General features: G+C 34.4%; 31 protein-coding genes and 1 long non-coding RNA gene across 50 annotated transcripts in view; 14 read left to right on the top strand and 18 right to left on the bottom strand.

Moving 5' to 3' along the window:
• The first annotated feature begins 4,707 nt into the window (after positions 1-4,707).
• On the top strand, positions 4,708-9,369 carry LOC111057688. Its single transcript, XM_022345143.2, has 3 exons — positions 4,708-4,888; positions 5,758-5,913; positions 8,927-9,369. Exons 1-3 carry the CDS (start codon positions 4,852-4,854, stop codon positions 9,073-9,075), a joined length of 342 nt encoding a protein of 113 aa, XP_022200835.1. The 5' UTR covers positions 4,708-4,851; the 3' UTR covers positions 9,076-9,369.
• A 4,208-nt stretch (positions 9,370-13,577) lies between these two features.
• On the top strand, positions 13,578-20,741 carry LOC111057690 (extracellular protease inhibitor 10). Of its 2 annotated transcripts, XR_005571071.1 has the most exons (5): positions 13,578-13,880; positions 14,509-14,661; positions 16,897-17,817; positions 18,740-18,907; positions 19,640-20,741. XR_005571071.1 is itself a non-coding variant. In XM_022345146.2 (4 exons), the coding sequence occupies exons 2-4, from the start codon at positions 17,781-17,783 to the stop codon at positions 19,723-19,725; spliced, it is 291 nt and encodes a 96-aa protein (XP_022200838.2). In that variant the 5' UTR covers positions 13,608-13,880; positions 16,897-17,780; the 3' UTR covers positions 19,726-20,741. The 2 variants fall into 2 exon arrangements, 1 of the variants encoding a protein (XP_022200838.2); XM_022345146.2 differs by lacking the exon at positions 14,509-14,661 and having other exon boundaries at positions 13,608-13,880.
• A 23,476-nt stretch (positions 20,742-44,217) lies between these two features.
• On the top strand, positions 44,218-49,984 carry LOC120350866. Its single transcript, XM_039425916.1, has 5 exons — positions 44,218-44,281; positions 45,600-45,756; positions 46,592-46,837; positions 47,430-47,532; positions 49,890-49,984. The coding sequence occupies exons 2-5, from the start codon at positions 45,681-45,683 to the stop codon at positions 49,927-49,929; spliced, it is 465 nt and encodes a 154-aa protein (XP_039281850.1). The 5' UTR covers positions 44,218-44,281; positions 45,600-45,680; the 3' UTR covers positions 49,930-49,984.
• A 48,662-nt stretch (positions 49,985-98,646) lies between these two features.
• LOC120350865 lies at positions 98,647-123,601 on the top strand. 2 transcript variants are annotated; one of them, XM_039425915.1, is made up of 4 exons: positions 98,647-98,703; positions 99,385-99,499; positions 119,450-119,557; positions 120,082-123,601. In XM_039425915.1, exon 4 carries the CDS (start codon positions 120,364-120,366, stop codon positions 121,321-121,323), a length of 960 nt encoding a protein of 319 aa, XP_039281849.1. In that variant the 5' UTR covers positions 98,647-98,703; positions 99,385-99,499; positions 119,450-119,557; positions 120,082-120,363; the 3' UTR covers positions 121,324-123,601. The 2 variants fall into 2 exon arrangements, 1 of the variants encoding a protein (XP_039281849.1); XR_005571070.1 differs by lacking the exons at positions 119,450-119,557; positions 120,082-123,601 and adding an exon at positions 102,546-102,759.
• Positions 123,602-148,083: 24,482 nt separating this feature from the next.
• LOC111046450 lies at positions 148,084-151,919 on the top strand. The gene is made up of 3 exons (XM_022332006.2): positions 148,084-148,221; positions 150,717-151,019; positions 151,796-151,919. Exons 1-3 carry the CDS (start codon positions 148,197-148,199, stop codon positions 151,831-151,833), a joined length of 366 nt encoding a protein of 121 aa, XP_022187698.1. The 5' UTR covers positions 148,084-148,196; the 3' UTR covers positions 151,834-151,919.
• Positions 151,920-165,556: 13,637 nt separating this feature from the next.
• Positions 165,557-169,958, bottom strand: LOC120350863. The gene is made up of 3 exons (XM_039425912.1): positions 169,833-169,958; positions 166,464-166,766; positions 165,557-165,674 (listed from the first exon to the last, which is right to left on the bottom strand). The coding sequence occupies exons 1-3, from the start codon at positions 169,855-169,857 to the stop codon at positions 165,637-165,639; spliced, it is 366 nt and encodes a 121-aa protein (XP_039281846.1). The 5' UTR covers positions 169,858-169,958; the 3' UTR covers positions 165,557-165,636.
• Positions 169,959-171,382: 1,424 nt separating this feature from the next.
• Positions 171,383-180,356, bottom strand: LOC120350862. The gene is made up of 4 exons (XM_039425911.1): positions 180,137-180,356; positions 174,991-175,408; positions 173,377-173,479; positions 171,383-171,831 (listed from the first exon to the last, which is right to left on the bottom strand). Exons 2-4 carry the CDS (start codon positions 175,385-175,387, stop codon positions 171,741-171,743), a joined length of 591 nt encoding a protein of 196 aa, XP_039281845.1. The 5' UTR covers positions 175,388-175,408; positions 180,137-180,356; the 3' UTR covers positions 171,383-171,740.
• A 2,972-nt stretch (positions 180,357-183,328) lies between these two features.
• LOC120350864 (turripeptide Lol9.1-like) lies at positions 183,329-186,654 on the top strand. The gene is made up of 3 exons (XM_039425913.1): positions 183,329-183,426; positions 185,060-185,212; positions 186,490-186,654. The coding sequence occupies exons 1-3, from the start codon at positions 183,390-183,392 to the stop codon at positions 186,582-186,584; spliced, it is 285 nt and encodes a 94-aa protein (XP_039281847.1). The 5' UTR covers positions 183,329-183,389; the 3' UTR covers positions 186,585-186,654.
• Positions 186,655-187,598: 944 nt separating this feature from the next.
• Positions 187,599-213,384, top strand: LOC111055921. The gene is made up of 2 exons (XM_022343324.2): positions 187,599-187,804; positions 212,951-213,384. The coding sequence occupies exons 1-2, from the start codon at positions 187,799-187,801 to the stop codon at positions 213,275-213,277; spliced, it is 333 nt and encodes a 110-aa protein (XP_022199016.2). The 5' UTR covers positions 187,599-187,798; the 3' UTR covers positions 213,278-213,384.
• Positions 213,385-215,161: 1,777 nt separating this feature from the next.
• LOC111055825 lies at positions 215,162-291,193 on the bottom strand. The gene is made up of 3 exons (XM_022343156.2): positions 290,391-291,193; positions 222,300-222,394; positions 215,162-217,674 (listed from the first exon to the last, which is right to left on the bottom strand). Exons 1-3 carry the CDS (start codon positions 290,530-290,532, stop codon positions 216,610-216,612), a joined length of 1,302 nt encoding a protein of 433 aa, XP_022198848.2. The 5' UTR covers positions 290,533-291,193; the 3' UTR covers positions 215,162-216,609.
• Positions 270,575-272,701, bottom strand: LOC120350860. The gene is made up of 2 exons (XM_039425910.1): positions 272,150-272,701; positions 270,575-271,115 (listed from the first exon to the last, which is right to left on the bottom strand). The coding sequence occupies exons 1-2, from the start codon at positions 272,472-272,474 to the stop codon at positions 271,108-271,110; spliced, it is 333 nt and encodes a 110-aa protein (XP_039281844.1). The 5' UTR covers positions 272,475-272,701; the 3' UTR covers positions 270,575-271,107.
• An 8,002-nt stretch (positions 291,194-299,195) lies between the features above and the next one.
• On the top strand, positions 299,196-302,732 carry LOC111062179. The gene is made up of 2 exons (XM_022349909.2): positions 299,196-299,705; positions 300,580-302,732. The coding sequence occupies exon 2, from the start codon at positions 300,708-300,710 to the stop codon at positions 302,148-302,150; it is 1,443 nt and encodes a 480-aa protein (XP_022205601.2). The 5' UTR covers positions 299,196-299,705; positions 300,580-300,707; the 3' UTR covers positions 302,151-302,732.
• A 1,221-nt stretch (positions 302,733-303,953) lies between these two features.
• On the bottom strand, positions 303,954-312,815 carry LOC111062280. 4 transcript variants are annotated; one of them, XM_039425907.1, is made up of 7 exons: positions 311,702-312,810; positions 311,075-311,246; positions 308,617-309,440; positions 307,723-307,822; positions 306,912-307,013; positions 306,332-306,487; positions 303,954-304,825 (listed from the first exon to the last, which is right to left on the bottom strand). In XM_039425907.1, exons 3-7 carry the CDS (start codon positions 309,432-309,434, stop codon positions 304,751-304,753), a joined length of 1,251 nt encoding a protein of 416 aa, XP_039281841.1. In that variant the 5' UTR covers positions 309,435-309,440; positions 311,075-311,246; positions 311,702-312,810; the 3' UTR covers positions 303,954-304,750. The 4 variants fall into 4 exon arrangements, with proteins under 4 accessions (XP_039281841.1, XP_039281843.1, XP_022205702.1 ...); XM_039425909.1 differs by having other exon boundaries at positions 308,617-309,437; XM_022350010.2 differs by lacking the exon at positions 311,075-311,246 and having other exon boundaries at positions 311,702-312,815.
• Positions 312,816-313,610: 795 nt separating this feature from the next.
• Positions 313,611-342,602, bottom strand: LOC111056100 (translation initiation factor IF-2, mitochondrial). Of its 2 annotated transcripts, XM_022343528.2 has the most exons (15): positions 342,392-342,602; positions 340,469-340,652; positions 339,455-339,569; positions 338,010-338,199; positions 337,138-337,298; positions 335,496-335,669; positions 334,498-334,547; positions 332,856-333,070; positions 328,832-329,042; positions 327,076-327,180; positions 319,083-319,209; positions 316,990-317,127; positions 315,316-315,480; positions 314,376-314,516; positions 313,611-313,868 (listed from the first exon to the last, which is right to left on the bottom strand). In XM_022343528.2, the coding sequence occupies exons 1-15, from the start codon at positions 342,439-342,441 to the stop codon at positions 313,696-313,698; spliced, it is 2,199 nt and encodes a 732-aa protein (XP_022199220.1). In that variant the 5' UTR covers positions 342,442-342,602; the 3' UTR covers positions 313,611-313,695. The 2 variants fall into 2 exon arrangements, with proteins under 2 accessions (XP_022199220.1, XP_039281839.1); XM_039425905.1 differs by lacking the exon at positions 339,455-339,569 and having other exon boundaries at positions 342,392-342,581.
• A 2,276-nt stretch (positions 342,603-344,878) lies between these two features.
• LOC111056256 (transcription factor kayak) lies at positions 344,879-372,075 on the bottom strand. The gene is made up of 5 exons (XM_039427028.1): positions 371,707-372,075; positions 350,842-351,028; positions 349,576-349,775; positions 347,867-348,160; positions 344,879-347,311 (listed from the first exon to the last, which is right to left on the bottom strand). Exons 1-5 carry the CDS (start codon positions 371,824-371,826, stop codon positions 347,018-347,020), a joined length of 1,095 nt encoding a protein of 364 aa, XP_039282962.1. The 5' UTR covers positions 371,827-372,075; the 3' UTR covers positions 344,879-347,017.
• Positions 372,076-378,019: 5,944 nt separating this feature from the next.
• Positions 378,020-384,311, bottom strand: LOC111062382 (probable glucosamine 6-phosphate N-acetyltransferase). The gene is made up of 6 exons (XM_022350108.2): positions 383,980-384,311; positions 383,183-383,333; positions 382,216-382,278; positions 380,247-380,377; positions 379,076-379,137; positions 378,020-378,220 (listed from the first exon to the last, which is right to left on the bottom strand). Exons 1-6 carry the CDS (start codon positions 383,989-383,991, stop codon positions 378,067-378,069), a joined length of 573 nt encoding a protein of 190 aa, XP_022205800.1. The 5' UTR covers positions 383,992-384,311; the 3' UTR covers positions 378,020-378,066.
• A 1,146-nt stretch (positions 384,312-385,457) lies between these two features.
• On the top strand, positions 385,458-391,433 carry LOC111061201 (ADP-ribosylation factor-like protein 16). Its single transcript, XM_022348917.2, has 4 exons — positions 385,458-385,630; positions 388,839-389,055; positions 389,196-389,316; positions 391,080-391,433. The coding sequence occupies exons 1-4, from the start codon at positions 385,612-385,614 to the stop codon at positions 391,275-391,277; spliced, it is 555 nt and encodes a 184-aa protein (XP_022204609.2). The 5' UTR covers positions 385,458-385,611; the 3' UTR covers positions 391,278-391,433.
• Positions 391,434-394,668: 3,235 nt separating this feature from the next.
• LOC111056529 (sodium/calcium exchanger 1) lies at positions 394,669-681,673 on the bottom strand. 2 transcript variants are annotated; one of them, XM_039425901.1, is made up of 8 exons: positions 679,969-681,673; positions 417,157-417,245; positions 416,128-416,267; positions 415,193-415,295; positions 414,617-414,733; positions 411,383-411,541; positions 402,513-402,684; positions 394,669-400,764 (listed from the first exon to the last, which is right to left on the bottom strand). In XM_039425901.1, the coding sequence occupies exons 1-8, from the start codon at positions 681,525-681,527 to the stop codon at positions 400,563-400,565; spliced, it is 2,541 nt and encodes an 846-aa protein (XP_039281835.1). In that variant the 5' UTR covers positions 681,528-681,673; the 3' UTR covers positions 394,669-400,562. The 2 variants fall into 2 exon arrangements, with proteins under 2 accessions (XP_039281835.1, XP_039281836.1); XM_039425902.1 differs by lacking the exon at positions 411,383-411,541 and adding an exon at positions 406,643-406,801.
• LOC120350859 lies at positions 510,573-511,230 on the bottom strand. Its single transcript, XM_039425904.1, has 2 exons — positions 510,956-511,230; positions 510,573-510,758 (listed from the first exon to the last, which is right to left on the bottom strand). Exons 1-2 carry the CDS (start codon positions 511,178-511,180, stop codon positions 510,579-510,581), a joined length of 405 nt encoding a protein of 134 aa, XP_039281838.1. The 5' UTR covers positions 511,181-511,230; the 3' UTR covers positions 510,573-510,578.
• An 8,588-nt stretch (positions 681,674-690,261) lies between the features above and the next one.
• LOC111056829 (WASH complex subunit 1) lies at positions 690,262-707,652 on the top strand. Of its 2 annotated transcripts, none has more exons than XM_022344236.2 (9): positions 690,262-690,501; positions 692,444-692,698; positions 693,605-693,736; positions 695,216-695,364; positions 696,519-696,748; positions 698,252-698,625; positions 702,836-702,973; positions 704,352-704,423; positions 706,748-707,652. In XM_022344236.2, the coding sequence occupies exons 2-9, from the start codon at positions 692,462-692,464 to the stop codon at positions 706,862-706,864; spliced, it is 1,449 nt and encodes a 482-aa protein (XP_022199928.2). In that variant the 5' UTR covers positions 690,262-690,501; positions 692,444-692,461; the 3' UTR covers positions 706,865-707,652. The 2 variants fall into 2 exon arrangements, with proteins under 2 accessions (XP_022199928.2, XP_022199929.2); XM_022344237.2 differs by having other exon boundaries at positions 690,274-690,506.
• Positions 707,653-707,904: 252 nt separating this feature from the next.
• Positions 707,905-720,944, bottom strand: LOC111056828. Its single transcript, XM_022344235.2, has 5 exons — positions 720,805-720,944; positions 709,866-709,988; positions 709,181-709,315; positions 708,472-708,521; positions 707,905-707,938 (listed from the first exon to the last, which is right to left on the bottom strand). Exons 1-5 carry the CDS (start codon positions 720,900-720,902, stop codon positions 707,907-707,909), a joined length of 438 nt encoding a protein of 145 aa, XP_022199927.2. The 5' UTR covers positions 720,903-720,944; the 3' UTR covers positions 707,905-707,906.
• Positions 720,945-722,712: 1,768 nt separating this feature from the next.
• On the bottom strand, positions 722,713-728,161 carry LOC111063512 (myosin-9-like). The gene is made up of 5 exons (XM_039425900.1): positions 727,733-728,161; positions 727,389-727,511; positions 725,726-725,990; positions 724,431-724,667; positions 722,713-722,906 (listed from the first exon to the last, which is right to left on the bottom strand). Exons 1-5 carry the CDS (start codon positions 727,808-727,810, stop codon positions 722,713-722,715), a joined length of 897 nt encoding a protein of 298 aa, XP_039281834.1. The 5' UTR covers positions 727,811-728,161.
• Positions 728,162-731,935: 3,774 nt separating this feature from the next.
• On the top strand, positions 731,936-742,227 carry LOC111062855. 2 transcript variants are annotated; one of them, XM_039425899.1, is made up of 4 exons: positions 731,993-732,466; positions 736,915-737,122; positions 738,238-738,492; positions 740,560-742,227. In XM_039425899.1, the coding sequence occupies exons 2-4, from the start codon at positions 737,120-737,122 to the stop codon at positions 740,734-740,736; spliced, it is 435 nt and encodes a 144-aa protein (XP_039281833.1). In that variant the 5' UTR covers positions 731,993-732,466; positions 736,915-737,119; the 3' UTR covers positions 740,737-742,227. The 2 variants fall into 2 exon arrangements, with proteins under 2 accessions (XP_039281831.1, XP_039281833.1); XM_039425897.1 differs by lacking the exon at positions 736,915-737,122 and having other exon boundaries at positions 731,936-732,466.
• A 1,584-nt stretch (positions 742,228-743,811) lies between these two features.
• LOC111063859 (acidic amino acid decarboxylase GADL1) lies at positions 743,812-763,031 on the bottom strand. The gene is made up of 10 exons (XM_039425896.1): positions 762,513-763,031; positions 762,202-762,389; positions 760,493-760,599; positions 758,246-758,361; positions 756,867-757,118; positions 754,605-754,669; positions 753,939-754,017; positions 748,103-748,302; positions 745,995-746,142; positions 743,812-745,269 (listed from the first exon to the last, which is right to left on the bottom strand). The coding sequence occupies exons 1-10, from the start codon at positions 762,645-762,647 to the stop codon at positions 745,087-745,089; spliced, it is 1,473 nt and encodes a 490-aa protein (XP_039281830.1). The 5' UTR covers positions 762,648-763,031; the 3' UTR covers positions 743,812-745,086.
• Positions 763,032-766,098: 3,067 nt separating this feature from the next.
• LOC111063697 (general transcription and DNA repair factor IIH helicase subunit XPB) lies at positions 766,099-794,229 on the bottom strand. Its single transcript, XM_039425894.1, is given in 16 exon segments — positions 766,099-767,710; positions 767,713-767,784; positions 768,316-768,399; positions 770,225-770,485; positions 772,013-772,238; positions 773,433-773,685; positions 774,699-774,850; positions 775,690-775,834; positions 778,025-778,229; positions 779,818-780,000; positions 786,597-786,767; positions 787,555-787,704; positions 788,951-789,061; positions 790,327-790,460; positions 790,824-790,898; positions 794,070-794,229. Coding segments are annotated over 16 exon segments (2,382 nt in total). The 5' UTR covers positions 794,101-794,229; the 3' UTR covers positions 766,099-767,581.
• A 31-nt stretch (positions 794,230-794,260) lies between these two features.
• LOC111063254 lies at positions 794,261-858,078 on the top strand. 2 transcript variants are annotated; one of them, XM_039425893.1, is made up of 17 exons: positions 794,261-794,552; positions 795,137-795,276; positions 797,624-797,879; positions 827,984-828,209; positions 829,532-829,768; positions 830,910-831,035; positions 831,352-831,554; positions 832,034-832,157; positions 833,404-833,513; positions 841,819-841,934; positions 844,842-845,006; positions 846,596-846,836; positions 849,449-850,625; positions 851,638-851,772; positions 852,720-852,910; positions 854,099-854,225; positions 856,798-858,078. In XM_039425893.1, the coding sequence occupies exons 1-17, from the start codon at positions 794,545-794,547 to the stop codon at positions 856,927-856,929; spliced, it is 3,714 nt and encodes a 1,237-aa protein (XP_039281827.1). In that variant the 5' UTR covers positions 794,261-794,544; the 3' UTR covers positions 856,930-858,078. The 2 variants fall into 2 exon arrangements, with proteins under 2 accessions (XP_039281827.1, XP_039281826.1); XM_039425892.1 differs by lacking the exon at positions 794,261-794,552 and adding an exon at positions 794,728-794,988.
• LOC111063367 lies at positions 803,626-812,831 on the bottom strand. Its single transcript, XM_039425895.1, has 7 exons — positions 812,523-812,831; positions 811,192-811,351; positions 810,176-810,259; positions 808,724-808,953; positions 807,030-807,215; positions 805,717-805,932; positions 803,626-804,651 (listed from the first exon to the last, which is right to left on the bottom strand). Exons 1-7 carry the CDS (start codon positions 812,796-812,798, stop codon positions 804,517-804,519), a joined length of 1,287 nt encoding a protein of 428 aa, XP_039281829.1. The 5' UTR covers positions 812,799-812,831; the 3' UTR covers positions 803,626-804,516.
• LOC120350858 lies at positions 819,883-825,232 on the bottom strand. The gene is made up of 3 exons (XR_005571069.1): positions 825,004-825,232; positions 823,621-823,710; positions 819,883-821,463 (listed from the first exon to the last, which is right to left on the bottom strand). It is a non-coding gene; the product is annotated as an uncharacterized LOC120350858 (long non-coding RNA).
• Positions 858,079-859,367: 1,289 nt separating the features above from the next.
• LOC111061636 (exocyst complex component 4) lies at positions 859,368-913,139 on the top strand. The gene is made up of 17 exons (XM_039425888.1): positions 859,368-859,548; positions 861,135-861,296; positions 867,431-867,600; positions 870,467-870,623; positions 871,601-871,848; positions 876,421-876,544; positions 877,303-877,608; positions 878,596-878,753; positions 879,574-879,658; positions 879,830-879,954; positions 886,225-886,402; positions 898,839-899,065; positions 899,893-900,208; positions 901,915-902,079; positions 903,462-903,653; positions 906,665-906,871; positions 910,409-913,139. The coding sequence occupies exons 1-17, from the start codon at positions 859,489-859,491 to the stop codon at positions 910,586-910,588; spliced, it is 3,060 nt and encodes a 1,019-aa protein (XP_039281822.1). The 5' UTR covers positions 859,368-859,488; the 3' UTR covers positions 910,589-913,139.
• LOC111062971 (transmembrane protein 68-like) lies at positions 864,483-866,466 on the bottom strand. Its single transcript, XM_039425891.1, has one exon. The coding sequence runs from the start codon at positions 865,496-865,498 to the stop codon at positions 864,554-864,556; it is 945 nt and encodes a 314-aa protein (XP_039281825.1). The 5' UTR covers positions 865,499-866,466; the 3' UTR covers positions 864,483-864,553.
• A 3,088-nt stretch (positions 913,140-916,227) lies between the features above and the next one.
• On the bottom strand, positions 916,228-946,370 carry LOC111052518 (WD repeat-containing protein 37). 7 transcript variants are annotated; one of them, XR_005571067.1, is made up of 13 exons: positions 946,159-946,370; positions 942,394-942,618; positions 939,200-939,270; positions 937,928-938,050; positions 936,123-936,311; positions 931,976-932,148; positions 929,658-929,738; positions 927,573-927,738; positions 925,880-926,018; positions 925,593-925,665; positions 922,267-922,452; positions 918,869-919,142; positions 916,228-918,812 (listed from the first exon to the last, which is right to left on the bottom strand). XR_005571067.1 is itself a non-coding variant. In XM_039425883.1 (12 exons), exons 2-12 carry the CDS (start codon positions 942,600-942,602, stop codon positions 918,996-918,998), a joined length of 1,557 nt encoding a protein of 518 aa, XP_039281817.1. In that variant the 5' UTR covers positions 942,603-942,618; positions 946,159-946,370; the 3' UTR covers positions 916,228-918,995. The 7 variants fall into 7 exon arrangements, 5 of the variants coding, with proteins under 5 accessions (XP_039281817.1, XP_039281820.1, XP_039281818.1 ...); XR_005571068.1 differs by having other exon boundaries at positions 946,164-946,370; XM_039425883.1 differs by having other exon boundaries at positions 916,228-919,142.
• The window catches only part of LOC111052517 (ubiquitin carboxyl-terminal hydrolase 4), a 56,312-nt gene continuing 51,964 nt past the window's right edge, over positions 945,653-950,000 (top strand). Inside the window, exon 1 of one of the 3 annotated variants that reach the window (XM_022339227.2) lies at positions 945,653-945,932. In XM_022339227.2, the coding sequence (XP_022194919.2) occupies positions 945,862-945,932 (71 nt within the window). In that variant the 5' untranslated portion in view covers positions 945,653-945,861. Of the gene's footprint in view, positions 945,933-947,721; positions 948,005-950,000 lie in introns of those variants that run through there. The other 2 variants (XM_039425882.1, XM_039425880.1) reach the window with 2 other exon arrangements.

Raw genomic sequence — 950,000 nt, 5'->3', positions numbered from 1 at the left:
TGAGTCTACATTGACGAACGGTACTATTTAATTTAATTACATAATTTATTGTTTAGATTATTAACAAATAAATATTAAATAGAAGCGATCTTGCTAGATCTATTCCTCTTTGTATAAACAACTAATCAGAGGACAATGAAAGGGATACCAGAATTTGAATTGTTAAGATACAACACAGGGTGTCGAAATCTTTATTGTTATGATTTATTTATTATTGCCATTCACCTACACTGTTGGAATTGGATTACATGTATATTTTAATGTATTTATTTGTCTTGTAAGTCAGGGAATTGAATGTAAACAAAGGAACTATTTTTCCTTACAGTTGTGTTGTGAGTGATGTTGTGGTACTTTTCCATAATGAAAACACAAATTTGAAATTGTCAACCACTTTTTATTATTATAAATTATTATAATATATACAGAACCAGGTTTCGTGGCTTTACCAGCCACATCTTCAGCTGTTTGTTTAAGAACTATTTTTCATAAAAATATGACGTGTGCACTACGTCACTAAGCTACAACCATTAGCAATTTTCTTATGCAAATTAGAAACATAGAGATTCAAAGAATTGTAAGCTCAATTCGAGGAAGAAGACTTCTTCTCCAGCACTGACCTTGCCCTAGTCACATGTTCTTAGTAAACTTGCATTTTGTTGTAAAATTTAACGTAAATTGTTTGTGTTTCATAATTGTTAATTGTAAAGTTCCTTTTGTCTGTAAAAATAATCATTAACGTTAAATACCCGATTGAATCTACATGAATCGCCGAGTAATATACCAGCAACACGTTCTACTTGGAGGCCAGAAAATCCAGCACATGGCAGAAGAATGATTATTTGCGAACCAAGGAAAAAGGAAAACTTTTTCAGAGTCGCGTGAGTTATTCTTCTTGTAAATAAATTGGGGCCCATCTACGATTCATAAGCGATATAAATTCTCGAGAAAATCAATGGTCATGACCAGATTTCTATCAGGGAGAATTCAATGTTAATCTACATCATAATAATCATTATTAAGTTGAATTAATTTATAATCTGTTTATCGATCAAGCTACTACAAAGCAGAACTCACAACCCTGTAACTATCATTTTATTATATTATTTTCTTTTGATTTATAAATAATTATTAAATTATAAATTGCACATTAGATTATATTCTGTACTCGAACCTCTTTTTAGAAATTATATTTATTCAATAAAGTACTCATTATTAATTCTGATAGCAGTGAGAGACACAATCATACATGGATTTGTGATCTATATCTTTGTTCAGGTTGCATTGGCTCTTTATCAGAACAACAAACAGGTTATTGTTTTAAGATTGCTTTATTTGAGCTCATTACATTTGAAATATTCCAATCCCAAATCTGGGATAACCTACAAATTTCTCGGCCCATATAAGAGATCAAGGTGTGTTTATCAGTATAAGCCGTTGACTCTGACCAAATAAAAAATCTCTTTATCTGTTGCCTTGTATGTGACACGCACAAAATTTATCTCAGTAACCTCAGTAATTATTACAGCTTACACATTATTTTTCTCAGAATATTTTATATGGTTATCCTCTTCAGGGTTCCATAATATCTATTCAAAATCAGAATCAGGTAATCTTAAGTCATACAGACATAACCTCAATCCCTTGGACGAAATTCGTCCAAATTCAGAAATGAATAAATTCTCAGTTTTAATATCACACGGAGGGGCATATATTCATGTACCCATAAAAGTGAGAACCTTCATACATTTATCCATTTTTTGTGTTGTCCATGCTCTCCCTGGAGCAGAATGTCACAACGTTCAAGATAACTTATTTAGTTGCTTCAAAGATTCTAAACAAACTTGATGGTGAAGAGGAGAATATGTCAACCAAAAATCTTCAATCATTGTATTTGGAGACTCTGATTACGCTTGGGAATCGCATTGGATGTCGACTTATTGTTCCTGCATATCCTCAGGAAGTGTATCAACTCTGACTGAAGTGTTTCTTGTTGAATTGCGTAATTGAAGCGTGCTCGTGAATATCAAGTAATTTAATTGTGGCATCCTAATTTTGATTGCAAAATTTGCGGGTCATTTTCATTTGTAGGCTATTCCTCACTTCATATAAATAATAGTGTTGAGATTAAACCTTTAGCACCAAGTTTTTCTCTTTCCTATTCTTATGAAACATCAACATAATTTATTATATGGTGTGATCACGGAAACAATTCCATGTAGAGTATTAACCAGACTGTGTTCGTCTTTTCGGTCCCAAAATTTCATAGTTTATTCAAAGTTTTGAATTTTCCAATTATTTGTAATTAATTCAATTTAGAAGTATTTTTTTTAATTTAATAATGATTTTTGTGTGTAAGTATTGTAAATTGAGTGAGTAATTGAAGAATTTTGAAGTAACATAACCTCTAGCTACATTATTATTTCGACTGTGTTGTATAATTTAGAATAATTTTGGAACCGTTTTGGGCGTAAGTTAGCCTGTGGTACTTTTCTGTAAGTTGTATAATTCTGAATAATTGAATAAATAAAAAAATAAAAACCACACATTCACTGAGACTCGAGATACCACTGGTGTTCAAATAATCACACCTGGCGTGCACTGGGTAACACTCCACTGATAAGCGTAGTCCAGAGTATATCCATAAGACGCTTTTCACAAAAGGTCTATCTCTATAGCCTATATATATATATATATATATATATATATACATTTTCTTCAAATCAAATTTCATTAATTCTTGCAACTCATCAGTGGAATATCAGTTACCGGTAATAAGATTTTTATCATTCATTGAATATATCATAACTTATTATATTATAATGAATAAATCCAATTTGGGCGGTAAGAAGTGAACAATTATTTCGGTATAGACTTTCACATCAAACTCTGACGTATCCTCTTTCAACTCTGTCTTTTATCCATAATTGATTTTTCGAAGCAATAGGATGAATAAATTGTTCTATTTGAACTGATTTTAAAATCCTTACACTCTATTTTATCCCATACTACCTTACGCCAGCTAAAACCTTTCAAATAATTATCATCAATGAATTATTATGGATAATTCGTGATAACTTCAACTGAGTGAACCCACGTTAAGAGATTTTCAACATCCTCTCCGTCAACTTCATCATCCAAATTCTCACTCGCATCAACTCAACTGGGTAACAGGTTGTTCATTAAAAACTCCCTGGACATAATATCCAGCTTCAATCTCCAAATATTGGAAACTTTTTGCAGGATAAAGTTCATAGGAAAAGAACATATATGCTATTACTGCATGTTTGAGCGAGAATAATTTTGACCCCGCTAGCACCTGGCGTGACCAAATGATCACAACAGTAAACAAAATCATTCAGCAATTGGCTGATTAGATATTTCCTGTCACCTTGCTGTTGAATGCTGAGAATAGCATAATTATTGGATGCCAATTACATCGTTATATAGTTGAATAAATGGAAAGATATTGATTCTACAATAAAACTTTAGTCAGCCGTATACCGTCCACACCTGATGCGTAATTCAACATCAATTTCATAATACATGAAATACTTCTTTCATAATGTTATGACATGCAAACCGACTATGAAAAATCTGGTGCGGGACACACACTACTTTCCTTGCCATTATGTTGCTTCATTTTATTTTACTCTGGAACAATAGATGAGGCTTATCCGACATGTATTCAAGAACATTTTTAGAAGTTGAGGTAGGAACGGCTGCAAATCCAAATATAGACATCATAATATTATTATAATATGAGATTAGGATTATGGATAGGGGTGGGGAGAAGCTACTAAGTTTTATAGTTCATAATAATTCTAGTATTATTCGAAGTGTTTCGATATTTTAACCACTTTAAAGGTCTCAGGTGGCTTTGAAACTGTATTTTTCAAAAGAAATACTCCTATTACCAGGGAGGATGTGCAAAGATAGTAGAAAAACACGTTTTTCACGACACCAAGAGGCCTCAAAACCTAGATGAAAACCAATCATGGAATTAGGGTACCTTCATGGTTTTGTGGAATCAACACTTCCCCCACCTACGGTAGTAGGGCAAGGAAAGTAGAATTTATAAAGCTCCCAGCATTCTAAGCAAATTATTTTGATGCTGTAGCATGTGATCATAATGTGATCACACCAGGCACAAAGAGTGCTGGATTAAGTGAAATACTGTCAAGATCAAGGAACAGGTCATTTTATAGTTCCAATATTCACTATCTTTTCCCCCTTAATGACTAATGATGTGTTTGATAGTTGAATAGCAAACTGAGTAAGTTGATTAAATGTTTTGACAAAGTTTCCATCAGTATCATTGATAATAATATCAATAATAAGTTGAACAATGCTCAATTCAACACTTCCTGCTGCCATCACTGATGATCGCATTATAACAAATATAACTGCTTTTGTTAGAACATGATTCAATGAATGTGAGAGCAATGATTTGGTGCCAATTTGGAGAGCAGAACTCAAACAGAGTTGTTAATATTATGAAGTGACAAGAGTTTTGAAGTTGTTATCAATAGAAACAATAGCAAATTATGAGTCCCGTCAATGTACAAGTCACAGCTAAAGTTGAAAATGTTTTTGTTTGTGTCTCCTGAACATTTTTATGTCATCAACCAATACATAGGCCTACATTGATATTTCAAAGTTGATATTCCAAATGATAAAATAATGAAATTATTTTTCAAACATTGTAGAAGAAAATAACAATCATTGATTATAAAAGCACATTTGAACTGAGCTTCATCACTTGCAAGGTGTGTGTATTCAGTGGACTATTGAACAAAGTGAGAGGTTTAGTACAGGGCATTCAGCGGATTTGGATTCCAGTGAAGCAACATCATGTTTGTGTCACGTGTTTTCATTGCTCTAGCAAGCTGTAAGTAAATTGAAAGTTTTTTCAAATGCATATCAAGGATTGATCCAACATTCTATTGGAATCAATATCGCAATGGCTGTATAATATCTTATTCCAAGTTAATGAGTTCCCCATTCATTCTGATCAATTTCCAATAATCTTTCTTCCTATAAGTTCTATTGATATTATATTGCATATTATTATATGGTGGAACGTGATCAACATTTCAAAGTCAGTTTCCGATAAAAATTGGTTCGCTATCTTGCCTGTCATTAGACAAAGCATATAACTCCATCCCATGATGAACTACCAGAATATTTATTTACCTTAATATTATAGACATTCATTATCGAATCAAGTTAAAATATATATTTTCTTGATGAATAGAATGAATTCAGGAAAGATTTGATCATTATTAATAAGAATTATTATTTATAAGCATGGCTTTTATTGGTACTAGAAATAACATTTCAAATGTTCTGCTTCGTAGTAATACCCATTACCCAATACTATGTTATATATTTTATACTCAAAACATCCCATATTAAACAATTGTTAAAAAATTTTTGTGTGGGTGGAAGTTTTATCATTGTGAATTATCACTTTCACCTCCTGATTGCAATTTTTTATTCATTGATATCAATATTATTAATCGGATGTAACTGGTTGGCTTGAATCACATCCATCCGCCTACTATAGAAGTCGAAAGAAGAGGAAAAATGGCTCTCCATTTTTAAGTAAGCTCTACTATGAAATCCACCGACTTTATAATGTGGATATCACCATTTATTATTGACAGCGTCTCACAACACAACGATTCCGCGACGGCACGACACTCAGAGTGTTTGTTCAATCAACCAGTCAGTTCAAAATAACTTATTTGTTTGCAGTGATCCTGTGCTTCTACAAAGCGGAAGCAGGAGAAAAAATATGTCTATTGGGTTGCCCGCCTATTCATGATCCAATATGTGCTTGGAACGGAAAGATTTACCAAACTTTCGACAACATATGTCTGATGGAATATGAAAACTGCATACACGACAATTGTAAGTACTGCTACTAACTGGAACATTATAAAAATATTATTTTATATCGTATTCATCAGTCAACTCAAGTCTACACACATTGACTTTGAGCATAAACATAAAGCTCGGCCTGAGTGTATTTCACAGCTCATGAATTGGATTCCAGATCGTTAGACTCAATTCATTAATCTTTGAGATTTTTTATAATAGTGAGATTCTCTTTGAAATGCCAGCATTTATTCTTGTATTGGCCTTCCGCACTCCCGACCACACACCAACACACAAGAAAATGTTTAATGAATTTACAATTTTGAGGATGAACTAGCAAGTAACCCGTGCTCAGCAAGAGTCTAGAAACTATACCTAATGGAATCTTGAAGATTCAAAATAGGCCTATAACAGCCCTTTGTGAATTTAGAATTTCATATGCAAATTTTCAGGATAATCAGTCCAGTAGTTCAGACGTGATGATGCGTCATGAGCCTAAGCTGGGCAGCCGAAAAACTATGTATAAAATTATCAAAAACAGAATTCTGTCTCTGAGATCATTATAGTTAAAATCACACTGAATATATTTTTGTATATGTATATCTGTTGAGGACATTTGAAATTGTATTCATTCGCTCATTGACTGCCAGATGGCAGGGGAGTTTCTATAATTTTATAATAACTATTACTCATCAATTTATCGTTCCAGGCACTGGATAGTTTGCCAGTCAGTGTGAATTCAGCTTTTGTATAGCTAGCACTCCCTGTCGAGGCTTCAAGATTCAGGAAATTCGTCCTGAATCTGCTTAAATATTGGTGTCATTTAATATCATAGGAAATTCGGCCTATACATTTATTCGTGTACATAAATTACATTTTCGTTTTACGTGAAAAGTTACTCACGTTAATAGTCAAGTCATAGTGTTATATATCCAGACAGTAAACTTCATCACAAAAACGGGAAAACAGCAAGGAACCAACTTTAATAGTCGCACTTTCGGTTTGCATAATTTCACCTATCTTTTCCTCTCATCTATCCTATCCAACTATCCACCTTTTACCTCAAATAGAAGTAGGCAAACAATTTGATTTATGACATATTGGATTTGGGATTTGGTGAGTACCTTTTCTGATTTTCTATGCGTTGTATGTATTTGGTTTTTTCTGAATGGATATTATTCAGCACAAAGATTTGATTCGCTCTATATAGTCCACTTCAGAGCATTTGAAACTTTTAGCTTGTAATATTTAAATTTAAAGAACCAGTATTCACGTACCAATATCTTCACCATTACAATTCAATTTCAAATTGTTTATGAGAATGATTTCAAATTAATTCATTCTGGAAGGGTTCCTCACAAATAGCGCACATCCTGGAAGTTTCTAGAACTTCTCTCCAGTAATGTAGATTTGAATAGGATGAACATGGTGGTCCTTCTACACATATGTCTATCAATTATTCAACCACAATCGACCGCTGAATAAATACGTCAACCGTTTCTCTCAGTGGTTTTCGTAATTTTCAACCAACATTTCAACACTCTCGTAATTTTTAACTAATATTCCAACACATTCTTAAACAAGCAAGGTTGAATTAAACAGACTTTCATGCATCCAACCGCAGGAGATTATGTTAACTTTATAATCATTGCTCATAATTTGTTTCTTATCCATAGATTTGCTTCACAGATAGCAACAGGTGATAGGAGCTTGACGGGAACTGAAGCAACTCTGGTTCTCTTGTTACTTGCTAGTCTCATTGCTATCACCTCACTACGAACAACTCATTCAACTTTGAAATTTGTGAAGTTTGTATTCAAGCTACCAAACTCATAAACATAACATGGGAAGTTGATAAGTAGTGACGAAAAGTTACTGGCGACCAGTGATTCTCATTACGGAACGTCACTTTTCACCAATTTTCATTTGGCAACCATCTATTAAAATGGTAATTGATGCAGAGTGACGTGATGACGAGTACTGACCGCCAGTATAATATATTCCCATCTCCACATTACCTGTCTGATAGCCTTTACACATTGCTGTTACTAGTTGCTCTCTGCATGTAGGTAGAATAACTATTGTACAATATCGAGCAGGTGGAGCCCACGCTCCGCAAGGGTCTGTGAAAACGCAAATAGAAAAAAATACAGTTTCACAATTATTACATACTGAGAATGGAAAGTATTTATTGATACTCGTACTTTCATTCATATACAATGGAACTTATCAACTTCTCAACTCTAGAAATTCATAATAGGGGAATAAATTGAGAAATAGAATAAATTAATATGCATCATTAAAAAAATTTCGTGGATAATCTTCATTGGAGTTGAAAATTTTTAGAAAAAAACTTTTGTGGCTGCGTTCGAACCTTCAATTTTATTCTCAATCTCCCACTGGCGAACAAGATTCATCTTATGACAGTGGTTTTTTTTCACTTACCATCTATTATTGAATTTTTTTGTCATTATGAAATTTATTCGATTTCTGTGAATGTATTTAGGAGTGTGAAATAAACTTGAATTTGAAAAAGTACCATGCGTTGCCTCTAGACCACGAGACCAACGGTTATTAGAGACTGTTTTATTCTACTTTTATCTTACTATGATTGTGTATACGTTTTATTACAGATTGTATCACAAATCAAATGTAACTGTGGTACATTGAATTGAATAAATGTATTATTGAAAGACCTATTACCATCCTCAGTATATGCCGAATCTTCATGCAACATTTCAAGTTGTCAGCTTAGTAGCTCAGACGTGATGATGCATTGAACGTGAATTTCGTATCCTGTACAATTATAAGACGATGATTCCACTCCTCATGTCAATAAAATAGTGGAATATCATTTTTTAGCTATTCAGACTATCAGATTACCTGAATTATTCTATAGTTTAATAAAGAATGTTAGTATTTATCAGCATAGGAACTGATCTTGACTCTCATGGAATAGCCTGACATTTTCTTCACTGACATAAATATTTTTTCTATTCTTTGATTATATTTGTGATAAATATGATTTGCATTTTTTGATTAACAGGTTTCAGTAAATCCTATAATGGAAAGTGCTACACTCCACCGCGACCATATCCACCCTATTACCTTCCATACTATCCACCCTACAACCCTCCATACTATCCCCATCGTCCTCACTACCCCCCATATCATCCTAAGAAGCCTTTCTACTAGCAACTGGGATTTGGAATGTGGAATATGGGAATCCAAGAACACTTCACAATGATTGGACCTGATGATTATTTGTTTCTGATGTTGAAATGATAGTATAATCACTACGTATTTCTAGTTCTATTTGGGCTCGTCTCGACTTGTAGACAGAGAGAAAAACACTTCATTGTAACATTTTTAGAAGTATCAACTTCATTATTCTTCAATTAATCTCTAAATTGAAGAATTCCAGTTTTATAAAGTCATTAATGTTTGTTGACTATTGTGATCAATAAAAGAATGAGACAGTAATACCTACTTCTGTGTTGTTATTTGATCATTATGCATAATATATTAGGAAAAACGCGCTGATCCTCACTTATGGATGAAGTTTCCACTGTCAGGATACCTAATTAAAAATATCAATGTTTCTTACTCAATCAATGCTGACATCTTCAAGAGTATTTTGTACAAAGACATTTTACAACTGAAAAAATACTTTCACATTTTTAATTTTCATTGCCAATGCAGTGGAATATATATTCGTTGCTCTAAATTGTTTATTGCTTACTTCTCACTCTACTGAAACCTTATCTTGTGAGAATCTCACAAGAATTAAACAGTCATTCACTTGATTTTGTGCTCGTGTCAGCGGGATAAATACGTGTGAAGAATGATTACGTGTCAAATGGATTGAATCATTGCACTGTATCTTGTGAGATCTGCAAATGAAAAATGTGTAGCTCTTCTATTAATTCGTGATAATTATAATAATATTTCTGAACTATAATATGGCTGGATTGAACAGTTTCGGATATATGGGACAGTATCAATGTATAATAGGATGTGAATTCTTTTTTGATGAAATGGTACTTACTCCAAATTCACAGAGGCTTATGATATTACACAATTGTTTTGAGAGTGAAATAAGAAATTCAATCATGCAATTTCTAAAGGATGTCGAAGCGAATGATGAGTTTGAATTCTCTCCCAATTTGAACAATCGAGCTCCAAATGATAAGATTGTGAATAAAACTCTGATAAATCGATACATTATCACAACACTGTTTTTGGAAAATTTAGAACTATCAATATTGAATATATCAGTGAATTCATGGAAAACACCGGTTCTCAAGTTTTTCAAAATACGAATCAACTTTCATTTATAGAGAGATCAGCATCCAGTGCTGTAAAAAAGTAGTACGTGAATATTGTTTTATTAAAATTGTGTAAACATATAGGCCTGATATGATACTGAAAGAATTCAGGTGAGTGAAGAGTAATTAGCCCAGATCCAAAAAAAGTTCAGAATTAAGAAAAATTGGTCAAGATGATTATTGTACAACTACAATAATAACAAAACATCAAATAATCATTTGGTTTCCAAGAATTCTATGGAATGATGAGTAATGAAGATAGTATCCAACATTCACTTTCTGACTGAATGAAATCCAGCATTTTTATTCAGACTAAAAAAGCTTAAATGAAAGGAGAACTTGATTTTAATAATTAAAAAGCTTTTTTCTGCAATTCAACCAAGAAAGATCCAAGATATTCTCACAAAACAATGCTCCACTTAGGCTAGTTACACACACATCGATTTTTGGACGAACGATGTTTTGCCGTTCTTATAAATTCTATCAGATTAAACAGATGTCAAACAGATGATGTTTATCATGTCAAGTTCTGTTCAATCTCGTAGAATTCATGATGACGGCAAAAAATTGTACGTCCAGAAACCGATGTGTGAGTAACTGACCTTACACTTCGCATTTTATCAGTTTTTTTTTGATAAAAATTAATATCATTATAATTCTTGACAAGCTTTCAACCGTCCTATAAAAGTCTTTCAGAGTAGGTTCTCCTCTATTTACCGATAGGTTCTCTTCCCATGGGTGAGAACTGAGGCTCTCACTGAGTAGGTTCTCATCCCAATATATATTTCTAAGAACTCTTGTCTGAATTATATTGCCTCACCTTTTTTGAGATCATATCAATAACATATCATGAGCCTTATTGGCAGAGAGATGCTCTCGGAAGGTTCATTCATACATGACTCTTCTATGTGAATCAATGACATGACAATGTTTTATTTGTAGTTAGTCAAGTACGGTTCTAGTGATTTGATAAATTCAACCAATCACATTCTCATCAATCAGGAAGCGTTTCCAGTTTCTCGACAATGGCCAACATAGGTCGATTGAAAGAAAGTGGAACAAATCACAAGTTAAGCAGTGAACAAGTGAATTGGAAACAAAAAATGACAACACTTACACTACGTACTCACCACTCCAACATCATTACATGGGGTGTTGAAATCACAATCAATACAGGTATAGTACCTGTATAGTATTAGTTTCAATAGATCTATGAAATAGAAAAATAGAAGCGACGTTAATAAAGTATAATCACAACCAACTATCATTAAGTTTCATTTTTGATATTTCAACGAAGAACATTATTCAACATAGAAAACTATTATGTGACCTGTGAGGTACAGCGCACAGGACTATTTCGTGACTACAGTTGCAAGCCAGTTGCATGCGCAAGTGTTTTGCAACCGTGAAAGTGGAACGGAGAGACGCAAACGACGCAATTAATTTTGACCAGTCTCAAACTAGTCCCAAACCAGTTGCATACAACCGTGGTCCCGTGTTTACAGTTGCGTTGCAGACTTCAATTTTGTAAGAGATCAAATAAAGGGAATAGACGCAACTGATTTACAACCGATCTTTCACCATTACACCCGTGTGCAAACTAAAGTTTCGTATCAGTTCCAAACTGGTTACAGACGTGACTGGCTAGCAACTGTATATTATGGACTGTGGATGAACTAGTTAATGTATGTTTGAAGAATATAGCTTTTATTATAGCGAATTGTCGTTGTAATTCAACGAATGTTTTTAATTGGGTCATTTTCCATCTCATTTCAAGAAAGCAAAAATAGTTCATCTATTCAAATCAGGTGACAGAAGGGCTCCCAAAAATATCTCCCTATCAGTTTGATAAGCAATTTGTCTAAAATATTTTAAAAACTTATAAAACAACGATTGATAAATATGATGAATAAACCTTATGAGCCTCATGAACCTTATCAACCTTATAACCTTGATAAATATAACTTTTTAGCTGAGAATGAATTCGATTTCCAAGAGGGCAAATCGAGTGAGGATGCTATCACAAATTTGGTTCGGATAATGACAGATAACTTACAGAACAACTAAAAAACCATAGCAGTATTTCTGGATTTAGCAGAAGCCTATGATACCATCCCCTTCAGGTCCCTTCTGAATAAGTTGGAAAATATAGGTTTTCGAAGAACTGATCAAAACTGATTTGAAAGCTACTTGCAAAATAGATCTCAGGTACTCACTCTAAATGAAAAAATAATTTTCATGACATTAACTGGATTTGGCCTTCCCCAGGTAACAGTTTTCCCACCCATATTATTTCTGATATGCATTAATGATCTCTTAAAAATAAATATCAACAACTGTACCACTATATCTTTTGCAGATGATGGTTTTCACCGGACCGGACCAGTCGCAGGTGGAGCGATTGACGAAATCGTGTCTGGCTATTGTGAAATCATGGCTGGATCAACATTCATTGACTCTGAATGCAAAGAAAAGCGTTTACTTGGCCCTCTCACCCTCAGCGAGATCAGCCCTTCGGGAAGGGTCACATACGGGTATTAAAATTCACTCCCCTGACTGCGCATATTATGTATATCAACGGGAGAGGCACGGGGACTGTGGTTGCAGCTCGTTAGAAAAAGTGGATGTAATAGTATACCCAGGCGTAATGTTCGACTGTCATCTGAAGTGAAATGCTCACATTGATAGTTTGTGCAGAAGATTGATACATGTCGTATATAAATTTCATGAATTGAGCGATCTCGGAGATGCGAATATGGTGAAATTGGTGTACTTGGCATTTATGCTCAATCAATTCTTCAGTATGGAATCATACAGTATGAGATCAGGGTGTGGGGTAGTGCCTTGGATGCGCACATGAACAAGATACTGGTATTGCAGTCGACATGAGTTCTACAAAGGATGGAATCATTCAACAATATGTGTGTGAAATGTAATTTTATGATGATCGTGATGTAAATTATTTTGTTGTATCTTCTCAAATCGTACCACATTCGAATAATTCATGTTCCTTTCCAGAGAAAAATTATAATTGTGATGATATCAAATTTGTGAATATTATTTATGATATTAGAGACCAAGTTAGTTATTGTACAATGTATCTCACATTCGAGAGTGAATGTATAACACTCTGGATCATGTGTATTGAAACAAAGGAGACAAAGAATCCAATTATAGAACGTTTTGAAAATTTTAAAAGAAACATTCTTATCGACGTTAATAACACTCATGTACTTGTTATGTTTGAGAAGATGATAACAGTCAAACCACTTTAGTGCAATAAATCTGACCGTATTTTGAAAATATTGTTATGTTTTTAAAAACTTTCATGAAAAATGGTTGGAGTAGTACAAAATGAAAAACAAATTCATTGAGCAAATTATTTCAAGAGCAGATGACTGATCGTTGAGTTTACTCACTATCTAATGCGGTAATATCCTAGAAGGAATAATATTGATACTTTGATTGTTATAGTGGAAAAACTCCAACAAACTCCAAGCTCCAGTGAGCATGAATGACTCTATGAACTATTTGGATTTTTTACACACTTAGAAGAGTACACTGTTGAACTAGTGGAGTTTTATTTCAGAGCAAAGAAGTGCTTCAGGGAATTTGTATTCGAATAGAGCAACAAAATGTATTCCACACGTGTTTTTATCGCTCTAGCCAGTCGTAAGTGAATCTATTTCATCAATATTAATTCCATTCATTTTATGGTGAAAAATGTTCATTATTATACTTCTCTTTCATTGAATGATACTGCCCTCAGAACACTGATGTGACGATATCAGATGTATCCAACATTCAATTTCTTCCTCCCTATTTGCTATTTTACACTAGCTGCTGATTATAAACGTTATGTGCTGATTTTCTTTGCAATATCAATAATGATATTCAGTAATAATCATTATCATTCTACAATGTTTTTGAAAGGAAGCAATAATCATTCTCCATTATCAAAATTTGTATCGCTCAAGTTATAATTATAAGGATACAGCGGAAAATATTTCTTTTATAATATTTTTCAATAATTTTTGCGATTTTTTGTTCCATTGTCTAAATTAATATTCCTTACATACTGTGACTACTCTCCCTCTCATATAATTTTTGCTTGTGGTATTCATTTTCATTGAATAGATTTCAAATCTTCATCTTATTCCAATTTGATTTCAATACCATTCGTGTTTCAGTCGTTCTTTGTTTCTATTCATTGGAAGGTATTGAAATTGCATTAAGTTATAGCCTGTTCGAAGATTCATCTGAAGATATTTATGGCTTGTCTTGACTTTTCTATTTCCAGTCATCTTGTACTTATATTCAACGGAAGGTAACGAAGACTGTGATTTAGCTTGTCCGAAGATCTATACGCCAGTTTGTACTACAAACGGGAAGGCAATCCATACATTTGCTAATGAATGCTTGATGAACGCTGAAAATTGTGTGAAAGGAGAATGTGAGTATGCAGAATTAGATGATGCCCACTGATATGAATATGCATGAATTATTAGATTCTTTCATAAGAGTAAGTATTCCACACATTTATTGGGCCCTATTGAAATCTAATTATCGTATGATGCCTGTTATTGTTCATAGTCCAAATAATACTTTTTCATCTCTCTCAACAAAACTCTGCCATGATACTACAATAGTAATGATAAAGAGGGATAAATGATAATAGGATACGATAAAAATTACCGTTAGTTTCACTTTATTAGTTCAACTTCTTTGCTGAACAGAAAATGATAGTATTGGTTCGCTTGAGAGTTTTCATACATTCGCAAAATGGTGTTGTTTTTCTGTCTATCATAGCAGAAATTCATTCGAAAACATGACTTTGGATACTATCATTTGAGTCGCAAGTCCAACTTGAAGATTGGTTTGAAGACAAAGTTTCATCTGAATAGATTTTTCCTACTTTAAGGAGAACAGTATTTGGATGTAGTCGAAGAGAATACAAAGACAATAGGAATACACGATCAACATCCCATTCTCTTTGATGAAGGAAAGCTGACTCTGTATTATTGGTACTTGAAGTATATTCAAATATATCCAGTCTCTTCCTTGGATGGAAAGGTGTGACCACATATTATACGTTCACCAATAAATGTAAGCCCTCTTACCAGTTAAAAATATTATTATAATACTATTATACTTTTGGATGGAGTGAGTAACGATATTCGCTCCGTGAATTGGACACAAATGTTATGAAGTGGAACATAACACATTTCTGGATTGAATCAAATTTCGGGGGAGGAACAGTTTTAGGCTGCGCCTGTTGTTTCATCCCCAATTTTTTTGATGAATAATTGTTTATCTAGAATCAATGAATGAATATCTAATGATTGGGAATAATACGATTATTTGTGGTTTTGAATAGTTTCTAAATATTGCTATTAAAATGTCGTTCGACAGAATAACTTACGCATCCAATGTGAGCATTTCTTAGGCTCATCTGTGTTGAACATCAATCTTGTTTTATTAGAACATGTGGTCGCATATTTCTTATTGGAATCGCAAATCTATTAGAATCACAAACTCCTTATTAGAAGAAATATGTGGTCGCAGTCACAATAATAGGGGTATTCACGATCTTTGGCATACCCAGCTAAGGCTCATATGCACCATCTCAGTTTAAAAGGGGATAAATCAGCTGATCATTTGAATATGGAATGTAATACATTAGAATCAGAGCGATCATTTCAACAAGTAATGGTACAAGTCGTGGTTCAACTTTTAAAGTAGATGGTGCATATAGCCCAGATGAATCGAGAATACGAGGTTTTTGGGCCACTCTGTATCTAGTACTAGGGAATTTCGCATCCAGAAATTGGTTGTGGGCTTCTCTTATGTATCCAAATAGTATACTGAAAAATCAGAACTACAACATTTATTGCAAGCAAACTCCTTCCTTCATGTATGTTTCGAAATCTGGAGTAGAGGGCAAGACCATATTAGTCATTTTTTCTGGCTCCAACCCTGTCTGCCAATCGGAGAGCTTCCTGCCCTGACGACTCTAAAAATGACGTCTCAAAAACGCCTTATATGGTCTGGCCCTAGTTGATCGTGGCGTTGGCGGGCAAAAGTTGAAATAAACCAACTGTGTATGCCTGAATGCTGTATTCCTGATTATGAAATTAGGGTGAGGCCATATAAAGCGATTTTCAGGCGTTTTCAGAGTCAGCAGGACAGGAAAGCTCTCCGATTGGCTGATTGGGTCATCACCTGAAAAAAAGCTTTATATTATGGTCTCGTCCTAATTTTATAATGAGGGATACAGCAGTGGCTTATGCGCAGTTGGCTTAGTCTACTCAAAATAAAGGCTCTTGACTGAAATCGCGAATAGCCAATAGCTGACAAAGACTCAACTTGTTGATCAATCTTTTTTGCTTTGAATTGTAGTGTCTTGATGTACGAGCGGTAAATGATTCCAGGGAATAGTTATGAGTCCGTGACTGCATATGAGCTATAGTCTCCTATAATAGGAGATTTGTTTAATATCAGTGATTACTGATATAAGACTAGATGAGGATTTTATAGATTACTCATTTCAGTAGATTTTCCATGTTTTATTCGCGAGATAACAGAACAAGTGACTGATGAATATTGTGAATTTCTTGTTTGAAATGTATATTTACTGCATAGTTTGGCTTATTTCTCAATAACTAATGTCATATTTTCTTATTGACAGGTTGGACAATATTGTTCGAAGGTGACTGCTGTGCTGGAAAGACGCCATACAATCCTCCAACACAATATTATCCCACTTACCGCTGGTTCAAGAAATGAAAATTAGAGATAAATTACTGAAAAATGGAGAGTTGTATCTCATCATCCAAACCAGTGCGAATAAAATCGAATCAGTTTCACCCGTTCTCACCATTCATATCATGTCTCCATTAAACTCCTTCCTGTTCTTTTGTCTGACAAAGAAGTGAATGTTTGAAGAAGAAAATTTCATGAATAAAAATTCGAGAATAGTGGTAGTAGTGTTTTCTCCCTGATTCGATTTGAATTACTTTGTAAGTTATCTCTTATTAATATTGATAACCATGGTGAACTGTCGGTGACAACTAACTAAGGTGAAATACTGTATATTGATTTAGTGAATAGTCTGAACCTCTAAACTAATGAGGACCTATCAAATTATGTTATATTCTCTGCTATAATTATTTTGTCTTTTTGAAATTAGTTCTCATCGATGATGTGACTTCAACTATATTTTGTGAAATATAATTAGCAAAATCAATTACTGAGTTCCCAAATACGAGTGATGGAAAATTTCTTGCTATTTACTTAATTGGATTACCTCATGTCCTATGATTGGATTTCTTGGAAATACTAGAACAAATCTGAAAAGATAAGTTGTTTCTAAAATACAGTGATAGCATTCATCGAGAAAATTTAGTATTTAAGGAGCTAGGTTGAATGTGATTCTTTATTTCGACACATAAATGAAAATTCGAGATTATAGTTTTGTGCAGATCATCTAGAAGTTCCAAATAACGCTTTCGTAGAAAAGAAAAGGAAATTTCTTAATCGCTCATTTTCCTTCATTTCAAGGTATTTGTAGGAATGCTTACCATTCGTTTGATTGCTGTACTCACTTGCTGTAAGTAATAGTCCAATATTTCAACGATATTTTGTACAATATTATAAATTTATTAGATTGAAATGTTATTAGGTCTATATGAATAAATTATACTTCAGGTTTCTGAGATCGGAACGATTCAATGTTTTTTATGTTAGAATTGCAAAAGAATATATATTATAATTATTCACAAAAGTTCCCAAATACTTTTGATTATAATCAAATGGTTCTAATGACTTCAGAGCTAAGATGATTCTTATCATTTCGTGACATATAATATTAATCAAATATCAATTTATACTTCTTTCAATAGTTCTTATAATTATTGATTCAAGAACACTATCCTGATGACTGTACTCAGTATTTAATACTCACTCTCTAGCACTATATTCATACTTGATTTTGTTTTTATACTGAACATATTTTTAATTTTTTTTCAAATAGATTTCTTATAAATTATTCAATGAATCCTGTTATTAAATTGTTTCTCACAGCTGGAGCTCAAATACTCCGCCTACAATGGGGGTGTCTTTTTCGGCCAATAAAAACGTTCCATTTCATACTAATCATGTCGATAAACCTAGCTCAGTTCACACTTCATATTCTGCTACTAGTGTAGAGTGGTGGAGAAGGCCTAGATTTTACTGAGTAGACTTCAGCACATAATCACCAAACATCATCAAATAATAAAAAAAATATTACAATCTATTTCGGACCAAAACGATCATTACTTCTTCTCGATGTTTGAGCTCCCATTTGAATAGCTAAACTCAACTCATCGTACTAGAAACTAGAGTCATTCAAATGAACTCACTTTGGTAAACTAATGATGATGTAGATAGCGGAAGTAGTTTTCAAAGAATGTTTTGATTGAAATTGTTGCAATAATTTCAAGACGTTTTACTCAACTTTATTCTAACTCTCGAATTATTTTGTTCCACAGTACTAGCAAGTTTTTACACAGTGGTAAGTCAACGGGATTGGGAACGTGATACTTGTGATTTCGGATGCACAGACTCACCTCAACCGATTTGTGCCACAAATGGTTTCGACATCAGAACATTTCGCAATCACTGCATCATGACAACCGTGAATTGCCAGACAAATCAACGTGAGTATTTCCAATTGATTCATCTATTTATCTAAAGTATTAATTGATTATTTAGACCTGTCTGTATCCACAAGAATGGGTAATTATATCGATTACTATTTGTTTATTTGAAAACTTCTTCCGCTAGCTACATCATCATTACTTTTCGGTTTCAAAATGTTATAGTTTTTTTCAAAGTTTAGAATCTTTCAATTAATTGTGATTGATTTAATTTAATTTAGAAGTATTCTTTTAATTTGAAAATGATTTTTTTGTGTTTTGGATTGTAAATAGAGTGTTTAATTGATGAATGTTGGGTGACACATAACCTACATTTGGACTGTTGTATGAATTGGAATTGGAACCGTTTTGGGCTTATAAGCCTGTGGTACTGTTCTGTTAGTTGTGTAACTCTGAATGATTAAATAAATGAATGAAAATAAAAGTTACCGATAATAAATAATTGGAAATACTTCATTATTCTTATACAACAGATTTATCCAATTGATTCAACATTCTCTGATTTCAATTGAATTGAGACACAATTACTATCATACAACATTTATCTTGTTATAATATATGAGCTAGTAGAGTTTCAGAAGATAATTCATATTCAATCAGCACATTATCTCAGTTGAATTTCAAAATACTTTTGTTCAACCAACCTTATATTTTTGCAATGATCTCTTTCAAAAGTTGACATACGACTGTGCAATACTTTCTATTGATTATTAATTTCTCTCTGATTGACAGGTTGGCGAAAAATACGTGATAGACCATGTTGTCCCCCTGGGAATCCAGCATCATACCTTGACGATGATTTTGAATATAATTATTGATAGAAACATATTATAGAATGCTGAAAATAGAGAAAATTTATGCTGGATTTTACAATATTCGAAAGTGAATGAATCAATCACATAAATTGTATATTGTATTTTATTGAATTGAAACACAATGCACATTAATTATATTATATCGAATGAAACATTTGATTAGAATGAATAGCTCACTCTGATTATCTTACAGATCCATGATCACTCTTGATGATACAGAAAAGCTTTGGATCAAATTGATTTGTTTTTATTTTATACTGGAATATCATAGAACAGCTGGATCGTCAGGACCGTCATCTTTTGGTTCATTCTTCCAACCTTTAAAAAAACAGATGAATGCTGATCAAAATTATAAATAATTACAAGATCATTGATCGAAAAAGAATGAAGAGCAGTACCTAATTATTGATATTCACTATTCACCAGAGTGAGATTCAGCATTCAGCATACTTTTTAGATAAGATCAGTGCTTCCCATTCAACCAATGTGAGACGGCTCCAGGGCAGTTTCTCGGAGGGGCCATTTATGAAAAATAAATAAATAGTATTCCTATTAAAACCTCCACCCACTAACTTCATAACGTTTTTATCATTGAAAATTAACTATCGCATAATTCAGCTTCAAACTCTCAAATTTATATGAATGAAGATGAATGAGATACAACTGAGCTTCTGTGTATGTCAGAGAAGCTTTCTTTTCTCAATGGACTTTTTTATAAAATTCATCTCAAATTGAGAATATCATCTTTCCCGAACTTGAATTTCATGCAGTCTTGGAAATGCCATCATGAATGAGTGAAATGAATCCATTAAATCCATTAATCCATTAGTTTCTGGATGAGTAGATCATTGATTTTGTCTCTACTTATTAAAGTATACTGATTGAAATGTTAGCAATAATGTTGCAAATATTGACCTGGAATACGTGATCAATAATAAGAACAAGGTGTTCAAAAAAAACCTTTCAAGTGTGGAATGAAGTCAAAAATAAAGAAGGCGTGCGGACTTTGTAAATTTGCATTATGAAAGAATGTGAGAAATTCATTGAACCTTATGCTCCCTGTAACTGTTTCTTAATAAGCCAATTGTTTCTAACTCTGACATTGATTTATTTAAAGCTTCATACAGAAATCGTCGAAGTTTCATTCTTGGGTTGAAAGATGACTCCACACCTCTTGAGATGGGCAAATCATGTCTGTTATTTGATTGAGAATAGTTCTTAAACACATCAAAATAATAAATGAGATTCTGTTTCAACAAACAAAAAAAATCAGGACTCAAGAGGAGGTCATGGCACTAATATTTCAGGGAAATTAGAATTTGGTAGGACTCTTAAACAGAGAAATGAATAGAATACATTTCCTATAAAGTTTACTGTGAAAGGTATTTTTTCATTTTAGAAGATAGATCAAATTCATTGGAATTTGAGTCCATCAGAATACAGTAGTTACGAAGATCTCAGAAAAAAGCAAAAGAGAATCAGAGCTCAAGGGGGGAATTGAATATTGAATTTCATGTCAGATCTTAAATTATATGATAGATGTTGGATTCTGTGTAAGAAGTGTAGATTTGCAAGTGAAAAGTACTTACAATTGCCAGACTCGCAATTACGACGCATCACGTGACCCTCAATTGAGAGAAGTGTAATGTCCTTGATGAAATTGGACAGAGAGAGAAGTTCCTGAACTTGTGACTCGTCACTGAAATGTCGGTTTTCTGCTGTGTGGTTACATAATACCCCTGTAACAATATTCAACATCTAACATCTATATTATTTATTATTCAAAATGATATAATCTAAAATCTATAAAAACCTGGCAGATTTTACATTGACATCCATTGCAATCAACACACAACATGTGAACATCGATGAATTCCATTAATTTTCTTTATAAATCTCAGAATATCACTCTATTCTACAAAATGTAGGACATATTGAAAATTATGTGATGGATTAGCAGCCAGAGTTTCAACGATTCCCAATTTATGAGTAAGTGAAATGTTTGTTTTCAGCTGTAGGGGTTGAAAAATCATATTAAAACATTGAGTTGATAAGATCATGATGGAAATAATAAATCGAATACGAATTAGTGCAGACTGTTAGCAGGTTCGTGAACTGGAGAATCATTGACCAAATTTCAGAAATATACTGTGAGGTTTCATATTTTCCCTGTAACATTGCATTGGAGATATTTTTTTTCCTTTCAACGAGCGTTAGCGAGATCTGACTTTTGACTTACTGAAGACCAAAGTCGTTGTCCGTCCGTTTATATGTTCTACAATAACTTGAAAAAGAATTGATCAATCAGCTTCAAATTTTAAACTCGTATTCTTTGAACGTTTTTAGAGGTCAAGTTTGTTAAACAACAAAATTGACTCACTCCTTCGTTCTTCTTTGTTCAGGATAGTGAAAATAACATTGAAAGTGCATAAGAAAAAAATGTGGTGTGATTTATCATTTAGTCAGCTGAAGAATTCATTGATTGCAATTACAACAGTATTCCCATTCATTCATTCATAACATCAGCTGAGGCTATTTGGAAGCTATCACACAGACAGATGTTCATGTGCTGACACATGATTTCAGCTGGTTGATATACAACATAATTTACAACTTTTACTTTAACAGACTGATACGGGTTGAGAATAAAATTTGCGTTATTAATTTTCACTTGGAGCTCTGTATCGAAATCATGTACTGTATCATAAATTTGGATTCATAAGGGGGACAAATATGTTGAAGTGACAGTGAAATTTTTCATTTCAAATAAAAACACACTGCCAAATTAATCTTGTAAAAACATATTTAGCTGTTTAACATTTTTTTACCAACTCTGTAGCCTATAATTAGAAGTTGTTGGTTTCAAAGATCACAATACAACAGTTCTCGAGCGAGTTCTCTAACCCAGGGGGTCACTGGTTCAATTTATAATTGGAATTATAATGTGATGTAGACTGAAAGCAGTTATAATAGAGTTTACAGTTTGTCAATATCAAGGACTGGAGATTCTTCATTGGAATGTATGTTTTTCGAACCAAAAGACAGTGTCTGGTTCATGAATTCATGATATCCAAGCAATGATCGGATTTGGAGTATTGAATTGAAGAAATTGGTAATTGAAGCGATGTAGCTCAGATTGAATGGTTTGCTAGCATAGCGATACACAAACAAATGTATTTCTCCTGCTGTATAGTTGCATGGTATCCCAGTAACAATCGAACTATGGCCATTTTGAATGGGTAAGTGATAAATAATTGCACTAATATTGATATAGTCAAAATAAAATGTTATCAAAAATTTCGAGTTGTCAGCTCCAGGAATAAAATAAATTCAAGAGAAAATAATAATTGAGTTATTGGATAAAATAAAATTATCACAAATATCAGAAAGCCAATTGCTTACAGTGGACTAAGCACTTGGAATTATCACTTCCCACTTTTATTAAGAATACAGGTTCTTCCAATATGAATAGGCTAAGCAAAAGGCCTACTTCTGCATTCCATTTTCGTTCAAAATCAATGGATTATCATCCTATAACAAACATAGGAAGTTGGTTCATAAAAATAACGAGTTAGAAATAATACATAGAATATTATAATCCATTAAATTACAGAAAATAACGGATATTGAATAAAACTTACAAAAGACAAATACTGAAGCGAACATCACACGAAAGGAAGCCATTTCCAAACCTCTCACGAACTAAAAAAGCAAAAATCTCGTAAAATTGAACAAAATCTAATAAACTGATCCAGTAATTGATACTGTAATTACTGAACTGTACTTAAGCTCCAATCGTCAGTGTTATTTATTAGCTTTTTCGAGCATTACGTCATTGATTGTACATAGTAATATGACAGATATTTTCCTGAAATTTCATTTTTTATCAAAAATCTTAAGAAAATAGATATAATTTATTGACTGTATGATTTACAGTACTTGAGTTACTCAATTTTGGTATTCACAGAGATGTCAAGGGATTTTAAACTAGACATTACATTTAATATTAACAAGAGTAAATATGTCAATAGTTGTTACGTAATTGTTTTTGATAATGTTTTATTCTCTTGCACGCTATTCCCCAAGAAAAATGACAACAAAATTATCAGTCAGTTGACTTTTCCTGTTTTCAAGCAGTTGTCAACAAATCAGTATAAGAAATTGGCTTATCAAGTCAACTCAATAAGTAAGCTAAATTAAGTTAACTTAATAAGCTCAATTTATTATTTCCTATTGATTCACAATTAATTAGACAAGTTAGAATCGTCTTAAAATTAGATTCTGCGCAAATTTCCTTTTTCATACCATTACTGACTATAATAATTGAGAATGAAGATAGTATTTAAATACCACAAACAACAGTAATCCCAGTACAGTTGTGAAGTAGCAAGTAACTGATCCGTCTGTTTCTGAATTTCAACTCGCCTTCATCAAAGAACTCGAGAAAATGGCTTCTATACGTGTATTGTTTGCTTCAGTCTTCGTCTTCTGTAAGTTCTTCTTAACGTAATCTAAAATTATTCACCAATTTTAGCATATTATCTTCATTGATCACTCTTTAGGCTTTAAACACTGATCTTTCTCGTCATTGTTTTGGTTTGTTCCAAATAAAAATGACACTAATGTTACAATACAGCCAATGCGCAATGACAGTCAGATTGGTCTAGTGGTTAGGAGAGTTAAAAACTTCAGTCTGTTAGCACCGACTGGATTTTCGGTCCGAGACCCTCTGGTGGCAAAGACGTCCAATAATCTCATTCACTCACAAACTTTCTATTACCCACGCACAGAAAAAGGACTTATGTGGGCATCATCTGCAGTAAAAACACAATCTTAGTACCTTGTTTTGTTTCTCGGAGGCTTTTTTCAATTCACGTAAATAATCTAGAAAACACAGTGAAAATACTACTGTAGGCTAGTAGCCTACTTGCAATTTGAATATCACTTTATCCACTCTTTCCACTCAGATATTTCACTTATTTTGTTACTTCACTTATATTTTCTTATTCTCCATTCAGTGCAGGAGGCTGCGAAGACATTCAAAGCTTATAGATAGATCTTGACCAATATAATACCCGTATGATAATATTGGTGAGCTTTATCAAACTCTTAACCTATCACCATTGATTTGTAATGCTGAATTCATAAGAGTAGGTCTATCACATGAATATTGCAATAAGAAAATAAGTTTCTTGGACTTTGTGTAGTAATACTTGGTTCTCTTCATCAAATTAATTGAAGTTATTTTGTATGATCAACAGTTGCTTTTCTACAACGAATGATGTGATATTCGCATCGTAATATCTGTATCATTTACCAAATTCGATTATTATGAAGAGTTCTGTGCTGATTTCTCTTCTTCTATCCTTCACAGGATATTTTCACTACGTATATGGATTGAGGATGAATGAATGTGTTCTGTCACTTTCATTCATCTAATATTTATTTGTGTCATTGTTTCTTATTATTCATGAATGTTGATTAGAGATTTTATACAAAAAGCTTGAAGATATTTGAGATTCATACATAAAGATTTGATTATCAATTCTATTCCTTCTCCCGCATTTTGAAACAAACTGGGTACTGGGTTCGATTCCCAGGCTGACAAATAATTTTTGAATAGTAGCGCTCATCGAATTTCCATCTAGCTGTTTACCCTGTTGTCAATATTTGCAGGAGCAGTAGTCTTCAGGGTGAATTAAAGCATTTAATTTGGATTTTCGTTTGATAATAATTAATTCATTAGCATTTGAATAATTGCAATAACTCAGTAATTTCCATCTGTAGACTGGCTGGCCGCTAATAGCTTCGTATAAAATGAGCACTGCCAATTCAGGCATGAAATGACAATCCAGAGATCGTCAGTTTGGTGCGAGGGTAAGCATTCCTGACCGGCAATTAGGAGGTATAGGATTCGATTCCCGGGCTGACAAATAATTTTTGAATAGTAGCGCTCATCGAATTTCCATCTAGCTGTTTACCCTGTGTCAATATTTGCAGTAGCAGAAGTCTTCGGGGTGAATTACAACATTTAATTTGGATTTTCGTTTAATTATAATAATAATAATAATAATAATAGTAATAATAATAATAATAATAATAATAATAATTTCCGCAGCAAACTTGATAGGGTTCTAAAAGGAAAACTATCTGCAAAGAATTGCATCAAGGTTGTGAATATTTGGGTGATCCCAGCATTGACCTACACCTTTGGTATTCTGAAGTGGTCAGATACTCGATTGGAGCAGATTGATAGGTATGTCAGGACAAGGATGACTAAATTCAGGATGCATCATCCACGTGCCTCAGTTGCTCAATTGTACCTACCAAGGAGTATGGGAGGTCGCGGTGTGATGAGGGTATCAAGGTTGTGTGTAAGTCAGGAAACGAAGTTAAGATCTTACTTCCAGAATGCTGATTCAGATTTGTTTGTGGAGGTATGCCAGCTAGATCATGGTTACACAGCCCTTGATTTAAGAAACCGAAGAAGGAGCGAGCTGCTATCTGCTCAAGTCCTAAAAGAAGAATGGAGGACAAGAAAGTTACATGGACGGTTTGATGGGCACCTTAATTCAGAGCCAATAAGTCAAGAGCTGTCTTGTATATGGCTGACAGTGGAAAGTTGTTTCCAGAGACTGAGGGGTTTGTACAGGCGATTCAAGATCAAGTGATAGCAACAAATGCTTATAGGAGGCATGTAATGGGAGACAGGACCATAAGTGACAAATGCAGGATGTTTGCCAGTGCAGTAGAAAGTATCCAACATATCAGTGCTCAGTGCTAGCCCCAAGAGAGTATATGTTGCGCCATAACAATGTGGAAAAAATTGTGAACTTGGAGCTGCAGATCAAGTTTGGGAATATTGCAGAGGTCCCCCCCTTACAATAACTATCAGCCTCCTCCTCTGGTTGAGTTCAATCAGGCGAGTAGTACACAACAAGCCTGACATCCTAGTATTGGATCAGCTGGAGAAGAGAGCTTATATAATTGATATCGCTTTACCTTCAGATGAGAATGCTGAGAAGACCAGAGGCGAGAAAATCAGAAAATACCAAGAGTTATCATTTGAGCTGAAGGAAATGTATGGGCTGGATACAGTGAGAGTACTTCCAATTGTGATAACAGTCAATGCCCGATACACAAGTCGGTTGTGGAAATTTGTCGAAGTATTGACTTGGTAGACGAGGTGCTGAAGAGAATGCGAAAATCTGTCCTCCTTGTCACTGCACGTATTCTGCGTAAGTTCATTAAATAGTCATACAGTGTTATAAAGATGAAAGGAAGGTTGCATTAAAGTGCCCCTTCTTTAAAAATATATCCGCAAGAGCGTGCTTATAAGAGGAATAATAATAATAAATTCATTAGCATTTGAATAATTGCAATATCTCAGTAATTTCCATCCGTTAAATATGTTTGTTACAGGGGTTCTATGTCACCACACTGCAGAGAACATGAGTCTAGTTGACTCATCAGTTCAGAAACTGATTCCAGGACCTAACACCAAAAACTTCATTGTAGCATTCTCCATTGAGGGCCAAATAATGCGTGCAAATTGTGATGGAGGGGAATGTGAGTAACGCTCTTCTCACTTGGATTATGACATCAAAATAGTTTTTTCCATAGCGCTATTCTATGAGCGATTATTAAACTTTCCCTCTTTCATGAGTCTCAATTAATCCATTGAAAACTACGAGAAAATTCAATGACGGATTCTGCGAAACCATACGCTTCCAGCAGGTGCCATTTCAGGACTATCATTTTACTCTATTAGAATGATAGAAACATGAGTTCCATTTCTCTTTTAATGATTTAACGTAACGTCAATATGTTCATTTTTCAAATAGACTTCATCAACAACATTCTGGATTAACAACGGGAACTATTGGCTCTTTCATTTTCATTTCTTTCTGTGAGAATCTTCAGAGAATAATGGATCTCACTGCAAATCGAATGCCTTAGTCATGAAAATTCGGGTTTATTGGAACATCTGACAGTTTGTAATATCCGCATACACTGAACAAACATTGTTTGTTGTATTAAGGCCATGTATTGAATGCATTCAATACTTGTATAAAGTGTGTATGTACTTTTGATTGATGTTTTCATTTCATCAAAAACAGCAATACTATTCTCATCTGTAATACTATCCTATTCAATCCAAAGCATCCCCATATTTGTATGACAGAGATAGAACAAAGAGGTACAATAATATTGTACTCCTGAACAAGAATTGTAATCAATAAATTGATCAATCAATACTCCTAAAATATCATTAAACACGCATACCATTTTCAAACATAATAATTTTTATTCACTTCTTGTGAAATCATTTGGTAAGAATCACTCGTATTTCAATTCATTATGTATTGTGTATTCTGTTTCACAGGCTGGAAGAAGATATCGTTGGAGAAAGATGCTCCTGTTGAATGATATTGAATTTGTGAACCACTTTTCACTTAGAAGCATCATTTTCATGAAATGAAAATCTGTTTCTCTACTGAATCAAATGTTTTTGATTGAATAAAATCTATTGAATTGTTCTCATTCATGTTGATTCAACAACATTCCTCTGTTTCATAATATTATTCTCTCGCAATCACCCAATCTCCTCTCTACCATGTAGTTTTCCATCTCCTCCTCACTCCTCCACCAAGTGTCAGTCATCACCAGTTAACTATAATTTATTATGTCTCAGAGATCACCTCATTCGTTGCATAAACAAAGATCAGAACCTCCGAGTCATAGCACGTCTTCTAAATGAATTTGATATCAATTTCGCAAAAGTAAACAGATCCAGAGAGCCCCGTCACCTCTTAACTCCTCATCGCCCCCCCCTAAACCCCTTTCCAGATACCTCCACAACATCTAGGCCTCTTCTTCTGTCTAACCCACTACTTAATACCAACCCATCTCTTCCATACCCAAACCTACAAACTACTCCTTCCTCTCCTCCACCACCTACTTCTCCTTCTTATCCTGCACATCCCTTTCCTCTTCCTGCGTTCCCTACACCTCGTCCTCCTCATCCACCTTCTCTTCCTTCTCCTACTCATCCACTTCTCCTCCTCCAACTCTTCCTCCTCTTCCTCCTTCTCCATCTCCATCCACCCGCACTTCTCTACCTCCTTCTAGACCCACTACTACGCTTACTCCTACCCATGCTCCTTTTTCTCCTCCTTTTTCTCCACCTCCTTTTTTCCTCCTCCATTTCTTCTTTTTCTTATATCACTCCTCTCCCTCCACCTCTTCTAACTCCTCCTCCACATCCTCCCACCCATACTCCTCTACCCCTTTTTTACTCTTTCCACTTATTCTTCACCTCCTCTCAACCATACTTCTCTACATCCTTCTACCCCTCCTACTCTGCTTACTCCTCCAGCCCCTTCTCCTCCTCCTTCTTTTCTTCTCTCTTATATTACTCCTCCCTCTTCTAGTCTTTCAAATTCACCTCCTTCACCTCCTCCCACCCATTCGCCACCACCTCTTTCTACTCTTCCTACTCATCCTCCTCATCAACCTCGAACACACTTTTTTTCATTCACAAGAACCCCTGATCCAGTTAATCCTTATAGTAAACTCCCCTTCCCATCCAATTCTCTTCATGGAGAGGTGTGCTAAACAAGTCTCACCTCTTGGAGGCCGCCCTATCACCCACCTGATACTCCTTGAAGGGGAGCAATTCCAAGGTACACCTCATGGACACCCCCCTCTCAAAAACGACCTGTCAACTTTGAAGCTCATCTCGCACCGTGTTTACATACTGTTTTGACGGTAGCCATCTTGGAAATAATGATTTAGCAAAGGATGGAACTCGTCTCACCTCATCCTGCAACGACTTTGATTGATGGTTTCCAGGAACTATCCTAGTGAGAGGCTATGTCGTCAAATTTGGTGGAGGCTACTGGAGTAAGGTTTAGCAGTTATATCTTGATTCTTCTAATAAATTTCATTCATCGTTTTATCCGCAATCAAATAAAAAACATACAGAATTGTACTCAAGAAGAGAGGATACAAAGCTAGATGTTTCAGCTGTACTTAAATCCTTCAAATATCACAATCGAATTGAAGAAGAAGTTTGTATCGGAATTACTCTATACAAGAAAAGTCTTTTGAAGTTATTACAGGAATTCATGAAGAAGAAATACGTTTAGCCTACGCTATATATAAAGTTTTCGAGAATCTGAATGAATATTGATGATGAAACTCATTGCATCTCAATGAGAAAATTATTCATATAATGCCTGAGCCAAATAGATACTTGAATGTATTTTTTTGAAAATTCCTCTCATTTTCTCTCATCCTTCCTATTTCCCCCCATCTTCTTCCTAGGAAGAACCATGAATAATTCTGGTATTGATGATAAAAAAGGAAAATGATGATAGTTTTGAAAGGCCACAGAGATTTTCTTCATAAGATGATTATTCTCATATATAGCCTACCATAATTGAACTAGTTTTAATGTTCTCTTCCATATTTTATAATAGTAGAATCATTAGTAGTTCCATAAGATCTTCTACGATACTACGCCATACACTTCCATTTTATTGAGTTCAGGATTGGCTGTACTTGAACAAATACAATCAAACCAAAATGTTCGTACAGTATGAGGACATTGAAAGCATAAAAAGAATCATGATACTACTACGGTATTTTAATAGATTACTATGGGCACTTTGAAAGCATAACCCTACAAAATCATAACATTGGAACTTCGGAAGAATATCTATGATAGTATACAATAAGACAATACTATCATATGAAGATTACAATTATGATTGTATACAATGATACAATTAGTGTATCGAGTATTGTTGAACAAAAGAAGATACTCATTACAAGAGCAAAATACGCAATTTGTTTGAATTATTCACGGTACAATAGAGGAAGAGTATCTAGGAAAAGCTTTTCTTATTGTTCAATTTTGTTGTAGGGAAAGAATGCGAAGCGTCTTGATTGCCGGCAACTACAAGATTCTAATCAAGATTCTACTTGAAAAATAGAAGTTTTAAGTGCAGCAACTTGATAGGAAAAGCGGCAGTCGGAAAAAGTTTTCATCGTGAGTTTCATTTCAAACTATCAGCATTGGTTTTATGGGAAGCATTAGTATAGTGGATGCTGACAGTTTAAAGTGAATCTCGCTATCATAATTATTATTGTAGTTTGCGTTGTAAGTCTTTGTGGTAACTTTTTGTACGGGGGAAAAAGTTGTGACGCGGTCGAAAGTCGACGAAGGAAGAAAAGAAAAATAGGAAAGCAAAGAAGAAAGATGTAGAAGGAGAAGAATGAATATGAGGAGGAGAGTGGAAAAGGAGTGGGAAGAGGATTCTTTAGAAGTTCCAGTAATAGGAGTGAGTGAGTGATTTGTAGTGGAAGAGGAGACAATTCTTATTACAGTAGCTTGAAAAAGAGTGAGATGAAGAGGTATTAGAAACAGAAATTACCTTGTCTGAATGGAACAATTGAGTTAAGAGTTTGAGGATTGATCTATAATCATCATTCATTTATTCATACAGATTTAAATCATAGAATTCAACTCAACGTTTCATCTACCATATTCTTCTAAACGAAGTTTTGACTTATCAACGAGAGTGGAAAGTTAAAAAAATTCAAAGTTTCAAAAAAATATCTAGATTAAAGAGAAGAAGAAAACAAGAACAAGAAGAAGTGAAAAAGAAGAAGAAGAAGGGGAAGAAGAAGAAAAAGAAGAAGAAGAGAAAGATGAAGAAGAAAAAGGAGAAGAGGAAAAGAAGAAGAAAAACAGGAAGGAGAAGAAGATGGATGAGATCACACTTGGTTAGAGTCCATCATCATCCAGTAGCTATGATGGCCATTTGAATGCACCAAATCGAATCTGGCAACTTTATTCAACTTTCGTGTCACGTTCGTTCATCCCCCCTCCCACACTTTGCTACCATTTTGTTCGTATTCCATTGCCCCCTCTGGATATATTCCCGAGGCTTCCAAAACTTTTCGGGCCCCGAAAAGGCAAACGCACCATCAAAAGTACGTGAATCACAACTTTTTCCTTTACACTTTCGCCCCTCGCAAAAGTTGCAACTAAGCAACGATCACGCTCTGATGTATCGACTCTCACCCGCTTCTCTTCTTCAACTTTCATTCTGTTTTCTCTATATTTTTCTTCTTTTTCCTCCTAAAAATGATGTCCACAAAAGGCTTGTGCGTGGGTAATGGAGAGGTGATCAAGAGAGGCAAGTTTTGGTGGGTTCCCAACCTCAGGATCACTGTACTTTACTCATTTACAGCTACTGCTCCACAATAGAATGCTCAGCTTTAATTTGTTTTATTGTTTGGATTGATATTATCAGATGAATATCTCTCGTTGATCATAAGAAAGATAATACGGGTGATCCGCACACCAAGGACGTTTCTTGCCTTGGACAATGCTATTATAGTCGTTAATCTTGGTTGGTCAATCAATCACCAATGATATGCCTCAATTGAAAGTGTGTACCAAGCTGCTTCATGTTCAAGATTTTATTCTACTAAATATGATGTAACAATCGGAAATCTTTTCTCGCATTTTCAATAAATAAGTGATTGTGACTACCTCAAGTCATTGTCTTCAAATCAGACAAAATAAACAATATATAAATTTATATTTATATTTATATATAATACTATTGTTTTCATACTTGAATATATTCAATCCAATTTTTATCAAATTCAATTAAGTTTGAAATCTTAGCTTGAAAGTAAATTCATATTGATTAATTATTTTCATTCATTGTCAATTGAAGGCCTATAACCATCGTCAATAAATGCCGAATCTTTGCGTAGAATTTTTCAAAAATTGTGTAAAATTCAAAACAGATTTGTCTTTAGTAGTTCTATCTTTTGTCTTGGTATAGTACGGCATATATAGTTTCATCGTTTCAATTCGAATCCAAGCACTGTGATGAACTATCAAAAAGAATTGATAGATCAAGTATCATTGTTTTGTATCTTATCTGTTCCCCTAGCTAGATAGAACGGAAATAAATTAATACATAACATGCAGAGAAATAAAAAGAGAATATCAAGCAAGTGTGAAATTGTCAGCTTGAGAGTACAGGCAATACATGGGACAGGGAAGTATGTGGCAATTAATAATTGACCAGCTGGGGGTATTGTTAGATAATCCTGTAAAATATCGTGGCACGATACTAACGTATCCTACATAACACCACAGGCTTAATGTAGGGCCAAAGCGGCCTCCATACACCGCCATTTGAATATACTGCCAATTTTTTTCGGGATTTGGCGGGTTCATTAAAAAATTGGGCCAATTTTCGACAAAATTAGGCACTGGAAATCTGTATTCTGTGATTATTGTTCGATTGCTGTGTTTTAGCAAAATTTGAAATCCATTCAAATTAAAAGTGAAATAAAAGTTGTATGATATGTGTTTGTTCATGATTATTTGTGTGGATCTTACGATTATATTTATATGATTCACTTTGAATAACATACATTCATAAGAATGAGAACAAGAACTAGAGAGAGAAAAACATGAGCTGGTGAAGAAGAAGAGAAAGGGAGACAAGTCATGGGAGAAGAAAAAGAGGAATGGTGAGGAATTAGTTGTGAAGAAAATAAATAGGAAAACTCAAACAAAAACTAAGTACAAGAGCGTGCAAATTGCTGGCCTGCCTCAAACACTCACTCGCTCTCTTTCTCACTCTGTCTCTGTCCCACTCAACTCTCCCTACTACTATATCATATCACTCTCTCTCTCATCCTATCAGTCTTTCTTCCACACCATCACTCTCTCATCATATTCCTCTCACTCTCTCTCACTCACTCACTCACTCAATCACTCTCTCTCTCTCTCTCTCTCTCTCTCTCTTCCACGTTCGTCCTGCAGTAAGAACTACCTGCTGCCTCTTCCGCTGTTTTCCGCTGCAAACTTCTCAACTTTTCAACGACAAGTTTTAATTTCACACAAGCAAAGAATTTGTCGCTGACGACAAAAATCTTCCAATTAAAAAAGTTGTATTCGCCTTTCGTCTTCCGGAAATTATTTGACACGCGTCTTTTGAGCTCCCATCACTGTGATTGCTGGCCTTCGTTTGTTTTTTTAATAATTACTGTCATGTTCTGATCAAAGAAAGCAATAACAACAAATTGGTGATTTTTTTTGTGAGAGAGAATGGTTGAGGAGCGAAATGTTCGTGAATATTGCTGTGAAAAGTTTAGGTACTTCAAAGCTCATCCTGAGACTCCTTCTTCTTATAAGTTTTGTTTTTGTTTTTAATAATAAGTTTCTTTCCTTCAATTATTGGTATCATTGATGATGATATTTGAAAATTAGCAATCAAATGTGCATCTTGAAAGACTAATGATACTCTGGTAAATTGACGTCAGCTTAATAAAAATTTGATCACAGTTACTATATAGAAACACATATGGTAACTGTGATTTTTATAAGCCTCGCATACAATTCTTCCATTCTCATTTGGAGAGAATTATGTTAATATAAACTTAAGTTCACGTTAGGTATAACTTTTTACGTTAAGTGCCATCTCTAGGAAGGCTGTTCAAAAAGTGTAGTACTAGGTAAATTTAACTGATGAGATGGGGAATGGAGTAAAAAAGCATGCTGGCTCACAAACATCGGTCTTCATAGCTCTACTCTCTCTCAATCGATGCGCTCTCTCACACATCAGTCTTCTCTTTCTAGAGAAAGAAGTTCATTACTTCAGTAGCACCACTATCACAATTGACACGCGCACTCACTCTCACATCAGTCTTCTCTTCCTAGAAAAGTCCATTATTATTATTATCATACACTGCATTGTCTACTCATTCTGCGGCTGTTCTAACATGACTGATCTGCTTTTCAGTAGCCTGGCTATAGATGGTATTCTATTGCTTCAACAGTGTTATCAAAGAACACTTCATTTGACTTCTTCTAAATCGACATACAAGTGCATTAATATATGAGTGCACTATCCATATATATATATATATATATATAATATATATATATATATAAATCAGTGAGTCACTCACTAACTGACTCACTCACTCACAGAACTAAAAATTACCGGAACAAAAACGTTCAAATTTGGTAGGTATGTTCAGTTGGCCCTTTAGAGGCGCACTAAGAGATCTTTTGGCGATATTTTAACTCTAAGGGTGGTTTTTAAGGGTTTAAAGTTCGTATTTTAGCATGTATATTCTTCTTATTCCAATATCTTAAAATTATAATTGAAATGTCCATACCATATGTTAATATAGAACTATAATCTAGAGAGTGTACCTCTTCGAAACAGCTGTTGTTCTGGTAACTGAATTGAAAATTTTGTCAGATTGGCATTAAGTTGAGTTGACTTTGTTAGGTTGGCACCAAGTTGAAGATTGAAATGCATTTATCCAGGACCTCCTAAATACCAATTTATCCAGTACCTCCTAAATACCTATTTAGGAGGTCCTGAAAATTGATTGGGTACTGCTACTTCAATCAGAGCCATTCCTGGGAATATTATATTTCTACTAGCCGTCAGGCTCGCTTCGCTCGCCATATCCGTCTAGCCAGGGGGCTCCGCCCCCTGGACCCCCGACTGGATTGTCCAAGGATGAGATCAGCAGGCGAGCGAGCATTTTTATCATATGTTAGGACGATCCAGTCGGGGGTACAAACCAAATGTCTTGCTAATCTGATATGGCGAGCGAAGCGAGCCTGACGACCAGTATTATATAGATACAGTAAGTGCTGAAGGCTCTTAATAAAATGGTTCATGCATAGACAAATGAAAATCATGATTCTTCATTCTTGATATTTAAATTTATATTTATTTTGATTCTAGATAGGAATTAATTTTTCCAGTAATAATATTGTTTGGAGTACAGGATCAAATATTTCAATGAATTTATGTATATTATCAGGGAAAATCACAAACAAAAAATGATTTCAATAATATAATAAATCAAATCAAATCAAATTGGTTTTTATTATCCATGATAACATGAAACAGCTGTTATATAGCTAAGGTGAACGTTATATTTTTGAGCTCAAAATTTAAGTGGTTTTATTCTTTATTTTGTGAATTTAACGTTTTTTTCATGTTTTTACAAAAGTTTTACTATCAATCTATCAAAATTTTAAATTGTTTGTTTTATTCTAATCTATACTCTCAGATTGTGATTTGGTGTAGAAAATTGAAATGGACATAACCTATGTCTAATATTTGCACTATTTGAAACTAAATTAGGAAATTGAAAAAATATTGGGCAATAACCTTTTTTTTCTTTCCCGATCATTATATTGTTTGTGCTAATCTGATAAATAAATAAATAATTACAGGGCACAAAAAATCAAATCATACAACAACGCTACATATTATAACGCTACAATGATTCATAAGCATAGTTTTATTCAGAAGCAAAGTACTTGTGACTGTATTAGCACGATTCAGAACTGGGCTAATATACGGTAGCAAATATTACGAGAAGTACCTAATTCCTGATTCACCAAAACAAGTGCAGATCACTATGTACAACGGCCTGTAAACAACTGAACAATGGACAGTTGATAACTGTCTATTTTTCTATTTTATAAACAATCGAATTCATTTCTGGTCAATTATGAATTTAATAGAATCTACCGCGCTGGCGCCAGCAGGCACCTAAACCCAAAAAAAGTTATTATTCATATAAGCATAATTTTATTCAGAAGCGAAGTATTTGTGATTCTGCACGATTCAGAAAACATTCCAAACAAGAAGATCGTCAGTTGTTACAATATTGATCCTATTGGAAACCCCCCTCACTACAATTACAAGGACGCAGTCTGCGCAATCTCCCCCCCCCCAACGTTACCACTCCTGGACAATAACAATGTCTACTTTCTTCAAAGAAAGTAAATGTAAATGAAAAAAAAAGTGAACAGAGAATTGGCTTATCTTGGAAATCTTGCAGTATACTAAAGGTATTTTTTTATTGCAGAAATTTTCGTTGAAGCATGAACTATTATTCATTCATATTATCCAATAAGTTACTTTTTCTCGAGAATTTACGAATGATTGGTTGCTTTCTAATTACAGTATAAGAAAAAAACATGTAAAACTTGATCTCTCCAAAACTAAATTTTTCCCGGGTAGTATCATGTAAATTTCTTGGGTTGAATTTGAATTGCCATGCATGGCCGAACATGGATAATGAAGAATTCGATGAGAGAAGAATGAACCATGTCTCCAAAATAGCTGTACAAATAGAATATAGTACAGATTTCATGTGATATTGAAATGAAATGGGAATAAATAATAATATGGATGTCAAACTTCTGTATAAGCATATAGAATAATAGAGCATATATGAATATAGTATATAACATAAAACACAATAGCGCAGACAAGAAGACGGGCAATATCTCATTGAACAAAGACAATCAATTGTTTCGACGACCGAAAACCAGTTTTCCAGTTCTCCTGTGTGAGTGTTTGTACTCACAATCATAGCAGTTGGGACTGTGTTAGTGAGTTCGACCACACTTTTTCGAAAGGCTAGTAGGGAATTGATGCTTTCTCGATTGAGAGTACTTTGCAGGTACTTCGTTCTAGCGTGTTTCGGACGCTATTTTCCAACCGATAATCGTGAAAATGGTACCAAATTGTTCAGAAAGATTTGGACATCTGGCGCCGTACCGCCAAATTCCAATTTTCCAACTATAAAATGACTTTAAAATTCGATGAACTTGGAGAAAATTTGGCAAAGTTTGACGTTCAATAGGAAAAAATTGATAAGTGATATCAAAATTTGGCGGTACGGCGCCAGATGTCCAAATCTTTCTGAACAATTTGGTACCATTTTCATGATTATCGGTTGGAAAATAGCGTCCGAAACACGCTAGAACGAAGTGCCTGTTTCAGCCCTTTTTTCCGAATTATAACATTGCTCTTAAGCTGAGTTAATGTTAAGTTATGTATTTTGATTACTGGCCTAATATGAGAAGGAACGACGTACGATATCAATTGAGTGAATATGATAAAAATAGGTACAGTCTACTGTTTGTAATAATTGATTTTTTGATATTGATATCTGAAATTTCATATTTCATTAGAGCTAACGCTCGTAATTGGTCGCATGCCCGTTAACACACCACTTAATGGCCGTTTTTACTCTTACCGATTTTTGCCTACATTTACTCTCCACACCCAGGATGTCCTCGAATTGGCTGATAATCAGCTGTTGGCGAGAGTTAGCCAATCGGAGGCCATTCTGCATGTCGTGACTTGAACTTCGTGGTGCACAACGGAAGAATTTCATTTCAAAATAGTTGATGTTTAAGAAAACATTATTACCATGTTCAAGATGACAATATATTGCAATGAATTGAGACATATTCATCTTACCATTGCAGTCTCACTAAAATATAGCAATTGATATCCCACTTCACAAAAATATGGCCGTAAGCTGGAAGTATTTCACATTTTTATATTTCTCCAGATCCGCGTAACGTAACGGCGGACGGATACAATATTTTCGAGTGTCAGTTGGTAGGAGGGAGAGGATTGAGGGTTATGCTTAACCCTCGTTTTTGGTAAATTGCATTTTTGGGAGTTGAGCTTTCCTGCCTATACAAAGTGGCCTGAGTAGCCTGGGGCCTAAACAAATATTTTATTTTCCCCCGGCCCCGTCACTCTGGCTGTATCTTGACATGATACGAGTCCCACTAGGAGTGGAGTAGAATGCTAAAGTAGAAGAGTGAAGAGGGGTTGGATGAGCAGGAGAAGGAGGAGTAGGAGGGAAATGGTGATGGTGATGAGGAGGGGCGAGAAGGAGGAGGAGGTGGGATGAAAGGAACACGATGATGAGGGAGAGGTGAAGAAGTTGGAGCTGGATGAGGATGAGGAGAAGGAGTAGTTCGGAGGAGTAGTAACTAAACTTGTTTAGATAAGGTTGCATGCGTGACTTGATTTTCCAGAATCTACAAGACTCTATCGTGCAGACTATTCAGTGAGGGTAGTATGTTATTATTTCGCAAAAAAAAATAACTTTTCAATGTTGCCACGTATTTTGTCAGGGGATTGATTCATACAGAAATCAAACAATATTGACCGGGAGAGAGAAATATGCACTGTGAAAGTAGGCGAAACTGTTCTTTTAAATTCGCATAGATTGCAGTTTTAAATGCAGCAATAGAAATAGGATTGGAAGAATTCTGGAAGGAATTGGAATCTGATGAATTCATTGTAGCCATTCTGATGAATTCAATGAGTTCTGAATTATGGATCATGTCTTCACCTACAAAACAGATTCTTGACAACACAAATTTAAACAGTGTACGACTTAAATTTGGAATCTAGATTAACAAACACCTGACCTGAAAACACTGGAAAATATTCTCTACGTTAAAAATTATTATGATTGCTGAACTTCGTAGTACTAGTTCATCGCCAACTTTTGTAGAAAACTTGAACGTTCTAGTTCGTGGCTAGCATAAATATTTAGAGAGAGAGAGAGTTGATCGTCAGAGTGTTGTGCAAATGTCCTGGGAAGCATTACTTAGACCGCGAGCGACAAAAGACAGTTGAGCAGTGAGCACTGTTTTCAGAATAATAATGTTCCAGTTGACAAGAAAAAATTTGGGGAGAGACGTACTATTCTGAGAAAATGTTTGAAAGTTGTATGAAAGTTGGGTGTATACTGTTGTCATAATGCTTTTGAAAGATTGACGATGTAATGTTGGGAATTACTTGTAGAAATTATATTCTTTTCTATCCACATCATGGTATTTGAGAGAAAATCCACGGGATTTTCTCATAGTAGTGCTTGAATAAACTTCATTATGAGGGTGACTACACGTGTTTATTGAATTGATAATCATGTTTCAAATCCAAAGTTATTCAACTAGAGTTATTAAGTAAATTATGACAGCCACCACATGACACTCATGTGGATGGTAATAATTATTAACTAATTTATGACCAAAGTGTTTTGTGGTCCACCACCTCCCACCGCCATGCTACTTCAAATTTTGGATGTACGATAAAAACTCGAACGAACTTTTATCGTACGTGCAAATCGATGTGTATGAAGACGCCGCCTTGGTCACATGTGCCACTGCCTTCATGGCCACTAGACGGCTGTCGCGTATTAGATTGAACCAGAGTTTCACTTTTTGTGTAGTTGAGAAGTTGAGATTGTGGTAATATTATTCATATTGAATGAAAAAGACTAAGAACTTGTCAAAAAACAACACATAAACCATTGTTTATCAGAGATTGACAATGGTGTAATAACCGAAACCGGTCTTTCTAAGTATCAATAATATGTGGTTTTTTGACAATTTCTTAGTCTTTTTCATTCAATATGAACCAGAGTTCTTTATTAGTGTATATTACAATATATACCGGATTGTTCACTAATTCACATTAATAAAATTATTTATAATTACTCAAAGAATTTTCAAAGTATGAAAAATTATTTAATGATAATAGAAATTGAATGCAATTTGAATAACGATAATATGATATTTTAATTTAACTAGAATCGGCGATGTTTTAACAAATAATTGTCGATCTTATGGAAAGGATGAATGGAAAAATATCCTTTCCGTCAACACACAACCTGGACAAGGAATAAGAGACAAACATTACACAGCATTCGTACGGTAAAGTTTGATAATCGAAGGACACATTCATTTCTTTGCGCCACTATTGGAATTTCCAACGTTATTTCATTTTTTTATCGATTAAATTGTATTGTGTAACATATTTGTGTTGTGTAATATATCTAGATTTTACTTATTTTGTGGGATATTTTTATTAGGTTTGTTATGTTGAATGTTCGAGCAATTCAAGTAGTGTATAGAAAGAAGTGTTGTATTCTATTGAGCAACTAAGCAATGTTGTGTTGGATTGTAACCATGGCATCAGATATCAATCAGTCAGTAGTTGATTCAATTATAGGTCTTTATAAAATATTCATGATTTATTCATTCTTCAAATTGAATGTATGTAATGTCATTATGATTTTTGGTACATTCTTATCCAGTGTCATTACTGTAAAGCTGTATTTTCTCGCCTCACATATGTAGGGTGATTTGCCAAATCATGTAGTGCTGTATTTAAATGCCTCACGTTGGGCCGGCAAATCATGTGGTGCGTTTTTTAACGGCTTCACACATGTAGGGTGAATCTTGTACTGAATCAATGGTGTAGGGGCTATAAATTTTGCAATTGCGTGTGTGGACGCTGAGTGTACACCAGACTGATTGATTCACTACAAGATTCAATACAATTGTCGGAATCGCGGGAGGCCTAAACGCTCGCTCACCCTTGATTCTTCTAATGACAGATTGTATAATGATGAAATTTTTATAAGTAGTGTAGCGGACGCTAAACACTGAATACGGATACCTTAAAATTATTACCTGTGAAGAATGAGCATACAAAATCATACAGGTCGAGCAAAAATCCCAATGTAGATAATTTACGGGACTGCGTCTCTAATAAGTTCTGAAGGATTAAAATACGGTATTTGGACCAAATATCGTTCAGAATATACTTCGAGAACAGAGTCTTGTCGGGTTTTAAGCTCTATTGTAGGAATTTATATGATCTCTGGCTGCATCTGCTGTACTATTGATGTGTTCGCTCCTAAGTCGAGGTCGGTAACAGATAAAAGCTGATATATGAGCAGGTAAGGATAAAGAATAAATATCTCGATCTGACCCCACTCGCTACATCCACTTAGACCTGTTCCAATATCCAGCTTAATTCAATTATTTCAATGATCGTATTCGATCGGTTCTTGATGATATAGAATGTATCAGACACAATAATTGACAGGCTTAAGAAATAATCGAACTCAGAAAACGAATTAACAAAACTGGAATATATTATAATAAAATATATGATCTCACAGTGCAGATTCAGAATATAATTTACAGATTGAAAGTAATTTAACATTAACAAAATGATTAGCAAATTTCTTGTACTTGCATGATACCATGCGTGATTCAACAGAATTTTACAATTGATAAAATTGAACAGTTTTGAAAAAATAGTGAAAAAATGAATTATAAAATATTTTTAAAATGCTCGGGGTCGTGGTTCTGGCAGCGGAGGATAGCTAATCAAACTACAAATTCTTAGAAATTCTATATGGATAAATTCTAGGCTCTTAAATGCTAAAGCGCTTGTCGGCGTGGCCAATAATTTAACGAAGAAAATTTTATGTTTTTCTGCACTGAAATATTTTCGAAGCGTAGATTGGGGCCCCTTTAAACTTATAACTCACGTGAAATTCCTTGGCGGTCGTGGTTTTCTTCTTTAGATCAAAATCGTTTGATCGGCAGCAGGTCCAGGCTTCGATTTCAGCACGTGGGGAATTTTAATTTAATATTTCCTTCACCAAATTAATTAAGGGATGATTTAACTTTAAACTTTTAAATTTATCGATTGATGGAAATAAATTTACAAATAACAGATATATTGGCCTAAAATACTGGCTCACAAATAAAACATATAAAATCGAACAAGAATTTTTTACGAATAGGTCTTGGTAACTATAAAGAGATCTGAACGGTGAGGATTTCAAAAGGGAAGTGCTGTCTTTTTCTCTAAGCTTCTTGGCTAGACCTTTCTTCTGAGAATCTCGATGTAATAATTTGCATGAAAATTTGCCATTGGTAGAATGATTGTGACGTAGACATGACGTCAGTGGCAAGCAAGAGAATATAATTCCTTTAATTACAATAATAATTCAATTTATGTAATTCTTAAAACTGCTTAATCTTCTAGACATAGTTCCTCTCATACAATGTACATGTGCTAGTGTATATGATAAGGCGGGTTTGTTGTCTGATAGTAGATTAACATGTGTTGCTTTCAAACGATCACCTTTTTGGTGCTATTTTTATGCACTATGATTGGCTTAGGCTTGCCAAAGAGATTTAATTACCATGTGGTTCAGTTGAAGTAACCATTAATAAATTAATAATCTTATACAATTTTTATTATGTCTGAGACTGTTATAATTAATTTCTGCAGTTTTACCAATAATATAATTTCATGCTATGACCTAGTTAGTTACAATAAGACTTGACATATAATATAATTTCTTAAGTAATAAATAATTTCAACGATAATACATACATTTTATTTTTTTATTCGAAATTCTTGGTCCTTTATTGATAGTTTTATAATTTTTAGGAATGATATTATACCTTGCATGAAACCAGCATGACATTTGACAATACTTTGAATCAGTCAGCTGCGTTCGAACTGTTTTAAAAACATCTGATCGATAGTAAACAAAGTGTAACCTCAAAATCAATGAGCAATTCATAAATAATTCGTACAGTTACTGATAAGTAAGCTTTATCGCTCGGTCGCTAACTATTCCTTTAGCAAATTCTTTCATTTTAAAAGGTAATCACAATTTTTCTCTCTTCTCATGAGATCTATTTGAAAGATTCATCACACAAAAGCCCCCAGGATATTTTAAATAGGTAATTGGGAGACGAGTCGAAACAATGACTATTTGAAAAATCTGATATTGTGATGAATACACTATTTCATCTCCTTACTTCTACGAAAACTCAACACTTAACACTAAAAACGATATATCGTGCACTTTTGGCTACGAGAAAATAAATAATTGATTGTTCCTTCCATTGGATACAATCGAAATACAATAATTAATGAGGTCTCTTTGGATCCTTCATTAAAACAACTCCACAACTTCCATTCACGGGTGGCTTATGAGCAGACCCATAACTATAACAAATATACAAAATTTCACATATTATCCTCTTAAGATTCAAACAGTATTTGCAACAAATATAGATTTTCATCATTTTTCATGGTTATTACAGGTTTCAACTCTTTGTTCTGGCTTTTACATAAATTGGGTGAGAGTGTGATTTAACTTCGGTGACTTGACAATTGTCTACCGTTTGACTCGAGCAATTCCTTTTTTACGCTTAGTACGTTGTGTACAAACAGGGTTACACTTGAAGTGATTTTTTGATTTTTATCAATGCTGGTTACAAATATTATGCTTTCAAGATTATATTTATCAATTTGAATTACAATTCATGATCTTTTGATGCAACAATAATAAATTTTCACATTTGAAGGTAAGAATTTCATTTTCTTTTAAGCTTTTTAGAGATACATTTATATAACATAGAACATGCACATTTCGTGCAATTTAACATAAATATATATTTTTGGTTGCGTTTTTTACTTATAATTTCACATTAAATAATAGGTTACATTAATTAATAACGATATTGCTTCGATTCCATTAAAATTGACTCTATGATCTCGCACACATTGATTGGTGTGACGAAGAATATTATCGAACAGGCTTTGACTCCGAATAGATTTTTCTATCGATTCTGTATTTCGAGGTTAGATTTACACATTTTTTCAAATAAACTTTGTTTATTTTCTTTCCTCCTATTCACTACTAACTTCATGTTATTTCTAATTTTTAATTATTTTCTGTGGATAATATAATTCTTGTTTCTGTTTTTCAGTTGTGCAGATGATACCAGGCGATTGTTTCGGTGATGACTCTGACACGAGGTGGATGGCTTGATCAGGTTGGTAAATTTTTAGGGTTGTTTTCAGTTTTATTTTCTTGACTTAAAGTTGATTTCAATTTCTTCTTTTGAAGTGAATTGTTGTTTATTAGATGGGTTGAAATTGTTTATTGGTTAGGCTCTTCTGTAGGGTTTTACATTAATTACGTTTTCCCACCAGTGATTATTGGCGTTCTCGGAATCCTGAATCTTGACGGTGTTGTGTTGTGAAACGTCGGTCACTCGATGTGGTCCTGTGTAAAGATGGAAGAATTTTTTGGTTAACTTGCCTAGGGCATCTGAAGATTTATGTGCTTTTACCAATACTTCATCTCCGACTTCATATTTGAATTTCTTTGTAGCCTTATCATGGTATTTTTTCCTTTGTTGTGCGGATTTGTCTAACCTATTTCGAACCAATTGGTATAGGTTTGGGTTAGGTTTATCATGATTTGGAAACTTGATTAAGCTCTGAATAAATGATTCGTTTCTTGTGCCAAATATAATTTCGTGGGGAGTGTACCCGGTACTGTCACTTACACAGTTATTAATGCAGTGTTCTAGGAACGGTACATATTTGACCCATTGTTGATGACGGTGACTGCTATATGCCCTCATAAATCTTGAAATCTCTTTCATTCTTCTTTCCACTGGGTTTGCGCTGGGAGTGTATGCCGAGACTCTTGATGTTTTAATACCGGCTTGCTCTAAAACTTGTTTCCACTTGGCACTGCAAAAATAGGTTGCGTTGTCTGACAATATGCGCTGTGATTTACCAACTTCATTGGTCCATCTTTCGGTGATGCATCTGGCTAGTTTTTACCAGTGATTTTACCAATAGGGAAGAACATTGTATACTTTGAGAACAAGCAGGTTAAGACAAAAATGAAGCATTTTTGGTGCATAGACTGAGGTAGTGGCCCATAGATGTCAGCCGATATTAATTCAAGTGGTTGGGAGGGCAAGATAGGTATCATTTCTCCTGCTATGTGAAAACGGTTATGCTTTGTTTTTTGACAGATGTCGCAGGCTCTTATTAACTGTGTAACCTTTTTGTTCAACCCTTTGAAGTAACAACACGTTTTCAGGGCATGTATTGTTTTCTTTATACCAAAGTGACCAATTCGTTCATGTGTTTCCAAAATTACGTCCTTTTCCAGGGTGTGTGGTATGACAAGATGCCAAAAATCAGAGTTTTTATTAGCCTTATAAAATAAATGGTCGTTGAAGACAGTGTAGCGTTGTAGATACTGGTGCTCTTCTACTGGAGGGTTGGATAATTTGCGAACGAGATCTGTGATTTTGTTGTCCATTGATTGTGCGCTTTTAAATTTTTCAGATGTGAGGAGTTCGGTGTGCAGGAGCGGCGATATATTGAAGGGTAACGGCACTGGTTGATCTTCGGCTACATAGCATTGGAATGTCGTTTCATTGGCATAGGTGTCACTTCCTTCTCTGGACAAGAAATCAGCAGTTTGATTTCGTTTACCTGGCAGGTGAGTGAGTTCTAGATCAAATTCTTGCAACAACAGAAACCATCTAGACAGTCGGTTGTTGGTTAACTTGGCTGTTTTGAAGAAAGTCAGGGCCTTATGGTCGGTGTTAACAAAAATCTTTTGGCCTAACAACAACGTTCTATATTTCTTGCATACTTCGACAATGCTTAGTAGTTCTTTTTCCGTGACTGTGTACTTCTTCTGGGCTGCATTCATAGTTTTGCTAAAAAATGCTATGACTCCTTTTTCTCCTTTCTCATCATATTGAAAAATTTCCGCACCTAAGGCGTAATCCGATGCGTCAACATTTATATGAAAAGGTTGGTTGAGATTTGGATGGTTCAATATAACAGCTTTCAAAAAAGCCTCCTTCAACTGGTTGAAAATCTCATCTTCCTTGAGCCCCCATGTCCATGGTTCAGAGGATGATAAAACATGACTCAGTTGTGCCGTATAATGAGACATCTGTTTGTTAAAGCGACGATAGAATTGTAGGAAACCAATAAAACGTTGAAGCTGTTTACGACTTGATGGAGATGGAAAGTTTTTTATAGCTGCTAATTTGTCAATGTCCTGCATGATACCTTTATCAGTTATGATGTGCCCGAGGTATTTGACTTTCTTGGCAAAAAATTCACATTTTGATAATTTTAATTTCATACCACATTTTATTAGTCTACCGAATACTACATCAAGGTGTTGAATATGCTCTGCCACACTCTGTGATGAAATAATTGCATCATCAACGTAAAGAGCACAAAAATCTGAAATGTCTTCACCAATTGATTGTCTTAGGCAGCATATAAATATAGCCATTGCATTTCTGATCCCAAAGGCAAGTCGGGTAAACCTGAGATTTCGGCCGTTGAAGAGGAAGGACAGGTAATCCCGAGACTCTTCTGCCACTTGTACCTGCCAGTATCCGGCGCTGAGGTCGACGGTGGAGTATATGGTCCTGCCATGGAACGTCTGCAACACCTGATCGATCTGGGCGGGAGCTTCACGGTCGTCGTCGAGAATCATGTTCAGCTGGCGGGTGTCGAGACAGAGTCGGGTGGAGCCGTCCTTCTTCGAAACGCAGGTAATAGGCAAACTATAATGCGATGTGGATGGTTCGATAATGCCTAGTCTTTCCATCCTATCTATTTCGGCAGCTGCTGCTTGACGGTGCGCAAAAGGGATGGAATAAGATTTTCTATAATACGACTCATGTGGTTTGACCTCCAATTTGCACTGAAAATGATTTGCCAATCCCGGCTGTTCTGAAAATACTGCACGGTTTTTCATGAACATTTCTTTCATGGATTGTTTGATTGCGAGCCCCCATTCAGAATTGTTATCAATCTCATTCAGTAACTTTTCCATCAGAATGTCAGTATCATCTGGTGTTTCATTTTCCAAGCTGTAGTCATCCACTGAATCATGACTCATCATCTCACTCTCTTCACTTTCTCTGTATTGCACCTTGTATTCTCTTTCAGGAATATAGTCTTCAATCATGTGATATCTCACTACTTTTACATCTCCCGCATTGGCCTTTAATACTATCTGAGTATTGATACTAGTCCGGTTGCTATTGTCGATTAATTGCAGTTCGAGATTTTTGAAATTCATGTTTGAGTTATAATGGGCTAAGAAATCAGCACCAATAATAATGTGTGGTCCATTTGCAGGCAATACCAGGAAGGAGTATGGGAAGCACTTTCCTTCGACTTGGATCTCCAGGAGGCATTGTTTAGATATTCGGAGGCGACGTCCTGGTGTGACACCTGATAGGTAGGTTGAGGTTAATGGTAATGTGGCTATTTCTGTTATGTTTTTCAGGCGGGAATATGAGTCATTCTGGATTAGACTGACTTGTGATCCAGTATCTATGAGGGCTTTGAATTGTAGGCTGGCTATTTGTATGGTTATATAGGTTTGAAAATGTTCATGTATTTCTTGAATGCTGGAGTTTTCTTCTTCTAGCAAGGTTTCTCTGATGTTATTATATAGCGCGGTAAGACATGTAGATTCTTTTCCTGTATCTGGATCGGTAAGGTTGTCTAGATTTTCCATTTTATTCGTTTTTGTAGGTTGGGTAGGCTTGAATCGTATAGAGCGGCAACGACGGTAGATTCCTCTGAGTTTCAGTTTCTTGCCTTGGACTATTTTGACTGGCGGGAGTGGCGGATCAGTATTTTTAATTGGCGGTTGTTCTACTGCTAATTGATTATCATTTCTCTCCGTGCGTAGACAGGTGATGGGCGACTGTGGCGGGTGATTTCCATATAGTCAGGTTTTCTGCGGCGTTGAGGACCCTTGTGTTTTCTCGGCCATATCCGATTTTCTTCCATGGTTCTCGTTGGGCGTCGTTTGATGCTGATTTGCGTTCGCATTTCCCATCCGGTTATAGTTGTTGTTCCTGCTATGCGCGGCGTTGTTGGAGTATTGGTTACGGTGTTGGTTTATGCGGTCTCGTCCGTCATGATAGTATGCGTTTCTCCGGTTTGTATCAAACTGCTGGTTGTGGTTCTGGAAATTCCTCCTATTTTCTGGTTGGTTTTCTTTATTTAGTCGCTGTTGAAAATTCGTGTTGCGGTCCTGGTTATTTGCAGAATTAAAGGGACGACGGGCGTTAGAAAAGGGAGAAGTATTTTGTTGGGGTGGGGGATCTTGATGCAGATGCTCTTGTCGCACAATGAAGTTGTAATCATCGCGATGTACTGCTTGGATTTCATGGAGATGATTTTCCAGTTCTTTGATGGTCTTAACATGACTAGTCGCTAGTGCCATCTGTACTGGGTAAGGCAGCTTCCGAATAATAATCTGAGTAAGTGCTAACTCGGTGAAAGGTGTATCCAGTTGTGAATTTTGGTATCTGATGTTTGATACGAAGGCGGTGCAGGTCTGGCCACTTCGAGGTGAATATTTGCAGGATACAATATCAGATAGTATGACTCGCTGTCGATCTTGTCCCCAATATTGTTCCAGGAAGGCATCTATGAATTCGGATAAGCTATTAAATTCGGCGGCGCGTCCGTGAAGGAAAAGTAAGGGTTCTCCGGACAACAGAGTGAATAATTTGAATTTCCATATGGGCCAGGGTGTGGGGGTAAGTTCTTGAACAGATCTCAGTTGTTCGACGAAGGGTTTTGGGGGCATAGACGCTGAGGTGTCATCAAAATGTCCTAGGTTTTGAAAAATTGTGGTGGTGTTGTACGACTCTGAGGGCGATGACAGTTCTAGGTTGGCCCGAGAGTGACTTATGCGGGTTTCCATCTGAGTGATTTGGGTATCCGTCTGCTCAAATCTTTTCCGGACCTCGGCATCAACACTCTTCCTTTGCTCGGCGGCAGTATCACATCGTCTATGCAGGTCGCTGTATTGTATAGTCAAGCTGTCCACCTGAGAGCTGATAGTAGTTTGCTTTTCACTCAGGGTGCTAACATGGCTCTTCAAGTTTGTTATATTGGTCGCAAGTGGTTCGAGTTGCCCCTCGACTCGCTGGATAATATCTTCATGTTCCTTTTGGCATGCGGAGATGTGTTCATTGACTTTGGCCTGCACGCTCTGCGTTATCTGCTCTCCTGCTTTGGTGCAATGCTGTTTGGCTTGATCAACTACTTTCTCTTTCAGAGTATCCATCTCTACGCGTATGTGTTCTTTTAAGGTGACCTCGACGTTGATTACCTTTGTATGCATATCTTGTGATATCTGATCCAATCGGTTATTTGTTTCTACAATGGATTTATCCAGACGCTCAGTTAATTTTTTGATGGTTTTATCTGTGTCACGGAATGCTCCATCCATCCGCTGACTCAACTTCTCCAAACCCTGTTCATTTACCTTCTTTGCTTCTTGAACTTCCTTTTTTAACTCTTCCTTTGCTTGTTTGTTATCTTCCTTTAATTGTTTGTTGTCTTCCTTTAATTCTTCCTTTGTTTGGTCGCTTTTTTCATTTAAGTTGTTTATTGCTTCCTTTGTTTGTTCGCTTTTTTCATTTAAGTTGTTTATTGCTTCCTTTGTTTGTTCGCTTTTTTCATTTAAGTTGTTTATTGCTTCCTTTGTTTGTTTGTTGTCTTCTTTTAATTCTTCTTTTGTTTGGTCATTTTTTTATTTAAATCGTCCATCATCTGGTTTATCGCTTTCAGGAGGGTGTCCGTATCCGTGCGGGAGCGGGCGTACATCTAACGGTCATCTGCTGTTTTTCATCCGAGCAACGGTGCGAGAATGGGAGTTCCTGTTTCTGGGTGATAATCGACATATTGATAATCATGTTTCAATCCAAAGTTATTCAACTAGAGTTATTAAGTAATTATGACAGCCACCACATGACACTCATGTGTGGTAATAATTATTAACTAATTTATGACCAAGAGTGTTTGGTGGTCCACACCTCCCACCGCCATGCACTTCAATTTTGGATGTACGATAAAAACTCGAACGAACTTTTATCGTACGTGCAAATCGATGTGTATGAAGACGCCGCCTTGGTCACATGTGCCACTGCCTTCAGGCCCTAGACGGCTGTCTCGTATAGATTGAACCAGAGTTTCACTTTTTGTGTAATTGAGAAGTTTGAGAGTGTGGTAATGATTTTCATATTGAATGAAAAAGACTAAGAAATTGTCAAAAACAACACATAAACCATTGTTTATCAAGATTGACAATGGTGTAATAACCGAAACCGGTCTTTCTAAGTATCAATAATATGTGGTTTTTGACAATTTCTTAGTCTTTTTCATTCAATATGACCAGAGTTTTTATTAGTGTATATTACATATATACGGATTGTTCATAATTCACATTAATACAATTATTTATAATTACTCAAATAATTTCAAAGTATAAAATTATTAATGATATAGAACTTGAATGCAATTTGAATAACTATACTTGATATTTTTAATTACTAAATCGGCGATGTTTTAACAATAATTGTCGATCTTATGGAAAGGATGAATGGAAAACATTCCTTACCGTCAAAAACCTGGACAGGAATAGAGACAAACATTCACAGCATTCTTACGTTAAAAGTTGATAATCGAGGACACATTCTTTCTTTGCGCCCACTATGGAATTTCCAACTTATTTCATTTTTTATGATTAAATTGTATGTATACCATATTTGTGTTGTGTAATAATCTAGATTTTACTTATTTTGTGGGATATTTTATTTGAGTTTGTATGTTGATGTTCGAGCATTCAAGTATGTATAGAAAGACGTGTTGTTTCTATTGAGAACTCAGCAATGTTGTGTTTGGATTGAACCATGGCATCAGATATCAATCAGTCAGTAGTTGAATCAATTATAGGTCTTTATAAAATATTCTGATTTTTCATTCTTCAAATTGAATGTATGTTGTCATTAGATTTTTTGGTACATCTTATCCGTGTCATTACGTAAAGCTGTATTTTTCTCGCTCACATATGTAGGGTGATTGCCAAATCATGTAGTGCTGTATTTAATGCCTCACGTTGGCCGGCAAATCATGTGGTGCGTTTTTTAACGGCTTCACACATGTAGGGTGAATCTTGTACTGAATCAATGGTGTAGGGGCTATAAATTTTGCAATTGCGTGTGTGGACGCTGAGTGTACACCAGACTGATTGATTCACTACAAGATTCAATACAATTGTCGGAATCGCGGGAGGCCTAAACGCTCGCTCACCCTTGATTCTTCTAATGACAGATTGTATAATGATGAAATTTTTATAAGTAGTGTAGCGGACGCTAAACACTGAATACGGATACCTTAAAATTATTACCTGTGAAGAATGAGCATACAAAATCATACAGGTCGAGCAAAAATCCCAATGTAGATAATTTACGGGACTGCGTCTCTAATAAGTTCTGAAGGATTAAAATACGGTATTTGGACCAAATATCGTTCAGAATATACTTCGAGAACAGAGTCTTGTCGGTTTTAAGCTCTATTGTAGGAATTTATATGATCTCTGGCTGCATCTGCTGTACAATTGATGTGTTCGCTCCTAAGTCGAGGTCGGTAACAGATAAAAGCTGATATATGAGCAGGTAAGGATAAAGAATAAATATCTCGATCTGACCCCACTCGCTACATCCACTTAGACCTGTTCCAATATCCAGCTTAATTCATTATTTCAATGATCGTATTCGATCGGTTCTTGATGATATAGAACGTATCAGACACAATAATTGACAGGCTTAAGAAATAATCGAACTCAGAAAACGAATTAACAAAACTGGAATATATTATAATAAAATATATGATCTCACAGTGCAGGTTCAGAATTAATTTACAGATTGAAAGTAATTTAACATTAACAAAATGATTAGCAATTTCTTGTACTTGCATGATACCATGCGTGATTCAACAGAATTTTACAATTGATAAAATTGAACAGTTTTGAAAAAATAGTGAAAAAATGAATTATAAAATATTTTTAAAATGCTCGGGGTCGTGGTTCTGGCAGCGGAGGATAGCTAATCAACTACAAATTCTTAGAAATTCTATATGGATAAATTCTAGGCTCTTAAATGCTAAAGCGCTTGTCGGCGTGGCCAATAATTTAACGAAGAAAATTTTTGTTTTTCTGCACTGAAATATTTTCGAAGCGTAGATTGGGGCCCCTTAAACTTATAACTCACGTGAAATTCCTTGGCGGTCGTGGTTTTCTTCTTTAGATCAAAATCGTTTGATCGGCAGCAGGTCCAGGCTTCGATTTCAGCACGTGGGGAATTTTAATTTAATATTTCCTTCACCAAATTAATTAAGGGATGATTTAACTTTAAACTTTTAAATTTATCGATTGATGGAAATAAATTTACAAATAACAATATTGGGCCTAAAATACTGGCTCACAAATAAAACATATAAAATCGAACAAGAATTTTTACGAATAGGTCTTGTAACTATAAAGAGATCTGAACGGTGAGGATTTCAAAAGGGAAGTGCTGTCTTTTTCTCTAAGCTTCTTGGCTAGACCTTTCTTCTGAGAATCTCGATGTAATAATTTGCATGAAAATTGCCATTGGTAGAACGATTGTGACGTAGACATGACGTCAGTGGCAAGCAGAGAATATAATTCCTTAATTACAATAATAATTCAATTTATGTAATTCTTAAAACTGCTTAATCTTCTAGACATAGTTCCTCTCATACAATGTACATGTGCTAGCGTATATGATAAGGCGGGTTTGTTGTCTGATAGTAGATTAACATGTGTTGCTTTCAAACGATCACCTTTTTGGTGCTATTTTTATGCACTATGATTGGCTTAGGCTTGCCAAAGAGATTTAATTACCATGTGGTTCAGTTGAAGTAACCATTAATAAAATAAATCTTATACAATTTTATTAGGTCTGAGACTGTTATAATTAATTTCTGCAGTTTTACCAATAATAATTTCATGCTATGACCTAGTTAGTTACAATAAGACTTGACATATAATATAATTTCTTAAGTAATAAATAATTTCAACGATAATACATACATTTTATTTTTTTTTCGAAATTCTTGGTCCTTTATTGATAGTTTTATAATTTTTAGGAATATATTATACCTTGCATGAAAACCGGCATGACATTTGACAATACTTTGAATCAGTCAGCTGCGTTCGAACTGTTTTAAAACATCTGATCGATAGTAAACAAGTGTAACCTCAAAATCAATGAGCAATTCATAAATAATTCGTGCTTTATTTGCAGAATAATTATAATTTTATTGAATAATTTTCTAGAAAATATTCGGTACAGAACGGTACTCTTATCTAATATACAGTTACTGATAAGTAAGCTTTATCGCTCGGTCGCTAACTATTCCTTTAGCAAATTCTTTCATTTTAAAAGGTAATCACAATTTTTCTCTCTTCTCATGAGATCTATTTGAAAGATTCATCACATTACCTATATCAAGTGTTGAGTATTTTGTTGATTCAATCTAATCTATTGCGTTATTTTTTATTGTATTGCATTATATTGTATTGTATTGTAATGCATTGTATTGTATTGACTGAGTTGAGTAGTATTGTAGGCTCTTGACGTGATCTGAATCACCTTAGAATCATCTATGTTCTATTGTAATTCAGCTCTCTGGAATAATTTTTTTTTCGCAGAACAACTCAAACATCACTTTGAGAACTCTCTCTATGTTTAACATCATAGAGTCTTGTGCACACCATTGCGAATCGCATGACGGCGACGGGAGGTGGAGAACTTGCAAGCTGTGATTAAATGTAGGAAATAATAGCATTGGTGTGCACACACGAGGCTTCATCTGATGATTCATTCAAGATTAATATACAAACTCTCCACTCCAATTCAGTACCCAACTAATGCAAAACCTATTCCTATTCCTATACAACAAGTCCATTATCACACAATAACTGAACCTTGACCATGCCATTTGAGGCATCCAACTTTAGTTTCGAACTGATTGTTATGAGTTGATAATGTCATTATACTTGTGGCTACGGTCCGATTTCGCTCAATAAGAGAGTTCCTCTCTGCTGATTGCTTCCTTAGTTTCAGTCCTTGGGGATCCTTGAACTAGATTGTGTATCGATGTGCATCAGTAACTCTGAGGACTGAGGAATCAGAGGCCTATCTTTGTTACCACCATTCTTTCTACGTACTTTGGTTCCGACCAGTTTTTCTATGAAGATGTCTAAAGATCGTGGGGTGATAGAATGAATATTACTTCCCAAACTTTACCATGTGATAAAATGAAAATTTTCTGGAATATTATGGAATATTATTATCATAGAATGTTTCAAATAAAACTTCCTATCCGAGCTCCCACAGGTCATGTAATTTTCAAAACTGAAATTTCATATTGGAAAAGCGAATCAAATGAATATTCTTTGAAAGAAATATGCATTCTCCTGTTCTTTAACCTTTTCTCTTACTCTGCTAATTCTCTCGATATCTTCTACATCAGATTCTTCTTCTTTCTCATTCTCATTCTCATTCAAAAATGGCGTAACTGTTGGAAGTCAAATAAATAAATAGCTTATACCTTATTTCTCTGTTATCTAGACTCGTTTCGCATCATCTATCCTAAATTCTAAAGCTTCCGGATCTTTACGGTGTTCAATATTTCTTTAGATTAGTCAATCCGACCGATATTTTCAGCATTCTGCAGTATAACTCTGGGCCAAGAGTCTCTACCCTTTCTCATCATAGGATAAACGATCTATTTATAGTTTATTCTATGCTCTCATCCAATGTTCATGTCTCTTTAATGTGATAAAAATTCTGTATTCCATTTCGATTAATGGGAATAGAAGGACAGGAGAATAAATAATGATGAAGAAGAAAATGAGAAGCGAAGGAGACGAATAAGAAGACGGCGACGAAGAAGAAGAAGAAGAAGAAAAGAAGAAGAAGAAGAAGAAGAAGAAGAAGAAGAAGAAGAAGAAGAAGAAGAAGAAGAAGAAGAAGAAAAGGAGACAAAGAGTTTGACAGAAAAAGGAAAGACAATCGAAGACCTTTGGAAAGCATCAACTCATTCATTAGCCATCTTCAGACAATGAATAATTTATCAATCTTTTACTGCCTGGTTCCCTTCTTTTATCACCCCTATTCAATTCGCTAATGATAAAGAGCAATCAGTTGAATCGAATTCCTATTGTGTTATGTTTTATTGGATTCAGATTGGAAGATATTGTGATTTTCCATCATGTTATTCACTTTCAACTGTCAGCATTTGTTAGATTGAAAGCAAGGAACGTTGACAGACCAAAAGTAAATACACTTTTGATCAGATTAAGAGGGTGAAGGATGATTGATATCAATTTTGTTGTTCAATAGTTCAGGATATTGATGGAAATGAGAGATTTTATTGTCGGAGAATAACAATGAGAACATTAATAATTCATCTCCAAGATACTCAATAAAATCGAAACTGATAACAATAAAACCAATTATACGATTATAAAGACTGAAGTAGAAATATCTTCATCATCTTACATACAAGGATTAGGCTATTGCCTGTTCCAGCTTGCAAAAAGCTTGTAGTTTGAATTTGAGTTCATTGTTTAATCTTATTGAAGAGATATTGAGGAATATTGAGGTGAAATCAAAACGATATTGTCAGTTCCACATGATTTTTTTGAGCCAAACTTGAGTTTCAATGCTCAAAATTTTAAACTTGAATTTGGCTCAAGTGAATTATGTGAAACTGACAATATCGTTTTTATTTTACCTTATTATATTTAATGCATAATATATAGTTTATATTTCATATTTAATACATAACACTATTATAATGCATAGATTTGTTACTGCCCCACCACTCAGGGAGAAAGTAGAAATATTATTATCAATTTTCAATAATATCCATTCACATTTCATTTCATCTAATTTCACATTACTTCATCACATCACAATGTTACATTTATACATTCAAATCTCGAAAAAATAATCCATGATCAAATTCCCTCAGGAATATCTTTCTCTAATTCTCATTTCGAATTCAGAGAATTCGAAACATTCTGAAGAATGACAACAAGATTTCTCAACCAATGATTTTTTCGTCAATGCTCAATCAACGGACAGTATTCTATTGAATGCTTCGTTGCTAGCAAACGATGGAGCAGAAATATTCAACATATTTTTTCTCCAAGCACTTACATCTCTTTTGCACCTTGATGATACGCACTAAACTTAATTTGCACCCTGATGAGTAATAATGTATTACTTTGAAAAAATAATTTATTCTTACAGCATTTAAAAGATATCCATGAATCAGAGTGCGCAAAGTCTTCAAAAGCTCTTCAAAGATGTTCATTTACTTTACTTTACTTTACTTTTCTTGTTCGTCACAATTACTGAACTGCATCAAGGGAGCAACGATCCCGCAATATATGACACGTCAAAGTTTAATCTAATATCTACCATCCCTCCTATTTCCACACTACAGATCCCACATAACATACATCAATCAAACACTATTCAACAAGGAAGTCTGCTAACCTGTACGGACACAATACAATAAGGAATTCCCTGAGTGTTTTTTTGAACTCCTTCAAGCCATCAATTTCTCTTATGTGAGATGGGATTGAATTGAATATTTTCATTCCCATATAAAACGGGCCACTCTCCAGCAGGCTTAGTCTGTGATGTGGGTAAACAAAACCTCTAAATCGTGTATTATGGGGATGACTCACCTGGTTCTCCTCATACATTCGTCTATTTTTAAAAACGAAGATTGCTAAATCTAATATATAAATAGCAGGAGCCGTCAGCAATCTCTTTTCTTTAAAATAAGGTCTACAAGAGCGCATTGTATTAATCTTATAAATTATCCTAATGGCTTTCTTCTGCAGTATGAATATTCCATTATTCTCTATACTTTTTCCCCAAAAAATAACTCCATTTCTCATAACTGACAGAAAATAAGCATGATATACAAAAAGAACAGTTTTTTCACTCGCTACTCTAGCCATTACTCTTAATGCAAACAAGGCTCTATTCAATTTACCAGTGACATGATAAATATGAAGCTTCCACTTCGAATCACTCTCCATCATCAGACCCAAGAATGTCGTGGAATCAGAAGTTTCAACTCTACTTTGAGTATTCAAGTTCATTTCTCACCGGCCCAGTTTGCATTATCATCATGAGTTGAAAATATCTGGCATATTATAATAATCATACAGCTCTCCGTTCTTTTGATAGTATCAAATCAAAACAACTCATTCTCTTCATCCTTCTATAAGACTTAATGAATATTTAAACACTAAAGATGGTCATTGAGTTACTAGACCTATTACATGGTACGTTTTGTATCGTGTAAAGACAAATGAGACGATGATTAGCCAGGGGTGGATGCACCCCCCCTGAAATTATGAAAAATTCAGCTGCCACCCCCTTTGATTCGGAGACCCAAGAAATGGCGCCTGTAGCCATTCTCAATTCCCCGAAATTCGATTTAGAGCCTCCCCTTTAGAATTTTCATGTCAGTGTCCAAACCCCTCTACCCCTTGGGTACCTCGCGTCAAGTGAAGAATGGATTTTGTCACTTAACTGAGTTTTGTCGGGACTTGATGTTACTGCTCTGTTCTGTTGATGCTGGATAAATTGAATGGATTGAATTTAAAGTGAATGGTTAAATTTGACAAGCAAGAAGCGCTTCAAGCTGTGACTTCATTTAGCTATGTTTTTATGATACAGAGTGTAGAAAATGAACACAAATATTCATAATAGTACAAACTCATATTCCTTCCTATTTTCAAATTTCAATTAGAAATTTTCATGAGACCTCCTAATAAACAAGGTTTACACTTCAACTTTTTGCATCCACTTATATTCATATTTTCCCCATCTACTGAACTCCTACTGGAGTGAGCTTTTTGTAAATACTCATTACTGCATCAAATGAGCAAGTATTGATGCACTTCAGCATAAGGTCAAGTGATTTCATATTGTGCACATGATTTGCATAGCATTTTGAGATTCCACAATATCAACAAACATGGATTATTCTCCCGACAGAATTTTCAGGACGTTTGATTTTTCACAATATTAACCTACCGAACCCCCTACAAATAATACCAACATTTTCACACTCTTTGACTTTCAGTTGGAATTTTCCACAAAATCGCCAACAAACAGATTTTCTCCACAAAATGGCGTCGAGATTTTCCCCAACGTGTACAGGTGCTTACCTTACATCTGTTGCTTGCTTAGAGGAGAAAAGCTAGCCGTGAAAAGGCTGCACTCACATTTTCCCAGAACGTGACAAGCGTGATGCCGGGATTTTCCAGTCGTGATGTCAAGCTTTTCCAGCCGTGACGTCACGCGCGCTGCATTTTCACAGCGTCACGTTGCCAAAGTGGTAGTGTGAAGTTTTTCCGTTACGCCAAACACTCGAGCATGCTCGTCGAATATATTCGAATGCAGTTTTCCGAGCGTAACCGTTAGGCGAGTAAAGTTTTTGGCTCAATGTCATTGGTGGTAATGTGTGACCTCTTACGGACAAAACTTTTCAATAGCACACACGTTTCAAATCATACAAAATCATATGAAAGCTGAGGGATCTGAAAAATATATAGGTGGAGAGAGATATCATTATGAAGCATGTAAATGGGAAATATTCGAGATTATACGATGCTTTATTTAAGTAGAGTGTTTGGAAATATGGAGCTACATGGAGATACATATAGATATCACTGTATTCCACTAGATAATACAAAGTGAGATTATACAAGAGAATACATAGTAAGAAAATATTTTCGAATAGTTTTCAAAATCATAGAATGAAAAGAAATTATAGGTCTCGAGCAAGCAGCTGTATTGCTATCGCTAGATACGATGTCAACAAACTCGAGATTAGATAATAACGGTTCTCCAGGCTACAGTTTGAACAGCCAAATGAAAAGAAAATATTATTGCTATTTATTTAATAATATAAAATAATAATATTTGAGGTTAGGTTCTTTGGTACTTACTAGTCGGCGACCTAAATAATTGGTCGAGCTGTATAAATTGAGAATGAGCCAGACACCTGTGGCAAATTTAGTTGCATACAAATAGCATTCGCTTAAACTAGAATCAGAGGGTTGGTAACAAGCATGGCATGTCAATGTAAAAGAAAAAGCGTTTTAGAAAATACAAAAATATCTATTATGTCATACAAGCATGAACAAAATGTATAAAATAAATAAAAATATTAAGGAAATGGGATGTACCTTTACTCAGCGCATGAATACATTTGTAATTTTAGGATACGCCAATCAGAATACAGTAATTGATTGGCGGTAAAAGCGAATTAATTCAAAATATACATATATTTATTATATAAACAGTAAGAAATTGTAAACTATGCAGTACCCAGATTCATGTAGCAAATACAAACTAAATATTTAAAACAATAATATTCGCTATTAATTTATGCGGTAATTTAGCAGATTAGCATTGACTATATTTTGACAGTTTTGAATCACATTATTGCGTAGTAGTGAGGCTAGGAGAGCACCAATCAGAGTGGATATTTAAATTATATGCAAATTCAAAAATACGGAAGTATGGTTGTGAAAAGAATAGGGTAGGTCTAAGCCCACTTGCTTGCTAGAGGTCACCGGGAACAGCCACCAATTTATAGAGCACAAGACTAGATCCCTTTTTAATATTTGCACATTTTAGTATCCAACTTTAATATCTAGAAATTAATTATATAAGACTCAGTGAAGTTGTATTATAACAGGAGTCATTAATATTAAACAATCCCCTAGAAGAAAACGACAGCAGCCCACCAGGAAGGCCTAGGACATCGAAACTAATCTGGAGCGCCATCAAAATTGTGAATTTCGACACGTGAGTTTATTTGAGAGGGCCCTCAGTGCTTCGAATTATCATAATCTATAAAAGCTAGCTCGTCGAGAGGTTGTTTAAATTTTAAATATTGTCATTGTCAATTTAATTATTTAATATTGTCACCTGGTCATATGGGACATATATATGAATCATTTTATCTTATATTGATCAGGATTTTAGAGTTTTAAATTGGAAAAGTTTAATGAACAGTGTTTTTTTCTTTCAACAATCTTTGTCATCGACAGAAAGATTGTTTATTTCATTTGTTGTCAAAATTAATGTAGCTTCTCTTTTGTTTTTAATAACAAACGTGCCGCTTGTGCGACTGATAAAAATTTGTACTTGAAATGGCTTTCATGTTTGGCATTGACTGAGTTATATTTAATACCCAAAATTTTACTTTTGGTCGGAGTGTGAGCTTGTTCGATAGGACTGAAAGTTAAGTCCGGCTGATCCAGTCAAAAAGGCTAGATTTCGGTTCGTTTAATAGTACAGTTATTCTGTCACAGATCGGGCAGTATAAAAATAATTGTATTGTTAAGGGAGACGGGTTCTGAGCCTATTCATCGGTTCAGAAAATATTTGTTCTTTTAAAATACTAAAGTCGCGAAATACCAGTGGATGCCAAAGTGGGAAGCTATTTCAAAAAGGTAGGTGACTACTGAATCATTGTATTTAAATTTTCATAGCCAAAAACATTGAATCATCATTAGCAGCAAGCGAGTGTTTTCCCCATTAATTCATATCAAATATTGTTTTATAATCAAATTAATCTTGTTTTGTTCAAATGAATATAGGTTAAAGATTCATTAATTGTAGTTCTAGTTATTCTGTTCTTTTCTTGTTATCATAGTTTTTTCCCCTTTCATATTTGGTGTAGGCACATCGTGCTTACATATTTGGTGAAGGCAAACTGTCTAGGAGAAGGTAACTCTGAACAAATCCCTGGTCCTCCAGGTTCGGGGTTGGGCGAAGTGTTAACTGCTCTTCACCGTAAAAACTCATTGTTACGAAACCTACACAGCAGCCTCGGACGGATCGGATTTCAGGAAAAACAAAACGGCAAGCAAAAAAACGTAATGATTTGGTATTTGGAACATGGAATGTGAGGACAATGTTGAGAGCAGGAAAAATGAATGAAATTGCTGAAGAAATATTGAAATATAAGTTTGATTTGGTTGCATTGCAAGAGGTGAGATGGAAAGGCCAAGGAAGAATTGATAAAAGCAACTACTCTGTCATGTATAGTGGTCCAGAGCAACGAACTGGGATGTTCGGAACAGGGTTCATTGTGGCTAAGAAATTGAGAGGAGCCCTGATGGAGTTCGAAGCATTAAATGAGAGAATGTGTCGAGTACGCCTTAAGGGAAAATTCAGAAATGTTTCTGTCCTTTCAGTCCATGCTCCCACGAACGAGAAAAATATTGCTGGAAAAGAAGTATTCGATGAACAATTGGAAGAAGTATGTGCTGAAATATCTAAATATGATCAATTGATCGTTATGGGAGATTTCAATGCCCAGATTGGAAAGGAGAGTTACTTACATGCATGTACTAACTCATGTGCTAACTAACATGCATGTACTTACATACATTACATATACTCTGCATGAAAAAACAAATGAGAATGGGTTTCTTCTTGGTCAGTTTACCATCAGAAATGACATGCAAATTAGGAGCACTCAATTCCCGCATAAGAGATTCATCTTGGAACTTGGAAATCACCAGATGCAACAACAATCAATCAGATTGATCACGTGATAGTTGACTCCCGTAATGCATCATCAATCATTGATGTAAGAAGCTGTAGGGGACCTAACTGTGACTCTGACCATTTCATTTTGAAGGTAGTAGTGAGACAGAGGCTGTCAATGGCAGGTAAACAAAAGGTTATGCCTATAAGATGGGATGTTGGAAGGCTAAAGAGTGAAAGAGTCCGTGGTGAATACCTCAGATTAATACAGGAAAAAACTTTGAGATCTTCAGAAACAGATGGTGTTGAAGAAGTATGGACAAAGCTAGCCAATGGCCTGAAGGAAGCAGCAAATGAAGCAATTGGTCAGAAAAGATGGAAAAGGAATGGGGATGGTACGATAATGAGTGCAGGGAAGCAATTAGAGAGAAGAATGAAGCTCGAATGATACAACGAGAAACAAGAAGAAATTATGAAGATTACAAGAAAAGAACAGAATAACTAGAACTTCAATTAATGAATCTTTAACCTATATACATTTGAACAAAACAAGATTAATTTGATTATGAAACAATATTTGATTTGAATTAATGGGGAGAACACTCGCTTGCTGCTCATGATGATTCAATGTTTTTGGCTATGAAAATTTAAATACAATGATTCAGTAGTCACCTACCTTTTTGAAATAGCTTCCCACTTTGGCATCCACTGGTATTTCGCGACTTTAGTATTTTAAAAGAATAAATATTTTCTGAACCGATGAATAGGCTCAGAACCCGTCTCCCTTAACAATACAATTATTTTTATACTGCCCGATCTGTGACAGAATAACAACTGTACTATTGAACGAACCGAAATCTAGCCTTTTTCACTGGATCAGCTGGACTTCACTTTCAGTCCTATCGAACGAGCTCACACTCCGACCAAAAGTAAAATTCTGGGTATTGAATAATATAACTCAGTCAATGCCAAACATGGAAGCCATTTCAAGTACGGTACATATTTTTATCAGTCGCACAAGCGGCACGTTTGTTATTAAAAACAAAAGAGAAGCAAAATTAATTTTGACAACAAATGAAATAAACAATCTTTCTGTCGATGACAAAGATTGTTCAAAGACAAAAACACTGTTAAAAGACTAAAACTCTAAAATCCTATGAGATAAATATATGATTCATATATGTGTCCCATATGACCAGGTGACAATATTAAAAAGTAATATTAAAACTTGCGCAATTATAACGTAAAGGGAATATTTTTTAAGAAACGTTTATGAGATTACTATTTAAATATGCACAGTGGGAATATCTATTAATATTTGATTTATTGTAATTACACGCTCACTTATATATTTTCATCAGTAATTTATTAGATTTTTTACAAAGCTCACGTTCATAAGATAAATTGATTTATCTAATTTCCACCAGAGGCCGAACCTAAGCCCTGAGAGATATGTATTTATATATTCTGAGATTTATATCTTATATTTAATTTTTTATATTAATTTGGAAAGAAGATTTATAAAGTTTTATTCGACAAGCAACAGTGTAGTATACCAGAAACCAGATGTTATGCAAAACAGATGACATAAATCAGTTATAATATTTAATAGTTTGTTGATTGGAATTCACTCTATCCTACATGTTTTAATAGAGATTACACACGTTGAGTATTAATCTTTGAGACTTATTTATTTCTAATATTCTACATGGCCCAGTCAGTAAATAAAAATCACAGCAAATGTCAACCATTCGACGGAACAATCGAAGATTGGATATATTGGCACGAAAGGTTCAATATTTTCCTACGAAATGGAAACATCAAAAACGAAGAAAAAAAACGAGACTTACTACTTGAGAATCTGGGACCGCAACCATTCAAGATAGTTTTCGATTCTATGCATCCGACCCCCATAAACAACATTGGATTTAATGATGCGATAGAAGTCTTAAACAAATACTACACGAAACCACAAGCACCTCTATCCCAGAGAGTTTGTTTTTCTCGACGATTCCGGAATGAAGGTGAGACCATAACTCAATTTGAACTAGATTTTAAGGTTTCTCGCAGGAAATTGTAATTTTTGTGATAACCTGGATGAACGTTTGTTGAAAGTTGGCAACTTGAGTTATTGAGAATGCATGCATCAACACAAACAACTTTTACAAAAATAGTAGAATCAGCAAAATTGCTAGAAACCGTTAACCTTCAACAGCAAGAAATTAAAAACAGTTCTACAAATTGGAATAGAGTAAAAATTTCTGATAAACATCAGGCAATGGAATCTAACCCTCAAAAGTACAATGAAAAATATGAAAAGAAATCGACTCTAAAATAGAAAAAAAATACACATTGTCTCCGTTGTGGAAACCGGCGACATTCTGATGGTGTCATGTGCACTGCAAATAACAAATTTTGTAAAGCTTGCGGAGGTAAGAACCATTTTGCTAGAGCATGTCTAAAAGTAGGGAACGCTACAATTGTAAAAGACAAACAGATAAATCAGGTCCGCGAAAATTTATCAATAGAAGATGACAACCTGTCACTTTCCGATATTGAACATATAAGAACTCTGGAAAAAGGCTGTAAAGTAATTGTGAACGTTAAACTCAACAACAACACAGTGAAAATGCTGATGATCCAGGTGCTGCTTACAGCGTTATTAACGAGAAATTATGGAAAAAAATTGGATGTCCCATTTTAAAACCAACAAGAAACCTCACGGCATACACAGGGATTGACATTGAAACACTTGGAGAAACACATATAAATGTCAATGCTTTTGGTGACTCCAGGAAATTACCAGTAATTGTTATAAAGAAAGATGACATACCTTTGTTTGGACTTAATTGGGTCCTCAAATTCAATCTACCCTTACCTCCCGGTGCTGAAATATGCTCAGTAAAAAAAAACGATAAGCTCTCCACAAAAAAAAAACTCAGTTTTGGTAAATAAAATAATCACAGATTTTTCTGATGTTTTCAATCCAAATCTGGGAACAATAAAGAACTGCTAGGTACTTTTCCACATGTCAAAAAATGCCATACCAATAGTTGCAAAACCACGTCCAGTTCCGTTTTCCTTAAGAAAAGCAGTAGAAATGGAACTACAACGTTTAGTAGACAGTAATGTACTATCACCTGTAAACACAAGTGAAGAACCTATCACATGATCCTCACCAATAGTTATTGTGGTAAAACCTACAGGAGCAGTCCGGATATGTGCTGATTTTAAAACCACCATAAACAAGTTATAAGTCCAGACAACTATCCCCTACCTAGGTTTGAAGAAATCACTTCAAAACTTACAGGAGGAAAGAATTCACAATTATTGATTTGAAGGATGCATATCTACAAATGGAAGTTGATACTTCTGTACAAAAGTATCTCACTATTTCTACTCATAAAGGATTTTTCAGATATTCACGCCTTCCTTTTGGGATAAAAATAGCAACAGCAGCTTTTCAGTGTAAAATGGATTAAATCTTGGCTGGTTTGGAAGGCGTTGCATGTCTTTTAGACGATGTAATAATAACAGCTCCCACAAGAGAAGAACATATAAACAGAGTCAGGGAAGTGTTAAAACGTTTTGAAAACAATGGACTTAGAGTACAAACCACAAAATGTAAATGGTTTGAGAAATCAGTAAACTATTTGGGACACAGAATAGATCAAACAGGTATACACCACACAACTGAACACATCAAAGCCGTAGAAGATATGCCATCACCGAGAAATGTCAAAGAACTAAGATCCTTCTTGGGATCAATCAACTACTTCAGTAAATTTGTTCCACATTTACAATCACTGTGCGTTCGGTTACACAAATTACTTAAAAAAGGAGCAAATTGGCACTGGGATAAAAAAGCATGAACAAATCGCTACAAAATTAAGACATTTATTAACAACATCAGATACTTTAGCTCATTATGATGAATCACTTCCTCTAATTCTTGCCACAGACGCAAGTGAAGTCGGATTAGGTGCAGCTCTTTTTCACAGATATACTGATGGTACTGAATTTTGTTAGCATCAAGACGACTTGACAAAGCTGAAAAACGGTACAGTGTGATTGAAAAAGAGGCATTAGGTTTAATTTTCGGAGTAACACGTTTCGAACAGTTCCTCTATGGCAGACACTTTGAGATTCGTACTGATCATAAAGCTTTAGTGAATGTTTTCGGTGAAAATGACTCTATTCCAAAAGTTGTTTCCAACCGTATTGATAGATGGGCTTTAATTTTGAGCTCATATGACTACTCAATAAATTATCACAGAGGTGCAGATAATGCAACGGCGGATATGCTATCAAGGTTTCCTTTGGAAAATGTATTGAAGTCAAAAAACGAAAAGTTAGGAGAAAACAATAGAGCACATCTTTTCCACCTTCGATTTCAAGATATACCATTATCAACAAAGAGCTTACAAGAAACAACAAAACATGACACAACACTTGCAAAAGTTACAAACTATCTCCGAAGTGGTTGGACAACAGATACAAATGTAAACAAAGAACTACTACCATATTACAATAAACGAGAAGAACTATCGAAAATGGCATACTCCTCTGGTCGGGTCGTTTAGTCATACCCACAAGATTAAGAACAAAAGTACTACAAATTCTTCATGAAGGTCATCCAGGAATTGTAGCAATGAAAGGAAAAACACGATTCCAAGTATGGTGGCCTGGACTGGACAAAGATTTAGAGGAACATGTAAAACACTGCACCGCATGTCAAGAAAACAGAAACAGAGATGTTGAGATGCCACTTTTCTCATGGACTCTTCCAACAGAAGTGTGGTCTAGAATCCACATAGATTTCGCAGGACCATTTTTAGGGAAAATGTGGTTAGTCGTTGTAGATGCTAGATCGAAATGGCTCGAAGTAATACCCATGTCAACAACCACAACAAAATCCACGATCAATATATTACAAGATCTATTTTCTAAATTTGGCTACCCAAGAATAATTGTAAGTGACAACGGTCCTCAACTGACTTCGTATGAATTCCAAAATTTCTGCAAAGAACTGAACATAAAACATGCACGTATCACCCCATATCACCCAAAAAGCAATGGATTGGTGGAGCGTTGTGTACGAACGTTCAAAGAACGTATGGGAATTTCAAAAGGAAGTACTGGCACCTTACAAGAAAAACTAAATAAATTTTTATTCGCTCATAGAACATCCCAAGAGAGCAACGGGAAAAACACCTGCTTTTATGATGTTCGGTCGCGAGTTACGCTGCAAAATAGATCTATTACTACCAGATGTTAACGACAGAGTAGACGAAGAGTTAGTTAGACAAGGGAACAGCAAGCCGAGAGTCAACGCAAGTGTGGAGAGCTGTAGTGGAGGCGGCCAAAGCTCATATTGGGCTGTAGTGCTGAAAAAAAAAAAAAAAAAAACAAGCGGCACGTTTGTTATTAAAAACAAAAGAGAAGCAACATTAATTTTGACAACAAATGAAATAAACAATCTTTCTGTCGATGACAAAGATTGTTGAAAGACAAAAACACTGTTCATTAAACTTTTCCAATTTAAAACTCTAAAATCCTATGAGATAAATATATGATTCATATATATGTCCCATATGACCAGGTGACAATATTAAAAAGTAATATTAAAACTTGCGCAAGTATAACGTAAAAGGAATATCTTTTAAGAAACGTTTATAAGATTACTATTTAAATATGCACAGAGGGAATATCTATTAATATTTGATTTATTGTAATTACACGCTCACTTATATATTTTCATCAGTAATTTATTAGATTTTTTACAAAGCTCACGTTCATAAGATAAATTGATTTATCTAATTTCCACCAGAGGCCGAACCTAAGCCCTGAGAGATATATATTTATATATTCTGAGATTTATATTTTATATTTAATTTTTTATATTAATTTGGAAAGAAGATTTATAAAGTTTTATTTGACAAGCAACAGCAAGTCGATAACTGAGCTGTATGATTTGAAAGTATATATTTGCTGATTAAAGAAGCACGTGGTAATAATTCGTGCTAAGAAACAAAGTCGTGAGCTATCTGTGATATTTGTGATATATAGGCCTATTTATTCTCATATTATTTTTATATTTGTTGCTCTATATTTTTTATTTATTGCTCGTTGAATTTTCCATGTAATTATATGTTTTCATGTTTATTGAATGGTGTACCCTCCATTTAATACCCTATCTCCATGCATGACCAATCTTGTTATATTCTATTTTATTGTTACTGTTGACATATTATTATTAAAATTATCAACCAACTGTATTCTTCACCGAATAAGTTGGATCAATCAGCGATATACAGCAGTGATTGTTAAATCTTTGGAAATAATACGTTCCCAAGATTTACTTAAATTATCCAGTACCAGCACATCTGATTTGAAGAAACTCAAAGGTCATAGTATTAAGTTGCAGCAACAATATAAATCAATAGAATTTATAAGGTATTCTGATAGAGTATCGCCTTTGATTCCGCTCGGTATCATCTTACATTGCTGACCACTTTGTCAGATGGTGGCGAGTGGCATTGATGTCGATACCATATTGTCTAGTACAAGAATCAGAGCCCTTATATCTCTATCTACCTCTCCTGCATCTATATTTGTGGAGTCAACTGTAAACTGTTAAAGCGGCCGACGTTTGCAGCCAGCAAAAGCAGAGAATTGTTAGAGCTCCTAGGAGAGCTGGTAAGAAACTGGTGCTATTTGTCTTTCAGGAGTCACAAAAAATACTTTATATATTCAAAAATCTTCGCTCTACCGACTGCGGCCAAGCAGGGCACACGTTATAGAAAAAATAACGTTACAACATGATGATTGAATGTTACATAAATGAATAAATATGTATATAAGGCAGATTTGGATACATTTGAATTTGTATTTTTTGAGTACATGTAATCAAAGTACAAGTATATTATGAAAGTATTTGAATTTATTACAAATCACAAGCATATGAGGCAAGTGAAATCCGAAAATACTGCATATCTGAAAAAACGTGTGAGATTCAGTCATAGGGAAAGGAAGTAGAGTGTCCTACACTATTGTGAGAAGTCAAGTATTTTTGAAATCTATTGATGAGTTTTTGGTTTAAATGGTCGGATAAAAGATGAGAGTTGAAAGATTGAGATTTGAGTACTAACAAGGTATCAACTTGTTGTGAAACTTGTTGTGGAAGCTTCAATTGAAATTTGTGTGTATCAATTTCGAGTATAAACTACGTGCAGTTTCTCGGTATTTATTCTAACTGTGAGTATTTAATGATATTCGCATGTGTTGTATGCATAGATTTTGAGAGCAGAGGTCAAGTCGGTGAATACAGTTGTTTTGGAAATTTGAATTGAATTCCGTGTTATCCTAACTGATTATATTATTGAGCGAGCAATTTCTGTATATATTTTTATATTTGGTTACTTTAATATCTGGTTATCTGAATATACATGTTCAACGGATCTCGAAAACGGCTCTAACGATTTTCATGAAATTTGGAACATAGTAGGTTTATTTTTGTGTAGTTGAAAAGTTGATATTGTGTTAATTATCCATATTAAATGAAAAACACAAGGAAATTGTCAAAAGGTTTTCCATTTAATAGTAGGTTCATGATATAAAAATTCGATTGCACTAGGTCTCATCCTTGGGAAAACTCGCTGAACGACATTAAAAGGATAATTCATCCTTGGCTGAAACAGCTGAGACTTTCGTCGTCTGTGGATAGTAAAAAGTGAGTGAGTTATTCTGTGGAAAATCAAAATATCGCATCCCCGAAATTCATAAGCTGACGTATAGCCATCTGTAAAATATAAACACGATCATTTTAGAAAATTGTGTTCGGTTTATCAATGAATCCTATACTATTAAACGAGCAATTTCTGTTTCTATGTTTAGATGTTTTTATATTTATATGTGACCGGATCTCAAAAACGGCTCCAATGATTCTCACGGAATTTGGAACAAGATAGGTTTATGATATGAAAATTCGATTCGACTAGGTCTCAACCCTGGGATAACTCGATGAAGGACATTGAAAGGATAAATACGTCCTTAGAAAAAAAGCTGGATATTTTGTCGTCTGTCGATGAAAGAGAGTGAACAAGTGCATGTGTGGGATCATTCAGCTGATCTCAAGAGAAGAAAAATTCAGATAGAAAAACTTATTTTCGTTTATTTCTCTTCTTTTTAGGAAACATGTTTACTTCTGAAAGTCCAGAATAGTAACTAGGTGTATCATTTTAGTAACCTATATCATGTTAGTGTAGAATGGTACATAGTAAATTAACAAATATTGTATCAAACATAGTATATCATTCTAAATCGAATTCATAGTGTATATCTATTTGTAATTGATCATGTGTTTGTTTTTTGAGATGTGAATAAATTGTTATTTTGATGAGTGATAGTAGCTTAACCCAGATTTTGATTTGGACTGTAGTATAAATTTGAAAAAGGACAGTTTTAGGCATAAGCCTGTTGTGCCTCTTCGGATAGTAAAAAAGTGAGCGAGCGAGTGAGAATGTGAAAAATCTATATATCGCATCCCCGAAATTCATACAATGACATAAATAGCCAGCTGTGAAATATAAACATAATAATTTTAGAGAATTGCATTCTGTTTATCAATAAATAAAAATAACGAGCGAAGCTTGGTGCCCCGATATTCCTATACTATTAAATGAGCAATAATTTATGTTTATATGTTTGTATTTCACCGGATCTCCAAAACGGCTCTAAAAACGATTCTCACGAAATTCAGAACATTGTAGGTTTATGATATAAAAATTCGATTGCACTAGGTCTAATCCCTAGGAAAACTCACTGAAAGACATCAAAAGGATAATTATTTTTCATCCCTGGAAAAACAGCTGATAATATTATTTCGTCGTCTATTAATGATGGAAGTGAGTGAGCGAGTTCATGTGTGTGGGACTGTGTCAAAATTATGACTCAGCTGTTAAACTTTTGTAATCATTCAATCAGGTACTCAATGGCGGTTGCAAAAGAGCAACTGTATGAACTATGAATACTATTATAATTATTTCTTCTTTCGTAATAAATTTTTTATGCTTTTGTACTCTAGAGCGAAGCTCGGTCCCCGATATTTGGTTTTGAATTGAGGATGTTCAATCTCGCAGTATGTACCTAATTCCTATCATCCTCTTCCCAACAAGGAAATGTGAGAATCTATCATTCATTTAATCTTTCATTTCATGTAATTCTTGAAACAAAAATTATCATCTATCAACAGTTCATTGAATAAGTTTCAGGTTATAAATTAATTTATCTCTCAAATATTGTTCATTGTACTAAATTCCAGTGTTAAATTTATTTTCTAATATTCATAACATACTAACAGGTAACCCGTGCTTTGCACCGGGGAAAATTTTGTGTTGCAAAATGCAATCTCCTATTCTCGGGAAATAAAAAAAATATAATAATTATTTATTATTTGTCAAGATTACCTGGCGATTCTTTATAAGGGTTGAAATTTTTTTTTTTTGTCAGCGAAAAAAAAATATTTTGATTTTTCTTGATTCCGCAACCTTCCATTAATGAATGACTCGTGCTACCAATTACGTCACGGAATCACTTGGAGAAAGCTCTGTTTGGTTTATGTTCATCGATGCTTGAAATTTGAATCACTAATTAGATAACTCTGTTTCAATTATTAAATCAGAATTGATACCTTGATAAGAATATTGAAATACGCCAATAACTATCGTCGATAAAATCAGAATCTTAATGTAAAATTGCAAGTTAAACAGATCATCAGTTCATGAGTGGTGGTGTCTGAATCGTGTATTTCCTATCTCATACATAATAAGCCAATTCCTTTCTTCATACAGTGATATAATCGTATAATATAAATAAAAAAAATATATATATATATATATATATATATATAATATTAGGTTATGACAAAATAATTGATTCTATGTTAATTGGATAGTTGAGAGGAGTTCATAGATTATTAAGAGGAAAGTACAAAACAGGAGAGAAAGGGTTTGGAAATGTGGACAGTGGTAGTATTGGAAGTGTAGACATGAATGAAGAGGAAAATCACTATATTATTTGTGGCACTTGAGAGAAAACACTTTAAAGTTTTATAATATAAATATAAACAGGATACACATGACACGGATGGAAAAAAACACTTAAAAACTTACATTTAAACGAGAATTTTCGGGGACTGGGCCCCCTTTGTCAATCAACCAGGAAGTGAAGTGCCAGGAAGGTGCAGATTTGAACATTCTAACGGTCGTGACCACAGAGACGCGGTAGAGATGTTGTGTAGACCATAGAGCACAGACGAACGGAGGCGCACTGATTGAAGGAGCATTATGGGATCAGTTGGTGGGCTATGAAGAGTTATTTCAAGCGGGAGATTTCAAAATTTCAGTGGGTTATGGATAAGGAAAGGTGTAGATTATGAATTGATAGAAACGAGGAGATTTAAAATTAGAAATCCGAAATGAAGTACAATAAAACTAGAAAATGAAATTATAGAATTGAATTGAATTGGAATTAAATTTATTTTTATTTTTATTTTTATTCTATTGAAAATTTGTTATAAATCTGATAGCTGTGAAATTTCTTTAAAATGATGAAATTTATTTCAATTTGATTGGAAAGTTGGTGTAGAGTTGATAGTTATGGTACTATTGCTGTCTGTTAAGACCAGGACTGGAAGCAGCTCCAAGCACCCGAATAAAAGCCAATTCTTTCGTCTTGACATCTATGGAGGGGGCTGTAGGAGGGAGAGTGGCAAGGACTTTGACTTTGAAGCATTGGTCAAAATTCTTGTTGTGCTCAGAGCCATGGGTGGGGATGGGTAGGAAAGTATTATTTTTAAAGGGAGCCTTGTGATTGTTGATCCGGAGGTTTAGGGCAGTGGTGGTTTCACCTATGTAGAAGGCAGGACAGAAGTTGCAGGAAAGGAGGTAGATGCAATTTTTGGAGATGCAATTACTGGATTGATGGATTTGATAGGTGTAGTTGGTGATAGGACTGGTGAAGTAAATGGAAGGATCAGTGATAGGGCAGGTTTTACAGCGGGGGCGTTTGCAGGGTAGGGTACCAGGTGGAGTTGGGATTTCATCAGCGGTGAGTGATTGGTTTTTATTAAAAATTCTTTTGAGGTTGGGAGGCTACTTGTAAATGAGGGCGGGTGGTTGCTGGAAAAGGTGTTTAGTAGAGAGATTGGAGGAGATGTCATGGAACAGATCTCTAAGGACAGGCTTGAGGTTTTTGATTCCAGGGAACTAGGTAGTACAGAGCTTTGGAGTTTGTGGGATTTGGGAATTTTTTGTGGTTGGATTAGTGTCTGTTTTGGAGGAGATTTGTTTCTGTAACAACCTTCCAGGATAGTTACATTTCAGGAGGGATTGGTGGAGTTTTTTGAGGTACTGGTCAAGGTGTTGGGGATCACTGAAAATTTTTTGGCCTTGGATTGAGAGGGAACGTGGGAGGATCTTTTGATGTGGTGAAACCGATATCCTGGTGACAAATGATTTTGTCGGAGAAGGCTTAGTTGTTGAAATTGTGCTAGGCCCTGAGGTCTGCGGATTTTTTATCTGATCAATAATGTGATCCTAATTCTAGTGGTTTAAGGGTCTTGGAATTGAAAACATAGATATGCGGTTGACTAACTGCTCTTATAATAATGAGAATAATATAGAGAATATTACAAAATACATCTTTACATGGATAATAGAATAATCAATCTGTCTTTAAGAGACCGAATACACATGTCTTTAAGAGACCAAGAACAATACGTCTTTAAGAGACTAAATTTACGGGGCACATCTGATATTGTAGTGGGGATATCAAGTACTTATCTAAGATCTGTCGTCCTCGAGTCCGGTGTCCAAAGGGTGATGGATGAGGGTGAAGGGTGATGGCCTCCAGGCATCGGGCTAGTGGCGTCAGATCGAAGATCGTCTCTCAGCCCCGCACGGCAAGGTCAAATGTCCGATATCACCGGCCATCTCGGTCGGCGAATTCGTAAGCCCTCGCTCGACAGCAAGGCATATTTACAGCACGATCCTCGGATGATTCAAAAATACACACTCACCCTTAAATGGGTTTTCAGCTGTCACTAATCCATATCCTACAATAATAATAAAGTGCAGCAGTCAACCGCTCTGAATGGAAATTAACTATGCCATTAATAATTTAATAAACGGATTAGCGATTTCAAAACTGATGGGATAAATTATTCCCAATAATATAATTTTAGTCTCCAGGAGAGAATAAAAAACTGTCTGGAAAAGACATTATTCAATCAGGCCAATAAATAATTAAGTTCAGAAAACATGTCTGTACTCTACAGAAGATAAAAGCGGTCTCTTGTTCAGGTCTCCAAGTCGACCGAATCAGGCTCAAAAATAGGTATCAGGGCTGGCAATACTATCCAAAAGAAAATTACCAATTTACAAAGGACGTGGTGAGGACGACAATAATTTCCCTCAATAGAACGAGAAAGGAATACAACTAACAAAGACAGAATACCGGAAAATTCCCTCAATCAAAGTAGAAGACTCAGCAATAGAATGGACGTTCAACTGATTTTTTATGATGATTTTGCATTTACAACAATTATAAGTACTCTAGGAAAACTTTTGAAAACAATAGAGGAAATATCAGAATTTAATTACGTAATGTGCGGAATGACATCATGAAATTACTCTGATACCGTGAGAAAATCACACCGTTAATCCAGCACTCTAATAAAATTTTATCTTGGAAAAGTTATAATTTCAAAAAAAAAAAAAATTCGGCACGGTGGTAGGGATGGCAACTCTCAAAGTGTAGGAACTGTTGAGTGTGGGTGGATTTGGTGAAAGTATTGGTGGATAAGGCATTGGAGTTGGAAAGGATTACATTGACATCTAGGTAGTTGATGGAGGATTCAGAGATATTCCATTCCAGGTGAAGGAGACAGAGTAGTTGGAGTTGAGTTGATTGAGGAAGTGGGAGAGGGTATAATGTCCATAAGGACATATGAGGTATATATCTTCAATGAAACGGAGCCATATCAGGGGGGATAGGTTTTGTTTAGAAACGAAATCCTGTTCGAGGAGGCTCATGAACAGGTTTGCATAGGATGGTGCCATCCTGTTGCCCATGGCTGTACCCTGAGTCTGAAGATAATATTTATCTCCAAACCTGAAGGCATTGCTTGTAAGCACCAGTTTTGCAAGGTTTTCTAGGAAGGTTGTTGAAGGGGTGGAGGGTGTGGGACGTGAGGAGAGGAGATGCTCAAGGGATTTCAAGCCTTCAGAATGAGGGATGGATGTGTAGAGGGAGGCCACATCAATGGTAACAAGAAGGAGTTGTTGATCAGTTGGAAAGGTTGTGTTTCTTAGGATATCTATGAAGTGGAAGGAGTCTTTGAGATGAGAGGGTAGGGAGGCAACAATGGGTTGGAGGTGAAAATCAACAAGGGCAGAGATTCGTTCTGTTGGGCTATTTATGCTTGAAACAATGGGATGACCAGGATTGTCTTCTTTATGGATTTTTGGAAGGAGATGAAAGTGTGGTGTGTTGGGAGAGTCTGGCGAAAGGATGTTGATGTCTGAGTCCGAGAGGCCTTTCAGATACAGACCGTATTGCATCAGAGATTTGGAGACTTTCTTTTGGATTTGTGGAGTGGGGTCAGAAGGCAGGAGTTGATACTGTTTGGGATTGGTGAGTTGCAGTTGGCTTCTTTGATGTAATCAGTGGTGTTCGGTAAGACTATGGTCAGAGCAAAGGTCTTTGATGGATTTGAACTCTTAAGGTGTGAGGTTGGGGGTTGAAGCAAAAGAGAGACCCTGGTTGAGGACTGATTTATCTCTAGGTGAAAGGTTTCTTGAGGATAGGTTGAGGACAGTGGGATTTTCAACGTTTTCTTGATGGAATGAAGGTGATGTAGGTTGTTGGGGCAAACGTGTGGTTAAGGAGGAGGGAATGTGGCAGGGTGGTGGTGGGTTCAAGAGCGAGGCAAGGCTGGGTTTGTCACTGATGAGGAGGGGGGGGTTGAGAATTTTGGAATGATGTATTTCAAGAGGCAGGTTATTTTGGAAGTGGGTTTCTACAGGGAAGAAAGTTTTTCAAGGTGAGAGTTTCTGTTTTTCTCTAGAGCACAATCTGATTTTTTGAGGATCTCATCACAAATATTGGAAAGGGAAGGATCATTGTGGAGTTTAATCAGTTTGATGAAAGACAGAAGTTGGCCAAGATGGGAGTTGACAGATAGAGTATACTGTTCATGAACAATATCAAGAAACTGCAGTGAAATCTGATGTTGGAATTTGAATAAAGGTGGGTGGAATTGGGGAGAAAGATCAGATAGTGGGAGTTGTATTGATAAACCATTTGGAGGTATTCGAAGAAGTTTGCAGGTGGAGAGGAATTCAACATGACCAATGTATTTGGAGAGTTTTTTGGAATGGAAATGAATTTGAAGGTGCTGATTGGAGGAGCATTAAGGGAACAGTTGGTGGTCCATGATAGGTTATTTCAAGCGGGAGTTTTCAAATTTGAGTGGGTTATGGATGAGGAAAGGTGTAGATTATGAATTGATAGAGAAGAGGAGATTTAAAATTAGAAATCCGAAATGAAGTAGAATAAAATTAGAAAATGGAATTATAGAATTGAATTGGAATTACATTTTTTCTTATTTTTATTTTAATTCTTATTTCTATTGAAACTTTATTATATATTTGATAGCTGTGAAATTTCTCATATATGATGAAATTCATTCCAATTTAATTGGAAAGTTGGTGTAGAGTTGATAGTTATGGTACTATTGCTGTCTGTTAAGACCAGGACTGGAAGCAGCTCCAAGCACCCGAATAAAAGCCAATTCTTGCGTCTTGACATCTATGGAGGGGGCTGTGGGAGGGAGAGTGGCAAGGACTTTGACTTTGAAGCATTGGTCAAAGTTCTTGTTGTGCTCAGAGCCATGGGTGGGGATGGGTAGGAAAGTATTATTTTTAAAGGAAGCCCTGTGATTGTTGATCCGGAGGTTTAGGGCAGTGGTGGTTTCACCTATGTAGAAGGCAGGACAGAAGTTGCAGGAAAGGAGGTAGATGCAATTTTTGGAGATGCAATTACTGGATTGATGGATTTGATGGGTGTAGTTGGTGATAGGACTGGTAAAGGGAATGGAAGGATCAGTGATAGGGCAGGTTTTACAGCGTGGGTGGTTGCAGGGTAGGGTACCAGGTGGAGTTGGGATTTCATCAGCGGTGAGTGATTGGTTTTATATAAGTTTCTATAACAATAGAGAGAGAGAAAGAGAGAGAGAGAGAGAGAGATTGATTGATTGATTATATGCCTTTATTAGGGCGGAGTTAGGACTCCTGATTCTCTCTACCACACAACCCTTTACAATAGAATAAAAATTCACATAAGAAAACAGAACAAATAGATTACATATTATGTAATAAGATTACATAAGATTAATATAAGTAGATAGAACTCTCAATCAGAATACAATTACATATAACAAAAGAGATTTCTAAACTTAATTTAGAATACAATTGGAAACAATATTTCATATTCCACTAGATAAAACATGCAGGAAAACCTATCAGAAATGAAGAAATTGAGATTCAATCAAGTTGCCAATCACTCTGTGCCGTGCTATGAATTTAGAAAGTTAATTTGGAATTTAGATTTTAGAAGCACACACAATATAACTTAATAAAAGGGATGCTTGATAAACATACCTAGTCCAAGAGAACGGGAATCCAGAAATGACAAGAGAGACAACGAAATAGAGAAAAGATATCAAATATATTGTCACCTCTTACAGTTGAATTCAACAGTTAATAGAACAAAATGAAGTTACATCATGAAAACTGAAACTAGAATAACTAAATTTAGAAAATTATCTCCGATATAGCTAATTTGATAGTATCCCACTCTGTCTGCTGCTTTACATTGAAAACATCTTAGATTGAATCATGAGAAGCTTGAAGGACTCTAATTTCAGAGAGAAGAATTGAAAGTTATCATAGATATTTCTCAAAAGTTAATCATAAATAACAATAAATATTTTAAAAGAAAGATCAGCATAAAATTCAGAAAAAAATTTAGAATATTTCAGAACACACTTGGAAAATTTAAAAACACAATCAAATGTTAATAATATCTTTTCTGTATATTTATAATTATTATGAAAGCAGCAAAGACAAAATATTCCTAAAAAATCACATCACGAAATTCTACCTTGGAAAACTATTCAGCACGTTTTAATTGATTAAATTGTTCACGTTTCACCCTCCCTTTTTGAAAGCCTAGTCACTAAAACCCATTCTGCCACATCCGGAATTCCTGGGATGTTTGTTTAATTTGGAAAAAGTTGTTACCTCAAAGCTGTTTCTTTAATTTGAATCTAGGCTTGGTGATTGAGCTCTACAGACGTCCAGATGGACAGGAGACAGCATACCTCAAGCTTGTAGGACTGCCATCGATTCAGAGGCATCTCAGTGATTTGAAGAAAAATGTTCAAGAGACATTCATGGACCCATATATTGATGGTCCCGTACATTGATGGACCCGTACTTTGACCGCTTTGGTAGCGGTTATAGGAGGAAAATTTCCATTGTAAGGTGACAAATTTGATATCCTCTCTTCTTAATTAAAGCATTTACTGAGGCGGAAAAAACTAAAACATGCTATTGGAACACATGGTTCCACAGCCAAATACTAAAAAGCCTAAAGCTGGCATAAAAGTAAAGATTAACACAAAATATTGAGACTACATTATTTAGTTCTGCTAGCAACAATGGACAGACGCTGAATGAAGCCCACGGTACGCTTGCCTGGTCTAGGAGCTGTGTGATCGTCCATACTAGATAGGAACCTAACCAACGTTAACTGTGATTGGCAGTTACCATTTTATTGAAAATATTCATCACAATTTCTGCCAATAGAATGGACCAGTACAACCATAATTTAAGATACATTCTCCCACCAAGTGACAGCTATTTTCCAAATTCCTAACCAAATAAGGCATGATTGATAATCAATCTGACACAAATTCCTTGCCTTATAAGGTCATGAACCAGACTGATGCTCCAGGAAAATTGTTGATCTTCTTAGTACTATAACTTCTACGCACACACTAACAAAGTCAACACAACACAACGCAGAAAAGCAAAGCAGCGAAATTAATTGTTATACAGAACTGACTTCTCATGATAATTTGCATAATCCTCATCATTTACAATTGGAACAATGAATATTGTTACAACTCACACATGTACACAAAACAACTCTAAAAACAAAAATTTTACAAAGTATAATAATTATCATAAAACAATATAAGATGAAATATTTTGTATCTGTAGTTGCATAAAAGGTAAAATGAGTTAAATTTATGTAGATTAATACAATGTAAATAGACAATAAAAATAAAGCTGAACAGGACCCAAGCCCAATCTGTGCCACCAGATCCCAGCCAATTCAATACTGCCACGCCAAACAGAGCTTGATCGCCAATACTCTTCACAGTTGGAGGCAACAGATTTCAGATCCGGCAAGCTGATACATGGAATAATTTATTATAAATAGATGTTTTATGGTTTGGAATAACCAATAGTTGGGAGCCCTGCCTGGTATCTCTCACACTACAATTCCCAATAAAAACAAATTTATGAGCTGAATAACCTGGGGTTTTTACATGCAACAGGTCATGAAGCAGCATCAGAATGTGATACTCCCTCATTTGCTTGAGCTTTGGTACATGACTGTAGTTGCTGGAAAAATGGGGTGATGTGATCATCTCTTCTTTGATTGAAGATGAACCGGATGCAATAGTTCTGAGCCCTCTGCAGTCGCTCAGACAAGGCCACAGTCATGTCATTGATCACAATGTTACCGTAAGAGAAGTATGGGAAAATCAATGACTTAACCAGCATCACTTTCACATGAAGTGGAATGAAGTCACTAACCTTCTTAAGCGAGTGGATACCTGCAAATACCTTATTACAGGTGATGTTGATTTGTGTCGTCCAATCAAGTGTTTTGTCTATTGTCAATCCCAGATTTGTAACAAAGTCACTGTAATTTTTGTTTTATTCTGATGTATGGTCCATTATCAAAGTTGAAACCTCGGCGAGTCATGAGTTTAGTGTAGCCAATAATTATTGCCTTGGATTTCGTTTCGTTTATTCTAAGTCCATGTTTCACAGTCCAGTCCGTAAGAGTCTCAAGTTCACTATTCATATTGTCATCTAAAGTAAAGCAGTAAAGTCATTCAAGTCAAAGTGGATGTACAATTGCAGGTCATCGGCATTTTTATATATATATATATTATATATATATATATATATATATATATATATATATATATATATTGTGACGACTCGTTCCAGTGGCTACTTGAAAAAACTAATTCTTTAAATCATACTATGAAAATCAAGGCAGAGGCAGCAAGCAAATTCGAAATATAATGGTTAACAACGTTACCGCTAACTGATAACAATATCAAATTGAATCAGTCTCTTCCAGTAAACCAATTGAGTTCATATTATTTATTCTTTTAATTTGTGAAATTATTATATTAAAATCACATCTATAGGTTAAGGGAATGTTGTGGTAAACCTAACCTAAAACGTTCAAACGCTTAGAACACCAATATAGAGTCGAGATCGTTCATACCTGCTTATTGTATAATATAATGTGATGGCATGTTTATTTATGAATTATTATTTTTCGTTATTGTGTAGGAAAAAAGGAATCTATAATGGTAAGCTAATCAAAATTATAAGCACAATAAATGAGTATATTTTTGAAAAAACAAATTATAAAAAAGATATAGTATTCTGATGTACAATAATAGCAAAAGTTGCAAATACTCTTTGTATGTAAGTCTACATTGACAAACGGTACTATTCAATTTAATTATATTTATTGTTTGGATTATCAACAAATAAATATTAAATAGAAGCGATCTTGCTAGATTTATTCCTCTTTGCACGAACAACAAATCAGAGGATAAAGAAAGGGATACCAAAATTTGAATTGTTGAGATGCAACACAGAATGTCGAGATCTCTGTTATTGTAATTTTATGTATTATTATTAATTCACCTACACTGTTGGAATTGAACTGTATTTTGAAATGATTGAATTATATTTATGTTTTAATGTATTTATTCGTCTTGCAAGTCAGGGAATTGAATGTAAACAAAGGAACCATTTTTCATAAAAATATGACGTGTGCATTACGTCACTCAGCTACAACCAATAGCAATCGTCCTATGCAAATTAGAAACAAAGAGATTCATTGAATTGTGAATTGAATTCGGAGGAAGAAGATTTTTGGCTGTTCTAGCAATGACCTTGCCCTAGTCACACGTTTTGAGTAAACTTACATTGTTGTTGAGAAATTTTATGTAAATTATTTTTAACTGTTTATTTGTGAATTTAAATGTTAATTGTAAAGTTCCTTTTGTTTGTGGAGATAATAATTAACGTAAAATACCCGATTGAATCTACATGAATCGCAGAGTAATATACCAGCACACGTTCTACTTGGAGGCCAGAAAATCCAGCACATGGCAGAAGAATAATTATTTGCGAACCAAGGAAAAAGGAAAACAGAGTCGCGTGAGTGTTCTTCTAGTAAATATATTGGGGCCCCATCTACGATTCATGAGTGATATAAATTCTAGTGAAAATTAATGGTCATGACCAGATTGTGATCAGGGGAAATCCAACGTTAATCTACATTATAATAATCATCATCAAATCAGCAGATCTGCTTATCTTGAAAATTGTCAATATATTGAAATAACTGAGCATATCTTCCAGTTCGTTTCTTTTAAGAGGCACAATCATACATGGATTTGTGATCTATATATTTGTTCGGGTTGCATTGGCTCTTTATCAGAACAACAACCAGGTAATAATTTTAAGATCGCTTTATTTAAGCTCAATATTATTGGAACACTCCAATCCTACATCTGGGATAAACTACAGATTTCTCAACCAATTAAATAAATTCTCAGGTCTGATATTACACAGAGGGGCATATATTCATGTACCCGTCAAAGTGAGCACTTTCATAAATTTATCTATTTTTTGTGTGGTCCATGCCCTCCCTGGAGCTAGGTCTGTCACAATATATATATATATATATATATATATATATATATATATTGTGACATCTTAAAATTATTGAGACCATAAAATAAAATAAATCTAAGTAATAGAAGATATTATTATTGTCAGAGGCTAGGAAGAGTATCAAATGTACTGTTACCTGATAGCAATGAAGATTACCGTACACTTATCAACAGCTGTGACTGAGATAAGAGCACTGTTATATACGGCAAATTTTGGAAAAATTATTTATTGAAAATTATAATTTATTGCAAATAATTTGTAAATTTTTTATAGTCAACCATCAAATTTGGAGGTTACAACTTTGTTTATGTTAGTGAACAGCTGTTTTGAATGTAGTCAAGAAATTAGTCAAAATGAATTGTTTGTACTGCTGAACTTACGTTTCAAAACGATGATAATAATTACTTCTAGAAACCAATAATTATTGTGATAAGGATAAGAGTTTCAAAATGAAAATATAATTATTATTGTTAAAATAATTTATTAATGGAAATATACAACAGGTTAGATATTATAAAAGCAAGCATGGTCATGATACAAGCATTATCATTGATAAGAATTATTATAATATTCATTTTCTTTCATTTATTAATGTAATAATAAGAATCTCTTGTATGAAATATTAATATTGTATAATAATTATTATAGAATCAACCTCATGGACTAAAGTAAAAATCTCTGTAGGCCAATCATAGGTCAGAAAAATGACACCAAAAAGGGATGATATTCTATTTTTGTTATCAGCAACTAGAAAAGGCCTTATCATATGCGGTAACACATAGTATGTTAAATAAGGAGAAATATGAAGAGAATTTAATTACTAATAAAAGGCAGATAATTTAAGTTTATTTATTGTAAAGCAAGAACTATTCTCTTACTCATCTCTGACATGATGTATACGTCATACTATTTCCACCAATAGCAAAATTCTATGCAAATTAAGTAAGACGGAACTGCTCAGCAAGAGTTTTTCGAGAAGAGAGACACGACTTCCCTTTCAACGCCTTCACTGTAAAGACCTTGTTCTAAAAGTTACCATTTTTCTAGTGAGATTCTTATTTGTTAAATTTATGTAATTTAAATGTTAGCCTATATCTGAGGCAATATTATTCGTTATATTTGTAAAATTATTCTATCAATTGATTACTTCCATGAATCTAAATTTTATTATTCATTTTGTATTAGTGAAGGAAATAATTAATTTATAAAGAAAATCTCCCATGTGCTGAAGATTGAAGTTGGGACGAACCATCGAATCGAAATTAATTCAAAGAAACTACCATACCAAGAAGGATCACGTGAGTTTTCTTTTTATTTTTTGGGGTCCCACCCTTCGCTTCGAAAAGTACAAAAATTACTTCCATTTCACTTCGCTAAATAAACTGTCCACGTCGAAAAGCGCTATTAAGATAAGTGTACTGAATTATAATTGTAAGTTTTGTGGTCGTTTAACTGTCCTAATCTGCCTGAACCACGACCCTGATTAAATTTCACATATTGTAATATTTTCTAGTTAAATCATTTGGAATTATAATTTATCTTTAAGAATTTTTAAACTTTCTAAAAAGAACGTGCATGATAGCCCAGCATCATAGCACCAATTCAAATAAGCCTGTCAGCAGAAAATGATTCAAAACCTGTTTATCAAATCTTGAAACTGTACTGTTTATTAATTATTATTACTGCTCATTATATTTCGAATTCAATACTTCACTTCCTGAATTCGATTTTTTCTTTAGCCCTTCAGATTTTGTGTTTGGCACGTTTGTACTTGTTAAACACCGATCAAAAAACGATCATTGGAATAGTTGATCCAAATTTGGTTCAAGGAACAGATCTAAGTGGAGGTATTAAGTGGGGTCAGATCCAGATCATGCGTTCTCTGTCATAACCTGCTAATATGTCAGCTTCTATCTGTGCCCTTCATCGACTTAGGAATAAAAGTTCCTACCACAGAGCAGAAACAGTTCCTGCGTAAAGAATCATATAATAGAGCCTGAAACTTGGAAAGATTCTGTCCGCGAAGTATCTTCCGAACGGCATTTGGTATATCAAACCTAGCCTAGACCGTCGGAATTTATTAGTGGCGCAATCCCGCAAATTATATGCACCAAATTCCTTGCTCGACATGTTTGATTTTGTGCACTGTCCACAGTACAGGTAATAATTTAAGGTCTCTGAATCTGGTGTCTAGCAATTGCTACACTACGACGTATACTTGCAAAGAATATTATTCTCATAGAGATAGTCATTGAACAGATCAAGGGTGTGCAGGAGTTTGTGCCTCCCGCGATTTGGACTATAAAATAAAATCCTATATTGAATCTCTCGGTCTGGTGTTCAGTAGAATTCATACACATACTCATAAATTTGAGATTAAAACACCGAGGGTTCAGTGTAAGATTTTATACATGTGTGACGGCATTTGAATGGGCCGCCCCACAATATATATATATATATATATATATATATATAAAGAGAGAGAGAGAGAGAGATAGAGAGAGAGAAAGAGCGAGAGGGAGCATAGTACTATTACATTGTCTACCTCTTGAACAAATTTAGTGATTCTTCACTTCATACCATGAAACATTCATAGAATACATGAATTGTGGATTATTATAAACTTGAATCCACCTAAATTCATGGTAATCTACATAAATGAAGAAATTCAATTAAATGTTATTTTCTCACTCATTCTTTCTCATTCCCTTCTCTCCACTCAGTTTCTCGGCAACTGATACCATTATCTTGGCGGCGTGAAATTGGCAATTACCGCAAGCAAAATTGAAAGAAAGGCAGGAATAGGCGTGGCAACTAATCGTGTCATTACTCTTGAGGTGAACTTTTGCTGTTTGCGCCATCCATTTCGCAAGCCTCAGTTGAAAGTGACGGATAACATTATGTCTGATCTCAAATTAGAATCATTTTGGTGTCAGGCAGGTTTTGAAGGAGCATCAATTCTGATAATTTTATTTGTAGAAGATTTAAAGAAGACCTAAATTGGATTGAACAATTCATTATTGCTATTAAATTCTCAAGAAGGTATTGACAAAAGCGGATCAATTGTTACGAACGGCACAGTACTTGAATGTTCCCACTCATTGACATAAAGTGAAATCATATCTCTTTTTTCGCAAGATCTGCAACTCAGAGTCGCTCCTCTGAAATTTCATATCATAAGAATACATACCTACAAACGTTAAAAATTCCGAATGTTCAAATTGCAATTTTATTCAAATAGAGGGATATCTATTTGAAGTTCACTTGGAATGCGTTCTCTTCTACTGTAAAATGTAGTATTGGTCATCATTTCAAATACATTTTTCATTTATGGTAGTTTATTGAGAAACGTTGTATCTTTTTGGCACAATAGTGGTGAGTTTTTATCTGTTTCTCACCTACTTCTAATTTATGATGTTAGATTTTATAGTGTGAAATTTGACGACATTTTCGAAGAGCGTTTTTGGATAGGAACCAATGACAGATAACAGAATGTAATTGTAACTCCAGAAATCTGTTCAATCATTTCAATGAGAACTTTCTATCTCTATTCAATTGGAATAAAATAAACTTAGGCTGATCAAATATCTTGAAAAAGACAGTGCTGCCAATTTGAGCAAGCTAACTTTACAAGAAGTATAGAAGCTCACTCTCCCGCCGAACAGCAAGTGTTACCAACTCGTTGCTGCCAATGTAAATTTTACCATGGTATTTGGAGAGGATACCCAGCTTCATACAAATAGCGTTAGGCAAGTTACAGTGTGCAAATATAGGAAACACTCTGACTCTTTAGAAGCTGAACCAGTGGAAATACATGTGGCAGTCAGTTGGAGTTTTAGGCAATGAGAGAAAGAAAGAGAAAATGAGAGAGAACAATTTGTGGGAGTGGTAGGAGGAACAGAAAAGGGAGAGGAAGAATGAGAGGACGAAAACTGTTGAGTGGAAGAAGGAATAAAAAGAGAGAGAAAAAGAATGCAAGAAAGCAGGTGGAGCAGAAGGAAAATGGGCGGTAGGAAAAGGGGAGGGAAGATGATAGATAGTAATGGAGAAGGTAAAACAGGAAAATTATAAAAGTCGGTCATAAAAAAAATGAAAGATAAAAAGCCGTGAAGAAGAAATTTGAGTTGAGGATGAGAAGGGAAAGCAAGAAGTCAAACAAATGAGAGTAAGTATTGAGGAACGGGAAGCGAGAAGGAATAAGAAGAAGAAGGAGTGGAAGAGGTGGTTGAAGAGAAAGTAGGGATAGAAGGGGAATTAGAGGAAGAAGAAACAGTAGGCTATTAAAAACAGTAACATCGATATTTCGACGAGCTTCTTCTTCTCTTTTATATTCTCTTCTTCCTTCTCCTTCACCTTGTCGTCTACTAAACTTTCTAATCATCTTCGTCCCCTTCTTTTCTTCATTTGTATTTCTTCGTTCTCTCTCTCATCTTCCATGTTTTTCTTCACTTTTCTCATCCTTTTATTTCCCATCCTCTGATTTTCCCGTCTTTCTCCTGTTTCCCATTTCCATTTCGCTTTCCTTTACATATTACATATCTTCTGGTAGAACAAACTATTCAAATGCCTGTACCCCAACTTGTGAGCCTGTGTAGCAATATGTAACGATATATTATCGCTATATACAGTACAACGCTACATTTGCTTCAAAAGTACAAAAGTGAATGCTTCAACGCGTAGGCAGAGTATAGTGAGATTCTCTTCGAATTGTCAGCATTGTTTGGAAGGAAAGCTTCGATAATATCAATGAGGAGTACTAACAGTTCAAATTGAAACTCACTACAGACATTTTGTGTTGAAATTCACGGCCAAATTACACACTCACTCAGAGACTGGCCAACTTTTCTCGCGTGCTTACATTTCGGTCCGTATAAAATTATAGTACGTTAGGTCTGTTCCGCCCTACTCCTTTCATCAAACAGCGAAAATAAGTTTGAAGCTACTAACTTCCAGTGGCGTAACGTACACCCTCGCTACCACCGTGGCGCGGGGGGCCCGGGCTAGGGCCTGGATAATATGTAGGCTAATATAGGTTTTCTGAAAAAATAAAATTACCCGGTCTAGGAAGCCCGGGTTAGGGCCCGAAATGATAATTATATACTGCATACTTTAAAGATGAACATTAAATAATCATGGAAGTAACTTTTGATAAAAAAGCAGAAGTTTTATTGTGGAAAATGACAGGTTTCATTCATTGTGTAAGAAGACAACTGAAAGGTAGGCCACTATTTTTTTACATTTTTTTTCAAATCAAGAAAATAAATAATATTATCGATCGAGCTCTAATTTAAAACCTTGAAAAATTTAAACTTCTCACTAAAACCTGAAACTTGAACTTCTTTAAGAGTGCGAACATGTGAGAAAATAGACATGTGAAAGAAAAAACCGAGGTGCCACTGTACCCAGAAAGTAGTGATTGCAGAACTTGGAGGCTTGTTGGAGACACCAAATCAAAGGTTTTATAAATTAATAACTCTATTATTTCAATAATTCATGAATCTTAAGACTAGATACTACTTACTAACTCTAGTTCTAGCTCTAAAGGTTGGATTCTATATTTGTAGCTTAAAACATAATTCTTGACTTGAATTGTAGAATTCAATCGAGAACAAGTTTTATTTTTTCAACTAAGCTATGTAATTCACTCATGAAAGATGTACGTTCACATTAGAGTTCAATGCTTGGTATTAAGTGAGAAAGGGGCTGGAGAAAGGTGGTACGATTTTAGGAGAGGGGCCCGGAATTTTTTTGCGGGTGGGCCCGGTTTGGAAACGTTACGCCACTGCTAACTTCCTCAGATAATACTGTATTTGTATCTGTAATTGTATATGTATCATCATCTGTATCGATTTTGGAATCTCTATCTGTATCAGTCCATTAGTATGTACTGCATAATTATGTTGATTGTATACAATTTATAGTAATGATAGAAACCATTGATGTCGAACAGATTTTCCAATAGAAATATCATGAGAACTAATAAATGAAGAGAACACACAAGAAAGCATTCAAAATATAGACATGAATACAAAAAACATATAAGCTACAATTATTTACAAAGTTCTAATAAAATATGTTGATTATTTGCTGATCAAAGAAAATGTGGCCCCCACTATATATGATATGAATGTGTTATATTGTGTCATATGTGAGGGAGGAGGAGTCATTATGATGCTAATTATTAATGAACTAGCCGTCAGGCTCGCTTCGCTCGCCATATCCGTCTAGCCAGGGGGCTCCGCCCCCTGGACTCCCAAGATCAATGGATCGTCCAAGAATCAGATCACTCTCGCTTCGCTCGCCTGCATTTTTCATTTGAGCATTTTATCATATGTTAGGACAATCCAGTCGGGGGTCCAGACTAAACGGATATGGCGAGCGAAGCGAGCCTGACGGCTAGTAATATAATATTCCCAGGATTGAAGTAGCAGTGCCCAATTAATTTTTTCCGCGATAAATGCATTTAAATTTTCAAGTTGGTGCCAACCTAACAAAGTCAACTCAACTTAATGCCAACCTGACAAAATTAATAATTTAGTTGCCAGTTAACAATTGTTTCGAATAGGTACTCTATCTAGATTATAATTCTATAGTAACATATGATATGGAAATTTATTGAAAATTAAGAGATTGGGAGAAGAAGAATATACATGCTAAAAGACGAAATTTAAACCCTTAAAAACAACCCTTAGAGTTAAAATATTGCCAAAAGATTTCTTAGTGCGCCTCTAAAGGGCCAACTGAACATACCCACCAAATTTGAACGTTTTTGGTCCAGTAAATTTTTAGTTCTGCGAGTGAGTGAGTGAGTGAGTGAGTGAGTCAGTCAGTCAGTCAGTCAGTGAGTGCCATTTCGCTTTTATATATATAGAAGAAGAAGATAATCATACGTTATAATGAGTAAATGAATGGATAATGGGAAAGTATTAGTTCCGGTGGTTTAGATCGCTCTACAAACTGTTTGCATATTCCAATGAAAAATACACTTGGTACCTCATATTGAACTCTCAATATTCATTCTGAAATTCATGAGCACAGTCAGAGTCTCTATATTTCCACAATGTTCAGTTTAAGAATGTTTTTCTTCATTGAAACTTTTTCCAACAGGACAACCGTTTTCAAATGAACCTCTCGTTTTATCACATAAATGAACAATAAATGAAAACATGAAAAAAATTATCAATGAAATAATATGGATTGAAAACTTGCATTATTTGGAGAAGTAAACTTTGTATAGTAGTTAACTTATAACATCACTATTTCATATTTTAAACTCTTTGTGTGGTATGAAAATATCAGGGTATCAGTGTGTGACATAAATTTCACAATTTCCAAACTCAGTGAGGATTTCAAGATACAATACTTGATTATACAATTCAGATTATAATTCAATATCCGAATATTCAAATTAAGATACAATACTAAATACACATCAATCGCAAATCAAATCAAATTAATTCACTCGAAATTCATACAAAATATTAACAAAAGTATAACACGACGAGTTACAAGTAAACAAGATCTACTCACAAAAAGTACAGTATGTTACTGGACTTTGTCCGCGAATAGAAGTCAGGTGTTATAAGTAAGATTATTTAATTTACTAGCCGTCAGGCTCGCTTCGCTCGCCATATCCGTCTAGCCAGGGGCTCCGCCCCCTGGACCCCCGACTGGATCGTCCAAGAATGAGATCAGCAGGCTCGCTTCGCTCGCCTGCATTTTTCATTTGAGCATGCTTCAATCCATCAGAAAGTCAAAGTACTTTCTCGCTCGATTCAATCACTGATTAAATTCAATTATTTAGTGCAGGGTGGAAAACTTCGTTAGGATATTATGAGAATTATTGTACTTCACTCTACTCTACTTTAACGAACTCTCATGATATGAATAACCTGAGGGTGTTCTTCAATGTTAAACCATCTCAAGTACTCAATTTAAAATGTTTTATCTAACATACAAAGGCTAAGAGTCCCCCAGCTCAATGCTGTATTATCTGCTCAATGGCAGGGGTATCATTGGTGCCACCCAACTCTTTGTAGCTCTAAATTTGTCATGTTAATTCTTCACTGTAGATATGCCGTTCAGATGGACGGCATAATATAAATGTGTGATCAGCAAACTCTATCATTTTTCAAGAACTTCCTTGTAAACCACATTCCTAGTTTTCCCTTCTGGCTGAAGGATGAACAAACTTCCAGGTGAACTCACTCGTGAGCAAGCAACATATAACTGGCCATGAGAAAAACAGTCAGTACTCAAGTCCACTCCAGCTACTTTCAAACTCTGTCCTTGTGCTTTATTGATGGTCATTGCATAGCACAATTTCACAGGAAATTGTAAGCGTTTGAACTGAAAGCTGTATTCTGTTGGGATGAGGGGAATCCTTGGTATGTATACTGTTTCTCCCTGATTGGCTTCAGTAATTATTTTTGCTTCAATCACATGTTTTTTCAGAGAAATAATTTGAAGCCTGGTCCAATTACACAGCTTTGGTGGGTTTAAATTACGTAAAAGCATGATTGGTGTTCCAACTTTCAGGGTGAGGTTGTGTGGTGAAAACCTGGTGGATCAAGGGTATTCAAGAATTCAACTGGGTAATGCACAGCATCCTCAATTTCAATCACAGAATCAACAGATTCATATCTCATGACTGCTGTTGAGAGCTTTTCTAATAGGAAATTGTTTATGGAATTCGCTAACTCATTGGTAGGAGTGAGTATGGCTCTTTCCCTCAACCATGAAGCACAATCCCTTTGAGAATTTTCAATATCTGGTTATATTTTGCTTGTCAAACTCATAAGATCTTCTACCACTTGACAAAGACCACTGGGAATCCTTATTCTCCCTTCTTCCTCCAAAAGCATTCCATTTCCTATTTTCAACAATTTTTTAGAGAACTCTTCTGCTTTCATTTCATTTTTCAGATGCACACGCATATTTACTTTCAGTGATAGAGTTTCCACTTGTGGCCATAAATAGGAAGACTTCAAACATGCCTTCATTTCATCAGCACGGGTTCCTCTAGGTATAACTGGCAAAGTCTGTCCAAAGTCACCTGCTAAAAGTAGTGTGACTCCACCCATCAGTCGGTTCTGGCCCCTTATATCTCGTAGTGTTCTATCAAGAGCCTCAAATCCTCCTCTATGAGCCATTGTACACTCATCCCAAACAATAAGTTGGGCTTCTTGAAGTACCTTTGCCATTTCACTTTGCTTTGAAATGTTACACAGTGAGGTCTCTGTATAGCTGAGGGGTAATTTGAATGCTGAGTGGGCTGTTTTCCCTCCGTCAAGCAAAGTTGCTGCGATTCCTGATGAAGCTACTGCTATAGCAATTTTCTTTTTGCTCCTGATTGTGGATAGCAATAGGTTTATCAAGAATGTTTTGCCAGTGCCACCAGGAGCATCTAGGAAGAAGAGATTCCCATAGTTGGAATCAATGCTGATCAAGATTCTGTTATATGCTTCTTTTTGTTCCATATTTAAATTTAGAACATTCAATTTGACTGCTTGATTTAGTTTAGTAGAATCATATGATAGCTCACTCTGATATCTACAATTAACAACTACTCCTGGGTCACGTTGAGGCATTGGAAGTCCATAATCAGAAATTCCTTTTCCTGACATGAAACTAACTATGTCTTCGAGAAGAATTAGACATTGGTTACTAACAGAATCTGGTTGCACTTCTCCAAAATCCTTAATCATTTTAAATTTTATATCTTCTGCAAGGCTATCTTGATATTTTTCATATAATGGCTTTGGATTGCTTACTTGACAGAAAACCAGAATAATAGCGAAAAGTTCACGAATTTTTGATGATGTTTTGAAAATGGAGGCTTCCTCCAAAGTGTAGTCCCAGTGAGCATCATCCTCTAACAAACCAAGGGCTTTACAGGCCATCTGAAATGTTGATTGGACTTCTCCATTCACAGTCTTCAAAGCAATAAATGATGTGGGTCCATGAACCTGGTGCAATAGGAGACGTAGATAATAGCATTCAGAATTGCCAGGATGAACTGTATATACTCTGCCTAAAGTATGATCTCTCTTCACCCCTGGATATCCTTCTACACTAACTCCCTGTTTCCTCCTAGAGAACTTGTTCCCCTTCCAAATATAATAAGCTGGAACTTCATTATACTTAAGAGTCCTTGCAAAGTTGTCACTATTGCACAATTCAAAAAAACCAAGGAGAGTTGTTTTTGGTGGGTTAATTACTCTATCCATGACATTATTTTCATCAAAGTAAACTCTTTGACCATTTTCAAGATGTACAGCAAGTTGCATTACAGGAGGGTATCTTTCATGGATAGGAAAGCAAAGAATGCGCCAAGCTGCCTCAGAGCTACTAATATATCGCCCTGCTTCATATTTTGTCACCTCATCCATATCTTCAATTGTGAAAACTGCTTGATCTGATCCTTTGTTAACATATTTACAGATATATTTGATGGATTTAACTGAATTGCAGAACTCAACATTTATGTGTGCACAGAAGGTGCGAGATAGAATGGGACTGTAAGGAACTACCCAACGATTGTCAATAATATTTCCATTGATATTTACAGTGAATCCGCCATCTGAGCAAGATCGCCTTCGATATAGTGGGTAGCTATCCTCTCCAGTTTGAGTTTCCTTTAAAAATGGTCGAGGATATTTTTTGGTGCAAACTCCACCTCCACCCAGCATACATGGTGACTTACTGTTCAGTGAACCACATGGACCATGGATCATGGTAGTCTTAATAATTTCATACAAAATTGGATCTGTGTCAGGATTTGGTATTTCAGCTACTATTACATTGTCAATTGACTCTGGCTTAATCTTATTTTCTAGCCACAAAAGTATATGAATGTGGGGAAGACCGCGTTTCTGCCACTCTACTGAGTACATGTAACACCTAGGAGATCCAAAAATGCAAGCTTTGGTCAGTAGCTTCATCATTTGCTTAACTTTAATGTGGAATACCCTTGTTACAATATCGTGTCTGTCATGAGCTCTCTGTCCCTCTCTCAAGTGTTCTTGAATCTCCAACCATTTTGGATTGCCAAAATGACGAACATAAGTCATGGCATCTTGAGTTCTCTCATGCATGTAGCGTGGACCCCCTGTAAAAGATGATGGCAACACTGTCATCTTGCCAATTTCTGAAACTTCACAGTCTCTTCGTGTCATTGCATCCTTAAGGTGTACATATTCTTCACTTCTCAACTTCTTCTGGTTGTTGCGAATCCAATTTAACCTTTCAGTTTCAATCTTAGCATACATATCAACCAAAAATTGATTGAAGAGTTGACGAAACAAAACCACACAACATTCATCGCCATCACGCTCCATTATTCTGTAACTGTAGAAATTAGCTGCAGAGACTGTCTTTCTGAGAGGATTCTTGGTCTTGGGGTCACATTGAGGTATGTTAATAGAGTAGCCATCTTCTCCATTACAGAACATGAGAGGATACTGTAGAGTATCATATGCACGGTGATTTTTCCAAATTGTTCATTTATATGTTAGCCAGATAACCTGATAAAGGAAAGCCCATTGCCAAACCTTCCTTTTGTTTGTAATTTTTCTCATTGAATTTGAAATAATTTTGATCTACACATACTGTTGTCAATGCTATTAGATCTTCTATTTCATCATTATTTATATTATTATCTATCAAATTTTGTTTCTAATTGTTTCATCTGTTGGAATACTAGTGTACATGATGTTGGTTACATCAAATGATAGGAAAATAGCATCAGTTGGAATTTTCATATCTTTAATTTTTTGAACCAAATGATATGTGTTTTTTATGCTATGGTTTACTCCCATTATTGTCTTTTGAGGTAGAATTTTATTCAAATATTTGCAAACTTCATATGCAGGAGCATTACGATAATTTACTACTGGCCTTATTGGTATTCCAAACCTTATGTATTTTTGGTTGGCCTCTAAACATTGGAGATAAAGGGTTTATCATCTTCATTTTAAATTGTTCTGCTCTGGAGATTGATTTACATTTAGATATGATATTATTTATATTTTTACTATATTCAAGAAGTGGATCTTTTGTTAAATTTTCAAATTTGTTATCTCCAATGAATTTCTCTACTTTATCATTATAATTTTCAACAGCCTTCCTGTGCACTTCTGGGTGGGACTCATTATAATTTTCAACAGCCTTCCTGTGCACTTCTGGGTGGGAATCATTATACTTTTCAACAGCCTTCCTATGCACTTCTGGGTGGGACTCATTATACTTTTCAACAGCCTTCCTGTGCACTTCTGGGTGGGACTCATTATACTTTTCAACAGCCTTCCTGTGCACTTCTGGGTGGGACTCATTATACTGTTCAACAGCCTTCCTGTTCACTTCTGGATTTGACTTCGTATATTTTTCAACAGCCTTCCTGTTCACTTCTGGATTTGACTTCGTATATTTTTCAACAGCCTTCCTGTTCACTTCTGGATTAGACTTCGTATATTTTTCAACAGCCTTCCTGTTCACTTCTGGATTTGACTTCCTATATTTGTCATTGGATACTCTATTCTTCTTCCTTAAAATGCTATTTGTGAACCGCTTTCTGCGTTTCTTTCCCCTTGAACTTGAAGAGCTTGTTACAGAGAGAGCAACAGACTCATCTGAACTTGTAAGATCAATATGTTTATGTGTTTCAACCTCAGAGATCTCAAGAGTGATATTAGGTGGTCGAGAATAGGTTGGTGGAGAGGTATCAGGTTGTTGTGATGGATTATCAAGAGGTATGAGAACATCAAAATGACCATTCATTAAGTCTCCAGTAAACCTGAGTCTTTTTGTTTCTTCATCGGCGTCTCCAAATCTTTGCAGTAACACTTTATTATGGTACACTTCAAATGTAAAAGGAAATATCTCAGAGGCAGCCATTATTTCACAAGTAGTACCATATGTGTCAGCCTTGGACATGTGGGCCAGGTATTCCGGCTTTGTCCTGTATGTATCACCAGATGGTTTCATGGTGAATGGCTCAAACCGACGCCAATCATTTGATATATGTTGCACAATCTGGTATCGAACCTGGTTACTTTGTGCATCAGTGCTATACATCAGGTAAGATAGGGAAGAGAATAAACATGCACCATCACCCCTGATCGAAATAACTTTATGACACACCTCTTCACCACCAATAACAATTTCCTCCATTTTCAAGATTTGTAACAACTAAAAATGTATTACTCAAATGTAGGTTGATGTCAAATGTGAAAAATAATAAAACCGAGTTTAGTTTAAATTCCGATAATAAACCGTATTTAATTCACTTTTTCTATAAATTTACTTTCTCTACACTAAATTGAAATGGCTACTATTCAATGGAAATTAGTATAATACCTGAAGTATAGCTGCAGCACTATTCAAAGCACGCTACCTTATCAGTATGAGATTATGTAATTAGATTAAAAGATTAAATGAGTTTCAAGAGTATGGTATACCAGTAATATAGCAAAGTACAGTATAGTTGTACTTTATAGTATAGTCCAGTACAGTTATGACACAATACTGATTTTTATAGTATAGTACAGTGTACAACAGTGTTCAATAAAACAAAATTGAGATTTATACAGCTCACCCAACAGGCATTAACACAGATCACAGCTCACAATCGACAATACTCACTAACTCACAATTCAAAAGCTCACTAAAAATACAAAAACAACCAGCAAAAATAACTGTCTTATCGTTTGACGCTGGATTATTATGTCTCGTCATGATATTCATGAAGTAACCATGACATTTTTTATCTCACAATAAATAGATGATTAGAATGCAAAAGCCTATTTCGATCAGGTGGAATGATCGGTGAATAAATTATTTTCTACATCGTGAGAAAAATATTAAAATATAAAAAATTAAAATTAATTGATTATTAAGATTACGAAATTAAATTAATTAAGATTATTAAAAATTGAAGATTGAAAAATTATAAAAAAAAATTAATGAAGAAAAAATCAGACGGACCTGTGTAACAAATTTGAACATTATTTCTATATCAATCTGTAAAAATTGACAGTTATTAGACAGCTCTTTAAAAACACCTGTTACTATATCGGCGTATCTCTGGCAAAAAAAAAATTCTTCCACTTCAGCTGAACCTGTATACTAATATTTTTTTATATGTTTCCATCAAAATTATTGAAAAAGTTGAAAAAACGCAAAAAAGCTGAGAAAAACGTTGGGAAAAAGCTGATTTGGGGCGTATCTTTGATGGAATATTAAAGTCACCGCATCACAAAATTTTTAGACCCTAGCTAAACCTCTATACCAAATATGAACATCTTCTGTCTATTACTTGATGAAAGAACTGAGAAAGCGCAAAAATAAACACTAATTTTGGGCGTATCTTTAACGTTATTGCAAATTCCTTCCAACACAACATTATTAAATTTATAATAATATACAAAATAGCTGAGCTTCTGTACTAAATTTGAACATTTTCTGTTCATTTGTTCTTGATAAAGCTGAGAGAACTCTAAAAAACGATGGAAAAATGCAGATTTTGATCATATCTTTGGAATTTTTTCAAATCTGTTCTTAGTGCGTCTCTAAAGGGCCAACTAAACATACCTACGAAATTTGAAATTTTATGTCATATTTTTATCATATGTTAGGACGATCCAGTCGGGGGTCCAGACTCGGGGGCCCGTCAGGCTGAACGAATATGGCGAGCGAAGCGAGCCTGACGGCTATTTCCAGGAATAGCTCTGATTGAAGTAGCAGTGCCCAATCAATTTTTCCGCAATAAATGCATTTTAATCTTCAACTTGGTGCCAACCTAACAAAGTCAACTCAATTTAATGCCAACCTGACAAAATCATTAATTTAGGTACCAGTTAACAACTGTTCAAAGAGGTACTCTCTCTAGATAATAGTTCTATATCACATATGGTATGGACATTTTCAATTATGATTGAGAGATTGGAATAAGAAGAATATACATGCTAAAAGACGAACTTTAAACCCTTAAAAACCACCCTTAGAGTTAAAATATCGCCAAAAGATTTCTTAGTGCGCCTCTAAAGGGCCAACTGAACATACCTACCAAATTTGAACGTTTTTGGTCCGGTGGATTTTTAGTTCTGCGAGTGAGTGAGTGAGTGAGTGAGTGAGTGAGTGAGTGGGTGAGTGAGTGAGTGAGTGAGTCAGTCAGTCAGTCAGTCAGTCAGTCAGTGAGTGCCATTTCGCTTTTATATAAATAGATAACTTGATATAGTTGAAGATTTAGTAGGTCTAGGAAAAAGAGTTGAGAAGAAGAAAGATTTAGAAATTCAAGTATGATGATGTAATGAAGATGAAATGAAGATGATTGAGTGCAAGCTCGCACATATATACAAAACAAAGATTTTTAGTATCATTTACTATTATAAATTTTATCCATTTGTAGAAAAGAGAGAAAATACCTATCAATCTATGGAGAAATAATACCTATTTAAATAAATTAAATATTAAAATAAATGAATAAATATTTATTATATATAAATAATTTTTTTATAAATAAATATTTCATTTAATATTCTATATAAATTTTTATAAATAATTACTATTTAAATAAAATTATTTTAATAATTAAAATATCAATCAATTCCATAGTGTAGTAAAATTCAACAGAAAGACAGTGTTTTTAGTAACATCATCGAGACAAGAATGTACACCCAGAATAAATTGATGGAATATTTAGTAGTTAATACAAGGTTGACTTGTCTATCTCTTTCCTGTATAGGGCTACTTTTAATATAAATATAAAGAAAATAAAAATCTCAGTACCCTTTTTGAAATATTTTATCACAACATGTTTCGGACATTTATGCCATTTTCAAGTGATATGAAGTAAATAAATAAATACTACTGGAAGATTCTTATTTTGATCATATGTTAGTGTATTCATATGTTTTTATGAACTAGGACTGTGAATTTCAGGTTTAAATTTTCATGATTCTATCAAAAATGGGGTTATTGGTGTCTAAATGGATTAAGTTTATTATTTTATCTCTGTTTAATTTTGCTGCTTTATAAATATGAAATTCTTCTTTGACATTCAGTTTTTGACTTTTATTACCATAATTGAGTATTTTCATATTGGAATTTATATCTGTAAAATTATGGCCTGAATCTATTAAGTGTCAGAGAATGCCAACTTTTGTGTATAATTTTTAGATTTTAGTTCTTGTATATGTTCTCGAAACCTGATATGGAATTTCTACCCATTTGTCCGATATAGATTTGTCACAATCACTACATTTAAGTTCATAGATTCCAGATTTTTTAAACTTATCTTGCTGTACATTTAAATTTGACTTTTTTTTATCAGTTCAAATTTTCATAAAAATCAATAATCTCCACCTGAAATTAATATCAAATATTTTAATAACAGTAACATTGTCAATAATTTTGAAATTGCCACCATTACTATGGTATCGAATGAAAATATCAATATATTATCAATAATATTGATACTGTGAAATGGAAATATCAATGTCTTAACAATCAATATATCAAACTAGTTCTAACTTCTTTCCCGGGGAAAACTGTTTTATTGCATTCAAAAATGTAGAAATCAGGATTGTATTCTACTTTTACTTATTAAAACTATGTAATTCGAATAACGCATTTCCAAACAAAGATGTAGATGACATTTGAGAATATGAATAGTCGATAATTATTATTTATTGATGTATTGATAATATTATATCGACATTTTGGGTCTATCGATAGAATGATCATGATGACATGATGCACAACCTCAATTAATTTTGCAAAGGACCAACAGTTTTTCGAATGAGTTTCATAGTCTGTAATTTTTGTGATTTTATCCAGGAAATATAGGTAATTCGAGTGATTTTGTTCTTATTGATGTACCGTATAATGAAAGAATAAATTTATTATAGGTCTAAATACTTATATATTTAAATGATAATCTTCTCGAAAGACTATTACAGGCCACGCATAACATAACCTTATAACACAACACTGAATACTGTATTATTTAAGGCATAACTTAATAATAATAATAAGAGAAAAGCCTCTTGAATTTATCATTGCTGGAAATGAGATGATTATTATTCTAGGCAGACACATCCCAGGGTTATATGCTGGTACATATAAATTTAAATGTGTAACAAAACTTTTTATTTAGCCTAGCCTAAGTAATTGAGGTCACCACAAACAAATCTACACTCATGTTATTATAATGAACTTAATATCAATAATATATGACTGTGGATTGATAGATTAAAATTTATTTAGTTGTTTTCTGGACCGGCAGGCTTTATTTAAACTTTTTCCAGCAAGCAATTGATTCACTTATTTATATTAACAGCTTTATATCTTATTCCAATTTGAAAAAACTATCGGTGTATTCCTCTCATTTTAGCAATATATATTTTATATAATAAGAAAGAGTGAGACTGTGTGTTTGCAACATGTGTGTTTTTCCAATTTTCTAGTCAAAAAATATTATTTGAAATATGTCTAATTATAAGTAAACTTTTATTTCATCTCTAATAGGAGCTGTGGTGATGAAATTTTCCAACACAAAAGAAAAAGACATATAGAAGCTGTACAGTAATCAAATACTGGCTGAAGTCTCCAAAAACTCGGTTTACCAGCAAAGAGAATCTAAGTAAGTCTCATTTTGATTAATTTAAAACAGAATATAAAGTCAAACAATTTTTTTCTATGGGTGATGTCCACATGAGCTCTAGGCTTGTGCTAATCATTATAAGTTAGTAATCATACCGGGTGAGTCATATGTAAGGGAACCTTTCAATAAATTAGAGACTGTTGAAGATATAATACTGTAGCTTTCAGGATATGTTACTGGTCAAATACTCTAACTCTTGACGTATGGTACAACTGAATTTCAACCCCTTCATAAGGGGTTGACTAGGTTCAGAATGTATAATATGGTGACTCAAAGAGTTTTAACTGGAATATTTTCAATGTAAACGCCTATTGTGTGGTACATTATTTTAAAGGGCTTTTTAAAACAAGAAACATAACATCAATTAAAATGTACTATGAAACTTGAATCCAAAACGATGGCTGATTGAAGTTACAGTTTGTAAAGAAATGAGGGGTTATAACTCAAATATTTTTAATGTAAACACCCATTGTGTGATACATCATTATAAAGGCCTTTTTAAAACTAGAAAGATGACATCAATAAAAATCTATGATACTTTTATCCAAAATGGCGGCTGATTGAATTTTATCAATTATTTCCTTTAAAAACCAAAACTTCAATCAGCCGCCATTTTGGATAAAAGTATCATAGAAGATTTTTATTGATTTCATCTTTCTCGTTTTGAGAAGGCTTTTGAGATAATACACAATGGGTATTTACATTCAAAATCTTTGATTTACAACCCCCAAGTCACCCCCTTATGAGGAGTTGAAATTCAGTTGTATGTCAAAAGGTGGGGTATTCGACCAATAACTTATCCTGAAAGTTACAGTATTATATCTACAACAGTCTCCAACTTATTGAAGGGTTGAAGACTGTGATGTTTTGAAAATAAATTCAATTTTAATATGAGTTATTGTTGTTTCGCCATTTTATTAAAGCAAAAATCTCCCTATTGGCCATCCAGACATTTATGTTTTTTTCCCATTGGTGATGCAAAGCTAATACAAGCAAATGGCTGATACAAAGTCCAACAGCTGAAAAAAGAAGCTTACATGAAACATTTTTGAAATTTGTCAGCTGTTCAATGATTACAAATGAAAATGAGCTTTCTTTTTGTAATTATAGTGTCCAGCTGTTAGATTGCATATATCACTACTTACTAGTGAAAATCCATTTGTCTGAATAGGACTTTATAGTTGAGTTTAATTTTTATTCAGTTTTGTGTAAAATTATTGTAAAGTTGGGGTAGAGAATTTACTTCACATTATATTGTGGTTATTCAAAAGTTTTATAAGATTTATAGTTTTTTAATGTAAAAATAAAGATTTGGAAAGGTTATTTATTCAGAATAATTCACTTCTCCATCTTTTCACGATAAAATATTGTAAAAATGTATTTTAAAAACGTTATTTTCATGTGAATTTTTGGAAATTTTCATGCGAAAGAAATAACCAAATGTTAGACAAAAAATGTAGAAAAAACCGTTTTATTCATGTTCTTTTCTGAGAGTTCAGTTGTCACAAAGTAAAATTGTGACGAGAAAATAGTTAATAATATTATTGAAAGACGCTCAGCTATCAGCAAAGCTAGCCGACCGCGGAGATAAGGAAGGTACCGATGGCGCACCATCTTCCGCGCATCGAGACGATTTCCACCGCCTCTGGCGGCGGCACAACTCCATCCCCTCCACTTTGGGGGAGTATTTAAACGCTGGACGAGCTCCAGATCACAGCATTCCGCTCACAACCTTCCTGCTCCTTGTACAGCGGCCCGTTGGCTGCCGTACGTCCCTGACCTTCCATTCCCCCAGGGCACAGCGGACCGTTGTCTGCCGTCCCTGTCCTCCTTCTCCCCAGGGCACAGCGGACCGTTGTCTGCCGTCCCTATTCTTCCTTCTCCCTGGGGCACAGCGGACCGTTGTCTGCCGTCCCTGTCCTCCCATCTCCCTAGGGCACAGCGGACCGTTGTCTGCCGTCCCTATTCTTCCTTCTCCCCAGGGCACAGTGGACCGTTGTCTGCCGTCCCTATTCTTCCATCTCCTTAGGGCACAGCGGACCGTTGTCTGCCGTCTCTGTCCTCCCATCTCCCTAGGGCACAGTGGACCGTTGTCTGCCGTCCCTGTCCTCCCATCTCCCTGGGGCACAGCGGACCGTTGTCTGCCGTCCCTGTCCTCCCATTTCCCCAGGGCACAGCGGACCGTTGTCTGCCGTCCCTATCTTTCCATCTCCCCAGGGCACAGCGGACCGTTGTCTGCCGTCCCTATTCTTTCCATCCCCTCAGGGCACAGCGGACCGTTGTCTGCCGTCCCTATTCTTCCTTCTCCCCAGGGCACAGCGGACCGTTGTCTGCCGTCCCTATTCTTCCTTCTCCCCAGGGCACAGCGGACCGTTGTCTGCCGTCCCTATCCTGTCTGTCCTTCCTCTTCCTACTTCACTGGAGCGGAACCGAGGCCGTAAGGTCAATACTAAATTACATCAAAGTGGTGTCATCAGAGAAGAGAGCGACCTTCACGCCATCAGAAGCACCAGGAGGTGCTGTTCACGCCAGCTGAGGCACAAAGAAGAAGGAAGAGGAACTTCGACTTGCCTCCTTTCCCCAGCCACATTACGACTGAGCGAAGTCATCCAGGAGCAACACCTGGGTATCAATCACCCACCTCTGAAGCTACTCAGGGTGTTCGTGATACAGTATAACGTGAAAATGTAGAAACAAAAAAACGTTATTTTCAAGTTTCAGTTTCACGTACTTTTCACTTGAAAAGTTGGAACATTTACACTTTTTTTCATGTGAAAAAATGTGATTTTCTCGACTTTTCCACCAGAATATGACATTATGATGTAAAACTGTGAGGACATAATTTTCACGTGAAAAAAACGGTCTTGTGTTATCTTGGACTTTCCTTCCAGAAGAGGGAGAGTCATGCATATTTAAATACATTTTTAGGTTATTAAATAAATTTGCTAGCAGATTAATTCAGGAAATAAAATCCTTATTTTCTAATCTGTAAAGATTGTATACTTTGAACTGTTATTTGTTCTAGAAATGTTCAAACACCGGATCCTGGAGAAAAATCTGAATGCTACAAAAATTGAGATTGAATTGAGGTGCAGTAACATGAACCAGTATGTAGCTCAAAAAATTGCTACTTTGAACAGGAAGAGATCAAAGTATTCTGGAGCACAACAATAAGGACCTTTCTTAATAGATAAATGACATGCATATGAGTTATTTTAATAAACAAACTTCTCACATTATTTATGTCTTAACTATTTACATCCCTTAATTTTTCATCAATATGTCAATAGACATCTATTCACTGAATCCAATTCACTTATATTAATTATAGATAATTAAACAGGTATACTCTCTTGTCTGATGCCAGTTGCAGTTGGGTTAAAATATTATAATCCTTGCAAATGTTATCTTCATCCTAAGCTGCTCTCCCAGATTTAAAAGAGGATTTTTTCTATAAAGGAGACAGGCTGCTTATAGATGGCTATTGATCTGTATTCATATCAATACAGCTGGTCATGTATTGATATCCATGGCTACCTATTGATGTGTATTTATATCATTAGGTATTTGGGCCAATACATATCCATGGAAATGTATTGATGTGTATTGATATCAATACAGCTGGTTATGTATTGATATCCATGGATATCTATTGATTTGTATTGATATCAATAGGTATTTGGGCCAATACACATCAATACATATCCATGGAAATGTATTGATGTGTATTGATATCAATACAGCTGGTTATGTATTGATATCCATGGATACCTATTGATGTGTATTGGCCAAAATACATATTGATATCAATACATTTTTTTATTGATCTCTATTGATCACTTCCACTAGGGATGGTTGCTATTTATAGGTTAACATGTAAATTTGTGTTACTTTGAACTTAGTTTATTTTGAAAACAATAGTGACCGCCGTTTGATTTTTGTAATTTTGTGCTCAAAATAACATACTAAATCGATCCCAACCAAAAATTTTATGACAGGTATGTTGGCACTGTACGTGCACTTTAGCTAATATGTTCTTTATTCCCTACATTTCTTTGATTATTTTGAGTTCTATTCTGTATTAATTTTCCTTTTTGTTTGTAAATCATTCTATCAATAGTTTTGGTATTATATCCATTTGTTATTGCCATATATTTTATTATTATAGTATAACAACATATGTTTTTAATTTGTTATTACTGTTACTAAGTCTCCAAACAAACTCATTCCAATTTGAAACCTGTATAGTTCAAGTTATCAAAAACCTTTCTTAAGGTATTAAATACTTATGTCGTGTTCACTCTCATTCCTATTACAATTTTAATAACTTGATATTGTAAAATGAATACGATACTGAAGCCAGACAAGTTTAGTGTGGATTCAAACTTATCAACTGCAAGCAAGGAATGGACACATTGGCACAAAACTTTTCAGAACTTAATTACCAGTATCGCACCACAATCATCAGACTCTGAAAAGCTCAAAACACTTATCAACTTCATCACTCCAGATATTTATGAGTACATAAGCGAAAGTGGTACGTATAATGATGCTATATCTACTTCAAGGAGAATCTATGTAAAACCTGTAAATTGAATATTTTCAAGACATAAACTATCTGCACGTCAACAACATCCTGATGAGACTATTGATCAATATCTTCATGCCTTAAAACTATTAAGTAAGGATTGTGAGTTTAAAGCTGTGACAGCTGAGAGAAATAGGGATGATTATATTCGTGACTCATTTATTGCTGGAATGAAGTCTCCTACAATTCGCCAGCGTTTACTAGAGAATGTTGCATTAACACTAGAAGAGGCATATAGTCAAGCCAGATCCCTGGAACTTGCATAATATGCACAATCATTAGCTTTCCAATCTTCATCCCAATTGAATGCAACTTCTTCCCAAAATACTAAGCAAGCAATCAGAAAACTGTTTATTAGCTGCTGCTAATGAAAAATGCTATTTTTGTGGTAATCTGAGACATCCTCGGGTCAGCTGCCCAGCTAAAAATTCAATTTGTCATAATTGTGGAAAACAGGGGCACTTTGCTAAGGTCTGCAGGTCGAGTAAATTACAAACCAAACAATCAAAAAAATCGAAAGATATTATGATCTCTATTGACCTAGCAGCTTCGCCCGGAGGATTGACAGAGAGTACAGTACAAGCCCCAGTTAATGGAAAATCTGTCTCTGCTTTGATAGATACAGAGAGTTCTCTGAGTTTTATAAACAATTCTACTGCTCTTAACCTAGGTCTTCCTATATAAGACCAGGCAGGGGTACTGTATCAATGGCGACTACATCAATCACATCCAATATAACAGGAGAATGCTTAGTGATCTTGTTATTCTTGATCACTGTTACAAACAAGCAAATCTTTCGGTCTTACCAGAGCTTTGTGCGGATATAATTGTTGGACATGATATTTTGAAAGACCATGAAAGTATTAAAGTAGTTCTTGGTGGAAAAAAGCCGCAGTTAACCGTATGCAGCGTGGCAGCCTCAACTGTAGAACTGGTGTCATTGTTTTCTAATTAAAAACCGGAATGTAAACCAATTTTGCAATCAAATATCATCGACACAGTATGGATGATTTGAAGTTTATTGAAAATGAAGTAAGTAAAATGCTTAAATACGATGTTATAGAGCCCAGCATTTCTCCATGGAGAGCTCAAGCGTTAGTGGTTACAAATGAAAATCATAGAAAAAGAATGGTCATTGATTACTCCAAAACTATAAATCGTTTTACATTACTGGATGCTTACCCACTACCAAGAATCGATGATATTGTAAAGAAAGTTGCAAATTATGAGTTTTTCAGTACTATCGACTTGAAAAGTGCATACCACCAAATTACGATAAGGAAAGAAGAAAAGCACTACACAGCATTTGAGGCATGTGGTCAACTCTACCAGTTAAACGCATTCCGTTTGGGGTCACTAATGGAGTGGCAGTGTTCCAACGTGTGATTGACCAAGTTATACGGTCTGAACAGCTACAAGACACTTATGCTTACCTTGATGATGTTACAATCTGTGGCAAAACACAGGAGCAACACGATATAAACTTGAAAAAGTTTATCAATGCTGCTAACAAATACAACCTAACTATCAATAATGAGAAGTCTTCATTTTCACTGAAATCAATCAACTTGTTGAGCTATCATATATCTAACAAACTATCAAGCCTGACCCCAGCCGATTGGAACCACTGAAAATTTACCTCCGCCTAGAGACACTGCATCGCTGAGGAGGACCCTTGGTATGTTTTCACATTATGCATCACTAATACTACTCTTGCCCGTGATTCCTCTTGCCCGTACTGCATTTCCCTTGTCCAAAGCAGTGTTACAATCGTTTGAAACTATAAAAAGTGAGATAATGGGATCCGTAGTAAGCTGCATTGACCCTGAAGCAAAATTCATTGTGGAAACTGATGCATCTGAGAGCACCATTGCTGCTACTTTGACTCAATCAAACCGTCCAGTTGCATTCTTCTCAAGGATACTTTCACCAGCAGAACAAAGACATCCAAGTGTTGAGAAAGAAGCACAAGCCATTGTAGAAGCACTGCGAAAATGGCGTCACTACTTGGTTGCCAAAAATTTCAAGCTAATTACTGATCAGAGGTCGGTAGCTTTTATGTTTGATAACAACCGTCATGGTAAAGTGAAAAATGAAAAGATAATGAGGTGGAAACTGGAACTGTCTTGTTTTCATTATGATATTGTATATAGACCTGGCAAAGATAATATGGCTGCTGATGCTCTGTCTAGAGTATGTTTTTCAATCCAAAATCAGGAAAATCTATTAGTTGATTTACATGAGTCTCTATGCCACCCTGGCATAACACGGTTGTACCACTGGGTTCGGAGTAAAAACTTACCCTACTCAATTGATGAAATCAGACGCATAACAAACTCCTGCAAAGTGTGTGCTGCTGTCAAGCCCAAATTCTTCAAACACAAAGGTACTCTGATTAAAGCCACTTCTGCATTTGAACGGCTAAATATCGATTTCAAAGGCCCTCAGTCTTCATCAAGTCGAAATCGTTATTTATTGGTAATAGTAGATGAGTTTTCACGGTTCCCTTTTGCTTTCCCATGTCCAGACATGTCATCATCTACAGTCAAATCAAAACTGAAAACCCTGTTTTCTACGTTCGGGGTTCCTAGTTACATACATTCAGACAGAGGAACATCATTTATGAGTCAAGACTTGAAAAATTACCTAAACTTGCATGGAATTGCAACTAGCTCTAGCAGAACCACTGCTTACAACCCAGCAGGTAATGGACAGGTTGAAAGATATAATGGTATTCTATGGAAAACGATTGAGCTAGCATTAAAATCACTTAATTTAGAAATAAATCGATAAGAGTCAGTTTTAGAAGATGCTCTTAGCTCAACAAGAACATTACTTTGCACAGCCACAAATCAAACTCCTCATGAGCGTATGTTCTTACACCCACGTAGATCTGGAAACAATGGTGTTTTAGCTCCTTCTTGGCTTCTCAATTCCGGCCCTGTCTATTTAAAAAAATTCAATCGAACATCTAAATATGAGCCACTTGTTGAAGAGGTCGAACTTCTACATGGAAATGCTGAGTATGCACATGTAAAGCTACCTGATGGAAGAGAAACCACAGTATCAACACGTCATCTTGCTCCAGTTGGAGAGTACGAAAACAGAGATCACGAAGAACAAACCGATTCTGAAAATGATGGAAATTCTCAATTACCAACTTCCGAACTTGAACCTGAACTTGAATACTTCCATAATCCTCAAGCAACCCAAACCCAAGAAAACGAAACTAGTACTACTGCCGAGAGCTTACAACCTAGACAACAGACTACTGGACGAGAAAGCCAAAATACATATCCAAGAAGAAGTTTTAGAAATAGAAGACTTCCTAATTATTTGAATGACTACATTCATTAACTCTTTGGGGGGAAGAATGCAGTATAACAACATATGTTTTGAATTTGTTATTACTGTTACTAAGTCTCCAAACAAACTCATTCCAATTCGAAACCTGTATAGCTCAAGTTATTAAAAACCTTTCTTAAGGTATTAAATACTTATGTCGTGTTTACTCTCATTCCTATTACAATTATTTTCTTCTCTTTTCTGTAATATTATCTTTTGACATGGGAATATTTTATTAGCCTGTATATCATTGAATTGAAAGTTGAAATTTTTTGTTGCCAAGGATGATTTAAATCTCTAGGAATTATACAATCTGTATGTGTGGTTTTCTATAAATTCTAAAATAATGTTTGTTATATTTCATACTAATTGTTAAATCAAGAAAAATTATTTCATGTTCTTGAGCTTCCATCGTAAATTTTATAGAAGGTGATATTGAATTTAAATATTTGCAAACTTCATATGCAGGAGCATTACGATAATTTACTACTGGCCTTATTGGTATTCCAAACCTTATGTATTTTTGGTTGGCCTCTAAACATTGGAGATAAAGGGTTTATCATCTTCATTTTAAATTGTTCTGCTCTGGAGATTGATTTACATTTAGATATGATATTATTTATATTTTTACTATATTCAAGAAGTGGATCTTTTGTTAAATTTTCAAATTTGTTATCTCCAATGAATTTCTCTACTTTATCATTATAATCTGTTTGTTTTATGATAGCTGTAGTAATTCCTTTGTCTGCTTTTGTGATAATGGCATCCTCATTCTTCAATTTGTTCGAAATGGATTCCACCAGTTCCATATCTTCCTTGGATCTTTCAAAAATTTTATTTTTACTCATATTATTTCCTTTTTCAATTGCATTTATGAAATTTGTTCTCAAAACGTTTTGATCCTCTCTCTCTCTTTCTTTCTTATAGACGTTTCCACTTCCATCAGTTGTTCTTTCATGACATACACTTTGTTATCTAAATTTATATTATATTTTAATGCTTTTGAAATAAATTATTCTCTTTTCCAGTGAAGCCAATATTTGTAAGGTTCTTCACTTTATCATATGATTTATACTCTTCAATTTCATTGTAGTAGTTATTATCAGTATTTTTCTTTTGTTTTTGGATCAGCAAGCTAATTTTCTTTGTTTGTGTGAGTTTTTTCTTTTCAATGATAGGCTTAATCCACGTTTCAATATAGATTTTGAATTCTTCTATTGATTCGGCATGGAAATGATTCTCTATCTGCTCTTTTATTATCTGATTCTTTTTGTTTAATCTTTTCAATTTTGAATATAAATAATTTATCTCCTCTTTAATCCAAATTTGTTGTGCAGTTTTCATGGTTTTTGTAGCAGCTCTTGATTTAGACTTTGTGAAAATATGTACATAACTAGGAATAATACTATTTCTCAAACAAGTTTTGTTAAATAAAATATCTTCTCTTACCTTTCTTATTTTTAATTGTGTATATTTCCATTTATGGACGGTTTGGTTGGTATGCCATCTTATTGGTCTCTTTCCTGTATAGGGCTACTTGTAATATAAATATAAAGAAAATAAAAATCTTAGTACCCTTTTTTTGAAATATTTTATCACAACATGTTTCGGACATTTATGCCATTTTCAAGTGATATGAAGTAAATAAATAAATACTAGCCTAACAATCAGTTGAGTAGTTTGCCGTGTTACAACAGAAATTTCAACATCATTGTTATATACTGAAACAGATCTGTTACCACTTAATTCCTTAATTGGTAAAATAAAGACAGAACCTTCAGAACATAAGTTTGTCTCAGTGGTAAAATATTCAGTGCTTTGAAAATTGGAAATGTATGTGGCCTCCTATTAAGCTATTAACTCCCTGTATAATCCTTATTGAAGACTCCTGTAGCACTACAAGCTTTTTATAATGAGAAACAAAAGTGGATGCCCAACAGGAAATTCCGTATACAAGCTTAGAATGAAAAAATGCATAGTACATAATCCGTAGAAAATGTTTAGGGAAAAACTGCTTCAAGTGATAAAATCGTCTTATCAAGAATCTCATCAATACATCTTTATTTTCTTTATGTGGGAGTCCCGAGTTAATCTATAATCAAGAATCAAACCCAAGTATTTTATTGTATCAGATTGATTTATCTAGTCACAGCTACATGACACACTATTACTACCAACTTTATGATATTTTAGAGAAACTGGAAAACTGAAAGGGGAAATTTATATATTTAGTTTTAGATGCACTTAGTGCTAATTTATTATATTGGAACCAACAACACAAGACATTAAGATTCAGCTGCATCATTTTTTGCAATTTTATCTCACTGTCAGAAGAATATGCTAACGCAGTATCATCTGCAAAAGAAGTTAAATAGCCTTGAAAGTTATGGGAAAAGAGATCATTTAAGTAAATCAGGAAAAGGATCGGACCCAATACCGATCCCTCAGGTACACCACAAGTGATCAAAGCCAAATCTCCAATGGAGGCATATTGTCTACGATTAGGCTATACAGGTATGACTCGATACATCTAAAGACACCCCCCGGATACCAGATTCATGCAATTCTGCGTAAAAGAATGCAATGATCCACCGTATCACCCCGCAAAATAGCCAATGTAGCCATCAATATTAAACGGAAACGTGTCATCAAGTGGCTGAAACCACGTCTCAGTCAATATTATTAGGTCAGGTTTCAATTTCCAACAATATGAGCAATAAATGCATCAAAATTTTTATCAAGGCTGCGAATATTTTGGTGAATTATCAATAGATTATCGGCATCAGTCACAAAGCACGAGTTTATCTCGCTAATGTCAATTAAATATTTACATTCTTCCATAATTTATAGATCCAAATGAACTTAAAATGAATAATAGAAATGGGCTCCGAAGAAAATTGTTCACATGTACCAACAATAGGTCCATACTAGTTACATCATTCACATCACAAGCACTAAGATTAAAACAGATGAAGAAATATGTAAGGAAACTTATATGAGTGAAGAAAGAACAGGGAATGGAATAGAAAAGATGAAAGCATCACAATATGATTAAATTCATTGACAAGAAGTAATACGCTTATTAAAGGGATCCAACGTCAATGAGACTCATATAAAAAGAAATAAATATAAGATAAATTGATGAATATATAAATAATAATTATTATCAGCAATGTGCTCCGACAATTGAGAAAGTACTATTACAAATTAAAAATATAATCTAGAATCTTCGTAATGCCAAAAAAATTGCTTTGATACTTTCAAAAAGTAGTGAAAAAATACAACAAAATAAAAGAGTCTCGTCGACATGTCTTCTCAAATCGCTCTTGAACTAACCAAAAAATATCAATATCTCAGAGCAATATTCTTCAGAAGCTAGTGATTATTGGAGCATCGAAGATATACTATGAATCTGCTATAAAGCTGCTCGTGTTGTTCAACTATGAATTTTTCAATTTGGTTATTCTTGATGTGGGAAAAACAGATTAACAAGCGTTTATATGTGGTGATTCTATACCAGAATTCTTAAACTGTTATTCTATACACTGCTTCCGAGGCTGTGGGAAGTCGGAGAGTATTTTGGAGAAGGAGGTTAGGATCAAGATACAATAGTTTCTATTGTAAGATTCACTTCAAGCCATCAGAATTCCACACAAATAGCTCCAATCCTCCCCATTCAAGCGATTCTGACAGTTTGGAATGAATCGCGCAACCAGGACTATTTGAATATCTCGGATAACATTTTCGTACAATTAAATGCGGAGCCGGCTGGCTTAACCACCACTATTCTGCTAAATTTACAACAGGCCATAGTGAGATTCCCTTGATACTGTCAGTATCCCTTGAAGGATGATATCGATGTTCTCCATTCAACCTATCCTGAACTTTGCAGGTTACAGTGAGATTCATTCTAAACTGTCGGCATAGTATAATATTATTATCGCTTCTTATTCAACCAATGCTGATAGTCTGACTTGTAGCAAGCTCTGACTCGATTTTCATTCCACTGATGCCTCACAGATTTGGTTAGGGCAGTCTATCCTATAATACAAGTAGCTTTGCCGACCCTTATCATCGTATCCTGTATCTCAGAACAGTTTAGCTGAAGCAGTTCAAATTGGCTATTAGGCTGTCTAAATCTCTCTTAATCTATATGAGCTATTTGAATAATCGTCAACTATATTGACATTTATCGTGGATGAATGGATAAGACAGCATATGATTATATTGTTACTTGGATTAATAAAAAATTCTAATCTAGTATAATTTATTAGAAATACAAATCTCAGTACCCTTTTTGAATTATTTTATCACAACATGTTTCGGACATGCTAATCATTCTATTCTATGACAACATGAAGTAATCAAAATGAGGTAGGTCTTTATTAATATGAGTTATGGAAATTGAAACTCATAGAATCCTGAAATCATCTATTAGATAATTTTATCTATGATCTATCAGAATGATTCTGCTGAAGAATGATCCATTGGACTATTCATAGGTGAAGCTGAAGTTCTTCCATCAAACCGGTCAGGAATACTCTCCAGGAAAGCAATTAGAAGGTACTGAGTTCGATTCCCGGGCTGACAAAATTTTTGAATAGTAGCGCTCATCGGATTTCCATCTAGCTGTTTACCCTGTTGTCAATATTTTCAGTAGCATAAGTCTTCGGGGTGAATAACAGCATTTAATTTGAAGTTTTGTTTAATAATAATAGTTTATTAAATATATGTACCATGAATAATAGTATATAATATGTATTATAGGTAGGTTGGTGTGAATGGATAGTCTGAGTTAAAATAATTGAGTTTGAAATTCAAATATTATTCCATCCACAAATGGAACCATATCCATGATTCGATTTTCTTCGTACTCATACTTATTGAGAAACAGGAATCTAGTAGATATTATAGATATTTTGGAGAAGGCTTCTTGAATGGATCGGTGTAATCATTCTTATTGTTATTTGAATACGTATGTCCATTGTAAAAGTGATGGCTATATGTATTGAACATTTAGAGTTTTCCCTATTGCAATATTCTCCATTATTTGGACAATAATGCGAGGATACAAATCCATCATCCCATGACAGACTTTTATCTCTGTCAATCCACATTAGCTCCAAGCTTATATGGTAATGATTCGCTATGATGATTTTCAGTTCACTAACATTTCTGCTCAAAATTGTATTGTGAGATTCACTTTTAACTGTCAGCATCGTTTTTTTAATAACATTTATGCTTTCCTTTCAATCAATGCTGAGAGTTTGAAGTGGATATCATCAAAGTAGATTCTTGAAAAATGAGTTCCTCGAATCAAATCCTATGGAGTTTTTAGTCAATCAACGAATATTCTATCGAACTCAATTGAATACACACCAAATCCGGTGATCAATACATCACCAATACATTTCAACCCGGTATCACTTATGGTTTGTTAATGAGCACTGAAGCAGACACGATAAAAAAACTTCCTTGAGCTTTCCTGATACAAAACTAAAATTTCACCTTGAGTAGACTTCAGCTAATTCATAGGTTATTCCGTAGATGTACGATACCTGACCTTTTAAAGCTCAAATACTCCAACTCAACACTTCTATATAGTGAGATACTCAACTGTCCAACTAAACTCTCTTATCTGTCATCATTGGTAGTAAGGGAAGCATCTATGTCAATTACGGGGAATGCTGAAAGTAATACGTGAATCTGACTATAGTTTCCGCATGCTGCAACTAATGACTGGTTCAAAAATTTGCAGCGTCAAGTAATTTTGCGGTTGAGATAATTGCAGGCATTGGCCGTCAAACTGAGCAACTTTGTTTTGTTGCTTTCAAGCATGAAGTTGTAGCGGCTTAGCATAAGCCCCGCCAACGGCAGGACTTAGCGCTTTATTCGAATTTCGGCGGAGTTGAGAGTTGCTGCTTGCTCGTTACGCCAAGAATTTTCTTGTAGCTGCCCGGCTTTTGAATTATCATTTTCGGGACTATTAAAGTACCTTCCGCTCTTGCTAAGAGTTTATCTCTCATTTTCTCTCCCTGTCTTCCAGGCTTGCTTCTCTTTGAATACCTGCTACTAGTTTCGTTTTAAATACAGGATACTCTTCCTTATCTCCCCCATCACAGAATTTTCATTATACTATTTCTGAAACTGAAATCAACTTCCATATAAGCAGACAAAATAAAATACATTGTAGAGTCAAAAGAAATTTGTAAAATATGAGAAGAATGGAGAAGGTTGAGATTTCAAGTTCTAAGATTTTAATATTCTGAAGTCCAAACCAATGAGTATCTAGACTCTTTTAACAAATTCAAATGAAATCGTGACTCAAATGAACATTCGAATTCCTCTTCAATTGAGTATTTCCAATCATAGTCTACAGGAATAAAATGGAAAAAAGCTTTAGAAAAAGAATTATTCATGCACAGAGATTCATGGGAGTATTATATCGTTGAAAGCATGATTTTTATCATTCAGAAAGAATTTCTAGACCTGTTAACCTATTGTGAATGTTCGGTAATCTATTTCTTATTAAGTTGAATGTTTTTTGTCAGGAGGAATTGGTAGCCGTACGTTACTGAATCGATATACACAAGACAGTGCGAGATGAATAAGCTTGAGCTGTGTAAAATTTTGCATGGATTCCGGTCGTCTTATGAATATAGAATGTCTTTCACCATTGAACATTAAATTTAATGATAATAATTGTGATGGGAAAAGTTCAAGTTTGTATAACCTCAATGACACATTTCAAGCTTATTCTTCAATAATCTTCTTAACTGGAAAACTAAATTTCCGTTCCATAAATAAAATTAGAAATTGGATAATAGGACTAAAAATTCACCCAATAATTGAGACCCTTCGTGGAATTGATTGGATGAGAAACATTGATGTCATTTATTGGGAATGCTGTCTTTATATTTGGAGTGAACTGAGTTTTAGCTGGGCAATATAAATGCTCATAATTTGAGACTTGCAGAGGATGTCTTTAGTGCCAGTCTTCAGAACTCTAACCAATAGAGGTGGAAGTACAGTCAGACCAGCATTAAATTGTACTCGTGATATGATTGGTTGTCGCGTGCTAAGCCCTACTGAAACTAGTCACGCCTCCGGCCAATCATAAGTATCAGGGCGGAATGTATACTCCATATTTTTCCAGAGTGTGCATTTCCATTCGGGTTGAGTCTTTTCATATTGTGATATTGTGACATAATCACAACTAACTTAACTCATTGTAGACTTATTATTTACTTCAAACTGAATTTGAATGACAGTGGCTACCTCTCAATATTTTGGTGTCTTATTTGACTTTTCTCACTCAGGGCAGTCAAACGAATATGAATAGTCCTATCAGAGCCTATTGAAATCATTTTTTTACTGACTGTTTTGTGTAAATCTACTCTCAGATAAACTGAAACGATCTCCTGGTGACAAATGATTTTGTCAGAGAAGGCTTAGTTGTTGAAATTGTGCTAGACCCTGAGATCTGCGGATTTTTATCTGATCAATAATGTGATCCTAATTCTAGTGGTTCGAGGGTTTTGGAATTAAAAACATAGATATGCGGTTGACTGACTGCTCTTGTAATAATGAGAATAATATAGAGAATATTACAAAATACATCTTCACATGGATAATCTAATAAGCAATCTGTCTTTAAGAGACCGAATACACATGTCTTTAAGAGACCAAATACAATATGTCTTTAAGAGACCGAATGCACATGTCTTTAAGAGACCAAATACAATATGTCTTTAAGAGACCAAATTTACGGGGCACATCTGATATTGTAGTGGGGGTATCAAGTACTTATCTAAGATCTGTCGTCCTCGAGTCCGGTGTCCAAAGGGTGATGGATGAGGATGAAGGGTTATGGCCTCCAGGCATCGGGCTAGTGGCGTCAGATCGAAGATCGACTTTCAGCCCCGTACGGCAAGGTCAGATGTCCGATATCACCGGCCATCTGGGTCGGCGAATTCGTCAGCCCTCGTTCGACAGCAAGGCATATTTACAGCACGATCCTCGAATGAGTATTCAAGAATACACACACACACAAAAAAAAACCTGCAACACAAGTCACAACTACTTAGTAATGCTAGAATAAATAACATACTAAATATTGTATTCAATGAATGATTTCTCAAGAAATCATCTAATGAATACAATACATACAATTTACATTAAATATAGAATTAGAGGAATATTCTAGGTTTTAATTGTAGAATTTGAAATCTATAATGAATGGGATTATGAAAAGAAATTACTAGTTAAAAGAATGATGAACAATTACAGAGTTACAGTTGATGTACAACCAGTGAGTATTCCAAACTTTACTCACAATTACAAAATTCCAGAGATATAAATGACTGTATCAATAAAAAAATAGGAATATACTCCATTTAGTATAGCTTTCTTGTACATTAGGATATCGTATACATCTCAGATGTAAGACTACAAAATTGAGTGAAAAATTAATTAAATCAATTGAATAATTGTTAAATCAGGGGTTGTTACCTGATACATCAAAATAAAGACAATACTATAAAATATTCATTACTCACCCTTAAATGGGTTTTCGACTTCCACTAATCCATAGCCTACAATAATAATAAAGTGCAGCAGTCAACCGCTCTGAATGGAAATTAACTATGCCATTAATAATTTAATAAAAGGATTAGCGATTTCAAAACTGATGGGATAAATGATTCCCAATAATATAATTTTAGTCTCCGAGAGAGAATAAAAAACTGTCTGGAAAAGACATTATTGAATCAGGTCAATAAAAAATTAAGCTCAGAAAACATGTCTGTACTCTACAGAAGATAAAAGCGGTCTCCTGTTCAGGTCTCCAAGTCGACCGAATCAGGCTCAAAAATAGGTATCAGGGCTGGCAATATTATGCATTAGAAAATACCAAATTACAAAGGACGTGGTGGGAACGACAATAATTTCCCTCAATAGAACGAGAAAGGAATACAACTAACAAAGACAGAATACAGGAAAATTCCCTCAGTCAGAGTAGAAGACTCAGCAATAGAATGGACGTTCAACTGATTTTTCATGATGATTTTGCGTTTACAACAATTCTAAATACTCTAGGAAAACGTTGGAAAACAATAGAGGAAATATGAGGATTTAATTACGTAATGCGCAGAATGACATCATAAAACTACTCCCCGATACCGTGAGAAAATCACAACGTTAATCCAGCACTCTAATAAAATTTTATCTTGGAAAAGTTATAATTTCGAAAAAATAAATAAAATTTGGCACAAAACAAACAAATTAGCTGTTATTCATAGAATCAACCAGAATCATAATTCTCAGTTTATAGATGAATTGTAAAAGTTGAACTATGATGGTCAACATTGTATCCGTCTACAAAGTACTTTGATAATCTCGTATAATCAATTTTATCTTGATGAACGATTACCTAAAGCTAACGCTATAGTTGTATAGCGCTATATTTCATAACCCTACATAGAGCTATTTAGTAACCCACATAGTAACTATTTCATAGTTACATACAGCTATATTTCATTACTATATGCTTCTTATTAGCATTGGATATGGCGAATGAGTGATCAAAATTGTGTTCTATCTTGAATCAAGTATCACCAAGGTTTGGCAAAAGGAAGGAGAAGGATTGGAGAGGGAGTGGATCGCTGGTTTATAGAAAGAGAAATGAATAAAAAAATATAGAATAGAATGTCTGTCCTTATTTTTGACCTGGGAGGGCGAAGTTAGGGTACAGTCGGCCCTCTCTTACACTTGACCCTTCAATACAATAATGAATTTTCATTCAACAAGCAATACTCAATAAAATAAAATAAAAAAAACAATATTTTAAATTAAAAAAATAAGTGATATAGTAGAATAAACACAAAAGAAGAGCATTCTTGATATGTCAAATAACAGAGATCTGTTAGGAAATAAATAAAAATGACAGTGATAATAGAATATGGAGAATGATAGAGAAAGAGAGAGACTCTTTGGAGGAAAGAAGAAGGATTGAGAGACAGATGATGATGATGAGAGGAAGCGGAGGATGATGAGTAAGAGAAGTAGAAGTATGGAGAAAAGAAGGTGGCATGATGAAAGAGAGTAGGAAGCAGTTGATGAGTGAAATCAAGCCTAGAAGAATGTGAGAGGAATAAAACGATGGGGTGATTGGGAGGTAGAGGAGTAGGTGAGAGAGGAGAATGTGAGGAGAGAGGAGAATGTGAGGAGAGAGGAGAAGGTGACGCGGGTAAGAGGAAGAGAGAGGAATTGATGTAAATGGAGAAGAAGCAAGTGCAGTTTAGTGAACTGTTGGAGCAGATTGATTTTCATTAATTAATATTGTGCAGTAAGAGTTTTATAAAATTTTCATTCCATTGTGTTTTGTGCCGTTGAGTAGAAAAGTTTCTAGTTAAGCCCGTCTACAGTCGATTTAATCCTTTAAACTTCAGGCCTACTTAATGCAGCGCGCCAACTGCTAAATCGAAATAAGTTCTGGAAAGTAGTTGACGGTTGAACATCAACGAAACGTAACTGCTGCTCATTGAGAATTTCAACTAGATAATATACAAACCTAATAAAATAGGTCCTCCAGTCAATATTCAACCATTGTGTTGTTATTCATAACTTTTGTTCAATAAAAAAAAGTTAATTGAATCTAAATTCAACCTCTATGAAAATTCAATCAGATTTCGACCATTATTTCTATATTTTTTCAAATCAATGTCATAATACGTTCAATTTCTGTGACCAAATACTGTTACAATTTTTTTTAATTTCCGGCGTTCTATTGCAAATCGTATTTTTTCAACAGTGTTTATCACCTACGAGCTACTTCATTTCTCCATTTCTTTAAGGAAACGACTGACGATGGGCTAGTTGAGGAAACTTTGGACCAACTATAAGAAGAAACGAATGACTAGTTAAAAACCAGAGAACCGTTGAATAACTAGTTATTTGATGTAACATCCATTCCTAGCATGAAAGCCTGAAGCTGCAGGCTATTAAAAGCAGTATTCAAGTACAGGCGGCTTAATAGGAGTTTCCCGGACTTTGCAGACTCATTGAACGAGCATCACCCACCAGCAGAAAACTATCTGAATTAGTGAGAATGTGATCCGAAAACCAATAAAGTGATAAGTAATTTGCGAAAAATCACAAGCCTTGAACGGTTGATCAAATAAGAGTTTAAGCCCCGCACACACATATCGATTTTTGTTCGTACGATATTTGGCCGTCCTTATGAATTCTATCAGATTGAACGGAACTTGACAAACATCATCTGTTCAATCTAAAAAGAATAAACATCATATGTTTATAGTTATTTGTATATTTAGAGTGAAAAGTACTGTTTTTTCTCTCTGAGGGAAAAGTTTGAAGAACAATTTTCCTGAGGGAGAAAAAACATTTTTCACTCGTGATATACAGAACATTTTTCCTCCACCTACATTTCTATAAGAACTGCAAATAAAATAATTCTTAAAAACGTACGTGACCAAACAATGTGTTACAACATAATCTAAAAAGTAAACAGAAACAGCTGGCTTGTAATCACAGTTCACCGCCGACAGCGCTATTTGTCGACAAAAGTTGTAACAACAATGGCTGCCACAACTACAGCTATGATAAGTTCCCGTTTCAAATTTGATTAGTTAATGAGGAATATTCGTTGGCTGGTATTTTGAATAACATGGAATGAAAAAGAATTATACATTCTTTTAGTATACCTAGTGATATGAAGTTTGTAATAATTTTAGCATACAAACATAAATTGCTATTGATAAAATGTCTGGTTGAGGTATTGAATTTAGTTGGTTTAATGACTACTCTATATGCTTCCTCATCTGAGCTTAGACCTTCTAACCTATTTCAAATGTACGTTTTTAAAATAGAGATGCTTCCCATGTTATTTAAATGGAGTCACTTTCAGGCTTTAGGGAGTTTTCCTGTTTTTCCTCCCGACAGCGAAAAAGTGACACTTTGGTAATATTATGTTCCAGGGCAGGAGGTGGAGGAAAATACAATTACTATTAGAGAGTCCCTGGGTTGAAGAGCTCGCTCATGAACTGTTGTATTGATCTCTGAGATCCGCAACTTGTAATATTATGGTGAGTTGGTGAGAATTATTATGGAAAAAGCTAAATATTACAATCTTTTACAAGTATGATGATAACTTCAGTAGTAGGTTTCATTAGAATCCTATTACAATGGAAAAAAAACTTTCTGTCGCTTCAAAACTTTTGTCCGCTATCTTGGGTCCGTCATATGGATCCAACTTCATTTGGAATCCAGCTTCATTTTGAATATAACTTTAATTTTTCAAATGGCGAGGTGGTCATGTGATACAAGATTCCAATACAGAATTTCAAAGGAAATTTAATGACGAAACCCGCACATCGATATCTCAAACCGTTTCAATGATCTAAACATTTGAAGGTACTATTAAATTATACAAAAATGAAATGATTGAGTACGGTACTTATACATTGAATAATAGTAACTTTTAGTTGAAGTTAGCAGACGTTCTGTCTACTAAATTTGGCTTATACTACCATTTCAACACTTTGAACATAAAATTGTGATAGCAATACTGCTATCACAAGTAGTATTATTAATTGCGTGTATGTTACAGACAGGCAGACAGACGTTAACGGAAGAGAGTTAATATGGAAATTATATCAGAGTATACCAGTATCAGAGTAGCTGTCGTTGAGGAAAGACCTTTCGAATTCACGCTCTGTTATCGTAACGCGCTTATCTCTGCTATGCAATAGTTCTATTTTCTTGCTTTGCCTCTTGTTCAGTTATTCCTACCTTGATTCTATTCGTGCACTCTTCTCCATTGCCTACCGGTTTCTCTCATTCGTTCTCTTTTACACAGAATATTCGTGATTTGTCATATATATACCTAAATATGAGTGCTTGCGAGGAGTGTAAATTATCTGTGAATCGCTCGGCTAAGGATGAAGTTGTATGCACTGAGTGTAATTCTATATTTCATGGAAGATGTACTGGTGGTGGAAGGGACCTTAGTGAGGCTGAACTCGATCTAATGTCAACGCGGGTATGTATGAACTGTACATCAAAGCTTCGAGCTCCAAGAAACAGTAGTTCGGATACACCAGTAAAACGTGTAGTTAATGTAAGTGATTTACAGTCGCCAATAACAGTTGATTTTTTGAAAAAAACTATACTTGCACTGAGAGAGGAGATTGCTGAAGGTCAGGCAAAGCTTCAGCAATCGCTGCAGTCCTGCTTGGACAAGCTGACTTCCAATATGGAAATACTGACCAAACAAAGTGAAATCATTAAGACGCAGGAAAAAATCAATTCGGCTCTACAGGGTGACAATCTACAGTTGAAGAAGAGTGTCGAACTTTTGACTGATAGATTGGACGCACTCGAGCAGTACGATCGAAAAAATACGCTCGAGATCCGTGGAGTGCCATTCTCTGAATATGAAAACGTTCGCGACTTGGTGATAGCGACGTGTAGGGCTGTTGGAGTGGACGTAGGAGCCGAAGCGTTCGACGTCTGTCACCGGCTGAAGGCAAGCGCGGCGCAGCCGACGCCAGCAATAGTCGCCAAGTTTGTGCGTCGCGATGTCGCTCATCAGGTGCTCAGAGGAAAGAAGCAGGTGAGGAGACTGTCATCTCGTGTATTCGGCTTACCAGGTGAGGAACAGCCAGTTTACATAAACGGGTCACTAACATTGGTACGAAGAAAGATGTTGTCTCAGGCAAAGAAACTTCAAAGGGAGCGAGGTTACAAGTATGTTTGGGTTGATTGGGCTGGGAATGTGAAAATTCGTCCTGTGGATAAAGGAAGGGTATTTACAGATGAACTGCAGACTTTCATGGCCGAGTGTGCCTAGTACTAAGTTCCAAGTGTTTTTATAAGACCATTTTCAATTTATGTAAAAAGCTGAATCATTTTGTTTATTTTTTGCATTCTCGGAATGGAGAGTTTTTTCTATAGATTGTTTCTCATATATGTATTCTTGTGAATTGTTATACTGAAGTGTATGCAGGGAGAATGAGGGATTGCTTGAGGATTGATTGGGAATCATGATTAATTTTTATGATAATATTGTTCACTATCTATCATTCAGGTTTCAATAATGGATTTTCAATTCAAATTTACCCTTTCTTGGCATATATTTCGGTTTAAATCGCAACTAAAATCATTGAATCCTAATTTTAATAGCATTCAATCGTATAATTTAATTTTTATTCCTGTTGAATTTAATCAATGCTGAAGTTTTTTTTTTTATTTATTGCAATGCTACAGTACACTATACACTATATCCAGAAAAAGGACGATGGAGTGAGTAAGTCAATTATGTTTTCCAACGAACTAGGTCATGTAAAAACTCATGTAAAAAAGGTTCGAAGAATATTCGTGATCAAAATTTGAAGCTGATTGATCAATTCTCTCTAAAGTTCTTATCGAACATAAGAACAGACAGAGAACAACTTTGAGCTCTAGTAAGTCAAAATTGAGAGCTTCGCTAACGCTCGTTCAATAAGGATGGAAAAATACCGTACGAACAAAAATCAATATGTGTGTGTGTGTAGCTAGCCTCAGCTGTAGTGCGGACAAAGATATTATATTTCTTTGCGCTCTATAACATTTTTTAAATCGATTATAATACAGTCTGTACTAGTATTGATTTACATTGTTATTCATACATTCTCATAGAATATTCTAATGTTATTCGATTTATTATATTTCACTTTTTTGTGTGAGGGAATTTCCTGATAGTATTTCTTATTGGAATATCTTCCATTTTATTGTAATTGTAATTATTTGAGTGAACAAATAAAATTTTGAAATGGAATTGAATATGACATAATAAAGTTAATATGATCATTCTTGAATTGGAACGAACAACGAAACCTAGCTGATAAATGAGAATTTGCATTAAGATCAGTGGTAGATACTGTGACATTGAAGAAATAGAAGATATTATTATTGTCAATGGCTAGGAAGAATATCAAACGTACTGTTACTTGAAAGCAATAAAGATTACTTATCAACAGGTGAGACTGAGATAAGAGCACTGTTCCTACGGCATATTTTTGGAAGATTTATTTATTGGAAATTATTATTGGAAATCACATTAGTGAACAGCTGTTTTGAATGCAGTCAAGAAATTGGATAAAATGAATTCTCTTTACTACTGACCTTACGTTTCAAAACGATTATATAATTACTTATAAAACCAATGATTATTGTAAAAAAGATAAGAGTTTCAACAATAAAAAATATATTTTCTATTGTTGAAGTAATTTATTAATGGAAATGTACAACATGTTAAATTATTATGAAAGCGAGCAAGATCATGATACAAGCATTATCACTGATAAGAATAGTAATATTCATTTTTTTTGTGTTTGTAATAAGAATCTTCTGTATGAAATGTTAATATTATATAATAATTATAGAATCAACCGCATGGACTGATGTAAAAATCTCTGTAACCCGTTCAGGCCAATCATAGGTCAGAGAAATAACACCAAAAAGGGATGAAATTCAAACATGATATTCTATTTTTGTTATCAGCAACTAGAAAAGTCTCATCACAAGCGGTAACACATTGTATGTTATATAAGGGGAAATATGAAGAAAATTTATTTACTCTTAAAGGCAGATAAGTTAAGTTTATTTATTGTAAAACAAGAACTATTCTCTTACGCATCTCTGACGTAATGAATACGTCATACTAGTTCACCAATAGCAAAATTTCTATGCAAATTAAGTAAGACGGAACAACTCAGCCAAAAGTTTTGAAAAGACACTACTTCCCTTTTAATGCCTTCACCATAAAGACCTTTATTCTAAAAAGTTACCATTTTCTAGTGAGATTCTTGTTCGTTCAATTCATGTATTTTAATTGTTAGCCTATACTCGAGGGGATATTATTTGTTATATTTGTAAATTATTCTATCAATTGATCACTTCCATAAATCTGAATTTTAATTGTTCATTATTTATTTGGTGAAGGAAATAATTAATTTCAAAAATCCCCATGTGCTGAAGACTGAAGTTTAGACGAGCCATCGATTATAAATTAATTTAAAGAAACTACTACGCCAAGAAGGATCACGTGAGTTCTCTTCTTATCTTATGGGGCCCCACCCTTCGCTTCGTTTTCTGTGGTCGTTTAACTGTCCTTATCTGCCTGAACCACGACCTCGATTAAGTTTCATATATTGTAATATTTTTTGGTTAAATCATTTAGAATTTCAATTTATCTATAAGAATTTTTAGACTTTGTAAAAAGAACGTGCATGATAGCCAAGCATCATAGCACAAATTCAATTAAGTCTTTCGACATTGAATTATTCAAAACCTGTTTATAAAATCTTGAAACTGCAATGTTCATCAATTATTATTATTATTGCTCATTATATTTCAAATTTTAAACTCTATTTCCTGAGTTCGATTATTTATTTAGCCCTTCAGATTTTGTGTTTGGCACGTTTGTACTTGTTAAGCACCGACCAAAGACGATCATTAAAATATTGATCCAAATCTGGATAAAGGAACAAATCTAAGTGGAGATATTGAGTGCGGTCAGATCGAGATCATTATGTTCTCTGTCCCTACCTGCTAATATATCGGCTTTTATCTGTGCCCAACTTCAACAGTACTTAGGAATAAATTTCCTACTACAGAGCAGAAGCAGCTGTAGTGTAAAAATCACACAATAGAGCCTAAAACTCGAGAAGATTCTGTCCTCGAAATATCTTCTGAACGGAATTTGGTTTATCGAACCTATCCTAGACCTTCAAAATTTATTAGAGGCACAATCCCGCAAATTATATGCATCGAGGTTTTTGCTCGACCTGTTTGATTTTATATACTGTCTTCAACACAGGTAATAATTTAAGGTCACTGAATCTAGTGTCTAGCGATTGCTACATTACAACATACATTTGAAAAAAATATTATTCTCACACAATCAGACATTGAACAAATCAAGGGTGTGCAAGAGTTTATGCCTCCTGCGATTTGGACGATTGTATTAAATCTTGTACTGACTCTCTCAATCTGGTGTTCTATAGTGTTCATTCACAAACTTATAAGTTCGAGGTTATAACACCGAGGACTCAGTATAAGATTTTTACATGTGTGACGTCTCCATCTGTGGCACTGCTCGAATAAAAAATCAGGACAATACATAGAGACCAAAGTTAGTAGACAAAGTTAGTTCTGTCTACTAACTTTGCATAGAGACTACTCTGAAAGGAAGATATTTAAAATACAATCCATCCATACCTTGTCTGAAAGAATTACAACAATTCTTTTTTTTTTTTGAATAGGGTTCTATATCTGTTCTAGACAGTATTTGGAATTCAATGGAATGGAGATTATGAAAATAATCTTCAATTGGAAGTCTTGAAAATGGTTCAAAATATTCGAAAAATGTTGAGGTAAATGAATAAAATGCAAAAGGGTGATCTGATTTTTATTGAATTCTATCGTTTCTAGTAGCCTTGAATAAGGAAAGTTGCTTAGTACTTCACTTAAGTTCCTCATCAACACAATCTCATGATTCTCTTGTAGTTCAACATCTCCATTATAGACTGTGATGAGAAGTGACGGAACATTGAAATCCATAATGAGGAGCAGAGAACTATTTCATGAGAATAGCAATAGAATGAGAAATCATGAATGTTCAATTAACTTGAATATCTTCAGCCCTTTGAGGTGGGCTCACTAGTTGGATTTTCTCATTCCTCAATTCAGTACATTCCATTCCTTTACAGTGCACCAAACATACAACTCTCAATACCTCTCTGCTTCTCCAATCATTCGAACCAGACCATACTATATCTCCATTATTTTAATCGATTTAATCAACCTCACTCACATCTCTAGCACTCATATAACTTGTTGCGTACTAGCTTCTTTCATCTTAATACACATAGACATATCGTATTTATCTCAATTCTAGTTCAAATACGCTCTCAATCTCCCTATAGTGAGATTAACTTAAAACTGCCAATATTCTTTATAAATAATCAATCATCACACAACAGCATTTTCAACCGTACACTTGATTGCATCATATCATTATAATATAACCTTCTCTCACATCCCACCTGCAGTACACAATATACTGACAATCACAATTCACAATATGGTCACAATCACTATACCAGTTCAGAATATGCTCACAATTACAATATCAGTTCACAATAGATGCACATCTGCAATGTCTTTGCTCTGCTCCTTGGTTTTCCAATTATTATCACTGTTACAATATTCTCACCACTGCTCGTTCAACCCAAGGTTTGATGTGTATATACATATAACAAACACACCAAAGCTTGCTTTCAACCTACCTATATAGCACAACACCCGTTGGTTACGTGATTACGAGTTAGATTCACATAAAACTGGCAGCATATCCTACAGGTATCCTCAATGCTTCTCATTCGAGTGATGCTGACAGTTTCAGAGTGAATCTCATTATAGCATGTTATATATACATACATAATCCCTTATGTACAAATAGTTATACTACAATACAGGTTGCCTCGTTGTTACTGTACTACGGAAATTAATTTGTGTGCGGTAAACCCCTTCAGGGTGGGATTGTGGAGGAAGGGGGCAGGTTCACCTTTAAAACACCCTCTTATCGAGAACGGGTGGTGTAGTAAAGGGGGAGACTGTTCACCCCGATTTCTAGAGAGGAATCCCCCCTCAGAGCACGATTTGTTAATAATTAAACGACGCGAGCTCATTAGGGTACCATACTGGGATAGTACGTGCTGTGAGATTCATTTTGAACCGTCAGCATTGGTTAAATTGGGTGCGTTGGTGTAATTTACAATGAACGCTGACAGTTCGGAATGTATCTCACTATAAAGCACTGTACAGAAACAGTAATAAATGCGGTTGTAATAATATTGTTCACACTGCGGTTGTTCAATATTATTTTATTAGGTCTGATGTCCTATCACTCCATCAGAGTCGTTGAATGAACCACTGTTCTACAATATAGTTTTGATCTTTGATTGTTTCCTGTTATTTGTTTTCAGACAACCAGAGTTTCCTATGCTTGGCTAGAGTAGTTTTAAATCAAGTTTGGGTCCTAATACGGTATATCCTTCGATATAATAATATATAAGAAAAAGTATTCACTGATTTTGTACAGAACTACGATGATAATTGTTATCAATTATACATTGTCACGACTAGCTCAATATTTCCTTGGAAAATCATGATTATGGAGAAGGAAAATGGAAATTAAAAAAAAGAAAAACTAGCCTCACCAAACACATTAGTGGAAATCTTGGAAAATCTTTATCAATAACGCAATTTCGAAAGAAATTAATTATCACTCTATAAAAACAAACTATCTGGATTATTATTTGAGAGCTTAATTATATTTTACTAATTTATTTTATCAAATATTCAAAGTAAAGTAGTTCAAGGTAGAGGAAGCCTAACCTCCAACACTTGCATACCATTCCGGAAAAGTAATTAATCATTGTAAAACTTCTATTTCTATATTAACAGAAGTTGCAGAGCACTATTTTGTAATGAGATCAAGCTCATAAATCTCACTTTGTAACATCTTAAATATCTAAAAGTGATCTGAAAAACTTTGAAGACCACGTGAAAAATCACAATTTTCAAACACTTATATTTCTAAAAATACAGAAATTCTTACAAAACAAATTACCACACATGAAAGAAGGAATTTTGGTGTACATTACCTGTAAATTTCAAATTCCTAAGCTCCAAAAAAGTGTATTTGTAGTTTTTTGTGTTCGAGACATGTTGAGTGGAGCTTGACTCTAGCAGCCTGCACATCCTTTTGTTTAAATAAAATAAAAATCTGCTCTCTGTTAGTTTCTGTGGGAATATTTTAATCTAACTTAAAATTTGTAATACTGAACTGAATTATTGTGATGGAGATTCAAAACTTAAAATGTTTATGAACTCCAAAAGCTAGTCAAAATGGCGACACACTATAAATAGCTGTGGAGACGTCAGCTCGAGACAGTCAGCAGCCAAATTTCTGAATCTCCAGACTATTCATGTCATAAGTGTTTTCTGTGTGCCAATGTAGACAATATCCGGTGAGTCGCCTCAAAGTTATCTCAAAGTCATTTCAAAGTATTCTCAAGTTTATTCAATTTTACAAAGAATTTTTTATATCTAGACCATTCATGATTCTTTTTATCAAATCAGTTCTAGAGCGATTATAAATTTTTCTATACAGATTTAATTCTGTATCATTATAATTTTGAATTCATTCAGTTTTACTCAGAAACTTTTGCAATATTAAAACTACCTACGAAGATAAGTGAAATATATAAGATGAACTGTATAATATTGTGCTGATAGATCACACATTGTAGAATTAATAATCCGTTCAATCAATTTTTTGTCAATAGCCAAGATAATTGAATAATTCACTCTATGTAGCTCACAGTTTATTATTTAAAATTTTCAAGATTTTATAGACCGGATTAGGAGTGCTTGTTAATTTGTTGAATAACTGTTGCCCTGTCATAAATCGCACTGAAGCTGCCAAAAAAACTTTGCAGTGTGCTTGGGCTGAGAGGCGAGACGGACAACGGACAACGAGCACATCAAACAACGATGAAGAGGACCGCTGCGTGCTGAATCGGACGGAGCCTACACGGGGACCAGGACGACGCTGCAAGACTGGACCAACTCCGCCGCTGAGGGCATCACCGGCAACCACGGCCAAAAGACGACCTCTTTGCTGAAGCCGATCGCTCAAACAAACCAGGTCATTTTGATAAAATATCCATAGTAAATTGAGAAATTCACAAGAACACCCTTGGAAAGAACATCCAATTAATTTCTTGAAGGCTTGAAAGAGCAATAAATTATCAAACTTATTCAAAACATCCACAACCTGGTTATAAAATTGAATTAAAACGTTGATCAGAATCTCTAAAAGGATTTTTTTTCCATACGGGTTATCGATCTTGAAGATAGGAGTCGTCGAAATAATCTCATCTTCAAGGGGCTCAAATATAATGTGAAAACGTTCAACCCTTTATCGGTGGTGAAAAACTTTTGTGCTGACTATTTGGGATCACGAAAGGATATATGGATAAACCGAGCTCATCCCCTAGGAGCTGCAAAGGACAATGGTCCTATAATAGCACACTTTCCCGATGACTCTGATGTGTTCCATATTCTAAAAAATGCTAAAAAACTGAAAGGTACTGGGTATTATGTGCACAAAGACTTCTCTTTCGAAACAAGAAAATCTAGGGCTAAACTATTCGCGATGAGAAAGGAGATAATTAAAATACGTCCACAAGAAAAAGTATTCGTAAATCATGATCGAATTACCATAGGGAATGTGACTTTCGGAATCGAGGAAACCGGGCGTTTGAAAATTGGCAACCGGAGCGGAGAGGAAAGACTGCGGGAAATCCTAGGCGATCACACGGACACTGTACTCGCGGCGATGAGGGATACCAACGAAGGACATAATAATGAAACTAACAGTGATGAAGTTAATTGAGCCAAAGCCGTCAGTCAGGCAGAAAGAGAGTGTAGTGAATTAGATATATTGGTTTACAATGTAGCTGGGCTGAGGGGTAAGTCTATTCAGGATATATTTAATTTTCTTAGAAAGTATGAGTGTTTCATTCTGTTGGAAACCTTTGTAGAGGAAGGTAACCATGTATATTTTGAAAAGTATTTAGAGGGATATAATTTTGTTTGGGAATTTGCAACGAGGGATTCACAATTTGGTAGAGCAAAAAAGGGGCAATTAATAGCTATTAAGAGCAGGAAAGAAGATATTGTTAGATTAGAAAATATAAATGGAAGAAACTTAGTTGTTCTGATAGAGAAAAACATTACCATTGTTCCAGTTTATTTAAGTGGAGGCTTACAAGGAGAGTGGGAGTTGGATTTTTGTGCTCTGTATGACTTCATATCTACTCTAGATAACACAAGTAGTTTGATTCTTGCCGGAGATTTGAATGGGAGAGTGGGAACTTGTCAGAATCTGCCGCAAGAAGTATTACTAGATCACGCAACTATATTTCATGAAAGAAACTCAAAAGATAACGTTCTTAATATTAAAGGGAAGAAAATAATAGAATTATGTGAAGAATATAATATGATAATTTTGAATGGTAGGAATATAGGTGATTTACTGGGAGAGTTTACGTTTATAAATAATAATGGGGCATCAGTGATAGATTTGTGTTGCGTGAGTCTAGAATGTTTGAATGCAATAGAAGAGTTTAAAGTTATACCAGCGAGTTACTCGGATCATTTGCCAATATGTATTAAATTTTTGTGTAATAGTTATAAGGAGAATGAAGATAGATTAATACCAATCGCCCCAAAAGTATCCTTAAAATGTCTTGATGATAGTATTTTTATGGAAAAGCTAGTGAGTAAGTGTAGAGAAGTCATTTCTCTCCCAGATAATATCGATGAGACCAGTAATGTATTAAAATATCTTATATACGATGCAGCTAACTTTAAGTGTGAACCAAAACCGGGCAGGAAAAAATTTAAAAATAATGATTGGTATGATAGAGAATGTGAAAATAAAAGAATACAAATGTTTTCGCTCCTAAATTTGTTTCGAAAAAATAATTCAAGTCAGGTAAGAAACGAATATGCTAATGTAAGGAAAGAGTATAAGGCTCTCTGTAAAAGTAAGAAGGGAAAATATTGGGAGGACGTAAAAAACAAGGTTGGTACAGTTAAGGATTCGAAAATGTTTTGGGAGATGGTTAGAAAATTTAAAGGATATAACGCAACACAAGCAGCACACATAAGTGCAGAAGAATGGATAGGTCACTTCAAGCAATTATACACACCTTTGAGAGTTAGCGGTTCAACGATATATGCAGAGCCCTTACATAACAATGATATGCTGGATAGGGTGATCAGTATGGAGGAAGTCAACTCATCATTAAGAAAATTAAAAAATGGAAAAGCTCCGGGTGAAGATAGAATCCCCGCTGAATTCTATAAAAGAGCCCCTTTAGAATTTAAAGAGTTAATGTGTAAATTTTTAATGAAGTTTACAATAAAGGAGTATGTCCGGTAGCTTTTAAAAAATCAATAATATTTCCCCTGCATAAGAAAGGAGACCCTAAAGACCCAAATAATTATAGGGCTATTTCATTTGTGAACTCAATGTACAAAGCTTACGTAGGTATCCTCTTGAAAAGGTTAGAAGAATGGGTGAAATTAAGGAACATTATTGCGGAGAACCAAGCAGGTTTCAGGGCGGGGTACTCATCCATAGATAACATATTTGTATTACAGAGTTTAATTAAGTATTATACAAACGTGAGACATAAGAAAGTTTATTGTTTTTTTGTTGATTTCAAGGCCGCGTACGACTTTATAGATAGGGATGCTCTCGTGTATAAACTATTAGAGATAGGAGTTTCAAATAAATTTGTCCGCATGATCAAAGCCTTATATGAAGATACGTCCTCAGTTATATGGTGTGATAAGGGCGTAACAGAAGATATCAGGCTTGTAAGCGGATTAAAACAGGGTTGTTTGGTATCCCCAATTTTATTCAATCTTTTCACATATGATATCTGTGAGAGTTTAGGCGGAGGCTTGATGGTAGGAGAATCAAAAATAAATTCACTTTTATATGCGGATGATTTAGTTCTCTTAGCTGATAACGTAAATGTAATGCAGAGTATGATCAACAGGCTGGAGCAATATTGCAACCGATGGAACTTAGTTTTGAACAGGGAAAAATCCAAAATGATAGTGTTTAGGAGGGGTGGTAGATTGAGTAGAAGTGAGAGATGCATTACGGTGGGGAAGCTATTGAAGTAGTAAATGAATATAAATATTAAGGAATTACGCTTACACCCACCTTGTCACTAGCAACACATTTTGCGAGTAAATTGACGGCAGCGAGGTATGGTATCAATAGTTTATGGCGTAAGCTAATTGGTAATGATGAGGTCCCAGTATCTACGAAATGGAAATTTTTCGAAGCAGTTAGCAAGTCAACAATCACATATGCAGGGCAGGTTTGGGGATGTCAAGAGAGGGAGGATATAGAACGTTTCAATAGGTTTTTTATTAAAAGATTGTACGGTATACCAAAGAATACTCCCAACTACATAGTATATTTAGAAAGTGGTAGAGATGTTATGTGGCTTCAAACATTGAAAATGAATTACAAATACATATTAAAAACTCTTGCACAGCCGGATTCTAGATTTACGAAGAGAGTATCAATATTACTGACGCAGAAGAAGAGTGGTTGGTATAAAGATTGGAGAAAATTATTTTATGAATTTAATGAAGAGTGGGTAGATCCCATGAACCAACCAGATCTTGGGGAAGAGGATGCGAAAAGATTGTGGGCAGGATACGTAATAAATTTCAAGGTTTATGGTGGGACAGGGCAGCAACTTCTCAGTTTCATCAAATTTACTTTAATTTAGGAAGGAATGGATTGCAATCAGGTTATATAAATGACAATAATAAAAGAAGAATGATCAGCATTATTTTTAGGGCGAGGGGAGCATTATTGCCATTGAATTTTAGAGTGGATCGTGGAGAAAATAGTTACATATGTTCTTTATGCAACAGTGGTGAGGTGGAAGACACCTATCATTTTATTGGAAGATGTAAAGCCTTATCGGAATTCCGAGTAAAATGGTTCGGCTGCTCGGCTATGACTAATGAAATGGTACATGAGTATTTGAATGGCGAGAATTGGAAATGCTTAATAGGTTTTTTGACATCAGCACAGAAATATAGAGATTTTCTTGTAAGGGAATTTAATTTTTAAAGATAAAATTAGACTTGGTTTACATAATATTATCGATTTATCTATGTTAAATATCGGTTTATTTATATTTATAGTAAGTATAAGATTAATCTTCTGTAGCTATTAACTTTTATGATATGATTGTATAGGTAAAATTTTCCTTGTCTTTTCTTTTTCTATGGCCCTATGGTAGGAGATAATGATGCTTCATATGTAATTCAAGTTTTTTCTCAGTGTAATATATTTGATAAGTTATGTAATTTACAATACATATGTGTACATTTACATTTTATACATGTGTAATTTAGGTTCAATTTGAGTTGCCATACATTGGATTTATTCATTCATTTATTCTCTTGTTATTGTTCATTGAGTAACTTACCATGTCAGATATTCTATTTTAAATTTATTTCATAGTGCTGGCAAATGATCCGAGGAATGCTTTTTCAGTTGTTGCTGAAATTATTATCGAATAATGAATGATGTTCTTCAAAAGTGTAGTGATAATATTAGTTTAGGACAGATAAGGATGAAGCTGCTGGGGGTTGCTTTTGGTCTTCGATAACAGTTTTGGTTTACGTTTGTTGTTTCATCAATTATATTAAGAAGTAGAATCCGAATTTTTTTGGGAGAATTTTCTATCAAGATTAGATAGTAGAAACTACTCAACTCTGGCTGACGGCTTCGGCTAAGCTTATCGAATTTGAGCTAATAATACAATTTTTTATTTGTTGTTCTGTTACACTAGTGACATTACTGATTACTTGTGACATGTATCTTTTGTTTCCTGAAATAAATTCGTTTATCTATCTATCTATCTATCTATCTATCTAGTAACTCCCAACATGATCCTTAGCATTGCTCTCATACTAGTTCTCATTTTCCTGATAATTTTTCCTGTGAGAGTCCATGTTTCACAGCCATACAACATAACTGGGATTATACACATCTGAAGTAATTTTCGCTTATTTTCCATAATAACCGTGGAACGAAAAAGGTGATTAAATCTTTTAAACATTGACCATCCCAACGCAATTCTTCTTGTGATTTCTCCCCATTGACCGTCTTTTCCAATTCTTTGCCCTAAATATATGAAGCTGTTGACATTTTCGATAATTCTTCCTTGGTTCAAATCAATTACTTCATCTGCTTGACAATTGAAACTCATAACCTTGATTTTTCAAAATTTACTTTAAGGCCTATTTGTTTTGTTTCTTCCATCATCTCCTTTAACATATCCTTAACTTCACTTGCACTTCTTCCTATAAGAACAATATCATCGGCAAATTTCAAGCAGTTCAACCTCTCCCCATTGATATCTATGCCTCTATCTTGCCAGTCTAAATTTTTGAAGGTTGTTTCTAAAACGGCATTAAATATTTTTGCAGATGGAACATCACCTTGTCTTAATCCTCTTTTCACACGTATCTCTTTACTCTCTCCTCTTACTGAACATTCTAATTTCATATTCTCATATATATATTTAAAAATTTGTAAATATTCATCTTCAACACCAAGTCCAGCTAACGTATTCATAATAGCGTTGGTTGTTACACTATCGAATGCTTTTTCAAAGTCGATGAATAGTAGGACCATTTGGAAATTGTATTCCCTCGCCTTTCGTATCAATTCCAGCAGTACTAAGATATTGTCTAGTGTAGAGAAATTTTTCTTGAATCCGGTCTGATCGTTCTGTGTTGCGGCATCTAAATTTCTTCCTATTCTGTATGTTATTATTGCAATGAAGACTTTGTAAATTGTACAGAGGAGACTTATTGGGCGATAGTTCTTTACTTCTTTTCTGTCTCCCTTTTTATACAGTAGTATTAGGTTAGCCTTCAACCATAAATCAGGAACTTTTCTATTTTTTAGACATATATTAAACAACTTGACTAGTATACTGGTTACAGCTCTTCCTCCCGCTTTTATTTCTTCATTTGTAACTCTGTCCGGTCCTCCGCTTTTCCTTCTTTTAATTTGCTTATTACTCTCTCCACTTCACTTTCCAGGATTGGAAGGCTATTTTCTACTTGACCTGCATCCAGCTGTTCCTCTCTCTTTCCACTGCACTCTGCTGATGTGTCTGTTTCAGGCCCCTGTATACTATATAATTTTCATAGAATTACAGATTGTCCTGAGAATACCTTCCACTTCTCTCTCTTCCTCGCCAGTCTCATTTTTCATCGAGATCATTATATTGGTGCCTAGCTGTTGTCTTCTCAATGTTTGTTTAATACTTCCTCTTGATTTAATTGTGTCTTCTAATCCTTAGTTTTCTTGAGCGCTGTCCATTGTTTCCATTTTCGCCTTATTAATTTAGAAATTTCAGTGAATTCAATTCTATCCCTATCAGACGTTTTCAGTCTTCTCCTTTTTGCCAAAAGTCTGATTATCTCTCTTGGAGTTGAACGTCTTCTGTTTCCTTCTCTGTCGTTCAAGGTATCACTTGTACTTTTAATAGTAGCAGATAGTTTACTTGATATGTCTTCCATATCGGAGCATTCAGTATTCATTCCATGAGCTAGGTTTTTTCCAATTTCTCTTCAAATGATTTCATTTTAGTGCTTCTGAACTCAGTCTCGTGCGGACTTTTTTGTTGATCTTCTTCTCTCTTCTATTTTTATAATCATCTTAATTGGTCTATGGTCACTTCCTATGTTAACATCATTCTCTACGTCCACATCTTGTACAATGAGTTTTTTGTCTGTTATGAAGAAGTCAATCTCATTTTTGTTTCTCCATCCGGACTCATCCAAGTCCACTTTCTTGTTTCATTTTTCTGGAAGAAGGAGTTCATCAAATACATATTTTCCCTTCAACAAATTCAACAAGCCTATCTCCTCTTTCATTTCTTTCACCAAATCCGTAGTTTCCAACACATTTTCACGACTAGCTCAATATTTCCTTGGAAAATCATGATTATGGAGAAGGAAAATGGAAATTAAAAAAAAGAAAAACTAGCCTCACCAAACACATTAGTGGAAATCTTGGAAAATCTTTATCAATAACGCAATTTCGAAAGAAATTAATTATCACTTTATAAAAAAAAACTATCTGGATTATTATTTGAGAGCTTAATTATATTTTACTAATTTATTTTATCAAATATTCAAAGTAAAGTAGTTCAAGGTAGAGGAAGCCTAACCTCCAACACTTGCATACCATTCCGGAAAAGTAATTAATCATTGTAAAACTTCTATTTCTATATTAACAGAAGTTGCAGAGCACTATTTTGTAATGAGATCAAGCTCATAAATCTCACTTTGTAACATCCTTAATATCTAAAAGTGATCTGAAAAACTTTGAAGACCACGTGAGAAATCACAATTTTCAAACACTTATATTTCTAAAAATACAGAAATTCTTACAAAACAAATTACCACACATGGAAGAAGGAATTTTGGTGTACATTACCTGTAAATTTCAAATTCCTAAGCTCCAAAAAAGTGTATTTGTAGTTTTTTGTGTTCGAGACATGTTGAGTGGAGCTTGACTCTAGCAGCCTGCACATCCTTTTGTTTAAATAAAATAAAAATCTGCTCTCTGTTAGTTTCTGTGGGAATATTTTAATCTAACTTAAAATTTGTAATACTGAACTGAATTATTGTGATGGAGATTCAAAACTTAAAATGTTTATGAACTCCAAAAGCTGGTCAAAATGGCGACACACTATAAATAGCTGTGGAGACGTCAGCTCGAGACAGTCAGCAGCCAAATTTCTGAATCTCCAGAATATTCATGTCATAAGTGTTTTCTGTGTGCCAATGTAGACAATATCCGGTGAGTCGCCTCAAAGTTATCTCAAAGTCATTTCAAAGTATTCTCAAGTTTATTCAATTATACAAAGAATTTTTTATATCTAGACCATTCATGATTCTTTTTATCAAATCAGTTCTAGAGCGATTATAAATTTTTCTATACAGATTTAATTCTGTATCATTATAATTTTGAATTCATTCAGTTTTACTGAGAAACTTTTGCAATATTTAAACTACCTACGAAGATAAGTGAAATATATAAGATGAGCTGTATAATTTTGTGCTGATAGATCACACATTGTAGAATTAATAATCCGTTCAATCAATTTTTTGTCAATAGCCAAGATAATTGAATAATTCACTCTATTTAGCTCACAGTTTATTATTTAAAATTTTCAAGATTTTATAGACCGGATTAGGAGTGCTTGTTAATTTGTTGAATAACTGTTGCCCTGTCATAAATCGCACTGAAGCTGCCAAAAAAAACTTTGCAGTGTGCTTGGGCTGAGAGGCGAGACGGACAACGGACAACGAGCACATCAAACAACGATGAAGAGGACCGCTGCGTGCTGAATCGGACGGAGCCTACACGGGGACCAGGACGACGCTGCAAGACTGGACCAACTCCGCCGCTGAGGGCATCACCGGCAACCACGGCCAAAAGACGACCTCTTTGCTGAAGCCGATCGCTCAAACAAACCAGGTCATTTTGATAAAATATCCATAGTAAATTGAGAAATTCACAAGAACACCCTTGGAAAGAACATCCAATTAATTTCTTGAAGGCTTGAAAGAGCAATAAATTATCAAACTTATTCAAAACATCCACAACCTGGTTATAAAATTGAATTAAAACGTTGATCAGAATCTCTAAAAGGATTTTTTTTCCATAGATTATAAGTGACTCTATGAGAGGCTATCTTCTTGGCTCGAAAATTCTTCATCTATGACCCACAAACGTGGGCAATTTTTGACAACATATAGTGAATGAAATTATAGTATAATGATAAGAAGCTTGATTTATGAGAATCCAGAGGTCACATTAATGAACGGATTTCTCAACAAAACTTAACGTAGAAATTGAATATTCTGATTGTAGTTTTAAACAAATTCAGTCTGTTTGTTTGAAGAAAATCAGTTTGAAAGCTCTTTCTCATACATATATCGAAAGAATGTGGGTCTATATTTGGATCCAACCAGTATTTTGAACTACTATATTTTATTGATTTTTCAATTTGAAATAGGGATAATATCCAGAACTAGTGGTGTGTGACAAAAAAGTTTCTAGTTAATCGAATTGAAATGAAAATTTATCTATTACAGAAGTGAACAATCTGCAGTTAGTAGGATCAAGCAGTATGAATAATTGGAGAAATAATGAGATACAGAATTATAAGAGTAGCCTACTTTGTACCTACTAACAGAACATCAGCGGCAACTTGAGGTCGGAGTCGCATTGTCAAGTGCTGCTAACTTGAACTTATCTTTCCACTTTTTGCTGTTACATGATATTTGTTATTCCAACGACCAACGCAAATGGTGAGGGAAGGAGACGGAAAATATCTATCTAATATTCTGGTAGTGTTGTGGGAAAGAATACGGTACAAATACATACTATAAAAGTAGAAAATCAATTCTCTTCTGCACTACCAAAATGTGTAAAACCTTGTTAAATAACAGTGAAAAGTAGAGTGACACTCTCTTCTCACAATATGAACCCTTCATTCATAATATAGAGAACAACAAAGAACGAAAAATTCGAAAAGAAAACAACACCGTTCAATGAGAACAAAAGTCAGAGGAAATCTTAGAGGAGATAAGATATTAAATTCATCAAATATTGGAAAATTCCTAATTTGAAGAATACATCAAAGTAATGGCGAGAAATGTTTCAAATATTGAGAGCCTGTTAACCCTTTTATAATCTTTGTTATGATTTATGTATACATCTTCAATGTAGAATGAATATATTACTAAATTCTCATGGATGAAACATCAGACATGCTACTCAGTTCTAGGATTCAGAGCAAAATTCTAAATTCTTTGAAAAACTCTTCTCTGAAACAGGTCACCATAAAACTCCACCAAAAAAGACTGTAGCTACAGTAAGAGTAACTAAGGTCAGTAAGACCAGCACGTCCAGAAACTTATGTGTGAGTGGGCTGGTGGAGAGGAAGTGGTGGGGGTGAATTAGAGACCACAAGAGGGGTGGAGAGAGTGGCGAAGGGTGAATTAGAGAACAGCGACCTGTTCTGAATACCGAATTACATCTGGATAAGAGGACCTCTAGCTCCAACTCTGTGTTCTGCGTGATGTTCTGTGGAGGTGGAAGGACCACACAACTTGCAAGAAAAGCTTTCAAGTTGCTAGAGTAGAAAGTAGCAGCTGACAATGTGTCAGACTTACTGTTGAGTTGAAGAAGGTTAGGTGGAGAAGGATGATAATGAGGAGAAGGAGAAGTGGGTAAGGAAGAATTTAGACAGTGAAGTAAAAGAGGAGAAGGAGGTGTTGGAAGAGAAGATGGAGAAAAAGGAGGGAAAGAGAAAGGTGAAGAAGGAGGTGATGATAGAATTGGAAGAATAGGAGTGACAACTGGTAGGAGGAGTAGGTGAAGAAGGATGATGAGGGGGGAGAGATGAAATAGGAGGTGATGTGGAAGGATGAGGGGATAGAAGGATGACTGAAGTATAGAATCAAGATGAAAGGAGTACGAAACAAAAAAGTATAATGGAAAGGATAGAAGGGGAATAAAGGGATGGATGTCTATTTGAAAATGGAAAATTGAGAATTAGGAGAGAGATGAGGAGGTATACAAAGTAGGTTGATGAGGGAATTGAGAAAGTAAGAAACTACATGAATGAAAACCAAAGCTGTAAGGGGGAGAGGAAAAGTTGGAAGAATAAACTGATAGGCATAAAAGCAGGAGAGAAGAGACAGATATAACTGAGAGAGAAAAATCACAGAGTACAGAAGAAGAGAGACATATCACATAATGATATTGCCACAATATTATTACTATTATTACTATTATTATTATTATTATTATTATTATTATTATTATTATTATCATTATGATTCCTATTTCCACAATGAAGCACCGAATGTGAGATAAAAACTAAGGATACTACTTGTACTATTTCTCTCCCAAATTTAGATAATATTTTATAAGTCCGAAATGAGGTTATGATTCCTCCTCTGAAATTCAGCCCTTTTCCACTCAGATATATATTTTCATCGTGAATATAATATATTATCTAAAATTCACTATGAAAAAATACCTCTTATATTCATCGATACATTCTCATATTTGATAGTTCGATATATTCCTTCATAGCCAACAAACGATTTGACAACAGTGCGGATTTGGAGAATGATGGAGCTTCGTCTCATGACGAAGCAGTTCGTCATGAAAGTCAGCAACTGTATGTCAGCTGCTGACTTTATGACATAAATTTCACTTTAGTGATCAAGGATGAAATGATTATGACTATTCAGGTAATAAAAATATAGTGATCATTCAAATTTATCAAGAGGTGAATCAGGAAAAGACAAAAAAGAATAGATTCTATGTAACAAGAAGAAGCAGAAAATAAGAAAATTTGAATATTTGAAATAATGTGGTAATGGAGGAACGAGAAAATGTGAAGAGATGGGAAATTTGGAACAATATTTTGTTGTATGGTGGTAAAGAGAAGGAGTTTGTGAGGTGGATTTGGGGTGAGGACAGTTTGAAGACTAGCAACTTCAGCAACTTTGACAGAACAGCGGCAACTTGAGGTTGGAGTCGCATTGTCAAGTGCTGCTCACTTGAACTTATCTTTCCACTTTTCGCTGTCACATGATATTTGTTATTCCAACGACCAACGCAAATAGTGAGGGAAGGAGACGGACAATGCTGAAGAGAGAGAAAAAATCTTGGAATTTTAAGAGAAGGAGAATAAGAAGTATTAGGAAAGCAGAACAAAAAATAATAAAAACAATTAGAAGAAGAAGAAGAAAAACAACAACAACAAAATCAACAACAACACTAACAACAAGAGCAACAATAAGAAGAAGGAGGGGGAAAAGTAGAAGACATATTGATATAAGTAGAAAGGGACAGTGGAAAAAAGAAGCAGCAACAGAAGTCAGCTATTACTATAACTAAAAATATCACGCATAATGTATAATATGAGGAGGAAATGGAAAGGACGAAACAGGAAGAAGATAAATTTAATAATCTCAAAGGTGAAGAAAATGGTGAAAAAGGTGATGATGAAGAAAATGAGGCAATGAAAGGTACAATAACTTTTTAAAAATTATCGTGAATTAGGAGAATGTGAAGCGTAATGAGGATGAAGTAAATGAGGTGCGGGAGGGAAATGAGTTATAGAAATGAGAAGAAAAGAGAAAAATAGTAGAGATGGAAATATTCTAAAAGTAGAAGAAAACGTGAAAGAAGAGAAGAGGGAAGAAAGTTTCCAACACGAGGAACGAAAAGGGAGAACTAGAAGATGAAGTATGGCAAGAATATGAGAAACATCGGAAATGAGAAATAAGTGGGAGGTTGTGAAGAATGGACTTAATCAGAGAGATGAATGGAGGCGAATTGTTGAGGAGGCCAAGGTCCACGCAGGGCTGTAGCGCTTCGTAAGTGAGTAAAGTGAAGAATGAACAGCTCCAAATAGAATAAGAGCTCCAAATATTCAAGAGTTGAAATGTGAACTATATTATTGTTCAATAAAAACTATTAAGATCTCAATTCAGAGGGAGGAAATAAGAGTAGGAAAGGAGAGTGAGGAAAAATAAAATGTAGAAGAAGAGCAAGGAGTAAGAAAAAATAAAAAAAATAACGAGTATATGATAAGAGGAAGAGGAAGAGCAAGAAGGGAAGAAATAAGAGGGAGAAGAAGAAAAAGCGTGTCCTAAATGACTGTCACCTCATAACTTTGAAATAATAACTAGGTACTCAACCAACTAAGTTCTACTGTAATCACTGTTCAAGTTGGCATTAGATTCACTTCAGTTTGTCAGTATTCCTCATAAGCAGCATTATCGCTTCCCATTCTACAAATGGTGACAGTTCGAAATGCACCTTACACTTGGCACCACTTGTTAACAGTAGTTCTAAGCCATCAAGTCTGCAGTCTGCACATTAATATTCTGATAAGGTCAACCTCAAAATTAAATCAACTAGCTCAACTCACTTTGAACTGTAGTCAGTTGATGAAGTTCAGTTAGTTGATGGTTGACAGTCATGACCTACTTAAGTTACGAAGCTGATAATATCTGTAAAAATGTATGTCACAACTCATGTGTTATAATATGGGTCACAAAATGTACCCTATTCTATTTTCATCAAATATTCATAGCAGATGTAATACGGAACAGATAAACTACCAACAATTGCTGATGGTATCAGTCATACCAATTGAATTTTTTGTTATGGGAAATTACAAGAATATACAATTGAAATAATTATGTACTTATTATTCAATTGGTACATATTCTAGTCTTAGTAGTCTTAGACTACTGAGACTATGCCTTAGTCTTATGCTTTATAGTCTCTCTCTATATTATTTGCAATGTATTATATTTGAAACTGTGATTGTGATTTTGGTTTGAATATTAATAAAATGCATTATCTATCTATATCCAGAACAGATGAATTATTCATCAGCTGTCTATTCACTTAAATGTTTGGAATAGTCACAATATTATCCGAAGATATGTGAGAGGATATATTTTAAAATTGATGTGATGATGATATACTTTTAAAACAAATCTAATTCTCTCCTCAATAGAATATTGTTACAAAAGTAACAGTGTTACAAGTACATGTCATGTCAGAGATCCTGATATGTTCAAATTATTCATGTGCAGTTGAAGATCTCTGAAATCAGACCATTCAATGAACAATGGCTAATCTCATATGTTATTCTATCCATGATGATGGTATCCTTTAAAACCTTCTAGACGTGACCCTTTTTCTTCTGATGTTGGTCGTGACCCTGGGTCCCAGAGACCCACTTCTTTCATATATAATATTTCAGTATATTTCAAGATATAATGTTATTCTATGATTCTTATATGTCCAAGGGTTATTGATGAACGCAACGAGCACTTATGTGAAGCAGAAATCGATCTTTATTATAATTATAAAAATACATTTATGAAACCTTGCATTTTTAGGGTAGCGAAAAGTAACGTTTGGTTACTATTCTATATAAAGTGAACAAAAAGTTATAGTGATAAATACTATGATGGATCTAACATGCAACAGACTAGAAAGATGGGGTGAAAATTGGTAGGTCATAGTTCACTCTTAGGGTAGTTTTTACCCCACCCTCAAGTTCATGTTGCACAATCTTTGCACAACTTATGAAATTATAGTGATGAATACTATTATAAATCCTAAAACCTACATGAAAGACTACTAGAAATCATGAAAAATATAAAAGGTCTTATCAAGTTCACTCTTAGGGGAGGTTCAGTATCCCAGGATCACATAAATTTCATTGGTTCCACTATCATTCTACTTGGAGTCAGTATTCTTATCTTGAACTAATGTCATTGAAATAGAGATCTAGAAGTCAATTTGTTCATTCTTCGAAGTCTCTGTTCAAAATGTACATGTTGACTGTTCGAATCCAATCACTAGTGTAAAAAAATGTGCATTTGAAAAAAATGAAAAAAGTTACGTTAGTCGTGATCCCTGGGTCCCAGGGACCCAAAAGCGTCATTCCACAAAAACAACAATTCATAGAGCACTAACACTCTACATCAAGTTTATGTGTCTACTGACATGATTCTACTTGGGTCTCAATAGACAGTGAAGCAAACGGAAGCAAAATTATAAATAAAATAAAAATTGCCCGGGTCCCTGGGACCCAGGGTCACGACTAAAAGAAATCTAATTCTCTTCTCAATAGAATAATAATGTTATAAGTACATGTCACGTCAGAGATCCTGATAATAATGTTCAAATTATTAATGTGCAATTGATTGAAGAACTCTGTAATCAGAGCATTCACTGCACAATGCCTGAAAAATGTAATATTTATTTCTCGATTTTTTATCAACATGACTTCAATCGCTCTTTTTTCCATCCCCTATACGCTTCTACCTTCGTGATTCCTTTTGTCTGTGTTGAACTTTTCTGATCTGCCTTAATCGGTATTTCATCCTCTAGTTCAAAAACAAAGATTATCCATTCCCTCTTTGTCAATGTCAGAATATTCTGTTGAACAATCAAATTTTTTCTCAACACCAATTGAAAAATAGTGGATTTTTTCTTCCTTTTGTGTTGAATTCTCAGGTTTGAGGTTTGGATTTTGATTGAAATTTCACTAGAACTTTGGAGAAATGTCATTGGTGGAACACAGAAAAAATCTTTCTTTCCAATTTCACATGGGGATGCGAATTTATGATCAGCCAATATTATTGCAAACCCCGTTCTTTCATTCGTTTGCAAGTTCAATTTTACGTTTTGTTTCTATATCAACCCACTAAATAACCAGATTCTCTCACAATAATACTGACAATACGAAAAGTTGTATACTACAGATGATATACACATTCATATTAAAATTTGTCTATTCTCAAAACCATATAATCACGTTTTCCGATAATTTATTGTATTGAGTCATTATGATATTACTCAGTGACTTCCACAGAGGTTGGATATGTTCAATCTCAGAAATGATGTATCTAGAGGGCAATTTATTGTAAGTGTGGAGGAATACATCGCACAGAGAATTGATAGTGCTTTACAATTGTTTTTAATTTCCCTGGGAAATTTTGATTTCGTGAAGTATCAGGTTTTGCAAATAGACGACTTAGATACAACATTAGCATACACTCTAAGAATTTAGTAGTTCATTATACCAGAGTGCAAGATACAACGACTTTTTTTGCCACTGTCTGATGCAATTTATTTTTGAGCAGGTCGAAAGATATAATTCTACTGAGATACAGTGCTTGTGATACAATTTATTGTCTCATTTACCAGCAGGCAACTCACAAAGTTGCAGCAGACAGTTTAAATGGTTCTCAGTTGCAGACTTACCGGGTCCTGCTTATTTTTTCGCTCATCAAATCAGATTTCTGCCTTTTACTGAAGGAGGTGTGGAGAGGAGGGTATGTGAAGGGGGAGGGGGAAGAAAAGAGAGCTTATTACTTCTTTGAGAAGCAAGGAACCACGGCGAATAATGGACAAAGTATTAATCTTGATAAAAAAGAGCTTGAAATGAGTACTGAGCGAGCCACTTGCCGATATTAATAATGAAGACGGGTGAATTTTTTTGCAATTCAAGAAGAGTTTGTGCGTCAGTTGAGTTTGAATTGCTGTGGGGAGGGGGCGATAGGTTACGACCCCTTCAGAGGGTAGGAGTGGTAAGGAGGTTTGCTTGTTAGAGAGAGAAGAGATGACTGAGTGAGGGAGGGAGGTAAGTCCAATTTTCAGAGAGATTGGACAGATCATTAGCGGTCTTTTGGCAGGCAAACGCTTCCAGTGGTCGCTTGCGTCTCATTGCATTTAAACGAGCTGAGCTGACGAGGAGGAGGAGGAGGAGAAGATGGCGAGGAAGAAGAAGAGGAAGAGGTCAGAAGTGGAGGAGAAGGTGAAGGAGAAGGTGAAGGAGAAAGAAAAGTGCTTTTGAGTGCTCCTGGAATAATCGAGTGAAGGAATAAGACGAATTTGAAGCTGCAAGGTGAATTAGAAAAGGTGGAAGAGAACAAGTGGTAGATGCAGAAGAAGAAGAAGGAAGAGAAGAAAAAAGAGAATAGATAGGAGAAGCAAGCCGGATAACAAACACATGGAGAATAAGCTTCAATAAGATTAGAATGAATGGAGGAAAATGTATAGAAATGGAGGAGGACCTTCTTGGTTAAAGAATAAAATAACTTATATTGTCTGTGAAATTTTTTGAGCAAAATGTATTTTATTATTACACGCTTCCAATTTGTCAGTGACTATGAAAAGGATTAACGATTTTCACGGAATGGAATGGACGGAGATACAATGGAGATGTGATGAAGAGAAATGTGCTTTGAAGATGGAAGCCAACAAAAAAGGGAAATCAGAGTGATTTGAAATGGATGTGATTGCAAAAGGAACAAGAGTAAAGGAAGAAAAACAATACAAATAGTAAAAATATATTAGACTATCTATGATTATCTAGTAACGTTGATGATATTGGGAAGATTGATTACAAATGGTGATTGGGATGGAAAGAATAACTAAAGTGATTATGTAGATGAACAAATTTAGGATTGATAACAAAAGATAAGTCTAAATTTATACAGATTAACATCAATATTGGACATAAATCCCTCCAATCAAAGACAAAAGACTTGCGGAATGAATGTGGATGAGGAGGAAAGAGAAGAAAATATTGTAAATAGAGAAAACTGGGAGAAGATAGCAGAAATTTACGTTGAAAAGGCAAACACATTTCAAAGCACTGGTCGCTCATCATAAGAGATAAAGATAGATGTACAAGAGAGGGAGCTGGATTAATAGGCTATATTCTACAAGGAAGAAAGACAGATTTAAAAGAGAGGAAGATAACTGAATACATTCTGAAACGTCACGTTTTCCAATGCGACATCTGAAAAGGCCTCCATACATCACCATAACACACTAATAAACATCATACACGGCAGTCAACTCATTTGAGCTCAAATTAGTCCACTGAGGCATAACCTGGCGATAGAGCCACACACATTTTCACTCATCATACGGAATGATGATGAATTTCCATAAAGGAGTCACATGATTCTCAACTGAAATTACCTTCTATGATATAAAATGGTTACCCTTATGAATGAAGAGACTTGTATATTATGAATGAAGATAAAGATAAATTGAGAGAAAATTTAATTTCTGCTCAAGCGGGAACTGAAAGTCTCTCTAGTGTTGAAACTGTTTCTCGAATTTTGGAATTTGTAGATTTTGTAAAGACTAGTGAGGAGTTGACGTATTATTAGCCTACATACTGTAGAGTAGGTGACTTATTAACTTAATGAATGTATTTGATTTATAACATGCTTGCATTAAGCCTACTGACTATTCATGAATAAGTCAATATACGAAAAGAATAGTAAAATTCATAAATCCAGTAGCATCTAACCAACGTGAAATTACGTCATCCCTGAATCTTCTGTTTGCTCAATGATTCTACTGACATTAATTTCGTTAAGCTGCGTTCACACCGGAGTTAATAACACGAGCTATTAACAAAAAGTTATTAACTTGACTGAATCGTCAAAAATTTCTCTTGACAAAAGTTAATAATTCATGTTTCTAACATAAAATTCCTTGTTATGAACAAGATCTTGTTATCAATATAATTGACTTCCATATGATTCCATTTAACGAGAGTATTTCTATGATATAACAGCCGGAATAAAACGCAAAGAATTGTATTCAAATTACTTTAAATTGAAATATGTGTGATCATTAAAATAATGATCTTCATCTGATCTAATGTAAATAAATTATAATGCGTTTACACCAGAGTTTGAAACAAAAGTTCTCAACATAAGTTAATAACATTTTCTTTTGGCTGCTAGTTTTGTTATCAACAAAAGTTAATAACTTTTAGTCTGCAGCTGTAGTTATTAGGGAACAGCTGTAGTTGTCGGGTAGGGATGCTGGGCGAGGGGATAGCGGAGAAGATAGTAACCTGTTATTAACAAAAGTTAATACCATAAAAGAGGCTTTTGTTATTAACATAACACATTTCCTCTGATCTTTACCGACTCTCGATGGATAACATAAATATTGTTGATAACAAGGAATTTGCTGTTAAAAACACGAGTTATTAACTTTTGTTAAGAGAAATTTTAATCGATTCAGTCAAGTTGGCAACTTTTCATTAATAACTCATGTTATCAACTCTGATGTAAACGCAACTTAACATGATGTTATTGACTTTTGTAATTAACATCAGTTGATAACAAAAATGTTAAAAACTTGTGTTATTAACTCCGGTATAAACGCAGCTTTAGATGACATTATTTTACGCCGGTAGAATTTGATCGGACTCGTGCTCTGACCGAACATCTAGCATACTACAATTAGGCATACACAAGCCGTATCCACACTGAACAAATGTTCGACATTCATGTTCGGCAAACATGTTTGTTGAGGAGCTCAGGGACAAACATTTTAAAAAGTTTGTACAATCATTGTTTGCCAAACAAAAAATGACTGTTTTTCCAAACATTTTCAGTATTCACAGCTGTAAAACATAAAACCTTCCCACTACAAATATTTTGTTTGGTGACGCGTCCACACTGGCCACGGGAAAACATTGTTTGTCAAACATAATAAAATTTGCCAAAACTTTTTCAACAAACATTTTTGTCGAACATTTGTTCAGTTGGACTCAGCTGAGGTAAATCATACATCTCAGTACCCTTTTGAATTATTTTATCACAGCATGTGAACTTGGCAAACTAAAAACTTGATAAACAAAAAACTTGGGATATTGAAAACTTGACTTACTGAAGACTTCATAAACTAAGATCTTGACGAATTGAAAACTTAACATACTGAAAACACAACTTACTGAAAGCTTTATAAACTGAAAACTTGACGAATTTAAAACCTGATAAAATGAAAACATGACGTACTGGAAACTTGATAAACTGAAAACTTGAACATTCTCAAACTCTTCTGAAATCCAGAACATTCATTACTGAACCTTTGGTAGTACACTGTGTTTGAACATACTACTCCATAAAAAAATTTCAGTATTAATCCTGGAACTTGGAAACGAGGTAATGGCCTTATTTTGCTCTAATTCCTCCTGATTCACGTGTGTGATAGGCCAAGGCGCATGACAATGAAAAACAATAAATCAAGATATGTCATTACAGTGGAACTAGGATCAAAGCAATTTTAATGTCAAAATATTTGCATGCGGGTTAATGCATTATTAATCCTGTACTGGAAATCGCACTTATTAATGTAGAGGAAATGTATGATAATTATAGGTTTCAATCTTTTTGATAGCTGGAATAGTTGATTGAATGAAAAGTTCAATTGGAATAGTCTTATCTGTGGAATGGTTCATTTGATCGAATATTCTAGATTCACTAAATATTGTATAAAAGGTGCGAAGGAAGCTCGAACGTTATCATTCGCTCCAGCTAGCTCAAGTATTCAAGTCAACTATAACCTATAGCTTCCAGCTTTTCATCAATATTGTAGAAATGGAGTCTTTCAAGAAAACTCTGGGTAAGCCACTTCGACTATATTATTATTATAATTTATTGTTCACTCACTACAAAATATACATTACATTTCTTGGACACATGGTTCGGAACTTACTTGTTTATTTCAAGTTTCTCAACACATCATATTATTTCATTTTTGAACATGACAACTTCCATTGAATCAAAAATACATTTGACTCAGTACTACTGGAAAGCTCACCTCGACACATTGGGATGAATTTTGATAAGAATACTATGCCACTTGGAACTGAGAATTTTCTGATTTTCTCCAATTAAAATTTATTCAGCAGATTTTCGGAAAGAATATCCAAAACCAAGTTTCAAATACAATTTGAGATGTCTACTTGTTTGAGAATATTTTATATCATACTATTCCTATTCATTTTGTACATTAGGCTATTCTATGATTATTTTTCCACTTCATTCCACTTTCAAAGTGAATAAATCTATTATTTAGCTTGAGGAGTATGATGGCTACAGTCTCTTAACTCTACTCTTCAGTGAATTCTATCTAAAATGTATTTTGTAACCGAAGATATAGTAATAGCTTTATATACTGTAATCAATATACAAAGAAGAAGGCGCTTCACTTTACTCCGAATAGTTCTATAGTTCTTAGTTCAATAGTTATATAGTTCTTAGTTCAATAGTTCTATAGTTCTTTACTACGAGCTATCACCGGACAGCACTCTTTTTCGACCTGCACCCTGGAGTCGCTTAGATAATTTTGCACTTCGGCCTTTTGCACTACAGACTATTAAAGTTCTTAATTCTATACTTCTTTAATTTTATAGTTGAATAATTGTATAGTTCTATAGATCTTTACTCCGTGCTATAGCCAAACAGTAATCTTAATTATTTTGACCTTCATCCTGCAGTCACTTGGGTGATTATTTGTACTCCAGCCTTACAGGCTGTACGTACACCTTACAGCCTCTAGCAGGAAATAATACAACTAGAATTACAAATAATACAGACTTGAGCTGCTAGAATGCGCCGTCTATCTGAGACAATTTGCAGTACAACACTGGTATTTGAACACGGTGTCCTTCTGTGTGGCATCAACTTCGTTATGATATTCACAACCTTGTTTCCTCACGGCTATTGAACCAAACCTTACAACAAAGAGGATAAAAATTTAAAATTTCAAATGCATTTTCCACTTCTCTATCATTACAGCTTTCAGTCTGAAATTATATCTGTTGCGTATTGTAGAGCAACTTTCTTATGTAATCGTTATCATTTACAACATGTCAGTTCGTAACTAGCAGTCCAGCTAGTCGAAAGAGCTTTTCAAAGGAGTATATATTTACTACAATTCACTATACTCAATAATAGGCTATATTTTTGAATAAATGAATATTTGTTGATGGAATCTCCCAGTACGATTTCTCAACTATGATTAATATACTATTGTATTAACTATGTTCAGAAGATTCCTCACTTCCCTAGCTTCACTTATCACAACATTTACTAATAATTAATCAATTTTCACAGTAATTTTGTGATATACTGCATTCACAATTTATTTACACTGTATTCTATTCTTTTGACACACTGGTCAGTATTCCCATTTCAGGAAATAACAGTTACTAATATGGAATACTGAGTTCCTCATTTTCTACCCATCTTACATATTTCTCAAGTACACTCAAATCACCTCCACTTTATTCACTTGAATATAGTTCTCATACTTCGTTAAATACAATATCGGGGACCGAGCTTCGCTCTGGAGTACAAAAGCATAAGAAAATTATTGTGAAAGAAGAAATTATAATAACATTCATAGTTCATACAGAAATGTTCTATCTAATCACAGTAAATTGAGATTAATTCCCAGAGGAACGCAAAAATTCCCCTCTCACAGGCCCGGTTGCACAAAAGCTGGTTAAATTCTAATCCTGATTAATTTCACGTGAGCCAAATCAGAGAAGACCATTTGAAAAAGATGGATCTACTGGAATCAATGAGGATTGAAAATAAACCGGCTTTTTTGCTACCGGCACTGAGTACCTGATTGAATGATTACTTAAGTTCAACAGCTGAGTCATAATTTTAACACAGTCCCACACACATGAGCTCGCTCACTCACTTCTATCATCAACAGACGACGAAATAATTAGCTGTTTTAGCCGTTTTTCCAGGGATGAATGATAATTATCCTTTAATGTCCTTCAGCGAGTTTTCCTAGGGATGAGACCTAGTGCAATCGAATTTTTATATTATAAACCTACTTTTTTCTGAATTTCGTGTGAATCGTTAGAGCCGTTTTCCAGATCCGGTGAAATAGAAACATATAAACATATAAACAGAAATTGCTTGTTTAATAGTATAGGATTGAATGTTGCGTCCATGTTGTTCCTTCCATAATCTGTTCAATATTACATGACAACTATTATCATTGTGAAATAATCAACTTTATACAATAACATTTCAAACACGATTCAAACACGATTGTTTCTACAAAAATAATTCGAAATATAATTAAATTCACAGCCGCCCTCCTCCTGGTCTCACTGCTAGCAGCAGCGACCGCCTTCCCACGCGCTGACCCGCCTCCAGCCGGAGGGGACTCAGGATCATCCGGATCCTCAGGATCATCCTCCTCATCAGGATCCTCAGGAGGATCAGGAGGCGAGTGCAGCCAGAAGAAGGTGTGCACAGGCTCGCTGGCCAAGATCGACATCAATGCCAGGATTGGCACCGGAATCTGTCTGCTCGACTCACTCACCAAGAAGCTGCTCTTCTTCAAGAACCGCTGTGCCAGCAAAGTGGCTCAGTGCAGCAACAAGTCCACCAGTCAGTATACGAACACACCAACACACTTCTAGAAAATCATAATTTTGTTCTTTGGAGTAGGCTGATCCAATATTAAAAGTGTCTCATCCAAAGATTAACTTTGGAGACATCATGCAAATTGCCCTCACAAGTTGCATCTGATCAAGTTATTGGTTGGGTACTCGCTCGAGAATTAAAGATTGTTCTGGAATTTCATACTATGGAAGAGTAGGTTTCTCCAATGATATAAGAGCCATATGCAAAATCCACGTTTAACGCTAAACCACGTTTACTTGTAGAGAAGGTTGCATTTATCATAATGTGCTTAATAAGTATGTGGCTGAAAAGACAATTCTCTGTTTAAACCGAGTATCTGCATACGGGCATAAGTGTTTCATTCAAAGATGAACTTTGAAGGCATCATTCGACTGAAATTCAGAATTTCAAAGTTCAATTCCATTCTAAGCTCAAAACAAAGCCACCTAGGTATAATCCTCAACCATAATTGTATAATAAGTAATAGTCATGTAGGATGATCATCTCATCAAATCACCCTTAAATTATCCAACGAACAAGTACTGTAGAAATGTCATGTACAGTACGTATCATATGCAATAAAAACATTTTGATGATGAATATTAAAGATATCTTCACTTTGTTCCCTTTCAGACTACTCAGAGGTTTCCATTCCGAGATGCGGGTCGAATCATGGCTAGAATAAAAGTGACGCACTAAACAATATTATCATAATCATGCAGTGACAAATATTAATACTCGATCGTTTTGTTTTCTTGCAGAATACACTGAAGTCGACAGCAACAAGTGTGGAGCATGATATGGATATCAAGAAAAAATAATAAAGGAATGGAGAAATTAATGTGATGTGGAAATAAAAATGAATAAAAGCGTTTGAAAACTATAGCCTACAGTTGTTTGTGTTTGAATTAATTCATGATGAGTGCCCATAGTGACTATTAGTCAAAAGTATATCACAATAATAATTATATCAATTCTATATTCCAACAAGTACTGTGATTATTCATGCACTACTAGTAATACTATAATTATTTAACAATGACTAGCATCCACTTCAGATAAATAATTTGTTACTAGAGTCCGAGAGATATCACTTTCAACACGGCTCTTTCTCGAAGACAGAGATGCTCGATGCTGTTACCTTCACCAATCACTGCCACTACCTAACAGCATTCTCCCTACTATTGTGTCAGCATCCAATTGTAAGCAGCTTGCTATACTCTTCTCCACTTTTCTGTTCATGCTATCAGCTGTGGAGGGTGAAATCAGTTTCCCCTCTTCATGTTGAAAGTAATATCTCTTGCACTATAGTTTTACCGAATATTATAATAAATTCATTCCCATACCACATAACACATTTATTTTTGTTCTTTATTTACAATATTTCTTTATTCATACACAACAACACCCTTTGGAATATCATAGTTTGTTCTAGATTCGATACTTTAGAGTAGGCTGATCCATTGATAAAAGTGTCTCATCCAAAGATGAACTTTGGCGACATCATTTAAATTGCACTTACAAGTTAATCTGGTTGGTTCCCAGTCCAGGAGCAAGTCTAGCAGTGTTTTAACATTTGTCGAGGCGATTGGTTTCTAGTTCATTATTTTCGAGACAATAATTTCCGTTTCTACTGTGAGATTTTCTCTAACTAGAAATATGAATGAATAGTTATAAAATTTCAATTTGAAATGGACACTCACTAATTTAAAGCTTCCAGAATCATGTAAATGATTCAACCTCTTGAAAAAAATTGCTTTCATCCGGAGTGTACGAGACTGAAAAACAACAAAAATCTTCGTAAGTTAGGTCAACGTAAGGCGACCTGGAAGTGCGAGGATTGTATCATGACCAAAAAAGAAAGCTTGAATGACTCTAGTGATTCCAGTGAAAATACCGAGGACACTGTTAAAGCATTAAAATGATTTATCGACGGTAAGATCAAGGAATTTAAAAAAGAAATCGCTACTCTGACTAACACAATAAGTAATATGAAACTAACCATGGATGAGCTTAGAGTAGAAAATAAAACAATTAAAGAGAACTGTGAACAATTGAAAACAGAAAATAATAAGTACCGGCTTGAAATAAATGAGTTGAATCAAAGATCGCGCATAGACAATATTGAAATTTCGGGTGTTCCTGTGACCAAGAATGAAAACTTCTACAGTATACTAAATAACATTGCAACCATTTCGGACATTCCATTCAAAGGCGAGGATCTGTCTATTGCTCACAGGGTACCGACCAGGAATAAATCTATCAAACCAATAATATGCAAATTTGTATCGAGATCTTCAAAACTTAGATGGTTGGCTGCAGCAAAAGGAAGAGGTAACCTGCTAACTACAACTTCACTTGACGCTCGTCTCTCACCAGACAACATAATATATATCAATGAACATTTGACCAGAGTGAATAAAATGCTGTTGGGAAAAGCCAAATCATTGAAAAGAGACAAAAAAATTGCTTTCGCATGGGTTAGGGAAGGCAAAGTTTTTATTCGAAAAACTCCAGAATCTCTAGCGATAAGAGTTGTAAAAGATGAGGATCTCGAGATATTTAACAATATTTAATCAGTAGTTGCATTTTTTATTGTACATAATATACATGATAGGAATCTCATACATAAAGTATTGTTTATTTGATCTTAGTTCTTTCAGTATAAACATACATAGAGAATACCTGTATAATTTTATTAATATTAGTTGATAGGAGTCTACAGGTAAGACTCGATTTGTTTATTAGTTTCATTTTTCATTTGATAATTTAATTTAATTTTTACTTACTTATTGATTTTTTTTCCTCACTTTTATTAAATGCCATTTGCAGATGAATTAGATGAAATTGATTTTGAATGCTATGATACAATTGAAATAGATAACTTTTTTGATTATGAACCAAGACAATATGCACTAACTTCATCATTATTCTTAAGAATGTATTGCATATGAATATACGAAGTATAAACAAAAATTTCGATCAACTGCTTTGCTACCTGAAGGAAAGCAGAGTCCGATTTCAATTTATTGTTTTAACTGAAACATGGATTACTGATGACCAATTTTGAAATTATAATATAGAAGGTTATCAGACGGTTTCAAAGTGTGGTAGATATACTAGAAGTGATGGAATATGTGTGTTTGTGGATAGAAATATTGAATTTTATATATCAGAAGATATTATTATAGGTTACTCAACTTCAATGTTTATTGATTTCAAGGTAGACAGTAAGAATTATACTCTAATATCCATCTATCGTTCTCCTTCTTTAAACGTTTTTGATTTTATAAATAGTTTAGATGCAGCATTGACCAATTTTGATACGGATAGAAATGTAATAATTATTGTTGGAGATATGAATTTAAACATATTGGAGGTTGGAAATGTGTCAAGTGAATATCTTAGCGTTATGCATCTAAATGGATTTAAATCTTTTGTAAATAAGCCTACGAGAGAGTTGGATGAGAGTAGTACCTTTGACTATAGAGAGAATATAGATGTTCTTTGAGAACATCTTTGAGAACATAGAAATTCTTTCTATAGTCAAAGGTAGTACTTGTATTGACCACATATTTTTCAAAAATTGTAACACTAATACTGGTGATATAATTGGTACAGTCTTGAAAACTTCTATTACCGATCACTACTGTACATCCATACACATAGGGCATAATAAATTGGGAAATAACAATAATAGTGCATTTTATAAAACAAAATCAATAATAAATTATACAAATCTTCCTTCTTTTCTTGAAAATGAGACTTGGAGCAACATTCTTCTATCTAACTGTAATAATGTGAATATCTTAGCTGAAAATTTTATAAAAACATTGAATGGTCACATTACAAATAGCACAAAAAAAATTAATAAAAGTCATAGGAAAACGCAGTTGAAATCATGGATGACTGATGGAATCTTGAGTTGTATAAGAAAACGAGATAAGATGCACGGTAAACTAATAAAAGAACCTTTCAATAACAGACTGAAAGAAGAATACAAGAATTATAGGAACAAGTTAAATTAATTAATCAAACAGACAAAAATAAATTACTTTGATGGCAAGTTTGATGAGGTCAAGGGAAATAATGAAAAAACATGGCATTACATTAGATAAATGATTGGTGTTAAAAACGAACGTAGGGAACCAAACTTTTAGAGCCAGAAGTACTGAATTCACATTTCGCTAATGTGGGTCATAAATATTGTCACGTGGTATTTTAGCACCACAAAATATTTTTGAAACGAACTAGTGAACTTTAATAGAATTATAAAATGGAAAAGAAAGATAACCTAGTCAAAGAACTACTCAAGTAAAATCGAATGTTGTTAGTGATAAAAGAGTAATCGTATTATCTAAAATGATAAGAAAAAACATGCATAATTGTAATTCAACAATAATGAGGATCCATTGGCAGAATTAAAAATTATAAAGCGGCTTATTTATTATTGGCAGATCATAAAAAATAAAAGTTTGCATGTACATTTGAGGTTAGAATTATTTGTTTACACTTTTAAATGAATCAATCGATCTAGAATAAATCGATAGTTAACAAATCAGCTGATTGTTCGATCAACCAGTACAAGTTGAATTATAAAGTTTACTCACAAAAGATGTATTATATATACTGAGGAAGATTCATGTGAATAAATAGGGACAACTATTATTGCTGCATAAATATTTATTACAATCTAAAAAAGTACAAAAATCAAGAGAATACAAAACTCGTATAAAAAATTAAATATAAGTTACATGATAGCATCGTATATCGCGATTTATTTATTAGAATAGTTTAAGACAATCACTCCATATATTTATATAAAAAACTTTTATTCATTTTTCTATTATAAAGTTGAAGGAACCCTGAATCTGAAGCAACCAATTGTATTGAGTTTGTTGAATTAAAAGCCAATCAGAAAGAAGCTTACAAATCGTTCAAGGAAGAGATAAAATTTTTCTGAAAACCATCTTCTTCTGGCTTGTGATCTCGTTCTGAAAGGATGCACATGGAAATTAGGGTTCTTTCTTCCTTTAAATTTTAAAAATTATCAAGCCAATTCTTTTTTTAAATGTGAACTATTTGTAATTAATGTTTATTTATCTGTGAACTCAGTGTTGTTGAAGAGTTCGTAATTGTAATCAATTCCCATAAATATATCTGTTATAGCCGAGACAAAAAGGACCTGCATAATTAATTATTGGAAATAATTAATTCATTCTACGAGACCGTCAAGAACATCAATAATGTGAGTGTTAGATCAAATGAGCTCGTTTTATAAAGGCCTCTTATTAGAGTTGGGGAATTAGACAAAGCGCTTTATAAATTAATTTAAGTCAAGGAAAATTCACAACGTGTTGAATACTATCATATAGTCTATAAGAACATTCCATGAATTTATTGATTTATATATGAGGCTTACTTCCATGCACGGCACGAACTCATAAAAAACCCTGAGATTTTTTTTTTAAATATTAATTTGATAATTATTATTTGCTAATTGATCAAAGCATGTCCTATTAAATCTACAAACCGAACAGGTTTTAAATTGTAGAATTCTGAATTGACTGAAAGTCCAAGTATCAGTATTAAATACAAATTTATAAATTTTAAAACTCACAATAATTGTGAATGCCAGTAAACCTTGTGATAATTATTCAAATATTAGAAAAGAATTTATTTAAAGAAATTTATAGATATAAGAATATTTTATATATATTGTTTTATGGGAATATATTTTGTGTTTCATGTCAGCATACAAAATCATAGAAGTTTATTTTATCCTAATTCATCTCGTGATATACAGTTTGAGCTGTCTTAGTACCAAGAAAAAATATTCGGCAGCATATCAAATTATTGAATCAATTAATATCGATCTTATTAAGAGCAATCAGTACTTATCATCCTTTGATGATAGTCATACTAGTCTGCCAGAAAAAATATATTGATAATTATATCAATAAGGTTCCAGTTATATCATATAAGGATCCAGAGAGCTTCAAGAACTGGCGTTGTAAGTTCTAAGGAATTTCAGAAGGATAAATTGGTGAATACCTGTTTTCATGCCAAGCGTTTTAAGGATCAACTAGAAAAAACTATAGTTGGTCTTCATTATTCTCAATTGGATACATGGTTACTGGTAATCAGTCATCAACTGTCTTTTGATTTCCTTATTGGTATTCTTCAAGAACTTCATAGAAGCAGTGGTAAGAATTATTAATCACCAGTCATTGAACCTTGTGGTGATTAAATATATTTGGAAAATTCATCTATCTACCACTGAGCTAGAGCTGCGGTTTGAACCCAGCAATTTTGTGAGCCGGACGGCCTTAATTTTTTGTGAATTTATTCGCAAAATAGGGACTTTAGCAACCGCCCTTATAAACATCAAGAACACCATATCATCTATAAAGGATTTACAATTTACCACATCACAATATGCAGATAAAATATTGAATGAAAATGGCCCGAATGCTGCTATAATCATCCCTCCTCCGCTATCAGAACCTCCAAGAAACAGTTTTTTTATTCATCCAACAAATATAATTGAAATAGAACAAATAATATCTACTCTTGGTTATAACTCTTCACCCGGATATGACGGAATAACAGGAACTTGTCTTAAAAAAATCTCCAACTTCATTGTACATCCTCTAGAATTCATATTTAACAAATGCTTCATTAATGGTGTATTCCCGGAAATTTCCAGAATTGCTGTGATTAAACCAATTCCCAAATCTGGTGATCTGTCGAAACCTGAGAACTACCGACCTATTAGTCTTCTTACTAATATTTAAAAATTAATTGAAAAAATACTAAAAATGAGGCTTTTAAACTTTCTAAATAAAAATAATTTTATAGAGAAATTTCAGTATGGATTCCAGGCGGGAAAATCAACAACAAATGCAATTCTTCACTCAACTGGAATTATAAGCAGTAATTTCAATGATAATAAAAAAACAATATCAGTGTTTTTGGATCTTGCAAAAGCATTCCATACCATTCCACACATAATATTGTTAAATAAATTAGAAAATTGTGGTGTTAGAGGTGCAGCAAAGAAACTTTTTGCTTCATACCTCGCGAACAGGAAGCAGATACATTAATATTCTAGTGTTTATATTGCATATTGTTTCTTCTGGTACTAATTGAATTGTCTTAGACATCCATCCTAATTACTTTTAAGATTTTTGAACTCTCTTCCAGAGCTCAAGCATTAGCTTTCCTGGAAAAGCCCATTATTTCAATATTAAAATAAAAGAAAACATTCGTTGAATATGTTTTTAAATTAGTTAAGATTATAATTATTTATAACATTATAAGAATGTTTTTGTTTCACTTGTTTGTAAAAAAAGAATGGCAATAAATTGATTTGATATTGATATTGATATTTTTCCAATCTCTTCATTCAGGCATGTTGACGCAATAAACAACATTATAATCTTGATGACGCAGTGACAAATTTTAATACTTGATCATTTTGTTTTCTTTCAGAATACACTGAAGTCGATAGCAACAAATGTGGAGCATAATAAGAATATCAAGACCAGAATAAAATCATGGAAATCAGAAAATGTGATATATTGATAGAAAATAGATAAAATTTCTCAAAATTTATTTCTTCTTACTATTCTAAATGTATATGAAGAGAAATCATTCTCCAAAGAGAAATCAATAGTATGTAGAAACTCAATACATGAAAAACAAACTCAAAAGTCAAATGACGTGATGAAAGAAAACAGTTCGATTATATATTTTCTGAGTCACGAGGAATAACTTGAAATTGCAGCCACGTAATGGCCACCAAGTGTCGGCGTGATTCAACCATCTATAGCTGATAAATGGATCAACTGTGAAATTAAGTTCCTCATTGAATTTTATTCCTACCAGGATTTATTAAATATTCAATCCTATATCCTATATTGCATAGTATCTGTTTTTGAAAACACTTCACTTATATGGACTACTTTTGTACAAATTAATAAAAACAATATAAAAACTTGAAAGTACCCTCTATTATTAAAAACTTTGAAATATTTAACGACTAGTTTCGAACTTGAAAATGACCTACAAGTCAACTATTACAATTTTTTATATTGTATCTATCAATCTGTTTTTGTTATTATTTGCTATCAACTTGAATCTGGGTTGGAAGCATGGACACTAAATAGGGAATGTGAGACCAGACTTCAAGCATTTGAAATGTGGAGCTACCGGCGGATACTCCGTATATCGTGGACAGATAGAGTCACGAAAGTAGAAGTTCTCAGAAGAATGGGTAAGCAACTAGATATTGTGCGTGACATTAAAATACGAAAGTTGACTTACCTTGGACACATTATGAGAGGACCCAAGTACATGATTCTGCACCTCATAATCCAAGGAAAATAGTTGGTAAGCGCTCGGTGGGACGCAGGAGAATGTCTTGGTTGAGAAACCTGAGGGAAGCGTTTAATTGCACAACCAATGACCTATTTAGAGCGGCTGTGAACAAGGTAAAAATCGCCATGATGATTGCCAACCTCCGAAATGGAGACGGTACTTAGAGAAGAAGAAGCTATCAACTTGGATACAATAATTGACAAAAGATGTGCTGAAAGGGACTTTTCTACACTGTGGAAGCTCTTCTATTTTATTGGAAATATACAGAGTATTATTATTCTATTATCAATTCTATATCAAATACCATTGAATTTGAATATTGATGCTCTGTTTAACCAAGCTCAGTGGAGACATTTGAACATGATCGAAAATGTGAACTGGAATATGATAGTACCAATCGTCATAGAATTCATACTTCTTTAAGGCACTCTTTGTGAACCGTGAAGCCCCGCACACACACATCGATTTTCGTTCGTACGATATTTTGCCGTTGTTATGAATTCTATCAGATTAAACGGAACTTGACAAACATCATCCGTTTGAAATCATCTGTTCAATCTAATAGAATTTATAAGGACGGCAAAATATCGTACAAAAACCGATGTGTGTGTGTGCGGGGCCATGTTCTTCTAACTTAACTTTGAATTGACCAAGTTCAAACGTCTTGACTGAGTTTGGTGACACAGCTCAGTCTGGAATACTAGTATTTTATTTTCTATAGTGAGATCAACCTCGAAATGTACACATTGGTTGACATTGATGTTTTGGTAAAAGAATTAATGTTATCCACGAGGAATTCTGACTGTATTTTGAGTGATTCTTAGTAAGTATAGTATCATAGATCACTATAAAAAATATGTATAAAAAATAGATCATACATCACACTTTCATCATTGTAGTTATTGTGTATGGGGTAACTTTAAGGCCATTCCACACAGCACGTGGCGTGCGTGGCTAGCCACATGCCAATTCACACCGCCACGACTGTTGCGATGCTATACCGACCACGTTTCCCGTCAGTATGCAGGAAGATGTCAACTCCGACGGTCCCGTGGTGTGAATCTGGATTTTCTTGTGGCTTACCTTGGTTTGATGACTCCAGCAGCAGCAGTAGTAGTGATAATGAGCTGGTTTTATTGTATTCGGTGACAGCACGGGACCAGTGGGTACATCCAATCAATAAAAAAAGGAAGACCTATGGCGAATTCCATCATTTAATGCGCGACCTTGAGGCTGACAATGATAGTATACGTTCTATACGATAGTATACGTCTAGTATACGTTCTGCGCATGCTCGGACCAAAACGTGGCCGGTCACGTTTGAAAAGATCGCTCAGAGAGGTGTGCATGTCGCTGGTGTACGGTAGCCACGCGTGGCTAGTATAGCAAGCGTTGCCGCGTGGCCGTGGCTGCTATGTGAATTGCTTCATTTGATTAGCTGGGAAGCGATGTTTTGAAAAGTAGCTAGCGTGCGTCCAGCCACGCACGCCACGTGCTGTGTGGAATGGCCTTTATACAGTAACTGTATTCACTCATATTATATTATCATAATTATATTTGTTCAAATCATACACTATTCACATATGATATTTAACATCATAGTATTATAGATATCTAGGTATCAATCACATTGATATGTCATCTCCTCAGTTATGGAAAAAACCAAGCAGCATTATCATATAACACTCTAAATTGACAGTGACATTTTTCGGAAAAATAATGGCCAATAACGGAGTTTTGACTGATCTATCATCAAACAGTCAATTATTCGCTATTGCTACAATAACAGCGATTGAAAACAGAAACCCCCTCTTCAACCACCAGTACTCCCTCCACGGAAGAAATGAAAAGGTTATCTATTGCATCTTCCATGGAAATCTCTCACAACGTCTAAAGGAGTGTTTCGATAAAGACGGATGCCATTTTACAGATGTCAATTTCTGTATATGAACAATTTTCTCTTTGATTATGTAATATGGGGAATATTAAGAGGTTTGAATTGTAGTATTCAGTGCCTTTCTTCAAGGTTGTTGAACTGATCAAAATTGAACTAAATTTTTCCAATATGAACTCTAGTAAACCTTGTTTTTGATTGTTAAAGAATGTATTCATATACCAAGTAAGCACCTAAATTTTGCATCGACATAAAAGATTTGCTAACTTGCTTCTTATTCATCCAAATTACTGCAGTCTTCTAGCATTTACATAGTCATAGTCAAATCTTGGATTTCGTAATGAAATTAATGCAATGTATTTGAACTGTGCGACCCCACGACGTTTTAACCTGAAATTAGGCCGGGCGCTACACGTGTTTTCTTGAAAATTGGGAAATTTGAGTGGAAGAGCGAGCAGTTCGAAACGAGTCGTCACCGCGAGAAGATGTAGTCATAGAACTTGTCTCGGCTTCTAAACTAGGCTTCGGCCTATTTAGAGGGAAAATATTATTATTTTTATTTTTGTATGAATTGAAAGCATGTAGTTTGGAAAATAATAACATAGTTAAAATTTAAACGTGAGTGATTGTGAGTGCCGATCTATTTGTTAAATTTTCGATTCCATGGTGAGTGCCAAAATTATTTCATTGAGCTCGAATAGATTGACCAGACAATCTGACCGAGACCCTAAATTTTCTGTAGAGTGAGTTAGCAAATTCTTGTCTGAATATCAATTATGAATCGTTGCGATAAAGTCGTAATTTGAGAAATATTCTTTGAAATTAATTTTTTTTAATATTGTAATTTTGAAACAAGTAATTGCATAAATAGCCGGATTGGTTACAGTAAAGATTATAATTCGATGTAACAGAATTTCAAACTTGACAGATAATTCTATGTTTGAATGCAACTAATAAATCAATGTCAGTAGCATTTATACAACATCTTCTATTTTATGTTCCTGGCTCGTGATAAGCTACTTAGTTGCCGAAACAGGTGTTGTTAATAGTGGAGTTCTTGGCATTTGCATGAACGAATCCATCCAAAGCTCCCAACCGTGGATTCAAATAGTTTAAACAGGTTAATAGTTGAGTACAGATTTTTAAAGCAATTATTATATATTTTTTCTTTGTTATAAAATGGGGTGCTAACAAAGTACCCCTGGCCTCCCACCGTTACAAATGATATCAAGTGTGGGGTAGTGTTTAACACCTCCACCCGTTACAATGATGTCAGGTGTGGGTATTGGTTATATAGATATCTCCAACCCATTACAATGGTGTCATGTGTGTGGGGTTTGTCTGCAAAAATTCGAGTTCCGGACAACTCGAAGACAGAACTTCCTGGGGGATTTTCTCTCTTGTCGGTTATTTTTCCTAAATTCGTATCACTGGGGGTGAACAAGTTATCCTTGGTTTTGAAACCTGTAAGGGATCTTAAGTTTGTACTACAAACAGTTAAGTGGGAAATTCAACTAGGCTCTTATAGCGGATTATTTTTGAGTACTTAATTTATAAGTCTCGACTCTGTCGCTTCACGACGTTTAAGTTTAATACGGGAAGTGGGAATCGGTTCATCATTCTCCATATCAGTATCCACGTCGATTCAGGTAATTGTATGTCAGGACTGGTAGTCCATATGTTTTCCTTCTCTGTAGTGAGGTGGCCATCAATTAAAAGGGTAATTTTTCTCAATTTAATTTTTATTCTTGTGGGGAAATCCCTGTCCTTTCTGAGAATAGTTTTCTCGATTAATTTTTGTCCTTGCAGAGGAATTATTATCATTTATAGTAAATTTTCCTTGCTTAGTTTTCATACTATAGAGTATGTATTTCAACTGTATTTTAACTTTGTTTAGCAGTTTCTGACTTGCTTTAAATCCTAGTAGGAAAATTCCAATCCTTTCCCCCAGAGAAGTCAGGTGCAGCTTGAGTTCGTCCTGGTCGAAGTCACAGACTGCGACGCTTCCAGCTCTCAGGTCCAGCTTGAGAACGTCCTTGTCGAAGTCACAGACTGCGACGTCCTTTCTCTTTCTTTCTCTTCATTTTTCCAATTCTAAAATTTTTCCAGCTCTCAGGTACAGCTTGAGAACTTCCTTGTCGAAGTCCTAGATTGCGACATCCTTTCTGTTTTCTTCTCTTAATTCTTCCTGTGCTAAAATCCTTCCTGATCTCAGTTGCAGATTCGAGATCGTCCTAGTCGCGGGTTTTCAGACCCGCGAATCCTTTATAAAATTCTTAGAAACCTGTCTTCTTCAATAGCAAATATTATTTGCTGGTTTTCCCTGTGGAAAATTCACAAAATTTCCCGTGATCTCAGTTGCAAATTAGAGATCGATTTTGTGGTAGTCCTTAGACTGGTTATTGCTTGGAAAAGCCCATTAAAATCTTTTTCTGAATTAGGAGTCACTGACTCGATATTTTCCTTGTGGAAAATCCTGGAAAAATCCTTTCCTAGCCTGACAACGACAGACTGTTGTCTTCCCGATATTATTCTACAGACTATGTCTGTGAAAATTTTTTTCTATCCTCTCATAATAGTCGACATACTGACCATTAATTTAAAAGCGTTTCGGACGATTGAGAGTGATTTCCATTCCCTTAAGGGCTGTTACAGATTAGCCCTTAATAACCGTCGCGCAGTCACTAGACTGGCGCGGAAATCCTGTTTAGCAGTTTCAGAATTGCTGAAAATCCTTTCGCAGCTGCAGGCTCGCGATTCAGAAATCCTACACATAAAAACCTGTATTCTAAACCTTAAATATCCCGTATTGAAAATGCATACCCTGTATTTAGCTAGCAGGTTCAGCTTGCTGAGAGCTAGAGCGCAATTCTCAGATTGCGGATTATTGAGCAGATATTTATTTGCTGTAGAGAATAATAATCTTATTATTGATTCTCTGTACCGTATACCCTATACCTTATACCTCAGACCTGTACCCTATTCTCTATAGCTTACACCCTATTTAACGATATCTTAAATACCACTAACAACTCCATAGTTCCGCCATACCGTTACTCCATAGCCCTCACCTTAAACCCCATAGAAACCCGTAGACCTCCGGGCTTGCAGGTACAGCTTGCTCGCCGTCAATTTGCAGTTGGCTCAGATTGCGTACTACCTTTATAAATAGAATTATTTGTAGGAATCTGATAGTCAGATCTGTCTCATCGTAAAGGGTTATCTTAATCTCCCTTTACACCCAACCTGTATTCTAATAGCCGAGGGCCGAATCGGCCAGCAACGGCACAGACAAGTACTCTTCCCCTGGAATTAAAAATCTCGCGAAAGAAATTGATTGATTGATTGATTGATTGAGTACTTTATTTATGTAGATTACAATATATACTGGCTTATACACTTATATACAATAGCTTACAATACAGCAAAGTTATAGATGAATTTACATAATATAGACTAAGAAAATAACTATTGAACTGTATATGATATGAAAAAGCAATTTGTAATATAATAACTATAGATAATAATCATATTGTTATGCATCTACATAAATTGGCGGAGCTTTGGACATATCAATGTCCATTCTTTGGGAAGAATATTAAAAATATCCTCCCCACTAACTCTCAGAGGGTAGAGAGTTACTAACTCTCAGAGAGAGAAACAGAGGGTAAAGAATCAGGATAGAGGGAGAAGTGTAGGTCCAGTAACTCCACCTGTCAGTAAGGCTACTGACCCCGACCCATATCCGACTGTAGCTAGTCCGCGTTGTAGCAATACTTCGCAATTATTAGGTAACCTAGATGGTGGAATAGGGTATCCTAATAAACAATAGTGCAAGAGATATTACTTTCAACATGAAAAGGGGAAACTGATTTTTCCCTCCACAACTGATAGCATGAGCAGAAAAGTGGAGAAGAGTAAAGCAAGCTGCCCACAATTGAATGCTGACATAATAGTAGGGAGAATGCTGTTAGGTAGTGGCAGTGATTGGTGAAGGAAACAGCATCGAGCATCTCTGTCTTCGAGAAAGAGCCGTGATAAAAGTAATATCTCTTGGACTTTAGTAATAAATTATATATCTAAAGAAAATGCTGGTCATTGTTAAATGATTATCGTATTACTAGTAGTGCATGAATAATCACAGTACTTGTTGGAATCTAGAACTGATATAATCATTGTAAAATACTTTTGACTAATAGTCACTATGGGCACTCATCATTAATTAATTCAAACACAAACAACTGTGTAGTTTTCAAACGCTTTTATTCATTTTTATTTTCACATCACATTTCTTCATTTCTATATTGTTTTGTCTCGATATCCATATTATGCTCCACACTTGTTGCTGTCGACTTCAGTGTATTCTGCAAGAAAACAAAACGATCGAGTATTAAAATTTGTCACTGCATGATTATGATAATATTGTTTACTGCGTCATTTTTATTCTAGACATAATTCGACCCACATCTCTGAGTGGCAACCTCTGTGTAGTCTGAAAGGGAACAAAGTGAAGATATCTTTAATATTCATCATCAAAATGTTTTTATTGCAGATGATGCGAACATGAGCTTTGCGAACATGAGCTTTCTACAGTACTTGTACGTTGGATAATTCGAGGGTGATTTGATGAGATGATCATCCTACATAACTATTACTTATTATACAATTATGGTTGAGGATTATTTTATACCTAGGTGGTTTGGTTTTTGAGCTTAGAATGAAATTGAACTTTGAAATTCTGAATTTCAGTCGAATGATGCCTTCAAAGTTCATCTTTGAATGAAACACATATGCCCATATGCAGATACTCGGTTTAAACAGAGAAATGTCCTTTTGAACCACATATTAAACACATTATGATAAATGCAACCTTCTCTACAAGTAAACGTGTTTTAGCGTTGAACGTGGATTTTGCATATGGCTCTTATATCATTGGAGAAACCCACTCTTCCATAGTATGAAATTCCAGAACAAACTATAATTCTCGAGCAAGTACCCAACCAATAACTTGATCAGATGCAACTTGTGAGGGCAATTTGCATGATGTCTCCAAAGTTCATCTTTGGATGAGACACTTTTAATAATGGATCAGCCTACTCCAAAGAACAAAATTATGATTTTCTAGAAGTGTGTTGGTGTGTTCGTATACTGACTGGTGGACTTGTTGCTGCACTGAGCCACTTTGCTGGCGCAGCGGTTCTTGAAGAAGAGCAGCTTCTTGGTGAGCGAGTCGAGCAGACAGATTCCAGTGCCAATCCTGGCATTGATGTCGATCTTGGCCAGCGAGCCTGTGCACACCTTCTTCTGGCTGCACTCGCCTCCTGATCCTCCTGAGGATCCTGATGAGGAGGATGATCCTGAGGATCCGGATGATCCTGAGTCCCCTCCGGCTGGTGGCGGGTCAGCGCGTGGGAAGGCGGTCACTGCTGCTAGCAGAGAGACTAGGAGGAGAGCGGCTGGGGAAGAATGATTTTTTGAAGGGCTTTTGTAAGAAATTCGATTTCAAAGGATAATAGTTAGCAAGATGATTATGGCAATACTAGACAGATATGAATTAATAGAATGAAGTTGTGAAGAATAAAAATAATATGAGAATAAGAGAGATAGAGATAACAAGGCTGTTCTTGCTATATACAGTATTTTACATTGATTTTGGGCCTTCAATTTTTTGTCGTCCTTATAATTTCTAACAGATTGAATGGAACTTGACGGATACACACTCACGTCAAATGTTTGTCAAGTTATGTTCATTATAATAAAATTCATGAGGACGGCAAAAAATCGAGCGACCAACAATCGATTTGTGAGTGGATAGACTAAAGCTAGTATTATTACACACACATCGATTTTTGAACATTCAATTTTTCGCTGTACTCATGAATTCTACCAGATCAAACGGAACTTGACGAGCATCATCTGTTTAATCTACTAGTAGCTCTGTGAACAGTAGACCTCGCGCAATTTTAAACCACAGCCTCCTCTTATACTGTCCATTAGAGTGAATCCTGTCTGTATGACGTGTCGGCAAGATATCGGTGTGGAAAGGTTATCAAAAATGCTAACATCAAATGCCAATCTTCTTCTTCAAGGCGCAACAACAGATTAGCCCGAGTTGAAAGCAGAGAAAGGTCGAGAGTACTATGTTACTTTCAGGTATCAGGGCAACAGAAGTTGGCTGAAGAATCAACTTACGCGATCTCTGGTGGCTTTCAAACAAATTCATTCAAAGATTATTTCCAAATTTAATTTTATTGCATGCAAATAATTTATAGTCCACTCGACAGCTGATTTATGATTATTGATTCTATAGTATGATTTTTACGGTAATATTTTGGGCTCGAAGGAGACTCCTTTTCCTTTTGTATTATGCTTAAAATGCAAAATTCCGAAAATCTTATACAATAGCCCCATACACGTCGACGCGAAATTAAAAAAGGAACATACCTGTCAAATTTCATGAAAATCTATTAATTGGTTTCGCCGTAAATGCGGAACATAAATATAAACATATGAACATGAAGAGAAAAAATGCAAAACCGTCGACTTGAATCTTGAATCTTACTCTGTTGTATATCCATACTTTTTCACTATTAAAATTAAACTTGAATTTTAAAAAACTTTTGAAGTGAAAATGCACTTACTTTTTGTATAGTGACGATCGTTTCGACCTGTTGTTGGTCATCATCAGACTGTCTGGTGAGATCAATGTTGTTTTTCACTGCAGTATGATTATGAAAAGTTATGTTGTCTCTTATGGTGGTATCTAGTAGTTTGGCTAGTTTGTGGGCAGGTGCTGTTGTGTGATTGATCAGTGGTCTTATTGGTACATCTTGTTTGTGTATTTTTGGGAGGGCGTTGAGTCTGGGTGCTTGTGGGTTGATTTGTTTGAGAAACTTTTTCTGGTTGTTTGGGATTATGTGCTTGGTTTGGTTGATGGCATCTTTTATTTTTGTTTGATATGTGTGAGTTGGGTCAGTTGAGAGTTTGACTATGTTATTGTCATTGATGAATTTGTCTACTTTCTGGTCTATGTCTGTTTTATGCATTATAACTGTGATGTTGCCTTTGTCAGCATTAGTGATGACTAGGTTGTGTTGTTTCTGCTTGTTTTTTATGCTTTTCAATATCATGTGTTCTGGGTTGTTTTTTTCTGAGGGCTTGAAATTGTTTCTGTTTCTTGTTATGTCCTGTCTCAAGTATTCTTGGTCAGGTAGGGTAGTGTTTTGTATTGCAGTCTCTGTGTCTATTATGGTATTGAATAATTGGAATTTTGAATTAGGATTGTTTGTTTTGATGTTGTGTTTCAATCCTTTGTCTAGTAATTTCATTTCTGTTTCTGTGAATTCTATTTCAGTGTTGTTGATTGTTCTTTTGTGAAAATTATGTGTGGATGTTACAGTTGGGTTCTGGGTATTCATAAGTTGAGTTAGTTTAAGGTTGTGTTTGGCTTTCAACTTGTTTTTCATAGAATCTATAATTTCTTGATTGTGAGATAATATTTCATTAAATTCTAAATGGTGTAGTTCTGAGCTCAGTTTTAAATGAAGATGGTATGCTTTCTGGTTGAGGTTATCTTTCTGTTTGTACAAATGTTGAATGCTGTTTTTAATGTACAGTTTCTGAGCTTGTTTTTTAGTTTTTTGAGCAGGGGAGTTTTGATTTTTTATACTGATTTTTGCATAGTTGGGAATAATGTTATTGTGTAAACAAAACTGGTTGAATGATATGGAAAGGGATGTTTTCATAACCTTGATATGAGTGTTCCTGTATGCATGGATCCATTTTCTCCTCTCGGCGTGATTACTCTGTTGTATATCCATACTTTTTCACTATTAAAATTAAACTTGAATTTTAAAAAACTTTTGAAGTGAAAATGCACTTACTTTTTGTATAGTGACGATCGTTTCGACCTGTTGTTGGTCATCATCAGACTGTCTGATGATGACCAACAACAGGTCGAAACGATCGTCACTATACAAAAAGTAAGTGCATTTTCACTTCAAAAGTTTTTTAAAATTCAAGTTTAACTTGAATCTTAGTCCTCACTTCGCTTGGTCAAATAAAATTTATAAGGAGTGCAGAATCGTACGTCCAAAAATCGATTTGTGTGTAACTGACCACTACAATTTCAAGATTTCCTCGTGGCTGAATCATCTATTGCTTCCTATATATACATAGCCATACAGCTAGCATCTATAGCTATATATAACAGAAAGACCAGTAGGTGATAAGATAGTTTGAATAATGATTATTGATAGAAATGCAGGTATTTTGATAAATGCTTTATGGAAATACTGGACATTTTTGGATGAATGGGTAATGAGATGAACTCATCACTAGAATATTCTTATTCTAGAGTAATAAAAATGAATACAGTGTAATAATGGCATTTTGCAACAGTAATGGAATGGTGAAATGTGTGAAGCATGATAAAAAATTAACTAACTTTAGTAAATGAATGGAATATTTTAGTAAGACAAACACTACAGGTATTGAAAATTATAACTTTGAAGTTTACTCACTGATAGTTCTGGTAGAGAAGGCCATTGTATTGAAATGGATGAAGTTGTTTTCCAACAAGAGAAATGGAGCTCCCAAAGGCTACTGATGGTTTGAAGGACCATCCTACGCATTTTTATACAAAACCAGCCTCAATTGGAGTTTATCTATCGTGAATATTCTCTAATTGAAAGGAAATCGAAACCTGCAATTATTTTTCAGCATGTGCCAGATATCCAATGAAATTCTAGATAACATAAGAAGGATTCAAACGTCCACAGATAAGACTTGTGAGTACGCTTTCATATCATGACAAGTTAATAGTTCGGTTAATTTTAGATACCCCAAAACTGACATTTCTATTGAACTATTACTGGATTTTGAGGAATGAACATCCTACTGTTCGCTAGATTCGCTGTTCCCAATTCATCCAATTTCCAGTTTCAATTCAATTTTATCAAGTCATACTCTTCCTACCATGCTGTCCGTTCTTTAGTTATGGAACATGGTGGGATATACGATTCAATTTCCAAATTTCAAAATCTAACTTCGCAATATGTTTGCACATTCATGATCTTGAACCTGCTTGAACCAACCGGAATATAATTATGTATTCTTCACTGTAACTGTAAGTTCAACTATAATCAATTTCTCCTATTTTCCATCACATTTGCTACTTTTTCAGTAGGCCCTATCATTAAAGGAACAATCTATTATCTCTTCACTGAACACATTGTATTATCATGTATTTATCTATTCATACAAAAATGTGTGAAAGCAACAGATCGGTGATCCATTTTGCTTCCATTAAAACAATGATTCACGTAGAAATACTACGGGTACGTATTTTCAAGTAACTAACTTGCATCTTTTTCAACATTTTATCCTGTACTGTCTAATGGAAAATAAACTTCTTCAATGTTGTTTTCTATCACGAACTGCTTATTATTGAATCACTTTTTGCTATTAGAAAAAACGACTAGCAGTCAGATATTTTACAATAAATGAATTAATCACTCACTTTGACAACGAGATCTGAGTGATTAATTCATTTATTGTAAAATATCTGACTGCTAGTCGTTTTTTCTAATAGCAAAAAAAAATAAACATTTTACCAACATACTATTAGTATGAGATTCTCCAGAAGTTATTCAATTATTTTCATCTCCTATCTTCACTTTTCTCATAAATTTTTATTTTTTACAAGAATATTATGAAATTGTAAATATTTTTCATATAGTTGGATAATGTGGGAAGTATAGATACTGAAGTCGAAAAATATTTTTTGGATTTTTATACTCAATCGGCACACACATACAAAATAAATAGATAACTTATGAAAAAACTAATAATAATGATAAAGGAGATAGCAATCATTTCAACAAAAACCCGATTGAAGATAACAGGTCATTTTTTACAAGACAGTATAAAGCTTATAAATAAAAAATGAATACGGTGAATGGAAAAATTCCAATGTGTTTTCATTTATCACTTTCTATCATCGAGAAATTAGGAATTAATAGACCTCCATGAATATTTTTCTGAGAAGATGAATCCGTTCGTTGTTTTTTTTAATGAAGCTTAAAGCAGGAAACTTAAAAAAAGTGTAGCCTACCATGATTTTCAAAAATTTCTAACAATATTCTGTAGTTTTGTAATTGTAAAGCTATGGGTGGTCTTTTCTAGTTTGAATAGCCTACATTAAAATGTGGCTAGGCCTACATGTTAAATATTCTGTGAGGTTCGTTGAAACAATATAAATCTCACTCAAGAATTGAGAAAAAGACTTATTGAGAATATTTCTTTCATTTTTTCAGCCTATTAAGATAATGTGATAATTGAATTAGATATTATCTGTTGATTTGCGTAATCATGATATGAATTATCGATCAGAACTGTTCCCATAACAATTATAATTTCAATAGTTAATGTCACTCTCCATGCGTTGATTTGTTTCCTCTCTGTTTAGGTGTTGATGGTAATGTGGATTTTGATGATTGACGGGTCGACTCCAACGAAACACTGTAAATAGATGAGTAGCGTTATTAGTCTCAATAATAATTCCCAATGATCATACTGTATCAATTATTATCATTATTTTATTCATTATCGTTGAAATATTACTATGTACTGTTTGTAACTATCACTATAATTGGAAAGTTCAATGCTAATAGCTCACACGGTCATCCTATCTACAGAAAAAAATTATGTTCATTTTTTTAATTGAGTCAGTCAAATCATATTTGAATATTGCTCTTCCATTACTTCGATAGGATGGATCAGTTAGACCCGAGACAGTCATAGAACAACTTTCAAATGAAAATGAAGATGTTAACTTCATATAAAGTCATATCATTTGAAATTTTCTTTTATTACTCCAATAGTCTTGATCAGGCTAGCCTACATCACTAAATCTCAATATTCCATTTTTTTTTTCATTGTTCATTTTTTTAATTGAGTCAGTCAAATCATATTTGAATATTGCTCTTCCATTACTTCGATAGGATAGATCAGTTAGACCCGAGACAGTCATAGAACAACTTTCAAATGAAAAGGAAGATGTTAACTTCATATAAAGTCATATCATTTGAAATTTTCTTTCATTACTCCAATAGTCTTGATCAGGCTAGCCTACATCACTAAATCTCAATATTCCATTTTTTTTTTTTTTTTTTTGCTGAAGGTGATGCCCATGAGCTCTAGGCTTGTGTGTGGATAATGCGCCAGATGATAATAATAGATGAATGAACTTTCAGTTTTAAGTGCATACCGAACCACCGGGATGCAACTTCACAACTCATGAATCATATTCAGAGGAGTTGGCTCCAACGGTAACCCTTTCAAAGGGTAACCCTCCGTAAACAAAGCCGTAGTGCATTCGTGTGACGTCAACACAGGTAGGGCTCCTACACCAATAAAAACACTAGCTGATATAGATCAGTTGAAATCAACGAATTTTTATTGGTGTAGGAACCCTACCTGCTCTGACGTCACACGAATGCACAACGGCTTTGTTTATGGAAGTAGTGGTAGCAGGCGCATGATCCTTGAATTATCTATGCGATAGCTTATCAGCGTGACCACTAAGTCAAACCGCTCCCTACAATAAATTAAAAAATATTGAAAGATGACTTACTGTTTATCAATGATAAAAAAATTATAATTTTATCAGGAATTCACAATATTCTCATTTTTCAATTGGAGTTTTCATGGGTGATTTAATATGATGACATGAATGTGATATTCCAATCATTTTCCAGACTAATATAGCTCAGAATGTTTGTTTTTCTCACTCAAATAATATTTCATTTGTCTGCCTTACCTGATAAATAGAATTAATCGATATTACCAATTCCCAATTGCACAGTATAAGTGTGCTAGAGGAGACTTTCCTAATCCAGAACCTAAACAATAATTTTTCCGCATAATTAAAGTTTAGGAAATATCATTCATGTTATCAAGCAGTGGAATTTACAGTTTCAAAAGCCTTAGTCTCGTACAAAAAGCAAATTTTATTTGTTGGAAACTATATGATTGTCAAAAGCGTGTATTTGCACTAAGGCCTACCTTGATAATGTTTGCCACATATAGCATGATAAGTCACCGTCACGGCAGACCTTTGGTTCACGGGTGATGGCTTCGATTATCAAATGTCTTCCTTCTTCAGCAGCTGTCAAACAAAAATATGTTTTAAATTTAAATCAATACCATAAACATGAAAACAATCGAATACTGAATACCATTTTTTCCACAATAACACATTATTTTTCCTTTCGTGATTATTGATTCCATCTATATAATGCATAGTATTTGGTAATATTGAGCAAGTATCATTGTTGCCTCATAGAGTAAAAAGAAGTTAATTTTATTTTTCTCAAAATGAAATATGACAACATCATGTCACGTATTCTTATGTCAAAGGCTCTAGAAATGATCAGGCGCGACATGAAAATTCTGACACCAGATCTGAGCTAGCCAGCTGTGTGAAGGTGATTATTGGAGCCTGATTGACATAAAAGTGAAATTTGTAGCATGTACATGAACACCCTATATCATGAGATATCTTCTCATGCTATCTTTCCTACATGCTTATTAATAGACAGTACTAACAACTGTTCAAAATTCTGTCATCACAGCTTACTTGTTAATTGAGTGACGATAAACTTTTTTGTTGAGGATGATGCCCACATGAGCTCCACGCTTGTGCGTGGGTAATGAGGCGGATGATGATGGGAGAATACTTCAACTGCAGCTCAAGGTCGATTCAGAACCACCATCAAGTGATTTCTTAACTCTATATTTAGAGGAGTCAGTTCTTGAACTAGTCATCCATCAACAATAATGGGAGTGGAAGGTGCATGTATCATAACTTATCTTATCGATAGCTTATCAGCGCAACCACAGATCCAATCGCTCCCCGATAGCTTAAGATCTGATTAAGATTAAAACGGGTAGATTTCTTTCTATCCCTGTATAGGTACTTATACAAGGCTATTATCGTCGTATAGTCATATCTATTTAAGTCTTATTTAATGTGTTACCTTTGCTCAGTAAAGCTCTATCTATTTAAAGATCATTACGTATGGAATGATTCATTCGCAAGCTAGCTAGTAGATACAGTAATCCTTTGTATGTTTGTCCTATTTGTGCCTCAAGACACCTATCTCAAAAAAAGTTTCTTGATATCCTATCTTCTCATATTATAAAGTCCCCCATTTATCGATTCATCAATTTATTCTATTTCTATTACCCAATCTCATGCTTGAAGTTTTATCTAGGACAGCACTCAGCAAACAAAAGTTGGAAAAATCCCATTATTCCAGAAAATTACCTCCTTTAGACCTAATCGGTTCTGGGATGTAAACAAACATGCACGTACAAAAATGAAGCAAGACCGCTCACAGTAGGTACGAGATACACCCAACATCTTTGCCAAACTGAATATTGAATTATATCACAGTACCTGATTTAGTGTAAATATGTAAGCATTATGAACTGGCATTTACGAGTCTAACAATAAAAAGCGAATCTTATAACTCACATAAACGCAAATTTTATGTTATTGTTGTATCTCCTCTCTATGAATTGACTGTATAGAAATACATTTTATAGAAATGTATCATTTCTATAAATAAATTATCTAGACTACTTCTAGGAGAAAATTTTGTTTGGAAAACTCACCAGGTGTAGTAGTACTGGTGGTAGTGATTGGTTTCTCCTCCAACTTGGGCAGAAACAGCAGCAAACAGATGACCGCAATGAACTTGACAATCATCTTGAAGATGAGAAACTTGAGAATGACCTTGAGAACGGTGGCAATCGTCAGTCCAATGGGAATCAGGGAGCTGACGTCATAGTTCTTGAGGCTGAACTGCGCATGAGCGGGACTTAGCTGAGCGCTGATTGGCAGATAGGCGCTGCCGGGTCCACTAGCCGCTGAAGGAGATGTGAAGGAATCGCTGCCGGGAGCGTAAACGACGCCCGGTGGAAGCGAGCCCTGTGATTGGGCGAGGGCGTCCAGGTAGGAGTCAGCTGCTGTGCCGACAGCCAATAGGGTGGCGAGGCGGAGTGTGTGCATACTGGGCAGTAAATTTCAAATCTGAAATTCACAATAATTGTTAAACTTCTTAGCCACAGAAAAGTGATAGTTTCAATTTGAGTAAGATCTGTCCAACTTTAGAGTACATTGTTGTTTGAAAATAATGGAAACTTTGGTTAGTATGAAACAGTTTAATTACTTTTCTCACTCACCTCGTTATAACCACTCTGAATATTTATTCATGTATGGATAGAGCAAACAATATGTGATATTACTCAGCAAATTCTTCAAGCCTCAACTCCTGGTGGGCAACTGGCTTGAGCCATATGGCCCATATCCCATAAGGAGAGGACAAGTGTTATACACTACGACATAATGAGACTGTCACAAATAATGAATTCCACGCTTTCACAGTTGATATAGTATAGGCGAGCTGCTGAAAAGTAATTCTCAATATTCCAATGAATGAATAGTTTCCAAAGAAGACTAAATAGCTTTCAAAATTTTCCGACATAAGAAAATGTCAGAAAATTTTAATATAAGCTCAATGGTTGATTTTTTAATTTTCAATTCATTAGTATAATTCAATTTGAGAAATGAGATTTAAAACTTGTAAATTTACGGCGCATTCTTCTTATTTCATGGACAGAAAGGGTGAAGAACTCTAGGTATTGGAACAAATTGGGACGACAGTGGAGGTTGTTCGCTGTACTGTATTAAGAGTCAGAAGCTTAGGTATTTTGGACATGTGATGCGCAATGAAAAGTACAGATTCCTGCTGTTGATTGTAAAGGGCAAGATTGAAGGAAGCCACCGGCCTGGAAGAAGGAAAACCCCTGGTTAAAGAACCCGAGAGAGTGGTTCAACATGGATTCGACATATCTGTTCCGAGCTGCAGTCAATAGAATCCAGATTGCATTGATGATGCAATGTCTGTTGCGGGCCGGCATATAGAAGAAGAAGAAGAAGAAACTTCTATGGGCTACATTTTTGTTTAATTTCACGTTTTTGATGAAAATATTATAAAGGGGGCAAAATGCAGGTATTGCTTCCCCGGAGAGATTAATTAGCACAGTGAAGCCTCTGGCGGAGTATCGGAGTTTTCCAGTGGGGGAACAGACTATGGGAAACAGGGTAGCAGACTACTGCTACCTGCTGCAGACTACTACTACTTCCAGATTTCACTGGAAGTAGCAGACATGTGGAATATCCCACACTGTGAGATGTGAGATCCATGGATGGGTAACACTTCCGTCTCTGGTAGTAGCATCATATTATTATAACAAATAACCCCCCCCCACCACCTTGGCCACTTTATCCGAAACGCTAGCGTCCCTTTTTGTGCCCCTGCTCCGTGGACGTGCAAACGCCCAGCTCGGAGACGTAAGTTATAAAATTGGGCCTACGAGTATTTTTCCAAGCTTGTAGAAAAAGTGGTAAGCCTGAGACGATTTTCATGTTTCATACGACAAACTATTCCAAATTGAAAAATTCAACTTTTTATCTATTGCATCCTCTCCAGTGGACCTTCAAGTATCATTTGTACATTTCCTGTCTGTGTTTAAGAACACTCTTCCACTCTGTTCATTCTTTCTATTCAATATTCACCATCTTGATGTCTTTTGTCTTAAGGCTCCCCCAGAAGGGAGAGGGATTCTTCTTGAGAGGAATGAAAAACACTTCCAAGAAAAATACTACTAATATTATTTAATACAATCATTATCAATGTCTCACAGCTATGAAAAGTCTATGATTGGTATTGAATGAAATTGATTCGAAAACAACAGGTTCAGTATTATCCAACAGATTAGACTGAATTCAGGAACTGGATTGGGGATAAAGCTGACATTTTTATCAAGCAACAAACGATATAATAGGATGTAATACGATTAAGGATAGGATAATATTGTTCGGTTGAAATTATCAAAAATATTTCACCATTTTTCCTAATCCTTACTGGTTGGACTCCCGCCGGTATGCTCCGGCATTCATCCTAGCTATTTACAGATAACTCATAAAAATAAATGAGAATAGGAACATGAATGACCGTTCAAGTGTGGAGAGCGACTTGGCAGGCGTTTGATTGTGATTTCAATCCTTATCGAGATTTTAGAACCATGTCAATGTGCCAATCAGTATAAAACAATGCTGCAATTGCTGTTCATGATCATCAGACAATCAAACTTTCAACGGTGAATTTCTAATTGAAAGTATGTGAGTTATCCTCCACGTTTATTATCTCGACATTTTGTTCTCAATTTATTCAACGCGTAAATAGCTTCTCAGTTTGAGCTGAAATTTATTTTTATCATTAGTATATTCATACTGCAATTATATAAATATAGCCTATATATTTTTTTCATATTTTACTTTCAATTCCAAACTACACAGTATGTTTAAGTATCATGATTTCCTTGATTCAAACAAGTGTATTCTAACTGTCTGGTTTAGTTCGACTCCTCCCTGCACACGGACAAGTCATCCACGCAGGGAGTATATTCTTTATATTTATTATTGTTATCGTACACTATTATTTCATAAATATGTCTTTTTTAATGAATAAATTAATTTGAATTTGATTTGAGTTTAATACTCATATGAATTATAACATTTATAACTCATAATAAACAATTCTGTACTCTGGTTATCTATCTATATTCCAAGAAATGTGTTATTTTCAGGCCTTATATTTTTTCCATGAAAAAATGTTATTACAGTAGAATATCCAATTATTAGAGTTCCGACCATCCGAACCGTTTTTAGGAAAAAGTACGTGAAATTTCCCGCTAATGCCCTTGAATTTAAGATATGTTCAATATAAAAGCATCAACATTCTTTTTATAAGCCAAGTATAATTTTATTTATACTGTAAAGTATTTTACCGGTTGAAATTGGACTGAATCAGGCTATTTATAGCTAATCTGATGACATGTCTTCTTAATTTCCCGTTTTTTGTATTCGTTTGAAACCGAATGGGGTCCGGTCTAAATTAATTCAGATACTCGCAGTTCTACTGCTGTATCCTATACATAATATGAGCAACTTCTGTTTATATGTTTAGAAGTTTAGGTGTTTAGATGTTTTTATGTTTGTGTTTCACCGGATCTCGAAAACGGCTCTAACGATTCTCACGAAAAGATTCGATTGCACTAGGTCTCATCCCTGGGAAAACTCGCTGAAGGACATTAAAAGGATAAATAAAAGATCATTAAAGGATTACATATTCATCCTTGGAAAAACAGCTGATAATAATTATTTCGTCGTCTGTTATGGTGATGGAAGTGAGTGAGCGAGTTCATGTGTGTGGGACTGTGTCAAAATTATGACTCAGCTGTTGAACTTTTGTAATCATTCAATCAGGTACTTAGTGCCGGTTGCAAAAAAAACGGGTTATTTTCAATCCTGATTAATACCAGTAGATCCATCTTTTTTAAATGGTCTTCTCTGATTTGGTTCACGTGAAGTTAATCAGGATTAAAATTTAACCGGCTTTTGTGCAACTGGGCCTTTGTGAGGGAAATTCTTGCATTCCTCTGGGAATTAATCTCAATTTACTGTTATTAGATAGAACATTTCTGTATGAATGTTATTATCATTTCTTCTTTCGTAATAAATGTTTTATGCTTTTGTACTCAGAGCGAAGCTCGGCCCCCGATATTTCATATTATTTGATTAATAAACAATCAAACATGAATATGAGTAATATGAGTATACCTTGAAAAGTGAAAATAAATGAATTTATTAGTTATACTTCATTTGTAATGTAAGGAATTTAACTTAATCATGATTTCCTTCAGAATACAAAATAGAGTAAGCCACATGAACTGAATGAGAGGGTCAAGTTCCCCAAAAATTGCTTATATGTAGAAATTCAAGAAGAATATTCAAACTCTTTTCAATTTCTGGAAATGTTCATATAGTTGCTATGATATGATAAATAATGTATGATATAGCCTACTATAATATGAAAAAATCTCTAATATTTATAATTATAATAGTACAGGTAATACTGTTTAAGTGATTATATAGAGAGTATATTCTTTCTCATACATTCAGTAGCTTACAGTGATAAAATTCATCAATAATTATTTATCATTAATCGCAAAAGTCAGAAATTCACAAGAATCAAATCAACATTATATATATATATATATATATATATATATATATATATATTATATATATATATATATATACCTGTAATTTTGACTTGAAATAAAGCTTTCAAATGTGAATATAGCACTTTTTGTATGAGTATAAACAATTTTCAAACCAAAACAGGCACTGATCAACATAATATAGACTATTGAAGAGCTCTATTGAGTAAAATTTTTTGTTAACATCAAATTAAAATACCTCTGAAAATAAAGAAACAAATAAAATAAGCTGAAGTAAAATATTCACTAAACTATGATATTAATTTTATGATCTATCGTCTAATAGTTGATAAATCTTTTTTTTTTTGACTAGTGGGACCTTGAACATAAAAAATCTTGGAATTGGGGTAGGCCTAACCTAATTTATTTTTTAAATGGGCTACTTTCCTTACCTATATCAGTGGGTAGGGCAAAAAAAGTAAAACTATCAAATGGATGAATAATGGAAAGTTCAGTATTTATAGTAATTATCGTAATAAACCGAATAACAGTCTCATCTCATGGACTTTGACTTCTAAAGTCTTCTAGACTTGGAAAAATTGCCTAGGTCCTAATCGCTAGGATAAGGGAATCAAACATTTTAAAAATCAAATTCATCAAACATGTATTATTATGATACTATAGTACTCACCCTCAGTAAGCTGTTCAATACACTCTCAGAAACACACAAGTCAAACTTCACAGTTCAGAGTCACAAAGTTTTTGAAAAGCTTCTAGGTGCTCCTGCCGTGGTGTACCGTTTCGAAAGTGCTTAGCAGATGAAATGAAGTCCGGCGAAACTTAGCAACTGTGACAGTAGGCTAGGAGTCCACACTACTTGACCGAAACAAAGCACGTGATATAAAGCACAATTGAGCGTATCACACACATTGATATTCAAAACATACATGGAAGTGACCGTTACACTATAGTGACGAGATTCAATTTAAAAACTCAGCATTGTTTGGATGGGAAGTATTGGTGTTATTTTTGAGAATTGCTGATAGTTTGAGGTGAATCTTTACACCCGTCCATATGCTTCCGAGTGTACAAAGATGTATATCTGTATAGATTGTGCCAAATCCTTATCTAGTTTTTAGGTGATAGATGTAGATACTACATGATTTTTGTATAAGTGATACTGCAGATTAAGACACTATATCTAGGTATTTATATTGTTTTTCATCGAGACCCATCTCGGTACCGTTAATGAAGAAATGAATGTTCGCTAGTTTTGTACATCATAAATATTATTTTCCAAATTGTAGCAGCTGGAAGATGATAAGGAATAAGGTTGTAGTTGAGTGAAGTGGATATTGTTGATACTAAGTCGCTTGTCAGGCTACTATATAGTCGAAAGTCTTCGTGATTAATATCTATTACCATATCTAGTATCCTTGTTTCAGAATTTAGCAATCATTCTCACATTTGATAGATGACAGTTTTAATGAAATAATTATGAAGTGCACCAGATCACAAAGCTTAAACTCTCAGATTATCACTTACTAGCAGGCTTTGAATTATTGATGAAAAATTAGAAATGGAGAAGAGTATAGAGAGTTCAGTAACTGGATTGACTATTCAACATGCAATGTGGGTGAGACCGATATCAGGAAAGTGAATAATTACCTTGATAAAAAAGTTACTTATGATGCATGAAAAATGTTTCTTATCATGCAAATCAGAGTAGATCGGGGCTAGTGAAGTGTTTCTTATACGCTATGAAAAATGAGAGAAAACGTTGCGTTCAAACTAGGCCTTGTAGTGCTTTCATTCAAAAATTTGGACAATTAGAATTCGGCCAACGCTCATCTTTGCAGAGTCGTGGGAAAACTTTCTTCGTGCTTGGGTTCAAAAACCATAAAGCCATGAATTATTTAATATAAGTAGAGTAAACTAGCGTACGTTAGAAAACCAAAATTCGAACAGCTATAATTTCAACACAAATTGAGAATTTTGTTAATACCTTCTTCCACAATGATTGCCTTATCTTACACTATCAATCTTGAAAATAACAACTGAATTGATTATAAATTTAACTTTCTATTTTAAATACAATTTTTTCGGGTGTGTCCCAACGTGGATTTATCATAAGCGTTGGGACACACATTGCTCTGGCTGGGACAGTGAAACGCAATATTCATTTTTCCAGTCGATTTTTTATTTGTAGAAAAAACATACATGAAACAACATCTTAATATAAAAATGGTCATATAGAAACATTTATAGGAATATTCGTGCATAGGATAATTAGATTTTTCACAAAAAAGTTTAATAGAATAGTTCACCGAATGTTTTTAGAGGAATAAGTGCAGTTGGGCCTATGTGCATCTAATAACGAATTTCACCTCTCAGTTTTATATTGGAAGAAATGTTTTTTGCCATGAAGTTCCCTTTTCAACTTATGGGGAGAATGGCACTGCACCAATTTATTGACCTTTACAATTTTGATATTACCGACTCTCACTACTGTTACAGTTGGATTGAATAAATAACTGGATCTTAATTTAATCATTATAGAGAATTTACCTTAATAATCCTTTTATTCGGATGATATTAATCCAAAAGTTTAATAATTCAGTTGGAGATTGAATGGTATGTCACTGAATACTCTATTTTCATGTTTCTAATACGTCCTCAAATAGTATAGTGCTCCTTACTATAATACTGTTATAATTATAATATGAAAATGTACTATAATACTTGAATGCTTTCCTACTCCTGATAACAGAAGAGAACTCAACTTGGTTAGAAATAATACTAGTTTGCTATATAGCGGTACTGATCAAGTATCTTCCAATTTTTTCAACTACGTTATCATCAGAATTTTCCATTTTTCAAAGCTGGAATTGCATCGTGATTTACTCACTTCCATATTCCGATGTATTAGAAGGCCTACGGTACTAGCAATCATTACAAATCATCATTTATTGGATTTCCTTAGTATACTAGGCTATCGCATAATATTTTTAAATAGCTTTCCCGAATATCCATTCAATATAGTAGGTACAGTATCATTTCTATTTACTTATCAATTCATTTGCATATCAGGGTTAACTAGTCAAAGGGGAGTTCTTTATTATAAAATAGCCAGCATATCTGTTGTGTTATCCTCAACACTCATTTTGAATTCAGTGAATCTCTTCTCAACTGATTTTTCTTTCTATAATTTCTTTGTATTGTTTACATTAAAGATTGAATTAATGTATAATTTGAATTCTCTTTTTTATGTACGATTAATTTTTGAAATTGTTGATATTTTAAAATTTTCTTATTCTTCTTATAAGAAGAAAAAATTATTATCTGGCAACAATATTTTAGAATGATGTTTCAAATTTTGTTCTTGTAGCACAGTAACCTAATACAGCAGTATCACGTTATAGCATGTGAATACTTATTTTTCTGTTACTTTTGTTGTAACATTTGGCTCCTGCGCTTAGACTGTTGCTTTTACCTTTGTTTAAGAATCAGTTAATTGTTTTAGAATTGTTATTTTTTTACTTTCTATTTATTATAGCCTACTACTTGTTTATTTATTCATAGATACTAGTAGAATGTATCGTAATAACTTTAAATATTGTAAAATAGAAAGAATAAATTTGATTAAATTTCAAATTGAATCCACATAGAATCATCTTATAGGTATTGAGTCATTTATTCATTTATGATGTATCCAATTGCGTAGTAGGCTACCAAAGCTCAATCTCAGAACTCAATTTTTATTTTGATCTAATCATAGAACTTGGTCAAATATTTCTAGAAGGAAAATTTGCTAAATTTTCAAACTAATTAATGAGGTAACCAATCGCATTTTGATTATACGCATTAGCACTATCACTTATATCTCTATATATAATACATTCAGAGCCACACTAATTTACCAGAGATAGAATAACTTCTTCAAGATGAACAGTTTTTCGCTGATAGCTCTTTTCCTTCTGGGTGAGTATTCTGTGCATTTATTCTAAATTTGAAATATTTTCATTTTTTTTCAAATTCCTCTCAATTTTTAAAGCATTATTTATGCAATATTTCAATACTAATTGAAATTCTTTGGATTTGATTCTCATCAGAAATGAAACCGATATCGTTGGCTTTGGAAAGTAAGGGAGATTAATGATTTACTTCTACAATCTCAATGTGGCCCAATGGAGCATGCTTTTTCATCATTAAATAAAAGTGATTCATTGTCTTTTTGAAAAAATCAGGATCCTCATGACTATACTCTCTGGATATAGGTATGATTTTAATGTGAGGAAATAATTTGTTTCAAATACTAATACTATAGAATAAAAAAATCTTAAGAATAAAACTGTATAATTTTCCTCTACTAATACGGTATATTCACTAATCCCTCCTACACCCCCCACAAGACAAAAAAAAAACATAATTCCATTTTATCAATATACCGTATCACTCAATATTCTTCCACCAAGTATGTCTGTTTAGTCATAAATATCATAATAAGAAATACCTTCATTTGCAGAAATAGACTATTTGAAACACATCAAGATATGCATCATAATATTACTATATATCGTACTATTTTAATATAACTTTAAAGTGAAAAAACACTCACATTCTTTGGTATGGCTGTGCAATACCAGCACGAAACGGTCGTCGCCACACCAAAGAATGTGAGTGTTTTTTCACTTTAAAGTTTTATTGAAATAGTACGATAGTACGGTAATAATAATGGTGAAAACAAGATGGATAACCAACAACGGACGTGATAATAGTAGGCGTTTAACGTGCAGAATCGTGATCAGGGCCTTTATAAATTCAGGAACATTAGGTACATATTATTTTTTCATACATTTTCAATAATATAACAATATTCAAGGTTTACAAAATGATACCTCACTATATAATATATGTGTCGAGGTTATCATCAAATTAATACAAATTTATGCTACAACAGATAATAAAAAAAATCTAAGACTATATCTATTACTTTAAGCATCACCTAGCACAATGATACCAAACCGAGGTAGCCTACTATTTTCTACCTATAGATAACCTTATTTAAAAAAAATACTACTTAAATCTAAATCCTACTTACTATTAGTTCCTCACTACTTTGTATCCCAATACTGAATAACCAATGTCTAATTTTTCTTTTGAAGCTATTGAAATTTTCCTCTCCTTCGATTTCTAATGGTACTCTATTAGATATTGTTGCCCTAAATATCCTAGTGATCTGAAATGCTGTATTCATTCAAATGCTGTATTCATTCTTGGTACTTCTTGGTTGTAACGTTCTCTTATTCTAGTATTATGGCTATGATTTATGATATGGTTCCTATTTTTATGTTTTTCATAAACCCTAATAACAACAATATATACAATTGCCTAACGCTGAGTACTCTATTTTCTATAAATAATAAATTCTACTTTGCAACTTACACAAGTCAATATAATAAGAAAAAATTTCAGGTATGGTAGGCCTACATTGTTTGATATAAATGTCTTCATTTTGCTTGAAATAACAAATTTGTATATTCTCCACATTTTTCATCGGCCTATTCATTTGTAATATTGATAAAATAATACATTAATGTTTATGTTGCTATAGGCCTTATGGCAGTATGTATCAGTGGGCAGTATGGGTCAGTGCACTGTCGCGTGGGGTGTGCGTGCGCCAGTGACTATGTGCCTCAGTGTGGTAGTGACCGCAGGACCTATGACAACGAGTGCAAGCTCAGGTGTCAGCAGTGCTTTATACCAGGTATGCAAATGCAATTCATTCATCATATTCGCTATGATAATTCATCACGCTACTTGATTTCATATTAATAATCTATTTCACAGTACCCTTCTTTAAAAAAGTTTCTTATATGAAAAACACGTTTAAAAAAAAGTTTTTTAAAGAAGGGTAATATTAAATTATCTTTTAACTAAGAAATCAAGTAGCCCGGATGAAATACGTTATTATTTTATATCAAATTTGTTGAATAGGAATTGAAGTTTTGGTATTTCTCCATGATTCAAAAACACAGTTTTATTTTTCCACTTCCACATTCAGCATATTCGTGTACGAATGATCTGTATACAAATCTAATAAATGTAGTAGTGACAATAATGGAACTGTATTTTTAATCATCTGATTCATTTTTTCTTAGAATGAATCAATTGTGTTACCACATTCAATTACATGGTACACATTGAGAGTTATTATATTGATAATAATTGTACATTTGTTCATTGTACAGTATATTGAACATTTTCACATATTACATGTTCATGTAAATAGTGATAACAATAATGAAACTTTGGAGCAATTCTCCTATCTCAAATATCTTGTATAATCATGATGAAGATACTGGCAACTAGATGCATAGGTTTTAACAGATCTGTGAAACGATCCATCAATATCGAAATAGCAGCACTTCCAAGGAAACCAAGATAAAGTTTTACAGTGAGATTTTGCGGCACCTACACTAATGTATTAAGGAAGTGAAATGGAACATAGATGAGATGCAAGCATCAAAGATGAAGTTCCTCCGCAAAACATATGGATGTATCAAGGAAGATCGCGAAGAACAAATAAATGATGGGCATGTTCAATTCTAAACTAGCAAGGAGTAGGCTACGTAACATGTGACAGTGGTAGGTTGAATCGGTAGGCTTACCTGTTATACAACAGAGAGATACTGGATGACAATGAGATGAAAACCAAAAATTATAAAAAGGCGAACAAATTCACATAGACTAATTGATAAAATTTGTTGAATAAGAATTGATATTGTGGATTTTTTTTCATAATTGGGAAACACATTCATGAATGTGGATGTGGCAAGAATTAAACTGTGTTTTCCAATTACAAAATTCAATTATTGATCATTTAACAAAATATGATAGGTACCTTGTAAGCATCACTCCAGTGCTAGTCAATGAACATTATTTTTATCATTGAAAGACACGATTAAGTGATTGTAGATTGAGGAAAAAAATAATATGTTTGATAAAAATCATCAATAATTTATTATTTGTTGTGATTTCCAGGTTTGGTGAGATTGTTCGAAGGTCGTTGTGAAGATCGTCTTCTCCTAGCTCCAGCTGCTCCTCTCATTCCTCTCGTCTACTACCCATCCAAATAATTAACAATATATACCAGAAAACAATTGGAAAATATATTATGTTGGCAACCAATAAAATTGAGATCTCATATTCTGTGTTATTTGGCTAACACATATTGACTTGATTATTGATAACAAGGACTGGAATAATTATTTAAGATAAAAAAGGTGATAATTGGAGGAGAAACTTGAAAAAATGGCAACCAATAAAATTGTCTTTCAAATAGCTTATAATGCCTGATACAAATATAATAGCATATTCTAATTTAATATGTATCATAATATGTTGTATGGAATTTGGGGTGTATATTATTCTGTCATACGGTATTATTCAGTAAAATAAATGATCAAATTGAGTTTTTCATCCTTCAAATAGCGTTTATACGCCTACTAGTATAATGCTATATTTGAAGCAATTTCAATTGAGATTTGACAATTGACAAAATCCTTTCAAAATATTGCAGTTTTTAATAACTCTTGCCAATAAATTAAATTAATTTGCTTTATAAAATTGATCTAAGTTGAAAATAATATCAATTTTAGGACTTGAACCAATTTTTAATTTCAATTGACATGTGCAATACTGCTGACAAAATCCTTCCAAAATATAACTGCGATTTTCAATCACTTTGAAAGATATATTTCATTTGTTTTATAAGATCGATTTCAGTTTCAAATAATATTTACTTTAGATCTTGAACCAGTTTTCAATTCCAAAAAGCATGTTCAAACCTTATATATTCTTATTTCAATTCAGTTTCAATTTATTTTATTAAATTTTAATGCACAATATATTTTTGAAAAATCATTTGAAAGTGAATAATGATTTAATCCCTTTAAATAAATTGGCGTTAACATCAAAACCTTATTGGTTTGTGCTGGCGACGAGTAGCAATACAGTTAATAAATAGAATTATTCCACTAATAGAACAATGTAGGCTACCGAAATAAGAAAAAGTGACTGTTAAAAGGTACAGTAATTAAACTTTGACAGAGGTAGGGGAATATGATGCATAGAACTGAAAATATGACAGCAATGCAAACAATATTGAGTATTGGAATGAACAAATAACTTCACAGAAATTCAATTAGCACTTTTCGAGTGTCACTCAATAACATTACAGAGAATTGGCGTGTATTGCTTCTAGGAATATTCTAGCAGAATAGTATTCTATCTAGTTTGAGATTGAAACTTCCAGCTTTCTGATTTGAAAATTTGCATCTTGAATCTCATCATGTCTGTAAGTAAACTCTTTAATAATATTTACAGTTTGTAGGTACGGATGCGAATTTTTAAAAACTCAACGTTAACGTTATAATTAGATTGAAAATGGATAGTATTAAAATAAAATAAAAAAAAATGCTCTAAAAAGTCTATGGACATTAATGATAGCATCATTTGGAAAATGCATGCGAAGGAAAAAAGAGATTTCTGCACATATCCTAATCAAGAATATCTGAAATAATATAGACAACGTGTGGGATTCATCTGAGGTCTTTCTTTGTCTTGCTAGCGTAAGCTGACTAGTGTACCTCCTCTATAGGAGGTACATTATCGTATCTGTAGACTTTAAACAACATCAGTAGGTCTATTGGGCTTGATGCTGGTCCATGATGATTACAATTGTAATAAACATAACGGTAATAAAAAGTAATTATATATGAAATGAAAATTCAATTAGTCACTTCAGTTAATTTATATTTTAATTCAGTTTGTTTTTCAAACATTATCCAAAAATATTTTTTGAATCGAATAGTTTGCAATATAACTGAAAAAGTGCTTCAGCCTGAAGCTTATTTAGAAATTATAGGTCATTGATGATTGTTGTATTTTTCTTTTGCCTGTTTATTTGTGTTCTTCGACATCCCTTAGTTCTGGAATAGGTACTTCTGAATACTTCAATATTGTAAACAGAAAATCAAATAATGTTACAGTACTTTCGTAACTGATGTATAGGCCTACCTATTCTCTTGATACTAAAACTAGTAGTTCTGTGAACAGTAGACCTCGCGCAGTTATGGACCGCAGCCTCCTCTTATACTGTCCATCAGAGTAATTCCTGTCTGTATGTCGTGTCGGCGAGATATCGGTGTGAAAACGGCTAATGGCTGTTGGGGTTGGTGTATCAAAAATGCTAACATCAAAAGCTAATCTCCTTCAAGACATACTGGCAACAGGACAGCCCAAGTTCAAAGCTGAGATGGTTCCAGATATACTATATGCTATTTTAGTTATTAATTGCATGCGTTATTGCACGCAATCAATAGTTTAAAATTTTAACATGAGTATAATTTTGTGGATTTAAGTGAAATTTTTAATATTTTTTGTGATTGTGAAGGAAGATTTTGGTTTGTATTTATATTTTGAAATTAATTAATCTGATAAATCCGAAAATATTGTAGTACATACATTATTTGGACTCAAAATAGGTAAGAAGTTCGCCGGGCCAGCTAGTAGTCTATAAAAATTGTATTCAATGAGGCATGCAATGAGGCATGCAATTTATAGTCTACACAGTGTCACGTTACTTTTGATGGAATAACGCTTAGCCTCCTGCTTGGCGTCAATCGGTAGAGCATGAGAGTTAGTTTAATAACTATAAAATCTGGTCGTGGTTTTCTAGGGTATAATCTCACTAAAATCTTAATAGGCTCAGACAGGAGCTTTTGCAATAATATAATACTGATAATTTATAAAAAAATATATATATAAATATAACTTATATCCTATGGTATTGAGGAATAAAATGAATGGTACACCATGAAAAATTTGATACATATATTAAACAAATAATCTCAAAATTAGATCAAAGAAAAAATATATAGAGCAACAAAATATACAATGAAACAAGAAACGAAATCAAATAAAATATCACAGATCAATACTATTTTCTAGTTCTATAGCACGAAACTTTACCATGTGCTTTCACTTCATTGATCATATGCATTTATCTGCATGTAGCTTTGACATCAACTTGCTGTTGCTTGTCGATTTGGACGATCCTACTTATATATATTAACTTCCCAAATCAGAGCATGATAAATTGACAAATCAATAATTAAATATATATTAATTTCTACAGTTTCCAATAAATATATATTATATATATATATATATATATATATATATATATATCTCAGGGTGCAAGATTCGGCACCTGATGGAAATAGATAGATCAATTTATCTAATGAACCAGAGCTACATTATATTATCACAAATTACATTATAAAATCAATGATCATGTGAACATTTGTATTATTAGCTTAGAACTTAATATTATTTTAATTGGTGTATCCTTTGATATATAAATTGGCTCGTTTCTATTCAATAAAATATTTCTTATACCATTTTTAAGACTTGCGCAAGTATATTTATTAATTTCTTAATTTTTAAAACCTTTTCGACGAGCTAGCTTTTATTTCTTATTTCATTCGAAGCGCTGAGGGCGCCCTATTATTATTTCAACTATTTTTCACTCACGTGCTGGATTTCTATAAGTTGCTGATGGCAATCCGAATTCCTGGTAGTCCTGGATATTTGGTGGCCGAAGTCGTCTCTTCCAAGAGATTAAAAAACATTTAAATGACTTTTGCTTTACCACAGCATCACAAAGTCTTATAAAAAATTAATAATTTGATTTAACTTTAAGTCATTAAAAAGGTACAGTAAAAGATATTGTGCTCTACAAATTTTGGTGACATTCCATGGTAGTGGTTGGCAGGCAAGTGGGCAAGTTCTACTTTTCTTTTCACAATTTTCATTTCTGACTTGCAAATTTGCATAAAATTTAAATATTTCGTTACTACGCCATTCAAGGCTCAAATAGTTCGTGCCAATCTATTAAATTATTACTTATGTCACCCAGCTGACATTATATCTGTCTTCGGGCCATATCCAAAACATAAACTGAACAACAATAATTCATAAACTCTTATCATTTATAGAAATATACACAAATATATCTGAATCAGCTCACTATTACCGCCCATCAATTGCTACCATTTGATTGGTTCATGCAAATTTGTATAGTATACATGTGCCTATGAACCTCCTACTTCCTTAATACATTAATTTATTTTTATCTGGGTTTTTAGTACATTTTTTACATGCAATATAATTTTCTAATGATTATAGGTTGTTTCTCACTTTACAACAATTAGCCATGTGCATTTTTGGTTCCTCTAGTTGCATACCATTTAATTACAATAAATTTCTGCCAAGGTGTCTGGCTAGATTCTACATTATGCGACTCAATCGATCATTATGTCGCCGATCAATAGATGTTTTACGCCTAACCTCAAACTTTCAATACTTTATATAATATTATATAAGTAGCAAATTATTTCCATTTCTATTCGGCCATTATAAATTTAGCCATGATACCTGATATTATCTAATCTTTAAAAACGTTATCGCATTTGGCGATATTAGCCTATTATTCCACTTAGACCTTTAAATTTCTTTCAAGTAGGGATTTTTATTCACCCTTCAGAATTTGATTCGTTACAATGCTGATTTTTTACCAAGCTACATTGAGATATCGAATTGCATGCTTCATGGCAGCTGATTTATGATGGATAATTATATAGTCTGATTTTCACTTTCCTTGCCCTATTACCATAGGTAAGGAAAGTATTGCTTTCCAAAAAAAATTAAGGTACCCCAATTTCTAAATTTCTATACGTTTGAAGGTCCCCTGAGTCCAAAAAACTGGTTTTTGGGTATTGGTCTGTATGTGTGTGTGTGTGTGTGTGTGTGTGTGTGTGTGTGTATGAGTGTATGTGCATCTGTGTACACGATATCTCATCTCCCAATTAATGGAATGACTTGAAATTTGGAACTTAAGGTATTTTTACTATAAGGATCCGACACAAACAATTTCGATTGAATGCAATTCAAGATGGTGGCTAAAATGGCGAAAGTGCTGTCAAAAACAGGGTTTTTTGTGATTTACTCGGAAACGGCTCCAATGATTTTGATCAAATTCATACCTAAAATAGTCATTGATAAGCTCTATCAACTGCTACAAGTCCCATAATATCTGTAAAAATTTCAGAAGCTCCGCCCAATCAATGCAGATAGAATCCCAATTATCAGGCTTCAGATACTATTGAAACAAAAAAAATCAAGTGGAGTAGATTGAGCATGAAAATCTCTACAATTAATGTTCAGTAACATTTCCACCTAAAATTGAAAATAAGCTTTAAATTCGAGAAAATGTGATTATTCAATTGCAAATTATTGTTGATTCTATCAAATCATTTACTATGAAGAGATAGCAGACCTCATGTGTGTCTCCAGCGTTATTACCCTGTCACCAGCTGGCTCAAATCACTGAATAGTAGACTTGAGATGCGCGGGAACACTAGCGTCAGGTGATCAATTTTCATAACGGCAAGGAAAGTTGTGTGAGTGCGCCACACCAGATTTTTACTCTAATATTGGCGTATGAAGGAGGCTCCTTTTTCCTTTTATATTATCATTGAAATGCAATTTTCCAAAAACCTTGTATATATGTCGTCTTCAAAATGAAACATAACTGTCAAATTTCATGAAAATCTATTACTGCGTTATGCTGTAAATGTGCAACATATAACATTTGAACATTTAAACATTTAAACGTCTGAACATATGAACATTTAAACATTTGAACATTCAAACATTTAAACATTTGAACATTTAAACATTTAAACATTCAAACATTTAACATTTAAACATTTAAACATTTAAACATTTAAACATTTAAACATTTAAACATTTAAACATTTAAAAATTTAAAAATTTAAACATTAAACATTAAACATTTAAACATTTAAACATTTAAACATTTAAACATTTAAACATTTAACATTTAAACATTTAAACATTTAAACATTTAAACATTTAACATTAAACATTTAAACATTTAAACATTTAACATTTAACATTTAAACATTTAAACATTTAAACATTTAACATTTAAACATTTAAACATTTAAACATTTAACATTTAAACATTTAACATTTAAACATTTAAACATTTGAACATTTAAACATTTGAACATTTTGCCGTGCTACCAATTTATTCTAAATAGGTTGGATAACATTTCTCACCTATTAACCTAAAGGAAGTTTTCGGCTCCAAAATGGTAGATTCTTGATAAATTATGAATGGATCTATTGCTTATGAATAAGAAATCCAGTTTTCAGAGCAAATCAACTTATAATCTTCATAAGAATTTTGGCAATATACAACACAAATCCACAAAACAATACCTTACACACTTAAACATCTAGTATCATTACAAGCTAAAATACTTATCCATTTATATAGTTGGAAACAATGGCTATAGGCTTGTAGACACACAAATCAAATTATACAAACTTAGAACACCATAAAACTGTTCAAATCTCAAATTAAAACATTATAAATTTCAATTAAACAGAAAAATATTCAGAGAGCACAAAACACTTTCCATAACCAGCCATCATTTTTTAGAGAGAGCTAACAAGTACAGAGCAAAGCCACACCTCAAACCAGTGTCGACGTTATGAACACGTCATTGATATTAAATTCCAAAAAATTATAAATTACAAGTTTAGAATTTACATTTTACATTTGTTCTCAATAAAACTTTATTTTGAAACTGTTATTTTAAATTTATATATCCTCTATATTTATAATGATCTGTTAATTCTGTTAACTCTGTTTCGGTGATTCCATGGAATGTGCAACACAATTATTTACAATAAATTCTCAGTTAAAAGTTGTCCACATATCGATTACTCTGATATTTACTATCAAGTTTTATAGATCTCGAATTGAAGATTCGATTTTAATCAAGAAAAAATGTAATATTACAAATACCCCCCTCTTGACATAAAAAATTTTACTGTATGAGAATTTAAAGAAAAAAAATTACATTGAAACAAATGGAAATTGTTGAAATTAAATTCGAGAACAGTAACAATTTTTTCTATAAAAAACATTACATGTCAACTATAATTGAAAATTATCATAAAAATTCATCAATAGCATTTGTTATACATTTCCAAACAATATTTCAAAGTATAGAATATCAAAATTACTTTTGATTTAGCTTTATAATTTAAGAAAATATCTCAACAGAAAGTTTAATATATATAAAGAATAGTTTTTGAAATTGCACATAAATTTAATAGATAGAAAAATTCAATTTTTTATTGCATGAAAATTTAGTATGTTGAACAAAAAAAAAAATTTTTTTATGAGTTGATGAATTGTTACATTTAATTTTCACATAAAATTTCAATAAATCAAAAAATGTTCATTTCTTTCACTATTGACGCGGTTGATTTTATCGAAGCAAATTTTGAAAAACAGTCCATTAAGGCACTCAGTATGAATTTCAGTTAAGTGTGACTCCAGTGTGATGACATCAGTGTTGGGCTGATCCGAATACTTGTAGTGTTGGGCTGATGCTTGTAGTCGACTGATGCATACCAAACTCGATACAGGTGACATCTCAGTTAGCATTGCCTCATGCTTGTAGTAGACAGCTGCATACCAAACTCAATACAGGTGACATCTCAGTCAGCATTGCCTCATGCTTGTAGTAGACGGCTGCATACCAAACTCGATACAGGTGACATGTCAGTTAGCATTGCCTCATGCTTGTAGTAGACGGCTGCATACCAAACCCAATACAGGTGACATCTCAGTTAGCATTGCCTCATGCTTGTAGTAGACGGCTGCATACCAAACTCGATACAGGTGACATGTCAGTTAGCATTGCCTCATGCTTGTAGTAGATGGCTGCATACCAAACTTGATACAGGTGACATCTCAGTTAGCATTGCCTCATGCTTGTAGTAGACGGCTGCATACCAAACTTTATACAGAGTCACGTAAATTTTGTATCATATAATTATACAATGTGCATTTCAGGCTTGAAATGACAATGTAATTTGTTTTTTTGGAAAAGAGATAGACGCTGCATACAGCACCAACTTAGGTAAGGATTAATTTAGGTAAGGTTTGGCTTTTTGATATTTTTAGCTTTCAAGGTTTAGAGTTCTGCATACAGGAATAATTTAGGAGAGGATTTTTTGAATCAATTTCTTTCATGATACTGTGACTGTTATTCTGAATTCAAAGTTGCGAACGTGAACATGGATGGCAATTACCTCCAGGTAATGTGGTAGTGTTGAAGTTTGAGTTACATGGTTAGCAATAGGCGTTGGCATTGTCATTGGCATATGCATTGGTGTCGGCATTAGCGTTGGCATTGTTGTAGGCATTGGCATCAACATTGGCGCAGGCATTGGCATTGGCATTGTCGTAGGCATTGGCTTCGACATTGGCGCAGACATTGGTGTAGACATCAGTGTAGATATCAGCGTAGTTGTTGATTTATCCAAAGCTTTTGATTGTTTGAACCATAGAATATTATTGGAAATACTAAAAACTGTAGGTGTGAATGGTATAGAACTAAAATGGTTTGAATCATATCTCATAGGTAGAAACCAGTGTGTTGAGCTTACCAAGGTGGATGGGAATGAAATAGTAAAAATTAAATCTCAAAAACTGGAGGTCCAGGCTGGAGTACCTCAAGGCTCAATTCTGGGTCCCTTACTGTTTCTGTTGTATGTGAACCAATTACCAAAAGAGTTAAAAGATCACAGAGCTCTGTTGTTTGCTGATGACACATCGCTTATCTTTAACAATTATTTATTAGATAGTCTAGAAATAAATGCTATTACTGGAGTACAGTCAATTGTCCAATTCTTGAAGCAAAGGCAATTAACAATAAATAGTAAGAAATGTCAATTCCTACAATTCAAAAGTAAATATAATTCAGTAGAGGATAGAGAAATAAATGTGTTTGTAGAGGAAAATGAATTAGACCAAGAAGAGAAAGTAGCATTCTTGGGAATTTTATTGGACAGGAAATTAACATGGCATCCTTACATTGAGAGGATATGTAATAAGATATCATCTGGGGTATTTGTCCTGCGGCAGCTTGCTAGGCTGAATGATAAAAAACTACTGTTAACTGCTTACCATGGACTTATACTATCTCATATTAGGTATGCTATTTTAGTATGGGGTAATTCATCTCAACAAAATATGGACAGGGTGTTTAAGATTCAAAAGAAGGCACTCAGATGTATAGAGAAAGTGAATAGGTTAGACTCTTGTAGGCCTTTATTTAAAAAGCTTGGTCTATTAACTGTGCCATCTTTGTATGTATATGAAGTTGTAATGCATGTGAAAACGAGTGGTGTGATCCAGAATTCAGATGTTCATGAGTATAATACGCGAAACAGAGCAGATTATCATATAATGGGTCACAATAGTAGGTTATTTGAACAAAAACCAGATTATATTGGTAGGAAATTTTATAACAAGCTACCTCAAATCTTGAAAAGTAATGATGATTTGAAGATTTTCAAAAAACAAATAAAAAAATATTTAGTTGATAGAGCTTTTTATAGTGTACAAGAATTCCTTTCAAACCTAAACTAGGTTGAACTACTTAGTGTTAGAATTATTATGTAATAACATGACTTGTCTTATACTCCATGACTGGAGTCTTTAGGACGTAATCTTAAAAAAAAAAAAAAAAAAAAAGTTATTGGTGTAGATATTGGCGTTGGCATTGGTGTAGATATTAGCGTAGATATTGGCGTAGATATTCAATTAATGAGTCACACTAGTTCGAAAATCACCCAAATGTTCTTAACACTCTTCATGGCGTTCACTTGTTGTTGATTTCGAGATTCACGTGATAATTATTTTGATGTTAATGTCCACGCTGTACCTGCTATTTTAAAATGCTTATAAACTAAAAAGAAAATTTTGATTAGGCTACCAATACAATCTAATACACATGAAAATTATTTCCAAGTATATAATCAATATAAAAATGAAATTTTTTAACATCTTATTATACAGTCAGCAATACATAAATTGTGAAATTTCCTCAAACTCTATAGAGATATCAATTACAAAATTTTAATAAAAAAAATAATTTCATTTCCATTCATTCACTGTTCAAATAACAAAATTTAATCCATTCTTCAAAATTTAGAACATAAACAAATACATGTTACATAAATTTCATAACACCCTGTATCATTATCAAAATTGTAAAAAAACATCAGATCATCACAACAAAAATAGTTTCAATACATATTCCAATAATTTCAGACAATTGGTCTTCTATTCACAATCATTTCATAATACAATATATCTGCATTTCATTATCATTTAGTATAACATTTCAATTATAGCATTTCACATTTATGATTTATCATTCAGGGTTTCAAAATTATTTATGTAGACAAATTTATAAATTTTCATTTCAATTTTTTGTTCAAATATTGTATAAAAAGCAAAATATTTAATATTATTAATCATCGTTTATCGGATACTATAGTTTATTTCGATTTTTCAATGTTCTAAACACAAACTACATTTCATGACAAAACTTTACTAACAATCATTAAACAAGAAATCATTCAAAACATCAATAATATTTTGCTTCAAAGGCAATCAATATTCATAAGTAATCATCTGCATCTATGGCAATCAACATACGTAATCTGCATCTATGGCAATCAACATAAGTAATCAACACAAAAAATATTATCTCATTACTGCCTCTCTAAGTCATAACCTCTGTTATTCCTTCTTTAGGCAATAATGGGTTTCCATCTCAAAAAACAATCACATACCTGCAAAATTCTAATCAACAAACCCCACTAAAAATTATTTATACACTCCAGCATCCATTTCAAACGATAATCAATCATATCAAAATTTATAGAACAGTTTTTTTTTTTAATTTAGAAAAAGACATCAATTACAAAAACTTTAGAGAAATTTTAACCTTTAACTCATTTCAATTAATAATATGACAAGACGTTTTTATTTAATGAAAACATTATTATTCAAGTTAACTTTCATTTATATTGAACATCTCATATATATGGCGACGCAATTCATTAATACTTTCAAATTTTGAAGTTTTATTATTATAACAAAAGAATTTATACATAAGATTAAATTTCAGCATGTTCTAAATTGAACCATTTATTTTTTAATAATTTCAGAATTTGAAGGCTGTATAATAAGTACAAACCATTTCAAGATTACAATACAAAGATGATCAAGATGGATAATGGGTAAATAAGTCCCTAAAAAATACAAATAAGAGAAAAAGAAAATTGGGTAAATAAATTTCCTAAATAATACAAGGAAGAGAAAGATTAATTAGAGCCTATCCTACATGTCAGTATTATACTAAACTTTCATAAGCAGGGGTGCCCACAAGGGGGGGCATGGCGCAATTTGCGCCATCACATTTTGGGGGGGGCAAGATTTTTTATATTTTATGTCAACATTTTGAATCATGGCTAAAAAATCAAGGTATTAAATAGAGATATCCTAATGTACCGTAGTTAATTTTAATACTTTTTCCCACCTTTACAATGTTATATTTTCCTAAGGAATATGAAGCATAAAAAATACAATTGATAATATTTTGTATGCAGGAATCTTAGTAATTTTAAGCCTATGAGTTTGAAGGTAAATCTTTCACAAAAATAAATAATAACTTCATCATCCACTATTATTCTGATTTCCTTTGCTTAATTTCAATTTTTAATGGTCCTGTGTTTGAGTTTCCTTGCTGTTGCAACCTAATTTTCTTAAAAGCACAATGACAAGTTAAATTGTAAAGACATTTTATTTCAATCTAATAATTATTTTAATTTCGAATGAGTTTCATGATGATATTAATGTCTCTGGAATGGGAATGCAATTATAAACAACATCGCAAACTCTAGTGAATTTAACAGAAGAAAAAACTTCTCTTGTCAAAAATTTGTGAAAAATATCGAATATATAATGAAGCCAATTTCAATCTTTCAAATTTACACCCTATTTACCACACAGTAATCAAGTAATTATTGTAATGCTTCATTAATTTTTTTCTGTTTTGTATAATAGTACAGTCAAATTGTCGTTTTTCAGGAAACAGCCCAAAAGAATCGCGACGGTTCTATATGTATTTTGGGGCACTGAATTCTAATCTGAAATTCGCTGACACACCAGAAGGCGGCTTCACCACCAAAACTCCCAAAAAACCCCAAAATTTCAGACTTTTTTCAAGTTTTCCATTTAATCTTGAGAACCTTTAACTTTTCGAGAAAAAGCATTCCCTAAAATATTAAAGATAATAAAATTTTCAATGAATTGAGTGGTCGCGCAGGACTCTACGATTTTTGATTCCGTAGCAAAGAGTTTTCAAAAAAGGGGTATTTTTTAAGGGGTTTTCAAAATTATGCAAACCTACCAATTCTAGCCTAAAACAACTAGGATCTTTTTCTAGTCATGATAGAAATTCATGTCCTACAGCCAAAATTCAAATTCTCATTATAATACCTCTTCATGGCCTTCCTAACAAAAAAGAAACATTTCGGCTGAAATCACCTCACGAGGGTTATATTATATGAGAATCTCTCGTTAGATTTCAGTATTTCCTAGTGGGGGCACACATAGGGATACGTCCAGGATCAAAACTTTAATCACTTATAACTTTTGACTGAATGATCACATCTCCTCGTACTACAGCTCGTTCATATCAGCTCGTCATGGCGGTTGAAAATCATGTATCATATCACTAAAATTTGTTTAAAAAATAGGAAATTTCTCCTTTAGTGTATTTCAGCCCATATTTCAATGCATAGAAAAATGACCGATTTCTATATTCAAAACGGTGTGTCTCGGTAACTCAAAATGATACTTGGTCTTGATTTGAAGAAAAGAATCTCCTCTTTTATGTGGGGTGAATGATTTTTGTAAAAATATAATCGTGAAGTAAGATACGTTTGTTTCTAAAAATCAAGAGATTTGCGATATTTTTTTTCATTTTCACAGTCTCGACAGTTTTTCGATATAAACAGTAATGCAAAATCAATTTAAGGCAACTCAGCTTATAGAGCATGAAATGCTCTCTCATTTAAGACCAATCGCAAGTTTCTATCATGTATTGTACTCATTTTAGAGACTCTTTAATAACAGTAAAATCGCAAGAAAATGAGGAAAATGAGGAAATGGAGATCATTATTCAATTGGCTGTAACTTTTGAACGGTATTGGGAACAGGAGTATAATTCATGGGAGTGAAAAGAGGAGAAAATTCATCACAACCTCGACTACTTTTTGGATTTTTTATCTGAAGTGTACCACAAGATACGCAACGTTGCATATGCGAGACTGTGAAAATGGGGGAAATATCACAAATTTCTCGCACATGCAAAGTTGCGTATCTTGTGGAACACTTCAGATAAAAAATCCAAAAAGTAGTCCTGCGCGACCACTCAATTCATTGGAAATTTTATTATCTTTAATATTATATAGAGAATGCTTTTTCTCGAAAAATTCAAGGTTCTCGAGATTAAATGGAAAACTTAAAAAAAGTCCAAAATTTTGGGGGTGAAGTCACCCTCCGGCGTGTCAGCAGATTTCAGATTAGAATTCAGCGCCCCAAAATACATATAGAACCATCGAAAAAAATTCTTTCGGGGCTGTTTCCTGAAAAACGACCATTGACTGGACTATAAGTTGTTATCCTATTATATTAAGCGAGCAATTTCTGTATATCTGTTTATATTTTTATATCTGGCTATCTGGTTATCTTGTTAAATGGTTATTTATGTACAACGGGTCTCGGAAACAGCTCTTACGATTTTCAAGAAATTCGGAATATAGTGGGTTTATGATATCAAAATTCGATTGCACTAGGTCTCATCCCTGAGAAAACTCCCTGAGGGACATGAAAAGGATAATTAATTCATCCTTGGAAAAACAGATGATGATTTCGTCGTCTGTCGATAACAGAAGATGCGTGTGCCTGTGTGGGAGATCAGCTGTGTAATCAATAATATTAGCTTACCGTATCTCGCGAGAAATCTAGAAATTTTAATTGACTCGATCAAAATACAGTAATCTGATTTGTTGACATGAGATGGTATATATCATAATATTCAAAGTTAATCATTATTTTACAGTTCTAAGTGACTAGTGAGTGTTATATTGTCATTCAATTTGGTATGTAAACAATCTAAATTAGAAGTTAGAAATTGAATTAGAAATTTTAATTGACTCGATCAAAATACAGTAATCTGATTTGTTGACATGAGATGGTATATATATCATAATATTCAAAGTTAATCATTATTTTACAGTTCTAAGTGATTAGTGAGTGTTATATTGTCATTCAATTTGGTATGTAAACAATCTAAATTAGAAGTTTCATGTTTTCAAATATTTGGACTGAAAATTTCACTTGAATTCAAGTGTATGAAACATAATCTACTTTTTGGAATATTAAATATTCCAGCTATAAATTTTATAGTGCATAAATCAAAATTCGGGGAAGAAACAGTTTTGGGCTGTACCTGTTAGTCCTTCCTCAATCATTTTAAAGAATTGAGTTCTGTTTATCAATGAATAAATAACGAGCAAAGCTCGGTGCCCCGATATTTGATATTAATAGATAGAATTTACAAAATGTACTTGTTCAGATGATATCTTTATTCCAAAAAACAAACCATTTGAAGATACATTTTGTTCGACTTGTGTTATTTACTCTTGTAATGTTAAAAAGTAAATACTACCAACAACGCAACATCAGTGACAACCTGTTCCAATTTATGATAAATATCGGGGCACCGAGCTCCGCTCTGGAGTAGCCTACCTACAAAAGCATATAAAATTATTACGGAAGAAGAAATTATAATAAATATTCATAGCTCATACAGGAAGGTTCTATCTAATCACAGTGGATTGAGATTAATTCCTAGAGGAATGCAAAAAATTCTCTCACAAAAGCATGTTAAATTTTAAACCTGATTAATTTCACGTGAACCAAATTACAGAAGACCATCTCAAACAGATAGCTTATCTGATTGGTTCTACTAGAATTAATCAGGATAAAAATTTAACCGGCTTTTGTACAACTGCCACTAAGTACCTGATTGAATTAGGTACAAAAATTCAACAGCTGAGTCATAATTTTGTCTCACACACATGCAATGTCCTTCAGCAAGTTTCCCCAGGGATGGGACCTAGTGCAATCGAATTTTTATATTATAGCCTAAATCTACTATGTTCTGAATTTCGTGAGAATCGTTACATCCGTTTTCGAGATCCGGTGAAAGAGAAACATTCAAACATCTAAACAGAAATTGCTCGTTTAATAGTATAGGATTTAGAATACCTTAACTTGCCGACATGATATATTGTATGAATAAAATCGTTCCAAATTTGTATGAATGTTTAGGTACCAAAATTGCTATGCAATATTCTTCTGCTATAAAGAATTATCAATGATATTATTATTCAACTTTTTATAAGTAACCTTAACATTTAAAAAGCGAAGCCTCCCTTACTCATATCTTTTAATATCCTATTAAAATATTTGTCATGTAGTTTTTCCTGATGTAATGTAGTACTTTCTAGTCCTCCCGAACAAGAACGGATGCACTGCTAGTCTCAAAAATAATATCAAAAAGATACTTCATTTCTATTTTAAAAGAGATAAGAAACGATGGTATATATTTTTGCAATATTATGAAAACAGAAAGAATTCCTCACAAGACCAAAGGTAAATAATGTCCTTTGGAAGATTAGAATGTAAGATCTGAATTTTATTGCCATACACTGACTAATGTTGAAAACTAAAGGGTTGGAAATTGGGGTAATTTGGGGGGGGGCATTACACTTGGGTTGGGGGGGCATGCGCCATTGCCCTTAGGGGGGCTGGGCACCCCTGTAATCATAAGGAAGTATATTTAATAAAAATATACTTCTATGGAATTTTGTAGATTCCAAGTATGACTCTAATTTGTTATAACTGTGAGCTATCACTCCCACAAAAACAACTGGTGAAGGAAAAATTATTTTGACTATTGTGACTGGGTGGAGAGTTCCTAGATGTCTGTAAGGCAATGTGATAGCAGACTCTAGTATCGGACCACAAAAACAAAAGTATGCAAAAGTTTTTACAAACATTTGATGTTGCAGTCTTAAGGTTTTTATATCAAAAACAAGTAGGTCAGATAATCGAGTCCAGCCATATGTGGTTCACGCTCACACCTCTAAAAGAATCACACCTACTTGTCTACCAAAAATCCAAAGTATTGGACAGCAAAAAAATATATAAAATGCAAAATGGGTTAAAAGCCCAGAAGAAAACTATAACCTAATTACATATGGCTTATGGCACGATATGCAATGAAAGATGAGAAAATGGGACATAATTTGCTCTGAAAAACCTAGTTACCTGACAAAAAATAGACATAATTAAAATATGTAATACATGATGAAAAAATATACCGCAAGCAAACAATTATTTACACTACAATAGATAGATTTTAGAAAAGTTAAGTTTTATCAAAAATTTAAAGATTAGGAAAATAAGCTACTAATTCAACTTCCAAAATTATTTCAGAAAAAATACAAATTTAAATGACTATGGACAAGATTGGTTAAGATATGCATCATAGAAGAAATTTACTGAACATTACACAAAGACAGGAAAGAATCGAAATTTGAAACGATTAAGGGCCAAGAAAAATAGGCTACAGGAAAGAAAAAAGACACAATTATGGACTCTTACCATACACTGTGTAGCGATTATGCTATTCTGAATCCCGGCATAACACAGGATTCCTAATCATAACATAGTGCCGGGGAATACCCTTTCATCATGTGATTCACTGTCATCATCTTGTAAGTAAGCAACTTGAAACAACCTTTGAATACTAACACATCAATGGTGACTTTGTGCTTTGTTTTCTTCAAGAACATGATTTTATTCATGGGTTCATTTGTTTCAACAAAGCCATTTTGCTTACAAAAGCCAGTCATGTTCACTAGATAATGCTTTGCATACACTTTTTCAATTTTCAATTGAAATTTGAATTCATCAACTTGATACAAAGCAAGATTCATTTTGTTTACATTGTTCCTAACCTCTACAGAAACCTGTCTCATGTAAACATTCACTCTATTTACTGTTTTCCTAACTTTCAATTTGGCAATACTACTTTCTTTACTGTTGACTTTCAATAAAGATAACTCCCTACCTACTACATTACTCAATTCTACTATCTCACTAGGATTTACTTTTTCAATAACAGTAACTAGGCCTACATTATCTGAAACTTGAAATAATTGATCTTGTATCTTAACACTACTATCATCCTGCTTCGATTTGCTTTCATCTTCATGATTATCTATCAATGTTTCATGTGTATCTTTTAATAGGAGGTTTATACTAACCTGCTCTAGTCTTATACTAGTACATTCTTGCTTTATATCATCAAACCTAGCACTTTGATCTTGTTTCAAATTATCAATCTTAGCATTTTGCTCATCAATCTTAGCATTTTGCTCATCAAACCTAGCATTTTGTTCATCAAACCTAGCATTTTGTCTATCAAACATTTGTGTTAAGAACGCTATAAGATTTAGATCATTTTTAGCTCCTACCATACTTGTTCCATTTGATATTTCTACTACTTCCTCAGGAATTGTTACATTTGAAACGTTTTCACTTACAGCTACACACTATCGTTTGAGTCATTGTTTAAGGTTAGGTCTAAATCTTGAGATTCTTCATCTAAGTTTTGAATGTTTTCACTGAATAAAACTTCATTATTTTTATTGTTCTCCATCTTGCTACTGCGTAATAAGTATTTACTCATTAGAACCTGAACTTTCTCGAACCGATTTCCCACTCAGCAGCATCTCCCATTCACAATCTATCAAGATATCTATCCTACCAATAATTTTTTTATAACCAGGGATATATTTTGAAGTTTGAGTCCCACACCAGGGCATACCATTTGTCATGCTACCATTTTATCCTAAATAAAGATGGATAGCATTTCTCACCTATTAACCTAAAGGAAGTTTTCGGCTCCAAAATGGTAGATTCTTGATAAATTATGAATGGATCTATTGCTTATGAATAAGAAATCCAGTTTTCAGAGCAAATCAACTTATAATCTTCATAAGAATTTTGGCAATATACAACACAAATCCACAAAACAATACCTTACACACTTAAACATCTAGTATCATTACAAGCTAAAATACTTATCCATTTATATAGTTGGAAACAATGGCTATAGGCTTGTAGACACAAACAAATTATACAAACTTAGAACACCATAAAACTGTTCAAATCTCAAATTAAAACATTATAAATTTCAATTAAAAAGAAAAATATTCAGAGAGCACAAAACACTTTCCATAACCAGCCATCATTTTTTAGAGAGAGCTAAAAAGTACAGAGCAAAGCCACACCTCAAACCAGTGACGACGTTATGAACACGTCATTGATATTAAAATTCCAAAAAATTATAAATTGCAACTTTAGAATTTACATTTTACATTTGTTCTCAATAGAACTTTATTTTGAAACTGTTATTTTAAATTTATATATCCTCTATATTTATAATGATCTGTTAATTCTGTTAACTCTGTTTCGGTGATTCCATGGAATGTGCAACACAATTATTTACGATAAATTCTCAGTTAAAAGTTGTCCGCATATCGATTACTCTGATATTTACTATCAAGTTTTATAGATCTCGAATTGAAGATTCGATTTTAATCGAGAAAAAATGTAATATTACAATTTAAACATTTAAACATTTGAACAATTAAACATTTAAACATTTGAACATTTAAACATTTAAACATTTAAACATTTAAACATTTGAACATTTAAACATTTAAACATTCAAACATTTGAACATTTAAACATTTAAACATTTAAACATTTAAACATTTAAACATTTAAACATTTAAACATTCAAACATTTAAACATTTAAACATTTAACATTTAAACATTTAAACATTAAACATTTAAACATTTAAACATTTAAACATTTAAACATTAAACATTCAAACATTTAAACATTTAAACATTAAACATTTAAACATTTAAACATTTAAACATTTAAACATTTAAACATTTAAACATTTAAACATTTAAACATTAAACATTTAAACATTTAACATTTAAACATTTAAACATTTAAACATTTAAACATTTAAACATTTAAACATTTAAACATTTAAACATTTAAACATTTAAACATTTAAACATTTAAACATTTAAACATTTAAACATTTAAACATTTAAACATTTAAACATTTAAACATTTAAACATTTAAACATTTAAACATTTAAACATTTAAAATTTAAACATTTAAACATTTAAACATTTAAACATTTAACATTTAAACATTTAACATTTAAACATTTAAACATTTAAACATTTAAACATTTAAACATTTAAACATTTGAACATTTAAACATTTAAACATTTAAACATTTAAACATTTAAACATTTAAACATTTTAAACATTTAAACATTTAAACATTTAAACATTTAAACATTTAAACATTTTAAACATTTAAACATTTAAACATTTAAACATTTAAACATTTAAACATTTTAAACATTTAAACATTTAAACATTTAAACATTTAAACATTTAAACATTTAAACATTTAAACATTTAAACATTTAAACATTAAACATTTAAACATTTAAACATTTAAACATTTAAACATTTAACATTTAAACATTTAAACATTTAAACATTTAAACATTTAAACATTTAACATTCAAACATTTAAACATTTAAACATTTAAACATTTAAACATTTAAACATTTAAACATTTAAACATTTAAACATTTAAACATTTAAACATTAAACATTTAAACATTTAAACATTTAAACATTTAAACATTTAACATTTAAACATTTAAACATTTAAACATTTAAACATTTAAACATTTAAACATTTAAACATTTAAACATTTAAACATTTAAACATTTAAACATTTAAACATTTAAACATTTAAACATTTAAACATTTAAACATTTAAACATTTGAACATTTAAACATTTAAACATTTAAACATTTAAACATTAAACATTTAAACATTTAAACATTTAAACATTTAAACATTTAAACATTTAAACATTTAAACATTTAAACATTTAAACATTTAAACATTTAACATTTAAACATTTAAACATTAAACATTTAAACATTTAAACATTTAAACATTTAACATTTAAACATTTAAACATTTAAACATTTAAACATTTAAACATTTAAACATTTAAACATTTGAACATTTCAACATTTCAACATTTTAACATTTCAACATTTTAACATTTCAACTTTTAAACATTTTAACATTTCAACTTTTAAACATTTTAACATTTAAACATTTAAACATTTTAAACATTTAAACATTTAAACATTTTAACATTTGAACATTAAGAGAAATTCTAAACCGTCGACTTGAATCTTAGACCTCACTTCGCTCGGTCAATTACAATTATCTAAACTAGCCTGGAGTTTGCTGTTGTATAGTGGAGGTGGTAGAATAGAAACTACTCAGAATTTTCATAATCATAATATGATTCTATATTAATCATTATATTTCTAATATAAATATATTATATTTATTTCATTTACTCGATTATTTTTGAGGAATCAGTTGAGTTGCTACAACATTATCAATATCTACTCAACATGTGACAAACATAAATACCTATCTTTATTAAGCAATAAATTCTGGAAAAACTAATACCTAATTTTGATTGGTAGACGTTTTTCAATCAAAACAGCTCACTATATATATATATATATCAATAATGGAGCAGCAACAAGAACTGAATAGTTTCTCAAATTTTCTTTAGTAAATAAGAGACTGTGTCAATTCCAAGTCATTTCGTTTGACTAGGTACTATACTCTATCTAGGATAGGGTTTTCTATTATTGGAAAAACCCTCGAAATAATTTAATCGTGTGTTTGTGTGATTCAATGAAGGTTGAAATTTCTAAAACCTTTAGAGGATTTTCCAATAACTTTGTACGATACTACAGTACATTGAATTGGAATGAATTTGTATAATTTAAACAACGTTATAATTTGTATGATTACGTTCTATATGCTTAGCCGGCAATATATTAATCAAATAATGTATTACGGTATCACAATTGTTATGAGGTATAGATAGGTTTCGATTAAAACTTGTCTCAAATTATATAATTATTGATTTTGTCTTGACTATGTCGTTAATGCGTTTATTCAACAATAATGATTATAACTTTTTCAATTATTAAGAAGCAAAAAGTGGCCTTTTACTCCATCATACAACAATTGAAACGTGGATCAATCTCATTGGCTGTTGTAAAAATTACAATTTCGATACAAAAGTTTTCGAAGTTAATATTATTCAATGTGACAAAATTGAATCACAATATTCGACTTCTCGATTGAGGTGGATCAGTTATTCCGTTACTATTTTTGACACTACGGTTGTGCTGCAGATTATCTGGGTCTAATAAAGTTATGTCGGTACCGACAGTGTTTTTAGATAACTACAGGCTTAACTATTACCTTGGATACCATATCTGGAATACAATGTATTGTAGGTAGGCCTTCCTCGCTTTACGGTATGGCAATAAATTTCAAATGCTGATTAATATAATTTGGATTTTCGTTTGATGATTGGGAATAAATAGAACCTTTGCTTGCTTTATTATTCTATATAAGTACAGAGTTGGTGAAAATTATGGAAACAAGTTAACTTACATTTTTTTGAACGGGAAATTTGACAATGGATAAGATTGAGGATTCTATTCGAATTAAAAAACAAAACAATTCTCTGTCACTTTTAAATATTGGTCCGCCATCTTGAAACTGCCATATTGAATTTAACTTCATTATCTTTTAAATGGGAAGGTGGTATATGATACATGATCTCGAAACAGAATTTCAAGAGAAAATCAATGGTTATATAACCAAGGTACCTAGAATATGTATTCTAGATACATTGGTTATTACCACACAATGATATCTCAGAAATTTTCAAAATTATTCACATTAATGATAGGCCTACTAATAAATCATACAAAAATGAACGAAATAAGTACATAGAAAATCTAAACATTTTCAAATTTCGCTTTTTTAAGTGTTAGTATAAGTTTTAGTATATTTCGAGATCCATTGAACATGAATAACCATATAAACAGATATAAAAATAAAAATATATGAACAGATATACAGAAATTGCTCGCTTAATATAATAGGATTTACATTGATTAGAGATAGGCTACCAATAAACAGATGTAATAGCCTATTTATGAGTAGGCTACCTAGCCTATACATTAAAAATCTGACAGATCAAGCTTTTCCAAGCGAAATATACTCATATAGTAGAAGTATACTCACTAATAAAGTAACCTTTACTCACATATATTTAACACTTTGAAAAGCTAGGTATAACACTTTAACGCTTGGAAAAGCTTGATCTGTCAGATTTTTACTTCCCTTGCCCTATTACCATAGGTAAGGAAAGTATTGCTTTCCGAAAAAATTAAGGTACCCCAATTTCTAAATTTCTATACGTTTCAAGGTCCCCTCAGTCCAAAAAACTGGTTTTTGGGTATTGGTCTGTATGTGTGTGTGTGTGTGTGTGTGTGTGTGTGTGGTGTGTGGTGTGTGTGTGTGTGTGTGGTGTGTGTGTGTGTGTGTTGTGTGTGTGTGTGTGTGTGTGTGTATGAGTGTATGTGCGTCTGTGTACACGATATCTCATCTCCCAATTAACGGAATGACTTGAAATTTGGAACGTAAGGTCCTTACAATATGAGGATCCGACACCAACAATTTCGATCGAATGCGATTCAAGATGGCGGCTTAAATGGCGAAAATGTTGTCAAAAACAGGGTTTTTCGCGATTTTCTCGAAAACGGCTCCAACGATTTTGATTAAAGTTATACCTGAAATAGTCATCGATAAGCTCTATCAACTGCTACAAGTCCCATATCTGTAAAAATTTCAGGAGTTCCGCCCCATCTATGCAAAGTTTGATTTTAGATTCTTAATTATCAAGCTTCAGATACAATTTAAACAAAAAAATTCTTGTGGAATAGATTGAGCATGAGAATCTCTACAATTAATGTTCATTAACATTTTCACCTGAAATTAAAAATAAACTCGAAAGTCGTGAAAATGTGATTATCCAATTGCAAACTATTGGCAACTGTTGATTCTATTAAATGATTCACTATGAAGAGATAGCAGACCTCGTGTGTCTCCAGCGTTATTACCCTGTCACCTAATCTTTGAATAGTAGACTTGAGATGCGCGGGAACACTACCGTAGCGTCAGGTGATCAATTTTCATAACGGCAAGGAGAGTTGTGTGAGTGCGCCACACCAGATTTTTAATGTAGGCTAGGTAGCCTACTCATAAATAGGCTATTACATCTGTTTATTGGTAGCCTATCTTTAATTAATGTAAATCCTATTATATTAAGCGAGCAATTTCTGTATATCTGTTTAAATATTTTTATTTTTATATCTGGTTATATGGTTATTTATGTTCAATGGATCTCGAAATCGGCTCTGACGATTTTCACGAAATTTGAAATATAGTAGGTTTATGATATAAAAATTCGATTGCACTAAGTCTCATGTCTGGGAAAACCCGCTGAAGGACAATTCATCCTTGGAAAAACAGATGATGAGTTCGTCGTCTGTCGATAACAGAAGATGCGTGTGCCTGTGTGGGAGTAGATCAGCTGTGTAATCAATTAGCTTACCAAATCTCGCGATAAATCTAGAAATTTTAATTGACTCGATCAAATAAAATAATCTGATTTGATGACATGAGATGGTATATATAATAATATTCAGAGTTAATCATTATTTTACATTTCTAAGTGATTAGTGAGTGTTATTTTGTTACCTATTCAATTTGGTATGTAAACAATCTAAATTAGAACGTTTATGTTTTCAAATATTTGGACTGAAAATTTGACCTGAATAAATTCAAGTGTATGGAACATAACTCACTTTTTGGAATATTTATAGTGGATAAATCAAAATTCGGGGAAGAAACAGTTTTGGCCTGTGCCTGTTAGTCCTTCCCCAATCATTTTAAAGAATTGAGTTCTGTTTATCAATAAATAAAAATAACGAGCGAAGCTTGGTGCCCCGATATTAGCTTTAATATGAATAGCTTTGAAATGGTTTGAGATATCCATGTGCGGTTTTTCCATTCATTTTCTCTTGAAATTCTTTATCTTGATCATGTGTCATACATATGCCGCCATCTTGGAACCGCCATATTGAATTCAACTTCATTCTCTCTTAAATGGCAAAGGTGGTACATATTATATATGATACAACATGATCTCGAAACATAATTTCAAGAGAAAATCAAATGGTTATAACCAAGATATACCTAGAATACAATGTATTCTCCACCTTCTCGTATTTTTAAAATATAATTATAGTACTTTATGGAATTAATAAAATAATAGAATAAGAATAGGCTACGAATTATAATAATTTAATTATAGTTTAATTTGTATTCTTATTCTATTATCTTATTAATTCCAAATGGTACTATAGTTCTATTTAATAAATACAAGAAAGTAGCCATGAATTCATAAATTTAACCACCTTCTCATTTGAAAAAAATGAAGTTGGATTCAATCAGGACCTCCTAAATACCTATCTAAGAGGTCCAGATTCAATATGTCGATTCCAAGATGGCGGACCCTTATAAAGAAATATTGAGCTTTTTCCATTATTCTTTAACCAACCGTTCATAATTATAAAATATGTAACATAAAATGTCGATCATCTTAATTTTCTTAAATAAATCTTTACTATCATTCAACTCTATGTACATAGTCAACAATTACATCAAACTGTTGAGAGATTTGTTCAATAATTTTTGCTCCTACAATTTTTGCACAGTTCAACCTGTTTTCGCCGTTTCTGATAATGATCATCTGCATGATGGTGATGATGACGATGATTCATCCAATTGATGGAACTGATGATGATGATGATGATGATGATCCTAGTGGTGTTCGTATTGTCCATAGGATTATATAGATCGGAAGTCTATTTATATGTAAAATTCTCTAAAAGAGAAAATTTATTGCTGTTAAAAAATCGTTGGGAATGAAGATTAAAATTCTGCAGTAACATGACAAACATGATTTATTGTTATTCAATTGGCAATAATCATTATTTTCATTCCATGGAGGTCTGGAGTGCTCTTCATGCAGCTGAGGATGAGGTTTGTTAGTAGCTAATACTTTTACCAGGAGCTGTACCGGTACGGTTGTAGAATGGGGACAACTTTCAATAACTGCTTAGACCTATCCATTCAGATGAATAGGTGAATCAGTTTTCAATATTATTATATAAATATATGATAATAATGCTCAACTTCGAGCCAGTAAGGCAAGTGAGGCAAGTGAGACCCAGGCCGTCCAAGGAAAAGATGGGCTGATATGAGGTTCGGAACAGGCAGAGATTCCTAAACCCTGAAAGGAAGAAGAAGAAAAAGAAGATATATAATGTTATACACGTTAAGGTGCGTACAGACTTTCGCGCTGCACGACACATAAACGGAACGCGAGCAGTACGCAAGATGATCGCAGGTCGCACGATCTCGGTTCGCGCGAAAAAACTGGTCAATCTTCCGCCGACAACAATGGAACACGTGGTGTGCTCGCGCTCTGATCACGATCGCTGTACTTAGCGAATCCTTGTTCGTGAAGCTCATATATAAGTCTTCCACAGCTTAAAACCTAATAACTATTATGTTGTCAACAACCTGAAAGACATCTGATACTGCAAAAATATATTATAATTCCACAGGTTCTTTGAAACATATTCCAGAATTTGTTTTCAACTAAAAGTTGAATAATTAATTCTACAATTACTTATTGTTGAAAAACAACAATAATTTGTAATTCATAAAAAATTAACATTATACATCAACATCTTACTCGATCACATTGAACTTGAATGCGGTATTTGTTTTAATTTGTGACAGTAATCTGTTCAGTATTTTTTCAATAAAACACCTCACATAATAATGTTTTCATTGAATCTGGATGGGCTTATAATATTATTAACCATACTCATCTATGGACTTTTTGCCTGTTGTTCTCCCCCAATCATAGCTCTAGTAGAATTAGTAGTATTTTTCCCATGAATAAGTAGGCATCTGCTCTATGCTCCGCCAATTATTCAGTTTATAATATTTTTGGTAAATTCATGTAAAACTTTACTGTAGAGGCTATTGTAAGTTATTATTTATATGCGTGTATAAGTCAGTATATTATATTGAGATTATGCATATGAGTGAAGTACTTAATTAATCTATCAATCAATCGATCATATTGTATATAATTCACGCTTGTATCAGAAATTGAAGAATTAGATACAGTACATTGTAAACTACATGAATGAATTAATCTGATTCAATGTCTTCCATTCACAGATCCATTTCTTTTGGTCATTGTTTGTTCTTGTTCTCGTTCTCAACTTCCTTCCTGCATTTACTTCTGATTACTACCGGAATCTCCAGGATGAACCAGAATGGAAGGAAGAGGAGGCAAGATCACAACAACCAAGAGAGAATCAAAATAATAGAAATGAAATGGAAACTACAATTAAAGAGCCAGTAAAAATCAAACAGAGTCAGCAACCAAGAACAAGAAAAACTGGGAATGGAAGAATCAGTAAAGAGCCGGTTAACACTTATGAAAATACTGAATTTGATGATTATTCGAATATGGGTCAAGAATCTCTTCATTTCTGTTGTTGAATTTGTGGTTTTGTATGCCTAAACGGAAATTCACAGATATAAATTTAACATTTACTTGAATTAAACAAAATCAATAAACTTTGTGTTTTAACTTTTGAGACACCCCATTTCGTCCAATATTCACGTAGACTGAAGTATTTTAAAATTATTACTTGTTTCAGCACAACTGTATCAATAATTAATGATTATCACATCGAAATGAACGTAAAAATGGTTCAAGAATAGGATCCATATTGTACGAATTTGTAGGCTATTACAACTTCTTAAAATGCCCAATATCAGTAGTATTCTGAAGTTGTGTTAGTTGGATAACTGAAATTGGATAAGATAATTACCGTGTTAGGTTATCATGATGAATAATAATAATTGATGTGTGATAATGATTTGAAATATCATGAAGTTAAATCTATCTACTGTAGAGAAAGGAAGTTACGGTTCGACAATACTCGAAATTAAGAAAAGTCTATGAAAATTTTCACTCTGATAAGTCACTAGGCAGTCTGATTACATATACGAGACGACATATTATTGAAAAATGTGGTTGGTTTGATTTCGAATGAATAAGTACGACTTGTTGAAACTTATGAATTAAATAGGCCTGGTTCACAATATTGGAACAAATCATTTCAAGAATTTACAAGGGATTCTCTAGGCTACTGATTTTTCCTTTACCGGTATTATTATGTTTATCAATAAGGCTAATGAGAGTTTGACAATAATTTCTCAGACAGTTCCAAATTGCATTGCTGAGGTAACATAATTATGGAGAGGAATGATGAGTAGTTTCATTATATTTCTTTCATATACCTCCTGTCAGTATAGTTTCTAATGGTTTTCCACTGTATAAAATTTTTACCTAGGCCTTTATACTGATTCGAATAGACTAAAGCTTTGCTGTGAAACATTCAACATTTGGAAGGAAAATAGGGGATGAAGTCCCTGTTTTACTACTCTGGATGCTAAATTAAATATAAAATAGCATACATTATCCTATAGCTTCTATAAAGGAATTTTCTGAAGCAATATGGATTAATGTCTCATTAATCAGATTCATGGAGTGTTTATACAAAAAATTCACGAATGACATAAATTATAAGTAATTTATGAATCCAAGGATTCGGGTTTGATCCAAGTGTTTTTCTTCATAAAATAGTCCATGGCGTTATTGCCATGAGCTCTCTGAGAAGTCATTAACTAGCTATATTCAATTATTGATGACTATTAAAGAGCAAAAATGATAATATAACATGGCTTTCAGAAACTGACTTGTGTTGAATCACACGAATGTTATGCAATAGAATATAATCAACAGTACAGTAAAAGTGATCCACATATACACTTGAAATTAATAAAAACAATAAAAAAACTTGTAGTACCCTTTTATTAAAAAAAATAAATTTTATTAAAAATGAAATCTTAGTAAAATTTACATTTTTACATTTTAACTGTTGAAAATTTCCTATGGTCGAAACTAGTCGTTATAATATTTTAAAGTTTCAAATTAAAGAGTACTTCCTTAAAGAAACTTATGCTATTGTTTCTCTATGGTACTACAAGTTTTTATCAATTTGAATAGAGTAGCCCATATAAGTGAAGTGATTCTAGATACACTTCAACATTGAGAGTTGTTGCAGAATATTTGACAATAATTCAACTCACAATTATAATAATTATATAAAAAAACATAGGACGAAATTAATTTATGAATTTTGCATATACGGTACTTATTATAAAATGCTTTCACTCGATGAGTAAAATGTTTGTTTATTTGTGATTTATTTTATAAACGGAAGATGGTGTGAACACTGAAACTAGTTGTTATAATTTGTATTCTTAATCTATTAATATCGTGGCACCGCGATTCGTTCATTATTGATAAATAGAACAAATTTTCTACGAGTACAAATGAACTGGTAACATTGCCTGGAAGGGAAATTTATTCTCGATGTAAAGATATTCGAATACATTTTATTTGTAGATGAGTGAATAGGCCTAAAAATAAGAATTGACTTCTCAGGAACTAAAACAGGTTTACGTGAAACAGCTCATCTATTAATTAATTAATAAACAAACTGGTAACTCCTGATCTCTTAATATTATGTTTGCTATTTAAAATTTTCCAATTCTCAATTCTCTATTTCGCTATTTCTATTTCTCTATTTCGAATTGAATCACTAATCATGTTTACCGAAAGTGGATGAACGGATTAGAGAGCACTCTATATAAGTAGATCTATTTTTGTGTTATTCCCATTAAATTGAAGCGTTCAACTTGGATGATTGTGTTGCAAAAATATTGCCGGATCTGCAACAATGATTTGCTAGTACCGTATTTTATATTTCTTCCAATATTGCAATTTCTGTCAAAAAGTTTGTTATTATAAAATTATCTTCCTGAATTGTTCCTTAATTTCACAGAATATTTTGACTAGTAATATTTTGAATTTCATAAAAATTTATCACTTATTACTTCTGGAGAATACATTTTTGTGGTAACTTTATTTCTACCAAACTACAGGCTACAGCTGGCAGAAGTTTATTTAGGAGGAATTTATCAAAGTTGTCAAGTGGGTACTGCATATTTAATAAGAATTCTACTATATAAGCATATTTTCAACACTACTTCAATCAATTAAAGTTGAACTCAATTTTTTAGTTGACCTATAATAAGGTAGGTAACTTATTTTCCTCCTGATAAATAATACTTTCATCATTCTCATTCATTGCCCATCCAATATTCTAATATTAGAATCAAGCGTGCACTCATCAAAATCTATAAAATGCATAGTAATACATTTTTAGTCACTGTTTTTCGTATTTCTTCCAATGCTCTCAAGCAGCTATAAAAATCTCACTGACAAATTTATTAATCTTCGGTCACATTTTTTGAAGTGGAACTCTGCTTTGCAAAGAATTTTCTGAGAAGGAAGAAATTACTATGATTGATTGTTATGAGAATGTTCACCCATTGGTATACTTCAAATAATGTGTAAATATTCACATAACAACCAGAACCAATAGTCGGTGTTTTCTTCCTGCTGAGAATACTCATTTTTATGAATAATTTTAAGAGCTTCCCGATAATATCAGTAAAAAAATCAGTGACTTCAAAGTTATTTCTAAACATTTTATCCTAACTAGCGCATCAGTTCATTAGTATTTTGAAATACTGGATTACTAGTTCACTAGTTCACTAGTATAACATATCTATTTCACTGGTAGGATACTCACAGTCTCTGAAACTAGTCAATATCATCGAAAATATCAACTGCTTCACATATCAAGCACAATTTTTGAACAGAATATCTCACTTTTGATTCAAAAACTCCCCACTCAGCTCAGAGCCAAAAGAGGGTCATATATATCTTTCGGTGAGACAGTACTTTTTACCGCTGCTCTATCCTGTTTTTCCTCCAATTTCTTCTTATAGATGTGAAGTTTCAACTTACGTTTCGAAAACTTTTTAGGAGTTTGATGTTGAGATGGCTGAGAGATAGCAGTGTCCAGTAAGGAGAGCTGCTCTATGATATTTCTGGGTCGTTGTAGTGAGGGTTGGGAGACAGCGGTGTCTAGTAGTGAGAGCTGTTCTATGATATTTCTGGGTGGTTGCTGTGCTGGTGGGTGGGACACTGTGGTGTCCAGTAGAGTGAGCTGCTCCATGATATTTCTGGGTCGTTGCTGAGGTGTGTTGTTATTTGTGAGCGTTTTAGACCCACCATCCTCATAATCTACATCTTCGTCGACCATTTTCGGTTTGGGGAGTTGTTCATCGTTGGTAGCGTTCTGTCGCGCGTAAACTACGTAGTACTGTGAGTAGGACGACTTTGTAGGTGTACTGATATCAGCAAAATCCCGAAAATTTGCGAAAAAATCGTCTCCCTGTTGACGGTAATTAGGTTGGGGGTTGCGGGGGTAGAACGAGGGTCTTCCGTGACCGTTGTTTCCCCCGTGAAAATATGGGGAGTACAAATCGTCCGACAATAACTCATCCCTTTCCCCCGCGAAAAACGTCCCCCCACGTAACACCCCAAAGTTTCCTGACCCCAAAACATTGGTACTACTCTCAGATTCAGCTACAGCGTGGGGATATGATAAATCCCGGAACCCCCCGGGGTAACTAGGGCGTTGACTGAACGCTGACTCCTGGTTGTAGAAGGAGGGCCGGGAGTGCCCCAGGGGCGGCGGGGAGAAGAGTGGCGCAAACGAGGGGAAGAAGTGTTGCGCCTTGGGATGTTGATCGTCTTCTGTTGCTCCATCCTTTGTTTCGTCGTCTTCTTCTTCGTCTCCCTCTTCGTGGTGGTAGCTTTCGTCACTGGATCGCCTCAGTCGTTGCAGGGGTGGGGGTGCGTCTTCCTGGTCATGGTCTTCGGGCTGCAGCTGTTCGATGCTCACCTGGTCCTGCAAACAAAATAAATAATTTTATATAATGTGCACTGAGATTTCTCCTCCATCCAATATTCCATAACTAAATGACAAATTGAGAAAAAAAAATAGAACTGACAGCATCTATGAAGAATAAATGCTATAGTGAGGTTCACGTTATTATGTCAATGGGAAAGATATGTCGATTCTCTGCCTTGCTACTTTCTTACATAAAATATAGCTGATACCTGTATATTTCATGTTCATTTTGGTTGAAAATAATCAATTATATTCCATTCACCAGGAAAATATACTCCCCAATGATTCAGTTATGAATTATTGTTTACTAATTATATTTCTACATTGTTGAGAAACAATCTGGCAAATATGCAGAGCTAGGAAAGAATAGCGCTAACTGCTTTGTCAAATGATGTACAAGTATAGCCAGAACAATGTTTATGAAATGCTGTCAGTGTAACATTAACCTCACTATGTATAATAGATGAATACTAGAATCGTAATGACTGGTTGTTTGTATCGGTCCCATAGTGAAATTCATTGAACTGCCAGCATTCCTCACACATGACATGAATGCTTCATATTCAATCAATGCAGTTCAATTGAATCGCACTATAAGTAAGATATCAAGCTTGTTCTCCGCTAACCATGTGAATTTAAAATAGTTCATAAATACAACCCTACTGGAAGCTGTTTTATTTTACTTCAATTATAATACTATTTATTTGCTCACTTCTTATTGAGTCATTGAGTGTGTGAACTCTGAAATTTAAAGTGGCCTAATCTTGAGAATGTGGATAATTTGTACTCCGTTCAAATTAACTTCGGACTTGGGATGGACATTCGCAGCAGAGAAGTCATACAGCGGCAGGGATGCAACGGAAGATATGTTGCCGTTGTGTACCGGCCAGCGTTCTCTAATTTCCAGTGAGTATTCAAGCGCTCATGTTAAAATTAGGAAGTTTCCTCTCTGCAATCACAGACTCGACTGGCTCTATTCGACAAATTGACAACTACGTTTCCACCTATGACTCAATTCATCACTGCAATTGGCTGATCTCCCTCCATTTCTCTGCGCCGCAAATTCCTCCAAAACTGAAGAAAATTTGCACGGTATACGGTAGTTATTTGAGAGAATGTATAGAATGGAATAGTCGAACAAGAATGGGTAGACTATCCATAGATGGCTCTTCTCCAGTTTCCCAGACAGTTTAGACATATATTCTAGAATCTTCTATTTGAATTTCTATTTAATACGTCAAATTTAATATTCTCGATCAATCAAATTCGAGGAGCCATTTTGTTGTGGTACTCATTCAAGTTCATGATATAGACTCATTGATTTTTTTCATAACGACACCATTTTGAGAACATATTCCATATTCCAATTGAATTCAAAAGTCACTCCAATGTTACAAAAGCAGTAAACAGTAATGTAATACAATACAGGAGCAATCAATGCACTGTGAAAATTGATGTTAAATTAATACAATCAAATCGCAACATAATGTCCATTATGTTCATGACGAAATAATAGTTTGTATCATGTAATGTTACAATAATGGAATGAGTGTACTTGTCATGTCAAAATTGTTATCCTGTAACCACTAATGAACGTTGTAATGATGAGAATTATTGCATTAATCTTAGCAAAATTATAATGTTTTGTAATATACAAACTAATGATAATTATCCAGCAAAAACGCCGAGAATTTGCAATACGACTGATTTCTCTGTATTCTAGTACACATTGAAATCAATCCTTTTTCTCATTCTCTCACTATGTTCCCTCTTATTCATTACTCATACACTCTTTTCCACTTTCCCCTTCCTTCTCCTCTACTTTATCCTCTCCTTTCAGTTCATGACTCTAGATATCTTCATCTTTCTCTATCTCTTGACTATTGCATTCACCGTGTTTCCTATGTTGTAAAGTTTCAGCCATGAATGAGAAGGTGAAGAGAAAGGAAAATTAATTCGGATCTCCGTTCTACCAAAAGCAACAATCAAATTGAACGCAAAACGCAAGTTTGGTGACAACGTAACGCTGGGTGAGTCTCTGTGAGACACAAGAATGACTTCACACGCACACACAGGTGACATTCCATCATGAATATTATTGATGATTTTTACTGCTTTGGGTGATGCCAACATGAACTCCAGAAGAATTGTAAGCTACGTGGAGAATGAAATAAAAATTATGTTGATTCTAGATTATGGAAGCAGGATGAATATGGTTGTAAACATCAAACTCATTCCAGATGACATATTATTTCATGAAATTTTGGAAATATCAAGCTTGATGTTTGCTTTTGGTAAAGGAACAGGGAACACCTTCAATTCAAAAGGAGTACAAACCATAATCAATGTGAATTAATTTGAACACTTTATGAACACTTTCATAACGATATAGAAGTCGCAATTTCACGTTATAGTGAAAACTACACACCCAGAAGTCCAGTGTCTAATAGTCTTATTCCCCAGCTCTTGAGACCAGCTCAATAAACTGACGGTTCTACACGCTTCAAAATATTTTCCAGTGGTTCGGAAGCCACTTGAAACCTCAAGTCTATTCATTCTCCATTATCACCTCTTTAATCACCAATTCACTAGGCTTGTCTCATGTGGACATCGTTCTCAGAAGCCTTTCATGCCATATAGTTTCCATTGAATGCTAGGAAACATGTTCTCTATGTTCTCTGAGCACGATGCTCATATATGAGCTACAGACTCGTGCGTGGCTATTGGGGGGATGAGTTGAGATGATCATTTTCGCTCCACAGTATGTTTCAGTTGTGTTGCAAAACACAGTGTGTTTTGAGTAATGGGAATTTGGGAAGTGTTAATATAGCCTTCACAAGTAGGTTTCAAAAATAGAAAATGAACAATCTTGTTGAATTCATATGGGTAGTTATCAAATTCTTAGTAGACAATCACTGATACTGATCATCATCATCATCATCATCAATCATGTTAACATCATCCATCATTATCATTCTTACAAACCTGCGTACCAACTATTTGCACCCAGCCAGAGATTGTCAGTGCGCCTGCGTGTTAAACAACAATTACTCGAAATATACGGCTACAGCGGTAGATCACTGGCTGACTGAATGAGTGACTGCTCCCTTTAATTGGGCAGCTGTAATCGTTAATTGTCGGCAACAAGTGAATGCGGCTGTTGTCTCGAGATTGGGTGAAAGTACCACCAGGCCTTAGTTAACCGACACTTTTATTATTGGGTCGTAGTCATGCAATTTGTCGTAGTCATGAGATTTGGTAAAGTGAGACTTTATACCACATTGCTCCAGATCCTCATCCTTTCGTTTATCAGCAACTGTATTGTTGGAGTAATAGTTTCAGGTCTGATAAGTGGTTAGTAAGTTGAATAAGTGTTAGCTGAGTGGTATGTTAACACAGTGATAAGGTCCCGTTCACACGATGCGATTGCATGGATAGATAGATGAATAGGATGCCTTTATTTCAACCTAGAAGGAGAAGTTAGGGCACAGTCGGCCCTTTCTCTCACTTAACTGCACAATTGTGATGCATATTGAAATACAACAACATAGGTCGATAGGGAAGGCTTGATAGGCCTACCTAGGTTGGGTATGATAAGGTTGAGCCAATTGATAGACTACTGAACAATCAACTGAACAATAAAATTGTATTATTTATTTTCGACCATCGTCGCGTGTGAGGATTGTTGATAGGCTAGTAAAAATGTCACTCAACAAAAATGTATTATGCTACGTTTGAATAATGATATTCCATCTACTGTCAACTGATCTATCGACTATCAACTAGATTTCCCAGTATACTAGATTTATAAACTTTAAAATAGAGATAAGCTCCATGTTTCATATGGAAATAATAATTCTCTCTAGATGAGGACTTCATTCTGAGATGAGGATTGTAAGACACATCTCTCCAATAATTCTCTGACTGAACCTGAATAGTTATATCTCCTGATACTTTAAAATGTGAGCTACCATTTTTGTAGTCGTATTTCTTCTTCTTATTCTTCTTACAAACAAGGATTATGCTGTAACCTGTTTCGACTCACATTTAGCCAGTTATTCGAATAAACATAAAAAATCGTATTATTGCCACCTCCTGCGAAGCTTTAGTCATAAATGTGAGTAATGAATGTAAGCTGCAATGTAGTCTCACGGGACTGATATACTCTACCGTTTAGTTTACCTACATTGCCATTTTTCAGTCAATGAACATGAAAATTGTATGAGATTGTTCGTGGATATTTGAGAAATGGCGCGTGAGTGATAATGATGATGTCAGATTGATGATTAGCTCATGATTAGATGTTGATGAGTTGCATACATATTGGGTTTTATACATAAAACTGTACGGTTTAGTTGCAAACCATGATGGAAGTTCAATTGTGAGAAAATCTGGTCTCAATTCCACAACCTTCCAACCTACGAGTACATTACGACTATTATCTAAAATTAACTATTTGACACCAACTCACAAGTCAAAGCGAACATGAGAGAGTTAGCATAACCTCCATCACAAATTGTAGTGAATATAATATAATATCTTTGAATACTCCCTGATTATTGGATTTAAATTGATAATAATAATAATAATAACAGTATTATTTTCAATAGAAATAGCATCACCGGTAGTTGAGCATCGGGCCGTATCGCTGCGCTGTAGCTCCTCTGAATAGCACGTGTGTAATGGTGGGGTGGACTCAACCTTGGACCATCCTCTCCTAGAACAGAATAGAAATTGAAGAATTAGATAAAATGTAGTTCAGAAATTTAAAGATTAATGAACAATGAAAATATTAGTAGAGATCAAATTATTGAGAATCCGGTCCCACAATCTATTGTCATAGAATGAAAGAATAGAATATAGAATCTTATAGTTCCTAACTATGAAACTTAGTATAATTTCCCTCTGCTATTGTCAGAAAACTTTCAGTGAAAACTTGATTACAAATAATACATTCAAAGAATCACTAGCATCCTTTATGAACAGTGCGCTTAGAAAGTATTTTCTGAAAGAAATTGCAATAAAGTAATTATTTGGATGTTTAACATTAAAAGAAGTTTCAGATGAAGATATAAGTATGTTTTAGAAGAGATCATCAATTCTTGAGATCGAGATATTGGAGCAGTACAGCAGCATTACAGATAAGCATTACAGCAGATGTAGGGTCATACTCAGATATCATCTTCTTACAAGGATTAGGCTCTATTGGCCTGTACCGGCATCCATTTCTTTCTTGGTCATCCTATGCCTCGCTTTCCTTTGGGTTTTACTCCCATGCTGATATTGTAAGCCTATTGGATGGTATTCTAAATAAATGAGTAGACCAATTTTCCCGACATTTCTTCAGAATATCCAATAGCGGTTCTACATTCAATTCAGCTCTTATGTTGACATTCCTTATTTTATCCAGTCTACTACAACCTTTGACCGCTCGTGAAAATCTCATTTCAGCAGCTTGTATACGAGATTCAGTCGTCTGTTTAAAACCCATGCCGTATGCTATTAACGGTATTGTCATTGTTCAGTAGAGCTTCAGCTGGGTATCTTATATCGTTCGCCTTCCTAAAGCTCGTCTTATAAGTTAGTGCCACAGACCACACTAAATCTCGCTACTTTTTCACCATCTTATCGAATGAAATGCGGCATCCCAAGTAGCTGAAGTCTCTCACTTGATCTAATGCTTGGTTGTCTATCAAGGTTTTCGATCTGACTGGCCACTTTCCTCTGAATGCCATTATCTTGGATTTTTGAAGTGAGATTCTCATGCCGAAGTCCGACCCAATTAGCATATAGCAAAAAGCATATTGTAGTTCATCTTGTATTCAGATATTGGAGACATAATTGGAGTTTGGATGAAAGATTGGAAATTAAAAAGAGAAGAAAGTTTTTCCCCAGGAAACTGGGAGATACACAGATCTTTGGTAATTGGCCCAATAATGCCACAATTATTATTATTAACATAGAAGAATGATGCATATTTCTCTGAGTCTCTTCATTTTATGTATTGGAAATGGAGTTTTATAAAAGATAATATCTCAAAACGAACTTATTTCATTGTATTGAAATAATTGTACGTTGTTGAGGTGATCAATAACCCTTATTAAAGTAGAATTTTGTAAGAATTCTCATTACGAAATAATTCTATTACAAGAGAGTGTACTGATTCTATTAATAGAAAGTTATTCAAGGATGGAATGAGGATGAAGTATTTATGGCTTGATAACACTGTTTCAAGTGCTTTATACATTTTATTTTTATTGGTCCAAAGGTAATCAAGGAAGCAGTATAAAAGTAGGCATCGTTGATGCTCTTCATATTTTGCCTCCTTTTCTTCTTCACATTCTCTTTTTCTCTCTTTTTCTTTTTCTTCCTCTTTTCTAGCCTTCTGTTAGGCTTCTCTCAGTCTCAGTTACCAAATGTTGATCATAAAACACTCCTGAGTCAGTCAGTTAGTCCAGAAAAGCTTTCTTTTTTCCATCAGCTCAACAATCGATGAATTTTATTTCACCACCAATTACCGGCTTATTCTCTCCACAGAGAATGTTATGCAATTTGGAAATGAGGAAGCACTACTCAGCCACAGCGGGGAAAATGGATGGTGGAAATGAATAAATCTGCTATAGTTGGATTTACTCCAAAATGTTAGCATTCCTCATGGATAATATCAATGCCTTTCATTCAACCAGTGCTGCCACTTTGCAATATTAATAATTCTACTTGTTTCTTAATGATTTGTGGATACAGTCGATAAGCTCGGTATGTAATTTGTGGTATGAATCAAACTTATTGTTCCCTTAAATGATGGAGAGTCTAACGTCATCACAAATTTACAGCACATTCAATGTTCCAATTAGACATCTGTAACAGAGCTCATCATGGTTTATCTCGACCATTTCATGAAAGTTTTAATGGCTTCTATGTTTTATAGCTGCACTACATACTATCAGTGTATGAGTTTTTTGTCCATAAGATTTTGAAGTTGTATAAAATGTATTTCTCGTTGTAATCACTTCTCTGTTCAGAAGCTCGCCTCACAATACTTTGTTGTTAAGTGTGTATACCGTACGCTTTACCAGCAAAATAAATATCAAATCTACTTTAGACTGTACTGGATATCAATAGGACAAGAAGTATTATGCCACAGTACTTGCACTTCCATGAAATATTACAGTGATATTATTTTTCCATGAATTTTGAATGAGGAATGTAACAGTTGTTCATGAAATAATTTCTACTTTGGAGCTGAGAAGAATGTAACATTGTTGTCCACCAAAATTAGATATTTTCAATGTTGTTCTACAACATGACATGGCTCATTTCATACGTTTCCTGGAGATTTTTATCTCTTCAAATGCAGTTATAGTGCAAATTTTACAGAAATAAAACTAGGCTACAATTTTTATCTAAGTTTTTTTTTTTCAATGAATAATATGCTCTCAAATTATAGTCTTTGAAAAATTGGTTCAAAACGTGTCTCCAAGTTATATACTGTCAATAACTTGAATTATGGAAAATATTTTCAGGCTGTAAAGTGGACAACTACTCAACTCAGAGCTATACAGAGCTATACTCAGGGATCTACACAACTCAGAGCTATTTTGAAACAGAAATGCTTAGCCATGGATGAATTCAACAGAAATGTTACTGTAATTTCAGATAGTGGACATGACCTAGAGTTTTTTGAATTGACAATACTTCAATCTGTTATCCCTGCTCCAATTTTATAATCAATACTGTCTGCTCCAATCATCAATAATCAATCAATTGATATTTATCAATTAATCAACTATAATCACAATCCCATCATAATGTATACTGATCATCATGACAGGATGCAAACAACAAAATATATTTTATATTGATGCATATGGATAGAATATGATTATCATCCTACACGACATTGGTCAAAACTGGTTCATCCGACCGTCGATTCCCCATCGACCAATGAGATATCGTTATAATCGTTGAAGACTATTGGGTAGGATATGAAGTTGAACATGGCATAAACAACTGATTCAAATTTCATTACTCTTATCATTTCGGCTCGACTAACAACAGTTACACTTCCAGAAACACCTACTCTTTAAGGGTGAGATTCACTTCAGCATTATTGTTGAATGACTAACATACCAAGCATTGATAATAATTAAAATCCATAACGAAAAACAAAATCTATTTCCATCTGTTGAGAAGCAATGATGCTGTTCAGAAGGATTGCTGTAAGTTGATGTAAGTTAATATAACATAGTATTTACCTTACCTTTCACCTTATACGCGGGTAAATACTACATAGTATTTCCAAATTAAATAATAATTTACCGTAATGGTATGATATAATAACAAACCTCAAGCGTAACAATAATAGGTAACAATTGAATGTACATGATCTCAGAGCGATCAACGTAAAGTGAAAATTTACTTTTAGAGTGAACTCAGAGCGATTACCTGGTAACTATAGTGCTATTCCCACTTGAAAGTGTCAGCATTCCTTATAAGTAACACCAATTCTCCCCACACAACCAATGCTGACAGTGTTAGGTGAATCCATCTTGAGGTGTTTATGGTGTGAGTAAAACATGTTAATGTGTTCATTGTTTTCATAATCCACATCCGGAGAAATTCTAGTAAGGTTCACTGTATACTGTCAGCAGTTGTTGAATTAGAAACATTGATGCCACTTATAAGGAATGCTGACAGAAAGTGGATCTCATTACAGTATACACCATACAGGAACAAGGATATGCGCTGTCTGAAGAATAACCATTATAAACTGCTCGCTTCTATAGCGATTAACTGTGGTCATTCCTTTCAAGTGATGTTAATGTCACTTAATGCTTTCCATTTAACTCATTTTGACACTATGAAGTGGATCTCACTGAAGTCACAACACCGTGGGAGCTGAGCTGGTACTTCCTTCATGCCTACTTGATGGGATTATGACCACATTAGAGACTCTAGATCACACTGTAGTAAGATTCACTTGAAACTGTCAGCATTGGTTGAATGGGACGCACTAATAGAAGAAGCATTTTTATAGAGAATGCAGACAGTTTAAAGTTGAGGGATGAGAAATTCGTTTATTGTGATATAATTATGATTCAGCGACTATCATCACAATAATTACTTCTATTTACTTCAATTAGAGGCAACTTGTCTGTGATTTTTTGCGGGATTAAATATTATATAATATATATTATTCGAATGTGTTATATATTATTTGAATTTGTTCCACTATATTATTTGAATGTGGTGTGGTATTGGAAGTCCACCAGTTCACATTGAATACATTTTCCTACTCTAGTTAAAGAATATATCCCCATAGAATTGTCTGTAGAATTGAAGTAGTCAGTGAAATGCAATGTTATGACTGCTTATTCAGAAGAGTGAAATAATGTTGTATTTGAATGAACTAAAAGCTAAGAATAAACTATGATCACTATGAACAGCTAAGAATGAACAATGCTGTTGTACCTTGTGCTGCATAGTTTTCCAGATTCCCCAAAAACAAACGTTTTCGATATTTGAGAGTTGTAAAATTATATTGTGTTGTTTTTTGAAAAACGGAAGTCATATAATTCTCACAATAACCTTTCTCAGTTATGAACTAAGCTCTCAAAATAAATTATTCGTGCAAACACGTCAATGATACTTTTTTAATTCACTATAATATGGAATGGATTTATAGATACCGTGAGTATGGAATACTATTGATTACTTATAATATGTAGCTCATTTTTGAAATAGCATGACAGAATTCTGATTCTGATTCTTTACTAATCGATATAAGAAATAAAAAATGTTAACTTAATAAGAACTTTGAAAATGAATGAGGTCATGAGCTAACAACCCACAACAAAAAAATATAGCCTGACTTTTTTAGTTATAATCGTACATGTTTTGTAATATCGTATGAGTATGAATAATAAACTATACATCTCTTTTTAATACTATGGAGGTATTTGACCTCGTCGCATGCTCATTTTTTGCATAACATCTAGGGTATACTATTCTCATAAGGCTCCAAGACCCAGGGTAGCTAATAATAAAGATAGCAGCTGGGTTCAACCATGTTAAGTTGTTGGGCAATTCACTGTACAAGTAGAATGTTTTCAAATTAACAAAGATATATGAAAGCTTTTGGACCACTGGCAAATTTTCTCGGTTTGTAAAGCTCACCGTATTTAGAAGATCTTCTGCATTACGTGGTCAACCCACCCACAGCTATTAGAATACAATATCCAAATTGATAAGCTTTTACAAATTACATGATTCTCGAATTCCCCATTACATAAGTATTGTTATGTAAACTTATTATTTTGAGGAGCTATTGGGAATCCAACTGGTTTGTCGTTTTGTCGTTGTTAACGCATGTACCGTGAAAAATAGGAATTGTTGTTTTTCGAGATGGAATCGGACAACTGTGGAGAAGATTACATGATTGCTGAATGCTTAAATTGAATCGATTATCATTCAGAAAATGAGTTGTCATCCACACGTCTATTGATAAGTTAATATATTATCAGTGGTCCTCAACTGTGATGTATTTTTTAGAAATTGAGTTGTCATTTCATTTTCAACTGGCGTATACAATATTCAAACGTCTCATAACACAAACCACAAACCAAGAACAAGAAACAGTCCTCTTGTCTCAGTCAATAGATTATTTTTAAAGGAAGAAAAATAATTTCTTTTTCATGTCTGTGATTATACTGTCAAAGAAAACATTCTGTTTCAATTATAAAAGAAGGATGCAGTTTTTCTGATGATGAGCTATAGCCTACTTACACTACAGAGAATGAAAATATAAAATATGAGGTTGAAAATCCATTATTTAGAGGATTCTCGGACTGATTCACGTCTTCTTGTTGTTGAAGAGAAGCACATCATGTGAGAGCACCAATTTTGTACATTGATAACGTACGTTATCATTGATAACGATGAATGATATTCTTATAAAATGTGAGCACGAATATGATCCGAGAGTACACTACCTACTAAAAATATGAGACTCACTAAACAAATATCACACCCAACTGTCTTCGTTTATTCAGGTGACTAGCCAATAAATCACTTGAAACTTTCACAATATCAATCACTTGTTCAGAGGAAAGAAAACAACAATGCATCGTGTAATTCATTTTTACAATAATTTACAGAGGTACATTTGGATTACATAACGTGCATACTGCAATGGGATGATATGTAATATATCCTGAACGAATGTAATAGGAATGTTGACTCCTTAGAATAACATTTGAATATTCACATTATTTTACAACTGAGAATATTATATAACAAGGCATACAGATGGAATAACTGTGTATGTAGGATATTGTGGGATGATTGTTGAGAGCGTTTAGATGGTTGAGAGTATGATATATATTAACGAGGGTGAGGTTTGGTAAGATAAATAAGTAGAATGTATAAGAGGAAGGGAATGAGGAACAGGAGGTTTCAGAAGGAAAGGGGGAGAAGAAATATTAAAAAGGAGGAGAGAATATGGAAGAAAGGAGCAGGACGTAAGTGGTGAGAATAAGTAAGAGACATTTAGAAAGAGGTATTGATAGAAGAAGTGGAGGATGATGAGGACGAGGAACGATGATGGAAAGAGAATGCGAGATAAGAAAAGATGAAGGAGATTAGTGAAAAATGGAACAAGGAGCATAAAGAAGAAATGGTGATGACGGAGGAGCTGGAGAAATAAAAGTAGAATTTGACAAATGAAAGTGGAGAGGAAAGTAGAAGAAAATGTTAGAGGAGAAGAAGAAGACGAATAAGAAGAGATTGAGGAGAAGTAGAAAGTTAAAATCTTATTTTCAAAGTAGAATGTTTAAGAGAATGAAAGAAGCTGATGAAGCTCAGAGAAAATATCTTGAAACAAATCTCATAGAAATAGAATGAAGATGGTACGAAAAAGTAGGAAGGAAGGAAGGGATGCAGAAGAATAAATGTGGAAAATTGAAAAAGAAATAAGTTACCGGAAGATTAATTGATTGATTGATTTTCATTATGACGTGCAAGGTATCGATTGACCCATCGCACTAGACAACAGTACAATACAAAACAAATAAACAGGAGAAGGGAGAAGAGAAGAAATTGAGAAAAAACGAAGAAGATCAAACAAAAGACTGAGAATAATGATTAAAACATTGGAAAGAGAGGATCTGATGAACACTACACTTTCATGAGAAAGTGGATGTAGAATGCGAAAGAAGAAGAAGAAGAACCGATGGTTGGCATAATAATTCCAACATAACAATATTGTATTCCAAATGCCATGAATTATGTCACAAGTACAATAGGCAGAGGACATTCCTATACAATATTTCACCAATGGAAATTTCTAATCTTATGCAGATAATGATACTGCACAGTCTTCAACACAGGACAAGGAAGAGGCTAGAGGCAGGATTCTAAATAATAGTGTACCCAAAGTATAGTAAATACTAGCCTTCAGTGTACACAATAAACAAAATATCGATGATATTAATATGGGGGTCTGGGTGTGATAAGATGGGAATCACGATTATCTTTGATCATTCTTCGAGCCTCCTCCTATTCTTCCGCATCAACTATCTTGCTTCTCATTTCTTCTTGTTAAATTATTGTACACTTCACAATTTCTTCTCATACCTCATTCTTTCTATCAAACTCCGTGTACTTTCATTCATTCCCTTTATTTTGTATTCGTCTCCACTTTTCTTCATTTTCATCCCCACTCTTGCCTTGTCATTCTTTTGTCACTCGATTCTTCTTCACATCACCTCATTTTATTCTGCTGCTTACTATGATGTTACCACCTATTTTCTTCCTGATACTCTCATCCAATATGTTTTCACTGTATTTCTCTCTAGCCTTTAACACACATTCGCGTTCGTTTTCTTATTCTTTGTTTACTTTTGATAATATTATCCTTGTTGTATTTCCTTTTCTGCTTCTCATTCTTCTTCTTCTTCTTCTTCTTCTTCTTCTCTTCTTCTTCTTCTTCTTCTTCTTCTTCTTCCTCTTCTTCTTCTTCTCTTCTTCTCCTTCTTCTTCTCTTCTTCTTCTACTTCTTCTCTTCCCAAACTTTCTCTGTTTTTTCTTCTTTTATACTCTCATTTCACTACTACATTATTATTTTGATTTTTGTCCCTCTTCTTTTCCTTACCATCTTCTCCTTCCCCTTCTTCATGCTTATTTCCCTTCTTCTCCTTTACCAACTCTCCACTAATTTCCTCGTCCTATTTGACTTTTACCTCATTATCTCCTTTATTTTCCCCTTAATTTCTTCCTCCATTCTCTTTTATTTCTCTTTTTCCTATACCTCCTCTTTCTTCGATCATTCTTCCTCTGCTCATCTTCTCCTCAATCTCACTTCTCTCTCATCATCACTTTCTCTCCTCATTCTCTCAACCCCTCCTCATCCGTCCACTCTTCATTTACTCCTCCTGTTTCTTCGATCAAGGACAGACTTTAATATTTACTAGAGGAGGAAAATACTTTAAATGGGATCACTTAACGCTGATGTAAACCATGTTCGAGTAAGCGCCGTTCGACTAAACTCATTACCACAGAACCCAGTTTGACTAGACGAAATTTGACTAAACCCAGTTTGACTAAACGCAGAACCACTCTACAGCAGACGCAGTATTCCAACAATGCGACTTTAATGTATGCAATGCGTTATACTATACGCAATACATGTCGAATACCTGGGTGTAGTTGGATTACGAACGTACGACCTTTGGCATTGATTTGTATCGTTTCCTTGTTCCGTAATGACTGCCCGGGTCGTGGGTCTTGGTATGACTGTGTCTGTGTGTGTTTTGCATAAATTAAGGCTAAGACTTGTTGAGTTCGGTATGGGTGAGGTAAGCTGCACTTGTGGCATCGAAACTTTCTTTTCTAATGATACTCCCAACCAAAGATGGTATCGATGGGGTTCTCGCTCTTGCTTGCTTCTCTTCGTCTTCTCAACTCTGATGTTTCTCATTCAACCAATACTGACATTTAAACGTGAATCTCACTATAGTCGTGCTCAATAATTTCAATTGGCTTGGAAAATTAGTTTCCTTGAATCGCAATTTTTGTTTTAGTCAATGCAATCAATATACGTACAGTACATCAATATAAGCAATCAAATATATATTATACTAGCCGTCAGGCTCGCTTCGCTCGCCATATCCGTCTTGCCAGGGGGCTCCGCCCCCTGGACCCCCGACTGGATCGTCCACAAATGAGATCAGCGGGCTCGCTTCGCTCGCCTGCATGTAGACCTCAGCGGATCCTCTGTACCGAATTCTGGACCCCCGACTGGATTGTCCAAAAATGAGATCAGCGGGCTCGCTTCGCTCGCTTGCATGTAGACCTCAGCAGAACCTCTGTACCGAGTTTGAACGTATTACGTCAATTTGATCTCGAAAAACACCTATTACTATATCGGCGTATCTTTGGCGAACAAAATTCTTCCACCTGTGTACTGAATTTTTTTAAATATATTTCCATCAATTATTGAAAAAGGTGAGGAAACGCAGAAAAGCTGAGGAAACGCTTATTTGGGCTAACTGGATAAATTGGTATTTAGGAGGACTTGGATAATAATGCATTTCAATCTTCAACTTGGTGCCAACCTAACAAACTCAACTCTACTTAATGCCAACCTGACAATTTTTTTAATTTAGTTACCAGAACAACTGTTACTCTCTCTAGATTATAATTCTATATTAACATATGGTATGGACATTTCAGTTATAATTTTAAGATATTGGAATAAGAAGAATATACATGCTAAAATAACTTTAAACCCTTAAAAACCACCCTTAGAGTTAAAATATCGCCAAAAGATTTCTTAGTGCGCCTCTAAAGGGCAAACTGAACATAATTACCAAATTTGAACGTTTTTGGTCCTGTAGATTTCTAGTTCTGCGAGTGAGTGAGTGAGTGAGTCAGTCAGTGAGTGAATGCCATTTCGCTTTTATATATATAGATAGAAGAATATAGAAAAGACATACTTTTAGTAAAGAGGCCCTCACTCCGTCTAATAAAGGTTTTCTTCATTTCGTTCCATTCCAATCAACCAATGCTGAGGGTTGCAATGTTTAGAAGTGCACCTTACACTATGTACAAAGAATCTACTTATATTCAACGATTTAGCTTAACATTCTAAAGTGGGTCAACAGAAAAATTCCATACATCGAGCAGAAAAATCGATTATGACATTTTCTATGCGACCTGTTTCAGACATATTCACGCTTCATAAATGCTCCACATCGATTAAAACCAGGCCGGCCACAATTTATTGTAAAAATTCACCACTCACAATACATTATTTACAATATTACTGTATATACACAGTACTGTATATACAGGCGGACACTACTATCACATATAGAAACCTAATTGTGTCTTTAAAAGCCTAGGTAACCGCAGGCTATACTTTGTCAAGAATCCATTGTTGTCTATCCATTTTTTTTCATCAATTTTTATGTGGAGTGGTCTTTGTTGTCATGTAACGTGAAGGAGAATGCGGTTTGGAAATATAAATATCACACGTACATACATAGGGCACACTATATACATACATTGGTTGAAGAGTACCTGCGATTGCACGTTTGGGAATGTATATATATATATATATATATATATATATATATATATATATATATATATATATATATATATATATTATGTTATATATATATATCCAACACGTACAATAAATGAATAGCAGCACCACATACTTTGTGTACAGATATATTACATAGTGGTTGAGGAGTATCCTATAGAAATGCCTTGTAAAAAACATAAGTGCATCCCATTCAATCAATGCTGACAGTTTTAAATGATTATCACTACAGCTAAGTGAGCCGTTTTGTAATAATAGGCTTGCGGTTCTATGAGTGACTATTGTCACTATTGTTCAGTGACGAACAATATTGTCTGCGATGACCGTGGCAATATTTTGTCACTCAATGATAGGATGGATGAAGAACAATAGTGCGCAATTTATGTTTGTGGGTTAGTGTGTGGAAATTGATTCTTTTGTTGGTGGGTTTTGTGTGTTGGTATTGATACTCTCGTCTAAGGATCAGCCGTTTCTAGTGATTATTTATCTATGATATTCTTGATTGAACTTAAAAAAATAGAATGAATGACCTTAGAGTAGAGAAATAGCGATAGAATAGAGAAACAGAAAAAGAATTTCATTTCTCCATGATCAAAGTTTCCGAAGCTCAATATTACTGTGAACCCTCAATTGGAATAATTTTTGGAATAGTTTTAGTTTTGTACTTGCAGTAGATTTTCATTGAGCAGTAGAATGGATGAGAACCTCTATGATAAAACCTCCCTGAGAACTTTTTAGATCAGGAAAAGCTGGAAACTCACTAGAGCCAGACTAGAGTTTCATGAAGAAGCGGAAGTGTGATCTTGCAAGAACACTCACATGGGTGCATTGAGCTGATGCATAGACCAATAATTAAATAATCAGATAATTACTCTGGTCTAATTAGACATAATTAATAACGCAGGTAGTCATGCGGAAACTCTACGGAGCAATGAGAATGTAACAGAATTAAAATGAGAAGGAAAAGAAGAAGTGGTACAAGACTCATGCGGAAGGTCGACTGTATTTTCCCAGACGGTGAGATGTTCCACTGAGATGAGATGAGATTAACGTGTGCTTCTATTCTATTCTTTTGTCAGACTGGGATCTAGGCCTACCTGTTAATTGGCTGAGAACCGTGGCTATTCATTCATGGAATCCCCAAATTTAATGCTGTTTAATGAGTGTTATCACTAATTACAATCAAAGTGCGATTGGTAGCACATTCATATTTCCTTGAAAGGACTTGAATATACTATTTGAACATTGATATTAAGCAGAGCAAGATGATTAAAATTGACTGATGGTCAATATGACAACAGAAGAATCCAATAAAATTAAATAGTCTTGATGTGTCGTCATGCTGCAGAACAAATACAATGATGCTATCTTACGTTGATTAAACTTAATTCGATTTCCGTGCAACTGACCCTAATGTTCCTTGCAACTGACCAGTACAACACTATGCTCACTAATGTTAAAACTTGATTGTAGTGGAGGCTATTCTATGATAGTTTCTGTGGAATTTCATTTGACATTGATAGAAAATAATTGACTGATATTTAATTTTCAAGGACAATTGCATTCAATAAAATACTGTCGTTAATAAACTAATACCGTGCCCGAGAAACTATTCCAACTGTCAATCTTACCAAATCTAATAGCAAAAGAGGTTCAGTAGCGGGTCAAAAAAATTAAAATTATTCAAATTTTGAGACGCATTCAAGACTACGGATCTATTAATGATATTTCCCATAATATATTTCTCATATAACATAGCTTCACGTCTAATCTTTGGACAAATACGCTAACGACTACGATGTTATAGTAACTAATATCAGATGGTAATTTAATAGCTCATTTCTCCAATTCGTATGCAGAATGCAATCAATATCAATTCAACACATAGTAAATTATTGCACATTATGATTAACTTGACCATGTTTCAAGCACATTGGCAATATTAGTAACTCATCGATCAATATTATGCAACAACATTGATCGTGTATGCACTGTATGAGGAGAACACTAGAAAGGCGTGCACTTAACAATTAAATGTTCATTGGCTGAATCTTTATGAATGATTTCATCATGAATGATTATACAATACAAGAATGTCAATAACTCATCGCTTCCTCCCAACGTTGACTGAACGGAAGTAGTGGATACCATGTGCAAGTTGGCAGTTAGAAACTACGGAAAAGAATAACAAAGACGAAGATGAAGAAGATAATAAAGAAGAAACAAGACGAAAAGAGAAGGAGGAGATGATGGAGGAAAAGCAGAGGTAGAAAAAGAAGAAGAAGAGAAAGAAGAAGAATGAGATGGCAGCAACTGTAGCAAGGTAAGTAGGTACATGACGATTGGAATATTAAGTGGTGAAAGTAGTAGTTTCAAGAACATTATAACAACTTAAGCCTCCCCAGTTACATGTACTATAAAAACAATAGTATTGTACATTAGTACTGTGCTAACTATTATTAAAATGCTGTATATCACTGAGAAGTATTTTCTTAGTATTCACATTTACTGCTCAATCAAATTACTAAGAATGTTTTCGAATGTCTGTCCATTTGTGAACTATGCACTTGAGAATCACAACCCATTTACTTCTCGTTTCAATTTGTTTGGAATGATAATGTCAGATGCCGAATAAGTTCATGTAAGCAATGATAGCATTTTATCATAACATGAGTTAATAAGCTCTCATGTCACAAATAATTTATTAATTTATTCTCGATTGAGACTGTAACGAGTTTTGTTTACTAATGGTGTGGAACGAGGAGTATTGAAAAGAATAATTGGTTTCCAACCAATCTCTTTTCAAGAGCAGCGCCAATTCGATACATCTCACTGTACATATATCCCATAATTTTATTTTTCAAACTGAATCTGATCAAGTGCAACTTTTATTATTCATTACCAGTATGTGAGCAACTGTTCTGTTTATTCGTTTCCAAATTGAAGGTTAATGTTGAAGGAAACTATTATTTTCTAAAGCCTATGTCTATTGCTCACAATTATGAATCAAATAGTGTTTCTTAATTTCTATTCTTGATCTACGATCACACATTATATGTGATACAGTATGTGATGAGATTACATTAGTATTTTTTCTTCAGGGCTATTCTTAAATATGAATAAAAATTAGAAATCCAAGTACTCTTTTGAAATTGTTCATCCACGACTTGTTTCGGCTATATAATGTCATTATCAAAACTTGATATATTGAACAATTTTAAAAGGGTACTTGGATTTCTAATTTTCATTCACATTAGTATGTATGGTTGCATTTATATCAATGTTCTTCATTCCGGGTTGAAACCAACAGCTAATCTATCTCTGTTTAAACCGAGATGGTTCCATTTAAATGACAGCTCAAAATAGTTTCCACATCTAAACAATATCTACATGCTACTCACTATCGAACTTCAATTGACAACAATTTATTTCAACGTTTTTCACAAGAAAGAACACTAAATCAATCTCCTACAGAACCCTAAGTCAGTATCAAAATCAAAAACCACATATCATAATCTAGCCTCATGTTCATTCATCATAAAACTGGAGAAATTCAAGTTACTACCGAAACATTACACCACTCACGATGAAAGTACAGTGGATAACAATTTCAAAGCCAGAAATGATAGTCACTCCGCCTTCAACGTAATGATCTACGTCCGAGTCTCCACATAAAGATAATAAGATAGACCATTTTAATAGTCGGTTCATTCTCTCGGAAGCCGCATTATGATAATTGCGTCCACTCGGCTACCTGTATCCTAGGAAATCGATGGGTAGGAAGAAGAATAAAAGTGAAAGAAAAAGTAGAGGGAGGAAAAGAAGAATAAAAAACGGGAAATAAAAGATTCAAAGAAACTTTCCATTATAGTTCCCAATACATTCACAATCATAGGTAATTTTTGAAATGGTCGAAGTATTTGTAAGGCCGCTGATGAGTGATGAGTGACTCGATAAATAATAACATTTTGACACACATGACATTTTGTTGATACTCATGTCGAAGTTAAAATCATTCAAAGTACTTTATTACTTTCCTTGCCTTATTACCATAGGTAAGGAAAGTATTGCTTTCCGAAAAAAATTAAGGTACCCCAATTTGTAAATTTCTATAAGTTTCGAGGTCTCCTGAGTCCAAAAAAGTGGTTTTTGGGTATTGGTCTGTATGTGTGTGTGTGTGTGTGTGTGTGTGTGTGTATATGAGTGTATGTGCGTCTGTGTACACGATATCTCATCTCCCAATTAACGAAATGACTTGAAATTTGGAACTTAAGGTCCTTCCCCTATAAGGAATCCGACACGAACAATTCCGATCAAATGCGATTCAAGATGACGGCTAAAATGGCGAAAATGTTGTCAAAAACAGGGGTTTTCGCGATTTTCTCGAAAATGGCTCCAACGATTTTGATCAAATTCATACATAAAATAGTCATTGTTAAGCTCTATCAACTGCCACAAGTCCCATATCTGTGAAAATTTCAGGAGCTCCACCGCATATAGGTAAAGTTCGATTTTAGATTCCCAAGTATCAGGCTTCAGATACAATTCAAACAAAAAATTCTAAATGGAAAAGATTGAGCATGAAAATATCTATAATTAATGTTCAGTAACACTTTCACCTAAAATCTAAAATAAGCTCGAAATTCGAGAAAATGTTATTATTTCAATTGCAAACTGTTGATTCTATTTAATCATTCACTATGAAGAGATAGCAGACCTCATGTGTCTCCAGCGTTATAGTCCTGTCACCAGCTGGCTTAGATCTTTGAATAGTAGACTTGAGATCCTCGGGAACACTAGCGTCAGGTGATCAATTTTCATAACGGCAAGGAAAGTTGTGTAAGTGCGTCACACCAGATTTTTTGGAGTTGGCTACAGAAAAAGAATAGAATAGAATAGAATGACTACCTTTATTTTATACCTGGGAGGGCGAAGTTAGGGCGCAGTCCGCCCTCTCTTACACTTAAGCCTCCAATACAATACTAAATTATAATTTAACAAGCAATACTCAGTAAAAAAAAATAAAACAAAACGATATTTTAAATGAAAAAAGTAAAAAAAGATGATTATAATAATAATAATAAGTAGAATAGTTGAATAAACTTAGAAGTAGAGCATTCTTAAAATGTAAAACAACAAAGATCTGTTGGGAAATAAATACAACATCTACGACGGATCGAAGGAGCAAAAAGAGCAATATGGCTACAAACCTTATAAGGAGGATGATAAAATAAGGAAATTGATAAATACTTCTAGCATGAAATAAATTTTGAGAGAGAGAAAGAGTATTTTTTATATGTCTTTAGAGTTCACTTTTAAAGGCAGAGAGAAAGGAAAATATGAGATGAGATAAGTGTTCTTTAATCATGTATGTTACAATATATAACTACATAAATCGGCGATGTATCAACAAATATTATTGTCGACTCTCTAAAAAAATACAAAATAGTAGCCTCCCCATTAGCACACGACCGGAAAAGAGAGAGAGAGGGTGTATGAGAGGGATAATATGAGTGTGCGTATGAGGAACGCTTCTTATTTGAGTAGAATTCAGGTACAACAGGCTCATACCGAATTACCCAATCTAATTATCAATATTCTTAGCTGCCTTGCAACAAACAGAAATCATTCTGAGAGTGCATTCAATTGTCAAGTTTCTAACATGACAGAAGGTCAAGGCCAATGTTGGAAGAAATGCCTCTAGATTCCAATGTGATGTCAGTAATTATTACGTAACTTGAACTTGATGCAAGAAATACAATCTATTAATTGGTAAGAACTTTGGTTAGTACATTGGTTCATGATATGGATTAAAAGATCTTATGTGATAAAACTCAATATTTGAGAATAAAATCTTCATATATTCATAATCCATATATAAAGGGTTTGGTTTGTTTTTAAATTTCTTAGATGAAAGTAAAATAATTGAAGTAAGTTGATAGACCTGTATAATGCAAAAGCTCACTTTTTATCACCTTCCGAAACTTACCCTCTTACGACTGACTTACGTCTCTTCCAATCATAATTAAGAGGTATGTCATCGAGTACCCCCAGTGTTGAACTTTATTTAACGGAGATTACCGTAGCTCAAGTTGAAAGTTCGAATTATGTGGAGATCGAATTGTGGTTTATCTATATTCATGTTATATTCTGTAATATATGAACAGATAAATAAGAAATAGATCATTGTGATGCATGAATTGGTGGGAAATATAGTATGTAGAATAGACCTATAGGTATATAGTATTGAATCAATTGTTGTTTGTAATTTGATTGATCCACTGTTTGACAAAGGGAAAATAAATAATTACGAACAATAATAGAATAAAATAATAATTATTTATCCACAAATTATTTGAAACTGGCCTTGAATAAGATAACTCGACTACAGTTTTAAAAATAAGCCTGGTTGCCTGGAAAAATGTGTAAAATGTCACTCAAAAGCCCCTAAAATACAATCATCAATAATAATGTCAATTTCCTGTATACCAAAAATGAGATCTTCAAATAATTACATGTCGTTCACCTGTGTCGAGTCAATTACTTTCAAATAATTAAATGTCAAAAAGTAATTCAATACAAATAGTCTAAAGTGTCACTCAACTGTCAAAATTGATTAGTTTATTCCACCACTGTAATTGGAGAATAGTTGGAAAAGATTCATTCTCAGTAGCCTATTATATGTCTGTATATGATAAAGAGAAGGTAACATTCAGTGGAAATGAATTTCTGAAATTATTTGGACTCTTGGAATTGGAAAATCAATTTCAAATCGACTATTTAATTGTTATTCAATTCACTTCAAGCTACAGTATCGCAAATTATAGTGAAATGGGTACAATATTTCATTCACCAGCAAGAATAAGTAGTCTCGATCACTCTACAAACTACATATTATGAAACTACAAAAAACTTCCAACCAGTTAGTCCTGCCATCTGCAAGAAGAGCTGAGAAACACACATTGTGCATTATTGACCAATCAGGAGTGTGAAGGAGGTGCTTGAAGATATAAGAAAGTTATTGAACATCAACTCTGCCCAGTAGCTACCACAGCCTACTGGCAGAACTTAGAAATGCACATACAAGCTTGTTGACCAATTAGGAGAGAGTGGGTGGAGCTTGAAATATAGGGTGATGTACCCAGTACTTACTGCCATCTACCATATACCATCGCTTTTTTATATTGCTTTGGTTGAAGTATAGTGTGTCCCCCGTTTTATATTTTATAATTGGAATATCAATGAACTTCTCATCAGAGTATAATAAGAACAACTACGGTAAACAATGATCAAAATATAAATCCAATTATGAGGATAGTAATCAGAAAAATTGTTTTGTATCTATTTCAGTTTGGAATAATAACTATCATTTCTGAGAAAAATATATCCAAATATATTTTACTGGTACTAAAATATCAATACTTTACCGATTATGAGAGATTAGTTTTGATCAAAATTTCTTAATTAGGTGCCAAACCATAACTAAATCATGTTGATGCTCATTTGATTTTATTATTGTGACAGTAAGTTAGTACAGCTGGTCGAAGCAGTCAAACTTTCATTTCAACAGGAGTACCGAGAACACGTTACTTAACCAATATACTTATATGCTATTAGTTTAGAAGATAATCTCTGGGTCGAGTATTTATCATGAGTATCTTGTCGGGTTTTAAGCTCTATTGTAGGAAATTATATGATCTCCGGCTGCATCTGCTGTACGGTTGATGTATTCGCTCCTAAGTCGAGGTTGGTAACAGATAAAAGCTGATATATGAGCAGGTAAGGACAGAGAATAAATATCTCGATCTGACCCCACACACTACATCCACTTAGACCTGTTCCAATATCCAGCTTAATTCAATTATTTCAATGATCGTATTCGATCGGTTCTTGATAATATAGAACGTGTCAGACACAATAATTGACAGGCTTAAGGAGCATGTCTAGGAAGGCTGTTCAAAAAGTGTAGTACTAGGTAAATTTAACTGATGAGATGGGTAGCGGTGTGAAAAAGCATGCTGGCCCACAAACATCGGTCTTCATAGCTCTACTCTCTCTCAATCGATGCGCTCTCTCACACATCAGTCTTCTCTTTCTAGAGAAAGAAGTTCATTACTTCAGTAGCACCACTATCACAATTGACACGCGCACTCACTCTCACATCAGTCTTCTCTTCCTAGAAAAGTCCATTATTATTATTATTATTATTATTGACGTGACAACGTCTTATAAATTGGTTTGCCGGGTGACACTTCAAGAAACTGCGTTACGTTCCCACGTTATGCGCTCACAATGAGAGCGAGTGAGAGCGTTCGTTTCGGTTCACGGTCGTCTGGAAAGAGCACGAATAGGAGCAGTGGCGAGCAACCAGCAGCGACCCGAAGCATTCACCTGGAGAGAGAGTGAAACGGAGCAATCTCCTGCGACAGCGCCACTACTTAGTGAATAGGTTATGTGAATAAGTATAAGTGAATAGGTATAAATGTAAGTATAATAGGTATAAGTTATGTTGTAGTAATCACAATGTTGTGGTAGTTTTCAATCACAAAAGTAGTATAAATTGTTTCTCAGCCAATAATAATTTGTTTAACTTGAAAAAATGAGCGCGACTTGCTATGTAAAAAATTGAATCGAGCACAGTTAGCCCGCCTAAGAGCGAGAGAGATAGAGTGATTTTGTTGAGGATGTGTGAAGGTAAAAATAAAATTTGTTAATATGAAATTCAGTGCGAATTCTTTGTATAAATTAATGTTTTAAATATAATTCTTTGTATAAATAAATGTTTCAAATTGTTACTATTATTTCATCCTTCTTCCTACTATAGGAATGAATATTCACATTAAAATTATTTTACTACTCAAAGTCGTTGTCACGTAAAACTTTCGCCCGTATACCAACTTTACAGGCAACCATGCAATTTTTATTATTATACACTGCATTGTCTACTCATTCTGCGGCTGTTCTAACATGACTGATCTGCTTTTGAGTAGCCTGGCTATAGATTGTATTCTATTGCTTCAACAGTGTTATCAAAGAACACTTCATTTGACTAATTCTTCTAAATCGACATACAAGTTCATTAATATATGAGTGCACTATCCATATATATAAAAGCGAAATGGCACTCACTGACTGACTTACTCACTCACTCACTCACTCACTCACTCGCAGAACTAAAAATCTACCGGACCAAAAACGTTCAAATTTGGTAGGTATGTTCAGTTGGCCCTTTAGAGGCTCACTAAGAAATCTATTGGCGATATTTTAACTCTAAGGGTGGTTTTTAAGGGTTTAAAGTTCGAATTTTAGCATGTATATTCTTCTTATTCCAATATCTTAAAATTATAATTGAAATGTCCATACCATATGTTAATATAGAACTATAATCTAGAGAGAGTACCTATTCGAAACAGTTCTGTGGGTAGATGACACAAGCTGATTTGTAAACTTTTCAGGAGAGCAATTTGAAAGTTTGGCATAGCTGCAAAAATTATCTATCATATTTTTTCTTACCCATTTTACACTAATATAATCAGCTGATCATTGACTATTTGAATATAAAATATCAAGGAATAAAACATTTATTTAAATAGAGGATTGAATTATAATAGCCTACCAGTACATACACTTATCAAATTTTGCCATCTTTTGATAATTGGATTATAATACAAACCGGTAGAAGAGTGTTGAGATATACTTATCAATATTTGTCAACTTGGGGTTTGGAAGAAAATGCTCTATCAGGCTTGAGAAAGGCCTATATCTCAGCTATTTGAAGAGATACAACATATTTAGTTACTAGCAGGTAACCCGTGCTTCGCAAGGGTCTTTCTTAAAACTTGACGTAATGAAATCTAGAAGAATTCAAAATAGGCCTATGTACAGTGAGTCAGTCATTCTATCAGGGCTCGAATAATTTTGAAATTTTAATTAAATAAAACTGGAAGAATATAATTTCTTCATCTAAATAACAACACCTTCATTGAAAGACCTGCATGCATTTTCATATTGCCGATACAGCATTGATGAAACTGTAGACGTTTATTTAGCATTTGTCTCAAGAATTGTTCTAGCTGAAAATTTATAATCCATGCCACGTGTAGGCCTAAACATTGCATCAGGAAAACGAAGTTTCAAAACTATGTTTTTCAGGTAGAAAGCAATATAGAAAGAGATGTACCTTTTTTAATTTCGACCATATGATTTGGTGATTTTTTAATGAAATCGAATGTACCATTAATGAAATTTAAACTTTAATTCTGAAAAATCTAAAAAGAAAATTAAAATTTGGGCTTCCAGGTGCACGAGATTGATACTTTTAGAATCTATGTGCAAAATTTGGAAATCTAAATCATTCCCGTTTTTCCGGTATGCAATCCACAAGTTGACATGTTTTGATGCGAACAAACGAACACATGAACAAACACAACCCTACTCTCTCTTATTATATAGATAGTACCATCTTATAGATCTAATTTTTCTGAACACAACCATATGCATAACTCAATATGTTCAAAAATGTGACTTATCAACTTGTGTCATCTACCCACAGAGTTGTTCTGGTAACTAAATTAAAAATTTGTCACATTTGGCATTAAGTTGAGTTGACTTTGTTAGGTTGGCACCAAGTTTAAGATTGAAATGCATTTATCCAGGACCTCCTAAATACCAATTTATCCAGTACCTCCTAAATACCTATTTAGGAGGTCCTGATTTATCGCGGAAAAATTGATTAGGTACTGCTACTTCAATCAGAGCTATTCCTGGGAATATTATATTACTACTAGCCGTCAGGCTCGCTTCGCTCGCCATATCCGTCTAGCCCTGGACCCCCGACTGGATTGTCCAAGAATGAGATCAGCAGGCTCGCTTCGCTTGCCTGCATTTTTCATTTGAGCATTTTTATCATATGTTACGACGATCCAGTCGGGGGTACAGACTAAATGTCTGGCTAAACGGATATGGCGAGCGAAGCGAGCCTGACGACCAGTATTATATAGATACAGTAAGTGCTGAAGGCTGTTAATAAAATGGTTCATGCATAGACAAATAAAAATCATGATTCTTCATTCTTGAGATTTAAATAGATTTATTTTGATTCTAGATAGGAATTAATTTTTCCAGTAATATATTGTTTGGAGTACATGATCAAATATTTCAATGTATTTATGTATATTATCAGGGAAAATCACAAACAAAAATGATTCCAATAATATAATAAATCAAATCAAATTGGTTTTATTATCCATGATAACATGAAACAGCTGTTATATAGCTAAGGTGAACGTTATATTTTCGAGCTCAAAATTAAAGTGGTTTTATTCTCTTTATTTTAAATTCTTTGAGAATTCAATTTTTTTTTTACAAAAGTTTTACTATCAATCTATCAAAATTTAAAATTGTTTGTTTTATTCTAATCTATACTCTCAGATTGTGATTTGGTGTAGAAAATTGAAATGGACATAACCTATGTATAATATTTGCACAATTTGAAACTGAATTAGGAAATTGAAAAAGTTTTGGGCAATAGCCTGTTTTTTCTTTCCCGATCATTATATTGTTTGTGGTAATCTAATAAATAAATAAATAATTAACAGGGCACAAAAATTCAAATCATACAACAACGCTAAATATTATAACGCTACAATGATTGATAAGCATAGTTTTATTCAGAAGCAAAGTACTTGTGACTGTATTAGCACGATTCAGAACTGGGCTAATATACGGTAGCAAATATACGAGGAGTACCTAATTCCTGATTCACCAAAACAAGTGCAGATCACCATGTACAACGGCCTGTAAACAACTGAACAATGGACAGTTGATAACTGTCTATTTTTATATTTTATAAACAATCGAATTCATTTCTGGTCAATTATGAATTTAATAGCATCTACCGCGCAGGCGCCAGCAGGCGCCTAAACCCAAAAAAATTATGATTCGTATAAGCATAATTTTATTCAGAAGCAAAGTATTTGTGATTCTGCACGATTCAGAAAACATTCCAAAGTAGAAGATCGTCAGTCGTTACAATATTGACCCTATTGGAAACCCCCCTCACTACAATGACAAGGACGCAGTCTGCGCAATCTCCCCCCCCCCCAACGTTACCACTCCTGGACAATGACAATGTACAGTGTCATACTGTACATTAGTTTTTGCATTTCACCTTTCTTCCAATTGAATACTTGTACCCTATTACTACTTCAAAGAAAGTAAATGTAAATGAAAAAAGTGAACAGAGAATTGGCTTATCTTGGAAATCTTGCAGTATACTAAGTATTTTTTTATTGCAGAAATTTTCGTTGAAGCATGAACTATCATTCATTCATATTATCCAATAACTTACTTTTTCTCGAGAATTTAGGAATGATTGGTTGTTTTCTAATTACAGTATAAGAAAAAACATGTAAAACTTGATCTCTCCAAAACTAAATTTTTCCCGGGTAGTATCATGTAAAGTTCTTGGGTTGAATTTGAATTGCCATGCATGGCCCAACATGGATAATAAAGAATTCGATGAGAGAAGAATGAACCATGTCTCCAAAATAGCTGTACAAATAGAATATAGTACAGATTTCATGTGATATTGAAATGAAATGGGAATAAATAATAATATGGATGTCAAACTACTGTATAAGCATATAGAATAATAGAGCATATTATATGAATATAGTATATAACATAAAACACAATAGCGCAGACAAGAAGACGGGCAATATCTCATTGAACAAAAACAATCAATTGTTTCGACAACCGAAAACCAGTTTTCCGGTTCTCCGGTGTGAGTGTGTGTACTCACAATCATAGCAGTTGGGACTGTGTTAGTGAGTTCGACCACACTTTTTCGAAAGGCTAGTAGGGAATTGAAGCTTTCTCGATATAGAGTTCTTTGCAGGTACTTCGTTCTAGCGTGTTTCGGACGCTATTTTCCAACCGATAATCATGAAAATGGTACCAAATTGTTCAGAAAGATTTGGACATCTGGCGCCGTACCGCCAAATTTTGATATCACTTATCAATTTTTTCCTATTGAACGTCAAACTTTGCCAAATTTTCTCCAAGTTCATCGAATTTTAAAGTCATTTTATAGTTGGAAAATGGCATTTGGCGGTACGGCGCCAGATGTCCAAATCTTTCTGAACAATTTGGTACCATTTTCATGATTATCGGTTGGAAAATAGCGTCCGAAACACGCTAGAACGAAGTGCCTGTTTCAGCCCTTTTTCCGAATTATAACATTGCTCTTAAGAAATAATCGAACTCAGAAGACGAATTAACAAAATTGAAATATAATATAATAAAATATACGATTTGACAGTGCAGATTCAGAGCTTGATTTACAGATTGATAATAATTTAACATTAACAAAATAATTAGAAATTTTCTTGTACTTACATGACACCATGCATGATTCGACAGAATTTTATGATTGATAAATTTAACAGTTTTATGAAAATTAGAAAAAATGAATTATAAGAGATTTTTAAAATAGCTCGGGGTCGTGGTTCTGGCAGCGGAGGATAGTTAATCAACTACAAGTTCTTACAAATTCTAAACTAAATAAATTCTAGGATCTTAATAATTAATAAGCGCTTGTCGGCGTGGCCAATAATTTAACGAAGATAAAATTTATATTTTCTGCACTGTAATATTTTTCGAAGCGTAGATTGGGGCCCCTTTAAATTTTAAATGAAACTCCTTGGCGGTCGTGGTTTTCTTCTTTAGATCAAATTCGTTTGATCGGCGGCGGTCCAGGCTTCGGTCTCAGCATGTGTGGAATTTTAATTCAATATCTCCTTCACCAAATTAATTAAGGGATAATTGAACTTTAAACTCTTGACTTATCGATTGATGAAAATAAATTTACAAATAACAATTAGAATAGCCGAAAATATTGGCTCACAGATAAAACATATAAAATCGAACAAAAAATTTTACAAATAGGTCTTGGTAACTTTAACGAGGTCTTACTGGTGAGGATTTCAAAAGGGAAGGGTCTGTCTTCTTTTAAGCTTCTTGGCTAGAACCTTTTCTCTGAGAATCTCTGTGTAATTAATTTGCATGAAAATTTGCCATTGGTATGATGATTATGACGTAGGCATGACGTCAGTGGCAAGCAGTTAAATGTAATTCCTTTAATTACAGTAATAATCCAATTTGTATAATTCTTAAAACTGCTTAATTTTCTAGACATAGTTCCTCTTATACAGTGTACATGCACTAGCATATATGATAAGGCAGGTTTGTTGCCTGATAACAGATTAACATATGATGTTTTCTAACGATCACCCTTTTGGTGCTGTTTCTATGCAATATGATTGGCTTAGACCTGCCAAAGAGATTCATACACCATGTGGTTCAGTTGAAATAATAATTCATAATTTAATATTCTTATACAATTCTTATTATGTTCGAAACTGTTATAATTAATTTCTGCTGCTCTTATCAATAATATAATGTTCATGCTATGACCTAGTTAGTTACAATAATGCTTGATATTAAAATACAATTTCTTAAATAATAAATAATTTCGAACAATAATAAAATAAAATAATAATTATTTATCCACAAATTATTTGAAACTGGCCTTGAATAAGATAACTCGACTACAGTTTTAAAAATAAGCCTGGTTGCCTGGAAAATTATGTAAAATGTCACTCAAAAGCCCCTAAAATACAATCATCAATAATAATGTCAATTTCCTGTATACCAAAAATGCGATCTTTAAATAATTAAATGTCGTTCACCTGTGTCGAGTCAATTACTTTCAAATAATTAAATGTCAAAAAGTAATTCAATACAAATAGTCTAAAGTGTCACTCGACTGTCAAAATTGATTAGTTTATTCCACCACTGTAATTGGAGAATAGTTGGAAAAGATTCATTCTCAGTACTCAGTATTATATGTCTGTATATGATAAAGAGAAGGTAACATTCAGTGGAAATGAATTTCTGAAATTATTTGGACTCTTGGAATTGGAAAATCAATTTCAAATCGACTATTTAATTGTTATTCAATTCACTTCAAGCTACAGTATCGCAAATTATAGTGAAATGTGTACAATATTTCATTCACCAGCAAGAATAAGTAGTCTCGATCACTCTACAAACTACATATTATGAAACTACAAAAAACTTCCAACCAGTTAGTCCTGCCATCTGCAAGAAGAGCTGAGAAACACACATTGTGCATTATTGACCAATCAGGAGTGTGAAGGAGGTGCTTGAAGATATAAGAAAGTTATTGAACATCAACTCTGCCCAGTAGCTACCACAGCCTACTGGCAGAACTTAGAAATGCACATACAAGCTTGTTGACCAATTAGGAGAGAGTGGGTGGAGCTTGAAATATAGGGTGATGTACCCAGTACTTACTGCCATCTACCATATACCATCGCTTTGTTATATTGCTTTGGTTGAAGTATAGTGTGTCCCCCGTTTTATATTTTATAATTGGAATATCAATGAACTTCTTATCAGAGTATAATAAGAACAACTACGGTAAACAATGATAAAAATATAAATCCAATTATGAGGATAGTAATCAGAAAAATTGTTTTGTATCTATTTCAGTTTGGAAGAATAACTATCATTTCTGAGAAAAATATATCCAAATATATTTTACTGGTACTAAAATATCAATACTTTACCGATTATGAGAGATTAGTTTTGATCAAAATTTCTTAATTAGGTGCCAAACCATAACTAAATCATGTTGATGCTCATTTGATTTTATTATTGTGACAGTAAGTTAGTACAGCTGGTCGAAGCAGTCAAACTTTCATTTCAACAGGAGTACCGAGAACACGTTACTCAACCAATATACTTATATGCTATTAGTTTAGAAGATAATCTCTGGGTCGAGTATTTATCAATGAGTATCTTTTAGTGCGATGTATTATTGTTTGATAGAACCTAGTAAGCTCATGATTGTGTGAAAGAAGTATTCACCCTACTTCAACTAATTTTCAAACACATATCACTAATCAAAAACTAGTTCCAATAGTAATTAAACCCCCCATCAAATTCAATACCAACGGAAGTAGAACCACAACCTTCTTAATCGTGTCTTCCTGTTTTAATTCGCTTATTATGCAAATATTGTTCGATGAATGAAGAATGAATCACGTGCTAAGCCTGCTTTCACTCAGTAGCTCTTTCTCTCTCACTTTCTTTCTCACCTTCTCACACACACACTCTCTCTCTCTATATCTCTCTCTCTCTCACTCTCTCACCTCAACTAAAACACACACTCACGCGAGCTGATCAAAACATTGCCAGGAAGAGACCACGGTACACAGAAATCCATACATTGTATATCTATATATTTGTTTAACAGATATACAGAGATTAATACAAAGTATATCTATGTTATTCAGGCATAGACCACTGGTATACAGGTTACAGAAATCTCCGCCGTGTATATATCTATGTATTCGAATGAAGATGTACAGTGATGTATAGCCAGAATATCTATATAGCCGTGGAAGAGACCAGTTTTCACGGACTTGGCATCACCAGCTGATAGTGAACCCACTGTCAATAAATATTCCCTTCTTTCTCCATCATTATCTTTCACCTCTCTCCTACTTTCTCTCTCATCCCCTCACATACTCTCTCTCTTTTCACATACTCTTCTCTCTCTTTTATCTTCTCTAATTCGTTCCTTATTGGTTGTTGCATCAGTTTTCTTCTTCTTTGTCTTATCGTGCTCTACCTCGTCGTAATAATTCCTGAAGTGAGATTCACTAAATCTGTCAGCATTGATAGAATGGGAAATGCTGCTGCTTTTTTATGGGGCGTGCTGACAGTGAAGAGAATCTCACTCAAGTGCTTTCATGCTTCCTGGTTGGCAACTTTTCAACAATTCACGAATTTGATTATTTTTTTTCGATTTATTGTTACAGTGATTGATGGGTATCGCACTAATTACAGTGGTAAAAGTGGAGAAAGGAATTTGCAGAACATGAATTAATTCCTAAAAAGGCAACGTATTGTAGTACGTATAGGAAATAGTAAGGAGAGTGAATGTTTCAAGAGAGGGATTGTTAGAGTTGCGAGGGCGCTGTTGGTGTTAATATGATAGAGGCTTGATATAATTTTTAAAAAAGAAAAATGTAAAAAAAATGTTTTCCATCAATAACTCCAAACTCCAAATCATGGCCTCAGCTTATGGAAAGATAAAGATAGTAGACAACTGTCTACTAACGTTGATGGAAAGATACATTTTCAAGATGTTCGATGTTTTGAACGGGTAGTATTATAGTCCACTAGACAGCTGATTTATGATGAATAATTCTATAGTCTGATTTTTACGGTAATATTGGTGTCCGAAGGAAACTCATTCTCCTTTTGTATTATCCTTAAAATGCAAAATTTTAAAAAACCTTGAGTATACGTCGACGCGAAATTCAAAAAGGAACATACCATTCAAATTTCATGAAATTTTGCTGCATTTCGCTGTAAATGCGCAACATATATACATATATATGTAATTTATAAATAAACATATAAGCATTTCAACATAAAGAGAAATGCAAAACCGTCGACTTGAATCTTAGACCTTACTTCGCTCGGTCAAATATATAGAAGTCAAGATCAAATTATTATAAAGTACACTTGGAAATGTGAATTATTAGCTACTGCTCTAAGCTAGAATAAGATTAGAGGATTTAAAATAAAAAGACTAAGAAATTAGAGAATTGAGGACAAATTAGAGGATTTGTACAGGCCAGTGATAGACATGATCGATCAACCAACTACCAATCATTTGGCTCAGTTTAGCTCACTATTAGACTACAATACCTATATTACTCGTATACCGCTATTCCGCTGATCAGTGTTCAAGGTTTAAAACTTACTGGAAAAGATAGACAATGTTGTAACAACAGAGACTAGTTTCTCATTTTCTATAATGAATGTATGTGACATCTTTATTCAACATTTTTCATTCAATGCCTCATATTATTTATATCTTCCATTTGATATCTTCCACAACATCACCCTCACTACAATTCAGAAAGCAAATTGAATTGATTGAATGTAACCTTATTACTTGGTACAAGCAGGCCTATGTGAACGAGGAGTTGGTCAATAAATATGAGCTTGTACTTTACGGATATAAGAGCTATTTTTAATATGCCAATCTTTTTTCACAACTTTTTAAGAACAACTAATATACAAAAAATATACTAATATACAAACAACTAATTTCATCCACAAATAACATGTTTTACGATTCTTCCTTCCTTGGTTGTCAAACAAGTTTTTTTGAGGAACCAGGAAGCTATGTCACAAGTTCAAAACTTTCATCCGCCATTTCACTAGAAATATGAGACTTCCAATCCGCTAAACCGAGATTCACTTTTAATTGTCAGCATTCCTCATAAATGGCATCAATCCTTCTTTATCAAACAACGCTGACACTGAAAACCCAAAGAGCGGTTCACTTGAAAATGTCAGCATTGATTGAATGGAAAGCCTTGATGTTATTTATGCGGAAAGGTGACAGTTTAGAGTGAACCTCACAACAGGCTACTAGCGTATCGTATGACAGGTCCAGTTATTAGTGACATAATTTGGCATCATAATAACAGCCGGTGACACTTGGCTGTGGCTGGTCAGCCTTGTCATTCCTGATTCTTGACAGTGCGATATCAGGTAAAGAATTTCAAGAATTATCATCATTTCAATCATTTATTGCATGGATTAAATTATTATTGGTCAATCAAAGTAGAGGAAGAACTTCATGAATGATAAACAATTTAATCGTTTGCATGGTCGACATTAATATATAATTTCATAGACAAAAACCAATATTAAAGTATAGTGATAATAGGATTCAATGAATGATAATAGTTATGCTCTATCCAATAAATAAGATGAATTATATTGCCAGGGAAAAAATCATTATTTAATAGTCAAATCAATATCATGAGTTAGCCTTATCAGAGGGAATATTCCATGAATTGGAAAAATGTTAATCGATTGCATTGCTTGGATTGAATTATTTCGCAATAGAGTATTAATGTCATTCATTGTCTGACGTCATTTAAAAGAATCATGATTCGTATTGAATTGATTGGATCGTGGGAAAAGATCATTATGAACATGAATGATAACAAAAAGTCGTGTCTTTTTATGTAGAAGCTGGAGAGTTTCATGAGACGTTCTATCACTTCAAGAATAAACACCAGTTTTTTAGTCCATTGACTGGATTGTTTGGGACTAATTATAAAGGTTTTATAACTTGTATAATGAAATCATGATCCATACAAAGTTGATGGAGGAGAAAAGTGGAAAGAGGACAGATCATCCTAGAGATGATTGGAAAGTTTTGATGAAAATTATAGGCCTATATGAATACAATAATTATAATGAGAGCATTGGTGTAAGTTCTCCTACCACGGAATGGAGAACAATATTTTTCCTTTAAATAAGTCTTTCCTTTTTTTGTGCTTCGACTCAACATGCCAGCTTGTAACTGAACTTGTTATTCATCTCCTGTGTTCATATTGCTAAATAACGTATCAGTTTGGAATATGTGTAGGCTATAACACTCACTCATTCACTGTTTCTCAATAGAAAGTACATAGTTTTTACGAAACTCCATTAAATTCAAGGTCAAAAGCAATACGAGCCGAAAACTGAAAAACGTCAACTGCCTAGATTTTGAAATACATCATGAATAATATTTCCATTTGAACTGTACGCGTGACTTCCAAAGTCATTCTTGCAATCCAAGCGATGATTGCTCATCTTCTAAAAATCCAGGTTATCTTTTCCTGTCGAGTTCTTCGTAGTCATAAATATAATACAGTATACTGCACAGCTGAATTGTATTTGTATAGTTATAGAGGGATCTCGTACAGAAGTTCTGTATAATATCCTCTAAGAATAGTTAGTTCATGAGTTGGTGTTGAGTTTATCGAATGAACTGTAGCATAAATAAGAACCACAACCAGAACAAACATTTGTAGTACACTAGTGTCTATTTAGGTGTAGTGATTCTGTAAATCTGAACGTATGGCTCAATGGGATCAGAGATGAACGCAATAACCTTGTTTATAAAATATAGTTTTTTTCAAAATAAAGTTTATAAAATATAAAATATAGTTTTCGTTTCACTAGGATTGAATAAACGAATAATGTGAAGTATAGAATATACAGATATATCGAGCAGCGTATTGATTTTAATGCTATCTATATTGTGGGAGGAAGTAGTATCATAACCACCTCTATAGTATACAACAGCTTCTCATCTCAATACGTAGCGAGTACGAGAGGAAAATATAAAGAAAGAGGAGCAGAAGAAGAAGAAGAAGAAGAAGAGAGTGGTAATGAAGAGCTGGTGGAACAACTTATTTCGTAACAGCGTGTAGTGAATTTGTATTTTGTTCAGGCCAACTCATAAAGACTCATTAATACTTTTGACTGAACTGGCATTGTCACTGAGCCAGGATTAATGCGTTCAAAGAAGAGATGATTAACAAGTGATTTAATCTATTCTCATCCAATAAAGAATAAACATGTGAATGAGAACAAATTGGTCAGTAAGATTTAAAATAAGATATTTCATTATACCGAATGTTAACTTAATTATTATTATTGAATCTAATTTTATTCACAGTAAGTGTATATTACTTATCATTCTTCTTGTATTCATACTCCATTAATTCATCATTTCTCTCTCACTCGATGCATGATTTGTTTTCAAGCTCTCAATCCTCTTCAATTTATTTTATCATTCTTCATCAATACAAAACATTATTTCAACATGCATCACCCAACGCATCAATCATTGATCCAACGCATCAATATCTGCTTCTATTCTTCATTATCTGTAACTTAGCATTCCAAGTTATACTCGCTCCGCTTTCCTGAAAAGGATTTTCTTCTCTAGCCTCCGAAAGGGCTTTTTTAAGTTCCTCTCAGCACTTGATCTAGAAACGTTTTCCGCTTTGGAGATTTCTAGAGGAATTCAAACATTTTTTATCATCTTCAGTTGGCCTATAATTTTGACGAAATTCATAAGTCCTCTGAATGGGAGAAGGCTCATACATACAAAACATACGAAATTTTTGCAAGGATTCAGGTGACAGTCAGATCTAGTGCAAGAAGGGCTTTCCTCATATTACCAAACATATTTCCTGAACAGGTTCTAAAACTGAAATTAAAAATAAAGAGATCATAAACAAGCAGAAGCCCTTAGTCAATTGAGCAAAATGTATATCAAAGTCAAAGTGAGCAGTTAGTCAATTATTATAGAATGTTTCTTCGTCACTTACTGGAAAACGAAATAATACTGATTCACGAACCCGTTTCCGAAAATGATGTTATTCTCCTGTAATATTGTTAATAACAATAAAATCAGACCACTTTCAGTCAATCTAGTCTAACAATAAATAGACAGTTCTACACAATAATCACAAGCTCTAAACGTCCTTTGGCTATTTATTCATTATAAATACCAGGCAACCTCCTTCTTGTGTGGTTCGATATCCGAAGTAGACAGCTTGTCTATTGCAAGAGGAAGATAGAATTTTAGATCAATAGAGAGGAAACTAGTGATATAGTTATGGAAAAGCCATGCAAGGATAAGGAACTGAAACAGGGAAGAGAAAAATAAGTTGGTGAGTGAGTAGGATTGATGAAATTGAACCTAAAATAAGTTTATTGAGAGGTTAACGAAATTGATGTTGAGCAGAATAATACTAGAGATGATAAAATATACATAGAGAAAGAGAAAAAACTCAGATGAATAGAGAGAAGGAAATGCCATGTATTTGAATAAAAATAGGAGGATGTGAAATTAGAGAAGAAACCGAAAAAAAGTAGGAGAGAGAGATAAGTAAGTGTGAACATGGACCATGAAAAGAAGGTGGTAAAGGTCTAATTTTGTTTCTAAATATGATTATGATAATACTCTAATAGAACTCTTATTCATTCAAGTTCACACACTGATAAAAGCCATACATTCTTATACAGTTCTCAACATTTTCTTTATAGCTTATATTTCTGAGTTCTTTGATGCATTTTGTTCAACAGTCTTGAGAAATATAGATGACCTTGACAAACCTGAAGGTCATTTCTATTCCTTTTTTCAAACACGTGGCCTAGTTTCAGAGTTCGATTCCTGGCTGGATTTTACTCTATTAACTAACCATGGGTACCCACTATTCCATGCCCTACTACTTCATGATAATCTGGAGTATCTACTTTACTGAAGTGATAGTATTTTCAATTGTACCTTAAAGAAGTTTGTTTCGAAATTTCCAACACTTTAGTCACAACTGAGTAGCTTTTTCAACTCATTGCTTGACCAATTTTAGAAGCTTTGATCTTTTGAAGTTCTTGCTTGTCATGCTCTTCCCCTCATCATTGGAGAAGTATAGAAGCTCTTGGTATACTTCATTAAATAATATAACGTTCTATGCTACTTGAAATGAATATTCCTCTTGAATAATTTTCTCTCCGTACTGAGTTTGAACCAGATTTCATTTTCCTTCCACTCTTGGACATAAATCGACCAGCTATAACAGGTAGACGGTAGCCAATAAGTCTGACAGCATTTGAAAGTTGCTGATGACTCCATTTATGAAAGTAAAACTGACATGAGTGAGATGACCATAATTCTTCATTTCTTACAGCTTCATTCACTCGAGTAAAGTAGCTAGTGAAGTAAGTAGGGTAAAGGATGGCTATAATTCATACAGCTTCGATTACTTAAGTTAAATTACTGCTGCAGTTAATAGAGTGTGAGATGTAAGATGATCATAATTTAATCTCTTACAGCTCAATAAGTTGAATAAAGTAACTGTCAAAGTAAGTAGGGTATAAGATCATAATTCTTCATCTGTTACAGCTTCAACCCAGGTACCTGGAATACATCTATTCTAGGTACATTGGCTTCATCCATTTGAGTGAAGTAAGTGCACATGTGAGTGTATCATAGGTTCAGTTTCCCGGTTCTGAGATAAAACAACTGTAACTTCTATTATACTGATATTCATTCATATATTTATAGATACAATTTCATTCTCAACTATAAACTGATTGGGAAAGGAACAACAGGCTTAAAGCCCAAAACTATTCCTTTCCCAAATTTGGATAGGAATTGCCTGACAATTGGTTATGTTTATCATTTCATAATTTTTGTCCAATTTTATTGTACAACAATAGAGGTGTTGGCAGCTTCGTAATCGACAACTCTTCATGTCGTGCAACATCCATAAAGGGTAAATGTATTTGAAAAATTGAAAATGACTATCAAGTTCCTAATTATCCCCAAAGGATGAATATAAATAGATCGAAATATAGAGTCACTTGAAGTATGCGTATAAGCCTACATAGATAGTATAATAATGAGACCCCATACACCAGTCAAATGTCGATGAACAGCGTTCAACTATATAGGCTATCCTGTGAAAATTCTTTGTTGTGTGCTTGAACCATTCCACATGAATCCTGGACTAACCACATCTGAACGAATATGTCTAACAAACGTATTAGAACAAACCTCACTGTATGAAATAATAATTCATTTGGCAATTGTACAAACAAATTTTGAAAATAGGAAATATAACTGGTGTAAAAAAACCTACGAGTACACAATACATGTATAACGTATATCAGTCTAAATGAAGCTTCTTAGGTAATCTAGTGGACTCTTTCCCATGAAGATTTTGATTCACAATAGGAAATGATCAGATTTTATTTATTTACAATGCAAATGACACTAATGTAATAACATTGAAAGATACAATAATAAGATAGTCCTTGTGCTATTTTTCTTCCAAATTTATAGGTGAAAAAGTCCGAAATAAGGTTAGAATTTCACGTGTACAATTTTGATAAAATTTTAGTCCAAAACAAAAATAAAAACTATAAATTTTGAATTTAGATGGCTTGAATTAATAAATCAATTAGAAATATTCCACTCAATTACCACTTGTAACGAATAATATTGAGTTATTTAAGAAAATTTGGAACCATTTAAGCAACACAAACTTGTAAACACTAAAGCTCAGCTGATTATTGAATCAATCGAATAATTGAAAGTTTGGTATTAGTTTCATTGCTTTACTATCAAAATCACAGAACAAATGTCGTTTTTCCTGCTCAGGGCTTGTCTAGTATATCTACCATACTATAAATTATATCGCTGTACAATGGAGAGTGCAGTGTTGCCTATTACCCTGTATATACAGTAAATTACACAGACCAAGTGACCAATGCGGTCTGACCATGCACGCAATGTGGCAACCTGGCAACAATCTATTCTCTAGCTCATTATTACTCTCAGCTTTCAGCTTCAAGTGGCTGGCTTAAGGTGCTGGCTTTGATCAGCTTAAAATTCACTTTCTCCTACAGAACTTGGTTCTGCCAGTTGAACTCCACATTGTGCTCAGTGGACGAGATCTAATGCAATTGTAATTATTATTATCCAAACCGGCAGTGCGCACGCACGCACAACATGTTTTGGAAGAGTGTATTCCTCTTATTGTTGAGATTCCAAATGCAGACCCTACCCTAGAGGTCAATATGTCCCATTAATTCAATTATTAATATACTGTATGCCCATTCCATTGAATGAAGAATTTGAATCTGTGTGAGAAGTGAAAGATAAATAATTCGAATAATTGGAAGGAGGGAGAGGATAGAGAGCAAAGGAAGATTTAGAAGAGTGGAGAAGAACCAGAAAGGATGGAAATAATAGTGATGTGAGGAAACAGAGAAGAGTAATGCTACAAAAAGGAGTAGGAAATATGTTGAAGGAGGGTAATGAAATAAATATTTTTTGAGCAGAACTGAAATTAATGAACATTATAGAGAATAGGAGAAGTGGGTGTATATGAAGGGTAGTTGATTGATTGATTGATTAACAAATTCATTAAATCACATTATTTATGCAGATTACAATATATACAACATGATAAAGATGCTTGCACCAAGATGCGACGCATCCAACATATTTGTAGAACCATACATAGTGCCTCTCAAGAATAGTGCCAGCAAAAAAACAAGGATGAAGTTCTATAGAACAATTGCGGCTTCCACACTACTGTATGGAAGTGAAACTTGAGTACTATCTAAGCGTGATGAAAGCAGATTGCAAGCATCTGAAATGAGATTTCTGCGTAGAACATATGGGTGCAGTAGAGAAGACCGTTTCAGAAACATAGATATCAGAGCTCAGCTGAATATTTTTGCAATAAAAGATGAAATATATGGGAGTAGGAATGATTGTTTCCAACATGAGAATAGAATGAGTAGAGACCTGATTCCTAAGCAGTCCTTATTGTCCCAACCAGTTGGGAAACGAGATAGAGGACGTCCAAGAAAAAGATGGTCCGATTATAGAGACTATATGGTACAGAACAGGCAATGATGCCTTAACTGTGAAAGGAAGAAGAAGAAGACAATATATACATGCTCACATGTAATAATTAAATAGCTTACAACAAAGCACACTTTCCATGAAACATAAAAGCAAGTGAGAATTCGAGATTATGAAACAACAAAAGAAAAAATGAAATACTATGATATAGTAGACCTATTGTTTTTTCATCGAGATAGAATTCTAGAGAAGAAGGGGGAGCGAATGATAAGAGAAAATAAGAATATAGACGATAATCTTGAAGTGTCGAACAGGAATAAAAAGGGGAAGCGAATGATAAGAGAAAATAAGAATATAGACGATAATCTTGAAGTGTCGAACAGGAATCAAAAGGGGAATGGCTAGAGCAAAAAAAATAAGACGATGAATAATAAGAATTGGAAATAATATAATAGAATAGTAGAATGAGAAAATGGATTTGTAGTAATTATTGAAAAACAAGGAGCAGTGGATAACCTTGGATGGAAATTCTAGGGTTCTGAGATGAAGAGAATACCTACACCTCAAGTGGTAGGAAATATGCAGCAGACATGAGAAAATTGACCTATTTAGAGGGAGAAAATAAGCGATGTTGATGAAGACGAAAGTTACGCAGAAAAAAGGGTGAGGTTGTGAAGAGGGCGAAAAATAATGAGAATTAATATTATGGTGGTGATCGTATGGAAGAAGAAAAGAAAGAAAGCGGAAACGATGAATGAAAGGATGAAGGAAGAAAAGAAGAGAATGGAGACAGAAGAGATAAAACAAGGAATTGGAACAAGGTAGAAGAAGAATTTTGATAATCTTTCAAGGTTTTGCTAATCTTGGATAATAATAAAACTGTAACAGTTCTAATTCCCCCCACCAATAAGAGATTGTATGGTAACTTATAACCACACTTCCCAAGCAAAAGGTAATAGTTTCTTTCATCTACTCCTGTTTCGCGAAGTAAAGTTTCGAAGCATTGGTGCGTACTTATTATTTATAATGCGTAGCATTACGAAGAATACTACTTTATTAATACGTAATAACGACGTCTGATGAGCGTATTTAGGGCGTCACGGGGTTTCCGTTAACCAAAACACCATATCAACGAAACTGACCAATTAGACAGATTCAGCACGGCTGTAGTGAGATTAGCTTCCAACAGTCAGCATTAGTAAAATGGGGAGTGTCGAAGTTATTATCAAGAAATTCTGACAGTTTAAAGTGAATTTAACCAGTGCTGCATTCATCTTATTTCTTATCTGATTAACAAGGAAAGTTGTGGCCTCTGCCAAGCTGCTTCTTATTTTCTAATCTGACTGGATCCTTATGTAATCCTTATGGATCCTTAGAAGGTGAAATGGCAGGCAAGGATCTCCAATATTTATTGTACAACACACGGTACCGTTACATCAATAGTGTTTATAGACCATTAAATAATATTGTTTTGGCGTTAGTTATGTGGGTGTTGATAATTTTCTAGTCAAAACAGTAATTAATAAATTATGAGCGGGGAATGGAATCTCAAACTGTGATTAACAAGTTTCATTACAGCTTTTGAATAAAATTATCCACATTAACTATTTCTTCGATGATACTTGTCTTACTATTTTGATCTATTCACTATTTTGCAATGTGTATATTATAGTGTTGACAGCTTGTGAAGGAGGAGATTTATGGAAACTAGAATCAATATTAATTCTGAATATCAATTGTCAAGATTCAATTCAATTTTTTACATTCAAGACAACAGAACGTAGTTGATTTTTTGTTTGATAATATTATTTTTATGACCGTTCATTCTTGTTTTCCATTTCAAAAACTTACTTGCATTGTTCAAACGTTCAAAACTTTTAAAACAATGGAGTTTTAAAAGTTATTGAATTCTTCTAGATTCTTCTCTCAATATAGTGTGTATTCTCTATAAAAGTAGAAGGAAAATTCTGGGGAATATTAGAAGAATTTTGAATTGTTGCAAGGGTTTTTGAAGACATCGTTTCTAAAATGTTGTGTTGATAAAAATCAAGGTATAGTTTCATTTCTTAGCTACATTTTATGATCTGGGATTTTTAAAATCAAAATTCAAGGAGAGATTCATTGTTTCATTCAAATGTTTCATTCCTGAGCTATATTCAACAATAGGATTTCTCAAAATCAAAATTTAAGGAGAGATCCTATCGATTGAGTTAAAGTAGCTGGGAAATTAGATCAACAGAAAAACTTTTGAATAATTATTAAAGCCGAATAATTATTGAATTAGAATAACAGAAGATACGTTTTCAAAAGTAGAACGAAATGTGAATTCGATTTCCTCAACAAAACATTCAATTTACGTACCTCTTTAGCTCTTACCAGATTCACTATTATACAATGATATTATAATTATTACGATCATCTTCAATGTTTTAATATCTCACCACAAATTTGCGGTTGATGTTATCACGTAACAATAATTAGTTCATAGCACTACTACTGATACTACAACTTCTTTCTCTTCATTATCTTCTTCTTCTCCTCCATTTTCTTCTTCTTCACCATCTCTTCTACAGATGAAATATCTTGACTATGACTGTGTTCTTTTTATAAACTGCTCTACCTACCGTACCCACGGTATATGGAAGAAGAAAAAGTAAAAACCGTGTACCTACCTATCTCATGCACGAGAAGGAGGTTACAAAGTCCATTTCTCAAAGATTGGATGGACCCCCCATTAGTACCCCAGGAAAAAGACTCATGTCAGTTGATAGAGCTAATAAATAACTATACAGGGTATGGATTTGAAAAAAATCGTTAGAGCCGTTTTTGAGAAAATCGTGAAAACATGGTTTTTTTGTAACTGTCATTTTTCTCAAGAATATTACGGAGCTCCTGCAATTTTCTCAGAAATGAGACGCATGTCAGTTGATAGGGCTTATAAATAGCTATCCATGGTAAAAATTTGAAGAAAATCGTTAGAGCCGTTTTCGAGAAAACCGTGAAAAACATGGCTTTTTAGTCATTATCCGCCATTTTTCTCAAGAATATTACGGAGCTCCTGGAATTTTCTCAGAAATGAGACTCATGCCAGTTAATAGGGCTTATGAATAGCTATCCATGGTATAAATTTGAAGAAAATCGTTGTAGCTGTTTTCGAGAAAACCGTGAAAAACATGGTTTTTTTAGTCATTTCCCGCCATTTTTCTCAAGAATATTACGGAGCTCCTGAAATTTTCCCTGAAATGAGACTTATGCCAGTTGATAGGGCTTATAAATAGCTATCCATGATATAAATTTGAAGAAAATCGTTAGAGCCATTTTCGAGAAAAACGTGAAAAACATGGTTTTTTAGTAATTATCCGCCATTTTTTCTGCCATCTTGAATTGAATTCTATTGAATTTCTTATTGTCGGGTCCTCATGGTATAAGGACCTTGAGTTTAAAATTTCAAGTCGATCGGTTAATTAGGAATGGAGTTATCGTGTTCACAGACATACACACATACACACACACACACATACACACACACACACACATACACACACACACACATACACACACACAGACCAATACCCAAAAATCATGTTTTTAGACTCAGGGGACCTTGAAACGTATAGAAAACTTGAAATTGGGGTACCTTAATTTTTTTTGGAAAGCAATACTCTCCTTACCTATGGTAGTAGGGCAAGGAAAGTAATAAGGTACCCTGATTTCAAGTTTTCTATACGTTTCAAGTCCCCCTGAGTCCAAAAACATGATTTTTGGATGTTGGTCTGTGTGTGTGTATGTGTGTGTGTGTGTGTGTATGTGTGTGTGTGTGTGTGTATGTGTGTGTGTGTGTGTGTGTGTGTGTATGTGTGTATGTCTGTGAACACGATAACTCCATTCCTAATCAACCGATTGACTTGAAATTTCAAACTTAAGGTCCTTATACCATGAGGATCCGACAATAAGAAATTCAATAAAATTCAATTCAAGATGGCGGAAAAAATGGCGGATAATTACTAAAAACCATGCTTTTCACGTTTTTCTCGAAAACGGCTCTAACGATTTTCTTCAAATTCATACCATGGATAGCTATTTATAAGCCCTATCAACTGGCATGAGTCTCATTACTGGGAAAATTTCAGGAGCTCTGTAATATTCTTGAGAAAAATGGCGGATAATGACGAAAAAACCATGTTTTTCACGGTTTTCTCGAAAACGGCTCTAACGATGTTCTTCAAATTTATACCATGGATAGCTATTTATAAGCCCTATCAACTGGCATGAGTCTCATTTCTGGGATAATTTCAGGAGCTCTGTAATATTCTTGAGAAAAATGGCGGATAATGACGAAAAAACCATGTTTTTCACGGTTTTCTCGAAAACGGCTTTAACGATTTTCCTTCAAATTCATATCATAGATAGCTATCTATAAGCCCTATCAACTGGCATGAGTCTCATTTCCGGGGAAATTTCAGGAGCTCCGTAATATTATTGAGAAAAACGGCGGATAATGACTAAAAACCATGTTTTTCACGATTTTCTCAAAAACGGCTCTAACGATTTTTTTCAAATTCATACCCTGTATAGTTATTTATCAGATCTATCAACTGGCATGAGTCTTTTTCCTGGGAAACTAATGGGGGGTCCACCCTATCCTTAAGAAATGGACTTTGTAACCTCCATCTCGTGCATGAGGTAGGTAGGTAGGTAGAGCAGTTTATAAAAAGTACACAGTCATAGTCAAGATAATTCATCTGTAGAACAGCTGTTTTGACGACTTTAAAAAAATTAGGACTAAAAAAATCATCGAGTTTCATACAATTTACACAAAGAAAAAGGACTCTGGAAACAATAAATAATTATATATATACATATACAGAAGTCTGATCATAGTTTCAAATATGAGCAAGGAAAGTTGTGTGAGTGTACCACACCAGATTTTTCTGATTGTTTTCCGAGTGTATTATCACACAGCATTGTAGTCGAGTCGTGCTGCCATTTACGAAGATCGGGATTATAACAATACCGTTTGCTTGAGTCATCGCGGCAGTTATGCCATACATCGTTCAGTGTGGATTTGGCGCCAAATGCTCAGGCGTGCCAACCGCCAGTGAGTGAAATTGGCGCGAAACATCGCTATTGGTGTCCAATTGTGGTATCAGTATCTGTCAGTGGTATCGCCACTGGATTGGGAACAGCAGAAGCTGACAACAAAAGTTCTATTTTGTGCAACGCTGGTGGTTGGTTATATAGGTGGCCTGGGCAGAAGAATATTGCGTTATCTTCTTCACCTTTTCCTTCACCACTTCTTATCCACCGCCTTTCCTCCTCATCTATTCCTCTCAAACAACATTTTCTTCTTCTCCTTCTTCCCCTCCTGTCTTTCCTTCTACTCCTAATATTCCACTCACTTCGCAACTCCTTCCTCCTCCTTTGTTGGTTATTGTCATCTTCTTGCTCTCCTCTTTCTCCTCCTCCTTACATCTTCCCATTTCCCAGTCTACTCCTCTCCTGTCTTTATTTTGGTATTCTTCTCTAGCCTTTTCGATCTATTTCCTATTTTTACATTTCCTTCAGTCACCAACTTCTTTCCCTCCTCTTTTTTCCTTCTCATTGGTCCTTCTTCTTCTACTTTTTATTATATTTCTTTTTGCTCATCTTTATCTTGTACTCTTGATCTTGTATTCATGTTCTTGATCTTCTTCTTGTTCTTGTACTTCTTGTTTTTGTTATTCTTCTCCTTCTTCTTTTGCACTTACTTCTTTTTCTTTCCCTTTCTCTTCTTCTTTTTCTTCGTCTTCTTCTTCTTCCTCTTCTTCTTTTCCTCTTCCTTTTTCTCTTCTCCTTCTTTTTCTCTTCATTTTTCGTCTTCTTCTTCCTTTTTCTTCTTCTTTTTTTTTTCTTCTTCTTCTCCTGCTCTTACTTCTTTTTCTTTATCTCTCTCTTCTTTTTCTTTATCTCTCTCTTCTTCTTCTTCTTCTTCTTCTTCTTCTTCATCTTCTTCCCCTTCTCCATCATCTTCGTTTATCTCGAATTGTAGCGTCGTCCATCGTGCTCTTCTCACGTTCTGTGACGGTAGGTAGTTGCGACTCCATTTTTAGTGGGTCAAACGTGTCCACCGTGTAACACCGCGTTCAGCTGATCTTCACTCCGAATCGTTTACAACAATTTAATAGTAATAATCTTTCACTTAGGCTGCCCACAGTATCTATCCAACGTTGGTTGAATGGGAGGCATCGATGCTATTTATCAGAAGTGCTGACGGTGTGCAGTGAATCTTAGCACAGCTACCTTCTCTCTTACTGCATCACCCAATTCGGGAACATTACCCCGTAGTCCTGATCACCTCATACTTTCATAATCCATGTGTTCCATTTTAGCTTTGTAGACTACCTACTTCTCTTCTTACCATGTTCTTTTCAAATATTCAATTCGATTTTACTTGTTCCTCTTCTTCTTATCTTTGATTAAATTTATCGGATACATTCATAACTCTCTCAAATTATGTTCCTCGCATTATTATATTGTTAATTATAGAAAAAAGGATCTCGAAGAAAATGACAAAGCCCAATCTGTTTCAAATTTTTGGAAACATAAAATTTAAAGATAATTGATGCAATTTTAATATATATTTTTTTATTATTATTGTTTTTTCACATGGGACCTGTGTATGTAATGATTGCTTGCTTGTTTGGAGATGGAAAGTAAGTATTATATTGTTGTTAATATTATATCAATTTTATTACAAATTAAATTTATTATTTCCTCATTTGTTTCTTTCTCAGTTATATTCCAACGGGTTCTGCATATTTGACGCCTAATGAGATGGACTACCTAAATAAATTCGTGAATGAATCTGTCAATATCGATTAATCATTGTCAAAATTCAGAATCAATAAGTTCAAAAAACTATTCTTAAAGTGCATAATTTATTCGCACGTTGATTTTGATAATAACAGAAAAAAGTGAAGACAATATGAAAAGTTAGAAAAGTTTTTGATGAGACAATTGTAAACAATATATTACGAAACATACAATACAAGAGTTCAAGTATATGAGAACAGACACACTTGGGAATAATGAATAGTGAGAGCCTTGTAAACAGTATGTTCAACATGTGGCCTACCGCTTCACACAGAAGCTGTACATTGTTCATGAAAGTATTCAAGTTAGTGGAGATACAAACGACGATTTAAAAAACAAACATTGTCGAAATAATAGCTGGAAAAAGCCTTGACAAAAAGCGGCACAATATTATCTGCAGGTGTTTCCATAGAAGGGCTTCTAAACTCGGTGAAGGACAAGATATTATTTTATACGAGGCCTGATGCTTCTGTTTTGATTGAAGTCATCAATTGAGACAGAAGATTGAAGACAAATTGGTACATCATGTTCCGCATTATGATGTTGTGTGCTATTGTTTGATGGCTGGAGAACAAAGGTTGGGAAGGAACAACAAGGCTGAAGAGCAACAAAAGAAGAGGAGGAAATAGAAATAGGAAATAAGGAAATGTGGTTGAGATGAGATGTCTTATAACTTGAGACATAGGAAGAAGGAAAAGGTTTAAAGGAGGAGTAGATTTGGAAGTGAGGAAAGAGATATAAAGGAGGGAGGAAAAAAGACAATAGAAAGGGTATGAAAGAAAAAAGGGAGTGAGATAAAAGAATAAGAAAGAGAAAAAGAGACAAGGGATTATAAAAAGCTGAGGAATGGAGGAAACATGATAGAGGAGGATAAGGCGGGCAAAGTTAAAGTAGACCGATAGAAAAATCGAAGAATAAAAAAATTGAATTGAATGAGAAAATCAAGAATGGATTTGAAGAAGGAGTGGCAAGACAAAGAGTAGAAGCTCTGAAGACGATGGAATGAGAAAACAACGAAGAAGAGCTAAGAGAAGATCAGAAGAGTTAAGGAGAAATGAGTAGGAAAGGAGAAATAAAGTAGAAGAAAAAACCGAGAACATTGAAAAAGGAGAAGATATTGAGAAGATAATATTCATGATCAAATGAAGAAAAAGCTGATAAAACATTCCCACGAATGCATTGCATTTAGTTACCGGTTACCGGTTATTGATAGTCAACGGTTAATATCCCATAATGTTTAACGGTTAAACATCAATGAAGATTGATAAATGTTCCGAAGAAAAACATGGCTAGTAAAACAGAGGTGAGCTGTTAATCAAAATCCAATTTCAATGTAGAAAAATACCAAGAATGGAGAAAAATAACGAATACTGTACCACATGGAAAAGGACGAAGTAAGAAGGAGAAGCAGAAGGATTGACAAGGTACATCCGGTGACTGGCGTATGATCTGACCTCTCGAAAAATAGAATTATTATCCTTATTACTGCGGTTAGGTATTGTCATTGAATCTGGCATTCGCCTCATGAATGATGTATATAAGATGAGAATTGAAATATCTTGACAGTGTCGAACATTAATGTTAGCCTTGAGGTACCGGTGCATCAGGTCTATCAGCCTATTATTACAAAGAGTTGCTCCGCTACCGAAATTTAATGTTCCATTGCAACCCAATGGAACTCAAATAAAATAAATCCAAACTCCACATTGATGCTTCTTTATGGTTTATGAAGGAACATTATTATAATATTATATTACAATATGAATCGACATTTTGAGGGAATTCGAATTCCAAACAAAGTTCTGCTTTTAGATGTGCACTCGGATACGTTACCCAATTACACGCTAGTCTAGATCTAACCGACGTAGAATAGTTTAATGATGTCACCTAACAAAGGAAATACCAGGAAAACTAATGAACAATTTGGACAACAATGCAATGACAACATTTCACGGTAGTTGAATTCAATGCAAGTACGTCAATAAAATTCAAATGCGTCGAGAATTTTTATGAATGAAATGTTTAAATATGTATCAATCTCAACAAGTACCTGTTCGTGTTATCGTATTTTTTCCGAGTGAGATGTGCAAATGAGCTCCAGGCTTGTGTGTTATTGATGGGAAGGATGATAACGGTTAAGTGAACGCTTCGGCTAAGTCGAAATAGCTTCGAGTCAGTTCGGCTTCGGAACCTCGGGGAAGCGATTTTTCAACAGAAAAAATTATATTTAGCAGGGTCAGCGTCTCAGATAGTCACCTATTATGAAAAGATAACGATATTAAATCGTTTAATGGGAGTGGTAGGCTCATGTCTCTTGAATTATCCAAGCGATAAGATACTATTGCGACCACAAAAGAGACCATTTTACTTTTGTTACACAAACTATGAAAAACGTGTGATTTATTTTCCATGACTAGAGGAGAGTCTCTAAAGACAATAATTGTCTTGTTAATTATTAACGTCTGCAGCGCTAACACTATATCTCCATTAGGGGTACATGATATTTTTGAATTATTGTGAAAACTCCACGATACAGTATCTTTTATCAGGATCGTGATCTTCGTCTGGAATGCACATGAACTTGTAAATGGACATTCACGATTGGAACCTTCCCTATTGCTTCAATCACGAGAGGAACGAAATTTATGTACCTGGCACTTTTGTGGATGGCATTTCAATAGAATGGTCTCTATAAGGACTGTAGATGCTAGCTAATTAAAGCTTTTATGGTATTTGCTATTTGTGGTAGAGAGCTTGAGTGGACTTTCAAGAACTTTACAAGGACAAGTCGAACATTTAGATCGAGTCATCATGATTGAATAAATTAAGTGGCAGAGGAATTAATACATTGGATACACAATAGAGAATGTACTGTATTTGTAGAGTATACAGGAATGAATAGTGGATAATTTACATGCAACTCACTTCTGGATTATGTTCTTATGAAGGATAGAATAATTGGACTCACTGAGCGACTGAATAAAATTTCTTTAAAAAATAATGATTCATGATCATCGATCGTAATCTTCATTAAACTCTAATGATAAATAAAAATTATTAGTTGTATTATCATGAGGAGTCTGTGAAAGCCGGTTTTGTGAGAAAGATGAAAAGATTTTATAAGAAAGATTTGGATGACATACACTTAATGAAAATTCATCCACACACCAGCTTAGTGGTGTATAGTGAACTAAATCAAGTAATTCATTCATATATGTCTAGTGGTTTGTTTATTATATCATAATATATACTAATAAATTCAAATCTTGAGTTCAGTTGCACGAAAATTCGACTAAAGTGAACTACATTAGAATGACATCATCGTAAAAACATCAGATTCGTTATTGGTTGTCCTTGCATTGAATCCGTTAGATTACATCATTTCAAGGTGCATTTTCGTTTGTGCGTAAATTTCCGCAGTCGACGACAAGCATTGTTGACATTCATATTGTCCTAATTTCAAGTGTGCTAAAACAGCTGATCAAATAACTTTTCATTATTTGTCTTATTAGAAAGTCCTATTCCACCCTCTAGGTTTTCTAATAATTGCGAAGTATTGCTACGACGCGGACTAGCTACAGCCGGGTATGGGTCGGGGTCGGTGACCGTATTGACTGGTGGAGATACTGGACCTACACTTCTCCCCCTGTCCTGATTCTTTACCCTCTGTCTTTGGCGGGAGGTATTTTAATTTGAAGGGAAGTGTGTGTGCCCGTGCCGTTGTTGGCCGATTCGGCCCTCGGCTCTTGGAATTCAGGTTGGGTGTTAGGGAGAATTGAGGTAACCTTAACCAAGGATACGGATCCGGATATCAGATCCCCACAAATAATTATATTTGTAAAGGTAGTACGCAATCTGAACCAACTGCGAGTTGACGGCGAGCAAAGCTGTACCTGCAAGCCCGGAATAAAGGTTGTAGGTGGAGGAACTCGGGATGGAGTTTAACAAGGAATGATATAGAATTTTTGTTACGGTTTTCGCAATCTGAGACTGCGGGCTGTCGGTGTGCAGACTGAACCTGCGTACCCGGTATTAGATCAATATGATTGGAGAGGTGTAAGTGATATAAGGTACAGGATATGGTATACCGAGTTTGAGTTATAGGGAATATTTTATCGGGCCTGGGGAATGGAGATTCGTTAATAGGATTGTTCCTTCCTGTAACTAATGGGGTTTGGTTAAATAACTCGCGATCTGTGAATCGCGATATAGATCTCAGCAAGCTGAACCTGCTAGCTAAATACAGTATATCAATTACAATTTTATGATAACTAAAGCTCAACGGATGAGGTTTCGGGTGTCGGATTTCTGAATCGCGAGCCTGTAGCTGCGAAGGATTTTCAGCAATTCTGAAACTGCTAAACAGGATTTCCGCGCTAATCTGATGACAGCGCGCCGGTTATTAAGGGCCAATCTGTAACTGCCCTTAAGGGTATGGGAATCACTCTATAGTATGAAAATTAATAAGGAAAACACACCCCTAAAAACTGAGATTACCTTATTACAGAAGAGGAAATGCACACAAGTGACCAGTCCTAACATACAGTTACCTGAATCACTGCAGAACTAAATACGGAGAATAGCAAACAAATTCCCGCACTAAACTTAAACGTCGTGAAGCGACAGAGTCGAGACTTAAGAATTAAGCCCTCAAAAATAATTTGCTTAAAAGCCTAGCTAAATTCCCCACTCAACTGTTTGTAGCTCAAACTTGAGATCCCTTACAGGTTTCAAAACCAAGAATAATTCGTTCACCCCCAGTGATACGAATTCGGGAAAAAAATAGCTGACAAGAAAGAAAAACCCACAAGGGAATTCTAACTCCGAGTTGTTCGGAACTCGACCTACAATATTCTACGTTAGCACAAGATAGAATAATAATTAGTGTCGGTAACGTCGTAAGGAGAGGAGATTCGCGACCCGATCTCACGCTCAACCACCGAACAACTGACTCTCTCCCAGGTCTCCTGAAGCCACACCGGGTCGCTGAAAGTTAGGAGGCCGGGGGAAAAGGGGCTTGCTGACCAATGGGAGTCTGAAAAGACGATCACGCCACTAGTCATGTGACAGGGTTTGAATCCACTAGTGCTGATGATAAGGGTGCAGCTAATGACGACACTGATACTAATTACTACACTAATTCAGGCCGGTAAACAATATTTCTATTCCAGAAATTTCATGAAGAGCGATACTGGCCCGACTCGGTAGCCGCTTATCGTTTAGATGATACGAATGCTGCTAATTTAAAGGGGGTTGACGGCGATAGTGATAATGTATACACAACTACAAATCTAACAAAATATATCTGGCAGACGATCCTATTCCTATTCTAAAATAGAATAATTTCGCTAATTTTATGCTGGACGACGGCTCTCTATCCGTCACAAAAATTCACTTTGTGACACCCCACTCCTACTAAGGAGGGGGGGGGATTGGCGTTGAAGGTACAAGGCGACGTCGGGAATACCGGGTATAACCACACCACATCCGAATTGTCCCATGAAGTTCAACCAACAAAGAAAGGAAAGTCAAGTCCAGGGGAATAGTACGTCATATCCGGGAAAAAATAAATTTGGAAATAGAGAGTCGACGTCAACGGTATCTTACTCTAAAGAAATGGACATGAGTTTTAAGATTATGGTGAGGACGGCATAGAGCTATAAATCTGAAATTCCTATGTATCTGGCAGCAGCAGCTGTAATAAAGAAAAATATTTAAAAGGAAATTTCGACGACTGTACTGAATATAAAAGAACGGAGCAAAGAAAGGAAAATAACAACAATAATCTTCTTCCAAAAAAAAAACTAACCTCCTAATTAATACCTCATTGAAAACAATATGAGATCAATGTCGCACTCTCATCCACTTCCACTTGCCGTCGGGACCGAGCACTTTAAACCTAGGACGGCCGGCCCGTCGCTTACGAGCACCTGGCTTATTGTAAGGTTTGTACAAAATGCGGGATCTGTCGAAAATCGGGGGATCCAGGTTCCTGGAAGTAGACGGTGTCGCTGCTGAAATAGCCGACGCGGGGGCAGATGACTCTATATCCATCGTGGTGACCTCCGCGGCTGCTCCAGTGATCGATGATACTGATTCCATGTCCTCCGCCGGAATCCTTCTATGGTTAGTCGAGACTTCGTGTATCAGTTGAAACGGTACGGGGGGAATAGCCTCGGGAACACGGGCTATGGGTAGAGAGGAAGAAGAGAAGGGATGTGATGCGGGCGGGGAAGAAGTGGTCGAAGATGAAGAAGATGACGATGTGGAGGAGGTACACTGCTGGTGTCTGTCCACCCGAACAAACTCATTGACTTCTACTGTTGTTGAGTCGTCTTCCGGATCAGCTAGTAGCTCGTCCTCGTTCTCGGTTGGGACAGGGGATACCACTTCAGGATACGGAAATGTCAGGGAAGAGTCTGTCGAACCGACAGGTGGATATACATTGACAGCAGAACAAAAGGAGGAAAATTCCGAAATATCTAGTTCTGGAATACTCTGACCGATCTCCGACACCACTTCAGATAACGGTGTTGACAGGGCATATGGCAAGTCGTGCAAATGTCTATTCAAATGGAAAATAATGTATAACACAGCATCGGAATAAGAGAGTGAATCGCGATAAAACGGATGGAATCGGAAGTGAAATGCTGGAGCTGAAACCAAATTTTTCAACATGGAATGATCATGAATAAGCCACAAAATACGAGCCCTAAGCGTCGTATCAGCTATCCGACAAGGGTCGAAGAGTAATACAGATGAGTCGGACCGGTTCACAAGAGCGACCACCACCCCACCCATGATTTCAATAGGAATCGCCCACTGCGCTTCAGTAGATATACGGCACAAAGCGCCGCGGCGCTCTCTCACTGACATGTTCCAATGTCGCACCTTCAAACTACGGAACAACACACCATCCTCCCTACTTTTCACATTACGTGAACGCACTTCAGCGATGGATAAAAAGCGATCAAGTAGACCAAGACGAGGCGCCATACTGCTAAGAGAGTCGAAGCACTACTGAAGCAATAGAAAGACGACTAGATGGGCTTATACAAAAATATTCAGGTAACGACAGTGTAGAAAGACAAGATTATCATTATCGGGAACGCGATAAAAGCAACCCTACAATAAACAGATAACAAAAATATCCTGAAAGAAAAGGTTCGAACGTCTTATGCGATGCGACGAGAGAAGGAGCAAGAAACCAGTGAACCAACCCTGTCGCGGCATCTAACGGGAACGTAATAACTAGTTGAATGAAGTGCTGCCCCCGCACCTTGCGCCGTCTAAGGCTAGTATAGGCAACCCGCACTTCACTCCACCAACGCAATTTGCGTTCGCCTGTTCTTCAGAGCTAGATTCCCCCTCCTCCTCCTCTACACATGGGGGTAACAACTTAATGTCTTTCACATGAACAGTCACAGATTTATTCTCTGCTACTTTAACCTTCACTACTGTAGGACTCAATATCTCAACCACCTCCCAGGGGCCTGAGAACTTTGGAGCGAGTTTCGCGGCGAACTGGTCAACTCCCGAAGATAAATAATGTTCTCTCTTATATATCAACTGACCTGGGGATAACTTAACATCTCGCCTCCGAAGATTATAATAACGGCTAGCATCCCTATATGCTTTATCCAAATTATCCACTACAATTTTCCTGGTTTGAATTAATACCTTAATATTTTTCTGTAGCGTGGCCTGACTACTTTCAAAACCCTGCGTACGTGGATCGTCTTGAGACTCGAATGCGGACTCACCTGGAGCCCTCAATTCCCTACCGAAGTTGAGATAAGCTGGAGTATATTGGGTGCCTTGATGAATAGTTGTATTCATCGCAAAACAAAATTCTCTTAAATATCGGTCCCAATCCGAGTGGTTCTCTCCTACAAAGATTTGTATCATAGTTTTGAGTACACGGTTCACTCTCTCAGTAGGATTACAACTAGGAGAATATGGGGGGGTGAAAAACACATTCACGCCATTATCCTCACAATACGAGCGAAAATACTTGCTAGTGTATTGGGTTCCATTGTCACAAATGAGCATCCTAGGTGCTCCATACCGTGTGACAATCAATTCACGGAAAGCTTTCGTGACTCCTGCGCTATCTGCCTTAGATAGGGCGGCCACTTCCGTCCACTTAGTGAACTGATCTTGAAACACGACTATGTTACGGTGTCCTAACTTGGAACGGGGTAACGGGCCGACTAAGTCAGTACTGACAGTCTCCCAAGGGTGAAACAATTTACGGGGATTTTTCATGCGACCATATGGGGTCCTCTGTTCTACCTTAATCTTAATGCAGTCATCACACCTCCGTACATAGTTGGCAACATCATTAAACAATCCAGGCCAATAATATAGGCGCGCTATCTTGTCATATGTACGATATATGCCAAAGTGACCCGCGGTAGGAGCATTATGATTTTGTTGTAAAACTTCAGAGCGACAGCTCACTGGGACACAAAGCTTCCACCCCTCAGCACTCTGCTCTTCCTGGAGCCGCCTCCTAGGCCAAATATGTCTATACAACAACCCATCTCTAACTGTATAGTCGGGGAATTTCTCGGGGTCTGCAATCAGTAATGATTTAATTTTCTTTACCCAGCTATCGTCGTTCTCTCGACCAATAGCGATAGGGGCCACCCCACCCTCAGAGTTCGTTTCTCCCGAAGTGAGCTCCTCCTTACAGGGGGTGCGTGAGAGTACATCTGGGACTATGTTGAACTTCCCTTTCCTATATTTTATTTTCAAATTATATTGTTGCATTCCATTACCCATCGTGCTAAACGACCAGTGGGATGGGGAATGGCATGCAACCACTTCAAGGACTGATGGTCGGTAATCACAGTAATTTCGTAACCTTCCACATATGACTTAAATTTTCTCAGGGCATATATCACAGCTAGACACTCTTTCTCGGTTGTGGTATATCGGACTTCGGGACCTCTTAAACCCCTACTCGCATAAGCAATAACTTTCTCCTCACCATTAATCTCCTGAGTCAAGACAGCTCCCAACCTTCGTCGGAGGCATCGGTCTGAATCACAAAGGGCAACTCAAAATGAGGGTAGGTTAATACTGGGGCACAGGTTAAAGCATCTTTGATTTTCTGAAATGCCGTTTCCTCCTCTTCTCCCCACTGCCAATTCACCTTCAATTTTAACAAACGATGTAACGGATTTGCTAGCTCTGAAAAATTAGGGACGAACCTACGGTACCAGGAGGCTAACCCTAGGAAGCTCCTGAGAGATTTAACACGCTGCGGGGTAGGGAAATCTCTAACAGCCCTAATCGTTTCCGGGTCGGTACGGAGGCCTTGCTCTGTCACAATATGACCTAAGTATTTCAGCTCAGATTTCAGAAAATTGCACTTATCTTTATTTATAATTAGACCTGCGTCTCTTAACCTCTGGAAAACCTCTGCGAGATGTTCTCTATGGGATTCAAGAGTCTCCCCTAATACTACCACATCGTCTAAGTACGCGAACGCATACGGTTCAAGTTTAGGCCCTATCACCTGATCTAGCAAACGTTGAAAGGTAGCTCCAGCTGAGTGTAAGCCGAAAGGCATCACTTTAAATTGAAATAGACCTCTGCCCGGCACTATGAAAGCAGTCAATTCTTTACTCTCCTCATCTAACGGAACTTGCCAATAACCACTCTTCAGATCAATAGTAGATATATACTTAGCATCGCGAAGCCTGTCTAAAATACCAGTCATATTTGGGAGGGGGTAAGCATCTCTATGAGTCACAGAATTAAGTTTACGAAAATCAATACAAAACCTTATTTTCCCATTCGATTTTTTTACTAATACGATAGGAGAACTCCATGAGCTACAGCTGGGTTCTATGACTCCCTGTTCAAGCATTGTATCGACTTCCTCATCGATCACTTTTTGCATGATAGGGTTCCTGGGATAGGGACGAAGTCTGAAGGGTTCAACTCCTTCCTGGAGTTTTATTTTATGTTTCAAGATATGGGTCCGTCCTGGGAGTGAAGAGAATTTCCGGATTTCTTCTTCCAGAAAATTATCGAATTTCTCCTGCTCAGAGACAACTGATAACCTACCTTCCCCTTCCCTACTCCGTAATCGGACTCCCTGGGGTTGCATTTCTAACACAGCTCCCATCTTACGCAGATTTTCCACTCCTAAAATCATACGAGGTTCAATATCTGGGACAACTGACACTTGCCACTTATACTCCTTGCCACATACAGTGACCGGCAAAGTGGTCTCTCCTTCTATTTTAAGACGTTTCGCGATCTCACTAGAAACGTATGACTTTTGAGATGAGGTATCTATAGCGGCATTCAGGTCCACCCCCTCTACTCCTACGTACATGTACACCCCGTTATCTCCGACCTTCCTACTTGGTCTAACGGCAGCTACAGTCGACACCTTAGAAGTATTCGCTGAACTCTTACTACCACGTATAGCTCCCACTATCTCTGGTTCCCATTCTACTCTATTATGTCTCATATTGATAGTTAAATTATGCTGAATCATAAATGACACTCCTAGCAACACGTCAGGCTTAAGGCCTTCCATCACTACAGCCTGGAAAGAAACAGAAATATTTTCTATTTTCAATTGGGTAAAAACTTTTATCGAGAGGAGAGCAGACTTCCCATCGGCGAGTATCGCTTTATGTGTGCAGTTTTCTTTTTTCACTGACCCCTCACGTTCTAATGCTCTCAGAACTTGTGTACTGATGTAGGATTTTTCTGATCCTGTATCAATCAAAGCGACAAATTTCTGGTTCGCCAAACTCACATCAATGAAAGTCCGTGTATCTCCTGACACGGTTCTGGGGCTTAAAATCTTTGTTGAATGGATTACTGAATTTCCCGACGATCTTTTACTCTGGGACTTACAGTTACACTGATCATGATTTTTCCCACATTCCTTACACTTAGAAAGCTCGGGGCAAGTTGACCTCCAATGTCCTGTCTTTTTACAATTCCAGCACACAGGACCCTGACTAGTACTACTCTCTTCTATCACTTTAGCCTCCCGTGGTTTAGTAGTTGCCTTAGCTGAATTTTCTCCCTGTTTATTGTCCTCGATTTTAGCATTCCGTGAGGACAACCTAGAGTGTTTTTCCTCAGCACGGATTGCCTCATATTCCCTAGTTATATCTAACAGTTGGTCTATGTTTTGGGCTCCTACACTTCGGACATGTAATTTATATCTGGGTAATAAATTCTGATACACCCTCTGATATATCCTATCCCCGTCGTAACTTCCTAATCTCCTCATTAAAGTGAGTAGGGCTTCGGCATACTCATCAGCCGGTTCGCCCTCCCTCTGCTTCCTTGCAATGATTTGACTTTCAAGATCGTCACTATAAGTATGGGGATAGTATCGGAGTTTAAACGCCTCTACAAAGTCAGCCCACGTCCTCCACTGGGAGCGACGATTCCGCATCCAGAGTAGGGCCCCTCTCTCCATCAGCTCTGGTAGGGCTATAAGAGATTGTTCCCCGGATATCCCATATGCGCACTGAAGTTCAGTGAGCCTCTCGATAAAACTGGGAGCATCTGATACACCATCAAAACGTAAATTCCAACTTCTTACCTTATCACATACAGCGCCCTGACTATACGTGCCTGAAGAGCGGTGTGGTGCCGGCTCTATACCTGTTGGTCGATTCACTCTGTTGTGGAGGGACGGCTCGGAGTAGACACGGCTTGTGCCTGGGATAGCATCGTCCCGGCGAGTCTGAGAGGTCGCAGCGGTCCGGGACCGATGGTGTTCAACCATCCTCCTCCTCAGCTCCGTCAGAGTCCCCACTGCCGACAGGCCAAGACTCTCCAGGTAGCTGACCGCTTCCTCCTTACTCAGCCGGTACACCCACGACACTCGAGGGTCGGTTTCTCGCTCCGTGGTGTCTGTCTCGTGATCTCCCTGGTCCTCCTCGTACTCTTGGAGTGTAGACTCCTCTCCCCGTTCCGACATCGTGCACTGGGGTTTACTTAACCTTTGCTCACGATCTACTTGGGCGCCAGACGTCTTAGCCTCACGTTGGGAGACGTCAGTTTTATTAGAATGACCTATTCCACCCTCTAGGTTTTCTAATAATTGCGAAGTATTGCTACGACGCGGACTAGCTACAGCCGGGTATGGGTCGGGGTCGGTGACCGTATTGACTGGTGGAGATACTGGACCTACACTTCTCCCCCTGTCCTGATTCTTTACCCTCTGTCTTTGGCGGGAGGTATTTAATTTGAAGGGAAGTGTGTGTGCCCGTGCCGTTGTTGGCCGATTCGGCCCTCGGCTCTTGGAATTCAGGTTGGGTGTTAGGGAGAATTGAGGTAACCTTAACCAAGGATACGGATCCGGATATCAGATCCCCACAAATAATTATATTTGTAAAGGTAGTACGCAATCTGAACCAACTGCGAGTTGACGGCGAGCAAAGCTGTACCTGCAAGCCCGGAATAAAGGTTGTAGGTGGAGGAACTCGGGATGGAGTTTAACAAGGAATGATATAGAATTTTTGTTACGGTTTTCGCAATCTGAGACTGCGGGCTGTCGGTGTGCAGACTGAACCTGCGTACCCGGTATTAGATCAATATGATTGGAGAGGTGTAAGTGATATAAGGTACAGGATATGGTATACCGAGTTTGAGTTATAGGGAATATTTTATCGGGCCTGGGGAATGGAGATTCGTTAATAGGATTGTTCCTTCCTGTAACTAATGGGGTTTGGTTAAATAACTCGCGATCTGTGAATCGCGATATAGATCTCAGCAAGCTGAACCTGCTAGCTAAATACAGTATATCAATTACAATTTTATGATAACTAAAGCTCAACGGATGAGGTTTCGGGTGTCGGATTTCTGAATCGCGAGCCTGTAGCTGCGAAGGATTTTCAGCAATTCTGAAACTGCTAAACAGGATTTCCGCGCTAATCTGATGACAGCGCGCCGGTTATTAAGGGCCAATCTGTAACTGCCCTTAAGGGTATGGGAATCACTCTATAGTATGAAAATTAATAAGGAAAACACACCCCTAAAAACTGAGATTACCTTATTACAGAAGAGGAAATGCACACAAGTGACCAGTCCTAACATACAGTTACCTGAATCACTGCAGAACTAAATACGGAGAATAGCAAACAAATTCCCGCACTAAACTTAAACGTCGTGAAGCGACAGAGTCGAGACTTAAGAATTAAGCCCTCAAAAATAATTTGCTTAAAAGCCTAGCTAAATTTCCCCACTCAACTGTTTGTAGCTCAAACTTGAGATCCCTTACAGGTTTCAAAACCAAGAATAATTCGTTCACCCCCAGTGATACGAATTCGGGAAAAAAATAGCTGACAAGAAAGAAAAACCCACAAGGGAATTCTAACTCCGAGTTGTTCGGAACTCGACCTACAATATTCTACGTTAGCACAAGATAGAATAATAATTAGTGTCGGTAACGTCGTAAGGAGAGGAGATTCGCGACCCGATCTCACGCTCAACCACCGAACAACTGACTCTCTCCCAGGTCTCCTGAAGCCACACCGGGTCGCTGAAAGTTAGGAGGCCGGGGGAAAAGGGGCTTGCTGACCAATGGGAGTCTGAAAAGACGATCACGCCACTAGTCATGTGACAGGGTTTGAATCCACTAGTGCTGATGATAAGGGTGCAGCTAATGACGACACTGATACTAATTACTACACTAATTCAGGCCGGTAAACAATATTTCTATTCCAGAAATTTCATGAAGAGCGATACTGGCCCGACTCGGTAGCCGCTTATCGTTTAGATGATACGAATGCTGCTAATTTAAAGGGGTTGACGGCGATAGTGATAATGTATACACAACTACAAATCTAACAAAATATATCTGGCAGACGATCCTATTCCTATTCTAAAATAGAATAATTTCGCTAATTTTATGCTGGACGACGGCTCTCTATCCGTCACAAAAATTCACTTTGTGACAGTCTATATTATTAAAGAATTAAACATTTCTAATGATATCAACATATTTCCATTTGAAATTATAAAAAAGTATAAGCTCAAACTGCCCCATTAAAACATAATCTTTTAGGTTATTTAGACACATTGAAATCTACTCAATCTGAGATCCTCACCCTGTCGTGATCGACGACGGCATTTACGCATAAAGGAAAAACCAGCTTTATTGGATTCCCGTGAAACTGTCAGCTGTATTGACAATTTTCAATGCAACTTTTATCAACTTTGCATTAAATTCTATTCCAAACCCACACCTATATTTTATGTATCCTGCTGTTTATAGAATTTGCTTACACTATACCCCCACATATATTTTCAATATCCTGTACTATCAATATCAATTTCACAAGGTACTATCATTAGCAGTTGTGTATTCAGTATAGCAAGATCAATAGATTGACGGATTGATAATTCCAAGACAGAATGGCTTCAGTGTAGAAAAATCAATAAATAAATTGATTGATGAATAAATAAATCCAAGACAGCCAAGGTTATTAGACCAGGAGCAAGGATATGCTTTTACATTTCCCGTATTGCACCAATTATTTCAGATTAGGTATCACAATCACAACCTACTCAACAATGCAAGATCACGTGTCTGGTACGCGCATGCGCACGTGTGCACGTGCAGTTGACACGAGACATAAAGCGCGCGGAATTCGAATAAAAGAAAAAACAGTGAGGTGAGAGCGAGTGCAAGGTGAACGGGACCCCGCCTCTAATGCATGTTTCGTATATTTATATATACTTGCTATATACCTGATCTGTCTGGCAAGTAATAACGGGAGCACTTCAAGTACTTGCTCTTTTCTTCATGTTCTTGTTCTTCTTTTTCTTCTTGGGAATTTATTACCATGTTCTTTCTCCTTGCTAGTTATTCTTGATTTTCACTCTAATCCTTTGTACCTTATTATTTTACTATTTGCTTGAACTAATTTTCATTCTTCATTGACTCCTCATTTCTTTCTTTTTAAATTTATTCACTTTCCTACTTCTTTTCATAATAGTGCAACTGCACTATAATAATTCTGCTACTGACTGATCCCAGTTCTTGCTCTTTATGTACAGCGTTCTTTCTCTTGCTGTGTTCATTCTTCAATATTTCTATATCCTTTGTTTTTGTTTGCTCATTCACTTCTTGATCTGTTCTTTTATTTATAAATAAGAACATATCATTTTTCATAAAATATTTTACCTATTGCAGTTTTTCTCTTCGCAATCTATTCTTTTAGTTTTAAATGAGAAAATATTGTTTGACATGAAATGTTAAAATCTTTTACCAACTGCAGTTTTTTTCGTGAATTGCCATGAAGCTTTTTATCTTTTGGTTTATTGATATGTGAGCTCCTCTACTTGCTTCTTCTCCAATATTCCTCTGATTGGCTAGTAATGATGGCAGAGAACTTCAAATATCTAAAGTGCTCTTTTAAGGAACTTCATTGAAAATGAAAATGTATAAGCCATCTTTTCTATTGATACTTCTAAAACCTTCACTTTTTATTGCATATAACAATATTAGCTCAATTCGACATCTGATCTCCTACTGGATATTTGAATTGGATTCATTATCCTTATCCTTTTTTACAATAATATCAAATTTTCTCCCTTCATTACTTGTACATCTGCTGTACATCCCTCTCAATCGTATCTTTATCAGGACCTCATGCACATCATCCACATCATCACAATCATCCCTTCTCTTCTCCGAACTTGAAGTGGGATGAAGAAGAACATGTACATTGTACAATGCTCACAGATCGAGGAATCTATTAACATTATCCGCTCAATTGCCATTCTCTCACTGGCAAAATGATCATGAATAATCAAGTAGGCTTGCTACAACAATGAATGCTGTTTTGTAATTTCAAATTCCAAAGAGATTGTGTAGCATCATGGAGAAAAAGAATGCATATTTCAAATTCGTATGCTCTTTGGTAGCAATCGTTGTTGCAATTTCGAATTTCGAAGAGATTGTAGCCACACGATTTCTAGAATACATAAATGTATATAATGATTTGTTTGTAACTAAGATGAAAAATGGAGTCGCAACTACCTACCGTCACAGAACGTGAGAAGAGCACGATGGACGCTACACTACAATTCGAGATAACCGAAGAAGATGGAGAAGGGGAAGAAGAAGAAGAAGAAGAAGGAGAAGAAGAAGAAGAAGAAGAAGAGAAGAAGAAGAAGAAGAAGAAGAAGAAGAAGATGATGATGATGATGATGATGATGATGAAGATGATGAAGAAGAATAGCAAGATTCAAACATATGGACAAGCAATTATGATAAGTTTATCACCTAATTATCAAGTGTTACAAAGATCTCAAGATATTCTATAACCTGTACATTCTTTACTCTATGGGTCGATAGATTCTATAAAACTACTACACTCTATACATTCTCAGTAAGTACAGAAGAAACTATTTTGCAATCTATCTTCCAACTAGAGAATCATAAATGCGCAGTACGGTGCATTGTAACATATGGGACGAGCAAGCATGACCTTTCTATCTCTTGATTATGTATTTTTTATCGTTATTAGTCACTCGAGTTCTTGGCACAATACACCCGAAGTTCAATTTTTAACCTCGGTTCGTCTGCGTCTACCTTTCACCTTTCACCACACTTAACGGGGTTCCATCACGAATATGAATACTATGATGAAATATTGGATAAAAGGACTTGTCACAAGCACTTGTATTTATTGATAACGAGAGAAACTATTTACGTTTATCACACGCTCATCACTCGCTAGGAAACTAAAATCTCGAAACGACTTTCTGCAGCCGACGGCTTCGATAAGTTTTATTCTCAGTCTATATCTACAGAACTATAATATTTCAACTATGAAAAGCGAGATACCTATTATAGAATAGGTAAAAATTACTTTGATAGCGTGAGATAGATTGGACAGTATTTCCCACCTACATACAGCAGTATAGATGGAGCAATATGATTGGTAGTTGATTCTACAAGGTTGAAGGTTGTCATTGGTCAAGACAAGACACGCCCATTGTGGGTGGAGCATTCATACTATCGTTCTGATTGGTACTTGCTATAAGGCTAATCTAATAGATTCATATGAAAGAGAAAAGTTAGATCAACGAGCTCAGAAAGGGAAATTGTCCATTGTTGCAAAAGGGTATCCAGCTATTATAGATTACTCTTTCCATTTTCATCTGACTATTTTGATAGTAAGAGATGAATTCTACTGAGAGGATCTCCCTAGAAGAGAGGTTATAACTGAGAAATAGCCACCAATATTTAATTCTATTATCTATGGAGAATTTACAATATATGGAACTTTTGAAAGGAAGAAAACCAGCAGCGACTTCTAACTTCAATGCTCACATCATTTTTCAAAACCAGTTCTCGTGAATGAGACATAATTCGCCAGCTGTAAATGGGTTTTGGATGAATGAAAAAGTGAGTTTGGCGAACAAAAAAATCACTTTGTTTCAAAACTGTGTACAAACTACGAATTTGCAACCAGTTATACACTTGTCGGCCACCGAATCTCAAGTGCGCTATTACGATAGGTATTATGGAAAGTAACTTTCTATTCTAAAGGTCATTCTTTCTGAGGCCAGGCGGCTTTAAAAGTTCTATTCTCAGCCTATATCTACAGAACAATATTTCAACTATAGGTATAGTGGGTTGTGTAAAAGACCTGCAAAAACCATATTATATTCAGTGGCATTGTTTTACAGTAGGCTACAATATTTTTATAGTAGCCTATATAGGTATAGTGAATTGTGTTAAATAGCTGCAAACTTAGTATTCTGGTGACATTATTGACATTATTATTGCCGTATAGATTTAGGACCTCAAACCACTAGTGACAGTATATTAAGTTGATACTTTCAATGACAAATCGATATATGAGTATATAGTCCAGCACCTGTGGAAGCAACATACTTTATTTTTATGATATAGGAATTCAATTTTCTATAATGGAATTGGAATAGATATAATAGTATACTCTGAAGGCCTCATCCATAACACTATATAGTATGCGTGAAAGAACTGCAATAATCGTTTTATTCCAGTGACAGTATTATTACAATAGCACCCGTAAACTCCCAATCACAATATAATTACTGATACAGTTAGATAACAAGTTAGTATTGCTGAAGACCTTGGTATGGTAGCATACACTTATAAAATTTGTTGTGGGATATTTATTATAGAACTTGCGAAAATCTCATTCATTACTATTATGAAATTATTATATTTGTTTTAGATTGCATATTTGTATTTGAATATAGGGCCTACTAAAGTAAAAACTTTCACCGCACAGATTAGAGATTGTATTTTAGAAGGACATTGGTAAGATAAAATAAACCTTTTGGTAAAATTAATAGCTATGCGTATGTAATGCAGTCTAATAATATTTATTTATTTATTGGATAGAGCAAATTATTGTGATACAGTAGTGGAGTTGAGAAATACAATAATTTGAGAATGATATATGAAGTAAGTGAAGTATATAAAAGTATATAGAGCCAGTCAGGCATTGTTAGCAGTATTACATGGCTGAAATTTAAGGACCAGGCTACATGTCCCAATTTCGTACAATTACTTTGTTGTTATGAGACGAACAATATCATGATCGATGATTCTTAAAATTGCAAAACGTAAGATTGTCTTTGGAGTTTGGACAATGACTAATTAAGTAATGGGTCGTTTATAGATTAATGGAGAAAGGATTGAGTGGAGGGGGTGATTGAAGTATAGGTATAGAGTAGACAATATAAGAATATTAGAAATACGTTTGAAATTAAGATAGAAACTTCAACTACGTAAAAGAGATAAGATAGAGTATAACTACGGAATAAAGATGGTAAATGATATGTTGTGTGAATAATACAATGGGGGAGGTGAGTTGGGGCTGTAGAAAAACATGGAAAGTTCGAAGAAGGAACAATAAATTCAAATTATGATTAGTGTATGAGTTATTGAAACTATATTTCATTGAGACATATTATGTATTTCCACAGCATGTAGCTGTTCACTTTGAAGTCCAAACCATTATATGTAATTAATTTGCCTCACACCACGATACATTTAAATCAATTTCAAAGCATATATAGGTCAATTATAAGAGTTATTGTGACTGGTACATTCACTATTGTAATTTATTATATTGATATTACATTCCAGTTGCAATAAACAGACAATAGTACCATTATGCACGCAATCGTTACAAATTAGCTGGTAGACATAATTCAAGCACATTGAAGAAGTAAAATGTTGAGTAGATCATGAAGAAAACTTTGAACGAGAGAATAATGAGGACAAGAAGTGATGGAAAGTGTAAGAAAAGAAAAAGTGATTGATCAAAGAAATAGGAGGATGAGAAAGAAGAGAAGGAGGAGGAGAATTGGGAGAAGAAGGCGGAGCAATATTAACTATTGGTAGTATAGTTAGTGCAGTAGTTGAGTAGTTGTAGTGTAGATATAGAAGTTTTCTACAATAATTCAGATTCAAAACAGGGCTTAGAGTTTATTATAGACAGAGGACAAATACAAAATCCACCGAGATCAACCAAATTGAGTTTCAAATGCGAACTTTTTAGGGTTCACATCAGATGATATCATCCATCATAAAATCCATAATATAAGAAGCCAAAGTCCAAAGAGAACAGGTAGTAATCGATAAAGAACAAATCATTGCATGAGAGAGCATTAAATTCCATTGATCACACTACATTATGTATTCTAGTTCTAGTCTACCGGTTCTACTTAGCTTCCTAGTGTAATTCTAATGTAGGTGATAGGAGAATATAACTGGATTGTCATGTACTGCTGTATTAATATTGTAACTGTTAATTGATATTATTGCCTTCATTGTGCAGTCTATTGATATTGACTGGAATATTATTACTGTTGCATACTGTTTCATAGTAACCTTGATCCGATCGATTGTTATTTTTTTCTTAAGTACATTCTGGGTCTTTGATAGGTAGCAGCGGAGAAAACTTATAAGATTGTTTTATTCTATGGTAGCGGCCAAACTATTTAATGTTTGTGGTTCAAGGTTTAATTTTTAAGAAACTATGTAAGCTATTTTGAATAATTGGAGTAGATTATGCAATTCACATATCCACTGTAGTTTTATTTATTTTATGAAGGTATGAATCCTCTTACGAACTCTGCTTCCCTTTTGGAGTCCAGTAGTTTAATACCCTTCATACTACTCTACAATATTACCTACCTTTGTCAAATCGATTTGAATCTGATTTGTAAATTATGATTCTCTTCTCTTGTGTATTAACTATCTACAAGTTTTTATTTCGTTTTCACTTTGTAATGTTCTCTAGTTGGCTCAGCTCTCAATCGGATTTAAATCTTGTGATTCTTATATTGTACTGTATTTGGAAGATACGATATTCCATCAGAATTATCAAGAAGAATACTCAAATTAGTAAAGAGGATAACTTATACTTCATAAGTTGCCCGACCAATAGGTACTTTATTTATAGCATGTTTATCTCTTCGTAGGAGTAATTTCAGATTTATCTCAGTCCAGTTTCTCTTCTTTTTTAGGCGTGTTTTCTCTACTCCTCCAAACTTTCCCAAAATTGAAATATATATTTTATACTAGGAGGTTAACCCGTGCTCTGCAAGGTTCTAATTTAAAACTTGATGAACTGAAAACTTGATCTACTGAAGTCTTGAAGAATTTAAAAAAGGCCTATAACCATCCTCGGTAAATTGAGAATCTATATGAGAATTTCCAAGTTAATCAGTCCAGTATTTCAGACGTGATGATGCGTCATTCTTGAATAATTTCCTATCCCGTACATGTATAAGCCAATTCTTTCCTTTATCATTTTATAGATTATGTAAGAATTCTGTCATCGTCTGCTGTACTCTCTCGTCATTGCTTCCATCATTCTATAAACATATTTCAAATAAGCCTAATAAAGCGTTGGCACTTGAAAAGCATGTTATTTATTTATTTTATTCGAATACAAGCATAAATCATGTAAAATGATTGTAGAAGACAACAGTCTAACCCCTTTCTCAAATGTTTATTAGGAAAAGTTTTCAAAAAATAGGTACTTTAAAACAATATTATTTCACCTACGGTACTAAAAATGGGATTTTGAATGTACCTTATTACTAAAAATCATAACTGATCTCAAGTATTTAGAATGAATACCGCATTCCAGTATAATAGAATCAATTGCAGTAGAATCAATTTCACAATGTGTTAACAGTTTACAGCAGGAAAAAGCCTCACGCTACAGTTTGTTAGGACAGTTAGTAGGCATGACAATGATAGTTAGTTTATAGTTTACGGATATTTAATGTCTCCATACTCGTCTGTCTGCCACATTCGGATAATAACCAGTTATTTCACTGCATAGCAAATAAAATAGAAATACAGGACGGCTTTAAACTTGAGTGATAGGTAGAACCGTTTTCAGTGACAGGAGATTCACTTAAAACTGTCAGCATATCTTATTAAAAACATCAATCATCTTCATTCAACTAATACTGACAGTTTGAAGTGGACTTCGCTATACAGGTAGCATAACAGGTGATCATAACAGGTGATCTAGTTATATAGCTATCAGTTATAGTATGTTATATAGTTATGTTCAATGAGAGAATTCATTGTGTAACTCACAAACTGAATTCTTTCTGCAGTGGCGTGCAGTGTTAAAGACATTGAACTATATCTTTGTTGCATTTATAAAGATAACATAATTTTGGAAAAATACTTTATTCATTTCTACTATATGTAGCCTATTTTGTATTGTAGTGGAAGAAGGGTGTCCACCCACCCCCTCTCCAAGCCCGAGGACTCACCCCATTTCCTCAAATATTTCATCCTCCCTACTATATTATCATGATAAAATTAAAAAATTCACAAATAAGATGAGGTTTCTAGAAGATAGAAGGTGAATTCATTACATCATTTTTTCATTACAAAATCAACCTGTAACTTCAAAGACCAAGTACCTTACTGTACACTGATCAGATTCAAATGATAAAGTTTACAGCGCAAAAAGCAGGTCCATTACTCAATATCAAGGCATTTATCATCAACTTTCAGCAGAACTTTCATTATGAAATGATATTATGCTACAAGTTGGCCAGTCGCAGTTGGTATGTTATTTGACACTAAGCTTTCTACATTTCCACAACTCTTATCATTGAATCGACTGAGTAGGTAATATTAGATGTGAATCAGTGAGTTTTCAGCATCATCTTCAAAAATTACGAAAGGAGAAGAAATTTCTGCAATGAAGAAACCAAATGTAAATTCCTACCGTATTTGGTTCTGGAGGCCGAATTTTACTGCAAAGTATTTTTAAATTTTGTATTTGGTTCCAGAAGTAGGCCTACTTCTATCAATATACTGCCCACTGAATGTTGTTACAGGAAAATCCGAAATTACAGTATTTGTAAGTATATAAGCGATCGGGAAAAAATCATAATATAGACATATATGTAGCAGAAATATGTGAAGAGAAATACATAAATTCACACTTGTAAACTCAAATTAATGAGCCAAAGTATGGCCTCGAAGAAAACAGTATCCATGAAATATAAAAACGTCTATACTGGCTTAATTGACAGTTTTCAGGAATACTCAATACTGTATACCTTTTACAGAACTGTTATCACTGAGACGGTACTCGAGTAAAATCCAAAAGTTTTTTTTTAATTCAATTAACATGGAACGGTACCAAAATACAGAGAGGTTAATAAGGTGAAAATATAAAAGAGAGAGAGTAGGGAGAATATTATTGAGAAGACATCAGAAGGAAAAAAAGAGAAGGCAAAAGGAAACATGGAATAATTGAATGAATCGGAAAAATTAATAGGATTACATAAAAAAATACTTGGAAGAAGACAGAAGGAGAAAAAGAAGAAAGAAAAGATGAGTGAGCAGTGAGAGTTAGGATAAAAAGAATATAATGTTGAGAAAAAGAGTAGAACATTGACTAAGACAGTACAAGAAGACAAGGGAAATAGAACGAAATAAATCAGAATTGAAGTAAGAATAGGACGAAGAAAGAACAAAAGAGAAGAGAAGCAAAGAGAGGAGAAGAGACAGATGCCGAAGAAGAAGAAGATCATGTACCGATGATACCTACTCTGAGATTATCAAAATTAATAATACGGAAATGATTGATAAGCCGTTACTAATCATCAGCGATGACTAATGAATTTATTTCAATTATTGTAATCTACTCTGTGCTCTGTGGAGAATAATCTAGAAACTGTCTAGGGTCAATTAATTTCTTATCGATTGCGTTTTTCACGGTTTGATACGGAGTGACAAGCAAATAAAATAAAAATCAAGGTCACTCGAGGCAATTGAATGAACTATCCTATTAAGGATAGGATTTTTACTATCCTATTAAATTCTTTTTATAATCAATAGGCTGCATGTTTCGAATGTTGTACAATATCAACAAATGCAAATTTTGTCTCTGATTCTCGTTTTAATACTGTAGTGTACTATATTTATTTATTTATTTATTAGAACAGTCACAAACACGATATTTGGAAAGAGAAACAGGCAATTGCTCAAAACTTCTTCAATTCCTTGATTTTGGCACATAAATAGTCCAAAGTGAGGTTGAGTTTAAAATTTCTGTTTTCACCAATGATTAACACTCAGAGATATGACTGATGAATTTTGAATTTCGAAGGGTTGATAAGAGCCGGAAATAACCCTAAACAATCCGAAAGTTTCAATAATATTGAAATAAACTTGAAAATTTTGAGCAGAAAAATTAAAACTACTATCACTGCAACTATCAACTATAGTCAGGGGTGCACACAGGGGGATGGGTGGAGAAAATAATTCTCTAGCATAGAGACTGACGACCTTTTTGCGAGGGCGCCATATCTATGTTGGGGAGGGGGCTTGTACTAAAATTTTAAATATTGAGGGGACTATCTTCACAGTACTAATGCTATATGCAATAGCTACCATACTACTAATGTATTAAGTCACTTTTGTTGACAGACCTATATAATAATATTGTAACAAAAATATTATAAAAATACTATAAAATACTTCTTCGACTTTGAAGCTATTCTCAAAGTGATACCAAAAAGGCTAAGTGACTAAGATAATAAAATACTCAATTATTTCAAACTGAGGTAGGCTATAGCACGGTATTTAGATGAAAACGGTAGTGGTCATGAAATGTGTGCGCAGTGGCCAGCCAGCTAGATTGCGTCATCGCCACTAACCGAGGTTTCTAACACCTATTGGCGTCATGAAACTTATTTGTTAAAAACATATGATTGGATATAAAATGACGTCAGCTACACCAGAAATTTAGGAAAAACATGCGCGTGACACCTACCGTCTTCTTCTATATAATACCGTGGGCTATAGAATACTGTTCTATTGTTCGTATGATGATAGATGCTAGAGATAAAAATAGTGAAGATAAGGACTAAAAATCTTCATGTTTCGTATTTTGTTATAGATATTATAGACTTCGAACCTATGCAGCATATTATTAGTAGATTCATTCTGGAATTTTCAGAGAAACCGAAAGATATGTCAATAAACTACTCATATTTTCAACGTCATCTAATACGGTAGCCCATTAAAAAGTAATGATGAGATCACATAGATAATATTGTAATTGATACCAACAGACTATTTTATATCATGTTAAGGAAGATTAAGAAAAAGAATGATCCTCAAGATCATTGTAACATCATTAGTGAACATTACGAAGAACATGATAATACTGGTGCATAACATCTAAGGTCAAGGAAGAATATTTACATTCTTTATAGCTTTATTTGCATTCTTATGATGGTGGATTATTCACCCAAATTTCTAAATAATTACTCTCAATTTTCCATTAAAATACTTTTCAATTTCAATACTTTTGAATGAGATAGGATGATAGAGTGAATTATTCATCCACTCACCTTGCTCTTGTGATAGCTGACCATCAACTGAAGAAACCAGAAGAAATGTCAATAAACTACTTATAAACACAAATTGTGATACACAATTCACTTTTTTATAATTCCTTTTTTGTCTGCTACACATTTCCACAGTTCTTGTCATTTTATAACAATAATGTTCCAATTATATTGTTACTGGATTGAATTATATTCAGAATTACTATCACTAATGGTCCTTGATAATTGTTAGTGGTGATATCTTCTCGGCGATTTTAATTACATGAGAGCCCAGGAAATTAGATTAGATCTCTATGACAACAAATTTTTCCCAAAAAATCAATACTCTCACAAAATTTGCAGGTAGAAGGTTCCCTCACACTTGAACAATAGGGTATTTATTGCAAACCATTCCTGAAAATGTATTATTCCTCACGGATTGAATATCAATGAATTAAATGTTTATTCAATAATACAATTCACTATAGGGATTCAATTTAGAAATAATTATTATTAATAAAAGATTGATAGAATCCGAACAAATAATCTTCCTGTCAATGAAGCTCTCTCCCAACACCAGAAGGTTGAAGTTTGCCCTCACACCCTTAAAAAAGTTGCAACAGTCACTACTCTGGAATTATTCATGAATAATTCTAGTCCCACGATTATTTTTTGGAGGAAATTGAGCGAAAAACGACACTGTAGCCGGCTCCGCTGCTGCTACACGCACTGCACCATTCACCTTAGCGCTGCCACCGCTAAAATCACACTGACTCCAGTTCCAGTGGCGACTGCCAAGAGCTCCAACTCACAGCTGAGAACTGAGAGAGTTTGTTCTTCCTTACCACTCTCACATCACCTCCACCACTAAATCCCACTTGTTGCTACCTTTCACTGTGTACAAGTTTATCAGTCTCACCTTTATTGAAGTTTCGTTCTATTTGTTCTTCCTCCTGATCTCAGGTCTATGTTTTATTTATTAACAAAATATCCTGTTCCTAGTCATGCATACATGAATATGAGTTTGATTATAAGAAGTCAACATCAATAATCGATAATATAATTCTTTATTCTTTATTTATTCTTTTACAATGAAGCACAGATCGGGAGAGAAAAACTTGGAATACATTTTACTATTTCTCTCCAAAATTTAGGTAACATTAAAATTCCGAAATGAGGTTATGTCTTCTAAATTTCTACAAAATGTTCAGTCCAAGAATATTTATACAAACCATTCTTTTGAATTAAGATGTTGTTTTTACATTTTGAATTTTTAGATTCATGATATAATTATAATGAAATAAAGAATTGGCTCACGTACGGGATAGGAAATTCACGAATGACGTGCCATCATCTCTGAACTAATTAACTGGAAATTTTGCATATAGATTCTTAATTTACCGAGGATGGTTATAGGCCTATTTTGAATTCTTCAAGATTACAGTATTCTTCAAGATTTATCAGTTGGTCAAGTTTTTAATTTGACCCTTGTGTAGCACGGGTTACCTACTAGTATTATATATATAGAGATAGACAATGGAATGAGTGGCTAGCAGAGGACTTTCAATGGAACAAATTGATTTATAATTGTTTACAATTTGAGCTTACAATTTAGATATTTCCTCTTCTGGCTATCCTACTTCTTTCCCTTCTTCTATTATTCTCCTTCTCATCCTATTACTCTATCTATTTATCTATTCGCATGGACACAACAGGTCCAACAACCCCTTATATGTCTCCTTTACAAATACAACAACACAAGATCATAATAAAATGAAAAAATAAGCAATGAAAACTTACAATATTTGCAAATATTATTGAAATGAAATTCATAGAGATAATATTATTTATTGTGCTCTTCTTATTCCATTGCTTCATGAATACTAAATTCGAGTGTGATCATTTCCCACCTTTATTCATCATTCTCTTTCTCTTAATCATCATCTTCTTGTTCTTCTTTTCCCTCCTTATCACCCTTCTTTTCCTTGCTCCTTCTTCCCTTGTCCTCCTTATTATTTATCTCTCTCTCTCGGGCTTCTTCCCACCACGTTTTGGTCGCTTTTGTTCAACTCCTCTCTTCTCCTTTAATTTTATTCATTCTAATTATTTCTCTTTACTCTCACTCTTATGGTTGAGTGCTGAAGGGGAGGTTATCCTCGATACCCTCTCTGAGAATGGACTTCTAAAGGTCCAAACTTCACCGTTTCATGTGGAAGCATTACAATAGTAATTCCAAAAGGATCTCTCTGCCGATAAAAGCCATACCATAACAATAGATAAAAATAAAAATTACAGTAGCACCTCAACTTTCGCTAAATTTCATCATTTTTCTTGCTCAAAATTATTGTAGAACTTTACTTTGATATGATCCATCATGTTATTTTACTGCTACTGGTATTTATTTTTAACACTAGAACGAAAGTTGAATTTTGTTTTGTTAAACACATGAATAAAGGAATCTGAATATGAATTCTATCCTTTTCCTGCTTCTTCTCTTGACTCGTTTATTTTTTTCCTTTCCACAATAACTCTTGTTCGAAAAATGTCTAGTATTTTTTACAAGCTTCATATGAAAAAAATGTCTATGACTAAGTTTCTATCTATCATACTAATAATACGTATTACTAATATAACAGAGAATCAGCCTACAGAAGGAGATGAACATATCAATAATAACACGGGTTTGTTAATTTAAGCTGAACAAAACCTTGCATTGCATAAGGCAACATAACACTGCTATCAAAACGAGGTTCTTAATCTAATTCTAATGACGGTATTATAATGTAGACTAATGCAAGTTATCGTGAGATGTCAATGTAAAGCCATTTTGTAGCGTCTACTTAGTCACGTTTATTCATCTCAAAATGTTCAAATTCACTTCTATTATTTGTGAACTCATCAACAGTGGGTATTCCCAACAGACCAATTCTCATCAACCACATCACATTTCATGAAATTTATGACAAAGTCGTGGTCACGTTTCTGTTATAGAAATTTCTGGCCGGCTATAATAATTTTAGTTGCATCAATTCAAATTGAAATTCGTGATTTGTCAAATAGGTTACTCTGTTGGATTGTAATCTACAAATTGATTCTGCATTTCTTCTTGTGTTATTTGTTCGATAACCTTGTTGTTAAATACGGTACGGCACCTTCTATCTTTAAATACCTGCTTCTTGAAATTCATTTTGATAAAACTCTATTGGAAAGAAGCATTTGTAGAGGAATTAATTTCACGATTTTGAAAATTGGAAGCCTCTCCTGCCGTTCACCAACTCCACAGTTCTTGATTCATAAATGAACTTTTACTGATGAAAACACAGATTTTTATGTATGAGGCTATTATAGACTAGGCACCGGTATGCAACAAGAATGGAGCGTTTTGCAGTAGAAAATAGAAATAGAACCTCGCTATCTACAAATATGATATTTCTAATAACCAAATTAGAAATATAAATCAATCCATAAATTATTCAACCATGGTATGCATTCAAATGTTCCAGGTAAACCATGAAATAAATTTCAATCAACATGAAAAAAACAGAAATATTGACATGTGCCTATCATTATTATTCGTTCATATTTCATGAGACTGCATTGCCTGTTTGTTTTTCCTGAATTTCAGACTACTTTACCTCTTCGTAAAAAATCGTTTTTCTACAAATAAAATACAGATTCCATTAATTACAGATTATTGTTGACTACCACTCATTCTAGCAAAAGCAAACTATTCAACAAAGTTTTAACCTCATTAATTTTCAGTACCTATAAATATAGCTAAGTTGAGAATAAATTCAATGGAGTGTGATATAAACTAATCCAAGTATTAAATGCTTGATATTCAGATATAGAAAGATTTAATATTACACTTTATTTTAGACGAGCAGGTGACACCTGTGTTCTGAAAGGGTTTTTATAAGCAAAAATAAATAAAAATGAAGTTCTATAGTTCAATTTAGTTATCAAAAGTATCAGTAACTGTAATGATTTTCAATAGGAAAACTATTTGATTGAGCTTTAATCTCACGTAAACTTCATATCCAAAGATCAATGAATTAGTTTTGATTGTTGATAAATAAAATTAAAATTAGGCATATAACCGTTCTCGGTAAATTATGAATTTTCATGTAAAATTTCAAGTTAATTATCCCGCACAGCCAATCCATTATAATATAGTAGCCTAAAGAAGAAGAAAATTTCAAACAATAATAGAAACCAGTTGGTACCACAGTATCGTCCACCATAAAAATCACTAAGCTGAGAATAAATTTGAAGAAATTCAAGCAACTAACAATGACTAGGCTGATAAGAACTGAACTCAGATGCTCAACTTTGTCATCTCAACTTGCACTGAGGAATTGTGGAATAGTGGAATAATGGAATGGTAGAGTGAAAGATAAATGGTAGATGGTAGAATGGTGAAGTAAAACTGTTCATGCACATAATTATTGCAACTTTACCAATATCATGCGGCTCTACGAATATTGCGTTCTTTACATATATTATGTAGGGGTATCCATATTTTCCTATTGAAGAATACAGATATACAAGTCGTAAGTAATATTGCGTTCAGTGCAAGGTAGCCTATATCTATCTAATGGAAACTACAAATATACAAATTGGTAAGTTATTTGCAGAATTGTCTTGAACTCATTAGCAAGTACTGCAAAAAGCGAAAGTAGGCTACTGATTGAAATAGGCGGCTACCTTTTAAAGTAAATTAAAGAAGGAAAGAGAGAGAGTGAGGATTGCGAAGAAGGGGAGGTAGTGGGAGAGGAGAACTACAAAAAAGAAAGGAAGGTAAAAAAATGTGCTCGACATTCAAAAGTGAGTGCACTAATTGTTGGAGTGGCACGACACGGCTCACAGGCTAACGACCAAGTCAATGTTGAAATTTTAATTTTCTGATAATTTATTGATTGCAGAGCGGCTGGAAGAGTTTTTTCATTGTCTGCGTTATTTTTGTGTGCTCAACTAAGTGATTGATTCACTCGAACGGGCCGGCGCACTCAGACTCACTATTGCCACACATTAAATGAATCTTATCATCGATTATCAGTGCTATTACTAATCAGCTATTGGGACATGGTTTGCCTGTTGTCTGACATTTCAATTACTACACAATAAGGGAAATGGGAATTTTATGAAGAGAATAATGAGTTTCGAACTTTGAGTAAATCTGCAATATTATTGTTGAGAAAATCAAGGATATAATATAATTGATATAAATAGTCTACTTGAAATAGATGGTGAATAGTGTATTGAGAGAGTGATAATTTTTTTGAGATGATAAACTCTTAGGATACTTAAATTGATTATATATTTCTGAGGTTTGTGCCTCAAAACATATTGAGAGTTAAGTTATAATTGTATTGAGAGGATAGTAAGTCTCTCTATAGATGCACTAAAAAATTTTACAGTCTAAGTATTAATAATGATTGTAGGCTATTGAAAAAAATTGTTTATTGAGTTTAAAATGATGATTATTGTACACTGAGAGAATGATGGATCTCATACTGGGACTGAGAGTGATAATCTCAAAAAAGAATACTGAGAAAATAATAAAATTATGTAGACGTATATCATAGAATATTAAAATATTGTACAGATGAGTGTGCAAATGAATATTCTAATCATTATTTATATAGTGTAAATACATTATATATTTTAAGTACCGAGTGATGCGTGGTATAGTGGATAGAGTGCTGTCGTATCAGCCTTCACAGATCCTGGGTTCAAACCCACTAAACACCAGAAGTTTTTAACCAGGTCACTGCCGTATTATCGGATGGTCACATTCAATTGTCGGTCCCGGATGAATTATGACAGTCTTAAAGGCTCATTGACGGTTCAAATTGATTATTTTGGCGAGGTGGGACCTTCCCGCAAGGGGCTCCCCACCAACTAAAACTATACGAATTTACTTTCCACTTGAATTTATGAATATTTCTATGTGAAATAATTTTATAATTAAGATGATAATACCAAAAAATCTGGTGTGGTACACTCACACAACTTTCCTTGCTCATATTTGAAACTACGATCAGACTTCTGTATATGTGTATATATAATTATTTTCAAAGTACTTTTTCTTTGTGTGAATTGTGAAATTCGATGATTTTTTTAGTTGTCATTTTTTTAAAGTCGTCAAAACAGCTGTTCTACAGATGAAATATCTCGACTATGTGTTCTTTTTATGAACTGCGCTACCTACTGCTGGGTAACCTACCTCATGCACGAGGAGGAGGTTACTAAGTCCATTTTCCAAGGATGGGGTGGACCCCCCATTGGTTTCCCAGAAAGGAGACTCATGCCAGTTGATAGAGCTGATAAATAACTATACAGGGTATGAATTTGAAAAAAATCGGTCAAGTTATTTTTGAGAAAATCGTGAAAAACATGGTTTTTAGTAATTATCCGCCATTTTTCTCAAGAATATTACGGAGCTCCTGAAATTTTCCCAGAGATGAGACTTATGCCAGTTGATAGGGCTCATAAATAGCTATCCATGGTATAAATTTAAAGAGAATCGTTAGAGCCGTTTTTGAGAAACCCGTGAAAAACATGGTTTTTTAGTCATTATCAGCCATTTTTCTCAAGAATATTACGGAGCTCCTGAAATTTTCCCAGAAATGAGACTTATGCCAGTTGATAGGGCTTATAAATAGCTATCCATGGTATAAATTTGAAGAAAATCGTTAGAGCCGTTTTCGAGAAAACCGTGAAAAACATGGATTTTTAGTCATTATCCGCCATTTTTCTCAAGAATATTACGGAGCTCCTGAAATTTTCCCAGAAATTAGACTCATGTCAGTTGATAGGGCTTATAAATAGCTATCCATGGTATAAATTTGAAGAAAATCGTTAGAGCCGTTTTTGAGAAAAACGTGAAAAACATGGTTTTTAGTAATTATCCGCCATTTTTTCCGCCATCTTGAATTGGATTTTATTGAATTTCTCATTGTCGGATCCTCATGGTATAAGGACCATAAATTTAAAATTTCAAGTCAATCGGTTAATTAGGAATGGAGTAATCGTGTTCACAGACATGCACACATACACACACACAGACCTACACCCAAAAATCATTTTTTTGGACTCAGGGGACCTTGAAACGTATAGAAAACATGAAATTAAGGTACCTTAATTTTTTTGGAAAGCAATACTTTCCTTACTTATGGGTAATAGGGCAAGGAAAGTAAAAAAGCAAAGCAACAGATATTCGCCTTGTCTCTGATAACACCGATACAGCATATTTAATGAAACAGGATTTATGAGTCTGTCAAGTTTCAAGATCTATTTCCATTAATGTTTATTAGTAGTAAAATTGATTTTTTGACAAATTTAGTTTTTTAATAGCCCGCCTATTCTCACGGATGGATATACGGATATTATAGTACGTACCAAGGCCATTTCAATAGAATTACCAGTAGGCCTGAATGATAGACAAGGATCATTCAACTTCAGCAAGTTCAATAAGAAAAAATACATCCGGGAATAATTCACTCATTGAACATAATGTTTATTCTATTATTCATCACACTTTTGTGAATGAACTTCAAGTAGTTAATTGAGAATATTCAAAATAGAATGAGTATACCGTTTAATTCTAATGTAGATCATATTAATAGTGAATGTAGTGTATACTTCGTTCAAATTAACTTCCAACTTGGGATGGACATGCGCAGAAGAAAAGGCACATACAGCGGTAGGGATACAGGGATGTATCGGCCAGCGTTCTCTAATTTCCAGTGAGTATTGAAGCGCTCATGTTAAACTTAGGAAGTTCCCTCGACTGGCTCTATTCGACAAATTGACAACTACGCTTCCACCTATGACTCAATCTATCACTGCAATTGGCTGATCTCCCTCCATTTCCCTGCGCCGCAAATTCCTCCAAGTCTGAAGAAGATTTACACGAAGTATAGTGGAACACATACTCTGTTGTTTTTTATTATCGTACTTCGAGGCTGAGAATATGAAATAAACTACAATTCAAAGTTTTTTAAAGATTCAAATTCAAATTCAAATTCAAATTCAAATTGTTTTATTCATAAAATATTACATATTCACAAAATATAAAAGTGTTATAAATTACATGAATAAATTCTCCCTGCCTGGATGATTTTATTTAGATAGGATTGAACTACACCATAATCAAACTCTTGCGCCTACTGCGTGCTAGAGGCTATTTAACAACCCCTCCCTCAGCTGAAAGACCTACAAAAAAGGCCAGGAGTGGAACTCACATAGGTCATGAGGACTAATCAGTCTTAAGAGACTGCTAAGCCTCACACTGGATTGCGAGAGACTAGGGGCAAGAAGAAGGGCTCTGTTAGCTGCAAGCAACCAGGTGATGAATGGGATGATAGTATAGGCAAAAACTCTTGATCTTGTGAAGGACACAGGTATTGGTTTGCCCAACTAACGTACTTGGGAACACAATAAGCTCCGGTTGACTTATGGGGTTCTTTCAACCTTTTTATCCTTGAATCCCTCCCTTCAAACATAACATCCCTGGATAGAGCCACTGGCACGGACTACATAGTTGCTCAAACCCTAGACTGAAAACTGTTATTAGGCTAATTTCTAATAAATTCATTTAGAGCCAAGAATAGCGGTAGGTCTACCTATAACCTATAGACCTAAAGGTCTTAAGCTCACACCAAAATTATTAGCAGAATGTTTATTTCTCCGTCCTCGAAGATTCTATTAGATTGAATATAACTTATCATACACATGATGATCATATGTGTTTGTCAGGTTCCGTTCAATCTGATAGAATTTATAAGGACAAAAAAAATAGATATTTTGTTAATAACTTTGGTGTAAATAACGCAGCTTAACTATCTATTTTGGTTTGAATCCAACTTTGCTTTGAATTTCATATTGTTGTGGCTTTGGCACTACTAGTAATGAACTTATTGGAGTTTTTATAGGCCAAAAGATAGGAAAACCTGGGGGCCCCAGGACGTTGCGCCGGTTTGCCTCAATGTAGCTACGCCACCGCCTAGAAAATGATCAAGTTAACTAATATTTTAGCAATCTTGACAGAGATAAGTGTATTCAAACTTTTCTAGTTATGGTAGTCATGCCAACCCCATTTTTCAGTGATTTATTTAGTTCCATGTTGAGCTTGTACAAGATATGTATAAGCTTACTAGGAATTGAAAAGGCAAAATAATATCGTATCTACTGTACTTTTAGCAAAATTACACAATAGAAAATTTTATTAGTGGGATATTGTATTATTACTGAGCACAAAATATTTTTTTCAAAGTTATCAACCAGATCGATTGATTGAGCAAGACAAACATTAATGTTTCTGTGCCTTTGCTGGTGAGATGTTTTTATTTCATTTTATGCCTTATTCCATAGTAATATCAAATAATAAAAAGACTTTGTTCTTTTTTGTTAGTAGTAATTTTATTTTGCTCTGTGAAAATCATAAGTTTGTTTTTTTCCTTTTCTCTTATTATATATATTTTTTAGTTTTAAATTACAGTATTTTATTATACTCAAGAGAAGGAACTTGTACTATAATATGTTGTATTTGTTTTGATGCAAAATAAAAATTATTTGGTTTGATTTGATTTGAATATCATAGGTACCACAAAAGTTCACTCAGAAGTTTGTTGTCAGAATAATACTAATACTTATATGCTATTAAACATATTATTATGTTATTCAACATGTAGGCCTAAGTGTAACATAAGTTTAGTATCCTCATGATAATTTTTCATTAATTTATGAATACTGTATCACTATTGACATTATTGGTTTCAAGGTCAAGAAACTCAAACATGAAAATTTAAAGTGTCGTCAACTACAGAATTTTATTATTTTTGTAAATATTTTTTTAGAAATAAATAGAATTCAAAATTTTTATAACAATAGGACAGTTGCAATTTCTCATCTTATTAGGAAAAACTATACGTAGTAGTTTAAAATTTAATTAATATGATCTGATTTTTTCAGCTTGGTCTATTTTCTAAAAGTAGGTACCGTACTGTAATAAATTTGTTTGTACTAAATAATTGAATAGACTTTTCTATTCGTTTTTTTTTCTAAAAAAACCAGAATATCCATTTGTGAACGTAATATTTCAATGTATTAATATTAGCCTAACCAACTTATTATAATATCATTTATTGATTTTATAAATTTAAATTTGACTATAACAAAGCTATAACGTTGAATTCCTTGTTCACAGATTAATGACAATGATCTGATAAAATATTAATGTAAAATAATTGTTATTGTCAAGCCTGACCCAGAAAAACAATTTAACAAAATCAAATTCATTACCATACCTCAATTGAAAAGAAGAAAATTGAAGTCATGTTGAAAAAGTTTAACTCTAATCGCTTTGCAGGTGAATTTAGTCTAGCAATAAGTGCAAAGAAACTGCTGGAGTCTAGAGAATGCAATCTTGATTTGTCTGGAGTATATTCTGTTTCAATCAGTGAACGATGTGATGATAGTAAAGTTAAATCTATAATGAATGCTTTAATGGATTCTCAAGTTAGAAGACTGGGATTATATAGATGCAATTTTTCAAATGAAGGAGCAAAGGTTTTAGCCAAAGATCTTCATTTAACAAATATTGCTATTCTGATCATCGACCATAACAACATCGACGGAAAAGATGCCACATACCTCTCTGATATTGTAAAACATACCAGATTAATATATCTTGATATCTCTTGGAATAATTTAGGTGATGAAGGTATGAAATATATTGCTGAAGGTTTGAAAAATAGTGAAGTTATTACTCTGTATGTAGGAAATAATGGTATCAGAAGTGATGGAATAAAATATTTGGCGGATGTTCTACCAAGTACCAATATCACTTATCTGGATCTCAATCAACATTATAATTGTACTGGCAACTTCAATGAGATAGGAGATGAAGGAGTTGAATGTCTATTTAAACAACTACAATATTCCAATGTCTCTTTTCTCAATTTAGAAAGCACCGGAATAACTAGCTATGGTGTGAAATGTTTATCAGAGCATTTGGAAAATACTTGTATAACTTCCCTTTTTCTGAAATTTAATGACCTGGATGATAATGCAACACAGTATTTGAGGGCAATCCTACCAAAAACTCTAATAACTTATATTACATACCCATATATTGATGAGATCACTCGTAGATATATGAATGAGTTCAACAGTATTCATTATCCATCACCAAATAAAACTAAAGAATCCAAGGTGAAATCCATTTTTCTTAAAATGGTAGCGCAAAACACCCAGACCCATGATTTGGAATTTATCATTCCTGAGATAATAGGAGATATAGATTTAGACGAATATGTCTACATAATAAAAGCATTGAGTGAAAAACCCATGTTAAGAGGGTATATTTTTGATTTGATCAGAGAGAACAATTGCAACCACTACCCTCAAATAATCAAGAAAGTCAACGAGTTTGTAACATCAATCCAAAAGAAATCAATTGAATTTATTGAGAAAATATTGCCAACTTTGATGGAATCCACAAGAAACAACTTCGTGAATATTGTGAGAGAATTTGAAAATGCAAATTTGAATGAAGTTGTGCAGCATCTACTTTTGCATAGGGTTTTGTTCTATGTGGATGAGGATGCAGAAATTCTGCATCCATTCATCTACAAGATGTTGAGTAAATATGAGATGCCATTGTATAATGAGCGAATCGAACCTAATAAAAAGGAGAAAATCATTGCTTTCTTCCAGATTCATAGGGAAATCGAGAGTGCAAACGAAATAATTGAATTATTAAAATCAAAATCTTGAGAAGCGATTGAAAAGGCCTACTACGTTTATTTTCTGATATTGGTAATTCTCTCACAGTTCTTTGTTAATTTATACATTATCAAATAGAAAGTGGAAATAGGCTATCCTAGTCAAATGAAGCCACATGTTTCTAGTATAATGGTCATGATTGTTGAGTTGAAGTTAAAATACCTTAAACTAAAACTATGAAGAGCAACCTGGAAAGCTAATTACTAATTTATTTCTATCAACTGTTCATTGATAAAGATTTATGTTGTTTGTGACTTTCATATTCTCTATAATTATATTATTATAAATGTTTCAATGTCAGACTATACTTGAATGACACATCATTCGATAATGATACTTTGTATTGGAAATCAACAATATCAAGCTCTGGTTCTGGTAGATTCGGTCTACCGTGTTAGTCCCGTTTTAGTCTGGGACTAAATTAGAGCAAGACTGAAAATCGAGTTTATGTGCCGCGGCGTAGACTGACTGAACCTGAATATATATTATTCTTGATGAATATGAACATTATTTCTAGACATTATTATATCTGTATATGATTAATAATAATAATAATAAAATAATTATGAATAACGATGTTTTCAATTCAATCAAGTACTCAATCATTGCATTTGTGCGGGTTCCATTTATTTTCTCTTAAAATTCTGTACTGTATGGAATTCATAAATCACATGACACCTTTCCATTTAAAAAAATAAGTTTGATTCAAAATAAAAATGGTGGATCAGAATTTCAAAACCACAGAAAAGTAGTTCTCTCAATTTAAATAGGATGACCAATCAAACCTATGGTCAAATTATCCTTTTAACAGAAATATTGAGCAGCTGCCAAGCATAGGCTACGCATCACTTAGTATAATTATTACCTAGCCTTAGGTTTTTATTACCACCTAGGTTCTAGGTAATAAAACATATAGTACAGAATTTGTCTAGCTTTAGATTTAATTATTATTATTTATTTTCTGTTACTGTATCTTTATTTCGTGTCATAGTTTTAGCATTAGATTACACATACAGGATCTCAAAAATAGGCTATATTTACTTATTTTCTTCTAGGCCTACATGATATTATTTTGTAAAATTGATTGTTGATTAATTGAGAAATTTTGTCTCATCGGCCTACAGAGATGAGGTAAAAGTATGGCAAACTCATGTACACCCATTATTCACGGTTTCCAATTCTCTTCATAAATTATATTGATCTCCCTCATCTAAACATTCAGCTATATTATACAACAATAGCCAATTCACTATAACTAGAATGCGTCAGCATTTTAGTGTTGTACTATAGGCAATAGGCCCTACCTTCCACGGTCCTCAGCGAGTGAGCAGGGACCGCATTGGGACTGTGGTGCGCAGGCGCAGTTCGATATCAACCGCTGTGACAGCAGATAAATTAATAAAAATCGCAATAAATTTTAAACTAACGTACACACAATTGGAAGCAAACACACCTAATCAGCATTTCAAACTGCAGGCCTATATTTTCTATTCCGTCAATCAATCACCCATGATATACGGGTAAAGGTGCTATTCAATCTCCATAAAATAATCAAAATAACAGGCTGGTAATGTCACTTCAAATGACAATAATTAACGTTCCATAGACGTGCGACTCGAATGTTCAAGTGTCATCAGCACTCCTAATATATAATGTCAATGCTTCTCATTCAACCGATGCTGAGTTTCTGACAGTTTAGAGTGAATCTCACTACTGTAAGCTACTCATTACAATCATCATAATTTGCGGAAGCAGTAAGCCTTTACATGTCAGCCCGTATAAATATTTGCATACTTCATGCAGGTCTTGTTGAAGAGTATATTTCGAATATATGTCTGGATAGAATATGGATTATGTAGGAACAATCATCAATGAGAGAAACATATTTATTGAATCAATTTCTCTATAATGAGATCCAAGATTCATAGGACAGCATATTATGTACCGTAGTCAGTTTTCCTTTTCCACCGTCTTCAATAATAAATAGGTGGATAAGATAATAGTTTTGATTCAAGTCATCTGCTCGGTATATGTTATAATATTAATTGTCTACATAAGTTTATATTACCAGGCTATCAATTCACCAGCAAACAAGTTGACAACGTTACGGAGTTGAAAAAGAATAGAGCTATCTGCTTTGTCCCATGATAGACTATTGACATAATTAATGAATGTTGTGTATTGAATGTTTGAAGCTCGTAGTTTAAGAAAATCAGCTCACAATTTTATATCACAACTCTCTAGTACGGTATACAATGTAGTTTGTATTTTTCAAAGATGTGGAGATCCATTATAGAACTATCCAAGATAATATTAGAAAACAGCAGTATCATTATTCTAATTATATTACCTAACACTGATAGGTCGCCTTCAGCAATACAGTACATCCTTGGGATATGAAATAGGTCTTGGTACATATGCAAATAATGAAAAATATAGTTGACTTTAGAAGTGGTAAAGTTTGAAATTGGCAAAATGAAATTATTCCACTGCTGTTCTGATACCTTCATCTGAACAAACTTTATATTTTCAAATCTTTAAAGATTCTGATACGAGTAATTGGTAGGTGGTAGGATGAAATAGTAGCTTGTTCACAAAATCATTTGGTTTGAGTTCACTGCCATGGTGTAGAAGAAATTTCCAAATGTGAATGATGCTTTCAGTATCTGTGAATAGAAAGAGTTTTTATCTTTTATGTTTCAATAATAGTGTAAGAGAGGAAATGGACCATATGTCCATATCCATCATCATTCATCAAACTCTAGTATTTACACACATAGCCTACATCAAGTCAATGCATGATATTACTGACAATTATTATTTGCACATTTTATTTCCAAATAAAATCCAAAAATAAAGTATTCTGTGTATTCAATATAATCAATCAGTGTTGATGCCAATAGCTAACAGATAGATTGATGCTAGTTCTATCTACAAATTTATTATGCTATATTATTCCTTGTTATATTGTTCAATGCCAGTGGGCTACTACCAGAGACAAGAAATATAGGTTATCTAGCTTTGATAAAAATATAGGTTATCTAAATAACCTAATACCTTAAATATAGGTTATTAGACTTATGCTTATCCTTTATCTATGCTTCTACTTTACTAGAATAACATTTCAAAAATTGTTTTTTATTAATCAATCTTATAAGTTTTTGATACTATATACAAGTAGCATTTTATTCATACTTTTGGGAAGAAGGAGATCTTTACGTCAATGTTCAACTTTGCTCCATCTATATTTAAAGCATCATATAGTTAATAAAATCAGTATATTTCATTACAATATCAAGGATAGGATACGTCCCATGAAGTAGGCCTATATTGAACAGGCCCATATGCACCATCTTTTGCATTTAAGGCTGTGCAAAGGCTAAAAATAAACTTTCTACTGGTGATATTTTCAAAAGTTTTTCGATTTTTATATCATCAAGCTATCAAAATGAAAAAGTTTTCTCAGGAAAACATATTTTTCCGATCATTACTTTTTGAGATATGAGCGCCTAAAGTTTAAATTTTTGGGACAGAACATTTCGAATCCGGTAAGAGATAAATCCATGAGAATTAGAGAATAAATTCTTCATGGTATTGTTGATTGAATAAAACATTTTTTTGAAAATATAAATTTATGACAAAGTTATTCAATTCACCAAAAATAACAACTGAAAGTTATTTTCGGTCATTTTTAGTAAATTGAATAACTTTCTCAGAAATATTGATACCGTATTTTCAGAAAATTTTTGTTTTATTCAATCAACAATACCATGAAGAATTCATCCTCCAAAACTCATAGATTTATCTCTTACCGAATTTGAAAGGTTCTGTCCCAAAAGTTTAAACTTTAGGCGCTATCATCTCAAAAAGTAATGATCGGAAAAAAATTGTTTTCCTGAGAAAACTTTTTCATTTTGATAGGTTGATAATACACAAATCGAAAAACTTTGAAAAATATCACCAGTAGAAAGTTAATTTTCAGCCTTTGCACAGCCTTAACTTAGATGGTGTGTCCGCCTAAGATTATTACACATTAGACTTATTGTAGCCTACTATTTATCATCTACCATGAGTCACCAGAAGCACTAGATAAAGACACATGAAAAAGACTACAGTTTCTACTTTTGAGTTACAATAAGAATGAATTTCAAAATTTCGTAAATTTTACTCACATTTTTCAAAGTTTCATAGTTGAGAACGTAGATACCGTATGGTTTCATTTGTATATCAGTATTGGCGAACCCGATCATAATATGCAGAGAGCTCTTGAACCACTTTGGCTTGTCGGTCCAAGCAACTTCAGAAAGGCACCGGCGAAATATGTCGTTCTGCAAAAATATGATTCAATAAAACATGACACAACTAAAATGAAATTTATCAAACATGTCGAAAATTAATAAAATTGATAGTATACTAAAACGATAGCATAGATTTAATCTATCATTTATTATCAAGAAACTAATAACAAATTCCACAGATAGGTGGTCCCAAATATAATTGATAGCAAAAAAGGAGAGTAAGTAGATTGAACCAGAAATGAGTGGATACAATAAAGAATTGCAGCTAGGAATCTTGAATACTCGAAGATTTTTCAACACGTCAACTTCGAATAATATAAAAAATGACAGGCTTTATTGCAGTTTCTTACAATAATTAAACAAAAACATTTAGCAACTTACAAATCAATGAATTGTACTGTATGTGACAAAGGGACAGAGAAATCACAAATTATTTAAAATTTCTATTGATTACCTGATTGATGATTCTCTGGCCAATGCCATAAATTAGAAGCAGGAGTAAGTTTGCTGAGAGAGTCGTTATAGCAAACATCACTTTTGTTTTCAGATCGACTGCCTGCAAAATCCCATCAGTCAATATATATTTGATTAATCCAATAAGACATGATGATACCGTATTCGAATGAAATTATTGAATACTAGCAGGTAACCCGTGCTTCGCAAGGGTCTAATATTAAAAATTTCACAAACTGCGAATACTTGACCTACTGAAATCTTGAAGAATTTAAAACAGTGCCGGGTGCTCTAGCCATCCTCGGTAAATCAAGAATCTACATGCAAAAATTATAGTAAATCAGTCCAGTAGTTTAGACGTGGTGATACGTCATTCGTGAATTTCCTATCCCGTACGTGTATAAGCCAATTATTTCCTTCTATTATAGATGATTGATAGTTGAATAGAATTTGGTCAATTGAAATTGCCTAAATCTAACATACAAATTAAGAATAATTTGATTCATATGAATTCATCGTGTAAGTACTCTAAGCTATTATAGTTAATTCTATAAAACATTCATATTCTTCAATATTATAAATATTATAGAGCTAAATACGTTCATTTTAATTTTATTCCACTCATTTTTCGTCAAAATTCATACAATTCATCCAATCCTATTAGGTACTATTCAGTACCGTATCTTTCTTGCAGTGTTTAAACCGATTTCAATTTACAGAAAAAGTAATATTACAAAAATCCTCCTACAGTATCATTCTTATGTAAGTATATCATATCAAATAAAAATCACATCAAATAAAAGTAGAATTACCTTTAACATGATAAAAATGCTTAATACGCTGTCGACACATACAATAAAGCTCAAGCTGAATATCCCATAGGTACAACTCTCTGCGCATTCCTTAAAGTTCCTGACAAAATTCAATAAAAGAGATTATTCAATAATTGTTTTTCATAAAATATTTATATTCCTACCGTATGTAGAAGAAATATGTAAGAATACTTTAATTATTAAGAAAATCTAATAAATCAATGTGTTGTCAAGACTGTCTTCATTTTCATTATTATTCCTCAGCTAATACAGTATTAATCCAGTGTGTTTGAATGCACTGGTTTGAAAGTGGAATTGAATGTAGAACATTATTTGTACCGTATTCAAATACAGAGTTTGGATCCAAAATCCATCTTCCTTCCATTAAAACTTTATTTCTCATACAAAACTGAAAAAACACATTTTATTGATGGGAATTAATGAGAAATTGTATTTGTTGGAACGTTAATGATATTAATAGTTCAACATTTTATTGTATGGTGGATTTGGAAATGAAATTTACAAAAACGCGAATGTTTATAAGGTTCACTTGTAAGATCGAGGTCTAGTACCCATGAGTTATAAATGCATAACTTATAAATTATTTGAATTTAAACGTAGCTCATATAACAATGTCTTGCATATCCAAGTGTATACGTGTATATTTAGTTGTATATTTATAAACAATCATTAGTATTACCCTTTTGCCTAAATAGATTCTTGCAATATAAAATGAAAAGCAGGCTAGGTACCTTTAAAATTCACGAGTCATTGTAAGGTATTATTGCGTAGCTATTGTATGCATATTATAGTAGACAAATCCTATTAATAATTATAGTTTTTTTTCATAAAATTGCAAAAAATCAATATCAATATTTCAATTTTTCAGCCCACCTGTTGAGTTTCTGATGACACCGCACAATACGGCCCATATCTCCTCTAAGGTCTTGCTTTTCTCTGCAATTATCCCCTCTATACACTTGTATATCACTCTCATCTGCAACACTCTGATCATCAACATAATCTTCATCATCAGGAAAATCATCCACCATATCCCTCAATAGCATATTGATCGTCTCAAAGTCAGCAATCACACGTTCAATGGCTAAGCATGTTGATACTTGCAGACAAAACCCTTCCATACCCATGATTAATAACAGTATTGCATGTAGGGTATAGATCAGAAGAAAAAACGTGTAGTTATCATACCCTTCCGGACACCAGTACACAAAAGGGGTAGGCCAGTCTTGGGTTTCATCGTTTGTATCTTCTGTGAGTTGCACCACCAGGTTTCTACTTAATATCCCTAAGAAAATAATAATTATAATCTTCAAAAACCCTTCACAAATCCCTCTCATATCGTCCCGTTTATTGTTGTAATAGTTTTCCAGCCTCCTCCATTTTTCATCTCTGCCATTAAGTTCATTTTCCGAAACCAGAAAATCGCTTTCAATCAGTTCCACCAATTTTAAAGGTTTTGAAGGCTTCAAACCTCGAATAGCGATCCAGGAAAATACGATGATGAGTAGTAGGTTTTCTTTGAGAGCGGTTAACAGTTTTTCCTGGCTGAGTTTTTCGTGGAAGATGACCAAACCGCTGTTGATTGAGCCCAGAGCGCCGATTATCATTATAGTGATAAAGGGAAGAGAATTTAGTGGTCTGTCATAGTGGACCAGGTTCATGAACTTTCGTAGCAGCAGAGTAGTTTCCATATCCTCCTGAAAACGTTAATAATTGTAGATACTGTAAGCCTATTAGGGATAGTACTCAAGAAATTCATTATTTCATTTCACCATAAACATATTACTTTATTATTATGTGAGAAATATAATGCCTATCTATTATGTAAAATGTAGCTTTATTCTTTCATTGGAAAGAGTTACCAGTAATTCTAGAGTTGAGAAATTTATTTTCTAAGTCATTTATTGAATCTAATGCACCATTTAATCTTTATTAAATCTATAGTTTCAATAAACTAATAAACTTACTTACTAATAAACGAATAACTTGGAAATTACAAAATTAATTTACTTCTAATATGCACAATCAGTTATACAATATGGTATACGGGCTTGGGGTGGGGCTTTGGATACACATTTCAAAAAGCTATTCATAATTCAAAAATATATAATTTAGAAACTATGCTAGGCAAGCCCAGACGTTATCCCACCTGTGATCTATTCAATGATTTTAAAGTGTTAACCGTTCGACAGCTCTACATAAAAAGCCTAATATTTTACATAAAAAACAATAAACATAAATTTAATAAGCGTGTAACCGGTTCCAACTTGAACTTACGCCCTACTAGAGACATATTTCAGCAAAATAGAATGGACTTAAATGTGAGTAGAAGACAATTTTCTTACGTCTCTCAGAGGCTGATAAATTTAATCCCGACTAAATTCATAGAAAATATGAGCGGTAGCAGAAAGCTCAGGAATGAAATTGAGGAAAGGATATGTGGGATTGACATTGAGGAGGAAATATTCTAGAGGCCAACTAATCCTTTCTTTAGAATATCATACATTTCTCGTTGCTCTTTTTTCCCATCTTTCCAAGACGCTTGTCACTGTTTTTGATTTTACTTAGACTTTCTTCATTTTTTCCCCACGTAAATCGGTTTTATTGAATTAATAGTATTTTTCTCCTTCAGTATTTCCTTGTAGTATTTTTAAAAATTTGGACTAAATTTAACTTTTGCCTTTATTTGTTACTTTACTGATGCTCAATTTGACTGGTTTTAGACTCAATTGTTAAAAATTTGACTGGTGACAGAGGTTTATTTATTTATTCATTTTTTATTTATTCTTTTTATGTTTTATAATTATTGTATAGATGTTTAGGTAATTCAGGAAATTATATTTTATTTGTTTTTTCAGGTTTTATTATTATTTCTTTTTGGTTTTTTACTATTGCTCTAATTCTGTTTGTGTGAAATTGCAAAAAGACTTTTTTTTTTTTTTTAGTTACGAAAATCAATTGACTGTCTCGTTCATATTATTATGTACAATAACAATAGGGTAGAACTTCAACCACAGCTGTTAAGCTACTGAAGTTCTTTTCTTTTTTTTCCTTCATGATACTGTTTCTTTATAATAACTGCAGTGTAAAAATATTTGTAAAATATGTCAGTGTTGTGAATAAATTTCAATTTCAATGGTCCATTAGAATAATGCCCTGGAAACCAAGCCTGAGGACAGTATCCTTTTATTTTACAATTTAAATAAAATGTTGATGATTAATTTACATTTAAAAGATATTTTGAAGTATTCGGAATCTTTAAAAAATAATGGAAAATTTCAATCTTTGGAAGTGATTTTAGAATTTATTATTTTAATGCAAAATATCTCACCTTCTCAATAGATGGACACGATAGCTTTAGTACAGCATCCTGATCTCATTGTTCCAATTACTTATTCAACCTTCCCCCAAGAGGTCTCCTTCAAGAAAGAACCCAACTTTCTACAATCCAATTTCCAGCTGATGAAAATATCACCCAAATCGACTCATCATTATTTGCAGGCCTAAAATTATTCACAATAATCAAAAACAAAAAATCATCTTGTTTTCTCTCTGCAATTATTTACACTGAATATAGACTCATAATTTTGCAAATTGTCGCCACTGAGAAATAACAATTCGGTAGTGAATTGTTGAGAGCAATTACTTATTGAACGAGTGTCTAGTATATAATTATATAGATTGAGAAAGCTTTTTTAGTTTGAGAAAGGGTGATAGCAATCTCTAACTGCAGCTATTATGCTATAAGATGGCTTTTAGGTTTTCTAGGGTCGTAATAATATTTATTAACTAAGTATTTCTAGTTCTAGTCTACATTCTAAGTTAATTGTTTCATGTATGAAGACAACCTTTGCATTTTGTTCACAACGGGCTTTTCCACTATCAACATTCTTCATGCAATATTTATATATTAAGCTGAAAGTAAGTACGAAGTACCTATGAATGATTGAGTACTTACCTCCAATAGGCTGGTCTGGTCGTTGAAACACGCAAAACGCATTTCTAGAGTTTATGCATTGTTGCCCATAAATATTATAATATTTATTCAAGTGTATTTAAAATAATATAGATCTATTGAATAATACAGCACAATTTTAGAATGAGTGCGAATTTATCAATAGTGTTGTTATGAGAATAGATTTCAAGTTTAAAATGATGATCCTAAATTTTTTTGTTTTTCTACATTTTTTCCCCCCGCTTACTCTTCAATTGACCTTCTAATACTTCAAAGGATTAAACCCATACTTGAATACATCCATCGTTTGACTGACTGATAATGCAGCACATTCTACTTCTATATGTGGCTTCAAGGGCATGTTTTTCACAAGTAGGTGCCTATTAATAATGTATTATTCTTCCATATTTGAGAATTGTAATGATTTAAACAATTTGAATTTTTTATCAATATTGAATAAGAGTTTGATGTAACTAAGTAGAAAATGTAAATACAACAAAATGTAGGTAGGCTACACACTGCAATGTGTAATCAGATTGCTCTTTCATTAAAAATTGTGTGTGCATGTCTGTAACGAACAACAATCGAATTTCCATCTAGTTGTTTACCTTTTGTCAATATTTGCAGTAGCAGAAGTGTTCGGGGTGATTTACAGCTTTTAATTTGGATTTTCGATTAATGATAATTATTAACAATCGAAATTGGCTACATCGAAATTCGTACGGTAATTGATCAAGAAATATTCATCTTTATTTGCATCATTCCTCTCTTTATTGCACTCTCACGTAAATGCATTATACAAATTATAATACAACCCATATAGATGCTATAGTACATGTGAGGTTCACTTCAAACTGCCAGTATTGGGCGAATGGGGAGCATTGATGTTATTCATAAGAAACGCGCACAGTTTCAGGTGAATGTTATTATAAATTTGTAACATCCCACAACACATCTCACTGATAACCGCAAAATATGGGCATAATCAGCGGGAAGAATACTTATTTGAAGTAAGGTTCAATTGACGTAAATGTACAACCAATAAGTATGAGCTAAGGCTATTGATCAAATTAATAAAATGATTATTATTTGAAGTAAGGTAGAGTCTAGGCCTACCACCATAAAAATCGAAGAAGGATGAAATAGTTATTTGTATATCTAGAGTGAAAAGTACGACTTTTTCTCCCTGTGGGAAAAAGTTTGAAGCCCGAGGCGAAGCCGAGGGCAGCTATTTTCCTGAGGGAGAAAAAGTATTTTTCGCTCGTGATGTACACAACATTTTTCCTCCATCTACATTTTTTTATATAAACTGCAAATAAAATCATTCTAATAACTTACATATTGGTGACAATGATTCCCAACAACATAACCTAAATCTAAAACCTAAAAACCGGTCGTCTGATTGGCACTGCCGATTGCGCTATCTATTGGCAAAAGTTGTAACAATTATATCAGCTGAGCAGCTACCAAAAATGGCTGACTCCAGATCACGCGGTTCAGATTTGGATTGCAGATCAAAAATATTTGTTGGCTGGTATTTTGAATAGAATAAAATATTTTAAAAATTGTATAAATTTTTATCGTCTACTAATATTAAGAATATAATAATTATCATACAAACATATATTTCATGAGTTAATCAAATTTCTGGTTGTGGTATTGAATTCAGTTGGCTCAATGACAGACACCTCTATTATGCTTTCTCATCTGAGCTTAGACCTTCTAACCTATTACAATGTAAGTTTCAAAATAGAGATTCTCCCCATGTTATTTAAATGGAGTCACTTTTACTCCCTAGGGAGTTTTTCTGTTTTTTACTACCGAGAGCAAAAAAGTGACACTTTAGTATTAGGTTTCAGGGAGTAAAGTAAGTACTTTAGACAGTAGGTGGAGGAAAAAATCATTTGTGAACTAGTTTTGAAAACGATTTATTGCTTATAACAAAATAATGAGCATTTAATACTACAGTAGCCTAATTATTAATAATTCATAAATCACTAGAAACCTGGGTCCCAGTCGGTGGTCTGGGATTTCTTCTCTTTTTCGTAGCAAATGATGACGTCACCCGGTTCCACAATAACGCTGGTGTCAGCAAAGCGCAGACCGCAGTCCACGTTCGTTTTGATCTTTTCCACTTCGTCTTTCATGTGACGCATTGACTCTAGTTTACCTATTACGAGGAAGAGAAATCTTAAAAATGAAATGGAAAGTATTCATCTATTAAGAATCAACTCTAATTTTTCTAAAAAAAAAAGATTAAGTTGGCCACTTACGATAGAACATGCCTGATACACATGACGTCATACATTGTTGTGTCATCACAGCGAAAGGCTTCGAGCAATATATATTGAGGTTATGTTCTTGTTTCTCCGATTTCTTGTTGTTTAATTTTTCTTCGTTGCTCTTTTTGAGGTTAAATTATGTTTTTTTTTAACATTATAAATTGTAATTTACCAGTGGTTTATTTATTGTTATTGGTTGTTTATTTTATGCTAGAAGCCTCTCGTTGATGACAAAACATGCAAGATGAAACATGTTTATGTGCACGTTTCAAGTACCGTTATTGGCCACCTAAAATGAGAAATATCAATCTGATAACGTAGGTATAGAACTCACTTTTACAAAAGTGCAGTATTTTATGTAATGCATCAAATTGAATAGATTGATGATAGCTTACCGTCATGAACAGTTGTGTCGTTCCTGACAACCTTGAACAGAGCTGATTTCCTAAGTTCACCAGTGTAGCAAAGACAGCCTGCTACGGGAACCTTCTTCCTGTTTTCTGTGATTATGAACTGTTGCTGCACTCGAGCCTCACCTATCAAATGTATATTTCAGAAATGTTAGATTATTAAATTGAAGAATGAATTAGTCGTCAAATTTAAAGATTATAATAACTATTTGATATATGATTAAAATGAATGTAGATATAGGAAATGTTTTTCAAGACAGCTTATGCAGATAGTCTATAAAAAGTTTCAAGGAATTGCGTGGATAATCCTAAAATGAAGTCCAGCTGTACAAATGAACGGATCCAATAACGTTATTTTACAGCGGTTAATTTAATTATTGAATTCTCGTGCGAGTAACCCATTCTGTATGATGCTGGGTTGCACCATTCGAGATCAATTTTAATATAGGTTTAGCACAACGTGTGTGATTAGCTAATTGAAGATTGAAAGCCACTACAACCAGCATTGAACCTGGTTAATAATTACATTGTTATCAATACATTTGACAGCTTTTTCCAGGCAGAGTATGCAGAGATAGCCAAATACAAATTCAAGTCGTTTCACAGCCTAAAGGTATAGCTTTTAATAGCCTCATTTTTTCAATTTCAATTCTTTTCGATAAGAATCAGAAGCATATTGATCAAGCCTGTTATTCTATTATACTTTTCATTGTGGATTGCATAGTTTTTATTCTACTCAATTCGACCATATAGCTGTGTCAAAGGTATTATTAAATCAGAGAGTAATTAATAAAGAAAAACAAATAAATAATCAGATATTAATCAATATTTAAATAATCACGACTAACATACACAAAAAACTATTCTTACAATCAAAAATGGTTGTTTTTCATGTTTTTAAAAGAAAAAAACGTGGTATACAAACCTAAAATGTTTTCAACGTCAATGGGTGGCAAAACTTTATTTATTTCAGTTTTCAAATCATCAATCAGACTGTAGATAACATTGAACGAATGTATTCGAACGTTCTTCTCTTCGGCTAAAGCTTTGGCATCATCAAGAACTCCCACATTGAAAGCGTATATTATACCTGAGAAATAAATATGCAGATTAGTGGTTTCACATTGGTGATTGGGTGATATCTTAGCATTGTTATGATGAGAAAAAATATAATTAGTCAAGTTCAGATTCAGCTTAAATCAAGTTTGGTCTGTAGCATTTGGACTGCCATGTCGATATAAAGTGATAAATCATTATTGAAGCTAAACTCTGAACAAAATAAGTTCACTTGAGCATTCATTCGATCGAATATCATCAGTGTTGCCAGACTAGGTGAAATTGAGTTGACTTTCTTATGCAAGAGATGCAAGCCCATGAATCCGCATGTTCACCCACGTATTTCAAAGTAGTATTTTGATGATATTCAAGTGCTAAACTATAGTAAGAAACTATTGATTTGATATACAATGTTTAATAATATAAAGAGTGAGTCATAATTATGTATGGGAACCCTTCAATAAATTGGAGACTGTTGTGGATATAACTCTGTCACTTACAGGATTAGTTATTGGTCAAATACTCTACCTTTTGCCGTACAACTGAATTTCAACCCCTCATAAAGAGGGTTAAGATGGGGGTTGTAACTCGAATATTTTAAATGTAAACACCCATTGTGTGGTACATAATATTGAAGGCCTTTTGGAATCAAGAAAGATGACATCGAAAAAAATGTTCTATGATACTTGTATCCAAAATAGCGGCTGATTGAAGTTTTTTAAAAAATGAGAAATTTTTAAGAAATGAGGGGTTGTAACTAAAATATTTCAAATGTTAACACCTATTGTGTGGTACAACATTTTTAAGGCTTTTATAAAACAAGAAAGATGAAATCAATAAAAATGTTTTATGACACTTTTATCTAAAATGGCGGCTAATTGTAGTTTTAGTTTTTACATAAATGTTAATCGAAATAAGTTCGATCAGCCGCCATTTTTTTATACAAGTATCATAGAACATTTTTATCGATGTCATCTTTCTTGTTTTAAAAAGTCTTTGAAATGATGTATCACACAATGGGTGTTTACATTTGAAATATTCGAGTTAAAACCCCAAAGTCACCCCCTTATGAGGGGTTAAAATTCAGTTGAACGTCAAAAGGTAGAGTATTTGACCAATAACTTATCCTGAAAGTTACAGTATTATATCTACAACAGTCTCCAACTTATTGAAGGGTTCCCATACATATGACTCACTCTGTATGTATATCTCAAATTATTTTACCTATCTGAAAAATATTCAAAGCGACAACACTGTATCGGCTAAGCATTTTTTGTCTCACTATCAACAAAAGTCTCACGAACAATAATAATTATGATTCCATAATTTAAATAAGATTTACAATTTTTGAAAACTTGTAGTGAAAAGTGTTCATTGATTACTACAAGTAACAACGTTTTGCTATGTTGTACTGTCGTCCTCAGACTTACTCCTACAGTTTTCGGAAATTGTGTATAATATTCTACAGTGGGGAGAAGAAATAGATTACCAACAATATAGGTTTAAACTAGCAAAAACCAGAGGATGAAGTTTATGAAATTACCATTGAAAGGTTCGGCCACTGTAACATCGTAGAGTGAGACTTGGCCCACATCAAAGTGAGCCACATCCAGTTTACACAAATCACTCTTGTAGGTCATCAACACATCAAGGATTGCCTCCACTGACCCATCAACGTCACCTATAAACAAACACAATTAACTACAAAACACAAAAACTCAATTACAATAAAGTGCGTACAGACTTACGCGCTGTGTTCGTGAACAAGGATTCCATAATTGAAGTGATCGAGATCAGAGCGCGAGCTTACCACGTGTTCCATTGATGTCGGCGGGAGCTTGGGTAGTTCGTTGCGCACGAACCGGAATCGTCCGACCCGCGATCATATTGATTACTTCTCGCGTTTCGTTTGTGCATTACGCAGCGACAGGGCCGGTGACATGGCCGCATTATCGAATATACTTTTTTAATCACATACAAGCATACTGTATAAATATAAAGAAAATAAATAAAAATCTCAGTACCCTTTTTTAAAATATTTTATCACGACATGTTTCGGTCATTTATGCCATTTTCAAGTGATATGAATTAAAGTTGTTTAAATTTATTTATATTACAAGTAGCCCTATACAGGAAAGAGATAAGCATTCTGTATTTTTTTACAAATTATCAAGAATGCATTAGATACACCTGTTTCACCCTTCAAGCTATCTAATAATTGCGATGCATTGCTGCAAAGCGGACTAGGTTCAGTTGGGTATGGGTCGGGGCTAATCGGTGGGGATACCGACCCTACAGATCTCCTACTATCCTGCTCTAACGGCTCTAACGATTTTCACGAAATTCAGAACACAGTAGGTTTATAATATAAAAATTCGATTGCATTAGGTCTCATCCCTGTGCAAACTCGCTGAAGGGCATAAAAAGGATAATTATTATTCATCCTTGGAAAAAACAGCTGATAATAATTATTTCGTCGTCTGTTGATGGATGAAGTGAGTGAGCGAGTTCATGTGTGTGGGACTGTGTCAAGATTATGACTCAGCTGTTGAACTTTTGTAATCATCTAATAAGGTACTTAGTGCCGGTTGCAAAAAAGCCGGGTTATTTTTAATCCTGATTGATTCCAGTAGAACCATCTTTTTCAAATGGTCTTCTCTGATTTGGTTCACGTGAAATTAATAAGGATTGAAATTTAACCTGCTTTTGTGCAACCGGACCTTTGTGAGGGAAACTTTTGCATTCCTCTGGGAATTAATCTAAATTCACTGTGATTAGATAGAACATTTCTGTATGAACTATGAATATTATTATAATTTATTCTTTCGTAATAAATTGTTTATGCTTTTGTACTCCAGAGCGAAGTTCGGTCCCCGATATCATATAAAGTTATCTGATCCCTCAACAAATTATTATCCGGAAGGTAGTACGCAATCTGGCAACTGCGTATTGTCGGCGAGCAAGATCTACCTGCAGGCCTGGAAAGAGGTTTTACAGGTAGGTAAGAGGTAAGAGATATAGGGTGAAGGCACATGTGATTTAATACGGATAATAAATCCCTACAACAAATTTATGTTTGAAATCTGACAACTGCGAGTCGATGGTGAGCTAGGTGGACCTGCAAGCCCGGTACAAGGTTTACTGGGTATGTGAGTTGTAAAGTATATAGGGTGTAGGGTAAAGGGTATAGGGTAAAGGGTAAAGAGTAAAGGATATAGGGTAAAGGGTACAGGGTGTTTTAAATGATGAGAATAATGATGATGATCGGGTTAGCAGAAGCACCATGCTCGTTCCCTGAAAGAAAGAAATACATTCAACTGCTATCCTACATAACAACTCTCCTGCCGTCACAAAGTTCACTTTGTGACAACACCAACGACAATATCCAAAACTGAAAGGAATGATGCATCGAAAATGTCAAAGAACATTGAAATTTGTTACCATGGTAAGACTAGACTATGAAGAGATTAATAATTTGAATCTACAAGTAGAGAGTACAACATACTAGGTACAGCTTAGAACAGCTGTACAACATCTTAGTACATACAACATAGTACAGCTTGTAACCGATTAGGAAAAAAATTTCACCATATCTGATAGCAGAGTCAATTTATTATTTTTATAAAATAGACTTACCTTTTATGATGATGGTGAGCTGAGGATCAGTGCTGGACAAATCAGGTGCCTTCTCTCTCATTAGTCCACGCCTGCGATAGGTTCTGTAGCCTGCGCTCCTTCTCTCAAGCATCTTCGCTCTGTGAGTCTGCAACATCGAAAAAATAAATCAATTTCTTTCACACAAATAATTTTTGTCGCACATAGTTGTAGGAAATGATGTAAACAGTTTCATTCATTGTTACACTAGCAGGTAACCCGTGCTCCGCAAGGGTCTAATTGAAAACTTGACCAACTGAAATCTTGGAGAATTAGAAATAGGCCTATAACCATCCTCGGTAAATTTAGAAGCTATGTGCAAAATTTCAAAGTAATTAGTACAGTAGTTCAGACTCGATGATGCGTCATTCGTGAATTTCCTAACCCGTACGTGTTACGGTAAGCCAATTCTTTCCTTTATTACATCATAGATTATTTATTTATTCGTTTTTATAGCTTTCATTAGCAGATAAATCCTTTCAGACGTTCTGCCTCGCCGTATTACACAATCTCACGTCCTATATACAAGTTTATGGGTTATAAATATACATATTGTAATATTACATTTTTCTTCTCACATTTAAATCGAATCTTCAATTCGAGATCTATGGAACTTTATAGTAAATGTCAGAGTTATCAATAGACGGACAAATTTTTTGACGGAGAATTTATTATCGTAAATGTTTGTTGCATTGTTCCATAATGTCACCGAGGTAGGGTTAACAAATTACTAAATAAATCGTTTATTTGAATGGAATATATGTATAAAAATATAAAATAACATTTTCAAATTAAAGTTTTATTGAGAACAGATGTAGAATGTGAATTCTAAATTTATAAGTTATAATTTTGTGTTGACGTGTCTGTAAAGATCGATATTGAAGAGGGCGTTGTCTTTCGTGACTGGCAATTTTGTCTTTTTCCTGTTGGACCTTCTTCTGAAACTAATGGCTGGCGGTTGCTTGTATAATTTTGTGCTCTGAGTTATTGTCTGTTTAAATGAATTTATTAATGTTTTAGATTGAAGTTTATATAAATTTTTGTGCAAAATTCGCTATTAGTGTAGTAAAGCCAATAGCCACTGTGTTTCAACTGTAAACTAGATAAGTATTTTAGTTCGTAGTCACTTGAAATCATTAAGCTTATAAGTTATTGTTCGTTTTATAATTCTGTGTTTTTGCCAAAATTTTCATCTGAAGATTATAAGTTAATTTGCTCTGAAAACTGGATTTCTCATTCATAGGCAATAGATCCATTCACAGTTTATCAAGTATCTATTTTATTGGAGCCGACAACTTTCCTTAGTGTGACAGGTGTTATATGCTATTCCAACCGTTTAAGGAAAAATTGGTAGCACGGCAAATGGTACGCCCTGTGGTGGGACAGAATTACAAAATAAATATGTCCCAAATGGTACACTATGAAATCCCTGGTTATAGAAATTATTAGTAGATAGATATCTTGATAGATTATGAATGGTTTGTTGCTGAGTGGGAAATCAGTTCAAGAGAGATCAAGTCCTAATGAATATATTATCTGTGCAGACTAGCAAAATGGCATACAATATGAAAAATATTAAAATTGATGATGAGTTAATAGCTGCCTTAACACAACTGTTTGATAAGCAAGATGCTAAGTTAGACCAAATGTTTAAAAATCAAAATGCTAGATTTGATGAGTTAAATGCTAAATTTGATAAGCAAAATGCTAAGTTAGACCAAATGTTTAAAAATCAAAATGCTAGGTTTGATGATATGAAGCAAGAATGTACTAGCATTAGACTAGAGCAGGTTAGTATAAACCTTCTATTGAAAAGTGCACATGAAACATTGAAAGATGAAGATGAAGATGAAAACAAATTGAAGCAGGATGATAGTAGTGTTAAGTTACAAGATCAACTCATTCAAGTTTCTGAAAATGTAGGCCTAGTTACTGTTGTTGGAAAAGTCAACCATAGTGAGACAGTAGAATTGAGTAAAGAAGTAGGTAGGGAGTTGTCTTCACTGAAAGTCAACTATCATGAAAGTAATATTGCTACATTGAAGGTTAGGAAAACTATGAACAAAGTGAATGATTACATGAGACAGGTTTCTGTAGAGGTTAGGAATAATGTGAACAAAATGAATGTTGCTTTGAGTCAAGTTGATGAATTCAACTTTCAACTGAGAATTGAAAAGGTGTATGCTATGCATTCTCAAGTGAACATGACTAACTTTTGTAGGCAAAACTGCTTGGTTGAAACTAATGAACCCATGAATAAAATCATGCTATTGAAGAAAACAAAGCACAAAGTCACGATTGATGTATTAGTATTCAAAGGTTGTTTCAAGTTGCTTATTTACAAGATGATGACAATGAATCACATGATGAAAGGGTATTCCCCAACACACAATGATTAGGAATCCTGTGTTATGCCGGGATTCAGAATAGCATAATCGCTACACAGTGTATGGTAAGAGTCCATAATTGTGTCTTTTTTCTTTCCTGTAGCCTATTTTCTTGGCCCTTAATCTTTTCAATTTTCGATTCTTTCCTGTCTTTGTGTAATATTCAGTAAATTTCTTCTATGATGCATATCTTAACCAATCTTGTCCATAGTCATTTAAATTTGTATTTTTTCTGAAATAATATTAGAAGTTGAAATAGTAGCTTATTTTCCTAATCTTTAAATTGTTGATAAAACTTAACTTTTCTAGAATCTATCCACTGTAGTGTAAAGAATTGTGTGCTTGTGATATATTTTTTCATCATGTATCACTTATGTGAAGTGTATCAATTTTGTGTGTATTGTTTTAGGGAATTTATTTACCCAATTTTCTTTTCCTTTTGTTTGTATTTTTTAGGGAACTTATTTACCCAGTATTTCATCTTGATCATCTTTGTATTATAATCTTGAAATGTTTATACTTATTATACAGTCTTTAAATTTTAAATTATTTTAAAAAATAATTGGTTTAATTTAAAACGTTGTGTTATATTATCAATTGAAATGAGTTAAAGGCTAAAATTTTTCTAAAGTGTTTTGTAATTGATTTTTTTTTTTAAATTTTAAAACTGTTTGTTCTATAAATTTTGATATGATTGATTATCGTTTGAAATGGATGCTGGAGTGTATGTAGAATTTTTAGTGGGGTTTGTTGATTAGAATTTTGCTGGTATGTGATTGTTTTTTGAGATGGAAACCCATTATTGCCTAAAGAAGGAATAACAGAGGTTATGACTTAGAGAGGCAGTAATGAGATAATATTTTTTGTGTTGATTACTTATGTTGATTGCCATAGATGCAAAATTAATGATTAATAATGTTGATTGCCATAGATGCAAAATGATGATTACTTATGAATATTGTTTGCCTTTGAAGCAGAATATTATTGATGTTTTGAATGGTTTCTTGTTTAATGATTGATAGTAAAGTTTTGTCATGAAATGTAGTTTGTGTTTAGAACATTGAAGAGTCGAAATAAACTATAGTATCCAACAAACGATGATTAATAATATTAAATAATTTGCTTTTTATACAATTTTTGAACAAAATTAAAACTAAATAATTTTGAAACCCTGAATGATAAATCATAAATGTGAAATGAACATGCTATAAATGAAATGTTATATTAAATAATAATGAAATGCAAATATATTATGAAATGATTGAATAGAAGACCAAATGTCTGAAATTATTGAAATATGTATTGAAATTAAATTTTTGTTGTGTTGTTATGATGTTTGTTTTTTACAATTTTGATAATGATACAGGGTGTTATGAAATTATATTTCTATTTTGAAGAATGGATTAAAATGTTGATATTTGAACAGTGAATAGATGAAAATGAATGATTTTTTTTAAATTTATCATTGATATGTCCATATTTCACAATTTATGTATTGCTGACTGTATAATAAGATGTTAACAAATTTCAATTTCATAGATACTTAAAATAATTTTTATGTGTATTAGATTGTATTGATAGCCTAATCAAGTTTTTCTTCTTAGTTTATAAGCATTTTAAGATAACAGGTACAGCACAGACATTAACATTGAAATAGTTATCATGTGAATCTCGAAATCAGTAACAAGTGAACGCCATGAAGAGTGTTAAGAACATTTGGGTGATTTTCGAACTAGTGTGACATATCTACGCCAAAATCAACGTTGCGGCCTACACCAATAACTACGCCAAAATCTACGCCGATGCCTGTGCTGATGCCAACGCCAATAACTACGCCGATGCCTGCGCCGAAGCCAATATCTGCGCCAATGCTGATGCCAAAATCTGCGCCAATGCTGATGCCAAAATCTGCGCCAATGCTGATGCCAACAACAAAAATCAATGCCAATATCTGCGCCAATGCTGATGCCAAAATCTGCGCCAATGCTGATGCCAAAATCTGCGCCAATGCTGATGCCAAAATCTGCGCCAATGCTGATGCCAACAACAAAAATCAATGCCAATGCCTGCGCCAATGCCAATAGCTACGCCAATGCCAAAATCTGCGCCAATGCCAATAGCTACGCCAATGCCAAAATCTGCGCCAATGCTGATGCCAACACCAAAATCAACGCCGATGCCTGTGCTGATGTCAATAGCTACGCCAATGCCAATAGCTACGCCAATGCCAATGCCTGCGCCAATGCCAATGCCTGCGCCAATGCCAATGCCTGCGCCAATGCCAATATCAACGCCGATGCCAAAGCCGACACCAAAGCATACGCAAATAGCAATGCCAATGCTTATTGCTGACTCTGTATCTCAAACTTCAACACTACTGCATTACCTGGAGGTAATTGCCATCCATGTTCACATTCACAACTTTGAATTCAGAAGAACAGTCACAGTATCATGAAAGAATTGATTCAAAAAATCCTCTCCTAAATTATTCCTGTATGCAGAACTCTAAACCTTGAAAGCTGAAAATATCAAAAAACCAAACCTTACCTAAATTAATCCTCACCTAAATTAATCCTGTATGCAGCGTCTATCTCTTTTCCAAAAAACAAATTACATTGTCATTTCAAGCCTGAAATGTACATTGTATAATTACAAATATGATACAAAATTTATGTGACTCTGTATTGAATTTGGAATGCAGCCGTCTACTACAAACATGAAGCAATGCTAACTGAGATGTCACCTGTATCGAGTTTGGTATGCAGCAGTCGACTACAAGTATCAGCCCAACACTACGTGCATCCAGATCAGCCCAACACTAACGTCATCACACTGGAGTCACACTAAACTGAAAATCATACTGAGTGCCTTAACGGACTGTTTTCCAAAATGTGCATCAATAAAATCAACCGCGTCAATAGTGAAAGAAATGAACATTTTTTGATTTATTGAAATTTTATGTGAAAATTAAATGTAACAATTCATCAATTCATTTAAAAAAAAAAATAATAATAATAAATTTTTTATTCAACATACTAAATTTTTTTTATGCAATAAAAATTAAATTTTTCTATCTATTAATTTATGTGCAATTTCAAAAAACTATTCTTTACATATTAAACTTTCTGTTGAGATATTTTTCTTTAAATTATAAAGCTAAATCAAAAGTAATATTGATATTCTATATTTTGAGATATTGTTTGGAAACATATAACAAACGCTATTGATGAATTTTTATAATAATTTTCAATATTTTTGGATGACATGTAATGTTTTTCTAGAAAAAATTGTTACTGTTCTCAATTTAAATTTCAACAATTTTCATTAGGGTCAATGTAAATTTTTTCTTTAAATTTTCAAACAGTAAAATTTTTTTATGTCAAGAGGGGGGTATTTGTAATATTACATTTTTCTTCTCACATTTAAATCGAATCTTCAATTCGAGATCTATGGAACTTTATAGTAAATGTCAGAGTTATCAATAGACGGACAAATTTTTTGACGGAGAATTTATTATCGTAAATGTTTGTTGCATTGTTCCATAATGTCACCGAGGTAGGGTTAACAAATTACTAAATAAATCGTTTATTTGAATAGAATATATGTATAAAAATTAAAATAACATTTTCAAATTAAAGTTTTATTGAGAACAGATGTAGAATGTGAATTCTAAATTTATAAGTTATAATTTTGTGTTGACGTGTCTGTAAAGATCGATATTGAAGAGGGCGTTGTCTTTCGTGACTGGCAATTTTGTCTTTTTCCTGTTGGACCTTCTTCTGAAACTAATGGCTGGCTGTTGCTTGTATAATTTTGTGCTCTGAGTTATTGTCTGTTTAAATGAATTTATTAATGTTTTAGATTGAAGTTTATATAAATTTTTGTGCAAAATTCGCTATTAGTGTAGTAAAGCCAATAGCCACTGTGTTTCAACTGTAAACTAGATAAGTATTTTAGTTCGTAGTTACTTGAAATCATTAAGCTTATAAGTTATTGTTCGTTTTATAATTCTGTGTTTTTGCCAAAATTTTCATCTGAAGATTATAAGTTAATTTGCTCTGAAAACTGGATTTCTCATTCATAGGCAATAGATCCATTCACAGTTTATCAAGTATCTATTTTATTGGAGCCGACAACTTTCCTTAGTGTGACAGGTGTTATATGCTATTCCAACCGTTTAAGGAAAAATTGGTAGCACGGCAATATTGAATTAAAGTGTCATCGCTAGAAAGTAGTTTTATCGCTGTACATTAAGTTGCATTGTACTGGACGCATTTTGAAATTAAAAAATGCCACTGAATTAAGAAAAAATCTAGAGAAATGAGGATGCCATGTAAAGAAACTTCAATAAAACATATTTGATCTATATATTCTGCCCTGAAATTGATCAGTTCCGACCTAAAAACACTGACACCAGACCTGAGCCAGCCAGGTCACTCGATATTATTATTATTAACTATAGACCGATCTCCTTTTTACTTCATTTTTCATGTTTTTTGTTTTTGTATTTTTGTTGTATTATTTGATATTCAAATATTGTATATTTTATTGTTTATACTTTTTTTGTATCTGTTTTTCTACTGTTATCTTTCTTGTAAAACTGGTGTTATACCGTTGGAAGTTGAATGAATAAATAAATATATTTGGGAATATTCTCATCAAAAACAATCTTTTACTTTCCTTACCCTATTACCATAAGTAATAGCCTATTACCATAGGTAAGGAAAGTATTGCTTTCCGAAAAAAAATAAGGTACCCCAATTTCTAAATTTCTATACGTTTCAAGATCCCCTGAGTGCAAAAAAGTGTTTTTGGGTATTGGTCTCTGTGTGTGTGTTGTGTGTGTGTGTGTGTGTGTGTGTGTGTGTGTGTGTGTGTGTGTGTTGTGTGTGTGTGTACACGATATCTCATCTCCCCAATTAACGGAATGACTTGAAATTTGGAACTTGAGGTCCTTACAATATAAGGATCCGACACGAACAATTTCGATCAAATGCAATTAAATATGGCGGCTAAAATGGCAAAATTGTTGCCAAAAACAGGGGTTTTCGCGATTTTCTCGAAAACGGCTCCAACGATTTTGATCAAATTCATACCTAGAATAGTTATTGATAGGCTCTATCAACTGTCACAAGTTCCATATCTGTAAAAATTTCAGGAGCTCCGCCTCATCTATGCAAAGTTTGATTTTAGTTCCCCAATTATCAGGCTTCAGATACAATTGAAACAAAAAAAATCAAGTGGAAAAGATTGAGCATGAAAATCTCTACAATTAATGTCCAGTAACATTTTCACCTAAAATTGAAAATAAGCTCGAAATTCGAGAAAATGTGATTATTCAATAGCAAATTGTTTGCAACTGTCGATTCTATTAAATCATTCACTATGAAGAGATAGCAGACCTCGTGTGTCTCCAGCGTATTGTCCTGTCACCAGCTGGCTCAGATCTTTAAATAGTAGACTTGAGATGCGCGTGGACACTAGCGTCAGGGGATCAATTTTCATAACGGCAAGGAAAGTTGTGTGAGTGAGCCACACCAGATTTTTCAACTAAATTTTTTTCCACTGAATAAATTTAGTAGACTTACCATCTGGTGTTCTTCATTTTTCTTGTTGATTTCCTCTGAATCTTTTTCAGCCTTTTCAATCAGATTTTGAGCCTCTCGCCATTCCACTACTTCTTTGGCTCTTTTCTGAAATTCGAAAATACCAGATGAAATATAATTAAAATATTATTCTAACTCTTATTCTTCCTGTTATTGTTACTCTTATCTTATGCAAAGATTTAAGAGAATAAGGCTGACTACTAATGGTAGAACATGCAAGATACACACATATACAGTCATACATTATTGTGTCATCACAGAGAAAGACTTCAAGCAAAATTTTTTTATGTTAAGTTTTTGTATTTTCGATTTTTTTGTTAATTTTTATTTGCTGCTCTATTTGAGGCTAAATTATTTTTCTATTATTATAATTTGTAACTCCAGTGTGTTCTCTAACTGATTACGAGGTGTGTTTTTCGAGGCAACAAGCCGTATTGGCTGTGATTTTGTCATTTGCAGCTTTAATATAATAAAGATTCACCAGTGGTTTATTATTATTGGTTGTTCATTTAATGCAAGAAACCTCTCGCTGATGACATGATACACATGTGTGTGAGTGCATGATAAACATGTCCTACCGTTAGTGGCCATTTGTGGAGAAGTAAAGAACATAATATTCAGGTTGGTGAAGAATTTGAAGAGAAGGAGAAGATTTAAAAGAAGAACAAGGAGTTAAAGAAGACGAAGGATAATGGAGGAGATTCAGTATGAGATGGAGAGGGTGGAGAATATTGTAACCAATTTTAATTGATTACCAAATATAGTAACTGAACAACGCGGGGTAACTTTTGAGGGATTAACAAAATACGGAGGACCGAGGAAAAATACATAAAATGCGGATTGACTTACTTATGCGGTTGAAACGTTGCGGGTTTAACGATGACTGGGGTCTCACTCCCGCTCTGCAGGGAGAAAGCACCCTTCTCCTCCTCCTCGGAGATAGACAGAGCTAGGTAGAGAGAGAGAGAGAGGGGGGAAACTAGAAGCGATAAGACGCACTGTACTGTTTGCGTTCTAACCAGTAACCAATTATTATAGAACTATTGAACTAGGAGGTAGGCAAACACAAGCTCCGCAAAAGTCTAATTAAAAACTTGACCTACTAGAATTTTGAAGTATTTAAAATAGGACTATAACCACCCTTGGTAAATTGAGGATCTAGCCTATATGGACAATTTAAAGTTGATAAATTGAGTAGATTAGACGTGATGATGTGTCATTCGTTGATTTCCTATCCCGTACGTGTATAAGCCAACTCTATCCTTTATTATATAACTAGCAGGTAACCCGTGCTCCGCAAGGGTCAAATTAGAACTTGACTTACTGAAAACTTGAAGAATTAAAATTGGTCTAAAAATATCTTCGGTGAATTATGAATCAATACATAAATGACAGTTTTATTATCAATCAATCTATATCTGAAATTGTTTGTTTTATTCTGATTAGGCTAATAGTTTCAGATTGATAATTTGGTGTAGAAATTGAAATGGACATAACCTTCATAATATTTGGACGATTTGAGACAAAATTTGGAATTTTCGGGCAATAACCTATTCTTTTCCGAATATTGTATTGTTTACTATATCCAATAAATAAATTTACAAAATTTCCAGTTAATCAGTCCAATAGTTGAGACGTGATGATGCGTCATTAGTGCATTTCCTATTCCGTACATGTTCAAGCCGATTCTTTCCTTCATTATAGTATAGATTATTGAATGATTGTAACCAATAATGACCTCAGTGTCGACCTCGAGCACAATCTCGCCAGCGTTGGGCACTTGTCGCCAGCCGGTGACCTCTGCAGGGGTGGCGGGGGGCGCCCCTTCTCTGCGCATACGCACCTGTCGTTCATCTGTGAGTGTGCGTACGCGCGCCCACGCCTCCCCCGCGACCACTACGGCGCCTTCCCGCAGCGTGCCGCGTTGCACTAGCACCGTCGCTATTTTACTGCAGAACACAGAACAATGAATTGAACAGTGAGAAATCAGAAATAAAACAGCAAGACTGGGAGCTAAGTAACAGACCCCATTACCACAATATGTTTTTATTTATTTATAACAAATCATATAAATATGATTGGGAAGGAACAACAGGCTTGGCCCAAAACTATTCCATTCCCAAATTTTGATTACATGTCCAAAAAATAGGTTATGTTTGTTCTGTAAGAAGTTCAAGGTCAACTTTCGTCCAAAAATAAATATGAGATGCCAATTTTAAATTTAGAAAAATTAAAACACCAAATTATAGTTAAATATTACACTTAATTATCACTGCACATTGTATTAATTAAGTTATTTTATGAATTTTGAAGCCAAAAATACACACAAATTCTCACTATTTACAGTGTATAGCCAAAATGAATTTGATTTTTCAGATTATGAATGTATTTTTACGGTTAATTTAACTTGTAAGATAAACAGGAGAAATTAATTGATCAGTGAGAAATGAAAAGATAGGACTGGGAGCTGAATAAGAGACCCCAGTACCAAGAAGTGTTACTATAGTAAATAGTGAACTGTGAACTTATACTTATTCTATTATGTATGCTTTGTATAAATGTACATTGTATGCTTGTATTTTGTTGGAAACAAATAAATTCAATTCAATTCACAATAGTCCAACTGAATTAAATTTTTCAGTTTATAAATTCATTTTTATGGGACATTCAATACTTGTAAGATTGCGATTTTGAAATAATGGAAGTTGAGCACTACAGTAAAATAATATCCTGACACATAGTTTATTCTATTGTATACGAGTAAAATGAGATAAAATGGACCAATGGCAGGCGTTCATGCCCTTGGCCAATAGCAGTACTCGCCTACTAGTATAAATTCTGCTGCTCTTGTATTTAGTTTTAGTTTATCAGTGATTGACAATGGTGTAACAACCGAACCCGGTCTTTCTAAGTATCAATAACTCTGTGGTTTTTGACAATTTTTTAGTATTTTTATTTAATTTAAGATAAAATGGAATTTGAAATACACGTTGTTCCCAAAAAGTGCAACCACAATATTGTAATGATACAGTAGCAGTAGCATATTTTTATTTCAATCTATAAGTTATATTTAATTTATGCTAAGTATTTCAATTAGAATAATTTACATTGTATTGTAAAGAAGTGAATTCGTTTCGGAGGATAGGGCTGTAAATCACGGATGGTTATCTCTAAGCTGCCTACAAGATGTAGATGCTACGCGCATCCTATACGCAGGGTGGTAAGCCGGCCGGCGGTAGCGGCGCAGCTCTCGCCAACTTGGCTTCATCCAGCCACCAACTATAAAAGCCGTAGAAAGCACCATTCCGCTGCCACTCCTTATCTTCCTTGGGCTAGCGAGACCTCCTGTCAGCGACCCCTTACCTTCCTTGAAGCAGAAACTCTGAAAATAGGACAACCTCGACACTGGTACAACGAGGGCCTATAAGAAGAGTGGTCAGCCCCGGGGCAGGCCAGCAAACAGCCCGGCCCAAACAAATCTAGAGGCTGGATCCTGCCCTACCAGTTTACTAAGAGAGGAGGACGTTACAACTTCCTTCCTTGCCCCAACCACATCAAGACTGAGCGAGGTTGATCAAGAGAAATACCCGAACATCAATCAGACCACTCAGACGATAGTAAGAGTGTACCTAATAGAATTGGATTTAAAACAATATTCTTTTGAAGCAGAATTCGAAAATATTATCAATAAATTCCCTCGAGAACTGAAAGAATTTTTAAGCAATTCTGACAAGGCCCAATATATCCTATGTGACAAAGCTGCATCGGCACATTCAATACATTCAGTAATAAAGGCTTACAAGTCAGTATCAATTCCACACAATCTGGCAACGACGATATTTAGTTGGCTGGTGGCTCAATTCCAACTCATTTTATTCACAGTATAGTTCATTTAAAGATACGCACAGATATACGTTCATAAGCTTACGAACAAGCAACGTTGCCTATGTAAGCTGTTCCTTCTATTATTTAATCAATGGTACAAGTATAATGTAGGCTATTTATATTTCAAGTAAACACACTGCATATAAACTCTATTATAAGGAGATGTTTGTTGTGTATACTAAGGAAATGAACTATTTGATTGATTCATATTGACACATCTAGTCACAATGGCTTGTATAACTAGTAGTTCTGTGAACAGTAGACCTCACGCAGTTTTCTCATCCACAAGTATCTGGTGTCACCTTTTCACCGGCTTCTCCAGACATATGTGTAATTCATGGAATGAGAATAATCCACTTGTAAGCTGATTGATTATGAATATTTCAATGAGATAGTCTGAGAGATAAATCTATTTTAGATAAGAGACTTGGATAAGATATAAGAGAGATAGTCTGATTATAGTCCAGGCAACGAATGCTCAAAAAAGATATAGAGGGAAAAGTTTGGAACACAATTTTTGACCCCGCAGCTCTTTTAAGGATAGTAAGGGGGTAAACATATCAAAAGTCCTCACACCTACCCCCTGTGCTAAGGGGGTGGGGGTTTGAAACCATATATATATATATTTTTTTTTTGCATAAACTCGAACAATATGCGTCTTTCGGAAATTTTTCTCGAATACAAAATTGAAGCTTACAAATTAGCCTACAAGTTTCATCCATAACATTTTTCCATATCTGTCATAGTTTTCTAGATATGAGCACTTGAATGTGTCACAATTTGAATAGAAACCCTTCCAGCTCCGAGTTTTTCATATTTTCGGCCTTATAACTTTTTAACGATTGATTGAAAAAATCCGTGCTAATCATGAGCTCATAGAGCATCATATTATCTTCAATTTTATGTATTATTCCATTATATTACTCATCTCCCTACGATTGGTGCAGCCGTTATAGTGTTGAGTGTCAAATCTTCAGTTCAACAACAATAGATCAATTATTGACAGGGAAATTAAGAGGTAACGTTTGGAACACAATATTTGTCTTCGCAGCTTTGTTTGGACAACTTAGAAGGTAAATGGATGAAACTTGTAGGCTAATTTGTATGCTTCAATTTTGTATTCAAGAAAAATTTCCGAAAGACGCATATTGTTCGAGATATATGCAAAAAACAAAATATAGTACTTTCAAACCACCCCCATCCCCTTAGCACAGGGGGTAGGGGTGAGGACTTTATGTTTACCCACTAACTGTCCTTATAAGAGCTGCGGGGTCAAAAATTGTGTTCCGAACTTTTCCCTCCATAATCTTTCGTTGACTGGACTATTAATCCTATCTTCAGAGTAGATGATATTATAGTGATATCGGAGTATGGAGAAAATTCATTTTCCTTTCATATTATCCTTAAAATGCAAAATTTCAAAAAACCTTGTGTATACATCGACGCGCAGTTAAAAAAGGAATGTTCCTGCCAAATCTCATAGAATTCTATCAACTCGTTTGGCCGTAAATGCGTCACATACATATATATATATATATACAGACAGACGAAAGAAAATCCGAGTTAAAACATAGACCGATATCAACTCATTTTATTCACAATGTATTCCATTTATAGTTTAGATATAGTTTTAGTCATATTGGCTTGAGAAAGATACAATCTCTCACAATTTGTAACGCCGATATTTGGTTAGCTAGTGACCATTGGTCCAATTATTTGGTCCCATTTAATTTATTCAAAGAATAATTTATCTTCCAATCCAATCTATCATGCTGGAGTATTCAATGAGGTTTCACAAGATGGCAAATCATCTACTGATTAACTGAAGAACTTCAATGTTTGAAACCATAGAGCAATCATTCTATTGTAGAGCTCACCCTTTCTTAGCGTCATTCCTGGACTCGATGACAACCCCCTCGCAGCGCCCGGTGGGGTCGGCCTTCAGCTGCATGACCTCGGCCTGAATCAAGATGGCGTCGATCAGCTGATCGAGGTTGGTGCCCTTCAAGGCCGAAATGGGCACCGCTTGCACGTCACCCCCCGCCTCCTCCAGCTCAAGGCCACGCTGCAGCAGCATGCGTTTCGTGCGATCCTGGCGGCCAAAAAGGTAAAAGTGACTTAACACTATATCTCACTGATATTATTCTGAATTTGGGATGCAAATATTAGAGGGTTCACCTGTTTTTCCTCCACCAATATCATTTTAATGATGTGATTTTGTAAAAATTTACAAATGAATAAACTTATAGATTAATAAGTGAATAAACTAGAGTAATTTATTATACAGATTGGGATTGTACTTTATTCATTCATTTATTACATCAAGTACATAAAAATTGCGGAAAACAAGAAATAAATGAATAGATAAATTTTTATTGTCATTACGCAACATTGACAATAGACAAAGTCAAAACTAATACTAGACAAAATACAAGTCAGAAGGATATAATTTAATGTGATTGGAAATATATACGGTATACATATATAAACACAAGCATAATGACTAACGACATAATGACTAATTACATAACGACTAACTACACCTAAAGTAAATCCAGTAGAATTCAATCAATATTCATCACTATACAAACACAGTACCAAACAAGGGCCAATCAAAATGGTTAAAACAAGAAAGAAAAGCTTTAAGCAATCAACGAATCAAATATCAATAATCATATCTGAAGCCAAGAACTCTTGTATAGAACACAAAGATGTTTTCACTAACCAGTTCAAGTTTCATTTTAAATCTATCTATGGACTCATTTATTAAGCTTGGATGTAACTTATTATATACAACAATTGGGCTAAGCCCAAAACTCTTCTTATTCTAATAATTTATACAACAAAGTCTAAAAATATAGATAATTATCAGTCACATTTGATAAATGAGCAATAATTGAACTTTAGGTATCTTCAACTTTGAATTTGAAAAAAAGGAATCAAAAATATGAATTATTGTGGATACGGACTCTGTAGTCTGTAGTGTAATAGAGTCTATCAATCAGCTAGCCCTTGTATACTTGGTTTACGGGAGGAATTATCTTATTGTACTTTGTTGTAAAATACAAACCATTGATCCTCAGAAGGATTTCAAAAAATCTCTGTTGCTATTGGGAAAAGGCGTTCAGAATTTTATGGAGATTTTAAAAACCTCAAACGCATCATTTGGACTAAAGAAGTTTGGAAAGATATTGCATGTAACTTAAACTGACTCCTGTCTTGAAACTTCCTTCAACGAAGTTCAAGACGTCTTATCTTAGTCCAACTGAATAAACTACTAGATACCAGCTGAATAATGTAATGGAATAAATTTACAAACTATCACAAATCGAACCTTACCACTGGAATGGTATTGCATATAAAGTAAGCAGTTAAGTATGAGGCAAAAAATGGAATGAGTGGTACTAAGTGGTCCAATGAAGGGAAGAAAGTTCAAGAATGATCAAGTTCGGTACTGCATGCATGAGTATGAAGGAGACTACAAATGATAGGGTAATCATTTAAACTGTATATACCTACTATATCAGCTTGTGGCTTATCTATTTTGTTGATCGCTATCACGATGGGCACTGAAACAAAAAATAAGATGGATAAATTACATAAATAAGATAAATCGAAAAAAATCTCAAGAAATGAAATGAATAGAGATGACTTACAAGAATGAAAATTGAGAGAGTTCTTAGTTCAGACTCAAGGCTTTTGGCGAGTGTAAATTTGAAACAAATATTCTTGTAACCTTTTTACAAATTAAGTTCTATTATTTTTGAAATACACATCCACATCTTTGTCCTTTATGAGACGATACAAGTTATCGTCGCATATATCCAGTGATAGAAAACAATCATCGAAGTGAAACAATACTGTTACATAGCCAATCGAAACTCAAATTTCTGACAAGCGGCCAACGTCAAATTTGACAAAAGTCAAGAAAAATTAAAAAGTAAAACATTAATATAAAATACTTTATATTATGATAGGGTGAACACAATATTATGACAAAGGCTCTGACTAAAGCTATTAATAAAGCTGGAGAACAACAGTAAAAATGCTGCGCATTGTGTACAACCTTCAGTTAGTGTGAATTTTTGAATAAATTTCGATTTAATCCTTGTATTAACTCAAGTTTATCAATTTCAGTTTAATCCTTGAATTACTTCTAGTTAATTCTGCAATTAACCTTGAATTGAATTAATATTGAGTTAATTAACTATAAATCCTTCAATTAGGTCTTTCTCAGAGGTTGTATGATTTTAAATGATCAACCAAATTGAATTATTCATTTATACAGGGCTAATTGATAGTTTTTATAGAATCACTAGTAACCTTTGAAAAAATGTGAGTATGGTGGTGTCTTGAAAAAAGGATAGTAGTGATTCTATAAGAATAAGGAATTGAAATACAAATCAGTTTATGAAGCTGAAGATAATCCTGGAATTGACCTCGAATAGCCTTTACCTAGGTCTATAGAAAGATCTCTTTTAGGTCTCTCTTTCTACAGACCTATGCCTAATACCTACCGTTAGCCTCCCTTGCCATCCGGATCGACTCGTCGGTCTGTTCCATGACTCCATCATCAGCTGCCACGACTAGAACAACCACGTCTGTCACTGAAGCACCACGCATGCGCATAGTCGAAAACGCAGCGTGACCCGGCGTGTCCAGAAACGTGATCTTCTTGTCGTTGACTGTCACTGCAAAATAATCAAATACATGAAAGTGAATCGCAAATCAAATTAAACAAAATACATAGGACCTTTGTTGATTTAATGTTTTATTTTTTGTAAATTTATACTGGTGACCTCAGAAGTGAATTAATACGCAGACTCAAATCTCAATAAATAAATAAATGCAAGTTATGATGTTGTGGAATTAAACCTCATAACCTTATTCGTTTTTCGAAACTTGTATTCATCAAAGATTGGAAGAAAGACAGTTTTGGGCTATACCTGTTGTCTTCTTCCAATCATATTATTGAACATAATATAATTATTTGTGATTGTCAATAAATGAAATGTATTAATGGATAAAGATTGAAAGATTTTATAGTTAATATTATATAACTATAATAAATTGTTGTATAGTTTATGTAAGGTATCAATAAATTAATCAAAATTTCTATGTTATATGCAGTGATAATTAAGTGTGATATTTAACTATAATTTGGTGTTTCAATTCTTCTAAAATACAAAATTTCTAGCTCATTATATAATTTTAGACGAGAATTTAACTTGAACTTTACAGTAGAAACATAACCTATATTTTTGGACATGTTATTAATTATCAAAATTTAGGAACGGAATAGTTTTGGGCCAAGCCTGTTGTTCTTTCCCAGTCATATTTATATGATTTGTGATTGCAAATAAACTAGTAGTTCTGCGAACAGTAGACCTCGCTCATGAATAAAACTTTAAAATTGATGAGAAGGGCCATTATGAAAGTACAGTATATTGTGATTTAATGGAAAGCGGTTTCAATGTTATGGCTTGTTATGCTATGCAGAATGTTAAATGCTCACAACTCGGTTTCCGATCTCATAGACTCATACTAAAATGAAAAACAAAAGATAATAGTTTTCCAGAAACTATTCATATATGAATCAAAGAAATTTCGAGTTGAAAAGGGGAAAAAATGTGCAGTCAAGTGAGAAGAGAAGGTTTCTACAATTAATAAATACAGCACATTTTAAGAGCGGCACAGGTTCTATTTAAAAATTACTTAAATTACTTGTTTTTCACTTATATTTATTTTGGGCAAGATTCACTCTTAACGTATTGTAAATACAATGATCTTTCATATTAAAAAGAATAAAAATTGCGCTAAATAAAAGGCGCTAGATACGAAGAAGTAATTTTTTGGAAGGAGGTTGGTCTGTGGTTTTTCAAATTACAAAAAAACCGGAGGTCTTATCAAAAATCGTCACACATACGTTTCTGCGCCTTGTTTCAAAGAACTTGTATACCAAATTTTATCAAAATCGGTCAATAACTGCGACTGTAACTGCGGTACAAACAAACAAACAGACAAAAGCCGATCGAGTCGAAACTAAGACCTCAGCTTTGCTTCGGTCAATAAATATATTTCATACAAATAGAGCTGCTATCCAGGTTTATGTAAGTGATGTTGGATTGAGGAATGAGAGATTTTTGTTAATGAACTCACCTAAAAAAGCACCGATATGCTGAGTTATACCTCCAAATTCGTTTTGAACAACATTAGTGTTTCTCAATTTATCTAGCAACGTCGTTTTCCCATGATCCACATGACCCATGACAGTAACCACCGGCCATCTTGCAACTAGGCACTTCGGGTCTGGCGGAGGTCTGGAAACGTTCACAAAAACTATACCGTATTTATAATACCTTTCGAGAGAACTTCTGATTCTTATTTTATTTATTTAGAGTATCTTATTTTGCAATAGAAGAATTATTTCAAGTTATACAGTACAATGTATGTTCTTAGTGTCGAAAATGTATTTTTCTTCTTCTTTATGCAATAGTGATTGTATAATGTTTCGTTTCGTTGCTAATAAAGATTATTATTATTTAAAATGAATAAAGGAAGAACAATGTATTTAGTATCCAAGTACGCGAAATTTGGAACGTTTGAACGCTCTCTTTGTACACATACCCTAAGTTGGTGTGATTCAGCTTTAGGCCTTGATAAATTACCTACGCAGCGCTTTACAGTAATACTCCTGTCAATTATGACTTCTTCTCAGTTTGTGCAATTCAACAAACTCAGATAGTGAGTACATAAGCTATATGCTATGTGACTATGCTATTTGAGTAGGTTGATATGGAGAATGAAGTTATGCTAAAATGATTGTAGTAATTGCTGTAGTAATAATGATAATGCTGTAGTAATTTAAAACCCAACTTGGGTTTTCTTGGGACTCCATTCTAACAAATATCTCATCAGTAATATAATTAATATAATAAATAGTATAATAATTATTATAACTTAAAGTTAGGTACTGATCGATAGTAACGTTAAATGAATCTTGATTTTACAAAAATATCATCGACACTCACTGTCTGACAATATCTTTATTAGATTTCTCCTCATCTTTGGCACGATTTTTGATATCTTTTGGAACCAACATCCACCGGTAATCCAGTTGTTTGATTACCATTTGCAATGTGGCGAAATTGTCGAATTTCGATGATGGCTTATTGTACATTGCTGTGTTGGGCACGAATGTCATCAACTCTTGTAAGTTATCTGAAATTGAAATTATATCATAATAGATATTTTATAAATAGGAGTATGATGCGAGCAGCAGAATACAAGGATATACTATCTATGCATAGTGCTTCTATCAAGAATAGAACAGAAAAAAACAGTAAGCTAAAACACATACTTTGTACTACGTTTGGCAAACAATATTATCAATCCAGAGTAAGGGATCGTCAAGAGCTAAATTTAATTGTTGCAGACCTCCATCGAATCTGGTTAGTGGGCATGACTCCATCGTCTGTACCTCCCCACACTCACAGAGAGAAGAATCTTCAAAGCCCCACCTGTGCATACTTCTCTGGCATCTCCCCTGCCCAGTCCTGAACCTATTCAACCTTAACCAGAGGTGCCGTGGTAAATCAAAGCCATTTGCACGCAGTGTGGGATCAATGACTATTTCTCACTGATGACAAATTCTAGGCTGCTAAACACTGTCAGCATAAATCTGTTGAATAAATAGAAGTATTTCAAATAAACAACATAATGAGTATTTTGTGAATGGAAGTATTTTAAATGAACAAAACGTATTTTGATATCGTTGTTTTAATATCATTGCATTGAATTATCAAATTTATTCACTGATGAATTATTCTGCGAATGTATTGTTTGTGTCGTGTGCTTTCTCGATGGCTTTATTTCTATTTGCTTTCTCGGCTGGCTTCAAGTTTTATTTTATTTTTTATACTGGAAAAATAGTATCAAGTTGATGAATTTATCTGCTTTCAGCCAAGCCATTAAAATACTTTAAAAATTGAATAGAAAAAAATAAGAATACAAAATAAATTGAATGTCTTGTACTGGGGCCAGTTAATTTAATTTTGCAATCGAATAAGGATATAGTGCTACCAGACAAAAGGGTCGTTTTGTAAATTTATTTAATTACACTTCTGGTACATTTAATTAAGATTTATTTATTCAAATCACGTACATTGAGAAACTCAAACAATGAATGAATGATACGATTAATGTGATTGTCGCCTAATACTTGCATAAATATCTCCTCCTCACCTATTAATAAAGTAAAGTGAAAAGATGAAAATGTACACATGGAAAATAATCCCATGTAGCGGATATTCTTAGGGGTACTATCTTGGGTACTGATATCTGAGCATCGTCAAGAAACTAAAATCATGAGGTTATGAAAAACATTATAAATACTCAATAAGAAGATGATGTAAATGTCATCTACGATACTGGAACCAAGACAATTACAATGAATAATTCAATAAATTTAAATCACCTAGTGTCATTTCGAGAGATTCAGCCAAGTCGCTAACAGTCATTCCAAGCCATATTGGGATGACACGTTTTTTCTTGTGATTCGAGTCAGGAAGAGCTAAGTCTCTTTTCTGTTTCTGGAATCAAAAGTTATATAGAAATATTCTTAGAAAATATAAAATCATGATTGGTGCAACATTAGATGGAAAAAGTGTTTATAAACTTCAAATGTTACAAACTCATGTTCCAGATCTATTCTTACAATAAATTTAATTAATAATGAACTGGTCCTGTGTAGCACACTACGCTGCTTGCTTTTTGAAATCATTTGTGGACGACTATTACTAAAACCGAATCGTTTGTCAATGATTCCATAGTTTCAAACAATGAGTATAGCATTAAATCAAGTAGATATTCAACGACAAAAAGTATTTGTACAAATCAAATTGTAAAACTATCTCATGAAACTTTCGTGCTTGGAGAAATGTTGGTTTTTGCCCAACCTAGTGCTGAAAACGCTAAGTTTAAAATGAAAATACTTTTTTGAAAAATAATTAAAACTAGCAAATAAAGAAGGTTTTTTTTGTGAACACATTGCATCTAAATTGACTTAATATCATTAATACAATGATCATTACTTTTGGTTTTAATGAGAGATAGACCTGCGAATTATAATTATCCCAACCTGGGCAAGATACATTTTCCGGGGCTTTCCCGTGTTTCGGATGGACATATTAACGTTATAAGAGTAACCGTCGGTCCTGACTGCGAAGAAACAGCCAAGTCAGAGGCATGGAATTAATGAGGGGTGTCCAAAAGATATTAGGCAGCCAGGTCACACCATATAAGTATCATTTTATACACATATCTGTTTAGTGCGAGGATGATTGATAAGATGATCAAATGTCCACACCCACCGGCGGGATTCAAACCCCCTATAGGTAGCGCTAGTAGCCTGAAGGGTGTAACTCCTTAGTCGGCACGGTTCACCTGGCCGAGATCAGAAATTTATAACTGAGAAATAAAGTGATCTTACCTTTTCTTCGCGCGTCTTCTTCTTCTTGTACAGATTACTAGAAAGGTATAAATGTCTGCACTGGCACACATACTTGGAAGACTGGTTTCTCAATCTGTGATCAATGAACTCTCCAGAACGTATTCTACTATCGCTTGTAGTATAAATGGTCTTCGAGAAGGATTCCGATATAACTAGTAAGCTCCTTGAAAAAAAATAGATACAGTGTTTTATCGTCAATGTTTTGCAATTGATTTCAACAAAAATAGAATGGAAAAATGATAAAATCTTAGTACATACAATGAAAACGATTAGGTCCGTATTACATCAGGGCTTCAGACTCAGCCACTAATCCTATTGCCTCAGCTTGCTTTAAACACGGCCATCACTCTGACTCTCTCACTGGCGACCCAGCACGGTGACCAAATGTGATACGGGCCTTAGGATATGTTCACATTGGACATTGGATGTACTTATGTGCAAATGCACGCTAGACCATGCATGACAAGCGCTCAGATGAGAAACAAAATCTGGAAAGTGCCATAGAAACACGTTATGACGTGTATGTAGCAGCTCAAACTGAACGCCACCAGCAAGTGCACGCGTTCAGTGTGTTTCCAAGGCATTTTCCAGATTTTGTCTCTCATCTACGCTCTTAGTCATGCATGGTCTAGCGTGCACTTGCATATAATGTCGTGCATCCAATGTAATACCCCACGATTTCAGCTACAAACGCTTATTCAACTCTTAACATGGGTCACCCTTATTGGTCACCATTGGGTCGCCAAGGAGCAATTTTATTAATGCAAGTTCAGACATGATTGGTGGTCGGGCTTTCGACCCGAGTTAGCCACCCGCCAAAATCTGGCATAGTGAGTGAATACACTCTAATGTAATAAGCGCAATACGAACTTATACCCGCAATTACCTTGACAACACTTGGCGACCAACTGGTGAACGTGACTAATACCTTATACCATACAATAAAACAACCTGGTGTAAGTTTTCTCTGCTTATACCTGCTTATTCATCTATTACCCACACTTGTAGAATCAATGGCCTCATGTTATGAATAAAATACAAAAGCGAATTAAAAACACTACTTGATCAAGACAGCAGTGATCGAATTCAAATAAAAAATTGATTATCTTCAAGGCCTTGCTCTTCAACTTAATTGCACTTGGCCAAATAGCATTTGAGACTGGTCATCATTCAGAAATTTTTGGATACCGTATCTTAACAAGCCATGACACTCAGGAAACCTGTCACAAACTCTCTCGAGCACGCTGAGGTCCAACTGCTTTACCCCTGCAGGGTAGCTTAGTTCTGAACTCCTGTGTCATACCCGCAATTTCTGGAGGCGCACCTGTGGAAGTTAAACAGCTGACAATGCCTAGTGTTGTGGTGATTTACATCAGTCCGAGTTAACGAAGTCTATTGGTTTTTCTTGACGTACCTACATAAGGCGAAAAAGCAGCAAGTGGTTGACTACTGTTGAAATACCCAGCCTAGCAAAAATTGGCTTGCAATGAGAAAGATGTTTGCTTGCAATAACTTGTATCATGCACCTTCAGTATGTCCACAACCATGGCTGAATGACCCCACATGAGGTTATGTTCGATTTGTGTATTATGAGATGTAAATAAATAAGTAGACCGTAGGAGATACATTCTGATAGCCTAATGCGATAAGAGCCTTAATATGTATTAATCTTTGCTATTACTTGATCTTATATCTAATTGAAGCTTTCTCTTGTGTAATCCCTTCAGTCAGATATTACATGATCCCCTTTGATACGGTAGTTTACATATACATTTCGCAATCAAACAGCTTAGCCTATTGGCTATAGCTATAGACTCAACAGATTTAAATTTATTAGAATATAATAATATAGTAATAAGCTTGATGTTTAAGCGATTTGACATGTTAAATGAAACTGCCTACCTTTGAAGCGAGGAATTAGCTCGGAATAAAAGTCTGGAGCTTTTGATCATTTTATATCACTGGAACATGAAAGATCTATAACATCAGTGAAACTCAAAAACTATAACTAAACTTGAAAGTCTTGAAAAACAAAAAGTTGAGAACCATGAACCATGGAATGGAACTTGCAGGAATAGAGGTTAGAATTTTCATTCAACGGTTTAAGCTAAGTACCCACAGATGTTTGCCTCAGGTGAGGCATGCGGCTATAGGCGTGCGTTTGCTCGTCAATACGCTGTGCGCCAAGACATACAGATAGTGGAGGAAGATAGGAGAACAACGTTGCCAATCCTCACTGTCTTGTCAATGCATTCTTGATTCTTAACGGTAGCTGATACAGGTTTATACATGTAATATTAATTGTTCATTCTTGTTTGAAAAGATCGATTATATTTTACTAAGCAAGGAATTATATTTTCCAATAACTTTATAATGAATTTTTATAATTAAGATAAAATATTTTATTAATTATTAATTCTACATTGTTAAAATCCGGCAACAGAACAAAGCGAGAGGAAGATAGCGCTATACACTTTGCTGAATGATGGACAAGGATAGCAATACCTTTGCCTATCAAACACTGCCATAATGATGTGGACCTCACTATAGAATATTTTCTTTATTATTCAACAGCAAAACAAAACTTTATGCAGTTGAAAATCGTCACTAAAATTAATATTTATACAAATTATGAATGAGAAGTCAAAAAGTAAATAAAAAATGAAATATCAATATAACATATTTTGAGTCAATATCGCATTTTATAATAGGACATAGCCCAGTCAATCAAGACAAAAAACAGGGTTTTGCGCAAAAAATTAGGGGAAAGCTGAATTTTTGCAGGTTGTTAGTACATATATAGTACCTAGCCTGGAACCGAAGAGTCCTCAACGGTACCAAGCTTGGATCCAGGGAGGGGGTGTGATCGGCCCAAAACTTTTCGAAAAGAGGTGTTTGAAAAACCACAGTTACTACTGTGATAAAATAACTATCACGACCGTGTCCTCAAATTCATATAAAAATGAAGCCCTCGGATGCTTTTTCTGATAAAAAACTTCAACAATTTACTGGGAGGGGGGAATCGAACGTGGGATTCTGAAATGTCCACCTAGTCTGCACAATGTGAGTTTTTCCTTGTTAGATACCATTTACCTAAATACTATCACCAACAGGTTTATTCAGGAAAACTATTACCTATCAAAAATGTTTTTTCTGTTCTCAATGCAAACCACTTCGGAAGCCCTTATTGATGATGGAGAATAAAATTTGGTCTCAAATTGTAGACCAGGACCAGGAGTTCTCCTTTCATGTGCATTAAATTAGTTAGGTAAGTATAAAGAAGCCTAGGATTCACAAAAAATTATCCTCTCTCAAGATTCTGGATAAAGACAAATTTGAGCTTACAGGGTTTATAAGGGATAACATTCCCAAAAAATCAATTCAAATTTGTTTTCAATCACTCTGTTTAATTCAAAAACGGTTTAAACTCTAGAGAGAGGATAAATTACTTGAAACCTTGGGCTTCTTTTTAAACTTACCTGACTAATAATTTCAAAACTATTTATTCTTAATTTAATTTAATGCGCGTGAAAGGAGAACTTCTAGTCCACAATTTGAGATCAGATTCAATTCTATATCATCATCAATGGCTTTGAGGTGGATTGCATTGAGAACAGAAAAAACACTTTTAATAGTTTATTCTTTTTTATTCTATGGTAGAACGTTTTCTATCACATTGAAATGATTATATTGATTAAGGTCCGTTTGCACAGTCGAAGCTTGAACTGAATTTGATCAGTTGGTGGCTTGAACTAAGAATAAACTACCTACCTACATTATAAAAAACGAGACTTGATATTAATTAAACCCTTAATTACAACGATCGGTCTTTCAGACCGCGAGAGATTTCTATTGACCTGTTGTCATATATTTATATAAACATGACTAGTTTTGAACACTTGGAACAATTTTTTTTGAAGATTACAAATCAAATCATAATTATAATAAATATACTATGATTGGGATAAAGATCATTCAATTTTAAAGGGGATGAGTTGTTTATTTTTTAGAAATAGAAAAAGACTATTAATTGAGTGGGCAAACACATAGTTCAGATTAAAACCATCATGTTACAAATACTTGAGTATTTCATAAGTTTTTTAAAAAGCGGTCTCTGAAACCGCTTGTAGTAGTATGGGCATATAGCTAGCACTTTGTAGCAATTAGGGGTTAATCCAGTTGAAAATGAAATTTAGTTTAAACTCGCACTGTGCAAACAGCACTAGAATGATATCCATTGAAGCATTTACACTGGAGCTCAGATAATACTTAAATATGTATGGGCTAGGTAATATGATATAATATCTAAATCCCATGACATTTTCATAGAAATTTCAAGAGGAAAACAGAAGGATTAGTAGGGTTTTAATATTTAAAAAATCAACAGAGTTTAAAAGTAGTTACAAAATACTGAACGATTTAATTTTCTTTCAAAAATACACTTGAATGAGTCACATATCAATCAATTCCTTCCAAATAGATTAATTTGACACATTATTTTTATAAAAATCTCATAATTTAATATAAAAGTTGAATTATTAATTGGTGTGTGGTACAAATTATAGGCTATTGAGCAGTACATACGCTTAGAATAGGCCAATATTGGTGTGCTGCTGCTATTCAAGTATTGCCTAATATCATACGAAAGTAAAAAATAAGATAACTATCGAAACATCAATGAAATAATAATATTAGTTCATAGTAACAATGAAAATAATAAGTATTCGATTCATGCATTACAAAATTACATCCATAAGTTGAGTACGGATAGACATGTATGGAACAATTATTACAAACGTTGTAATTTAAATTTATTTTAATGGATTCAAACACTTGAAATTTATTTAGATTGATTTAATAATGTTTTTGAAATCAATTTATTATACAGAGAAATCTTCCAAGTGCACTTTGGTTGAATACTATAAATTATTGATTACAAATAAATGATGTTCAAAAATTTCTCATAAAAAAGAATCTTTAGGTTCGGAAGCAACCTAAATATATGAACGGGCAAATGTACGTCTTCTATACTATTATACACTTTGTTGCATTCACAGAAATACATAATATATAAAATATTTCACCATATATTAATTTTCTTATATATTCTTACGTTTAGCTATTAATTATGATCACAGATAAATTGAGAAATTTTCAACTCTTCAATATAAGATTATTATAAATACAATTTACAATAAATAGAATTAGTTATACATATACATTTTCAACACTACAAAAAATAAAACTACGAAATACTAAAATACGTATATAAAATCTATTTGGATTTGAAATAATATGCCAAATTATTGCTGATTGAAATTTCAATAATCCATTTATCAATAAATGATCAATTGGACAGCTATCAACGATGAATAAAATTTAAAGTCAAGTTGAATTAAAAACTTATAAGTCGGTTTTTTTCACAAAAACCCGATGTATTGCTTGTAATTTTATTGCTTCAGGACTAGTCAAGTGATGTTAATGGTATTTCTAGTTTTCTGAGCAGCAATCTACTAGTTTCAACAGAAAATTAAATACATTACTAAAAATTACAATTAGTATTGCTAATATTTCAATATTGCTCATTCATAGTTATTATTCTAAATGAAAGTTATCTGAGCAATTGACATCTGATCATTGTTTGATTATGTGATTTAATAATGCATACTAATACTCAAGGTTTCTAAATACAGTTTTAATTTTTACGAATATAAAATTATACTTTCAAAATGCGCTTTAAAACAATATATTCCGCTTTTATATAGAAATAATATTGGCCTATTAATCCACTTTCGAGTACGACTGAACTCAAATGAACTTTATTAGTCTAATATCAAGTGGAACTATAGGATACGCAAACACAAATACATTTTTTTTGTTGTTGATACTCGATGCTATTATCCAAACAAAAAACATCGTTGATCCTGCACAATTGATCCAGCCTACTTTGGAGCATTTCACTGCAAAAGAGCTCTGGTTTGGCATAGTAGCCATAGCAACTGCGATCTTCGGCAGTATTCTATCTAAATATTTTCAATTGGAACGGTACTAAAATATTCCTCTGTTTCTTCTACAACCTTTTACTATGCAGATGATTGAGCTATTTTGGTCTATCACGCATGTATATCAAGATAATTAAACTGCTCTGTATGAAAGTATTGCTGATGAATCCTATAACCAAGAAGTAGCTACAAAATAAATGAAAGTAAAAAGTATTCAACGATTTTGAATACATCGAGGATGGTTGTAGGCATATTTAAATTTATAAATATTACTTTATATACCAAGCTAACCAGAGCGTTTTAGTTTTGAAATGCACCTTACATGATAACAACAGTTTTATTACTGTTCAACAGTACAACAGTTACTGTGATGGCACAAAGTGATCTTCAGCCCTGTCCACAGCAAGCTCATTTCTATTTTTGCCGACTCGGAGGCCAGTCTCCAAGGCCCATTCACAACTAACCCTCTTTCTCTGTGGCCGATGGCAGCTCAATTCACAGCTAGCGCTCTTCCCCTGAGCCCGATTCACAGCGACACAAGTTCGGCGCTGACCGAAACAGGACTCTGCAGATCAGCCGCCTGACTGCGCTGCTGGGAGGAGCAGGAGGGGGCGAGGGGGGCCGAAACGGGGGTGAGGCCGGTGCCCCCCTCCATCAGCGAGTCGAAGTTGAAGTTGACCCCCGACGTGGGCGTCGAAATGGGCACAGCCTCCTTGGGGCGGCCGAAGTTGGGCACAACTGGCAGGCTGGTAGGTCGCGGTCTGGGGGGGCCCGGCTGCTGGGGTGCCGGCATTTGGTGGCGGCCTGCTGGCATTTCCTGCTGAAACAACAATATAATCATTAATTTGGTTTGCAAGTGGCAGTAAATTGATACATAAATCACAATCAGCGAGATGCATAGCTTTGAATATAGAAATTTACAATTTTTTCGTATATGACAAATTTCAGATTCGAATTCAGCGCCCCAAAATGAAGTGGAGAAAACATAACCTGTTTCCTGGACTATTATTACCTATATTCATAAATATATTTTCCTGAATATTCATAATATTTCATATGATTTGAATACATATTATCGACATATCCAAATTCCCCTTCCGTGGGTGGTAAATTGGACGAATAATAATAATAATATTCCTATATTCCAGAATATTTCATGACCTATTTTCTGGAACAGTTTTGAGCTGTGCCTCTTGATCCTCCACCAAATTCTGTTGAATAATAATTTTGTATTATTGAATCAATAAAAGAATAAAATACATTCATATAAAACCGAAGAAAAATTTCTTTCGGGGATCTTTCCTGAAAAATAACTATCTGACTGGACTATTGTATTTGTGCAAGATTAAATAAATAACAATTAGCAAATACATACCTGTCTAAGAACAGCAGGCAACTCGTGTCTGCCAGCCGGCATACTCTGTCTGGCAGCAGTAACAGCAGCTGACATCTCGTGCCTGATAGCAGCAGCAGCTGACATCTCGTGCCTGACAGCAGTAGCAGCGACCATGTCCAGTTTGGGCTTGACATCGACGGGCGACCCGGCGTTCAGCAGTCGGCACACCGGCTCGTGTGTCTTCAGCAGAAGCTCCAGCTCCTCCTTCTCCTGTTGCAGCTGATGGATTTCGCTCTGCAAATTCATTTTCTTCGATTCGAGGTCTTCGGTTTCCTATACAACAACGACAAACAATGTTTATCTATTAGAACACAAAGTACCCTTTATTTGAAATATTAAAAGTAGCCCATGCTAGTCAATTGATTTTAATGTTCATTTAATATATTTCATTTGTTGATTCAAGATACAAAATTATTATTCATTAAAATAGTTCGGGAAGGCACAACCCAAAACTGATCATCCCCCTGATTTTTATTCATATATAGTCAGTCCTTTCTGTAAAAATTGGAAAATCAATGTACCGGTTTTTCAACTTTATTAAGAAGAAATAAATTGAAAAGTACGACGCAATTGAGCGTCTTATACCTACTAAGCTAAAATAATGAATGTGGATCATGTAAAAATAATAGTAGTATGGTTAAGTACAGATAGAATACATAATGCAATTTACGTACTCATTCAACTAAGAATAAACCTTTTAAAATGTTTTTGGCAGATAATTTAATATAGAGTTATGAGTGTGAATTGTACATCGCAACAGGAATACCTTTCCTAATCTAGGAGCAATTCAAATTGAATCACTTATGATAAAACGTTTCATCTATTCATGATAAATCGTCTCATACACTCATTCTTTTATCAAAATAGTATGTTGACATGAAAATGATAAGACCGTCTTGTCTTTTATCAACGAATTACATGACTAACAGCAACTGAATGAATCATCATAAAATTCTACAAAAACTGATAAATTAATCGCATTTTTATTGTACTGCGACACACGAATAATCAACGTTTCTATAGTTGGTTCCATTTTAAACTGACAGCATTTGTCGAATCAGAAGCTGTCATGTTATCTATAAGAAAAGCTGACAGTTTGAAGGGAATCTCACTATAGCATAATTTCAGTATGCAATAGCGCAAATAAAGATGAGCTCATAGTAAATGACAGAGACACACATAATAAGCGATAAGTCAGGAAGTAATGAGTCATCCGTCTTTTGTTAAAAAATGCAAGGTGTCATAGAAAAAAATCCAATTGTTTTTGTGCGCATGTAATCAATGAGAAAAGAGTGATGTATTCATAGAATTTATGTCATTTTACAGTTGTCTATGTGATTTAATAGAGAATAAACTTAATGAGAAATTCAATGTTGTTATAATAGTATTATTAGAAGAATGGAAATTGATTATATCTTCTTTCGAACAATTGAAATAATTCAAGCCAAGTTTTAGTCCATCTACTGGACAATGAAATCTGGAAAGGCTATTAATCATGAATCATGCACTGATATATGATAAATCATGTTTATAACATTATAAATGATATCCATAAGTTCAACATTTAAAAAATCTTTAAAAATATAGTGCAGCAACATTTACTATCAAGGAGAAAAATGAGTAGGTACTTTAGTCCCTAGATGTAGCCTACAAAGAACTAATTTATTATTTGACAAGTTGCAACTAACCGAATTATCCCTGTTGGGCCGGCGACCCCCGACATTCTTGCGGGTGGAGGGTGGAGGGGTGGTGGTGGGGGTGTTGACCGACGATGACGTGATGTTGCGCAACATTTGCGTGTTTGCGGGTGCGGGTGCGTCGGTCACTAGTGTAGTGGTGCCTCCTTGCCAGCTCTTCGTATCGACCAGGTTCATGAAAACGCTGCTACCTGCACATACGAAACAAATATTGAACTAACTCACACTAAATGCGAAGGTGACATATAACCTAGCTATATTTGGACTGTTGTATGAATTAGAATTGGAACCGTTTTGGGCTTCAGCCTGTGGTACTTTTCTAGAAGTTGTGTAATTCTGATGGAATGAATGAATAAATAACTCTTATTGTAAACAATAAGAACAATATCAAGAATGGTAAACGAGTTGAACAGTTATTACAGAGAATAAAACGGCATGGAATTGTCACAGCATCTAATTGAACTGAACAGTTAACTGAAGATTGATAGCAGTGTAATGACCGGAAACGTTTTTGATATATAACTTGTTGAGGGACTGGGATTAATATTGTTACATTATTACTAATCCCTAGTGAACTGTCTATACTCTATAGTGATATTCACGTTAAAAAGTCAGCACATGATTAACTTCTTGTCTGTCATCAGACAACGCAGGTAGCTCTATCTTTTTCTACCTCCTTACCGTTGCCAAATTGCTTGTAGACTGTATAGAAATATGATGAACTACAGTACCAAAATACAGTATCCAAGAATAAATTTATCTTGATCATAATTTTACAGGTGAACCATTACTTAATATTTTCGTCCAATGTTTTAAAATGGACTTACAATTTCAGTAAATGTGTTCCAAGTGAAACATCAAACTACAATACCAGTAAGATTAATAGATGTACGTTATTTTGTTCTGTTCACGTTCACTGTCAATGTTTGTATAGGATGTATTTTTTGGGACCCCTCTTATTACACCTCAATTAAATCATGAAAAGATATATTTTCTTGGTGAATATAATACTGTATAGTTGAGTTAATCATTATTAAAAAAATCAATAAATATCAAAATCATTAATAATTATTATAATCATTATCAAAAATCAACTGATATAATAAATAAGATTACCATAATAACTTGAATCACAGCTATCTACTATAGAAGGCGATGTAAAATTGTTAACACAGTCTTCCTATAATTTGTACTGACTTCATAACTTAGATCTCACTAGATAGAACTAGAATAAAGCATTAACATCACATAGCATACCTTGTGTGCTGAGCGGCGGCTGTATGACGGGTGGCATGAACCCGGCCTGATGGGGGTCGCCCTCACCAACCCCCTGCAGCAGTGCCCCCCCTTGCAGCTCCAGGAAGGTCTGCTCAATGTTGCGCAGCGTCGTCGGTGTTATCGTGGGGGTGGTTCGGGTGGGGATGCCGCAGTTTAGGCCGTCCAACTGTCGGCAAAACACAAAAGAAAAAGGTTAAAATTGTGATGAAATAGAAATAAAACATAACATAGAATAATACATTTTAATAAAAACAATATAAGAATCTCAAAGTACCCTTCACTTTTTAGAAACTTTAAAAAAGTTCAAAAACTAGTTTCGACCCTAACTTAGGTCAGTTGAAATTTCAACTTGAAAATGACCTAAGTTAGGGTCGAAACTAATTGTTGAACTTTTTTAAAGCTTTTAAAAAATAAAGGGTACTTCAAGATTTTTATATTGTTTTTATTAATTTGTTAAAAAGTAGCCCTTGTGAGTGAAGTGTTTTTTAATAATACTTTTTAATTACACAGAAAAAAATCAATAATGTAATGAACAATTATGTAGAAATGAAAAACAAGTAGGAGCATCATCATACATGATGGATAAATCTACAAAAATAACTACTAATACAAGTTTATATGGAAGATTCCTTGATTCCATGGCAATACCTGAAATCATCAACACTTTTGACAAGTATTTGTCGAAATAGTTACAAATTTACAAACTGCTATTCAAATTTACTAGTTTATAAGTTTACACGTGCCTCAATTTTGAAAAATTTTAAAGGTGAAAATGATGGATGTAAAAGGCATTTAATCTCACGAATGGGATAGGAGACACATAGGTACTGTAATAAATTATTTCCCAAGAATTTGTCAATCCTTGTTATTCACATATTATCATGGTATTGTATTATTAGTCTGTCATTTACTTGAATAACTGATATAATTAAATGGATGTAGATCCATAAATAAATAATAGTCAATTAAATCTTTCAAACCCCACTTAACAATAATTATTTAAAACTCACACAGGAAAAAATTTCAACAATTTTCAACTTGACAACCTACAAGAATGCCGACTATCTTCCCAAGACGTGCAAGTGATATGTATTTAGTACACTACTGCAAGAGGAGAATAATAAAACAATGACGAGTACAGAGTCAAGAGCATAAGAAGAGGCCTAGGTTAGGTTGGCTCCGGTTAAACTCTCTCATTCACTCTCCTCTCACACTCACTGTTTCTCACTCTCTCGCGATACACAAACGGAAATGCCGCTGCACGATTTGAAAGAGACCGCGCGCCTCAGGTATGAGTCATCGCCTGTTTAGCTCTTGACACGGACCTACAACCGATGACGCAATAGCCATGCTTTCAGCGAAATCCACTGATAAATGTACATTTTCCTCGCTCCCACACATTGTCAAACTGGTGCACTACAATATTTGCCGGGTATTTAAAGTTAGGAGTCGGTTTCTAGCCTAATCCAAACCAAGTTTCGTAAGCCATTATTAGAATTTGACAATTAAATTAGAATTATATGATGCCGGGCATTGTCTTTAAAAAAACTATGAATATCTTGTACAGGCTACATCAGAGGTATGATTCATAAATTTATTAATTTTGAATAGAATATTTGGAGAAACTTATGAATCTTGTATAGACAACTCAAAGTCAGGGAAATGATTGATATAGAATTTATTAATTTTAAATTGATGAGAGTCAATAAAATAGTTTAGATTTAAATTGGAGGAACAATATAGGACAGTAAATTTAGCTTTACTTTTTGTGAACTTTGAATTGTATTAGGCTACATAGCTACTGGAATTATTGAAGTGAATTCAATGCTACATCAAATTAAAATTCTGAAATTGAATTGAAATTCATATAAGGATCTATTCATGAAAGTTTGGAAGTCTTGTAAAACAGGAACAGTAATATGAGACAGTAGTAGACAGCAGTATAGGCCTAAGTACACACTGGTCAAAAAGATATACGACAATAATCCATCAAATTAAAACTGTAGTTATTTTTCTGATATTATATCTAACTCAAATCTACAACCACAAAAAGTTTTGTCCATTTGAAACTTACTTGATTGTAGAACATCTTTGTGACTTTTCAATTATTTGACGTAAGTAACAGAATACTTCACAAAACTAACAGAAAGTATAAATCCAATGTTGTATTTTGTTTCAGGAGGGCTTTCATGTGCAATTTAGAAAACCTTTAGAGAAGGAAAAGGACTTCCATACTCTAGACAAATAGAATTACCGCTTAGCTCGCAGTACTATGTACATGTCTGGTCTGTAGGAAGGCCTTTTTCCAATACAACATGACTACTGAATTTTTAAAAGATTGGACTCAATACCATAAATGCAGGATGAATACTTAATAAATACTGGATGAAGATCATCTTTGGCAACAAACAATACAGCTACACCCCATAATGCTACATCCTGAACAATAGGTAAGTAAAAACAAAAACTTGTAGAAACAACTTGAGACTGCACAGTGACTTCCCCGGCACCCTGCACAACACTTTTTGAAGGGCAGTAAGAAACGAGACCCCTTCAATCGATACCATCACTGAGACAGTTGTTACTATGAGGGTGGACTGACCTACGGAGTGGGGGGAAGGTATACACACCCCCTCACAGCGTAGGAGGGTAATTCCAAAATCAATAGTACCACAAGTACAGTGAACCTAGGTCTAGACCCTCTGTCTCCATTTGACATGGCAGCTGACATGCGAGGAAATTAATGAGTAAAAAGAGGCGGACATTTTGAATTAGGATGATAATGCTTGAAACAACAGATAAAAACAAAAACCTTCCACACTTATTGTAGAGTTGGAGTGTCGTTTATATAATTGTATGGAGATCAAATGTGTTGGAATTAATAGAAGGTAGCATGTTTCTTTCAGTGTGATACCCAAATAAGCTGACATATTTGTGCGTGGGTTGATAAAAAACCACATACTTGGCGGGATTTAAACCGTCGACTGTTATCATCAGTTAATCGAATATCTTTACCTAACTGAGTCTTGAAGTATTTATGCATGTGGTATAAGCAGTGCTTGAAATGGCACAATTATATGTTTTCCATTTCAATTTTAAAACACCGGAAACTACCTCTTCAATTGACACTTGAGACAGGTAAATAGCATCAACGCATCATGAGTAGGGAGTCATTTGAGGATGTATTTCAAAACTAGAAGACAAGAAATAACAAAAATAATCTCTATGATAGTATCTAGTATCTATTTTCCTTACTGTTGAATCAAAATTATTATTGAATATATCAATTCTATCAAATTCTATTCTACTGGTGAGCCAATAGTTATAATTATTCAGCCGAAATAATGGTCAATATTCCCGTAGACATGAAACTACATCATTCACACATTAAATTATTAATTACGACGTCTGAAATGTAAAATATTCGATTATGTGATTTTTAATCAGTGACTCATTTCCTTCATCATTTTTAGCTACCAATGTCGTGACTGTAATAATATAGGCTATGGTCAAATTCATAAATAATATTATTTAAAATTTATTGAAGATAGGTCTACAATTTTCACCAAAACAGGTATTTGAAGAGTGTCCATAATATCAACAAGGTAATCTACAAGCTGTAATAAACAAATACTGTCTCTACAAAAACACCAATTTCCACATAGTGTTTCAATAACAGCCATTAATATTTATGAATAGATAAAAACTAAAAATGGTAGAGCTTGATATATCCAATATCAGAACGGGAAAATTGTAATTACAGTACGATTAATTATAGAATTATTAAATTTTACAAAATTTACAACAAACGTTATGTTTCTATTGAAACAGGTTGACTGTATTTGAAATTGTGTCGGCGGTTGACTGAATCGGTATTCTGAATATTATATTGTAGATAAAACCACAATACCATTAAAATATACTGAATTGTAGATAAATTCAAATTCTTAGAGTAAGGTAAACTAAGTTTGATCGTTTTAAACAAGAAAACACAACAATTTTCAAAGCGAACCACAATTTAAACACACAAATCCAGGCATCACACGAGCATAGATGGTTTCAAAACAATACGATCAACAGAAATATAGATCCAAGACCACAACACCACCGTAATAATAACTCAGTTTGAATGATCTACATAAAATACTAGAAAAACTCAACAATTACCTGTGAAATCTACACCTAGAGCACACGTACACCCGGAAGTAACACAGAACAACGATGTCCCAATCGGAACAAAGAAAGAACTAGAACACAGCACAAGTGAGGTGAATATTGCACAAGTTGAGGCAACAAGTGGTCCACGCTTCCTCACCGACTGACAACTGATAACTGACAACACTTGCAGGAAAATCGAAGGAAACGCGCAAGTCAACTGACAACAACTTCAAATACTTCGCTCAGTTGCACTCCAGCTGGGAGTTCCCCACTTTGTGACGTCATTGGTAACCTTCCCCCCTCACCAATGACCCCCCTCGAGATAACAAAGCTACTCCCCCCTCGACCATAAGTTCGGTGAGATTCATTTCAAACTGTCAGCATTGGTTGGAAGTAAAGTATTGGTGCTATTTATGAGGAATGCTGACCGTTGAAGTGAAGTGAATTACTATACAACTACTCGTCCCTTCCAAACCCATCGCCTCTTTCTCTTATTATTTCTCTTTCTCTCACTCCCTCTCTCACTTCTTCTCTCTCTTTCTTACAGACACTTTCTCACTCACTCTCTCTCTCTCTCTCAATCTATATATCTCAACACAAATCATCAGTAGGAGCGAAAACATTGCGTGGAAATGCGGAAAATCCTACTATACTGAGATTCATTTTAAACTGTCAGTATTTGTATAACGAATAAGTGATGTCAACGCTTAACATTCAACATTCACTATACTACTTCCATTATCTGTCTGTTGTATTATTTGTGAGAGTTTTTTGATGTTCTACTGTAGAGCACAGATCATGTAAATGAGATTGGTTGGATGGATTTATTGTTTTAAATGTCGTACAGTTTTTTTTCTTGTTCTAAACGGTTTAAAAGTTCTAAAAAGTGATATTGAGCTTATTTATGTTCTATTGTCTATCAATTCTTGTGTTTTTATATTTCAAACGAATTGCTTGGATGAAATTAATGCATTTTTTCATTGATTTTTTTAGAAAATTGATGGAGAGAGACTGTTGATTCGTAAGATGAAAAATTATCAAAGACAAAATGACTATTTAATTTACCAATTTCAGTTCAGTTAGATAAAAATTGTTTTGAAGATGATGATTTTATAATGTGAACTCTATAATTAACTTGATTTTTTCCCCAAAATCGAACTATAGATAGTTCAACATGTAAGGAAGGAACCAAGTACAGTTATTGAAATTGTAGATGCACATGCTATTGGAATTGAATTAAAACCTACGAGCTCCATTCTTGCAATTTCAATCGAATCTCTGTTAAAATCCATTCAAGTGTTAATTTCAATATGAACTGAAGTGAGATAAGCTCACATGTCATTGTAATAACACGTCAACCAAATAATTCAATGGAATTCTATCATTGGATCACTTCCTTCCTTCTCTTGAATCCTTCAATCTTTTATCATTTCTCAAAAATGAAAACAGTTCAAATTTAAATAAACTGAAATCAAAGCCAATATCAAAAGTTGAGAATAGCTTGCTTTAATGTTATTGATGAATAGTTGATAGTTGAACAAAATAGTTGATACCAAGGTACCTAGAATACATGTTGTATTCTAGCACAGAATACAGCATTATAGTAGTACATTGATACAATATTATAGTAGTTTTCTCTGATTCTAGGTACATTGGTTGATACGTATTATTCTAGTTCTTCATGCTGAAATAATAAACACAGAATTGAACACACCACATTGAACACAGAACATGATGTCTTCTTGAATCCAGCAACCCGCCGGTTATTGACAAAATTACCAATAAATTGCAATGATATCAGAATAAATCAAATTCAGATATAAAACCAACCTTGATTAACTTCAGTTTTGAACGGGTTTACCAGTGTTTAGTGGAATAAATGGCCAACAGGCTTTGAAGCTCATCAATATTGTTACATAAATACTGCAAACTCGTTTGTCCATTGCCTAACAACAAAATGGCGAACGGGAATCCCCAACCAATAGCAGACGAGCCAAGAGGTTCTGGGTTTTCCGAAGGATGTTCCCGATTCTTGCATCTAAAAATAGTTCCTAGATTCTAGCAGATTTCCTAGCAACCTGAGAGCTTCCTCTTCCTAGACGATACTCTTCAGATATAGTTCAGTATACAGATTGATGATATACCTACAGTGAAATTCATTTTCAAGTCAGCTTTCTTCCTTCTCATAAGTAGCATCAATACTTCCAATTCAAACAATGCTGATATTGCAGAGTGGATATCACTATACGAATATTATCAGCTACACATCATTACATGTATCATAATCGATTATGCATCACCTATGATGCATTAAAACAAAACCGAAATACAAATTCAAGACCCGTTTCATTAGCATCACTTGCTTTGATACACTTTATTATATTTGCAATGATACAAACACGATACACTTTGACAAGTGCTAATTCAGATTCGAACCACTTGTCTATTGAAGAGTGGTCGACCTTGAATCACATACGATTCGCAATAGAACAGTGTTTTGACCTTTATGAAGTATCTTTAAATAATAATTGAGCAATGAGAAGAAATTCAAGCGTGGAAACTGGTCTAGAAATTTTTCTCAGTAAATTAACTCAAGTTATTAGAATCTGAACTGAATTATTGTATCAACTCTTCAAATTCACTGAACGCTGCTAGTTGAAGAATCAATTTGCTGTTTTTTACTTGAAATGTTATTGCTATGTCGTTAAAAACATGTTCAAATTGATTTATGAATTACTGTAGTTGGAGAGTGCTGCTAGTCACAAGATGATAATTATTAAGCATATTGTTCTTGACAGCTCGGCTTTCTTCAGTCGATTGATGATGCTGATTGTTTTGATGATTGACTGAATGCAGTATTGTTGATAGGAGATTTGATCAACGATCACATTGATTGGACATGTGATGCAAACAATGAAATAAACTTTTGTATTGATGATTGGTTAAGATAGTTGAGATAATCTAGACAATTGGCATAAAGTTATTTTCAAGAATGATCGACACTGAGATAAGAACGAGAGATATATATTAGGAAGATTCAAAGCAATTAAACGTGTGCAAAGTATAATGATGTAGCTGAGCTCCACGAAGATGGTGCACCCAAGGAATGTATTCTATAATACAATCTATTGATAGATACATGGGTATGATCAGTTGCCATTTATCTATTCGACTCTCACCATACACGTGTTCAAGTTACTGTACACGTGTCCATGGATTTCGTGTAGAAGAAGACTAAACCTATGATATTTTTTGAAAAATCAAGATTTGAACTATTCTCGGAGATGATACCGAAGGAAGGGACGGTAGGGGTGGGTGGAAAGAATTATTGATAATGAAGTGGGGAGGAGGGGTGAATGGTATACGTATGGGAACAATAAAAGTACCTGGAAAGCGAGAACAATAACTTTCCTAGGGAACAGGTTGCATTGAAAACATAAACAACTATCAACCCATGTCAACAGTGAACAATCAGGGCATCATGCCAACAGTCGGGACTCTAGTTATCTTTTGAAATACATCAATAATTTCAAACAAAAACACAGATGAATAACCATAGACATAACATTTAGCATTGAAAGAATCTAATTTGAAACTGAGGAATGAATATAGAGTGATTTAAAATCCAAATAACAGAAATATCAAGGGATGCCCCTCTCCCCCACTCACCATAACTTCATGAACTTGCAAAGAAAAAACCAGCTACAGTGAGATCCACTTCAAACTGACAGCATCAGTTGAATAAAAAGCATTGTTGATATTTATAAAGAATAATGACAGCTTGAAGTGAATCTCACCAACTTTGATTTCATCAATACAAGACAATAAAAATTGAAATTAAAATCAACTTAAAAAAACTTTTTTAATGCATAGTATTGGCGACCTGACTATAGACAAACTGAACAAATACATCTGACTAACGAAATACAACAGCTAACTCAAGTGTGAAAGTTTAAAATAACAACTTGCCATAAGCGATTTGGTGCGTGCGTAGGCTGAATCCGTGTACATTGTAGCAAATTGGTAGTCTTCCTTCTCGTAGCTATTTCCTCCAACCAATGGCACTAATTGAGACATAGAGAACTAAAACTGGAACAACTATCACTGGCACAAAACTCCAAAAGCACCAAACTTTGTGTGATTTTCAAACTTCGACAACACACCTTCTCGCGAGAGCTAATAGACAGAAATGCGCTTCATGATGACAAGGTGTTGGTAGACTAGAGGTGTCTCCCACCAGCTGCTTCACAACAGGATGCTCAGTTGCCTTGATACACAAGAATGTGAAAGTGATACGTGAGGACGCGTTTGATACAGAAGTCTGTGTCGCTGTTTTGTTGACCTATGGTGATAGTTTCACTACTTCCAAGCAATAAAACTTGAGACACAGTGAACTCGGAAATGTTGATAAGTCGAGTGTAGAGTGTTTAACCTAAAGCCCTACACTTCGATGAATCTATGTTACGTTGAGCATAGAAGACCACCTGTGGGAGTTGACACATTTGCAGTTCCCAATGTGTGAATACCCTATACCTAACCAATGGTATCATTTTTCCACTCAGCAAAACATGCATTATTCAGAGGGAAGCAGGGCTTTAAACCGTAGTAACTTACTTTTATAGAATAATGGGGTTTATAGGAAGCAAAAAATACCAATGTTACTTTGTGATAAAATTTTCTGATGATGTTGAGTCCTGAATGAGATCGGTAATCTACAAGAATTTGAATTATTAATTTTGAAATTTCACAAAATTGAACCGGAGAGTAGATAAAGAACATCAAGTTATAGGTGGCTCACTAGACTCAAGTGGATGTCCATCATATAAAACTTGACTTGACTGAGGTATGATGTTGACAATGAAAGAATCTTCAGTCATGCTCATTCAAGTTTGAATGAAGAATTAAAAGATTATGGTTACCATATACTTGCTTTATCGAGTGATGAATATCCTTGCAGACATTTTAGGATAGAATATTAAACTTTGGAGTTTCAAACTGAACGTGACAATAGGTCTATATGAGGTTAACATGGAAGAATCCTAGAAACTATCTACTTCTATAGACCAGAAAATTATGTACTTTTTTCGGAATTGGAAAGATAATGGTTTTCAGTGCATTGTCATAGTAAAATGAGATGGACATGGGGCCTAATCTCCCTTTGAAACAAAATGTAGGGAAGTTTAGCATTGAATATAGGCGCTTGTGTTATTTGTTACATCCCTCAATCATGTGATTGATCATTTTTTCTTGATTAACTAATATCAATCTCTAATAAACTTAAACTGAATCGGAAAGAATATTCACGTTTAGCATGTGTTACATAATATTTTATGCTTTTTCAGATTCAGTTAGAGTTAGACTAATTAGTTGAAAACGGCATAAGAGCTAAAGCTGGTTCTCATTAGAATACAAAATAATACAAAGTAGGGGGTTATACGGTATACAAATGTAACTAAAAAAAGGGAGGACTCTCCATCAACCCTCAGTATTGACCACATACATTTATAATCACATCTTTATGATAAAATCACCACATTAATACAAATTCCACTAAACCAGCGTTCATTCAACTTTTCTCATGATTGTGTACAAATACCTATGACTCATCACACACTACTCCAACATGATACACAACAACTTGACACGCGTATCAAGGGAGCTTCCTTCCGGCAACAAATCGGTCGGCGCCAGCGAAGGTCACCGGGCTGACGTCATCTGAGCAATGACGTCATTCGCCTATTATTTGCGCCAAGGCGTGAAAGTTCTTCCAGGAACTCCCTATTGCCCCAGACCAGAACCAGAGAGACCAACAAACCGTGGGTTGAGAATGGATGGTAGGTGCGCTACGCTCGCTTGATAAAGTGAGATTCACTTCAACCTGTCAGCCATGGGATATGGGATAATATGTTGTTGGTGTTATTTTTATAAGAAATGTCGACAGTGAATAGAAATTAGAAACATACAATTCACTCAACTTGAAGCATATTGAAGCCTACTTCAGATAAAAATGAATATGTTATGGAAGTTGGACAGAACTTTTCGATTGCAAGTGCACTTATTCAACAATAGACATTAGGTTATCCTAAGCTCTATATAATAATTATAGCCTATACAATACTAAGACCTGGTATGGGAATAGAAATAAATTTAAGGAAGAGATGGTGAAGTAACACGTCAAATGAGAAAATAAACAATAAAAAATGCGACTCAATAGAATTTCTGCAGTACAAAGACAATGGAAGTAGTAGAGGCGAATCAAAAGAGAAGCAAGGACATACAGAAGAAAAAGAATAATAGAGAAAAGATAAGGGAATAGGACAAACAAAATATATTTGAAAATATTGGGAGAATGAAAAGAATACTAGGAAAAAAGTGGAGAGCAAGAATAAACATGAAAAAAGAAGAAGAATAGAAGGACAAGGAGAAAGAAGTAGAAGATTGAAAGCAAAGGAGGGCTATAGGAACACAGATTGAAGTTTCTACAAAGAAATTACCTCCTGAATACAAACAAAATAGAAGAAAACTGGAAAGGAATATTTAGAGTGAAACACAAGATGTAAATAATAATAATAATAATATCGAGTGACCTGGCTGACTCATGTCTGGTGTCAGAATTTTCAGGTCAAGATGTGAAAAATACAAAGATACTAAAAAAAATCCAAGGAAGTTTTAAGATAAAGCAGTCAAAAAATATTTAACTTATATATTCCATTTCACAGAACTGATAAAAGTAGAGGCATTAGGTCTAATAATAACATCGTTCGAATACAGATATGTGAGTAAGGGAGAAGAGAAAAATATGAAGAATAAATTTGAAATAGCAGAATAACGTAAAAATTATAATGATAATTAGCAGAACAGTACAGGTGTGTACTATACATTTACGCGAATCTCCCACCAATTCAAAACTACTTTTTCGATCAATGAATTTTTTATCAATGAACAGAAAACTAGGCTCCGCCACTTTACTAGAGAGTTCCACGAACTACTGTCTCTCCTGGAACTCAAATGCCTCTCGAAACTCTTTCAACAGAAATGTCCGATTGTCTCTCGGAATTCGTCGGTTTTTCAGTCAATTACCGTTTCCCCTACATTATAATCCAGTCAGCCGTTATAAATAACCGGCTTTCCATTGATAAGCAACGATGACTCATCCACACCGTACGCAAAGCCAAACAAAAACAAGTTATACTTGGAAGGTTGGAAATTTGCTAGGAAAGGACTAGAAACTCTAGATAATATTATTCAATCTTCACATTTTTTATGGTACTCTGAGTTCAATGTTACCTGAGAATTTTATTATAGAACTCTGAGTTCAATGTTATCTACCAGGGAATTTCAGAATAAATCTATATTGAGTTGAAACTTGTCAAACTTCACACATTATATAGAACTGATATTTCAATGTTATCTGGTAGTCTAAGAATTTTAGATTTAATGTAGACAACGTAATTATGTTTAAATTGCATACATTATTTTTAGAACTCAGAGTTTGATGTTATCTGGATCTGGCTACCTGGGAATTTCAATATAGATCTAAATTGAGATAAATGTTCACACATTATTTATAGAACTCTGAGGTCAATGTTATCTAATTTAAGTGAAATAGAAGCGACATTGTCAGTTCCACACTGGCAGTGCAGTACACTGTCACTGTACACTGTACAGTTTAATGCAGTGAATTGTGGAACTGACAATGTCGCTTTTATTTCACCTTAGTTATTCCACATTATCTCTGTACATGGTGTAAATTTTATCTAATTGACTTGAAACTTTATAGTGAATCTTTATTGGTTTCAAACTTCTCACATAATTTATAGAAATCTGAGTTCATTGTTATCTTTTTACCTGGGTATTTTTGAGTAAATCTAGGGTGAAGGAGAACTATAGAATTCTGGTTTCAATGCTATCATATGAGGAAATTTTGAACGACCTCTACAGTGAAACTGGAATTTAAAGATATTTGAACTGTGTGATGAAATGTGTTATCACGTATCACAATATTCCGTCATAGAATAACTATTTATTTATATACAAGGTAAATTCATTTAATATAACAATTTACGTAAAGGGAAGCTTGGAGATTATTGGAGGAGTAACATAGAGATTTTATGGAATAATTATTTATAGATTTACAATTTTCATTTTATAAAATACAAAAATGGATGATGAGGAGAAGAGATGGTTGAGGAAGTATAATGAGAAAGCTGCTTGAATTAATTCCAATTCACAATCACTTTAAGTATTTTCTTCAAATCAGTATAACGAATTCACTTTTTTTGTTCTCTCTTAATAATAATATAAGATTATCTTTGCAAAGTTGATAACAACCACTAATGCTGTAATATTGGAGAAATTTCCATGATGAACTCTATAAGTTGGAGTTTCAATGAGTGCAAGTTTTGATTGTACTGTATTTTGAAAAAAGTAAAATAGTGGTGAATAACCCTAGTGGAAGTGATCAATAGAGATCAATAAAAAAAATGTATTAATATCAATAGGTAGGCTATTTGGGCCAATACACATCAATTAGATATCCATGGATACCTATTGATGTGTATTAATATCAATAGGTATTTGGGCCAATAAACACTATTGATGTGTATTGGCCCAAATACCTATTGATATCAATACATTTTTTTTATTAATCTCTATTGATCACTTCCACTAGGGAAATGTTTTCACTAATGTTTGTATTGTTGTTAGAATGAAAAATCACCAAATTTAAAACAAATTTGAACAAAACGCCCCGAGATATTCACATTATACTAGATCAGGGTTCTTACAAGAAATGCAAAAACTTGAATAATCTATACTATAATAAAGGAAAGAACTGGCTTATACACGTATGGGATAGGAAAATCATGTTTGATGCATCATCACGTCTGAACTACTGGACTGATTAAATTGAAATTTTGCATAAATATTATTAATTAACCGAGGAGGCCTATTTTATATTTCCCAAGATTTCATTACGTCATGTTTTCAGTTTGTAAAGTTATCAAATCAACCATTGCGGGCGGAGCACGGGTTACCTGCTAGTAGACAATAAAAAGAGCCTTGGGAAAAATGACCTGATACAAATATTTTTACAACTGAACAATCAATAAAAATAGAATAAAAATGTAGCTGAAACCTTACCACTGAGCTGAACAATGAATCAGAGCAAGAGGATGGAGGTATAAAAATTTCCAACATTTCAACAGCGCGACAAAAAAGCAACAATACAGCATTGAATATTTCCCAACATTTATCAACTATCCACGTGGTCTTTGCTTTCTTTGTTTACACGAGAAACAAAGGAGAAACAACAGTAAAGAAAGGAAAATAAAGAAGAAACCAAAGATAGGGGGAGGGGGTTATATCCATTGGACGTGCTTTATCTTATTTTCCATTAATAGATAAACTACTTTTCAATAATTTATAGTACGATGCACTTCATACTGTCAGCATTGTTTGAATGGGGAGCATTCATGCTATTTATAAGGAATGCTGACAGTATGAAATGAGTCTCAGTACAGACGATTTCATTTCTATAGAGATGCAATGCTAGACTGAGGACAATTATTATTATTATTATCACAACAATACAGAAAACTACTGTAGACTTAAAAACCTATTTTCTTATCTCATGCTATAGATAAAATGTGTACATAAAGTGTGACACCGTAGTGTAGCTTACTATGTGTATAAGGCCCAATACAAAGGCTTAGATAATATTTAGGACAATCTATTTTGGTTTTGTTCAATTTAAACATGGAATTGTGTGAGTGATTTCAAGTTTGCTAAAGATCAAACCAACAATCAAGAAAGAGAAGGATTAGAAGAGTGAAGAGTTATACACAGAGAAAGGAGGAACGAGTAGAGGAATAGAAATTGTGATGATTAAGATATAATTTCAGAGATAGAAGTATAAGCAAAATGTGAAGATGTAGAAGACATATTAATAGAAAAACAGAAGATCTATAAAAAGTGAAGATGGCAGAGTTTAAAACAGCAATATTATGAAGGAAGAATAGTGATAGTAGATGAGAGACGAAATATATTAGCCTAATTATTTGTCGAGAAAATAGATATAGCGAACAAATGATTCTATAAAATTATGGGGGCCTTTTTCTAATTTATATTATGTGTGAGATTGAGATAATATATGTATTAGAATTTGAAGATCAATAATTTTCATAATTTTACTACATACATTAAATCCATTATTCTAATACAGCAACACTAGTAAAAGCAAAAATACTGCTACATTACAGAAGACAGTAGGTCAATCGTTTGTTCGATTTGACCTTGAAAGCAGCTGATAAGACTGAACAAAGACTGTTCCTTCTTTATTGTTCTAAACAGAAGGAAAATAAAGCTCAGCTATCAAATGAACTTCTGTTCTGCATTGCAGAAAAAGAATATCAATGGTTCTTATGGGAGTGTTCACACATTTAAAATGAAAATTAGTGAAATTTTCATAAGAACCAATGATTAATTGATTCTGCCAGCAAAGCAGGCATTTATTTGGAAAGCAGAGATGGCATTGGTTTGCTCTCAGATAATATCAACTCTCAACAGTTTGAGAGTTTGATATTTTTGTTCCTTCAATTAATATAAACCCTGCTTGTCAATATTAAAAATTTTTCTAAATCGAGAATCAAATAGAGCAGAAACCAACCAAAGTAAGTTCCTTATACAATTTAAATATGTATAGAGTAGATAACAATAGATAAGATCAGCTTGCAACCAAACCAGCGAAGTCCTTCCTAAAAGGGCCTTCCACTTCCTTGCCAATCCTGGAAAGGCGAAATTCAAACACAGCCTGCCCTCTCCAGAGAGTATAAATTTATATTCTTTACTCTCTAGTATAATTTTACATTCTTTACTTCCTAGTCCTCTCTAGATAGTATTATATTTATCCGTTTCTAAAATTATAGAGCCGATTGGCCAATATTTAGAGAGTAATTGAGTCATTGAAGATAATACAAAAATAGAATGATACCACAAATGATCCCATCGTATCAAAAAAAGTAGAAGGATAATACGAGATTGGAATAAACTCCTCTCTTTCAGTATGGGAAAAATATATAACATTCCATACACCCTACTATGCTAATTGAAAATATGTTTATCTCAATATTCACTTACTTGTTTAACGCTACTATCTTGTATTAACATAAGCATTAAAAATCAAAGTAGCCTACCATTTATTTTTCCAAATCAAAGAATAATTCATTTTCATTTTAATCTCAATATAATTATCCTATACACAAGTAAATAGGGGAAAATTGTGAAATAGCTATTCTATACAAAATTGTTCTGATAGATTACTCTTTGCAATGCTCTTGATTTCCAGACTACTTTAAAGGAAATGAACCAACGCAATATTTATATGATAAAGTTTTTAACATAGCCTACAAACTAGAAATAACAGTAAGTTTTCCTTGTAGCAAAAAAAAACTATTATTAATGATAATATTTAAAGCAGAAGCGAGAGATACTGGGATTCCATTTTTGAGTTTATCTCAAAAAACAACGAAATTAATTATTTATCACTTCCATGGATATGGTTTGATTTCTTCTAGAATATAGTTCTAAATGATTATGAATTAAAAGAAATAGGAATTCATGTTTTCAATGTTATTTGATAAAAATAATTTACTCTGATAATTATGGATAAACTGTCTAATTAAGCAAAGATAAAAGCCAAAAGAGACGCTGTTTCGCCTCAATGTTATTGGGAAGCAATATAATAATTATTCTTAATGAATCATCTAATTAAAAATATGAAAATTGATAGCAGAATGTGCATCTCTTCTATGTGTATAACAAGCAAAAACTTATATTAACAATTAGGCGTTATATTCCAACATTCACCCATGAAATCAATTCAAATTCAAATCGATTAAAAATAATCAAGGTTTACTAGTGATTTTTAAACGGAAATTATTCAGTCTGGAGTCTGAACTCATTGAGACTGACTAATTATTCAAAACAATAACCTTTAAATTAATAATATAAGAAGAAGCATTGTTGTGAATGTTTCCAACTGCAAGAGCAATACAAGGGATTTTTAAGTACAAGTGACTGGCAGTTGATAATATCAAATTGCATCAGTTATAAATTTAAGAGTGACATTCGACAGACATTTTTGCTGAGATATAGAGTAAAGATACAGTTTAATTATGATATTGGATTAGATATCTAGTCAAGATTATTTGTCTCGGGTTGAGATATTCATATAAAAACTGTTTTTAATAGACTCAGGTATTGGCCAAAATGTATTACATTCTGCATAGAAAACAGTAGGCCTACTAAGCAAATTATCACAGGATTTATGCAGAATTCACACCCAGTTTTCAAAATTTCATTTTAGATACAATGAGAACTTTCTTTTTGAATTAGGAACTAGCTAGAACGATTTCCGAACCGTGAAACGAATTCCCGTGAATAGCGGCGCCAGACGATTCAAGAGATGAAAGAAAAATATAATATAAAAAGAGAGAAGAAGATGAACAGAAATTCGTGGAAGCGGCAAAACAAGAAAATAAAAACGGCGGAAGAGACAGGAAACGGGCCGCATAATTCCACGAAACTCACTCAAGAAGAAGTAGAAGAAGAGATGGATGAGGAGAAGGAGAGGAAGAAGACGGGATTTCCGAATGGCGTGTTAAAAGAGTGCCCTGTTCAAAGTGGGTCATCACCTTTAGTGAGATTCAACTCACTATCAGCATTGGTTGAATAATAAGCCTTCATGATATTTATAAGGAATGCTGTCAGTTTGAAGTGAATCTCACTGTATCACCTTTGGCTAAAGACAGTTTTTTCTTATCTGTATTTCGCAAAATTCTAGGTACTATAAAGACAAAACAACTACTGTATAGCAATTGGTTTTTGGAATTTTCACAGCTTCCAGGTACGAAGAATAAAAAGTGGCAACTGCGACAGATTGAAAAACATGTACTGTGAAATGGTTTTCAACTTTTAGAAATTCAAATTGATTCCAGTAAGGTAGATAACAGAAAAATATTATTACCTAAGATATAGTGGGAACTTTGAGCATAAACCCGGTCTGGAGCTTCAATAGCTGTCCAGTTCTTTATTGGATATTTTTTAAATTCACTGTGGAGATGAAAAAACTGTTATGCCTCTGTTTTGTTAAAGAATATATCAACCAAGCTAGCCGATGAATGAGTTATTCATTGCAATTCTGATCATTGCAATAAATCATGCTATACCAGCACCCATCGATAAGATAAGCATTTGGAAAAATGCAATTTCTCATCATCTATTTTCTTTAGATTTTATAAAATTATAGAAAGATTAAGCCACTTAAGGCTCAACTCACACTTACGCGACTCAGGTCAAGAAGAGACTCGACTCTAGTCGAGAACATGTTTTCAAATGGTGACACTCAGAACAGTCGATTCTAGTCTCCGCGACGTTACCATATAAAACACATGCTCTTGACTAGAGTCGAGTCTCTTCTCGATCTGAGTCGCGTAAGTGTGAGTTGAGCCTAAAATATAAAGATTATTGACGAGAGGGAAGTCTGCTTGCAATGCAAATGGAAATACAGTACCTTCAACACCCAGCTGAGCAAACTGCTACATTTGGACAAGAATGTGACATGACAGTTATGGACAATGTTACATAGGTCATCTATGATTTGTTTGGAATATTATTTTATTCAATAAAATAAAAGCAAGCCTAATAACCAAACAGCTTGATATTTTTATGGAGTAGAATAAAATCTACAAAAAATCTTTTTGAGGAAAAAATCGATAACAGCTCATTAGCAAAGTATTCAAAATGTCATGAAAACCAACCAATCTAGTAATCACTCAAGTATATTTTCGCTTGGTTTGAAGGAATTTAAGAACAACGATCTTTCCCTCAATGGATTTAATCACAAGGAACTCAAAAGCACTCAGAAGATACTCAATATGAACAACAGAAAAATATTGGACTAACAGAGCTCAAATATGAGAATAACCAAAGACAAATAATGTGAGAAACACTTGGCCAAATATTGGAATAATTGAGGATCTTCAATCATTAATCAATGTAGAAACTATATTCTTGTAATTTTGTAAATAAAAATGATAAGCATAGCCTATATAAATGGAGAAAGATATAATTCATCAGAAGTGGAGAATCGCAGTCACAAATTATCAAGCATGATATTATTCAAAAGATTTTACAATACTAAAAAGTCTACATAAAATTTGAAAATTGTTGAGTATCAAAAAAATCTAGGAGTGCATGATGAGTTTCACATCAATATAGTCTGTAATAAATTATAAATCAAACATGATAAATATGCACAATACTAACCGACAATAAATAAATGAGATGTGACAAGGTTCATAAAATAAATAAGTGTGCATGATACATAAATTATTAGGAGATAAGAAAAATCAACAAATTGATGTGGGAAATCCACAATTTAAAGCAGATAGCATTCAGTGGCAACAAATTGATAGTAAATAAAAATAACGATGAAGCGTTGGAAAAATGTAGATTTTAAATAGACACATTTGCAGTGTGAGGAGAGCATTTTGGTCGTTTGCCAATCAGACAGTTTGCTAAAATAGATTCCTCCAACTTGCCGGACTCCACTGGTTTCTGCCAAATTACAAACAAACTTTGCTCTCGAATTTTCAACTGATTGCGATTTCTGAGACCACTGCAGATTACAGTTTTAAAGAGCTATCTAACTGTTTGTGTAATGGTGAAAGCAACTCGATATCTTTCCCTAAGATGAAAATGTGATTTTCAATAAATTAGAGATAAAAAATACTCAAGAGATGGTCACTTTTGTCCATTCTTCATTTGATTAGATTTCAACCGACTAAAGTTCACTACAGAGTAGAGTTTTTAAGAAGAATTTGGATTATTTGTTGAACGATAGATATCTTCTTATAATACGAAATTGTCTTTCAAATTTTCATTAAATTTTTGCTTTTGCAACTGATCAGATTACAATACAGAACAGAGTTTGATAGAAGAATTTGAGTTATTTGTGCAATGGAAAATGCAACGAGATAGCTTTTTGTGATATTGAATGTCACCACTACGGGCACATCCATTTAGAAACCAAGTGACTTCTAAGATTCAAGATTCATTTAAACTTCTAGTTGGAAACTCTAGTTTCTAGAACCGTAGAAAATCTACTCTTTCAGAAGCGCTCAATTTAGGCTACTAATGGACATGATTATTTTTTACAAAAGATGTGATGATTCCCATAAAAGCGCTAGGTTTGTGCATGCTTGGTTATGGAAGGGATGATTAGCCTATAGGCCTAATGATGATGATGAGAGAGGATTTTTTATCATAGGAGCATGATTATTTTTAGGATAACCAATTAACTGTTATCAGTCATCAGAATGAAGAAGGCGAATTTGAACAATTAATTCACAGAGCTAATTTATTACATAACGAAAACCATAAATACAGTTGATTGAAAGGTGACTAAAAATCGATCAATCCAGGAAAATTAGTATGGTAAAACAATTTCCTAAAAGAGGATAAGCAGATCCTAATAGGCCAGTTGGTACCCGGATACCACTGATGTCCCAGTGTGTTATACACAATACATATGGACATCACTTGTGGCTCCTTGGTATCCCACTGGTTGAGCCTGAGCCCGGGATACGGGCCTTGCAGAATAATTACTGGCAACCATTGGTCATGGCTGTGGACAACTGTCGTCCAAGCAAACGTAGTTTGCAGCACGGAGCTGTATGTCCAATGACATTTCAAAATAACGATAGGATCACGTTGCTTAATCTATAAAAAAATAAATCATTACGGTATGCTATTTCTCTCATTCAATTAGTTCACACGATCTCTGGATTCTGTGAAATCTTGCATCAGTGTACTTAATAAGAGCAATGCTGCAAACTAAGGTTTAAACAGACTATATTGCAATATCGAGTTATCAGCTCAAATATAAATTAAATATATTTTAGATATCTATATATGGATTTAATGAACAAACGTTTAGTAAGTCATATCCAATGCACAAATACATATGAAAATTAGCATAGCGTTTTTTCTCAAACAATGTAGGTATTTAATAAGTTTGTTACGAAGGCCACCTGTGATCCTACCTAGCCTAACAACAATTACGTCTGTATAATATTTAGCATAATTATCTACAGCTGTATAAAGTTTAGTTGATTTGCCAAGTAATACCGTATTTACATTTTTATCACAAATATTGTGAGAGGAAATGGTTAATGCCAAGCTTGGGATACAGCCAGCACTTGTTACAAACCACTAGGCATAGTTGGTGCTAAACTTAGTCCTAAAAGAAAACTATGCTCCTTCTAATTTCTTGACCAAAATATTTTAGAAAAATTGTTATATTTTTGTATTTAAATACGTTTCTTGAAACATAATTATCAGCTTGTGAATCACAGCAAGAAAATGGAGATTGAAAAATGCAAGCTTTCCAACTTGAAAAAAATAACTTACAGGCCGCAATTACAAATAATTTATGTCAGAAATAAGGAAAGATTCCTATTTCCAAGGAATAATATCATAATTGGATAAAAAAAAGGTTTACTCACAATAAAATTTTACACGTAATCTAAACATTTCAATCATATTTTTAAATTTCTAACCAAATTTCTAGGTTAGGTATTACAAACTGTAAACAATTCACTTTTTAGGTTATAATTTTGTACTTACACACAGGCTGTTTGGAGTCGAAATTTGCAGATCGCCACTGGTATTCGTTAAAAAATCGGTTGGACAAATGGATAGTTTCTCCATCTGTCTTTTTTTAGCGTTCGTCGAATTCGAAAACATGTCGTTCACAGTAGATCTATTTTGTAATCGAGTAATAAACACTATGGTCACCCAACTCTGTCAATGCACTTTCCTTTGAAAATCAATTGAAACTAGTGTGATTATGCTGTTCCGATAAAACATTTCAACGTGAACCCAAACCCTGTGACATAACATTCAATACCCGATTTCAAAAGACTACTGTAGTTTATTTTTACGATTAGTAAAGATCGGTCAAGTCATGAGTGACCTGCAGACCTGGTCAATGACGTCACGATTCTAACGAAGCTAGCCGAGTTTCAACGAACTGAGATCGTAGTTCTCCGAATAAGGTGATGAGTCATCCTACGTTAATTAAATAGACGGAAGTTAGATCCTACACAAACACTACATGCCAGCACCAAACCAAAATACAATAATACTTTGTTATTGACTATTGTTTTCAATTATTTGAAACAATATTCAAGAAAATAGTACGAGTTCATGAGTACGTTTTTTGTAAGGACAAACAAAAATGCAAAATAATACTTACTGAGGATCTACCTTTTTTATTCTTATGGTAATAATTGTCAAGTAACGGACGCTCGATTGCGGTTGGATGGGTGCAATATATATTTTTAATTTTCTGAATTATTTATAATTTAGTTTATTCAGTAACATAGAACTAAAGGTTTTTGTTTAGATAAGAAGTGAGGTTTGTAACCTAAAAAAATCAATACGGTACGGTACCAGAGTTTTTGATGTACCGTAGGCTACCACCTAGATATTCAGAGAAAATCGATATTTTCAAGGGGGAAAAGTGCCAATTCTTTAGTGAATTACCTACAAGTCATTGATAAATACAGGAAATAAATATTGAAAATTAGAACACCAATAAATCGTACCGGTATTCAATTGAATAGTATGCATAATTTTTATAGTAGGCCCTATAAATTAGACACATTAATTTATTTAATGTACGGTAAGGTATTGTACTTTGGGCCTATGAATGATGAGTGGGATAAGCCTAATATTATACATAATATAAATCACTATAAATAATATAATATTTAACGTTTTTTTCCACAAAATTATTATTTAATACAAGTGACAACAGTAGGCTATTTTGTTCTGTTATTTTTTATATTGGTCTTTCTGATTCTGAATCTAGTTTGAAACAATTTGTTCTTTTGCTTAGGCTTATATTTTTAATATCTCAAAATTTTCTCCAGAACTACATAGTGTAACAGCATTATTTCCTTATTATGTAGTTATCGGAACTGTAGCCGTATAGTAGGAACAGCATAGGCCTACTGTATCTAATACTGCAACTTGATATTAGTCTTTTCATTTTCATTTTTAATTGTCAAGGATATTATCGATTGGAACGTTAGTTTCCATTTCTGTAAGGATTATTTATATCTAATTATTGTTGATAATAGAATTATGAAAAATAGTAGCCTACTGTACCTACATACAGTATTTTATATATTAGAATAAAGGCTCTTGGTGGTTAAACAATTGAAATCCCAATTCTTCGTTGCAATTACTTTTGAGAAAAATACAATCAATAAATAGATGGTGAATGAAAAATAATTTTTGAACAATGTTATTGTTCTCAATCCAAGCGCGCATAGATTGTAGAGAAATAACTTATATACAGCAGGCTACGGTACTTTAATAGTACCTAGCACAGTTATCTTGTCTACGGAATAAATTGAATTTTGAGTGGCAGCACACATCAATAATGTACGGTACGGTATTCTAGCAGCACGAATTTTGGGAATTATTATAGAGTTCAAATGTTTTTTTTTTTTTGGAAAATCCACAATTAATAAAAAAGAGATCAATGTATGTGTTTACTGGTGATAAACTATGGAAGACGTTTTTATTTCATCAGTTTCTTATCAAAATTCATAATAGGCTTGCACCATTTATTCTTTCTATTTTATACATTTTTTTAAATATTCAACGAAATGGAATTTGGATCTCATTTTAGGCTTATCTCACTTGAACTTCACAAATTCATGTACCGGTAGTATTTGAATAGCGTATGGCATTTTGGCACATTTACCTCTCAAATAAGCATTATATGTGCTTAATTATAATAATTGATTGTCGTTGAATTAAACAATTCAAAATATAAAACTATGCACATGGAAAGAAACAGTAGTTTTATTAACATAATATTAAAAGATAAAACTAGTCATTACAAAGCTATGTCCAAATCAGCCAGCCACTCAAGAGCTGCTGGTGCAGCATTTACAAAATCCTCAACAGCATGGGGATACAACCTGACAGGACAGACCTCAGCAAAATGTTTCAAAGTTTGTTTTTGCGCTCCACAGTCACATTCAGATGATGAAATGATCCCCCAGTTATGTAGACTGTCCCCACATACACCATGTCTTGTTTGCACCCTGTTTAATACTTTCCAAAGGTGACGGGGAAGGCTGAAACCTTCTGGCTCTCTATTTGGCTTGATAAGTCGTGCCAATTTGTCAGGTGCTTTCAAATTCCAAGCAGAATTCCACTCTGAGTCCATGTTGAAATTGGTTCCGACCAGGTACTTTGCAGATGTCAATGGAGGCCTTCTAGATCTAAGGCGACCTATTTCTGAGTCGGGAAGGTCTTCATGAATTGGTAGCATTGGTTGGATTATCAGGAATATTTTTGAACTCCTTTTTGAAACAGGGCATTTTTCCTCCGTAAGGGAGGTGGAGCAATGTTGCTCAATATTGGAAGCAAATTTACAGGATTTGACTTACTACACCCAGTAATCACTTACTATATGAGCTATTGATCCACACAGGTGCAAAGTATTCTGCTACAGAATAAACAAGAGACAGAGTGGAGCACCGCAGGGTATGGCTGAGGCACCCCACGTAGAACCACACAATTTTTTGAATAATGTTATTGCGGGTTTGAATTATTCTCTTTGAGGTGGTCTCCAGGTGTGTTTTGAAAGACAGTGTTCTATCCAGTGTAATGCCTAGATATTTGGGGACATTTTGTTGCTGGAGAAGTACATTATTGAAATGAACGTGGAGTTTCCTATAATTAGCTATTTTATTATTTAGGTGAAATGAGCTGACTTCTGTTTTCTTCAGGTTTGGAATAAGCCTCCATCTATGGAAGTATTCCCCCATCTTCTTCAGGTCTTCAAAGAGCACTTTCTCAGTTCTTAGTGAAAATTTTTATGCTGAGCTGCAAGGGACATTATAATAAGCATACAGAGTGGATGAAAAGTCCGAGAACGGCTTAAGGTTGTGCAAAGGCTAATAATGAACTTTCTACTCGTGATATTTTTCAAAGTTTTTCGATTTGTATATCATCAAGCTATCAAAATGAAAAAGTTTACTCAGGAAAACATTTTTTTTTCTGATCATTACTTTTTGAGATATGAGCGCCTGAAGTTTGAATTTTTGGGACAGAACATTTCAAATTCCGTTAGAGATAAATCCATGAGATTAAGAAGATAGATTCTTCATGGTATTGTTGATCTAGTAAAACAAAAATTTTCTGAAAAAATCATTTTTTAATATACTTATTCAATTTATTATTATTACTTATTCAAATTTTTGTTTTACTAGATCAACAATACCATAAAGAATCCATCCTCTAAATCTCATGGATTTATCTCTTACCGAATTTGAAATGTTCTGTCCCAAAAATTCAAACTTCAGGCGCTCATATCTCAAAAAGTAATGATGGAAAAAAATGTTTTCCCAAGAAAACTTTCTCATTTTGATAGCTTGATTATATACTAATCGAAAAACTTTGAAAAATATCTCGAGTAGAAAGTTTATTTTTAGCCTTAGCACAGCCTTAATATCTCATACACAAAGGTAATTTGATGGTGGGTGTGTTTGGGGATCCTACTCAAATTGAAAATACTACTTTACTATAACTTCAAAAATCTGGTCCGCCATATTAAATGCAACTTTATTTTTTCAAACACGAAGGTAGTCATGCGATACATGATTTCGATACGAAATTTCAAGAAATAATGAATGGTGAAAACCGCACATCGATATCTCAAACCGTTCAGAAGATATTCGCATTATATATTGTGCGTATCAGAAATTAAATACATAAGTGGTATTGATTAATAATGTGAATATCTTCTGAACGGTTTGAGATAGCGATATGTGGTTTTCACCATTAATTTTTTCTTGAAATTTCGTATCGAAATCATGTATCGCATGATCACCTTCTTATTTAAAAAAATAAAGTTGTTTTAAATATGGCGGATCCAAGATGGCAGACCAGATTTTTGAAGTCATAATGAAGTAGTATTTTCAATTTCAGTAGGATCCCCAATCACACCCACCGTCAAATAAACTTTGTGCATGAGATATTAAGCCGTTCTCGGACTTTTCACCCACTCTGTATATGAACTTTTTAGAACATATGATAGGCAAGTCTACTGTGCATAAATTGAAAAGACTTGGAGCAAGGACTGAACCCTGTGGAAGACCATTATTGAGTTTTTTCTGGTTGCTGATCTTATTACCTAGAATCACTTCAAATTTCCTAACAGGAAGCATTACCAATGAGGCTTATAATAGTTTGACATAGGATGACCTGTATCAGGTCATCTATTCATGAATTTATGGTTACTGTTCTGAGAATCGCTGACTTTTTGAAAATGCATTTCAATTGTAAGTCAATGGAACTTTTGGGTAACTTTCAGCCACCAAATGTGGTAAACTCAATTAATTTCGTGCAGAAACTGGAAATATAATATTGGACACCATTTTATGATCCTGCTGACACATTCTTAGAATCACAATTTAATTTAAAAAAACTTATTATTTATTCTAGTATCTATTGATATGAAATGATGAATGGTATAGGTTATAGCATATATTTAAGGAATATATCAGTGTAATAATTTCATAGCAGAATACAGATAGGGTAAGAAACAGAGAGGAAGTACCTAGTTGGTCATATCTATTTGCTCAGATAAATGACGTAGCTACTCTCGGTACTTCCATTCAAAAGATGCCTGCTTGAAATCAACTCCAGTTAGTGACATTTGAGGGCATTCGGTTTTGTAATTTCCCGATAGTTCGGAAGCCACCTAATTTGGTTCATTAATCTCCTAATTTATCTATAATTTTGCTGTATTGTAAGCTATTGTATATAAGTGTATAAGCCAGTATATATTGTAATCTACATAAATAAAGTACTCAACCAATCAACCGTCATCAATCCCTTATTTCACACAAGCTAATGACTCTCAGGTCATCATTTCCAGCAAGAACTTTTTTTTCTGTGATACTGCAACAAATTTATCGGTACAATATAGTCTACATTATTCAATTTATTTTTCGTAATCATAGTTTATATTGGTACTGTCAATGTGAATAACAACTCACTCCAATTCACAGTTCCAAGTCACGAATTTTTGAGGCATGATTTGAGTACGGTATTGAAATTGGAAGAATAATGAAGAAAGAATTACGAGGATTTCGGCTCATATTATACAATTGAAATCAGTATGTAATATACATGTTTGTTAATGCAGATGGCTGCCATTAAGCTGCAGCAATTTCAACCACTTTCTCGCAACTGAACCATTTATAGCAGGAATGCCCTGGCTCTTGATGCAATGCCCTGTGATAATTCTCGGGCCCCAGTGTTGTCCCTTGTGTGAAAATGTCCATAAAAACCAAGAGCGACACCACATAAAGCGTTTTTTCAGGCATTTTCAGACGAGTCAGTGCAGGGAGCTCTCCGATTGGCTGATTGGGTTGGCGTTCAGGAACCAGCTGATAATTCAGCGTGCTTTCCATTCACCATGCTTATATTTATACCTTATGTTATTTATACCTAATTGCTTCACAGCACACACTGTATGAATGTAGTATCATAATATACCTATTATTATCTTCCGTATCTTTCATTGTATTACCATTTATTTTTCATTTCTTACATGTTCATTTTGTTGGTAAATAGTAGTGAAGATTGATTTGGGCGTAATGCCTGTAGCCTTCCTTGACATTGTAAATAAATGATCAGCAAATCAGAGAGCTTTATGAGCTGACTCGTCTGAAAACGCATGAAAAAAGCTTCGAGTGGCTTGGCCCCAATACCTCGCGACTTGCTGGGACACTTGGTGTTTCACTGGTGACCTAACTTAATGTAGTAGAGATACTAGCCTGAAATAAATTCAAATATAAAAATCTGGAATGAAAAAGGTAGGGACTAAAATAAGAAATAACTATGCAAAGAAACAATTTTTATCAATTTTGTGTATATATTTTATACCTTCCACTAGTTTTTCAACCTCATTTGCAAGAAGTTAGCGTTGTTGGGTTCTTGAACGAAATTCAATTTCGAGTAATATGGGATCATGGCGTCTTTGCAGTCCAAACTAACTTTGTAGCAGCCCAATTTTTCAGCCAGGATTGACAGTGTTGCTATCAACCTGGAAAGGAAACAAAATCGATTAAGACATCTATCTATACATTTTGAGAAATTGAAGACATACACATCAAAGTCAATCAAAAAACTTTCTCAAAGGCTATAAAATATTCATAGTATTTTAACAGAACATCATCTGACAAAAAATATATTCTGAAAAATTGCAATCCACCTTAGTAACATACTGCAATGATGCAATCAAAGAGATGTAAATTGTAATTGTTATAGTGTTTGATGTGAATTTTCTTGTATGTGTAGAGTAACACTTTGTGAATTCAATCAAGATGAGAAATAAATTTGAATTTTCAAAATAAATTTTTTACATATAGATGATAATATAAATCATATATAATGAGAAATAAATTTGAATTTTCAAAAAAAATTATTCACATCTAGATGATATAAAGCATATCAGTTTCAAAACATACTATCAAAATAGAAAGCAGCTTAGCCTTCCTACTTGAAACTCACAAAATTGAGCTATTTTATCCCATGTAATTGACGACTTTGAATGATTTCTTCTAGTATAGATTTAAAAGAATGATTTCAAAACATTCAAATTATAATTATAGGTAGATGTTTGTCTATCTCTATCAGAAAAGTATAGATAATCTTCACTCTTCAATCTTGAAAAACTTGATATAGAGACTTGCGCACACAGAGAATTGTTGTCAAGCTGGACGACCGTTGATTTTGAACATTTAACCATGACTTGAAATCATCCCTCTCGTTGTCATCCCGTGTGACGGCGACAATTCATACCGGTGTGCGCAAGGCTTTAAACTTGAAACTCAATTTTCCGAAAGGAAATAATATTAAAATAAAAATTTTCAATGATTATTCACTATTGTCCACTCACAATTGTCCCAGCTTGAGCCCTCGGTACTTTTCCATTATCACAATATCTTCGATTCTTCCTCTCTAGGAAAAAACAAACAATCAATTGTTATAATAAAAAAATTGATAGTAAGATGACAAAAAACAGTACAAATTGATATAAAAATGAATAGTGGTACATAAGTTACTATAGTAGAATACTAGAACAGTGAAGTAAATCGAGAACAATACTTTGCCACACAGAAATAAAATTTATAAAGCTTAATAAAGTGCTCCTTCCTAACCAATCTCATGAAAAGCAACGCTCATATTCAATGAATAAATATCATTTTCCTTACAAATATTATTATCAAATCTACTGTTTCATGATCAAGTTCAGTTCGAACTATACATACGGTACCCTATTTATAAAGCTTAATAAAGTGATCCTTCCTAACCAATCTCATGAAAAGCAACGCTCATATTCAATGAATAAATATCATTTTCCTTACAAATATTATTATCAAATCTACTGTTTCATGATCAAGTTCAGTTCGAACTATACATACGGTACCCTATTTATAAAGCTTAATAAAGTGATCCTTCCTAACCATCTCATGAAAAGCAACGCTCATATTCAATGAATAAATATCATTTTCCTTACAAATATTATTATCAAATCTACTGTTTCATGATCAAGTTCAGTTCGAACTATACATACGGTACCCTTCTAAAACTGTTAGATTTCTGGAGGCCTGAATCCTCTCCATGTGCACACAGCCATAGCTTCAGTGGTGCCACAAATGTTTTCTTCCTGAGAATTCCATTACAACCATTTTTATGCTTGAATGAATTCGCATTGTTTCAAAAAATACAATAAATTTTAGGTTGTTGTTCTCCTTCATGATAACTAGCAGGTAACCCGTGCTTCGCAAGGGTCTATTTTAAAACTTGACGTAATGAAATCTAGAAGAATTGAAAATAGGCCTATAAGAATCATCGGTTAATTAAAAATTTATATGCAATGTTTCAAGTAAATCAGTCCAGTAGTTCAGATGAAGAAATGTGATATGATATTCTATTCAATACATATAGCAATTTCTAATTTGATGATTTTGATTTTAGATCATTTTCCTTGCTTTGCTTTACGGCAACAAAGAGTTCTATTTAAAACTAATGAGTTTCCAATAAATCGTGATGAACTTGTCACTTACAGCTGCACAACTATGGATGAATTTGTGTTCTATGAGCAAAGTGCCCGTTCCAACCACATCCCATGTCTCCCTATCCTGAATAACGGTGATGTAATAGGTATTGGGACACGCCTTTATCTTGTCGAACTGATCTGCAACAGATAACACCAAATAAATTACACCAGCCATCATTCTTCAAATTCTTAATTATATTTATTGGAGTATTCATAACTATAGATCTTGCATAAATTAGAGGAATAATGTATTTTAGTTGACCGAGCGAAGTGAGGTCTAAGATTCAAGTCGACGGTTTGGCATTTCTCTTAATGTTTAAATGTTGCGCATTTACGGCGAAACGCGGTAATAGATTTTGATGAAATTTGACATGTATGTTCCTTTTTTAATTGCACGTCGACGTATATACAAGGTTTTTGGAGATTTTGCATTTCAAGGATAATATAAAAGGAAGAAGGAGCCTCCTTCTACACCAATATTAGAGTAACAATCAGACTATAGAATTATTCATCATAAAAATCAGTTTACAAGTGATTACAAAGATGTGTGGAGAAGCCAGTCTATTGCTGTATTTCCATAAGGTCTATAGTTTCAATCAGGTACTTGTGGATGAGAATACTGCGTGAGGTCTACTGTTCACAAAACTACTAGTGATATTCACTTCCACAACTCAACATTGATTGAATGGGAAACTTGAATAATTTAATAACGGCGTTGATAATTTAAGAAATAACACTATGGGTCTGGTTGCACATACACATAATGAATTTAATTGCGGTTTAATGACGTCATGGAAATGTAGTCAAAGTTACTTCTTTCTGACAATGATTTAAATGGATTACGTCATTTAAACAAGGTACAATTAAATAGAAGAGCGTGCAACAGGGTAATAGTCTACGTGATGATTTTAGTACACCTTTGAAAGAGATTGAAAATTTGCAACACTTTACAAACAGAATTGATAAAATGAGATATTATATCGATAATAAATTTATAATTAAGTAAAACAGTGAACTGATTTATGTACAACATAAATAACTAAGTTGATTATTGGATTGGTAGTGAAAAATCCTCCCGACTATTAGAAACTCTTGGCGATTAGCCACCTTGACACAGAGTTCTAGAACACAGAGTTCTGGGCGCTTCTAACTGAGTTTAGAATTTTTACGATACGATACAAATGACAGTGATGGTAGATAAAATAATAAGGTAGTCCTTGTGCTATTCTTCTTCCAAATTTATAGGTGATGACACAGTCCAATTGGAGAAAGGGTAGAATAGAATTATAGATTCTTTTTATTGCGGATGATGCCCACATGAGCTTTCAGCTTGTGCATGGGTAATGGAACGTGCGAGGGTGATTTTGATGAGATTATCAAACGTCCATGCCTACGGGCGTGAATTATAGAATTCAGTTTATAATCAGAATAAGAGTTGGGTAGCCAGTCGAACATTCTTACTGCTAGCACTATTAAGTCCTTCACTATTGATAAGGGACAAGGCTATACATCCAAGTTTACCCTTCCTCGAGATCCATGAGAGTGCACGTGCTCCCTTCTTGTAGATGTTCAGAATATTTTTCTGACATAGTATAGGAGAGATGATAGTAAAAAACTTTGTGGACGCCCAGACGTTGGTGAACCACTTGTTAGCCTCAGAGAGAGGATTTTGATTGCGCTTTGAATTTAGTATCAATGATGGTTATATCATATGCAAAAAGCAAGCTAGAGCTATCCTGGCGCAGATCATCAATATACTGTATAGCTATGACTAAACACTTGAAAATGACATGAAAGTCGAGACATAAATTATTCGTCTACAATTTAATAAGTGTCGAGTTCCACTCACAGTACCGTATTTACATTGCAATGATAATCACAATGTATGTACAATGTAAGTCCCTGCTGTTAAAGTGATATTCTATACTTTCAAGGAAATTCAATACAATTTAATGTAAATCAATATTAATACTTACCATTGAATTGCTTCACTGATACATCCCCAACAGTTGTCAGTTTACTCAAAAGCTCCAAGTAACCTGAAAAAATATCCTTTATAACTCTCTACCTCTATCAATAACAACCATGTACTGCATTTGCATATTTAGGCTACCTATACATTTAGGAATATATATCAATCAAATGTCTTAATTTTCAATGAAGATGTTCATCTTGACTTAGTAATAAGGATGAGGTTAAACAGGCAGCAAACTGCCGCAGATTTAGTATGATCTCTGCCACAGATCTTGATCATAATCATGTGTTACGTAGTGCTTTTTATTATGGCGCCATCAATCCCACAAGTACGTGCAAAGGATGAAGGAGAAGGTAGAATGCCGCGCCAATATGAGCTAAGTGAAATAGAATGTGTGAGAGCCAGCCGCAATGTAAATAGACGAACTCTTTACATATAGTTGGTTGAATCGACAATTTTGGTCTGCCGCTGCAATTTGCTGATGAATTGATACGGCAGTTTTCTGCCCGTCTAAGACCCATACTATACGAGCGCAAACGTCACTTTATTCTGCGCGTCTACTAATTGAATTGCCTCTAGAGCACGCCTATTCCGCTCATACATGTGTTTTCCTGTGGGGTGTAGGGTGTATACTGTTTCACATAGGAGGCCATGCATCCCGTGAACGAGCGGGAAAATCGTCTATTCCGTTTGTATAGTTTGGGACTTGACGGACCCTAAAAGACGTATTTCAGAGTTTCGCACCAGATATTTGACAATAAGGTATAATTGAACTAAACATAAAAATTACAATGACTTTGTTGTATGACGTGTTATTTATCATATCAAGTTCTATAAAAGTGGACAATTGAAAAAGCTACTAGATGATGTACAAAAATTGAAGGAGTTCACGTAATGTAATACAATTAAACAAAGTATCTTAAACTTGAGAATACGTTTATAAGATAGGGTAGTTTATGTAAATTTACCATGTTCGAAGTCACATTTTCTCATAGGTCGAATGAGAAGATGATCCGGAACAATATTTGGCCCAACATCAAGTGAAAACTTGGATTTGTACTTTGAAATATCAAGTGTCTTCAGCAGCTCAGGCTTGTAGCTGTATTCAAAAGTACACACCTGTTTAAAATCAAAACAGAAATAATATTTGTACTACTTTTTATCCTTAATGATTTCATTACAATCTTTCTTTGTGAATTAAATTCATATCATATATTCATGTTATATGATAGAGCAGTTGTATACAGTAAATCGTAAGTTAATGCAGAAATTTGAGAAAAGCATGAGACTTGAAGTTAACTTAATTGCCCAAAAAAATATATATGAATTTAATTCACAAAGAAAGATTGTAATGAAATCATTAAGGATAAAAAGTAGTACAAATGAATTTATAAATTGCATAATTTGCTATCCATAATCTGTTACTATAAACAAATCAGACTAAAATGATTGTCAAACAAAACACATAACCTAACTTATTTAGCAACCGGTATTTTAGCAAATAATTTTGCAAATTTCAAAGGTGTGGAGAAATTATATTTGCAGACTATTTTTTCTAAAAATTTAAACAATATTTTGATTCAACTTATTATTTATGACATTATAAATTACGGATCTCAGCATTATAAAATGAACATAATTCTTGATATTTTTGCAACACACAAATTATGCTAAACAGAATATTTGTTAATCAGTTATGGGTCTATCAGCTTATTTTTCAAGTACATACTTCATTTGTATAGAATTATTTTGCCAGAATACTCACATCGTCACCCATGATATTTGATCCCAAAAACAAATATTACACAAATAATTCAACCGTTTTCAGGAACAACAAAGTCAAGAATGGCAAGAATATGGCTGGCAACGTATTGGAAATTGACACGTTTACAAGTCAAAGGTATTTTTAAAAAATATCGCCCAAGGCTTTCAAAATACATCTAGACCACTTTCACTTTCAGCCACAAATCAGACCTTGTATTTTTATTATAATCCAACATCAAACCATGTTATTGGAATAGAAACTAGAATATATTCCACACACACTGACACAGATAAACACAACAGCAGACTACACTACACTTTCACATCACAGCCAACATGATAGAAAGCGTTTTTGATGGAAAAAATAAATGAATATGATTCAAATTAAAAGCTTAATTCAACTGGATTGGAATTATAAAAATGTTAATCAATGTTGTAAGACGTTATTTACAATAATTTTATGGCAATATGATTGATATATTTATTATACTATAGAAAACAAATAAAATGTTTATGAAGCCCTGCATTTCACCGCTAAGTTTAAATGGAAGCTCTTTCTTGTTCTGCTTGAGAATAAACTAGGTTTCTTAAAAAATGATTATAGTTTTTGCCATTTACTGTCTGAATATGGTTGAATTAATCAGAAACATATGTTTATTCTGATAAATTTGAATCCAAAGAGTGTAATTAACAGACCTGAATTATTTTAATAAAACTACGAAATAATAATATTGTAGATAAAACTCTCATATAAGTTATATTCACAATCCATTTTAACTCACTTTATCTTGATTCTGCTGATTCTTACAAAATATTGAGAGTTTATGAAGCTTGAGAAACAAATTCAACAAGTTGGCATCTGTTAGGAAACATTTTTCTGATTTTTCATTGTTTCATGCACAGTTTCCATAGGAACGTCAGCTACTAAGCTTGTTCAATAGAACGTCTATGTTGCCTAGCAACAATATTCTCTCACCAATATCATTGTAGTGACTTGTGCTTACATTATTATCATAAAAAAATTTATACTTCATTCATTTCTAAAACGTTATCAATTGGAATAAACAGTGTGTATAGTTTTAAATAATATTCCCTTCAAAATGGAATGTTGATTATAATCAATAATATTATAATAGTACCACATTTTTAAACAAAAAATTAGATTTTACTCCTAGAATCAAAGATGCTTGAAAAAGCAGTGACTAAATTGGAATTATAGCATTCATAGTGAAAAGATGTCTTGGTGTTATCTAGATATAATAATACATTGACACAAAATAATACTGTTAATAAGAGAACAAACTATAAAAAAAGTATTATAAATGAAGGAATAAAGTATTTGAGTGAAATATGTGTAGCCTACCAATCATAAGGATAATCATTGACAATGATAGGCTACCAATATGATATCATGAAAAGATACTGGAATATCACGGAATAAAATAAATGCTATCGGAAGATAATTATTGAAACTTTTTCAAATTTGAAATATTATTCACTAACTGATCTTTCAAGTGATCTATCCAATCTACAGAATTATGATAAATTATTTCCAAAGCTCTCAAATGAATTTAGTGCTCAATATTTTTATCGATATTTGGTGGAATAAGTAGGTGAATAATTGTAATGAAAAATGTCACAAACTGATCCCAGTAAGTACTCAACTATAATATCTTCCAGTTTATAAAACCTACTAATAAAATTTATTCAATAAGATCATTTTCATGGTAGGCTACCTGCAATCGAGAATATGCATGAATAGTAATTATATAGAACTCTCAATTTGAAATTTCAATTATTCAAGCTGATTGATTGATTGAGTACTTTATTTATGTAGATTACAATATACTGGCTTATACACTTAATATATACAATAGGTTACAATACAGCAAAATTATAGATGAATTTACATAATATAGACTAAGAAAATAATTATTGAACTGTATATGATATGAAAAAGTAATTTGTAATATAATAATTATAGATAATAATTATATTGTTATGCATCTACATAAATTGGCGGAGCTTTGGACATATCAATGTCCATTCTTCGGAAAGAATATTAAAAATATCCTCCCCACTAACTCTCTACCAAAACGTTAATTTAATTAAACTAAGGATTTATTTATTAACCATTATGCTGAAAGAGACATTTGAAACAAAAAATAATATGACACATTGTCACAAACTGCAAAGTTCAACAACTTCTTGGTAGCCTCTATAAAGATAAAGAATATTCTTTATTCCAAAAATACAGTAAGTACACAAATGATGAATAATATAAAATATAAAATACGAATAATTATGTACTTAAATTAAGTTTCCATATTATAGGTTATGGAATGAGTCTACATTGGCACTGTGGCCTGTGCGTAGACTCGAGTTGAAATTTCAAGTAGGTATAGTGAATCCTTATGAAGGGGGAGAAGAAAGAGAGGCAAAATTAATTCAATTTATGAGGGTAATTTCATTCAAATGAATGTCATAGTTTTGTATCGCAGAAAGTCATTCTGTATTGTAAAGTCCGTCTGTATCGTATATAGCCAGTCTGTATCGTATAGAGTCAGTCAGTATTGGTATAGAGTCAGTAAAAGTCATGTTAATTTTGCAGTCAGGTGAGTCCGCCGCCCGCCAAGACCAGCCACAGTCTCCTCCTCACTTATTTCAAACAACCACTATTTCAATCTTTTTTTGAAAATTGGAAGACTTACTGCTGAAAAAATGTTATTTTGCGGAAATAAATCTTTTATAATTACGATATATTACTTGAGATAGGAAGAAGCAATATGTTGTTGAGAAGGATCTTGTCAGCTGGATAGATCTGATCCCAACTGTGGCTGCATATCTCGTGTTGTGAGAATGTAGAGATGGTATTAAAATTGAACCAAAATGTTTATAAACATGAGTGAATAAATCCTTTATGTATAATTTTTTCAAGGGTAGAACTCTAATTTCCTGAAATAATAAAGATGAGGGGTATCTTCGACATTTACGAAAGCCAGCTTTAAGGATTGCTTTTTGAATAATTTCTAGTCTTCTTAGATGGGTGCGGTAGGCTGCTCCCCATGCTAAGATGCCATATGAGAGGCAAGACTGTACAAAGGCAAAATAAGCTACTTTAAGTTCGTTAAAATTGAGAATTTCTCCAAGCTGCCTGAATGCAAATATATATTTACGTAAGGTTTTCAATTGGAAGTCAATATGTTGTATCCACTTAAGTCTGGAATCAAAAATGACGCCGAGATACTTATATGAGAAAACTTGTTCAATACTTCGACATCTGCACGAATTATTTAAAAAGTCATTACAATAATTATGAATTTTAAGATCCTCTAGATTGTAATCAGTTGTATGGGTTAATGCAATTGGCATGAACTTGGTTTTAGATATATTTAGTGATAATATATTTTGATCAAGCCATTTTTTAACAATAAGTAGATCAGATAAAGCTCTGTTTTTGGTTTCAAGCCAAGTGCTTCCCTGAACAAGTATTAAAGTATCATCAGCGAAAAGGAAAATTTCGCCATTCAAAGTTAACCGAGAGATATTATTAATATAAATTGAAAAAAGTATTGGGCCCAGGTACTTCCCTGAACAACCCCAAAATTGATTGGTAGCTTCTCTCCCTCTGCCCCACATATAGATACATATTGCTGTCTGTTTGTAAGGTAGCTGGAAAACCAGTCAATTGCCTTACCCACAATTCCTATTGCTCTCAATTTATCAATCAACTTATCTCTGTCAACACTATCGAAGGCTTTTTTGAGATCAAGAAATATCATCAAAGCCTTCATATCACCTGACACAGCACTATGCAAAGCTTTGTTCACATCAAACATCACATCAGAAACACATCTGTCACTACTAAAGCCATATTGCCGGTCTGTAATAATGTTATTCAATGTTAAGTAAGCAACAAGTTGCTCCTTGGCAATTTTCTCTAGAATTTTGGAGAAAACTATCAGTAGAGAAATCGGTCTGTAATTATTTTTATCTGAAAAACAGCCTGTTTTATAAAGTGGAAAAACTTTGGCAATCTTATAGATATCAGGAAAAACTCCGTTTGTCTAACTCAGATTTATTATATGAAGGAGAGGTTCAAGGATTCTATGGATATTATCTTTAAGAAGGCAGGCCGAGATCCGGTCGTAACCAGGCGCCGAACCACCTCTTAGTGCGGTCACACACCTTAACACGTCCCGCTCAGAAACAGGATGAAACACAAATTCTGTGTCTACAACATAGTCAGTATCATTCACTATCAGAGCACCACCTGAATCGATCGAACGAGCTAGATTCTCTCCTACTGCAGCAAAAAAAATGTTGAAATCATTTGCTACATCTCTGCAGACAGTGACATTTGAAACAAAAAATAATGTGACACATTGTCACAAACTGCAAAGTTCAACAACTTCTTGGTAGCCTCTATAATGACTTTATCCAGCTATTTGTTTTTGTGATTCAGTAAAATATATTCATTCGTATGTATGTTTGAATTGTGATAGATATTTGAATTGTTACTGACTTTATATTGTAAAATTGTTTGTTCTCCCCAAAACTGTATTTTGTATTCTTGAAACGCTGTATTATTTATGACGTGTTGACCATGCATTTTTAAAAGTGTCCTATATCAATAAAGAAATTTCTATTCTATTCAAAGTGGTAGAAATCATTCATTGCAGTAATGTACTTGAATAGTTGGATACATGTACAGTTTATTTTTTTGTGTGCTTGTGTTTTATGTACCGTACTAAAGTATTATTATGGTAAATAATGATGATGATATAGTTTGTTTTAATTCAAATGTAAAACGATTAATTTCCACAAATTTTTGCTAGATTTTTATCTTCCACTTGACAGACAAACTACAAGCCACCGTTCTCTGCCTGGGTCCGCCTGGCTCCGGCAAAACTCTCCTGCTGAAGAAGCTGCAATCCGGCAACAGTGTAGACGAAACATCCAGCTCTGTGGCTACGGTCGGCATAGACCTCATCACACTGCGCTACCAGGAGAACCAGAAGAACAAGGCAATAGTTATCAGGGAGATCGGAGGCCTTATGGCACCCATATGGAACAGGTAAACAACTATATAAACCCTATAATTCTATCCCAAACCGTACAAATGCTTCAAACTGCTTGCACGCAGAACAATAATTTCCATATTTATGTTTTTCATATGTGTGCAAGAATATATTTATTCCAATTGTGTTTGAACAGGTACTACGATGGAATCAACAAGGTGATGTTTGTGATTGACACCAGTAATTTATGTCAGATCTCCGCGGCTGGCGTACTGTTTTATACTATCTTGGCTGAGCCGTTGCTTCAAAAAATCAAGGTGATTATTATGCTTCAAGGATTCTAAGCAAGTAACTAATATGGAAAACTAGCTTACCCGGCGAACTTCGTACCGCAAAAAGTCAATGTATCTCATGTCACACTTGACTTTATTTGGTGAATCATGAAATTTATCTGACAATCAATATTTTTATTTACATCTCAATACGTACTTCCTATGTGCTAAGTCATGCAGCATTTATTATTCCGAAAACATATTCTCCTCAATCAATTGGTAGTAATATCTATCAGTAAAGTGTTGAATTAAAGAAAAATAGATAGATTAAATCAGTGTTTCAAAGATGAATATAATGTTTTCATAGTTGTTGATTGTCAATAGATGGTCCAGGAAATATGCGATGTACGATGAATTACACAGAATTCCATATTCTTTCCATCTTCCATTTTAGGATGAATATAAGCTAAGCTAAATTAAAAAAAAAAAATATTCTGTCATTCTTCAGTAATTACGGTAATGAATGGAATATGAACAACTCTCTTCCATGAGGTGAATAATTTTCCCAACATTTTCCAGTTTCTCAATGATATAGGGGAGTGATAATTATTTGTATAGGTCTACTACACTAACTTCAACTCCAAACTACCGTTTCAATACCAGTACACAATTTATCACAGGGTGACGTGTCTATCATACAGCTGGTAACTTTAGATGCTAAATCATACTATCACAATATGATCTTGTATCATGATCATCTTTCCGTTGTTCGGTAGCCGCTCGGCCGAAAATTTCGAAAACATAGGTCTGTAAAATGGATTAATAAATAACTATTATTAGCCCCCCTATTGAAATTTCTGATCAGAAACCATACCTAATATTCACATAACATATTCCCAAAGTTTCATGCCGTTCTGTCAAGTAGTTTTCGAGTCTATAGGGAACAAACAAACAGACATCCATTTTTATATATATATATAGATGATGAGCTGCTGATAGCTTAAAGTCAGATTTATTTTTTCCACTATGTAGATTATTTTTTAAGTAGTTATTTGAGAGATGATTGATATTTGAAATCATAGAGAGGAGAAGCTCATCAAAACATCGATATGTGTTTTTATTGCTGCTACTTCCCACAGTTTTTTTGCTGTGACGTACTTTCTATTGACGCCACTCTTCTCACTTGCACAGCAAGGATAGCTGCACTGATGCTGTACTATTATTTGCTAATATTGTTATTGAGAGGAGAGTTCCATCATATCATATTATTTGTGTGAGATGTGAATGCTGTAGGTAAATATTGACTCATAACTAGGTATAAAATCATATCATAATAAAGTATATCAATTATATAAAGTGGGATTAATTTTTGGGTAGAAGCTCTTATAGAATTTCTCAAACTTGAATTTCTTCTCATAATATTGTTGTCTGTATGAATTTTTCAATAAATTTACTCTAATGAACGAGTAGTTCATGGTTGAACAATATATTCAACTCTATGGTTGAACAATATATTGACGCTTTTGAGTTCGATTACTTCCATTCAATATACAGGTCAATCGTCAGAACTGAATCTTCATTCACTGATAGAATATTCAATTTTCATCAAACCTAAGTAGGTTTGACAACTGGGTACTTATTAGTTGTACAACTAATGATATGCGATGCTTTGAACAATTGAAAGCAGACTTTTATTTGTATCAATGAAATCATTCCAGGAGAATAGATAATGTATTGCATTTTGTTTGCATTCAGATTGTTGGTAATGCATTTATATATTGTATTCAATAAATTTGAATAATTTTCAGATACTGATGGTGTTGACGAAAATGGACGTGTCCTACAGGCAGATGAGAAACGAGGCGTTGCTGATGCTGCAGTCAAAACGACTCAGGAAGGAGGCGCAGCAATCCATCACTGTTGTGGAGGCCAGTGCTGTAGATGGAGAGGGCACCGAGATGATCCTCGACTGGCTCAAGAATAAGGAGATCAACACCAAGTTGTAGAGAATTCCAGAATGGGAAACGAAACAGAACCATCTATAGTCAGTACAAATTTACTTCAGACTTGGAGGAATATGCAGCGCAAAGAAATGGAGGGAGATCAGCCAATTACAGTGATTAATAGAGTCATAGGTAGAAGCGCAGTTGCCAATTTGTCAGTCGTTTGACTGCTTTCAGACAGGAAACTTCGCATGTGTAGCATGAACTTATGAACAGTCACTAGAAGTTGGAGAACGCTGGCCGCTTCAAAACGGCAACATCGCGCCTCTGCATCCCTCCCGCTGTATGCTTTCTCTGCTGCGCATGTCCATCCCAAGTAAGAAAGTGATTCTGTACAAATTATAGAGAATAATACCATACAGAAAAGAAAGCACAAGAAGATATCCCATGGTATAGGGCGTTTATATGTTCCAATTTTCACTCAAGCAAGCTGATAGACCTAGTAGTTGTGTGTGACGATGGTATTCTATCATAATGTGGCGTTCTTTCACTCTCATCTCAACAACACAGTTATAATAGGAAGTAGTTGACAGTAATCGGCTTGAGCTAACAAAATATTGGCTTGAAATTTGGAACATAAGGTACGCCTATACCATGGGATATCTTCTTATGCTTTTTTTCTATGATAATGCACTGAATTTGTAATATGCATATAAGCTATATGCATCTGTAACTTTCTCTTTTTTCTCCTGTATTAGCTATTATTTTTGGGAAATAAATTCCATTACAATATACATTTTATTCCAATAATTAATTATTAATATATTGTGAAACATTATGAAAAACATCAATATAGGAGAAACAGAGTATGGTAAACATATAATTTGAATACGGTACTGAAATAGAAACACACTAATTCTGTCGTAGCTTCCAGTCAAAACTTTAGTTTGACTAAAATTTGAATTAACTCAGCCTATACTTTGATTCAATCTGCTTAGCCCGCCCTACTGAGGGCTACCACTCAGGCCAAGCAAGTCTCAATAATTCTCAAGCAGTTTAAATCAGAGCACCGTTGATGATGATGATGTGATGAGCATTGAGAGTTTTGTGTTAATAACACCAGGTAGAGAAGGAAACATTATATTGTGTTTTTATTTTTCATTACTGAGCAATTCTTAACATATCTGACAACAGTGATCGATTTTTTGGAAAAATAAAATTTTGGCTGATTGTGCCGTCATGATCTTATGCATGAATAAAAAGAGGGGAGATAAAATCAAAAAATCAAAAAAATAGTTTATTTATCCTTAATATTAATAACAAAAAAGATGAAAACTTAGAAATTAGAAATACATTATAATAATAATACATGGTATTGAACTAAATAATACAATAAAAATAAGGAAGGTCCCCGCAAGGTTATAAAACCTGTGCGCAGAGGCCGAGTGTTTGAAAAATCGAGATATTTTGAATTTTCAGGAGGAGAAAGATGAAATAAATTAATTCAGTGAAAGGAAACAATAAAAAAACTGAAAGGTAAATCACTAAATTTGAAAAGAAACTCACTAAACTTAAAAAGAAACTAAAAACCAAGAAGAAAGAGTACCGCAAGAAGGATAAAGGGAAGTAAGAAAGGATAGGGGAGAAGGCAGAGGGAGACCTAATAGAATTAAGTTTTGTTTCTCAAGATGAATATTGGAGAGAATAAGAGAAAATTTGCTTGGCTTTGGCAGCCGCTATTTAAATTATTATGTCATTCGAAGCCAACCACTCATTTATATCTCTTACCAGCTTTTTACAGTACTCAACTTATTGGTTATGGATTGACAAGGGATTTTATTTATGAGTTTTGATATTACAATGTATGAGAACTGTCTTCTGCAGATAGATAAATTAGTGTCAGCAACCTGAAAAGTGATGGATGAGGGACGAAGATTATATGTAGATTCACGCAAATTGAATAGATCTTTATGTTTGTTCATATAAGTTATAATTTTAATATACAACTGCCTTACAGTTAGAGCCTTGAATAAAAAAAAATTTTTACTCGGATAGCGTCTTGGCTTTCCTAGTATGGCTTTGATTAGGGTTTTTTGAATGACAACAGTTTTATCTATATGATTAGAATAAGATCCACCCCAAATTCTAATCCCCAGATAAGATTGTATATAGGCAAAATATATAAGCTTTGAAACCTCTTTGTCACTAGCTTGGCTAATTACGAAACTTACTCATCCAATGTTTGAGTTTATTACAAGTAGTGCTTATGTGGACATTCCATCTTAAATGTTGGTCAACCATTATGCCAAGATATAAAGACATGTTGTTGTCTTTTCAACTTGGAGCATGAGCAATTAGTCAAATCTGAATTTGGGCAATCTGATTTATGCATAATTATGTTGTCTAGAGCATGTGGCAGACCAGCAGCAGTTGGTGAAAATGCCATGAAGTTACTTTTATTTATATTTAAGGTCAAGAATGTTCATCAAGCCATAAATATTTATTAATTTATTTATTCATCCATTGATAATAATAATTTAAATTAATAATAATGATGGTGAAACAGTTTTGGTTTGATTTCAAACCACTTGCAAAATGCATTTTGAACTTTCTGTTAGCAGAGAGCTATCCTCCAGCAGACAGACACCCTTCCAATAATGGGAGAACTGTGCTCATAATCTGATTTGTGCGATTGGATGGTCCTGCATGTGAGTACAACCACTTCACAAATGAAGCCACAAAAAATCCTGTAAAAAAGTCATGTTGAGAATAATAGTGTTTCGCAAAACAGCCTTTAGTGCTTTAAACATAATCATCTGAATAGCATTCGTAGAGAAACAAACAAATTTTGACATCGTTTTCCATCGAAGTGGATGAAACTCGATAGATTCTTCAATAGTTTTTCAATAATACTACAAAATATTATATTCGAAAAGCATTAATACAAAAACTCATGATGGACCAAGATAATACATAAACGGCATGCTCTTCTATATGCTATACAGAGTGTCTGATGAGTTACTCCCTATTATTATACAGCTATAATTTCTTTATCTATGAACCAATTTTGTTAGATAGAGCACTCCTTGAGGTTGTGTTTAACATCAATTTTCATTTGTTTCAGTTTAGAAATGCTCCCTCTCTTGACTGTGGAAGAACGAGCCAAAATAGCAGCTCGTTATGAGGTCTGGGGAACTGTGTGGTGCAAGTACAAAGGTGGTGGAGGACTGAACGAGGGATCCACGGTCAACACTGGATGCAATAACTGTTTAAAAATTCCCATTCCAAATTACTAACAACAGGGAGTGTCTGTTCATAAAGGAATATTATAGCTGTATGAAAATAGATCAGACACCCTGTAGAATGCTATAGCTGTCATCTTCTTTAATTATTGCATTCTCAAGCAAAATCATTTGAAAGATTATTTCTTTAACTCTCAATGAACAAGGCAGTCTGTTCTTCAATAAATTCAATAAATTTATTTTCAAAATATGCATTAAAATAAACTCTTACAATGAAAATATAATATTTATGTACAATTTCACCTATTTAATAAAAATTTGAAACGTAGTTCTATAATTATAGAATCCAATTGAAATACAACGGTATATTATTGTATACTGATAGGTAATGTTTTCTATTTACACCAAAATACATTGAGATAATGGTTATGAGTTTTACATGGCATGTCTTATTATACTCATTCAACAATTCAATTTCATAATAATTCATAAACGATTTTGCAGTTATTAATGGCGAATTTTAATGGCAATTTTACAGTTATCAAGCGATTATAATTGTACCTATATAAAAATACATTATCGCTCATGATGTTCGAAGGCAGTGTATTTTATCCAAATACATTACGATTCTAGCGTTTGAAACGAATTAAATTACGTTGACTATATTTATTTTGTAGTAAATATATTTACAAAGCTATAGTAATAAATTTGTTGAAACAAAGTCTATTATATATAAACAATCATCGTATATATAATATGTATTGTTATTTCAACTTCAAATTTTCTACTATTCTCGACTTGGAGTGCCTCAATATGAGGTAGAAGAAAATATATATAATCAACAACTTACCATCTATTCATATAAATATCCTGACACAAAACATATTAATTTGTCTACCAGAAACTGACCTATAGTTTAATTTATTGATCATTTATGTTTTGGGGAAATCTATCCTAGAAAATTTCTTTCCTTTGTTGTTGAATACTTCGTTGTCATTACGGACATTTTTGTGTTTCATAAATTCTTAATTTTATTATACTTTTTCAAAATCGCAATAGTTTGTTGAAGTCAATAGAATTCAAGATTATATTTTGACTAGGAAGTAGATGATATGGAATAGTGATATAGTTTCATTATATACCATAAGGTTTCAAATTGAAATTGAATTTTATAGATTTCAAATTGAACATAGAACATTATAGAGAAGAAAAAGGCTTTCCAGAAAGATATATAATTATATAGATTATAGTGCTTCAATAACAAGATATTTAGAAGATAGGAATTCTTTGGAACAATTACGGTATGTAGAATATATTTTATAGTGTACATGTATACGGTTTTACTAAGGGATATAGTTCTAAACAAGTTTTCTTTTCTAAATTACTTATTCATTTTACAGGTATAGATAAATAAACAGTTTTCTAATATTATGTTGTATCAAATTGTGACTAACCTCTCAAGTTTAATCATGAATTGTATTCATTTGGTCGCATTTATGATCAGCGTATTGTTCATATAGTATAATGTAATAAGTAACTTTGGGATGATCATTCTAGTGTGGATACTAGATACCAATCTCCTTTTAAATGGAAACATAGGAAATACTAATCAAGGACATAAGAATATTATTCCATTCTCAATTTTATAAGGTAGGAACCTATCAATGGGCTAGCTTTTTCAATAAATTTTATTAAATTTTAGAGCAGTTTACAGAAAAAAGTGGATATAGATTTTAGGTAGCAGGAGCATGACTGAATAAATTGTTCTAGTTTTATGAAGGAATTGAAGTATTATCTTGAAACCTTGCAATGGAATATGTATGTTTGATAATAATAGATGATGTTTATAAGTGATTGGAGTCTTGATTCTTCTCATGGTTGTTCATCATCAGTTTCCAGTTAAACTATTTTTCAGTTCAAGGTTTAAGCTATCATTTCAAATTTTCAGTTGTAAGTATCACTTCCAAATTCAAATTAAGTGAAATATCAGGCTTTTAGTTCTATTCAGGTCTACAATATTAAAGTCTGAGTATTTTGAGACTGTAAGAGATGAACGACTGCAATAATTACCATCTCTTGATTTTTAATTATCCAAAATAGAGGAAAAAATCAATTCATACAAGTACGGTAATCAATCATTATTCTTGTGGAAAAATGAATTTTATATCAATCAACATAGCCTACATCATTAGATATTAATAAATTTATCAATGTTGTTCAAATTTTATTCAAAAATTCAAAAACTTCTAGTAAAATGATGTCTACCTCACCTACATTTAATGATAATTATGAAAACGATGATTGATAATAATTGCTTCTAAATAATTACAAATTTCAATATTTAAAGCTTAGACTCCAAATTCCGTCCCATATAGTCATTACAAAACACTTCTTGGAGGAAGAAAATTTATGGCACACTTAGGGGAGTAATTTAAAATAATATCATATAAGTACATTTCAAATAACAACAGAAACTCATGAAGGAAACAAAATTTTTTAAACAATTCATTCCCCAACTGTATGCAGTTGCTATCTAAGAAAGAAATAATGTCAGGTATAAAAAGTGTTGGTCCACAAACATGCACTTCACATATGTATGAACCGAGATGATACTTTGTCCAATAGATTCCACTAACTACAGTAATATTATAATATTATTAGCTTGAAAAGCATAGGTATGAATGTTTTTCTCTCATTCTAAAGGAAGAACAATAATTCGCATGATCTATAATCTAAGCTGGAGAAACAAAGCATCACAGTAGAATATTTTATTATAATTTTGTCTAATTTATTTTTTCACAATTATTGATCAATAAACAATAGTCGAGTGATCGAGAAATGAAGCGATACTTCACAGAATTGATGTTGAACGTAAATTTCAAATATTTTGTTCGGTTTTTGTGTACATTGCTTACAAGAAAGCAAGTAGCTTATTATAAGAGGATACCGGTATGTTATGAGAGGCTCGAATTCCGAGTTGATCTAAATGGAGACCTCATCAATTGTCTGTCAATCACCATGGATAGCATACTACTTATTATGATTGGACGTACATGTATTATTTATAATAATTGTACATAGGCTACTTAAGTTGAACGAGACATGAATTTTATTTTATATACTCACAAATTTGAATGGAAAAATAATGAGTAACTCCCAAAAACACTATTCTACTGGCCACATTAGCGAAATACAAAAAATACTTGATTGGGAGACTTCATTTACTAAAGGGAAGACTTTGGATTTTACAAACGCTTTCTTTGAAAAACACACCTGCAAATCCAAAACTGAACAAGATCCATAGAGTATAGAAAAGAAAATAGAGTTCAAAATACTCGAAAATTCAATTATTTATTTAAAAAATTGAATCATCAATCATTTTTTTGAACTCAAGTTCTTAAACACCTTCATAATTTAATAACGATGTGAAAACTTCCACCTACGGTACTAATTTAACTGTACTCACTTTAGATTCTATCAACAATTGACAAAGAAATAATTTAAATCTCAAATTATAATTGATTTAATTATTTTGGAGTTATGCTTCATCTCATTCTATATTCTATGGATGGAACTGATCAAAAAGTGGAACGAGTTTGAATCATTTATTAATCTATCAGGGAAGGAAGGCATTCTTTCTCTCAACATAACCATTCATCAATCATACAACAACACATCACAATTGGGCGCTATGTTCATATATTTGAGAGACAAATTTGGGGAAACCCGTTGTCTCCATTGTGAATGAATAAATTGATAAATATTTATTACAGAGGGGTTTCACAACATTTCTTAAATCAAGTCAGGCTGTATATTATCAGACGGTATGGTTTGGTCAGTTGAATTTGATTTTTTAAATAAATTTTGCTTTGATTTATTGATATTCTAATACATATTTTTTTATTAAAGGGACAATTGAAATTTTCAAATCCTTCAGCTCGATCTGGGTTGACAAGAGAACAATATGATTTTTTGTCATTATGATTAAATATTATTTTCTGACTTAGTAATATCATTGAACTCAATTTTTAAAGAAGATCTAAAAACTGGATGAGAAAACAAATTATTCTTGAGTTTGAAGGAGCATATAATATGAATAGATCTATTTTCTCAACATTACACCTACTCTATTACCAAAAAAAAGAATGAGAATGATGTAAGTTAGACATCATATTCTGCAGAGAACTGAAAATTTTCCAAAAAACTACACTGTTTACTGAATTAAGGGTTTCGAGTCAATTCGATACCACATAGCCTCTCTGAAATATGTTTTTGACAAATTGATTGCCCATCAAAAGAATGATCGCTACTATTTGGCAAACTAGTGATTAGTCCGAACAAATGGGAAGTCGGACACATGAGAAGTCGGACAAATGGTGAGCACTCAAAAATTGCTCAACAACCTGGAGTGTTTGGTAATAAGGTTGATCAACCACTTAATAAATCAAGTTAGTTGCTCAACTCTCAATTCAACAAGTCGAATAAACGTTAAATCAACTATTTAGTCAACATTCACTCATTTCAATCACTCAACATCCATCACAACATTTAATTTCTATTCAAAACAACATTTCTAACAAAATTAAATTAATACAATTACAGTAGCACACACTTGTAACTGTTCACACTAGTCTGAACACAAAAGGCGTACTGGCTGGCTGTTTTTCAGCTGCTGATTTAGCTGTTTTTCTCGATCATTCAGCTGTATTTCTCAACGGTTTAGCGCTCCTTTACACGACGGTTCAGATGTTTTCAGCTGCTTTTCTCATCAATTCAGATTTCAAGTATTTTTCAGCTATTGTGTGTTGTTCATATACTGAGGTGTGATGTCCTAGCTGCATTATATAGGCATTGCCTTTTTAGCAGCTCATAACACAAAAACTACAAGAATTCTTACACTGTGATCTAATTCATGGTAATATCAAATCATCAGGTTGCATGAAGGTTAGTACTTCTTTATTAGAGGTCACTTCTCTTTGAAAAGAGATCAATAATGCTGGAGAAGAATATGAGAAGATTTGAAGTTGTCTCAACCACATATCAATTGGAATGGAGAGAAACTAGTTTTGGTTGTTATAGCTTTACCAATCCCCGGTAGGACTTACACTGACTAGTCGATTACGTTTTACAAATGATTAGTGAAAAGACTTAGATTGGAAAAGATCCCTTCAAGAGATTTATAAGCTGACTAGAATAGGCTTCTACACTCTCTACTACAGGTTTTGGTGAATGTATGTAACAACCAAATTTAGGTTCTCGTTACTCAAAAACAAAAAAATAAATATATGATAATGTCAACTTTGAGCCACTAAAGTGGGATTGTACTACCATGCTATCTTCTCTACTACATGAGCTTTTGAGAATTTTTTCACAAATTGGAGATTCAAATCCGACAACTGTGTTCAAACTTATAAAATTTTGACTGTTATATGCCTAGAAGATTGTAGACCATCTCAAATACACAAATTAACAAGACACCTTCACTTATATTATTTTCTCAATAATTGAGATATTTCCGTTGCCAATAGCACTTCAGAATTCAGCTGTTCCTATCATGAATAAGTCACTCGTCATCTCTCTCACAATAAATATATTCCCCAGCTATCTCAACTATTCAGTAGTTTCTCAGAAACTCAACAACATTCTATGAGTTAAAACTTTTTATTGTATGTTAATAACATGTCATTCAACACTTTTTTCAAACTTTCAACTGTTTCAATCAATATTTCAAGAGTTATCTCATATTCAGCTGTTTTTCAACACTTTCCTCAACCTAGTCAGCTCTTTTCCTTGACAATTCAACCTTTTCTCACAAATTTAGTCTGTTTCATAGTTTTATTTGATCCATCACTTTTCTCACACTCTCAGCTGTTCTTATCATTCAACATTTTCCTCAACCTACTCAGCTGTTTTCCTTGACAATTCAACACTTTTTTTTCACAAGTTTAGCTTGTTTTCATCACTTTTCTCACACTGTTCTTTCTATTAACATGCAGCTTGCCTCACACTCACAGCTTTCTCATCGCATATTCAGCTGTCATCACAATTATTTCTCAGCTGCTTTTCCCGACAATCCAGCCATTTCCTCGCTAGACTCGCCACCCGCTTAGAAGGTGATGACGTGGTAGGCTTCGAGGGTGCTGAGCACGATGTAGATGAGCCAGAGGCCGAAAAAGAGCATCGACGTGATGTACTTGTAGTTGCGAGGGCCGCCCAGCTCCCCGCCCACGAACTTGGACCGCCGCACCAGCAGGATGATAATCGCCACCACCGCCTCTGTGCAGAACAGCGTCACTGAGAACGCCAGGCTGTAACAGGCACAATTTCCACAAAATATATTAGAATAAGTCACTATATATAGTACTATATTCAGCAGGTGAATGCTTATAATTCTCATGTTTCTTACTATTTACATTTTACATTTCCGGTAGCCTGTATTATATTTACATGTTATGTTCTATGTATTTTTGAAAATCTTGTGTCAGATATTTTTAGTGATTCTCTAAATTATTTTCATCATCTCTTATTTGTGCCTCAAAAATTTGGCGCCCTGGGCAAATGCCTGGTCTGCCCAATTTATAGCCCGGGGCCTGGGATATCCTGAGTGTTGCAGCAGATTGGTGCAACCTTAGAGAGAAGTTAACGTAAGAAGATATCCCATAGAAGAATATATATCATATGCAGACAGACGGACAAAAAAACATACAGACGTGAGCAGAGGACATAATTACACAGACAGAAGTCTGTCAGCGTTGCAACAATCAAATGCCTGGGAAGGGATTTCTCCTCCGTCTGTCCGCATACCATACGTCCGTCTGTTGCTGTATGCGTTTGCTTTAAATGCTACAAGAGATGAGAGATGAGAGGGATGCCACTTGAATGCAGATCGAACGAGAAAAGTAGAGAAAACTGAGGAGAGGAGAACAAAGAGGAAGAATTTGAGAAGTGGAGAGAAGATCCTTCATTAATCAGCGGTTAATTTTTTAAGGCATATAGGCTACGTGCCACCGGGCTTGAGTGTTGGTGTAAATGGCGCAAACTTGGAGAGAAGTTAGCGTAAGAAGATATCCCAGTATGGTATAGGTAATTTGTGTTCCAAATTTCAAGCCGATTTTTCGTTAACACTCAACCCGATTACTATCGACTACTATCTATTATTGCTGGTTTGACCGGGTGAGAATGCAGGAACGGCACAGTATGAGAGACTACCAGCGTCACAAAGTTCTACGAGAAAGAACTACTAGGACTATCGGCTTGAGTTAACAGTGAAATTTGGAACATGGCTATACCATGTGATACGGTATCTTCTTACGTTATTTATTCTCTCAGGTTGCATCCATCTACTCTAACACTCAGGCCCGGTTCAACATACGTCTTCAAAAATTAACTACTGATTGATGAAAGATTTCTTATCCTTCACTCCACTTTTCTTATTTTTCCAGTTCGTCTCTCTCCACTCCTTAATTTTCTTCACTTCTCTCGTTCGTAATGCATTCAAGTGGCATCCCTCTCATCTCTCGTGGCATTCATAGATACCTACACATACGACCGAGAGTCAGAGCCCAAATGTTATGTTGTAGTATTTCACCATTCAATAATGAATATCAACACAGATAAATGTTGTCAACTACTTCCTAAATTAAATATTATAACATTGATATATCATGACATTAACAGGTTTTGTCGCCTAATCAGTCACATATTCAGCTGTACAGCTCAACTACTGCCAGTTACACATCGATTTTTTGCCGTCCTTGTAAAATCTACCAAATTGAACGGATCTTGGCAAAACCATGAACACATCATCTGTTTGCCAAGTTATGCTCAATCCAATGAAGCTAGGTACATTGTTTCATCTATATATCAATTATTAGAATTCATAAGGACGGCGAAAATCGTGCGTCCGAAAATCGATGAGAGTGTAACTAAAGACTACAACAACACAGCTGAAGATTTATTATTTAGGCTGTATTCTATATTATTATGTATTTGAGATTGAATTGTTCAATTACAGTATTGAGGAAAGAAAAATCCTATCCAATTCAATATTACTCACTTTCCGGGGCTGACTAGGAACTGGTTGCCATGGAAGGAATGGTAGATGGCGGCTATGGACCAGGCGACGCCTATGCCCAGGAACACATTCACCGCATTACTGCCAGTCACGTTGCCCACTGAGTTGTCAGCTGTGTTGTCCTGTATGGCCGCCACTTTGCTCGCGAATGTGTCTGAAAGAGACAAATACGCACACAAAAGAAGGGATTAGATTGTGGCATAGGAAATGATAAGATATCACAAAACACTTGAACTGTAGGTGGCATGTAATAGGATTTTGTGAAATAAATTTCAAAAAAGTTCAAAGCCGTGCTGAGCAGCGGAAAAGTTCAATTGATTCTTATGGAAGTGTTCACACATTGATAGACTGCAAATGTGTGAATACTTTCATAAGAATCAATGGTAGTTTCACAACTTTGCTGCTCATCACCATAGAGAAAAGAATATACTACTTCTACTCGTCATGATAACATAGAAAAAGAATTCTACTATTCGTTTGACTCTGCTATCACATTGCCCACTGAACTTTCGAATGTGTTATCCTGGTTATCGTAGTCTCTAGAAGAGAGGAAAAACACAAGAAAAAGGGGATTAGATTGGGGTATCATTGGCCTAAGTAATACCATGAAATACTTGAAATCTCTTATAAGGTCATAGAGAAATTGGAAAAAAATCCATTCCAGAGATTTCACTTGAAAAAGATATAATTTCCAGTGCATTTAAGACAAATCATAGGAGATTTGTAATATTTAGTATCATATACGATTTATAGTGTCTTATTTCTTTAGGGCTACTTTTAATATAAATCTCAGTATCCTTTTAAATTATTCCGTCACAACATGTTATCACTTATTATTATGTCATCACTTGAAAATTGCATCAGGCCTAATGTCTGAAACATGTTGTGACAAAATAATTTGAAAGGGTACTGAGATTCATATTTTTATTCACTATTTATAGTATATCACATGCACTGTTGAAAAACAAATTTCATAAAATATGTTATTACAATGATTTGATATGGCGGTACTATAGTTGAATTTACAGTACCGTACCAATTAACAGTTCAACATTGATTTGAAACAATTAGCACTAATAGATCTGGGAATGAAGTTGTTATAGGAAGGTGATGGATATACGGTAGTTGGGAAAGAAAGTTGTAATAGGAAGGTGGTCATTTGGTAGTTGGGGTGGTAGTGTAGGATGTTTTCCAAGAAAGTTGACTGAAGAGTGGTTGAGAAAGTAAATTTTTGTTACCGTATTGATTCATACAGTTTTAGACGTTCCAATCATCACAACATATAACCAAGCAAAATTCATACAATTAGGCTACACCTTGTGAGATACAGAAATAGTTAATAGATACAAAGGTGAAGATGATGCCTCTAATACTCCTTTCCCAGATTTAAATTATGAGTTCAAAAATGGTTGAGTCATAGCATTACAATCGACAAAGAAGTATTTTAATGTATTATCCATCTTAATATTATTGCTCGTTAAATGATTATATCTGGTATCCGCATTTGTATTATTATTTTATAATAAATTATTTATCATATTGCTCGTTAAAAATTAAGAAGCCACACTAAAACCTCCACTCAAGCCAAAATACTGACCTCATCCTGGGAGCTATTTACAGTGCCTAGAGGCTAGCGTTACCTGGCAAACTGGTTCCCATGGCAACAAGTGTGATGGCTGTGACGCTGTCTATCATGCCGACGCTGCAGCCGAAGTGGGAGGCGACGTCACCAATGATCGCCGTCAGGATGCCAATCCACATTATCGAAAACCAAAAGCACGCCCATCCGTTGCAGATGGCTACAAAAAGCCACATCATCAACTAATCCAATCATACACTTGTAACATACCCTAAAAGTATATCCTATCCTCTTACTAAAGAGGTGTAGAGCTACCGTGAGATTCATGTTATTGGAAATAACGTCATATTTTCTTAACATTTCCACGTCAGGGTAAATGATAGCCCAGGCCAGCATAATAGTGGACACGTTTCGTTTTCCACCGCCTTCTATAGCTGCTGAGATTCAAGTCATCCCTGTTACAGCTGTATAAAGTGCAATATAAAAGCTGGATTGCCACGTATCCGTAACAAAGTGACCTGCACATGAAAATATAGTTTCCATGAGTTCTGATTGAACTACTTCCACTCAGCACGGCCGAACAAGTAAGAATAGTCCCAATTAGAACTTATAGGATTAATATATTCTCACTGCATGGTCACTTTTACCATCACTCAAATATGTGAGAATCAAGCTTGATGCTTTTACATATATTGGCAATTGGCTACTTATAATTTTTCATTCATTAGTCAATTCAAGGTGGCGTCAATTTATAAAAATTGTTGCCAATTTTAAATGCATAACTGTTTATAAGATACATGAATTTATATTCATATAGCACTTTCATATAATTTAATTGGATAAACAATATTTTTTTATTATTAATCAATCATTATTATTAATTAATGTGAGAATTGATGATCAATAATTGATAGAATAAACGTTTGCCTACAATACAGAGAAATATTTTAATTGATATTCATTCATTATTCGTTTCCATGTGTCACTTTTCTATTGTTCCATAACAGATAATTTCCTCAAAAATTTACTTGGAATCGTGTAAGAAAATCTATTTAAATACCGTCCGTACAAAACTCAAGGGTTTGATCTGAAAGACTTTGTTTATCAAAGTTTTCTCAATGTTTTCTCAATGACTGACTCGAAGATGGTTAGCCGAGACGACCTCCAATCTGCTAGCGTTACCTGATCGTGGGTTCGAATCTCGCTGGTAGGGATGAAAGTGAAAAACTATCATCATCCTATCTATCACCGGAAAAGTGTCACCATCACACTCACCTGTACTTGCTTCTGTTCTACGTAGAATATGACACATGGAAACGTTACAGATACAGTAATCGATATAACAAATAGCTAATATAGAATAATTAACATAGTAACACAGATTTGGAGATAGAAAACAGTTGAAGAGAAAGAAACGCACACAGAAAAGCGTGAAACGGAATACAGGAAATATAAACACTCTTTTGAGCTACTTCACTCACAATAACACTTCAAACAAACAAACACTTCAAACCCAAAAACTGGGAACAGAAAATTATCACACAGAACAGTTAAACACAAATCATGATAACAAAAGTCACAACACACGAGGTTGTTAGGTAAATTACAAGCACACAAAAAATAAGTTCTGAGAAACGAGCCACTTCACAAATTCACAAAAATAATAAGAAATTGGATTGAATTGTTTAAATGCTAGAATAATCATGAGACATACAGATTTTCCACAAGTTTCACAGAGCTTGTTCAGCATGAAAATATAATCTGCTATGTGATTGATATTATTGTGTAAAGATAGTAGGCTACCGTATGAGATCTCTCTATGGTTATTATCTCATACAACAGTATTCAATATTCGGAAAAAATGCCTGAAATTTGTAAGGCAAGTTCTATATAAATGGCAGGAGGTTACTGTATAATGTACGGTACCGTACCAATTAACAGTTCAACATTGATTTGAAACAATTAGCACTAATAGATCTGGGAATGAAGTTGTTATAGGAAGGTGATGGATATACGGTAGTTGGGAAAGAAAGTTGTAATAGGAAGGTGGTCATTTGGTAGTTGGGGTGGTAGTGTAGGATGTTTTCCAAGAAAGTTGACTGACTGAAGAGTGGTTGAGAAAGTAAATTTTTGTTATTGATTCATACAGTTTTAGACGTTCCAATCATCACAACATATAACCAAGCAAAATTCATACAATTAGGCTACACCTTGTGAGATACAGAAATAGTTAATAGATACAAAGGTGAAGATGATGCCTCTAATACTCCTTTCCCAGATTTAAATTATGAGTTCGAAAATGGTTGAGTCATAGCATTACAATCGACAAAGAAGTATTTTAATGTATTATCCATCTTGATATTATTGCTCGTTAAATGATTATATCTGGTATCCGCATTTGTATTATTATTTTATAATAAATTAATTATCATATTGCTCGTTAAAAATAAGAAGCCACACTAAAACCTCCACTCAAGCCAAAATACTGACCTCATCCTGGGAGCTATTTACAGTGCCTAGAGGCTAGCGTTACCTGGCAAACTGGTTCCCATGGCAACAAGTGTGATGGCCGTGACGCTGTCTATCATGCCGACGCTGCAGCCGAAGTGGGAGGCGACGTCACCAATGATCGCCGTCAGGATGCCGATCCACATTATCGAAAACCAAAAGCACGCCCATCCGTTGCAGATGGCTACAAAAAGCCACATCATCAACTAATCCAATCATACACTTCTAACATACCCTAAAAGTATATCCTATCCTCTTACTAAAGAGGTGTAGAGCTACCGTGAGATTCATGTTATTGGAAATAACGTCATATTTTCTTAACATTTCCACGTCAGAGTAAATGATAGCCCAGGCCAGCATAATAGTGGACACGTTTCGTTTTCCACCGCCTTCTATAGCTGCTGAGATTCAAGTCATCCCTGTTACAGCTGTATAAAGTGCAATATAAAAGCTGGATTGCCACGTATCCGTAACAAAGTGACCTGCACATGAAAATATAGTTTCCATGAGTTCTGATTGAACTACTTCCACTCAGCACGGCCGAACAAGTAAGAATAGTCACGATTAGAACTTATAGGATTAATATATTCTCACTGCATGGTCACTTTTACCATCACTCAAATATGTGAGAATCAAGCTTGATACTTTTATATTGGCCATTGGCTACTTATACATTTTCATCCATTAGTCAATTCAAGGTGGCGTCAATTTATAAACATTGTTGCCGTTTTTATATGTATCGTATAACTGTTTATAAGATTAATGAATTTATATTCATATATAACACTTTCATATAATTTAATTGGATAAACAATATTTTTTTAAATTATTAATCAATCATTATATTATTAATAAATGTGAGAATTGATAATCAATAATTGATAGAATAAACGTTTGCCTACAATACAGAGAAATATTTTAATTGATATTCATTCATTATTCGTTTCCATGTGTCACTTTTCTATTGTTCCATAACAGATAACTTCCTCAAAAATTTACTTGAAATCGTGTAAGAAAATCTATTTAAATACCGTCCATACAAAACTCAAGGGTTCGATCTGATAGACTTTGTTTATCAAAGTTTTCTCAATGACTGACTCGAAGATGGTTATAGCCGAGACGACGTTCAGTCTGCTAGCGTTACCTGATCGTAGGTTCGAATCTCGCTGGTAGGGATGAAAGTGAAAAACTATCATCATCTCATCTATCACCGGAAAAGTGTCACCATCACACTCACCTGTACTTGCTTCTGTTCTACGTAGAATATGACACATGGAAACGTTACAGATACAGTAATCGATATAACAAATAGCTAATATAGAATAATTAACATAGAAACACAGATTTGGAGATAGAAAACAGTTGAAGAGAAAGAAACGCACACAGAAAAGCGTGAAACGGAATACAGGAAATATAAACACTCTTTTGAGCTACTTCACTCGCAATAACACTTCAAACCCAAAAACTGGGAACAGAAAATTATCACACAGAACAGTTAAACACAAATCATAATAACAAAAGTCACAACACACGAGGTTGTTAGGTAAATTACAAGCACACAAAAAATAAGTTCTGAGAAACGAGCCACTTCACAAATTCACAAAAATAATAAGAAATTGGATTGAATTGTTTAAATGCTAGAATAATCATGAGACATACAGATTTTCCACAAGTTTCACAGAGCTTGTTCAGCATGAAAATATAATCTGCTATGTGATTGATATTATTGTGTAAAGATAGTACCGTATGAGATCTCTCTATGGTTATTATCTCATACAACAGTATTCAATATTCGGAAAAAATGCCTGAAATTTGTATGGCAAGTTCTATATAAATGGCAGGAGGTTACTGTATAATGTACGGTACCGTACATTGTATATTGTCGATCTTCCTATAAGAATAAACTAAATTTGTTCAAAACGTAGTTCTACCCACTTAAAAACACGAATAGAAAACAATAAAATTTGATTACATATATACATTTGGAATATTGTGATTCGTACATCGAACAAAACCTAGATGGTGGAATATCGTGAGCTTAAACAATTTGGAAAGAATTATTTATTTTACAGAGTTAATAGATGTGCTGTTGAATAAGTATTGATCTTTACAGAAATACATTTTACAAAATACCTCAAGTAGGCAAGTCTGTGCTTCAGAGCCACCAATTCTACTATATTCTTACTCATTTATTGAAGAAAAGTGCTGAATAACTTTATACAAAAAAAATATAAATCAAATAGATTCTATACAAGATTTAAAACATTTTAAAAACAGTGGAATATATATTGACATTGAATATGCCAGGCTACAATTTATAGGAATTCATGCCAGCAGACTACAATTTTTTGAGATCTTGATAATTAATTGCTGTGAATTCATCTAGATATCGTTAGCTCAAAATGAAATTGAATTTCGAACTGATTTAGTACAATGTGCAGACTATTAGCTTTGAATATCGAGTTTTCACTCAAAAAAATTTTTTTACAACATTTTTCCTGGCTCATATACTCTGTACTGTAATAGATTCACAAATAAAATTATAATCCATTCACATCATATTTGATAGTCTCAATATTTCTCCAGATCATACATAAAACATCGACTATCTGTTATAAATTCTAATTTTATTGTATAAGTTGGACCTCATTTTTCTACCTGAATACCTTAGGCTAAATGATATGACGTAATTGACATAATAAATTATCTCAGAATCTCTCTCCCAAGTTGGAGCTATATTATATGATACAATGATTTACAAAATTATATATTTAAGTACCTGACTGTCATAGTTATTAACTTGAAATAGGCTAATACAAGATTATGAAAGTTGAAGTATGCCTAGAGTTTGCTAGAGCTATACTCCTCTTCTCTAAATTACATATTTTACCAATACAATGATAGTAGGTACTTAATTACATAGTACAAAGAATACGGTGCTTGACACAGTTTCATGGAAGAAAATCAAGGATGTGAAATACAATCATAGTATTCAATATGTTTTATAGCCATAAAATATACTTTATGAATAAAATTAATTCTATGTACATAAGAAATTTGTAAAAATAATAGTTATTGTTTACTACATGAATGATAAGTATTTTTTGCTACCAGCAACACTCTAATATTTTACAATATATATTTTTTGTATGCTTGATGATATGTTGTGATGTATGATGTTATATTCCAATACTGTACATTTGAAGTCATTCCTCAGAGAGGTCAACTTCTCTTATAGAAGTCACTCATATTGATTCCATGATAAGAAGTAATGATTATTCATGAATGTGAGTCCCAAAAATGACATTCGCATAATTTCTTACACCTGTATAATAAATTTAACAAGTGTTGGAGTGCAGATGAAATTTAAGATTTGGCTGATGAAGTGATGGTTCTAGAAGTGCGTGACATAATCGCATAATTTCTCACATATTTCCTTTATTATACATTTGATCAGTGCAGGTCATTTTGTCATTACAAAATGACGTAGTGATGTTTCTAGAAGTGTGCGACATGTCATAAATAGACACGGTTGATGATGACATGAGAAGAGGTAGTGGAAGATTAGGTAGAAAAGGGTGAAAACGAGGCAAAGGGAATAGGATCGGATGGTTGAGAATAGGAATAGTTATGTAATGGTTCAACTAACAATTATTAATATCTGAGTGCAGTTACTTGACTGTAATGTCATATTCTTCTTCAGTGAGAACATACAACATAGATATTACTATTCCTCGTTCTATAGAAATTATGATCTCTTCGATAGATTTATAGAAATCTTCATGAAAAGGTCAATGTGTTATTAAATACCGTTAGTTGATTCCATAATAGCTTCCTCCCTTTTTGTTGAGGCCGGAATTCTAATAACTTCGCTGAAGTTGCCATTCTACTTCAATTATTGTTGATCATATTATCAATAAATTAATTTGAAAAACAATTTCTCACTTCTACAATGAAATGTCTACTAAGCCTACATGTTTTGTGGATCCTATAATAGAATGCATATTTCAAGACACTGTCTCGTATTCAGCGTGAAGCTTTTACATGAAAGTGTTCAACCGTATTTTAATGTCGTGTTTTATTCTAAAACTATATAAGGGAATAAAGCCAGTTACATACATACGGTATAGAATTTTGGGCTTTCATTTTTTACGTCTTCATGAGATCTACTAGATTAAACGGAACTGACAAACATTAGAACACATCATAAGTTTGACAAGTTATGTTCAATCTAATAGACTTCATAAGGACGACGGAAAATCAATTTGCGTGTAATTAGACTAGGGTGTGTGCATACAGAGAGCGATCAGGCGTTTCGAGTTTCAGCCATCTTGGAAGGATATTATAGATCTATATATCTATATATTTTTCCAAGACCGCTCTGACCGCTGACCGCTTTCTGTGTGCACATACTCTCTCTCATACAGGATCAATAGAATGAGTATTTCAAGACATCGGATTCCATATGCTGCATGGAATCTTCAGAGATTTGAAAGGGCTAATCCATATTTCACATTTTATGTTTTCCTTAAACAATCCAGCTTTTTTTCAAGTGAAAACCAATCAATAATCAATATACGAGGATTTAACTCTCTCTCTCTCTCTCTCTCTCTCTCTGGGTACATTCAGAGAAGTCTAATCTGAAAAACTTCCTCCAATCGTATAAGACTTCTCTGACAGTAGGCTACCCAGATTGTTTTATTCTACGGTACAGTCAAGTAACGCACCCACCCACCCGGTGTTGTACGGGTGACCGTGGACCCACCTGGTACACTGGTGCCGAGAGCCACAAAGGTGATGGCGGTGACAGAGTCCCTGACCCCCACGGTGCACCCGAAGTGCGAGGCCAGGTCTCCGATGAACGCAGTCAGCACGCCGATCCACATTATCGACAACACAAAGCACAAGTAGCCTGACCAAATATCTGTACAACAACATTCACACACATGACCAACGTTAATCGATTAGTGAAGTACTATCCTACCGTCAATAATTATTGCAAGTTCACTATTGGTTATTTCACAAAGTGAAAGGGATTCTCCTTCTCTGTGGTTATTCCCAGATGTTGATTGCGTTTGATAATATTTTTGGTAGGCTATCATGAGTAAAATACTATTCTTCAATTGATATAAAATAGAGTGATTCAACTATTTTGATAATATTGGTGCCATGAAAAAGATACTATTCTTATATAAAATAGAGTGATCCATATGGTGCAAAATTTGATGAAGACTATATAAATCAAATGGAGCATGCGCTAGTTTTCAAGCTCAACATCAATGCCTACTTGAAGTGAGGAGTGAGGAATATTCATACGAACAGCTCACAAAGAGCAACAGAAACAATGAGTAGCCTACCTATAACAACAATGATTTACAAATATATGATACACAGTATCTAGAAGATATGTTTCTCTGGCTAGACAATAGATAAATAATTAGTCAGAGTTTCACAGCTACTCTTAAAAATTCACAATTTATTATTATTTCAGTATGTAGCTCAAGTTATGTTGTGAACTATCTAACATTATTTTTTATCGTTTGGATAATCCCAAGCGTGAGGAGGACCACGACGGCTGAATAAGATAAGCCTAATGAATTATATCAATACCGTATATAAGGTATTTTACTTTTGATTTCTTTTCAATGTTTCATCTATTATGAAGTGAGAATAGTGCTTTATTAACATTGCTTGGAACAAGATCTACGGTAATTGATATTTATAATACAAATATCTTACAGTCAATACTCACAGCTTATAAGATAAGATAAGATATTCATTGACAATTGTTACAAGGCTGTTGCCTATGGTAACATTTACAGCTTATAATAGCACAATAGAAGCATAGAAAAGCTTCATAGGCTACTAATTTTTCTCAATGAATTATTATTTTGAAAAATAATTATTCAGGTAATTTACCTATAGTGCTTGAAATAGGAAAAGGTTTTCTTGTTTTCAAACTAATGACATTATGACATGCGATATAATAATTACTATGAGTTTAATGATAATGTGCTCTTATGCATAACCCAACATACAATGACAGGCTACTAATTGAAGCTTAACTTGATTCACAGGCTTAAAGCTAAACATCTACGGTACTTAAATTTATGAAACTAATAAGCCTTAATGCTAGCAGAACATCAACAGTGACAAATAATATTGATGGCTCTGTCTAAAATAGTCATGCATTAATATTTCCAAGCTTGATTTGTCTTGAAAAAATATACGCTCATTCATGATTCGGTGCTTCATGAAATTTGTTTCTCATTATTGCTCATGAATTGTTTTTACATTACATTATTGATACCATATTATGCCTACAGCTTATGAATCAAAGTTATATGATTTTGAAACAAGTTTGAAACGAACTACTTGATTTTAATCACTAGAGTGAGAAGTATTGATGGCTCTTTTGGGAAATGTTCATGCAATTGTGTTTTTTATCATCATCATTCATATATATTGCAGGATTTGTGTGAATAAGTCCAAGTGATTAAATACAGTGATAAATAATATGAGTAAAGGAATAAACGATGCTTGGAAAATGTTTAATTAGTGGCTCTGTGATTGGTTCATTAATAGGTACTTCCCAAAAGAATGATTCAAGCCTATAACCAAATACACTTGAAGAATACCGTATCAATATGATTTCTCCTATTTATCATGATGCAAATCATCCTTTATACAATATATATACTAATAATAAAATCTGATCAATACTGATCGGAACCGGTAAGCGTAAAACATAATAGAAGCTTATGCATTAGCTTGAGTTTCTGGGAGTTGTCTGAAGCCAAATACCTCAACTAAACCCTATTTCGACCCAAACCCTCAAAAAACTCAAGTATGAACTTAATCAACTGATGTTACTGTATTAAAGCAGATTTAGTCTTCTTGTGGATTCGAATTCAAATTATTTTATATTATGTAATTTCTAAACATAAGTTTTCAAACATTCTAGGCTGAAGCTCTGTTTCTTCCAATCTAAGATATAGCAAGCTGTAGTCCAATATATTGCGGTACAAAGTTTCTGATTATAATCAATAAAAAATTGGTTATAAGTCAGAATAGGCAATAAAATTTATGAAAGTGCAAAAACGTACAATGAAATCCATGCAGGCTTCTGCAGCTCAAATCTACTTGTATCAGCGAATAAAGTTTAAATAAATAAAGCGTGTAAAGTGCAAAAATTAATTGAGAAAGTCAAGATAGTAAATTAATCCCAAAAGCAAAAAGCAAAAGCAACAAAAGTCCAAGCAGAAAGTAATTTCAAAAAATCTCAGAAGTAAACAAAATTATAAGTGGGCCTATATTATTTTTGTTATGAGTAGAAGCATTCAAACCACTAGATTATGGAATTTTAAATATAGCAGTAAAAGTTATGTATAGAGGTAAGTTGAGAAAAGTATATGAAAAATACAGTAAGAAATGAAAGAAATAGACGAAAGTAAAGAAAGAAGTTGTTGTCATCCATGAATTGCTACCTATTTAAACGAATAAAGTATAGTGATATCTTTTGTACAAATTATGAAACACAATATAAAAACCTTGTAGTACCCTTTATTATTGAAAACCTTAAAGTTTTAAACTTCAAACTAGTAGTTTTTAACTTTACTGTTGTTGAAATATTTTAAAGTTTTCAATAATAAAGGGTACTACAAGGTTTTTATATTGTGTTTATTAATTAGTACAGAAAGCCTAAATATCTTATATTTCAAATTAATCATTCAGTTAACAAAGTTTATATGGATAATTTTGAAATAAGAACGTAAGTTTTCATTTTTGAGTTCAAGACTTCATTAATGCAGTTTTTTATTGAGTTTCCACTTTTAATTATAATGAAAAAGATAAATATAAATTCAAAAATAGACTGGATGGAAATTGTGAAGAGTTTGATATCTCTATAGCATTTGAATAAATACAAAAATATTACAAATAAAATGTGAAAATTGTAGAAATGAGGATGAATTTGATACAGATAAGAGTTTGTACATACCTGTGGGTGGCACTGACGCAAATAATACTTTCCAAAATACAGAAAGAACGTGCATCACATAATCAAAGACAGAGGGTTCACTAGGTTCATCACCCTCTCCTTCTTCATCATCTCCTCCTGGAATTTTAATTTACAAAGAAATTATTCACGGTATACATGATAAAAGATTCACTGTTAGATGTAATTATAACATTCAAAGCTTAATTATCCTAATAAGCACAATACGCTTTTTTGCTGAGGTCGATACTAGCACTTATTGCATCTATTATTGATCCAGATGAGCAGATGACGATGTGATTGTACGAGTTCGAATGTGTGTTTGAAACTTGATGAAATGGTAGCTTAATAATAAATATAGTTATATAAATAGAATTTGAGTATTTCAATCTTGCTTTGTGCTTCTTTATAAAATACTACATGGAAGGCTGTACAACGTCTTCGTTACACTTTTCTCTCCAAGATGTCACTGAAAAGGTTTATAAATTTGAACCTACTAATGCTAGTGATATTAATTTTGTCTAATTTTTATAAAAAATCAAATGATTAGAATAGATTAATATTTTGGTTTGAACAGACCTGCATTTACTCTTACTGCTTCCGTGAACTGTTCTTTCCACGATGTCGTTGAAACGGTTAGCGCTGAAGATCCACTCTTCTCTATCAACTTATCAACTGTGTTCTGAAATTAAAGTGACAAGATATAAGTACTCACATGAAAAGCTCACAATATGTTCAGGTCTGATCCTTATGTAGCAGTAGTTATTCTATTCTTTTCATGTGCATGATAGATTTAATTTCTTATGAAAGTTGAGGAATCAATTACCTAATACACTGATACTACTTATCAACAGTGCTCTAGGTGAAACTTAAAGTTAATGTTATTGGATAAGACTCATAATAAACTATTAAACTATATTTCATAGGCATACTTCCCATTTGCTTAATATTATACGATTTGCAAGATACTTCTAATTTCTTCTAAAATTTGAGGTACCAACTACCAAGGATCTTGTAGGCCTACACTGGAATTCAACAATTGGGTGATCATCTTACTAACAAAACAAAAACGTCAAAACGTTTTTATAATCATGTAAAATCCTGTCTACTCGAGTGGAATTCTTCAATCTTCAGACTTGAAAAACAGCACTCAGAATTGGAATATATTATGTACGTAAATTTTGGTAGGAATACGTTATACTTCTTCTGATATTAAGATATCATAAGGATCATAGGTCGCTGTAGAATGGAAATAGGGCGCAGTCCCTTGGACTGCGTGATGGAATTACAGAACATGGTCAGTGGTTAAACAACGCTGCTGTTTTGAGCTTCATAGTACTGTACCGTAGGTACATTGGATTATAGATTATTGCTTACTTTTTCATTTATGGGCATACGATACCTACGTATCCACCGAACGATATCTACTGAGTAATAAAACATAGCAGAAAATGGAATCATCGATTTCTTGAGATAGATTGATAATAATTCAAAATATCAATTTTACTACTTGCCTTGAATTCGTCACTTTCCCTAATGTTGACCTGAATCTTATAGAGAGTGCCTAGTTTAGGCCGCCCTTCTAGTGCTACTTTCTCGTCTAATGTTAATTCGTCTGGTGATTTTTTCAGTAAGTCTTCGTTTGGTGTTGATCCTGGAACAAAGATTAATGTAGCCTTATTGAAAAAAAACTCCAACAATTAAGCTAAATCATCAGAATATCCTTTTATTAAATCAAATCTTGATTAATCAGTTCAAACTACAAAAATAATGAAACAATTCAGCTATAGCGGATTGACGCAAAGGAAATTATAATAACTTTATTCCAGCAAGGAATAACTACAAAATACTTGTATTGCAAGTACATAAATGATTTCTTAAAATTTTTTAAGCAAGTTGCAATTATTCAATGAGTTCAACCTTCGTAAAATAGCATCATCTGAAGAATCAAATGTCATGAATTGTCAATGAAAGTTTCTGACATCAATGGTTAAATTCAAGTGGATTTTCCAAGGGAACATTCCCTCATAATTCACAATCAGTTAAATGAAATCTTTAGCATTAATTCGTCAGCTTGGAAATGATTGTTTATTAATATATTGAAGCACCCTTCTCTGAAGGGTACTCTGAAGGGTCTCTGAAGTATCCTTCTCTGTGTTCTCTGAATTCCCTTTGTGGGAATTTTATGTGTGTCAAGTCGTGGTACACTCAACATTTTCAAAATGTATTCATCTTTAAAATCTTCAATTAAGAAATAACTCAGTAGCCGTTTACTTAAACTCATTATTAAGTACCTCACTTGGCGATAGTCAAATTTCAACTGAACGATTGTATAATAATCGCATCAGTTACAATGTCCAACGATTATAGCCTAACTATGATCGTCCACCGATTAAAATTTCAAATTTTAGAAATTTGATAGATTTCCATAATTTAATCAGTTATTATAAGATATTAATAATAAGTTATATACTTCATTGCTAGAGACAATCGAACTAATCATTAATTTATTGAATTAGATAAATTTCATAGATAAATCTCACCAGCTTCCTCAGGAGGACCCAACTGTACGTAGAATGACACGTTCTTCTCGTAGCAATGCTCAGGAATCAGGTCGATGGGTATCGTCTTTCTGAAAAAATAACAAAAATATCAATCCACACTCCAGAGAATTAGTAGAAAATTTTGAATAAAAAATACAGTACAAGAAGGAAGATTCATCGAGAGGATAGATCATGGAGGATAAACTCTAAGACAATACAATGAATAAGGAATAAAAACAAAATGGTAGACAGAAAAACAGAAATACAAAAAAAAAACAGATCAGAGAATGAGATCGACCGACCAACCACGAAAGAGACACCATAATCGGTATTGAGTTGAAAATTATTTCTCTTTCACAGGAGCTCACTTCTTGGGAGCAAATAAATCTGAAAATAAGATAGGAAATGCCTTTCTTCACTTGGAATTCATAAGCTTAGCACTTTGCAATTTTATTCTCAATTCTTTTTTATACTATTAATATTTTTCCACCTCATTGATTAATTTTATTTCACCTAACTGATTAATCATAAATCAGGATTTACCCACACTCTCATTGAAAAATCAACCGTCAGAGTAGATTTTCTTTTATAATAGTAGTTTACAAATTCAAGAAGATTTCTAATCCATACAGCTCGTTATCGTAGCACGTACTTTCTGAGTAGAAACTTCTCTGTTAATGGTAGCTTAACATTTAGTTGAAAATTCAACAAGCTTGTTCATTCATAAAAACTCGTTATCGTGAATTAACCCCAACTTATCGTCTACAAACTTATATGAGTTTTATCCACTCAAGTTATATTTGGGAAATATTATTATCCTATACTATTAAACGAGCAATTTCTGTTTGTATGTTTATATGTTTATAATGTTTAGATGTTTAGATGTTTAGATGTTTAGATGTTTAGATGTTTAGATATTTATATGTTTGTATTTCACCGGATCTCGAAAACGGCTCTAACGATTCTCACGAAATTCAGAACATAGTAGGTTTATAATATAAAAATTCGATTGCACTAGGTCTCATCCCTGGGAAAACTCGATGAAGGACATTAGAAGGATATTATTATTGATCCTTAGAAAAACAGCTGATAATAATTATTTCGTCGTCTGTTGATGATGGAAGTGAGTGAGCGAGTTCATGTGTGTGGGACTGTGTCAAAATATTATGACTCAGCTGTTGAACTTTTGTAATCATTCAATCAGGTACTTAGTGCAGGTTGCAAAAAAGCAGGGTTATTTTCAATCCTGATTAATTCCAGTAGATCCATCTTTTTGGAATGGTCTTCTCTGATTTGGTTCACGCGAAATTAATCAGGATTAAAATTTAACCGGCTTTTGTGCAACCGGGCCTTTGTGAGGGAAATTGTTGCATTCCTCTGGGAATTAATCTCAATTTACTGTGATTGGATAGAACATTTCTGTATGAACTATGAATGCCATTATAATTCCTTCTTTCGTAATAAATTGTTATGCTTTTGTACTCCACAGCGAAGCTCGGTCCCCGATATTTATTTATTATACTCCACATGCTTTTGCATACGCGTACCGTACTCACATTCCTGGAATACCTATATCACCGTATTTCATATAGTAAGAAATAAGTCCTGAAAATATAAAGGTCCTCGTGGCATAAGATCTCTAGCAAAATTCCAGCTAAAGCAAGATGTCACCTTTTATTAAGAGGATTCAAGTCTCTTATCTTATCAGTGAGAATTTTTACCTCTCAGATTTGATGAGTAGTACTTCATGAGTAGTAAAACGCGTTGACTTGGGTTGAATTAGACGCTTTTCTTCTTCAACCTCATCTTCTTTCCTCTATTATTCTTCCTTTTAATCCCCATTCTCACAAACCCACTCCTTCTATTTCGATTTTTCTCCTTCTATTGTACAAACCCTTCAAGGGACACTCTATTTCCCTTATTTTTCTCCTTCTTCTCTCCATCTTCTGCTTCTCGTTCTCCTTCTTCTTCTTCTTCTTCTTCTTTTCTCCTGCTTCTCCGCCATCGACTCCTTCTCCTTCTTCTTCTCCTCCTCCACCTCCAACTGCTTTTCCTCCTCCTCCTTCTCCTTTTCCTCCTCCTCCTCCTCCTCCTCATCATCCTCCTCCTCCTTCACTTCCTCCCTCTCCTTCTCATCCTCATCCTGCTCCTCCAACTACTCCTCTTTCTCCTTTTTTCTGCTTTCTTCTTACTTCTACTTTTCCTCCCTATCTTCGTGTTCTCACTTCCTTCTTTCTCTTTCTCTACTTGCTCACTTACAATATTCTTCCTTCCTTTCTTCCACGCACCCTACAATAAGTGTCTCCGAACATTTCAAGTTGGTATCAAGTGCGCACATTTTGAAGCTTAGCAATAATTGTGCCTAGCTACCAGCAAAGTGTTGAGTCGTTACTGTTTTATAGGGTCGACCTTCAACTTCACAACTTTGTTTCTGCCTTCTTCTTATCTCTTATTTTCTCCTACTTCTCCTTTCACTTCTTCTTCTTCTCCTTTTTTTTCTTCCTTCATTTTCAGCCTCAAGTGGCTGATTCGATAATCAAATCTCAAATACATAATGCAACATAATTATTGAACTCATTATTACTAACAATTTAGACATAATATTTTTTATCCATTTATACATTGATAGATACAATATCATTCTCAACTATGAATGATTGGGAAAGGCCCAAGACTGCTTCTTTCCCAATTTTGGATAGTAACTATAATCATATAGTTACTGTACATTATATTAATATCAATAGTCAATTACAGAATTAATATTCTGTATCCCTGCGCTGAAAATTCATGAAAAACATGATCAAATACTCACATATCTCAAGGATGGCAAGGGAAACTAAAATTCGAATACACAAAGCTAAGCGAGGCTTCCGGTAATGAATGAGCTTAAATATATTCTATACAAAATACGATATACAATAGTATCATATTCATGAATGGGGGATGCAATGGATTATTGAATGGAAAGAACCAGAAATAGAAAGATGTAAGGTGTTGAAGTGAAACAACAATATCACTGAGTAAACATCCCATTCAACTATTTCTGGGACTTTCCCTCGCAGAAAGGTCAGAGTTCAGCGTTTATATTGCCCAAAGCTTAATCCTATAAACAAAGCTGCTCTAGTTAGAACCACTTCGAACTGTCAGCATTGGTTAAATGGAAAGAGTTTATGTTGTAGTATATAGAGTGAATCTGACTATAGAGAGAATGCGCGTTGAAATAAGAATTTATGATTTAAATAACAAAAATGAGACTTTTTGACTTCCTAAAAAATAGGGAAACTTTCATGGTTTTCCTTCCAAAAACGGAAAATGAAAATGTTTAATATGCGTGAATTCACCACGGATTTTAGCAGTTTTTTCAAGCATACATTTTCCTTGTGAATTCCAGTTGGTATTACTTGGAATTGTGCAAAAAAGTTTGAAGACTATTCAACATACATGAATTTATTCACAAGCTTTAAAACTATTGGTGATTCAAGTAGGATTCAAACTCGTTTGGGCAAGTAAGAAGATTTGAGTGTAGTGAATAAAGCAATCCTTTGTTTTTATGGTTATTGAATTCTACACGTGGAGCTTAATTTCAATCTAACACTATATGGACGTTGTGCTGAAAAAGAGGGAGGTGCTCAAAACATAACGTGTATGTCGATAAGAAGATTTACGAGGGGAATGTTTTGGGAGAGAAAATATTGCATCATCTGTAGTTTTCAGTTCAACACGTTTCAGAGAAATTCAGGTGAAGTTGAGTAATCATATCTGAAATTATTCCAGCGTGAATTCATTTTCCTACTTGATGAAGAGAGCATGTTTGAAAAAAATGAAATTGTATAGCTAATGTGATCTATTATAGCTTATGTTATTCTCTGTTTTTCATCGTTTCCATATGAATATTCTTGGGGGAAAAATATAATCTGTATTGTATATTGCCGTTTTGTAACTGTCTAATAAACTATAGAATAGAATAGAAACGCTATTTGTCACAAAAACAATAACAATAACAATAACTGCAAGTTGTTTCAACCACTTACATAATGAAAATTCGAGAAACTAATCTATTTGAAACGACATTACCAGTTGGCTGAAATCTTAAACATGGAACAGCAGAGTAGGCCTAAGTACTGTGACCTAATCCATAATATAATTGGTAGTTGGCAGATTAAGGAAGTGGAAGGCTGTCATTGGTTGAGACAATATACGTCACATGTGGGCGGAGCTCCCACACTCAGCTGAGCTACGTCCCAGCCAATGGTAACAACTCACCCAAATAGCTCTCCCAAGAACAAACTATCAATCATGTGGCTTCATTTATGATATAAATTTTGCTGCTATATCTTTGATATCCCAGAGATCTATAGAGTAATAGATCAAAAGAGTGTTGAAACCGGTATTAGTTTCATGTATTTTTGATAGAGCATTGTTAATAGAGCATTGGCTGTGACAATTTCAAGTAGACTAAATCAATTCATAATCAACTTGGATATCACCTTCAATACAACTGAACAACAAAGGTTACGGCTGTAATAGTATTCTTCTTAGCATACATTTTAGTAGATATACTAGATAAAAATGTTCAAGATAACTAACACTAACACTTGTTACGTCACAATTTCTCACTTTCAAACTATTCTAAGGAAAACTTGACTTGTCTCACTTTAAAATAGCACTAAATATTCTATATAATAGGACAGTAGTTCTAGTGGAGTAACATACGAAAATGGCAGTATTTTTTATTTCTTTTTTCACTGTATTAGTGCTATACTGTAGCAGATAATACCTGTTTGTTTATCATTGGTGTTTATAGCTATTTTCCACTTGCTTTGTACATTTTCTTGCAGAAATAGAGCCAAATTCATGAACAGCTCTGTTCCTCTTTAGGAAAATTTTTCATGAAATATCAAAGTTGTAGCCTATTCATATTATTTATATTAGTACTGATTGCATATTGTTATGACAAATAAATCTTATCTTATCTTATCTTTTGTAAAGCCCTTATTGAAACACTCTGTACTGTTTTGATGAGCCTGATTCTCATATCATGGAGCTATGTGTAGGTATTAGGATTGATAATGATGAATTATTATTGTATACTATTTTATATAAATAGTATATCATATAATATTGTATTATATTATATTATAGGCTACCTACAGCTTTAGGTGAGTTACAAACCACCAAAAAGCGATTACTCCAATTGCATGCCTTGCCTTCTGAAGACTGTCACCACTATTTTGAGATTATCGTGAACTATTTATGGCTAAGACGACCCACTGTCTCAGTGATTACCCCCACACCAAATTGTCTTATCGATTTTAAGCTAAAAGTTCAGCACAAAAATGAACCGTCATTACATTAGCTGGAGACTTGAATTATGTAGCATTGACTCTACTACGGAGAAAATAAATTGTGGACCAAAAATCATCACAGATTGTATTATCTATTACAAATATATTATCTATTATATTGTACTATGAGAACGAATGAGAGACTTGAATTCATACTATCATAGAGATTATTGCATTAAAAATAGCTTGTATTGAATATGTAAGACTTTTTCTCTTAGTAGGCCTAATAAGTCTCTCAACGATCTAACGTGATTTTATGAATATGCTTTATTTTTTTAGTTAGACAAACTTTATCAATGCATTTTAATAGATAATCTTTCCATAGAAAACTATTCAATCTTTGAGCAACTTCTTTGAAAAACTTTCCAAAAATCCAGAACCTGACCTGTTGTGATTCACTCCATGAAACATCACAAAAGATGTAAGAGATTGAGAAAAAAAATAAATGAATTCCTTTCCAATAAGAATCGATGTTGGAAAATTTTCATTTTCAGATTCAGTTTGATGCGCCGCTATTGGACTTCAACTGAACATTCAACAGAGATAGAAAATCAGATTGGAAGTGATGGTGGAAATGTTCAATTCTAAGTGAGACTGATGGAGAATTGGAGAAAATGTGTTCTAGAGAATGGATGGTGAGAAAGACAAACAAATATAGTAATTGAAGATATGAAAAATCAAAGAAGATTGGGAGAGAATCGTAGAGACAAAGAGAATTGAAGAGCTGAAAAACAAAGATCATTTCGAATGAATTAGAATAATTAAAGGAGACAAAGAGAATTGGAGAGAGATAGTTCAAGTGGAAGTTCATGAGGAATCATGGGAAAAAAAGAGCTGAAGAATGATCGCTATAAAGCAAATTACGCACGGTATCATCACTTTTTTCAGCATTTTTCGCTTTTTGTGTGTTTCTCGCTTTTTTCTGCTGACAAACGCAACAAAGTGTTGACGACATTATCCTCACAACAATGGTGACTCGGAAAAAACAGGGATCACGGAATTGAGCATGGGCGAGTGCAACAGTGCAACCAGTGACTACTGACTGCCACTCTGGTAGTGTTGTGTAGGAATGAAACGGGGATCGCGGATTTGGGGTTCAGGGCGGGAGAATATAAATATTATACGGCAGAATCGACAGAGCGTAGATCTGGAACAAATTATTATTTACATTGTGGAATCCATTAAGCGCTACGCTACTGTTGACTGTGGGAATCTGAATAAACCGTACTCATATTCAACGACATCAGACAGACATGCTACGTAACGTTTCAGACAAAATAGTACCCATCTATGTGATGTGAATGAGTGTTTTCACATCTAACGACATCACTCAGACACTTTGGTGACGTATTAGCATAGATGAAGGATAAGCGTAATCTATATTTCTTGTCTCTGGTATTAGACAAAATGATATTTACAATGTGATTTGAATGAGTGTTTCCACATTTAACGACACCAGTCAGACACGTAACGTTTCGCTTCATACAGAATAGTATTCTACAATGTAAATCGAATGAGTACATTCACATCATCTATCAGCTTAGGACACAGACGCAGCAGAGCAGGGGAAGGGCATGCAAATTGAAATATTTTAATTGACCTATAATGTTCAATTTAATTGCTAATGATGCACTTTGCATGTATGCCTAATTTTCCGGATTTGTCATGTCACGTGTCTCCAAGTGTCTGTGGGCAGAAGGGACGTAGCATTCATGCAACGTTAACGTATCATGTTCGCTACAGAGATGTATAACTAAATTACGGTTCACTCTAGAATAACGTAATTTTACGTAACGTTTCAACAATAATTGGTGTTCAAAATAGAGTTTGATGAATGAATGACGGTTAGGCCTACGCTTGAATAATGTTACGTTAAAGTATTAAGTTACGTTACGTTGATCTATGATGTTATTAACAGAGAATCTCTTTGTAGACTTGAATACCGGTTCACCTAGAAAAAACGTTAACGTTGAATCTCATCTTGTCTATCATCAATCTATTGTCTATTATGCGAATATTTCACCCCACACTTAAACAGACAATATTGTGCCTATTACAGTATGTTTCGACACTGTGAATGTTACAGTCATCACTGAAACATATAAATTGTATAGTTCTGTTCCAGTTATACTCAGATGCTATAACTGCTAATTTTGTTAATGCTAATAATAATATTATGGACCCTACTCAATATCTTAAAATAATCTTGACTACGTTATGTTACAGTTATGTTTTATATCTCTGTGGATGTTATACAATGCTCTCTGTAGCAGGCAATAATTTAGTATGTCTCTAACGTCAAATTTATGTTCAAACTCTGCGAACATTACGGTTCTATCTCAAATCCCGAGTGTTTGGTGTCATGAACAGATGAAAACTCTTTGCTACTTAGCTTGACAAGTTGACATTAATGCTTCTGTTTGCAAAAAACATTCCATCTCCAACTAAGTGCAGACGCGAAAAATTCATTGTACGAAATCGTTCAAAATTCATACCAGCACTTTAAATCTTCAAACCTCCATTTGAAATAATGATAATACCGCTCCCAAGATGCTTTATGTATATATGATCTAATATAATATAATATTTTTATATAATCCAATATAATATTTTTATCACATTTACTATACGTAGAATAATAATGACAACTGAAGCTTCAATCACCCAAAGTAGAATTTGAATTGAGACTTGTTTCCAACGTGAATAGATTCATTATGATAAGATTGATTGTTTCCAATTTATTCGATTCCAGCTATTTGTTTCTATAATCTCTTGTATTGACTTCTAACTATCAGCGTAGATTGAATGGTAATCGTTGATGTTATTTGCAATGATTGCTGAATGATACATCCAATCATCGCTGTTCATGGAAGATGAGCATTGATATGTTTTTACTTTAACAATTACAAAAAATAGCTTGGAAACAAGATCACCTTATTCAAATTGTAAATAAATTAATGTTATAGGCGTTAGATATATCAATCAACTCGCATGTTCACAGTGATATCGTAGATTTGTAGAAGTTTTCCCAATGATAGAAACAAAAATGGAGTTTTTTGACAAGGAACTGAAAGCTATTCATACAAGCATGGACTTGAATCTATTCATATTATTCATTTATTTTATCATGTCAAATGAGAGAGAATCAAGCTATACTTAGAACTAATTTTCTGCTGGGTAGCCTATTTTCTTGCTAGATTATATTTATTTTCTCACTATTATAATGAAGAATATTTATTGCATTCATTGCTGATTATATTTCGAAACAAAAATTTCAGAGAATATTATCATGGAGAATTCCTCAGAGCATTAGGCTCAAGCCCAGATCCGTCTGCAACAAACGACTTTCTGAATCATTGATTCAATGAATCAAACAAGAAGCTTTCCGGGTTATGGGATGAGGAAGGATAAAGAACGGAATAGAAAGGATGAGCGCCAACAAAGGACGAAGGAGAGTGTGAACACAAAAGAAGTGAATCGCAAAAGATTTATTGCTTCCGCCGAGGCAGGATGAATGAATTGCAAAAATAATCGAACCAGATTCTCCCATGCGGTTCAATGAGCAAAAATATTACTTTTGAACTTTCGTGAATTGTATTCAACAGTTCACAACGATAATAATGATTGAAAATTTGCATCAGATTTTGTTGATTCTGGACAGAGTTTGAAATTCCTCAAATTAAAAGGAAGTAGCATTTCATGAATTTATTGTATTTTCAACTCCATCAAATTGAAAATAACTGATTGAATCTTCTTTTTATCGGACTTATTAGACTTTTTTCGATCAGGACTATGTTCAAGTTTTCTAAAATAAAGAAAGAATCTTAATTTAGAGCTTACATAAATACATTGTATTTTAGAGTTCACAAGTAGCAACAATAGTATCAATTGCACTTTCCTAGTAGACTTTTTTAAATTGAGAGTGATTCTGATTTGTCAAATCATAAGAAGATTGAACATCAAATGTCCAAATTACCTATTAATCTCCATTGTACCAATACTTTCTCATGTCTGAGTTGAATAAGAAATAGTACAAATCTATTACCCCATTGTATGGATCATTTGATTATTTGTATTATAATAATAATCTATTCGACCAAAAACAAACATTGTACAAACAAATTGAAATAAAATAACATAACTGGTGTAGCAAACACCCACGCATGCACCAAAATGTTTATTATTATAGTCTAAATGAAGCCCCAAAGGTAATCCTCCTGTGTGGGGCCCTTCTTCGTATGTTTAATCACAATAGAAAATGATCAAACAAGAGATAGAAAAAAAATGAAAGAAGGAATATATTGAGTCTTACATTAATAGTATACAATATCTTAAAAAACAACAAAATTTCAAGAAAGAATCAAGAGAAAAAAATGAAACTAAAATAATAAATCATATTGCAATTTAAACAGTTCTCCGTGCGGGCAGCACATTAAAAATGATAATTATCGATTCTTCAGTCAACAGATGAAGCCATGCAAAATATAAGTGCTATGACACAATATAATTACATAAATAATTCAATTTCCCAACCATACAAAAACTAAATCAAACATGAAAAAAATTAAAATTCGAGCATGAAAACCTTCATAAGAACAACTGTGTATCATCAATCACAACAATGATTTTTTTTAATCTGGCCTTTACCATTTGGCTATATTGACAATCCTGTAAGTCAGGTTGCAAGGCATTGTAAAGCTTACCACCTACATACCTGAAAAATCTTTTGTTATGCTCAAGCCTAGGTCTATGTAATTGAACTCTATATATAGCGAACATTATAATCCGCGATATGGGTTTGTGTTGTCAATTGACTTTTATTTTTGAAAGTTTCCAAAACTGATTTGAACAAAAATGAATATGTGACTGGTAATACAGTCAGGGGTGGTGTACAGGGATCTGAACAGGGGTAGCGAGTGTTCGATCCTATCAGTTGATTAATAATCTGATAATACTTTTCTTATCTCCATGTTTATTATTGATCTAAGTTGATTCTAAATTTAAATCATCCTGTTTGGTTCAAAGGTTTATTTATCTATTTCAACGGGCCTGGCCAATTAAACTCAATTGCATAGGAAATTGAAAGAACTGAATTAGAAAACCTTATGTATCCTAGTGGAGAATAGTGTCCTTCAATAGACAAAGACTATAATCATTGAACTGTAACTTCTTTTTGAATTATGGATCTTTAGGAGAAGTTTCCAACCATAGCATAATCACATTTTAAACAGAAATTGGATTTAATTAATGACTGGTCATATCATCAGTGGATCGCTAGGAAATGGAAACATAACCTGAAAGGTAATGTTTTAAAGTTGAAAAGGTGGGTTAAGGGGTTGAGTTCTGCTTTTAATAGTTTCACTATCTTGTATAGCCGTTCATACTGGTTTTTCTTTCAAAATAACTGTCAAGCGACTGACAAAATGTGTCCCAGTTAATACATTCTTCATCAGACGAAAATTATTTATTTCTCCAATAAAATGAGTTCAACGATAAATTCTAGCGTCTGCAAGGTCCTTTACTTTTACTTATTTTACACCCTCCTATTATATCACAGACTTTTACCAAAGCCTACACATTATCACCAAAACATTATCTCAAGATGCGAATGAGATGATCTTATTACTTTATATTACTGAACGAGGAGAAAGCTTTATTCAGCATTGATTGAATGGGAAGTATTGGTGTTATTTATGAATAATGATGACAGTTTTGAGTGAATCTCACTGTAGAAAGTTTGAAAGCTGAGCTCATTTGAACCGTTGCGACAAAATCATAGTTGTTGAAAGCCGGGGGCAAACAGATGGGGCGAACATCGGACGGCCGTTGCCAGTATGCAAATGAGTTTTGTTATGTCGAGTCGTAAACATGAAGAGTTGTAAAATTACAAAACATTATAACTGGATTCGTCTGTTTTAACTGCTTATTCGCTTGCTGTCTCCAGATCGCATGCGAGGGGAACGCACGTGAGGTGAGGAAAGATAAAGAAGAGGAAGAAAGAGGAGAAGGAAAGAAATGAGAGAAGGAGAAAGAGGTGAAGATGGGGCAAGGAGAAGTGGTGGATGTGAAGGAGGAAGAAAATGAAGAGCAAAGGGGACGGTATAAAAGTATGAGCTATGAGAAGTGGAAAAAGACGATGAAAGAAAAACAGATGAAGAAAAATTGTGAGGAGAAGGACATGATAGATAATAAAAAGGAGAAGGGAGGAGGATGAGGAGGAGGAGAAGAATTGAGATGAGAAAGAGGAGGATGGAAAAAAGGATGAAGAAACGATAAGGAATGAGAAAATATGAGAAAAGAGAAGAAGGAAATGTGGGATATGTAGATAGGAAAGAACATTGAAAGATCCACGAAGAAAAGGATGAGATAGGATGAGTTGACAATAAGATAAAAGAGTATGCCAAAGGTGAATGAGTATTTTTAATGAAGGAAGGAGAAGGGAAAAGCAAATGAAATAAAGCAAAAGTAGTTTGGTGTGCGGGAAAGATGAAAGACTAAAAAAAAAATATGATGGATGACTTGCAGGGGAAGGAAGGATACAATAGAAGAGGACTTGAAATGAGAGTGTAGAGGAGTTGTTGGAGGAAGAAAGAGAAAGATTTAGAAGAAAAATAAGAAGAATGAGTGGAAACGAAGAAAAAATACAAAACGAAGATGAAGAAGAAAAAGTGGAAACTTAGCTCAGTTAGGTCAGATTAGGCCAGTGGGATCAGCTCAAGATTAGTCTAAGCTTCAACTTTCTTTTTATTCCCGTGTTCCCCTCATTCTTCGTTTTGACACAATTTTCCAACCCCTCTCTCTCTTATGTTCCTCTCCTTCTCCGCTTCCCACCATTTCCCCTTGTCATCTTTCTATTGTTCTTCAATTCATGCTCAGGTCACAGCCTGCCTGCAAAAAGTCAACATCGTTGTAGAAAAAAGACGAAAAGAGGAAAAAGGAACACGACAGCTGCAAGGAAAGCCCATAGAATGGTACAGCAGGTTGAAATTGGAGTTGTAAAATTGAAATTCTGCCTTCTGGGCGATTTCTTATGGCGTTTTGCTACGTTTTTTCATAAGTTGACTCATTTTATAGGCGCTTTTGTCAGATTTAATCAGCCTTCTGGAATAATTCATATCATTTTCATAACTACTGAGAGTTGTTGTTCCAATAGAATGCTAGGAAAATACATTCAGAAAATATCATTTTCCTATTTGGATTTCAAACTATACTACTCGTGAATTAACATGTGTTATGGTTGTCAATTATGATGGAGAATTTCATCATTTTGTATCAATGATTTTAAGAACTGGGAAAATAACTGGAAATGGGGAAGTTATGAAGTATTGGAACAAAACATAATATGGAAAGAATGGCAAAGATATTTCAAATTCACAATAGAGGACAATCTAGTTCATTATTCAATTTTCACAAAATATCAACCGAAGAATAATTGAACGACATAAAGTTATGCAATTTGAATAACAATAAAATTATTATTATTATTGTTTTGTTTCTAAATTAATAATCAACGTTTAAACACAAAACAGAAATCTTCGGAAATGATCGTTGAAACTATCCTTTCCATGAATACTAATACTCCAACAAACCTCTCTATCTCTTTCTCTTTCCGTCCTATATCAAATCTCTTTGGCTTTACTTATATCTGAGAAATAAATCGATCCATTCATCAATTTATCCAATCTCCAGCAGAATGAGAAAGAAAAAGATCCAGGAAGAAAATAGTGGGACGGGTGAGTGCAAAAGAGGGAGATAGTCTATGTATAAACTTTTATTATGAATAAAACAACACAAGAAACAACATAAGAGACAAAAATAACAGAGAAAACTGATAATATAACGGAATAATAGCTTGAAAAAACAAAAACAAACAATATTCAATACTATTTACCTAGGTTGCTATGGTAACCTGGTTAAGTTCAAAGTGGAATGGAAACTTCAAGAAAAATCAATAAATATTGAATAAAACTTACAAAATTCACTTAAAATAGTGTCCTTGTGTCTTTAGATAACTGAATCAACAAGAAATGAGCAACAGTTACGAATTCAACAAATTATTATTCTACAACCAGTCATTATTACACTTTTTGAATTTTCATTCTCCCCAACTCAATAATTTATAATATCTATTTTCAATATCTCACCCCCTTTCTGCGCACCTCTCACTCTCACTCTATCTTCTCTCTTCTCCCTTACTCATCTTATTCGGTCATCATTCAACCTCTGAGAAGCAACAAGAGAACCAAGCTGGGCGCTTGTAAGATTGATAGTTTTGCTCTTGACACTGACGGAGACCAAGAAGGAAGAAGAAGAAGAAGTAGAAGAGAAGGAAGAAGAAGAAGAAGATAAATAAAAATAAGAAGATGAATGAGGAGGAGAAAAATACCAAAAAGAGGAAGAAAAGTGAGAAGGCCTGCCCTATGTTTGATCCCTTTAAAAAGGCTACAAATCGCATTTCCCTTCCTGTTACAAATTGCGAGTTGCTTTGTGGTCTGCTAACCAAAACCGTGGATTGATTGCTTTCGTATTCTCGCCGTTTTTCACTGACTGCATTTCCATCTCATTCAATGATTGATTCCTCCTGTGCAGTTTCTCAGACTAATACGAGCAGTATGGAAATAGCTAATAGAAATCTGTTCAGTTTGTTTATGTGTAATCGTAATGAAACTGTAACCTGCAGAGAAATTATGATCAACTTGTGTTGCGTTGAGGAAGTGAAGAAGAATACAATAAAGTTGACGGGAAAGGAAAAAAATATGAGCAAGTTGAAGCAATAGTGAAAAAAGAAGAGATTGCAGGGGAAAGAGATGCGAAAGATGATGATCAAGCTGAAGAGAAAGAAGGAGAAGTTGAACAAAAAGAAGAATGAGAAGAAGAAGAAGACAAAGAAGAAGAAAGAGAAGAAGAAAAAGATGTAAAAGAAGAAGAAGATGTGAAAAAAGAAGAAGATGTAAAAGAAGAAGAAGAAAAGAGAATGAGCTTCTTGAGATCGGAAGAGGCCTGAGGGAACAGCTGAAGATCAATATGATATATTGGATTACATACGAGTAGCTTAATCGAGAAAGCAGTTAATTACTGAGGGTGATGCCCACATTAAGTCAAGGCTTGTTCGTGGGTAATGGGACAGATGATGGTGATGAGAAATGAATGAAGTTGATGGAAGATAAGAGATATTGGTGAGCTCCGAACAATCGGAAAGGGATTTTTAGACTCATAAAAATAATATTCAGAGAAATCGGTTCTACAAGTGGTCACCCTTCCAATGGGAGGAACAGGTGCATGAATCCCAACTTATCTAGCATAACATACTATAACATACTTAACATACTATTACCTAAAATTCCTTTAATTTGTTTATGATAATGGATAATGTAGAAAAATATCAAGGATTCGATAATACAGATTGGAATGAATTATAAATTGCATTTGTCCAAATGCTAATTGATGAATAATCATTATGAAACAAAAATCCCAATTGAATGCTGCAGATCACCCAGCAGACTTCTGCTACTGCAAATATTGACAACAGGGTTAACAGCTAGATGGAAATTCGATGAGCGCTACTATACAAAAACTATTTGTCAGCCCGGGAAGGGTTATATTATATTTTTACATAATTATGATATGATAATAGGTAATGAACAAATATATTATGATGGAACATTATGTGGAGTTAATTAGCAAGTACCATTAATTGATCATCAGTGCCGCAACCGGTTCCGTGCAAATATTCTCTCTATAAGTTCTAATGGGAATATTTGTTCCTGAACGAACGGGTTGTATGGAAATAGTCCGACTATAGAAAATAGTATCATCATTTGGTTTATATTATCCTATCCTTCACTACTTTCGCGGTCCACATTGAAGCGGTCCTTTCCAAAGCCTCACACAAAGCCTTCGAACCCAGTCGGTGATCAAACAGAAAGCAACCCACATTTGAATACCGACAGATCCATATCTCTTTCACTAAATAAAACGCGCGTTTCTTTGTGAATATAAGCGCGCGCGATAAAGCGACCATCATTTTCGTTCTCAGAGTGAAAAAATTGCCGCTTTTGCGAGCGCCCTCAGGCAGAAAACGGCCTCAACGCATGCGCAGTACTTTCTGTTTACGCGTTGTAGGGTTTCCGCTTTCTATATGATTCCGCGTTGTCATGGCAACCTTATCGGGATGCTGTTGCGGGGAGAGGGATTCGAATATCAGAGGAAAGATATAAGTTAGATATGAGTTTGTGAGTATAGGAGATGGTATTTGGAAGAAGAGAATACCTTGGAGTGGAAAAGAGAGAGAGAGAGAGAGAGAGAGAGAGAGTGATCAACTTCTATACTAAGAGATAAGAATTAGATTTTAAAAAAGAATTGGCTAGAGGATATTACGGATGGAGGAGCTTGTTAAAGCAGTGATAATGACTGAAATCGTTAATATTTTCTTAATAAGATGATTGACATTGGAATAGATTCCATGAGTGTATTGACATAATTATTATTATTAATGTATTTTGCTATCAATGTAATAGTTTGAATACCCAAAACAGGTCGTGTCATAGAAGAAAATGAGAAGGGTACTAGTGATTATATGTGATGAATTTCAAACATTGAATTGCATCAAAATTATCACGATAATTATATTTTTGAGATTCCGCTTCAAGAGTTGTATTTCAGAAAAATGAGAGATTTTACAAGTTCATCTATAAAAACCATTTCACCCAAAGAGTTATAATAAGAGAAACAGCTGATATTTGAACGTTCTTGTAAATTATTATAAATCACATTCTACGTATGTAATAAATTGTAATGAACATCACATGAGATGATGATTATTGCATTTTATCGTAAGAATTGATATCAATTATGTCCCTTAATACTATTTTCCTTTCACTAGATAATGCAGGATCATGAAAACATCCTTCATAAAGATCTCTGATGAATAAACAGCTAATACTGAAGTGGGACTGTAGAGCTTCATCTTGTTCGAATGGAAGCAGAGGCATGCAATCCAGTGATTTGGGATCCATTCAGGAATTGGATCCATTGCAATCCATCCATGGAAATTGCTTTTCTATTGATTAATATGAATATCATTGGCAGGAGAGTATAGAGTCTGCTATTATGAATGCTGGCTAATGCTGCGTACATCTGACTGGGATGAATGATGGAAAGATTATCTCTCTCACAGCTCGCGCCTCTCTCACACTCTCTCTCTTTATCTTCTTCAGGGTTGTGTGGCAGAGAGGACCTGGAGTCCTAACTCCGCCCTCAAAAAAGTAAATAAATCTCTCTGTCTCTTTCTCTCTGATTCCCTCTCTACCACTTTTTTTATTTTCACCCGTGTCTTTTTTATATTCGTGAGCTATTCTCCACTTCTCTTCTCATTCAACAGTCAGTTTTCATCCATAATCTATATAATTATATTCATAGATTATATCTTTGCTTACTCCTCACGTATGTTCCTTCAAGTATCTTTCTCAATAATATTATGTCAGTTTTCTCCTCTCTATCTAATTCAGTTTTTATCACTCCCTGTGTTATCATGGAAACATTGATACTTGCCTTATTCTTCTCCTTCTCTTCCCCCTTTTCCTTTCCCTCACCGTCCTTTTTACTCACTTTCTTCTTCTTCACTTCTTCGTCTTATTTTTCTCTCTTCTTCTATCACTTTTCACTTAGTAGTTCTCCAAGTTCATATCACTTTCCATCTCTTTCTACCTCTTTCTCCGCCATCACACTTCGATAGACGCCCTAACGACTGTATTGCGATTCAGTCGTTGAATAGATGCCTACACCCACGAGATGACCTATACTATACTGTGTCTCGCAATTGAATGCTTTTCTATAGGAAACAGATTTGCCATTGGAACTGTCTGTTGTCATCTTTGATCTGTTGATTCTCTATTGGGAATAGATTTGCAATTGAATCTGCTGCTGCCTGCTCAAACAGATCCCATGCCTTTACAGCAAACAGATCCCATGATATCCCATTCAAAGCATACGTGAATATTTTCCTCATCTTCCATGCAGTTAAGTGACGTAGAGAGATAAAATATGCTTTTTGTGTATTTGAGAAATTGATATTGTGGTAATTAAGTTTATTTATGTTAAATGAAAAGACTAATAAATTGGCAAAAACCACAAATTTTATTGATACTTAGAAAGACCGGTTCCGGTTATTACACCATTGTCAATCTCCGATAAAGTATAAACTCCAGATAATAAACCAGATAGAATATGGTTTAATATGGTTGCTTGGTTGGAATACTCTAAACCTTTCTTTTATTCTATGATATATTGTTGTGATGAGATCCATTGGATGAATCATTGAGCTCATTCTTGATAACGATGTACATGAAAAAAAATCCACAACAATATTAAATTCCCAGGTTGCACTACCACTTTACGGCAATAACGCAACTGGAGACAAAACTTTCCATTATTCCTGCTATTGATCAAAGTAGACTTCTCACATATAATGAAGTCAAACAATCAAATTGGAATTCGGACGTGTAAATTATATTGGAGCAAAATGGCATCTTGATACTTATCGATTTGAAATCAGATCACGTTAAATTCATTGTCTATATTCATCAACTCATTTACTCTCTCTCTCTCTACACTGCATTATTCTTCCTCTTTTATAAGTTCGTTCTTCCGCTCTCCTTCCATTTTGATACTAGTACAGTGAGTACATTATATACTTTCTCTCTACATTGCATTATTCTTTCTCTTTTATAAATGTTCGATCTCCCCGCTCTCCTTTCATCTTGATACTGGTTTGCACCAGTTTCTTCCTCTTATGAAAAAATCAGTTAAATATCTCTGTATTTTTCTTTTCTTATTTCATTCCCGCCTTTCAGTTCTCTTCATTTTTGCAAAAAAGATTTAGTTAGGTGTCAACGATATCTCCAGGATGCATTTATAAAATTTCAGATGTTTTTTTTTCTATGCAATCTGACTGCAGTCAAACACTTCAGTTGATGAATGGTTGAATTATTCTAACTTGAAGTTGATAGAGGTGTATCAATAGAACGACTCCTAGGCAGCCAAATCACTCAGAATTCACAGCGGTCTCGAACACGAAGTTCAAGGTCTCGAGAACGATTAATTGTTTAGTTCTGCAAGACCGCATCACTAGTTGCCCGCCCAGACACACACTGCATTCGAATTGAATGTCAATTTGTTCCGACCCGCATCCAACCAGCTAACCTCACATCCAAGCATCCACGCATTCAACCCAACATCTAGCGAGACATGGACTGATTTCCGATTAGATCCGCTAGGAATTCATTCAGCACTTTGAAATGCTGCAGTGGGTTCACCACAACTATTTGTGGTTGTCTCTCAAGTGATCAACAATCTAGAATTGGATAAGAGACCAGCAGGAATGTTGTGATTAACTCAGAGCTTCACTAGAGGGGATTGGAAGCTCATGTGAAATTTCTAGGAACTATAAATCAATGTTTGTCGGGCTGGATCTGGTGTATCACCTGGATTCTCGTCGAGCTCCAATTTTCAACACTGACTTGGCTCACATATGTGAGGAGATGTATAGGAGCTATAGGAGCTTCAAATCAACGTTTACTGGAATGTATTTGAACTACTTGCTGAGAAGATTGTCATATGTTTCAATGACTCTCATCTCTATGAGGATTTCCAACTCGAGATTATAAAAAATGATGTAGATTATACTCAAGGTCAATAGTACTATTGAAATATCCTAGGAACATTATCACTCACTTTATCACTAAATGACATGTTCAACTATAGAAACGTTTACCATCAGTTCTCCAATCAAACTATGATTAAAATAGAAAACAAACTCACAATTCTCCAGTTTCCATCGTCAACTTCCAGTCATGCTTGATAACCGTTACCACATCAGTATAGGAGCAGGAAACAATTAAAGTTGGAGAACTATCCCCAACCCAAATTCTATCTCGGAATTTTCCTCCCTCTATATCTTCTCTCTTCTTCTATCCTCATACTCTTATCCCAAACTCCCCCTTAAACAATATCTATCACCCTCTTTCATTCGATCTCACACTTATACTCATCCACTATCCTCATATGATCCCTCTTCTTCCATCTTCCTCTAAACCATGGTAGTTTTTCCTCGTATATCAACCCAATCAATCTCATCTCAACCCAATCCATACCAAAACTCGATAGGCCTTCAATGTTAAGCTTACGCGGCTTTTCCAATCTAATTGAGGCTGTATTGACTTCACTCGAATATACAACATAATAATTATATACTGTGGATATTTGAGATGGCTACATATCACTTTCACCTATTGAAATCATGTACAGTATCTCTACTACCTATTCGAATGTATGTGAAATTCATGTTAATCATTGAAGCACATATATAAACTGAGAAACGTATGAGGTCATATTTCTTCTTCTTCTTCTTTCCCTTCTTCTTCTCCTAAGAAAAAAAGTGAGGATGGGAACTTGAGGAAGAACAATATCAACAGAAGAATTAATTTACTATGGGGAGTGGAGAGTGTGAAATGAAAACAGGGATAATATTAAGAATAATTGAATAGATTCTCTAAGATGAAGAACCCAGCAAGACCTAATCGCTCTAACCACATTGTAGGTCACTTGTTTTATATTCAGAAGATGCTACATTTTTATAGTTTGCCACGCTTAATTGGCATTTGAATATCCCGCCCTTGTCATGTACTGTACAGAGTGGCTGGAAGAGGGTTCACTACTTGATGTAGAATCGATAACTGGGAAGCGTTCGATCAGTTATCCATTATAACCATTCTTGTCTCTCTTCAGATAATGAATTGATGTTGATCGATAGAGGAAATGTGCTTTGGAAATTCAAATTCTGTTCATGTTACGTGGTGCATAAGTAGTGATGTTTCGCTCCCACGTCAGTGGAGTTTGAGATACAAATTAACAATACTCATCATTTTTACAAATATCATTTATCAAGAATAATTATAGAAATGATAGATTAGGAGAGAACAAAATAAGATTAACATTGACCCACCCCTCTCTCGAATTTACATTGAATGACAAAGTTAGAAAATAGGTACAAATGCATAGTATGGTGTTGTGAGAGTTATCGTCATCTATTTTCTTCCTAGGCATCTAAGCATCACAAATCACTGTGTTGAAAGACTTGACTCGGATATTGAGTCTGGACTATTCAAAACTACCTCATGAATAGAAGTTCCCAACATGTATGTTTTGTTCTTCTTCTGAATTAGAGATTTGCACATTTCCAGTTCATGATGTTCTAACATGCGCTGGCTCTTTCCCAAATTGTAATAAGAAATGAATATCTGAAAAATCTTCGCTTTAGGCGAATAAATATTTCTTATATAATCTGATATAATCATCTATTATTGCTTATAATCTGATCGAACCATCATTTTAGGCAGTAGCTACTACATGAAAAGATAAAGAAAGAATAAGAATTTAATTGAGTTTTCAACTAATAATTTTTTGCAGGTTTTCTGAATGATTCAGAATTGCATTTGATCGCTATCTCAACCTAACTGTATTCTAGGTCTATTCCATGCTCATCCAATCATTCACTCAGGACTTACAATAAACTGCATCGATTGATCAGATCCGTTATCAATGACTGACTGGCTCCTTGTATTGTGATCGTATAAAGGAAGTAGCGTGATTTCGTATGCATTGGATTCGAGGCAACAAAGCTTTCGACTTCAGATACTGAGAAGAAGGCACGAGAAGAAGATAAAAAAGAAGAAAGATAAGAAAAAAGGAGAAGACAACAAAGCTTTCAAGTGAAGTAGCTTTTGTGACGAATCATCGGATTTCAACAGAAAAGATCCTAAATCCACTTAAAATAAGTAATAGTCTCAAGAGTTCCCAACGTAATCGTATCGGAAGGAGTCTTTTAATAGAAATTATTCCTCTCATACTCCATCATAGATGTGTGATGCGTCATACTATATGGCAAATAAATTTCAAATTTCAAATATGGTACTAAATACTAAACATATTATATTAATGTATATACTTGTACTTTTCAATGCCAGTGAATGCCATTTTTTCCAGGTGTGATGCCCAAATGAGCTTCTGGCTTGAACTTGAGTAATAGCATAGAAAAATAAACAACATTCTTCGTTCCTTTACTGGCCACAACACTCTCCATGTTACCACAGAATACAAATATAGCATATTATAGAAGTTTTCTCTGATGTTACTTTACTCCGCAGTAATAGGAAGCATGAGAATGAGAGATGACTGCACCTACGACTTCAGGTGGGCTGCGAACCATGAATTCCAAGAAAATTAATTATGATTTCAATATTTGAACATGAAATGCAAAACGATAATAGAATAGTAATGTAAATGCATGAAAAGGCTTGCATGAAACTTGAGACTAGTTTTTTTCCTGTTAGAAAAGCATACTTGTATGATCATACATCTTTTACTTTGAGGAGCATGGAATACATTACTTGACGATCTTAATTTGAGACAAAATAAGGTTATAATGTAACTGCATGGAACAATTATGTTGAAACGTAAAAATTTCCGTTTATGTTCAAAAATATTTTTTTTGTAACATATGTCTTCATTCACACCTGTTCATCATTACAATGGTAAATAAGAAAGACTGACGAGTCAAATTACAGAAGAGTAACCACAGTGTGACAAAATATATCAGAGAGAAGGAGAGAGCCTGTTAGTTAGTGAAGAGGATGACAGAGGCAGCAGAAACAACGAGAGAGACCGATAGAATTAGTACCAAACGATAAATTCTACAAAAGGTCAAATGGTCTGTAACGTTATTTACCTGCCTGTGAGTTAGTTGGCCCTTAAAAAAGGCAAGCCCTTTCCGACTAAAGCTAGATCAGCACTCCATACTGCTCTATAAGGGCTTCGGCCCTTTCACAGTTAAATCCGTTATAAATTGTGGCAGAGGGCAATTAATTTGAATCGTTACCGCGCTCTCACCTCACACACGTTGTCATTGATAGGCAGCGCTACTGGTGGTCACATTCGGAACTAAACAATCAGGATCATAATCATCATCTCACCTTTACCAGTGAAGCTTATGTGGGCATCAACTAGCCTACATGATTATTATATTTAAAATAATCATATTACTCAATTTCAACCTTCTTGCACTGGAATGTCGTTCTCCTTTTTCCTTATACTCCCTTCTTTACCTTTTTCTCTCCTCCCCCCATTCACATCCTTTTCCACCTCCTATCACCACATCTCTCCATTTTCCAGATACCCTACTCCTCCTCTTCCTATTGTTCTTGTCTCTATTCCCAGTCAGCATCGTCCTCCTCCTCTATCTGCTTCTCCTACTTTTATTTATCTGCTTCTTTTCCTCCTCTTTTTCTCACTTTCCTTCATTTACTCTTAATTCTTATCATACTCCACCCTCATATTTCTGCATTTTCTATTCACCTTCCAGTTCCTCATTCTCCTTTTTTTCTTCCTTATCTTCTCCTCAGTTTTATCATTTTCCTTTCTCATCTTTGCCTTCTTCTATGTTTCCTCATTCTCTGTCTTTTCATTCGTCTCCTGTTCCTCCTTTTTCTCCTCTTCCTCTCTTCTTTCTCCATCTTCTCTTTCTTTCTCTCTTGCATCCTACATGTGTTTTCTCCATCTTCACGTTAGCAAAATTTATGAAATCATTGAGAATAAAATACATTGTTCCCTGAACTCGAACGGAAAGCTCACTAACGTTTCAAACCCATCAAACAAACATCGCCATAATCTGAGAATATTATTGAGATCAAGATCATAATGATCATCATCATCATTGTAATTCCTAAGAATGAGCAAAGGATTCTAATAGCATTAAGAAATGACAGAATATAATTAAGACTGGACAAAAAACGGTGAACGGAGTTTGAGTCGGGTTTCAACTTTGCCAATTCGTGCGATTGTCGATTAATGAGTGTGATTAGTGAATGAGGAGATGTGATAAAACTGGGGGGTTTGAGCGCAGCGGTCGTTTCTCAAAGATTAAGGGGTATCCGATGGTTTCCACTCGGACAAATCTTCAATTAATGGGCTCTGAATCGTAGAAAAATGTGTTTCAATAGAGTTTAAGTTGGTGGAAATATGCTACTGTAACACTTAGCGAACCTCACCAGATAACGAAGTATAAGGGTATATTTTCTTCTTGATTATAATTACCCGAAGAGCCTTTGATTTATGCGTGTGTTACGGGAAAGATAACGATAGATCAATAGGATTTGGATGAGCTAGTTTTGAACATAAAAACTGATGGAAAACTCTCGCTGCTTTATGCTGGCTACGGTTTTGAAATTTATTCAGTCTCGAGAGAGTTCAATTATTGGATATTCTCAGTATTATTTATCGAGAGTTTCTCCTCTGTTATTATTGAATAACAATGAATTGTGAGTTAGATTGGAATAGACAAAAAGTTAAATTTGAATTCGTCTCAGCTGTAGTGGAAATGCTCTGCCCACTATGGGCGTGACTTGTATGGATCAATGACAGACAGCCTTTTACCATGTGAAGTCAACTAATTACGAACTACTAATCATATCCAACCACATCAACTATCAATCAGCTTTCACCATCTTCATTCTGCTGATCCCTATTCAAGGTTTCAGTTGACTGAGGATGGATGATGATGATAGAACAATAGAAGCCAGTTCATGGATTGGGAAGAATTGTGGTAGTGACAAATAAACTGTTCTAAAAGGTTGTTTTGTTCATAATGGATTTTCATCACAATATAAACTTCACTTCAACAGGAAAAAACAATGTAAATTGGTTCAATAAGCTATAGCTTGTGAAATTACGTGAACATTTTTCAAATAATAGTGGTTTGGATGTAATATTTCTGTTTTCTATCCAGTTTCTCAACCGTAAAAATCAAAAATTCTCAGTTTCTGTTGTTTTGGAATCATAACCTCATTTCGAACTTTTAAAGTATTATCTAAGTTTAGGAGAGAAATAGTACAAGGAGTAGCCTTAGTTTTCATCTCCCAGTCAGTGCTTTATTGTGAAAATGAAAATAATAAATGAATATATTGTAAAGAAAGTATTAACTTTGGATTATTAAACATGGGGATAGCAGAATACTCTAATACTAGAAGGACTGAAAATGGTACAATTCTGTTGATGAAAAATACTGAAAGGGAAGATTCGACAGGCATTCCCCCAAAATTGATTCAGTTCATAATTTAAAATGAACAGTCCCAGAATATATTGTGTCATGCTAATCTCACTTTTAAACTTTCATGAAAACCAACAGAGAAATATAAGATTCAATTGAGTAAACAAGTGAAATTAATTATTTAAATATTCTGAATTCAGGATTGAATCGATTCCCACATTTGATTCCACATAAGTTATCACTGAAGTTCTGTGTGGATCGACCTAGTCTTACTTCATAGAAAGTAAAGAGGAGTGAGTAAAGGATCAATCTAGGGAAGTGAGTCAACTCCTAAAACACTTTGCTAGTAACTACTCACTCAACTCCAACCTAACTATAGACCAAAACTGACAAGTCCGAACATTGTATAACTGAAAAACTTCAACCTCATTAATCATGTCAAATCTTCTTATCAAACCTAACCTCAATCCGAACACCCAGCTCCATTAGAACACCAACTATTTTCTACAATCCCAAACTTCTTCTACGTCACAAACAGTCTGATTGAAACATAGTGTTCATGATGATCGAGAAACATGGGAAAAAGTAGAGAAACAAGGTGGAGGGACGAGAGAGAGAGAGGATGATTGAGCGTGAGTGAGAGATAATTATCGCGAGACATGATTGGCGCGTACTTTTACAGCCAGTTTCTTTGGTGGAGAAGTAGGAATCTCGTTTGTCACTGTCCCCTGCACTCGGAAATTTGCTTCTTTTTGCTTCAGTCGATCGTTTCTTGTCTCTTCAGGCATCGATTCTGGCTCACTACAATCTGTCATGACAATCAGGCTCTTTATGAATCTCTCTCAGCCTCTGTGAAAGTGGAATTTTTTCACCATACGATTCCGGTGGAGTCTTCCTGATTGTATACTGTGATTTGACATTGTTGCACTGAAGCTGAATGTGAATTTGAGGCACTAATGATGGAAGATAATTTCTTTTGTATCAGGAATGGCGTTCTCTCAATTATGAATAAGTAGACTCCAGAGTCTATGAAGTCTGAACCATCAATTTATTGAAATGACGAGAGATACCGTCACTTATTACAACCACTGACACTGAAGACTACACCAATGTCAAACTATTTTTTCTGATTATCTCAATCTTAATTGAGGTTGTGTGGCAGAGAGGACCTGGCGACCTAATTCCGCTCTTTATAAAGGCGAAGAATCAATCAATCAATCAATCAATTGATGAATCGATTGTTGAATTGATAATGTTGTAACTGACAGAAATCATTGATCATGAAAACTATTGGAGTTCGCATCAATAGTTACCATGATGCTGGTTGGAAATTGGCCAATCTTCCAATCAAAACAGTGAATAACTTATTTGAGGATAAGAGAGCATAATGCTATAGTTTGGAAAAATATCATCAAATCAATGATAAAGCCTCATGCACACCACTGAGATTTGTATGAATCTTCTTAGCACTTGTTACAACCACTAACACTGAAGACTACACCAATATCAGGTAAGGGTTCTTCCTGATTGTCTCTATCTTAATCTCAATTAGGGTTGTGTGGCAGAGAGGACCTGGCGTCCTAACTCTAATTTTTATTAAGATATGATTATCAATTGATAAATCTTATTGATAATGTTGTAACTAACAGAAATTATTGATCATGAAAAATTTTGGAGTTAGCATCAACGGTTACAATGATGCTGGTTGGAAATTGGCCTAACTCTGCTCTTCATAAAGGTAATAAATAAATCAATCAATCAATCTTATTGATAATGTTGTAACTAACAGAAATCATTTATCATAAAAAGTATTGGAGTTCGCGTTAATGGTTACAATGATGCTGGTTGGAAATTGGCCTAGCTCTGCTCTTCATAAAGGTAATAAATCAATCAATCAATCAATCAATCAATCAATCAATCAATCAATCAATCTTATTGATAATGTTGTAACTAACAGAAATCATTTATCATAAAAAGTATTGGAGTTCGCGTTAATGGTTACAATAATGCTGGTTGGGAATTGGTCAATCTTCCAATCAAAACAGTGAATAGCTTCTTCGAAGATGAGAGGGAATAATGTCATCGTTTGGGAGAATATAATTCAACCATGATAACACCAATGATGTGCGTTATGCACACCACTGCTATTTGCATGACGGCGACTATTTCTACCATTTATAGCCACCAGCTATGAATTCTCTCGCTCCCTCCCATCGCCATCATGTGAATGGCAGTGGTGTGCCAAGGTCAGTGTTATAATCAAACACTGAGCTAATCGATGAGGAGAAAAGGAGAAAATTTCACTGTTTTGAAAATTTTTGATTGCAAACAAATTTCAGTCGGAATAATCATGCACAAAAATTAATAATTGGAGAATTGAAAAAGGATGATCATCTGAACCATACATGGAATAATCATACATGGAAAGAAATAATGAATTGGAGAATTGAAAAACGATGATCATCTGAACCATACATGGAATAATCATACAGGGAAAGAAATAATGAAAGTGGAAAAAAAATTATCCTCTCCACCATACATGGAATTATTCCTGAAACAAAAGTTATTATCATAGCATTGTTGGAGCTCGTAGGAACAATGCGTTGGACTTTCGGAATTGTCCAGCAATTTAAGGCCACGATGACGTGAAATAATTGTTGTTCATTAACCGCTTTTGAGCGAGTCGGAGGTGAAGCGTTGTCCACTTGAGCGGACTTGAAAGCGCTTCATTCGCCTCGACTCCGTTCATTTGGAAACTAAAACGTTCGCTTTCCTGAACTCTGTTCCCTGCCAAAGTGATTTAGAGTCTTGTCTATTGTTTGTCATAAACGAATTCAAGTACCTAATCTTTGAGTTCCGTAATTCCTGTTTAACCCCATTTACTGTTTAAGGCTCCTATACTCTATCAAACTGTCCAAGTCAAATGTCTTTTTAAATTTTCTATGTGCTTTGTCTCTACGTCCCATCATCTTAAGTATGTCTTCAGTCATCCACGGTACTCGTCGTTTTCTATTAATCCTCCTTGTCACATAAGGTGCATGTTTGTCATACAAAGTCAAAGTCCAATTCTCGAAAGTCTTGACCATGTCATCAACTGAGGGTAATGCTTCAATTTGATGCCATGGAGTCTGAGCCACATCAGTCAGGAAGGCGGCTTCATCAAAGTTTTTGAGGTCTCTATAAGTGATAATTTTCTGTTCTGGCTTGGGTATCTTATGGGAAAGTACACAGTAGATCAAATCATGTCTAGAAATAGCTGGGACTGAGATTTGGCCTGCTTGAACAACCTCATTGGGATCACTAACAATGAGAAGGTCAATGAGTGTGTCTGATTCATTAGTATGATGAGTTGAATCGAGAGGTAAAATAGTCATGTTTAGGCATTGGAAAATTGTAGTCAGTTGAAAGTAGTCAAAGTTACGATTTGTCATGTTCAAGTCGGTGTTCATATCCCCCATAACTAGTATACGGTTATAACAAGGCATAAGAGAAAGCAAGGCATTTTCGAAATCTGTGAAATGACCTATTTTTGGTGGGCGATAACAGATACCAACGAGTAATTTATCAGTACTAGATAAGGATAATTCAAGTAGCATAAACTCTGGTCTGGAACAATACTCTTGTTTAGATGTGATTAAAACTTTTGTTTTGATACCTTCTTTCACATAAATTGCTACACCCCCACAAGCTTTATTTAATCTATCATTCCGGAAAAGATTATATCCAGGCAATGCAACAAAATTTGATGAAATACTAGGCTTCAAAAATGATTCGGAAATTCCGATTATATTGAAGTCCTGAAAACGGAAGATTGCTCTGAGTTCATCAATGTGGCAACTGAGGGATTGTACGTTAAGGTGAGCAGCCTTGAAAAGTTTTTTGAAAGAGTGGAGCTTATTTGCTAGAAACATACCTGCGTCATTATTACTATTATTGAAATAATCATACCTACTTGAGGGCGAGCGAGCTGACGTGTCAGTGAGAGGCATCATGGAAGCAGCAGACCAATCGTGAACCGACCTCAGAACGACACATGACGGGGAAAATGGGGATGAAACTGATAAAACTTAACCTAAATGAAAAAGTCTCTTGATTCGAGTGCATTCAGCATGCCTTGACAGTTCGGCTCCCTTCACTATTTAAAGCACTAGTTCAAAAAAAATTCACTAAACACAATAAGATGTAGATGTGTGGAGTTCCGGTGATGAATAATCCTAATGGTGAATAAGATGAAGATTGAGGAAGAACTGGTAGTGGGAGATCTGGTCCAAGTGGAGATAGAGCGAGTAGGTATCCAGTAGTGGGAGAGTGATAAAGAGAGAGAGAGGATGATTGAGCGTGAGTGAGAGATAATTATCACGATTGGCGCGTACTTTTACAGCCAGTTTCTTTGGTGGAGAAGTAGGAATCTCGTTTGTCACTGTCCCCTGCACTCGGAAATTTGCTTCTTTTTGCTTCAGTCGATCGTTTCTTGTCTCTTCAGGCATCGATTCTGGCTCACTGCAATCTGTCATGACTATCAGGCTCTTTATGAATCTCTCTCAGCCTCTGTGAAAGTGGAATTTTTCCACCATACGATTCCGGTGGAGTCTTCCTGATTGTATACTGTGATTTGACATTTTTTCACTGAAGCTGAATGTGAATTTGAGGCACTAATGATGGAAGATGATTTCTTTTGTATCAGGAATGGCGTTCTCTAAATTATGAATAAGTAGACTCCAGAGTCTATGAAGTCTGAACCATCAATTTATTGAAATGACGAGAGATACCGTCACTTATTACAACCACTAACACTGAAGACTACACCAATGTCAAACTATTTTTTCTGATTATCTCAATCTTAATTGAGGTTGTGTGGCAGAGAGGACCTGGCGACCTAATTCCGCTCTTTATAAAGGCGAAGAATCAATCAATCAATCAACCAATTGATGAATCGATTGTTGAATTGATAATGTTGTAACTGACAGAAATCATTGATCATGAAAACTATTGGAGTTCGCATCAATAGTTACCATGATTCTGGTTGGAAATTGGCCAATCTTCCAATCAAAACAGTGAATAACTTATTTGAGGATAAGAGAGCATAATGCTATAGTTTGGAAAAATATCATCAAATCAATGATAAAGCCTCATGCACACCACTGAGATTTGTATGAATCTTCTTAGCACTTGTTACAACCACTAACACTGAAGACTACACCAATATCAGGTAAGGGTTCTTCCTGATTGTCTCTATCTTAATCTCAATCAGGGTTGTGTGGCAGAGAGGACCTGGCGTCCTAACTCTAATTTTTATTAAGGCAATAAATCAATCGATAAATCTTATTGATAATGTAACTAACAGAAATTATTGATCATGAAAAATTTTGGAGTTAGCATCAACGGTTACAATGATGCTGGTTGGAAATTGGCCTAACTCTGCTCTTCATAAAGGTAATAAATAAATCAATCAATCAATCTTATTGATAATGTTGTAACTAACAGAAATCATTTATCATAAAAAATACTGTATTTCTCGTTAATGGTTACAATGATGCTGGTTGGAAATTGGCCTAGCTCTGCTCTTCATAAAGGTAATAAATCAATCAATCAATCAATCAATCTTATTGATAATGTTGTAACTAACAGAAATCATTTATCATAAAAAGTATTGGAGTTCGCGTTAATGGTTACCATGATGCTGGTTGGAAATTGGCCAATCTTCCAATCAAAACAGTGAACTCATTTGAAGATAAGAGAGCATAATGCTATAGTTTGGAAAAAATATCATCAAATCAATGATAAAGCCTCATGCACACCACTGCGATTTGTATGAATCTTCTTAACACTTGTTACAACCACTAACACTGAAGACTACACCAATATCAGGTAAGGGTTCTTCCTGATTGTCTCTATCTTAATCTCAATTAGGGTTGTGTGGCAGAGAGGACCTGGCGTCCTAACTATGATTTTTATAAAGGCAATAAATCAATCGATAAATCTTATTGATAATGTTGTAACTAACAGAAATTATTGATCATGAAAAATATTGGAGTTAGCATCAACGGTTACAATGATGCTGGTTGGAAATTGGCCCAACTCTGCTCTTCATGAAGGTAATCAATAAATCAATCAATCAATCTTATTGATAATGTTGTAACTAACAGAAATCATTTATCATAAAAAATACTGTATTTCGCGTTAATGGTTACAATGATGCTGGTTGGAAATTGGCCTAGCTCTGCTCTTCATAAAGGTAATAAATCAATCAATCAATCAATCAATCTTATTGATAATGTTGTAACTAACAGAAATCATTTATCATAAAAAGTATTGGAGTTCGCGTTAATGGTTACAATAATGCTGGTTGGGAATTGGTCAATCTTCCAATCAAAACAGTGAATAGCTTCTTCGAAGATGAGAGGGAATAATGTCATCGTGATAACACCAATGATGTGCGTTATGCACACCACTGCTATTTGCATGACGGCGACTATTTCTACCATTTATAGCCACCAGCTATGAATTCTCTCGCTCCCTCCCATCGCCATCATGTGAATGGCAGTGGTGTGCCAAGGTCAGTGTTATAATCAAACACTGAGCTAATCGATGAGGAGAAAAGGAGAAAATTTCACTGTTTTGAAAATTTTTGATTGCAAACAAATTTCAGTCGGAATAATCATGCACAAAAATTAATAATTGGAGAATTGAAAAAGGATGATCATCTGAACCATACATGGAATAATCATACATGGAAAGAAATAATGAATTGGAGAATTGAAAAACGATGATCATCTGAACCATACATGGAATAATCATACAGGGAAAGAAATAATGAAAGTGGAAAAAAATTATCCTCTCCACCATACATGGAATTATTCCTGAAACAAAAGTTATTATCATAGCATTGTTGGAGCTCGTAGGAACAATGCGTTGGACTTTCGGAATTGTCCAGCAATTTAAGGCCACGATGACGTGAAATAATTGTTGTTCATTAACCGCTTTTGAGCGAGTCGGAGGTGAAGCGTTGTCCACTTGAGCGGACTTGAAAGCGCTTCATTCGCCTCGACTCCGTTCATTTGGAAACTAAAACGTTCGCTTTCCTGAACTCTGTTCCTCTGCTGCCCTAACTCTCGATTCAAACGCTCCCACTAATGACTATTGTCGGTGCTTGAGAGTCAGCTATCTTCTTTTCTGACGAACTTAAAGTTAGGATCTTGAGGTTAGAATTTGAAAAAAAAAAACTAGAAACATCATTACAATAATCGTGTGGAAATCGAGTAAAGGTTGAAGACGTTGTTCCTTCACTTAGAACAATGCAGCCAGAACATGTTTTGATCAATTTCAGTTAATGAATTTTTTCGACTTAAAATCATGAGTAGATCAAATACTCAACTCTACAAAACCTCCAGACTGTCTATTTTGAATTTAGATTCAAAGCAGTTTTGGGCGAATGCTTGTTGTTTTACCGGAATTGTATGTAGCCTATTGTCTTCCTGATTCAGTTCTAATCAAAAGAATGAAAAAAGTTTTTAGCCAGGTCACTCCCGAGTTGTTGAATGTGCACGTTAAAGTGTCGGTCCCGGCTGAAGTAGGACACTCGAAAGTCCCATTGACGGCTCAAATCATAATATATTTCAGTGAGGTGAGACATTCCCGCAAGAGGCTTCCTATCAACAAAAAGCCATACGGATTTACTTCTGGTTCTAATAGAAATTTGAGATGTTGTTTCTAGTATTCAATATGCAGTACTGTATGTAGCTTGTTCAATTGAACGGATTTATAACGATAAAAATAACAAATGAAGTTTTCACTCATCATATGATAATTCTGGAGCATATCAGTGAACAATATAGAATGTATTGAATGATCAGTGTCGCATGATGAATGGGATGCTTCTCTATACAAGCTCCACAGCACCTTAGCAATATAATTATCAATCTATTCAATGAGCCTGAAGTGAGTCCATCACATCTAGTCATGGCAATTGTACATGATTAAAAGGTCTTTCAAGTCCTGAACACGCTTTTTTTATTCTTATTGAGAATATGAACTCAGACATTATATTTTTATGGAATAATTACTAGTATCTTTATTTATTTATTTATTAATAATTTACAATCATCTTAAGGACAAAGAAACAGACTACAGTCCAAAACTTCTTTTCATCCCAATTTCATAAAATAAATTGTCCAAATAAAGGTTATGTGTGACTTTCCAATTCTCCACCAATTTCCACATTGAAACGAAACACAAACACTTGAATCAACATTTTCGAAGACACAACAGGTTTTAGCCAATTAATCAGATATATTTGATGCAAGTGAATCAGATAACATTGATGTGTTTCAGTTCCATCAAAAACTGCTTGAGATTGATGATGATTTCATTATGCAGCACAAAACTTGCCATGTTTTGAACAAATCCAACAACAAACACCTCACTTCACGAACGTGCCTTCTTGTACAACGAGGAATTGCACAGTTGTAAAAGTTGTTGTACAAGTGTCTGACCAGCGGGGAGGCAATGAATGAGACTCAACAAAGCGCTTACCCTCTCCGGGGAGTCTCCACCCCTCTCTCCCACCCAGGGGTCTGTGCCCCCCCCCCCAACACCTCAACACCACACGAGGGGGGTAAGGGTAAACCAACCCTTCACCCACCACAAGGGACCAGAGCTGACCAGCTCATCGTAGCAGCTCTAGAAGGGCTTCTAAGTCAATGCTAATTCCTTTAGGGCCACTCTACACTATCCGGCTACTACACTATGCCACTAAGTTAGTCGACTTTTTCTCCCACACTGAGATTCTCTTCACACTGTCAGTATTGGATGAATGGTAAGATATTGGGGTTCTCTATAAGCAATGCTGACAGTCTAAAGTGCATTCAACAATGATGAGATTCACTTTTTACTGTCAGCATAAGTTGGTATGAGAAGCATTGGTGTTATATATTAGGAATACTGACAGTTGAAAATGGATCCCCTAGAAGTCGGATTGAGTTTCCATGGAGCGGCTCTTGTCTGACCGCAATCGAGTTTTCTACCAATTTTTCTTGAAATCTCTAAGAAAGAGAGAGAGAGAGGGAGTGAGGACGGGGAAAAGAGAGAAAAGTTGAAGTAGGAGAAGAGATGAGAAAGAAAGTAAGAGAGAAGTTTCGCGAAGACGAAATCTGGGGATGCAAAAAGTATATGCTGCACAATGAAATACATATTAGGGCCCTGTTGCATGATAAAATACAAACTAATGATACCAGTAGTAGGCCGGTTATGAGAATAGGAAGGACTATTATAGGATAGGACTATTGATAAGCTTGTATTATTTTATCATGCAACCGGTTCTGGAAGGTTTTTTATAGTCACTACTACCCTTCATTCTCTCATTCTCTCCCTTCATTCATACTTTTAAATAATATCGAATTGTAATTGGGATATGTTACATATTTAGAATATTTGTTCAGTTGCTGTTAACAATTCATTTGAACACTATTTCTCGATAATAGCATAATTTTCCGAAACAGATCGTGCATTCAGCATTCTGAAGGAATGAAAAGAATAGTAATTATATAAAAAAAACTATCAAGTAGCCCCAATAAAATAAATAAAACACATATTAATTGATTGACTGTACCAGACTCCCTCATACTTTGTGAATGAAACTTTGCTTGAACCACAACGAAAAAAATGGAGGAGTGCAAGGCATAATTCGTCATATTCATGAAGCCCATGGCCCCGACTAAAATTGTACTATTCTAGCCATATATTTATCACCTTACAACATTATGGCTTGGATAATACCACAAGGAAGAATGAACGAATTCTCATTGGAGTATGTTGTGAGCACAAAGTTCAATATACTATTGAACATACAATACACTATAAAAAATACAAGTAAGTGTCCATTAAGACGTAATTGTGTTAGGACTGGCGTCAAGTCAGAGTCTACAGAATTAGGAAACAACCAAGATTCATTGTACTAAGAAATAGCGTAGGAAATGCCTCATAAAAATGAAAATTTAATTGCGCAAGCTAAGCGTCTCCTAAATCCCTTACAAACCAACTGAGCTCCTCAGTTCATGCATTATTTATAAAAGCCTCCTACCCCATCACCTCATCATTCTCCTTCACCTCCTTCTTATCATTCATCTTCTTCTTCTTTTTTTTTTCTTCTTCTTCTTTTTCTTGTTCTTCTTCTTCTTCTTCTTCTTCCTCCAATTCTTCTTCTTTAATTTTACTTTTCTTGCCTCCTTCTTCCAAAACTCGGTTGAATTGTGGCTCTATAGAGAGGCTGAGCAGTAATGAGTAGGATTTAAAGATTGTACGGGAGCGGTGGAGGAGATTCGAGTAATAATGGAACATTGAAGTTCAGGAATAAATCTGTTTAGAATGTTCTGTGGATGCTCTTTGGGTTTGTTGATCAATGTGTTGTGAAAATTAAGGGAATTGATAATTTAGGTTGGGAGCAACCCTCATTGGTATTTTTTTGCATTAATTGAACTCTAGTAGTTTTGTCTAGCAATCCTTCAATATTATGTAACTTTGGTACTTGAAATTCAACTGGGAATTATTCCGTGCATGAAATGCAGTATATTAAATAGCCAGTTACAACACAGATGACAAACAGATGAAATACTCAAGAATCAACAATATTTGAAACTAAAATGAGATTCAAGTTCATTATCCAACAAGAAGATAACGTGAACGTCAATAGTTTCAACTGAATTCTTCTTCGTGAATTGTTTACTAAAACTCTTCCTCAAAGTCATATCATCAAAATACGAAGTCTATCATCAAACTATTTTATACTGGGAACATCTTGCTTCCCATACATCCAAACAGTGTTAAAACATCTAATCCCGACAAGTTTCCAACAAAACTCCCTCAAGTTACATAACTAGCCTAATTCTCAACAGTTGCTCCACAAATACTTCCAACATGCAATTGCCTCGAGGGATTTCAGTTTCATCTGTCGCCCGCCGCCTGTCAAAAGTCGGCAACTAAATTACTACCACTCTTGTGATTGTTCCACTCACATTCATACAGTTTGTGAACAGCTTTAAACTTCATGGGAGTTCACTGTTCAAAAGAAAACTTTATTAATTTGACAGCTTGTAAACATTGTCAGAAATTGTTTAGATTTCCTTGTTTGAGTCATGTCATCGAATTAAGGCGGGTCCTACATGTCAGTATCAGTGAACGTGGTTCAGTTAGAATAAGATTCGCATAAGTTCTATTTGGACAATTCATACTCGCCAGGCCGGACTAAGCGGAAGCATCCCCACATTCATGGGAACTATATTTTCCAGACCGGTCACTACTTCTGAAATTGATATGTGGGAATCTGCCTTTAGTTAGAGTACTTATTCTTTTCAATTCAAAGTATCAAAATATCTAAAAGAAAATATTTTTAAGCTATTAATTTTGTTTTTGAAATGTAGTGGATATAGGAGAAGGAGTTGGAGAGTGGAAGAGTTGAAGACCAAATTAGCTGAGTAGAAGATTATATTTTGACTGAAAATAATTCATAATGATGATTATCTCAAATCATAATTTTGCATTAATAATAAAACCATAGTAAATTTTACTCACGAATAAATAAAAATGAAATGATTAATGAATCGATGAATAGTGACAGTCTCATGAGATATGATAATTTGAGATGAATACTTCTAAAATTTTGTAATTTTGTTAACTTTATTATTGTTATTATTTTGTGATTGTAGAAATGTCTGTAAATTATTTGACAAAAAAATCAATATGAGATTCATCCAAATTTTTCAATTGAATTTATTATGAGGGCTACTTTGACTGCTGATGATAATCCTAAAGATGATTTATTTACAAGGATGATATCTCAATCTCCCTCTCAAGAAAATCATGTCTTATTTCAAAAGTCTCCAAAAATACCAATTAGAAGAGCTCCTTAAGATTCGATTAGGAAGTTCTCAGTACTCAGTGACAGCAATCTATTATTATTCTCACGAATCATATCATCTGAAATCTCGGAATAACAATAATCCCTGCAAAACAGAAATCAGTTTACGAACAACGTTTCCTAGTTTCCAAATTCTCTCACCTTATTGGCCAACTGCTATAGGTGATATATTAATTATTAATACTGTCGCTAGATTGTAGCACATTGTAGCTGAGTGCCTTTCCATTTCAGATCCATTAAACAAGCTCCAAGTTTTTGAAACACCACTCACTCTGTCCCAGTTCTGTCAGTCAAATATTATGAGTGATGTACTTCTAGATAATGTCGATGAATGTCAGCGAGTTCAGAGTTCTATACATAATTCCAAACATAATTCTATATAATAATCAATGCAGATTATAGGTTTCAGTTTTAAGTTATACAATTTAATTACAATTACAATTTTAATCGTCACTTCATAAGAGCTGATTCTCCCAATATGATTAAGAACATGAAACCGTGATACTTGAAAGTAGAAACGTGTTCTCAATACACTGTTCTGAACGAGATGGATAATAACTGTGAGAGGAGAATCAAAACTAAATTAATCTACTTTTAAAAAATCAGATGGATCAGTTTCTCCTCTCCTGCCTGGAACCCAACTGAAGCTTTTTAGAATCTCATCTTACAATACTCTACACATTGAAACTGTACCGTACCTACTCCAGTCTTTTCATTCGATAATTAAGATTACAGTGTTCCAGCCAAACATTTTAAAAATTTATGGTCAAATCTCATGTATACAAAAATACATTACAACCCAAGAATATAGTACAATACAATTAAGTTGTATATACAATGCAGAAATACAATACAATTCGAAACTAATCGAGTGTGTAATCGAGAGTAATTGAGTGTGTAATATAATTATTCGGATCGAGTGTGTAATTATTCTAACAATCCAACTCACACAATTTTCAACTTTATCCGTTATGATCTTGAAGTTTGAGAATAAATAAAACTTGACCTACTAACTTGACGGGCCCCTCCCTATCAACTTTATCAACCTTCAACTTCATCACATGTCGCTTCAGAAGTTGATAGCAGGAATTACTTTACACTGGCCTTCTTCAACAGAATCTACATATGCAAATACATGCTCAAATAGCCAGCCCAATGCTAATTTACATTTTAAATTCAACTTGAAACTAATAAGCTCATGCTGCACGGTATTGTGGGGCTCTGACCAGCATAGAATGTCTTTGTGAATAATCATTATTCTTATCGTAGTTGTGAATGGATCTAGTAATTATTCATGATACAAACTCTCATTGCAGGGGAGATAACCAGGGGTTTTCATAGAGAAAATTTTTCGGAGTTGATGATTCAATTATAAATTTGAATGGATTGATTGAAAATGTGATGCATATTATCAAACAGTAATATCAATCAATATTTTCAATGAATTTTACAATCATTCATGCTGAAAGACAAATTGAAACTTTGATAGTAATTGACAATTCTTCAAAATATGATAGTTATCCAAATTGCAAGATGGTTGGAAGTGTTCGAAGTGAGTCATAGAAAGAAAAAGCAGTAAGATACATATTAATAACCATAGCATCAGTTGATGAGAAGGGAAATGCGCGTGTTCGTGGCGTATACGTCTGTACTTACCTGAAAAAACTATATAGTCTAGATAAGACAGACAACAGAAATCACCATACACATCAAATAGTACAGTATTTACAGCATTCGATTCTGATTTTCGTTTAATAATAAATCATAGTTCAGTATCGAGTGATTCGAACTGTTATAGGAAATAGAATCAATATTGAAACGTCTATGCAGAAACTCACTTCAAATTAGCAGCATTAATCATAATACGGATGCCTCCTTCTCAACAAATGCTGACACCTAAGAATGAAATTCACTCTACAAATTAGATTTATTTTTGATGAATTGAACACTGAAAAATAGGTCGAGTTTTTGGCAATAAACTTGGCAATACCATTGAATATCATAAGTAGAATGGCAATGAATGAGATTGAGGATTAAGTAGAGCTAAATTATTGCAGTAATGGAAAAATTCAAATTGTAATGCAGTAGTAGTGAAAGTAGTTGAATACTGAAGTATTTGATTGTAGTAATATACTCGTAAAACATGCTCACTGCATTATAAGGTCATTCTGGCAAAATAATTAGAATTATAATGCAAAACGAATTGCTGCAATATGCTAATAGGAAGAGAATTAAGTTGCGGTTGAGTTCAGTTCATTAAAGTTGAATTCTCGTTTATGTACTGTAGAAAGTGATATTAGTTATTTCTCACCATGAGATTTCAATTACCAGTTTCATTTTGTAGTACATTATCCGTTAAATTTGTTCAATATTCTGCCTCAAGATCAAGATTGTAGCTTAAACATTCAGCCACTGAAATCGTGCATTGTTCATGGCAATAAAGATTTAAAATTTGATTAGTTAACCAACTAACAATCATATGATTTTTTCAGACAATCATTATAAAATTTCTTTACAGAACGTTCATTTTTTCACACGTCAATAAACTTGAGAATAGATACTTGGTCCCAAATTAATACTTTCTTGTGACGATTCAGAATCGTTTAAACAGGAATTATATTTAGCATTCAACTCAATAGGTTTTTTTATATATCTAGCCTCGTCCATTGCATTCTAGCTTAACAATCATTGCATACAGTCCTTCGATAATGATCTAATATTATAATTTATAATGTATAATAAAACGTTGTCCAAATGAAAATAATAGTTTACATAAAACTAAACTTTCTAATCATGTTCAGTGATATTTTATAGTATCATTCTATTTATTGAAGTTGCATGTAAGAATAAAATAAACAGAATATAATAACGTTTGTCCTATCCATCGATGGTTAAGCGGGAAGAGGGGGCTCTAATTGCATCAACTTCACCCACATCACTTATATTATTGGAACGTGTAAATGAGAAGGTTTATCTACCTATCATAGTGGTATTCACTTGATATTGTCAGCATTCCTCATTAATCGGTCACTTTCAGATTGAAGTGAATATCAATGATTTTATTAAAAAATAATATTTCTGTCTAATCTGTACTGCGGGGTTGCATACTTGATTCCTAACTTTTTGATTGGTCCAACATTCCAGGGATTGTTAGGTTTTGTACAAGAGTGTCCGGCGGGTTGCCTAAATTGCGCCTGATCGTGAAATAGATTGACTGAGTTCATTTCTATAACTTTATCATTCATCTGTATTGATGATCCATTTATTTGTTTGAAGTCAATGGCCCATATGAATAAAACCAGAGCAAATGCTCATGAGCAAGAGCATGGAGCATAAGGTTTTGCTCATGAGCAAAAGGTAGAAGCAAAAGCATTTGCACATTTTTATATGAATAAGCTTTACCTTATACTCTTACCTTATGCTCCTGAACTCTGGAGCAAATGCTCACGTATTTTCAAGATTTTTCATCAGCTGATTCGCTTTTGTAGCCTTACTTTGTTTTTTAGCTCACGGAAGCGCTAAATATGCAAACAGGGGGCACCGCTTGTGTTTGCGTCGTCTGCTCTGTTTTCTATTTATGAATAGAGTTTTAGGTTAGTTAAGTTTAGAATTTTGAAATAATAGCGTGAAAAAATTTCATCTCTATAATAATCTTCAGCATATTCTTATAATATCAATAACCTTCTTATAATCGTCTACACTCTCATCTTCTTAAATGCCTATTTCCTATTTTGTGATGGCTATCTTTATATCTTTTGTATTTATTCTTTTGTAAGGATACTGGTGATATATATCATGGTTGAATCTAAGAAGAGTTTTATAGTTCTCAACTATTGGTTGTGATCGTATCTGGTATAGTTTTCTCTTCCTCATACGAATTGAGCCATTTTTCTATGAGCAAAAGGTGATAAGCTGCTCCAGACTGGACTCACCTTTCTTGAAGCATTTGCTTCAAAAGTTGAGCAAATGCTCTAGTTTATTCATACAATTTCGAGCAAAATCTTTTACTTTTGAGCAAATGTTCAAACTATTTTTTTGATGAGCATGAGCAAAAGGTCTTGTTCACGTTTATTCATAGAAAATGAAGCAAATGCTCCATATTTTAGAAATATAAGCAAATGCTCAACCTTATTCATAAGACCCATTGTTTCTTGAAGTCTTGTTTTGTTCGTATGAGTTGCGGGATGATTGTGGGAATGACCAATGACCGACAAATAACTGTATAAAATTTAAATCATTGGACTCTAACGAGTTCACTTCAAAGTTATATGTCTGGATAGGGAATTGTAAATAATATTTATTATTCTGGATAGAAATTATCAAAATACCATCATTGAAATATCATTATTGAATTTCACTATCATTATATGGAAAAAGGAATGAAAGAAGAAAATATTGAACCGAATATCAAAATATGTCAATGTTTTTCCAAATCTTGTTTTGAAATCAAAATAATATATCAAATATTGAGAGATTATCAGATGATAAATGATACACTGGGATACAAGATGATAAACTGGTAACAGATTCCCTCAAAACAATGCAATAATATATTTGATCTCCAACAAGATAATAAACCATCAACATCACATTTAGAAAAGCCAATCATACAACAGGAAGCATTCAAATGACTGTTATTAAAGCCAATCAGAATAGAATCGATAATATTATCTACTCAAACTACATTGAATCCGATTGTCATTTCCAGTTTTTGCTATTCTATCTCTAGTCAACAAAACAATATAAATGAAACAGGAGCTAATTAGTGAGATATGCTTCAGCAATGTGACCTGTTGAGTGGGATTAACTTTCAACTGTCACCATTCCTCATAAATCACACCAACTCATCCCATTCAATTAATGCTGCTGAATTTGAGTGAATATTGTCAATACAGCATTTGTAATTAGCGAGAACTCTCTGGCTTTGATCATAATACATTCTCAGTTATTATACTGCCATAGATACACGTCCACATAGGCACTGCAAACACTCTTCACCTACGATACTGTATCGTTTGTAATGTTTGTATTGCTATAAATTATTCCAGCAATCATGCCATTGCATTGCCATATTATCTCAGTAATTGTGGCATACTTCATAGTTGTAGTGATGCATCCTTCAAAATATTTTACAGATAAAACTATCAAGACCTCTGTATTATGATACCAATATTATGAATGGTTCATGTGATCGATTCGATAAACTTCAATGCTGTAGTATAGGCCTCGAATTTCCAATGAACACTATCAACAACTCTTTATTATGCTGCATATTATATGCTATAGCATATGGTTATATAAATGCAATGCCATACCCATGAAATATTGTATTTCATAGCATGTATAATATCGCATATTTCTCTTTGAGAGTTATGGGCGAGTTGTATTCTTCCTATATGAGAAGAGTATTTACAGAACCGTCGCCGTAGAATACCGTGGGTTTCATTGTTTTAATAATATTTCTGAAAAAACTGAAGATTCAATAAAAATAGAATTATATTCCAAACTTTGTTAAATGTTTCTAGAAGCATAAATACTTTGTTAATAATCTTTTCAAGCTGTTTCATCCTGCATTGTATATCACATTCTATACTTTTGCCTTCTAATGTATCATTTGAATAAAAAAACTCAGTTTAAAAAGCTTTTCAGGAGTTTTTGAAAGCTTGGATGACTGCATGATTACATCAATTCATGATCCTATTAAATTTATCCTACACATTTTCAGGGAGTTGAGACTTGTTAAAACGTCTAGTTTGATCAAGAAGAACAAACAAAAAATCCTGTATAATACTTTTCAATTCCCAAATATAAAAATTCTTACTCGCTAGTAATTATTGGCGATATATGGGAATTCTGTTGTTGAAAACATTGTGGAAACGAAATAAGGGATGATCAGATTAGTGTCCAGAAAATCATACACAAAAGATCTTTTGTTCGGAATTCGAAACATCAGGGACATTATTTTCGTTAAACAATAAAGTACCATGAGAATCTGACAAAAACAATATTGATAATTAATTCCAATACATGGAAAATTCTACCTTATTCAAATAGAGCTTATTGCAATGCTTTGGAACAATGTTAATGATGATTAACATACCGATGACTATGGGAATGATAAGGTTTCAATGTTTTAGAATTATGTTGAATTATGACTGCAATGATGTCGTTTTTCAGATGATGATGATGATGATGATGATAATATGTTACCATATTCATGTCAGATAATGACCATCTCATTGAAAATATCAAACAAAGCCACCTACCAAAAAGTAGTAATATGGTAATAATATAGACGATACCGCTACAAACAATAACCAATATCAGATGTCTTGAGTTTGGTTCCATGACCATAATACACCAAATATCGAACTGGAATAGATGTTGTTTATTTCCGTCATGAAAGTTCAATATTATCGTCATAATAAAAACACGGTTATCAACGGTTCTTGATGTTGTCATGATAATAACAAGACGGTTCTTAACTATTTGTCATTCGATTTATGATTGGGGTAGTTTTTCCAAGAGAGTGATTCAATCTTATACGGTATATTGCTTTTGAGTGCGATATGATCCAATACTATATAAACAGATCGTATTAAACACACTATTCAACATACCATCAATAATTATGACATACTCTGGATTCGAGCCATAAGATAGATTCTTCGTAATGCAAAAAGGAGACAAGGAAAGATATCAAGAATGAGAGAAGAGAGTAGAGGAGAGAGAAGAGAGAAAAGAGAGAAAAGAAGAGGAAAAAGAGTAATTTAAAGAAAAGCTATATAAATATGATGAGGTGATTGATTAATTGATTGATGAAGTGGTTTTTTATGCAGATTACATAATATACCGCCTCGTATAAATAGCTCACAATAAGGTGGAGAGTGAGAGAGAAGAGGAAGATAAAATGAAGAAATATCGAAGTGAAAATGGAAAATTTAGGATTGTTGAAGAGAAAATAGAACATGTTATAATATGATAATATATGGAGTGTGAAAAAGGTAAAATAAAGGAAGAGGGGAAGAAAATGGATAAGAAACATGAGAAAGTGAGGGAAGAGGAGGAGAAGAAGAAGAAGAAGAAGAAAGAGATGGAGAATTGTTGGTTTGAAACTGGATTAGCCAAGTCGACTGTGGATTACCCGTCGACTCTCGATATTGGGTTTCGTGTCGGCATTCGGACTGCAGAGACCACGAAACTGAGATGAAGGAGGAAAGGAATAAGAAGATGAATAAAGAGGAAGATAGAAAGAGAAAAGACGATTAATCGATTAGGGCTAACTTGTTTTGGCAGGCGGGATAGATTCAGTGGTCGCACTACTTGTTGAAGGCACAGCGGGATATCAATCCTACTTGTTCCAAAACCATCCCTACATAATGCAACCGAAGATAGATTTTCTAGTGGATGTGGGGATGAATTTCTGTATCTTTAGTGATATGAGAGAATAATTTCTGTTGCTCCAGTTATAAGGTTCTAGAATGAGAGTTGTAGAGTATTGCGATGTTTCAAAAAATTCACTTAATTTTAATAAAAAGTATTATTTTACAGGAGCATGCTTCCGTGTGTGCTCAAGAAAGCATGCACCTTTGAAATAATAATTTTTAATAGAATGAAGTGTATTTTTTGACGACATTTCAATTTCTCTTCAACCATGGATAAATTCCACAACATCAATATTCACCCCACAAACGTTATCTAGAATAAAAGTTTTCTAGAAAATATCAAAGCCAAATAACGAAACGAAATATGGATTTCCCAGTGGATGTGAAAATGAATGAAAATATCAAACTTGCAGTTTTGATTCATTGTCACCTAGGATAAGATGCAAGAATGAGGTGAAATCCTATACAATTGAACGGTGGAGAATGTACTAGTTGACGCCACAATAATAAGAGTCCTATTGTGATGACGTAATAATCCCCTTTTGATCTATTTTCAAACTTTAACTCCACAGCTGGAAATGTTAAATATGAAACAAAAGAACTCATATTATCAAAACTTGAATAAGTCTTCAAGGAATTCAGATGGAATACGTAAACATAGAAGAATATAAAAGTGTAGAATCCGTATAACAGTAGAAACAAATAAGAGCTTGTATCAAAATTCAAATGAGTTTTCTGAATTTATTATGAATTCAAATACTGTGAATCTTTCACGAAACTGTTGAGTGAATTTGGGTGTAATCCATTGTATTCCTTTTGGTTCTAGATCCAATATTGCTGTATTTTATCCATTTCAGAGTTTTTTTTAACATTTCTTTACATCATAACTCAAGATTTTGGTCTCAAATTCTGTCAACTGGCAATATTTGTTACCTACCACGCTATGCTTCTGGGGCAACTTGACAGGTGAAGTTTCAAGCACCATTCTTACAATTGAAACCTAACTGGACATCATAGATGAGAGCTATTCAATAGAAATGTTCATACTTTGTGAATAACTTGACTTCTCAACCAAGTTCAGTAACAATAGTATTCAAAACTTCCAGTAATTCAACTTGGGAGATGACGATTCAATCAAGTCTAGATCATTCCACTTTTACTCTGCCATCCATTGCTTTAATTTGATCTCTTTCTATTCCAAACTCCGTTGAACTGGCTTCGATTGAGGTCCCTTGAATTCCAAAATATCAAGAGTCAATTGCATATTATTTCAACAATCAATAAAAACAATATAAACTTTTAGTACCCTTTATTAAAAACTTTAAAATATTATAAGTTTTTAATAGAGGGTACTACAAGTTTTTATATTCTTCTTATTAATTTGAACAAAAGTAGCCCATATGAGTGAAATGATATTATTCCAACAATCTTACAACCTGACTCATGAGTCATTGAAACGAGCCCAAAGTTGATAGACTCGTACATCGTGACCCACAAATGAAGCCTTACTGATCCCAAACTATATTGACAATCACTTGAAGCTTTCAGCAGTAGTTAAGCTGCGAGAAATGATATTATCTATTAAGGCAAGCTGACAGTTGAAAGTGAATTTCCTTTAAGACTTGAGTCGATACATCGAAATTAGGCGCACTAGTGAATGTTGACCCTGGCTTTTCAGCCTAGCAAAACAGAATGGTACCTCTGTGTGTCAGACACCAGTGTGTCACAAAGCACTCAACTTTGTTAGGTTGGCAACACCGCTGATGACCCAACTCTCGTTCAGGTCGCCCATCCAACAAGAGTGTTGACTCAACGTATCAAGTTCGTACTGTGAATAGTCTCTAATCAGGTACAGAGGTAGGAGGCAGTCACTTGAGATACATACGAAGTTAGGCTCTATGGGGTGAATCTATAAAAAGATTTAGCTTATACTGTCAACATTCCTTATACATTCAACAAGTACTGACAGTTTGAAGTGCATCTCACTACAGGAGGAGAAGCAAAATTTTGTTCTCAAAACATTGAAAGTGCGCTCTCTGAGATACGCTCGCGGAAAGGAAGCTGAGTTAACGCTCTCAAAAGCTGAAGTGGAGGATTTTGAAAACACATTTAGACTACGCTTCGAATATGTTTTATTCGTGAACGTATGTCACGTTAGTGAGAACTGAGTAGTGACACATGATTTTTTTTCGCAATAGAAGACTTCATGAGTCTGGTTACTGTTTTAGAACAGAAACTCAAATTAATAGTATCCAATCATCAAATATCGAATTTCAATGTCAAATTTCTATTAGAATGTTATGATCAGTATAATCCATTCCATAGATCCCATCAAAGTTATTATTATGATTATCATCAATTACCCATTCATCCCATTGAAAGCGTTTCTATAGAATGTCAAATGTCAGTTTGACAGAGTAGGAATGATTAGATCGGGATTTTCCATCATACTTTTCCCTCAGGCTCTTTGCTCATAAACTCAAGTTTTTGATTAGTTTTTCTGTCGCCATTTTGAGGGAGAGTGAGAGTTACATCCAAATTGAGAAAATTTCACCAACTTGTCGATTCTGGAAGTCGAAACTATACTTATGTTCAACTTGTATGCAGTGTGAGCACTCCCAACTATTCCAAAACACGATTTCGTGCGTTTTAATAAAAATGTGATAATTTCCGCACGAAAACACATCCAGTGTAAGCCTGGTCTAACACTTTCGAGAAGTTAGCTAGAGTGAGTCACTCAAACTGTCAGTATTCTCAATCAATAGTGTCAAAGCTTCCCGTTCAACCATTGCTGATGTTATGAGGTGGATCTCGCTATAGGAGGACTTCCAGACCACTCAAGAACTCAATCTAGATTGGTGTGGTTGGAAAATTAGCCTACGTGGCTACGTGTTTGGGAAGTCAAGTTGAGTGGTGTAAAACAGGACGGTGAAGTTATAGTTATGTGAGGTACAGTTCATTCATAGATAGATATTATTATCATACGATGGATGAAATCTATATTTGAAAAATATAGAAGGTATAGATAAATGTTCAAATATATGTACTGGGTTTTAGAATAGTTTAGAATGCCTAAATTCTTGCTCGTTCATGTGGGCTATGAGAATGCATCACGGCCAATGGTCGTGAAGCAATGCGGTGCTATGATAAGACTGACAAACGAGTGGCCTCATGATACAATAACATAGATTCTGAGACGTTGACCATATTTGGTCCACTGAGATAACATGAATATTGTGATCATATACAAACTTACACTTACAAACGAACATATACAGCTTTCAAAACTTGGAAGCTACATATTATATTCAATTATAGAAAGATTCTACTCAGCAGAAGTAGTACCAATATATTTAGAATCTGAAGAATGAATTGTTTACTCACAAAATAACCGGACAATATTCAACAGAAAGTACCTGAAACAAAAGGAAAATAATTATTAGAAAGTTTGAACCAACTTTGCAGTCTTGATAGTGACTAGACATTTCAAATTAATTTGATTTGATGATTATATTGTTGATGGGATCTCGATTTCTATATTCACAATCCGAGTTTTCATACACATTTTTGCAGTCGTAAGAGGTGATATTTTGCTAGATATCAAAGATGAACGGAATAAAGCAAAGTTTTGGTTATTCAACGCTACTCACACATCGCTGTTGTTTATTCGAACGTCTCAGCTGTAGTGGGGATTCTCCGCCCACGTTGGCTTGTCTCAGCCAATGACAGCCTTTCATTCGACACCAATATCATACCTGATAGGCCAGCCAACTACCAAACATAATATGATTTCATCTGAGTTCATAATATGCTGCTCTCTGTTCAATATGAAAGTTTTTGAGTTTATGTGACTAAGGAGTTTCAAGAGAATGTTTAAATCAGAAAGATGCCTATTTAAAAAAACATGAATTACCTTTTTATACATTAAATGTTTATACAGTAATGTATAAACATCTTATTTCATTGTGATCCTGTATGTACTCTTTTGCCCGATTCTCTTAATCCACTTTTTATATATAAAATTGATTTTGTTCTACGTTAAAATTCATATGCAAATATGGCAATATTGATAGATTGCTTGTTTATATTTTGTCATATTTTATTTGGTTCAACGTGAAAATTCATGCATGACTCCTTTGTAAATACGGCAATATTGGTAGCTTGCTGTCGAGTTGACAAGAGATTTACATGTTAAGAGCCACTTGATCGCGCAACTCAATTGCATGTCATCCTGTGTGACACTTGTGTTATGAAGAGGAATCACTTGACAACAGACAGGAATCCCCAGAGTATCCGATGATGAGTTAATGGCAACTTTGAGTATTCCGTCAATACGGTGGTTCGACTTTATTGAGCCAATTCTGCTTGTGACGTTATAATATGAGAACAATGCTTTGTGATTGATTTTCACTTGATACCTTGAGTTGTATCTCGAGAGTTCTTGAAACCCCCTGTAGAGAGATTGGAGTTGAAACGTCTAATTCTAGTAGAAACTGGAGTTTGAAGGTATAATGCGGTTATGGTATATAAATATTTTCAAAATACATCTCTAATCTCAGTGCTGAATCGTTACTGGCTAATTTGGTACTATATTATCTAGCTCTCTTGTATTCAATATTCTTGGTACTAGTTTAGTACTCAATTTCAAGCAGATATGTCAAAATTCTAAGATATACATGGATGAGTTCAGAAGCAATAGTATTTATTACTTGTATCATAATTACACCATTCATTCTCTCTGAAACTCCTTATTTGTCCAAATCAAAACATTTTTTTCAGGAGACAAAAATAACCTTCCAATAATAGTTCATTTCCCATGAAGAAACTTTGATACTTTGTAGATAACTTTGTTCAGGCGCAAACCGGATGTAAATTGACAACGTATGAAGGCCTAGATGGTTATCATCATTTTGGAAAATTCCTTCAATCTAATTCATTCGAATTAATAAGCAGAGCTCAAGCAGCAGAGATGCGTTTTCTTCGAAGTGTGTAAGGTTGCACAAAGTTAGACAGATTCCGCAACGATGACATTAGAAATGAATTAGGAATATCATTTTCAGCTGCACAACTTGAAATAAACAGATTGAACTGGAAAAAACATGTGGAAAGGATGCCAGATACTAGGATTCCGAAGGCTGTAATGAAATATAGACCCTACGGTGTAAGGGATATTGGCAGACCTCTAAAAAGATGGTAAGATGGATAGTTATATCTTTTGAAACCGGAACAGGTGTGTACGCCTAATCCTGGAAAGAAGAAAAAGACGATTAATAAGTTGTAGGTTAGGAACAGTAGTGGGTTAACGATAAGGACAAAAATAGGTCAAAAAAGATTTTCCCGGGAAATCCCGTCTTCAATTATAGCAGTTACAACCAAGTAGATGGTGAATGAGTTTGTAATTTAGGAAGACGACGAGAGTCAAATGAAATTGGATGGGAGAAATTGAATAGAAAAGCCCAAATTGGAAAGAGAGTAATGAAATCCCGATAACAGAGGAATCATTTCGGGAGAAATTACAGAAAATGTGATAATAATGAAGTTAAAGAGAAGTCTGTGATTCGAAAAATGGAAAAGAATAGATGGCTGTGGTTCTGTAACTGATATGGTTGTGAAGGATAGAAATTATAGGACGGGAAATTGAAGAGAGAGGTGATGATGAGAGGTGGATAGAGTGGAAGAGAGACAAGAATGGAAAGAAAAAGGATTAATTTGGTAGTGGAGAAATACCTCGTTACATTTAAGAAACCATCGTTCCTACGCCTAATGGCTTTTCGGGGTTGAATGCAGGAAGACAACCTGAAGAAAGAAGACATGAGAATGTGAGGGAGAGAAGATGGTTGTGAGAGGTAACGTCATTCTCATTTTCCCCATTTCGTTCTCTTCCCACGTCTGACTTTTTTATCTTTTTTCAACCCATACTACTTCTCCTGCTTCTCTCTTTTATTTTACACTTTATTTCATTCTCTCCTCTCATTATAATCCATTCATTCTCTCCAACTTCCTATCTTATTATCCCACTACTTCTGATTTTCAAATCATAGTACTTCTGCTTCTCTCTTTCATTTTACACTTTATTTCATTCACTCCTCAAACTATTATCCATTCATTCTCTTCAACTCCTTATCTTATTATCCTCCTTTTTATCCCAATCCTCTTTGTTCCATCACCCTCAAAAATCTCAAATTTTCTCCTATTTCATTACCTCCTTCTTTTCTCCGTTATCAATGCGCCTTCATTCAATTCTTCTGTACTTTCTCTTCTAGTTATGCTCTCTCTTTTCCTTTTTCCCTTTAACATCTCTCATTCTCTCTTATTTTTCGCCTTCTTTACTTAATTCATCTATTTCATTGCCTTATTTCCTTATTATCCCTCCTTCCCTGGTTTTCCACTTTCTAATGTTTCTTCTCTTCTCTTCCTAGTTCCTACTCCTCCCCCTATGATTCTTGAGCTTTTCCCTTCTCAGGGTGATTCTTTTCAATTACTTTTCATTCTTGCTGCACTAATATTTTTTCTTGCCCATTTTGACTTTTCATAGTAGGCGCTTATCACACTTCACATTCTTATTCTATTTTTCATTCATTTTATCCTTTTTTCACTTCCACTTCTCTCCATTCTACTTCCATCCATTGATTCAACATAATTTTCATTTTTCTACCCTCATACCCTTATCCCGTTCTCACTTCCATTATAATTTCCTCAAACCCTTTCTACATACCATTCCCTTTTTCATCAAATTTTATGTTTCCTTCATCAAAAGCCGAAATATCAAAAGATCATCGCTTCCTCGTTCATAATAGTGATGATCATAATAATAATAATAATAATTCACTAATGGTATATGGGCGCACCACGATCCCATTCGTTTAATGCCCTGTTAATTCCAATGGACGGATCTTTCCGGGTAGATTCTCATGAAAGAGTTCTACCACTCTCAGTGAAAGGAAGAGAAGAGCAAAGAATCAGTAGGATGTAAGGAAGAAGATGATGAGGAGGAAGAAGTAGTAGAAGAAGAAGAAGATGAAAGAGGTTGTGAGAAAAAGGGATTAACACACTAGAACTCTGAAGCTAAAGGACTTTTCTTATGAACAGACTCTACTGAAATATTGTGCCCCAAGCCGATGAAGCAGTCATTCACATTCTCCTTTATTTTTGAAGCCTACTCCTCTTCACCATTCCCCTCCTCCTCCACCATCACTACTCCTCTATATCATCTCTCTGCTCTTCATTCTCTCGCTCTTCTTTCCGTTCTTGTCAATTTCTTCCTCCTCCTCTTTAACTCCTTTTTTCGACTCTTATCCTTTGTTTTTCCCCTCAAATTTGATAGGTCTCCACATTCCTTTTCTTCTTCCATTCTCCATTTCGAAACGCTTCTAGAATATTCCACTTTCCTCCTCTCTGTTACTCTCTCTTCTTCTACCTCGTCTACTTCATCCTCTTGTTCTTCCTGTATTCCTACTGATTGTTTTTTTTAATTCCCATCCTCATACTTCTCCCACCATCCAGTCTCATCCCATATTCTACTTCTTCCCTGTTTTCTCTCCAACATCATCCCATTTACACTTTGTTTGCCTCTCCTTATTCTCTATATATACCTTCTCACTCACGTAAGTATTCCCTTCATCTTCCGACGCTCCTATCTTTCTCCATCTTGTTCTCACTCGTACACTTCTACACCCAACCCTGTATTCCTTAATATTCCTCCTATTTTGTTTTCCCTTTCTTCCTCTTCTCTCTTATCGTCTACTCTATGTTTTATGTTTGCCCTTTTCTTGTTATAAAATCCCTCTTTACATCTTATTTCCAATTCCTTCTTTTTCTTCCCCTCTATTTCATCTTCTGCATCCCTTCCCTCACCTTCTCCTTCCTCATTTCTTCTTCTTTTAATCCATCTCCTTCGTTTCCCTTTTTTCGCCTTTACAGACATGTTTAATTCATGCCAGGAATGGAAGGATTCCAGCACTTCACTCTGGCAATGTAATCTCTTCGCATCGCTTCTAGATTTAGACCTGCTTTTAATCAACATTGAGTGAAACTTTTTCTAGTCTCAAATGCGAGGGATGTTGGAAGAAATTGGACGAGTGATGTAAAGAGAAGGAGATCCACGATTCAAGACGACTCTGTAGAAGACAGTACATTGAAGAAGGATTTCACCCATAAATGATGCCCAAACACTAGGCAAGACTATTCTATGAGACCTATGGCGATAACATGATATTTCTTTCTACTATTATAATCTATTTTTACTATGACATCTATATTCACTATGATATCTATCTATCTTTACTATGATATCTATCTTTATTCGATGGTACATTCAAACAAGGAATAGTTACCCACGTCCTGATTATGACAAACCTCTTATATCATCATCCGCAATGTCTGCTTTGTGTTATTATCATCATACAGAAAAGATAACATAAGTGCTATCTTGTGCTATCGTTTTCCATTATAACATTCACACAATTCTCTTATAAAGTCAATTCGAATTTAAGTTCACTTGTGCAACACAGTAAGGTGCGTACATACTTATGCGCCACGAACACGCGCATTTAGTTTTTTATCCTCAACTTTAGCTAATGAAAAGTGAAGTGCGTGTTCAGCTAGGTATTGGCTAATGCTAGTTCCACTTAAATCATGGAATACGGAAAATAGGTCTTAATAAGTAATGCCGGTGAGTGTAGGGCAAAGGAAAAAAGGAAAAACTTTTCCTGTTATCTATTAGCGACTAAAAAATTTTTTTCTCGTTTTAAATTTAAATTATAATTTCTTTTTTTTTCTTTTCTTTTTCGTACTGATTGTTACGGATCAAGTTATTTTTATGTCAAGGATAGAGGATTTGTATGCGTTACTGGATGATTATAATGGAGAGACAAATGAGATAGAGGATTACCTGAATTATTCAATTGAAACTCATTCTACTTTTTTCAATTTCTTCAATTTGTTTGCATCTAATATCAGAAGCTTGAATAGAAACCACAATGAACTTTGCTACATACTTGATAACATGAAAACAAAATTTAATGTTCTTATCTTATCAGAAACTTGGATAACGCAAGAAATGCCTTTTAGCTGTAGCATGGATGGCTACAAAGCAATAAATAAACCTGGTTCCTTGAATAAATGTGATGGAATTTGTATTTATGTTAGAGAAGATATCTCATTTCAAGTCATTGATTGTAAAATAGATGAATCAAATTGTTTAGGTCTGGATTTAAAAATAGATAACACGTTGTTACGTATAGTTGGAATTTATAGATCACCTAATAGTAACGTAAATGATTTCTTAATTAGCTTGGAAGAGTTTGTGAAAATATTCCTCACTGCATAGATGTATGTATAGCAGGAGATATAAACATAGACATTAATAAAGAAAATAAATTTGTTCAAGACTATTTGAGTATATTAAATGGTAACGGATTTGAGATGATCATAAATGGTAGTCCCAGGGGACAGAGTTGTTTGGATCACATATTTTTTAAAAGAGTTAACAATAAATTTCGACGTAATATTGGTAATATACTTAAGACTACAATTACAGATCATTTCTCTGTTTCAATTCATTTGGGATACAATAATGCAATAAAGTCTAATAAAAAAGAGAATGAGAAAATTATAACCAAAAAAATAGACTACAAGATCTTAAATGAACAACTTTTAAATGAAAACTGGTCTTGGTTATACAATAGTCGATTTGTTGATGATTTGAACATCGACGAACTTACTGATAGTTTTGTGTCAAAATTATTTCATTACATAGAATCCTCATCTACAGAAAAACATCTCTCGTAAAAAGAAACCTCTGAAACCATGGATAATACCTGGTCTTATTAATTCAATTTTAAAAAGATACATAATTTATAAAAAATTAAAAAAAGATCCATCAAATCTCACATTAAAGGAAGAGTTTAAAAGGTACAGAAACACATTAAACATGGCATTGGAAACAGCTAAAACAAACTACTACAAAAATAAAATATCTGAATGTGGTAGTGATAAAAAAAAACTCTGGAAACTCATAAACCAGGCGATAGATATTGATAAAGATAATAACAAGGAAATTAAAATTGACGCTGCTAGTCTAAATAATTATTTTGCAACAGTAGGTAGAACGAATGCTCAACTCATAACATGCAATTCCAGTTTAAAACATTATGAGATTGATGAAAATCACAGACCACCTGTGCACTCTTTTTTCCTGAAACCAATTACCTCTTGCGAAGTTGAAATTATGATAAAGCAACTAAAAAGCAACTCTAGTCCTGGAGAAGATAACATCAGTAGTTTAACACTGAAAAACATAGCTCATCTTATTTCTAAACCAATATCATTTATTTTTAATATGTGCTTCGTCACAGGAATATTTCCAAGGAATTTAAAATAGCCATAATTAAACCACTATTTAAACAAGGTGATCCCTGTGTACCTAGTAATTACAGACCAATAAGTCTATTAAGTAATCTCTCAAAAATCCTGGAAAAATTGATAAAAGTTCGTTTATTGGATTATTTAAATGTACATAATATTATCAATAAATTCCAATTCGGATTTCAGGCAAAGAAAAGTACAGAAGACGCATTAATACAATTTACAAATTACATAACAGAAAAACTTAATGATGGTAAGAAAGTCATGGCAGTCTTCTTAGATTTGGCAAAAGCTTTCGACACTGTGCCACATGATAGTCTTCTGGATAAACTAGCTAAATATGGAATAAGAGGTTTGCCTCTAAAGTTATTCATGAGCTATCTCTGTGACCGATCACAGATGTTAACTCTTGGGAAACAGTCAAGTAAAAATAATTAAGTAATTATGGCCTACCTCAAGGTACAGTTTTGTCGCCCATACTTTTTTTGTTGTATGTGAACGAAATGTTGAATATCAAATTGAAAAACGGTAAAGTATATTCATTTGCTGATGACACTGCAGTCATTTTTTCAGATGACAGTTGGCAGAAAGCATTTTTGAATTCAGAACATGATATGTTTTTAATAAAGAATTGGCTTGACCAACATACACTTAGTCTGAATCTTAGTAAGTCTAAATATATAACTTTTTCAGCAAATGCAGTTGGCAAACCTCCCACATTTTTAAAATTAAAACTTCATACTAAATGTGATCAGATAGTCACTGGAGTTCATAGTCTTACAATGCTTCCTGATTGCGGCTGTCCTACCTTTGAAAATGTAGTATCCATAAAATATTTGGGTGTTATTGTTGATGAAAGCTTCAGATGGAATCATCACATAAATTTTATCAATAAAAAATTAAAATTCATTAACTATAAGTTTTATAAAATCAATAGAATATTGGATAGAGAGCAAATAAAAACAGTCTATTATGCTTTAGTTGAGTCCATTTTAAGATATGGGATTGCAATATGGGGAGGAACTTATGACACACACCTGAATAATCTATTTATAACCCAAAAGGCTGTAATTAAAACCATAATTCGCAAACCCAGAGACTATCCCACCCAGCAAGTCTTCAGGGATTTCCATGTTATGACCTTAAGACAAATATATCTGAAAATATTAATAAAATACATAAATAATTATAAAGATAACTTTGAAGAGGCTGATAGGCCGACTTACTCACTCAGACCAAATAGTACAAGAAAATTCAAAATTTTTCATAGTAGTCTAAGTTTGTTGTGTAGACAGCTTATGCACATTAGCACAAAATTCATCAATTTAGTACCGCCTTTATTTCTGACACATCATAAAGGGAATGGTCTAAACGAATGGATTTGTATGAATTTTTTTCATGAATTGAGTTTCATTTGAATTGACATTTTCATTGAATAGCCTAGCAAGTTCATAATCATCTTGATCTCTTCTTTCTCTTGTATTTTTTTCTCTCATTCATGTTCTCCTTTCTTATTTCATTTATTTTTTTTTTCTGCTCCGGTTTGTTTCATTTGTATAAATTAGATCAACTAAATCAATAACTATATTATTAGGGTTAGAATAAAGACTCCCACCAGCGAGCAAGTTTTACTTTTGCTGGTGGTGCCATGGCGAATATTGTTTTGTTAAGGAAAAAATGTATTCTTATTCATAATAATCACTTGTTAAGAAAATTTTAACGAAATTGTATTTTGTTTTTTATGGCAATAAAAATTTGATTTGATTTGATTTGATTTGAGTTACCTTGAAAAGTGGCCATTCCTGCACTGATTACAGAACGCAAAGAATCACTTTTCCGCTCTAGTGCGGGAAAATTTTTTTCTACACTCCAGATTTGCAACATGGCAACACAGAATAGTTGGTGGGTTATATGGAGGATTAGTGCACGAAAACAAAAATTGAGTTGGTAACAATGACTGTGGTTAGATTTAGATAGGAATCATTTCAATGGCTACCCTACATTTATGATAAAATCCCAATCTAGAAATCCAAATCAAGAATAATGTTCATCTAAATCATAATTAAATAATCATCGTTTACGAATTCTCATCATTTAATAATAAATAATAGTTCTTTTCTATTGATAATTATTATTTCAACTGCAAGCAATGAGAAAAGTAGCAAATATACATTATAAATTCGAATTTTGAGGTTAAATGATTACCTTTCGATATCCATATAAATAAAAAAAACATGAGAATACAATAAATATTCTCTGTTGTCTATGTTATTTTTATAAATATTTTTCAGTTTACTTTGAGCATTTTTCCCGGTAATTTGAGCAAAAGTCTAAATTTCTGAATCCTGTTTCTGTAGTTTTTAGCTGGATGAAACAAACTTAGTAAAGATTCTTCCCGCTAGGTCGCGCGCTTGTCGGTTCAGCCATCTTGCAGCCATGGCAATAAGCTGTTGGCGTGTATTTTGAATGTGAATTTTTTGATCTATCTGTATTTTTTATGATTCTTGAATGAATAAAAATGAGAACTTTGGCTGAGAATTTTCAACTTCAATTGGATTATTAATTTTTAAATGAATTAAGGTTGTTATTAATAACAGCATCACACACACACAAACATTTGATGGATTTCAGCCATCATTTTACCCATAATTACCCACTTTTCATATTCAATGGTAACTGTAGGAAAAATTTAAATTTAATTTAAATACGTGCGTAAAGTTCCTCTGCTGCACTCAAGAAGCCATTCCACCCTCGCCTACGGATTGGGCGTAAACGTTTCTTTCGGTGCAGCAAACTGTCACTTTGCGCACTAGTTGCACAAATAACTATTTCTAGTCTCATGTAATTGAAAATTCAGCATTACAGAAGATCCCAAGACTTATCCCAAGAACAGTTACCTAGTTTCCTATTAGTCGGAAATGCTCACTCCCAAAATGGCGTCCAAAACCAATGAAATTGCGTGGATTGTAATACAGCAAATGGCTGATTCTGTTGTAATTGGTTGGCATTATTTGATAACCTCCCATGAAACAAACATTCAGTATAACATTCTATTCGATTGTCATTAATGGGAATATACAATCAAGAAATGTTGGAAATGGTCGACGTTCGTAATTCATTCACTAACTGTATCTATATAATGATATAGTATATCAGCTTATTGAAAGATTCTAAATTTGTTTAGAAGAATAGAGCTGAAGATGAAACAGGAAGTGAAGGAGTGGATAATAAAGAATGAAGTTGGGGAATAAAAAATGAAGAAGAGAATCAAGTGAAGAGTGAATATGTAGAGTAATGCTTAGAATGGTGTGGAGAGTGAAATAAATTATATGAAAGTTATAAATAGAATGGAGATGAGAGAAATAAGTGGAGCATATTTAAGTATGAAGAGTGAAGAATTGCATAAAGAGACGAGTAAAGAATACTGTAAAACAGCTGATATCGATCGAGAACCAACTTTTTTCATTTCCCTTCTCTCAGTCATTCTCAGCTGTAAATTGGGTTGTTACCTTCAAGAGTCACGTTTCAAAGCACTTCAACTCTGGGGGTTAGTGATGTCCATTCTCTTACACCCTCTCTTACTCTCACACTCGATCACTATTTCTTTCTCTTTTTACCCTCCCACCAGCATGTTCTCTCTTCTCTATGTCATTGTATTATCATCTTTCCTCTGTTTCACACGTAAATCTTGTCTCTCTCTCATATCTAATCTAATCTAATCTAATTCTCTTCTATTGTCCCTTTCTTCTCTTCATCCGTCCTCCTCTCACATCTCTCTCCTCCCATTATTATCATTTTATCGTTCTTTTCTTACCTACACGTGCATTTGAACTCACTGCTCATATTACACCCTGCCAATTGAAATCTCTCACACGGGTTCTGTCTCAATCTAGACCTTCACACTAGACCTTCTCTACCCACTCAACCAAAATTAAAATTATTTTCTAAAAAATATAATTTTTTCTTCTTCTGTACTTATTTCCAGTAAAATTTTTTCTTCTTCTGTAGTTTTTCCAGGTTTCACGATACTTCTTCATCTTTTTTCATTTCAATCTTTTTTCTCATTCAAGTTAAACCAATTTATATTCATTCTCATGTTAATCATTGTATACAAGACAAATATTCACATCATTCCTCGACCCAATTTCCTCAATATAATTGTACAAAAACACCCACCTCTGTACTGGCATCAAAATTGTCCACATAATGAACCAATTGGAAACTCTGGCTCTGATTTTTTTCGCTTTGAAATTGTTCTGTTCAGAATTTGAATTTGTTTTGCACTATCCACTTCTCCTATTCATAATTACTCAAAACTCTGGGGTGTAGTGATGGTCATTCTCTCACACCCTCTCTTCCTCTCACACTCTATCACTATTTCATACTTTCTCTTACCCTAAGAAATCACAGACAATATACATATAAAGGTCCAAACTTCACTGTTCCATGTGGAAACATTACAGTAATACCTCGATATTCGCATATTTCATCATTTGTCACCTTCCTTGCCCTATCACCATAGGTAAGGAAAGTATTGCTTATCGAAAAAATTAAGGTACTCAAATTTCTGAACCTCAAGGTCCTCTGAGTCCAAAGAAGTAGTTTTTGGGTATTGGTCTGTATGTATGTGCCCCATAATGAAAAAGTTTGATTTGTTTAATTAGATTCCTAATTATCAGGCTTCAGATACAATTTAAACAAAAAATTTCGAGTGGAAAAGATTGGACATGAAAATCTCTACAATTTATGTTCAGTAACATTTTCATCTAGAATTGAGAATAAGCTCGAAAATTCGAGAAAATGTGATTATCCAATATTGCAAACTGTTTATTCTATTAAATGATTCACTATGAAGAGATAGCAGACCTCGTATGTCTCTAGCGTTATTGTCCTGTCACCAGCTGGCTCAGATCTTGGAATAGTAGACTTGAGATGCGCGTGAACAAGATAGCGTCAGTTGATCAATTTTCATAAAGGCAAGGAAAGTTGTGTGAGTGCGTCACACCAGATATTATTTGCTCAATATTATTGTCGAACTGCTATTGTGAACCCTCCCACTCAAACCTTCCCTCTTCTCTCTAAGTCATTGTCTTATCATATTTGCTCTGATTTCCCTAAAGATCAACTAGGATAATCCACAATCTCTTACCAGATCTAGGACGAATTGTCACAACTATCTCTAAAGCATGTCTGAGAAGTCAGTTCTCATTTCAACTACCTACTGGCAGTTAGGCCTACAGAGAGTCAAGTGGTAGTGTCCTCCACTTGATATGGAACAAAGGGAGCAAGTGTGACTCTGGCGCTGCTATTGTTCTCAGAACAGCCACTCCACTGCACATATCGCATCCACTTGAAGTCAATGTCAACACAATTACTGTTGTTACCGAAACACCCTTGTATTCGCTGTTAATACAGTTTGTTGTTGATAACATCCTTGTCACATAAAGCGTGATTGGGTTCGGGATATGTGCTGTATTTGTTGTTCTGTTAATTTATAAAACATGACCGAGATTTATTGGTAGAAGAAGAAGAAGAAGAAGAAGAAGAAGAAGAAGAAGAAGAAGAAGAAAACGGGGGTACAGATTCGAAAATCGAATGATGAGGGGTGGAGAAGGGGAGGATGAGAGTGAGAGGGAGGTAAGAATGAGACATAACAGAGAGGGAAGAAGAAAATGTTTGGAAGTGAGAATGGACAATTTAGAAGGAGCAGATGAAGAAGAAAATCTTAGAAAATGAGAAGAGAGTCAGAGATAAACCAATTCTCTTACACCCTCTCTTACTCTCACACTCGATCACTATTTCTTTCTCTTTTTACCCTCCCACCAGCATGTTCTCTCTTCTCTATATCATCTTTCCTCTGTTTCACACGTAAATCTTGTCTCTCTCTCATATCTAATCTAATCTAATCTAATTCTCTTCTATTGTCCCTTTCTTCTCTTCATCCGTCCTCCTCTCACATCTCTCTCCTCCCATTATTATCATTTTATCGTTCTTTTCTTACCTACACGTGCATTTGAACTCACTGCTCATATTACACCCTGCCAATTGAAATCTCTCACACGGGTTCTGTCTCAATCTAGACCTTCACACTAGACCTTCTCTACCCACTCAACCAAAATTAAAATTATTTTCTAAAAAAATATAATTTTTTCTTCTTCTGTACTTTTTTCCAGTAAAATTTTTCTTCTTCTGTACTTTTTCCAGGTTTCACGATACTTCTTCATCTTTTTTCATTTCAATCTTTTTTCTCATTCAAGTTAAACCAATTTATATTCATTCTCATGTTAATCATTGTATACAAGACAAATATTCACATCATTCCTCGACCCAATTTCCTCAATACAATTGTACAAAAACACCCTCCTTTGTACTGGCATAAAAATTGTCCACATGAACCAATTGGAAACTCTGGCTCTGATTTGTTTCGCTTTGAAATTGTTCTGTTCAGAATTTGAATTTGTTTTGCACTATCCACTTATCCTACTCATAATTACTCAAAACTCTGGGGTGTAGTGATGGTCATTCTCTCACACCCTCTCTTCCTCTCACACTCTATCACTATTTCTTACTTTCTCTTACCCTAAGAAATCACAGACAATATACATATAAAGGTCCAAACTTCACTGTTCCATGTGAAAACATTACAGTAATACCTCGATATTCGCATATTTCATCATTTGTCACCTTCCTTGCCCTATCACCATAGGTAAGGAAAGTATTGCTTATCGAAAAAATTAAGGTACTCAAATTTCTGAACCTCAAGGTCCTCTGAGTCCAAAGAAGTAGTTTTTGGGTATTGGTCTGTATGTATGTGCCCCATAATGAAAAGTTTGATTTGTTTAATTAGATTCCTAATTATCAGGCTTCAGATACAATTTAAACAAAAAATTTCGAGTGGAAAAGATTGGACATGAAAATCTCTACAATTTATGTTCAGTAACATTTTCATCTAGAATTGAGAATAAGCTCGAAATTCGAGAAAATGTGATTATCCAATATTGCAAACTGTTTATTCTATTAAATGATTCACTATGAAGAGATAGCAGACCTCGTATGTCTCTAGCGTTATTGTCCTGTCACCAGCTGGCTCAGATCTTGTAATAGTAGACTTGAGATGCGCATGAACAAGATAGCGTCAGTTGATCAATTTCCATAACGGCTAGGAAAATTTTGTGAGTGCGCCACACCAGATTTTATTTGCTCAATATTATTGTCGAACTGCTATTGTGAACCCTCCCACTCACACCTTCCCTCTTCTCTCTAAGTCATTGTCTTATTATATTTGCTCTGATTTCCCTAAAGATCAACTAGGATAATCCACAAACTCTCACCAGATCTAGAACGAATTGTCACAACTATCTCTAAAGCATCTCTGAGAAGTTAGTCCTCGTTTCAACTACCAACTGGCAGTTAGTGAGTCAAGTGGTAGTGTCCTCCACTTAATATGGAACAAAGGGAGCAAGTGTGACTCTGGCGCTGCTATTGTTCTCAGAGCAGCCACTCCACTGCACATATCGCATCCACTTGAAGTCAATGTCAACACAATTACTGTTGTAACTGACACACCCTTGTATTCGCTGTTAATACAGTTTGTTGTTGATAACACCCTTGTTACATAAAGCGTGATTGGGTTCGGGATATGTGTTGTATTTGTTGTTCTGTTAATTTATAAAGCATGACCGAGATTTATTGGTAGAAGAAGAAGAAGAAGAAGAAGAAGAAGAAGAAGAAGAAGAAGAAGAAAACGGGGGTACAGATTCGAAAATCGAATGATGAGGGGTGGAGAAGGGGAGTGATGAGAGTGAGAGGGAGGTAAGAATGAGACATAACAGAGAGGAAAGAAGAAAATGTGTGGAAGTGAGAATGGACAATTTAGGAGGAGCAGATGAAGAAGAAAATCATAGAAAATGAGAAGAGAGTCAAAGATAAACCAATTGAGAACAGTGGCAGTCCGAATCAATAAATAAAAATCCTTTTTCACAGGCTACGTCAGACCTCCAACAAAATAAAGGAAGGTAATACCGGAGGAGCCGAATGAAGATGTAAGAAACTACCTCATATAAAGTGGGTGAGGATGACTAGATAGATTCCAAGGAAATAACTGGTAAAGGAAAGAGGGAGGAGTTAGTTGGTTAAGATGAGAGAAAGAGGAGGGTCAGAATAAGAATGAGTAGTAGTGGTAGAAAAATGAGAAGAAGAGCTAAAATAGAATAGGAGAGGAAGAAGAAGAAAAAGAAGAAGAAGAGGGAGAAATAGAAGTAGGAGAAGAATGATCAGAACAAAAAAAAAAAGAATAATAAATAAAAGAAAGAGAAGGTGATGAAGGAGAAGAAAAAGATTGGGCTGATGATAGAATGGTATGAGGCGGTGGTGAAAACTGAAATAAGGAGCATGAGGAGGAGTAGGTGATTAAAATCAAATCAAATCAAATCAAATTTATTTGCCATAATATCGAAAATACAAATCAAAATAGACAATACAAAGTTTTACACATTAATATAAACAATTTCTATAAGTACATAAAAATAAACTTTGATAATAAAACTTATTATATAGGCGCTGCCTGCAAAACCTCTAAGGTTTGTGTGCTGGCAGCGAGTATCAATAACAAAATACAACACTAACAAATTCATTGAAGTGAAAAAGAAAAAAAGAAATGAACTTGGACCTAATTATTTAAAAAAAGTTGTTAAAAGTACTTCATATGTGTATAAAATGAGCTATGTTTATTGATTTGATCCAGTCTGCTATTTTTTTATATTAGTTTTTGTTGTCTTACCTGTAATTAGGTTCGATGGTATTAAATTGATCAACCTATTGCTTATGTATGTGAATTGTCTCCGGCATACAGTAAGGTCAGTTCTGTTAATTTGGAAATTGGATTGCATTCGAGAATTATAAATTTTGATTTGTGGTGTGAATAGGTTTCTGTTTTTAATTATATAAAGTATAATATTTTTCACATAAAGTTGTTTAACTGTTAAGACTGGGAATTCTGTAAAAATGAGATGTGTGGGGTATCGTCTGGGTCGACCAAGGGCAGCTTTTATTATATGTCTCTGAATCAAGGAAATTTTGTTGAAATGTGTGTCCAATGCTCCACCCCAAACCCTAATCCCATACTGAAATACAGACTGAGCATAAGCGAAATATATTAATCTCAAAATAGATAAGTCTCCCAGACCGTTCAATCTGTAAAACTTGTGGATAATATGTTTCAATTTTTGACAAGTCTTATTTATGTGCGTATTCCATTTTAGTTGAGAATCTAATATCACACCCAAGTACTTGGTCTCTCTCACTCTCTCTAATGATTGACATGCACAGTCTCCACCTCCCTCCTGTAAGCCTTCACTATGGTTATAATGATAGGCGCAGCAGTCTGAGTGAATTTTTATTCCGTTACGAAATATGTCTGCAGGTATGGACCTTTCAGATGGTGAGAAAATCATGAAAACACTTTTTCTTATATTTAAAGTTAGAGTGTGGTGATCTAGCCACATCTTAACTTGGGCCAGACCAGATTCTGCCAAACTCCTGACCTCTCGCCAGTTAGATGCTGTAAATATTAGGGCTGTATCATCAGCAAAGGATATTGCATGACAACCATTCATTTGGATCCTCAAAGGTCATTAATAAAGATCAAAAATAAAATCGGGAGATTACATCATATTCATAAATGAATAACATAAATACACAGAATCTACTCCCATGTACACATCCTACCCACAAAGGGAGACACGAGTGTGAAAATTGCCAGATGCCAGATGGTGTGCTTCTAATTTGCTCAGCCATTAAGGGGTGTTGGGATGATTGTGGAAGTGGGGGGGGGGTGTTGTGCCCCCAATGTGGTGTCTCGATTGTGGTGGGGAGGTGGGAAGGTGGGGATTACTTGGATGATGCAGCGGATCTCATCTCATTCTTGGTATTGCTTGGTAACATATGTTATGACTCCTCTGGGTACACCTATTACTAACTATTATCATGCTATCCAGTTCCCTCATGTACCAGTTTTCAAGTTAAGAACAGCTTGAATTCGATTATTTGAACTCATACTTATTTATGTTTGGAAATGTATTAAGTTTTCTTCCCCTTAAACATAATGGGCCATATGAATAAAGTTGAGCATTTGCTTATACTTCTAAAATATGGAGCATTTGCTTCATTTTCTATGAATAAACGTGAGTAAAACCTTTTGCTCATGCTCATCAAAAAAATAGTTTGAGCATTTGCTCAAGATTAAAAGCTTATACTCAAAACTGTATGAATAGACTAGAGCATTTGCTCAACATTTGAAGCAAATGCTTCAAAAAAGGTGAGTCTAGTCTAGAGCAGCTCATCACCTTTTACTCATAGTGAAATGGCTCAACTAATTCGTATGAGGAAGAGGAAACTATACCAGATACGATCACAACCAATAGTTGAGAACTATAAAACCCTTTTTAGATTCAACCATGATATATATCACCATAATCCCTACAAAATAATACATACAAAAGATAGCTACCTGATACAAAGATAGCCATCACAAAATAGGAAATAGGCATTTAAGAAGATGAGAGTGTAGACGATTATAAGAAGGCAATTGATATTATAAGAATATGCTGAAGATTAGTAAAGAGATGACATTTTTCACGCCATTAGCTTATTTCAAAATTCTAAACTCAACTAACCTAAAACTCTATTCATAAATAGAAAACAGAGCAGACGACGCAAACACAAGCGGTGCCCTCTGTTTGCATATTTAGCGCTTCGAGTTCAGTATTCTCTTCTACAATACTCTGGTATCTTTTCAATATACAGGTCTTTTTACTAGTCTTACTTTTACATTACTCGTAGACATTTTAATATTTCCATCTACAGCTAATCTTCCACTACATACTTTATTCCTTTTTCGTCTTCGTTACCAAATAACCATAACCTCACCTCTACTCTTGTATCTCTAGAAACTCCTCACTTACCTCTAATTTTCGGCCTTGGTACCTGAAAATATATCTATTCATGAATGAACCAGTTAGCTTTTGATAGAAAACGATACCTTGAAAATTATATCTGTGAACAAATATATGAAGAAAGAATATACGATCGATTAATACTGTGACTCTTCGAGGTACTTAGATCGCTTGATATGGCTGAACTTTCGCAAATTTTGTGAATTTCCGTACTTAATCCTTCACTTTCCGATCTACCACTTCATTAGACCGTTCTCCCTGTAGAGGCGCAACTTTTGTCAACTTGAAATAATTGAAAGGCAGATGCCTGGCCAACTTACAAGCCGAGAAGTCTTTCTTCCAAACGAAAGTTTAGATGAAGCGGCTCTCAGTCATTAGGGTGTCTCTATTTTCCTGTTCTTCTCCTCTTTCTACTCTTCTTGTTATTCTTCTCCTTCTTCGTAACCTCATTCTTTTTCTCTTTTCTATTATCCTCCTTCTCCTTCTTTTACACCTTCTCCTCCTTCGCCCTCTTCTCCTCCTTCTCCTTCTTCTTCTCCTTCCCCTCCTTCTACTCCTTCACCTCCTCCTCCTCCTACTACTCCTTCTCCCTCTTCTCCTCCTTCTCCTTCTTTTACACCTTCTCCTCCTTCGCCCTCTTCTCCTCCTTCTCCTTCTTTTACACCTTCTCCTCCTTCGCCCTCTTCTCCTCCTTCTCCTTCTTTTACACCTTCTCCTCCTTCGCCCTCTTCTCCTCCTTCTCCTTCTTCTTCTCCTTCCCCTCCTTCTACTCCTTCACCTCCTCCTCCTCCTACTACTCCTTCTCCCTCTTCTCCTCCTTCTCCTTCTTCTTCTCCTTCCCCTCCTTCTACTCCTTCACCTCCTCCTCCTCCTACTACTCCTTCTCCCTCTTCTCCTCCTTCTCCTTCTTTTACACCTTCTCCTCCTTCGCCCTCTTCTCCTCCTTCTCCTTCTTTTACACCTTCTCCTCCTTCGCCCTCTTCTCCTCCTTCTCCTTCTTCTTCTCCTTCCCCTCCTTCTACTCCTTCACCTCCTCCTCCTCCTACTACTCCTTCTCCCTCTTCTCCTCCTTCTCCTTCTTTTGGAAGGCCATATTCTGACAGTGTAACTTTACTAGAACCAAGAGTCTGGATTCTTTTACTCAAATAGCTTTTAAATAGCTTCAACACTGGTCCACGGAAACCTATTCTCTCTAATTTGTTCAGAAGGGTATTGTGTGGAATGGTATCATAGGCCTTAGCCAAGTCCAGATACACTGACAATGTTTTTTTATTATTCTGGAAATTATCGGTCACTATTCTAACCAGTTCAGTCATAGCGTCTTCAGTGGATTTACCCTCCTGGAAACCGTACTGATTACCAGCTATAAATTGATATTTTTCTAGATATTTTATAATTCGTACTTTAATTATTTTCTCGAATATTTTAGATAGGTTACTAATAAGACTTATGGGACGGTAGTTCTCAGGAGCTTTTTTGGCACCTGATTTATACAGAGGGATTATTTTTGCAATTTTGAAATGAGATGGAAAATGGCCTAATTCAAAACATTTGTTGAATATTATCGACAAGGGCTTCGCTTTGTATTCTGATATATTTTTTAAGCATATATTTCCTAGTCCATCCACCCCAGGAGAAGAATTAGTTTTTAAATCTTTAATAGTAAGCAATACCTCATCAGAGCTCGTTGGGTACATAAAAAATGAATTTGGAGTGTTAGTCGCATCACAATGTGAATTCTGTGAATGTACCAACTGCAATGTATCCCCAGTATCAATCCTCTCCGCATAAGTTCTTCCTACCTCAGAGAAATATTTATTCAGCGTTTCCGGATCGATGTCAGGTGGTTTATACACACGTTTTCTGTCTAAAATTTCCTCAATACATTCCCATGTCTTCTTACTATTACCTTTGGAAAGCGATATTTTATTTCTATAATAATCGAATATAGTTTGTTTTATAAGTTTATTTAATGTATTTCTGTATGTTTTGTATTTATTCCGCAGTTGTTGATTGAACGGTTGACTATTTAATTTTTTATGTATTTTGTCTCTTTCCCTAATAGATCTAATAAGTCCTGGAGTGATCCAGTTTTTAGAGGTCTATTCCTGTTTTTAATTTTTATTTGATCAGTGGAAGATTTTATGTAGCTAACTAGTTTACTGTAAAAATTATCAACTTTATCATCTAAATTTACATTGATTTCATTGAAGCAAGTTTCAGTTTCCCAGCTTTCCCCCTTCAACTTATCAATCAATTTCATGTAGTTAATTTTCTCAGTAAAGATCTCTCCACTCTTCTCTAAAACTGTGATTGGATTTCCCAAATGAAAAGTTGTACAAAAATGGTCCGTTATGCAGGTTTTCTGTATAGAGCTCAGTACATAACTCTCTCCAAAATGAACATTTTTCCAGAATATATGATCTATACATGTTTTTGTGTGATCTGAAATACGAGTAGGCTTATTTATCAGGGATTGCAGACCATGCATTTGCAGAAGACTGCTATATTCAGTTGATAAATTACTGTTACTTAAAATATCAATGTTTAAGTCTCCAATAAGAAGAACATTTTCGTTTTTATGAATATTAGACATATTCACATCTAAGTCATTTAGAAAAGTTTCTATGTTTGAGGATGGAGATCTGTACACTGCCAATAATGTGATAGGGTGACTAAAAGCTACTAATCTAATCGCAATAATATCTGCAGCCGAATTTTCAAAGTTAAGATAATGAACATCAAACGATTCTTTCACAAAAATACATAATCCATTACTATTATTCAGTTGCCCTGGCTTATCAATAACTGTATAGCCATCTATGCTATAATCAAAATTCTTATCTTTTGTCATCCAAGTTTCCGTTAGAATTATTATATCGTACTTTATTGTACAATTTTGCAAAATATAAATAAACTCATCAAAATCCTATTGATACTTCTAATATTCATATGTATAATATTTAAAAAATCAACAGTATCTGTTATTTCACCATCTATACTAGAACGAAAATCAAAACTAATAATATCATCATTCTCTATCGTATCAAAGCATTCCAAATTTATTACTTCATCGAAATTATATTGAGTATTCATTATTGAATTGAATGGAATTTAAAAAATTATGTCCTGTAATGGTTGTTATATTCATGCTTAAAGTTTATGTTATCTTGCTCAAGTCCTTCTCGTCTCGAATATGTAGCACTTGTCCTCCCTCGACCTTCCTTAACAATATCTTGCCGTCCCTGATCCAGACAAATTTGTATCCCTTGGTGGAGGCTTGTTGTTTGGCCTTTTTGAAGAGCTCCAGGAAGAAAGGTGGCAGGTGGTCGTGAGCCACAATACGCCCAGCTGGCAGCTTTTTGTTCACAACACTGGTCGAGATACCCGGACCAGATTTATCTTTACTAGCCATTTTTTTAAAGCCATTAAGCCATGCTAATTTGTCCTGCCGCTTAATGAACTTGTAGACGATGGGTTTTACTGCGCCCTGCACCCTACCAGGCATCCTATGAGCTATGCTCAAGCAGTCCTTAGATTTCATCGAGCTCCCCAAAATATTAGATATTTGGTCAAACACTTTGAACACAGATTCATTCTTCGATTCCGGAACTCCAGACAGAATCAAGTTGTCTTTACGTGTATACCGCTGAAGTTCAGCCATTTCATTTTTAATTAACGTATTTTCACTTTTTACCTCAGCGATTTCACGTTTGAGAGATTCTACTTCACTCTTCTGAGATGTTAAATCCTTCTTGAAACTATCAAATTCATTAGACAGAAAGTCCACGGACACTATTAATTCGGATATTTCTTTTCTAACAGGAGCAAGTTCAGTTTGAATAAGTTTTGCTATTTCGGTTGTTAACAGATCTTTGACAGTAGCTGCGATGCGCTGTAAGTCCAAAGGGGAAAGACAGTCAGAAGTGGGGGTGGCTACGGCTGATCCCCCCGACCTCTTCACCTTATCACTATCAGCCTCAGAATTACCCCTCCCCTCCGAACTGTGCAGGCTTCTTCTTCTTTCACGAGTGCAAACATCACATTTCCACTTTGTTTCTGATGATTCTCGGAATAGTAGACTTGAGATGGGCATGAATATAGCGTCAGGTGATCAATTTCCATAACGGCAAGGAAAGTTGTGTGAGTGCGCCACACCAGATTTTATTTGCTCAATATTATTTCCAAACTGCTATTGTGAACCTTCCCACTCTACCTTCCCTCTTCTCTCTAAGTCATTGTCTTATCATATTTGCTCTGATTTCCCCAAAGATCAACTAGGATAATCCACAAACTCTTACTAGATCTAGGACGAATTGTCACAACTATCTCTAAAGCATCTCTGAGAAGTCAGTCCTCGTTTCAACTACCAACTGGCAGTTAGTGAGTCAAGTAGTAGTGTCCTCCACTTGATATGGAACAAAGGGAGCAAGTGTGACTCTGGCGCTGCTATTGTTCTCAGAGCAGCCACTCCACTGCACATATCGCATCCACTTGTAGTCAATGTCAACACAATTACTGTTGTTACCGACACACCCTTGTATTCGCTGTTAATACAGTTTGTTGTTGATAACATCCTTGTCACATAAAGCGTGATTGGGTTAGGGGTATGTGCTGTATTTGTATTTGTTGTTCTGTTAATTTATAAAGCATGACCGAGATTTATTGGTAGAAGAAGAAGAAGAAGAAGAAGAAGAAAACGGGGGTACAGATTCGAAAATCGAATGATGAGGGGTGGTGAAGGGGAGGATGAGAGTGAGAGGGAGGTAAGAATGAGACATAACAGAGAGGAAAAAAGAAAATGTGTGGAAGTGAGAATGGACAATTTAGGAGGAGCAGATGAAGAAGAAAATCATAGAAAATGAGAAGAGAGTCAAAGATAAACCAATTGAGAACAGTGGCAGTCCGAATCAATAAATAAAATTTTTTTTCACAGGCTACGTCAGACCTCCAAGAAAATAAAGGAAGGTAATATTGGAGGAGCCGAGTGAAGATGTAAGAAACCACCTCATATAAAGTGGGTGAGGATGAGTAGATTCCAAGGAAATAGCTGTTGAAAGAAAAGAGGGAGGAAGTAGTTGGTTTAGATGAGAGAAAGAGGAGGGTCAGAATAAGAATGAGCAGTAATAGTAGAAAAAGGGGAAGAAGAGCTAAAATAGAAGAGAAGAAGAAGAAGAAGAAGAAAAAAAAAGAAGAAGAAGAAGAAGAAAAAGAAGAAAAAGAAGAAGAAGAAGAGGGAGAAATAGAAGGAGGAGAAGAATGATCAAAACAAAAAAAAAAGAATAATGAATGAAAGAAAGAGAAGGTGATGAAGAAGAAGAAAAAGATTTGGCTGATGATAGAATGGTATGAGGTGGTAGTGAAAACTGAAATAAGGAGCATGAGGAGGAGGGAGGAGTAGGTGGTGAAAGATTAAAATGGCAAAATAAAGAAGAACAAGGTAGAAAAAAAGGGGGACTTATAATAATATTCAAATATGATTGAACCTAATTTTAAATATCTTCAATTATAATCAGGAGATTACATCATATTCATAAATGAATAACATAAATACACAGAATCTACTCCCATGTACACATCCTTCCCACAAATGGAGACACGAGTGTGAAAATTGCCAGATGCCAGATGGTGTGCTTCTAATTTGCTCAGCCATTAAGGGGTGTTGGGATGATTGTGGAAGTGGAGGGGGGAGGGGTGTTGTGCCGCAATGTGGTGTCTCGATTGTGGTGGGGGGGAGGTGGGGATTACTTGGATGATGCAGCGGATCTCATCTCATTCTTGGTATTGCTTGGTAACATATGTTATATGACTCCTCAGGGTACACCTATTACTAACTACTAACTATTATCATGCTATTCAGTTCCCTAATGTACCAGTTTTCAAGTTAAGAACAGCTTGAATTCGATTATTTGAACTCATACTTATTTATGTTTGGAAATGTATTAAGTTTTCTTCCCCTTAAACATAATGTCTCAAGTTTACTTTTTATCTTGTTCCTCTCCTCTTTGTAAGCTTTTCTTCTACTTCTCTCCTCCTTTTCCTCTCTCTTTTTATCCTTCTTCTTCACCCACTAAACCTGATGACCCATATTATTCTATCATTTTGTAACCTTGCTGTCTGTCCACCTTCTTGTGTTTATCTAGCATTCTTTCAATCATTCCTCCTCCACAACTTTCTCAATGAGTTCAGTATTCTCTTCTACAATACTCTGGTATCTTTTCAATATACAGGTCTTTTTACTAGTCTTACTTTTACATTACTCGTAGACATTTTAATATTTCCATCTACAGCTAATCTTCCACTACATACTTTATTCCTTTTTCGTCTTCGTTACCAAATAACCTCAACCTTACCTCTACTCTTGTATCTCTAGAAACTCCTCACTTACCTCTAATTTTTGGCCTTGGTACCTGAAAATATATCTATTCATGAATGAACTAGTTACCTTTTGATAGAAAACGATACCTTGAGAATTATATCTGTGAACAAATACATGAAGAAAGAATAAACGATCGGTTAATACTGTGACTCTTCGAAGTACCTAGATCGCTTGATATGGCTGAACTTTCGCAAATTTTGTGAATTTCCGTACTCAATCCTTCACTTTCCGATCTACCACTTCATTAGACCGTTCTCCCTGTAGAGGCGCAACTTTTGTCAACTTGAAATAATTGAAAGGCAGATGCCTGGCCAACTTACAAACCGAGAAGTCTTTCTTCCAAACGAAAGTTTAGATGAAGCGGCTCTCAGTCATTAGGGTGTCTCTACTTTCCTGTTCTTCTCCTCTTCCTACTCCTTCTTATTATTCTTCTCCTTCTTCTTAACCTCATTCTTTTTCTCTTTTCTATTATCCTCCTTCTCCTTCTTTTACTCCTTCTCCTCCTTCACCCTCTTCTTCTTCTCCTTCTTCTTCTCCTTCCCCTCCTTCTACTCCATCACCTCCTCCTCCTCCTTCTACTTCTTCTCCCTCTTCTCCTCCTTCTCCTCTTTTTCCCCCTTCTCCACCATCACCTCCTTCTCCTCCTCTTCCTCTTTCTCCTCACTTATTCTTTTTATTATCCATCATGTTCTTCTCCTTCTTCTCCATCTTTTCTTACTTATCATTCTCCCACTTTTCCTTCATCTCCTCTCTTCTTCCACCTCTAACTTTGCTCCTTATCCTTTGTTTTCTCATATTTTCTCTCCTTCATTACTTCGCCTACTCTTGCCAAAGATAGAGGCAGGCCACCAAATGAGATAGCTTCTGTGAGTGAGAATTGAAAGGAAGTGTTGAATTGAAAGTGCAAAGAGCCAGCCAGCCAGCCAACCGGAGCAATATAAACTTCCTAGGGCACACTTCCAAAATCGCTAATTGCTTGCTCCACTGACTATAGGACTTCTGCACTATAGGACTTTTAGGTCTCATCTTAGCTTAGACCTGTCTATGGAGAATGGGTCTCATTCTGGGTCTCTCGGTCCCCATTGGAAATGTAAGTATTCATGAGATAGAGTTTTTAGAAGTGTTCCTATTCATGCTCAATGTTAAGGAACCGAGCGTCCAAAAGTATCATGATAAAACCCTTGAAATTTCATTGTCATATTTGATTTCATATTTCTATAATAAGCTGTAATGGATTATGAGTTCTATGATTATGCGAGCATGCCCGCTGTTTCAATTCATTGAATTTAATTCCAGAAGTACTAGTGAACATGATATAGGTATATATATTTCATTCGTACTCCAACTTATTTGTAGAATATTTGTTGATATATTGGAACCAATAATGGATGATGACACTAGAGTGTGGTCAATATCACTTTTTATTCCGAGTAATGGAATGCAGCTGCTTTACCGGTCACATTTCTAACAGTACTTGAAAAACGAATTATTCACGTTTTTTCAGGTGTCACAATATCTTTTTACTTCCCTTGCCCTATTACCATAGGTAAGGAAAGTATTGCTTTCCTAAAAAAATTAAGGTACCCCGATTTCTTCATTTCCATACGTTTCAAGGTCCCCTGAGTCCAAAAAAGTGGATTTGGATATTGGTCTGTGTGTGTGTGTGTGTGTGTGTTGTGTGTGTGTGTGTGTGTGTGTGTGTGTGTGTGTGTGTGTGTTGTGTGTGTGTGTGTGTGTGGTGTGTGGTGTGTGTGTGTGTGTGTGTGTGTGTGTGTGTGTGTGTGTGTGTGTGTGTGTGTGTTGTGTGTGTGTGTGTGTGTGTGTGTGTGTGTGTGGTGTGTGTGTGTGTGTGTGTGTGTGTGTGTGTGTGTGTGTATGAGCGTATGTGCGTCTGTTTACACGATATCTTATGTCCCAATTAACGGAATGACTTGAAATTCGGAACCTTAGGTTCTTACAGTATAAGGATCCGACACGAACAATTTCGATCAAATGCAGTTCAAGATGGCGGCTAAAATGGCGGAAATGTTGTCAAAAACAGGGTTTTTCGTGATTTTCTCGAGAACGGCTCCAACGATTTTGATCGGATTCATACCTGGAAAAGTCATTGATAAGCTCTATCTACTGCCATAAGTCCCATATCTGTAAAAATTCCAGGAGCACCGCCCCATCTATGCAAAGTTTGATTTTAGATTCCCAATTATCAGGCTTCAGATACAATTTAAACAAATAAATTTGAGTGGAAAAGATTCAGCATATAAATCTCTACAATCTATGTTCAGTAATATTTTCACCTGAAATTTAAAATAAGCTCGAAATGCGAGAAAATAAGATTATTCAATTGCAAACTGTTGGCAACTGTTGATTCTATTAATCATTCACTATGAAGAGATAGCAGACTTCGTGTGTCTGCAGCGCTATTGTCCTGTCACCAGCTGTCTCAGATCTTAGAATAGTAGATCCGATATGCTTGGGAACACTTGCGTCAGTTGATCAATTTTCATAACGGCAAGGAAAGTTGTGTGAGTGCGCCACACCAGATTTTTATATTTCACTATTAGAAATATGAGAGAAATGTTAAATGTGGAGAGTTTGGAAACCTCTGGAAATAAGACAAAGGAAGAGCAGGGAGAAGATTAGAGAAAGTGAGAAAATTGAACAACAATAGCTCCAAGTTGAAGATCTGAGTTCAAAGTTGAGTTGCTGAAGGTGATAAGATGAGAATGGAGGTGATTGCAAACTTCAACGCACTTGACTAAGTTCAAAGTCTGGCTGCTCTGTCATCAATGGAGCGGCAAACTTACCAACTTGTGAAGTGGTCTTAATTATAATTCTAACTTCTGAATGGATCGGCACTGACTTGGGTTTGATTCAGTATTGGAAATGGATTACTGTCATTAACAGGAGTGGGAATTTGACAGCTTGACGGTATTGAATATAATCGAATCAATGAATGAGATAGATTGAAATATTCAAAGAAGAATAAGGTTTTCATTGACAAGCTAGGAGAATGAAACAATGATAATTCAATCAGTTATTGAAGTTTCCTATCTCGAGTGAAATTTGACTTCTGTCAGTTTATTCATCTTACAATATTCAAAAAAAGGAAATGGAATCGGAATATTCTATTCATTTTAATCATATGCGTGGTTGAGTTGAGTGGTCAAGTGAATTTTTTTTTTCTCTGTGATGTAACTCATGTCAGAGAACATTCATTGAACACGAAAAAAATCGTTACAATATGGAAAAAAGTCCTTTATATACTTGCATTAATTACCTTAAACTATCGTGTAGCATCCCACTATAGAGTCTATGTGTCGGGATGCATTAATTATTGGCCGAACTTCGCCAAGTCATCAAAGAAGAAAGATATTTCGTTCCGATGAGACATTGCACTTACAACGGATCTTTGAAGTGTGAATCAAATTACAGAGAAAATTATTATTATTGAACCAAAAATCCAAAGTTAAACGTTGTAAATTACCCTGAAGACTTCTGCTACTGCAAATACTGACAACAGGGTCGACAGCTAGATGGAACTTTGATGGGAGACACTATTCAAAAATTATTCATCAACCCAGAAATCGAACCCGGTACCTCCGAATTGCTTAGGATTTGCTGGTAACTTTGAATTTTCGTTTAATAATATTTATTGATCGATTAGCATTTGAATAAATTCAATTCCTCATCAATATTTCAATCTGATTACCGAGAAGATTTCAATACAAAATGAAATGGCTTCCAAGTATCAGGTGTCTAATTAACTGTCCTTCAATCCTCAGGACAGTGCAATTGTTGCCATATTTGTCATCTTTTGAGCTCCCACTTTTTAGCTGTATTCCTTGAATCTTGATTCTACAAACCTAATAATGGGCTCGCTTCGCTCACTTGCATATTTCATTTGAGCATTTTTATCATATGTTAGGACGATCCAGTCGGGGTCCAGACTAAACGTCTGGCTAAACGGATATGGCGAGCGAAACGAGCCTGACGGCTAGTAATATAATATTCCCAGGAATAGCTCTGATTGAAGTAGCAATGCCCAATCATTTTTTCCGCGATAATTGCATTTCAATCTTCAACTTGGTGCCAACCTAACAAAGTCAATTCAACTTAATGCCAACCTGACAAAATTATTAATTTATTTACCAGTTAACAACTTTTTCGAAGAGGTACTCTCTCTAGATTATAGTTCTATATTAACATATGGTATGGACATTTTTCAATTATAATAAATAAGAGAATAAGAAGAATATACATGCTAAAAGACGAACTTTAAGCCCTTAGAAACCACCCTTAGAGTTGAAATATTGCCAAAAGATTTCTTAGTGCGCCTCTAAAGGGCCAACTGAACGTACCTACCAAATTTGAACGTTTTTGGTCCGGTAGATTTTTAGTTCTGCGAGTGAGTGAGTGAGTGAGTGAGTGAGTGAGTCAGTCAGTCAGTCAGTCAGTGAGTGAGTGCCATTTCGCTTTTATATAATATATAATATATTATATATTATATATTATATATTATATAGATGTGCTCAATGACTATAGCTTGAGAAAATGTTCAACCTACTATGGGCGTGTCATATCTTAGCTTACGGCAGATATGGATGGTAAAACATCTAACAATAATAAGGCTCCATTCACACTATTCTGATGCTTGATGTTTGACCTTCCAGTTCATTAGAAATTAATATAGGTGTGGCAAACGAAGCAAGTTTCTGAATTTCTTGAGATGTACGTGGTTGTGATCAATGTTTCTGGAATTCTAGTTACATTGATTGTGATTATTTCTAGGCGTTTGCGTTCTACTTAGTCCATGATTTTGTGATCTCACAATTCTGTTCAATAAAACTCAAGTGCATGTTATCTCAACCTCGTTTCGATTGCGTAGATGAGAGTTATATTCTGTGGACGAATAGTAGTGAAAAACTGAGAATAGATATTACATCATCTTGGGAATGATACTCTTTATATGGACTTATAATAACTCAATAGAGTTATAATGTAGAGGAAATATAAGAAGAGGGAAATAATAAATAAAAGGCATTGGAGAAGAAGAGAAATTTCGAGCGGACTCAATAGTTATCAGGACAACTGATAGATAGCATGTTAGCCCCCATGATAGGGGTGGCAGACTTGAGCCCAGCGAAAGGGTAGGGTAACAAGAATGCTGCTCACGTTCCACGAAAAACGGGGCCAGTTTGGGAGTCTTTTAGGGGTTTTCGGGGTTGATTGAAGGTGAGGAGGGGTAGTTAGGAGGGTGTTCTAGTGGAGGAGACGAGGGAGAGTCAGTTTCGAAACAGAGAAAATTCTCGTCGTATCACAACTTGAAGAGTCAATCGATGCTTGGGAGTCGGCTCTCATGAACTAGTGAAATTCACTTAACTCTGTCAGCATTGGTTGAATGGGAAGCATCGATGTTGGTTGTGCGAAATGCTGACAGTTAAAAGTGAATCTCATCATAGTACTTCTGGAAAAAGGCGCTCAATCTTTCAGAACAGGCTCTGAAATGTGTATGAAAGGATCTTCAGTTGATCTATATAGCGTTTCATACTTGATGTTCCCACTTTTTTCGAATTTTTCACATGAACTGCCGCTGGTTGATGAGATATAATATGTCTGAAACTTTCAATATGATTTATAGAAATGCCGGAATTGGAGAGAATCGTCTATTTGTCTGTAATTAACTTCTGCTTTTCCTCAGTCTTTGAATTTCTATCATGCGCTATTACTAGACGATGTTATCCTATGATACGTTTGAAACTGGTTTCTGGAATATGTGATAGGCATGATGGATATCTATAGAGGAATTTCATATTTCTATGATTATCATTGTCTCCATAGCTTAATCATTCAATCATCTTTCTAGATAAAGTCTATACAGGTATCCTTGATTTCTTCATATTCTAAAATAGTTGATGCTCATAAGTAACTATAGCATTATCCTCAGTTGATCTATAGAGCTAGCATCTATTGATTGTTTTGAACTAACATCTAATGATAAGAGAGAGATCACTATATCTTCGAATTCAACTATCAGAGGTATTTGTAAGTCATGCTTAATCATAAAATTAGGGGGAAAACTACTTTCTATGTTCATGAAAAATTATGTAACATACCTACTCTGGATAGACAAGAATGCTCCTCTGTGGAACCTGGTTGGAAATTTGAGGATTAAAGATGTCAAAAGTAAAATACTGGAAGGCCTATGAGGCGCTATCATCTATACGTATATGCATGCATTGACGCTTGACCCCAATAATTTGTGAATAGAATGTTATCATGTCTTCCAGTTGGTGTAGCAAGATCAATGGAGGCTTTCAGCCCATACAATATGGTGTTTTCGAACATTACTGTGACTTATCCTGTCTTATTTACAAAAAAATCAAGATATGCTTTGAGATTATAATAAATGTTGATAGAAACCAAATGATTCTTATATAATGAGTTTCGTGGTTAAGTGGTAGAGTAAACATTACTGTCCAAATGAAAAAGTCATTTTATTCTATTACCTCAATGGATAATCTTTTCAAAGTCTGCCAGAATCACTGAATCTCAATCAAGCTCAATAAAAGCAGAAAACAAGCTCATAAGGTGGTGGATGAATCCATCTTATCTTGTATACCATAAATAGAACTAGTTGAACACTAGAACAAAAATAGAAAATTGAAGACTCTCTCATAAGAAATAACATTTATATAACTTGAATTGAAAGGCTGATCACTGAGCAGTGTTGTGATATCTCGAAGGATATTGGTGAGGAAACCTCACTATTTTCCACAATATCTGAGGTGACTGACAAGTGTTGTGATTATTTCTCATACTCTCTTTATACGAGATTGCAACTATTCAATTTGAACCAAGCTGAATACAACATGGCGGAATACAAAAGGAGTGGGTGATAAGATCATCTACTCCCTACATTTCTTCTAATGAACACACTCGTCCATTACTTGCCCAACACACTGTAGACAAGATTAATTTATCCGACAGAATCCTAGATAGAGTGACAGATATTAGTGATGGGATATCATTCGAAACCATTGTATACAAGATGGCATCCATTCCACATACTCGACGAGTGCTGGGAAATCTCAGGAGATGGTGGTGCAATCACTATCACAGAGTACATTGACGTCATACGGGAAAACTGTAATTAGACGAGATGGAAAGCGCTTTTCCAAGGATCGGTTTTCCATCAGGGAGCAAATGCCTGCAGCTAGCATTCCCCGCTTTTCCTTATTTTGCTCACATACCCTTGCAATCCATCCATTCATGAGTCGGAGAGTCGCGCTGCAATTTTTATAAAGAGCTGTGCTTGTGAGGATCAGTCGGCACAAAAGAGATGTGAAATGATATCTCCACTTACGGATAACAGGAAGAGGAGAAGAGTGATAGGGAGGAGGAGGAGAGGATGTGGAAGAGAAGGAAGAAGAAGGATCAGGTGGAGGAGGAAAAAAGATCAGGAAGAGGTGGAAGATTAAGAGGTGGAGCAGGAGGAGTAGAAGGGAAAGAAAAAGGATTAAGATTCAGATCCCTTTATTCATTCGTTTAACAAAACAGAATTCATCGTATAATAACATGATGAGTCATATACAGACTGAAGAGTTTTACAATAATATTGAGCGAAGAGAAATGATGTAATATGAGAATTTGTAAAGTATTACTGTAATGTTTTCACATGAAACGGTGAAGTTTGGACTTTTAGGTTCCATTCTTAGAAAAGGAGAAGGGGAAGAAGATTGAAGAGAAGGTAAGGATAGAGAATATGATTGTAATGGGAGAGAAGCTGAGAAGATAGGAGGAGGAGGAGGATGACGAGAAAAAGATTTCATTGACAGGGAGTCCAAGTCTTTGTTCACGAAAAATGAAAAGAGAAGGAGGCGATGATGGAGGAATCAAATATTACATAGAAGAAGATGATAGAATGTATTTAAGAGAATGACGAGAAGTTAAAGAAGAAGATTCAGGAAAGAGAAGTGTACGGAGAGCAAGAGAACTGAAAAGGAAAAGAAGGAGAGGAGCTTTGTGGTTCACTCAGATATCAACAGAATAATGGAGTCACATGTTCAAGTCAGAGATATCAGCTTACGATTTTGATTAACGATTCAGACCCATAATTCCTCAAATTTCCCCTTCTATCCTCAAATTTCGTAGTCAAGACTCTATGAATTTGTGGATGTTTATCAAACAAGATTCTTGTTTGGTGAATACGATGACAGCCTCGTATTTTCTCTCAAATAGATTGAATAGACATTCATCATATCACAGCATCATATCATCTTATCTCAACATAGGCCTACATTCATTGAATGAACTCGTCATATAGCTCAAGTGAATAATATCAATCATTATTTGATTATGAAAATCAGTTGTATGTATGATGAGAAATGATTGGAAAACACAAAACTTTGTAGAAGAGACATGCAATAATTAGTCTATTGAATTTATTTCCCAAAATGCAATAGCTAATCATCAAAGTTACCGTACAAGTACCATCATCTACTCACACACATGTTTCATGAACGATATTTTGATAATTTGAAAAAACATACAAATAAACCTTCCATAATTCAAATTCACTTTGCAATCATCCGATTATATTATTCTTATTGTTTTAATTTAGTTTGGGCTCTGATTCTTCGTATTGGATGATTCAATGTTGCATTTGAAATCGTGGAAGTTCACTGCTAAAAACAAAGCTCTTATCAGCAACCTTATACCATGAAAACAATAATCCTCAAACATCTAAAGCTCTCAGAGCTGCTTCTCGAGAAAGGATGACTTGTGTCGTCTTTCCTAGTTGCAAATAACATAGATCCAACACGAGTAGAATATTATTTATATACATATTTATAATATATATGAGGAATATTTGTGCGTGTCGTAAGGCGGACCTACACTTGCGTGTCTTACGCACTGTGCACATTGTACAAGGCACCGAACTTAATACAAACAAACTTTATCACCACAGTAATATAAATACACAGCAATATAAACATAGTATATGTTTAATATACTAGCTAATATATGTTTAATAACACAGCAATATATATATAGAAAATTATATACTTCGAATAAGAAGTATGAGATATTTGTATTGTGTACAATGCTGTACATAGCTGTGTACATTAGTGATAAACCTTCACACCATTCCGAATAATTTCTTCTTCATCTTGATCTTCTTCTTCTTCTTCTTCTTCTTCTTCTTCTTCTTCTTCTTCTCTTCTTCTTCTTCTTCTTCTTCTTCTTCTTCTTCTTCTTCTTCTTCTTCTTTCGCCACCGTGAGAATCGTAAGTTAATCCAGCACTCTAATAAAAATTACCTTGGAGAAGTAATAATTAATAAAGAGAAGTATAATTTTGAAAAAAAAATTTCGGCACAATGGCGGATAATGACTAAAAAGCCATGTTTTTCACAGTTTTCTCGAAAACGGCTCTAATGATTTTCTTCAAATTCATACCCTAGATAGCTATTTATAAGCCCTATCAACTGACATGAGTCTCATTTCTGGGAAAATCGCAGGAGCTCCGTAATATTCTTGAGAAAAATGGATTTTGATGAATTTCTATCACGATTTTCTCAAAAATTACAAGACCGATTTATTTCAAATTCATACCCTGTATAGTTATTTATCAGCTCTATCAACCCCATCCTTGAGAAATGGACTTTGTAACCTCCTTCTCGCGCATGAGGTAGGTGTAGGTAGAGCAGTTTATTCAAATGAACACAACATAGTCGAGATGCTAATTTCATCCGTAGAACAGCTGTTTCTATGACTTTTAAAAAGTCATAAATTTCACAATTTACACAAACAAAAATGTACTCTGAAAACAATAATAATATACAATAGTATGATCGTAGTTTTAAATGTAGCCGCCAATCGTCATAGTGTTATTCCTCCAAATTATTTTCGTTTAAGAATAAGGCTTACAGTTCAATGAGCAAGGAAAGTTGTGTGAGTGTACCACCAGATTTTTTAAACTAATATGACTACTCCATTCATCCAGTTATTGGAAGATAACTTATAATTATGTAGATTTTATTTTATCCTTCCTGTTTCTTATAGACATACCTTTATCTTCTCTTCCTTTTCCTCTCCCTTTCTTCTTCCATCTTTCCTCACACTTTCTCCTACTCTTCCACTCTCATCTTCCAGTCTCATTCTTCTCTTGAATTCATCAGTTGTAGTTGATACCATTTCCTCTTTTCCCCCTCCACTCTCACACCATCATTCTAGTCGTCTTCCCCTCCACCTCACTTTCCCTACTTCTTCAACCCTTCATTATCTGAAGACGACAGCAATGTATGTCTGAAACTCTTGCACTAACTTGAGCCATAATATTTCATTCGATTAAGCCAACAAAACTTGGCTCGCGTTGTGGGCCTATTGGCTGAGCTTCATATTCATGGTAGAGAGGGGAAATTGGGTAATAAGGCACAGGCAAACCTTCATTTCTAATAGCAAACAGGCTCACTAATGGCTCATAAAATGAGGGAATTGTTATGCACGAGACTATTCCTGTGTCTTGTTATTTTCTTTATCTCTTTTGTAGTTCAAAAAGTGGGATTCGAAATTTGTTCAATGATATCTCTAATGTTTTTGAAGGTTGGTCTAAAATGTTGTGATAGTTTTGCATTTAATATTGTTAATAGCCATCCATCCGTATGTCACCAATCATTCCAATTGGTTGTCACCAACAACCAATGATTACATTTCTATAATTCACTATTAAGAATATAATAAAATATATCATTACATAAATACAGTTTAGGCTGGCGGATAGCAGTTGGTTGGATGATTGAAGTAGATTGTTTGAAACTGAAAAGGGTATCCAGTGGCGTTATCCTTGAAAAACAACATCAACTTTAATTCAACAATATGTTGAACATTACTTTTCACCTACTGATAGTCTAATACATAATAGCAAACTGTTACTCTATAACTACTATGATATCTAGAATTTTGTAACGCTGTAAATCTTAAACGGACGGGAGCATGTTCAAAATTGCTGAATTAGAATAATTTCTTTTCATTCGGGGTGAATCCTACTTCATCGGAGTTAGAACAAAGATACAAACATGACACCAGACATGACAATAACACAGAAACACAGAACACGCGCTGAGGGAAAGCACAGAGTATAAAGGAGGGAGAAGGAATGAGTGCGAAAGAGAAGGTTAGAGAGAGAAGATAGAGAATCGATGATTCGCGAACGGCTTATAATTGTGAGGGTTGATTTATAACAGCGAAGGGATCTTGTACACATTTGACAGGCTACCGCTACGTGATACGAATCTGCACAAGATCTCTCCGTTATGTCTCGATTGTGTGTGAGAGCTTCCATTGAGCCGCATGCATTTGTAATGCTGGAGACGCTGGATTGGTGTGTGAGGGCTCGAGTTTGAAGGCATGTGGCATTCTCAAGCTGGAGACACTGTGTCTCTATTAGAACGATCCCATACAAAGGCATGATATTCTCGAACCGACAACACAGTGTTTGTGTTGTGTGGATACATCTATACAAATGTCTCTGCTGAGAATCTGGTGACGCAGTTTTTGTGTGAGAGCTCTCGTTTGAACGCATGCTATCTCCAATCTCTAGCAGCAGTTTCTGTGTGAAGTCTACAATAGAAACCCACCCTATTCTAAAATCATCGAAGCGCTATTTGTTTGAGATTAGTGGTCTATATTTGGATAATTCCATTGTGACATGTTAATCTAAGATCCATCTAAATTTGTATGTGACAATGTCAAACTCATGCCATTACAAAACCTGCCACAATGAGTGTAAATGCTCTCATATGAATGCATGTCAATCTGAAACTTAACTCAAATATTCCGTGAGGACTACCATACAAACGCATAAATCGTCAGTGTGAGAACTAACATTCCAACGCATGCGAATCTTAGGAACAACTTGAATCTTAACTCTGAAATCCAACTTAAAATGCAATGTATGTGTGAATGCTCGTATATAAACCTATGACATAGGTTCACATTGTAAATCAGATTCATGAAAGTCAACACAAATCGTTAGTGTGGAGACAACCATATTAGCCTAGGCTTCTTTTGAAACAGATCACGAAGAGTCTATGTGTGAAGGTTGTCATACAAACGCATGCTATTCAAAAACGTGTCACACAGTGTCTGTGTGTGAAGGCCTCCGTAAAAAAGCAAGCATTTGTCACACAAAAATCGACGCGTGATTAATCGTGTGTATGAGCCCGCGTACGTTGGAAGTGGCGTAAACAGATAACTCAATTCTCTCTATTTTCCCTCTCTCCTTCATACCTCACTCTCTCTCTCTCTTTCGAACTTTCGGAGCAGAAAAATTATTTCGATTTTTTTTTTGTCAACAACCGGGCGTGTTAACAGGTCCCTTCATCCATTATCCAATCAGAAGTGCTGATGAACTTTGTCGAAAATTATCAACGATCTGAAAAGACTAATTGATTTTACTTGTATTCGGCAGATGGAATAAATTGATTGAGAATGATTGTTGAATTTGTTGAGTGCCGTAGTTTTAATCTGATTGACCTGTTCCAATTAATTCGGTTGGAGCGAGGTTTTGTCATTGCTAACTGTAACAGGGTTCAGTTTGGATAAAATGTTTTTCTTACTTCCAAAATTGTAGTCTCTGTAATGGATGTTCAAATGTCCGATCTGTTCGAATGTACTGTCTTTAAATGTATTGACTCATTTAGCAAACGCATAACATTAATGTCGTAAGGAAAACATATTATTCACGTTTAACTGTATAATTTTTATTGATAACTTTATGACAGTATTCAATAATTTTGAGTATCCTTTACATAAATTTGTAAACATATGTAAACATATGTGATTATCACACATCACATATCACATATTTACATATAAATTTACATATTTATCCGACTGATTCAGCTATACATTGCTTTTTTGGTGGAAGATTGATACCTTCAATACGATAGATATCTGTTAACAGTGGGAGTGCAGCCTTAGGCTTGTGCGTTAGCAATAATGAGCAGTGATGGGAGGGGAATTGACCCAACATTTTAAGTGGCTTCAGATATTATAATCGAATTCAGAATACAAATCAAATTGTAATCGTATTCGATTTAAAATTCAGCTAATCTTCTTAATCATTTGAAGGGGAAACCCCAAACGCGAAATTGAACTCAGGTTTTTAATTAAATTCATGAAAGAAGCTGCGTTCAGCAAACAACGAATGCCTATAAATATTTCAGTTACAGATATTGGAGAATTCAAAAGTATGCTAATCGATATTCACTCGAGTAACCCTTCAAATTAACTTTTCAGGCAATCTTACAAGTCGGCATATTATGGGGATATTTCGGGATAAGTGCCAAGATGTAATTAGGAGTTCAAGAAGTGAGGATAAGGAAAAACGAGAGTACAGATTCGAAAATCGAATGATGAGGGGTGGAGAAGGGGAGTTATGAGAGTGAAAAATAAACTAGGAGGAGAAGTGTGAGAGGGAAGGAAGAATGAAAGATAAGGAAGAGGAAAGAAGAAACTGTGTGAAAGTGAGAATAGGCAATTTAGGAGAAGCAGATGAAGAATAAAATGATAAAAAACGAGAAGAGATGTCAAAGATAAACCAATTGAGAACAGTAACAGTCTGAATCAATAAATTAATATGAATCTAATTTTTTCACAACCTACGTCAGACCTCCAACAAAATAAAGGAAGGTGATGTTGGAGGAGCCAAATGAAGATGTAAGAAACTACCTCATAATAAAGTGGTGAGGATGAGTAGAATCTAAAGAGATAACTGTTGAAAAAAAAGAAGAATGAAGTAGTTGGTTAAGTTGAGAGAAAGAGAAGGATCAGAATAAGGATGAGTAGTAATAGTAGAAAAAGGAGAAGCAGAGCTAAAATAGAAGAGAAGATGATAAATAATTGAAAGGAGAAGAAGAAGAAGGAGAAGAAGAAGAAGAAGAAGAAGAAGAAGAATAAGAAGAAGAAGAAGAAGAAGAAGAAGAAGAAGAAGAAGAAGAAGAAGAAGAAGAAGAAGAAGAAGAAGAAGGAGAAGAAGAAGGAAAAGAAAAAGAAAAAGAAGAAGAAGAAAAGAAGAAGAAGAAGGGGAAGTGGAAGAGAAAAAGAAACAGTAGACACTAAGAATACAGCAACACGAGGGAAAAGGAGACTACGGGATTAATACAGATAGTAAACGTAGAAATAACATTGAGAAAGCACCGGAGGTGGAGAAGGAAAATAATAAGAAACAGTAGATACTAAGAAGACAACAGCAAGAGCCTAGAATGAAGAAGTTTGCTTTTACTCTCTTAGGAAGACTACAGCTAGTGGAAGAAGGTAAAGAAGAAACAACAAGGAGAGAGAGGGGAGGAAGAAACATGAATACAAAGAGAAACAAGGTACAAAGTGAGACAGTAGTCTACAAATTGAACACAGAGAAGCCGAGTAGTCTTTCGAAAACTAATTTCATTTTATGGCCTGGCAACGCATAGCTATGGTAACTCCTATCCACTCTGTACTATACATTGATAACAGAACACCGATTTGCTGCGCTGCTAAATGAGTGAGTCGTAACGCAGACTAACTTCATATCGCTTCTCAAAATTTCGACCCACAGCCCCTAAAATGTCTCCCCGGATCCCCAAAATGCCTTCCCCTGTCAACAAAATTTCTCCCTCTTATTCTCTTCCTTCTTTATCATACATCCTTCACGCATTCCTTCTAACCTTCCTCTCTCTCCTTCTCAACCTCGAGTTTTCCCCTCCCCCAACCCAAATTTTCTCCCCCCTGAGTCCGCAAACCTCTCTCCCCTCAATCTATCGTATCCCAACCGAAACAAACTTTGCGTACTAATTTGCATGCCGCAACGGTAGAACAATATGCTGCGGCGCAAATTGATCAACATCATCACCATCATAGACTCGTCAATCCATTTGGCCTAATTAGCGTGCACACTTTGATAATTACTTGTTAATTGATCGCGGATCACCCGCCTGACAGACTGTAATTAAAGCTGCAGATGATGCGTGGTGACAGCTTGTAGGTGGTGCGACAATGTTCAGCGATATTAGTATTCTAGTTTTGTCTTGACTGTATCAACTTTAAGAGTATATTATGCAGAATGTGGGTCACTTGCTTAGTTGTTATGGAGATCGATTTTGTTAAAATAGACACAAGAAAAAGTGATAAGAACAAGTTTCGGTGAGGAAAAACGTACAGTACTTTCTTAGGAAGTCAGTATATTCTAAAATATTATTCAAATCTTATTATTGTATCATAATTATCTCGTATCTCACTGTTATTCGTGAACAATCGTCGAAGTCTTGTTGAAATTCATTTAGCTTTAACAAGATAGACAAAGCATGGGAGTTGAACTGAATTATTGTTTAGTCTGAAATGTGAATAGCATGAACATCGAATGTATCAAATCATTATAAATGCAACCACATCAGCGTTGAACTCAAATAAATAAGCCATAAGTACTTCATGTCACGTGGATCAAGAAACGGGATCAGGAAATGTGAGGAATTTATGTTATTGAAACTAATTTTTTCGGTTCAAACAAAACAATAGAAATTTTTGTACTATCGACAAAATATCATAATTTCCAGTATTAGTTATACCATTCTCCTGCACTTTCTTGAAAACGATTCACGTTTCCTGATATTGACGGTCAGTCAAATATATAATAACACAGACGTCAAACGATCTTTCGAATGAACAACTACAAGTAAAAGGTAGAGAACATGAATTTAACACAACGGAACAGTTTGAAATTTATTGAGCCAAAATCCTTGATGAAAATAACATATAAAATGGAGAAATCAACTTTAAATCAAACTTTTTGACTTTATAATAAAACCACATGTTCTTCCTAACCAAGAAAACATTTCCGATCGCCACTGTTGAAAATGAACACTTGCCGTTCGAAAGTACTCCAGTCAGTAATAAGTATAAGTGAACAAATTTGCTTATTTAGACTGCATGCCATGTAACATACATCAAAAAAGTGTGTGAGGCTACACAGAGTCGGTGAAAAGTCCGAGAACGGCTAAATATCTCATACACAACAGTTATTTGTATATCTAGAGTGAAAAGTACGACTTTTTCTCCCTGAGGGAAAAGTTTGAAGCCCGAGGCGAAGCCGAGGGCAACAATTTTCCTGAGGGAGAAAAAGTATTTTTCACTCGTGATGTACACAACATTTTTCCTCCATCTACATTTTTTTATAGAAACTGCAAATAAAATCATTTTAATAACTTACGTATTGGTGACAATGTTTCCTAACAACATAACCTAAAATCTAAAACCTGAAAACTGGCCGTCTGATTGGCACTGCCGGTTGCGCTATCTACCGGCTAAAGTTGTAACTTTAAATTATATCAGCTGGGTGTTTACCAAAAATGGCTGACTCCAGATCACGCGGTTCAGATTTGAATAAATTGCAGATCAAAAATATTTATTGGCTGGTATTTTGAATAGAATAAGATATTTTAAAAATTGTATAAATTTTTATCGTCTACTAATATTAAGAATATAATATCATACAAACATATATTTCATGAGTTGATCAAATTTCTGGTTGTGGTATTGAATTCAGTTGACTCAATAACAGACACCTCTTTATGCTTTCTCATCTGAGCTTAGACCTTCTAACCTATTATAATGTAAGTTTTTAAAATAGAGATGCTTCCCATGTTATTTAAATGGAGTCACTTTTACTCCCTAGGGAGTTTTTCTGTTTTTTACTACCGAGAGCGAAAAAGTGACACTTTAGTATTATGTTTCAGGGAGTAAAGTAAGTACTTTAGCCAGTAGATGGAGGAAAAGGTAATTTGACCTTTACCAAAGGTACCAAATATACCAAAGGTATATATACCAGAGGTATATATACCAGAGGTATATATACCAGAGGTATATATACCAAAGGTATATGTTGACGGTGGGTGTGGTTGGGGATCCTATTTAAATTAAAAATACTACTTTACTATGACTTTAAAAATCTGGTCCGCCATCTTGGATCCGCCATATTGAATGCAACTTTATTTTTTTAAATAGGAAGGTGGTCATGCGATACATGATTTCGATACGGAATTTCAAGAAAAAACGAATGGTGAAAACCGCACATCGATATCTCAAACCGTTTAGAAGATATTCACATTATCAATCAATATTATTCAAAGCAGAAAAGGGAGAGAAAAAACCGAGAACGGCTTAATATCTCATACACGAAGGTGATTCGATGGTGGGTGTGATTGGGGATCCTACTGGAATTGAAATACTACTTTACTATGACTTTACAAATCTGGTCCGCCATCTTGGATCCGCCATTTTGAATGCAACTTTATTTTTTCAAATGGGAAGGTTATCATACGATACATGATTTCAAGACAAAATAAATGGCGAAAACCGCACATCGATATCTTGAACCGTTAAGAAGATATTCACATTAATAATGATCAATACCATGCACATCAGAAATGAATAATACATAAGTGGTATTTTTTGATTAATAATAATATGAATATCTTCTAACCAGTTTGAGATATCGATGTGCGGTTTTCACCATTTATTTTTCCTTAAAATTCCGTATCGAAATCATGTATTGTATGACCACCTTCCTATTCGAAGAAATATAGTTTCATTCAAAATGGCGGACCAGATTTTTAAAGTTAGAGTAAAGTAGTTTTTTTCAATTTGAATAGGATCCTCAATCACACTCACCGTCAAATGACCTTTATGTATGAGATATTAAGCCGTTCTCGGACTTTTCACCCACTCTGTATAAAAAAAATACATTAAGCGTGTAGGCTACTTCCATATAATATATATGATTATAACTAGTATGAACACTACATTCTTGAAAATCAATCATCAGTCCTTATGCTTATCTTTCATGAGGAGACATAAGGTTTTATCTACAATAGACTCGTAAGAGAAGTTACAGCACAGTACGTATTACTGATGTTTCTACTGGTGCAAATAATCCAAGATTAATGTAACACGAATTCTGTGGTGTCAATCTATTTCGAATGTTGAGCAAATAAATAACAAATGACAAGCAGCGGTGGCTCATGCCGAATACGGCATCAATGTCACGATTGCCATTCATCTTGTGCGTATTTGGCAAGACAGCTTCCCAGTTTCCCAACTGTCAAGAAAACGTTTCAACCTTCTATTCACTTCCCCACACCATTTCTATGGCTTATTCCTTCATCTTTCTTCTCAATTGTATATTCTCCTTAGAATCCATTCTATTTGTTCATATGCTGTAACCTATTCTCATGAGTTTTTGTGATTGGAGATCAACTATTGTTGATGATGCCAAGGCTTATATGTTACAGAGTAATATGAGCTAGCCCATAACTACTTTGTTTGAAAGTTTTTAATATATAAAATAAAGACATCTAATCTTGTTAACTAGATAGCTATGGGCAGAAGGAATATTCTATATTGATTATGCTGATCTAGAGTTTAATTGAATTTTCAATTAATTGTAATTTATGAATTTATTCTTTCATATAGTGGATTTTTATTCAAGACCAGTAGAAATAAACAGTTTAGTTTTTAAATAGCTATGAAGATTTCATTGATTGAATACTAAAAACCATTGTGCAAGAAAGTTTGAAATCATAATCATACTTTAAAGAGTATTCTGCATTTAAATTGCGTATTTGATTAAATTTAGATTTTGGATTATATTCGAGGAGAATTATTAAATTACAATGAGTAGATACTGCATAAAGTGTCAAAGCAACGGAACATCTTGAGATTATAATTCATTCGAAATGCTCTACTGTAATTTAGTGACCCAGTTTGGACGAGTCTTGATAAACTTATAGTTCATACTGGAGAGTTATAATTAGGAAATTATACTGACATTTCATACTAATCACTTTGATATATTATTATTGAACAGGAGCTCCACAAGCTTCGCAAGTAATTTTTGGAGGACTAAAATCAATCTTTCACCGGTTTTTATCTTACTAATTTTTAGGAACATCAACTCTAAAATTCAAACGGATGAACTTCAAACCCCTTTCCTCAAAAACTTCCGCACAATTTCCTTCTTTCTAGCATTGATTATAATCATAATTTTCCACAAAATCGAGTTCCAAGAACTAACTCCAGTTGCAGAAGATTCATAAATCTGTATGAATCATAAAGATTCATATATCTGTAGTGATATTCTCTACAAACTGACAGAATTCTCTATTAACAATATTACAGCTTTCCATCCAGCTAGTGGTGACAGTGAATGTTATTATAGCACTTGCAAAACAAGTTGAGAAGTCTTAGGACTGTTGCACTATTTGTCAGTTTTAATCCTGTTATCAGCTGGTTGCAGCACTCTTAAGCTGGCCACTGACGAGCGTTCCAAACGGCGTGGCGCGGCGCGATGTCACTCCATCTGGAACGATCCAAATCCGTAAATATTTTGTGGGTCAATTCACGAGCACTCCATTCCATCACTCCAGTAGTTGATTGTTTGTGATCAAGTATGGACGAGGAACTTCTCCTGATTTCAACAGCTGTATGTTTGTACGTAAAAAGAAAAAAACCCAAACGGAAATGGGTGAAACGTTTATTTTCGAATAGGCGGAATCACACGCATCTGAATTTATTTCAAGATCTTAGTGTCGAACCTTCGGACTGGAAGAATTATTTGCGTATGGATGAAGATACCTACAACCATACTTCGTTTGGTAACACCGATGATTACAAAGAAAGATACAGTCATGAGACAGTGCATTACTCCCCAAGAGAGGTTGGCTGCAACTCTACGTTTCTTGGCCACCGGGATGAACTATGAAGAGCTGAAGTTCATCACAGCGATATCACCGCAGAGATTGGGAGTAATTATTCCTGAAACCTGCGTCGCGATCCTGAAGAGCTTGAGGGCCTATTTGAAGGTAAGTTGATAGCATTATTTAGTTATTTATCTGACATATCAACAATTTTATTGCTTTATATGTCACCTTAAGACAATAATAAACCAGTGTGGCACTTTTTGAAAATTCTATATATTCTTTATACTGTTAAATAAAGATAATAAACCATTTAAAAACTTCTGTTAAATATATATCATGTTAACTTTTGTACTGTAAACTTTTTTGTATATCGTAAATTTATGATCTTTGACATGACATTATATTTCCATCACGTAAATTGTTGCTATCGGTAGATTTTAGGTAAATTCATTATACAAATAATAACTTCTGTAACTAAATATTTAGTAAGCAATGGTTATGTTTTTTTTTTAAATTTTCTTTCCAATTAATAATCCAAGTTAACAGTTGTTTTATATTTTCACAATAACAACAAATTCTCAGTATTATATGATTTACAAGGTGTTATCTGATAATTTGTATTAAGAGCCCAAAAACGCCTGTTAGTAAAGAAATTTTGATTGCCATATAAAGGGTTAGAATGCTAACCTACCTATAATTAAAACTATTGTTATAGAAGTAGATTTTTAACAATAGAAAAAAAAACACAATTTAAGAAAAAAAGAAAAATTTTATTACACTTCAGAAACAACAAACAAACTCAAGTCTATTTCATCATACATTCAGTCATTATCATTGACGGAGTTCATAGCATCATACAATGCATTGTGTAGGAGTTGGGTGGTTTCACCTCTGAGTGATGGATCAGAAGAAATAGGCTGTGACGTAGAGGGTGAGGGTTGTGAGGTAGAGGGTTGGGACATGACGTTGACGTAGTCGGTAACAATACGTGATGTTATGTTTAGGTTTTTCATATCTCCCTGAAATATGCAGTCAGAGATGAGTTTTGGCAAATTGGTACCATTTCGGGAGGCATGTAGCGCAGTTTTTTCCGCAACATGTTCTCCGAACGATGAAATTTTTCTTTCGGAAGGCGTTTCTCTGGTGGTTGGTCCATACGTTTTGAAATTTTGTCGAGAACTTGATCAGCTTTTGTACGTGGTCTTTTAAAATTATTGCTTACAGGTGTTTGTGGCCGTGAAGATGATGATGAGGTCTGAGATGGGTTTCTGCTGGATCATCAACATCAGTCTGAAATGATATAATACCAATGTTATTGTAATTTTATGCACATACCTAATTAATAAAACTATGAATGTATTTACTGCTAATAATGAAAATAATCTTTTCTTTCAGACCCCAGATAGCCAACAAAGCTGGAAGGCTGTAGCAGAGGGATTCGAGGAAAAATGGAATTTTCCACATTGCCTCGGTGCTGTTGACGGGAAGCATATAAGAATTTCACCACCGCAGGGAAGTGGTTCTTTCTTCTGGAATTATAAGCATTTCATAGTGTGGTGTTGATGGCATGTGCCAATGCCGATTATGAGTTTATTTGGTGTGAGGTCGGAACTAATGGTAGGATTTCAGATGGAGGAGCTATCAAAAATACAGAGTTTTATAATGACCTGATCTCTGGAAATTTGAATACTCCTCCTCCAGAACCAGTGAATGGGTCATTATTTGGACTTCCGTATGTATTTGTTGGAGATGAGGCTTTTTCTCTTCGACCTGACTTCATGAAACCATTCAATGTCAAGACTTTAACCGCCGAGAGACGCATTTTCAATTACAGACTGTCTAGGGCCCGAAGGGTAGTAGAGAATGCATTTGGAATACTCTCAAATCGTTTTAGAATTTTACACACCAGCATCAACTTGAGTTTGGACAAGATCGACATAGTAGTACTCACTTGCTGCATACTTCACAATTTCTTCGCAGAAATTGTGCATCATACCTGTCAGATGAGGAGCTATCAGAGCAGTCTACTTTTGACACAAGGTTGATACCTTGGAAAATACAAGTCGAAATGTAACCAGCCAAGCAAAGTTAGTGAGGGAAATGTACGTACAATACTTTAACGGTGAGGGAGCAGTCGACTGGCAAGATGAACTTGTCGGGGTGTAGGTGAAACATGACTGCATTGTGCTCTTTTATATAGCATCTTACTTGTCTCTTTTTGTGAGTTTGAAAATACACTTGTGAAAATGACACTGTTAATCTGTATTCATTCTTACCTCGTCATATTCAAAAGGCATGTCATCTAGTACAGATGCAATGGTTGTGGATGGCCTTGGAAATTCTTGGTCCTCCAGGAATTGTAATCTGTCGAAGTACCACAGTTTTGGTATGTGAACGTCATCAGCTCCAGTACCCGACCTCTGAGATGCTCGAACCTGTATTGTAGTAATGAAAACAATTTTATAGTCTTTTTTCCAAAAAAAACAACGAATTTTATTTTGTATATTCATTAAAACTATTGGGTAATTTTGTAATTATAAAATGCTAATAGGCCTAACCAACAACTCTAGTAGCGACTCTAGTTACAGATAAACAAACGATAAAACACAGAAATACTTGATAATCAACTAACCTTATTCATTTCCTTCCGAAATGAGCCTCTCATCGAGTTGAGCTTCTTAGTAACTACATCTTTTGTAGCTGTGGGATCAACAGTTTTAAAAAATTCAAGGATCATCTCCAGAGCAGCGTTCCTTTTTACCTTGTCATGGTAGCCAGGGTCTGTTATTTTCCACAAACAGGTATGATCCCTGTACATCTCGATCACAGAGATTACAAAATCCCGGTTCGAACTCATGACAACATAACAACACAAGAACAAAACAACAATCAAAACAAGAGCAAACAGCAATCTATCCTTCCAAGTCAACAGTCTGCAGTGTTGCTAGTCCAACATTTCCCAATTACCCCCGCCAGAGCAAAAATTACCCGCATTTCGTCAAATTACCCTCAACAAACTAAAAATTCCTAATCAACAAAAAATTCCCTATTCAACCAAGAATTCCCGTCGTTCCGTCGTTCCAGCATGCCATCGGATTCCCCATTCACGAGGAGTTGGAGTGACGTAGGTTTGGCGTGGCGCGATGGATTTTCAACTGGTTGGAATTCCATCGAGCCTCGTCGCTCCACCAAAATACGAGCGCGATTCACCATTCACGTCGTTCCAATGGCACGCTACCGTGCCATTTGGCTTGTTGGAACGCTCGTCAGTGGCCAGCTTAACTCGCTCACTCCACCTCTTTCAATAGTAGGTATTACAGTCTTTCTGCCTCACACATAATGCTAGATTGTCTGGCATGCAGTTAAGCCGTTCATTGAGTAGGCCTACTGTAGTGGGCCATACTTAACAATTCAACCCATACTCCTAGTATTAATTACTCCTACTACTCGACTACTTACATCTGTATTGTTGGCTTAAATACTCAATATGCTCTCAAAATTGTCTAACATTATCATTTGGAGAGCGATGTAATCTTCCATCTCTAGTATGCTATAGGCTACGTCCTTTATAATAAAATTAGATATAACAGAAATTATTATTGTTGATGATATTATTTTTGTCATGATGAGGTGAAAAAGTAATTACACAAATACTGCCAAATCCACTATTTGAATAATTATTTTTTCCTACAGATACCTTGAAAAGTGACCATTTCTGCACTGATTCCAGAACGCAAAGAATCACTTTTCCGCACTAGTGCGCAAAGTGAGTACTCTGCGTACTCCAGATTTGCAGCATGACAACGCAAAATAGCTAGTAGGTTATATGGAGCACCAGTGCAGGAAAATCAAAATCAAGTTGATAATACTCATAGTGAGGCCCACGTTATAATGGCAGTGGAGAACAGCGTTGCCTTGCCATTATGTACCTTGATTATAGTCATTTCAATGCTTACATAAGATATGTAGTAAATAGATTGTAGTAAATAATTGCCCTTCAAGCAATCAGATAAATTTTTGATTGAATTACTAATCATTATAATTCTATTATTATTATTCAATTTTAAATAAATTAAGGTTTTTATTAATAATAAAATTACAAAGAAAAACATTTGATGGATTTCAGGGAATTTTACCCATAATTACCAACTTTTCATATTCAATGGTAACTGTAGAAAAAATTTAATGTGAAATACGTGCGCAAAGTTCGTTTGCTGCACTCAAGAAATCATAAATCCGCACTCGCCTATGGCTCGTGCGTAAACGTTTCTTTCGGTGCAGCAAACTGTCACTTTGCGCACTAGTTGCACAAATAACTATTTCATCTCACCATGGAGAAGTTCCACAATATTTGAAAACAGTTTACACTGTTTACACTGAAAATAGTGTAAATTTATGTTATGTTTTGGAGTTGAAGAAGATTTGGGCGGTGGCCTGTCGCTCTTCTATTGATATTATAGAGGAATCAAGCGAATAAATAATTTGAAACTTTGGTAGAGAGTGTAATGTTTGGAAGATTAAGTTTGATAGCGGCCAAAATGGATCAAGATATTGAGCTGCTGAGCTCTCACTTCCCGTTGGTTCAGAACCTACCAAAAATTCTAGATTCCTTTATTTTTCATTGGTCACGCTAAAGCCGAGAGATTAGTTGGGCATCATTCTCAGCAAGTTGAATTGTACTGACGAAAAAGAGAAAGAGGAGAAGATGGTGAAGAAGGGAAATATAGAGAATTCAAAACAGAGGAAATAGAAAAAGAGGTTAGAAAAAGAAGAGAAAAGTAATGACAAATCACAAAGTAGTAATAAGTTATGTCGGTTTTTATCAGTAGTCTGCTTTATCATTGATGATGGATATTAAGTTGAATTTGAGTTGGAAAAATGAGAGAATAGAGACTACAGTGATGTGAAAAAGAAAAAGTTTTGTTTTGTTTTGAGTGTTTTGTTTGAAAGCTTTTCGTGTTTTGTTTTAAGGTTATTTTCTCCGATTTTGATATGCAATTCAATAATCAATTTATAATTGATAATGAGTGATAGAAGAAGACCTAAAAAACCACGAACTGTATTCAAGAAAAGAAGAAATGTTAAGAATAAAAAAGTGTTGAAGAGATGTATTGTGAGATGGAATTTATAGTAAACTAGTTATAGTAAAAGCCATACGAATTTACTTTTTCTATAGTGAACTTTGTTTTCAATAGAGTATCTACGTGTGATAAGAGTATGTGGATGTCTAGACTGTGTGATACGAAATGAGTAGATACTGCTCTGAGAGAAAGGGACGACAGAGATAGTGAGTGAGGGATGTGTCATGTAATTCCATCAAATAACCTGTTAGTGAGGGATGCACAGCAACGAATAAGTGACAAAAAGAAATACAGCAAAAAAGAAGGTGAAGGAAAGCGAATCCTCATTTCATTTTGAAATCCTCTATCCGATATACCTTCGCTCCATTTCTTAGTGCTCACTAGATCAGTGCGTTAATTTGTCTCTTTCTCTATTTTCAACATTTGATTTACTCCCCTAAATTCTGTCTCTTTCCTCATTTTAGTTTTTCTTCACTATTTTCTACATCAACATTAACGAATACAAGAGAGGGAAGCATCAAAAGAAGAATATACAACGAAATATATACCTTGAGCATACTTCTTGTTCCTGTGAAACTATTTATGCTGATTATTATTCTTATTCTTATTTTTATTCTTATCCTTATTCTACCATTTTCTCATTCGTTTTCAGTTCTTCTCCTTATTCTTCTCTTTTCTCCTATCCTTTAAAACGTTCAATCCCAACAAAATATATAAACAACAAAAGCAATCGTATCTTTCCTCTTGGCAATCCTTCTCATACTCCTTTTCTTCTTATCCCTCTTACTCGTTCTCCTCTTCCTCCTTCTCCACCACCTCCTATTCTTCACTCTCCCCCTCGCCCCTATTGCGCTTTCAACCAATCCATCTATCCACCGACAACACCCTCCTCCTTTTTCCTTCCCTCTCAACCGCCTTTCAAAAAGGAAAGGATCACAACTTGTTGGTTACTCTGGCCTTGGGACAGATTTGGTGAAATCTGTTTGAGCGAAACTTTTCATCGGTTTGTTTAGTATTGGTGGATGGGGAATCTGATTGCAAAGTTACAAGCATGAGCTGCTCAAATACTGAGGAGTATTCATGAGTGGATTCTCGCCGACTTGCAACGTTATTGATTTGTTCCGCATCTCTCTATTCCTTTCTTTAGTTTCTCGTTCTCTTTCATTCCTCACTAATCAAGGGTTGTTCAAACTCTCAGACAAATCTGCCATCAGACAAATCGTAATGAGCGAATTGTAGCATATCAAAGCTGCATTAGATGCGTTTTGGAATCGCCAAACCAAAACCAATTCGTATAATAAAAATATATTGGTCTGTAACTATATAATCATAATAATTGATCAATTAATATTTTACTAAAATATATAAACCATATATATATATATATGGATTTCATTTTATTTTAATAATATTGATAATTGGTGTAATATTCGATCATAAACTGTCCTGGGTTCCACGCATTCAGGGAGTTAAAAAGAGGCTCAAAAAACTCATTTACGCCATTTGCAGCTTGGAGGGGTGCTGACTGTGGGTCAGTGTAGGACGGTTTACTTTGCCAACGTGCAGTCGTTGCTCCAGTATGGTGTGTCCTGGCGTGGGGGGGGAGTCTCGGCCGCCGCGCTGCATCCACTAGCTGTCACACAGAGATCACTCATCAAGATAATTCTAGATAAAAATATCCGATTTCCTACTGAACAACTCTACACCGAATTTCCTGTTCTTGACATAAGACAAATCCACATTAAAACTCTTCTTATTTTTATCAAATCGTACAGAACAGAAATTTCTACACAGCTACACCATAATTACCCAACTAGACATATGTTGAATTTTGGATTCAATAAACCTAATGCTACCTTTACATCGGTCGATAAAAACCCACTTCGTATTACTCACCTACTTCATCGCAATCTTCCAAACACAATAAAAGAGGCTGAGGGATGCAGTGTTGCTAACTACGAAAATAAGATAGTCACATGGTTGCTTGGTATTGGTCGGGAGGCATCAGAAGCCCTCATAAACTCGCATTATATGTGGATCCTGATTCAAACTCTGTTAATCTGGTACTATCAGTGATGCAGCACTCTGAACATTATAATAAGTCATTTAAAAACTTCAGGAGATAGGTACATCAACATAATACTATAGTAATCTTTTAATAAAAAAACCCACGACATCATGCTCAGTTTATTAAAGGAAAACTCTTGATGATTTATATTTATTTTACATATTAGTGGTCTGAACATTTTGCGAAGTGGAGAGCTACAAGACTTAACCTATTTCGGACTATGTGTAACCATATCTAAATTGGGGAGAGGAATAGCACAAGGTTACCTTATTTTTCCTCTCCCTATCATTTATATGATGTATACTTATTATATCAATCAATAAAGAATTTCAATCAATCAATAAAGAATTTCCTTTATATAATATATTTCCAATATTGTAATAGTTAAGTGAGAATAATATTAAGGCAGAGTTCTGCAGGATCTTTTATATACAGTTATTATAGATAGGAATTCTTCCTATTTTTTTGGTGGAAATAATTTGAATTGAATTGAATCTGTGGTATTTGACGGTGAGTTTGAAACGTGGTGACAACTGTTCCTGGTCATGCTTCAGAAGTAGGGAGTTTGACGACAATTTGAGCATCCGAACTGACCTTTATTCAAGATTCAAGATTCAAGATTCGTTTTATTAACCATCAGGCTACAATTATAGCATTAGGCAAGTCATAATACATACTTTTAAAAAGTAGTCTACACACAATTGAACAGAAAATCGATACAAATTGAACAGATAAAGCATATCTACATTACATAAAATACATTCAATTCAGGTATTCAGGTATTCCTCAAGTGAGTAAAAGGCGTTATTTTTCAGATAACTATATACAAATTTTCTTAAATTTGTTTGGAGGCAGATTCCTGGTTATTTGAGGCAGTTTATTATACAATATGCACTGTTGGAAAGTATGGCTTCTCATTGTTTTAGTGAGTCTTATTTGTGGTGCTACAATGTTCCTACTGTTCCTGGTATTATATGCATGGTAATCTTCATGAATGGAAAATTTTTCTGAGTTTTTCTTGACGTGAATTAAATTTGAATAAATGAAGAGAGATGGGAGGGTTAGTATACCCAAATTAGGGAAATGTGGCCTGCATGAATCTCGCTGTGTTAGTCCTAGGATAGCTCTAAGAGCCTTTTTCTGCCATAAGAACACTGTTTTAGCATGAACGGAATTACCCCATAGACGCACACCATAACTCAAATGTGAGTGGAAAAGCCCAAAATAGGTCAATATGAGTGTATCCAAATTCACGCAGCCTCTCAGTTTTCTCAATAAATAGACTATACGAGATAATTTTTTTGAAAGGTGCTCAATATGTGTGTCCCAGTTCAGCTTATAGTCCATATAAAGTCCAAGAAGTTTGACCGGTTTAATCAGGCCATTACTCAACTTGTCTTTGAGGGAGAAAAACAATATCTCAGTTTTATCCTCATTCAATTTCAGTCCATTGGCCACATACCACGTCCTGGCCGTAGACAGAGCTCACCTGATTTCTGAAATATATGAGAACGTTATTCAATGAATATTGGAACAATCTGAACATCTAGTTTCATTCAATTCAGCATAAATTTCAAAATAAGTTGAATATTCAAGATTATAGTAACAATATAAGATTATGTAAGTAAGGTTATATAAGATGCTGATATAAGATGATTCTCATTTTTACCATGTTTTGCGAATGCCTGAGAAACGAGTTCTGAAACAGCTTGTAATGCGTATTTTAAAAAAGAGAAAATGTGGCAAGTATGTTGATGAACTAAAACAGGATCTTCAAGAAATGGGCTTGGAAGTTAAGGATACCATCGATAAAGTGAAAATAAACAATTCACTTGAAACGCACATATTCAATTTGCCAAAAATGCACAGGGAGATTGTAATCACTGATGCAGAAAGACGACAACGATCCGAGAGAATGAAGAAATATTGTGCCAATCGAAAAGCCAGACAGCTTCTGAACCAAGGACGATTCTAGTTGATTGACTCAAGTGGCCCAATGTGGCCAAAAAAGATTATGATAATTTAATATGATTACAATATAAGTGGTAACGCCATCTATCATCAAGATTGGTAACCAACAAACTCATTTCTTACAGCTCGCTTGTGATTGGCTAGAAACATGGCTAGTTTGGGCAGGGCTAAGTAGCGACGACCAATCGGAAGGCTATAAGTATTACAGGCTGTCTGACTGTAATCACCAACCTTTCTTCTGATTGGCTGCAGCTCTACAAGTTTATTCCATGAAGACATTCCTATTTCGACATTTGGAATGCTTATATAGTATTTCGCTATCAGTATCAATTAAATGACTTTCACTCACAATTTGATCAATCATCATACTGTGATTAATAAAGAAATATTGAGATTAAATTTGAATAAGGAATCATCAAGATTAGAATTGAACATTATAAAAAGCAGAGATGAGAGTAATTAAATTCGCAACTAACACATAATTTTTATCGTGTATAACATGAGTCTGTAAGGAATGAGATTATTTGCAATTTTGACAATCATTCAATCACTGTTGATTATTGGAAAATGAATAATATTATAGATTATTCATGAAAAATATTCACCAATCCATAGATTTATTTTAAAATATTTATTTCTAAAAGTTTTTAAGTATTATTCCAATGTCAAAATCATCAAATAATCAATGAACATGCTCCTCCATGATATAGGTGGCTTTATTACAACAAATGTTGATATTGTTTACAAGATATGTGATTAATCATAACCTTGTTGTATTCAAATAATATTCCTGATAATTACGTTACTTGCATTGAATACTTTACTACGGGTGAGTTATTTAAAACACATCCACTAAAGTAAGAGATCCGCTCTAGGTGGGTTATAATGATATTTAGAGGATTTGACTAATAAAGTCATTATCCTTTGGCAGTTGAGTTTGATAGGATTGACTGGCCCAGAGCTGTTCTTAAACCTATTTGTATTAGCTCTGAAACCGAATCTCACAGGTAGTCGAATCGCGCTGTTCCGACTTCCGAGTCCAGTATTCAAGGGAGGAGATAAACGAGGTTAGGCCATCAGTGTCACATGAGACAGTCAGTACTCCTCACAAAGTAACAGCAATGCTTTCCATGCAATCAATGCTGACAAAATGAGAAGAATTGCACCACAATGTCACTCCACTTTCCCACGTTATTCTGCCCGGTTTTCCTTCTTTTCTCCCATCTCGGACAATCCATTACTGTCAAGTCACATGGTCTCGGACTTCTCGTGCTGGTAGTGGAGGAGAGAGAGTGACGTCATCAATGAGAATGATCAAAACATTATAGAGATAGAGGACAAGTAACTGGATGAAATTAATGCAGTAGGAGGAGTATGATATTTGGTAGAGGGGTCATTGGAAGTGGTGACGGAAATGATTAATTTTTTAGACAAAAAATGAACGTTTTGCTATATACTAGCGTTATGTAACATGAGAGTCAAAGCCAGGTCTTTATTAAATTCTGTTATAGTTGCGGCAATTCTCCAAAACAATGTTATTACTTATTGATACAGTTCTATAATTTGTGAAGTTAAGCTTTTTTCAATGACTCATTCTAATCAAAGTTAAAAGTGAGGGGAGAAATTCTGTGTGGTTCCATCCATTCAATTTTTATGATTAATCAAAATAATATTGTGACACTTTGAACGTCTTTATTATGAAGCTCCAATTACTATCTCCGATTACAACTCTCAATCAGAATAACTCTGATCAATTAAACAATATTAAAATCCGGGTGGATATCATTTGAAATGCTATTTATATTCAGTAATGATTGGCAGAATTGAGCCATGTGAATCATGAATGAATAGATTGAGTCATAAATTTATCTATGATTGAACGCAGAGCAATCAAAAAAATATTCCAAACAATATAAAGAAACAAACAATATCTACTTATTTGAAATAATGACAAATTTTAAATAATTGAGAAGGGAAGAAAATAAATTAACTTGAAAATAATATATATAACAATGAGAGTAAGAGAGAGAAAGAGTGTAAAGATTGAAAAATACGAATTCTGTCACAAACTGAAAAATTTCAATTGAGAATTCTATGTGATGAGATTGATTGAGAACAAACTCTAGATTCATGTCTAGATGAGCATTCTATGAATAATCAAGAATGATCTACATTATCCTTTTAATCTCATAAACTTGATTCCAGTTTCATTGGAACAGCTTCAGTAGAGCTACGTCATGAAAAGTCATGAATTAGATAGTCCATAAAATTTAAAACGCATTTCCTTCTACAACGCTCCCACGTTTCCCACTCCATCAAACTGTCTCATCTCTTCTCTATCACTCCAACTCTCTCTCTCTCCCTCTTCCTCTCTCTCACTCTCATTGTTATATATATTATTTTCAATTACAGATGGAATTAAATAGAGAATGCATTTATTCAAATGCTAATTAATATATAATTATTATTTAACGAAAATCCTAAAGAATTGCTGTAAATAACCCCGAAGACTTCTGCTACTATTCTCTATTTAATTCCATCTGTAACTGGTTGCCGCTATGGCTTCGTATAAAATGAGCGCTGCTATCCAGAGATTGTCAGTTTGGTGTAAGGTTAAGCATTCCTGACTGGCAATTGGGAGGTACCGGGTTCGATTCCCGGGCTGGCAACTGATTTTTGGATAGTAGTTCTCATCGAATTTCCATCTAGCTGTTAACCCTGTTGTCAATGTCTGCAGTAGCAGAAGTCTTCGGGGTGATTTACAGCATTTCTTTAGGATTTTCGTTAAATAATAATTATATATTAATTAGCATTATTTTGAATAAATGCATTCTCTATTTAATTCCATCTGTAACTGGTTGGCCGCTATGGCTTCGTATAAAATGAGCGCTGCTATCCAGAGATTGTCAGTTTGGTATAAGGGTAAGCATTCCTGACTGGCAATTGGGAGGTACCGGGTTCGATTCCCGGGCTGGCAACTAATTTTTGGATAGTAGTTCTCATCGAATTTCCATCTAGCTGTTAACCCTGTTGTCAATGTCTGCAGTAGCAGAAGTCTTCGGGGTGATTTACAGCATTTCTTTAGGATTTTCGTTGAATAATAATTATATTATTTTCTTCCCTTTCCAATTATTTAAAATTTGTTATTATTTTAAATAAGTACATATTGCTTGTGTCTTTATATTGTTTGGAATATTTTTTCTTCATCATATTATTTGTATTTTTTGTATTGTTATCATGTGTAATAGATAGTTAAGTGTAAGAGAGAGCCGACTGCGCCCTAACTTCGTTCTCTAGGAAAAATAGAGGCAGTCATTCAATTCTACTCTTCTTGATCACTCTAACTCACTCTCTCACCTCTCCGTATCACTCTAACTCTCTCACACACACACTCTTTCGCAGTAGTAACTCTGAGAGAGCAATGAGGCGACAAGTAAGATAAATAGGTGGTGAATTTGCAGCCGCCACGACTTATCTCGTTATTCTTTCGGGTCCCATGCACCAAATCTGACAGCTCTATTCATTGTCAAGCGGTCGTCTCCTGTTCACTGTCTCAAATAAACGAGTTTTCTCGTCGTTTATCTTGTTCCAGAATGCTGGTGAACTGAACAACGTCCACCAAACCACAATTTACCCGAACCAACGTTTAGTCACTGAAAGAGTTCATGATGTGAGAACATGTATAGTATAAACCCATAGGTACCCGAATATAATATAAAACCATGTATATATATAGTATGAACTTGATTATTTTTTTCCATGATTTCATAGATCCTATTAGAAGACTAATAAGCTTTTATTTATTATGGATGAGTTTCATGTTTCGAGTCACAAAATACTCATGGAATTATCAAGGTGTCCATGGAAAATTAGAGCTGTATTTTTGCCATTATTAAATTAGCTTATCGATATAAGTGGATAATTTCCTTTCATAACTTATTTTCAAAGAACGCAGAATCAACATCGTTGAAATGCCAGGCAATGAGAGTGTAGTAACGAAATAACAAAATGTTTTTGTGGAAATAAAGGAAGGGTGAATCGCCTTTATTCTCACAAAAAGACATAATCGAAATAATCGGGAGAGGAGAAAATAAGATAACCTTGATCTATTTCTCTCTTGAATTTTGATAAGATTACATTGGATACTTATTACTCAACCAATCTTAAACAATCCAATGAGAGAGTACCAACTTTGTCGTCATGACAACAGCCAATGGAAAGTTAGTGAAAGATTTTTTTCTTGTTGAAGGTGATGCTCCCATGAGCTCTAGGCTTGTGCGTGGATGGGCGGATGATAATCAGATATTAGTTGACCTACAGTTTAAGGTGAGTTCTGAACCACCGGGGAGCAATTATTCAAACTTATAACCTATATTCAGAAGAGTTAACTCAAATGATGACCCTTCCAATGGAAATAGCCAGAGCATGATTCTTATCTTACTCACTTAAGCTATAGCTTGTTAGCGTGACCAATGAGTGAAAACGCTTCCCAACAATCAATCCAATTCAACCAGCCAATAAGAGAGTGGCAATATGGTATTCATGACAACATTTGATTGTACATGAGTAGGTGTCTCAGAAAGGATTCAGCATATCACAAGCTCACTAATGAGGAAGTACAGATTTCATAGTCATGACAACAGTCAATATAAGAAAGCGGATCCAATAATCTAGTTAATCTAGCAGCTTATCAATGAGATGATGCAAATTATTTGAATCAATACGGCTCGCATCCAAAGAAAATTTCAAGCTATGTGGAAGTAAATTCATCATAACTCTTCATATTTTCATTTTGTATCTGTTTGTAACTGTATTGTTTGTGTGCATGTGACTAATAGAAATTTTCTATTCTATTATTTTATATAGTTAACTGCGTGTGCATCTATTTTGTTTTCTCACCAGTTTATGTGAGCTTCGAACCCAATAAAAACGGTGAAAACGTAGAGAAGTCTCAAATATTCAGACATTTTATAGCTTGAATAACTAGACTGGCATGTTGTGAAGATCGATTTAATGCTTTCAACAGCGGTTATACGGTTTGATGTCTCAACATTATAGCCTACTCTTTCGGATAGCTTACTTTTTAGTATCTCCACTCATCGCGAAAATCGCTTAGTACTCATATTTTCTTACTACCATCGTTCTCATGTATCTAGGTCTCTCTTCTATCCTATTATCTTACATCTTTCTCATTTTTCTCCGTTGGAATAAGCGAGCATATGTGATCTTCATAAATAAAATAAATATTATATAAAAAAATAAATCTAATATAATAGTTCTGCTCATATCGGTCAACACTTCATTCTCATTCTATTCTTTCTTGAGTTCCCTCTTAATCACCCCTTAGTGAAATATTTCAAATTTCCATCACGTTTGACATTTCCTCCTCATTTTGCTTTCCTGATTCTTATCATCCCAATTACATTTTCCCTCTCATTCTCCCGTAGCATAGTCTCACTCTTCCACCAGATTTATACTTTATTCTTCCCCTCTCTAAAAAATGCTTTTTGATTTAATCTAAACAAGTCTCTCTCCCATGAAGTTTATTCTTTATTCTTCTTCAATCTGAACCCCTCTCCAAAAAAGTTTTTTGATTGAATCTTAACAAACCCTCTCCCATCTCTTTCGTTTCTACACACCTCCCCTCCACCACACCTCATTCCTTATCACTTTTTCTTTCTCTCATGCCGTTGTCACCTTCAGTTTGTCTCAATCTTTCTCCTTGATCTCTTTACCTCTTCTCTCTCTTACAACCCTCTCTCAGGAAACTTGAATATTGCCTACCTTTTTCAAGAGCCTCTTAAACCTGTGATGATAAAATTTACTAAAGATCAATAATACCACCACTATGGAGGCGCATGAAGGAGGTAAGACGTTTTACCGATACGTTTAAAATGTGCTTTATGACTCAATCATTCCGTTGCTACGCGCGAGCACGCATATGTGTGCGTATGCGAGTCAGTTTGAGCGTTGCCATAGCAACGTGATTGTTGCCTTCTCTGCTCATGATGCTGTCAGATTGTTGACTGAACACGAGCCTACAGCCAGATTCAGATTACAGTGTCAGCATCCCATATGGATAACACCAACGCTTATCATCCAACCGATGCTGACAGTGGGTCGGAATGGGGTCAACATGTGCGGATCAGAGCTCTCAAATTATTATCATCGAAAGTTTGTCGTTTCGAATGTCAAATGCATGCTGCGATTTGCTTTGAATAGGATTTGGTCGGATTTGCACGGAAAGTAACTCATTTGGAGAGTATTTCACAAATCAATTATTGTACAACGTTGCTTAACTCCGTTGTTTGAAATTTTGATATGAAAGTGGATATGAGATCCAACATTTCTGTGTAGTTGAACAGAAAATAAACAAAATCTTTCTCTTCTAGAATTAAACTAGCTAGACTCTTCATTGACTCTTCAGCTCTCCAATTTAGTTCGCTTAGAATTGATTCAGGATTCAAAGCTTTTCCCAGAGAGTATCATGAGTACACAATATCCAAACATACTCAACATAAAATTATTGAATATTTTGGTACAAATTTATGTAATATCATAGCGTTATGAATACTCTTTAATGACATCATGAAGTAATCTATGTTTATAAACTCAAATATCCTTCGGAATTTTGAAATGTGTTACTATGAACTCAATGAATTCAATTCTGGAATTGTGAAACCTTAATTCCGATGAGCAAATATCATATTTCATTCTTGACAATTCAAAGTGTAATGCTATTCGAAAAATGAGCTCAATTTCTCAAGCTCAAATATTTGATATTTTAATACTCTGAGATATTCTACTTGCAGTGGAAGTTTAATCTTTTATTCAGTTTTCTAAAGAGTCTTAATTAAAAAAAAATCAATTGTGATAAGTGAGAGATTGTACTTTAACAAATCATCATTACCTTAGAGATGTTGTTCTAAGTTCTGATACAAAATATCTGCAACTTGCAGCAAAGAATTGAGTACACTGATGAAAGAGTTACTAGAGAATGAAAGTTTGAGGGTAAAGGAAGCATAGGAAAAGGAAAATTCAATGATGTGTGCAACATATTTAAATACAATTTTGCTGGTGACACCTGCTTTCGAGCGAGCAAATGAGTTCTCGATTTGTGAAAGATTTTGTGGTTGGGTGAAAACTTGTTCATGCTATTGGAGAAATCACTCTCCACAAAGTCTCGGAAAAAATGTTGGAAACTTGTGGGTTCTCAAAAGATTGTTGCGAATGCTGGAAGTGGTGGATCCCTGTGCCTTTTTACACAACTTCTTTCTATTTCTTTCCAACTTCAGTTTTCTTCCTTTTTGGCATTTTCTTTCTCATCTCTTTGGCAACTTTTTCCATCTATTTTTCCTCAGTTGTTTTATATCTTATACTCATCCTTTTAGGTTCATTTTCTGTCGTTTTACTTCCGTATCACACGACTTTAAATCATCTTTCCTTCTTCTTGTAGATTCTATTATTCCTCAGTATTATATTTTCAATACGATCCAAAGCTTCATTCTTCATTCATTTTCCAGTGGAACAAATGAGCTGTTGACGAACGTTGTTATTCTGCCACCATTTTAATGTCTCCTCTATCTGATCACACATTTTTGTGGGAGGGAGAAAATAAATAGTTACGAAGAAGTAAACTAAATGGAGAACATTGAGGTGAATAAATGAAATTTAATCCAACTCAAATTCACACTCACCATATTTCCTATATTAGCTGTATCAAGAAATAAGAAATACTGGAACTAACACAGATAGTGTGGTACAGATAAGGGTTAGTAAAGGAGTGAGTGTTGGTAGTTGGGAACCGATGATTTATAGTTGGAGTCAGCTGTGTTCGATGCTTGGCACTTTGGCAGTTGGTCGGATATAATCGCTAAAAGAGAACACCACAAATATGCAAAATGACATCCACACTGATTTATGCATCATCATTTTCCATTTTCCCACCTGCTAGGACTACTGGCCATTTCAGTCTTTCTCTTCCTTTCACATTTGTTCTCCCTCCCTTCCTCTTATTTCTCACTCTCTCCTTTTGTTCTTCCTCTTATCTTATTGTTCCTTTTGAACTCTTTGTTTCTCTCTTCTGACCTCATCTCCTTGTCAGCTCCATGCTATGCTTTATCTATACGTTTCCTTTTTTCTCAAACCATACCTTACCGAGTACCGAATCTCATCTTCCCTTCTCATGGTCGTCTCTGCTGCTCCTATTGTATCCTCATCCTTATTCCACATAATTTGTACCATTGTCATCATCTTAGTTTCATCACCCTCCGGAACCTACTTCACCTATTTTTCTTCTCGTTTCTTTCCTTCTGTGACCCGTCACACTTAGTTTATCCTATAATCGATTTTTTTCTCGTTCAGTGTACAACCTTATTCCTTCTCATTTAGCGTTATTCTATGCTTCACATGCTGTTCTCATTTTTCTAGAAATTTCCCCACCTCTTCTAGTGCGATATTCAAATATTTTCTCCTCTGCTATTTCCTTTTCCATTGATTCGCTCGTGTCACTTCCTCCACTCTTTGTCCACCTTATCCTGCTTCCTTTAATTTCCCCATCCCAGCCGAAGAATAGCATATCTCATATTTTCCTTTATTACACTTAAAGCTGCATTCCCTACTTTTTTCTTTATAATTTACTTTCTCATTCAAATATCCCTTTCCTCCTCACACTTTGCACCTTACTGTCCTTCTTCAGCCCCGTTCTCCTCCGTATTCTCGGTCTCACGAACTGCAGACTCCTTTTTCTCACCATTTTTGTAGTGTTCTTATCTTTTCTGCAGCTTCTCTCAATGGAATAGCAACCAGACAACATGTCAGATAAGTTGGGGACATCGCCTCTCTTGAGAGAGTCTACATCCCATATTATGCAAGATAGCGGTTGTTTTTTCTATCCTTTAGTTCTCTGTAGCGAGGGTAATACCATAACATAAATTCACAAATCCAAGTTTCTCTTACAGCATGACAATTTCGAAATGAGAAACGATAGATCGCATTCCCATTCTGAAATCACATAGACGAGTTTAAAAAAGAACTCAGCCATTAACTATAAAAGTTGAATTTCATCAGAGACAAATGATGTAAAATCTGTAATCTTAAATAACTTTACTTTATGGTTTCATTGACCATATTCTTACAAAAAAGCATTTTCAAACATTTTTGTTCCTAAGTAACCAATAACAATAATAAATCACACAGGGATCGATTATTACATCAAGAAACAATATTGGAAGGATCATAGAAGCTGCCCTTGCTTGGAAGCCAAAGGGGATTCGACTAAGAAATTCATTGAAAATAATTCATGAATAGGCCCTTAGTGGCAAACCTACAATAGCTAAAGACTATCCTTCTTGAGACTTTGAACTAGACTTCAGTTGATCCATCGAAAGAAGGACCAACAATAACAGAACGTTTGCGCTTGTGTGTGTATAAAAGTGGTCACATATAGCCAAATTTTAATTTCTGGACTCGTAAATACCAGTTCACACTGAATCAAGTACTAAGATACAGTGCTTATTGAGTTCAGTCAATGACAAAGATGTTGGGGTAGCTACTGTGGATCGGTTTTGCTGCTACAGGATCCACTCTCACAAGTGCATATTTTGCTTTCATCATATCTCGGCACCCAGAACCGATTATATAGATAGAAACTCGTGATAAGTTTAGTGGAATATCTATTGGAGTGTCTTGTAACTTCAATTTTCAATTTATTGAAAAATGGATTCTATTATGAATAAGGTCAATGCAATCACCTACAATGGAAACCTCAACAACTAATATTTACTCGGAACACCATTCCATCTACACTTCATTCATTTCTAGCTGTAGTCAATTCCTTCAAACATTCAAAATTCTATTCCACAGATTCCAATTGTGGTGGACAAGTATCAACGAAAGGTAATTGACAAACAAACAATAGAAATTCAATTGGTTCACATACTCGTACACCAAACCAATCTACAACTCATGATTCAGATAGCAGCTGGAAGCAACAGCAATTCAATCAGTGTTGCTACCCTATCATTGCGAATGGAGCTGTGACTCCACAATCAGAATATGCAGTACGAGAATGCAATATAGAATACAATATTGGAGTAGGCTACTAGACTGTCATTACATGATCTTCGCTATATTCCCTACAAACTGTCACCAACCCATGATGCCCATAACATCAACACTCCTCATTCAGCCAATGCTCACAGTTCTATGTGAATCCTACTATACCACAGTATATTTGATAACACTATTAGCTCTGTGAACAGTAGACCTCACGCAGTTTCCTCATCCACAAGTATCTGATATCACCTGTTCTAGTTGATACAGTTGAATTACAATTCACAGTTGAATCATAATTTACTCTTAAAAACTGTTATTCGTTTTCTCCAATATCAAAAACTCAATTATGTTAATAAACGTTTGAATTTGTATCCCATATGATAATTTATCCAGTTCCGTGATAATCTTTCCATCTAATAGAAATATTTCTCAACTATTTTAAAATTATTTTTCTCAATCGAAAATAATATATTGAATGAAAAAGACTAAGAAATTGTCAAAAAACCACTGATTTATTGATAATTAGAAAGACCTGTTTCATTCAATAAGAATAATTACCACAATATCAACTTCTCAACTACACAAAAAAAAGAAAAGAATAATATAATTTCTTCAGCATTTATGAACTGCAGCAATCCATTTAATCATTTTTCATGTCATTTTTGATCACTTATTAATTTTTTTTCAAATCTTAGAATATTGATACTGATGAGCACGCATCATAAGAAATATTGAAACCCTACCTTATAGAAATAGACACAGCCAGACATCTCTATAATGCATGCAATGAATAATCCACTTGTCAGCTGATTGATTTTGAATAATTCTACAGTCTGATTAATCCTATCTTCAAAATAGATCATATATATGGTGATATTAGAGTATGGAGGAGTTCCTTTTCTGTTCATATTATCCTTAAAATGCAAAATTTCAAAAACTCTTATGTATACATCGACGCGCAGTTGAAAAAGGAATATTCCTGCGAAAACTCATCGAATTTTATCAACGCGTTTGGCTGTAACCGCGTTAAAGAATCCGAGTTGAAACATAGACCTCTCTACGTTCGGTCAACTATACAGTGCAAATTATGATAGATATGTATTATATATATATGTGCGTACTGTGATAGAGTGTAGTACTTTCACAAAATATTCTGGATGAATACTGTAATTCCTGATAATGACAAGGAAGAGTATTATCTCACCAATATAGTGAGTAAGCACATAGAGTAATTACCAGAAACACTCTTCCACAACCAGCGGAATGATGAGAGATTTCAATTATTCTATAATCCCAATGAAAGTAGAATGATTATTATACGTGAATTCAAATTCCTTCCAACTGTTTACCCTGTTGTCAATATTTGAAGTCTTCGGAGTGGTTTATAGCATTCCATTTGGATTTTCGTTTAATAATCATGATAAATACTCAGCAGAAGACAACCTTCTAGGAGTTCTTTTTGACGACTTCTTCTAGACGTTCTGTTTATAGCCCCAGATAAAATATCACTTAAATTGGATTTTCAAGCACTGCGGTTATTCATTGGGAACTCAGATTTGAATGTTACCGTCAGTGCTACCGCTTACTGATAACGTACACTATTATCAGTTTCAAATTTATAATTTATCATTAGTTCGCTTCCAAATGAATTATCACGAATTTCTATGGATGCATTAATATTGAGTTGATTGTAAGTTATGGAATTATCAAGTTTTATCTTATCAAATTACTTCACTCTCATCAATAAAATAGTGTGTTAGCTCACCTCATGAAGTTTCACCTTATTGTCAGTTGTTTCAGCATAATGGAAGCACTTACCTGTAACACACAAAATTAACAGAGAATTATCACCAGTGTGATGCAAAATTAAATGTTCTGTGAAATTCTCTTTGTGACAATGAACAGAATGAAGCAAATTGGGTTTTAGTAATCGCGTACTGAGAAGTGAATTACAAGCTGGCCTACAATAATGCTATCATGGATAAACTTACTGCTTTAGTTACTCTATGCTAGAGCAAATAGGCAAGGGCTAGAACTCACGCAATGAATCCCAGTAGCTGCATATGCTGTATAATTGTATTTTGTATAGATCTGACTATTTCGAGTAGCCACCTTATCATTATCATTCAATTCTTATCCAATCTCGCTTATGATGAGTATGTATTTGAAGATTGAAAAGAATAACACATATTTTATCAGTACTTCAGTTTTATTGAATAATCATAGTTCATTCAATATAATCATATCTTTCACAACTTATCATCATAATCTTACATTTTATTCATTGGAATTTGTTCACTTCATTATTTTGGAATTTCAACTATTTCCAATAATATTTAAACTTTTCAAATTTTTTCAGTTAATCTTCGAATTACATCTTGACTGTTATATTTGACGATGAGATTTTTCCGAAGAACCTATGGGTGCTGCCGAGAAGATCATTTGAGAAATACTGAGATGAGAAAACAACTTAATGTATTATCTATAAATGAAAAGATATCTCAGAGTAGGTTTAGATGGTACCAACATGTGAATAGGATGGAGGAAGACAGATTATCAAAATTGGTGCTCAACTACCAGCCAGTAGGCAAGGAAGACCGAGGTCGTCCAAGGAAGAGATGGGCAGATATGAGGTTCGGAACAGTCAGAGATGCCTAAACCCTGAAAGGTAGAAAAAGAAGAAGATGAATTTTCTCTTATAATATCCTGATTGCTCATTTCTAGGTTATACTCCAGTTATTATCTTTGTTGTTGATCAATATTTTATCTCGAAGCTGTAGTTAGAATGCTCCACCCATTGTAGATGTGTCAGTCAGTCACAGCAGACTGCAACATCTATTGGTCAGTCAACTACCGATCAAAAGGCCACATTTACACAGTAGGCTACTTACCTTGTTCATGGACGTTTAATCTATCAGTTTACCAGAGATTGGATACTGTGTGGCAAGCGATATTAAAGTTTCATGTTTTGATAAATCCAGTGTTTGGAACACATTCAATAATTGTTTTTCCATTGATAGTTCCTCAAAAAGAAATAATGCCGGAAAATAAAAATAATCAGGATTGGTGGACCTGTCAAATAGTCACTTTATCTTCCAATCAATTCAATATCAGACGAGTTAAATTTTTACCATTGTAATAATATTAGTTTTTAGCTACTCAATACACATAGTTCAGGCCTCGTCTTGAATTTTAGATAACTCTGGAAACACACATAAAATTCCAGAAGGTGAAAATTACATCAAATTTTTCTGTCTAGCGGGGATCCTTTGCAGAGTATGAATCAAGTTAAATATAAGGAAACTCTACTCTTTTCAATATCTCAAATTATGGGAAAATTCAAAACTTTGAAAGTGTTTCATCTGACATACCGCGTCTGACTGCTGTCTGTAGATGTAAATGGAAAGCCAATGACGTATATTACACAAATATTTCTTCTAATAAGCCGTCTGTTACACAAGTTGGCAAATAGAACTTGTTGAGAGCTGTAAACGTTCAAACGTGCCTAGTGGGATCCAATTCCAACTCTCATCATTAGCTGAATGAAAAGCATTGGTATAATGTTCACGGAATTCTGACAATTCAAGGTGAATCTCACTGTAATTCCACAGTGCAAACACAAGAGGAAATTTTTCTGCCAACAAGAGCACAATTCTGATGGTTTCAAACAGACATTTTTTTATTTTTTGGGAGGAAAGATACTAACAAGCAAATAACTCGTTTGCTTGTGTACGCTGACTACAGTTTGCGTTTCTGGTCGGCTTTCTTGGAAACGGAAGGGATATTTTGTAGGAGAGACTTTTTTGTAGCGAATGATGCGAAAAAAGAATCGTGGAGAGAAGTGTGAAGAGAGGAGAAGATCATACTGTTTTCTTGCAAAAGGAGGAAGAAGCTCTGTATGTTTTGACGACGAATGATGCGAAAAGATAATAAAGATAAAGAGAGAAGATGATTGGAGAGAAAAGTGAAAGGAAAATGAGAAACTAAGGAAAGATGATGAATGAAGAGGTATGGAGAGACATGAAGAGGGAAGAAGAGGGCAGAATAGGAGATAAGAGGAAAAGAGAGTGTGGAAGAAAGCAAAATCAAAAAGAAAAGAGTAGAGAATGGAGAGGATCTTTAGCTGAGAAAGTATTATATTTTTCACACCTATTGTACTTTTTCTTCTTCTGCTTATCTTGTAGCTTATACACATCATTATCAAATAATTAAAATTCATATTTTCAATATATATTTTGAAAAAGTAAACAAAAGCTATCTAGACCTAGACATAAGAGAACAGTGAATGAACGCGTGTCTAATGCTCGTAATAACACTCTTCCTGTTCACATTCACTCCCTCACTCTCTCTCAATTCAACCTCTTTCCCATCCAACACACCTTTTTCATTCATCACCACACTTTTCCTTGCTTCATAAACACCCTTCAAAATAAAAAAATCCTCCGGTCAGAAAACTCCAGTTGTGCTTTTCATTGCAAATATCAAACAGCACGTATTTGAGCAAGGAGATAATTGCCAAGGAAAACAATGCTAATAAGTCAAGAGTTAGAAGAAGACTAATATTTTTTGAAAAATATTTTTCTTCCTTCCAGTTCCCTTGCTTTCTGCTCATGTAATCCAATGAGATAAGAGGAAAAAATTCTTTTCTATACTGATGAATAAGGGGAAAATTTATTTTAATGGAATTTATTGTTAGAACAAGGATATAATTTCGTTATCATTTTTCTTGTTCTCTGCTAATGTAGCCCAATCAAATGAGAGGAAAAAATTAGTTTTATTCCAGCATTGATAGCATTGTGAGAACAATAATCCTTTCACATATATGTGACAGTTAAACAACTTCTGGTATCTTTATTTATAAAATCTCTGATCAAATGATTTCTTGTAGTTGAAAGCTTTGAACTAATAATTGAAAAATCATTAACTGCTCGTTGAGTCCGAGTTTTCCTACTCAATTTATACATCAAGCGACTCGTTGCGCTCAGTTAAGTAATAAAATACTTATTTTGCTCATAAGGCTCTAAGATTGGTTTATGATGGGTCTGGTGAACTTCAGGATGGAAACTTTCAATACAGAGATAACCATATCAAAAACTGAAAGTTATATCCAGCTATCTGTAAATAAACTGATGATTCGTTATTACACAGAAGAGCCATCTAACTCATAAAAAAACTTCTTCAACGAATTTTCGACACTGGAAGACTTTTAATAATTATTACTTGAGCCACCAGCACAGTTAAGATATTGTGGTGCGGTATTTGATTCGCCTCACATATGTAGAGAGATTTGCCAAATCATGTAGTGCTGTATCTAAATGCCTCACGTTGGGCCGGCAAATCATGTGGTGCGTTTTTTTAACGGCTTCACACATGTAGAGTGAATCTTGTACTGAGTCAATGGTGTAGCGGCTATAAATTTTGTAATTGCGTGCGTGGACGCGGAATGCACACCAGACTGATTGATTCACTACAAGATTCAATACAATTGTCGGAATCGCGGGAGGCCTAAACGCTCGCTCACCCTTGATTCTTCTAATGACAAATTGTATAGTGATGAAATTTTTATAAGCAGTGTAGCAATCGCTAAACACTGAAGACGGATACCTTAAAATTATTACCTGTGAAGAATGAGCATACAAAATCATACAGGTCGAGCAAAAATCCCGATGTAGATAATTTACGGGACTGCGTCTCTAATAAGTTCTGAAGGATTAAAATACGGTATTTGGACCAAATATCGTTCAGAATATATTTCGAGAACAGAGTCTTGTCGGGTTTTAAGCTCTATTGTAGGAATTTATATGATCTATGGCTGCCACTGTTGTACAATTGATGTGTTCGCTCCTAAGTCGAGGTAGGTAACAGATAAAAGCTGATATATGAGCAGGTAAGGACAAAGAATAAATATCTCGATCTGACCCCACTCGCTACATCCACTTTGACCTGTTCCAGCATCCAGCTTAATTCAATTATTCCAATGATTGCATTCGATCGGTTCTTGATGATGATAGAACGTATCAGACACAATAATTGACAGGCTTAAGAAATAATCGAACTCAGAAAGCGAATTAACAAAACTGAAATATATTACAATAAAATAGGTAATCATACAGTGCAGGTTCAGAATTTGATTTACAGGTTGATAATAATTTAGCATTAATAGAATAGTTAAAAATTTTCTTGTGCTTGCATGATACCATGCGTGATTCAACAGAATTTTACAATTGATAAAATTTAACAGTTTGAAAAAATAGTGAAAAATGAATTATAAAAATATTTTTGAAAAATGCTCGGGGTCGTGGTTCAGGCAGCGGAGGATAGTTAATCAACTACAAATTCTTATAAATTAAATATGAATAAATTCTAGGCTCTTAAATGCTAAAGCGCTTGTCGGCGTGGCCAATAATTTAACGAAGAAAAAATTTATGTTTCTGCACTGAAATATTTTCGAAGCGTAGATTGGGGCCCCTTTTAAAACTTATAACTCACGTGAATTTCCTTGGCGGTCGTGGTTTTCTTCTTTAGATCAAAAATCGTTTGATCGGCGGCAATCCAGGCTTCGGTTTCAGCACGTGGGGAATTTTAGTTTAAAATATCTCCTTCACCGAATTAATTAAGGGATAATTTACTTTAAACTTTTAAATTTATCGATTGATGAAAACAGAAATTACGAATAACAAATAAATTGGCCTAAAATATCGGCTCACAAATAGAACATTTAAAATCGAACAAGAAATTTTCACAAATAGGTCTTTGGTAACTATAAAAAAAGATCTGCACGGTGAGGATTTCAAAAGGAAGTGCTGTCTTTTTTCTCTAAGCTTCTTGGCTAGACCTTGCTTCTCAGAATCTCGATGTAATAATTTGCATAAAAATTTGCCATTGGTAGAACGCTTGTGACGTAAACATGACGTCAGTGGCAAGCAGTAGAATACAATTCCTTTAATTACAATAATAATTTAATTTATGTAATTCTTAAAACTGCTTAATCTTCTGGACATAGTTCCTCTCATACAATGTACATGTGCTGGCGTAAATGATAAGGCAGGGTTGGTGTCTGATAATAGATTAACATGTGTTGCTTTCAAACGATCACCTTCTTGGTGCTATTTCTATGCACTATGATTGGCTTAGGCTGGCCAAAGAGATTTAATTACCATGTGGTTCAGTTGAATTAAATCGTTAATGAATTAATACTCTTGTACAATTTTTATTAGGTTTGAGATTATTATAATTAATTTCTGCCATTTTATCAATAATATAATTTCATGCTATGACCTATTTAGTTACAATAAGACCTGACATATAATATAATTTCTTAATAATAAATAATTTCAACGATAACACATACATTTATTTATTTTTTTTTTATTTGAAATTCTTGATCCTTTATTGATAGTTTTATAATTTTTAGAGATGGTATTATATCTTACGTGAAGCCAGCGTGACATTTGACAATACTTTGAATCAGTCAGCTGCGTTCGAACTGTTTTAAAAACATCTGATCGATGGTAAACAAAGTGTAACCTCAAAATCAATGAGCAATTCGTAAATAATTTGTGCTTTATTTGCAAAATAATTATAATTTTATTGAATAATTTTTCTAGAAAATATTCGGTACAGAACGGTACTCTTATCTAATATACAGTTATTGATAAGTAAGCTTTATCGCTCGGTCGCTAACTATTCCTTTAGCAAATTCTTTCATTTTAAAAGGTAATCACAATTTTCTCTCTTCTCATGAGATCTATTTGAAAGATTCATCACACAAAAGCCCCCAGGATATTTTAAATAGGTAATTGGGAGACGAGTCGAAACAATGACTATTTGAAAAATCCGATATTGTGATGAATACACTATTTCATCTCCTTACTTCTACGAAAACTCAACACTTAACACTAAAAACAATATATCGTGCACTTTTGGCTACGAGAAAATAAATAATTGATTGTTCCTTCCATTGGATACAATCGAAATACAATAATTAATGAGGTCTCTTTGGATCCTTCATTAAAACAACTCCACAACTTCCATTCACGGGTGGCTTATGAGCAGACCCATAACTATAACAAATATACAAGATTTCACATATTACTTCTTAAGATTTGAACAGTATTTGCAACAAATATAGATTTTCATCATTTTTTCATGGTTATTACAAGTTTCGACTCTTTATTCTGGCTTTTACATAAATTGGGTGAGAGTGTGATTTTACTTCGGTGACTTGACAATCGTCTACCGTTTGACTCGAGCAATTTCTTATTTGCGCTTAGTACGTTGCGTACAAACAGGGTTACACTTGAAATGGCTTTCTTGATTTTTATCAATGTTGGTTACAAATATTAAGTCTTACATTTATCAATTTGAATTTCAATTCATGATCTTTTGATGCAACAGTAATAAATTTCACATTTGAAGGTAAGAATTTCATTTTCTTTGGAGTTTTTTAGAGATACATTCATATAACACAGAACATGCGCATTTCGTGCAAATTAACATGAATATATATTTTTGGTTGCGTTTTTTTTTTTTTATTTATAATTCCACATTAAATAACAGGTTACAATAATTAAATAACGATATTGCTTTGATTCTATACATTGACTCTAGGATTTCGCACACATTGGTTGGTGGGACGAAGAAAATTATCGAACAGGCTTTGGTTCTGAATAGATTTTTTCTATCGATTCTGTATTTCGAGGTTAGATTTACATATTTTTTCAAATAAACTTTGTTTATTTTCTTTCCTCCTATTCACTACTAATTTCGTGTTATTTCTAATTTATAATTATTTTCTGTGTATAATATAATTCTTGTTTCTATTTTTCAGTTGTGCAGATGATACCAGGCGATTGTTTCGGTGATGATTGTAACATGAGGCAGATGGCTTGATTAGGTTGGTAAATTCTTAAAGTTGTTTCGTAGTTTTATTTCCTTCTGTTATTAAAGTTTATAATAATTTCTTCATTTGAAGTGGATTGTTGTTTATTAGATGAGATGCGGCGAAGTTTAGGTTATGTTGATTATGATTAGGCTGCAGTAAAAAGATGCCAGTATGCAAGGATATGATTTGATGGGTAGGCTGTGACTATGAAGAAGTTTGATAGCTGATGTACTTCACAAATGTAGCTTCCAATTGATTAAAAGATTATTATTTCCTCAAGCCCCCATCTAAATTTGATTTCTCTATTGTTCCAAGTTTCCATTCCAATTTGCAACTATCCGTTTTATCAAACTTGGTTTAAAACGAATGTGCCGGCGGTGTAAATCACTTCTTACATACGTGTTTCCTCTTTGTCGGCCGGTAACATGCAGTTTAATCTTTTTAAACCTTACATGCCGGTGGTGTCTCTGTGTTTTTCCGAATAATATTTTTCTTTCCTGCATGCTGGTGTAAGGTCTGTTTGATTTTAACCGGACATGACTGCGGTGGTTGTAGATCCTTCTTAATATTGTTTTCCTTTTTTCTTGAATGCTAGTAGAAAGCTTGATGTAAGATTTTAACCTAATATGATGGCGGTTGTTGTAGGTTCTTCTAGATATTCTTCTTCTTTCTTGAATTGTTTTGCGGCTTGTGTGTAGTCTTGACTTTATGCGGATTTTAATTGTTCTAATGTTGTTTTCTGATTGTTTTTGATTGATACTGATTTGATGTGTTGCAGGTGCTGTCCTTGGTGGATGGGAGATACGTGTGGTCGGCGGTCCGGGCTGCTCTTCCACTCGGCGGGCAACGTCCTTGGACTCCTGGTGTCCGGTGCACGGTGGTACGGGCTGTCCTTCTACCTGATGGATGTCGTCCTCGGCCTGGCAGGTGATGTCGTCCAGCTCTTCTTGGCATTCTGCGGTCGGTGGTATGGGCAGTCCCTCTACGCCATGAATGACGTCCTCAGCTTGGCGGGTGGTGTCGTCCGGCTCCTCTCGGCGTTCTGCGGGGTGCGGTGCGACCTCAGTCTTGACATTCTCGGTGGGTTGGTTTTCCATACATGTGTCACGTTCGCTTGCCTGTTTTATGACCTCTCCTTCGAGTATGTTTGCTTTCGCATGTATGGGCTCGATCATTGGTCCAATATTGATTCTAATTGTCTGACTTTTCTCCTCGATTTGCTGTCCTAACATCCTGCTTCTTTCCGCTGCTTCCTTCAACTGTTGATCCAGTTTCTCAAAACCTTGTTCACTTGTTTTCCTCCACTGTTGGATTTCCTTCTTTAATTCTTCATTTGCTTGTTTGTTTTCTTTAATTATCTCTTCTCTTGCTTGTTTGTTTTCTTTAATTATTTCTTCTATTGCTTGTTTGTTTTCTTTAATTATTTCTTCTCTTGCTTGTTTGACCTTAACCTCCTTTTCGAGTATGTTTATTTCCGCGTGCGTGGGCTCAGTCTCTGGTCCAATACTGATTTCCTTTGCATGACATTTCTCTTCACTCTGCCGTGTTAACATCCTGCTTTTCTCTACTGCTTCCTTCCACCTTTGTTCCGGTTTTTTAGAACCTTGTTTACCTGTTTTCCGCATCTGTCGGGCTTCTTCAATTAGTTCGTCAATTGCTTGTCTGTTTCCTTCATATGCGTTGTTTAATGCTTCCAGGATGATGCTCATCTCTAGCACAGGAAGGGTGGGTATGTGGTCCTCAGTCGGCGGCAATGGTTCTATGATATGAGATGCGGGCGTCCGGACCTCTGGAACGGCAATGCATGGGCGTTTATCCCGCGCGACATCTTCCGTCCTTGAAGTCGCCGATGTGGGTTCCAGGATGCGGTGTGGTACTTCCATAATTTATTGGATGATGTAAAGGTGCAAGTGCGTTGAAACGACCGCCAATATGTGGGGTTATGTGCAAGATTACAAATGAATGACCACAAGTTGAAATAGTGTAAAAAATTCGTTGAAGTGAAGGAATACAAAAGTGTGCTTCAATAATATGTTCAGTGATGAAATGAATCAAAGTAGCAATATCGTTAACGTAAAATGATAACAACATAAAGGATACACAATGGACACTTATGCGGTGATACAGGTACGCCTCTTATAATTTATTATTGCTATTATTATAAATATTTTACTCTTACAATTTCTTGCCGCAATTCTATATATAGGGCTAGTATTCTTTGCAAAATTTTATATAAAAGCAGTGATACTCTGCTTGAATTATTCCGCAATATATCCGTGATTTAATTAAAAAATGTAAATAACTTCAATCCTCTTTTCTGTAAATTTTATAAATTGTTTCAATATAGACCTAATATTCTTCAAATAATAGCACCTTTCTTATGGTATTTCTTAAACCTATGACTTATGATATGACCAATTTTCGAATAACACAATAATAAAATTCTGAGTTCGATTTTTTCTCTAAAAATTCATCAATCGATTAATTTCTTTTCCGTTCAAAAATTGGGTATGGTACTTCTTGTTATTTTATATAACAGTGAACAGTCAATATTAAATTCGAAAAAATTCACAACCATGAATTTTTCACAAATTTTCCCGTTGTCAGCGCTATAGTATACTGAGCAACTAAATAATCCTCGTAGTCGATTATCCACCTCTTCAATGCCCCACGTTGGGCGCCAAATCATGTGGTGCGGTATTTGACTCGCCTCACATATGTAGAGAGATTTGCCAAATCATGTAGTGCTGTATCTAAATGCCTCACGTTGGGCCGGCAAATCATGTGGTGCGTTTTTTAACGGCTTCACACATGTAGAGTGAATCTTGTACTGAGTCAATGGTGTAGCGGCTATAAATTTTGTAATTGCGTGCGTGGACGCGGAATGCACACCAGACTGATTGATTCACTACAAGATTCAATACAATTGTCGGAATCGCGGGAGGCCTAAACGCTCGCTCACCCTTGATTCTTCTAATGACAAATTGTATAGTGATGAAATTTTTATAAGCAGTGTAGCAATCGCTAAACACTGGAGACGGATACCTTAAAATTATTACCTGTGAAGAATGAGCATACAAAATCATACAGGTCGAGCAAAAATCCCGATGTAGATAATTTACGGGACTGCGTCTCTAATAAGTTCTGAAGGATTAAAATACGGTATTAGGACCAAATATCGTTCAGAATATATTTCGAGAACAGAGTCTTGTCGGGTTTTAAGCTCTATTGTAGGAATTTATATGATCTATGGCTGCCACTGCTGTACAATTGATGTGTTCGCTCCTAAGTCGAGGTAGGTAACAGATAAAAGCTGATATATGAGCAGGTAAGGACAAAGAATAAATATCTCGATCTGACCCCACTCGCTACATCCACTTAGACCTGTTCCAGCATCCAGCTTAATTCAATTATTCCAATGATCGCATTCGATCGGTTCTTGATGATGATAGAACGTATCAGACACAATAATTGACAGGCTTAAGAAATAATCGAACTCAGAAAGCGAATTAACAAAACTGAAATATATTACAATAAAATAGGTAATCATACAGTGCAGGTTCAGAATTTGATTTACAGGTTGATAATAATTTAGCATTAATAGAATAGTTAAAAATTTTCTTGTGCTTGCATGATACCATGCGTGATTCAACAGAATTTTACAATTGATAAAATTTAACAGTTTGAAAAAATAGTGAAAAATGAATTATAAAAAATATTTTTGAAAAATGCTCGGGGTCGTGGTTCAGGCAGCGGAGGATAGTTAATCAACTACAAATTCTTATAAATTAAATATGAATAAATTCTAGGCTCTTAAATGCTAAAGCGCTTGTCGGCGTGGCCAATAATTTAACGAAGAAAAAATTTATGTTTCTGCACTGAAATATTTTTTCGAAGCGTAGATTGGGGCCCCTTTTAAAACTTATAACTCACGTGAATTTCCTTGGCGGTCGTGGTTTTCTTCTTTAGATCAAAAATCGTTTGATCGGCGGCAATCCAGGCTTCGGTTTCAGCACGTGGGGAATTTTAGTTTAAAATATCTCCTTCACCGAATTAATTAAGGGATAATTTACTTTAAACTTTTAAATTTTATCGATTGATGAAAACAGAAATTTACGAATAACAAATAAATTGGCCTAAAATATCGGCTCACAAATAGAACATTTAAAATCGAACAAGAAATTTTCACAAATAGGTCTTTGGTAACTATAAAAAAAGATCTGCACGGTGAGGATTTCAAAAAGGAAGTGCTGTCTTTTTTCTCTAAGCTTCTTGGCTAGACCTTGCTTCTCAGAATCTCGATGTAATAATTTGCATAAAAATTTGCCATTGGTAGAACGCTTGTGACGTAAACATGACGTCAGTGGCAAGCAGTAGAATACAATTCCTTTAATTACAATAATAATTTAATTTATGTAATTCTTAAAACTGCTTAATCTTCTGGACATAGTTCCTCTCATACAATGTACATGTGCTGGCGTAAATGATAAGGCAGGGTTGGTGTCTGATAATAGATTAACATGTGTTGCTTTCAAACGATCACCTTCTTGGTGCTATTTCTATGCACTATGATTGGCTTAGGCTGGCCAAAGAGATTTAATTACCATGTGGTTCAGTTGAATTAAATCGTTAATGAATTAATACTCTTGTACAATTTTTATTAGGTTTGAGATTATTATAATTAATTTCTGCCATTTTATCAATAATATAATTTCATGCCATGACCTATTTAGTTACAATAAGACCTGACATATAATATAATTTCTTAAATAATAAATAATTTCAACGATAACACATACATTTTATTTTTTTTTTTTTATTTGAAATTCTTGATCCTTTATTGATAGTTTTATAATTTTTAGAGATGGTATTATATCTTACGTGAAGCCAGCGTGACATTTGACAATACTTTGAATCAGTCAGCTGCGTTCGAACTGTTTTAAAAACATCTGATCGATGGTAAACAAAGTGTAACCTCAAAATCAATGAGCAATTCGTAAATAATTTGTGCTTTATTTGCAAAATAATTATAATTTTATTGAATAATTTTTCTAGAAAATATTCGGTACAGAACGGTACTCTTATCTAATATACAGTTATTGATAAGTAAGCTTTATCTCTCGGTCGCTAACTATTCCTTTAGCAAATTCTTTCATTTTAAAAGGTAATCACAATTTTCTCTCTTCTCATGAGATCTATTTGAAAGATTCATCACAATATTCAGGAGAGACTTTGATGAAGTGAAAGTCAGAGAAAGTGAAAGGGGAAGAGAGTGAGAGACGGATGGGAAATGAGTTGTGATGGAGAAAATATTGATAACTTCTATGTGTAATGACGAAGAAGATGAAGAATCAGGAGAATAACAAATGATAACGAAGAAGTAACAAGAGTGGAAAGTAAGATTAAGTGAAGAGTCAGCATACTAAGTATAGTTACTTCTAATCCTCAACTAAGTTTGGTGGAATAAAACTGATAACTTTTCAAGGTGAAGTTAATGGTGCCAATAATTCTACCTATTCAAATACAGTTAATCTGAATCTTGCATTCGGAGCAGAATAAGGTACCCTTATTACTTTCCTTGCCCTACTACCAGAGGTAAGGAAAGTATTGCTTTCCAAAAAAAAGCAATGTGTGTGTGTGTGTGTGTGTGTGTGTGGTGTGTGTGTGTGTGTGTGTGTGTGTGTATATGTGTGTATGTCTGTGAACAAGATAACTCCATTCCTGATTAACCGATTGACTTGAAATTTTAAACTCAAGGTCCTTATACCATGAGGATCCGACAATAACAAATTCAATAAAATTCAATCCAAGATGGCGGAAAAATGGCGGATAATTACTAAAAAAAACATGTTTTTCACGGTTTTCTCGAAAACGGGTCTAACGATTTTCTTCAAATTTATATCATGGATATGAATAAGGTAGCTATTCATAAGCCCTATCAACTGACATGAGTCTCATTTCTGAGAAAATTGCGGGAGCTCCGTTATATTATTGAGAAAAATGGCGGATAATCACTAAAAAACCATGTTTTTCACGGTTTTCTGAAAAACGGCTCTAACGATTTCTTCAAATTCATACCATGGATAGCCATTTATAAGCACTATCAACTGACATGAGTCTCATTCCTGGGAAAATTGCAGGAGCTCCGTAATATTCTTGAAAAAAATGGCGGATAATTACTAAAACACCATGTTTTTCATGGTTTTCTCGAAAATGACTTGACTGATTTTTTTCAAATTTATACCCTGTATAGTTATTTATCAGCTCTATTAACTGGCATGTTTCCTTTTCCTGGTCTCCTTCTTGTGGGAAACAAATGGGGGGTCCACCCCATCCCTGAGATTCTCAGGGTGAGAAATAGACTTTGTCGTGCATGAGGTAGGTAGGTAGAGCAGTTCATAAAAAGAATACATAGTCGAGATATTTCATCTGTAGAACAGCTGTTTTCAGGACTTTTGAAAAATATCATCGAATTTCACAATATTTACACAAAGGAAAAAGTACTCTGAAAACAATTATAAATACACATATACAGTAGTCTGATCGTAGTTTCAAATATGTTGCTGCCAATCGTCATAATGTTATTCTCCTAAATATTATTCTCCTTTCAGAATGGGGCTTACAGTTCAATGAGCAAGGAAAGTTGTGTGGGTGTACCACACCAGATTTTATAATTATGAAGCCATATGATTGGTGTGAAGCTGACCTATCAAGTTAAACTGGAACACTATCATGAATGCTTCTCTAGCAATGGGCGTGTCTTATCTCGACCAATGATGACCTTTCAACTTGAAAGGGCAGTCACATTCATATAGTTTTATTTGAAAGGTATTTTTCTGCTGCTCGTTATTGGAGAGTTTTGTTAACTGGAAACTGATTCATATAACAACTAAAACAAGTTTCTCGTATCTTTAAATTTCAAATGAATGAGTAATGGTTGTAAAAACTCCATCCTCCAACACTGCACTGAAATTCAAAATTGTTTGCATAAACTATAGAAATATAAACTACCAAAATATTTCATCTCAATCAAGAGAATTTTTTTTCAAATCATGGAATAATAAATATTTTTTGCAAATAGATATATTTTAGATGAGATTTATCATCAATAAAACCAAAATCAACACAGATCAGATATACGGGGATGGATTGAATTACTGCTATTTAATACAGAAGAAGGTGGAAAAGAAAAAGTAGTTACTTCTTGTAATTTCCATTGATTTTGAAAGGATGGATCTTACTCTATACATATAGAATAGCTACCACAATATTATATTTTTTCACATAGCAATACCAATTACTACGATGCAACGACATACATCTCATAATAACTGTTTTGAAAGACAATAATAACTGCCAAAAATAATATGAAAGTACTCTTCCCTTCAGGAATAGTTCCTCAAGACATCGGAACTTTTTATGCAGTAGCAACAATTTACTTCATGATTTGAATATCTGACAATTGACAATAGGAGAGACTAGTAGCTTCAAGCTTCAGTCAGTAATATCTTAAATACTTCTATAGTCAGATATTGTGTTGGCTTGTACATTGTCTTATCTAGGATCAATTCGAAATGGAATTTGAAATTAGATGCTAGCATATGATAATACCAGTACGAATCAGATACACCACGATTTGAGAAAACCAATTATTATTCAGAAACGATAATAATAGACCTTATCATCTCCAGAGTAATAATTACAGAAACCACCCTTCTACAAACGACCAGGAAAATTAGAACGAAAGCAGATCCGGGCTCTTGAAGCTCCAAGTATTGTGAGACGGTAATTAGCCACTTAATTTTGGTTTCCTCATTCCAAACAGATGACCAAGGGGAAACTTCACTGCCAAAAGAGAGAAGGAAAACCGCAGTACAATAACAGAGGTTGTGTGAGACGAGAAGAGATAAAGAAAGAGAGAAAAAAGGAGAAGAAAAAAATATGATGATGGAGAAGAAGAAGGAGAAGAAGAAGGAGAAGGAGGAGAAGAAGAAGAAGAAGGAGAAGAAGAAGAGAAGAAGAAGAAGAAGAAGAGAAAATATAATAGGAAGAAATAGGAGAAGAAGGCGAGTAAGAATGACGAGATGTGGGAGAGTAAGAAAATGAGAAGAAGAGAGAAACGAGAAAAGAGAAAGTGGAGTGAGTTTCCGGAAGAATAATAATGATTCCCCACAGAGAGAAGAGTTTTCATCACCTCAGGAAAAATTCCGGAAAACTGATGTGCTTAATACGAGATGCTGACAGCACAAAGCTGCTCCACTTGGCCTCCTGAGATTCGCCAACGAAAGAAAGTAGAAAGAGAGAGGTGCGAAGACAAAAAGAAGGAGAGAAGGCGTACAATGACTACAGAACGGAAATAAAAATATTCCCACTTCTGGAGTTCACAGTTTCCATACTGAAAAAAAAGTTGTGATGAAGAAGAAGAATAAGATGAATAAAAGGAGAAGAAGAAGGAGAAGCAGATGAAGATGAAGAAAAAAAAGAAAAGTTTAGGGGAAGGGAAGGAGGGAGAAAAGGAGAAGAAAGAGAATAATGAATAAGAAGAAGATCTTTTTCATCAACTTCACGGAAACTTTTCAAATTGAAAAAGCAATGAAATGATTTCGCACTCATCAGACCAAATTCTTCCGCAATCTCTAAATGATCATCGCGGTTGTGATTGCTCTAACTGATGAAGGGGTAACCTAAAATAATAACTTCGTTTTCCTATATCAAACTTGAATCTTTCTCGCTCCATCTGTTCACTCGTTTGGCGCTCATTCTGTATTTTGTCCTTCACTTTCTGATCATTTTACAGCATCTGCTTTCTATGCATGAAAGTTATAAATGCTTTTCTATGTTATTTCATTCCAAGTTCACATACGGAACAGTTAGAGGAAGGTGTACCGTACTTCAAATGTATCTGATGACAGCAATAATTCGGTAAATTAATAGTCTTTGAGTCGTTCAGGAACTTGAACTCAATATAATAGCGGCGTTGACGTTCAGTTAGATTCAGTTAATGGGATGAATACTGTAGATTCTGTAGTTCGTTTTACGTTGATAAAGGCTATCGTTAGCATGTATGTTGATGGTGAAGGAATAATTTCTGATAAAGAGTTACAGATATAGTCTACAAACTCTTATTTTTTATCACATTTCATATCAATAAAATCAATATTATCAATAAAATGAAATTATGAAATTAATAGAATAAGAATACAAATTATAACTTCTAGTTTCGGTGATCACACTGTAACATTAAATTGATTGATCAGTGGTATCCATTATTTGTAATAAATGATTGGTGACCTGTTTGTAAAGTAATAAAAGGGGGCGATCCACCAGTTCCCAGACGGGAACACTGTAAATTGTTGTTGCGTAGCATTTGATGGTAGAGCAAAAGCAGTTTGTTTTTTTTTTTACTATTCAACTAGATTTTTTTTGGAATTTGAAAGGAAAACATTTTTATTAGGAGTCAGATTTATTTTATTGAAATGAAGAAATTTCTGTGAGATTAAATGTGAATTTTAACATATTTTTTGGTTTTATAAGATTAGTTATGCTACAACTATTCTAATACAGAACAATTAAGGAAGGTTATGATTTTTTGAGCATTCAATCAATTAAAAAAAAAAACTTGTTGCCAATGATTTTACAAAACGTTAGACAGAATGTGTTGGACAGATTATTGTGTTTCTTATTTAAACAAGTTATATGACAGTTTAAAAAGCATTATTCATTCATAATTTATTTGGAATTTCTAAAATCAAAACAATATGGAAAAAATAAAATGAATGTGAAACGATACCGTTATACAGTTGATGTCCATCCTAAGTTGCCATGGGGATGTCCAGCCACGGGTCAGCTCGGTCTGTCTCAGGAGGTAGGCGATGAAAAAGTGTGTGAAATTATACATAAAGAAAAGTGGAAAGCTTTTTCCACTAGCTAGCTGGAGGGGAGACTAGAATGCTAGCCCCACTTCTACCTCTCCTCAGCGTTTTTAGTCTGTCAGCCAAAACTGTCTGATCAGCTTTTAGTTTTTAAAGTTGGAAAAAAATATTTCTCTTCAGAAGGAACTGATGTTTGGGAGTATGTCAAACATTGTGGTTCATGACATCCCCCCCTCCACTGTGACAACCGACCCTGGCTGTCCATTCTTGACTCAATGGGCTTGCTACAAAATGTTTTTACTTTAAAAAATAATTATCAAACTCTTTGAGGTTCCCTTCAGGAACTGTGACAAAGACAATAATTATCAAGTATGGTTTAAAATTATTTCCTAAAATATACAGTATATATAGTAGAAATATCCTCAACCACATATGTTAACCTTATACAGTGTAATTCATTTTATAATATATTAAATGGCTAAAAACAAATTTCCATTGATCCCTAAGTCTAATAGCTCTAATAAGTGACAAGAATCATACAATAATATTTTTAAGTATCCGGAACTTTTTTTAATCTCCTATTAATCCAAGAAAATTTGTCTAGTAATCCTAAAACTCTAACCTTTCTTTAAGTTCCCCTAATAGGTCTATCTACTCAATTCCCCTATGAAATTATTTCATCTATTTACCCTAATTAAAACTGTATTAAATTCATTGAACATCAATTTACCATTTACCCTTATTAAAAACTGTAACATAAAGTCACTTATTTTTAATAGATGACGTTCTATGCAACAATTGACCTTTTGAGGAATAAAAGATAATTATTAAATATTCAGAGTAGAACTTCCTAAAATATATAACATTGATACCAATTGAGTAAACTTATTATACATTTCCCATAACCTATGTAGTAATAGTTCTTGTAATAACAATTGACTACATGATAAAGAGAATTTATTTCCCATTTTCAATAGGTGAAAAGGTCTTATTTATTTTAATTGGAAATTATTCATTGTAATATTCATCTTGGTAGTCCAAAAGATTACATCTAATCTTTGCTTATTTACAATAATAAAATTGAAAATGATTCTATACTAATAAATTCCATTAGAATTCATGATTAATGCAGTGTTGATGATATACTAATAAGTTTCATTAATTATTGAAATTCAATAATATTTTACACGAAATATTTATCTTTAATTACAATCTTCCTATCAGATAATTATTGAGTAAAAACATTTTATGATAAAAAATGAAAAATATATATTAGTGAATGGACTAATATTTGATCAATTATGTATAGAATAATATTCGATAATACAACTTTAAATTAAACTTCATTACATATATAATAATAGTTCCTAAAAAAATATTTATTCTTGATAAATAAACATGTCAATGTATTGTGTGTACATAAAAAACAAGAGTAGTCTAACATACATATAAGTACACATTTATAGTACAAATAAATATGTAATAAATCAATCAAATGAGACAAAAATCCTACAATAATATTTTTAAGTATCCGGAACTTTTTTTAATCTCCTATTAATCCAAGAAAATTTGTCTAGTAATCCTAAAACTCTAACCTTTCTTTAAGTTCCCCTAATAGGTCTATCTACTCAATTCCCCTATGAAATCATTTCATCTATTTACCCTCATTAAAACTGTATTAAATTGATTGAACATCAATTTACCATTTACCCTTATTAAAAACTGTAACATAAAGTCACTTATTTTTAATAGATGACGTTCTATGCAACAATTGACCTTTTGAGGAATAAAAGATAATTATTAAATATTCAGAGTAGAACTTCCTAAAATATATAACATTGATACCAATTGAGTAAACTTATTATACATTTCCCATAACCTATGTAGTAATAGTTCTTGTAATAACAATTGACTACATGATAAAGAGAATTTATTTCCCATTTTCAATAGGTGAAAAGGTCTTATTTATTTTAATTGGAAATTATTCATTGTAATATTCATCTTGGTAGTCCAAAAGATTACATCTAATCTTTGCTTATTTACAATAATAAAATTGAAAAATGATTCTATACTAATAAATTCCATTAGAATTCATGATTAATGCAGTGTTGATGATATACTAATAAGTTTCATTAATTATTGAAATTCAATAATAATAATTTTTTTTTCAATAATTATGATAATAGTAATCAATAATATCGATTGATAATAATAATGAAAATTCAATAATATTTTACACGAAATATTTATCTTTAATTACAATCTTCCTATCAGATAATTATTGAGTAAAAACATTTTATGATAAAAAATGAAAAATATATATTAGTGAATGGACTAATATTGATCAATTATGTATAGAATAATATTCGATAATACAACTTTAAATTAAACTTCATTACATATATAATAATAGTTCCTAAAAAAATATTTATTCTTGATAAATAAACATGTCAATGTATTGTGTGTACATAAAAAACAAGAGTAGTCTAACATACATATAAGTACACATTTATAGTACAAATAAATATGTAATAAATCAATCAAATGAGACAAAAATCCTTAACAATTTTTATTAAAAATGAAAAAAGCGATTTTATTTTAATTAATCAATCTTGTGGTGTCGATTGTGAAAACTATACATAATTTCAATCCTTCAACTCCACCATTTGAATGGCGGGCTTCTGTTGAGATTTTTGGATAATCAGTAGCATGTGAATCTTCAGTAACAAGTATAATAATGCCAAAGTGATTATTCCTAACCAAGCATAAATAAAATAGAATGCCATGGAAGTGGAATTAAAAATATCATGCCAACTGTTTGGTAGTGTTACTTTTTCGAATAAATCTGGAGCTATATAAGTTTAAGTTTATTTGTTTTTAATTGTTAAGTTTTAAGTTTAGTTTATTTGTTTTTTTCTATTCAAGTTCATTTGTTTTTAATTGATTGCATCAAATAAATTATACAAATGGACTTTGATGGCAACTCCCAAAATAGAATTTTTCTCGGGAGTGTCTTCTCAATAGAATAATTATTTCTAGTAGTAATGTTGTGTTTGTAATGAATGCTTATTGAGAAATAAAATTATTATTAAATAAATTATTATATTATTATGAATAAACAGAGTTGGTACAGTAACATTCCAGTCATCTTTTAAAATAGCTGAGAAATTATCAAAATGCGGATTGTTATGCGGCTGGAAGGAACCTATTTTTAGTGATTTAATATTTAGTCAGTGAAGAGGTAAAAAATGTTGGATTTTGGGAATGATTGGTGCACGGGAGTCACAAGGAAAGGTTGTTCTAATTAATGTCTTATTTTTGTACTGTAGCTCACAGCTGCACGGGATAGATATATGTAGAGTTCCTGGAAGATTTGTAGATAATATGTGATCTGCCCTTTCTTCACATTTGATTGTGGTTACTGGCTGGTTGTTTGTTACATAGAACTCTGTCGGCGATACTTCTGTAATCTCAATATTATCTTTGCTGCTTGTGCAGGAGAACACACAAAACTGTTGTAGCTGCTGAAGAGTTGATGACGCTACTAAATGTTTCTGTACACTTTGATGATAATTTTCCCGAATGTTGTTGTCTAGGTAGATAGCAAAGCGTTGTTGTTTGTACTGGACAAAGCTCCAATTGCTTCCCAGTTAGAACTTGAATTGTGTCTTCGCTTTCCGCTATTATCATTTCATCTCTGGGTAGCCAACATGATTGATTTTTCCAGAATAGCGGGGTTGGAATGTATTTAAATAATGTGAAGTTAGATGTTTTTGTTATGAATGGAACTTTCAGTGTGATTGTCACATCCTCCTCTGTTATTTTACATGTCGTTATTGGTAGGTGGTAGAACTGATGATAATCTTCTATGTTAACTGCTATACGTTGATTTGTTGAATCCATATTCCTTTGTAAGAGGTCTTTCTTCAACAATTCAGGTTTGATGACGTTTGAAGGGAGTAATTTCTGTTGACACCTCTCTTTAATTGATGTGATGAAATTTCGATGAGTAGAGGTGGAAAGTGTAGCTGATTATTAGATTGTAGAGTGATTCATCTGCTTCTAATTTGGAACTCATTTTGTTTTGGAGTTGAAGATATGCTGTGTGGAACTGGTTGGAGATGTCTTTAGTGAAGGAGTTCAATTCCGCCGTCACTTTGATTAAATCTTGGTGGTCCTCTCTCATAATACTTTTGAATGCGTTGAGGTGGTCTGTCAGGTGCTGTTCGTTGAATTCAAGTCCATGAAGCTCCCCGTCTGTTGCGGTACCGCAGCAAAAGTGCAAGAAGTTTCCTATTGCATCAATGGACCTTGTAGAACGATTAGATTGTGTATTTGATAATGTCTGTGGTTTATTGGTGTAGAGAGGGTAGTCCAGGTGCTCATGTTTGATGATGTCATTTGTTGAATTATATAATTGCTCTATAATATTTGCGATAGAGCAATCAGCGTATAAACATTTCGGTAGAAAGACTTTATCTGCTTGAAGTAGAGTCATCTGCGCCGTTGGAAAGTTCATTTTGTAGCTGAGTGGCACAGAAGCTTGATAAACGTGTACATGAGGGATTGGTTGGAGAATAACTCCTGAAAACACCTTGACAGCTGCCGTTTCCATGAACAATAATTATCAAAGACATTAGGGAAAGGGTATGAGGAAACATGACTGAGCCATGGGGTCTGGCTTCTCCAAGTTGATAATAAGCTATTTATTATAAGTTTATATTGATTGTTTGTTCTGCATCTAGAATTACTATTTATTTTTAATTCAATTTAATTAATTTATTATTGTTATTGAAGATTCGCCACTGTAATTTGAAACATATATACAGCCATAATATATTTTTTCTAATTTAAAATTTGTCCTATTTGATGGGTTTCTAAAAATTAATTTCTACCTGGAAAGATTCTTATGTAACATACGCTAGCTAATTCCAATAGTGAAATTCACTATCACTCATCAATACATTCATATATTAATGATTATTCACTCATTATTACTTGCATATAAATAATAATTATTATTATATACAAAAAATGTCCAGTCAATAATCATGAATATACCAATCAATGTTTAAAAAAATTAAATATAACTTAATAAAATTGACTTACAATATTTAGGCTAAGATAAAACATAAAAAGAAAGATAAAAATGAAATAAATTAATACTTATACTAAATTCACTTGTGTGATTGTTGCGTTGACCGCTCGTTCACCGGCCCGCCACTCACTGGGAAATGCTTGCCGTAACTTACAGTGTAATTTATTTTTCTAACCTGACGATGGTGTTGTCAAACCTTGTGGTTCATGACATCACCATCGTCAGGTTAAAAAAATAAATTTATACTTAATAATTAAAAAAAATCATTTATAATTCTATTTTATAAATACAAGAAAGAAGCCCTGAATTCATACATTGATTGAAATCAATGATTGAACAATTAATGATTAAAATCAAATAATTTATTTTCAAACCAGTATTGTTTATTATAGACATGGGAAATCGCAGTTGAACTGTGAATTCCCTTCCCAATGATTTTATCACATTTATTTGTGCTTGTATATTTGAAAAACAAGCCTGTACCAATTATTTTAGATATAGAGGAAGAGAAATATTTGCCAATCAGTTTGTAGAATGAAAGCCAGCGACAAAAACCCGTCAATCTATTTGCGGTCTGTGTGTGTATGTGTCCGATTTTTTATCGTTTGTAACAACAATAAATTGATGGCTAAGTGTTGCCTGTTGCTCGATCAGGTTTGAAGATTTGGCAGCGAGATCAAGAGCAGAGCAGAGCAGGGCAGAGGCAGAGGCAGACATAATTTGGCTTTGTTTCCCCGACCAGACAGCCTTGACCTACATTTCAAAAGCGTCGTGCTTTCAAAAAACGCGCACTGAAAGAATCCTCTTAAAATTCCCCTATCTCTCATTTCTATTGTCTTTCTTCTTGACTTTTCACGTTCTTCTGATTTCTCTCACTCACACTCACTCTATCTCTTCACTTTTCTCACTCGTTCCCTTGTTCTTCTTCATTCAACCCAGTTCTTAACGTTTTTGTTGTTGAATCTCTGAGAAATCTTCTTGAATTTTCAAGTTCTTCTTCTTTCTCGCTTTCCCTTACACCCCATCTCCAAATTCCGTTCCTTTTCCCCGTTCTTTCTCTTTTCGCGTGACTTCTTTATCTATGTCACCTCTTCCTCGTTAAATACTCGCTGAGGAACAATGATAACCGTTGAGCCTGATATTTTTTCATCTATGAGTAGGGAGATTCCTGTCATCTTTTTCTGTGTCATTTGGTCAAGTTGAAGAGATGTATATTCTCAGCGATCTCTCTACTTTTCTCAGAAATCATGAGAGTATATGCAGAGAGAATAGAATACTCTCTGCAATGAGAGATTAGTATATACTGAGATATTATATATGATCATATATACTGGGAGATCAAGTTCTATCCTCTTTGAGTATATGCTACATCACAGATTCTTACTGATTCAACGTGATATCTTATTAGCGTCCCATCATGTTCATATCGTTGAAGAATACATATACTATAAATGCACAATAGTTAGGTTAACGAAGAATATAATATATAAAAAAGATATTAAAATGGCAACATAAATTTAAAATTGTCAACCACTTTTAAAAATTAATGTTTTCATTGTCGAAAAGTACCACAACATCACTCACAACACAACTGTAAAGATATGAAAAGCCAGTTATTAGTACACCTGATCAGAATAACTAAGAGCACTTATTATTAAGAATACTCCAGAATATGAAGTACATGAGAATACAATACATTATTTCACAGTCTATTTTACTTCGGACTCCATTCTAAGGGTACGAAATACTCTACTAAATGTAGATTTGAGCTCGCTATCGACCTTATAATATCCTTATCTATTTTATCAATAACAACGAATTATAGTTATTGTATAGCTGCTCTATGGAAACTGTAGTGGCATCGATCTTCACCGCGACTCTTTCGTTCTGTTCGCACTCTAAGATGGCACTTCGTATGAAGTGACATTTCATTTTGTGAGTTATTCTCGTATACAATGAAGACTTTTTTGGTGAATATTTTTCTGATCTCGACATTTCACATATTCTTTGTTATCTTTCTCCGTCATACCTATCCAATAATTTACTATTATTCGATCAATTTTTCCACTGCTACACGACTTATCATATTTCCAACTTATTGTATGATCCTTTTGGAACAAGAATTTGAATATTTCTATTTGGAGCGAAAGTGATGCTGTGATTGATTTCAGTAGAATAATAATGTATTATACTTAATTGTACAGTATATGAATATGATCTTGTCATCAATGTGAAAAAGACAAAACTCATGATTACTAATGAAAACAACATAAATGGATGAAATCTATATGTTAATCAAGCACCAGTGGAAAGAGTGAAGAAGTATAGATACCTGGGAACCATCATAAATGAAGAATGGGGTATTACTGAGGAAATACAATAAAGAATAGGAAGGCCAGATCAGCTTTCAATAGAATGGGCTCCATCTTCAAGAGCAATAATTTTCCCTAGAAACAAGGATAAAAAATTCTCAGGTGTTATGTGTTTCCAGTCCTATTTTATATGGTGCAGAGTCCTGGACTCTGAATGAGGCCATTAGTGAAAAACTTGTTTCATTTGATATGTGGGCATACAGAAGGATTCTGAGGATACCGTTGACTGATCACATAACAAACATCGAGCTTCTAAGGAAAATGGGGAAAGACATAGAGATAATCTCCACCATCAAATGCAAAAATGTCCAGTATCTGGGACATGTGATGAGAAACGACGTAAGATATGCTCTATTACGGGTGGTTCTCAAAGGAAAGATTTTTGGAAAGAGGTGCCCAGGTAGTTGAGGAATTTCTTAGCTGAACAGCATCCTATCCTAGTGTGGAAAAAGCTCTATAGAAATATTTCGTATTTCTGTAGATGAAGTAAAAATCGTCATGTTGATCGGCCACGTTCGTAGCAGACAGGCACAATAAGAAGAAAATTCTTAATTGTATGTAATTTTTTTTACATTTCACTAATCATCTCTTCCAAGTCTTCTCTTTTGATTCTCTCGTTCTCTCTCTCTAAATCTTCTACCCTCACAATATCTCTCTCACTCTCATCATGTGTGGAAACTGGTCGTAGCCTTCCGAAAATAGGAGGCAATTTTGTAAATAGTGAGACCTCTTCAAGGCCCCGCACTTTACGATAGACGCTAAAAAAAGAAGAATTGGTCGAGTTCCACTTTTAGCTCGCGTTATTCGCTCAGACAATCAAACATCATCACCTGTTACTACTTTTCTGGCATGCAACAAGGAATTCTTCCATCTTTTCATAGAAATTCGGTCATTTTTAGATTTCTTGTTTGAGTGGGCACTAAAGACTTCAATATTTTGTACCGAGTTCATAAGCTTATTTAAAATTCTATTGAAGAATGATGTAGGTTATAGCATATAGCATATTTATTTAAATACTATGAAGGATTCCTGGAATTGGTTAATGTCATAAAAAACTATCAATACTTTCAATGATGTATTCGGATCAATAAGAAGTTTATCTTAAGTGCATTTGAGAATTATAATTCGAGAAATATTTGATAATTTCAACTCGATCAATAAGGCTCAAAGTATGATGTTGATGGAACTATACAGTATGAGTTCTAAGAAATACATCAAGAACTACTCTTCAAAAGAAAACAATATTTACAGAGAAGAAGTGAGAGGAATAGAGGGGAATATAATAGGAATAGAAGGGGAATAGAAGGAATATGAGGTGCAAGGAGTTAGATGTGAATGATTCTACAACAAATTGGGAGAGGATCAGAATGAATGATATGAGGAGAGAGACAATTGATAAAAGATATGTAGGCTAATATAAAAGACAATGAATGAGGAAGGAGATATGAATAAAAGTATGAGGGAAGAGACAAATGAAGAGTTTATGACGAGTTGAGAGAGAAGAGAAGTATTCTAAATTGAGAACAATGATTAGAGGTGAACGAATCTTCCACAGAGAAGAAGTAAGAGGAGTGAGTGAGTATTCCTTCTACTTTGTGCAATATTGAAGATGATAAAATGGGAATTTCATTGGTAAACAATTGTGATTTCCCTTCCAAAACTCAAAAGTCACCAAAATGATAGGAAAATCTATAGAACGAATTGGAATTTTGTTACAAAAGTCACCAAAATGATAGGAAAATCAATAGAACGAATTGGAATTTTGAAGCAAGCTTGTTCCGGTTATCTTACCTGTTCGGGATTGAGGATATTGAAGAAATAGAAGGAGTAGAGAATAATACTGTATTAAAATGGTGGACCAGAGGAAGGGGTGAGGATACCACAAAACGCGATGCGAGGATAAAAATAATGAAATTTATCAATGAATCTAAATACCTTGATATTGTTCCTTGTCACCATATGTAGTTGAAGCGTTGGTTCGTTGGTGTGGCCACACGTAGCGTCGATGATAAATGTCTTGAAGCACTTTTCGGTATTTCACTATTTGCGGTAAAAGGTCGGAAATGAGGTGGAACAATATTGCGGGAAGGATTGAGGTATGAGTTACGGTTTGTCACGGCCGGTATAATAATTTATCATAATAATAATTAGATGAGGTTTTTCAAAATACTGGTAATAATAAGAGGTTATAACGAGAGTGGTTTAAACGAGAGCGGTTTAGAAGTTTTTCTTGACGGTCACTTGCTACGAATGCCAGACCAGGGACGCTTCCACTGAACGCATGCGCTAGATTACAAAGCGTAACTGCGTAACCACAAGTAACTAACTGAGGGCTGGTGGCAAATTACAAATTAGCTTAGGACTCTCAAGCTACAATAAAATGATAATACTAAATACGAAACATTACCACTTTCATCTCTTCTAAGCTGAAAGATTAAAAGCGAGTAGCAGAATAAATACTGTAATTGAAGACATGAAATTGGCAGTTGGTTGACCAATCAAAAACTACATTGGCCGATACAAGATAGTCTGAAATCTCCCTCCAAAATTGGCGTGTCCTGTATCAGCCAATGACAGACTCTCACTTTGATAAGTAATCAAACTACCAATCTGCATTCACAGTATACATATTGCTTGTTCATGTTTGGAACCCTACAGTTTTTCAGGGATATAGTCCAGAAAGATTGAGATGGTCTCAGTCTTTACAACCTAGTCAGTAGAATATAATTATATCAAGAAATATATAGAATTTTCAATATGAATTATGGCACTTTCAATTTAATTTTTATACAGAATATCAGTGAGATATGGTAAGATTCACTTCAAAGTTTCAAGCACTCCCTATGAATACAGTTTCATTCCTTCCTATTCAAGCAATGCTAACAGTTTCAAGTGAATAGCTTTCAATTCTCACAGCCTTCGAACCTCAACCCATCACATTATGACCTTCCTACTTCAAAAATTTCAATCCTCATTCAACCTTGAAAGCAAAACCCGATTACACCTGGATTTAATCCGATCGTAGTCCCCGCTTCTAACCAATCAACCCCACAAAGATAATGAAATAACTTTCAAAACGTCGACTCCAGCAAATTCAATTAACTGCACAACTGACAACTGCTCCTTCCTGCCTGGAATTCTCCAAAATTGCTGTCTTCCTTCCATTCCTGTTGGTTGGAGAACTGCGCTGCAAGCTTAATGCGATAATATGAGCTCACCTTGAATCAAAATTGGGATTTTGATTTTTATTTTTTTTAATTATCAAGAGATGATTGTAATAACTCTTCCGAAAAGGAAGAGCTCATTATCGAATAATTTTATATTTCTTTGTAGAATTATATTCTGAGATGATTTCGAGAACTTACAGTGAACTTTTATAGTAAACAAACATGAACTTTCTACTATTTATAACGTTAAATATTCATTCATGAACTTATTATGACTTATAATACTTCTCATGCAAGTTATGATAATTCTGTAAGGGGGATTACCTTTAACCAAATTCATATCATTGAAACTAATACATAAGGTTTTTGTCTGTAAGCATAGCCTAATTTTATTTATTAGAGAATATTCACTATTCAAAGACAGATTCCTACAACTTTAGTCTTCCAATACTGCCAAGCTTTACAGCAGATAAACATTGTCCTATATTTAACTCATATCAATTATTGCTTAACATTTATGGGATACGATCAACACCAGTTCCATAGAAATCTGACTTGTCAGCAGATGTAACCGAGCGGAAATTTTAGCCGTTTTACGGTGACCGTACGGTCATTTTACGGTCGCCGTACGGTCCTTTTACGGCCACACTACGGACCAATGTGAACAGTGTGTACAACCAGGCTCCATCAAATTTACGACTGGTCCAAAGATATTATTGCGATTGGCAGTGGAATTGCGAAGTCCAGGTCCGGCTCGCGTTGGTCGAAAGGCATTTTCGGTGTCATAGCCTGTATTCTTTGTGGCTATAAGCAGCACTCCTTATGATTCACATCAATGCTTCCCATTCAACGAATGCTGACATTTTGAAGTAAATCTCACTATAGCAGGTTTTCACATCAGCGTTTATGACGTTTCTGGGAAACATATGTCTTTTCTTTCTTATTTTTTTTCACTTTCCTTTCCCTTGAAATTTGGAACTTAAGGTCCTTCCCCTATAAGGATCCGATACGAACAATTTCGACCAAATACAATTCAAGATGGCGGCTAAAATGGCGAAAATGTTGTCAAAAACAGGGTTTTTCGCAATTTTCTCGGAAACGGCTCCAACGATTTTTATCAAATTTATACCTAGAATAGTTATTGATAAGCTCTATCAACTGCCACAAGTCCCATATCTGTAAAAATTTCAGTAGCTCCGCCCCATCCTTGCAAAGTTTGATTCTAGTTTTCCAATTATCAGGCTTCAGATACAATTTAAACAAAAAAATTCAAGTGGAAAAGATCGAGCATGAAAATCTCTACAATTAATATCTTGTAAAATTTCACCTAAAATTGAAAAAAGATCGAAATTCGAGGAAATGTGATTATTCAATTGTAAACTGTTTGCAACTGTTGACTCTATTGAATAATTCACTAAGAAGATATAGCAGGCCTCGTGTGTCTCCAGCGTATTGGCGTGTCACCAGCTGGCTCAGATCTTGAAATATTAGACTTGAGATGCGCGTGAACACTAGCGTCAGGGGATCAATTTTCATAACGGCAAGGAAAGTTGTGTGAGTGCACCACAACAGATTTTTTGTCTAGCCTTTATCTTCTCCCCTTTTTTTACCCTTGTGGTTCCTTTTCAAGTTCTCATTCATTTCAAGTACAATATCGGGGAACCTAGCTTTGCTCTGGAGTACAAAAGCATAGAACATTTTATAAGGAAAGAGGAAATTATAATATATTTAGTTTATATTTAGAATGATATACTATGTTTGCTACAATATTTGTTAATATACTATGTACCATTCTACACTAATAGCATCAAGTCTCATCACTTTATAAACAAAAAACTAAACATGCAAGGGCTACGAGCCCCCCAGCAGATGAGTTTATCTGCTAAAAAGTTTTAGAATTGGAGGATTAAAAGGAAATTCAACTTTTTTGATGAATTTGGAGACATTGCGAAATAGTATATTTCGCACCTAGGGCCGAAAATGAGATATTTCCGGCTCGAAATCGGTTTTTAAGTCCGAGGCCGTAGGCCGAGGACTAGAAAAGATTGAGAGCCGGAAAAACATTTTTGCCCATGGTGCGAACGCTATTTTTCGCCACACCAAAAAAAACTTCCCAATATATAAGAAATTAAAAAATAAATAAAATTCAAACAGCCTATTTTGATAGTTTGAATCTTGGTTATGACAACTTTCACTGTCAATTAATTTCAATATTACTAATTAATAATTTACAATAGTGACAATATTTTTATACTATTAATATTTCGAATAATTGTTTGAATTTTTATAGCTCGCGCCTTGCGCCTGGTGCAATATCTCATGGATAGATGGATGAATAGAATTTTCATTAAAAAAATTAATATAATTACATATTTCACAGTTTTGTCTCAAAATATATCTAAAAAATTGATTGAAATTTAAATTACGGTAACTAATATAAAAAATAGCTAATAAAAGTCGAAATTCATCGACAAAAAAAAATGTCACTGACCGAGGTTCGAACCTAGATCATGTTTGTAATTCACTGAGCTTAGAGCTTTTGAGTACACGCCTTTACACTCTCGGCCATTGCTCCTTTTGATCGAACTGGCCTGTAAGTCAGGTAACGTATGTAGGCTACTATAATATAGTGTAGCCTATAGCGGCAAACTTTAAGCCGGTTTGCCGGCATTTTCACAACAAAATATTGCTCTGAAAATAGTTAAATCATAGAGAAAACATTCGAAGATTCAATCTTGAGTGGGCCTAATGTTTTCTCTATATGGTTTGATATTGAAGAAAAATTATCTAAAAGTTTTAATAATGAATTACGGAAAAATTACTAGGAATTTTTTAGTCAAGGCTGAGTTTCACCAGTAGGCTTACCTTAAACTTTAGATCTCTGCTGTATTTTCCTATTATTATTGTTGATTGTATTGCATTAAGAAGTGGAATTCGATAATAAAAAAGAAACAATTATTACTCTACCTCACTTTTAAATATTGATACAATTATTGTACTTTGATTTCAAATTCGATTCTTCACTTTTAAAGACTTGCGATACGTACCTTTCTGACAATGGACAATGTAGCCAACATTATATTGTTGAGGCTATGGAGATATATCATCGTATTCTATTGTTGATATCAAAAACACAATAATAAATATTAAATTATGAAACAGTAATTTATAAAATATATTATTATAGACATAATACCGCGATTCACGATACATAATTATATAGATTATTACAGTCATTATGAGATTATCTCTCTATGATTTTTGTGAGTTCGGACACAATCAGCTGTTATTCAAGGTCATTTTACAGCCCTAGGGCTGTAAAGTTTTACCGGCCTGGTCGGAAAACAATCACTTTCGGCCTCCATTTGACGCACGTAAACCAGCTCATTACATCCAAGTGTGGCGAAAATATGTTTTCGCCCCACTTGGATGTAATGAGCTGGTTTTCATGCGTCATATGGAGGCCGAAAATGATTGTTTTCTGACCAGGCCGGTAAAAGTTTTACGGCCCTACGGCTGTAAAATAACCTTGAAGTCAGCTGATTCTGATTTGATGTGAACGTGTTTACAAAATGGTTTATGAAATGGAATCAGTTTATGCTTCTAGAATTGAATAAGTATTCTGCAATAAGATACTATCATTTTATTTGGATGAATGAAAAACAGATAAGATATATACCGTATTATAAACTATTCAAATTCGATTTTCAGAGTAGAATAGAGCTTCTAACCTAAACTCCCGAAGTCGACGACAACAAGCATTGTTGGCATCCAGATTGGCCAAATTCCAAGTGTGCTAAAACAGCTGATCAAAAAACTTTTCATTATTTGTGTTTATTATTCAAGAATCAAAAAATTTATAATAATATATTCTTATTGTCATTTGGAAGAATAAAAAGTATAAATTCAACCTCTTACATAATTGAACATAATCTTTCAGGTTATTTAAACAGATCAGAATAAAAATTAAAAATACTTGGACAATTTCCTGATATTCAGATTACCTCAGATTTGCTTCCACTTTTGCTTTCGGAAGTGCTTATAATAGACAATTATTCTAATATATATATTGTTTATTTTTCTGTTTGGCGAAAAATAACGTTAACACCATGGGCAAAAATGTTTTTCCGGCTCTCAATCTTTTCTTTGAAAACCGATTTCGAGCCAGAAAAGTCTCATTTTCGGCCCTAGGTGCGAAATATACTATTTTATTTTGAATACGATTATTTTTGATCAAATTATGAATAATTTTACCTTTCAAACCCTTAAGGTCTCTTCATCTTTTAGGTCGTTTCATATTTTACAGCTAGCTATACGTCAGCTTATGAACTTCGGGGATGAGATATTTTGATTTTCCACAGACGCACTCGCTCACATCACTTTTATTATCCACAGACGACGAAAGTCCCAGCTGTTTTTCAAAGGATGAATTATCCTTCTAATGTCGTTCAGCGAGTTTTCCTAGGGATGAGACCTAGTACAATCGATTTCTTATATCATAAACCTACTATGTTCCAAATTTCGCGAGAATCGTTAGAGCTGTTTTCGAGATCCGGTGACATACAGACATGTAAACAGAGATAAAAAAAAAGATAAAAGCAAAGATTTAAACATGTGAACAGAAATCGCTCGGTTAATAGTATAGGATTTTCAATTTACTAAAAACAAGATGCACATGAAAATAGTAGTGCAGATATTAAACGGTGGTTGATGGAGAAAGACCGAGATCTAGCAAACAGTAGCCCTGGGAGAGGGTGTTATTTCATTGTAATGAGATGAGAACGCATCTTTCCACTTTTTCATTTATAAATATGACTCATTGAACTAAGAAACCATTTTTTCCAGTTATCATCTATCCAGTTTGGTTCAGTAGCACTATAAATGAGCAATAAACTAAAACTTGAGATAAAAAAGTGATTCTATCAACATGATTCGTATCAAAATTATTATCGAATCAAGCTTTCAATAATATTTCAAAACTAACAAAGTTCATTCACTGGAGAAATCCATCATCGTTTATCTAATTTGTGAAAAAGTGGCCAAACCCTATACTGATAACGACTACAACTTGATTACAACTTGATTACTTGATCACCTGAGGTGATACATTACATTGATCTATCTGCTAATTCCAAAATTTCTAATAACTTACTGTTAATCCAACAATTCAAATGAAAAAATAATCGAATTACATTTGAACAGGAATGCTAACGATGAGTTTATATTGAGTAATAATGATAAACAATTCGGTGAATGACAAATATTGTTATTTCACATAGAATGTAAAGTCATGAGATCACAAGATCTTGCATTCCTTCTACACTCTTTTTCCCTGTATCACCTTCTTGGAGATAATCGTCTTCAACACACCCACATGGATGCATCACGTTCGATTTATGTGTCACGTTTACACGTTCACGAGTGCGTCACGTATGTCTTCGTCACGTGATGATGGAGGTGTGTGCGAGGCGATTGAAACCCACACCACTTCACTCAGAGACACTGTAAAAGCTGAATTGTGATGGTTCTCACTGTAATACCTCACATTCTATACATATTATAGATAAATACGAAAAACATAGATGAGTTTCAAACCACCAGGAGAAGATCTTGAGGTCCATATATTGTCGGTTGATCTATCAAGCTTCAATCATTTAGAAAAATGTATCATCAATCTTATCTCACTCACCTCTTGCTCACTTTCTCTTAGTCACAATTCATAGCAGCATGCCTCTTCTTTCTCTTCTCCTCATACCTCTTTCTTCTTCCTTCTTCAAATCCTTCATACACTACCCTCAGAAATTAAGTTAGTAGTTATTTACAGCTGCACAAAGCTCAAGGCTTTTTTTCTCAAGGGAATACAGTGTCGCATCAAATCGCGTACAATGTATCTGTTGTTTCTCCTCTACTTCTACTTCTTCTTCTTCTTCTTCTTCTTCTTCTTCTTCTTCTTCTTCTTCTTCTTCTTCTTCTTCTTCTTCTTCTTCTTCTTCTTCATATTCTTCTTCTTCTTCTTCCTCCTTCTTTTCTCCTTGTACACCCTCATCGTTTTTCCTCCTCATTTCTCTTTGTCTCAATTATATCCTACCAACAAATTTCATCCAATAATAAACTTCGGATTGTTATTGATTTACTCTTTCAGTTTTCTGCTCCACCTTCTCTTCACACGATAAATAAAAATGCTGCAGGCCAATTCAGAGCTCTTCGATACGATAACTTCTAATATAGCTTTCGGAATTAACTTTTCCGGAATAAGTTTTCACTAAACGAATTATTATTGATCCATACTCGTATTAAGTATAGTTTATTTTTAAATCGTGAACTTGATAGTTATTCAACGTCTTCATTAACTTGTCGAATCTACCTCATTAGCTTGTCTTAGCTTTTTTTAGTAATAATTGCAATATTTTTTTGTATGAGTTTCATCCAGTATGGTGCTCACCAAGGATTAATATTTTCATTAGAATGAACTCATCTGAAAAAAATATATAGTTTATCTAACAAATCCTCTAAGATTCCGTGTGATCAAAATTCTACTCCATCTTATTCTCCTATGTGATGAACTCAGTAAAACAGACACATGAGTTACTAAAGAGAATACTAAAGATTTTCCACATAATATTTCCATCAAATTTTCAAAAAACTAATATAAAGATTTTCTATTTCAACATTGAAAATTTAATGTTAAAAGTTGTTAAAAAAAATTAATTGTTAAACAGTTCAAAATTTAGTATTATTTCATCCTCAATTTGAATCACAAAACGCTCACCATATTTTTCAAATTTGCTATCAAAGCTAGACTCTCACAAGCTACGACCACAATCTCACTGAAAAATGTATTAATATTCCGGATCAAAGATTCCTGACATTCTGCACCCGTAATAAAGGAGTGAATATTGCTCCGAAGGAACGGGTAGCGGTTGAAAATACAGTCGTACTCGGATTTGTCCTGCCATAACTCAAAAAGCAATATTGAGTGCCAACCGCTTCTCTGTTGTCTCACTGAGTCAAATACAGATATACGAATGGAGATTTTCTTCTGTTGAGTTCAAACATACATAGATATACTATAGGAATAGATATCTGAAACCTAGAAATACTCATGTGAATTCCTTTGTTCATGGATGGCTATACATAGTTATAAAATGAAAGTACGTATCCGTCTGTGTGAAATAGAGATATATGTATGAAGATATCCTTGTTTTTTAAAGGGTAAACATAGTTATAATAAAAATATGTATCCGTATAATATAGTTGGTGCTGAATTCTCATGCTTTTTGCAAAGGGTGACGCCGAGCTGAGATGGAAACCGCGGATATTGGCTGAATACGAAAGAGGAAATAGAGAGGAGAAGAATGAGTGGAGGAAAGGAAGGCAGAGAGTAAATGTGAAAGTCTGCGATTGTATGGGGGAAAAAGAGAAAAAGGATGTTACTGAGAAGAGAGTCTGAGCAATGGGAATAATAATAAAAAAAGATTTGAAGAAGCATTTTGGAAAAGAAAGTAAGATCAGAGAAGGAAAGGTGGCAGATCCGCTACAGTGAGATTCACCTCAATGTGTCATCATTGATTGAATGGGAAGCACTGGTGTTATTGGGAAGTTATGCTGACAGCTTGAGGTGAATCAGACTATTATAGATATCATTTCCAAATTCAGGAGAGAACAGCTGGAAAAGGATAAAATAAGATGAAAAAGATGTGGAGAATCTATTAATAAATCATAATTGAAATTAACATGTTACACAAGAAGAGAAGATAAGATTAAAAATATGTGGAGAATCTATTAATTCCAATTGAAATTTACAAGTCACACCAGGAGAGAAAAAGATGGAAATTGAAGGGGAAGACTTGTCACAACCATTCATTGTAATATTTAGAATCTAGTTTCGGTTGCTACGCCAATATCAATCTCTGATGAACTGGAAGTTTAAGCAGTGTGGATTTATTCATATACTGTTAGTTTGTTGAATAATCAAGGTTACAGACTTCTAGTAGAAAATTTGGTAGATAGTAGAGGAGATATGAATGAAAACAAAAAAAATATTTTAGAACTATACTTGATTAAATTTTGTCTGAATTCTATTTTTTCAAAAGATTGAATCATAAATAGGATGATAACAACTAATAGAAATAGCTTGGATGAGAAAAGTATGCAGAAAATAAAGGAAAGTTAGGAACTTGATATAGTTGATGGGATTGAGAGCAATATGGGTTCAAAAAATTATAAAAATATTACTTTATCAATAGATTGATTGATTATTTGTCTTTATTCAATCAATCAATCTATTGATCAATTGAAAGTTCCTTACTTTCCTTTACTTTATCAATAGAGAGATAGCAATAAAGAAATATTGCAGAGAAGATTGGGTATATAGGAGAAAGACAAGGAGAAGCATGATGGAAGTTATTTAGATAAACAGACAACAAGGGAGAAGAATACTGGAAGAATCATAATACTCTATTGAAAATAAAGGAATGAACCAGAGCACAATAGAGATTACCGCTATTCTGATCTTGAATTCTCTGCTTCTCTCAAGAATCAAGTATTGGTAGGGGAAGAAGAGGCACTGTTGTTATAGGAGGAAAACAAGTGAAGATATGAAAAGGTAAACGAAAGAGATGACATTCATACTCAATCTTGTCTTCTCTTGCTTTATGCGAGACGACATGTTTGACTTGTGGAATTTGAATTGAATAAAAAGATAGTGGCTTTATCAAGAGTGCTTTGGAAGCTGGTATATTCTGCAATAAAATATATGAGTCATATAATATTTATTCTGTGAAGAAAGACTTTGTATGAACACATCCATTGCTGAACAGTAATGAGTATGGAAAAATTTGCTCTCTTCTTTATGATCGATATCACATCTATCGATCTATCAAAACTTTATTCTATTAGGCTTCTGCAAAACTATCAGTGTGGCCTTGTGTCACTTTATTCAAAATTTATTTAATATTTCAAGGGTGTACAGGAAGGTAATTTTCTAGAATATTCCGAAAGATTAGCACAGTGGTTCTCAGATTAAGTTTCTAAGAAGAGTGACTTCCAGTATAGATAATTCTAAAGTTTCCTGTTGTTATTGTAGTTAGCAAACAGAAGGTAGGATCAAACTCTGAAGCTCAGAGTTGGCTGGATGCCTTTCGTGAGACAATGAGGAGCTCATCTTCATGAAAGCTTCCTTTATTCGTTCTCTCTTCTTCATCTTCTTTTTCTTCTTTACTTCTCACCTCTGATTCCTGCTTCTTTCCATTCATGTTCTTCTATTCATGCTTTTTCTATTCGTTCTGGGATCATTGGCATTGGCAGTATGTTTTTGTCAGTTGGAAGCAGTAACAAAACAATGTGTCTCAGTTATTGTCACGTTTCTGTAATAGCACCTATCAAAATGAATGTCCATGGCTCCAAAAATCCAATGAGATTCACGAGTTTTTAAAATCCGCGAAAGTCGCTCTACAATCTACTGAATTCGAACTGGTCTTGTAATACCAAGAAGGTTATCATATACAGAATAAAGGTTATCATAATAATATGTAGAATGTAGAAGTCTATTTATCCTTAACTCCTTCATGGTGATGCTGGTTTTGTTCTTTTTCCTAGGTCATCATGGGGAGGATATTTTTAATATTATTTCCGAAGAATGGACATTGATATGTCCAAAGCTCCGCCAATTTATATAGATGCATAACAATTTAATTATTATCTATAGTTATTATATTACAAATTGCTTTTTCATATCATATACAGTTCAATAATTATTTTCTTAGTCTATACTATGTAAATTCATCTATAATTTTGCTGTTTTGTAAGCTATTGTATATAAGTGTATAAGCCAGTATATATTGTAATCTACATAAATAAAGTACTCAATCAATCAATCAATGTTCTAGCTCTTTATTTTCTTTCTCCTGATCTTCAGCTCACATTCAGCAATAACTGTACAGAAGATAATATAAATCAGTTGAAATATCGAACTTAAAGATACCGTTTAAATGAAAAATTATTATTTATAAATCTTTCTCCTTTTCTTCTGTTTTTTTTCTCTTTCTCCTTCATTTACCCTCAATTGAACAGAGTAGCCAACTCGAAAAATAAATTACTCCGTTCTTAGTGAGAGCGTCAAACACTTATGAACCTTCCTCGTATTCTCTTCATTACTTGATATTTGCATTATCATACTTCAACTCCATTCCACTTTACACTTTTCCACATACTACTACTACTGCTAATACTACTAATTTACAATCCAAATAAAGGCTACAGTAATTGACCGAGTGAAGTGGGGTCTAAGATTCAAGTCGACGGTTTGGCATTTCTCTTAATGTTTAAATGTTTGAATGTTTAAATGTTTAAATGTTTGAATGTTTATATGTTGCGCATTTACGGCGAAACGCGGTAATAGATTTAAATGGAATTCGACAGGTATGTTCCTTTTTTAATTGCGCGTCGACGTATATACAAGGTTTTTGGGAATTTTGCATTTCAAGGATAATATAAAAGGAGAAAGTAGCCTCCTTCATACGCCAATATTAGAGTAAATATTGAGACTATATATTAATTATTCATCATAAATCAGCTGACAAGTGATTACACAGATGTGTGGAGAAGCCAGTCTATTGCTGTATTTCCATGAGGTCTATAGTTTCAATCAGGTACTTGTGAATGAGAATACTGCGTGAGGTCTACTGTTCACAGAACTACTAGTTAATAATTTATATTGAATCGCTCCCGAGCCGCTAATTTCGATTGATTTCTATACTGTGTTTTGTAGACTGTGATTATCTTGTTTTTGTTTTAGCCCTTCTCATTTTGTTCTGATTTGAATACAAAGTGTGATGAGCCGACGTCTGAATGAAGTCTATAATATCAATCCCTATCATAATTTATTTATTTACACATTATGGGTTGTTGAATACATTGCGAGTTTTATGCATTTATTTTTGAGCATGAAAGCTATGACCAAACATAGTTTTGGGGATCTACGAGTATGCATGTATAGATGTGTGTCTACAGACTTGAGCACCACGAACACGGGCATTCCATTATTCATCATCTGATGCTAAGCTTATTTCATCTTTTGTATTTGTACAGTAACAGTAAGAAACAGTTATAATAAGCTTAGCATCGCTGATGAAATGCGCGTGGTCGTGGCACGTAAGGCTGTACGCACCTAATGAAGTCTTGCTAGAGATGTGTGCTCAAGCGCACAACATAGCCTGAGCAATGATGGCCCCAGGGCAAGGCAAAGGAGCTTGCTGAAGGACAGCAAATAGAAGGCGTTGAGTCTGAAAGGACGGAAGCAGCGAGAAGAGGCTTCTACAGTGAAATTCACTTTAAACTGTCAGGATCGTTTGAATGGGAAGCATTGATGTTATTCAGCACAGGGAAGGCTCAAAGTGAATTTCACCACGAAAACTTCTCTGGTTAGATTGAATTTAAACTACCAGTATTCCTGGTATTCCTTATCAATGCAGTTATAAATTCAAACATTGCTGACTGTTAGTAGAGGATCTCCCTGAAGGATAGAGTGTCCAGTTTGTGAACTGCATTCGCAAACAAAAGTACCGATAAAGGGCTCAAGGGCCAAGGACTTCAGTGGCTAGCCCTTTGTTGGGAAAGGGATGAGGAAATAGAGGAAGGAAGTATGAGAGAGAGTGAGAGGAAGTGAAATAGAAAGGGAGAGAAAGCGGATTGGTTTGGTGAAGTCTCATGGACCAATGTCCAGTGTCACAAGTTTGTAGTCAGACACTATTAAATGTCTTTTAGTGCCGGAAGGATGGCAAGAATGAGAATGAGGTTGAGAAGAAGAAGTAGAAGGAGAAGAAGAAGTAGGAGTAGAAGTAGAAGAAGAAGAAGAAGAAGAAGAAGAAGAAGAAGAAGAAGAAGAAGAAGAAGAAGAAGAAAAAAAGGAAGAAGAAGAAAAAGATTGATTGATTGAGTACTTCATTTATGTAGATTTATGAAGAAGAAGAAAAGAAGAATAAGATAAGGAGAAGAAGAACAAAAAAATCAGCTACAACAACAGTAAAAACAAAAAGGAGAGTAAAAATCTTATTTCAAATTCAAATCAAGATTTATTTCCACAAAGTAGGTACAAACATTCAACTATACTATACAAATGCAATGCATCACAATCAATTCAAAATAAAAAACATTTCTTACTAAAAAAAAATAAATTTAACAATAATAGTATAAATACTTCTATTTCTCACTAGTAAGAGTTATAATGCACAATAACAGTGAATGGATTGAGGATTATCATCACATTGTTATTCAACACTTCAGATAGCATAAGCTTGGTGGAAATCTACTGTACAATATAGCAGTTGAACTGATGAGCACGAATAATAAACCAACTAATGAACTGGAATAATAATAGTTGGAAAAACTAAATATTCTTGTTATCCTATGATTCCATAAAATTATTTGAATAAGTCTGCTGAAAGTTGGCTGAAGTTCAAGGGGGAAACTCGAAGAAAGACGGAGAACTAGAAGAAGAATGAAGAGTAACGAGAAAATGAAGAACAATAGCTTCACCAAGAACAAGGGGCTAAGGATAGATAGATTTCCACCTGATAATACAGAGAGCTGTGAGTAGAGGCTTTGGAGATCGTGAATTTTCGCAGTTTCCATAGATTATATATCAACACGGGTGGACTACTATAATCCCTCTAGCCTGCATCACAGCAGCCATGTTTTTATCAGCTGTTAAAGGTTCATCCTTATTCGTGTGCCCAAGTGCCCTAATACAAAACACCACTAAAGTGTGGTTCACTTTAAACCATCAGCATTGGTGAGATGGGGAGCATTGGTGTTATCTGCTAGGAACGCTGATACGCTGATGAGTATCTCCTCCTTAATGCTCTCCAATGTTTGATTCCGGCTTTGAAGGTGAGTTGGTGAGCTTCAAGCTCCAAGACATTTTTCTGAGTTGTGTCGTGACCTTCTAAATGTCACGATGGCCTAAGGCCCAATCCTCCTTCAAACTGGGAGTAGAACAATAATAATATTATTCTATTCAATCATATGGATAAATAGATCATATATGCAGTAGATAAATTCATTAATATCACAACTAACCTCTACACTAATTTTATTGAAGTGGGACATCAGACCAAACCCGAGAGGTTTCGGTTCCTTTTCTTGAATTCTATATATAACTTGACAGTGAAATTCAAATTCCATGAATTATAGAATATCTTCCGTCAATATCTTCAATACAATGAGTCTAGTCAAGATCAACAGGAACACATTATCGTTATAACATAAAAAATTGAAAAATCAACTTAGTTGAGAAATATGATAATATTTACAATATTTAAGTCCAATTCTGAATTAATTGTTGTAGTTTACGATATTGCAATGAATGTTACAATAAATAATAATAATAATAATAATAATAATAATAATAATAATAATATAATAATAATAATAATAATAATAATAATAATAATAATAATAATAATAATTTCAATTTCAATTTCAATTTATTTCATTTAAAGTTACATAGTATCATATACATACAGTGTTTTGTTGCTCCTCTAGCTTAGAGCTAATTGAGGAGTATTCAAATTTTATACTACATCATAATAGTTATACATTCTATAAATAGGTACTACAAATGAAAATTTTTATAAAGTGTTCAATAAACTAAATTGAAAGTCTATTATAGTTTTTATCTGGGATTTGATATTAAAGTTCTAATTTCTACCACTTGAATCACAACATTAGTCACTCTATATCCTACTAAATCGGTAATCAACGTTGCAGACATTATTGTCTCCTGCATTTAGGTGGCTGTGAACAGCTGACTAGCTGAACCAACATGCACATCAACAATATTACAACACACACACAGTCATAGAATACAAAAACATAACCTATCCTTCAAAAAAACATTTATTATACTACAAACTGTAATAATTATACACTCTCTTAATCATTTTCAACTGCTTCTAAAGCACTTTTTTGTTTACAATATTAAAAATATTCTTATTTATTTATTCATCCATAGTTTTTTCTTTTCCATTTCCCATTGTACAGTGCAGTTTATTATTGTCTACTATGTGCAAACTAACCTATCTACTAACTAACCTATTAGAATATTAACAATAATCTTCAACATATCTTTCCATTCAAACAATTCCTATAAAATAATTCTTAAGTTTAGTTTTTATTTCATTTCTTTGTAAATTTTTCAATTCTGGTGGCAAATCGTTCAACAGGTAAGGGATTCTGTATTTTAATAGGTTCTTACCATAATTATTATTATAACGCTGTGCTCTAAATAGCCTATTTCTCAAACCATAACTTATTTCGTTTATTTCCCTTAATTCATCTTCAAAATAATGTCTGGACAAATCAGTGTATTTTGCGAGAGATTCTGGTGTCATAATACCCAATATTCCAAGCTCGACTCCATTAAATAATGTATTTGCTACTCTTCTAACTACATCATACAACGGCTGTCTCAAATACACTGGTGCTAAACTATGAATTGTAATACCATAGAATATTATACTTTGAATCATAGAGAAATAGATAATTCTTTTAATATTTATTGGAAAACAGTGGCTAATTCTAGAGCATTTGTATAAAGCGGCTTTCATAATTCGCAGCATCCTATTATTGTGTGAATTGAATTTCATGTCTGCATCAAAAAAAACTCCTAGATGCTTAATATTCTCACTGAATTCCAAATGCTGACACCCGCATGTGTTTCTCAAATTATTATATCTTAGACATTCTACTTTATGGCAAATTAATTTATAATTGTACAAACCTACGTTAATTCTAGGATTTCTAAATATAATTACCTTTGTTTTCTGTGAATTTATCTTGATACCGTTGTTGAAAAAATATTTATTAGCCAAATTGAGATCCTCTTGCATGTATCTTATGCCCATTATTAGATCAGTGTGTGTCATATATAGCAGGTTGTCATCCGCATACTGCAGCACCTTACTTTTGAAACTGAGACTAGCTAGATCGTTTACATACAGATTAAATAGAACAGGAGACAAAATGCTGCCCTGAATAAGTCCACAGGTTTGATTATAATCGGTACTAATATATTCACCTATACTAACATGTATTTTTCTATTTTCAAAATAGTTTTCAAACAAGTTGAATAGCTTTCCACGAATACCTATTCTATTGATTTTTTGTAACATAATTTCATAATTAACCAAATCATATGCTTTTGTCAAATCTGTTGCAACAGTTATGACAAATTTATTGTCATTTAAAGCTCCAAATATATTTTCTGTTAGTTTTTCTAATAAATCTATTGTTGATTTTTTTGGAATAAACCCATATTGAGCATCATTTATTATGTTCTGATTGATCAGGTATTGATTCAATTGCATACAGATGAAATGTTCTAGAATTTTCATAATTACTGAGATTGATCCTATTGGCCTATAAGAACCTACATTTTTCTTTGCTCCATTCTTGAAAATTGGTCTGAGATGTGTTATTTTTAGACGCTGAGGTATTTTTCCTGTTTCAATTATCCTATTAATCAAATGCATCAGGATCAGCTTTAGATAGAAAATGTTATTTATTATATCTTTTGGCCTAATTTTGTCAGGTCCTGCAGATGATCTATTGTTTAGTTTGTTAATGATACTATAAAGTTGATGTTCTTTCATTTTTTTAAAATTCATACTCATCCTATCCCCTATTGTATAGTTACCTTCTTTTAAATGTGGTATTATATCAAAGTGTTGCCCGTTCATTTCTGTTGTAATTTCTTCTATTTTTTCTTTAAAGCTGTTTTTAAATTTCTCTGTTTGGTTCATAATTTGATGATCTTCATTGATATTGAAATTTAACTTAATTGATTCCTTTAGAGACGGCCTATTCTTCTTATTTATAAAATGATTGATGATTTCCCAAATTTTCTTAGTATTGTTGGAGTTATCATTGAAAGCCCTATAATAATATTTCCTTTTCTCATTACGAATCATGTCTGTTAACTTATTTCGTATGTTTCTAAACTGATTTCTCAAATCCACATTATGTTTATCTCTTTTAACCATTTGCCATAAATAGTTCTTTCTCTCTATCATCAGCTTAATTCTATCATTGAACCAGGAATTATGTAGTTGCTTAGTTTTTTGATTAACCTTTATGACACTTTTAGCATATATATTTTCGAACCTTCTGACTATATCATTATAAATATCTGATGGTTCTCTTAAGTCTAGAATCGGCCACCAATTTTCAGTTTGAATCAATTCATTTACTCTCCCCGTTAAAATGACACTTTTATATTCATTTTCCATAGTCTGGTGTGTACCATCTGTACATGTTTCTAACAATTTAATCCCTGTCCAGTAATGGTCTGCAATTTTGCTTTCAATCAAAAATGAAATATAAGAGTTGTTAGGATCTAACTTTACATTGACATGATCTAGGCATGATGATACAACTGTGTTACCATATGTTTCCTCTCTAGTTGGCTTTTGTATAGTATTGTATAAACCATAAGAGTAGAGTACACTTATATAATTATTCGAACCATACATATCTGACAGGTAACATATATTTATATCTCCTACCATGATAATATTTTTTTCTTGACTCATTCTTTCTGATGTTAAAAGTCTCTCTAATTCTTCATTAAATAAATTCACATTTTGATTAGGTGGTCTATAAATAGCTATGATTATTATTGTCGTATTTCTATCACAAAACTTAAAAGATATTAATTCAGCAGAAACAAAATCTATTTCATTTTTCTCAACTTTAATACCTGCTTTGTAAAAAATTCCCAATCCGCCTCCCCCTCTCCCATCGGACCTACATTTAAATAGACTTGTAAAACCCTGAATTCCATACAAATTTGTTTCTTCACTATTAATATTAATTTCGCTAAGCACAAGAATATCTATTTCATTGATTATACTGTTAGTTTCAGCTCTCAATGTATCCCAATTTTTTCTGAGTGATCTAATATTGGTGCATAAAATATTTAATTCATTCACTGTCTTGTTCTTCTTCAAAAATTCTTTGGACTGATCCAAGTCTTGAAATACTCTGAAATCCCTGTCGTTATTCAAATCTTCTTCATTTAATTGAAAAATTTTGATTTCTAGAAAGTTTTATGGTTATATTTTTATTTATACCTATAATATTATTGTTTGGTAGATTTATTAGGGAGAAAAGATAGTAACTTACCTTATTGAGCTACTAATCAAATTGTAAATGTAATATCCTGGCCTTGAGAACTTTTAATTATCTTTATATTATTTTTTCTAAATCTTCAAACCTTATTATTTTTATTGCTCTAGCTGTCTCATCTTTTTTAATCATTATTCTGTCCCCATTCATCCACAGAAATTTGTATTTCTTTGTGATTTTCATTTCCTTCACTTTTTTGAATAAATTGTTGAAATAGGGGGTAAGATGGTCATTGAAGTAAATTGATTTGACTGTCTTGGTCTCGTTGAACATGGACGTGGTAGGTCTAATCGCCCTGGCCTTTTTAACTATCATATCCCTCACTGATCGAGAGCTCAGCTGTAGGATAGTTGGGCTTTCTGCATTCTTCGACGGCAGGCGATGAGTAGTTATGTCTTCTCTTCTCAGTTCAATATCCATCTTCTTCATAAGCGTGAGTATTTTCTCTTTCAGATCCTCATTCCTCGAAAACGGAATACTGGATATGATGATGTTTCTGCTTCTTCCATACTGTCGCTCACATTCCAAGTCCACTCTTAAGTCATCAATATCGTTTTTTAAGATTTCTGTCTTCTTTTTAAGGTTTTTTATTTCTTCTAAAACCCCCCCAATTTTCTCTTCAATTCCGGTGAACAGCTTCTTCATTTCCTCCATTTTCTTCACCATCACTGCTTCATGGTCACTGAGCATCTTCTCCACTAGGCGTTTCAGCATCAAATGTGTCCCATCGGTGAGTTCTTCTTCAGTACTGTTTTTCCTTGGTCTTGCTGCACCCCTACATTGAGGACACTCCCATTCTGCTTTTTTTTGGGCACTTTTCGCCTTCCATGTTGACTTAGATACCCCCGAACAGTGAAAGTGATATTCCAATTGACACTTACCACAAGCCACACAATCGTTATCAATCGGCAAAGCCTTATCGCAGACTGAACAATCCATATTTAATCTATTGATAATATTTCACTGAATAACAGTTAAATTCTAAGATTGTTGGTTAAAGTTTTTGTTTTCCTAACCTCACTTTTTCGAAATCTAGGCTTACCGACTTCAAAGTTCCCGTGACTCGTAGCAAATATTATTTACACAATAATTATCAAGTTCTCTGCCAAAAAATAACTTAAAACATTATTATTTTTCCTTCAACTTTTATACTGAAGCACTTATTTCTCACTTGCTTATTCTCACGTGATTATAATAATCACTGCCTTCGTAATAATGATAATAATAATAATAATAATAATAATAATAATAATAATAATAATAATAATAATAATGACCAAAGCGAAGCTGAGGTCTTACTTTCGACTCATCGGCTTTTGTCTGTTTGTTTGTTTGTTTATACCGCAGTTACCGTCGCAGTTATTGTCCGATTTGGATAAAATTTGGTATGCAAGTTCTTTGAAACAAGGCGCAGAAACGTATGTGTAACGATTTTTGGTAAGACCTCCAGTTTTTTTGTAATATTTAAAAAATCGAAGATACAGCAACTCATGTTCCTACTTTTTCGCAAACAGTGTCTCTAGCACTTTCAATGGAGAAAATAATAGATGACATGGCTAAATCTTCACAATATACTGTATTTACTGGCCCTTCTCATTTGATTGAGAGTTGTATTCATGACCGAGGTCTACTGTTCGCAGAACTACTAGTAATAATAATAATAATAATATCGTGTGACCTGGCTGGCTCAGTTCTGGTGTCAGAGTTTTCAGGTCGCAACTGATCAATTTCAGGGCCCTGACATGACCTAACGACTGCTTTTCAGGCAGCCGGGACCGACGGCTTAACGTGTCCATCCGAAACACGGGAGTGGCCCGAGATAAATAATAATAGCGCTTTGTACGCTGTACAGTCACGGTCGAAGGTCAAGGCACAGATTTTTTGTTCATTTAGTCTATGGTCACAGTCAATGTGTATGGCACAGTCAAGCTACAAGGCAACCTAGTAGCAGTGCTAGTATTCCCTATGAAATCAGGAAATGATAGAGATAAAGATAAATTGTAGAGGTAAATAAAATAATGATGAATAAATTATAGTAGATAATAGAAATATTGTACCTAGGAACAATTCTGTGACAGTGAATACTGTTCAACAATGATGCCATGTCCACTAACTGTATTATGACCATTCAGATGCTTCACGCTTGCTGCTCTCTTGTTCTTTGTCTTCTTCTCTCTCTAAATCTCCTTCACTACTTGCTGAGTTCATGAGAATCTATCGATGGCAAAAAGCCCTCTCTTCTGTTAAGTAAATAAACCCCACGGTGACGTGACAACACAACACCACTCGTCTGTGATTTCCGTTCCAAGTCTCTTCCTTCTCTTCTTCTTCCTCCAAATTTCCCATCTTCTCTTTCTCCATCAGTACTTCTTATTCTTATTTTCCCCCCTTTTCTTCTTCTCCGCCACCCACCTCTCTTTCCTCTCCTACACCAATCAGGCTTCAAATCAAACACAAACACAATTTCTTGTTAGCTTCCTTTCCTCATCAAAATCCCTTACCTACGCTGGAAGACTGGAGTATCCACCAACCAACTCCCAATATATACTTCTTTGTCTTACTCGCTAAATCACTGAAATCTCTTAAATTTCAGCAAACTGTATCACATTCTCTGAGAAATAATATATCAAAGTTTAGGCACGATGAATTGTTAATTTTATGAAGTCTCCCTTACTCTTGGAGAAATAATCCATTCAAACACATATTAACAAGTGAAGATGAAGTAACAAGTAATTATTGCATAATCTTTAAAGAAAAAACATTGAATAAAATTTCTGGAGACTATGATAAACTCTCATCCACAGAATTTACAGAAATTACTAAGTCGTTCCATTCAACAATATTTTAATAGCTATTTACGTCACGAGAATGGCAAGTGACAGTTTGCAGGGCCGAGCATTATGCTTTTAGTCGAGGCGTTGGACCTTTAAATTCCATGCGAGCCCTGCAAGAGGCATTCATGGCTATGAAACGTGCAATATCTACCATCAACAATCTATACTATGGTATATCTTCTTATACTATCTTTTCACTTAGATTTGATTTGATATTTGATTTCTCTGTGATAATAGGTAAATTATTGGACAACAACAAAATTTCTGAATACGTAACTGAATCATCGCTCATGTTCAAGATATCAAAAACTTATTATTAGAATCAGCTGATCAGACTTCTTATTGGCGAAGGTAGCGCACGACGAAAAAACTGTAAGGACCAGGGTACCTCTAGTCGAGCACAATAATTATTATTCTCATTTGAAATACATGGAAACTGAAAGTGATCGGAAAGTGACCACTTTCGGGTCGGATTTCACGACTGACTTTGACTTTTCCGGGCTCAAATTGAGATCAGCGGCTCTTTTTACACTAAACGTGAAACGATATTTTTCCAACCTAGAAACTGTCCGGAAATTTTACGTTTTTTGTGCAGTTTAGCGAAAACATTTTTCCTCAATGGGCATCAGTGAATCAAAATGTGATTTTCACATTTTTTGATAATAATTACCTCCTACAATGATTATGATTATAATAATCATTTGTCAGGGGCACAATAACACAGAGGCAAGATAATGATTATTTTGATCACACAATATCTGATAAACACATCACTCAATCTGTCTGTGAAGTGCTGTGTCTGACACGTTACTTGCCGGTCTGATGTCGGTTCATGTGAATGAGACCTCAGTGGGGTACACCTGTAGTGAGAATCACTTCAAACTGTCAGCACTGATAGAAAGGCAATTAATACGGAATGCTGACAGGTTGAGCTGAATCCCACCAATCTCATGAATACCATCATGCATAGCCGTCCATCAAACGATGTCAGTTCAAAGCTCATTGCGATAGTTTCATGGCCCACTACTGTAAACTAACCGAGCCCCCCTATGTGCTTTGGTTATTGGGTTCACTTCAAACTATCAGCATCAGTTCAATGAGAAGCATTGATGCTGTTCATCAGCAGTGCTGACTGCTTGGAATAACTCTCATTTCACTTCAAAGTTACAGCATTATTTGAGCGGGAATCAGTGATGTTATTCACAAGGAATGCTGAGCGTTTTAAAGTGGATTTCACCAAAACCGGTGATTATAAACAGACCGCCGATTATAACCGACAGTTTATATAACCCCGGGTTTGTATAACCCCGCAGTGACAGCGGCAGGCTGTTAACCACAACAAACCCCCAGGGCTGACAACTCAATCTACAAGCAAGATTGCCAACCTGATAGCGATAATAACACCGTCAACACTGCAATTAGGTCGAGAGATTGGTGGAGAAATTTGGCTGGTCATATGAGGTATATGGATTTGACTAGAATGACTGAACCAAAATTGGTGTACAATAACTCTTGAAGGAAATTAAACAGTCTTCACCTCAAATACGATATACTTTATATTTTTTGCATACGAAAATCTGAATCAGCTGCAATTAGTTCACATTCAGTAATATCACTCTGTAAACTAGCCCGACAAAATAATTTCAATTGAAGTTTTTTAATAGCGAATTTCTGAGATAAATCATATCAAAAAGTCCCGAGGTTTCAGAACGATAACTGCTTTCACTAACTAGAAGTTACTACAGTTAATTTATGTCAATGAGAATTGTTTCAACAGAAGTAAAATAATTGTAATCGTATTTGAGAATGCAACAGAATGAGTGAGTAATACAAGTTGTCTGAGTAATCGATATAAGAGAACAGTTCTCTCTTTTAGTCTAGTAGGTCTTCTTCTTAGCTGCCAGTTTATTCTAGGTCTAAGCAGCACGTGTCTCGGCATGTGAACTTCCTTCGCAAAACCCTATGTTGCGAAATTATTCCTGCAGTTTTTGTTATGTAATTCGATACAATGTTATTCCTATAATCTTGGGATGAAAATAGATTTGGATAGAATACATACTGAGATAATAGATTAGTATTGAGTGTCCAGAGACATGATGGTTAAGTGGAGGACAGACGGCAATTATTATTGTTGAATCCTCAATGAATCGGCTTCTCTACACTAACTACAATCTCTTATTCATTGAACCATGATATTTCAACATGGAAAGTTTTGTTGTATCAACTGGTCCTACCTTTTGTGTGGTAGAGAAGGTGATCTGATAGATATCCGAAAAAAATTAATTGACTCAAAATTCAGCCACTTATTTATTAAATAATTTGTTGTAACAATTTCAAATCGTTTCAATCAAATTCATGTTTGTTTGAAAACTATTTTCTTCAATTCACTCGAAGAGGTGTCAACTAGCTGTAAAAAAGGAAAAATCCAATATTTGATTCATAGTTCTTGTGAGTATCGGTTCGCGAAAAACAGAAAATCGAAACACTTCGAGAGAATACGGAGAAATATGGAACTAACCGGAGATTGAATGAATGTATGGCAGTAGCGAGTATGAATCCTGAGTGAAAACCATCATTGGAAGTGACGCTCCAGTAGGCTGGTAGGCTTCATGTGGTGCTCTCACTCTGGTTATGAAGTCCACAACATGGATTCTGCATTTCCTCAATGATATTGGATACTAGGCAACAAGGTGGACTTTTCTTTAGTCGTGTTCAATTATGGAGTTTTGCATTGCAGCTCACACAAACTTGATGTGTTGATTTTTTTGCTCGCCGTATTATTATTGTGGAGTGCAACAGTGTTATCATGATCTAATATGAACTCAATAATGTGGCCCAAGTGTTCTCATGAGTACAGGCTAGAGTTGCATAATAACATAGAGAAACGATAGCATAAGTAGATATCCCATGGTATAGGGCGTTTATGTCGCAACTTTTACTGTTATCCCAAGCCGATAGTTCACGTAGTTCTTTCCTATGCAGCTGTGTGATGCTGGTAGTCTCTCAAATTGTGCCGTTCATACACTATCGCCCCAACAAAACAGTGAAAATTGACAATAGTCGACAGTAATCGGCTTGAGATAACAGTAGAAGTTGCGACATAGATTCCCTATACCATGGGATATCTACATACGCTATTTTTTCTCTATGATAATAGATGTAACTACTATTGTACCATTCAACTTGAATCGAGAATCTACATATCAATAGATATTTTCATTTTTGTAACACATCATTAGAAAGTTTTATTAGATTTGTTTATCAATTCATTGGATTATTACATCAAGTATCAAGGTTGATACTAGTGAAAAGTATGTTATACTAAATTGATTGGGATATTATTGATAAGAGATGAATTATCGATCCCGTGAGATAGGTCATGCTTGTAACATACTTGCTAGCCTACCTTTTCATACTTGAATCATTAAGCTTTTTGATTTTGAAGTAATAACCACCGTAACATAGAAGTATCAATGTTTGTGTTGCTTCGTTGAGAGATCAATATTGCTTGAAGAGTGACTTTAACTGAAGTGTCAAATGGAATATCAATTTACTGAATATGATAATGCTCATAACAAAAACAAAATTATTATATATCATGAGGAGATATCCCCTCAAATTCTTCCAAATTCCTAATATCAACTTAATTGTTTTTCATTGGACAATAATTATTATTCTCGTATTTGATTTCTAGGAGGAAATTTGAGTTAAATTTAATTTTACCCCATGCTATGCTAAGCATCTATCTTATCATACCAATAGTTAATTTTATATTTAAAATATTTGAGACCTTCTTAGAACCTATGTTTTCTGTACGGTGAAGTATAGACTAACTACATAATAACATTTTAAATACTTAATATCTTCACAAATTACTCTTTATGATGCGCTTTCAATTATTGCTGGGATCAAAACTAATCACATATCAATTCCAATCTTGGCGGGGTTTCAACTAATCACTGTAAGCCAACTCCAGCAACAGCCTACGCCATTCTTCCCTCAGGACCCCAGGTGCTACATCCCGGTTACAAATCGATAGCAATCGAGTAGCCTAACGGCATTAGTCGGTCCATTTGACACCATTCTGACACTCACTGTCACTCATTCATGAAATATAACCGGGAAGGCCAGTTTCCGCCACTGAACACCCCATAGTCACATTCACAATCTAATGTCAGCATTCCTTGCATAAAGCATTAATGCTTCCCATTCAACCTATGCTGACAATTTATAGTGAATTCAGGTTCATTTCAAACTGTCAGCATTCCTTTTAATCAGCACTAATGGTTCTCATTCAACCAGTTCTGACAATTTAAGGTGAATGTCACCATAATGTAAGTCATATTCAACAGCTGAAGCTGATTCGAGCTGAATATCGGAGATATGGAATGAATTTATGCCTGTCGCTGTCACCTGTCTGTTGGCTTCCTTTATGGCATCATTCATCACAGTTACTCATTAACGTTGTTTGATGAATTTTGAGCGATTTTGATCAAACAGATCATGAGTGTGACTGTGTGACTGTGCGACGAAATTTATTTTCATTCGTTGATAACTACAATGTTGTATTTTTCCAAATTGTAGCATTTAATTATCATGATTCGTGTAGTTGGATTGCTATGCACCTCATGAATGGATTTTCAGCATATTGATGAAACGGTTTATGCATCTCACATTTTTTCCTAATAGTCGATTATGGATTCTACAATTCATATGAATAAATAAGCTTTTTTCAAATCTTTCTAATTGCATAAGTAATTTATTATCATGAAGATCTTTCACTATTCATGAGATCATCATCCACACTGCAATCGGTTGACTCATGACACACTACCTCTGTAAACAAATGGACAACATGTTTACGGAGGTTGTGAATGAATCGTTTGATGAATTCAAAACTATTCTGATAAAGCATTTAAAGCAATTATATGTTTTAAATCATTAGAGCACCTTATTAACATTGATTGGTGAATTCAAGTGAAGCAACATAACCTACTTTTTTGACATATTCTATCAAAATTCGGAAAAGGTGACAGTTTTGGGCTAGGGCTGTTGGTTCTTTTCTGATAATTCAGATGATTTGTTCATCAGGAAATGTAAGATAAATAAATAGAAGGTTCATGCATTTATTGACGTAATCGTATTGATTAGATGATTGTTCAAATTTTTTACAAGCGAGCTATCATAGGAATCTTCCAAATGATAAGATTTCATCAACTTGATTCTTGTTCATGGACTTATTTATTTATGCAGTTGATTAAATTGGGTTGATGAAGTTCAAGCGAAATTGGTTCCATGAGACTTCTGTCTCAGAAAACTCAAAATTGGTCTCAACAGAATTAATCAAAATCAACGACAAATCAAATCAATCAAGTTTTAACGTTGAGACCTTATTTTACATGAACAAATCACCTAGTGAGCTGGAACGAGAGATATTAAGATTTCTATCTAGAGATAAAAGCAGCAAGAGAAAATCTCCTATCTCATACAAAATTAGTGGGAGAACTGAGATCTTAATTCACGCTTGTAAACAAGCAATTCATGAACATTTCAACAAGATCTTCTCTTTATGCTTGGAATGAGACTTTTGTCTTCAGCATTGATAGGGGAGCTACAGAACGCATTATCACGTATAAAACCAATACTAGTCATGTATTCTATTCGATTACACTCCATAGCATATAGCAATACATACTTCCATTATATGACGCTATTATACACAGTATATGAATATAATACGAATATTTGGGTAAGTATAGCAATAAAATATCAATAGTGATATTATGTAGAACAAGGATCTTGTACAGCAACTCTGAATTCTTATGGCAATACTTGAATAAATATGAATATGAAAGATATATATGAATGTATTGAAATAGAACTACAAGATCTATATCATATAGAGCAGAGACTCAGATACAATAGATATAGCTTGATAATACAAGCAATACTTTGCTTGACAAGGCAGCCAGACAAATTCGATTATTCTAGAATAATCTAGATTTGGAGCTGAACTGGGATTGTGAAGAATCTAAACATAGATTTGGGCCAATCAAACAGCGGCCTGACCGAAATAGCCAAATAGCAAAAGTGCCAGCTGAGACCGACTGATAAAAAATGCCCAGTCTATTACAATTGACACCGTCATTGTTCTAACATCACAAAAGTCTCTGATCAAAAGATTCGCGTTAGAAAATATGAACTCATCAAATTCTCCATTGGTTACTCATACATTCATCATTTTGATTGATGGGAGGATGCATATTTGTGTCATCTTTGTATCTTCCATGTAATTGAATCCATAGAAATTCTTAAAATACTATAGTTTTGATCAATTATTAATATATCATATCTCTCATTGAATAGAGTCTATAGAAATTCTCAACCAGATAGTATACTCCTCATCTATTAATTCCATGGTTTACATGATTCAGTTCTCCGACATTATCACACTACAACAGTAAACACTAATTCCTTCATTACAATCTTATTACAACTTTGATGAGCTATAATATAATGTGGGAAAGAATTGGATTATGCACGTATGGGATAGGAAATTCACGAATGCTTGCTTCATCACGTCTGAACTACTAAACTGATTGACTTGAAATTCTGTACATCGATTTTTAATCTACCGAGGATTATAGGCCTGTTCTGAATTCTTCAAGATTTCAGTAGGTCAAGTTTTCAGTTTTACCAGCTAGTTCATTATTTGGAAACATCAGATCTATCATCCATTCAAAGACCTCTGCAAAATTAATGGCAACCATTGAAAACGTTATATTGATTTGATTTACTTGTATCCTACGCCGAAACAAACGTTAGTATTGGAGTATAATTATGATGGGTCAATTTTCTTGTGTTCTGAAACGAATAATGTCAGATCAAAAATGAAAAATCGAAAGTGGAAATGGATGTTTCCATCTGTGTTGTTTTTCTGCCAAAACCGCTTGGACAAACGTTGTAAATAAGTATCAAATGAGGCAGGACGATGTACAAAGTATCAGTAATAATTTATGTGGTATTGTAATTCGACATATTGCAAAAACTCAAGTTAGTGGGGACTTTAGCTGTAAAGACTCACGGTTGTTGAAATAATAATTTGATGGAAATTACTGAGATATTGCAATTATTCAAATGCTAATAATTGATAATGATTATCCAAATAAAATGCTGTAAATCAACCCGAAGACTTATGCCACTGAAAATTTTGAAAACAGGTTAAACAGTTTTGGATTTTTAATTTCGTTTAATAATAATTGATAATTTGATATTATCTTACAATTTTCATGATCAGTTTAATCATCTTCCGACACATATTTGTCTGTTGTTTGTTTTTTGTAATGACAATAAACGATTTTGATTGATTGATTGATTGATTTGGTTTTTGCATTGAATTCCTTATTGTTGCATTAGTAATTTTATAATGCTGAATTCAATAATTATTATTGAATTCAGCATTATTCATATAATATTGTAAGAGTTTCACAACAATAATTTTATTATTAACTCTTATAATATTATCTTCTTTCACCGAAATTGAAGATTTGCGTAAACCGTGAATTATATCAAACCTAGCAAGATCAGAAATTTATTATTAAATCAATATCGACATCCAACAACAGGCTTCCATAGTGATTCTCACTTTCAACTAGCAGGATCAGTTGAATGAGAAGCTTTGATATTGTATAGGGAATTTCTTATTGACCATGAAATGTAAATCTCACTATGGATACTTGAAATCATTTGACAATAAGCAAAAGTAACAATTTAATCGGATTTTGACGTCAATTTCAGCATTACTGCTAACTGTGTCAAAAGATAGAGACAATTCAGTTCTCAGCTCAACTAGGACCATGCGTCATCAGCTATCGGTGGTTGCGGGGCGAAGAGGAGGGAGCTTGACCACGCTTACGTCAAAGCGAAACGAGGAAAAAAGCGGGAATGAAGAACAGGACAAGAAAAATATAAAAGAACAGGAGACCAAACTGTCTAGTGTGAGCACAAATTACGTAGGTGAGAGCTGAGGTAAAAATAAACCCAAGTTTTACGAGAATGGCTGGTCACCGAGATCTGAGCTAAAATGGAATGAAACTAACTTCCAAGTTCAAAATTTATCATGTTATTCGAAAAAATTATCATGAGATTACATTTTAATGCGTTCACTCCATTCAATATCCATTATTACATTGTGTTGTCTGTAATAATTATAATATGTACTGTATTATCATCATCTTTTCCTGTACTATATTAAGCGTAATAAATTTAAAAAAATCTCAACTGATGGATGGGCAAGCATATTAATAATGCAATTCAAAATTCGAATTATTTCCATGATTGATTGAATACAAAGAACAAAGTACATTATTACTTTATTATATAAGTAGACACCCCGTTTGGATGATTTGTCCTTTAATTGTTGTTCAATAATTACAGTTGAATACATCATTTCATTCATTACCCATAATTATTAAATTTTAATTTGGTATGAAAATTTGACATAAAGGAGAGAAAATATATACTACACAAAACTTCTCCTAATCTTTGATTTTGGCGAGTTTTAATATGTCTATATTTTTACGCATGTTCACTCTGTAGACATAGTTTTATTGAAACCAGACTCAACAATTATTATCTTCACTTTAAAAAAGGAGATGAACATTTGTAATTTAAAAAATAAACAATTATCTTCAATTGATATGCAAGAGTGACAAACTCATACAAACTTTTATCATTTATGATGTAAAACTTTGAAAATGAGACTGCTATCAATATAAACAAAAACGTTGAAAACCAAGAATGTATAGATGTGAAAACTTAGTTTTTGCTGAAGATGTTGCTCACCTGAGCTCTGGGCTTGTACATTGGAATAAGAGGTGAATAATATGATGATTAGTGATTGGACCTACTTTTTAGGTGGGTTCCAAACCCTCAGTGACTCAATTGAATTAATTTGTCAATCAGTAAGTGGAACTGTTCACCCTGTGCCTCCATGGCTTTAGTAATAAATATTTTCATTAATAAAGATTGAACGAATAGGAAATAGGATTCCAACTTGAATAGCACTCTTACAGTTTTGAATTTCGTTTATAATCTGAATCAGTAAATAATCAAAAAGCTAGTTTCAGTTTCGGTTTCCAGCTACTGGAAAACGCAACTCAAACACCAACATGACACTGGATTGGGCTACTTATACAAGGTGAAGGTAATTGAGAGACAACTAATTTCAAAATTATCTCCAACTGCTAACTCTATCATTCTGTCTCTCTCTCTATTTACCTCTCTTTCTCCTGGTCATCTCATTCTCTCTCTACCTCTCTACCTCCTGACCACCTCATTCTCTCTACTCGCTACACTCTTTCGTTCTCTCTCGTTTTTACTCCCTCCCACGTAATCTCCTTCGGCAGCTGACTAAAAATAGTTGCAAGAGTGAAAACCAGACGAGTCAAGGTCTTCAGCCCACTCAACCTGATTTGTCATCAGTGTGAAATGTTTTAGCACGAATTTAGCAAATCAAATGGTTATGTGAAGATTTAATTGTGTCTGGTCGCATTCGGTTTGTATTAACACGTTTCACATCACATTTTTCACCTCTAGAAAACTCAAATAATGCTTGAATTGTGATTTCGAGTTAATAGTAAATTGTAATTCCAGAAACGTTTATCGTCTTCAATTTCAACGCACGGTTGCACAAAGTTCTATTGTATTTGAACCTTGATTGAATGATATGAGACTCAATAAGAGTAGCGAATGACGTCTTTAATCAGCTGTTAATCACGGTAATATTTCAAAAAAATTGTGTAAGCGGCCCTTTGAGAGTTCAAATTAGGAGGAATTAATTCATGAATCACAGTTATTATCTTTCTATATGAATGAATATAGTAGTTAAATTTTCTTCAACTAAATTTTCTCTTCAAAGAATAACTGCAAGCATTCCCCAAATATCAACATTGCTACTTCTTCTTATTTAACCAATGTTGATGGTAGTATGAGAATTACGCCCAATATTTTTCACATCCCCACATTATCGCAGTTGAACATCTTCTAAACCCAACAACATATTCTACCTAGATCTCGACAGAAACATTTTGATTGAATCATCATTTCCCTCTTCTCTTCAAATCCCACACACAACGGTATCATATCATTTAATCACATCGCAAATCAATAGATTGGATTCAATATCACAGCCTAATTTATTGCCCATCGATGCATATCTCGGCGCCAAAATTAAATTCGTTTAATACGGAAATAGGATTTGTAATTATTTCTGCCTGGCGGGAGTTGTTCGTCCAACCCCTCACCATCACCATTATATCCGTTCTATTATTTCGGACCGTATTGCGTGGGAGGGGAGAGGACTTCGTTGGCTGCCTTTTTCATTCGAAGGTGGTAGAGCTCACACATTTTATTCATAGGAAAATTCCCTATAATAATTATTAGGAATTTATATTCTTTGATCAGTTTACAGGGAAAAAAGTTGAAACAGTGGACCAATGAAACATAGTGAAAAATAATGAAGAATAATTGATAAACAGAGAGAGAAGAAGGTGAAGATGAGGAAGAAGCATAACATTTTGAAGAGAAAAATTATGATGATTGCCTAACACAAGAAAAAAGAGAAGAATGGTCAGCAGAAAAAAATAAGTGGGAGGTTGTGGTAGAGAGAGAAAGAAATGTGATTGAAGGAGGAGCAGAAGATGATGCTCTCAAAAAAAGGAGGAAGAGTACAAGTAGAAAGGGAATGAAAGAGAAATAATATAACGAAGAAAATCTTGAAGTGGAACCGATCCAAACAGAAAGGGGAGGAGTGGAATATTATGAATGCGAAGGGGAACAATCATATGGATTTGGGAAGAAAAGCTGGGAATCTGAAAAATTGAGATAGAGAATTGACGGAAAAAACACGAAAGCGATTTTGATTGGTGAAAGTGAGTTAAGGGAATAATGAGGGATGGAGAATGAGAAGAGGAGGAAAAGTAGATAGGCAGAGGTGATGGAAAAGAAGAAGTGGTGAAAAAGAAGAAAAAATACTGCAACGGAGAGGTAAAAAAAAGAGGTACAAGTTGAGGAAGAAGAAGAATAATAAATAGGATAAGTCAAAAAGTATAAGTGGAAAAAGATGAATTAGGCGAGCGGGGTGAGAAAGAGGAAGGGGAAGAAGGAAAGGGGGTGGAAACCTCTGTTTTGAGAGGGCTATCACGTGACCATCTCATCCACCGTGCGGCGTCAAATTTAATAAATTACCGACGCCAAACGTTTCGCGAGCCGTTTCGAATAAATTATTTCCCGCTTTTCGACGTTTGCAGCGTCCGATGATGAAAATTCAAACGGGAAAGCCGGGAAAATCTACTAATCGCGAGATATCCGGGGCGAGGAATGTTGATTTGGTGTCCGGACGTGTGGTGGCTCTCGCGTCGGAATGATTTTCCGGAGCGGGAAATTTAAAAAAGGGCACGATTGTCGTTGTTAGCCTTCTAACAAGGGTTGATTGTTTGCGAGAGGGGGGCATTTCGGGGTATTCCTAGTGCTGTTGGCACCTGGTGCCTCTGATAAATGAATGTGATGGTGATGAACGGGGTGATATATTGTTTGTGAATGGGATTTGGGGAGCAGTTTATTGCATATAATTTACTATACAGTAAAAGTGTCACTATGTAATTCAAAGGGAACAAATTGGATCAGACATTATGACATAGCTAACTAGAAATAAATTAAATATGATATACAACATTACTGAAAAAAAACTGACATCGATCTGAAATATAACTTAGCTTCTTGTTTTAATAATGTACTTCCAACTTGAATTTTTCATTTTTGAACAGAAAAAGAGTTGTACACTGTCCATTATGACGATTATGAGATAAAAGTGTCCCAGTAAATCATGAGATATAAAAGGGAATATATTTATTATGTCTAAAATAATATATTATCTACTCCTCTTATTCATTTGGTATCTTTTTCATTGAGTGCTCTTTAGTGAAAGAGCGGTTTACACTCAACGGTATATTCTGATTATCAAACGATAAAAGTGTCCCAGTAAATCAGTACAGTTGAATGAATCCAGCTTCAACCAGACTTGAAAAACCTTTTAAAATTATTAGTTCCAAAATTTTCTAAAAATACTCACTCGAATACTGTCAGAATTATATAAGCTTGACGTGTCTCATATTTATACTGAATTATAATAAGCTACAATGTTAGCTTGAACCCGCCGTACCTTAAACTAAAATATTGTCTGATCTGGCAATAATCTGTATAATAGTGAGCATGATATTGTGTTGGATATCCGTGATGGATGAAACAGCTTGGTTGTCATCCATTTAGACTATTTATTGGAAAAGTGATAAGCCAACTTAGTTTGTTCCACGATCAAGCATTTATAGGAACATCACAAAATTATAAAACAAGAGGCATTATTATTCATAATGGAGCATGTGATGTACCCAATGATTGTACAGCCCCTAAATTATAAATTAGATTATTTATAGACCGTTATGCGAGCAAAATAAATTCACCGGGAAAGAATCACAATCTTATCTAAGGCAGATAAACGACAGTTATCTGACCTATAAAGGCTGAAACTAATAAATCAGTAATTATATATCTTTCAGAAACTTATTAACTAAAATACCATATGTATTTGTGATGTTTATTGTTTTGATCGGTAATTCAATATTTGGAGGTTAGAATTGAATCAATACATAACCTTAAACAGACCAAAGCTAACTTGTCAACAACTAGCCAATTGAGAAGGCAGTTTATTGTTCGTAACAACGATATAATAGTAATTTATTCACCGTTCATATTGTAATTTCTATGCCGAATGGGCCTAAATATTTATTTATGAGCTGTCATGAAGTTATATTTATTATAGAGACGTAATACGTGTTAGTTTATATGTAGCGATTGGGGATTGACATTCCAACACATAAAAACAATGTAAACAAAAGATATATATATATATATATATATATATATATATATATATATATATATATATATATATTTATTATTATTATCATTACAAGCATGTGTATTGTTATATATATTCATAATTCTACTTTATTTTATAAAATTACGTCTATGTTCTACAAATCATTGGCTAGGTACTTTCAAAGTTCACAAAATTAGCGCCAGCACAAGTTCTTTTGAATAGTTAAACCTATTTCGTTATTTAACAAATGTATATCGTAATGGATGAAATTATATTATTTATTTTATATTTTTATGGAACCTAATAATAATTTAGAACAACTTACAATAAAGAATTTCACTCATTTAAAAGCTTTAAAGTTGGATACATTCCCACCACCCATTTGGCGTATTGGTTACGTCACAGGATCTGACCAATCCCGAATTAGTATGTGAATTTGGCGAGATTTATTTCTAAGAAAAAGCTCAGGTGAAAATTAGAAGAAGAGGACTCGTGGCCATTTTTCGGAAATCACCAGTGGGATACAGACCTGGTCCACATACTTAATTTTTTAAAAGCTTTAATTCCTGTTTTAATGTATTTTAATCTTTGTTCTTTCTGTTTTAAAAGTTGTTCTAAAGTTTCTATAATAATCTGTGATATTAATTTTTGCGATTTCATTTAAATAAACCCTAAAATTATAATAGTGAGGTCTGTTCGACGTTTTCACCATACGTGAAGGATCTAGAACGATATATTCTACAGCCGAATATATTTCGAATACAAAAATGGAAACAAAAGTCTGCGTAAGTTGTTCGAACATATAAAAGGGGATCCACGCTAATCTACGAAAATTATACAGCGTGTAAATTTGTCAATTTGGGAAAAGTCATGACTATAGATTTAAGGGTATCAAGTTATCATAAATGATTTTTATTTCAATAAGTCAATTTTAATATTCACGCTGTACTTAGCCGAAAGGTCTATTTCCTTAGGCGAAACCCAACCCTGAAATATTTTTATCTATTCATTTACTCTATTTTTTAATTATAATTTTGTATTAACCTACTCGGCCTATCTAATTTGGTATGTCTTATGACCCTTTCCAAGGGCTATCACCCATCTCAATTTAATCAATTAGAAATTATTAAATTTTCATACAGTATCTATCATTGTACGAATCAAATGTACAAATACTTCTCAATCAACAAATTGCTGAATGTAAACCAATTTGGTTTCAGACCTGACTGTTCAACTGCAATGGCCGTTGAAAAACTAGTCAACTTCATCCTGGATGAGTTTGAAAAGAGAATGGTTGTAGGGGGGAAAATGCTAGACTTGAGTAAGGCTTTCGACATTATACCACATAATATTCTCTGTAGGAAGCTTGAATACTATGGGGTCAGAAACAAAGAGCTTAAATTGATCGAAGACTACCTTAGCAATAGATATCAAATTGTTAAACTTAATGATGAAGGATCTGAAGCAAAGAAAGTATTGGCTGGAGTGCCGCAAGGTTCAGTCCTTGGACCTTTTCTGTTTTTGGTCTTTGTTAATGATTTTAATGATAATGTACCTTGTTTTTCTGTGCTATATGCTGATGACACCACCATTCTTAGTGCCAACAAGAGTGTAGACAATGTGGTGGACAGTTTAGATGCATCAATTGCAAGTTGTAAAGAGTGGTATAGTGCGAATTGCATGGTTCTCAATGAGGGAAAGACAGAAAATATAATTTTCACACTTAGAAATAACTTAAGCGATATCCACCAAACATGTATGAAACCTGTCAAACTATTAGGCATTGTATTGGATAGTAAATTAAGCTGGTGTAGTCACATTGAGCACTTATGCAAAAAGCTATCAAGAGTCATTTTTCTCTTAAGAAAACTAAAATCCTGCGTTAGTTGTGATACTTTGATTCTTACTTATTATGGTTTGTTCCACTCGCAACTAAACTATGGTCTTAGACTTTGGGGTAATAGTAGTGAGGTGAAAAAAGCATTTGTATGGCAAAAAGAGCTATTCGTTGTATTGCTGGTTTGAAGAGTCAGGAAACATGTAGGAACAGCTTCATAGATTTGAATATAATGACCCTTCCATCTATGTATATCTATGTCAATTTAATATATGTAAAAAAAATATGAAATTTTTCCATAGACATAGCCATCAACATGAGTATCAGACCAGACACCGAGAAAACCTAGTAACTCCAAGTATCAGGCTACACAAGTCACACAGAAGTCACAAGTATCAGCAATATATTTTGTTCAATAAACTACCTCAATCAATCAGGAACCTGCCATATAAAGTATTTGCGCTTACTGTATCATACTGGCTGAAAAAACAAGCATTTTATTCAATTGAAGAATTTCTCGCCCATGACTTGAGATGTTTGACGTACCGGTATGGTTGATGTATCAGCAATAGTTTTTAATAGATGTTTTCTGATTTATACTTTAAGTATGTTTTTATGTTTGTAATTTATATTTCAACATGCATACATGTTAATTATGTTTCTTGCATACTTAATGTTTATGACTATTTGACAGCTTATTGAATAATATGCTCATTTTAATTAATTCTTCTTGACTCGACTGTAATATAAGTCTTAATTAGATTAGTGACTACGTCCTATTGTACGCTAGTATAAGATAAACTTGTACTGTACTTAATGGCGAATAAAAAATCTTGAATCTTGAATCTTGAATCATTTGAAGATTCAAATTTGCTATCATTTAATATTCACTCATTATCAGTTGGAAACTATATTTTGTATAATCTGTTCATCTGTCTATTCAATCTTTTGCTATTTGAGAATCTTTTCCACAATATATTTATATTATCTTTTTACTGCTCTGGATTTATTTCATTACACCTCCAAGTTCGTTCTTTCTCAACTGACACATATCGATCGTGCAAGACACGACCTGCTTTACAGTAGTCAGATATTATTGAGTATCATACTCATTATTAGAACATTATTTCACTTTTTGTGTAGTTTCATTCAAGAACATTATTTCTTCTGGTGGTAGATGGTAGTCGATATTCATATCAAATAATAAAACATTTTATTGGATATATCCTCCCTAATCAAGTAAGGTCGACTGCCATCAACCTACCGCATCGAGGTGTATTGGATCCAGCATTAACAACCAGTTAATGCCACAAGGAGAGGTAAAAGGTTGCATAGACAGCATCATAATTAAACTCGGTACTCGAAGTATTTACTATTTTGGTTTGGCACTTTGCAATATTATAACCTATAGTATTTATCAGAGACCCGGTTCGCATGGATTTGCCATTTTGTCTGTTGTCTTGTGCGTTCTAATATCTCTTCCAACTGTAACACAGGTACTAGAATCTAAGTATACTGGTTATTATTTGGAGAGTGAACTCACTGAGAAGTTTGAATCTCTGTCTAATCCTAGCGACAGCATTGATCATAATAGGCAGATTAAAACTGAACTGCATTTTATTACTGAATTGGATTTGATTTTAATTTACCACATTCCCACCTACAGTGTTAATTTAGAAATTTACAGTCCCTACTTCGGCTACCTTTGTAGATCGCCAACCTATCAATTTAGCTAATTACTTTTTCAAATCAATCTTGTCTATATACCGTTCACTCTACCTAGATCCTCGGAGCTCAGTGCCATCCATCCTTTGGCAAGACCTTAGACCAGTTATAGAATAGACACGGCTCATTGTATATTCATACCCTACTGAAAGTCGACGAAGCCAACATCTACAGCCAAATCCACCCATCTTGACGTCACAGCAGTGACGTCACGCATCGTAAAGAAATAATTATAGAAAACTTTTTTGAGTTTGTTGTGTAAGTGTTTGTGGTGTTTAACTTACATTGTTGTTGAACAATGCATTGTTGTTAGCTTGGTTGTGACGTCAAGGTGGGTGGATTTTGCAGTAGATGTTGGCTTCAGAGGCTAGACTTCCTAGCGTGTCTATTCTATAACTGGTCTAAGGGCAAGACAGATGAAAATCAACCCAACCTATAACTACGAAGCACAGTTTCCTAACCTCAAATTTTCCAACTGTTTATTTGGTTTTTTTAATTCAATTACCCCGATTACTATAATTCATTTAGTGCATATTCATGCCCCTCCACGGAGCAGTATGTGACACATGCCGACACAACGTGGGGAATTAAACACTGAGAAACAGTACTCATGGTTCATGATTATGATTTTGGTTTTTTGTTTAATGACTCCAAGTTTATAATTATCCATTTTTGGTGTGCCCTCCAGAGCTTTATAGTGTTATATTTTGCTTCTTTTATGTACTTCAGTTTAATGATATATATATATATATACACCAAAAATGGATAATTATAACTTGGAGTCATTAAACAAAAAACCAAAATCATAATCATGAACCATGAGTACTGTTTCTCAGTGTTTAATTCCCCACGTTGTGTCGGCATGTGTCACATACTATATATATATATATATATATATATATATATTATATATATATATATATTAACTGTAGTAGTTTCTAAACCTCAAAATGAAACACGACTCCATCTTTCCATCTTGACAATTTATCAAAATTCATTTCGAATAATAAAATTGTGGTAAAATTCCAAAATACTGTACAAATCAACTATGTTTCTTTATTCGTTTTATGTTTTGTAAAAATGTTTGTTGCATTTTCGAAAAATCTCCTAATTATTGGTGAAGCAAATTCATAAAAATAGTTTTATTCATTATTGATCATATCAGTAAATTACACACACCACTATAAAGCGGCTCTACAAGCTTACAAGTTGACAAGAACAGTACAATAATGAAAGAACTGTTATATTTTATAGAAATCCATAACAGGTTGATTCACATTCTGATATGATAATCATATGTCATAAATCAGTTGTTTGAATTATTCTAAATCATCAGAAAGTTTGTTATTTTATCTCAGTTTATTTTAGTCAATAAAAGCCATTATTATAGCTCTTCAATGGTCTCTATTTATTACAATTTTATTGACTAAAATAAGTACCGGTAATCAAAATGCCAAAGAGGAAAACCCGGGATCGAAATAATGTTGAATCTCCATCACGGAATCAGGATAAGCCTACCGAATTATCTCGAAATGAACCCGTTGATACATCTTTCAACTCGGAATTAATTGGGAAAATTCTCAAACCAAAATGTCTAACTGTGGATCCAGATTCTCCTAGTGCACCAATGGAATGGAGACACTGGAAAAGAATGCTGGATGCCTACTTGAAAGGAAACTATTACACTGAAGATACGAAATTGGATATCCTAGTTACCTTGCTGTCAGCTGAAAATTACAAATTGATAATAGATTGTACTACATTCGAGGAAAGTATCTCCATCCTTGAAGGCATATTTATCAAGAAGAAAAGCGAAATCTTTACAAGGTACCTTCTCTCTATAAGAAAGCAAAAACAAAGTGAGTCCATCGATAATTTTTTCCTAAAACTGAAAGAACTCAGCCTAGAATGTAATTTTACAGCGATCTCTGCTACAGAGAATCGAGAGGAGCACATAAAAGAAGCATTGATTGCAGGTTTATATTCATCCGAAATCCGCCAACGAATTTTAGAAAGCCCAGATATGTCTTTGCATGAAACTCTAAATCGTGCAAGAGCTTTTGAGTCTGCAAAAGATCAATCACAATGCTACAATGAATCTAATCCTCCATTTATGCTTAATGCTTGCAAAGATACAGAAAATGCATCAAATCTAATTCCTAATCAAAAAGACACTTCAGACTCCTCATTATCAGCTGTTAGTATTAGTGGACAAGCATGCTTTTTTTGTGGCAACAAAAAACATTCTCGACTATTTTGCCCAGCTAAAAACGAATTCTGCAAGAAGTGTGGTAAGAAGGGACACTTTGCTCGGGTATGTAACTCAAAATCTTCCGTATTAGAGAAAAAAAGAGAGTTTAGTAATTCTATATTACTAACACCTTCAGTCCAAGCCGAAAAATGTCTTTCAAAGGTTATTATTCCTATTACCATAAACGGAACTGAAAGTCAAGCACTGATCGATACTGGAGCAACTGGCAACTTTATTGACGATACCTATGCAAAAAAACTGAATTTAGAAGTTATACCAGAGATAGGAAAAGTAACTTTAGGCTCAAAACGCTTCACACCACAAATCCGAGGCAAAGTTAACGTGAATTTAACAGTTCAGGGAGAAAGTTATACAAATACAACCTTAATGCTTATGCAAAACCTCTGTGAAAATATTATTCTTGGGCACGAATTTATGAACAATTTCTCCAGTATAGAAATACCATTTGGAGGTAATAAGCCACCTCTTACTATTTGCGGAATAACTCAAGCAAAAATTCCTCCTTGCTCCCTTTTTCAACATCTAAAACCCAATTGTCAACCAATTACAACCAAATCTCGCAAATTATCAAAATATGATGAAGATTTCATTTCCAATGAAATTCAACAATTACTGGAAGATGGCATCATAGAAGAAAGCCACACACCTTGGCGTGCCCAAGCATCTGTTGTTAAACCCGATAACCGAAAAAAAGGATGGTCATAGATTATTCTAGAACTATAAACAAATTCACTGAATTGGACGCCTATCCCATTCCAAATATGGAAGATTTAGTTCGCAAAGTAGCTCAGTATTCCTGGTATAGTACTGTAGATCTGAAATCCGCATATCACCAAGTACCAATCTTACTTGAAGAAAGGCAATACACAGGATTTGAAGCATGTGGGAAACTTTATCAGTTCTGTCGTATTCCTTTTGGTGTCACTAATGGTGTTTCAGCTTTTCAAAGAGTAATTGATTCACTCATACAAAAAGAGAAATTATTTGATACCTATGCTTATTTAGATGACGTCATAATTTGTGGAAATTCAAAAGAAGAACATGACACTAATCTTGAACGGTTTCTTGCAGCAGCTTCAAATAACTCACTTACTATAAACAAGGAGAAGAGTAAATTCTGTCAAAAGGAGATACGTTTCCTAGGATTTTTAGTTGGAAACAAATCATTACGTGGCGCCTTGAGTTATCTCAATACACCTATGAAATCATTTACCGACCTGGAAAAGAGAACATAACTGCTGACGCTCTTTCTCGAGCATGTGTGATGATGGGATGTATCACATCAAAACAAGACTTGATAAAATATCATCAAGACCTCTGCCACCCCGGCATCACAAGATTTTTTCACTGGACTAAAGCTCATAACCTTCCATACTCGGTAGATGACATCAGAGAAGTCTGCATGGAATGCAAGATCTGCTCAGAGCTGAAGCCAAGATTCAACTGTTTCAAAGGAAAATTGATAAAAGCAACTCGGCCTTTTGAAAGGATCAACATTGACTTCAAAGGACCCCTGCCATCATCAACTAGAAACAAGTACATCCTCACTATTGTGGATGAATATTCGAGATTTCCCTTTGCCTATCCCTGTCGAGACATGTCATCAGAAACAGTAATTCAAAATCTCAATGACTTATTCACCACATACGGCTATCCTTCATACATACACACTGATAGAGGGACCAGTTTTCTATCAAAAGATGTCAAAGATTACTTAATGTCCAAGGGTGTAGCTACCAGTTCCACAACACCTTACAACCCTCAAGGTAATGGACAGGTGGAACGCTACAATGGAATAATTTGGAAGACAATCCGTTTAGCCCTACGGTCCAGGAACATGGATACTTCTCACTGGGAAAAGGTACTCTTAGAATCACTAAGCAGCATTCGCTCGCTTCTCTGCACGACCATCAATTGCACACCTCACGAGCGAATGTTTATTCATCCTCGTAATCCCACGTCTATGACAAACTTGCCATCCTGGCTGATCAACGCCAAGGAGGCATGGATGAAGACCTTTGTAAGACGCAGTAAGCATGATCCTGAAGTTGAAAAGGTAGAAATTATTCATTTGAACCCTCATGTCGCTCAAGTAAGACTTTTGATGGAAAAGAAGTTTCTGTCAACATTCGTAGATTGGCCCCGGTAGGTTCCACCACTGGGAGGGAAGAATGATATGATAGTCATATGTCATAAATCAATTGTTTGAATTATTCTAAATCATCAGAAAGTTTGTTATTTTATATCAGTTTATTTTAGTCAATAAAAGCCATTATTCTAGCTCTTCAATGGTCTCTATTTATTACACATTCCAACAATGTAGTCCTATTCTGTTTCATAGGAGAATTTTTTATTCAAATATTTCATACTTTGAAACTTTCAGTTGAATTATTTATTTAGGTTGTTTAATACAATGGGAAACTACCTCATTATCAACTCCACTACAACACAGAAGATTATAATATCCATTCAGCACACCCAATAAACGCACTCTTGACTTAACATCCTAATTCGAGGATATCCTCACCTACACCCGAACCCATACCTGTTCAAAACATTCCATACCTATCATGCAATTCACTCGATTCTGTCAGCATTCCTTGTAACCAATACCTACTGCTTTTTATCCAACCAACCCTGCCAGTTTAAAGTGAATCTCAGTGAAGCGATAAGCTTACATAGTCAACCCTCGTCTAATAAATAATGGACGATAGTGAATTCTCGAGCAATTGGCGAGCATAAATCTGACGCCACAAAGCAGTGTTGGCGAAGTTAGGGCGAGGAAGGCCCTCCCTAACAAGAATGCACCTGCACAATACACATTCGATTAAGTTATGACTTGAACTTTGAGCTAAGCCGTGCCTTTATACCCGGCTAACTCAACAATGTAGTTCGCGATACGCCAAATCTCACGTAGGCTGATAAGCTAGTCAAAGCATTGCTTCCCGTTAAGGTGAGGGACTATATCTGTATGGTATTATATTTATACGATTCTATGTACAGGAGAATGTGTTGGATTTGAGATGTTCAGGTTAGATAGCAATATGAACAATGACTGCATAGAACTATGAATGGAGTAAGTTGCAAGAATATAAGGAAGTAAAACTGTATCTATACGCTATCATATCTACTTGAAATCGTATATCTCACAGAATATGTTGTACATGGAATTATGTAATGTGGATTGCAACTTGAACTCATTGTAGGTCTATTTTGTGTAGCTGATAATGTAGTATTAAGAATGACTTGCAAGAAGCCATTGAAATACGAGAAAGCTAGAAATATTCAATAGGTGGGAATCTAAAAGAAAACATCCATGAAGAATAAAATTGATACAATTTTTATATTTTTATTTTTTAATAATGCCCACATAATGCCCTGTACGAAGGTGATTGATTATATGATCGAATGTCCATGCCTACCGGCAGGACTCTAACCCACGAGCCATACTTAAAGTTGTAACGTCCTAGACCACTACACCAACCTGCCTGGCAACCGTTGATCTGTTATTTTTCTGTTTTCTGTTATTGTACATTTTCAAAATAACATTTATTCCATAAGGTAAGTAGCCTTTTGTGTTAGTAGACTAGGAACTATATTATGTGTAGCTGAAATTGTAAATTCTAGAATGTAATTGCTGAAAAGTGTGATCAAATTAATGATAATAAATTTAAACGTAATGGAGAGTTAGTTTCAAACAAGGAAAATCTGAATCTCGTAGACGCGATATCGTTGACGGAGTGAGTGTGTGTAGGCTATTCCCGAGAATCAAAATATTCTCCAATAGATTTCGCAGAGAGTTTGAATTTTATGGAAGGAGTTAGACAATAAACAAACATTCCATGAACAGTGCTTGTTCATGGAATGTTTGTTTATTGTCTAACTCCTTCCATAAAATTTAAACTCTCTGCAAAATCTATTTCAGAATTATTAGATTCTCGGGAATAGCCTACACACACTCACTCCGTCAACGATATCGCGTCTACGAGATTCAGATTCTGTGTCAGATTCAGATTCTGATTCAGATTCAGAACTGTGTCAGTTCTGGAGTCTCAACACATTTCTTGCTAATATCACAGAATATACACTCAAATGAATTGAACACAATTATATTCCTTGCCGACAGAAACATTCAAAACAAGGAAACCTTGCTATACTCATTTATTGGAGTAGACCGTTGTAACAGTATGCAGCGCGTGTTTAATTAAACTATTCGACGCAGGAGAACTATAAACACACTTCATTATTTGCATGCTCGTCGTGTGATTTTCCGCAAACTTGATTTTCGGACTTTGCAAGTTGAGTGGACTTTCGTGTCGAGTCTGAACTTGGCGCGCTTTTGGTGCTTGAACAAAAGAACAAGTGAGAGAGTGAGAGCAATTTCATGAAGGGAAGGAGAACATGAAGAAATAGGTGAAAAGGATTGCGGGAAGAGAATGATAGAAATGTAAAGAAAGATAATGAGGTGTAAGAGTTGATAGAGGAGGAAATACTAGAAGAGTGGGAGGGAAAGAAGAAATGGAAAAGAGTACTAATTTGAAAGAAAAAGAAGAGATGAGTAGTGGAGGTGGAAAAGAGAAGAAATGGAAGGAGGGAATGAAAATGAGTAGAAAGAGGATATGGAGGAGATTAGGAGGAAAAAGAAGAAAAAGGAGAAGAAGAAGAATAAGGAGAAGAAGAACAAGAAGAAGAAGAAGAAGATGAAGAAGAAGAAGAAGAAGAAGAAGAAGAAGAAGAAGAAGAAGAAGAAGAAGAAGAAGAAGAAGAAGAAATAGAAGAGGGAGAAGAAGGAGAAGAAAGTGAGAGAAGAGAGGAGTGGGAAGAGAACTAATTAAAGCAGTCAGCTACAAGTAGCAAGTAGTTTTTGTTAGTAACAGCTTACAATCTGTTTAATCTTGAATAATCAATTGCCTTGCGTGTTACCAGTGCCGTTTGGTTAGTGATCTTGCAGGCAGAAATTAAGTTAGAATGGCAGGGCAAAAGGAGGGAGAACGAGATAGGAGGCACAATAAACACCAAATTATCAGGCTACTATGAAAATAGCAGAATGAAATAAATGCGTAGTAGTCTGAGTCTCATCTTTGGCTTTATTATCAAGAATTCCTCCAATTTACAATTATTTTCAATCTTTTTTTCTAAATCTCAAGTATCATAATGGGCTACTCACTTTAATATTCATGTCAACATAGGGTGACGACATTGTGGAATAATGGAGAAGGATGAGAAGCAAACCATTAGAAACCATTGTTGTTCTTGTATTAGGGTGTGGAAAAATCTCAATTTTCCATACAAAATGATTTCCCAACTCAGGCAAGAAATAAGTATTTTGAACGAATAGGCAAATGAAAATAAAAGAAGATGATGTTGAATAAATTTATACTTATAGCCTGAAGCGCCACGAACACGCGCATTCCAATTTCATCAGCTGATTATGTTATCTGTATTTGTATACATTTATTGATTTATATATATTTCTGTATATCTGAATGCGCGTGTTCGTGGCGCTCATGTCTGTACGCACCTCGGCATGATTCGAATGTGGAGATTAAAAATAGTAGATGCAGGAAGATGTGTGAGATGTGGAGAAATTTGAAGGAGAACGACTAGAGATCTTGTTCGGACACAGAAACACGTTCAACGATCCACAACAAATTATATTCACGTGAATTCAAGAGAGACTTGAAACAACATAGACATAGCTCATATGGATTACTAAATCTAATGAAAAACAAAAAAGGAATTGAGTGAAACTCCCGAGGGACAGAAACAGTAAGAAATTTCAACATCATAATGATAGGATGAGACAAGGGAAATATATAGACAGGAAGACAGGGAAAGACACGGAGTATGAGAAATAAATAAGAGAAAGAGGAGAAAGGGAGAGATGAGTTTATGGGAACAGGAAAAGGAACGAAGTGTGAGAAAGGAAAGATGAGAATAATTCAAGTGGAATGAGGTGCTTGCTGGCCGTTAGCCAAATAATACACCGGGGAGATTTGGAAGCCGAGAAGAAAAAGATTAATACAGTTGTAGTTTGAGTAGAGCTTCCAGTTTGAACACATGCAGCAGAAAACCTGTTGAGGCAAATGCTGCAGACTGTTGCATGGAGCTGTTGCGGCTCCCCTTGACCTGTTGATGGATCACTCACTCATTCATAAATACAGCTGGCGAAGGAAGAAAGTTGTAAATTTTCGTGGAAATGCCAATTCAACCGTCTTGGGTGGAGAATTAAAACTTCAAAGAACTAGATTTTGTGAGAGGTTTGAGTGAATTTTTCAGTCTCAGGTAGGAAAATCATCCAATTATTTCAATCCATTTATTTCAAAATACAATTTCAATAGAAACAGCTTACATATTCTGATCTCTCTAGCTATTACCTATTCGAGAATTAGCTGAGAAGGGAATTTGAATTGAATGTTGATGAAATCTTGTAAAATAGTTGAGAAAGTTACATAAGAGAGAATATTTTCATATAGTTTCAAATTGAAGAATAGTTCTGAATAGTGAAGTTTTGTCCTGTAAGTTTTGATTTTACTGAGTGAAAATTGAAAGAGGAGTTTGAAACTCCTTGTGGACATTTGAGAAGATTCGGAGAATACTATACACAGGAGTTCTATCAGAATTTTGACTGAGAGTAGTTGAGTAAATTTTACCGTCCTGTTTAGAATTTAAGTGAAACTACTTAGGAATAAGAATCTCATCAAGTCTTCTAATAAAGTTGTGAAATATACAGTATTTATTATTATTATTATTATTATTATTATTATATTATTATTATTATTATTATTATTATTATTATTATTATTATTATTATTATTATATTATTATTATATTATTATTATATTATTATTATTATTATTATCATTAAACGAAAATACAAATTCATTAGCATTAATTTTGAATAATTGCAATATCTCAGTAATTTCCATCTCTATACAGTATTTGTTGGAATTCAAACGTCCTGATTTGATCTGGAAAGGGAGCAGAAAATTGATAAGGGGTATAACAGACGGTGGAAGGTTTCAAATGAAAGTGGTAGCAGATTTGAAAGTATTAGTCGTATAGTAGAAGTATTATTAGGATTAGTAGAGAATAAATCCCCAACCCTTTATTAAAGAGCTGTAAATCCTATGAATGAATAGTTTCATGTAAGCTGTAAGATACTAACTTTTCATTTTGGGGCTACTGAAATTACTGAAACAAAATAAAAGATGTCAAACACCCTTTTGTTTCATCGAAACAAATCCAATTTCAACACTTCAAGAGTCATTGTCACTTGACTTCGAGTTGTGTTGTGATAGAATAAAAACAGTACTTGATATAATATACTGTGTTTCAACTTGTAAAATCTATTTTGTACTACCCATTCGATTACTTTTTACCTTTAGATGTGCGTGACTTTTTGATCTCTATGTGCTTGCAATATTCTGTTCAATACACAATTCTCTGTTCATGAGCAGTGAACTCTGGAATAACAGAGTAAAACAATAATAGACTAGCCCGGAATAATAGACTACTGGACAACAAACATAGAACTGTTCCATCTCTAATTGCTTCGCTACGCGACTGGGAGCATCTGTGATGTATGAACGCCAATGCGAGTGCAGCCTATCAATCAATCAATCTCGCCGTGATTGTTAGCGCTTTGTATGATTGATTATTTTGGCTCTGCGCCCAGATAAACAGCAGATTGCTACCACGCATAAAAGAGAACTTCAAATAGTTTTGAAGCATCAGTTGATCAGATTGTTTGTAGATGACACAGTTGTCTGTTGTGTTTGCGTGCTTGACACATTTTTATTTACATATCAGAGGAGCATACATAAAACATACACAATTCCTGTATGCTTATCCAATGATTATTATACAAAATACATTGTGTTCACATACTAGGTACAGTTTTATCTACACGATACAACACCAGTATTTATTAAATAAAATATTTCACTTACAGATGTCGTCTACGTGAATAGATGGGTGGAGGGGTTCACTGACCTGTAAAACAGGAAAGAACACGTTGAAATCATGGATGAACAGAAAAATTGATGTTGAATCAGTCAAAAAAAATTTTTTTTTATACCTTTGGGGCTTCATTTAAACTATAATGATAAACATGTATTGTGCATGCGTGGGTGTTTGATACACCAGTTATGTTATTTTATTTCAATTTGTTTGTACAATGTATGTTTTTGGTCGAATAAAATTATTATTTTTATTTTATTATTTCTTTTGAACATTTCAAGTCAATATTGCATATGAATCCATCCTGTGTGTTTCTTATAATTGACAATAAATTTACATGATTGGGTGAGGAAATTGGGAAAAAAGTTTTAGAAAAAAACACAGCCCAAATAAGAATCACACTGAAAGTACTGATAAAAACAAATTCAGATATTTTTTTATTTATTTCTCCATACTACTTAAATAATCAACTTGAAAAAACACTCCTAAGATTGAATCTTGTATTGAGGATATTATTGTTCAGTATTCATAACTGTTTTAAAACACTGTTCATCATACTCTCAGCTAATTATTGCTAAGATATTTATTCTTGTAGTTTAGGAACTTCACGAGTTATCTCACAATATTCAATATATCTGATTCCTCATGTTTCATTAATTTTCACTTCTTATACTATCCATCATTCACGTTTATTCTTTCATTCTGCTCATATATACGGAAGGTTCTTCCACACAACGGTATCCTCAATCCTACAAGATCCAATATTTTGGCTAAACAACCAATTAGTTACTAGTCCATCTCTATATCTTAATGAATGCATCTAAACATCTCTTTTTCTATCCACAGCTCTCGACTAAGAATAAGAATAGAGAAATTCACCTATTCACATATTACGTCTATGATTTTTTTTTCTTTTTCTTTAGGGCTACTTTTCAATATAAATCTAAGTACACACTTTTTAAATTATTTCGTCACGACATGTTTCGGCTACTAATGCCATTTTCAAGTGATCAATAATTTAAAAAGGGTACTCAGATTTATATTTTTTTTATACCTATGAAAGAAAGAAACTTCATCAATCTTTTCTAATATTCTGTGATGTTTTAACGTGTGATGTGTAACATGTTTTTAATTGTGAAGTTTTAACGTGTGAAAATGAAGACATTTATCTCCCTATATATCTGTGGTTATACTAAGAATCTTCCACGTATTTTTCTGTATTCCTCCGACAATCTACTTTGAGCAAACACCGTGATTTCATTACAGCACATTCATGACATCGATTGCATTCCAGTGCAGCACATAATGTGCTGGCAGCTATAGTGAGATTCACTTCATACTGACAGCATTGATTGAACGGGAAGTGTTGCTGCTGTATACAAGGAGTGCTGCCATTTCCAAGTGAATCATACTCTGGAGGACCAATAAATTAGTATTCGACCGGTGTAACGCTGCACCTCCTGTTCTGTCCTTTATTGCTCCTGTATATCGTACTTTAACGATTAATTTTCGGATTTTACAGCACAAAGGCAGAACAAAGAGAATGCATACGAGAAAGTATTTTAGATGATCGAAATAGGGATGAATGAGAGGGTAAGTGGAATACGATAGAATAGAATGACTGCCTTCATTTTTGACCTAGGAGGGCGAAGTTAGAAAACAGTCGGCCCTCTCTTACACTCAACCCTCAAGTAGTGGGCGGATATTGCTAGAAGCGGATGGAAAGACGAACGAGGAAGAAAAGAGGAGAATAGTGATAGATAAGAAAATGGAGGTATAAGGAGAATTAGAAGATGGTATAAGAAAAAAAGGTGAATAATAAACGATAAAACAGATGAGGATCGAAGAAGAAATGACTGAAAAAGTAGAGAAGATGTATATGCAAATTAGGTGGAGAAATGATAAGTGCTCGATAAAAGAAAAGGGTAGAACGATTGATCAGAAGGAAAATTGAGGAGAAGAGGGGATGAGAGAAAATAAGAGGAAAGAAAAGTGAGGAGATGGGAGAAAGAAGGAGATCGATGGGTGGGAGGGTATTTACTTGGAGAAGTCGAGAGAGAATAGAAGGTTAGAAGTGTGGAGGATGGAATAAGATAGAAGATATAAAACAATGACAAGTGTTGCTTGAAAAGAGAAGCAAGATCAAGGTGGAGCAAGGAAAGAATGAAGAATATTGAAAAAGAAAGGATAGATGAAAAGTATGAGAAGAAGTAAGAGAATGGTGGAGAATGGAACCGAACAAGAAAGAGTTTTATAGAGAGAGAGAGGAGAATACATCAAAAGAGGCCGGAATGGAAGAATTACTTTCAATTCCAAGCTATGTTTATGTATCGTAATTTCCTTAATTCAAACCAGTGTATTCTAACTGTCTGATTCAGTTCGACTCCTCCCTGCACACGGACAAGTCATCCACGCAGGGAGTATATTCTTTATATATTATTGTTACACTATTATTTTGTGAATATGTTTATTTGATGAATAAATTTGAATTTGAGTAAGAGCTGTATTGAGAGCTGCAGTAACGATCACCTAACGAAGATATAAACGGGATAGGAAATAAGGGGGGAAGTAGGAGGGTATAATAGCTAGAAGTAGATGGAAATCGGAAAAGGAAGAAAAGATAAGAGTGATAGGAAAGAGAAGGGGGAGTAGATGGAGTTCAAGGAAGAAGAACTAATTTCTCCCTAAGATAAGAGAAGGAACCGAATTTTTCCAAGTACCAAGTACATTTCTTCATGATGATGATGATGATATGTTGTCCTCTGAAGATTCACTTAAACTATCAACATTGGTTGAATTAGAAGCAGTGATGTGATCAACTAGTTCTACTGACAGTACAAAGTATGATATATCCAAGACCACCAAGTACTTATCACTAAGACCATGATTATGTATGAATCACCATAAGGCTTCTCAAAGAGAGTTGGAGGATTCCAGTGGGGAAAAGGAACATGGAAGATAGAGAGTAAATAGGAGAAAAAGAGAGAGAAGGTACGAAGAGAACTAGAAGGAATAGACGGAAGGAAACAGCAAAGACCCACGAGAAGGGGACAGGATAAGAAATTGCATGTCTCAGCAGTATACAGCTAAGAGAGACATACGATCCAGTAGTGTATATATTAAGTACTACATAATATATTATATATATATGTGTTGTACCTCACATGATGGGGAGGCTCCTACCTTCCACTCTTTCACCTAGTCAAAAAGGGGTATCTTGAGACTCCCCAACCCCTCTCAAGGCCGCCTCAAGTGCCAAGTTTGCTTTTCCAAAAGCTATTAGGCTCCCTCTAGCCCCCCTCCCTCACTACACTCTGTAATCAACACACCTGTGCCAAGGAAACATGTTCCAGAAAATTTCATATCATAACAATTAATAACATGGCAAGTTATGTTAGTATGTTAGCATTATAGTACGATAGTTGCCTACTGATACCTATATACCTAGCACTAGCACTCTAGAATAAAATCATACATGTGATTATAACTTATAGTTTAAATCTATAAACCTATATTATAGTCGAAGAGGATGAGAATAGGATTCCTATTCCCCTATTTATTTTGCTATAGTATAAATGAGATGTACTCATAGTTAGCATACATCTAATTCACAGTGTTGAGAGAATGGTATTCCTTAAAAAGTGAACAATACTGCTCCAGATGAATTGAGGTTACAGTGGAAGTTCGCTGTAACAATTAATAGCACAAAATATAGTTTCAGTTGAGCTCCTAATCTATTGAATTTAATCAACAGGTTATCTCTGTCATTCTAGTATGTAATTTATTTATACATTAAATCACAATTTATTACAGTCGCGGAATGAAAAACAGGCGCTCAATTTTCTCCAGTAGAGAGTTGGGAGCTGCCATAGTCACAAATTTATTAAAATATTATTCATTTTGACATTTGAGTATGAAATTATTAGACGAAATACTCTGCTTCGAGAAAATCAGGAAGATTCAAAGTAGTTGATTAAAAAAAAATCAATGAGAAAGCCTATTGAAAAATCTTGAATATTTAGTCATTATCAATGTCTAGTGAACAGAAATTCAAGTAAGTACAGAGCAGCAGAATAATATAGGACTGAGGAAGCGCAGTGATTGGTAGATGAATAGAGGGTAAAGGAGGTCAACGTATGCCATTGTCTCAGCTCAGCCACTCCCACTATGCATAGAAAAGTCACAGTAATGGAAAAAATGGGTTTATTTTCCAGTGTAAAGATCTTTTGTATTTTTCTTTTCAGGGTATGTTAGCTATTTCAAGCGATTTTTTTGTAATCAGAAGTTAATGCATGCTCTGAAAGATGTGTAAGTTATGTTAAAAATGGAAATAAATTTGATTTGATTTGATTTGAAATATATTTATGCACAATATTAGCAAATTAAAGGAGTTTTGAGCTCCAAAAGAACAGTGTGAGAAACAAAAAAAGAGAATTTTTGAATATTATGATTGCTATGTATTGCCAAATTGATAGGTCCCTTTAACTCTGTTTTTTTTCAAACGAAACATCCTAATCCCCCAAGAATTCATCACCATCACACCTACAACTGATTTTGGAAATTAATTTCCGAACAGAATTTCGAAGCCTTCTCACGTTCTTTCGATTATTTTCTCTTGAGAAAACTGAATTCTAGTGGGATTATCAGGGAGAGATCCAGTGCTAAGTCCCAAGGCAGTAATAATGTTGGAGAAATAAAGTTACTCAGTATCTGAGAGCAACTTCTATCTCGTGAGCTTATACCTCTCGACGATATTCTACTCTCTCTTCGTCTTCTTCTTGAATCATCTTCCTTTAGTCCAGGCGCTGGCTTACATTGAGCATACATGAGAAAGGCAGAGAATTTGACTTCGGATTATTGTTAGGGGGTCTTTAGTGTATATGAAACTCGATGTCGTCACGTCCCAGGGTGGTCGACAGCTTGGGGGGAGGGGGGTAAGTTGTAAAAAACGCGCGCTTATAAAATCGCCTGTCCTGCAGTTACTATTCATAGTACAGCTTTTAATTTTTTCTCAAAATTATGTACACATAACTGGCTTTCAATGTAGTCCTGTACATTTTTGCGATAAACCGCACAGTTTTTCCGTAAAAAAATAAAATATCTCGAAAAATGTATTTTTTTATTATGGACTTTTTGTTATTTCTCGAATATCCAAGTCATTAGCCGACTAAGAGGAAAATGCCTCCAATAAACGTTTTAGGCAGTTTCTTCCCGAATCCAATGATATATATAGTATGAGGGTTACGATCATAGATGCGGCGGTGGGAGGGGGATAAGTAGCACTGTTACGCTGCGGCGCGGTCCTCCCTCATGATTAATGCGCGTAATGGCCTGTCTATCGCATTGCTCCTACTAGTCTATGCATTCAAATTATGTATTTCAGGAACGCTATCTTATGTATTTTCGGTCGCTGAACACGATTTTTCAATTCTCAAGCCTCAATAATTGATAATTCTCATCATAATATACAAATTATGGTCAAAATTACAAACTTCATCTCAGTCTGCAAGGAAACTAAGAAATGACTGTTTGAAATAAACGAAACTTGGGTTTCAAGAAATATATTACGATTGAATAATGATAATATTTATATGTGTTCATGTTTTATTTCAAATTAGTTTATTGTCATGTGCAGCAGGCTAAATTATTAATTACACACTGGCCACGCTTACTTGATATAGTGGTCAGTTAATTTCCATGAAATGTTTGTGGAATTTCTTAGTTCTTCATGGTGGAAATGGAATTCATCATTCATTCATTATCATAGTGATTATGTTTAGAATGAATATGTTAATCTTTCGTGAATCTTCAGTTTGTCGTGAACTTTTGAGAAATATAATATTTTGAGGAACAGTATTTTTATAATGATATTTCACCAACTTTTGATTGATTCATCCATTACGGTATTCCCGTTCAGATTGTTTTGAAATGGTAACAAGTTATTCAGTATCAAAATTTGTGGATTCGAATAGTTTTGGGCCATGCCTGTTATTCTCCCCCAAACATATTTATATGATTTTATCCACAAATGAATGAATGTATGTATTCCTGCACTTAGCTAAGGTATGGATTATTCCTTTATAGATTCTTGTATGTCACATTAATAAATCTCTGCCACAGATTTAGAAATCAAGTCTCGATGGTTTGGAGAGCATATTATTGGAGTGATTCTTTTACTCTGCTGCTTCTAATATGTTCACTACCGTACCTTTGTTTGATTTTAGACCATAGACATGAAAAGCTATGTCCACCTGTATCACTCCATCTTTATTGAGAATTTTCATAACTCTTCTCATCACAAAGTTTCCATAATCTTGCAGCGTATTGAAGTTTTGAAAAGTGAAGTAGAAGTTGAATTCAGGAGAGCCATGTCATCATTATGCGAATTTGTCAACGATATTTAGGGATTTAGTCAAATCCACAACTAGTTTCACTTAAAATTTCATGGGCCAAGTGAGATTAAGAGTTTTTTTTTCAAATATCCATGAGATGTTGACAGAGATTGTGGTTATTGTAGAAATGCATGCTGCACTAAAACTTCAATGCTGAATTATCTTTAAACAGCTACCTAGTAAAAATACAGAGATCAGATCTTTTTGCTCTAGAATTAACTAAGACTAGGATTTTTGTTTGATTGCATCGTGGAGAATGAAAGAACTCTGTCTCTTTTTATAGGTGAGAATACACTTTTACAATTTGCCACAACTATGCTCAGATAAAATCCGTTGGAGACCGAATAACTATTTCTTTCTATACGTTCAAAAGAGAATCACACACTTCTTCACTTGCTTCCAGACCATTGATAACATTATGCAGATTCTGTTGTCCATCAGAGTCTTGAAGAAAAATGTTATGTTCTTTTGAGAAGGTTATGCTTCTGAAAATCATTCCCATCTCTCATTATTCTTGTTTTACTTCATTCGATGACTTCCTTCACAATCTCCAGTGATATCCATAAAGATGTCAACATACTTGAACAGAATATCTTTGATGGAGGATTTATATAGTAGCAGCCATTTTAGGAAAGCCTTTGAAGAACTAGCTATTCCATTCACTCAGTTTTGGATGATCGAATGAGGGTTCAAAGCATGATCGGTTGTCACATTTATTAAATTTTCAAGGTTTCATTTGACAGAGTGTCAATGTATTGACTGTATAGAGTTAATGTTTCCTTATTGGAAATTATCTTCTACTTCTATGGGTATTTTTTTGAATTTTTTAGATATAGCACAGACTCCATAACATAGTTTGTGTGATTGAATGAAAAAAGTATGGGATCTTTTCTCGTACAGTTTCTATGTGCAATACCAGAGTCCTTCCTTATGAGCATGAATACAATTTAAGATAATTTAAGCTATGTTACAATAATCAGTCATAAATTTCAAGTAGTCATTGATTTTGCATTGTGATTCTAAAAAAAATCCACAAATAGCTCCTGACTTCTTTCAAATATACTTTGACAATCTCTCATATTTGAACCGTTCATGAGTCCTTGTAGTTGTTTCATTGAATTGATTGCTTGCTCTCACACCTTAATAATACTGATCTCCCCTCAATAGATTTCCAACAGTATTCTCTCCAAATATATCAAATTCAACAAAGATATCTCCCATTCCACTTTCATTCAAGTACCACCCCAAGACAATCAGTCAAACTCAGCCAGATGAAAAGTATCTATTCATAGATATAAGTTACAGAAATCAGATGATAAAGCTGCGTTTACACCAAAGTTATTAACAAAATGTTAATAACTCAATCTTTATAGATTCTATTAGATTGAACGGAACTTGGCAAACACATAGACTATGTCCATCATGTGTATGATAAGTTATGTTCAATCTAATAGAATCTATAAAAATTAAGTTATATTAACATCTCGTTAATGACTTTGGTGTAAACGCAGCTTTAGAGTTGTATTTCCTTTGTAATCAAATATTTAGTCATATCACATGGGAGTAATTGGCATTATTAATTTGTGCTTCAACTGTTAATTTATATTAAGAAAATATTTTACTCCTGTTATACGGTGCTCTATATGGGGTAGCCTATATTATTTGTTTAACTTACTCCATTACTTGACTTTCGCAATTCCAAAGTGATCATTGAACTAAATCGAATAATTATTCTCTCTTAATGGAATGTCAGTTTTTTATCGACTGAGAAACACAATAGGATTCCTAACAAGATGGTTTATCATTACAATGTAATCATAAATAATGATAATGAGATGAAGTTTGAAATTTTGACCATAATTTGTATATTATGATGAGAATTATCAATTATTGAGGCTTGAGAGTTGAAAAATCGTGTTCAGTGACCGAAAATACATAAGATAGCGTTCCTGAAATACATAATTTGAATGCATAGACTAGTAGGAGCGATGCGATAGACAGGCCATTACGCGCATTAATCATGAGGGAGGACAGCGCCGCAGCGTAACAGTGCTACTTATCCCCCTCCCACCAACGCATCTATGATCGTAACCCCCATACTATATATATCATTGGATTCGGGAAGAAACTGCCTAAAACGTTTATTGGAAGCATTTTCCTCTAAGTCGGCTAATGACTTGGATATTCGAGAAATAACAAAAAGTCCATAATAAAAAAATACATTTTTCGAGATATTTTATTTTTTTACGGAAAAACTATGCGGTTTATCGCAAAAATGTACAGGACCACATTGAAAGCCAGTCATGTGTACATAATTTTGAGAAAAAATTAAAAGCTGTACTATGAATAGTAACTGCAGGACAGGCGATTTTATAAGCGCGCGTTTTTTACAACTTACCCCCCTCCCCCCCAAGCTGTCGACCACCCTGGGACGTGACGACATCGAGTTTCATATACACTAAAGACCCCCTAACAATAATCCGAAGTCAAATTCTCTGCCTCTCTCATGTATGCTCAATGTAAGCCAGCGCCTGGACTACTTGGAAGTATCCCACTTGTTCCAACATGTTTTCTCACACTGTTTCCATTTTCCTTGCCTTGAATTGAACTTGACTGCTTGCTTTTTTGTACTTGAAGATAGTTCTCAGTGAAATTCAGAGTCAATCAAGTATAATCATAATAAAACTTTAATACAAGTATTTACCTCGTATTTCTTCTTCTAAAACACCCAATTCTCAAACACTATTGTATTTCCTTTCCATTCTCTCATTCTATTTTATCGTAATTTTTCTCAAACAGCGTGCAACAACTTCAAACTTCACTATCTCCTCATTATTCTCTTCATTTTGTGCAGAAGGCAATTTCATTCACAGTCTTTTGTATTGCTCCATACTTTTCTTTTCTTGTCAGTCTCTTTCAGTCATATTACTTTTCTTATTTTCAGTCCCAAAAATGTTGAAATCAATTCATCTTATATGTAATATATTATCAATCTCTTGTCTATCTTCTCGTTTTTTTTCCTTATTAGGTACTTCTCCTCTTCGCACCACTTCCAAATCGACTCAACTGCCCATTTCATTCCTCTATAAGTAGCGAAAATCATTCCAAATTGAGATAACAACAATGTTTTCTATTTAATAAATGTTTGCAGTTTGGAGTGAATCTCTCTATATATTCTTTCCTTATCCATTTTCGTTCTGATTCCTCCCTCTCATCCCGTTCTTTTCTTGCCATTGCTTTTCTAACTCGACTGCTATCTCCATTGTCAAGCACAGATTCGTGCCATCAGCAGAGATTTCGCTTCTCCAAAGACAGCGCACGCGGTATGTTTTGATGCTGAAGGGGTTTGAATAGATAGGGGGGAGGTTTAAAAAACTGAAAAATTCTGAACTCACGACGTTTGAGTGAAAGCCTAGAGCGCGGAAGAAGCAAGATGAGCAAGAGAAAGACTCCAAAAAAAGGAGGAGTTATGGGAAAGAGGTTTGGGAGAAGCAACATGTGGAAGGGAACGGTGTGGGAAATGCAAGATCTGAGAAAAAAAGGTCTACGAAAAGAAAAGTCTGTTGTTAGATTCAAAAAATAAAGATGTCAGCATTGTTTGGATGAGAAGCATTAGTGTTATTTATAAGGAGTGCTGACGATTTTAAGTGAATTTCACTATTCAAGATTCGAGAACTGAAGTCATTGCAGTGTTTCTAACTGTCAGCGAAGTTTGAATGGGAAGGTTTTTGGTGTTTTTTATGAGGAATTCTGACATTTTAGGGTGAATTTCACTATAGAGGAGTTGAGAACTCCAGCAGTAGGGTGTTCCTTGTTCTACAATACAGAAACTGAACGCCTCAGAGCATCGTGACACCCACAACTGACTGACTCTGAGCTGGGTACACTCCGATCTGATCTTTATGGCATGGGGAAGAGAACACTTCTGTTGGCTTCTGTGTTAAACGATGGGTGAAAGAGGATTGTTTTTATGTAAGAGAGTGAGGAGGAATGGAGCAGAGCCTACTTTTGGGACGTATTTCTATTAAAATTTGAGGAAAGGATCAAATTTCGGCCAAGCCTGTTGTTCCTTTCACAATCATTTACATGAATTGTATTTCATCATATAAGACGATGAATACATCTTACCATCTCGACATATAGAAATATACGTAGAGATTAAGTAGAAGAGGAGTCAAAATGAGTTGTCTCTCATCGGATAAATGGATCGAAATATAAATAGAAATATTTAGAAATTGGGTAGAAGAAGAGTAGGAAGTAAGAGGAAGACAAGAAGATGGTAAAAATATTAGGTTGACGCAAAAAATTATTAGACAAAAGGAGAAATAACATGAAATAAAAATAGAGGAGAAGAATTTGAACAGAGCTGGAAGAGGAACTAAGAGGACACAATTAATGATAATTGACCGAGCGAAGTGAGGTCCAAGATTCAAGTCGACGGTTTTGCATTTCTCTTTATGTTAATGTTTATATGTTGCGCATTTACAGCGAAACGCAGCAATATGCTACAAATTTTCATGAAATTTGACAGGTATGTTCCTTCTTGAATTTCGCGTCGGCGTATACATAGGTTTTTTTAAATTTTGCATTTTAAGGATAATACAAAAGGAAAAGGAGTTCCCTTCGAACACCAATATTACCGTTAAAATCAGACTATAGAATTATTCATCATATACCAGCTGTCTAGTGGGGTATAATACTGTCCGTTCAAAAACATCGAACATCTTGAAAATGTATCTTGCCATCAACGTTAGTAGACAGTTGTCCACTAACTTTGTCTTTCCATAAGCTGAGGCCATGATTCTAGTTTGGAGTTATTGATAGAAAACATTTTTTACATTTTTCTTTTTTAATCTGATGATTAAAATTGCAATAAATATTATTGAAGAGTGATTGATTTCTAAAATCATGAAAAGTGAGAAATGAAGTTTGTGGGAAATCAGCATTATGGTAGTTTATTTTGTTGATTTCAATACACCGATTTTTTGCCAACACGACAACACAGAATGTTCTCTGATGGGTTGATTGGATTGGCGTATCGACGGCAGTCAGACATGATAACAGCGCTCATACTCACACTCCGGGACGACACGTCACGGTACGATAGGACAGAAAGCTCTATGTTCATTTAGGAATTTTCTACACATTTTAAATTGATAAATTATTTATTAATTTTTGAGAAAACATAACAACAGGTCAATGTAACTTACTGAGCGCGAGGACTACTGTTCACAAAACTACTAGTAACTTTGATACAGACAGAGGAGGAACACAATCAAAATGAAGTAGAGAATGAGGATTATTCAAGTGTTGGAAGGTAAAAGGAGAAAGCTGTCGCTCTGAGAGAAAGAAACGAAAGCTATCAGAAAGGAGAAAAGAAGTTGTGGCAGAGAAACAAATCAGGAAGAATTAATTGTAAGGGAAAAGGTTTGGTTGTAGAAAGTGATCGGAAGGAGAGTGTAGAAGCAGAGAGAGGATGACAATAAAATTATGTTGAGCTTCAATTCCAAGATAAAAACCCATAAGCCAACTAGAAGTCCAGAAGTCGTTGGAAATGGCTTTGAGAGAGCGTTTTCCTTTTATTCTCCCACACCTCTTCTTCTCTCTTTTTACTTCTCCTTTCATTTTCCTTCTCCTTCCGCTTCTTGTTCTTCTCCTTCTCCTTCTGCAGAGACAAACGCATATCTGTCCCAGTTCTCACATCGTCTTCATTACGCGCAAAATTTAATTAAAGTTTTCGAAATGTTTTATCAAAAAAGTTGAAGCTCTCCGTTGTTGATGATGATAATGATGATGATGATGGTAATGGTGTTGATGATGACGATGATAATGATAATAACATTAATGTCAAGGAAGGATTTACATGTCGGAATTGGGTTAATTCATGTTCAGTGAAGTTCTGCCAAGATACGATGAACTTTGTGACTCTCGAACTCTTCAGGCTGCTCCTACTACGCCACGTTATAATGGCGGTGCAGAAAGATAGGAGAACGGTGTTGCCGATCCTCTGTCTTGACAATGCCTTGTATAGAATATAGCTGATTACAGTATATCTGATGATTAACTGTCCATTCTTGTTAAAGCATGATCAAATTATCTAATTGTCATGAAATAATATGTTTTGATAATAATTTTGTATGATTTGTTTTATGATTGAGATTAAATATTTTGTTATATTATATTTCTAAATTGCTTAAAAACGATCTGGCAACGTTGCGTAAGTAGAAAAGGATAGCGCCTTATGCTTTGTCAAATGATAGACAAGGATGACAATACCAATGTTAATCAAATCTAGCCATTAAAAAAATGGACCTCACTATCGATAGATATCAGAGACGAATAATGCAAAGTAAAATAGGAAGGTAGAAGAGGAAGAGGAAGAGGAAGAAGAAGAAGAAGGAGAAGAAGGAAATAATTGTATTACAATAATTTAGCATTAATAGAGTTTTGCAAAGCAATAGCACTTCCTTCCAACACTTGTAGATAAGACAAACTTTTTCATAATTATTATTCGAGTGCTAGAATTTCTTATTTGAATTCACAGATAAAGTCCTTCCCACGTTCACATAAAACTTCTTCTCACTCACAAAAAAGTTGAATCTTCTATCAACCAACAAGATAAAACTCAAAACTTATTTCATTCTACAATAAACTCTGGCTAGCAAGATTGAACCCTGGATAACCTTTTTAATTAACATTAAGACTACTTGAACCCGTTCTAAGAAAGATCTTAGCTGTTTTAGCATTATATATTTTCTTCCTGAAGGCTTCGAATAGCATTTTAATTAACATTTATTTCAATCCATCCAAAGTCTGACCGTATTCCAGCATTCTATCCTCTCTCTAAATTCTCTCGGTCATTTGATGTAAATTAGTATAAAACCAGAAGATGTTGTAACATACATGAATAAAGTACTCTAATCTAATCTAAATACTGTATCATTTTCTTCCTGTTATGACTAGAGTTACAAGTTTTCGTTTGTAATTTTGTTCTTGGCTTTTGAATCAAAAAAGTATTAAGGGGTAAGAGCGCTAAGAGCTCCGAGATGAATGCCATTTAGGTTCCGTTATAGAGCCGAAATTTGCATTTAGATTGCCCGTCATACTTTTGCTGGTTGCAATTTTTTCCGTCTGATTGTTGTAAATATTTTGAGTTCACACAGCTTACTAGATATAGAAAGGAATAATTATTTTCAGCGAGAGTTAGAGAGAGCTGAAGAGAAAGCGAGGGTATTAGAGGAGATGTACGGTTGTTTGCCTCTTAACCAATCACATGACAGGGTTTTGATGAGACTGGTGGCATTTCTATTCTTCATTCTATGTACTTTTCTTGAACTGTTTAGATCATTAGAGAATGTTGACCTGAATGAAACCAATAGTCTTTCTGGTGCGACTTGAAAAAACTGTGATGCAGTATATGAAACCAGTTTCATGAAACCGTTTCATGCACACCGTGAAAACTTATTACCTTCAATGGATTCCAATGAAGATGTGATTTTGTTATATTGACTAAATGACATCATGTGAATGTCGATAGAATCAAAATATTTTTTATCTGGCAGAGTTCCCATTCTTTATAGTGGTAGCCTAGATAAGAAAACTTGTATGCATACTGCTATCAATCTGAAACCAAAGTTCACTTTTGATGAGACTGGTTTCATTAATTGTTGTTCTGGCATACATAATTTTGCCTGGCACAAACACCCCCATTCTAGAGTAAGATACAACAAATATGAAAGATATAGGTAGAATTTCTTCATTGAGTAACTCATCATAAATTCAATTTGTCATTGATTTATCAAGCATTTTTTCTTTGTTTCACGTTTAACTGTAACTGAACAATCTCAACTCCAATGCGAAACATAATAAAAATATGGCTTACTTAGGCATTGATTGTCTAATGAACATCATGTTTGATAATAAATAGATTATTTCAAAAAGATGTAAAACAATATTTAATTCTAGATAGTAAAATTCGAATTCAATCGCTTTTCAAGATTTTTATCCTAACTATATCTATTAGAATAGATAAACTAGAATGTGATATACCTCAGAAAATAGCAAATTTTACCACAATTTGTGGAGTCATTCATCGAACATTAAAGGTTAAGGCCAGAAAAGAGACAGAGATCGAGTTCTACAGGACAATGGATAACCCTTTAATGGGCTACATTCGGTAGCGAGGTATGGACAAAGACCAAGAATGATGACTCACGAATTCAGGCATCAGAGATGAGGCTTCTGCGCAGCAATCAAGGTTACTCAAGACGAGATCACATAGAAAACGAAACAATCCGAAGTGAGTGCTATGTGTAACCACTAACACGAATAATGAAAAAATACAGATTCAAGTGGACAAATAACCTGCATCGTATGCCACCAATGCGTCTTCCACTACAAGCTTGTAAGTTGCAGTTGGATGGGAAAAGAGACATCGGAAGACCGAGGAAGCGACGGACAACGGAACAGGCTTTACAAACCTAGTGTATGATGGATGATGATGAAATAGAACTGCGAAATCTAAATGTGAGGACAATATCTATTCTTACCCTTATCCTTCACCACTAACTTCTTGGTCCTTTAACTGAAGTTCGCAGACAATAGATATATTGTCTATTGGGATCATGTTTTATGTAATATCTGTCCGAGATTTGATATTCCCTTGTAGGTCAAGTCGGACCTATATTGACAAGGAAAAAAATTAATGATAGATTTGATTGATTCATTTTAGAAGATGAAATATCTAGGCGGAAAATGAAATCAAGGCGGTCCCAAAATGGTTGTGACGGGATATAATATATTTTCACGGTATAATAGATAATATATCATATTTTCATATTATTTTGAAACTGTGGATATATTAGATAATATCTTGTCAAATAGCTCCAACTGCATTGTATTGTTGAATTGATATTCAAATGTGTGTCTGTGTTGTCCTTCAATGAGATAAATAAGTCGGTCGGAATTTGTTGTTATTCTCGAATACCGTTCCGTAACATAAGCGACAACATTTCACTTTATTGCCCTGAACCCGTCAACTTTATTACTCTGAAAACTCCAACAGTACTAAAATTTGCTGCCAAGAAAATTTCGTGAAATTTTGTGGCAATTTCTCCAACTGTACAACATTTTTGCCATAACTCACTCGCAACTATTTAGCACATCGCAATTCTCTAGCCAAATACAAAACAATAATTGCCAACTTGATCACATGATTTTCGAAATGATAAATCAGCATTGCAAATCTGGAGTTGTTGTGGAAATGAAAATCTACGTTGAAATCCTACACTTATTTCAATATTCTGAATGAGGCCGTGCAGTAAATAATTCGGTATTGTGATGTGAACATTGTTATGAGTTTAAAATTAGCTCGTAATAACACTGTGGCAAGAAGAAGTAGAAAATAATAAGAAGATGGAGAAGAAAGGAGAAGAAGGGGAAAGAGAGAGCAGAAGATGAGAAGTGAGAAAAAGGGGAAGAAGGAGGAGATAAAAGAGAAGCAAAATGGAAAGAAGAAGAAGAAGAAGAAGCAGAAGAAAAAGTAGGAGAAAAAAGAGAAGAAGCTTAGTGTAATTCTTCTTTTCAGTTGTGGAAACCAAAAGCATGAAGTTTTTATGGCTTTCTAAGAAAAGATACTTTACTTTCAAACTCACACAAATACTACATTATCTTGTTTGGGATGCTCTTACTACTTTTGTATTCATTCTTATTCTTCCTCCTTTTCATGTTCTTTATATTCTTCTTCGAGTTCCCCCTATTATCTCCCCCCTTAACTGTATTCTCATTCTCTCCTCTTTCTATTACTCCCAACTAGTCTCACTTTCTAACCTTCTTCTCTTTCTATCCTCCCTTCTCCTTTTTTCTCATTCTCCTCTCCGTCTTTTTCTTCTCTCATCTACACTTTTTCTTGTTATTCTTGGTATATTTTTCTTGTTCTTCTTTTTGTTCTTCATCATCATCATCGTTTTCAGTTCTCCTCTTTCATCCTCACTTGTCACCATCTCACCCATATACGTAATATTCTTAATCTTTCTCCTCATTTGTTGTTTCCCTTCACTTCTCACACTCCATCCACTATAAATTCTACATTTTTCTCGTTCTCAGTTTATCATCTTCTTCTTTTACCTCTTGTTTCACTTCCTCTTCATCTTATTCTTCTTCCTTCCTCTATCTATCTTCACCTCTTCCCACCTCCACTCCCAATGACCCTTACTCTCATCCTCATTCCCAATAACTACTCTTCACATCCCACTCAAATTACTCTCCCCCAAACTCTTCCACCTCCTCCTTTTTCTCTCTAAAACATCCTTATTCTTCTTTATTCATATTATTCTACTATATATTACTTTTTCTTGTGTGAAATAGAGAGGGTTATGTGACAGAGAGGACCTAGAGTCCCAACTCCACTCTGAATGAAGACATTATTCAATTCAATTCAATTCGCTCTCACTCCTCCATCTCCTTCCCCTTCTTTCTCCTTCTCCTTCATTATCTCCTACTCCTCCCTCTTCTCCATCTTCTTCTCATTCTTGCTACTTTCTCCCACCTCTCCTTTTCTTCCTTCTCCTTTTCCTCCTGATTCCCTACTATCACTTTTCTCACTTATTCTCCTCTTCATTTTCTTTTCCTCTCACTTTACATCGTCCACAAACTCTCACATATTTCTCATTCCACCCAATGATTTCTTTATAAACTCCTAATACTTTCTCCCTGTCTTACTCCCACCAACTCTCCACAGACTTCCATCAACTCAAAACAATGTTTTGTTCTCAACTTCTATCTCTGAAAGTTTTTCTCTCGTGATAGCGATTCTTTTCCATTGAAAAATACTTTGACAATCACTTCTGATGTTTTTCTCTATCTCGGTGAATTCCATCTCATTTTTTCACATTTTCTCATATTGTTCTTGTTTGTTGGGCTATAATGGAAATTTTCACTGATCACATTGAAGTGTTAGTATTCCTTACAAACTAACATTAATGCTTTGAACTCGAACAATGATAACAAATCAAAGAGAATCTCAATATTTGTGTCGTTATTTCACAAGTCTTTCACAATAATCGTTGGAGGATGTTTTTTGATAGTGGTTGTTTAGTCTTATGTTCTGTTTCATTCAATGTTATTGAGAGAACTCGAATACATTTTGCATCTAAAATGAAACAGAAAGAAAACTACTCATTCATTCATGTGGAGAAGATTATTCTGCCTTCTTCTTAAAATAATGCGGTACAGTTCATGTCTGTTGAGATTCACTTCAAACTTTTAGCAGTGATTGTATGAGGAGTGCTCGTGTTATTCATGAGGAATGCTTGAAGCTTGAAGTAACAATCTAAATAAAAAGTGACATGCGCGTTTATCTATAATATAGATAAATTGTGAGAGATAAGACAATACAGCACATTTGTGTCAACGAACCATTCATTGAAAATTCGAGATACTAGTTTCGATTGATCAATCTCCAGTAAGTCTAAAATCGTGAGCATGAAGAAGCGGGATATAAACAGTGAAAGGAGCCATAGGATTGGTAGTTGGTTGACCAATCGAAATGGAAGGCTGTCATTGGCCGAGACAAGACACGCCCAACATGGGTGTTTATAATAGAGGTGGGAGTCATGTTCAATCAACAGTGGGACATCAAGTACTGTACCCAATAGAGAAAAGTATAAAACGTCCTTGAGAAGAGGTCAATATAAAATTGAACTTCAAAGATTACCTGCAAAGAATTAGATTTCAAGAGCTCATCAAGAATAAATGCAAATAGGACCGTCTCCACTAAAATATCAAACTTCAGGCAGATATCAACATGATCCCAAGAATCCATATATTTGTGCAAAACATGAAAATCATGAAGTGTAAACATAACCTATTTTTGGACAATTTCTACTTAAATTTGGGAAAGGAATAGTTTTGGGCTTTAAGCCTGTTGTTCCTTTCCCAATCATTCATAGTTTAGAATGATATTGTATCTATCAATGTATAAATAAAAACGTCAATGGGAGAATTAAAAAGTTGGTGGTAAGGATGAAGGTTAACATTAGAGATTTTTACTAATTTGGGTAGTCGTTGAAGATAGTGAGTTAAATTAGAGTTGTTTTCATACTGTGAAAAATGTAAGAATAATTTTCCTACAGTTACCTTGAAAAGTGGTCATTGCTGTACTGATTACAGAACGCAAAGAATCACTTTTCCGCTCTAGTGTGGGAAAAATTTTTTCCGCACTCCAGATTTGCAACATGACAACGCAAAATAGTTAGTAGGTTATATGGAGCACCAGTGCAGCAAAATCAAAATTAAGTTGGTAACAGTGACTGTGGTATAGTGAGGTCCATGTTATAAGAATATTGAGGCGGTGGACACCGAGGACAGCGACAGCCACCACATCAGCACACAGCCGCCCCACCATTCAAACACTACTACATTATTCAATTTTATTTATTAATAATAAAATCACACATATAAACATTTGATGGATTTCAGGGAATTTTACCCATAATTACCCACTTTTCATATTCAATGGTAACTGTAGGAAAAACTTAATGTGAAATACGTGCGCAAAGTTCCTCTGCTGCACTCATGAAACCATTCCGCCCTCGCCTACGGAAACTGTCACTTTGCGCACTAGTTGCACAAATAACTATTTCCGACCAATGACTGGATTATTAAATTGAAAACTGCAGAAAACCGGAAAAATACTGAAATTTCGATGGTTGTGGGTGACCCTTCAGGAAGCACAACGTTCAAGTGATAAACTACTTCAATCTAAGTTGTTCCATAGTCATGGATCATTTCATGGAAAATTCACTCACTTCATTTTTTTTTATATATATAGTGACTAGACAGACTATAAGAGATGGACACATAAATATTGTACTCAATTAAAGTACAAAATACTAGTTCTTATACTTGCTCAGAAGCCCAATGAACTTTCACAATATTAACTCAAACCCTCTCAAAAACCCGTAAATGAGCGTCATAGATCTTATCTGTCATTGGCAATAGCTACAGTATTGCGTGCAAACTCTCATGCAGAATATAATGAATGATTTCAGCCAGATAAAGTAACCAACCGCTCTAGTAAGATTACTTTTTGCTGTCAGCATTGGTTAAATGGGAAACATTGATGGTATTTATAAAGAATGCTGACAGTTTTTAGTAAATCTCACTATAGTAATGAGCATTTTTCACGAAATTACCACAATCAACCATAAGAAGGCGATGTTTCTTGAATGCTTTCTGGCCCTTGAAATTGATTAGGGTGGCTGGTGCACTTATCAGGAACTATAGTGTGGTTGACTTCCGACTGTCAGCATTGGTTGAATATAATTTGTTTTATATTTTTGGAGTTATTTGGTGCTATTTTTGTTATATTCTGATAGTTTGATGTCAGTCACACTATTGCGTTGCGTAGCTTAGAGTTATGAAGTTAACTAAACTTCAATAATATGAATTTGATTGCGAGGTGAATAGTTGGTGGCTAATTAGTTATTACTTTAGTCATAGATGATAGATAAAGTGATGTTCCACATTTAATTAGGCTGTACTACAGCTCAACTTCAATGTTAGTTTCGAATAACTCTTAGATCTCTTCAGATGCATGAATAAAATGTATATTTGCTGAATAATGTATGGAGTGAATTAGGCAGAATAAAGGAAAAGCTAGAATTAAAATTTGACTGAAATGAATTCCAATAATTCGAATAACTTTTATTGTAGCCTGTTTGGACTAGAATACAGTCTAGAATGTCACATCTTTAATAAAATTTTTCCAATTCCATCAATTTTCGTTCATTGAAAAACTATTAAGAACCTGCTCTCATAGAATTTCGAACAATAGTAGTCTATGGAGATTTGCTGTAGTCTAGAAGTCCTTCCAAGTTAGATTATTTACGGGTACACGTATACCAACTTGGTGCATGTTGCATACTATATTCTTGTGTTTATCACCAGAGAAACTACTGATTTTATTTTTTCCGTGAACAAAGTAACGATGATATTTTTAGTCAAATAAATGGAGATAAATCATTATTCCAAGACTTGTAGACTATTGTTAATACCCAGTATTATGATAAGGTAATGAGACAGGTGCAGCACTAATTAGGCATTCCACTTCAAACCTTCAGCATTAATTGTATGGCTGATTTCATTCAAAAGAAATTCAGAATGCAGACAGTTTAAATAGAAGTACATCACACTGATTTCATAATAAGTTTTGTGGAGTGACGCAAATGCGTGTGACAATTGTAGTAATTATTATGATTGTGTCTTGTTTGCACTAAGACCAGGGAGTATTTACATTGGAGAGGGGCGCCACGCTCGTAATTTAACGGGCCAAGTCCAGCTATAAATAAAAGTTAACTGGCGATGTTCTTGTCAATGCCGGCAAGGCGGGGCTGTTTAGTGGTGACGGCGGTGGCTTAACTTTTTCCCGGCCAACTTTTTTCGTTCGTTATCAAGTTGAGGAAAAGCTTAAGTATGCCGTAGAAGTATACTTATATACTGAGTAGATAAACACGGAAGTATATAGCCTACAGAGTAGTCTATACATATAGATGGTTTGGTAATGGTGAGAGCTTGCCTCATTTCCAACAGCAACTCTAAATCATCTGCCTCTTCATGATGGAGATTTCATTGAGGTCTTTACACTTCCATAACATTTTCTCTCTTCTTCCTCTTCATATCTCCTCCGTTCTTCTTCCCCCCTCCTTCTTCTTCTTCTCCTTCTTCTTCTTCTTCTTCTTCTTCTTCTTCTTCTTCTTCTTCTTCTTCTTCTTCTTCTTCCTCTTCTACTATGAGAACAGGGGTTTTTGAATAAATTGGAAGTTCCGTTGCGGATTTTTTAACGAAAAATCACTAACTTATTAGTTGTTCAAGAACTTGACATGTTGAGTAAGTATCTCAGCTGTAATTTGTGAAAGTCTCGATTTTCGGATGAAAGCCATCGAATTGATCATATAACTTGAGTTTGAATAAATTATTAAGATTCAGTTTACTTCAATGTATAGTTCTTGAATAGTCCACCTAATGGATAGGATGAATCACAAAAAATGTATTACTATCTAGTTCTATTCTAATAGTAATTCTATTACTATCTATACTTCACGTGCTTAATTTTGACATCGAATGCTACTGATTATCCAATAGAAGGACAGATACAGATCAGTTTTCACATTTTGGCACTTGATGTGTGCTATGTGACATATGGTAATCACATTGAACATTTATGAGGCTCTTGACAATAGTGATTGAGTCGCATTAGGGATAACATTTATAACTGTGAAGTCAGTGAAATTTAAATTATAAAGAATTCAAACTCCGATATTCATTCGTGTACACTCTTTGCTAGTACTAACTATTACATCTCAGCGACTTTTCCTTCACAAATTCATCTAAGAAATGATTACAATATTACAATCAGAACAAATTTACAAATTCACTACTCTCTAAGTAGATTCATTCTACTTCCACAGAATCCTGTGGATTCATTCAAATCCACGCCACAAACAAAATCTCTGATCTCATCACTGGGCTTCAACGTCATTTTCGACAGATTTTGATCAAATTCAAGAATAACCGGGACAAAATTTGGCCTGTAAATGCCTTATTTTGCAAAAAATAGAAAATAGGATGTGACGCTCGCCAAATTTGAGCGTTTAGCAACTATGTGGCTGGGAATAGAAGTAGCAGCCCGCTAAAGGATAGTTTTGTACTGTTGGTTGGTGGGGGGGGGGGGTCAAAAGTGGGTGGCAAGTTTCACCCCCCTTCCATCAGAGTCGAAGGCTGGTTGGTAGTTCGAGAAAGAAGAGGGAGCTATTTTTGTGTGAGCATGAGCACCTGTTCTAATCCAGTCTGGCCCATCAGTACAACTACTGAGAGAATCACTTCAAATGTCAGCATCTGTTGAATGGGACGCATTGGCGTTAGGCCCGCCACTAAGTGCAGCGTTTGATGGAGAATTATGGACAATTCATATTGAACTCCACGATACGACAAATACCACTCATTTGATTTGTCTTCAAATATATTTGTACTTATATTTGTCAATATATTTGTAGGTTGACAGTACTGCAAGAGCTATGATTTGTTAGCATTGCTGGTCTAAGCTTATTCAACTCATTTGCTTTGGGATTGAATTTTCTTCATGCTCCACTTCCTGGAAATAATCTACTGAAACTTACATTCGTTTGCAAGTGCGTCTATTGAAATTCAACCACCATTAAATGATATCACTAGTCTGAAGGAAGCAACGTCAGGAGAAAAATCAACGAATCTAGTCAAGTGAGTATGGAATGTAATGTCAGGAAAAGAATGAACGGATCTAGTCCAGTGATCTAGTCATAGAATAAAACAATCTTGTTCAGGTTTTCCTTGATCTGACGAAAATTCAGCGTTGTTGTGTCCGGATCTGTTGACGTCATTGAATGGCGATTAGATTGAGTAGACGCACACAGAGCTAAGCAGGCTGAAGTAGAAAAGATACATTACTGTATCTTTGTAGTCCCAGATAGTTCAATGCTCAACATGCTAGTGAAAAAAATTTGTAGTATTTGATCTGAGTTTATATGAGAGACTGATTGAAATGTATTATTATTCTAGAATGGTATATTGAGCAAATAATCTTGTGACCATCCAATGAATGTTTATGTTTAAAAACTCATTCTCTCTCGTTCATCATTTCTATTGTGGTAAGAGTATCACTGTGACAAACCTTTCTCCAAGTCAATGACAGATATGAGTCATATTCATACTGATAATGTTTGAACAGAAACTTGATAGACTGGACAATAACAATAAATGCGTTGCCAGACTAAACAATATAAAGGCACTTGATATCTAAAGTGAGAAAAATAGACTAATATAGAGTTTTGATGTGTGAGTAGACGTCAATCTACCCGTGCAATGAGTCAAGTGTGGAAAAATTGCACATGATGTCCCGATAAATTTCATTGCACAGTTCTAAAATTACAACAAAAATATAATACCATTTCCCACATGTATCATGTTAATATGTTACTGACAAACAATAATGTTGTAAGAGACTATGTAGGAGTGCCCACTTGGGGGTTTTGACGTCATTGTGATCTTTGGGGGGTTGCACCCCTCGGTTATGAAAGTAGAGGCACTTGCATCCAAACTTGTTGAATTTCTGATTCTAGTTCGAAGTTAAATGACCATCATGCTCGACCATAAAAATTTGTTAAATCAAACAAATCTATTGTCACATTAATTACTGTTGTGTTCCAGTACATTCCGAATTTGAACCAGCATATCATATTTCTTTTTTCCATCACACCACATCATGTATTGTTCTTGAGGTAGTATTGTTGTATCAGTAAAGTGTACTTTTGTAATATTTATTTGTTTGTCAATATTATCCATTTGTCATGAATTTAGTTTTGTAAGTCGTAATTGAATCAAGTCAATTCAATTGAATTTCTGGTCTATTGTGTCATAATTATTTAGCAGTGAGCGACTTATTTATTGTCGCTCAGCATTGAGTCAATGGGAGACATTCATGCTATCTAATGAGGCATACTGACGTTTACAGGGAATCTTATACTCTGAATCTTACTATCTTCTCAATGACCCTGGAGAGGTTAGATGGAGTAAGACGGGTTTCCCTTTGGGTGATTACAGAGGGTGAAAGTATGGTATGTGATATTCACTTTCAGCTATAGCATTTTTTGAATGGGAAGCTGATATGAAGAATACAAACAGTTTAATGTGAATCCTACTATATTAATGTACTTTTACAAAAAAAAATATTTTTGTGATATTCACAAAACTAAATTCAGCATGTCGAGCAGCAGGTCGAGCATGATGGTCATTTAACTTCAATCAATTTTGTTCCACCAATCAGAAATTCAACAAGTTTGGATGCAAGTGCCTCTACTTTCATATATTATATGAATGCACATGAGAGGGTAGGAATTAGATTGTGTCATGTACAGTAACTATGAATATCTGTCATATCAGTACTATTATAGTATCATATCAGTACTATTTCCTACTATATGAGGAAATTTAAAGTTCTATATGTAAACTAGTATTTTATTGAATACTGAGAGCGGAACACAGGGTAAAATATGGGAGGGGGTATTATCAGTCGAGAGAGATCACGGAAGGTGGCTCGCTTAATTGATGTGACACAACAACATCAACCCTCGGTGTGATAGGGTTCATGGCTAGGAATGGTGGAGAGGTTATAGTGGATTGAGAGAGGTGAGTAAGGGGGTTGGTTGGGGCAGAGCTAGGGGGTGAGTGAGAGGGGTATTTAGGGGTGGTGGAGTTGGGGGTTGGGTACCTGTCATTCATCAAAAGTGCAATTCCATTCCGTGCCCCCACCCCCGCCTGCGTCACTTAATACACATAGCTCACATGTGACTCACTCACGCACATCCACATACGAATCTGGTGCAAGATGCCAAACGGTCATAATTTGTAGTGCTAGACACCAACGCATACATGCTTTATTTTCTATGATAAATTGAAATACACTTCGAATCGTGCAGAGGGCATTGATAGATTGGCACGCTGGCAAAGGAGAATAGTTAGAAATATTCTTCGGCCCAGGTGACACGTATTAGAAGTATTTCTTAAACAGGAGGATCCTGACATTGTTATTTTCACAGAGCATGGCTTAAAAATAAAGGAAGTAAATCAAGTTAGGATTCCAGGCTATTCACTGAGATCAGAATTTTGTAGAATAGCTCATAGAAGTGGTGGTGTATGTATATTCACTAGCAATGCTAAACATACCCAAACTTATGAACTGGATTTTGTTAAGAGATTTTCTGTTGAGATGGATTTAGAGGTGACGGGACTAAGGTTAAAAATTGATGATCGATTTGAGGTAGTAGTGTTAGGTATCTATAGGTCACCAAATGGAGACTGGCAAAAATTTTGTGAGCTGCTCCATACACTTTTGGAAATCACAACCGCTCGTTTCACAAATGTTATAGTAGTAGGAGATTTCAATACCGATTTTGCCAGGCAGGATAAAATGACAGAGGATATTAGAGATATTATTAATATGAATAATTTAGAAATTAAGGTCCACGAATATACAAGAGTAACTCGAACTTCACAGACAATTATTGATAATATCCTCACAAATATAGAAGGTTGTAATGTCAGGTTAGGTAGCTCAGATCTATCAAATCATAACTATCAAATTTTAGATGTTAAGTTGCAGGGCCAGAATCCAAGCAGAAAAAAAACTTTTGTGAAAGAAATTCAGCAATATGAGCTAGAAAATATAAATTGTTTGAAGCAGGAACTGCTTCAAGAAAATTGAAGTAGTGTTTATAACAGTTGTAACCTAAATTACAAATATAAGCAATTCATTGATACTCTAAGATTTCACATTAGTGTATGCTGTCCGATAAAAAAAGTCAAAGTAAAAAGTAAATTAAACAAAGTAGATGAATGGATAACTGAAGATATCCTTACTCAAAGAAATATTGTTAGGGAAGCTTATGAGGAATTTAAATTAGTGAGGGATGTTCCGAGTGAGGTCAAATACAAATGTCTAAAGAAAAACTATGCAAAAGAAGTGAGGAAAGCTAAGTGTAAGAAAACAGCTGAAATATTAACAACTAGTACCAATTTTAACTCTGCTGTTTGGGAGGTAATTGATAGAAATAGGAGAGCAGCTCAAAAGGATACAGTTACTAATGTCCCTAGGATAATCGATGAACATGGAAATTATATGGATGAAAGTATAGACATTTGTAACTTTTTCAATAAATATTATCAACAGGTTGCATATAATCTCCAAAAGTCACTGAACACTAATACTTATAATACAACTACATTAAATGCTGAGCCAATTGAAAAGGTATTTAAATTTCATCCATTATCAAGAGATGAGTTGTCAAGAATAATAAAAAATTTGAATAACAAAAAAACAGTAGGATTGGATGGGGTCTCAAGCAAAATTTTAAAAGAATGTGAAAATGAATTACTGGACCCTTTATTGCATCTCCTTAATACTTCACTAGAGCAGGGTATTTTCCCTGATGATCTGAAACAAGGAAAAATTTTGCCAATTTTCAAGAGCGGTGATTCTGAAAGAGTTGAAAATTATAGACCCATTAGTATTCTAAATGTAATAAGTAAAATTTTTGAAAGAGTAGTTTTAAATAGGTTATTGATGCACCTGGAAGAAATTAATTTCATATGTGATGAACAGCATGGGTTCCAGAAAGGGAAATCTACTAAGACTGCAATAGTATCCCTTGTTGAAAGACTAATAGATATAATAGATTCAGGTGAGAAGGCAGCCGCAATATTTCTTGATTTATCGAAAGCTTTTGATTGTGTGAACCATAGAATATTATTGGAAATACTAAAAACTGTAGGTGTGAATGGTATAGAACTAAAATGGTTCGAATCATATCTCATAGGTAGAAACCAGTGTGTTGAGCTTACCAAGGTGGATGGGAATGAAATAGTAAAAATTAAATCTCAAAAACTGGAGGTCTAGGCTGGAGTACCTCAAGGCTCAATTCTGGGTCCCTTACTGTTTCTGTTGTATTTGAACCAATTACCAAAAGAGTTAAAAGATCACAGAGCTCTGTTGTTTGCTGATGACACATCGCTTATCTTTAACAATTATTTATTAGATAGTCTAGAAATAAATGCTTTTACTGGAGTACAGTCAATTGTCCAATTCTTGAAGCAAAGGCAATTAACAATAAATAGTAAGAAATGTCAATTCCTACAATTCAAAAGTAAATATAATTCAGTAGAGGATAGAGAAATAAATGTGTTTGTAGAGGAAAATGAATTAGACCAAGAAGAGAAAGTAGCATTCTTGGGAATTTTATTGGACAGGAAATTAACATGGCATCCTTACATTGAGAGGATATGTAATAAGATATCATCTGGGGTATTTGTCCTGCGGCAGCTTGCTAGGCTGAATGATAAAAAACTACTGTTAACTGCTTACCATGGACTTATACTATCTCATATTAGGTATGCTATTTTAGTATGGGGTAATTCATCTCAACAAAATATGGACAGAGTGTTTAAGATTCAAAAGAAGGCACTCAGATGTATAGAGAAAGTGAATAGGTTAGACTCTTGTAGGCCTTTATTTAAAAAGCTTGGTCTATTAACTGTGCCATCTTTGTATGTATATGAAGTTGTAATGCATGTGAAAACGAGTGGTGTGATCCAGAATTCAGATGTTCATGAGTATAATACACGAAACAGAGCAGATTATCATATAATGGGTCACAATAGTAGGTTATTTGAACAAAAACCAGATTATATTGGTAGGAAATTTTATAACAAACTACCTCAAATCTTGAAAAGTAATGATGATTTGAAGATTTTCAAAAAACAAATGAAAAAATATTTAGTTGATAAAGCTTTTTATAGTGTACAAGAATTCCTTTCAACCTAAACTAGGTTGAACTACTTAGTGCTAGAATTATTATGTAATAACATGACTTGTCTTATACTCCATGACTGGAGTCTTTAGGACGTAATCTAAAAAAAAAAAAAAAAAAACGAAGTAGAATACAACACACCTAGTACCAACAACGAGATATGTAGCAAAATCGAGAAGATAATCCACACAATGAGAAAAACTGTATTTTTCTGGACATATATGATGAATGGATGATGGCCGACTTCTAAAACAAGTTTTTGATAATATAATGAAATTAAAAATTAGGCCGGCATGGTTTTGCAGAAGCTGAAGGATTGTCAGAAGGTTGGTATCACTACGGAGAAAATTCAAAGTAGAGAAATCTTCAGACAAGAAGTGCAGAGTGTGATCTTCTGGAAGAAGGATGAAAGAAGAAGACGTGAACCCCACAACATCCAACAGCTGATAAACGATCAAATCAAATCAATTCAAAAATTCTTTATTGTTTCTTCAAAACAAAAAAAAAACAAAAAATATAAGAAAAAAATTTCTTCTGCAAACAATATAAGAAACCAAAACACCTGCAAGGAAAATCCTGTGCGCAGGTGAGAGTTGCTAATACAGTTCAATACGAGTCATTAATAACTTACAAAAGATGAAATAATAAAAAAAGATGATGAATAAGTGGAATAAGGGTGAACGAAAGAGAGACAGAGAAGAGGAAGAAAGAAAGAGAGATAGCAAACATAATATTGAAACAAAGATAAGAGTCACTCAAAAAGTATGTCCTCAATTTTACTGGTAATTATCCATTCTATAGTTCTATAGATCAGAAAGAATGAAATTGATGTGGGCGCGGAGGCGAATTGAGCAGCAGAATATTCTTCCTTTATTCATATTTCTTTCTTTATTCAAAAAATAAATAAACAATCAAATACATACCAAAAAGCAAATATAATATTGTTTCCTAATTTCTAATATATTGATTAGACATGCTCTCCCAAACGAGCAATTCGAAAATATAAAAAAATGGAATACTATTTTGAAAATAGATTCATTCATTTATTGAAGATTGTACAGTAAACTTGGAATAACACTGTTCATGAATGTACCAATGGATAAGAAGAATAAGAAGGAAGAAGAAGAAGAAGAAGAAGAAGAAGAAGAAGAAGAGAAGAAGAAGAAGAAGAAGAAGAAGAAGAAGAAGAAGAAGATAAAGAAGAAGAAGAAGAAAAAGAAGATGAAGATGGAGTTGGAGTAGATGAAGAATAAAATTGATTGAAGTTCAGGTGGTGAATGTGGATTTACATACATATTTATATGTTACCATGTGTATAAATTGTACATAATATAGTGTATATATGGGCAAGAATGATGGATTGCATTTGCCAGAGTATATACTGACAAACGCGGAAGTTCAGGACATGCTTTTTAATCATGTGCCCTGGTGGTAGAAACATTTCAGCAACACTGAATTGAGAACATGTTCATTTATTGCCAAAAAGTCTTGGAAGATGGGAAGATGATGAAATTCGAAGAAGTAAAATGACGGAAAACACTTAAAAAGTAGACTTGCACATAGAAAGTAGCGTGTTAGTAAGTTGATATGTATGTATAGACTTTGCTGGTGTTTGTGAGCACATTCAGCAAAAGTGAATTGAATATGTTCATTCATATGAGCCTTCATTGCGATATGATGATGAAGTTCAAATAAGAAAAGGGGTAGAATGATGGAAAGCAGTTCATGGGGAGTGATAAAAATTAAAACATATTACGTAATAAGTGAATAAGTATGCAAGTGCAATACTTTAACTTAGAGCTTTCTTTATCTCTCTCGTTTCCTCAAACTCTCTCTCACTCTCTCTTTCAAGAATCAAATATCAGGGAACAATCATTACACGCATCATGCATGCCCATTCATGACGACATGTCAGCTCTGTGACCTTGCTTAACGCACATGAAAATTGTGAAATATTAATCAGTTTTTTAATTAAATGGTACTCCAGTTTTATCAGGGATCACGCCCTTGTCAGTGATAATTGGGTCTCTATGAGAATTTCATTGATGAAATTCCATTAATTCCTAATTTGTTAAATTTCGACACAGTTTCATTGTGACACTTGGTTCAGGAACTAGCGATGATTACTTGAAATTAAAAATTATTATAATCAAATCATAGAATTAATCACTTTCCAATTTTTCACAACAGCAAATGATGAAGACCCTTGTATTACAGTACTTTGAATAGAATTCAAGAGGCAATTTTTAAAATCGTTGAAGAATTGTTACAATAATTTAATTTTTATCACTTCTATCTGCAAAGTGAGTTCGTAATTGATGTTATTTTTTCGTGATTGTGCTATGAGCGTGTCTTGTCTTGGCCAATAGCAGGCTCACTACTTTCAAGCCTAGGTCAGTCATCTACCAATCACATGGCTCCATTTAACGTCCATATCATCTTGCTCCATATTTCAGATGTAGTTCACTTAAATTGTACCAGACTTTCAGTTGTTGTGGTCAACATTCATATTCTGCTGCTCAAAGATTAGATTTTTGTTTACTATTGTTATGAATGGGCCTTGAGACGGTTGACGCGGCGGAGGCTTCCAGATTCTTCCAGCGCAATCGGGTTCGGCTTACGGAGCTGTCGACCAATGGCAAACGCAGTCTAGAAGTCTCTGGCAACTTTCATTCACTGCGATTGGTTGGACGTTTCGCCACACCTCTAGATTATTCTTGAGACTTCTGTTGCCTATATAAAAATGGCGCGTGTTGCAGTCAGAGGCAGTTGAGAAAACAGAATGGGAATCGTTGACCACTCCTAATCGTGACAGAAGTGATAAAGTGAGCATAGACTTTTGTATTCAGTTAAACAGTGTTATTATTCTTAGTGACAGTTATTCTTATACCGTTATTTGCATTAGTTAGTGACTGAACGAACGCTTGTGATATTCTCTGTAATTGATTATTAGTTTATAGTTGTTTCTGGGTTACCACCGTGTGTTATAGTGTTACAAGTAATAAATCTAATCAGTAAAAATCGCCTCAAGTGTTTCATTAGTGTAGAAACCCGCAACACTATTGAGTTTTCGAATATTTTTGACTGTGGTCTGATTCCACTAAAGACGGAAACTAGTTTGAGCAGCAGTTGGATTCAGTCAGATTATTTCAAATTAGATTTGTCACATGATTGTTTGTTTGTTTATAACTAACTAACTGTCGATCAGATCTACAGTTTTGGTTTGTTGGAATCGGGCCTGAGCGATGGTATGCGATTTTCAATGCTCAAATCTCAGAATAATCAAATTTTGTGTTTACTCAGTGATTATTATGTGAAAACCGGATCTATTGTATTATTATTCCAATAAATGAGGGTTTGTGACAATTCAAATAACATTATCTGATAATCCAAAGAAAAAACTGTATAAAACAGAGCTGAATCACAATATTCACATAACTCTATATATCACTGTGAGTTTGAAGAAAACAATTTCTTCTTTCTTCAGCAGAAATCCCCTAAATATGTTTTGGAAATTATACACTATTTGTATTTTGAAGCACATCATTTTTGGTAGAGTATAACTGCAGCATGTTGTGATACAAATGTGTTGCAATACAAGCTTACCCAGTGAGACAGCATGACCAGTGCCCGTCCCCTGCTCCCGAATTGCCATAATAGGTTAGCAACGTTTATGTGACAGTTGAGCTATTTATAGCACACAAGTATCTAACATATTATCCAGTAATTCCTGTTGCTGTCCAATATCCCTATCCCGAGGGAGCGGGCATAGAGACTACCCCTGGGGATGAATTCATTTAATTTGATCAACTGAACTAGGATATTGCAGATCCATCAGTTATACAGTAACGTTTGTATATTACTGGATTGTTGGTGATTGGGAGGTAGTATCGTGATTCAATCATGTAACTCATGTACAAAATAATTGTTCTGATATTATTAATGAATGGTCACGTGAGGTGAGAAGGTTGAATAGTGTCCAAAGCACACACTCTACTTTCTCGTTTTGTTCAAAATAAAGTTTATTTTTGGAATACACTGTATAATAATAATATAAAATGATATATATTATCAATGTATTGATATGCATAATTGACGAGTACTGACATTGCTTTGTTTTCAAGATTTCAATTTGTTGTTCATTTGGAATGGAAATTCTTTTAAGTCTATTAGCTTCAATGAATTTATACAGTATATTAATGAATGAATAGATGAAATGAAAAAGTCATAAAATGTGTGTGTAACAATGTATCAATCTGACAGTCTATGTTGGAGTAAATGAAATGAATTGAATTGTGTCTTAAAAGATATAGCTTCAACTTCGTTGAAATAAGTTTAGTTGTGTTTTATTGAGTTCAGTTCATACTGTATAGCTCTGTTTGGAATAATTTTGAAATATTTTCAAATTGTGTTGATTGTATTATATCAATTCGAGTTTCGTTCTCTTGTAATAGATTGAGTTGTGTTGTTTCAGTGTTTCTGAAGTTTATGTTACCCATTTTCAATTGACGCAATCTCCAAGGATATACAGTGGTAAAAATAAGAGATACTCAATTTTTATGGATGTTTTAACGTTTGTTACAAGAAGCTTCCCTCATTCTGGTTAATTTGTAAGATTTTCCCCTTTATCTTGGTCTTCATCATCCTAAATTTGTGTTTCAACATTCCTTATTTTTACATTTCATGTATTTCGCTCACTTTCTCAGTACTCCTCTTCAAATACCGTGTTTCAAAAATATAAATCTATTTGCATTCTCCATTTACAGATTGTGCGTTGATCCTGAATTGTATCATTCCTTTCCCAAGTATTCCCCCATTTCATCTTATTTTGTGTTGACGTGCAGTGTTTTGAAAACAAGACAACAAATGCCATGTGGATTCTTCTTACATGATTTATTCATTTACTCATTCATATATGGATTAATCCTGTATATTGCAATTGATTTCACAAGCATTCACTCCGATTTTATAGAAGTTTCGTGCTCATGTGAAAATTTCATGTTTCTAGGAGACGACAACAGTGCTATGTAGGTCGAAGTGGGTCATTCCAGTTGGAGAAGCCATTTTCATGAGCAGAGACAATTTCTGCAGATGAAATGTGCTCGGACAGAAAACTGATGGGATTTTGAGAAAACATAAATATATAGCCGGCAGCCATTCTATCAACAATATAAACAAGTGGCGACATATATAAATATAGGTACTGTGTTGTCTTCCAAACAGCTCCATCAGCAATGTCAACTAAACAGGATCTGTTCTGTATCAAGCTCAAATTATATTTTCGCACAACATACTGCTCATCTCTCGTATCTCTCGCGTTCTCACTCTCACTCTTTCACTCTCACTCTCTCACTCTCACTCTCTCTCTCTCTCTCTCTCTCTCTCTCTCTCTCTCTCTCTCACTCCCTCATCTTTCTTTTCTCTTCTCTGCCATCTTTCTTTTCTCTTCTCTGCCATCTTTCTCTTCTTTTTTCTCTCTAAGAAAAGATTTGAATAAGCTTTTATTCATTTTTTTTGCCTCATCTCTCTGCAATGGACCAGTATATATTGAAATGTACATGAATAGAGAGCTCTGACTGACCTAATCTAATCTCTCTAATTCTCGCTCAACCCACTACGTATCTTTCCATCTATTTCTCTATTCTCTCTCTGTCTGCCTCTATTAATTGCTCTTCGTCCAATGTATGGGTTATCAACAGACCCTATAGTAAGGTTTACTTTAAACTGTCAGCATTGGTTGAATGTGAAGCATAGATGTTATTTATAAGAAATACTGACAGCTCAAGATAAATCTCCCTATAGTTTGTCATAAGTTTTTCTATAAACTTCCAGAAGAAGTTTGTTGTTTTTCTATAGACTTCCAGAATAAGTTTGTCATTTTTCTTCTCGATTGCTTTTTAAAGAACACTCTTTCATCTCTTCTATCCGACTATTTCTTCCTTTTTCTTAATGCTTCTGAAGTTGGATCTCCATATTCCTATAGTGAAATTAAACCTCTGATCAACTTGTCAGTCATTAGACAAAGCAAATATATTCATCCTTTTCCAACGCCTCTCTGTTGGCGAATTTTTGTCACTCCACTTAGAATTATAATGAAGCCTCAATTTATGAAGATCGATTATTCAATCATGGAAACATATTTTTTCCAAAGTATAAAATATATATCTTAAATGTAACTGATCATGTGACAGAACAAGGATCATTAATAGTATTAGATCAGCAGATATACTGCAATAACTTGAATCACAGCTATCTGCTATAGAAGGCGGTGATAGTCAAAAAGTGACAACAATGTCTTCCTAACATTTTCAATCATTTCAAAACTTGGATCTCAAAATTGCTCTCTACAATTTTCGGTGCATTTCTAAATAGATTCCGAAGCAGAAATGGATTATATACAATACAATATTAGTGACAATTAATAGGATGTTCTCTTCAAGGACCGATTAATATTCCATTCATAGTCCTCTCAGAGGAGGAGAAAATCAATCATAATGAATACAATCATAATCAATCAATAAAAAGTGACAACAATGCCTTACTAACATTTTCAATCACTTCAAAACTGATCTCAAAATTGCTCTTCACATTTTTCGGTGCAGTTGTGAATAGGTTCCGAAGCACAAGTGAGTGATACAATGTAAGCGACCAATTAATAAGATGATCTTCATTAGGCCAGTTAATATTCCATTCATAGTCCTCTCTCATAATATTTCTGCAGTTTCTAACAGACAACTCCATTCTCAAAATAATAAGTGAGTCTCAAACTATGAAAAAATAAACGATACGAGATTGATAGACACTCTTATCACAAATTAAATTGGTTGGAGTACATTCAAAAAGTTTCAAACATAATCAATAAGATAATGTAAACAAACAATTGTTACATGAAGAGTGATACTTCAATACATTGAAAACTCATTCTACTAATTACAATCGCATCCAGTACAATAATTATGTCAGTGTCTGTAATCAGTAAGGCCGTATGAACTAGGCTCAGATGACACAAAGATAGCCTCCTCTCCGCTCATTGAAATACTCCAGCTTTGGACAAAACGTCAATGACACTCAAATTGCAAATGAATCTGATTACGATTTCAATCAGAGCTGAATATCTATGAAATCAATTGAATCCTAAAAACTAGAATCAAATTTATTCTCTACTCTTACTGCCATACTCCAATTCCGAACGATACGTCGAATGACACTTGGAATGCGAATTAATGTGATTCGAAACGATACTTAAACGACGCCCCTCTGATAACGATTATACATACTATCAGCATCGGTTGAATGAGAAGCCTTGCTGTTAATCATTGAGGTTGCTGACAGTATGAGGTGAATTTCAGTAGTGGTGCTGATGCCAGGAAGGGATTGAATTCAGTTATGAGTCATTAATGAGAGCATGTTTACTAATGCATTAGCTTAGCACCACATGCCACACTTCTCACCTAATTTGCATAGACCAACTTAAACAGGGCTGCACTCTGCACGGTTCAAAGTGGGATGGAATGATGATAGGAAAGAGTAGGTATAGTGAGAGAAATACAAGAGCATGTGAGGGAGAGAGAGAGAAAGAGAAGAAGAGCAAGAGAGAGAATGAGAAAAGGAGTGGGGAGGGGAAATAGTGAGAGAAAGTAAGTTGGAAGTAGAGAAGGAGAAGAGCAGTTGTAGCCTGGTAATAGTAGTGTTGCAGCTTCAGTTTGATACCGCTACCTACTTATCAGTATTGAGTTCGATTCTTATCGCATTTAGCATTTATTTGTTATTTGTACAGAATCATCACTCACCTCTCAACCAACCATGCACAAGTTGTAGACTCATGTGAACATCTCAGAGAAAAAAACAATCAGAGGAAATCAGGAGGATAAAAATATGGGTTGAATGTTACACTTTATCATGAACACTGTAATGTGTAATGGACGAAAGGAGTAAGAATTGAGACATAAATTGGGAAATGAGAAGGAAGAGAATAATTATTGTGGAAACTTTTTTTAATAGTTGATTAGAACTAATTCGTTAATGGAAATGAAAATAGGAATATGCCTATTCTCGGTAAATTAGGGATCTATATGCAAAATTTGAAGTTAATCAGTCCAGTAGTTCAGACGTGATGATGCGTCGTTCATGAATTTCCTATCCCATATTAGCCTATTCTTCCCTTTATTATATTATAATAGATTACAGATGGATAATGTGAAAGTGTATCACGAAATGAAAGTTTTTTTATCACAAATTGATGAGAAGAATAAGGGAATGAGTAACAGAAAAAGAAACGTGGAAGAAGGAGATGGTTGAAGAAGATTTAGAATGAAATGAAGAATGTTACTGATTGGAAAGTGTTGAATCAGAATTAGAGAGAGAACGGGAGGAGAAAATGATCGAGATAAACAACGATGAGGAGGAGAGAGAGAAACTGTGAGAGGGGAAGAATGATCACTGGAGCGAGAGGAAAACATAGTTCATCATTACTTCTCCATCAATTTCCATTACAGGCTCTAAACAGTTTGGAACATCTCAATTCGCACTAAGCGCCTAGCTGATATAATCTTGTTGGCAAGTCTACTTATCGTTCACGCGGTTAATCTGGCTTATCCTTTCGATCAGAAAATTACTTATTATTCTTCATCGGTTGATAAATTTCGCTCCAGACTTTATTTGTGAGCTTCAGCAAGCCAAGTTCTAGAATCCTCAAGAGTCCTGTTACAATGTGGAAGTCTGTTTAGAATGTTGATAGCAGATTTAAAAGAGATTCGAGAAAATCTTCTCAACTTTTGGTGAATCACTGTACACCAGTCCTGTACACCTACTTTGGTGGAGTACTGTACTTTCGTACAGTAAAATTCATTTGTATTCATTGCTATTCTTTATTACTCCGTATGTTTCTTCTTCGCTACCCATCTTCATTCCTTATTGATTTATCTTGTATATTTATATTAAATGCTCTTCATACTACTTCTCCCACACAACGATTCTGCTGTAATAGTTCGTTTGTAATGTAATTTTGTATGTTCTGGCACACTTCACTCCTGGACCAACTTAACCTAACCTAAACTTGGCCTTGAGGAGGGGGTGTGGTGGGGGGTAGGTTGGGTTAGGTAGGTCCAGGAATGAAGTGTGTCAGAACATACAAAATTATACTACTTGCTATATTTTTAACATGCTGTATCAATTCCAAAATAATTCCAGTTGGAATTTGAAACTCCACATATTCCACATTACCAGAAGCCTGGTTTAGGGCAAACCGTCTATTTTTGAATACAACCAAGACCCAGAAGCTAGTGCTTGGTTTGAGACAGATCAGTCAGAGTGCAAAAAGTGCTAAGCTTCTTGGCATTACACTAGATTATAAACTCACATGGATACCTCATATAGAAAGTGTCTGCTCCAAACTTAGTAGGGTTATATACCTTCTTCGAAGGCTCAGGGATTGTGTACCCGCACACTATTTAAGAATGTGCTATTTCGCTTTTTTTCAGAGTGTCTTTATATGTACGGGTTGGTCTTGTGGGGTTGTGCCCCGGATGTGCAAAGTGTGCATATGAGTGTTCTTACTACAGAAAAAGGCTATAAGAATTATATCAGGTGCAGCGTATTTGGAGCATTGCAGGCCATTATTTATAAAGGAAAAAGTTATGACAGTTTACAGTATGGTAGCTTTCAAACTCCTATTTCAAGTAAAGAAGGATATAGGATCATATAGATGCAGAGTTGACATCCACAGCCATAATACACGAAATAAGACAAAAATAGATGTACCTTACACATAACTGAAAAAAGTATTAACTAGTCCTAATCATGTATCCTTGAAACTTTTTAATATTCTGCCAGACTCAGCCAGAAACTTGCCTTTAACAGTATTCCGACAAAAACTTGAAAACCTTCTCTTACAGTTCCCACTATACTCGCTTTCTGATTTCCTCCAGCTGCCAGTAGAGAATCATTTTTTGGAAACCATACGTGATAGTACTCTGTAGTATTTTATATTTTTATGTGTTTATATTTAAATGATGCATTATGTACGTTGGATTATTTTATTCTTGATATTATTGTTTTATTGACATATATGGAGGAAACCTCAAATAGAGGTTTCCAATAGCATTGTTTGGGTCCTGAATGGAATGAGACTTTTATTCTATTATTCTGTTATTTTATTATGATGTATTTATAATGTATATTTTGACGTTTCCGATAGCATTGTTTGTATGCACTAAAGGAATAAAAATCATTCTTATTCTTCTTATTCTTATTCACACTTCTACTCGTTCATAGGGCCTGATCACGATCACCTGCAATCAGAGCAATTGCAACAAGCACATGCAAGTAATATCGGATATTGCGAGCCATCACCGTAATGAAAAGATAGAGAGAGAGTGTGAGTGCGAGAGAAAGAGTGAGATGGATAGACAGAGAAATACAAAAGGCAGGATCCTAGAAAGCCGAATAAAAGTGATGAGGGCAGGTTGGAAGAGAGCGAAAACGAACGATCTGTGATAAAATTATAAATAGATTCTGTAATATAATATTATAAATATATCTTATAAAAGTTCTTATATACAGGCTGTCCCATAATATGTAAAGTGCCAAACTCAGGGAAATGGTTCTATAAGGCTTTAAATAAAGATACTTTTCAGAAATACGCCTCGTTCATCAGATATCCTCCATTTTATATTTTTTACAAAATAATTCAAATCTCAAAAACAATGACCGATTGAGTACATAATTGAAGTGGTTTCTCTACTAATTAGACCTGAATAATGGAAATAACCAGTTCAGATTGTTAAGTCATTTCATAATGGCGGCCTTTCTAAAATTTCAAATAAAAATTACTGGAAAATAGATCTATTAAAAACGTTCAAGGATGATTTATTGTTAGAAATTGAATGATGTAACTGCCCTTGGGACAGCTTATAAGACGACGGATACCATACCACAGCAACGATCAGTAGCTTGAAAAACATGTAATTAATGCTCATAAGGAGGGATTCCATGTTTATCAAGCTACTGATCGATGCTATGATGGTATCCCCATAGAAATACAAAATGGCGGATATCGCGTTAACGAGTTTATTTTGAAAAAGATAATTTTTTATTCCTGATTTTCTCTTTATTTCGACCCATAAAACCATTTCCCAGAGTTTGGCAGACATTCACGTTCTAAAGTGAGTGAAAATTACTCGTTATTGTCACGTTCCCTTTCCAATGGCATATAGCTGAGTTTCAAGCTATCCCGATACATCAGATTTGATATTATTGTTGATTATCGTTTGATTGTCAATTATTCTATCTCAAAAATATTTATTAATAGAATGAATATTTTCATGATTCAATAATGAATTCTTATGTCAGGTATCAAATATTATCGTACTTCATTATAATATTTGTATAGCCCATAAACAATTTGTTGAAGGTGCGGAGTTTGAAAAGGATAGTACTATCAGCTTTAGCCAATGACAGACAAGGATAGAAAATAATTTTGATCAGGTGCTTGATTTAAAACCTGAATCTAACTATAGAAGCAGGAACCTAAATAGAAAGAGAGGTTGAAAGAGAGTGCGCAAGAGTGAGAGAAAAGGAAGAACTGAAGTGAGAAATTCAAGAGCGAGAGTAAGTAAGAGTAGGCAGAACTGAAGTCGGTACTATGAATGTTTAATCCTGGGCTGAATTGGAGGCGGACTAGAATGTGTGTCAGGCTTGCAATGAATGAAGCATGGAGTGGGAGTGAGAGAGTCTAGTATGGAGTGAAGAATAATGTACGAGAGTAATTATGAAAATGTAGCGATAGTGATTAGGAAGAAGAAGAACAAGAGAAGATGCAGGAAGAGAAATGAGGAGAGGATTGGGATGATGCAATAATATGATGGAGGAGAGGCGAATGTAAAAGGAGAACAAGGAGACGTGGAAAGATAATTGAAAGAAGTAGAAGATGGAGGTGAAGAAGGAGAAGGAAAATGAAAGAAGAAGGAGGAGGTGGAGGAGAATTTAAGAAGGAGGAGGAGGAGAAGGACGAGTGTAATGAGGGTGAGAAAGAGAAGATAAAGATCGTGTATAGGAAGAATGTGAAAATCATGGAAAGATGATGAGAAGAAGAGGATAAAAAATATGATGGAAGGACTAAAGAGTTTAGGAGAGAATAGAGAACAGAAGAGTGAAGAAGCCGAGATGTAGCAGAAGATGAGAAAAAAGTGAAGACAAGAGTGAAGAAGGTGGTGTAAGAAGGAGAAGGAGGGCTGGAGGAGGTGATATGTAGTGGAAGTGCCATCTACATAGTAGAGAAAGAATATAAATCAAGATTGAAGGAGAGAAAAGGAGGAGAAGTAGGAGAGGATGAGGAATGAGTGGGAAGAATTTTTACGAATTTCGGACTATGTGTAACATTATCTAAATTTGGGATAGGAATAGCACAAGGTTACCTTATTTTTTCTCTCCCTGTCATTTTGGATGATGTACTTATTGTATGAATCAATAAAGATGTGAATGAATGGGAATAGAAGAAGATGTGAGAAGAGGAGTGGGTAAATGGGGAGGATGTGAATTGGAGATGCTGGATGAAGAGGGGAGGAAGAGCATGAGAAGAAGAGATAGAAGAAGAAGAACAAGAACAAGAAGAAGAAAATAATAATAAGAAGAAGATGGTATAATAATTATGAAAAGGAGAATAAAAATGAAGAAAAAGAATAATAGAGAAACAGGAGACTGACCAGAGAGATTGGAGCAAAGGAGAAAGCATTCTGATGAAGGAAGGTGTGTTGAACGTCAAGGGCTGAGCCATATTTGAAATACATTTCATCATGTATATCCAGGCCATATTCACATGGTATGTGTACCAGGTATATATGTATATGGAGCATGTGATTACATATATTCATGTAATGTGTAAGTACACACACCCTCACACGAGGCCGAAATACGAGAAGACATGAAATAGAGAGAGGGCAACTCCTTAGTTAAGTGGTTTGCAACTCAACGCGGCTCCTAATAATACCACTCACTTAGATTATGGTATTAAGATATCGATTGCTCATTATAGATTTTGCGTCTATGATTTTCATAAAAAAGGTTATAATTTTACAGATTGAATTTTCAAAAATACTTGATGGATTAAATACAAAGATAAATACCTCAAAATACCAAATACTAAATACCTCAGATTCAAACCGTTGATGAAAGACTGTGATGTTATGTAGTCTATGATTGAACTTAGATGCTATAACTAATCTTAATATCGGGACACCGAGCTTCGCTCGTTATTTATTATTTATTGACTATTGATAAACCGAACACAACTCTTTAAAATGATTGGGGAAGGACTAACAGGCACAGCCCAAAACTGTTTCTTCCCCGAATTTTGATTTATACATTATAAATAGTCCAGAAAGTGGGTATTATGTTCCATACACTTGAATTCAGATCCAATTTTCAGTTCTAATTTAGTTCTAAAAAAGTTCTAATTTAGATTATTTACAAACCAAATTGAATAACAAACTAACACTCACTAATCACTTAAAGTTGTCAAATAATGATCTACTTTGAAAATTATGACATACTCTAGTTTAAAAGGATTATCATGTCATGTCAACAAATCAGATTATTTTGATCAAGTCGATTAAATTGTCTAGATCATATATCTTGCTGATTGATTACACAGCTGGAAATGAATCTGTCTCTTTCACACACACGCGTCTTCTGTTTCAACAGACGCCGAAATCATCATCTGTTTTTCCAAGGATAAATAATAATTGTTATCCTCTTCATGTCCATCAGCGAGTTTCCCCAGGGATGAGACCTAATGCAATCGAATTTTCATATTATAAACCTACTATGTTCCAAATTTCGTGAAAATCGAAACGGTTTCGAGATCCGTTGGACATAAATAACCAGATATAATAAAATATAAATAACCAAATATAAAAATATAAACAGATAAACAGAATTGCTCGCTTAATATAATGGGATATGTTTGAATGAATAGTATCTTATTGGATTAAACCTAATAATAAATTTATACACAGTGAACGGACTTTTCAATTGAGAATATTCTCTCATTACTTGACAGATAATATGCTTAAAGGAAGGCACAGGAAACAACATTTTTATGTAAACAAAAATGTTTATGCTTCATACTCACAGAAATTAATAGAGAATATCACAGCACATACCTGAAAACAAAAAATAACATTAATTTAAAATAATTGCACCTACAATATTATTAAGAATCATTACAGTTGTGATGTGTGTGATATTGTGGTACTTTTCCATAATGAAAACACAAATTGAAATTGTAACCACTTTTAAAGGGAATCAATTAGGAATCATTTTAGTTTCGAAGCAGTATACACCAGCTTAGTTTAGAGAAAGATAAATCAACTATATGCTTAAACTCGCCGTGTAGCAAGCGCTAAAGCATGCAATTTCATCTTCATGTACAATATGAGATTGGAGTTACACTTGGATTGTGCATAAACGGACCTTATTCATAGCATTATTGATGAACTTGATTCCATGAATTGATTATTCATTTATTCCTTACTGATTCATATAGATAAGTACATCATTAAAATGATAGGGAGAGAAAAAATAGGATTCTTTATAATTATAGAATAGGATAGCACTATTGTGAGATACGACAATAGAGATGAAAGAAATTGCCAAATGTGAGAACTATTAGTGTAGAATCAAAATATGGATTATAATATTGTTGAACTCACGTCTGTTTACAGGGGATGATGGCCACAAAAACCCTGAAATTATGGTTGGATATGTACTCTTTCACATTTTGGTGGATTCCGAACAATTAGCAAGTGATTCCGAAGCTCACGACTGTCAGTAAGTGGAGCTGGCCTCAAACAATCAGCTTTCCAACAGCAATACCGATCGAACGACGCTTAACTAATCTGATTGGTCACTCTTCTCAATAAACTTCCTAAATATTAAACATATTTTCAGACTGAATCCTCTTCATGAACTGAGAATATCCCTTCAGCATTCATTTAAGAGATTACACACATAAAAACCAAACGATCAATCTCATATCTATGAGAAAGATTCTATCAATCACAAATTAAGAGATTAATCAATCACAAATCTTGTGAGAATATTTTCCCTGTTATTTAAAGACTGAATCCATTTGATAAAATTTGTTATGTGGGAAAAGTTGGAATTAATAAACACACTTCAACAATACGATCTTCTTTATTTACAACATAACAGAATTGGAAATAAATACTCCTTTAGAATTCATGACATGCACAAATAAAAACTTGGAGATTATCAATCAATACAGAATAATTCCTATGGTGAGATTCACGTTAAATTGTCAGTTGTCCTCATAAACATCATTAATGCTTTCCTTTCGAACAATGCTGACAGTTTGAAGTTGATCTCGCAGTACACACATTCGCTAAGATCCGCAATCCCATAGAAATGCCTAGCCAACATTCGCTCAGATCCGTACTCCCGTACCTTCCCAACATTTCATTCGCAATTCCCAATCCAACACAAATACGGGATTTGTTTTTCATTTACAGAATAAAACGAAGCAGAGAAATGAAACGAATCGAAGCAGAGGAGGAATATTGAGAGTGGAGAGAAGCTGAAAGAGAAGCAGCTGAGAGGCTCAGCGGTAATCGCCAGAATATGAACCGACGGATGGAGAGACAAACGATAACAAAACAATGAAACGTAAGAGATGGGTGTGTTGCTTCGCAAGGGTTTTAGGGAATGGAATTCGGATTGGTATGAGGGATGATGCCCCCCTTATCTCTCATACCAATCCCAAAGAACAATGCAGAGAGAAATGAGAATTATTACAGCAAGCACTGACATAGTGTTACAGGTGGAATGGAAGAAAAGTAAAAACTTATTGAGTGAAGAAAACAAGTAGACAATCATTGAATAATGGCAAAAAGACATGAAAGAGTGAAATAGAAGAAAGGGTGGCAGAAAAGGAGAAGATATGAAATTGTTGGAAATTTATTGATTTGAAATATTAAGTTTAACGGAAGAAGGTTGAGAAAACGGTTAGAGGGGATGGAATACAGAAAGAGAGCAATAATAGAAACGAAATAAAGAGAAGAGAAGGAGGACAGGTAGAATATTATTTATGACGAAGAGGTGATCATATGATTCTCAAGTACATTGTTGAAGAATAGTGATATTCGGAAAGAAGAGAGAAGATAAGAAAAAGAAGGAAGAGAAGAGAAAGGAGAAAAATAAGAAGGAGAAGAAGAGAAGTGGAAGCTGATGATGAAGGAGAAGAAGAAAAAGACCAAGAACAATAAAAAGAGAAAGACGAGCTAGAAGATGAAGGAGAATACCAATCAAGAAGGAGAAGGAGGAGAAGAAAAAGAAGGTTAGGCAGCAGAGAAAAATTATAGGAAGAAAAAGGAGAAATAGAAAGAGGAGAGGAAAAAGATGAATCAAGGCAAAAAAAGAAAATGAGAAGAATTGATTCATATTCCCATGTATAAAATGGGTACAAAGGGTGGAGTTGAGAGAGTGTTAGGAGAGAGAAGTTTGTAGCTGCAAACACTCTAGTGAGAAAGCACGGGTGCCGACTTTATTAGAGCATCATGCATATTAATGTGGTGAGTTTCTGCCTATACCGACTGCTGTCCCATACACACTGGACCCGAGCGACACTTTTCGAGACTCTATAGAGAGATTCACTCTAAACTGTCAGCATGCCACACAAATAACATCAATGCTTTCCATTTAACCAATGCTGACAGTGACAAATCGTTAATCTTACCGTAGCTTTTAGATTTCCGAAGACTTCCTCCAGAATGAAACTATTTTTTGGCTGCAAACGGACCACAGGTGGAAAACGAAGGATACAGTCCTCATTATTAGAGAAAGAGAGAGAGAGAATACTGTTCAATATAGAGGGGTAAGTCTGGTATGTTTTTTTTTCAAAGGTAAAAGAAGAGAGACGTCTAATACCAAAACTTTTCGGTGAAAAAGAGGGCGATACGTGGACCGTTTCGGAGTAAATAAGTGAGGGTACCTCAGGTGGGAATGTAGAAACTGTTTTTCTGTTGAGAAACTGATGGGGAATGGAATAGGGATTTAATATAGATGTATGAATAAATGAATAAGTAAGGATTCAATGGGTATTGGGCAAAAAACCCACTGAAAAATATGGCTAGAAATAATCCTTTGCAAAGCTTCTGGAACAGATGAGTACCTACTTGTAGAAAAAATATCACAAGTTGTTTTCTGCCATGGTTGTCACAATGGATAAGAAATCCAAAATTATGTTACAAATATCCATTTTGCAGATTCAGGAGCTCTTATCAATGCAATAGCAATGAGCATTCCATAAAAAATATATCTTCTATAAACCATCGCAGAGCTTGAAACATATGCAATTAAAGAAATATATCCTGAATTACCTAGATACTTTATCGCATAAAATAAGTTATAGATTTTCATATTGGATATCATCAATTGCTAGCAAATTACGGACCGTTTCAGTGTATATAAAACCCGAACTGATTCGATAATTGACGCAACTTACGATTCGATAAGAGACGGGTACGCTTATTCCCAGATTTGGGTACGTTATGAAACCTAATGGGATTGAATCGTCATCTAGCTGTTCCGATTCAGTTTAACTTTTTAATCATCAAAGTTTTACTAGTTCAACTTTTTCAACTTCGAAAATGACCTTCAATAGAACAATAGTTCCCTCTTCATGACTCAGTAGCCTAGATCCTCGTATTATTATCATTTCGAATAATAGGAAATATTATCAATTACTTATATAGGAATTATTATCATTATTATTGTTCTGACATGTCACCAGTCATTTGAGTGATAATCAAAATTTGATGTACCATGTGACGATTAAATAAATTAATGAATAAAAAATTATTTATACAAATATACATTATTTAATCCCTACTAATTTGTTCAGTGGTACTTCTAATTCGCATGAAATGTTATTCACTCAAAAAATACTCCAAAGTTCGAACATGTTGTGAAAATATAAATATATGTTGTAAAAGGTAGTTTGGTTTTCAATTTGTGTATAATCCAATCTTTATTTCTGAAGATTCCTCTATATAAATGACTCACAAATGATGCCAAAATTGTTAGCAACATACTGACAACTCAAGCAAAAATCCACATTGTTCATGAATTCATCTGGCAAAAAAAATCCATCAAACTCGCCTGCAAATACACTTCATCAAAGTGGAAATTCACAATTGTCAGCATAACTTGATAGTAACACCACGGAAGAAGCATAAAGTGCATAAAGAAGCATAAAGTAGTGTTTCTTTCATCTGTGGTAACACTAAAGACTATTTGACCGAAGCGAAGTTTCGACTCGATCGGCTTTTGTTTGTTTGTTTGTACCGCAGTTACAGTCGCAGTTATTGTCCGATTTGGATGAAATTTAGTATGCAAGTTCTTTGAAACAAGGCGCAGAAACGTAGTGTAACGATTTTTGGTAAGACCTCCGGTTTTTTTGTAATATTTAAAAACCTTAAACTAACCTCAAAAGTTACTTTTTCGTATCTTTGAAGATACAGCAATTCATGTTCCTACTTTTTCGTATGCATAGGCATAACATTGAATCCACTTTTCATAAAAAACATCATTTGCAACCTCCTGTCATTGTCACCAACAAACTCATCTAATTTAGAATCATTTTCCATCTCACCATCGTCTGTGAGACGATTCATCATCTAAATTGCCTACTTCATATTCCATTCTCCCGTCAGTTGACCGATTTCTTATAATTAATTATTAGAAAAGTTGTAGTATATGTTTATATTGTAAATATGGAGACAATATAAAGGTACCTCCTTGATAAGTCCAGTGTCCCTGCAAACAGTGTCTCTAGCACTTTCAATAGAGAAAATAATAGATGACATGGCTAAATCTTCACAATATACTATACTTACTGTACTGGCCCTTCTCATTAGATTGAAATTTGTATTCATGAGCGAGGTCTACTGTTCGCAGAACTACTAGTCACTAGATAAAAATGAATCTGTGACTGCACTAGAGCTTCCTATTCGATCAATGCTGATTTTGAAATTCGAATTCATTCATTTGCAATACAAATTATATACAAATTGATAAAATAAATATTCTCGATATTACAATATGGCACTACCAGCAAACAACAACCACTGTGTGACGGCAGTGAGTTCGAATAACTAGGTATGATAAACAAGTCAATAGAAAAGAAAAATAGAGCTTATTATAAAAAATTGAAATTAATAAAATTATGGAATACTAGGTCACATCCCAATCTTTACAAACTATAAGACAAAGTAAAAACAACAAATTACAAGAAAGACAGAATTGAATTTTATGCTGTCAGCAATTCATACACATAGCATCAAAGCTTCCCATTATCCATTGCTGACCGTTTGAGATGAATCTCACCTTGCCAACTGACAGAGAATCTCTAATAATGTTTCCTGATTAAGTCGCTTGCTGCTGCCCTAGTTTTTCTTTCAAAACGAGACAGGGACCGAAATTTCCACGGATTTTCCGCGGATTTTCCTTTAATCAAGAACGGCTGCTCGTTATGCATGTAAATCTGTGGAATTGGATTGTAACGGGAAACTCAAAGTCTGCTCTATCCAGTTTTGAATCTTTCACAACCTTTGTTCAATCTTTTTTCTACTTGAAACTTTGTTTATACTCTTAATACTTTGTTCCCATTTGTTTATTATAGTCAGACTCACTTTTAATTATCAGCATCGGTTAAGAGGACAGTATTGATATTATATTATATTATTATATTATATTATATTATATATTATATTATATTATATTATATTATTATATTATATTATATTATATATTATATATATTATATATATTATATTATATATATTATATATATTATATATATTATATATATTATATTATATTATATCATATTACTAGTAGGATTTCTGACAAACTGAAGTAGATCTCACCATAGCTGATTTATTGTTTGAATATTCGAGAATTTTGTAAGTAGTTGTTACCTCATTAATTTTTTCTGGTTCCTCTATCAGTAAAAACCTTCGCTACTTTTTTAGGGTATGTATCTCTTGAAGTAAATCTTGCCTATTAATCCAGTTATGTTTCATGACTGTAGTAAGGATGCTCCACCCACTGTAGGCGTGTCATGTCTCAGCCAATGATGGGCTGTACGCTTTTACTTTGTTAGATCAGCCAATTTTAGTATATCGGAGATTGATAATGATATAACAACCGAAACTCATATTTGAATGAATGGTTGCGACAATTTCAGAACTATTCTATTTGCAGAATATAGAAAGCGTTCAAATTAACATGTTGTTCAGATGAGTCAACTTCAATATGGTTCCATCCACACCGTACATTCTGCTGATTGATTTACTGGATATTATGGAGTAACAAATGAAAACAGATTCTCTAATCCCAATAAATAACTCCTTGTGGAAATTTCACGTCACTTTATCAAAAAATTGTTACTGTAACTGCACTATCATCTGCAATACTACAAATGAACAATTATAATATATAAAATCAAATCATTGTAGCCTGAATGAATCACGCCAGTAATTGGATGTGAATACCTATTCAAGGGCTAATGCAAAATGCATTCAGGCCCATATTATGCACCATCTCGGTTTAAACGGAAATAAATCACCGGAGACCCGGAATGAAACACGTCCATGAAATGCCACCATCATCCATGTAATCGTGGATAAGCGTCAAACTTGAACGATGCATAATATGTACGGTACGTTAATTGTTCACCTTTCACAGTACCTAGCTTAGAAATTTATCCCTGCAGACCAAAACCAATTCAAGCATTGAATTTCGTTTTAATCATCCATTCTTATGAATTATCATTCGAATTCTCATCTTATCCCACTTTGTCTTCCTAATTTGCAACACTTTGAGGATAATGTGTCCAAAATATATGGAATTCAACTACATTCGGGAACACTTTTGCCACAGTGTGAAATGTTGAATCTCTGATGAAAATTGTAAATAAAAATAGTAGATGAGTAATACCAAGTAGAATGTAATGAATACATAGAATATTGAGAATAGATAGTAAGTAATATAACTAGAATACTCGGACTTTCCTCCATAATAAGCAAGCGTCTTGAAAAGCAAACACTTTGAAGTTTTTACACAGTATCGTAAGCGGCAAGCTACCTCCTTTCATTTACGATCACTTCGGCACGCATTAAAAATATTAAAATTTAATACAGCTCTTAAGAGCGTGACTTTTATTCGCGTTTTTCGTAAAATTACGACAGAAACGAGCAGCGTTTTCAGCGCCAGCTGCTTTACAGATTGCTAGTAAATTCACTTCATACTGTCAGCACTGGTTGAATGGAATTTATTGATGCTATTTATACGAATACTGACAATTCAACGTGAATATCACAGCTGTTTTACAAAGTGAGAAGCGATAACGTTGTAGTTGAGTTGTTGTAGAACTCGTGCGAATATTTGCTATGCGTTCGAATTGGTTTTGAAATACGTGACTCCTACTGTAACACAGAAGTATGTTGTAAGAGCTGCTCGATAACTCAGTCGTGTGATCATATTATATTGTATTATATGGATCATAGATGTTGGATCTTAGTGAAATACAACTTCTATGAAAGCTCTTATTCTCTATTGGACCCGGGTCAAGGTGCGTACAGAGTTATGCACAACAACAAGCGTATTTCGATTTTCATCAGCTGATTACATCTGTATTTGTGGAGAAAGAGTAGGATATAGATAATACCGTATAATAAACATGGTATCAGCTGATGAAAAGTGAAATGCGCGTGTTCGTAGTGCATGAGTCTGTACAAACCTAAAGCCAGATCATCTGTTCAATCTAATAGCATTCATAAGGACGGCAAAAAATCGGACGAACAAATTAATCTGTTTCATCTAATAGCATTATTTATAAGGACTGCAAAAATCGGACGAACAAATTAATCTGTTTTATCTAATAGCATTATTTATAAGGAGTGCAAAAATCGGACGAACAAATTAATCTGTTTCATCTAATAGCATTATTTATAAGGACTACAAAAATCGGACGAACAAATTAATCTGTTTCATCTAATAGCATTATTTATAAGGACTGCAAAAATCGGACGAACAAATTAATCTGTTTTATCTAATAGCATTATTTATAAGGAGTGCAAAAATCGGACGAACAAATTAATCTGTTTCATCTAATAGCATTATTTATAAGGACTACAAAAATCGGACGAACAAATTAATCTGTTTCATCTAATAGCATTATTTATAAGGACTGCAAAAATCGGAAGAACAAAAATCGATGTGTATGTAGCCAGCCTTACAGATATGGAATATTTTATAATATATTAGATCTATTTCACCATTGAACATCGGCTCCGCAACAGTATGTGAGAAACACAAATATTGTAGATTCATGATTAACCCTCATTATTAAAAACGTCAAAGCAAACTTTTCAAGGTTGAGCATAAATAATGTGTTCACATCTTCAAAAATTGTCAATTAGAAAACAAAATGGAAAATGTAGGGAAAACAAAATAACTGGACATGAATTGATTTAATTGATGATCTTCGAGGAAGTAAGAAAAGGAGAAGAAGAAGAAATGAGAACAACGATACAATAGACAGGAGAGAGTATAAATCTATGGAAGAAAATACAGGAAAGAGTAGAAAGAAGAGAAAGATAGTGAATGGAAAAAGAAGAAGATGAAGGAGAGGAGAATAACAAGTTGAAAAAGTGAAGAAGAACAAGTAATACAAGGAAAATTTAGAGAGTAACAAGGATAAGAACAAGAGAGATAAGAATAAAACTCTTTCTTGGTGCAGGTCTGTGACAGACTGTGTAAAAAAGCTACTTGTAAAAAGACGGGAAAATTTGTATAAAGAAGAGGAATCTGCTTAAAAAGGCGGGAAAAACTCATGAAATGAAGGGAAACGTTGTGAAAAAAGAGGAAAACGTCGGAATTTTCCCAATGCATTGTTTTTCCGCAAGTAACAAATTGATGGAGTCGTCTTGCTTGGCTTTGTTTTGTTTGAACATCTTTATTGCATCGGTTTGCTGAACAAAGCTTGTGAGACAGTTCTGCTTTGTTTCAGCGTTTATCTCGTGATGTTGTGCTTTGTTTCGTGACGTTTGTATTCAATTATTCTGTTCCACGTGCACTGCATGATTCGTTAGGTGCTGTGTGCTGTAATTCATTCTTGGGTATTACAAATTTTTGGATATATATTTGTTGGTTATACCAGATTTATTCCTGTTGAAAATACATCATTGATGTAGTACGCTTCTATAGTGATATAAAATCAGTGAAAATGATAGCACGGCATAGTTGCCAAGTTTCAACCACCTATTTTCTATAGTAGATAGATTCAATTATCCCGGTACAGTGTATCTGATTAATGTTCCACTTTGGTTCAGAGATAATGAATAATTATATCTCAAATACTGTGTATTATATCCACCAGAGAATATATCTTTTCATGATTTAATAATACATTTTCGTGATTATTTAGATTCAAAATTCTGATACCGTACTTCATTACACTTATTTATAGCCTGCAAACGAATTGACAATGGTGCGGAGAAACTAATAAAGGATGAAGCTTTCTGTTTTGTCTAATAACAGAAAAGGATAGCATTTCTTGTTAATCAGGTGCTTTCTTTATGAGGTGAATCTCTTTGAATTGATAGTGGTATTTAGTAATAGGCATTATGGAATTATGAATAAATATATAGTTAGTATTAATTGAAATGTATTATTGTTAGTATGGATGAAATGCTCACGATGGGCGTGTCCTTGCCATGTCCGACCAATGATAGTAGTTCATCATTTCAGATCGGTCAACCACCAATCATATAGCTCCATTCATGATATATATTCAGTTGATTTTCCCTTTTGTTCTAGTATTAAAACACTAGTACCCTGTTCTGAGTATAAATTTTAACCACTTCATTTATCTATCCATTTAGTCAACTTTAGAATGATGTTAAAATTTAGTCTGGCCACCAAATATTTCAACCCATTTTGTCGTCAGCTTGAGTCCACTTGTAAGGCTGCCTTGCCTTGTCTTGCGTTGCCGGGTCCCCAGCTCAGCTTATGTCACCCTTCACAGATAGATCAATATCACAATGGCTGTGCAAAAGTTATCTAGTTATACGATCAGGCCTCCACCTCCTCCAACCGCTTACTTTTTCATCAAGTCTGTAAACTTCTGACAATTCTCTGGGTTCTCTGTAAAGTAGAGTTTTCTTTCTTATATTACTCTCGCTGGATTTGTTTAGTTAAGTTTACTTCTGTTAGTTTTATTTCTCACTCATGCTGATAAGATTTACAGCGGTAAAATCGTATAGAGTAGTTGAAAAACTCTTCTCCATATTATCATACTACTCTTCCATTTTTCAATCTGCAGTACTTAGAAGATAAATTATTGTAAAAAATACTTTTCAAGATGATACATTTCGACCTGCTAATTATTCTTTCAAAATGATCAACTGTATAGTTCTTTTCAAGACTCCATAACATTCCCAGTAAGAGTTATCATGAATTTGAATTTATGAGCCACACTCAAATTTGTGTTTTAACTACCCCCTTGTCTTAAAAAAAATCATTGATATCCAGAATTAAAATGTATTAGGAAGATTTATTATCTATAGTTTTGTAGTATTGTGTGGATAGTATTCTCAAATGGAGTAGTTATAAGTCTTTGGAGTCAGTCTCAAATATTATTCCATGTGCTATTAATAGTGCTCCAATAATAGATTAAGGGAGTACTTGCGTTGAAAAAACAAGTATCAAACGACAATTCTTCAAGATATAGGCTCAACTCACACTTACGCGACTCAGGTCGAGAAGAGACTCGACTCTAGTCGACAGCATGTGTTTTCAAATGGTGACAGTCGCAGAGACTAGAATCGACTGGTCTGAGTGTCACCATTTGGAAACACATGCTCTCGACTAGAGTCGAGTCTCTTCTCGACCTGAGTCACGTAAGTGTGAGTTGAGCCTAGCTTTTAAAACCATTGCATTGTTATTATGAAATTTGCATGACAAAAGTAGAGACAAATCTAGAAGATAGATTTGTTTAGTCTCTGGAATCCAGATAAAATGAACTCTCAAACTTCATGCATTTTCAGTATTATACTGTATTGATATTTTTTCAACTTCTTTCAATTTGTTTTGTATTTACATGTGGCTCACATTTCAATCAGCACTAAATAACTAATAGATAATCTAGGTTTTCCAATATACTACATCAAGATATTCTGCTCTGTTCTGATAAAAGATAAATGTTAATAGTGACAAATGTGATTATTGTCAAGTGTCAATGTACTCAAAAGCGACATTTCTGTCTTTTCCAAAAGCCACGATTCCACGAAGCTCATTGCAGTACGGTAGCTGTCTCGTCAATATCAATGCCCAGCAGGCATTCCAAGCATTTCGTCAACTATTAATAGACAATTTAATTATGCATTCAATTATTGCTGACAGGGCAGACGCGGCAATCCAGGCACTCGCGCTATTAAATTAGAACAAAGCCGAATTGGGATGCGGCGTTTCACTCATCTCTCATCATCACTTTTGCAGCAATTGAGAAGGAGAGAGAATTATATGAAAATAGAGAGATGGAGAGAAATTATGAAGGAACAGAGAGAAAGAGGCATTGGAAAGACGGAAATGAGGAAAGAATAGTCGTAAAGAGAAGGTGAGAGAATGGCAGAGGAAGAGGGAATTATAAGAGGGGGTGGAGGAGAGGGGTGGTATGAGTGGTGACGATGAAAAAGATGGGGTAGGATGATAAGATAGAGAAGAAAGATGAGGGTAGAATAGAGTGAAGGTAACAAGAACAGATAAAAGAAAGAGGAAACTAATTCAAGAAAGGACGGAGAGAATGGCTACAATGATGTGAGTGGGAGAAACAAAGAAAAATAAACAAGTACTGAAAAAAGGAAGGAAAAGTAGAGATAATTATAGATGAGGAGCATGAGTAGAATATGAGTGAAAAATGAAACAGATACAGAGAACGTGAGAAGTGGATAATTATTAAGAGTTGAAGGATGAGGATAATTCCCTACTGTGTTGAATTAATTGAATATCCATCTATATCTAACTATCTATCTATTTCTTCTAAGATACTTCTAACTTTTTCGTGGATTCGAAAGAAAAAAAGGAGTGAAGACAGGGTTTAGAAATGGAAGGAAGAGAAACAAAATCATAAAGTGGGTTGTAATGATTTCAATCATAAAAGAAGCACCACAATGCTCAATTAATTAGTATCTCATTCCCTACGTCATATACCCTTTCTTCTTTGTATCTGCTCTTTATTCCTCTCTCATCTATCTTCTTCTATCTCTCTTACATATCACTCTTCTGTTTACTGATTACTCCTCTCTGTCTACCAACCACTCTACTCTCTCTTCTTTATTTTCTCTCACTTATTACAAATTACATACCGTATTTTCTTATCTATTCATCCTCTATTCTTATTATCTCTCTTTATCACACTATTCTTCTCTATCTTCATCCCACTCAGTTCTTTTTGTTCTTAACCCCCCTCCCTTCACTAATTCTTATCTCCCAGATTCTATGCCAAAGACTGAGAACAAGTGACTTACTGGCAAGAGATAAATTTGCTTTTAATTAATTCAGCAGACAAAGCAGGCTGAAATAAATAGCTGAGGCTGGCAGTTCTAAATCCTTGAAACCATAGCCTACTATTTATTTAATTCCTAGACTTTTGGAAATCATTGTTCAAGATTATTGTTTAAATCCTAGACTTGTGATAATCATTGTTGAGAATCGTTGTAAATATAATTGAGCTATGATGGATTGGGAGTCAATCCAGTTTCAAGCATTCTTATGATATGGAGTTCACCATCATCCTTGCTCAAGTCTGGAACTCATTTAACACCTGTAGGACTACATCGGTCAAATTGACCGATTCACATTTTTGTCGTGTTGTTGTGGCAGAACTGGTTAAGTGTGAAGTCAGCCAATCAAAGTACCTTTCCCTCCACTATAGACACGCCTCTATCGCACATTAACAATCAGTTCAAGGCACGGAGTCTTGATATATAATAAATATTCTATTTATTGAGTATGCTAACCTACATATCCCAACTTACTTGTAAATAATCTAGAACAGGAACGCTAATTTATTCATTACTAGATATGAGATAATAATAGCGATAATAATGTGTAAGTTTAATCTAAATAATGTGTATATATACAAAATCATTATTTATTATTAGACATGGATAACCACTACCTGGATGTACATTATACAATTTGCTTTCGAAAACCAGCTTTCCAGCATGAGTGCACGTCTGGAACCTAGTAGTACTAAGTAAATTGATCCTTCATGATAAATTTCATGAAAAAAGCCTTCAAAACCAGACGAAAAGCTTTAAAAGTCTAAATATAAGCTTATCGGTCTAAATGACCGTATGTGTTCCTTTGTGTTTTAAAAGCTATGTAGTTTTATAGGTGTTAAGCTTCACCCTTAGTTTGTGCGGTATCTGTTAGTGCAACTTGGTTTTATATGGGTATTAGAACAGTATATACAGTGATTGGTAATTAGTGAAAATATACAGTAATATAAAAGTATATGAATAAAAAACGGTTTCAAATTCGTCATCTTATTATTTTTGTTATATTCTTCATACATCCCCTGTTTGACTTGGGCAGTAATGAAGTAACATGTTTCTCTATGAATAAGCATTGAAAGTGATGTGTTCTAAGATCGAAGAAAGGTACATTTTGACAGGAAATAGGAGAAAATACGAAACAGTAACCGTATATGGATGAAGATAAGAAACAGCTGAAGGAAAAGACAGGTGAAAGCTGGAAGAGAAAAAAGGAAGAAGAAGAAGACGAAGAAGACAATATTGTCGGCATGCCAATGTTGAAAGTTATTGATAAAACACATAGGTCGTATCCAAAGTATTGTTATGAGCTACGGAGCTCGGAGCTCGTTGCAATACCTACCACACTTTTTGTAAAAAGATGGAAGGCATCACTCGAGTCTGTCAAAATTTACACACGATCACCTGAATGGAAAATTTCAATCAGAACCCTTCTCTTTTGCTTTGATTCTAGCTCATACCCATTGATATATCATACATACAGGTATGGTTTGAAATTATTATACAATGTTTTTCCTCTGTGTATAGGTAAGGTTTCTCAGTTCTTACAAAAGATGTTTGTCAAAGATAGAATATTAAAAATGTAACTCAGAAAAACGATGTACAGAATGTAATGGATAATATTATGACTTGTCTACTACAATGAGTGTCCTCAATAAAGGGACTCCAGTTCAAGTTCTTAATCTATGAAAGCTAGAATAAATGAATATTATGGTCCTTGAACAAATGATAAACCTTCTGTTTTTTCGATATGTACATGAAGATTTGTGGGAAAACCTATAAGAAAATCGAAATAGTAATTTTATTCTGATCCAACAACACTCTTTTCATTCTATTCAGATTGTTCTATTAGTTCTTCTATTCCAATTCTCCAAGTATATAGATGCTCACAATAAAGCATGGCTATAGATTTCTTCTATTCCCATATCCTTGGCTTCAAGCTTTAGATATAGATTTTAAATGTTGAAATACTAACGTTTGAATCTTCATTTAATAAATTGATTTATAACAAACTTACTAGGGCTAGAAAGCTCCCCAAAGTTGTACTTTAATCATATAAGAGAAAATGAGAGTGTTACTATATTCCTAAACGACGTCTGTACGACTTTAGTCGTATGTCGACTTATATGTTTGCCATATCAGTTAATAGAGCGCTATGACCGCGCGGCTACAGTCGTCACTTGGGAAGTGGACCTTAAGGAATGTACGGAGAACCTTGCAAGATAAACACGCCCTTGAGAAAATTTAAATGTTGATTTTGCAAAGATTTTACGTTAACTTGAAGCGTCAACTCCACGTCAACTCCAATACAACTAACATTAAGACGACAACTTACAACAGTGTCTGCAGTTATCCAGTCCAGCTCTCATGTATTCTAAATGCAATTTCAAATGGATTGCGTTAGTTTTACACTCTCTCAACTGAATTGCGTTAACTCTTTTGAAACCACTATACTTCCTCTCAACTGATATCAACTAAGTTGAGCCATTTCGAAGTTGCTCATACTTATACGATTAGCAGATGGAACTCACACATGTATTTGTGAAAATACTTGAGGACTGAAAATTTTGTGAATTGAAGAACTACAAGACTTAACCTATTTCGGACTATGTGTCATCTAAATTTGGAATAGGAATAGCACAAGGTTAACTTATTTTTCCTCTCTCTATCATTTTGATAATGTACTTATTGTATAAGTGAATGAAGAATGAATGAATAATAAATAAAATATCACATCAATAGTGTAAGAAAAATGTCGGTTTGGCAGGAAAATAAAAATGTAAAAATAATTAAGACAAAAATACAAGGAGGTAACACGATGATAGGAATTGGGAAAAGATTAATAAGAAACAATAAATAAGCGGAGAGGAAAAGCCCAATAATAGAAACGGAAGGATCATTTGAAGAAAGGGGAAAGAAGCAGGAAGAAGGATTAACATAAAGATGAAGTTGGAAGAAGAAGCAAAATAAGTGGTAATAAGCCTAGCAGGAGGGAGAACGAAAAAGATGTAGGAATAGGTGAAGAAGAAGAAGAAGAAGAAAAGAAGAAGAAGAAGAAGAAGAAGAAGAAGAAGACGAAGAAGAAGAAGAAGAAGAAAGAAGAAGAAGAAGACGAAGAAGAAGAAGAAGAGAAGAAGAAGAAGAAGAGAGAAGAAGAAGAAAAGAAGAAGAAGAAGAATAAGAAGAAGAAGAAGAAGAAGAAAGAAGAAGAAGAAGAATAAGAAGAAGAAGAAGAAGAAGAAGAAGAAGAAGGAAAAGAAGAAGAAGAAGAAAAAGAAGGAAAAGAAGAAGAAAAGAAGAAGAAGAGGTTGACGATTGAGATGTTCGGTAAGGTCTATCTATCTCTCGAGCATCGTTTTGCATCGTGCCAATTTGATCAGAGTAGATGATGCAATAAACTTGACGAATATCTGTTTTTGCAGCTAGAACACCAATGAATGAATGAACGACAGACAACATGGTGGTCCAGCTATATTCACTCCAAACTGTCAGTGTATTTCTTATAAACAACCATTACAGCTTCCCATCCAATCATTGCTGACAGTTTGTATTGAGTAGTGTCATGAGCAATATGGCTGACGATGAAACTGTCCAAGACTGTGACGCGCAGTCTAGCAGATGAACACTGTCAAAAACACACCAACCAAGACGTCATCATTTTGGTCCTCTCTTCCTCTTCCTCCTGGTCTTCCTCAATCCCTCCTCTTTCGGTCATTTTTGGGGGTCTTCCTCTATAGCTACGAGGCATTCTGTACATGTGTCTATTATGATTACCATAATAAAATGATGTTATGATTATCAGTATAAGTAATAATACTATCAATTTCAGCTAGAGCAATATTCATTAAGATTATTCATAATCCAGTAAATGAAAGGTCAAAGAGAAAAACATTTGCAATACAATTTTTGACCCTCTTGCACTATGAGGGTAGAGTTGATAAAAGTACTATTTTTTGTTTTTCGCAAATTACATATAAAACAATATGAGCCTTACGGAGATAAGATTGTTATCATTGTTATACAAAATTGAAGCTTACAAAAATTCTTTCACATTTGACATCTGGAACACTCCCCTTTATTCCTAATACTTTTCGAGATTTTGAAGGTGTGACATTATAATGAGATCCCTCTTTGTCTTCAATTTTTTCATCTATTTGGCCTTATAACCTTACAACGATTGATGAAAAATGTCTCTGCTTATAAATGTCTGCTGAGTTTATAGAACATTTTGTTTTTTTTTTCAATTGATGTATAATTTCACCAGTTGCCCTTTATTATTCAGCTGATGCCTTCGAAAACCAGACTTGTGCATTGGTGATGGGAGAGATGGCTGTAGTAACAGATCAAAGTAGTTAATGTATCGTCAAGGAGTATTTAAAAGATCATTAGATATGTCCACTGGAAAAATTGTCAGAGTACCGCATAATTGGGAATTACTAAAACAGTTCCAGGTAGGTTTTGAATAATCAAGTCATCAATAATAAACCAAATTGGGATAAATCGATCTGCCATGTTGAATGTGTGGTCTTAATACAGTCTTCAATCCAAAATCAAAATCATAGAAATGTCAAACATGAGCCAGTTGCACGTATTTCTATTACAATTGACTGCGGTTAAATCATGTCATCGTATTGTTGTACAACTGATTCGCGTGCCAATGGTTGTTTCTTCAAATTACGCCATTTAACGGCGGCTAATTGAATACCCCTACTTGCAACGGGCAGTCTGTCATGCAGTCATACACCAACAATCCCACCATTTAGCAGAATGTAGGACAGAACATCACCTCCACACATGCCTTCCTTCCTAACCTCCGTAAAGTTATTGTTTAAATTATTTGTCAACGTATTTCAAAAGTTTGGAACTAAGCCGAATTTGCACGGAGACCAGACAACCAGACCAGAAACTGAGAATGACAGGAAACTGACAAATACCGCGTTTCCGTTCTCTCTCACTCAACCTCTCTTTGTCTGTGTTTCACTATTCCTCTCTTTCTCTCAGTCTGCAACACGCGAAACCCACTATTAAACAATAAGAGGAGCCACAAATGCATCCCACATATGATGAGCAATCGAGGAAAAGAGAGAATACATTAGCGCTTTATTACGTCAAACGATACAGCAATTCAGACTAATGTTTTGTTTAGAATTTCATTATTGTCCGGAATTGCTATGACTATCAATGCGTAGGCTATTTTGTCACTATCTTTGATGTATGACCGTAGGCCATAAAGTGTTTCTGATAATTCAATGGCATTTTTAATTATAATTTATCACCATCATAATGATGATGAAAATAGAATACGGTAAAGAGTGCATGAAAAATGTTACAATTCACGATGCGAACATAATTTCGTATTAATCTATCCCAATAGTAATTATTTCTACATCATTCAACTATTTCAAGATTAATCTTCACAATTTTCAATTTCTTCATCCCTCTGTTCATTAGAACGGGCTTAGCAACAGCTCTGTTTCAAAATTTTGAAAACTTTCAGCTCAACGAAGAACAAACTCATGTTGAGAGAAAGTTTGAAACTTACAAGCAAAATTGAGAAAGTGAAAGATTATTACAAAACTTTCTCGGGTGCACAAGAATATACTTCACTCACACTCAAGCAATATTTTTGAGAAGTTTTTGTTGATAATGCTTCACACAGATCTTTTTTTCGTTAAGGGTACTTTTAGACAGTAATTCCAGACAATAAATTCGTTCCGCATCACTTTATTTGTACAATCGCTTACCATCCAAATCACTTAAAAAAATCAAACAAATCAAATCTCATATAAGAAGAGTTCCCCTTCTTTTCCCCTTCATTTGAATTATTCATTTCAGTGAACTGCTATTATTTGTGAAGAATGGGAGCTAATTAAGTCAACTTGGAGGACACTATAGAGTTCAGGATAAATTAGAAGTTCAGCTCACAGAGTATAATAAAATTAAGTCTCAACAAAACAGCGGACCTCTTTAATTATTACTTTAAAACGGTGCGCACTCCTTTATCAGTGAAAAAAGTTTGTCTTAACGATAAAACTTGAACAAAGCTTCAAAGCACCTCACGATTCATGACTTTGGAGCGATATCTGTTAATTATTGAAACTGGGAGAATATGTTTCAAAGAAAACATAGCATATCATCTACTTCAATTGTTCGATATTCATCAACCAGCTACTTGATTTAACTATTTTTCAAATGTCTAAAGGTAAAGAAAATCTAAAAATTCTATTGTTTGCTTCAATTCCTCTTCAACACAGACTGAAAGATAATTATGGCTACTGAATTTAATCACTACTTGATCAATTATAAACATACTTGAATGTTGAATCTCATGAATGAAGTTCTTGAACGATCTCTCATAAACAATTTTAAATCTTCATACTGAACAGTTACGCCTGATGTATTTTTATTTCATCGAGGTATAATTCAATTTCAGTGATAAATGGATAAAACAAAATAAGAGATGAATTCACTGGTCGAAGCAGCAAATAGTACATTAATCCCATACAATATTCAATCTACAGTAACTACAGATATTACCCATAGGGTAATATAGTTACTGTAATTCAATCCAATCTGTTTGTTTTAGAACTTCAACTTTGCTTCACTCCAACATACTTCAATCGTTACTATAACTTCAAAGAGTGCAATCGTCAAAAATATTGTACTATACTCTCATGTTGTTCATTTGCAGAATAATTTCAGACGAAATATCTTTGAATTATTATATTAAAAATTACAACTTATTCAATCACTTCATTTCGATTTTATCATCCAAATGAAGAATTATTGTTGAATGATGGATGAAGGTGAAGGATTCATGTCATATTTTGTCTATTCATGTTATACTTCAGAAGATGGAATTCTGTTTCATACGAGAGAAGCTTGATGCAAAGTTAAACACTAGAAGGCAAGACCAGAAGGTTCATGCGAAGATCAGCTCTGATGTGAAGGAGGTCTCGAATGAAGGTCACCGATCTGAGGACCGAAATGTGAAGGAGCTGGATAGGCTACGTGTTAAACAGGATCCGATAAAAACCTACTCCTACTGTCATTCCGTCATCTCTATAAGGCTTCTGAGAACTGTTAGAGATAGATAGACAACGTTCAAGATAGCCTAGACAGATTTCTATTATGTTGAAAAGTTACTTCAAACCTTAAGTCTCAAAAGACAAAGTTCATCATTATGTTTCAGGTAGAATATCAATATCCAATCTATTGCGAACTCAGTAGTAAAGCATAAATCAACTGTTCATATAACCATATCATTTCATTGTGTACTATAATGACCTCAATTAATATGTGACAGCAAATTACAAGACATCTTCAAATATACAATTGTATAATTATACAATTATAAGACTTCCAAGAAACTTATACTCTTCAGAAGGTAATTCAAGAAGAGAGATCACCAAAAGAATTGGGCAGCATTAAGCTGTCGAAAAAAGCATTAAGAGCAGTACCAAAGTTAGAGTTTACAACTCCATTGTAAAGATCATTCTGATATATGGCTTAGAAACATGGGAAATGACAAAAAGGGACATCCAGAGACTTAACACAGTAGAAATGGATTTTTTCGAAGAAGTTGCCGTGTATTTCGGATGGATCGGGTCAGGAATTTGAAGATCAGGGAAAGAGTCGGAAGCATATTTCAACAGTTGATGAGATCAAAAGAAGGCGACTTGTATGGATGGGACACATGCAAAGAATGGATGATGAACGTGGCCCAAAAGGATATTGAATTGGAATCCACCAGGAAGAAGGAAGAGGGGAAGACCACCTGAAACTTGGATGAAGCGAGTGAAGATTGACATGCGCAAGAGGAATTTGACAGAGGGAGATCGAATGGATAGAGTGAGATGGCATGTGGGATGCGAGAGACGGCTTGAGCTAAGATAAGATAAGATAAGATAAGCTGTAAATTAAACTCGCTATATAAATAATTATACTCCAATAATTACTAGAGTTCAAATCTATAAAACTCATTGAATTATTAATAGTCTTCTCAATAACAGAGTAGAACCTTGCTTTATTGTTCCTCATGAATAAATCTATCACAATATCACCTGAACTATTACAATGATTCTCGGTCTATGATATAATTACTCTCCCACTTCATAACAGTTTATCCATTATTTATCATCTTCCTCACCTATGTTGCAATTCACTAAAAACCTACAGCATTGGGAAGCGCTGGTGTTATCCATAAAGAATGCTGACAGTTTAATATGGATCTGGCTACATCGTGATCCTACCTTGTCCATTCTTGATGTATCCCCAGATTTAATATCAGATAAACGTCACCGATGACAGCATTTCACCAGTGTGTGTGAACGCTCGTATATCAATGCCTTATTCACAAACCGCCGACATCCTTACGGCCTATGTGAAACCTCGTATATCATTACGTTATTCACAAAAAGCTGAAAACCGCGTCTATATGAAGGATCGTATATCATTACGTTGTTTACAAATTCAGCACTACTAGGTCGCCTATGTGAAGGCGCTTGCGTTGTAGTGAGGGGGATGTAATATAATTATAATATATGTATATATCTTCATTGAATGAAAGGATTTGAAATTGTCACAATTATTACTTGTTTATCAAGTTTGAGTTAAGTAGATTGATGATTGTTCATAAATTAGTTTCTCAGAACTTTTTAAATAAATGAATATGAGAGTATCAAATCATGCTTTCCATTTAGCTCTCACATCATGTCATCTATAAATTCAGCGACGATAGTGTATTTATATAAAAGGCTATGTATTTATAAATGTGAAACTCTATAACTTATTATATAAAGTTCCACATAATTTCATCTCCAATTCCACCCCTATATCGCATCTTTGTGGAGGATCACATATGATCACTTGAGACAACACCTCAACTGTAAACTGCATTGATGTGAAGACTGGTATACAATTTCATATAACTCAAATTCAACCGGTTGACGCGTTTGTGTGACCGCGGGCATAAGATCACCTCCATCTCGAGTACACTCGCTTTGCGCGTCTGTGTGAGCGCTCCTATATCATTGCGTTATTAACAAAACCGCGCCAAATTGACGCAGCAGTATCATCTCGACCGCGTCACCTAATAAATCTCAGGGTTGCGAGTTAGTAATTTAATTTGCCGCTAGATGGCGTCTGGGCGTCCGCAAACGGCTGTTATGCGGCTACTAAATTGTCCTTGCCACCCCTCACTACACATATACCTATTTATACCCACTTATTAACTAGACACAAGTACCCATGTATATTTATATATAATAGGAACGTACAGTATTACAGCCTCTTATACCTATTTATATACACAAATTAACTATACACGGGAGCCTATGTATATTTGAATATATCACAAATGTTTCGTGCTACACTCCCTTATATCTATTTATACTGGGAATTAGCTATAAGGTAGCACCTACGTATATTTATATATAAATCAGGGAACATCATGAATGTTCGGTACACCCTAATGGTGTCTGCATTGCGTTCAGATTGGGCCCAGTAGGTCTGAAATTTATGTTCGAATATTTGATTGTTGTTTTCGTTGCTGCAGCATAATAATCAAGGTTAGCCTACAAGATAGATGACATTAGTTCCAACGTACCATGGAGAATTATTGTTGGTAAATTGTGTTAATAACCAGTTGGTGGGTACTGTAGTCTGATATATTGTTCTACGCTAGTAGGTTTTGCTACTATTAAAATATTATCTTCAACAGATTGGTAAATATAGTTTAAGACATTGCCAAAAATAGTTGACTAGAATTAACGAAAATATCGTATACGTTGGTTGTTTATTTTACTCGTACGTCATGAACAAACAAATTGTCATGACTACAAACTAAAAGTATATATAATGTAAGAAACTGGCTTATTAATAGACCACCATTATTAATAGAAAGTTCCTTATAATGTCAAATTCAAATTCAAATTTCAAATTCTTTATTTCCCATAATACAATACAATTTTTTCAAAACAAAAACACAATTAAAAACTTAATTTAAACATTAACATGAAATAAATAATAATTCTTCTCAAAATTAGCTTATAGGCGTTGCCAGCAAAACCAGAGGTTTGTGTGCTGCAACGAGTATCAATCTTAGAAATCTTAACTTACAAAATTAATAAACCATTTAATCGATATATCAATATTGAAAAAAAAATAATAAAATGAAAATAAATAATAAACAAAAGGAGTGCTTTATTACAGAGATGGCTATAGGAAAAAACACCTGAATTAAAACTAAAAATCTATATGGAGGTGACAAAAGATAAGGAGATCAATTATGAAAGAGGTGAGATACATTAACAGATCTTATCCATTCAACTATATTTCTTATGGATGACTTAGTTATATGTTTTACTAGAAAGTGTTGAGGTACCAAGTTAATAAGTTTATTGCTGATGTAAGTGATTGTCTTCGGCAAACAGTTAAGTCAGTTCTATTTATAATATAGTTCGGTTGCGCTCGGAAGTTGTATGACATCATGTATGGTTTAAATATATTTTTACATTTATTCAGGTACAGTATTAAATTTTTTATATAGAGCTGCTTTACCGTTAGCACGGGGAACTCAACAAACAGAAGATTTGTTGGATAGCGTCTGGGACGGCCAAGAGCGGCTTTTATTACATGTCTTTGCAATACGAGAATCTTGTTCATGTGCGTATCCAAGGCACCACCCCACACCCTGATTCCATACTGAAAAATGGACTGAGCATATGCCGAGTACACCAATTTCACTATATTCGCATCCCCGAGACCGCTCATTTATGAAACTTGTATATGACATGTCTCAATCTTCTACACAGACTATCAATGTGAGCATTCCACTTCAGATGACAGTCGAACATAACGCCTAAATATTTAATTACATTCACTTTTTCTAACGAGCTGCAACCACAGTCCTCGTGCCTCACCCGTTGATATGCGTAATAGGCGCAGTCAGGGGAGTGAATTTTAATACCCGTATGTGACCCTTCCCGGGGGGCTGATCTCACTGAGGGTGAGAAGGCCATGTAAACGCTTTTCTTTGCATTTAGAGTTATGAATGTTGATCCAGCCATGACTTCACAATAGCCAGACCCGATTCTGTCAATCGCTCCACCTGCCTCCAATCTGGTCCGGTGAAAACCAAGGCAGTATCATCGGCAAAAGATATAGTAGTACAGTTATTAATATTTATTTTTAAGAGATCATTAATGTATATCAAAAATAATATCGGTGAGAGGACTGTACCCTGGGGAAGGCCAAACCCAGTCAATATCATGAAACTTGTTTTTTCATTTAGAGTGAGTACCTGAGATCTATTTTGCAAGTAGCTTTCAAATAATTTTAGAACTGTCCCTCTAAAACCTATACTTTCCAGCTTATTCAGAAGGACCTGTGAGGGATGGTATCATAGGCTTTTGCTAAATCCGGAATACTGCTAAAGTTTTTTTGTTGCTCTGAAAGTTATCTGTAATTATCCTAACTAAATTTGTCATAGCATCCTCAGTTGATTTGCCCTCTTGGAAACCGAATTGATTCTCAGCTAAAAATTCAGCGACGATAGTGTATTTATATAAAGGCTATGTATTTATAAATGTGAAACTCTATAACTTATTATATAAAGTTCCACATAATTTCATCTCCAATTCCACCCCTATATCGCATCTTTGTGGAGGATCACATATGATCACTTGACACAACACCTCAACTGTAAACTGCATTGATGTGAAGACTGGTATACAATTTCATATAACTCAAATTCAACCGGTTGACGCGTTTGTGTGACCGCGGGCATAAGATCACCTCCATCTCGAGTACACTCGCTTTGCGCGTCTGTGTGAGCGCTCCTATATCATTGCGTTATTAACAAAACCGCGCCAAATTGACGCAGCCGTATCATCTCGACCGCGTCACCTAATAAATCTCAGGGTTGCGAGTTAGTAATTTAATTTGCCGCTAGATGGCGTCTGGGCGTCCGCAAACGGCTGTTATGCGGCTACTAAATTGTCCTTGCCACCCCTCACTACACATATACCTATTTATACCCACTTATTAACTAGACACAAGTACCCATGTATATTTATATATAATAGGAACGTACAGTATTACAGCCTCTTATACCTATTTATATACACAAATTAACTATACACGGGAGCCTATGTATATTTGAATATATCACAAATGTTTCGTGCTACACTCCCTTATATCTATTTATACTGGGAATTAGCTATAAGGGAGCACCTACGTATATTTATATATAAATCAGGGAACATCATGAATGTTCGGTACACCCTAATGGTGTCTGCATTGCGTTCAGATTGGGCCCAGTAGGTCTGAAATTTATGTTCGAATATTTGATTGTTGTTTTCGTTGCTGCAGCATAATAATCAAGGTTAGCCTACAAGATAGATGACATTAGTTCCAACGTACCATGGAGAATTATTGTTGGTAAATTGTGTTAATAACCCAGTTGGTGGGTACTGTATTCTGATATATTGTTCTACGCTAGTAGGTTTTGATACTATTAAAATATTATCTTCAACAGATTGGTAAATATAGTTTAAGACATTGCCAAAAATAGTTGACTAGAATTAACGAAAATATCGTATACGTTGGTTGTTTATTTTACTCGTACGTCATGAAACAAACAAATTGTCATGACTACAAACTAAAAGTATATATAATGTAAGAAACTGGCTTATTAATAGACCACCATTATTAATAGAAAGTTCCTTATAATGTGGTTGAAATGGAGCCATATGATAGGTATTTGGCTGACTTATCAGGATGGTAGGCTGTCATTGGCCCAGTCAAGTCACGCCCATTATGTCTGTATGTGATAAGGATTCTCAGTCTACAGAATATTGAAAGTATGTCTCGGCCAATGACAGCCTTTCATCATGAAAATTCACCAATCATTTTCAGTATTCACTCTGCTGCTTCATTGTTAAAATGTCATAAGCCCGTTGACATTCATGACAAATTTTTATTGTGGAAGTTCTCCGTACTTCAAGAATACTGATTCTGTAGTCAAATTCCTCCACTTTACTAATCAATTTGTGAGACTGCAGTTTCTTGGTTTCAACACGAATCTGCAGTCTTGCAAGAAATTTTCAGAAACAGCAAGTTGGTTGGTAAAGTTGAATTTGGCAACAGAACCTGTGTTTTTCAGTTAAAATTCCAATTTACTGATGTTGTATAAAAACTGTATCACAACCAAAAAAGGTTCCCCGAAATTCGATAATGGAATAGTGGTTGTGACAAATTCAAGTTATTTCATGAATATAATGATTTAATGAAATAACTCATAAACTAGTTTAAAATGATAATTTAATTGATTAGAAACTAAATAATTTGAATCAAACAGTGAATCACTTCATCTTTTCTTATTTCTGTATGAGAATGATGCTGAGTGAGCCCTTGTGCTTGAGTAATGGGTGGAAGGGTATGAGAGATTAATAAACCTGGAATGAGATGGGTTCCAGCCCATCAGAGATTTTGTCTATGGATAACTATGAAAATATCCTCACAGTTTCAATTTGATTGAGCAAGAATAAATAACAAAAACATTAAACATATTCTACAGCTGCAGGGTGAAACAGCGACCATTCCAAAGCCCCGACCGAGCTTTCCCGCGTGGTCGGGAAAATATTGACGTTGGTATGTTGTACTCGGAAAAGTTATGGCGAAATATGTTTATGACACATTTCATAACAGGGAATTGATAGGGTTGTCAATAATGTATTGAAAGGATATCATTGCCGTCATACTATAAGCTGCCTTTGTTTAAATCAGTCTGCAACAAGAGTATGCCGCACTTTTCCAGGAAAGAGCTAACCACCACTCACCTCGATCTGTCAGCATTGGTTGAATGGGAAGCATTGATGTTTAACATGTGGAACTCTGACAGTTTGAAGTTACAGTTGCCAGTTGCAGGCGTATTTTCCTCATCAAATTGTAAAATTCAATTCCAAGAAAAATATTATTTTCTTGTAGATTATTGAATCCAGCACTACCCATATATCACCCCTAATCAATTCGAAATTATCTAATTTTAGCTCTCAGTTCCCCCCCCCTCCAATATGAGCGTGTCTTGTCTCGGGCAATGACAGACTTTCCTTCCAATTGGCCAGTGAACTAACAATCATATGACGTCATCCATAGTTACAAGTAAAAACTAAAACTCCAATCAGCCGCCATTTTGGATACAAGTATCATAAAACATTCTTATTGATGTCATCTTTCTTGTTGTGAGAAGGCCTTCAAAATGATGTACCACACAACCCCTCATTTTTTTTTAAACTAAATCCTCAATCAGCCGCCATTTTGGATACAAGCATCATAGAACTTTTTTATTAATGCCCTTTTCCTTGTTGTAAAAAGGCCTTTAAAATGATGTACCACACAATGGGTGTTTACATTTGAAATATTCAAGTTACAACCCCCAAGTCACCCCCTTAAGCGGGGTTGAAATTCAGTTGTACGTCAAAAGGTGGAGTATCCGACCAATAACTTATCCTGGAAGTTACAGTATTATATCTACAACACTCTTCAACTTATTGAAGGGTTCCCATGCATAGGACTCACTCTGTATATTATTCTACTGATGCATGTTTGATTCTGATTCTAGTTTGCTTCAGATTGACAGTGGTGCAAACAATATTCAAGCATTGCCAATAAGTGAATATGTACGTGACAATTTTGTTTTATTAATTTTTGAACATATTCTATTATTCGACGATATGAATACTGCATCCAATATGTTGATGAGATGGATTGATGTGAATAAATTATCTTTAAATTTGATAAACATTCATTTTGATACCAAGACAAATTAACAACTATGAAAAAATTACAAATTTTATAAAGATTTACTATGATACCGAGACAAAATGAAAAATCACAAGAGAGTTCTGAGACATTCAATCATATGATATTGAAATGCTCGTAAGTTTATAGATTAGACAGTTTCAAGTTACTAAAAATTAGTTTGTCAGTTCATTGATCATTAATATAATATTGACAGTTTGAATATTGATATGAGATCTAATCGAAAATTTAAAATAATCAACACAACTCAACAGCATTGTAAAATAATTCTGATTCGAACTCATTCGATTGAGCGAGGGATATCCAGACAAAAAATAAGCGCTACTATTCTCAGTTCTAAAAATATTTTCGAATTGGACCTACATTGAATTCTGCTATTTAATTTGGCAAGTGAATCGGCCAGCCAACCTGATAGAGAAGGCTCTACCAATATTAATTTAAAGTCTAGAAGAAAGTAAACGTGTGTTGATTGAGTCCTCTAATAGGCACTCTCGATTATCTTTTAAGCTCATTTTATCAGATCGTCTCTCTGTCAAAATTATCCTTCTTCTTCTTCTTTTTCTTCTTCTTTTTCTTCTTCTTTTTCTTCTTCTTCTTCTTCTTACCCTTTTTCTTCTTCACCATTCTCTCCTCCTCCATTTTCTTATTCTTGTTTGATCTCTTTCTCCGCCTTATCTTCTTTTTCACCGTCGTCTACTTCTTTATCAGTTGGACTGGCTCCTCACACTCACTTCTTTCTCCTCCTCTTCTTCTTCTTCTTCTTCTTCTTCTCTTCTTCTTCTTCTTCTTCTTCTTCTTCTTCTTCTCCTGCTCCTTCAATTACTTTCTATCAGTATCTTTTGAGCTGAAATATTTTATCAGATCTTCTTTTTGTTCGTACAATTTTCCCCTCTCCTTCTTTCTCCTTCCCTTCTTTTACTTTTCCTTACTTTTATTCCTGTTGTTTTCATCCTTCTATCCTTTTCATGTTCCTCTCTTCTTATCTGTATCAGTTTGACTCTCACTACCCAACTACTTCTGCAACTCTACTACTATATTAAAAAAAGTAAATTCGTATGGCTTTTGTTGGTGGGGAGTCCCTTGCGGGAAGGTTCCACCGCCTAAATATATTATTTAAGCCGTCAATGGGCCTTACGACTGTCATACTTCAGCCGGGACCGACAGTTTAACGTGCCTATCCGACGACTACTATATTATTAGGCTACTTCTGAGATCAGTAGTCTTCTTTCTGCCTATTTCTCGCTTCTTCTATAAATTTCTCTCTTTCTCACTTCTTTTTTTCTCCGTGCGTTTCAAAATGCGTAAGCAGGGTGGAACGTGGTGGAACACAAATAGAGATAAGAAAAGGAGTAAGTGGAGAATAAGAAGAAGAGGGAATAGAAGAAGAAGAAGGATAAGAATTGAAGTAGGAGGATAAAGAAGAAGTCTGCTGGCAGACGACAGTTTTGGCAGGAAGATTGTTCAGTTGTGCCAACCTCGCGGCACAAAAAGAGATTGAGAGTGAAAAAAGAAAATAGGAGAGACACGGGCGCCGATTTCAATAACCTATTACGTTCGAGAGATTTGTTGTACGTTTTTGGATGTGGGAAGCCTAACTGTCTGAAACTCACTTCAAATTTACCTACAAAATAGACCAGAAATAGGCTAGAAAAAGGAAACCTAAAAAGCGGACCACACTGTTATAAGATATAGTTTTTGTTTAATATGTTCAAAGCATCTGCATCAAAACTTGCCAAATAAAATTTAATGTAGTTATCAACTAGAGAAATACATAGTGTTTTGTACTGTATAGATGGGAAAAAGAAAAAAAATCTGGTGTGGCGCACTCACACAACTTTCCTTGCTCATTGAACTGTAAGCCCCATTCTTAAAGGAGAATAATTTAGGGGAATAACATAATGACGATTGGCAGCAACATATTTGAAACTACGATCAGACTACTGTATATGTGTATATATAATTGTTTTCAGAGTACTTTTTCCTTTGTGTAAATTATTGTGAAATTCGATGATATTTTTTAAAAGTTGTCAAAACAGCTGTTCTACAGATGAAATATCTCGACTATGTGTTATTTTTATGAACTGCTCTACCTACCTATCTCATGCACGAAAAGGAGGTTAGAAAGTCCATTTCTCAAGGATGGGGTGAACCCCCCATTAGTTTCCCAGAAAGTAGACTCATGCCAGTTGATAGAGCTGATAAATAACTTTACAGGGTATGAATTTGAAAAAATTCGGTCTAGTCATTTTTGAGAAAATCGTGAAAAATATGTTTTTTTAGTAATTATCCGCCATTTTTCTCAAGAATATTACAGATCTCCTGCAATTTTCCCAGAAATGAGACTCATGTCAGTCGATAGGGCTTATGAATATTAAGAAAATCCTTAAAGCCGTTTTCGAGAAAACCGTGAAAAACATGTTTTTTTAGTAATTATCCACCATTTTTTCCGCCATCTTGAATTGAATTTTATTGAATTTCTTATTGTCGGATCCTCATGGTATAAGGACCTCAAGTTTAAAATACCAAGTCAATCGGTTAATTAGGAATGGAGTTATCGTGTTCACAGACATACACACATACACACACACACAGACCAACACCCAAAAATCATGCTTTTGGACTCAGGGGACCTTGAAACGTATAGAAAACTTGAAATTAGGGTACCTTAATTTTTTTGGAAAGCAATACTTTCCTTACCTATGGTAATAGGGCAAGGAAAGTAAAAATAAGAGAAAAAAGAAAAGAGGAAAAATAAGTGGGAAAACAATAACATGAACGATGAACGGAACAAGAACAAGAACGTGAATAAGAACAAGAGCAGAAGAAGACGAGGAAGAAGTGAAACCAAAGAAGCCTGAAATGGCAGCAAGCCCCTTACCAAGATACGTAGCAGAAGAGAATCAGCTGAAAGTTCTCAGTTGGCGAAAAGCTGTTTGAGGAAAAGCACACAGAACAACCAACTTTCCACCAACGGAAAACTCGTCTGTCTTGCCGATTTGACGACTACTTGCCGCGTTCCATCCCTCAGCAAGAATCACTTGAAACTGTCAGCATTCATCTTCTCCATTCAACCCATGCCGGCAGTTTGACGTGATCTCACCATAGGCAAACACTCAACCCGGCTGAGAGGAGGAAAGATAATATTCTCGAAGGGCATTCACTAAGACATTCTTCAGAAAACTGAAAGTTCCCACTAGAGTAGGCTCACTGGAGAGTGCTGAGATTTCTGATATCTGGAGAATTTCGTATCTGAAGAGATTTCGATAACACCTGAGCCTACGGTGGTCTACAATATTGTTTTCTTCGGTGATGAACTGTAATGAACAAGTGGAACATTTCTTGAATTATATGTGAGGTCATTCCAACATAGTTCAGTACAATACTACTGTACTTTATTCTTTATCGCCATACAATTCTTGTTTTCTGTGATAAGAGATTGTAATTATCTGATGATGAGACAATAAAGACGATTGAGAAATTAGATGGTAGCAAGTAATCGAATAATTTATGACAGAAGAAATGAAATTTAACTAATAAATTCGAATTCTATTGAGTTAAGTGATGTCTGGAATAATTGTTTGCACTTGTTCTAGGTAAGCAAGATGATACGGAGGGAGAGAGAGTTGTCAATGTATTTCTTTGAACTATGAAATTTTGAATCTAGTGAGAGTTGGATAGCATACTTTATTCATGTAGACCACAATATTGTTATCCTTGATTGTAAAGGAATTTTAATGGGAAAGTTCAAATATCATAGATAGTGCTACTATCCAACACACGTCGCTCAACTAGTATTGAACAGCTAACTTAATTTTGCTCAATATCACAACAAACATACTATGAGTAATCCAGTACAGAATTATTCTTTATTTTTCAAGTATTCTGGAGAAATCATCGACATCCAAGAATTGTGATTTGTGATTTCTGCATAGAAACTTTGTTTTATTACTCTGTGGAGTTTCTAAATACACATTATCTGATACCAATGTCTTATTTTGGCTAACCTGGGAGCCTAAACTTCACGACAATCTAATCATATAATACGACATTGCAAACCAATAGTTGGAGCAGCCCAAACCAAACCAAATACTGCTGTATTATTCTTGTCTGGTCTCCAAAATAATAATACTCTTGACTCATCTGTAATTCAACGTACAAAACTACAGTGAAGTCTAACGTACAAAACGCGAGTTGATATAAATTCTTCACCGATATTCTTCTATAAATTGAAGAAGAATAGGGAAGGGTAGTTGGAACCTCAACCGCACAATGTCAACCTTCAAACACACAGTGTAGCTGGACCTTACGAGAGCACTCATTAGCAAAGGCCAGCACATTTTCGTGCGGCGTCTATTAAAACTATTTGAAGTGGCGTTTTATTGACGCAAATCTGGCCGCCTTTCAATTGCCGTTGCCAATGTGTGAATACTCCCATAAGAACAAACTGTATTCTTTTGCGGCTCGGCACAGCAAAAAATCATTTCAAAGCTGAGTCGAGCAGTCGCTGCCTGACAATTAATTCAAGCATAATTTTCGCCAAATTCAAATCACAAGTCACATTCTTCAGTGATATATACTTTAAAGTATCAACAATTCTTCTGAATAATATCATCCATCAACCAATAACCAGTAACCGATCCGGATAGTTAGAAGTTCATCTTATTATAGTAACTAACTTTGAATTGAATTATCATTCTTCAATGCCCAGCAATGACTAGGAAAATACAACTTGGCAAATGTAGACTAGCATGTGGGCTTGACTACTGCCAAGTAATTTTGAAACTACTGTTCTCTTCAACTGTACTTGAATCAACATAGCTTGTGTAATGGAGCAGCTAAAAAATGCGTAGATTCGTATGATGCTCCTATAATGAGTTACATTAAATTCAGTAAAAATAAGTTTCCATGTTACTTGGCTTCTCTAATTGAAACAGTACTTGAAAAAGTGGAATACTGTTATTCAAATTTAACTAGACAAACTATGCATATTCCAGGACTGAAAAATTAGAAAGTAGAGTAAAATGTGAAATTCAACTGGACAACATGTGCAAATTCCTGAATAGATCTAGTCGAGAGTTCAACAGCTACAAATTTCTGTGAACGAACTAAATAATTCGTACATATTTATTAGAAACATTCATCTGCGAGGCCGAATTTTTACAATCCACAGAGATTTTAGCGGAGTCTGCCAGAAAATAGAAGAGTCCATTTGGAAGACTAATTTTACTGAGAAGGTCAACAACATTATTTCCTCTGAATACATTATCTAGATAGTTTATTCATGTGTCTCTATTATATGCTCTGTGATTTGATCATCCCTATCAGCTATCAAATCTTGATATGTATCATTTGATTGTTAGGATGAAGAGCTTAATCTAAGTTGTAATATGTTGAAAAGTATTGTATTATTGAGTGAAGGAGGCAAAATTGGTGTTTACCTGTTGTCTACATGAATAAATGAATAAATAAATATGTTTACCTGAAAATTATAAGATATATTTTTACAGAAAAGATCTTCCCAGCATTAAGTTACATGAAACTTCTTCATTTAAGAGGATGAATGTTTTCATAAACAATGTGAACATAATATGGATCAAAAGTGGCATTATTCTCGAGTTCTATGGAGCATATACTCGAGTGAAACTTGACATTTTCAGCATGGAAAATAAGGAAATGGCTTAATTATGAAATAGCTATGAAGACAATTCGTTTAGCCAATATTTCAGTTGACAGCTTTGAATATGATTCAATTTTGATTCTTCTGCACCTCAAATTATTAGTGTAGTGTATATATTTCATTCAGATGGCATATATCTTCAAAAAACTCAAACTCTCATAAATTTTAAAATATTCGCATGGTAACTTCAGGAAGAAATGTCGGAAGCATTTTTATTCAAACTCAATAGGTGTATTGCTTTCAATAGAATTGAAACTCAGTAATTTGGAAACTCTTCTCTCCAAACTCCTGTCATTCATTCATCCAATTGATTTTTTCATTCATCTTCAACTACTCTACAGTCAAATTCAAAGCATTATAGTTTCTACTGCAACTATATATATATATATATATAATATATATATATATATATATATATATATCAGTAGTATCTACTGTATTACTGATTGAATTTGTGAATGCTCAGGAGACCCAACTTCTCTCATAAACTTTACTCTAGTCAAATTTCAACCATTCTCCAGTTCCCTGTCTACTGTGTGATTACTGGAGGATTGATTGAGTGGGGAAAAGTATCCCAGCAACTAAGTATTTTCACTCAATATTTATTCATATCGTGTAATGAAATAAATGGAAATATTGTCAATACGAATATCTAACTGGGTTGAACATCGTGAAGTAGTAGATTTGTTGTATACGAACCAAATTAATAAATTATTAAATGAAAATAATTATTATCATACTTCCAATTTAAAATTGGAGGAATAGAGTTACTTTATATAATCGATTCAAGAAACCATTCAGAGTTCACAGGTGCTTGTATTCAACCTGAGTTCACCACTCTAAGTTCACAGACTTCTTATGAAGTTCAATTCGAACAGCTTTTCAACGGAACTGTGACTGAACATGAAAGCTGTTAAATTAAATTTTTGGAAAGTCACCAATAGCTTCACTCTTCAATCTACCCGTCTTCTGATGTTTCTATAAATTACTCAATGATTTCAATATTCACTTTGAGAATTTCATTTATATTGTATTTCAATTCATCGTTTTCATTTTATATTGTATTCTACTTTTTTCATTTATAATCATTTTTGTCATTGTAATTATGTTTTTGGGACAAATGAAGATTTGTTTTGAGAATCAGTTTTGAACTTGAATTAGTTCAGCAACAAACCTTCTGACGCACTCAATTCTTTTTAGAACCACCAATCATCGATAAAATCTTCATTACTCACAGCGATGAACTCAAATTATTTCGATAGCAGGCAAGAATCAATACAATCTTCACCTCTGACATCAATCAATCAATAACTTTACTCAACACAAACACACAATAAAAATGAAAATACAGGAACAATACAATCAAAATACCCACAAACTTGTCCGTTATCTGTGAACTAACCTTGACTCATTGTTGTCGAAGCAGACATATCCCCTGGCCTCGAGGTAGTCCTTGCCGGCCTTGGCGGTGCCGTCGACCGTCCAGTAGGGCAGCCGGATCTCCCCTCTGGCGCCACTCGTCCTCTCGACGGGCAGCTCATAGACGCCCTGCGACTCGGGCACGTCGACACACGCGTCGGGGAACGCGAACACGCCACAATGATCATCGTCCAGAATCAACACTTTGGCCGTTCGCGGACTGCCCAGCCGCACGGCATCCCTCACCGACGACGCCAGGCCCGGCACGCGCACCTTCGTCAGGTGCACGTAGAAGAACTCCTCCTCCTCGAACACATCGTCGTCTATCACCTGCAACCTGATGTACTGCTCTGTGTCCCCTGGGGCGAAAACCACCGTCCCCGACGCTCCCACGTAATCAGTGCCCGCTGTAGCTGTGCCGTCCTCCGTCGCGTAATCAACTAGAACCTTATACTCCAAATCCCCCCCTTCTCTAACCACCCTCACCTCCAACTCCCCCACGTTCTCCAACACCGCGTAGGAGCACGGCTCGAAATACACCCTCCCCTCCGAGCTTGTACCCGCGTCGGGGCCACGTTCATCCCCCGCGCCGGGACCCGGTGACTCTCTAGCCCTGGTCAACAAACTTCCACCCCCTGTGATGTTCCTAGTAGCCTGGATCCGATAAAACGCTCGGCTTTTGTGAGCGCTCTGTTCAATCTGTTCCTTAGCCATCGCTTCCAGCTCCCCCATGGATTTCGATGGGTTCTGGTTGCGGAGTTCCCTCAGTACCGCGGCGTACTCTTGTCGTTTGGGGTCGATAACCTCCTCCACCAACGTCGCTTCGTCAGATCCCATCTCGATGTCAGCACTCTCAGCCGCTACTATCACGCGATTCCTATTCAACCTGAACTTCTTGTAGGGGATTTTAATCCTGCGATCTGCCGCGTACGCTAGGAGGACAGTGATCGGGAAGAAGGCAAAGGTCAGGAGGCCTTCCCAGACTTCCACCACCCCCACACTGATGACTGCTAAGATGACGTACATCCAGATGTAGGCGAACACAGAGAAGGTAGCAGTGACGAAGAACACGCGCAAATGTTTGATTCGACGGGTTTCACCGTCGGGGATAACTGACACACATAGAGCGATGATTACGAACAGATTGTAAGCGGCAGATCCCACGATGGTACCAGGCCCTAGATCTCCGGCCTCGAAGTTTTTCGCGCCGATTTCAATTATGGAGAGCAGGATTTCAGGTGCGGATGAACCCAACGCCATGAGGGTTAGGTTGGCAACAGTTTCATTCCAAACTCTCACCACAACTTTCTGATCGGCACCTCCCTTCCGCTTCACGGTCACCTCGCGTTCCTGGGAGGTTATCACTTCGATGGCAGCCATGAACCGGTCAGAAATTATCGAAACCCCGAGGAACAAATAGAAAAGCGAGAAAAAGTAAACAGCGCCCCGGAAAACTCTATCGGTCCAGTTTAGCCCGTCCTGGGGTTCCCACACGGGGAGGATCAGACCAGGCTGACAACGGGCTGCGTCGTCATCCGCCATTTTGGTTAATCACTAAAAAAGTTTTTATGACGATTTCATAAAATGATGAGACTCTCACACGTTGATCGTTCTCTCTCTCTCTCGCTCGCTCTCACTCGTTCGCCCTCTCTCTCGCTCTCGAGTCAGCGCGCGCTCGTAGCCCGGCTAGCACTGGATGAGCGTCTCGTGACGGCGCCTGGCGTCGTGCCTTACGGGAAGGAAGCTCGCGTGGTTATACGGTGGGGAGGCGTTGCGAACGAGTGATACGGGAGGTGGAGTTTTTGCTTATTACTGATAATGTAGGTTGAGGTACTGAATGAGGGTGTACAGAATAGGTATTACAGTCTGTGCAAACCTTAGTTTGCAGCATAGCTCTTATAGGATGCAGTGCTACCAGATTTCATAGAATCCGGAGAGCCTGTGAGCTAATCGTGTGAGAGGAAGAGCGAAAAAGAGAGCGTAGGCCTTATTGATAGAATCAGCATAGAAACGGCAAAACAGCAAACGGTGTGCTACTATTGTTATAATGAAATAGCATTGGCCATAAAGCCTCGTGCCGCAAGCTAAGGTTTGCACAAAGTAAAAAAGTACGGTAAAAGTACGGCCTCTTTAGAAGATGTAGTGATGTAAATGAGGTGATTCGGGATAGATTTTTAATTGGAGAGGTGGTAGCTGGAAGTGATGAGTTTGATAGTGTGAGAGGATATTAATAATAGAGAAGGAATATTTTTTAGGAAGAGAGTGTAAAAAACTACCAGATTGAGAGAAAAAATATGTGAGAAGAGTTGGGTATTGAGAAATGGTAAGAGGAAATATTTATTTTGGAGTAATAAAAAATAGGGAAAAAGTGATAAGGAAGAAGAAGAGGAGGAAAAAGCGGAGAAGTGGGGAACAAGTGACAGTCTTAAAGAGAAAAAAGCAGGTGGATGAAATAGGATAGATTAGGAGGTGATATGGAAACGTGAGAGGAAAGTGATGAAAAGTAAGTGGATGAGAAAATAGAGCTGGAAGATTAAAAATGAGGTTGACAATATTGAGCAGAGAATTTAGTGAAGAGTAAAATGAGTGGAAAGAGGGGACGAATAGATAGGATTGAATAGAAAAGAAGGAATGAAAATCATCCAGTAGGTCAAATTATCCCACAAGTTTTCAAATTTGATGTTTATGTTTTGAAGTGTAAACAATTAAATCATTCAACTCATTAAATTGGAAAAGCTCAACACTGTTCCTTTCCCGAATTTTGATTGATACTATGAAGATCAACTTATAAACTATAAGTTTTCAATGCAGGTGATATAAACAATAATTAATACAGAGAATGATCATCAAACAATTCTCCTACAACAATTTACTATCCATATTAACACTTCATTCGGTATTCCTTGCAATGTGTATTTTAAGCAATATGGAAACATAATTGTATATAAATTGTATTTTTAAAAAAGAAGAAATAAATCAATTTCAATTCCATTTCAGTTATTCAATAGAAAATAAAGAAAGATAAAGCATCTTGGTATAATCTAGATTCTAGTTCATTATCAATACAAATTACATAATTATAGCAATATGGAAGACATATTTTAAGCAATATGGAAACATAATTGTATATAAATTGTATTTTTAAAAAAGAAGAAATAAATCAATTTCAATTCCATTTCAATTATTCAATAGAAAATAAAGAAAGATAAATCATCTTGGTATCATCTAGATTCTAGTTCATTATCAATACAAATTACATAATTATACTGTTCTATTACACGTACACCCAGAAATAGAGATAGAGATGAAAAGAGCGATAAAGAAAGAGAGCTAAATAGACAAGAACTGGTAAAAATAAAAGTAGCCTAGGCCTAGAAAAATAGACACCAAGGCACAGCGTAAACAAAAATAACCGGCCAGCGCTTTGGTGAGATTCACTTTAAACTGCCAGTATTCTTTACATATATCATCAATGCTTCCTCTTCGAACAATGCTGATCGTTTGAAGTAAGTTTCACAAGAAAATAGTCAGTTAAATGTTGCATGAAGTTCCATTCGATCCATTTGTCTTCCTCCGCTATATAGCCAGATTCACTTAGAACTGTCAGCACTACTCAAGAATAACTTCTCATTCGAATAATTCTGAAAGTTTAAATTGAATCTCACTTTATATAAAATGTTTCTACTGCCGATTTCAACAGTTCTCCAACTCTTGATGTCCTTCTAAACTCTCAGAGTCTCCTGCAAATAACATCGATGCTTTTCATTCATCCAATGCTGACAGTTTTGAGTGAATGTGGCTACAAAAACTTTCCAACTTGATAGTATAGAGTTGGTATGAATAAATTCAACTTGATATTGAAACGAGTGTACAAGATAATTTAAGTATGATAATAGAAGATGAATATGAGAGAACAGTAGAAATTGATAGGGATTCAAAATAAGAGATAAGCAATAATGAAGATATGTATGAGAGATATAAGGGAATGCTGGAAGAAGATAAGGGAGTAGTGCAGCTTGGAAGAGGAACAAAATACGAGATAAATAATAGAGACCTAGAGGTAGAGCGATGAAGAGTTGAGAGGAAATAGAAGATACATATGAGACAATAACGTCCCAAGTGATTTCTTGGCAAGAACTCTCAACACTGAGCATGGAAGAGTTGCAAGTTCTGTGAAGTTATTTATTGATAGTGAAGGAGTATTAAAACTTCAATAGAGGTAGAATGAATATTTCAGGGAATAAGCGGCCTTAGATTGTGCTATCTGAAGAAATTGGTAATATATTTTTCAAATATGAATTGCTTGAGATTTGTTCACAGATAATATTAGCTGAATATAATAATAATTAATAATCATGATTAAAATAATAATTCAATGAATTAGTTCTATGAAGTCTTCTGTTTTGTAGGATCAATAAAAATCTTCAAATTTTAAAATAGTACCGAAATAATGATGAAAAATCATGAATCCAATGAACAACTTTGAAAAAATTGGGATACAAATCATTTCTCAACTAATTTTAGAAGACATTATAGACCATAGGTTATAATTATAGCTTGTGATGAGTTGCAAATTAAACTTTCCTCTTAAAATATCCACTAATATGTTTTGAAATTCTAGTGCTATCTTGAAGTACCGGTATCTTGGTAATATTATATTATTAACTATATAAGATTAATTATATTATTGTTTATTCGATTTATCTATCTGTATTGTACTGATATTGATTATATTATAAAGAGCTGTATTAATTCTAAAATCATGTTAAATATAGTAAGGAAAGTTTGAACTCGTGGCTGGAGCACAAAGTTTCTTTTTCTAGCCATGCCAATTATTCAACAAAAAATAATTTATTTATTTTCTTGTAAGACTGTTGTTAATTGGTGAATAAATTTGATTTGATTTGAAAAAAAATAATGAATTCAGGGCTACTTATTTTTATTTATAAAACAGAATTATAGTACCCTTTTTTAAATTAATAAAATAATAGATGTTATAATTTGTATTTTCCAATTTATATTATTTTATTAATTCCAAAAAAGGTACCTAATATGATTCTATTTTATGAAATAGAAAATCTATTTTATCATTTGAAAATGAGGAGATTAGAATGCCTCCTCACTCCTCACGAGAAAAACTATCTGTCGCTCCCACAGGATCAACTTAATTGGAATGAAACACAAGATTTCCATAATTTGGTAACTCTTGATACAATAGATTTAATTTATTCATCTAAAATAATTAATTGAATCAGAGAAGAGTACAGTGCTTGAAACCCTCATACAGATTCCCATTCCTTTATTCCCATGATATCAATTGGATTTACAGCTCCTTGTAATTAGATACAAAATTGACGTGACTTTACGAATTGTCGACAAAAATAGGTTAGCAGTTCCAAGCTATTCGATAACTTAATGAATGTCAAGTAGATCGTCAGTCAAGTTCACCCACTATGTCATTGTAAATATATGTATATATCTTCACCTACCGTGACTCAGCATACATATACTTCAATATATAAGTATATACTTTGTCAACGTATATATATTGATACGCCCACCGTATCAATATATATATATATACGTTTTCGTGTCGATAAATAATTGATGGCAATATCACTTTAAGTTGTCAGCATTGGAGTTGAATGGGAAGCATTGATGCTATTGCTGGGAATGCTGACAGTTTTGAGTGAGACGGCGAATTTGGCCGGGGCAACTTCTCCTACAACCCTTCAAAGTTAATTATAAATTTTGCCGACAAGTTGGCGTAAAACTGTTGCTTTATGAATGGCAAAGAGGGTCGAAGCGCCGCGCATGCTTGCACATAGAACTGCTCTCGGTATCTTTTGTGACACGGGGGGATTTTCTACAGAAGAAATCATCCCCAAAAGAAAGAACTTTCAATGGGAGAAAACATTCTCAAAAGAAATAAAAGTTCAATCCATCAGTTAAGGAATCACCCCTAAAGGAGAATTTTCATAAACTGAAGGAGTTAAAAATTTCACTTTAAGGGCCGGTTTCCGAGCTCGGAATTTAGTTAAGTTCTAGACTTTAAACAGCTCGAGTCAGAAAATTGGCTTTCCGAAACGGGGCTTAGTCATAGTCACGTTCAAATCAAATTTCGAAAAACTAGAAAATTGAACACAAATAGAATAAAGAGAAAATAGTGTAATAGTTTCAGCTATTTTGAATTATTTAGGAATGTTTAATTTCGTCAAGGAAAAACGTTTTCAATTATTATAGAACTGAGAAAATAAAGATTGTCATAAAGGCTGCGAATACGCCCCGTTTTGGAAAGCCAATTTTTTGACTCCAGCTGTTCAAAGTCTAGAACTTAGCTAAGAGCCTGTTCACATGACAGCGATTTACGTTCGGTTGTCGCGCGGTTGACAAACCGAGCGATTGCCTGGTATAGGGAAACACATGGTGCCGTACACATGCATCGCTCGGTTTTAGTAGTCGCCGGCGAATCGCGGCGGTTGTAGTCTCAGACTACAACCGCTCGGTTGTCGCTCGGTTGCTGGGCGGCTCGATATACTAGAGCAGACATGAGAGCGTACACATGTCTTCAGTCAACCGAGCGGTTTCGATCAGAGCAGTAATATATGTTTAAGTGTAATATAGTGATTAAGTACATAGATTAAGATTGAGTACATAGATGTTGTACGGTAACTAGTAATTATTTATCATAACCGAGCGCAAACCGCTCATGAATCGCTGTCATGTGTACGAGGCTGGCAAACCGAGCGTAAATCGCTGTCATGTGAACAAGCTCTAAATCCCAAGTTCGGGAACCAGCCCTAAGAGGAGTATCTACGTGAAATTGGGAACTTAGTACAGTAAGAAAATTGAATCTCAAGGATATTTTATTATCATTTTCCTCTTGAATAAAAAGTGAATATAAAATAAAATACAATGTCAATTGAATGCAAGTGAAGTAAGTCTGCTATCAGATGTGCTATCAATGTGTGATATCACACAATGTATGCTAAATATAAATACATGTAATATATGCCTATTATTGTTGTCTGATGAAAAATTATGATGATTCGACTATATAGTCTTACTGAGTTGCAATTCTCAGAAAAAAGAGAGTACCGGTATTCGGTTTTTAATCCCATTAAGGTAAATTGAGAAGAATGTAAAAATTTACCTTTCTTAACAGAAAAAGATTTCTTTTGCGGTGAAGATTTAGGTGAATAGACGAGACAAGCCCGTTTTCTGTGAAATTTTACAACCTACCAAAAGACAATCCTCGAACCTGTTTTTTACACCAAATAACTTAACACTACTTCAACTCATTCAAATAAAAAATCCAATTCTAGCATTGATTTATTATTTTTAAAAAATGCCATTACTAAAACAAATTCCAACAATAAAAATTAACAATTTTCAGTTTTCAACCAACATTTTTCAGGTTTCATTGAAACGGCATTATCACAGAATAGGTATACTGTGCCATTATTTCCGTTTTTTTTATAGATTTTCTTAATAATTGAGGGGCGTCGCGGCAAAGTCAGCAATCTCCTATTTTTTCACTTTATGATTTTTTGATGCTATATTGTACTATTAATGGCGCTCTTTTCAATGATAAAATCAGTTCTTGTCAAAGACAGCAATTTCCTGTAGAAAACCGAGTTGAAAAACTCTTATTCATTTCAAAGTCAGCAATATCCATTGTACCGTTTGCTTCAGAAACAGCTATCTCCACAGCGACCAATGGCAGTTGAGTCACATGACCATTTTTGTAGGTTATGTAGCTCTACTGTGATCTCCAAAGACTCCAAGTAGTTGCAGTTGTAACGTAAACGTCGTAAAAAATTTAAAGGGAAAATTAAAAAAATTTTGGGTGAATATTGTTTTCAATCAATTGTGGATCGTCAACATAGGTGAAAGATTTCAACCCAATAATTATAAATGAATATTGCAATACTGTGGAAGAAAAAAATGTAGGGATGTAAAGAACTTGTTGATAAAGCATTTTGGTGAAAATTGGGAAGAAGTAAGAGAACTAGATTATTTTTCAAATTTCTTTGGTCGTAGTAATAATATTGTTAGGGAAGAACAACACTCTGATGTTGATTGCGAAGGAACTGTAGATATTCAAGAGTATTTTGTTTAATTTCTATCAACTATTATGATGCCCCTATTATTTTTTACTGTTTCTTTCATTGAATTTTTCTTATCAGCTAATTTTGAACTTGAAATGTACATATTTTAATGGAAAAATAAATATATATTGAACTAGAACGTAGTCTCTGCATTTTGTATAAACTGTTTTAAATCATGCATAAATAATAATTCAAAGGCCTCAAGAAACTAAAATCATATTTAGATGATCATACCCTGACCCTTAATTCGAAAAAAGTATCTATCTTACATTCTCTCCAAATAAGACTGGTCTCCCAAATAATTTGAATGAGCTGAGAATTCACTCATGTGGGGACAGTTCTGTCTGTGATTGTCCAATAATAAAATCGGTTGCAAACACTAGATTTCTGGGTGTCCTTCTGGATTGTCATTTAAGATGAGATGTACAAATTATGAGCTTATGCATTAGGTCAAGATACCTCATTCACAAATTCTATAATATTGGTAGGCTAAAAAATAAGGAAATCGCTCGTCTGGTATACTTTGCCTATGGACAATCAGTATTGCAATACGGAATAATTGCATGGGGGGGGGGGTGCCAGAAACCTTCATTTCAATAAATTATTCGTTGTTCAAAAGTTTTTAATTAGAGCTATTTCAATGTTTTAACGCTGAGACAGTTGTACACCAAAAGCCTTCTTCAATTTATATTGAAAAATAAGAATAATTTCAACCTGCGTAAGCCCATATACCACTTAAGACCTTCTAGCATAATCTACGATAATGATCGGACCGTGCTTGATGTATGTCGTCGACAATTCATCTACAGTATGTATCAAATAAATTGATGAACAGTCTTCCTCGAGACTTCCTGAATATTAATATGAATATCGGAAAAGGAAAAAAATTGGATAAATAATATACTTGAATATAATCTTAGTGAACTCCTATTTCAATAGTCTCCCTAGTTTTGAATCAAAAGATCTTGAGTTACTTGCTTACGATTAAAAACAGTTTGCACCCATTTGATTGCTTCAGTAACTTATCATCAATTGTTTTGTTTGTTCTGTTAGTTTAGTTTCGTAGTACTCCTTTTCATTTCTCCTTTTTTTAGTTAACTTGTTCATAGTATCATAGTAGTACCGCAATGTAATTAAATATAATTATTGTCATCGTTGGTAATTGCAAAACCATTAGGTTCCATAAGCATAACTATTAAATAGCTGTGCGAACTTTGTTGTTCAATTAGTCTAAAGCTTGTTCTATTTATAATCTTGCTTTCTTCTTTATAATTATAATCTCTTTCACCTCATCTCTGGAAAGCTTCCACTTTTATTTTTTTAGGTACGTTAGTTATAATTATACTACCTACGTTAGTTATTATGAACTCGTTTGTAATTTTCTTTGTGTCTTTGTTTGATCTTTTTTTAATAACCTACCTGCGCACAGGTTTTAAACCTATGCAGGTATCATTTTTCTTCAAATATTACCCGTAATTATTTATAATTTACATTATATTTATTCTAGCAGCAATGTTACTTTCGTATTAATAAACTATAAATATATAGCTACATTTAGCATCAACTTGCTAATTCAATAAGTAAGTACCCTTATTGTTTTTCGTTTTCTTTGTTTGTAATGTTTTTTTGGAAAAATAAAGTTACATATATTATATTGTGTTAATTATAGACTCAGAAAGATTTTCTGTCATTTCATTATTTATGTAAAACTAACATATTTGTTTCAAAGACAGCAAACTCCATAAATACATGTCAAACTCAGCAATCTTCCTACATATTTTTGCTTATTACAGATTTTGTGATCAATCTAGGACCTTGAGCATGTATATTTAATGATCTTATGATATCATCTTAATTATCCCATAAAAATTTCATGAAAGTATAATGGTATATGTGCCAGGTACAGTTTTTTGTAATTTCTCAGCAAAATACTTTTTCCTACAGCTACCTCGGAAAGTTGCTGTTCCTGTACTGATTACAATACCCAAAGATTCACTTTTCCGCTGTAGTGCGGTAAATAACAACTATAGTGGAGATTGCTGACTTTGCCGAGACACCCCTCAATATTTTGATAACGCAAAAACGATAATCAAAAATTGATACCAAGAAATCTCGAGCATTTTAACTACTGGTTCAAGTCGACATTATGATCAAAGTCGATAGTCGAAGTCGATACTCCATCTGACAGAAAAGAGGTTATGTCATTCATTATTTTCTTCATCCAAAACTTTGTATCATTTGTCCAAATTTTAATCATTTTTAGCAAGTTTTCTTATAGTATTCACCCCATATCAGCCAGAATATAGCTATTTCAATTAAATTTATTTGTATATTGAGTGATCAGTGAATTGGAGGATATTCTTCTTGGGTAATATCAAATGAGACGGTTTGATAGAAATCTTTAGGTACGGTAAGTTAGCATATAAATAGCTAAGACAGCCCTAAAAAACGTTGATAGAAAAATAATCGATTTGAAAAATAAATACTAAAAATACGTAAGACTCGTTCTCGTTACGTAACTGTTAATTTACATTTGACATAGCCTAATTCATGTTCTTTATATTTTACATATTTGACAATTATTGTTAGTTCACATGCTCATCATTGACCATATCTCGTGTCAAACAAAATAAACGACCATAAAATTTATAAATATAGACAACTGCACGTTTCAAAATACCAGTAATTAATCGGAAATTTCCAAGGCACTTACGGTAATTTATTTGTAGGCTATCATAGACTGTAGATTGACAGATTCTACTACTTGCTCACCTATAAAATTTCTCAACAAAAAGACAAGCTTTAGAATATTCCACTACTTGCATTGACTCTTACAAGATGAAGAATGAACAACCTACAAAATCACAGAAAACTAAAAAAACAAAGCCTACATCTAGCAACGACAAAAATACTGATGAAATAGGCACTCGACACCATTCCCTGTGTAGTATCTGCAAACTCATAGTGCATGATGAGGATAGGGCAGTGGTCTGTGAATGTGATAGTAACAAATAGTACCACATAAATTGTGTATATGTTACTGACAAACAGTACAATTTGATGATGAAAAGAGAATGCAATGAACAAACATGGATGTGTGAAAACTGTACAACACTAATTACTGACGAAGCCATCCTAATTTCATCAGTGCTGAATAATTCTACAGCTCACACTAACTCTATATCTGAAACTAATACCTGTATGCGCCGTAACCCCACACCAAGAAATATAACGAGGACAAGTCATACTGGCCATTATGATGAAATAATTAGACTTCTACTTGAGGATATAAAAGAACTTAAAGACGAAATCCAATTGTTAAGAACGGATAGAAATAGACTCTCAGATGCATTGGTGAGAAAGACTGATGTTATTTATAGGCTAGAAAATGTAATTTTCGATTTCACGCAGGGCATCTAGCCCGAGCCTACATGCCCCATCAGGAGAAAGGCAGAGGAGGACTCCTGTAGCCACAGGACTGCTGGGAAGACGGATAAAGATGAAGAAGAAGATGAAGAAGATGTAATATAAATTTGTTGGTTCTATTCCTCGTGGGTTAATTTTTACAGTCACTCAATAGCCTAAACTTTTCATATTTCACATAATATTTTTGTAACGTTCTATTGTTTTTGGCAGTAAACTTTTTTGACTATCAACACCTTTGCAGTTACTAAATTCTATATCATGTAGCCTATAGTATAGATGGTTTTATTTCAGTAATTAATCAGTTGAGCCGTTTAGAGTTTAAAATATTATAAAGCATTTTGCAAATATAGAACCATCTCAACAATCATTATTATTCAGGGGTGACCACAGGGGAGGTTTGGACGCAAACTTGGGATGGCTCAAAATCAAATCTTGAGCTGGATCTCAAAAAAAGGGGTCACCAGTGTTCAATATGATTACTGATAACATGTTTTATCTAAGTTTTTTTTCTAAATTTGAGGAGTGTGCACCCCCGTCAAACCCCTGATTCATTGTCTATTTACACTAAATTTAAGCTAGTTTCATATATTTTCATTATTGCAATTAGTCTTAATCTGTAACTAATAGAAAATTTGATAAAATTACCCATTTTATGTTGATTTTTATATACTTTTACATAATTTGTATTGTGTATTTAAAATGTTTGATTTCTTCTTTATTTCTTTGTGGATGTTGACCTACTAAATTACCGCAGTAGGCTACTGTACATCTTACCGTACACTTGGAGATAGTAATAGTGTATCTTTACCAAACGTTTTCCCATTTGTAAAGTATTCTTTACTTATTTGTTTGACTCACACTCACCCATGCATTTCGGCTAGTATAATATTTTCCTAAATGTAGAACTATGGTCTTTTCCAGGAGAAACAACCTAGCAAGATGCCTGTAAACGCTCCGTTGACTGTACCAATAATTCATCTAGACCTTCGCCAGGAAGAAACAATTGTGCAGATAGCTGTAGCACTTGACTATCTAAATGAAGCTGTTGAGAATATATTCCAACATTTGAATACAAAAATAGAAGATAACCGAAAAGAGCTGAACAAACTCAGGGAGCGGAGAGACATTGTGGAGGCCAAAGTGAAGAAATTGGCTGGCACTAATAAGGCTACTAAGGTAATTTATTTGGTAGTAAAACTAATTTTAAAGCTATTTAATAAATATATTCTATTCTCATTAAAGATATTCACAAAAAAGAAACTAATAATAAAACACAATAAAATTATATTTGAAGTTATAAATTATTTCGTAGAAAAAGTTGAGATGAAGAGTGTCTTCTTTGCTTAACCTACACTTAAAGTGATTCAATCTCAATATTAACCAACAATATTTACCAACACAATGAAAGCTCATTGGAGTACTCAATACAGAATATATTGTATAAATATCATAAATCACACTTGCATGTCTTAAACTATCAATTTATTTATTGTTAGCCATATACAGCGTTGTATTTAATAGTAAAGTACCTACTACAATAATACAGATTATCAAAGCCTAAAAATCATTACCGCTTATTCAATATTGAAACAACACTTGCTTTGTAAGGGTATGATCACATTGGTTGCACATTATGTGCAAGTGAGATCATGCATGACCAAGTGCGCAGATTAGAAACGAAATATGGAAATAGCCATAGGAACACTTGCACTGAACGCGTGCACTTGTTGGTGGCGCTTATTGTGAGCATCTACATGCAAATCAACGTGTTTCTGTCGCTCTTTCCACATTTGACTTTTTTTTCTCATAAAAAAAATGTTTGGTCATGCATGATCTCACGTGCACTTGCACCTAAGTGCATCCAATGTGATCATACCACAAATTTGAGTGTAAAACAACGCGACTTTTAACAGCATTTCAAGACTGTTCAATAAATATATCGTTTTAAACAAGAGAAAAGCATTTAATCAATGCGTTACTCAATAAAAGCAACATAAAATCGAAAGATATCTTGTTTGACTTACGTTCTTATACACATAGCTCAACCTAGTACTAAAAATTATTCTTGAAATGATTTTTCAGGTTTTCTCTTCAGCAAAATATCCAGCCTCGCATGTGGACCGAGACTACAAATCGACATTTGTGCCAAAACCATCCAAAGTGAATGAAACACCTGTCAAAATCAAAAGTTCCATTGTCAGTCATAAAATCGAGGTAAACAATCATTACTCTCATGGAGATTACTCAAAAGATTTTCTATTTCAAATTAATGAAGACTCTCATACTCGAGTTAATTGAGGTGCAGTTTCTTATATCTTGTTGAAATAGGCTACAAAAGTTTAATAAATTCGTGTTAGGGAGGTACAGTAATAAATTAACTTGAGAAATACTTAACTCGAAAGAAAAACACCTTGATTGAAAAGGATATTATTGTTCATTATTTTTAACTCAATCTATTAATCATATTGGTGTATCATAAGGAATCTTCAGTTGTTGAAAATTTTGAGAAACCACCATTATTGCTTCAAATCTATAACGGATAATGTTGAGGCCATTTGAATTGTATTCATTCGCGCATTGACTGCTAGATGGCAGGAGAGCTTCTATAATTTTATAATATCTATTACTCATCAATTTATCATTCCAGGCACTGGAGAGTTTGCGAGTCAGTGTAGATTTAGCTTTCGTACAGCTACGTACTCGCTCTCGAGGCTTTAAGATTCAGGAAATTCGTCCTGAATTTGCCTAAATATTCGTGTCGTTTAATAATATAGGAAATTCGGCCTATACATTTATTCGTGTACATAAATATTGTATTTTCGTTCTACGTGAAAAGTTATTCACGTTTCGTATTAGTGAAAATTGAATGCCAGAACTCCATTTTAGTTTTGTTTTTATCAATAGTCAAGTCATAGTGTTATATATCCAGACAGTAAACTTCATCTCAGAACGGGAAAACAGCAAGGAACCAACTTTAATAGTCACACTTTCGGTTTGCATAATTTCACCTATCTTTTCCTCTCATTTATCCTATCCAACTGTCCACCTTTTACCTCAAATATAAGTAGTCAAACAATTCGATTGTCGACATGTTGGATTTGGGATTTGGTGAGTACCTTTTCTGATTTTCTATGTGTTCTATGTATGTGTTTTTTTCTGAATGGATATATTATTCAGCACAAAGATTTGATTCGTTTTATACAGTCCACTTCAGAGCATTTGAAACTTGTAGTTTGAAATATTTAAATTTAAAGAACCAGTATATACGTAACAGATAATAATATCATGAATTTATTAAGCTAGTAATAGGTACCAAAATTATGTATTAATTAGCTTATATTGTCGTTTTTTTATAAAACATTATCGCTCAGGTTGCTCATGAGAGTGTGGCTCCTCTGTAAAACAATAATTTTTGGAAATAAAATCCATGCACACATATTGATAGTCTTACCCTTGCTAATAAAATACTCATATATCTTACCTTATTTAGAGTCAGTCCATAAACTGTGTAATGTATGTTGGATTCATTAATTATCTCACCCACAAAAATCTCAACAAATTTTTGTCTAAATCCACACTCGGTTTTTTTATATCAAAATTTTGTGAAACACTAAAAACTTATCAATAAATAAATTAATGTCAACAAATTTTATTCAATCCCACAATTAATTGATTTTTAATTTACTTTTGCAGGAAAAGAAAAATCTGTTTCATGTGAGGGATGTGAACACCCAAATGCTGCGGAAAAATGTGGAACTGATTCCGGAAAAAGGACTCGGCAGTTTGCCGCGGGATGTCCAATACATCAGTTCGCTGCTGCTTTTCAATACCAACGAAAATGTGTAAGTAGGCCAACAAATCAATAAGTTAAACTGTCACTTGCAGCAGGATTCAAAGGTTGTGAATAAGAATAATAATCTATAGTATGCTCTTCGAAAAGAGAGACAACAATAACATAACTTCAATAGCAAATAACTTCATCCATTTCCAACAGCACACCGTTGCCAAATTGCCAGGTTAGGTTATGTTTGTTGTCTTTGTACAAATATGATGAAATAACGTAACAGAAATTCGAACTCTATTGTAAAAATGTATCATTGAACCATAAAAGTTAAAATCATTTTTTTGGTGAATATAATATATCTCAGATAGAGTTGTTCATTATTAACAAGAATCAACAACTAATATTAGTTCAGATATATCGCAATGACTTGAATCACAGATATCTACTACAAAAGGCGGTGGAAAAGGAAACGTGGCAGCTATGCTTTCCTATTATTTTCACTGACTTTGAAACCTCAATATCCCTATACTTTCTTATATATTTCATTGTTTAATTTATCTATTCATTAAAATAGGTAATTTAAAAAATTCAATCAATCGCCCAAAAGATACTGTTCAAGTTTCAAGTCCATGGCCTGGTAAACATTATATTCATTCGAATCTCCTATATTTCCTCTGTGAACAATATCTCTTGTGTGCCGAAGTGTTTAGAGGATTTATTCGTTTGAAGCACTTATTTCAAATTCGATTATTTATTTTATTTTTATTCTATTAGCATTAATTCATCCATAGCAATCATTCATATTTTTTTTTTTTTTTTTTTTTTTTGATGGGAAGCATTATTCTTTGTTGATTTTTTATTCATTTATACAATAAGTACATAATCAAAATGATAGGGAGAGAAAAAATAAGGTAACCTTGTAACATTGTGCTATTCCTATCTCAAATTTAGATAATGTTACACATAGTCCGAAATAGGTCAAGTCTTGTAGTTGTTCACTTCACAAAATTTTCATTCCTTATTATTTTCACAAAGTAGATTTCAAAATTCAGATGCTTCAAAACCAAACATAGAAGAAATATTTCACATATCACTAAAATAAGAAATATTTACAAATTAAAGAAATAATTTTGCAGGGCCTAAAAAACAAACTTAATATCCTGATAAATAATTAATTAATTTAGTTACTAAGTTGTCGTCTGTTGCCCGCAGCTACACAGACCAAGTGCTGTCCCACCCTCTGGGCTCCAGTCTGCGGTCGCGGCGGAACCAAGATGGCGGCGGTGGAGGGGAGGACAAAGGCGGCCTGGAGGAGGCGCCCTCGACGCTGTGCAACCTGGATGAAGTGGGAGGCCATCAGAGGGACAGCCGCTACTTCTACGCCCCTGTGCTGCAGCAGGTGCCCACCATAGATGTGCCACTTGATTTGCCTGATTTGCCAGGTCTGCAAAAATTCAATCTGTCTTTTCAGTTATTGGTGTATCTTGTACTGAAGTTTAAAGAGAGCCTTGAGTAACTTAAGGCTGTGCAAAGGCTAAAAATAAACTCTCTACTCGTGATATTTTTCAAAGTTTTATAAGGAAAACATTTTTTTCCGAACATTACTTTTTGAGATATAAGCTCCTGAAGTTTGAATTTTTGGGACAAAACGTTTCAAATTCGGTAAGATATAAATCCATGAGATTAAGAAGATGGATTATTCATGGTATTGTTGATCTATTAAAACAAAATTTTCTGAGAATATCAATTTTTGAAAAAGTTATTCAATCTACCAAAAACAACTCAACTAAAAGTTATTTTTGGCTATTTTTAGTAAATTGAATAACTATCTTAAAAATTGATATTCTCAGAATTTTTTCGTTTTAATACCAAAAATAATCATCATCTTAATGGATCAACAATACCATGAATAATCTATCCTATAAATCTCATGGATTTATCTCTTACCGAGTTTGAAAAGTTCTGTGCCAAAAATTTAAACTTTAGGCGCTCATATCTCAACTTTGAAAAATATCACTAGTAGAAAGTTTATTTTTAGCCTTTGCACAGCCTTAAACAAGCTACACTTAGTAAATTTTCAGCTGAGATCAAATATACGGTGTTCTCTTGTAAAATAACTTTGTATTCATTAACGTTAGTTTGTTATATAATCACCATCATGAACTGCTTGTTCATCATTAGTAGAACTACAGTAGATCACCGATTATCCGGACGTCCGCTGGGTGATTGAAATTTTGAAATTTACTACAAACCTAACCTATACTGTATCTCAAGCAGCTAATTGGTCTACCGCAATCCAGGTGCAGTACAATATTTTAATAAATGAAAATTTGAGTAACTGTAATTGGATTACAGAACGTGGAGTCTATTTGAACTTGAATGTGAAAGAAAGATAGGAGTATACAAGTCATAATATTAAATAGAATATACGCTAAATCAATAATAAATTGAATAGAACACGTACTGATAAGTACTGTAGGCCAGAATGCAAAGTTTAAATTACGTCTACACTCAAGAGCTAGGGTAAAATCGAGTTAAAATCGATTATCTGGATTATCAGTTACCCGGACACTGTCATGCATCAATTAGTCCAGATAATCGGGCTCTACTGTAGTAGTTCATGATGGCAATAACTTCATGCTAATAGAAGTGCTGCTTGGAATATTTCAATTGGTCCTTGACGACTCAAAGACTAGAGATCATAATGTGGTGGACAGCAGCCAATAAGAATGCGTGAAATCTCGATTCCAAAATATAACTTGAAATGGTCTATTATCGGTACGCAAACCCGATCGCAGGACATTCTGAATGACGTGTCGGCAAGAACTTGGTGTCTGTGTTGACTGCCAAGTTTCTTCAATGTTTTAAATTCAAATAGTCCTTACTCTACTGTTTTTCATCCCATTTGACAAGTAAAACTCAATTTGTCGAATGTTTGTACCCAGGTATCGCAGACGACCTGCACTACAGTTACGACCTTGACAGCTCGGCCACCATCGCACCCTCCTCCACGAACACCCCCTGTTCCCCTCCTGAAGGTGGAATGGGAGGAGAAGGATCGGCTGTGACCTTGGAACTCGACCTTCCCGCACTTTCACTCGCTTCGCCAACAGCTGACGCGTCAGTGACGTCATCTACGTCAACTGGTGTTTCCGCTCCCCCTCCACCTCCACCACCGCCACCAGCTGATATGCCTCCTCCCCCTCCTCCTCCACCAACTTCCCTCCCCTCCAGTGGTCCTCCTCCTCCGCCTCCTCCTCCTCCACCCCCTCCACCCGGTGATCTGCCGCTGATAGCTGATGCACCTGCCGCTAATGAGGTAGGGTTTTTTTAAGCATCAACACGTTTTCGTGAGGATGATGTTTAGAAGGCTTGGTTTCACCAACCCTGGTCAAGGCATTTGGACATGGTTACAGTCTATCCGATGGTCAAATCAGCAATAATTCGTTCCACCAACACCAGTTACGTTCAACCACGGTCAAACCAATGGTTAAGTTTGACTGCCGCCGAACGGGCGATCAAATTATTTGAACACGGTCAAAAGACTGGTTCGATCAATTTCCTTTCGTCTGAGCATATTTTATTATTTCAATGACACGCATTTTTTTTATTATTATCAGCCCAATTTACTGGAGATAGTAAGGAAACAAATAGCGTCTAATTGAACTAAGCTGATGATGATGTAAATGCATAAGGCATTATTAACTTGCAGCAAACGGTTTGTTGCATTGTCAGGTCAAAACTTGGTATTCTGTACAGTGCAAAACGCCTGTGACAGATAATAATGTGCATTGTAGTAACCAATATAATTTGATAAGGCCAGTATTACACGGTAATAGTTCTATTATCACAGTTGATCATAGAACGTTTTCCCAAGTGCATTCTTTTTCTTTAATCTTCTTTATTTTCCAATACATTGCGATATTTTTATATTAGGCTATTTCAATCAACGCCTGCTTTTCTTCGGGTTTAAAATTTACTCCACAATTTTTTTTTACTTTATCCATTCGGGTTGTTTACACAACAACAAACATGATCTATCTGAAGTCTGAACAAGTTCGTTTTGTAGGTTAAAATTACTTGAACAAATATCAAAATCAGATGTAGCCAATAGAAAGCCAGCTAACATGTTAGACAACTTCAGAAAAGTACAGCTACGAGAATTGACCATGTTCAGATTTGACCGACGGAGTTTTGATTAATCCCGAGGTTGGTTGTACGAGTTGAATGAACAGTCAAATTTTCGATTATGGTCTAACTGATCATGGCTAGGCTATATTTGATCAAGGTTGGTGAAACCGGACTTTGAGATTGAAGTAGGTTTAGATTAATTAATTTCAAAATATAAGGCTGGTCACTAACGGTAGGACATGCATGGCACACATGTCATACATCGTTGTGTCATCACAGCGAAAGGCTTCCAGCAAACTTTTTTGAGGTTAGGTTCATGTATCTCCGATTTTTGTTGTTTATTTTTTCTTCGCTGCTCTATTTGAGGTTAAACTATTTTTATATCATTATAATTTGTAATTGACCAATGGTTTATATATTTTTATTGGTTGTTTATTTTATGTTTGAATCTTCTCGCTGATGACAAAACATGCATGATGAACATGACGTGTGTGCATGATAAACATGCATGTACCTTTTAGTGGCCAGCATATCACTTTTTGTGAGAGTGATATTCAAAATGGTCGTAGACAAGTGCGAGAGGAAGGTTGATGATGTAGTATAAAATTCTCTATCGATGAATGTTGCTATGCTCAAGCAGCTTATGATGAATTACAGTTATACAGGATGTCCCACCAAGGTTTTAACAGCCGTTGACCATTGATTCTATTCGACATTTCTGACAAAATGTTCAGTAAACTTTTTTCCTATCGACCTTAGTTTACGAGATATATCGATTTTTCTTTATTTTCAGAATATGCCTATTTCCGGTCATTAAATACTCAATAACTCGAAAACTACTGGTCGAATTTCAATTTCAAGGGTATTTTTGGAAAGAGAAAAACATTTCAAACAAGATTGAAGTAATTGTATTTGTTTTTAGGTCTTTCGTAGCTCTTTATTACGGCTTAAACTTGAATGCTATTCTTCAAATTCAAAGTCAAATTTCAAACCGTTTTTTCTCCATTTTTCTCCGGGTGATTATAGTGGTTTCAATATTTCAAAAACTTCTCCATTTCATATGCTTTTGAATGAGTATAAATTCGAAAAGGTAAGTTCCATGATAAAGTGCTCAAAACTGCTAATATCTGAGATGAACACCTTCAAAATGAGGAAATTCACAAGCAGCATACATCAATGGGTGATCCTACTTCAAGGGTGAAATCACCTGATTTCTCTCTGACAATATTTTCAAGTTTCAATCAACATTTTAACATTCTACTATGATATGTCTTTCTCAATAACTTTTTTTCCCTGTAGCATAAATCCTGAATAAAATAACAAGAAGTGTATGTTTCAGCCTATTTTCAGTATAGTTTTCAGTGTGCTTTCCAGTTAATTGGTATGATATGTATCAACTTTGGCTAATAGAGAAGTGTTCGCGTTCATTATCATGAAATTTACCTTGATTGAGTACTTGAGCATGTTATTGGTTCATGGAGAGTGTGGATGCAATTCAAAAGAGGCGGAGAGAGTATACAGGAGGCATTTTCCTGACCGAAAACACCCATCTCACAACACGTTTTCAAGATTGACAGATGTCAAGATGGTAAGGGTCTAGGATCAGTTTCAAGGTAGGAGAGGCCCGTCTCAATTTCTGAACCTTTTGAGCAGTATTTTAATCTTATTCTAAAGTATTTCGAGCAGAATCCTCGATCCACCTTCCGGCGGGCAGCTGGGATGTTGGGTGTTTCAAGAATGATAGTTCAAAAAATATTGAAGAAGAATAACTTTCGAACATTTCATGATACCCCAGTTCAAGAGTTGAATGAACCTGATACTGTTTCAAGGACGCAGTTTTGCCGTTGGATCTTAGCATAAGATTGTATTTAATACATTATATGGACAGATCAGAAATAAAAGTACGTTCACAAGAACTTGTGCCGTAAATTTCCACAATTCACATACCTGGACCTTACATTTTCCCTGCAAGAATAAATGGTGAAGTTTTTATGGACTTTCTGGTCAATGAGCTTCACGAATTGATGGAAGACGTGCCTCTCAATTTTAGGCAGAATATGTGGCTCCAGTTGGATGGCTTCCTCCCTCATTATGCTAGAAACGTCCGTGGGTGGCTTGATAACAATATTATGCTGGGCGGTGGATTGGCCGAGATGGACCCTTAAGTTGGCCAAAACGCTCACCTTATCTTACTCCAATATATTTCTACTTTTAGGGGGTTGTGAAAAGTGAAGTTTACAGAGAACCTGTATAGACCAGGGAGAAACTGATTCTCAGAACTCGATTGACGTTTAAAGTAATGAAGACATGGCCCAACGGAATGAGACGGGCAACTCGAAGCTTGATGAACGGCAACAGAAGTTGCATAAACAGAAATGGAGGCTATTTTGAATTCCTGTAAGCAGTGGGCATGATATGTAACTTTATTACCATCTGAGTGATTGCCAACAGTTTTTTTAATTCTGTCATTCATCTACTTTTAATTATTATTATTATTCTATGAATGAATTTTGTTGGATCTTGTAAAAATGTATGAATTAAATTTAATATAGGATTTAGGCTATATGCTACAGAGAATAATGCAATAATCAGGTGATTTTACCCTTAGGATCACCCATTGATGTATGCTGTATGTGAATTTCCTCATTTTGAAGGTATTCATCCCAGATATTAGCAGTTTTGAGCACTTTATCATGGAACTTACCTTTTCAAATTTATACTCATTCGAAAGCTTATGAAATGGAGAAGTTTTTGAAATATTGAAACCACTATAATCACCCGGAAAAAAATGGAGAAAAAGCGATTCATTGACATTTCATAGCTAAATCTGTTTCTTGAGTGATATTTATTTTTTTTTTTTTTTTTTTGAGTATTACAATAGTTAAAACAGGTATCCACAGGAAGTCAGTGCTTGTGCGTAAGGAAGGCTGATTATGAATATATTTCTCTCTAGTGTTTATATACTATAAGGACGAAGACTAGGATGAAGTGGTAGATTTGAGCATGGGATGTTGATGATAATTCATGAATTTATTTACAGTCTTGGGAATGTTCTCATTCAGTTTGTAAAGCAAGTTGAATGTTTTTCAAACGGAAGCTGGTAATCAGTGCCAGCTAACAAGCAGTCACATTATCGTGCATCATATAAAAATATTGTTTTTTTATTATTGATCATTTATCAGTAATCAATGTTTTTTGCACAAAAATCAGTTTTTTGCACACGGTCACATAATCATGCATCATATTAAAATATTGTTTTTTTTTATTATTGATCATTTAACAGAAATCAATGCTTTTTGCACAAAAATCAGTGTTTTTTGCACACGGTCACATTATCATGCATCATATTAAAATATTGTTTTTTTATCAATTCATCAGTAATCAATGTTCTTTTGCAGATTGAACGGCCCAAACCAGCAGTAAGCGGTGACCCGATTGCTAATCTAATGGAAGCCATCAGAAATGCGGGAGGATCAGGAAAAGCCAAACTAAAATCTGTCAAAGAGAGAAAGATCGAAGCCAAACAGAAAGAAGAGGTAATTATTTCAAAAATGATTTAATCTTATTCTGTTTTTCAACTGTGAGCTGTATGCTCAGACTGTTCGCCATCCCTTATATGAATTTATAAACATTAATTAGGTTTGTGATTTTGTATTTAAATTTGTTAAATAAGTGCATTTTTTAGTTTTAATTGTGGTGAAGCAGTGATGTGTGATTTCATAACCTAATGACACTTTGGACAATATCAACTTTTTATCAAAATCTTGGAGAAAAATGGTACAGGCTCAGCCTATTTTTTCCTCCATGATCATAATTTATTGACCGAGCGAAGTGAGGTCTAAGATTCAAGTCGACGGTTTGGCATTTCTCTTAATGTTTATATGTTGCGCATTTAAGGCGAAACGCAGTGATAGATTTTCATGAAATTTGACAGGTATGTTCCTTTTTAAATTGCGCGTCGACGTATATACAAGGTTTTTGGAAATTTTAATTTCAAGGATAATATAAAAGGAAAAAGGAGCCTCCTTCATAATTATGCCAATATTAGAGTAAAAATCGGAATGTAGAATTATTCATCATAAATCAGCTGTTTAGTGGACTATAATACTAACCGTTCAAAAACATCGAACATCTTGAAAATGTATCTTTCCATCAACGTTAAGGTAGGCGCACACAGATCGTCATCGGAGGAATCGGACGAATAGATTTGATGCATTGTTTTCAATTGGAGTGCGCATACCTATCCGCATCTTATAGGTATGCGCACTCCAATTGGAAACAATGTATCAAATCTAATCGTCCGATGCGTGCCGTCCGTCCGATGACGAGCTGTGTGCGTCTACCTTTAGTAGACAGTTGACTGTAATACTACCCGTTAAAAAACATCGAACATCTTGAAAATGTATCTTTCCATCAGCGTTGTAGACAGTTGCAGCCAGACCTGATAACAGCGCTCACACTCACATTCCGGGACGACACGTCACGGTACGATAGGACAGATAGCTCTATGTTTATTTAGGATTTTTTCTAGAGATTTTAAATTAATAAATTATTTATTATTTTTTGAGAAAACATAACAACAGGTCAATGTAACTTACTGAGCGCAAGGTCTACTGTTCACAGAACTACCAGTTATATTATGATTAGTTTTTTGTACTATAAATTAAAAAATTAAGAAATATATACGGTATATATTACTTTGGTACAGTCACGAGAAAGATGTAAAAAATGCAGCACCATGAGGGCAGCCGTTCTTCTTTCTCATGACTGAACTATACAAGCATCACTGCACTACATCTACTGTTGACAAAACTTCTATTTTTTACAGTAGAAATTGAGCATTTTCATCGTATTGTTTTGTTTATTTAACTTTAGAATGTTCATTAAATGAATTAACAATTGATGGTATTGCAGGATGACAGACCCAGACCACCGGCCGGTAATCTGATGGCTGATCTGCATGCTAAATTGTCCATGAGAAGAAGGGTGAGTAAATCATAATTACATCACATTTCGTTTTCATTCACAATTTATATACACGTTTTTACATAAGGCTAATTTCAAACACATTCAGTTCGGTTTGCTTTCTGTTCGTTTTCGGCCAATTCCGATAAGTGTGAAACGGTGATTCGGTTTGAATTCGGTTTCGAATACAAACCGCATAGAACCGAACGCACACTTGACACTTATAAATTCCATCAGGTTCAAATTCGTTTCCAGCGAGGGGCTACTTTCACACACATTCGGTTCGGTTCGGTTTGCTTTCTGTTAGTTTTCGGCCAATTCCGATAAGTGTAAAACGGTGATTCGGTTTGAATTCGGTTCCGAATATCAACCGCATAGCACCGAACGCCCCCTCGACACGAGTAGGTTTAATCATATTCGAATTCGTTGCTAGGAAACAGAAAACAAAGATAAAGTCTTTCACACACGCTCGGTTTTTTGTTTTTATTTTAACCTTAAATCGTGATTATCAGCTTCAAAATCTTCTATGTCAAAATCATAGGTTTTTTGTTTTTATTTTAACCTGATATCGTAATTTATTATCTGTTTCAAAATCTTCTATGTCAAAATCATAGGTTTTTTGTTTTTATTTTAACCTGATATCGTAATTTATTATCTGTTTCAAAATCTTCTATCTCAAAATCATAGGTTTTTTGTTTTTATTTTAACCGGATATCGTGATTATCTGTTTCAAAATCTGCTATGTCTAAATCATATGGTCAATTTATTTCAATTATTTCACGAGCATTTTTTTTCTCAATGAATAGTTTGCTAAAAAAATATGAAGATGAATTAGAACTCAGGGAGCATTTTAATTTTGCTCATTTTTCCAAGAGAAATTACATGAATGGAGAGAAGAGATGAAGGTTATTCACCATGTGTCAAACAAGAAACAAATTTTCAATTCAAAAAATAATCACTCTGAACGTCCAAAATTAACATAATCAAAAAGAAACTATTCAAAGAGTTCACAATAATTTTGAATTAACTTGAAAATTATTTTAGATCAAGAAATCACATCTTTACTATTTGAACACCAGCTGTTATATTTTAGTACCAGCATGAGTTGTGAAAATCCAAACACAGCTGTTTTTGAGAAGAAAATACCTAATTAGAACCGAACGAATTAGAACCTGATATGTATGAAAGACTCATTCTTTTTGGCAACGAACCGAACCGAATGAAACCGAATATGTGTGAAGCTAGCCTTATTCTTAATATATTAGGTCAAGTTATCGGATGGGCACATTACAATGTTGGTCCCGTCTGATGTATAATAGTCGTGAGACCCGTGTGATGTATAATAGTCGTGAGACCCATTGACGACTTAAATTATACTTATAGGTGGAACTTTCGTCAGGGAATCGATACAAATATACGAAATATCGAAAATATACGAATTATCGTCAGGAAATATACGAATATGATATTATTGATGTATTTGGTGCGATAAGATCAAGTATGGAGTATGCCTATACATTCTTCAAAAAGATTCAAATAACATGCCAAGGAAAATAGTTTGACGAGTATTGTGATACTTTAAATGAATTTAATTTGTTACTACTCAATCCGTCATTCAGTCTCAATAAGCAATTTTTTCCTGACTTACATTCCAGTTCAATCGTTTATGAAATTTACAGATGAAATTGAATAGAGAATGCATTTATTCAAATGCTAATTAATATATAATTATTATTTAACGAAAATCCTAAATAAATGCTGTAAATCACCCCGAAGACTTCTGCTACTGCAGACATTGACAGCAGGGTTAACAGCTAGATGGAAATTCGATGAGAACTACTATCCGGGTAGAACTACTAAAATCATTTTTGGATAGTAGTTCTCATCGAATTTCCATCTAGCTGTTAACCCTGCTGTCAATGTCTGCAGTAGCAGAAGTCTTCGGGGTGATTTACAGCATTTATTTAGGATTTTCGTTAAATAATAATTATTTTTTATGAAATTGATCTAAAATATGGTCCGGCTACAAGTACCTTCATCTATTAAATTTGAGAGCGATTAAATGACATTATGAGTTATTGTCATCTTAAAGTACGTGCAATCGGGAGTAAACTTAGGCCTATATATTTCGAACAGATCTTCAAAGTACCGGTATTTGATTGATGTGTAGAAATATCTGTTGTGTGAAATCGAGTGGACAAAGAATTCACGCTATGAGTTTGCTCGAACAAATTTAGATGCATGTAAGCTTTATTTTATAGTCTATTTTCTCTGCTTCGAATTGTGATGAGTAAACCATCATGAAATTCTATTTTATCTAAAATTTGTTAAAATTGTGTTCTAAGGGAATATCGGGACAACGAGATGGGAACGAACCCGCCATTATGAAGCTGATGGCCAAACCGCTGCCGTCACTCAAGGACTCTGAAACTGAGGATAACTCCGATTGGGATGAGTCATAAAACGTTGATATTAATCTATAAAACTCATTCATCTTCAAGATGATTCATGAGTTAATTAATCAATAAAATAACCAAAAATTATTCAAAGTGAGCTTAGCCTTTGGGATAGGTTAAGGCCAGTCACTAACATTACGTTTGGCAAGACATTTTTCAGCTGTATAGTCGAAACGTTAGTGCGTTAGTGCAAGTCAATTCCGACGCAGGTGTGCAATATTTAGTGGTTTTGCAGGTTAGTTTTTACAGAAGCCTCTTCGCCTCTCAGTCGAAAAGGCCGGTGAAACTTGGTGGCTGGCTTTAAGAATTTAGACGAATTCGATAAAGAGACAGTTATTTATCAATAAAAGGACCAAAAAATAAAGAGTGATCCTAGCCTACTGGTATGAGTTTTGTGATAAAGATAAAAAGGACAGTCTTTCTTTTAAATTGAAATTTTCGACTTATCAAGCCTTTAAAGTGTGTGAATTATTGAAAACTGGCAAAACTTGAGAAATTGTAGATTAGGAAAGGTCATTTGTCATTCCTATTAGATTTTAATTAATATTTTAAAAATATGTAGCATGTATAATTTATATAACTGTTGGAATTATAAACTCCAACCCTAGAAAAAGGATAGCATAAGCTTATGCTATCTTTTCTCTGTGCTCCAACTATATTTTAAGATAACCTTGGAATCTTATATAGATGGAATGTATTGTAATGTGCTTGTGATCGTTAGACTTTATAAATTAGAGAACATTAGTGATTTTATGTGGTGGCTATAGCTATATTTGTATGTTGATTAAACTGTGTAAATCCATAAATGAGTTTTATTTTTCGTTTCATAACACAGTTACAGCATAAGGTTATAAATTGAATAGAAATCAGATTTGAAAAATGTAGTGAAATGAACAAAAATTAACAGTGCTCTGACATAATTTAATAAAAATTTATCAAGATTTGTACAAAATTTACATTTTAAAACCAATATGGTTTAGGTGCAATATTTTCATAAACAATAAAAATAAATCGCAGTTGACTCCAAATGATCAGCGGTTTTGTTTTATTAGCTTCCAGTATCATTCAAATCTTGGCAACCTGTGAAAATACAAATTTCTATCAAGTATTCGATATATTATATGGGAACAATCGATAATTCTTCTTCTTTATTCAAAATAAATTAAAAAACAAATACATCCCAAAAAGCAAATACAATGTTTTGCCACAATACAATAATAAAAACCAAAATATTTGCTACAATACAATATAATAAAAAATAGGAATAGATAGTGTAATAAACAAACTTAGCTCAACAGTGTGATTATTTCGCTTTTGAAGATGCTACAGTTCTTTTAGTATGATTATGAGAAATAATTAACAAATAGGCTGAACTTCTAGTAACGGATTCTGAAATCAAACTGACAGTTGGTGACACTTGCAACATTTGTGTTCATTATCAGCAACATTTGTGTTCATTATCTTACCGCTAACTAGGAAAACAAAGGAAATTTGACTAAAGAGAACAATATCGTACATTTTTTTTGAATTTGAAGTAATTAAGTCTCCCTCTTAATCAATTTATTTTCTAATAAATGTCAACTGCAATCGTTTAAAAATTATATCAAACATACCTGTGTCACCCGCTTCATGTACTGAATCACTATCTGAGTCTGACATCAGCCTGAAAATGTCAATATTTTTAATATAGAAATCAAAGTTAATATTCAAGAAAACTGAAACAAATTGATGAAATAATTCAATAAAAATTAATTGAAACATCTATGACCAATATGGACTTTTGAAAGTAATTATCATATTACTCAGTGCTGAGTATTATAAAATATAATACTAATACGTAATAATACAAGAAGGAGGAGGGGAGGAGTATGTAAAGGAGGAGAGAGAAGTTAGTTGATAATACATATTGGAAAATTTATAAATTACGTATTGGTATTATTGAATGAATCAATATACATGAATAACATTTATTTGCAAATATGTAAATAATACATATATTGATCAATATGTAAATTATCTACTTATTGATCAATGAATAATATGTATTGGTAAATACGTAAATAATCATCAACACATGGATAATACGTATTGGTCAATACAAGAATAAGCCATTTTATTCAATCTGAAAACAATACAAATATCATTTATTATTACTGACATGTCACCAGTCATATATAAGTGAAACTCAAAAACTTGATGTAATTTGACAATGAATGAATAGATAAATATTTCAAAAATTAATTTTCTATAAACGAATTGCTCCAATAAATATTAGAGTTGCATGATTGAGTATTAAAGAAGGTAAGAAAATGAACTACTTACTCCAACTTCCTTCTCAAATCATCCAATTTTTTCGATAGTTTTTTGTTGTTTTTCTTTTCTGCTTTCAACAAATTTTTGTTCTCTTTCAATCGTGTTCTGAACTTTATGGCAAGCAGCTTGTACTCTTCTCTCCATCTGAAATTTTTAGATTATATCAGTTGAATTAAATAATCATTTCCTAGAGGAACTTTGTAGACTAGAAGAGCTAGATCTCCACTAGCCGACAGTTGATGACACTTGAAAAATTCTAGCTCTTGTTTTTGAAATTATACAGAATACTTATTTTCTTTATAAATATATCAAGTTTACTTTTTACTAAAAGTATACTTTTTTGGTATCTCATACAAAACATTACATAAAAAATAATAATAGAATAACTTTTTACTAAAATAATAATTGTCTACTGAATAACTTGTGTTTAAAGTAATATCAATGAGTAAATAAGACCCAGTCAACTTATTTCGCAGTAAGAAGTGGCACAAATTCAAATATTCAAAATTGTTGCTCATAAAGTGACTTGTCACTTTCCATGCCGACCGTTCAAGATAATCAAATATTAGAAACGAAAAACCAAACTTCAATACATATTTAAAAGTTAAAACTACTTCAAGATATTCAAAACGAAAAACTGATCAAGATTTAAGTTTTTATAAAATGCTATAATTCATTATCAATAGCAACTTACCTTTTTACAATAGTTTGATGAGTATTAACAAATCTTTGCAGCTGCTCCATTGCTAGCGTATTGTTTGTTTGCAGTATTTTCAATTGAGACGCCATATTGCTTTCTCTCAACTCACTAGCATCCCTGAGGAGAAGTGAAAGAGTAGACTTGAACATAGGTTTTACATATATCTTCTTCTATCTATCTATACAATAATATATAAAGGGAGGAAACTTTTCAAAGAAAAGCGTACTATGTTGTTATTTTATAAATGAAAAATAAGTAGCCCTGAATACATACATTTTAAGAAGGCAAAGGTTGGAATTAGCTTACACATGTACAGGATACGAAATACATTTTTGAAGCATCATCACGTCTGAACTACTGAACTGATAAACTTGAAAATTTGCATAGAAATTCTCAATTTACTGAGAATGGATATATGTCTATTTTCAGTTTTCTATTTTTAATCAATTGAAATTTTTAATAATTGAAACAAATTTCTTCAATTTCAAAACTTCACAAAGTTTACGAAGAAACTAGTTTCTTTCATAAGGTTACACAAGAAAAAAGTCCAATCAAATGGTAGTTTATAGTAAATTAATTATAACAGTTGTTAATACTTAAAATATCAGCAAGGAACTATAAAACTAAATTCGACTTATTTGAACTTTTAACAGACCCTTGCGGAGATCGGGTACCGGTGACCCCTTCTCGTTAGTAATGAAGAAGAGACATTTAGTAATGAAGAAGAGACATTTAGTATTGACGTTATCTTAAAAGAATGCTGACAACATTCTAAAGTGAATGTTACCATAGATTCTGTAAAATCTGACAAAGCATTTATTGGAACGGTTTCACTTGTTATTCGTTCCGCTACTACGTAGACTTCATGTCGTCATCATGTCTGTCTGTCTGCGCGCTGTGTCTTTTGTGCGTCTGCGCTGATCAGTGACGTCTCAGTCGCGGTTTTTTGCCACTGCTCTATCAGCTGGTTTTCTATACTTTTATTCATATTTTTTCGTCGGATTGTTTGCCGTTGCAATTTTAATATTTGTGCTATTCGATTTTTTAGAATTTAATCTTGTCTTTTGGCATCTTACCTTTTAGTTATTTGCCACTTTTTCACCAAACGTTTGTGGACGTTTCACGTACGTGGCTACATTTCCGCCTTCTCGTTTTTGTTGCTAGCGTTTTTAGCTTTTCCTGTCTATCTATTCATGGAGGTCGGCGAGTGTGCTTCCTGCGCTCGGTCTACACCTTTCATCTGAATTCATCGGACTTACAAAACCTTTTTAAAGTGTGAATTATTCTTCAAATTAATTCGTTTGTTCCATTCTTCAGTGTGATTCAATTATTCATCGAGTTCTTCACTCAATTACTCTGTTAAAATTGGATAAACTTTGTCTAAAATTGCAACCGCGTGTGAGCGTTTCATCGCTATTCATTTGATCTACAAAACCTTTTTAAAGTGTGAATTATTCTTCAAATTAATTCGTTTGTTCCATTCTTCAGTGTGATTCAATTATTCATCGAGTTCTTCACTCAGTTACTCTGTTAAAATTGGATAAACTTTGTCTAAAATTGCAACCTCGTGTAAGCTTCAGTTGCCATTTTTCTACAATTGGCTTCACCTCGTGAACCTCAAACTTTCAAGTGCATCATCTCTACTGTTTGGAAATCAATCCAAAAATTCCACAATTTGAAGATCGGATTATTCGTTTGGAATTCTACTCGCTCCAGCCTACTTTTCCATTGGGGGATTCGCCTGCTGTAATGGACGTTTCCATGCTTGTCATCGCATGGCCTAATCACTTCATCGCTTGCTGATGTCCTGTTCCTGTTGGTATTGCGGAGTCGTTGCCTGTCTGCCTGGCCGCATCTCCTCTTCAAAATTTTATTCAGGTTATGTAAATCGTTCTTTTCAATTTTCATTTACGTATGCATCATTATTGTTTTATTAATGTCTATCTTGACATTCAACTCACTGAGGCCACTGACGCCTACTTATTATTTGATTAATGTCTATCTTGACATTCAACTCACTGAGGCCACTGCCGCCTACTTATTATTTGATTAATGTCTATCTTGACATTCTTTCACTGAGGCTACCGACGCCTACCTATTGTTTAGTTAATGTCTAGCTTGACATTCATTTCACTGAGGCCATCGACGCCTATTTATTTATTGGATTTGACAGCTACCCTTGGCTTTGCAAGTGATTCATTGAAGGCCACTGTCGCCTATTACTCGTTCTAATTGATGTCTGTCTTGACATTCAATTCATTGAAGGCCCATGTCGCCTATATTTACCCGGATAATCTTCATTATATTTATTAGCTACCCTTAGCTTTTAAGTGTTATTCTAAGGCCAGTGACGCCTATTAACTATTTAGTTAATGTCTATCTTGACATTCATTTCACTGAGGCCATCGACGCCTATTTATTTATTGGATTTGACAGCTACCCTTGGCTTTACAAGTGATTCATTGAAGGCCACTGTCGCCTATTACTCGTTCTAATTGATGTCTGTCTTGACATTCAATTCATTGAAGGCCCATGTCGCCTATATTCAACCCGGACTGTCCTCATTTGTATTTATTAGCTACCCTTAGCTCTTAAGTGATATTTTTAAGGCCAGTAACGCCTATTAATTGTTAGGTCGAAATCTATTTTGACATTCAAATCACTGAAGGCCTATGCCGCATATTTTTTTTATGTATGTTATTTGCTGAGCATTTTTTACAGCTTATTGTCATTTTTTAATCATTATTATTGTACCTTAGTAATAACTTTCATTATTGCACTCAATTTATATTCATTTCAGGTATCATTATTAATACCTTTGCATTTATTGCAATATCATTAATACCAATATCATTAATAATTTAATATCATTAATACCTTTGCAGTTATTGTCAGACCTCAATGGTCATTAATGTCATTGACCTAATTTCATTTAAATTTTGTAGTTCTCTACATTATTTCACATGTTATAATTTTCCCAAGATTTGACAATTGCCTTTGTATGTGGCCATCTGCCTATTATATTTTATTGATCTCAAAATATTTGATTCAATCTTTGTATGTGGCCATCTGCCTATTATTATTTTATTGATCTCAAAATATTTGATTCAATCTTTGTATGTGGCCATCTGCCTATTATTATTTTATTGATCTCAAAATATTTGATTCAATGTTTGTATGTGGCCACCTGCCTATTATTATTTTATTGATCCCAAAATATTTGACACAATTGTTTTTGTATGTGGCCATCTGCCTATTATTATCTTATTATTATTAAATCTTATCTTGTTGATTCATTTAGTCTTTTATTGGCGTACTTACCCCAATTCAAGCTATCAGTATTTTTATGCACAGAATTCAAAGATTTGTTTGTAGGTATTTATACCAACTATCATCCACAGTCCACTGCCCTGCCCTTGGATTCTGTCATAAAAATTGGTTCATCCGGGCCAGATTTCTTGATCCAGTGTTTATCTGGGATAATTGTTAATTGGACCAATTATAAAAATTGGTCCTCCAGCCCGTTCATTTTTGACCCAGTGTTACCTAGGATAATTGTTAATTTTTATTACCCATTTCTTGGTCCATTGAACCTTGGGGTTTCAGTGACCGTGTGCCTAATAGTCTAGCTTGACGCCAATGATTAGGTCCCACTCTAGTGTATATTTTATTTCATTGTACCTTTGTATGTTTATATTGTTTAATATTAAGCATTCACACACTTGTTTCAAATTTTCAGTACTGGCTGCAACTCAAAGCACGCTGCGACGTGTATGCACCAGCTATCAACTATCTTGTACCCTGAGAGACTGAACCGCACTGAACTGGTCACAGACGGCTATTGCGCATTGAGAAAACAACACACAGCATACCACACTGCCTTGCGAGCTCGCTACTTGACTCGCCGCACAGCAAGCTTGATACAACTTGCCTCAAACCCACAGGCATGCCTCTCTGCGTACTGGACCAGCGCCCAAGGTTGCTTATTGGCGCAGCAATCGCATTGCTACAGTGCACTATTGTGTCATTCACTCAGGTTTTTCTGTTAATTTTTAAGCATGTCTGATCATGAGGAAGATTCACTTCCTGAGCCTTCTGCTCTTTTCAATGCAAGAGACAATTTACACCAGGAAATAGATTGGTTCATAACCAGCTATAACAATTATGTTGTGGACTCTGAAGCCACTTATTATCAATTATTGACTGTAAAAAACGAACTAGGTTCACTTAGAATTAAGTATAATAAGATACACCAACAACTATGGAATTCAGAGTTGCAAGCACAGAACACTTCAACTCATTTTGAGATACTCAATAAGTTTATCTCCATTACCTCTAAGGCAAATGCTGCATTAACTGCTTTTGAAAGCAGACAACGCATCAATGAGGCCACTGCTGGTGCTTCCCAGCGGCCAACATCTCAAAACGCACCTTTGGCAAATTTTCAGTTGCCTCAGATACCGCTTCCACGCTTCAATGGGGAGCTTTCAAAATGGCAAGCATTCTCAAGTGCTTTTACTAATATTATTGGTAATCAAGATAACATTAATGATTCATTGAAATTTTTCTATCTTCGTCAATCACTCAGTGGTGAAGCTCTTGCTAGAGTGGAACACATTGAAGCTGACGAAAATGGTTTTCAGCTTGCATGGAACCTCTTAAGGGAGAGGTATGACAACAAGAGATTAATTGCTGCCAGGCACGTCACGGCAATTGAATCTCAGCCTACCATAAAGCGTAACTGTCCGCAATCATTACGGGCATTCATTGACTTTTGCAAGTCCCACATCACCGCGCTTGAAGCGCTTCAACTTGGGGTCCAAATCAAGGACTTGTTGTATATGCACAAAATGTTGTTACAGTTGGATACTGCTACTGTTCGAGAATGGGAAAAGAGTGTTGGTATACACGACATTCCCACCATTGATAAATTCTGGAATTTTTTGGAATCACAATGCAAAATCATGGAAGCTGTTGCTTCAAGCTCAGCTAACCATCATCAAGGAAATGTACAGCAAAGTACATCCAACTCGGTTGGTGCTCATAGCAAGCCGAAGTTCAATCAAAGTCAATCAAATGTTCAAGCTAGGATGCAGGTTACTACCTCTTCTATGTCACCTTGTAGTTTTTGTAATTCTGTTGGTCATTTTCCAAATCGTTGTAATGAATTATTGAAGTTACAGGTTACTGATCGTTGGAATGCTGTCCGTGACAAAAGGTTATGTTATAATTGCCTCAAGCCTTTCGCACCCAATCATGTTTGTTCGGACAAATCTTGTACACTTTGTGGCAAGAGTCACCACACTGTTCTTCATAGGTCGTATCCTCAATCACGGGACACTCAGCCTACTTCTAAGGATAAGGTAACTTCAAATCTTATTCATTCTCAATCTTTTGCTCCCTCCAAGGGTAAGAATTCTGTTTTGAATTCCGTCATGGTTCAGAATGCGGAAACAACTAAGCAAGCGGTTTCTCATGCAGAACAGCCTCAGAAGAACTCTCATGTCACAATGAGCTCCACTTCGTCTCTGTGTTTGCAACAGCAATCAACCGTCGCCTTGTTACCTACTGCTGAAGTTTTGGTTCAAACTTCTAGTGGGGAATTTATTAAAGCAACCGCGCTTTTAGACTCTTGCTCTGATTGTAATTTGATGTCAACTAGGTTGGCTGAAAAATTGTCACTTGTTACTTTGTATTCTGACACTTTGATTCATAGTGTAGGTGAGAATAAGACCAAATCATCTATTTCTCATTCAGTTTGCTTGTCTTCATCTGATCGTTTGTGGTCGGTTGAAGAAAATTGTATTGTAGTTGATAGCATATCATCTAATGTTCCTAGGGTGAACATTGATCTTTCTAAAATTTCAATTCCTGTTGAACTCAAATTAGCAGATCCATTATTTGATCAATCTAAACCTGTAGATTTGTTACTTGGTGCTGGCATATTCGCATCTATACTTCAGTCTGGTAAATTGTATCTGGCTCAAAACGCTCCTATTCTTCAGAAAACTAGTCTAGGTTGGGTGATATTTGGTTCTTGTAATCCTATTCGTCCTATTGCAGCACCTCGTTCGTGCCTCCCCACTTCACCTGTGGCCGCTCCCCGTAGGGTCATGTCGAATTTTCTAACTTCAAATGATGTCTCTCATCAGTTAGAGAAATCAGTTCAGAAATCAGTTCAGGAAAACAGTTCTCAATCAGTTCAGGTATTAGCTACTACCTCGTCTCGTAATGATGTTATCTCAGGCATAATCAATAGTTGCTCCACCTATCACAAAATCGTTCGTACAACAGCATATGTTCTACGGTTCATTCATAATTGTAAAAAACAAAATTCAGTCACTCCGCGTTTTGGTCAATTAACTATCTCTGAAATTTCAGAAGCTGAAAATTGTATCTTCAAATCTATTCAAGAAGAAGCTTTCTCTGCCGAACTTAAGGCATTGCGTCAAAATCAGGAGCTATTGCCTAATAGTTCTATTAAAGCCTTGTCACCATTCGTTCATTCAGATTCTCTGCTCAGAGTTGGTGGACGTTTGCAAAACGCAAATGCTTCATTTGATTACAAACATCAAATATTGTTGCCCAGCAATCACAAATTCACTCGTGCATTGATTGTTGCTCACCATCGTCGTATAAGTCATGCTGGGGTGCAGGCCACCATGGCCAGTGTAAGACAACGATTTTGGTTTCCCTCCACCCGTCGCACCATCAAAAGTGTATTGCAGCATTGCATATTGTGTTTTCGCTTTTCGGCTCTTCGCTCTGAGCAAATCATGGGTAGTTTACCAGCGGCCCGCGTTCAGGCTAACTTTCCCTTTTATAATTGTGGTTTGGATTACGCCGGTCCTATTTCCATCCGTGTAGGCGGCCCCAAATCTCGTACTTTTTCTAAGGCATACTTGTCGCTGTTTGTGTGTATGGTAACTCGTGCCGTTCATATTGAAACTGTCTCGGAACTTACTTCCAAGGCATTTATTGCCGCTCTGATTCGTTTTTCTGCTCATCGTGGCATCCCGCATTCCATTTTTTCGGACAACGCCACAACTTTCGTTGGTGCCAACAATGAGCTACGTGAGCTCCACGAATTTTTGTCCTCTGATCGTCTCAAATCAGATATTCATGACACTATGTCTGTACTCAACATCCAATGGCACTTCATTCCCCCTCGGGCTCCACACTTCGGTGGACTCTGGGAGAATGCGGTAAAAAATTTCAAACGCATATTCCGTGTAGTCACTTTCAACAAGGTATTTAACTTTGAAGAAACCTGTACTCTTGCTGCTCAGGTCGAGGCCATCTTGAATTCGCGCCCTCTTGTTCCCTTGTCGGAAGATCCACATGATCTTGCCTACTTATCTCCAGGTCATTTTTTGATTGGACGTCCACTTACGTCATTACCCTTCTTGCCGCCTAACACCAAACACATTGACCATTGTTCACGTTGGTATCAACTTGCCGTTTCTATCCAGGAACTCTGGGATAGGTGGTCTCGTGAATATTTAACCACTCTTCAGAAAAAAGGCAAATGGTTAAACAATTATGAAAATTTGAAGGTCGGTACAGTTGTCATCTTGAAGGATCCTGGTTCCGCGCAGTCCACTTGGAAGCTGGCGCGCATTACTGAAGTTCATCCCGGTAAGGACGACAAGTTTCGAGTTGTCACTGTTCTCACTCCCTCCGGCACCTTTAAGAGAGCTATTTCGAGTTTAGCACCTCTTCCCATTGATGAGGATTCTAGTTAATCCCCTTGCTCTTATGGTTCATGTTGTATTTTCAGGTTTCATTGTTATTTTCCCCTGGTTCTCACAAGGGGCCCAGTTTTCAATTTCCAATTGCCTTGCCAGATTTTACATATTTCTTACTTTTTCTTATTGTGCCATACGCCCGTATGACACAAGGGGCCCAGTTTATGTAAAATCTGACAAAGCATTTATTGGAACGGTTTCACTTGTTATTCGTTCCACTACTACGTAGACTTCATGTCTGTCTGTCTGCGCGCTGTGTCTTTTGTGTGTCTGCGCTGATCAGTGACGTCTCAGTCGCAGTTTTTTGCCACTGCTCTATCAGCTGGTTTTCTATACTTTTATTCGTATTTTTTCGTCGGATTGTTTGCCGTTGCAATTTTAATATTTGTGCTATTCGATTTTTTAGAATTTAATCTTGTCTTTTGGCATCTTACCTTTTAGTTATTTGCCACTTTTTCACCAAACGTTTGTGGACGTTTCACGTACGTGGCTACATTTCTGCCTTCTCGTTTTTGTTGCTAGCGTTTTTAGCTTTTCCTGTCTATCTATTCATGGAGGTCGGCGAGTGTGCTTCCTGCGCTCGGTCTACACCTTTCATCTGAATTCATCGGACTTACAAAACCTTTTTAAAGTGTGAATTATTCTTCAAATTAATTCGTTTGTTCCATTCTTCAGTGTGATTCAATTATTCATCGAGTTCTTCACTCAATTACTCTGTTAAAATTGGATAAACTTTGTCTAAAATTGCAACCGCGTGTGAGCGTTTCATCGCTATTCATTTGATCTACAAAACCTTTTTAAAGTGTGAATTATTCTTCAAATTAATTCGTTTGTTCCATTCTTCAGTGTGATTCAATTATTCATCGAGTTCTTCACTCAGTTACTCTGTTAAAATTGGATAAACTTTGTCTAAAATTGCAACCTCGTGTAAGCTTCAGTTGCCATTTTTCTACAATTGGCTTCACCTCGTGAACCTCAAACTTTCAAGTGCATCATCTCTACTGTTTGGAAATCAATCCAAAAATTCCACAATTTGAAGATCGGATTATTCGTTTGGAATTCTACTTGCTCCAGCCTACTTTTCCATTGGGGGATTCGCCTGCCGTAATGGACGTTTCCATGCTTGTCATCGCATGGCCTAATCACTTCATCGCTTGCTGATGTCCTGTTCCTGTTGGTATTGCGGAGTCGTTGCCTGTCTGCCTGGCCGCATCTCCTCTTCAAAATTTTATTCAGGTTATGTAAATCGTTCTTTTCAATTTTCATTTACGTATGCATCATTATTGTTTTATTAATGTCTATCTTGACATTCAACTCACTGAGGCCACTGACGCCTACTTATTATTTGATTAATGTCTATCTTGACATTCAACTCACTGAGGCCACTGACGCCTACTTATTATTTGATTAATGTCTATCTTGACATTCTTTCACTGAGGCTACCGACGTCTACCTATTGTTTAGTTAATGTCTAGCTTGACATTCATTTCACTGAGGCCATCGACGCCTATTTATTTATTGGATTTGACAGCTACCCTTGGCTTTGCAAGTGATTCATTGAAGGCCACTGTCGCCTATTACTCGTTCTAATTGATGTCTGTCTTGACATTCAATTCATTGAAGGCCCATGTCGCCTATATTTACCCGGATAATCTTCATTATATTTATTAGCTACCCTTAGCTTTTAAGTGTTATTCTAAGGCCAGTGACGCCTATTAACTATTTAGTTAATGTCTATCTTGACATTCATTTCACTGAGGCCATCGACGCCTATTTATTTATTGGATTTGACAGCTACCCTTGGCTTTACAAGTGATTCATTGAAGGCCACTGTCGCCTATTACTCGTTCTAATTGATGTCTGTCTTGACATTCAATTCATTGAAGGCCCATGTCGCCTATATTCAACCCGGACTGTCCTCATTTGTATTTATTAGCTACCCTTAGCTCTTAAGTGATATTTTTAAGGCCAGTAACGCCTATTAATTGTTAGGTCGAAATCTATTTTGACATTCAAATCACTGAAGGCCTATGCCGCATATTTTTTTTATGTATGTTATTTGCTGAGCATTTTTTACAGCTTATTGTCATTTTTAATCATTATTATTGTACCTTAGTAATAACTTTCATTATTGCACTCAATTTATATTCATTTCAGGTATCATTATTAATACCTTTGCATTTATTGCAATATCATTAATACCAATATCATTAATAATTTAATATCATTAATACCTTTGCAGTTATTGTCAGACCTCAATGGTCATTAATGTCATTGACCTAATTTCATTTAAATTTTGTAGTTCTCTACATTATTTCACATGTTATAATTTTCCCAAGATTTGACAATTGCCTTTGTATGTGGCCATCTGCCTATTATTATTTTATTGATCTCAAAATATTTGATTCAATCTTTGTATGTGGCCATCTGCCTATTATTATTTTATTGATCTCAAAATATTTGATTCAATCTTTGTATGTGGCCATCTGCCTATTATTATTTTATTGATCTCAAAATATTTGATTCAATGTTTGTATGTGGCCACCTGCCTATTATTATTTTATTGATCCCAAAATATTTGACACAATTGTTTTTGTATGTGGCCATCTGCCTATTATTATCTTATTATTATTAAATCTTATCTTGTTGATTCATTTAGTCTTTTATTGGCGTACTTACCCCAATTCAAGCTATCAGTATTTTTATGCACAGAATTCAAAGATTTGTTTGTAGGTATTTATACCAACTATCATCCACAGTCCACTGCCCTGCCCTTGGATTCTGTCAGATTCATTTTATCCTAATTATTTTGTCGACCGAGTAGGCTTATACGAGTAGTAGCGAAGTGAAACTGCAGTAACAAAGTAATGCGACTATAAGGAGAATCACTTCAAACTCCTTATAAATAGCACTAATAAAAGAATTAATCAATCAATCAATAGTGCTACCACTCACGCAATGTTGGCATTTTGGAGTAAATCTTACCACATACCATCTTGAACTATCAACATTGTTAGAATAGAAAGCAGTGATGATATTTATAAGGAATGCTGACAGGATGAACCTCACAATTGTTTAATTAATTTCAATGCAATATTATTTTACATAGTATTGAATTTCCACTAAACAATCTGATATCTGGCATTATTAAAGTATTATTACAATAATTTATGAAGAAATTGTACCTTTGAGATTGAAGTTGTTTATTGATCTCAGTCAAGCCGTCACACTGTTCAACAGCCTGCTGCATACTGCATGTAATTTCATCATTATGCAACTGCATTTCCCTCAGCCGTGCATTTAATGCACTCAGTTCACGCTCATATCTGACACAGGAAAAATAATTAAAATTGAATTATTAGTTCATTTAATTGCTAGATTCAAAAGTGCAGTACAGGTCCACTTTCAATTTTCTATTTTAATCAATTGAAATTTTTAATAATTGAAACAAATTTCTTCAATTTCAAAACTTTACAAAGTTTACGAAGAAACTAATTTCTTTCATAAGGTTACACAAGAAAAGAGTCCAATCAAATGGTAGTTTATAGTAAATTAATTATAACAGTTGTTAATACTTAAAATATCAGCAAGGAGCTATAAAACGACTTATTTGAACTTTTAACAGACCCTTGCGGAGATCGGGTACCGGTGACCCCTTCTCGTTATTAATGAAACAGTTTCCGATTAATGCAAAACAATTATTAAGTTCTATTTATTTATGTATTCATTTCAAAATGTCAGCATTAGTTGGATGGGAAGCATTGACGTTATCTTAAAAGAATGCTGACAACATTCTAAAGTGAATGTTACCATAGATTCATTTTATCCTAATTATTTTGTCGACCGAGTAGGCTTATAGTAGCGAAGTGAAACTGCACTAACAAAGTAATGCGACTATAAGGAGAATCACTTCAAACTCCTTATAAATAGCACTAATAAAAGAATTAATCAATCAATCAATAGTGCTACCACTCAAGCAATGTTGGCATTTTGGAGTGAATCTTACCACATACCATCTTGAACTATCAACATTGGTAGAATAGAAAGCAGTGATGATATTTACAAGGAATGCTGACAGGATGAACCTCACAATTGTTTAATTAATTTCAATGCAATATTATTTTACATAGTATTGCATTTCACTGGTATAGAAACCGGATTTATTGTAACAGTCATGCAGGAACGTGTAAATTATTTTTAAAAAACATTTGGAACTATCACTTGAATTGACATTCACTAAGGCTGACCACTAACGGTAGAACATGCATACCATGCACAGTCGTTTTAAATTATTGTGTCATCACAGCTGTGATCACCGCGAAACGCTTCGAGGAGGGATGAGAGGTGGTATTATGGAGAGGATAGACTGGAGGTGGTGAAGGAATATAAATATCTGGGAGTTGCAAAAATTTTTGAGTTTAGTTATCTCCAATTTTTGTTATTTCTTCTTCGCTTCTCCATTTGAGATCCAATTATTTCTCCATCATTATAATTTGTGATTTTCCAGAGGTTTATCAATTGTTATTGGTTGTTTATTTCATGTCAGAAGCCTCTCGCTGATGATGAACATGTGTGTGTATGTGTTCATGTAAACATGAGATGCAGATTTATCATGCATGTTCCAACCGTTAGTGGCCAGCCTAACAATTCTTTATTCTCATGAAATAGACCCTAGATTGTGAGATAGATGTTGAACACATATTTTTGATTATCTAGTTTATTTGAACACTTTTTCAACGACATGAAAGATTATTAATTTTATGTGAATAAAACCAAAATAGTTTATCTCATTATTATCATTATTATCTCATTATCTCATTAAATATTGTTTGAATCGGTTCATAAACTATAATGAGATTCACTTTGAACTGCTGCTGTTGGCATTGGTTGAGTGCATGGCAATGATGTTCATGCCAAAAGCTTAAGATGAATCACATTATAGCAGTCCTTGATTAAACAATAAATTAAAGAATATCTAGTTTAATTTGGAGTAGGGGTTTGAGACGAGCCAGTCTCATCGTTCCACATTTTAATGTATATAGTCATAGCCACCTCTAATACAGAGGTATTAGAGGTGGCTATGATATAGTTCATCAAATGATTTTGTATGTGTATGCAATGTAGAATAGGCCTGAGTTTCCTACCTTTTCTATGAGTTCCATTTGTGATGTTATCATTTGCAGTCTGCTTTCATAGTCTTTTTTATTCAAGTCAGCTTCTTGTGAAACCTGTTTGCCAGCTTCATCAATCAGTTCCATCAATTCTTTTTTTAATCTTCTGCATTCGTCTGTAAGTGTAGTTATAAATATAATTGGATTGCTATTATTATGTATCAAAATACATGGATTGCTAAACTAATTACGGTTATATTCTGTTAATTTATTTATTCATCTATTGACAAATTACATAGTCACATTTGTGGATATCATTTTTTAAACAATATACTAGAACAATTCCCATGAAATATTCCAATTCCAAAAAATAAAGTTTATCAAGCCAATATTTCAGTCAATTCAATTATTAGCCAATTCCAAATTGGCAAGACTCTTTCTTAATCTAATTATCCTGTGACGTATTATTTTATTCTGTTATATTCAATTGTTCAATAATTGAGTTGTATGGGGTCAATCCAGTTATCAGTGTAGTATTGAATTTATTATGTTATAATGTAATTTTCTTGTGCCATACATTTCCTTACAGTCACTCTTCTTATGGATTGTTACCTGTAAGTGCCCCCCCCCCCCATCCAATTTGAATAACATGTGTTGGTCTATGGGCGTTTAAGCGTCATAAAGGTCTGCCATTGGATTCAGTAAGAGAGATGGAAGCACATATCTGATGCTAGAACAATCTAGTAGTTTGATAGATTGTTCTGTTATCTATGGTTGTAGTTTATGTTTGAATAAGCTTTTGAAGCAAATTACTGTAATGGAGTAATAATAGTTGGATACTATAATGTTAGAAAAATATAGGTTGAACTTTGCATGCATATGATTTTTGGTTAAAGTGATTCTTCTCCCTCGAGGAAATTGTTGTATGGCAACAGACATAACTCTGTAGGATTGGTTTCCAGGTACCCACGTTCAATGTCAGAAGAGTTAGGACCTTTCATGTACCAAGGTCAAGGACCCTTCATAACTTCTGCTCTCTACTTAATAAAGTTCTGAGGCTATTCAATAGCGTTTGTGAAGGTGTTGATGTGCATGGCCCTATTAGTGAGGTTAGAAGGCGCATTATTTAGGCTATTCCTCATTGAATTCAGTGGCAGAATAGATCCACTTAATATGATGTCCATACATCTTATTAGTTTTATAGAATAAATCAAACCTACAGTTTAAACTCCTCAACTATTATACTTGAATATTTGTTATTATTAACGCTTTTTTTTCTTTGCTCCTCTGTTTTCATCAATTCCCTTTCCACAGTGGTACAAGTTTTCCCTTAACCTGTTTCTATGCTCAATTGTATTCTTTTTATAACTTATTATCCTCATTCTGTATTTATTACTTATAGGCTACTTAGATTACTTTCAATATGCTATCATATTTTTCTTATGTACGGTATTTGAAAATTGCATGTACTGTATCTCTTATTTTTTTTAGTAACTTGCTTAATACGATTGTAAATTTTAGTGAAGACTGTTTTGTACTTAATACCTATAGTCTTCTTTGTTCTGTAATAAATAAATAAATTTTTCTACCCTCAGCAAGAAAGAGTTAGCAATACTTTAGTAGTCCCTAGATACACAAACAAGTATTCAATTTGTTGTTAGAAAAGCTTTAATTTTTTCAATGTAATTTGTTTTTCTTACTTTCAAGCATAGCTTTCTGGTAATCGACAGTCTGCTTATCGACCAGAGTCGACTCAACGAGAGTCACAGCTTCAGCCACTTTTTGTCTGGCGGCCATTTCTTTGGCACTGAGCTGATTGGCCAAATCGGTGGCTCGCTCCAGAGCCAGCTGCAGTTCGGACAACTGCCGTTCGCTCGTACGCCATCTGTCGGTCAGCGAGTGAACCTGCCGCTCCAGTTCGTCCTGGGTCGGCCGGACTAGAACAGTACAAGAGATTTTCGAATCGAATGCAATACAGAGTACAAATTTGTAATGGAAAATACGTTGAATAGATAGTGGTACAGAAAAATATACTATTCATACAAACATTATTCGTCTAAGGAGGTGATAAGTTGTTATTGGGGAGGGGAGAGGGGTTTGATAGATAAAATAGACGTTGTACTATCGGTACTTCCGTTGGAAGGGTTTCCACAATTGCTAACAGATAACAATGCTAACAGTCAATCATAAGCGTCAAAAAAAATCCAGTACTTCAAAAAGCCTCTACTTAGTGGTCTATTGTTATTCTTATTCTTTCAGCTTTATAATTTTTAGAAAATTTATTTATTTATTCGTTGATATAATACAAATCATATGAATATGATCGGGATAGAACAACAGGCATAGCCCAAAACTATTCTGTTCCCAAATTTTGATAAATAATGAAATGTCCAAAAAAATAGGTTATGTTCTTACTGAGGAAATTGCCCACAATAAGCTTTTTATAGCTTTTTTTCAACACTTTAGTCACATATGTAGAATTTTCCCACGATGAAACTGTGTTTTTATTTCATCTCTATAAAGTTATTATTACATCTTTGTTGAGTATTTGTAATCTGTGAAACTTCATTTAAACATTCATTACACATCGATTCACCATTTTTTCAACTACAGTATGTGTATTTTACATGGTGACTCTTACATTAGCATATACATTATACTAAATTGAAAAGACTCTCTCTGTTTGATAATTTACATCTCATTATAAAGTCCACTATTTGGCTGATTACATTGTAGATTAATTTAAATTTTAAACTGTAATTATTATGAAGTCTATACTTTGTAAGAGAGTACCTATATAGAGAAAAGAGAGGAAGACTATCATTTCAAATTCGGAGTCACTAAATCCATATTAATAAGATATTTTTTGTAGGATAGTTTCAATCATCAATCTGTTTTTCAATAATCATTCATACGGAGATTTTTTCAAATGTAAAGTATGATGTGCATTGGAATGAGTGAATTCATATTAAATATCTTCTGAACTCTGACTGACCTAGCTCCAGCTTCTTCTCCAGTTCCAGGCACTTTGTCTCAAGAATAAGGCACTTTTCCTTGAACTCAGTCTCCCTCTCACATACAGATTCATACTCAATTTTCAACTCCCGATACACGTCAAGTTTTGCATTCAGTTCAGCAATTTGCAGCGATTTTTTCTTGTTCTCATCAATTTTTGAACGCAGCTCAGCAGCGACTGTCCGCAATTTCTCTTCTAAAATATTGATGGCCTCTGTGTAGTCACTTTGCATTTGGTACTGGGCCTGAAAGTAATCAGTTGAGTTATTTCACTATAGGCCTATTAATTATTGTAAGCAGACATCCATTAATTACTGAATAAATTGTATTTATAATAGCCCCCTGTGGGTTGGGGGAGCTTTGAGTCGATCATCGTACTCAAGAATGTGTTGAAAACCAGAATTCACCCACAGTATCCATGCTTGTCGTAGGAGGCGACAACAATGGACCTCAAGGCAACTCCAGAAGTTGCCTTCAAGTTTCAAGTTTTTATTGGGCCAGTTGAACATAGAAGTTACATATAGCCAAGTCACAATTCACACACAATTCACCTTGCCTTCAAACCCATGGGATCTGCCCCATCAGGGTAGTTTCGGAGGGGCAAAAAAAACCCCAAGAGTCCAAAGATGGGTGAAACTCCAGGCACAAATGTAGTTCAAGAGGCTAAGTCGAGGGTGACCAGGTGCCCTAGAGACAATTTGGCGACACCTCCTTCAGCGCTAGGACCTACAAAGAAGCCAGAAGTGGAACTCATAGGTCACGAGTTTGTGGGTGGAGACCAAAACTCACCACTGCTCAGAGAAGGGCGGCCATTCAGCCAAAACTTCTTGAGAGATTCTTTTGACCCTGCAGAGTTTCAAATGGGCAAAAAGAAAAACCCAAGAGACCAGAGATTGGTGAAACTCCAGGTACAAATGTGGGTCAAGAGGCTGAGTCGTGGGTGGCCGGGCGCCGGGCGCCCTAGAGGCAGTTTGGCGTCCCCTCTCTCAGCGGAAGGACCTACAAAGAGGCCAGGAGTGGAACTGAGGCCATTAGGCCTATTAGGAAGTGGAACGCGGCCATTTAGGCAAAACTTCTTGAGAGAGGTGAGGCTTCTGACCCAGCGAAGTTTCGAAGGGGCAAAAAGAAAAAACCCAGAAGACCAGAGCTGGGTGAAACTCCAGGCACATGGGGTGGGTCAAGGGGCTGATTCAAGGGTGGCCAGGCGCCCTAGAGGCAGCTTGGCCACCCCTTCCTCAGCGATAGGACCTTCATAGAAGGCCAGGAGTGGAACTCACGTGGACACGAGGACTAATCAGTCTGAAGAGACTGCCAGGCATATCACGCTGGATTGCAACAAGCAACAGGGTGATGAATGGGATGTTAGTATAGGGGAAAACCCCTGGTTCTTGTAAAGAACACAGGTATTGGTTTGCCTAACTTTGCCTACTTGAGAACACAATAAGCTTGGTTGAGGTGTGGGGTTCTTTGAACCTTTGGATCCTTGAATCCGTCCCTTCAAAACAATAGCCTATTAGAAAAAAAACCAATGGACTTCGAAAAGAATGTTTTGAAAATATTCGGCTAAAATCTAGACTACCTACTAATTGTAGACTAATTTCTAATGATAAATTCTATTGGGCTACGGTACATTAAAGACTCACCTCTTTGATTCGTCTTTTAAACAATTCAAACTCTTTACCGCCTTCTCTGGTTTCCAATTCTTCCTCCAACGTTTCAATTGTTTGCGAACTAACTTTGTACATGTCAATTGCTAGATCTTTCTCCTGTAATAAAAGAATTTAATATCAACAAAATTGTAAAGTACCCTACGCTACATTTCAACAGAGAGGAGTTAGTAATTACTTATTACTTGTTTAATCAGTGATTTCAACTAAAAAGCCAATTGGTTTAGATTTTCTTGTAATATCAACAACCACTGATTTTTATTTATAAAGCTTATTATTTGTTAAATATTGTGATTTGTAAAAACCAATCAAACACTTACCGCATTAACTGTTTTCAAAAGACGTTGGAGATTTTCAACTTCCGATGCACATTTGCATTTATCACAACAGAATTCCATCTTGATTTACTTAAATTAGGCGTCTAAATCTTATTTGAAAACATTTTATTGGATTATAAAATGAAATATTGTATTAAAGGACAAAATTATTACAATAACTGATTAGGCTTAGGCCACCGCTTAAAACATCAAAATAGGAGTTCATTTGTTTTGAAAAACTAGGGATATGGTTTCATTTCATACTACCAGACAAATTTCTTCAACGATTTTATTTCTATATTACCTACTATTTAGTACATTTCAAACACAAATGAGTTGTTAAAAATAAAAGCGCACAATACTCAATAAAAAATAAATTGGAAAGACCGTTACTTTTAGGTTATGTTTACTACTGCAGCTGCTTTTCTTTTTTGACCTATTTTTTTCGACTTTTCTAATGTCGATTTTAAAATCAACAAGTCAACTTATACCGGTTATCGATTTTACTGTATTGATGTTCTTCAACCTTCAGAATTTGTCGATTTCATAATCGACTTTTCAACTTTTATCAATACTCGATACTATATTATCGATTCTTTGCGCTGGCGCGTATTTGAAATTAACGGTACTTGAATTTTACAGCTATAAAAAATTTGACCTCTCAAATTTTTTAAGAAACAAGCTTAGTGCCGGTTGCACAAAAGCCGGTTAAATTTTAACCGTAATTAATTTCACGAGAGCCAATCAGAGAAGGCCTTTTTGATAAGACGGCTTCTCTGATTGGTTCTCGTGGAATTAATCACGGTTAAAATTTAACGGGCTTTTGTGCAACCGGCACTTAGTCTTTTTTATAAGACGGCTTCTCTGGTTCTTATGGAATTAATCACGTTTAAAATTTAGCCGGCTTTTGAGCAACCGGCACCTTGTCTATCATCCGACAAAGCAGATACCGCGTAGCAGGTAGCACTATCCTATTCTAGCTCCGGAACGTTGCAACATGGCTTTTTAAATAGGCTATACTTGATTAACAAAATATTTTATCTCAATTATAAAAATCCTTGTTGTTTTTTTAATAAAATATAATTGATTATTTCAAATAGAATAAACAATTAATATTACATTAAATATATACCTACCCGTATCAGCTATATTCTATAACAGGCAGTGGCAAAGCAGAGAATTATTAGCAGCTCTGTTTTCCTATCCTTCTCCACTGCCATTATAACGTGAGCCTCACTATAGAGCCATTACTTTCCAACTCATCCCATTCCACCTTTGCAAAACACATTATCTTCACTGACCACACTATCCACCTAGCATAAACAATAGGTAATCATGGAATTGCACACAAAAATAGGAAATTTGATGTACTGGAACAGTTTAAAATATACAAGCACACAATACATCAGCTCAACTATATCCTAAATGATTGAATCAACTTTTCCTCTCTGTAAGAATTGAGTACCTATCACTGAACAACTTTTTACGAACTGGGTACTGAGTAAGAGGGTTTGTATTTTGTTGCCAACCCAGTTAAAGGAAGCATAATTACTTGGCCTATTTAAGAAAAGGAATGAACTCTTCACATTTACCGCCGTATCCTTTTCACCCCCAACCCTAACAAATGCTCACCTTGTTATGTATATTAATAAAATTGAAGTCTCTTATGGGTTTGCCAAAATGTGCAATATCATCATGAAATATGTTGCCAGTCATAATACGTGAGTAATTTTTTTACAAAAAGTTTACGTACTTTTCGCTTCGAAAAATGAGGAAGGAACATTCACTCCTGATATGAGTAGGAACTTTATCAGCCTTTAATGAAGTTGGCTAATTTATTTGTGTAAGTCCAGTACTATATGAAAAATATTCTCTTCTGAAATGTCTCAAAAGCTTTAGGGCCGAGACACAAGAGGCGTTTTTTAGACGAGTCAGACGCTGAATGGGTTGACGTATTGATGATCAGCTAATTGGAGAGGTTCCTGTCCTGTCGTGTCAAGCCGACTCGTCTGAAAACACCTCGTGAGTCTCGGTCCTTAGTTTAAAATGTTTTAATGCATGACTTAAATCTCATATTTATAAACTCGTTTTAGAAGGTTCAAAAAGTGAAATAATATTACGGATATCTGAATTTTTACTATGTATTTTTCATTCAATAACAAACTAATAAAAATCTAAAATATCCAAGCAGATCATAATTACTTTATTCATTTATAGGGTTAACTGAACAACCTCTCTTTCAGAAAATACTACTTATTAATTGTTATGTAAGAAACTTATACGGTAGTTATTTACGCAGTTTGAAAACAAAATACGTTATAATCGTATTAAATTACTGTTTCAGCAATAGAAATATATACTATAATTAAATCGAGATAGAGCGGTCATTGATGCATAGCTTTATCCTATTAATCAATAGTAAAATATAGGATTTTGATGAATGAAATGTAGTGCGTTGAATTTCTACATTCATCGACCCGCAACGAATTTGAAAGCTTTATTTAGAAAACAAACAGCGATAAGATACAAATTACTCGAAATAATTGTTGTATAAATAGCATATTATCCTGGTCTTATCAAATACCGTAATTTTGATAAGTGATAGCTAGGCCTACTACATTCGTTCTCGTATAATATTCATAGGATGGAATTGAGAGAAAATGTATTAATGACAAAGCACGACTATACCGTACTGGACAAATGAATTAATTGAGTAGTGAACAGGGGTTATGCATAAAAATGTAAATGGTAATATAACTATGGCATTATATTATACAACATTATTTGCGAGAATAAGCCATTAACAAGTTCTCAGAAAAGGTAAACACAACTATCGTATAAGTTAATAAATAACATGAACTTTTGCAGTTCAGTAATCTATTTCTTGTAATCAAATCATTCAAAAGTAACAGGACGTAAATATAAAATACAATAGATATTCTATAACAAGATTCTATAATAGGTAATTTATTATGATTAACTTTTTTAAAGCGTTTTGAATAATATTTTGAATTTTTAACATCTTTGTTTGAATATCAAGAAAAAATTTACAGTAATAATAGGCCTTCATTTATAAAAGAGCTCCCCAAAAGTAAGAATGTCATCCTCATAGACCATAGAGAGAGAATTATGCTTTAGTCTACTCATGGTACACACCATCTGAAGTATAGCCTACTCATGGAGTCGTGAATAGTATATAATATAGTGGAAAACTACTGGCATTAGTAAAACTTGTCCGCTAGTGGGGAGTAGCAGCTGAAAAAACGTTACCATAAACAACATATTATTTCTTGAAAATAGGTCTAGTAAGAGGTTTGCTTGGAAGAAAACATCATGCATAATATTGAAATTAATTTATATCTAAGTAGTTATTGATGACTACTGATGACTTATAATTTATTAAAAACTGGGAGATAGAAAAACATGAAAGATAAAAATAAACAAATTCAACTTACAAGGAAAATAAGTAGGTTCACTGTTGAAAAAATAGGGAAAGAAGGAACTTTAATTCAAGAGTTAATAAGAAGAATAATGGAAGGTGAAGACAAACAAATTCCTCATTCAAGAAATTATAATCGATAAAAAACTGAATGATAAACGACATGAAAGTGGAAGACAAAATAGTTCACCGTCCAAAAAAATAAGTAGGTTCACTACAGACAGTCAGCATTATTTGAATGAGAAGAGTTGATATTATGTTTGTTATTCAAAAGAAATGCTGACACTTTGAAGTGAATGTCACTTTGGCGAAAAAGTTGCAAAAAAGGAATGCAAATCCAACTTGATTATGCAACAGTCCCCTGTAGTTTTCCACCTGGTCATTCAAGTTGTCGCTGATTTCTCCATTTTGCTAATGTATGCAGTGGTTTTTTCCACGATCCTTCGAGACCTTGACAATCTCAATATATTATTGACCACAGTTGGCTACATATATCTATAGTGAGATTCACTTCTCACTGTCATCATTCCTTACATAATGACATCGACGCTACGCATCCAACCAATGCTGACAGTTTTAAGCGAATATCGATGACATTAAACCACTTAAAAATGTCAGTAATCCTTATTATATAACATGCACGCTCCTCTTACATCTAATACTGACAGGCAATATGAATCTCACTATATATCCATCTTTCGAATCTGGTTAATTCCGGTAAAATCCGTCGTGAGATCTCTAGATCAAGTTGCATTTATTACATTTTATTTACATAATCAGTTCCAAATCGTTTTTTCCTCGGAAATGTTTCTCGAGTCTGTTCAGTTTGCGTTGGGCCAATATTTGTAAAAGGTCATCTTTCGACGAGGTTCGGTCATCCTTATCACAGTCGACTCCACTGATAAGACACAGCACTTATGACGCATCAATAATTCACCATAGGCTACTGCTGCATTCAATAACACATTTAGAATAATTTTGTCAGTTTATTGTCATCTTGGGTGCGGTTAAGACACGTTGTTAGAAAGTTTTGTTCGAATTTGACGTGATTTGATCTTGAAGTTGTATGAAGATTTTACATTTTACTAACGGTCGACAATACTATTGTTTTTAAGTAGAAACTTAAATCCAGCAGATTGAAACAATTGTAGCTGATTGAAATCCTGTTATTGGCAGGAAAAGAGGGGAAGGAATAAGAAGAAGAAAGGCGAGCAGCAGAAGGAGAAGAAGGGGCTAAAATGTTAGAGAAATCGACGAAGAGGTGGACGTTACTAGAGGAGGAAGCCGCAGTTAAACTGGTAATGTAGTATTCAATTATTCCATTTCAAATAATGTAATGTCGATTGCTTTCATACTGATTGCATGTTTTTTCTTATTTTCTAAGCTTTATTTCTTACTAAAAATAAATAAAATAATATGAATTCGATTTTATTATTTATTCTCAAATTAGGTACTACTTTAATGAGATAGGCTGTGCGATAAAATTTTTTTCTGCTTTTAAATATTGTGAGGTCCAGTTTTATATACTTTGAAGGGCAACTCTTATCCATCAAGAAATAAAATGAAAATCTAAGTACCTACGGTACCCTTTTTCAAAAAATTTAATCACTACATGTTTTAAATGACTTGATTTAAAAATTACATCAATGAAGAAACATATTTTGAGAGTAATTTTTTTTTTAAAAAGGGTACCTAATACATTTTTTTATTTCTTGATACTTTAATAGGACTTTTGTTTCTAGTTAGAAACTTCTCGTTGAACAATTTTTATACCTGTATAAACTGTAATTTTATTAAATAAAATTATTGGTAGGCTACATTATAATTATATCGTCTTTACCACGGTCTTATGGTACTTGTAAACTATAGGTAACCAAGTCTTTAGTAACTATATACATTTAGTAACCATAACTATATACATTTTGGTTACACAAAGTAGGCTAATTATTATAGTATCATTTAACAAAGTTCTGTACGTATGGTGTGATTCTGGTCCTATAAGCAGGATTGTATATGAAATTAATGTTAAATGAGGGAATCAAATAATAGGATATTACTATGAATATATCTGGGGTACTGATTTGATATAGGCTATCACTTAATCTGTAGATATTTGATAGATTTTCTTATCATCCAATAACTAAAACTTGCTGTGCAATGGATAATAACTAAGAAATTTTCAGTTTAGATCACTTTGGTCAAAAAACTATCATTCCCTACGGTATTCTTTTAGGACTATTTTCTAAGAAAAGGTTTATATTTTAAGAACGATTTTCCATGAATTGCATAAACTGTATTAAAATTGTTATTAAATCATGAGGTGTTTGTGAGTAGGCTATGACCAAGCAGGTTGTTCTGAAAACGTGCTCCTCTACAACTTGATTCACTTTGAACAATGTATCAATATAGGCTATATTTTAATTCAAATTGTTAAAAACATGAACTACCCTTTTCTTTAAAACTTTAACACATTTCAAAGAACTAGTTTCGGCCGACATTGGCTATTTTCAAGTTTAAATGCAAAAATCTGATGTGGCGCACTCACACAACTTTCCTTGCCGTTATGAAAATTGATCACCTGACGCTAGTGTTCCCGCGCATCTCAAGTCTACTATTCAAAGATTTGAGCCAGCTGGTGACAGGGCAATAACGCTGGAGACACACATGAGGTCTGCTCTCTCTTCATAGTGAATGATTCAATAGAATCAACAATAATTTGCAATTGAATAATCACATTTTCTCGAATTTAAAGCTTATTTTCAATTTTAGGTGAAAATGTTACTGGATATTAATTGTAGAGATTTTCATGCTCAATCTACTCCACTTGATTTTTTTTGTTTCAATTGTATCTGAAGCCTGATAATTGGGAATCTATCTGCATTGATGGGGCGGAGCTCCTGAAATTTTTACACATATGGGACTTGTGGCAGTTGATAGAGCTTATCGATGACTATTTTAGGTATGAATTTGATCAAAATCGTTGGAGCCGTTTCCGAGAAAATCACGAAAAACCCTGTTTTTGACAACATTTTCGCCATTTTAGCCGCCATCTTGAATTGCATTTGATCGAAATTGTTCGTGTCGGATCCTTATAGTGAAAGGACCTTAAGTTCCAAATTTCAAGTCATTCCGTTAATTGGGAGATGAGATATCGTGTACACAGACGCACATACACACACACACATACAGACCAATACCCAAAAACCAGTTTTTTGGACTCAGGGGACCTTGAAACATATAGAAATTGGGGTACCTTAATTTTTTTCGGAAAGCAATACTTTCCTTACCTATTGTAACAGGGCAAGGAAAGTAAAAATAAACAAGTTGGTATTAGATAAAATTATGTTCATATGCTTATTTTCATATAATTTATTTATTTCTTATTCGTTATTCCTTGGTTGAAATTATTTAATTTTAATCATATTTGACTTTCAGTTTTATCAAAAATAGGATTATTTAAGTCGAATTGAATTATATTTATTAAAATATTCCTATTTAATTTTGCAGTTTTATAGATATATATAGTTCTTCTTTAACATTCAATTTATTACGGTACTTTTGCTACCTAAGCTTAATATTATTATATCGATATAATTATGATTAGTTTCAATCAAATATTCAGCAAACGCCGATCTTCCAGTAGTATTTTTTTATTTTAAAGCCTAAATTTATGATCATTGAACCTTTTTTGAAAACATCTACGTGTTTGACTAATGTAAAATTTTTCACAATTACTACATTCCAGTTTATAGACGCCTGATTTTTTTAAATGTTGTTGTATTTTTATATTAGAATTTTCCCTTATTAGTTCAAAATCATTATTTGTTGTTTTGTATTCTAAATAAAGTAAAAAGGTACTTCATGTTTTTATATTGTTTTTATTAATTTCAATAAAGTAGTCCACACAAGTGAAGTGAAGTATCTTAATTCAGTTTTTTCCAAGATGATGTAGAGAATAACTCAAGCTGATAAACTATTAACAATTTTAAAACCAATTTCATCCATTTAAGAAAAGTATTTTCTCTCCTTGCTATCGTACTTAATATTTTTTATCCTATATAAGGCAATAAATAGGCTCTATAGCTTGCTGGATTAATAGTATAGGCTATAGGCTATATAGGTAATATCTCTCAACAGAGAAAGTACTACCGTACTGTAGAAGCTTCCAGAACCAACGAGAATGTTCATTGGTAATTTAGAGCAGTGAATCAACGTTGGAAAAATATAATTGTACCAATGGTATTTGTACCGTACCTTATCCTTGTCGTAACAGATTACTAATATATATCAGGATTGAAAACAGTGTATTCCAATGGTATTGTCTTCAATTTTATTGCTTACGCGTATGCTTCAAAACAAGTTCATTCAATTTGATAAAAAATAATACCCAAACAATTCAGATGATTAATTCCACCTTCTAGTTTTCAACCATTTCATAATTTTCTTATTTCTCTTATAACCTTAGAGAATTCGAACACCAGAGGTTGATTATTCGATTAATAATATTTAATTTATCTAAATTAATAATTTCACCTTATTGTTTTCGTCATTCTCTTATTTTATTGTTATTGTGTCAATAACAACAACATAAAATGGACTTTGATTTATATTTTCATAGATAATACATTTGCTAGTTCAAACAGTTGATACGTGACTTGCCACACAAACAAAGATAACGACCAAAAATTAGGGATCTCCCACTAGATAGATTTGATATTGTTATCACCTTATCTTCTCGTCCTCAATTTTATTCTATTTTTATACAATTTTGTTGAAATGTAACCTTTTGAACCCTGAAGTTTTCGGGGCCTACGTGTCGCCTATCGCACAACTTATGCATTTTAGTGACGAATTACTGAAAGATTGTGCTTATTGAAATGTTGAAATAGGAAGCCTGATTTGATATCTATTCACAATTTTGAGAGGGAATTCTGGCCAAGATACAGTTGGATTATTATAATTTTGTTATAATATAACATATAGGTAGTTGAAGAATATGTTATTGTTAGAGGGACTTTATCTTGTGAAGCTGGCCCTACCATATTGAGAAAAAATTAACAGACTACAACATGAATAATTTTGCATTTTACAATAAAAAATATATTTCAGGATAAATTCATAGGTAACCCACCTACTTGGGAAGGAATAATAAGTAGTGCTGAAGGCTCTAATGAATGGAGTAAGAAAAATTAAAAGTAAAAATATAGGCTATCTTAAAGTCTATATTAAAGGCTTCCTCCTCCTCACCGCCTTTATTATCTCTACCCTCTTCCTTCTCATCTTCCCTCATCCTTCTCATCTTCTTCTTCTTCTTTTACTTCTTCTTCCCCTCCTTCTAATTCTTCCTTTTCCCATTTAACTCTTTTCCTTCTTCTGGTTCCCTCCCCTTATCTTTTGACAGGATACAAATGATAAACTGATACAAAAATAAGAAAGTACATTGATTTGTCTCTGATTTACTTTGTTTTTCTCCAATAGAAATCTCTCTTTAATAGAGACTACACAAAACCAATTCCCTTTCTACCTAAGATCTGTAATTTATTGCGCTTGCATAAAGATAACTCTAAATTGTGAAGTGTAGTTTTGATATTAGAAGGCCAGCTCCACGGTTCACGCAATAAAATATTTCTTCTTAACTAAACCTCCAACTTGGCTAAAACAATTAAAAAATATGACAGGGTATATAGGCATAGAAAAGGTAGAAAATGGCGTAGAAATGGGTATAGAACATTGACTTTTTGTCCAGCTATCTGTGTCGACGTGCACACTGCGTTGGACATCGAGTCAAAATCCATGGACCTAAATCCATGGAGCCAAAATCCTTGGAGCTAAATCCATGCAACTATAAAATGGCGGCACTAAGGTCGTGCTCCGTGTGGTGGCTGACAGCATCAGATAAGGATGCTACACTCTGCCACTGCTAGCTCCACAAACGGAAATCACAAGCCTTTATGGTAAACATCATATAAACAACTAAGTAATATTTTGGTAAATAATTACTTCTTCCTTTGCTGTCATTGCATACATCGCTCTATCTCTTAATATGAATCGCTTTCATTTCCCAATCTTGTACAAATATTGATTTTGTTCCTCTCTTTGAATGCCGGCTAAACTTAAGCTTTTAGTAGAAGTCAATGCTCTGACCAATTTTGTAGGATTTTTTATTGAAGCCAGAAGTAGACAAAAATTTATTATATTGAATAATAGCATTAATACTTAAATCGAAGAACAATTCAATTAGTTAGAATAGTGTATGAGAGTATAACTTTAGAATAAACATTAACTAAATAAAAAGATGAGACCTTTTGTAAGCGTTCTCCAAAGGAAGAGCATGAAACTACAAATTTTAATAATCCAAAGTAGAATTCAGTTCTAAACTGAATAGTGAGAATAAATTAATCTGAAAAATTAAAAGAAGAGACTAGGCTACTATTAAACAATTGGGGTGGGTGTCTTTACATAATGATTAATTATTATTTCAATATTTTCCATTGCTTCTTGTCTAAATGTGTATTTTATGAACCGTGTTTAAGTAGCCTACAGACTGAATATGTGAGATGCTAAACTTCAAACTATCAGCATATTTTCCCTTTAAATAATATCAAAATGCTTCTCATTCAACCGGCCAATGCTAATAACAGTTTGAAGTTAATCTTACTATATCTCCCAATACTTCAACATTTCAAATTTATGATAAATAATTTATATTATTATCAACTATTTAATCTATACATTTAACTGTGACAGTAGGTATAACAAGTCTGTTAACTCGAAGTTAATGGATCAATCTGGAATGACACAATATTGTTTCTATCTCTTCCAACAGTTTCTAGCGGTCATCTTATGCAAATAAATTGAAGAAATTGATTTGATTTGGATTCTAAATCAATCTTATTTTGGGAATTTCAATAATCATTGTTTTGTTGTTATAGTTTTCTATTAAAATTTCTATTAGAGTGTTTCCCATTCCAAAATAGTGTCTAATTTCAATTGTGAAATTTCAAAACAGTTTGTGTTTCATTATCAGTTTGTACCGGTCTTATACGATCAGTTGTCATTGCTCTTGCAGGTGCACGGCAAACAGACTCCTCCCTCACAGACCCCTCGCGGCAAGGAGATCTTTCTGCTGACGTTGGCAATTATCTCGATGATGTGTATTGTGTTCGAGCTGCATGCAAACATGGCCGACGACTGGACTGTCAACGCCAACAGTCGAACCCGGGTTCTGGTTTTGGCAGTCATCTTGTTCCTGATCAGCATCGTCGTGTGTTACTACACCATCAACAGGCTTGGCGTTCAACCGTGCAACCCTTCCAGAGATCAGGTTTGTTGCAAAAATAAATAATTAAAATATTCTACTTTGTATTATTTGATTCATACTAAAAGAAACAATTGAACCCGTATTCACAATCAGTCGACAAGTAGTAAATAATTCTGTCTGACTAAATTTGCTATACAGATTATTTTGTATAAGTTGAATAGCTTGATAATTATATGGAACAGTAAATCATAATAAGATGTCTTACACAAAAAGAGGAAATTTTCGGGGTACCGTACTTATCATAAAACAATACTGTGATAATTAATCTGTTCATTGTTTTTGCTAATATATAATCACTTTTTGCACTTTGATCAGTATTTTTGGTTTGTTCAAATAAATCAATTTCATAAGTGTGTTCATAAACATTCCAAGATTAGCTTCAGTTGAAATGTATTGATGATAGCCTAGCTAATAAATAATAATAAATTATTACAGTTATTTATTGTGGAATATTTGAGATGAGTCCTTTTAATATTATCTACTACACTCAATAAATTACAGTAACAATTTTAATTAAGAAAATGGATCAAGTTGAATCAGTAAAAATTACAGAATTTTCAAGAAAGATGACAAATTTATAGATTCTTGATAAATACGTAATAAATTACAGTAACTGATACACTCAAACACTTCTCGTTTTATGACAAGTTATCTCAACAATGAATTTATTTTCAATTTATTCCTATGCCATTGAATGTTATGCTAAACCTGTCTCAAGGTTTATATGTGATGAAAGTACTGAATAAAAATTGAAGCCTTCAACAAGCAATTTATAGATGAATAGCAAGTTAATTTCCTACTGAGACATATCAATGGCATTGAAGTCCAGTTCATACCAGTTGTATGTGGATTTAGAGGAACAGCGAGTCATTTTTATTTATAATTGTTTTCAGATTGCATACTACGCATTTTCAGATTTAACGCCTAGTGAGATCGGACTCCCCAAATATCTATTATATTTTAATGAAGTTATAATAGTAAATTCGTATGATATTTTGTTGGTGGGGAATACTTTGCGGGAAGGTCTCATCTTGCCTGAATTTATAATTCAAGCCGTTAATGGGCCTTACAACTGTCATAACTCAGCTGGGACCAAAAGTTAAAGTGCCCATCTGATATTTAAGTTAATATATTTCAACGTAATGCTCCCATACAGAAATGTGATGCCTAAAATCATGATTGTCTTGAATGTATGGGCAAACTGTGAAATGATGTACCATTACAGCAAATTCTACTATTAGTCTATAATAATGTTGTGAAAAATGATGTAAATGAATGAAAAAGCAAATAAATAATTTGAATTTGAATTTATAATAGTAATTTCTCAACTGGAAAGGTTTAAAATCCAGATTTAATATTCTTGATTTATCAGGATTCACTCTTAAATTTCAATAACCATAAATATTCAACAGTAGTGTCTAAACTATGTAAAATTCTGACATTGTTACGGAAGTGAGAGTCAATAAAAAGGATTGTTTGGATTGAACATTTCTTGCTAATAATGTGTCCACAAAATTATATTATTTGTGTTTTTATGATTCATTGAATAGCTAGCTTATATTTTTTGAAGTGTGAAAGAAGAATCTAAGCCCGCATAGATTTTAATACAAACTACTAAATCTGATCTTATCGAAAAAAATTAAAATCGATAGAACTTTGAGGGAAACATCACTTGTTTGAACTGTAGTATAGTAGAATGTGGCTCTAAAACACTTGAGAGTGAGAAACAAAAATAGAAATTTGTGTTTTTCATTAGTACGTTTCAATTTTTTTTGTGTGGAAAATACCACAATATCACACACAACACAGTGATATGTAGTCAGTCTACTTGGACAACGCAGTGATATGTAGCCTAGTCAACTTGGATTCAATTTATTTTCAACAAAAAACCAGCAATATATTAATCGTTCTAAATAATAACATGCAGGTCCATATTGCATGTCGCTACATTCAATTTTGTTTAAAATGTTTGATGCATTTGTTTGTGATGTGATACAATGCTGAAAGTATTGAACATTTGACTTGATTTGATTCTTTGTCTTGGGTTCTAATTTCGTTTTCCGATTGCAGGGCAACCTAGGTTACTCAGACAGCAGCACGAGTCTTCTCTCCTACGACATGCCACCTTGCTACGACTCCATCAAACTCAACATCCAGTTCCTGCCGCCTCCGGCCTACAATGAGGTCAACCTGCAGGTCAACCCCATTGGCATGCTTGAGACCGCTCATGACAAAGCAACCGGCTGAGCAAATTCATCTAAAAATTGTAAAAAATCTCAATCACCAGAGCAACGTCTGGTGTTGAAAAAAGTAGGGCCGAAGTGCTGCCAACTGATCGGATTCGTGCATGCCTTTTCAACACCAAGGCTGCCAACTGATCGGATTCGTGCATGCCTTTTCAACACCAAGGCTGCCAACTGATCGGATTCGTGTATGCCTTTTCAACACCAAGATTGCCAACCTGATGACACAGTTGACAACATGATTCGGTTTCCAACAAGTTGCCAATTCTTCAACACCACAATTGCTAAAATGACATAGTTGGCCACGCTTCTTAAACATCACTTTTGCAAACTGATTGAAGTTGGCCTTGCCTCTCCAACACTACTATCATAGGATTGCCATCTGATGGAATAAAGTTATGTTTGCTAGGTCGTCACAGCAAGGGAATAGTTAGTTCGGTCAAGAAAATATGCTTGAGATGACAATGGTGTGAGGTAGAATAGACGGTTAGTGTGCTGTTTCTCTATCATTAACTGATAGATAGGACAGCCAACATCAGCTTCTTCTTCACTGGGTAGCCAAATCTATTCCTGTGAAGTAACATCCGTACCACTTTCAACAGTTGATAAGCAACATTGATAAGCAAGTGAATGTTTTCATGCGATGAAGATGAAACAGGTTTTTTCATAATAAGTTGAGTAACAATGCTTGTATTAGAATAGTTACAAATAGTACGCTAATTATGGATCTATTTATGTAAATGATTTTAAAATTATTCTAAGTACGTTTTGGTGTAAACCAATCATACGAATGATTCTAGTCGCTAGTTTAATGTTACTGTTTGGTTATTATGGGTTGCTGAGCAACCAAAACCTGCTTAGTCAAGAAAGTTTCTAAAATCGTTTATTTTACGGCCCTTCGTTGGTAGTGGAGGAATTGGGTGGCATAAGAATGGAGCTACTACTATGTATAGTGACGATCACTTGATTTGTATAAGGAGCTGAAAGAAGGCTTCAATATATAATTTAAAATAAAGCATTTCAATTATTCAACAGAAGAGCAATGAAATCATAATAATGCATGGGACGAGGTGACCATCAGATATAAATTTAAATTTACCCAAGTTATATGGCTTAAAATATTGTAGTTTCAACTACATCAAGTTAATAATGATACTCAATAATTATTATCATTCAACTGGATTAATGTAATTTCAATTTTCAATTTAATTGTGTAAAATCAATCTTTCAAGAATTTGTCATTGATTTTCTAATAGCCTGTACACTAAATTTAAATATTTAATTATGTAATTATAAGTAATGAATGGTGGAAGCTGATACTTATTTGGTTGTATTATAGTTGATGTAAACATTTTTATGTATATAGGCTACTTTATCAAGTTTATTAAAATGTATATACTGTATAATCCATGTAAATATTCTCTTCTATTGAATCACGGTAACTTGATGTATAATCGAATGCTTTATAACAATAAATAAGTTTGTTTTTGCCGAATAGGTTTCTTCATTAAATATTATTAATCTTTACAAGAGTAGTTCATAATGTTTTAAACTTGTGTATTATTTCACTATAACTTAGCCTTTGATCACCTTAGCTGCTACTGGGCGTCAAAAATAATCAAGGGAGGTTTACCTGACAGGTCTACTTAAATACCGACAAAATTGTTCCACCAGCATCGGTTGCCGATATACCCATTAACCTTGAGGCTGCAGGACTAAGTTTAACGCTAAACTGATTACCTTGTCGATGAAGTAAAGCACTAGTCGCATTTACTGTAATGCCTAGTCCACACTATCGCCAAGTCGCTGGTCAAGCTTGGCCAAATTGGACTTGTCATCCACACTGTAATGTGACCATTTGTGGATGCTTTTGCTTGACTGGCCTTTGCTTGACAAATCTCGGAGCTTTATCTTATCCACCAACTATTCACATTTAGTTTATACTAGCACTGTGAATACTACAATAATAGTATTCTATTAATACTTTGGAAATGATAAAGCTCAAAATAGATTCATGAGTAAAGAAATAAACAACAATATTAATCTATTGAGAATATATATTGACACCAAAAATAAGTTTATAATAATCTAAAAATATATCAAAGCATGTAAAGCATAATTGAAAGACGTTCATTACGTACGGTACTGGTCATTACGTTCATTACATATTCTAAAGCTCACCACAGCCAAATTAAGATTGAAATTGTTATAATTTTTATTTTATATAAAGATATTATAATTGTTATAAAGAACGTAACAATAAATAAATATAATCTCTAATAATAATAAGCTCTCGTATACAATGTGCGATATAAACATAATCTATTATGAAATATGATATATTAATGCATATTCATGGTATTATAATAAATCCAATAACAATAATTACTTCTATGAGAATGTGGTAGACATTATTATTTAATGAACTCCAACATGCAAATAATCATTGAAGATAGAGTCAATAGAAATCAATACACTTACTTGTTGAAGAGCAATATTTTTGTAGAATAATATTTGCCCAAGGAAGCAGTGAAACTAACCACAACTATTTCAGATGCAAAACTCAAAATTCTATACAGAATGATGAATAGGCCTACTTACTCACTCCCAGGGCCATCTATATCCAAGTCGATATTTAGCCGCACCAACCACTATATATACTACAGACAATAAAAACAACGTAGAATCATTCATGCATGGATTATGTTGAGAAGTTTCAACCAATATTATTACAAATGGAATACAGATAGTATTATATCTAATAATATTATTTAGATGTAGGCACTTATATAGAAGATAAATTATACATTAAATGAAATGAACCTTGTGCAAACCACTTCGTCGCCTTGTGGCGGCGACGGTAGCGGCACAATTTTCAACCTGCGGTTAAATGGTTAAAATCCTCGCCATCGCTGTCATACGAACCTCAGTAGTGTGAACAAGGCTTATATCTGCATTTTAAAAATATCTAAATTTGGACTGTTGTATAAATTAGAATTGAAACCGTATTAAGCTTTAGCCTGTGGTTGAAGTTGTGTAATTCTGAATGATTGGATAAATGAATAATATCAACATAATGAACAGCAGACAATAATTTATAAAATAGAATTATAGTACACTTTTTTGAAATTAATAAAATAATAATTAATAGAATAATAGACACTCAAGGAGGAAGCTACAGTTTTAGGCCTTGAAATAAATGTAGGTAAAACAAAGTACATACTGCAAATGTCAGCAGATGAAAGAAGAAGACTAACAACTTGAAAAAAGAAGACGATTGTGAAGTGGAAGGCGTCAGCGAGTTTAAATACTTGGGAGTAACACTGAAAGCTGATAATAAAACTAGTCATGAAATCTCCACCCGAATTATGATGGGCAATCGGGCATACTATGCTAATCAGAAAATTTTCAAAAGCAGACTGATTTCTAGGCAAAACAAGGTAAAGATGTACAAAATATTGATAAGGCCGGTTGTGACTTACAGAGCTGAAAAGTGGACCATTTTGAATAAAGATGAAAGAGCGTTGAGGTCTTTTGAGAGAAGATGTACAGGAGGATATGGGGACCGGTCTGCGTTAAAGGAAACTGGAGAGCCAGATTTAACAATGAGATTGATGAAGCAATTAGCGAAAGAAATATTATAAGGTGTATCAACGCAAAAAGAATAGAATGGCTGGGTCACATGGTAAGAATGAGTGATGAAAGAGTACCACAAAAGCTGCTTGATGAAAGGATGATGGGCACCGAAAAAGAGGAAGGCCAAGAAGAAGATGGATCAGCGATATGGTGGAAGATCTCCGTGTGCTAGGTGTGGCAAACTGGCGGCAGGGAGCACAAGAGCGGGATGTATGAAGGCGTTATGTAGAGGAGGCCAAGGTCCACCCAGGACTGTAGAGCCAGATAAAGTAAGTAAAATAATAGATTAAGAATACAAATTATCACAGCTAGTTTCAGTGATCCACACCATCTTCAGGCTTTAAAAAATGAAAGTCTTTTTAATGTTTTCATTTTTATTTTAATACCTGAAGATGGTGTGGATCACTGAAACTAGTTGTAATAATCTGTATTTTTATTCTATTATTTTATTAATTTCAAAAAAGGGTACCTAATATAATTATATTTTATAAATAAAAATAAGTAGCCCTGAATTAATTTTAAGAACAGACTATAAATATATATATAAAAACTCATATCTGGAATGTAGCGAAGTTTTTCAAACCCAGTTATTTCAAGTAGGTTGTTGAATCTCAAAATCGAAAACCGATATGATCTATAAGAGATAAATAAAGAATCACTCATATGACAACTGGAATTTTACAACTTTTTATAACCCCCATTATTTCATGAACGACAGTTACAAATCAGCACCTTTTTCGATAATTTCGCTGATCACATGCTCCATATCTTGGTTGGTGGGAGGGGGGTGGCAAGTTGTAACCAGCCTGAAGAAGTTGGGTAAGTTGCGATGCTTCAGCGGCTGGTAGCCAATCATAAGGCTTCCCGCCATTATAAGACGTTCCTTGATCTTGGGAGCCACCTGCCAATGAAAAACAATAAATTAAGACAAATAGAAATGTTTTAGACATATTTTACGAATACATTGATTAGAATAAGCATTGAGAATCCTCTACATCCTACAAATGATCAAGCGAATAAAACAAATTATAATCTGAAACAGTCCTACAAATCTACAAAGTGAAGCTTTATTTTTGATTGATATTAAGTTCTGGCTTTGAATGGATGATTTAGGTCCATATGCACGATCTCGGTTGAAAAGGAGATAGATCATAATATGTTGGTTTGAGCCCGGAATAGAACACATTATAATACATGTGACCATACCTTCATGTAATCGTAGATTAGCGTTAAACGTAGATTTAAAATTAATATAAAAGAAACCGGTTGGCTCCTTGGTCACACTGTTATCTTATCGCTCAGGTAAGTTAAGAAGCATGATCCTACTACTCCAGTTGCTTGGGAGACAACTTGAGGAGCCTACTCAACTGAATATAATTTCTGAGTTTCAAAATCGCTTCCTGGTGGTTTGTAACACACTTTAATCATCCTTAATCGCATCATCCTTATCATCATCAATGCACAAGCCTGGAATTTATCAGGGAATCACCTTCAGCAAAAAAAAAACAATAATATGGTGCGAATAAGGACTACTTGAAAACGATAAACTATATCAATGAACAAAACTATTTATCATATAAAATTGAAAGTATTAAACAAAAATCGAAATTATGCAGTCGCACCTACCTCCGAGAGCTTTTCCCACCATTGCTCGTTTCTCTCGGTGGCTTTGCGTAGACTGGGCGGAATGTACCAGAAGCAGATGTTGGTGCACTGGAACTCGGGCAGAACTAACATGAAACCTTCAGTCTCTTTTATCCTGCTCATAAAATACCTGAAAAACATAATAATCAAGTAATTACAAAGTATATAATAGAATATTATCCAGAAAGAAAAAATCTCAGAATTTTAGGAGCGGTTATCCAAGTAGACAAGACAGTCTGATAGCACAAATTGAGATAAGCGCCGTGTTTTTGGTTTTCCTGTTGGAAGGGTATCTGAGGCCAGTTCTGCCAACAGACAGTTGAAAGCTACAAATCGCTTCCCGGTGGTTTTGAATCCACCTAAAACTTTGAGTAAATTCATCTATCATCATCAAACATACCATTATCAACAAAATTGTTATTTTGGTCATACAGAAAAGATAGCATAAGTGGCAACCATAACCTAGTTACATTTGGGCTGTCGTATATAAATTATTAGAATTGGAACAGTTTTGGGCTTGAGTATGGTACTTTTCCATGAGTTGTGTAGTTTTGAATAAATAAATAAATCTGGTAGCCACCAAGCATAAGCTGTTCATGCTAGCTTTTCTTTACGGTTTAAATGTAGTAATAGTATCACTCTGCAGCTCACTGCTAACACACAAGGTTCACTTCCAATGCCAAAACAAAATAACAGTTGAGTTTCTGTTGCATTTTTCTTCTTCAGTATCTATTGTATTTATCTCTTTTCAGAGTAGTTGTAAAGGTGATATTATGGTAGTTATCCATATTGAATTAAAAGACTAGATATTGTCCAACAACATATTTATTATTTTAAAATAGAGATACCAGTTTTGGTTGTTACACTATAATCAATCTCTGGCAAACTCTTTACTCTCTTTAACTCTGGTAAATAGTTTACCAGGTTTTGATAACAGTGTAGTCTAACAACCGAAATCGGTATCTTGATTTTTAATAAATCTGTGGTTGGAAAAAATATCTAGTCTTTTTATTCAGTAATAAATAACTAATACAATTAATCGTTCACACTATAGGATATAATGCTTTATACGATTTACTTTATACGGTTAGGGAATTAGTGAATAATTTATTTCTGCAATAAATTTCAATTCCAACTAAGAGTTCAGAACCAAACTAAGTTGGTGAATCCACCATGTTCGTTATAACATTAGGATATTTACAACATCCAATCCTTGAACTCCCCGACAAATGCAGACGGTTTTATCTGTTTTGTAACTCCAGTAGTTCATCAGTTATCTAATTATTTATATGTTTATCATTATTGTTATCATTTGAATTACGGAGGAGTACATTAAGGTAATCCAAATTCATGGTTGAGTAGTACACTGTTGAGGTATCCATATGAATTGACAGTGATTTTTTCGTAACAACTTGTCTAAACCTTCATTAAATCATGGCTGATACTAGTTGCCTGTGAGGATGGCTAGTTACTAAAGGACATTATATGCTCTGGAAGTATGCTATGGTTTTGTACATAATAAACACAAAATATTTCATTCAAATTCTAAACACTTTTAGTCCACGAAATATTACCAGTAAACGAATATTGATTTATTTATTGAATATGAGATCAAATATGTTTTAACCCACAAAATGAAATTGGAGTTATTTCGTGTAGAGAACAGTATCCGATAATAATATTGATCCCTGAGAAATCTAATTTGAAATGAAACGAATTCATTATTCATAGGCAATGGACTTCAAAGTAAAATTTGATTCTCTTTGCGAAATTTCAAAATAATTCGAGATTTAAAGGACTAGCAGATATGTAGTGAATGTATTCTACTATTTTTACTTTATCATACGAATTATTAAAAAAAAGAGAAGTGAACAAGGAATGTTTACCTCCACATTTATTAACATTTCAATGATTTTTATCATCATCAATATCTCATTGTTGTGTTGAAGTAGTTAACCGATGAAAACAAACTTGTATGTATATCAACTGTTAAACTAACTAAAAATATGTTATCTTTTTATTTGTATAGTGTAATGCACTTGTATTTGTATGTGATGTATATTGTTGAATTGAATGTGAATATAGGCTACCTGGAGACCTTCATGCAGTTGTCGACGAGGCTGGCAAAGCCCTGATGGCCGCGGACGGCCCACATGAGCCACAGCTTGAAGGCATCCACCTTGCGACCGCACTGCACACTCTTGTCGCCCGTGTCGTAGCCGGTGTCGTAGAACTTGTCCTGCTGGAACAGGTAGGTGGCTGCCGCCGAGTTGCATTGATGCAGCAGGCCCTGCAATACATGCAAAAACAGCAATTATTTTTTGCCGTAAGCTGGGGGGTTTAGCACATACAGCATCAAGGTTATAAATAAAAATTGAAATCTAAGTACCGTTTTTAAATTATTTTATTACGATGTGTTTCGGCTATATAATACCATTATCAAAATAAGTTAAATATTTATTTTATATTTTTTCCAATCACTTGATAATGGCATTATATAGCTAAAACATGTGATTAAATCGTTTGAAAACGGTACTTGGATTTCAATTTTTATTTATATTCAAATGTAGCACTAAAGAAAAAATCTGGTGTGGTACACTCACACAACTTTCCTTGCTCATTGAACTGTAAGCCTCATTCTTAAACGAAAATAATTTAGGGGAATAACATAATGACGATTGGCGGCAACATATTTGAAACTACGATCAGACTACTGCGTATATGTTTATATATAATTATTGTGATCAGAGTACTTTTTTCTTTGTGTAAATTGTGAAATTTGATTATTTTTTTAAAAAATCGTCAAAACAGGTGTTCTACAGATGAAATATCGACTATGTGTTATTTTTATAAACTGCTCTACCTACCCAAAGTTAGTAGACAGAAGGTTGGTCACTCATCTATAGTATTTTCGTTGAAATGCAATTGGAGTGGGGGAACTGCAGCCGTGACGTAGGCTGTAGTACAGAGTAGGCAGAATATCGCATTCTTGAAAATCATATGGTGTCGTATAGTCAAATTATATAACACAAACATTTTCTGACATGCAAGCTTTCTGTTTCTGCTTTACAATAATTATTAAAACATTTGAATAATACAATCATTTTGCCATATAAAAGCAAAAATCCCACCTCTTAACCTTCCCTTTCAAACCCTTAAGGTTACTTCATCTTCTAGGTCGTGTTTATATTTTGTAGTTTGGCTATACATCAGCTTGTGAATTTCGGGGATGAGATATTTTGATTCTTGTAGAACATGTGCTCGATACCAGCATGTGTTCAGTGCATTTACAATGAATGAAATTCATCGGATTTATCGGGATCGGTTTATCGGTTTATTGCGATGCATTGGTTTATCAAGATTTTTTAAGGGTTAATCTGAAATTATAATAGTATAACATTGTCTACTAAAGCTTTTCCAGCTCATTAACTTTTTCGTGTCACGTTTTTAGATTCATGAAAAACTTTCAACTTCATTTTATTCATAAAAGTTGAATGAACTTGAAATATTTAACAACATCATTAGAATCGGTGATTCATTTGCTATAAGTATGGAGAATTTTAAAGTTCTAGGTCAATCTTGAGGAGATTATACGACGATATATTTGAAGATACAGTGAATAAACTGTATGCTCAGTGTGGTTACTCTAGAACATTTTTACTACACGTGACGTCACGCTGGCGTTCCCCCCACCACTTTGAATCATACACCTGTGAGTGATCAACCTTTTGTCTACTAACGTTGCTACCTACCTACCTCATGCACGAGAAGGAGGTTTCCAAGGTCCATTTCTCAAAGGATGGGGTGGACCCCCCCATTTGTTTCCCAGGAAAAAGACTGATGCCAGTTGTTAGACTAAAATCGGTCAAGTATTTTTGAGAAAATCGTGAAAAACATGTTTTTTTAGTAATTATCTGCCCTTTTTCTCAAGAATATTACGGAGCTTCTGCAATTTTCCCAGAAATGAGACTCAAGTCAGTCTCATCCCATATCCATGGTATAAATTTGAAGAAAAATTCGTTAAAGCCGTTTTCGAGAAAACCTTGAAAAACATGGTTTTTTAGTCATTATCCGCCATTATTCTCAAGAATATTACGGAGCTCCTGAAATTTTCTCAGAAATGAGACTCATGTCAGTTGATAGGGCTTATAAATAGCTATCCATGGTATAAATTTTTAAAAATCGTTAGTGCCGTTTTTTTGAGAAAAAACGTGAAAACATGGTTTTTTAGTAATTATCCGCCATTTTTCCGTCATATTGAATTGAATTTTATTGAATTTCTTATTGTCGGATCCTCATAGTATAAGGACCTTAAGTTTAAAATTTCAAGTCAATCGGTTAATTAGGAATGGAGTTATCGTGTTCACAGACACACACACACACCCACACAGACCAACACTCAAAAATCATGTTTTTGAACTCAGGGGACCTTGAAACGTATAGAAAAGATGAAATTAGGGTACCTTAATTTTTTTGGAAAGCAATACTTTCCTTACCTATGGTAATAGGGCAAGGAAAGTAAAAATACAATATCAAGGTTACTAGATGGAAGGTCACTCATCAGCTGACTTACATTGAGAGTTAAGTTAGTGTTATCACTTCACTGCGTACCCTTTGCTCATATATCAAGTGCCAGTTTACACTAAATTTCATTAAAAACTGTATTAAATCAATATCAAGTCTCGTTTGTTGTAATGTGAGTTTAAGCTACCCGCTGATTACTTAGTGGCGTTACCACAGTGCCAGTTTAGGCTAGGACCACACGAGCTCACAAAGTGCGTCCGTTGCAACTTACTTTTTGACGTCATTTGTAGAAATACTTACAATTAGTGAATTGGTGACAACACACGAGGTACGTGCCTACCAAGTAACGGAAGTCGTAACGGACGGTAATTCTTGAACTGCGCAGAAATGCTACAACGCACGTCAAGACATGCAAAAGTTGTTCAATTACGTTAGGCTAGGGCCACACGAGCGCACATAGTGCGTCCGTTGCAACTTACTTTTTGCGGCCGTCGCCAATGACACCACACGAGCGTTGAGTGTGGTGCATCAACGTCAGTTGGCTTTAAGCAATTGAACCAGACGAAGCAATAACTTTTGCATTTCTCGACGTGCGTTGTAGCATTTCTGCGCAGTTCAGAAATCACCGTCCGTTACGACTTCCGTTACTTGGTACGCACGTACCTCATATGTTGGCACCAATTCATTTCTATGTATTTCTACAACGGACGTCAAAAAGTAAGCTGCAACGGACGCACTTTATGCGCTCATGTGGCCCTAGCCTAAAGCCAACTGACGTTGACGCACCACACTCAACGCTCGTGTGGTGTCATTGGCAACGGCCGGAAAAAGTAAGTTGCAACGGACGCACTATGTGCGCTCGTGTGGCCCTAGCCTTAATCGTAATCAGCTCAAACAGGATAGAATCAATTGTTAAGTTTTGTTTGCTATAATGTGATTCCTATTGAGATCAAACGACCAGCTGATTCAATTCGGTTTAAGCTTTCATTGTGCAAAGTGCCATTATTAAGACTAAGGCCCGGTTTCCGAGCTCGGGATCTATAAGTTCTGCACTTACAGAGTCCACGACTAAAATAAGCACTCGGGTCTAAATCGACTTTCTGAGTCACGATTCTATCTTCTAAACTCCGGAGTCTATTAAGTTCTCGACTTATTTGAGTCCTGGACTTTAACGCAGTAAACATGAGGGAAATTCACAATATTTTGCTGTTGTATTGTTGGCATTATAACAGAACGAAAACAGTTGATTGCAGCGGAATAATTCAAATGAGCATTTTGTGAAAATACGTTTCGATTTCTTTGTAGGCCTATTCAAAGCAAAACCTAACCTTTTGAAAGATGAATGAATAAACATTTAATTTTACGTTATGGTATTATTGATCCTTACCAGTGATTTTGGAATTATTGTAATATTATTATTATTATTAATAAATGTGTTGAATATAACATTGATTAATAACATTCAGATTAAAATATAAATTCCAAGGCAATCCTTGTATTATTTTTCTTGAACATTTTTAGGTTATGTTACAGTAGTCGTAAAATAAGGTTAGATTTTTACGCATAATTCTAATACAATTTTATTCCAAAATAAACTTGCAAACTAAAAATTATAAATTTAGATGGACTAATCCAAATAATTTAGGCATTCCATGACATCTATTCGGCTTTTTATCTACTCTAAAACAATAACTGAATTGTGTTTGCTCAGTTAAGTCAAGAACTTGAATTCAAACACTACCCCAGTCGAGGGTTTAAAATCACGCTGTTTTAAGTCCTGGACTTAACGATTTTTGATAAATCCTTGACTCGGAAAGAGGCTAGAATCTAATTCAAGTCCTGGACTTATAAGACCTTCACTCAGAATACGAAATTATGAACTCCAGGGTCTAAAATGATCTCTAAACTCCAAAGTCTATTCAAGTCCTCGACTACGTTAACACTCTGACTTGGAAAGCCAATTTTCTAACTCCAGAGTTTAAAGCAAGTTAAAGTCTAGAACTTAGCTAAAACCCGAGCTCAAACACCGGCCCTTAGTGTCTGATACAATTCAGTTTAAGCTTTTTTCTGTGCACAGTGCCAGTTGACTAACTTTAAATGTAAACTGGTATAATTCCATACCAAGTCTCGTTTGTTATAATGTGGTTTATTTGGAGGTCAAGCGACCTGTCGATTCAATCCAGTTTTAAGCGATCAGTGTGAAAACAGCCCTAAAAGACACTACCCATAATGAGGTTTAATTTAGGCCTACATAGCCTCATTGGTAGTAACTAATGTACCTAGAATACATGTATTCTAAGGTACCTGGGTAGTGGCTTTGTGGCCACCCTATACGTTCGTTTGGGTCAGGTGATTCTATATGCCAATATTTGAATAATACTTCACTGTTTTAATAGCTTTGTCATTGAAAATAAAAAGGTCATGTATTGAGCATGCTGGAGCAAGGCAGCTTTTCAACAGGTGGCCATCCTGGTAAGTCGGCTGCCACCCTGTACCCTGATGCACAATTAAGCTCAATTCTCACATACACATCAGTGAACATTTACGGTACAGTAGAGATATTATTATAGATATGAGTTCTAATGGGACTATTCCCACCCACCCCATCCGAGCGAGTATGAGCTCCATTAGAGCTCATGGGAATAATATCTTCACTGTAATAGACACGATCTCTGATACTGCTTTGTGCGAATCTAACTTTATGGTAGATAGATACTAAATCTCTAATAATTACACACACTACAGGATCACATTTACTTTTAGCGGAAGCTAGCAACATCAATTATCTACCCGAAAAAAAAGTCTAGTTAAAATGGGAGTTGAATAAGTTGATCATAATTCAAATTTATACATGTTGAAATTTTAGTTGTCTCTGTTAGCTGACACTAAATTCAGCTGATTTCTTCCAACACAGTGCATTATCATTCTCTGGATGGTTACCAATACACCTTCAGTATTGCATGATGGATTTGAACATTTGAATTTATTACTCATTAGCAATCAACATTCATTGTTCGAAGATTCAGGTTTCTCCACGATAATTCATGAGTTCTTCTAGAGGCTGATCATTTCAATACTTTGTAATAATCTGGATGAAATTTTCGAAAGGAATCTCGTTGGGACAAAAAATTTAAATTATTCCACTTAGTGCCGGTTGCACAAAAGCCGGTTAAAATTAAACCGTGATTAATTCCACGAGAACCAATCAGAGAAGCCGTCTTTTCCAACAACGCCTTCTCTGATTGGTTCTCGTGAAGTTAATCATGGTTAAAATTTAACCGGCTTCTGTGCAACCGGGTCTTAGAGTTGATTTTGATTTCTCGGTCCACACGTTGAGATTCTTGTTGAGGCCACGGCTTTACTGAAGATTGGTGAAATATGATGAGTGCCGGTTAGACTCACCTTTTCTTTGATAACCAGAATGGAGCACTGTAGAGGAGCTCCAAGCATCTTGTGTGGATTCCATGCCAGTGAGTCAGCCCTGTGCAATAGAAAGCAAACGTGAAATGGTAAAATAAACTCAATGAACTTATTGAACTGAAATCAATTATTTTGGCGAGGAAGGCGTTGGAAGTTTTTTCTATCACCTAAGTGTACAAAACGAAATAACAGTTATGCAATTATAAATCAATTATCTACATCATAAATGTTTAAGAACAAATGAGTAACTAATTGAAAAAGATATTCAGCTGATTGGAAATAAAAAAATCCAAAAATAATCTTATCTGGGGGCAGAAACTACTAACATATATAAAGACTCCATAGTCTTAGATAAGAAAAATTATGGTATTTTTTTATTCTATGACATTTTTTGTAGCTGTGAAATATGAATGCTGTAAAAACTGTATATATGAATACTCACTGGTTGAAGGAGACACTGTATATATGAATACTCACTGGTTGGAGGAGACACTTGAGGTTAAAGATCACAACATGATAAACCGATTATCACCAACAACCAGTGAAATGATTTCTACTTTGTGTATCAAGAAAAAGGTAGCCCATCTTGTTCCTTTATGAAGTGAACTGGAGTAAATATAAAATATTTTTGATAATGTATTAACTGACCTATGGGAGTCCTTTAGGATAGAAGAATATTTCTGAGAGAACATCAACGATCCACCCCAACAAGCCTGAAAAACCAAGAATATTAGTATTATTGAACAATTTTCAAGTTTTGAGTACTGTAAATAATGGTTGAGAAGTTCTAAACAATAAAATAACTTGAGAAGGCAAATCAAAGTTTCATCTTTCAATTATTTCTCACAAAGTGATTTTTAGTCAAGGATGGAATGTCATTTGAAAATGTTGTATATAAACATATCAGAAAAGTGATTTGAAAAATCAAATCAAAATCGTACGCTATTTTTGTATACGATCATAATTTGTATTATCTTGTACAGTGTGAAATCCAATGGTAATCGAATAGTTATGGTTAAACTGATGACGATTCTGTAAGCATTAAAACTCAAGTTTTGCGATGATAAAAATATCCATTAAGAAAAAACAATATACTATTGTTATTTATAAAATAAATTTAGATTTATCTCCGTCTTCATCATACTTCTTTTGTTAAGTATTTTATGATTATTTACAAACAACAACACTGATAACAGTGTTCAATTTATAAAAATAGACATTACAACATAAACACCTTATCAGACAAAATGAAAAATATTAATGAGACACAGAAAAGTAAACAAATAGGACTTCATTATCAAACTAAAATAACAAACATAGATAAAAAAGTATTATTAAGCCTTGGAATGATTGAACAAAATATTATTGAGGGAAAATATAATTTATTAAAATTATACGAAGTATACATTAGTATCAAATTTAAATACGAATACAGATACGAAAGTATTAATTTGTCTTGGAATAATGAAGACGCAACATATTACTAAGACAAAAAACTAAGATGAAAAACTGCGCTAATAACAGATTATTATCTAACTAAATATCAAACATCGATGTAAAAGTATTATTATTATTATTATTAGGACTTGGAACAAAGAAGACACAAAATATTATTGGGACCAGAACAATATGAAAAACTATAAATTACTAAACAACACATAGATTATTAAACTAAAATACCAAATACAGATACAAAAGTATTAATTAATGTGACTAGAAGAGATAATGCAAAAAAGAAAGTAGGAATGAAGTAATACGGATACGGACATGACAGAATAGTCTAGTTATCATTAAAATTGTGATAATTACGTTAATTGTATGACCTCGAATAATAACATAACTTCAATTAACAAGAAAAATAACGGCTGAAATGCACTTTCATCTCTCAGATATATATTTTTGCAATAAATCGGAATTTAATTACTAGCCTATTTACTGTCATTTCCGTGATAGATTGTCGTAGTTAAAAATACTATTGGGATTGTTTCTAAATCAAGTAAGAAAAGTAAAAGAGAAAAACGTTCCCATGGCTTTGTTTTGGTTTGGAAATTGAACAAAAATAGGCCTATGATGTAGGAAAGAAAAAAGTTTATCAAGTGTCTTGTTTTGATTTAGATAACAATTAAAAATATGATGTAAAAGAGAAACATTTTTACATAATCTAGTCTTGATGTATTATGAATCGTAACTACTTGTGATACGGAATTATTTTCAATGAAAAACATTAGGTATTGAGAACGATGCAATAAACTAAATAAAAACTCTTATCGGCCTAAATGCTCGATCTTTGTAATTCCCAACTTGATTTTTGTAATTCAACTTGAAGCTTTCTCTTCCAATGAATTTCTACTTGGTTGGGTTGACAAAGAATGACATTGATTACTATGGGAGTGTTCACATATTTTCATTCTGCCATCGTATGAACACTCCCAAAGAAAGAATGTCATTGGTTGTTATATTTGCTGATGTAGAATGTGTGAAAACTTCTGTAAGAACCAATAGTTTAACCAAAAGTGCATATCATATTGGTTCTTATGAGAAGTTTCACATATTTTTGTTCTGCCAATATATGAACACTTCCATACCAACCAATGGTATTATTTCTCTACCTAACCGAGCAGAAATCCATTGGGAAGCCGGGCTTCAACTGTTAAATCAATCTACAAAGAATACATTGTATATAATAATGATATAGTACATTATAATCTAGGTAAATTGAGTTAAATCAATGTTTTTTAAGAACAGGTGTATATTATTACTTGTCAAAATTATTTGTAAAGAGACTCCTCACATAGCCTATACTTGAAAAAGTGACTTCGATTCCTCTTCATATTGAGTAATTTTAGCAACATTCTCATGCATTTCAACTGTCGAGTTTTTGTGGAATAAATTGATATTCATTAGACTCACGTCAACATGCAGCCACAACTTATACTTTTCGCACACGTCAGCGATTTCAGCTAACGGATCAAACGCGCCCAGAACCGTCGTACCAGCGGTGGCGTTCACAAAGAACGGCTTCTTTCCTGCTGACAGTGCACTTTCGATGCACTCAACCAGGGCTGACGTCATCATGCAACCTCTCTCATCCGTCTTCACCCTGATCACATTATCAGTGCCCACTCCGAACCAGTGGGCAGCCTTTAGCATGGAATAGTGGCTCTGCAATGTAGAGATTATGATAAATTTGGGGCGAAATCGATAACTATGTACTAGTTCGAAAATATACTATTTATTCATTGAATAACAAATTCGTTCTCGTTTCCAAGTTTTTGATAGGTCTAATTGATCGATTCATTCATTGACGAAGGTACAAATCATAGAATTAAATAAGCATAAATAGGGTATATAGGAAATTAATAAGTATTTCATAAATACTATCAAATTATTGAGGAAGGAACAGGTACAACCCAAAACTGTTGAAAGAAATTTCAAAGAGCGACTACAACCATGTCAGTATCTAGTTCAATATATCTAATGAATTATTCAATATATGATTTAGATCTATTAAAATACATGGAGCATGGCAGTAGGAAGTTACACTGTTAGGTTCTAAGACTGTATTTTTAGTCAAATTTCTAACCCTTCCCCGCAAGAAATAAGAGCTTCTGTCTCTGGCTTATCTTATTTGGGAAAGGCCAACAATTCTTGAAGGAGCTATCTTGAAATTTAGTAGATTCAGGAAAAGCGGATTTGAAAGGCGATTTCTGGGTGATGAATATTAATCAAAAGCTCTGATAGCATATTCGAATCCAATAGAATTTTGCTGGGCAAACCCATAACCGATTACAGTAATGAGAAATATATTGGAAATAATGACACCACAAACAAATCAACCTTTCATGATAGAATTTAGGGAAATTTCAAAAGATCAAAGAATTTAAAAGTTATGGGTCAGAGTTTGCACAATTGGATTAAAAACTAGATAAACGACGTTCATGAGATTATTTTTCGAAATAATAATATATTGGCCACAAATTAAAGAACTTTCGATAACCTCTCTAGCAGCAATGACCCGGTTTGATATCACGCTTTGATTGAGACAATTATTGGCTGTGAATTCGAATTAATTGATGATGGAGCAAATTCCATGGGTTGCACCTACTAAATGCAACATATATTCAGTTGAGATGGTCAGATACACTACTTATATACTGTATAAAAATTCATTATAAATGTAATTGTCATACATTTTGAAACGAATGCATTTTCAGATCCTCAATAAATTATATTGCCTTCAATTTGGGAAGGAATACATTTCTACAAAAAAATAAGGAAAGTAATCTTACCTCGTCTGATGTTAACATAACTAGAGGAGGCAAATGTGAAATGCCTCTGTTCTTAGTAGTGGGATCCATCTTATATCTTGCCAAAGCTATGGCGAACATGTTAGCAATACTCCCTCCTGAAAAAATGAAAATTTATTATCCAACAGGTAGGCTAACTTGAACCATTGAAACAACATGCGATTGACATATTTGATAAGACGTGAAATATTTGAGCACATGGACGAGATCCTCATGAGAAAACTTATGAGATTAAGCAACAAAATTTATTTTCAGGTGATTCGGAACCCACTTAAGGTTTCTTTCTTTCTGTTATAGCTCTACAGCCCATTGTGGGCTTTGGCCTCCTCCACAACATTCCTCCAAACGTTTCTATCCATTATAAATCCTCTCCATCCTCTATAACCCATCCTTATCAAATCATCCCTTATCTCATCTTCCCATCGAATTCTTGGTCTGCCTTGTTTTCTTCTTGAGTGAAGCTTCTCTTTAAGCACTATTTTTGGCATTCTGGTTTCCTCCATCCTATAAATATGTCCGAACCACCTTAGTCTCTGTGCCTTTATGAAGCGTACTATACTACGGCCTTTTATTAATAGTTCAAGTTCAGCATTGGTTCTCCTTCTCCACTCTTCTCCTTCTTTTACAGGACCGTACACTTTTCTAAGCACCTTTCGTTCAAATACACTTAAATTATGTTGGTCTTCCTTAGTCAAAGTCCATGATTCAGAGCCATAGGTAACTACAGGTCTTATAAGGGTTTCATAAATCTTAAGCTTGCTGCTTCTACTGATGAGCCTGCTCTTTAGAAGCTTCATGTTGCTGTAGTATGCTCTATTTCCCGACAATATTCTTTGTTTGATACTGGTGCTCATCATATTCTGATTATTCAATTCAACACCCAGATAGCTGAAGTTTTTCACTCCCTCAAACAACCTATTATCGATTCTCAGACTCTGTGGAACCCTTCGCGCTTGACTTCTTGATATTTTCATGTATTTTGTTTTATTTTCATTGACTAGGAGACCAATCTTTTGTGCTTCTCTTTCTAGTAATTTATACGTGTCCTGGAGGATATCTTTTCTTCTGGCAATTATGGCTACGTCATCGGCATAAGCACATACTTGATACATTTATGAAAAATGCTGCCTCTCTTGTCAATGACGTCTATCACACGATGTAATGCAACATTGAATAGGAGTGCTGACAGTCCGTCACCTTGCTTTACGCACCCACTTAAGGTTTAAGCAATTTTATTCATCGCTCATTATCATCATTATCATTACCCTTGCACTAGCCTGGAGCGTATCATCCACAACAGTAAAGAACGATGTGTCAAGGTAGTACAGTGAATGATAAAATTTTGGAGTTATAAGTGAGAAAAATAGGATTTTTTCGAATAAAATATACCAAAGTAAAATTCCCAAAAATGTAAAATTTGAAAAATGGAAACTCCCAAATGATTTTTCCCCACAGTTGCATTATGAATCATATCTGAAAAAGAGTAATATTACTTGTTCCACAGTAATGGCTTGACAAGGATAATTACTGTGTTATCATTTTTATCAGAAATTATGTAATCAGGCTATGACACTTGGTAAGAATTTTTAATGATGAGTTATTTTTCTTTACCTAGTAAAAACCGTAGTTTATTATACAGGCAAAGGAAAAACGGTGAATTGTAATTTAAATTTATCCTAGAATAGAATGTAGTTAGAAATAAATGGAACTTATATACCATATTCAAATAATGTATGTTTTCCTTTAGTAAAGGATACGTGGTAATATTTGGATAGATAATAAAAGATTATACAACTTTTAAACTTTGTACTGAACTTGAAACTCAATCTGTTTTAATGGAAAATTTTCTACAATTCATTTTAGAAATTTGAACTAAAGTGACATAATGGGATAGTTTCTTGGATTTATTTACTGACTCAATAACGATGATTTACAAACATTTTTAAATACAGCTATTCAACATTTCAATTGTTATTTCGATTGAGTGATAATACAAATTTTTGTAATCATCAGAACCACAACCATTATAATAGGTGGTTGTATTTTTATCGAATATTTTTATATACGCACAATCCTTAGTTCCCAAAGTTTTCTGGAAACTATTTTTCTTATACATTCTTTACATAGGATGATAAATTGTATACAATTAACTTTTTTATTTTAATTACCTATATAGTTAAAATCAAAAAGTTTTCATTTTAATTCAAAATTTAAATTTATTATAGTTACCTGGAGCAAAAATTCCATCACCATTTTCGAATCCTACAAGATTTAGAACACGCTTCAGGACTGCTAATTCAGCCAAAGTGAATGCTGGAGCTACTTCGTATGTGTACCTGTAATATACAGAGAAACAAGTATTTTGCAATTATTGCTTCAAAAATTACTTGCACTTTCATCATTATCTGTACACATAATACCCTAATTCTCAATAACTTTATGAATTTTTGCAAAATACGCTTTGGGAACCAATCAGAATTTTTTATTGTTGAACCAGTTGCGCTAAAAAAATTGTTCTAATTGATTACTGATTAAGCTTGCTTCGGTAAGAGCATTCTCAAGAATAATTATTTAACACGGCCCTAAATTAATGTGGTTGACTGGATCATGTTGATGCGTTACGCAGAATAGTTTAGTCAAGGAAAGGTTATAGAGGGAAAAGTTGCGAAGACAATTTTTGACCCCTCAGTTCTGTTTAGGGTAGTAAGGAGGTAAACATATCAAAAGTCCCCACCCCTACCACCTAAGGAGGAGGGGGTGGTTTAAAAGTACCATTTTTTGGTTTCTCGCATAAAACTCAAAAACTATGTATCCTAAGGACTTGACTGTCAGATAACAAATTAAAGCTTACATAATTTCCTACAATATACATTCTACAACTTTTTTTATATCTCTAGTTCTCGAGCTATCCGCTCTTGAAGGTGTGACATTTTTGAACAAAAAAAACGTTTGACACCAATTTTTTTCTATTTTTACTCTTTTAATTTTTTAAAAATCGATGGAGGAAATCCATATTGATTATGAGCTAATAGAGCATTAAATTCTCTTCAATTTGATTTATAATTCACTCTTTTACAAACTTACCTACACATTTTGCAACAATTATAGTGTTTAGTGTGAAATCTCCAATTTTGCAAGAATAGATCAATTGACAAAGGAATCTGGAGGGAATGTTTTAAACAAAATTTTTGACTTTTGATATGTTTACCTCCTTACTACCCTCAACAGAACTGTGGGGTCAAAATTTTTCTTACAAACATTTCCCTCTATACTTTTTTTTGAGCATTCGTTGCATGGACTAGAAGCCTACCTCAGAGAACACAAAAATTCAATTTTTTTACCTAATCAATGAATACTTGAACCAATTGTGTATAAATATACCTTCTTCAAAAATCCTGTGGGATTTCTACAACCCCCATAGGTGTTCAAGACACGTCATATTATCATAGTGAGCTTAAATCTATATTTCAAAAGTTATATTCTTAAAAAAGCAATAAGTTCTAAAAATAATATTAAGAACTGAAAATTTTGTGAAGTGAACAAATACCTACAAGACAACCTATTTCGGACTATGTGTAACTTATCTAAATTTGGGGAAGGAATAGCACAAGGTTACCTTATTTTTTTCTCTACCTATCATTTTTGATGATGTAGGCTAGCCTACTTGTTGTATGAATCAATAAAAAATAATATAAATCATGAAATTTAAAAATTTCATAAAATATTATGCTATGGTGAACAAATGCAAAAAAACGTAATTTATAATATAAGATCAAATAATATAGTGTGCATATTATTTCTAGAAGAAGAGCTTTAGACTTATTATTCTAATTGATGTATAAGTTACTATGTACAATACCGGTATAGGCTTACATGTATAAAAAATGTTTAATATTTGTTATCTCTTAATATAGTTGAGAGTAATGCAGCATTCTTACTGATTTGTATTGAGAGCTTCTGATATCCATGCTCCAGCTAGTCCGTATGGATCAAGACCTCCGTAGAGCTGGTTCAAAAAATAAGGATGGGAGGTCTTTACACAGTGCTGTATGATACGTCTTACTACATCCCACAATTGTTTTTCATCAGTAATCGGCGCTTCCAGATCCAAATTGGGGATTTCAGTCTAGAAAATTTGAATACAGAATTAAATTGAAAGTACCTACCTAACTCACGTTACAACAGTATTGAAAGTTGACATAGTTCATATTGAGAATTACAAACTATTGTAAGTTAGTTGAAAACTTACCTTTAGTTCTTTGGGATGTTTGAAAACAACAACTGGTTGTTTTCTATCTGTTCCAATAACACCTTCAGAGTCTAACAATTCTAGAACTTTATCTAAAATTGTGGTTTTAGCCGACGTCTTGTGACCGTTCTCCATAATGTCAGCTTTATTTGTACAGGTACAGAGTGTTAAATCTATTGACAGCTTGACAAACGATGAACAATAGATCTAAAAATAAACAATAAGTGGAAACTGTGTCGGAAAACAAGCGTCAAACAATAAATACAAAAAGAAAAGCGACAAAAAAATGAAAAGGAACTAACGAGTGTGCGACCGGATACTGGAACATGAGTTCATAAAAGTTTGTATCAAAGCTACTATTTAGTTTCATAAGGAATACTAATGACCGAAAGCCCGGAGCACCGAACCAATCCCTCAAGGCAATAGAAGCTGAATGCCAATTTTTGTTATTCATTTCTTTTTTAAATTTTATCTCTGTTATCTTGAAGTTATGAAATATTTCAACCGTTACTGACATAAAAATTAGGTTAGAATTCTTATCGATTTACACTAATCGATATTCTTACGCGATCGATACAGCTGATCTCGAAGAGCCGACTATCGAATATTTTGGCACCAACTTTGAAAACAGTTTATTGGCCATCTGGACTACTGAAGTAATTAACTTGAATTTTTGCATAGAGATTATTAAATTATCTATTTTTATTTTTGAAATCAATAAATAATAGGCCTAATTTTAATAATTGAAACAAGTTTATTCTATTTCTGATGGTTTATACATAAGAAAAAACCTAATCAAATTATTTTTCTATTTTAAAATATTAGAGTTGTTAATACTTTCTATATCAGAATGGACAAATAAAACAAAATTCAATATTTTTGTGCTTCAAACATATTATTGCGAAGCACATGTTACGTTACCTGATTGTGAGCAATAACTTAATTATTATTTCCTCGTTTACTCGAGGGAGTAAGAGCGAGTACTATTCAGTATGTTTCTTCAGCTTGATAGGGGTTTGAAAAAGCCTTAATAATTGTTGTTACGTTATTTTTTATAGTTAAATAACGATTAGCCTCCTGCTTGGCATCAGTCGGTAGAGCATGAAATATTTTAATAATTATAAAAATCAGGAACAAATGGAGTGAAGCAAGGAAAGCGGAGTTCTCACTGAAAATGAAAAACTGGTGGATTGATAAAAAGAACAGAAAAACAAAAAATGAACCAAATTTTGCTCAGCGTCTTCCATCTGGGAGCTTGACGGCTAATAATAATAATAATAATAATAATAATAATAATAAAAATCAGGTCGTGGTTTTTTATAGGATACAGTCTCACTTTAGTACGACATGTTCTTGTCATCATACATTAATGGGCTCATACAGGAGCTTATAAAAATAATACTGATAATTTATTAAAAAATATATATATATGGTACTTATCCTATAGTATTGAGGAATAAAAATAAATTGCACACCATAAACAATTTGATACATATATTAAAAAATATTGCAAAAAAATAAATCAGAGCAAAAAATATAAAGAGCGACAAAAAATATATAATATAAGATAAAACAATAATTTAAATCAATAAAATATCACAGGCTAAATACTATTCTTTAAATTTTATAGCACGAAACGTTACCATCATGTTTATGATCATATGCATTTATTTGCATGTAGCTGCGATATCAGCTTGCCAATACCTGTCGACTTGGACAATTCCATTAAAACTAAATTCTTAAAATCAGCTTGATAAATTGACAACTAGTAATCCAAATATATATATTAAATTCTATAGTATCTAATAGATTTCTTTGTAATAAATATATTTTTTATCTCAGGGTGCAAGATTCGGCACCTGAAGGAATAAATAGAGCAATTCATCTAGTGAATCAGAGCTACAACAAACTATCGCAAATTATATTGCAGAAATTAATGATCATATGAATATGTATTAACAGCCTAGATTTTATACTTCTTTGATTGATAGATCTTCTGATATGTGGATTGATTCGTTACTTTCTAATAAAATACCTTTAATACTACATTTACTTGCGCAAGTATTTTTTTTACCAAATTCTTAATTTATAAGAAAACCCTTTCGACGAGCTAGCTTTGATTCTTATTTAATTTCGAAGCACTGAGGGCGCCCTATCACTATTTCAATATTTTTCACTCACGTGCCGGAATTTTCTTATGAGCTGCTGATGTCGATCCAACTCCTGGTGGTCCTGGATTATTGTAGCCGGAGTCGTCTCTTCCAAGGGGTTACAAAATTATTTAAAAATGACTTTTGCTTTATAAGAGCATCACAAAGTCTTATAAGAAATTTAGTAATTCAATTTAACTTTAAATTATTACAAGATATAGCAAGGTATTACGCTCTATAATTTTTAGTGACCTCTCATGGTGGCAGTTGGCAGGCGAGTGTGGTTCTCGTTTCTCAATTTTACAATTCTCATTTCCGATTTCTAAATTTGCATAAAATTTGAATATTCTAGTCCTCCGCCATTCAAGGCTCAAATAGACCATATTAAAATATTAAATTATTACTTATGTTATATATTTAATAATTTCTTTGCCTTCAGGCCATATCCAAAACATAGACTATACAACAATTTTTTATAAATTCTATTTATTTGTAGAAATATATACAAATATTTTTGAATCGGCTCACTATTGCCGCCTATCAATTGCCACTATTTGATTGGTGCATGCAAATTATTACAGTATTCATGCGCCCAGTAACCTCCTACTTCCTTAATACATTTAATTATTTTTGTAGGGGTTTTTAAATATGCTCTTTACATGCTAAGTAATTTTTTATAGGTTATTAGTTGTTTCATACATTACAATAATTAGCCACGTGAGACTTTTAGTTCCTCAAATTGCATACTGTTTTGCCACAATAAATTTCTGCCAAGGTGTTTGGTCAGATTCTACATTGTATGGCTCGGTCGATCGTTAGGTCGCCGATCAGTAAATATTTATGCCTAACCTCAATTTTCAATATTTTATATAATATTATATAGTAGCAAAATTTATTTCCATTCCTCTTAGGCTGTTGTACAGTTTAGCCAGGACGTCTGATATTATCTAATCTTTACGTTATCTCTTTGGTGATATTAGCCAATTACTTCACTTGGACCTATAAATATTTCAGCTAGGGATTTTTATTTATCAATCCAAATTAAATATGTTACATTGTATAATAGGGTAAGTGGATGATTGTATAGTCATTAAGAGTAAGAGGTAAACTATTGAAGGTGAATGGAAAATAAAGCATGCATATTTTTGACCAGTCTCAAGCCTCTTCAGCATAATGAGGAAAGACTATAGGAGCAGGATAACTTTCAACTAAGTTATTCAAACAAGGTTTTAAAGTTGTCCCGCTCTCGACGTCGTTCTATGTTCAAAGGGGTTCAATTAAAAAAGAGAAAATTCATTATTTCATAATTTTTATTAATTCAAACAACAGGTAGAATCACAACAGAGTCTCCTTCACTTATTACAATTTACAACAAGATACAAATTTGTAAAATTCAAAGAAATAAGGAACAAAATTCAATCAATAAAAACAAATTGCAAAGTGATTGACAAGAAAAATACAAAAGAAACAAATAAAAGCAATTATGATTGCAAAGTGAAGAAAATGATCAATATTTATGTTCACTTGAGTTTAGTAAACAAATACAGAAATGCAATAATCAACATAATATTCCTGAATAATTTACATATTATAAAGAAATGCAATAGCAAGTTGCACGAGGATCCAATCAAATTTAACCGCCGTAAAATTATATTATCTGACGGAACCAATAACACTAAAACCAATGATAGAGTCATTGGAGACAAATGAAATCACTTCATTGAAATAATGGTTGGAATCTTATCCTTATTCTTCTCTCCTGATCACATGAATGATCTGCTTTCTTATAGAAATAAAGAATGAATGGCCCTTCGTAAAGGGGTTTCCAGATTGAACTAACTTGATGAAGTATTTCAAGACATTTTTGATAGAGAATCGAATCAGGCTTGAGCATTAAATTCATACGATCAGATACAATAGAAGTAATAAATTCGTACGTTAGTAGCCAAGTGAGAACCACTTCAAATGCCAGCATTCGATTGATTTAGTGGAATCATTTGTGTAATTTGATAGGAATACTGACAGAAATGAATCTCAATAAACATTTTTACTTCTTGATAGAGAAATGCTCAAAGTATAAGCACTCAACTCGTACGGTGTGTGACATACGTTTTCGTACGGATTATACTTGTATGTAGTGTGAGCATCAAGGAATACATCAAGTGTAAACACACAACTCGTACGAATGGTACAGCGGGCCATTTACTAATTTATATTTTGTCCAACTTGAGGTCCATTAATTCAAGTCGGACCGTGAATGAGGTTGTTGTGGGCGGGGCAAATGCTGCCAGACGAGTCGGACAAGTCTGGTGAACTGTTCTACTGACTTGTCCGACCTCAAAGTCAGCCGCCTAGTCAGGTTTGATTTGGAACGTGAGTGGGGATATTGGACTAACCAGACGGAGCGTGAATAGTGGAAAATCCAACGTGATGGCCCAACGTGGGGCCATAATACTAAGGCGTTGTACCCTGCAAGTACTACCTGGTCGTGGGTTCGAATCTCGCTGAATCCCATCGAATAGGCATGGACGTTTGAACATCTCATCAAATCACTCTCGCACTTCCCATCACCCACACAGAAGCAAAAAGCTCATGTGGGCATCATCCACAATAAAAAAAGTGAAAGACCTTGTATAAGTTTGCTTACAATGGATATTTGTAAACAGTGTGAGCGTGATCTTAAGGTAAGTAGTAAGATTAAACCTTACCAAGCTCAAGAAATATAATAACATCAGAGACCTGCACTGTATCACTCCTAAACTCAGCCTCTCAACTTCTTAAAGGGGGATGTTTTACATTGAAGGTTTCACCAGGAAAACAAAATCCTAAGCTGTATCAACCCCTAAACTTTTAAAGAGGCTTGACATTGGAGGCATTACCAGGTTCAAGAATAACAAATTCAGAAGTCTACCTATCCGATCACCCCCTAAACTTCTTGAATAAAGGATGCTTGACATTGGAGTTACGGCGATACTCAAAGTAAACGGCGTCGTCAGCCCCCGACATCGACGCCATATTGCCGGCACGTCGCGACGACCCTCCCCCTCTGCCGCCCCCGAAAGCCCCACCCCTTCACCGGGCATGCGCTCTTCATCTGCGTCCATATCGCTGGCAGCCAGCACCTACAATTCGAAAGAAAAAAAAATGAAAATTTTAATAAAGGAACATTTATTGAAAATATGACAAATAAAAGGGAACATGTATTGTCGGCACACAACTAAATTGTCTCTGGATTGTCTTCAATGTTCAAATATGTTATAATTTTTCATGTGTTACGTCATATGCAAAATATTTGATTCTGTATGATATAGATAAGTTATAACTATAGGCTACTGTAGATGATTTCAAACATCTACTATTCTCTAAAGTAAGGGAAAGAGTTGAAAGAAATATTAATTGAAAAGTGATGATAAGTAAGTGAATATTTTAAAACGACTGGACTAATTTAAAGTGAAGTAGTAGCGGAATTCCGCTATAAGAACAATGCATCCTGTCAACGAGCGAAAAAGTTTTGTCGCGTCTATTATGCCAGTACAGTTGGGACCTGAGAACGGTACAAAGAATGTTGTATTTTTCAATATTTTTGTATATATTTTGTTAAATTTCAAATTTGACTATCAAAACATTAAAAAATATATAGTAGGGCTAATTACCTGTTGTAATAGCTGACCCTGCTCCTCACGTGTTTTGTACATCAGTTCAGCCTCTTCCTCCATTCCAGCTAGTTTGGTTATCACCTGAAATCAGAAAAAAAATATTATTCTCAAAATGTTCTGTTTCTTTTCACAGTTCAATGTGTGAATTCGAACGAGGTGGATGCTAGTTTATAAAAATAAAACGTATAATGGGGATATGAATGAAACAAGAAGAGAAAGGAGAGTTACAATAAGAAAAATATAGTGCAAGAGTTGAAGGAGACGAAAAGGGTTCAGAGAGAAAATGAAGGCACTACAAGAAGAGAAACGAAGTAAAAGGAAAGAGAAGATAAACACAATTTGAATTGAAGAGAAAAATTATTAAAGAAGAAAACATTGGAAGAAGTGTGTAGTTAAAGACAGTAGAGCAAAAAAGCAAAAGTGAGCAAAAGAGGACAAGGCAGAAGAAATGTAAATAAGTAGGAGAAAAGAAACTCAAAATGAGAAAAAGACAGTAGATAAAGGAAACGGCACTAGAAGTAGAAGAAGACGATAAAACGATGAGTAGGTATATTCATAGTAGTATTGATATGCAGAGTGGGTGATAAGTCCGAGAACGGCTTAATATCTTATACACAATGGTAATTTGACGGTGGGTGTGATTGGGGATCCCACTAAAATAGAAAATACTACTTTACTATGACTTCAAAAATCTGGTCCGCCATATTGAATGCAGCTTTGTCTTTTTAAATAGGAAGGTGGTCTTGCGATACATGATTTCGATACTGAATTTCAACAAAAAATGAATGGCGAAAACCGCACATCGATATCTTGAACCGTTTGGAAGATATTCACATTATTAATCAATACTACTTATCTATTTCATTTCTGATTTTCATGGTATTGATTTATAATGTCTACTTTTCCTATCTATCAATTAAGAATGGTATTCTTGGCACTGATACAGTCAATTATCTGCTATGGTATTGTATCCTGGGGAAGTTGTGGGAGTTCAATTTTGCAACCTCTCATAATTCTTTATAAAAGAATAATGGAATATGTTTAAAGAGACCCATAAGATATCCAACCGAAGTATTGTATAGAGAATTTGGCGTTTTTAGTGTTGATACCCTATTTGAAATAAATCTTTTCAAGTTTGTGTATTTAAGACGTTCAGAGTTTCCAGTTATGGATGAACATGTATATTCCACTCGTCGAAATCTTGCTAATAAATTAAAATTTTTTGTCTTCATTCAAATCTAGGCTTGTTTTTTTTTACTTTTTTTTCTGGGTAATTTATTGTTAAAGATTCATAATCCCATCTTGTGAAAAGCCACTGATTATTGTATAAATTTACTTTATTGTTTGATACCTCAAATTGTTATTGTATTATAATTAAGTTGACTCAACTAGAGAGCGAGACATCCTCAACACAGGTTTAGCCTAAAGAGGGATGCACTGTGTTTTTTTTCTGTTACACGCTTAATATTTTATCTATGTTCAATCATTATGCTCAAGGTATGTATTTGTATTACCAATTGTAAAAATGCAGTGAAATAAACGAATTATTATTATTATTATTATGTGAATATCTTTCAAACGGTTCGAGATAAGGATGTTCGGTTTTCGCCATTCATTTTGCCTTAAAATTCCGTATTGAAATCATGTATCGCATGACCAACTTCCTATTTAAAAAATAAATTTGCATTCAAAATGGCGTATCCAATATGGCGGACCAGATTTTTGAAGTCATAGTAGAGTAGGATTTTCAATTGTAGGGGGATCCCCAATCACACCCACCGTCAAATTACCATTGTGTAAAGAAGACGCATAAACGATGAGTAGTAATATTTATAGTAGTATTGACATATTTATAAGATAATATACAAGTAGTTAGAGATTTGATGACATAGTAGACCTAACTTACCTTATAGGAGTATCCCTGGTTGACCAAGAAGCGCTGCCTCTTGCGACTGTAGCCCATCTCCATGGTGTCCTGCGACACGAGTGTGTAGAAGAAGGCATTGTACTCTTCGGCGATGGCGCCCTTCTTGGCACGCAGAATACGCCCCAGCCGTTGCGCCTCCTGGCGACGCGAGCCGCCGTGCGACGAAATCTGAATCAGCACATTCGCCTCGGGCAGATCGAACGAAGTGTCGGCCACCTTACTCACAAAGATTGTGTTCACCTGGACGACAGGCAATCGAAAAACATCTTGAAATCAACAGACAAAGAATCTGTGCTAAATCTGCCTTAAATCTGTGTTAACAGCTAATACTTGTTTGAGATAAAACAAAGGGTATTAAACTTCACAACATCTATTCTCATTCATCACTCATACATTTCAATGAATTGGTAAAATATTTATACTGTATATCAATTATAATTTTTACATTTTTTGTATCAAATTTAGGATAGGAAGGTATGAGTTTGAAATTATATTCCGAGCAAGTGTTTAAAGACGTGAAAAGTTACAAATTTGCCGCAAAATATTTTAGTATTTTTACTGTATAATAATAATTTCAAATATACGATGAAATCTATAAAAATAGAACTAAGGACATCTGCTTCTAGGCACAATTTTTGGACAGTTTAATTTTTCAAATTTCCTTCTGCTATTTAGTTCTTCGCTCAATAAATGTAGTTGGAGAAGTGCTTAGTTTTATTTATATAGATTTCATTGGATATTTGAAATAATTATAATAAAGTAATAATATTCCAGCAGTTGGTTAACTGCAATTTCTAATAAAATCTTTCATCTATATAAATAGAACTAAGGACATCTACTTCTAGGCACAATTTTTGGACAGTTTCATTCTTCAAATTTCCTTCTGCTATTTAGTTCTTCGGTCAATATTTGCACTTGCAGAAATCCTTAGTTCTATTTTTATAGATTTCATTGGATATATTTGAAATAATTATAATACAGTAATAATATTCCAGCAGTTAGTTAACAGCAATTTCTAATAAAATCATCAATATTTTATAGTATTTAATCAAAATCCACTTGAAATTTCAATCAATCATTACAGTTTATGATAATCTCTACTAAACTAAACTCTGATATGACCTCTTAAATGTTAAATAGCCCCCAAAAAGATAAGGCCTTCATCGACAAGATCCAAAAAATAACGTTTTGATGATAGAAAAAGATTTCTGTAACTCGATTCTGAGATGAATGTTCAAGTTTCTGCTCCAGTTTGTGCTATGTTGAGCAGAAAATCAAGAATGAACTGGCCAATAGAAAACGATTCGTTATTCTGGTAGTTCATAACATTTCTACACAATGTACAAGCAGTTTGGCAAGGGTACGGAGTTGGAAAATGATAGAGCTATCTACTTTGTCTAATCACAGACAAGGATAGTAAACTAATGTTGATCAGATGCTAACTCTATAACCTGAATCTCACTATAAATGGACAAATTAAGCTACCAACTATATAGAAAAAAAAACTACTACTGTATTTATATGATGAAATGATTAATTGAACAATCAATGAATTATTTTTTGTGATACTTTGAGTGTTCATCTATGTATAATAATATTATAAAGACAAGAATTGGCTTATACATTTACGGGATAGAAAATACACAAATGATGACGCAACATCACGTCTGAACTACTGAACTGATTACACTAGTAGTCTGTGCTGATGACATGAAATTGCAACAACATTCACATTTTTTGGGGAAACATAATAAGTTTGCAACTGACCTTGGGATTGAACTTGAAGTTCTGCAGGATCTGTATACGTTCGACCTGGGAGGTGGGGCCATGGATGTAGGGCTTGCCCATCTTGAGGGCGTAGTGCTTCAGAGCGAACACATTGTCAGAGAACACAATGGTCTTATCGCCGCGACGCTCGTGGTAGCGAATCAGGAACTGGGTGGCGCGAAACTTGTTTGGGTTCATCACGTAAAGCAGCAATTTCTTGCATGTTCTGCAAAAACACACAAATTCCTTGGTTTCGGTTTGATGTGTACAGAAAATCATAAAATCAATACAGTGAAATGCTATGTTGAATTTGAAGATTTGAGTTTGAATAAAAATGATTTGATAGATAAAATAATATGTTTACAGAAAATAAAAAACAAATCTTCGTTATTCAAACTCAAATTTTCAAATTCAACATAATATACCAAAAAAATCACAGCTAACGAGGAAATTCATTCTAAAGTTTTCTACTAGCTTTAACTGGTCAATAATTGAACTAATTTCTCTTTTACGACAGTACAGTACTCACATGTTATGTTCTAAAAACGAGGTTTGAGGCCTGATTTTCGAGTTATGAGAGGGATGCTGATGTAAGCATCAAATAAAAACCATAATATTCAATCAATGGACATGTGAAGTCTGAGCGCGTTTTAATGTATTAAGCCCAATCATCAGTGTACCTTGATGAGTTCCGGTGCCTTGAAACTCGTCCGTATTCAACATAGCATGTAAGTAGACCTACTGTACTGTTGAAGATGAAATTAGCTACTTATTAGATATCAAGGAAAATTATGCCTCACTAATGTCTCTCGTTTCTCCTTTTCCTTTCAATTATCTCCTTAATATCTAACAGATAATGAATTGTAATTTAGATTAAGGAATAACATGAGTTTAGCTTATATCCCACTAATCTAAATCTAAGGACATGGTTGGAAAGAAGAAGAAATTTCCATTATGATTCATATAATTTGTTTCTTTGATTGACGTTTTTCAACTTTTTAAGAGCGTTCAAAGTTGAAAAAGTACATTCGTCAAGTTCAAAGCCAAATTTCAAAACATTTTGAATGTTCCAAAAAAGTTAAATAATGTCAAACAAAGGAGCGAATTATATGAATCTTGTTGGGAATTTCTAACCATATCCTTAAAATTAGATTTCGACTGTTAGTTTTCTAGTAGTAATTGACGTTTTTCAAAAATATCAAAGAATCTATAGATCTCGAAAACTAAAGTCAATATAAGAAAATTTATTGGACATTTTTTGTTGCAAATTTCATGTAGAATCTATAGTCTTCGGCTGTACACCTTTCGTGGGACACTCTGTAGCCTATATTGTAATTACAAACTTATGCTTAAGCAAACTTGATTTGATTATATGCATGAGTCCCCAAAGACACAAATAACAATCAGTCAAGTTACTCACCGGCACAAGAGGTACTCGCGATAGAACTCGGGCGTCATGGGACACCAGACCTCGGCGCACTGGACGCGTGCGATGTAGCCCCGCCGTTGCAGCTCCAGCCAGTTGGCCTCGTACAGCTTAGGACCAATCAGGAAGTTCAGATCGGCGATTTTGTCGTCCTCTCTGAGTAGCGTGGCCGTCAGACCCAGCTTGCAGTGCGACTGAACTATGGTCAACACACGACGGAACATTTTCGCTGGGATTGTGTGCACTTCTGTCGAATCAAATCAAAGGAATCGAGTTATTGATTTTGTTAGGAATCGTGTTATTGATCCAATAATTGTGTTAGAAATCGTCAACGGAATCGAGTTATCGATCCAATAATTAATTGTGATAGGAATCGAGTTATTGATCCAGTAATTGTGTTAGGATTTAGATTTCGATGTATAAAATACAGTCAGTATGATGCACTGTTAAATCCTAAAGCCAAAAAGACTAGAAAGCTAATGACTGTAACTTGTCACACAGGTTAGATGCAGTAGTTGAAGTCGTGACTGTGAAAATAACTAAAATATTTATTTACTAGTATGAGCCATTTAATCCAGATTGTTTTCCCTGATATAAAATATTTATGACGGTGTAAATAAAACCAGTCCAAATATGTAGGTAAATATAGTTCCCTTTTTTAGTTTTGAGCCACTTTTACTTCTTGAAAAACAAAAGCTTCTTACAAGTATTAAAAAATTATAAATATGCACCAGACGATGACATAATGACCAAAATATAAAGTTCTTTTCAACTTTTAATAGTTTAACAAAGTTATTGTTTCTTAAGAACTAGAAGTGTATGATCATAAATGTAGTCGTATATCTACGATCAGTAGATAGTTTTAGAAGTTCAGTAGAAGTAATAAATGTAGTCGTATATCTACGATACCATCATTAGATAGTTTAAGAAGTACAGTAAAAGTTATTGTTTCTTGAGTGGCTCTATGTCATGGAAGGGCAATTTTACTTTTATATTGTCATTGAAAGTAGCCCTGGAAATTTCTAGTTATTTATGATCGTAAATGTAGTCGTATATCCACGAAAAGTGCTCGGTACAAATTGATTGATGATCTACCGTCATAGGTATGATAATACATATGACTGTGTAATGGGGTCCTAAAGCTTTGCTTTCCATTGAATTATGTCACGGTAATTTCAAGTTTAGATGGTACAGTCATTGGAGGAGACTCTCATCGGATAAATGAATGAATGAATGTATATAATGAATGAATGAACTGACCATCGAGGACCATGATGCCCCATTCCTGTTCTTGCAGCCAGCGCATAGTCTGCTCGGCTTCCCAAGACCGCTTCTGTGTGTGTGTGATCATCGAGTAAGTGGTAATTAACACGCCGCACCCGGCTGGGCGATCCTTTGCCTCTGACGTGAATCTACAAACAAAAAACGAATAAATAAATGAATAAAAAATAGATAAATAATGAATGAATATATATTATACATTCAAGTACAAAATACACTTATCATAAGCAATGATATCTGGAAAAATTATAATCTTATGTCAGCAATTCACGTTAAGTTACACCAAAGAAGTGTACAGGTGTTTTATACAATTGCACAGGTACATCTTCCCAATACACCAACAATATACAATTACACTCAACATATGCGGTTCCCGGCAAAAAACAAAATCCTATGTTAGCAAAAATTAACTTTACATTCACCAAATAAGTTCAACTGTACAAGTATTCCTCGACAGTATACCTGTACAGGCAAGAGCTCACATACGTTAGAATGCACCGGATGAGTAAAGGATAGTTCTTGAGAGAAAATAGGAACTGTCAAACACTGTCTTTTGAATCAAGATGACATGACTCAATTCATTTTATTTGCCACAATACAAAGATTCAAACTAAGGCACTTATTACATTAGGACACCCGAGAGACACCAGTGTTGTCCGAGTGTAACTCAAGCTTAGAACTAATGGTAGTCCAGCGTAGGCCGGGCTGGCGACACGAGTGAGGAATCAAGATCTGGTGTCCCGGCTGGTTTATAGTGAAATGAACAGAATAAGAACTGATGCCACGCTACTCGCTAGGACACTCAAAGTCCAAGCCTGTGTCCTTATGTAATACAGGCTTAATTGTGAAAATAAAGTAAAACAGTATTACTAGAGTGTGATAACTTTAATCTGTGTGAATATAAATTTAGATAATTGTAGTAAATAAAGATAGTAATATATTGGGTGGATTCTGAACCACCAGTTGTCACCTGCAAATAATGCTGTCATCGGCCGTTGACCAGGTCTTGAACTGTTGCTTCCACTGTTCCACAGACACACCTGAGTTGCACAGCACTAGCGCTCTCTTGCGGACTGTACAGCAAGCTGTCACGCCTACCAGACTTTTACCCGCACCTGTAATGCAAATTCATGGTATTCTATCAACTATAACATAATAGTATTGTTTGTAACAAATAGTAAGCATAATATTCCAAGTTTATTAAGAGAAGTTTTAAATTTGAAAAACATTTCTAAAGAGTGTTAATGTTAATACAATAAAGAACTTCAATGGATACGAGATCCTCAGGGATATTTATGGTATAATTATTGTTCTACATGATTTAAAAAGGTAATACTTCATAAGACATAATGATAAAATGACAGATATTAGTATAAACTATGAAATTGCTAATGAAGTACAACTACAGGCAAATTTATCGATTTCACACACCCAGCGATTTCTTAGAATCCAGGAATGTCCCTCCCAGATGTAGAAAAATTCAGCTTCTTTCCCCTCCCCACCATAAATTATTAACCGCACAAAAAAGGGACTTTTTGGGACTCCCCCCAGCATTTGGGGTTTGAGCTTTATTTATGCTAACATACATACAACGACTAGCGAAGCAAGTAGCGATTAAACGTAGAGACTAGAACTTCTCCAGTTTCGTTTGTGTTGCTATCATCAGTTTCTCTTTGTAGAAAGCAACGCAACGGAACTGAAGAAACTCTAGTCTCCACGTTATTTGCTCGTTGCCCCCTGTAGTTTGGGGAGCTTTGAGTCGATCATCGTACTCAAGAATGTGTTGAGAACCAGAATTCACCCACAGTATCCATGCTTGTTGTAGGAGGCGACTAAAATGGACCTCAAGGCAACTCCAGAAGTTGCCTTGTCTTCAAACCCACGGGATCTGCCCCATCAGGGCAGTTTCGGAAGGGCAAAAAGAAAAACCCAAGAGACCAGAGATGGGCGAAACTCCAGGCACAAATGTGGGTCAAGAGGCTGAGTCGAGGGCGGAAGAGGCAGTTTAGCGTCCCCTTTCTCAGCGGAAGGACCTACAAAAAGGCTAGGAGTGGAACTCACGTAGGTCATGAGTTTGTGGTTGGAGAGGCCAAAACTCACCACTGCTCAAAGAAGGGCAGCAATTCAGGCAAAACCTCTTGGGAGAGGTGAGGCTTTTGGCCCTGCAGAGTTTGGGAGGGGCAAAAAGAAAAACCCAAGAGACCAGAGATGGATGAAACTCCAGGCACAAATGTGGGTCAAGAGGCTGAGTCGAGGGTGGCCGGGCGCCCTAGAGGCAGTTTGGCGTTTCTCTCTCAGCGGAAGGACCTACAAGGAAGGCTAGGAGAGGAACTCACGTAGGTCACGAGGACTAATCAGTCTGAAGAGACTGCCAAGCATATCACACTGGATTGCGACAAGGATTGCAACCAGGTGATGAATGGAATGTTAGTATAGGGAAAAACTCCTGGTTCTTGTAAAGGACATAGGTATTGGTTTGCCTAACATACTACTTGGGAACACAATAAGCTTGGTTGAGGTGTGGGGTTCTTTGAACCTTTGGATCCTTGAATCCGTCCCTTCAAAAACAATAAACAATATTTGCTCGTTCTGTTGCTATCACTCCATGTGAGCTACCCTCTGTGTGAGCAACACATGAAACTTTGTATATTGCGAGAGAGCAACTAAAGTTTGTTTCAAGTGAGAAGTCTTATTCAAAAACAATAATACTACAATATCTCGAACCAGAATAAGTTTTATCATGGAGAAAATGTAGCATAACTATCGCATAAATAATATAGCACAACTAGGACTATCGTCTTTAGTTAACAATGGAATTCGGAACATACATGTCTCATATTACCATGGACTATTACTATGTTTTTTTTTAGTGATCAGTGGTCCAGTGCATCATAGCAGCCTAGAGATCCCGGTTCCAACTCGCACATAGCCAAAAAGGTTTTGATCAGGTCACTACCGTGTTATCGGATAGGCACTTTTTTGTCGGTCCTGGCTGAAGTATGACAGTCATAAGACCCATTGACGGCTTAAATGCTTAAATGATATATTCAGGTGAGGTGGAACTTCCGTCAGGGACTCCCCACCAATAGAAGCCATACGAATATTATTATTATTATTATTATTCTATTATGTCAAGTGAAAAAATTTGAAAAAAATTCATTAGTTTTATTCTAAAATTACAAAATAGCATTACAGAATATTACATTTTTGTATTGCTTATACAGTAATTCAATAAATAAATAAACTCTCTTATATTTTTATTAAATTGAGTTCGTTTAAAGACAAACGCTTCATTATTTGCTTACCGCAGGGCAGCACAATAACACCTGACCGCGCGCGCCCGTTGCCAAACATCTTGCGGAGACTCTTCTCCTGGTAGGGGCGCAGAACGGCGGCCGGGCGCAGGTCTATGTTGATGTCCGGGTTGACCGTATCGTTGCGGAAGTCGTACTCGGCCAGCAGCGGGTGTTCCAGCTCAATGCACCGCTTCTGCAGCACTTCGATTTTCTCCTGCAATCGAACAGAATGAGTAAGATCATGCAGCTTTTCTAAAGAATTCATATTAATTTTCTTCAAATGGATTTGAATTAATGATACAGTATTTAAATAGGGAAACTTGGATGTAGAATTATAGAAATTAATATTATAATACTTAAATATACTTTCTTTATTTCATTTTTATTATAAGCACCTGGTAACCCGTGCTCCGCAAGAGTCTAATTAAAAACTTGACCAACTGAAAACTTGACCTAATGAGATCTTGAAGAATTTAAAATAAGCTTATAACCGTCCTTGGTAAATTAAAATTCTATATGCATGCGAAATTCCAAGAACATATATATGAGTAATATAATTGTAGGAACAGTGCGGCAAACGACTAAAAACCATTGTTAATGTACAATGGGTCATATGAATAAAGTTGAGCATTTGCTTATACTTCTAAAATATTGAGCATATGCTTCATTTTCTATAAATAAACGTGAGCAAAACCTTTTGCTCATGCTCATCAAAAAAATAGTTTGAGCATTTGCTCAAAAGTAAAAGCTTATGTTCAAAATTGTATGGATAAACTAGAGCATTTGCTCAACTTTTGAAGCAAATGCTTAAAAAAAAGCTGATTCTATTCTGGAGCAGCTTCTCACCTTTTGCTCATAGTAAAATGGCTCAACTAATTCGTGTGAGTAAGAGGAAATTACCAGATACGATCACAACCAATAGTTGAGAACTATAAAACTCTTTTTAAATTCAACTATGATATATATCATCATTATTCCTACAAAAGAATAAATACAAAATATACCTATCCGATATAAAGATAGCCATCACAGAATAGGAAATAGGCATTTAAGAAGATGAGAGTGTAGACGATTATAAGAAGGCTATTGAGATTATAATATTATGTTGGAGATTATTATAGAGATAACATTTTTTCACGCTATTATTTCAAAATTCAAAACTCAACTAACCTAGAACTCAATTCATATAGAGAACAGAGCAGACGACCAAACAGAAGCGGTGTCTATACTTGCATATTTAGCGCTAATCTTTCGCTATAAAAACAAAGTAAGGCCACAAAGGCGAATTAGCTGATGAAAAATCTTAAAAAACGTGAGCATTTGCTCCAGAGTTTAGGAGCATAAGGTAAAAGTATAAGGTAAAGCTTATTCATATAAAAATGAGCAAATGCTTATGGTTCTACCTAATGCTCATGAGCAAAACCTTAGGCTCCATGCTCATGCTCATGAGCATATGCTCTGTTTTTATTCATATCGCCCAATATGCTATCACTGACCAAATATACCTTGAACAAGACCGTTTTCAGAGACTACCGATCAGAGAAACGATTTTGGGGTTTGCCCTGTTGTTTCTGCACTATTATCCCAACGTTTTGAGAGTTATCACATGTTTAAAGGAACTTAATGTACCCGGTTCGCACATTCGTATTAAATTTAAAAGCCGTAAAATTACGTAATCCAACATAAGCAATGAAAAAATCTGTCAATGCGATGACGTCATTAGAAGGCGCCAATAAAAGTACCAACAGTTCAACAAACGAGTAACTTTTAGGTAGAAAGATTAAGGTCTAAGGTGTACTGACCTGATTGACCTCAAACGACACCGTCTTAAGGGCTGCCTCCTCATCCTCGTCCTCATCGGCCTTGTCCAGTTTGTCGTAGAAGTCGGTGATGTCATCCGGCACAGTCGCCGTCTCTGTCGCCCCCTCACCTCCTTCTCCCACCTCACTTGTCTGCTGCTGCTGCTGCTGTTGACTGCTTTTGAACTGATAGACGGAACAAATCAAAACATTAATTATTGAAATTTGAAATTTCAATTTATTTGCCATAACATTTTAAAATCAGTACTTACATTAAAAATATGATAGATACTATAAGTAATATTATAAATAAGTGAATTTATATAAAAGGCACTACCGGCATAAGTGGAACTTGTTCGCCAGCAGTGAGTGCGATTGAAAATTACAAATATTATAACATTAATCAAGACTAAAAGTGGATATATACTATAATATCCATAGTAGAGAATCAATAAAAACGTACTATAACAGACGTATTATACACTATGATCTTACAGTTATTACAAAATTATCATTTTATACACTTATCTTAAAATAAACTCTAGATTTTACCCACTCTTCTATTTCACTACTTAGTTTTTTTGTTATTCTATTGTTTATAAAGTGATATGGGACTATATTAGCAAAGTATTCCATGAAGTATGTGATGTTTATTTAAAGTTAATCTTGTAGAGTTTCGAGTATAAGGATTGAGTACAGACGGACGAAGGTTGTGTAAATGTGTATTCAAAGTAAGATGCTGCTTATTTCTATTGGCATGTGTAATGATTTTCCCTACAAAGACCTGTCGTAGCGTTGAAACCCCAAATTCAACAAACAAATTCCTGCTTGGATACAGTCTAGGCCGTTTTAGAGCGGCTCTAATTAAATGCTTTTGCAGGGTAAATATTCTATTAAAGTGCGTGTCAAAGGTACCCCCCCATAATTCTATTCCATATTGGAACAAGGAGTGAGCGTATGCATGATATATGGTTCTTATGATTTTGATATCCTTTAGAGTATTAATTTTATAGAAAATGTATATTAGGTATTTTAATTTAGATATTATGTGTTGTACATGAAAGTTCCATTTCAAGTGACTGTCAACTATTATTCCAAGATATTTTAGAAAATTGACTTTTTCGATTGTTCCACAGATACAATTATTGGGTCTAGAGACGATATGAGAGTCATGGTTGTGAATTTTTATATCTAATTCAATAGGTGGTTCACCAGTTTTTGTTGGAGTAAAAGCAATAAATTTTGTCTTATTTGAATTTAATGTGAGAGTTTGCTCATCAAACCATCGCTTAGCAATGCTTAATCCTTCATTTGCGTTTTCATATGCCTCTCTCCATGATGATCCAGTAAAATAACAATACTGTATCATCAGAAAAAGATATCTTGGTGGAATTCGGGATATTTAATTTGAGAAGATCATTCAAATAAATCAAGAATAATATTGGCGATAAGACCGTTCCTTGAGGAAGACCAAAACTTGTTAGAATTCTTGTATCAGTTTTATTGTTAAAGGTCATAGTTTGTGATCTATCCTGCAGATAGCTGGTAATCAACTTTTTTGCCACTCCACGGATACCACATCCATTGAGCTTATCTATCAATGTCGAATGAGGTATGGTATCAAAAGCTTTGGCCAAGTCTAGGAAAACAGCCAGTGTTTTAATGTTCTTATTGAAATTCCTGTTAACTGAATCAATCAATACCATAACAGCATCTTTGGTTGATTTACCAGACTGGAAACCATACTGATTTTTTGCAATTAAATTATTTTTATTTAGGAAGTCAACCAATCTCTTTTTAATCAGTCTTTCTATTATTTTAGCAAAATTGCTAAGTAGGCTAATTGGTCTATAATTTGCTGGATTGGTCTTATCGCCTATTTTATGGATTAATATCATTTTGGCTATTTTAAAACGTTTTGGAAAGTAACCCTCACTAAAGCATCTATTTATTATTATTTCAAGTGGGCCAGCAATATAAGGGGAGATCTGTTTCAGGCAGCGACCAGTGAATTTATCCTCTCCAGGTGAAGCATAATTTTTTAGGGAATTTATCGTGAGTGAAATTTCAACAGCATTTGTTGGATGTAGATAGAGACTATTTACAGGAGGTATGGATAATGATCGTAGGGGAGATGTATTTCTATTGTTATCTAGTGCTTCTGCATATTTTTTCCCAACATTTACAAAATAATCATTAAATATTTCAGCATCTATTTTTGGTTCTATCTTTGAGTTTTTTCTATTTCTAAAATTTCTCTAATATTTTCCCATGTCTTTTTTGTGTTACCTTTGTTCAATTCAAACTTATTATTAAAATATTCAATTTTTGCATTTCTAACAATGTTATTTAAGGTGTTTCTGTAATTCTTATAATGATTTTTCAGAACTGTATTGAAAGGCTGCTTTTTCAGTTTTTGGGCCATTCTATCTCTTTTGCGCATTGCACTCACCATCCTCTGTGTAATCCATTTTTTTAATGGCCTTTTCTTATGTGATATGTGTATGATATCAGTGTGTCTAACTATGTAATAGGTTAATTTGTCAATAAAAACATCTACCAATTTATCAATGCCCTCAGAGTGTATCATATTTAAACAATTCCAATTTTCTCCCACTAAGTCATTCTTCAATGTCTCGTAGTTTATTTTCATAAAGGTATTTTTAACAGGTGGATTTTGGATAGAATTAGAAAGGCAATTTATATGAAATGAGGTACAGTAGTGGTCAGTGATAGTAGATTTTATAATAGTTGCAAATGTATCACTCTCTTTAACGGATCTTGTTTCGAAAAATATGTGATCAATGCAGCTGCTGCTATAGTTCTGAGCTCGAGTGGATTTATTTATAAATGACTTGAATCCATTCAGTTGCATGACACCTAGATATTCATTACTTAAATTATCATTGTCGAGAATATTTATATTTATGTCTCCTATCAAGATGACGGAACTGTCTGGCCGTGAAGACTGCAGATATGAATCCAAACTGATAAGAAAACTATTAACAGCTAAAGACGGAGATCGATAAAGAGCCAACAATTTGTACATTTTGCTATCAAATTCAAAATCCAGACAGATTGTGTTTGTAAAGTCTATTGTGATATCAATTCTATTGAATTTAATATCGTTATTTACGAAAACACATAGGCCATCACATTTCGTGAATCTATTGTTTTGATTGACAACGGAATAGCCATCAATATTGAAGTTGAAAGCAGAAGAACTATGAACCCACGTCTCTGTCAAAACTATAATATCAAATTTAACATTACTGTTGCTTATATAATAAAGAAACTCATCAAAGTTTTTGGCTATACTACGTATGTTCATGTGTACAATGTTGAAAAATGTACCCGTCTGTTCGTGATAATTACATGGGTCAAAAGAAAATAAATCGTTAACTTCAATTGTTTCCTTATCATTGCCGTATATGATTGGATCTTCAATCCCTTCAAGATTCATTAATTACAAAATAGCAAAAGATAAAGTACTTTGAGAACAAAAAAAAACCTTTTTAAAGAAAGAAAAAGAAATATTCTATGAGAAACTAAATAATTTTTTAAAACACTTTTAGCTTTAGCGTCTATTCTGAAGTGAATAGATGTGCCTAGTTCTGAGGCATTACACAAATATATAAAACTGAAATAGAGAATACATGATGAAATGAAATAGAAAGTGAAGGAGATAAGATAATAATGATCGAAGTGAATAAGATGATCAGTTGATTAGCATTCATTAGTCACGTACACGAAAGCCAAATGATCTCTTGTGAGGCTACTAACATATTAATAATAAAAATAAACAGAAATAAAAATCTTATCTTAGTACTGAAACTGAGTGTGAAAAATATTGTTAATTAGAAGTCAATCAACATGAACTTGTAAGTAAAATAGGCTATTTCTTTGAAGAGACTATTAAATTGAAGCATTATGTACTCCAAATACTGGATACAACTAAGATTGAATGTATAATATTATGATTGAGTCCATTCACACTAAATTCAGCCTAGTTTATTGTCCATACTGTTCATAGAAATAAAGTATTAGATAGTCCATTGAAAATACACTTAAGTTAAAAATAACAATATTGAAAGAGTCCATTCTATGTAATTGGTAAAAAAAATAAATCGTATCCATCGTAACAAACCTTCCAAGAAGCTGCTAAGCGTTATGAAAAAGTAAATTTAAAAAAAAAAGAAATACATTTGAAAAGTCTCTCCTATTAATTCGTTTTTTCTTGTAGTCAGGACTATATTTGATGAACGAGATCCTTTATCGTGACTATAGACTGTGGTCTAGAGTTCAAGTCCTTTCTGACATAGATACGCCCATTTCTGAACCAGACAAATTTCAATTTACCGTCCTTCTGCATAGATTTGGCAGACCTGAACAGTGTGCGATTGAACGGGGACATTGTTTCGTTGATAAATACCTTTAATTTGTTACCCGACCACCCTATTTCGGACAGTGTCAGATCCCCTTTGTTTTTCTTACAGTTCAAAAACTTTTCCTTATACAAATGACAACAGAATTTCACTATGATAGGTGGATATTTAATGAGTTGATCACTTGGTGATTGATACGAATTAACGTTTGCGGGGTTCCTGTGATAGTTTCCTAGCATATGTTCTTTCAGTTCAAATTCTATTGCATCAGATATTTTGTGTAGAACTACGGTCAAATTCTCACTTTTATCGTAGGGGATGCCGATTATGTCAATACAGTCTTTTCTCAAGTATTGTTGTATATTGTTGTTTTCTGCGGTAAGTCTTTCAATGTCCTTTCCCAATAACACGTTGTTTTTTTTTCAATCACATCTATATGATTGAAACACTTATTGATGTCTTCGGAGTTTTTCTCAATATCTGATTTATTTTCCTTGTTTAATTCGAATAGAAACTCAATGCTTTTAATCATGTCCTTCTGCTCCGTTTTAACAGACTTTATCTCTTTTTCTATATTATCTAGCTTGTCGAAGAGCATTTCGAAATTGGCTTTGAAGTCGATTTGATGACTTGCACTGATAGTTGTTGTTTGCTTACCCGGTACCCTTATCACTGCTCCCCTCACCACCAGCACCGCTGCCACCTGCCGCGCCACCGCTAGCACCATCCTTCCCATCCCCACCATCCGCCGATTTAGCCTTGGACCTTGTCATCGTTTCCAATGATCTCAAAATTAACTATTGATTTCTTCAATAAATATCGATTTAAACTCGAATATTATTAAAATTTGACAATTCAAGAAAGAAAAACGTATGCCAGCACTTGAATGGTCACGACTGTTCACTCAATTTCAACAAATACTATGTAATACATCCACTATTTACGAACAAAATAACAGAGCCTCAAGAGACGACCGGTCACTCAGACATTCCGAGCGCAACTGAATTAATTTATCAATTAAGCACGATAGGTATAAATTAGTCTTTGTTGATCTTAAGAACTGATCATGATGACATCTCTTTTTGAACAATCAAAATCAGGAAGAAGACAAATTTTGAACTTGGTCTGTTTCTCGTTTAAAATAAAAACGACATGAAATTGTCACAATAACTCATTGATAAAGAGCTTATGAGCCCGGCCACACAGAGAGCGATCTGCGATTTTATAGGTATTTTAGATATTTATCCTCCTAATAGAATATGATCGCAGATCGCTCTCTCAGTCATAAAAAAATTCAATTAGTTAATGGTAAAGCAAACGAAACTATGGTGAGGTCCACTTTATAATAGCAGTGTAGAAAGATAGGAGAAAAGGGTTGCCAGATCTCAGCCTTGCCACCCAAACAGCTGATACTGGTATATCTGATAAATTTATCTGTTCATTATTGTTGAAAATAGTTAATCATATTTTATTTGTCAAGAAAATATATTTTTTAAAGATGTGATATTAAATTTTCATGATTGAGATTAAATATTTTGTCAATTAGTTGAATTTCAACATTGTTGATAAACGATGTGGCAACATCGCAATGCGTGAAAGAGATAGCACCATCTGCTTTGTTGAACGATAGACAAAGATAGCAACACCATTGCAAATCACACACTGCCATTATAACGTGGACCTTACTATAGTATTTAAATTTTCTAATATCCAAGAGGATGTGCGAATTTCAAGTCGTTTAATTCAATATGAATGTCTACCACAAAATCACCTTTACTACAACACAGAAAGTTGAAATCATGAATCGCCTCTATTTATGTGTGAAAACCATTGAAGCTACTACGTAGAAATACACTATAGAATCCACTTGAAGCTACTAGAATCATGGTTAGAGAGTTAGTTTATGAAGTAGACAATAAATTAATGGTTGTATAAGTAGATTTTCTGCTCATTTATCTCATAAACAATATGTTAATACAGTATCTTGATTCGTTTACATGGTTTGTTTACTTGATTACAACATGAACCTTAGACAACAAAGTGATTTATAACTTGTCTTTTTTCTTTAGGGCTACTTTTAATGTATATAAACATATAAATCTGATTACCCTTTTAAATTATTTTTTCACGACATGTTTTGGCTACTAATGCCATTTTCAAGTCATTCATATTATTAAGATTATACTACTGTATAATCTGAGGAGATAATATTACGATGTTATCAAAATTATGAATTTTGAAGAAAGATCTCCAATATATAATTCTGAACATAATGCCATAGTCACTAAGCAAAAAGAGCACAAAAAGTTTTCTTTTCATTAATTGATGCTCAACTACTGCATGTGATAAATTGTTACTTTACACAAGTCTATCAAATAAATACAAAGATTCAGTGACCTGTGGTATCCCTTTCTTGTCCATAATTTGTGTGGTGAGTGGAGCGGCCTCCTTGTCCACATTCCTCCTCAGCCTGCACTCCTGTACAACTGGATCCTTCAGCAGTTTCTGCAGAACGTCCGGAAACGGAGACTCCACGAAATACTTGTTGTGTTTCAACACTAGTTTCACCTGAAAAATACAAATATCAAACTGAAGTCTTAAAAGTGCGAAAGTGCATCCGAAATCTGAAAAATTTATTTGGGCGACAGGACTCAAATAATGTTCAATATTAGTGATAACCTGATTCTTAAGTTGCGCCCATACTGCTTACAAATATCTATGAGCTCCTGAGTAACTGAGCCTTCAAAAATATTATAGTTATTAATATTTTAAAATTTGTTAGCCGGTTCACCGGCTGCAAACAAGTTTATTAAATTTAACCGTGATTCACCGCTGATTGAGACATCTTCCGCTTATTTAAATGGTTCTTGTGCAATTGGTTATGTTAAATGACGTAATTTAATCAGAGTTAAATTTGACTGCAACCGGGAGGTATGTTAAATAAAATGACAAATTTGAACTGAGAAGCATCGCTGGGGCTTTAGTCTAGTTGATTTATTTCAGATTTGAATAAAACACAGGCTACTGAGCAGAGTCAAAGTGATATAAAACCCTCTCTTAGTAATCGACCACTTTTGATGAACGGATTTTTTTTATGTGAAAAGTGTATTTAACCTTATTTTGGACTATGTCATTCACTTCATGATAGCTGCATACAGTTGATATTCATTTATTTTTCGCAAAGCGTATACGTCAGGTTATATGAAATGTTCAAAGTTAGTAGGCTACATCTAAATAATTAATCTAAATTTGGAGAAAGAAACAATTGAGAGATCACTGCTTTTCCTCTCCTAATCCTATTGAATAAAAATATGCGTGAATCAATGATTTGAATGAATGAATAAAATCAACCCACCTTGCCATATGACAACGTACACAGCCTTATAAACTCGACTATACCCTCGGGCACACTGGTTTTGCTCAGTCTTTTCAAATACTCAATGATGTCGTGGGTCTCCAGCCCCACACTCACAGCCGCATACAGCGAATAAGCCGTCAATTTGTACTGAAAAAGTGATACAATTGTAAAAAGTTGACAAAATACTGTGTAATTAAAATAAACAAATATTGGTACCTACCAAAACTAAATTCACTTCAACGTGTCAGCATTGGTTGAATGGGAAGCATCCATGTTATTCCTAGGGGATGCTGACAGATGAAAGTAATTTTCACAATAACAGCATACATATTTTTTATTTTTACAGAGGAACACAGCCATTTTTATTGGATTTATTTATTCATCTAATTTACAGTATTTTCTAATATTTTAGTTTATATACTAATTGGTAATATAGCTAATTATTCAATGAATTATACAAAGTATTGAAAATTATCAATGAAAATGAGAATTGAATGCAATTTAAATTTATTTAATATAATATTGTAATGTAACTACATAAATCGACGCAGTTTAACAAATAATAATCGATTCATGGTAAATGATATACCGGGTGTCCCACGAAGAGGTTTACACGTTTCATTCTATATTACATGCCCATTCATGCACCAAACTTTTTTAAATTTTACACAGTTTACAAAGTAGGTTCTAAAACTATTCTGGGAAAACTCCCTAACCTTCGTAGAAGCAAAATGGCGGCATTATGAAAAACTATACCTTAAGAATATTAAAAAGGTGTTTTTGGTTTTATAGAATATTTTTATTGTTGCACTTTAGGGCATATGACTTGGAAAAAAACTAGAACATAGCCTAAAGTCCAAACTTATTAAAATTAAAATCCATCCACAGCAACACACTGATAACAGCGCTTAAGAAATGATTCGTAAGCTCTTAAAAAGAAACACCGCGGTATCAGGAGAAGTTCCTCTTCTATTTATAGTTTTAGTTCCTCATCATTATTGAAGCTATGGGTATAAACTCTTTCCTCCAAGTAACCCCATAAAAAGAAGTCACAAACCGTTAAATCTGGTAATCAGGGTGGCCAATCTACAAAATCACTTCACGACCAATCCAACGGGCATGAAGTTTGTCATTTAGTAATTGCTTGACATGATTTGCGAAATGTGGTGGAGCACCATCTTGTTGGAAGATTGCTTGATCCATTTCTGGTACCTGCTTGGTTTTGTAATATCAACGAAAACTTGAGTTGTTCTTATTCCAAGTTAAATATGTTGTTTGCATAATAACTGTTGAAATATCGTTTTCAGTGTGCTTTAGATAAATGGATGATTTGAAAGAATAAGCTTGGATTAAATAGAGAATAACTGGAGTTTAAAACTTGACTTAGGCCTACCTCATGTATGAATTCCGGTCGGCACACAGGCTCTGAAATGGCGATGAGAAAATCGTGAGCATGCTTATAGACTGGCGAAAACGATTCCAAGAATATGTGACCATTCGGTGCCTGCAAATATTATAAATGTTATTAATAAAACGTCCACTGAAAGTTGTAAGATAACTGAAAAAATTTGATTCATGATAGATATATAATTATTAAGTAAAGAGCATCGCAACTCCAATCTGCTATCACTACGACTCAATTCAAATTCAAATTTATTTCTCAAAATTAATTTGAATTTGAACTACGACTATTTTAGGTTTGATCCCCGTTAATTACATTTAATGAATTAATTGTTTGAATTTAATTGTATCGATTCTTACTTCTTCACCATCAAACAACAACTCATAGACTAACATGGGCATGGGCACTCATCATCAAATGGAAAAACCTAAACATGAATAATATATTATAAATAATAAATAAATACGACTTGAGTTCTTGGTAGTGCAGCCACTACTTTATTAACGCATTTTCTAAGATAGTATTTATGAGTGTTACACAAATATAAACTGACATACCAGATACTGACATATCACTTACGTCTATCAAGTTGTAGCGCGATTAAAGCTGTATTACTACATATCAGTACTGTATCAGTGAAAGTGACAAGCACAAATATATAATTTCCATGAGTTCTGTTTGGACTTTTCTCACTCAGCACGGACCATTGATAAAGCTAATGGTGGACAGTAACTAATGGAGATATTCTCACTGTATGTACCGGTCACTGATATGTGGGAATCCAGATTAAATGACGTCATCGCACTGCCGTCCGGATCATTCATTATAGTTCATATAAAATAAGTTGATACTTTGACAAAATATCCGTGTTGCCAAATTGTACGAAATACAATCTTTTTATGCAAGCCCGTATGACTGGATATCTCCAAATTGAAAAGTCTGCATCGACTGAGTTGTCGAATTGAATACATAGTCATAAGGGCATGCATGGAAAGATTGAAATTTGGAAACACGGATATTTTCTCAAAGTCTCAACATTTCCTATACAGACTATAGTTCCGTTAGATGATTCCATTCCATTATACATATTACAGTTCCGATAGAATATACCGATATGGATAGTACCGAGAGGAGTTTCTATAGATAAGAGTATGTTATAATTTCGAATAGGTTCATTCAATACTACCCATATTCAATATAGTTTGCGCCTATTTTATCTTTCCAATATAGTAATTTTTTACTTAATAAATTAATATGAATATCTACTACAAAATTACCTTCACTACAAGACAGAAAAATAGAGGGAATTTTGTTTTTATTGCAATTGGAAAATCACTCGAATTGAGGGAATAAGTATGATAACTCACCACCCATAGTGGTCTAGAGGAATGATCTGGTTTCAAGGCCATCTGTGCCCTATAATCTTTGGCTCCAAACTCATCTTCAAGGACACCGTCATCAGCTGTTTCTACGTTCTTTTTTGCGGCTCCTGGAACTCCCTCTATACGCAAAAATTTTAAATTATTTTAAGAAATGTATAAACAATATGTATAATAATAGAAGCTTTTATTGAAAGATAAAAAAATACGAAGTTATTATGTAATAAATATTGTCAGCTAATTTTCCCCATGGATAAAAATCCGTCAAAGGGAGTAGGCTATAGCTACAAAAGTATAAGACAAAAAAAAGACATAAGACTGAAAGTAGAAGGAAATTTAAATATTTTAAAATTGACAACATATTAGTAGAAAATGATTTCTTGGCAAGTGAATGAGCATATATTTATGTTAAATGTATGATTGAAAGATTAATTGACACGTTCAACGATATTATTGGAAAAAATAAAAAAATTGGGAGAACTCACCATCATCATTCCCATCTGCTGGATCATCCACATAGCTTTCTTCCTCGTCTTTCTTCTTTCTCTTGCTTCTTTTATCTGAAATTAGAGGGAAACATTAGTAATTCAGTAATTTCCATCCATGACCAGAACTTAGATTGCGTCAAAATGTAAAAACTTGGAACAAAGATAAGATAAAAATGGAAGACCAGTCATAGAGCTCAAAAAACATTGTATTGCCTCTTCATCCAGGGGGTGGAGAACCAGACTCATACTCACAAGCCTCTCACGGAGTATCCTCTCAAAGATTTTCTTCTCCTGCTCACGGGAATACACCGGCATCCTGTTGAAAATCTTGAGTGGAAAGACAGGGAAGCTATTATGTGATTGAGTCAATCTGGCATGAGGCAAATCGATGTCATTCCCGATCCTTGTGTTGTGGGGCTGTATACATGTCCTCTTTCCTGACAGGTTTGTTCTAGCCACTTCTCAACAGTAGCAGCGAACTAAACAAATACTGACTATAGACTGTCATAATCTTTAGTCTCCCAAAGATTGGGGCACAGTGTTTCAGACGATGAACTGAGATGATGATCTGGAGAGTTTTCTCTTGTAGCATCAAGATCTTTTTGCAGCCGATCATGTCAATAATCATACTACTCCCTTGTCAATGTGGCATCCATCATGAATTCAAGCAGCTTCACGTTGCATTCCCCGGCAATTGGTGAATTCTGCCTTGGAGTGCAGAATAAATTTTGTGTCATCCTCTCGTTCAATGCAATTTTGTTCACCTGGAACCAATCACTGGCAACCTCCAAAAGTTGAGCAGACCTGAGGATTATTACATCAACATCCCCATCATTGGCGACTATTGTCGTGTCATCTGCACTTCCATCCATCCTGAGGTTATTGATGAAGACGAGGAAGAGGAGAGGTTCCAGGATAGAACCCTGAGGCACGCCACAGCATACATCACGAGCATCCAACAAAGCACCACCAATTGATACCACATGTCTACGATCAACCAGATGATCCTTCAACAACTTGAGGGCCACCCCTTCAACTCCATATCTGTCAAGTTTCTCTAGCAATATACAGTGAGAAACACAATCGAAGGCCTTGGTCTGGTCGAACACGGTTACTGTTACTGCCTTCGAGTATTTGTCAATTGCTGCCAGCATGGACTCTATCTGTTGTAGAACCACAGAATCAAAACTGATGACGTTAGAAAAGTGAGTTCTCCTCAAAATAGGCATAGAGTTGTGTGTACAGAACAGCTTCAAAGATATTGCCAAAAACAGGGATTATTGAAATTATCCGTAAGTTTCCTAATTCCTCGGGATCATTTTCCTAGAAGATATCAATTATTGTTCTAGAAGTCTTAAGCAGGTCAGGGGAGACTCCAAATTCCAAGGAGCTATTGATCAATAGACACAATGGAGCCGTTATACTTCTAATCACAGACTTTATGACTATTGGAGTTATGCCAACGATTTGAAGAATACCTGGAGTCATGGACTATATTTAGTAGATCCTGGGTGGTTATCTTTTTCCATCTGAGAAACTAGAATTCACATGAAGGTATCCCATTGACAGCATCAGCAGGAGATCCAGGAAAATTATCCACTATCAGCTTTTCACAAAAAAGTAGTTGAAGTCATCTGGACTAGTATTCCTTGCCATAGGGTTGTTTCTTACAAGCATTTTTGATATTGTTCCATGCAGCCTTACACGAATTAGAGGCTTCTCATATTACATCTTCAGTACTAGACTTCTTAGCCGTCTTTACATCCTGTTGATAAATCTTCTAAAGTCTGAGATAGACTGGGTAATAGTTGTTCTTCACTTCACACCAGCAACAGCTGTTTTGTAGAGTCTGTTGGCAACCAGCAACAGTGCCCTGATGTTGATCAGATCAGCTGTATACCACCGCTTGGCATCCAATAAAGAAGGCCAACTACTCAAGAGACCAGAGTACCTTTTCAGTTTAGAGGGGGAAAAGTCGTTTAACAGTGAATTGAAAACATTGAAAAACTTACCAAAAGCCATATTTGGATTCTGAAGTAAATTTAGTTATTCTCAGGCAATCCTTTGAAGAGCAGAGGCAAGAAATGGAAGACTCTCAGAGTTGATCCTTCTGTATGTGAAGCTGTACCTATCAGCTCACGTTGGATCTCTTACATCTCCCTTGGACAATTGACAACCTTAATAATTAAGGTCTGAAGGTCGGCAAGTACAGGCTCAGCTACTTCAACACTGTAGCCCGTAGTTCCAAAAGTTCAAGATAGTGACAACAGTGCCCAGGCATGCTTTACTCCTTGTGTGTCTCTAGTTTTCAATGGACAGATACTTGTAGCTATCCCACTGGAAACGCTACTGCGTCGTGGTCGTCACTCGGTAGATACTCCTTTACCGAGTAGGATGGATCGGCTAACAGATAGCTCTTTAATGCTTTCTTGAATCTGTCCTCTCTCTCTCTCTATGCTTCTAATGCTAGCCGTAACCTTGTAATATTTTTTTAGCTGAGGAATTTAGGCCCATTCCTGGCTAGGGTTGATGTCACAGCCCTGAGATTGAATCTCTTCAACAGACCAGAGAATTAATTCACTGCTGGGTTATTTTTCTCTAAGTGGATATAAAAGTCACCTCCCATTATGATATTTTGGCAATGTACAGAGCTCAGGTACACAAGGCAATCAATCCTTGGACCCTCAACTCAGGAATGTCCTGACCAAAGATCGAAAAATTTTAATGGAAATTACTCACTTTTTAAGTAATTTTTTACACAGTGATTGTCCTTGAAACTCATTCTGTGTTTGCAAGTCATGTTGGGTGGATATGTTAATAACGTGAGAAGTGAATAGATAATAAAATCACTCAATAAATAAAAGACATACCTAATGAATGATAAACAATGTCGAAATGCAGAAACCATGTGGAAATTTTGCAGTTTTTTCATAACTAGGTACCCAGTTTATTTGCCTTCGATAATAAATTGCAAACATTTGAAAATAGATGTTGATAAGTTCAGAATAATTTTTATTTAGTGAATATTTTTCGATAAACAACATTAAGTTACTGTACTTATACAAACATTAACATAGATTGGAAAATTGAAATTTGTAGGTTATGTTAAGTCCCAGAGTTATTTCTACTGCAGAGCGGAACAATCAACATTGTGTGATACAACTGAGGGATAAAAGAATCAAATTGAAAAATGGACAGTATTTAATAAAGTTTACACACAATAGCCTATATTTTTATACTCACCATCTTTCCTGTTGCGCTTCATGCCTCCCATCAATCAAAACAGAATTGAATTGACTTGATAAAAGGTTGAGTGACGCCGATGATGACGAGTTTCATGAAAATGAAACAAATTTGGCCCGTTCTGTGTACATGAAAATACGGAATATGGAATAGAGAAACATCAGCTGATGTTGAAACAGCTGTAGTAGTTTTAGGTTAGGTTTATTCTCAGATTCTCGTTCTCTGCTGCTCTGCTCCTCCTTGAATTTCTCTCCTTACTCAAAATTGCCGAAATAATAAAGAGGATAATGCTGCTTTATCTCTCTAATTGAAGCAATTTGTTGAAGATTGATAAGAGCCAACGTTGAGAACGGAGGCAATAGTAATCTGCTTTCTGCAGCTTGAGAATGAGCTTCAATCGCCGATCGTTGTTATAAAAGCATTATTGCAAGAAGATATCAAAAACTGTATAATAAAATACAGTTATCAGACAAAGATGATTCGGTGAGTATGTTATTTAATATATAGACTGCTAGTTTTGATAGTTAATTAAATGATTTCTATGTTTTGATTTGAGTATGTGCTATCAGTAACTTATCTACGTTATGCATTGTTTATGTTGACCATTGAACTCAATTAGAAGTTCAAATTGATCATTTATTATCAAGTTTCGATTTTAATTAAAAATAATAAACCTTTAAATGAGCGCTAGCAAATTTCATTTGGTATAGTAAAACCAATACTGTTCTACAAGCAATACTGGAACAATACCGGTCTCTGTATATTTTAACTGACAAGAATAAATTAAAATCTTGCGTTTGTTTTACTTGAAAAAAATGTTCATTTGGTGGATTATATCTTCTGGCCTAGTCTCATTTCTAGGTCTGACAACGTTGTTTTATTCTCAGAATCCATGGATTTCAAACCAAAGCTCCCAGAAGTAAGTAGGTGCACTTAGCTAGTTATGTTTTTCTTATAAATTTCCCATAAATTACTAGTTCTCAGTACAAGCAAACTACATTTACATTATACTTTTGAAACTGTCGGATCTAGTAAACTAACTAAACATGTGTTTCCATTTATTACAGAAATTGTAGTATAGTAGTGGTAGGAGCTGGAGCCGCAGGAATGGCTGCCACTGCCAAACTGCTTTCTTCAGGATTTTCAAATGTTACAGTCCTAGAAGCCTCATCTAGAATTGGTGGAAGAATCAAATCTATTCCATTTGGTATGTTCATAACAAATTTACATTCATTATAAAACAGTTTAATCAAACACGTAAATCAAATAGTTGAAATTACAAATTGATTGGCGATTTAGTTTTATTAATTTATGCAGTAATAATCGAAATACTTTGTTGTTTTCTAGTGCAGATGAAATACAAAATCTGTTGCGACTTGTCTTTTGCGTCTCATACTAAACGCCAACAGCAAGTGTACACGTTCAGTGTGAGTGTTTCTACGGCCTTGTTGCGAATTTTGTCACTCATCTGAACGCTTGGTTATGCATGGTCTCGCGTGTACATGCACATACGTGCAGCCAATGTGATCATACCCCAAATCTTCAATAAGGCATTAAAAATTTTATATAAGCCTATATTATTATAATATCATTGTAATAATTGACTAATAAATGATTGATTGATCGATTTTTAAAATTAGATCAATTTTACTATTGGAAATTGGTTTTATCAAGTTCAAAACTTATTACAGCATTCACTAAGTTTATGCTATAACTTACTAGTTTGAAGTTTATTAATAAACTTGAGACATAAATAAAACTACAAGTTGATGTCAACCACTCAAGTAGTTGACAACTTCTACCTCGTTTGTGTCATGTCACAATACAACTTAATCAATAATGAACTCAAGGCAGTTTGAAATTCATTAAAGGATTTGAGAATATGATCTGATATTTTGATTCAATTAGTATTCCATGTTTTATAGTCTATCAATGTACCCATACATAGAGTGTCTTTAGAAGTTCACAAATAATAGTAATAGAAAATAGAAATTGGACTAATGCCAAAAGTAATAATGAGGAGTTATTCTTCATTAGATCATTCTTGAGTTTGGAAACCAGCCAGAAATATTACGAGAGGCTCTTCAATCCGTTCTAGAATTAATAAGGAATCGATTCAAATTCTCTAAAAACAGAGGTGACTTTTACTGTCTATAGAATAGCATTTAAGCTCTTACAAATATTGAAGAGTTTAGAGAAAAGTTGAAAGCTATTTAACAAATCATAAAAATCCTGAACTTGGAAGATTACCGTCCTTGTAGAATGAATTTTTAAAGATAGATGAGGAACGAACGCATTGTTATTGCTCAATTATTGAGCTTATCATCAACTTGATGTTTATGATGATAACTCACGTTTTTATGGAGGAGACTCAATTTTTTTAATTATTCTTGAGTCTCGAATAGTGTTCAATCACTAATATCAAATGTTCATGGCCTATAATAGCCTCAATTTCTTTGTATGTTAGTAGCAAGAGTCAAGAGTATGGTGAATGTTACTACCAGAATTAAGTTCTACTTCTAGTAATAAGCGAAATTGTTTGCATTTATTTAGACTATCATTAGTATCACTATCAGGTTCCTATTAGGTAGTTTTATTGATCTACTATTATAAGCTACTCTCTGAATTGCCAAACTCTTGAGTACATGAAAATAAGTATTTTAAAACATAGATTATGTACTCTTTTGTTAAGCTCAAGCAACAACGGCTCTTAGCATTCAATAGAGTATTATTTATCAATTATCAATATAAGTTTGTAGACAAAGTACGGAAGAATTCTGAATGTTTAGTATTAATTCATCTATTTATTCAACCTCCAACGGTTCTACACCAATTTTACAAGAATAATAACAGTAGAAAAATAGATACAAGCAAAGAAAGTAAACTATACAATATTCGAGTATCAAATATAAATAATACAAGAAAAAAAAACAAAATACATGAAAAAACACAGTTAACAGGAGATATCGATCGCGAGTGGAAAAAGCCATAAAAAGTAATAATAGAAACAAACAACAATTAGAGAAGGAAAAATAAAATACCACATGTAGAACTCTCTTCATAAGTAACTTGTAAGAGCTGTAATGGTTGGGAGTGAGAGATGAGATCTCCACCAAATATGTGATATATAGCTTATGGACACCTTTAAGTAAGAGCTTAAACAGAGATATCAAGTAAAATGTTTTAGCTGGGGCTCGCTGGACCCCAAATGTCCGTTTGAGGGCTAAAATCGCTTCTCTGTGGTTTGAACTTACCTAGGCTACTTAATATTTATATGATGTCGAGGACTATGATTTCTAGATCGGCAGTGTGTCATTTGGTTACTCAAGAGTCATCTAGGTTGTGAAGGCGCTGGAACTCCAAAGAGAAAATCCTCATCTAACTCCTGCAGCAAATACAGGGGCTTATCCAGCACCCTCTTCCTCAGTGTTGTGATGAATTTTGGAGCTATGCTTCTATGTAGTTTACGCTCCAATTTAGTTTACTTAACTTTACTCTACTTTACTTTACTTTCCTTATTCGGACCGAGAAATATATTGCTATGTTGTTTGCAGGGCCGTACACAATAGACATGGGCGCGCAATGGGTGCACGGCGAGAAGGACAACATAGTGTATGAGATGGCGAGTGAGGCGGATGCGGTGGCCGGGTCCGAGTTCAGTGTGGTGGAAATGCTGTGCGCCAACTCCAGTGGCCACATTGTCGACATGCAGCTCAGTCGCGCCGTCTACACTGTCTTCTACAGGATTCATGAGCAGTTCGGCGACGAGAAGAATCTGAGCGGCAGTTTCGGAGACTATTTCATCGCGAAGTGAGTTGCAACTTCTCTCTATCTATTTATTCATTAGAAGTTTACTGCTGGGTAGAGGAACTGCTTTCTATCTACTTATTCATCAGCTGCTTACGGCTGGGTGAAGGCTCCAGACTATGGGAGGTCCATGGTTCGACCAAGTCACCTGAATTCTCCGTCTCTGGGAGTAGCTGGGCACAGTGAAGCCTGTACGGTGGATTTAACCAATGATGACCAGACTATGGGGATCAGGGTACCCCCGTCTCTGGAAGTAGCAGGTATGCGAAATCCCCATGCGCCGGACTGTGGTACTTGGGTAGCGCCTCCGTCTCTGGAAGTAGCATGTCGAGAAAACCCTCTCACTAGTGCTTCTATCCGAAACGCTCGTGTCCCCTTTTGGGCACCTGTGTGGTGGACGTGCAAGCGCCCCCCTTGGAGAAGTATGCAATTGGGAACCACGAGTATTTTTCCTGGCCTGTAGATGAGGATACGTTTGGGCCCCGTCCCATCAAAAATATATTATTTCCCACATAGCGAGAATTTCTAATTGTTATAAGAATTGGTGTATTTCAGTTGATTTTTTTCAATTTCCACGTGAAATGATCTATCCATCCTATTCAAATTCTCTGGGAAAATGCAAAGAAAACCTGAAAAAGGCTAATGCAATGGTGTTGTCAGTATTTCCACTTACAGAAGTGTACAGAGTAGTCGATAGCATATTTGCTTCATTCTCGTTTAATAATTATTAAAATAGAAGAAAAAATATTATCAATCTTATCAAGAGTCACTAGCAAATCGTTTTGGGCATTGAGAATGAATGCACTTGATTTCATTGCTCGACCTTGACTATGGTAATGACATAATAATCAGACATTTAACAAATTTCAAGTGGATTCTTAATATCTAATCTTAGTTGATAACCGCTTCTGTTGGTTTACAACTTTCAACGATATGCAGTAGAACAACTTTGAAAAAGTGGACTATTGTTTTGATAATATCACTCTTTATCGAGAGATTTATGGATTCAATAAGTTTATGAAGCGTTCTAGAAACGCATTTCTCATGTTTATCGATTCAATAAAGTTATTGAATGGATAAGCAGTTAATGAAACGACTTAGAAACCGGGCATTACTCTATATTAATATGAAAAAGCAGATGTAAACATTTCAATTCCAGAAATCATGCTACCAGAGATATGGAAAGATCTACTAGGGAAGATTACTAACTCCTCTCTGATGCTACTATTCATTTATCGATTGCAGTAGTTGAATAAGCGTAGCGAGTTCTTACTTTTGACTTGAGGCTCAAGTCCTCCGCTTTGGGTTTGTTTGTACGTTTGACCTTTACATTCGAATCAACTTCAAATTTTGGACTGTGTCAGCACTTATAAATTTGGAAGAAAAATAGCACAAGGGCTACCTTATTATTTTATCTACCAATGTCATATATAACATCAGTTTTATTTGTATCGTAAATAAATGAATGAATTTTCGACACATATTCCTTGAACCATTACACAGATCGATTTCGTTGGCCAACAAAATTAACTCTTTCCCTCGTTCTTTTTGTGTATCAAAGGCATTTTTACGAGTTTTTCATTACGGGGCGCTCACTAGTATATTGGCTGAGAGCAAGTTTTATAGAAAGAGGTTTGGACACGCGGCCATATTGATGCTTGTTGAAAAGTTTGTTCACATGCTGTTAGCCTGAGCTAATAGGGAGGAATTAGCTTTTACATGTTTTACAAAATACATGTTTGATGCATAGTTCAGAACTACTGAATTGATTAACTTGAAATTTTGCATAAATATTCTTAATTTACCAAGGTTGGTTATAGACCTATTTTCATTTTTGTTAATCAATTAATTACAATTTCAATAATTTAAACAGATTTATTCAATTAGTGATACACAGTTTACGTAAGTTAAAAGTGGATTAAGAAACTTCTCAAAGATCAACATCCGACACTAAATAATAGGCCTATCATTCAACATCAACACAAGTTTGCTGATAGGGTAGGTAATTTCTCACAAGTCCAATTTTCATCTACAGAGACAGAGTTACTAGTACGAGGTAACAAATGCAGTAGTCATAGCTATTTAGACAACCAACAACTTGATCGACTAGCATGCAGCATTGATAGCAATTGGGAAGCCTCAAAGAACAAAATACTAACTAACAGATGTGCTGACATAATTCTTCAATAAAAGACAAGGGAACTTCAACCAGAGATCACATTTTGAAAGCTGACAAAGAATGCACTACAGTAATAATGGATAAGGACGAATATCTAAGTAAGGTAAACCATTTCATTGCAGATAACAATTTTATTGAGATTAACTCCAATCCCACCAACAAAATCAATAGCTTGAAATCAATAAGTTGACATTAGTTAAGTATCTAACAGTTATGAATCCATATCCACCTAGACTTTTCGGTCAACCTAAATTACACAAAACTAATGTTCCTATAAGACCAGTGGTATCCTTTGTTAATTCCTCCTGTTCTAAAGTAGCTCACAAACTGAATAGCACCTTTCGGTCATTAACGGGTTTCAACCAAAATTTAGTATTAAAAATTCATTGGCGTTGGTCAACAATATAAAGCATATTCCTGTTCTATCATCTCATAAGCTTGTGTCATTTGATGTTACTAATTTATTCACTAACATTCCGGTGGGAGAAAGTCTTGAAAGAGCTGAGGAAATAATGAAAGCCTCTATCAATGATCATACACTCAGAGAAGAACTGATAGGATTGATGAAGTTATGCACTCAGCATAATTATTTCAAATTTAACAATAGATTTTTTGAACAAAGAGAGGGGTTAGAAATGGGGTCACCCCTCTCACCATTCTTAGCTGAATTATTGATGGATAAGTTGGAAAGTAGAATTATTGAAAATGGTCATTTCAAAGATAAAATTGTTCACTAGTTTCGATATGTAGATGATATTATTTGCTTATGGAAAGGAAGTAACAGACAACTAGACAATTTTCTTTCCTATCTGAATGGATTACATCAGAGTATAGAATTCACAGTAGAGGTAGAACAGGATTGTGTATTGAATTTTCTAAATTTAATAATAGATCATAGCACTGGTTTTCACAAGTTTTGTATTTTCAGAAAACCAACCCATACTGATGTTATCATCATTCCTCTTCATTCTCGTCATCCTATTTCTCACAAACTTGCTGCTTTCAATAGCATGGTCTATAGAGCACTAACAATACCTATGAGCCATCATGATTTTGATATTGAGATCACTAAAATTAAACAGACAGCTTTCACAAATGGGTATGAAGAAAGTATGGTGGATAGATTATTGAGTAAAATTAACAGACAAATCTCAATCAATTCTAGCTTTGTAGGCTCAAACTGTGAGGAGAAGACTTTGATAGTAATCCCATATTTAGGCCTTGTATCTGATAAGATAGGTAGGGAATTGAAGATGAATGGATTTCATATTGCTTTCAAGACCAAACCGATTTTAAATAGTCTATTTAGCTGGAGTAAAGACAAAATTGATATTTGTGATAAAAGTGGGGTGTACAAACTTGAATGTGGTGATTGTAATGCTTGTTATGTGGGTCAAACTGGTAGAAGTTTCAAAAGTAGAATTAAAGAACACATCAGAGATTGGAATAAACAAAATGGGGAATCTAACTTTGCAGAACATTTGATAACAAATAATCACAAGTTCACAGTTGAGGAGAATGTTGAGTTTCTGCATGTTATAACAAAGGCAGATCTTTGTATATTCTAGAGGCTTTAGAAATAACAAGAGTAATTAAGGAAAATTCCCAGTATTGTTTAAATGACCAGATTCAATTCAACCAGTACAACACTACGAATTTAGTTTTATCATAACATTGTAAGCATACATTAGTCAATAGTTTTTCCATTTACTTATTTGTTTTATCATCTTTTACTTGTTTTCTTGGTTCTTATTTTGTACTGAAAGTAAATTTTGTTATCATGGCGAGTCTGTTACTTAAGCCGCCATTTCGTGACACCGTTGAGTGGGAGGAGACTGTCTAGCTGGGCCAATGGCAGGCGTTCATGCCCTTGACCAATAGCAGTACCATAGCCACCTCTAATACAAGGCCCCGGCCTACAATATTGCAACGTCGCAGTGTAGGCCTAGAATCTAATACATGATTGGTGAGAAAGATTTTTTAAAATACCAGCTGATCTTTTTCACCAATCATGTATTAGATTCTAGGCCTACGCTGCGACGTTGCAATATCGTAGGCCGGGGCCTTGTATTAGAGGTGGCTATGGCAGTACTCGCCTACTAGTATAAATTCTGCTGCTCTTGTATTTAGTTGACCGAAGCAAAGCTGAGGTCTTAGTTTCGACTCGATCGGCTTTTGTCTGTTTGTTTGTTTGTACCGCAGTTACAGTCGCAGTTATTGTCCGATTCTGATAAAATTTGGTATACAAGTTCTTTGAAACAAGGCGCAGAAACGTATGTGTAACGATTTTTGATAAGGTTTTTTTGTAATTTGAAAAACCACAGACCAACCTCCTTCCAGAAAGTTACTTCTTCGTATCTAGCGCCGTTATCTTGCAAGATACAGCAATTTTTATTCTTTTTAAAATGAAAGATCATTGTATTTACAATACGTTAAGAGTGAATCTTGCCCAAAATAGATATAAGTAAAAAACAAGTACCTAATTTAAGTAATTTTTATAATAGAACCTGTGCCGCCCTAAAATGTGCTGTATCTATTAATTGTAGAAACCTTCTCTTCTCACTTGACTGCACATTTTCCCCCCTTTTCAACACGAAATTTCCCTGGTATATGAATAGTTTCTGGAAAACTATTAGCTTTTGTTTTTCCTTTTAGTATGAGAGTTGTGAGCATTTAACATTCTGCATAGCATAACAAGCCATAACATTAAAACCGCTTTCCATTAAAACCATCATTAGCAACGTCCTGTCATTGACACCAACAAACCCATCTTATTTAGAATCATTTTCTGTCTTACTATCGTCTGTGAGACGATTCATCGTCTAAATTGCCTTCTGCATATTCCATTTTTCCGTCAGTTGACCAATATCTTATAATTAATTATTAAAAAAGTTGTTATATAGGTTAATATTGTAAATATGGGAACGATGTGAAGGTACTTCCTCGAAAGACATTTATAAGTCCCGTGTCCCTGGAAGCATTGTCACTGGAAAAATAATAGATGACATTGCAAAGTCTTCACAATATACTGTACTTTCATAATGGCCCTTCTCATCAATTTTAAAGTTGTTAAAGTTGTATTCATGAGCGAGGTCTACTGTTCGCAGAACTACTAGTTTTAGTTTATCAGAGATTGGCAATGGTGTAATAATCTAAACCGGTCTTTCTAAGTAACTATCTGTGGTTTTTGACAATTTCTTAGTCTTTTTCATTTAATATGAATAATAACCACAATATCAACTTCTCAACTACACAACAAAATAAAATAAAATTTATCTTTATTGCCAAATACATTTTACAATAATAAAGTAGCCTTAATTCTTGTTATAAACAAAGTATACATTTATTTATTCAATAATCATTCAGATCATTTATTTCCCTTAAATTATTTCTAGTTTAGTTGAAGGAAATTTCAAATGAATTTAACTATCGTAAAATGATATCAACAGATTCATTTTTAGGTTTTCTTGGCATTAGATGACATCATTTTACAGCGGTTATAATTGATAGCATTTCAATGCAACGGGCTCCCCGTTTTTATTTTTTATAGATAAATAATTATCAACAATATAATAATAATAAATTCATTTATTCTTCCAATTGATACATTACACATAATCAGAAATTATGAAAAGTAGAGTATATCACAACAATATTGCAAATTATAAAAATAAAGATAATAAGAGAATACAATTTCACACTTTGTTCAAAGAAATCACAATAACTCATCTACATCAATAGAGGAATAAATCATCTCATGTACCCCCGAGGACTAAAAGTCCTGTGTGGGGAACCATCATATTTTTAATTAAGAAAAAAAACAATAAATTATTTTGCTGAGTCGGAACTTGCATAATATGACAGGGTAAGGAATTTTAGTTTAGATAATACAGGTATATTAACATTTTAATCCACTTTCCCTCATTTGAAAAGAATAACAAACAATTGATGCACATTCCAAGTAATTAGTAGACTCATAAGTTTAATTTTATAGATTCCCCTCCATACTTATCAACATTATACGAAAACAAATCTATCTTGAATAATTATCTTCACACAATTTCCAAGAGAAAAAGAAGACATCCATTCAACCAATGAAACCCGCAAATCCATATCTATTCTAATCTTGAAAATAAACTCTCCACATCATTTTGTAATAGAACATTTTGTAACAACTGTTGGTAGATCGCTTTTAACTGCCAGCATTCCTTAAAGATAACATTGATTCCTTTTCACCAATGATGAAAAGTTAAGTTAAAGTGCTCTCTACGCCAATTTTATGATCCTCCCCCCAGCCGAAATATTTTTCTGGATCCGTCATTGCACTCAAGAAATAATAACAATTTACCACACACAATGAATATGCTATATTTATTAAAATAACAATTATACAAGTCAATCACGTATATTTTTTGTGGAATATTATACAAGCCCATCGCATATTCATTAGTGGGATAATGATTAATCATACAAGCAAATCAATTTTCTGAGGAACTTTTCCAAGTCCTTCTCCCAAGCCCAGGCCTTGAGAGTGGGACTCAGGTAGCCTGGCCGTCGCATTGTGGTCAGTATACTCTTCTGTGTGTCGGAATCCACCTACAAATAGAAATTATAATTAAATTTATTCCTGTTCTATTTTTTTTATTAGAGGTACAATGAATGACTAATAAAAAGTAGAAAGCTGATAACAGACCATAGTTATACGAAAATCCATTTTTCCAATTTTTGTAGAATGGCGTCATTGTTTGTTCATTGGCTCTTGTTGGATTAAATATTAAACGTCCGTTTAATTATCGTAAAACTGGTCTTGAGTGTTAATACACCGAACATTAAGTATATGGGTACAACAGTAGAATCCCTAAACAGTGTTTGTTCAATTAGAAACAAATATATATAATATAGGTATCCGGAGTCACTTCCGACGCAGGTGCTTAATATTTTGTGTGCTTTTAGTAGGACACAGGTTAGTATGTGATCAAATTGGATGCGTATATGTGCAAGTGCACGCTTGGTTATGCATGACCAAGCGAGCAGATGGAAATAAAATCTTAAAGCAGCAATAGGAACACTCACACTGAACGCGTGCACTTGCTGGTTGCGTTCAGCGTGAGCAGTTATATGCAAGTCACAACGTGCTCCAATGGCACTTACCAGATTTTGTTTTTCGGCTCTTGTATGATCTGACGTGTACTTTCACATATACGCATTCAATGTGATCACGCCCTAAGGTGTTTCAGAAGGCAGTCTCGTGAAATTTTACGTTACTGGCTAACCTTATAATGAGTATAATATGAAGCACAACCCTACTATATAGAAGAATTCTTTTTCGAAAAAGCCTTCGATTGGTTCTCGTGGAATTAATCACGATTAAAATTCAACCGGCTATTGTGCAACTGGCACTTGAAGTTTAATGAAGCGAGTGACATTAATTTCATCTAGATATCAGTTCATCTAAAATCAGCTGTTTGGTCAACGTTTTCGGTCAATGTTTATTATGTAAAACATTTCTAATAATATTTAATAACATATTGTCTTTAAAAATCAAAAACCCTAACCTACCCGTTTACCTGTGAAACATAATTGAACAAAATCTTTCAGGTCATGTTCATCTAATCCTAGAGAAACAGCCCCTCCCAATGAATAATAGCATAGTTTGATTACCTGTGGAATAATGCAGCGGACGCGGCAGTTACGGCAGTTGCTCTCTGTGTATTCATTCACCATCAGGTTGTAAATGTAGGTGACGTAGTGTGCGTCCAGCGAGTCCGTGGCACTGCGCATCTCTATCTGCGCATCCATGTCTGCATAGTTGTCGATGAGTGGAGCGTTGACGGCCGATAGGTAGCCCGGCGTCAGGATGGGGCAGATGAAGTGGAACTGCCACAAATAAATAAAATAGTTGATAGAAGTTGGAAGTGAGAGATAAATGAATGTGATAAGTAAAAATAAATAAATGGGTGTGAGACAGATAGATTGATGGAAAATTGTGTGAAGGAAAGATATGTTGATGGCCGACGGATAGCCAAGTGTCAGCATGAAGTGAAACAGTGGGAAATTGAGATATTCTGCAAATAAAATAGAAATTGTGTTGATGAGTGGGATTGTGTTGGGGAGTGGGGCTAACAGAGTGACTGAAATTTTGACAGAAAATATTACCCACTTGCCATTATTCCTTGATGCCAGTGACTATGCCCTGGTTTTCGACGGAAAAAATAAAAAACTTGAAAAAGTTGCCCCCTTGGGAGTGTTTTGTCCCCCCCCCCTAAAAATACCTCAACTATTTCATTCAAGAGATATCAAAAAAGTTCATAGAACCTTTTGGTTTAGAGTGCAGAAATATGCAGATTATTTTTATAAGCCAAGCAGGAGCAAGGGGAGGAGCAAAGGTTTTCAATTCTTCAATGTTGTTTTCCATCACGAACTGCTTATTATTAAATCACTTTTTGCTATTAAAAAAACGACTAGCAGTCAGCACTTTTTACAATAAATGAATTAATCACTCACTGTGACAACGAGATCTTTTGGCAGGTCCGCCATCTTCCTGGTTGTACTCATAGACAAGTAGAAGGATAGGATGGCAATTTTTAGTGTGCTTTTAATGGCTGAGTTTGTTCTCACCCATAACAAACCCAATAGGCACCATTAACAGCACACTAAAAGAATTGCCATCCTATCCTTCTACTTGTCTATGAGTACAACCAGGAAGATGGGGGACCTGCAAAAAGATCTCGTTGTCACAGTGAGTGATTAATTCATTTATTGTAAAAAATTCTGACTGCTAGTCGTTCTTTTTAATAGCAAAAGGTTTTTAATTGATCATTATCTAATACCAGTTTCTTAGCTAAAATACAGGGTAGCTAAAGATAGTGGGTTTCTTATTAATACAATTTTATAGTTTGGAAGCTATAAGAAGAACTTGGTTTTCAAGTGATTTGATAATTTTTCTCCAACTTGATGATAGTTTGTTGTGTTACCTGTGGAAACACTCGGTTGATGAACATCTCGGGATTGTCGAGAACTCTTTGTGCGTTCTCGTCAAGAGTGAGCACACCGAATTCAGGCCGATCGTCGACTGCAGTGCGCATGCTTCTGGCTATTCTCCTAGCGGCTGCCTCTCCGTCCGCAGCAAACGTTAGCAAAACAAAGATGGTCGGCTGGAACTTGAAATCATACGATAATGGTTGAATACAATATCAAATTATATGCTACATTACTTTATAATAATTATTTTAAATATCCAATGAAAGCTATATAAATAGAACTAAGGACTTCTGCTACTGCAAATCCATAGAACTGCAATTTATATAAAAACTTCCATCTTTTATAAGCTACATGTATTTTTTCTATAATATGTTTTTATTGCGGATTATGCCCACATAAGTTTTTACTTGTGCATGCTAATGGGATGAAATGATCAAATGTCCATATCTATCAGTGGGATTCAAACCCTCGACCAGGTAGGTTAACATGGTTAAATCAGGTACGATTTACAACGAATGCATTGGAATATTTACTGTATGATTTCTATGTAAATAGTCAATATGTAATTCCAGTGCACACTTGTAAATCGTACCTGGCTTGATCATGTTAAAATGTCTTGACAAGGATTGGTGAAACCGGTTATCAGACATCTCGATTATCCTGGCCGGCAATAGATTTGGTAGATATTTCGTTGATTTCAGCTTTAATTCTGTAAGAATCCTTAAATCCAGATCCTATAAATTAAAATCTGTTTGCTATCACATTCAATTTGACACTTACATTTAATCTACGTGGTAGGTCCAGAAAGTAAGTTCCATTTGGTAATAAAATTAAATTGTGTACAGATACAGAAAAGTTATTTATTGCACAAAATTCTACAATTCTTAAACTACTTTTCCACATAGCTACCGAAATTTTGCAGACATTTGTCATAGCATGGCACAAGTTTTTGTATGCCTTCTTCATGGAAATTTGCTGCCTGTGTCTTCAACCAGTTGAGAACAGTTTCTTCCAGCTTGTCGAAATTTCAGTTTTCCGGTAACAATTTCATGCATTTGTGATCGTGAAATTTGGGGAAATTACATAGCGAGAGCACTAATTGTAAACCTTCGGTTTTCATGGATCTTGTCATCAATCGTGTGAACCAGTTCTTCTGTAACCAAAGATGGACGCCCACTTCGTTCTTCAACAAGCACATCACTACGTCCGTCATTGAACTGACGGACCCATCTTCTCACCATTGAATCACTCATCCCACTTTGTCCATAAACATCGCAAATTTGCCGATAAATTTCACTTGGGTTCACTTTCCTTGCATTCAGAAAACGAATCACAGACCTGATTTCACAAGCGGCGGGATTTTCAATCAACACTGATATTGGAAACAAGCACAACTAAACGTACGTGGCTGACAGCGATCTCCAAATGGCGCACGTTTCTTCTTCTTGATACAGAGCGTCTACCGCACATGTGCGGAACTGCGATCGCAGCGCTGTAGCGGATATAAATTGAAACGGAACTTACTTTCTGGACGTGCTATCGTATTAAAATATCATATTTATAATTCAATGATATAATTTGGTTTTGTTATAAAAACAAATATTTATTCCAATTTATTATCAACATTTTTATTGATCCTCTCAAGTCCCATTCGCTGCACCCGAATTCATCAAAAAACTCAACTTACCCTGGAAGTGTCAGGCTCTGGAATAGTTTCAACTGGCACATTCTGTCTGGTAACAAGGGTCTCTTGTTGCACGACTGGCCGCGAGATAGCGCTGTTGTCTTGCTTGTTCTGTCCTACTGTTTCTGTGTTGGAACGCACCTGGGGTTTGAGTGAGGGGGGAAGCAGGGAGTTGATGTCTTTGCGGTAGTTCTTGGGCGCTATCAGGTACTCGTCCTCATTGGTGGCCAAGTCTGCAAAGCATTGATTGATTATTTGATTGAGGGTCCTACCACACAGTCACATGCATGATCATATATTACATCGTTGCAAAGATATTCGAACTTTTCTCAATAATTTTAATCTCTATCAGACCTATGTTATTATAGTTATTATCATATCTGACGTATTATAAATATTTTATACACTTTTTTTCTATGTATTTCACACGACATGAAGTCAAATATTTGACTGCATATAATAATACTGCAATACTTAGAAAAAGTGTGTTAATACATCGCAGCTCGGAATATATCGAGAAGCCAGCATCTTTAAATAAACATTTTATTTCTAACTAGCATGAAACCTGCGCTCCGCAAGGGTCTATTTTAAAACATGACAAACTGAAACCTTATCGTAATGAAGTCTTGGAGAATTGAAAATAGGCCTATAATCATCCTTGGTTAATCAAGAATCGATATATGCAAAATTTCAAGTTCAGTCCGTTCAGTTCATTTCAAAATCAGTCCAGTAGTTCAGACGTGATGATGCGTCAAACATAATTTTCTTATCCCATACGTGTATAAGCCAGTTCTTTACTTGAAGTGAAAAAACTACAAGACTCAACCTATTTCGGACTATGTGTAACCTTATCTAAATTTGGGAGAGGAATAGCACAAGGTTACCTTATTTTTTCTCTCCCTATCATTTTGATGATGTACTCATTGTATGAATCAATCAAGATGACTTCATGCAATCAAATATATATGATCTTACTCATAGCCCAGTCACCAGGATACTGAACAAGAGGGCTGTTTCGGTAATTCCGAAACAACGGAATTTTTGTGCAATTAATTTTATTGGACCACTTCAATACAATCAATTGACCTCCCAGTCCTGGCAAGAAGGCCATGCTAAGCCTGACTAGCCCCGGCTATGTACGTGTTTACCGCGCTTGATGCACAATCAACTAATAGTACCACCAACAGGTGGTTTCATGGAAACCAACAAGTGAAGTACAAGGAAATTTGTTATCAAGTGCTCCTGGAAGAATGTGTATCTGAGATAGAAAGGTCTACATGGTCTCAGGTTGTAGAGCACAAAATTACACCCAGGGGGATTTTAAATGATACATTTAAATAGTGACAATCGAAAGATATAGTTGATTAAAAAAAAGATCCTTAAAATCTCGGTTTTCCCGAAAATTTGAAAATTTAAAACCTTTTTTATGCCATGTATAATTCTTTATATACTCACCTCCAGCTTCAGTAGGATTTTTATATTCGTATATAAAACCCCCCTTATCGTTTTCCAGCAATAACTTCACATCATCCACCAAATCTGAAATTGAAAACACATTAAAATATTTTAATAGAAATTCTAAATAATTGAACTTTTTTTAGGCCCTTATTCAAATAATTTCTTGTTGGCTTGAAGTTTGTCAAGTAAAACTTCAGAAAGCCAATTTCCATCTGAGAACTGACTTGAAGTCAACTTGTTACTAAGGTTGGCCACTAACTATATGTAAGTCATGAGTGATACGTCTACAGTCAAATGCTGAACGAAGTTTTTGTGTTTCATTGACGAAAGGCTGTAGGCTTAAATACGCTTTAAGAGTTAGGTTGTATCTACTAATACAAATCTTTGTCCAGATGGAATTAAATAGAGAATGAATTTATTCAAATGCTAATTAATATATAATTATTAGTCAACGAAAATCCTAAATGCATGCTGTAAATCACCCCGAAGACTTCTGCTACTGCAGACATTGACAACAGGGTTAACAGCTAGATGGAAATTCGATGAGAACTACTATCCAAAAATTAGTTGCCAGCCCGGGAATCGAACCCGGTACCTCACAATTGCCAGTCAGGAATGCTTACCCTTACACCAAACTGACAATCTCCGGATAGCAGCGCTCATTTTATACAAAGCCATAGCGGCCAACCAGTACAGATGGAATTAAATAGAGAAACAAATCTTTGTTGTTCATTTTCTTTGCTGCTCTATTTGAAGTGCATCATTATCATTTGTAATTTTTCAGTAGTTTAGTTGTTATTGGTATTTGATTTTCTGTTTGTCATAATCAACTGATGAAAACAAATTTCAGGACAGAAATAGTTTTGAGTTGATATGTATTTCTAGAAATCATTTAGAAGTTGAATCGTTTCTGTTGCAAGACTTTTACTGAGGTAGGGTGGAATGGTGTAAAATTAAAACGCCTTATCATCTATCTTTGAGCATCTTTTTGAGTCAATCCCAAACGTACTTACATTGCAAAGGTTCTTTCAGCTGTTGTAAAACGTCATAACGTTTCAGAATCTGAAGTGATTCGATAATTTTGTAGATATTTGCATTCGGATTCCGGCTATAGGTCCAGATAACCAGTTGGGCACTGTCGATTCTCACACATGATTGTTTGTGTGTGATGCTCTGAAAAGACAGACATTTTTTTTTCAATTCAAGTGTTTGCTTTATCAAATACACTTGATTATATAGTGAATTGTAACAAGTTCTGGTCCGTCCAACAACAGAAGCCTTACGCTATACATACACTATTCTAACTAGATATGAAGATATCTAACAAATCATCAATTTATTAAATCAATTCTAGTTCATTAGAATGATTGTAAGATGAAAAAACTGTTCTGTTCCTCCCCCCCCCCTTCGGATAAAAGAAGGAACTGACAGGAAGAGAGAATGGAGATGAGAAGAGAAGAGACGTGATCGGAGATAGTATCATGTGAGATGTAATGAAAGAAGTAAGCAGATGATAAACTTGCCAGAATATATAGGTATCATGTAGAATATAATTATAAGTCTCATGAAAAGTGTAACAGCCGTAATTCTACATGACATTTGCAACAAAACATGTCCAGTAAAATTTTCTCATAACAACCTTAGTTTTCGAGATATATCGATATTTTTGAAAAACATCAATAATCAGAAAACTATCAGTCAAAATATTATTTCAAGGATATGGTTGGAAAGAGGAAGATATTTCCTATGAGATTCATTTAATTAGTTTCATTGCTTCAAGTTTTTAAACATTTTATAAGCGCTCAAAGTTGAGAAAAGTACATTCCTTGAGTTCAAAGTCAAATTTTAAACAGTAATAATTTTTTGTAGCAAATTTCATGTAGAATCTATGGTCTTCAGCTGTTACACATTTCGTTCGACAACCTGTATAATATGAAACATATGGGTTTGATAAGGTTGTTTACCATGATCTGGTCATTGTTGATATGAATGATGAGGTTGTTTACCATGATCTTGTCATTGATATGGATTTGATTAGGTTGTTTACCATGATCTGGTCATTGGTAATATGGATTTGACGAGGTTGTTTACCATGATCTGGTCATTGATGATATGAATTTTATTAGGTTGTTTACCATGATCTGGTCATTGGTGATATGAAATGATGAGGTTGTTTACCATAATCTGGTCATTGGTGATATGGAATGATGAGGTTGTTTACCATGATCTGGTCATAGATTTGGTTAGGCTGTTCACCATGATCGGGTCATTGATGGTATGGATTTGATAAGGTTGTTTATCATGATCAGGTCATTGGTAGCATGGATTTGGTTGGGTTGTTTACCATAATCTGGTTATGGGTGAGTGCCAACATGGCGGCCAGTGCTTGCCAGTTGCCGGGCACACTGATAGGCACCGACATCATGAAGTCACACAGAGTGCGCATGCACTGGTCACCCTCCTTGTAGCACAGCCAGCTGGCATGCAGGCGCTGCAACGGCCGAGCCAGTGTGCCGTCCTCGTAGCGCCAGTTCTCGCGAACAATGGCCAACGCATCAAGTATGTCTTGGCGCATTTTCACCAGTTCCTGTTTGTTCCTCTGCTGCGCCGGTAATGTCATCTGTAACGGTGGGCCCCTAAAAAAATGTTTATTTTTTGCATTATCTTGTAAAAAAATCTATCAAAATGATCATGAATATTTTATTATCTGCTCAAAATCATAAATTTCAATGAGTTTTTGTTTTGAAAATCTATCAAAATCACTATGAATATTCAATTAACTGCTTAAAACCATAATTTCAAATGAGTTTTTGTTTTAAAAAATCTATCATAATATAAATATTTTATTATGTCCATAAAACCTTAATTTTCAATGATTTTTGGTTCTTCTAGGCAGAAAAAGAATACAGTTAGTTCTTATGCCAGAGTTTATAATATTTGCAGTCTGCCGTTATGTAAAAACTCTCTAAGGCCCCACCTATACGGGCGTCTTAAGAACTGAATTTATTTCACACGTCTTATATTGTTTGAAAATACGTGGCCTCTTATGGGATGCGTCTATTTCGCTCTTATAGTTTACCTCGTAAGAGACTAACGTTTCCAGCTAACAAGCTACAAAAATTCAGTGTGTCTGAGACGACGCTCGTATCGTTGGGGCCTAAGGGGTCCTCTATATACGAGCGGTGTAAATAATTCAATTCTGGGGGGGGGTTCCCAAAAAGGTCAGCAAGTTACCTACTATTGACATTTTTGCATTTGAGGGGGGGGGTAGAAGAGCAGAATTTTTATAAATTTAGGGGTGAGTGGGTGCGTCAATAGGCTTGGGGGCACCACTGCATTCTTCCTAGGCCGTGACAACTGACAAGTAGCATGCTAGCATCTAACAAGAGATCAACATTTATTGCAATATTCAATTCCAATAACTTATGAATTGAATTATATTCTATTCATAATCAATCTATTAGTGAAAAGTAGCATCCAACCAGAGAAGGATGTCCTAGTTCTACACCTTTTCCAACTGTATTCGAGAAAGTATCAATTATAATTGAGAATCGTCATTTGTCAGATGTTAATCAGAATAGTCATTTGTATTTGAGAAAACGTCCAATGTAAATCAGAATAGTCATTTTTATTTGAGAAAACGTCAGATGTAAATCAGAATAGTCAATTGTATTTGAGAAGTCATAACTTGTAATTAAGAATAGTGAATTTTATTTGAGAAAGTATCATTTCAATTTGAGAACATAATGATTTGAAATCGAGAAGTTGTCAGTTGCAATAAAATTGGGAAATGATTTTTAAAAACCAGTACTTACATTTTTCATAACTGTACTCATATGAAATAATATGATAATATTATATTTAATATTTCAATAAAACGTTCAACTTTTGAAATAAAAAATATTTTCAAGTCCCAAAATCCATTTAAGAATTGCCGACTCGTTTGATCAAGCGAGATTCAATTGATTGATGATAAAGTTCAATTGTGCTGTAAACATAGAAAATTTGATCTTCATAAAGTGCAATATTTCACAAAATGTTTGGAGACAAAAGTCGCGTTGCCAATACATCCATAGAAATGATACTCATTGATCATTCGTAAACAGGACAGGGGAAATACTTTCACCATTGAAAATATTAATTTGTCCCCCATGCAAAGCCAATATGGTAGTAATTTATGGTAGTAATTAAATACTGTGTACGTAGTAAAGAATCCTTTCCTGCTCAAATCAAACCCGTACTGTAGGCTACAGAAGAGTCACGACATGTCATATGGAAAATTTTCTCATTTCAATTGACTATCTTTTACGTATTTTTATTGCTACCACATATCCTACCCAATATCAAGTAAATGCAACGATGCTATCGTCTATACTAGAACCAATAACTATAAAGCAAAGATTTACTTACTCGAATAAATAAATTAACTTTTATTTCGTTATGATTTTTGAAAAAAACACCAGACCTGGTGTAACATACCTTAGCTATTTATAAGGTTTCCAACCATGACATGCACTGCACACGTTAACCGCCAATTATGAACTTCACTTCGAATAAGATTGTTTCAGTATTTCACATTAAAAATTGATTACCGGTATATATTTCACATGCAAATGATGCTTGAGTTTTGATTGTTGAATACGTTCTATTCTTGTCTTATAGCACATTTTTGATCGATACTTGGTGAGGTGGGTACAGTACCTTAATATTCAAATAAAATACCATACCGTAAACGGCCTAAAAATAGCCTACTACTGTGTTGACATTTCTGAAAATAAGAAAATGTATGAACAATGATTTAATCTTTTTAATTTCTGTAATAATTATTAACGTTCTTGACGACATAGTCATCAAAATCATGTATCCATCTACAAAATATCAGCATAATATTATAAATCCTACCTGAAGTTGAGTGTAGAATGTAAGCTTAAATTTCATGGATTGGGTGTTATTACCTAGGCTTAGGCTATATTGGCAATGGTCATTCACACACCTTTTTTCAACACAATCAGAGATTTTCATAAAAAAAATCTATTAAACTACCTACTAGGTTCACAACGAAGTTTGAATGTAAAAACATTTTTAAATAAAAGTTTAAAAGAGACAATAATGCTATAAATAGTGTTATATAGTGTTATTATATATATAACACTTATAAAGTGCTATATATAACACTTTGATATATAACACATAATGCTATAAATAGTGTTACATAGGTTGGTCATATATTTTTTACTTTCCTTGTCCTATTACCATAGGTAAGGGAAGGATTGCTTTTCGAAAAAATAAGGTACCCCAATTTCTAAATTTCTATACGTTTCAAGGTCCCCTGAGTCCAAAAAAGTGGTTTTTGGGTATTGCTGGTCTGTATGTGTGTGTGTATGAGTGTATGTGCGACTGTGTACACGATATCTCATCTCCCAATAAACGGAATGACTTGAAATTTGGAACTTAAGGTCCTTACAATATAAGGATCCGACACGAACAATTTCGATCCAATGCAATTCAAGATGGCGGCTAAAATGGCGAAAATGTTGTCAAAAAAAGGGTTTTTCGCGATTTTCTCGAAAACAGCTCCAACGATTTTGATCAAATTCATACCTAAATTAGTCATTGATAAGCTCTATCAACTGCCATAAGTACCATATCTGTAAAAATTCCAGGAGCTCCGCCCCATCTATGCAAAGATTGATTATAGATTCCCAATTATCAGGCTTCAGATACAATTTAAACAAAAAATTCCATGGGAAAGATTGAGCATGAAAATTTCTACAATTAATGTCCAGTAACATTTTCACCTAAAATTTATAATAAGCTCGAAATTCGAGAAAATGTTATTATTTCAATTGCAAACTGTTGGCAACTGTTGATTCTATTAAATCATTCACTATGAAGAGATAGCAGACTTCGTGTCTCCAGCGTTATTGTCCTGTCACCAGCTGGCTTGGATCTTTGAAGAGTAGACTTTAGATGCGCGTGAACACTAGCGTCAGGTGATAAATTTTCATAACGGCAAGGAAAGTTGTGTGAGTGCGCCACACCAGATTTTTTACAGCATGCAATAATAATATTTTCATTGTTTTTTGAAACTCTTGATTGAATTGAAATGAAGTAAAAAAAAGAACTTATCTTTGACCGCTGCTTTTAGTGTTGATGCGACTGGTTAAATACCAATAATTTCATCAGATTTTTATTTGAATCCTTGTATGATTCAAATAATTCTTGATTATTGTATGATTCATTCAGTTCACAATTTTATTCGTACCGGTAGCCTATTTATTTGTTTCTATTTTAATAAATTATTTTTTTTCCTTATTGAATATCCATTATTTTTTTACTTGTTGAATATATCACAAATGTAAACTTTAAAGTATAAATTCCGTATTTTTAAAACTCATTAATATGGCTAAGTTCAATTCCTCCACCACAACCCTCAAATTTTGAGAGTTTACTGTTTGAACATAATTTAGTTTGATGATGCAGCACACAACGAAACGGTCGTCACTAACATGAGTTTTAAAAATATTTCTTCTTTAAAGTTTACATGTGTGATATATAATAATAAAATGTATTTGAATTGAAATTTTGATATATTATTGGATGAGGTTGCCCTTTGTATTAACTGTACATCGTAATAAGCCTTATCTACACCAAGTGCGCTATGCAAAATATTACTGTGAAAACGACATTATAAACAATCAAGTACAGCAGTAGGCTACCTACGAAGGCTAGTCAATATGCAAGGTTTATTGCGATAGACTCTTCATACCTTGGTCAATAAGAGTAATATGGTTTTTAGAACTCAATTATTATTTAATTAAATCATATTAATAAGAGTTTTTATTTAAATCCTCAGTGAATTCTATACCTACAAAAAGTTATTGTAAAATTCTATAATAAAAGTTATTGAATGTCAAAATTTGAGGCTCGATTTTTATTCATATAGATTATTGGTAACTGTAAATAAAACAGCTCAGTTATTGAATAACTAAAATTTATTGCAAATGCTCTCTATGAAACAACATCAATAAACTTAATTTATATTTATTTACAAATGAAACTCACTTTATCAATGATTGATTACATTAGTAAGTATATATCTTGTTTATTCAAAACCAAATATAAAAGCTCATTTTATAAAATGACATTATAGTAAGTTACCCTTTCTTTGAAAAGTTTTTATATTTTAACATAAAATAATAGATAAAAAACACAAACCACAACTACTAGTTTCAATGTTTTACATAATCTTCATAAATACATTATTATATTGTTTACATATCTGTACTAATATAATAACATTTTGTTTTAGTGGGCTAATATTATCAATTATTTAGATCCTTCGAGTTCATTAATGTATAAATTTGCAAAATAACCTGAAAGTGGTAATCCCATTGCCAAACCTACCATGGAAATGCAAGATAGAAAAATCTATTTTTCAGATTTTATGAATAAAAATAAGTACCTATCCCTGAATACATACATTTTAAGAAAATACAAGCTTATTTTTATACTTTGCTGAATGGCCATCACGCTTTTATGCCTCTTTACACATTAGCTAACCATGATTCTAGTTTTCTCATTGAATCATAAAATAAATTAAAATCCATGAAAAACGTGGTAATGAATTTGAAATATGATACAATTGTGAGAAAACCTTACAGATTGTTTGTTAATGTGAAAGCGGTTTCAATCGGACTTTGGACCGGCACTATTGAACTTGTCTACAATGATCAAGCTCAATGGTGGTGGGTTACCATTCATACAATCTATCATACCTACTTCCATCAACATACATCTCTCACACTAAGGAGAACACACTTGAAATGATTTACAAAAAAGATAAGTTAGTAATTTAGTTTTCTCTAAAACGTGAATAAAATCTTATTAGACGTTATACAGACGAATTACACACTATTTGTTTAGTAGAACTGCTTCAATCAACTGCTTGTGTGGATTTTCAGTCGTCAAAAAATGTTTTTAAGAAAAAGCTATACAAATTTCCTGTAATATTAATGATTTATGAAACTTTATTGCCACTCAATACGGAACAAACTGCCGGCTAGCGAATTACGAAATTCGTGTTAGCAGACTTATTAGTAAACCAGAGATGATATATTCATATAAAAAAAACAATTTGACCCAGACATTTCAATCGGGGTTTAATCGGACTTTGGACCGGCACTAATGAACTTGTCTACGATGATCAAGCTCAATGGTGGTGGTTTACCATTGATACAATCTATCATCATACCTTGATAGATTTACTTGAAGGACTATAGATCTGAATGAATATTGTAATTTTATCTATAGGTTTTATTACATTATTTAAAACACGAGAAAAGTATGTTATTCAAGTGGAAAAATTGAAATCATCTCTATTTTGAGTAAATCATTTCAAGTGTGTCTTTGTCCTTAGTGTGAGAGATGTATGATGATGGAAGTAAAGGTATGATAGATTGTATGAATGGTGATATGGATTGGAAATTTGACATGATTCAATTATTAAACTTACATATAGCATTGTGATACCCTTGGGGTTCAAGTACATTCTAAGGAGAAAATAATAAAAGTGCTGCTCATTTATAGAGAAGTGGCATTGTTTTATAAAATCAGTTATTTCGATATTGAAATGAATCAACACTTCTATTACACCCTCCTAAGCCTTCAGCTGAATCTGTGTACTGATCTCAAGGCCATAGATAAGATTTCCAAAATCCTTGTACTTACGTCGTCGCGCAATACAAATAACAGGGTGTGCAGTGATAACCCAATCCGAAATTCAGTGTGATAAGGCTGTGTCGTAGACGATTTTTGCAAGAGACGGAAAGGTGTTGAAATTCTTTTCTACATCCGATTTGTTGGCCAGAAAGCCTAAATTGAAGCATTTTTAGGGATTACATGAGTCTCCCCCTCTCTTATTACTCCAATTAGCATTTACAGAGTGAGTCATATGTATGGGAACCCTTCAATGAATTGGAGACTTATAAAAGTATCATAGAACATTTTTATCGATGCCATCTTTCTTGTTTTAGAGAGGCATTTGAAATTATGTATCACACACATTTCAAATATTGCTTACATTACGAATATTCGAGTTACAACCCCTAAGTCACACCCTTATGAGGGTCTGAAATTCAGTTGCACGTCGAAAGGTAGAGTATTATACCAATAACTTATCCTGAAAGTTACAGTATTATCTACAACAGTCTTCAACTTTTTGAAGTATTCCCATAGGCCTACATATGATTCACTCTGTATTATATCAATTGAAAACATCAGCATTATAGTCACCCAGAATTCACCTTGGAATTCAATTCTATCGATGTTCAGTGATAGTTCGAGAGTGATTTTCGAGAAAATAAATCGACTTGAAAATTACATTGACAAATGCAAAAAAGTTGTTAAAAATAGTACGGGCATGTGAAAATTACGTTATGAATTATTTCAAGACTTTTTCACTTTTATATGAATTTTACGTAAAAAAACGTTTCCAAATTTACTGTTTTTACGTAAAAAAACGTTATATTTACATTGTGTGCGGACTGTGTCTTGTCACCGAGTCAAGTCTTATCTATTGTTTGTGAATTTCGCGAAATCCTGTTGATAAATTGTTCGATCCAGGTAAGCATATTCTTAGCCACTAATGTGATTAGGTTTTTTATTAATTTTTCCATTTTCATAGACGTCAACATGTCAGTGGCGTAGCATACACCCCCGCAGACCCCATGATGGGGGGTGTCCGGGTCAGGTTTATCTGTTCAAATACAAATATTGTATTGAAATAGCTTTAAAATAACGCAAAACATCCGTCAAAATCTGTGTTTTTATGCTTTTTCGAGAAAAGACTGACAGAAAACATTCAAACTTGGTGCAGAGGTTTAGGTAGGATCTAGGAATTTTGTGATTTTTATTTAGGAAGGACATAGATATTTCGTCAAAGATACGCCCAAAAACGCAATTTTCCAGCGTTTTTTAGCATGGGTTTTCATCTTTCAAATGTTTTGAAAGATGGGTTTTCATCAACCATCAAAGGTTTTCTCATTTTTTTTCATAATCGATATAGAATGTCCAAATTTAGGTTTATCTGCAGTGGAAATAAATTGTATAAGGACTTGGGAATAAGTGTAATGATCCATATAGAAGTGTTTTTCTGTATTTTATCAGCTTTGCCGAGACCAAATTGACTGAGAACGTTCAAAATAGGTACAGAGGTCCATCTCATATTATATTCTTTGCTTTGAAGTGATTTTTTCAAGAACAACAGGACTTGAAAAAGTAAACTCGAAACTCTATACACAGGTTCAGCTTAGCTAAGTTCAGACGTTGCTTAATTAAAGAGTTTGTTTCCCACAGTTTTTCATTGAGTTTGCAATGCATTTCTCTAAATTTCTCAAATAAATATTTTTAATTGATAGGATTAGATACATAATTGAAATCAACCGGAGATTGAATCAAGCCTGAAAGACTCTTTTGACCTTGGATCGAAGGAAGTGCAAGCCAAATGGAAAATGCAGAATGCTGAGGAAACGCAGAAAAATGCTTGATAACTCATGAAAAACGCTGAAACCCGCCTTTTTTGGGTCGTATCATTGGCATTAGTTCAAAACCCTTTTAATACAATATTTCTACACCTCAGCTGAACTTCTCAACCAAATTCGAAAATTTGCTGTTTATCTGTTCTCCAAAAAGTTTAGAATACGCAGAAAATGCTAATTTTAGGTGTAAGTTGATTTTTTTGTTGAATCTCCACGGCAATCAAATCTCATTCGCCCCACCCGAAATCAAATCCTGGCTACGTGCCACCAGACTGATCAAATTATTTGCATCTCAAAACGCAAGAAGACAGAGACAGATGAAATTTTGTGTGTAGTAGTGGAGGTGATATTGTGGTAGATGATATTCATATCAAATAAAAATACTAGAAATTATCACAACTACCTACTTATTTCAAATAAATTAAAATAAATGGTTGTGAAATTTCTGCAACTGCAAAATATTGATAGAATGACATAATATAAAATAATTATCCAATGAAGTACCGTATATAATACTTTTTAATTTTTTTTCAAAACATGAAAAATTGCGAAAGTAACAATAAATTGTTAATCTACATAAATACATTATTATTCATGAAAGAACACACTTGGTAATGGTAATGGTAATGGTAAAACGATGTGTACGGTGTCAAACTATAGGATAACATGTTCACTACTGTCTTTGCAGAATGAGGAACAACACACACGATGAACTGTCCCTGCGGTCTTTGTGACATATTTTCGTGCCTGAAATGAAATAAAAATAAATTATTTTCAAAAACTCCAATTGATTGGAATGAAAGGAATACCACAAGGAATAACAGAAGTAATGAGTTATACAAAAATGTTGTCACACAATAGTCCAGTCACATATACATTGGTGCTTGCAATTAATATTGTAGTTCTGATTTTTTAATATATCTTTTGGATACATGAGAGAAGTCCATAACCAATTTCTTCAAGCAAAGGAAATTTCATTAATTTCCTTGTGATAGATACAGAACATCGTATTTTGGGTTCATTTTCCAGTTTTCAGCTATTTCTGCCAAATCCAGTAATCAGACAGAAAAATTGGTTCTCGCCCTTTTACAGATAAAATGGGATCATGCAGAACTCTCCATCTCCAATGAGTAATAATTTATCAAAAATGTGTAAAATTGAAAGAAAAAATCAATTCTGATGAATTTTAGGTTTTGATCAACAATATCTTCCGATTGTTACCATTTACATATATAATTCAAAATTCCTCTGGGAGTATTTTTGTGCTTTACAATCTAAGATCAGGTAGAGCGCTTCATCTCATATAGATTTCCAGGTACACCGGACAACAATGCTCATTGTATTGTGAAAAACACCTAATTTTCAGCTTCAACCATCATCACCAACTACATTGTCCAGCACAATGACAGAAGTTAATGATATTATGTTCTATGAGAATCATCTGTTAGATGCACTTAATTTCATTCCCTATTGGAGAGGCGCGCATAAGGACAACTCAAGGATCAAAATTTCAAACTCTTTGTCACCTTTAAATTTGGAAGAAAAATAGCACAAGGACTACTGTACCTTATTATTTTATCTATCAATGTTATTAATTAGTGTCATTTGCATTGTAAATAAAAATAAAAATAAATTTATAACTTTTGACACAATGCTCAGATTTCATCTTACTACACTTCATTCTTCTCGACTCGTCAAGGCGGTCCAACATCATGCATCATAAGTCAAATTCGGTTGAGAAATGGAAAAATTGTTGTTGAGTGTACTTAGCCCATATTCCAATACACAAAATATGGCCAATTTCTATCTTTTATTGCAAAAAATAGCAGGTAGAACAATTTGAAATGAATTACCTCTCACTCATTGCAAGCTTTTATTCATAAGACTGGGAATTATGAATTTACCATGTATTTTCATATACACATGCTTGTTGTTTGTGAAGTCTAATTTAAATGTATTTTCCAGTCATAATAATGTCCACTCTCATTACACACTGAATTGATTAAAGATCTGAAATGAATTTTACTATTATAGATCTAGTCATACTAGTTTTAAGGCCTGAGTAAGCATATTTTACAATCACCTACCGTTAGGGAATTACTTGAGAAGGAATACAAGAGAAAAATTAAAAAGTTCCTATTGAAGAAATGTTTTTATAGTCTTGAACAGTATTTTAGCATTAGGTTGAACAGCATTGAATGATGTGATAATTTCTCATATAAAGTGAAAAGATGTGATTTTTAAGTAAATTTACAGTGCCTGTACAATATTTTATATAATGTGTCTTGGGCAATGAATAGGCCTAAAATTTGAATTTGAGCGCGACCAGCTTTGTTAGTAGTTGTACAATAAACGGTTTTTTTAGTCTATAGCTGATTAATGTCTTCTTAGTTGTTAGGTGTGGTTTCTAATATTGACTCCACGAAATGGAAGTCGTTGAACAAATCGAAATTAATGGTCTACCGGCCCGTGTGTACCCAGGCTAACAAACAATTAGTAGGGAACATCTACAAAACCCAACCAATGGAGAACGGTCCTGTCTCAAAAATTTGTTTTGGAGACACCAACAATAATTATGAATGTTCCAGGCGGCCTCCAATAGGAGATCAAGGAAGTATTCTAATGTTAGAATGCAAAACTCTAAAAAAGTAAATTCGTGTGGCTTTTGTTGGTGGGGAGTCTCTTGCGGGAAGGTCTCACCGCCTGAATATATTTAAGCCGTCAATGGGCCTTACGACTGTAGCTTACTTCAGCCAATACTTCAACAATTTAGCGTGCCCATCTGATAAAACGATAATGCGAAACTCTATTATTATTGGTATTGAAAGCAATTTGTAATTTGCATACAGCATCGACAGGAAAACAAACATGATTTGATAGGTTGATAATTACAAGAAAGCTCACCTGATAATTGATACGGTGATCACCAGCAATAAACTAGCAAGATAGACCCAGCAGAAAGTTTCATCCATAGCTCAATCAGCCTGTTATTCTCTGAAAAAAGAAAAATAACTGTTTCTAGACCTGCTAAGAGTTTATATGACAATACAGTAGGCTACCTGTATCATACGTATTCAATGATTCTTTTATAAAATCCGTTCTCAAAACCTATTTTTTGGATTTGGTTTTGAGGTGTTCAATCCTGAGTGAGACAGGAGTCAGGTGTTATAACGTGAAGCTTTATATGCAACCTAAAGCATGCTATATAATGCAAAGCCTATAAAGAGCAAAAAAGAAAAGATTGATTCTTTATTGATTGATACACTAAGTACATCATCAAAATGGTAGGAAAAGAAAATATAAGTTAACATTGTGCTATTCCTCTCCCAGATTTAGTTAAGGTTAGACACATAGTCCAAAATAGGTTAAGTCTTGTAGTTGTTCACTACAAGATAATAGGTAACTTGTATTGTTCAATATTCTGACAAATTCTACTCCTCCATCAACTTCTAAAATGCAATAGGCTACTTGCCCTACTTCAATAAACTCTATTGAAAAAATAGAAGATGCATAGCCTATAGATTACATTTTGATCTTGTTCAATGGCTATTAAATATGTTTGTATTAATTTTGTTTATCTTTAGATTGACTAATAACTACTGTATTCCTAGCCTACTTTATTTCTGTAGGCTGAAAGATACAGCAGATTATAATAATCCTAATTTTATTTATCAATATTTTTCAGTGGGTAGGTAGCCTATTCAGTATATTTAGTCCATGACCGGCAGTCGCCAGACAGACTTCGTTAAAATATAAAACAATCAAAACACAAATAAAGAGATGGCCGCAGATAGGTTGTTTCGTGTGGCTCTGTAGATGGACTGCCATAGTAACTCATTAAACAATCTCAAACTGGTCTACAAGTCCACTGGTCTCATCATCTCTCAATGAGTAGAGAGGGTAGTTGATAAGTTTTTCTCGAACCAGCCTACAAAACTTCCCATACTCCAGCTCACGAACACAAATTGACAGTCTGTTAAAAATTTTTAGCATCCAATTATTCAATATTCAAGATAACAGTATCTAAGTTTTCTAATCAGGTCCCGATATGTTGTAGCCTATCTGAGTATGGATAGGCAAAAATTTTAAGTGACAAGCATTTACGTTATTACTTATCCAGTGTAAGTTATTCGCCACGGTCCATAGATCGGGGAATCGTTTGGTTTTATTAAAATTAAAAGTGACTGTTCTGTATAATTAGCAATACTTGCTTTGAAGGTACATTTCAGATGTTAAAATTTAAAAATTATTTCAAATAGGGCCTAGGCAATATTATTTTAATCTTACCTGGTACGGTGATGAATAGCCTAATCATACTATTAATCGTTTCAACTTTCTGTTTTAAACGAATTCATCAATATTATGTCTTTGTGTTTGATAAGTCTTCTGCTAAAGAAGGGCTTATTTATAAGAATAAACCTACCAAGTTATAAATAATTTTGTATCTACTGTACTTTGTTACATCTTAACCTGACTGTTCAGTTTGTTGATAAAACATAACCTAATCTCCTTCTTACAATCAATATAAATTGTTGCCTTGTGTCATAGCCACCACTAATACCTCTGTATTAGAGTTTGCTATACTTGTGTTCTTTTCTCACTTGGAATTAGTTTGGAATGTTTGCCTCATTCTTCAATAAAGAACTTATTTATTTGGGCATTATAACGATAAATCAGTTGAAACTATTCATTCCCAAAAAATTGTCAACCATATGAAAATAGATTATGCTGAGGAAACATAATTATTAATTACAAAGAACTACTCTTCTTTCGATTAAAACGTGCTCTTCTTTTGATTTTATTTGAGATAAAATGAATAAAAAATTACTAGTAGTTCTTTGTAATTAATCTCACAAGTACCTCTATAAAAATACTTGAATGATGACTAGAAATGTTTATCAGAGATAAGCTTTATTAAATATATATCATTGTAATGAAAAAGGAATCAGCTAAAGAGAACGAGCTCTTGTAGCATTATACAGCCCATTACTGTATTCAAAACCATTTTGTTCACACACTATAATGACTATTGTCAATTTAGTATTTTTACTAACTATGACACATTAATGAATTAATTGAAAACTGTATCTCGGAATCAACAATACTCAGATCCTGATACATTGTACAGTGTGCGTCTAATTTGGATTTTATGATGGAACTTCCTTATCAGTTTTAATCAATAACTTGCTATAAGGTGTATCTTATCATGCAACAAAACTCTCTCCTGTTTCAATGAGTAATCCTTTATTTAGTCAGTACCAGTCCTTTCCCCCCTTGCCATGTTCGTGGGTTTTTTTGGGGGGAAAAGTGGATTTTTTGTGTACCTTATCTGTATTTTATTGGAACTTATTCAATGATAAATTGCATTTTCTCTTTATCAATTTATATCTCGGTTCATCATTTTCTATTTTTAAGTCATCAAGAACCGTATACAATCTTTTATTGATGTGTTGGACATTTTCTTCTAGGTCTATAATATTAGGGGTACTTCTACAAAATATTATACAGTAGTCATTTGAAAAACGATATGTCAACTCAATTCCTCGTTATATTTTATTCAATTGAATTGACCTTTACTCGATTGAACCCAATTAAAGACATTGCTCTTTAGATAAAGATGCTACTTGGCATATATTTCTGTTGTTTTGTAAGTTTTTGCGATATAATTGAGAATAATGCTGTACAATGAAATAAAACCTCCGTAACTTGTGTGGCTCCAATCATACATTCCATTTTCCATGCATTAGTCTAACGCTTATGAGACAATATCCTCTTCATTATTTCCACTTTTTTATGACATTCAAGACTATAATTTGTTTGCGTTATTAATAATATTAGAATTGAATTTTATTTCAATTGAAAATTTCATTTATCGACTGCACCTACATAATTCAAATTAAATTTAATTCAATGACATCATATATTTACAATGATAGATATACATAGGAATACATAGAGAAATTATTAAATAGATAATTGAATACAGTAGTATATTGTAAATGTAGTCTGCGAACAGTAGTGAAATACATCCAGAACTAAAACACAACTAGAAAAATAAATGCAATACATTAATACATCTAAGTCAATAGGAAACGAAAAACAGACTGTAGTGAGATTCAAGTTAAGTCAGTTACGTTGTAACGTGAAACCCACTATTGTTTCAAAACCTTTTTTTATCCATTTCAAAAAATCCAAATATTGTCGTCAATTCTTTAAATATCGCACTTTCAATATTCTACTGGATGTTGATGTGACCTGTGCCATATTTTGTAAGCTCTTGTCATTCTCTGTATTATTCAGTACTTGTTGACAAGACCAATTGTGAAGTGTTTTGGCTCAATAAAATTCAATTATTGCAATTTCAGTGTCAACTATTATTTGTTTTCAGTCTACACAATTGCATCGAAAAAATTCAATCGTTGGTATTTATTACTCTATAATAATCATGTCAAATATCTAATGAAAGCTATATAAATGGAACTAAGAACTTCTGCTACTGCAAATATTGACCGAAGAAATAGCCGAATAGTCCAGTCACTATATACATTGGTGCATGCAATTATATTGTAGTTCTGATTTTTTAATATATTATTTGGGTACATAAGAGAAGTTCAGAACCAATTTCTTCATGCAAAATTTCCTTGTGCTAGATACAGGGTGGCCCAAAAACCTCGTATTTCCGGCTCAATTTCCAGTTTTCAGCTATTTCTGCCAAATCTCCTAATCGGACAGAAAAATTTGCTCTCGCCTTTTTTTTTAGATCATGAAATTTTGAATAAAATGAGATCATTCGGAACTCTTTATCTCCAATGAGTACTGAGTTATTATTTTTCAAAAATGAGTGAAATTTGACACACATTGAGCACACCCCCTTTTTATGTCTATATTGACTGGACTAGAAGGAAATTTGAAGAATGATACTGTCAAAAAATTGTACAAACACCGGGAATCGAGACAGGTACCTCTCACGTCTGGGCACAATTTTTTGACTGTTTCATTTTTCAAATTTCCTTCTGCTATTTATTTCTTCGGTCAATATTTATATAGCTTTCATTGGATATTTAAAATGATTATTATAAAGTAATAAATACCAACGATTGAATTTGTTCGATTCAACTGTGAACTCAGAACAGATAATAATTATTGACACTGAAATTGCAATAATTGAATTGAATTGAATTTTATTGATTTATTATAATTCAATTTATTTCATTTTCTAATAATATATTCCACCTCGTTACTATTTAATTGTGTATGTTGTTTGCAGATTCAACGTGGAGCTGGCCAAAGACAACATAGTGTTATCGGATGAACTGAAGCAGAGCTTCATTGCGAACTTGGAGCAGTTCGAGAACTCGGTTGACGCGGCCGATTCGTGGTTCGAGACGTCGGCACCCGGCCTGCAGCAGTACGAGGAATGCGACGGAAATCCTCTGGTCAGGTGGAAGTCGGGAGGCTATAACAGTGTCTTCAAACTCATCGATGACAATTTCGTAAGTATTGTTTCAATAACCACATAGCACGTTTTTTTCAACTTTTTTTATATAAACACTACTGTTTTCAGCTTGCAAGCCATTTTCAAGCGTCCTTTTTCCAAAATTTTTAAAAGAACACTTTCAAGGATACTTGAAAATTGCTTGAAAACGGAAAATAGTTGTGCTTATACAAGTGTTTATATAAAAAAGTTTAAACTATGTGGTTATTTCTAAATCAATTTAACAATTCAAGTAGCCATATCAAAATACTTAAGTAGGCTACTGTATTGACTGTCAATATTTTCCCTCTTCCTCCCTCTTCCTCCCCTTCCTCCTTATTTTTCTCCTCTTCCTTCTCCACCTTCACCTCGTCCTACCGCTCCACCTCCACCTCCTCCTCTTCTTCTTCTCCTCTTCCTACTCCTTCTCTCCCTTCTCCTCCTCCTCCTCCTCCCCCCTCTTCCTACTCCTTCTCTCCCTTCTCCTCCTCCTCCTCCTTCTCCCCCCTCTTCCTTCTCCTCTTCCCCCTCCTACTTATCCTTCTCCCATCCTCCTACTTTCTTCTTCGCTTTCGGATGTCCACATCTATTCTCTTTGCTTGCCCTGATCTACTCACTACATTTTTTGCTGACGACGATGTCTACAATTTAGCCGTAGGGTTGTTCGTAGAACTGTCATCTTTCACCATCTTTACATTAGTGATAAGCTATTCGTCTATCAGACAAACATATTTTCAGAGTCGGCAGGGCAGAAAGCTCTCCGATTGGCTGATTGGGTTGGCGCCTGAAAACCGCCTAATATGGTCTCGCCCTAATGCTGCGATGTTTTCATCAGTCGAAACAAACAGTTCACAAACTAAACGAAAATAAACCATCAATAACAACAACTAAAGCACTGGAAATTACAAATAATGATGATTCAAAGATAAGTTGATCTCTAATAGAGCAGTGAAGAAATAAACAACGGAGAATTGTAAACTCAACAACCTAACCACAAACTCGTGCAGCGATTTTTCGCCTGCAGACCTAAGTCAACACCACAGCCACTGACCTTCAGGTTTTCGACTGTACAGATGTATCGCTCATGTGAAACGTAACTTTAGGGTGGCATGTGTGTTGAACATGTTTGTACACCTATTTCGTCATACATTGTTGTAAACTCATTACTGTCAGTTGGTGGAGCTAGCCAAGCAATCGCCCTGAGGGAGAACTCGATCACAAATCGATACAAGCTATTCTTGGGCCTTAGACTGACGATTCTATGTTATGTTGTTAAATGTTTGAAAGATACCTGGTTTATTCTATTTCCAATCTTATTCATAAATTTTTGAACGTTTTCAGGGCCTGAAAGGAGTGCCATCATCCAGCAAAGTGCAGTTTGGCAAAGAGGTGACCTCAATTGAATGGGATCAAGATAAGGGTCGTTCTGAAGGCCATTCGGTGACCTTGAGATGCTCGGACGGCAGTCAGCTGACAGCTGATCACGTGATTGTGGCTGTGTCATTGGGCGTTCTCAAGCACACGGCTGCATCAGTGTTCAAACCGGAGCTGCCTTCCTACAAGCAGATTGCTATAAAGGTGAGCTGCAACCCTGCAAATCAATTAAACTAATGAACGATGAAACATTCGGAATCAACTGAATCACATTGAATAATTTAAACTGTTTAAAATTGAATTGATTGAAACAATTCAATGTATTTCTAGAAACAAAGTCAATTAAAAAAATATATTATTCATCCTCTAACTGAAATAAATTATAGACTATTCTGTCACTACATGAATACTTCTCATGACAAAATATTATTTTTACATAAATAATTGGTTGTGAATAAAATATTAAAATACCATAATATAGAATTATTTCTAGCAATTATAGGTACAGCATTACAAATGACCACAATTCCCACTAGTTGATCATCTATCATTATCAACATACAAATAGTGCTACCGGAAAAATGTATAGTTCTAATTTCGTATAAAATACTTCATATTCAGAACAGTGCTCTGGATGAAATGAGTTGAGGCTTGAGCTCCTAAACGATTAGATAACGATATTTAACTGCTTGGTGCTAGTTAAGCAATATGAGTGTTGTCTCATAAATGTATTTAGTCACATGAACTTGGATGCGAAAGTCCGAGTTGTGCATTATTTGGTGTCACCGATGTACTGACTGGTCGAAACACAAAGTCTCAACTTATTAGACATATTTATACCATGTAGATTCTTTTTTATTTACAAGTATACCATGAGTATTAAGGTCTACCTCTGAAAAGCTGTCCTAGTACCTTGAAATGGGATGAAATAGGGTGGAAACTGTGGAAGGAATTGACAAATTTTTTATCATCGGAGGACGATGGAATCTAATTTTGTATTCATAACTGTATTCAGAGGCCTCTGATAATCTGGCTAATTAAGGTCAATTATATGTTATGTTCTGTACTTATAAAGACTCCAAAAACACATTATATTACGTTACTCAAAGAGTGTTTAGAGGCCGATAAGGGTGATTATATTTCATATTCTAAATAAAGAGCATAAAACACAAATTATATACAGTAATAGGTTATCCAAAAAGAAGAGGATGAAAATATTTCACATCCAAAATTCCAATAGTAATAGTTATGACATTAGACATATATGTATCACTCAAATAAATTCATCTCATCTTTTTTTTTTTAATATAATTAATCAAGTCCCAATCTTGTGTGTTTTGAGCAGGCGCTGGGATTTGGAACAGTGAACAAAATTTTCTTGAGGTTTCCAAATCGTTGGTGGCCAGAAGAGTTGAAAGGTTTCAATTTGCTTTGGACTTCACAGGACAGAGAATCACAAGAGTATGAAAAGGTAAATATGCAATTAATACATCGTTATTTCAACTGCTTCATATCATAAGAAATCGAAATTATTGTGTTAAGAAGTCCAGTATTATAAGATTTTATCTGCGGTTTTGTTTGGTGCATGATTCTTCTGATGTAGATCAAATAAATCATTTAAATTTTCACAACCAACAAGGTTCTTTCTCACATTTTCTCATTCTTTGTTTACAAAGATGTCGTAGAATTAAAGTATGAATGAATCATCATTTTTATCAGTTCTAATGAAATAAATGTAAAATTTAATGAAAAATTGGGCAATGACAAGCATGTTTTTATTTTTTCAGAGAAACCTTGCCTGGGCGAAAGATGTCTTCGGTTTTTTCGTGGTTGATGAACTTCCTGATATGCTCTGTGGTTGGATTGTGGGAAAATCAGCTCGGGAAATGGAAAAAGAAACCGATCAGACTGTGTTGGATGTTTCCTATGAACTGCTGACAAGGTTTTTCGGCAAAAAGTTCGACATTCCTAAGCCGACCGCTATTTCCAGGTATACATTTACTAATCATTTTTGTTTTTCACTCCATTAACAAGGATCTCAATTGTTTATTTGCTGTATGATGCAAATATTATTAACATTTTTTCAACATCTAAATCCGTTTAAATTTTATTTAAATTCAATGTGAATTATCAACATTATTTTTTACTTTTCAATATTGTAAAATATCAGTCATAATACAACTGCAGTAAAGTTCACAGCAAGGAAATTATTCAATTCATATTTTCAATGATCTCTCACCTATTATACTATACTCATTCCTGCTGAGGAATTTCCCTCCCTTAGCCGAAAGGCTAGAATTTTCCTCCCTTACGTGTGATGCACACACGTAGTTTCTTATAATGTTGAATTACCAAATTAATTTTTCTTTATTCTTTTAAATTTAAAAAAAATATATATATTTCTTTAATAATTATTATTAAACGAAAATCCAAATTAAGTTTCCATCTGTATTTTTTTTTTAATTTTAGGTCACAGTGGTACTCAAATCCGTTCACCAGAGGTTCATACAGTTTTCGTACAGTTGACAGTCAAAATGTGAACGCCTCGGCAGCTCAACTGTCTCAACCAGTCGTTAATAAGCTAGGAAAACAGGTGAGTCAATTGTTTTTCTCAATAAAAACGTTGATATCAAGTAGAAGACATCGAAATTCAACCCAATATTATTCTAAACTGGGTAGATACATTCCACGACTAATCGAGTGAGATTCTGGACAGTTGGATTTAACACTAGTCAAAACATCTAATCAACAAACTAGTTTATAAATTTTATAGTGGTTGGTATTATAAGTCTCTAAAATTTTTAGAGGTTGGGACAATTTTATTCTTTGTTTGATTGCTTGTTTGTTTGTTTGTTTTCAATAGCTTCCTAGAGACTCAGAGTATAGGAACTGTCAAAATACATAACACATACGGTAACACAAAAAAGGAGAAAAAAATCACAAAAAGTAACCCTTTCTACACACAAACTCTGCCGTGGTATAGAACACTCCTGTAACCATCAATAAGCTCTTCAACTCCTTTTCAAAAACATGGACATTATCACAATTTTTCAAATTAGTAGGGAGCTTTCTAATAAATTTAAGGCCCATATATGTTGGTTTATTTTCAAAAAGAGCTGTTCTGTCATACAGTGAAGCATATTTCTCACTGTCTCCTCTATTTCTTGTATTGTATCTATGTGTATCAGAATTTCTAGACATAGTCTTTCTTTTAACATGCATAATAACCTCATAGATAATATAAATAGAGGGAACAGTTGAATGAAAATATAAATCTCAGTACTTTTAAATTATTTTGTCACAACATGTTTCGGACATTAATGCTATTTTCAAGAAACATGTGACAAAATAATTTAAAAAGATACTGAGATTTATAATTATTTTTATTTATATTGAAAGTAGCCCTAAAGAAAAATACAATAAACAGGGAACAGTTGTATGCCTCGTTCTATAAAGTGATCTCTACAGTACTCTGTGGGTATAATACCTTTAATTGCCCTTACAGCTTTTTTTGGAGCTTGGACACTCTCTCCAAATTCTTGCAGGACCCACCTCACACGACAATGGCATAGAGGATGTGTGACATTATCAGTGAGTGGTAGACTGCCATTGTCTTTTTGGTATCATTTAATCTTCTTATTTGTCGGAGTGCAAAAATTCCAGATGCAATACTCCCACAGAGCTGATCAGTATAGCAATTCCATGAAATATATTGGTCCAAAGCACTGATTTCTATTGTGATAATTCTTGTATTCTACTAAGAATTAGTCGAATTCTTCACGGACTTATAGTTTTTATATTGAAAATGTATAATTGTTTTCATGTGTTTTATCCATTAGGTGCTATTTTTCGCCGGTGAAGCGACTCATCCATATTTTTATTCCACGGTTCATGGAGCTCTCGAGACTGGACTCAGAGAGGCTAATAGACTTGCATCCATCTATTCATTGTAAGTTACCTTCAATATTCAATCTTTTTCCTGATTGCATTGCATATTGTTGCACACATTCTAGAATAGAATAATAGAATGACTCCTTCATTTGATGAGGTGGATGTCCGCTCTATCACTTATCTAAAATAGTCTAAAACTCATCCACTTTTTCTTTCTTCCACTGCTCGAGAAATTGCTGGATAATTCATAATATTAAAGAGTTTTAAGGAGACAAAATTATTTAGTGATTCTTGTCCTTCTCATAATTCAGTAATTGTTCTCTCATTTGCTTCATGTCATATTATTTTCTTCGGTTTAAATTCCTATGTTAATCTTTGAAATGAAACCACTATTTGATTATTTTTGACTCAACGTTTTACTAAATAGTTGATAATTCTTTTCAATATTTGTTGGCATGTAAAAAAAATGTATTGGATTATGATAATGTCACAACATGTTTCGGACATTAATGCTATTTTCAAGAAACATGTGACAAAATAATTTAAAAAGATACTGAGATTTATAATTATTTTTATTTATATTGAAAGTAGCCCTAAAGAAAAATACAATAAACAGGGAACAGTTGTATGCCTCGTTCTATAAAGTGATCTCTACAGTACTCTGTGGGTATAATACCTTTAATTGCCCTTACAGCTTTTTTTGGAGCTTGGACACTCTCTCCAAATTCTTGCAGGACCCACCTCACACGACAATGGCATAGAGGATGTGTGACATTATCAGTGAGTGGTAGACTGCCATTGTCTTTTTGGTATCATTTAATCTTCTTATTTGTCGGAGTGCAAAAATTCCAGATGCAATACTCCCACAGAGCTGATCAGTATAGCAATTCCATGAAATATATTGGTCCAAAGCACTGATTTCTATTGTGATAATTCTTGTATTCTACTAAGAATTAGTCGAATTCTTCACGGACTTATAGTTTTTATATTGAAAATGTATAATTGTTTTCATGTGTTTTATCCATTAGGTGCTATTTTTCGCCGGTGAAGCGACTCATCCATATTTTTATTCCACGGTTCATGGAGCTCTCGAGACTGGACTCAGAGAGGCTAATAGACTTGCATCCATCTATTCATTGTAAGTTACCTTCAATATTCAATCTTTTTCCTGATTGCATTGCATATTATTGCACACATTCTAGAATAGAATAGAATGACTCCTTCATTTGATGAGGTGGATGTCCGCTCTATCACTTATCCAAAATAGTCTAAAACTCATCCACTTTTTCTTTCTTCCACTGCTCGAGAAATTGCTGGATAATTCATAATATTAAAGAGTTTTAAGGAGACAAAATTATTTAGTGATTCTTGTCCTTCTCATAATTCAGTAATTGTTCTCTCATTTGCTTCATGTCATATTATTTTCTTCGGTTTAAATTCCTATGTTAATCTTTGAAATGAAACCACTATTTGATTATTTTTGACTCAACGTTTTACTAAATAGTTGATAATTCTTTTCAATATTTGTTGGCATGTAAAAAAAATGTATTGGATTATGATAATGTCACTTTCTGAATTATAGTTTTAGTGATAGTGTGGAAGATATCCAAATTGAATGGAACGACTTGATTCAATTGTCACACTCACTTATTTATTGAAGCATTTTCACTTAGAAATGTTTAAATGAATAAGTACGAGTAGTTGTGACAATTTTAAGTCATTCATCAGTATTCTGTTAATAATTATGTAATGTCCCATACATGTTCACAATGACTTTATGCTTGCTGATTTTTGTTCGCTTTGTGATGGGCTCTAGGATTTGTTTGTGTTTAGTGTTGAAATTTCTTCGTTTCCTTGTAATAATCTGCTTCATGTGAGTCCAGCTTAGCATCAGATGCATGACAAAATACGCTTTTCTTATGATTTGATCAATTCTTTACTATTAGATATTGATATTAGTGAATGCTGAAAAATGGAAAATGCGTTAAATCCTTTATTTTCTCATTAGAGAATGAAATTATTCATCGTTTGTCTGTATGACTGTGTTTTTTGAACGTTACTTTCGTGATTCTTTCGGCGTGAGCTTCCAGTAACTGTTGCATGTCGAAGTGCCGTATCAAAGTAAAGCTTATCATTCAAGTATCATTCACGTAAGTTGTCGAGTTGTACAAATGCCTGTCAACTTTCAATCATGATTAAATTCCATAAGAACCAATCATAGAAGGTTTTTGTGAGAAGAAGGCTTTTCTGATTGGTTCTCGTAGTATTTAATCGGGGTTAAAAGTAAACAGACTTTTGTGCAACCGGGTGAGTAAGTTTCAGTTTAATCTTTTGTAGCATTACTAAAAGAAACTTCATACGTGTTTTGCATGGTTGTAAATTCGTCTTGTATGCTTGCATTAGTATTGAGGATCGGCTTCCCATTCCGTTAGTCTTCTGCCTCATGCTTTTGGTTTAAAATCATTCTGATTTATGTGAGTCACACTGTTATATATCAGTTTATCAAATTCTATTGCCTTCCTGTGTTGGAATGAAGGTGATGTGTTAGATATTCATATTAAATAAAATGTCTTCAAATTGTCCCAAACACTCATTTACTTGAAATAAAAGTCTCAACTGGTTTTATTATTAAGAATATAGTAGATTTCTTCTACTAGATATCCTACTAGATAGTTTCCTGTAGTGATATCTACTAGATATCACTACAGGAAACTAGAGATTGCAAGGTCTATAAAAATAGGTCTGAACACGATGTCATATGCATTGAAGTTTACTTGCTGTTATGTTATGTTATATTTGAAGGGACGGATTCAAGGATCCAAAGGTTCAAAGAACCCCACACGTCAACCGGAGCTTATTGTGTGCCCCAAGTACGTTAGTTGGGCAAACCAATACCTGTGTCCTTTACAAGATCCAGGAGTTTTCTCCCTATACTAACATCCCATTCATCACCTGGTTGCTTGCAGCCAAACAGGGCCCTTCTCCTTGTCCCCAGTCTCTCGCAATCCAGTGTTATATTCTAGGCAGTCTCTTCGCCTAGACGATTTGTCCTCGTGACCTTGTAGATCCTCGTTCTTTGTAGATCCTTCCGCTGAGGAAGGGGTCGCAAAATCTAGGGCGCCTGGCCACCTTCGACTCAGCATCTTGACCCCTATCTGTGCCTGGAGTTTCGCCCATCTCTGGTCACTTGGGCTTTTTCTTTTTGCCCCTCCGAAAATTTGCAGGGTCAAAAGCCTCACCTCTCCGAAGAAGTTTTGCCTAAATGGCCGCCCTTTCTTGAGCAGTAGTGAGGTTTGGTCTCTCCACCCGAAAAACTCGTGAGCTACGCTAGTTTCACTCTGGCCATTTTTGTAGGTCCTTCCGCTGAGGGAGGGGTCGCCAAATTGCCTCTATGGCACCCGGCCACCCTCGACTCAGCCTCTTGCCCACATTTGTGCCTGGAGTTTCACCCATCTCTGGTCTCTTGGGTTTTCCTTTTTGCTCCCCCGAAACTTTGCAGGGTCAAAAGCCTCACCTCTCCCAAGAAGTTTTGCCTGATGCCTGAATGGCCGCCCTTCTTTGAGCAGTGGTGAGGTTTAGTCTCTCCACCCGCGAACTTCTCGGTTGCTCTATTGCATCCTCAGGCTATTTCTAGTTTCTACAGATTCTTGCTTTTCTTGAGAAGTTCATCCTCCCTCTCCAGTTGTGATGGTGTGATTGAGCTTACGTCATCCATGTCGTGATCAGTGGAAGCCTTCTCAATGTTGGTAGCCTCTACATAAGAGTGCAACGGAACCTCCTGTGTTCCTGAAGCACCCATTTCAGATTGAGGAACCTGCCCTAATGGGGCAGATCCCAATGGGCTAGAAGGCAAGGTAACTTCTGGAGTTGGGGTTTGGTATATTCATCTGAAACAGCTGGGGAAGTGGAGTCAACCCAGACAGAGTCCCGCATGTCCAGGCAAGGTTAAATACTACAGGAGGGTGCCTGGTGTCCTGCAGGCACCCTTAGAAACACCATATAAATGCACCACCCATCAGCACGGTCCACATCACACCTTGGGTTGGCCTAAGAAGAAGTGAGAATAAGGCCAAGGAAGACCGAGAAAGAAAGAATGGCACAAAGCTAAGTCAATGGAAAAAGTGTCATTCTAGGAATGAAAAGTCCCAAAGCATATTAAGAAGGGTTTTGGAAGAAGGGCTTTGGAAAGGGAGTCCCTTTTAGTCGCCTCCTACGACAAGCAGGGATCCTGTGGGTGTATTCTGGTTTTCAACAAATTCTTGAGTACGATGTTCGACTCGAAGCTCCCCCAACCAACAGGGGGCTACTACTTGCTGTTAGGCTGAGCTGATGAACAGAGGAATATAGTCTAATAGTGAAGTATATAACTTTATATAGTGTGGTATATTTTGATATAAAAATGGCATTGAATCTTGCTCCAAAAGTAACATTGTTGTCATGGCTTATATCTATAGACCTTGGAGATTAATGGTGGAGTAACAACCGAAACTAGTCTCTCAATTTTGAAAATGCTTGTATAGAACGCCACAGCACTGCTTTTTAGATCCTTTCTTAGATAAGTTGGAAATTTTACTAGAAATATTATGCAGGAAGTTTAAAAATGTTGTATTGGTAGGTGATTTAAATATCAATGTTTTGGAAAAAAATACTACTTATCATAAGTTGAATAACGTGTTGAAAATGTTCAATGTGATCTACAAGATTGATTTTGCCACAAGAATTACTGAAACCTCTGAAACTGCAATAGACAATTGTATAACCAATATCGATGATAATAATGTAAAGGTGTCTGGTATTATGACTCACATTTCTGACCATGACTCTCAGCTATTTGAAATTAGGAATATCAACAGACCAAAAAATAAAAATTTAAGAAAACTTAACCGTAAGTTTGATGATTGCAATTTGAAAATTCTTATAAGAGATTTACAGGAACGTAATTGGATAGAGGTTTACCAATCGGTAGTGAATGAGCAATATGATACTTTTATTTCAATTTTTAAATACTTTTTTGATATTAATTTCCCAAAACGCTTCAGAGATGAGAAATGTCATAAAGGAGTGTCATGCACTGATGTTGTAGACAGAGTCTTTAAAGTCTTTTAATTCTTTAAAAATAGCCAGAGTCATTCCGATATTTAAGAAGGGGAAGTCCTGAGTGCTTTAGAGCAGTTTCTGTCTTATCAGTATTTTCAAAAATATTGGAAAGGGTATGACCAGTTGGTAAAGTATCTAGAGTCCAACAACATACTGGACAGAAAGCAGCATGGGCTTCGATCTAACAGATCGACTATCTCAGCAGGAGTAGATTTTGTTGGGTCGATTATAGATGCGGTGGATAGGGGTGATAAGGTAATGGGTACTTTTCTGAATTTGACACGTGCATTTGACAGTGTCGATCATGATGCTTTATTAGAGTCACTCAATGGCATGGGAGTGCTGGGGAAAGAGCAGTCCTGGTTCTCATCCTACTTGAAGGGAAGAGAACAATATGTGGAATTGGAGAGGATTGATGTAACCCCTTCAATTAACTATAAAATGAAGTATCGCTCTGAGCTCAAAAGTCTCCATTACGGCGTCCCGCAAGGTTCCATATTAGGCCCTTTACTGTTTCTATGTTACATTAAGGGGTTACCTGAGGTGATCCGAGGACAGGCATCTGTTTGTCTTTATACGGACGATGCCAACATTATTTTTACGGGTAATACAGTACAGGATGTGGAGAAATCATCAGCACAGGGTCTAACAGCAATCAATAAATTTCTGAACAGCCGAAATCTCCTCCTAAATCCCAACAAGTCAGTGTAGTCCCTTTCTCAACTAGGCAGTGCAGAGGTGTTTCCTCTCAAGTCCAAACATTATATTAGATGATAACATTTTAGAGCATTTAACTAGCACAAAATTCCTAGGTTTGGTGATTGATGAACATTTGTTTTGGAACAAGCATGTCAATCATGTGCTGAAGAAAATATCACCATGTCTGTTTGCTCTTAGGCGTATGACCAATGTGTGTGGGCTGAATGCTCTGAAAGCAATTTACTACGCATTGGTTCATTCCAATATAGCTTACGGCCTGTGTATCTATGGCTGCACATCGAAAAAAACTTGGACAAAATATTAGTTCAGCAGAAAAGAGCACTGACAATTATCATGAACATTAAAAGGAGGGATTCGGTGAAAAAAATTTTTTTTAGCTAGGCATATTGACAGTCTATGGTCAATATGTTTTTGATGTCATAATGTACTCTAAAAAATTCACTGATTTAGAAAAGAGAAGTAGTATTTCACATAGGTATAATACTAGATCCGGAAGAATCGTACAGAGACATAATTTAGAATTTTTCAAAATGAAGACAACTTTCATGGGAGATAAATATTTTAACATGCTGCCCCGAAATTTAAAGTCCATAGAGGAGTTGACAATTTTTAGAGCTAAGCTGAAAAAATATCTGATAGGATTGTCCTTATATTCATTTGAAGAATTTTTACATATTTCATTGTGATGAATTTCTTATTGACTGTTTTGTTATTTTATTTTATATGACGTTATTCAATGTATCTGTACATTTGTTGAATAAAAATATTTGAATTGCATTTTAAAAAAATATGTGGTTGTGACAGTTGCGAGGCGTTTCATTGAATGATATCTATTGCTCTGACTTGTAGTTAGTTAGTTACTTTTACTGTTTTTGCAATCAATCATATTACTGCATGTTTTGTCCTGTATCATTTGGGTTTCATGGCTGCTTTTCTTAAAATATTTCGAAAAATTATAATTTCTGAGCACAAACAAAGTCTGGTACAGCTTTCTTTTCTTCGCAAGGTCTAAACTGTGAAACCCAGACCCAGCACCCAGCACGCTTCCATTGGATGACTGGTGACTGGATAATAAGGAACATCGTCCACTGCAAATAGTCAAATATGGATCACTCTAAAATGGATTCCAAACGGAAATCCAAATGGCACCATCAACAAAACAACCTCAACTTGAACTGATGTGCTTGATGCTATTTCAAAAAAATTTATCAATTTTTAATAATACTCATATATTTTCTGCAGTCAATGAATCAACTTCATCCAAGCTAAAAACTGAAATTCGCGTGCTAAAAAAATGCATATTTACATTACTTGTAATATGCAGAAACTGTACTTGATTATTTTAGAAATGATTGATAATAGTATTCTAATTGTAGAGTTCTATTGAAAAATATGGCTGTATGATTTAGAAATTGTTCTTATAAATTAATTTTTTATCTATGTGCCAGCTAAAAAGAAGTTTGTGAGAATTATAATGTAAAAACATATTTTTAAAGTCTGAATTTTCTTTGGACAATAATAGCATTGAATCGTTTCATTTTTAAATGTGACTAAGTAATATTTTACGTTTCTATTTGTAAAATGAAAAAAGGGTGTAGATGAATAGGGGATCAAACAATTAAATAATAGTTTTATTTGTAATACGCCATCTACTACTATGATGTACTAATATAGAATCGAATACATATTTTAAATAAAAACTAAATTACATTGGGACCTACTTTCATTTCATATGTATATTTTAATATTTGCTATTTGAAATATTTTTATAATGTTATCTAAGACAGCTAATGTCGAAACATTTAAAAAATGTTTTGTTCAGTTCAATAGATTGCCTGTGATTGTGCATCGTGTGATATTCTAAGTTCATTTGTGATCAAATCAAATCAACCAATTTCTATAGATTTAATGAATGAAATTCTATTAAATGTTATTCAATTATTGTTATATATTTATTATTAAAACATATTGTTTTTGAAAAACCTTTCTACCATAAGCATTTGCTCAAGTTGTTTCCAAAACAATATCGATGGAATATTGTGGTGATTTCCACAATTTTTTTCTTGTCATAATTCTTATTAATGAAAATTTTAATAAAAGTTTTCAAGTTACTTGCTTTTGTCTCGTTTGTTCATCAAATTCCAACATCAACAACATGTTTTTGTCTCAAGGTAATGTAATTGTTTATTGAAAATTATAATTCTGAAAGGATTAATACTATATATCTGAGATATTTTTTAACCTCTCAACTTCTTTATTACCTATTGTTACATATTAATTCACTTAGTTTATTATATATTTTTTGTTCAATCTCATTTCTCATTTATAAACAAAGTGCTGCCCAATTTTTAATTTGTAGTCTATTATATTAATAGTTTAAACTGACAACACTAAGCTTGGAACCTGATTGTTTAAAATTTAGTAGGCGTATTTACTTGCACAATACAAAAACAAACATGAAATTTGAATTTAAGGTATATCTGTATCATAATGCTTTATTTGTATTGTAGTCCTATTGATTGTTAGTTTTTTTTAATTTCTTACAGTGGTGAAAACCCATCAGAAGTGAAATCAGTTGTGGTGGTGGGAGCTGGTATAGCTGGATTGGCAGCTTGCAGAACACTCCTAGATCATGGCATCACCGATATTGTTCTTCTAGAAGGTAAAATAATTGAATCAATCCATTGTTTGTTTATATATTTATTTATTCAACTTCCAATGGTACAACACCAATTATTCATAAAAATAACATAGAAAACAGATACCAGCAAAAAAAATTATACAATATCAGAAAAATGCAGAAAAATAACATAGAAAACAGATACCAGCAAAAAAAATTATACAATATCAGAAAAATGCAGAAAAATAACATAGAAAACAGATACCAGCAAAAAAAATTATACAATATCAGAAAAATGCAGAAAAATAACATAGAAAACAGATACCAGCAAAAAAAATTATACAATATCAGAAAAATGCAGAAAAATAACATAGAAAACAGATACCAGCAAAAAAAATTATACAATATCAGAAAAATGCAGAAAAATAACATAGAAAACAGATACCAGCAAAAAAAATTATACAATATCAGAAAAATGCAGAAAAATAACATAGAAAACAGATACCAGCAAAAAAAATTATACAATATCAGAAAAATGCAGAAAAATAACATAGAAAACAGATACCAGCAAAAAAAATTATACAATATCAGAAAAATGCAGAAAAATAACATAGAAAACAGATACCAGCAAAAAAAAATTATACAATATCAGAAAAATGCAGAAAAATAACATAGAAAACAGATACCAGCAAAAAAAATTATACAATATCAGAAAAATGCAGAAAAATAACATAGAAAACAGATACCAGCAAAAAAAATTATACAATATCAGAAAAATGCAGAAAAATAACATAGAAAACAGATACCAGCAAAAAAAATTATACAATATCAGAAAAATGCAGAAAAATAACATAGAAAACAGATACCAGCAAAAAAAATTATACAATATCAGAAAAATGCAGAAAAATAACATAGAAAACAGATACCAGCAAAAAAAAATTATACAATATCAGAAAAATGCAGAAAAATAACATAGAAAACAGATACCAGCAAAAAAAATTATACAATATCAGAAAAATGCAGAAAAATAACATAGAAAACAGATACCAGCAAAAAAAATTATACAATATCAGAAAAATGCAGAAAAATAACAGCTAGATGGAAATTCGATGAGAGCTACTATCCAAAAAATATTTGCCAGCCCGGAATCGTATCTGGTACCTCCTAATTGCTATTCTTGAAAGTGAATTGTCTTTTGAAAGTGTTACTGTTTATAAAATTTGGAAGAATAGCTGTTTTATGCTGAGCGTGTTCTCTGCCAGTCTCTCTCTATAATATTATATGTACGGTAACTGTTGCCGTGCTACCAATTTCTCCTAATTCGGTTGGATAGCATTTCTCACCTATTAACCTAATGAAAGTTATCGGCTCCAACGTAATAGATTCTTGATAAACTATGAATGGATCTATCGCCTATGAATGAGAAATCCAGTTTTCAGAGCAAATCAACTTATAATCTTCAGAAGAATTTTGGCAATATACTACACAAATACACAAAGAACAATATCTTACACGCTTAAGCATCTAAAATCATTACGAGCTAAATACTTATCCACTTATATAGTTGAAAAACAATGGCTATAGGCTTGTAGACACACAAATCAATTAATTATAGACAAAATAGAACACTATAAACTGTTCAAAACTCAATTTAAAACATTAATAAATCACTTAAACAGAAAAATATTCAGAGAGCACAAAATTAGAACACACGCAGCCAGCCATCATTTTTAGAGAAGAAGGAAGCCTCCTCGTCAGAACAAAAACCACATCTCAAAATCAGTGTCTACGTCATGGACACGTCACCAAAAATTTATAAATTACAAGTTTAGAATTCACATTTTATATTTGTTCTCAATAAAACTTTATTTTAAATTTTTATATATCATATCTATTTAAATAATCCATTTATCTGTTAATTCTGTCAACTCAGCCTCGGTGACACCATGGAACATGCAACACAATCATTTACGATAAATTCTCAGTCAAAAAGTTGTCCGTATATCGATTACTCTGATATTTACTATAAAGTTTTATAGATCTCGAATTGAAGATTCGATTCCAATCGAGAAAAAATGTAATATTACACTGTATTAATTAATGAATAAAATAAATTGTTTCTTTAAGCCACTCAAGCATTGGAAGAAGCTTAGTTTTATGGCGAGTGGAACAGCATTTATGTCTCTGTCGACAGAAGACAAAAATCATTAGTAAAATCACTTCTCTTATATGGGCTACTCTATTCAAATTAATAAAACCCATATACAGTAACACTTGTAGTTTCCTTTTATTAAAACTTCCTTTTATATAAAAGGATACTACAAGTTTTATATTGTTTTTATTAATTTAAATAATTAGTAACCTACTCAATGTGTATGAAATTGATGTGAAAAATATTTCGTTCCACGAACTGTGCCATAATCTTTTGTACTTAATTTTAATTAATCTTTGTCTAATCTGCAATATTGGAACAGTCAAACCGTTTCAGATTATCACTTATTCTTTGATCCTTTTCTCACTATCTGGATATAGAACATAGTCTTGACTACAAAATAAATTCTATCCAATTCTGTTTTTAAAATCCAAAAAAAAAATTGAAATTTTTTAAATTGAATTGAATTCATTGTCAAATAAAAATACATAACTTAAAAAGAAGATATCTAGAATGTATGGATAGAAATTAGAACATAATATTATAATAAATATAATAGTATTTTGTAATACTATAACTTTATTAATTTAAATTTTGGCACTGCCAACATAAAATCCCTTGTGTGGTCAATAAATTCTGTGCATAATTCTAGATGAAGCGCTAAATGAGGCGGTGAAAATTTTAAATAAGCAAAAGGGAAGCTTGCGCTTCACATATTCAATTTGAACATTTTTATTTGTAATCTATTCTATACATACTACTGCATTTGTATTCTGGATAGAATTTTATTTGTACAGGTCAAAATCGCCCTGGAGGTCGGATAATGTCGGTACCAATACAAGATGGCGATGGTGGTTGGGCTGAGTTGGGTGCTCAGTGGATCCATGGCGAGCAGAATGCAGTCCATGCCTTGGCCAGAGACGGCCATCTTTTGTCCGACCACGTCTCGGCTGAAGGATTAGGTGAGTCTACCAACTATCCTCTTTGAGTCTATCTAGGATATGAGTCTATCACATACTCCTCTAATAAATACCTTGCTCAGAAAACCAAATTCATTTTAATCTATCTTGGATTTTTTACTCGCTTTCAATCTAGTCATAATATAATTGTTTTATTCTAATCTATCTTGGATTTTCCACTCACTTCCGATCTAATCATAATTTCAATAGTTCATTTCAATCTACCTTGGATATTCCACTCGCTTCCAATCTAATGATCATTTTAATTTATCTTGGGTTTTCCACTCGCGTTCAATATGATCATCATTTTAATATTTCAATCAATCTTGGCATTTCTACTCGCTTTCAACTTTGGCTGACTGAACGTTGATAAGCTACGTTGCCATTTCCCCTAGGCTGCGAAATTCTATTAGAGGTGGTTGTGGTATACATAAATAATCCATATTCTATTAGAATTGATATTAATATTACTATCATTCCAATCAATCAATAATTTTATTAAATTCAACACAAAATACACAAAAGAAATCACAATACAATCTATCTACATAAATAAAATAGTATTTTGTAATACAATCAATTTAATCTTCATCAATTTAATTTTTGGCACTACCAAAATAAGATCCCTTGTGTGCCCAATAAATGCTGTGCAAAATTCTAGATGAAGCGCTAAATGAGTGAGGCGGTAATAATAATATTATTATGAAGCGGTGAAAATTTTAAATAAGCAAAAGGGAAGCTTGCGCTTCTCATATTCAATTTGAACATTTTTATTTGTAATCTATTCTATACATACTACTGAATTGGTATTCTGGATAGAATATTTTATTTGTACAGGTCAAAATCGCCCTGGAGGTCGGATAATGTCGGTACCAATACAAGATGGCGATGGTGGTTGGGCTGAGTTGGGTGCTCAGTGGATCCATGGCGAGCAGAATGCAGTCCATGCCTTGGCCAGCGACGGCCATCTTGTGTCCGACCACGTCTCGGCTGAAGGATTAGGTGAGTCTAACAACTATCCTCTTTGAGTCTATCTAGGATATGAGTCTATCACATACTCCTCTAATAGATGCCTTGCTCAGAAAACCAAATTCATTTTAATCTATCTCGGATTTTTTACTCGCTTCTAATCTAATCATAATTTAAATGTTTAATTTTAATCTATCATGGATTTTCAACTCACTTCCAATCCAATGATCATTTTAATCTATCTTGGGTTCTCCACTCACGTTCAATCTGATCATCATTTTAATATATCATTTCAATCAATCTTGGAATTTCTAATCGTTTTCAACTTTGGCTGACTGAGCCTACATAAGCGACGTTGCCATTTCCCCTAGGCTGCGACATTCTATTAGAGGTGGTTGTAATATACAGAAATATTCGATATTATATTAGAATTGATATTAATATTACTATTATTCCAATAAATCAATAATTTTATCAAATTCAACACAAAAAAAAATCAAAATACAAATTTCTAATAGAAATACAAAAACCGGCTTCATGGTGCTACTATTTAATATTAATAATTGATGCTACTATTATTATATTCCATATTCAATACTCTTTATCCAATATTCCATTGACAGGCAAATATCTGTACGACGATGGCACGGAAATCGAGCAGGCAGTGGTGCATGAAGTGGAAGGGGTGGTGGGTGACATCCTGGAGCACTGTGAGCAGTTCTGGTGTGACCGCGAGAGTGTGTCACCGCCACCCGAATCAGTGGGTCACTATCTGTGCCACAGGTTCCACCAGTACCTGGACGAGTGCCACGATTCGCCCCAGCTGCGGCAGATCAAAATGGATTTGTTTGATTGGCATATCAGGTGCGTTTTATGATTTAACAAAAACTAGCAATTGCAGGATATCTGAAAATTTTAAGCAAATCCTAGGATACAAGCCAGCTGTATAATCTTATTTGTATTGCTAGAACCAATGACTAGTTACTAGATTCTAGTTTTTATCCAATCGACTCACTGGGTATCTTTAATATTGTATATCTAGGAAGTATCATATTCGGTTAATTATGACTGGGGTACTAAGGGTCATATGCACCATCTATGTTGAACGCTAAACCACAATTTCTTTTTGATACGGTTGCTTTCATTATAATATTTCACATTCTGAGTTTAAACAATTTGAATAGTTTATCTCTATTTAAACTGATATGGTATTGTACTTAAGAGCCCATATGCAGCATCTCGGTCCAAATAGATGGATCAGCTGTTCGTTTAAACCCGAAATGAACACATAATAAATGAGACCATAGAATTCATCATGGTTAAGTGGTAGACTGAACATTACTGTCCAAACTTCGCCAAGTCAACAAATAAAAAAGTCATTCTATTCTAAATGTACATTAGAATTCTCAGTATTGATTTTTCTACTGTTTCATAAATTAATATTCATTTGCCGATGTTGCTTACATATGCGTTTTTCCTTGTACGTGGGTAATAATAATAATAAGGGTAAAAGAAAGGAGACTGGGCCACGCTACTTGTGCACTGGGCTATTGTTCTAAAAAGGTGCATCCTCTAACTCTCGACTAGCATACTTCATTGTCCTCTGATTCCGCTTCATTACTCTTTTAGTGGCCATTAGTGGCCCCGTGTGCTTTCTTGAAGGCAATTCTAGGTGGTAGCACCAACTTATCTATTACTTTGCACCTTACTTACATCTGTTACTTGTATTTTCTACAATTATTGAATGTGAATCAGTGATCAAGTACTTGTATATTATTTTATTATTCCCAATGGTTCATTTGATGAAACTCAACTTGCTCACAATCGATTTTTTGGCGTGCTTTCAAATTCTATTAGATTGAACACAACTTGACAAACATATGTATTCCTGTATTTTGTGTATATCAAGTCCCATTCAATATCGTAGAGTTTTTAAGGACGGCAAACAAATATACGCCCAAAAATCGATGTGGGCTTTACTTACACACCACGTACGTTTGACTAAATTTGTACTTCGAAAGTAATGTGTGTGTTTATCCAATCACTGTCTGCTATAACTGGTTTACAGCTGAAAGTGCCTTTAAGTAATCACACTGGTCCACCAATATATTCCCCGGAATGGAAACCTTAACAATAAACCACGAAAATGTCGAAATTCAATAACAATAGGCGACCACTGAAGGGTCACTAGAACTTCTACCTGTCCATTTATTGTTTTTGGCGGCCCCTTTCTCATTTCTTCAACCCAATAGCCTAATAATAATAATAATAACTAGTAGTTCTGTGAACAGTAGACCTCGAGCAGTTGTAAACCACAGTCTCCTGTAATACTGTCCATCAGAGTAAATTCTGTCCTGTCCTGTCGTGTCGGCGAGATATCGGTGTATAAACGACTAATGGCTGTTTGGGTTGTTGTATCGACAATGCTAATAATTTGATGTAAACATCTATATGCTACTGCCATCAAAAGCTTACCGAGTTGAAAGCAGAGAAAAGTCGGGAGAAAATACCATGCTACTTCAATTTATCAATTGCATGCCTCACTGCCTCACTGCATGCAATACCACACAACAGCTGTTTTTTCACTAAGTTACATTGAGATATTGAATTGCATGCGTCATTGTATGCAATTTATAATCCACTCGACAGCTGATTTATGATGATAAATTCTATAGTCTGATTTTTACTCTAATATTGGCGTATGAAGGAGGCTCCTCTCCCTTCTATATTATCCTTCAAATACGAAATTTTCAAAAACCTTGTATATACGTCGACGCGCAATTAAAAAAGGAACATACCTGTCAAATTTCATGAAAATCTATTATAGCGTTTCGCCGTAAATGCGGAACATAAAAACATAAATACAAACATATAAACATAAAGAGAAATGCAAAACCGTTGACTTTAATCTTAGATCTCACTTCGCTCGGTCAATAATAATAATAATACTGAGGTTGATGCCCACATAAGCTGTTAGGCTTGTGCGTGGGTAATGAGTGAGGGATGATGATGAGAGATGACGACTACTTTTTAGGGATGATTGTGTGGGTGATTCATTCGAACCCACGACCAGACACCGCTGGCAGACTGAAGTGGGCAACGCCATCGGACTTTGGCTGGCAGCTCAATGTCGAATTGAATGTTATAAAAAATTTAATAAAGAACCTCCAGTGAGATTCGCGTTGTCTGTCATTAGTCAAAGCAGATAAATCATCATTCTCAAATTGAATGTGATAAACCCATCTCAATACAAAAATTGTATTTGAAATTGTTCTTATTTCAAAGGGTAGAATATATTTCTAGTAATTCGTACAAGGCCAATCTTCAATCAATCTTTACTTTATTGTTAACATTTACTCCAACACCCTTGTAATTCATGAATACCCTATAATTCATGGAAGCTCCAGTTAGTTATCTAATTTTTCAAGTTCAGAGTATTCAACAGTTTATAATTGTCATTCTACAACAGTTTTTAGGTTTCAGGTGATCGACAACTCATGTGACGATCTGCACGATCTTTCGGCCAAATTCTGGGGCTGCTACAAGTTCAGTGGCGGTCGCGACTATGTCAACTTCATCAATGGATACTCGACCCTTATTGACAAACTTGTCGGAGATTTGCCAGCTGATGTGTTGAGACTCAACTCTGCTGTCGATAAAATCCATTCGTCAGAAAATTACAGAAATTGTCTCATTCAACAAGAAAGTTTGAGGGAAGAGAATGGAAACAGAGTAGAAAGTGTTGGAAGTTTAATTGGAGCTGTGGAGAAGATTATTGTAGATATTACTGAAAATGATAGAAAGTGTATTGCTCAACAAGGAAGTGATGTTAGTGTGAGAGAAAAGGATGGGAGTAGAGTAGGAAATTGTGAAAATGGGGTAGGAAGTAGTGGGAGGTATATAGGAAATGTAGAAAATGAAATTAACAGTGATGTAAATGGGTCGGAAAATGGAGAAAATAAGACAGAAAGGGATGTGAGTGAAATGGGAAATGGAGAGGATAGAGAAGGAACTGGTGGGAATAAGATAGGAATTGAAGATAGATTAAAAGATGATGAGAGTGTTAGGAAAAATAAAGGAAATATTATAAGGAGAGATGAAAAAGTTGAAGAAAGTGGAACATCGATTATTGATGAAAGTAAGTTAAAGAATGGAGAAGGTAGAATAGAAAATGACGAAATTTTGATAAACAATGGAGAAATCACAATAGAAAGTGGAAGTATGATAAACATCGAAGAGAATGGAGTAAAAAATGTTGAAAGTATGGTACAAAATTTAGAAATTAGTATAAAAAACTATAAGAATGGAATTGAAAGTGATGGAAGTGTGATAAAAGTAGGAGAAAGTAACATTGAATGTGAAGAGCGTGTAATAGAAAATGATGGAATTGGAACAAAATACTATGAAAGTGTGTTACTAAACGAAGAAAGTATAGTTGAATGTGACGGAAGTGCCATAAAAAATGTAGGAAATTATGTTAGTAGAATAGAAAATTATAAAGGTGATAATAGGACTATGTGGCCTATCAGTGTAATTTGTGAAAACAATGTGCAATATAGGACTAGTCATGTGATTGTTACGTCTTCGTTGGGTTATTTGAAGAGAAATCATGAGAGTCTATTTTCGCCGTCGTTGCCTAAAGGTTTAGTAAAGGTAATTATGAATTAATTTTTGTTAAATTTTATAGGAAAATAGATAAATTTATTAGAATGTAATCTCAAAACTATAGGAAGGTTGTTGAGGCAGATGACTTCACACACCATTCTATGATTTTTGTGTATCTAATTGATGAATAAATAAATAAATTCTATTCAAATTTAAACTTCATTGTGATATTAAAATATTTTTAGAGATTTTATATTTTAAGGAGTTGAAAACTATATTATGAGTTATAATACTGTGGAAGTGTTGGAAGTTTAATTGGAGCTGTGGAAAAGATTGTTGTAGATATGACTGAAAATGATAGAAAATGTAGTTTAATTGGAGCTGTGGAAAAGATTGTTGTAGATATGACTGAAAATGATAGAAAATGTAGGCATATTGCTCAACAAGGAAGTGAGTGAACGAATATTGAGAATAATGAATCATAATAAGAATAGATATTTATAATAATATACTTGATATAATACCGTAGTATTTAGTAGCATCATTATTCTAGAACCGTTCAACGCATGAACGAATATTGAGAATAATGAATCATGATAAGAATAGATAATAATAATAATATACTTGATATAATACCGTAGTATTTAGTAGCATCATTATTCTAGAACCGTTCTTTTTGTTGGATGAAATTGGAATATTAATCTCAGGAATTCAACAATTCATAGCTTAAATTCTTTCGGAATTAATTAACAAACTCAACTTTAAACTTATGCTCTGAAATCTGTATTAAACTTAACAACACACCGAGCTTGAATTTAATTCTATGATTGAAATAAAAACAAAATCAAGGTACCTTTTTATATCTTGTTATTGCATGACACAACCCATTAGAGTCATTTTCAAATGCAATTTGGAAAAAAATATAATTTTGTTAAATAAAATATAAAGAAGATTCTATATTTATTTGAACGAGTCCTATGAAACAAATTGAATAGCTAGATAGTGGAGGTTTATACTTAGATGATGATTCTAGATGTATCATTATTGTCCTCTGTTACAGGCTATAGAAACAATGGGATTCAATGTGATAAATAAAATATTTCTCATCTACAAAGAGCCCTGGTGGAGCAAAGACGAGAAAGGATTTCAGATTATGTGGAGAGGAAAGCAGAACTGCAGTTTGAATCACAAAGAGGTACGTGCACCTATATTTTCAATATTTTAATTATTAACTACCACATTCTACAACTGCGTAGAAGTATTCCATCTCGTTTCCACTCTAGAGAAAAATAGGCTAATACTGGAGTTTATCCGTTTTCAAAAGTATTTTACTATGAAAAGATCAAATAATTTCAACAGAAATATACAATGTATTCAAGAAAGAAAATTGACATTATAAAAGATATGTTCTACATCCAATCAGTTTTTAATTTTTTTCTTCTATCTATTGACAATTTCTGACATACTATTGGAGTTTCGCCAATCCTCGTATTCATTTTATGTTGATTATTTTTACATATTCCAATGTATTGTGTATTCTTATATTCGATATCTGATAACGTTATTTACTAATTTTCAATTATGTTCTATTTGTTCAATATAAATTGTTAATAACAAGCACTTTACCTGCTAGGGCAGTAGGTGAATTGCTAGGTTAAATTTTTGTCCCACTCAACATTTTTTTATGAATACAAACAAAACGTTCATATTTCGGGCCGCTAACTTTTTTCGGCGCATACAAAATAAATTACAGTCTCAGTTGCTGACATTAGCGTTATAAATATTTTAATGTATAAGGGCCTGGACACACAGAGAGCGATCTGTGGGCAGCGGTCAGAGCGGTCTTAGTGATCTATATCCTCCTCAGACCGCTCTGATCGCTGTTTGCTGATTGCACTTAGTGTGCTGCCAGACCCTGAAGATTCTATAATAACAGATTGATAAAGAGATTTCAATTCACATTACATTTGTGTTTTGTTTGTGGTAATTTTCCGTAATGAAAAACACTAATTGAAATTGTCAACCACTTTTATTATTATATGACTGGAGAAGCCTGAAGATTTCGCTGGTGATGTCACGAAACCAGGTTCTGTTTGTATAGTATTATAGGATTTCATTAATTTATTGAATACTTTCTTGCAGTATTGGATGAGAAGCCTGACTGGCTTCGACGTGTTGTCCAACTTTGACAACGTGCTGCTGGGCTGGGTGGGGGGAAGGGGGGCCGTTGAGATGGAGGCCCTCTCTGAGGAGGAGATCAGTCTCCACTGCACCAGTCTGCTGGCTAGGTTGACGCGGAGGAGTGACCTGCCCAAACCTGCTCAAGTTATCAGGTCAGCTTCAGCTTTTTTATAAGAATTTTTATGAGAAAAATTAGAAATATAAGATGCTTTTTAAATAAATTAGAAATAATAAAGCGAAAAATTAGAAATATAAGATGCTTTTAAGAAATATAATGATGATAGATATGTGTTTTTGTTTTTATTTAAATCACTTCATTGTGTTGCGCTGCAGGCAGTATCGATGTCATGAACAGTTAAGCGGACTACACTCGAACTATTTTGTGTTTATTTAAATTGCACTAGCTTAATTACACACTCTCCACACTTACTTGTAGTAGTATTCAGTCAATTTCCAAAAAGTTGAATACTTTTGAATCAGTTAAATAATGAATATGACAGAAGATCGGAAACAAAAACCTAGGAATCTGTTCATATTGTTGCTGCAAAAGTTCTTGAATATGAAAAATTTTGCTTACGTACAACAAATTTGAAAATAAATTCTGACCATCGATTGAATGATTTTAACTCCGCTACCTTACAATTTTCAAGAAGGTTTACATTAATTCTAATATTCTTGAATTGCATCTCATGTTTGATTGATGAATTGTTTTGATGGAATAGAATCTGGGAGAATTTTACAATAATAATAATAACAACTGGTACAACATAATGAGAGAAATGGGAGGATACAATAATATTATTATTGTTCACCAACCAAAATGTTTTACTAGTAGTTAACAATTTCTAAAAAGTGTTTGTGAAATTTCTTTGTTTTTATGATGGAAATAAAATTTATTATTCATTAAATTAGTGATTACTAACTAAACAGTAATTGATGAAAGTAGTAGTTGATTATCATTTTGTGTTTTCATTATGGAAAAGTATCACAACATCACACACAACCCAACTGTAAATTTAATGTTTACGTAGGTACTAATCAAATGATAGACAAAATCACTTTGTGATGCAAAAACGTCTATAGCCGGTGACATAATTTGGCAACCTCAGTAAATCTGCCGTTATGTAATTTCCATAAAGCTCAGTTCGGACTTGTAAATGGAGAGAGTAGTATTTACTTACGATTGGAAGTTTATTAGATAGTATGTATGAAATTTCATCTCTCATCAAAATTCAAATATTGATTTATATATGAAGAGCTCTTCATATTTTAATTAACATTCATCTATTAAGAGTTCCTTACATAAAAAATAACACTTATTTATTCTTTAAATATTTCAGATCACAGTGGCACAGCAATAGATTCGTATGCGGTGGATACAGTCACACGACAAGTCGGTGCGACCAAACCTGTGGGCCTGAATCTCTACAAGCTCCGGTTTTTGTTGAATCTGCACTATCAAGTCAGGTGACTAGATGACAATTTATGTAAAAGTGCAAAATTATGACCCCTGCAAAACACTTGTGGTTCTACAAGCTGGTGTAAACAAGAATTTTACTTTTATCCTACAATTATTTGCTAGGTTTTGTTATGAGGAATACAGCTAACTTCAATAACCTTGATGCAATATGTACTGTTTATCTGTCATTGGTCCGGAGTGTGTTGGAATATTGCTCTGTGATTTGGAACCCTTATACTGATTTGTGTACTCATGGTCTTGAGGTGGTTCAGAATAAGTTTTTGAGGTCTCTCTATTACAAGCGCTTCGGCCAATCCTGTCCTTTGGGTTTTCCTACAGACCGTTTGAGAGGTACCTTTCACTTTGTATCATTGAGATTTCGACGGGAAAGAGACTCATTGATTTTCGTGCATGGTCTATTAAGGGGTCGATTTTCTTCTCCTTCGCTGCTCTCATTGATCAGGTTCCATGTTCCTGCGTTCAATTCCCGAGATCATCCCACCTTTGATATTATCAGATGTGAACGGTCAGTGGTAAAAATGCTCCCCTGTTTAGGTCTCTTCGATTATACAATAGGCTTAATAATGCATTAGATTTTTTTTATTCAGACAGTGTGTTCAGGCGGGACTTGAATAAGATTTATGTTTGTTGAGTTTTGTCTTTTTTTTTCTTTCCTATGTATTACATAATATATTAGTGTTTTTACTTATAAGTTTAATATTTGCAAAGTTTCCATAATTCTCTTTTCTTTGTTTCTTTTTTCTTTTCTTCTTGAATTCTTCAGTATTAGTTACATACTTAGTTCTTCTTCTTTTATCTGCTATACTATAAGTTTCATATTTGCAAGGTTTTCTATTATTTTTTTTTTGTTTTTTCTAAAACTCAATAGTATATTAGTTAACCCTTTGCGCTCATTAATTCTAACGTGAATGTGGCCCAACAGCTCTCCTGTCCAGTCACACTGGACAGCACCATTTTCCCAATCCACTCGTAATTTACTGCATTACAATCGTCACCTCAACTCTCCTGTCCAGCATGGCTGGACAAAACTAAAATTCTGATGCACTCTCATGTCCAGTAGTGCTGGACAACTGTGTAGTTGGATATTTTGCTTTGCATTATATTCTCTATCGTCTCTAAATGTCTGTAAAGAGCTGCAGTCTGTCGGGGAGATAATGAAACTATTATAAGTAGGCATTGTGAGTATAATGCGTTTATTCCTCACTAACTAGTAATATATATTGTTAACCTATAAGCTGGGTGAGTTGGAGTGATGGTTTGTTTTTATAGGTTTTTTAATTTTTGACATTAATTTTTGGTTATGGCTGACCAACGATTAAATCCTCGAGAAATAAGGAGTGCCTTGGAAGAAGAAACATCAGAGTTTGAATTATCAGACAGTGATAGTGATGAAGAATATACTACTGAAGACAGTGACGGTAACTCTGAGGATAATGTTGTATTAATTTTAAAATTATTAAAAAAACAAGAAGAAAGAAAACTTGCGACTTGACTGATATTGAACAAAGTATTACAAAATTAAATGAGGCCTCCAGAAACTTCAAAGTTCAAATACTGTTTTCTCAACTATGAGAGGACTTGTTTGCAAAATTAAATCCGAGCTGTAGAAGCATCATGAGTGAATCTTATAAGGAGTGGGAGATGGATACAGCCTTGTCCAGCAGAGCTGGACAGGAGAGCTGAGCGGAGGTGCAGACACTAAACAAATTCGAGCTTACAAGTGAATCGGCTATGTCCAGTGTGACTGGCCTGGAGAGCGCAAAGGGTTAAGTTATTCTATTTTCATTTCAATTTATTGTATTTTCAAATTGTATGCTCAATGTGTGTTATGAGGGCAATAATGGGATTCAGTTCCTGGTGCCCTCAAATATGTAAATTTTCAAATAAATAAATGATAAATAAATCATCATATTAAAATTGTTTGTAATTCTACTAGCTGGAAAAAGCTACTTGTTACTTGTTGAATTGTTAGTATTTAGTTAGTGTTAGTAGTCATACTTTACATTCAAGTTACTTGTAACATTATTAGTATTCAGTTACTGTTAGTAGTAAAACAAAAGTTATTCTTAAAAATATTTCAATTTCATCTTAGTTTTCCCGTCATCTGTCATTTAGATGAAACTCAAATTCTTAATACAATTCATTACAACTCATCATGGATGGGTCAACATTTTCCCATCCAAATGGTTAGACTCTATTACGATGTTGATTCTACCAAATTAAATAAATGAAATGTGTAATATATTGGGACCGATACAAAATTGCATTAGCTTATTATTTGGATTAAAATTAATTTCTAAAGAGAAAAATCAATTATTATATTTCGTATATTTTAATAAAAACTCATCAGTTGTGTTTTGATGTATATTTTGGTATCCCTACATAATAGAAAAACGAAATTGTCATTTAAAACCATAGCTCGATTTAGAAAGTGTAATACATTATGAAAATAGTCAACCTCTATTTGAAGTGTGAATATTGGTAACAATTTTTAATTTGTTTCATTCATCTATTCCATTATATCCTGCTAATTCAAAATAATTTCTATTTGTTTTTCAGCATCCAGCTATTCTTCTAGCCGGTGAAGCTACCCATGAAGAGTACTTCTCGACAACTCATGGTGCTTATGAGAGTGGAGTGAGACAGGCGTACAAAATTATAGCTTTTATCAATGAAAACAAAAACATTTAATCATTAGATTTCTCAAACAGAATTTTCTTCATTCCATCAATGAAAATTATATGAATGGGAAGAAGGTATTTAACAATATTCATTTTCAGTTAACTTTCTCCTCAAGGAAATTATAGGTGCAATACAGTAAAAGGTTAAAGTAACTGTATGTCATTCAATGGAAAAGTAATTAACGATTGTACAATTGATTTCATTGAGGTGTTTTATTGGAAGTGAGGTGTATTGATAAAAACAATGTTTTGTCTTAGAAGTTAATTGGTGCAATTTGCTATACAAAAAAAGGTGAAACCAATGCACCTAGTATCCTTGGTACATTGGATGGAACCATTTTACAAGTTATTTCATTCATGGGTAGAAGCATTCAGCTAATATTATAATATTAATATTAAAATGTTAATATTATTTAAAATAATTCTAATATTATGAATGTCTGATACCAGTTGATCATCAACTAACTCCAATCATGGAATAATGAAAACACCACTCTTTTTTACATGACTCAAATTGATAATTTATATTGAATCAGGTACAGTAGGTACTATGCGGGAAGAGTAATCCCATTTCACAAGCTATTTAATTGGTTGGATAGGTCAAATTAATGATCTCCACTCTCCAGTTGATGTCAGCAAAGAAATTACAATTATTATTTTAAATTTTAGATTTGGGGTTTGAATATTCTGAGTTGTGATAAAAATTAGATTATATTATTTAGAACCATGACCAATCTATAGATGAACACTATAGGTAACCATGGTAGAACTCTTTTAACAATCAAGACATATCATAATAGCAAAAATTTACTTATATAATCCATTTTATATATTGTAATATAATAAAATAAAATTATAGCCTACTTCTATTTATATTGAAAATTAAACCAAACTAAACATCAGTAACAGGACCATCGTTTCAGTTGATCTAATTCTTCTTAATATACGAGAACTTTGATAAAATGAGATTTTTATGTTGATTTCAATTTCCTAAAATGTGAGTGCATTTTGTTGGTTTTCTACATTACCATTGGCTAAATTAAGGAAGAACAACAACATTAACAAATAATGTTCTGAAAACAATCAATTTATTCTATTCCTATTGTTATCTACCGCATTATTGGGATGTTGTTTTGAAAATCAAAAACTTTGAAAGTTATCGGAGTTTTATTTTATGACCTTTGACATTCACACCAAAGATCTTTGTATATGAGAATATGTATGATATATTCATATATTCTATGAATATGGTCTAATAAGAACAGATGTTAGAATAGTCATAAAAATGTTCTTTGTCTCACAAAAGGAATTCTTTGTAGTCTGGTATATCTACCAGAATATGGTCTTTATAATTATGCTGTAATTCATCTTTGTGAATTATTCTTCATATTTTCAAGCCTAGGCCACACTCTCGCCGAGGGCCCCTTCAAAATCAGTGATTGGTAGAGAGCCACTCGCCTTCACTTGTCTTTATTGTCCATTTTCTCGTTTGATCTCGCCTCGACAAGAATTGGAGCGATGGCTTAGGCCCAACTCACACTTACGCGACTCAGGTCGAGAAGAAACTCGACTCTAGTCGAAAGCATGTGTTTTCAAATGGTGACGTCGCGGAGACTAGAATCGACTGGTCTGAGTGTCACCATTTGGAAACACATGCTCTCGACTAGAGTCGAGTCTCTTCTCGACCGGAGTCGCGTAAGTGTGAGTTGAGCCACAGTCCCCATTAACACTCTTGCGTTCGTCATCATTTCTACGAACTCGGCGAGAATAAACCATACTGACATTACAGATTGAAGCGAATCTCACTAGTGACTACATTCCACACAGGGTTGGTGAAAATTTATTGTAGAAACAGCTGAATATTTCCTACAGAAATATAATTTGACCGTTGGTTTCTTTAGGGATTCTTTCCGATTAAAAAAAAACTACTATAATCTGTGGCATCAAAATTTTGGTCCGTCATTTTGAATCCTTTTTTCTTAATCTTTTTTTAATGTAAAGGTGGTCATACATGATTTCATATATTACACGTTTTATTATCTTATGTTTGAAAAAGGAAGTTAGATCAGGGGATCAATTTTCATAGCGACAAGGAAAGTTGTGTGTGAGTGCACCACACCAGATTTTTTACTTTCTCAATAAGTAAATGAATAGCATTGCTATATTTTATTCATGATTATTTAACGATTTATAATAATTTGTACGTTGAGCAGCCGCAGCTTTTTCAAATATCTAGCGGGTATTGACCCAGTGTAGCCAACATAATTAATGAAATGCTCTCCCTCACCATCAATGTCAAATCGCCTAGAACTATCTTCTCAGCGATTATATACGTTTTTTTATTGATAATTTAATCTTTAACGAAGTTTTATTAATATTTTCAACGTAAATTTTATTTATAAAATAATCAGGCGGTCTTTGAAGGGTAGCCGTTCGTGTGCGTGCGAAAGTGTGTTCGTATTTGTTGTATATTGTGCTGACATTTGACATGTCAACTTGAAATGAAACTTACAGATTACAATGATTTGATAAATTCGATTCAACAAACAGGAAATAGTTTACGGAAACCATGTCTTCGGTTCCGCCCCCTACAAAACCTCCAAGAGGAATTAAAAGCCCGAAAGAAAAGGTAAACTTTTAACACCCACTAACCTCAAAGATTTTAGGTTATAGTGCTTAAGTTATTATCTTTTTAATTTTTCTATTTAAAATTTATTTTATTGTTCACTTGTCATAAGTATAAATTATTTTACTCTTATTGTAATATCAACTTTTATCAAGTACCTAATTTTTTTTAATATTTTATACAAATGGTTTAGTTTCTCCCTTAACCTAATTAACTGCATAGTTCTAGAAACTACTGAATAATAATTATTGAAAATGACGAGTAGAATATAAGTTTATATTATTGATATCATCCTCTATTCCATTAACTTCTTTATTTTATAATAATTATTGCACTTTTTTAAAATTCATTAATTTTATCTCTTTTAGAACCAAGTATATTTGACATTTTTTGATTGTTGTTTCAAGCTAAACTTATCCAAAGGTCTATTCCTTAGCGATAACTCAAGCCGCGCGGCTCGATTAGTTGTTAAAAAATAATGTACCTCGAGACTCATGAAAAAGGTATAAAAAAACTTTAGATAAGTAACTTAATTAGATGATAATGGTTAGAGTATTCAATATACATTTTAAAATATACTAACTTACTTTGTGTTGATTTGAAAAAGAAAAATGATTTATACGTTTTAATCCCAACTCATATGGTTTGGTTTAATTAACTTTTATATTCTGTGTAGAATACATAGAACTCTTCCTTCTCTTTTTATTTATCAAGAATGCTGATTTGAATAGTAGGCTATGCTTTATTATAGCTAATTATCCATCACAATAGTTGACATTTGATGGAAGCATATCTGTGGAGCAGTCAAGTGCAATTAGGCCTACATGGTTTCCAAGGTCAAATGTTGTTTAATAATTGAAAAATGATATTCATGCAAGCACTCTTTTCATATCAATTTCAAAATATTGTCTTATAACGCTTCTAAATTGTTATTTATTTCTCAGTTGGTTGTTTTCCTTTGTATCCATAATCCCTATTCATTCATTGATTGTTCCATTTGAGGATTGATGTAATACACCGTCTAGCATTCTATAAAAAACTACTTCTTAACAACAAACAGGATTACAAGGTTGTCTATAATTAATCTAAAAGACAATTCAGAAGAAGTATCATGTTATCGTCAGACAGCATTCATTTGCAAGTTTTATAAAATACTACTTAGGCCTAATACATATAGAATAATAAAATAGACTAATACAAATATTAGAAAAAAATGGTTCAACTCCCACAATTTTTATTTAAACTTATTCCATTTACTAACAACAATTTGTAAACTTAAGACCCACAAGACACAAAGTTAAATCTCAGATATCGTTTGATGATCATATTCTGGGACATTTTGGCCAGCAAATCTCATCAGAAATACAAGACCCTCTGCCTCTGTTGATGTTCGTTCCATTTATTAATTACTCTTCTATTATCACTGAGTCCAGCTTTTTTGTTTATAAAATCGAATACCTACCTCAATAGGTAACAAGCTTATGTACAAGCAATAAGCAGTATGTTATTAGTAAATATGTATAAAAGGATATGCATGTATTGCGTGTTTACTTGAATAGTGTATTATATTTATGTGTTTGCTATTATAGAGTGGCTTGCTTATGACTGTGATTCGCACTCTGTCGACGAGCGAATCGAATGAACAGCGCGACAAAGAGAAGGCAAAATTGGAGAGAGAGTACAAGAAAAGCGACCAGCAGCTCGATGAACTCATTTCGGTGCACGATAAGGACCTCACCCAGGTTATGCAGGTGTGTACTTTATTCATTCTTCAAAAATTTTATAATTAGCTTTGATGATAAAATTCTAACTAGATGATGTTTGTCAAGTTTAAATTAACTCTATTGGTCTATAATAAAGTATAATCAATTTCCCTTCGAAAATGTTATAGCCTACCAAACTCATCGAAAGTTCAAATTATGTTTCCAATCGGTAAAAGAAGTGATAAGTTCCAAATTTCCAATGCAATTTGTTTGGAATATTAATCTTCGGATTTGTACCACGTGACAGTCAATAGCCATACTGTGGGTAATATAGTTATTTTCGCCCCACTTGGATGTAATGAGCTGGTTTTCGTGCGTCATATGGAGGCCGAAAATGATTGTTTTCTGACCAGGCCGGTAAAAGTTTTACGGCCCTAGGGCTGTAAAATAACCTTGAAGTCAGCTGATTCTGATTTGATGTGAACGTGTTTACAAAATGGTTTATGAAACGGAATCAGTTTATGCTTCTAGAATTGAATAAGTAATCTGCAATAAGATACTATCATTTTATTTGGATGAATAAAATACAGATAATATATATATTATAAACTATTCAAATTCGATTTTCAGAGTAGGATAGAACTTCTAACCTAAACTTCCGAAGTCAATGACAACAAGCATTGTTGACGTTGACATTCAGATTGGCCAAATTTCAAGTGTGCTAAAACAGCTGATCAAAAAACTTTTTATTATTTGTGTTTATTATTCAAGAATCAAAACATTTATAATAATATCATCTTATAGTCATTTGGAAGAATAAAAAGTATAAACTCAATTTTAGGGATTATAAAACAAATATTACAGATAGTCGTATAGCTGAGAGTCACTTATTACTTTATCAAGGCTATCCTCTAATGTTACGATTTGCCGAATATTTTCGACTTTACAGTCGTAAACCAGAACTGCAGTGCCAGTCGATTCTGATGCAGGTGCACAGTAGTTTGGTTGCTCTTGCAATTAGCTGTTCTAGAAGACTTCGCCTGTCAGAAATGTCCAGTGAAACGTGATGTTAGCGACTGGTCAAATATAAAAATAATTATAAGTCACACTTAGGAATGGGCCCAGAACCCATAACTCGTAATTTGAGTGAAAGTGATTCAAAATGAGTCATATATGACCCAAGTGTTTTTGGGTCTTTTTGTGTAGTTGAGAAGTTGATATTGTGGTAATTATTAATATTGAATAAAAATGAAAAAGACTAAGAAATTGTCAAAAAACCACAGATTTATTTATACTTAGAAAGACCGGTTTCGGTTATTACACCATTGTAAATCCGAGAATAAAGAGATTTATTATTCTGAAAAAGAGATTTATCAGAGATTGACAATGGTGTAATAACCGAAACCGGTCTTTCTAAGTATCAATAAATCTGTGGTTTTTTGACAATCAGTCTTTTTCATTCAATGTTTTTTGGTCTGGTTGTAGTCCAATTCTTGGAACTAAGGTCTGGTTGATTGATTGAGTACTTTATTTATGTAGATTACAATATATAGGCTTAGGTTACAATATATACTGGCTTAGGTACAATATACTGGTTGATACATTTATATAGCTTGAGGGTCACTCATTGTTACACAAAACAATATCTAGGAATAATGGAGATTTTGATGGATACCACTAGCCCTTTCCTCGTTTCATCGTTGAAACATTTCCCTGCTCTCCTACTTGATCTCACAAGAATTTTGTTTGTAATAGATAAGATCAAACTAGTACTCAGTCAAGTACCGGTAGCTCTCAATAATTTCAAATTTAATCTAGCTGTGTGTGTTGTTTATTGCTCCCTGAAAGATTTTCACTGATTTCTCACTTCACTAATGGTTTTCCTAACTAAATGCTAGACCATCTATCATTAGCACAATTATGGAATACGCCGTAAATGCGTATTCTCATCAATTGGGATTTAATTATGAAATTCGGTTTATCAGGGCATAAGAAAAAGTAAAGTTGTGTTGTTATAAAACACAATTGAATAGCTCATGAATCAGTCACCCACTCGAATTCAAAGAGCTAGTTTGGCTGAATTATATTTATGTGATAAATTTTGTTATGGGGAAGTCAAATTCCGATTCAATAGTGACTCATAACATCATTGGCCGAGCTTCATTAAGCCCAATCTTCTTTACAGGATGCGAATTGTTTTATTGGGAGAATGAATTTCTTAGAATAAAAAGCTTATTTTCAGATAAATCTTATCTGCTATAATAGATTATCTGTTAAATTGGGAGATAAAAAAATGAATGATGAGAACTTTTCAAAGGAATCTTTGATGGAAAAGTTTACTGTATACTGTATATTAAGATATTGATTTTACACTGTATAACTCAATTAAATTTTCATTCAATCCATGACCATGTCTTTACTCTGGATAGATGTCGTCAGAGAAATTAAAAAACATAAACGTTCATAAAATTTACACTATCGAGATGGCATGTAAAAAGAGACAAAACGAGCGATCTCCTCTTCAGTCAAAGAATAGAGTGGAAGGTTGAGAAGTTTATCTTGAAGCACATTTTAATTTTTTTCATCTTCCAATTCACGGACTTGGAAAAATCCTACCTTCTAAAAACTACCTGAATGCTGCGAAATTTTTTTGAAAATTCTAATCAACAAATGAACAGTCACGGACAGCAACTGCAAACTGAGTGTTAACAATTTGAAAGGAAAGATAGAATGGAATTGAATTTGCACAATAGAAAGACTTTGGAAATTTCTCTCCGTTAATCAAAGAATTTCATAGAACTGATTAGAAAGAATCAAAGAACTTTATTATTATTTTATCGACTGCTGAACACCATCATCTTTATTGCTAAGAAAAAACTTGAACATAAATCAATGCCATTTCGAAAGCAAGCCAATAACATCTCAAAAGGAGAATGCTGTTAATTTGATATTTTTCATTTGGAAGAAAAATGTCTGAACTAACCAATCATATGTTTATCTAATTCGTTCCATCCTTAATAATTAATTGAGAACAAAGTTTATTATAGGAAGATTTACTTCAAAGTGTCAGCATCCCTTATCAAAAAATAATATATATAGACCACTTACCATTCAAGCAAAGCACAAATAAATAAGATAAATAGTTAAAAAGTAAATCTCACTATAGAATAGCTTGATTCAAGATATTTGAGATGACAGTATTATTTAGGATAAAACAAATGAAATGCAATCAAATTGTTGAATAATATTTTATTTCAATTTCATTCAATCCACATCCACAGACGTGTTCAATTTATTTCTCATAATTATTCATCCTTACAGTGTGTCGGAAAAGTGATCCACCTCTCCATTAATCCTCTCATGATGGAGCCCGGTATCCGCTGGTTGGTCTCAATTAGATCCCTCATAGCAGCCAATACTTTCACTTGTAACTGCTCAGGAGTTAGACTTCCATCATATGCAATAGGTTTCCCAATATGTGTTGTCAGTTTTACAGGGAATCCACCATAGATAGGCATCATCGGAAAACGTAACCATGAGTACAGTCTTAACCAAAACCTTTTTCCGACCGAGATAGTCCTGAACGCCTCTCGTACATTCACTGTAAAAACTGGCACAATCGGTACCTGGGATTCTAGTGCTACCTTAGCGAAACCCACACGCTTTTTCCATAATAGATCGTAGTAGGAGTCGCCAAACTGGGCCTCATACACACCTCCCGGTGATATCGCTAGTAGGTTATTGCTTTTGAGGACTGTAGAACAAGTTTGTACAGTTCCTGGTATTACTTTCAAAGCTTCTGTCAGTATTCCAAAACCAGGTACTTTGAATAAGAATCGGTCAGCTACGGTGTGCACTAACCTGTTTTTTAGCAAGTATATTTTTGAGATCAAGTAGTAAAGATCTATCGGGATTGCTCCGTGGTAGTATACCAGTAATGCGGGGGTGTCTTGAGGGATGTTTTGTAAACCTTGCACGGTGTAACCATGCCAAATCCATCCATGTGCATCCCAGATCGCAGAGCATGTTTTGAGCGCACCGTGCCATACGTTGACATCATAAGCATGCTGCAAACGATGTCGGTGAAACTTGTAGATGTACATTATGACTGCGGTCGAGTAGAGCAGGAAGACTATGACAAAAGGCAGGAGGAATGTGACAAGTAGAGGAGATAAGAGCCACAGAATGAAGCCGAGATCGACATTTCCGAGGAGATGATCAACGCTAGGGAACCAGTCGTTGATGATCATAGTTAGTTGAGTTTGTGGAATGTTGCAGTTTAAATAAGAGGTCGTTGATTAACGTAAATGGATTAACTGTTAGGATGATTCGACTGTCTGTTTTGTGAAGTAGAGATTTCTTGATTTGAATCCAGTCTTTGAACAATATTTTTTTGTGGAAATTTGTCGTTGAAATAACGCGTTATAGTTGATCAAAGTTATAGGAGATCAACTATTAGGATGATTGAGTTGTCTAATTATATTTATTCAAACAGAGATTTTTTTATGAATTTAGCTATTGATTGATATGTTGTTTGGTTTAGGTTGTGGAATGCTGCCGTTAAAATAACAGGTTGTAATTGATTAAATAACTAAATGTATATTATTTTTTAATGAATAAATTTGTAGATTAGGTTGGTTATGCTTGTAGAAAGCAGTCGTTAATAAAAGTTAAAAAAGTATTAGGTAATCTGACTCTAAGAATGTGTTGAATTAAGAGTTAAATACTAAATTGAACTTCTAGAATAAGTTGAAATAATTATTAGTTTGTAGGAATACGTTAAAAGTAATAAGTTGATTGATGTAAATAGTCTGTAGGAATACGTTAAAAGTAATAGTCTAAGTTGATTAACGTAAACAGATTAATGTTTTGCATACGGTAATTTCTATCTTAGAATACGTTAAAATAATTACCATACCATAAGTCATAAATCCTTTTTCAATTTAAAATCCTAACAACATATAAAAAATAAGTCTCAAATAGATAACAGCAATTATTCTACCTTAATAGCAGCATAACTGTTAATAAGGTCAAGTTATAATCATCAGATTTTTAAGTCACAAATTCACAGAATATTTAAGTAATTGGATTCATGAAATATCTACAAAATAACATTATCCAAGATTAAACTGTATAGGAGTTGAAAAATATGCAACAGAAACTTAACCTATAAAATTAGTGACAAGCTGACAATATTCATGGTTGACGTTTCGCAGCTGATTGGAAATATCGAAATGAGTTCGATAGTCGATATTTATATCGATCTATTGGATACCTTTCAATACTTTGAAGACGGGGTTTTTTGTTTAGTGTCCTGTTTTCTATATTGTTTTTTTTAGCTATTTTATTTTTCTAATTGAGAGAAATGCGTATATTTTGTAAAAAAAACCTCACACACTGATTTGTGTTGAATGAGTACTGTTATTTACAATACGGCATATGGCAAATAAATAATTTATTTGTATATTGTTTTCTTTTTGGCTATTTTATTTTTCAATTGAGAAAAATGTGTATATTTTGTAAAAAAATCCTCACACACTGATTTGTGTTGAATGAGTACTGTTATTTACTATACGGCATATGGCAAATAAATAAATAATTTATTTGTTTCTCTATGTGAAAAGCAAGTACATTGTTTGAAATTGTATTAAAAAATGTAATATTCAAATACATTTCAGAATCATACTTGAAAGGTTTCTAAACATAACATAAAATCTCAGTGGGTTTAAATTGAATTATTAATTTTTATTTACATTTTTGATGCAGTATTCATAAACTGTTCTTAGCCAAGCACGCTTGGCCTGTTCATAACAGAAACCTGTCAGATTATGAGAATCGTTAAAGAAGTTAAAATAATCGTTTTCTTGGTCTAACAAAGCGTGATTACCCAATGCCTTGTACATACTATTGACATGAAAATGAAAAATCGTTTATAGAGTTAAAAATTTGATGATCTAAAATCGTTTATCGGTACCTACTTTATCAACCTTATCTTTTTAGTTATTGTATTAAGATTTTTGATTTTCTCACTCTTCATTAGTCCGTACGCCATTTTGTAATTTTATTCAATTTTCATATCAATTTTATATTATCGAGAAGTAGAAATAAAAAATCCATGTACCCTTTTTAAGAATGTTTACTAGTTTTACATTACATTTTTGTCTAAATGTTTCTGATTGCAGACATTCAGTAAGGTGTCGGCACTGGTGAACAATTCTAGGGAGAAAATAAGACTGGTGAAGGAGAACCTGCAGGCGTGTAAAACGCTGCTCAGCTGTCGGCGAGACGAACTGAAAAAGCTCTGGTTGGAGGGAATCGAGCACAAACACTTGTTGCAGTTGCTAGAAGAAATGTAAGTAAATATAATGCAAGTACAGTAGAACCTTTATAATTCGTAGTTGACGGGAACAAGCGTTTTCTACGAATTGTGCACGGTACGAATTATATGGTGCTATGTTGGTGAAGGGTGAGGAAGAGGAGGCTAATTTTAGATGGTGATGAAGGAATCGCTTGAATTGTGGAATGCCAAATATTTTATGAGCAATCACAAATATTATGGCTAAAATGGAAAATTTCTAAAAATTTATAAAATTTGAATTTCAAATTTTCAAAAAATATTGACATATTTTGAAAGTTTCAAATAAAGAATGTTCAGAATTTTATAACAGATCTTTAAAAATTCAATCAAATCAATTTTTTACTTTCGATTTGAACGAATAAATCACTGCGAATTATCGAGGGGACCGAAATATATTGCTTTCTTATGAATTATAAAGGTCTTTGAAGGGACCGAGCTTCCATTAATAGCCTAATCATAAAGTTTTACGAATTATAGAGGTCCGAATTATCGAGGTTCTACTGTATGTAAGAATATAAGTATTTTATAAGAAATGAAGTAATGTGAGAAAGCCCTGGGCCCGTTAGTAAAGTTCTGGCCCGTTATTGTTCACAGTAGGCTATTCATAAACTATTTACCAAAAAATTTTAACAAATAAATGTGTACTCTATGCCGATGATACTACTCTCATGTCATCCAATTCACTCTCAGATATAAATTCTGTCATTACTAGCTATATGAAAGAAAGGTCCTACCTCTAGTTCTCTACCAATGACTTGATTGTAAATGAAAATAAAACAGAGCATATAATTTTCAGCTTAAGAGCAGGTGGCATTGGTGTCAATAGCCAGACGGTAAAGCTTCTTGGAATAAATTTAGATTCTGGTCTTACCTGGGGATCTCATACTGATGCTCTATGCACACGTTTAAGTAGAGTAATTTTCCTGCTGAGGAGACTCAAAAATTGTACTAGCTCTGGCTTGGTATTAAAGGCTTATTTTGCTTTATTTCATTCACACCTTTTGTTTGGAGGTCTTCTTTGGGGAAACTAGTGGAGCTGGGGAGGTTTTCCTCTGCCAAAAAAGAGCCTCAAGAACTGTTTTCAGTATGAGTGTAAAAGACTCATGTAAGCCAATATTTATAGAGCATGGTATACTCACTCTGCCTAGCATCTTCATCTTACAAAGCTTATGTATATAAAGGGAAACCTTCCATCACTAAATGTCAGGGGTGCAAATCATAGTCATGACACCCGAAACCGAAACATGATAGACTTAGAGTATGCTAGGCTAACAAAGACGCAAAACTCCCATCTCAACACTGGAATAAAACTTTTTAATAAAAAGTTTTTCAACCATTGCTAGGCTAACAAAGACGCAAAACTCCCATCTCAACACTGGAATAAAACTTTTTAATAAATTACCGTTGAGTGCTAGAGAGGCAGATGGGAAAGTATTCAAGGTTACCATCATTGAATGGTTGAAAAAGAAAGCATTTTACTCGGTAGGAGAGTTTTTAGCTGGGAGTACTACTACTGATGTCACATTTTGAAATTGTTCCCTTTTCTTATAATATAAACGTATAGACTTTTAATTATCTGAACTTACTGATAAGTGACTGAATGTTTTATGTAGCCTACAGTGTGTGAATGCATTAATTTTATTGATACATTGTATTTTGTACTTTCATTTGTTCTGTGACTTTGTCAATGCTCTTGAACGGGACGACAATAAATGATTCTTGATTCTTGAAGCAAATGGATGTAGTGAAAAAACTCTTAAACAAATAATATCAATTTAATACGAAATTTTTTTTTTATTTATTTATTGTATAAAATACTATAATCATAATACAATTATGACATTGGAGAAAAAACTAGGCTAAGCCTGTACTATTTCTCTCCAAAAAATTCCGATAAAATGTTAATGTTTTCCAAAAGATAAGCTATATAGTCACACACTGCTTCGTCACTTGATTTTCGGTCCAGAAATGATTATTTAAAATTTTGAAGGTTGATTTTATACTCTAAATGAATCACAATAAATTAAAGACTAAAATAAAAATAACTAAAATAATTGAATACAATTGCGAAAGGACGTATTGATTAATAAAGAGTGAAAAATCTAAGTTCCTAGCTTCATACAATAATTAATTAAAATGAGGTTGATAAATGACCGTATCTATAAACTATTTTCAAAAATCCGTAAGCTCACACAGAGAGCGATCCCAAAAATAATAATTAGGGGTTGAAGTAAAATATAATTTGATTGATAAACCAGTTTTCAAAATCAATAGAACTTGCACAGAGAATTTCATTCTGGAGTTGAAATTTTGAGTTATTTGTCAAAAACCGTTAATTGTCAACATTGAAGATATTTATTGTCAATAATCACAGAAATCAAGTTTAAAATAATCAAAAAGACATAATATAGTACATTTATGGAAAACCAGTGTGTTTCAATACAATTCTGAAATATTAGCTACAGAATGAGCTTCCAAGAGATTGCCGTGCAGTTTTGAATCACTCTTTATAATTTGGTGACTGTGGTCTTATTGAGTTTGTTTTACCATTTTGAGAACTTGTTTGTACTTCTCTTCATAACTTTAGATTGATTTGTCTGCAAATTAGTGACATCAATAAGATATCTATTTTATAATAACTATAAAACCATTTCTGAGCTGCAGTATTCCTGTTCAATTGTTATGTGAATAAAAAAAAATCAGAGTACCCTTTCAATATTTTAAATTTTAATCATCATGAATTTTAATCCCTTTTTGATTTAAATTTTTATCCCCAGACAAAATAGTAAACAATGATTGCTATGTGTTCTATGCTTTGGGAATCGTTTATTATGTCTGAGTCATCGAGTTTCGGTTGCAGCAACCAGTTGCAAGAAGTGCCGTCGCAGCTGGCATCCTACTTGGCTCGCAAGCACTACCTGCACGCCACCCAGCTGCTGGTATCTCTCGACAATGTCAGTCTCAAGGGAGCCGACGGTCTTTCCGATCTCCGGGTCGAGTTGCACAATAAAACTCAGGTAACATCTGTTGATTACCTTCATTACTGTAGATGGTTCAGTCTCAAGGATAAGGTCGGATAGTGAAGAGAATTTGTGATAGGAAGCCCTGCTAGTTGTTGCAATTATTGCTATTATGAGAGAAACAGAGCAAATGCGCAATACTCAATTATCTAAAAACATTCTCAATTTTTTTATTTATCAACAGTTCTGTGAAGAAGGTATCCTCAAAATTTCATGATTTTATCTGCTAACAAATTTATACGATCTGTTTAGAAAATTTAAAATTCAGGTGCCCGTTTTTGTTTAAGTAATAATAGAAAAAAGCTTTTTCTAAAAAAGTTTTTTGTTTTGATAAATTAATAGTATTTAAATAAAAAATTATGCAAGTGAAAAGTTCACAAAAACCTTAGGCTGGCCACTAACGGTAGGACATGTACAGTCATGTTTATCATGCATACACACATGTTCATCTTGCATGTTTTGTCATAGCGAGAGGCTTCTAACATAAAATTAACAACCAATAACAATAATTAAACCACTGGAAAATTAAAAATTATTATGCTAGAAAAATAATTAACCTCAAATAAAGCAGCAAAGAATAAATCGGAGATACAAAAACCTAACCTCCAAAATTTTGCTCGAAGCCTTCCGCTATGCTGACTCAGCAATGTATGACGACATGTTGTGTCCTACCGTTAGTGCCACAGCTTTAAAGTAATAGGAGCCTTAATGACTATGTCTGCTGTTGCCAGCGGCGTCGTGACCGTCCTTCAATTTGTGATGTTTCCAATCTCCCAGAACTATGCTATGTCTGCCTCTGGCGCTTTGTGGTTGAGAACTAGAGTCAGTCTATGGTGAAAAATCAAAGTTTTATAATACGGTCAGTGCGGTTCGTAGTAAACTTTGATTGCTATTTGTTTAACAGATCAAACTTCAAAAGCAAACGTTTACTATAAACAGATAATTTTCTCACGGTTTGTTGTGCTATCGATTAGGCCCTGCACACGAAGCTACTGGAGGAACTGAATGACCAGCTGTACGTGCAGTCAACGCAGGACGTGTTGGTGAGTCGACTGCAGCGACAGGGCTCGGGTGGGAGGGGGGAGAGGAGGGAGTCGACCACTGTCACGCCGGTGCAGGCGATGATGAAGCGTGAACACAGCTCGGCATCGCTCCAGAGCCAAAGCCAGGGCAACACGCCCAACGCTAGGAAGATGTTGGACTTTAGCGGCTATGATAGCAAGTGAGTGCTGGCTTTAGTCCCAATCAAGTTCTAATTTGTATCTAAAGGTTGATGCACATTAAATCAAAAGGTCTGAAAGGCACCTGGTCTGAATTAATTGAGCTGGATCACACGTATCAGTGTTTGGCAGATTGAAAATATAATATTCATGAATTCTTGAAGCTGTGCAAAGGCTAAAAATAAACTTCCTTCTGGTGATATTTTTTCAAAGTTTTTCGATTTGTATACTATCAAGCTATCAAAATGAAAAAGTTTTCTCAGGAAAACATTTTTTTCGATCATTACTTTTTGAGATATGAGCGCCTAAAGTTTAAATTTTTGGGACAGAACATTTCAAGTTCGGTAAGAGATAAATCCATGAAATTTAGATGATAGATTCTTCATGGTATTGTTGATCTAATAAAACAAACATTTTCTGAAAATATCAATTTACTAAAAAATTACCAAGAATAACTTTTAGTTGAGTTATTTTCGGTCATTCTTGGTAAATTGAATAACTTTCTCACGAATAACTTGCTCATACCTCGAAAAGTAATGATCGGAAAAAAATGTTTTCCTTAGAAAACTCTTTCATTTTGATAGCTTTGTAGTATACAAATAGAAAAACTTCGAAAAATATCACCAGTAGGAAGTTTATTTTTATCCTTTGCACAGCCTTAATGGACTATTCACACTCAGCAAGACCGAGCAAGTATGAATAGAACAAGTAGAATGAATAGAGCAAGTATTAATCTATAGGAACATAATATTCTCACTGTATGTACCGGTCACTTTCACTGACACTCATATGTGGGAATCCAGCTTAAATCTTGATAGATTTATCCATATACACGGTGAGATTCTCCTTGAGGCAGGGCTTCGGATTCACTGTGTAGTCGCATTAGCTCTTGTAACTTGGATGAAGATGATGATAAGACAAGAACATCTTTTGGAATTTAGTGGATGCAAGTGAGTGCATGTAAAGCTCCATCCACATACAGTTAATACAGATATGCTAGTTATTTGTATCAAGGGGCCTCTAATAGTCTGCAAGTAGTAAATGGTTTTACCATTTTAGATGGGTTCTGCACTAACACAAGTTGGGTGTCATTCATATTATGTGTGATATCTTAAAGTGCGAGTATTTCAACTTTTTGATATTTGTGTTTATTATCTAACATTATCAAAATATTTTGAATAATATTGTCATTTAAAAGCCAAACCCCAACCACCCTAAACTTTCCTTCCACCCTTTTGGACATAACCTTGTAGGTTGTGTTCATACACTCGACAAATTGAAATCTCGCAGATATGAGACACTCCTCATATAAGTCCATATTTGAACATTTAAACTCAAGTAGTTACGCAGTTTTACAACGAATTCACCAACAGTAAGTCACTTATCCAATATTTAGAGCTATTGGATACGGTTCCGACTGCTGGGTTCTATCTTGGGTTATCTCAAGTTATTGGTTTACAATGACTACCTCAAGACCCTATTTGAGTTGAGGAACAACATTGATAAGGACCAGAGAGCTCAAAATTACTTTCGACTAGAACAGTGTATTTAAATAATGGACGGGTTTCTCCTTATTTATACAATATTTAAAACTGAATAAAATTAGATAAAATAGAATTGTTGATGGCATCTTATGTGTTGCTCTAAGAATATAAATAAAATTAAGTTAGATTCGTACTTTTTTATTGAAAAACCAAATAAGCAATCCCCTCTGTATTTGACATTCTTATAATTCGTATATCTACCCTCTATTGTATTGTATTGTATTGTATTATGAAGTTTAATATTTCATGGTATACTTTCATGATAAGTTTCATACATTTATATCTGATCACACAGCTCAAGTATTCTCGGTATTTCATGAGGGAGATTTCAGGGTGCAGAAAAAGAGTTCAACAGGGGCGCATGATTGTGATGAACAGAACATAGAATGTTTGAGACAGGCATTAAGTATTGAGAACTGGAGGGTGGTCTATGACCAATCCGATCCAGATCTACAATTTATAAATTTCCATAGGAATCTGCTCTATCATTTCAAGGTACATTGTCCGGTCAAAACAGTCAGCAAGAGATTAAATGATAATAGGCTGAGAAAACGTTTGAAAGGTCAGTGGATGACTAAGGAGATAGAAATAATGAGATCTCTTCTAGAGATAGCAAAAACGAGAGTGAGTGAAGGAGTGGACATAGACATAAAACTACTTAAAAAAGTAAAGGAGCATTATAACAATAAGGTTGAAGAGGCAAAGAAAAAACATTTCAGTGAATATATACTTTCCTCTGCCAACAGAACCAAGTCTAGCTGGGAGATTGTGAATAGACTTAGAGGGAGTAACAAAAAAAGATCAATGCCCACCGAAATTGAATATAATAACAAACTGATTACAGGTAGCAAGTCCTTGCTGAAAGTTTTAATCACTTTTTTGTATCCATGGTTCCAGCAAATGAAAACTCTGCAGCACAAGAATCATTGAAAAAGAAAAGTCATAAAGAATGTTCCAAAATTTTTTTCTTTTTCCCACAAATGTCAATGAGGTTGTGGGAGTTATAAAAAACCTAAAAGCTAAAAAGTCTGTGGGCCCAGATGAAATCCCGGTGTCAGTAATTAAGGCATGTTGTCATGAAATAGCAGAACCATTGGTATCCATTATCAACTCAATGTTTAAGACAGGTACATTTCCAGACTTATTGAAAATAGCCAAAGTGATTCCTATCCTAAAAAATGGTAATGTTATGGATATTAATAATTATCGACCTATTTCAGTTATAAATACGTTGTCAAAGGTTTTTGAGAGTCTCATTCATGATAGAATTATGAGTTATCTGTTAAAATTCGATTTGCTTTTCAATTGTCAATATGGTTTTATGAAGGGAAAGTCAACAATCACTGCAGCGGTAATTTTTTTTGAGTCAATTGTGAAAGGGATTGATGCTGGTGATTATGTAACTGCGCTCCTATTGGACCTGTCAAGAGCCTTTAATAGTGTCGATATCGATATTCTTCTATGCAAGTTATCAAAGCTTGGAATTAGAGGCGTGGCGAATAGATTGATAGCATCATACATGAGCAACAGGTTCCAGTACACATGTATATCTACTCCTAATGGGTTAGTAAACTCAGCCAAGTTACCATTGACACGAGGCGTACCACAAGGCTCCATTTTAGGCCCATTACTCTTTATATTATATATAAATGATATCCAATTCAATGTTCCTAAAATTACTCTCTATGCCGATGATTGTAACTTGCTATTTAAGAGATCAGATCTCATAGACTTGGAGATTGAGGCAAATAACATGGCAAATGAGGTTGTGCAGTTTTTTAATGATTCAGACCTCACTATAAATTCAAACAAAAGTCATGTCATCAGCTTTGATTATAAGTATCGTCCTTTTCACCCCACCATAACACTTGGTGAAACGAACATTGAAAGTTGTACTGTTGTGAACATGTTAGGTTTGTCGATGGATTCCAAGCTTAATTGGGGGGATCATGTAACAAGATATCATTGAAATTGAGTAGGTCACTTTTTGCATTTAGAAATATTGTTAAACGGGTGCCTAAAACAACAGCAAAAAGTGTCTACTATGCACTGATTGAATCCCACATTACTTATGGCATTGAATTATGGGGGAGTACCTCGAAGCAAAACATTCAAAGAATTTTTGTTCTGCAAAAGTCCGCAATAAGATACCTGGAAGGGCTCAAATTTCCACAGACATGTCGGGAGTCTTTTAGTAGCCTAAGTATTTTAACTGTTCCATCATTGTACATTTTCAAATCAATATTACATGTGAAGGATAGGTTGAATTCATTCCAAGTTAACTCAGATATTCATGGCTATAACACTAGAGGAAGGAATAACATTTCAGTTGAGAGACATAGGCTGAGTGTATTTGAGAAAACACCTACTTATAGGGGACAAAAGTTTTTTGCGAAACTTCCGGCTGATTTGAGAAGTATTGTTGAAGAAAAACAATTCAAAACAAAACTATATTCTTTTCTCAGTGAGAAGGCTTTCTATGAGGTTGACGAATTCTTGTTAGAGTGAAAAAATTATTATCTAAATTTAATGAATTGTTAAATGTTATTAGAGTTTTATTTTAAGATTGATATTTTATGTTATTATGTTATTTATCTGTGACGTTTTTCAACTGTATTACATTGTTTTTGTTATACTTTTGTTAAGAATAAAATATTATTATTATTATTATTATTCCACATGGATGCAAATAACATCTTTTCTTTCCTCCAGTATTGCTAATGTGATCTAGTATATTAATAATGTTGATGACTTAATATATACTATATCATTTTCTTTGATATTTGTAATTGATGAGGAACTGTTGAATAATTATTTATCTCTTAAGTTTGATTTAATTCTATATTGTCAATTTTTGTAAATATTACCATAGGCAACAGCCTTGTAACAATTATCAATAAATATATCTTATCTTATCTTATCTTATCTCTTGATATCTTAGAATCTTTTGATATTTTATTTTCCAGGAAGAATAATTACTTGCCGATGGCTTACTTTTTCTCAAGTTTCTGTGTTTTTATTTTAATTTAGAATGGAAATGAGTGATCTGATAGAAGACGTGGACCAGCCTGACCCGGAGAAGGACTCTGACCACTTCATGGCTATCATAATCGAGTGCCTTGCCTTGCTCAACAAGCTACCTGAAGCTGTCGAGGTCAGTAATTCAACCAATTAATGTATCATTCTAGTAGGCACTGTCAACATTTGAATTTTAACTTTGGATTTCATATTAATCTTGACGTCTAGATTGCGATCACCTCTACATCGGTCTTTGTCTGCATGCCTATATAGCGACTGGCACTGATGGTCAGTTTGACCATAGAGAAAATAAAGCATTACAAGATATCCCATGGTATAGGTTGTTTTTGTTCCAAATTTCAAGCCGATTTTTGTCAAGTCAATTATTAATGTCGAGTACAATATGTATTACTAAATAGTAATGTCGAACGGCACAATATGAGAGACTACCAGCGTCACATAGCTTCACGAAAAAAGCTTCTAGGACTATCAGCTTAACAGTGAAATTTGAAACATGAACCCCCTAAACCATGGTATTTTCTCACTCACTCTACTCATTGGGTGAGGAGGAGACCACAAGTTTTGTCCACCTATTTGACATGCTATCTTGATTAAGTTTGATTAGTGTGGACTTGAGTGGTTTTAATTTTTCTATGATGAGATCTATTCAGTGCAAGCTGGTTAATGAATAATTGAATTGAATTTCTCTATGGCTTAACTCTCTAGTTGAACTTGTTTAGTGAAACGTTACTTTAGTGTCTGGCCTGAGGCACATTTGAATTTTGATTTCTCCTTTTGTGACCTGAATAAATACCAACTTCTGTGTTGGCGCAATTGTATCGAACTGATGACAGTAAAAATTATTAATATTAGCAATTATTTTTGATTTGACAGAATCTCCGCAGCACAATGCACAGTCAACTGGTGGCTCTAGTCGATCGCACGACGCAGAGCTGTCTTTCGCAGGCGTCGGTGACGTCAGTGACGCAGGGGACGATCGCAGTGACGTCATCACCAGGCGTGACGTCACCGCCAGGCGTGATGCTGCTCGAACTGCTGCAGGTGTTGATCGACCAATTCAAGATGGCAGCCGCGCAGCACAGGACTGTGCTCGCTCTGCTCGTGAAGAGCGCGCGCGCACATCACGTGCACATCAGTCTCTACAGTTTGACCGACTATTGGGCGCAGGTGCAGGCTACGGTCAGTTCAACGAGTAGAATTTATCTATTTAATAATTTGACAATAGTTTATAAGCTTAAGCCTATTCATGCGCATAACGGTGGGATTCGAATCCACGACCAGGCACTGCTTGCAGACTAAAGTGTGCAACGCCTTAGTTCACGATTAAATACAATAAAACCATACATTACTTCGAATTAATATATTTTTTAAATTACATTATGATGGCCATTTAAACGTCTTTGCTTGTGCCTTAGTAATAGATTGAGATTATGCATCATACCTGCCGGCGGGATTCGAACCCTCGACCAGGCACTGCTTGCAGACTGAAGGGTGCAACGCCTCATTCCACAATTGAGTAATACAAATAAAGGCTGTAATTTGAAAAAAGAAAAGCAATTCTTGCATCAACAATATTGATAGTTGTCATCAAACAGTTCTACACTCTGAAATATAGTATAATAAATATAATAATATGCAAATTCCAGAGATTTAGCCATTCATAAAAAATATAGGGAAACCTACACACATTACAACAAGCTTTTGTTTGAAAATTTTACCTCTCAAACTCTTCAATTGTTTAGAAAATGAGTTGAATAGTTTCACACCAACAAACAGAAATGTTATATGACAAGAATAGATGTAAGTGATGAAATTATTTTTACTTCATGTTCAATGATTCTGATTCTATACTAAACGATGATTCAAATATATAGTCTTACTTATAACAGTTTTTATTCGACTCCTATTCGCAAAGTCCAGTAACTTACTGTACTTTTTGTGAGTTGTTCCATGTTCACTTGTAACTTGTTCCATATTTTGTGAATAGGCTATTTTTTATGAATTTCGAGTGAATAAATTTTATCTGATAATGAATTAAAATGCTGTTTAATACTACAGTCGTTTCAACTTATTAGAAGCTGAATTATAGTAATAGTGTTCTCACAAATGTGGCCATTTTTATGTTTTTACAGAAACTCTTACTGATGTATCTATTTTGTTTTGCAGTTGCAGCAAGTGCTGACCGCATACCTGGACGTGCCGGAGACGGCTGGTGCTGATGGAAGCACAGCCTCCGGTCAGCCGTCCAATTCAGCATCGTCAGCATCCTACTCCGACCAGAACAACGACATCTCGGCCTACTTCAGCCGTCGCAAACTGCAGAGGTAAGGAATCCACCTGCCCGTCAACATACCTCTCATTAGCCTTTTACAAGTCTAAGGGGACCTTTATATAAAATAATTATAATATATAATACGTTTTTAGAAAACAAATGTATAAATCACTTGTAAATTGGATTTGTATAATGTCTACAGTGACTTTCTTTAGTTTTTCTCATTAATAAAGTTCAAACATACAGGATTCCACCTTCGTTTCCGTGAAAAAATTGTAAATTGGTCCAGTATAATGGCTCACAATTAACGTAATTATTTATTGTCTTCTAATATATACAACCTATTGAAATTGATTTATCTATTTTCAACTTAGAAATGAATGTAAAGGTGCGTACAGATATACGCGCTGCGAACATGAGCAATTCACTTTTAATCACTGATTATATCTGTATTTTTACAGAAACGGTAAGATACATTTATATAAAAAGCTTGGCATCAGCTGATTAAAAGTGAATTGCTCATGTTCGCGGCGCGTAAATCTGTACGCACCTTTAGATAGCAATAAAGAATAAATGAATAAATACTATGAGGATTTGTCTTATTTTATCTGGTTGATATAATCATGGCAGTAACACAATGCAATAATTGATTGGGCAAGCTATGCTTAATACAGATTAATGTGAGCTTGAAGAGCCAGCTCCACCAACTGTTATTCATCAGCTTAAAAATCGCATCCCGGTGGTTTGGTGCACACCTAAAACTGTATCATTTGAACCTTCTACTGTCAGCTCTAATATATTTTTGCATATTGAAGTTCAATAGTGTGATTCCTGTTTATACTTATCTATAAATGTTTATGATTTGGTTTCAGGACGAGAAAGTCACTCTTCAAGTTTGAAAATTCAACGTACTCGCTAACCAAGAATAGTTACTTGACAGATGGACTCAATTTCAAGGTAAATAAAACATAAATTATTTCTTTTTCATCTAGCATACTTGTGCGTAAGACTGATAATTGAATTGCACAGATATTGATTGCATTTCAATTAGTTTGAGTACATTCATTTACTCAATCGCATTGAGTATTATAGCAGCTCACTAATTGGTCGTTTGGCATGTGATTTCAGTATGGCGATAACCAAAGACAGAAGAACGTGGTGTGTCCGCCGAGTCCGCAGAACATCACCGTCATCTACATTCCCCTGCTGCAGTTTGTCAGTGACATCGAAGAAGCCACAGCATGTGGACCCGAGTCAGTATTATTTAAATCAATTTTAACTAGTATATCTATCTGCTTCAGTTCAGCACTGCAGAAATTCATTAGAAAGCAGGGTCTGAGTGTAATTTAACTTGAGTTATGTTGACAATGAATAATTGTTTATTTATTTATACAACTACAAATCATATAGTATGATAGGGAGAGATCAACATACGTAGTATAAAAAGTTTCTTACTTACTTACTTTCTTTTCTTGTTTGTCACAACCATCAAACTGCATCAAGGGAGCAACGATCCCGCAGTATATGACACGTCAAAGTTTAATCTAATATCCACCATCCTTCATATTTCAACATAACAGATCCCACATAACATACATCAATCAAACATTATTCACAATGAAGTCTGCTAACCTGTACGGACACAATACAATAAGGAATTCCCTGAGTGTTTTTTGAACTCCTTCAAGCCATCAATTTCTCTTATGTGAGATGGGATTGAATTAAATATTTTCATTCCCATATAAAACGGGCCACTCTCCAGCAGGCTTAGTCTGTGATGTGGGTGAACAAAACCTCTAAATCGTGTATTATGGGGATGACTCACCTGGTTCTCCTCATACATTCGTCTATTTTTAAAACGAAGATTGCTAAATCTAATATATAAATAGCAGGAGCCGTCAGCAATCTCTTTTCTTTAAAATAAGGTCTGCAAGAGCGCATTGTATTAATCTTATAAATTATCCTAATGGCTTTCTTCTGCAGTATGAATATTCCATTATTCTCTATACTTTTTCCCCAAAAAATAACTCCATATCTCATAACTGACAGAAAATAAGCATGATATACAAAAAGAACAGTTTTTTCACTCCCTACTCTAGCCATTACTCTTAATGCAAACAAGGCTCTATTCAATTTACCAGTGACATGAGAAATATGTAGCTTCCACTTCGAATCACTCTCCACCATCAGACCCAAGAATGTCGTGGAATCAGAAGTTTCAACTCTACTTTGAATATTCAAGTTTATTCCAAAACTTTTATAGTCTCTACTGAAGGGAATTACTTTAATTTTTTTGCAGTTCAAACTAAGACTATTCTGAACAAACCACGAATCTAATTCAGCAAGACACCTCTCAGCCTCTCTTATCAAACATTCACTGTCCCTACTGGTGATTAAAGCTGTAGTGTCGTCCGCAAAAAGAGAGAGTTTGAAATTGACGTGACTCTCGATGTCATTAACATAGACCAGGTATAAGAGGGGACCCAATATTGAACCCTGCGGTACTCCCTGAGACATAGGTAACCAAGAAGAGCTGCATGTTTCATTACCAACAGATATTGACACTCTATGGAACCTCCCCGATAAATATGACTGGAACCATGAGTATTATTTCCCATTTACACCATAATATTTCAATTTGAGCTATAGAAGATCATGTTGAACATCATCAAAAGCTCCCGACAAGTCACAGAAAATACCCAGAGCCTGTTCAGAGTCATCCCTAGCCTTAAGTGTCCCCGGTCAATTCCGAAAACAGCATCTTCAATGGATCTGCCCTTTCTAAATCCAAACTGTGACTTGCAAAAAAGAGAGGATTTTTCAAAAAAAATATTGAGCTGAGTATGAGAAGCCCGTTCAAAAACTTTCGAGAAAGATGAGAGGAGAGCTACTGGTCTAAAATTAGCAACATCATTCTTATCCCCCTTCTTGTACAAAGGTTTCAAAACAGCGAATTTCAACAAGTCAGGAAAATGTCCAGTATCAAAAAAGAGATTAATCAAGTATGTTAGAAGCTTAAGTATGAGATTACATGACTTTTTAATGATAAATATAGGAATGCCATCCCACCCCGCTGAACTCTTATTTTTTAAGCCTGTCATTATCCTGAGAACCTGCCCTTCCGATAATGGTTGAAATCTGAACTGTCTAATACCCCTATTATTCTCTATTCTATGTTGTCTGAATGCTTGTAGGTACTCTTTAATGTCCTCTAAGTTGCACCTATGTGCTTTGGATTTCCTGTTGAAGTGCTCATTGAAACATTCTGCAACCTGTACAGGCTCGTCAACCAAAAATCCATCCGCAAACAATTTTGGGCATTCGTTTTTGAAAGATGAATTTCCCATAGTATTCCTTATTACCTGCCAAGTAGCCTTCTTCTCCCAAATGTTGATAAATTGTAACATTATGCAAGAAATAGGTTTTGTCTGGGTTCACTTGAAAAATTTAAATCCAATTTTCCGTCCATTCATACAATATTCAATTATCCACATCAATATTCCATTCTACATGAATACTTTGCGATCCTTTGGTGGCTTAATGTAAAGCTGGGTTTACACGCTCAAGCCATTTGCGCAAACTGGCTTGCGCAAGCCAAATTTGCGCAAACGAGCGAAATAAAATTATTCTGTTCACACGCTCAGTTCAGTTTGTTCAATTTGGCTTGTGAATTTCACTGATACTAACCTAAAAACCAGCTAAACTGCTATCAGTAGCAGTAATCTATGGAAGCAGTAGCTATCCAAATCAGTTTTGATCTATATCAGATTGTTATCCAGATCACTTATAGTATCCATATATCACTCCACAGTCTCCCTGTCAGCTTCTTGGTCAACTGATCGCATTTTTTCTATTAGGGCATCATAAGCATGAGATTTAGCCTAGCGATCACTGAATTCGTTGGACTAAATTTGCCATAGACAAGGAAAAGATTTATAAACTTCTATTAAATCACTCAGGAAATCTTTTAATTTGCCATATTTATTAATTATTATGATATAAGTAGGCAACTTATAGACATTATAGACAACTTATTACATTATATTATAGACACTATTAATTATGAAACACTTCAAAATTCAAATTCAAATTCAAATTTATTGATTCTCAAAAAAATATACAACACTTTCAAGACAAAATATATATATATATATATTATATATATATATATATATATATAAGATCTACACCTGCAAAGAAACCCTGTGCGCAGGTGTGAGTTGCAATATAAATGTTTTTCAAAATATTCAACAAAAATGATCCAAAACAAATTTCTTGAAAAAATACAGAATAAAAACTAGTACTTAATAATAAAGAGGATACTAAAAATAAAGGAACGGAAGGAGAAAAGATGGAAAAGGCCAAGAAGAAAGAAGAAGACGAAGAAGAAGGAGAATGAAGAAGAAGAGAACGGTAAGAGGTAGGTAAGTCAACTGCAACCATGGAGTAGACGAAAATTAGTTTATTTAAAACAATTTTTCCTCGATTTTATTTGCTATTATCCATTTATCTATGTCTGATCTAAGCCTTTGGCTTATGTTTGTTTTTTCAAGAATATTTAAGGGAATGTGGTTTATTAATTTATTGGAAATATAAGAAAACTGTCTCCTACACACATTCAAGTCCATTCTGACAAATCGGAAAATGTCTCGCGCGGGGCGCAAGCCCAAAAGAGATTCTCGAGGTTCACACTTGAGAACTAAACACTAATATATTTAGCATGAAAACTTGAATAGGTAAATAATAAATAAAAATCACGAGACAGTCAAACTAGAAGTTCAGTTGTGGTCAGGATTCGCGTGCGCATGCGCGAAAACGTACTTTTGGCCTGCCAGTTTGCGCAAATGGCTTGAGCAGTGTTTAAACGCTCATTCTAATACTCCAACCGCAAGCCGATTTTCTGTCAGAACAGAATTTGCTCAAGCCAGATTTTTTGGCTTGCGCAAGCCTCAAGCCACCGTTCACACGCACAAATTCAACTGCGCAAACTGGCTTGCGCAAGCCAGTTTGACAAATGGCTTGAGCGTCTAAACCCGGCTTAATACGAGTCATTAGTTCTGGTGAATAAATAAATTTAATAATAATTAAATGATTTAAAAATGTCAATTTAATTGTTATCAAAACAGGGTATTGATAAAGTCAGAACTCTTACAGTCATGCATGTAGTAAAATACGTCAATATACAAAATATAGTATCTCACGTCACATGGACGGGAAGGGGCCTTTTGCAGGCGAGAATGATGTTTCTAGACGAAGAGTTAGCCGAGACTAGAATTTCATTTGAGCACTGCAAAAGGCATTCACGTCCAAGTAACGTACACTATTTTTTGTCATAATAATCTAAAGAATAATAATTGAGAAATAGAAACATTACCTGCTTGTGCTGAAGTTACTATGCATTCTATAAGCATAACCGAGTTTACAAATTCCGAATCAGGAATTTTGTCGAAGTTGATAAAACTTCCACATGGAGCGCTGAAGGTGGTTTTTTGTAGCAGTTTTGCTGTTGCTATTTCGAAACTAGGAAACATACTCGACTGTAAAGAAAACATATGGTTTCATTACAGTACAGTATGCTGTAATGAGAATCATATGTTTATTTGTCCTGCAAACAGCTGTTTACCTTATCAAGCCGGTAAACATGCATGAAAAACAGATGACTGAATGATTATGAACAGATGATTGAATGACTATGACAAAAATACTTAAATTTAGTAGATTTCCCAATATCCATGCTGACAGACCGAGATTTTAACCATAACGTTACTGTAAATAACTTGATAGCTAAATCTAAGTAACCTCCAAAGCCCCTTGCATGCAAGGGCAAAGAGACGTCCACTAGCAGCCACCATTAGAGGCAAAACACCATCAAACAGGGACAAAAACTTCTCATATACACAGTAGACGGAATTTTAGTGGCCACCACTAACAGCCAGGTCTAGTGGACGCCTCTATTGCCCCAGTAAGCACTAGGCTTTACCTAGAGTTCTAATGATTTGTAGATTTTAAACTTACAACTTTAAAATTTTTAATAATAAGAAAACAAAGATATTGTCGAATTTCACTAAAAAAAAACTTCTCATATACACAGTAGACGGAATTTTAGTGGCCACCACTAACAGCCAGGTCTAGTGGACGCCTCTATTGCCCCTGTAAGCACTAGGCTTTACCTAGAGTTCTAATGATTTGTATATTTTAAACTTACAACTTTAAAATTTTTAATAATAAGAAACAAGAAAACAAAGATATTGTCGAATTTCACTAAAAAATTTTAAAAATTTTTAAAAAATTTTTCTTTATTGTTTTTGGTTGTAACTATTTTATAGACTCTTCTCAAAGTATGTCTCATTCTTTGTGAAATTCGTTGAATAATTGTCAATACAGTCATTTCATGTAAATTAGTGTATAAGCAAGTATATTTATAAAATAGAATTATAGTACCCTTTGAAATTAATAAAGTAATATAATAAGAATACAATAATTATAACAACTGGTAGTCCAGTCACTATGATTTCGGACCGTCTCGACGAGCCGAGAAGAATGAAATGTAGTTCTATGAAATCTGAGCATTGTGTCAAAAGTTATAAGTGTTTGAAATTTTGATCTTTGAGGTGTCCTTATGCGTGCCTCTCCACTAGGAAATACTGAAATGAAGCGCATCTAACGGGCGATTCTCATAGAACATGAACTTATATCATTGTGCGAAATATCAATGTGAGGACAATGTAGTTGGCTATGATGGTTGAAGCTGAAAATTAGGGTTTTTCACAATACAAGGAGCATTGTTGTCAGGTGTACCTGGAAATCTATATGAGATAGAGCACTCTACCTGATCTCAAATTATAGAGCACAAAAATACGCCCAGATCGATTTTGAATTATACATCTAAATGGTAACAATCGGAAGATATTGTTGATCTAAAAGTAAAATTCATCAGAATTGATTTTTCTTTTAATTTTACTCATTTTTGAAAAATCATAACTCAGTACTTATTGGAGATAGAGAGTTCTAAATGATCTCATTTTATTCAGCATTTCATAATCTAAAAAAAAAAAGGCGAGAGCAAATTTTCTGTCCGATTATTGGATTTGGCAGAAATAGCTGAAAACTGGAAAATTAACCGAAAATACGAGGTTCTTGGGCCACTCTGTATCTAACTCAAGATAATTTTGCATGAAGAAATTGGTTCTGGACTTCTCTCATCTATCCAAATAATATATTAGAAAATCAGAACTACAATATAAATTGCAAGCACCAATGTTTGTTTATATTGACTGGACTATTGTTCCAGTGTTCACAACATCGTCAGGTTTTATGAACGTTTTAATAATATCATCTTTAATTTGCTATATGTGTATTCTTATTCTATTATTTTATTAATTTCAAAGGATATTATAATTCTATTTTATGAATAAAAGAAAGTAGCCGTGAATTCATACATTCTAAGAAGCCAGTATAATATTGCAACATACAAGAATAAATAACTCTAATCTACAATCAATTTGATGTGTGTTTTGTTGCAGCAACCCATGCCAGCTGAACGCATTCATGTACAAGTACGTGAAGGAGGTGTTCGTGAAGCGATGGTCGTTGGGGGTGGGGGGACGAATGGAGGGGGCCACCAAGTGTGCGGATGCGTGGAAGGCTACCACCTCCACTGAGGTCACCGCTCAGAGGGGCCTCTCCAAGCCTCTCTTACAGGTAATCCAAACTCAAACTAGCCTACCACCCTACACATACCACCCACCCTACCCACCTACCCTACCCTCTTACATATTTTTCTTCTCACTCCCAATCGTCCGTCCTAATTATTTCCACTTTATGCTTATTTTTCTTCCTTTTTAGCCTCCCCCAATCTATTTTTCCCAATTTTAATTCCCTAGTACACTCTTCACCCTTTTGATGGGTCAAGTGCGAGGGGTGGCTCTTATTGACTCAACTTCAACTATACAACACTTGTAAGAAATAAAATAATCAATCATCTATCTATCTATCCCTCCAATGCTTTTCAGCTGTGCTTCTGTTTTTTTCGGGCTAATGTTTTCCCCAAGTATTTTTCAAGCATGTATGATGTGATCAGGGGCGGTCTTACGATAGCTGTAAGGGGGGGCGGTAGTCCAACAGCAGAGGGGGTGGGTCCAGGGGGTTACTTCCACCTGCAAAGGGGGGTACGGGGGGCATTATTTTTCTATTAAAACTCACGTTTCAAGCATTTTGAGCAATAAAATTCACGGTTATTTAAGGCCCTTTCACACCGGCGTCGTAGACGTCGTGGACTTCGCCGACGTCCATGACGCGCCCTTTTCACACCGCCAAGCAACATAATAAACATCCACAGACGTTTCAGTCAAATAACCACATCTCACTCGAGATGGGAGCTGAGCACGTGGTTCAAAAGTGTTTTCTGCGCATGCGCTAGTTTGCTTGCAGACATCGCGGACGTTTATGAAAAATTGCTCAGCAAGTGATTCTCAGAAAAACGTCGCCGACGTCCGGGACGTCCTGGATGCGCGGTGTGGATTAACTCATTTTATAGCATGGTCAGCGATTTATTTTTTCAAAAACGTCCCGGACGTCGACGACGTCCTCGAACTCGGTGTGAAAAGGCCTTTAGGTTGGTTGAGTAGTTTTGCCGTTTTGTATGGTGTTTGGTATTTTATTAAACAGTCCGGCAATTTATACAATTTCTACTATTTGCAGTATTCCTAGATAAGATAAGATAATCTCTTTATTCAACACAGCATATAATACAATATATTTGAATATCTTCTAGTCACAGGTCATTCCTTGAGGAATTGTTGGAAATATACTCACATCAATGGACATAGAATAAGCACCAGTACAAAGACATGAGATACATAAAGTACGTTTTAAAAGTAGTGCAGGACATAGAAATTTATTATTACTAGATGCTTCAATCATTTATTACAGAAATAATCATTGAAACTATAATAAGCTTTTGCAACAAGAAAGCTGTATAATTTATTTTTGAATATATTCTTGTTTGTTAGGGACTGCAGCTCAATTGGTAAATTATTGTAAAGCTTTGAACCAATGTAAGCAGGAATTTTCTCATACAGTTGAAGCCTGTGCTGTCTTAAAGCTAATTTATTTCTGCCTCTAGTATTATGATTGTGGATGTCAGCGTTTGTGGCCAGATCTGAGATATGGTCGTGAGTGAAGACTAATAATTTGAAAATATAATTGAGGGTAGAGTTGAAATGTTCAAATAGACGAAAGCCTCTCTACATGACTAATTAAATTTGAGTCCAGCCAAATAGCGAATAGCTCTTTTTTGCAATTTAAATATTTTTTGGAAGTGCAAATCTGCAGTGCTTTCCCATAACTCTATCCCATAAGCAACATGGGAGTGAAACAATGCAAAGTAAACCATCTTTGAAACAGATAATGGTACAAATTTTACCATATTTCTTATCACAAAAAGATCTCTACTCACTCTATTAACTATTACATTTACATGCTCATCCCACACAAACTTGAAATCTAGCTCTAGGCCAAGTAATTTCACAGAATCTGTATTTCGTATACAATCATTTCCTATAAACAAATGTGGCTCAATCGCACTGTGTCTCAGACTAAAATTTATTAGATTACTTTTTTTTGAATTTACTGTCAGGGAGAGCGAATTAAAATACTGAACAACTCTATTACACACCAGATTACAATCAATTTCTAGGTCTTCCAAGTTTCTGTCCGCAAATATCAAAGATGTATCGTCAGCGTATAGCGTCAACTTATTTTGAGGTACAAGAGAAGAAATATCATTTATATATAGTATAAAAAGAAGAGGTCCCAAAATAGAACCCTGCGGTACTCCTGAGGATACTTTAACAAGTTTTGAAGCGGTTTGTTCCTGATCGCCTTGAATTGAAACATACTGATATCGATCAGACAGATATGACTTTATGAGATCATTTGCTCTACCATTTATACCAAGGCCATTTAATTTATCTAACAACAGGCTGTTGTCCACGCAATCGAAAGCCTTTGATAGATCTAGCATTACACCAGCCGTATATTTACCATCTTCAATGTTTGTTATCAGTCCTTCAAAAATCTCTATTAGGGCTGAAGTAGTTGATTTTGTTTTACAAAACCATGTTGATTGGGTGAAATCAGATTGTGCTTAACAAGGTAGGCTACCAGTCTAGTGAGAATGATGGTTTCAAAAATCTTTGAAAAAGCTGTTAAAATTGAGAAATGGGTCTGAAATTATTTATGTCATGTTTGCTACCTTCTTTGAAAAGTGGAATAACTTTAGCTATTTTTAAAATGGCCGGAAATTCACCAGATTCGAGCATAGAGTTGACGATGCAAGATATTGGCTGGGCAATGGCTCTTTTACACTGCTTTAACACCCTTAAGGAGACATCATCATGACCAGTGCTATTTTTTTGGCTTAAATCTATCGATAGTTTGTAAGATCTCATCTTCGTTAGATGGTATTAGGTAGAAGTGCTCAGATGGCGGAACTGGAACATTCTGGTTGCTTATAGGAGTATTATTAGAAGTCAGTTGTGTTTTATTTAAATCTTTACTTAATCTTTGAGCAACACTAGCAAAAAAATTGTTAAATTCGTCTGCAATACGTCTTTTGTCAGTAACATGTTCATCCTCAATATCAAGTCCTAGTCAGTCAATTTTTCGTTCAAACCCTTTACCTCTAAATTGATTTATTAGCTTCCAACTGGTTTTAGATCTATTTGTTGAATTTTTAAATTACCATAAAATTCTTTTTTTGCTCTGGTTACTAGATGGTCATAATGATTTTTTACACTGTTGATAAGTGTAAACTCTAAGGTTCAACTTTACGAAATTTATATTGATTTTAAATTGGTAATCAATAATTTTGAGGTAAAGTGGACTGTATTGAATAGAAAAGAAACAAGTGATATCTCTACAGAAACAAGTACATGCAATGAAAATATAAAAGAACAACTCACCGAAAATCTGCAGAGTACCTAATGTAGTATTTATATTATTGAGCTTACAACTCCCAGGTAAGGTATTCAGGTGTCCCCGAGGTAGGAGATGAATCAAGGATGGTGAAAAGGCAAGCTTAATTGTCATCTACTGTTGGTAAATTCGGCTTCCATCATATAACGTTGCACATATATTTCTGACGAGATATTTACAATGTCTTTAAAGACTATAGATCGGTGAACTTTCCAATCGAAAAATAATAGTTAAAACTTTCAACTAAAGGGAGTTTGGCAAACACTCTTCCAAACGTAGGTTTATGGTGTACGATTTAACATTAACGAAAAAATAATAATTTGAAGAACGATTTTCTTCTGGGAATGATCGACGAAAATTACCAATTCCCGACTCGAGGCAAGCTATTTCAAAGCGAGACTGAACTGAAAGAAAAAACCTACTGGCTAGTGAGCGCGACGCACTCAAGTGAAAGAAATACGAACTGAACGAGGAGCGCGCGTCCAATTCAAAAACGAAAAATGAAAACTAGAGCTGGCTCCAACATCCCCCCCGGCTGAAAAGCTATTTTCAGACAAGGCTAGAGAACAAAGAAACGAAAAAACAATGAATAAACGACGAAAGAAATAAAAATAAAACAAAACGAGAATAAAACAAAAAATGCAAAAGGAAAATTATTGAGTAGGCAACGGATACAACTTTGTAGCCGGCCTTTTGAAGCGACCATTGGCGCACCGCACCATAGCCACTCGAACGACACCGTCAGCACCGGGAAATACTTCCTCAATCACCCCCAGAGGCCATTTCAACGGTGCGACATTTGGTTGATCCACTAGGACGATTGTACCAACCGTGAGAGGGGTGGAATCCTTACACCATTTCACACGGGTTTGTAATTCATGTAAGTATTCTTTGCGCCAACGACTCCAGAAAGACTGAACCATTTGATTGACTAATTCAAACCGATCCAAGCGATTCATTGGACGATCTTCCACATTTAACATAGGAAGGTACTTAAGAGGTGTCAAAGTGAGAAAATGAGCCGGTGTGAGGGCGAGGGGTTCACTCGGATCCGCGCTCATTTGACATAACGGGCGTGAGTTAAGTACAGCCTCAATTTGAACTAAGACAGTGTTCAATTCTTCGTAAGTCAACAACTGGTTACCAATAACTCGAAACAGGTGTGACTTTACTGATTTTATATTCGCCTCCCAAAGACCGCCGAAGTGAGGTGAACCTGGCGGGATGAAATTCCACTCAATGCTATGATCAGCAAGTTCATTCTGGAGCAGGTTTTGATATTCCTTGGAGTTCAGCATCCGTGACAATTTTATTAGCTCATCATAGGCGCCGACGAAGTTGGTACCATTATCGGAATACATGACCTTACAAGGACCTCGTCGAGCAAGGAAACGGCGAAAAGCTGATAAGAACATTTGGGTCGATAAGTCCGAAACTAATTCAATGTGAACGGCTTTAGTTGCCATACAGACAAAAAGACAAATGTACGATTAAATATGAAAGGATTCCGACGCCTGGCCATGGTGATTCGAATGGGTCCACCATAATCAACTCCACATTGGACGAATGGTTTAGACGACAGAGTTCTACAGGCTGGCAGATTGCCCATTTTCGGCGGTGTAAGAGTGGGACGATAGTGAAAACACTTGTTACATTTTCGTACATGACTCCTTATAAGGACACGGGCTGATAAAATCCATATTTTTGTCTCAAAATAGACGCCAATAAATGAGGTCCAGCGTGACAGTGCTTTTCATGAAAATAATCAATCAAAAGCGTGACCAATGGATCATTTTTCGGTAATATAATCGGATGACAGCTGTCATAATTCAACTCAGAATTTTGTAAACGTCCACCCACACGAATAATATCATGATCAAGAAAGGGTGACAGTTGTTGAAGATGAGAAGTACATTCTTTCCCAGCTTTCAATTCCAGTAATTCTTTCGAAAAATGAATTTTTTGTACGACTTTACACAAATGTTTTTCCGCCAAATCGAAATCTAATTCATGAGGTTTAGGCAATAGACGAAGTACTTTCAATATTAACACCATGATACGCAATAGACGTTGGTAGTTGGAACAACGAGCAATTAAAAGATGAATCGAATTAATAGATGAATTTTCCGACTGTACTACAGTGACAATTGAGTGAACCTTGACCTCAGGTAGACACTCTATAGGTTCCAGATCGACCTTGACGGGCCAATCACTCTCTTCTAACATTAGCCAAGAGGGGCCAGACCACCACAAATCATGATTAATTATTTCAGAAGGGGATAAACCTCTCGAAATGGGATCAGCTGGGTTTGAATTTCCTGCCACGTGTAACCAGTCGTTGATAGGACAGTCTTGAATTTTCGTAACTCGATTAGCGACGAAAGATTGCCATCTAGATGGACAGCCCCTGATCCAATGTAAGACAACAGTTGAATCCGATAATGCAACAACGCGAGTCACGTGACAACGAAGGCTCAAAACAGAGACAACAACCTGTATTAATTCAGCGAGCAAGAGCGCCGCGCATAATTCAAGCCTAGGTATGGATAAAGTCTTAGATGGCGCGACTTTTGATTTAGCGCACAACAATGTGATAGTTGCAGGTTGCATATCCATTTGAGATTTTATGTAGATCACACCACCATAACCTAAAGTCGATGCATCACAGAAACCAATGACAGTAATTTTCGAATCATTCATCACTCCTAAATGACGTGGTATGAAGAGATTGGACAATAAAGGGAACTCCTTCTGACATGTCTCCCATTGAAGCGCAATAGAGGGAGGTACTGAATCGTCCCAATCAAGACCAGCATTCCATAATTGTTTAATTAAACATTTAAGAAACAAAGTTAGGGGTGACAAGAGTCCCAAAGGATCGAAAATGCGTGCTACTACCGATAAAATGTGACGTTTGGTAGGAACAGACTGATTAGGATTCACTGAAAAACAAAACGAATCACTACCAGGTTGCCATTTCAAACCTAGGACAGCCAACAAATTTCCCATCTCGAAATCTTTAGACAAGGCCGATTTTTCATCTTCCGAGAAATCATTCATCAATTCAGGTGAATTGGAACTCCATTTAGTAAGTTCGAATCCGCCTCTCTCGAACAATTCTTTAGCCTGACTACAAAGACGATTTGCTTCACCTAAAGAAGACACACTTGTCACCAAATCATCCATAAACATGTCACTCGGAATACGAGCTTTAGCATCAGGGAAATTTTCACCTTCTTCTTGAACAAGTTGATGGACAGTTCTGAGAGCTAGAAACGGTGACTCACTCAGACCAAATACGACAGTTTTTAATTCAAAAATTTGTATGGGATCATTGGACGAAAATCTCCATAACAAACGCTGAAATTTGCGACACGATTCATCGACAAGAATCTGTCTATACATCTGCTTTATATCAGCAGTTACAGCGATAGAAAATAACCGAAAATTGACTAACAGAACGAAAATATCCGTTTGCAACTTGGGGCCGATATGAAGTATATCATTCAATGATACTCCAGTAGTAGTTTTCGCGCCTGCGTCAAAGACAATACGCAAAGGCGTTGATTGACTCTGAGTTTTGATTACAGCATGATGAGGTATAAAATAACCACTTTTATCACTCTGATTTTTTATCAATTCCATGTGTCCTTGTTTGAGATAATCCAAGAGGACATCGTGATACACTAAACGCATGTTTGGATCACGTGCCAGTCGTTTCTCCAAACTGATGAGTCGACGTTCTGACATAGCATAAGAATCACCAAGACAATCAGGGGATTTTGAAAACGATAATGAGACAACGAATCTACCCGAATTTTCACGACGAACGGACGATGCAAAATTCTTCTCGCATTCCAACTCATCAGCAGTGAGTTGTTTTCCTACATCTGGAACGCTTTCCACTTCCCAAAATTTTCGAACTAACTTATCCAACGGTGATGTTAGACAAGTCATCAAACACGTTGAATTTTCTGAAGATTGAGTTAAAATAGGGGCTCTACCCATCAAAATATAACCGAAAACACTTTCCAAGGCCATCAAATAATTCGAATCAATTTCCACACGACCATTTCGGAAAATATGGGGCACTAATTCAGCTCCTATAATAGCGTCAATTTCGCTGGGAATGTGATAACTTTCATCAGCAAGTCGAAGACCAAACAATTTGATAATTTAGAATTATCAATTTTACTAGTGGGAAGCTGTTCCATGATTTTTTCGACAACTAATGGTTCAATGGAAAATTTAACACTAGAATCGAGTCGAGATTGAAGCGTGACAAAAGTACGACCAAAAACTGATTGCGAATTTCCGCCAAAACCATTCACAATTAATTGGAAAGGAGAAATCGATAGTTGCAATTTACGACAAAGTTTACGAGTAATGAAATGACTTTGACTAGCTGAATCAACTAAAACTCTTATTTTGTGCAATCTACCTCTCTTATCAGGTACCTCGACTTGAGCAGTTGATAGTAGAACACTATACGGTGCCGACTTCGAATCGATAGAACAACAGGTAATAGTATTATTTTCTACCTTTTTCGCATCCGAATTTGATGACGAATTTGAAGCATTTCCGAAATGTAAAAGCGAATTATGCTTCTGACTACATTCCTCGCAGTTGGAAGAAGTACAATCTTTACTACGATGGGCTGGCGAGAAACATTTCAAACAGCAACCCTTCTCCTTAACAAAACGAAAACGGTCCCAAGGTGATAACTGACGAAAAAGACGACAATTGATCAATTTATGATTTGTCATCGAACATTTCAGACATTCTGATATTTTTACCGGTGATTTGGTCACTTGCGAATTCGATTGAACAACCAACACTTTGGATTTTGGTATTGGTTTCACTACTGGCTTGCATTGTTTAGACGATTCGTCATGCGGTAACGATTTAATCTGCCTTTCGATGAATGAAACAAAATCAGTATATGTGGGATCATCCTTAGTATGAACTGAAGCTTCAAATGCCTTTCGAGAAACAGGATCTAAAATTTTCAACGCTTGGAACAGAAATATTGCATCAGATACATCTTCACCTCGTAGGCGTTTTAAAGCAGTAATTGAACCACAGAACTGATCGACTATAGAAACTAAACCTGCACGAGACTCAGATTTTAGACAATTGAATTCGAAAATTTGTTTCAAGTACACATTTGAGAGTGAGCGGGGGTCATTGAACCGCTTAATTAATGCATCCCAAATAATTTCATAATTATTAGCAATAGGTGGTAGATGACGTGAAATATTAGCCGCTTCTCCAGATAGTTTGGACACCAGATATTGGACCTTTTGTTGATTTGGAATCGATTTGTTGTCATGAATCATGCATTTAAACATTTCGTAGAATACCGCCCATTTTGATTGATCTCCGTCGAACACAGGAATTTCAATTTTCGGTAAAATATTAGACGAATCCTTATTGGAAGATACAGGTTGAGCCGGGGTAGAAACACTAGGTACAACCTGACTGCGTTTTTTCAATTCACTAGCAATTGCTTCCATATGTTCGAACATTTCCATATGTGAACTACTAAATTTGGGTACAAATTCCGGGTCTTTTTCCATTTCAAGCTCCTGTATTTCCATTTCAACAGCTTCATAATCCTGAACAGTTTTAAGAGTGGAACTATAGAGAATTAGAAATTGTTTAGCACTAGCTTCTTCTTTTAAAGCCTTTTTCGACAAATCGAAAGTACGATAGAAATATTGCTCAAGTTTAGCTCGTTTGAGCTTTAACTTCTTTTCACTCATGATTGGATATTGGAAAGGACTTAATGATTTTCATTTACTAATTTTCGAATAAAATTACGAATGCAACAATGAACGATTTTCATTGATGATTCAAGCAAGCAAAATGATAATGTTAGTACAAATTGAACAGAGAAAGCTCAATAGACGAAGCAAGCTAAGCGATAACGTTATCAGCATTGCAAAGTAACGGTTCCGATCGGACAATAGAGATAAGAGTGAACCAACTTGATCGGCTCAATTCATAATGTACAAACAGGTTTGAACCCTAGCATGCACAAACGATTTACAATAAAATTGGATAAGTGCTTGCCAAATATTTGAATAAAAAATAGCCAATAAAATTTGGCCTGGATGACCAATGTAAACTCTAAGGTTCAACTTTACGAAATTTATATTGATTTTAAATTGGTAATCAATAATTTTGATGTAAAGTGGACTGTATTGAATAGAAAAGAAACAAGTGATATCTCTACAGAAACAAGTACATGCAATGAAATATAAAAGAACAACTCACCGAAAATCTGCAGAGTACCTAATGTAATATTTATATTATTGAGCTTACAACTCCCAGGTAAGGTATTCAGGTGTCCCCGAGGTAGGAGATGAATCAAGGATGGTGAAAAGGCAAGCTTAATTGTCATCTACTGTTGGTAAATTCGGCTTCCATCATATAACGTTGCACATATATTTCTGACGAGATATTTACAATGTCTTTAAAGACTATAGATCGGTGAACTTTCCAATCGAAAAATAATAGTTTAAAACTTTCAACTAAAGGGAGTTTGGCAAACACTCTTCCAAACGTAGGTTTATGGTGTACGATTTAACACTAACGAAAAAATAATAATTTGAAGAACGATTTTCTTCTGGGAATGATCGACGAAAATTACCAATTCCCGACTCGAGGCAAGCTATTTCAAAGCGAGACTGAACTGAAAGAAAAAACCTACTGGCTAGTGAGCGCGACGCACTCAAGTGAAAGAAATACGAACTGAACGAGGAGCGCGCGTCCAATTCAAAAACGAAAAATGAAAACTAGAGCTGGCTCCAACAATAAGAGATGTATCTAAATTTGGTATTGCGTTTGCCTTCCCTGTTGCAAATTCAAGCACAGTTCTAATTTGTTTAATTTCTTCAGTCATCCAGTTACCACCGCTACGTTTCTTCCTTTTCGTCGTAGGTGAGGGCTTGGTCACCATAGGGCAATGAATGTTATAATAGTGAAGAAAGGTTTGATGGAACAACTCATATTTGTTGTTTGTTACATTTTCGGAGGCAACAGCACTCCAATCTACAACTGACAAAGCCACCTCAAAGCCAACCATAATATTGACACTGCAATTACGGAATGTAACATAGGAAATATTTTTTGCAATGGGAGTACAATTCGTAAAATTCAACACAATAGACTGAGCAGTGTGGTCCGATAGCCATGAGTGTATTACGTCTACATTTATATTAGTCAATGAGGAACTAGTAATTATATTATCAGAGGCGCTGACCTATTTGTTTGAGCAGATAAGGCATCATTATTGACAAAACTCAACCGATATTGATTAGTATCAATACCGGCCAAGTGGTCTAGTTTTTAAAGGAATAGGTTTATCAATTTGAATAGATGTATCTGTATTAAGTTCCCTCAAAATCTGATCAGCAATGTAGCGCTTACCCATGTTGTTCAAGTGAAGCCCATGATTTGTATGAAAGCGTCTCCCCAGCTTACCCAGCTCCAAAAGAGTGACATTTCCAAAGCGTTTACACGTTTTTGTATCTGAATATTTGCCCATTCACCAATTTATTAACGCACGACCAATCAGGGAGGTCATACCTGTGAGGAACATCGAATACGAGAACTCTAGTATGTCTCAATCTGACAGTCTCCTGCGTAAAACTGATATTAAATTCTTGGCCTCATTTCTGGCTATATCGTTAGTTCCAGCAATAAATACAGCGGCATCAAGCGGACCTAAATCAGAAAGGTCACCACCGCTCTCACTGGTCACATCTTGAAAAACAGAAAAAACCTATTGTTTAACAATGCGAGTTATTCAAAACATTTAGGTATAAATTACACTAGCAAATGTGTTTAAATGGCTTCATGAAAAAAATACCCTGGTCAAGGGGGGGGCCGCCACTGGATGTGATTATTGAGTGCAATATTCTATTTGAATTCATCTAATGTGAAAATTACATTTTATATTTTTTAACTGGTGATTGGACTCAAATTGATGAAGTGAGAAAATAACCTCATTTCTGAAACATGAAACAACAGTGATGCATCCTTTTTCTATATTCATCAAAATTTGTGAGAGGAACAGCTTTGAAATGAGCCTGTTGTCCTCTGTCGATCATTGTGTGATTCCTGTCTGTATAAATAAATTATAAATTAATGATAATTATTTCCTTCTGTGCTCCTGTTCATCCAGATACTTTCTTCTCCTACTTCCCTTCCTTCTTACTCTAATACTCTATTTTGATTCTCCTTCCTTTCTCCTTTACCTTCTTCACTACTTTCTAATTCTCCATCTTATTATGCAGACCTTTTCCTTCTTGTTTTTCTACATCTCTTTTTCCTGCATCCTTTCTACCTTCTCCCCTATCTTCATATTATTTCTGTCTCATTCCTATCCTTCTCATTTCCTCCTGTCATACATCTCCATTTTTTCTTGTCTTCCGTTTTTCTTCTCCATTATCTTCTTTCGAACTATAATCTTACTTCAACTGTCAACTTACTCTATCATCCAACTTCTTACTCTATCATCTAACTTCTTACTCCACTATCATCTTATGTAAGTATCTTACGTAAGATACTACACTATCTTCTTACTATCCTCTTCCACTTTTTACATTCTAATTTCTGCTTTACATTATTAAGTAAATTTACTATCAATATCAGGCTGAGATAAGCCTGGTTTTCATTAGTAGAGTTAGTGGTTGAGTAACTGGCATACTAACTCTACCGAGCTAACTCTACTCTACTTACTTGGTCAAGTAACTGTTCTCACTACAATTGAGAATAGTAGGTAAAGTGTGTTGTCTAGTGAACAGAACTAGGTTAACCTTAAAATGCCAATACTCTACTCTACTCTTCTTTACTTTGACTCTACTAGCTTGACTGTTTTAATTAGCATAGTAGTGGTAGAGTAGAGTGAGAAGCGGTAGTAGGGGAAGGCAAGAGTACTATCCCACGGTGCTATCCCACTCTACTGTACTAAAAACTAGTACTCTACCATGAACGTTTTCATTGGAAGAGTTCACAAGATAATTATTACTTGCCCAGGGAACTCTACTACTAACTCTACTAATGAAAACCAGGCCTAAGGTCGTTGATTATCACCTGAAACGTGATCCGAGATGCAATAATTTTGAGTGGGTATTTTGCTGTTTGTTTTCAGAGCACAGTGCTGATGGACGAGTGCCTTAGCGAGACACGTCAGCTGATGGAGCAGTTGCCCAGCAACGCGGGTGACCTGCTGCAGTCGCTGATTGGTGTGCTGTGGCAGTACAGGGAGACGTGTGTGGCCGCCTACAGGGGCATCGTGCAGCCCCACCCCGAGGCCAGCGACCGGCCTGTCTGCAGCGCCACCTGGCTCAATGACGACGACATTTCACGCTTCCTCAAGTATAACAATTACTGAAAGTAAAGTAAATAGTAAATTCGTATGGCTTTTGTTGGTGGGGAGTCCCTCGCCTGAATATATTATTTAAGCCGTCAATGGCCTCACTATTGTCATACTTCAGGCGAGATCGACAGTTTAACGTGCCCATCCGATAACACTGAAATATCGTAGGGATAGTATCGGAATCATGGTTCTTTTATTCCCTCAAAAGTATCACAATTGTTCTTGAAATATATTTTCAAAAGTATTCTATTTTTTGTCCATTACTGGTCAAGTGTCCTCTCAATAGAATCTATAGTATTGCTCGAATATCCTTTCAAAATTATCTATATCAATTGCTAAAATTAAAATGAATAAATTTATCGAGTAACTACTGTCAAAAGACACAAACATGTAAGCAATTTATAAATAATTAGTAGATAGAATTGTAATAATATTCGTATGGCTTTTCTTTGGTGTGGCGTACCTTACGGGAAGGTCTCACTAAGCCTGAATAAATATATTATACGTCAATGGGCCTTGGGACTGTTAACACCACAGTCGAAAAAATCCTCTCATCATGAAAATTATCTCTTCACATGATCCTAAGAAAAATGCTGAGAAAAATGATTGAGTAGACGTGTCTTATTTAGATAGATATATTCTAGTACATTTTCATTTATTTAGTACATATTCATTCTTTACTTATTTCAATAGGGCTATTGGAAAATTGTGTTACATAGATTAACTAGTCCCCTTTTTATTCTCTTATTTGTATTAGAGAATATCTATCTCTATCTGTTTGTATTACAGGCAGAAAATATATGTTATGTTGTTGTTTGTTTGGTAGGTCGCTACCGAACTGGCTGGACTTGAAAGCACAGAAATCGTCGTCATTCTCGCACCACCACCAGTCGACGCAGAAGCAGCTGAAACGCGACGACACCGTCGAAGAGGAAAGTCCGGAAGATGTGCGCATGCGCAACACGAAAGAGGCGGAGATGCTGGCCTCGAATCTGGGCGAGAGCGGCGTCAGTAGCCACGAGATAATTGCTGACGCCGCACAACTCAAGTGCTTGGCTCAGCTGCAGGAGAGCATGGAGTGGTTAGCTCAGCGGCTGGCCTCGTTCACCGCCGATTTGCTGCAACAGCATCGGGGGGCTCAGGTACGTGCTTTTAATTCTCCTCCTGCTCCTCCTCTTCCTCCTCCTTGACTTCCTCCTCCTCCTCTCCTCCTCCTCTTCTTCATCTTCCTCCTCTTCCTCTTCCTGCTCCTCCTCCTCTTCCTCCTCCTCCTCCTCCTCCTCCTCCTCCTCCTCCTTTTCCCCCTCTACCTCTTTTAACATGTTTAACATCTCTGAGGTGAGATGTTTTCACCACAATCATTTTGTAGATGTTGTGAATAATTATTTTATTGGAGATTTGCAATAATTGTTGTACAGTAACTTTTTTTTTTGCTCGTTTTGCTGGGGTATTGGAGCGTTTGATTGACTCCTGTGAATCATAATACCTAATGGCATCTTATTTTTGTTGATTGTATAATTTTATTAGATATATTTATCCTTTTTTATTCCACTATTTTATCATGAATAATTATATGATCATGTAGTATTATTATGAGAACATAATGGAATCATGTCTTGTAGCCGTGTTATCATTTAAGATGATTTGTAAAACTGTAATTATTATTGTAACCATGTTACCATAGGCGACAAGCCTAGTAGCAATTGAAAAAATAAAATCCATCTATCTATTCCTTCCTCCTCCTCCTCCTCCTCCTCCTCTTCCTCTTCCTCCTCGTTCTCCTTCAATTATTTTCTTATTCATGTTTGTTTTAGCGTACATCACAGGCTTTCTTCAGAGAAAGATAGATTTTTCACTTCTTACTGCAGCATTAACTCCTCCTCCACCTCCTCTTCCTCTTGCTTTTCCTCCTCTTCTTCCTCCTACTCATACAGTTACATACTTGTCCACCCCTGCGCCCGTACTTTACCTACCCCCGCCCCAATGGCGCACTACCCCTAAATATCCCAATTTCATTTGGAACAAACCCTCTCCATGAATAAGGCACCCTCGCAAAAAAACTGCGTCCTCGTCCCTCTACCCCCGCCCATGTGGGCACTCGTGCTTAATTGACCTCATTTTGATGAAATAAGTTTAATTGAATTTAGGGCGTGGCCACTCAGAGAAGCTATAGTGGGATTCAAACAGTATTCCTTATACATCATAAATGCTTCTCATTCAGTCAATGCTGACAATACCTATCACGTGATCACACTATAGCTAAGTGAATCATCCTTGAGTTGACCATGTTTTCCTTGACTTGTTCGAGTTCCCCTTGTGAATACATGAGAAGAATTTTCTTGAGTTGTTGGAGTACCCCTTATGAATTCATGAAAAGGCTCTACTTGACTTCTTGGAGCTCACCTTGCAAATTCAAGAAATTGTAATGACATCATTTGAAATTGATGCGGTTAATGCTGCAATATAAAGGAAACTATAGTGAGGTCCACGTTATTATGGCAGTATGTAATTAACATTGGTGTTGCTATCCTTGTGTATAATTAGACAAAGCAGAGAGTGCAATCCTCATCCAGCTCCACAACGTTCCCATATAGTTTTCTAACGAAGTAGAAATATTATTAATTTACAAAATATTTAATCTCAACTAAGAAAATGTATCATTTAAAATATGATTGATGGTTTTAAAAAAGAATGATCAGTTAATAATTACATCAGATATACCGGTATCATCTATCCTCTATAGAAAGCAGTGGCAAGGCAGAGAATCGGCAACTCTGTTGACCTATCTTTCTTCACTGCCATTATAGTGTGGACTTCACTATAATGATGTAAAAATGAATGTTGGCAGGACGGAGGTGCATACCCGGCGGTGGGCTCAGCTGTTCCGCGCATTAGTGTGACCAACGTGGATGGCATTCCCGAGCTGCCGGAACAGCTGATCAAGACCCTGCATCAGCTGACGGCTGCCTTTGACGAACTCGCCAACACCTGTCTGCTAGTGCTGCATTTGGAGGTTAGTTTCCCATAACTTTTCACATTTATTAAAATTAAGTTCCACAGACTTTGATTATATCAGTATTTGTACAGAAACAGTAAGGTACAGATATATTAAGCGTAGCATCAGCTGATGAAAAGTGAAATACGCGTGTTCGTGGTGCTCAAGTCTGTACACACCATTGCAGACAGGAGATTAAGCATGACTATAGTGAGGTCCACGTTATAATGGCAGTGTTTGATTGGCAATGGTATTGCTATCCTTGTCTATCATTCAACAAAGCGGATAGCGCTATCTCTCTTTCGCTTTGTACTGTTGCCATATCGTCTTTCAACTATTATTAATTTATTATTTATTAATTATCATTATTAATTGAATAATGATCATTTATTATTATTTATTTATTAATTCATTCATATTTTTCACAAAGAAGCACTGATTGGGAGAGAAAAACTAAGGATACTCCTTGTACTATTTCTCTCCCAAATTTAGATAACATTTTAAAAGTCCAAAATATGGTTATGATTTCACTTTACTAAAATTTAGTCCATTTTCACTCAAAAACAACGAAAACTAGGATTTTCAAATTCTGACGGATGAAAACAGAATGAAAAACAAAAATATCACACTCAAATCACCATTAATTAAAAAATTTTTGAGTAATTTTACAAAATTTTGAGCCAGAAAAAACACAACTTATTATTCAGCACAGCACATATTGAAAAAAAAACTATGCAGAATTAATAATTAATTAAAATATTTCATCTTAATTATGAAATTATTCAATCATTTCTTGCTTAATAATATGTAATTGATTATTTTAAATGAGAATGAACAGTTAATATTACATCAATGAACCTGTATCAGCTACCGTCTATAGAAGGCATTGGCAAGACAGAGAATCGGCAACGTTGATCACCTATCTTTCTTCACTGCAATTATAACGTGGACCTCACTATAGAGTCTCTATCATTCTATAGTGTGTGAGTTACACTCTACAAACTTCTGAACAAGACTGAATATGGTCGCGTATCCAGACCTCTTTTTTTAGACTGTGGAGCTTATTTGTTTAAACTCTTGCGGCCCATAGCTTGAACTATGGCGAACGTGAAATGATTTGAACTAACAGTCCAATCAAGAATAGCGTGCCCCATCCCACAAGGGCCAAGATACACGAGGCATTTTTTCAGTCGACACGATAGGACAGTACGCTCTCCGATTGGCTGATGGGTTGGCGTATCGAGTTCCTGTCCAGCCAAAAGGAGAGCTTCCTGTCGTGCCAACTGAAAAACGCCACATGTGGCATCTCTTAGCTTTCTTCATGGTTTTGTCTAACAATAATATGAAAGAACAATCCTGTTGATCAAATAATATTGATGTATTGTTTTGTTTGCGACCAGGTTCGAGTGCAGTGCTTCTACTACCTGCTGCCGATGGGTGGTGGTGGTGGGTCGGGAGGGGTTGTGTTGGGCGGCGGAGTGGGAGGGGGTGTGACGTCACAGGATGCCGACCCCATGGTGCTGGAGCTGAGTCGTGTGCTCTGCACCATAGATGAGGCCATGGCGTCCAGTCTGCAGGCTAGAAAGTCGAAGGTGGGTCAGCAATTTGCCAATTTCTCATCTACGTTATTATTTAGAAGATGAAACAGTTTTTTGAGATGAACGTGTTTGTCTCCTAATCCTCATTCTTTTATGTGTCGGTAAGTTTTAATAAATTTATAGATACATTAATAATAAAGGAATACTCAAATACAAAGAGTCACTAGCACCCTTATATAAAGAGGAATTATATTGAAGGAGAATATATTTCAAGTACAAGAATTAAATAAGTGTATTATGAATTAATTACTTACTTTATCCGGCTCTACAGTCCTGGGTGGACTTTGGCCTCCTCAACATAGCGCCTCCATTCGTCTCTATCCTGAGCACTCCGTCGCCAGTTTGCCACGCCCAGCACCCGGAGGTCTCCAATCACGTCGTTCAGCCATCTTGTCCGTGGTCGACCTCTCTTTCTCGTCCCAAGCATTTTTTCTTCCAGGAGTCTTGATGGTATCCTCTCGTCACTCATTCTGGCTAAATGTCCAAGCCATTCAATCCTTCTGGCCTTTATGAAACGTACCATATTTCCTGCTCCAATGGCCTGGTCTATCTCAACATTGAATCTGGCTCTCCACACTCCTCCGTCACATATTGGTCCCCAGATTCTTCTGTACATTTTTCTTTCAAATGACCTTAATGCTTTTTCATCTTTGTTCAAGATAGTCCATGTTTCGGCCCCATAGGTTACAACTGGTCTCACTAGCGTCATGAACATTTTCACCTTTGTTTTTCTGGATATAAGCCTGCTTTTAAATATTTTTTGATTAGCAAAGTATGCTCTGTTGCCCATCATTATCCGATTGTGTATTTCTTGACTGGTCTTATTGTCTGCTGTCAGGGTTACCCCAAGGTATTTGAACTCTCTGACGCCTTCTATAACACAGTCATCGGCTATTTCCAGATTACATACTTGCCTTCTTGCTTGATTTGCAGACATTCTCATATATTTAGTTTTATTTATGTTCACTTCAAGACCCATCTCCCTCGCCTCTTCCCTCATTTTGCTAAACATTTCTTTGAGGCTATTTTGATTTCTTGAGACTAGGACAACATCATCTGCATAAGCTAATACTTGGTTTGTTCTGTTGATTATAGTTCCGCTTGTGCCGAGTTTCTGGAGCACCATCTCTAGAACCAAATTGAATAGTGTTGCACAGAGAGCATCGCCTTGTCCAACACCAGTAGTAACACTGAACATTCAGCTAGTTTTGTTACCTATCTTAACTTGAGCGGTTGTGCTGGACATTGTTAGCTTTATGAGACTTATCAATTTTCTCGGTATTCCATTTGCAAGTAATACTCTCATCATTCTCTCTCTCCTGATGCTATCGAATGCCTGGCGGAAATCAACAAAGAGCAGATGTAGATCTGTATCGTATTCAAAACATTTTTCCATCATCTGCTTCATGGTAAAAATTTGGTCGATTGTACTTCTTCCTTGTCTGAAACCACATTGATGCTCTCCCATTATTTCTTCCACATACACACCTAGACGCTTCAAAAGCCATGCAGAGAAAATCTTATATGAAGTACTTAGCAGTGTTATTCCCCTGAAGTTGTTGCACACCATTTTATCCCCTTTTTTGAAAATAGGACATATTGTTCCAATTTTCCATTCATCAGGCATTGTCTCTTGTTCCCAAATCCATAAAATCAAGGTATGCATGGCTCTTCTCATCCTTTTACCTCCATACTTTAGTAACTGGTATTGAGTCCCCTCCTGGAGCTTTATTATTTTTGAGATTTTTCATAACTTCATCTACTTCAGCATATGTTGGGGGCTGAATTAGTGGCTCAGCACTATGAATTAATTATACCATAGAGAAAATATAGCATAAGAAGATATCCCATGGTGTAGGGCGTTAATGTTCTAAATTTCAATGTTAACTCAAGTCGATAGTCCTAGCAGTTTCGTGAAGCTATGTGACGCTTGTAATCTCTCATACTGTGCCGTTCTTACACTATCACTCGGCCAAAACAGTAATAATAGACAGTAGTCGACAATAATCAGCTTGAGTTATCAAAATATTTGCTTGAAATTTGGAACATAAACTATCTGTACCATGGAATATCTTCTTATGCTATCTTTTCTCTATGGTTGTATTGGCTTGCTTGTTATGCTTATATTTTATTGCTTTTACCTATTTGTGCTTGTTGTATGCTTTTCCTATAATGATTTCTAACTTGAACATATCTACTTGAATGTATTATAACTTGAATATATCCACTGTACTTGTTTAATGGCGATGAACTAAGGCTGGCCACTAACTGTAGAACATGCATGTACATGCATGTTCATCATAACACACACACACACACACACACACACACACACACACACACACACACACACACACACACACACACACACACACACACACACACACACACACACACACACACACACACACACACACACACACACACACACACACACACACACCACACACACACCACACACACACACACATATGTTCATCATGCATATTTTGTCATCAGCGAGAGGCTTCCAACGTAGAATAAACAACCAATAACAATAAATAAACCACTGGAAAATTGCCAATTTTAATTACAGAAAAATAATTTAACCTTAAATAGAGCAGCGATGAAAAATAAACAACAAAAATAGGATTCAACAAATTTTGCTGGAAGCATTTCGCTGTGATGACACAACAATGTATGATGTCATGTGTATCATGCATGTTTATTATGCATGTCCTACCTTTCGTGGCCAGCCTTATTGAACCTCGATAATTGTAATGCTTGCACTAACTTCATACTGCGTTGTATTGACTCGTTTGCCTTGCTAATATTGCTTTGACTTATTCAAGCTGATGTATAATTTTCTCTATTCTCTGAATTAAATACGACTATTATTATTTCCAACTTGAATATATTATAACTTGAATTAACTAAGTCTATTATTATTTCCAAGTTGAATAAAATATAACTTGAATATGTCTACTATACTTTGTGTTTATTGCAATTGTTGTGTTGGTTTTTAGTACGTGTTCGAAGGCCTGGGTCACCTGATAGCGAAGATCCTGACCAGCTCGACGCAGCTGGCAGCTCGCATCGACGAGGAGTGCATCAGGCGCATGAGCCGCAACATTTTCATCCTGCAGCAGACACTCTCCAACATCACGCTCGCACGCGAGACTGCGCTCGACCACGCGCGCAACTACTTCCAGCTATTCTATCTCACGCCTGACGTGAGTACACTGCTAAAAGCTAGCATAAGAAGATATCCCATGGTATGGGTCGTTTATGTTTCAAGCCGATTTTGTGTCAACTCAAGCTGATCACTGTCGACTACTGTCTATTATTACTATTTTGTTTGGGGTGAGAGTGTAAGAACGGTACAGTATGAGAGACTACCATTGTCACACAGCTTCACGAAAAATAACTACTATAGTCAGGTCCACGTTATAATGACAGTGTTCAATTAGCAACGGTATTGCTATCCTTGTCTATCATTCAACAAAGCGGATAGCGCTATCTCTTTCTCGCTTTGATCTGTTGCCAGATCGTCTTTTAACAGTGTAGAATTAATAATTTAAAAAATATTTAATCTTGTTCGTGAAAATTTATTATGAAATTATTGAAAAATATAATTTCTTGCTTAATAAAATATAATCGATTATTTTAAACAACAATGAACATTCAATATTACATCAATAAACCTGTTTCAGCTACTGTCTATGAGAAGACAGAGGATCGGCAACGTTGTTCTGCTATCTTTCTTCACTGCCATTATAACGTGGACCTCACTATAGGATCATCGGCTTGAGTTAACAGTGAAATTTGAAACATGTTAAGGGCACGCCACACCAAGCTCGCTACCGCGGCGGTAGCGAAGTTTTAAAAATCGCTAGCCATGTATTCAGGTTGAGCGCGCCACACCGAGTTCGCTACCGCGGCGGTAGTACGGCGCACTACCACCTACGACCGCCTGCAGAAGGAAGACAGAGGATCGGCAACGTTGTTCTGCTATCTTTCTTCACTGCCATTATAACGTGGACCTCACTATAGTATCATCGGCTTGAGTTAACAGTGAAATTTGAAACATAAAAGCCCTATAGGCCTACCGTGGGATATCTTCTTATGCTAGCTTTTCCTTTTCTCTATGCTGCTATTCATTAGCATTGGCCACGATTGATCATAGTCTCAAGGAGATCTTTCTTCTTTTCACTCTTCTCTTGGAATATGTTTGGTTTTTTTCAACTTTTTTCGGCAGATTTTGGTTTCTTGAAAAAAGGATAACTCGAACACACAATTGTTTATAAAATATAAACAATCATTGCTTCACATATTAAGAAACAATTATTGTCACACAGGAAGAAACGATCATAATGCTTGTTCTAAAGTATGTGGTTTGGGACCAAATTTTCTGACAGCTTTTTCACCATACCATGCATTGAATTTGCTTGGATAGTGGATGAGAGAAAAGTCAATTCAGATGTGTTTCTGACATCCTAGAATGCGTAAATACTTTGCGTCACGAACACACGAATTTCACTTTTTATCGGATGATGCGATTCTTATTATATCTATATTTGTATAAAAACAGTAAGAAACGTACAGGTATAAGCATAGCATCTGCTGATGAAAAGTGCAATGTGCGTGTTCGTAGCGCATAGGTCTGTCTGCACCTGTAGAAGAAATTTAAGGATATTGTAGTTTCGTAATTTAAATTAACTTCATCTTCATACTGGCAAATATTTCTCCAGTACATACTCTGTTAAGGCTGTGCAAAGGCTAAAAATAAACTTTCTACTCGTGATCTTTTTCAAAGTTTTTCGATTTGTATATCATCAAGCTATCAAAATGAAAACGTTTTCTCAGGAAAACATTTTTTTCCCGATCATTACTTTTTGAGATATGAGCGCCTGAAGTTTGAATTTTTGGGACAGAACATTTCAAATTCGGTTAGATATAAATCCATGAGATTGAGAGGATGGATTCTTCATGGTATTGTTGATCTAGTAAAACAAAAATTTTCTGTAAATATCAAGTTTTGAAAAAGTTATTCAATTTACCAAAAATAACTAAACTAAAATTTATTTTTGGTTATTTTTAGTAAATTGAATAACTATTACCGAAAAATTGATATTTTCAGAAAAAAAATTGAGTTACTAGATCAACAATACCATGAAGAATCTATCCTCTAAATCTCATGGATTTATCTCTTACCGAATTTGAAATGTTCTGTCCCAAAAATTTAATCTTTAGGCGCTCAAAAAGAAATGATCAGAAAAAAATGTTTCCTGAGAAAACGTTTTCATTTCGATAGTTTGATGATATACAAATCGGAAAACTTTGAAAAATATCACGAGTAGAAAGTTTATTTTTAGCCTTTGCACAGTCAGAAACTCAATCTAAGAAGAGTAAATGTTGTCACAAACGCATTCATTGAATCAATTAGAGACTAGTTTCGGTTGTCTAAACATCAGTAATGTCAGATGATCCTTCTTAATCAATTCCATACTAGGCCTATTACAGATGTTTTAAAATTATTGTTCTGTAATGGAACTTGGGTTTATCAATAAAGTATTCAAGTTTTAGATGCCCGGTTTCTCAGTCGTTCCATGAACGGTTTATCCATTCTATAACTTTATTCAATCCATAAATCTCTCGATAAACTATAGTGCCAAAATCCAGCCTATGAATATTCATGGAATGGATAAATGTTTAAAATTTTCGGAATGGATGGAATTTTTGGTTGCAATCGAAAAATTAAGTTATAAAAATTAAATTACAAAATTAAATGAAAATTAGTGTAGGTCACCAGTATTTTAAAAATAAAACAGATTCAAAGTTGCACTATATTTAGCATTGCTAGCCCTTATCTGGTGTCAGCCATCTTGTTTTGGAAACAGCCAAAAGATGTCAGTACCGTAGGAAATAACCTTTAACTTTTAACATCAAAACAAGCAGCATGGAATAATCAACCAAGATTTGGTTGGTTACCATAACATCAAGGCCCGAGTTAAATTTTAATCATGATTAATTTCACGAGAACCAATCAGAGAAGGTCTTTCTGATAAGACGGCTTCTCTGAAACCTCAAACTATCTGAAACTTCAGAGAAGCCGTCTTATCAGAAATACCTTCTCTGATTGATTCTCGTGGGATTAATCACGATTAAAATTTAACCGGCTTTTGTGCAACCGGGGCACTAAGTTTGTTTACGAAAGTGGCCAGTTTGGGATCATGACATGTTGCCAGATTTATTGAACAGATAAATCGTTCAATAGCTATGGATTCTATAAATATGTTTAAGAAACCAATAAAAATTTATTGAATACATAAAGTTATTGGATCAATAGCTATAGCATTGTTTATTGAACGACTGAAAAACCGGGCATCAATGCTTTCTCGTCTGCTCTGTATTTTTTGTTTCTTTCTGTATTTTATAGTGAAAATTAATTTAATTTCAATTACGTTGTCTTTGTCAGTTTTTTGTTGAACCATGATTTTATGATTACTTGAACATTGAAACTTATTTTATAGATTAGATACAGTAAAACTAATAGAGAAAGAGGAAAGTGTGTGTCACCACAACTTTTTTTTGTAGCCAGATTCACTTGAAAATGTCAGCATTCCTTATAAATAACATTAATGCTGATCGACAGATGTTAATCCTATTACACCATTATTAATGTGAGATTTAGGCCTTTTAATCCACTGCCAATATCTACTTCTTTTTTCTTTGTGCCAATAACAAGTTAATTTATGGTGTTTGATCAGGAGATCCTGAACCGTGTGATGGAGAAAGGCGCCGAATTCAGCGAGCTGGAGTACATGAACGCATTCCAGCTGATCCAGCGCAGTCGATCAGCTGACGGCACACAATCAGCTGATTCGTCCATCCAGCGACACATGCAACGGCTGTCCGACATACTCGGAGAGGTCGGGGTCACCGTTTGATGACGCAATCACATTGTCTGCTACTAATGACGTCATTGAATTAGTTACTAATGATTACGTCATTGAATTTAGTAAGTGATGTTTGTTATTAATGACGTCATCACAACATTGTCTGCCACCGTGCTTGTTCATAGTCTACTTTGTTAAATCATTGTCATTATCATTGAAGCAGGCGCTTGTTTTATAAGCCTAAGGGTAAGACTCCACAGGCTGAACTTCACTGCTTGAGTCGGCAGTAATAATAATCTGCTTGATGAGTTTCCAAGCAAAATAGGCTACCTGTCGTCAATCAGGTAAATATTGATGAATTTTCACGAGCAGTTAATTTACTGCTCAATTTGTGTAGCAAAATACCTGTCATCAATCGGTTAAATCTTGCAAAATAATCGTTACAAATCTAATATTACCTGAAAAATGGGACCACTTCAATCTATACGCCGTATGACCTTGATACTTTTCCTTCTTTTTTACTGCTGCAGACTAATTACTGTGCGTCTAGCCGCCTTCCATTCCTACAATTGGATCTATTTCCAGCAGTAAAACTTCTGGAGAACCGAACAGTAAAATACTGGCTTTAGAGGCATACCCTTACAGCCGAGTTGTCTTGATATTTTGGAAAGTTGATTTAGATATTTCTTCAGATATCATTGGTTAACTTTTCTTTGTAATTTTGGTGGATTAACCATCTATTAGTGAGATTCAGTTTATATTGTATAGCATTCCTTATGAGTTAGATCAACGCTTCCCATTCAACCAATGCTGACAGTTTAAAGTGGATCTCACTATAGTGAGGTGATATTTTTAGGGCCAACTGTATAATAGAATACTAAGGCCTGTTTCATTAATAATGGTAATGACTTGTTATATCCTGTAACCTATTATGAAACTATTACACTGTAATCTTAATGCTTACTTGATTTGAGCCAATCCACTGTGAGAAGAGTCACTGAGGCGGACCAAACCAGTCTGCTTTTTACAGCCAACATAATATTTGTTTGCAAATATTTATTTTTAAAATGCATTACAAATGTTATGTTGTAAACAAAATATTTGACTCTTATGTAGTAGAGATGAAAATGACTCTTCCATTCTGTAGTTCAGCTTTATACAAGCTTGTTTTAACATACAAGGGTGTCAGAAACATCTCTACAGTTTTAACAAGGGGATCTTACCACTTAATACAGCATTATACTTCTTAGCTTTTTTAGTTATGTGATTCTTATGTTTTTTCAATGCTATGGAGATTTTTGCAAGTGACCGCTACACAATTGACAAGTGTGATGTACGTACAGTGATATGATTCTCTTTAAACTATCAGCGTTGTTTGCATGGGAAGCATGGGTTTTATATTCAGGAATGCTGACAGTTTAAAGTAAATTGAACAATCATATTAAATTATCATCTTATAATCTGTGCGTCAGATAAAAAGCAAAGACACTCACTGTTATTAGTATTTATAACTGCTGTAATTAGTTGTTATTTATTGGAAATAGATAGAATAAAGTAATATTACCCTTACTAGCAGTAATAATATTATTGTAAATACTTTATGCTTTTTTTAGTCTCGGTTTCCAAGAATATGCGCTGACTTGAAAATTTATCATTTTAATCCCCTATTTGGTAATTCCACCTATTTTTTTGCAACTCTTATGGAAAATGAGTTAGTGGAAGCGAAAAATAGTTCTGGACAATATATGGGGACCATTTTCCCCCAATAAGTATTAAATATTTTTACAACAGTACTTACATGTATGGTACTATGTACTGCTATCTTGTAATACTTCTTTACTAATTCAGCGTGAGCTCTATGCAATACGATGTAATAAATTGTACTAATATGAGTAAATTATGTACTGTTGTTAAACTGAAATTTGGTTCTCAATATATTATTGACTAATGTTGTAAGTTAGGATGAGAATCTACATTAAGTTCTTGGGGACCGAGGTTTTTGGATGTGTTTTTCCTGTGATAGTATTTTTTGTCTTATATTACCAACATTTTAGAGAATGTTTCTCTCAAGAACTGTCTTCATATAACGATCGATAGATTAATAATATTGGTTAATTCATCTTTTAACTTCAGTCTCATCCTAGTAAAGAATCAATTTCCAACTTTACGATTATGAACTCAATAATTATTGTTTCTGAGGTTATAATAGGAGAGTGGAAAGTTAAAATCTTATGATAATATATTGTGACCTGGCTGGCTCATGTCTGGTATAGGTGTTATTCAGGTGACACCTCAAAGGAACCCAAAGTGACTTGTAAGCCAATTTTATAGATACGGATAAATGTAATATGTTTTTATTCAATACCACCACAGGAAAAATACACCTCAATTTAGACATACATACGAACGCAATAAACTGCATCTCATCTCATTGTATTATAATCTCATATAACATTGTTGACACTTAGTTTTAGGAAGAAATTTATTAGAATGAAATATTTAGGATTTTATTTGTTGAATTTTGAATTCAACATATTTGAATTTTATTTAACTTAGCAGCTAGCTTCCAACTTGTAAACATATATTACATTATTATTTACAACAGTTGTGTTATTACTGAGAACAAAACCTGACTGAACTCTATCTAAAGTATTGTTTTGATGATCTCCATAGTCCTAAGTAGATATTGGCTACTGTTAAATTAAGACGGGCTACACGCTGGTATCGCAAAACACGCGTCTTCAGACGCGTGTCGTGTCTTATCAAATTTCATGAGACATACATGACTTTTGCATGTCTCTGTCGCTTGCCGCATGTCTCGTGATTTTCGGTTGTATTACAGACTGAGCATGAGCAGTGACAGAGTGCTCAGTGATGGCAGTAGACAGTGGCTGGAGCGCATGCGCGGAGTGATGTCTCGCGCGACATGTGTCGCATGGAACCGGCTAACCGGTTCCGTGCGACCCCTGTCCGATACACAGGTGATGCCATGACATCTGTCGCAAGCAGTGAGTAAGTTCTGATTTTACAACACAGGTTGTTTCATATGCGACATGCCTCGGACATGAGATTTGTCGAAGACATCATGTATACGACACCAGTGTGTAGACCGCCTTAGAGATATGCTAGACATATGTTAGAGATATGCAAACATGAAACTTTTCAATGAACATATCTTCTGAACGATAGCGAATTTAGCAAATCTCCTGATTCATGCTTCTAATGAAACATAATACTATTTTTTTACAAAAAAGCCTGATGTTTGGCTTTTCAATTATTTTTGTGATAGTTGAAAGTATCTCACATTTGCTGAATCTTTGCATCTTTAGGGCCAACCCACACTAATTGTTTTCAGACGAGTCGGCAGGGCAGGAAGCTCTCAGATTGGCTAGTTATCAGCTGATTCCCGAGCGACAAACACAATTAACCAATCGGATAGCTTCCTGCCCTGCCGACTTGTCTAAAAACGCTTCGTGTGACTTGGTCCTAATGATGCAAAGATTCAGCGAATTTGAGACACTTCTACTTCTCTCGAAAATGATAATCAAGCGGTTTTCGGGCAAAAAATAGTAACTCAGGTTTGGTAGAAACTCAGACCATAGTAATATGTATAATTATAGTGCTTTTATATGAGAAATTTCGAGACCAAATTTGACACCAATAGCTATTGTAGAGGCTGAGATATGGAGCTGCAAACATGAAATTTTCAAATGACCATATATTTTAAAAGGTAACAATATTAATTTCGCAAATCTGACTGCATATTCAATTTCCCTGCATCAAGAAGCATAAAAATGCCAAATTTCAGTTGCCAAATTTTGTTGTTGGCTTTATGACTTTATCAAAGCTATGTAGATAACAATCCTATTTGATAGTTTCCCTGATGAGTATCTGGTTCAAAGTTGACACTTTTCTAAAGGATAATTTAATGATAGTCTTAAATAGAAATGAAGTATTATTTCCAGTAAAATGTCTTTAATCACATAGATACAACATAACAAAATTATAAAATGCTAGATGATTTTTAGAGTTATTTCTCAGTCACTATATAATATAATAAAAGAAAATATCTTAATCAGTACAACAATAATAATCAACATCCTATATGCAATCCACACAATGTATAAAAATAAAGTTATAACTATAAAAAATCAACAATAATGTTTCCAACAACTGATTAAAGTATAGAATAAGTTAGTACGGTATAGTAGCACACTTTGGATACGAGTGCAGCATGTATAATGAAAGACAGTAATCTAGTAATTTGTGTAGTTAGTTGTTCAGTTCTCGATCCTCTTTCAAAACAATTCAGAGGTCTTGTAAAACGGCAACAACTGACAGTAGTACGTGCAACAGCCTGTACAGGAGGCTCTACATGTATACTTTATATACATTGTTATTAATTTTAAGTTGTTTAGGTAGAATAGTTGAAACACAGTAAATGCCATGTCCTAGGAAGAATGGCAACATCGCTAATTAGGCTTGTCGTGTCTTATCAAATTTCATGAGACATACATGACTTTTGCATGTCTCTGTCGCTTGCCGCATGTCTCGTGATTTTCGGTTGTATTACAGACTGAGCATGAGCAGTGACAGAGTGCTCAGTGATGGCAGTAGACAGTGGCTGGAGCGCATGCGCGGAGTGATGTCTCGCGCGACATGTGTCGCATGGAACCGGCTAACCGGTTCCGTGCGACCCCTGTCCGATACACAGGTGATGCCATGAACATCTGTCGCAAGCAGTGAGTAAGTTCTGATTTTACAACACAGGTTGGTTTCATATGCGACATGCCTCGGACATGAGATTTGTCGAAGACATCATGTATACGACACCAGTGTGTAGACCGCCTTAGAGATATGCTAGACATATGTTAGAGATATGCAAACATGAAACTTTTCAATGAACATATCTTCTGAACGATAGCGAATTTAGCAAATCTCCTGATTCATGCTTCTAATGAAACATAATACTATTTTTTTACAAAAAAGCCTGATGTTTGGCTTTTCAATTATTTTTGTGATAGTTGAAAGTATCTCACATTTGCTGAATCTTTGCATCTTTAGGGCCAACCCACACTAATTGTTTTCAGACGAGTCGGCAGGGCAGGAAGCTCTCAGATTGGCTAGTTATCAGCTGATTCCCGAGCGACAAACACAATTAACCAATCGGATAGCTTCCTGCCCTGCCGACTTGTCTAAAAACGCTTCGTGTGACTTGGTCCTAATGATGCAAAGATTCAGCGAATTTGAGACACTTCTACTTCTCTCGAAAATGATAATCAAGCGGTTTTCGGGCAAAAAATAGTAACTCAGGTTTGGTAGAAACTCAGACCATAGTAATATGTATAATTATAGTGCTTTTATATGAGAAATTTCGAGACCAAATTTGACACCAATAGCTATTGTAGAGGCTGAGATATGGAGCTGCAAACATGAAATTTTCAAATGACCATATATTTTAAAAGGTAACAATATTAATTTCGCAAATCTGACTGCATATTCAATTTCCCTGCATCAAGAAGCATAAAAATGCCAAATTTCAGTTGCCAAATTTTGTTGTTGGCTTTATGACTTTATCAAAGCTATGTAGATAACAATCCTATTTGATAGTTTCCCTGATGAGTATCTGGTTCAAAGTTGACACTTTTCTAAAGGATAATTTAATGATAGTCTTAAATAGAAATGAAGTATTATTTCCAGTAAAATGTCTTTAATCACATAGACACATCACAAAAGCAATACAACATAACAAAATTATAAAATGCTAGATGATTTTTAGAGTTATTTCTCAGTCACTATATAATATAATAAAAGAAAATATCTTAATCAGTACAACAATAATAATCAACATCCTATATGCAATCCACACAATGTATAAAAATAAAGTTATAACTATAAAAAATCAACAATAATGTTTCCAACAACTGATTAAAGTATAGAATAAGTTAGTACGGTATAGTAGCACACTTTGGATACGAGTGCAGCATGTATAATGAAAGACAGTAATCTAGTAATTTGTGTAGTTAGTCGTTCAGTTCTCGATCCTCTTTCAAAACAATTCAGAGGTCTTGTAAAACGGCAACAACTGACAGTAGTACGTGCAACAGCCTGAACAGGAGGCTCTACATGTATACTTTATATACATTGTTATTAATTTTAAGTTGTTTAGGTAGAATAGTTGAAACACAGTAAATGCCATATCCTAGGAAGAATGGCAACATCGCTAATTAGGCTTGTCAACTGGTGATTCCAAGTTAAATAATAATCGTATGACTTTTATTGGTGGAAGTTCCACCTCGACTGGATATACAGGTTATTTTAGCCATCACGACTGTTATATATAAAAGTCGGGATCGACAATTAACATGCCCATCATCGACAATTAACATGCTCATCATCAACAATAAATTATCGTATGCCCATCCGGTAATACGGAGCCCGAGTTGAAAACAGTGAAAAGTCTAAATTAAAAATAAGATGTTTTGACTAATAAATTGCATGCACTGCAATCCACCAGTTGAGAGCTGATTGATTTTTACCAATTCCAGCATTACTTTCCAGTGTTCTCAATTCGTTGGGCATGTCTTTTTCAGAGAGGGCAGTAGTCATCATTGAGTTAGAATACGATATTACTTCAATTCAACTAAAATCATGGTTGTAAAATTTATTACTTGGATTGTAGAAACGACAAAAATATTAATGACGAACGGACAAGATGATCACTCCGACCGAGTGGGAAGGCTTTAGCATTGGAGAAGGTGAGACCATGTCACCTACATTCTCATCATTCGCAGTGAATTTATAGTCCAATTATGTCGTGTCCGTTCTGGAGTGAAATCCCCTTTCAAGGAAGAATTTTGTACCAGGTTTTCCTCATAACATTTATGATCATTTCTATCTACCTAATATCTATTTCAAGTTGCTATATCTTTATAACATTTGTATTGTGTAACTTGTGCTAAGGAGGCAAGTTTTAGGTTTTTAACTGTTTGCCTCCACATACGCGTATTTCTGTATGCACATAAATCATACATACAATATAATGGTATTGTAAAAAGAGTTCAAATAATATATTGATTAGTTATTTACGAGGTGTAAAACCAATTCAAATTTGTAGTATAATATTATGAAGTAGTTTATCAGAGCTCTACATATTTGGACTGGTTTTACACCTCGTAACTAATCAATATAATATTTGAACTCTTTTTTTGGATCATTTTTGAAAACAGGAATAAATTTCCTTAGAACTGATATTCTATGACCGGTTGCACAAAAGCATATTATGTAATATAGTAAATAACTAATAGTATATAAAAATGTAAAGGATTGTATATGATAGTACATTTATACAAATTGAAGTCATCTGCATCGATGCATTTCACAGTGTTATAGCTTACCCGATCTTCTCAGTACCAGGTTTGACTATGGACCAATCTTTGAACTGGTCTTTGTAGTGAATGACGACTTTCAGGAAGAGCTACGGCTCATACGTTTAAATGGTAATGATTTTCGATACCAACACCACGACTCCTTCCTTTGACTTGCGGTATTCGGCAATGAGTCCATGATCGGCTGACCATCGTCATCATCTACGGTAAATTCACTTACTGGTTCTGCTGAAGCGAGAAAAATGTTCCTGCAACATTTGTCGAGTCAAATTTTGCAGAATCATTTTTATGTGTTCTTATCTTGCTGGGGGAAAAGATACGGGCTTGTAGTGGGGTCAAGAACCATATGTGGGGGTCACATCCTTATTAAGGTTGGTTTCTATGTCGACTCGACAGATGGGACACCTCTTGTTCGAAGAAAGCCACTGGTCTACACACTCCAAGTGGAACAGGTGCATGCATGCATGTTATTTCGGGATTTACTCGTACCTATACCATGTTACGAGAACTTTCAGTCGTTAACTATAAAAAGGAGTGTTTTAGGTCTGAAAGTTCTCGTAACATGCTATAGATACGAGTAAATCCCGAAATAACATGAGATAGAAAACACCATGATAGGAATGTGAGGAATAGCAATGTCGAATTTCCTCACTTTTAATATAGAGTCTAATGTGATACCTACTTTATGCATGTTCGCTGGTCTAGTGTGTGACTGGTTACAGTTGCTATATAGAAACTGTAGTTACAGTCTCTCCTAAAGTAACTGTAGTAGGTAACTGTCTCTCATACAGTAACTGTAGTTAATGTATCTCGTATAGTAACTGAAGTTACCTACTGTCTCTCATACAGTAACTGCAGTTACTATATCTCATAGTAACTGTAGTTACCTACTGTCTCTCATACAGTAACTGCAGTTACTATATCCCATAGTAACTGTAGTTACCTACTGTATCTCTTACAGTAGCTGTAGTTATAGTCAGCTGTTGCCGTTTCATAACACTTGTGAACTTTATTTGAAACAGGTCGCCGATGTCTTTTTCAAATCTCGTGCTTGATATCTAGCCTTAGTCTCAGACTTCTTTGGAGTCTTTGATGGACTGAATGGACCAGCCGAGGATGAGGCGGTCGAATCCACAGGAGAAGAAGTTGCAGGTCATGCCGGGGACAGCAGCACTGTCGTCAGCCCACGCCACTGACGACACCATACGTTGGTGGCCCTGAAAAGTAGAACGCAAACAATTTGAATCAAATCATTAGTACGACTGAAGACTTTACATTACAAGTCCGGTAACGGTAATTTTCCCGCATCATTGTTTCTGCCCGAAACTTAGTTGATGGCAGAATTATCATAAGAATGCAGTAAAATAATTAAAGTACAAAAAATATGTTTGTAAAGGTGTTGTTGATGGGGAGATTCACTTTAAACTGTCATCAACAAAATAATTATCTAATCATAATTTCAATTATGAAAATTCATTATTTAAAAATTTAAAAATATATTTTCTTGACCAATAAAATGTAAATTAAACAAATTGTTTAATTGATTATTTTAAACAAAATTAACAGTTAATATTACATCAGATCTACCGGTATCAGCTATCCGCTATAGAAGGCAGTGACAAGGCACAGAATCGGCAACGCCTCTTTCTCCACTAACATAGTTAGTAATATAGTTGATGACGCAACCCATCCGGCATTGCTGGTATTGGTGAAGAGGAAGGTAATTCAGGTATAACGTGGAATTCACGTTGGAATAAAGATTCACTTTGGAATGTCAGAATAACTTCGTAATGTAGGATATGAGATTGTAGCGATGGTAATTCTATTTTGACCTATGATGTTATCATCATATGAAAGTAATCATGTGATTAATTCAAGAAGCAACATCGTTAATTGAATAAATAAACACGTTATTTTTTACGAGAAAAGCTCAATGTATAGATCAAGAAAATGAAAATGTGAATGTGTGAAACTAATAAAAGCTATTGATTTGTAACAGGATAATGATTTATAGAATAGGAAAGGGAATTTATAGATTTACATGAGGAAAAGGAACGAGAACGAGAACGTGAGGAAAAGGAAAAGGAACGAGAAGATAGAATTTTTGCTTTACAACTTGAGCAGCAATTGGTATTGAAAAAAATAGAGTTGGAAGCAGGAAGAAATAATGCGGACATTTCAATAGTAAGTAGAAATAATGATTTTTTGAAACTTATGACACGATTTAACATGGATAATGATATAAGCATCTATTTGACCTTATTTGAAAGACAAATTAATAGACACAATATAACCAAAGAGGATTGGGTCACGTATCTAATGGCACTCTTGCCACTAGAAATAGTAAATATCATTACAAGAGAGCCTGATCCACTTGCAAACGACTATGATCATATAAAAAGTTTATTGCTCAAACGATTTAAGTTTAGTCTGGAGCGATTCCGACAAAAATTTGCTCATCATAGAAAAGACAGTTCTTCTACGTGGAGAGATTTTGCTTTTGAACTCAAAAACGTTTTTAATGAATGGATAGAAGGATTACAAGTGAATGATTACGAAAGCCTGAAAGAGTTAATTGTAGTTGATCAGATTAGACGAAGAATACCAAACTAAATTCGTGAGAATCTGATTGATGATCTACCTAAAATCTTGAAGACAGAAGAACTTGTGAATAAGTTAGATGATTACGAAGCAACAAGACATACTTTTAGAAGGGAATGCATCAGTCGTGAAATTTTGAATTCAGTTGATTCTCTTCCTGTACATCAAAATATGAAATCAGGAAATGAAGAAAGTACCGATAAAAAAATCAGATTTACCTGTATCATATAGATGTGGTTGAAAAAGAAAGAAATCTTGATCTCAACCATATAGAAGATCTTTCAGTTCGTAATACTATACAGCCTTGAAAGAAAGAACTTATGAATGCAAAAACTAAATTGAAATAAGGTATTAGCACTTGTAGTGTGAAAATAGATAAGTTAACTAAGGAGAGCAACACAGTCAAAAGAAATAAATTAAAGATAAATATACAAGCAATCAACAATGACCAAATACTCCAGTATAATGGAATAAAAGTTATGAACATTCCTAGTGTAGAGAGTGAGAACGTAGTCAACATAATTAAAATAATTTTGAAGAGTATTGATTTTCCCCTTAATGAAAACACAATCAATCGATGCTACCGAATGCCATCTCGGAACTCAAAGGTTATTTCTCCTATTGAAATTCAACAACGAATCGGATAAGAGAGGATTTCTATCGTCGGCGCGGAAGTCATCTGAGATTCTGAAGACTGGGCTGCTGGGTATAGAACCTAACAAACCAATTTTTGTTCAAGAATTGATGTCACCCTACTTTTATTCGCTATTCAAACGTGCAAAGGATTTTCAATCAAGAGGTGTACTCAAGTTTGTGTGGTTCAGGAATAACGAGCTGCTGATTAAGAAATCAAACTCAAATAAAACCATTCAAATCAGATATGCTGAGAACATGGAGCAAAAGTAGGAAGGAAGAAAATGAGACTAAAGCTTGATTTTTAAATGGTTCGATTGAATAAGAACTAGAATCTAGTGACTTTTTGTGTAGTTGAGAAGTTGATATTGTGGTAATTATTCATATTGAATGAAAAAGACTAAGAAATTGTCAAATTTATCAGAGATTGACAATGGTGTAATAACCGAAACCGGTCTTTCTAATTATCAATAAATCAGTGGTTTTTTGACAATTTCTTAGTCTTTTTCATTCAAGAATCTAGTGACTTGCATCGAGTCATTAGTTTTAGCAATGTACCTAGAATATTCTAGGTATCTTGGTTCTAGCTATAGTTATAAAGCTGACTCAAATGCAAGCATTTTCTTGAAAATACTCATAACTAGCAATAATATTGCTAGCTTTTATTCAATCGAGTCGGAATTACCTGAGAAAAGGTTATTTATAAATATGAGAAACAAAACTGAACCATGTACTGAACCCTGCAGGGCCCCACTGACCACTTCCAGGATCTCACTTTTGGCATCCTCCAAGGCAACTGCACTTTTTTACTCGATAAGATATAAACCAATCCAAATCCACACCTCTAATACCAGCTCTGGATAGTTTGTCAAAAAGTGACTGGAAGATACTAGACATCCTTTGTCTTTTTGAGACCAAAATTTCCAACTATCTACCTGATTATATAAGAAATATTGAGAACAAAATACTTTTGAGAAAAAAAAAAAACAAATATTCAAATGGCTTATTGAAATTAACGTGAAGAAGATGAACACGATTTCATTATTCAGCATGCAGTAATACTCAGTGCAATGAGCTTCTAGGTTAGGTTGAATTGGATGAGTTTACCTGTCGACTAGTGCGAGGCAGCCGTGCCAGGCGCTGAGCTCCGGGACAGTTGATGTCGAACAGGCGCACCTGTCTGTTGTCATAAGGAATGGCCACCACGCCCCACCCACTCACTGCCAGCTTGTTTACCCCCGCGTCTCCCCTGATCGTCGCCAAGGCGGAACGCATGTTGCGCAAGTCCCAAACCTAAAAAATCAATCAATAATGACATTAGTCAAGTAATTAATGACTTGTTATCACCCTCATCGATCACTTTAAAATTGACACAGATTAAACCTGGATCCCCACAGATCAGTATCAGTATCCGTATCTGTGAAATAACTACTATGAGTCCTAATGGGATTATTCTCACCTAGCCCAGCCGAACACATACAGATAACTCCATAAATCTCATGGGAACAATATTTTTACCAAACCAGACACGAACTCTGAGATACTAATATGTGGAAATCCTGTTTTATCGATAAGAAGAACAGTGTTATATAGAGAGTGGGTGAAAAGTCCGAGAACGGCTTAATATCTCATACACAAAGGTAATTTGACGGTGGGTGTGATTGGGAATCCTACTCAAATTGAAAATACTACTTTACTATGACTTCAAGAATCTGGTCCGCCATCTTGGATCCACCATATTGAATGCAGCTTTGTTTTTTTTAATAGGAAGGTGGTCATGCGATACATAATTTCGATACGGAATTTCAAGAAAAAATTAATGGCGAAAACCATTTAAAACCATCCAAAACTATTAATCAATACTATTCAAAGCAGAAAGGAGAGAAAAAAGCCTGAGAACGGCTTAATACACAAAGGTAATTCGATGGTGGGTGTGATTAGGAATCCTACTCATATTGAAAATACTACTTAACTATGATTTTAAAAATCTGGTCCGCCATTTTGAATGCAACTTTCATTTTTTAATAGGAAGGTGGTCATGCGATGCATGATTTCAATACGGAATTTCAAGGCAAAACGAATGCCGAAAACCGTACTTCCTCATCTCGAACCGTTTGAAAGATATTCACATTATAGTGAATACTAAATCAATACCATCGAATCAGAAAATTAAATAGATAAGAGGTATTGATTAATAATGTGAATATCTTCGAAACGGTTTGAGATATCGATGCGCGGTTTTCGTCGTTCATATTGTCTTGAAATTCCGTATTGAAATCATGTATCGCATAACCACCTTCCTATTAAAAAAAATAATGTTGCATTCAAAATGGCGGATCCAAGATGGCGGACCAGATTTTTGAATTCATAGTCAAGTAGTATTTTCAATATGAGTAGGATCCCCAATCACATCCACCGTCAAATTTCCTTTGTGTATGAGATATTAAGCCGTTCTCGGACTTTTCACCCACTCTGTATATTGATAGAAATTTATTAGATTAATAGAAAGCTGGTTAATGATTATATAAATGTTTGATTCATACATGGATGGTTTCAAACAATGTATGTCTGTAGATAGAAAAAAATGTATCACAATAACGTAAAAAAATTATAATGCATCAAATCTTCTACATCATTGTGACTGATTTTTTATGAACCACTAGTTTTTACTTTCCTTGCTAATGTCCAGTAACATTTCCACCTAAAATTGAAAATAAGCTTGAAATCCGAGAAAATGTGATTATTAAATTGCAAACTGTTGGCAACAGTTGGTTCTATTAAATAATTCACTACGAAGAGATAGCAGACCTCGTGTGTCTCCAACGTTATTGACCTATCACCAGCTGTCTCATATCTTTGAATAGTAGACTTGAGATGCGTGATTACACTAGCGTCAGGTGATCAATTTTCATAACGGCAAGGAAAGTTGTGTGAGTGCGCCACACCAGATTTTTTTTTAAATAAATTCACTAACACCACTTTTTGTTGTTATTATCGATACCTTTTTGTAAATAAGATCATTTTTCCATAATTACCATCCTTGTCATTTTTTTATAATGTATGCTCATGGAACTTAATAGAAATTTGCTTCGAACTTCAATTACTAATCAAGAACATTTACATACTGAACAATATTACAGCAATATTCAAGTATGAAACCTAGCTCGTACTGATGGTTTGCGATTAAAAGAGGTGAATCTCACACAACAGATTACTCTGTCTACTAACGTTGAATCTCACAGTGTAAGTGTGATCATATTGAAAGCGTATACGGTGTGAGTTATATGTACGGGAACCCTTCTATAAATTGGAGACTATTGTAGATATAATACTGTTGTAACTTTCAGGATAAGTTATTGGTCAAATACTCTACCTTTTGACGTACAACTGAATTTCAACCCCTCATAGAACATTTTTATCGATGCTATCTTTCTTGTTTTAAAAAGGCCTTTAAAATGATGTACCACACAATGGGTGTTTACATTTAAAATATTAGACTTACAACTCCTAAGTCACCCTCTTATGAGGGGTTGAAATTCAGTTGTATGTGATGAGGTAGAGAATTTGTCCAATAACTTATCCTGAAAGTTACAACTTATTGAAGGGTTCCCATACATATGACTCACTCTGTATGTGCAAGTGCAAGCTTGGTTATGGATTTCTAAGAGTGCAGATGAGAAACAAAATCTGGAAAGAACAATACTGAACGCTTACAATTGCTGGTTGCGTTCAATGTGAGCAGTGACATTCACAACGAGTTTCAATTTTTATTTTCGGCTCATGTATGATTCAACGCTCACTTGCACATATTCAATGTGATCACACCCTAAGGATACAATACAAAATACAAGAAAAAAACACTTAATTCACATGGGCTACTTTCAATAAATTAATAAAAACAATATACAAATCTTGAAATACCCTTTATTTTTAAAAACTTTAAAATAGTTCAACAACTAGTTTCGACCATTAGGTCATTCAACTTGAAAATGACCTAAAGGTCGAAACTAGTTGTTGAACTATTTTAAAGTTTTTAAAAATAAAGGGTACTTCAAGATTTTTATATTGTTTTTATTAAAATACAAGAGCTATGATGTCGTGTGGTATAAGTAGCCATCAACTATAATCAATAATCAATCGCAAATCATGATTATGAAGTTTCTTGATGGGTCCAATATACTGTTGTTAGTCAAATTTTTCAACTATTCTAAACTATTATTGTGAACTAATGTATGTTTTAGTAGTAGGAACAGAACCAGTCCGTTCATGACACTTGCATTGAATATGATTTATTTATAACACACTATTTTGTAATTTGAACACCGACATACAGTTAATTATTTAATGAAATAAACGACAAAATAGTACATTTATACATCGCAGTTTGGAATGGATCAAGAAAGCATAATAATTTATGAATGAATACTACCAACCTTGACTGTCCTGTCATCAGATCCAGACACAACTTTGTCTTCTCTCTTGGTAAACACAGCACTCGTTACTGTCCTGCAAAATAAAAAAGAATTGAACAAATCAAAACAAATTTATTGAAGAAATTTGATGCTATTAGTTCTATTTAATAACAAACATAGTGATTAAATAGTAAGCAGTTCGTGATGGAAAACAACATTAAATAACAATTTTTCTGAGAAACACATTTTTCATTGATTGCATTGAATGTTGAAAATGGTTTCGTGTGATAGTGAGTGGGAATACTCACTCGGTGTGTCCCTGGAATACGGAGACAGAGTGAATGGGCTCGCGGAAGTCCCACAGTCGGAAAGTGGTGTCGCGTGATGACGTCACAACCAGCCGCTGCGAGTGATGTGCAGACGCATGCGTCAACTCCTGGTCGTGACCTAAAACAAAGTAATTAATAGATAAATAAATAACTGATTTTATACTCACATACATTATATTCACCAATAAATATCATGAGTCAATAATACATTTTAATAATTGAGGTTTGAAATGCTGATAGTTCATTATATTTCTTCAAAGCCTACAAATCATTTGGCAACGGTGCGGAGATAGAAAAGGATAGAGCTAACTGCTTTGTGACATGACAGACAAAGATAACAAGCCAACTTAAATCATGTGCTGACTTCAAATATAATCAAACGAGCTTTATTGTTTACATCAGCAAAATAGAACAAAATACACTACATCAACAAATCATCCTATCATATATAAATTACAATATAATATATTTCTTAAAAGTTCAATTTGTCTATCAAACTATCAATATAATAACTTTATAACGTGAATATCACTATAGTAGCCGATTGGAACCTTCGTTGGTGGAAGTGACGTGTTTTGGCTACTACTAATAATAATAATAATATGGAGTGACCTGGCTGGCTCAGGTCTGGTGTCAGAGTTTTCAGGTAGCAACTGATCAATTTCAGGGCCTCTCACATGACCTAAACACTGTTTTTTAGGCAGACGGATAACGTGTCCATCCGAAACACGGGAGAGGCGCGAGATAAATATTCTGTAATGCTACTTGACTACTACCATACAGAAAATATAGTATAAGAAGGCTATTATGCTCCGATTTCCGCTGTTAACTCAAGCTGATAGTTATTTTTTGTGAAACTATTTGACGCTGGTAGTCTCTCATACTGTGCCCTTCTTACACTCTTACCCCAACAAAACAGTAATAATAGACAGTAGTCGATAGTAATGGGCTTGAAATTTGGAACAAATAGATACCTATACCATTGGATATCTACTTATCCTATACTATTAAACGAGCAATTTCTGTTTATATGTTTAGATGTTTATATATCTGTATGTGACCGGATCTCGAAAACGGCTCTAACGATTCTCACGAAATTTGGAAGAAACTAGGTTTATGATATAAAAATTCGATTGCACTAGGTCTCAACCCTGGGATAACTCGCTGAAGGACATTAAAAGGATAAATACTTCCTTGGAAAAACAGCTGGAAATTTTGTCTTCTGTTGATGATGGAAGTGAGTGAGCGAGTGCATGTGTGTGGAACTGAGACAAAATTATGACTCAGCTGTTGAGCTTTTGTAATCATTCAATCAGTGCCGGTTTTACAAGAGCCGGTTAAATTTTAATTTTGGTTAATTCCAGTAGAACCAGTCTGATAAGCTATGTTTTTGAAATGGTCTTCTCTGATTTGGATTAAAATTCAAGATGCTTTTGTGAGAGAAATTTTTGCATTCCTCTGGGAATTAATCTTATTCCACTGTGATTAGAAAGAACCTTTCTGTATGAACTATAAATATATCATAATTTCTTCTTTCGTAATAAATTTTATTTGCTTTTGTACTCCAGAGCGGAGCTCAGTGCCCCGATATTGCTATCTTATCTTTAAGCGACTACAGATTAATTGTATGACTTGTAACATTCCAGTAAGTGTGTGGAGCATTGTAACATACCAGCAAGTGTGTGGAGCATTTCGCCAGTCTGCGCGTCCCAGAGAGCAGCCGTCCTGTCCCAGCTTGCCGTGACCAGGTGGTCGCCACTGGGCGCGAGCCAGTCGGCCGCTATCACCACACTGCTGTGGCCGCGCAGCTCACACACAGGCGTACGCAGCGACGGCACCTGCATCATTCATCATCACCCTCAAGCTTTCCTTCTTCCGCATATTATCTTACAAGTCAATATTCTCCATCCGGGGCTACATTTCAATGATGAAATATAGTACACTTTTATAGTATTGAACCACTTTTACTTCTTGAAAAAAATAACTTCTTATGAGTATGAAAAGTTAACTAAAAAAATAATAAGAAGAATTGCCTTTATTATGAACATGAATATTAAATTTCATTTATTTGCCATACAATTAATAAAATAAATATTATCAATATTGCAATATGGTACTACCGGCAAAAAAATTGTGCGCCGGCAATGCTTTTGAACAACTATGATAATATACAACAATAGTTTTTAATATAACATTTTTTGAAATTCACCCTATGGATTAAATCCGTCCGGGGGATTCTTATGAGCTGTTATTGTTTTTTTAAGAAGTAAAAGTGGTTGTATACTACTACAAAAGAATACTGTATCTCTTTTTATTTTATCATTATCTCACTCATATGCATGGCAATTAATCAACAATTTGAACACTATTCATACATCAAAGATAAATCGACAATCCAATAGCAGTTAACAATAACCCAGAAATATTTGACGAATTTGATGTACAAACATAGACATGTACATTGTACATCTTAAATAAAGTGATTGATTGATGTCTTCTACATGTAAGAATATTATAAATTTGTGGAGAACAATTTTTCTGTAATAGATTCCCCTTGGTTGAAGAGAAATGGTTAATGAGCGTAGAATAAAAAAAGTGATTGATCAATGCAGGAATTCCTATATAGGACTTCCTATAGGTAGTATTATAGCAGGTACTGATTGATGTCACATACATGTAAGAGTATAATAAATTTGGGAGGATCATTTTTGTTGTAGTGGCTTCCCCATGCTTCAATCACTATAATTTATTTTCAATCTTCATTACTGCTGGAGTACTATGGTTTGAAGCTACGTTTTTGATTGGTTTTATATTATACCTTTTGTAAGTACATTTATCTTGATTTCAGATAAACATTAATTTCTTTCTGATTTGTAATATGCTAACTGATATAATATCTCTATTCTTTATACTATCAATAACTTACATAGAACTAAAAAACACGTGACGTATGGAACAGTAAAATTATGTGATACTGAAGCATTGAATAGTATAGAGAGTAAGTATTGAATTTAGGTAATGGCTATTTCTATATCTATTGTTCTTCCTCATCCAGGATATTGAGTATTCTATAAATGGAAGAGCAAATGGCCGTTTTCACACAAAGATTGTCAGCCGGAACTCAGAACTTCCCTCTGATTGCTAATTCTCACCAACATCTCATTCTGAGCAAATTCGGAGGATAATTGTGAGTATCGGCCGACAATCGGTCAGTGGGAGAACGGTATCTCTGTCAAAGCGGCTGATGCTGTCAAATTACAAACAAAGAATAGATAGTAACAAACAGTTTGAATATTTAAGAATGTAGAAATTGTAAAATGATTTATGCCACATCTACATGTTGGCCCAATGAAGGCCAATGTTGATCAGCGCAAGAGTGTGAATGAGTCGTTTGCCAGCGCTGAATTTCACTGGTGTTCATTTGCCTACGTTGGATTACCAGGCTGGGCCTGTAACTGGGAATAGGCATTCAAATTATTATTAACACGTGCTTTAGAATGTATCTTTCAGTTTGATCTTTGATGAAAGTTTTATTTCAAAGATTGTATTTTTTTGTATTTGTATCAAACAGAAAATTCCCTAATATTTAAGAGTATGTTGAAATACCTTCATTAGACTTCAAAATCACTTCACAGTTGACCCAACTTTGATAGATTTAGTTTTCATGGCCAAGGTCACATGAGAGACTGTAATACTCATCAGGAAAAGCCTGTTCTTATAATCCATGATTGAAGTCTAAATGATATCCCTATATTACCTTATCCATGAAGTCCAACCCCTCTCCACCACCATCATCGCCATAGGGGCCACATCCCTCTTCATCCGATGAGCTAGCTTTCTGTAACCAACACAAACAGCAACATTATTTCAGTTATTACAACTTCAGTTCAAATTGCATCAGAACTATACAGATTGTAGTTTTGTATTTTTTTATTTAGAATATTTATTTTATTAATCTGTATTATTCAAATAAATGAATTTGATTATGGACTGATAATATCTGGTTTTTTAGGTCCATTGTAACCCTTTTAAAGGGTGGAAAAGAAGAAAAAAGAGTAATAATAATGGTCAAGGTTAATTGACCAGTGACTCACTGGTTGGATATGAGCTTAGCAGTCAACTTTTTTCAGTGGTTTCTCAAAAATGATGTCAAATTAACCCCCTATTCATGGATTCTATAAAACCATATTATACAACTTCGGCATGAGTCTGAGAGTTTAATTTAACTTTACTTATGTTTTATCGGAAATTGAAATGACAGAACATTTCTATCACAATGTATAAATTAAGGTAGCCACAGTTTCTCTAACTGTTGAGATATTGTGATATATTATGAAATTCTAATCACAGTGGAAGAAATTTAAAATTTTTGATAAATGTGACTTTGGTATTACAATAAATGTCGCCACGGTTGCACGAATCTTACATAAAATGCACGATGTCTATGTATTGGGCCCAGAGCTCTGTAGTGAGATTCATGTTATGTAGTCAATGGAAATGATAGGAAGGCATAGTTACCACAAATCTTCTTCCACCACCCGCAGTAGTGGATAGTTGTGATTTAAGTCATACCAGTATATCTGATATAATATATATTGTTGATTCTTGTTAGTAATGGTCAATTTCAAGTCAAGAGGATCATATTCAGCAAGAAATTTACCAATAAAAAGTCAAACAAAAATCTTTTATGATTCAATCTTTTTATGATTTAATAATAATTTTTAAGACTGACATAAATATTCTGGAATTTACTTATCATTTTTACAAGGCCTACAAACGATTTTGCGAAGTTGGAGAAGGATAGGGCCATCTGCTTTGTCAAATGACGGGCAAGGATAGCAAACAAATGTTAATCAGGTGCTGATTTTAACACGTAAACCTCATTACAGACTACAATGCATAACATTCAACTAATATTGAATAGTTATTAGATTAGAATACTTATTTATTTATCTATTCATTCATTTATTTATACAATTCCTACTGAATCTTATGAGACCCAAAGTGGTATAAAAACTAAATAGCACTGTACATGAATAATAAAAATCTAAAACTAAAATTATAATAGATAAGTACAGTAATAAAGTGGATTACACTTAGCTATAGTTAGTGGAATAGTAATTTTTAACCATGGAAATTGAAAATTCTAGTATTTTATGTTGTTTAGGAGTGAAAATTGGACTCAACAATAATTTAGAAAAGTGAAACATTTTTTTTGAAAACTTTTATCCAACTGTTAACTTTTCTATCAAAATATGACTATTATCTCTGAAAATTTGGGAGATAGACAGTTTTGAGTTGAGTCTGTAGTCCTCTCGCAATAATATAGTATGACTAGCCGTCAGGCTCGCTTCGCTCGCCATATCCTTCTAGCCAGGGGGCTCCGCCCCCTGGACCCCCGGCTGAATCGTCCAAGAATGAGATCAGCAGGCTCGCTTCGCTTGCCTGCATTTTCATTTGTAGGAGGATCATATGTTAGGACGATCCAGTCAGGCGTCCAGACTAAACGGATATGGCGAGCGAAGCGAGCCTGACGGCTAGTAATATAATATTCCTAGGAATAACTATGGTTGAAGTAGCAGTACCCAATCAATTTTTCCGCGATAAATGCATTTCAATCTTCAACTTGGTGCCAACCTAACAAAGTCAACTCAACTTAATGCCAACCTGACAAAATTATTAATTTAGTTACCAGTTAACAACTGTTTCGAAGAGGTACTCTCTCTAGATTATAGTTCTATATTAACATATGGTATGGACATTTTTCAATTATAATTAAGAGAATAAGAAGAATATACATGCTAAAAGACGAACTTGAAACCCTTAAAAACCACCCTTAGAGATAAAATATTGCCAAAAGATTTCTTAGTGCGCCTCTAAAGGGCCAACTGAACATACCTACCAAATTTGAACGTTTCTGGTCCGGTAAATTTTTAGTTCTGCGAGTGAGTGAGTGAGTGAGTGAGACAGTCAGTCAGTCAGTGAGTGAGTGCCATTTCGCTTTTATATATATAGATTTGTTAGAAAATGAATAATAATACTGCCAGTTTGACATGAATCGTAGAATATATTAACCTGCAGTTCTAGGTTGACAGCGGCCTGCCAGACGTGTGCCTTCTGGTCGCCACTGGCAGTGAGGGCTAGGTCCCTGGTCGGGTGGAAGCGTAGCGAGTTCACTGACCCCGAGTGGCCCAGGTAACGCAGCAGACATCTTCCGCTCTCCACGCTCCAAATGCACGCCGAGTGGTCTGCAATCCACAATATATCACACATTTATTTCATAAAACAGATGTGAACTTTTGTACTATGATACCATGTGTATGAGACATATCTTAATAAAATAGATGTTAAATAGGCTGCTCCTATAAACAAGATTGACACCGTTAACCACTAACTAAAAATTCACCATGTGAAATTTGTATATTTAATTGAAGCCTTTAACAACATCGATCTCTATAAAGAATAGAATAGAAATCTTTATTTGTCATAAGGGCCATGCCCTATACAAAGAGTTGCACACGAACATCAATAACAAGTAAATATATTATAAAAACATGAAAAACAGAGCAGACTAGAAAGAAAAATTGATAATCACAGAAGCACAATTTGTAACATCAACACAATAAAGACTGTGTATAACAAACAGAATAAATGATCCCGGATCAATAACATTATCAGGTAACGATGCTACTTGTACACTAAAAAATGGCACATAGCAAATTCATCAATTATGGCACACCACAGCATATCCTCTTCTATTTAATGATTCCACAGTGTATGAATGGATATCTAATATTTTTTGCCTTGAGAAATTTGAAAGTAAAACTATAATCTTATCTCTATCGTCCACAATATTATATACATACGTCGCAATGTACCGTTCTCTTACATTCTGATATACTCCACAGCTCAATAGAAAATGGCTCAAAGACTCATTCTGAGTGTTGCAAGATGGGCAGGCTTTATTAATGTCAAGTAAATATCTTCTACTACCAAAGTTGAGTATAGTTCCCAAGACAGTAGGAATTCTGAGCTGAGTCACGCATCTTGAAACATTAATCGGAATCCTACATGACAACAATTCTGACATTTCTGAATTAGGGTTTATTCTCCAATACATGCCACAGCTCTGCGATGCGAACGCATGTTGGGCATCTTCATTCCTAATATGTGTCCTATAATCATCCAATAAACGCTTGCAGTTGTTTGTGAGATCAACCCTACAAAAACCATCATTTCCCCAGACTTGACCAAAGTTCAATGTGTAAAGCCAAGATTTCACGTGGGTAACCCAATTTCGTTCCCCAAACTTAGCTTCCAGAAGAACTCTATAACAAACGTACGGGTACCTAGACTCACACATATTTAGAATTTTCATGAGCCATAATAGAGCCAACTTGAATATATAGAATTTTAAATGAGGTCGACCAATTTCCAACCAAACTGTCCATCCTGGTGAAGCCCGCCCCAGTAACAGTACTCTTCTATAAAAGAACAATTGAGCCTTCTCTAATGCTTCTTCCATGACCTGCGCCCAAATTTCAGCTCCGTAGAGCATAGCTGGAATCACGATAGATTCGTATAACCTTGTCTTAGTCTCCCAAGTATCAGATTTGAGCTTTGATAAGGTATTCATAAGTGCAGCGGTCTCTACTTTAGATTTATTTAATGCTCTACTACACATATTTTTGAAACCACCTGATGACTGAAAAACTACTCCCAGATAATTATATTCCTTGCAAAAATCAATTCCCCCCCCCCTGACATGAATACTCCCCATTTTACTAAGACGTCCCTTGTGGAATGGCATTACTTTTGTCTTATGATAGTTTATTTTTAACCCCAGTGATTCGCTAAATTCGAACAAACAACGAACTTTATTAATTCTAGTATCTAGAATATTGTCTGCAAAAATGACGATATCGTCTGTATATTGCAGCATTAAAATATCATGATCCCTTCCAAGTCGCAGGCCACTCAATCCCCTCTGTTTAAAAAACGATTCCATGTCCGATATGTACAATGCAAATAAGAGTGGGCTCAAAGAGTCCCCCTGCAAAACCCCCTTTGTCACCTGTATAGGTTGTGATTGCACTTTACAAAACTATTCTATTCCCAAATTTTGATACTGAATAACTTGTTACCATTTCAAAACAGTCTGAACGGGAATACCATAATGGATGAATCAATCAAAAGTTGGTGAAATACCATTATAATAATACTGTTAGAAATAATTTGAATGAATATTTAAAATTTCATTTCATTTTGATTTGACACATATCTATTATTATATTGGATATAATTTCTCGAAAGTTCACGACAAACTGAATTATTATGATAATATTATAATTATTATGATAATGAATGAATCATGAATTCCATTTCCACCATAAAGAACTAAGAAATTCCACAAACCTTTCTTGAAAATTAACTGACCACTATATCAAGTAAGCGTGACCAGTGTGTAATTAATAATTTAGCCTGCAGCACATCACAATAAATTTATTTGAAATAAAAACAATAAAACATGAACACATATAAATATTATCATTATTCTATCTTAATATATTTCTTGAGACCCAAGTTTCGTTTATTTCAAACAGTCATTTCTTAGTTTCATTGCAGAATGAGATGAAGTTTGTAATTATGAACATAATTTGTATATTATGATGAGAATTATCAATTATTGAGGCTTGAGAGTTGAAAAATCGTGTTCAGCGATCAAAAATACATAAGATAGCGTTCCTGAAAAACATAATTTGAATGCATAGAATAGTAGGAGCGATGAGATAGACAGGCCACTACGTGCATTAATCATGGGGGAGGACCGCGCCGCAGCGTAACAGTGCTACTTATCCCCCTCCCATCGCCGCATCTATGATCGTAACCGCACAACTATATATATCATTAGATTCAGGAAGAAACGGCCTATAACGTTTATTGGGAACCTTTTCCTCTAAGTCGGCTAACGACTTGAATATTCGAGAAATAACAAAAAGTCCATGATAAAAAAATACATTTTTCGAGATATTTCATTTTTTACGGAAAAACTATGCGGTTTATCGCAAAAATGTAGAGGTCCACATTGAAAGCCAGTTATGTGTACATAATACTGAGGAAAATTCAAAGCTGTACTATGAATAGTAACTGTAGGACAGGCGATTTTATAAGCGCGCGTTTTTTACAACTTACCCCCCCTCCACCACCAATCTGTCGACCACCCTGGGACGTGACGACATCGAGTTTCATATACACTAAAGACCCCCTAACAATAATCCCAAGTCAAATTCTCTGCCTCTCTCATGTATGCTCAATGTAAGCCAGCGCCTGGACTAATAGTGATGCCCAAGTTTTCTGCTTTTATATTTTCTTTCCCTTCTTCAACACTTATCCTTCGCCTCCTCTTTCCTTGAATCCGTTTCCTTTTCCTCCTAATCTCCTTCTTCACTAAACAGTGAATGGATTATAATCTGTATCCATACAGAGTCCATATTCATAGAAATTACAGTTCATTTTTTAATTTTACATCACATACATCCAAAGTGAAGTCCACGATATTATAATGGCAGTATTTGATTAACATTGGTGTTGCTATCCTTGTCTATCATTCGACAAAGCAGATAGCGCCATCCTTTTCTAGCTTTGGTTGGTGCCAGATAGTTTTTTTAACAATGTAGTACATGCAATAATTAATTAATGAAATATTTAATCTCAACTATGAAAATTTATTATTTAATCATTGAAAAATATATTTTCTCAAATAAATGATTACTTTTAACAAGAATGAACAGTTGATATTACATAAGATATACCGGTATCAGCTTTCCACTACAGAAGGCAGTCGCAAGGCAGAGAAGGGTTTACACTTCACAAAACTTTAATATAAATGAAATTAAAAATTGTGGTTAAATTAAATTAATTTGGTGTTCGAATCCCGTCGAATCCCATCGATTAGGCATGGACGTTTGATCAATTCATAACTCACCCTCACACTTCCCATTACTCACGCACAAGCAAAAGCTCATATGAGCATCATCCGTAATAAAAAATGAATCCAACTTTCTATTGCAGCCTGTGCTACAAACTCAGAAAAATAATTCTTCAGCTCTTAAAAAAATATTAATGCTGAATAGCTTCTTCTATACACAGTGTTGGTGAGATGTTGTGATATTTGACATGTTTGTGTTTTCAATATAATTTGCAGCTGATAATAAGTGCTGACCTGTGGCCGCGGTGCCAATGACGGATTGCGCGGTGCGAGACACGGCCACCTCCCAGACGCCGTCGCGGTGCCCCCGGAACTCCCGCACCAGCTGACACGTCACCGTCGCCGCCTTGAAGCTCGACACTATCTTGCTCGTCTGCGCCTTCAGCTTGTGCGCCGTTTTCAGCTTCTGCGACGAGCCTGTCACTCAAACAACAACAACAAATCTCAATTGAATTGAATCTATTGTTTCACAGAAGAATTACAGATTTATAAAAAAATCAATAAATAATGTACTAATTGTAAGTGGATTATATTTCTATGCTTAAGCTATATCACAAAATAATTATTGAAACTAAACTCACATCTCTAAGGCAATTATCTCTCAACAGTCGGTCCCGGCTGCTTAAAAAGAAGTCGTTAGGTCATGTCAGAGGCCCTGAAATTAGTTGCGACCTGAAAACTCTGAGCCAGCCAGGTCACTCGATATTATTATTATTATCTCTCAACACTCGTTCACACTGGTACAATCACTCTACACTACACTAGTCTCACAATCACTATGCAAACAATTAGATCAATACCTTCTATTTATTACCGACTAGCAGGTAAACCGTGCTCCGCAAGGGTCCAATTGAAAACTTGACAAACTGAAAACTTGACATACTGAAGCCTTGAAGAATTTAAAATAGGTCTATAACCATCCTCAAAAAATAAAGAATCTATATGCAAAATTTCAAGTTGATCAGTTGAGTAGTTCAGACGTGATGATGCGTCATTCGTGAATTTCCAGCCCACACGTGTATAATCCAATTCTTTCCTTTATTATTATAAATTGGTCCACAACCAAACAAAATGATTTCACAAAAATGCTCTTTTCCTCAACTTTGTAAAGCCTCACTTTTGAGAGATATTCTGTTCGGAATAGGGCTCAACTACCTATATGGTGGAATGAACGTTTTAGGGCTGCATCTGATCTTCATTGGTTTGCTTGTCTTGTCATTAGACAAAACAGATAACTCAATCCGTTTCCAACTCTACACCATTTCCAAATCGTTTATAGGATATAAAGAAATATAATCAACTAGCAGAATATATCATCTTAATTATGAAAGTGCATAATATTAAATCAAAAAAAGTTTTAATTTGTGAATATATTTGGAATATAATAGTTCATTATGAACAAGAATCATCAATAAATATTATAACAGACATACAGTAAAAACTCGAATCACAAATTACTATCTACTATAGAGGCGATGGAGAAAGGAGATTGTTAACTACGCCGTCCTATTATTTTCATTGACTTAAAAACGTGAATTTCACTATAGTCTTCTTTTGTGATAAATACAAATGAATAGATTATTATTAATGACCCGTTTCAAAATCATCGGTCAAAACATTTGCACATGGTAAAGCTTGATCAAGCATGGTTTGCACATGGTCAAACGTTTTACAAGTGTTCATTGGATTTAGAAATATTAAATAATCGCCATGGAAATCATAATTTATGTTCCAGTCATTCTTTGAACCGTAACTGATTCGACAACCATGTTCAAATGTCTTGACCGAGCTTGGTGAAAACGGACATTAGTGTATAATTAAATCTCATATAACTCAATTGTATCAATCGTATAACTCACTTTATATAATTGAATAAAATAACAAATTAGTTCAGTAGTGAAAAATGAAATAATAGAATGATTATTTTATTGTATTGATATTAAGATCATTTTTTTATTTTTTTCTTATAACATTTACACTATTTGATAGTGGAGTAAATTCTAATATTTTAATTTTATAAAACTTGAAGCATAACTTACATTTATGTTTTGAGAATCCTTTGGAGGAAGCAGCATCGAAATCTGTTGCATCGACTCCCTGTTTGTCAACAGCCACTGAATCACGCTCCACTCTTTCGTTCAGTGCATCTATTTTTTCTTGAACTGAAAAAATAAAAGTAAATTAATTGACAATTTACCAAAATAAATAGACAAGATCGATTACATGAATATAACATCAAATAGTCAATTCTGACAATCAATCAAAAATCCTTTATTGGTTCTTACAGGTACTGAAACGGCGGTCTTATTAGAAATTCATTGAATAATATTGATATGAATATTAAAATGAGCGAAGAATTCAAATGTAGCAGCTACTACAGTAGTAGTGATATTCACTTTTGATCGTCAGCATTGTTCGAATGGGAAGCATTGGGCTTATAGGGAATTTAGCAAGTCTCAAGTGAATTTCATTTTGGAAGGCATTCATCATTGGCGGTAATATGATCAGAATAATATACTTGAAAATCAAAATTGCATATTGCTAAATAAATTATTGTTTTTTTTTACTGATTGAAGAGAAAAGTATTTTCGCCTATTTTTAGCAATAAATAAGTTTAATGATAAGTGTTTGAACCACTGAAGAAGAAAATGGAGAATGTAAAGCTGGACCTCATTAGTTTTGAAGCTATAGTAAGATTCACGTTTTTGAGTCAATTCAAATTATAGGACGGCATAGTTGACAACTTTTATTTTTCCACAGCCTTCTATAGTGGTTAGCAATCATTCAAGCCATATCTGACCACTATATTATATCAGACCGTATCTGATGTAATATTAATTGTTGATTCATGTTAATTATGATCAGTTACATCACAAATATACTATTAAATTCGTCAATAGAATAAATCTTCATGAAAATAGAAAATACTTCATGCTAAAGAGAATAGAACAGGAGAGTAAGGAATTGAGGAGGAATCATGTATGGACCTGCCCTGGGGTAGAATACTGATGATGATGAGAAAAATTCTTATCATGATTCAATTATATATTTTCATAATATTGAGGTGACATATTCTGGTAGTTACATATATTTATTCTAAGCCTACAAACGATTTGGCAACGGTGCGGAACTAGAGAAGGATGGAGCTATTTGCTTTGTCATGACAGAAAATGATGGCAGGAAAATGTTTCTTCAGGTGCTGACTATAACGTGAATCTCTCTACAGGGATGTAACCTTTATACGACTTAATCTTAGAGGTTAGGGATTATAGCACTTGTATCACCCCATAATACTATAATACTGTACTTACGACTCAAGTTTTCAGAGTAGAGAGATTCGAATTCCTTCTCAATCTGATAGAATAGGTCTGAGAGCCGTGCCCTGAAAACAAATTAATTGTTTTACAATCACAAGTATAATAAGTAATATGGGGACCGAGCTTCGCTATGGAGTACAAAAGCACAAAAAATTATTACGAAAGAAGAAATTATAATAAAATTGATAGTTCATACAGAAATGTTCTATCTAATTACAGTAAATTGAGATTAATTCCCAGATGAATGCAAAAATTTCCCTCACAAAGGCCCGGTTGCACAAAAGCCGGATAAATTTTAATATTGATTAATTTCACGTGAACCAAATCAGAGAAGACCATTTCAAAAAGATGGATCTACTGGAATTAATTAGGATTGAAAATAACCCGGCTTTTTTGCAACTGGCACTAAGTACCTGATTGAATGATTACTAAAGTTCAACAGCTGAGTCAAAAAAATTGGCATAGTCCCACACACATGAACTCGCTCACTCACTTCCATCATCAGGAGACGACGAAATAATTATTATCAGTTGTTTTTCCAAGGATGAATAATAATTATCCTTTTAATGTCCTTCAGCGAGTTTTCCCAGGGATGAGACCTAGTGCAATCGATTTTTTATATTATAAGCCTACTATGTTCTGAATTTCGTGAGAATCGTTACAGCCATTTTCGAGATCCGGTGAAATACAAACATATAAACAGAAATTGCTCGTTTAATAGTATAGGATAAGGTATAAGAAGAGTACGGTACGTGAATGAGAAAGAAAAAACAAAAAAGGAGATGGTACATGAAGGAAATAAAGTAGAAGAACATGAAGAAGTATTAGTGGAAAATTATGTGAACGAAAGAACGAGGAGGAGAGAATAAGATAAATCAGAAAAGAAAGTGAAGCCGAAAAGGACAAGACAATTTAATTATTATATGAAAAAAGAGTGGAAAATGTAGTAGGGAACGAAACGAACAAAAAAGAGAAATATGGATTGTATTGGTGAAGAAAAAGAAAACAAGGACAAAGATGAAGTAAGATAAGAGGTATAATTTTTTCAAGAAGAAGGAGGAGGATGAACGAGTAATAGAAGAATAAATTGAAGAATATCAAGGGAAACCAATTCTATTGATGGAGATATTCTATACAAGAGAAATATGGTATATCACGCTTATTTTCTGTCAGTTATAAGATATGGAGTAATTTTTTGGGGAAAAAGTATAGAGAATAATGGAATATTCATACTGCAGAAGAAAGCCATTAGGATAATTTATAAGATTAATGAAATGCGTTCTTGCAGACCTTATTTTAAAGATAAGAGATTGCTGACGGCTCCTGCTATTTATATATTAGATTTAGCAATCTTCGTTTTTAAAAATAGACGAATGTATGAGGAGAACCAGGTGAGTCATCCCCATAATACAAGATTTAGAGGTTTTATTTACCCACACCTTAGACTGGCCCGTTTTATATGGGAATGAAAATATTTAATTCAATCCCATCTCACATAAGAGAAATTGATGGCTTGAAGGAGTTAAAAAACACTCCGGTAATTCCTTATTGTATTGTGTCCTTACAGGTTAGCAGACTTCCTTGTTGATTAATGTTTGATTAATATGTGTTATGTGAAATCTGTTGTGTTGAAATATGAAGGATGGTAGATATTAGATTAAACTTTGACGTGTCATATACTGCGGCATCGTTGCTCCCTTAATGCAGTTTAATAATTATTGTGACAAACAAGAAAAGTGAAGTAAAGTACATTATAGCTAATTGTAACACTACAGATCTGTTCTCCAATGTATTTCTGCTCTGCAGCGTGGGAAAAGAATACTGTTGGGAGCGATCACACTAACACATTGGCAGAATTCAAATGTGTAAACGCTTTCATAAAAACCCATGGTATTCTCTTTTTGCCCAGCAGAGCACAGATTCATTGGAAAACGGCTCAAAAATTATCATCACACTCCTATAACTTACCTCTAAAAAACCAATGTTTCTGTTTTTAAGAAAATTGTATTTCATTCCAGTAAAGCAGAAATGAATCTATGACAAAGAGAGAATAGAATCGGTTCTTATGGTAACGTTCACACATTGGCGGACTGAACATGTGTGAACACTTTCTATTCTGCCCAGCAGAGCAAAAATTAATTGGAGTGCAGGGCTTGAGATTCAATGATTGTCAATGATGATCACTCTCGTAACCATCACTTTCTATCTTTCTGTCCAGCAGAAATTCAACGTATTCTGTCATCCGAATAGAAGGTTGATCTCTCGCACGTGTGGACCACGTAATAACTAATTTTATATTCTCGGTCTTGAGATTGGTTTTCAATCTGATCCGTCAACCGAAACTGGAGGCCGAAAAAATGGAACTCAAAATTATTTATTAAATGATAGACAAAACGAAATCCATTAAAATGATTGGGGAAGGCCCAATACTATTGGCTATTTCAGTATTGGTATCAGCCTTGCGGGTCATCTGAGAGACTGACAGATTGTCTCATTGTCGTCCTCTCTTTGTTAGAGAGAGGATACTCACAGTATCTTGCTCTCTATATTTTGCATGCACTTTGCAGGACCCATGTGAATGTAGATGAGATTTCATGCATATAATACAAGAGGGAGCCACAGATTGAATGTATCTTATCAGAGGCTGAGCAGGACACGAACTGGCTTTGCCCACCTATCTACAAGACAAGCTACCAATAACAGCAAGAGATATATCGAACAGGCGATTTCAGGGTGCGCTGAGGATATTGCTGGAACCCATTGTATTCCATCAGTGAGTTCTTTATGTTGGACAACATGCTGGTAAGTTCATATTTTTGACTTTTTGTTGTAACTAGCTTTTATCGGCTTCCTTTCTAGTTTTCATTTTTTTGGCGAGGCAATGTGGTCATTATGATCACTTTATGGACCTAAAATGCTAAATACTAAATCATGATTTGGTCAAATTTGAGGTATCGGCCCTCAGTCCGGATGATAGATGAAACTGAAGGTCAGTCTCTACGTAGAGAAGATTTCATAGAAACATCATCACAAATTTTTTCACTTACAGTTGAGCATCCTGATCACAGAGACAAAGTAGCTGCCGCGGAGACGCGGAATTGAAAATGTCCGGAACGTAAATGAACATGCCATTTCAAATTGCGCGTTCCTGCAACAGCTACTATTGTCCCTGTGTGCTTTACACTTACTTAACGGCAGCCGGCAGCACAGTCTCAGTATCAGCCAGCTCTGATCGGAAGCTGTTGTTGTGGAACAGTTGATGCGGGTGATGCGCAGTTCCCTCTGCGCAGCTCACTCGCTTACTCCGGCTAGCAGCTGCAGTTGAGCAGGAAACAGTTGACGCCATGTTGGTTCCGCCACTAGCCATCGCTTGACTGCCGCCATCTTGTGGCATCATACGGCACTGCCCGGCCCTTCAATCATACAGTTATGAATAAACATCAGTCAATTAAATGAGTAGTAAAAACCAATCAACCAATGAACCAACTAATCGAGTGCAGGAGAAGAAGAAAGAAGGGTAAGGGAAGAAGATGAAGTAGACGAGGAATACGAGGCGCAGGAACGTTAAAAATAAGAAGTTCAAAGGTATCTTAACATTACGCTACGCTACACTGAAATACGTCTTCGGAGGACGTGCCGTCCTATCTCCCAACACTGAAAACTACGCCACGCTGATTGTGAACGGGATGTGAATGCTGATGTAGCTTTCAATGTTGGGTGATGGGACTGCTACGTCTTCCGGAAACGTAGCATAAAGTAATGTGAAGATCCCTTAAAAGAGAGAAAACAGGAAGAGGTGAAAAAGGCGAAGGTAAAGTGAATTTTAGAGAAGGGGAGGAAGTAAAACAAAGAGCCTCATATTGTAAAGGATCAATTTTTGAAAAATGTTGAATGTACAACTAAATATTAAACTGAAATTGTTTTAAAATTACAGAAACAAGTACTATCCTACAGTGACATTGCTTTATTCACTTAAAACTGACATTTCTCAAATGGGTCTATAACATTAAAGCTTCCTATTAAACTGATATTGACAAGTATATGAATCTCATAAGAGCAACCAAAGTTGAACATTTTCATCCTGAGGGAAAAGCACTCTTATTTTTATATTTGTACGGACTCAAGTACAACCTCTGCTTCCTGAGTGAGTCATGCAAGAGAAACCAATCACTTGCTGGCAAGCAGAGCTGATAAACACTCCTAAACACCAGAGGAAGAGTGATATTAGATGTTCCATTTTGCAGGCTGAGCAAGAAGAAGGATTGTTTTCCGGTGCTAGCCCTGAGGATATATAATGCTGAATTTGGAGCCTGGACATCGGGTGCTTCAGGAGACGAAATAAGAAGAGGTTAGTGGAGTCACCATTCTACGCTGTACAAGAATATTTTGAGGCCAACAAAAACACAATTTGAAACTGTGATGCTTTTAATGAGGGACCATCTTAAAAAACGTGCAGAACATATATTTTATTATATGTTGTGACATATGAAATAAGTGTTATTTCTGACATAACTTATAAATCAATACTATAACAAGCACTATGTCAGGTCCACTTCCAGACACAGTCAATCCAGAGCTCTGGTCATGACTAAGGAGAAAAGTATGAAGTAAAGCTGCGTTTACACTAGAGTTGATAACACGAGTTATTAACAAAAAGTTATCAGTTTGACTAAATCGTCAAAAAATTATCTTAATAAAAGTTAATAACTCGTGCTTTTAATAGAAAATTCATTGTTATTAAAGAAAATATCATTAACATAAGTTAATGACTCTTGTTATTAACATCAGTTACTAACAAAAATGTTAAAAACTTTTGTTATTAACTCCTGTGTAAACTCAGCTTTAGTATAAGAATGAAGTGAAACGTTTGTAGAAATTTATTGTAGGTGTGAGCAACAATTTTTCCAATATTGTAAAAGAATCTCCATTAGGTCAATTATATCAAAATTACAATGCATAAGTTTTTGATAGGCTACATACGAGTACCTACATTAAAAATCCTTCCTCTACCCCTTCCTGAGGTGGTAGTGGTAGGGCTTCTTGTGTCGCGAAAACAGGGTTTCGTGTACAAGTTTGTGAAGATGGAAACATACAAAAATATTCTGATATTAAAGGTAACTCAGGATATTCAGGAGTCATGACTGGGCCTCGTAATGATGGTTTTGTTAAAACGGTCATAGAATGGTTACCATCAATGATTACCTATTTTTCAATAGACTTCCACTACAGGTGCGAGAGCTGGATGAAAAAGTGTTCAAGAAAGTGCTCCTAGAGAAACTGATTCACCTCCCTCTCTATTCTTTAAAAAAGGATAAGATTTGTCTGTCTCTTTGATAGGTCATCTTGAGACACGTGTAAATTTTCAAACTTTTGTTAACCAACAATGTCTATCAAGTAGGCCTATATACACTGGTGACTGGTCACAGAAGGAAGAAAAATTGAATCAATGACAGAGACCCTATCAACGGGATTCAACGGGACTTGAATCACAATAAATAATTTATTATAAAACAATAAACAATTATTGTCATACAAAGTTTGTCATTACACATTTCCACCTAAGACATAGTTTTAATCATAAAAAATGCACTCTTTCAAAAAATTTTCATTTTGGGGTGAATATTTACTAAATAGGTACCATATTTATTTTCAGTGACGTTTTTTCAAAAAAGAAAAGAAAAAAGAAAAGTTACAAAACATAATATAGTCACGATTATTTCAAGCTCCTCATTTTATTGTAGAAATCTTAAATTTTTTTATTTTAATAATTGTTTTTTAGTAATATAGTATTTACTGTGTAATCAACACACCATTTCCATTCGGGCTCAAAAATATCAATTTTTACAGTAAAGCAACAATAAGAAATATCATGACATCCTGAGTGACATACTAATCATACAATAATAATTATATTTATCTCCGTGTGTATTAAGAGCTTGGCTAATTGCACAGAGAAATCGGGAAACAGACGCGTTTTCAAAAGTTTCTCTGGCAATAATTCTGTAAAAAATATTTGTTCAGCAACTGTAATACGAAAAAATGTTGAGTGCAAAAAAGAGATATTATTGATAATTTGAAGAATAATGTAGGCTATGCTAATTATTGGCTTATTTACTACTATCAAAATTCGAAAAGGGAACAGTTTTGGCCTAGGACTGTTGGTCCTTTTCTAATCATGTAGGTTGATTTGTGCATTGGTTAATTAATGTAGGTAAATGAATAAATGAATTATATTAAGGTGAACAAACCTGGTAAATAAAACTTAAAAACTTGTGCGATGCTATTTTTAATTTATTTTTGATCACTTAATTGATAAAACGAATAAACGATTATCTATGGCAGTATTTGAGGTTAAAATAAAAGCGATTCACGCCGGTTCAGACTTGATTATTTATTTGATGTCAGCTGATCCTAACCTACTCTAGCAAACTAGCAGTACATTGTTGATTGTACATTAATTATACAGAACGTAGTGTGTTCATGGGATACGTTAATGTTTATCATTAATTTTATATTATCTGTCATTGATATCTTTAAATATTTGTCATTCATCTGAAATTTAAAAATGAATGCTACTTATTGGTGTGGAAAAGTATAAATAGGAGCTTATATTCAGACTAGGTTATTATTTGAGAAATTCAGCATTAAAAAACAAAATGGATTTAAATCCACTTTCTGTAGTAAATCAACTGTTGAGAGATGCACAAAATACAAGAAAACGAAAGTGGTAAGTTTTAAAATTTATTTACTTCATATTACTTTATTGATGTAGACTTAACAGTTACATTTTATAAAAACTAACAAGGTAGAGGTAATATTTTGATCCATTAAAATATTAAGCATTAAAACTGACTAAGCATTATCTGGCTTTTAAGAACTATTTATAAATAATATTAGGCTTATTATTATTGATAACCTTTACGAAAACAAAACTCTTGATAGTTGATACCTACCGTACCTTTGTAGTCAGATAGAATTATAATTTTTAAAACTTTCATTGAATTAATACACTGATTCAGGTAAATATTTTATATCATAGTCCATAAATTGTATTTTTAATGATATTGATAATTAAAAGCTATTAAAATGTAAAAATCAAGAAAATTTCAAAATACAGCAGACGGCAAATTTCTATTTCTATCAATATCGTTGACTGGACAGTATGATTGTGATATCGTTATCACACATAGCAAGGCAGTGACCAACTTTAACCAACCTAACAGGTTAATTAGTCCACAAAGCCAATTAATTTTAGAATTTTCTATTTTCCTATTATATATAAACTAGATAATATTTCTATCTCTATTATTAGATATTTTTTGTGCTAAAAAAATGGTAGGATGGTTTGCTTCCAAGTCAGGGAAAATTTTTTTCACAAGGAGAGCAGAGTCTCGACGTCATAGATATATCGATATCCAAGTTGCTTAGAAACGATAGTTTGTTGATTTGACAACGATACGATATCTTGATTTTGATCTTTGTTGATTGGCAATTGCATGATATGATAAAAAAATTGGTAAGGTTCATGTTATGATGCTGAAAGTGCCTTAAAATTTAAGAATCATGCTCTGGTAAAACACTTGATTAATTTTCTGTCTACTTGTCATTCATGTTAATGTCCGGATAATTTTTAGATTACAGAGACTTCATGAGAAATTTAAAAAAAATGCAATTTTGTAACCCTATTCTGTTGTATTAATTTTGCTTACCTGTACTTGTTATTTTTTTATTACCTTGAATTATTAAGATAGGCTATTCTTACCGCATTAAGAACGCACTTTAATTCATTTAATTTTATTTAATAAACAGCTTATATCCTAATAATAATAAGCTTGTTCTTTGGTAAAGCAAGGGTGATTATGAGTGATGAAAAGTTCTAGGTTGATTCCAAACCACCCTTTACTGAAAAAAGCCCAATTGAATAAATAATATCACAAGAGAATAAAATCAACTTATTCATTAGGTAGGTAGGCTACTACCTAAGAGTTCCTTAAGGCGTATCTACATACCAAATAATTAAATACCAGGTAATCAAATATTTCACCCAAAAAATGAAAAAGCTTCAAATCTTAAAGGTACCATACAATATTTGACATGACAAAATGGTCGCTAGACACTACAGTAAGTTACTTTAAAAGAAAAAAGATTTAAAGCTTCAAATCTTGTTCTTTTAAATGATCTTTTATTCTTGTACAAGACTAAATAAAGATCGCTACGGTAGTGACTTTACTATAAAAAGTAAGCTACTTTAAATGAACATGATCTTAAGCTCTTTAATGTTAATATTGTAGAAATTCGTTGCTCTGCCAACTACGATGCTATATAGCTAAACCACGGAGTACATTCAGTAATTCTGTAAAAAAAATCCATAGTATTCTGTGACTAAAGATTAAACTATCGATTATAAGCAACTATGGATATCGATATATGTATCCACGACGTCATACTAATCGTGACGTCGAGACTCTACTCTCCTCCTTGTGAAAAAGTGTTCACCCCAAGTCAGCTGACGTTCTGACTAACTAATTCAATTGAAGTTTTTGGCATCTGACGTTTTATATTTATATTGGGTTAGTTTTGATGATAATGAAAATAATTGATATTTAACGTTTTGAGGCTTAGAATATAAATTTAGGTATGTTTATGTGAATGATTGTCATCATAAAAAATCATAAATAATTCGTAAGTCAATTGTATTAATTTTTAAGATTCAGTTTTCAAAGTGTAGACGATAGTGTGGCCCACTTAATTTGACAAGCAATGTGTTGATATTTTCTTATCTTCAGAATCTTTAATACAGTAAGTATGTACCACTTAATTTGACAAGCAATGTGTTAATATTTTCTTATGTTCAAAACTTTAATTGAGCAAGTATGCCTACAATTTCCTTTTTAAATATAAGTTAGGTATTGGTGTATTTTTTCCTGTAAGAAAGTTTTTGTAGCTAAGACTCACTTTACCAAGAATTTAGATATATTTTGATAAGTCATATTTATGTTTATATTGCCACATTTGCATGTTGGCTTAGTCGCTTGCCCAGTAAGCTGACCTAGTCTGCAATGTGACCAGTGCCTAATGAAGGCCAGCGTTGACAAACCTCCCGTTGGTGCTTGGCAACATTAACCTTCAATGGGCTAACATGTAAATGCGGCATAAAACATGTATTGATTATTATAAATAAATAGGTTAATTACATCAAGCCTATATCGCGCTCCTAAGGACACCAACTTTCTAGGGGTTGCTGTTGATCAGGGTCTCACTTGGTCCTCTCTTGTGGACTCTACTTGAATGCTTGAGTTCAGCAGCCTATGTCATGTCAAGGCTCGTGAAGATTTTGGTTGAAGATGCAGACTTTAAGATGGCCTGTTGAGAATCGAACTGACTCTATGATGAAGGTTTCAATAGATATAATATTTCGATAGTGCACCCCTCACCCTCCCCCTTAGCAAGCCTCCAGCCAGCAGTCATCACCTGAACCAGTCTGCCTACAACTTCCGTGAGAACCGTATCGCAACGCCGTCTGAAACGCAAGGTAAATAATTATTGGCCGCATGCCAGTGTTAATTATTTGTATTTGTCTAGAACTCATGTGTAAAATCGCGGTCCTCCGTATCGAGTAACCCCTCAAATTCCAACACGGCCTATAACGGCTATTACAAGCCATTGATTTCTTACGTACTTACTTATTTTTTACTTTTTCGGTCCTCCCAAGGGTCCTATGTCCGAGGAGTCGTCATGAATTGTATTCAGGATTAGTCCAGGTGTCCTGTTGTATGTTCTTCAACATACTCCCGTATTGTGTTGTAGGGTCTTGTCATGAGGTACGTCTTTAGGTTTTTCTGGAATGTCCTTGTAGTAGCTGTGGTTTTGATATATTGCGGCAGCAAATTGAAAAGAAAGGCTCCAGTGTAGGCTGGTGATTTTGCAGTCCTTGTGAGGCGGTGTTGAGGAAGGTCAATATTATTCCTGGCTCGTGTATTGTGCGCATAAAGTTCACGTCTCAGCATAGGGTTTGTCTTTAAGACCATTAGTATTGTCTCCATAATATACAACGAGATCACTGTCAGGATATTATGTTGAACAAAGAAGTTCTTGCAGTGATTCAGCATATTTCTTCCCAGTATTGTGCGTGTAGCTCTCTTTTGTACACACTGTATTCTTTCAAGATTTACTATTGTTGTGGAATTCTTATGGAATTCTGCTCTGGGATGGCTCAGGGCACTCTTTAGATATCTTATGGGCACAAAAAAATCCTGAGGCTCATGTTTGATAAGCCAAAGAACATTGTTCTTAAGAATGGAATATTAACTAGGCTATACCAAGTCTGTATGTTCATGATTTGACAGCCTACAAAATGAAAGATAGATGGATGACTATTACTGACCTAAACTAACATAATACTCGGCCAAGGAATTTAATTAGAATAGAACACCATCAAACAAACTTGAAACTTGAAGAGTTGAATCCAAACTACATTGGTAAGAAAGTGTTCAATGCTCTGTCATTGAGTTTGAAAACATCCCAGTCAATCAACAAATTTAAGCAGGATTGAAAAAATTGCTCATAGAAAAGTGACTTTTTAGTTACCAAAGTATGCTATCTGTGATGTTGAAGGATAAAAATCTCTGTTATTGATTATGTAAGTCTTGAATGTGTACACGTGTTTTGATAAAAGTTCTTACAAAACTAGATGCTAGTGATTTTCTGATTCAATTTTGTATATTTTCAAGTTTATTGTTTTGTATAACATTCATCTTCAATCTTTCAATCTTCATTTGTAGGACCATTAACCAGC

This window comes from Nilaparvata lugens, chromosome 4, assembly GCF_014356525.2.
Source record: "Nilaparvata lugens isolate BPH chromosome 4, ASM1435652v1, whole genome shotgun sequence".
Lineage (NCBI taxonomy): Eukaryota > Metazoa > Arthropoda > Insecta > Hemiptera > Delphacidae > Nilaparvata > Nilaparvata lugens.
Note: the sequence above shows the minus strand (reverse complement) of the source record. Positions and strands in the feature narration are given on the sequence as shown.

What these genes read in the sequence shown, in the direction of transcription:
- LOC111057688 (XM_022345143.2), top strand. Translation starts at nt 4,852, where the DNA reads ATGTTTGTGTCACGTGTTTTCATTGCTCTAGCAAGCT. An exon ending in TTTCATTGCTCTAGCAAGCT is followed by an intron (nt 4,889 to 5,757) that starts GTAAGTAAATTG and finishes ATTTGTTTGCAG; the next exon opens with TGATCCTGTGCTTCTACAAA. An exon ending in AAACTGCATACACGACAATT is followed by an intron (nt 5,914 to 8,926) that starts GTAAGTACTGCT and finishes TTTGATTAACAG; the next exon opens with GTTTCAGTAAATCCTATAAT.
- LOC111057690 (XM_022345146.2), top strand. Translation starts at nt 17,781, where the DNA reads ATGCTTACCATTCGTTTGATTGCTGTACTCACTTGCT. An exon ending in GATTGCTGTACTCACTTGCT is followed by an intron (nt 17,818 to 18,739) that starts GTAAGTAATAGT and finishes TTTGTTCCACAG; the next exon opens with TACTAGCAAGTTTTTACACA. An exon ending in GAATTGCCAGACAAATCAAC is followed by an intron (nt 18,908 to 19,639) that starts GTGAGTATTTCC and finishes TCTGATTGACAG; the next exon opens with GTTGGCGAAAAATACGTGAT.
- LOC120350866 (XM_039425916.1), top strand. Translation starts at nt 45,681, where the DNA reads ATGTCGTTTCATTGGCATAGGTGTCACTTCCTTCTCTGGACAAGAAAT. An exon ending in TGATTTCGTTTACCTGGCAG is followed by an intron (nt 45,757 to 46,591) that starts GTGAGTGAGTTC and finishes CTGATCCCAAAG; the next exon opens with GCAAGTCGGGTAAACCTGAG. An exon ending in CCTGGTGTGACACCTGATAG is followed by an intron (nt 47,533 to 49,889) that starts GTAGGTTGAGGT and finishes TATCGCTTTCAG; the next exon opens with GAGGGTGTCCGTATCCGTGC.
- LOC120350865 (XM_039425915.1), top strand. Translation starts at nt 120,364, where the DNA reads ATGAGTGCTTGCGAGGAGTGTAAATTATCTGTGAATCGCTCGGCTAAG.
- LOC111046450 (XM_022332006.2), top strand. Translation starts at nt 148,197, where the DNA reads ATGGAGTCTTTCAAGAAAACTCTGG. An exon ending in GTCTTTCAAGAAAACTCTGG is followed by an intron (nt 148,222 to 150,716) that starts GTAAGCCACTTC and finishes TTAAATTCACAG; the next exon opens with CCGCCCTCCTCCTGGTCTCA. An exon ending in GTGCAGCAACAAGTCCACCA is followed by an intron (nt 151,020 to 151,795) that starts GTCAGTATACGA and finishes GTTTTCTTGCAG; the next exon opens with AATACACTGAAGTCGACAGC.
- LOC120350863 (XM_039425912.1), bottom strand. Translation starts at nt 169,857, where the DNA reads ATGGCCTTCTCTACCAGAACTATCA. An exon ending in CTTCTCTACCAGAACTATCA is followed by an intron (nt 166,767 to 169,832) that starts GTGAGTAAACTT and finishes ATTCTTCCCCAG; the next exon opens with CCGCTCTCCTCCTAGTCTCT. An exon ending in GTGCAGCAACAAGTCCACCA is followed by an intron (nt 165,675 to 166,463) that starts GTCAGTATACGA and finishes GTTTTCTTGCAG; the next exon opens with AATACACTGAAGTCGACAGC.
- LOC120350862 (XM_039425911.1), bottom strand. Translation starts at nt 175,387, where the DNA reads ATGCACACACTCCGCCTCGCCACCCTATTGGCTGTCGGCACAGCAGCT. An exon ending in CACCAGTACTACTACACCTG is followed by an intron (nt 173,480 to 174,990) that starts GTGAGTTTTCCA and finishes TTTGTTTGACAG; the next exon opens with CTGCTGAAGAAGGAAGACAT. An exon ending in ATGTGGCAAACATTATCAAG is followed by an intron (nt 171,832 to 173,376) that starts GTAGGCCTTAGT and finishes ATCTATTTACAG; the next exon opens with TGTTTCGTTGGAGTCGACCC.
- LOC120350864 (XM_039425913.1), top strand. Translation starts at nt 183,390, where the DNA reads ATGAACAGTTTTTCGCTGATAGCTCTTTTCCTTCTGG. An exon ending in GATAGCTCTTTTCCTTCTGG is followed by an intron (nt 183,427 to 185,059) that starts GTGAGTATTCTG and finishes ATGTTGCTATAG; the next exon opens with GCCTTATGGCAGTATGTATC. An exon ending in TCAGCAGTGCTTTATACCAG is followed by an intron (nt 185,213 to 186,489) that starts GTATGCAAATGC and finishes TGTGATTTCCAG; the next exon opens with GTTTGGTGAGATTGTTCGAA.
- LOC120350860 (XM_039425910.1), bottom strand. Translation starts at nt 272,474, where the DNA reads ATGGCGCCTCGTCTTGGTCTACTTGATCGCTTTTTATCCATCGCTGAA.
- LOC111055825 (XM_022343156.2), bottom strand. Translation starts at nt 290,532, where the DNA reads ATGACAAGAACTGTGGAAATGTGTAGCAGACAAAAAAGGAATTATAAA. An exon ending in TCAGCTATCACAAGAGCAAG is followed by an intron (nt 222,395 to 290,390) that starts GTGAGTGGATGA and finishes ATTCTGTTCTAG; the next exon opens with GAGAGGATGGTCCAAGGTTG. An exon ending in GGCCCGATGCTCAACTACCG is followed by an intron (nt 217,675 to 222,299) that starts GTGATGCTATTT and finishes TTTTGTTTGCAG; the next exon opens with GACCAGGTGAGCATCGAACA.
- LOC111062179 (XM_022349909.2), top strand. Translation starts at nt 300,708, where the DNA reads ATGTTGAAAAAGTTTAACTCTAATCGCTTTGCAGGTGAATTTAGTCTA.
- LOC111062280 (XM_022350010.2), bottom strand. Translation starts at nt 311,743, where the DNA reads ATGCGTTTTGCGTGTTTCAACGACCAGACCAGCCTATTGGAG. An exon ending in TGTCATCAGAAACTCAACAG is followed by an intron (nt 307,823 to 308,616) that starts GTGGGCTGAAAA and finishes GAATTTTGTCAG; the next exon opens with GAACTTTAAGGAATGCGCAG. An exon ending in GCCAGAGAATCATCAATCAG is followed by an intron (nt 306,488 to 306,911) that starts GTAATCAATAGA and finishes ATATTTTTGCAG; the next exon opens with AACGACATATTTCGCCGGTG.
- LOC111056100 (XM_022343528.2), bottom strand. Translation starts at nt 342,441, where the DNA reads ATGATCAAAAGCTCCAGACTTTTATTCCGAGCTAATTCCTCGCTTCAA. An exon ending in ATCTCTCGAAATGACACTAG is followed by an intron (nt 338,200 to 339,454) that starts GTGATTTAAATT and finishes TTTCAATTTCAG; the next exon opens with ATAACTTACAAGAGTTGATG. An exon ending in GCTCACCATCATCATAAAAG is followed by an intron (nt 317,128 to 319,082) that starts GTAAGTCTATTT and finishes GTTTGTTTATAG; the next exon opens with GTGACGTTGATGGGTCAGTG.
- LOC111056256 (XM_039427028.1), bottom strand. Translation starts at nt 371,826, where the DNA reads ATGTTTTCGAATTCGACGAACGCTAAAAAAAGACAGATGGAGAAACTA. An exon ending in CGACTCCAAACAGCCTGTGT is followed by an intron (nt 351,029 to 371,706) that starts GTAAGTACAAAA and finishes TTTTGCCGACAG; the next exon opens with TTGGACGGCCTAAACTGCGG. An exon ending in TGCCTGCTGTTCTTAGACAG is followed by an intron (nt 347,312 to 347,866) that starts GTATGTATTTGC and finishes TTGTTGTTTCAG; the next exon opens with CAGGAAATGCCAGCAGGCCG.
- LOC111062382 (XM_022350108.2), bottom strand. An exon ending in ATCAGTGAAGCAATTCAATG is followed by an intron (nt 380,378 to 382,215) that starts GTAAGTATTAAT and finishes TATCTGTTGCAG; the next exon opens with ATCAGTTCGACAAGATAAAG. An exon ending in TCATCCATAGTTGTGCAGCT is followed by an intron (nt 379,138 to 380,246) that starts GTAAGTGACAAG and finishes GTTTTTTCCTAG; the next exon opens with AGAGGAAGAATCGAAGATAT.
- LOC111061201 (XM_022348917.2), top strand. An exon ending in ATGGCACCCATATGGAACAG is followed by an intron (nt 389,056 to 389,195) that starts GTAAACAACTAT and finishes GTGTTTGAACAG; the next exon opens with GTACTACGATGGAATCAACA. An exon ending in CGTTGCTTCAAAAAATCAAG is followed by an intron (nt 389,317 to 391,079) that starts GTGATTATTATG and finishes AATAATTTTCAG; the next exon opens with ATACTGATGGTGTTGACGAA.
- LOC120350859 (XM_039425904.1), bottom strand. Translation starts at nt 511,180, where the DNA reads ATGAGTTCGAACCGGGATTTTGTAATCTCTGTGATCGAGATGTACAGG. An exon ending in TTCGGAAGGAAATGAATAAG is followed by an intron (nt 510,759 to 510,955) that starts GTTAGTTGATTA and finishes ACTACAATACAG; the next exon opens with GTTCGAGCATCTCAGAGGTC.
- LOC111056529 (XM_039425901.1), bottom strand. Translation starts at nt 681,527, where the DNA reads ATGGCGGATGACGACGCAGCCCGTTGTCAGCCTGGTCTGATCCTCCCC. An exon ending in TTCGACAACAATGAGTCAAG is followed by an intron (nt 417,246 to 679,968) that starts GTTAGTTCACAG and finishes TTATTTTTTCAG; the next exon opens with AAAGACGATACCCATCGACC. An exon ending in TTCCTAGTCAGCCCCGGAAA is followed by an intron (nt 400,765 to 402,512) that starts GTGAGTAATATT and finishes TGCCTGTTACAG; the next exon opens with CCTGGCGTTCTCAGTGACGC.
- LOC111056829 (XM_022344236.2), top strand. Translation starts at nt 692,462, where the DNA reads ATGCCTGTAAACGCTCCGTTGACTGTACCAATAATTCATCTAGACCTT. An exon ending in TGATTTGCCTGATTTGCCAG is followed by an intron (nt 696,749 to 698,251) that starts GTCTGCAAAAAT and finishes GTTTGTACCCAG; the next exon opens with GTATCGCAGACGACCTGCAC. An exon ending in ATGCACCTGCCGCTAATGAG is followed by an intron (nt 698,626 to 702,835) that starts GTAGGGTTTTTT and finishes GTTCTTTTGCAG; the next exon opens with ATTGAACGGCCCAAACCAGC.
- LOC111056828 (XM_022344235.2), bottom strand. Translation starts at nt 720,902, where the DNA reads ATGCAGTTGCATAATGATGAAATTACATGCAGTATGCAGCAGGCTGTT. An exon ending in AAACAACTTCAATCTCAAAG is followed by an intron (nt 709,989 to 720,804) that starts GTACAATTTCTT and finishes ACTTCTCCTCAG; the next exon opens with GGATGCTAGTGAGTTGAGAG. An exon ending in GATTTGAGAAGGAAGTTGGA is followed by an intron (nt 708,522 to 709,180) that starts GTAAGTAGTTCA and finishes TGACATTTTCAG; the next exon opens with GCTGATGTCAGACTCAGATA.
- LOC111063512 (XM_039425900.1), bottom strand. Translation starts at nt 727,810, where the DNA reads ATGGAATTCTGTTGTGATAAATGCAAATGTGCATCGGAAGTTGAAAAT. An exon ending in TTTTGAAAACAGTTAATGCG is followed by an intron (nt 727,512 to 727,732) that starts GTAAGTGTTTGA and finishes CTTTTATTACAG; the next exon opens with GAGAAAGATCTAGCAATTGA. An exon ending in GGAGAAGAAGCTGGAGCTAG is followed by an intron (nt 724,668 to 725,725) that starts GTCAGTCAGAGT and finishes GTACTGTTCTAG; the next exon opens with TCCGGCCGACCCAGGACGAA.
- LOC111062855 (XM_039425897.1), top strand. Translation starts at nt 732,407, where the DNA reads ATGTTAGAGAAATCGACGAAGAGGTGGACGTTACTAGAGGAGGAAGCC. An exon ending in AGGAAGCCGCAGTTAAACTG is followed by an intron (nt 732,467 to 738,237) that starts GTAATGTAGTAT and finishes TTGCTCTTGCAG; the next exon opens with GTGCACGGCAAACAGACTCC. An exon ending in GCAACCCTTCCAGAGATCAG is followed by an intron (nt 738,493 to 740,559) that starts GTTTGTTGCAAA and finishes TTCCGATTGCAG; the next exon opens with GGCAACCTAGGTTACTCAGA.
- LOC111063859 (XM_039425896.1), bottom strand. Translation starts at nt 762,647, where the DNA reads ATGGAGAACGGTCACAAGACGTCGGCTAAAACCACAATTTTAGATAAA. An exon ending in AACATCCCAAAGAACTAAAG is followed by an intron (nt 762,390 to 762,512) that starts GTAAGTTTTCAA and finishes CAAATTTTCTAG; the next exon opens with ACTGAAATCCCCAATTTGGA. An exon ending in GGTGGGAAAAGCTCTCGGAG is followed by an intron (nt 745,270 to 745,994) that starts GTAGGTGCGACT and finishes TTTCATTGGCAG; the next exon opens with GTGGCTCCCAAGATCAAGGA.
- LOC111063254 (XM_039425892.1), top strand. Translation starts at nt 794,885, where the DNA reads ATGTTCATTTGGTGGATTATATCTTCTGGCCTAGTCTCATTTCTAGGT. An exon ending in CGTCTCGGCTGAAGGATTAG is followed by an intron (nt 845,007 to 846,595) that starts GTGAGTCTACCA and finishes TTCCATTGACAG; the next exon opens with GCAAATATCTGTACGACGAT. An exon ending in AATCTGCACTATCAAGTCAG is followed by an intron (nt 854,226 to 856,797) that starts GTGACTAGATGA and finishes TTTGTTTTTCAG; the next exon opens with CATCCAGCTATTCTTCTAGC.
- LOC111063367 (XM_039425895.1), bottom strand. Translation starts at nt 812,798, where the DNA reads ATGACATTACCGGCGCAGCAGAGGAACAAACAGGAACTGGTGAAAATG. An exon ending in GCTGAAAGAACCTTTGCAAT is followed by an intron (nt 810,260 to 811,191) that starts GTAAGTACGTTT and finishes TTTCAATTTCAG; the next exon opens with ATTTGGTGGATGATGTGAAG. An exon ending in CAGAGCCTGACACTTCCAGG is followed by an intron (nt 807,216 to 808,723) that starts GTAAGTTGAGTT and finishes TATGATTTCAAG; the next exon opens with TTCCAGCCGACCATCTTTGT.
- LOC111061636 (XM_039425888.1), top strand. Translation starts at nt 859,489, where the DNA reads ATGTCTTCGGTTCCGCCCCCTACAAAACCTCCAAGAGGAATTAAAAGC. An exon ending in TTTAGCGGCTATGATAGCAA is followed by an intron (nt 871,849 to 876,420) that starts GTGAGTGCTGGC and finishes ATTTTAATTTAG; the next exon opens with AATGGAAATGAGTGATCTGA. An exon ending in CAGATGGACTCAATTTCAAG is followed by an intron (nt 879,659 to 879,829) that starts GTAAATAAAACA and finishes ATGTGATTTCAG; the next exon opens with TATGGCGATAACCAAAGACA.
- LOC111062971 (XM_039425891.1), bottom strand. Translation starts at nt 865,498, where the DNA reads ATGATCATCAACGACTGGTTCCCTAGCGTTGATCATCTCCTCGGAAAT.
- LOC111052518 (XM_039425883.1), bottom strand. Translation starts at nt 942,602, where the DNA reads ATGATGCCACAAGATGGCGGCAGTCAAGCGATGGCTAGTGGCGGAACC. An exon ending in CATTGGCACCGCGGCCACAG is followed by an intron (nt 932,149 to 936,122) that starts GTCAGCACTTAT and finishes TGTGGATTGCAG; the next exon opens with ACCACTCGGCGTGCATTTGG. An exon ending in CTGTCAACCTAGAACTGCAG is followed by an intron (nt 929,739 to 931,975) that starts GTTAATATATTC and finishes TGTTGGTTACAG; the next exon opens with AAAGCTAGCTCATCGGATGA.